The sequence below is a fragment of the Leucopleurus acutus genome (genome assembly GCF_964270905.1).
Source record: "Leucopleurus acutus genome assembly, chromosome: 16".
In the NCBI taxonomy this organism is placed as follows: Eukaryota; Metazoa; Chordata; class Mammalia; order Artiodactyla; family Delphinidae; genus Leucopleurus; species Leucopleurus acutus.
Genome location: NC_139158.1, coordinates 51,973,998 through 53,127,430, shown reverse-complemented (window position 1 = coordinate 53,127,430; position 1,153,433 = coordinate 51,973,998). Strand labels below are relative to the sequence as shown.

The 1,153,433-nt window shown below is 38.3% G+C and overlaps 3 protein-coding genes across 5 annotated transcripts; 1 reads left to right on the top strand and 2 right to left on the bottom strand.

Annotated features, from left to right (window-relative positions):
* Nucleotides 1-10,286: 10,286 nt before the first annotated feature.
* Nucleotides 10,287-72,734, bottom strand: HAO1 (hydroxyacid oxidase 1). Its single transcript, XM_082857479.1, has 8 exons — nucleotides 72,539-72,734; nucleotides 67,055-67,206; nucleotides 47,808-48,063; nucleotides 39,403-39,578; nucleotides 19,941-20,032; nucleotides 13,297-13,455; nucleotides 13,112-13,181; nucleotides 10,287-11,195 (listed from the first exon to the last, which is right to left on the bottom strand). The coding sequence occupies exons 1-8, from the start codon at nucleotides 72,673-72,675 to the stop codon at nucleotides 11,125-11,127; spliced, it is 1,113 nt and encodes a 370-aa protein (XP_082713605.1). The 5' UTR covers nucleotides 72,676-72,734; the 3' UTR covers nucleotides 10,287-11,124.
* Nucleotides 72,735-108,770: 36,036 nt separating this feature from the next.
* On the bottom strand, nucleotides 108,771-151,966 carry TMX4 (thioredoxin related transmembrane protein 4). Its single transcript, XM_082857480.1, has 8 exons — nucleotides 151,663-151,966; nucleotides 144,415-144,530; nucleotides 135,392-135,437; nucleotides 133,630-133,758; nucleotides 126,494-126,539; nucleotides 119,721-119,822; nucleotides 115,043-115,106; nucleotides 108,771-113,198 (listed from the first exon to the last, which is right to left on the bottom strand). Exons 1-8 carry the CDS (start codon nucleotides 151,845-151,847, stop codon nucleotides 112,834-112,836), a joined length of 1,053 nt encoding a protein of 350 aa, XP_082713606.1. The 5' UTR covers nucleotides 151,848-151,966; the 3' UTR covers nucleotides 108,771-112,833.
* A 133,586-nt stretch (nucleotides 151,967-285,552) lies between these two features.
* Nucleotides 285,553-976,445, top strand: PLCB1 (phospholipase C beta 1). Of its 3 annotated transcripts, XM_082857478.1 has the most exons (33): nucleotides 285,553-285,951; nucleotides 303,690-303,767; nucleotides 520,406-520,474; nucleotides 754,905-755,042; nucleotides 777,773-777,852; nucleotides 779,640-779,693; nucleotides 780,798-780,873; nucleotides 788,986-789,086; nucleotides 790,674-790,840; nucleotides 811,221-811,367; nucleotides 822,903-823,060; nucleotides 834,327-834,409; nucleotides 840,607-840,691; nucleotides 842,042-842,219; nucleotides 846,693-846,760; nucleotides 848,992-849,088; nucleotides 851,356-851,440; nucleotides 853,025-853,149; nucleotides 856,828-856,982; nucleotides 859,936-860,104; nucleotides 861,692-861,787; nucleotides 862,602-862,706; nucleotides 863,720-863,829; nucleotides 876,239-876,371; nucleotides 879,186-879,239; nucleotides 882,508-882,727; nucleotides 886,918-887,098; nucleotides 905,307-905,383; nucleotides 905,489-905,578; nucleotides 906,047-906,104; nucleotides 906,701-906,787; nucleotides 916,679-916,805; nucleotides 976,040-976,147. In XM_082857478.1, exons 1-32 carry the CDS (start codon nucleotides 285,853-285,855, stop codon nucleotides 916,772-916,774), a joined length of 3,519 nt encoding a protein of 1,172 aa, XP_082713604.1. In that variant the 5' UTR covers nucleotides 285,553-285,852; the 3' UTR covers nucleotides 916,775-916,805; nucleotides 976,040-976,147. The 3 variants fall into 3 exon arrangements, with proteins under 3 accessions (XP_082713604.1, XP_082713602.1, XP_082713603.1); XM_082857476.1 differs by lacking the exon at nucleotides 916,679-916,805 and having other exon boundaries at nucleotides 976,040-976,445; XM_082857477.1 differs by lacking the exons at nucleotides 285,553-285,951; nucleotides 303,690-303,767; nucleotides 916,679-916,805 and adding an exon at nucleotides 307,613-308,083 and having other exon boundaries at nucleotides 976,040-976,445.
* Nucleotides 976,446-1,153,433: the final 176,988 nt, after the last annotated feature.

Sequence of the window (1,153,433 nt, the reverse complement as noted above, 5' to 3'; positions counted from 1 at the left end):
ACCCAATCCAAAAATGGGCAGAAGACCTAAATAAACATTTCTCCAAAGAAGATATACAGATTGCCAACAAACACATGAAAGGATGCTCAACATCATTAATCATTAAAGAACTGCAAATCAAAGCTACAATGAGGTATCAACTCGCACTGGTCAGAATGGCCATCATCAAAAAATCTACAAACAATAAATGCTGGAGGGGGTGTGGAGAAAAGGGAACCCTCTTGCACTGTTGGTGAGAATGTAAATTGATACAGCCACTATGGAGAACAGTATGGAGGTTCCTTAAAAAACTGCAAATAGAACTACCATATGACCCAGCAATCCCACTACTGGGCATATACCCTGAGAAAACCATAATTCAAAAAGAGTCATGTATCACAATGTTCATTGCAGCTCTATTTACAATAGCCAGGATGTGGACACAACCTAAGTGTTCATCGACAGATGAATGGATAAAGAAGATGTGACACATATATACAATGGAATATTACTCAGCCATAAAAGGAAATGAAATTGAGTTATTTGTAGTGAGGTGGATGGACCTAGAGACTGTCATACAGAGTGAAGTAAGTCAGAAAGAGAAAAAAGAATATCATATGCTAACACATATATTGGAGTCTAAAAATAATAATAATAATTCTGAACTACCTAGGGGTAGAACAAGAATAAAGATGCAGATGTAGAGAATGGACTTGAAGACACAGGGAGGGGGAAGGGTAAGCTGGGACAAAGTGAGAGAGTGGAATGGACTTATATATACTACCAAATGAAAAATAGATAGCTAGTGGGAAGCAGCCACATAGAACAGGGAGATCAGCTCAGTGCTTTGTGACCACCAAGAGAGGTGGGATAGGGAGGGTGGGAGGGAAAAGCAAGAGGGAAGAGGTATGGGGATATATGTATATGTATAGCTGATTCACTTTGTTATAAAGCAGAAAGTAACACACCATTGTAAAGCAATAATATTCCAATAAAGGTGTTAAAAATAAATAAAAATTTAAAAAAATCATTGTTCTTAGAATATTCCATCAGATATTGTGATTTAATTTTTTTAATGGAATGTTTTAAGTATTTGCTATATTTTGATGTCAAGCATAGAATGTTAGAGTTCATTCTTAAAATTTTCTATAATATCCATGACAAATTTTCATCAACTAATTTAACAAATATTTATTGAATCACTACAATTTTTCATGTAAGGTACTGGTAATACAGAAAAATAAACAAGAGAGATTCTTTGCCTTCATGGACATGACAATCCAGCTTCTAGCTTTCTGCTCTCATAATTTGTCCTTAATGGTGTTTGTTTTGTTCTTAGGACAAGATGGCATAAGTTTACCCATGTGTTTACTTAACAGCTTGTAAGAAAGTAAAAGTCATCACTTGTCAACTTTAAGACTGTGGTACATTCTAGGAGCATAACTGGATTTCCAGACATCTTTACCGTGTTGTGTGCTCTCCCGTGTGTGTACTCAGAATGGCCAAGGCTGGAAGCAATGCTATATGAGTAGATGGAACACAATTGAGGGAGACTTTCTGTTGCTCTTGACACTACATTTCTCTTACCATACTAAAGGACTGATAAGCATTACAGTTGGTCATAATAGAACTCTGTCCTCTCTGAGATATTCAAAGCACCAAACAGCAGTGCAGGAAGCAGTGTGCCATGACCGAAAGAGGTCTCTGTCCAGAGCCCAAGGATCTGGATGGCATACCTTTCTCCGATATCCATCTTGGCATGACCTCAATGCACAGAGAAATGTCTAAGGGCTTTGAGGCATCCTCTAGGAAATTAGAGGCTATGTCCACAAAAATGCCACTCCCCTATTCCTTTGCACTCTCCACATGAAACTGGTAAAATTTTTAAAGACTAGTGTATTGTTTTAGTAACCGATGTGTTAATATGTGATAGCTGGTGACAAACATAATTATTCATTACTGAGCTGCTTCAGTAGTGCAGACAAGGGCTGATTATGAGCATTTTCCAACAGGGTCTGATATTTCTCAGTTTCATTCTTAACCCTTCGTTTGGTGGAAGCAAAACTATAAATGAATCTAGACTAGAAAATCACCTTGGCTTTTACACCGGATTGGAATGCTTAGAATACCTAATTTATGTTTTGTTTCTGAATGAGTGTCAAAAACTCCAAAAGGTCAGCAGTCCATGAAATAAACTGAAATGGATAGGAAAAGATGGATTCTTGCAAGATGTGAGTCTTATCTATCATCTCTCATTTCCTTCTATTGGGAAAGGTAACAAATTTGGAGGACCACATGAACCTTCATCATCAGGAAGTTTTGGATAAGCAACAAAAATGGAAGATTTTATAAAAGTTATTACAGATGAAAAATTTTAATTAAGTTATCATACATCTTTTCAAATTAACTATTTTTTAACTTACCTGAAGCCTTTGAAGAACTTTGGAAGCACAAGTGTTAGCAGAGAGGGTATTTAGTAGAGGGGGAAGAGCTTTTCTTTCTTGAACTCCTGGGAGGAGGCATCTCAGATGGAGAGGCAATTTGGGCATTAACCTCCTGTGCCCTCTTAACCACTCCCTTCCTGAGAAAGATCCAACAACTGTGGGGAGTGTCTTGCTTTCCAAAGACCTTTCTTTCTATGTTTATTTGCTTGCCCTTGCATCATTTTCTCCATCATTTGCCTGCCCAATAAAGGATGAGCAAGAAATGGCAAAAGAGTTGAAAGGCAATCAAATCATCTGGATAAATTGTTAACAGACCTGGAATAAGATTAGCCAAGAAGCATTTAGCTAAACTAAGGTTTGGGGGGAAATATGTGGATTTCATTTAGATTGTGTTTACATGACAACAAAGCATCTGGTCAAGTTAGTGGAAAGTAAGCAAATTGTTTATGCAGTTGTGTAGACAAAACCACCAGTTGATCCAATAATTGCATTTTCAAATTTACGGATTCTGCCTTTCATATACACTGCCATGCCCATAATCATGAATATCTAACAGTTGCATAATTTTTTTTCTTTTTTTGGGTAGATTAACAGTTTACTAAAATCTCAATCTTCAAATATTTTTGTTGGCTTGTTTTATTGTTGCATTTTTTTCGTAGCTATATGATTGGGAGTGTTGGAAACAGTGAATTTTAACTTTATTCAGTTAGTTTATTGAAGAATTGTTTAACAGAGTTTCTTTCTGACTACTTTTTAGTGGATTCTTTTTTAAAAATCACTACTTAAGACAGAAATGTTCATGTCATAACACATATTATATTAAATTACTGTTATTCATAAATTCTCCAAAAATTTGGAGTTATATTGCTCATTAATATTTCAACTAGGGGCTTCCTTGGTGGCGCAGTGGTTGAGAGTCCACCTGCCGATGCAGGGGACACGGGGTCATGCCCCAGTCCGGGAAGATCCCACACGCAGCAGAGCGGCTGGGCCCGTGAGCCATGGCCGCTGAGCCTGCGCGTCCGGAGCCTGTGCTCCGCAGTGGGAGAGGCCACAACAGTGAAAGGCCCGCATACTGAAAAAAAAAAAAAAATTCAACTGGATAGCATGGTTATAACAACTAATATTCAAACTAAAAATATATTCTTGACTAGGGCAAAACTATTGTCTACTATTATTCAGAAACTTTTTAAAAATCTGAGAGGTGTGTTCATTAATATTAAAACCAGATAACATGATATCAACAATAAAGGAAAATCTCAACCAAAAGTGTGTTCTTGACTTGGGCAATGCTACGTGTTCATTTGGTAAAGAAATCTGTGCTCCTGGATCAAAGAAATGCCAAAGTTCCTTAGAGAAAGGCTCCTTATTGGTGCCAGTTGGCTATTTAGGATACAGGATTTTATCTACTCAAAAGGACATTATTTCACTCTGTCTAACAAACTTTGCTCATTATTTTCAGATTTCCAAGATGTCAGTCATTACACTACATGCCAAATATTTTTATTACAAGTATTTATATAATAGCTTACGCATACATCATTTCTTAGTTTAAAAGAGCATCACTACTCATTAGTACATACTACTAAATAGTGTTATGACTATTCCACCTAAAGGATGAAAATTTATGTTCAAGATTATTTTCTCACGATGTTGTGTTCAGTCCATGGCTAGTCTGAGCCATGAACTCAAGACTTCAGACAAAATTTCTGGGATCTTCCCAGTAAATCATAAATGAAAAGATTAACAAGAAACACAAACAAAAACCAAAGCTGCTTTAGATCAATATAGTATTTTCTTCCAAATAATTGTAGACATTATTACATTTATTACTGTAATTGAAGTGCCTACAATACAGATAAGAGCTGCTATAACATTTTATTCTTTAAATTGGACTACATTGAAAAGACTTTATGTCACCTGCCCAGGGTAACCATGTAGCAAGGTTGGTCTTGAGTCTATTAAATAAAGTTTCTTCTCGGCCTAAGATTGTTCTGCATGTCTACATCTGGGTTACCCAGGACTATACCAAGTGGTCACATGCAACTACTTAAATTTAGAATAATTAGAATTAAATGAAGTTAAGCATTCAATGCTGGGCACATTTCAAGTGCCCAATAGCCATATGTAAGTAGTGGCTACTATATCAGATGGCACAGAAATACAATATTTTCATCATCACAAAACATTCATGGGGTAGTGCTGGTCTAGATAATAAGAATCTTTAAATGTTTGTTTTAACAGAACAAATGTACCAAAATTTATAATAACCACTGATGTTACTATTGTTATAACATTGTTAGTAAGGCTAACATAGAAAATAGAGGACAATGTTAATAATATATAATAATTCATATGAGACATATACTAATTAAGTTGGGACATTTTTCATATTTAAATTAAAATTAAAGCAATGTGCTAAGCATAGTCCTGTTTTTAAATTGTGAGTCATGGGGCATGTAGCATTACCTCAGCTGAAGGTGTTGAAATTCAGAGATAAAGAAATCATTTTTCAGGCATCAGGTTTTTGTATTTGTTTTTGTTTTTTTGGTGGGTGGTGTTAGCAAGAGGAGGAAAGCACGCCAGTCTGGATTTTGCCAGATGCCAGATGGCAATGCAAAATGTCTGACAAAGGCAAGTGTGACCCCAAAGTATTATACTCATCTCAGCTACCATTCAAATATAAACACATCAGGCCAATTTTCAAACATGCAGAAACTCAAGGAATACAGTTAATTTTGAAAATATAATTTACCAATCAAAGTTAAGAACCAAGGAATAGAGAAGCTCTGAAGACTATTGTAAGTACTAAACCTATTTCAATGAAAACTAATAGTAAACAATTTTGGAAATTATTGTTACAGAGGAGGATGCTTTATACTTTGATAGTAGACAAATATTAAGAAAATTGGGAGAGAAAGGGAGAAAAAAAGAAAAGAGACTAGATGTAAGGGCTAATTTCTTCATTTTTTACAGTGATGAGTTAATTGATACTGTCTGAAATTGAAATATGTATATGTCAGAAATAACAAATTACTCCAACCTCTTAAGTTTTAAATAATTTTCAAAATGCAATGAACAAAAACTTATATGCTATATTTCTTTTTGGACGATCATTTACCTTAATTTTAAGAATTCCTTCAATTTCTCTTTCCCTTCTACTAAATTCAAGTAACACTAAATTGAATATTTTACTTAAATGTAACATTTATTGTGTAGTTCTATTTCAGCAAAGCCATTTCTATCTATGTATCCAGCTGCTATTTATTATGTATATATATATATATATATATATATATATATATAGCAATGTCTGAAATGGTATTCATCTAATATAAATAATAATTATCTCTATGTGGTAAAATATGTGATTTTTTTTTACTCTGTTGAATTGCTTGAAATATTTAACATTTTCACAAAAAGTCAAAGTTTTGAAATAAGTAATATAAAAACAAAATACGTATTTGAACTTATCTCTCCTGATAATAATTATTATGAATAAGACTTTGAATCTCAACTTATAATTCACGATACATTCTCACATATTTCACCATGCTGTGTTCTCATTTCACGGCTGAGAATCTGAGGGTGCTAAAGTTAAATAATGTTTCACATAGCTAGTTACTCAGATCTTCAGGATCCTAACCCAGTGTTTCGGGGTGGGTTGGCTTTCAACTTCATTTAGTGAAGCTTTAATATATAATGAAAAGCATATTGCTATAAACTAGTCCATCAATAAGAAGATCCCCATACTGTTAGACTCAGGAGTTTGACTATAATGGAAAACAAATCAGCTTTAAAGATAGATGATCTAACCAGAGGACACAGGTAGGAAACTGAGCCAGAGTCTTTTCCCCAATGAGGCTGAATCAAATGAACAAACAAAGTCAAATTTATTGCTCACTTGAATTCCAGCCCTTGTATTGACATTATTCAGGATAACACAATTCTTGGTTTTCAGAAGATCCTGGAAAATTTTCAGTTGAACCTATGCTCATTATCTAAAATGATATTCAGGAAAATATCAGTAGAAAAACAAACAGATAACTGGATAAAAATAAGCTTTCTTATTTCCCCCAAACAACTATTAGTGAGGAAATAAGATACTGATTGCTTAAGTTAGATTTGGATAAGGACAGGAAATTACATCTTTTTAAATAGGTAAGATTTCCCATCACACAAACATATAATAATACCCTTCTGTCATTTGTGTTAACATTTGTATTACCTAAAATAAACTCTCAACCTGATGTTCTTCTATAACTGGCATGTGACAGAGCACACATTGAAGAAAATATAAGTTCAGAAAGCATCCTCTATCTGTATGTTATAAGAAAACTTCAGTCTTTCCTAAACAGACAAACTTTATTTTGTTGCTATGCAATGGACATGCAGTACAGTTCATCAGACAATAAATAAATTATGGATTTTACTATGAAAGATCTTTTCTCCTTATTTGAGAACAAGCCACCACTTCCTTTCATGCTATACTAATCCACCACAGCCCTCTAAAGCTGTTTCACAAATGTTAATGTTTTGGCAAGATAAACGAATGAATAACACAGCAATGACATAGATGCAGTTTGCAAACTGCAGGATAAGAAGCATCCATACTACTTGATTTATTCCTACAGGCCTGGGATTCTGGGCTCCCCAAGCCTGGTGGAGACAAGGAAGTTTATTTCACACCCACGTTCTTCCACATAGCAGAATATAAGCAAGCTTAAACAAAAGAGAGTCTGATTAATTCTGTTAGCAGGCACCCATTACTACTACATATCTCAGTCAAGATTCTGTGTAGGGGCATAAGAGTGATTTTAGCCATGAGGGAAAGATCTGTGAGGCCAAGATGTTACAAGAGTTGAGAACTCGTGCCTCATGAACCAGACATGGGCCATGCCCATGTTTAATATGACCCGCTCCATGTTTAGATTGTTAAATATTTGCCAGCCTTAAAATCTTCACATAACAATGTTGATGTCTAGCTTTTCTTGAAAAATCAGAAAATAACACTGAACTTGCATTTTCGCTAAAATCAGTGGGAATCAGCTTCCAGCAGAAAAAACAACCCAAACATGTAACAATAGGAGAATGAATCAATAAATTGTGGCATGTTCATGCATTGAATAAACAGAACTAATTACTGATATACTCAACAACATGAATGGACTTCACATACAAAACAAAAACAGTAGTACATACTGTATGATCCCACATATGAAGTTCAAGAACAGCCAGAACTAACCAATGGGGATGGAAGTTAACATAAGTTTATTTCTGGTAGAGGGGGTCATTTGGGGATGATGGAGAAGCTCCAAATCTTGATCTGGGTGCTGATGGTCACGTGAGTGTATGTGTAAAGTGTTTAAACCTCTGACAAATTTGAGCACTTAACACACATCACTGTAAGTACTTTGTGCCTCTATAAGAAATAAATTTCAACAAGAAGAATCAATTGGCTGAAGAAAAGGTGGCCTTTTTAGGTGGGGTGTCATCCATATGCAACAGCTGGCTCATTACATGATCTGCTTGGCAAATAGGAATTGATGCTTCTTGCTCTAGACAAGACCGGTGGTTCTCAAAGTGTGTGTCTACAAGAGTGGTATCAGCCTCACCTGGGAGCATGTTAGAAATGAAGATTCCCAGGCCACACCCCAGACCTGCTGAATCAGAATCTATGAGTGTGGCCCCAGCAGTCTGTTTTAGCAAGCCCTCCAGGTGATTATAATACACTCTCCAGCTTGAGAAGCACTTCTTTAGGGCACCATATACATTAAACACACAAGAAAAGCAGACTTGGCCTATATTAAACTATCTGTTCTCTATTATCCCCTCCCTCAACATATTTTAAGAAACTCAGGAACAGAAAAATCAGTTGTCTTCCTCAAAGAACTTCTTTCAAGTTCAAGTGAGAAAATACCCAGCAAGGGATGTGCAACAAACACGTCCCCCTTTTTGTCTCAGACATCAGACAGATTTGGTTTTAACGTTGTTACAACTGGACTGGAGACACTCTCAAAACATGTAAAAACAGCTTTATATCTTCCTGATTATGGAAACAACACACATCATAAAGCATTTAGTTGTATTATGACTCTGAAGAAAAAATGGATATCTACGTTGAAGGAGGTAATGTGGATCTGGGGGGTCATAAAAGTGTTTAGAAATTCACAAATTAAGACCATTCAGGGGCTTCCCTGGGGGCACGGTGGTTGAGAATCCGCCTGCCAATGCAGGGGACACGGGTTTGAGCCCTGGTCTGGGAAGATCACACATGCCACAGAGCAACTGGGCGTGTGAGCCACAATTACTGAGCCTGCGCGTCTGGAGCCTGTGCTCCCCAACAAGAGAGGCCGCGATAGTGAGAGACCTGTGCACCGCGATGAAGAGTGGCCCCCGCTTGCCACAACTAGAGAAAGCCCTTGCACAGAAACAAAGACCCAACACAGCCATAAATAAATAAATAAATAAATTTAGAAAAAAAAAGATCATTCATCATCATTCTCATAAGACTCACTTAAAATGCCATTGTGAGGATCTCCATTTGCTGAGAAAGCTATCAAGTTTTTAGCAGCCACAAACTATAATGTAGCCAAAGTGGACATTCTTTGCAAACAGCAAAGGCACTTCTGAATCAGTTGGTGGGATCAAAGAAGTACTTATTATAGACCTATTAACTGATCAAAATTAATTGGAAAAGTACAAAACAATTACGTGATAAGACAGTCATATTCTTTCTTAGTATTTGGAGAAAAATTTAATTTCTTTTTATCAGATAAAATGATTCTTTTTTTAACTTTTTTTAAAATTTATTTTTAAACTTTTTATTGTATTTTATTTTTTTATTTTTTATATTTTTGACCGTGCCATGCAGCATATGGAATCTTAGTTCCCCAGCCAGGGATCGAACCCGTGGCCCCTGCAGTGAAAGCATGGAATCTTAACCACTGGACCACCAGGGAAGTTGCTAAATGATTCTTCTTTATCAGACCTAGATATAAGTTCAAAAAGAAAGATATATGTTTGTGTCCATCATAGTATTTACAAATATCTTAGCATTTAAAGGAAAAGAGAGAAGGAGGGAAGAAAGGAGAAAGAGAGACACAGAGAGAGAGACAAAGAGAGAGATCTGAGAATGATCAAACAGTATAATAAAACAAGAAGACATAATATCCTGGTCATATTTCAAGGTAGTGATTCTCTCAATTGTTTCATTCAGTACTTCACACTAAATGAACAACCAGAGAGATGGTGAAAAGACAATTTCAGACTCACCTTGGTTACCAAGTTTACCTATAATCTGTCAAATACCTGGTTGGGGAATAAAAGTCACGTGACAAGGGCTTCCTGGACAGTTCACCAATACAGTCACACAGGACTCCAGGCTCCAAAGGGGGCCTCAAGCGTAAGTTTAGTGTTCTGTTGTTGGCTTGAAATTCTTAATAATTTTATCTTTAAGTTTGTGTTTTATAATAAAGGATGATGGGACCATGGAACACATGCTGGGGCCTGGTAGTCTAGAATCACACATTATCCCCACCCCGCACCCCCCCCACCCTACCACGCTGCCACCACCTCCCCACATTTCCTGAACGAGTCCTTGGCTGCTGGCTGAACCACCGGCCCAGTGGCAGTGCCGCCATCCACCCCCAGCAGGAGTTGGGACAGATCACAGGATGGTATTCAGGCACCGGTGAGGATCCCCATGCCCAAGGAAACATGACATTAAATAGCAAAGAAAAGGGACCTTGACAGGTTAAGAGAAAAACCTTGAAAGAAAGGAAAAGGCCTTTTTCCTGCTTTTTTGAACAGGGGGCCCACATCTTCACTTGGCATGGCCCTCACAAAGCATGTAGCTGGCCTGGCACATGACTGTGAGTGGAAAGAAGCAAACGAGTAAAGAAGAGGAACTAGGAGGTATAAGAGAATGAATGGGTATGCAAAGGGAACAGAGAGGTAGTTCAGGCTCAGAGATTAAAATAGTTGAATTCCACAGTTACAAATTGACCCGATATCTTCTTTTCAAAAAATGCTTTATTTCTCTCTGAATAAGAAGCAATCTATATCATAAAATACTCAGATATATTCTGATACTAAAGCTGTGAATGGAAATCTACATTCAAAGAAGTAGAATAGCCCAGGGTGTTAAAAAGTATCTAGAAAAAACACAAATTACCACCAACTTATCCTAATTCTCTCAAGTGCTATCTCCTTAGTGTTGTGAATTCAAATCTCCTGTTTCTCCAGGCACATCCAGCCTTCTGAACCTGCGCTTAGATTTTAAGAACACAGTTTTAGGGATATCCACACACAATGCAGGTTAATAAACAGGGAGATCATTATCTTTTTACCTCTGCACTAGCTACGTCCAATTTCACCCAAGGATATCTTTTGTTTTGTAGCACGTGAGGCTGCCAGGGGATGACGTTGTCTAAATCCATTTTCAATGTTTTCTTTTTAACAGTTAATATATTTCCAGGATGCAAGTCCATTTCTTTCTAAAAGGTTCCTAGGACACTCATTGAAAAGTCAAAAGCAATGAACTTAAAATAGCAAGGGATTGCTATTTTGTTGGAGAAGAACGACACCCTTTGTATCGAAGTGGGGAATTACAGACTGTGGTCACCCTCTGCACAGTGTCTCTTTGTCAAGTAATACACGCCAAAAAAAAATAATACAGATGGGAAAATATTGTGCACTGTCAGATCTTGGAAACGGCCAAAAGATTTTTCCTCACCAATGTCTTGTCGATGACTTTCACATTCTGGCACCCTGAAAAAATAATGCATACATTTAATATGAAATGAATGCAATAATAATCAGGCAGGTAATCGTTTTCCCAAGGAATGTAAAACTTGACAAATGTAAGGTTTATGATTCAAGGTAAGCTTGCCAAATCTTATGTGGCATGAGACCATTTTTATTACCTAAACAGTCCTTAACACAAAATGACTGGCACATATTTTTATTAACACAAAGAGTATATTCTTTTCTGCCACATTTAATAGAGAGTCAGTGGCTGAAAGCTCTCTTTTAGGATATGTCTGTAGCAAATTAAAATGCAGAGTGAGGATTCAGAGAATGGCGTTCTTCTCACTGATGCTGTGTCCACACAGCCTCAGCTCAGGAGTGTGTAGACCACTGATCTCCAGAATTCTATCTGTGGGGACAATCTGAGTGACATGAATCACAGAAAAGGAAGCCCTCATTACTTTCAAAAGTGGAGGAGGTGATAATTGACTCAAGATGATTCTTTCCATCTAGAGGTCCATTCTGAGTCAAATTCAGTCACTAGGAATAATGGTGATTATTTACTTGTTCGTTCCTTCAGCAAATACTTATTATTTACATGCTATGCACGGCTCTAGACACTGGGGATACTGCAGTAAAGATAACAAAGATCCCTGCCTCAGGATTCTTACTTCCAGAGAGGAAACAGAAAATACATAATGCATGTAATTAAAAAATTAATTATGTGATAGATTATCTATAGAAGGTGTTAGGTGTTATGGGAAAATAATGAAATAGTAACAGGGAAAAAAACTGGAAGTTGAGTGGGTGGAGGACAAATTGCCATTTTAAATACGGTGGTCTGAATGGGACACTGTGAGAAAGTAGGATGTAAGTGAGACTTGAAGGACATGGGAGAGTTAGCCACGTAGATATCTGGGGAAAGAGCATCCAGGTAGGAGGCGCAGCCAAGGCCAAAGCCCTAAGGCTGAAATATGTCTGACATGGTAAAGGATAATCAAGGAGGCAAATGTGGCCTGGGTAGAATAAGCAAGAGTGAGAGTGGGAGGAGCTGAAGTCGGAGAGGTGACAGAGGTCAATCACATAAGACCTCGTAGACCATCGTAAAGACTTCAGCATTTACTCTGAATAAATTGAGAGCCATTGGAGGGTTCTGATCAGAAGAGTGATATGACCTGAGTTCATGTTTAAAAGGATAGTCCTGATGCTGTGATCAGAATAGACTGGGACAGGGATGGAAGCAACGATAGACAGGCTGACCCGAAATTCCCTAGGAAAGAGAGACAACGATGGGAAGGATACACAGGAAGACCATCACAATATCCAAGATGAAGAAAGATCATGAAGGCTCCAGAGAGGCTGGTGGCAGAGGAGGTGGTGAGTAGGTCTCTTTTACAGAAAGCACCTCTGTGGATGTGAGGGTATGAGAGACAAAAGGAGTCAAGAGTGACTTAAGATTTTTGATCTGAGCAACTGAGATAATAGTATTAACATGAACTGAGACTGGAGAGTTGGAAGGTAGAGCAGGTTTAAAGGGGAAAGTTGGCAGTTTAGTTTTAGACAGGTAGACTTTGAGATGCCCCTTAGACATCCAGATGGAGCTGTTGACTAGCCAGTTAGATTTCTCATTCATGTGTTAAGAGAGGAGGAAGGGTTCAATGTAGTGTTCACCATTAAGGTACTAGTAAGACTCACCAAAATATCCCTGAGAAGACTGTCAAAGGCTAAGTGACCACTCCAGACAGCACACACTGTGGAGTTTCTCCGTCCAGAGAGCACTCTGCACTACAGCTGTGAGTATGCAGCCAACGTTAAATTGAATTACACTCCAAATGATTCCATCCTCTTCCCCTTCAAATTCACTTCTCTCCACCAAGGAGCCTGGCCTAAAGACACCCAGAAGAAAAGAAGTTGTAAATGAGAGTACCAAGTCTTACCACTCAGAGCCATGGCCAACCAGAATTCTTCCTTCAGTATCTCAAGGACATCCTGAACGCCTTTCTCTCCCTAAGCAAATAGAAGACACAGATCTTTTGAGTAAGTCAGTCTGAATGGTTTCACAGATTTATTTCACAGTTGAGTCATCCTGTTTTATATATTTATTGCTTTGTCCTCTCATTACCTGCAAAGCCAGGCCCCAAATGATCGGTCTCCCCACAAACACAGCCTTGGCTCCCAGGGCCAGAGCTTTCAGAATGTCGGTCCCCTTCCGTACACCCCCATCCAGGAAGACTTCCACCTTCCCTTCCACAGCCTCCACAATTTCTGGCAGAACGTCAATCTGTGGAGACAAGAGGTCAGTAAAGTGATACTATGCACGCTGAATTGTTCTCCAATTCAACTTCCTCAGGCCACCAACCACCTGACAGGGCTTAGAGTGAAAGAGGCTAGGTTTAGAATCAACAGTAAAGCTATTCCCTCCTAAAATAAGAGGTGCAAATGCTAGTAACAAAAAACCAACTAAATTTGGAACTGACTTATTTTTCTATCAAAATCCAAGGGTTTTATTCTATTCCTGATATTCAAATTCAAATATCATGATCCAAAAAATATATAAACACAATTTAAAAGCACGTAATGATCTTAAAAGACACAGAGCTGTTTTTTCATTAAACACATAAATATAAATGAATTATCTTGCTCATATAAATTATTCTGAACATTATTTACTCATTGAAAAATGAGTTGTTAAAATTCATACTCAGGTTGTGGTAGAAGAAATGGTATATAAAAATGCAAACACCACCAGTCACAGAAAATCTTAGTCTCTGATTTTCCCATCCAAAATACAGGAATATGTACAATAATGTAGCAAATATATATAATAATATAGGAAACATCCAGCTGTACATTAGAGAATTCTCCCTGATAACATTTTTCTTGCCTTTAAGGAAAATGACCACATGAAACTTGAAGATCCTCATCTTGATTGGCAATTGATGATAGGCTTATATCAGCACTAGAGAATATAAGATCCTCATTGAGGTCGATCTGGTAGATTGCACTATTGTTCTTAATTCTTCACACCACTTTGAACCCACTTTTTTCCAAGACCACTTGGCAGTGTTTCCTACTAAAAGAAACAGAGTGCACTTGCCACTACTCGACAGTGGCCTTGGCCTTGCAACTACTTTGGCCAATGACACTTGAGCAGAGGTGGCAGAGTGCTGTTTCTGGGCATAGGCCTTAAGAGACCTCGTGCATTTCAATTTTCTCCTGCACCTTGCATGGGAGGAGAATCCCCCAGGCAGTGCTTTCCCTTTAGCTAGACCCAGAGAAAATATTCAGCAAGCAGAGCTGCCCCATCCAAGCCCAGCTGGACCTGAAACTTGGAGCACAGCCATCTAACCAGTACCAAATCTAGATCAGCAGACCCCCAGTTGACACAAAGATTCATGGGAATAAAGACTCTGTTGATTTAAATCACTGAGTTTTTAATCTTTTGTTTTCTAGCTCATAACGTTGGCTAATAGCCAACAATTTTAATAGCTAGTAACTGATACAATTGGCTACTTTGATGTGAATCTTTGCACTTGAGGGTGGAAACAATCCTCAAGGTGACCTGTAGATCAAAATCTGTAGAAATTATCCACTTTCATCCCCAAGTATTTAAATATAAAATTAAGTCCATACATTCAAGTGCAGTTTTTCTAGAAATAATTGTGCTGAAATCACTCAAAAGCTTGCCTACTTCTCCCCTAAAATTTTAGAGGCTCAACTTAAAGAGAGTTTTGTGTAAAAGGTTGAAGACCAAACCTGACTACAGATTTGGAGGAAGTGAAGGCAACAGTTGGAGCAGGGCCCCTAAAACGTTTGGCAGGTAGTGTGATTTTCCCCTTTTCCTTTTGGCTTTTCTGCCTGGCCAAACATGCTTTGGATCCATTTACATACGTCCCTTTACCTATACATAGTCCTCTTTTTACAGTCAGGCAAGTTACATCAACATATAAATGCTACAATTTCCAAGTGATGATGCAAGCTATAATTAAGCATATTTCCCCATTTGAAACCAAAACCAAAGAAAAATATTAGCTAGCTTGGGTTCAATACACATTTTCACAGTCACGCAAATCAAGTCTGTTCAGGATATTTCCAATGCCCAAACTAGCCTAAAAAATAAACTAATAAGGATACTTAAAATGTGGATCCTGGGTTATAAAATTTAGTCCAGATTGGTGTTTCCTGTGTCCTTGGACAAGGATGTTCTATCCATAGCTGAGCATTTCTATCCTCCCTTTCTTCTTTCTGGAGCTGCAGTTTTACTGTGTATATATTATGCAGAATAATTCTGATCAGAGCAGATTAAATAAGTAAATGTAGTAGAAAAATCCACTATTTTATGACTGTTCTGTTTCCCTTTTTTTCAGTTTGCTACACATCTAAGAGACAATTCATTTCAGCTTTTCTTTCCTTAAAGGTTCTTTAGACAACTAATTTCAGGCTTATCTCCAGCAGAGTTAATCTACAGGAAAATACGGTAAGATTCCAATGTACTACTACTCACTCATCCATCCATTCATTGATTTTTTTTTAACATCTTTATTGGAGTATAATTGCTTTACAATGGTGTATTATTTTCTGCTTTATAATGAAGTGAATCAGCTATACATATACATATATCTCATTCATTGATTTATCAAACACTTTATTGATTACCTGGCAGATTCCAGGCATTATGCCAGGCAGTTTAAGGAATCCAAAATGAATCCCACAGGGATCTGACTCCCAAAGAGCCCCCCTCTTTCCTGTTCCTGCTCAAGGTACACACTTCCACGTCCCCCCTGTCCCACAAAACTTCCACTCACAGGGGGCTTCCATCTTTCTACCTTCTTATAGCATCCAGTCCTATACTCTTGATTTCCAAACCAAAGCAGTTGAGCACAAACAAAAGCAGAAAAGCCAGAGGTGCTTTAGTTAACAGTGAAGGAGACAGATTCCAGGCCATTGCCCACAAGTCCTCCTCTGACTCTCTACCCATCACGCTTCACCAGGCAGCCCTGCCTGGGGGTGGGGATGTGAGTTCTACTAAGCACGTTTAGAAAATCACTGGTCCATATAGGTCTGGCGATTGTTTGCAACTGTAAAAATGACTGCAACTATTTCCTTCCCTATCTCCATTTCCTTGCAACGTGACATTTCCGCTCCTCCCATCATGAGGGAGAAATGGAGCCAGAAGAGTCTACTTCCTCACCCCTTGAATCTAAACTAGCCTTGTGACTTGCTTTCACCAATAGAACAAGAGAGAAGTGACAGTGTGCCTGTTCTAAGCCTAGAGCTCAAGAGGCTTTGCATATTTCCACTTGCTCTCTAGGAAACCAGGCCACCTAATGTGCTAGATGTGAGACGATGCAGAGTCATCCCTGCTGATGTCATCCTACACTAGTCTGCCCTAGTAGACCCAGCAATGGACCACATACGCATATGAGTGAGCCCAGCCAGGACCAGAAAAACCTCCCAGTGGATATCAGCTCAAATTGCCAACACACAAAGTTGTGACATGAATAAATGGCTGTTGGATTTTAGCCAGTAAATTTCAGAGTGGTTTGTTACACAGCAAAAGCTAACTGATATATCAAGTGTCTCTCAAAGGTAGAATTTCATGAATTCCTTTCAGAAGGAAAAATGAAAGATCTCATAGAATATGCCCAAGGACTCAACTTTAGAAACACTGATTTAACAACCCAAAGTTTATTTTCTGAAAAGGTTTTACAGTTGAGAATTTTGACTAGAAAGGAATGTCATATTTTTAAGTTTAAGGTATTTTGGGTCCAGTTAGCATCAAAACAAAAATGAAAAAAGAATTCTCCTAGGGTTCAAAGACTCCAGAGAATTTGTCTTTAGACCCCAGTTTGAGATGTTCCAGTACTGTGGATTTTGGAAATTGATTTGATTCTGCCATATCATTCGCTAATTACTCCAAGACAAGTCTTGGCCACATTATTACCTTCAGGGTAAGGATCTTAACATGAACTTATTTTTAAACTCTTTGCTGTAGCAGGGGTCTGGCAGTGGTTCTTGGTAGCGTTGCATTAAGATGAACTTAAGTCAAACTCCTGTTCTAGGACTCTTAGTGATAAGTATTTCTCCATACAAAGAAACTCTGTGATTTATAGAAATGTAGAAATCATATAATCCAGATGTTCTATTTTTGCAACCAACACAACGTTATGAAGAGGCTCAGGCTGAAAAGTTTGAGCAACTTGCTCACCCAGCTCTCACCCCTCAGAGGAGGCAAGACAAGGACTTGAACCCAAAACTCTGGGTTCATTTCAATGCTCTGCCAGTGAAATCATGTTGCCTCTTTGGCTCTGAATTATGATGTCACAGAATGTGCAGGAGAGCAAGTCCTTCTGTGTATCTACTGAAAAGTTCTACACCACAGCATCCTCCAAGTTGCCACACACTTCAAAACCACCATACTGAGAGAAAAGCACCTTCACTATAAACTCAATACTGTTTCACATTCCTCTCATTGTCATGCACCTTAAATTTGCTCTAAAGTAGGAGGCAAAACTCAAGCAAGCATCTCCTGTCATGCACACATCATGCAAAGGGGAGGGTAATTGTTTTTCTTAAAATAGTCTCTGAGACCACAACTCAAAAAACTCTTTTAGATAAGTTTCCATATCCCCTCAGCCAGAAGGAAATAAATCACACCATTTAGATATTTTTCCCTTAAAATCTAGTTAGATTTGATTTCAGTAGATTTAAATTTTATTTTTAGGAAACAAACTGAATTTGGCCTGCACACTAAGTCTACATCTTCATACAAAAGAAAGTCATAAATCAGCGGAAAAGCCTTGAACTGTGACCATCTTCTCCCTGCCCAAAGGAGCTCTTCACCGTCCACTGCAGGCAATGTTTAATATCACCTAAAAAGATGGGTCTTTATAAGTAATGCTGAATTGGAAAGAGCTGACAACTTCCAATTTTATGATTTTAATTATTGACTGCGTGCAAAGACTTGATTCATTCCTATCATTAGCCCATTAGTGCTTCACGAAAAAGTCTGAGTGCAAGTGCGTATACCCAATAGCCCCCTGTCATCATTCAATCTGCCCTAAACTACACAGCATCCGTGGCTTTAGCTAAATCAGCCTGCTAGTTTAATGCAACAGTAATCCACTACTACTTTACTAAATTATTTGAATAAATTCAAATATTCATCCCAATTAAAGCCATCCCCTATTAACTATGACTAAATGGTTCTGACAAAAGGGGGAAATGCATATGATGATCCAGCTCAGAAATGATGGCCTAGGAAGTCCATCCACATTATTTTGTAGATACATATTTATTTAAGTTTTGTTACATGATGCTAGCTTACTTTGCCTATGATAGATAATTGAGATTATAGAACACTAAAGTTTAAAGGCACCAAAGAAGTAATTTAATTGATTTTTAAACTTTAAAAGATGAAAAAACTGAAATTCGGAGGGGCTATTGAGTCCTTCTGCCCCATAGCAGGTCAGGCCCTTCTCTCTTTCCTTGGCTCTCATAATTATGCGGGCCACCTCATTGATCTTCCTGCCCCCTGTAATGCCACAGTCCAATTTGTGATACTCGTTGCTGCTAACTCAGGGCTTTGCTATTGCATATTCAATGACATAATATTAAAGGACCTCCTCCCAGACCTCTCCTAGCAGGTGTATTTCCCAGGACTCCCGACTCCCACCAGGTAGTGCAAACAAAATGGATTCCTTGGTATTCCCCAAACACATCTCACTCTTTCCCATTCCACTTTTAGACTCACACTCGTAAAAACAGGGGTCCACATGAGAACAGAGCAGAGGTGAACGGCAACTGCAGTCCCATTGCCTCATCTAAAAGAATCTTGGTCATGTTCTCACAAGTGGACAGCCTGTAAGGGCCCCCACCCCACTCCACCTACAGCTCCTGGCCTCCATTCTAGATCATGGATCCATGAAATCCACCCCTAGATATGTGTCTGCCTCCATGACTTTTGATCCACTTCTGGGCCCACCAATTCTTGATCTTAAAATCAACCCCTGGTTGGACTCCTTGGCTCTTGGCCTTTTTGGAGCTAATTGCTCTCCTTTACAGTTTTAACTCCATCCCAAATCATTCCAACCAGCTTAGTTTACTTTTATATCTGGATTCTGGACTCTTATTTGCCTAGCACAGTGTGTACAGTGTATACAAAACATAGATTCACATTGGATCTCCTGGGTAGCTGTCAAAAATACTAGTGCCTCTGCCTCCCCTGGTCCTGCTAGATTCTGATGGATGGATCTAGGGTGCAGCCTGGGAATTAGGATTCTTTACAGTTTCCCAGGTGATTCCAATATGCAGCCAAGGTAGTTCACAGCTCCAACAGAGTAGCTTGTTTGCAGCAGACATCTCCTCACCTGGACCACAGGATTTCTACCTCCTTTCTCCACCTGCCCTCATTCTGCAGTTCTTCAACTCCCACCTCCAGGAAACTCATGGCATAATATTTTCTTTCATACTCCAATTTATAATATACTTATTGGTATATTTATGAAAACAGGAATAATCCCTGCCTACTAATGGCTTGGTATTTAACACAGACTTTTATAAGTTTACAAATAAATAGACCGAATAGTGATCTAATTTAGGTAGTTACTTGCCACTAAACTTAAAATCTGAGCTCTTACCTATATTCATACATATTTTACCTTGAGTATTCACACAAAAATATATACACAAGGAAAGGCAGTCATAGAGATAGCCAAAAGTGGGATAGAAATGGGAATACCAGTTGAGGCATTTGCCAAAACTCACAGTGGCTGGCACCCCGTCGAGCTGTCGACCCCCATGATTTGACACCAAGATCCCGTCCAAACCATGTTTAACTGCCTCCCTGGCATCATCACCTAGAAAGAGCAAGACAACCATTGTATGGAAAAGGCAACTTAATAAAGGCTTGAGTTCTGAGGCCAAAGCATCCCAGTCAAAGGGAGCTGACCTCATACATACGTATCTTGCTTGGAAATTTTAACACAGAAATACCCTCAAGGGTTAAATCTGGAATTATAGTGATGGCTTCTTTGGCCAAAAAAGGTTAACACTTAGAACAATTTAATGATAAAATAGAATTATCAATAGACAGAAAATTGACATGCAGTTAAAAATGTATTTATCCTGAAAAGTAAATACTCTTGCTAAGTAATTTTGTTATTAACAAGATCATATTATTTAGCATTTAATATAAATATTCCTCTACAATTTAATAACATAAAAGAACATCCAAGTAGCAAGCACTTTCAGTACAACAGGTGATGAACAAGTCTATTTCCAAAACATTCCTTAATATAAAGATATAACTTTAATAATTATTTTAAGTAATAGTGTTCTATAATTAAATGTATTTTTCCCATTGAAATATACAAAAATGTAATATTAAAATTATATGCTACACCTCTAATCATGCTTCAAAATGTATTGGTTTCTGAAAATATAGTTTTAAATAATAGATTAACATTTTCTTAAATCAGTTTCCAACTTTTTTTATACTTTATATTTTAACTATTATTTTCAATATTCTCCCAATAAAAAACATTTTCTAACAGAATTACAAAAATAACACTGGTTCTCCAATTTAACACTCAAAGATAGCCCAAGGTTGTAGTGAAATCAGATTTTGGAAACTTAAGCAGGTAGATACAGAACATTGTATATATTCATAAATTCAGCAATGGAGATCAAAGGCAGACCTGACAAGAATAATAAAAAAAGATTCACAGGAGAACTTATAATTCTGGTTGTTTGAAAGTTTTATGCTAAATCACCATCTTCCAAACTGTGTTTCATGGAATACTGCTTTTTAAATGTTCCCATTTTTCAAAATAATGCTAGAAATATTTTTCTTCTAAAATTATAGGTACATGGAAATGTTAAACCCATGTGGTATAGACTGAATATTTGTGTCCTTAAAAATTCACATGTTCTAGATTGGTCCAAGATAGCAGAGTAGAAGGATGTGCATTCACTCCCCCTTGCGAGAGGACCAGAATCACAACTAACTGCTGAACAATCATCGACAGGAAGACACTGGAACTCACCAAAAAAATACTCCACATACAAGGACAAAGGAGAAGCCACAACAAGATGGTAGGAAGGGTGCAATCACAATAAAATCAAATCCCATAACTTCTGGGTGGTTGACTCACAAACAGAAAAACAATTATACCATAGAAGTCCACCCACAGGAGTGAAGGTTCTGAGCCCCATGTCAGGCTTCCCAACCATGGGAGGAGGAATTCCCAGAGAAGCAGGCTTTGAAGTTAACTGGGATTAGATAGCAGGACTTTGACTGGTCTGGGGGAAACAGAGACTCCACTCATGGAGGGCACACACAAAGTAGAGTGCACATCAGGACACAGGGGGAAGGAACACTGACCCTATAGAAGACTGGATCAGACCTACCTGCTTGTGTTGGAGGGTCTTCTGCAGAGGCAGGGGGCAGCTGTGGCTCACCACAGGGACATGGACACTGGCAGCAGAAGTACTAGGAAGCACTCCTTGGTGTGAGCCCTCCCAGAGTCCACCATTAGCCCCACCAAAGGGTCTGTAGGCTCCAGTGCTGAGTCATCTCAGACTGAACAACCAACAGGGGGGAACTCAGCCCCACCCATCAGCAGACCAGCAGATTAAAGTTGTATTGAGCTCTGCACACAAGAGCAATGCCCAGCTGAACCCACCACGAGTCCCTTCCATCAGGAAGCTGGCATAAGCCACTTAGACAGCCTCATCCACTAGAGATCAGACAGCAGAAGCAAGAAGAATGACAATCCTGCAGCCTGTGGAACAAAAACCATATTCACAGAAAGATAGACAAAATGAAAAGGCAGAGGACTATGTACCACATGAGGGAACAAGATAAAACTCCAGAAAAACAACTAAATGAAGTGGAGATAGGCAACCTTCCAGAAAAGAATTGAGAATAATGATAATGAAGGTGATCCAAAACCTTGGAAAAAGAATGGAGGCAAAGGTTCAGAAGATGCCAGAAATGTTTAACAAAGACCTAGAAGAATTAAAGAACAAACAAACAGAGATGAACAATACAATAACTGAAATGAAAAATACACTAGAAGGAATCAATAGCAGAATAACTGAAGTAGAAGAATGGATAAGTGGCCTGGAAGACAGAATGGTGGAATTCACTGCCATAGAACAGAATAAAGAAAAAAGAATGAAAAGAAATGAAGACAGCCTAAGAGACCTCTGGGACAGCATTAAACGAACCAACATTCACATTATAGGGGTCCCAGAAGCAGAAGAGAGAGAGAAAGGACCCAAGAAAATATTTGAAGAGATTATAGTTGACAACTTCCATAACATGGGAAAGGAAATAGTCACCCAAGTCCAGGAGGCGTAGAGAGTCCCAGGCAGGGTAAACCTAAGGAGAAACACACCGAGACACAAAGTAATCAAATTGACAAAAATTAAAGACAAAGAAAAATTATTAAAAGCAACAAGTGAAAAATGACAAACAAAATACAAGGGAAGAGGCTGAACAGGATGATGGCAGAAGAGTAAGACACAGAGATCACCTTCCTCCCCACAGATACACAAGAAATACATCTACTTGTGGAACAACTCCTACAGAACACCTACTGAATGCTGGCAGAAGACCTCAGACCTCCCAAAAGGCAAGAAAGTCCCCACGTACCTGGGTAGGGCAAAAGAAAAAAGAATAAACAGAGACAAAAGGATAGGGACGGGACCTGCACCAGTGGGAGGGAGCCGTAAAGGAGGAGAGGTTTCCACACACTAGGAAGCACCTTCGCGGGCAGAGACTGCGGGTGGTGGAGAGGGAAAGCTTCGGAGCTATGGAGGAGAGCACAGCAACAGGGCTGCGGAGGGCAAAGCGGAGAGATTCCTGCACAGAGGATCGGTGCCGACTGGCACTCACCAGCCCGAGAGGCTTGTTGTCTCACCCGCCAGGGCGGGCGGGGCTGGGAGCTGAGGCTCTGGCTTCGGTCGGAGCGCAGGGAGAGGACTGGGGTTGGCAGCGTGAACACAGCCTGCAGGGGATTAGTGCACCATGGGTAGCCGGGAGGGAGTCCGGGGAAAAGTCCTGACCTGCTGAAGAGGCAAGAGACTTTTTCTTCCCTCTTTGTTTCCTCGTGTGCAAGGAGAGGGGATTAAGAGTGCTGCTTAAAGGAGCTCCAGAGACGGGCGCGAGCCGCGGCTAACAGCGCGGACCCCAGAGAAGGGCATGAGACACTAAGGCTGCTGCCGCCGCCACCAAGAAGCCAGTGTGCGAGCACAGGTCACTATCCACACCCCACTTCCAGGGAGCCTGTGCAGCCCACCACTGTCAGGGTCCCGGGATCCAGGGACAACTTCCACGGGAGAACGCATGGCACGCCTCAGGCTGGTGCAATGTCCCGCCAGTCTCTGTCACCGCAGGCTCGCCCTGCATTCCGTACCACTCAATCCCCCTGGCCTGAGTGAGCCAGAGTTCCCGAAGCAGCTGCTCCTCTAACCCCGTCCTCTCTGAGCGAAGAACAGACACCCTCCGGTGACCTACATGCAGAGGCGGGGCCAAATCCAAAACTGAGCCCTGGGAACAGTGAGAACAAAGAAGAGAAAGGGAAATCTCTCCCAGCAGCCCCAGAAGCAGCGGATTAAAGCTCCACAATCAACTTGATGTACCCTGCCTGCACCTGTAGAATACATGAATATACAGTGAATCATCCTAAATTGAAGAGGTGGACTTTGAGAGCAAGATTTATTATTTTTTCCCCTTTTCGTCTTTTTGTGAGTGTGCATGTGTAGGCTTCTGTGTGAGATTTTGTCTGTATAGCTTTGCTTCCACCATTTGTCTTAGGGTTCTATCCGTCCGTGTTTTTTTTTGTTGTTGTTGTTTTTTGGGGGTTTTTAAAAATTTTTTCTGAATAATTACTCTTTATTTTAATTATTTTATTTTATTTTATCTTACTTTAATTTATATTATTTTATCTCTTTCTTCCTACCTTTCTTCCTTCTCATCTTCCTCCCTCCCTCCCTCCTTCCCTCCCTCCTTTCTTTCTTTCTTTCTTTCTTTCTTTATTTATTTCTACTTTTTCTTCCTTTTCTTCTGAGCCATGTGGATGAAAGTCTCTTGGTGCTGCAACCAGGAGTCAGTGCTGTACCTCTGAGGTGGGAGAGCCAACTTCAGGAACTGGTCCACAAGAGACCTCCCATGTCCACATAATACCAAATGGTGAAAATCTCCCAGAGATCTCCATCTCAACACCAGCTCCCAGCTTCACTCCATGACCAGCAAGCTACAGTGCTGGATACCCTATGGCAAACAACTAGCAAGACAGGAACACAGCCCCACCTATTAGCAGAGAGGCTGCCTAAAATCCTAATAAGCCCACAGACACCCCAAAACATACCACTGGACGTTGAACTGTCCACCAGAAAGACAAGATCTAGCCTCATCCACCAGAATACAGGCACTAGTTCCCACCACCAGGAAGCCTACACAACCCACTGAACCAACTTTAGCCAATGGGGACAGACACCAAAAACAACAGGAACTATGGACCTGTAGCCTGCAAAATGGAGACCCAAAACACAGTTAGATAAGCAAAATGAGAAGACAGAAAAACACACAGCAGATGAAGGAGCAAGATAAAAACCTACCAGCCCTAAGAAATGAAGAGGAAATAGGCAGTGTACCTGAAAAAGAATTCAGAATAATGATAGTAAAGATGATCCAAAATCTTGGAAATAGAATAGACAAAATGCAAGAAACATTTAACAAGGAACTAGAAGAACTAAAGATGAAACAAGCAATGATGAACAACACAATAAGTGAAATTAAAAATACTCTAGATGGGATGAATAGCAGAAAAACTGAGGCAGAAGAACGGGTAAGTGACCTGGAAGATAAAATAGTGGAAATAACTACTGAAGAGCAGAATAAAGAAAAAAGAATGAAAAGATCTGAGGACAGTCTCAGAGACCTCTGGGACAACATTAAATGCACCAACATTCGAATTATAGGCGTCCCAGAAGAAGAAGAGAAAAAGAAAGGGACTGAGAAAATATTTGAAGAGATTATAGTTGAAAACTTCCCTAATATGGGAAAGGAAATAGTTAATCAAGTCCAGGAAGCACAGAGAGTCCCATACAGGATAAATCCAAGGAGAAATACACCAAGACACATATTAATCAAACTGTAAAAAATTAAATACTAAGAAAACATATTGAAAGCAGCAAGGGAAAAACAACAAATAACACACAAGGGAATCCCCATAAGGTTAACAGCTGATCTTTCAGCAGAAACTCTGTAAGCAAGAAGGGACTGGCAGGACATATTTAAAGTATGAAGGAGAAAAACCTACAAACAAGATTACTCTACCCAGCAAGGATCTCATTCAGATTTGAAGGAGAAATTGAAACATTTACAGACAACAAAAGCTGAGAGAGTTCAGCACCACCAAACCAGCTTTACAACAAATGATAAAGGAACTTCTCTAGGCAAGAAACACAAGAGAAGGAAAAGACCTAAAATAACAAACCCAATACAATTAGGAAAATGGGAATAGGAACATACATATTGATAATTACCTTAAATGTAAATGGATTAAATGATCCCACCAAAAGACACAGACTGGCTAAATGGAAACAAAAACAAGACCCATATATATGCTGTCTACAAGAGACCCACTTCAGACCTAGAGACAACTACAGGCTGAATATAAAGGATGGAAAAAGATATTCCATGCAAATGGAAACCAAAAGAAAGCTGGAGTAGCAATTCTCATATCAGACAAAATATACTTTAAAATAAAGACTATTAGAAGTGACAAAGATGGACACTACATAATGATCAAGGGATCGATCCAGGAAGAAGCTATAACATTTGTAAATGTTTATGCACCCAATATAGGAGCACCTCAATACATAAGGCAAATACTAACAGCCATAAAAGGGGAAATCGACAGTAACACATTCATAGTAGGGGACTTTATCACCTCACTTTCACCATTGGACAAATCATCCAAAATGAAAAGAAATAAGGAAACACAAACTTTAAATGATACATTAAAAAAGATGGACTTAATTGATATTTATAGGACATTCCATCCAAAAACAACAGAATACACATTTATCTCAAGTGCTCATGGAACATTCTCCAGGATAGATCATATCTTGGGTCACAAATCAAGCCTTGGTAAATTTAAGAAAATTGAAATTGTATCAAGTATCTTTTCCGACCACAACGCTTTGAGACTAGATATCAATTACAGGAAAAGATCTGCAAAAAAACAAACACATGGAGGCTAAACAATACACTACTTAATGACGAAGTGATAACTGAAGAAATCAAAGAGGAAATTAAAAAATACCTGGAAACAAATGACAATGGAGACACAATGACCCAAAATCTATGGGATGCAGCAAAAGCAGTTCTAAGAGGGAAGTTTATAGCAGTACAGTCCTACCTTAAGAAACAGGAAACATCTTGAATAAACAACATAATCTTGCACCTAAAGCAATTAGAGAAAGAACAACAACAACAAGAAAAAAACACCAAAGTTAGCAGAAGGAAAGAAATCATAAAAATCAGATCAGAAATAAATGAAAAAGAAATGAAGGAAATGATAGCAAAGATCAATAAAACTAAAAGCTGGTTCTTTGAGAAGATAAACAAAATTGATAAACCATTAGCCAGACTCATCAAGAAAAAAAGGGAAAAGACTCAAATCAATAGAATTAGAAATGAAAAAGGGGAAGTAAAAACTGATACTGCAGAAATACAAAGGATCATGAGAGATTACTACAAGTAACTTTATGCCAATAAAATGGACAACCTGGAAGAAATGGACAAATTCTTAGAAATGTACAACTTGCTAAGACTGAATCAGGAAGAAATAGAAAATATGAACAGACCAATCACAAGCACTGAAATTGAAACTGTGATTAACTATCTTCCAACATACAAAAGCCCAGAACAAGATGGCTTCTTAGGTGAATTCTATCAAACATTTAGAGAAGAGCTAACACCTATCCTCAAATTCTTCCAAAATATAGCAGAGGGAGGAACACTCCCAAACTCATTCTATGAGGCCACCATCACCCTGATACCAAAACCAGACAAGGATGTCACAAAGAAAGAAAACTACAGGCCAATATCACTGATGAACATAGATGCAAAAATCTTCAACAAAATACTAGCAAACAGAATCCAACAGCACATTAAACGGATCATACACCATGATCAAGTGGGATTTATTCCAGGAATGCAAGGATTCTTCAGTATACGCAAATCAATCAACGTGATACACCATATTAACAAACTGAAGGAGAAGAACCATATGATCATCTCAATAGATGGCAGAGAAAGCTTTCAACAAAATTCAACACCCATTTACGAGAAAAACCCTGCAGAAAGTAGGCACAGAGGGAACTTTCCTCAACATAATAAAGGCCATATATGACAAACCGAAAGTCAACATTATCCTCAATGGTGAAAAACTGAAAGCATTTCCACTAAGATCAGGAACAAGACAAGGTTGCCCATTGTCACCACTCTTATTCAACATAGTTTTGGAAGTTTTAGCCACAGCAATCAGAGAAGAAAAGGAAATAACAGGAATCCAAATCAGAAAAGAAGAAGCAAAGCTATCACTGTTTGCAGATGACATGATATTATACATAGAGAATCCTAAAGATGCTACCAGAAAACTACTAGAGCTAATCAATAAATTAAGTAAAGTAGCAGGATACAAAATTAATGCACAGAAATCTCTGGCATTCCTATGCATTAATGATGAAAAATCTGAAAGTGAAATCAAGAAAACACTCCCATTTACCACGGCAACAAAAAGAATAAAACATCTAGGAATAAACCTACCTAAGGAGACAAAAGACCTGTATGCAGAAAATTAAAAGACACTGATGAAAAAATTAAAGATGATACGAATAGATGGAGGTATATAACATGTTCTTGGATTGGAAGAAACAACACTGCGAAAATGACTCTACTATCCAAAGCAATCTACAGAGTCAATGAAATCCCTATCAAACTACCACTGGCATTTTTCACAGAACTAGAAAAAAAATTTCACAATTTGTAGGGAAACACAAAAGACCCCGAAAAGCCAAAGCAACCTTGGGAACGAAATACAGAGCTGGAAGAATCAGGCTTCCTGACTTCAGATTATACTACAAAGTTACAGTAATCAAGACAGTGTGGTACTGGCACAAAAACAGAAAGATAGATCAATGGAACTGGAGAGAAAGCCCAGAGATAAGCCCACGCACATATGGTCACCTTATCTTTGATAAAGTAGGCAGGAATGTACAGTGGAGAAAGGACAGCCTTTTCAATAACTGGTGCTGGGAAAACTGGACTGCTACATTTTAAAGTATGAGGTGAGATCACTCCCTAACACCATACACAAAAATAACCTCAAAATGGATTAAAGACCTAAATGTAAGGCCAGAAGCTATCAAACTCTTAGAGGAAAACATAGGCAGAACACTCTATGACATAAATCACAGCAAGATCCTTTTTGACCCACCTCCGAGAGAAATGGAAATGAAAACAAAAATAAACAATTGGGAACTAATGAAACTTCAAACCTTTTGCACAGAAAAGGAAGCCATAAACAAGACCAAAAGACAACCCTCAGAATGGGAGAAAATATTTGCAAATGTAGCAACTGACAAAGGATTAATCTCCAAAATTTACAAGCAGCTCATGCAGCTCAATAAAAAAAAAAAAAAAAAACAACCCAAGCCAAAAATGGGCAGAAGACATAAATAGACATTTCTCCAAAGAAGATATACAGTTTGCCAATAAACACATGAAAGAATGCTTAACATCATTAATCATTAGAGAAATGCAAATCAAAACCACAATGAGATATCATCTCACACCAGTCAGAATGGCCATCATCAAAACATCTAGGAACAATAAATGCTGGGCAGGTGTGAAGAAAAGGGAACACTCTTGCACTGCTGGTGTGAATGTGCGTTGGTACAGCCACTGTGGAGAACAGTATGGAGGTGCCTTAAAAAACTACAAATAGAACTACCATATGATCCAGCAATACCACTACTGGGCATATACCCTGAGAAAACCATAATTCAAAAAGAGTCATGTACCAAAATATTCAATGCAGCTCTATTTACAGTAGCCTGGAGATAGAAACAGCCTAAGTGTCCATCATTGGATAAATGGATAAAGAAGATGTGGCACATATATACAATGTAATATTACTCAGCCATAGAAAGAAACGGAATTGAGCTATTTGTAATGAGGTGGATGGACCTAGAGTCTTTCATATAGAGTGAAGTAAGTCAGAAAGAGAAAGTGAAATACCATATGCTAACACATATATATGCAATTTAAGAAAAAAAAATGTCATGAAGAACCTTGAGGTAAGACAGGAATAAAGACAAAGACCTACTAGAGAATGGACTTGAGGATATTGGGAGGATGAAGGGTAAGCTGTGACAAAGTGAGAGAGTGGCATGGACACATATACACTACCCAACACAATATAGATAGCTAGTGGTAAGGAGCCACATAGCACAGGGAGATCAGCTTTGTGACTGCCTGGAGGGGTGGGATAGGTAGGGTGGGAGGGAGGGAGACACAAGAGGGAAGAGATATGGGAACATATGTATATGTATAACTGATTCACTTTGTTATAAAGCAGAAACTAACACACCATTGTAAAGCAATTATACTCCAATCAAGATGTAAAAATAAATAAATAAATAAACAAAAATACAAGGGAACTCCCATAAGGTTAACAGCTGATTTCTCCGCAGAAACTCTACAAGCCAGAAGGAAGTGGCATGATATATTTAAAGTGATGTAAGGGAAGAACCTACAACCCAGATTATTCTACCCAGCAAGGATCTTATTCTGGTTCAACAGAAAAATGAAAAGCGTTACAGACAAGCAAAAGCTAAAAGAATTCAGCACCACAAAACCAGCTCTACAACAAAGGTTAAAGGAACTTCTCTAAGTGGGAAACACAAGAGAAGAAAGGGACCTACAAAAACAATCCCAAAACAATTAAGAAAATGGTAATAGGGACATACATATCGATAATTGCTTAAAAGTGAATGGATTAAATGCTCCAACCAAAAGACACAGGCTTGCTGAATGGATACAAAAGCAAGACCCATATATATGCTGTCTACAAGAGACCCAGTTCAGACCTAGGGACACATACAGACTGAAAGTGAGAGGATGGAAAAAGATATTCCATGCAAATGGAAATCAAAAGAAAGCTGGAGTAGCAATACTCATATCATATAAAATAGACCTTAAAATAAAGAATGATACAAAACACAAGGAAGGGCACTCCATAATGATCAAGGGATCAATCCAAGAAGAACATATAACAATTATAAATATATATGCACCCAACATAGGAGCACCACACTACATATGGCGACTGCTAACAAATATAAAAGAGGAAATCAGCAATAACACAATAATAGTGGGGGACATTAACACCTCACTTACACCAATGGAGAGATCTTCCAGACAGAAAATTAATAAGGAGACACAGCTTTACATGACACAGTAGACCAGATAGATTTAATTGATATTTATAGGACGTACCATCTGAAAATTGCAGAATACACTTTCTTCTCAAATGCACGTGGAACATTCTCCAGGATAGATCACATCTTGGTCACAAATCAAGGCTTGGTAAATTTAAGAAAATTGAAATCATATCAAGCATCTCTTCCGACAACAATGCTATGAGATTAGAAATAAATTACAGGTGAAAAAACGTAAAACACACAAACACATGGAGGTTAAACAATACATTACAAAATAACCAATGGATCACTGAAGAAATCAAAGAGGAAATAAAAAAGTACCTAGAGACAAATGACAATGAAAACAAGATGATTCAAACCTATGGGATGCAGCAAAAGCAGTTCCAAGAGGGAAGTTTATAGCAATACATTCCTACCTCAAGAAACAAGAAATATCTCAAATAAACAAACAACCTTTACAGCTAAAGGAACTAGAGAAAGAAGAACAAGCAAAACCCAAAGTTAGTATAAGGAAAGAAATCACAAAGATCAGAGCAGAAAAAAATGAAATAGAAACAAAGAAAATAATAGCAAAGATCAATAAAACTAAAAGCTGGTTCTTTGAGAAGTTAAACAAAATTGATAAACCTTTAACAAGACTCAGCAAGATAAAGAGGGAGAGGACTCAAATCAATAAATTAGAAAAAGAAGTTACAACTGGCAAAGCATCCTAAGAGACTACTGCAAGCAACTCTATGCCAATAAAATGGACAACCTGGAAGAAATGGAAAAATTCTTAGAAAAATATAACCTTCCAAGACTGAACCATGAAGAAATAGAAAATATGAACAGACCAATCACAAGTAATGAAATTGAAACTGTGATTAAAAATCTTCCAACAAACAAAAGTCAAGGACCAGATAGCTTCACAGGTGAATTTTTTCAAAATTTAGAGAAGAGCTAACACCCATTCTTCTCAAACTCTTCCAAAAAATTGTGGGGGGAGGACCCCTCCCAAATTCATTCTACGAGGCCACCATCACCCTGACATAAAAACCAGACAAAGATAATACAAGAAAAGAAAATTACAGAGTAATATCACTGATGAAAATAGATGCAAAAATCCTCAACAAAATAATAGCATACAGAATCCAACAATACATTAAAAGGACCATACATCATGATCAAGTGGGATTTATCGCAGGGGTGCAAGGATTCTTCAATATATGCAAATAAAACAATGTGATACACCATATTAACAAATTGAAGAATAAAAACCATATGATTATTTCAATAGATGCAGAAAAGCTTCTGACAAAATTCAACACCAATTTATGATAAAAACTCTCCAGAAAGTGTGCATAGAAGGAACCTGCCTCAGCATAATAAAGGCCATATACGGCAAACCCACAGCAAACATCATTCTCAAAGGTGAAAAACTAAAAGCATTTCCTCTAAGATCAGAAAGAAGACAAGGTTGTCCATTCTCACCACCATTATTCAACATAGTTCTGGAAGTCCTAGTCACGGCAATGAGAAAAGAAAAAGAAATAAAAGTAATCCAAATCAGAAAAGAAAAAGTAAAACTGTCACTGTTTGCAGATGACATGACGCTATGCATAGATTATCCTAAAGATGCCACCAGAAAACTACTAGAGCTAATCAATGAATTTGGTAAAGTTGCAGGATACAATATTAATGCACAGAAGTCTCTTGCATTCCTATACACTAACAACAAAAGATCAGAAAGAGAAATTAAGGAAACAATCCATTTCATCATTGTAGCAAAAATAATAAAATACCTAGGAATAAACCTACCTAAGGAGACAAAAGACCTGTATGCAGAAAACTGTAAGACACTGATGACAGAAATTAAAGGTGACACAAAAAGATGGAGTGATATACCATGTTCTTGGATTTGAAGAATCAGTATTGTGAAAATACTATACTACCCAAAGCAATCTACAGATTCAATGAAATCCCTATCAAACTACAAATGGCATTTTTCACAGAACAAGAACAAAAAATTTCACAATTTTTATGGAAACCCAAAAAACCCCAAATAGGCAAAGAAATCTTGAGAAAGAAAAACGGAGCTGGAGGAATCAGGCTCCCAGACCTCAGACTATACTACAAAGCTACAGTAATCAAGACAGTATGGTTTTTGGCACAAAAACAGGACTATAGATCAGTAGAACAGAACATAAAGCCCAGTGGTAAACCCACACACATATGGTCACCTTATCTTTGATAAAGGAGGCAAGAATATACAGTGGAGAAAAGACAACCTCTTCAATAAGTGGTCTGGGACAACTGGACAGCTACATGTAAAAGAATGAAATTAGAACACTCCATAACACGGAACACAAAAATAAACTCAAAATGCATTAGAGACCTAAATGTAAAACCAGACACTATAAAACTCTTAGAGGAAAACATAGGCAGAACACTGTATGACTTACATCACAGCAATTTCCTTTTTGACCCACCTCCTAGGTTATGGAAGTAAAAACAAAAAGAACCCAAATAGGACCTAATGAAACTTAAAAGCTTTTGCACAGCAAAGGAAACTATAAACATGATGAAAAGACAAAACTCAGAATGGGAGAAAATATTTGCAAACGAAGTGACTGACAAAGGATTAATCTCCAAAATATACAAACAGTTCATGCAGCTCAATATCAAAAACACAAACAACCCAATCCAAAAATGGGCAGAAGACCTAAAAAGACATTTCTCCAAAGAAGACCTACAGATGGCCAAGAAGCACATTAAAAAGTGCTCAACATCACTAATTATTAGAGAAATGCAAATCAAAACTACAATGTGGTATCACCTCACACCAGTTAGAATGGGCATCATCAGAAAATCTACAAACAACAAATGCTGGAGATGGTGTGGAGAAAAGGGAACCCTCTTGCACTGTTGGTGGGAATGTAAATTGATACAGCCACTATGGAGAAGAGTATGGAGCTTCCTTAAAAAACTAAAAATAGAATTACCATATGACCCAACAATCCCACTACTGAGCATATACCTAGAGAAAACCATAATTCAAAAGGCCACATGCATCCCAATTCTCATTGCAGCACTATTTACAATAGCCAGGTCATGGAAGCAACCTAAATGCCCATTGACAGACAAGTAGATAAAGAAGATGTGGTACATATATACAATGGAATATTACTCAGCCATAAAAAAGAATGAAATTGGATCATTTGTAGAGACATGGATGGACCTAGAGACTGTCATACTGAGTGAAGTAAGTTAGCAAGAGAAAAACAAATATTGTATATTAAATCAAGGCATTCTGAAATGCCTTGTGATGTTAAACTTTCCACTTATATACAAAGAAGAAAGACTAGGGAGCTAATATAGTCTTCTGGAGCTGTTTTGCAAATCAATTTTATTCCTGCCAAGTCTTTGCCTGGAGAAGAAATTCTTGGAACTCCATGTGGGACAAGACAAGTAAAGTCAACTGAGGGGCTACTGGACTGTGAACTTCAGTGTCAGAATAAGGACAGTATCATGGCATGTTGTGAAGGTCATCCACCCATAGGTTGTCCCAGCACCCATTTAGTTCATTAAAAAGGAGCAAGCTACTATGCCAAGTTGCCTATTATTGCACTAGGGGGACAGGATTATTGGCTGGTATGTGAGCTTCACAAACAGAACTCCAATTAATCCCCTTGCTTTTCAGTTTCCACTTTTCATCCCCCATCTCTGTCACACTAGACACCCAGAGCCCCTTGAGGCATCCCATTATATGACTTGCTCCTGCTGTCGTTCCCATAAAGACTACCTGCAGAGGCAGTTTTCTTTTCATTTTCCTCCTGTCAACCCGACCTCTTACATTTTGTTTCTTTCATAAATTTCTTGAGGTTTCTTTGCTGTTTGTGCCTCTTATTTTCCTTTGCTTTTTTGTCATAAGTGTTATATATTTTTGGACTTCTATACTTTAATTTCAGTGGGGTCTTAGTTTTGGTAAGAGTTTTTTGAACCAAAAGCCCAATATACCATCATTTAAAACATGTTTGGAAAATGGTTCTCTAAAGACACAGCCTTAATACAGTGCAGTCCAATAGAACTTTGCTGTGATGATAGAAATGTTCCAGATCTGTGTAATTCCATAAAATAGCACATGTAGCCATAGAGTAATGGGAGTGTGGCAGTGTAAGTGAGAAACTGGAATTTTACCTTTATTTAATTTTAATTAACTTGAATGGCCACATTTGGCTAGTGGCTGCCATATTGGCTAGCTCAGCTTTAATGTCTGCATGAGTTTACTACTCTGATAAAGAGATGTAGTGTGGTATTTTTCTAAAAGTCTAGATATAACCATAAGTAACATTAATGAACAATGTAAAATGTATTTGGAATTGCCCTGGTTATCTAGTTGTGTATGTGATACCAAACATAAAATTAAAAGGTAAAAAATCAAAATATATGAACTATATATTAACCCCGTGATTGAAGATGTACGAAATCCTCCTATGTATATGCAGATACCTGCCACCATGTAGCTATAACCTGTGTTTTGAGATATTGAATACTGTCAATAAACTGATCCTACACAGTATGAAAAAGAGATTATACTTTAGGCTTTGTAATAAGACCACTTATATTTGAATCCTGTATCTGCTACTTGCTTGCCGTGTAAGTGGCAAGTTATTTAACTTTTTCTTGTGCATCAGTATACTAAATTACAAAATGGGTATAAAGATGCACATAAGATTGGTTTGTGGATTAAGGGAGTTGAATGAATACTTCGAAAGTGCCTGACACATGTTGAGCACTCAGATGAATATGCACTATTATTATTATTATTTTCATCTGATGGTGCAGGGAGCGTTAACTAAGAAGATGAGTAGATAGAAGAAGATTCATTTGCTGGATACTTTTGGCAAGTTTGTTTGAGTTTTGTTTATAACAATAAATTTTCATCCTAGTGAGGATTATGGTTATTATGAGCCTTTCATTTTGAAGTAAGTGCTACTTAAGTCATAGTTTGTTGTTTTCTATCATTTCAAGTGGTTTTCTGTGTCCTTCCAGGCAGTGCTGGGAATGTAGGGAGAAATGACAGAGTGATTTGCTCAGAAGATAGGATCATGAGTATCGAGAGAAAAAAAGAAAGTAATCATTTAGGACCAGATACGAGCCCCTTTCACTACTTGCTTATGAAATCTTGTCCATAGTTTTACATTTTATTTTAACCCAGAGAGAAAAAATGTTTCCTTAATGAGAGAGTCAAAATGGCTTTAGCAAAATGTTGATGAATCCTTGATATTTTCATTAATCCCTAGAGTTTACTGGTATGCCATTCCACATTTGTTGATTTGCCAGTTAATACACTAATTGATCGACAAACACAATAGTCAATAGTGAACAGCACTATTTCCTATCTTATTAACACATTATTTCCATACTTAATCTAAAATACCAAAGTGAAATGTAAGTACTCAAGATTTACCCTCAAGCCCTTGGAGTTTCTAACTCAGGACTCTGTGCTATCTCAACAGGAATTTAGTAACTAAATCCTAGCTCCATGGCAGCAGCTTTAAACACAATCCAGGAACACTGAATATTCTTTGAAAATGTCTTTAAAAACTGTAGATAGGAAAATAATGAGTTAGAGAAGTTTCTGAGAGACCAAAATCCACTACCGAAGTGAGACAGCCTAGTTTAATTTTTTTTTTAATTAAAAAAACCCACAACTCTAAAAAGCATATGTCTGCTCAAATGCCATTTGTTAGTGTGAGTTCTGGCAAAGACCTAATCCTGCTTCAAGTACATGTTTGGAGTCTGTGTTAGTTTTCCAAAGGCAGAGTTTAACCACAGCAAGAGATTACATCTTGCAGTCCAATTTGCATTCATTAGAATGCAATTCTTAAAATGGTGGTAAGGGGGGATGTTTCACTGAGATCTTCTCAGTTGCCCATGATTTCATGTTCCTACAAATATAATCTGTGTCTTTCTGGGAAAATGGAAATGAAAGAGGATAGATGACTCTCAGTCAGTCCATGTGACTTCTGGATGAAGATCTGTGAAATATTGACACCTGGATTTCCCACAACTGGCCTTGCCACACCTGTCTCCCCTCCACCCAGATTGAGCATGTGTACCACCTGATGTAGCTGTTGTCATAGTGATGATCCTTGTTTGTTAAATAAATGAAATGAATAGTTACAGAGAAACTAGACAATGTAAACTGTACATGTATAGATAAGTTATTTCCTTTCAAATGCCAAATGCCCTATCTCTCCTTCTCTTGCTTTTGTGCTCTCTCTAATTACAGACATTCATGTAGTTTTCACTGAGGATTTTACTTAACAAACATTTGGACTGTGTACTGGGTGCAAAACATAATGAAAATATGACAAGCAAGTAAATAATACATATGGATAAGAAGAAAAAAGAGAGGTGATGGTGGTGGTGGTGGTCCTTGGTAAAAATGACCATAGAATGAAGTTCTAGAAGCCAAAGTATTTATTTTTTATTATTATTACTATTTTTTGCGGTACGCGGGCCTCTCACTGCTGTGGCCTCTCCCATTGTGGAGCACAGGCTCCAGCCGCGCAGGCTCAGCGGCCATGGCTCACGGGCCCAGCTGCTCTGCAGCATGTGGGATCTTCCCGGACTGGGGCACAAACCCATGTCCCCTGCATCAGCAGGCAGACTCTCAACCACTGCGCCACCAGGGAAGCCCCAAAGTATTTTTTTAAAATAACACATGATAGTAAAGTCTAATTCAATAGATTTATGTCATATCCTAGAGGACAAAGTTGTAGAAAATTATATATACTGGGAATCCAAAATTGAAAAGTTGGTTAAAAAAATTAAATGACCTTGGTGTTTTTAAGCCAGCTTTTGTGATGAGAGTGAATTAAATACTTGAAACAGAACTAATTTTGTAAAATAACTACACTCTCTCAGATTCCTCACTGCCATTACTGGAGGTCAGCCACAATCATCTCTTGTCTGGGCAACAGCAGTTTCCTAAATAGCCTCCTTGACCACAGCTTTGCCACCTCCATTGAGAAGGTCCATGACACAAAGCATGATTTTTCTAAGATGCTAATCTGATGAGGCGGCTTCCCTGATCAGTATTCTTAGTGGTCCTCAACAATCTTAAAGTCTACATTCTCTAATATGGCTTATATGTTTTAACATTGTTAACTTGTGACTGCTGTGTTTTGTCACGATTGAAGTCTGAAAAAGAGTCTTTTGACCTGATATCATGGCAAAACTCAAGGATCAGCTTTCATTCTGTAATGAAACCTTCCCTAACTCACTTTTATAATTGTCTAAACCCTATTTTCACCCTCACCCTTATGCTGCATAGATTTCAATCTCAGCACCTGTTAACATCTTATTGCACCCAAATTCTTGCTTTTATGTCTGTCTCTCACAAGAATGGGGTGTCCTTTAGGCCAAGGACCTCAAATTATTTTATTTTAGCACACAGTAAGCATGATAAATGTTTATGAAATGAATGAGTGAGTGAATAATTGAATGGATGAATGAAGAATGGGGCAGATCTTCAGGTTAATACTTTAGTATCTACAGTTGAATATAGCTACAGGAAGTAGCACTAACAATCATGGACTACAATATGGATGCAAGCAAGGTCAGTGAAACTGTTGTTTAAAGGTGTCTGTAATATCAGGGTATGTTCAATGAAGTATAATCCACAGAAATTTTGAACTAAGACAATGGTCAACAGGAAATAATGTGACAATTTTGTTTTAAAATCACAGATTAAGACAGATCTGGATTTAAACATATCTCCACTACTTAAAAGCTTCATTAGGTCCATTCTTTTACTTGTATTAGCTTATTTTTGTGTACAGAATATTAAATAAAGTCGAGGACATGCCTAGAGTTTTATAAATAGGGGCTATGGGACTCATACATATTCAAGTAAAGCTTATGAAAAGGTTTTGATTCTATGTCGTTGAACCCTGAGATAAGTTAATAGAATCTCTCAACCCAGAGACACTAACTTAAACATTTCCATTTAAAATAATATGTTTGGGGCAGTTATTCATATAACAGTACTTAAGGAATGTTTTCAAAGGCAAGAAAACATTTTTGTGGGTGAACACATTTACACTCCAAATTATTATAGTCATTGGTACCTCCCTGTGGGATTTGCATACATGTGGATACTGGGGAAGTGGTCAAGTTCCTTAATACCTACGGCTTGATATTTGAGGATTTTAATGTTCTTGTCAGCCTTTCTTTAAAGGGAGGTGATGTGGGATTCACCGCACTCAGAAAGTCAGTTCTAGTCATTGGTACTGGGAGGAAACAGGAGAAAAATAGAAAATGTTCTTTAAAAAGGTCTGGCTGTCATATCATCCTTGGGGCTTCTTGTTGTCTGAGAGCAGCTGTTGGCAGCTTTCAACCAAAGCAATGAACTCAAGACCTTCTACTTAGATTTTGCCAAGCTCTGTGATTTGATGACAGTTCCGAAATAAGGCAATGGCATCCCAATTCTTTAGAAAAGGTAACTTCTTAATTCATGAGAATCCTGTTCTCCTTCAGAATACTACCTAAGAAGAAGGAAATATTTACTCACTAACACCAAAAGGGAGAATTGAGAGATAAGATGTCTCTATTTCCATACTTATTTTTCCTGATTATTTTCCCTGGAAAAGTATTATGATCATATCCATAAAGAATCATAAAATCATGGTGAACTCAAGTAGAGAAATAAACAAACCTCTCAAAATGCCTTTTGCAACAATGGGCAGGGATGTCAGTCTTCTCAGCCATTTAATATCCTCCCAGCTGATAGATGGGTCTATTGCTTTAGCCACATATGCAGCAAGTCCACTGTTGTCTCCAAAATTTTCCTTGGGAGAAAATGCTAAATCATTGGTTTCAAAATTTTTCATTCTGAAATAAAGAATTACATAAAATGAGATATTTCCCAAAGTTAAAGATGTCTTTACAATGACTCATTCAATGAAAAAAAAAAAACAGGGTTCCCTTTTCAAATCAATGGGCTGTTCACTCTTCAACCATCTACAGATTGATTGCATTTACATTTTCCATGTTTTGGTGGATGATTCCAGGCTAAATGTGACAATTGAGTGGACTTAATTGGTCACTTACAGTTTATTTTACATCTTAGGTTTTTTACATAAATAAATCAGTTTAAAGGAGAAATGTTTGGCCAAGTTTAAATATCTCTACATTTTTAAGCCACTTTATGAATATAAACAATAAATTTGATGTTATTTTCAGCCAGCAATGCCTACTAAGCATAAAGATGAACACTTGCTTGGTGCATCACAATTTACAAAGGGCATTCATATAGCCACAATTTTACAAGCTTCTGGAAAATAAAATTGATACTCTATAATTCCTATTTTATGTAGAAAATAAAACCAGAGCTGCAGAATGAGATGCCCCCAAGTATAAAACTAGCTAAGGCAGCATTTGAGTTCCAAACTTGGTCTCTTGACTCCTAATTACATTTTCTTCACTCAGATCTCAATTGCATTCTGGCAATTGCATTTGACTTCAGAAATCTTTCAAAGTCCTTGTGGAAAATTCTAGAGGAGACTGGAACTGCAGTAACATGTGTTAACAACTTCTGTCTGTTGTTGCTGTAGACTCTTTTCCCTGTCCTACTATTAGCGTGGTGGTGGTGGTGGTGGGCATAGGGAGAATTGGGAAGTGTTTCCCAGCAAATGAGTTGTCAGCTCTTGCTTTTCCCTCCGCCATTTAGTTGCTTTCTCTGAGGCTCTCTCCCTGCTGACTCAGACTCCCAAATCTTCCAGAAAATCCTGAACAAGACATGAGTTTTCCAATTATCAAGACCTTCCTTACTTTGCCTGTGATGTGATGGTTAGTTTTGTCAGCTTGACTGGGCTAAGGGATACCTAGGTAACTGGGTAGAACATTATTTCTGGGTGTGTCTGTGAGATTAGCATTTAAATCAGTAGACTGAGGAAAGATGTGGGTGGGCATCTTACAATCTGTTGAGGCCCCAAATAGAACAAAAAGGTGGAGGGGGGACAAATTCATTCTCTCAGTTTGAGCTGGGACATCCATCATCTCCTGCTCTTGCACATTGAAGCTATTGGTTGTCAAACCTTCTGGCTTGACCAGGACTTACACTATGGGCCCCCAGTTCTTGGGCCTTCACACTCAGACTGGACTTATACCATTGGCTCCCCTAGTTCTCAGGCTTTCGGATTTGGACTTGAACTACTCTGACTTTCCTGGGCCTCCAGCGTGTAGATAGTAGATTGTGGGATTTCTTAGCCTCCATAATTGTGTAAGCCAATCCCTCATAGTAAATCTTTCTATAGATATAGATACTAATATATAGATATGGATATCCTATTGGTTCTGTTTCTCTGGAGAACCTGACTAATACATATGACTTTTTCTTGCTCTTGGAGCCTGAGTCACCATCTACGCAGAGGACTCAACTTGTCAAGGGTGTTGGTATATAAATACCCCAGCTTCTTCACACATAGGCAGACTAACTCTGAGAAGTATTCTACAAGATCTCCCAGAGTTTCCCAGCAGGGTTAAATTTTAGTTGCCCATAGCTGTAGCTGTCTTGAAAACATGCCCATTGTTCACTACCTCCCCTCCCTTGCACCTCTTCCTTATTCCTTTCATCTTCCAAAAGAACTACTTGTACTTAAAACAGTGCCTCTCACTCTGCTCCTAAAGGAACCCAAACTGAGACACACCCCATTGAGTTGCTGCCTTCTCCTATGTCTAATTTTGTTAACCCAGCTTAGAACAGTATTTTTCTAATTCACCTGTAAGACTCTGCTACTGGCTTACTCTATACCTGAAGTCTTTTCTCTTAGTCTAATATACTGATATCTTGACTAGATTTTGGCAGTTCTCCAAGCTAGGGATAAAGTCTTTCCTGCCTGCACCTCTGACCACTAACTGGATTGATGGCCATCTGGATACACAATGGCACCATCCATGTGACTTACCTGCCCTACAGACCCAAATCCAATTACCTACTTCATTTCTCTAAAAAGCTGATTTTGAATGATGACAATGATCTGGACTCACCTTGTTGTTCTGCACATTATAAATTACCATGCTAGCAAATGTCTTCTTTGCATAAAAGTACAACTGTATCTCTCGCTTAGTCATAGGTTTTTATTCCCTTCCACTGGCTCTGCCACTGAACACAGAAAGGATCTTGGAGCCAAGGCTATACCAATTTTTATATAAACTTAGAAGCACATAGGCACACTATTTTTAAATTTTTTAAGAGAATCATAAGACTTCAGGACTTCCCTGGCGGTCCCGTGGTTAAGACTCCATGCTTCCACTGCAGGGGGCATGGGTTCAATCCCTGGTTGGGAAATTAAGATCCCGCATGCTGCACTGTGCAGCCAAAAAAAAAAGAGAGTGAATCATAAGACTTCAATACAAAATTAGGTTTAATGCTTTTAGTGTGCTTTCAGCTAAAATAGCTGGTTGTGTAGCTTGGGTGGCATCTATTAACATAAGGACATGAACATTCATATCCCAAGTAACTCTTTTCAACCACTGGCAAAGTTTTCTCAATAAGGATTGAATAGTTAGTCTAATAATTTCATTGACTCAGGTGGCCATTAAATATCACAGAAAATTCCAACTCCATGAGAGTCATACTGGTATCCATCTATTTGCTGAGTTTTGGTTTGGATTTTAGCTGAAATACTTGGTTTTTTTTTTTAATCAACCCACTTATGGTTGTACATTTTATCAAAGACTTTGATCTTCTGTGGTCATCCTAACTTTAATTAAGCTAACCTTCTGATCAATAAACATACCCTTACTATGGAGAGCTATTCCATTACTTAGAAATGATATTAAGTGATATTAAATGCCAAACTCCTAAATAATATTGTTAATAAGAAAAAGGTCCAGTCTGTCTATCCTATAGCAAAACCAGGGGGAAAAATAAGAATAATATCTGTATGTGTATATTCTCTGCATAGCACCCCACCCCCATCCCAAACAAGCTGCAGTGTTTCAGCAGGGGTGGGGTGAAAGGGTGAAATGGATAGGAAAAAACAGAAACATGGATAAAATTATATAAATAACTGTTGTTATTCTTGGATGGTGAAATGCAGATCAACACTTGAATGAATGTTGCCTTACAGAAATTTCAGGGCACAATGAAGCCTTGTTGTTACTCTAAAACGTTGTTCAAAGCCAGAAGCCAAGAAAAAGTTTTCAGATATCTTGACAGAGACCCACGATGGAGTGTTTTACCCATGGCTCTGAAGGAAACCTCCATGAATGCTATTTTTATTAGAATTATGACATATACACAGAAAAACACTTAAAGCGGCTTCTGATAACCAAAGTACTCCATTTCATAAGGAAGGAAAAGGGCAACATCAAAATAATAACATGATTACTTGGGACTTAATTCTCCAAATCCCAATCTGTTTAATGACCCAAAGGCAAGGGATAGTATTTCTTCTTTGTAAGAGACTCATTGTGCCTTGAATGGCCCCCAAATATGCTTTTTAATCTAATATAAAAATGATCTTAGTTTTTAGTAAGTTAGTATTATAAAAAGGTAACAACTACTAAAGAAAGTTAACTTTATTAAATAACCAGTTGTAACGTTGATAAAGATGACTATTACTGAGAAATATACAATATTTTGCATTGTAAATATTGATAATGTGACATTAAAGATATAAAGATAAAGCCATATGTCTCCACTGTGGGAAACAAACTATAAAATAACAAACGGTATAACACACGGTATCAACACAATATGAGAGAGAGACATTCATAATACATTATAGAAATTGGTGCATGGAATACTAGCGTTTAATTCTGTGGTTAGGAAAACATCTCTATTGATTGCATAGCCCTGCTAATTTCTTCTTCAATGTGGCTGGGCAGTTGGAAGAAAGGTTCAGGTCAAGGATTTTAAGTATGAGCCCAAACCCTTGTTCAACTTCTTGCTTTATTGGGTAAATCTCTTATGATTTAGCACATTTTTATTGACTGATTCAACCTTACTTATTTAGCACCTACTATGTGCCAGTGTTTTAGTAAAATGGTCAAAAATGCCTGGCCACCTAGGGTTGATATTCTAAGCAAGGGAGACAGAAACTAAACAAGGAACATAATAAGTAATTTATGGAGCATGTTAGAATATAAGTGCTATACAAAAGAAAGGAAAAAAAAAGAGCAGAATAAGAGGAATGCAATCTGGTAGATGCTTAACTTTAAAGTTTAAATATGGTAAACATGGTCTCAATGAGAAGATATAGAGGAAATTGGCAGATCTGTGCTTTTGTAGTTGTGTCCTGTTGCTGCTATAACACACACACACCTAGAGGCTTTAAAGTGACACAAATTTATCATATTACAGTTCTGGAGGTCAGAAGTCCAAAATGTATCTCATTGGACTAAACTCAAGGTGTCGTTAGGGCTGTTTTCCTTCCAGAAGCTGTAGGGGAGAATCCCTTTCCTTTCCTTGTCTAGCTTCTAGAAACCACCTACAGTCCCTGATTCCCGATGGTATCACTCATATCTCTGCTTCTCTCATTGCATCTCCTTCTCTGACTTTGACCCTCCTGCTTTGCTCTTATAAGAATGCTTTCCATTACTGTGATAATCCAGAATAATTATCCCATCTTGATGTCCTTGACTTAATCACATCTGCAAAGTCCATTTTGCCATGTAAAATATTAATAACATATTCACAGGTTCTAGGGATCAAAACATGGACATCTTTGGGAGGTCATTATTCTGCTTAATATTATGTGAATTATACTGTGAACATTTTCCTAACCAAATAATTCAGAGGCTGTTGGGTCATGTACAATGTCCTCCTTCAAATCCTTTTCTCCCCTCCACCTCCACAACCCAGGATCCCCACACATATTGTGTCTCTATTCTGATCTCTACTGTTTAGTTTTTATTTTTGTTTCCCAACATAAAGACATGTAGAGTCACCTCTGATGTCAAAATGTAAAGGAAGTGAAGTTAGTTATGCATTGATTTGGGGAAAGAACTTTACAGGCAGAGGGAAGAGTCAATTCTGAGGCTCTAAGGGGCAGGTGTCTTTGGCATGTTGAAAGAACAGTAGGAAAGCCAGAGGTTCTAGGAAGAGTGAATGAAGTTGAGGGAGCTGGGCAATGAGATCAGAGAAGCAAGGGGGACACTCACTGGCCACTTTTATCCAGAGAGACCGGGGAAGACAGTGCATTCTGATCTCTTTTTGTGGGCTGTGCTCTGGCTGTTGTGATGAATACATCATTTCAGGGCATAAGGAAGCATGTCCCTGGGCAAATCATCAAAAGTGTAGGTGTTATGATTTACCTTGATCTTAGTCGATGATTGGAAATTTCTTTTCTTTTAACTGCCTTGATGCTGCACTGAAGAGCCAAATCTTAACCCGGGATAAATGAGCCACCTCTGTGGGGCATGGAGATGGAAGAAGGTCCCTGCCTCAGAGCCTCAGGAACCAGTCTGGTGAATTGGCTTCAATCCTCTCCTCTGCCGAGAGCAGATGAGAATTCGCTTTACTCCCCCTGAGTTTCGGAGACCTCTGGGCCACTTATACTGCACACATATGTGTGTTTTGCATATGGACCAAGCAGAGATTACCAAACTCCTGAACTCTGGCTGGTCCCAGACGCCAGGAGTCAGCTCCCGCCCCCTTCCCTCCAGGCAGAGGAAGCCGTGAGGGTTGGAAGGAGCCGCCGCTTTACAGACTCATTCTCCTCTGGATTTCCTGCCTCCCTTGCCTGCCAAACCTCATTCTGAACAGCCCGGCTTCACCTTCTGTGAGTCAGGTCAGTTGAGGAAAGAAACCTGATTTCATATCAGGCTGTAACAGATGAGCTTTTTGGTAGCATGTGGCCTCCAGCGGAAGCCTGGGCCTCCCATCATGTGCTCTGCCTTCACTGCTGAATGTGGGCCCCAGGGTGCTGCCCCCCTGAAGCCCACAGGGACAAACAGGGCCAGTGTATGCACTGGGGGCCAGGGCACCAGCAAGGGGTGTTTCCTGTGTTCCCCGTAGCCTGGATGTGTGGCTCATTATTTGATCATCTTCAGACGGGAGATGTGACAAGCTGGGGAGCCGTGGCCACTCCTGTGCACATTGACAGCTGAAAAGGGCCTTTGTCTCCCAGCCCCTCACGTCATCTGGGCAGGAGCCTGGGAGCAAAAAGGGGGAAAAAGCAAAGCAGCCTTCCCATTCCTGGCTAAATGGCCCTGGCACCCAGGAGCAAGCGATACCGGCCAGAATTAACACATGTCATCCCCCATCTAAGTAGATACCGCTCTGAACCACTTGTTATCCTGAGCAAGAAACTGTTTCCTAAGCTTAAAGAAAACCTACTGTATTATTTATTATTGTTGTTCTTGCTAGTAGAAGTGGTAAGAGGAGGAGGAAAAGGAATAGTAAATTCCTTTTTAAACGGCCAAAGCAAAACAATGAGGGACACTTCCTGTCAGAAGCCTAAATACTGGGAAACTAATTATTTTAGAAAATCTAAAAATGAAAGCAACCAAAATAGAGAAATAATGTGAATACAGGTTTCATATTAAGGAAATTTGAAACCATCTACTTTCTGACGAATTTGGCAAGAAGTAGGAATATGTCAGGGACGTTTGTTTTTGTTTTTGTTCTCTTAGAAAGACAGGATGTTTGTGCAATTCAGTGTCTGGGATGCATGGAGCGGGGTGATTGACAGCTGTCGGGGGAGCACTTTGTCATTGGGCCATTGACAGTATCCCATACAGAAATAATATCTTAAACCTACCTAGAAGTGTCACGGAGATAACATCACACAGCTCATTTACTTATGGTTTAACAGCAAGATTTTATGCACAGTAGCTTATACTTAAATAAGTTTACATACAGCAGAGCTATATGACAGTTATGTGACACTTACATAAGGCTATGGACTTATGTGATGCATGAGAGACATCCCATTCTCTAATACATATGGAATTCCTGGCTTCCAACAATCATTGTCCTTATGTGGAATGCTGATTTGATTTTGAATCTTTTAGATTTTGGATCTTTTAAAAGGATTAACTTTATATGTAGACAAAATAAGCAACAGTCCGTTTGAAGTGAGGTCTAGGATTCCAAAGAAGGCATCCCTCATTTCCTGTACTCTGATGGATGCTTTGAAATCCCATCATCAAAATGTCCTCCATTAAAACTAAGATTTGAGTTCCTGGTCAAAGAGTTTTAGCCCTATGAAAAACATAAGGGCAGATTTTGGTGGGAACTGAGGGAAGGTAAAAATGAAGGGGAGGGGAGATCTGTAGCTTAAGGAGGTTGGGGGTCTTTCTCAATAAACTCCATTGAGTTTCTAGTTTTAACTCAAGATGATTCTAATCTTTTACAGGGAAAAGGACAACAATTCCCTGCTGATGGATGGGCTCACAGTTTAGTTTTAGATTACTAGATACATTATTTTTGCTAAGATGAATGAATGAGTAAATGGATCAAAGAATGAATGAACCAGTGAATAAGTTAATGAATCTTGATCCATGGGTGAACCACAACAAAAGAGGAATATTGCTGAAAGAAGAAGTAGTAGATGAAGGAGCAAATGTGTGGCTTCTTTTGTCTCCATTCTTTTAGCTTTCTTCAATCTTCCTTGCCAGAGTTGTTCCAAATACAATAAAAATAAAATTAAAAGGGTGCTTTTTTATTTCAGCAGACAAAGAAATAGGGTATTAGGATCACAATAACAAGCTGTTGTTTAGTTTAAATTAAATATCTTCTGTCTATATGGAAATTCATCTTACTCAAAGCCCTTAATGCACTCTGAGACATAATTTTTTTTTGACTTTTACAAGTATACGGCAATTCCTATCTCTGTTTTTATAGCTCAAGTACGTGACACCCATATAAGGGGTGTGATTTGCTGAGGATTATGTGGATATTGGACAATGGCACCATCTCTAGAATCCAGACCTTATCATCCCTAGACAAATCCCAGTCAACCATACTTTGGCACCAACATTTTGTGAAGATCTAATTCCCCAGGGCACCCACGTAGAAACTGGAGAAAGTCTTTAGAGTTGGATCATGACAAGAGCAAAGAGAATTAGAAAACCAGCTCAGGGACCCAGTGATCAGAGACCCATTATTACCTGAGTTGGGGTGGCAGTTTGAACCTGTTACGCACATCATCAAAGCGGTTGCCCAAGTAAGGTGTGTCCACCGTCACAAATATGGCCTTGTAGCCCATCCACTCAGCCCGCTGCACCAGCTGCTTGGTAACCTCACGGTCCTTGTAGATGTACAGCTGCAGCCAGCGAAGTGCCTCAGGACCAGCTTCTGCCACTTCTTCAATTGAGGAGGTGGCCCAGGAGCTCAACAACATGCCCGTTCCCAGTGACCTGCAAGCTTGGGAAGAAAGGAGAAGATCAAGGTCAGCCTGGCATTTTCCCTACTCCAAAGTCTTCAAGTTATGGTTCCAGGGGTAAAGCCATCTACAAGGGCAATTTGGAAATAAGAAGTTAAGTCTTTAAAAGTAAGAAATATGCATTCTTTTCCTCACTCTGTGAACCGATCTTGAAGACAAAAATGACTCAAATAGCCAAAGATGTGCTATGTATTTGGATAAAAAAATTGGAAGCAACTTGAATCTCCAACTTTAGGGGATTAGATAACCTATAGTTCATAAATAAAATGAAATATACACACCCATGGAAAGTAATATTTTTGTGATGGTTAATTTTATGTGTCAGATTGGCTAAGCAATTGTGCCCAGATATTTGCTCAAATATGTCCAGGATGTTGCTGTGAAGATATTTTTTTAAAGGAGGTTAGCATTTAAATCAGTGGACTTTAAGTAAAGCAGATTACTCTCCATAATGTGAATGGGCCTCATCTAATAAGTTGAAGGCCTTAAGAAAAAGACTGATTGTTCTTGAGGAAGAGGGAATACTGTCAGCAGACTGCCTCCAGACTCAACACCAGCTCAGCTATTCCTGGGGTTTCTAACATGCCAGCCATAGATTTTGGACTTACCAGTCTATACAATTGTATGAGCCAATTCCTTAAATCTCTCTCTCTGTCTCTGTCTCTCTCTCTCTCTCTCTCTCTCTCTCTCTCTCGTGCGCGCACGCACAATCCCCCTTTCATTCCACCCCTCTTCTTTTTCTGACTATGACAGTTACAAAAGAATGACATTGACAGACATAGACAGTTTTTCAAGGTATATTAAGAAAGCAGGGAATTCCCTGGCAGTCCAGTGGTTAGTACTCTGCGCTCTCACTGCTGGGGCCCAGGTTCAATCCTTGGTCGGGGAACTAAGATCCACATGGCACAGCCCCCCCCCCCAAAAAAAGAAGAAGAAGAAAGAAAGAAAGAAAAAGAAAGCAAAAATCCTCCAAAATAACATATATAACATGATTTGTACAAATGTGATTATTGGTGTATGAACCTAAACAAACTAATTGTTAATTATAGGTGGGGAAGTTTAATTTTTCTTCCTTTTTAACTTTTTAAATGTTATCTTTTAAGCTTTTGTTAAAGGTGCATCTACCATTTATGTTGTCTTTTAAAATTTTATACAATTCATATGTTAGACATTTCAAACAGACATCAGTTACCTCACAATCTTTTAAACAAGATATCAAAAAATGAGCAAATAAATGAAAAATTAGATAAAATCATGTAACTTATTGTCTTAGAGAACTTGAAAGAACATGGGTGATAGGCTTTTTTCCAAAAATAGGTAGTCAAATTGGGGTCAGCTTTAGTGCAGGAGAAACTGATAAAATGTTTGTATGCCAAATGCCAAACATACCAAGAGATAAATAATAAATATATAAAACTGACTGTGTGACCCTGGGTCATTCGACTTACCTGTGTCCCTGCCATATATCAATTGTGAGTAAAAGTCATCCAAGTGACACTTACAGGGTGATGATAAGAATTAGATGACATGCTGTTTATAAAGCTACTCTGAGAGGTTAAAATGCTTTCATGCTTCTTGAACTTTAGCAGGCAACCAAATCCCCTGGAGTATTTGTGAAAACACAGGTTGTGAAAAACACCCCTAGAGTTTCAGATTCAGTCGGTCTGAGATGGGGCCCAAGAATTTGCCTTTCTAACCAGCTTCCAGGCGGTACTGATGCTGCCAGTCCCTGGACCACACTTTGACATTTAAATAGCATTGTCATTTGATAGTAAAACTCTAAGTTCACCTGGTAACAAAGTGGATTTTGTTTTTGATAAATGTTACTTTTCCTATGTCATTGAAGGTGTTTTTCATCCCTATTTTTCAGGTCACAGGTCAAATAAAGAAGACTTAAGCTGGAGATTATATTATCTATGGGTCACTAATCTGTTTCCCCCAAGTGTTCCTTTGAGAATTTCTCTCATAAGGACTCATGATTTGCAAAATATTGTCCAAAAATACCACATTTTAAGTAAGTAATAATAAGTAGTGATATGTATGAACATCCTGAACCATAGTGTTATTTTCATTGAGTTGTAAATATGGAAAATAACTCTAGGTCATCCAGTGCTGTTTGGAACAAACACTAGAGGACAATGATTGCTGGGATCAGAATCTCCTAACCATCAATTTACCACAAAGAAAATGTGTCCTGAAGAGGATGTGGCCTAAGTAAGGTCACAGAGAGATGGGCAACTGAGTGAAACAAGAATCCAGCATGTCTGACCACTCCTGCAAGGCAATGATTTTCCTAGAATTCCCAGATGCTCAGAAGATTCCCCTGGTATCAAATATGGATAAATGTACTCCTCCAATCCTTCAGGGCCATGACACCCAAGGGACACCCACAGTTTTCCATATGCCTGAGGGACAATACCATGGCCAGAGTTCTGTGAAAGCATGGGAATTTGGAAAACAGTGGGTAAGGCCTGCCATTGGTTTCCAGGTGCAGACTGTGGCTGCACAAAGTGGTCCAGCTAAGAGGACTAGCACATGATAAGGCACCTTTTTGTAGTTTATGAAAAAGCATCATGCAGGCAACAGCAGCTCTGCTAATAAGGATCAAAAATCCTCAAACAGATCTCCTTGAATTCATAAGAAATATCTACAGACATTCCACACAGATTGTTAAAACCCTACAAACCAATACACCAATAATATTTACTTTACTTAAACTATCAAATTAGCAGGAGGCTTCAGCCTTAACAAGTATTTTGCCCATTTCCCTTGGGTAAGCATGTCTGGAGTAAGGTAAGGCCAGTCTGTGCCACCTGGTTCCTGAGTCTTCTGGCTTTGATACTAATGGTTCCTGATGCTATTGGTGCTTGAGGTTCATTTTCCAAGATTAAATCATACAGGACTGAAATTTTGAATCAGGGTCCCCCCAAATTCTAAGTTACCATTGTTTCCAGGTATAGGCATTCAGTAAATACTTGGTAAATTAATAGGTTTACTCCAAGACAGTCTCCTGGATGCAGGGGGAATATCAGAGTCTGTGCTGACATATTATGAGTTGAGGCTAAGATGCTACTCCCAAGAGAGAACAGGAGCAAAACTGAGACAGCTCCATGTTTCTTGGAACATATATTACCAATGTGCTATGATCCCCATTAGCTTGTGATTATTTGCTGTGATAAAGAAAAACATTACTCTGAATAGCCAAAGCAATCCTGAGAAAGAAAAACAGAGCGGAGGAATCAGGCTCCCTTGACTTCAGACTATACTACAAAGCTACAGTAATCAAGACATTATGGTACTGGCACAAAAACAGAAATATAGGTCAATGGAACAGGATAGAAAGCTCAGAGATAGGGCTTCCCTGGTGGTGCAGTTGTTGAGAGTCCACCTGCCGATGCAGGGGACGCGGGTTCATGCCCCAGTCCGGGAAGATCCCACATGCCACAGAGAGGCTGGGCCTGAGAGCCATGGCCGCTGAGCCTGCATATCTGGATCCTGTGCTCCGCAACGGGAAAGGCCACAACAGTGAGAGGCCCGCATACCGAAAAATAAAAGAAAGCTCAGAGATAAACCCATTCACATATGGTTACCTTATCTTTGACAAAGGAGGCAAGAGTATACAATGGAGAAAAGACAGCCTTTTCAGTAAGTGGTGCTGGGAAAACTGGACAGCTACATGTAAAAGAATGAAATTAGAACACTTCCTAACACCATACACAAAAATAAACTCAAAATGGATTAAAGACCTAAATGTAAGGTCAGACACTGTAAAACTCTTAGAGGAAAACACAGGCAGAACACTCTATGACATAAATCACAGCTAGATCCTTTTTGACCCACCTCCAAGAGAAACAGAAATAAAAACAAAAATAAACAAAAGGGACCTAATGAAACTTAAAAGCTTTTGCACAGCAAAGGAAACCATAAACAAGACAGCCCTCAGAATGGGAGAAAATATTTGCAAATGTAGCAACTGACAAAGGATTAATCTCCAAAATTTATAAGCAGCTCATGCAGCACAATATCAAAAAAACAAACAACCCAATCCAAAAATGGGCAGAAGACCTAAATAGACATTTCTCCAAAGAAGATATACAGTTTGCCAACAAACACATGAAAGGATGTTCAACATCACTAATCATTAGAGAAATGCAAATCAAAACTACAATGAGGTATTACCTCACACTGGTCAGAATGTCCATCATCAAAAAATCTAGAAACAATAAATGCTGGAGAGGGTGTGGAGAAAAGGGAACCCTCTTGCACTGTTGGTGGGAATGTAAATTGATACAGCCACTATGGAGAACAGTATGGAGGTTCCTTAAAAACCTAAAAATAGAACTACTATATGACCCAGCAATCCGACTACTGGGCATATACCCTGAGAAAACCATAATTCAAAGAGTCATGTATCCCAATGTTCATTGCAGCACTATTTACAATAACCAGGACATGGAAGCAACCTAAGTGTCCATCAACAGATGAATGATTAAAGAAGATGTGGCACATATATACAATGGAATATTACTCAGCCATAAAAAGAAATGAAATTGAGTTATTTGTAGCGAGGTAGATGGACCTAGAGTCTGTCATAGACAGTGAAGTCAGAAAAACAAATACCATATGCTAACACATATATATGGAATCTAAAAAAATAAAGGTTCTGAAGAACCTAGGGGCAGGATAGTAATAAAGATGCAGACGTAGAGAATGGACTTGAGGACACAGGGAGGGCCAAAGGTAAGCTGGGACGAGTGAGAGAGTGACATGGACATATATACACTACCAAATGTAAAACAGATAGCTAGTGGGAAGAAGCTGCATAGCACAGAGACATCAGCTCAGTGCTTTGTGACCACCTAGAGGGGTGGGATAGGGAGGGTGGGAGGGAGACGCAAGAGGGAGGGGATATGGGGATATATGTATACATATAGCTGATTCACTTTGTTATACAGCAGAAACTAATACAACATTGTAAAGCAACTATACTCCATTAAACATGTTTTAAAAAAGAAAAAACATTGATGAATTACATCCACTGTTTTCAACACAGTTTTATGTTAGAAGGAGATAAGAGAGCCTGGGATTTGCAAGGACCACTCAGGAGACAGTCAAAAATTTTCCTACCTCCACTAAGGACAGATCTAAGATTCCGTTGGTACATACCAGCATGACAATTCAGCTTGTTGAAATATTGAAATACTTCCATTCCTGTTTGTAAATAACCATGGCTCCAAAGTAAATGACCCCTCTTCCTGAGTCCCTTCAATGTGACATCTCTCTTTTCTCTCACTAAGGAGTCTCTGGATTCCCCAAACTCCACACACCCACACAATCCAGCAATTTAAAGGCTGGTGCGTGGCAGAGCTGGGTACATCCAGACCACCATTAGAGCACTAGAGAAAAACATCTGAGCATCTCTTGCAATTGGTCAAAGTCTTTGCTCTACAGGTTGCTAAATATTTCAAATGTCACCTTGGCCTCAGAGATAAACATGTGTCCTTCCAGCTCATATTATTCTTTGGGGGGGCAAAAATTATAAGCTTTTGAATTTTGTAAACCACCTAGCATAGTCAGATTTTGTTGAGAAATTCTAATTCGAGTTATCCTAGTCTAGCGTCAAAAGCTCAAAATGGTTGAAGTCCATTTTCTTTCCCTATTCATTTTCCACAAAGAAACTCTCACTTGCTCTCAAAAGTAGCAACTGTCAGATTTCATTTTACAAAGGGCAGGGGTCAACTTTCATAGACCTCCATTCCCAAAATGTGGTGCAGCAACAGAAAACTCCAAAGCATGTCGCCTTTTCCCAACACCTGGCAAAATGGAGATCATCTCTGAGGTGATATTATTGTAAAGGCAAGGCCTGGCTCTTGCCCATGATGAGGATCCCCAGTATTTATCCAAGTCTAAAAATCTTGGCTTTCATAATAGTGAGGGTATCCTAGAAACAATGTACCCAGGAGGCTACCCCATTAAGTAAACATTGATCCCATATGACTATTTCCTTACTTCCACAAGCTCTTTGTTTCATCATCCCTAAGATATATCTTCAAGGATAGACACCTAAACTTTAAATGCTCTAGATATATTCAGACTTTGTTTATATTTGACATTTCTTTTTCTTCTTTATTTAGAGGCAATAGGAATACATTATGCCATTGCTATTAAAAAATGCATATCACTCACACACACACACACACACACCACTAAATGAGACACTAGTAAGGTTTTGGACCTTGAAACATCAAAGATAAAACCCTATAAATGACCTATGTGATAACATCTATCTCTCAGAAAGACAAGATCCAATGGATTGAGAGTCAGAAGGCCTGGGCTACAGTCCCAGCTTTGCCAACTGAGGCACATTTCATCTGCAAAGTTTGTCTAACCACAGCTGCTGCCCTGCCCACTTCATAGTGTTGTCAGATGGTCCACTGAGACAATGTTTGTGGATGTTTTCTGGTAAACTCTAAAGCTAAACTGTGGGACTCGAGGGACATTGTTCCAGCTAATGATTAAGAACTCTCCAGACAATAGGGGCTTCTTAGACAATGGGTGAATTTCCAGGATGTCCGGCCCCCTTCCGAGAAGGAGGGAGATAACAGAATGTAAAAAAGGTGTCTGTCAAAGACCAATCAGGCAGCTGGGGAGAAGGAGGGAGATAACAAAATGTAAAAAAGGTGTCTGTCAAAGACCAATCAGGCAGCTGGGGACAAGTTCCCTCTCTGGTCCGAGCCTAAGCCGGGACCAATCAGCAGGAGAACACAACCAAATCTATAATTTACATACGGGGAAGTGGGAACCTATAAAACTGACATATTCGCGCCCAAAAGGGTTCCTTCTTCGACCTCCTGCGTGAGGACCAAGGAACCCCGGTGCACCGGCCTTCAATAAACCTCTTGCGTTTTGCATCGACTTCCGACTCTTGTTTCCTGGGCGAGTCGAAACTCCTAGGAGACCGCGCAGGTCTAACAAAACAATTGTAAAGGGTTAAGTGAGAGAATGTCTAATACTATTTGGGAAAAGAAGTTCTAGATAGCTTTTTAAATTTTCCGAATTTTGCCGAGGACCTGGATTTCTCCTCATTATTCACAATCTTCTCAACACACAGCTTTCCTCTGCAATGGTTTTGATGCGTAAGACACTCATTTATCCTTGCAAATATATGGGCAAATTCTCACTACCTGAAGCAAGAAAGCACTTAAGGGAGAGAGGAAATTTCTCCAGGCCAAGGAATTCTGGGCTAGGGCTGATCATTTCCATTAATACATTCCGAGGGTGTACATCTTTTTGGAAAGTCAGGGACAAAACAAAAGCAAATAATCTAAGAGGTGTAACAAAAACATGCATTTCCCCACTCCTCATGCCTACCCTTTATTTGCCTACAGACTTTCATGGAGAGAACTGTGTGGTAAATCTATGCGGCTGCCAGCTTTTGCTAAGTCCAGCCATCTAGCAGTAATACCTAGAAGCAATGGTTTCAAATTCTCCCTACACTTTTTGGTTTCTCTCCTCTTTTATTTGCAATACAACTGCAAATATAATGATATGGAAATAATGAGATTAGCATCATTGTTTATTATCAGCTATAACCCCTCCCCCAACCCCAAAGTGGGCTATGGGCTAGTGAAAAATGTTGGTGCATTGTGTTTAACAGAATAAAAGTTATCCTCAGACCTATCCAAATGAAGTTTCTTATTAGAATTAAATCACATGCCTTAGGCTGGGGAAATGCTTCAGGGTTTGCAATAATCTGGCATAAGATCAAGTTAATTCTTCTTCCCCAGACCACCATTCAATAGAAATAACTCAGTTTCCTACACTATGAAACCTGTAATCAACTACCAAGGTTTACATCACTTCATATTAGATATGAATTCAGCCACCCCTGGGGTTGATGCAAATGCTAAACTCCGATGTTTAGCGATTTGGCTGGGCTAGAACAGGTAAATAGCTTTGCAAAGCAGCATGAGCTGGCAAAATCCTCCCTGTGGCTACGGAATGCAATTGTACTTCTAAATTTTGCCAAGGTTTCATTTTACATCAAGCCTAATGACAACATTTATTTCTAATCCAGGTAATCTGGATGTGAAGTAGAGAAGACAGGAAACCTATCGTGGCCTTAAATTTTAGGGATGCTAAGTCTGCCTGTCCCAATTCTTTAATTGAAAACTGCTTTGTACACGTCTCTCTTGTGTATCTTAGAGTCTGCTTCGCAGTTCCTGCTCATTGCAGGCAGTCATCACAAAATCAGCTGGCCCTCAGAAGGTCTTAGAGGATCTTTGGATGGAAATGATATTCATGCTACACCCAAAACTGTTTCATCTTTGAGGATTTAAGTTATGCCTTTGGCTGGGAACCACCACAAACTTTCATTCCAAGTCTTTGTCCAGTGCTTCTCAAGCTTCGACATACACAGGAATCACATGGGGATGTTGATAAAATTCAGATTCTGACTCAATAGGTCTGGGATAGGACTTAGATTCTATATTTCTAACAAGCTCCCGAGTGATGCTGATGCTTGTTTCATGGACTATACTTTAAGAAGAATGAAGTAGATATCTTCTTTCACAAGGACTCATGCAAGTTAATTGGATATATCTGATGGCCTGAGTAATGACAGGACCTTATAGGAAACAGGAGGGAGAAACTTACCAGTGGTGTTACGGGGGGGGGGGGGGGGGGGGGGGGGGGTGCGGATAGCAGCTGGCTCCTGTCTTGTCAGTTGCCAGCCACATACTGCTGAATCTTTCTTCTCCATTGTTGTCCCTCTGCAGAGGGGCGCAGGTACCTTTGCAACATTTTCTTATGCATTCATCTTTTGCTAGATTTAAAGTCAAGGAACTAAATTGCATTACAGTAACAACCTCTCAGCACACTTAACCATTATCAGACATATTTTATAACCTTGCTTATCCAAGATTTTCCTAGCTTCCTAGATTTCAAATTCAAGGCAAAATTAAGCAACAGAATAAAAATAAAATGACAGAAGAAGAGGAAAAAGAAGATGTTTCTCAAAGTTAAGAAGGCACAATTTACCAATATAAAATAGCTTCCAAATGTTTAATGTCAGCACCAACAACCTTACACATATAAATAAGCTGCTGAATCATCAAATAAAACTAAAGTTCATCATGCTAGGCTTGACAAGGGAGAGAATTATAATACATTTGAGAACGATGTTTATTCACTACCACAAAAAAAAAAAAAGAAAAACAACAACAGAGAAAATGTAAACTATTAGTTATCAATGGGAGTCAATGTCTGATATTTGGAACATTAATTCATGTGGGATAAGTCATATATCCAGATTAGAGCAGAGCAACTAAGCAATGTGCTACTTTGGGTACAAATTATTTCCTTGAAAATAACTTTCCTATATGGGAAAAGTGAGTTAAGCTTCCAAAATTATGTATTTAAAGGAAAGGGGATAATATGATGAAAGGGCCCAAAGGGGCTTTTTTTAGGTACATTTGATTAAAAAGCTCCTGCAAAACTTAGTCACCAAAACAGCTGTGCTGAAAATTTTGCTGAGAAAACGCATTTTGTCCTCTGCACAGGAAGTCATTATGTAATGGGGAAAATATGCAATGACAAAGTACCAAGCAGTTGTGTGGTTCTAAACTCAGGGTCTGACACACTGAAGTGTTCTCATCCTACCAGTTTACCCTACCAGCCAGTGAGTGGGTCAGCCTTTCTTTGCACAGGAACTATTATTACACAGGTTTGTTAAAGACACAATTAACGTTATTGTCTTAATGTCTAAAGTTATCATTGAGATTACCCAGAAGAAGAATGTTCTGAAGTCAGTCATCTAAGGGAAGAACAAAACTTCTACTATAATCATGAGTGAAATACTTAGAAGTGGTCAAACAAATATTCATGTACGATTTAGAAAATTTAACCGATTTAAATACTGCCCCAAAAGGCCAAGAAACCAGTGTTTTCATGATGGTTCATTGTCTGAATTTGGAACAGTAACCTTGAGCAGTCATAATGTCACTACACCTCAAGAACTCTTTTTCATTGTATGGAAATATTTTCAAGGAACAGTTAGTCCAATGACATCTTAGCCCTCCTTTCCTTGCTCCTACTTTATCTCTGGGGCAGAATTCTGCAATAGACAAAAACATTAGCTTTACTATACCGATTCCCAGGTTATTATTCTGTCATTTTATTGAGTCGTCAGGTCCTGTCATAACCGGCTGATGGCATGGAGATGACACCACAGTGAGATGCCTTTTAACGATGGTTTCAAGGAGTATCAGGTTTGCACGTGGTGACTTCAATCAACCTCTCTCAATTTAACAACCTCAGTATTGGAATATGTATGTCAGCCTCTGACTTCTCACTGTCACATCTTTAAGGTCATCAGGCACACTAATAATTTGAGAAGAAGCACTCTCATGCTCTTGAGAAAGCTGATCAATAGCTGAAATTCTGGTGCAAAATACTAGAAATTATTTCATTTGATGTTGGTCTTTAAGATAGCTGGAGTCTAATTTTTTAATAGCTGTTTTGGATTAATGAAGTTTGTCTCATTGCAAAGTGATTTCAACACTGAATCTATCACTTTTTGAAAAATTTTATATATGAATTATACATTTATATATATGCATATATAAGATGTCCATAATCATTAATATATATGCATGTGTATGTAGATGTAACATGCGTGAGTGTGTGTACAGATAGAGCATGTCCACTGACTTTTTTTTTTCTTTTTGCGGTACGCGGGCCTCTCACTGTTGTGGCCTCTCCCGTCGCGGGGCACAGGCTCCGGACGCGCAGGCTCAGCGGCCATGGCTAACGGGCCCAGCCACTCCGCAGCATGTGGGATCCTCCCGGACCGGGGCACGAACCCGTGTCCCCTGCAATCGGCAGGCGGACTCAACCACTGCGCCACCAGGGAAGCCCCTACTGACTTTTGATTATTGAAAAAGAAGGTCCAGAACACAAAACTGAGATAAAAGAGTTTGAAAATAAAAGCAAGAAAAGGTATGAATTGATTTTTTTTACTACAATGATGCAAAGAGATATCCCCTTCCAAATGTTTAACTAATGTAATTTGGACAAAGTTTTAGTGAACTATCCTTTCTCCTTTATTCCTCCCTACTTTTGTTTCTTCTCTGTAAAAGTGATAAAATAATGGATGAAGACAAATAACCGGGTTAAACTCTAGAGTGAAACAGATCAACAACCTCATCTTAACCACTCACCAACACTAGACATTGGTCAAAGGTGTCCTTCTCCTCCACTGTCAGCTGAGGAGAATGATAAATAATAATGACCTCACAGATCTATTGCGAGGATTAATAATAGGGATGAAAAGTCCAAGCACCTGGTGCATAAAAGGCACTCACCTCAGAAAGAGTAAAATTTCATTTAAAGCAAATCTGGTGCTTTTCCTGGATTTAGATAAAATTAAGAATAATGGTGATATTTTCCTTGTAGGTATGCTGAAATGTATATCTACTTGATCACCTAGTACAACACATAAATATATCAATAAAGCTTTCAAAAATACATCGTTTGGGTCTGGAGTAAAGGAAATGACAATTTTTCCTGCCGAATGGTCTTTCACTCAGTGTTAAGGCTGATCACTTAATCTCGGAAAATCCAGAAAATTCAACAGCTAAAGCTCTCACCTACACCCTAATTCAGTTCTTTGGGGTCTTTGTGTTACTCTGCAATCTGTTCCACCTGCACCTTAATAGGTGGCCAAGTCATAGCTGAGTCCCAAAACTTCACTTTGGAATGTTCTGGTCTTTTAGGCTCAAAAAGAAAGTGTTTAGACTTAATGGTTTTATGACCCATCAAATTCTGTGTGGTAGCCTCTAATTGCATCCAGGGGCAGGAATTTCTTTTTTAAATCTTTTTTTTTTTTTTTGACAGTTTAATAAGAATTTACTAATATGCCGAGCATTCCTGGAATGCATTAAGTGGGTTTTAATTTTTCTCTATTTGAGGTCCCAGCACTCCCTCATGTGGCATTTGTCCACATAACAAGTCAGAAGCAAAAGGATAAGTAAATATTTAATCTCCTTTTTTCTCTTTCTTTTTGATTTCCCATGATTAAATGGAGCAAAAGAGCTAATGCATACCTCCATGGAGTAAAAAATAAAATTTTATTACAGCTACTGTGCATAAAACCAGAGAGATTTTCACCATAATGTCCTAAAAGCCTCAATGCTATAGTAAGCATTTTGTTAATTGGTTCTTTGAGAAATCAGAAATGTTCTACTTATTTTGCAAGATGGAAATTTAACCTAATGAGACCACCTCCCTTATGTGCTACTAGCATTTATGTTTATTATTGCTATTTTCTTCAATATTTTAAATATTTTGGAGAAATGATCCTGTATTCATCCCTGAGGCTTATGTGAAGGATAAAACTTAAAAAATCAAAAACCAATCTAGTAGAGTTTCAAACGATATGCCATTATAAGTAGAGGCATTTATCTGACTGCTTAAATATTATAATAATGGTTAATTATTAAAATGTTGACTAAATCATCCACTGCAATAAATCTCTTATTCATAAAACAATGCATAGCAAACTGCTCTCCACTGAGTGTTTTCTGGTTATTTTCCTTCCATCTTAAAAGAGTTTTAATTTTCATTTGTTTAAAATTCAAGCCCCTTTATTTATGCTCCTGAATTTTGCACAAGGCTCTTATTTCCTAATAAGTTTCATATTCTGTGGCTTATTCCATACTCTCAAAACTAAAAGGATAAAACTGTAAAAACATAAAACACTTATAGTAAATATTACAAGACTATAGCATACAGCTTGCCTTAGGGGTCTTGCTGCAGTTAATGACATTTGGAAATATCAGCAACTGACCAGGGTATTATAGACAGCATTGTGTAAGTGATTAATAACCTTGAGCAAGGTATTTAATCTCTCCAAGCCTCAGTTTCCACATGCACAGGAGTCAGAGAAAGATCCTCAGGGCTTGGGGCTCACACATTTTAAGACAGTGGTCAGGGATAGATGAGTTAATAAATTCAAATTGCCTGGCACACATTAATTGCTAAATAAATGGTCGTTATCATCATTTTCCACAAGAATTTGAAGTATCACTTTTAAAGTTTATGTAAGCATTTATTAAACACCTATTTGTTTTCAGCAAGATCTAGAGATCAGTAATTATCTGATCGTTCTCTTCTATCCCAAGAATGCAGTTTTGAGAAATGAAAATCCAATGTAGGCAGATGCTCACTCCACAGTCTATATCCTCCAGGGCTGGCATAGAGTGGAAAGTAAAGGAGAGAGGGGGGATTTCAGCAATGTCAGGAGGGGCAGGTCTTGACTTTGGTCTCTTTTTTTGTATTTGACGTCATCTTAAATGGGCACAAAACCAGTTATTTGTATGCTGAAAAAAATTGTAAAGATCATCTACTCCTGTTGGGAGTTTTATGTTTTTGAGTATTCTTTTTGTTTTCATCTTAGCAGCAGAACTTTTTCTCTAAAGCACCGTTCTTTTCAGTCCCAACAAGCAACACAAGTAGCTGTGTGCTCAGTGACACACTTAACTTCCTTGAGATCATTGGAAACAACTCCAGCCTCCTTGCGACACCAGAAGTGAACCACTGATCACATGTAAGCAGCTCACTTTATCAGTGAGGAAACATAATCCTAGAGAGTGAAACTAGTTAGTGGTGAATTTCCACATAAATCAGTTGCCCCAGCTGGACAGCCCAGGGGACAGTTGTAGCCCACAAAAGTATTTGCCTTGGCCCACACATTGTTGCTCCAAACAGTGTTTTAAAGAATTTTGATTTATTTGCCAACATTTAAAAACCAGGACATTGCACATTAAAATCAAGATTTCTGGCTTCTCTTAAATTTTTGAAGATTTGGCAACCACCCCACATCCTCACTCCCATGGGGCATCAGTTAGCTAGTGCCAAGATGTGGCTGCCCTCCTTCGATGGAACCTGCAATCTAGGTTTGGTACCCTCCCCACCACTGAGCTTGCATTATTGTTTTCTTAACTTCATCCCTCCTTGGATATTTACATTACCAGCCTGGCCCTTAAAGTCATTTTTTGAGGTTCCTGCATAAAGCTTAAAACAAAAACATCTTTAACAAAGTAAAAAGAGCAATTTTTTACTCCCACTAAGATATTATAAATGGAGTATACTTTTCTGAAAGTGAGTTTTTAATGTATGGGAGAGAAATATTTTAGGGACTTGGAATCTCAGGGGCAAATAAAAATTGAGCCCCATTTTGGGAAGCTTTTCCTAGTATTTATCTCATGTGACCCTCACAAGAGCCTCTAGAGGTAAGATCTCTCATTTAACTAGGGTTGCCGGCTGTAGCAAATAAACATAGGATACCAGTTACAAATGATTTGGTTTTTATCTGAAATACAACTATAACTAGTTCCCTGTATTTTATTTGGCAACCCTATACTCGTTGCCATTTAGAAAATGAAGAAAGAGTAGCTCCATTGGTCACTCTACAACCACACAGTCATGTAAAGAAGAAAGCTCTGCTCTTGGGCTTAGTTCAAAATGCAGACATGTCCTACAGTGGTGAGGAGAAAGACCAAATGACCCCTGAAGCAAGTCTCTGTGAAGAAGTCTGGAGAACCAGCTGCGAAGGCAAGACCATGGTACCACAGCAACTTCCAGAACTTTCTAGATGCTCATTCTAATTATTCAGGCCAGACCATTCCCTGGGGATTTGATTTCACCTACTTTTACTGACCAGGCTAACAGGAACACTTTCTCCAGAGATGGCTTCTAACTAACCCCTACCCTCTGAACTTGGCCCCAGTTTCTCCTTCTAGCTAAGGACAAAGACCCTGGAAAAAAGAAAACTTGATTAGGGGCCAGATAATTAGGAGGGTGGGGAAAAAAATCCTCCACAGCAACATCCATGCATAGATCTCACAGTTTCCCCAAGGATCAGGCTAGCTTGAGAGAGTTTCCATATTTGGAAATGATAGAGTAAATCAAATATCAGCTGCATAATTCCATGTTGATTTTCTGAGTTTTGAGAAAAGAAAGCAGTGTCTACCAAATACGTACGTTCCTCCACTCTTCCTTAAATTTGCCTGTGGCTGTACAAATACTCAGTTAGTCATTGTCTTGGTTTGCATTCTTCCAGAAACTGACAATGAGACAATGCTATGAGCCTGAGTCTTGTATTTGGGAATGATGGCAAGGTGAGCTGACGGAGTAGGAAAGTGAAAGAGGGATGGGAGGCAGCCAGTGAAGGGTGTGCTAATGGGCAGGTAACTTCTGAAGGCAACTGGGGCTCAGTCTTATTAGGGAAACCCTGGGTGATGGGATTAGAAGATGCTTCAGTTATCCTGATCAAAGAGAGCTGAGGTATTTATCCACCAGCCAGAGGGATGCCCTTCCACTCACCCACTTCCAACCACCACCCCCATTCATCAGCTCCTGCTGCCAGAGAAAATGTTAGGCAAAAAGCTGCAGGTTCTGATAAAAATGCGAAGTAATAAGGGAATATATCCTGGGCACCAATAGCATCTGTTCCAGGCACACATTCTTTCCTTCCAAGTAACCTGCCATCAAAATGTATCAGCCAAGGAATACTCTTTGTTATGAGCGGATCAGCACCTGTTTGGGGGATTAATCTTAATATTAAAAAGACCATCAATCCATAGACAGTAATTGGAAGGTCGAAGAAAACCTTAAGAATGTTGAAATCCTTGAGGGATGATTCTACCACAAAGCTGGAATATAAACAGTCATGTCACTGCCCTGACAGGAATGTGTTCAGGATCTTGGCTTCTCCAACCTGGTGTGTATAACCTTTCATTGCCAGTTCCTCTGCGTCCTCAGTGTCACCACATCCTCTTTGTTCTGCCTGTTCTACCTTATGCTAATGTCTATCAAGTATTTCAGTCTCCTGCACTCCCCCGGCGGGGTCTGCTCTGCGTGCACCTTAAGTGACAAATTAATTACTTTTAGGGAATGTGATTTACAGATACATGGGCTTCCCTTCATGATACTTATGGGATTTTCTGGAAATTAAAAGCAGCACAAGGTGGTTAAGAGCCCAGACTCTGGAGCCAGACTGCCTAGGTCTGAATCCCATCTCTATCATTTATGAACTGTGTGACCCTGGGCATCTGCCGTGTGCCTCTGTTTCTCCTATATAAAATGGGCTTAATAATAGTACCTACTTCTTCGGACTGTTCAGGGGATGTGATGTTTTGTTTTTGTTTTTTTGGGGGGTTACATGGGCCTCTCACTTCTGTGGCCTCTCCCGTTGCAGAGCACAGGCTCCGGACGCGCAGGCTCAGCAGCCATGGCTCACAGGCCCAGCCGCTCCGCGGCATGTGGGATCTTCCCGGACTGGGGCACGAACCCGTGTCCCCTGCATCGGCAGGCGGACCCTCAACCACTGCGCCACCAGGGAAGCCCGGATGTGATGTTTTAATACTTGTAATGTGCTTAGAAAAGTGCCTGGAACATGGTAATCATTTTATAAATAAATAAATCTAAAGGGATAAGACTCCAATAGGCATTTAATAATGTTTCATGGTTAATGCTAGAAGGAAATAATGTTAGATAAAACAGTACTGCCTAGGCTGTCAAATTATAGTTTCTAAGTAAGCTTTCTTCTCATTTTTCTTTCCACCCCACCCCCAGCAAAAGTAAGGAGCCATCAGAGGTGATTTGGAGAGTAAGTCCTATCAATTACTAACTATGAAAACCTGCTTTCTATGGAACTAGCTCTTTGCCCATAAAATGGGGACAGTGACACCTGTCAAATAGCAAATAAAATGATATATGTAAAAATACTTTACAGGCTCCAGGGCATTTTACCAAGTGAGCTTTGCTTATTGCCTTCTTCACTTCCTTTCGTTCGCTTCCACTCCATGATTCCTTCTCCAGTTTTCTCTCTTCTTTTAAATTTAGCTTTTATTGGTCTCTTCTTGCAAAATAATTCAAAGAAAACTGTATACACATGGACCAAAATAAGAAGACTATAGAGTCAGGAATAGTCCCATCACTCATAAATAAAAATTTGTAAAGTGTGGTCTACGTTCTTGGTCTTCAAAAATAAATATATTATATGACCTTATTATTGTTTGTAACTGCTTTTTAAAAATTATTATATTGTAACATATTTCCATGCCACTCAACTCTTTCTATAATATGATTTTTAAGTGTTTAGCCCATATTTATGCATCCTATTTTTTGCAACCAATCTCCAAATATGGGACATTCGAGTGTTTTCCTGACTTTTTTCTTATTAAAAATAACAGGCATGAAAATCCCTGCAAAGATGTCATTCCTCAAAATCATAATTATTTCCTTGGCATTCCTAGAAGAAACTTCATAACATCACTTGGAATTCATATTTTCAAAGCTTTGATACATAGTGTCAAATTATTTTCTAAAAAGATTATTCTATTTTTCACTCTTCCTACCAGTATTTGAAAATGCACATTTTCAACATGCGTATAACCTAATCACCCTATGTAATCTTAAAATAATAATCTGATATTCAGAAAATAAAATTATAATTTTATATTTGATAATTATGGATGGGATAAAAATTGAATGCTTTTCATACATTTATTTGTTATTGTTATGCCTCCATTTGTGAATGTCTTATCTGCCTTTTTTCAATTGCATCTTTTACTCCATTTTTGGGTTATATGTTATTTTATTATTCAAATAAAAGAGCTCTTTACACAGGAAGGACATTAACTCTTTGCAGTCTCATTTTTCAATTCATTTTAGTTGGTCATTTGTTTTAAACTTTTATAGATATTTGAGAGTGTGGAAATTTCCATTTTTGTGTGTGTGCTGATTTGTTTGCTTTTGTTTCACTGGTTGCTATCTATAGCATTCTTGGAAAGTCCTCTCTTATCCTAACTTTAAATAGACCGATACATTTCCCTTTTTTCCCTCTCCTTCTCAATATTTCAGGATTACTATAGACAAATGGCTGTGGCCACACTTATCTGTGTGTGGTCCTAGAATTAAAGCGACTCCAGACTCTAACCTAAGTCTCTCTAGCACAACCTCACTGTGTCATGCTGACAGTCCAGGCAGTATTTTGTGAAAGACATTTCAAGGAGGGAAGCGAATCCACAAGATCCTTAATTCTTAAAATGAAGATGTTTTAAAATAGTATTTAGTTCCTGCTCTTTGGTCCTGAATTCCCTGCCTTGCTCAGCATCAAAAAAAAAAAAAAAAAAAAAATCAGATAGACTTCATTACCAACTTTTATATGTGTTTCTGAAGCAGAATGTGGGGAGATTTATCACTGCACATATCCTTTCAAACATTCATAGTTGCTAGGGGACTGGGAAGTTAATAAATTAGCCCTAATTAGGAATTTCTGCATATCGTATTTGAATTTCTCATCATTCCCTCCTAAGGCAGTTGGAAATGCTCTACTGGGAATATAACCTATCAGTAAATGAATCATGGTCCAAAACCATGGCAGAAAACACAACCAAGTCACTGCATTTGCTCTTTGATGGTGAGAATCATGTGGTTTGGGGGAAGCAGCAAGGGCTTTGAAATTAGGTAGCCATGAAGTTGAGCCCATCTCTGTACTGCCTAGCTGTGTGACCACGGGTGAGTCCGTTTCTCAGACCTCGATATTTTGAGATATTGATATTGATACTCATAATACGACTAAAAGTCATTGAGCCACTACTCTGTGCCAGGCACTGTTTTAGATACTTTATATATGTGAACTCAGTTAATCCTCACAGTAACCCAAGGAGGTAGGTACTATTTTTATCTCCATTTTACAGCTGATAAAACTGAGTATCTTGCTAGAGTCGTACAGCTAGAAGGTAGAAGAGCAGGACATGCAAGAACAGGCATTTTGATGCCAGTCAATGAGCTTAACTTTTGTGAGTATAAAGACATCCAGGGAAGTGTTTGCTTGATGCATACAGAGAAGGGAGTCACTAAATATTAGCCCATTTCTGTCCCTTTGAGTGAGAACCTTGCTCCTACCTCGCACAGTTGCAAGCTCCCCATCCACGTGAGCCATGCGCTGCATGGCAGTAGCCCCAACGCAGATTGGCATGCTGACTCTCTGCCCTAAAACAGAAGTCGACAGGTCTATTTCAGCAACGTTCCGGAGCATTCGTGGATAAAGTTTCCACCTAGAATGTTTGAAAAAGAAAAAAAGTTTTTAGAATTTCAAAAGCATAACCAAAGCTTTGACATTACATTTGAGTTAGAAAGAGAAAACATTCTTCTATTTTTCCCAGCAAGCAAAGTCCTTTACAAAGCTCAAGGAAATGCGGTAAATCTTAATAGTTGTTAAGATGGAGAGTTAACAATAAGATGAATAATAAACTTCTCAAGCCATTATTCTTAGTAGGTATAATTGACATTTTATAGAATTAAACCATTTGAGTGTATGGTTTTTTGCCCTTTGAGAAACGCATGAAGTTGTGTAACCAGACAATCAAGATCTAGAACAGTTCAGTCATCCTGAATATTTGCCCCATTTCCTTTTGTAGTGGAACTCTCCCCCATCCAATCCCCTAACAACCACTGATCTTTTTCTTTTTTTGTCCCTATAGTTTTACTTTGCAAGAATATCATACAAATGGAATCATATATAGTCGACCCTTGAACAAGGCGGGGGGCGGGGTGGGTGGAGGGGGTCAGCCCTTTGCACAGTAAAAAAACTTTACAGTCGGACCCTCCCGATCTCCAGTTTCACATTCACGGATTCAAGCAAAGATGGATCGTGTAGCACCGATTCAGTGAAAAAAATCTCTGTATATGTGCACCTGCTCAGTTCAAACCCACTTTCAAAGGTCAGCTCTAGTATGTAGACTTTCGAGTCTGGCTTCTTTCACTTAGCCTAATGCTTCTGAGATTCACCCATATTGCTGCATGCATCAATAATTGTTCTCTTTGGTTGATGACTAGTATTCCACTGTAAGAAGGTAGCACAGTTTGTTTATCCATTCTCAAGATAAGAGACATTCGGAATCTTTCAACTTGGGGTGATTATAAATAATGCCACTATAAACATTCACTTAAAGGTTTTTGTGTGAATATAGCTTTCATTTCACTTCTTCCAAGCCATTTTCAAGATGGTATAGAATGGCATGGAGGTTAGATTAGAGTTTAAGAAGATATCCTATATCTACTTCAGCAGTATTTTTTCTTACAGACAGTAGCTTCAGGGAACTACTTTTAAAATTTGATGTGGTTTCTTCAGAATCCTTGATCTGAATTCAGTATCCATTGAAATATGATGATAAGGGAAGTTTTTATTTTAGTTTAATTGAGCATTTTCATGAACAATGTTATTTGGCAAAGACGAGTTTTTGGCTTGAATTTTTGACCCCTGAACATTATCTTAAATTACTTTTTCTGTAATACTTTTGTGTAGCAATGAAAGTTACTAACAAACCAAGAATCAAACTAGTAAATTTTACAGGAAAACTAGTTCTCTTTTCTCTCAGCAAAATTTGTATCTCTTATTTGTTCAGGATTATTTTCTCCTCATTAGTAACTGATTAAAACTGAAAAAAATACAGCCCCATTCCTAATGAGTACTAAGGCAATAAACATGTGAGTACACACACATACGTACCTAACTAGCACTTACCTTTCAGGACATAGATTTAACTCTGCTTCTAGATAGATCAAGATTTTTTATCAATACAGTGAAGTGTGATTTAGTAAGGGAGTCACCAAAATAAATCAAACCTCCCAAGTCTTAACTGAAGCCTACTTCCTGTAGCAGAAGAAGAAGTTCTGTCTTCGTGTTGCCTTGAGGAATAGCTAAGGGTCTGTAATATAACCCTTCCTCACATAATAAAGTAAAAACATCCAGCCCTTGCAAGCATAATAAAGAAGTTTAACTGTGATTTCTCTGCAATTCCTTTGAACATCATAATTGTCATGATTTTCTGTCACACCACATGCTCTGCTGCTGGAAGTCTGTTCTTCTCGACTGACCCTCACAGCGTAATTCTTTGATCTCCATTCTGATGGGGGAGAGGCAGAAGCCTTGAAGAGAGTTTTTTACTACCAATCATCTCTAAGTGTATTATTAGAATGAGAGAAAAAGATTTAATAGCAGCCGTTGGCACGCTGGCCTTGGAAGGCATTAATATTTACATAGAGGAAACAATGAAAGCTTTTATGAAGCATACACACAGAGCTGCGGGGCATCAGCCGTGTGTGTGTGTGTGTGTGTGTGTGTGTGTGTGTGTGTGTGTGTGTGTGGCAGAAAGAACATTTTCAAATATCCAGTTCCCCTTTTTAAGGCAAGGTTCCCCCTTTTAAGGCAAGCTACTTCCATCTCCAGGCAGTAGCTTTAGGCTTGTCCACTAGGTGGCGCAGTCACTTAAATAACTGTTCTTGCTTCCCACACACGTTATTTCCTGCCTTGAGGATGGCATTACAGACACCCGTCAACCAATGCACAAAATGCAATTCCTAGGCCAAATTAGATGAGATCAATGGAGTGGGAAATATATGTTCTCTAGAAAGTCCTCCATATTTTGAAATCTTCCAAAGAGCGGTTACAACTAACCTTGTCAGGTAATTCCAATAGCTCTCCAAGCCCCACCCAATCCCATTCCCCAATTTAAGAGATTTTTTTTCCACAGTCTTACATAAAACAGTAGCTGACTATAACCTTGGACTCTGCTCTTATAGGACCTCCACCTTGGAAAAAGTTATGAAGATTGACAAAATAATCGAGCCAATTGAATAATAAACCTCTTTCATAGGTTTCCTGAGTTAAAATAAGTGGGGCAAAAGTTGGGATCCATTTTGTTAGGGAAACCACTGACTGAAACAGCCTGCCCTAGCCAGGCCCAATAGTAAACACTTGCATGAGTTTTATTAAACAGGAGGTCCTGGTAAGGAACGCGAAACTAACAAGCCACCATCAACCGGAAGAATTCAGGAAAAGTCGAAAGGAGAGGAGACTCCAGTGATCTGTCCTACCAACTTCACAGAATCCTCCTCACTGGAATCCATCTTCGTTGAGTGATGCGTTTGTCTGGAGTTTGTTTATTTTGCCATCTTCATTTGAATCAAATGAGACGTTTCCAACTGATTGCCTTCATCCCATCAAGCCAAAGCCACCACCACCTCTGTAGAACATCTATTTTTAGTTCCACGTGATCAGCTTGATGACACAGGGTGAGGACTGAAAGGCCACCCAGCAAGTTACACAGCAAAGGAGGAGCTGGGATGTTAGATAGGCAATGTGTGCTGCAATAAAAACTCCTCAGGTGGTTGATAATAATCCTCTCTCCTCCAGAGAAAGTTGATTAATACGTTTTTCCCTTCTTTAAAGCTGAACAAAATTGAATGATCAAGGTTCGTGGAAAAGGTGGCATTGAAACCTCATTCTCATTATCTGTGTCTTGACCCTAAATTACTCAGTACTTAGGCTGAGTAAGCTGAGAATACTCACTGCAGAACCAGGTAATTCACAGAAGTTGTGAGGTACTTTTCCAGTCCACATCTTGGAAGTCACCACAGTCTTCTGTGTCTCACCGGGTTTCTAGAATTTCTAGGGTTGAAGAGGTGTTCTGTCTGCTTTGCTACACCCCTTTGCTTCCTCTTAAAGGCCTCCAGTGGGCCAATTGTTTTGGGTCCAGTTTGCATCAATTCAACCCACCAGCACTATGGAGGCCCAAGGTCAATGTGCATCCACTGGAATGTAAGCTCCTGTGGACAAGAATTTTCTTCATCTGGCTTACTGCTCTATCCTCAGCATGTAATACTGAATTGAGCCCATTGAGAGTCTTAATGTGTGAGGTAATTAATCAACTAGCATGGGGTGAAGGGTGGTAAGGGGTGAGGAAGGCTGTGTATAAGTGGAGTAGGTGGTCACTTGAGCATTGTGCCCCAAGGAATGCTGAGGGACACCAACTCCATCATCCTGTCAAGGCCCTGAAATTTCCTTGGTTAAAATTACCTATTTGTGGGCTTCCCTGGTGGCACAGTGGTTGAGAGTCCACCTGCCGATGCAGGGGACACTGGTTCGTGCCCAGGTCCGGGAAGATCCCACATGCCGCACAGCGGCTGGGCGTGTGAGCCATGGCCACTGGGCCTGCGCGTCCAGAGCCTGTGCTCCACAACGGGAGAGGCCACAACAGTGAGAGGCCCGTGTACCGCAAAAAAACAAAAAAAAACAAAGTTACCTATTTGTGTTCAAGTGTTGCTTTCAGGAGACTACTAATAGGCAAACCATATCACCTGGTGATGAGTTGAGATGGGCCCAAGAAGGGGCATCTTCCAAGAGCAGAAAATGTTGAAGGGACCCCAAAATTTTACATAACAGTTGGAAAAAATCATGCAGAATTTTAAGCCGCTCCACTCTTTGCCAGCTTTTCCCTTCCCATAGCTCTCCCAGCGTCCCAGAAAAGATCTGAGACAAAGCCAAGGCTTGAAGGAGTTTTGGGAAGCCCCCCACCCCCTTTCACCCCACTCTCAGGCTCCTGCATGGATTTGCAAATGAATCGGTGCTGCTTGCCAGGAACCACCTTGGTTAGAATGATTTCATTTCTCCTAACTTACACATAGAAAAATGATTTTGAGTGATTTTGCTCTAGGCTAAAGAAGAAATGAGGAAGGCAGGCAGATTCTTTCCCCTGGATACTTTTTGCCTGTTTTCTTTAATTTTTCATCCTCCATGAGTGCCCGCGACATTTGCTGGCTTCACTGAAAGCTATTATATAAGATGAATGAGCCCCAAAGACTATAGTATATGGAGGGCTCGCCTCCCCTGCTCCAGCAAATAAACCATTTCCTAATTGCTGAGAGAAAAAGGGGTTTTCCTCCTTTAAAGTTATTTTGTTTCTTGTTTTTATTACAAATAGAAAACATAAACCATGATATCTACCATCTTGGGCTTTGAAATATGAAAGTCAAGGGAAAACTAATTTGGGAAGAGAGATGAAGCACTTTGAAGGAGAGATGAAACAGCAAAGTTGAAAGAGTAATGCTATATGGACAAACTGGAATCTAAGGTGAAAATTTAGACAATGGTAATCAAAATAAATGATAGTGGAAAACCAGCAGGATGGCAACATCTGAGGCAACCATCCGATCTGGTTTGACCAGATAAGATGGCTATCTTATGTTTAATATTAATAGTTTCCTACACCATAAAATAGACCATCACTGTCATACTCAGAGAAAAAGAAAATGGAGTCATCAGAATTTGTCACCATTTTTATACACAGTTAAATGTATAAAAATGTATGTATCCACATAATTCCAAGTGAGGAAAGTTAGGGTTAGCTTTTTTCAAGATTCCCAGGCTTGGAATATGTTCAAACAAGTTTAAAGCCCAACATTTCTCACAGTCCTATGAATTTCGCCTCTCTACTAAGCATAATATCTAGACAAATAATTCCACACCATCAACATTAAAGCTGAAAGATCTTGTTTTGATAGAATGTCTCTGTGTAATTTTTAAATATGATTTTAAAAAATTCTTACCTGGAAAATGCTGCAATATTATCAGCCAAGGTTTCCTGATCATTTGCCCCAGATTTATAATAGTCATATATAGACTTTGGAAGTATGGATTTAGCATGTTGTTCATAATCACTGATGCAAACAAGCCGGGTGAACATTTTCCCGTTGCGAACCCTGGGATATTTTTCTTTTTTTTCCCTGTGTTGCTTTCTACATCCTGACAATTCTGTTATTTGTCAATTATTAATAGACTTTTTCCAAAGTTCAGATTTAGTTTTCTGTTGTGTACATTAAGAGAGCAAACATATGCTTAGACTTTGAAATTTTATTTGCAGCTGTCTGCCAAAGAACAGGTAGTACACCTAAGCCACAAGAAGTTGGGTTGGGGAGGCAACAGGAGGGGATTAGGTGTTTGTCACATTAAAAAGGCAGAAGAAAAAACAAACAAACAAAAAAAGGCAGAAGAATGAGTAAAAATTAAAAACCTAGAGAAGTACTTGCCTAAAGCCACTCTTGACTCAGTTCTGCCTAAGGCTGCTTCTTCCCCGGGGCATGTGCCTTTGCTGCCTAACTGGTACTGGAATAGGCTGCCCATTCATTTTCATTCCATGTTAGCATCATGCACATATATGACAAAGAGCTTATGAAATGAATGGGGCATGTGTTACTGGAAGGGGGACCCCTACCAGGGCCCGAGAGTAGACCCTTGTCTAACACTTGGAAATGAATTGTCTGAGGAGACACACGAACTGACAAAGCAAAAGACTTTATTGAGAAAGGGCGCCCAGGGGGAAAGCAGCAGGGTAAGGGAACCCAGGAGAACTGCTCTGCCATGTGACTCTCAGTCTCGTTTTATGATGATGATAATCTCATTAGCTTTCCAGATAGTCTCTGGCCAGTCATCTTGCTTGTACCCATATTTGGTCTGACTCAGCATCCTTCTTAACTCTCCTCTTGCCTTCTTGGCTCGCACCTCTCAGCCAAGATAGATTCCAGTGCAAGGTTTCTGGGAGTGTGGCAGAACATATTATGGGCTGGAGTCTCCTCCTTCTTTTTGGCCCCTCTCGAATTCTCCTGGTTAGTGTTCGGCAACAGCACTGTGTTCCTTATCAGGACCTCCTGTTGAGACAGCTCATGCAAGCCATTTATCATCATGCCTGGCCAAAGCAGGAGGTTTCAGTCCGTGGTTCCCTTACACATCCAGTAAGTGCAGGGTGTCTACACAATATGAAACTCAGCCGATTATAAACATTTGGCTTTAACAAGGAACATTAAGGCCAAATTTACAGTTAATTCTTAGAACTTTTTCTTGCTCTGGAGAGGATGCAAGCAAGTGCCAGTCCAAAAGATCATGTGATCTCAATCCAAATTTCACTCAGTCATGGAACGAACACCTGGGGCAGATTCCTATTAGTAAGAAATGACTCAGAAAGCAATGGCTTTGACATCAGTTAGACCTGGTTTTCAATCTGGGAGCCCCCACTTAAAACTGCTCACGTGCTGTCCAGCAGCTGAATTCCAACTGCCTACACCTCTCTGAGAATGCTCTTTTAAATTTGGAGCCTGCTTTTCCATCCACGTGGCATGCTAAAGTGTTATGGAATCAATGCCCCCGGAATAATCCTCCACCGAGGGCTTAGTGGAACTGGTATATAAATACCAAATCCCTCACTCCTCTGGGGGTTAACTCGTAGGTGTGTGTTCTGCAGTGCAGGCTTCAGTTGCCCGCAAGTGTTAGTAGGTTGCTAAGCCACCCTGTGTTGGCTGCCTTCCCTTACAATCTCACTCCCCCAACAATCTCACTCCCCTACCCTTTAATTTAATCAAAGAGCTGTTAGGATTAACTTTGAATTATAGATAGGTTTATTCCTAAAGTTCACAAATGCTTACTTTTTGTTTCAGTGTAGTGATAACTAAATTGACCCTAAAAATACTATTGGAATGTGAAATTCTGTTAATATGTTAGGGGAGTTCTAAAAGAAGTAACTCCATCGCACAGTTAACAAAATCATTATGAAAATTGATCTGAGATCTTACCTGCTGCGAGAACTGATTCAAAAGTTGCATATTAAAGCAAGACCTTTTATTTACATATACATATTCATTTATTTGCAACTTTGACATATTAAAACTTTTAACACCTTGCAATTAAAGTAATTTTGATGCAGAGGCAATTTATCATTCTAGAATGAACCTTAAACAGGTCAAGTGCTTGAGAAACTAAAGGAGGTAAGGGCCAGTGGTTCCCAAAGAGTGGCCCTAGACCAGCGATGTCAGCCTCACCTGGAAACTTTTGTTAGAAATGCAAGTTCTCAGGCCCCACCCCTGTCCTGCTGAATCAGAAACTCTACAGCCTTTTGTGCTGTAACAAGCTTTCCAGGTGACTCTGATGTACAGTATGGTTTGAGAACCACTGCTCTGGCTCGATTGAGAGTAAAGGAGGATTTATTTTAAGAAGCTCGAATTAAAAGAAAAAGAAAAAATTCCACTCTCATCTGTACTATTGCAGCGGCAGCTGATTTGGTGTACAAACCATCTCTGCAGATAAACTAAATATAGTCCCCAAATCATTTCATGAATCTCTTGGTGGAGAGAACTAAAAGAAGTGGGTGGAGTTTAGAACTGCTTCTGTTAATTTGTGATAATTACGTTGTTTAAATATCTCACATTTTTTCAGAGACAATACATTCTGTAAAACTCCGCTCTAGGCCTCTGTGAAGTGAGAAGCTTGTTCAAGCTGCTAAAGGTTGCACTTGCCCATCGCTGCTGACCACCCAGTTTGGGAATCAGGATGGTAAATGGCCAGGAGATGGCCTCTGCTGCTGGATTTGAGCTAAAAGATAGAGGGGTTTTTTGCTTTTTTTTTTTTTTACACTGGACTTTCTTTATTCGTGTCAACGCTTCTTAACATCCCAATAAAATGTTCAGCAGAATAATGCCTCTTATAAGGGTAAAAAATATTTCATTGTGAGTTTGTTAGCCGGAAACTGGGTTTGCCTTTTGGTGGGTGTTGATAAAATAGACAAAATCAAGCCAACGATCTGGAGAAGGAAGGATTTATTATTACCTGCAGAAAGTAAGGGAAGATTTATTATTACTTGTGGAAAGTAAGGGGGTCTTTCCCAAAGCAGTGTCTCCCCTAACAGCAAAATTGGGGAAGTTTTTTTTTGGAATTTTATTTTATTTTTTTATACAGCAGGTTCTTCTTAGTTATCCATGTTATACATATTGGTGTATATATGTCAATCCCAATCTCCCAAAAATTGGGGAAGTTTTAAGCAAAGGGTAAATGTATATTCATGAAGGAGCTGGAGCAGAGAATTCAGCATAGAATTAGGGCAAAGGTCGACAGAGTCCAAGTTTTAGTTGATTGAAGTTAGGAGGGTCAACTTAATCATTCCATCCTCCACCTGGGGGGAGGGGGGCTTAGTTCCTACAGAATTCAAAGATACTTTATTACATATATCCCTTGAGGAGGAACTAGGACTCTGCTTTATCACTGCACTATTGTTTGACTGTCTTTTCTCTGTTCCTGCATTCCTTTGTTCCCTTGAGATCATTAATTACCGAGACCTTTTCAAGGGCAAGCATTGCAGCCATGCTTAGATCACTAAAATGACTCAGGCCAAAATGGCTTCTTTTATGCCAGAAAAAGAGAAGCCAAATGTGGTCTTTTCCTTTGGGGACCCTCCTACCCTATCTGCCTACAGTTTTACTTTGCATTTTCCTGATTATTAATGAATTTGATAATCCTTTTATGTTTGTTTATTGGCTTTTTATGTTTCCCAACTTGTGAAATGCTTGCTCATGTCTTTGGTGAATTTTTATATTAGATTTATTGTTGACAGGTAGAATTTCTTTATATACTTTGGATACATCTTTTGTGGTTATACATATATAAGGTACATTTTTACTAAGTTCTTGACATTTTTCCCACACACAAAATGCCAATGTCAGTCTCAAAGCTGCCTGATTGAGGGCAAGTGGTTAGATAGTTCCCATTTTCCATTTTCTTTCTCTTCCTTCTTTCCTCCTTTTCTTTCTCCCTCTCCCCTTCCTTCTCTTTGCCTTCATCTTTAACTTCATTTTCTTTCTCTTCTTTCTCTTCTTTTTCTTCCCTTTCCTCTTCTTCATCCCCCTCATTCTCTTACTTTTGTTCCTCTTTTATCCCTCTCATTCTAATTAGAGTCAAGTTCTAAATGGGCAAGTTGCCTCTAGCCAGGTGAATTTTTTTTTTTTTCTGGTTCATCCACTAAATGTGTTGCCCTTTGAGGTCCTGGCTTTGAGCTGCAATGAAAGCATGCACAACTGTTGCAAGCTTCTGGAAAGTTTCCCTCTTTCATTCTGTGCAAAAAGGCAGGACTTTGTAACAGTCCCTGGCAGTGGTCTGAAGATGGAGATGATGTGCAAAGAGTTTTCTTGTGCTTCTCCACTACACTGGTTAACATCTTTTTGAGTATCCACCTTGAAAGTGATATGGTTTGTCTTCTGTTCCCCAAGGTCCATGAAGCAATTAAAATAGAAATCCAATTCAAGGGTTCAGCACATGCCCTTGGAGGAAAAGTGGGTCTGCTTACCTCTCTGGGCTCTTGCTCTCATTCAACTTTGGTCTGTTTATTCCTTACTATTTTATGAAGATGCCGATGCCTTGTGCACTGTGTTACTCATTATTGCTCTTCAGCAAATAGATCTCTTGTCTTCCAGGCTCATCCTAGTATTGCATGTCCTGATTTACATGTGGTATGGTTGGGTCATAAAACCTGTTGGCCAAAGAATCATGGGTGGAAGTGTAGTGTGTCAATTCTGGGACAGAGAATTTAATAGGAACTGAAACCCTCTGGGCCTGTTGTTTCCTCTGCCATGATAACTAACAGTATTAATACCGGACAGGGCCCTGTGGAGCTCCTGGGCACAAAGGTTTTCTGTGTCCCCCCTTTCTTTGATTACTGGAAATAGCCTTCATGCAGCCTCCGTGACCTTCCCTGAGTTCCAAGGGGCAAATTCAAGCAGTTGTTAATTAGGGAAGGGAGGGGATGCAAGATAGGGGAGAAACAGACAGTCAAGAGAAACAATAGTGCAGCCTTGGGGCAAGGTCCTTGTTTCCCATCAAAGGATATACACAACAATATCTTTGAGCTGTTTTACAGATACTGAAACCCCCTCCAGGTGGGAAAAGTTAACGATTAACAATGGTATGCTGCCCACAAGCAAGTAGTCCCCAGACCAGTTGGAACCTGAAGGTTGATGATGCTGACTCCTACTTACCTCACCATCAACCCATCAGAAGAATGTCCATGAGTGGATCACACCCTCTTTGAACCATTACTATAGAACTTCTCACTATCCTCTCCAAGTGGGGACACATAGTTTTTTGAGGCAGGAGGTCACTGTGTCCCCCTTTGCCTGGGAAAGTGACAAAGTTTTCCTTTTCTTCTTTACCCAAAACTCTGTTTCCAAGATTCAATTTGGCACTGGTGTACAGAGAAGCTGAGCTTTCGGCATCAATTTTCCAAATAGTGGCTGTTCCAGCAGCCTGAGTTCCCAAATGTGGGCATCATGGAGCATAGCCTCTAGCCAGTACAAAATGGTTACAGAGTGTGAGCAAGAATAAACTTTTGTTGTTTTAAGAGACTGACAGTTTGAAGTTTTTTACTACTGCAGTACACCCTGACTGACTTAAAAATAGTATTAGAGAAAGAGTAACAAAAAAGAAAAAAAATGTTGGGTATTTGGTTAGGGAGTGAGTAGTAGGAAAACTATTAAAGTTAAGAAGGATTAAATTTCATGTCATGCAGTGGCAAAATCATTATTATTCATATCACTAGCAATAACTTGGAAGGCAGATCACCTACTTAATGAACCCCTAAGGGAAAGAGTTGGAAAGCAAATATATAGCATGTGTTGGCTACTATTTAGCTGTGTTGGGTGCATTACTACAAGAAAAACAAGCTCACAAAGACTTGACTGATTTATGCACAGGGAAAAAAAGATTCCCAAAAAGAGAGTCCAGAAATGTGGAGATTTGAAAGGCTTGCAGATGCTACTTCTTCCCAAACCCTGTCAATAAAAATTTAAAAGATGTTTGGGTGATAAAGGTCATTTCAAACTCAGTTCTGTGCAAGGATCAAATCTAGGGCACATCCCTCACACTCCTTGTTAACACAACTGAATGAAGTAAGCCATCTCAGAGCAAGACCCAGATAAGAATATGATGCTCAATAAATCCTTTCAACAGGACAGCATGACAGGGAAAAGAGTAAAAAGGAGTGGCTGAGATATCCAAGTTATGACCCAGTCCTTCATCATCCCAAATTTAGTGACACAAAGCAAGATCTGTTTTGATATGCTCATAGATTCTGTACATCAGGAATCCGGACAAGGCAAACAGGGATGGCTTTATGCTCTTCCATGATGTGTTACCTCAGATGATATGACATGAATATATGGGGGCTAGAATCATCGAGGGGCCAATCACTCACATATCTGGCACCTTGGCTGGGATGTCTTAAAGGCTAGAGTCAGCTGAGACAATCAATCAGACAACCTATAACATTAAGCTTCTTCATGTCACTAGGATTTCTTCACAGCAAGGTAGCTCAGGTGATTGAACTTCGTACATGATGGTTTAGCACTCAAAGAGTGAATGTTCTAACAAACAATGCATAAGCTACATGGCTCTTTACAACCCAGACTCAGACGTCACATAGCACCACTTCTTCTGCTTTTGGTCAAAGCCATCTCAAATTCAAAGGAAAGGAGACACAGACTTCAACTCTTTTTTTTTTTTTAATGGACCTACAATTATATTTCAGGTGTACAAGATAGTGATTCAATATATTTTTCTTTTTAACATCACTGACAGTTATTTATTTATTTATTTAAATTGAAGTATAGTTGACATACAAAATTGGTTTCAGGTGTATAACATAGTGGTTCCACATTTATGTACATTATGAAATGATCTCCATAATAAGTCCAGTAACCATCTGTCACAATACAGTTATTACAATATTATTGATTGTATTCCCTATGATGTACATTACATTTCCATGACTTATTTATTGTATGGCTGAAAGTTTGTACCTTTTAAAACCCTTTACTTGTTTTGTCCATTTCCCTACCCCCATTACCTTTAGCACCACCAGTTTTTCTATATCTATGAGTCTGTCTCTGTTTTCTTCTGTTGGTATATGTGTTTGTTTTTTTAGATTCCACAAATAAGTGAAATCATGTAGTAGTTGTCTTTCTGTCTGACTTATTTCACTTAGCATAATACCTTCTAGGTCTATTTATGTTGTCCCAAAGGCAAGATTCCATTCATTTTTTTAATGACTGAATAGTATTCCATGGTGTGTTTGTACACACACACACACACCACATCTTCCTTCCTTATCCATCCATTGATGGGCACTTAGGTTGCTTCTGTACCTTGGCTATTGTAAGTCATGCTGCAATGAACATAGAGGTGCACTATCTTTTTGAATTAGCATTTTCATTCTCTTTGGATAAATACCCAGCTGTGGAATTGCTGGACCTTCTGGTTGTTCTATTTTTAATTTTTTGAAGAACCGCCATATTGTTTTCTATAGTGCTGTAGCAATTTGCATTCCTACCAACAGTGCACAAGTGTTCCCTTTTCTCCATATCCTCACCAACACTTGTTACTTGCTGTCTTTTTGATAATAGGTATTCTGACAGGTGTGAGGTGGTATCTCATTGTGATTTTGATTTGCATTTCCCCATGATTAGTGACGTTGAGCATCTTTTCATGTACCTGTTGGCCGTCTGCATGTCCTCTTTGGAAAAATGTCCATCCAGGTCCTCTGCCTATTTTTCAATCAGATTTTTTTTGATACTGAGTTATATGATTTCCTTGTATATTTTTGTATAAGGATATCAAAGTCTTATTAGATATGTGATTTGTAAATATTTTCTCCCATTCAGTAGGTTGCCATTTTGTTTTGTCGATGGTTTCCTTTACTGCGCAAAAGCTTTTTAGTTCGATGTGGTCCCATCTGTTTATTTTTCTTTTGTTTTTCTTGCCTGAGGAGACATAACCAAAAAAATTGCTAAGACTTATGTCAGAGAGCTTACTTCCCATGTATCCTTCTAGGAGTTTAATGGTTTTAAGCTTACATTTAAGTCTTCAATCCATTTTGAGTTCATTGTTTTATTTTATTATTATTATTATTTTTGGCTGCCTTGGGTCTTAGTTGCAGCATGCAGTATCTTCACTGAGGCATGTGTAATCTTTCATTGCAGCACATGGGCTTCTCTCTAGTTGCGTCATGCAGGTTTTCTCTTTCTAGTTGTGGCATACAGTCTCCAGGGTATGGGGGCTCTATAGTTATGGCACACGGGATCCAGAGTGTGTGGGCTCTGAAGTTTTGTGGCACACAGGCTCTCTCGTTGAGGCATGTGAGCTCAGTAGTTGTAGCATATGGACTTAGTTGCCCTGCAGGTTGTAGGATCTTGGTTCCCTGGCCAGGGATCAAATCCATGTCCCCTGCATTGGAAGGCAGATTCTTTACCACTGTACCACCAGGGAAGTCGCTGGGTTCCTTTTTTTTATATATGGTATAAGACAGAGACTCAAACTTTTTGTTGTTCTTGTTGTTCATTGCTATATTTTCTTTTTTAAAAAAACACCTTTATTGGAGTATAATTGCTGTACACTGCTGTGCCAGTTTCTGCTGTATAACAAAGTGAATCAGTTATATGTATACATATATCTCCATATCCCCTCTCTCTTGCACCTGCCTCACACCCTCCTTATCCTACCCCTCTAGGTGGTCACAAACCACCAAGCTGATATCCTTGTGCTATGCAGCTGCTTCCCACTAGCTATCTATTTTACATATGGTAGTGTATATATGTAAATGCTACACTTTCACTTCATCCCAGCTTATCCTTTCACATCCCTGTGTACTCAAGTCCATTCTCTTTATCTCTGCATCATATTCCTATCTTGACCCTAGGTTCATTGGAACCATTTTTTTTAATTTTTAGATTCCATATATATGTGTTAGCATATGGTATTTATTTTTCTCTTTCTGACTTAATTCATTCTGTATGACACTCTAGGTCTACTCACCTCAAAACAAATAGGCCAATTTCATTTCTTTTTATGGCTGAGTAATATTCCATTGTATATATGTGCCACATCTTTATCCATTCACCTGTTGATGGACACTTTGGATACTTCCAAGTCCTGGCTATTGTACATAGTGCTGCAATAAATATTGTGGTACATGTCTCATTTTGAATTATGGTTTCTTCATGGTATATGACCAGTAGTGGGATTGCTGGGTCATATGGTAGTTCTATTTTTAGTTGCTTAAGGAAACTCCATATTGTTCTACATGATGGCTGTATCAATTTACATTCCCACCAACAGTGCAAGAGGGTTCCCTTTTCTCCATACCCTCTCCAGCATTTACTGTTTGTAGATTTTTTGATGATGGCCATCGTGACTGGTGTGAGGTGATACAACACTGTAGTTTTGATTTGTATTTCTCTAATGATTAGTTATGTTGGGCATCCTTTCATGTGTTTGTTGGCAATCTGTATATCTTCTTTGGAGAAATGTCTATTTAGGTCTTCTGCCCATTTATGGATTGGGTTGCTTGCTTTTTTAATATTGAGCTGCATGTGCTGCTTGTAAATTTTGGAGATTAATCCTTTGTCACTTGCTTCATTTGCAAATATTTTCTCCCATTCTGAGGGTTGTCTTTTGGTTTTGTTTATGGCTTCATTTGCTGTGCAAAAGGTTTGAAGTTTCATTAGGTCCCATTTGTTTATTTTTGTTTTTATTTCCATTTCTCTAAAAGGTGGGTCAAAAAGAATCTTGCTGTGATTTATGTCATAGAATGTTCTGCCTATGTTTTCCTCTAAGACTTTTATGGTGTCTGGCCTTACATTTAGGTCTTTAATCCATTTTGAGTTTATTTTTGTGTATGGTGTTAAGTGTTCTAACTTCATTCTTTTGCATTTAGCTGTCCAGTGTTCCCAGCACCACTTATTGAAGAGGCTGTCTTTTCTCCATTGTATATTCTTGCCTCCTTTGTCAAAGATAAGGTGACCATATATGTGTGGGTTTATCTTTGGGCTTTCTATCCTTTCGATTGATCTAAATTTCTGTTTTTGTACTAATACCATACTATCTTGATTACTGTAGCTTTGTAGTATAGTCTGAAGTCAGGGAGCCCGATTCCTCCATCGCCATTTTTATTTCTCAAGTTTGCTTTGGGTACTCGGAGTCTTTTGTGTTTCCATAAAAATTGTAAAATTTTTGTTCTAGTTCTGTGAAAAATGCCATTGGGAGCTTGATAGGGATTGCATTGAATCTGCAGATTGCTTTGCATAGTATAATCATTTTCAAAATGTTGATTTGTCCAATCCAAGAACATGGTATATCTCTCCATCTGTTTGTATCATCTTTAATTTCTTTCTTCAGTGTCTTACAGTTTTCTACATACAGGTCTTTTGTCTCCTTAGGTAGGTTTATTCCTAGGTATTTTATTCTTTTTGTTGCAATGGTGAATTGGATTGTTTCCTTTATTTCTCTTTCAGATTTTTAGTCATTAGTGTATAGGAATGCAAAACATTTCTGTGCATTAATTTTGTATCCTGCTACTTTACCAAATTCATTGATTAGCTTTCGTAGTTTTCTGGTGGCATCTTTAGGATTATCTATGTATAGTATCATGTCATCTGCAAACAGTGACAGTTTTACTTCTTCTTTTCCTATTTGGATTCCTTTTATTTCTTTTTGTTCTCTGATTGCTGTGAGTAAAACTTCCAAAACTAGGTTGAATAATAGCATTAAGAGTGGGCAACCTTGACTTGTTCTTGATCTTAGAGGAAATGGTTTCAGTTTTTCACCATTGAGAACGATGTTGGCTGTCAGTTTGTCATCTATGGCCTTTATTATGTTGAGGTAGGTTTCCTCTATGCCCACTTTCTGGAGAGTTTTTTCATAAACGGGTGTTGAATTTTGTCAAAAGTTTTTTCTGCATCTATTGAGATTATTATATGGTTTTTACCCTTCAGTTTGTTAATATGGGGTATCACATTGATTGATTTGCATATATTGAAGAATCCTTGCGTTCCTGGGATAAACTCCACTTCATCATGGTGTATGATCCTTTTAATGTGCTGTTAGATTCTGTTTGCTAGTATTTTGTTGAGGATTTTTGCATGTATGTTCATCAGTGATATTGGTCTGTAGTTTTGTTTGTTGTGACATCTTTGTCTGGTTTTGGTATCAGGGTGATCATGGCCTCATAGAATGAATTTAGGAGTGTTCCTCCCTCTGCTATATTTTGGAAGAGGTTGAGAAGGGTACATATTAGCTCTTCTCTAAATATTTGGTAGAATTCATCTGTGAAGCCATCTGGTCCTGAGCTTTTGTTTGTTGGAAGATTTTTAATTACAGTTTCAATTTCAGTGCTTGTGATTTGTCTGTTCATTTTTTCTTTTTCTTCCTAGTTCAGTCTTGGAAGTTTGTACTTTTCTAAGAATTTGTCTATTTCTTCCAGGTTGTCCATTTTACTGGCATATAGTTGCTTGTAGTAGTCTCTCATGATCCTTTGAATTTCTGCAGTGTCAGTTGTTACTTCTCCTTTTTCATCTCTAATTCAGTTGATTTGAGTCTTCTCCCTCTTTTTCTTGACGAGTCTGGCTAATTATTTATCAATTTTGTTTATCTCCTCAAAGAACCAGCTTTTAGTTTTATTGATCTTTGCTATTTTTTCCTTTATTTCTTTTTCATTTATTTCTGATCTGATCTTTATTATTTCTTTCCTTCTGCTAACTTTGGGGTTTTTTTGTTCTTCTTTCTGTAATTGCTTTAGGTGTAAGGTTAGGTTGTTTATTTGAGATATTTCTTGTTTCTGGAGGTAGGATTGTATTGCTATAAACTTCCCTCTTAGAACTTCTTTTGCTGCATCCCATTGGTTTTGGGCTGTTGTGTTTTCATTGTCATGTGTCTCTAGGTATTTTTGGATTTGTACAGTGATCTCTTGGTTTTTAGTAGCATTTTGTTTAGCCTCCATGTGTTTGTATTTCTTACAGTTTTTTTCCTGTAATTGATATCTAGTCTAATAGCATTGTAGTTGGAAAAGATACTTGATATGATTTCAATTTTCTTAAATTTACTGAGGCTTGACTTGTGATGCAAGATATGATCTACCCTGGAGAATGTTCCATGAGCATTTAAGAAGAAAGTGTATTCTGTTGTTTTTTGGATGGAATGTCCTATAAATATTAAATAAGTATATCTAGTCTAATGAGTCTTTTAAAACTTGTGTTTCCTTATTTATTTTCATTTTGGATGATCTGTCCATTGGTGAAAGTGCGGTGTTAAAGTCCCCTACTATGATTGTGTTACTGTCAGTTTCCGCTTTTATGGCTGTTAGCATTTGCCTTATGTATTGAGATGCTCCTACGTTGGGTGCATAAATATTTACAGTTGTTCCGTTTTCTTCTTGGATTGATCCCTTGATCATTTTGTAGTGTCCTTCTTTGTCTCTTGTAATAGTCTTTATTTTAAAGTCCATTTTATCTGATATGTGTATTGCTACTCCAGTTTTCTTTTGATTTCAATTTTCGTGGAATATATTTTTCCATCCCCTCACTTTCAGTCTGTATGTGTCCCTAGGTCTGAAGTGGGTCTCTTGTAGACAGCATATATATGGGTCTTGTTTTCGTGTCCATTCAGCCAGTCTATGTCTTTTTGCTGGAGAATTTATTCCATTTACTTTTAAGGTAATTTTCAATATGTATGTTCTTATTACCATGCTCTTAATTGTTTTGGGTTTGTTATTGTAGGTCTTTTTCTTCTCTTGTGTTTTCTGCCTAGAAAATTTCCTTTAGCATTTGCTGTAAAGATGGTTTGGTGGTGCTGAATTCTCTTAACTTTTGCTTGTCTGTAAAGGTTTTAACTTCTTCATCGAATCTGAATGAGATCCTTTTTGGGTAGAGTAATCTTGGTTGTGGTTTTTCCCTTTCATAACTTTAACTATGTCTTGCCACTCCCCTTTGGCTTGCAGAGTTTCTGCTGAAAGATCAGCTCTTAACCTTATGGCATTTCCCTTTTATGTTATTTGTTGCCTTTCCCTTGCTGCTTTTAGTATTTGTTCTTTGTAGTTAATTTTTCATAGTTTGATTAATATGTGTCTTGGAATGTTTCTCCTTGGATTTATCCTGTATGGGCCTCTCTGTTCTTCCTAGAGTTGACTATTTCCTTTCCCATGTTAGTGAAGTTTTCAACTATAATCACTTCAAATATTTTCTCAGAGACTTTCTTTTTCTCTTCTTCTTCTGGGTCCCCTGTAATTCGTATGTTGGTGCATTTAATGTTTTCCCAGTTGTGTCTGAGGCTGTCCTCAATTCTGTTCATTCTTTTTTCTTTATTCTTCTGTTTGGCAGATATTTCCACTATTTTGTCTTCCAGGTCACTTATCCGTTCTTCTTCCTCAGTTATTCTGCTCTTGATTCCTTCTAGAGTATTTTTAATTTCATTTACTGTGTTGTTCATCACTGTTTGTTTGCTCTTTAATTCTAGGACTTTGTTAAATGTTTCTCGTATTTCCTCCATTCTATTTCTGAGAATTTGATCACCTTTATTATCATTACTCTGAATTAGTTTTCAGGTAGACTGCCTATTTCCTCTTCTTCTTCTTTTTTTTTTTTTTTTTTTTTTGGTCTGGTGGGTTTTTACCTTGCTACTTCATCTGCTGCATACTTCTCTGTTTTCTCATTTTGCTTAACTTACTGTGTTTGGGGTCTCCTTTTCACAGGCTGCAGGTTCGTAGTTCCTGTTTTGTGTGTGTGTGTGTGCCCCTAGTAGGTGAGGTTGATTCAGTGGCTTGTGTAGGTTTCCTGGTGGAGAGGACTGGTGCCTGTGGTCTGGTGAGTGGGGCTGTATCTTGTCCTTCTGCTGGGCAGAGCCATATCCAGTGGTGTGTTTTGGAGCATCTGTGAACTTAGTATGACTTTAGGCAGCCTCTCTGATAATGGGTGGGGTTGTGGTCCTGTGTTGCTAGCTGTTTGGCATGGGGCATCTTGCACTGGAGCTTGCTGGCCATTGGGTGGATCTGGGTCTTAGTGTTGAGACGAAGATCTCTGGGAGAGCTCTCGCCGATTGATATTACGTGGGACTGGTAGGTTTCTGGTGGTCCAAAGTCCTGGACTCAGCCCTCCCATCTCAGAGGCTCAGGCCTGACAGCCAGCTGGAGTACCAAGACTCTGCCAGCCACTCAGCTCAGAAGAAAAGGAAGACAGCTTTATGGCATAGAGTGTTCTGCCTATGTTTTCCTCTAAGAGTTTTACAGTGTCTGGCCTTACATTTAGGTCTTTATTCCATTTTGAGTTTACTTTTAAGTATGGTGTTAAGAGTTCTAATTTCATTCTTCTACATGTAGCTGTCCAGTTTTCCAACCACCACTTATTGAAGAGGCTGTGTGTTCTCCACTGTATATTCTTGCATCTTTTGTTGTAGATAATTGACCATATAAGTGTGGATTCGTTTCAGGCTCTCTATTCTATTCCATTGATCTATGGGTCTGTTTTTATGCCAGTACCATACTGTTTTGATGACTGTAGCTTTGTATTATGGTTTGATTTCAGGGAGCATGATGCCTTCAGAATGTTCTTCTTTCTCAAGATTGTTTTGGCTATAAGGAGTCTTTTGTGTTTCCATACACATTTTAGAATTATTTGTTCTAATTCTGAAAAAAATGCCAGTGGTATTTTGATAGGAACTTCATTGAATCTGTAAATTGCCTTGGGTAGTATGGTCATTTTAGCAATATTAATTCTTCCAATCTATGAAAACAGGATATTGTTCCATCTGTTTGTATCGTCTTCAATTTCTTTCATCAGTGTTTTATAGTTTTCTGACTACAGGTTTTTTACCCCCTTAGTTAGATTTATTCATAGGTATTTTATTCTTTTTTTGATGTGGTTGTAAATGGGATTATTTTCTTAATTTCTCTTACTGATAGTTCACTTTTACTGTACAGCAATAGATTTATCTATATTAATTTTTATTGTGCAACTTTACCAATTCACTGATGAGCTTTAGTATTTTGCTGATGGCATCTTTAGGATTTTCTATGTATAGCATCATGTCATCTGCAAACATGACTTCCTTTCCAATTCGGATTTCTTCTATTTCTTTTTCTCATCTGATTGAGGCTAGGGCTTCCAATACCATGCTGAATAAAAAAGTGGTGAGAGTAGACATGCTTGCTTTTTTCCTGATCTTAGAGGAAAAGCTACAGTTGAGTATGATGTTAGATGTGAGCTTTTCATATACAACTTTTATTATGTTAAGTTATATTCCTTTTATACCCAGTTTGCTGAGAGTTTTTATCATAAATGGAGGTTGGATTTTGTCATTTTTTTCCCCACATTTATTGAGACGATCATATGATTTTTATTCTTCAATTTGTTAATGTGTTGTATCATGTTGATTGGTTTTTAGATATTGAACCATCCACCTTGCATCCCTGGGATAAGTCCATGGTGTATGATCCTTTTAATGTGTTGTTGAATTCTGTTTACTAGTATTTTAAGGTTTTATGCATCTATTTTTATCAGTGATATCACCCTATAATTTTCTTTTTTGTGTGATATCTTTGTCTGATTTTGGTATCAGGGTGATACTAGCCTCATAGAATGAATTTGGAAGCGTTTCTTCCTCTTCAACTTTTTGGAAAGATTTGAAAAGGAATGGTGTTAACTCTCCTGTAAATGTTTGGTAGAATTTACTTGTGAGGCCATCTGGTCCTAGACTTTTGTTTGTTGAGAGTTATTTATTACTGATTCAGTATCATTACTAGTAATTGGCCTCTTCATATTTTGTATTTATTCCTAATTCAGTTTTGGGAAATTGAATGTTTCTAGGAATTTATCCATTTCCTCTGTATTGTCCATTTTATTGGCATATAATTTTTGCAGAAATTTTTTATGATATTTTTTAATTTATGTGTTGTTCATGAGTTTTCCTTTTTCATTTCTGATTTTATTTATTTGGATCATCTGTCTTTTTTTTTTTCCTTGATGATTCTAGCTAAAGGTTTACAAATTTTGTTTATCTTTTCAAAGAACCAGCTCTTAGTTTCATGATGTTTTCTAATATTTTAGCCTATTTCATAATTTCTGCTTTGATCTTTATTGTTTCTTTCCTCCTACTAACTTTGTGTTTGTCTGTCTTTTTTTAGTTACTTTAGGCATAGTTTTAGGTTATTTATTTGAGATTTTTCTTGTTTCCTGAGGTAGGCTTGTATCTCTATAAACTTTCCTCTTAGAACTGTTTTTGCCATGTCCCATAGATTTTTGAATTGTTGTAGTTTCCATTTTCATTTGCCAATAGATACAGTTTTGATCTCCTTTCTTATTTCTTCAGTGACCCACTGGTTGTTTAGTAACATACTGTTTAGCTTCCACGTGTTTTTATTTTTTACAGACTTTTTCTTATAGTTGATTTGTAGCCTCACAGTACCACAGTACTGTGGTCAGAAATGAGGCTTGATACGATTTCAATCTTCCTAAATTTATTGAGATTTGTTTTGTGGCCTAGCATGTGATCTATTCTGGAGGATGTTTCTTGTGTGCTTGAAAAGAATGTGTATTCTGCCTTTTTAGAATGGAATTTTATAAATATATTCTATCTGATCTAATGTTTCATTTAAGGCCAGGGTTCCCTTATTGATTTTTCTGTCTGGATTATTGGCCCATTGTTGTAAGTGGGATGTTCAAATCCCCTACTATGATTGTATTACTATCAGTTTCTCCCTTTACGTTTGTTAATATTTGCTGTAGGTATTTATGTGCTTCTATGTTTGGGACATACATATTTAAAATGGTTATATCTTCTTATTTGATTGATCCCTTTATCATATGTAATGTCCTTCTTTGTCTCTTGTTACAGTCTTTGTTTTAAAGTCTATTTTGTCTGATATAAGTATTGCTACTCCACTTTTCTTTACATTTTCATTTGCATGTAATACCTTTTTCCATCTCCTTACTTTCACTCTGTGTATGTTTTTAGACTGAAGTGACTCTCTTTTAGGCAGTTTTATTTTTTAATCCATTCAGCCACTCTATGTCTTTTGATGAGAGTATTTAGGCCATTAACATTTAAAGTAATTATTGATAGATATGTAATTTTTACCATTTTGTCAATTGTTTTCAGGGTGTTTTGCAGTCCTTTCTTGTTCCTTTCTGCAGCATTTGCTCTTTTCCCTTGTCATTTGATGACTATCTTTAGTGTTGTATTTGGATTCCTCTCTTTTTTGTGTTTGTACCTATTATAGAATTTTGGTTTGTGGTTTCCATGAGGTTTATATGTAGCAATATATATATATATTTAGGTTTATGATCTCTTAGGCTCAAACACATTCTAACAGCCATGCATTTTTACTCCCCCACCAACATTTAATACTTTTGACATCATATTTCACATCTTTTTGTTTTGTGTATTCCTTAACTATTTATGGTTGATGTAGAAGATTTTAATTCTTTTGTCTTTTAACATTTCTACTAGCTTTATAAGTGGTTGATCTACTACCATTACTACCAGTGAGAGGTTTTCATTCATAATTTTCACACGTCTAGTTGTGGTCTTTTCTTCTGCACTTAGAGAAGTTCCTTTCATTTCCTTTTGAAGTTGGTTTAGTGGTGCTGAACTCTTTTAACTTTTGCTTGTCTGTAAAACTCTTTATCTCTCCTTCAAATCTGGGTTATAGTCTTGCTAAATAGAGTATTCTTGGTTGTAGAATTATTCCTTCCATCAGTTAAAAAATATGACATTTCCTTCTGGTCTGCAAAATTCTTGCTGAAAAATCAGCTCATGTTTTTATGGGAGTTCTCTTTTGCATGACTAGCTGTTTTTCCCTTGCTGCTTTTAATATTCTCTCTTTAGCTTTAATTTTTGCCATTTTAATTGTAATGTGTCTTGATGTGGACCTCTTGAGTTCATCTTGTTTGGGATTCTCTGTGCTTCCTAGACCTAGATATCTGTTTCATTTCCCAGGCTGGGGAAGTTTTTAACTATTATTGCTTCAAATAAGTTCTCTGCCCCTTTCTTTCTCTTTTCTCCTTCTGGAACCTCTATAATGCAAATGTTAGTAGGCTTGATGTTGTCCCAGAGGTCTCTTAAACTGTCCTCATTTTTTAAAATTCTTTTTTTCTGTTTAGCTTGGGTGATTTCACTATTCTGTCTTCCAGTTCACTGATGTGTTCCTTTGAATCATCTAATCTACTGTTGATTCCTTCTAGTGAATTTTTTATTTTAGCTATTGTATTCTTCATCTCTGTTTGATTCTTATTTATATATTCTGTCTCTGTGTTAAACTTCTCACTGTATTTATCCATTCTTCCCCTGAGTTCTTTGAGCATCTTTATGATCTTTACCTTGAACTCTTTTTGGGTACTTTGTTTTGTTCTATGGTTTTATCTTCCTCTCTTTGGAACATATTCTTTTGTTACTTCATTTTGCCTAATTCTCTGGCAGGGGGCATTGTACATATCAGGTAGATTGATTACTTTTCTCAATCTTGGAGAAGTAGCTTTTTATAGGAGACATCATATGGGGCCCAGCAGCACACTCCCCTCTGGTCACCAGAGATATGTTATCTAGGGGTGTCCCCTGTGTTGGCTGAGTGGGCCCTTCTCTTTTAATGGGGCCAAATACTGTGGGTGCACTGGTTGGTGGTGCTGGCCCCTGGCCTGGTTGACTGCCAGGCCCTGTCTTGTACAGAAACTGCTGACCACTGCTGGGCAAGGCTGGGTCTTGGTGTGGCTGGCTGCATGGCCCAGGGGAACCTGGGGCTGGTGTCAGCTCACTAATGGACAGGGCCTTGGCCTTGAAAGTCCTGGGCTGGCCCTGGCCTGCTGGTGGGCAGTGCCAGTGCCAGTGGAGTGGGTGGTAGGGCCCAGGGGTGCTGGCCCACTAGTGGGGGCCAGGTCCTGGTGTGGCTGGCTGCAGTTGCTAGGGGAGCCCAGGACTGGTGCCAGCTGCTGGTGGATGAAGCTATGAACCCACATAACCGGCTGCTTGGCCTAGGGTGTCCCAGAGCTGACGCTGGTTCGCTGGTGGTTGGTGCCAGGTCTTGGCACTGCTGAGGTCCCCTTTCTTGAATGTGTAGTGCAAAACCAGAACTACCAACCACCTTGGTCTGTACAGAGAGTGCTTCAGCAACATCTTCCACTGGTAATTTCAATACTAGTGTATTACCAAGTAGTATTTTATAAATTGATATTACATACAGGTACCACAAGACTCTTTCAGGTATTTGTCTCTTTCTTACCAAATTTTACATTGTCAGGTCATAGGAAAAAGAAACAGTGGTTAAATTTCATGTTGGTAACCTCTGCTGCCAAAACGGTATGTTTTATGTGTTAAAAGAAAAACTTTACCCTTCACCTCTCACCTTCCCCATGGCCCTCCCCTCTAAATACCCTTCTATGGAGGATGACTCAGCCGACAGTTCCATTCTTTGCCTTTCCCAACCTTTTCCCTCTTTCTTCCTGACATGCAGTAAGCTCCAGCAATTATAAGACAAGGATGGGAGTCAGAGCTAAAGATGGTGAGACAAAGAGACAAAGAGCCTGGGTCCTGAGGCTCACAAAACCACCTTACCAACTCCAAACCACCTGCCTCCCAACTTCTTTCATATAATGGAGTATAACACTTTATCTTATTTAAGTTCTTTATATTTGGGGCATCTTTCACTAGCATCCAAACACAGTTCCTAATTGACCCAGACCTCAATTCATTGGAATGCCCAGGAAAGAATTTAATAAGGTAATAAGGTATATAACATATTATATATACACATATACATACCTATGTTACATATGTACATACAATTTTTTATGTATACAGATAGATGAAATTGCAGTTTTAATTAACTAAGAATTAAATGTAGCTTAATAAAAAATCTATAGAATAGAGATAATTAGAATTCATTGAGATTAGTCTCAGTACAATCCCAGAAGCATTCATTAAAATATTACTTCCAGTTGTTTTGTTTTCTTCCTACAAATTTATTGGGATGAATATGGGGGTGTGCATGGGTGTGTGTGTTCTGTGATTTTGACACTGAACATTAAAAAAAATTTCCATTTGGAAATTCTGTTTTGGTTCTTATCAACTGAAATTTCCCAGTCTATTCAAACACTATCAATGAGGGCAGGACAGAAACTACAAGAATATTCATAGTGCCTAACTGTAGTTTCTGATGCCACAAGAGTAGACTGATTAATTCCTCTCCAGTTTCTTTATAAACTATCAATACTGTTTTTAAGCTATATGCCCCCAAACTGGAGGACCTCTTAGTTTCTTAGGTTGCAACCAGATAAAATATGTAATCAACGACTAAGTCAGTCACTCTGCTTATTGAAATTTCAACAGAAGAAAAGTTCTGCTCTGTATACAAAAATATATAAAATACATATATTCTGGTTGTGAACACCAGCACCCCAGATGGACATTACCCCTCACTGCTGAGGCAGGGTAGCACTAATGGGATTTTGGCCTGAGTGATGTCTCTTGCCTCTTAATGAACCCATCCAGCATCTGTCAGGCTCAAAGAAAGGCTCTCAATCTATTAAATGAGACCTTTACTATCCCAGCTCTCTCCTCAATAATAAACAACAACAGAATGTTCCCAAGCTTCTGTAGGTTATTATAAATTTACCTCCTGCCAATAACCTCATTACAATCGGGAAAACAAAGGCTCTTTTCAACTTCTGTGCAGCACCTGAGTGAAGTTTACCAGTCAGCTCATTACAGAAAATAAAAGCAGATGATTTTTCAGGTGTTCAATTCTTTGCATCTCAGTTAAGCCCCAGCACCTTGAGTGAAAAGACAAATCAGAGTATTTTATTCATGGCTGTCCTTCTTTCTATGCTAGAATGAGATAAAGTTGTAATGAAACATTGTAGCCCTTTTCTTTTCTAAGCCATGCTTTATCCACTGTGAATTAACTTCTAAAAATTAAATACACATGTGTTTAAAAAGCCTATTGTATGTAGGCCTTGTCTAACACGGAGAAAATTACAAAAAAAAAAAGATAGGAATTGTTGAAAAAAACATGATGAATTCGCAGCAGAATGACAATTGGAAAAATCTATCTTAACCTTCCCCACATCAAGTGGCTTTCAAAAATTGTCCCCTTTGAGCTCTTAGATCACTTCTGAAAACAATAATAAATTAGCCTCTGATGCTTTTCCACAAGTCCTCAGCACATCCTCATCTACCTTTTTCTTCTCTTAGTAGCCACATTCATCTCTTCAGTTCAGTTAGAGAATATTGGGAACCAGGCCAGCTCTATAATTCTGAGCCCTTTTATCTTAATAGGATTTTCCAGAAATCATGTGGATATGGAGCATACAAATTAGTCTGCCCCTTCAGCTTTCAGTACCAGGAAAGTGTCTGGTAATGAGATTTCAATATTGATAGACAACTACATTTTCCAGAAAGGAGATGGCATCATTTTCAATATGCAGGAAACAATTTTTCAAAGGATAGCCAAGTTCAAAAAACACAGGAAATATAAAATGATACACTTAAAACTATGGTCATGTGGGCAGGTTATTTATTTTGGGCCAATATTTCTCAGCAGAAATAAATGTGTTGTTTTTTTTTTTTTTTTCCCAGTCTGGAGTCATTACCTATTGCTCCAAAAATCAATATTTGATAACGTTAAATAATTCCTGCTCACAGAGGATATGTAAGCTCTCAAAATGTTTGGATAAATATAAAAGAGTGGTACCCAGAATTCAAGTTCAACTAATGAGGCACATAATCTATTTTGTATCTGCCATTTTTCATTTCCTGTGATTGGCATACTCACAGAAAGGCAGCTGATTCTAAAGTCATTTCCCAAAGTGGGTTCCATGGATCACTAATATATTCCTTGATAGAAATATATATGGAAAAAATATTGCTTCAATGAAAAATTATGATTGTTTAGATGACAACCTTTCAGGTTATCTGATTATAGTGTCTCACCATCATTGAACAATTTTACAACCATGTAGGTTGTAAACAACTGAAGGAAATGCAAAATAATTCTTGATTATAGACAGAAAATTCAGTCATGTCCATAGGAAATCAATAGACTTCCCTCACCATCTTGTAGAAACACCAGTATTACTTCCGTTTGCACATTCATCTCATGCTCCTGATCTAGAAATATGTCTGTCAATGTTTTCTGTCTGGTTCTCTCACTGATTATGAGTTAAATGAAATTGTTAACGTATATTCATTTTTATATCTGTGTGAGAGTCATTTTACCCCTGTATAAAAATGATCTTTTAACATGTATATATATTTTTTAATAATACAAGTTTGGGGAAAGTTTGGGTATAGAGGACAGGGCACTGAGCTGAGACTTGGTGGCCTGAGTCTCTTCCAGACTTCTATTAACAATAGGATGACTATTGCTTAACTCTGTATTATGGAAAATTTCAAGCAGATTCCAAAGCAGAAAGAACAGTAAAATGAGCTTCCCTCCATTTAACCATGAGCCAGCTTTTGCATTTGCCAACTCATGGTCAAGCTTATTTCTTCTATCCTCTCCCCACAGCTTCCTGCGGGGTTATGTTGAAGTAAATTCTAGATATAATATCATTTTGCATATCTCTAAAAGATAAAGTCTCTTTTTAAAAAAATATATAGCCATAATACCATTATCACACTTGAAATTGAACAAAAATTCCTTTAAATCATGAAATAATTCAATTATTTTTCAAACTGTAATCTATTGACAAGTCATCTACTGGCTCTAAATGGCACTTCTTTGGCAAAGAGAGACCAAATTCCTAAGACCCCATCCATCTCTGCTGCACTGTTTGAAAATATGTCTTTGGGGATATCTTGCTTTTATGCAGTGGCTACACTTCTGAAACACTGAACTTGGTCTGAAATTTTAGAAACCAAACCCTTGTTCAAATGTGCCACAATGAACTACTACTTTAAGAAAATGAGCAGTAAATAATTTTGACTGAGAACCTCCCATTAATGTGTTCGTGTTTCTAGATTTTTAGGTGTCAGCTTTCCTAAGATGAGCTACTGCTTCACTATTGATCTACTTCAAGAAGTCCTATAAAATGACTATACCTCAGATGCACAAGCAATCACTGAAATAAGAGTCTGAACATTTCTACAATGTCATGAACATAAGAGACATTCATTTCAAATCTTTAGAGGTGCCTCTAACATACAAGCCATTAGGAAGCACTCTGGAATCAAGAGCTGGAATTGTCTTCACTGTTAATGGTTGGAAGCTCTCTTAGTTCAGGCTGCTATAACAAAATACCACAGATGAGTGGATTAAACAACAAAGTTTAATTTTTTTCCCAGTTCTGGAGGTTGGGGATCCCAAGATCAAGGTGTCAGCTGCTTTGGTCCCTGGGGAGAGTTCACTTCCTGGCTTTGAAATGACCACCTATTTAGTGTGTCCTCACACGAAAGAGAGAGAGAGGGAGAGAGAGGAACACGTTCTGATATCTCTTCATCTTATAAAGGCAACCAGACCTATCAGGTTGGTGCCCCACGCTTATGACTTCATTTAACTTTATCACATTACAGGCCTTATCTCCAAACACTTTGGGGGTTATGGCTTCAACATATGAGTTTTAGGGGGACACAATCGGTCCAGAAGAATAGTTTAATCCAATAATTTTATCTTTCGTGTATCATTCACCCAGGTGCTCAGGCCCAAATCTAGGAAATATTACTAAATCTTCTCTTTCCCTTTGACCTCCACATCCAAATCCCTTTGACCTCCACATCCAAATTCCTACTGGCTTAATACTAAATTATATCCCAATTCTCCTCACTAATCAACACTTTTATTTCAACCACTGTGGTCTAAGCCACCATCCTCATTCACTTGAACTGATGATCACAAGATGAACTTTAAAACAAGTCAGATCATGTTAGTCCTCTGCTTTCAACCCTCCAGTGACTTGCCATCACACTTTCAATAAAATCTGTACTTCTTACCAGGTGGCTTTCAAGGTGTTACTAATCTGCTCATCCTACCACACACACTCTGTGCTTCATCTCCAACAATTCTCTTATTTTTGCTTGAAGATATCAGACTTATTCTAGCCCCAGAGACTTTATAATTGCTCTTTCTTCTCCAAGAAACCCTTACCTTCTAGATTTTTCTATAGCTGGATCCTTATGCAAAAAACTGTTCAAATGACATCTTTTCAGAGAGGGCTCCCTTGACAGCCCTACTGCATCCTCCTTCCCTAACCCTGCCCCTTATCCTGCTTTATTTTCTTCACATCACTTATGAAAATCTGAAACTAAACTTTTTACCATTTTTTTAAAAGTATTGGTGCCCCCCTACTAGAATGTAAACTATCTGAAATCACAGCTTCATCTCTCTTTTTCACAGTTGAATCTCCAGTGTCCAGAACTGGACCTTGGAGTGTGTCCTATAGGATGCTATGGTAGGCTCAATAACTTCCCCCCTCATCCCTCAAGGTGTCCACATTCTATTCTCTGGAACCTGTGAATATATTACCTTGAACAGCAAAGGGACTTTACAGATGTGGTTAAATTAAGGATCTTAAAATGGAGGAGACTATCCCAGATTATCCCAGTGGGCCCTAAATGTAATCACAAAGGTTTTTATGAGAGGTCAATAGGGGAGAAGGTGGGGAGGTGAGGACAAAAGTAGAGATTAGAGTGATATGGCCAGAAGCCAAAGAATGCTGGCAACTTCTTGAAGCTGGAAGAGGCAGGGAAACTGATTCTCCCCTGGAGCCTCCAGATGGAAACAGCCCTGCACCTTGATTTTAGCCCCCTGAGACCCATCTTGAGCTTCTGATCTCTGGAACTGTTAAGAGAACATATTGCATTGTTTTAAGCCCCTACATTTGTAGTAATTTGTTACAGCAGCAATAGGAAACTAACATAGATGGATTTAACAGATATTTGCTTAATGATTAAATTCCTTACAGAGGCAATATAATCAATGATTGAGAGCACAGCTATAAACTAAGACTTTTTTTTTTTTTTTTTTCGGTATGCGGGCCTCTCACTGTTGTGGCCTCTACCGTTGCGGAGCACAGGCTCCGGACGTGCAGGCTCAGCGGCCATGGCTCACAGGCCCAGCCGCTCTGTGGCATGTGAGATCTTCCCAGACCGGGGCACGAACCGGTGTCCTCCGCATCGGCAGGCGGACTCTCAACCACTGCACCACCCGGGAAGCCCTAAACTAAGACTTTCTTGAATTCAAATCTAATCTGTTAGATTAATGAGATAGTATGTGCAAAGCACTCAATACAATCACTCAGTAAATGTCAGTTATTATTATTGTGGTTTTAGTCCAAAGATAAGTCCTAGTCTTATGTTCCTTAACCCATGGTTGTATACTAAAATCGCTTGAAGAGGTTTAAAATGCTCATGTTTATCTCCCAAAGACAGGGTCAGCTACATAATATACGGAGCCCCTTATTCATAAGTTATTAAGAATTTCAAAATAGCAACAGCATAGCATTTAAACTGAGCTTTCAGCCCTTCTAAGTATGAGGCCCTGTACCACTGCACAAGCTGCATCCCCATGCAACCTACCTTGTGCAAAGGTTCTGAAAATTTATCTAGGGTGGTGTTCTGGTATCTGTGATATTTAAGTCAAGTTATTCTAGTATAAAGCCATAGTTGAGAACCTCTGATATAGTCGAAAATTATCATTAAATAAGTCAAAAATGCTGAGACCTATGTCCTGTGCTGCCTCTCCAGAGCATCACTAAAACAGCCTGTTGTTAAGACAAAGTTGAGTTTACTGCTCACTCTGGTAAGGCAGAGAGATGAGCACTACCTCAACACTCCAGAAACATCTAAGAGAGGGAGAGACAAAATTGTGATATAGATTGAAATTTGCAAGTCTCCTTTAAGGTTTATGTTTTTTAAATTTTTGCTTGTTTTGTTTTTCTCACAAGTAAGGACAGGCTTGGTTAGGACTGGGTAAGAATCAGGAAACAATAGTTTAGGATCAGTGAACACAGTAAAGCGGAAAAGACTTATAAACTACCATTTGATGCCTTCTGTTGAAGAGTGTGCTGGGCCTTTTAGAAAGCTTCTGGAAATACCTTATTTAAAAGTTATCTGTAACTTTTAAAGTCCTGTGTAAGTGTTTCCAGGAATAGTAAAGTTAAATTGATGAAGACAATGGAATAATACAATAATGTTAATATATATAATAAGTTGTGCAGACAGTCTGGAATTTCCCCCAGAAATGTTAAGTGATTGGCACAGTATCACTCAAGTAGTGGGTGAGTCAGGCTAGACACTAAAGTTTCTGATTCTGAAGATAGTGTTTATACCACCTTACAGGCTGCTTCTATAGAACCATAGGTTGTATAGCCATCTAATTAAAATCTCTCAGGCTACACTCAGAATTCTCACAAATGGTATTTCAAAGACAGTATTCACAATAGGTATTAAACTTCCAGAAAGTTGTAAGAGTAAAGTATAATTGGATTTTATAATAGAAAAGTTCAAAGGATTACTTTTTCATCATTAAAAAGATAATAGTTTCAAATCCAAAGGTAAATTTGAGGATTTTAAAATTGTTATGCCACATATGTAATATATCTGTGCATCTTATACTTAAGTTTGTTTCTGAAAATACTTGAGTTGGTTCAGTAATCAGATTTGAGAAGGCTTCACAAATTACTATTTCATGGCTGTTACTGTAAATTGAAACACATCTCAATCTTTCAGTCTAAGTTTTTTCATTTTTTCAAATAATGCAGCAATGTATGTTTTAGAAACTTTTACAAGAAATCCCCATCTTTCTGGGTTCACTGAGTTACACCAAGAAAAGAAGTCTTTATTGAATTTTTCCTAAACTAAGTTGTTTTTCTGAAAAATAAGCCCATATTTTTGCAGACTTTTACAATAAATTCTGTTTAATTTCCTATTGGCATTAGCTATTTTTCTAAAGAGAACTAATTAATGATGCTTTCTTTGATGAAGAGATTGTTTCCTTGGGTTGCCAATGGTGTAATGCTGAGAGGACTTGTATAACCCTCTGGAGACAGTTTTACATATAAAATTAAATTCCATACAGAAAAGCAAACACACAAGCATCATCAGCCATTGCACACTCTTTCTTTAAAAAATTATTTTATTTTATTATTTTAAAAAATTTTTTAACATCTTTATTAGAGTATAATTGCTTTACAATGGTGTGTCAGTTTCTGCTTTATAACAAAGTGAATCAGCTATACATATACATATGTCCCCATATCTCTTCTCTCTTGCATCTCCCTCCCTCCCACCCTCTCTATCCCACCCCTCTAAGTGGTCACAAAGCACCAAGCTGATCTCCCTGTGCTATGTGGCTGCTTCCCATTAGCTATCTATGTTATGTTTGGTAGTGTATATAAGTCTAGGCCACTCTCTCACTTTGCCCCAGCTTACCCTTCCCCCTCCCCATGTCCTCAAGTTCATTCTCTAGTAGGTCTGCATCTTTATTCCCGTCTTGCCCCTAGGTTCTTCTGACCATTTTCTTATTTTTCTTTTTCTTTTCAGATTCCATATATATGTGTTAGCATACGGTATTTGTTTTTCTAACTTACTTCACTCTGTAGGACAGTCTCTAGGTCCATTCACCTCACTACAAATAACTCAGTTTCGTTCCTTTTTATGGCTGAGTAATATTCCATTGTATATATGTGCCACATCTTCTTTATCCATTCATCTGTTGATGGACACTTAGGTTGCTTCCATGCCCTGGCTATTGTAAATAGTGCTACAATGAACATTTTGGTACATGACTCTTTTTGATTTATGGTTTTCTCAGGGTATATGCCCAGTAGTGAGATTGCTGGGTCATATGGTAGTTCTATTTTTAGTTTTTTAAGGAACCTCCATACTGTTCTCCATAGTGGCTGTATCAATTTACATTTCTACCAACAGTGCAAGAGGGTTCCCTTTTCTCCACACCCCCTCCAGCATTTATTGTTTCTAGATATTTTGATGATGGCCATTCTGACTGGTGTGAGATGATATTTCATTGTAGTTTTGAATTGCATTTCTCTAGTGATTAATGATGTTGAGCATTCTTTCATGTGTTTGTTAGCAATCTGTATATCTTCTTTGGAGAAATGTCTATTTAGGTCTTCTGCCATTTTTGGATTGTTTTTTTGATATTGAGCTGCATGAGTTGCTTGTATGTTTTGGAGATTAATCCTTTGTCAGTTGCTTCACTTGCAAATATTTTCTCCCATTCTGAGGGTTGTCTTTGCATCTTGTTTATGGTTTCCTTTGCTGTGCAAAAGCTTTTAAGTTTCATTAGGTCCCATTGTTTTTATTTTTGTTTTTATTTCCATTTGTCTAGGAGGTGGGTCAAAAATGATCTTGCTGGGCTTCCCTGGTGGCACAGTGGTTGAGAGTTCGCCTGCCGATGCAGGGGACACGGGTTTGTGCCCCGGTTAGGGAAGATCCCACATGCCGCGGAGCGGCTGGGCCTGTGAGCCATGGCCGCTGGGCCTGCGCGTCTGGAGCCTGTGCTCCTCAATGGGAGAGGCCACAACAGTGAGAGGCCCGCATAACGCAAAAAAAAAAAAAAAAAAAAAAAGATCTTGCTGTGATCATTGCACACTTTGTTGGGAACTTATGGTGGAGCCATGGAAGGAAGGAAAGACAGAGGGAAAATTCTTCTTATGCCGGAGCAGCAGGTGTGAGATTTTCTTTTTCTACACCCTCAAGGCTAATTTACTTCCAGGCAAACAGAAAACACTGACTGGAATTAATATCACTAACTTGGGAACTCACTGTAACATCTTTCACTCAGATGTGAAATTTGCTATACGTAAATGTTGGGGAAGGAAGAACTATTGTTTTATTTCTAGTTTTAGGCTGAATGCTCAAGGTGTCAAAGAGAGAGAAAAAAGATGGGAGCGGGGAGGAAGGTGATGGGCAAAAATATGGTCCAGAGAGGCAACAAATTATATCAGCTGTAATTTATCATTATTTCCTTGTAATGTGACAGGGATAGTATATTAACCTATGAGTATTTGATGATTTCCCCCAGAATGCAATCACATAGGTGTCTCTCATTTATTCCTTTGTCCTTCTTCTACCCCCTAGACTTTATTACACAAATTCAGAGCAATCAGTGGAGCAGGGGAACAAAGGAAAATAAAAGATTAAAAGATTTTTAGAAGAAAAGGGTGAGGTTTATTTATGAAATCAGGAAAAAATGAGACATGGAAGGAGGAGGGAAAATCAAGAGCTTATGCAAAAAGAGTCCAGGGGAACATTTCTGGGGAAAAGAATGGAACATGAGAAAGAAGTTGAGGTTGAAGGGTAGCGCATGCACCCTCGTATGAGATGGTAGAAGAATAAAAGAAATGAGTTGGAGCTTTTGAGCACTGTTAGTCTGGATAATGAATTGGACTCTCCTTAGTACTTTTCCAGAGATAAAATTAAGTATTCATGTTCCTGGGTTTAGCTGTGTTGGCTGGAAATACTGAACCATGTAGACTCACTAAATTTAGATGGGTTACACTTTGGGAGTGAATCTCCAAGTCTTTGGATTTGTGATGTGACATCCAACTGTGCTTTGAATTAAATTATCACCTGAGTCAAAAGTGCATTTTGGTATGAAGGCCAGACTTTTGGAACAATGAAATAAAGTGGGAACTGAGGAGTGTGGTCTTAAAATAATTCTAGAAAGCCAGGGCAACGTGGTTGAGGCTTTGCTGAAATGGAAACTGTAATTGGGAGAGGAAGAAGGAAAAGTAGTTCCAATTTGGATATCAGATTTATGAAGCAAATATAATGAATGAAATTGAGATTGTCTTTAAAAGGAAAACTTCTCTTGTGAAATTGCAAACTGGACATTTGTTTTAAGGCAGCTTCAATGGCCACTTAAATTCTTAAGGAATTGTATTCCCTTCTCAACAGAGAAAGAAGGCCTATGTCAATCCTGCTTGGAGCACACAAAATATGCTGCCTTGCTCCACTGGTGGTGAACACATTTATTCCAGGGCGATCTGGCTGCTGCCGTGGAAGTCAACTTCAAGCAGACTTTGGAACCACCGAAACAAAATAATAGCTCCCAGAAACTTGAGAAATCTGTGGGAAATACCATGCCAAGGAAGGGCCAAATAAAAAAACTTGAGTTGTGATTTGACCATTCCACCAAAATGATACAAAGATGCACAGACACAGAAATAACGAGATGCTAGCATCTAACATCCTGCACCAGGGGTGATTTATGAAGTCAAAGCTAGAAAAGCTGCCATTAATGTTATGCATGGTTTTGAGAGGATGTGCCCATGAGAAGTAAGTGGCAGAAAGAATTCCCGAGGTGGACCATCTGCCAGGGGTGATGGAATGAGGCTTGGCAAACTGACTTGTTGGTGCAATTAGGTGAGGGGGGTCACGATTTGCTGAATGTTAATCTTGAAGCAAGAGCCTCATGAATTCTCACTATTGGTGAAGTAGACCTAGGCTGAGGAGGATAAAGAATGGATATTAATGGCCTTCAGGATCATCACCTAATGGGGTTCATGTCAGAGACCTTGAGCACATCTAGGGAACTGGAAATTACAGCAGGGATATTCCCTCTTATTGAAGTCTCCTCAGGGGGTCATAAATAGGACCCAAATCCCAGTCAGGGACCCCAAAAGACAGCTCTTCTTGCAGGTTGGGCACTAATTTGCTTCCAGTGCAGGTGGTTTTCCTATGATGAGTGGAGATTTGAAAAAAACCTGCAGGGGTGAGTCCATGTAGGGCTCACCCTCGGCCTGTGTGGTTGGACCTAGAAGGCTGGGCATGGCCACTGTCCCCATCTGCCTTGGAGAAGAGGGGGGTCTAGTGGTGGCCTCCGCCTCGAGGGGGCTTTTCAGATCAATCATCTTTCCTTATTTGAGGAGCAGAGACTGGAGCAGAGGGCTTGAGATTCTCTGGGGAGGCAGGGGTATTACTTACTAGATCTGATATATTTCTAGAAACTCCATTAGCGAATTTTCCCATTCTCTGCTTCCAAAGTTTCTGGAAAGGACAATAGTGAATTTTGGCAGAAGCTGCTGAGCCTGATAGTTTCTCCTGACAGAGACCCCTGACAGGGACTTTTATCTGCCTGGAATAAACTAGAGAATTTGGGGAGTAGCAGATGGAAAGTGTAATAGGCGCAGTTACTTTTGACATATGGGCATTCATGGCCTCTCCCCCATCTCCCCTCCCAATCAAAGAGAATTCTGGCAATGTCATTTTTGTATTTACTATTTTTCTGGAGCTCTGTGGCTTATTGTACAGTGAAGGAAACTTAGGAACTAAGATAGGGTATCTATATCAGAAAGGATCTGTGGAGAAAGGGTCTTTCTCCAGAAAGGGTAAAAATAGAGAGGTAGTAGGTGAGAGGAAAATGGAGGTGAAGAGAGACCAGTGAATGTTCACACTGGGGACACCAGAGAGAATTTTTCAGGAATAGATTAGAGAATAAAAGGAGGGAATAGTGCTGGCTCAGGGAAGGGGGTTGATCGCTTTGGGGACTAAAGGAGGCAGAAAAGGAAAGGAATATAAGAAAATCAATATTTACTTTTGATTGCTAGATTATGGTCCTTTGAATTCAATAATCCACAAAGACAGGGCTATATTAGCCCCAGGATTTATTTAAACCATGAAATCCTACCTCATAGCAAAGTGAAAAATGTTAAGAGAATCCACCACTCAACTTAAGAACCCAGTTATTACCAATTTCTTCCTCCCAGCATCTGCATTTACTTCCAGGATCACCTTATCCTGCTTTCAGGAACTGGATAGACCAAGGTTGTGCCTACTTCTGGTTCATCCTCATTCCTAGCATGAGCCCTTTCAGAGATCTAATCCAAACCAGGGGGTTTCACAGGCCATCCCACCCTTAGCCAATCCTTGTCTCCTCAATGAGATAAAGTTCTCAAAAACATCACTCAGCCTTTCACTACACTCACCACCCCCACATCTAGAAATAGCAAGTGTCCTCAGTAGAAAAGCTGACCCTAACACCAGGATCACATTCCTGACCTTTCCATCTCCCCTGACCTGGTAATCCTTCATTATCTTATAAACTCTGATGCTCTTAAGCAAGATGTGTGTGTATGTAAAATTTATAATATATTACCATTTTAACATTTATATACATAAATATCAATATATATATATACATACATATACATGTATATATATATAAAGTAGCTTTTCTAGCTGTCCTCATTAGGAGGGTTGGTTAGAATTGTCTAGAATGTCATTAATGGATGTGGAAGTCCCTTACTATGCCCACTGTAAAGATGAGGCACAGAGAAGTTAGATAACTTGCTCAAGTTCACACCACTGGCAAATGGTTCACCCCCAGGAAGACTTGCTCCAGTATCTGTTTTCTCAAGCATCTGCTCCCTGCAAGGGTGAAATGCATTGCTTTTTGGTGACATAAGAACACATCTTGGAAAATCCTTAGGATATATTTCTAACATTCATTCCAATATTTCTACCACAGATTATTAGTAAAGTAGTTCAGGAATGTGTCATACTCAGAAGATAACATGGACCAGCCAAGAACTAGAAATACTCTGCATGTCTATTAACAGAAAAATAAACAATGTGTTGTATATTCACACAATGAAGTCTACACACCAATAAAAAGGATTGAACTGCTGATACATGCAGCATGGATGAATCTAAAACATTATTCTAAGGGGAAAAAAATGCTCTCCTTTTGTGTTTTATATTCCTTCTATCCTTTTAATAATTTTTAAAAGTTTGAAGTTTTTATCTGATATTATTATCTCAAGGATTAGGGCAAATCTAATCCTGCTGTCTGATGAATAGTTTTCTTGTGTATTTTGTAATTTTGAATTGTGAGTGCATCTTAAGTGGGCTTCATCTATGGGAATCTTTATGCCAGGTTGAAGGTGTTTTCAAGAGTACTTCATTTTGTGCTCACTTTTGCTAGTATACCCTCCTGACCCACTTTTTATGAGAATTTCTTGATTTGGGGCCTTTTGAGACTATGAAGCTTGTGTAAATTCAAACTTCAGTTTGTAAAGGTCAGGCCTGTGGTTATGATTTCCCAGGGAAGACTACTGTTTTCAACACACAGACCAGGCCAAGACAGATAAGCTTTCCCCACGTGCTAGTGAGCAGACTTTTCATTTCACTGAGGATGTGGCTGGGAATTTTATGCCGTTTTTGATCCCAACTTCCCACCCAATGTCAAGACATTGTACCCTGTAACTATGTGGTCAAAAAAACCCACACCCTCTTGTTACCTAGGACAGCAGCTTCCACAACCACCATCACCCCCACCACCATCACTCCCACTGGGGCAGTCTCAGTACCAGGTCATGTTTATTTACTTCATGATTTTTGCCCCGTGTGAATTTTTCTTTCTTATGTAGTTAGCTTTGCCTTTAAAAGATGTCAGTTGTATTTTAGCCAACATTTCTGGATTTTGTAGTGGGAGAGTTTTCAAATTTTCTGTTCCCTCAATATCACTTATCAAATAAGTTTCAGAAATGCTAAACTCAACTCTTCCTTGGATATTCACATCATTAGCCTGCTAAAGGACAATTTAAATTTAACCTTTTAGGAACAATGTACACTAAAATCTCTCTTAACTTGGGCTTGCCCTTAAATCACTATTTTGTTTGCATATTATGAATGAGGCAGTTTCCCTCATGGGAGAACTCAGGAATAATCATGGGCTTAACTGTTTCTCGAGGCCACTACTTTAACCTGTCACTAGGATTATGTTGTACTCACAGGATGGAGGGGGTGAGGGGGTTGTCCTTCTGCTACAGCATGAGAGCAGGCATGCACTTTTAAAACAAATGCCAATACTATTTATGTATGTTTAAAAGCATAGAAGAAAAAAAATCACCCTATTTTATGCCAATTAATAGGGCAGTTTGCTCTGTTAGGAGGTAACACTTTTCCGGAGTCAGTAGAATAAAGGCTCTGAAGGAGGGTCAAAGGATTTGATACCACAGTATAACCATGTGGCTTTGCCCACAGCTGGCTCTTATCTATGGAGGAGTCAAGGGTATGCAAAGTCTTAGAATACTCTGTACAATATTGTTATTAGTTGGAATAGTTAAAAGTCAATGGTTAACCCAAAACCTGCTGGTTTCTAATGCTATTTATTAGATCGAGACTCATGCTCAGAACTTATTGCACAGAGAACTAACGATTGAGGGACAATCCTATAGAGTGACAGCTCTGTAATTTTGTAAACCTGGCAGGTTGTCCCTTTGAGTCTGGGTCTATCCTATGAATTCTACAGAGTAACTAGTTATAATTTTAGGAATTATATGCCCCACCAGGGACAACAGAACACAAAGAATGTTGATGGTATAAACCTTTCCAAAGTATAATTTTTAAGGTTAACATGATTAATCAGATGTCTATTAACTAGAAACCATTTAGGGAGATTTATGGAGTTTATAAATTACTGATTAGATATCAAAGACATTGAAATAGTAGAAAAAGCTCATACTAAGATTAGTAACTGTTCCTCTCTCATTCCCTAAAAGGAAAATGAGGTCTAGAACTCACTCTGAATGCTCAGCAAAGAACGTCCCACTGAAATAAATATTAGTCCTATTTTTCCATATGTGCATCTTAAAGGTTGCTTGCGTGCATCAGAGGGGCTCCAAATCCATCTCTGCCTCAGAAACCACTAATCCTGCCCTCCTGGTCACATGTACCATCCAAACCCTCAGCCTAGATCAGCTTCCTCTCTTATAAACTCACATAGCATCTCTTAACTCTTCTATTTGTCATTCTTTTTTTTTAAGCTTACTCTTTCTTTAAAATTTTTATTGGAGTATAGTTGCTTTACAATGTTATTTTCGACTGTACAGCAAAGTGAATCAGTTGTATGTATACGTATATCCCCCATCATTCTTATTGCACTTATTAATGTCCATCTTTCCAAACAAAACACGAACTCTATGAGAACGCACGACTCACAGTTTGAAAACTCTGGTATCTTGAAGACCAATTATAGGCAAGTGCAGAAGGCAGACAACCAGCACTGGGCCCGTATGTATTCTTCCCTCTCCTGCGACACGTGCATTCATACGACTAATCTTCATGAGGCACTCAGGTTACAAAGGCAGGTAAGAAAAAGTCACTGTGGCAGAGACGCTAGCTCTCAATCCCCCTTTTTAAGGACACGGCAAGATTACACAGCCCAGTCCCCCTTTAGGTTAGGTGTGACCTCTCTCCCAGCGAACATAAGTGACACGGCCCAGCTATAACACCTCCGAGGAACACTCCTCGTGCTCTCTCCACTTCCCAGTGACCGGGGGTGAAATGAACACAGTCACCTCAGAAGCCACAAGTTAGACAGCAGAGCCTCTCTTGACCTGGGTCCCAGAAAAACTTGCATGAAGCAGGGCCTCTGCTCTCTGGGATGCCTGAACTCAGTGAAACACTAATAAATTTCTCATTCTGAAAGTTCCTGAGATTTTGGAGTCTGTTAACACAGCCTAGACTAGCCTAATCCAGTTCTCAGCCTCAAGAGGATCACATGTCCTAAGAAAGACGTGTCCTATTATTGTGGAACAGGTTCCAAATAGCCTCCGAGATTGAAGCAAAGCAGGGGATTGCATTTTGCACCTGAAGTGCTGTTGGCTTCAAAAGATGCAGGTTTTGCTCCCAAGATGTATGACCACGTTCAAGTAGGCTGAGATACCACATAATGGATATTTTTCCATTCGCATTCTGAGCCAGTTTCTCAGAGGGGAAGGATTTGGTGGTATGGAAGTTTAACCACATTTTTTACTACACCTCCCCCACCATCTTTCCAAAGTGAAAAATCCAATATCCATTATTTCAGTCCCTGAGGGTGTTTAATAAAAGCATCGCCTCATGTCCTTTGTGCTTTTCCACTGCTATACTGATAGGAAGGGTCAGGTCAGAATCTTCTGAATGCCCTAGGAGACCATGTCGACTCACAGCGTCTTGAAGGGTTAGCAACATCCCTTGCCATCCACTCCAGCCCTGGTCACCTCCAGACCTCAGGACAGATCTGAGGGCAGTGAGTTTCTATAGGCAACACAACAACTGTGACAAGGAGGAAGCCTTGTTTCTCTGCACTCATTCTTGGTTTCGTGAACCTTCCAGAGCAGCTAAAGGCAAGGGTTCAGGTTTCATGAAGTCAAGGAAAAGAGGGAGAAAGAAAGAGGGAAAATGAACAGACAGGATGGAGAATGGACACACGAAAATTAGTTTTTAAGGAAGTAATATTTTTCACTGCCTAGGCAAATGACTTCTGTGAAATTCTTATATGAAAAGTAATACACTGTTTTGTTTTTACTTAGTTATCACTATCATTAGGTTTCGATGCAAGTGGAAATTTACAATAAAATGAAAACAAATAGCATCAAGGATGATACACAATTCTGTGATAATGTGATTTGTAATTCAGGCAATGCCCTGCTTGAGACTCATATCCTGATTTCCCACTCCAGTTGCTACAGAAGCAAAAAATACAGAGATGAAGAAAAAAATAATTATCACTAGGTTTAAAGATTAAGACCATTCCAAGAATATAAATAATGAATTTATAATGTATTACAATACAAATAAACAGTATTTTTAGTATAAAAGCTGCATTTGCACGAAGAAGCTATTTAGTAACAAATATGATTAAAATACATCAGAAACATGTTAAAGTTGTATGAGTCACATATGTCACAGTTCACAAGAAACTTCACTGAAAATAAGCCATCTGAAGGCCACATGTCCTGGTCTGAAACTATCAAAGGCCTTTCAACCAAACCTCCTGGTTCATGAAAGATGCTCAAAAAACTGCCCCATCTGGGTTCATCAGACTTGATGACTCCATGTTTGGTTTTCAAAACAAGCTATAAGGGATCAGAATGTAGGACTGAGGTAAACAGATACTAAACAAGAAGGAACTTTTCTATTAGCGCAAAAGATTTACATGAATACTTCCCAAGATATTATATTGAAAGAATGGGTCAACCACACATTTAGAATACTGGCAGAAATAACACTTTAACACTGAGATGAAGGACATATCGAGACTACTGAGACACATTAGCAAAAGCACCAATCTTCCCCTTCTTTCTCTCACTTCATGCCAATTTAAGGTTTTATGCTAAAAGCTCAGGTACATCCTATCATTTCTACCCTTTTTTGGACTCTTTAATGTTTCCTATTCTGTAAAACAGGCTCCACTCTTAAAGGACTTGGTAATAAAAAGCACATGCCAAGTACTTGCCTTAAAAGACACTTTTATCATCTACCCAAATTACACATACCCAAATCCTGGAGAAACACCATAGCTATCAACAAGGATATGGGCCATAAGAGAGTCAAAATTTGGCTTTCTCCACCATCAACATCAACCTGACCAAAGCTTGTTTGCTTTTTGTCACATTAGTAATTCTGCATTTCTTTTTGTAGTCAGAGAGGCCTGTGGCTAACAGGGATTGTGTTCCCAAGATCAGGCTGGGGGTGCGTGCCCATGTGGTGCCAGGCTCTGTGAGCTGAATGAGCAGGCCTTGCCCCATTCATGCTTACATTTCAAAGGGAAAGAAGGAAGTGGGATTGCCTATATGTTGCTTCAGCATGAGATCTCTAAGCAAGCTGGGGTGGTCTGGCAAGAGATGAATAATAAAAGAAAGAAACTAAGGAAAATGTACCTAGAAGTTTCAGATTTTCCCTCTAATCAGTGAACAGGCACCCCATTCCCACTACTCACACATAAAGCACTGCACCCCCATTCCCAAATGAAGTTTTATTTGCCTAATTTTGATATACATAAAATACTATTCTGTAACTAAATAACTGATATTGTAATATAGGGAGGCATGACTTTTATTTTTTCAATCAAAATCATGTTTCCATGCACTTGACTTCTGTATTAAATATATTATCTAAAGGAAAAGTCTATCAATCCTATTGAAATGTTAATCTAATGTTAAATTATTTTGGGTTGACTTTTTTCGTTTAATTTTATATTCAGTAAGTATTGAAAATGAACCTAAAGGCTAGAAGTGGAAAGAAATTAAATTAGATGTATACATCTTTCATCAGAATATTAAAACAAAAACAAAACAGGAAAAATGGTCCCTGTAGCCAGATACTTCAACTTTTAATGGATCTGGTTCTCCAAACTGTTTTATTCCTCTTCCTCCAATTTTTTTAAGTATCGCTGAGAAAGAAAATACATGTCTCATTATATAATCAGATACTATTTGGAGCCCAACTGGGAATTGGCCTTACATTTATAAAAAGCCAAAGTAGACTTTACTTCTTCATTCCTTCTCCTTTAGTGAAATACTCCACTTAAAAAAAAAAAGATTTCAACATTGCGGGGGAGGAGGTATTGTACAGAAAAGCCAAACTATGAAACCCTTCTTTTTCCATACCCTTGAACTTGAACTCAATGATCTTTGAAAACTTTGTTTCAGCTGATTAGAAAAGAAAGAAAATCTAGTGACAGGAGGGCAGATCCAGCTCAGCTCTGATCCAGAAAGGCTTCCTGGTATCAGGGAGATGCAGCTGCCTCCCTCAGAACCATGGTGCTTTGGGTGAGGAGGTATCAGAGCCCCAGATGGTGGGAGGGGCAAGAAATGAGCACAAGTCAAGGTTTTCCCAGTCTGTCAGTTCTGTGATAGCCTCAAACTTGAGGTCGTGTTGCTGTCTGAAGAAAAAAATTATTGGCAACTCTTAATGAATGTCACCACACTGGGGGATGAGACTGTCAGGTCACTGAGTTGGGAAGATGAAAAACAACCAACTCTAAAAACTGGATTCCGTCAGAATAAAAACTCCCTTTGTATGAGGCTTGCAACAGATTCCTTCAGCCACACCAGGGTAGAGTTTCAGAACCTCCCCTTCCTCCAGTGAGCCTGAGTTCAAAGTTAGTACAACGTAAGGGTTATTGAAACAGCCAGATAGGCATATGCTGCGTTTTTCTTTTTAAAGATGACAGAAGCTTTTTGAATTTCATAAACCTGTACTACTTATTATTCTGTCTGGACCCAAAGGGGTGTAGGATCAACTTTAGACATCTTTCATAAGCTTGGAATCTAATATTATGAATTTATTCTAAGGCGCAAATCAGGTAGATGGATGGATTTTTTAAAAGACATTGGGCCCCCTGGGTACTTTTAGCAGATTGAGTATTGAGAGATTTACAGGGATAAAATTCTTTACAAGATTAAGGAAGAAGGAAACGAAACCAAATCTTTCATTTCCAGATATACATTTTCATTAATTCTTTCACCAAAAGCACATCACTGAAGGAAAACCAGAAATGGTTTTTCAGTTATTATTAAAGTGGTTCAAGAGCCAGGGAACCCCTTGAGATAGAAACAAAACAACACAGTATTCAAGTTTTCTTCATAAGACTACCTTGTACTGGCAAGACTTAGGAGACTTCTGGCTTCAAAAAGAATATTGCTAAAGGAACTTTTTGAAAAAAAAAAATGACATTTTGGCTAAAAACAACAAGAAAAATCTCTCTTGTAAAACCCCTACTTCCTTTTGAATCTCCAAAGGTTACAACATTTGAGATGCTTGGCAGTCATGGCTTCATGGGCTGTGCTTCTTGATTATCTAAACCCTTAAGGTGGAATAAACGCAGCTGATGTCAAGTAGACTGCTGTCTGAGTCCTCTCACTGAGGACAGATTGTGAAGAGTGTGAGGGGCCTGCAGGCCCATGGTGGGAAAGTTGGAAATGCTAAAGGTAAGAAATAAAACATAAGAAAGGAGATTTAGAGAGTTAGGAAAATTTCCAAGCTCTTTTCTACAATAATATCCAAGGCCCTCTCAAGTTCTATCTCTAAAAAGTACACTTGTACTATGGTACCCGACGTTTCTTACAGTTTGACAAAAATAAATATTCAATACAAGAAGAGGAAGCAAGTTATCAGCTACACCCTGAGGACGTTCATTCGCCCTGCTTTCATGTTAGGGGCCTGCAGCCCTGTCTACTGCCCATGAACAGTGCTCACGATGGCTGGGGATTGCTTCCTCTGGTCAAAACTCTGGGGCCCCAAGGAAATGAATTTGTTCTCATCACAGGTCCCAAACAGACCCTAACAGCATGTTTGTTTTTCTGTACCCTGTCATGCCTGAAAGATTCTCCTTAACATATATGAGAATAATGCCATGAGACTACATGGGCTAGAGATCATTTTTTAAGAGAAGCTTGCTCATTCAAGAAAAAATAAGGATTTGGTTTAAACTGCAGACCAGAAGGAAGCAGACATATTCTTTTGGTCTGTATCCTTGGAAACACTGTCATCAGGCTGACGGTCCCTTGTCGGCATGCTGACTTCTGCGCTGTCTCACTGTGTCTTCCGCTGCCTCTGTGCCAGCTGGACAGGGCTGCTCTGGGGCATTCTCTTCAGTCCCAGCAGGTCCTTCATCCTCCTGGGCCTCCCTCAGGGGCCCCTGGTCCCGGGCATCACTCCTCTTCTCGTCCATGCCAGCAGCCGGGCTGTCCTCCTCGTCCTCCTCTGCTTCTTCCTCATAACCAAGGTCTTCTTTCTCTTCTTCATCATCTACAAGGCTGTCCTTGTTTTCTTCTTCATTTGAATCATCCTTTCCTTCCTCTGCATCCTGCAACTGTTCAGTTGTATGAGCCTCCCCTGACCTAAGATTCTGCTCTGTGGAGGGAAGAGAGGGGAACATTCTCTGAATAAACAATGGGCATTCACAAATACTGTATGTTTTCACTAGTATGTGGAATCTAAAAAAATAAAACAAATGAATATAACTAAACAGAAACAGACTCATACAGAGAACAAACCAGTGGTTACCAACAGGGAGGGGCAAGATAGGGGAAGGGGGTAAGAGGTACAAGCTACTAGGTACAAAATCAATAAGACACAGGATGTAATGTACAGCATAGGGATATAAGCAATTTTTTTTTTTTCTTTTCCAGTACGCGGGCCTCTCACGGTTGTGGCCTCTCCCGTTGCGGAGCACAGGCTCCGGACGTGCAGGCTCAGCGGCCATGGCTCGCGGGCCCAGCCGCTCCGCGGCATGTGGGATCTTCCCGGACCGGGGCACGAACCCGTGTCTCCTGCATCGGCAGGCAGACTCTCAACCACTGCACCACCAGGGAAGCCCCAGCAATATTTTATAATAACTTAAAATGGAGTATAATCTATAAAAATATCAAATCTCTCTGTTGTACACCTGAAACTAATATAACATTGCACATCAACTATACTTCAATTAAAGAAAGGTCATTCAGCAATTGAGTACATTTAGCTGTGAAATGAAACAATGGGGCATATGACAGTCTTCTCCATCTTGGAACTATGTCATCACACAGGACAGATCTCTGGATGGCATCCTGGCCCCACCCATGGCCTCTCGACCTCTCTCTGGAGACTTCACTAACCATGTTGAATTTGGCACAGCCCAGGGGCATGGAGGGCAAAGGTTTCTTTGTGCTCTGTATTTTATACCGTGTAGAATGTTCAGTGACCCACTCACTGGTCATGGTGATTGGTTCAGAACTGTGACTTAAGCCAAGTCAATCAGAGTAAGTTTTTGGCCAGAGTCAGGAGCAAAAGCTTTCTCTCTTTCTACAGGGACTGCTAAGCTGATAAAATGTGAGTTGGGGCTGTTGAAAGCTACTGAATCAGCTTCATGAAGTAGAAACTATCATCCCTTGGGCTGTGCATGAAGCCAGAACATCCCTGGATTTTTCAGTTTTGTGAACTAATAAATTTTTCTTTTTTCCCCTAAGTTGTTTTAAAATGGGATTCTGTTACTTTTAAGAATTCAAAGGAACATATTTTATAATTATATATGGAAGTTTCAAAGCCTTAAAAACGTCAAGAACTAAAAAGAAATATAAGCTTATTTAGTTGAACTCCCACATAAAATTCAACAATTATGAAATCTCATAAGAGTCTTCATGGGGACTTCCCTGGCAGTCCAGTAGTTAAGACTCTGCGCTTCCGCTCCAGGGGACATGGGTTCAATCTCTGGTCGTGGAACTAAGAACCCACATGCCTCACTGCACAGCCAGCCAAAAAATAAAAAAGAGTCTTCATGCAAACAATAGGAATAAAAGCATGGAAATCCAGGGGTATTTGGTCCCAGGAACAGTGTGAAATAGTGAAAGGATTTGGGGAGATGGCTTTAAGGACTCAGGACAGTTACTGGCACACAGTAGACACTCAGTAAGTGTCAGTTCCCCTCCCTCCCTGCTCATTCCAGTTTCAATAAAGGAAAAGATGTCAACCGATTAATGAAGGGCAAACAATTCAAGGGAAAAAGCAATTGCCAAAATGAAATGTTCCTTAATTTAAGAGAGGAGAAAAAAAGAATTTTTGCTCAAATCTATCTAGAGAACATATTTCAAAGGAATTTGGTAATGGTGATGGTTTGGTCACCTAGCAAATCAGGGGAAAAATCCACTATCTATATGAGCATGAAAGGGCACACCACAGAATTCCAAAAATATTCTATTTCATGAATCTGTCATACTTACCAGAACCTTCAGATAAATGCCTTGGAAGTGGCAGATAGAAACATTCTGATATGACCACCAAGACCTGGAGGGAAAAAAGTGATTTCACAGTGAGTGGATAGGACATTTGTTACCAAACAACCTCAAAGTTAGGTCCTGCTTCTATAACCAGACATTCATAGACAAATATCAATACACAGCAATTGGTCAAAAGTCCTCAAAAAAAGACAAGGGTATAATTAAGAATTTTCTATTTTTCAAATGTGATATAACATAGGAAAACACTATTAACTGTAGAACAGGGGTCACAAAATCAAATGTATACACACAGACCACTAAAAATAGATGAATCAAGCAAGTGTAAGAAAACAGACACTATCAGCCAAGTCTAAAGTGATCTTTAAAAAAGAAAACATATTCTGACAAATAAAAGTAGTCTGTACATGGGTTGTCTCTCACCAGTGGGTAACCCTGATTGTGTGGAAGAATACTTCAGGGTGTAGAATTCTTAAGAGTCCTATAAGAAATTACTACAGGGACAAACTGTGAGAAAACACTTCAGTGATGTGAACTAAATCCTATTTTAAACAGTGATTGACTGGCTTCACACCTCTGACCTTGAATGCAGCATTGAGTCACTTGCTACTTACTATAAACATGCTGTTTCCCTTGATAAACCACAAGCTCCTAAGAGGCAGGTTCATTCTAGTCCATGTTCCAGGCCTGGATGGTGTGGGCCGTGGTGATGAAACTGACAGGACGACGTGTGAATCGGGGCCAAGTCAGCGGGAGCCCCTCGCTCTCTACGCCCTCCCCATGTCCTCCCCTACACAGTGCACAACACAGAGAAGTCAGCACAGGAGGAAGCTGCCCACTGAGAAGGGCTTCACAGTTCCTCTTTTACCTAGCTAACTCCTGGAGTTCACCTACACTTTGAACAACTGCCCAGTCTTTAAAATAGGAATAGTACTTCATAAATATGTTTTTAAGGGGCTCTAAAATTTAAAAAACCCAAAGTCATTGCCCTTTTGATTCAATTTTATAAACATCAAATGAGAACCTCACTTTATTACCATCTGTATATTCATTTATTACTTACTTAATATTTGCCTCATTAGGTTCAAGATATCATGTTAACTTCTGAGGGGAAGGGTTCAAAAAGAGAAAAAAATGGCAGTCTAATTAAGAAGCAATATGGAACAGGGGTCTCATAAAAAATGAAGAAAGCTCTTTGATAGATACTTAAGAGATACAGAGATTACAACCAGTTATGGGGGTGGGGAAGACTCTAGAATGACCACTTGAAAGGTGGCATTTAGGGTCCTGGGCATGGTCAGGAGCGGAAGGGCAGCAGCAGCTATCTGGCTCTTGTAAGCGACACCAAACTGGACCACAGGGGCTCTTGGATCCAGAGAAAGGCCTAAATGCCAGGCTGAGGAGACCCATGTGCTGGGCAGTGTTCCTCCTTGGGAAGGAACAAGCTCCAAGCCATCAAATTGATTTGAACAGCAAAGAGGAAAACATCTCCATCTGAAAAGACTGAGGTTGAAAACCTATTTCTAATATGACAGTCACTTGCTTATAGTAGCTATTCACTGGACATAATGTTCTTTGTGACTTTTTTTTTTTCCTTTTGGCTTTCTTAATACCAACTGGAGGGGAAATTTTTGGTCCTGACACATTGCAAGGGAAAGAAGAAACACCTGCCAGTGACAAATAACTGGCATTTACAACAAAGCCTGGGAGGGAGTAAGTCCCACCTGCGAGATACCTGGGCCATCTAGAGCGCTAGGTAAGGGGGCCTAGCACAGACTTATGGGACACCAGCCTCAACCTTGTCAGCTGTGTGACCCTGGGCAAGTCACTTAACTGTTCTCTCACTTGCACTTTCTCTTGAAAGGACAGGCTTGGGACTAGTCTATCACTAAGGGCTGTTTTATATCTCTAAGAGTATATAATTTCCTTATACTGTCTTCCTTCCCAGAAATTGGGAGGAAAACCCTCTCATTCTATCAGTTCAGGATCTATTTTCCAGTCTCAAGAACCACTCCCTTGGGATGAGTCACTTTCTGAGCCACTAAGAATGGTACTGTTTAAAAACAGGGTCTATATAGGATTGGTGTCCTCATCTTCATCTTCCCTTCCATGGTTAGATTTTCAGGTTTCAGCTTAGCAGACAGCCAGGCATCTAAAAGAGGAGAGTAGACGGATTTGCCATCTTTCACAGGAAAGATGAAACTTTCTTCCACTAGGAACTGGTCAGCAGCATGTAGAAAAATAGTCCACCCAAGCTGCAAAATCCAGACAGTGTCCATACCTACCAACCGAAATGGAGACCAGATAACAGAGGCAAAAGATTGCTACCTGTGTTTTCCATTGCTTTTCTGCCTGTCTACAGATTTGCTATCTTCCACCCTTCAAAGCAGAGTTGCTGATGTCAGAAAATGATGCGGCCTGAGTGATTTGATACACAGACTATGCACTTAAGGATCTTTCCCATATTGGTTTAAAATGCAAAATATATACTTGATTTCTAAAACTGAGCTCTTTGTTTACATGTGAAAAATAACATTTAGTAAAATATTTCAACCACTAGGCTCAATCAAGACAGCAAGCAAAAATCAAACTAGCAGCCTTGTTTTGACTTCCCATCTTTTAAAATTAAGGAAAAATAGGAAATGTAATAGTCAGGCTTATGGGAAACAATGACTTGATCCGGAAATCACTTCTTATGGAAAACATCCTGCCCTTTCTGGCCACTGCATAAGTTAAACTCCATAAAGACTCATAGAGGGAAGGAGACCCTCCAAGGTCACCAAGACCAAGTTTCACATAACTGCACACTGGGCCTTGCTTTCAGCCCCCAGTTAATGGCAAAGGTGACACAGAGCAATGAACTGATCACCTGCAGACCTCATTGAAGGCAAAAATTCTAGCTGTTGTGTTTCTTTTAACATGTTACAGTTGTAGAAAAGGCATTTTGAGCAGAGACATGTGTTTGCTATTTTATGGAAATGTATTAACAGAAAATGTATGAGTCTATTACTGCTTTGAAATTATTATTTCCTTAAATAACATTCTCTTCCCAACTTCTTACGAAGGAACAGTAATCTCTATCACTTAGTCACTTGAATAGTCTAGAATCAACTCTCTTCTTTCTTCACGTCAAGCCTCTAATAACCTTCCTACACTGATTATTTGACTCTAAGTTTCCAAATAACTTAGGGCTTAGGCAGGCTTGACTTCTTGGACTTACGGTCAACCTCAAAAGTAAAATTCTAAAACTCTTTATGTGAGAAGAGTTTTCAGTGATCTTCCAATAGACCCACACTCAAACTACATACCCCATAATTCCATCTCAGAATCACCCAGGATCTCATACTGTTCCCCCTACAGAAGCCTCACACTCATGCAGCTCCAGAGTAGACGGTAGATGGGAGAAGCACATTTATATCCAAAGTCAAAGTTATATCCAAAGTCAAATCATTTTAGGCCAGAGCATTAGGGAAATGTTAGTTAGCAGTAAGACTAATGCAGCAGAATGGAACATACCTAGGACCTAATGAATGACATATCTAAGTTCTATCCCCACCCATGAAGTTAACATCAGCAATCAAATGACAAATATAAACCATAATACGAAGTAAGCATGTTCATGGCAAAATAAAATCGAGCTTCCTTGGCTTCTTGGAATATGACTTTGTAGTACCAAGTTGTGACTTGCTATAAAGGCGACTGCTAACATTTTAAGCTTATTTTTTAAAAGACCTTGCAAAAGAGCTGAAATACATTACAAAATGTAAGGATAGACTTTAAGACAATCTTACCTAAAGGGCTGTCCTTTTCATACAAATTTTTAGTGATCATCAATTATTCCTATCATACAGTGTTTAAGGGCTATGTGATTAGTATATAGTATAGTAACTTTTACGAACTTCTTAGACTTTAAAGCCCAAACTGATCAAGTGTAGGTAAAGAGAAAGATTTCAAAAATATATACAACCAAGAGTAAAACACGCCCAAACATTTATAGTTGCCTATATAGTTAAGTAAATAAATGTATTATTCCAACACTTACCTAACTCTAGGGAGAAAATACACACATACCTAATGGATAGTAATTTTCATATCCAAAGAAGACATAGTGATGTGGTTTGCATCTTATTTTTTCACATAATAATGATTGTGTTTTTTATCCACATTATCTTACACACTCCACCTGGGGAAAACTGCAGTGTATGTATAAGCAGCTGGTGAGTTTAGAGGTTCAATTTGAGTATACGAATAGGAAAGATCATCTTGTTCACCCAAGGAACAAATTCACAGCTTTGGTCTTATCATCACAATGTTCTAATCAAGTAGGCAATTTGTGAATTCACAGCTGACTCAGTTGTCTTGGAAACTGACTATGAATTCGAGCAAGTCTCTATTTCTTTCTTCATTACTGCCTATATTTTGGGTAGCACACGACTTCAGAATATTTAAGAGAGAGGATTAGGCAATAATAATTTAATGAATTTTCCAGTATTTCTCAAATTTCCATTGAAAGCAGTATCAAACAAGCAAATATTATTTAACTGCTTAGATTACACGCAAAATGATGTTTGTTTATGAGCTTTTTCTTTCTTGGCTGCTTTCCAGTTTTGCATGAAACCAACTGGCTTTAAAGACAAGAAAAAAGATTGGCATTATCTCTTACCAGACCCATGAAAAGGCCAAAAATCAAGGTGGCTATGATGAAAAAGATGTAAGAACACCAAGCAGGAACTCCAAGGGTCACTGTGAAATAGTTGTGAAGATGCTGTAATCAGAAGAAAAAAGTAAAAAAAATATATTTATAATGAGGACTAAGAATGTCTGAATCTCCCTCTTTATCTATAACTCAAGTCTGCAAATTGTTTCTACTTATATGAGCCCCCACAAAGGTCGTCCAGCAGTTTATGCATCTATATGATTCTTCAAGAACAAGTCAAATTTTACAACATTGAGAATGTGAGAGTAATAATCAAGGTCATATGTAGTAAAAGTTATACTTCCTTAAAGTTCATGATCAAATAGAACTCTGGTAGAATTGGTTATCTAGTCCCTTCTTCCATCCTGAGATTTTTTTTGTCACTCTGCCCTAATAATTTATAACCTTAATTTTTACTCATAATATGGCATCCATAAAAAATTAAACTTCTTGGGCCTTTACCAATTTTTAAGTAGAACTAAATTACTACTTACGGAACATCAACCATTTAAAATGTCTCTGTGCTTCCTTTTCTAATCAGACTCTTATTATTGCTCTACCCTCACTCATCCTTAACAACTTTCCTAATCACCATAAAACCTGAATGTAATAATAGAAGAAATTTTCCAGTTAATTCATTATGAACAAATAAGATTTCATCGGTCTTCAAATAGAGTGCACATCCCTTCTTGTTTACTGTCCCCTGGGACTCTATTTGATGCCAAACACTAAAAAATAAGTGAGGAGATACAATCTTAGCTAGAAATTATTTACATGCTAAATCATACAGGAATTACAGATATGAGCCTGCTAGTCTGGAGTCAAAGCACATTTATATATGGACTTGCAAGAGCCATGCTGCCTCATGATGGCTTTGTGATAATCTATTTTAGGCTCTTACAGCTTTAAAAACATTCACTAAAAAACCAATAGTTTTATGATTTTGTTATGTCTATAGATAGTTTTATCTATAAAATTACTGGGCACAGGATGAAATGGCTCCAAGCTAAATGCCACCAGCAAGCAGATATAATGACTGAATGACTTGCCTAGAACTGATAAGGTTGATGAAAATGAGGCCAAGATTCTATTTTAATATTTCTCAAAACCTAAGTTACTCGACTATCTCCCATTGGTTTCTCAGTTTATAACTGTCAATACAATTAAATAATATATTTTATTCTGGCTTAATTCAGAATAATAAACAAAAAAGCTTGTTAACTGATCTAGAATAATCTGAGATCTCTTCTCTCCAATTTTTTACTCAGCAGTAGAGATATATCTAAAGACTCATCAAGTTTTTAAATACACATAATCAGTGTTCAATAAATATTTATTGAATAAGAAAAAGATACTAGCAAATCCTTAAACTATTCATAAGAAATGCAAACAACTCTTGATTTGAAAAACTGTCATCTGTCCTCTGCTGATGGCACTGGTCGTCACTCTGTCTTCAGCCAGGGCAATTATTTATTAAGAATAATCTAGGGCTTCCCTGGTGGCGCAGTGGTTGAGAGTCCACCTGACGACACAGGGGACACGGGTTCGTGCCCCGGTCTGGGAAGATCCTACATGCCGCGGAGCGGCTAGGCCCGTGAGCCATGGCCGCTGAGCCTGCACGTCCGGAGCCTGTGCTCCGCAACGGGAGAGGCCACAACAGTGAGAGGCCTGCGTACTGAAAAAAAAAAAAAAAAAAAGAATAATCTAGTATTCTGCAGCCCAAGTAGGCAAAAGAGGTATTTGGGATACAAAAGGTTGTTTCATTCAAATTCCGTTCAATGGAAGTTTTAAGATGCATTGCACAGTTCTCTACTTTAGGAAATTTTGTATATTGAACATAGTTTATTTATGCTTTTCTTGATTATTCAATGTCATCATCAAGATTAAACTGTGAAATGTGCCAAAGAATTAGAAGACATGGAAAGCCAGTATTCCTTTGTGCTGACCCATGGATGTATGAATTCTGGAACTTGCTTTATAAGTAATATCTGCCCATATAGTTGGAATGAATAACAGCATCCAGTTATAAGTCCTTCTGGACAGTGTCTTGTGCCCTTTTGCAAAATAAATGATTTAAGAAACCCTCAAGAAATTTTCTAAGTTATTTTCTAGGATTCAATAAATTGTGTGCCTTTGAATCACTGCATTCTGAGACAGTCTTAGTGCTTTCAAAAACATCCTCTTATTATAATAGGTTCCACTTCAATTTTCTTGTATCAACTCACTCTTTAAAGGATTTATTTGAGCTTCTTAGAGAAACTCTGCCATCTTGTGGTCTTTTTAGGTGATTATTACTAAAGCCTCATTAATCAAGTTGTGCTCTCACAACTGTAGCCACAAATCTTTACCTGTTTACTTTGTCTGAGTCCACAATGGCTTCAGAGTACCTTTAAGAGTATTAGGGTTCCTGGTACTAGGCACTTGAAGTTTTGCTGTATATATGTTTCCAAATAATAACTGATTAAAACTGATCTGGTTCAATTTTAGATTTCTGTGTTTCCTTTCGTTGCCAGGTAAAGTAACAGTTTTCACTTGTGGAAAATACTGACCTAGTTCAATATTATATATGCTCATTACAAGGAAGCATCCTGTTGTTTACTTATGCACGAAAATGTCGCCTGCTGGGCCCAATACCTTATACTTTTGCAATAGGTGACTGAATTAGAGTTAAGTTTTGGCTACATACATTTTGGCTACATACATTTGAACGAGAGAACTAAATGCAGAATAAATGAGAAGAATATTCCAACCAGTGGTCAGATGGATTTAAGGAATGGAGCCAGGCCAAGGCGTCCAGGGGTCAGAGGTGGAGCCTCCCCTCCCCAGGGAGGCCAGCAAGCCCTCTGGGATCTGAACTACTGCAGGTCAGGTTAAATCCCGCCCAAGGGCACCACTCATCCAGCCCAGCGTTGCAGAGTCTCATTCAGAGCTGGGCTGGCCCCAAGGGACAGAGAGCCTTTTGAATTTAAATCCCATCTGCATCACAGGATATACCCTGAGGAGTTTGGGAATGATCCTTAAACCCCTTTCAGACACAGATTAGAATCCTCAAAATATCCTCCCTGTGTGGAAGTAGCTCAGAAAGCCTTCTCCAGTGATCACCAAGGGCTCACTTCCCCTTTTATGTTCTACCCTCTCAACACTTCCAACAAGACACAAATCTGCAGCCTCTTGTAGGCTCGAGGGGAGGTGACTTGTGGATGGGCACCATCTCACTGTAATATGGTTCCAGATATTTTTACAAACAACAAAAAATCCAAAAACAGTAAGAGAAGAGACACCACCATCTAAAACAGAGGGGGATGTTTTAGAGTTTTAAAATTCACTCTGGTTATTCTCCAGTCTAAACATTCATGGCCTTTAATTCTCATTATGAGATAACTGATAAATCATTAAATCTTCTCCATCACACAGCGTGTCCAATAAGTTACCTTATTGTAACTAAAATTTGCCATATGCCTGCATATTTTCATAACAACAGTAACACTGAGGAGAGGTATTAACTTACATCCTGTATTAGCTCAGTAAGCAGCACAAATTCAACAAATAAAGTAATGCTTAAATACATTCAAATGCTAAACCTAGTTAACAAAAGTACACATTGTACAACTGTCATAAAACCCTATTTCAATCCTATCAACCGTGGTTAAAAAATAAGTGAAAAAAGATAAAGTATTCCTTGTTGACTAATCAGTGGAAAAAGTAAAATAATGATGACAACGATGAATAATGAATAAAAGTAACAAAAAACAGTTCTCAAGTACATGATAGGCACCAGGTTCTATGCTAAGCACAGAACAACTGTCTATGGCAGGGAAAACAAATGGGTTGGGAAACATACAGCGGGTGGACTAGCAACCCATCCATGGGACACTGCTGCTGAGAAAAGACTGACTCCTATCTGTCTATGCATCCACAAAAATCTCAGTATGGTAAGAGACTGTGGATTGGCATCAACAATCTTGCCTCACTGGCATTAGCCCCTCTGCGTCTTTCTTTCTTCCCTGTTTTTACCTTCTTCCTCAGAGTCTTTACACTCTTTTAGTTCCAGTGCTGTGTTTCTTCTGTTCACTGTTAATACAATTGCACTACAGTTTTATATTATCTAGACTTGAGTTAAAAACAGATTATGTTCCCCACAATTACATACTCAACATTGATGTGAGGATCTTGGGCACAGAAGAAGAACCAGCTAAATAAGCTAACTGAGCAGCCAGGTGGTCAGCTAGGAGAACGGGCTTAAGTATCAGCAGTTCTGTAAGGACAAGGCAAACTATAGCTAGAGGTTGCAGTGGGAATCAGAGACTGATGCATAGCCAAGGACTGGGTCACACCAGGCCAGAGATCATACCCTCTGAATAAGAGGACAAGGGCTGAATTCTGAAAACACAAGTGGTGAGAGCCCTTCCCAGAGATTTGATGAAAGGCTGGGGACTTGTTTCTAAGAATAAAAGAAATTACAAAAGTTTGTCAAGAGGCTTGAGGAAACCAGATGCTGATACAAAGAGTAATACCAGATTTCTATTATAGATATTTAAGGTGATGTGTACACATATGAGGAGACTAAAATAACCTACAAACCTACCATCTATATTCTTTTAGTCATGTACATCCCCACCCCGCCCCCCACCACACATACACACACAATCTACAATCAGGACAAATGTATTAGTGACCCCAATAAATATAAATGGACTAACTTTATCAGTGAAAAGAATTACTTCTTACTATATGCTTTTAAAAAGATTTACTTAAAACATAACAACAAAAAGGTTGAAAGTAGAAAAAAATATCCCAGGTATACACTAACCAGAGAGAAAAAATATGGTATTAATATTAGACAAAATGACCTAATAGAATGTAAAATGCAATTGCTGTTTGTCAAATTCTACAGTTTATCTTATAAAATTGTATTTTTTGTTCTTTTAAAAAATATCTGGAAAGTCTAAACATATGTATATATAAAATATATAAATATCATATATACTTTACTTCTCAGTCCTAATAAGAACATCTTAATTGGTTATTCAGAGATGGATCCTATTCTATTCTCCAAATGGCCTTTTCTCTTAAGTCCAATGCATCCACACAGAATCCATCCATGCTGCCCAAGGCTGTGCACTGTGCCTACAAAGATAAAACATCAACTCCTGGCCTTGATGTGCTCCAAATGCCACACATCGTAATCATTTGCATGACATGATGAAAAACTGCAACTCCTTGTTTATCAGTCAAGCTATAAGAGGTCTGAGCAATCATTTATTTTCCCTGGTAGTATCTTTGAAAATAAAACTACTCTTTAACAATGTGTGAAGGTCACAATCAGCTTCCATCTAAGCTCTTCTTAACCCTCAGAACAAATTCATCTCTTGACCTGCAGTTATAATAGATTCTGTGCTAAGATCTTGATGATGATTCCTCACACTTATTAATTAATCCTCTTGGATTAGACATTATATAGCTATAAGGTTTTCAGATAGCTATCAGAATATATGACTCCATCAACCTTTAGTGTCAAAATACTGCAATAGGCTGAATCCCTTACTCTCAGTTCCTGGTTTGTAATTCATAATTCTCAACCTTTGAATAAACTTCTTGCCAATATTACGAAAATATCAGAAGAAAACCATATGAAACTCAAACTATCTGAAAAGGGAAAAACGCTAGTTATTGTTTACTATGATAAACAAATGTCAAAAAAAACAGTTAACAAATCTTAACCAAAAAAAGACTGAATCTAAGTTACCAATTTGCTTTCTGTTTTAAAAATTAAACAAAAAAAACCCTAAAGTAGGTATCTCACAAGGCAGGAAATATAATACAACTGAGAAACTAGGACACAAAAATTTGTTCTTAAATTTCCCTAAACATACAGTAAATGCATGAAAAACAGAGAGTCTTCATGAGCTCCCTGAATATTAAGTTCCAAATATGATGCATGACCTATAATCATAGCTTAGAAAAGACAAGTATAGGGAGGGACTCACTTCTAAAGATCTTTTGAAATACTTTAAGGAAATATATTTAATTTCACAGCAATTTTGTCAAATCTGGTAGGATTTATTAGTTCACCCTACATGTAAAGAGGAGCAAAAGCTTATGTGATACATTCAAGATTATGTAACAGTTCAACATTTTAACCTAAATAAGTTCTAAGCCACTGAAAGGACTCAGTGAAATGATACAATCACACATATCAGGGGCTCTCTTCCTTAAAGGGCCACATCATAAATATTTTAGGCTTGTGGGCCATATGATCTCCATCACAACTACTCATCTCTACCACTGTAGTGTGAAAGCAGTCACAGAATACAAGTAATAAGTGCATGTGACTGTGTTCCAACAAAACTTTATTTACCAAAAAGGGTGGCCCGGCCCAGACACAAGTTGGCTGATCCCTGACAAATATTTGATCTGTAGGGAGATTACAACAATGGGAAAATAAGATGAAGAGAAACCACATAAGCCCTTTCAGCTTTGTTAAAAGGATTCATTACCGATCTAAGAAAATATGACTTTGACACAGTAGTTACAGGTCTCTGTCCAATTTATGTCCTTAGAAGGACACAAAGACACACTTCCACTGTGACCCCATGTAAGAGTAGTTCTGTGACTTAAAAAGAAAATGGAAATTATAAAACCATTTATAAGTGTTTATTTTCCAATTATTTAGACGCTACCGTTTCACTCTTAAAAAAAAACCCTCTGCCACTATAATAATAAAGGGCATATTTACTCACCCATATCTTGCCAGAGATGCTAAAAAGACCAGCCATTCCAGACATCCTAAAAAAATAAAGAGAAGGAGAACCACTGGTGATGTATGGTATTAAAAAACAAACAAACAAAACAAGATTCAAGTCACAAGGACTACTCCTCCACTTCTTGCAATACATTGTCCTCTCTCCTGGATTCATTTCCATCCTTATAGAGCTTAGACCCCATGGTCACCATCTGAATTACTCTGCTCTAAATACGGTCAAGTCCCTGATCCTTTCTCCCTGCATGGTGCATGCCTGGCGAGATCCCTAACCCTGAGCAGCTGAATGTCTCTGGGGAAAAAATCACGATCTCCCCTCACAGTCACAAACCTCAGCGAGCACTCAATACGGCCCAGTCCCACTGTTATCTTTTAGGCTCTTACCTGAGAGCCTATCATATCCTTTTCTCTCCCTTCAAACTTTACACACCCTCCCCTCCCCATGCACTCTCAGCTAACAAACACTGCTTGTCTGTCACTGTGAAACCAGAGCCATTATGTGATCTCTCTTATCTTCCCAGCAGCAAATCTGAGCCTGGTGTACAACTGCATCCACCTTCTCCTATTGCAACAGAGAAAGTCTACCTGCCTGAGCACAGTCCAAACCCTCCACTCGTGCCTTGCACCCCATCCCTTCTGTCTTGCTAATGACTTGGTTTTTCCTGTCATCCCATTTCTTGCATCAGCAATTTCTCCCTCTCTGCTGGATCATTTTCATCTGCACGAAAAGAGCATCACTGGACCTCAGACGGCCCTCCAGCTCAGCTTCACAAACTTCTCCAAAGAGAAGCCTATACTTGCTGCTGCTTCTTCCTCACCGTATCTTTAACCCATTCAAATCTGGCTTCCATCACTACTGCACTATTACTCCTTGTCAAGGCCACAATGACATCGCATTGCTTCACTCAATGTCTCTATCTCAGACTTGATCTCTCTTAACCCCTTGGTAACATGGGACACGAGTGACTATTCCCTCCTTCTTGAGCACCTTTTACTTGGCTTCTAGGAAACTGTGTACCCTCACCTGTCCTCCTGCCTCACCGGTACTCATTTTCAATTTCCTTTTGCTGACTCCTTCTCTACCCAACTTCTTAACTTTGGAGTGTCCTGTGGCTCAGACCCAAGCACTTTTCTTTTTCTCTCTCTCTAGGTGATCCCCTTCCTTTTAAAACTTTAAATACCATCTATATGCCTTGTATTTGTGTTCCTGAATTCTCCATGGAGACCCAGCTCCATGCATCCAACTTGGCAGCTCTACAAAGAAGTCTGCATCTCAAACTTTCCATGTCCAACCCTGAACCCTTGATTTTCTCTTGCTCAAATCAGTAACTGGTACCAAGACCATCAAATTCTCAAACCAGAAACCAAGGAGGTGTGTGTGTGTGTGTGTGTGTGTGTGTGTGTGTGTGTGTGTGTGTGTGTGTGTGTGTGTGTGTGTATGAATCTTCCCTCTCCTTCACCTGAGCAAAGTCTACCTTTAAAACATTTTATTTTATTTTTAATAGTAAAACAATTATTAAAACATTTTACAACTACATTTACATCATATAAAAATTTAAATTTCATTTAAAAGTATCAATTATAGTGGTGTTGGATTCACATTAGCAATCACTACATGATCAAAGAGAGTGCTTTCCTTTGCTTTATTACACAGTTATTTCTATTGAGTTAACCACTCAAGTTTCAGACTGCTTTATTTTTTTTCTCCAGGTATACTCCTTTCTTTAGGGCTCCTAAAGCTTCAAACAATTGTTCCTTCCTATCTTTAAACTCAGTCCTGTCTCAGTTTAATTCAACATCTATTAGCAGATATTGATTTCAATCTTATTCTTCTTAGCTATTATTATGACATACAGGGAAACAAAAGAAGCATCAAAGCTTAACATTTGCCAAGTGTTTTTTATTTATTAGGGGCCATGATTAGCACTGAATCTCAGTCTTCAGGGAAGAGCTGGGAAAGTGAAAACTATGATCTCATCTTCCATTTAGAGACTAAAAAGCCTGCTGTAAGTGGGCTCTGAGTGATGCTAAGTTTAATCACTTGGTTAACCAGTGATTGAGACAGACCTCTCCAGTGGAAATGCAGTTTTCCCTTGGTAATGGGTAGGTCATTTGTGGGGTGATATGTTGGCACCATACAAATACCCATTACCCCACAATCTTCTGCCCAAGAGTTTTACAAGTATTGATGACAATGGCCCTGGTTGGCCATCATGCTACTTTCATGCATCCACTCCACACGATTCCTATAACATTTAATAAACTGTAATATTATACTTATGTTCGGTATTCGGAAGGCATCTGAAGTTGTATGGCACTTAATTTAAAAGGCTTTAAAGGCCTGTTCAGCAGTCACTTGTTAACAGCAGAACTATAATTTTATTAGCACCAGCTTCTAAGTCTGTAGTGGTTCCCAACTTTGGCTGCTCCACAGGAACACGAGGCTGCCCCACCAGTACCAGTGTAATCAGAGTCTCTAGGATGGCAGCCAGGGGTCAGTAGTTTTCAAAAGTCCACAGGTGATTCCCCTGGACAAGTAAGGATGCAAACCACTGCTCTCAATCATAGTAATGGCACTTCTTACCACTTCAAATTCAGAAAGGTAGAGTTTTGGCGAATCAATAAGCTGACTTTACAGTTCTCTGAAAATGTGAAGAAAGTGCAACACTGTCAGTTTTCGCTAGAAAACTAGTGCTCTTGAAACTCATAATTCCTTAAGAAGAATCCAACATCACAGACGTTAAGCCACACTGCATGATTTTTGGGAAATCGAGTCCAGAATAAGGCATGTTTTCTGCCCAATTCTCAAAGAGATCACACTAATATTGTATAAGTGATTAAGAAGGGCCCAGACCTGGAATCCACGACAAAGAAATGAAGCTGATAATTTGGTGGAGGGAGCAGAGACGGCAGCAGTCTAATTTTGCCTACGGGGTCCAAAAGTGGCCTTAAGTAAGCTTCCCTCAGAGAAGAAATTGACATCATCATGAAATACTAATGATACTCAGATATTTCAAATCTATCCCTAAGCCATTTTTTTCAACCAGAAATTTACTGCATTTCCCAAACTACACAAAAGTAAAAGTTTCAAGTAAGAGCCCAACCATCAGTCATGTCCATCTTTCTGCAAAAGTCACACAAAAGGATGATGGAGAGAACATCTTTATAACAGTTACACACTTCAAAACCACAAGCACCCAACCCAAGGGTATGTTAGCTAGAATTATGTAAGATTCACCTTTTAATTGTGTCCTGTGTCCTGCCAGGTCCGGTAAGGAGGGCTCTCACCCAGCTGGCAGGCCAGGTGTGACAGTCAGGCGCCTCCTTCCCCCATCCCCACCCCTGGCCCCCTGCCTACTGATGAATGTCCCTGAAGCTGAGTGGTGAGAGGTGGGAGCAGACAAGTGGCCCAGGAGGGCAGCGGGAGGAAAGCCTTGTTTGTATGTTATAACAATGACAGTGATGCTCATGACAATGGGACTGCTCAAGCTCAAACCGTGTCAACAATGCGGATACAGAGCCTCAGGAAGACTGAAGACATGAGCATCTATTTGTTGGCCCTGAGTGGGCAGCAGCCGGAAAGTGAAAGTGCCACTGGATCCCTCTCCCTCTCTTCTGCATTACAGCTCCCATCTTACCTGGTCCATCACAAGGAGGGAGCCTGGGTCAAAGGGTGGCCCAGAGTGGCAGGGATGCCAGGAGGGGACAGAAGGAGCTCTGGGGTGAGGAGTGAAAAGAGAGAAAAGTCTCACAGGCACTCCAGCCACCAGCTGTCAGAAGTTCTCCAGGCCAGGCCAAACTACAGGAAGGGAAGCCCCGAGCAAGGGGAGCTGAAACCCGAACACGGTCAAAGTGATGACTGAAAACGCTTAATCCCTCTGTCAGTCAAAGAAAAGCTGCTGTGTCTTCAGTCCCCATCACTAAGGAGGCCCAGCACATTATTGGATTCTGGGTACTGGAGAAAAATGCATGCCTCATTAAAGAGGTCTTGCCAATCACAAGGAAGCAGAGCATCCATGGGCAGCTGCCTGGTCCTGGCATCTCAGTTTGGCATGGAGGGGTGGCAGCTGCTCTTTGGGGGAAATCTCTCTCACTTCACCTGAGGCAAAGCTGCTGGCAACAGTGTCTCCATTTAGAGGCTCCCCTGAGTGCCTGAGGGAGCTCTCCTAAATGCCACCAGTGATGTGCAACACAGCACCGCCACTGTTCAACCTCAGCACCCACTCTGCACGGCCACCAGTGGTGGCCCCGCTCAGCAGGCAAAACTCAAGGCCATTCTCACTGCAATAGGATGAGGCCAACCTGCAATACGGACCTCAACCATGTCCCTCAGGAAGAAGTTAGAATCTTATTTCAGTCTATTATCTATTGTAACCCGCCCAAAGCAGCTTAGAGCAACCTGCTAATTTTTGTCACCACCAATAATCACAGGGGGATAAAGGCCACCCCCACCCCACTAGAGAGACCACTCCCACTACCTGCAGCCCAAAGGGGCACAAGGCACTTCAGTTAGGTTTTGCAGCCCCCATTCCATTGGTCTGGGTGGGGTCAGATGGGTATAATAATAGGGTATTGTATTTATGATTTTCAAAACGAGTTCTTACCTTTAACAGAATGACACATTTGGTATCTCTTTCAAAACAATTGATTAGAAAAAGCTATAATTTGATGATCATTATAGGTGGGTAAAGGGTACATGGGGGTTATTGTACTATTTTCTGTACTTTTATGTATGTTTGAAAGTTTCCATAATAAAAAGTGAAAAAAAAAATTGAGTTCTTGTACAAAAATATAGAACAAAGTGGCTCATACCATTATGATTTGTGTATGATTCATACTTGTTACAAGCAAAATAACATGTTGCCTTAAAATACTACCAGAATATAATAAGGAAAAAAATGGAAATGGATGAATTCCTAAAAATGCCACACATCTACTGGTAGCTACAATTTCCAAATTCAATACATCATTCCCAAGATAAGTTAAAAGGCAAACATTTTGGGCTTCACTGGTGGCACAGTGGTTGAGAGTCCACCTGCCGATGGAGGGGACACGGGTTCGTGCCCCGGTCCAAGGCAAACATTTTAAAAGGAAGGTCTGAAAAACATACATTTTTCAAAGGATCACCTGCAAGTTTAAGAATTAATTCCAAGTTTTCTACATTCTCAGAACTCATAAAGTCTCAAAAATCCTGTGGATCAGTCCCTTTTCCAGCCCACTTTCTAACCTTCTGGAATATGAAACCCATACACCATCCAGTGACACCTCCAATTAACAGCTGGGTTGCCACGCTATACTTCTCGGCTGAAGGCCCAGATTCCTACCCAAACACCTTGCACCACCATGGCTACTTTTTAGCAAGGTCTGCAAGGTCCAGTGACACAAAATTTCCCTCAGTCTCCTTAACTGGCTGTGGCCATTTTGGCAAGCTTGTCTCATGATGACCCCTGCAGGGGCTCGGCGTGGTGGGACGTGGAGTGGCAGGCATGCTGCCACCGGCGCGAGATGGCTTCCAGCATGTGGGGCAGATGTTTAAAACATATTTTAGATCCACCCATTCTCTCCATCCCCACTGCCACCACCCTGATCTGCACTGACACCATCCCTGGGCTAGACTCTACCTGTCTCGCCTCTCCACATGGCCTTTTCCACTCTCTGCTCACCGCGTGCGCTGCTAACATCCCAGCTCCTCACTGGCCACAGGCCTGCATGATCTGCTTCCTGCCCTCCTCGCTTTCTCAGTTTACACTCCTCTCCCACCCTTTCACTGGCCACCTTTCTGGTCCTCAACACACGGAGCTCTTTCCGATTTGGGGCCTGTGCGGATGCTATGCCCGTTCCTGGGAACGTTCCTCCCCTGCTCGTCACCTGGCTGGGCCATGCTGTCTTTATTTTTAATTTTTGTTTTTTTATTTTTGCGGTACGTGGGCCTCCCACTGCCGTGGCCTCTCCCGCCGCGGAGCACAGGCACCGGATGCGCAGGCTCAGCGGCCATGGCTCACGGGCCCAGCCACTCCGCGGCATGCGGGATCCCCCCGGACCGGGGCACGAACCCGCGTCCCCTCCTGCATCGTCAGGCGGACCCTCAACCACTGCGCCACCAGGGAAGCCCGGCCATGCTGTCTTTAGATCTCACTTGCAGTCCTCCCCTCAGAGCAACCTCTCCTAGCCCCCATCTAATGTCTAATGCAGGGCCACACTCCCACAATTAGTCCCTGACTTAGGAAAGGTTTATTTTTTGTTTTTTTCTGAACAGTCCTTATCTAGACTATGATTCTTTACATCCCTAGTTTTTTTCTTAATCTGTCTTACTTTAAGTCACCCGAGGAGAGCAGAGGGGTCACATCTGTCTTGTTCACTGCTGCACATCTAGCACTTGGAACAGTACCTGCATAAAATCAGTGCTCACATATTTGCAGAATGAAATGCCAGAGATGAGCTGCTTTTAGAATAAGCCATGTATTTCCTATAAATGCTACCAGATTACTTATTCCTGAAATATGGCATGATTTGACCCTATTTCAGCAGGGACATTCCTTACACTTATATATACTAATATAAAATTAATTACAAATATGACAATTCACTCAAAATTAAAACTGTGAAAAAGTTATTATGGCTTGGCCTTATCTGTCTCACCAAGCATTATACAGTTTGCCATTATGGCCAAAAGTTACCCCAGCAGTATTCTGCTAGGCAGCCAAAGACACCATCAGTCTTATTTTCCACACGGATACATGAGCAATTCCTTCATGAACTATAATTCAAGAAACAGTTGCTCCTCTATCTTATGAATAATTTATACGGAAGGAAGGATGGTAAATGGTGTTCACCATATTTTGTAAAGAGAAAACAGGTGACATGGTGCAGAAGTTAGAGGAGAGGATTTCTGTAACCCACCTGAATCTGGGTACTTAATTCCCAGTATCCTAACAACCAGCTGAAACATATGTGGGTCACAAAACCAGAAACACAACATGGGCCAAGCATAGGCATGTGTAGTCTGGGTAACCAGAAGTGAATATGAAGAAAAATGTAGACTGTCAAGTTCTATGGGTTGTTAACTTGAGACCTTCTGTTCTATTAATAACACCTTGTCATTAAAAAACAAGTTACGTTAGAGAAGCCGGGGATTTCCAGCCAGTCAGAGGCTCAACTGATTGCCACTTCTTCTCTAAGATATAGTTCTGCAGGTCTTCATAGATTCCTGGGCCACGGTAACGGCGGAATATCCCATCCTTTGCACTGTAAATTATAAAAACAAATAGAAAATAAATCCATTAAAATATCAAGTATTACAGACAATGAAAATCAAAATAACTATTGGTTTTACATGTGAACTCCACTCTGAATTTTAACTTGGCTTAAATGAAGAAAAAGAAATGTTATAGTTAGGTATAAGTCAGAAAGCACGCATAAATACTTATCTAGTACAAATGAGGAATTCCAAAACAGAAAGTATTAAATATTCTATTTTATTACTGCACAATTTGTGACTATAAGCAAAGTCCTTGGCACTGTCTAATCTGCCAAGTTACTTTTTATTATTTTTGCAACCAATTATTCCGATTTTTCTCTTATAGCAGCAAAACAGCAATTGTTATCAAGTTTTAAAAAATTGTATCCAAATTTCCAAATCTATGTCATCCAAGTCCCTCCCCTGAAAATTAACAAAATGCCTCTTAGTCTCACATACGCCTTTCGTCTTCCCTCCCTCTCGCTTTCTTGCCAGTCAAGCTTCCTAGAGGAGGAGTCTACACTTGCCATTTTCTCCTCTTACATTACTCATTCAACACTCCTGCAGTCGGGGGTCCTGCGTCCATGACTCCATGGAAACTGCTCATATTAGAGGTCTCCAATGACTCTTAAGTGCCATATCCATGGAGCACTTTTCTGCCATTTTTCCTGGGTGGGTCATTGGCACTGTCCACTGCTGAGCCTCCCTTCCCTTGGCTTTTATGACATGAGCTCTCTGGACTTCTTCCTACTACTCTGTCCATCCCTTCTCATTTCCACACTCCCTATTTCCCTTTGCAGATGTCCTAATGGTGGTCAACTCAGGTTCTATCCTTGACCTGCTTCTCTTCCCAATGTATCTATTTCTCATTGTCTATATTTCTACTGTTATCTAAACCCCAGTTTGTATCTCTAGCCTAGATCTTTCTTAAGAGCTTTAGATCCTGAAATCAAGCTATCACCTAAACTTCCCCATTTGGAATTAGCATAAACCCTTCACATTATCTTCTCTATTCTGGCCTCTATCTTCCAAACTTCACCTTATTCTAACGGCTCCTCAAAGGCTTTCACTAGTTAAGAATGGCCCATTGGTAAGTCATCACAGGCTCCTTCCTCCTTATGGCTAATCAATCACCAGTTCCAATGATCCCATCTCCTAAGTATCTCCGGAATCCATCCCTTTCTCCTTCCCCCCTCTCACTACCTAAGCCTCTCTGGCCCCATCACCCAGGATGATCCAGCTGTACCCTATGGGCCAGCCACAGAGAACTAGTTACAGTTCTCTGAAGGTTATCTCCTTTTCTCCTGGGCTTTTCCATGATACATCCTCTATCTGGAAAGGCCTTCTCTACCTTGCCTGCTTAACCTATTCCTTCCTATCTATTAAGAATCATCCCATCTTTTACATCATCAGAAAAATCTTCTTTGACCTCCTCACCTATTTGCTACCTGAAATTAGGTTCCTTTCTCTGTAGCACCCTGAGCATTCCTCTCTTCTAATCACTATCATTCAGTGCAGACCAGTCTTTCTCCCTTCAAATGCTAAGCTGCATGAGTGACGTTTATGGAAAACAACTTAGAATACTGGTACACATCTACTGATTTCTAATCTTTGTAAAACCAGAAAATTATTTGAACTTACTGAAAAAATGCTGGAAGGGTAGTGACAAAGAAGCGGCCACTCAAACCTACAAGAAGCATAGACAAAAAAAGTTACAAGTCAAACTCAGACTAAACCAAGCATCTAACTTAAGGTGCAAGAACAAACAGCCTTGAGCTTGTTCTTACAACCACATTAGCAAAATCTTTCCCATTACTGAATCACATTTACTATTTTTTTTAAATAAATTTTTACCCATTTTTATTTACCTAATACTTTCTAGTCATGACATACAACTTGCTTATCTTTGATGTGTTAAACTAGAGTTTTCTGGCTTGTGTAATACTTAGAATTATATGGTGGCTGAAAGGATAGGTTTTAGAGACATGCAATCTGGGTTAAACAACTAAATTCTCCATTTACTAGCTTTGTGTCCTTAGATAAATTACTTAACCTTTCTGAGTCTTGGCTACCTCATCTATAAAATGGGGATATAAAAGCCTAACTGAATTGTTCTGAAGTTATATTGGATCATTATATCAAGTGTGTAGCACATAGTAAAGGACTCAATAAATAATAATAGGTATTATTACATCAGTCATACATTTAAAAAATAATAAGGAATACAAAATAAGTTATGTATAATCTTTGCACATTTATAATATTTGCAAGTACTGTCAAGGGATTCTATATACATTAAATAGATTTTTTTCAATTTGTCTTGGCAAACCTTTACTAAACACTAACTACATATCAATTGTTATGCCAGGTACACCGTGAAGACAAAGATAAAGAAAACCCTTAGTCACTCAGCAAATATTTACTAAGCACCTTCTTTGTTCTGGGCACTGTGATAACTATTCAAGATATAGATAAACAAAAAATGCGTACAGTCTAGTGGCAGAGGGAAAAACTTAATCAAAATAATCACAACCATGACTACAAACAGAGATTGATGATATTAAGGGGCATGCAACAAAAACCTGAATGATATAGGAGTAATGAGCATAATGCTCTTTAAATGTTTACAAATAAATAATGTTTATGTGGGCACCAAAAGTGAGTAAGCCTGGTTCTGGCAAAGAGAAGCAAAGCTGAAGGCTATCTCTGGCCAGCATGGAAAAATGAGACATTATTTTCACCTTTCTCAAAACTTCTGCTTTTCCCATTGAAGAACAATCTGGACAAAATCAAATAGCTATTCAAATAAAGTGGCTCAAATTTTACATCTCTCCTGTCTCACCTGCAATTTGAAACACTGAAGCTTTACTTTTAATAACACGGGATATTTGCTTATACCCATTCTATAAGTTAAACCTATATTCAGTATAATAATTATTAATTAATGATGAGTCTTCCCAAAAAACAATTACTTTTTTTTTTCTGATATCAAGCCAAGTAGACTCTAAAACATCCCTATTGCACTTAAAAGAAAAGATAGTATTCTGAAGGTAATAAAAATCAATTTACAAAAAGAAACATTTACTATATACACTTATCATTGTACATCTGGGGGGGGAAAAAAAAGGTTGTACTGGCAGTTGCAAAAACACATGTGACCTGAGAAGTCCACTGAGGATTTAACAAGCATGTTCACCTCTAACATTGTTTGGAAATACAGCCCAGCAGGGGAACAAGGGTATTTTTTAATAAATTTCCAATGCTAAATTACTAGGGGAAAAAGCATTGGTAATCCTAAACTATTATATGCTTTAAGCTTAAAATAATTACTGCAAACAGTTTCACCTCATTTCTCTCCTAGCTAGAGATTCTTATGACCATTCAAAAATTTTATCTAAGGAGTTACAGTATTAAGGAATTATGCTTTGTTTATATGGCCTTTTAAAGTAGAATGAACAAACAGCATCCCATCGCTACCTCAAGTTTCTATTTAGATTTTATTTTTATCAGAATAAATAGGATTTCTAATATATGTTAGGTATCACTGAAAGCAGTATTTTTAACTTGTTCCTTAAAATCCTTCATGTGATCTTGGTCATCATTGGCCATGGCAATAAATAAAAAATAAATACATCTTTTTTTTTTTTTTTTTTTTTTTTTTTTGTGGTACGCGGGCCTCTCACTGTTGTGGCCTCTCCCGTTGAGGAGCACACGCTCTGGACGCGCAGGCTCAGCGGCCATGGCTCACGGGCCTAACCGCTCCGCAGCATGTGGGATCCTCCCAGACCGGGGCACGAACCCGGGGCACGAACCCTCCCAGACCGGGGCACGAACCCATGTCCCCTGCATCGGCAGGTGGACTCTCAACCACCGTGCCACCAGGGAAGCCCAAAAATAAATCTTAAAAGTAGTTTATAAAACATTAACTTATACAAAATCTTAAAAGTAGTTCATAAAACGAAAAGACAACCCTCAGAATGGGAGAAAATATTTGCAAACGAGTCAACGGACAAAGGATTAATCTCCAAAACATACAAGCAGCTCATGCAGCTCAATATTAAAAAAACAAACAACCCAATCCAAAAATGGGCAGGAGACCTAAATAGGCATTTCTCCAAAGAAGACATACAGATGGCCAAGAGGCACATGAAAAGCTGCTCAACATCATTAATTATTAGAGAAATGCAAATCAAAACTACAATGAGGTAACACCTCACACCAGTTAGAATGGGAATCATCAGAAAATCTACAAACAACAAATGCTGGAGAGGATGTGGAGAGAAGGGAACCCTCTTGCACTGTTGGTGGGAATGTAAATTGATACAGCCACTATGGAGAACAGTATGGAGGTTCCTTAAAAAACGAAAAATAGAATTACCATATGACCCAGCAATCTCACTACTGGGCATATACACAGAGAAAACCATAATTCAAAAAGACACATGTACCCCAGTGTTCACTGCAGCACTATTTACAATAGCCAGGTCATGGAAGCAACCTAAATGCCCATTGACAGACGAATGGACAAAGAAGATGTGGTACATATATACAATGGAATATTACTCAGCTATAAAAAGGAACGAAATGGGTCATTTGTAGAGACATGGATGGACCTAGAGACTGTCATACAGAGAAAAGTAAGTCAGAAAGAGAAAAATATCATATATTAACGCATATATGTGGAATCTAGAAAAATGGTACAGATGAACCATTTGCAAGGCAGAAATAGAGACACAGATGTAGAGAACAAATGTATGGACACCAAAGAGGGAAACTGCGGGGCGGGGGTGGTGGTGGGATGAATTGGGAGATCAGGATTGACATATATACACTAATATGTATAAAATAGATAACTAATAAAAACCTGCTGTATAAAAAAAATAGTTCATAAAACACATTAAATTATACAATATGAATTTCCAGATTCATGAGCCAGCTTACCTGGGGATAAACTCCACTTCTGCCTCTTAATAGTTTTTAATATGAGACAGTTAATTTAAACTCTCTGGGCTTCAGTTTTCTTATTATAAATGGGCATCACAATTTCTATCTTGCAGTATTGTAGTATTAAGTGATTTTATATTTATATAGCACATAGAAAACAGGGTCTGACACATAAGTACTTAATAAATGTTATTAATTTCTTTATTTAAATCTCTGATTCAAAGTTAGAATAAAATAAGAGGATGTAACAAACACTAGTTTAGTCTTAAGTGCTTTGGAAATTGTGCCTTATTTTGGATAACATAACTTAAAATTTTATAAATAAATGCACCCATGAAAATCAATGCGAAAATAAAAAAGAAACACAGTGATGGATGGTCTCTGAGATTTCTGCATCTTTCTCATTCAGGCTAGACGGTACAACAGCACACTTGTTCCCCAAATGGCTACATTAAAGGGTATAAGAAATTTATAGTTTTTGATATGAATGTCTTCTAATTTTTAATACTGATACTATGAAATGTTAAGGGAGACCTTCATCACCTGAAAAGTTAAACCATGACCACCTTGGAACACAGAAGCACCATGTGAGGTTGTGGCTTTATGATTTAAAAACAAGTATAGATCTTAAAGAATTATAACAGGGCAGCAGCTCATTTCAAGGTTTGCATAATGGTTCACTGACACAAACTTCAGAAAGTATGGAAGAAACAAGCACACCTCAAATACTTAAGGAGACATCCCAAAATTTCTACGGTACCTTTTATACTTTAAGGGTAACTTCCACTTTAAAATGAAGATTGCACTGCAGCATAAAATGACATTAATCCAAAATGCAGAAAAAAATTTAATTTCTTATTAGCAAGCTTATCTTAAACACATATAGCAAAAGAAAAAGAAGAATTAAAGATTAGAGAAATAAAATTTATGGCAGGGAACTAATTTCATATGCAAAAGCACAACAGAAATTATTTAAATTTAATATTAATGGGGACAGCTACTAGCTTTTGTTCTATCATTTATTAGCTGTGTTATTTTAGGCATGTTACTTAACCTCTCTGAGCCTCAGTTTTATGAGTAATAATATATAAATAGTTTGTTCTTCCTAGGATTGTAATGAAGCTAAAATGTATGTAAGTGCTTAACACAATTACAGGCTGAAGTAAATGCTACTAAATGTTAGTTTTTTTTATTAATTTTTATTAGAGTATGGTTGCTTTACAATGTTGTGTTAGCCTACATTGCAGAACAAAATGAATCAGCCATACACATACAGATATCCCCTCCCTTTCATACTTCCCTCCCATTTAGGTTACCACCAGGCATTAGGCAGAGTTCCCTGTGCTTTACAGTACGTTCCCAGCAGTTGTCTATTTTATACATAGTATCAATAACACATATGTGTCAATCCCAGTCTCCCAATTCCTCCCTCCCCACCCCTTTCCCCCTTGGTATCCATACATTTGTTCTCTACGTCTGTGTCTCTATTTCTGCCTTGCAAATAAGATCATCTATACCATTTTTCTAGATTCCACATGTATGAGTTACTATACGATACTCGCTTTTCTCTGACTTACTTCACTCTGTATAACACTCTCTAGGTACATCCACGTCTCTACAAATGACCCAATTTCATTCCTTTTTATGGCTGCGTAATATTCCACAGTTAGTTATTATCACCAAAGAGAGAAGTAGAAGGAAAACAATTTTAAAAAAAAAGTAAAACTAATCTTACCTTTGAAATTGAAATAAAGTTGTCAGTAAAAATAGAATACAAAAGACTAAGTTTTACAATTATAAAATTAAAATATCAACACTAACTAAAGTACAGTAAACTAAATTGTCTTCTATAATAAATTAGTGGCTTTAAAGACAGCACTTATTCTTGACCATGGTAAGGGTCTGGTTTACCTCTCATCTAGTGCAACAGCCATGGGTGTTCTGAGCAGCTGCTCTTTTCCTGTCCTGGACAACTAAGCTCATCCGCATGGAACAGAAGGTTCAAGTATATACTCATTAAATTTAATTTTCCAAAGTCAACTCAACTGAAACATCATCTGGCCTATGCAGTATTGAACAGGCAATATAAAGCAATCTAATCTAAGGCCTGTGCTCTCCTTGACTTCTACATCTCAGCTGTAAAAATGCAGTGTCTTTATAATCCTGAAATCTTATTTTCTATTTCAAATACCTAAAAAATCTCTTATTAGATATACCAATGGAAGAGTTACAGGCATAACTGAAGAGTATGCATTAACACCTCAAAAATTCTTGCTTTCCCTTCTTTTTAAAAAAGAAATGAAATTATCCCTAACTAGCACTCCTGTGCACAGCAGCCCTGATGAAAGATACAGTAATGCAGATCTGTACCCAAATATCAATCTGTATACAGAAATATCTAGTAAAGAGCTCAGCCCTGGGGAAAATAATATCATTTTGACGGCTTCCCACTCATTCAGGAGGTAAGATTTTGTAAAAATGAAGTAAACACTTAAATAGCTTCCAAGAATAGGGACAAGCTGCCCCAGAGGTTTGCCACATAAGGCATGTTCTCTTCATTCAGCTTTCAGGACCCCATACTTCTCCATCTCCTTCCTGCTTCACTGGCTTCTCCTTTTCTGTTGCTGGAACTTCTTTTCTTCTAAATGTTGTAATGCCCCAGTTCTCAATCCACAGAACACTTCTCTGCACACACTCCCTAGGTAATCTCAATTCGTCCCTTTGCTTCAAATACCATCTACACTGATGATCCTTAAATGTCTATCTCTAGCTCACCTCTATTTGGATTTCTATGAAACATCTCCAAATTAAACCCTGTCCCAAACCTGATCCTCCTTCAGTCTCCTCCATCTTCTTTCCTCTCACCAAGTGCTACAACCAATCTACTGGGAAATCCTTTAGGATATTCCACCCAAATGCCGTATCTCCAATCCAGTCACTTACCATTGCTGCTACTAGTGCAAGCCACCATCCTCTCCACTCTGGGCTATTGCATTAACCTCTGAACTTCTCTTCTTGCTTACACTTCCGACCTCCTACAGACAATTTTTCACATAGCCAAATGAATACTTATAAAACATGAATCAAATCATGTCACGCCCGTGCTCAAAACCTTCCAGTAGCTTCCTTTCTATCATACTTGGTATAAAACCTAAACTCCTTGCCATGGCCAACAACAGCCTAAATGGTCTGGTCCCTAGCTCCTTCTCCAGTCCCTTTGTCTCAAGGACCCCACTGGCTACCATATTGTTTTTCAAATAAGCCAATTACTCCTACCTGCACATGCTGTTTGCTCTGCCTGGAATGCTCCTCCCCTAAACCTTGTTGAAATTCATTTCCTTAATTTGTCAAGACCTACAGTCAAACAGCCCTTCCCTGGACATCCTATTAAAATAGTGGCTCCCACCATTTTCTACATTTTTACCCTGCTTTCTTTTTCATCATAGCCCTTACTACCACCAGACATTATTTCCCAGTTTTCTTTTGTGATTGTTTATCCCCTTCACTAGAATGTAAGTTCAATGAGGAGCCAGGTCTTTTCTTCCTTATTCACCTGCACCATTATTTACCTGCATCATTCGTCTGTATCACTGCTATCCAGAACAGGGTCTGGTGCATGGTATCAACTTAAAAATTGGTTGCATAAACATATTATTTCTAAATGCTATTAAAATATTATTTGAAAGCATTAGGTTTGTAATTTAAAGTAAAATTATAAACATAAAATAGTTTTATAAACATAAAATAATCTAAAGTGAAATATTCTCTAGGCCACTCAGTCACGTGTGTAGAATTCTGGCTCCTAATTTTTACTTATCAGTTACAGGTTTTCAGTTGTTACCATTTAAAAGAATTCTACTTTAAAAAGCCTCTACTTTAAAAATACTAAGACACAAAACAACCACATTTTGTTTTTTGAACTTTGTTTCTTCACTAGTTTCATAGGACATCAGACCAAAGACTTTTTTTCTTCTTCTTTGAAGAGGTTTTACACTTATATAAATACTATGAGTCAATGATAAATTTGCTTTCAATATATTTTGTCATAATCAATTTCTCTTACTTCATTATCGAAAAAGCATTTCATCCATTCACAATGGAAAAACAGTTTATAAGTCTACATTTTAGGAGGAAAGACAGTATTCAGTTAGACTTTAGATCTGTGAATCCATCACAAAGCTAACTGTTTAATTCGTTTAATTAAATCATGCTGTGAATTCACAGCAGGTATGCCAAAAGGCTGAAATGGGAATAGGCCGGCTGCATGTCTAAGAAACGCATCATAAAATGTGTCTGGTGCCCACAAATTAACAAGGACTCAAACTATTAAAAACACAAAAACAAGTTTACCACAGATATGTCATTGCAATGATTTGACCTCCAAGCAGGAAAACTAATAGCCCAAATCATGAACTAATAACTATAACTGTCCATCTCTAAATAGCAGAGAGGCAGAAGTGGTTTTGTTTTAAATGCTTAAAAAGATTGAGGCTTGAGGACTCATGGCTTGTAGCAGAAATCTCTCTCCATGGGTTTGTCAACACATAGATCTTAACAGACACCATTCATTTTGTTGTCCCAGTAACTGGTAATTCATTATTTTGTGTTTATTGAACTCAGTTATTACAGAGAAGGAATAGCTACATTTCCACACCTACCATCTTTTTCCCCCTTGTGAAAGGATGCAATAGGTAGAAATTAAATATAGATAGGAAAACAATTACTTATAAAGTTTTAAAATAGTCAAATTTGAGATTTAAATCATAAAAACCCAACTTTTCTCAATTTATATATAATACACAAAGTTACATAAAGTTATTTTTAAACTATAAATACAAATTTACTGTGTGTATCTTTTCAGAATTAAAGTCTCCTTTATCTCCCTCTTTTGAAAAATTATATCATTAACAACTAATAAATGTAGATGGTGACAGAATTAGAAATTTACCATTCTGTAGCTCTTAATAAAATATTTGATTCAGGTAAGATCATTACAGATCTTAAAAGCCTAAAGTATCACCCCACAGATTACTTTCCAGCTACAAAGTGGGGTCTTTTCTTTACAACTGAGATGTTTAGTGTCATCACCTTAACCAAATGCTCAAATTCAACATCACTAATAGTGACAGTACATGTCTTACGACGGGATACAATATAAAGTCACAGCATCATCTTTCCATAAATGTCTAATCCAAATTATGCATTTACACTGAAGTTCAAGTTTACAGAAAATATAAGAACAAGTTAAATGTCACCATAAGGAAACATCTAGGCAAATCCTTGGCCTGTTCTCTTCAGAATATCAATGGCATAGAAAGAATGGAGGACTATTCTAGATTGACAGAGACTAAGAACACATAACAACCAAATGTAATTGGTGAACCATGATTGGATCCTGGTTTAAAAAACTATAAAAAGTCATGTGGGAAATAATTAGGGAGATTTTAATATGCTGAAGTATTGAAGAGTGAAGTCTCATGATGTCTGCAACTTATTTTCAAATGACTTAGCAAAAAAATAATAAAAATATAAATATATATACATATGTATGTGTAAATACAAACACAGACAGATGGCAGATATGCTAAAATATTATCTTGATTTTAGGTGGTCAGTTCATGGGTAATCAATATTCTGGTCTTCCAACTTTTCTGAATGCTTGAAAAAATTAAAATTAAAAGCAACTAACTTTTGCATTTAATGTTCAACATTTACAGTACCTGGTTCTTGAATGACATCTACCTTCCCCACACTGATCTGAAGTATTTCACCATTCTTTGCAAAAGTCTCCCATTCTGAATCAGTCTGCTGACAGGATGGACACCAAGGGGCATAACTATAAAAGAATAATAGCTAATCAATATACATACATGAAAAATATCTGTAAAATAAAATAGAGAAATAGAGTATTTAAATTGACAAAATAAATTCTTAACTAAAGGGAGACACAAAAGCAAGTTTTCCCAAAGTCATTAGACAAAGAAAAACAGAAGCACATTTCCCTCCTAGAATTTAATATAAATATTATGAATATATAATATTTATATTTATATATTATAATATTATTATATTATTTATATATTATAAGTATATAATATTTATATATATATTCCAGGAGGAATATCAATCCCCTGGGAAAAAATTAGCCAAAGTTTTAAGATTTTTCACAAATTACTATAATACTTAAAGTATTTTATTTCAATGTTATTGCTACAATCAACCCAAATTTTATCACTTTCCAGATAGTTTTTGATATTTGAGGGTGAACACTGTTTTGAAAGTGCTACTAAAGGAGAACAATTTTCATAAGGGTGCTCCTAAACTAGCCAAACCAGTTTCAAATCCATCAAAGCTACAAATCTGATGAGCAAAGACCACAAGATCTGCTAGTGGGTCCTCAAGAATGTGTGTCATTTCCAAAGATCTGTGGCAGTTCTGAACCATTTCGAGAAAGAAAGCAGAAGCTATAGGCTAAACCAACTCTACCTGACACTTAAGAATTAGAAGAACCTGTGTCTTCAATCAGAACTCTGCTTTTTACATTAAGTTTTTTCATTCAATAAACATGAACTGAGCACCAACCAAGAAGCTGAGGCTATAGCTGTGAACAAGACAGATGTGCCTCCTCTCCTTAGGGAGTATACAGTCCAAAGAGGTAATTACAAACCAGGTGGCAAATGTGAGTATAGAAAAGATGGTATAGAGACACTCAGGCGCTGGGTGATCTCAGAAGGGCCCAAAGAGAAAGAAGCAACTGTGCTAAGATCTAAAGGAGGAGTAACAGTCAGAGAGGGATCAAGGAATGTTCTAATCTAAGCAGAGAGAACAATGTGTGTGAAGGTGCAGAGTACTGAGCATTTAACTAAAGTTGTATAAAGAGTTAGCACTCTATTTGAAGCTCCATGGTTAGCCCTAAAGAGGTAAGAGAATTCTGATCAGATTCACATTTTGTAAAATGCACCCAGCAGTTCTGTGGATAATGGATCAGGGAAGAATATGATGGAAGCAAAGAGAAGAGGTAGAAGGCTGGCCCTCTCTAGCTCTATCTTTAAAAAAGACTAGTATAGGGGTTCCCTGGTGGTGCAGTGGTTGAGAGTCTGCCTGCCGATGCAGGGGACACAGGTTCATGCCCCGGTCCGGGAAGATCCCACATGCCATGGAGCGGCTGGGCCCGTGAGCCATGGCCGCTGAGCCTGCACGTCCGGAGCCTGTGCTCCGCAATGGGAGAGGCCACAACAGTGAGAGGCCCGCGTGCCGCAAAAAAAAAAAAAAAAAAAAAAAAAGACTAGTATAGCCAATTCCAAGATCATTCTAAAAGGTCATTAATCTTCCCATTATAGCTCACTGTCCAATCCCTGAGGTCCAGGAGACATGGACCAGAGAACATGGTCCAAGAACAATCTGCTGACATGACATCTTTGAATGTGGATTTTTCTATAAACACTGTATACCTACACTTCCAAGGCAAAGTACATCCTGGTATACAGTAAGTGCTCAATAACTGTTTGCAGAATACATAAGTGAACAAACTTTAAAGAAAATTATATTCTTCATCTGAGAAAATAGTTGTTTTCTACATATTTTCTAAATATCCAAATGGCAGATGAGACTGGGGCAAGCAGTTGGTAAACTCTAGGGAAAAAAGGAACATTTTATTATTAAGTACATTTCAACAGGCATTTCAATATATTGGATAAGAGTTCTGCCAGAGGCATCAGAGAGACCAATTACAAATTAACCATGTGTCTTTGAGCAAGTTAATAATCCCTCCATGCCTCAGCTTTCTCAACTATAAAATGGGATAATAACAGCAGCTACCTTAGAAGGTTATTGAAAGATTAGATGACACATGTAAAGCAGGCACATATTAAGAAAATCATTAATGTAAATGACATTTGTAATATACGCCTGGTTTCAGAGACATTTTTATGATGCGTTAGCTCATCTGAACCTTATGGCCTCACTGTTGTAAGGCAACAAGGCAGATTCAGAGAGACTTGCTGACAGTCACCTCAGACCACACAGAGCAGGAACACAGATGGAGGTATTTGTGTGATAAAAATGTCCAAGGAAAATAAGATCCAACAGAGAAAGACAGAGAGACAGACAGTAGGAATAAGAAAGACATTACCAAAAGAAAGGAAGAAAGTTTGAGGTACAGTTTAATTAACTTCTGATCCTCTTTGCTTTGTTTCCCTAGAACAGTTTCTGCATACAACTGTTTCTGCATACAACATATTTGCTATATCAGTAATGATTAAATCATGCAAATTTCATCATTTTAAAAAATCCTAGTCCCTAATCTCTAGACAGACTATTATATAAATAGAGATTTTGGTGAAACTGACCCTCAAAATATACAAATGCCACTGAGGTAATTTTAGATACTCCATTTTCTTTGTCGCTGTTACCCACTGGTCTGTGGCACTGTTAATGCCATTATTGCTAAGATTTAATCAGAGTTTATTGTGCTGGAATGTACCAAGGTCATCCATTAACCTAGTGTGTTCTTTTGGTGACGGAGATAAAGCAGCCCTGAGTCTCAGAAGTGGGAACTGGTCCACTGTTGTTGCAACTTTTTAAACTATTAGTATTCTTTTGTATCTAAAAGATAGTCATTTAGGATCTACCATGACACCTGCTAGAGAAATTTCACTAGAATGAACACTCCATGAAGGCAGTGACTGGTGCATTGCTTGTACCTAGAACAGAGCCTGGCACATTCTAGGTCACAGTAACTATTTATTACATCAATGAACAAAGGGGAGGTGATAGTGATTATCCTTAGTACCTAAGAAAATATATACAGCTGTTTCCTTCAGTGATATACTAGCTCGTTATTAAAGAACAATTAAAGTCTATTATTCATTCATTCACTGAGTCAAAAAGTATTTATTGAACACCTAGAACTTGACAGTTATTAAGGTTCTGTAAACAGGAGGAGGAAAAACTTTGTTCCTCTACTTAAAAGCTTATCATCTAGAGGAGGAGTAAGACAAAAACCAAGTACAAAAACATATAAATTGATTATAAGTTGTGATAAGGTCATGCTAGATACAAATAAGAAAGAATTTTCCTGGGTGGTTTGGGTACAGAGAAGGCAGGGCACCTGTATGAATGGTAAGAAGTGTCAGGAATGAACTCAAAGCGATGTTCTTAGTTTGCAGAAATTACAGAGATGCTAAGTCATGGGTGGACCTCTGAATCCCATAGGGAAAAGGCCTCCTCTTATATGGGTCAGGGTGCAGGCCAGCTGAAAGCATAAGCATGAGTCAGCCAGGCTCTGTGCCTTCCTCCAGGCTCCCCCACTATACAACTACTCTCCTCAGCTTGCACTGGGGATTGCAAAGCTCAGGCCAGCATTCTAGTTCTGGCCTTGCCCACCACTTACTAAGGATATGGGTTAAAGCTTTAACCTCCCAAGTTTTCGTCTCCTTTAGTTAATGAGAATGAGAATAATGATCCTGCACCAGATTTCTGGGATGCTCAAATTCTGAAAGAGGGCATTCTGAATTGCTTACACTGATGTTAGCAATGTAACTATTTACTGTGATGATGATGACGATGGAGAAGATGTGGATGATTACCCTTTGTGGAAACAATGTGAAATCAAATACTTCTATGTTAGCCTATAAGCTCCTCTTTTGCATGCTTTTAAATTACCCATAACAGTACCTAAGGCAGTGGTTTCCAGTCAGAGGCATTTGGAAGTGTGTATAGGGGATGGAGGTTTAAATATTTTTGATGTCACATGACTACTAGAATGTTATGGGCAGGGGCCAGGGATGCCAAAGGTTCTGCAATGTGTGAGCCATCCCCACATATCAAAGAACTGTCCAACTCAAAATGGTAATAGTACCCTGGTGAGAACCACTGAGGAATGCTCAAGAGAGAGGAAGCATTCAACAAACATTTGCTAAATAAACAAATGCTACCTATGCTACTTATTTCCTTCACAGCCCAGCAGACATGCCAGTCCCTTGAGATCAAGAAATGTAATTTATTCACCTTCATCCTCCCAAGTCCCCAACCCTGAACCTGACACATAACAAGCATTTAATGACTATCTCTTATACATTCAATCAATAAATCACCACTATCGATGAAACTGCAAGAAATTATAACTATTTGATATGGGCAAGTTAAGGCAATGATGTTCTCTCCAAGTCTAAGAAGGATACTAGAAAAACAACACTAAAACCAAGAGATCCTAGGGAAATACATGAGGCTTTTCTCCATCACCAGATGACTAGTTTCAATTTTGAAACATGATCATCCCAAGAACAAAGTCAGAAAAAGTATTGCTTTATAAAGATTTCTGTGCCTTAGAGATAAATATTTTAGATATTTTAACCCAAAGACATATTTTTCCTCTAGATATCAGTTTAAAGTATGTGGGTCAAAATTAAGCTTTGTAGATATCTACTTATAGACTTGGGGTAAAAAAGCCACCAGAACAGCATTATATTGTATATTTTTGTGTTTCAAAAGAACAAAAGTAGTATTCTCAAGCACTGATATGATGGGAACCAAGCAAGTGTTGGTTCAAAATAAATTATTGATACCAATCTAACCAGGAATTGTATTATAGGAACTTTGTACGAAGTGGGATCAAAAAGAAAAAGTCCCCAGAGGAGAGGTAGCATATAAACAAATGAACAAGTAAAGAACTGTCATTCAAAGTAATGTTAAAATTTTAATATTATCAGAAAGCCTCCTAACTTGCTTCTTTTGAGAAGTTAAATATATCATCACCTGTGGATCCCTAAAAATCTCCATTTATTATGACCAGTTCATCTGAACAAAGTACTAACATGGGAGCAAGTATTAACACATTTTGTTTTTCTCTTATAGACACCAGAAAAAAAAATCTGATAACTTACTGGATGTTTGAAAGAATTTCTAGAAATTTATAGTAGGCTTATAGTGGTACTGAAGATATAAATTTTATTTTTTTTAAGTGTTGGATTTTGTCAAAGGGATGAGGAATATCACAAATAAACAGCCACAATTTTCTTCAGGACGAGCACTTAGCTTCTGGAATTTGGAGGTAATGGTTCTTTCCTTTCTAGCTGCACTTCATTCATATCAACCTATTCTGAAGTGTACTCGATGAAAAGAGAACTTCTAAGAAGATCTCAAGTGTCTACACAGCTTACTTTCGGTTACAAGTATCATCCTGAACCAGAGCCCAAACATAACTCCATACAATGGACACATAGCAAGCTTACAACAATTGATTACTACACCTCAGCTTGTACACTTATGAAGTAAAATTTGAACCATCAACATAGCCATAAGAGTTGTTGGCTGTTGCTTGTTTATAATCTTAACTTGGCTTACACTTACCTGAGCTTTAGTGTTCTTAGTTTTTACTTAAAAAAAGAAAAATAAGAACATAGCTACTCCAAAAGGAACTATAAAGGAGTTGAGGCCATTAAACATAACAAGTCTTTTCTGCTTTGACCTTCATCATGCACATACACAAACTCAGTTTTAATCAGAAAACTGACATCTAGAAAACCTCCATTGTACAAGCACCTACTTAAAAAACAACTTTCTGTACTACTAGCTGATAAAACAATCTCTCTAAAACTCTTGCAATTATTACAAACATGACAGTCCTGTCATGCTTACTTTAAAATTTTCTCTCTTAAATAGAAAATGACCTCAACTCTATTCAAAGTAGTTAATTAGTTAATTTTAATCAGTGCTTCATGTCTACAGATCTCTTTAATAATTTCATTGATTTATTATGATACCAAAGGCATTTTACTTTGAAGTCTAAAATATCCCCTGCTTTGTGACCAAAAGGTAAATACTTGTTTGAAACAGTACTGTGCATTATGTTCTTTGAACAATGTCATCTACTAAGTGACTTACAACTTTTGGGCCTGAGGTTTTCAGTCTATAGAATAATCTGTTTGCAATCTAAATTCAAAGAATCAAAATTTAGTCTTAAGACAAATGAAGGAAAATTTCAATTCTGTGAAAGTCTGTGTCCTCAACGTAAAATTAGTTAAGAGATGTTAGCAATCAAGTATGTGTATCATCTGAAAACCACAGGCTAAGGAGATGTGGTCTCGGTGATTATTTCTTCAGCCATTCTCCATTTTCCTTACAAGCCCCCCACGATGGTCTCTCTAGCCTATTGAGACATCTGCCCACTGCCTATTTCAAGCCGTCTTTCGAATGGTTACTTCCTTCCTAAATTTTAAACTATAATGAATAAATCTTCCCTGTTCCTAACTCAAAACTGCATTTTCCCACCTCTCCTCAAGCCAAGGCACTATCCAATATGTACCTTTTATTGTTCAAAAGGGGCAATTTATTAATATCCTTTTCTTTAAGACACTAGCACAATTAAGTTATGATACCTACCCAGAAATCTCTACCTCTAAAAACTATAGCAAATATCAACATTTATTTGCAAACTTGTTTTAAAGCTTCAAAGGCACCCACCTTTCCGTTTATCTTTCACAAGGACATCGGGTCTTCAAAATGAAGACTGAGATACTTTGTACAGACTGGTAAGTCCTTCACCATGCTGCAATTATTCATTCAACAAGTACCTTGCCTAGTCAGTGCTACGTTATTTGTTCCGTACAGAAGCGTCACTGAATGACAGCCCTTTCCCCTCTACATACACTTTTATCAAAAGCTAGAGACTTTCTTGCAGATTTCTCTGTTCCCCTTCCTCCCCTTGGTAAACCGCTCATCCACCCCATCCCTAAAACACTTCCTCTCAAAATAGATAACTAGTCAGGCAGGAGAGGATGCGCTACACCCGCAGCCCTCAACGCGGAGGGCCGGGCGCGCATGCGCAGCGTCGGGGGCCTGGCCCAGCTCTGCAGGTCGCTGGCTGGGCGGGTCCCGGCCCGAGGTCTAGCCCAGTAGGCACTGCGGTAGTGGGAGAGGGCGGCAGCCGCGAAGGCCGTGTGGCGAGCGGGGCGGGCGGGCACACTCACAATTTCAGCATCCACTCGCCCTCCAACACCAGCGTCCAGTTGGAGGCTGTCATGGGCCGCACCAGGCTCCGCTCCTGCGGCAGCATGGCCTGCTCCGGGCCGGCCTCCGCCTCCGCAGCTGCCGCCGCCGCGACCCAGGCGACCAGGAGCGCCGTGAGCAGCGAGCCACGGCGACCGCCCTCCATGTCTGGACGCGGAGCGAGGCACCTCGGCAGGGTCTGGGGCAGAGGGTACGGCCGGCCTACGGGCCGGGCCTTCCCAAGTAGTGCGAGCAAAAACCGGGCCGCCCCACCTCCGCCCTACCGCGCCGACCAGCCCAGCTGGAGAATGGGATGGCAGTCACCGCCTCTTATCGGCCCGGGCCGCGGAGGCCACGCCCCCTCCCGCCTCGACTCGCTGTTGCCCGGGGCTTCGGTTGCCTTGGCAACGGCCGCCCTCCCCCTCCTGACCGCTGCGTTGAAAATAAACAGATGAGCCGTTGTTGCTTAACTGAGAACCTGCCCGGCGTGTGCCTGGGCTCCAGTAAGGGGTGCGGGGGTGGGGGGGGGATGGCGGTTGGTGCGTGTGGCTTTTTCTAAAGAGAAACGTCTCCAGTAATAAAAAAATGCATCACCTATTCAATGGTAGCAAAAATAACAGCAATGGACTACAAGTAAACTGCTGAATGGAAAAACAAAAGGACATGTTGGGCATCTCTTACTGAATGGGAGAGGAAATTTTAAGTACTCTTTGCCTGTGTATAATGAAGTAGCACTGCCTAATTGGAGATAATGAAACTAGACTATGCAATTCTATTTTTTACAAAAATAATGTTAATTTCACAAAAAAACGTTTAAAACATGGGTACTAACAGATAAAATGAGTCAATAAGAATAGTGCCAGTTGCGATTAAATGACTTCTCGCTTCTCTTGGCTACACTTTTGTTAGATCTAAAATGAGAATGGCCTTAAATGATTTCCACATCTCTTTCCAGATACCCATTCGATGCATCTGTACCTTGAGATCACTACACCCTTAGTATGTAAGACTGAATTAAAATCAGAGGTCGGGTGTGCTGTTTCAAAGTGTTGCTTTACAAGAATTCATTAGATGTGAAAAGCATAAAACTGGGTAGTGTGGTCAATATATCATGAAAAAGTGTGATTTCTGTCCTGGGCAGAAATCAAATCAACAAAGACAGCTATGCAACTAAGAGTATTGCAGGGCACATGAGATCAATCTCCAATCAGTACTTACAGGTGACAAAGATGAATTTTGCCAGCAGAGATGATCATACCTGAATTAGGTGTTAATTAGTTGTTGCTCAATTCTGTGTGGAGCCAGCCCTTATCTGTAAGACCCAAATTTACAAACCACTGTAAACTTGGAAAGTGGCCTTGCAATAAATGTTACCAAAAGTCAGTTATTTTATACAGATCAGTCCTATAAACTCAGTGGGAAATATTTTATTTTGTTTTTAGGAAGAAATGGCATACACAGAAATTCTATCATTCTTTTCAGTGTAGCTTTTGTATATGATATATGATTGGTAAAACAAATTCTTAAAATAGGATCTGATATTAAGGAATTAGTGTTAATTTTGTTGGGTGTGATAATGGTGTTATGATTATATTTTAGAAGCCTTTATTGGTTACAGATAGTGAAATATTTATGGGTGAAATAATATGATGTCTAAAATTCTCTTTACTCCAAAAATAAAATTTGGGGGCGGTGGAAGGAAAATGGATGAAACAAAAGTAGCACAACATCAATCAGTGCTGAAGCTAAGTTCATTTTTGCTATTCTCTCTATTTTTGTGTAGGTTGGAAAATTCGCAAAATGAAAAGTTAGGAAAGGAGAGTATCATTGCTGAAGCTCTTCCTTACTTCTAACACAAAATGAGTGTTCAAGGATTGCATTTCTTGGCCTTCAGACTAGGGTCACTAGGAAGGAGTATAGCAAGCATGTGTGGGCAAGTGTGTGGTGGGGTGGCACAGACTAGGCTAGGGCATTGGCCTGACACTTTCTACCTATGTGACTTGGGGCTAAAACCAGTTAACACCAACTTTTCTTTTTAAATGCAGGTAATAATAGAACCTACTGCATAAGGTGGCTATAAAGATTAAATGAGATAAATATAAATATATATTGAGATATAAATGAGATAAATATAATGCCTAGATAATTAGGTCAGGGCTCAATCCTTTTCATGTTTAAAGCATGGAATCACAGTTTATAGAAGATTGGTACTTGGCACTGGGAGAAAGAACTTTTATCCCTAGAGCAGTTTCCAGTGGTGGCACTGTGGGCAGCTATGGTTACACAAAAACACATGGCTCCTAGTAGGAAAAGGAAGCAAGATAACAACAAATATTCCAATGGTAGAAACTTTAAAAACATAGTAACAAGCAAAGACCTTGATAAAATTGGCAATGTGGGACTTAATATTACTAAGATAAGGAGATAAGGAGATTGTATTCAGATTACAAACTCCATAGTAATAAGTTATAGAAGTAATATGCACTGATTTTCCTATTGAGGATGGAGAAACATTAAATAAGCTACACAATGCTGTAAAATTAGTCCATAAAGTAATAATAGTACAGGAATTTAATTACACAAACAGATTTGCTAAATGCCTTACAGGAACAAGAGGTGGAGGGAGAATTATTAAATAGGACACTTCCTAGAACAGATGGTAGAAGAAACCATAAATGATTGAAATAAACTGAATTGTTCCAGGCTAGTGACTAGAAATGAATCCAAAAGGAGCCGTGATAAGCCTCTAAGAAACAGCAAACAGCAACCCCAGGACCACCTGCTAGGCAAAGAGAATCAACTAATTTTTTTTCAAAACTAATAAGTGAGCTCAGGAAAAGCTGCATACAAGAGATATATACACAGGTCAATTCTCTTCCTATATACCAGTAAGAATTAATTTTAAAATGTAATATAGACAAACATAACATTCAAGAGCAACAAAAACTACCCAAAGAAAGAAAGAAACATGCAAGACATATGAAAAAAGCTAGAGGACTTTGTGGAGATGTCAATTTCCCCAAATTAATCTGTAAATCTAATGCAATAGGATTCAAAATCCAACCAACTTCTTTCATTTAGAATTCTAAAAATCTATCTTAAAAAGTTAATGCTTAAGTCTAGACAATACTATTTTGAAAAAGACCAATGATGTAGGTCTTGCTCTCTCAGGTATTAAATCTGCTATAAAGTTACAATAAAACAGGGAGGTATTGGTATAAGAAGAAGCAAATAGAAAAATGGATCAGAGTAAAGACTCAATAAACAAAACTATATGTATATGGATATTTATATATGTTAAAGGTGGTGTAGTTGACAGGATAAAGTAGACTTAGATTGCAGTGACAAACAACCCCCCAAATTTCAGAGGCTTGACTCATAAAGTTCCTTTCTCTGTCATGCAAAATCCTCTTTGGCCTAAGAGACTCTGGGGAAGCTGAACACTAGGCAGGGTCTACGTAATACATGCTGCTTCAGTCTTATGGCTCTGCCACCTCAACACGAGACCTTCCCCATGATCATAGCAGGGAAAGGGAAAAGTAAAAGACCGCAAGGAGCTTTTGGCTTCCTTAGGCCAGAAGTAGCACATCCCAATTCAGCTCATGGTCCACTGGCCAGAACTAATCATAAGACTGCATCACTTATAGGAAGGGTGGTCATCCATGGGAAATGAATATTGATGCATACTAATAATGTCCAAAAACGGCATTTCAAATAGGTGGGAGCAATTGCACTGATGCATAGTAGTGTTAGGACAATTTCCTCCTCATTGAGGAAAAAAATATCTCTACCTCAATCTACATATCAAAATATTTTTCGGATCCACTAGTGAAAAAGTATACGATAACAAGTGTTCTTGGAAAGCTTTTGGGGGAATACTTTTATAATCATCTGATGGGCAAAGCCTTCCTAAGTAACACAAGAAACACTGAGGCCATAAAAGGATTCTGGTAAATTTGCCACCCAATAAAAACAATTTTTAAGTAAAGCCAAACTGAGCAAAATGACCTGAAATACACACAACACACAAAGGTTTAAATTCAAGAAGTTCTACAAATAATTAAGAGAAAGATATACTGCCCAATAAGGAAAATAGAAAAGAAAATAAATACCCACAGAAGAAGAAATCCAAATGCCAGACGAATATGAAAACCTGTGCCTGCGTACTGCAGATCAGAAAAAGGACATTTTATAGTTGCAAATACAGTTTATTTGATAATTCCCTGTGATTCCCCTTGGAGTCCAGTCAACTGCGATTAGGACCAGCCACCCCAATATTATAAAGTCTTCACTGGACTCTAATTACAATAGCTCCCTTTCTGTAACTACTTGCCCCCTCATTTTCTGATTATATTGTCTGATTACATGATATTTGGGAACCTGGCAAGTTAGTGTCAATTTTAAAGTAGGATTAAATGGGAACTGGAAAAGAGAGAGGCACAAATTTTATTCAAAGCAATTGTGTGCTACAAATCTGGCAAATTGTACATGAAGGGGAACAACAAAACCATCAAGGAATCCAAGTATAAATATTATGTGTAATGATTGGTAATCTCTAATAATCACCAGGCCCTGGATATTGGAGTATACCAGGCAGTTTCTTCATTTCATTCAGCAAATTTTATGGAGCATATATTATGTGCAGGCCTTATGCTAGATTCTGTGAGATCAAGAGAGGCATGAGTCTCCTTTCTTAATGAGGAGGCATAATAAAAGTTAAATAATGTTCAGAAAACACTAAGTATTCAATGGTCTAGAGCATTTCAGAATAGGAAGGTTGAGAATATGCCACAGAAGATATTGAGCTTTAGAGCTCCTCTGATAGGAATAGAACAGACAAAGAAAAGAAGCAGAGAAAATTCCAGATGGAGAAGATGCCCTGATAAGAACCCCTAAATTTAACTCTCAGCCTTAAAAAAAAATCTAAACCATGTTTATTATGAACAAATATCTGTTGTCTTGGCATTTGAAGGTTGGGAAATCAGGCTAACTGTATTCGTGTACTTAACACAGGTAGTCAAGATTTACTTTTATCGTAGAGAAGAAACAAAGATGTCCATTGAGTTTATTGCTCTGCTCCAAGGCAATAAAACATGTTAACTAAATCATCAGTTCTTGTTATCTATACAAGAATTCATTTTACAAATTTCATTTTAGTAAATATTTCTTGATATTTGAACCAAATATTTCCCAAGGTACTTAAATCATGCATTAAAAAAAATTTTCCTTTTGTCTTATTTACATTTCAGTGAAAGTAAAGAACAACAGTTCACCATTTAATAAACTTAAGTTTATATTCCTAAGTATAATTTTTGTCCATATTTCAAGCTCCTCTCACTTTGTCATCATATTTGAAATCCAAAATTAGACACAGATAAGCATTAAAATATTAGACAGTACAGGCCAAGAATTGAACATTTCTCATTTTACCTAATAAAATACTTTGGGATAATCACTAGGCAGTAACTTATATGTTCCTGATAGAAGCTGAGAAAACAATTTTGCTTGTCTTACAAGAGAAAATATGACTAAAATGTAACTAAAAGTCCATATTTCACATAAATCAGTAGTACAATTTACTATTAAAGCATAAACATAACACTTAAAAATTATAAACATAGTAGGATAGATTCTACATAACACCATTTTGCCCAACTGCCAGTGACTTGCTGGTAAATGATCAACAACCCACATCCCTGAGGCTGAGAAGCCCAGACTTGTTGAGTTTGTCAATTTTTGTGTGCTAAGTACTCCCACATGACTGATTTCAAACTACCAACTTGATATCCACCAGCTAGAAGCATTTCTGAAAATTTGCCAGTTGGCTCTTACAAGCTGGCGCAAGATGACTCCAGCGTCCCACTGCAAACACTGATAATACTCTACTACCACTCAATACAATTGCTTACCCTTTATTGTTTTAAATACTAAAGATAGGGATTTAAAAACTTTAAAATACTTTTAAAATATATGGATATAAGTGTGTGTATGTGTTTTGCAAATTTATGAACTTAAAATACTACCCTTGATTCAATTCCATGCTTTTGGGCACTTACTAAATTTCTTAAAAAAAAAAAAATTTAAACATAACCAAAGAACACGTATGTTTTCAAGTGAGTCCTTACATAAAGATGTACCTGGTGTTGAGTTACTGTTTGCATCTGTTGCTGTGAATGCACACACACACAGACACACACACACACACATCATTGAATGTTTTCTTTGAAGTATAGTTGATTTACAATGTTTCAGGTATACAGCAAAGTGATTCAGTTATACATACATAGATATATGTATTCTTTTTCAGATTTTTTTCCATTATTGGTTATTACAAGATATTGAATATAGTTACCTGAGCTATACAGTAGGTCCTTGTTTATCTATTTTGTATATACTACTGTGTATCTGTTAAACCCAAATTCCCAATTTATCCCTCCCCCATCCTTTCCCGTTTGGTAACTGTAAGTTTGTTTTCTATGCCTGTGAATCTGTTTCTGTTTTGTAAATGAGTTCATTTGTATCATCTTTTTAAGATTCCATATCTAAACGCTATCATATGATATTTGTCTTTCACTGTCGGACTTCACTTATTATGATAATCTCTAGGTCCATCCATGTTGCTGCATTAATCCCATACTGTTTTGATTAGTGTATCTTCTAACATATCTTGATATCTGGTAGAGAAAAGTGTATGCCTTTGTCTATGCTTTTCATAATTTACTTGGATAGTCTTATTTCTCTATTTTTCCATATATATTTTAGAATCATTTGATTTGGACCAATCATAAAAACAAACGAACTAAAACTGCTGAGATTTTTTAAATTGTGATTATACTGGATATATAAATCAATTTACAAGAACTAACATTTTAACAATATGGAATTTTCTAATCTATCAGTGATGTATAGCACTAAATACATCTTATTTAATGATTTTGACTAAAGTTTTATGATTTTCTCCATAGAGATAACACAGTTTTTTTGTCATGTATACTACTAATTACTTTTTTTTTTTTTTTTTGGCTGCACCACGTGGCAGGCAGGATCTTATTTCCCCCACCAAGGATTGAATCCGTGCCCCCTGCAGTGGAAGCCAGGAGTCCTAACCACTTGGCTACCAGGAAAGTCCTTAATTACTCTATTTTAAAGTGCTATTTTAATTGGTCTCTCTTATATTTTCCTCTCTAAGACTTGTTTCTGGGACATATGGCTGCAAACGATTTTAAATATAGATTTAGTATACACTTAATTGTTAAACTCAGTTCTGGAAAAAAATTGTCTGAAGTTTTGTGGCAGAAAAAATTTTAAGGTGGCCTCTGGTGTACATACCCTGTATAAGCCCCTCCTCTTGTGTGTGGGCAGGACCTGTAAATATAATGAGATATCTCCCCATGATTAGGTCAAGCTATATGGCATAGGTGAAGGGATTCTGCAGATGTCATTAAATTCTCCAATCATTTGAAAGCTCTTAAAGCCCTTACTAAGGGCTTTAAGCTACTAAGGGCTAAGGGCTTAAAACTCTTAGCCCTTCCTAAGGAACGACACTCCCTCTGGCCTTGGCGAAGGAGGCCCCCATATTGTGAGCTGGCTGTGGAGAGGTCTGGCCTCGAGCAGCTGAGAGCCTCAGTTCCACAACTATAAGAAACTGAATTCTATCAATTACCTGAATGAGCTTGGAAAGGGGCCCTGCTATCCTGATGAGAACACTGGGGTCAACATGTTGATTTCAGATATGGGAGACCGTGACCAGAGAGCTCTAGTATGTCTGCCTGGGCTCGTGGCCCACAGAAACAATGAAATAATAAATATGTGTTTTTTAAGCCATTATGTTTTGGTAGTTTGTCACACAAACTTGTAGACACTATCAGATGAAATAACTCCTGTTGGTCCCTAGTTTGCTAAGAAATTTTTTTAAGAACAGAGGTTGAATTTTATCAAATACATTTTGTGCACTTTTCAAAAATATCATAGAGTTTTCTTCCTTCAAAAGATTCATGTGTTGTATTATATTAACTGATATTCTTATATTAAAGCAAACTTTCATTCTGAGGGAGAGTTTTCTTATATCTTGACCTCCTGTTCCTCTCTTCAACAGGGGCCCCTAAATTTACAGATTCACTCAAGGTTGAGAGAAAGTGAGACTGGAGGAGACAAGGCCAACTTCACAACAGCAAAAAAGGAGAAAACTGGAAAGTCACTGATAAACTGTGGGGTCTGGGGGCCTCCTGACACACACTGAGAGACCCCACCATTTGTGAAAGCCACGCACTAACAAGAGCAATTATATGTACATATGTGGTAATTTTCACTTATATTTGTAAGATTTTCTAAGAAAAAACTTTCCTGTTTTGTTTCTTTTCTTCCAATGGTACATCTGTCAGTTTTCTATGGAATACTAGGTGTCCAAGAAACACAATTTTCACAAAATTTACTAGTTTTTTAAAGCATCATTTAGTATTTAAATGTCTTTCTTAATCATTTTTTTTCAAATCACCATCTTTAAGGTGACTTACATAAGTCCTTGACGAAAGTGTACTAGATACTAAAATTGGTAAGTGTGGCATATAGCCCAGTGTCAACCATAGAAAAGAGACTCAGAAATGATTTGTGGCCTTAATTCATTAGACATCTTCATCATGTTTAGCCAAGTGAGTTTATATGAATAGTTTCACATCACACATATCACATTATAGACCCTTCACAAGGTCAGATTTGTAAATGAGCAGTTGCTGTTTTAGTAAGAAGGACACTGTGAAATAAGTTTCCGTTAACTTGTTATCAGAAAGTGAAGTTATCACTGGCCCTATATTGCAGATGGAAACTATTTTGCAATACTTAAAATACAAAATTTGTAGTATATGTAAACCCTTCCATTTGTTAAAATGGGATTTTATTCCAAAAAGGACTGATTATGAATTCATAAACAAGTCAGGAGAGAGGATGTAGAGATTGCCACGGTGTTGTGAAGTGGGTTTTTTCATTTTATGATAATTCATTGAACTATAGATTTGTGTTTTGTGTGCTTTTCTACATGTATGTGTTACTTTACCTAAAGTATTGGAAAATTTCATATTCTTGCAGTTTGTTTAACATAAGATAATGTTGATCATATTGGAAAAATCAATAAATTAGGTAGGTTATAAAATAGCACAAGTAGTATAATATCATATTGGAAAAATTCACAAGTATGTTCATGCACATACAAAAATCTTGAAATATATACACCAACAATTTCCCAGGGGCGAATGTAAAAGTGTTGTAGTGTGTAGCTATAACTAGTCTAGTTATAGATAACGCTATGTAGGTATATAAAGAGCTTCCTCTTTTTTTTTTTTTTTTTTTTTTTTTTTGCGATACGCGGGCCTCTCACTGCCGCGGCCTCTCCCGTTGCGGAGCACAGGCTCCGGACGCGCAGGCTCAGCGGCCATGGCTCAAGGGCCTAGCCGCTCCGCGGCATGTGGGATCTTCCCGGACCGGACACGAACCTGTGTTCCCTGCATCGGCAGGCGGACTCTCAACCACTGCGCCACCAGGGAAGCCCGAGCTTCCTCATTTTTTTACAGCTTCAGTATTTATGTATAATTTAATCCGTTTTCTGTTGATGACATTTAGTTTATTTCTCTCCTAAACAGTGTTGCAACGAATAATCTTTTACACACAATGAATTGCTTATGTGCAAGTCTATCTATAGAAGAGTTTCCTAGAAGTAGAATAGCTGACTTAAGGAAACATGCATTTGTACCTTTGACAGCCATGGCCCAATGGTCCTTCAAAGAGATTATCTCAATTTTATGCTTCCATAAGCAACGGATGAAAGTACCTGTTTCCACATCCCACAATGTATGAAAGTACTTCTGTGTCAATGCAATTTGTATCTACTCCATTTCCACCCCCCCGCAAACTTGCTTAATGCAGAAAATGTAAAAACTATACAATAAACAAATATTTTGGATGGTATTAAAAGTGATCCCCTCTCCCCTGCCCCTTTTTCTAGCTTTGATTTTTTTTTTAGATTTTCAAATTAACAGAAAAAAATCACGCTACAGAACAGTATGTATAATATACCACTAGGGGTGTAAAAAGTGTTAGAAAAAGAATAGAAGTATGTATGTGCAGAACAGTTCTTTAGAAGTTGAAATAACACATAGATTCCCATGAATCAGAGAGATATTTCCCAGTCCTGAGCTTTATTAAATGTGGCAAGGGCCTACACAACCAAAATGCTCAGATGAAGCACAGAGAGGTCTGTGAAGTTATGGAGGCCCTCCCCTTCCACCCCACATCAGCTAGAGCTGCACTCTCTATATGAGGTCCACAGGATCACCTGCCACAGTGGGAGCATTTAATTAGGAAGCATCTTCATTTTATACCCAGGTATAGCCTACCTGACATTCTCCCAGGATGCCCAAGTCAATGATACTGGGTTCTATTTAGTATAGGTTACCCTTAGCCAGGACCGCCCCCCAGGGACCTTTTAGAAACAGTGCCTCTGCCTCCTAACAGACATCAGTAAGTCTATTTACCTAGAGGTCCAGTTGCCTCTCCCTTGGGGGCATATTCTCTGTAAAGGAACGAGTAGATCTCAGCCAGCTGATTTAACTCCTTCCTCCCAGAAGGATACACTACAGTGTCTTAGGGAAGCTGGATAGCTGGGAATGGGGTAAGATGGAGATTTTAAACTGAATATCTTTTTTGTCCCATGTGAATGTATTACCTATTAAAATGATTATACAAATACAAATAGCAAAATTAGTAAATTAGAAACATGCAGTTTATAACCAGTAGAACATGATATTTCTGAATCCTTATTTTGTGCACATTCATGGAAAAATGTTATATGCTTCTATGCTGTAGTTAAATATCGCCAATTTAATTTTGGTAATGGAATATTTGGCACAGAGAAAATTGAGAGTGAGGAAGAGAGTGTAACAAGATTAAAGTCCTTTGGCTAAGAACAGTACAGATTCTTGTGTTTGGTTTTGGAGCTTTGCCTAATAACAGCCTATTTTTTTCTTCCTGAAATATATTAGTGGATTTTATGGGATTTCTGAATGAATTAATAGCATTTCCATTTCTAGGTTTGACCATTGTATTTTATTGTGCTTTCTGAAGTAATGGCTAGGCTTCAGGACATTATACTAGCCCTGTCCTTGTCAGTTTATTGCCTTAGCAAGACAACTTTTTTGTCTTAGGTGCAGAGGTAATATGTTACAGACCTAGAATTTGGGCTGGATTTGGCCTGCCACTTGTTATTTATGTGACTTCAAAATCACTCAACTCCTCTGAGTTTCAGTCATATTCTCCCTATCTGTAAAATGGGGATATCAGTGACAACTGTTTCAGCCCAGATCCTCTGGAAAACAGAGCCTGAGGCCAGATTGACAACAATGATGCTTAATGTGTGGGGTGTGTAAAAGTCTGGAGCAGTAATAGTGAGGGAAAGAAGGAAAGTGAGACACCAGGAGGTACAGAGCCATGGTCATCAACAGATATATCCACCTGTCACGGGATATCCTGGATAACAGAAAAGAGAATCCATGCGCCAGACCAGTCCATCAGAGGGAGGAAAAAGAGGGAATCTATTGGCTAGGCTTCATGCATCTCCTCTTTCCCACTGGCCAAAGTTCTCATAAAATGGGATTCAATGCCCTGCACTGCCAAGTGGCGTCATTTGGCCCTTTCAGATGCTTCTTGGGATGCTGTAACCCAAGCCCTGAGGTGCAATGTTTCATTGAAATCCTCAAGTGTCTGGAGGAGTCAGAACTCTGGATGGCCTGCCTGGCTGCTTTGGGGTGGCCATGAGGAAGGTTCCAGCATTCATGCAGCAAGTGACTGTCAGCCCCAGGAGGTAGGCATGAGCCAGAGTAGAGTTGGTAAAACGTGGAAGGTGGCTGAGGTTCCTGGAGATGAGCCTCACTCATGATCACCCCAATACTGTGCTGACAGTAGGACTGTTTTTGTTCCTCCACAAAAAGAGCAATGACTTATATTATACAATTTAGGGATGTTAAACAAGGTGTTTAACCTATTGTAATGCCTGAAATTCTAGCATTAGGTACTCATTTCTTTGGTCTTAAAGAGGTTTTGGTTTTGAGGTTTTCAAATTAAAATTAAAATACTCCTATATGGTAAATATCTTAAGTCATCATCAAAGAACAGTTTAGAAGTTAAAAACTAGACTCAATCAAGCCCTGGAGGAATGCATTAGAATATTTGGTAAATGAGAATAGAATATAGAATTAAAGTAGAAGGATTCCTGGACCAACTCTGCCTAAATTTTTCATAGTCCATCCCAGAAATCACTAGCAAAGGAGTTTCATTAACATGTACTCTTGTTGGGAGTGCACTATCTTTCCTCAGTGAGCACTATAGTGAAATGATCTTTATGAGTGTAAGGGTCAAGATTATGCACTTTGTGGCCAGACTTCTGGCTTCAAACCCCAACAAACGCTGCCTCTTATGAACTAGGAGACCCTGGTACAATTGTCCGGCTTCATGGTAGAGCAGTTTCCTGATCTGTAAGATAACCTAACAAACACTAAACTAGTTAATGTATGTAAAGTTCCTGTAACAGTGCCTGGTAATTTGGTAGACACCCAACAAATCTTGGCAAACAATCCATCAGATTTCAGCTACTTTATAAATATATTGTGGCTCTGAGCTTGACTTTCCACTACTTCCTTGTAATGGGGCCATCAAGATCTTTGAATGAATAGAGTCACAATGATATGAGCTACATATTTTTTTATCACAGATTATTTTTATTGGACATAGCTAGTCTCAATTCCATCACATCAAATCAGGTAAGAGATGGAATTCCACGTTTTGTGTGAGAAATATTATGTGATTGTATTAAAAAACCCTACAGTTTTACCATTATAATTATGCTCAATATCTATACATTTCCCCATCATAGCTGTGTTCTATAAAAGTAAGCTATCAAATTAATAACGAAAATGAAAATCTCTTTCAAATTTTTCTATAAGCCTTGATGTAATTCTTTCCATTGTTTGTCTATCCATTAACTTAATTATCTCTGAGGAGAGGACCAGTGGGTGTTTCTTGGGCTACCACAAGATAGCTGATGCTTCTCCCCAGACATTCTGCTATGTTCTGCCCAGGGATCAGTGCTGGCGAAGGATCTAGAATGTTGAAAAATTCAATCCCTCCCTCTCTCTCACTCTCTCTCTCTCTCTCTCTCTCTCTCTCTCTCTCTCTCTCACTCTCTCTCTCTCTCTCTCTCTCTCACTCTCTCTCTCTCTCTCTCTCTCTATATATATATATATATACAGATAGATAGATAGATAGTTACAGATATATAAAGCATAGAACATATATATAAAACATAGAATACACATAGCATTTCTTTCTAAACATATGAGATAGTCCAAACAAGCTAGCTATATTTCAAGACTAAAACAGCACAAGAACAGTGAGAAAAGATGAAAAGGAAATGATTTTTGAAAAAAACTTCGAATGCAATACTAAGGCCAAGCCCATTCAATAGGGAAAAGACAATCTTTTCAACAAATGATACTGGGAAAATTGGATATCTATATGCAGAAGAATGAATTTGGACCCTTACCTTACACCATTTACAAAAATTAATTCAAAGTGAATCAAAAACCTAAACATAGAGCTAAAACTATTAAAGTCTTAAAAGAACACAGGAAAAGTGGTTTCTTGAACACGACACCAAAAGCATAGTCAACAAAAGAAAAAATAGATAAATTGGACTACATCAAAATTTAAAACTGTGCACAAAGCACACAATCAACAGAATGAAAAGATAACCCATGGGATGGGAGAAAAATATTTACCAACCTTATATCTGGTAAGGGGTTAATATAAAAAATATATAAATAATCCCTACAGCTTAACAACAAAAACAACCCAATCGCAAAACGGACTTTAATAGACATTTGTGCATTGAAGATATACAAATGACCAATAAGCACAGAAAAGATGCTTAACATCATTTATCATCAGGGAAATGCAAATCAAAACCACAAGGAGATACCACCTCGTACCTATAGGATGGGATACTATCAAAAAAATAGAAAATAGCAAGTGTTTGCAAAGAGGTGGAAAAATGGGAGCCCTTATGCACTATTTGTGGAAATGTAAATGGAGCCACTGTGGAAAAATGTATGACAGTCCCTCAAAAGACTAAAAATAGAATTACCATATGATCCAGCAATTCCACTTCTGGTTCTGTATCCAAAATAATTGAAAGCAGGGTCTTGAAAAATATTTGTACACCCATGTTCATAGCAGCATTATTCACAATAGCCAAGAGGTGGCAATAGCCCAAGTGTCCATCAACTGGTTAAATGGATAAGCATAATATGGTGTATAATGCAATATTATTCAACCTTAAATAGGAAGGAAATTCTGACACAAGCTGCAACATGGATAAAGCTTGAGGACATTATGCTAAGTGAAATAAACTCATCACAAAAAGGCAAATGCAGTATGAATCCACTTATACGAGGTACCTAGAGCTGAAAAATTCGTAGAGACAGAAAGTAGAATGATGATTGCCCGTACTAGGGGGAGAAGGAAAAGGAAGTTTATTGTTTAAGGGTACATAGCTTCAGTTTTGCAAGATGAAAAGAGTTCTGTACTTAATGCTACTGGACTGCACCCTTAAAACTGATTATGATGATAAAGTTTATGTCATATATATTTAACACAATTTAAATAAAAGTAAGAAATAAATATGAATGCAATTTCTAAGAAATTGGAACGCTTGTACATTGCTGGTGGGCATGTAAAATCATGCAGCTGCTGTGGGAAACAGTTTGGAGGTTCCTCATTAAGTTAAATATAAAATTATAAGATGACTCACAGGGACTAAAATAGATATTTATACAAATGCTCACAAAACATTATTCAAATAGTCAAAAGATGGAAACAACTGTCCATCAACAGATGAATGGTTAAGCAAAAGGTGATATATACATACAATGGAATATTATTCAGCTGTAAAAGGAATGAAGTTCTGATACATAGTACAAAATAGATGAAATTTAAGAGCAATAACCTAAGTGAAATAAGCCAGACACAAAAGGACAAATATTATAGGATTTCACTTTTATGAAATACCTGCAACAGGCAAATTCGTAAGGACAGAAACTAGATTAGAAGTTATCAGGAGCTGAGGAGGGAGGAATGGGAGTTACTGTTTAATGGATAGAGTTTCTGTTTGGGGTGATGAAAAAGTTTTGAAGTAGATAATGGTAATGGTTATACAACATCGTGGGTGTAATTAACGGCATAGAATTGTACACTTTAAAATTATTAAAATGGGAAATTTTGTTATATATTTATCATAATTAAAAAATAAATATAAAAAAGTGCTAATACTACTGAGTTTTTTTTGTTTTGTTTTTGTTTTTGCGGTACGCGGGCCTCTCACTGTTGTGGCCTCTCCCGTTGAGGAGCACAGGCTCCGGACGCGCAGGCTCAGCGGCCATAGCTCACGGGCCTAGCCGCTCCGTGGCATGTGGGATCTTCCCAGACCGGGGCACGAACCCGTGTCCCCAGCATCGGCAGGCGGACTTTCAACCACTGCACCATCAGGGAAGCCCCACTACTGAGTTTTTAAAGTTGGTTTTTAGGAAGTGAACAAAGGGAAGGAGTTGGAGGGCACCCTAATATTTCATGGGCTGTGAGGCTATTCATGCTATCAAAACTGAGCATGTAGGAAGAAGGAGAATGGGATTATGAGAATGAGAGGAAATTGTTCCTTGGGTTTTGATTATGTTAAATTTGAGATGGTTACAGGGTACGGGTAATTTGATTCCAGATAATGGTGAAATCAATATTTGGAAATTATTAGCATTTAGTGGTAGCTGAAAAAAATAGCATAATGATAATTAAAACTTGAGACAATTTTAGGAAAATTTAAGCTCCTCTTCCAGTCTAATAAATATGATTACATTATACTGGAAAAAACCTAACAGAAAATAGCTTCCTCCTTAATGGTGGAGATAATTCTTTTCTTGACTGTTCTCAAAATGGAAAAAGTCAAAGAGTGAACATTGTTGTGCTACTTCATAGCAACAACCTAATTTGATTTTCTTTTAGTTACTGCCAAAAATTTAATTAGATACATAATCTATGATCATTAATAGTTTGCCTGTTTATTCTAGGGAACCATGGGCTTTTGAAGGCTGGTTCTGAGAATTAACTTACTTAGATGCCCCTGTGCCTTCTGTGGGAACATGGATTGTTGCTAAGACCCCTAGACACATGAATTTGGATATTACCAGCAAAGATTAAGGAACTCTACCCTGGAATGACCTCACGTGATAACATCCCTAAGCCAAGGTTCATATGGTGTAACATGTGAGAAAATCTTGAGATAGTTTAAAGTTCTGTATAAATATTATTTATTGTTATTATTATTGTTATGATACAGTCAGACTGAGTAGTGCATCAGTTTGCATCATTAGTACAAACATGTTAGGAAGGAAGTTAGCAGTGTGATTTTTTTTTTTTATGTATGATTCCAGCTGGTTTTAGGACTAGAGAACTCTGATTCGATACCTAAAGTAGCTCCTAAAAAAATGGTGTCATTGGTATATACAACAGTATAGATATTTTGGACCAGATAACTCTTTTTGTGCGGGATTGTCCACTGCATTGTAGGACGTTTATCAGCACCCCTGGCCTCTACCCACTAGATGCTGGTACCACCTCCCCAGTTCTGACAATCATCAGTGTTTCCAAATTTGCCAAATGTTCCCTGGGGGTGAAAATTGCCCCTGGTTGAGAATCCCTGCTGTATATACAGGTGTTTACATCTTAACTCATTTATAATAAAGATAAATAGGATTCAATATAGTGGTCTAACTGTCACCTAATTGGACTATTGCCTTTGAGAGATGCTAAGGAGAGATGCTTCGCTACTGGGGAGCAAGGGAGTTATTCTATGCAGCAGTGGATCCCAGGATGCCTGATAGCAGAGGGGCCTTTGGAGCAACCAAATGGAGCCACCGAATAGGGTGATTAGGTGAAGATTTTCCCACCTCCCTGGAGGGTTCTGTCCTCTCTGCAGCTCTAGTTTCACTTTCTTAGTCCCACCCCTCTCCCAACATAGCCACCAACACAAAAGTACCACCATCACAGAATAAATCACCCTGGGAAAAGGATGCAGTTTGCCCTGCTTAGGGAGAGATGGGTGATGTTTATCATTATCTTCCTTATCAGTTTCTGAGAAATAGAACATCAAGGCAGCCATAAAAATTCTAAACTCTAACCTCCCTCTTCTCTTAGTTCTCTGGTGTGAGCAAGAAAACATGCTGCACATTTATGGATAATCTATAAGATATTTAGAAAGTCTCAGTGTTTTATTGCTGTTGTTCTTTTTAAGGTACAAATGTGGAGTTCAGCGTAAGGTACATGGAAACCAAGGAGGCTTTTCTTCTTTGTTAAGTAAAAATAATATGAGCTGACACCAGCACAGAATGTAACTCCAAGAAAGAGAAAACTAATGTTTAATACAGACACATACATATGTATAGTACATCAAAACATATAACTTTTAATTTTGAAATGATTTTAGATTTACAGAAAAATTATAAAAAGAATACAGTTCCCATTCACTCTTCACCCAGATTTCCCTGATGTTAACATCTTACAGTTATCAAAACCAGGATATGAACATTGGTACAATATTATTAAATAAGCTGCCTTATTTGAAGTTCACCACTTTTCCCACTAATGTTCGTTTTTCTTTTCCAAAAGCTAATTCAAAATCCTACATCATATTTAGCTGCCAAGTCTGCTTGTTCTCCTCCAATCTGTAATCATTTCACAGCCTTTCCCTGTTGGTTTGTTTTTTGCTTTGCTGAAGTTGGAATTTTTTGTCTTTCCTTGTTTTTCATGACCTTGGCTGTCAGGATATTCCTCTATTTGTGTTGATATGATATCTTCTCAGGATTAACCTGAAGTTCTGCATCTGTAGCAAGAACACCACACAAGTGATGCTGTACCCTTCTCAGGGCATCCTATCAGGGAGTTGAGATGAAAATGTGTCTTACTATCAATGACTTACCCCTGTTCTCTTGGTTAAGGTGGTGTCTGCCAGGTTTCTGCCCCATAACATTACTATTTTTCCTTTTTATACTTAATTAATATCTAAAAGTGAAAACACTTTGAGACTATGCACAAATCTTGCTTCTCAAACTCTGCCCACTTCTTTCAGCATTTATCAGTGGATCTTGCCTGCAACAATTGTTTCTCTGGTGTTTGCCTTTTCACGATCTTCTATTTCCTCATTTCTTCTACATTTATTAAGTAGAATCCTTCTCTAGGTAGAGCTTTCCATTTTCTCCCACTTATTTATTTGTTCAGCTATTTGTCTTATCACCATGAATGCATGGATATTTCTTTTATTCTATGGGTTAGAAGCCAATACATATTCTCATTATTTATTTCATTGCTCAAATTGATGTAGCTTTTGGCCTCTTCCAGCTGAAGCTTGGGTTCCCTTGACATTCCTACATCCTTTTCTGATCATTTCCTTATTTTCAGCACCAAAAGAGGTTCTCTGCTCATTTTGTATTTTTAAAATTAGATCTTCTTTTTCTTTCCATTTAAAATGAAAAGCATTTTTCATGCAGTTAATAAAAAGGACTGGGATTTGCAAAAGCCAAATAATTATCTTGAAATAAAAAAGATTTAATCTCCAAAGAGAAGGAAGATGGTAGGTTTTGAGAGAAAAGGAAGAAAAATACAGAAGAGCGATGCAAATGATACATAAAGAAAACAGATGAGCATGAGAAGAGCAACAAAGTGAGTGGGAAAAAAAGAAAGACATTTTTTGAAATTTAAATGGCTCTAAATCACGGTAAATGGGGAGAAAAGTAAATGAAAAAGAGAGGTGCAATGAAGATCTTAAAAAGTAATACACACTTGACTTTATATAACACTTGGGCACTTTATAATATTAAAATTAAATACTTCATTTGCATAAAATACTTATGAAAATTTGGGAAAATATCTAAATTTCCAATCTTTTATTGCTCAGGTTCTTTTGGTTATAAGATTTGTTAAATTTGTGGATGGCTCCCTTCTCTGCAATAGAACATACTTTTATTCCTTTTTATTTATTTATTTTTTCAAAAAAATGTGATGGAGGGGACAAAATGATCACAAGCTGTTATGAGCCCTTTCTTCTTTAACAGTTGCAAGGCTAAGCATTGGTTAGCTGCCCCCATCCCCCATCCTCATTTCTCTTTCAGTCCTCTCCTTGAAGTCCTAGTTCTAGGCTCTAGATCTAGATCTAGAACTAGATCAGCTGGCGTTGATCCCCCATCACCGGGAGCTGATGGCACAGTGTTGGCACTCTTTTCCCAGCCTTATGTCTGCTGCCTCTCTGCTCTTGACTAGACTACTCCTTAGCGTAGGCTCTCTGGGCTCTAGGTGAAATCAGAATTCATCTTCCTTCTGCATCACATAAAAGGATGGATTCTTCTCTACTCAGAGAGAAAACATATAAAAAAAGAATAAACTAGCAAGATCTGCTGGCCCCACTCCCCAGACTAACCCTGAACAACCACAGAGCAAGACCAATAAATCTGAAAAACTAACTTCAACCCTCAGAAATCCCTGAAGTAATCAAAGTGTGTTAGCTGTCTTTCATTGTATAACAAACAACTGTTTGTTATTGTTCATGAGGATGAGGGTCAACAGGGAGTTTCCACAGTTGTGTCCTGGTCAGCTGGGGTTGGCCTGCCATGGCTTCATCACAAATCTGACCACTGGGTTGGCTGGCAGTGGAGACAATGAGGTGACCCTGCCAAATGCTTCTAAATGGATAAATTTCAGCAGACTTCGAAATGGTTATATGTCTGGAAAAAAAACCACAAAATACCTACATTAGGACAAATAAATAGAAAACTTGATTAGAAAAATAACCATTAGGAAGCACTAAAAATGCCGCATGCTGTCAGGTGAGTTCTATATATTGAGTGAAGGGATAATCTCTGCCTTAAAAAAAGAATCTCTGTTAATATATTTTTAATGTTCATTCTCCCTAACTTACTCTAAAATCTCAAAGAGGTTCCAGTCAAAATCCTATTATTTCAAGAAACTGAAAAACGTATTCTTAAATTTACATGGCAGAATTGACACATATAAATGATTATGTTCATTTTGAAAAAGAAGAGATACAAGGAGGAATTTGCCAAACTAGCCATAAACTGCTGCTTCAAAAGGGTCTTGTTCTAGACAAGAGTTCTCCCAAGGGCTAGGACTCCGGGCTCTGGGAATAATGCTATTTCACCAGAAATGAAGAAATGCTACAAAGCTATTATAATAAAGACAAAGTTATGGAACCATATCGAAAACTCAGAAAATAAACACACACATATATAAAAAAACTTGGTATAATATAGAAGTGGTACCTCTATTCAGTAGGGAAATGATGACTTGAAGATGTAGTTTTGGAAAAACTGGATAAACAAATAAAAATAAAGTTGGATCCATTCCTCACACTATACCTTCAACAAGTTTTGGAGTGGGTAAAAACTTAAGAAATACTCTAAAAAATTATAAATCATAAGGTAAAAATATGGATGGATTAGACTTACAACATAATTAAGAGTTCCTGTTCAATGTAGGCCACCATAGACAAAATCTGGGAGAAGTTAAATGCACTGTCAAAAATCCGTAAGATATTAATACCAGTAATATGCAAGGACATAAGAAAAGAATGGGCATCCAACAGAAAAATAGGCAAAAAATATGACTAAGCCATTCCTAATAGAAACAAAAATGGCTAGCAAGGCTATGGAGAGATACTTTATCACACTAGAGATCAGATAAATGGAATGTGACAATAATGACCCTATCTTTTTGGCAAGAAAGAAAACAAAACAAAACAAAAGAAAACCCCAGTGGTATTATTATACCAAGTGATAGCCAAGCTACAGGGAAATGGAAGCCTTACTGAACCTCAGGTACAAGTTTGGACAGTGCAACATTCAGAAGAGAAATAATTCACTATTTTATGAAATTATACCTGTAAAATCCCTATAAAATACCTCTGAGAAGATAAATCAGAGACATTCCTGCATGAAGGACATATGTAAGGATTTTTATCTAAGGTCTCAAGCATAGAGGCAATCCTATTGTCTACCACTAGAAACACACGCAGACAAAAGGTGATGGATACTGTGTAGTGATTAGATGCAAAGAACTAGAGCAGAAACAGCAAAGGGAGGATTCTAAAAAGAATTTGGAGTGAAAATAGTAAGAAACTGAATAAGATCTAGAGCAAAATACTGGTGGTGAGAGTGAGAGGGATAAAGTAAAATAAAATGAGAGAGAGGTTTTGTATGAAATAATCATAGCATCCTAAGAATTGGGTGCATGATTATTTTAACTGTGCAACCAGCTAAACTAAAGCAAACATTTCTGCACTTTTCTCCACTGCAGATATGCAACATGTCTTATTTTGTCCAGTGTCCACATGATAGGTAAACATTAAAGCCACACACTACTATATATAAAATAGATAACCAACAAGGACCTACGGTATAGCACAGGGAACTCTACTCAATATTTGTAATAACTTATATGGGAAAAGAATATGAAAAAGAATGAATATGTATATATGTGTAACTGAATCACTATGCTGTACACCTGAAACTAACACAACATTGTAAATCAACTATATTCCAATAATTTTTTTTTAAAAAGCTAAGGACAAAACAAGTTTATACTTTATACATCGCCTGTTTTTATACTCAGAAAACTTTTTAAAATCATTTTTACTATAATCATGACACACATGATTGTAATCTTTTTTAAATGTATTTTTTATTAAAGTATAGTTGAATTACAATGCTGTGTTAATTACTGCTATACAGCAAAGTGACTCAATTATACATGTATGTATATATATATATATATATATCTTTTTTCATATTCTTTTCCATTATGTTTTATCACAGGATACTGAATATAGTTCCCTGAGCTGTACAGTAGGACTTTGTTGTTTATCCATTCTATACATACTAGTTCGCATCTGCTAATCTCAAGCTCCCAATCCAACCCTCTCCATGCCTTTCCCCCTTGGCAACCCCCAGTCTATTCATATGTCCCTGTTTCTGTTTCTGTATCATAGGTAGGTTCATTTGTGTCATATTTTAGATTTCACAGATAAGTGATATCATATGGTATTTGTCTTTCTCTTTCTAACTTACTTCACTGAGTATGATAATCTCTAGTTGCATCCATGTTGCTGCACATGGCATTATTTTGTCCTCTTTTATGGCTGAGTAATATATGTACCACATCTTCTTTATCCATTCATCTGTCATGGACATTTAGGTTGTTTCCATGTCTTGGCTATTGTCAATAGTGTTGCTATGAACATAGGGTCACATGCTTGTAATCTTAACGTAAGTTAGGAAACCCATGGAGACTCATGCACATGGCCATTCCCACAAGGTCAAGTTATGGGTCTTCCAAAGCTTATGGGTGTCTTCTTAATATGATGCCACAGTACCTTAGAAAAGTTTACCTTTCCTTTAGTTTTTCAGGTTGATGATTTTCACTGAATCTGATGGTCATCTGTTATTAAAATCAGGAAAACAAAGCTTAGAAAAAAATGTCTTATACCTTCAAGTAGTTTAAATAAAAATCATTGATAATTCTCTTATTTTTATTTAAAAGAAAATACTGTTAAGTCGTATTTTGATGCAGCAAGTACCTTTCACGTGATAAGAGGAAGATAAAAAATTTCCTCTAACGATAACTTCGTTTTTTCGCTATGTGAAATGGTGCACAAACATGTTTTGTATTCCATTGATACCATTTCCTTCCACACCCTTCCTTTAGAGTCGAAATAAGGAACCTATAAACCTATAGCTCATATGTTAATTCTCCATATCACTCACTTTAGTGCATACTGGCTGAGAACAAAGAGAGAAAATCGCATTCTAGGGCATTTGTTTCTCTAGCTGAGTGCTCCCAGGCAGGTGGGGTTCTAACTGTTCTGCGGATTGGTTCTAGCTGGCTTTTAAGATTTGTGCCACTAGATGGCGATAGAGTTCATAACTACGCAGTCATTTCTTGGATGCTGCGGGATCTTTTCAGTGCTCCATTATTCATGCATTTGATTTATGTATTTTAGATTATTCTTTATTATTCAAATATAATTGTTACTCAGATAACTGCAAGATACTATGAATTTCTAGAGGACAGAAGCCTTTTCTCTATATCTTTGTGTAATCTTTAATACTTCATTTCAGTAGTGTATATATTTTTAAATAATATATATTTAATATATAAATTATATATGCTATATATTATATATGAATATGAACTATAACATACAGGTAGGTGTTAAACAACAGTATATTGTCCTTTGTTACAGGCATATAAATAAGGACTTGCTGGCCTTCACACTTGAAGAAGCAATTTTTGTTTACCCCATTTAGTAAGTCTGACAAATGGCAAGAACTTAATAAATATTTGTCACGTGAATGAATGTCATCACTCGGCTCTCATTCTCCCCCATTCTACTTAAACTAATAATCATCACTTCAAAAATATGCTATTTCTTTAAAATCACAATTAAATGACTATTACATTTGACAGTTGACAATTACTACACTGAATCAATACTTTGTTGCATCTCCTAAAAGAATCGTGTTTCCTACACTTATTTTAAAAGTTCCCCTGTCACAGTAATCAAACACACAGGGAGAAAGAAAAAACTATCCTTCTTCAAGTGTCTAAAATCAGATGAAGCTGAAATGGACCGTGTGATTATAAACGAGAGGCAGAGTGAATTCCACATCTGCTTGGCTCTTGTGACTTCCTGTGTATCTTGGAAAAGTCACTCAGCATCACACAATAACCATGTAACAGAAGAGGCCCACTTAATGAGATGAGAGACCTACAGACTATGTTCAGTCAGTGGCTATATTTTCCCTATATTGTCCTTGCCTCCCCAGAGAGAGGCCATTTCTGACCCACTCCTGAATTTTGGAGTGAACTTTAATATGCGCCCAAGTTTTTCTCACTCCCTGAGGTCCCTTCTCTGAGCCCAGAGATCCCAGCAGCAGCTTCCCTGCTCCTCCTCAGGGGTCTGGGTGCCAGGCTCACAGGTCCCCTCCTCCAAGTTGAACTCACCAGTATCCCCTACGCAGAGACCCGAGGTGCACATTCACAGAATACCTTCTCTAAATTTCCAGTTTTGATTAGCCCAACACTTTCCATTTTTCCACTTAGCCCTTGGGGTGCTAGTTGTTCCCTGTAATTGTTAATTGAGTGATTTTTTGTGTGTGTGCTATTATTTCTTCAGTGCTGGGTTAATACTACTTTATATTGAATTCTCATGGTGAACAAAACTGGCATGGTTTCTGTCCTCTGAGTAGACACTGACTGATAAACCTTCTGTTGGTCAGTAGTGCTCTTTGAATCTTCTCTGTTGAAAACTCGGTAAATTTCTCATCCAGGGCAATGATAGGTGAACTAGTACTTAGCAAACTTTCATCTGTATTCTAAAATGAAAATAAGAGAGATTTCTTATAACAATATAGAAAAAACACAAAGGGACATCTAGCAAACATACTAGCTATTTTTGCAAAGTATATACCTTGATTCTACATCAAAAGCATCTTTGCAAATACTATTACTTAAACTGACTGGAAAAATACAGTTCAATGACTTCAAGAATGGGAAAGACACTTTGACCCTGAAACGGAAGCATCAGTATCCCATAAAACAGTAAAAAAAAAACCCCACAAAAAACAAAAAACTGGATATGTTTGAGGAATTCTGGCTATTACAGTGTCCACAAAGTTAGCTCAACACATTGTTTTATACACCTTGCTTCTCAGAGATAAAAGAAACCATTCGGATATTTCATTCTCATTCAACAGCATGCCTTCATGCCTTTCTCAAAGAGCCGCTCCAGTTTAAATAGGAAAGAGTCCTGTCAGAGGAAAGTTAAATGAGCTAGGATTAAGATACAAGGATCATTATTTCTTATCTGTTTTGATAGCTTTTGTTTATCAGTAACATTTCCCAGATAGATGGCTCAGTTTTAGTTAGTTTGTTTGTTTAATGAGATGTCCTGGCTTGCTTTTCTTATTACAGCATGTGTTACCATGGCTACTGTATTTTTTAAGATTCAACTTTTTTCTCATCAAGAAGATACCTTTACTGAGCTTTTTTTCGCAGATTACGTAAATAATATTTGCCTTAAAAAATTCAGAAGATACATCAAATTACATGGAGGAAAGTAAAACTCATCTGAAATCTCACCATCCTACCTCACTATTAATTTACATACTTTTATGTAAAACCTATGATGGAAATATTTTTAACACTACCTTGGCATTATCTTGTAAAGCTAACCATAGGCATAGACTGGAATCCAGCAATTCAAGCCCTCAGTACATACGATTGGGAAATTCAGGAGACACAGACAGGGATGTTCATAATAGCCCCCCAGAGAGACAGAGAGAGCAACACACTTGTTCATGAACAGAGGTGGGGACAATGAATTGTGGTATAATCATAACTAGATGATTATACAGCAGTGAAAATGAATAGACTACTCTGCTCACGAGCATGGATGAATCTTAAAACATATATTTTTTTTGTTAAATGTCATATTTATGTAATATTCATTTTTATATTCATTGAAGAAGTTAAATACAGACTCTTGCAGGTTGAAAACCAGTAAAAATGATATTTGACCTAATATCTGATAATCCAGAAGAAATTAACATGTGTCATGCTAGAACGTAATTTTTAAAGGAAAAAAAGCAAGTTACAAAACAGTACATGTAATATGATACCATTTTTATGAAGATAGTAAACAAGTGAAACTCAATTTTGTTTAGGGATATGTAGTTAATCTATAAACAAAAGCAAGGGAATGATAAAGCACCATAATCTTCTCCCGTTTTGTCACCTCTACCTTGCCCCCACCCTTCAGTCTTATATTTTTATCCCTACCAAAATCCCAGCATATGTGCAGCCTTGGAAATGCATCTCCTTTCAAGAAGGAGCTAGACATTCAGCTGCAAGGAATGCAGTCTGCTGAAAGCTATGGACTTTAGCTCCCCCTCAGCTTTTGGTTTGATATTACACATCACTTGGGGCAGACCTGAGCCAATGACTGGTCACTTGTGCCCAATGTGAGATTCCTTCAGTGGGCGACCTTTGTTTCAGGGCTTCCCATTGGACAGACCTAGACTTTGACAGAGCTGAATTATAATCTGTGGCTTACTCTATCCTATCCTGCATCTTCCCTCTTTTATCTTTCACAGGTACTAGCTATCCCAAAACTACTTGCATTCTTAAGCCCATCTCAACATCTGCTTCCGAGTGGACACAATGAAAATACCTATTTTCTCCAGTTGGCCTAATTTTGTACAAATACACACGTTTGAAGGTTTAGCACTATTTACTTTAAAAACTGTGACGATATCACAATTCTATTCATTTGTTTTTGTCACTTAGGATAATGTGGCTCTGGCGCCAAGTCCACCTTAGAGATCTAACCCATTATTTCAATGGCTGCACAGCATTTGATGGCATTGATGCCCCTCAGTTCATCAGTTGCCCCACTTATGGGAATTTTTGTTTTCAATCTTTTTGCATTTCAAACAGTTCTGCAATAAACTCACTTGTATATACATTCTTATGTACCAGACCTTTTATTTCAGTGAGATAGATTTTCAAAGTAGGATTTCAGGAGGTATGAATATGTGCATTATGAACTTAAATAAGTATTGCAGATTGCATTCCAAATGTTCCTTAAACAGTACACATCCACATCGGCCAAGGGAGGGGATACCTTCTCCCACAACCATGCCAGTGGCAGTTGTAGTCACATTGATATTTCTTCCAGTCTGAAAGATATAAAGTTTTATTTGCTGTTACTGATAATTCTACTCTCTAAGGACTGGAGAAATTGAACATTATTTCCATATGTTTATTGTTTATTTGTATTCGCTTCTCTATAGATTGCCTTTTCATATCACCTATGAATTTTTTCATAATAAAAAATTCCTATGAATTTTTTATTAATTTGTTACAGCTCTTTGAATATTGTGTAGTGTAACTACATATATTTTATTTTTTTATTAAAGTATAGTTGATTGACAATATTACATTAGTTTCACATTTACAACTTAAGTGACTCTATTTTTATATATATAGATTATATGCCATTTAAAGTTATTATAAAATATTGGCTATATTCCTCATGCTTTGTAACTTATTTATTTATTTATTTATTTATTTATTTATATTCAAGTTAAAGACTACCTTTACTTTGAAAATTCATACAACATTATTTATTCATACAACACACAACAATGTATCAGGCACTACAACAAACTGAGAATCAAAAGATTTAAGGGAATCCTCTCAGTGGATGAACCAGGATGGACCCTGGGTCTCTGAGCTCTTTTTTAAAATTTTTATTTATTTTTACTTATTTTTTTAACATCTTTAATAGAGTATAATTGCTTTAAAATGGTGTGTTAGTTTCTGATTTATAACTAAGTGAATCAGTTATACATATACGTATGTTTCCATATCTCTTCCCTCTTGCATCTCCCTCACTCCCACACTCCCTATCCTACCCCTCTAGGTGGTCACAAAGCACTGAGCTGATCTCCCTGTACTATGTGGCTGCTTCCCACTAGCATTCTACTTTACTTTTGATAGTGTATATATGTACACGCCACACTCTCACTTTGTCCAGCTTACCATTCCCCCTCCACGTATCCTCAAGTCCATTCTCTGCATCTTTATTCCCGTCTTGCCCCTAGGTTCTTCTGACAATTTTCTTTCTTTTTTTTTTTTTTACATTCCATATATATGTGTTAGCATACAGTATTTGTTTTTCTCTTTCAGACTTACTTCACTCTGTATGACAGTCTCTAGGTCCATCCACCTCACTACAAATAACTCAGCTTCATTCCTTTCTAATGGCTGAGTAATATTCCACTGTATATATGTGCCATATCTTCTTTATCCATTCATCTGTTGATGGACACTTAGGTTGCTTCCATGTCTTGGTTATTCTAAATAGAGCAGCAATGAACATTTTAGTACATGACTGTTTTTGAATTATGGTTTTCTCAGGGTATATGCCCAGTAGTGGGATTGCTGGGTTGTATGGTAGTTCTATTTTTTGTTTTCTAAGGAACCTCCATACTGTTCTCCATAGTGGCTGTACCTATTCACATTCCCACCAGCAGTGCAAGAGTGTTCCCTTTTCTCCACACCCTCTCCAGCATTTACTGCTTCTAGATTTTTTGATGATGGCCATTCTGACTGGTGTGAGATGACATCTCATTGTAGATTTGATTTGCATTTCTCTAATGATTAATGATGTTGAGCATTCTTTCATGTGTTTGTTGGCAATCTGTATATCTTCTTTGGAGAAATGTCTATTTAGGTCTCCTGCTCATTTTTGGATTGGGTTGTATTTTTTTTTTTTTCCTGCAGTACACGGGCCTCTCACAGTGGCCTCTCCTGTTGCGGAGCACAGGCTCCGGACCCGCAGGCTCAGCGGCCATGGCTCACGGGCCCAGCAACTCTGCGGCATGTGGGATCTTCCCGGACCAGGGCATGAACCCATGTCCCCTGCCTCGGGAGGTAGACTTCCAACCACTGTGCCACAAGGGAAGCCCGGGTTGTTTGTTTTTATGATATTGAGTTGCATGAGTTGCTTGTATGTTTTGGAGATTAATCCTTTGTCAGTTGCTTCATTTGCATATATTTTCTCCCATTCTGAGGATTGTCTTTTCGTCTTGATTATGGTTTCCATTGCTGTGCAAAACTTTTAAGTTTCAATAGGTCCGATTTGTTTATTTTTGTTTTTATTTCCATTTCTCTAAAAGGTGGGTCAAAAAGGATCTTGCTGTGATTTATGTCATAGAGTGTTCTGCCTATGTTTTCCTCTAAGACTTTTATGGTGTCTGGCCTTACATTTAGGTCTTTAATCCATTTTGAGTTTATTTTTGTGTATGGTGTTAGGGAGTATTCTAATTTCATTCTTTTACATGTTGCTGTCCAGTTTTCCCAGCACCACTTATCGAAAAGGCTCTCTTTTCTCCACTGTATATTCTTGCCTCCTTTAACAAAGATAAGTTGACCATATGTGCGTGGGTTTATCTCTGGGCTCTCTATCCTGTTCCATTGATCTATCTTTCTGTTTTTGTGCCAGTACCATACTGCTTTGATTACTGTAGCTTTGTAGTATAGTCTGAAGTCCGGGAGCCTGATTCCTCCACCTATGTATTTCTTTCTCAAGATTGCTTTGGCTATTTCGGGTCTGTTGTGCTTCCATACAAATTTTGAAATTTTTTCTTCTAGTTCTGTGAAAAATGCCCATGGTAGTTTGATAGGGATTGCATTGAATCTGTAGATTACTTTGGATAGTTGGGTCATTTTCACAATGTTGATTCTTCCAATCCAAGAACATGGTATATCTCTCCATCTATTTGTATCATCTTTAATTTCTTTCATCATTGTCTTATAATTTTCTGCATACAGGTCTTTTGTCTCCTTAAGTAGGTTTATTCTTAGATATTATATTCTTTTTGTTGCAATGGTAAATGGAAGTGTTTTCTTAATTTCACTTTCAGACTTTTCAGCATTACTATATACGAATGCAAGAGATTTCTGTGCATTAATTTTGTATCCTGCTACTTTACCAAATTCATTGATTAGCTCTAGTAGTTTTCTAGTAGAATCTTTAGGATTCTCTATGTATAGTATCATGTCATCTGCAAACAGTGACAGCTTTACTTCTTCTTTTCCAATTTGGATTCTTTTTATTTCTTTTTCTTCTCTGATTGCTGTGGCTAAAACTTCCAAAACTATGTTGAATAATAGTAGTGAGAGTGGGCAAACTTGTCTTGTTCCTGATCTTAGTGGAAATGCTTGCAGTTTTTCACCCTTGAGGGCAATGTTGGCTGTGCGTTTTTCATATATGGCCTTTATTATATTGTGGAAAGTTCCCTCTATGCCTACTTTCTGGAGGGTTTTTAACATAAGTGGGTGTTGAATTTTGTCGAAAGCTTTCTCTGCATCTATTGAGATGATCATATGGTTTTTCTCCTTCAATTTGTTAATATGGTGAATCACATTGATTGATTTGATATATTGAAGAATCCTTATGTTCCTGGGATAAAGCCCCCTTGATCATAGTGTATGATCCTTTTAATGTGCTGCTGGATTCTGTTTGGTAGTACTTTGCTGAGGATTTTTGCATCTATGTTCATCAGTGATATTGGCCTGTAGTTTTTGTTTGTTGTGACATCTTTGTCTGGTTTTGGTATCAGAGTTTGGTGGCCTCGTAGAATGAGTTTGGGAGTGTTCCTCCCTCTGCTATGTTTTGGAAGAGTTTGAGAAGGATAGGTGTTAGCTCTTTTCTAAATGTTTGATAGAATTCGCCTGTGAAGCCATCTGGCCCTGGGCTTTTGTTTGTTGGAAGATTTTTAATCACAGCTTCAATTTCAGTGTTTGTGATTGGTGTGTTCATATTTTCTATTTCTTCTTGGTTCAGTCTTGGTATGTTGTGCATTTCTAAGAATTTTTCCATTTCTTCCAGGTTGTCCATTTTATTGGCATATAGTTTCTTGTAGTAATCTCTCATGATCCTTTGTATTTCTGCAGTGTCAGTTGTTACTTCTCCTTTTTCATTTCTAATTCTATTGATTTGAGTTTTCTTCCTTTTTTTCTTGATAAGTCTGGCTAAAGGTTTATCAATTTTGTTTATCTTCTCAAAGAACCAGCTTTTAGTATTATTGATCTTTGCTATTTTTTCCTTCATTTATTTTTCATTTATTTCTGATCTGATCTTTATGATTTCTTTCCTTCTGCTAACTTTGGGGTTTTTTTGTTCTTCATTCTCTAATTTCTTTACGTGTAAGGTTAGGTTGTTTATTTGAGATGTTCTTAATTCTTAAGGTAGGCTTGTATAGCTATAAACTTCCCTCTTAGAACTGCTTTTGCTGCATCACATAGGTTTTGGGTCATTGTGTTTTCATTGTCAATTTTTTCTAAGTATTTTTTCATTTTCTCTTTGATTTCTTCAGTGATCTCTTGGTTATTAAGTAGTGTATTGTTAAGCCTCCATGTGTTTGTATTTTTTACAGATTTTTTTCTGTAATTGATATCTAGTCTCCTAGTGTTTTGGTCAGAAAAGATACTTGATAGAATTTCAATTTTCTTAAATTTACCAAGGTTTGATTTGTGACCCATGATATGATCTATCCTGGAGAATGTTCCATGAGCACTTGAGAAGAATGTGTATTCTGGTTTTTTTTGGTGGAATGTCCTATAAATATTAATCAGGTCCATCTTGTTTAATGTATCATTTAAAGCTTGTGTTTCCTTATTTATTTTCATTTTGGATGATCTGTCCATTGGTGAAAGTGGGGTATTAAAATCCCCTACTATGGATTGGGTTGTTTGTTTTTTTGTTATTGAGCTGCATGAGCTGCTTGTAAATTTTGGAGATTAATCCTTTGTCAGTTGCTTCATTTGTAAATATTTTCACCCATTCTGAGGGTTGGGCAGAAGACCTAAATAGACCTTTCTCCAAAGAAGATATACAGACTGCCAACAAACACATGAAAGAATGCTCAACATCATTAATCATTAGAGAAATGCAAATCAAAACTACAATGAGATATCATCTCACACCAGTCAGAATGGCCATCATCAAAAAATCTAGAAACAATAAATGCTGGAGAGGGTGTGGAGGGAAGGGAACACTCTTGCACTGCTGGTGGGAATGTGAATTGTTTCAGCCACTATGGAGAACAGTATGGAGGTTCCTTAAAAATCTACAAATAGAACTACCATATGACCCAGCAATCCCACTACTGGGCATATACCCTGAGAAAACCAAAATTCAAAAAGAGTCATGTACCAAAATGTTCATTGCAGCTCTATTTACAATAGCCCGGAGATGGAAACAACCTAAGTGCCCATCATCGGATGAATGGATAAAGAAGATGTGGCACATATATACAATGGAATATTACTCAGCCATAAAAAGAAACGAAATTGAGCTGTTTGTAATGAGGTGAATAGACCTAGAGTCTGTCATACAGAGTGAAGTAAGTCAGAAAGAAAAAGACAAATACCGTATGCTAACACATATATATGGAATTTAAGAAAAAAAAATGTCATGAAGAACCTAGGGGTAAGACAGGAATAAAGACGCAGACCTACTGGAGAACAGACTTGAGGGTATGGGGAGGGGGAAGGGTGAGCTGTGACAGGGCGAGAGAGAGTCATGGACATATACACACTAACAAACGTAGTAAGGTAGATAGCTAGTGGGAAGCAGCCGCATGGCACAGGGATATTGGCTCGGTGCTTTGTGACAGCCTGGAGAGGTGGGATAGGGAGGGTGGGAGGGAGGGAGATGCAAGAGGGAATACATATGGGAACATATGTATATGTATAACTGATTCACTTTGTTATAATGCAGAAACTAACACACCATTGTAAAGCAATTATACCCCAATACAGATGTTAAAAAAAAATCCCCTACTATGAATGTGTTACTGTCGATTTCCCCTTTTATGGCTCTTAGTATTTGCCTTATGTATTGAGGTGCTCCTATGTTGGGTGCATAAACATTTACAATTGTTATATCTTCTTCTTGGATCAATCCCTTGATCATTATGTAGTGTCCCTCTTTGTCTCTTGTAATAGTCTTTATTTTAAAGTATATTTTGTCTGATATGAGAATTGCTACTCCAGCTTTGTTTTGATTTCCATTTGCATGGAATATCTTTTTCCATCCCCTCACTTTCAGTCTGTATGTGTCCCTAGGTCTGAAGTGGGTCTCTGTTGACAGCATATACATGGGTCTTTTTTTTTGTATCTAATCAGCCAGTCTATGTCTTTTGGTTGGAGCATTGAGTCCATTTTCCTTTAAGGTAATTATCAATATGTATGTTCCTGTTACCATTTTCTTAATTGTTTTGGGTTTATCATTGTAGGTCTTTTCCTTCTTTTGTGTTTCATGCCTAGAGAAGTTACTTCGGCATTTGTTGTAAAGCTGGTTTGGTGGTGCTGAATTCTCTTAGCTTTTGCTGGTCTGTAAAGCTTTTAATTTCTCCATCAAATCTGAATGAGATCCTTGCTGGGTAGAGTCATCTTGGTTGTAGGTTTTTGTCTTTCATCACTTTAAATATGTCCTGCCAGTCCCTTCTGGCTTGCAGAGTGCAGAGTGAAATATCAGCTGTTAACCTTATGGGGATTCCCTTTTGTGTTACTTGTTGTTTTTCCCTTGCTGCTTTTAATATTAGTTCTTTGTTTATACTTTTTGATAGTTTGATTAATATGTGTCTTGACATGTTTCTCCTTGGATTTATCCTGTATGAGACTGTCTGTTCTTCCTGGACTTTATTAACTATTTCCTTTCCCATATTAGGGAAGTTTTCAACTGTAATCTCTTCAAATATTTTCTCAGTCCCTTTTTTTTTCTCTTCTTCTTCTGGGAACCCTATAATTTGAATGTTGGTGCATGTAATGTTGTTCCAGAGGTCTCTGAGATTGTCCTCAATTATTTTCATTCTTTTTTCTTTATTCTGCTCTGCAGTAGTTATTTCCACTATTTTATCTTCCAGGTCACTTATCCATTCTTCTGCTTCAGTTATTCTGCTATTGATCCCTTCTAGAGAATTTTTAATTTCATTTATTGTGTTGTTCATCTCTGTTTGTTTGCTCTTTATTTCTTCTAGATCCTTGTTAAACGTTTCTTGTATTTTCTCCATTCTATTTCCAAGATTTTGGATCATCTTTACTAGCATGTTTCTGAAATCTTTTTCAGGTAGGCTGCCTATTTCCTCTTCATTTGTTAAATCTGGTGGGTTTTTGCCTTGCTCCTTCATCTGCTGTGTGTTTCTCTGTCTTCTCATTTTGCTTATCTCACTGTGTTTGGGGGTCTCCTTTTTGCAGGCTGCAGGTTCGTAGTTTCCGTTGTTTTTGGTGTCTTTCCCCAGTGGATAAGTTTGGTTCAGTGGGTTGTGTAGGCTTCCTGGTGGAGGGGACTAATGTCTGTGTTCTGGTGGATGAACCTGGATCTTGTCCTTCTGGTGGGCAGGTCCATGTATGGTGGTGTGTTTTGGGGTGTCTGTGGCCTTATTATTATTTTAGGCAGCCTCTGTGCTAATGGATGGAGTTGTGCTCCTGTCTTGCTAGTTGTTTGGCATAGTGTGTCCTGCACTGTAGCTTGCTGGTTGTTGAGTGGAGCTGGGTCTTGGCGTTGAGATGGAGATCTCTGGGAGATTTTTGCCGATTGATATTATATGGAGCTGGGAGGTCTCTTGTGAACCAGTGTCCTGACGTTGGCTCTCCCACCTCAGTGGCACAGCCCTGACTCCTGGCTGGAGCACCAAGAGCCTGTCCTCCACATGGCTCAGAATAAAAGGGAGAAAAGAAAGAAAGAAAGAAAGAAAGAAGATAAAATAAAATAAAGTAAAATAAAGTAAAGTTATTAAAATAAAAAATAATTATTAAGAAAAAAAATTTTTTTAAGTAATTAAAGAAAAGAAAAGAAAAAAAAAACGGACAGACAGAACCCTAAGACAAATGGTAAAAGCAAAGCTATACAGACAAAATCACACACAGAAGCCTACACATACACACTCACAAAAAGAGAAAAAGGGAAAAAAATATATATATCATTGCTCCCAAAATCCACGTCCTCAATTTGGGATGATTCGTTGTCTATTCAGGTATTCCACAGATGCAGGGTACCTCAAGTTGACAGTGGAGATTTAATCCGCTGCTCCTGAGGCTGCTGGGAGAAATTTCCTTTTGTCTTCTTTGTCCGCATAGCTCCCGGGATTCAGCTTCGGATTTGAACTCGCCTCTGCGTGTAGGTTGCCTGAGGGCGTGTTTTCTTGCCTCAGACAGGACAGGGTTAAAGGAGCAGCTGATTCGGGGGCTCTGGCTCACTCAGGCCGGTGGTGGGAAGGGCACGGAGTGCGGGGCGATCCTGTGGCGGCAGAGGCCAGCAGGACGTTGCAGCAGCCTGAGGCACGCCGTGCTTTCTCCCGGGGAAGTTGTCCCTGGATCATGGGACCCTGGCACTGGCGGGCTGCACAGGCTCCCGGGAGGGGAGATGTGGATAGTGACCTGTGCTCGCACACAGGTTTCTTGGTGGCTGCAGCAGCAGCCTTAGCGTCCCAGGCCCGTCTCTGTTGTCCGTGCTGAGAGCCGCGGCTCATGCTCGTCTCTGGAGCTCCTTTAATTGGCGCTCTTAATCCCCTCTCCTCACGCACCAGGAAGCAAAGAGGGAAGAAAAAGTCTCTTGCATCTTCGGCAGGTCCAGACTTTTCCCGGACTCCCTCCCTGCTAGCTGTGGCGCACTAGCCCCCTTCAGGCTGTGTTCACGCAGCCAACCCCAGTCCTCTCCCTGGGGTCTGACCTCCGAAGCTGCAGCCTCAGCTCCCAGGCCCCGCCCATCCCAGCGGGTGAGCAGACAAGCCTCTCGGGCTGGTGAGGGCTGGTCAGCACCGATCCTCCATGCGGGAATCTCTCCGCTTTGCCCTCCGCATCCCTGTTGCTGTGCTATCCTCCGCGGCTCCAAAGCTTCCCCCCTCCACCACCCGCAGTCCCCGCCCACGAAGGGGCTTGTAGTGTGTGGAAACCTTTCCTCCTTCACAGCTCCCTCCCACTGGTGCAGGTCCCGTCCCTATTCTTTTGTCTTTGTTTTTTCTTTTGCCCTATGCAGGTACGTGGGGAGTTTCCTGCCTTTTGGGATGTCTGAGGTTTTCTGCCAGTGTTCAGTAGGTGTTCTGTAGGAGTTGTTCTACATGTAGATGTATTTCTGATGTATTTGTGGGGAGGAAGGTGATCTCCGTGTCTTACTCTTCCACCATCATGAAGCTCCTCTCCCTTATTTATTTTATACATAGTAGTTTGTACCTCTTAATCCCCTACCCCTTTCTTACCCCTCCCCCCTTCCTCCTCCCCACTGGTAACCACTAGCTAGTTTGTTCTCTGTATCTGTGATTCTGTTTCTTTTTTGTTATATTCATTAGTTTGTTTTAAGTTTTAGATTCCACATATAAGTGACATCATACAGTATTTGTCTTTCTCTGTCTGATTCATTTCACTTGGCATAATATCCTCCAGGTCCATCTATGTTGTCACAAAGGGCAAATTTTCATTTTTTATGGCTTAGTAATATTCCATTGTGTATATGTGTGTGTGTGTGTATCTCATATCTTCTTTATCCATTCATCTGTTGATGGATACATAGGTTGCTTCCATAACTTGACTATCATAAATAATGCATTGGGGTGCATATGTCTTTTCAAATTCGTGTTTACATTTTGTTTGGATATATAACTAGGAGTGGAATTCCTGGGTCATATGGTAGTTCTGTTTTCAGTTTCTTGAGGAAACTCCATACAGTTTTCCACAATGGTACACTAGTTTACAATTCCACTAACAGTGTACAAAGGGCCCCTTTTCTCCACATCTTTGCCAACATTTGCTATTTGTGGTCTTTTTGATGACAGCCATTCTAACAGGTGTGAGGTGATATCTCAATGTGCTCTTAATTTGTATTTCCCTAATGATTAGTGATGTTGAGCATCTTTTCATGTGCCTATTGGCCATCTGTATGTCTTCTTTGGAAAAATGTCCATTCAGGTCTTCATTTTTTAATTGAGTTGGGTTTTTTCATTTGTTTGATATTGAGTTGTATGAGATGTTTATGTATTTTGGATATTAACCCCTCATAGGACATATCATTTGTAAATATCTTCTCCCCTTCAGTAGGTTGTCTTATAAAGTAGTGGTGATTAATGACAGTGGCAGACATCTGTGTCTTATTTTTTATTTTAGTGAGAATGGATTTAGTGCTTAATTAGGATGGCAGCCATTATTTTTTGAAGTTTGAGAATATTGGTTTATTTTTTCCTTATTTTATTTAGATTTTTATGGTCAATTGCTGCTGAATTTTCTCAAATTCCTTTTTAATATCTATATATAGTGTTTTTGCATTTTCTTTAATTTGTTGACAGTACAAAAAATGGGAAGAGTTTTGTGATATTGTACTGTTGAAGTATTCCTGAAACCCACCTTATGTTTTCACAGTGTATTATTTTTGAATCTCTGACTTAATATAATGAAGAGGGGAGAGCTTTCCAAGTTTTTTCTTCTACTAAGGAGTTAACATTAAACTTATCTATTCTGAAAAACATAGCAATCATTCATTTGGTTTTAGTGCCATTTTTATTTATTTATTTATTTTTTTGGCGGTACGCGGGCCTCTCACTGTTGTGGCCTCTCCCGTTGTGGAGCACAGGCTCCGGACGCACAGGCTCAGTGGCCATGGCTCACGGGCCCAGCCGCTCCACGGCATGTGGGATCTTCCCAGACCAGGGCACGAACCTGTGTTCCCTGCATCAGCAGGCAGACTCTCAACCACTGCGCCACCAGGGAAGCCCCATTTTCATATTTTTAAAAGAATGATTGTCTTCCTTCTGTCCTTAGGTAATTTGTTTCTTCATGATTTTTACAAATTTGGATGTCAATTTTGATAATATTCATTTTTCTAAGCAAGTATGTATTTTCTCTAAACTTTCTAATTTTATGTCATAGAATTCCATATAATCATTTCATTTGTTTCATCTCTTCACCTATGTATCCTCTTTTTCATTCTTATTAGTGAATATTTTTTTACTTTCCCTTTTATCCACTAGTTATATTTATCTATTTTACGTCTGGGATTTGTTTATCCATTGTTATTTTTTATTTTCTATATTTAAAATTTCACTATATATCTTTATCCACTCCCTCTTTCCATTTTCATTTATATCTGTGTTCTTCCAGCTTCTTAAGATGAGTTTTAACATAGTGGTTCAGAGTGTACACTGGAGCCAGACTTCTCTGGCTTTGAAGACTGGTGCTACCACTTGCTATGTTACAATTGTCAAGCTGTTTAACTGTTCTTTGCCTCAGTTTCCTCATCTAAATAATAGGGATAATAATCTCCCTCCTAAAATTTTGTGAGAATTAAATAATATAATATAGATAAAGAACATAGAAGATTATCTACCATATACTAAGTATTATGAAGTACCTTGTTTTCCTTTATTCTCTTTCTCTTTGGAAAGTAAAAGCATTTCAGACTGTATGTTTTCCTGTGATTATGCTTTAGCTATGTCTCGACTGGTGCGACGTGTTACTCTTTATAGTTATTTATTGGTAGATTTTCATGTTAACTTTGTTTTCCTAATTAACTCAAAGGTGATTTGGTATTATGTTTAATAATTTTAATTCTTCAGTTTTTGGACATATTTTTATTATGTTTGGATATTATGATCAGAAGATGTGGCTTATAAAATTGATTATTTTTGTTTTGGGTGGTCAATTATGTAATCAATTTTTATAATTGTCCCATAGATATGGGAGAATTGCATTATCTACATATAAATATTTGCTGTATCACAAAATCAATTTTTGATTGTGTTCCTCATTTCCTGTTCAAGAGCTTCCTGATTCTTCAAGTGGTATTTATAATATCTCACCATAGTTCTGTTTTTTTATTAAGGTCTCCCTGCACTTCTGATTGTTTTTGTTTTGCAGATTTAGCTGTCATATTCATTGGTTTATAATCTTTGTATCTTCATTAATAATTGTGCCTTTTATTTTACATAATGTTCCTTTATGTTGTTAGTACTTTCAACCTTAAATTCTCCTTCTTTACATTATATTGTAAAACTTACGATCTTTTTAGTTTTGTTTGCCTTGGAGCTACCATGAGAATATGAATATTTCTCCTTTTCTTAAAGGAATATTTTCTTTCTTAAGTCTGGTATAAATTTCTATTTATGCTTGCAGTTCAGGAATTTTTCCAGGATGTGCCAAGTCTCATTTTATCAGTCCTGTGAGGAACTTATTTAGCCCTTTAACTATGAAGAATTTATCTTTCCTCCACTCAGAGCAAATCTCTCCCATTATTTAATTGTTACTCTCCTCCATCTTTTCCTTTATCTCTATTTGGGGTTCTTAGTATTAGCATTTTAGAATGTCTGGAGTTGTATTCAAATGGCTTTGGGTTTCCTCATGATTTCCAAATCTTTGTAATTAATTTTTGCGTTTAGAGATATTTATTACCCAGGATCTTCCTGCCAGTTGCTATCTGATCTCAGCTATACCTGCACTCCCTTTCAATATCTCTCCTGAATCATAAAATGGAAAATCACTTGCTTATGTTCCCAAAAGAACTTTAGGTTTATAACTGAATCCTTTTACATCCATTTAGTTTGTTAGTTAATTAGTTATTTAAGGTTGCCATCAGTTCCCCGCAGGAATTCTTTTCTGATAGAAGCCACCTATTCAGGGTGATCAGCCCCATCACTCTCTCTCTGACTTCTGGGTTCAGCCCACTTTATGGTTATTTTGCTGCTTACTCATGGATGACTTACTCTTAGGACTCAGCCTTAAGTAGGTATTTGGTATCTATTAGAAGCTTCCAGAAAAAATCATATTTATTGGTGAAATGTAAGAGAAATTCCTATCAAAGTCTTAAACAAGGCAAGGATAGCTATCATGGTCACTGTGTTGGTGATCATAGTCAATGTAATAAAACAAGAAAGGAATTATGTACATTGATTAGAAAGAAAAATGACAAAACAGGCATTATTAACAGATGATATCATCTGCCCAAAAAGTCTGAGTAGAAACCAAAATATCATTAAAAATGAGAAAAGAATTTGTCAAGGTTGTCAGACGTAAGATTAACATACAAATCTCAGATACTATTCATAAATGGTAATATATGTTCTTAAATGTCTAGAAATAAATCTACCAGGATATAAATGTAAGGTATATAAGAAGAAACTCCACAAAAGGGAAAAGTACATTAACATTCAGAGGAACATGCACAAAATTTAGATGAGAAAATTCAATATTGTAAATATTTCACTCCACACACATTATTCCTTAAATTCAGTGCAATAATAAATAAAATTCACATTGGAGTTTTTATATGAATTTTTATGTAAACTTAGGAAAATATATCTAAATTTCATCTGGGAGAAGAAAAACAAATATACAAACAAAAGTATGGCCAATATATAATTTTCATTAAATAGACAAACAAGCAAAATAATGAGTAACTTGCCTGGCCTGATAACAAGTTTATTCTAGATCTACAGAATAAAAACAGTGTGGCAATAATTTTAGAAAATATAAATAGAGGAATCAGATAGAATGAATAGTCCAAATATAGACCCATTTTCAATGGAAAAATCAGTATACAGTAAAGATGACATTTAAATCAAAAGGATTAATTGTTTAGTAAAAGGTACTAAGGTCGTGAATTCTGCATTCGGAAGAAAAATAAATTCAGTTAATTATTTCAAATTTGTTGCAGATCGGTTTCCCCAGGAAGCATTTTTGAGACAGATTTGTTGGCAGGATGTTTATTGAGGATTTGCTCTCTGGAGCAAATACCTGAGGGATATGTGAAGGAAGCAGCAGTGCACAGAGGGAGAAGTTGGGCTGCAATTTAGTCTCAGGGGCTTCTGCCAACCCTAAGTGGAGCCTCTGAAGCCGGGTGTCCATCGGGATGGTGTGCAGTAGTCCACAGGGAACAGTCATTGGATGTGGGCTGCCTGTGGGTAGGGGGCGTGACCCTGGGCAAGGCAGCTTTCCCCAGCTGAGGGCAATTTTTCCACGGAAGGTTGACACTACAACAATATTCACAAAATGAATTCCAGACGTATCTAAAAACCACTTATAGGAAACTAAAATATGAGATGTAAATTTTTTTTAAGTATAAAATATTTATAATCCTAGGGTAAGAAGGCCCTTCTAATGATAGGTGGACTACATGACCTAGAGTTGAGAATGCCTAGAAACATATTATAACACAAAGAAAGTCAAAGGACAGACTGGGAAAAAATATCTGCTGTGTGTTTTAACCAAGGCATGATGTATGGGATGTAACAAAAAGTAACATTACTTCTGTCTCCCAATGGACATCCTAAAGATGATTTAAGTAGGAGAAGCTCTGATGGGCACCATGAATTTTCTGTACTAAGTTCATGTTAAGTTAAAAACATATTCTCATTTCAGTCCAAGGTATTAATCCACACTTCTCCTCCTCCTCTCCAGCTCTGTGTGGCATTCGTGGGGCCCCAGATTTTAGGGAAGGGGATGTGGTTGCTTTCTGTTGGTTCTTTATCTCTCCTCACCTCATGCTCTCTAGCTGGCTGTGGTTTTAGACCCTGCCTGGTGGTAAAGGGTGGAAAGAAGGAAGGAGAGGTAAAAGGATAGAGCAGGAAAGTTTCTGCTTAGCTGGGGATGGCTTCTGTCACAGCTGATGTCTGGGCCTGGCTGTGTTTGAAGGAGACTCATGGGAAATTTGGTGTGGTCTTTGGAAACCAGGATGATCTCCCCCAACTCCAACCATAGCATTCATGCCTCTCTGGCCCATGCCTCCAGTAACTTGTGGACCCCTCCTCAGGGATCCCCCAGGTGGTTTTGGCACAGTTGGAAAAGACTTCCACATTCCTGGACCCCCTGTGAGTGGGAGGAAATTACTCCCCCAATGCAGCCCTTTACACTCTTTTTCTCTGTTCCATCTGTCACCTTCTAGACATCTTGATCAGGAGACAAACAGCAGTCAGATTTTCCCCAACTGCAACCCCATGGACAACACTAGGTGTGAGGAGGAGAGAGACATGTACTTGGGGCCAGCGATGGGCAGGGATGGAACTCACATGGGAAGAGGACCTCCTAAGAAATCCCTTACAAATCTCTGCCCATCTTCTCAGCCTCTTGTGAATGAGGTTGTTTGTTTGTTTGCTTTAGGTTCTAATGTACTCTGAAAACATCCCTGCACAATACATAACAGAAAAGTGATTAATATCTAGAACAGATAAAGAGCTTCTACAAATCAATATGGGCAATTTATTGACACAGAAGACAAATACAAAAGAACAATTAAAGGAAGAAAAGATTCCCAAACTCATTGATAATCACAAGGATAGAATTTAAATCAACTGGCACTTGGATTATCAAAAACAGAGACGTTCAAAGCATCTAGCTTGACAAAGATGTGGGGGAATAAATATTCTCATTCACAGCAGTGGTGAATTGGCAATTGGACAAGGACTATGTATTACAACAGTGGAGGGTAATTTAGCTATATAATTAAAAATTTAAGCCCTCACAGTCTTCAATGCAGCAATTCCACCAGAAGTGATTATACTAAGTTTTGCAATAATGAGTGAAAATGGATTATCAGAGATCAGGAAAGTATGTACAGTTGTATAATAGAGATTTTTTTTTTTTTTGGTACACATCTGATTTGTGACCATCAAAGTTCTATCTGTAGCATATGCTTTACTGGAGTGTTTACAAGAATATGTTCTATATAATACTGTGCACTTAAAATATTTTAAGAGATTATAAAATTATTGTTTTGCAATAACTTAAGTACAACAAATACAATATTTGTTTCACAAGACATAAAATGACATCACCAATACACTCTCTTTTGCTCTTTTCCAGGCAACTGGTTTCAGAGAAGATAAAAAACACTTTTTTCACAATCATTTTATTGCAATGGAATGATTTTTAAAATGGAAGAATTAGAAGGTCAAGACGTTCCTCTAAGCCTTGGTTTCCCAATCTCAGTTGGCCATCTCCTACATTCTCTTAAGATTATAAACACCAGGTACAACTCTAATTTTCACAGTTAAAATGGTATCCATGGACCTAAAATGAAAATAATTTTATTTCCATGGCCAATTTATGTTAAAATTATCTTCTAATTAAGAAGACTCTGCCGAGCCCATTTTTCTTTTCTTAGAGCTGTTTTCTAAGAGATCTTGGGCCTCACAACCATGTTTCTACTACAGGATCCTGTTTAACATGTTTCTAAATCTGAATGGGTCTGAATGACCAAAGATCTATAATCGGACTATCTCTTTCTGATATTTGGGAGTGAGCTTGAAGGACACTGAAGAGTCTGGTCTGGTTGCTTGAACAGAGGACACAGAAGCTCAAGAGACACAGGGCAGCAAAGTAAGACAAGCATTCAGAAGGAGGGCAAACCATTCTGCAAAGACAGGGGGAAGATTAAAGTAGACACACAAAGAGGAGCTGAGAGGGAGACAGGGAGCAATTGCCTGTGTTCATAATCATTTTCCTTGTGTTGAAAATAGTCCCTATTAGTAATGATACTTTTTTAGAATTTATTCTATGCTGGCAACCTTTCCAACCATCTTACACAAGATATACAGTCTCTTTCAATCCATATACCAGTAAGATGACTAAATACTCTTAGCAATCCTATAAGTGGAAGGAGAGTTTATATATCTGTGGTCTCAGAGCTTGCAATGAGAAGAGCAACAATCTGAACCCAGGCTGAATGACTCCAGAGCCTAAGTTTGTTCTCTCTTTCTCTCTCTCTTTTAACTTTTATTTTAAATCTGCTTCTTTTTTCCCAACAAGTTTTTATTTTGAAAAGTCCTTCTTTGTCCCTAATATTTTCTTTAGGTTGTTTTTGCCACTGAAGATGTAATGAAAATCATGTATTACATTTAGTTGTCAGGTTCCTTTAGTCGCCCTAAATCTAAAATAGTCTCTGACTTTTAAGGTGTCTTGTTGTGTTTGGATTTTTGTCCCATGCCTCTTCACAGTTATCTACTGTTGCACAACAAACTACCCTACTACCCTACAACTTAGTGATTTAATGCCATTAAACAACCACCCTTTGATTATGGTCACAAATACTGTTGGTCAGAATAATGGACAGAGCGCAGTGAGGATAGCTTGTCTGCTCCATGATGCTTCATGCCTCAGCACTTAAATGGCTGGAGGCTGGGATCATCTGAAGCCTTCTTCACTCACATATCCTCTGCCTGAGCTGGGATGATTCAAAGGCTGAACTCAGCTGTGGTTGTCAACTGGAACACCTACACTTGGCCCTGCCATGTAGCTTAGGCTCCCTCACAACATGGCAGCCTCTGGGGAGTTAGGCTCAGGGCTCCACCACCAAGTGTTCTAACTCCATAGTGTAGAAACTGAAAGGCTTTCAGTGATCTTGCTCAAAGTCTCACAATGTCACTGCTGCTCTATTGTACTGATCAAAGCAGTCACAGAGGAAGGGAAACAGACCTTCTACCTTTTAATGGAAATAGTGTCAAAGAATTTACACCATGTTCTAAAACCACCAAAATATCATTGATCTCTTTGAAGAATCCAACCCAGTTAAATACATTTCTAACATCATGACATATTATTTCTTTCACAAGTTACCCTACTAGCTTTCAATTTTTCTTTTATAACTCCAGCTTGAAGCAGATTTCTTTTTTTTTTTTCTTTCCACTGCAGTGATTTATTTGTTTTGCTCAAGGAATATTCCCATTGCTTAAGACTAACATTTGAAGTGAACTATGAATAGTGTTGTATATAATGAGTACTGTAAAGGATATACATTCTTTTTTTAAAAAAATACACCTTTATTGGAGTATAATTGCTTCACAATGCTGTATTAGTTTCTGTTGTACAACAAAGTGAATCAGCCATATGCATACATGTATCCCCATATCCCCTCCCTCTTCAGCGTCCCTCCCACCCTCCCTATCCCACCCCATTAGGTCATCGTAAAGCACTGAGCTGATCTCCCTTGAAGCAGATTTCTGTTAGTTAAGTTAAAAGAGCTCTAAAGAATAAGAAACATATTTCAAAATTCTTAATTACGTTGAATCTTTATGTTGTATTGGTAACAAGCAGGCAAGTCTTCAACAAAACTGCCTTTTATTGCCACAGAAAAAGACTATCTATGACCTTCGCTTCCTCTTACATTACCAAATCAAAGCAACATGTAACACCTGCAAACGCAGAAGGACCATTCAGCCATAGCACCTCATCGCATGCACCAGGACATATTACAGGAAGAAAACAAGCATGGCATGCAGTTCTTCTAAAAAACATGAAAAGGAAATGTAGTTTTCAACCAAGAACACTTTTTTTAAGTTAATTTATTTTATTGTATTTATTTATTTTGGCTGTGTTGGGTCTTCGTTGCTGCACGCGGGCTTTCTCCAGTTGCAGTGAGCAGGGGTTACTCTTCGTTGTGGTGTGTGGGCTTCCTATTGCGGTGGCTTCTCTTGTTGCAGAGCATGGGCTCTAGGCGTGCAGGCTTCAGTAGTTGTGGATCGCGAGCTCTAGAGCGCAAGCTCAGTAGTTGTGGCGCACAGGCGTAGTTGTTTCATGGCATATGGGATCTTCCCAGACCAGGTCTCGAACCTGTGTCCCCTGCATTGGCAGGCAGATTCTTAACCACTGTGCCACCAGGGAAGCCCCCAAGAACACTTTTTAAATAAGATTTATTGATGTATAATTTACATACAGTAAAATTCACCCTTTCTTGGTAAGTCATTCTATGAGTTTTGACAAAATAAAGCATATAGTCATAGTCAGGTAACCACCACCAAAATTAAGTTATAGAACAATTCTATTACTTCAGATGATAGTCTACTGTGCCTTATAGTCAATTCTTTTCATCCATTCCCAGCCTTTGGCAAGCACTGATCTCATTTTCCCCCTATAGTTTAGAATCTTTCAGAAGAGGTCATGTACGTGGAATCACTTACCATAATGCATTTGAGAGTCATCCATGTTGCTGCATTTATTAGTAGCTCATTTCCTTTTCTTGTGGAGTATTCTTCCATTGTAAGAATACACCACAATTTTATACAATGAGGGAAATTTGGGTTGATTTCAACACACAACTTTTTAAAAACAGCAGAAAAAGGTAAAAATTAATCTTGTCAGAGAGTCTTTCATTTCTTAACTGTCTTCATATTTCCAGGCCATATTGAGTTTCTTATAGCAAAAGTTAGAAGTCTTCAATCTGATGGGAATCATGCAAGTTTTGGGGGGAGCAATGGTCTCTTTTTAATCAACCTTTTTCCCCCTGAATTCCTTCTGGTGTGATGCAATTGCTCCTGTTTCTCAATCAGTATGTTTATGGAGAGCATTGAAAGATGATTATGTTTCAGTGGGGAACAGCTGGCCTCATAGCAACTGGATGACAAAGGGATTATCCAAGTGTATAACTTATAAAAATTGGGCCAGGAGCTGGGTTTGGGAATGGAACACCCTCTCTGGCCGACTTTTAAGGCTCAGTCCTCAACGATGATGTTGATTGGGCAATTGTGAGCTTTCTACAGGATGGAGAGTGATGGCAAGGACGATGGCAGGGCCCCTGGAGAAAGAACGTGGATATTTCTGCTTTTTCCACATCCAGCTCCCTCTCAGCAATAACTCAGAGTGAGTCATTGCACATGCTATGCAAGATTTCAATAGAAATGAATTTTAAATCCATTAAAAACAAGCCCGTATCAGCATTGTCTCCATGACCCCTTGCCTTTAAAACAACTGAGAACAATGCTGCTTCGCTAATTTTCTCCTGCTATTGTATCATTTGCATAAAACAGGGTTACCACAAACGTTTCCCTGCCAACTCAACATAATGCGCCTGCACAATTCTCTAATTTCACTGTCAATGCAATAATCTTTTCTCCTTTGTTAAAAGGCTCTCAAAATCACTGTAAGTAATGCCAATGCATACTGAATTTAAGTCAAATCATACTTTGCCTTTCCCGCTAACTTTGAAGCTGGAAAAAGCAAGACCTGAAAAATTAGAGATGAGTCCTGGAGTGAGTCACTCGAAACTCAAGATCCCTGGTTTTGTGACAGCCAATATTACTAAAAGGAAGAAAAATAATAGGAAAAGAAAAAAAGTTAACCAACAAGTTCGATTTTTTTTTAAATTTATTTTCAGTCCCTTTCATTTTATAATACTTCTTTCCTTTAAGGAGTTTCCATCAAGAAATGAAATGAGTATCAACTTACATTTACCTGTCAACCATCTGTTTCCCTTTTTCTTCTCCCAACTGTCTCCCTACCGATAGAGCTTTCTCAGTAACTCTCATTAGCAGTGTCCTGGTTAAATGTGACTAGACATTTACAGAGTTATTCACAGAGACTTCAACCAGGGCTCACAAAATATACAATCACTCATCTACACTGTTCATTTCTGCACAATGACTGGGAATGAAAACAGATTCCATTATTTTCATCACCCGTTAGACTGGTGTTTATAAATAAGTACATAATTAATGTATACAAATAATTATGTAAATTAATGTATACAAATAATTATGTAAATATCTACCTATATTTATGAAATGTATATCTAATGAATACCCAGATATACAGGCATACATATGTGTACATATAATGCCTGTATACCTTTTACATGAATGTAGGCTCATGGAATTCCCATGATTGAACCCCCAGTGGTGCCTGGCACCTGCCCCAGTCCCCGCATGCCTCTGACTACAACCCTTCCCTCCCTTTCCTTGCTTACTTCACTCTGACCCCACAGGCCTCTTAGTTTCTTAAACACACCGAACTAATTCCTTCATCCTGGATATGTTGGATGTTCTCTTGGCCTCAGGAAGCTCTTCCTCTGATGCAAGCAGGACCAAGTCCCTCTCATTTTGAATATTTCAGCTGAGCATCACACACTCAGAACGACTTTTCTTAGCCAATTGAACAGAGCTTTCCAGTCATTCTAGTTCTCTTATGCTTTTCTTGGCTTTTCCTTTGTTCCTAATTGGCGTACTACCAGTCCTCTGCAGCGGAGGGTGAGTGCCTCTCTAATGGCCTGTCATTCACACGGCTCCCACTAGGTGGGCTCCCACTTGAAGCACCCGATCTTCTCTGCCTGGGACTTCCTTTAGCCACAAAGCATGTTCAGCCTGCACAAGGGGGCTGGCCAAATCACCAGCGAGTTCATGTCCCAGGAGCAGCCCTCATCCAGTGACGGCTGAAAGCTGATGGACCCTTAGGTGGGACAGCTCTGAGGTGTACCTTGTGACATAGCCTAGAAAGCCAGAGCAGCATTGAGCCCCAATTGCCCAGAGCACTAACAGCTCTTCAACATACTTTTCCCTGCTTTTCTTCCCCTCTCCCCTCTCCCCACCATCTCTCAAGTAAACCATTAGTGTCCATGTACTTGTTTCAGGTCTGCTTCTGAAACATCCAACCTAAGACACTCCTTAAATTAGAATGTAAGCTCCACTAAAAGCAGGAAACATCTGAAACTATTTGTCATTATATCCACACCCCACACTCCCCACCCCAGCCCCCACTTCGCACACGGGATAGATATTTGTTGAATGAGTCAGTGATTACATTTGTATGCACGTATATGCGGTAGGATATGATTTGGATACCTTAAGAAACATTGCTGCCGACCCTAGGGCCTGCCTATCTCCCAATATAGGAAAGCTCTTTATTGCCTGGGGGCCTGAGTATTGAAGAGAACGCAAAAGCACACAGAGAAAGTGAAAAGACAATGGGAGACTTTTGGGATTCTCTGTTGACATTTAAAAATGTTTCTGAAAAGTTGAGGATGTGATTTTTGAGAGGAGGACCAGCTACACTGCAGGGAGTGAGGACCATGGCTCAGGGGACCTAGGAACTTCCCACATTGCCATCGTCCTGTGGTATTTCTCCACCAAACTTTCTCTGCTTCAACTTAGAGAAGAAGAGACATTAGGATTTCCTGGAGATTGTCAGTGGTTTAATAAAGTCATATTTAATATCATTCAATCAAAAATAGTTATCATACACCTATTATATATTTCCAGGAATTGTTTTAGGCATTGAGGTTATCACCATGAACAAACAGTACAAAACCCTTGGCCTGATAGAGCTTAGGTTTGAGAGGACAGAAGCAGTTCAATGAGTGAGCAACGTTTTTAAGTGGCATAGATAATAATATCAGAGGTGAAAATAAACGTAAGAGAGTAGGGAGAAATGCTGCTATTTTATATGTGGAGGTAAATGCAGGTCATCTGATGAGAAGACATTTGAGAAATGAGGAGGCCAACTCTGCAGATATCTCTGGAGGGAGAGCACTTGAAGCTGATGAAATAGCTCAGGGCAGAAACCATGAGGCAGGAGACTGCTTGGCACGTTGAAGCAGCTGCAGGGAGACTCAGAGTCTGGGGGCGGGAGAGTGAGATGGTGGGGGATGGGACCAGAGATGGAGCAAAGACCCTCTGATGTGGAATTAAAACTCTCCATTATTTCCAAATCATCTTTATTTGACCTAAAGTCAATTAATTTGACAATCGTGCATTAATTGAAGAAAGAATCTACGATGAAGTTGCTTCATGGTCACAAGATGGCTGCTGTCCTCCAGCCTCAGGCTACAATCTTAGGAAAAACAGCCAATGTTTACTTTTATACATAAAATTTTAATTGAAAAATGACAGCATGTTGAAAAGTGCAAAAATCATAAGTATGCAAATCGATGAATTTTCACGAACTGAACACATCCATGTAATCAACAACCAGACTAAGAAATAGAATGTGAATCAACCTCCCAAGGGTAAGCACTATTCTAAATTCTAGCACCATCTTTTGTTTACCTCTTTTGAATTCTATATAAATGGAATAAAATCATATGTATTCTTTAGTATCTGACATCTTTTGCTCAACATTAAGTTATAAGATACATCTGTGCTGTTGTATGTAGATGTATTTTGTTCATTCTCCTTGCTGTGGGTGAATTATTTGAGTTGAATGCACAATACAATTCATTTATCCATTCTGCTATTGGTGGGCATTAGTATTTTTTAGTTTGGGCTTCTATCAATACAAATAGTGCTGCTGTGAATATCTTTGTATATTTTGGTGTACATTTTTTTGGGTATTTAACTAGGAGTTGAATTGCTGGGTTAAAGAAAATGCTTTTTTTTTTAGCTTTAGTAGATTCTGTCACACAGTTCTCCAGAGCAATTGACCAACGTTTTTCTCCCTTAAGCAGTGTATTAGAATTTTTGTTGGTCTATATCAGACAGATGGTATGTCTGTCTTTTTAATTTTAACCATTCTATGCAGCAGTATTGGATTTTAGTTTTAATTTATATTCCCTTGATGATTAATGAAGTTTAGCACTTTATATTTCTGCTGGTAATTAAATGTTTCTATTTTAAAGGCAGCTTATAAGTCATTTTAAAAGTAGTTATGGGAATTATAAATGAAGATGATAAGTGTCTACATCACAGGGTGGGAGATAATTGCATGAAAGGATCCATGTACAAACACTCAATATGACGCCTGGTAGAGAGTAAGAGCACAATTAATATTATGTGTTAATGACATTATTTTATGTTCTAAATAAAGAATAGCCTAAAACCTGTGATGATCTTTGCTACTAAATATTCCATTTGAAGATGAAATCTAGAGGCACTGCTGAGTGAAAAGAAAGAAAAGATGAATCACTTTCACAGAGCCAATAAAAATGAAAGGGCACTGAAACAGAAATAAACTAATCAAAGTCACTTCAGAGGCTGCACTATTTTTGTTTCAGTGATAAATATAGTCTTAAACGTCAAAGTGTGAGGGTCAAAATGCTGACATTAAAAAGCTTCATCTTCAACAACTTGTATGTACTGTAAGTTTGATTATTGACATATTTCATTGAGTTAGATATTTTCATCTTTAGTCTGTGAATAAACATTCTTTTAAGATCTATAAGATACATTGGTAATATTCAGCACAATTCTTCTGAGGCTTATTTCCATAATTGTCATTTTTTGCTGTCAGTTGGGTTATTAAGTGGAGTATGGACTGGATTAGGGCTAACCTACTGTACAGGTAGAAGAAACAGAAATCAACATGGAGGAATGTTAATACTGAACTAGCACCTGATGTAAACCTTAAAGGATAAGTAGGGTTTATTGAAGTTGAAGGCAAAAAGGACACATCAAGTCATTAAAACAATAACAGCAAAAGAATTGACAAAATATTGTACATGTAATGTTCAGAGGATCATGAGGTCTGGAAACACAGATACACAAAAGGTAAGTAGAGTGATACAGGCTGCAAAGATTATGATGGATCCTGACTGTCATTATGGATTTCGTTTTGTAGCCTTTAGGGGCTTGGGAAATGATTTTGAACTGAGAATGTTATGCCTATAATGTGGGAAGGTAACTTTAGAAACCTTGAAAAGAGTGGATGACATTAGGTTTGAGAGCAAGAAAACCATAAAGACTTTTGCAAGAGAAGAGTTGGTATATGATGAGAGCCTGACCATAGGTGATAAGAGAGAAAAGGTGAGAGAGGTGATTAATTTGAAATATATTTTGAAAAAAACTTGATTAAACTTGATGATCTGTTGGATGAAGAGAATGAAGGAGTGGTCTAAGACTACAATGAGGATTTTAGGTTAGTACTAGTACTTTCTAATTTTAAAAAGTCTTAACAGGACTGGATGGGACCAAATTTAGGAAGAAGATAATGAGTTTACTTTTTAATTTGATAATTTTATTCCTTTGCATTTGTTAATGTAATAGGAATAGTAATGAAAACTAATGTAAAACCAAAGGTGGGAGCATTTGTGGGGGAAAAGATAAATTAGAGGAAGGAGTAGAAAGATAAACAGTAACAACTATGGGGTAAATTCATGAGCCAAACAAATTTGGACAATGAAATGATAGAGATTCTCTATTGATGACATGATTTATGATAGACATCTAAAACATACCATAGATTTTTCTGTGAATACAAAGATTCTCCCTCTTGGTATTTTCATTCCAACCTAATTGAATGGGGAGTTATCAGCACCTAATAAGTGAGTAAAAGGAATAATATTCCTACATATTTTTGAATACTCTTAAAAATGGAAAAGAGATCTTCCAAATAGCTTGTCTTTTTTTTTTTTTTTTTTTTTTTTTTTTTTTTGCGGTACGGGGGCCTCTCACTGTTGTGGCCTCTCCAGTTGCGGAGCACAGGCTCCGGATGCAGGCTCAGCGGCCATGGCTCACGGGCCCAGCTGCTCTGCGGCATGTGGGATCTTCCCGGACTGGGGCACGAACCTGCGTCCCCTGCATCGACAAGCGGACTCTCAACCACTGCGCCACCAGGGAAGCCCAGGTTATCTTTTTAAGTTATTCTTTTATCAATGCTTTGTATTACTATAATTTATTCATTTGAAAGTTTTTTGTTTTTTTCTAAATTTCTTAACTGTTTCAGGCACTGTTAGCACTGGGATACAGCAGTGCACACAATCAACCCCAAATCTCACTCTTCCTCAAGAACCGTTGAATGGTTATCCAAAAAGTAATCACCCCCCAAAAAAATTTACAGCAACTTTTCCCTATTTATTTACATTCTTCCTCCCATCATGAAAGGCAAGCACAGCCAAGCATACCCACGATTATAATGTAGAAACTGCATTAGACTTGGCAATCGCAATGGGCCAAGTGACATCTGTCTAATAGAGATAAGTGGGTATTGTGATTTCAGCACAACTATGCTAACTGTAAAATGCTAAATAAACATTTAATGTGCCTCCTGTAATTCAGTAAGTGAAGCCAGTATTTTGTGAATAGGTGTTAATCCATGTTCATGACTGCTCTAATTTTTCACGTCGTGAGAGCTTTTGACATTACACAATTCATTTTCCCAGAAAGGACAGTGAGTCCTTAAAGTAATTATTTAACTAACCTCTGAGTGAACTGGCTCTGCTGTCACTGTAAAAATTGGCTTTGGCTAACTTCTGCTTCTTTACTTCCATCTTTTAAGCATGGATCTTGTTCTAAGTGGTCTCCACTGTGAAAAGATAAAAGGCGTATTTTAAATAAACTCTACTGCTGCTTTTTACTTTTATTTCCCCATTTGAATTTGATTCTGGAATCCTACATAGTTAAATCATAAAAGAGAAGGCATTGAGGACACTTCATCATTGTGAGAAACCCCCTTATATAACATTGACTCACACTGTTAAAACTGGCTGATGTTTTATCTTAGTCCCAGAAAAGTTCCCAGGATTTGAAAGTAAATATATACTTTCCTCATTTGTCACTAAAAATCAAAATAGTTACTACTGGCATGTTAGTAAATACTTATTTTAAAATCTTATTCAGACATATTTTGTCCTATTTGAACTATGGCCTTTCTGTGTTATAAATCTTGCTTTGAAGATTCATTGTCATCACTACTTATTTTTTGCTGCTTTGATTAACACAATTCAAGACTCACAGATGTACAAGTTGCCTGAAATACTAAAATTTTACTGAAATAAAGCAAAACATTTCAAAATAGCCATCTGAAAGAAATCCAGAATTTAGGAAGATATTCTCACCTTGAATGAGCATCATTTCTGTGCAATAAGGTTCTGTTCATTGTATTTATAGATTTTACAGATGCCTTGAAATATGTGTTTTTCTTCTGAGAGAATATAAAGAAAGCTAAATATCTACAGGAATTCTTGAAAAAGTATGTTTAAAAAAAACTGTGTGAAGAGAAAAAGAAAAGGAATAAATAGATTTTTATTTTTCTTAGCACTGACTAGTTTCTCTTGAAAAGGTTCCAGTAGGGGAAATCATAAAATAAAATTATAAATAAGGTAGCTTGCTAAATTTATTATTCATTAAAAACTTCCTCTATGATGTGTTCCAAGGTAAAAGGAATTTACATCCATATTTCAATGTTAGTTATACATTCACTAAATAATCTATTGCTCATCATTATGTATTCCACAATCTTCAGATTAGATCTTGAATCTTTTTATACATTATACTTCCAAGATTTTATTTGCAGTATTGGCTTAATTTTTCAAAACACATGATTAAGATGGCTCATATGCGCTTTTATTTTTAACACCACACTATATATATATCTTTATAGGCTTACTGTGTCTACATGTGATGGTAGCATATAAAACACTTCATGGTCTTGATTAAAGGAATGGCATGCAGAGTTTCTCTCTCACTTTACTGGAGTTCAAAGTTTATTTCTCACTTTGTTGAAGTTCTGAACTTATTTCTCACTCTACTGAAGACTGCAAGATATAAACAAACCTTTTAAAAAATAAACCACCAAGAGTGCAGTAGAGATGGGCAACACTATGGTATTTCTTTGAGCGAAAGTCGATCATGTGAGTGAAGTTTCCACAGTCTTCAAAAACAAGTGGCTTTCATATTTGAAATAGCTGAAAAATATGGAGGTACATAACTTTTGGCCATGGCTTTGAATTTTAAGAGTGGGATAAAACCATACTAGTCCTGTAAACAATCACATTGGTTGACCGAAGCTGCCAGGAAGGTGTTCCATAGTTTTGGGCTCCTGCCAGGTCACCATATTTTGAGGCTGCAAGACCTAGATCAGTAGCAATCCAGCTACTCATTTCCATAGCTTACATCACTGGAGAAGGTAACAGGCTTTCAGCTAGGCATGGGAGGTGGGAGCTATAGCATCTCAGAAGAAAACTGAGATGTATCACAATAGCAACTCTCAGACTTCATTTTTACCAAAGCAAGAGCCATAAAATGATATTGTAACTGGAGAGAATGACTTTGGAGTGAAAGATAATCTTCACTGGGATGTAAACTTTTTGAGGAAATAATCAGATTTAAGTATAAAGACAATATTTTCAGTTTTTAAATGGCAACATAGGTAATCTTCAGAGAGTAGTTGCAGACACATTATTTTAGAAGATTTAAATAAGTATTGCAAAGCTTAAAAATATATTTGTGCATTCTTAATTTTTGAAAACTGATTTTTCATAGAAATATTTATAATGCTACTACTACTCACTGTTCATTGTATATTGGCTTCCTTCTTATTTTCTAAGAACTCTAACTCTTTTTATTAAAATTTAGGGCAAGTAAATTTATAATTCTTAGATGTTAAACTGTGGGAACCAACCATTTCCTTTATTTACAGTAGGATAAGCAAAGTAGTTTTGAATGTCTGCTAAGTGCTAGGTACTGGTCTGTAGAAGTATATATCAAAATGTGAGAAAATGGGTGCATAAATGTAAAAATAATATTACAAAGTAGGACATGGCTATTGCAAATAACTGATACAGACAATAAGTACCATGTGGATTTAAAGGAGACAGATTTCTTGATGTCAGGCAGTCAGAGAAGGTTTTATGGAGAAGGTAGAGAAAGCAGGAACTGGAGATAAAACAAATAATTAAAGTATGTTGTGATAATTTTACGTGATAGAGGTACATATAAGAGTTTCGGCATCACTAATAAGAGAGGTCTTGCAGGATTAAATTCTTAGTGAATCACATTATTTCTCATTTGTACTTATTCTAGGACATCCTAAGGCACAACTGTTTGGATGATGGAGTAGATGCCACCAGTACCCTGTTACCTCCTGGACCACCTTCCAAATAAACTTCCTCCACTCAGATCTTTGTCATAGAGTCTGCTAAGGCAGGAACCCAGATGAAGACAGATGGGATGGGGTACATTTAATTGATTTTGTGTTAGCCAACAGAGTCATGTTTGAGCAGCACCAAAAACTATGCATGTGTGTATATATAAGTGACAGGAATTACTAAAGAACATCTTACTGAAATACAAAAGCCCTACAATTTCACACTTTTATTAATTTTCTTTCTTAAGATGCTTAAGGCTCTGCTTTATCTTTGATAAATTTAGAATAATATTACATTTTCTGGGTCAATGATATCTCATTTTAGGTCGTTATCATAAAATCGAAGTGATTTTAAAATGTAGAAAGAAGCAGTCTGAAAAAAACACAATTTACTTTGTGCTGCTTTTTTTGTCTAGGCATTACCAAGCTTAAGGTGGAATATGATGACTGAAAGAGATATATTCAATAACTGGTGATGGGAGAGAGCCATTAGCATGAGGAAAAGGCTGTTTTCCGTGTATTTGACTTGTTTTATAGTGTTTCTCTTTTAGCCAGTGGATTTCCAGAGCATCACAAAAAATTTCATTTTATAAGAATGATCTCAGATTGCACTTAGCAACAATACTATGTTTATACATTTTGTATGAAATTATAATATTTCTCTCATCTCATGTTAAAATTAGGAAAAAGGAAGTAGAATTAAAGACAGAAGCTATTACAGAGGCATATATGAGAAGGCATATTTAGTGGTCTTAATTATAACCTGTGGATTCCAGATTACATAACAGGTAGTAAATGGACTTTTAGTTAAAAAATTAACCCCATCAAATTATATTCCCAAATCATATTTACTTACCTAATAAAACTCATATTCATTTCAACTTGCTTTATTACCAGCACTCTGCAGCTCCCTTAACACAAGCACACCCAAGAGTAGTGTATGATGAACACACCTACTAAGTGCTAGAAAACAGAACACTCATTAAAATGACCAAGATGATAAAAAAAAAAAAGCATGACTTCTGTCCTCAAAAAAAAAAGAAGGAGAAGGATGATCCATAAAAAGTGTGATGACTTCCTTCTTATCCTTGGAACATCAAGAGTACTGAAACAGCAGCATTGCACAGGGAGGTCAGCTCAGTGCTTTGTGATAACCTAGAGGGGTGGGATAGGGAGGATGGGAGGGAGGCTCAAGGGGGAGGGGATATGGGGACATGTGTATGCATATGGCTGATTCGCTTTGTTGTGCAAAAGAAACTAACACAATATTGTGAAGCAATTATACTCCAATAAAGATCTATTAGAAAAAAAAAAAGAGTACTCCTGTCAAAAACTGGATTGACTTCCTATTTAGCTGTAAAATGTACTGCCTACCTCAAATCAAATTGTGAAGAAACAATTTGCAAATATTAGTAACTGTTATATAGTGTAACCTAATTAAACAAATTATTTTAGAAGTGAGCCACTTCTGTCAGAGGCCCAATTTATAAAGTTGCTATAACTAGTTTCATTTTATAAAAAATGAAATTAGGAAACTCTCCCAAAGTCTCAAAGCTGGTAAGTATGGATCTAGAAACTGCCCTTTACCACTACACGATGACTAAGGAGAAACAGGACCCAGGACAAATGTGACATAAGATCTGTTCATTTGAAAAAATGGAGATTGAGAACATGAAGTACCGCCCTCATAGGCTGTTGCAGCTCTTTTGAAAAGAGAAGAAAACAGTCTTAATTTCATTAGATTACTCATAATTTATACACTATTCTCCAATTTATGAAAAGAATAAAAATTCAAAACAGACATTGTTATTAGTCTTTGAGAATATAAGTATTTTTACTTCCTTTGCTGTGTCTTTGTTCTGGGGCCAGTCATATATATTTCCTGGGAAACACAAACAAGTGAGGGGAATCTCATTTCAGAAACTCTCTGCTCAGTTATTTTTCAACCTTTCATTACTTAGGTCAATCTTGAAAGCAAAGCCTCATCTGATTATGTGGGAGTTTCTCCATTAATGAATTGACCGTTATAACATCTAACTAGTCATCAAAAGGGACAGTAGCTCATATTTTTATTTAGTTCCATTCTTCTTCTTCCATTTGTTTACTTGGCTATATCTTTGAAAGATAAATTACAGGGAAGGAACAAGCCATGAATGCATTGTGATTTAGTGATATTACTTAGTTCTTATAAAGAGCAACAGATGGTAATGAAGTTGTGTCAAATCTATGGATTAAATCATACCAAAATTTTCATAAATTCAGGTAACTTTGTCTAGAAGGAGCTATACATGAGTCAGAGAAAGAAGCATATTAAAATTATTTAAAGTAGGAACAATTTCGTAGGTCTTCTCTCCTGGTACCGTTTCCCCCCCTTGTAACAGGAGGACTAGTCACAAAGATCCATGTACATCTGATCTGGAGTACATCTCAGATTAGCCATGGTATCAACAAGTGACACAGGGCCAAAAACTAGGAGCTGGAACTGAAGCCTATGAGGTAATGACACTTGACACAGTGTCTGACATGTCTTAGATTGTCTTCTCCATAAACAAGCCTAAGACCAGGATACATAGGCAAATGAGTTCTTAAGTGAGCATTCTGAAGGGAAACTAGTAAGACAGTGGTTGAAATGGAATAGAGAGGGGAGAAAGCTAAGCAAACATATGACTTCAGGTAAAGTCCAATTCTTGGCCTGATCGCAGTGGGAGCTCTGGAGCTTAAGTCACACACTAGAGTTGACCCCTGCTCAAGATAACTGTACACACACATTGTACATTTAATCCAGCAATTCCTCTCTCTCTCTGGGGATCACTGTGGTCTCAAGGACCACAGCTTAAGTTAGGTGTTCTCCCTGAATCTTGGTCAAATCTTAGGGTAGGTTGTATCATAGCTGGTGGTCTCTCTGTCTTTGCAGAATAAATGTTATAAAGGAAGTGGCTTTTATACTCCTGTGCCAGGCAGTCATTGGTTACAGATTGTCTCTAGGGAAACAGGAAAACCCAATGACTTCTGACTCCCCAGGGACCTGATAAAATTGCCTAATGGTGGTCCTTTCAGGAAAGTTGAGCTGTCAGGAACAAAACACACAGAACCAGTACAGGGGATCTGAGGGGGTGGAGACGGGGAGAGCAACAATGCCTACTGCACATACTAATGTGTAGTTTTACTGTGTTGGACATGATAGTACTTGCCACTGTGTCCATTTATACTTGGGGTAAGTTGTATTATATTAGCTAGCTGTCTTGGTTAAATAAGAAACCCAGTTTGGCTCTCTTATTTCAGGAAGGGCTGGATTTGGCCCGTGTTCTGGGCCATACTCTGCAGATCCCTGATCAAAATTAATGGTATGAAATAAACTTTCTGTGCAATTGTACCAGGGTTAATACTGAACTGGATTAGAATTTTACTATCTAAGCTAAAACAAGACAAATCTGCTATTTTACCCCCATTGCTGGGGTATTGCCCATAGCACCAAAAATAGAAATTCAGTCCATAAAGTTCAAAGGAATCCTTTTTATTGCTTTTTAAAGTTTCTTGTTCCCATTAACTCTGCATTTCCCTGTACTCTCAACAGGGCACTTTGCAGGAGAAAGAGTTTTGGAGTCAAACTGAATAGGGAAACAGAATTAAATGCACATGTTTCTACCATGAGACTTTTTAGCACTATTAATATATGTTGTAAATCCCCAAGAAGGGTGATACCAAATACAAAATTGTCATATTGAGATGACAGTGTAACCTTTATTGTATGGGGCATCTTTTAAGACTAATGTCCCTGGGCACACTTTGGTGAACTTTATTATGAATGAGTAATATAGAAAATTTACAGATCTATTTGACTCATGATTATAGATGCAAATATCCTAAACAAAATGTATGCAAATTGAATCAGTGTATAAAAATAATATGCCATGACCAATATGAATTTAAGCTATAAGAATATATATATTTCTTCATGTTAAGAGAAAAAATACATAATCATTTTAATAGTTGTAGAATAAGCACTTGCAAAATATATAACCATTCATGACTTAAAAAAAAAACTATTCATTAAAATTGGAGTAGAAGACAATTTTAAGTTCTGCCAAAAATTGAAAAAAACAACTAAAACTAGATAAGCCATCATTCTAAATGGAGGAACATTTAAAATAGCCTCTTTAAAATTAATTATAAGGATCTCTACTATCATTACTTTTACTAATTATATTGGAGGTCTTGTCTAGTGTAGTAAGAGAAGAAAAAGAAATGAGATATAAGGATTTGAAAGTTAAGAATTACATTTTTCACTAGTTGCGTGGGATGTTTCTTTCACTATTTGCATGAGTCATAGAAACCACAAAAGAGTTCACAAACACATTAGATGTAATATAGTTGATTAAGGTCATTAGTTATAAAATTAATAATCAAAAGTCATTTGCATATTTATACAACAGTTGCAAATACCTAGAAAACATAATTTTTAAAAAAGTTACCATATACAATTACATCAGAGAATACCAAGGACCTAGGAATAAATTGAACAGAAAATATGCATAACCTCCACAGAAAAAATTGTAAAGTTGTACTAAGATATACCAAAGACGTTATAGATAAATGGAGAGAATTTATTTTTATGATTAAAAAGATACTTTATAAATACTCTAATTTCCCCCCAGTTACCTACAGATTCAATGTAAATACAATTAGATCCTGACAGAGTTTTTCCTGGAAACAGATAATACTAAAATTTACATGGAAGTATTATAGGCCAGGAATCCTCAGGACTTGTTTGAAGATCCTTTTGAAGCAGAGAGAAGACTTGCTGTATCAGGAATCCAAATATATAGTACAGCTATGGAATTTAAAGCAGGGAGGTAATGACATAAGAAGAGAAATATTAAATGGTGAAATTTAACAAAAACACAGAAAGAGACCTCAGTAAACAATGAACTTTGCTCTATAACAGCAGAGAAATGAATGGACTGTTCGGTAACAGAACTGGGAAGAGTGGTTGGTTATTTGGAAAATAATGAAGTTGGATTTCTTTCTCATACCCTATTCAAAACTAAACTTCTGCTGGATTAAAGTCTTAAATGTTTAAAAAAAGGTTGAAAGTTTGAAAACCATCAGTAAATAATCTTTCAAATATTGGGTCAGGGAGAGGAAACCAAAGGAAATTATGAACATGGGATTCAGGATGATGGTTGTCTGCTGTGATGAGAAGTAACGGTGGGATGGGAAGGGATCATATTTGGATAGGTTATTATCAGAAGTTCAGCTTTTGTTTTGGTAGTTGGCTGATTTATTATTAAATAAATAATATAACCATAAAAGTAAGCTATACATGACAGTGTCACAAACCAAAGGTTGTGATTAATCCAATTCTAAACAACCAAGGTCCCAATACAAAAATAATAAATATACTATCATTTTTAATATTTTTATGCTTTACAATCCAGAGTATGTGAGCAAAGGAAACATTATAATACAACGGGTTTGAACATGGACTTCAAAGTCAAGGGGACTGCCTAATTTCACCACTTCAACCTAGGATGCTAGTTTGTTAACAGTTCTAAAGCCTCAGCTTCCTCATCTGAAAAAAGGGTAACATCACCTTTGCCTTGAGTTAGTTTGGAATTTAAAACAAGAGCATGAGATCACTAATGTCAGTGTTTCCCAAATATTTCACAAAAGTTTCCCAAATAGAAGAGGAGCGTGAATGTGTATCTCTGGGTAGAAGCAAAAGTAATCTTCCACAAACACACGCTTTCTTTAGACTGTAGTCTGTTGTCTCTAAAATTTCATCCTAATTTTGACTATTTTAGGTACTCTTTAAATGTTTCAAATCACTTATCATCAGCAAGAATGTGGAAAAATAAAACTGTGACAGAAGACCCAGCGAGAACTCAATTTGTGAGCATGTGTGTGTGTGTGTGTGTGTGTGTGTGTGTGTGTGTGTATGCGTGTCTGTTCTGTAGCAGGAAGATCCCACACTTGGCTCTGTGGGTGAGGGGCCAAGAGCTGAGATAGGGAAATGTGAATTATCAAGAATGAGTCCACCTTCTGGAAAGGTGAACAAGTCTTTAGCATAACCAAAATCAGGCTTGCCCACATAAGCCATCAAATCATGCTTTGAAATTTGACGTAATCTAATAAACTCTCAGAGGGCCAAGAAAGGAGAGTGGTGTCAGTTTTCAATGTCTCACTAAAACAGAGAGGAGGCAATGTTTTGGAATTTCTAAGAGGTGGGTGCATGCAGCTAATTACTTCTGCAGTGACAGGGCTTTGGGGAGAAGGACTGGCTGCTATGGGTTGAATCCTTAGAAGCCTAACCTAAGAGACCCTATAGTCAATCTGAGCATGGAAAGAGTATAGTATAAGCCTTTGCAGGGCCAAGAGAATCCCAACACAGCATGGCTTAACGGATTGGTGCCTTTTGCATTAAGGACAAACAGCAGCAAGAACCAAATCAAAGTTTAAAACCCCATGATTCCTACTTACACAGGAGGGGAAATCTGAGATCCATAGCTCTGGAATGTTCATGAAGCTGCAAGAATTTGATACTAGATCTCCACTAGAGAGGGCCTAACACACATTCTAATTTAATTTTAGCAATAAATTAAAATTATACTCCTTGTACTCACATTTTCATGGAACAATTCTTATCTGTTTCTGTCCAGTTAACAAGAGAAATTACACTGAATCAGTCTTCCCATACCAGAAAACTGGGCCAAACTGAAGAGAGCTGATACCTTATACAGGCAATGTCTCTTCTATTTTTGTAAACCAATGTTGTGACAACCCAGACTTTACTCAAACAGAGGATTGGGATATATGTATGTATATAAAATCTATCTACTTAAAAGATAATTCAAAATGGTAACAAAAGTTACTAGGTATCTAAATAAATAAATTTGAATAAATAATCTGAAGAAAAAAAGCTGTACAAGCCCTTTTTGGAGAAAATTGTTTTTAAAAAATTAAAGGACCAAAAGAAAGACCTTATTAAATAGTGAGATATATCATATCCTGGATGAAATAATCCAGTATAAAAAGATGTCCATTCTTTTTGTGCTAGCCATAACAGGGAATGCAATCAATTCCAATAAAATAGTAAATGCAATTCATCAAGGAATTTGACAAGCTCTTTTTTTTTTTTTTTTTGCAATACGCGGGCCTCTCACTGTTGTGGCCTCTCCCGTTGCGGAGCACAGGCTCCGGACGTGCAGGCTCAGCGGCCATGGCTCATGGGCCCAGCCGCTCCGCGGCACGTGGGATCTTCCCGGACCAGGGCACAAACCCGTGTCCACTGCACCAGCGGGTGGACTCTCAACCACTGCGCCACCAGGGAAGCCCGACAAACTCATTTTAAAACCTGCATAGAAGAAGAAAAGTACAGGGATAACTAAGATCATTTTGAACAAGTAGGAGAAAGATGACTTGACTGTCAATTATTAAGATTCATGATAAAGATATACTAATTAAGATAATTTCTTTTAAAACTGTGTAGTAGTGGTGACTAAATAAATAAACAGAATAAAACAGAAGGAAACAAAATCATGCATGGGACTTTGATATGAGAAAAAATAAGGATTTGAAAATTTGGGGGACAGGATGTATTAGTATATTTGGTTTTCTATATGGAAAAAAGTAATCTAAAATCCATATCATAAAATGCAACAAAACTGGGTAAAGACTAGCTTGGAAAAAAGTAAACCTATAAAAGTATAGCTTATTATCTTTATTATCTCAGAATATAGAGTAATGTTTGAATAAGGAGATAAAGGAAAATATAAAATCTTAAACAAGTTATTATCATAAGTAATAGATTGACAGGTTGAATTGCATCATAATTGAAAACTTCTCTACAAATAAGACACTGCAGTAGGTAAGTTCTGAAATTGTCCCCTAATCTCCATTTCTCTTGGTGGTCATCACTTTGGGTAATCCCCTGGAGTAGCTTGCTTCTCTTTTTTTTTTAAATTTTATTATTTTTTTATATAGCAAGTTCTTATTAGCTATCCATTTTATACATATTAGTGTATATATGTCAATCCCAATCTCCCAATTCATCACCCCCGCCCCCCAACTTTCCCTCCTTGGTGTCCATACGTTTATTCTCTACATCTGTGTCTCTATTTCTGCCCTGCAAACTGGTTCACCTGTACTGTTTTTCTAGGTTCCACATATATGCGTTAATATATGATCTTTGTTTTTCTCTTTCTGACTTACTTCACTCTGTATGACAGTCTCTAGATCCATCCACGTCTCTACAATGACCGAATTTCATCCCTTTCTATGGCTGAGTAATATTGCATTTTATATATGTACCACATCTTTATCCATTCATCTGTCAATGGGCATTTAGGTTTCTTCCATGACCTGGCTATTGTAAATAGAGCTGCAATGAACATTGTGGTACATGACACTTTTTGAATTATGGTTTTCTCTGGGTATATGCCCAGTAGTGGGATTGCTGGGTCATATGGTAATTCTATTTTTCATTTTTTAAGGAACATCCATACTGTTCTGGAGTAGCTTGCTTCTAACCAATCGTAATGCCCAACATCCGGGGCAAGTCATTTCTGTGATTAGATTACAATTGTTCTGACTACTATCTTGCCAGTACTTTCTCTCCCTTGCTTGCTTTGATGAAGCAAGTTGCCATGTTGCTTTTTCAACAGCCAGCAAAGAAGTGAGTCTCTTAGTCCAGCCCAGAGGGAACTGAATATTGCCAAAAACCATGTCAGTGTGCTGATCCTTCTTCAGCCGGCCCTTCAGATGAGACCCTGGCCCTGTGTGACACCTCGATTGTAGCTTTGTAAGAAGCTCTGGCACCGAGAGCTCAGTTAAGCCATGTCTAGATTCCTGACCCACAGAAACTGTAAGATAATATACATGTGTTGTTTTAATCCACTAAATTTGTGGTAATTTGTTTCACAGTGATAGATAGCTAATACAGATACCATGAACAAATAGACATGGTCAGAGTGAGACAAGACATTACAACACATATAATAGTCAAAGCCTTAGTATTTAGAAAGGGTAGTACATAAGAAAGTAGTACCAATTAACATTTTTATGTTAACATTTTATGAGGATCACTCAAAATGGGCAAAAAAATGATCAGGTAATTCATGGAACAGAAACCTGCATTGACAATACACAGATGAAATAATGGTTATTTTCACTAACATTCAGGGAAATGAAACTTAAAGAACAAGTAATATCTTATACCTATTTGACTGACACAAACTTTAAAAGTTTGATAAAGTCTAGTATGGCCTGTGGAAATGAGAATTCAAATGCACTGCTGTTAAAAGTGTAAGTTATCACAACTGCTCTGAAAATCACAATTTGGTAAAAATTAAATGATGCGTAACTAGGGCTTCCTTGGTGGAGCAGTGGTTGAGAGTCCGCCTGCCGATGCAGGGGACACGAGTTCATGCCCCGGACCGGGAAGATCCCACATGCCGCAGAGCAGCTGGGCCCATGAGCCATGGCCACTGAGCCTGTGCGTCTGGAGCTTGTGCTGCACAATGGGAGAGGCCACAAAAGTGAGAGACCCGTGTACCGCAAAAAAAAAAAAAAGCATAAGTAAGACCCAGACTTTTCATTTCTAGGTAAATTCTCAAGAAGATATGAACAAAGGTACATATTTTGGTATTTTTTGCAGTCATGATAAATAGGAAACAGCCCAAATGTCCATCAGCAGTCAAATGTTATAGTCATGCTTTGAAATTATATACAGCAGTTAAATGAATGAATTAGATCTATAATATTTAGATAAATTTCAGAAAAGAACATTGAGGAAAATACCAAGTTGAAAGGCATAATACACAATTAATGATATTATTTATGTAATTTATTAACAATATTTTAAAACACCATTCAAAAATAAAATGGATTAAATAATATTATAATATATAATACTAATAATAATTATTATTATTTTAAAAACCGACCAAATATACACTAAATTCATGATAGCTATCATCTTGGGTAAAGAGAGAAAAGTGATTCCAGAAGAAACCAAATTTTATTATTTTATTTTTATGCATATTTTTGATATTTTATTTCTGTAAACAAATTATTATTTATATAAAATGTAAGCATGTTTAAATGTGGGGTGATGGGTGCAAAAATGTTTGTTATCCTTGTAGTTTTGGGTATTATTTTCCAAAAAGAAAAAGTATTAAAAATAAAAATGATCATGTGTGCCAATTGTTTCCTCAATGTATGAGGGTTGCCGAAGAGAGAAACTGAGAGATTTTCAGAAAACTGCCTAAATTAATATAAGACAACATTTCTGACTGGTCAGTAAAAATGTCTGTGAGGAAATCTTGCTTAGAAGTCTTATCACATGTCACATGTCAGGCTGGAAAGGCGGTATTATGAGTATTGGCTATTTTAACACTAATTAACGAATTAATGTTAATTATTTTAACATTAAAGTTATTTTAACATTAATTTAGCAGTCATTTTGTTCACATGTAAATGTAGACTCAAAGACTAATAATCCTCACTATCAGCTTTCTTTATTTAACTCATAACTTCATTGTTCATTGCTATAATCTGATCGCATGCTGTATCACTTACTCCTGGTTAACAAATCACTCCAAATCTTAGTGGTTTAAAACAATAACCACTTGTTATTTCATATGGATGTAGAGCTTAGCTTAATGGTTCTGCTGATCTTGGCCAGGCTCACCCTTGTGTCTGATGTCAGCTTCTGGGTTGGCTGAGTACTGGATGATGTAACATGACTTCAGTGGGACAGATCAGGTCCAACCACATGTCTCATCCTCCCCAGTTTAATCCACACATGTTCTTGTGGTTGTGGCAGGGGTCCAAGGAATTGAAAATACCCAAGTGCAGAGCTTGGGTCAATAACTACCTGTCCAAAGTCAAAATCAGTGCAAGCATGCACTACCACAGTATGTAGATGCCAGGAAGTGTGAAAAATTCAGGACGTTAGCAGAACTCATCTACCATACATACTTATAAACACTCATGGTTTTTCTTGTAGCCTTTTAATAAAATTTACTAAATTGGGCAACTTTAAAAACCATCTTATTATTATTAACTTGGTGACTACAAATAATATTTATTCACCACTCCATTGAGACCAGGAATCTATGGTTCTCATAAATATAAAAGACAGAGAGCATTCCTGTCCATTTTGGCCTTACAGTGTTGGAGGGGTGCTGGCTGCCAGTAGAAGTTCCATCTTCTAATTTTGAAGCAACTGTCAGTGGTAGGGTGACACTATGGTGCTAGATTTTCCTCAAAATTGAATTCACACCATGATGGGAGGGTTGGAGTTCTTTTAGCTCCTTACCCAAAAGTTTTCTCCAGGTGCCATTAGATTCAGAGTGTTGGAGAGAGACTTGCTGTTGGATGTTCTTTGATGAAGACTCTAGGAGTGACTAAGCCTTTAGTGATACTCTTATGCAGACGGATGTCTCATAGGCAGGTGAGATGCTATCCACTCTAGTAAAAGGATCCTTGATGGCTGGGGAAGAACCCTATTCTGCTGCGACCATCAAAGTCCATAGCTGAAAACATTCTTGGTATGGCAGGATCCACTAAGAAGAGACATAAGTTCTGGCTATGAGGATTTTTGGTGACAACCCCTTTCAATTCATGCACAGTGACCTCTCTGGCTTAAGGAAGGGCTAGTGTTGCTGTTTAAAGAACTCTTAGCCTAGACTCTTCCTACACTGATCACCTGCTAAACTCAAACATTGGACCCGTGAATCCATTTCTCTTCAGACTTGTAACTTTATTTCAATTTATCTGTAGCCCTCCCCTGCTACTGGGTCTTAGTGGCTGTCACCTTGGTTCAGCCTTCTGATTCTCTCTGACTGGAACCTCACTTAGCAGAAAACATCTGGATTCCTTCCTCCAGGAGACCTGGAGCTCCTTGTACAAATTTGTTTGCCTCTTCCATCTTCAGTTTGCTCTGATAATCAAGCAATTCCCTTCTTGAAGCACCTTCCTTTGACTGAGCATTGCAAATTTGCCTCAGTGATGAGTATTTAAAACACACTTTTCAAAAACCACTTTTATCAGTCCAGGCATTGGATTGGCAGAGAAAACCAAGTTGCAGGCTCTCTGAAGCTTAGGTGGATAGACTTTAGAGGGCTGAAAGGGCTTGATTCAGTCTCCAAAGTTAGCCCCCTTGTAGGTGTAGGCCCACATTCCCACATATAAATCTCAGTTTATACTATATTCACTAAAAATCATGGCACATAATAACACACACATGTACATAATAATACATATATGTGCATACATGTGAACAATGCATATTCAACATTAATGCATCATGAATATCCGTTTGCTCAGTACCCACCTCGTGCTAGACACAGTGCCAAGCACCAGGACAGAAAGACAAAAATGATATTACTGTTGTTACAGAACTCATGTACAATTTTTAGGTTGGAAAAGCTGTAGAAAATATATGAGATTTTTGCCATGAGTATATTGTTTCTAATTTTACACAAATATAAACACCCATTGTTCATTATCAGAGCTTAGAGTAAGAACATGGATAATTTGTGTGCAACTCACCAAACAAACTCAGTTTGTAGGCCTGCAAGGATTCTTTAAATGAGTTTCAGGACAGAATTTATCAGAAGCAAGCCTCTTGCATACTTGGAAGAGATAACCAAGGTTAGTCAGCTCCTGGCTTTTTCATTTGATATAACTCAGGTATCTGTGATTCTGCCAAAGTTATAAATAGCCAACAGGCCTTTGAAACACATTTTCTTTATCATGAAGTGTAAGTTTTATATCTCCTACTTTGGTAAATTTTATGAATGCCAACTAGAAGCAGCCATTTTGGAGAAAAGTCATGGACTCAAGTAACTTTTTCTTCCCACTCACTTGAGTAACCTTGATATATGGAAAAAAAATCCATTATCATTATTTTAAAAGACTGAAGCAGCATTATATTTAAAAGCATATACAAACACTTTTAGAAAGCATGAGACACTACAAAAGAATGCAAACCATAAAGCAGAATCAGTTCTCAATGTTTAAGGAATTGATTTCAACCTGTAAAGAATTGGGAACTGGTACAAACTGGTCCCCAGTAATTGATAATGCACTTGGCAAAAATTACTTTAAAAAAAATAAAAGGAAACAAAGGCAGAGATCAGCCAATCATGGACAACTTTATATTGTCAAAAAGAACACCTTTAGGATGCTTACTAGTAGATCTGGCCTACATTTTTAGAGGGGTTTTGAACACATGGTTTGATATTTCACATTAAAAGTCTTTAAAAATGAATATGGTAATTTTCCAAAATGAAAATTTTGTTTTGTCTTTATATGTTTATTCCAGCAAGCAATAGGAAAATTGGGAATTAAATCATTATTCAGAATTAATTTTTGTCATTGAAAAGACATTCCTTTATTATACAAAGATTCTAAAAATAGAATTTCAATCGAAAGGATGGCATTCTAAGTCCATTTATGAAAAATGGTCAATTTTTCAGAAATGACTTAGTTAGTTATGACTAGTTAGTTCCTGGGCAATTTGTGCTCTGCTGGAGGACTTTGGTCATGAACTCCTTTGACTCTCAGAGAGGTCCAGCAGCTGCGTTCTCACGTCTGTCCAGCCCTAGGAAATCACTGACTATGGTCAGAGCATGAGCAGACAGTTATCAAGGACCTGAGACACTGAGGGAGAAAAAACTCTGATGTCATAAGCATCTCCATCTTTCCCGCTTTCTGGAAACGCCTGTCTGACCTCCCATAGGCAGGCCTGGAGGAAACTGAGTAGTAGGGATTTAAAATCTTGTTTAGTAGAATGCTTTCAATTAATAATTCATTTATATCCCCCCAAGGCTTTTAAATTAATTTATTTTTATTATATGAATTAATACATGGATTCTCTTGCCAAATTTTGTGTTTAAAATAGCAAATAAAATGGAAGTGTTTTGAATAGTCACCAATACCAACCCTTCCACCATGTATGTATTCTTTCATCGCTTTTTTGATGTGTATATGCAAGTTTGTGAGGGTGTGTGGATGTGTGTGGATGCATTCAGATGTTTATAAAAATATAGAACGCAAGTGCAGTTGAACATATTTTACATATATTGGACATTTGCATTTCCTTCTCTATGAATTTCCTACTGGAAATTCAAAGGAAGACCTTATAGAAATGTAAATATATAGGGATTTTTGATATATGAATAGTTTCATATGCTTATATCACTGTACGGGTCACTTAGAAATGTTTCAGAGATCTTTCCTTGTAGAACATAAGGAATTATTAATTGCTCTTTAACTGCTGTGTATAGTTATTCCAGAGGAGAGATTGGAAAGGTTTTATTTAACCATTTCCTTGTATGTGCCTCTCTCCACACGTGTCAGGTTTTTCTAGCATAACCAGAAGCAGAATTTTTAAGTCCAAGTGATACATAGTTTAATTTTTAAGAAATTGTGCCAAATTATCCTCCAAAAAGACCATGCCAAATTATTCTCACTAATCACGCATGAAAGTTAATGTATCTCCCACCCTTGTCAGCAGGGTATTAAAAAACATTTTTATTTTTGCCAAGCCGGCACAAATCACTGCATTAAATTTGTTTGAATTTTTAGTTCCCTGGGTAACAAATGCGGTTGAACATATTTTCCGTATGGTTACTGGCCAGCTGTATTCCCTCCCTCTCAATTTTCTATTTTTGACATTCAAAGAGGAAATGCAATACATTTGTTGAAGTTTATTATGGTATTATGTTTATCTATCTTTTAGCTATATTTTGTGAAAGTACTTTCTTGTTGACTTGAAAAAGTCATTTATATATCCTGGATATCTTTTTTAATATAAATTTATTTATTTGTTTTTATTTTTGACTGTGTTGAGTCTTCGTTGCTGCGCATGCACTATTTGCGGCGAGCGGGAGCTACTCTCCATTGCGGTGCAAGGTCTTCTCATTTTCGTGACTTCTCTTGTTGCGGAGTACGAGGTCTAGGCACACGGGCTTCAGTAGTTGTGGCACTCGGGCTCAGTAGTTGTGGCTCACGGGCTCTAGAGTGCAGGCTCAGTAGTTGTGGCTCATGAGCTTAGTTGCTCTGCAGCATATGGGATCTTCCCAGGCCAGAGATTGAAACGGCAGGCAGATTCTTAACCACTGCACCACCAGGGAAGCCCTGAATATCTATTTAATTTGTGTGATAAATCATTTCCCCCATTTTCTGACTTGTATTTTAAATTTAATAATGATATATTTTATAATTATTTTAATAATTAACTTTGAAATTTTATAATTAAAGTTTATCAAACTTTCTCTTTATAGCATTTTCAGGACTTTCCCAAAGTCATAAATATATTCTCTCATTTTTGCTAAGGTTTTGTTTATATATTTAGATTTTAACCCATCTGGAAATAATTTTTGTGAGTAGTGGGTGGGAGGTAGGGTTCAAATTTTATTTTTTCCAGAGGGAAAATCTATTGTCCCAGTCATTTAGTGAATACTTTATTTCCTCACTGATGGGAGACGCCACCTAATTAATACATGAAATTCTCATAGATATGAATGTATTCTTGACTCACTCATTTGTCACATCTCAATTTTTAAAATTATAACACAAATGTCAGGAATTTAACTATTAATGGCAACAATTAATCATGATCTTCATTCATTTAACAGAGTTTATTGAGTGCCTATTATTTGCCAGTCACACTATTCTAAGCCCTGGGAGAAAGCAGTGAATGAAACAGGCCAAATCCTTGCACTCATGGCTGTTGTGTTCTGTATGGGCCAGGTGTGCCAGAGGGCACCACACAACCAATGCATGATGATACAGCAGATCTACAAGATGTCAAGCTTAAAAATTGTTGACCTCCTCCTAGGTAGTGTTAAAGAATATAGATCCATTTTACTTACATCAAAGTCTACGTAAGATACTTTTTGTTTTGTTTTGTTTTGTTTGCTTGTTTTAATGAACCCACATCTAAACTTCACTTCAGGAACAATCAACATGCAAAACTCTAAAACTACAGAAAAAGCATATGGCAAGTTCTTTTCCCCAAAACAATTTAAACTATATCTGGAGAAATGAGACATAAACAAGAAAAATGATATAACATGAATAGATAAAAGCAATAATAAATGAGGGGCTTCAAGATAGCACAGCATTACTTTTCAAATTAATAGGATAAACCATAAAAATCACACCAGTTTGAGGAACCAGATAAATGTGCTCTGGAAAGATTGAGCTAGACGCTGAACTCTGATGTAACTATGAAAATGCAAGTACGTGGACACAAGTGGTATGGCATTCTTGATCGGGGGAGTTCCTCAATTCCTTGTGTCAGTTTTATTTATTTATTTTTTAAAACATCTTTATGGGAGTATAATTGCTTTACAATGGTGTGTTAGTTTCTGCTTTATAACAAAGTGAATCAGTTACACATATGTTCCCATATCTCTTCCCTCTTGTGTTTCCCTCCCTCTCACCCTCCCTATCCCACCCCTCTAGGTGGTCACAAAGCACCGAGCTGATCTCCCTGTGTTATGTGGTTGCTTCCCACTAGTTATCTATTTTATGTTTGGTAGTGTATATATGTCCATGCCACTCTCTCACTTTGTCACAGGGTAAGCTGTGTCAGTTTTATTGAAATGGAAAAAGGAGGATGTGTCATTAGACAACAGGCTGAAAAAAGCAGTAAAGAGAGAGGGCTTTAAATAGCTAAGAAGTGTTGGTTATATGTTATATGTATCAAGGGAAACCAAAAGAAAACTTTTAAGCAGAAGGAGGACTTGATCACCTTGGGTTTCATAGAACGACACGCCTGGAAATCTTGAAGGCAGGACAGTCTGACACAAAAGACTGTCTTAACTTCTACTTTCCTTTGAGAGTCCCTTCTTTTCCCCAATGTGCTTTGTGTCATTGGGCCGACCTTCTCTCCTGCCATAGTGTCCTTTCATATTTTGGACCCTCCAGAAATAGTAACTATTCTTCTCTACTTTTCAACCCTAAAGAAAAACTAAATGGCCTCTGCCACAGTTATAATGAATCTGAAGATGATCTATATCCTGGATTCTCACATCTGGTCCTGAAAGTAACGCTCCATGAAATACATGTGCATTTCACATAATTTGGGGATCAGGAGATGGGAAACCCTTTCCTAGAAAGCATGTGACAATTTCAGCTTCTGGGGCAGCCTGGGAGGAGAGATACTTTTGTCTCAGGGGAGTTTCAGGTCCTGTAGGAGCCTTTAAAATGGCTCCCACTGACTTCTCCTTTTGGAATTTCATGCCCAATGTAATCTGTTTTTTGAGTGTAGGCTGGACTCATGACTTGCCTCCAGCAAACTGGATATGGCAAAAGTGATGGGATATCACTTCTGAGGTTAAGTTACAAAAGATTGTTTCAAAACAAAACAAAAAAAAGATTGTTTCAACTTGCTTGTCCACTCTGGCTTTCTCTCTCTTGCTCACTTTAATGAAGAACTTAAGGAGGACTCAGCCCAACAACCTGTGGTGAACAGAATCCTATCAGCAACAATACGAGCAAATTTTCCCTCAGTGGAGCCCTGACTAATAACATGATTGCAGCCTTGTGAGAAACCTTGAGACAGAAGACCCAGTTAAGCCACACACAGATTCTTGATCCACAGAATCTGTAAGATAATAAATGTTTATTGCCTTAAGCCTTATTGCCTAAATTTTGGGTAATTTGTTATGCAGCATAGATAACCAATACTGGCCACCTAATGACAGAAAATTCCATGGGTATTGTAAGCAATCCAGAATCTTGGGGTAGGAAGAGACTTTAAAATCAACTAGCTCCATGCCCAGTTAGATGTTTGAGACTCTCATAAAATTCCTGCTAATGATGGTCAAGGCATACTTGAACACCTCCCCTCTTCTGAACATTTTAATATAATTTTCAGCTGGGTTTGGAAATTCCCTTGTAATAGTCACTTGATAATGATAACATTTCTTATCTCTGTGATCAACTGTCATTAATGTTGGTTTCTCATTTGGGATAAGGAAAATTATATTATTGATTAAGAGTGATAGAAAAGAAAAAGCATGTTATTTAGGAGAAGGTCTAATGCATGTCTGGTCTAATGAATCTTTCTGTAGTCACATTTCCTGTGTAAAACATGTCATCTCCAGAAAATGGAAATGGAAAATGGCAACATAATAGTGCTCTAAAAACATGATAAAGAGTGAAAAATGAATTATCACCAGAGTTGTAATAAATACCCACAACTATTTTTTTAAAAGATAAAACACATGTGCCTAGACATAATGATTTGGCTTCTTTAGGAAGAAAACCTGTACAGTAATAATCCAGATCATACAATTACCCTATGAACTAGTCTTCAGTAATAACAAGCATAGGACAGCTGCAGTGCATCTTGAAATCCCACAGCATTTCCCAACTGCATTACTAACAAATTGAAGTCATACACCCAAATGTGGTGAAGCAATTCATTCAATAGCAGCTGGGAAAGATTGGTCAGCTTAAATAGACTCTGAAGATAATTTAACTGGCAAGGACACTTGAAAGAATGCCACATTGGTGGATGATTTATGTAGCTGAGGCTATTGAGAGCCTGCTCTTACTCCCTTGTGACTCAACCCTACACTAGGAAGGCTACTTAGTGCAAACACCTGCTGCTCTCTGCCTGTGAGCTTTCATTTTGGCCCATGCTCTTGGCAAACCAGAAATGCCAGAGGGAGGATAATGTTCTGGAAGCAAGGTCCAACCAATGTTGGAGCAGAGGTTAGAAGACAGATACACAATCTCCCTTGCTGCTCTGTTGGCATAACTCTAATGCATGTTCTACACTGTCTCCCAGAGTTCCCCAGCTGCACTGGAGCAGCAATTACCCACGGTGGTAACTTGCTTGATGATGTAAACTTCATTGCCTGATTTCCCTTCCATGGTGTCAGTTCCCTGCTCCACTACAGGTGTTTCCTGAGATAACATGTAATAACAATCAGCATCCCTGGGGCCACCCAAATAAATTATTTGGACTCAAATCCATGTCTCAGGTTCAGTTGCTGGTTGGGTTCAGATCATGTCTCAGGAACCCAACCTAAGACATCTTACTTAGCAGCTGTACATTTAAATCAGGTATTATATTCTGAAAGAATTGGGGGAAGTTTTATACTCACGGAAATGCTTAACAATAGAGCACATAAAGGGAAGTAAATTTCCTTGATTTAGGAGCTAAAACCAGACTTGGGATGTCACCTTAATGTATTTGTGAATTTTTGTTACATTTTCTCTTTCTTATCTTTAATTTTGAGGTGATGCCAGAGGCAATGTGCTTTTTTTAAAACACATTTATTAGAGTATAATTACTTTACAATGCTGTGTTAGCTTCTGCTTTATAACAAAGTGAATCAGCTATATGTATACATATATCTCCATATCTCCTCCCTCTTGCGTCTCCCTCCACCCTCCCTATCCCACCCCTCTAGGTGGTCACAAACCACTGAGCTGATCTCCCTGTGCTATGTGGCTGCTTACCCCTAGCTATCTATTTTACATTTGGTAGTATATATGAGTACATGCCCCTCTCTCACTTCGTCCCAGCTTACCCTTCCCCCTCCCCATGTCCTCAAGTACATTCTCTATGTCTGCATCTTTATTCATGTCCTGCCCCTAGGTTCTTCAGAACCTTTTTTTTTTTTTTAGATTCCATATATATGTGTTACATACGGTATTTATTTTTCTCTTTCTGACTTACTTCACTCTGTATGACAGTCTCTAGGCCCATCCACCTCACTATAAATAACTTAATTTCATTTCCTTTTATGGCTGAGTAATATTCCATTCTATATATGTACTACATCTTCTTTATCCATTCATCTGTTGATGGACACTTAGATTGCTTCCATGTCCTTGGTTATTCTAAACAGAGCTGCAATGAACATTTTGGTACATGACTCTTTTTGAATTATGGTTTTCTCAGGGTATATGCCCAGTAGTGGGATTGCTGGGTCATATGGTAGTTCTATTTTTAGATTTTTAAGGAACCTCCATACTGTTCTCCATAGTGGCTGTATCAATTTACATTCCCACCAACAGTGCAAGAGGGTTCCCTTTTCTCCACACCCTCTCCAGCATTTATTGTTTCTAGATTTTTTGATGATGGCCATTCTGACTGGTGTGAGGTGATACCTCATTGTAGTTTTGATTTGCATTTATCTAATGGTTAGTGATGTTGAGCATCCTTTCCTGTGTTTGTTGGCAGTCTGTATATCTTCTTTGGAGAAATGTCTATTTAGGTCTTCTGCCCATTTTTGGATTGGGTTGTTGGTTTTTTTGATATTGAGCTGCATGAGCTACTTGTAAATTTTGGAGATTAATCCTTTATCAGTTGCTTCATTTGCACATATTTTCTCCTATTCTAAGGGTTGTTTTTTCATCTTGTTTATGGTTTCCTTTGCTGTGCACAATCTTTTAAGTTTCATTAGGTCCCATTTGTTTATTTTTGTTTTTATTTCCGTATCTCTAGGAGGTGGGTCAAAAAGGATCTTGCTGTGATTTATGTCATAGAGTGTTCTGCCTATGTTTTCCTCTAAGAGTTTTATAGTGCCTGGCCTTACATTTAGGTCTTTAATCCATTTTGAGTTTACTTTTGTGTATGGTGTTAGGGAGTGTTCTAATTTCATTCTTTTATATTTAGCTGTCAATTTAGCTGTATTTAGCTGTTCTAATTTCATTCTTTTATATTTAGCTGTCCAGTTTTCCCAGTATTGAAGAGGCTGTCTTATCTCCATAGTATACACTTGCCTCCTTTATCAAAAATAAGGTGACCATATGTGCATGGGTTTATCTCTGAGCTTTCTATCCTGTTCCATTGATCTATATTTCTGTTCTTGTGCCAGTATCATACTATCTTGATGACCATAACTTTGTAGTATAGTCTAATGTCTGGGAGCCTATTTCCTCCAGCTCCGTTTTTCCTTCTCAAGATTGTTTTGGCTATTCGGGGTCTTTAGTGTTTCCATACAAATTGTCAGTTTTTTCTAGATATTCTTTGATTTCCTCTTTGATTTCTTCAGTGATCTCTTGGTTATTTAGTAGTGTACTGTTTAGCCTCCATGTATTTGTATTTTTTACAGATTTTTTTCCTGTAATTGTTATCTAGTCTCATAGCATTGTCGTCAGAAAAGATACTTGATACAATTTCAATTTTCTAAAATTTAGCAAGGTTTGATTTGTGACCCAAGATATAAACTATCCTGGAGAATGTTCCATGAGCACTTGAGAAGAAAGTGTATTCTGTTGTTTTTGGATGGAATGTCCTATAAATATCAATTAAGTCCATCTTGTTTAATGTATCATTTAAAGCTTGTGTTTCCTTATTTATTTTCATTTTGGATGATCTGTCCATTTGTGAAAATCAGGTGTTAAAGTCCCCTATTATGAATGTGTTACTGTCAATTTCCCCTTTTATGGATGTTAGCATTTGCCTTATGTATTGAGGTGCTCCTATTTTGGGTGCATAAATATTTACAATTGTTATATCTTCTTCTTAGATTGATCCCTTGATCATTATGTAGTGTCTTTCTTTGCCTCTTGTAATAGCCTTTATTTTAAAGTCAATTTTGTCTGCTCTGAGAATTGCTACTCCAGCTTTCTTTTGATTTCCATTTGCATGGAATATCTTTTTCCATCCCCTCATTTTCAGTCTGTATGTGTCCCTCGGTTTGAAGTGGGTCAGACCTATATATACTTGTAGACAGCATATATATGGGTCTTATTTTTGTATGTATTTAGCGAGACTGTGTCTTTTGGTGGGAGCATTTAATCCATTTACATTTAAGGTAATTATCAATATATATGTTCCTATTACCATTTTCTTAATTATTTTGGGCTTGTTATTGTAGATCTTTTCATTTTCCTTTGTTTCCTGCCTAGAGAAGTTCCTTTAGCATTTGTTGTAAAGCTGGTTTGGTGGTGCTGAACTCTCTCAGCTTTTGCTTGTCTGTAAAGGTTTTAATTTCTCCGTCAAATCTGAATGAGATCCTTGCTAGGTAGAGTCATATTGGTTGTTGGTTTTTCCCTTTCATCACTTTAAATATGTCTTGCCACTTGCTTCTGACTTGCAGAGTTTCTGCTGAAAGATCAGATGTTAACCTTATGGGGATTCCCTTCTGCTTATTTGTTGTTCTTCTCTTGCTGCTTTTAATAATTTTTTTTGTATTTAATTTTTGATAGTTTGATTAATATGTGTCTTGGTGTGTTTCTTCTTGGATTTATCCTGTATGGGACTCTCTGCACTTCCTGGACTTGATTGACTATTTTCTTTCCCATATTAGGGAAGTTTTCAACTATAATCTCTTCAAATATTTTCTCAGTCCCTTTCTTTTTCTCTTCTTCTTCTGGGACCCTTTTAATTCTAATGTTGGTGCACTTAATGTTGTCCCAGAGGTCTCTGAGACTGTTCTCATTTGTTTTCATTCTTTTCTCTTTACTCTGCTCTGCAGTAGTTATTTCCACTATTTTATCTTGCAGGTCATTTACCCATTCTTCTGCCTCAGTTATTCTGCTATTGATTCCTTCTAGAGAATTTTTTATTTCATTTATTTTGCTGTTCATCATTGTTTGTTTGCTCTTTAGTTCTTCTGGTCTTTGTTAAACACTTCTTGTATTTTCTCCATTCTATTTCCAATATTTTGGATCATCTTTACTATCATTACTCTGAATTCTTTTTCAGGTAGACTGCCTATTTCCTCTTCATTTGTTTGATCTGATGGGTTTTAACCTTGCTCCTTCATCTGCTGTGTATTTCTCTGTCTTCTCATTTTGCTTAACTTACCGTGTTTGGGGTCTCCTTTTCTTAGGCTGAAGGTTTGTAGTTCCCGTTGGTTTTGCTGTCTACCCCCAGTGGGTAAGCTTGGTTCAGTGGGTTATGTACGTATCCTGGTGGAGGGACTAGTGCATGTGTTCTGGTGGATGAGGCTAGATGTTGTTTTTCTTGTGGGCAGGACCACATCTGGTGTGTGTTTTGGGGTGTCTGTGACCTTATTTTGATTTTAGGCAGCCTTTCTGCTAATGAGTGGGGTTGTGTTCCTGTCTTGCTAGTTGTTTGGCATAGGGTGTCCCGCAGTGTAGCTTGCTGGTCATTGAGTGGAGTGGAACTGGGTTTTAGCATTGAGATGGAGATCTCTGGGAGAGTTTTCGCAGTTTGATATTATGTGGAGTCAGGAGGTCTTGGTGGGCCAATGTCCTGAACTCTGCTCTCCCACCTCAGAGGCACAGGCCTGACACCTGGCTGGAGCATGAAGACGCTGTCAGCCACACGGCTGTTTCTAGTGGCAGTTGAAAATGACTGTGTGTAGGGGAGGTATATCCATAATTCCCCACAGGAAAGGAGTATCCAAGGCTTGTCCTGGGTGCTGCTAGGCAAGGAGACCTCCGCACCTGTCTGCCAGAATTTTAAAAGTTTGTATAGAAGACTTAATGGGTTTCAGTCACTTATTTTGTCCACATGGGGATAACACATCACTTGCCAGCACAGTTTCTAAACTTTCATGAAATTGAGGTTGAAATATAGCGTTCCTCAACCCAAGCAGACTGTGGATTCACAAAGAAAGATTCACAATTCAATAATACCCATAACTTACTGAATACTTAATAAGGGTCAGGAAATGTGCTAAGTGCTTTATATATATTTATCCGTTCTATGTCTAATTAACCTTAAACTCTACATACTGTTCTTATTGTGCTTTTTTTGTAACAAATTTACTGTTTACATGAAAATTGCACATAGTTACAGTTTACCATATTGTAAGTCTAAATGTTTACACCCATGAAACCATTACCACGATCAAGATATCCAAAACCCCAGACATTTCTTCATGATTTTTTTTACAATTCTTCTCCCTTCCTTACCTCTCCTTTTCCTTAGGCAACTGTCACTATACATTAGTTTGCATTTCCTTGTATCTTACATAAATGAAACAATACAAAATATAGTCTTTTATTTCTTCCTTCTTTCATTCATGATTATTGGGGGATGCATTCATATCATTGTACATATCTATAATTCATTCATTTTCACTGCTGAACTTATTCCATTGTATGAATATCCTACAATATGTTTATACATTCACCTATTGAAAGACACTTGGGCTCTTTCCAGCTTTTGACTATTACAAATGTGAAAATTTATATACAATATCTTATATGCACTTATGCTTTCATTTCTCTTGGGTAGATGCTCAGAATTGGAATAACTGGATTGTACGGCAAGCGTATGTGTCACAATTTAAAAAATGGTCATTGTATCATTTTATATTCTGCCAGCAATGTATGAGAATTCCAGTTTTTTTCACATCCTCACCAGCACTTGTTATGGTTAGACTTTTTATTTTTAGCAATTCTTACAGGTGTGTGGTGCTATCCTAATATAGTTTTAATTTGCATTTCTCTAATGACTAATGATGTTGAGCATCCTTTCATGTACTTATTTCACGTGCCTCCTGTATATCTTCTTTGGTGAAGTGTCTATTCAAATAATTTGCCCATTTTTATTTGGTTAGGTATTGTCTTATTTGGGTTTCAGAGTTACTTACTTACTCTATGTACAAATCCTTTATCATATATATAATTGGTAAATGTTTTCTCACAGTCTGTGGTTTATCTTTTATTCTCTTAACACTATGTTTTGAATAGAAAAATTTTTAATTTTGATAAAGTTCAATTTATAAATGTTTTCATTTAGGGATTATGCTTTAGGCATCTTATCTAAGGACTCATTGCCTGACCTAAGATCATAAAGATTCTCTCCTATGGTTTCTCCTAGAAGTTTTAAATTTATCATTGAGGTCTATTGTTCATTTTGTGTTTATTTTTATATATGGATCAAGCTTTATTTTTTTGTTTGAATATCCAATTAAGCCAGTGTCATTTGGTAAAAAACTATGCTTTCTTCACTGTTTTGTTTTCTCTGTTTTTCCTAAAATCTGTTGTCAATATATGTATGAGTCTATTTATGGACTTTCCATTCCAATCCATTGATCTATTTGCCTGTCTTAACCCAAACACTAGAGACTCTCTTGATTATTATAGCTTTATGAGTGTTATAGTAAAGTAGTATTAGTCCTTCAAGTGTGCTCTTGTTTTTCAAAGTTATTTTGGCTCTTCTAGACCCTTTATATTTCCACATGAATTTTAAAATCACTTTTTCAATCTCTACAAAAAAGCCTTCTGAGTTTTCTTTTTAATTTTTAATTTTTTGGCCACGTCATGCAGCATGCGGGATGTTCTCCAACCAGAGATCGAACCCACACCCCTGCAGTGGAAGTGCAGAGTCTTAACCACTGAACCACCAAGGAAGTCCCAGCTGCTGAGATTTTGATTGGGACTCTATTGAATCTATTCATCAGATTAGAAAAAAAAAATGTTATCTTAACAATATTGAGTCTCCTGACCCATGAACATGGGATATCTGTCTTTCCATTTATTTGAGTCTTCTTTAATTTCTCTCAGGAATATATTGTCATTAAAACTATAGTTTCCAGTGATTAGGCCTTCCACATATTTTATCAGTCTTACCCCTAAGTATTTCATATTTTTGATGCTATTGTAGATGGTGTTATTTAATTTCAATTTATGATTATTCATTTCTAGTATATAAAATTAGTTTTTGTACATTGATCTTATATCCTGCATACTTGTTAAACTCATTTAGTTTGAGAAGGTTTTTTGCACATTCCTTTGGATTTTCAATATAGATTATCTGGTGTTCTTTGAATGAAGACAATTTTACTTCTTTCTGTCTAATTTGGATGATTTAAATTTATTTATTTTGCTTTATTCAGTGGATGGAATCTCCAGTACAGTGTTGAAAATAAATGATGAGAGTGTACATCCTTGTCTTGCTCTTTCGCCATTAACTATGATGTTAGCTATAGTTTTGTCATGGATGTACTTTACCAGATTAAGGAACTTCCCTTTCATTCCTAGTTTGCTAAGAATTTATACTGGCTTTCATCTAATATAAATTTATGGATGTTATCAATGCTTTTTCTGCCTCTATAGGGAAGACCATGGGACTCTTCTTTTTTGGTCTATTAATATGATAAATTATATTGACAGTTTTTTAAATGTTAAACCTGCATTCATGGAATAAACTCTAATTGGTCATGAGGTATTATCTTTTTTATTTATCAAATGATTTGATTTGCTAAAATTTTGTGAAAAATATTTGCATGTGTTTCTGAGACATATTGGTTTTTAGTTTCTTATAATGGTTTTTCTGAATTTTGTACCAGGGTAATTCCACCTCATAGAATGATTTGGGACATATTCTCCGTATCAATTTTTGAATGTGTTTATGTAAAACTAGTATTATTTCTTCCTTAACTGTTTAGTAGACTTCACCAGTGAAGCCATTTAGGCCTAGAGTTTTCTTTGTGGGAAAGTTTTTAGCTACAAATTAAATTTCTCTAGGAAATATAGGGCTAATCAGCTTATTTGTTTCTTCTTAAAGGAGCTTTAATAATTTCCTTCTTTCAAATTATTTGTGCATTTAATCTAAGTTGTTGGCTTTACTGGCATATAGTTGTTCATAAAATTTTCTTGTTCTCCTTTTAATAACTGTGGAATATAGATTAATGTCATCTCTCTCATTACTGATACTTGTAATTTGTGTCTTCTCTCTTGCTTCTTGGGTTGTCTGTCAAGAGATATGTCAATTATAATAAACTTCTCAAAAAACCAGCTTTTGGTGTCATTGATTTTTCTCTATTTTTTCTATCTTCTATTCTATGGATTTCTATCATGATTCATATCATTTCCTTTTTTCTGCATACTTTGGGTTTAATCTGGAATATATTTTCTAGTTTCTTAAGGTGGAAGCTAAGGTCATGTTTCAAGACATTTCTTCTTTTGTAAAATAGTATTTGAGTGCTATAAAACTACCACTAAATAATGCTTTAGAGGCATCTCACAAATATTGAAATGTTTTGTTTTCATTTTTATTTAGTCTAAAATACTTTCTAATATCTATTTTGATTTCTTCTTTAACTTATGGGTTATTAGTATGTTATAATTAAATATGTTATAATTAAACATATGTATGTTATAATTAAATATCTCTGGATTTTTCAGAGATATTGTATTTCATTGATTTCTATTTTTATTCCATTGTTGACAGATAGTATAATTTGTATAATATGAATACATTTTAATTTTCAAGACTTGTATTATGGTCCAGAATATTATCTATCTTGGTAAGTGTTCTATGTGTTACTAAGTCCAAGCTTATACTGCTTGCCACACGACAGGCCAATACATTGAAAGACGAGGTGTTAGGGCAAGGAATAGTAGATATTGCTCCAAAGAACCATCTTACCCGAGTTAGAATTCAGACTTCTTTTATACTAAAGGGGGAGATAGTGATAGATCAAAAAAAATATTGCTATAAGGCAAAGGAAATAAAAGCAAAAATAAACAAGTGGGACATAAGTAAACTTAAAAGCTTTTGCACAGCAAAGGAAACCATCAACAAAACAAAAAGACAGGAGGGACCTTCAAGATGGTGGAGGAGTAAGACGTGGCGATCACCTTCCTTTTCACAAATACATCAAAAATTCATCTACATGTGGAACGACTCCTACAGAACACCTATTGAACGCTGGCAGGAGACCTCAGACCTCCCCAAAGGCAAGAAAATCCCCACGTACCTGATTAGGGCAAAAGAAAAAAGAAAAAGCAGAGACAAAAGAATAGGGATGGGACCTGCCCCTCTGGGAGGGAGCTGTGAAAGAGGAAAAGTTTCCACACGGTAGGAAGCCCCTTCACTGGCGGAGATGGGGGTGGGTGGTGGGGGAGAAGTTTCAGAGCCACAGAGGAGAGCGCAGCAACAGGGGTGCAGAGGGCAAAGCGGAGAGTTTCCCGCACAAAGGATTTGTGCCGACCAGCTCTCACTAGCCAGAGAGGCTTGTTTGTTCACCCATCGGCCAAGAAGGGAGGGGGCTGGGACCGGAGGCTCCAGCTTCGGAGGTCAGATATCAGGGAGAGGACCGGGTCTGGCTGCGTGAACACAGCCTGAAGGGGGCTAGTGCACCACAGCTAGCTGGGAGAGAGTCTGGGAAAATGTCTGGAACTGCCTAAGAGGCAAGAGACCATTGTTTTGGGGTGCGCAAGGAGAGGGGATTCAGGGCACCACCTAAACGAGCTCCAGAGATGGGCGTGACCTGCAGCTATCAGTGCAGACACAAGAGACGGCCATGAAATGCTAAGGCCGCTGTTGCAGCCACCAAGAAGCCTGTGTGCAAGCACAGGTCACTATCCACACCTCCGCTCCCAGGAGGCTATGCAGTCCGCCACAGCCAGGGTCCCATGATCCAGGGACAACTTCCCTGGGAGAACACATGGTTCGTCTCAGGCTGTTGCAACACCATGCTGACCTCTGCCACTGCAGGCTCACCCCTCATTCTGTCCCCCTCCGTTCCCCAGGCCTGAATGATCCAGAGCCCCCTAATCAGCTGCTACTTTAACCCCATCTTGTCTGAGCAGGTAACTGACGCCCTCAGGTGACCTTCATGCAGAGGCAGGGCCAAATCGATAGCTGAACCCAGTAACTGTGTGAACAAAGAAGAGAAAGGGAAATTTCCCACAGAAGCCTCAGGAGCAGCAGATTAAATCTCCACAATCAACTTGATGTACCCCACATTTCTGGAATACCTGAATAGACAATGAATCATCCCAAAATTGAGCAGTGGACAGTGAGAACAACTGTAGATTTGGGGTTTGCTGTCTACATCTAATTTATTTCTGGCTTTATGTTTATCTTACTTTAGTATTTAGAGTTTATTATCATTGGTAGATATGTTTATTGATGTAGGGGCTCTCTCCCTTTTTTTTAATATATATATATATATATTTTTCCTTTTTCTTTTTGTGAGTATAAAGGTGTATGCTTCTTTGTGTGATTTTGTCTGTATAGCTTTGATTTTACAATTTGTCTTAGGGTTCTGTCTGTCCAATTTTTGGGTTGTTTTACTTTTTTTAATTTTTAATATTTTTTGTTGTAATAAATTTATTTTATTTTTTCTTTCTTTTTTTTCTCTCTTTTTTTCTCCCTTTCCTTCTGAACCATGTGGCTAAAGGGTCACGGTGCTCCAGCCAGGTGTCAGGCCTGTGCCTCTGAAGTAAGAGAGCCAATAACAGGACATTGGTCCACCAGAGACTTCACAGCTCCATGTAATATCAAATGGTGAAAGCTCTCTCAGAGATCTCCATCTCAATGCTAAGACACAGCTCCACTCAACGACCAGCAAGCTACAGTGCTAGAAACCCTATGTCAAACAACTACCAAGACAGGAACACAAACCCACGCATTAGCAGAGAGGCTGCCTAATATCATAATAAGTTCACAGACACCGCTAAACAAAACACCAGATGTGGTCCTTCCCACCAGAAAGACAAGATCCAGCCTCATCCACCAGAACACAGGCATCAGTCCCCTCCAACAGGAAGCCTACACAACCCATTGAACCAAGCTTACCCACTGGGGGGAGACACTAAAAACAACTGGAACTATGAACCTGCAGCCTGTGAAATGGAGACCCCCAAACACAGTAAGTTAAGCAAAATGAGAAGACAGAGAAATACACAGCAGATGAAGGAGCAAGGTAAAAACCCATCAGACCAAACAAATGAAGAGGAGATAGGGAGTCTACCTGAAAAAGAATTCAGAGTAATTATAGTAAAGATGATGCAAAATCTTGGAAATAGAATGGAGAAAATACAAGAAACGTTTAACAAGGACCTAGAAGAACTAAAGAGCAAACAAACAATAATGAACAACCCAATAAATGAAATTAAAAATTCTCTAGAAGGAATCAATAGCAGAATAATTGAGGCAGAAGAACGGATAAGTGATCTGGAAGACAAAATAGTGGTAATAACTACTGCAGAGCAGAGTAAAGATAAAAGAATGAAAAGAATTGAGGACAGGGTCAGAGACCTCTGGGAAAACATTAAACACACCAACATTTGAATTATAGGGGTCCCAGAAGAAGAAGAGAAAAAGAAAGGGATTGAGAAAATATTTGAAGAGACTATACTTGAAAATTACCCTAATATGGGAAAAGAAATAGTCAATCAAGACCAGGAAGCACAGAGAGTCCCATAAAGATAAATCTAAGGAGAAACACACCAAGACACATATTAATCAAACTATCAAAAATTAAATACAAAGGAAAAATATTAAAAGCAGCAAGGGAAAAATAACATATAAGGGAATCCCCATAAGTTTAACATCTGATCTTTCAGCAGAAACTCCGCAAGTCAGAAGGGAGTGGCAAGACATATTTAAAGTGATGAAAGGGAAAAACTGACAACCAAGATGACTGTATCCAGCAAGGATCTCATTCAGACTGGACGGAGATATTAAAACCTTTACAGACAGGCAAAAGGTAGGAGAATTCAGCACCACCAAACCATCTTTACAACAAATGCTAAAGGAACTTCACTAAGTGGGAAACACAAGATAAAAAAAAGACCTACAAAAACAAACTGAGAACAATTAAGAAACTGGTAATAGGAACATACACATCGATATTTACCTTAAACATGAATGGATTAAATGCTCCAACCAAAAGACACAGGCTCGCTGAATGGATACAAAAACAAGACCCATGTATATGTTGTCTACAAGAGGCCCACTTCAGACCTAGGGATACATACAGACTGAAAGTGAGGGGATGGAAAATGGTATTCCATGTGAGTGGAAAACAAAAGAAAGCTAGAGTAGCAATACTCATATCAGATAAAGTAGACTTTCAAATAAAGAATGTTACAAGAAAGAATGCTACATAATGATCAAGGGATCAATTCAACAAGATATAACAACTATAAATATATATACACCCAACATAGGAGCACCTCAATACATAAGGCAACTGCTAACAGCTATAAAAGAGGAAATTGACAGCAATACAAAAATAGTGGGGGATTTAAAACCTCATTTACACCAATGGACAGATCATACAAACAGAAAATTAATAAGGAAACACAAGCGTTAAATGACACAATAGACCAGATAGATTTAATTTATATTTATAGGACGTTTCATCCAAAAACAGCAGATTACACTTTTTTCTCAATTGTTCACGGAACATGTTCCAGGCTAGATCACACCTTGTGTCACAAATCAAGCCTCAGTAAATTTAAGAAAATTGAAATCGTATCAAGCATATTTTCTGACCACAAGGCTATGAGATTAGAAATCAACTACAGGGGAAAAAACATTAAAAAAAATACACATGGAGGATAAACAATATGTCACTAAATAACCAAAAAATCACTGAAGGAATCAAAGAGGAAATCAAAAAATACCTAGAGATAAATGACAATGAAAACACAATGATACAGAACCTATGGGATGCAGCAAAAGCAGTTCTAAGAGGGAAGTTTATAGCAATACAAACCTACCTCAAGAAGCAACAAACATCTCAAATAAAAAATCTAACCTTACAACTAAAGGAACTAGAGAAAGAAGAACAAACAAAACCTAAAGTTAGTAGAAGGAAAGAAGTCATAAAGGCCAGAGCAGAAAAACATGAAATAGAAACAAAGAAAACAATAGCAAAAATCAATAAGACTAAAAGCTGGTTCTTTGAGAAGATAAACAAAATTGATAAACCATTAGCCAGACACATCAAGAAAAATAGGGAGAGGACTCAAATCAATAAAATAAGAAATGAAAAGGAGAAGTTACAGCAGACACCACAGAAATACAAAGCATCCTGAGAGACTACTACAAGCAACTCTATGCCAATAAAATGGACAACCTGGAAGAAATGGACAAATTCTTAGAAAGGTATAACCTTCCAAGACTGAACCAGGAAGAAATAGAAAATATGAACAGACCAAACAGAAGTAATGAAATTGAAACTTCGACTAAAAATCTTCCAACAAACAAAAGTTCTGGACCAGATGGCTTCATAGGTGAATTCTATCAAAAATTTAGAGAAGGGCTTCCCTGGTGGCCCAGTGGTTGAGAGTCTGCCTGCTGATGCAGGGGACATGGGTTTGTGCCCTGGTCTGGGAAGATCCCACATACTGTGGAACAGCTGGCCCATGAGCCATGGCCACTAAGCCTGTGTGTCCGGAACCTGTGCTCCGCAACAGGAAAGGCCACAACAGTGAGAGGCCTACGTACCGCCAAAAAAAAAAATAAAGAAAGAAAAACATTTAGAGAATTAGAGGAGAGCTAACACCCATCCTTCTCAAACTCTTCCAAAAAATTGCAGAAGAAGGAGAACTCCCAAACTCATTCTATGAGGCCATATGATGCTGATAACAAAACAAGACAAACATACTACAAAAAAAAAGAAAATCACAGACCAATATCACTGATGAATATAGATGCAAAAATCCTCCACAAAATACTAGCAAACAGAATCCAACAACACAGTAAAAGGATCATACACCATGATCAAGTGGGATTTATCCCAGGGATGCAAGGATTCTTCAATATACTCAAATCAGTCAATGTGATACACCATATTAGCAAAGTGAAGAAGAAAAACCATATGATCATCTCAATAGATGCAGGAAAAGCTTTTGACAAAATTCAACACCGATTTATGATAAAAAGTCTCAAGAAAGTGGGCTAGAGAGAACCTACCTCAACATAATGAAGTCCTTATACAACAAACGCACAGCAAACATCATTCTCAATGGTGAAAAACTGAAAGCATTTCCTCTAAGATCAGGAACAAGACAAGGAGGTCCACTCTCTTGACTATTATTCAACATAGTTTTGGAAGTCCTAGCCATGGTCAGCAGAGAATAAAAAGAAATTAAATGAATACAAATTGGAAGAGAAGAAATAAAACCGTCACTGTTTGCAGATGACATGTTACTATACATAGAGAACCCTAAAGATGCCACCAGAAAACTGCTAGAGCTAATCAATGAATTTGGTAAAGTAGCAGGATACAAAATTAACACACAGAAATCTCTTGTATTCCTATACACTACTGATGAAAAATCTGAAAGAGAAATTAAGGAAACACTCCTATTTACCACTGCAACAAAAAGAATAAAATACCTAGGAAAGAACCTACCCAGGGAAACAAAACACCTGTATGCAGAAAACTATAAGACACTGATGAAAGAAATTAGCAATGATACAAACAGATGGAGAGATATACCATGTTCTTGGATTGAAAGATTCAATATTGTGAAAATGACTATAATACCCAAAGCAATCTACAAATTCAATGCAATCCCTATCAAATTACCAATTGCATTTTTTACAAAACTAAAACAAAAAATATTAAAATTTGTATGGAGACACAAAAGACCCTGAATAGCCAAAGCGGTCATGAGGGGAAAAAAACGGAACTGGAGGAATCAGACTCCCTTACTTCAGACTATACTACAAAACTACAGTCATCAAGACAATATGGTACCAGGAAAAAAACTGAAATATAGATCAATGGAACGGGATAGAAAGCCCAGAGATAAACTCATGCACATATGGTCAACTAATCTATGACAAAGGAAACAAGTATATACAAGGGAGAAAAGACAGTCACGTCAACAACTGGTGCTGAGAAAACTGGACAGCTACATGTAAAAAAATGAAATTAGATCACTCCCTAACACCATACACAAAAATAAAGTCAAAATGGATTAGAGACCTAAATTAAGACTGGACACTATAAAACTCTTAGAGGAAAACATAGGAAGAACACTCTTTGACATAAATCCACAGCAAGATTTTTTTGATCCACCTCCTAGAGTAATGGAAATAAAAACAAAAATAAAGAAATGGGACCTAATGAAACTTAAAAGCTTTTGCACAGCAAAAGAAACTACAAACAAGTTGAAATGACAACCCTCAGAATGGAAGAAAATATTTACAAATGAATCAATGGACAAAGGATTAATCTCCAAAATACATAAACAGCTCATGCAGCTCAATATTAAAAAAACAAACAACCCAATCCAAAAATGGCAGAAGACCTAAATAGACATTTCTCCAAAAGAGACATATAGATGGCCAAGAAGCATATGAAAAGCTTCTCAACATCACTAATTATTAGAGAAATGGAAATCAAAACTATAATGAGGTATCACCTCACACCAGTTAGAATGGGTATCATCGGAAAATCTAAAAACAACAAATGCTGGAGAGGGTGTGGAGAAAAGGGAACCCGCTTGCACTGTTGGTGGGAATGTAAATTGATACAGCTACTATGGAGAACAGTATGGAGGTTCCTTGAAAAACTAAAAATAGAATTACCATATGACCCAGCAATACCACTACCAGCCATAAACCCAGAGAAAACCATAATCCAAAAAGACACAAGAACCTGAGTGTTCATTGCAGCACTATTTACACTAGACAGGACATGGAAGCAACCTAACTCCCATCGACAGATGCATGGATAAAGATGTGGTACATATATACAATGGAATATTACTCAGCCATATAAAGGAACGAATTGGGTCATTTGTAGAGAGGTGGAACCTGTCTTACAGAGTGAAGTAAGTCAGAAAGAGAAGAAAAAATATCATATATTAACGCATATATATGGAACCTAGAAAAATGGTACAGATGAACCAATTTGCAGGGCAGAAATTGAAACACAGATGTAGAGAACAAACGTATGGACACCAAGGGGGGAAAGTGGCCTGGGGGGGTTGGTGGTGTGAATTGGGAGATTGGGATTGACATATATACACTAATATGTATATATTAATATGTTTAATATGGATAACTAATAAGAACTTGCTATATAAAAAAATAAAATAAAACTCAAAAGAAAGATAATATACACAGACTCAATTTCACAAGCACTGAAATTGAGAATGAGATTAAAAATCTTCCAACAAACAAGAGCCGAGGACCAGATGTCTTCACAGGCGAATTCTATCAAACATTTAGAGAAGAGCTAACACCTATCCTTCTCAAACTCTTCCAAAATAAAGCAGAGAGAGGAACATGACCAAACTCATTCTGCAAGACCACAATCACCCTGATACCAAAACCAGACAAAGATGTCACAAAGAAAGAAAACTACAGGCCAATATCAGTGATGAATATAGATGCAAAAATCCTCAACAAAATACTAACAAACAGAATCCAACAGCACATTAAAGGGATCATACATGATGACCAAGTGGGGTTTATCCCAGGAATGCAAGGATTCCTCAATATACGCAAATCAATCAATGTGATACACCATACTAACAAACTGAAGGATAAAACCCATATGATCATCTCAATAGATGCAGAAAAAGCTTTTGACAAAATTCAACACCCATTTATGATGAAAACCCTCCAGAAAATAGGCATATAGGGAGCTAACCTCAACATAATAAAGGTCATATATGACAAACCCACAGCTAGCATCGTTTTCAATGATGAAAAATGGAAACCATTTCCTCTAAGATCAGAAACAAGACAAGGTTGTTCACTCTCACCATTATTATTCAACATAGTTTTGGAAGTCTTAGCCACAGCAATCAGAGAAGAAAAGGAAGTAAAAGGAATCCAAATTGGAAAACAAGAAGTAAAGCTGTCACTGTTTGCAGATGACATAATACTATACATAGAGAATCCTAAAGATGCTACCAGTAAACTGCTAGAGCTAATCAATGAATTTGGTAAAGTAGCAGGATACAAAATTAGTGCACAGAAATCTCTGGCATTCCTATACACTAATGATGAAAAGTCTGAAAGAGAAATTAAGGAAACACTCACATTTACCATTGAAACAAAAAGAATAAAACACCTAGGAATAAACCTACTTAAGGAGACAAAGGACCTGTATGCAGAAAACTATAAGATGCTGATGAAAGAAATTAAAGATGATGCAAACAGATGGAGCAATATATCATGTTCTTGATTTGGAAGAATCAACATTGTGAAAATGACTCTACTACCCGAAGCAATCTACAGATTCAATGCAATCCCTATCAAACTACCAACAACATTTTTCAGAGAACTAGAACAAAAATTTCACAATTTGCATGGAAACATAAATGACCCCAAAGAGTCAAAGCAATCTTGAGAAAGAAAAATGGAGCTGGAAGAATTAGGCTCCCTGACTTTAGACTATATTACAAAGCTATAGTAATCAAGACAGTATGGTTCTGGCACAAGAACAGAAATATAGATCAATGGAACAGGATAGAACGTCTAGAGACAAACCAATGTACATATGGTCACCTTATCTTTGATAAAGGAGTATACAATGGAGATGGAGAATATATACAATGGAGAAAAGACAGCCTCTTCAATAAGTTGGGCTCGGTAAACTGGACAGCTACATGTAAAAGAATGAAATTAGAGCACTCCCTAACACCCTTCACAAAAATAAACTCAAAATGGATTAAAGACCTAAATGTAAGGCCAGACACTATAAAACTCTTAGAGGAAAACATAGGCAGAACACTCTATGACATAAATCACAGCAAGATCCTTTTTGACCCATCTCCTAGAGAAATGGAAATAAAAACAAAAATAAACAAATGGTACCTAATGAAAATTAAAAGTTTTTGCACAGCAAAGGAAACCATAAACAAGACGAAAAGACAATCCTCAGAGTTGGAGAAAATATTTGCAATTGAAGCAAATGTCAAAGTATTAATCTCCAAAATCTACAGGCAGCTCATGCAGCTCAATATTAAAAAAACTAACAACCCAATCCAAAAATATGCAGAAGTAAATAGCCATTTCTCCAAAGAAGATATACAGATTGCTAATGAACACATGAAATGATGCTCAACATCATTAATCATTAGAGAAATGCAAATCAAAACTACAATGAGATATCAGCTCACACTGGTCAGAGAAAGACAAATATTGTATGCTATCACTTATATGTGGAATCTAAAAAAGACAACTAACAAATGAATATAACAAAAAGGAAGCAGACTCACAAATACAGAGAACAAACTAGTGGTTACCAGTGAGGAAAGGGAAGGAGGGAGGGGCACGATAGGGGTAGGAGATTAAGAGGTACAAACTATTCAGTATAAAATAAGCTACAAGGATATATTGTGCAGCACAGGGAATATAGCAAATATTTTATAATAATTATAAATGGAATATAACTTTTAAAAATAGAGAATCACTACATTTTACACCTGTAACTTAGCTAATATTATACATCAACTATACTTCAATAAAAAAATTAAAATTAAATTAAAAAAAGAAACCACAATAAAGGTGTTTGCTTACAAAAAGAAAGAAAAGTGCTATTAATTAATTAATTAATTAATTTTAAAGAAGGTGGAGGGTTGTTGCAAACTTGGTGTGGAGGGAATGTGATAATCCTTTGTTCTTGCAGTTTTCTTGCACTTTTTGTTCTTGCAGTAGATCTGGTTATGAGGTTCCTGTAAACCTCCAACAAGAGAAATGCTATTCTCTGTTCTGCAACTTTTTATCTCTACATGAATAGAAAAGTGTTATACCTTTAGAGGTCAAACATTGGAGGCAGAGCCTTAAGAAAGGGCTATTATATATATATATATATTTATATATACATATATATATATAATTTCAGGTTATATGCAACACTCTTTTACAAAGATGTAGAGTCAGCATGACTAAGCACAAGCAACAGAGCACACAGGTTAGAACTAAAGGAATAGATTCAATATGGAGTCAGGTTTGTTTGCTTTTACAAATGTGCACTTGCCAAAAGTGTGTATTCCTCTGGTGGATGAGGTGTTCTATAAAAGTCAGTTAGGTCAATCAAGTTGGATGATCATATTGTTCAAATCTTCTATATTCTTACTGACTTTCTGTCTTCTTGTTCTATCATTTTTCTGAGAGAGATATATTGAGAACTTTTACTATAATTATTGATATGTTATTTTTCCTACAGTTCTATCAGTGTTCACTCGTGTGTTTTCAAACTCTGTTGTTAGGTGCATAAACAATTCGGATCAACCCTTTTAGTATTAAGAAATGATTTTCTTTATGCCTGTAATATCATCAACTCTAAAATCTCCTTTGTCTGATACTAATATATAGCCTATCCACTTTTCTTTTGCTTAGGACTAGTGTGGCATTTTATTTTTCCATCCTTTTACTTTGAACTTGTTATTTCATATTAAATTATATTTTGTTTCTTGTATACAACATACAGTTGAGTCTTGTGTTTTTTTTCAGTCTAATAACCCAAGTAAAAGGTGGAGGCCTTTTAATTGGGGTGTTTGAATCATCTGCATTAATGTGATTACTGGTGTGCTTAGGTTTAAGACTATCATCTCCCTATGTGTTTTCCATTCATCTAATCTGCTTTTTGGTTTCTTTTCCTTTTTCCTTGGTTGAGATCACTTGAGTATTTTCATGACTTTATTTAATCTGCTTTGTTGACTTATTAGTTATAACTTTTTGTTTTGTTTGCTTAATAGTCTCTTTGGGGTTTAAAACTTGAATCTTTTAATTTATCACATTCAACTGTCAATTGTTATTATACCACTTAGCATAGAGTTTAAGAATCTTACAAAAGTATGCTTTCATTTTTCCTCTCCCAGAGTTTATGATTATTGCCATACATGTTTACTTAAACGTATGTTATAAATCCTACATTACATTGTAATTATTTTTGTTTAAACAGTAAATTATATTTTAAAGAAATTAAATAATAAGGAAAATGATCACCATATATTTACACATATAGTTACCATTTCCATGGATCTTCATTATTTTGTGTAAATTTATATTCTGTCTATGTCATTTTTCATTTGCCCAATGGAATTTCATTAAGATTTCTTATAATGTAGGTTTGTTGGTGGTGAATTTTTTCAGCTTTTGTATATTTGAAAAAATGTCACTATTTCACCTTCATCTTTGCAAGATATTTTCTCTGTGTACAGAAATCCAGGTTGATAGGGTTTTTCTTTTTTGGGGAGTCATGAGGGGTCGGGGGTGGATAGGGAGGTTTCAGTATTTTCAAGATGTTGCTCTGTTGTCTTCCCTCTTGTGTTTTTTCTGACAAGAAATCTGCTGTCATGTTTATTTTAGTTCTACCTAAAACATGTCTTTTTTCTCTTGCTGCTTTTAAGATGTTCTCTTTATTACTGATTTTGAGCAGTTTGATTATGCTCTACCTAGGTATACGTTTTTCATGTTTCTTGGACTTGTTGTTCACTGAGCTTCTTGGATTTGGTTTTTCAGTATTCATCAAGTTGGGAAAAATTTCAACTTTTGTTTCTTTAAATAGCCCCTCCCCCTTTGGAGTCTATTTACACATATAAGCAGGGCAGTTGACTTTGTTCCATAGCTCATTGATGCTATTTTCAGGTGTGCTTTTTTAATCCTCTCTCGGTATTTCATTGTGGATAATTTCCATTGCTATGTCTTCTAAATCTCTAATATTTTACTCTGCAGTGTTCAATTGCTATTAATCCCAGCCAGTGTATTTTTCATCCCAGACATAATAGTTTTCAATCTGGGACATTTAATTTAGTCTTTTAAAAATCTTTCATTTTTCTACTTATCTTTTTGAATGTATGGGAACTATGTCAATGCCCTTGTCTGCTAATTATAACATCTGTGTCAGTTCTAGATCCATGTCAGTTGATTGATTTTTCTTCTTGTCATGAATATTACTTCCCTGATTCTTTCCCTACATAGTAACTTTAATTGGATGCTTGGTGTTGATTGCAAATTTTACCTTTTTGGAGTGCTAAATATTTTTATATTACTATAAATATCTTTCAGCTTTATTCTGGAAGAGATAAATTACTTGCAAACGGTTAGATTTTTTTTTTTAGGGTCTTGCTTTTATAATTTTTTTGGTGGATCCATGCAGATATTTAGTCTAGGGTTAAGTATTTCCCACTACTGAGGCCCACTATTGAGTACCTTTTGGGTACTAAATCCAATGTCTTGTCCTGTGAAGTTGGAGGTAGTTGGTACAGCCACAATTACCAGCACAGAATGGGTGTCAAACAGTGTTACAGTGATTCTAATCCTTACATATGATTTTTTCCTGGCCTTGGATAGTTTCTTTTTATGCACATGCTGATGGATGCTCTACTGAATATTCCAGAGAGGCCGTCTACATACCTCCAGAGTTCTCCCTCTATTTAGCTTTCCCCTTTCCAGTGCTCTGTCAAGAGATCTGTTGCTAACTTGTTCTCCTTAGACTCAGCTGTCTCTCACCAACTCATGGAATCTGTTGGGCCCTCCTGGGTTTCTCCTTCTCTGTGCCAGGACATGGAAATTCTCTCAAGGCTAAAAACTGGGCCCAGTGGCTTCCCTGGTGGAGCAGTGGTTGAGAGTCCACCTGCCGATGCAGGGGACACAGGTTCGTGCCCCGGTCCCGGAAGATCCCACATGCCGTGGAGCGGCTGGGCCCGTGAGCCATGGCCACTGAGCCTGCGCGTCCGGAGCCTGTGCTCTGCAATGGGAGAGGGCACAACAGTGAGAGGCCCGTGTACAGTAAAAAAAAAAAAGAAAATTGGGCCCAGTATAAGGCTCGTCTGTTTTTTTGTTTCATGTCTCTTGAGGATTACCATTGTTGGGTGTCTGATGCCCACTGTCTTGAAAACCATTGCTTGTATATTTTGTCTGGTTGTTTTATTATTTCAGATGGAAAGATAAATCTAGTCCTTATTATTTCATCTTTTCTGTAAGCAGAATAAGGAATAAGTAATTCCTTATTGTAATTTAATAAATGAGTAAACTGAAACTAAGGGAGTAACTTCCTCAAGTGGTGAAGTCAGAATTCAAACGTAGATTTTCAAACTCCAGAGCATTAATTCTTGACCACTACTCCCTACAAATTATGTAAATACTATTCCAATACTTGCCACCTAAATAGCACTCAATAAATATTACTTATTTTGATATATTAACAAAAGCTATTAAACTGAAGTAAAAAATTTTAATGGAACCAGAATTTTTTTAAGGATTAGATTCGTTACACACAAACAAGGAACTCTAGATCTTATAAACTATTTACAAGAAATTTGTGACAAAAGCAATTCAAGTATAGACACTAAAAGGTTGTTTTGAAATAGCTAAGGTTGACCAAGAAGAAATAGATCTAAATCTTAATGCAATGGATTCAGATTAAACTTTAAGAAGTTTTATTTTTGAACACTTAAGAACTCTTTACTTGGGTTACCAAAAGTTGTGAATCAGATATGTATACATGGATCCGAAACAGATTTCTCCAATGAGTTTTCCCTTGAAAGTCACTGACTTAAATCTTAACAGAACTGATTCATGAAAACTGGGCCAAAAATTCTAATTAGTTCATTTTTTAGAGATATGTGAATGAGAGGCCCAGGTGGTTATGTCTGAGTTAAGAGGAAAAAAAGAAGGTAGACTTCACCAATAACCTATTGTCACATTTTTTTATATTTAAAAAGGGGGCATCTTTATCATTTTGTTTCTGAAGCATATATGTAAAAGTTTGTACTGAATTAATACATATATTTCCCAAACCACAAAAGGCTGATAAACCTAGAAGTGGCATCTTAATATCTCTTCTAGCCCGATGATTCTACCTGATTAATTCTAACCATTTCTCATTAATTGCTGAAGCAGGCAGGTAATACTCTGTATTTGGCTGCTGATAAAGTGATGTCTATTGCAAACCCTGAAGTGGGAAAATATATGAAATAGTTCCTCTTCTTCATCCCTCTCTGCCTCCATACAGCTAGAGAAGCTGGCCTAGTGCCTCGTACAGAGTAGGTGCCTAATAACTGGTTTCTTATGTTTCTATAAATGAACACTTGGGGGGATAAAAATATTATTGGGGGAAGAATAATGTGGAATTTGAGAGAAAGGAAAAGAATAAGAGAGGATAGTGTAGCATGGCACTCAGAATAATTTTGCATTCACTCAGAAATAGGAAAATATGTAGAAGAGGTAGATAAAACAATGGAGAATGTAAGGAATCTATTTTTCTTTTGGATCAAGGTCAAGTTAACAACTTATCCAAAGGCTCTAAAAAGGATGAAGCATGCGATAAGCATAGCTAACTACCATATCAACTGACTCGTGGGACAAACTTTATTTTCAAGAAAGTTTTGAGGCTACTGAATCAAGAAAAGAAATGCAAAGCTGAAGATTTCAACAGGATTGCGGAGGATGAAGGAGATAAAATTATATTTTAAAAGTAGATATTCCAGGATAAGTGATGTCAGGCTTGGACAACAAATGCCTCCCCCATCTTTGGTAATTCTATGCTGACGCTAGTGGCTTTTTTCTAATTCAATTACTAATGCTTCAAATTTTAAAAAATATTATGCATATTTAACTTCATTGAAACGGGATTTGAGTATATAAAATACTGCAAATATTTAATGGACTATCTACATATTTTATCACACAATTTTATACAGTGAGTGTAAACCTCATATTTTTTCTTTTTTTTAAAAAAGAACTACCTCGGGACTTCTCTGCTGGCACAGTGGTTAGGACTCCATGCTCCATACTCCCAATGCAGGGGGCCCAGGTTCAATCCCTGGTCAGGGAACTAGATCCCACATGCATGCTGCAACTAAACAGCCCACAGGCTGCAACTAAGGCCCAGCACAACCAAATAAATAAAATGAATATTTTAAAAAACCCAAAAACATGTTAAAAAAAAAACTTCCAATATCTCATATCAACACCTCTCATGAAATTCTTCAGATGAGATTTGCTCTTTTCTTTTGTAATTTATAAGTAGTTTTGTTTCTAAGCCCACTGTACTGAGTCAACTTTTACTCACATCTGTAGTACCCATGTGTTTTTTTCCTCACCTTTTCACACAATAGAAATATGATTATTACAGACAATGGTTTTGCTATCTGCAACTCCCAGAAGACACAGTGCCTTAGATACTCTAAGTATTTCATCATAGGCCCCACCAATGTACATTTAGGAATGAACTGATAAGAACCGAGTGTCCACTTGAGCAAGATATTTTTGTGGTTACAAAAATTATTCTGGAGAAATTACATTTTTCCTCCTCCTTCTTATCATTTAATAGCATGCTTTGAAGTGCCTACACTTTAAGGGGAGATATGGTTTCTGTCCAGTGGGGTTATTGCTGAGAGGGCCCCCACTGACCTTTTTTCATCAAACCCACATCAACTCTTTTTCTAGACCCTTTTTTTTTTTGTCATAGATGTATTTAGTTCTGAATTGGAAAATAAATGGTATCCAGGGCTGAGTGACTTAGCAAACAAATGATGCATGGATATTGCAAAGCCATCCACTCTCTTGGATTGTCTCACAAAATTGTTTAATGGGAAGGAGATGGCCATTAACTTTTTCCAGTTATCATTTCTCTAATTCAACATTCGGTTGCTGAGTGTCAATGGGAGCTCCACAAATCATTCAGGGGTCAACAATTAAACTCCATGACCAGAATTTTAATGATTTCACTTTCTCTTTTTAAAACGAATTTTGATAAGCTTTAAATGTGTCTCCTTCCTTTTCAAAATATTAAAGCTGTGGGCTGTGCCTCTCCTTTGTTCCAAACACAGGGAAAAAATATCTTTTTGAAATCCTGAGGCTTCAAAGAACTTCTTTATCTTTATCTAGATGGGAGGAACCACAGTCTAAGACCAGGGCATTTGGGATCAAGAAAAACTGGATCTGAATCTCAGCTCTTCCCTTCCTCGCTGTGAGATAATAGGCAAATTACATAGTCTCTGGGTCCTTCCCTGTAATATGGGAGTAATATCAGCTACTTTTTTACAGAGCTTAAATGAGGGTTAGATGAATTAACATATGTAAAGTTCTTGACCAAAAAAAGAATCAATTCCTTCTGTCTTCACGGTAAAACACCTACTGTGAGTTTGAATCTTACCCCTAGGTTCTTCATGACTTTTTTTTTCTTAAATTCCATATATACATGTTACCATACGGTATTTGTTTTTCTCTTTCTGACTTACTTCACTCTGTATGACAGACTCTAGGTCCATCCACATCATTACAAAGAGCTCAATTTCGTTTCTTTTTACGGCTGAGTAATATTCCATTGTATATATGTGCCACATCTTCTTTATTTATTCATCCGATGATGGACACTTAGGTTGTTTTCATCTCCGGGTGATTGTAAATAGAGCTACAATGAACATTTTGGTACATGAATCTTTTTGAATTATGGTTATCTCAGGGTATATGCCCAGTAGTGGGATTGCTGGGTCACATGGTAGTTCTATTTGTAGTTTTTTAAGGAACCTCCATACTGTTCTCCACAGTGGCTGTATCAATTTACATTCCCACCAACAGTACAAGAGGGTTCCCTTTTCTCCACACCCTCTCCAACATTTATTATTTCTAGATTTTTTGATGATGGCCATTCTGACTGGTGTGAGATGATACCTCATTGTAGTTTTGATTTGCATTTCTCTAATGATTAATGAAGTTGAGCATTCTTTCATGTGTTTGTTGGCAGTCTGTATATCTTCTTTGGAGAAATGTCTATTTAGATCTTCTACCCATTTTTGGACTGGGTGTTTTGCTTTTTTGTTATTGAGCTGCATGAGCACTTATAAATTTTGGAGATTAATCCTTTGTCAGTTGCTTCATTTGCAAATATTCTCTCCCATTCTGAGGGTTGTCTTTTGGTCTTGTTTATAGTTTCCTTTGCTGTACAAAAGCTTTGAAATTTCATTAGGTCCCATTTGTTTATTTTTGTTTTTATTTCCATTTCTCTAGGAGGTGGGTCAAAAAGGATCTTCTGTGATTTATGTCATAGAGTGTTCTGCCTATTATTTCCTCTATGAGTTTGATAGTTTCTGGCCTTACATTTAGGTCTTCAATCTATTTTGAGCTTATTTTTGTGTATGGTGTTAGGGAATGATCTAATCTCATACATTTATAGGTACCTGTCCAGGTTTCCCAGCACCACTTATTGAAGAGGCTGTCCTCCACTGTACATCCTTGGCTCCTTTATGAAATATAAGGTGACCATATACGCGTGGGTTTAGCTCTGGGCTTTCTATCCTGTTCCATTGATCTATCTTTCTGTTTTTGTGCCAGTACCATACTGTCTTGATTCCTGTAGCTTTGTAGTATAGTCTAAAGTCAGGGAGCCTGATTCCTCCATCTCCGTTTTTCATTCTCAAGATTGTTTCAGTTATTTGGGGTGTTTTGTGTTTCCATACAAATTGTGAAATTTTTTGTTCTAGTTCTGTGGACAATGCCATTGGTAGTTTGATAGGGATTACATTGAATCTGTAGATTTCTTTGTGTAATAGAGTCATTTTCACAATGTTGATTCTTCCAATCAAAGAACATGGTATACCTCTCCATCTATTTGTATCATCCTTAATTTCTTTCATCAGTGTCTTATAATTTTCTGCATACAGGTCTTTTGTCTCCTTAGGTAGGTTTATTCCTAGAGGTTTTATTCTTTTTGTTGCAATGGTAAATGGGAGTGTTTTCTTGATTTCACTTTCAGATTTTTCATCATTAGTGTAGAGGAATGCCAGAGATTTCTGTGCATTAATTTTGTATCCTGATACTTTACGAAATTCATTGATTAGCTCTAGTAGTTTTCTGGTAGCATCTTTAGGATTCTCTATGTATAGTATCATGTCATCTGCAAACAGTGACAGCTATACTTCTTCTTTTCCAATTTGGATTCCTTTTGTTTCCTTTTCTTCTCTGATTGCTGTGGCTAAAACTTACAAAACTATGTTGAATAAGAGTAGTGAGACTGGCAACCTTGTCTTGTTCCTGATCTTAGTGGAAATGATTTCAGTTTTTCACCATTGAGGACGATGTTGGCTGTGGGTTTGTCATATATGGCCTTTATTATGTTGAGGAAAGTTCCCTCTATGCCTACTTTCTGCAGGGTTTTTATTATAAATGGGTGTTGAATATTGTCGAAAGCTTTCTCTGCATCTATTGAGATGATCATATGGTTTTTCTCCTTCAATTTGTTAATATGGTTTATCACATTGATTGTTTTGCATATATTGAAGAATCCTTGCATTCCTGGAATAAACCCCACTTGATCATGGTGTATGATCCTTTTAATGTGCCGTTGGATTCTGTTTGGTAGTATTTTGTTGAGGATTTTTGCATCTATTTTCATCAGTGATATTGGCCTTTAGTTTCCTTTCTTTGTGACATCCTTGTCTGGTTTTGGTATCAGGGTGATGGTGGCCTCGTACAATGAGTTTGGGAGTGTTCCTCCCTCTGCTATATTTTGGAAGAGTTTGAGAAGGATAGGTGTTAGCTCTTCTCTAAATGTTTGATAGAATTAGCCTGTGAAGCTATCTGGTCCTGGGCTTTTGTTTGTTGGAAGATTTTTAATCACAGTTTTAATTTCAGTGCTTGTGATTGGTCTGTTCATATTTTCTCTTTCTTCCTGATTCAGTCTTTGCAGGTTGTGCATTTCTAAGAATTTGTCAATTTCCTCCAGGTTGTCCTTTTTTTTTTTTCTTCTTGCGGTACGCAGGCCTCTCACTGTTGTGGCCTCTCCCGTTGTGGAGCACAGGCTCCAGACGTGCAGGCTCAGCGGCCATGGCTCACAGGCCCAGCCGTTCCATGGCATGTGGGATCTTCCCAGACCGGGGCACAAACCCGTGTCCCCTGCATCGGCAGGCGGACGCTCAACCACTGCGCCACCAAGGAAGCCCTCCAGGTTGTCCATTTTATTGGCATAGAGTTGCTTGTAGTAATCTCACATGATCTTTTGTATTCCTGCAGTGTCAGTTTTTACTTCTCTTTTTTCATTTCTAATTCTATTGATTTGAGTCTTCTCCCTTTTTTTCTTGATGAGTCTGGCTAATGGTTTATCAATTTTGTTTATCTTCTCAAAGAACCAGCTTTCAGTTTTATTAATCATTGCTATCGGTTCCTTCATTTCTTTTTCATTTATTTCTAAACTGATTTTTATGATTTCTTTACTTCTGCTAACTTTGGGGTTTTTTTGTTCTTCTTTCTCTAATTGCTTTAGGTGCAAGGTTAGATTATTTATTCGAGATGTTTCTTGTTTCCTAAGGTAGGATTGTATTGCTATAACCTTCCTCTTAGAACTGCTTTTGCTGCATCCCATAGGTTTTGGGTCGCCATGTCTCCATTGTCATTTGTTTCTAGGTATTTTTTTATTTCCTCTTTGATTTCTTCAGTCATCACTTCATTATTAAGTAGTGTATTGTTTAGCCTCCACGTGTTTGTATTTTTTACAGATCTTTTCCTGTAATTGATATCTAGTCTCATGGCATTGTGGTCGGAAAGATACTTGAAACAATTTCAATTTTCATAAATTTACCAAGGTTTGATTGGTACCCCAAGATATGATCTATCCTGGAGAATGTTCCATGAGCACTAGAGAAAAATGTGCATTCTGTTGTTTTTGGATGGAATGTCCTATAAATATCAATTAAGTCCATCTTGTTTAATGTATCATTTAAAGCTTGTGTTTCCTTATTTCTTTTAATTTTGGATGATCTGTCCATTGGTGTAAGTGGGTTGTTAAAGTCCCTTACTACGAATGTGTTACTGTCGATTTCCGGTTTTATGGCTGTTAGTATTTGCCTTATGTATTGAGGTGCTCCTATGTTGGGTGCATAAATATTTACAATTGTTATATCTTCTTCTTGGATCGATCCCTTGATCATTATGTAGTGTCCTTTGTCTCTACTAATAGTCTTTATTTTAAAGTCTATTTTGTTTGATTTGAGAATTGCTACTCCACCTTTCTTTTGGTTTCTATTTGCATGGAATATCTTTTTCCATCCCCTTACTTTCAGTCTGTATGTGTCTCTAGGTCTGAAGTGGGTCTCTTGTACACAGCAAATATATGCGTCTTGTTTTTGTATCCATTCAGCCAATCTGTGTCTTTTGGTGGGAGCATTTAGTCCATTTACCTTTAAGGTAATTATCGATATGTATGTTCCTATTCTCATTTTCTTAATTGTTTTGGGTTCGTTACTGTAGATCTTTTCCTTCTCTTGTGTTTCTTGCCTAGAGAAGTCCCTTTAGCAGTTGTTGTAAAGCTGGTTTGGTGGTGCTGAACTCTCAGCTTTTGCTTGTCTGTAAAGGTTTGAATTTCTCCATCAAATCTGAATGAGATGCTTGCTGGGTAGAGTAATCTTGGTTGCAGATTTTTCTCCTTCATCACTTTAAAAATGTCCTGCCAGTCCCTTCTGGCTTGCAGAGTTTCTGCTGAAAGATCAGCTGTTAACCTTATGGGGATTCCCTTGTGTATTATTTGTTGTTTTTCCCTTGCTGCTTTTAATATATTCTCTTTGTATTTAATTTTTGACAGTTTGATTAATATGTGTCATGGCATATTTCTCCTTGCATTTATTCTGTATGGGACTCTCTGCCCTTCCTGGACTTGATTTACTATTTCCTTACCCATATTAGGGAAGTTTTCAACTATAATCTCTTCAAATCTTTTCTCAGTCCCTTTCTTTTCTCTTCTTCTTCTGGAACCCCTATAATTCGAATGTTGGTGCATTTAATGTTGTCCCAGAGGTCTCTGAGACTGTCCTCAGATCTTTTCATTCTTTTTTCTTTATTCTGCTCTGCAGTAGTTATGTCCAGTATTTTATCTTCCAGGTCACTTATCCGTTCTTCTGCCTCGGTTATTCTGCTATTGATCCCATCTAGAGTATTTTTAATTTCATTTATTGGGTTGTTCATTGTTGTTTGTTTCATCTTTAGTTTTTCTAGGTCCTTGTTAAATGTTTCTTGCATTTTGTCCATTCTATTTCTAAGATTTTGGATCATCTTTACTCTCATTATTCTGAATTCTTTTTCAGGTAGACTGCCTATTTCCTCTTCATTTGTTAGGTCTGGTGCATTTTTATCTTGCTCCTTCATCTGCTGTGTGCTTTTCTGTCTTCTCATTTTGCTTATCTTACTGTGTTTGGGGTCTCCTTTTTGCAGGCTGCAGGTTCATAGGTCTCGTTTTTGGTGTCTGTCCCCAGTGGCTAAAGTTTGTTCAGTGGGTTGTGTAGGTTCCTGGTGGAGCGGACTAGTGCCTGTGTTCTGGTGGATGAGGCTGGATCCTGTCTTTCTGGTCGGCAGGTCCACATCTGGTGGTGTGTTTTGGGGTATCTGTGGACTTATTATGATTTTAGGCAGCCTCTCTGCTAATGGGTGGGGTTGTGTTCCTGTCTTGCTAGTTGTTTGGCATAGGATGTTCAGCACTGTAGCTTGCTGGGCGTTGAGTGAAGCTGGGTGTTGGTGTTGAGATGGCGACCTCTGGTATATTTTCGCCATTTGATATTATGTGGACCTGGGAGGTCTCTTGTGGACCAGTGTCCTGAAGTTGGCTCTCCCACCTCAGAGGCACAGCACTGACTCCTGGTTGCAGCACCAAAGCCTTTCATCCACACGGCTCAGAATAAAAGGGAGAAAAAGTAGAAAGAAAGAATTAGTAGAAGTAGAAAGAAAGAAGGGAGGGAGGGAGGGAGAGAAGAAGGAAGGAAGGAGGGAAGGAAGGAAAAAATGAAAGAAAGAAGATAAAGTAAGATAAAATATAATAAATTTATTAAAATAAAAAATAATTATTAAGAAAACAAAAACAAACAAAAAATGGATGGATAGAAACCTAGGACAAATGTTGGAAGCAAAGCTACACAGAGAAAATCTCACACAGAAGCGTACACATACACACTCACAAAAAGAGGAAAGGGGAAAAAATCATAAATCTCGTTCTCAAAGTCCACCTCCTCAATTTGGGATGATTTGTTGTCTATTCAGGTATTCCACAGATGCAGGTACATCAAGTTGTTTGTGGAGCTTTAATCCGCTGCTTCTGAAGCTGCAGGGAGAGATTTCCCTTTCTCTTCTTTGTTCTCACAGCTCCCAGGGGCTCAGCTTTGGATTTGGCCCTGCCTCTGCGTGTAGGTCGCCGGAGGGCATCTGTTCTTAGCTCAGACAGGACGGGGTTAAAGGAGCAGCTGCTTCGGGGACTCTCGCTCACTCAGGCTGGGGGCAGGGAGGGGTACGGAGTGCCGGGCGAACCTGCGGCGGCAGAGGCCGGCGTGACATTGCACCAGCCTGAGGTGCGCTGCGCGTTCTCCCGAGGAAGTTTTCACTGAGTCCCGGGACCCTGGCAGTGGCGGGCTGCACAGGCTCCCCGGAAGGGGGTGTGTGGATAGTGACCTGTTCTCGCACACAGGCTTCTTGGTGGCGGCAGCAGCAGCCTTACCATCTCATGCCCGTCTCTGGGGTCTGCACTTTTAGCTGCAGCTCGCACCTGTCTCTGGAGCTCCTTTAAGCAGCGCTCTTAATCCCCTCTCCTCGTGCACCAGGAAACAAAGAGGCAAGAAAAAGTCTCTTGCCTCTTCGGCCAACCCCAGTCCTCTCCCTGCGTTCTGACCAAAGCCCGAGTCTCAGCTCCCAGCCCCGCCCACCTCAGTGGGTGGGCAGACAAGCCTCTCGGGCTGGTGAGTGCCAGTCGGCTCCGATGCTCTGTGCGGGAATATCACCGCTTTGCCCTCCGCACCGCTGTTGCTGTGCTCTCCTCCACGGCTCCGAAGCTTTCTTCTCCCTCCTCCACACGCAGTCTCCGCCCGTGAAGGGGCTTCCTAGTGTGTGGAAACCTTTCCTCCTTCACTGTTCCCTCCCACTGGTGCAGGTCCCGTTTCTATCCTTTTGTCTCTGTTTATTCTTTTTTCTTTTGCCCTACCCAGGTACGTGGGGAGTTTCTTGCCTTTTGGGAAGTCTGAGGTCTTCTGCCAGCGTTCAGTAGGTGTTCTGTAGGAGTTGTTCCACGTATAGATGTATTTCTGGTGTATCTGTGGGGAGGAAGGTGATCTCCACGTCTTACTCTTCCGCCATCTTCCCCCTCTCCCTTTACAAATTTTAAACTGTATATTGGTATTGATTTTAAAAAGTAACTTTCCTCATTTCTATCCCAGACCTATTTACTTCCCTCTCTTTTCAACTTTTGTTGGTCTTGTTTTAATTTTCAGTTGTTTCATTGGTTATCTTTATAATTTCAAATAATATATATTTATTCCGAATACTTATTATTTTACTTCCAATGTCCTCAAAGTTCTTGAATTTCCTTTGTATTTGGTTAAGGTTTACTCTCACGTAGAGTTTCCACAAAATCAATTTGAATCTTTTCATGTGAGGAGACATCTTTATTTTTCTCTTATACTTGGTTGGCTGATAGTTGGACTGACTTGGAATTCTTCGTTTAAAATAATTTTCTCTCCAAACTTGGAAGGCATTATTATACCATTTTCTGGCATCTATCTGATGTCATTCTTACTCTAGTTTTGGGGGAATTACCTTATTGTTTTTTTCCTCTTTGAAAGTTTCTGGGTTCTATTTATTTTCAGTTAAAAACATTGATTTCAGAAATTGATCTTTTTAATTTACCCAAATCCCAGTGAGCCTTTTAGGCAGAAGACATGTTTTTTGTTTGTTTGTTTGTTTGTTTTGCGGTACATGGGCCTCTCACTGTTGCGGCCTCTCTTGTTGCGGAGCACAGGCTCCGGACAAGCAGGCTCAGCGGCCATGGCTCACGGGCCCAGCCACTCTGTGGCATGTGGGATCTTCCCAGACCAGGGCACGAACCCATGTCCCCTGCAACGGCAGGCGGACTCTCTACCACTGTGCCACCAGGGAAGCCCAAGACTTGTTTTAATTTGGCAATGAGAAATTTGTTGCTATGATTTCTGTGATTATTTCTCCCAGTCCTCAACCCCTCACTTAACTTTCTATTTTCTTTTTTTGGAACTTATCTTATGTATCAATAGGTGTTAAATTTCCTAAACTGACCTTTGATGATTTTAACTGTGATTTAAAATACTTTTTCTGAGTAGTGAGTGGAGACCTTCAAGATTGCGGAGGAGTAAGACGTGGAGATCACTTTCCTCCCCCCAAATACATTTACATGTGGAACAACTCCTACAGAACACCTACTGAACGCTGGCAGAAGAGCTCAGACTTCCCAAAAGGCAAGAAACTCCCCACGTACCTGGGTAGGGCAAAAGAAAAAAACAGAGACAAAAGAATAGGGACAGGATCTGCAAAGGAGGAAAAGTTTCCACACACTAGGAAGCCCCTTCACTGGCAGAGACCCGGTGGGAGGGGGGGTGGCGGTGGCCAGAGGGAAACTTCAGAGCCATGGAGGAAAGCGCAGCAACAGGGGTGTGGAGGGCAAAGCGGAGAGATTCCCGCACAGAGGATCGGTGCCGACCAGCTCTCACCAGCACAAGAGGCTTGTCTGCTCACAAGCCAGGGCTGCTGCCAGCTGGGAGCTGAGGCTCGGTCTTCAGAGATCAGATCCCAGGGAGAGGATTGGGGTTGACTGCGTGAAAACAGCCTGAAGGGGGATAGTGCAACACAGCTAGCAGGGAGGGAGTCCAGGGAAATGTCTAGATCTGCCTAAGAGACAAGAGACCATTGTTTCAGGGTGTGTGAGTAGAGGGGATTCATAGCACTGCCTAAACGAGCTCCAGCGACAGGCATGAGCTGTGGCTATCAGCACGGAAACCAGAGACGGGCTTGAGATGCAAAGGCTGCTGCTGCAGCCACCAAGAAGCCTGTGTGCAAGCACAGGTCACTATCTACACCTCCCCTCCCGGGAACCTGTACAGACTGCTACTGCCAGGGTCCTGTGACCCAGGGACAAGTTCCCCGGGAGAACACATGGTGTGCCTCAGTCTGGTGCAACGTCATGCTGGCCTCTGCCACCGCGGGCTCACCCCGCATTCTGTACTCCTCCCTCGCCCTCAGCCGGAGTAAGCCAGAGCCCCCTAATCAGCTGCTCCTTTAACCTCACACTCTCTGGGTGGGAACAGATGCTCTCAGGTGACCTACAAGCAGAGATGGGGCCAAATCCAAAGCTGAACCCCAGGAGCTGTGCGAACAAAGAAGAGAAAGGGAAATCTCTCCCAGCAGCCTCAGGAGCAGTGGATTAAATCTCCACAATCAACTTGATGTACCCTGCATCTGTGGAATACCTGAATAGATAATGAATCAGCCCAAAATTGAGACGGTGGACTTTGGGAGCAACTGTAGACTTGGGGTTTGCTTTCTGCATCTAATTTGTTTCTGATTTTATGTTTATCTTAGTTTAGTATTTAGAGTTTATTATCATTGGTAGATTTGTTTATTGATTTGGTTGCTCCCTCACTTTTTATATATATATATACTTTTACTTTTTCTGTTTTGGTTGGTGTGTATATGTATGCTACTTTGTGTGATTTTGTCTATATAGCTTTGCTTTTGCCATTTTTCCTTGGGTTCTGTCTGTCCATTTCTTTTTTTTTTTTTTTTTTTACTTTTTTTATTTTGAATAATTAAAAAAAATTTAATTCTTTTCTTTTCTTTCTTTCTTTTTTTCTCCCTTTTCTTCTGAGCCATGCGGCTGATAGGGTCTTCATGCTCCGGGTGGGTGTCAGGCCTGTGCCTCTGAAGTGGGAGAGCCGAGTTCAGGACACTGGTCCACGAGAGACCTCCCAGCTCCACATAATATCAAAGGGAGAAAGTTCTCACAGAGATTTCCATTTCAACGTGAAGACCCAGCTCCACTCAAAGACCAGCGAACTACAGTGCAGGACACCCTATGCCAAACAACTAGCAAGACAGGAACACAAACCCACCCATTAGCAGAGAGGCTGCCTAAAATCAAAATAAGTTCACAGACACCCCAAAACACACACCGGATGTGGTCCTGCCCACCAGAAAGACAGGATCCAGCCTCATCCACCAGAACACAGGCAGCAGTCCCCTCCAACAGGAAGCCTACACAGCCCACTGAGCCACATTTATCCACTGCGTGCAGACACCAAAAACAACTGGAACTATGAACCTGCAGCCTGTGAAATGGAGACCCCAAACACAGTAAGCTAAGCTAAATGAGAAGACAGAGAAATACACAGCAGATGAAGGAGCAAGGTAAAAACCCACCAGACCAAACAAATGAAGAGGAAATAGGCAGTCTACCTGAAAAAGAATTCAGAGTAATGATAGTAAAGATGATTCAATATCTTAGAAAGAGAATGGAGAAAATACAAGAAACGTTTAACAAGGACCTAGCAGAACTAAAGAGGAAACAAACAATGATGAACAACACAATAAATGAAATTAAAAATTCTCTAGAAGGAATCAATAGCAGAATAACTGATGCAGAAGAATGGATAAGTGACCTGGAGGTTAAAATAATGGAAATAACTACTGCAGGGCAAAATAAATAAAAGAGAGTGAAAAGAATTGAGGACAGTCTCAGAGACATCTGGGACAACATTAAATGCACCAACATTCAAATTATAAGGGTCCCAGAAGAAAAAGAGAAAAAGAAAGGGACTGAGAAAAGATTTGAAGAGATTATAGTTGAAAACTTCCCTAATATGGGAAAGGAAAGATTTAATCAAGTCCAGGAAGGGCAGAGAGTCCCTTACAGGATAAATCCAAGGAGAAACACGCCAAGACATATATTAACCAAACTTTCAAAAATTAAATACAAAGAAAAACTTTTAAAAGCAGCAAAGGAAAAACAACAAATAACATACAAGGGAATCCCCATAAAGTTAACAGCTGATCTTTCAGCAGAAACTCTGCAAGCCAGAAGGGAGTGGCAGGACATATTTAAAGTGAGGCAAGGGAAAAACTGACAACGAAGATGACTCTCTCCAGCAAGGATCTCATTCAGATTGGATGGAGAAATTAAAAGCTTTACAGACAAGCAAAAGCTAAGAGAACTCAGCACCACCAAGCCAGCTTTACAACAAATGCTAAAGGAACTTCTCTCAGCAGGAAAAACAAGAGAAGGAAAAGACCTACAAAAAGACCTACAATAACAATAACCTACAAACCCAAAACAATTAAGAAAATGGCAGTAGGAACATACATATCGATAATTACTTCAAATGTAAATGGATTAAATGCTCCAACCAAAAGATGTAGACTGGCTGTATGGATACAAAAATGAGACAAATATATATATATGCTGTCTACAAGAGACCCACTTCAGACCTAGGGAAACATACAGACTAAAAGTGAGGGAATCGAAAAAGATATTCCATGCAAATGGAAATCAAAAGAAAGCTGGAGTAGCAATTCTCATATCAGACAAAATAGACTTTAAAATAAAGAGTATTACAAGAGACAAAGAAGGACACTACATAATGCTCAAGGATCAATCCAAGAAGAAGATATGAAATTTGTAAATATTTATGCACCCAAAATAGAAGCACCTCAATACATAAGGCAAATATCCATAAAAGGGGAAATTGACAGCAACACAATCATAGTAGGGGACTTTAACACCCCACTTACACCAATGGACAGATCATCTAAAATGAAAAGAAACAAGGAAACACAAGCTTTAAAAGATACATTAAATAGATGGATATATTTGATATTTACAGGACATTCCATCCAAAAACAACAGAATACACTTTCTTCTCAAGTGCTCATGGAACATTCTCCAGGATAGATCATATCTTGGGTCACAACTCAAACCTTGGTAAATTTAAGAAAAGTGAAATTGTTTCAAGTATCTTTTTCAACCACAACACTATGACACTAGATATCAATTACAGAAAAAAATCTGTAAAAAATACAAACACATGGAGGTTTAACAATACACTACTAAATAACCAAGAGATTACTGAAGAAATCAAAGAGGAAATCAAAAAATACCTAGAAACAAATGACAACAAAAACTCGATGACCCAAACCCTATGGGATAGAGCAAAAGCAGTTCTAAGAGGGAAGTTTGTAGCTATACAATCCTACCTCAAGAAACAAGAAACATCTCAAATAAACAACCTAAAGTTACACCTAAAGCAATTAGAGAAAGAAGAAGAACAACAAAAAAACCTCAAAGCTAGCAGAAGAAAAGATATCATAAAGATCAGATTAGGAATAAATGAAAAAGAAACAAAGGAAACAATAGCAAGATCAATAAAACTAAATACCAATACCAAGATCAATAAAACTAAAAAGTGGTCCTTTGAGAAGATAAGCAAAATCGATAAACCATTAGCCAGACTCATCAAGAAAAAAAGGGAGAAGACTCAAATCAATAGAATTAGAAATGAAAAAGGAAAAGTAACAACTGACACTGCAGAAATAGAAAGGATCATGAGAGATTATTACAAGCAACTATATGCCAATAAAATGGACAACCTGGAAGAAATGGACAAATTCCTAGAAAAGCCAAAGCTTCTGAGGCTGAACTAGGAAAAAATAGAACATGTTAACAGACCAACCATAAGCACTGAAATTGAGAATGTGATTAAAAATCTTCCAACAAACAAAAACCCAGGAACAGATGTCTTCACAGGCGAATTCTATCAAACATTTAGAGAAGAGCTAACATCTATCCTTCTCAAACTCTTCCAAAATATAGCAGAGGGAGGAACACTCCAAACTCATTCTATGAGACCACCATAACCCTGATACCAAAACCAGACAAAGATGTCATAAAGAAAGGAAACTAAAGGCCAATATCACTGATGAACATAGATGCAAAAATCCTCAACAAAATACTACCAAACAAAATCCAACAGTACATTAAAAGGATCATACACCATGATCAAGTGGGGTTTATCCCAGGAATGCAAGGATTCTTCAATATACACAAATCAATCCATGTGATACACCATATTAACAAATTGAAGGAGAAAAACCATCTGATCATCTCAATAGATGCAGAGAAAGCTTCTGACAAAATTCAACACCCATTTATAATAAAAACCCTGCAGAAAGTAGGCATAGAGGGAACTTACCTCAACATAATAAAGGCCATATATGGCAAACCCACAGCCAACATAGTTCTCAATGGTGAAAAACTGAAATCATTTCCTCTAAGATCAGCAACAAGACTAGGCTGTCCATTCTCACCACTATTATTCAGCATAGTTTTGGAAGTTTTAGCCACAGCAATCAGAGAAGCAAAATAAATAAAAGGAATCCAAATCAGAAAAATAGAAGTAAAGGTGTCACTGTTTACAGATGACATGATAGTGTACATAGAGTATCCTAAAGATGCTACCAGAAAACGACTAGAGCTAATCAATGAATTTGGTAAAGTGGCAGGATACAAAATTAATGCACAGAAATCTCTTGCATTCCTATACACTAATGAAAAATTTGAAAGAAAAATTAAGGAAATCCTCCCATTTACCATTGCAACAAAAAGAATAAAATACTTAGGAATAAACCTATCTAAGGAGATGAAAGACCTGTATGCAGAAGACTATAAGACACTGATGAAAGAAATTTAAAATGTTACAAACAGATGGAGAGATATACCATGTTCTTGGATTGGAAGAATCAATGTAGTGACAATGGCTATACTACCCAAAGCAACCTACATATTCAATGCAATCACTATCAAACTACCAATGGTATTTTCACAGAACTAGAACAAAAAATTTTACAATTTGTATGGAAACACAACAGACCCCAAAGAGCCAAAGCAATCTTGAGAAAGAAAAATGGAGCTAGAGGAATCAGGTTCCCAGATTTCAGACACTACTACAAAGCTACAGTCATCAATACAGTATGGTACTGGCACAAAAACAGAAATATAGATCAAAGGAGCAGGATAGAAATCCCAGAGATAAACCCATTCACATATGGTCACCTTATTTTTGATAAAGGAGACAAGTATATATAATGGAGCTAAGACAGCCTCTTTAATAAGTGGTGCTGGGAAAACTGGACAGCTACATGTAAAAGAATGAAATTAGAACACTCCCTAACACCATACACAAAAATAAACTCAAAATGGATTAACAACCTAAATGTAAGACTAGACACTATAAAACTCTTAGAAGAAGAAAACATACGCAGAACGCTCTATGACATAAATCATAGCAAGATCCTTTTTGACCCATCTCCTAGGGAAATAGAAGCAAAAACAAATATAAACAAATGGGATCTAATGAAACTTAAAAGCTTTTTCACAGGAAAGGAAACCATAAACAAGATGAAAAGACAACCCTCATAATGGGAGAAAATACTTGCAAATGAAGCAACTGACAAAGGATTAATCCCCAAAATTTACAAGCAGCTCATGCAGCTCAATATCAAGGAAACAGAAAACCCAATCCAAAAATGCACAGAAGACCTAAATAGACCTTTCTCCAAAGAAGATATACAGATTGCCAACAAACACATGAAAGGATGCTCAACATCACTAATCACTAGAGAAATGCAAATCAAAACTACAATGAGGTATCACCTTACACCAGTCTGAATGGCCATCATCAAAAAATCTACAAACAATAAATGGTGGAGAGGGTGTGGAGAAAAGGGAACCCTCTTGCCCTGTTGGTGGGAATGTAAATTGATACAGCTACTATGGACAACAGTATGGAGGTTCCTTAAAAAACTAGAAGTAGAACTACCATACAACCCAGCAATCCCACTACTGGGCATATATCCTGAGAAAACCATAATTCAAAAAGAGTCATGTACCACAATGTTCATTGTAGCTCTATTTATAATAGCCAGGACATGGAAGCAACCTAAATGTCCATCGACAGATGAATGGATAAAGAAGATTTGGCCCATATATATAATGGAATATTACTCAGCCATAAAAAGAAATGAAATTGAGTTATTTGTAGTGAGAGGGATGGACCTAGAGTCTGTCATACAGAGTGAAGTACATCAGAAAGAGAAAAACAAATAACATATGCTAACACATATATATGGAATCAAAAAAAAGTTTCTGAAAGACCTTGGGGAAGGACAGGTAAAAGATACAGATGTAGAGTATGGACTTGTGGACATGGGGAGGGGGAAGTTTAAGCTGGGATGAAGTGAGACAGTAGCAAAAACATATATACCCTACAATATATAAAATAGATAGCTGGTGGGAAGCAGCTGCATAACACAGGGAGATCAGCGCAGTGCTTTGTACCACCTAGAAGGGTGGGATAGGGTGGGAGGGAGGGAGATGCAAGAGGGAAGAGATATGGGGGTATATGTATATGTATAACTGATTCACTTTGTTATAAAGCAGAAACTAACAACCATTTTAAAGTAATTATACTCCAATAAATGTGTTAGAAAAATAAAATAAAATACTTTTTCTTTTTTACCCCTTATATCTGTGGTTTTAATCTTGGCATTTTACCCAACACAGTAGCCAGAGTGAACTGCCCTTAACATAAGTCAGATCGTGACATTCTTTATTCAAACCCTGCAGTGGCTCCCCCTTTCTCTGAGAGCAAAGTCCCTGCAATAGCCAATAAAACTCTACACGATCTTCCTCTTGCACCTCTTTGTCTTCATCTTCTGCTACCTTCACCCTGCTCATTCCAATCCAGGAATATGGCCTCTTTACTCTATCTCTACCTCCCCAGGCTCACACCTGCCTTAGAGACTTTGTGCAAACTATTCCCTCTTCCTGGAACTCCCATTTCTTCTAGATACTCTCTTAAATCTCCTTCCTCTTTCTCAAGTCTTTGCTTATATCTTAATTGCACAGTAAGCCTGGCCCCAATGGTTCCATTTAAGTTCCAAAACCTGCCCATCCCAGAGGATTCCCAAGTCTGTTCCCATGCTCTTATTTCTTGCCTAATATGCTGACATTTATCTATTTATTATGTTTATATTTATTGTTCTCCAGCAGCTAGAAGTTCAGCTCTGAAGGACAGGATTCTGTGTCTGCTTCCACTAGTATAACTGAAAAATCTAGTACATAGTACCAGAACCAGGCACATAGTAGGTATTTAATTAATATTCATTGACTAAATAAATAACTTGTGTCCTAGAAAATTAAATGATTTTTTCTTCCAGCTCCTCAATGAAGCATTTTATTCAGTAACTCTATTTTGAATTTACATGAATCCTTTCTTTTTCTCAAATTATTCCTTGATCATAGCTTCTTATTTTTCTTTTACAATCACATCATCTCATATTGCTTTGAAAATAGTAATATTTCTAAGTTCTTTTTTCCTCGAATTTTCTTAAGCAAAAAGGTGAATCCTAATTTCCAATTAATTCAGTCATTTTCATTTTAAGTTATATGGCAGTATACAATAATTGTCTTGATTGTCAAAAAATAAAAAAGAACTTGGGAGTGAATATAAGTAGCTCATTGTTTAAAATAGAAAAAAAAAGACTTGATTGTCACAGCTGGGTATGTAAATCAAATTAGCTTAAGCAAAGAAAGGATTTTTTCCCCTCTTTTTGCTGATATAATTGAAAAATCCATGGGTTTATCTGTCTTAATTTATTGCTGAATCATCTATCTCACTCTCCATCATTTGAATACCCTCTATTCATGAGGGCAAGATGCCCCGGGATACATGGGAGCCTTTCTAAGTAGTCACAGCAGAATAGTTTCAGTGAAGTTTCTGATTGGTTTGCCTTAGGTCACATGACTAATCTTAAGTCAAACTTGTGGTCAGGTATTTGAGATTCTCTGATTTTTTTAGACCTGGATCTTGTGTTCCCAAGGTGAGAAGAGGTAAAAGATGAGCAGCTTAACCTAAACTACATGAATAAAGTTCTCCCAAACAAAGAGATATTAATATTGCTGTAAGAAGAGGGAGACAAAAATTGTGCATCAGTCATAATCTCTGTGCATTTTGAGGAAAACAACTGGTGCTTAGTTTCACCTAGAAATTTAGCTAAAGATACAGAAGAGCATTTGTCTTCAGGGAAAGCCACCTGAGTACAACCAGCAAACTATTTTATTAATAACTTTTTAAATTAGTTGAAGCAGTATCTTCAACTCTTATCTGCACAGATTTATTTTTAGCTCAATGGAATCAACAGAATTCCATTGACTTTGTGATTTAATTTTTATAGTCTATCATAAATACTGCTTGCTGAATCTGAGACTAAATTCATAAGATTAGATATGCAAAATGTTTATTCTTATTTCTTCAAAATCATGCCAGGCAAAATTTTTCCTGGAGAGAAGTAATACCTAAGTTTCTGATAAAGGTGGGGAGGAACAAACACTATAATTAATTCATTTTAAAAGGATAAGGAGGGACTTCGCTGGTGGCGCAGTGGTTACAAGTCCACCTGCCAATGCAGGGGACATGGGTTTGATCCCTGGTCCGGGAAGATCTCACATGCCACAGAGCAACAAAGCCCATGTGCCATAACTATGGAGCCTGAGCTCTAGAGCTTGCGAGCCACAACTACTGAGCCCGGGTGCTGTAACTATTGAAGTCCCGTGCCTAGAGCCCATGCTCTGCAACAGGAGTAGCCACCACGATGAGAAGCCTCACACCACAATGAAGAGTAGCCCTGGCTCGACGCAACTAGAGAAAGCCCATGCACAGCAGCAAAGACCCATCACAGCCAAAAATAACTAACTAAATAAATAAATGAATAAAAAGGAAATAGGTTTAAAAAAAAGGATAAGGAGTAAAGCAAGTAACATAATAATAACATAATAATAAGTAACACTAGTAATACTTCTACTAATAACTTTACTGTTGAATATTCTTAAGTCTTTCAAAATACTTTCACCTATGCTATCAAATCACTTGTTTTCTCATCTCATGAATTCAGCAGGACAGATATCATTGTGTTCATTTACCGAACAAGAAAATTGAAGGTCACGTAGGTAAATATGACATTTATACAAGCCATCACACAGTTTGCTCATGCTGTATTCGAGATCTTTATTTATGTCTCTACATCACCTGCTCGGATTATGAGCATTATGGGGGTGGATATCTTGTATTATTTACTTGTGTAGTCCCAGATCTTAGCCAGAGCCTGGCATATATCAGATAACAAGAAAAAACTTTTCAAAATAGTATTTAACTGCCTGTGGTCACAAAGCTAAGTCACATATGGCTGGGATGAAAACCAAGTTCTTGTGCGTTTCAATACAGCATGTAGACTGCTCGTTAATTTGCAATCAATGTGTCACATATGTTTTAAAATAAATGAACACAGTAACCTTGAGTCTAGTGAGATGTCATCCAGCAAAGTGTTAGTCAGGGGTCCCAGCAGGAAGAAGATGACACACCCAAGCTGAGTAAATGAGGAAGGTTAATAAAAGGACTATTATAAAGGTCAAGGAAGAAAACAAGGAAGAATGCAGGACACTGAGACTAGTGATAACAGCAGGGAGCTTCTACCACTCCTGGACCTGGAGAGGTAAGGAGAAGAAGTTCCAGGAACCCACGGAGAGAGCATTACATAAGGGCAACTTGATGGGAGCTGGGGTCCTCAGGAGATGGGACCAGCTAACTTACAGGGATCCAGAAGACAGGAGAATAAATACCCTAACTTTACCTTCCTCCCATCTCATCCTGGTATATACCATGGCTGAAGCCAACCAGAAAACAAAGAGCAGATACTCCTATTGATAAATCCATCCAGATTAGCATCGCAAGGGCCAGGGCAGAGAGCAGGATGGAAAAGGATGGAGAATGGAGGGGTCAACAGAAGACATCTAACATGGAGGATTTGCTACCCCAAGCCTTCAGTGACAGAAGTGAAAACTCTCTTGAGTACTTAGCCTATGCTTGACTAGAGACTGAGGAAGCTAATATACTTGGAAGGACCTGGTGTGCTAACAGGGCTGCTGCCAATCTTTGGAAGAATAACTCATTCTTGCCAAGAAGCATAACAGATGGGGTCTGTGGTTTAGCTCACCACTTCCATTGTGTGCAGCTGTCAGTTGTGGCTACAGTCCTGGGTTCTAGAGGGTTGCAGGCTGTAATATATACCCCAGATCTTCCAGAGAACTACTGGCATACTCTGCCCAGTAAGTACAGGCACAATCCATCCACACTGTTAGAATCAAAGGATATTTTTCATTAATTGAATGTGACAGTGCATTTACCCCTCTTTGTTTTAGAGAACAAAATACTGATTCAAAGATTGTTCTGACTATGAGCTCCAAACAACACACACCACAGAAGCCAATGACTCAGTTTGGTCTATTTCTTTATGAATAGATTCTTCTGTGTGGCGTGTCCAAGTGAGTCCTAGCTTGCAAATTCTCAGCACTGCTCACCCAGCAGTAGTCTCCCTTTAACTTACTTGGCATGGCTTTTCCTCTTGGGCCATGATGATTTCAGCTGTGTTGGTGTGCAACTTGTACATGCAGAATATTAAGGAAATGACCTGAATAAATCTCCTTCAAGCAAAGGGTCAGAATCAGGCTTCTGGTAACAGTGTCTAAAAACTGGGGTGAATCACATCTGTTTCCACCATTGTATGACCCTGTAAACTTGTTAACCTCTGTAAACTTTGGTATTTCCATCTATGGAAAGGATATAGATTTATCTCCCCTTCCTACATCCCCAGATTTTGGAAATCTCTGAAGTGCTGCCTTATTATAAGATATTATAACCCATAATATATAGTTATTAAAGATAAACGTTAATTTTAAATATTTTAAAGGGTTTACATATGCCTCTTGTTTTCTCCAGAATAGTTGCTGGGGCTTATGAAGTAGCATGTCTTAATTAAAATAGAGGAAATGTGATTTTATTTCAACCTATCATGAAATGTTGAATGAAAAAGGAAAAGTCACTTATTAATTTTAAGATTCAGACTTTTTATGTGAGAAATGGTGATAATAGGAATTTACTTTCTGAATTTTCTCTGGAACTAAAAGAATATGTTATGTAAATAGTGTTTTGCTACTCTTGACTAATATTAGAGTCAGAATTCTACTCTATGAAAATGGAATATTTCAGTATTTTTAAAAAGAAAATATGAAAGTCATGACCTAAATGACTCTGGTCGAGTGGAAGAAACTCTGGATGTGCGAAGAGAAAGAACATTAAAGAACTGATTTTTTTTTAAAGTCTTTTATAGGTTTAGCAAGATTTTGGCTTAATAACTAGGGGTATCCATACTCATAATTTATCTATTGCTGCTATAATGTTGTCTTATAAACCACCTCAAAGCCAGTGGTTTAAAAAAGCAGACATTATGATTGCTGTTGAGTATGGGGTGAGTTGGACAGGACTTCTGCTATTGGCTGGACACATTCATATGTCTGCAGTCAGCTGTGGGTTGGGAGGCAAGTCTGTTGACATTGGCTGGGTTCTATCACATATTTGGAGGTGGGCTGGCTCTAAGCTGGTTTGGATGGGTTCAGCTGGAATGACTAAGCTTTTCTTCATTGGTTTCTTACCTCTGGCAGGCTAACCGGGGCTTATTTTCATGATGGCTAGACGTGGTAGAGGCTTAGGCTCAAAAGCAGTCTATTGCTACTTCTGCATCATGCTTTTCTGGGCAAACCAAGTTATAACACCAAGCTAGATTTGAGGAGTAGACAAAGACTCCACTGCTGGATGGGAGAAGCTACAAAATCACATTGCAAAGTGTATGGATACAGGGGGAAGTAGAGGATTGGGGCCAGTTTTGCATTCAGCCTACCACACTTCTCTACTTAAATTGTCTTGTGGGCAATAGGCAAGGGCATATAGACATCTGGGAGGTTTCAAAACTTTGGACATTGCTATATCAGTGTGCCACTACAACAAGCCATCTGCGTAGAGCAAGCCAAGTTTGTACTTAAAGGGATCTATAAGACATGCCGACTATTCTTATGAATGTACAACTTTGTCTGACATACATTTTTTAATATCTGGAATATCCCATTTGTGCAACTTGAGCAATCAAATCAGATGCAGTAACTGGTAGTGAGACACCTTTCTCAGCCACCCTTATAACAGGATAATTCTTAGGCTGCTATTTATTTTACATATTGGACTTAATTTACAGAATAAACATATGTCATTTTCTGAAAACTTCCATCTCATTTGCTTATATTTTTAGAGGGAGGAAAATTTTCTTTACTTAATAATATTTGGAAATGTGGGCCTTTGTACAAAGGGCTGTTATATAGCACAGCAGTCCCCAATCTTATCGGCACCAGGGGCCGGTTTCGTGGAAGACAATCTTTCCATGGGGGTGGGGAGAGACAGATATGGTTCAGACGATAATGTGAGTGATGGGGAGTGGCTGTAAATACAGATGAAGCTTCGCTCACTCGCCCACCGCTCACCTCCTGCTGTGAGGCCCAGTTCCTAACAGGCCATGGACCACTCATGGTCCATGGCCTGGGGGTTGGGGACCCCTGATATAGCATATTTATTTGTAACTCAACATTAAAAAGGGTGTATGTAGGGGGGGAAGCTGGGGAGTATTTACAATTCTTTGCTTCTGCAGTGTAGATTATTTCTTTACTTAAACATGGAGCTTCAAAGAGGAATTTAGATCAATGAAAATAACATATTTGCTTGGCCTTTGTTAATAACAAAGATTTTTGCCTGTATCTTTATGAATATGGAAAAAATAGAATTAAAAATATTTGGGAAAGTAAAACCAGATAATTATAATAAAACCAGTTAAATAAGATGCAAACTATTATATATAGGATGGATAAACAGCAAGGCCCTACTGCATAGCACAGGGAACTATATTCAATATCCTGTGATAAACCATAATGGAAAGGAATATGAAAAATAATATATATATGCATAACGGAGTCACTTTGCTGTACAGCAGAAATTAAACACATCATAAATCAACTATACTTCAATAAAATTTAAAAAAATAAAACAGAAAATTTTAAATTATATAATTGAGAAAATGGTGACTATAACCCCATGGATGGTTTTGGATATTTCAGAATACAGCCTGGCCATGGTCATTCCTAAGAGAAAGTTTGAAGTTATAATAAAATGTAGCCATAATGCATTTAGAGGAGTCAACCACTTTCTAACTAGTCATAAAGTAGGAAAATAATCTTTCACGTTATTATGCAAACTGCAACGTTTTTACTAGTTCTAGTTAGGATTAAAAATGACAGTTAGGGGCTTCCCTGATGGCGCAGTGGTTGAGAGTCCGCCTGCCGATGCGGAGGACACGGGTTCATGCCCCGGTCCAGGAAGATCCCACATGCCACGGAGCGTTTGGGCCCGTGAGCCATGGCTGTTGAGCCTGTGCTCCACAACGGGAGAGGCCACAACAGTGAGAGGCCCGTGTACCGCAAAAAAAAAAAAAAAAAAAAAATGTCAGTTAATGTATATAATATATATGTGGTGGGATTATATGGGAAATTTACTGTTATCCCAATATTTCATTGTCCAAAGTTCTAACTAGAATTCTTGTTTCTTTCAAGTATTCATTCTCCTTAGCCTGTTGAACTGCCTTTGAACCCAAAGACCTGTGATAATCTACAGGCTATGTGTGGAGACTAAAATCCCGTGCTAGTCTTCTATTTCAGAGTTCTGTTTTGGCTTTATTTACTGAACATTAACTGATTGTCTATTGTAACCTCTTGTTCACTGAATTCATGTATTAAGTGGGGTATTTATAACATTTTAAAATAATAATTATTTTTAAAGCTATGGTGGAGAAAGGTGAGTTTAAGATTCAAATCCTGGCTCCTACGTTACTAATGAGATGACTTTGATAAGGGGGTGGTTCGCCTCCTAAGCCTCCTCTTCTCATCTTTAAATTGGAGATAGTAATGTTACTGATCTCATATGATTACTATAATAATAATGAGGTAATATGCATAAAGTAAAAATGTAGTGAGCTTTCAATAAATAATGATAGCTGGAAGTCATGCTTTGTTTAAAATACACCTGTATCCTAACCCCTGGAAGAATCTTTGCTAGGAAATCTGAGCAACATAAGAGAAAAGACTATAAATGCTGTTATTTAAGTTACCCAAGGAAATATTCCAGTCTGATTATCTTACAACCACATTTAATAAGCTCTGCCCATGCCTTTAGAGCTTTTAATCAGTTTTTTTCTTTGCTCTACTCTTTTAAATAAGCTAGCAGCCAAAAATCACCAGATATTTGTGGGAAGTATCTGATATGAAAGATAGAGACAAAGCAAGCAGGAGAAAGCAACCAGGTGGGAACAAAGACTAGCCATTGGAAGAAGACTTTAAAAATAAACAGAGTCAATTAACATCATGGAGGGAATTGGAAATGAGACCAGGATGCTATAAAAATGATCAGAGAACAAAAAAAGAGCTCCTTAAAATTCAAAACATGATAGCAGAGAGGAAAACTGAAACAGAAGAGTTGGAAGGTAAAGTTAGAAAATGCCACAGAATGTAGAACAAAAAGATAAAGCAGGCAGACAGGAAAAAAAAGATAAGAAAATTAGAGGAACAATCCAGAAAGTTCAATACCCAAGACAGGAGGTGTTCCAGAAGAAGAGAAAATTAAGAAGAGGAAGTAATAAATAAAATATTTCTGGAGAATAATTTCTAGAACTTTTCCCAGAATTTTCTAAATTGATTTTCTAAATTGAAAGAACCCAATGGATGTCCAGATTAGTGAATAAAAATAACTCGAACCAAAGTCCAAAATTCATGTAAATTCAGGACATTGAGGGCAGAGAGAAAGTCCAACAAATTTTCAGAGGAAAAAAAATTTTCATATCAAGAAAGAGAACTAGGTTTACAACACTGGAAGCTAAAAGACAATGGAAGAAAGCCTTCCAAATTCTGAGGGAAAATCATTTCTAAACTAGAATTTTCTGTTCAGCCAAAATATCAAATAATTTTGAAGGGCAGAATAAAAGTATTTTCATACATATCAGGTCCCAAATAATATACCTCCCTTGCATACTTTCTCAGGAGGCCACATAAAGATAAAATCCTTGAAATCAAAGGGTTAAGCAAAAATGAGGAAGAATTGGGAGTTCCAACACAGTAACAAGGCAAAGGTAATCCATTCTCAACCTTATGAAGAAAAAGCCCCAGAAGACAGTGGTACAAAATCTGGACAGAGAATCCAGGTTGGAGAGTGTCAGAAGTGCCCAGGAAGACATCTTCAAGAAAAAGATGAGAGAATATCAACATGTCCTCAAGACAAGGAGATTTCAACAACTGTAGCTATGTGGAATTAACAGTAAGTACAAAACAATCTGATCAAATGAGAAAAGAAGGTATAGAGAACAAAATATTGTTCAGGAAATGAAAACTAATTATGACAGTTGCATGACAGCTATGAATATACTATATATACACATGTATGTTTAGTAATAACATGTAAATATGAAATATAGAGCTAACCAAAATTAAGATAAATCTACATCTATGGTGGGATAATGAGGGCAGGAGAAAGATGAGGAAAGGATGATGCCAAAAGCAAATTCCTCATCTTCTCAATTCTTGATTGAGAAATCAACAGATAGTGAACAGGGTGAATCAGCCAGTTGTGATGTAAATGTATTATTTAACGATATGGAGCTAAATGGCAAAAGAATCAGGTAATGTGATTAAAAGTATTTAAACTGAAGAGAGGGAAATTGGGTGGGGTTGGGACAGGAAGCTTCATCTATTTATGAGAAGCTTTATACATTTATTTGGCACTTAAAAACTAAGAATTTTTATATTTGATAAACATGAAATCTAAAAAGCAATGTATCTATGACATTGTACTGATTCAATTTTTTGAAAAATGAGGACAAATATTTCCCCAAAGAAACAGGTTTTTGAGATCTTTTAAACATGAACACACACACACACACACACACACACACACACACACACACACACACACACAGAGACATTCATCACTGTCACCAAGCAACTATTTTCTATCAATAAATGTGAGACGATTTTTTCCCCCATGTGTGAGTACTGCAATTCTTTGCCTAACTTTTATCTGTAGATTTAACCTCACATTCTTGAGAATCAAACCTACCAAGCAACTTTACAGCTAAGGCTAGTCCACAAGAAAGCAGTGACCAACTTTCTCCTTCTGTCCCTTCCTCTGGAATAAAAAGCAATTATACAAATATAGAACATATTTTATTATTAAAAATGCTTCTAAAAATAGAACTAGATAATTTGTCTCATCAAAATTTATATGTCTTTGCCTAAATGAGGGATCAGAAATTAAACACATATCAATACAAAGGAGACAAATCATTATATAAATAGAAAATCTCAATATTTAAAAATTCAAATATCAACTGTTAGCAACTTAGTGCATTTTAGTGCATTTTTTTGTAGTAGTCCTGGTTATTGTACTATGAAGAAAAAAATCTATTCTCTCAACATTCAGGGATGAAAAAGAGAGAGGGCATTAAGACAAATGAATTTTCTGAGTATAGATATTAAGCAGCATGTTAGCTTTCTCCTGTGGTGCAATCTTAGTTTTCCACCACAGCACATAAAAACATATTCTAATATCAGTAACTAGCCAGATGGTATGTTACCCATGGAGTATGGAGTCAACATGGATTTTTTGCCCAACTTCAACAATCCATGAAAGCTTAGCGTGTGACTCCATTATATGGAGTTGACTTCAGCTATTTTGTAAAGAGCACACATCTCAGGAGATGAAGCTTAAGATGTATGCCTAAAAGGCACTATGATTATTTTATAAGTAATAAAATAGATTCTCCTCAATGCCAAGATATTCCTTGAGAAGAAGTTCGTTCCTTAGGAAATTGGAATCAGGACTGCAGGACACTGGAGAATCACTTGCTTGCCTGTGGCACTAATACACTGCACAGGTACTTCTCAGCTCCTGTGTGCACACCAATCTCTCAGGCTTTTGGCTAAAAGCACACTGTGATACAGTTGGTCTGAGGTGGGGCCCAAGATTCCGTATCTCTAAAAAGTTCCCAAGGGATGCTGATGCTGCTGGTTTGTGGACCACAAATTGAGTGGTTAGATGCTAAACGATACCATAAGCTTCTCATTGATTAGATTGCTAGGTTTCCTATGTTGGCATAAAAGAGAGAAAACTAATTATAGAGTTTAATAAATTGCCTATCACACAGTAAGAATTCAATTTACATCTTTTGAGAGACTATGCTATCCTCAGATAAGTATGGAGTTGAAGAGAACCCCCAGAGAACATATCTTAGGCATATTTAATGAGAACTAAACTCTATATCTCTATATGCTTGGTGCAATTTTATATTTCATTTATACAAATAATGTAATGAGAAATGCTATTTTAATAACTGAATTTCTCACATATTTGCAGAAAAGATTAATTTGAATAATTATAAATTATACACCAAACATTATTTTATGGGGAATGTGATTTTGCAAGATGATTTCCTTAGATTTTTCTTTATTGTAGGTTTTGCTGTTGTCAGGCTCTTTTTGTTCCTAGGGGTTGTTATGGGCCAAAATTTATATTCACTTATATTCACCTAGTTCAGACAGTTGCCTGTCTTCATGTATAAAACATATTTTGCTTCCAATCTGCTATATTATGTGGGCTTACTTCTTTATAGTTTATTAGTAGAATTAACTGGACCTACACATTCCATGCCATAGAGAAATAAAGAAATAGGACACTTTATGAGGCAATAAATGCTCAGTTACTTTAAGGGAAAGGTTCAAGAAGTCTTGAACTTTTTTCTTCCTATAGAACAGGGGTTTGCAGACTATAGTCTATGGACCAAATCCAGCCTGCCACCTCTGTTTGTAAATAAAGTTTTATTGGAACACGGACACACTCAATGTGTGTGTGTCTATACTGTCTATAGCTAATTTCAGTCTACAGTGGTGGAGTTGAGTAGTGATAGAGATCATGTGGCCTGCAGAGCCTAAAATATTTACTCTCTGACCTTAAAACTTTGCCTATTCATTCTGCCATAAAGAGTATATTCTTTCTAATAAATTAATTTGAATAGGTAACAGGAGACAACATTATTATCTTCACTCAGACTAGAATTAGAATGTAGGGTGATGCAAATCTTACATTGTTTCCTCCTTTGGAAGGTGCAGTGGCAACAACATAGCTCAAATAACAGTATATATATTCTGTCTGGTGGAGAGGTTCTCTCCATTGTCTATATGCAACTTAATTTTTCTTTTTTAACCAATCCCCAAAACAAAAGTGACTACTTGTTATTAGGGTATTTTCATTTTTTCCTCTGTAGTCAAGAAAAGGGTGTTTTGCATCTTCATATTTATGACCTGAAATTTTTTACTACAGTTTTAAGTAAACCATTTTCCAAGTTATTTTTCTTTTCAGATTTGTAACATAATCACTGCCATCTGTTGCTTGGCTTGGCTGTTCTCTGCTCCTTGTACATATTTGTATATGGGAATCTGATATTTAATATGTACCAGTGGAGGTAGCCTATATTGGGGAAATGCATACATGTTTATAAAATATCTGTATTTACCCAATAAATATATGTACAACTTGATTCAATTTTTAAAATCTGTCTTAAACTGCTAACCTGGTACTATTTTTGTGAATGCAAAATCCCAGCTCAATATTATTCTTTATCTATATGATTCAGTTTGGCATTACAAAGCTGGGTCAACAAAGATGTGGGGTTACTTATTTATTTCCATCTTTAAAATCAGAAGGAAACTGGAATATATGTCTTTCCTTTTAGTCATGCTATTTAGTTAGATAAAGATTGAAATCGTCCAAATCCTTATTCTGTCAATTCTCTAGCATATTATAATGTCAGCATTAAAGTAAAAGATGGTATTCAAGTGAGAAAAGCACAAGTTCACAGTCTCTGTAAATCATCATAGATTGACATACATGGCAACCTCTATCTCTAATTATGTAGCTGCTACTGTAGCATTGGGGCCTATTTTTAATAAAATGCAACACTATGCCAGCTCCCTCATTACTTAACCTCACAAATACTTTGAAGTACAATTATTTTCCATGAAAACCAATGTTTCTACCCTGATCCTGAATTGGTGGAATGACTGAAAACCAGCAATTTCTTCAGGAACAGAAACCCCGGGGAAATACATGAAAAAACAAAAGGCATTTTTCATAACCTGCTGGCACAGAGCACTGAAAGACATTTAGAGAATTGAAGTGGAACAAAACAATAGCATCAGAAGCCACAAGAGTGTTCTGTGTTTGCTTTAGTATCAGTTAGGGCTGTTTGTGGCTTCATGGGCTAAAACCCCCCCAAACTGTAGGGATTTAAATGAGATAGAAACCTTTTTCTGATTTAAAATCTAGGTGATCCAGGATGATGTGATTGTTGGGAGACCCAAGAACTTCTATCTACCTGCTCTACCCACCTCACTTCTGACTTCCATTCTCAAGGTCACCTCAGGGCTGAAAGTTCAGCCCTCAAGTGGGCATTCCATGGAGCAAGAAGTGGGAATGAGGGCCCGTGAACAAAGCACACTGTCGTCCCAAATTAGATTGGAGTCTGTTGGAGGAGGTCATCGAGCGGGTGTGATATGTTGTCCCATGAGCTTGATCTGGGCAATTGGAGGCTCCTCACCTATCCCCTGTCCCTGAAATGTACATTCTGCCCAATAATTCACAGTGGGAGCCGTTGTCAAGGATGCATCCTTGAGAGAGCATGAGTTGTTGAGACCATCTGGATGGGATACGTGACTGAACCACGTTAAGTATAAACTTTAAGATTCTGGTGGGCCGGTGCCCGATATAAGCCTGTTATGTAAATTCTCTTGATTTTAACCTGTCATCTACCAGTCTAGAGTGTCTGCTTCTTTCTTTGGTCTCTTCCTGCCCTCTGTGTACCTGCAGTAGTTTCGAATTCCCCCCCAGGGAACTTTTGAGGTTTCAAACCAACAGAATCCTACTGCCACTGGCCTCGAGGAGAATGGATACTGGGTAGGCAACCAGACTCTCTCTAACAGGGACTCCCTGATGAGCATCTTTCCCCACTGCTTTTGTATGTTTTACATAATAATTTGATTGGTTATAACAAAAAATTTGCTCTTAGATCCCTAAGGTGGGGCGACTATAGAGAAATGACAGAATGCCAGAAAAGAGAAGTCCTGATTGGAAACAAAGTCATGTTCTTGTTTGTTAAACCCCAAGAAAATGTGAAAAGATGGTTATCCATATTTTATAGATGTTAGTGTACCAGTAAATGGTGACTGAAGTCTTTGCATAAGAAGAGGTTCAAAATTGGGGAATTTAAGTTCAGTTTAATTAGGAGGGGAATTATTATCTGAAACTAGTCAATAGGCCAAAAGATTTTTTAAAAGTGTGAATTCATTCGTATGTTCAAAAGCTCAAAAATAATAATAAATTTCCTTTAAATTCTGGTGAGATATCACTAGAGACCCAAAGGCTGGTGGTTATATTTGAAGTGAGAGAGGATTGGAGGGTGCTGATATTTATTTTTATAGAATAGAGAAGACAGAATGACTCATGAAGATTATATATACTGACAGAGTGTTGCATCACTCTGTCAGAGGGTCTGGAGATGGCAGGACGGAAGCAGGGTGAGGTGGAGAGGTCTTTCCTAGATGCTTCTTGTCCTGAGGCATTGTTTCCATGGGCCACACTCCCTAACACTTGCATTTTCTGTGAAATCGGATTCTTAGAGCATCTCTCCTTAGACATTTTTGGATCTGTGCTTCCAAATTCTTTTTTTTTCAAAATGGTGTTTAAGGTGATCAGACAGATTTCAATAAAAGCTTTTACTTTAAATGAAGGATAAAACAGAGCTTAAATGAATATCGGGTCATTTTTCTTCTTTTTCAAGAAGGAAAAAACCCCCACAATTTTTGTAACATAACTAAAGCAATCTGAAAGCTTTTTTCTTTTGTGTGATAGAATTTAGAGAAAATGCATTGTGCTATTAAGAAAGGGTTCAAAGGAGAGCCTCTGGGGAGGGAAAGCATAGCTTTTTTTCCCATGCATCAGTGATAATTTTAAGTTGTCTTCTTTTGAGTCCCCGCCTGTCCCAGGGTTTTACTTGATAATAGAACTCACTGAGTCAGAACTTGGCAATTTCATCACGAGGCCTGTTCTTATTTACCATCTAAGATGTATAAATCTTATCTCTTATATTGATGTGAAATGTAATAATGGTAATAATGTTGCTAATGACATTTACTTCTTGGCTTGAATACTCTCAAAGTATAGTTCTTGTTCACAGAATTATACTGTGCAGGTGATCACGTGACCCTCACCCTGCAGTCCCTTCAGGTACCCAGGCTAACAGAAGCTCTGCTTTCTTCAATGTGCGGTCCTCAAGGTCACCATAGGGACCATCTTCATTCCAGACAGTCAGGGAGGGAAAGGGTATGGAGTAGCACAGATGGAGGGTTTTATGTACCAAAGACTATTTAATGTAACCCAGATGTGGTTATTATAAAGCTGGTTCTAGGCGGTTTTTCCTCCCTATCTCTCTGTTATTTCCAAAAAGATAGAGTTAGAGGAACCCTGATGCTTAGATGCAATTAGAACACATTTATTGGTAATGGAAAAGAACTTTTGAATTCTAGAAGGTTAGAGATGAAAATGGATATGATTAAAGTTTATAGAATCAATGCAGGCAGAAAGAAGTTGACTAAATCACAGACCACAGAATTAGGATGCTGCCTTTGAATACTGCTCATAAAAAGTTATTCTAGGGCACATAAAGGCAATATAGTACAATTTTAGAATAATTATAAGTGCATTAACTACTATTGATTAGCACTATGTGACAGAGACTTGCATACATGATTTCATTTAATCTTCACAATAACTCTTCAAGAAAGTGTAGTGTGGTGATTAAACGTGTCTGCTCTAGAGCCAAGCTGCCTGGGATTTAATTCTGGTTCTTCCACTTACTAGCTGGAAAATCCTGTACAAGTATTTAACCCTTCCCTGACTCAGTTTTCTCTACTATGAAATGGAGATGATAATGATAACCCGGTTCATGGGGTTAATGTGAGGATTAATGAATTAAAAGTGTAAAACCCTTATAGCTTTCATCATCATTATTATTTACCCATTAGTATATTAGGCTTCTGTATTTCAGAAGGAGGAAGATACTTTCCCAATGTCACAAAGCTAGTCATTGGTAGAGCTGGCTCTTAGAAAGTATGTCTGTTCAAATCAAAACACCCTTCCTTCCCACTGTGGCAGGCCTCGAGTGAGTGATGAACTGCTAAGAGACAGGGCTACATACCACAGTTTTCTAGAGGAAATGGGAATATTTACATTATATTGCAGTTAAAAGTAGGGAAAAACTACTCAGATCTGAGTTGTAAGTTCTAGAGGTGCCTAGCATGGTGGTTGAGAGTTAAGTTCTCAAATCAGAGATCCTAGGTGTCAAATCTGGTTCCAAGTTGGGTAACCTTAAGCAGGTTAATTCACCTCTCCAAGTCTTAATTTTATAATCAATAAAACTGGGGATAATAATATGGTCCACCAGATCAGCTAAGACTAATAGTAAGGCTTAAGCAATAAACACACTTATTGCCTCACTTATCAGGAAGTCTAGAGACTTGCAAAGGGCTAACAATCTCATGAAGGACTAAGTAAGGCTCTTTGCATGTTTCTAGTTGGCTATCCTCTTTACAGGGTAACAGAGAGAGAGAGAGACAGAGAGGGAGAGACAAAGTCAGAGAGAGACAGAGAAAGGAGCAGGCCCTACCTCCCTTAATCCATTGGGCAGATTTGGGTCTCGTAATGACCTCCTAAACCCATCAGAGAGAAGGAGAATGTGATTTCTATAATTGCTTTAGACCAATAGACCAATAGCAGTTCATTTCCTGGGAAGAGGGAGGAGCCACCTTTCCTAAGCACATTGCCAGCTGAACCAAATCAGGGTTTGCTTAACAAGGAAAAAGGTGGTGGGAGGGTGCTGTTGAACAGTAAGTGTTATGTTATGGAGTATCTGGGAAGTGCTTAGCCTAGTGTTCTGGCCTATAGTTAATTCTCAGTAATGGTTAGCTTTGCCAACTCCCTGAGGCTGACATTCCCAAGGGCAATTCTGTGCTCTCACATAAAACAGACCTTTTTATTGTTTTAAAAACAGAACAGAGCACTGAACTTGATGGATCACAGGCCTGGCTCACACAATTTTGGATGTTCTTACAGTCCCTTTGCATGGCAAAAATCCCCACACGTTAAAACTACTTCTGCCTTGTATCTTAACCAGAGGTGTGGAAAATGAGGGAGTTGAACCAAGCTGCCTCAAGCCTCATCTTACATGTTGAAGGGGGTTATCGCACAGCTCTCCTGGCTCAAACTGCATCCTTCTGCTGGCAGAAGGAGTTCCCACAGTCCATGCTTGTCTTGAAGACAAACACTGTTCAGAATTCTACAGCTTTATTCTCCTTACATTCACAGCAACAAACAACAGCTGGGAAGGATCAAGAATACTAGATGAGTGACTCAACCAGCTACTTCCCACAATAATTGTGCATAATAAATGATCCCCCAGTCCCTGGCCAGATCGGTGGATCCAACAATGAGCATATATTGTCATGCTCATAAGTCTGCCGGTTGTCTGGGTTCTGACAGATCTCAGATGGGTTCTGTTGGATTTGCCTCTAGGCTGCAGATCGGGCCTACAGCTTCCCCTTATGGCTCTCTGAGACGTGTTTGTCTCACAGTAATAACCAGAAACCCCAGAAGGCACGTATATTTCCCACCCATCCTCACAAGTATATTTCAAGCCTTTTCTTAGGTCACATCTTCTAACATCTCATTAGCCAATATCAATGGGGTGAATAAATGCACAGGTCACCATAAGGTCACATGGCAAAGTGTGTGGATACAGAGAAGGACAAGGAACAGAGAGAGATGATGCAATCAGCCGCCACGAAGAGTCTCATTCTACCTTCTCATTTAGCCTAGAGCCCATTTCTAATCTTCCAAACTCGTCTTCTAGAGGGCACATCTCTGGTCTATCTTGCCTTCCTACATCATTCTGCTGTTAAGCCTATTTGGCCAATAATCTTTTCAGTACAAAACTGAGGGTGGTGGAGAAATAAAAGAGAGAAGAGAAAAGAACTAGTCTGGTAGGATGAATTATAAGCACAATTGAGAAGGGCAGGAATGCTGGAAGTAGAGTTGTGTTGCTGTTTTCAAGAGAAGCAGTGTGAAAATGTGATGGTGCTTGCTGCACTTAGCAAGCCAAGGCCACTGGATAGAGAGTCTTTGGACAATATACTCAGGTTTTAGTTTAGGGACATGTGATCAAAATGAAACAAGTCAGTCTTTAAAGAGATTCTTTGTGGCAAGTGGCTTCCAAGGACCAGATAAGGCCCCCCAAAAAGAGCCGGAGTCTGGGGTCATGTTCACCAGGTTATCCTTGGTGATTATCATAGTGCCCAGCATACAGCTGCTAATGAACACATATGTTTTGAATGCATTGAAATATTTAACAGCAAATTTCCCCGTCAGATTTTGGGTAATATTTTGACCGAGTTTATAAACATTGGGCCTTGGAAGCCTCTGGGGCAGAGGAAAAAAGACAAACACTTAAGAGAAAAGAATGTTTCTCTCTTTCTTTGTTCATATTCTGTTTCTTTTTTAAAATCAACTTTATTGAGGTACAATTTACTTACAATAAAACATACTCATTTTAGGTATACAGTTCTATAATTTTGACAACTGTGTACACACATGATATGGAACATTTTTGTCTCTCTCAAAAGTTCCCTGGTTCACCTTCCCTGTCAATCCCTGCCACTCCTGGCCACAGGCGACCACTGATCTGCTTTCTGTCAACATAGACTGGTTTACCTGCTGTAGAATTCCTGAGATGGAATCAAACAGTATGTAGTCTATTGTGTCCAGCTTCTTTCACTAAGGCTTAGAGTCTGTGTGATTTATCTGTGTGGTTGTATGCCCATTACTTTTTTATTGCTGAATAGTGTTCCATTGTTTGGCATACCACATTTTGTTTATCCATTTACCTGTTGATGGACATTTGTGGTTTCCAGTTTTGGGATATTATGAAGAAAGCTATGAGCATTACTGAACAAGTCTGTGAGAACATATGTTTTCATTTCTCTTGGGTAAATACCTAGAAGTAGAAGTTCTGGGTTTTATGATAAGTAAATGTTTAACTTCATAAAACACTGTTTTTCCAAGTGGCTTTACCATTTTATACTCTCCAGCAGTGGATGAAATTTCCAGTTGCTCCTCATTTTCTCAACACTGGCATTATCGGTCTTTTAAACTTGATCTATTCTGGTGGGGCTATCTCTTTCTTTGTTTTAAAAGAAATGAGAAATGTTTGTTGAATGAGTACAAACATCCTTACACCTATGTTCCTAAATGAGCAAGTTTCTATCAGTTAGACACCCCTCTCTCTCTCCTCTGTCTCTGTCTGATACACGCGCGCGCGCGCGCACACACACACACACACACACACACACACACACACACGCAGGAGCCTTCTGTCATCGTGGGAAATAAAAGCATTGTTTCTCTTAGAATGGGCTTGCTTTCTCAGAAACACAACTTAATCGAAGAATGCCCAGGCTTCAAGACCAGCGCGCTGCAAATTCTCAGGGCTGGCAAGGTTCCCCAAAGAGCTCTCACTCCATGCCTCTCAAATGTTCTCTACTAATAAATAATAATTGTCTTTTCAAAAAGCTGGTTTGTGGTCAGCGCTGGAGAGCTCCAGCTAGAGGGGAAAGCAGTGGGTCGCTTCTCCGCTCCCTCCGACGGCTCCCTTTTCCCACCCCGTTTGGACCCAAGGACATTTCCAGGCTCGGGCTCACGTTCCCCATCAAACCCCCAGGAACGCCTGGCTCCTGTACACCCCAGCACCCCGCCACCGGGGCACGAGGCATGCTCAGAGGCGCGGCGGCGCAGGCGTTGGCTGCAGTGGAGCCCGGGAGCCGGAAGGTGCCGCTGCGTCCCCGCTTCCCGGCGCCTGACCCAGTGCGCAAAGTTGGGCTGGAAGCCGCCGAGGGAAGGAGGGACTGAGCGAGCGCTGGTGGCGGGGAAGGGGGGCGGGAGGAGGAGGGAGAAGGGGAAGGAGCAGGGCGGGGGGGCGCCGAGCGTGTGTCATTCGCGCTCTCCCTCCATGTCTAGAGGATGTGCTGAATGGTACGCCAGGAGGCGACGGCGGCCGAGGAGCAGTATCCGGCGGCGGCTGGCAGCCCTGCTTGGCGGCTCTTTGCCCTCCGAGGCTCCGCATCCACCGCGGGCGCCCGACCCCGCGTGCCGCCCGATCATGGCCGGGCGCCTCGCCCCCGCGCACCCCGCCTGCTGAGCCGCGCCGGAGGAGGTGCGGAGGCCGGCGCGGGAGCAGAGGCGAGAGCCTCTGGAGCCGGGAAAGGAGCCCGCGCCCTGCGCCCCGTCCCTGCCGCGCTCGCCCGGGCTGCCCGGATCCCCGATGAGCCCTGATGGCCGGGGCTCAGCCCGGAGTACACGCTCTGCAACTCAAGCCCGTGTGCGTGTCCGACAGCCTCAAGAAGGGCACCAAATTCGTCAAGTGGGATGATGTAAGTCGGGGCGGTTGGCGGGGGTGCCGGCGGGGCGCGGGGCAGGCGCGGGCCTCTCGTGGGGGTGGGGCGAGGGGTGCGTTATGCAATGGGCGCACCCGGGCGGGCGCGGGGGCTTCGGAGCGCTCAGGTCGCCGCCGCCCGGGCGGGTGGCCGACAGCGGCGGCTGGGCTCCCGCTCTTGGGTCCTTGGGTTCAGTAGTTGACGTCCTGGCTGGGTCTGGTCAGCGCCCCCTGAGGTCTGAAATCTTTTGGGCCAGTGGAGCCGAAGGGGCCGGCGTTGCCGGTGACGGGTCCTGAGAGTTTGGAAAGTGGGGAGGGTGAAGTTGGGACCCGCAGGAAAGCGCTGCGGTGTGAACAAGTCGCGCCCCTCTCCGCGCGCCGACGCACCCCCTGTTACCTCCTTTGGTCCCTTTCGAGAAGGAACTGCCCGGGAGTCCGAAACTGTTGAATGGTTGCTCAGCGTCTTAGCGCTTTTCTGGGCGCCCACGCGGCAGAGGCAGAGGACACAGCGGTCCAGCCGACAGGTGGTCGGTGATGCCAAACTTTAGCGCCCGGCTCCGCAGAGAAGGGCCCTGAGAAAGGCTGGGGAGGACACACCAGGGGAGGGCTGAAGAGCAGAAGAGGGTAACTGAGGGGTCGATGAGGGCTCGGTGGGCCTGCAGGCCAAGCAGGAGGGCAAGTTTCTGAGAACTGAGCTGGCTGGAGTCTTCAGTTCGAAATAGACTACAGAATAGAATACAAGACATTACCTCAATTTACCTTCATCTTATGCCAGGAGGGGCTGGGCTAAGTCCAGTACTTCACAGGAACCCTGGACCCTAGGACTTCAAGTGAATCCCCCCACCACCCCCACCCCCCCTCGCCACCCCCACCCCTCCTTGCGCATTGCCTTCAGACACTTTAATAATCTTGCTGAATACATGGGGATCTTCGGATATTAGTTTATCAATTTTATGGCCTAGATATCATTCAACAGGTTTGACAAGAACAACCCATGGGAATAAACCTGAGCTGCTGGATCTAAGGAAATTTGGGTCCAAATGACTAAGACATCTCTTAAACAGGAGGAATTATAGGAGAATGAGGCATTCTTCTTGCTGAAAAGATTTTCCACCTAGTAAATTATAGCCTGTTATTCTCCAGGGTATTTTTCTTTAATCTTCTTAAGCCATTTTCCAGTGTCTGAAAACAATTTAAATATTCCAGGTAGAGTATCCAGTTACTTAGCTGAGCAGGTCTGTGTCTATATTTTGTCCATTTGGAAGTGCAAACAGGACTTGGAGGCTGATCCCACAGCTTCCTTGAAAGCTCATACCACTTATTAAATGCTGTAGGCATTCTTTTACTATGGACTTTACACTTTTCTCCTTCTGACCTAGTCTAATGACTGGATGCTTTGTAAATGGATTATTCCAGAATCTAAACAATAAGTTCAGACACAGATGAAATGCTTTGTCTGTCTCAAGGAAAAACAAAGAAAATGCAGTTCAACAACAAGTAAAGCAGTCTTGCCCATCTTGAGATCCTCAGATAGAAAGCTAATATGATGATGGGTTTACTGAGAAAGAGAATGAAGAGCAGAAGGAAGAGAGAGCGAGCGAGCGAGCGAGAGAGAAGGAGACTATGCAGAATAAGAAGGGTATTCCAGGATAAGCTCTGGATTTATTCACAGAGATGATTTGAAACTGCATTTTAAATAATTCTCCAGATGAACCGGTTTGCAAGGCAGAAACAGAGACACAGATGTAGAGAGCAAACGTATGGACACCAAGGGGGGAAAGTGGCGGGGGGTGGTGGTGGTGGGATGAATTGGGAGATTGGGATTGACATATATACACTAATATGTATAAAATAGATAACTAATATAAATAATAATGAATAAAATAAAATTTAAAAAGTGAAGAAAAAATAATTCTCTAGAATGTCTTGTTTGGAAGAAAATATGAGTGTCACTTTGAAAATGAAGTTCTTCTGTGGAAACACTTTTTGATACATCCAGGTAGATGACTTTTATTATGTGCATTTATGTCACATATATTTCTTCCTCACCTACTAATGCCAGGCCCTGGATTAGAGCCTGACGTGATGAAGAAATCAGCAAACCCCCTGCTGTTACCGACCTTACATACTAGGTGGAGGAGCCAGAAAATTATCAAGAACACCAATGATATAGAGATTATGAGGGCTGCAGGGAGAGTGATGGAGAGGCTGCTAGTCAAACGCCACCTGCAGAAGGTGAGAAGGGCTCCCTCTGAGCATTGAACAGTGAGTTTCTGGGGCAGTCCGGTAGGAAGGATATGGGCACTAAGGAGAGGGCCAGGGGAATCTCAGATCTTTCATAGGGGAGAAACCAGACTGCACCTAGGAGTCAGGTTATGTGGAATACAATGGACTATCCTGTAAGTTCCTTGGTTGGCCTTCTTGGTCTCCATGGTGATCTGTGGAGTAAGAGGGACCCAGACCTTCTTTGGATGGTTTTTTCCTCCCCAGGTGTCACCCTTCTACTCTTCCCCGTTCATATTTGTCCTTCTAGTGTCAAGCCAGTTTAGGTTATCTGGCTAATTATATTGCATATTAGTGAGACTGTGTGTTGAAGACACAGAGAGCTAGATCTTGAGTCCAAAGGCGTGGGTGTACCTGCTGATTCTTTTACCAGTGAGCTGTGTGACTTTAGCTTAATCACTTAACCTCTGTGAATCTTTGCTGCCTCTTGCTCAGACTGTGAGAATGCTGCATTTCCTACCTATTTCATCTAAAAGTTGGCAGTAGCTGATAGGTAAAGCAGCCCTTCTCACACTTGAGCGTGCATCAGAAACATCTGGGGGGATTGGTAAGGTTCAGACTGCTGGGGCCCACCCTCAGTTTCTGATTCAGAAGGTCTGAGATGGAGCCTGGGAATTTGCCTTTCTCATAGGGTCTCGGGTAGCACTGATGCTGCCGGTTGGGGAACCACACTTTGAAACCACTGAGATAAGGTTTGTGAAAAAAACTTGGAAAGTATGGTAGAGAGCACAATCTTGCTGGCCTGTGTACATTTTCACTGGTTTGTAAGTTTAATTTTATCTCTGTGTTTGTATTTTGAGAAATTCTTCCAATTATTACCTTTCTACCTACCTAGGAGGTAGAAAAAACTCAGTGACATAATCGTGGACAATCTTTTTAGGTCTTCTGGGATATTTAGGAAGTGTCTCTGATGCCCAGGCTGACTTAACTCACATTCATGCATTTCTTTTGAATTTCTTAGAAGCAATGAAACATTTTCAGCATTTTCATCTGCTTCTAGTGGGAGTGTTAGACAAGGAAAGGAAGGAGAGAAGCTTCTTGAGAGGCTGTCTAGTCTGACTTCCTGCCTCTGAGCAGGGGAGGCTGCTGTGTTTTTCCTTTTCGCTCTGACTTTGGGAAATACCTGCTGCCCACACCCCCGCCCCAAGGGTGTGCCCCATCTGCTAGTGAGGAAAAGTAAATGCTGGAAATAATTTAAAATATCTAAAATATCTGATCTCACTTAAAAATTGTAAACCCTCTTCTCTGATCTTTAAGCCGAAGGATGGGCAAACTCAAAACAGATTTTCAATAGCCCATTAGAAAGCATAATGGTACATTTGAAAATGATGAGTTTGGGGCTATTTAGAATTGTGTAGAGATTCTGTCTTGTTCTTTGAGTGGCTAAAGCACCATAATCACCAGTCCTGTTGTCCTGACCATCATGTAGAATGGGGGATGTCACCCAGAGGGCGCAGTGCCCTGCATAGTCTGTTGGCTACCTACCAATGTCATGGTGAGGCTGTGGATGCTCTAAGGGTGGTAGCCAAAAGCTTGGACATTGGCGTTAACCAATCACAACAGACAGCAGGCGGGCAGTGGAGCTGGAGTGGAGTCCTGGAGACACCCTGTTCCACCAGGGCCAGGCATGAACCATGCTTTTGCCTGATCCTGGGAAGGTCTGCGGGTCCCCAGTGTCTGTGGGAGCATGTGGAAATATTTCCATTTTTGAACAACTAGTAATGGTGTATAGGTATACACAGTCTGAACATCAAGGCCAACCCTTGTCCTCCAGAACTTGGCCAACAGATAAAGGACTGACCTATGGTGGCTATGTGTTTCACCAGTGATATGAAAGGATGCATCTTGCTTTTATTGTGCGTTTGTATCTTTGCTTTCATTTTGCATTTGTATACGATCAGTCTCTGGTAGTAGGAGGTGGGTGTACAGAACTGGGGTGTTTGAGAGTGAGCTAACTTTCTCCATCTCAGCTAGGGAGCTTGGGAGATTGTGAGCCTGGCCTCTCTCGTTTCTCTGTGTTGGACAAGATGTGGAGGGAAAGACGAAGGTTTCCCAAACCCTGATTTGCCTCAAACTCCTCATTTTCAAATGTACCATTATGCTTTCTAATGGGCTGTTGAGAATCTGTTTTCTGAGTTTGCCCATCCTTCCTCTTAAAGATCTGTGTCTTTGTTCTACAACCTCTGGGGCATGGAGGGCTTCTCATTTGATTGTTTTCTTTTTCTCCACTCTCACCCTCCAAATTCAGAGCTCACTGTGGGTGAATTGCTTAATGCATCTCAACCTGTTTCCTCATGTGTAATGTAAGGATTGTAGTATCTCCTACTGCACAGAACCACTGTTACCATTAAAGGAGCGAAGGCACATGCATTGCTCTGTGTGGCGCCTGGCATACAACACTCAATAAAATAAGTTGTTAAAAGTGATGGTCCCCCAATAATTAGAGGGCCATGAACTTTATCAAGGTGGTCAGTTTGTGTTGGATGACTCTTTTATTCTATAGGTGGGAAGATCCGGACCTTCCTTCCATTCCCTTTAAAGTGTGTTTTGATTTTCATATTTTATGATTTGAAAGGGAAAAAAAAGTTTTTTTACCCTTTTAAAAAATATAGGTATTTCAGAGAAAATGAATCTATGTAAAAAATGGAGAACTCTTTCTCTTTAAAGGAAGTCAGTTTCCAAAGCATCCAAAAGTTTTACTTCTACTTAAAAACCTTAGAGTACACACAACACACACACACACGCACACACACACACACACACACACACACACACACACACACACACAGAGTAAGTGCACAGGTATGATGCCCAGAAGGAAGAGGAAACAGTTAAAAAAAATTCTTGTAATTTAGCAAGAAAAAATTATATATAGATAGATATATGTAAGTCTCACATCATACATCATGTCTCAGAAGCATAATCTTACATTCAAAGGTCATAATTGCTAGACTGGCTAAGTTGTTTGAGAAGAAGGCTGAGGAAGCTTGGAGGTTTGGATGTGCTGAGCGCCCTGTGGATTTGAACAAGTAACTCCCTCACCCCTCTCCACCACTCTGCCCTCCCCACCAAAAAACCCACAGCTAAAACAGGTAATAATAATAAAAAATCATGTTAGTATATTGCACATTTCCCAGAATCCTACACAAAAGCTCAGTTAGAACTTTTGCATTATGTAGAATCTGTAGTTGCGGTTTCCAAAATGATGACAAGGTGACACTGACAAGATTAATGAGGGAGCAGAGGAGAAGGGTTTACAAGGTGGGCAGTCAGCAGCGTTCACTTTGGACAGGTTATAGGGGAAAGAGGGAAGAAACAGCCCTGGTTGGTAGGTGGTGGATCCAAACGCAGCCCCCAGAAGGGCTGGCAGGTGCCCTCTAAAATACTACTTAAATATGTCCAGATGTGTCCCTTTTTCATGTCCAAAGAGCTTTTGTGAATTTCTTATTGACAGTGATTACTGTAATCTAAGTGTAAGAATATCACTTTTCCAAAGTAAGTCAATAAAGTTATTTTAAGCTTTTGATCAGAGTGTAACGTTCATGAAGTAAAACACGCAAATCTCGGGTCCAGCTGGGTCAGTTTTCACAAAATGAACACTCACGTGATCAGCACCAGATGGAGAAACAGCATCGCCCGCCCACCAAGCCCCTGAATGCTCCCTTCTGGCCCCAACGCCCGCTCTCCTGACTTGCAGCTCTGTAGGTTGGCTTTGCCTGTCTTGGATCTAAGAAAGCTATTTTCTTCTTATTTTCAACGAAAACAAAAGCCTAAAGCATTTTTATTATTGCTTTAGGACCCTCTTCAACAGTAACAAAAATGACTTATCCTGGGTTTAGATGGACCTTGATTAGGTCCTTATCTAGCCTAAGGTAAGGCCTGGGAAGTGAAGCAGGTGTAGTAAATGCCCCAAACGAGAAAGCAGTTGAACAAAACGGTAATAATTGAGCAAGGAAATGTAGTGCCTACAGGCTGTTATTGGCATAGCAGAGCAGACTAGTAGAGTGCTGTTTCTGGAATATAATTTTCTGTAGTAGTTTTTCTCTCACATCTTGCCTGACTTTGATATTCCCACCTATGGTGCAGTAGGATAATTTACTCTGGCTATTAGCATATCTCTAATCCTTCCCAGGAAAGTTTAGCATATCAGTAAATAGCTTCAAATGATATTTACGTGCAATGACTATTTAAAAGGGACAGGAACATTTTGCTTTTTTACATTGAACTTGTTAAACTGTAGTTAAATGTTTCTTTATCAGGATTGTTTCACATTATCATGAACAAGGAGTGCCGGCAGAAAACGGAATGAGATTGATTGTGAATTGCCGACTAATGCTGTGGGTCTTCACCTAAATGACAAATATTTTGTAACTGAAGACCTTAGTTTTCCTGTTACTGGAGCTAATGTGAGGTTCAAGCAGCCTTTTCAGACTGTATCATAAATTCCATCTGCCCAGAAAGATTTCATAATGCTCCCCTTCCCCCATCTATTCCATGTCCCATTCCATGTCCCATCCCACGGTCAGTGCCAGTGCCCCTGTATATCAGTAAGGAAAGGAACTAGGACATATTTCTGAGATTTACTTGAGATTTTAAAGAAGCTATCGATTTCTGTTAAAAACTAAATGAAATAGCGTATAAAGAAGGCTAGATTCTTGAAGAGTTCTTTGGCTTCCCCTTTGATCTCTTTGTGCTCTGATTTTATTATTTTCTTCATATGTTAATTTTCAATTTGGGGAAATTTTTATTTTAATTTTATTCTAAAAAATGCTTAGGTATATGCTTAGATATAATTGATGTTGACGAAATCTGTATACATTTATCAAGAAACTAAATTATTGTCAGTGGAGAAACATTATTCTATAAAATAAGAAAAAATATTTAGTGTTAAAAGAGAATTAAAAGCATCCTACATATGGTTTTCATTTCAAGGACTTTTTTAGTTCACAGTACTTGCTCACTGTTTTGTTTCTTTTCATCACAATGAAGTTTTATGAACAAGTTTAAGGAAAATGAATTAGTTAACAAAGCACTTTTACCTGAACTAGTCATTGTGGATCTTAATATATAACATTGATACATAGGAGATTAAGAAGTTATTTTGCTGTTAAAAAATCAAACTTTCATTGGAACTTGTTTATGTAGTGGGTAAGGGAAAGTTAATTTGATTCATTTTATAGGAGAGGCCATATAAGCTGAAAAAGGAAGACCCCAGAGCAAGTCAGCAAGTGGTCCCGTAGATTAAAAAAAAATGAAGGATACTGACAGGGATGCTTTCTCAGGTTTGCTGTTTGGTTGAATCTCACTTAGTCTCCATCCTCAGCGTCTAATATTCTGGCTGTAAATTCATTCCACCAGTATGAGATGCACTTATATGATATGAGAAGGAGGCCACTTCTCTGCATTCTTTGGTTTGTCTCTACAGATGTGTGGGATGTTGAAGGACGAAGTATGATCTTCTTTAGTCGTTCTTCTGTGTTTGGTTATAAAGAGGCAGTGGCGACAGTGGCTGCTCCCTGTCTCAGATTACTCTTCCTTTGTCTTTAGCCAAGCTGGCGTGTGTTTGACCCTAGCAGTTCCTCGTTGATTTCTCTCTCACCTTTCTGAATGTGGTGGAGGCAACAGCTGTTCTCAAGGGTCAGTGTATCATGTTCTGCGGTCATTCACAGAGGCTCAACCTGAAGCCTATGTCTCCAGTCCTTCTAGTGATACTGTCAAGTACCTGTAATTAAACTCCTTTATGTTCAAAGTTTCCAGAGAGGTTTTTGTTTTCTTCATTAACCCCTACCCAATACGGCCTTTTATGGTTCTAGGATTCCATGAATTTCAGTTTTAATGTGCAATAACCACCCACACAGCCTATGTAATTTTCTCCTTCAATATTACAGTTGAGTAAAATGGAGTTTTGCTATAATGCTGCCTCTCAAGTTCAATACTGAGAGTGAGTCCTAATAACAGGCCCTGATATTTATAAACCACTCTTATTTATTTACAGTCATGCCCCTTCAGTCTTCAAGACCACCTCGAGTGGTAGGAAAAGGCCAGATGTTATTATTCCCATCTTACATAGAAGCACACTGGGGCTTGTGTGTGGTGAGTTGCCCAAGGCACACAACTAGAGCCAAAGTCAGGTTTAAAGCTAGGTCTTCTGGTTAAATTCAGGACCTTTTCCAGTCTACCATGATATCCCCAAACAAACAAAAGGTTTGGTAACAAAAGGCTTTTAATCGAATCCAAATGATTACCAGTTGAAAGAGATTCATTGACTTTTCCAAAGAATCCCCCTGATTTTAGGATTCGTACAAATGAGGCTTAGAACCCTACAGATGCCTTCCTCTTTGCTAGTGTCTTCAGAAACAGCTATTTTTATGATGTGTATACAAAGCCCATTTCTGTTCCACAATGTAGGATGTAGGAACATAGGAAAACTTAATTTCTGCTTTGAGGCACAAAGACCAGGGCACAGTCTAGTCTACCAATGTTCTACATCAGTCAGTCAGTGTAAAACATGCTCACGGAAAGATATTCAGGAATGGTGTTAAAACAAAGGTCATTTTTTTCATTACCTAATAAGTGGCACTTTTGTATCTGGCAAGACTCATTACATGTGCTTTTCCATCTTTTTCTCTTCCAAACATACTTGCAAATGTTGTCTTTTGCTGGATGCCCATTAAGACTGGTCCCATGGCTTCCTATGGGAAATCTTTGATGTTGGAAGATGAAAGATAAAGTGGGCATGAAGGAAGTGTAGAGGATGCCACTTGCACCCAAACGTGAGGCAGAATGGCTTGGAATTCAAGGTGCTGTCAATTGAGAGCCCAGATGTAGATTGCCAGTGCAGGAGGGTGCATGCAAGGAGGTGGTTATGCTTCGTCTATACAACAACTGGACCAGGGCTCCTCAAAGACGGTAGCTTTGTGTTATTTATCTTCTTCCCTAGGGCAAAGCATAGGCCTGGCACTGAGTTGGTGCTCAGGGAATCTTTGTGGAATGAAGGAATGATCTGGTGTGTTTCTGGGTCACAGTGTGTTCATGGGAAGGGGGAGTGTGCAGTCATGAGGGAGGGTGGTCATGCTCCCAAGACACCTGCATGACACACTGTGTGTGGCATTGGTTAGAAAGCCCTGCCCTCCATCCTTCCATTCCATCTGACATCTCCCAGAGTCTGAGGGACCCTGCGACCTTCTTAACTTTGGTTTCTCCATGTGAGTTCAAGAAGCAAACTATTTATTGTCAATACAGAGCTGATTGCTGTCATTAGCACGGATTTCCCGTAAGTGCTAAATATGGCTTAAGGTTGAGTGTATAATCAATTGTGATTCGATATTGGTTGAAAATTGTGATGCTTAATGTATTTACATCTCTTATTCTGAATGTTACAAGTGACTTCTGTTTTCTGGAAAAGATACACATATACCGAGATTTTGCAAGGAAAATTGCCCTTAAAGAAATTCAGAAGTGTTGGGAATGACAGAGCAAAAGACTGATGGGTGTGAAAACATCCTCTCTATCTGGATAATGATTCACAAGGAGAAAAAGGGATACGTGAGCTTTATTGCCAAAATGAGAAAAATATTAAAGACATATAGTTTAAAAAATATTATTTATAATAAAAATTCTGCCTACACTATTTCTTCTGTATAGAGGGAATGGAAGTTACTGGGACAATATTATTGACATCCTCCCTTCCCCGCTCCTATTTCAATATACTTGGGCCACCTCTATGGTCCCACCTTCCCTCCTGTCCCTGGGAAAGCTCTATGTCCTGGAGCCCATGCCTCCTGGTTTGTTTGGATTCTGGATTCATAATTATCCTCCCCTTTGACAGTATCTGTGAAAGATTCCCTTATGTTGAGGCTCTTCTAAGAACATAGAAATATGCTTTTTAGTCATACAAATGCCAACATAGAATCCAGCACAATGTCGCCCACCCCACCTTCCTCCTACAGTTACTGCCGTCTTTTCCTCATCCTTCCCTCCACAAGGAACATGCAGCTTCTACCCACCTTCTCCTCTCCTAACATCCCACTCACTCCTTCTCTGCCCTCCAAAGCCTTATTCTGCCTTTGCCATTGCTTTGAAATTTCTCTTGCCACAGCTTCTGGCAACCTGTTGGGTGCCAGCCCAATTGATATTTTTCAGAATCTACCTTGATTCTTTTTCTGCAGTTTCCTTCCATCTACCCATTCAGTGTTCATACTTTAAATTTGTATTGATGCCTCTTATAAGCTGGACATTTTGCTAGTGTTGTGGATTTACAATGGTAAGTGATTTGGTTCCTGCCCTCACGGAGTTGGTGCTCTGCTGGGGGAGATAGATACTCAACAAAGAGAGGTAAATGATGTTACTATAAATGTGTTAAGTACTATGGAAAAAAGTACAAGTGAGTATAAGAAGTTTGGAAGGTTTTCATGGAGAAATTCTGTTTAAGGAAAGACCTGAGTTATAAGTAGAACTTAAGCCAACATGAGGATGGGGAGTGTATTAGGTCAAATGTACAGGACATGTGGGCATCCCAAGGAGGGAAGGCATATGGGACTTTGAAGGACAGGGAAGAATAAGCAAATGGAGCACTTGGTGGCTCAGATAATGAGGCGGGATGGCAAGGGGTACATATATGCTACTTAGGCCACTGCAAAATTTTATCATGAAGTCAGTAGGAAGCCATTAAAGCTGTGTTTCTGAACCTCCGTACTATGGACATTTGGGGCCAGACAATTCTTTGTTATGGGGTTTGGCCGGTGCATTGCAGAATGTTTAGCAGCATCCCTGACTATCTACTAGATTCCAGTAACAAAATCCCCAGTGTAACAACCAAAATTGTTTCTGGACATTGCCAACATTTCCCTGGGGTGAAAAACTGACCCTGGTCCAGAACCACTGATTAAAATGTAAACCACTGATTTAAATCTTAACTGATTTTAGAAAGTACTGGGCCCCTGTGTGCGCACGTGTGCGCGCACACACACGGCCAGTAGGGACATGAAAAGATGTTCAACAACATTAGTCATTAGTCATCAGGGAAATGTATATTAAAACCACAGCCCACCAGACCTATAGCTTCCTGAAATGATTGGTTTACTCATCTGATGCCCCCACTAGACATTGAGCACCTTGTATGATGGGGGATCTGGACTTTCATTTGAATCCCTAGTATAGGCCTGCAGTATCTTGCATGGTATTTGAAGGAGCATGCTTCCAACTTTTTGCTGTATTTTGTTAAAAGAGATTTGTATACCTGTCAGTAAAAGGCAACTTTTTAATGGTACTTCTCTCCACTGTTTTGCATCCTCCACCCTGGACCTTCTTCCCTCCTCTACTTTCCTTTCCTCGGGGAAATTTCAGACTGGACAGGCCCCGGGAAGAAAATCCTCTTCCATGCTGATGCACATAGAACATTTACTTCACTGATCTTAATCTCACAATCCATCATCCAAGACTGCCTTTAGTGTGTGTGTGTGTGTGTGTGTGTGTGTGTGTGTGTGTGTGTGTGTGTTCATAGTCAGGGCTGCATCGCTGACGTTTGTTGGGCATCACATCTGATTTTCTGTGACACTTGGAATTTTTTTCCTTACATAGCTGTTTGTGTATGTGTTTGCCGTCTTTGGCTCTGCTGCTTTCTGAGGCAAGTCTTGGGCAATCCCTGTGGAGCATGGCTGTTTTTTTTCCCTTGTTGACTCTGTAACATTGATTAGTTGAGAAGTGCACATCTCTAGCCATGTGTGTTTTCTGTTTAACAACATGAGGACACGAAATCACTGTGGAGTCAGGATTGTGGTCAATCTAGGCCAGTAGACTTTCTGACAGTGGCACCAACGTGTGGGCTGTGGGTCTGTGGGTCTGTGAGCCGGTCCTCGACATTAGCCTTAATGGGTTATAGCTTGTATCAGTTTTATAGGGTGTCCATAACAAAGTAGCACAGACTGAGAGTCTTAAACAACAAAAATGTGTTTTCTCACAGTTTTGGAGGCCGCAGGTCTGAGATCAAGGTGTTAGTGGAGTTGGTTCCTTCTGAAGACCCTGATCTGTTCCAGGCCTCTCTCCAGAGCTTGTAGGTGGCTTGCCTCCCTGTGTTGTCACATCATCTTCCTTCTGTATGTGTCTGTGTCCAGATTTCTTCTTTTTATAAGGACACCAATCCTATTGAATTAGGGCCCACCCTTAATGACCTCCTTTTAATTTAATCGCCTATGTAAAGATTGTTAACCATATAGGGTTGCACTTTGAAGCACTGGGTGGGACTTGAACATACGGATTTTGGGGTGGGGCACAATTTAGCTCATTACTAACCTGAACCCGGTAAAGTAGAACTCAGAGGGCAGCAACGTATTGGCTCTGTTCAGATACTTGAAGAATTGACACTTAGAGAAGCAACTAGATTTATTTTGTATAATTGGGTTGGCTAAAATGTTCATTTGGAAAAACCCAAATGAACATTTTGGCCAACCCAATAATTAGGTGTTAAAAATAAATGGTAGCTGCATATATGGAAAAAAATCCCCAGACTTTCTAGCTGGCATTATCTGACCAAGTTTGCTTTGTGAAAAAGATTTCCCTGTTAAGGAGAAAACTTATTTTCTCATGAAGATTTAGAGCTCCATTGCCCAGTAGAAATATAAAATGAGCCACACTGGAAATTTTAAATTTTTTAGTAGCCACATTAATAAAGTAAAAAAAAAAAAAAACACAGGTGGAATTAATTTTTTTTTTTTTGTGATACGCGGGCCTCTCACTGTTGTGGCCTCTCCCGTTGCGGAGCACAGGCTCCGGACGCGCAGGCTCAGCGGCCATGGCTCACGGGCCCAGCCGCTCCGCGGCACGTGAGATCTTCCCGGACCAGGGCACGAACCCGTGTTCCCTGCATCGACAGGCGGACTCTCAACCACTGCACCACCAGGGAAGCCCCTGGAATTAATTTTAACAATATAGTTTGTTTAACCCGATATATTTATTTACATATATAATTAATATAAACAATTATTCATGAACTACTTTACATTCTTGTTTTCATTGTCAGTCTTTCAAATCTTATAGCACATCTTAGCCAACTCGCCGCATTTCAAGCGCTCCGTGGTCTCGGGTGAGCCCATATTCAACAGTGCAGGTGGACAGCGTTGCCATCTCAGTTGGGGCCAGATCATCTCCAAACAAATGAAAAATGGTTCTTGAGGGACAAAAAGTCTTCTTATTCTTTACTTTTTATTTTATATAAAGCACAGAATACATACAGCATATAAATAGATATACAGAATATCTGTGATATTAACATTTCATGGAAGATGATTAGGAAAACAAATGTCGAAAAAAACCCTAATTTAGCAGATCAGTAATGAAACTGCTGAGTGACCTTGGTGTAGAGTCTGTCCTAGAGGCTTAATTCCAATGCTTCCCTTACTAGCTTAGCTAGGTTTCCTTGGACCTAGTTATTTAAGCTAAGCCTTAGTCTATTTATATGTAAAATCGGGATAAGTGTCTACCTCTTAAAATATTATAAATATCAAAGGAGAAATTCCATTTCGAGTTCATATTGCAGTGATTGGCTCAGACCAAACATTTAGGATGTGTCTATTATTATTTGGTCAGGGAGTTTTGTAAAGAATATTCTGGTATTGGGAGGGAGTTTGGACTGTTTTGTCATTTCCTCCCAGTTTCTTTAGGACATTTTGTTTATTTATTTATTATTAAAGTATAGTTGCCTTATTATTATTAGTTTTGGGTGTACAGCATATTGATTCAATATTTTTATAGGTTATACTCCAGGGTATATAATTTGTTTTATAGTGATTCATTTATTTTCACAATTCGTCTTTTTTTTGAGATGTAATTATCATATAACATTGCATTAGTATATGTTATTGATTTATATCAGCACATTGATGCACAAATCATAATAAAGAAGTTATAGGACTTTGTAATTTTAATATTGATTGCAGTGACTCTTTCTTACTGAAATATCTCTCATTCTTTTGGATGTTGAGGTTTTAAGAAGTCCCTTTACTTTGTTCCTTGACTGTCCTTTATTTAACCTAAAATCTTTTTGGAGATTCATGTAAATTGTAGAACAGCAGCTTCTTATATCATTATACTAGTCTTCATTTTTGATAAGATGGGATGAGAGTAAAATGGTTTCTGTCAATGAAAGAGGGGTAAATAGAGATTTACTGTACATTATCCACAATTACTAACTTAAGACAGGTATGTTTATTAGTGTTCTTCTTTTCAAGGTAGATGTTTATTGGAAAAAATACCTTATAACTTTAAATAAGCAAATTAAAGTTGAATTCCTAGTTAGAAGCCATGTACTTAGAAGACACAGGGATGTCTACATTTCAAGCTCACTGGTGCTCCTGGGCATTTACATCATTGTATTCCTGATTCAAAGCCTCACCCATTGTAGGCCTGTGTCAGTGGATCTGAGTCTGGTTCCTGGACCAGTAGCAGCAGCATCACTGAAAATTAAGTAGAAATGCAGATTCTCAGACTCTATTCCAGATCTCCTAAGTGAGAAGCTCCAGAGAAAGGGCTCAGTAGTCTGCATTTTAAGCAGTACTCCTTGTAAATCTGATGCACCCAAAAGTTTGAAAACCACCTTCTTATGGAATACACATCTTACGGATATTGATGGAGGGAGAAAGAATAAAACATAGACCATCTAAGAGTTACCTCCATTATTCTGCAGTAAAATGCTGCAGTTGCCTTGGAAATGAAGGATGGCTGTATATTTCAAACTTCAAACTACAGCATATATTCTGACAATAAAGAATACTTGAGATCTGGTTTGAGCAGGGGGAGAATATAGGCACTTGCAGCTATGTGAGAGGTGTGAAAAAAGGAGGTGGAGTTGAAAATGGATATTCATGTATTTCTGGGTCAAACCCTGCCTTGCATGGCAAGAATGCCAAGTTCCAGCTGATCTTGGAATGTCAAAGGTGATTATGGAGGAAGCAGGCAGGGAGCCGCGATAAATGATCATTTAGTAGAGGAACTGTGGCCGGAAGAGTGGGTCAAGAAAATACTGAACAAAGGAGCTTTAATTTTGAAGGAGGAAAAGGAATAAGCTAGAAAAAGCAGTATCCGAAACAACGAGGCAGCCTAACACAATGTTCCAACATATAAATTTGAGCTGTTTTGCTCTGCTAACTTTAAATATTTTATTGTCTGGGATCCTTGCAGTGAATTGTCACTAAGATTTTGATTAGAATCTTATCAGATACTCTTGTCAGACACTCTGATTAGAAAAGGAACTGATGTGAAAATGATAAGTTACACCTACAGGTTAATTCCAAATTTACCTGGAAATTGGGATGTGTGTTCTGTGAAGCCTATTGGAAACTTCTATTTCACCCAATTCTGGAAGAGTAGGTGATGAAACAGAACTGAAAATATTGCTATGATTTACTGGAAATATTACTCTGAACTTCTATGCATGTAATCTCATAGGAGAAGCTTCAGATATTTTAAAAATTATTCTTCCATTATAATATCAAATTTGTTTCCAAGTGTCTTTTTTTTTAACATTTAAAAGTAATTTTGGAATTTAAAAATTCCAGCTGAAGCTCTATGTAACAGCACAAGCCTTGTAAAAGATATTTTCAGACTGCATGTTAAGAATGAATCTTAAGACTATCAGGATAAAACAGCAAGGCAGTTCCTCAAAAAATTAAATATAGAACTATCATATGATCCAGTTATTTCACTTCTGGGTATATATGGAAAAGAGTTGAAAGCAGGGATGCAAACAGATATCTGTAGGCCTATGTTCATAGCAGCGTTGTTTGCAACAGCCAGAAGGTGGAAAGAAACAACCCAAATGTCCATCAGTGAATGAATGGATAAACTAAATGATACAGACATATAATTGAGTATTATTCAGTCTTAAAAAGGAAGGAAATTTTGATACCTACTATAACATGGATGAACCTTGAACAGATTATGCTGAGTGAAATCAACCAGATACAAAAGGAAAAATACTGTATGATTCTATTTATATAAGGTACCAAAAAGTAGTCAAATTCATAGATACAGAAAATAGAATGGTGATTGTCAAGGCCTAGGGGGAGGAGGGAATGGTGAGTTAGTGTTTAATGAGTGTGAAGTTTCAGTTTGGGAAGATGAGGATGGATGGTGGTCATGGTTGCACAGCAATGTGAAAGTACTTAATGCCCCTGAACTTTACACTTAAAAATGGTAAGTTTTATGTTATATATACTTAACACAATAAAAAAAGAATGCCATGATAAACTTTCATTTAATATTTTAATAAATCAGGTTTCAAACATAATCCACTATAATAATAATGAACATTTTTATGTGCCAAGAATTGATCCAAGTGCTTTACCCAAATTATCCTGTTTAATTCTCACAAAAAACTCTGACGGAGGTATGATTATTATCTCTTTTTTTTCCAGTTGTGGTTGTGCAGAATGAGGCACGGGAGGGGACAGGCAGAGATTTGAGCCCGAGGGGTTGGCCTCCAGAACCTGGCTCTTATAATAAAACTTACCATGTGTACAAAAGCCTTAGATTTGCTCTACCCATCAGGAAGACAATCCCAAATTCCAAAATTATCTCTGCAAGTTCTAAATTTATTACAAATCTTTTTAATCAGATAGAGGATATGACACACCAGAGTTACAATGTGTATGAAAAAGTTGAAATAAACTGGTTTTATTTATGTCTCTTTAAAAAATGCAATTCCTGCAAAGATCCCAGTATTTCAGTATAAAAATCCATATCCAGTGACATGTGTTTCTTTGTGCAGATGGTATGCCTTTCTGAAAATTGCCAAAAGAAAAGAACACATATTTTAGAAATGTTTAATATTTTAATTACAATACAGGCAGTTTTTGCTTTATAATATGCATGCTTTAAACTAAGAAGACTGTCTATGATGTTTTATTTTATTGTGTGAAATTTAAATTTATAACAGTTTTGTGTATAGCCTTCCGAACATATAGAAGATGACCTTATTTACTGTTACCTTGGAAACAGCAATACCTAAATGCTGTGTTTACTCTCTTCAGTACAATTAGAAATCATTTTATAGAGCAAATGTAATTTAAAATAATATCCTGAAGCATGGATTTCAATTAACTTTAATCATATAAAATATGTAATGATGTTTAGTGTTAAAATTATTTGGAAAACCAAATATAGCTTTTTGTTAGAAAACATGCCAGTGCCTTTAAAAACTTGCCTTAATCAATAAATACATGCATCACTGGCCTTTTCCTTTATAAGTAATGTCCCAATATTCTAATTATTAGTAAAGTACCTCAGTTATGTAATTAGCAATCCTATGATGTTAAAGATATCATGTTTAATTTTTTATTAGTTTTATTAATAATTGATGATCTTGGAGAAACTTAACAATTATAACTTGTTAAGTAATTCACAGGTAAGGCTTTCTACAGTGGCATATGTTGATATACGTGTATTTTCTTACATTTCTAGGACTCCACTATTGTCACTCCAATTATTTTGAGGACCGACCCTCAGGGATTTTTCTTTTACTGGACAGATCAAAGCAAGGTAAGAAGTGAGATATGTCTTTCTTACATTTTCCAGTTAGTTGCTGATTTGCGAAGTATTTAGCTTTCTATCCATTTCATGGATGACTCTTTGTAATTTTTTTAAAGATTCTACTTAAAAATAATATCTTAGATAGAAATGTCTTGGGATTTTCCAAGGTCTGAAATATTAGATGTGCTAAATCCTAGAACAATTGGCATTTTTCAGGGTAAGAACATGGAATTGTGAATTACATTTGTTGTAGAGGGAAGTTAGCCAGTATTACTGCTGTTAAGTCTCCCACCAACTCTACCCATAAAAAATGAAGAAACATGATGAGAAAGTCATTTTTGACCCTGATGACTGTAACTGTGGCTTTCCCTTTCTCTTCCTTCTCCCCTTTGCTGCTTATTAAGGGTTCTCCCAGCCTCAGCAGGAATTTGGCCTTGATAATTTGTTTTTTGTTAGAAAATCAGGAATAAGATCCCTTTAGACTATACCTTCACTTTTTCAGGAATTTCTTCCCATTTTAGCTTTCTGTCCACCATACCATGAATTTAGAATCTCATTTATTATGAAACCAATTGAAATGATTCCATATTGAATTATTAAAAACTAGACTGTCTGCAGATCATAAGATTTATTTGGAGTTTAACGGGTAGTTAGGTCAGAATACATAAAAAGTAGGTTATTATTTCCATAGACGATGGAACATACACTTGACCATACACTTGATGTTGCACTTGAACATACAAGGCCACAGACCACAGAATATTTTGGTCCTATAAGTTCTGATATTTGGAAAGATGGGACAGGCTTTATTGAGAGTGCTAAATCCATACTGAAACCAATAAAATACCTGGCATCAAACTGTGAGGTGCCTTTTCATGTTCTGGTGTTAGTTCTCTATATCCAGGGTTACTGGTGTTTGTCAGCTTAGCTTTCGGCCATTGGGGGCAACCTGGACTTCACCAGTGAGTAGTGGTATGGAAACTGCTCTGTGCAGTGGCATATTTGGGGTCAGAGTAGAGCCTGGGGAAACTCTTAGGGTGCTAGACAGTAATATCTGGCCCCCAGGGCCAGTCCTGAATGGGTCTGTTAACACGTCATCCAAAAGGCAGATTTTAGCTTTGTGGTCCTGGAGTTACTTTCTGAATATGGGTGCCCTGTAATCATCTCTGGCCACAGACATGGGGCTAAATCATGGACCCCGAGCTAACGTCAAAAACCGTATTTGAGTAAGATTTCATACTGACTGTTCATGTTTATTACTGGGTGTGTTAATCACTTTGGCTTTGACATTCTGTTTGGTTTCCTGCTGTTATGTATAAAACAATGGCTTGAAAGAGGTTTTTTATTTTTTTTCCTCCTAAAGGCTATTTTTAGAACTGTTGAAGCTATATTCATGAAAGATATATTTATAATGCCTAGAGCATTTTTAAATGTTGGGTATTAGTACAAGAGACTAGACTGTCAGTTTGATTTTTCAACCTGTAAATCAAGCTTCTATAAAAGCAACAGAAGGTATTTTGGGGTTTTTAAATAATTCATAGCAACTCAGTTAAGCTCCCCTTTAAGACCAATGATAAATATTTCATTGCTTAAGAAAGAGAAAGTATTTAGGACCAGAGGCTCTTTGATGTACCTCTGTTGTCCTGTGAACCCAGTATTTTAACTCATGCTTATTTTCAAATGTAGAAAATTCTCAGTTTTTTAATACTAACCACTTTCTCTTGGTTGTAATGCTGTTTATGACCAACTTAAACAAATACTGTGGTAGCAATACTTCTGTCTCTTTATTACTTTTCTTTTCATGGATATTAATCTTCCAGTTCTAGCCAAGAGATGGGAATTTCATTTTTCACTTTTTAAGTCAACGGTCAGTCATGTATCAGAATTTTGAGGTTTATTTTTTTAATTAATGATCATATATCAGTATCTAAAAGATGAGACGATTTAAGAAAAAAATTAAACTTTCCATGATTCTAAGTTTGTCATTTTCTTCTGGCTTTAAACCTAGTCCTGGAGTCAGAACGAGTGATGAATCCACTTCTAAGAGGTAGACTCCTGTAAGTGATATATTAGGAGCATAAATGTACGCAAGCAGAGATGGTACCCACAAGTGAGTGGGGAGGGCACACAAGCTTTAAGTCCATGTTTTTGCATAAAATCATTTGAAGGGATGGGCCTAATGTTGCAGTCAGATGATGCTTAGAGGCCCAGTTTCTTTAAGATATTTTTTCTGATGATCAGTCTTGTTGATATGAATCTATCACATGTACTACAGGGGTTACGTCTCAAAGAAAAAAATGTGATACTTTTAAGTTTATCCCCTGATTCCCTCCCCACCCCTGTTTGGAAGCTTGCGTTGGTATCTGGGTGATGTGCCTCTCTTCTCCCTGGAGCTTCTTCCTTTGTCTTTGTCCATGTTTCTCCTTGGTCCATGAAGCCTGTGCTGAAGCCCTTTGATTAGCGATCCCTTGAAGCCTACTCTGCTCAGAGGCGAGCTGAGTGGCTTAAGAAGCTCTTGGTAAAGAATATTGTTACAAGATCTTTCTCTTTATAGCCCTGGAGGAGAATCCTCACATTTGACAGTTTCTCATCCATGTCTTCTCTCCCGTCATGGCCACATTGTACCATGCACCACTGATTTCCCTCTCTGTGAACATTGACATGCTTCCTTCTGTAACCCCTCCTTTGATGTGTCACCATAGAAATGATAGGTGGCAAAGAAGACAGACAGCCCAGATGATTTAAGAACTTAAAAACCAGAGCAGGCAGGTAATTTTTATGTAGCAGAAATGTGCTCTGATGAAACATTGAAAGAATGTTTGGGGTTGGTTAGGAGCAGATAAATATGAACATCATCTTAAGGGATAAATGTTCATACTTTGTACCAGCTCTGGGCTTATTTTAATCATTCTTTCCCTTTTATTGTTGGCTCTGTAAATCTTATTGACTGTAATTAGCAAGAATGAGTTTCTGAATATGACTATTTTAAGCATGGTTGTTTTTCTTATGTCAGTGTGTGTTATGTAAAGATCAGTTTATTTGTAATCATGAGTGAGAAGGGGCTCCTGTACAGCCTGAGTATGGAAGAGGTTGCCTGCATTACGCTATGACTTCACTTTGGAGCTCTGCCATATCAGGACCAGAAACCAACACAGGAAGTGTTAGCCGTGAAAACCATGCTAACTGCAAGAAGAATCTGTATGGGAGCTAAAGAAGAAAAAAGGGTCAGTGTAAAAGGCTAATAACAGAAACCTATCCTGCTAGAACATGAAACATAGTAAGCTGATGCCCTGCTTCTGTGCCAAGGTTGGTGTAAAAATAAAACTACTCACTATTAGATCCAAGAAATTCAATATAGTTCAGTAAGCTCTTCCTTGTTTCCCTAAAACAGGAGCTTGGAGGAGGGGAAAGAGGAACATATAATTAAATTAACAAGGAAGAGGAGGAAAAACACATTTTAAAGGAAGGATTCCTACTACTTTATCTTTTTTGTTACAGATATTATTTATTTTTTATTTTGTGAATAATCCACTAATAGGTTCTTTTTGTAAGAGAGTAAAGCAGTATTGATGCCTTTGATTCCATCCCACCATTGACCCAATCCTAGTCTCTTCCAAAGTCAATTGCTCGTAACAGCTTCATGGTATCTTTCCAGGTCTCCTTTTAATGAATTTGTGCATACATTAACTATGGAAATATTTCATTTTGTTTCATTTATATCCATTTGTACCCTAAATAACATCATATTATTTTTACTGTTCCACAAACTGGCTTTTCACTTTACAATATGTCTTACAGAACTTTATGTGTAAGTGCATGTGAATGCACTTTATTCTTTTAAATTGCTCTACGTATCCCATAGAATGGATGAACAAATTTCATTTAACAATAAAAAATTCTCATTGATGGACTCTTGGTAGTTGTCTGTTTCTAGTCCACAGAAAACAATCCTGAACTATAGAGTAATAGTCAGCCTTGTGTATCCCTCTCTGAGTATATGGGTCAGGCGTCCCTGAGGTAAATTTTGAGAAGTACAATTGCTGATTGAAGGCTATATATATCCTAAATTTTAGTTAATAGTTGTGTCATTTTATAACTTTGCCAGTCTTGTGTGAGAGGAACTGTTTCCTCCATCCCCACCAACACTATTAAGAAACATTTTAATTTTTGTCAATCTGATGCAAGCATTGTATCTCTGCTCTAATTTGCTATTGCCTGATTTGCTGCTGAGCTGTGTACATTTTCTTACATTTGTGGACAATTTCTGTTTTCTCTTACAGGAGTTACCTGCTGAATTTCCTTGCCTTGTGTTGAGAGTTGTCCAGGTATTCTGGATGTTAATCCTTTAGCTGTTAGGGATGTTGCAAATATTTCCTTCCTGTCTGTGGCTTGTCTTTTGAATTTCTTAACTTCTAACTTATGCATGACAAAAGATGACTCGACATTCTCAAATTTGATGTATTCACATTTCAACCTTTTTTCTTTTTTTTGCTTTATTTAAAGCCTTTCTTATTCATCATCCTCATAGCCATCATTATTATTAGTTTAGATTTTTAATTCATGTATAGTTGTCTTAGTCCATTTGGGCTGCTCTAACAAAATACCATAGAATGGGTAGTTTATAAATGACAGATATTTATTTCTCACAGTTCAGGAGGCTGGAAGTCCAAGACCAGGGTATCAGCATGGTCCAGTGAGAACCTTCTTCTGGGTTGCAGACTTCTGGTGTCCTCATGTGGTGGAAGGGGCTAAGGATCTCTCTGGAGCCTCTTTTATAAGGGTGCTAATCCCATTCAGGAGGACTCTGCCCTCAGGACCTAATCACCTCCCAAAGGCCCCATCTTCTAATACCATCCTTGGGCATTAGGTGTTCAACATATGAATTTGGCCTGGCGGGTAGGGACACAAACATTCAGGCCATAGCAATCATATAATGTATTTTGAACATTGATGTGAAGTTTGGTTCTAAATTTAATTTCTTCAAATGATTAGTCTTCTCTGTGGGTGGCTCCTCATTCTTTCTTGTTGGAGCCAGCTCTGATAGCACCATCTCTTCTGTAGCTTTCTTCTGGCTGAGAGTGGAGGGTGTGGGAGGTGGGAGCTGTGATGGTGGGTTGACCTGAGTTGATGCTCCCATTTCATTCCTAGTGCTAATACCTTCACTGCCTGTTTGGGTGGCCCAGATCTACTCCTATGTTTTAATGTCTGTGGGTTTCTGGGATGTCATTTCCTACTTCCTTTTTATTCCATTTATCTTTTTCTTCCATTCTTTCTGATTGAACAAGTACAATCCTTTCTGTGTACCCATGATCCTAGATGATAGACATATATTTACACCTCTATATCCAGTCATTTCTAGGGACCCAGGACCAGAGGAGGGCTCCACCATCTGCACCATATGCCATCTTTTTCTGGCCTGTGATTTTGCACGAGACAACCATTTGGGATCCTTGTAGAGCAATGATTAAGCTTCTGTTAATGACAACTATAGACCGCATTCTCTTATGGTAGCCTTAAATTTCTATACAGAGTTCAAAAGCAAGGTTTAAAAATTAAATATTTACATAAGACACAGTGACGTTTTCAGCATAAAAGTCCAGAATTCAAAAACATTTAAAATGATGCCTCATAAACCTCTAAGAAAATCTAGAAATATCATGTTAAAAAAATAGTCTGGCCTCCAAAAGAACCACCAGGCACCACAGATTTCATTAATCATCATTTAACAATGGCGCTTCCTCTTTCACACACACTTCCCTAGTATATCCCAGAAACATCAATTTTGGACTTTCTTGTCCATGGTGAATGGGGTAAGACACTCAACAGTCAATTGAGTGCAGTGACGTGATTATAAATTAAGAAGATCAACTCTATTCACTTTTATTTGGCAGTTTCCCCCAAACCCTGAAACAACAACTGATTTACCTTAGAAAACAGCAAAGTGCATGTGAGTATCACTCTTGGAGGGCTGGGATCATTGCTTGGCCTGCAGTGGTGCACCAATCATTGCCAACAAACCAGCAGCAACTATGGACTAAGTCTTTTCTTTCACCCTCCATGAATTTCCTTCACATAAAGAAATTAATAGAGCAGACATGGCCCCAAATCTAAACCCACGTCCTTACTACTCCTGAGGCTGAGAGTTGGACCCCAGTGGCCAGCATTTGCATTCCTTTGCTTTTTCTGGCCTCTGGAGCTCATGTCACTGCCTGAATTAACACCCACCCAACCAAAGAAGTTTGATGGGCAAATACCACAGCTCCCTCACTTCTTGGATGGGATAACTCAAAGGTGCTAGCTTTCTGTTTTCCTCTAGTGCCCTCCAGGGTTAATAAGCCCATTTACCCTCAGTGGTAACTGGCTTGAAAACACACCCTTCTTTGGCTTCCTTCCTTTCCTGTCTCGATTACCCATGTATCCTGGAACCACCTCTAAAATAAACTCATTTTACTAGAATCCTTGTTTAGCAACTGCTTAATATGGATGCTTTGTACCTAACAACTTAATATAGATGCCCCATAGTTAAGGGCATTAAAAAGATTCCTAAGTAAGAGGCACTGGAAACTGTTAGGTATATACTTTAAGCCAGGGAGGTTTTCTTTTCTTTTTCTTAAAAGAGTCCTGATTTGGGAGGCCAGAACTTGAAGTCAGACAGATGTGGGTTGGAGTTTCTGCTCTGCCTTGTACTCCATGAGTCATGTCTGGTGAATCTCTTCAACCATTTAAGCCTCCGTTTCCTCATCTGCAAGATGGGGTGTAACTTTCTCAGAGTTGCTTATAAACATGATGCATGTGTGTAGCACAATGCCTGGCACTTTGTAAACTCACTCTTTGTGGTGGCTTTTTAAAAAAAACATTTAATTTTAAAATTAGTTTAATTTTTAAATTAAATTTTAAAATGTCAGCATTCCTGAGGTATGATTGACAAAATTTAAGATAGTTAAAGTGTACATCTTGGTGATTTGATGTACATATCCATTGTGAAAGGATCCCCCCATCTAGTTAATTAGCACATCCATCACCTACCTCACTTATTTTTCTTATTTTTGTGTATGTGTGAGAATATATAGGTTCTACTCTCTTAGCAAATTTCATCTATATAATACAGTGTTGTCAGCTGTAGTCACCATACTATACATTAGATTCTCAGCCCTTATTCATTTTATAGTTGAAAGTTTATAGCCTTTGATCAACCTCTCCCTAGTTCCCTGGCACCCCAGCCCCTGGCAACCACTTTTCTGCTCTCTGTTGCTATGAGTCTGACACCTCACCCCTTTCTGAAGGTTTCACATGTAAGTGATACCGTGTCATATTTGCCCCTCTCTCTCTGGCTTTATTTCACTTGGCATAATGCCCTCAAGGTTCACTGTGGTGGCTTCTATTATTGGTATATAATGGACAGTTAGTCTCTGACTAAACAGTTAGTCCCTAACTAATTGTTAGGAACCACACATGTGCTGTTTTGAAAGCCAAGTGACCATCTATTTACATATATTTAAAAAGAGTTTTTCTTCTTCTTCAAGGTAATAGTGACTTGTTTTCTGTTTAGACTCTGCTGTGGTCTTTTGATCTAAAGCATTGAAACTTAGGTCTGTTTGGGCAAACAAGATGTTTATTTATGTATTTTGTAATGTTTTGGGAACAGAACTATGCAAGGCAAAAGAAGGGATTTATTGTTGAGAAGACTTTCCCACTAAGGATAATTTGCTAATAAATACTGCATCATAGGTGAAAGGTTTTTGACCCTCGGGAATCGGAAGCATCTTATGAAATAAGCTTTAAGATGATTTAAAAGTCTTGGATAGGAGAAAATGCTATTATTCACAAGAAGAATTGGGCTCCGCCATGGTTGTCTGTGTCTTTTTCCCTAAGACAATCACTTTGGGATTGGATTTTCACTGCTATATTGGCACCAGGAGCTCCTTTTCCTCCATCCTGATCAGATCCTTAGAGATTAAACGTTCAGTGTTTGTGAGAATAATTTAGTCAGTGGTCTGTTAGATTGCTGAGGAACAAACTTCTTCTCATCAATTCTACTTCCAGATTAAGCTTTATTTATTATCAACACTTCCTTCTTTTCACTGCCTTGAGTCCCAAAACTTTTGCCTCCATGAACTCTAGCTACTGTAGGACAGCTAATATGATTGCTTAGCCTATGCAGATGCAATAGAAGAAAACATGTTATTAGAATGGAAATTTTTACAAGGTTGTGAATCATGGTTTTTTAGTAAATGCATTTTAAAATCAAGCTGATTATTATGAAATGGCATCGTTGTTCTTTCTTTGGAATCATTTCTAGGGTGTAAGTGCATTAACCTGATTTTCATGTCTCCATCATAGCACTTCATCAGGCAAATAACAACAGCATTGCTTGTGTGAATACATTGTAACCAGAGTTTATTACTCCTAATATAATTTAATTACAAAATTATGCCTCAGTTTTATGAGTTGCTTATATTTAGCTCTTCCTAGTCTTGTAGTATAAATTAAATTGGATGCTTTCTATGCTATGAAGGTATTATAATGGGATATTTGTACCTTTTGATACAAAATTAGTTTGAGATGCTGGATTAAAGGAATGTGTAGAGGAAATACATTTTGTATGTTGTTCACAGTTTTATGTCTTGTTATCTGGAAAACCCATTTGCGCTTGTTGTGAGTAGAATTCCCAAATATATTGGTATTGACCCAATGTCTTGTTCCTTTGCTTGAATTATAGATGTTATAGATAGAGTGAGGATATTTGTTTGACCTCTAGTTCCTTTTCTTGCCAATTCAAAATTGTGTGATCCTACTGATGGGGTCCTTGTCAAACTCTTTCTATATTTAATAGCAGGACAAGCCTCTTTTTTCCTTCTGGTAACATAAATGGAGACTTACAGTTGAGTCATTTAAGCATTTACCAAAATAAAAATAGACTTAAAAATATAGTTATTTTCCATTTTTCACATTTTATCTTCGTTTGTTTCATTTAAATAGTTTTAAGAGGGAGAAACATAAACTTTAAACTATATGACAAACCCACAGCCAATATCGTTTTTAATGGTGAAAAACTGAAACCATTTCCTCTAAGATCAGGAACAAGACAAGGTTGTACACTCTCACCACTATTATTCAACATGGTTTTGGAAGTTTTAGCCACAGCAATCAGAGAAGAAAAGGAAATAAAAGGAATCCAAATTGGAAAAGAAGAAGTAAAGCTGTCACTGTTCACAGATGACATGATACTATACATAGAGAATCCTAAAGATGCTACCAGAAAACGACTAGAGCTAATCAATGAATTTGATAAAGTAGCAGGATACAAAATTAATGCACAGAAATCTCTGGCATTCCTATACACTAATCATGAAAAAACTGAAACAGAAATTAAGGAAACACTCCCTTTTACCACTGCAACAAAAAGAATAAAATACCTAGGGATAAACCTACCTAAGGAGACAAAAGACCTGTAAGCAGAAGACTATAAGACACTGATGAAAGAAATTAAAGATGATACAAACAGATGGAGAGATATACAATGTTCTTAGATTGGAAGAATCAATGTTGTGAAAATGACTCTACTACCCAAAGCAATCTACAGATTCAATGCAATCCCTATCAAACTACCAATGGCATTTTTCACAGAACTAGAACAAAAAATTTCACAATTTGTATGGAAACACAAAAGACCCTGAATAGCAAAAAAGTCTTAAGAAAGAAAAACAGGGCTGGAGGAATCAGGCTCGCAGACTTGAGACTCTACTACAAAGCTATAGTAATCAAGACAGTATGGTACTGGCACAAAAACAGAAACATAGATCAATGGAACAGGATAGAAAGCCCAGAGATAAACCCATGCACATATGGTCACCTTATTTTTGATAAAGGAGGCAAGAATATATAGTGGAGAAAAGACAGCCTTTTCAATAAGTGGTGCTGAGAAGACTGGACAGCTACATGTAAAAGAATGAAATTAGAACACTCCCTAACACCATACACAAAAATAAACTCAAAATGGATTAAAGACCTAAATGTAAGGCCAGACACTATAAAACTCTTAGAGGAAAACATATGCAGAACACTCTATGACATAAATCACAGCAAGATCCTTTTTGACCCACTTTCTAGAGAAATGGAAATAAAAACAAAAGTAAACAAATGCAACTTAAAAGCTTTTGCACATCAAAGGAGAACATAAACAAGGCAAAAAGGCAACCCTCAGAATGGGAGAAAATATTTGCAAATGAAGCAACTGACAAAGGATTAATCTCCAAAATTTACAAGCAGCTCATGCAGCTCAATATCAAAAACAACCCAATCTAAAAATGGGCAGAAGACCTAAATAGACATTTCTCCAAAGAAGATATACAGATTGCCAACAAACACATGAAAGGATGCTCAACATCACTAATCATTACAGAAATGCAAGTGAAAACTACAATGAGGTATCACCTCACACCAGTCTGAATGGCCATCATCAAAAAATCTACAAACAATAAATGGTGGAGAGGGTGTGGAGAAAAGGGAACCCTCTTGCCCTGTTGGTGGGAATGTAAATTGATACAGCCACTATGGAGAACAGTATGGAGGTTCCTTAAAAAACTACAAATAGAACTACCATATGACCCAACAATCCCACTACTGGGCATATACCCTGAGAAAACCATAATTCAAAAAAAGTCATATTAGCACAATGTTCATTGCAGCTCTGTTTACAATAGCCAGGAAATGGAAGCAACCTAAGTGTCCTTTGACAGATGAATGGATAAAGAAGATGTGGCACATATATACAATGGAATATTACTCAGCCATAAAAAGAAATGAAATTGAGTTATTTATAGTTAGGAGGATGGACCTCGAGTATGTCATACAGAGTGAAGTAAGTCAGAAATAGACGAACAAATACTATATGCAAACACATATATATGGAATCTAAAAAAAGCTTCTGACAAACCTAGGGGCCAGACAAGAATAAAGACGCAGACATAGAGAATGGACTTGAGGACTTGGGGAGGGGGAAGGGTAAGCTGGGACGAAGTGAGAGAGTAGCATGGACATATATACACTACCAAATGTAAAATAGATAGCTTGTGGGAAGCAGTGGCATAGCACAGGGAGATCAGCTCGGTGCTTTGTGACCACCTAAAGGGGTGGGATAGGGAGGGTGGGAGGGAGATGCAAGAGGGAGGGGATATGGGGATATATGTATACGTATAGCTGATTCACTGTGTTATATAGCAGAAGCTAACACACCATTGTAAAGCAATTATACTCCAATAAAGATGTTAAAAAAAAAGAGCAATCGGTTTATTAAGTAATTGGTGTCACATATTTTAAGGTGTTTTTTATATGCACTAATTCAGTTTGCACTAATTCAATATTTTATTTTTTAAAATTTTTATTAGAGTATAGTTGATTTACAATGTTGTGTTATTTTCAGGTGTACCACAAGGTGAATCAGTTATACATATACATATATCCACTCTTTTTTTTTTTTTTTTTTTTGCTGTACGCGGGCCTCTCACTGTTGTGGCCTCTCCCATTGCGGAGCACAGGCTCCGGACGCTCAGGCTCAGTGGCCATGGCGCACGGGCCCAGCTGCTCCGCAGCATATGGGATCCTCCTGGACCGGGGCACGAACCCGTGTCACCTGCATCGGCAGGCGGACTCTCAACCACTGCGCCACCAGGGAAGCCCTTTTTTTTTTTAAGATTCTTTTCGCATCTAGGCCATTACAGAGTATTGAGTAGAGTTCCCTGCGCTATACAGCAGGTTCTTATTCGTTATCTATTTTATATATAGTAGTGTTTATGCACATTTCTTTTAATTATTTTTTTATCATTGTTATCATAATCACCAATAATAGCAATCACATATATGGTGTTTTCTGCATGCCAGACACTGCTCTGATACATATGTACATGCACATGCCCTAACACACACACACACACACACACACACGCACTCAATCATTTCCATGAACCTGTGAGGCTAGGGCTATTATCACCCCCATTTCCAGATGAGGACATTGACGTGCACACAGAGCTTGAGTAATGACCTTGGTCATACAGTTTGTGAATTGAGGCAGGAATAGAACCCAGGCAATCTGGCTCTGTGTCCTGGCTCTTAACTTCTTGCTTTTTAAAGACCCTGTTTAATCTGTCAAGTTAAGTGTCTCTCTGAGTTTTTTTTCTCATAGACTTGTCTGAAAATAAACCTCAGTAGGCATACTGCATGTGCATGGAAAAGGCAAAAAATATGAAGTGATTCTCAACTTGGGCTGCACATGGAAACACCGAAATCACTGGGGGAGCTTCAAAGAGTGCTGATGCCTGGGCCCCAGCCCCAGAGAGTTTGAGTGAATTGCTCTAGGGTGCAATCAGGACATTGGATTTTCTTTTTTTTTTGTTTTGGAAAGCTCCTCATTTGATTCTAATGTGCAGCCAAGGTGAACACTGAGAGGAAGCAAGCTGGCATCACAAATCAATTCAGTGAACATCCTGAGGGGTTGTGCTCACTCTACCTTTCCTGTCCGTGGCCTCATTTCTATCAGAAGTCAGACTCAGCTTGAGCACCCAGAGGCCCTACAAGACTCTGAATTATTTAGCTATGATTGAATAATATTCCCTATACTGCACTTAGGAAGGCAGGAAATTACTAGCATTTTTTAGAAAGATTCTCAGTATCCAAGATTGAATCAAAATAGATATTTTTATTATATTCAGTTGATTAAGATTCATTTAATTTTCCATTCCCCAAATGTTCCAGGTACTAGCTATTTGTTTTATTTTTACTGAACATGTCCTCAGCACTCAAGCCCTGTTTATTAACCTTATGTTTATGTTTTATAGAACCCCTAGTAGACCAAGTTACTGTTTGAATTCCATATTTCATTAAATTAGTTGCACTTTTGAATAAGCAAATATGGTTTTAAAAATGATTTTATATAATTATTTCATATCTTAAATTTGTATTATAGATACAAAAGCAGATATCATCTTGGTAAATTATGGCATCATGTCATTTCTTATTAATTTGTAGGAATCCTTCCTTTATTGATACATAAGCCCAGCAGGGAAACCAGAGAGAGCCAGGTCATATACAGGTGTGACAGGAAGCTTGTGATACAATCACTTCTGTGTGATACATTTGAGTGGTAAAATGTGTGTTTCTCCCTTAAGAATTCTCGGTTTTCACTTCTGTCTTCTATGTGGATTGTGATGGGAATGATTTTGCATGAGATTTCCCTTTAGTGTTTTACATGGTGAACAATGCACCTGTTTGAAGTGAATGCCTCAATGAAAAGTTTTATGGGGCAGAACTAGTTGCTATGCTAAGAAACTAAGGGCTGTGCTGATATACATAATGGATTCTATTTTTAGTTGAGCATGTGTTTCTATAGCCTGGCTTCGTTATGCAAGAGGCCAGCAGTTTCAGCACTACATTGTGAATATTGAGACATTAGATGATCAGAAGAGGTGGGACTTTAGGTTGTGAAATTTTCATCTATTGTAGCCCTGACAGAGTTCATGACTAGAGGGAAAAATTAAAAATGAAACAAACAGATGAACATATACACACTACTATATATAAAATAGATAACCAACAAAGACCTACTGTATGGCACAGGAAACTATACTCAATATGTTGTAATAAGATATAAGGAAAAAGAATCTGAAAAAAAGTTATATATGTATAAATTTATCACTTTGCTGTATACCTGAAACTAACGCAACATTATAAATCAACTATACTTCCATAAACAAAACAAAACAAAAAACCCATGTCCTGGCTACTGTAAACAGAGCTGCAATGAACACTGTTATAAAGCAGAAATTAACACACCATTGTAAAGCAATTATACTCCAATAAAGATGGAAAAAACAAACAAAGTTCTAAAACAACTTCAGCTTTATGGTGTTTGTAGGGTGAGTTCTCCCAGAAGCTGACCCCAAGACAAAGATTCAAGCTCAAGTACTTGATTTGGAAGGTGACCTCATGAAGCATGGACAGAACAGTGGGGAAGTGAGACAGGCAAGGGAAGACAGCCCATAATGGTTGAATTATCAAATAGGTAACACTCTGGGCAACTGAAGCTTCAACCCACTGGGGAGCCCTGGGAGACCTTGTGGCACACACCACAGCGAGAGAGCTGTGATATTTACCTATCAGTTCCCGCCTGTCAGTGTTTGAGGACAGCTCTTCCCTGGGCTGTTATGTCCTCAGCACTTTGTCAGACCCTCTCCATGGCCAAGGGGCCTCCAGATCAACGGGCCCCAGGCTTCAAGAAAGCACTCATAGTTGTGGTTAGAAGTTGTCAGTGGGCATGCGTAGGAAAACATGGGCACCAGCAGCAGCGACTACTCTGAAGTCCTTAATTTTCAGGTCAGACTTTATAAATCTCTACCACAGGCGCAAACAGGTGGCTGAACCCATTCACAGGCAGACAGATCTTTTTTTTTTTTTTTTTTGCGGTACGCGGGCCTCTCAGTGTTGTGGCCTCTCCCATTGTGGAGCACAGGCTCCGGACACGCAGGCTCAGCGGCCATGGCTCACGGGCCCAGCCGCTCCGTGACATGTGGGATCCTCCCGGACCAGGGCACGAACCCGCGTCCCCTGCATCGGCAGGCGGACTCTCATCAACCACTGCACCACCAGGGAAGCCCGGCAGACAGATCTTACTTGGCCTGCTTAACATATTAAAATGTAAAGGCCAGCATTTAAAGAATCTGGGGAGTTAATATGCAAATCTGGATTTCTCAGAAAATCAAAAGGCCTGGCAACACTGGTCACCAGTACCCCCATGGCCACATTTGGCCACCTGCAATCAGGGCATGTGGGATCCGGTCAACCACTGTCCCCACCAGGCCAGCCTGCCTGCCTCATTGACATGATCACTTAGGCTCATTTAGACTTTAGAGCGTAGAGTATCAGGCGTCTATGGCAACATCCTTTACTGGAAGTTTCAATAAGCTAATGATTACGAAGCTTCCTGTGGAATGAAGTCAGTTCTGTCACGATAGGCCTGTTGGTTGCTGTGGCGTAAAGACTGATTTTACAGTGGAAAATGTCTGAAGGTCAGCAAATCCAGGCTCTGCTCATAACTGCCAGAAGCAAAGCAATTGATACCCCAAGCCCATTTTCTTTGTGAGATACGGATTTGAAGTGTGTGAGCCTTGAGGTCACTCTCAGCTTTAAAAGGCTATTATTCCAAAGTGACTTTCACACGGCATTGTGCTAGGTTAGATTTATCAATATGACTCCTTGGCAAAGGATTTCATGTTGAGTTGGGCCATTAATCTATGGGAAATAAAAATGGTGGGCTCTGGGACACCAGGCAGAACAACTTCCCTTTGTGGAATGAATGGCATTAACTGCGTCCCAGTTCAAGGCAATGGGCACTGACTAGGTTAGCCAGCTACTGTAACCTGACCTTTCCCCATTATAGAGCTTCACTGTCCCATATGGTGGCCACTAGATGCATGTTGCGTTTTACATTTAAATTGTAATTAAAATAAAATAAGAAATGCATTTCCTCAGCCACAGTAGCCACATTTCAAGTGCTCTGTAGTCATCTGTGGACAGGTACAGTTAAAGAACATTTCCATCACTAACAGAAAGTTCTGTTGGATGTCACTGCATAGAGATTGGGTCAGAAATGGTCTAGTCAGAGCCAGTGCAAAGCAAAAGTTTCCTTGAATTTATAGAGAAAGAACCTTTCTCTCTTTTGCTGGATCATGTCCTGCAAGGATGTTGTATGGACCTGACTTTGTTCCCATGGATGAAGATGTTCAGGTGCTCTGGATACCACTTTGGGAGCCTAACAGGTAAGCTAACCCTTCAGAAGACAAACCAGTGAAGGACCAGATCCTCAGTGATGTCATTTGAGATATAGATCAGACCATTTCAAATCCATGAGCTAATCAGTCTCCTTCATTGTCTAAGCCAGTTTCAGATGGGATGTTGTGCTAGGTACCATGAAGATAATGACTCTTGTTGGAGGGTTAAATGCAGTGTTTTATTCCATCACAGAAATCAAAGAAATGTAGCGGTAAAAAATGCTAATGTTTCAGACAAAAATGGCATAAAATCTTTCATTTTAGAATTGGACCAGGCCTTAATTAAATTATCACATCTGATCCCTTCATTTTTCTCTCTTGTAATCGAGGGACAGGGAATGGGGTCTGGCACAATTACATAGCTAGCTGGTAAAAGAACCCAAGTTAAAATGCACATCTCTTAATTACCAACATACATTCCTTCCACTATATCACACCATCATTTCCCAAAAAAGTAAAATTTTCTAATATTAATGATTAATTCAGGTTGTGTTATTATATAGTGGTGTGGTTTGAACATATGGTAAATAAACCCACTTTACAAAAGGAAAAGCAATGTTTGATCATTCCTTACTAAATTTTGTCCATTGAGAGAGATTTTCCCTTTATCATTCTCCTCCTCCCTTAATTATCTCTTGTAGTTATTTACAGAATAAATATATCAGTCACCTTCTGTTGTGCAGCAAACCACCCCCAAACTTAGTGCCTTAGAACAACAACCATTTATTTCAGTCACTCCTGTGTGGGCTGACAGTCTGGTGTGGGCTCAGGCAGACCCTTTTTCTTGTTCAGCCGGGCTCCTCTGGCATCTGTAGGTAGCTGGGGGATGGGTGTGAGGCTCTGCTGATCATGGCTGGCCTCTCATGTCTGAGGCTGCATCTGGGATGGCTGGGATGGCTCGGATCTGGTCCAGGTGGTCCCTCATCCTCCAGCTTGTTCTTGTGGTGGGTTCTGAGACAGAATGGAAGTTTCAAGGCCCTAGAGTCAAAATTGCCATATTGGCACTTCTGCCCCATTTTATGTGCAAAACCAAATCATTCATAGGGTGAGGAAATAGATGCCAGCTCTTTATATCAAGTTCTGCAAAGAGGCCTGGATACACATAATGGAATGATTTGTGGCCATTTTTGCAATCAAATACAGAAAAGGAATTGTTTCCTCAAATCATAGGAGACTCTCTTCATTATAGTGAAATGTCTCAATGGGGCAGAACTGACCAATGGCTTCCAAAGCTTCCTGAAATATCAAGGCAGTGCTAAATACCCTAGCCAGGCAATTGTGTTAACTGCATACATGCAGCATTTGAGTCTCATACTGCTGTGAGGTACGGTTCTCTCTTCATACCCTAGACTTTGGGTCCTCCATTGATGTTCAGAGAAGAAAGGATCCCTGTGAGGTGAGGGGGAAGTGGAGCCATATTGCAAACCAGGATGCACTTGGGCAGTACCCTGCTAGCAACGGCTCTTAAAAACAGTGTTTTTAAGTGTATTGAGGAATGAGGCTGGGAGCGGGCGATTGCAACAAGAGAGGGAACTCTTAATTAGTCTTCAAGGGTATGAGTTTGCTGTTATAAATCTCTCAGTTTTTATTCCTGCCCTGCCCCTAGGTTCTTCAGAACCATTTTTTTTGATTCCATATATATGTGTTAGCATACAGTATTTGTTTTTCTCTTTCTGACTTATTTCACTCTGTATGACAGACTCTAGGTCCAACCACTGCACTACAAATAACTCAATTTTGTTTCTCTTTATGACTGAGTAATATTTCATTTTATATACGTGCCACATCTACTTTACGCAAACGTAGAGAATAGACTTGAGGACATGAGGAGGGGGAAGGGTAAGCTGGGATGAAGTGAGAGAGTGGCATGGACATATATACACTACCAAATGTAAAATAGATAGCTAGTGGGAAGCAGCTGCATAGCACAGGGAGATCAGCTCCGTGCTTTGTGACCACCTAAAGGGGTGGGATAGGGAGGGTGGGAGGGAGATGCAAGAGGGAGGGGATATGGGGATATATGTATACGTATAGCTGATTCACTTTGTTATACAGCAGAGACTAACACAGCATTGTAAAGCAATTATACTCCAATAAAGATGTTAAAAAAATAATATGAAGAATAAATGAATGGAAAGTAGAAAAAAACATAAAAAGAATAAATTAAAAAAAAAAAATACGGGCTTCCCTGGTGGCACAGTGGTTGAGAGTCCGCCTGCCGATGCAGGGGACACGGGTTTGTGCCCCGGTCCAGGAAGATCCCACATGCCGCGGAGTGGCTAGGCCTGTGAGCCATGGCCGCTGAGCCTGCGCATCCGGAGCCTGTGCTCCGCAACGGGAGAGGCCACAACAGTGAGAGGCCCGCGTACCGCAAAAAATAAATAAATAAAATAAATAAATCTCGCAGCTTTCTGTGCTATTTTTTCTCTCCCTAAATGATTTTGAAGTGATTTTTCTGTGCCTAATATAGCCTTTTTTTTTTTTTTAAAAAAGTATTCCTGTGTTGGGAACACGGAAATAATTCAAAATCTGTAAGAACACTGGGGAAGTGGAAATTAAACCTCAGGATTCTTTACTTCTGGAAAATGATCGTGGGGATTTTCCATAGTAGAGAGGTAGAAATCTTTCTAGATCTCTTCTTCTATCCTGGGCCACAACGTGCATTTTTCTGGGATGAAAAACACATGAGTTTGACCAAGGGAGAGTTTGGTAGGTTTTGTCAGTGAAGCATGGGAAGGGATCAGTCCTTACTCTGAGCTCATCTTTTTTTAAGCTGAGTGTGCTCTGGGAAGATGCAGGCATCAGCGCGTTTATATCCGACAGAACCAACAGAGCTGCAGTGAAAGGGAAGAAAGGCCATTATCTAGCGAATGTATATTGAGCTGGGAGACACTGAGGTTAAAACATTCTGTTTATTGCCATCTCTTTATTTGTATTTTATAGAATTAGTCCACGACCTCCATAATTGTTCTTTTGTAAGATACCCTGTGTAAGATCATGGACTCTGAAATCCAACTCCCTGGGTTTGAAACCCAGCTCAGCACTCTGTGTCTCTGAGGAAGCCATTTAACCACTCTGAGCTTCCGTTTCCTCTTCTCTGATATGGGAATAATATATCTCTTTCATAGGAATCTTGTGAGGATTAAATGAGATCACACATCTGAAACACTTGGTACAGCACACAGAGTAAATGCTCCACACTTGCTAGCTACCTTTAGTAGAAATTTTAGTACATTTGAATATATATATATTATATATATATTATATATATAATATATATATATAGTGTGTGTGTGTGTGTGTGTGTGTGTGTGTGAGAGAGAGAGAGAGAGAGAGAGAATTTGAACTATGGCAGGTGTTCAGGTACTTTTGGTTCATATTTTAAATCTTTTTTTTTTTTTTACTCAATTTGATTAGAAAGTTGGGATCCCCAAGGAATGCCAGTGTCCCAGGTTGCAGATGTTCTCGTAAATGAGTGTAGATTGGGAGGCTGTCAAATAATTAGTACGTCAACTAGATGCCTGAAGTCAGAGAGGACATGGGGCATGTGACCTACATCAGTGGATGTGAGGAATGGAAGGCTGAGCGGGAAAAGATACTTTGTCACCTAAACCAAGGATCTGGACAAGCTTGATGGGCCCACTTGCCAGGTTGGCCTTGGAAAATGAGATCCAGTTCTCTGTGTTTTTGAAAACAGGAGCCATGTTTGATTTCTCTTTGTGTCTCTGGCAGCTTTTAGCAAGGCTTCTTATATTAAAAGAATGGCGTTAAGGTCTCAATCAGGACGGCCTGAGGCAGTTAGAGGGAAACTGATTTAGTCCCTCTACTGGGCAATGTCAACCAGTGTGGCACCCAGATTCCCTGGGATCCCTGTGTGCCCGTTATCTTGTTGTATCTGAACTCTAGCTAGGGAGGCCTGCTCAGATCAATACATTATTTTATCCGCCTTGGATAAATAGAAAATCATACTCATTCTGAGGAAAAATTGGCATATCTCAAAGCCTAAAGTAGCTCTGGTTGGATATTTAAAGAACATATGTAATAAACTCTTTTAAAAACCAGAGGTAAGAAAGGGGAAGCATTTGAAAGTATAACTTTGCAGTAAATCACAGTTTCATTCAAATGTAAGTGGGAAAATTGGAACAGGAAATAATGCCACTTACAAATTTATTTTAAATCATATTTAAATTTTTAGTCTTGCAAGGTCTGGGCAAGATAAAAGAATGTAATTGCTTAGAACTTCTTAGGAAAACAAATCAGTACATCAGTAAGAAGTAGCCTATGCAGTAGGCATTATTCTGCTTTCTGACCTGGAAAAACATTATATTAAAAGGGTAAGCTAGGTACATAGAATCAAGGCAGCCTTTAATCTCTGACTTTTTATAGACATAAAAAACATGAATAGAAATGACTGATTCTAAGCAGAAAAACAAAGGAGCCCTGAATCTCATAAGCTGAGCCATATGAAATTGCCATAACTGTAGGTCAAAAATGGTCAAACATGGGCAGTTTCACATAGTCAACAAGCCAGTCATTAAGAAGAGCAAGTGTTACTTTTGCTAAACTGGCCATCTAATGATGACAGTGTAGAGCCAACATTGATGCAGCAAATAGGAGTCCACTTCTTCTATTGTTAATGGATATGATTTTATTCTAATAGATTAGTACATGGTGCAACGTTTCACAAATAACAGGAGATAATACGCTACTTTTACGATTCTGTATAGGCTTCTTATATTTCATTATATGCATGTAATTAAGTGCAAGCGTAACTTTTGCTTAAGAGGTCAGCTTCCGATTCAAGTTTGGGGAAAATAAACTTGGAGTTAGCTTCCCACATATTTATCATTTTATTTGCTCATGAGTTATGTTCTCTTTTTGTTGTGTAGGAGAAAAACTGATTTAGGTTGCTTCCTTTGCGGTATAGGTTGGCAGTTAATAGTACAGACTCTGAAACCCCTCTGCTTGGGCTTGAATCTCAGTTCATTAACTTGTGAGCTGTGTGACTTAATCCATTTGTACCTCAGTTTTCACAGATATAAAAAGAGGATACTGATAACACTTCCTCGAGAGGTTGCTGTGAGGAGTACATGAATTAACAGAAGATGTGTAGATCAGTGCTTTCCATATTGGAAGCGTGAGTGTTTATTGTTTTCCATTGCAGTCTTTATGAAACTTCTGTACCTGGACTTTCTGGAGACTGACTGGTTGCTCTTCAGCATCAGAAGCCATCCTAATTCTCCTGTAGTACCAGAAATTCATCTGTGAGGAGTGTCACTTTGTCAATAGAAAGTCCACACAAGTTGGTGAGCCTAGAGGGTGGAGTTTCCTTAATCAGTTGACATTTAGTGAGGATTGGTTTGTGGGAGTAAACTGCTCTGAGTATTCACATGGCTGGGAACTACCCCACCTGCGGTTGCCTTATGAATGTTCTAGTACAATTTCTTTGCAGGTGTCCTTTTACCCACAGAGCAGTAAGCGATGGTTGGGTCTATGTACTATATGCATGTGCATCCTGTTATTCATTCATTTATCCAGCACAGTTTTACTGAGCACCTACTAAGTGTCAGGCGTTCTTCTACGTAATACACAACGGCCTTATTTGCATCGTAAGTCAGATGTGCTGGAGAGCACTGGGAAGAGCTGGGACCGGGGATGGTGGTGACTGTGTAGGTGCTCAGGGAAGGCATCTCTGAAAAGCTAAGTTTTTTTTAATCAGTATATTTTTAATTGAAGTATAGTTGATTTACAATGTTGTGTGAATTTCTGCTGTACAGCAAAGTGATTCAGTTATATATATATATATATATATATATATATATATATATACTTTTAAAAATATTCTTTTCCCTTATGGTTTATCATAGCATATCGTGTAGTTCCCTGTGCTATACAGTAGGACCTTGTTGTATATCCATTCTATATATAAAAGCTTACATCTGCTAACCCAACCTCCCCCTTCATCCCTTCACCAACCCCCTTCCCCTTGGCAACCATCAGTCTGTTCTCTATGTCTTTGAGTCTGTTTCTGTGAAAAGTTGAGATTTTGAGCAGAGACTTAAAGGAGCTGGGGGACAAGCCAGGTGGAGATCTGAAGGAAGAATACTCTAGGCAAAAGAATTAGTCAGTGTGAAGTTGTGTGACCTGGGATAGTTTGATGAACAGAAACGTGGCTGTTTGGCTGCAGCAGAGTAAATGGGGGCTGGGGCAGTAGTAGGAGACAGTGCCAGAGAGGTCACTGTAAGGCAAGGTCAAGTTATGTTGGGTTTTATAGACTATTTTAAGGACTTTGACTTTTCTCTGAGTGAACTCTGAAGCCATTATAAGCTTTTGAACAAAGGTATGAGTGTGTTTCAAAAAAGGATCCCTATGACTTATGATTTGGACAAAATGGTGTAGATTTGTGTCTCTCCGCTTTTCTCCACTAAGTACAACATAAATCCTGGAAGTAATGCCAGAGACAACCAGCGGAGAACTCTGACAGGTGCTGACAGGAAGGAAACTGGTTTGTGACATCAGGACTAGAGGAGCAGCATGGTGGCAGCAGGGCATCTCCTGTTCTTCCCAACCAGCAGAAGAAGGTGACCCAGGTCCCACATTGCATTGCATGAGCTCTGATGTAGAAACACAGGGTGGCCCAGGAAGCTCCTTTGTTCCATGAATCTAGTGGGAATCCTTCCACTGTCACCAGGAGAGCCTGGCACCACTGGCAAGGGGGACCAACTGGGATCTCAGCTAGTGACAGAGGCTGGAAGGAGTGCTCTCTTTCCTCCCTACGTCTGAAACTCTTCTCCGTCATGAGACTCAACCTGGGGGTGGCTGAGGCACTGGCAAAATGGAACCCACTGCAACAAGCAGCCCTGGCCTGGGAAACCTCTTGTTCCCATGGGCCTGAGGCTACCCTCCTCTGCCCAGGGACACTGGGACTGCTGGGCAGCTCCAGGAACAGAGATTCCACTGCAGGGAGCACTTGGCCTGGAAAGTCTACTTGTTCCCACAGTCCTGAGGCTCCCCTCCCTGAGGAGGACTGAGGAAGCAAACCCCTTCTGCCCCCTCAGGCACAAGGAGCCCCTGCAGTATCAGATAAACCCAGCAGATCAAAGTAACACAGCAAAGGCTCTGAAAATTAACCTGTCCTTGGAACCATAGCCCATGAAAGTACACCAGGAACCTCATGATAAACTAAGCAGGGTGATTGCCTGCTAGAATAAAAGATGTGAAGAGGGTTCAGAGTCTTCTACCATAATAGACAAAATGTGCAGGATACAGCTGACGACTGCCCAGCATACTAAGAACCAGGAAAATGAAAATGTGGATGAGAAAAGACAATCAACTGATGCTAACACCAAGATGAATCAGAGGTTGGAATAATCGGACATGGATTTTAAAGTCGCAGGATAAAAATACTTCAACAATCAATTAAGAATTCTTTTGGAGGGCTTCCCTGGTGGCACAGTGGTTGAGAGTCCGCCTGCCGATGCAGGGGACACGGGTTCGTGCCCCGGTCCGGGAAGATCCCACATGCCGCGGAACGGCTGGGCCCGTGAGCCAAGGCCGCTGAGCCTGCGTGTCCGGAGCCTGTGCTCCGCAACGGGAGAGGCCACAACAGTGTGAGGCCCGCGTACCGCAAAAAAAAAAAAAAAAAAAAAAAAGAATTCTTTTGGAATAAATGCAAAAATAGAGAACCTCAGCAAAGAAATTGAAGTTTCAGAAAAAGAACCAAATGGAAATGATAAAACTGAAAAAATGTAATAAAACAAACATATAATAGACACACACATATATTTTAATAGCCAGAGCAATCACTACAAAAACTATACAAAGATGTCCACTTAAAATATATATATAAAAACATGGAATCCTAAAAAGTGTTCAAGTAACTCCCAGGAAGGCAAGAAAAGGAGGATAGAGGAGCGAGAACCAGAGTAAACAAATAGAAAACAAATAATAAAATGGCAGAGTTAAATTCCAGCATATCAATAATTAACTCAAACATAGTAGCATGGAAAACCCAGAAACAAACCTACAAAAATATGAACAACAATTTTTGACAAGGTGCAAAATCAATTTAATGGGAGAAAATCTTTTAACAAATGATGCTGGAGAAGTTGGACATCCATAGGCAATAAATAAATAAATAAATACTCAATGTAGCTTCACCCTTTACACAAGAATTAACATAAATAAATTATGGACATAAGTGTGTAACATAAAACTATAAAACTTAGGGAAAAAACATAAGGAAATATTTGGACCAAGGACTAGGCCAAGAATTCTTAGAATTGAAACCAAAATCGTGATACATTGAAAGAAAAGTTAGCTCTTATTAGAATTAAAATCTTTTGCTCTGTGAAAGACTCTGAAAAGAGAATTAAAAGACAAGCTACAGAATGGGAGGAAGTATTTGCAAATAATACAAATAATACAAGTTCTTGTATGACAGAGAACTTATATCTAGAATACATAAATAACATTAAACTCAACAGTTAAAAACCGAAACTGAATGATCCAATTAGAAAATGGACAAAAGATGCTCAAATAATCCACCAAAGGGAATATATAGATGACACATAAACATATGACAGGATGTCCACCATTATTGACCATCAGGGAAGTGCAAATTAAAATTCCAATAAAATATCGCTACATACTTCTCAGGTTGGTTAAAATGAAAATAGTGACATTACCAAATGCTGGCAAGGGTGTGGAGCCTGATCACTCACACGTTGCTGGTGGGAATGTAATATGGTACAGAACTTTCGAAAAGAGTTTGGCAGTTTCTTATAAAACTTACCATGTAACTACTATATGACACAGCAATGTCTTGAGCACTTATTTCAGAAAAGTGAAAATGTATGTTCACACAAAAAACCTTTACACAAATGTTCATAGAAGCTTTATTCACAATAGCCTCAAACTGAAAACAGCCCAGATGTTCTTCAGTAGGTGAATGTTGGTACTTCCAGATCATGGAATAATACTCAGCAATAAAAAGGAACGAATTATTGGTACACACAGCAACCTGGATAAATCTCCAGGATGCTGAATGGAAAAAGCCATTCCCAAAAGATTATATACTCTATGATCCCATTTACATAAGTGTTCCGAAATGACAACATTTTAGAAATGGAGAACATATTTGTGGCTGCTACGTGTTAGTCACAGGCATATGGAGCGAGGGAGGTTGGTGTGGTTGCAAAAGGGTAACATGAGGGATCCTTGTGATGATAGTACTGTTCTATATCTTGACTGTGGTGGTGGATGCATGAACCTGCACATGATAAAATTGTATAGAATTAAATACACACACATGCATAATACACACACACATAAACAAATGAGGAATGGGGAAATCTGAATTAGATCCGTGGATGGCATCAATGTCAATACCCTGGTCATGATATTTCACTATATTTTGCAAGATAGTACCATTAGGGGAAACTGTAAAGGGTACTTGGGATCTCTATGTATTATTTCTTACAACTGCCTGTGAATCTATAATTATCTCAATAAGAATTTCAATCAAATAAAAAGAAACACCCAAAGTAGCACCTGAAGATTTTCAGTAATATCCCTGATCTCAGGACATCCTTAAACAAAAATAAGAGTGAGTCTCCCTTTTCGAGGCATTTTTCGTAATGTGATATTGTTATTACTCCCTTCTCAATAATAAGTATGATGTTCATAGGAAAACAGCTCATGGTATATCAGTAAATGTTAGTTGTTATTGCACACTAATATGCAAATGAGGGACAGGCTTAATTATCTGGGTGTTGTTTACATTTTAGGAAAAGAATATTTAAATATATATGACTGCTATGAGAGAGATGATTCTGGACAATATGGTTTTATGCTGTGTGATCGTACTCCAGGCTGCTACTCCCTTCTATAAAACACAAGGACAGAAATAAGCAACTCCAAACTCTGCTCATGAAAAATGCCATGCAATGCCCCAGTCGTCTTCTTCTTCTTCTTTTTCTTCTTCTCCTTCTTCCTCTTTCTTCTTCTCCTTCTTCTCCTCCTCCTCCTCCTCCTCCTCCTCCTTCTTCTCCTTCTCCTTCTCCTTCTCCTTCTCCTTCTTCTTCTTCATATCCTTATCAGGAATTATATTTTATCTCTAACAGGAAGATGAATTCAGGATAAAAATTTTGGCAACTACAAAATGCTATGTAAATACACATTTCTGGTTGAATTTGGAAATAGGTTTGTAGTAGGCCCAAAATAAGAAATACAAAATGTGTGTGATATACTTTCTGAAATCCAAAGTCCAGCTTATTAAAATAAAGTTTATTTTTTAATTCTCTTCTTTATTACAAGTGAGAATTTGAGGTAGCTTACAGAATATATAGTACCCAGGATAACAATAAATGAGGCTAAAAGTCTCTAAGTGTCTGGTGATATAGGGTTGCTTGAATCATGGTACTTATAAACAATGCAGCCCTAAAACTCATGCTATAGGTGTATCATTAGTACAATGGAAAACTATGATAAATTAAATTTAAAAAAAATGGACTTTCACTTTTACATGTATATATATCAATAAATGTGTGTATATGTGTATATATAAAAAGAAGAAAAAAAAAACTAGAAAAAACTAGTCAGTTTGGGCTGCTATAACAAGAATACCATAGACTGGGGGGCTTAAACACAGTATTTATTTCTCACCATTCTGGAGGCTGGAAATCCAAGATCAGGGTGCTAGCATGATTGGGATATTGATGAAGTCTCTCTTCCTGGTTTATGGCCATCTTCCTGTATCCTCACATGGCATAGAAAGAAAGAGGAAGTGAGTTCTCTCCTGTCTCTTCTTATAAGTCTCCACCCTCATTACCTAATTACTTCCCAAAGGCCCCATCTCCAAATACCATCCTGTTGGGGCTTAAGGTATCAACACACAAATTTTGCGGGGACACAAACATTCAGTCCATAGCAATATGCTAGAATGTTAGCAGTTACCAGTAGTGGTGCTGATAGGAATATGTGTGGAATTAATTTTCTTTCTTATGCCATTCATATTCAGACTTTCTTATGATGACTTCATATTATTTTTGAAACTGGAAACTAATACAATAAATGGGGTTTTCTTTTTAAGGAAAATGTCAGAGCAAAGAGAAAACTAGGATATGAGAAATAAAAATGATGAAACCAGAGGTATAGCTGGTACACCATAAAGGGCCCACATAATAATTCAAAGCGATTTACAGTTTGACTCTGAGTTTCCTAGCAGCACATACAAAGATTCTCAGTGCTGATTAGAGCAAACAGACTTAGCTATTCAGAAGTTTTATGGTGACCATAGCTAATAATATAACTACCATTGATACGGACACCTAAGAGTTTTCTCCGGTGTGTTCCTATAAAGAAGATCACGCCATCTCTTCTTTTAGTGAGTGATGCCTGCAGTGACATCTCTGTAAGACACAGAGGCAATAGCATTCACAGAGTTTGTCTCATATCTTTCTGAAACAGAGGTCAAAAACTACTCAGTACTAGCAGTTCTGGGAGAAATAAACCATGTGAACCTTGTGTGCAGCAGCTATACTATTTGTGGCCTCAAATTTTCCCTTCTCTGTCTCCACCCCTCTTTGTAATTTCACTTTGTAGGTCCTCTCATAAAAAGGTGGAGATTATTCCCTCACTCTTTGGTTTGGGCTGGCATTGTGACTTTCTTTGTCCAATAGAATGTGATAGAAGTGATGGGGTGTCATATCTGAGCCTAGACCTCAAGAGTTCTTTTGTGCTTCTGCTTCTTCTTCTGTCAAGAGAACAAGCTTAGGTGAGCCTGATAGAAGCCAGCAGATCACGTGGGACAGAGCTGAGTCATGCTAGACTATCTGGCTTCCACGTGACTTGCTAGTTGATTGCATGTGCGTGAGCAAGACGAGCTGAGTTCAGCTGAGCTGGCCCAGATCAGCAGATCCATTGATCTGGCCCATACTCTCATAAGCAAAGATAAATATTTATTCTATGCCCTTGAAGTTTTATAGTTGGTTGTCATGCAGCATTATTGTAGTAATAGATAACAAACACATCTGGCTTCATCCATTACAGGGAAAGAGATGGACTATATAGCCTTTAGGGTTCCCGTTCTGGTTCTGCATTTAACTAGATAGGTGACTGTCAGCAAATATTTTAACCTCTGTTGAGTGGCATATGTAAAATGGGGAAAAAAAAAGATTATCTGTCTAAGTCACAAAATTGCTAGTGTGAAATGAAGTATTTGTGAAATAATTTAGTAGCTGTGAAGTACAATTCAAATTTAGGTTAATTTGAAACTCTCTGCTCTACAGTAATACACCAAATTTAAATTTTCTCCAATACAGTTGATCTTTCACCTGCTAAATAAAACAAACAAACATAAAGAGTATTTTAATGCCATGCCAATCAGTGATAGATTAATCCAGGCATGTTTTGATATCTCATTATCAAATATGAAATTAGCTAGAGGAGAAATTTTTTTTAGTTTTTATAAATTTGGCTTACAGGGCTTCCCTGGTGGCGCAGTGGTTGAGAGTCCGCCTGCCGATGCAGGGGACGTGGGTTCGTGCCCCGGTCCGGGAGGATCCTGCGTGCCGCGGAGCGGCTGGGCCCGCGAGCCATGGCCGCTGAGCCTGTGCGTCCAGAGCCTGTGCTCCGCAACGGGAGAGACCACAACAGTGAGAGGCCCGCGTACCGTAAAAAAAAAATATATATATATATATATATATATATATAGCTTACAGAAGGTGATCTTTAAATAAAATAAAGCAAAACAAGCTTTGGCTTACTCAAGGCAACTTTTTAGTTCAGAACATCGAATGTGACTGTCAGGCTCCAGGCACGTCAGGGTGTGAACCTGCCGCACCCTTGAGGTATAATTTGCATGCTCTAGTCAGGTAACAGCATGTGCAAAGAGAGAATTAATTAAAAATTGGATGAATGGATAAAGAAGATGTGGCACATATGTACAATGGAATATTACTCAGCCATAAAAAGAAACAAAATTGAGTTATTTGTAGTGAGGTGGATGGGCCTAGAGTCTGTCATACAGAGTGAAGTAAGTCAGAAAGAGAAAGACAAATACCGTATGCTAACACATATATATAGAATCTAAGAAAAAAAAATGTCATGAAGAACCTAGGGGTAAGACAGGAATAAAGACACAGACCTACTAGAGAATGGACTTGAGGATATGGGGAGGGGGAAGGGTAAGCTGTGGCAAAGTGAGAGAGTGGCATGGACATATATACACTACCAAACATAAAATAGATAGCTAATGGGAAGCAGCCGCATAGCACAGGGAGATCAACTCGGTGCTTTGTGACCACCTAGAGGGGTGGGATAGGGAGGGTGGGAGGGAGACGCAAGAGGGAAGAGATATGGGAACATATGTATATGTATAACTGATTCACTTTGTTATAAAGCAGAAACTAACACACCATTGTAAAGCAATTATACTCCAATAAAGATGTAAAAAAAAAATTGGCTTTATTTAAATGCATTTTCACCTTTTTGTTTCACGGTCTACAGATCCCTGTAGGATTTTGAAATATAGGAAAGAATTTCTCAAATTAAATCTCAGCAATATTCAGTTGTTTTATTTGCAGCCACAGAGATAAAAGTGACTCTTGATATTTGATTTATTTATTTTTAAACAAAAATTAAATAAAATTTAAATAAATTTCTAAAATAATTTTTCATTTAAATTAATTTAATTTAATTTATTATTAGAATAACCAAAAAATATTACTAAGGAAAATAGTTTTCTTGGTTTGGCTGTTAAATACATTCTTTGCATATACTATCATCTTGAAAATTCTGGATATTTCTAGTTTTTAAATAATGGCTTTTTTCTAATAATGGTATACAATCATTATAATATTTAAAATAATAATAAAATATACAATAAAATAAAATTTTATTTGGATACCTTCACCCAGAAGCACATTAACTTTTAGAGAATATAATTTCAGATATTGGCCTGTACATCTACACATATAGAAAGGTAACACATAAATAGGAGTACTTTTAGAACAACTGGAACATGTGATACATTCTAATTCAATTAACATTTTAGATTTCATTTTAGTTCAAACTAAGCATGAAAAATAAGCTGAATATAATCTAAAGGGCTGAACTCCAGATAACAGTTTCACTGCAGGATAAGTTGTTTCTAAAGAATCCCTCTAAAATTAAGGAAAAAAATGATTATAAAGAAATTGAATTTCAAGTCAGTACTTATGTAACCAAATTTTGCCCTTTAGCCATATGCAGTTCTTGCTGTGAATGATTAATACATTAGATAATGTATGCTTCTTTTTCACTTTATTCTCACAGCCCCAAAAGTTATAATATTATTTTTACATTTTTAAGGCTTCTACCATGTCATGATACTCTGTGGTCATTATTCCTGAAATTATTTAAAATTAATGAAAAAACCAGCAATCAAATTAAAATGGGAAATGCAAAAAGTGCTTAGACATGAAAAAGGAGACCCAAACTTATTCATAATAGTAGAAATGCAAATTATAACCACAGTGAATTTCCATTTTTTACCTGTCAGATTATCAACAATCTAGGAGTCTGACAACATCTTCTAATGGTGAGGCTGTGGGGAAATAGACTTTATCATGCATTGCTGGGAAAAGTGCAATTAAGCACCACTCTTATGGAGGTTATTCAGTAATATCTACCAGGACTATAAATGCATTTATCTTTCAACCCAGTAATTTCTCTTCTGGGTATTTACCTTTTTATGTATATCTGCACATGTACAAAATGACATATGTACAAGGTTATTCATCTCAGAGTTGCTTATAAAAGCATATCTTAGAAACACCCTAAGTGTCCATCAATAGGGGACTTGTTGACATAATTTATTAATTTATATTTTGCAGCTAAGGAGGAGGGAGGGGATAGGAGAAATGAGAGCTCTTTGTATTAATGTAGAAAGATCTCTAAGATATGCTGATCAGTAAAATGTTCATGTTCAGAAGGTGTATAATATAGGGAAGTGATAAGAATATTCTTGTCTGTATTTGCATATAGACAGTTATGTATGACATTAATGAAAGTATTTGCCTGGTGTGGGAGGGGCTGGGGCAGAAGGGGCACTGGTGGACTCTAGCTCTCTGAATTATTCTGCTTTATTAATCAGTGACCATTACTTATTACAAAAAGAAAATTAAAGCATTAACTGAATGGATTCAGTTCTCAGCAGCACTGCTTTTGTCTCAGACTCTTCATTTCTGACTTCTTTCATTTGATTTGCTTTTTGGTTAGCTGGATTTTTGTCACACAGCTAATTTAAAAGGAAGATTCATGAGTATTCTGTGTCCTAAATTGCTGCATGAGTGAGAATATCTGTCTATCACAGTTTTTTTTGTGAATCCTTACTTGAAAACACAATCCTTTGGTCTCACTTGTTTCTGCCTCAAAATGTTGTTAGCATCATTTCACTTTCTTCTGGAATGGGACTGTGGCATTTTCACCAAAGTGGATTTTTTTTTTTTTACCTCTACTTTTGTTGTTGTTGTAGTTTTGGAGATTTTTTTTAAGGTGGAGTAATTCACTAAAAATGGCTCATACTCTTTAATTTTACCCAGAAGTTTGGATTTCTTTTTAGAATATCTATTAATGTTTCATTATTTTGTGAATCTTAGCTTTATCTCTAACTCTTGAGTATAAACTATATTCAGGGAGGAATTTTAGCTCTTAAGAGGTTTAATTCAAAATTTTCTTTATGAAATTATTCCTATATTCTCCATGAGTATGTGAATGAAATACAAGAACAATCTGGAGTTTTGTACTTGTTTGAATTGCCTGTATCATGAAACCGATGCTAAGGTTTTTAACTCTTTACTATACTGCTTAGGTTTTGAATTGTATGAGTGCTCTTTAATAGAGAGGTAGGTTACTTAATAGCTTTATTCTTTATTGACTGTGATATATGCATTGTAGATAAAATTTTTTTATGTGCACATGATACAAAATGTCTTGCAAACCTCTATGAGTTTGCCTGTGCAATGCTAAAACAATCTGATTGAAACAACAAGGGGAGGAAAGTCACCTGGATACCTCTATGTGCCTGTAGTAGTCCAGATGATCTGGGAAGCAAGTGCCAAGATGGGATTAAATGTGAAAAGGTTTAATTAGGGGAAACGTGTGTGAGTGAAACAAGGCAGAGAGCTGGGGGAGGTTGGGAGAGCCTTCTGACTGCGATTTAAGTTTGACCCAGAGTGAAGGAGAGAGGGAGAAGAGGTTGGTTGGAAGTATACTAGACTGGCATGCCTTTTAAGGAGGGTACAGCAAACTTGAAGGTGAATCTTTGAGGCAAAGTCAATTGTCAGAGGAGTGCCATGTCTCCTAGGAATGGGCCTGCCTTCTTCTCTTCGTAAGGATTACTCATTGCCTGGGAGCACCAGTAGGGGCTGTGGCCTCAGCATAAGTGTGGTGATGACTTTCAGAGGAGCTGTGCAGGCTGATTCCATCTTTCCCAGGTTTACACTGGGCCTCCTCCTTTGTATTTGTTCTTGGATGACCTCATCCACTCATAGCACGTGGTCTGTCACTTAGTCTCAGTCTGTAGTTTTGGTCACTATCCTATCTGACATGTCAAAACTATTTTCCAATTGCCTTCTGTATATTTCCACCTTGCTGCCCTGAAGACCTTCCCAACTCAAAACCCTACAATGAACTCATGTTCCTTCATCCCTCCCCCATTTCCTCTATCTCTCTATCCCTGTCTTAATTTACCACTTTATCTTCTTTCCCCTTCCCAAGTTAAAAACCTTGGAGGTATCTGTGTCTCTTCCTCTCTTCACCTCAAATATCCAACCAGCTGCCATGACCTTTCGTGTATCTAAAATTCTAGACTTTGGTCTCTCCTTCCATTTCTATTGTAACAGTCCTAATTTAGACTACAAGTTTCTCTTCATGGTTAAATAGATTTAATTTAATTTGATTTAAGTAATTTGATGCACTTTTTGTTTAGCTAGATTTTGTCATCTAGCTAATTTTAAAGGAGGATTCATGAGTGTTCCATTTCCCAAATTACTGCTTAAGTGAATGGAATAGAGTGGATAGGGCCGGCCACTCCATTTCCTAATGGTAGTGACTGACAGGCATCTCTCCTCTTCCTAGAATTCTCATATTTGATCACCTCTTTTTTGACAGTTCTTCAGCCCTTATGTTTGTATGAAAAGCCAAAATCTGCAATGAGGGATGCTGGCAGAGTCGTGGCGATTTTTCTGCCTCTGCTTGTCACATTGGTATCGTGAATGATAATTTTTTTGTGTCGTGGGAAAGTTCCAGATGCTACAGCCCACACTGCATAATCCAGTATAGAAGTACAGAAAATATCAAAAGTTGGTAACTAAATCAGTAAATGTATAAGACTGTTACACATTTTATGGTGGTGTGTGTGTGTATAAATATATAGACAAGATAAAACATTACATAATTAATTACTGTATTGGTAAGTTATTTGTGTAACAAACAACCACAGATTCTTTGTAGCAGACAACTATGATCAATGTTTCTAGGTCTCTTGTCTGTGGGTTGCTGGAGTTTAGCTGATCTAGGCTTGGCTCAGCAAGGCTTGACCTCAAGTCTACTCCCAGATCTGGCTGTGGGTTAGGCTCTGGTCTTTCCTACATGTTTTCATTGTGGAGCTCAGGCTCAAGAGCCAAGCCCATAGCCATCTGGAGAAGGTTCTTCTCAGGGTGATGGCAGAAGTGCTAGAAAGCAAGACCCACGGAACAAGTACATTTGAAGTCTCTGCTTTATCATGTCCACTAACATTCCTTTGGCCAAAGCAAGTTACATGAACAAATCCAACCTCAGAGGGTTCAGTGAGAGGAACTGCAAAAATAATAGACATAGGGAGGGGTGAAGTACAGGGAACAATAATGCAGTCTAACCCAATTATAATTATTGCTTTCCATAAAAAGAACACAGATATAAAAAACCTGGGCTCTGTTGTGTGTACATGCCTTTCATGCTGTATGTTTAATCTCATTGGGAGGAGAGGCCCATTTTCCTGTGAAAGTTAAATCAGAAACTAAAAAGAAGGTAATTTGTATTTTTAGACAATGGATTTATGGCATTATTACATGCTAATTCTCTGATAAGAGTAGCCACCAACTGACAAACAACTTTCACAGTTCCTTTGGAGACTTCCTGGGAATTGTTTATTTTCATTCACATTTGTAATCCCTGACCAATTCAAAGAGCTAAGTATAGTGTGATGGTTTTCACTTTTCAAAACTAGTCTCAACCAACTGTTAGTGTCTCATAAAATGAGCTAAATAGTCAAACATTAACACATAAGCATTTAATATGGATTCCCAGGAAGTGGATTCCCGGAAGGTGAATTTATAATTCTTAAAGCATTGTGTAGTTGACTGTTACAATTAGTATATAATTGGTGCTATTGTGATTTGATTGGTAATTAAAATATTTTGTTAAGTGTTTCAGAGGAGAAGGACTCTATAAATCAAATGATTTAGAAATTAAAATGAGACCTGTCCCAAGAGGTGAGTAGTTGTAATATTTAAACATAATGTTGCCTAAATGAGCATGATTTAAGTTTTCTATTACTAATATTAGGAAGAATTTTAATTTTCTATGTAAGCAAAAGACTCTTTCATTTGAATTTTATATAGAAGCAAAGATATTACACACAGAAAATGAGTCTCTTTCTTCTATACCGGAAATGTTGGCAGGTATACTTTTATCCAGTCATAGGAAACATACTGAACTTGTGGTTGAATGTGCTAGAATTTTCTATCAAGTTGTGAAATTTGTCAGAATTGCAATACATTATCATCTATGTCTTCTTAAGAAACATGGATATGATAATGTCTTTAATTTCAGTCACTCAGTCACTCAGATTTTCTGCAGTCATGTTATTCATGGTGAAATTCATTCAATAAATTTATCTTTTTCAAATTGGAAGGATTCAAGAAGTGACAGCTTCCCACCTCTTTCATATTTGTCATTCTTAAATTCCCTTAGAAACCACAATACTTAACCATTTACCGTGAGTTAAGGGAATGTTTTACTAGAAAAAGAATTGCACAAGTGTGGGAGAGAAAAAAATACAAATTTTATAGAATAGTCAAGAAAAGGTCATGATGTGAAAACCAGATAGCATATTCTTAGCATGTCCTGAATTAATAATGAACATGTGGCTTCACTGATCTTTTTTTCCCCATGTACGGATATATAAATATATGAAAAATACAGATTCCATACCAAGCAATAAAATCAGAGTTCTTATTTATTCTTTTAAGTTATTTTATTTTATTTGGCCACACCACGTGGCATGCGGGTCTTAGCTCCCTAACCAGGGATGGAATCTGTGCCCCCTGCAGTGGAGGTGTGGATTCTTAACCACTGGACCACCAGGGAAGTCCCTGTAAGTTATTTTTTTGAAAAATTAAATTCTAAATGGCAGGTGACACCAGTACCATTGTGTTCTTGAAGTATGGTCTGTATTCCCCATTTTGTTCATAGCACACATTCCTAATCCCCTTTTTGTAAAACCCAGTTAATTATTAAATAGGTCAGAGTGTACACACTACCTGAAATTATCAGATAAGTTGTTTCTTAATATCTCCTTTGTATTTACTGTTTAAAAAAAGTTAGCATTGTTTTTGCTTGATTCTGTGAAATTGTTCACTTCTACACTTTCTTTTCGAACCAGTTGTTCCTAAGTAATAATTCTGAAGTTTGAAACGCCCTGGCCTTCCCTGTCATGCACAAATTCTGTACTTAATGGGCTTGATACCCGCATACAGCTCCGTGTTTATGATGGCACAGCAAAGTGAAGGTTTCAGACAATCATCTTGACAGTCAGGCCTCTGGGTTGGCTGGCTGCTGTGTTTATAGGCAAAGCAAGCTGGACGCTGGGCTGTCGCAGACAACCTGTTAAAGTACATAATGCTCCGATGGCTTTTTGTTCTCAGTGCTCAAGTAACTGGCTGGTGTAAGTTGGGCATTTAAGGGTGAGCATTAACTCTCCAGGGTTACCAGGGAACCATTTAATAAGTAACCAGAGGCCTGGAGATGTTCATGTAATTCTCTAAATACCCAGGTTTTGTTAAGGTGCAGTTCACTGAAGGTCACTCCACAGTTTCAAATATTTAATGTGCTTTCCCAAGTGAGTGACCCAGGTCTCGTAGACAAGCTGCTTGATTCCTTATTTGTAGCCGGCCGTACATAGTCAGCAAATCAAGTACATAATTATTATATTCTGGCAAGGAAGAGCTGATCATCAGATGAAATAGGAGTTCAGAGAGGCTAAAGTAAATCTGAGGTATAACAACTTTCATTAGATAAGAGTGTATATATTCATAAGGATTTTTGAGCTGAATACCTTTTGTGGGATTTTTTTGGGTAACTTTTAATTTCGATATATTTCAAACTTATAGAAAATTTGTAAGACTAAAACAAGGAACAGCTATATATTCTTCACACATATTCACTGATGGTGTCTAATTTTTCCCACTTGTTTCATCATTCTCTCTATCTACCAAGCTATCAATCCACATGAATTTTTTTTTTTTCCTGAACCATTTGGAGGTAAGTTGCAGACACTATGTCCCTTGACCTCTAGGTAATTCCGTGTATATATTCTAGAACAAAGATATTTTTAACATTACCAGAGTGTATAATTTTCAAAATCAGGAAATTTAATAATGATGCATACTTAATTGTGGGTGTGTTTTTTTGATAAATTATATGCTATATAGAGAAATGAGAATATGCAAGTGAATGACTACAATTCCCACATTAGTTGCACTGGAGCAGATTGTTTTGCTACATCAATGTGAAATAAAGAGGGCTTAATTATTGAATGGTCACATACTAGGCTAAATTTCAGTTATAAACTTGCTAGATGATCCAAAAGCTGATTAGATGAGGGTCACTTTTTCAATAACTCCTTTGCGTCTTTTAGCCACTTCGAAGCTTTCTCTTTTTTCCCAGTGACTTACCAAGGAAATGATTATTGGCACTTAAGCACCAGTTTACAGTGTATTTGTATATCAGGTTTGAATTAAAAATCAAGGAAGGTTGACTTTGACCTTAATATTCAGCCATAACTGCACCTCTTTGGAGCTGAATTTTTAGGTGAACTTCATTGCTGGCATCCTTGAACTTGATCACCATATTGGATTTCTAGTTTTAAGTATGGAATTTAGTACAAATATAATGAAGATAGAATAAAAGGTTGGCAAAATCCATCTAAAATAAAGAGAACTGCTAATTTAACAATGTACCCTACAGGATAGTCAGTGTAACAATATAAGTAACACAAACAAAGCATACTTGTAGGAAATCAGATTTTTTAAAATGTCATAAATGTATTCAGACTTTCTAGTATAGCACTACTATAGTAATAATTAAGAAGTTTAAATCCTCTTCCTGATGACTTTAGGCAGATGCCTGCCCATTAGAATCATCTGTTCCTAACTGACTCTCTCCTGTTCATTTTCCAAGTCTGTGTTTCAAGAAATGGTATTATGCCAAGTGGAGTTCTTTTGCCTTAGAAACTAATTCAAAAAATGTATGGCTGAAGTGTAGACTGCTAAGTGGTGGGGTTAAGATGAACACTGAGGAACCACATAAAGGCAGGTGTAGCCAGGAGGATCACCCACCTGTGAGGATGAGTTAGAGGTGCAGAAGGAGGTCCCATCTTCAGCTATACATCCAAAGTATCTTAACATGCAAGCCTCTTAGTTGGCATTGGGAGTTTTTGAAAAACAAATATAGCATCACCTGTATTATCACTTGAGTTATGGAGGTATGATGTACATCAGTCCCAAGCCAAGTATGGAAGCAGGATGGCGCTCAAATCATGGACAGGAGTAAATGCCATCTGAGTGACACCAGTGTAAGTACCTAAGGATTCAGGGGGTGAAGAGAGTGTCTTAGAGACAAATAGAGAAGACTTGTGAGGAATTGGACATGGACAAAGGTGGGAAGAAAACTTCCTAAGAAATGTTGTAAATAAAATTATAGTGCTGCAGAGAAGCAGGTAGCTGCTGAGTGTAGCCAAATATGATGGGAGCTAGGGGTGAATGTGTATGTCAGAGATCTCCAGTTTGATGTCAGTTCTCATGAAAATAGGGTGCAAAGGAAATGGTCTCTAACATCCAGTTAGTAGAATAGACTGTCCCTAATGGGTGAATGACTTTCAAATATCCATTTTTAATACTATATATATATATATATATATATATATATATAAATTTTTATTACATCTATAACTCTGCTACGATATTTGTTCATTCACGTTACCAACATGAGGTCCAGCCTGGGAATTTCTGCCTTTGCATACAGAATTTATGACATAAATCACAGGAAGAATAAGATGCTGACAAAGAATATCCAGTATAAAGAGGACTGTTAACTTGACACATTTTGTAGAAGAGGCTGTGGGAAAACAGACACATTCACATGTTGCTAGTAGGAGTGTAAATCATTACAGTACACAGGTAAAGCAACTTGGTGATATCTATCAGCAATACAAATATGCTCTTTGTCCTGGAAGTCCAGCTTCTGTAATTTTTCTTATAGATTCACTTATGCAAAAGAACTTTTGTGCATTGTTTGTAACAGAAAAAGACAGAAGCCCAAACTAAATGTTTGAAAATAGGGACTGGACAAATCAACCCTGGTAGATCCAGCCATGGAATACTATGCAGCTGTAAAAGAAAAATAAAAAAGGAGAGGAATGAAGACATGCTCTATGTGCAGATTCGGAAATAGCTCCTAGAGGGAAGGCAGGAATAATCTCATTTGCATGTATTTGCATAAAGAAACTGGAAGAATATATAAAAAATGAATACAAGTGTTGTGTGGTGGGTGGAAACTGGCAGATGGAGACAGGGGTGGGTGTGAAAGTCTTCACTGTGTAAACCTTTTTATACTTTAAAAATTTTGAACTGTGTTTACATACTAGTTAATGAAAAAAATTAAAAAGAGGACTAATGCATTCTTATAGGAATGGCAGAGACTGCTAGTTTTCTATCCAAACATCTATCCTAATTGTTTTGATTTTAAACCAGAACATTGTCCTCTAGGCTTAAAATAATATTTTCCCAGCTTCCCTTGCAGCTAGGTGTGGCTCTGTGACCAGTAAGATATCATGAGAAGTGTTATATACATTTTCATACTTTTTACATGGATCTATTCATCCAGGAGGGCCTTTCTCCCTTGGCTTTTTCTTCCTAAATATAGATTTGATGTCTGGAGGCTCAGCAGATATCTTGGACAATGAAATGACCTTGAAATTGGAAACCATGTATTAAGGCAGCAGAGCAGAAAGATAGCATCATGAGTCCCTGTGGGCACTGTGGAGCCAACATATTGGCTCCTTCCTGTTTTCTATTATATGAAAAAAAAAATCCAAACATCAAAACAAAACAAAAACCTAGCTCCTATCTTGTATGCATCACTTTTATTTTGACCGTTATGTTGTGGATTATACATTACAATCGAATCCAGTATTTACCCTCAATGTAGGAGAATCCTGTTTTCCTTAAGATCTTTTCTTTCATGAACTTCATTAGGGCACTCTCAGCCTCTGCCTTTGTTGCTTCTTCAAATTTAGTCACTCTTTGGGTTGAAATAATATGGTTTGTGATAAATCTTTCCAGAGAATCATGAGATGTGACTCTTATCTGTCACTGTGTTTTACAGTCCAAAGTACTGGTCTTGGAAAAATTCCCATAAGTGCATCATGTCATTTTTCTTTTTAATATAGATGTACAGCTGAATTTTTAATATTTAATATGCAGTTAAAATAACCATACTTGTCATGTCAAAATAAATGTTCAAATTCTCAATCGTGGACTTAAGGATGTGGAAATACATTGATTTTTGGAAAGGGACATATCTGTGTTATTGCCATACCTATAATTCAGGCAAAAAGTATAATGAGTAATAAAGAAAAAGACATGGAGACATGGATGAAATTTATTTCTTAGACTCATGGGTTATTTGTTTAGTGGTGGGAAGGGCTGATGTATTTTCAGCAAGACATCCATTAATGTGACTAAATAAACAGTATCTATTAAGTAAACATTAACTTTTTTCAGAAAGATATATTGTTATCTCATGGCTGGAAGACTCACAGTTTGTTCATATTAGAAGCAGGCAATTCCATCACAGTTGCACAGTACCATCTGTTTAAATCAAGATTTGCTCACCTGAAGAGTTATGTAATAACTTCACTAAAGAGAAATCTTAATAGATTGAAGAAGTAAACAAATTCAATTGCTGTTTCATAATATCTAATTTCCCTTAGACCTCAAATGACTTCTTCTGGGGCCCTTATACTGATTCTAATTTGCACACACAATTTAGCAGCCTCTTTCTCTGCTTTAAGTAGAAAAAAGTATTCTACAGCACATTTTTACATAATTATTCTACATTATGGAGATGGGCTTTCCCACATTTTTTATTAAGTAAAAAATCTTTTAGGAAAGTAAAGAAGAAACTATGCAAAAAGAAAATACTTTTTTGGAAAGAAGTTTAGAAGATATAGCAATCATTTGTCTTTATGTCATGCAATATAAGGCTTCTCCTCATTATAATACAATAATTTACACAGATAAAGGTCATATGGCCTTTATACCAAGTATATTCTTTTTTTTTTTTTTTTTTTTGCGGTACGTGGGCCTCTCACAGTTGTGGCCTCTCCCGTTGTGGAGGACAGGCTCCAGACGCACAGGCTCAGTGGCCATGGCTCACGGGCCTAGCCGCTCCGCAGCATGTGGGATCTTCCCTGACCGGGACATGAACCCGTGTCTCCTGCATCGGCAGGCAGACTCTCAACCACTGCGCCACCAGGGAAGCCCCCAAGTATATTCTTTATTCATTCATTTCTGTATTATTCTGAAGATATTTATTGATCATCTACTTTGTGCCAGAACCTTAGAGCTGGAGATAATAGAGTTGGTCCCTGATGTCATTAGAGCTGTGTAAAGTAGTCTTACAAGAATGAATTCCTCAATAAATGCTGGTGACTACAAACTGAGATAGGTGCTAGGGCGGGAGAGTAGGCCATCCTGCAAGAGTGCAGGATGACAAAGGAACCTGACTCAGTGTATGGGCTCAGAAAGCCCTGAGCAAGTGGGAGCTGAAGCTAGGTAAGGTGTGGGTAAAAGTGGGGTGCACCTCATGTTTTAGATGGTTGAGTCCTTGACAGTTTCTCAGTATTTCCTTGTCTTTCACGTCCTTGATACTTTTGGAAAGTATTGGCCAGTTATTTTGTAGACTGTATCTCCATTTGAGTTTGGAGATTTGGGATGTTTTCTCATGATTAGATGGAGGTTATGTGTTTTGGGCAAGAACATCACAGAAGTGAGCCTGTGCCCTTCTCAGTGCATCATAACCAGGGAGAAGATGATCTTTTGAAGTATCATTTGACAATGGGCTGTTTGACGAATTTGCCTCTAATTTGAGCTCTGCATCGTTATTGAGCAAGCTCTTGATGGCTTGCAATTTTAGCTGCCTACTCTCCATTTTACTCACAAATTCATAGAATAAAGAGGGAAAGATGGGGGCTTCCCTGGTGGCGCAGTGGTTGAGAGTCTGCCTGCTGATGCAGGGAACGCGGGTTCGTGCCCTGGTCCGGGAAGATCCCACGTGCCACGGAGTGGCTGAGCCCGTGAGCCATGGCCGCTGAGCCTGCGCGTCCGGAGCCTGTGCTCTGCAACGGGAGAGGCCACAACAGTGAGAGGCCCGCTTACCACAAAAAATTAAAAAAAAAAAAAAATTAAAAAAAAAAAAAAAGAGAGAAAGATGGAATTACTTTACAATTTAGCATTTTAGTCTGATATTTTTTCCTACATATGCTGAAATGGGAAACTAAAATTTCACACCCAAATATTGCAAAGTGTTCTTATAAGCTGGGGTAAGAGGAGGGATAAAGACAGTTGCACTGAAGTGGGCTTGGGGAGGGGGGTGCTGCTGAAGTGCACCTACCCCTGCAAACAGCCTCAAAGGCATTCCTTTCAGTCTTGCTGTCAGTCAGAACCTTTGCTCCTTTTCCAAGGAATCCCTTCCCTATCCCAGTTTGCAGAGGCTGTGACACCATGGAAGAAGCAGTAGTAATGGACAAACGGACAGGCACAGACAGGCAGAAGCACCAGAACCCACTATGTAGACAGAAACATGTTAACTTTTGAGTATGTTTTGAGGTTTTTTTCATATGTGCTTATACATAATTGTTTACAAATATACAATTATATTTACCAAAATTAGGATAATTATACACACACAATTTACTTGCTTTTAATAATAGATGTATTTTCCTTGACTGTGAATACAGAGCAATACTATCATTTTTCAAGGCTCAACAGTATTCCCTTCTGTATTCTATATTCCATACTGGCTTGAATTGGTCTCATATTGTTGGAAACTTCACTATTCTCAACATTGTTGCCATGGACATCCTTGTATGTTGATTTTGCATTCTGCCCAGATACTTCCCTTTGGATAAAAGTCTAGAATTGGAATTATTAAATCAACCTTATGAACATTTGAGTCTGGTTGCATATAAATTGACTTCCAGAATAAGATTGTTCCAATTTTAACTCCCACCAATATGAAACTGTCCATTTCTGTGAACGTTTGCCAAAATAAGAAAATTTCAACATATGAAGATATCTCACTGTTGCCTCAGTTTTATTTCTTTGATTGCTTTGAAGTTGAACCTCCTTGTATATATTATACCTTCTTTTATTTTATCATTTATTTGTAATTTGTTAGCTATAGTTTAGTTATTTTTCAACTAGGTTGTATGTCTTATTGATTTTATAGATTTACGTATTAGTGATGTATCAGTTATATTGCAAATAAATCTTCTATTTTGTAACTTATTTTTTAACTTCATAATTACTTAAATATTACTAATGAAATAATTAAAAACACAAATAACATAATGGGCATCTTTGTACCTATGGCTCATATTTAATATATAATAATGAAGCAATACTTGTGATTACTGTGACAGGTACTTCTCCACGAATTTGTGAATTTTAGCTTATTTGATCCTCATAAAAATTATTTAAGAGAGGTCCTGATTTTATATCCATTTTACAAATGAGCATACTCAGGTACAGAGAGGTTGAATAAGTTGTCTAAGCTCACATAGCTACTGAATGGAGACACTGGGATTCAAAGTCAGACAATTGGTTTTTGAGTTCATGCTCTTACCACTACATTTTGTTATTAATTAAAAAAATCTTTATTTATGGTGGATACTAATTCTTTGTTAAATCATTTGCACTGCAAATATCTTCTTCCACTTGGAAGTCTCCCTTTTAATTTTGCTTATGCTATCTTTTGACATGAAGAAGTATGTCGTAACTGTTGTATGACCATAATAATGAGGTCAGTTTTATCTATCTTCTCCTTTGTGGGTTATGCTTTTTTGTGACACTCTTAATAAAACCCATCCCAACTGTTGTATCATCAAGGTAGCCTCCAATACTTTCTTCAAAAAGTCTCCAATATTTATTTCATTCAGAGCCTTAATCAACATAGAATTGATTTTTCCGTTTGGTGTGGGATAGGAACTTCATCATTTCCATTTTGTCATAGAAAACTTATAGTCTCAGTAGTATTTGTTAATCTAATTTCTTTATAAAGGGCTTGGACCTCATATTTTATTTACCTCTAGGTGCTTTTAAAGTTTTCTTGTTACAGAGAATGAACTCATTTTGTTTACTACCTTGGTTATTCTAGTGTGTAGGAAATGCTATTGTCTTGGAATGTTGATTTATTAACCATTAACCTTGATCAACTGTCTTTTGCATTCTAATCATCTTTTCTGAAGATTTTCTTGGATTTTCCATGTAGAAAAGTAATAAGTATATAATCTATACATAACCACATTTTTTCTTTCCAAACCTCTTTACCTTTTAACTTTTTTCTTGTCTTCTTGAATCATCTAGGGTCTCTGGCACAATACTGAATAAAGGCAGAGCTGTCTGGATCTGTGTGTTTTCCCTGATCTTAGAGGGAGTGCTTCCCATGTTTACTGTTAAGCATGATGTTTGCTTTAGATTTTTAGAAGATACTCCTTAACAAGTTAAGGAAATTCCCTTTTATATCTGATTTGCTGAGGGCTTTAGAACACTCATAAATATGTGTTAAGTTTTGTCAGATGACTTCTCTGTATGTGTTGAAATGAACTTTTCTCTTCTCATATGTTAGGATAAACCCTACTTGCTCATTGCTAAAATCTGCTTGCTAATATTTTATTTTGCTTCTTTATTCACAAGACAGACATAGAATTATTCTTTCTTGTACTGTCCTTGTTCAATATCAAGATAATATAGCTTCATAAAATGTTTGAGAAATGTTCTTATTTGTTTGTTTCTGTATTAGTTATTTAATGTTTTCTATGTTCCCAAATCTTCTCAGTTATTTCCTTTTAGTCCTTGGTTAATGTGTTACTAAGAAGGGGCTCCCTTGCCAACGTTATTAACAGTCAACTCCCTTTATCTTATATTTTAGATATAGTATTTTGTTTGTTAACCTTTAAATCTTAAATGAAGTTTGCTCCTTATCTATTATAGGATTTCCTTCTGTATATACATGACCAAGATGGGGTTATGCAATGCTTATTTTAAAACCAGAGAAAAAAGTCCAAAGCCATTTTTAGCAGAAGCCTCAAATATATTCTTCATGGTACCAGCTGAGGTGCCCAAGAGAATTGCTATAGTTTTCAGGCTTAAAATAAATCTAAGTCTCTACCTAATTCAACAATATGATTCCCTACTCAATGTAGACGTAAGCCTTCATCTCGAAATATAACAGAGAATAGAATATACTTGGGAAATCTTCTTAACTCATATAGACTATTACTCAGCCAGAATTAAGGAGTTACTTTGCAAGCAGTTAGAATTCCCAAGCATACAGAAGCAAGGTGAATAGCACAAAAAAAAATGTGATGTTTTGCACATCTGGAGCTAAATTTTCTCATAAGGATTTGCAATCAATGATGATACCATTGACATGATTTTAGATTAACGTTGAAGGAAAATTATAACTTTTTAAAAAATGAGCAGATGCATGAAGAACACAGTTTACTTTTCACATGAATGAAGACTCACAGAGTTTTTACCTGTGTTGGGTTTTATAGGTCCTTCTTGATTCTTCCCCGTATTTAATACATATGTTCGAATGAAAATTTCCAACATGGTTAATCTTAATATTAATTTTATTCCTCAGCCAGTTTATTCAGGAAGGCAGTATTTGGGGATATTGTTCTTTATTTCTTTATTATAAAGTCTGTTTCTACAGTGATATCTATCTGTCTCTGGATATTTAAGACATACATGCAGACATTAAAATACAGGAGATATTCAACTGTTTGTTGGACTAAATAATTCTGATATTATACATGGGAGGTTGCTCGTTTGTCTATTTAATTCAGTAACATATATTGAGAGTACATTGTGTGCCAGGCAATGCATTGTGTTCTGGCATTTCACACACAGATAAAAGTTTCATAATAGAGAGGGGGAGATTGTCTGCAACAATAATCACATCAGATAATGTGATGATTGACAATCCAGTATCATGAATAATGTGTTGAGGGAGTACAGGGGAGAAATCAATCAGTTTTTCAGAGGTTTGGGGGTAGATGTGAGAGCAGAGATGAGGAAGGACATAAAGAGAAAGTAGAATTTGGTCTAGGCCTTTAAGGGAGGTGTAATTCAGGTAGAAGGGAACCAAAGCATTGAATCATGGATGCTCTTTGCCTCCTTGGGGAATGGCAGATTATACAGGGTATATGTGGTGAGCAGTGAATGGTGATTATGGACCAGAAGAGTTTAGGCTGAATGGGTTTATCCCTTGTGTTTTTTATATAGATTAACCTGGCAGCTATATGGAGGGTCATGTACAATGTGGAGAAAGTAAAAATCACTACACAGTTGAGAATGCAATTCAAAGCCTGAACAATGGTAATAGTAATAGGAACATGGGTGAGAGGTGGAATTGATGGCAGTTTAATGTGGAGAATAAGGAAGAGAAGAAAGCAAAGATGATGTAGAGGTGTCTAGTTTGAGAAACCAGAGGGAAGGTGGTGTCATAAATGGAATGGAGAATTAGAAAGAATAAATTGTTTATTTTGTTTTATTTTATTTTTAAGTGATTTCCAGTGTGGTGATGAAGAGTAAAAAGATAGTGAATTTGGTTTTGAACAGGAGCTTACCTAACTATTTAGATGGAGATGTCAGTATACGATGGGGACGATGAATTTGGAGCTCAGAAGAGTGAGACGTACATATCACCAGGACATGGGTGATGGTTGTAGAAAAGGGAGAGCATGAACTAATTCAGAGACTGATGCACAGAGAAACCAGGTTCCTGATCAGTAGAAATTTTTTTTTTTTTTTTTGCGGTATGTGGGCCTCTCACTGTTGTGGCCTCTCCCGTTGCGGAGCACAGACTCCGGACACGCAGGCTCAGCGGCCATGGCTCACGGGCCCAGCCGCTCCGCGGCATGTGGGATCTTCCTGGACCGGGACACGAACCCGTGTGCCCTGCATCGACAGGCGGACTCTCAACCACTGCGCCACCAGGGAAGCCCCAGTAGAAACTTTTAAGGTTTATCATGGGAAGGCGCCAGCCTCTTGCTGAAGAACAGTCAGTGAGATGAGGGAGAAAACTTGGAGAATATTTTCTTGAAAATTGAAGGACAAGTGGTTCCCAAAGGGAATAGCCAAGAAGAGTGTAGATGGCAGTTGTTTAATAAGTCCCTCAGCTCTTTGCCCTTTCATTGGTACAACCCTGAAGCAAGTTCCACGTAGTCTTTGAGAATTCTACTGCAGGGTTCAGCCCAGTTGTTCACAGTGAGTCACTTTTTCATTAGAATACACCTTTCATTACATTCCTGTCTCACTTCTCAACTCCCCTCCCTGGGGTCACCTCAGTATAACCAACTTGCAGTCAAATCCTTGAATCGGGGTCTTTTTCTTGGGGGAAACAAACCTAAAGCAAAATGGAAGTTTGGTTTTTTTCTTCCTAAAAATGAAAGGCTGAAACAGTCCAACTACTCACTCTTTGGACATTTTAAGAGGAGAAGCATGTGACTAGTCCATGGGGGATACAAAGGCACAAATACACACTACAGGAAATAGATAAGCTGAGGAAAGAGAGAACTTGGATGTGATGGGATAGAGAAGCCATTGATTAAGAGTCAGACCAGAGGAGGATCCAAGGACTCTTCATCCCTTGAGCCACAAATGAAGAGATCGGAATGAATCAAGTTTGAGGTGTGGTCATTCTTGATCATTCATTCTGTCATTTTCTACATAAGGAGACAGACTTGTTTTCAAGCATACCCTGGGAGGGATAGTCCCTTCATTTCAATGTCTATGGTGATTATTCATTCAACAAATACTGTTTATTGGTATAAAGCACATACTATGTGACACACTTGAGATTTTCTGTCTTAAAGACAGGTTCCCCTTCTATCTTTTTTTCTTTTCTTCCTTGACATTTATTTGATAACACTGGTTGCTTCTACTTTTCTGACATTGAACTCAGTTAAACTTATGCTACTTGTGCCACCTATGATAATAAATTACTATCCTAGAAATATGTTTTGCATTTAAATGGAGTATCCATCTTGAAGTTGCTGTAAATTCTTTGTGGTAAAATCCACTGATCATAATAATCAGGAAAGACAAAGCTAAAAAATTAAATTATTTAAAATAGTGATTTAAGAGTGTTACTGTGAAATATAATGGGACTATAGAAGGTAGTTAATATTCTAAAACTTGCTGAAATAAAGAAAAATGAATTTTTGTTATCTCATTCTGTTATCTGGTTCTTCTCTGGCATCTAACTGTATTAGTGTGCACATATTGCATTTATATAATTAAAAGTCTTGTTGATACACCACCTATGGAGTAGTCTTGCCAAAAAAAAAAAAAATCAAACCTGACATTTACGAAACCTCTAGGTCCAACTACTGACTTTTTGGAAATACCAAGAGGAGAAGCATATGACTAGTCCATGGGGGATACATAAGCACAGTACATATTACAGGAAATAGGAAACTCTTTAGGACAGTCAACCTGGTTTACTGAATAAATAAATTGCATGAAAAAAAAATAAAACAGGAGGAGAAACTATAGTTTAAAATACTTAAACTATAGAGACTTCCCTGACGGTCCAGTGATTAAGGCTGTGCGATTCCAATGCAGGGGGCATGGGTTCAATTTCTGGTTGGGGAACTAAGATCCCACATGCTACCTGGTGCAGCCCAAAAAATATACATATATAATAATAATAAACAGAAGTGTTAAAAAATTACTTAAACTGTACAGTCATTGTAACCAGTTATAATGTATAGCCTTTATTAAGATTGTGGTTTAAAAAAAGAATTATGACCTTTATGAGATAACTTAAACATTGAGTATTTGATGATATTTAGGAATTGTTGCTAATTTAAAGGTGTTTTTGTTATAAGATAGAATCCACATCTTTAGAGATGCATTCTAAGTTGCTTATAGATAAAATTACATGATACCTGGGATATAATTTAAAATAGAACAGAGCAGGGGGAGGAGAGGATGGTCTGTGGATGGGGCAGATGGGCCATGGGTGAATAATTTGAGGGTGGTTTACAGCTCTGAGTGTTCATTATACTCTTCTGTGTACTTTTGTGTATGTTGAAAATTATACATGATAAAAACATGAAAATTAAATTAATAATATAAAAATAGATCACCTCCAGTGTATGAACAGAGCATGATTTATATTTCTATGAAAAATGTTTTATTTTATAATACCATGGTTTCTTAAATTCATCTGTTTGATAGAAATAAGGTTAACCAGTTCAACAATCAATTAAAATCATCCTATGATAAGTTTCATTGCAAATCCAGCTCTGACCTTTGTTCACAGAAGAAAAGAATATGAAAATCACACATTTGTGCATGTTTTTTCCCTTACTCATGGCTTGTATAGATGTTAGCACAGTGTTTTTTTTTTTCTGAAAATATTTCACCCTTCTCCCATCTTTCTATTACCCTTCTTTAAATTTTAATCATTACTATATATTGCCAGTATTTTGAATCTTATATGCTGTTTCTCCATTAAATTTGCTTAGTTTCAGAAATGCATAATTCAATAAAATGTGGTAGAAAAGGTAGGTAATTTAATAATGGAGTATAAAGGTATTGCTATATTTGTTACATTTTTAAAGGAAATATCCTTAATCTGAGTTGGAAATTGTTACAGTTGCTTATGTAATATAGTAATTTGGTAAAATTAATAAAATTTATTTTTGGAGCTGCATCTAGATTTTGCTTTTGCCTAAAATATGAAATACAAAATAAATAATGCATTGTACTGTGTCTTCGCTAACACACTAAGGTTTTAATTATTTTTATTCCTAAGAATGGTATGTATGAAAAATTATCAGAATTGCTATGCTGAATCATATAAATGTATCCCAAGAAAATATTTCAAAAATGAAAATATACACGAAGATAGTTACTATAGTATTTTCTAGACTAAAATAATTAGACATGAGTTGAATGATAAAAAGTTGCAAAAAGTAAAAGTAAATCACGGTATTTCAGCAAATTGAATTATTGAACTACTATGAGAAATGGATTTTTAAAATGAAGCAATATGGAAATGTTTAGATATGAAATTAGGGAAAAAGACAAGCAGAATAAAAATTATGCTCTTACTCTGATAATAAATATATAAAATATGTTCATTTATAAAGACTGGAAGATTATATTTAAAAATGAAGCCAGCAGTTGCATTATAGTGGTGCCATAAGGGTGATTTTGTTTTTCTTTAAAATTCCCTTCTGTTGTTATAATGAAAAAAAAAAGTTGTAATGAAGCAAATATACAGAAAACAAAAAATTCTGCTATGAAAAGCTCTAATTATTTCAAATATAGTTCTAAAGGGAAGAAAATGGAAGGTTAATTTTAAGTCAACCCTAAGAAATACAATAAATAAATTGTAATGAACTGGCACATATTTTAAGTCTAGATTATATTATAAGAGACAGTGCAGGACATCTCATGCCTCTGTCCTTCTTACTCTTAATGAATCATTGCATCAACAAGAAGATGAACTTGATCCATTTTCAGCAATGACCAGTGTCCAGTACAGTGCCTGGCCCCAGGTCGTCACTTACAAAACACTAGTGGAGTGGTTGAAGGGATGCTCTTGAGTCCCTGCCTCCCAGAAGCAATATTTTCTTCAACAATGTCACATTTTATTTCTCTTAAAGTTCCTTTTTCAATAACTGCCTCCCTTTTCCACCTACATTACAGCTCTGGAATTATAGATAAAAGTTTTCCAGTTCTGGCATTTGAGTCCTACTCTCCCTATATTCTTGAGGAGTATTTGCATTGCTGATGTAGGGAAGAGATTGAGGAAGGAGTTGACTTTTTGTTGGGGGTTATTGAAGTGCCAGGCATTTTCAAAACATCTGGTTGTTTGTTTCCCATTGTCAGGATCCCAAAGAGTAGACAGGCATTTGAACCAAACTGTAGAAAACTGTTTTTGTTTTTCTCTTTCTTCCCCCCAGACACTGTGGGTCCTCTTCTAAGGTTTTGTCCCATAGAGTTAAAGAAACTGTTGGAACGTGGGGTCAGAAGGCAAGATCATGCTTTGGAATGTTTCTAGAGTTAATTCCTTTTTACTGTACAATTAACTTAAAATTAGAAACTCTGAAAAGCTGGCTTCTTTTTGAAAGGAGACTATGGACACAACTTTTTTTTTTTTTTTTTTTTTTGCGTTACTTGGGCCTCTCACCGTTGCGGCCTTTCCCGACGCGGAGCACAGGCTCCAGACACGCAGGCTCAGCGGCCATGGCTCACGGGCCTAGCCGCTCCACGGCATGTGGGATCTTCCCGGACCAGGGCATGAACCCGTGTCCCCTGCATTGGCAGGCGGACTCTCAACCACTGCGCCACCAGGGAAGCCCGGACATAACTTTTGATAAGGGCTGGCAATGGAAGGGGAAGGGAGGAGGTGTCATTTTTCTGTATATTAGTAAACACAGACATGCTTGGTTCATTCCACCACTCACATATTGCTACTGGGAAGCAAATATTTCCGTCTCTTGTTTATGCAGTACATTTAAAAAAGTTAATTAAAGGGTTTAACAGGCATTATTTCACAAAACACACAGAAGTCTTAATAAAACGTAGACCTATGCTTATCATCATTACATTCTTTTAAGATGTAGTTTTCTTAGAGTGTGAAAATATGGTCTCTGTGCCAAGGAGTTTATATGTGCTTTTTGACATACATGTTGTATACATATCAAATATGAGAAATTTGCAAATCAAATTAGCAACGAGGACTAAAGTAATGTTTTTCATTTATTTCATGAGATTGTTGAAAATAACTTAATAAAAAATGAAAATATTGTTTCAGATAAGTTAGTGTGCAAAATAAGCATTTTACTGATGAACTTAATTTATTTAACCAAAGCTACAGATCAATGAAGTAGAATGGAGCATGGAAGAGATTTTGGACCTGCATGATACTAACATTTTCCTCAGCTTTTGTCTTGGCTTTTTTAGTGAAGATTATAGTCAGGTAGTCAAGATTGAATTAATGTGTTTGTTTCTAAAAGTGCTTTGCTCGCCGTTATCTTTGGAGAGTATGATTGATACTGGCAGAGATCAGTAAAGAAAAACTGATTCTATGGACTGTACAGATGGTCTTTGAGGGGCAGCCACCCTGACCATAGGAACTCTGATTGCTATTTTAATTAAACTTGAGGGCAGAAGAAAAGAGCCTTTAAAAAAAAAAAAAAGTATTGAGGTTACACAATGTGTTTAACCTTAAGGTATATCAACAGTTGTAGAATAAAATGAACAATTCACAGGAACAAACCAGTATGCAGTTTTACAGGTCAGCCACCAAGATGACTTTTCCATTGTAAGTGAAAGTAGGAAATAACTTTCCTTGGCAAATGTAGCATTTGTTCTCAGAGGAGTTATTGTCTTAAAACAATGGGTATATGTAAAATGTAATTTAGGAAAAGAAAAGGAATGTGTCATGGTAATTTTGCTGTGGTGTGTTTTACTTCTCTAAATTTAAAAATGTGTTTTCGTCATTTTCTAAATTACAAAAGTGGTGCTTGCTTAATGAAAGTAGTTGATGACTGTCAAACATCCAAAGTCAAAATCCCAGTTGGAAAAGAAAAGCAAATGTATCTGTATGTGAAATAAAAATACTTCTCATCATTTCCTGGCCTTTCTAGAAGCCATGATTCGGGTCAGTTTGGTGTGTTGCTATACAGAGTATTTTATTCTAAGTAACAATAGAATTTTAATATGTTATTCTAAGTAAGAGGAAAACTTACACATACATATAATCATCATATTTAGCGTTCGTGAGTGTTTATCCCAGCCCTGCCTCTATTTAAGTGCTGTTATACACATTTGTCATTTAAATTTTACAGCCCTCTATGATACAGATATCATCCTCCATGTTATAAAGGAGAAAACGAGACAGGGAGAAGTTAAAAGTAATTTGTGCAAACTCACACAGTTAGTAAAAGGCTGAATGGGGATTCGAACCTGGGAGTATGTATTCCAATGCTTAATTACCACATATAACCCTAAATAAATAAACTGAATATCTATGTATGTCCAGATGTATACTGTTTGTTTTTGTAATAAAAAATAGGGTTACTCTATGCATATTCTGCATTTTCCTTTTTTAAATTAACAATAAATCAAGTCTATCTTTCCATGTTTGTGTACATAGCTCTGTTTTATTGTTTTTAAAAGTTTTATGACTTTTAATAATTCCATAGTTTGTATATACGATCATTTGTTTTAGAGATCTTCTCTTTATTGAAGGCATTTAGGTTGCTTCTCTTTGAGTCCTGTGAAAACAGTGATGGACATTCTTTTATATACATCCTTGTGCTCATGTGGAGGTATTGTTGTAGTATTGATTCTTAGAAGTAGAGTTGCTGAGTCAAACACTGTGTTGAAGTACTGCTAAATACTCTACCACCTTACACTCCCACCAAAGGGCAGTTTGTAATAAAGCAGGAAGGACCACCCAAGAGAAATGTAATCATTTATTCAATAAGTTAATTGAGTTATATGCCATTCATTCAGGAGTACTATCAAAGAAGAACAAAACATGATTCTTTCCCTCTGGAAGCTTCTGTTTCATTTACATAGGCCAGAAATACAGTCAAACTGACACAGGCAATTTCTGCAGGCAAGCAATTCCATAGATAATGTTGTTTCATGGTGTCTTAACTTTGACCTCCTTCTAGGGACACACATCATGGGTAGCAGAGACTTGAACTACACTTAGCCTGATCTTTTAGATCCAAGGTGATCAAATGTTTTAGCTAATGTACCCTAGAAAAAAATTTTGATAATCTATATGTCTCTTCACAAATCTTTAATTTAACATCTACATATTTTAAATCTGAAGTTTAGATAGCCACAAAAGATGTAAATTCTGCCTTTATTATAAATATGAACATTAAAAAATTGATCACCCAGAATGTCTTCCATGGAATCCAAAAGCCATAGTTTTTTTATGCCAACATTATCCAATTAGAAACACCTAAGTTCTCTTTTAACAAGAGATTTATGTTTGGGTTTTGCTTTAACTTGAACCTCTATACTACTTCTCCCACAGAATTTTAACCTAACATACTTATGCTTGAAATTCTTGTACTGATTATTTTATCATTTTTCTGCAGCAAAAGTATATATGTGTATTTATGTGTGAATTAAAAAAATTCTGTGACCATAGTCTCTAAGTGTTGAAAACATTATTCTGGCTGGAATATTTTAATTATTTTTAGTTACAGTTGACAAACACAACTATTTCTTGGTAAATAATTATTTAATATTCTATAATTTATGTATTATAATAATTCTAAAATAAAAAGTAAAACTTTATTGGAATTATATCTCTTAGTGTGACAAACAAGGCTATCTTTTAAAAATTCATGCATCTGGGGTGAAAATTATGATTGCTAAAATGAAATAAGCTTCAGCATCAAGTGTATCCTTTTTATTAATGCACATGCTGAGAAGTATGCTTGTATAAATAAATGGATGGTAATGGAAATACTTTTCTTATAGCAATGCCCCTCAAGTCTTTGGATTCCTAAGCTATGTATCAAAAAATATCATCATTGATAAATCACGAAAAGTCATTTTATTAATCTATTGGCTGACAACTTAGACTTTCTTTAAATTTTGTTAAATTTAAATTATTGGAAACAATTTGACTTGTAAAATGATTTTTTTGCCAATTTTGAGGTCTTTTACTTTCTGAATTTCCAGGAAAGACAGCAAGAGATCATTCTCTATACCAGTTAGTATTTCACTTAGAGGCAGCATGTGAAATCTTTGTAAGTTTCAGAAGAATCGGAATATTGGTAATCTCAATACACTTTGACTATATAATATTTTCTGAGAAAAGCTTTCATCATAATTTTATTTCTATCCAAACCTTGGAGCTACAGTCTTAACTCATTCAATTTATGGGAAATATTCATCTTATAGTCTAATTAGGAAACCTAGTCGTCATTGTCAGAAAACGTCTGATTTCATTTATAATTCAAATAAACATGTTGGGCTTCCCTGGTGGCACAGTGGTTGAGAGTCCGCCTGCCGATGCAGGGGACACAGGTTCCTGCCCCGGTCCGGGAGGATCCTACATGCCGTGGAGCGGCTGGGCCCGTGAGCCATGGCCGCTGAGCCTGCGCGTCTGGAGCCTGTGCTCCGCAACAGGAGAGGCCACAACAGTGAGAGCCCCGCGTACTGCAAAAAATAAATAAATAAAATAAAAAAAATAATAAACATGTTAATACAAACAGCCATCGTGCTGCAATGATCTGCCTCTCATTTTTCTGAGTGGGAGACAGAAGAGACCCAAAGCTTTGCCATGCATTGTTGTAGCACTCTGCTGCTGTAAAGATGTTTTCCAACTTTGTTTCCATTTGTTCTCATGGGACTCCCCCTCAGGATGGGTGCATTCATCCTCCAGAGTAGGGGATGGGAGAGGCAAGTGTGTTAAATGAAAATTGTTAGCCCTCCCATTGCCTTACTTGACAATATATCTGAACTCAGAGTGTACTCATGATGGATGGTCCAAAGCACCATTACAAGATTATGTATGATGTTTGAATAAAGGAGCCTGTTATCATCCCTTCATTTGGGTGCCCCTGGGATAATGCCCTTTAGTAAGATTCTGATTGGATGAGGGGCAGGCTTTGCTTGGTAAGGAGTGTGAAGGGTGCCAGAGAAAGGGTGGGTGGGAGAGACAGAGCGGCCAGTGTTACTAAGCTGTCTTCTCAGGTTGCTCAGACTTAAGAAAGATCAAAACTTGCTGGAATCTCATTCCCTGAAAACTCTCCATGCCTGTGTTTCTCTTGGAAAATGTTGGTGTACCCTCACATCTCCATTTGAGTAACAGCATGCTAGATGGTGTGTCAGAAGAGTTAGTTGGTTACTAAGAGAAAAATGCCAGTGATGAGCATTAACTAATTTTCCTGAATTCGAACTTTTGGATTCTCTACGTATAATTATATTCAAATGAAATTGTCAGGGGTGTGGATTGGTCTATAAAGGTCTTCAAAAAAGGAAAAGATGCAGAACTGTGGGTGTTAATGATGAAATAAATGAGGAAAATATTTACCGTGTTGTCTTTGGTTGCTAAAATTCTTTAAGTTTTTCTTAATTTTGTATTTTATAGTGGTAGATGTGTTTATTCCAATTGCTGTTGAAATCTATTGCAGTTCTTCCATGAATTATGATTGGGAAAGATGGCAAAATCTCCTTGTATCAATTTTCCTAAAATAAATTATTCAAAGCAGTTCATTATCTATAATTCTATCCTGAGTTAAAATAAAAATCTGCTTTCTAGGTCAATCTTCATTAAGCTATTAATATCCTTTTCATATTATAAGACTTCTTAATTTCCTTTATTAGCAACTGCAAGCCACTGAAATACAAATGTCATTGCTTTGAGTATTTTGATACTTGAATTCTCTTTAGCAGTTTTGCTCTGATGTCAGCAACCTTCAGTCTAGTACACACAGGTATAAGGTCTTTATTTACTGACATATATACAGTAAATATATATATACTATACATATTTATGCATATGTATTATGTATGTGTATATACATATTTATGTTTCTATTTTACTTCTGATGATAGACATGCCTCTTTTCTATAATTTGTATGACAGCAAAATGCAGAATTGTCATACAAACAGTTATTGGTGCATTTGGAAAAGCTGAAACTTTATTATCCTACTTTATGTTCAAGAACATAAAAACCTTGAGGATAAATAAATGAGAAGTCGACTTAAAAAGTTCAGAACAGCATCTGAATTTTTGGTTCATTATATTAATTGATATGCAGTTTTTTCAAAAAGAATATCTATACATTTTAAATATATTTTATTCTAAACAAAATTCATATCAAGGAAATGTGATAGGTGGAAAAAGCACTGGCATAAGAGTCCAGCTTTTCCTTCAGTTCTGTGACCTTTGCCCAGTGAACCCATCTCTGGATCTCTTGGTGAGTCTCTTTGTCCTAATTTATAAAATGAAATGATTGAATCATGGTGATTATTCTTATTCCAAGTCCTGTATTTTAGGACCTCACAGAGTCTTGTGTCTTAGGATTATAAACGTAATATCATATAGAAAACACAAACCATATAGATATACATAACACAAAAGGCAAAATATCTCCACAGTTTCCAACCTTGGATAAAAGCACTGTTCACTGCTGACAACTGACTGGTGTGCCTTGCATGAATACACCATTGTTTATTTACCTATTAAAGGACATTTAGAGCACTTTTAAGTTTCAGTTACACCCCCCACACAGAGACTCCTAAAGTACATTCTTGTACAGTTTAGAATTCTTACATGAAAATGCTTCATCAAAGTATGTGAGAATTTAATTTTTTACCTGTGCTACCACAAAGCTATGCCAAAAATCAACATTATGAATTTTTTATTGTTTGCACATTTGAAAACTGGAAGCCAAGTTCTCTCCCTTCTTGAGTCACTTCCTCCACCTGCTAAAGGCTCTCCAGCTGCCCTTTAGATTGTACACCATGTTTCCTGCTGGTACTCGGAGACTCTATATTGTCTCAAAACTTGATGGTGATCAAAAGTATATTCACTAATTCACCCAAGAATTTACTGGGTCCAGTATTGCACTGGAGGCTGAGGCCACAGTAGTGAACAAAAGCAGTATCTCCCATAGCTGCTTTTATGGAACTTACAGTCCAGGTGGTCAGGACACAGATGTCACTGAGATAGTTGCAGGAATGCATGTGGATTTTGCAACTTTGGGAAGAGACCTGTGAGTACAGAAGGACCGGTTTCAGTCTGATGGTGGTGGCTGGCAAGGAAGAGTTCACTGGGAAGAGATCTTAGTTCTGAAGATGCATAAAAGCGAATTGCTTATCGTGGTGGGGGTAGTAAATGGGCTGGGAAGAAGAGCTTTGTAATCAGAGGAGACTGAACATGCAAAGCCCCTGTGGCAGGAGGCAACAAAGCGAGTTTGAGGAGCTGAAAGAAAGGTGTGTGGCTGAGCTCAGAACACAAGTTGAAGTTTGGTGAAAGGTAATGCCAGAACAGGGGCAAGAATTAAGCCTGCCCTGTTGGTCAGATTTATTTCTTAAATTCAGTAGGAAGCCAGTGAAGAATATAAGCAAAGGTGGAAGTCAAGGCAGGGATGGGTGTTATGTGTGTGTGTGTGTGTGTGTGTGTGTGTGTGTGTGTTTACAGGCAAGTAACATGATTAGATATGCATTAACATAAATTGTAATAAAATATGAAAAGAACGCTTAGATTTTAAAAAGTTATGATCTTGCTTACCTTGTACCAGTTACCCATGTTAGCAGATAGTTCATAATTCTTTTGGAAGTAGTTCTTTTCAACAATGCAGTGATGTTCCAGAGTTAGCAGAGAAATACTAATAAAATCATTTTCCTACTGGGCAGAGAGTCCCAGTCCAATTTAATGTCCATAACTAACAGTTTCAATATAATTTAATCCTTAACTACTCGATCGAAGCTGGGACAATGGTAAACATGTTTTTAAAATCCTCGTCATTAAGGCTGAGAAAAAGCAAAAGTTAAACAAAGGTGGTGGAAGTAAAGAACAGCTTTAGATGGAATGTTTCAGCTTTGGGAACGATGTACAAATAATGACTTGGTAGAAATGGGTCCAATATATGCTGATGAAAGTAGCTGTGTCTTCATTCATTAAAAGGCTCCTGAAATGTACCTCATACTACATTTTGCAGCCTTGCTTTTCCCCTATTTAGGACTAATGTCTTTGTTTTATGGACGAATGTAGCCTCATTCCTTTTTTATGTGATGATATTCTCTGATGTGGCCTTTGTGTTGACCATTAAGAAATTGTGGGATTTAGAATGGTGGTTTGGGGGTACTGTGCTATTTAACTTGTCTTTTATTCTCTCAGATACAAAGGGCCCAGGCACCACTTCTGAATTATTTGGAAGACTGTTTGCACTTTCTCGCTTGAGGATTGTGTCTGTGGGGTTGCTAAGACTATAAAAAAAGCCAAGCTAACTTGAAAATGGTGCAGTTACGGCTGAAATATGTCTCCCACCATCTATACTTTGTGTCCTACTGGCTAAGAAAGGCTTTCCTTAACAGCTCCATACCAGCTTCTTCGGGACTATTTACATCTCATCTACTAGGCCTAATGCAGAAGCTATGTGTTTGCCATGTGAGTTTAAGGCTGCTTAGAAGACTGTTTTGTTTTTCTGATCTCTTGACTCCCAGAAAGCTCCCATCATCCCTTTCTCTCCCACCTGCTGCCACCACACTACGAGTAGAAGCCAGCCCATAGGCATTTTACATTTCTAAGTCAGTCTGTGAATCTCAAAAGGTCATAAAAATATTAAACTTAAATAGCTAAAAGAGAAAAAAATGTTAAATTCCTGGATGACTTTGAAGCCAGGATGTTTGAGGAGCATCTTTGTTGTTTGCTGAGGGCTTAGAAATGACAGAGTCCTGTCACATAGCAGGACATACAATCCCTTTGAGTTATAGCCAGTCAAAGGCCATACTTTGTTTTGTAAGGTGGTGAAGGCCAGCTTTTTCCCCTTCAGATAGCTGACAGTTCACTGCCCCTGCCCCCTTTGGAGCACTACAGCCCTAGATTATGCAATCCGTTTGGAATTCTTCCTCAGCAGTCCTAGTTTGAGGCTCAGGCTGGGTTGTGAACATTGAGAGCTTTGGTCTGTCTTGACAAACTTGAATTCGTTGGATGTTCTGTTTTGGTTATATAGACCAAGTGCTCTGGGCTTGGATCCAAAACTTGAACAAAATGATCAGCCCTGGAAAGAAGCCTGAAAATCTTTGAGTACTTAAATGGGGCAAAATATTAGATAATCTACCATATTTAAAATTTTATATATAGTATATACTTACATATATATATATATATTTACATTTATTGAAGGGGCAGTACACACACCATGAATATAAGAGAAATGTCTAGTTTATGCAGAGTTAATTTGCTGATACCCTAACCACTCAATAATTCAGTGTTGGGCTTTCTTTCTTTTATTCTTATCATTTAAAAAGCTATTTATGTGATTTTGAGGGGTTTGTTCAACTTAGCTGATATTTTAAGATCCTTTTGACATTTTACATGATTATAGGACATAGGGACATAAGTTCAGAAAAACTGGAAGGCTCTCAGTCACAGAACTGCCATATTTGGAAGTTCTTGGCAAAGTTTTATGTAAACTGTATGTTTTTGACCCAGGGAGTCTTTATAATGGAACTAAGTCCATACTTTGTACATGGACTTCTGGCCACAGAAGGAATATAGCAAATCTACTGAGAAAGATAGAATTTGAATCAGAGAAAAGAGAATATGCAGTTAGAGAAAGGAGAGAGTACTGTACAGACCTAAGGGCATGGTGGGTCTTAGGTTCAGAACCAGGCTGTAGGATTTTCTCCTGACACTTGAAACAGACAGGAACCTGGGACTACACTGGAATTGTGAAGTTGTCTTCCAAAGAGCCAAAGCAGAGTTTGTGTTCTGTTTTGGTCTTCACAGTTTTAAAGGGATTTCTAAAACCAAGACAGACTTCAGAGATGCATCTGAGTTTCAAAAGAAAATTTGGAGAAAAGACAGGAAGTGAGTATATTTAAGTAGAAGTAAAAAGTCTGATCAAGATATAGGGTATCCACTCAGCTCAGGGTAGATTTCTGGGAAGTAGAAGATCCTTGCCCTCAAAGAGGTTAACGTCTATTATAGAACCACACAAAAAAAGGATATAGCATAAAAGAGAGAAATTCAGATGATTTCCCTCACTATACATGAACACAAAAATATCTGTTATCTACTATATAGAAACGCAAGTACTTAGAGCTCTAAGTCTACGAATGGAACATTCAGAAGCCAGAATAAACTGAAATGGTAAGTCAGCCAGTTTCTCTGACCTGACACAGTTAGGAGCAGAGCCTCCCTGTCCTCCTGCCTCCCCAGAGACATTCTTCCTAATGTGTCATCTGTATACAACTTACCTCTGAGGTGGGTTGACTCACTCCCTTTCTCTACATAATTTCAGTCTACACGATGGTGAGTGGCTGCCATGAAGCCTTGGTCTACCTCTCCTAAACCTTGTTTCAAATTCACCCTACTTTACTAAAGGTGACGTTATTCCCAGTCATTCCAAGACCACATTCCTTATCCACATCTTTTTAAAAGCAATCGGAACCTTGATACTGAAACCAAAGTGTGTTATATAATTCTGAGTAAAGACCCCTTGGGATGCAAGGGGTCTAGGTTAGTGTTAGGAGAGGTTCTCCACAGCAAGTTGGGGTGAAGAGACAGAGTAAGGGTGTTAGGAGATGGCAAGAGTTGAAAATAAGCTGATCGATTAGCTGACAGGGAAGAAAGCTCAGAGGAGATTGAAGGGATTGAGTCAAGCAGAAAAAAAAGTGACGAGATGGAACACCCCATCTCTCCCTGAGGGTGGAAGGAGGGTGGGTAGGGGGAGAACAGTACAGAGGAACTTGCCGGTGGGGGAATGGGTGGATATATGCAATAACCTGGAGGAGATAGAAAGGAATTTGTGGGCATTTGATATCAATGACTATAAACTTCTTGCCAAAGTAAGAGATGAAGTCATCTGACAATAGCATGAGGCATACAACTGAAGGTCCTGAGGAGAGTTGGAAAGGGTTGGGTTAACTGCTGAAGGAAGTGAACATTTAATTCACACTTACTCATCCATCCATTCAACAGTATTTAGATTTCTCATCATTACATACCCAAGGCTCAGAGGGACACGTGCAGTGAGCAAGGGAGGTGTAATCCTTGTTTACGTCAGTGGGGAATGTGGTGTGGTACCTTGCTATTACAAGTCTAATGAACAGATGAGCAGCATCTGCTTCCCTGGGAGGATGTAAGAGATGGGCAACTTGATGTACATTAAAGTAGGTAGCACTGGTATAGGGTATTGATTCCAGAACCATACTGCCTGGGTACAGATCTCAGCTTCCACCTCTTACTAGCTCTGTGGTCTTGGGCAGGTTTTAAACTCTTTATTTTCCCTTACCTAAACTGGTAAGAAGAATAATAATACTTACTTCATAGAGTTGCTTTGAAGATTAACTGAATTAATATTTATAGAATGTCTTGGCACATGGTAAACACAATGTAAGTATTGGTAAATAACAATAGGCAGTTAGCTAAACAAAATTCAGGATATAATAGAGAACATAGAGCATGAACCAGTGGGTGCGAGACAATACCATGCTCTAGATCTAGACTATGTTTTAGAATTTTGTGGGGGGTTGGTTGTTCAATTGACTGGGGAATATAATGGGAAAGGGCTAGCACATCTTGCACAAGTTTCAAATTTCCTAGCAGACATTCAAGTAGGTGAAAAAAAAGTTTATAATATTCTGAAGTTCCATTAACTCCATCTTACATGTAATTGCAAGAGTAAGGTGTTACAGAGTTTCGTTATGCACTGAACTTTCCAGGACTGCAACTGCCTTGCAAATTGAGGGATGATCATACTTTGTTTGGTTCAGAACATTACCAAGAATTATTCACCATTTCAGAATGTCACTAATTCAACATCAATCCCAGAATATGAGTCCTGATGCAAGGCAACTCTGTCAGCCTGAAGCACTCACTGTGGTTCTCCTTATTTGTACAAAAGTCCAGAGACCTCCCATGTGTTCTAGTGAAGCTGTGGTCAAACACTGATATAATGAAATACATGTGCTTTTGGAGTAATTTACTTTCTTATTTCTTGGTATTACAATAAGAACATTATGTTGGTCTTTAAGTCATTATATCAGTGGATGGCTAGATAATGGTTACATTCTCAATGAATTTTATTTTATTACCAATATTTGTTAGATGGTGACAGAACTGGGACTGATATGGGTGGGATCCACTGGTACAAGCAAGTGCCCTGGGGAAGCGTCCGTGAGAGGTGTGGAGCCTGGGCAGTTGTTGCAGGCTGGACCATGGCTTCTGTCCATGAGGAAGGTATTTGTTAAGTGGGCACAAATTGTCCCATGAGGGATTTAGTGTAGTCTTAGCTTGCCAAGCTCTGTTTACTTGAAGAGGATATTGACACTTCTCTCTGAACCTTTATAAACAAGGTAGAGGTTAATATGTTTCTTGTGGAAAACAGGCACTACACCTAAACCAGCCTTGAATTTATGTCTAAACCCATTCAAATACTCACTCACTTCTGGACTTAAGCTCGGTTGCTAACAGGAGATGGTTTTCCTAGACCCCTACCTTCTTCCAACGAGTGTGACATTATTACACAGATAGATAAGAATTTGAATTGTTATATATTAAAAACTTACTCTTTCACAAGTGTAATACATTGTTATTCCTAATAAGTATATATGGCCAGTTTAAAGAATCTGGATTTCACAGGTGATTTTTTTCTTCGAGGTTGCAAACTATTTGCAGACAGGGAGTCAATTTTGAATATCTTTGTGAACCTTGTAACTAAAACTGCCTGGCATAGAATAAGAATGCAGTACATCTTTGAGGAATGGATGAACATTTGTGTGGGGCACTGGTGAGTTTGGGAAGGTGAACTGAGCTGGAGTCATACATTCTAGGTTTTACTTACAGATTTGTCACTCAAGTGAGTTTTGAACTTGGGTTCAAATTTTAGAATTTTGGTTTCATCACCCAAAAGCTGAGGTAATATATTTCTTGGCCAGATTATGTATAACATTTTTAAAATCAAAAGAGATAAATCAGATAAAACCACTTGAAAACAATAAAGTGCAAACCAAATGCAAGCTTTAATAATTCTCACAAAAAGTGTGGAATCGAATTTGGGTTTATTCACAGAGGAATGGTGCATTCATGAGGAGTGTAGTAGGCTGAATAGTGTACAAAATTCACATCTGCTTGGAACCTCAGAATGTAACCTTATTTAGAAATATTATTGTTTTTTGCAGATTAATTAGTTAAGATGAAGTCATCCTGGATTAAGGTGGGCCCTAAATCCAATGCCCCGTGTTCTTATAAAGAGGAGAGTGGGGAAGAGGCCCACGTAAAGACGGAGGCAGAGATTGGCGTCATACAGCTACAAACCAGGGAATGCCAAGGACTGTCAGGGGCCACCAGAAGCTAGGAAGAGGCAAGGAAGACTTCTTCCCTGGAGCTTTCAGAGGAGCATGGCCCTACTGACACTTTGACTTTGGGCCACTAGCTTCCAGAACTGTTTAAAGTCACCCAGTGTGTAGTACTTTGTTATGGCAGCCCTAGGAAACTGATACAAAAGGTAATCGTTTTTTCCTCTTGTGAAGAATTGGATAGGATCAGAGGTGAAATCATGCTTCTGGAAATTTGCCTGGTGTCCTTGGCATCATTATCATTAACCAGACCTTCGTGGAAAGAGAAGCAGCTAGCACAGGGTTTAAAAGCAGGGCATTTGAGACAGACTCAGTTGGGATCTGGTTCTGCCATTGGCAGCACTCTGGGAGGCTGGGCACACTCCACCTTCCAGCTGTAAAATCCAGGTGATAGTAGCTGATCTGAATATTAAATGTAGCTTGGAATATATTTTGTATATGTAACTTGGAATAATACCTTTTAAGGTTTACTGGTTATTGCTATACACTAGGTAACTTGAGGCAACCATAGTCCAATTCCATATAGTTCTACTTTACCAAGGTATCAATAAAGAACTTGATTCATTATTCTTGATCACCGTGTCCTCAAAGCATCAGAATTCGTCTTTGTCATGATGACGATAACCAGAACTGAGGAATTAACCTCATTTGGCTGACGTCCATTCCAATTGTAGATGTCTTTTTATTATATTTTTAAAGTTACTGCAACAACTTTTTGCCACTATTTAATAGGAACCCAGGAATAGAAAGCAGGAATTTGAAAAAGTCCTTGACCTTGCAATTGCTTTAAAGTCTTGGCTTATGTTTTAAAATAAAAGCAAGATTTTATTTTATTTATTTATTTTTTAAAATTTATTTATTATTTTTGGCTGCATTGGGTCTTCATTGCTGCGCGTGGGCTTTCCCTAGTTGCGGCGAGTGGGGGCTACTCTCCGTTGCGGTGCACAGGCTTCTCATTACAGTAGCTTCCCTTGTTGTGGAGCACGGGCTCTAGGTGCACGGGCTTCAGTAGCTGTGGCACAAGGGCTCAGTGGTTGTGGTGCACAGGCTTAGTTGCTCTGGGGCATGTGGGATCTTCCCGGACCAGGGCTTGAACCCATGTCCCCTGCATTGGCAGGCGGACTCTTAACCACTGCGCCACCAGGGAAGTCCCTAAAAGCAAGATTTTATTCCAAACTGGCTTTTTGCCAGTGTTTTTTTTCTTAAATTAAAAAAAATTTAATATCTTTATTAGAGTATAATTGCTTTACAATGGTGTGTCAGTTTCTGCTTTATAACAAAGTGAATCAGTTATACATATGTCCCCATATCTCTTCCCTCTTGCATCTCCCTCCCTCCCACCCTCCCTATCCCACCCCTCTAGGTGGTCACAAAGCATGGAGCTGATCTCCCTGTGCAATTTTGCCAGTGTTTTTGATTGAGAGACAAGCAGGCCAGATCCTCCTCACACACCATCACTACCTTCTGTGAAGTCAGGCTGGGCTTTCCTGTCCTCTGTCAATGAACGGTTCTTCATTAGCTTTAAAATCTCAGATAGCAACCCAAATGCATGAACAAACTAGGTATTATGAGAAACTTACAAAGAAGTTCAAATTCACAAAAATTTTCAATATTTGAGACCTGAAAATTCCGTATTCCATAGGTTTGTATATTTAGCTGTACTTCCACAACATCTGCTTGGATGTTTTGTTATACTGAATTGAAGTGAAAAGATCAAATGTCTGGAAATTTAGGCTTAACTTAACATTATTTTTCAAACAGTTTATTTTGAAAGTTTTCAAAACATCATTAATATTGTACCATGTCTTATGGAAATCATGCAACCCTATAGGCCCATTTATGTAGTTCTTTGTTCCTTAGTAGTTGTATGTTAGTTACATCTACATTCATTCTGATCTCAGCAAGACAATGTTATAATTTTGCTTTAAGCAGTATTATATATTTTAAAGAAATTCAGAGGAAGGCTATCTTTAAAAAAATTTACCCACATATTTACTGCTTCCAGTGCTCATTATTCATTTCTGGTGATTCAAGTTTACATTTTGTATCATTTCCTTTCAACCTGAAGAGCTTCCTTTGGAATTTGCTTCAGTTCAGGTCTGCTGAAGAAAAATTCTCTTAGTTTTATGCTTTGAAAATGTCTCTATTTTCTCTTTATTCCCGAATGATACTTTTTCTGGATATAGAATTCTAGGGTGACATTTTTTCCCTTTCAGTACTGTAAAGGTGTTCGTCTAATTCTTGTACCCATAGCAGTCATTCCAATCATTGTTCATCTGTAGGAAATATCTTGTTTTACTCTAGCAGCTTTCAAGATTTTTTCTATAGCACTGGTTTTCAGCATTTACAAAATGATGAGTCTAGGTGTGTGTTTTTCTTTGTGTTAATTCTATTTGGGTTTTGTTGAGTGTCTTTAACTGTAAATTCATATCTTTCACCAAATTTGGCAAAATTTCAGCTATTATTCTTTAAATATCTTCTGTTCCACTTTCTCCATTCCTTCTGGGGCTCCAATTGCATGTATGTTAGACTTTTTTATATTGCCCCACTTTACATTATTTTAAATAATTTTATTCAACATATATCTTCAATATTGCAATCAGATACAAATAAATTGGCTTTCTCAACCTTGGTTACTGTGGCTTTCTCTGTGAAATAAATCCAATGCTTTCACTATATCCTTTTCATATGGGTTATTATTTGTTTGTTTAAAGAAATACTGTTCAACTGTCCAACAAGTATGTGTGACCAGGCCTTTATGTAAATCTGCTAGATCACCATTTTACTCATGAGCCATATTTATAGGTCAATATTTATTGACTCTTTCAAATCAAACAGCTCGTTCAGTTACACTGATCAAGCTTCCACTGATAGGTAAATGTTCCAACCTTACTGTAACACTGAGCAGTGCTTCTTTTAAGTGGAATTCTCTTCTGCACCAGCCTCATTAAGCTTTCTTGTTTACAACCCTTATAAGGACTTGGTTGCATTTCTACTATAGAAACCTTAGGGCAGTTCTGAGGAGTCTTACCCTTTTAGCAAACTTGTTATTCAAATAACTTGCCTTCTTTGAACATTTATATTGTCTCACAACTCTATTTAGAGCAAGGCTGTGAGACCTCTCTGTCCTGAGCAAGACTTAAAAACTCATTCTTACCATCACATTGGCAAATACCCTGGAAGCCAGCCATTTGGAGGAACCCTAATTGAACATTCAAGCCTGAAGGCTTGGTAGAGTCCCAACACTGACCTTTTAGTCTTTCTTTCTTTTCTTTTTCTTAAGAAAATAGAAGAATGACTGCTTACTATTGATTACAACGTGTATCAACTTTTAAAATTCAGCAGTTGAGCAGTAAACTTGTTTTACTGTGCACATTTGCTTTTGTTGAATTAAGTCCAGGTCTCTTCATTTCCCAGGGCATAAAATCTTGGTTAAATTCCATGGGAAAGGATTAAGTTCTGGATATATAAACATCTAACCAAATACTTGTAAAATTCAGAAAGAGCATACATTCTTAACAGTGACTCAATTCAAACACATGAATGTAGATTAAACCTCTTTTTCAAGGAGGCATATTGTGTTAATAGTTTTGAAAATGACTTTTCCAAGCCTGATTCAAAGAACTCAGGTTCTTCAGAATAAAATACACCTTCCGTTCAGGTGGGAGAATTAGCATCACCCCTAAAGTACCTGCTTGGAGGGAGGCAATTAAATTTTAGAAAGCACAAGAGGCATAGAATCGGTATGTGAATTATAGTGAGATTTGGCACATGTGAGGTTAATGGGATTTTTAAAAGTAAACCATTGCTTACAGTTTCAAATTGTTTTCATTTTGAGTTATTTTGGTTAAAAACAGAAACCCAAATTTAAACAAACATCCTGCTTAATGTAAAATAAACATGTAACATAATTTGCATATTTGTTGGATGCTTGTTTTGGAAATCATTGTGGTGAAATGGAAATAGTCACATAGTTTTCTGAGCCAGGTAAGTGTGGATTTGAATCCTGGATGACTAGCTCTGTGGCTTTGATCAAGTCACTTAACTCCTTTGAGCCACAGATTCCTTTTTTATACGTTAGAAATGATGTCTACCTTTTAGGGTGGATTAAGGGATAAGAGATTCAACCAGCACCCAGTGGGTCTTCAACAAATGCTATTATTATTGGGAATAGACAAGACCAGAAAATGAGAGCATTTTATTTATGACTAATAATTTCTTGGTTGTTTTCATAGTGATGTTGCTGGGTTGAAACAATTGAGACTTTATATTAAAATCTCTTTAATTCTTAAATATGTACCACACATATAATGCATAAACCATAGATGTATGTTAATAGATTTAATGGTTACCATTACTCAATATTTCAGCTTTTTGAGGAAACTTTAAAAAAACTTTTTAATGGAGTTATACATGTAGAAGAGTACACAAGTAATAAGTGTACAAGTCACAATAATTTTCACAAAATGAACAAATCCTGTAGCCATTGTCCAGATCAAGAAATAGGACATTCCTAGCACCAACTGGAATCCCTATATGCTCCCCCCATTCTATCCTCTCCTCACCAAGGGTAATGTGACTTCTCATACATGAGGTTAGTTTTGCCTGTTTTTTAACTTTATATACATGGAATCATATCATGTGTACTCTCTGATGTCTGGCTTCTTCATCTCACTATCATGTTTCTGGTATTTATTTACTTATTTTTAAAATTTATTTTATTGAAGTGTAGTTGACTTACAATGTTGTGTTAATTTCTGCTATACAGTGATTCAGTTATACATACATATACGTTCTTTTTCATAATCTTTTCTATTATGGTTTATCACAGGATATTGAATATAGTTCCATGTGCTAGACCATAGGACCTTGTTATTTATCCATTTTCTGACATTTATTTTTAAAGATTTACTTATTATGGAAAATTTCAAATGTACACAAATAAAGAGAAAGCACAATGAATCCAAACATGTTCACTAACTATTTAAAACCAAACTTTCTTTGTTTCATCAGAACAGCCACCTAATTTCTTCCTGCCCCAAAGCACTGGATGACTTTCCTCAACCATGCTGTCATAAATATTTCAGTATGAGTCTCAACAAGAAAAGGATTCTTTTTGTCACACGTAAAAATTTAACAGTAACTACATTCTATCAGTATCCTATTAGGAACCAAATATTTCCCCATTGTCTCAGAAGCGATTTATTTCTCCAGTTAGATTTTTCACAATAGGGTCTGAATAAAGTATGCATAAACCTTCTTTTAAATGCCCAGTGTAAGGTTGGGGATTGTGTTCTATTTATATACACTGAATATTTGAGTGGGGATATGGTTCTTTATCACATAAGAAGAGAGAGAAATTCTGAATATATTCAAATTACATTGTTTGCTGGGGAGTTCTAAAATTGAGGTAGTCTTAATTTCCTGACATGTCTTGGCATTCTTCAGATCTCTCTTTGTCTTTGGAGGTGAACTTCTTGCCTGATCTATCTTTTTGCCTTTGGTATTATAGAGTCCTTTTTTTTTTTTTTTTTTGCTGTTTTATTCCTTTGATTTACCTGCAAAGTGACAAGCACAGTGGGCTATTTTAGCTCAGCTCCTCTGAAGGAATTCATCACTGAGCCCTGAGAATGTTCCTTGAAAGGAGCTCTATAGAGAAAGCCAAAGTGTTCTCACCCTCAAATTATCACTTCTCCAAGTGGGGCTGGAATTTAACAGTAAAGCTGACACAATCAGATGTTTGTTGAAATGATTTTTCATAGAAAACATTTGAAGTTTCCAAATAAATATATCTCAGTTTTTTCCAATTTAAGCCTCAGGTCACTCATTGGCCTTAGGTTTCTGCTTCCTTACCTGTCACCTGTGCAAGAGTTTGGCATTTTGTCCCTTCCATCACAAGATGGCACCTGGGTGCAGGGGGAGGGACATCTTGCCCTTAACAACTGTCACAGGTTGATTGAGGGCTCTCTTCTTGTCTTTTTTTTTTTTTAATTTTTATTTTATTTTGGAGTATAGTTGATTAACAATGTTGTGTTAATTTCAGGTGTACAGCAAAGTGATTCAGTTATACAAGTATCTATTCTTTTATCATATTGTTTGATGTCAAGCCAAGTTTTCTGTGGTCACTGAGAATTCAGTATCTTTTGGAGGTCATCCTGGCACCCCTTGTTGGTGACCTTCACCTTCGCCTCTAGTCACAAGCTCACCTCCCATTATGAACTCCTTACCCCAACCCCAGGCCTTCATCTGTCCACTGATCCTTGGAACTTGCACCCTCCTGGCTGCTTTCTCTTCACCTGCTGTGGTGTGCTGACTCTGTGAGGCCACCCTGAAGCCCGGTCACCTCCCTCACCTTTGCCATTTGATTGTGCCTGAGTCATACTGAGCACGCTGTCAGGGTGATGGCTGAGCTTAGATTATACACATATGGAGAAGCAGGGAACCAATAGCATTGGTTTTGAAATCTTTGAAACTTGGATGAGTGCTTCTCCCTCATCTTCTAGGTGTCTTTGGAGAAATAACCAGGACTCTTTGAGCTCTTTCCTCCTTATCTCCTTTATATCATAACTTCCTGCTTCTTTCTCCAGCGCTGTAGTAAAGCTCTGTGCTTTTCAGTCTTCCAAGGTTGATTTAGTTCCTTCCTTTAAGTTATATAGGTAATGTTAAATATTCTAGTAGCCACATTAAGGGAAAATAAAAAGAAACAAATGAAACTAATGTAAAACTATTTTTATTTGACACAATATATCTAAAATATTATAATTTCAACATGTAAATAATATAAAAATAATTGAGATATTTTACATTCTTTTTTTGTACATAGTCTTTGAACTCCGGTGTATATGTTTTATACTTTACACGTGTCAATTTAGACCAGCAGCATTCAGGACTAGTGTGGCCACCATATTGGACAGCCAAGGTCTAGGCAATCCAAGGTCTTATACAGGAAATACACTAGATAATTTTAAAAGAAAAACAAACAATAAATAAACTAAGCAATTAGAATGATGCCGTTTTGCCTGCCTATCTCGGCTTCTGAGTGAGCACATTTTAGTTATCTAATCCCAGATCCCCAGTTCTGTACACCCTCCTTTTTTAGTTTAAGGTTCATACAACCACACTTGAAGAAGATTTCGTTATGTAGCGTTTGGGAGTTAATAAAGAGAACTGGAAGCTGTGCAATAAAAATGGAAACTGTAGGACTCAAATAAAGCATGCCTCAAAGATTTAAGAATGAGAGTCAGAAATGGTCACTTTGACTTTAACACTCACAAAAATACAAGTAAAGTATATGGAATTAGGAAACTTTCTGGAACAGCCCACTGAAAAGGATGATTTATCAATAGAAGAATGAGGCTAGATTAACTCCAAATCTTATCTAAAAATATGTCTAATGATAATATATGAAAGTGATAATTCTAATTAAATGTATTTCAATAAATTGAAAAATTAAGTCAGCTACATCCCCTAGGAGTGTGGCGTTACTCTAATGACCAAAAAAAAAAAAAAAGGAAAAAATTCTGCCCCTGGAGGAGGATGTTGGCTTTAGTGACCAGCATTAGTTCTTTTTCTTTTTTTTAAATAAATTTATTTTATAGATTTATTTATTTTTGGCTGCTTTGGGTCTTTGTTGATGAGTGTGGACTTTCTCTAGTTGTGGCGAGTGGGGACTATTCGTTGTGGTGCTCGGGCTTCTTATTATTACGGTGGCTTCTCTTGTTGCAGAGCAAGGGCTCTAGGCGCGTGGGCTTCAGTAGTTGTGGCACGTGGGCTCTAGAGCCCAGGCTCAGTAGGTTTGGCGCACAGGCTTAGCTGCTCCGTGGCATGTGGGATCTTCCCCTACCAGGGCTTGAACCCCTGTCCCCTGCATTGGCAGGTGGATTGTTAACCACTGCACCACCAGGGAAGCCCCAGCATTGATTCTTGATGTAAGCACACACCCTCCACCCACATGCATCCACTCAGTCACCAAATCTTGTTCATTATGCCCCTTCAATTCCTCTTGGAACTTCACTTGCTTCTCTGTGTCACTGTCCACCTGATTTCTGGAATGGCTTCCTAGCAAGTCTCTTTGCCTTATGTTTACATCCCTACCTCCACATTTGTCCTCTAGGCTAGTGCTTTGCTAATGCTCAGTGGCGAAGACCACTCAGTGGAGGAAAGCTTGATGAGACAATGCTGATCTAGTCTCTAGTTCAGCATCCACAGGTCAACATTATCTGCCCCTGCCTACCTCTTGAGCTTCAAATGCTGTGGTGCCCCAGGTTGACCCTTCTGTCCGAGATGAATGATCATGTAGTTTAGTTCTCATGTGTCTTCACACCTGCTGGTCCTTTGTCTTGAACACAGTTGTTCCCTTTCCTTCTCTCTACCCACCTCCCCATATTCTTCAGTTAACCTGTATGTTCATCTCATGTGTAATCTGCTCCAAAAAGCTTTTCTAGAAACCATCCATGCCCCACACCCCCTACACACACACACACACAATTTAGATTGTCCCCTTTCATTTCTTAGGTAGAGGCCTGTGTAGGCATGTATCACATTTTTTGTTATGGTTGATTTATTCTCTCCCTTTAGATCAGCATTTCTCAGCCTCAGTACTTTTAACATTTGGGGCCAAATAATTCTTTGCTAGGCAAATAGGGAGCTGTCCTGTGCATTGTGGGATGTTTAGCAGCATCTCTGACCTCTACCCACCGGGTGCTGGTAACACCCCCAGCGTGTCTCCAGACATTGTTGTATGTTTCCTGAGTGACAAAATCGCCAAAGGTTGAGCACCACTACTTAGACCTATAAACTCTGTAAGGGGAGTCTTTCAAGGTGTATGAGATACTCTGAATCCATAACACATCAGTTTCTGCACACAACTGGCATTATGTTGTCACAAATGTTAAATGAATGATTGTCGGGAAAATCTGTCATCATCAGGTCTTTCCTTGCTTTGTTCCTTTCTTCTTTTATTCCATTTCTTTGCACAGTAGGCAATGAGTTCTCATGTCTAATTTGATTTCCTGAGTGAACTCACCAACCAGGAGGGAGGGTTCAACAGAAAGGACCGTCTCTGGTCGGGTGTGTCTCCCACAGTCAGTTGGTTTGGTTGGCTGATCCACAGTAGAAGGATGGACAAAAGTCATCAACCTCCTAAACTGAAGATTTGGGCTGGGAGTGAATCGGAGGTGACAGCCCCCTTGTGATGCTCAGTTTTACTGTTTTAACTGTGAGTCAGAGTTGACAGATCTGTTAGCTTTTCAAGCAGCTATTAGCTAAAGATTTTAGACTTTGGAGGAACCTTAAAGATCACACATTCCAGTAGCCTCATTTTATCTACATGTGGATGATTTTTTGGGTCCTACTCCAGTCATCATCAGCATCCTGGATGAACATAGAGTTTTGTGGCTCCATCATTTACAGCCAATTAATGCAAAGTTGCAGGACAGTGTAGTTCATGACCTGAAATCCCTAAGCTTTGTAGTCTGCTGCATGCTGCTCTCCAGGAAGTCCCCTGGCACTGGAACAGTGTTATGGGTTGGTGACACAGCTTAACTCTATGGTGTACTGCTCCAGCCAAGCACAAAGGACCCAGAAGTTATATCCCAGGTCTCCAGCATCGTTGAGGTCTGCTTTTCTGCTTTGCTCTTCTTTCTAGGATCCTCTGAGAAGACTGAACCCCCACCTCCACATTTTAAAAACCTGTACTTCATAATGTCTGTCCTTCATGCTGGGTACCATTTCTGCCCAGGGGTTTCCTGTGTGTCTTTATGCCAGGCTCTGATTGTCAAGGCATTGCCATTCTCTTGTTTTGGACTGGTGGGAAGATGGTGAAGTCCTCTCCCCTGTCTTGGTTCATCACTTTTGCCACTGCCTTTCTAGAGCCTGATCACCATTTGATCCCCGCAGACGTCTGATACCCTTGTAGCAGCTTATGTTAGCATCTCACTCTGACATTGCCTTGAGTCTGGGCTTGAAATGGAAATGTGTCAACATTTCTCTTTCGTGTGTGGTGGGTAAAATATGTATAACATAAAATACTGTCTTTATCCTGAGTTCAGTGGTATTAAGTATACTCATATTGTTGTGCAACCATTACCACCATGCATCTCCAGAACTCCTTTCATTCTGTAAAACTGAAACTCTGTACGCAGTAAACAATAACTAGCCAAGTTCCCCTCCACCCAACCTCTGGCAACCACCACTATACTTCCTTTTTAAAAAAATCTCCCCTTTTCTCCTACCATCTACCCCAGCCCCTGGTAATCACCATTCTACTCTTTGTTTCTATGAATTTGACTTTTTTTTTTTTTTTTTTAAAGATTTCACATGTAAGTGAGATCAGTCAGTATTTGTCTTTCTATGTCTGGCTTATTTCACTTAGTAGAATATCCTCCAGGTTCATCCACATTGTTGCAAATGGCAGGATTTCCTTCTTTTTTTTTTTGTTTTTTTGTTTTTTTGTTTTTTGTTTTTGTGGTACGTGGGCCTCTCACTGTTGTGGCCTCTCCCGTTGCGGAGCACAGGCTCCGGACGCTCAGTCTCAGCGGCCATGGCTCACGGGCCCAGCTGCTCCGCGGCATGTGGGATCTTCCCGGACCGGGGCACGAACCCACGTCCCCTGCATCGGCAGGCGGACTCTCAACCACTGCGCCACCAGGGAAGCCCTCCTTCTTTTTTAAGAATGAATAATATTCCATTGTGTGTGTGTGTGTATGTTCTTTATCCATTAATCTGTCAATGGACATTTAGTTTGTTTTCATATCTTGGTTATTGTGAAGGTTGCAGTGAATGTGGGAGTGCGGATACTGCTTTGAAATCCAAGGAAATAAAATCACTATCTTGAGGAAATGTGTATACAGTTCTTCACAGCAAAAGTGAGTTCCCTCTCTAGCCCAGGAGATGCCTTTCTCAGCCCTAGCACACTCTCAGCTCTGGGTAACTGTTTTTAACTTCCTTTGCATCTCAACCACATGGTCAGTTAGATGGACTGAGAGAAAGACACACAAGTCACCTGGGACCTACTCATCAGTCCTGGAGCTTTGTTACAGACTTTCATTCAATCTCATCAAATATTTATCAAATACCTGCTCTGTTGTAGCCCCTGTGGATATGATTAAGTTGTTGTCTTGTGCTTCAATCTCCTGGTCATCCAGTAGGACCAGAAATGAAGCAAAAACATGATTACAGTACAGTGTGGAATAATTATACAAAATTGTATGGTAACACAGATAAGGGGCGAGTCAGAGAATGATGATAAGAATAAATACTCTTTGGAGGGGCACACTTTATGCCAGACACTATACTAGTCATTTTATTAAAAAATTTACACTTCTGTTTAAAGTCTCACAACCATTTGGTTAGGTTGACAGGTGTCCGAGATAAGGGAAAGACCTTTAGAAATTGATACCTGTCTGAGCTTTCTTCTTTCTCTCTTCCTTCCTTCTTTCCTTCCTTCCTTCCTTCCTTCTTTCCTTCCTTCCTTCCTTCCTTCCTTCCTTCCTTCCTTCCTTTCTTATATATTTTTTTATTGAAATATAAAATACATTTAGAAAAGTACACAGTTCCTGAACTTTTACAACCTGAGCATATCCATGTAGCCAGCACCCTGACACCCAGATTAAGAAACAGGACATTCCCAGCATCCCAGAAGTCCTCACATGCCCCCAACCTAACCCTCTGTCCCCCTGCTCCACTCATCCTGCTTCCTTCCAGATGCTACTGCCCCTCCCCCCCAAGGGTAATCTCCTGACTTTAACAGCGTAGATGAGCTGTGTCTGTTTTGTACTTTGTATCAGTGGAACATAAGGCAGGTCTTCTTTTGTGCCGAGTTCTTTCACTCAACAAAGTGTTTGGAAGACTCATCCATATTATCATATGCAATTGCAATTCTCATTGCTGAAAAGTATTCCGTTGTGTGAATGTTCCAACATTCATTTCATTTATCCATTGTAAAGTTATGGGCCTTTGGCTAGTTTCTAGTTTGGAGCTGTTATTAATGGTACTGCAATGGATTTTCTAATGCACATCTATGTTGTGTATGTGAAAACTTGTCTTCTGGGCATGTACCTCAGCGTGAAACTACTGAGTTATAAGCAGTGGTGTACTCGACTGCAGAGTGGAGAGGGCCTGTGTACAGTGGGCTTATGAGCTGGTGGGCGCCAGCTTGGCACACCACTGCTTACAGACAGAGCATATGTCCAGCTTTAGTAGATACTAACAGTTTTCCAAAGTGCTTTTACCCAGTGCTCAGTTTCAAGGAGCAAGTAAGAGCCTGAGGGTTAAAAAGAAAGCAGGAAATAGTTTTCCAGCAATGCACAGTGTGCGATTGTCAAAATTGCTTGTTGCTGGTTTAGCCATGTGCATGAATTTGAAATCCTGCCATGGGCTCGCCTTGCTTATTCTTGCCTGAAATTTCCAGCCACTAATGGAATGTAACACTTTACCCTTTTTGAACTTCTTCCTTCTCGACGCAGTACCACATTAAAGGTCAACTGTAAAATTTCCACATCCTATTAAATCCTGTTCCTGGAGCCGGATATGATACTTCAAAATGCTACTCCTGTTCAAAGGCATACACGTACTCGTTGTCATGGGAGGATCTAGTGAACGTGAAATTTTTTGTTTGAAAATCCAGAGTTTTTTTGGCCTCAGTTGTCTTTGCTTTGACTTTGTGGATCTGACAAAAATTGATAATTTTTTTCTTTTGGCGTAGAGGATTATTAGGTTAAACAGTATTTTACTAAAAATAGACCTCTTGGCTGACTATTAGTGTCTCAAGAGACAATGTGAATGAGTGTCTGTTTCTATTTACCAGGATGTTAAGTATCACCGGGAATGTAATGCTGACAGCTTAACCCCTTTTTGTCTACAATATTATGGTTAGAATTCCTTTTCTCTCTTTGTTAGAATCTACCTTTGGGGGGGGTTCAGAATTACATAGTGAATGTGCCACGTGAATAATGCTTTCTGAGGTAGTCATTTAAAAAAAAGTCATTTCCCCTAAAAGGTAGCAAAGAAGTGCCTTTTTGCCAAGTGCAATTCATGTAACTTCTTTTCGGGTTAAGAGGCTGTTCATTGGACGTTTCTGAACGTATGCTATATATGTGATTTTCTTGGAAAGCATTACCTCAGATAATTTTAATAGCCTTTCTTCCAACCATGTAGAAATATGTGTGGAGCTTTGAGAAAATGAAAATATTACATGCATTGTTTCCTATTACTTCATATAGTGTATTCCATTTATAAACCACACTGAAGAATTATTCTACTGGGTGAATAAGATTGAAGGTGTCTATACATAAAATCTAGCATTATAAGAAACATACAACGTAATAAAGTAGAGATTGATCCTCAAATGTAAGAATATTCTAATATTGGAAAACGTATCTATATTGGCACTACTTTAACAGACAAAAGGAGGAGAACCACGAGATCATACTGATAAGTGACAGACATGTATTCAACATCTATTCCTAATAATTTTTAAGAGATCTTACAAATTAAGGATAGTAAGATACTAATGTCAAACTGGCAACCAACATCATGAATAATAGTAACATTTTTGGGGCATCCTCCCATTAAATTAAGAAGAAGCCAAGCTTTTCACTGTCATTCGTATTAGTGAACACTGGCCCAAAAAATGAAATAAGGACTATGAATATTAGAAAACAAGCTATTCTTTAATTTGCATATGACATGATTGTCTACCCTCAGAACACAAGATCATCTGAAAAGATTAATGCTAATAAAGAATTCAATAAGGAGGATATTTCTAAAATAAATTTACGAAATGAGGAGTTTCCTATGTTTGGTAATAAAAAGTGTGTGGAAATGATATTCAAAACAACAACCCAACCCAAAATATAAAATACCTACATTTAAAAAAATCTTATGGAGTATATGGAATTTATACATTAAAAACAATCTAAAACATTCTCAAAATAATAAAAGAAACAGTTTTAAATAAATAGAAATGCCCTATTTCTAGATAGGATAATATTTTAAAGACACACATCATTCCCAAATTAAATTAATGCAAATTCAAAGATGGAAAGTTATTTTATAAATTTGGAAAACAACTCAAGTTAATCTGAAATTTTTGGAGAAACTACTTGAGAAACACTGAGGGAAGTTTGGCAATCAAAATTTCAAACACAGTGTAAGACAACTAATGCAGCATTTTATTGACAATGGAAACCAACACATCAGTAAAACAGAACAGAAAGTTCATAAACATACCTAATGACTATGAAGCAAATAGACAAACAAAACTAACACATAATAAAGGTACTAAATCAGTTGGGTAAGAGTGGGTAAGAGGCAGAATCTACAAAAGGAAAGTTAAATTTGACAGCATTATGAAAAATACTTCCACATAAAGCAATTGACAAATTAAAAAAGCAAAATGCAAAGACACAACAAAACAAAGCAGATGGAATATTTTTTTGCAAAATAAATGACATTTAGATGATTTAGATCCTTATTCAGTACCTAGAATATAAGAAAAACAGAAAAATGTGCAAAGAATACAAATGGGCAATTAATGAAAAGAAAAGCAAGAGAAAGAAAGGAAGAAAGAAAGAAATACAAGCATAAATAAGTTTAAGAAAATTGTTAACTTCACTACTAACCAAAGAAATACAAATTAAAACAGCGGTTATTTTCACCCATAAAGTTTCCTTTTTTCTAAAACTAAGAGAGCTGGTGGTTGGCAGTGATGAGGTTAAATACCACTCTAAGCTATTTTCAGATAATTTAAATTGATTCAGCTTTTCTGGGTAGCTTTTGACATATTTATCAAAAGCATAAAAACCCTCAAGTCCTTTGATCTAACAGTTTCACTTTTAATGCATTATTCTAAGGAAATTTTCATGAAAGTGGGTGAAGTTATAAACAAGTTCATTGTGGTACTGATCAATAGTATAATAAATTGGAAAATAAACTATAAATATTCAACAATAGGAAATCAGTTAAATAATTAGGATATATGTCTATAATGGAACCTTATGCAGGCATTAAAAATGATGTTGCCAAATTAACTAATACATAAAAATGTTCATGTTCTAATGTCAAGAGAAATATGCAGACTACAAAGGAAAATGAACAAAAATATCTTATTTTTTAAAAAAGAGAAAATGCTTAAAAACTGTATGGATAAGCCCCAAAATAACTGGTTTTCTGTAGCTGGTGGGCTTATGAATGATTTTAATTTACTTACTTGTAGTTGCCTCACATTTGCAATTTTCTCTACAGTGACTATACATAACTTTCATAATTTATTGTAATAAAATCATATTTTACTTTACAAGAGATGTGTTTCAGTTTTTAAAAATAGAAATCAGAAATTGAATGATTAGAACTATTGATTAAATTCAGAGTTTGAAAGAGGAATCTTTATTCACTGGTTTCTCCATTACTATTTTTTTGGATAAACTGGCTTTTTCATTAACTTCAATGCAGACACAAATAACATTAACAGTATAATCTAGGCACCAACCATAGAATTAATTAGCTAACTGTTTACTTGAACTGGATCCCAATTTCAACAATCATACTTATGCAAAGAATGTCCTTTTCTTTGCAAAACTAGTGAAGTACCAACTTGTAAAATGAAGTCTGTTAACTTGTTATAAAAAGCTTGTGTAATGCCCTGAGAAAAGATTTAGAATGTTCAAGTTGAAGATGACCTTTGAAAAATGGGTAGATTTGAATTCAATATTTACCTCTTCTCTAAGGACTTAAAAGTTTTCTCAAAAAGCAAATGAATGCTCTGAAGACTTGACAAAATATTTTCTCAATGAGTTATGCCCTCAGGGTGCCCCCTGTAGGAATTAGAGTTGAATGAGTGGAATAAGTGATGATTTGTACTCTTGAGAAACTTACTGGAAAGAGAGGTGGCTTGGAGGGTGTAGGTGGGAATAAGCAAGGTAAAACCGCGATTTCCGGTAAGATGACTTGAGGAGCTGGCAGGTTACCCAGTGGAAATATCCAGCAGGCATGTGGGAATATGAAACTGGCCCTTGAATCAGACATGTCAGGGGCGATGATCCTGATGTGAGGAGTCAGTTGCCAAAAGTGAAAGCTGAAGCACAGTGAAAGTATGGGTTCCAGGTGGGTTCAGAGGCCCCTGATCGCACAATTCTCAGTCCGGGAATAGTTCTTCTTATTCTGTTCTTTGAAGTTATGCTCCAGGGCAAGCCACTCACGTAAACTGTATTAAGAACAATGCCCCTTTTATGCCTTCATCATGCGCAGTGGCACATACTAGATGAGTTCTCTCAGCAGAGCAAGACAAGATGTACCAGGACTCACACTTACATGTAAAATGAGAGAGGGGAAAACAGGAGTCAGTGGACTGGTATAAAATGGGAAGAATGAAAAGGGGCAAATTTCAGGGAGTGTTAGGCCCGTGGTGTCATATGTTCTGGATACACTGTAGATAGTAAGAACTGAGGCAGACCACTGGGCCTCAAAGTATAAAGAAATGGAAAATCCTGGAGACAGTGGAGTCCACTGAGCAACAGAGAAGACATCAAACTACCGGGAAGCAGAGGCCGGTCCCTGGGGAGGAAGGAAGACTCTGGGTTCTGGGTGTAATATCCCTGATTGAAGGACTTGTATTTCTATTTAGAGAAGCCTGAGCATTTCTATGTATAACAAAAGGAATCAGGGGAAAGGAGGAAATTGGAGGTGCAAGAGAAAGAGGGGAAGATTAATCACACAGAGTCACGAGGAAAGAGGGATGGAATTGGATCAATATACCAAGGCCAGAATTGGCCCTAGAAAAGAGAAGGAATGCCCATTTCTCAGGATGAGACTGAGGTAGACGAGGAATGAACTCCTTCCAGAAGAGAAATGGGTTAAGTCGTGGAATCCAACTTAAAATCTGGTTGGAATGTGAAATAAAGGGAGAGACCTGAAGTCACGAACAAGGTCTCTTGCAAGCTCGCAGTCACTAAGTTTCTTGTAGATGCGGAAATACTTTTAAGTCATTGTATGCAGTACTAATAATACTCTTTCACTGTGTCACCATCATCGGATGTAAGACATGGGGGACCAATTTACAGTTTTGCAAATGGGCCAGTGATGGGCATGGATACATTGTGCCAAATGCAGTTTGCAAAAGTGTTATGTTTTGCCTCCAGTAAATTGTGTTTAGTTTTACCAAGCAGTGCTTCGGTGTTTTCTATACCTGTGTTTCCTCTCTCTAATACTTGAGAAAAAAAAAAAGATAAAGCCAGGTCAGGTATACTCTGAGATAACTATTGAGAAAAGAATATTGAATGGGATATTGAGTTGATTGGTTAACACTTTAGAAAGATGATGGTTTATAGCAGATCCTTTTTATGAAACACAGAGAATAGCATTTCATTCTGTGCCTTAGAATTTTGTGGTAGAATTGGCAACACCAGAGTACTTTGAGTTCTTTTAGTCCAGAAAAGCCCAGCACTGTACACTGACACAGTGTAAATTGGGTCCTTTGTTGATGCTGACTTGGAAACCGTGTTAAATATCCTGCCCAAGGCTCTGAGGATTTGGCTACAAATCTATAAAGCTATTTCACATTTGTGTCACTTCCTTTTGAAATGATAGGTAATTCCCAGCTATTTGCTTGTAAATCAGATATGGGTTTACAAAATACTAGACTAACAGATAATAAAGACTAGTTAAGTGTAGGTGTGTTACAATATGAGATATAAATTAAGATTTCCAAATAAGAAATCATCCATACTTTCTCAACAAACAGAGAACTCGGAAGGGACTTTGAGATTATCTAGACTAGAACTCTAATTTTTAAAAAAATTCATTGTAATTACACATATAATCTATGAATATCTTCTTCATGTGAAAACCAAAAACAACACAAATGAGGTCAACGTCCTCTTTGGCACTTCCGTTTCCCAAACGAGCACCAGTGGTCAGTCTGCTGTGCAACCTTCCAAACTTGTCACGAACATTGACATACAAATACATGTATCTGCAGGAAATATGAAATACCATTTAGTGTATGTGCAATAAATACCACCATGTTTTATGTAACTTGCTTTTTATATTTAATGATATGTCTTAGAGACCTTTGCGTATTAATAGACATAGAGCTACTTCACACTTTTTGTCAGATGCAGAGTAGTTCATCATATGGATGCCCCATAGTTTGTTTCATGTCATTCTCTTCAGATGGATATTTGGCTTGTTTCAGAATTTTCCCGATTACAAATAATGCTGGAACACAAGTGCTTCCTTGCACTGGCTTTCTTTAGGATGCATAGAGAAGGGAAATGCTGGGCCAGAAATTATAAGCATTTCACATTTTAGTAGGCATTGCCAAATTACCCTTTAAAAGGATTGTACTAATTTTCTCTCCCATCAGCTATCTTTTAATTTCATGAATGAGGAAAATGAGGAACATAAATTATATAACTTGCCAAATACCATAAAAATCTAAGGAATAGGAATCAGGTATCCCATCTCCCTGATTGATTTCTAATGCCTGCACCAAATCTTCTCCAAATTTATAAAAGAAGAAAAGAATATATATTAAGCTAGCTTCCTTGAAACTTTGCTTTATATTTTTCCTATCCTTTACTAACTTTGCAAAACCATTTCTGATTGGTCATTTAACTCAATGAGTTGAAGAATAATAAGAATATAATTTTCCAATTAGGGGTTACGGGAAACTATTAAAAACACAAGATTCTTTACTTGTTGGCTTTAAGTTATGTTTTCTGGGTTGTGTGATCCTATAATCTTATATCTGCTAAAATTTTCATGGTTGAGGTATTTCCTAATATAATTGAAATTCTTCTGGTTTAGACATTTCATTTTCATATACTTATCAACCGAGTCATCTTTATTTCTTCACTTGATGTGTTTCCAAAAGTAATAAAATATGCAGAGTGAGTTGATGGGAAAAATACAAGTAATATACTTGAAAAATCAAACCTTTTCTTTCTAGAAAAAAAATCATTTTAATGGAGTTTGGGTTCACTCTCCAGAAGTCCTTTCATATCCTAGGGTCAGGATGGGTCATAAACATTTAGTGATCCAGGCTAGGCATTCAGTTAACCTCACTTGGGTTCTCTTCACCTCTTGATCTGGAAGAACATGTCACTTGAACTTTCTGATATTTGAAGATAATTGGGCCCACATCATACATATTTCTGAATAACTGACATGTCTTTGTTGCTACCTGGTGGCAGCTTGATGTTGAAGCAAAATTCTATAGGAATCAAAAACTAGAGGAAATGCAATGGACTATTCAGTGGGCATGGAATAGAGCAAGGAACTGGCTAGGCATTTTCATGTATGTTTTCTAATGTAGGCTCACAAGAAACTCATGTAGTAAATTTTATTTTACTCGATTTCCGTATCAGGAAATGGAGCCTGAGAGGGGAAAGTAAATATAAAGTTTCCCAAGCCTTCCCTGACTCCCATCTTGGTAGAAATCAGTGAAAGCTGGAGCAAAGAGAGCCTCCTGGAAGAAGTGGAGTGGAATTGAAAAGTACAAAAAGGTGGCCTAGAGTCAGATGTGGGGGGTGGGGGGAGTGCGGGGAGCATTTAAGGATGGGGAGAGGGCTTCCCTGGGGCCGCAGTGGTTGAGAGTCCGCCTGCAGATGCAGGAAGACGCACAGCTGAAGGCAGGCATGGTGCTCAAATAAGGCTTAGGCAGATTTATCCACAAGGAGCAGAGCCCTGTCCAACTGGCTCTGGGCAGTATAATTTTGGAGGATAAAGGGCTTTGGCAAGAAACTCAGTAGGCCCTCATGAAAAATAGCAGCCAGAAATTAGGAGTCAGGAGCTCAGATGACTACCTGTGTCTCTCTAGGAAATTTAGTGTCTCTTCCCTACTTCTTTGACTTCCTGCTACGTACTTCTTTGTCTCTTTAGAAGGGCTTGTTTGCTTTGCCTCGTGTGTGGCCGCCTCACTACAGCAGAGATGCACTAGCATCACTGAGCCTCGATGCCAGATTTCAAGGGCCAGATGTCCATTTCTGGTCTAGGCAGCTGTGATGAGAAGAATGACTTTCAGTGGTCACTTCCCTTGGCCTGGGAGCAGAGTCTTTGATAGTGTGGCTCAGGCTGCTTCTCTAAGAAGGAATGATTGGCATTTGAATCACAGGAACAAGAGAAATGGGAGATCAATAGGGTCCAACTTATAGAGTATCTCGAAGGCCAGTGGAAACACATGCACTTGGTTCTCTAATTGAGAGGGGAAGGTTTGCAAGGTGGAAGGGTTTGGTGTGGGGCAAATTGCAAGGGTGGAGAGACTGCGGCACAGAGGTGAGCTAAGAGATAATGGCATAGGACATAGTAACTAGACTTAGAGGGTTGGGAAAGGAACGGTGATGGCAAAGGAGACAGGAGCTACTTTGAAAGGCCAAGCAGGATTTATTGACTGGTTGTAAAGAAAAGGCAGCTTTCACCACCAGGGACAGGGACAAGGGTGTGTGACTTTGGGAGATAAAGAAGGAGGAGATGGAATGTAATTTCAAGGAGAAGGAGAATGAATCTATTTGGGGGAATGTTGTCTCAGATTCATCTGAGGTGTGTAAACACCGGCCATAGGCTACGGGTGCTGTGGGCAAAGGGAATTGGATAGGATGTGAAGTCATGTTAATCTGAAGTTAAAGAGTTGAGATGGGGGATGGACTCTGGAGGAAAAGGGGAATCGAATCCGTGGCCAATAGCCTTCCATCCAAATTTGCATCATTGTAGGACAAGCTGTCTCTGGGTTTGTGACTGAACTTCCAGGTGGACAGGTCAGGTCATGAGGTGGTTTTCTAAAATATTTTGAAAAATATCATGACCTAATACTGTGCTGAAACAGGGATGATAGATGAGGTCCCTGCAGTGAGGAAAACTCTAGAAGCAAGTCCAATTTTACTGTGGATAAGACCGATGCGGGAACCTGCTTTAAAGACTGTGCTAGGCTGATGGTCAGTGATTCCCAAAGTGTGCCTTAGACCACCAGTGCAAACAGGAAATGGTTAAATTTTCAAACATGGGGATAAACATTTCTTCCTCTTATATCAATACTAATGGGACTTAGTCTAATGCAGTCAACATTGGCCTGAAAGAATGGTTGTGTTTTGGCCAAGCCACGAACTCCTTTTTGAGATTCTGCCAGTTCCTGGTGGAAGCCAGGAAATATATTTTTAGGTCTCTATAACTTGAGCTAAGGGAACTATGTACTGCCTGGTGGTTGTCATCCAATGGATATAAATAGAACCTTTAAGGAGACAAACCATATGCTTTGTAGTGGTTACTTTATTTAACTCCAGATCTGATTTACAATCACTTTAATTCCCAAAACCACTCAATTTTATTCATTAAGAATATGCATTGCACATAGGAATGCTTTGTAATTTGGCTGTGGAATCAGAAACCAAGAATACTTTCCTCCCCCAAACTTGTAATAAGGTCAAACACTAAAGGCTTATAATTGTTTTTAGCTGTTCTCTTAGAATTGAAAACAAATGTTATCTAGTTTCCCAAAAGTAGTATACTGTTAATAATGTATTCGTATAGTATACTTTCAATTTCTTCATCATTTTTATGCATTATCTCAAAATTAAATGTGGCAAATGCTTTAGTCCTCTAATTCTGTGTGTGTGTGTGTGTGTGTGGTACGCGGGCCTCTCACTGTTGTGGCCTCTCCCGTTGCGGAGCACAGGCTCCAGATGCGCGGGCCCAGCGGCCATGGCTCACGGGTCCAGCCGCTCTGCGGCATGTGGAATCCTCCTGGACCGGGGCACGAACCCATGTCCCCCGCATTGGCAGGTGGACTCTCAACCACTGCGCCACCAGGGAAGCCCCAGTCCTCTAATTTTTGAAGAATTAAAAGAGCTGGTTTTTACTAATTAATATCACATTTATGCTCCTCTGTATCAGAGATTTTTATGGTAAAAATTAATATAGCAAACTTATAATGACATATACTTTTACCCAGTGTAAAGATATGCTGCATGCCCACCAGAAGGACAAAAATTGAAAAGACCGACGGTACTAAGTTTTGCAAAGATGTGGATAACTGGAAGTCTCATGCAGTGGGAGAGCAAATTGGTTGGGAATGTAAATTGGTTACACAACCACTTTGGAAAACTGTTTATTAGTATTTATTAAAGGAGTGTTTGTGTTTACCATATAAGCCTAAGAGAAATGAGCATATATGTTCTTCAGGAGACAGTTATTAGAATGTTCATAATGTTTTCTATTTGTAATAATCCCAAACTGCAAACAACCCAGTTGTCTATCAACAAGAGAATGCATAAACACATTGTTAGAATGAACTATTAATACATGCTACAATAGGGATGAAATCTCATAAATGTCATGTTGAATGAAAGAAGCCAGATATAAAAGATATAGAAGATTCCTTTTGTATGAAGTTCAAGAAGAGGCAAAACTAATCTCTGGTGATAGAGATCAGAATAGTAATCTACTTTCCTCTTGAGGAAGGTAATGTTGGAAAGTGGCACCTGAGAAATTTGGGGGTGATATGGAAATGTAGATCTCGGTTCAGATGGTGCCTCCATGAGTGTAAACATACGTAAACATTCACCCAACTCTGCTTTAGAGTACTTCACCACGTGTATGTTATACCTCAGCAAATGTATAGAATTCATGTTGTATATTTCAGGATGATTCACAACAAATTATTTTCCTCTTTCCAATTCCAGTGAGAATGCAGAGACTAATTCTAATGTAAACCATTGATCCTCAGCTAAATTGGGGCGGAGATGGATGCAACTGAAGTATTGAGACAAATACAGGGGGCTTTAACTTCCCTGTATTTATTGCAAAGAGTTCTACTGTGAAAGTAGTAAAATGGTGTGGCTTTGGAGAGATCCTATTTTTTTTTTTTTTTTGCCTGTAGAACAAGTAATAACACTTTTATGTTTGATACCACATCACATCAGATATATTCAAAAAGAGAAAAAATATTTTTAATTTTAAGCATATTAAAAAACATTTTTATCTACATATCCATATATATCCATCTCCTATAAATAAGATCATATGCATGCTTGTAGGATTCTTTAGTACAGTTTTTTGGGGGGATGTTTTTCCTGTTTCTTCTCATGTCACTTCCTCTCTTAGTGTTACAACCTACTGTGTATCTTACATAATTTTCTTTAAGCTCATGTAATAAGGCAGACTTATTATATATGCATAGATATTTGTATGTATGTATATGTATACGTCCATAGATACAAGTGTCTTTGTGCTACAAAAGTAGTATTATACCATACACATTTTCTTGCATCTTGCTTTAATTCTCCCAATAAAACTCCATGAAAATGCCTGTAAGTCAAGCGGTAATGTCATGGTAGACTTATAGTCCCATGGCGTGGATATACCATAATTTACTCAGCCAGTCCTTTGTGTTTGGGCTTTGGTTAGGCAAGGTCTTTTGTGTACTGTGGTGAGAGACTTTTGGACTCAAAAACAGTGACTAGGGTGATGTCACTTAAATTGTCTGAACCTGTGTCTCCTCATCCACCAAAGGGGGATGCATTTATACCTGCCCACCCACAATACAGGGAAACTATATGAATCAGAAAGATGGTATGTAGGCATATACATGTTTGACATGATGGGAAGAGATTTGTCATTGTAACCATCACGATGTATTTGTGTTTAGTGCTTGTTATGTATGAAGCACCATTCTAAGGATTTTAAGTGTATTCATTTAATTCTCACGATAACCAAATGAGGCACTGTGTGTTGTTATTTTTCCCATTTTCCAGATGAGAAAAGTTGAGGTAACTTATGCAAGGCCAGCAGGAGATCTCAGATTCGAATCCTGCATGTCCCACTTTGATTTTATCTACCATGCAACACTGCCTCTTAAATGTGATGCTCACTAGACATTTTATTTTATACATAAATATTCACAGAACACATAAAATAGAATGGTTCTCAAAAAATGATGGAATTACATTGTCAATTGTAAACATTTAAAAACAAAAGCAGAGGCGTGTATCAGATTTATGTGTAGGAAACCATCAGAAATGTAGTGGCTTAAAACAACAACCATGTATATAGGTCACTATCCTGAGTCAGCAATCTGTGCTGGGCTTAGTTGGGTGATTCTTCTGCTTTTATCTGGGGTCACTCAAGAATCTGTGGTTAGCTGCTGGGTCAGCAGGGCAGCGCAGCCTGGATATTTCCTGACCATAAACTGGGATAATGGGAACAGTTGGACCATGGGGGTCTCATCCTCCAGCAGGCTTTGCCAGGCTTATGCAAACAGTGATAGTGTGGTTTCAAGAGGGAGAATGGAAACACATGGGAATTCTTGAGGCTAACAATTAATACTGGCTCACCCTGGCTTCTACCACATTCTCTAAATCAAAGCAAGTCACAAGCCTAACCTAGATTCAGCCCCTTGATGGGAATAACCACCAACTCACATGGCAGAGAGGCTAAGATCTAGGCTGATGAAAAATTTCTGTCTCATCCAATGTGGGAAAGAAAGAAGAAAACGTCTTACTGTTTTCAACCCACAGAGCCCCAGAACTGGTTTCTTATTAGTATCAATACTATGCGTGTGTTTACTCTGAATTTCTAAGCTGAATCAAATCTCCCATGCTTTAGAGCCATCCTCATGTTCTTGATTAAAGTCCCTCTGTCTTGAATGATTTTAATCTGTATTTCTCAGGAAGCCAGAGGACATGATATTACGTTATGGCTTTTCAAAGAACAGGACTATTTGGCTACGTAATCAATGTATCACAACCAAATTTTCTAATTCACATGGCTTATAATATGTGTAAGTTGTACATTTTACAATGAGCACTGTCATGCTTTCTTTCCAAGACAGGTACCCTTCCTGCACCTTCAGCATCCTCTTTTAATACTCTCTGTTCCCAGCATCCTTGCCCCATTGTGTTAAAGAAAGACACACATTCAACAGATAAGTAACCTGAGACACAGGAAAATATCTGTCAATTTCACACAGAGTTCATGGACTGAGATGCAAGATTTTTTCATTTCTTGGCTGTTGACCATATGCACTGTCTAATGTGATTTTCAGGTTGTTCCAGGATATTCTAGAGACCACCTCTTTTTTTTCTTTTGAAGGCTTAAAATGATATATTGGTTAGCTCATCCTTTCAACATATTTCTCCTAGCTGCAGGTGTCTTTGCATAAGGAGCCTTAGGAAACCATGTAAAATTGGTTAGTGAATGTTCCTTATTTTGTTTTAGTCACATGGCATAGTAGATGAAAGTATGGATTAAGGAATAGACCAGATTAAGATTTGTATTCCAGATCCACCACTTACAAGATGTGTGACATTAGGCAACACACACACACACACACACACACACACACACACACACACACACACATATTAGCATATATTAGGCTGGCACATTGTGGTAAAAATACGATAAATGTTTATTGTTATTATTTTTATTGAGGTATAATTAACATATAACATTATATTAGCTTCAGGTATACAACATAATGATTCAATATATGGATATATTGAGAAATAATCACCACAATAAGTCTAGTTAACATCCATCACCACACATAGTTACAGTTTTGTTTCTCGTGGTGAGAACTTTTACAATTTACTCTCTTAGTGACTTTCAAATGCGTGGTACAGTTTTAACTATATTAGCCATGATATACATTATATCCCATGACTCATTTGTCTTATAACTGGAGGTTTGAACCTTTTGACTCCATTCACCCATTTTGCCCACTCCCCTCCCACTGCCTCTGGCAAAGAACAATCTGTTCTCTGTATCTATGAGTTATTTTTGTTTTACAGATTCCACATGTAAGTGAGAGTGTATGGTATTTGTCTTTCTCTGTCTGACTTATTTGACTTAGCAAATGCCCTCCAGGTGCATCCATGTTGTCACAAAGAGCCGGGCTTCCTTTTTATGGCTGAATAATATTCCATTGTATATCTGTGCCACATTTTCTTTATTCATCCATTGATGGACACCTAGGTTGTTTCCATATCTTGGCTATTGTATATAATGCTGCAAGGAACAGGGGTGTGTGTATACCTTTCTGAGTTAGTGGGTGTTTTTGACTTCAGATAAATGTTCAGAAGTGGCATTGCTAGATCAGATAGTGGTTCTATTTTTAAATTTGTGGAATTTCCATACTGTTTTCCATAGTAACTCCACCAGTTTGCATTCCTATCAACAGAGCACGAGGGTTCTTTTTTCTCCACATCCTCACCAACATTTGTTATTTGTTGTCTGTTTGATGATGGCCATTTTAACAGGTCTGAGGTGATATCTCATTGTGGTCTTGATTTGCATTTCCCTGATGATTAGTGACACTGAGCATCTTTTCATGGACCTATTGTCCATCTGTATGTCTTTAGTATTCTTTTTTTTTTTTTTTCTGTGTTATGTGGGCCTCTCACTGTTGTGGCCTCTCCCGTTGCGGAGCACAGGCTCCGGACGCACAGGCCCAGCGGCCATGGCTCACGGGCCCAGCCGCTGCGTGGCACGTGGGATCTTCCCGGACCGGGGCACGAACCCGTGTCCCCTGCATCGGCAGGCGGACTCTCAACCACTGCGCCACCAGGGAAGCCCTGTCTTTAGTATTCTTGTTCTTGAAAACAAGGGGCAGAATAGGTATATGCCCTTCTGACGTCTGATGTGGAGGCCACAGGACAAAGATTCACTTGTGCAGACTTCCTTGTGTTTCTCTACCTTAGACGATCCATGTCTCACCCTTCGCTAAGAGCCAATGAAATAATATATATGAAGTGCTTAGTGCTGGGTCTGTACATATTAGCTTCCTTCCTGTTTTACTCCCTCTCCTCCTGGAGACTGAACAGTCCTTACACCAGCATTTTGTCTTAGTTTGGGTTCCCCAGAAGCAGACTCTGAGATGTGGGTTGTGTGCAGGGGAATCCTAGGAAAGGATCCCAGGAGAGAATGGCAAAGGAGTGGTGGGAACAGGCCAGGGATGGGGACGAAGCTAAATAAGGGCTCTATTTCGGGGGCAGTCCAGGCCTCAGCATGATGTTGTGGGGTGCTCTAGAGCATAAATACGCCTCAGAATATGTCCCGCCTTGAGGCAAGAGACCCTTCCTTTCATATTCCTGCACCCGTCTCTTATTGGTCATGGGCCATCCTGGTGTAACTTCCAGACACTTCCAACTCTCCGTACTGAATGGGCAGTCCCAGGGGCCCAAGGAAAACCCCTGAAGAAGGCTATGGGTGCAAGCATTTAGAAACAGAGCACATAGAAGCTGGGGGTAGGTGCATGGAAGCTGCAAAAAGGATGGAGGTAGCATATCTGGGTGGGCAAGAGCAGTGTCCACTGCACCCTCTCGGAGTTTATAGGGACCAGGTAACCAGTCTCTGGTTAAATGGTGGCCTTCCAGTGGGAAAGGCAAGGCTACCGTTTAGGTCAAAGTCACGCCTTATTTTTGTAAGCGGCTGCTAAAGCAATATCAATCAGCAAGAATAAGTCCATATCTGAAGATCAAACACCCAGGAAATCTGTGTCAAGCTTCAGTCTCCCCTGTTAATCTGCCAGACGTGATCTGAGTGTGGCTAGGGGTATTTGATGAGCGCATTAGTGATAAAGGCGGATAGTGTTCAAGAATCAGCTTTACTACTATCCCTTTTAAGGAAACAACTGGTGATTAATTTTCAGGCCAAATAGGGCTCTTCCTCCTAAAAGAATGGCTAAACTGAGAGATTTACTTCTAAAAGTGTAAACTTTTAACTGGAGCTTTTAGGAAAGAGCAGCTTAGAAAGAAAGCAAAGAAAGTTTCAGGATTGAGAAGGAATTCTGAAATTCCTCTTTTGGGAAATGAAATACTAACAGTTTCATGGATATTTGTTAAAATAAAAATGAAATATTCTGGTTACACAAATCTTCCATTATAGTCTTTTAGTTAAGGAAATGTAATAATGAAAAAAAAAAAATCCAAGGGCTTGATTTAAATAAGAAATAGAGTTATTAGAAAGGAAGTTTCCAAAAAGCTGCTCATGGTGTTTGACATATTAAAAAGGGCACTTATATTTGTGAAAAAAATGAACTATTTTAAGTGTAATTATTTCTAATGTTCCTTATTTTGGGGGTCTCATGAGAAATTAGAAATTGCGGATAACTGATTTTGAATATTTTGGAGATAAGTTAATAAAACACTTTATCTGTGATTCATGGCTTTTTATCCTTCTTACATTATTCTTGTCTGGGTTAAGGACCTGTCCATCACTGGAAGCAGTTGGAAAGAAAACTTTGCCTGAAGCTGCTTGAGAACTGGAATCAGAATCTTAAATGGTAGATGGTGGCAAGATTCCAAAATTAATTATGAAGGCTATTGAAATGATGTGGCATTTTTCAACCTATTTTGATTGACAAGAGATATCATAAATGGAGAGCTCATTTTCCATTTCCCCTTGCTTCCCTGTGATTTTGGGTCTCATCACTCTGAAATCTGAGCCTTCATGGAAGCCATGTCTTCATCTATGTCAGTCTGAAGCAGCAAAGACGAAACAGCTTGTCTGTGTATCTGACTCTGTAGAGTCCCATAACCAGAAGGCCTTAAGCTTCAATTTGTTTCTTTTGATTATTGGCAGATTGCTGTCTGTGCTCTCTGATGTAACTGTTTGAGCATATTAGCTATGTCTTCCCTAATTATTCATGCTTCCAGTGTTACCCGTTCATAATGTATGACCATAAGGACAGTGGATTAGAAGCCTGAGGAATTTAGGCTTAAGTCTGCTGCCAGAGATTTATTGTCATTGTTTTAGTTGCAGTGTATTAACAGGCAGGCCAAGTCACTCCCGTTCCTGGCTTTTGGTACATTTAGTGTAGGATTATCTGAGAAAGGGTGCATTTTCTCTGACACACCAGAAAATCAAACAAATAAGGAGTTGTTGAAAAATAGGATTTAAGTTTAAGTCTGTTATTCTGTATCTGATGGGCATCACCCCAATCTGTGAAAATCTGATGCTGGGGATGTGCAGGCTTAGATAGATGCTTTCAAGGTGTGTCTCAAAGGCTGTCTTACTCCTTTTGTTCCCCCATTTAATACTTTGCAAGTTTTCCTTAGTTGGTTAAAGAGAAAATCATTGACTAATCATATAGCATATATCACTGCTATAAATACCTCACCTGCTGTGACACAATGTCTTATTTATTTTACTTTATTATTGTGATCTGTTGGCTTTTGTGGCCTAGTGCTTCAAATGCTTTTGCATTTGTAAAGTACTTAGTAATTAGATACTCTTCATCATACCTTTTGCCATCTTTTAATGGTATTTTAAACCTTTTTTTAAAAAAATCCCTAAATGTATAGTCTAAGCAAATTAGGAAAAACTACCTATAAAGTATACTGACAAGTTCCATTTTAAATTTTTAGTGAACTGATGCATTTAATCTTCCTTTCTCTCTGTCAGTCAACAAATATTTATTGAGCCCAACAATATACTGGAGGCATTGCTGGCTGCTGGGTCATGGGGCAAGAACACTGATGCATTTCATCTTACTTTGAGGCTGTCAGTCCCCAAATATTTATTGAGCCCTAACAATATGCCAGGGATTTTGTTAGCTGCTGGGGATTCAGAGCTGGAAAGACATAGTTCCCTTTTTTCACAGAATTTATAGAAGAGACACAAACAAGACAATGTAGACTTAAGGTACATACTCTGATGAAGGGCTAGACCAAGTACAGTGAAGTCCTCACAGGGAAAGGTTTTATAGCTGCCAGGGAGAGTAGGAAGACAGCCTTGGAGCTGAGACTTGGTAGATGGAGAGGGGTTTTCCAGGTGGATAAGAGCATGGAGGGGCATTTAAGGCAGGGGAAATAACACGGTCAAAAGCACAAAAGCCTGCCAGGGCCCTCAGGATCTACCAGTGACTCTGCATTATTGGAGAATGAAGTGTAAGTCAAGGAGCAGCTGCAGCTGAGAGGCATGGATGGGTGGAGGTCAGATCATAAACAGCTGTAAATGCTGTTCAAAGTGGTTCATATCTTACCTGCGTCCTTCTAGGAGGCAACTGTTATGGTTAAGACAACAGGAAAGAGAATTTCCCAGTAGCAGAAATTACGTACTTGCAAGTGATACTCAAACCCAGATCTTCTTGCCCCCCAAACCTTTAGAGTTGGAATAGATTTTGTGATAATGTTTGCGCTCATTTGTTTGTTGCGGTAGTGATGATTAGAATTGAGAATGGCCATAAATGAAGGATATTTATTGCTCTAGACTTAGGGATCTTGGTATGAGTGTTTTCTTATTGTTGGGTCAGCACTGACAACTGCCCTTTGCAAGTTCTGTGAAAAGGCAGGAGGCTCTGAATGGCCTGGATGATGTTGCTTGAGGGCTCAATCAGAGATTGATATTCAAGATGAGAGAGGAAGGTAGTAAGAAATTATGGATGATGAGAGAGCAAAGGTAGAGTGGTACATCCACCATAGACTGGAAAGGAAAAAAAGAAACCTAAGGGGAACTTGGGGGCCTCCTGATACAGCTGCCCAAATAAGCATGGAGATGCTGTCCTTGTCCAAGCTTGACTGCAAAGGGGCACTGCTTGGAATCAGGCAGCTGCTGGTCCCACGTCCAATGGGAACATAGCTCTTCCAGTTTGTAATGAATGATACACAGGGCTCTCATATTGTGTGAAACTACCGGCTTCACTTGGAAAAACTGTCTAATTCAACACAGGTGTAAACGGTCACTAACAACAAGAAAACCTTACATGGTAACTCCTTTCAGTTATGCCTGCTGAGTGTTGCGATGAAGGAGAGAATAACGAGAAGAAGGTCCTATAAATCAGTAATGGCTAATTCTGATCCAGTGATCTCACATAACATTAGAGTAAATGTGAGCTTCATTTTGAAGACATTTCAGCTTTATTAAATAGCTGTTTTCATGCATAAGCAATACAGCTGGACCACACTATTCCAAAGATTGCTTTTAATAATACCTCATTAGCACACCAAGGCAAATTGAATTCTCACTTGATTAACCCTCCCACCATCCCTCATTTACCTTTGCAGTACAGAGCACTGAGTGTAGAATTTCACTGGCCACTCCATTGAGCATTTGATGGAGAAGTGCATGTAGGGAACGACCTTTATCTACACCATGGCTTCCTCTCAAGGCTAAAATTAGTATCAATTCAACAGGCATGAGATAAAACAGTATCTATGGTAACATTATAGTTTTCGTTTGCCTTGCTTGTATTTAGGTGACCGCATGTTCAGGTTTATCTGGGACAGTCCCATTTGATTGACTTTACATTTGTGGGTCTATTTTTGGACTCTCTTCTAATCCATTGATCTACCTTTATACCGATACAAGATAACTGTATTTATCCCCAGGTGACTATAATTTGTCATCAGAGTTGAGCATCACTGTTTAAGATAAATCATGATTCATTGCCTAGGGCTAAATGCATTGCTGATCTAAATGAAATTGGGATTTTATTCACAAAGAAGTTATGAGTATTGAATTGACAGATAACAGTGACTGCTACATATGTATTTAAATCATATGTTGTATTCAGCGATATTTTTATGAATAGTGCTTTTACCTTACTCATTTCATAGAACCTCCGCCACCCTCCGAATCTTCACATGACTTTTGGGCACATTGCCTTTTTATTTTTTTACCACTGGAGCATCTTTTGGAGTCATCTAATAGAGTTTTCCAGGATAAATCTGTCCACTTCCATTTATATTGTTTGAAATGCAGCAATTTTCGAAACCCTATATGATACAGCCACTGGAAATTTTAGCCCAAGCCATAAATATCATTTGCAAAAAGTATGATAGTTTTTTGACCATTAATCCTGCATATATTGGAGGAGATCTGTGAAACCATTTACTCTATTTATTTTTGAAGTGATCCTGAAAAGGCCCCTTTAAATTATCTACAACATTCGCAATCGTGAGGTCATGCCCACCTAGGAATAATCCTCTTACTTTCTGTTATACTAGTTCTGTTTACATAAACTTCTAAAGGTATCTAAACTAGGATTAATAGAAGTAATTCTGGGCTAAGGTATCATCCCCAAATATTATCCTGTTGTTCAAAATAAAGTAATTAAGAAAACATGGTAACATTAGTGACTTTATTAACACCTGACTATATAAATCAGGCCCTTTGTTTCTGAGGGACACTTATCAAGAATAAAATGTCACCACTTATACACAGGCAGGCTTATATAATAGTTTTCTGAGTAGAAATCTTTTTAAAAAAACTTTATTGAAGTATAGTTGATTTACAATGTTGTGTTAATTTCTGCTGTACAGAGAAGTGATTCAGTTTTTTGTATATATTATTTTTCCTATTCTTTTCCATTATGGTTTATCACATGATACTGAATATAGTTCCCTGAGCTATACAGTAGGACCTTGTTGTTTATCCATCCTGTATATACTAGTTTGCATCTGCTAATCCCAAACTCCCAGTCTATCCTTTCCTACCCCCACTCCCCTTTGGCAACCACAAGCCTCTGGCTACAGATCTTTGTAACTTCTTTTGACCATGGTTTGAAGTGGTAAATTCTAAACAGTTTGAAAACTGCAGTCTAACATGGTTGCCTTATTTTATATGGCTATGAGAAGCTTTTTGGTTTAAATAATGTGTACCTTTTCCAGAAAATCCCTGCACATCACACATTCAAAACTAACTAATTTACCAGGACATGGGAAAATGATGTGAGGTGTCTTACTTGCTGAAATTTCACTTTATCTTGAATAACGAAATTACAGATCTACCTAGAATTAAACTTAATTGCACAATATTGTGTTTCCTTTGCCAATTAACCCAGTGGAGGTTTGAAGTAATATATATGAAAACTGCTTTGTAATCTCAAAATCACTAGGCAGTTGTTAATCGTTGTCATTACTATATTGGAAAAACTACCTGTGGCCACTCAGGGTGGAGAAAAAGTATTAACTGTGAGCAAAGAACAGCTCAACCCTTAGGCAAGTACTTTATCATCAAAACATTTTCCAACGATTGCGATTCATAGCAGATGGAAACTAAGTCCTAAGCCAGTGTTTTCAAACTAGAGGTCTTGACCCATGAGTAGGTTGTGAAATCAGTTTATTGGTTAGAGACCAGCATTAAAAGAAAAAGAAAAGAGCAGGAGAATAGAATATAACAGAACATAGAAGAAAAAAAATACTAGAGATTGTATGGACACATATTGTTTTGATATATTTACTTACACAAACACTGGACGGAAATTAAAATGTTCTTACTGAGAATCACTGCTTGAAAACAAAGCAAAACAAATCCTATAACAATGAATACCATTGCCCTAATCTTGTTTCAAAATTTTAAGAACATTACAGTTGTCCTTAGACTTGGCAATTATTTTATTAAACTTAAATTGTGACAAAAATTCTTAAGGGTTTTGTGTATTATAAGATCATTATTTCTGAATCCAGAATAAAGGTTTTTTAATTAATATTTTTCTCATAAATCATTGAGTTATTAAGGACAACCAGATATCCAGTTCGATTCAACACGTTTATTGAGAATTAGGCATATATAAAAGTTACATCAAGCAAGAGGAATTAAGATAATTATGTAATTATACTATATGTTAAATAACAATTTAGTTTCTTCTGTGAGATATAAATATTTCATAAATAGTATTTAAAAGGCTGACACAAATTTTAAAATATTATTTGAATTATTTTTACAAATATTTTCCTGTATCAGTTAGCTATTGTTGTGTAACAAACCATTCTAAAACATAGCGACTTAAACAGCAGCCATTTGTTTAGTGCCAATTCCATGGGTCAGTAATTTAAGCTGGGCTATCCTGGGTTGTTCTGGTCTTGGTTGGCTCCCTTATGTGCATGGTCAGCCCTGAGCCTGCTAAGCTGCTCTGGTTCTAAAAGCTGGTTGGCTTTTGGTTGGGGTGCTTCAGCTGTCCCCTACCCCAATCATCTCTCATCCTTCAGAGAGCAGTCTCTTCAGAGGGCAGAGACAGGGCCCTGAGTGACAGAGAGAGAGAAAGTGAGAGACAGAGAGAGACAGAGACAGAGACAGAGACAGGGCCCTGAGTGACAGAGAGAGAGAAAGTTAGAGACAGAGAGAGACAGAGACAGAGACAGAGAGAGACAGAGAGACAGAGAGAGAGAGAGAGAGAGAGAGAGACTGGGAATAGAAAGCATGCTGAGGCTAAATTGGAACTGGAATGGTGTTATGTTGGCTGCACCCTGCTGGCTAAAGCAAGTCACAGGTCAGCCAGATTTAAGGAGAGGGCAGATAGACTCTACCTCTTGATAAGAGAAATGGCAAAGTAGTCACAGGGCAAAGGATAGAGATACAAGAAAGTCATTAATTGGGACCATCAGTGCAGTCAACCTAACATTGTTTTTTCTTTGCCATCCTGTTCTTTGGCACAATATAAAGGAATTCTTCAGACAAATGTCCATAAAGACCCTCTTTCCTGCTTCTGTGTGAGCTTCTAGTAAAAAGATGATAAATGTGGAAATTAATCTAATCCATGCATTACTAAGTAGAACCTTTACTTAAACTGGTCAATTTTTCTCTCAATTTGATTGTAATAAATATTATGCGTTAAGAAGTCTAAGATTGCTAACAGAAGGATTGTGTTTGCTCTGAGAACATTATGAAGCACGCCTTACTTATTAATAAATGCTTTCCTAAAAGGGTGTGGTAAATAAAATTGTAACTCAAACCAGATTTTGTATATTGAGACTAAAATTTAAAGAGATCCTTTTACATGTATTCTCTTTCCATAGGTGTCTCTGAAAGTCCTAGTTTTTAGATGGCACATTCCGCAAAGTGACCTTCACCTGTAGAACATAATTGCTATATTTAGCCCAAAACTTGGGCCAGAAGGGCTAATGTGTCATTTAAAACTTGCAGTTAAAATGAATATAATCTGCTGAGAATAGTTTCATCAACTAAGTCTAGAAATAACTAGGTACTCGAGTGATTTTTACATAATCATTTGTTTCATTTTGAACAAATTAGAAAGAAAATTAGAGGAATCTAGAAGGAAAATTAGAAACGGTGGTGCTAAATACCTATCCATATGGTAATAATTTTACAGTATAAGGAAAACTTAAGCAAAATATAGCATTTGTGTATACCTATCTTGCCTATGAATACTGTAGTCTATTATAATTAGCAAGCTAATATTATGAAGTAGTTAGAAGATGACTGACTCCAAGGACAGACTGCTTGGATTTGAATCTGAACTTCATCATGTGTTACTTTTGCGTTTCACATTACTTTATCTTTTTACACCTCCCAGTAGAATGGGGATGATAATGGTACCTAATTCATAAGTTATTGTGAAGATTCAATAAGGCACAGGGCAATGACCATGCATGGTAAACATTCAATAAATGTTAATTCTCACTATCAATACTTACGGTTTGTTTTTATTTCAAACTTCATGTATCTTCACGGATTCATTCCAGACTTGTTTGGACTCATATGTTCTGTCTTGTGCCAGTGGCCTGGGAGACAGAGATGAAAAACAAAGGCATTAAAAAAAAAACAAAAAAACAAAAAAAACAAAGGCATTCCCCCAAGTAGCTGGAAGCATTAGATGAGTGCCCCCCCCCGGATATTTACATGGTGATGCATCCATAAAGGGGATATCAAGCTTGAAGGTCATTGAGAATGTCCATGAGATTTGTTTCTTTTTTTAAAAAAAGATTTTACACATACAGTTCCCTGAACCAAGGTGCATACTTTCAGTTGTTAACTAAAGTATATTGAATTAGCTGGATTTACTGAAGTTTACACTCAGCCTCTGTATTTCTCAGAAATATACATAAAGTATATTATTAAATATTATATTATTAAATATCTTAAATTATTATACAGAAATGTCCCAATATTATGTAAGGCATGCTTTGTAGATAGAGTATATTAAGCCTTAGACAAGGGGCACAATTCTTCATTCTTGCAGTATTTAAGGATTTTAATCATTTGGTGGTTCCTAATTGTCCCCTGAAAATGACCCCTCCGTGCCAACCTTAACATTGACTGAATTCTGCCAAAAAGGAAAGGAAGTGATTATAATTCTCTTTATAGATCCTGGGATCCTGTAAAAAGCACTGGCTGGTTGTGGAGCTTGCCTGGAGAACAGGCTATGTCAACAGCATAAAATCTTTACTACCGACTTTGCTACTCTTGGTTCGGTTCCATCCCCTTCCCTGCAGTGGATTCACATTTGCTTTGAGCGTGGTGAGCTATGTGGTAGGAAAAATTGTGGTGTATGAATTTCATTTGCTCTTTGAAGAAATGGATCTTGAGTTCAACCTTTTCCTGCCAAGTCCCAGGCCTTGGGTCAGTTCCCAAAATGTAGAGTTGACAGAGACCTCCCATAACTGCAAGCCTGTAGAGAAGTCAGAGATGGGTTCACTTTGGCTTTTATCTGCTCCTGGGTCATTAGAACAGGTCCAGCACATGCAGCGTCTGGGCGACTTCCTTGTCAAAGAGGTGTATTGAAACAGATATTTAGATGGGATTGACTTTTTGGAGGGCTACTTTGAATGTGTTTTATTCTAACAATCTGATCTGCAATGGCTTTGACTATGAATGGATCTGACTAATTATGGAGAATTCATTACAGATTAAAATTAATTTTTTGAGGACACAATATTTTGAAATTTCTCTTAGAATTCAAGATTCTGATGCTTGCAAATTAAAAATGGGCAGAGATTTTTAAGTCTATCAATAAATTTATTAATTATGTTTTTAATTTTATTGTTATTTTAGGCTTATTGGTAAGCTGTGCTTTCTTTTTTTAAATTTAGGTATAATTTTTACAGAGTTAATTTTACCTCTGTTAAGTCTACAGTTCTGTAAGTTTTAACAAATGTTAAATGTTGAAGTCTTGTAACCATCACCACAATTAACATATTGAATACTTCTGTCACCCCCCCCACCCTAAATTCCCATGGACCCTTTTGTAATCAGCCCTTTCCCCCAGTCCCTGGCAAAAACTGATTTGTCTTCTTTCCCTATAATTTTGACTTTCCCAAAATGTAGTATAAGTGGAATCATATAGCATGCAGCCTTTTGAGTCTGGCTCCTTTCAGGTAGCATAAGGAATTTGAGATTCATCCATGTTGTTGCTTTTGTCAGTAATTCATTCCTTTTATCACTGAGTAGTATTTCATTGTATGGATACAATATGGTTTGTTTATCCATTCCCCATTTGAGGGACATTTGTTTCCAGTTTTTGTTAATAACAAGTATTATCACTTAATTATGTTTTTACTCATTTTGGAAAAGGTCAAATAAGATGGTGAAAGAAGTACTTTGTGTGTACAGGGGTGAGGGTAGGGGTGGGGAAGTCTCAGTCCATTTGCATTTTGGAAAAGATTTGCATTTTCCAAATCTTAAGTTTTTCTCTAATGAACTGTTTGAAATACCTTGGTAACTCACAGAGCATAAAATTATACCTGGTTTGGCACAAATCATTACACTGATTTTCCTGAAATTGAATCAAGTAATTTGGGAGTGTACCATATAATCATGTAACTGCCAGGAGCTCCATCCCTCAAAAAGAGTATGCCATATGGAAAAGATTCTAAATTAATCTATCAGAGTGTTAAAATAGGACTCTTCTTGTGCCAGTTTTGGCCAAGGCGTAAAGACAATGGCCACTACATTGCTTCATGAAGATCGCCAGGAACAGAAGAGAGGCTTGGAGAGTCTGAGGAAGTGGAGACTAGAGCTGGGTGGAGGATTTGCGGGAGAGTTCTTAATGTTCTCTGATTCCCATCATACACCTTTGGTGTCATGAGCCAGGGTTCAGTAGGACTATTTTCAGGATAGCCTGTAGCTAGCATGGGGTCTCCTTTTATCCTTTCCATGGGGCTTCCAGGAGGGGCAACCAGAGCTTAGCAGAGAAAAGCTAGGATTATCTATGCTTAGTGTTGAGGAGGGAATGAAAAATGAGCTACAGGAAAATGCATCGTACACATCAAAAGAGCTGAAGACAGAAGGGCTCTAGTCGGGGGAGTGAGGTTAGCACGTGTTAGTTCTCAGTCCATATCTTTACCTGAGGAGGTGCGTCCATTCTCAAGCAGCTGTGGGTACCAGCTGCTAACAGCTGACCTTATGCTCTGGAGGACTGCCCTTGGCTGACAGGAGCCTCCTTGCCCAGAGATGCCTTGTGGTTTATACCTCCCATCAATCTGGAGGCTGCCTATGTCCACTGACTGAAAAATCCAGAAGTGTAAAAACTCAGCATCTTTGCCTCAAGGCATTAGAGCCATGCTCCAGAGCTCTCCATGGCTCAGGCTGATAATAAACTTCAGCTGAAATAAGCTCTTTGCCAAGCTCATTCTCTTGTCCCATCTCAGTCCCTTAGAGGTTTCTTCTGAGAGTTCTCCCTCGAAAATTATTTGCACAAGAATCCCTGTCTCAGGCTCTACACCTAGAGCACCTACCTTAATATAGGGGTCTCTGAAGAATCCACAAAAGCATGAGAAAGTGAGAATGAGAGAGAGACACATACAGATAGGGATCATGCATTTTAAACATGTGCCGAGCTCACAGAGGTTAATTTCAGCTTGCTACTATAGCAGTCAGGTAAGAACTTTCCTGCCTCCCCCATCTCTTCAGTAAGTTTCTCGAAGTGTCAGAAACCATGATAGCAGGGCAAGAAGGAGATACCTAACCAAGCTGTTTAGGGAAAGAGAGCATAAGTCAATCATGGACCTTTCCTTCCTCCAAGATTCCGGTTTTTTCACTGGCCTTGTGCCTTAGGAGGAGAAGCCTTAATGCAAAAGCAACATGACTTTTCCATGATCCAGGATACTGATTGAGGGACCCGGGAAAGTGTAACCAAAATTTCATGGGGTCTGGCTAAGTTTTCATCTAGGAGCTAGAGAATAATCAACTCACCCAGTCCATTTAAGGAGAGACGGGAGAAAAGTGCTTAATGATTATATCTCATGAGTCTTGCCCATTTGGTTACTTGTTACTCTAGAATAATTGAAAGGGCAAAAATATAAATTGCTGGACTCTGAAAGATGAAAGCAGAGAACTTGCCTTCCTTCTTAAGCTGAGGGTATGAGTATTCTAATTAGTAATGACATTAATTCTCAGTGAGATATATTCCATTAAACACACAAGTCTCTATGCCCTAGTCATCTTGGCAGTCCCACAGATACATCTGACAGGGAACTCTTTCTCTCCCAACTTTATTGAGGAATAAGTGACAAATGCAGTTATACATAATATGATAATTTGATTTACATATACACTGTGGGATGATTATCAAAATCAATATTATTAACACATCCATCACCTTCCATCATTAACTCTTTGTGGGTGTGGTGAGAATGCTTAAGACGTGCTCTGCAACTTTCAAGTATCTAATGCTGTATTATTAATGACAGTCACTGACAGGGCACTCTTAGTTGCTTTTATTTTTATTTTATTTTTATTTTTTGCAGTACGGGGGCCTCTCACTGTTGTGGCCTCTCCCATTGTGGAGCACAGGCTCCGGACATGCAGGCTCAGTGGCCACGGCCCACGGGCCCAGCCGCTCCACGGCATGTGGGATCCCTCTGGACCGGGGCACGAACCCGCGTCCCCCGCATCAGCAGGCGGACTCCCAACCACTGCACCACCAGGGAAGCCCAGTTGCTTTCTTCTTGATAGCAGGTGGATCTTTTTCTTTCCTTGCTTAGCACAAGAAATACCCAGATACCTGGAGGAAAGAAAGAGTGGGGAATGCATAACCATGAAGTCCTTGTTTTATGAAAACCCCAGTGAAAGGAGAGAAACAGGAAGACACAGCTTAGAGCACAGGACTGAGCAGAAGAGAATCAAATTTAGAATTGCCTTCAGTCATTGGAAAACCTTCGGTGTGACTGATGCTTTTAGATGCCTAGAAGCTCAGTTTCATTTTTTGAATTTCTTATGTTCCCCTATATTTCTGGTTCTAATGCAGTATAGAGGTAATAGAGTCAGCGTTGTAAACTGACTACCTGAGTGACCTTGAACAAGTTATTTAATCTCGTTAAGACTTAATTCCTTCATCTATTAAATGGGGAAGAATTAATGTCTACATTAATTCTAATGTCTACAGCACCTAAAATTGTGTCTGACACATACTAAATATTCAATATTTTTAATTGTTAGCTTAGACCAAACTCTGGAGTAGTTAATTGAGAAATAACAATTATTTCATTAATAAGGAGATGCTGAGCATCATATTACCAACAAAATGTTCTGTTGATCTGATATTTCAAATAGTGACATTAAATGTCCTGAGGTTGTTTCCTTAAACATGACAGCATCAGTTGACTCAATTCAGAAGAAAGTTGAGTGCCTACATAATTAACACAAAAGTTGAGAATTCAGTTCTAGTTATATATATATATATATATATATAAAAATATATAATATGTGTATATATATATTTCTTACTCTCTTATGCATAATTAGGTTTCTTCATTAATGTGATATAGAAGGTCAATATTCATTGGCATCGAAGGATGTTTTCATCTTAGCAAGAGCCAGATATGAAGTCTCATGCTAAAATTTTTTTGTTCTTTCTTCCTGTTTCCCAAGGAAAATTTAGCAATTCTCCATGACTCACCAACATGTATAGTTGTGGATGCATTATGAGAAATGATTAACAAGGAAGTCTTGAAAGCTGGACCCAAATTCACCAGCTCTTAGAGAGGAAATTCCTCATAAGTCCAGGACCTGGCCATGTCAAGAATAACTTATTTGTCTAACATTATACATAATTCTGAATGTTTAAGAGCATAGGCTTTGGTGACAGGCATATTTGAGTTCAATCCTACCAGTCATTAGCTGTGTGATTTGGGGCAGTGCCAGTTTTCTCATCCATAAAATGGGAATAGCAGTGTCTATGCCGTAGGACAGTTGTGAGAATTAAATGAGCAATGCATATAGAACACTTGGTCCTGAATCTGGCATATGGTAGCACTAAGGTAGTTATTATTGTTGGAATTGTCTGATTTAAAACATTTTCATTTTACAAGGGAATGACGAAATATTATTTAAACTTGCCAAAGAGTGGGAGAGCTCTTTAATATCCAAGTAATGATATCACTGATAATTTCTAATTAACTTGAGGTCATTCCATATTTTTAGTGCAAGGGAACTTTTAGTAGAAACCAGCTCTTTCATAAGTATTTTCATCCTTTCATTTATACTTTAAAAAATGTTTTTGGAGCACATACTGTTGTGGGTATATCCCAAGTTTACATCTTAATGTTGTCTTGTATTTAACCTTCTTTGATTCTGCACTGCCTGCACTTCAGTAATTTCTAAAATAGAGAATTGTGGAGCATAAATACATGTATCCATTTTCGACCGTGTTTGCTATGTCATCACAATATTATTAACGAAATCATAATCTTTTCACTGCAACAGTGACTTAACAGAAAGAGCATGTACCAAGACAGAAATAACAGTTTTAAGTGATTTTTGAACCACTGTTTTATTATTTTTATTTTTTCTACAATCACCGTTAGGAAATCATATGAGTGTCATGGTAGAAATTAAGTCATCAGATTAGGGTGGATAATTCATTTTTTATTGTAAGAATAGCCATATTTATCTGGATGTTTATGTAGAGTATAAGTAAGATTGGCTAACTTTTAAAGCCCCTTACTTTATCAAACGCTGGGTTACATGCTGCTGAACCTCCAGATTCTCCTTGGACAGCCAATGACAATGCTGAGGCTTTGTGTGTTGAAAACTTTGAATTGTGTATCAGTTGACTATTGCCACAGTAATGCTGTGTAACAAGCAACCCCAAAACTCAGGGCTTAAAACAACAACCACTTATTGCTTCTTGCAGTCCAGTTGTGGTGGTCCTGCTGATCTGAGCATGTCTCAGCAGGATGCATTCAAGCGTCTGCAGTCGGCTGTGGGTTAGCTAGGTGGTGTCATTGTTCTTGGCTAGGTGCTCACATGGCTTGGCCTCATCAGAGAGGATTAGGCTCCGCTCCACATGGCAACTCATACTCCAGCAGGCTAGCTCTGCCGTTTTCTCAGGCTACCCCAGTTACATTTTCGTGACAACGACAAAGCAGCAAAAGAGAGAGTGGGAGTACTCAGACTTGGCATTGGCACCTGAGAACATAGGTAGATCATTCAACTTGAGTCTCGATACCTTCATATGCAAAATAGGAATAATATTCCTATTGTGAGAGATTATGTTGAGAATTGTTAAATGTGATAATGCACATCAAAGGACTTTGTTAAGTGGCAACAGAGATGTTACTTTTACTTGTAGTGTGCCAATAAAATAGAGTAATGGAGTAATAAAGAAAACTGATTTTATGCTTACTATTTTTTTTAAAAAATGGATTTTGTTGCTTACTGTTTTGTTTTTAAAAATGATTTTGTTGCTTACTATTTCTATCATTTAGTTGAAATTGAAACATAAGTTTTATATCTCTATCTAGGGGATATGAAGACACATTTTTGGCTTTAATCACATCTGTTTAGTAAGATAAAGGAATGTTCACTTCATTTTAACATTATATTTTGACTTCCTCTTATAAATGCTACTTCAAGCGTATGGCAAAATAAACTTTCAAAATTAGTAAGCTTTGAGGAATAAATGATGATTTAAATATTCTTTTTGTGTGAAACGTACATACTTTTTTAAATTGTAATTTTTAATTTTATTTTTTTAACATCTTTATTAGAGTATAATTGCTTTACAGTGGTGTGTTAGTTTCTGCTTTATAATAAAGTGAATCAGCTATACATATACATATATCCCCATAAATTCTCCCTCTTGTGTCTCCCTCCCACCCTCCCTATACCACCCTTCTAGGTGATCACAAAGCACTGAGCTGATCTCCCTGTGCTATGCAGCTGCTTCCCACTAGCTATCTGTTTTACATTTGGTAGTGTATATGTGTCCATGCTACCCTCTCACTTCGTCCCAGCTTACCCTTCTGCCTCCCCGTGTCCTCAAGTCCATTCCCCACATCTGCATGTTTATTCCTATCCTGCCACTAGGTTCTTCAGAACCTGTTTTTTTTTTTTTAGATTCCATATATATGTGTTAGCATATGGTATTTGTTTTTCTCTTTCTGACTTACTTCACTCTGTATGACAGACTCCAGGTCCATCCACCTCACCACAAATAACTCAATTTCGTTTCTTTTAATGGCTGAGTAATATTGCATTGTATATATGCGCCACATCTTCTTTATCCATTCATCTGTTGATGGACACTTAGGTTGCTTCCATGTCCTGGTTATTGTAAATAGAGCTGCAATGAACATTGTGGTACATGACTCTTTTTGAATTACGGTTTTCTCAGGGTATATGACCAGTAGTGGGATTGCTGGGTCATAGGGTAGTTCTATTTTTAGTTTTTTAAGGAAACTCCATACCATTCTCCATACTGGCTGTATCAATTTAAATTTCCACCAACAGTGCAAGAGGGTTCCCTTTTCTCCACACCCTCTCCAGCATTTATTGTTTGTAGATTTTTTGATGAGGGCCATTCTGACTGGTGTGAGGTGATACCTCATTGTAGTCTTGATTTGCATTTCTCTAATGATTAGTGATGTTGAGCATCCTTTCATATGTTTGTTGGCAATCTATATCTTCTTTGGAGAAATGTCTATTTAGATCTTCTGCCCATTTTTGGATTGGGTTGTTGGTTTTTCTGATATTGAGCTACATGAGCTGCTTGTAAATTTTGGAGATTATTCCTTTGTCAGTTGCTTCATTTACAAATATTTTTCCCCATTCTGAGGGTTGTCTTTTTGTCTTGTTTATGGTTTCCTTTGCTGTGCACAAGCTTTTTAGTTTCATTAGGTTCCATTTGTTTATTTTTATTACCATTTCTCTAGGAGTTGTGTCAAAAACTATCTTGCAGTGATTTATGTCATAGAGTGTTCTGCCTATGTTTTCCTCTAAGAGCTTGATAGTGTCTGGCCTTACATTTAGGTCTTTAATCCATTTTGAGTTTATTTTTGTGTATGATGTTAGGGAGTGTTCTAATTTCATTCTTTTACATGTAGCTGTCCCGTTTTCGCAGCACCACTTATTGAAAAGGCTGTCTTTTCTCCATTATATATTCTTGCCTCCATTATCAAAAGTAAGGTGACCATATGTGCATGGGCTTATCTCTGAGCTTTCTATCCTGTTCCATTGATCTATATTTCTGTTTTTGTGTCAGTACCATACTGTCTTGATTACTGTAGCTTTGTAGTATAGTCTGGGTCAGGGAGCCTTATTCCTGTAGCTCCATTTTTCTTTCTCAAGATTGCTTTGGCTATTCGGGGTCTTTTGTGTTTCCATACAAATTGTGAAATTTTTTGTTCTAGTTCTGTGAAAAATGCCATTGGTCATTTAATAGGGATTGCATTGAATCTGTAGATTGCTTTGGGTAGTAGAGTCATTTGCACAATGTTGATTCTTCCAATCCAAGAACATGGTATATCTCTTCTTCTGTTTGTATTATCTTTAATTCCTTCCATCAGTGTCTATAGTTTTCTGCATACAGGTCTTTTGTCTCCTTAAGTAGGTTTATTTCCAGGTATTTTATTCTTTTTGTTGCAATGATAAATGGGAGTGTTTCCTTAATTTCTCTTTCAGATTGTTCACCGTTAGTGTATAGGAATTCAAGAGATTTCAGTGCATTAATTTTGTATCCTGCTACTTTACCAAATTCATTGATTATCTCTGGTAGTTTTCTGGTAGCATCTTTAGGATTCTCTATGTATAGTATCATGTCATCTTCAAACAGTGACAGCTTTGCTTCTAATTTAGATTCCTTTTATCTCTTTTTCTTCTCTGATTGCTTTGGCTAAAACTTCCAAAACTATGTTGAATAATAGTAGTGAGAGTGGACAACCTAGTCTTGTTCCTGATCTTCGTGGAAATGGTTTCAGTTTGTCACCATTGAGAACTATGTTGGCTGTGGGTTTGTCATATATGGCCTTTATTATGTTGAGGTAAGTTCCCTCAATGCCTACTTTCTGGAGAGTTTCTGTCATGCACGAATGTTGAATTTTGTCAAAAGCTTTTTCTGCATCTCTTGAGATTATCATGTTTTTTATCCTCCAGTTTGTTAATATGGTTTCTCACATTGATTGATTAGTGTATATTGAAGTATCCTTGCATTCCTTGGGTAAGCCCCACTTGGTCATTATGTATGATCCTTTTAATGTGTGGTTGGATTTTGTTTGCTAGTACTTTTTTGAGGATTTTTGCATCTGTGTTCATCAGTGATATTGGCCTGTAGTTTCCTTTCTTTGTAACATCTTTGTCTAGTTTTGGTATCAGGGTGATGGTGACCTTGTAGAATGACTTTAGGAGTGTTCCTCCCTCTGCTGTATTTTTGAAGAGTTTGAGAAGGATAGGTGTTAGCTCTTCTCTAAATGTTTGATAGAATTCACCTGTGAAGCCATCTCGTCCTGGGCTTTTTTTTTGTTGGAAGATTTTTAATCACAGTCTCAATATCAGTGCTTGTGAATGGTCTGTTTATATTTTCTATTTCTTCCTGGTTCAGTCTCAGAACATTGTGCTTTTCTAAGAATTTGTCCATTTCTTCCAGGTTGTCCATTTATTGGCATATAGTTTCTTGTAGTAATCTCTCATGATCCTTTGTATTTCTTTAGTGTCAGTTGTTACTTCTCCTTTTTCATTTCTAATTCTATTGATTTGAGTCTTCTCCCTTTTTTTCTTCATGAGTCTGGCTAATGGTTTATCAATTTTGTTTATCTTCTCAAAGAACCAGCTTTTAGTTTTATTGATCTTTGCTATTGTTTCCTTCATTTCTTTTTTTTTTTTTTATTTTGATACGCGGGCCTCTCACTGCTGTGGCCTCTCCCGCTGAGGAGCACAGGCTCTGGACGCGCAGGCCCAGCGGCCACGGCTCACAGGCCCTGCCGCTCTGCAGCACGCGGTATCCTCCCGGACCGGGGCACGAACCTGCGTCCCCTGCATTGGCAGGCGGACTCCCAACCATTGCACCACCAGGGAAGCCCCTTCATTTCTTTTTCATTTATTTCTGATCTGATCTTGATGATTTCTTTCCTTCTGCTAACTTTGGGGTTTTTTTTGTTCTTCTTTCTCTAATTGCTTTAGGTGTAAGTTTCGTTTGTTGTTTTGAGATGCTTCTTATTTCTTGGGGTAGGATTGTAGTGCTATAAACTTCCCTCTTAGAATTGCTTTTGCTGCATCCCATAGGTATTGGGTCATCGTGTGTTCATTGTCATTTGTTCTAGGTATTTTTTGATTTCCTTTTTGATTTTTTCAGTGATCTCTTGGTTATTACGTAGTGTATTGTTTAGCCTTCATATGTTTGTATTTTTTACAGTGTTTTTCCTGTAATTGATATCTAGTCTCATAGCATTGTGGTCAGAAAAGATACTTGATACGATTTCAGTTTTCTCAAATTTACCAAGGCTTGATTTGTGACCCAAGATATGATCTATCCTGGAGAACGTGTCATGAGCACTGGAGTAGAAGGTGTATTCTGTTGTTTTTGGATGGAATGTCCTATAAATATCAATTAAGTCCATCTTGTTTCCTTATTTATTTTCATTTTGCATGATCTGTCCATTGGTGAAAGTGGGGTTTTAACGTCCTCTATTATGATTGTGTTACTGTCAATTTCCCCTTTTATGGCTGTTAGCATTTGCCTTATGTATTGAGCTGCTCCGATGTTGGGTGCATAACTATTTATAATTGTTATATCTTCTTCTTGGATTGATCCCTTGATCATTATGTAGTGTCCTTCTTTGTCTCTTGTAATAGTGTTTATTTTAAAGTCTATTTTGTCTGATATGAGAATTGCTACTCCAGTTTTCTTTTGATTTCTATTTACGTGGAATATCTTTTTCCATCCCCTCACTTTCAGTCTGTATGTGTCCCTAGGTCTGAAGTGGGTCTCTCGTAGACAGCATATTTATGGGTCTTGTTTTTGTATCCTTTCATAGATTTTGTATCCATTCATAGACATATCCATCCAGTCTATGTCTTTTGGTTGGAGCATTTAATCCATTTACATTCAAGGTAGTTATCGATATATATGTACCAATTACCATTTTCTTAATTGTTTTGGGTTTGTTATTGTAGGTCTTTTCCTTCTCTTGTGTTTCCTACCTAGAGACATTTCTTTAGCTCGTTTGGTGGTGCTGAATTCTCTTAGCTTTTGCTTGTCTGTAAAGGTTTTAATTTGTCTGTTGAATCTGAATGAGATCCTTGCTGGGTAGAGTCATCTTGGTTGTCGGTTTTTCCCTTTCATCAATTTAAATATGTTCTGCCACTCCCTTCTGGCTTGCAGAGTTTCTGCTGAAAGATCAGCTCTTAAGCTTATGGGGATTCCCTTGTATGTTATTTGTTGTTTTTCCCTTGCTGCTTTTAATATTTTTTCTTTGTATTTAATTTTTGATAGTTTGATTAATATGTATCTTGGCGTATTTCTCCTTGGATTTCTCCTGTATGGGACTCTCTGCACTTCCTGGACTTGATTGACTATTTCCTTTCCCATGTTGGGGAAGTTTTCAACTATAATCTCTTCAAATCTTTTCTCAGTCCCTTTCTTTTTCTCTTCTTCTTCTGGGACCCCTATAATTCGAATGTTGGTGCGTTTAATGTTGTCCTAGTGGTCTTTGAGACTGTTCTGAATTCTTTTCATTCTTTTTTCTTTATTCTACGCTGCGGTATTTATTTCCACTATTTTATCTTCCAGATCACTTATCCATTCGTCTGCCTCAGTTATTCTGCTATTGATTCCTTCTAGAGAATTTTTAATTTCATTTATTGTTGTGTTCATCATTGCTTGTTTGCTCTTTAGTTTTTCTAGGTCCTTGTTAAACGTTTCTTATATTTTCTCCATTCTATTTCCAAGATTTTGGATCATCTTTACTGTCATTACTCTGAATTCTTTTTCAAGTACACTGCCTATTTCCTCTTCATTTGTTTGGTCTCCTGGGTTTCTACTTTGCTCCTTCATCTGCTGTGTATTTCTCTGTCTTCTCATTTTGCTTAAGTTACTGTATTTGGGGTCTTCTTTTCTCAGGCTGCAGGTTCTTAGTTTCCATTGTGTTTGGTGTCTCCCCTCAGTGCGTAAGGTTGGTTCAGTGGGTTGCATAGGCTTCCTGGTGAAGAGGACTGTTGCCTGTGTTCTGGTGGATGAGGCTGGATCTTGCCTTTCTCATGGGCAGGACCATGTCCTGTGGTGTGTTTTGGGGTGTCTGTGTCCTTATGATTTTAGGCGTCCTCTCTGCTAATGGGTGTGGTTGTGTTCCTGTCTTGCTAGTTGTTTGGCATAGGGTGTCCAGCACTGTATCTTGCTGGTTGTTGAGTGTAGCTGGGTCTTAGTGTTGAGATGGCAATCTCTGGGAGAGCTTTCACCATTTGATATTACATGGAGCTGGGAGGTCTCTGTTTGACCAATGTCTTGATCTCTGCTCTCCCACCTCAGAGGCACAGGCCTGACATCCAGCTGGAGCATCAAGACCCTATCAGTCACACAACTGAGAAGAAAAGGGAGAAAAAAAAGAAAGAAAGAAAGAGAAAAATGAAGAGTAAAAAAATTATTAAAGAGAAAAAAATAAGGCAAGAAAGAAAGCAGAGAGCAAGAAAACCAAAAAACAAATCCACCAATGATATCAAGTTCTGAAAACTGTACAAAAAGAAATAAAAAAAAGAAAAAATGGATGGACTGAACCCTAGGACAAATGGTAGAAGCAAAACTATACAGACAAAATCACACAGAGAATCCTACACATACACACTCACAGAAAGAGAAAAAGGAAAAAAATATATATATATCTATATATAAAAAATAGGAAGAGAGCAACCCAATCAATAAACAAATCTACCAATGATAATAAACTCTCAATACTAAATTAAGATAAACATAAAACCAGAAACAAATTAGATGCAGAAAGCAAACCCAAAATCTACAGTTGCTCCCAAAGTCTGCCGCCTCAATTTTGGGATGATTTGTTGTCTATTCAGGTATTCCACAGATACAGGGTACATCAAGTTGATTGTGGAGACTTAATCCACTGCTCCTGAGTCTGCTGGGAGAGATTTCAGTTTCTTTTCTTTGTTCGCACAGCTCCTAGGGTTCAGCTTTGGATTTGGACCCGCCTCTGCGTGTAGGTCGCCTGAGGCAGTCTGTTCTTTGCTCAGACAGGACGGGGTTAAAGTAGCAGCTGATTAAGGGCTCTGGCTCACTCAGGCCAGGGGGATGGAGGGGTACAGATTGTGGGGCGAGCCTGCAGTGGCAGGGGGCGAGCCTGCAGCGGCAGAGGACAGCGTGAGGTTGCAATAGCCTGAGGCACGTCGTGTGTTCTCCCGAGGAAGTTGTCCCTGGATCACAGGACCCTGGCAGTGGCGGGCTGCACAGGCTCCTGGTAAGAGAGGTGTGGATAGTGACCTGTGCTTGCACACAGGCTTCTTGGTGGGTGCAGCAGCAGCCTTAGCATTTCATGCCCGTCTCTGGGGTCCACGCTGACAGCCGCAGCTTGCACCTGTCTCTGGAGCTCCTTTAGGTGGTGCTCTGAATCCCCTCTCCTGGTGCACCCTGAGCAATGTTCTCTTGCTTCTTAGGCAGGTCCAGACTTTTTCCTGGACTCCCTCCCGGCTAGCTGTGGCGCACTAGCCCCCTTCAGGCTGTGTTCACGCCGCCAACCCCAGTCCTCTCCCTGGGATCCGACCTCCAAAGCCCAAGCCTCAGCTCCCAGCCCCCACCCACGCCGGCGGGTGAGCAGACAAGCCTCTCGGGCTGGTGAGTGCTGGTCAGCACCAATCCTCTCTGCAGGAATCTCTCTGCTTTACCCTCTGCACCCCTGTTGCTGTGCTCTCCTCCATGGCTCCAAAGCTTCCCTCCCACCCAACCCCCAGCTCCACCAGTTTGTGGAAACTTTTCGTCCTTAAGTGCAGGTCCTGTCCTTATTCTTTTGTCTCTGTTTTTTCCTTTTTTTTTGCCCTACCCAGGTACATGGAGGGTTTCTTGCCTTTTGGGAAGTCTGAGGTCTTCTGCCAGTGTTTGGTAGGTGTTCTGTAGGAGTTGTTCCACATGTAGATGTATTTCTGATGTATTTGTGGGGAGGAAGGTGATCTCCATGTCTTACTCCTCCGCCATCTTGAAGGTCTCCTAGATATTTTTCTAGAAACAAAATTCAGTGAATTTTATTTAATTCTACTGAGCTGTAATAATTCTTGTATATTAAGATTGGCAGATTGTAGATTCAAGTTGAAAATGACACTTTTCTTGGTACCGCATTGGTGGTAAAATTTACGTGTATTTTGAGTTAGTGTAGGGTTAAATTGAAAATAATCCTTTTTAGGGTTGTGGCCAGAATGATTAGTAAACAGTCTACCAAAACAACCATTTTTTCTTAATGAAAATAAAATGCTGATGGAGATTTTGCAAAACACTGTGAATCAAATTCACACACTCAGAATGCGAGTGTCTGCAAACAAATTCCCTCTTACAATCACTTTTCTAATCACACTGCATTTTTATTTGCGTCTTTCTTTTTCCTCCCTTTTACTTGGTGAAATACACACTGTATTTCCTTTCTTAAATACTTTTTCTGTTCAAAAATATTTTTTTAGGAATTTGAAAAATTCAAGGGAAGGCAAAAATGATAGTAGACTTAAATTCCAATAAAGGTTGATGCTGATTATGATGTAATGGTGGGTGTGTAATAAATGGGCTTGAAAATCTCCCAGACTGTTGATACTGGCTAGTGTTTGGGGGAACTTTGGACACAGATGTTCACATGTATTACTGCATGTTCATTTAATGAGGGAAAAAATATGTGTTTAGATTGATAGATTGATTGTTCAAGCAAGAGATTGATTAATCTGGGGAAAAATAAGAGGATGGAATTTGGCAAAGAAAACCTAGTGATGAGAATTATTAAGATCAAGATTTTTAAAATTCTTTTTCTTTGAATTTGCCCTCTGGTGTGTGCTAATCTTGATGTCTGTGATTAAAATCCAACTTTTGCTCTTCTACTTTTTGAACGTGAAAACTGGTGGAAGATTCTTGTTTCTTTCTGTCAGTAATGTTTGGAATAAGTCATCTGTCTTTGGATGAAATGCCTCAGTCATATAGCAGCATTTAAAAATTATACAGCTGCTGTTATATAATTGGCCTCAATCACATCTTGTGCTCCTTCTGCTGATATAGCAAAAACATACCTATGCAAATATGGAAGAAATTGTCTACAGCAGACACCAACCCCCGTGCCACACAATAGAATGCATTGTTTTACCTAAACTCAAGATGAAAATACTGAACATTCTTCAACCATGGCTGTGTGTTACTTGTCATACCATTGTGTTTTGTTTGCTATTTAAAAATTTTTCTTTACAATAAGTTTCACTGAAAGTGGTAGGAATCATTCCCCTTGAAGCTTTGGTTTGCCTAGAAGAAATGTCAGAAAAAAAAAAAGAGAGAGAGAGAGAGAGAGAGATGGGGATGATTCTGGCTTCCTCCCATTTTTCCCCCTGGGGTTTGGTCTAATCTCATCATTTTTCGTTGATTGTATAATATTAACCATTAAGGCATTCAATAGCAGGTTATATGATTGAAATTTCTGGCTATCTGACTCATTTAACTTGAGCTTTCATGAAGTTTTTGCTATATCCCTCCCCAGTATAATCACAAAATCCCACTGTTTCATTGTCACCCTTGAGAGAATTAACCATATTCTAAAATTAATTAAAACCTGAAAATCAGATTAAATTTATTTTAAAGAAAACAATGTATATTGCTTTAAACCTGTGGTTATTCTTTGTTCCCTACACTGTTATTTCTTTCTGACTCTCTTTTGATCTAAGGCAGAGAAATTTCTGCATAAGATTATCTAAGAAGTACAGCATATAAAATAGCTGGGGCATAAGAGAGTTTGACTTATAAATTGTCTGATTAATAGAGAAAAGAGGCAAGGCAGAGTGTCTTGTATTCAAAGAAAAAGTTGTCCTTAAAAGTGTAAAATTAGAGCTTGAATGTCTTGGAATCAAAGGACAGAAATAAAATTAATATTAATGTAGGTGTATGGGCTTAAGCATCCTACAACCCAATTACATAACAGGGACAAAATGAGGTAACCATGGTATAACATCTTGTAAAAGAAGAAGTGAAGTTATATAATTAGTCTGCATTTATCAAGCAGCCCATTCCTCCTACATAGGCTCTGAAGAAAGAGGGAGGAGGTGGATAGGGAAGGATTTCTAAGGAATAATGACTAAGAACAATTTGATATGTGCATTGGTTTCATCCTTTCAAACTTTTTTTGGTATCACGCAGAATATCACTCAGGTGCCTGATGACCTACAGTTTCATTCCTAAAAGTTCTTGATCAAGATGGTCTTTGGAGCAAAAAAAAATGAACTCAGTGATTCGAGAAACAACCAATGTTTGCCCTAAGAGCTGAGTCTAAGGAAAGAAGGCAAGAACCTCTAACTAAGAACGTATTTATTTGGATAGATTGTCTTTAGTATTGGGAAGGAGAGTTATTAGGTGTGTAGAGAGCACATCTTTTGTGCCTTGGGTTGTGTGAGCTAGAAAATTGGACTAATATATTATTAGCACAGTTAAAGATAATGCAGGTAATATGGTATGTTTTGTTAGTTCAGCAGTATCGTGGTAAGGTACAAAAGAGAGAAGGAAAAGGAAGATGTTAATAAGAGGCTTTATTATAGTAATCAATGGTTCTGGTTCTAAGGGGCAATCAATACAGCAGAATCATTCCAACCACCATGCTTACAGTTGTTTCCAGTTCTCTTATTTAATAGCAGTCTTAATAAGACTTTTCTCTCTCCTGTGCTATTAAATCTGAAACAACAGTAGTTCCTGATGAGGAAGTGTACTAACTGTCCTTGAGTACACCCAAATTGGAAAAATCTGAACTGATTTCCAGATAGTTTCTATTATTTTCTCCAAAGTTGGAGCTTGTCAACAGTGATGAACCAGCTAGAAGTATGTCCTGATACCATCTCTGTCAGACACCAGGAGTTTAATGTCTTTTGCTTATCTCAAATTTGGGGTGGCAACTTAAAGTCCCTGATGAATTACATGTAATTGCTGAAATTGACAACACTGTAATTAATACATAGCTATTTTGCTACCTACATTGATGCTTCCTCTGAATGCCAAACATCTGGTGATGAAGATAAAATGCATGTGTGACTTCCCTGTTTTCAAGGGAACTATTCACTCAGCAATAGAATTTTGAAACTCAAAGAACAAATAGGAGTTAACCAGTGACAATAAACATGAACAGTTCCTGAAACCAGCTAAAGAGGTAGCAGTAAATAAACGTTATCAAACAGGTGAGAAAAATTGTCTCAAATTCTACCCTTTAGAAATTACCATCATTAATGTTGGATGAACTAAATGTTAACAAGGGAGGCTGGCAAATAACCAAGTTTGTATTTAAAGACATTTGGTGGGTAATGTTATAATTTCATAGTATTTATCTCTAGTAGTATTCTCATAGTATTATCTCTATAATCTCATAGTATTTATCTCTCATTTTATAGTATTTATCTCTCTTGGCTTTTTATTTAATTAATATTAACCAAAAACTACTTACTTTTGGCTCTGATGGACTTAAATCTGAATGTCTCAAAATTGAAATTGGCAAGAGTGAATTGAATTGCTTTTTAAACTCATTTCTGACGTCAGAAACTCATTTCTGACAGTTAATTTGACTTGTTTTAAGATGGGACTATATTTTACATATATGTCATTTGGCAACAGTTATTTGCTTCTAAACTTTTACAGTGGAAAATAAATCACAAACTTGGTGGTAATGTAGATAGGCCCTAAATCAGTGAAATTACCTCTTTGCTGCTTCAGAGCATCCAGCCTGAGAATGTTTATAAGCAGGCAAACTGCCCACTGGCTGAACCAAGGTAAAGAACTGCCTCCCATGCATTCCCTTATATATTAATTTTTCAAGCCTCCTTCAAAATATTGGATTTTAGGAGTGGTAACAATTTCCATTTATTTCATGAAGTTGATTTCCAGTAGACTTCAAAGGTATTACTTTTCTACATAGATTCATTGAAAAAGATAGAGTAAGAAAATAAATTGTTCCTAAAATGGTATGGTGTAAATACTGCGGGCACTGGCTTGAGACGGATCTGGGTACTGATGTCACCTCTTCCGTATAAGGTGTACTTGGGCAAAGCTGTTTCCTGGTCTGTAACATTCAGATACCAATAGTTCAAAAGGTAACAACATAGAAGATGTAAAGATGTCTCCATATACAAACACTGTTGAAAGTGTTAGAAAGGGAAGTACAGGAGAAAAATCATATATTAATAGATGCTATGAGTACAGACAGGAGAAACTGATTGGGACTTTCAGTATAAAAACTTATTTTAAATGATAAACAGTGTTAGCAACTTTCCATATTTACTTTCAGTCTTTTTTTTTTAAACGTGGCATTGTTTTTGTAATACACACACACATATATTCACGTATGTGTATATGTATATTCAGATAATGAAAATAGGACAAAAATCAAGTTAAAAATAATCACCTGAAATCCTAATACCCAGAAATAACCATCATTAACATTAGGTTAATGTCATTCCAGATATATTTCTAAGCATATATGCAGATAAAAATATAGATAAGGGATTAAAAATTGTTTTATAAAAATAGGTTCATTCCAAAGGTATTATTTTAACATGAAGCCTTAAAATTTCGATCTTGTACTGAATGCCTCTCTATGAAGCATGAAAACATTCACCCCTAGTGTGTCTCACCCTTTCCACCTGGCCCCATGTCTCCATATTTGTTACTTGTGTTATGTTTACATTGTTACATTAAAACATTCACACAGGGAATTCTGCTCAATGTTATGTGGCAGCCTGGATGGGAGGGGAGTTTGGGGGAGAATGGAACATGTACATGTATGGCTGAATGCCTTTGCTGTACACCTGAAACTATCACAACATTGTTAATCAGCTATACTTCAATGTAAAGTAAAAAGTTAAAAAAACAAACAAAAAAATTCACATTGTCCTAGAACCATAATTTCCATGTTTGATTAGTATTAAGAGTATATTTCAATGAAATCAGTGTTCTCCATCCATCATTCACCATGGCTTTGCATTTCTAAACAGTTTATCGTCTCTCTAAATTGGCTGTTTCATGGTCAAAGTCTATGTAAAGATAAATTTCAGAAGGGCTCATAGGCGCCTGTATATCATGAGGTCTTCCATGTTTGCCAATGTCACTCTTTTACCTTAAACATGCATAATACTAAACCTCAATGCGATATTCTTGGGTCACATTTGTAGCCATTGTTCCATGGTCTTCTAGCACTAGATGTTGCTGCACAGAAGTCTAAGGAGAACCTGAACTTTCCCTGCAAAGGGTTATTTGTTTTTTATGCCCAGAAGCTTTAAACATTCTTTTCTTTATTTTCCTCTAGACTGGGATATTTTGCATAGTTGCTCCGCTTTTTTTCTTCATCTTGTTTGAATGGTCCTTTTCAAACATTCTGTTTTTTTTTTTTTTTTCCTAATAAAGTATTGCTGACTTCTTGACTGTCTCCCTTTATCTGAGACCAGAGTGCTTTCCCTTCACAGTCTATGGTTTGAGAGCTGAGAGTTTTTAGTTCTTTCTGTTTCTCTTCAGATAGAAGGCTGGAGGGAGTACTGATGGCCGTATACATTCTTTCTTAGAACACTAGGGTCTGTTTTCCCTTCTGACATTTTGGTAAATGTCCTGTATCAGGGAGAATGGGTATCTCCCTTTCCTATAGGGAGACATCCTCAGTCTTGAGGTAACTTTCTCAACTCATTATGAAGCACTGGATGGGAGGAATCTCCCTTATTTCAGAGAGAAGCATTCTCTCCCACATTCCTCACTCAGAGGCATGTCTGTATTTCTCAGCCAAGGGAAACTGTAAGGAAACGTATTCAACTTATTTTTTTCTCAATTTGTGGTTATGGATGCAAATTCTTAGTAAGTTTGGACTCAACCATTGGCTTGGGGGAGGGATCAGTGTTTGAAGTCAGACAGTGACTCACAACAACTCTCTGCCCCAGAAGTTTCTCTTAGTTTCTTAGCTGCCAGAGCTACTGCACTGGGTCAAGCTTCATTTCTTGTTTGTTTGTTTTGGTTGTATTTTGTGTTTAACTGTTATTGCTCTTTTTAAAAATGTATTCTGCAAGGCAGCTTTCATCCTTCATCTTAACCTGAAAATCAGTACAGGATTTTGACCTAAGCCCAGAAAGCTTCTCTGGTCTTTGAAGGTGGTGTGTTGTCCCTGGGGGGAAACTCTCTGTAAGAGTAGAGCCTCCTGTGTGAGCTAAGCTTCTGAGAATGATATTTAACCAACAGGCTCTTTTATTTTTTTACTCTTAGCTCTCACCAGTGTCAAGGGTCGTGTATTTTTCCCAGTTTTGTTGTTGTTGTTACTGCTTAGAAGCTGAATAAGAAAGAAGACTCACACCTCCTTGACTTTCCTGTGGTTGGGAAATTCTTATATTTCCTCTTGATTTATTCTTCTTTGCTCTGAGATTTACAACCCTAAAGGGAGATGGGGAGCAACCAGATGAGACACACTATCAAGATTGTTTAAAACTCCAGCATGTTTAATGATTGGAAAGCAAAACTTTAAAAAAGAAGTAGCTAAAATAAAGCAAGCCTAAAATTGGAAGGCCTTTTCCTTTCCAAAATGTGTTTCTGCAGGAATTCTCTCAGGTTTGAAAGGCAGAATTATATCAGGTTAATATCTCCAGGTGGAGAGGGAGCTTTCTGTTTTACTTTCAAATGCTATTAATTGAATAATATTAAATTTTTTTCCTAAGCATCCATCTTGTTCACGTATGAGAATAACGGGGTGGAGTTAGGTTTTCCTCCGTATTCTTCACTGTGAAGAGCACTGCTTGAGAAACCTGCCTCATACCATGGCTATGAGGATTAAGTGAGCAAATATTTAGAGAGCACTTGGTAAATGCTTGATGAGTATTATCTATCTGCAGCGGCAACAGTGGGAGTTTCCTCATTTGTCTTTGTTCTTATTGAACATTCTCCTTGAGGTGTTTTGGCCTTAAAAGAGATTTTGCACAGTATTTAAAGCATAAACTCTACTGGTTTTCTATTTGAACTTTTGTCTGGAACATGTTGGTTTCATTGGTTAAAACACGATGTAAGTAAAGTTGATGGGTTTCTTTGAGGACAGGCCTCAGGTGCACTTTTTATAATGGTCCCCAGCAACAGGCTTAGTCTTCTTAACCTGTGTCCAGGCCCAGGGAAGTAAGGAAACCACATATACGACAACACACCCATAGCCCTTCCAAGAAAAATGTCACTGGAATTGAGGATTTGGATTGCTATATCCGTGACTTCAATCTTGACCTCACTCAAGCGTAGTTCACCGTTCATTATGTTGCATTTCTCCAAGAGGTTTATTCCCTTTGCACACATGAAAATTATACACGGAGTCATTTATATATGAGGATGCCATCGTACCGAACCACCCACAAAAGAGAAGGTATTTTGATTATAGCATCCTAAATCTGGATTATTTTAAATAAGTGATTATTTTACTTGATTTGCTTTGAATTTCTTCGTTAAGTTGCTGCAACTGTTTTATACCATCCATGATACTCAGGTGGGTCCTTGGATCTGCAGCTTGGGCACCATCTGAGACGGTGTTAGGCATGCAGAAGCTCAGGCCCCAGCCCAGACCATCTGAATCAGAATTTTCATTTTTCCAAGATTCGCCAGAAATTCACATAGACATTAATATTCAATGTTATAGTACCAGTGTAGCTGAGACCTTCTTTGATAGGGGAAGCCGTAACACTCAGAAGAAACCTGGATATAAAAGACCTTTAAATGTATGACTCAGAAGCTGATAATGATAATGAATTGTAGTCTTAAAATTGTTAAAATTGTCAATATTATGTTATGGATGTTTTACCATAACAAAACAAAACAAAAAAACAAATTACAGTAGTACAATAGAGGTAGTACAGCTACACTCAGTATGATGAATCTCTCAAATATAATGCTGAGTAAAGAAAGCTGTATAGAACATAATGTATAACATTAAATGTATGTAAGTTCATTTATATAAATGACAAAGTAGGCAAAGCTAAAATATAGAGTATAGGGGTGTAAGTGAAGTGATTAGTGTAAAAAGAAAAGCACTGAGGCAATTACCATAGAAGGCAGATTGGAGATTATCTTTAGTGAGGGGTGTAAGGATCCGGAGGGCAAATGAAAGGTCCTCTGGGGTGCTGGCCCTCTATTTATTTAGTTATTCACTTGATAAAATTTTAAGTGTGCATTTTAAATGCATTTTTCTGTATGTGTTATATTTCACAAGAAAATGAAGAATTATAAAAGTGGTTATGTGGTAAGGATACTAGTGGAAGAACTGGATGGAGTGAGTATCATTCTTTTAATTTTGTGCCATTTCTATTTAATGTTTTAAACTATGAGGTTATTACATTTATTTTTTTTAATTTGAAATACTATATCAGTAAGCCATCAAATGACCTGGATTAGATAACTGCATTTACATATTCAACCTCTATCACCTTCCAGAAAATACAAAGACTTTTTGTGCAAATATAAATACAAATGTCTTAATGGTAAGTATTAAATTTGGTTTCTCTTCAAAATCCAACATTCTGTATTAAGTTCCACTTGGAAACCCTACTTTTTGACCTAGGTCATTAAACACTAGGCATTTAGTTATTACAAATAAAAGGAAAACTTTAAAGAAAGATGAATTTCTTTGTTCCTTTTTCAGACCGAACACCACTTAGCCAGGGCCTGTACCAGGGTAGCAGTTCTCCCCACAGAGAGGCCTCAAAGCAAGCCAAATTAACTTCCTTGTTTGGATCACACATTACATTTCTGAATAAAGCCATTTCCCTACCGAAGATCAGGAAATACTGATGTGCAAGAAGGTTAGGCTTCCAAGTTGAGAATATCATCTGTTACCCTTGGCCCATTGGGTGGCTACTTCTTCCCTGGTCTATGTTCCTTGTTCAGGTGTCCTTCTGAATGGCTACACAAAAAATTAATAACCCCTTCTAAAAGTAAAAGTCTTATTTTGGGGTAAGATGGCATTGAAAGTTGAATAAAAAATCGGGGTAAACAATGTTAACATGTTTCTTTTGGAAAAGTACATTTAGCTCTGAAAGCAGCATCCTGTTGGAAATCCAGAGAGTGACTTATCAAGGACAGCCAGTTTAGGAAAAGGTATATACTTTAGGAAGCTTATGGGTTATATTTGGGGAGCCATTCTTTACTTAAAATCACTGGGGGCTTCCCTTGTGGCGCAGTGGTTGAGAGTCCGCCTGCCGATGCAGGGGACACGGGTTTGCGCCCCGGGCCAGGAGGATCCCACATGCCGCGGAGCGGCTGGGCCTGTAAGCCATGGCTGCTGAGCCTGTGCGTCCGGAGCCTGTGCTCCACAAAGGGAGAGGCCACAACAGTGAGAGGCCCGCGAACCCCCCACCAAAAAAAAAAAAAATCACTGGGACTTTTTATTTATGTTTAAAAAAAGTCATGTGAGTAAACCTAGAACACTTTTTTTTAAATTGAAGTATAGTTGATTCACAGTGTTCCAGGTGTACAACAAAGTGGTTCAGTTATACATACATACATACATATATATGTGTGTGTGTGTGTGTGTGTGTGTGTATACATACATACAGACATATATGTTCTTTTTCAGCTTCTTTTCCATTATAGGTTATTACAAGATATTGAATACAGTTCCCTGTGCTATGAAGTAGGTCCTTGTTGTTTATCTATTTTATATACATTAGTATATATTTGTTAATCCCAAATTCCTAATTTATCCCTTTCCCCCCTTCCCCTTTTGTAACCATAAGTTTGTTTTCTATGTAGGACTCTTTTTAGAGCAATTTCATCCTTTTTTTCTCCTGGGCTATGTGTTTGATTAAATTATTTTTGAAAATCATTTTACTGTGTTGTAGACACCATGAACTATATTCAGTAAATAATTCAGCAGCAAAGATAGGATTTTAAAAGTGCATATGAAGTGAGGATGTTTGTTTATCAGATACTTTTAAACTTTTAGACTCATTTTACCAATAAATCTTCACACATCAAACAACAAAGATCTACACAAAGATTTCAATTAGGTAACCCTTCTTTCTCTCCTCAATTCATTTCCAAATTGACTTTGTGTCTTTGGCCTAAAAAAATTCTCAACAGTGTAGGTTGAATTTGGATGAAGATGTTGCCTAGTGTTATTGTCTTCGTATGGTTGTTTTTAATGATTGCCTTTTACTTTTTTCCTAATTTTTCTTTTAAATTAACAAATAATAACTGCTATGCTTATCATTCAACAAATACATGTTTCCATCTAGAGGTCTCCCTTCCTTTTATCCTTTAACATTCTAGTTGTGGAAGATACTGCATATATATTACAATAACAGGCAGTATTCTAAATTCTGTCTATTTAGTAATTCAGAAATTGAGATGCTTGATTTTTTTCACTTTATTGTTGTGTATTCCTCGTATGTTTTGCATCTACTTATTATTTTCATTAAAAAGAAAACTTTGGATAAACTTTCATAGGAAAATCTGACCTGGAACCTGTAAAAAACATTTGAAAAATTCAAGTGTTCAAATGCTCAAGCTATCATTTCATCTTTAATACCTTGTAACTGTTATATACATTGGTTTGCATGTAATACAGTCACCATGATCTCCTATTAGAATGTACCATTTTTATGTAGTACAGTTTCTCTAGCAGTGTGGATAATACCTACTATGGGGATCAGCTGTACATCCAGCATTTATGTTGTCCTTCCTACTGGTTTTAGTTTATGGTAAAAAGAGGAAGAGGATAAAGATGAAATAGAAGCAATCCAAAGTGTGTAAATCGTGCTTTCTCCCCTTATGATCCTAATCTTGGCTTTTATTGCCTCATTTGGGGACAAGGTTATGTATACCCATGCTATTAGACCTAGGTTAGGTCAGCTGGCCATATTGGGTAAGAGAACTTTTTGGCTCTCAGCTTTTAGTCATCTGATGTTTTAAGTTTGCTTTGGGAGGCAATGAAGGTGTATAAACCATATTCTCTGTTCCTTCCTTCAGCAGGAAGCTGTCTTAAGTCAACTGTTTGTTCAGATATCTGGTTAAAAATGAAATAATCTTCACTTTGTGCTATATGCAGCAAAGAAAATGACAGCAGCAATATGGAAGCAGGATATAAGTAGATTTTATTACTTCAAATCTACTTGTTTAAAAAAGAAATGAGCAAGGGCTTCCCTGGTTGCGCAGTGGGTGAGAGTCTGCCTGCCGATGCAGGGGACATGGGTTTGTGACCCGGTCCAGGAGGATCCCACATGCCATGGAGTGGCTGGGCCCGTGAGCCATGGCTGCTGAGCCTGTGCGTCCGGAGCCTGTGCTCCGCAACGGGAGAGGCCACAACAGTGAGAGGCCCGCAAACCCCCCACCAAAAAAAAAAAATCACTGGGACTTTTTATTTATGTTTAAAAAAAGTCATGTGAGTAAACCTAGAACCCTTTTTTTTAATTGAAGTATAGTTGATTCACAGTGTTCCAGGTGTACAACAAAGTGGTTCAGTTATACATACATACATACATATGCGTGTGTGTGTGTGTGTGTGTGTGTGTGTATATATATATACTTACAGACATATATGTTCTTTTTCAGCTTCTTTTCCATTATAGGTTATTACAAGATATTGAATACAGTTCCCTGTGCTATGAAGTAGGTCCTTGTTGTTTATCTATTTTATATACATTAGTGTATATTTGTTAATCCCAAATTCCTAATTTATCCCTTTCCCCCCTTCCCCTTTTGTAACCATAAGTTTGTTTTCTATGTAGCACTCTTTTTAGAGCAATTTCGTCCTTTTTTCTCCTGGGCTATGTGTTTGATTAAATTATTTTTGAAAATCATTTTACTGTGTTGTAGACACCATGAACTATATTCAGTAAATAATTCAGCAGCAAAGATAGGATTTTAAAAGTGCATATGAAGTGAGGATGTTTGTTTATCAGATACTTTTAAACTTTTAGACTCATTTTACCAATAAATCTTCACACATCAAACAACAAAGATCTACACAAAGATTTCAATTAGGTAACCCTTCTTTCTCTCCTCAATTCATTTCCAAATTGACTTTGTGTCTTTGGCCTAAAAAAATTCTCAACAGTGTAGGTTGAATTTGGATGAAGATGTTGCCTAGTGTTATTGTCTTCGTATGGTTGTTTTTAATGATTGCCTTTTACTTTTTTCCTAATTTTTCTTTTAAATTAACAAATAATAACTGCTATGCTTATCATTCAACAAATACATGTTTCCATCTAGAGGTCTCCCTTCCTTTTATCCTTTAACATTCTAGTTGTGGAAGATACTGCATATATATTACAATAACAGGCAGTATTCTAAATTCTGTCTATTTAGTAATTCAGAAATTGAGATGCTTGATTTTTTTCACTTTATTGTTGTGTATTCCTCGTATGTTTTGCATCTACTTATTATTTTCATTAAAAAGAAAACTTTGGATAAACTATCATAGGAAAATCTGACCTGGAACCTGTAAAAAACATTTGAAAAATTCAAGTGTTCAAATGCTCAAGCTACCATTTCATCTTTAATACCTTGTAACTGTTATATACATTGGTTTGCATGTAATACAGTCACCATGATCTCCTATTAGAATGTACCATTTTTATGTAGTACAGTTTCTCTAGCAGTGTGGATAATACCTACTATGGGGATCAGCTGTACATCCAGCATTTATGTTGTCCTTCCTACTGGTTTTAGTTTATGGTAAAAAGAGGAAGAGGATAAAGATGAAATAGAAGCAATCCAAAGTGTGTAAATCGTGCTTTCTCCCCTTATGATCCTAATCTTGGCTTTTATTGCCTCATTTGGGGACAAGGTTATGTATACCCATGCTATTAGACCTAGGTTAGGTCAGCTGGCCATATTGGGTAAGAGAACTTTTTGGCTCTCAGCTTTTAGTCATCTGATGTTTTAAGTTTGCTTTGGGAGGCAATGAAGGTGTATAAACCATATTCTCTGTTCCTTCCTTCAGCAGGAAGCTGTCTTAAGTCAACTGTTTGTTCAGATATCTGGTTAAAAATGAAATATTGTGCTATATGCAGCGAAGAAAATGACAGCAGCAATGTGGAAGCAGGATATAAGTAGATTTTATTACTTCAAATCTACTTGTTTAAAAAAGAAATGAGCAAGGGCTTCCCTGGTAGCGCAGTGGGTGAGAGTCTGCCTGCCGATGCAGGGGACATGGGTTTGTGACCCGGTCCAGGAAGATCCCACATGCCGTGGAGTGGCTGGGCCCGTGAGCCATGGCTACTGAGCCTGTGCGTCCGGAGCCTGTGCTCCACAACGGGAGAGGCCACAACACTGAGAGGCCCACGTACCGCAAAAAAAAAAAAAAAAAAGAAAAAAGAAAAAAGAGAGAGAAAAAAAAGAAATGAGCAAAATAAGGGAAAATTGTCAGTCAAAATGGTTATATTTGGGTTGGCCAAAAAGTTTGTTCGGGTTTTTCCATAACGTACAAAACCTGAAAGAACTTTTTGGCCAACCCAATAGCTTGTTTTATTTTTTTGACTACGTACTTCCCAATTAGGTCAAACAAACTACTTTCAATTAAACCTCCATTTCTCTTTCTTTTAATACTGCTTTTTTCCCCTATAAAATTAATAAGGTATCATTGTAGAAATTTTGGAAAATGTCTAGCTACTGTAACAAAGATTCGAGTGTCTTATGATTAGAGTTTATTTCTGTCCCATATTACTCTGAGATAAGCAGTCAAGAGCTGATGTAGTGCCCCGTGGTTTCGAGGACCTGGACTCCTTCCATGTTACTATGCTAGCCTCCTCAAAGATTGCTTTTGCCTTAAGGTCTAATATGGCTGCTTCCACTCCAGCCTTCACAGTCACCTTTCAGCAAGAAGCAGAAAAGAGAAAAGAATATTCTGGACATTCCTAGAAGCCTTATACATCACTTCCATTTCAATTCCATTAGTCTATGCTTAGTCACACAGCAGAAACTGAAAATTTTAGTCTTAATTTCAGATAGTCATATGCTCAGTAAAATTAGTGGTCCTATTACTACAGGAAGAGAAGGAAGACTGAATATTGGGAAACAGCTGGCAATCTTTGCTGCCATACATAAAAGTATAAAGAAGAAAATAATTATCTCCCATAAACTCACCACCTAAAGATAATCTCACCTTTAACTTATGGCACATTTCCTTTTGTTACTTTAATGCATTCAATATTGTAAAACAATTACACTGTATGTTAAAATATGCTGTTTTTGTTTTTTGTGACAGCTTACCGTTGAACACCTCCCCCCAAATTTAATGACCTTCACTGCATTCTTTTTAATGGCCGCACAGTATTACATACTATATATGTATCATATATTTAACTGAAGTCATACTTTTGAATATTTAGATTTTTCTGAAGTCATCAGTGTTTATAAATCTTTTTCTGGCAAAATCCTTAACTTAGAGATACAATGAACATTTTAAAGTTATTAATAATTTCAAAAAGGTGATACAAACTTATACTCCCATAGTTATGTCTAAGAGTACTTATTGCACCAAGCATTTCCCACTACTAACTAGTATAATTTTTAAGATTTGAGAGTTAACAAGTGGTCTCTTATAACTGTTTTTTTTTTAACATCTTTATTGGAATATAATTGCTTTACATTGTTGTGTTAGTTGCTGCTGTATAGCAATACATATATCCCCATATCCCCTCCCTCTTGCGTCTCCCTCCCACCTTCCCTATCCCACTCCTCTAGGTGGTCACAAAGCGCGGAGCTGATCTCCCTGTGCTATGCAGCTGCTTCCCACTAGCTAGCTATTATACATTTGGTAGTGTATATATGTCAATGCCAGTGAACACTATTGAAACTTTAAAACATTTTATTGGTAATTTGAGCATCTAGTTTAAATTTCCTGCGTATGACATTTATCTCTTTCCCTACTTAAATTATGAAAGTTCTTTGTATGATAAAAATATTATTAATATGTTTTTAATTATGTTAAAATAATTTCCCAGTTTCAAGTTAGTCTTCTGTTTCATTAAGTATTTATATTCTTGGAAATTTGTTTTGTTACCATATTTACAAGTTTTTATTCACATTTAGTAAGCAATCAATAAATGTTTATTTAGAAATAATGCCATCTGCAACAACATGGATGGACCTAGAGATTATCATACTAAGTGAAGTAAGTCAGAAAGAGAAAGACAGATACCATGTAATATCACTTATATGTGGAATCTAAAATACGACAGAAATGAACTTATCTATGAAACAAAAACAGACTCACAGATATAAAGAACAGACTGTGGTTGTCAAAGGGGGGTGGGGAAGAGTAGGATTGGGAGTTTGGGATTAGCAGATGTAAACTATTATATATAGGATGGATAAAAAATAAAGTCATATAGCACGGGGAACTATATTCAATATCTTATGATAAACCATAGTGGAAAAGAATATGAAAAGGAATATATATATATATATATATATGTATGTATAACTGAGTCACTTTGCTGTACAGCAGAAATTAAACACAACATTGTATTTTAAAATAATAAATGTTCATTTAATGAGAGGCTGAAAGAGTAAGCAATTAGATTTTTTAAAAGGTTTTATGATACTTGATTCTACTGCTAGTATTTTCTTCTTTTTATCAGGATTCCCCATTCTGAAGCTTTAATTTTTATTTGTATCTTGGTTGACTAGAATATATATTTTAGTGATACTTTAGAGAAAGATTTCATATATATTTAGCTTGATGTTCTCATGCATATCAAAATATCATTCTATTGACTTTACCCAAATACTTGGATGATTGTATAGAATCCTTCATTACAGCTATTTCCCTTCAAAACTCTGTTGACCTTCTTCCCTTATCTTCTGGTATGTGATAGGAGAGGTGCAGGCGTCCTGATTTTTATTTCTTTGTAAGAGATTGTTGCTGTTTTTGTCTTCCTGAAAGCTCTAAGGACTCTTTCTCTCTCCTTGAAATATTAAAAAAAAATCATTATAATATGTGTTGACATTGATAATGTTTCATAACTTTTGCCTAGAATCTTGGGAATTATTTTAGATGGACAGATTTGGAAATGTTTCCTTCTGCCTTGTCCTTAATTCTTACTTCCTGGTCTGTCTGGCCTTAGCCTCTGGAGTATCAGTTTGCACTATTTGGGTGTATTTTTCATATGTATTCCTCATTGTTTTAATCTTTTTTTTCCTTCCCATTCTGTGAGAGTTTAAAAGGTTTGTTTCTGTACCAGTGACTCGATTTTTCTTCTCTGACAATTATGTGCCCTATTTCTAATAAAGACTTTAAATTTGTTATGGTATTTTCCTTTCTTGATGTTGCCTTCTTTGGCTATTCAGCTCTTGCTTTGTTTCTGCCTGTGTCTTAGCTCCTGTTTTATCTCATCCTCTGGCCCTATCCTCTCATTGTTTATATGCTTCTTATTTCAAGGAATTTTATTGATCCTATAAAACAGATTCCTCACTTGTTTTGCTCTATATATTTGCTCTCTCTCTATATTTCTCCAAATACATGTTCCTCCTCTTTGTTTTATTTATATATAGTGCAGTATCTTTAGGGCTCAAGCTTTTAAAACTTTTTAAATTCTTTTTAATATTTATTCATCTTTGAACAAAGAGTCATCTAGATGTAGACCTGACATTTGCCCATAACCATGAAACAATGATGGTTGGATTCTTGGATCCTTTCATGTATCTATAGTAAAAGAAAAAATTTAAAGGAATCCTTTTCTGGGTGTTATATTAATATATTTATATTGCTAGTTCAGTGACCTAGCTACTTGAAGGACATGGTGGTTTTCTCTATTTAACTTTCTTCCTGGCCTGGCCTCCTTATCAGGTATACAATGTGACCAGACATGACCTTCTTCTACCTGCTGCATCATCGAATTATACTCCGGGTCAGGAAGATGATCAAAACTTATCTTGGATAGCTGGTTCGTAAGGCCAGGGCTTTTCCACTGGGGCAGCTACTTGCAGTCTCCTCACTTGTACCCACCATTCGGGGGGGTGGTTTCCTAAGAACCTGCAAGGATTACTTTCAATCATGTTATGTTTATTTCTGAAGATGGAAGCATGCAAGGTAGCCCTTGGCGTTTTCCTTCAATTTCCCTTCTGTGTAGCAGAAGTTTGATGTTGAATATTGTTGGTGTTGTTTTAGGGCTAATCTATTATTTCCTGCATACTATAGTCCACTGGTGATTTTAGAATGGATCTGAGAGGCATAGCATAAGATACTAAAGTGTGTCTTCTTAGGCTGCCATCTAAGGGCCAAGTTTATATCAATGCCATTAACTTAGCCTATAAATACTTTTACGACCTGCATAGTATATAATGACCACATCTCCATATTATTTGATATTCTGACAAAAATTATTTAGATGATTTCCTTCTAGTCCATGAAATTATCACACATAATTTTTCTACTTTCTCTTGTCACCTGGCCCAGTTCCACCCATAAGAGTCAGGGATTGGCCAAGGTTGACCCCAGGATATATCTGTAGGCTCCAGGTGAGGCAACTCCCATTTGGATGAAGGCAGTTTTCAGAAAGGGTAACTATGAGCGGTTAGCAGACAACACTCAGGAGCTGGAAGGTGGACCTCAGGGGGAGCACCCACAGAATCTCATGTATGAATCCTGTGCATTTCCTTCCATGTGAATTGTATGTGTATGCTCTTTATCCATTTCCCTGTTTGTTAATTAATTGTTAATTACTGAACAAATAGTTATATAGTGCCTATTACACGTTAGAGATCTTGAATATTTGTAAGAGATTTCCTTCAGTGAACCTCCAGAGATCCACTGATCAGAGGTCTTAATATTAAGGAGAGGATCTCTTCAAAATAAGGCCATTATCTATTTTATTTCTAATAAAATGCCTTCCTAATTTTCTCTTTTCTTTGTAAGATTTATGATTGTTTTAGCCTAGAGAAGTTGATAATTTACTGTTGAAATTGTCAGTGGCCTTGTTTTTAATTCTTCCATTTGTTTTATGTGTGAAAAAATATCCAAGTAATCAATAAGGCTGATATATACCCAGATCCATATTTTTCATCTTTTATTTTAATATTTACCTCTTTAAAAATCTAACAGGAATTTATTTTGAATTTTTGTGATAAGTGAGATTCAAATGAATGTATTTACTTCAGAAATCACCAGCCAATTTTTACAGTGTTGTTTATTAAGTATTTCTTACCTGCTCATATGTGACTTTCTTTATCCTGTACCCAAAAGGATCACACTTCAATATTTTATATGTGTATATATATAGTGTATGTATATATTTATGTATACATATATTTTTATAATGTTATATAAACTGGCATACAATACATTTATGATATAATTTTATTTGATATAATATGAACATAAATTTATATATTTGTGTATATATATATTTAACATAGTGTTGCAGGTGTCAGGGATGTTTAATAATACAAAATTTGTGATTAGAATAAAGAAAGAGACAGGATGCCACCAGCTTATTGATGAGTACTGCCACCCAAAATACTTCATTCTGACCCCAGGAGACTTGCTGGGCATGTGGGGGAGGGACAGAGAGCCAAATGGTGCCTGTGGTTCCATGTCAATGATTCCTACAGGGATGGAAAGCAATTACTCAGCACTGGTCCCCTGGGAAGCTGCCGACAAGGCAATCATGTTCCCTGCATTCATCTCTACAAGGTGTAATAATTAAGCCAACAGAATCGTAGCATCCGCCTGATAGATGTACAGAGAATCAGCATGGACCCTCTTGGCTTGTTCATCACCTCAGCGTCGCCTACACAGACTAGTAATTGCTCAAAGAATTTATGACATTTACATGTGACCATGAGTTTTGTCTCATTACTGCCTCAGAAACCTTAAGTACATTGGACAGTTAAAAATTTGTTTATGACCAGTGAAGCTTAAGCATTGGGGTTTAGGTAGCTTTTACTGATGTCACTCTTATGAAAGATGAAAAGATGTTTTCATCAGGAAGAGGACCAAGGGTATGTCCTGGATTTGGCCATTTTGATATGTGAAGTTGGCAACTGTACATATTAAGTGCACTATAAACTAGAGGATTTCTCTGTTCGTGATGTAATTGTCAATTATGGGTCTCTCCACGACTCAGGCTAGTTGCCAGGAAGCTGGACAGCAGGGGACCTCGCAACTGGTCCGTTGAGAATTCTTGGCAGATCTTGAAGTCTGTTTTATAGTTCTGCCCTTCCCTACTCTTGCATTCCCATCAGGAGGCCAGTGCAAATGGAAATGGGGCCTTTTGCTCCCCTGATTCCTCTCCTGGAGGGGCCTGGAGGCTACAGGGAAGTGAGAGAGAAGTGGCTACTCATATAGATTGGGACTCTGGCCGTGGGACACTGCAGGGAAAGAGAATTCTGGAGAGAAGATAAGTTACTATCTTCTGTCGGGGCCCCTAGAAGCAGAGCCAGAGAGTGGGATTCTCCTGCAAGTAGTGTATTGAGTGAATCCTCTCAGGAGAAAGAGAGTGAGGGAATCCGAATAGGGTAGAGCTGGAAGGAAGTAAAGAAGGTGAGGGAGGGGTCTCGCCTCAGCCTGTCCCTCAGGAAGCTCTGGAGTAGGAATTGCCCCACGTGGACCCCAGCCCATCCTTGGCTACCAGCAGCTTCCCCAACCCAGGGGTGGGTTCCAGCCACCTCCAGCCAAGGTGGTGCTCCTCAGAAAAGGATAATTGCCCCCTGAGAAGAATGTGGGTGGGAACTGTTAGCGGCATCTGCGGAGTTGGGGCTCCCGCCCAGCACAGGGGACCTAAGTGGGGCACTGAAGCACCAGCTATAGTTTCTGACTTCACCTTCCTCTCCCCGCCCCGGCAGTCACTCTATTACTCTGTGAATATAGTCTTAGCACGTATCAGTGGCTGGAAGTATCTCGTATATCTCTGTGTTTACTGCTTATTGTCTCTGTCTTCTCCACTAGATTTCATAAACCCCATATCATATTGCATCAATACTCTATCACCAGCTTCTAAAACAGTTCCTGGCACTTAGTAGATAATCAGGACTTTTTTTTTTTTTTTGCGGTATGTGGGCCTCTCACTGTTGTGGCCTCTCCCATTGCGGAGCACAGGCTCTGGACGCGCAGGCTCAGCGGCCATGGCTCACGGGCCCAGCCACTCCGCGGCATGTGGGATCTTCCCGGACCGGGGCACGAACCCGTGTCCTCTGCATTGGCAGGTGGACTCTCAATCACTGTGCCACCAGGGAAGCCCCAGGACATAATTTTTTGAATATAGGAATGAGTGCCTGGGGGTGGCGTGACGTAGGATGGCAAAGGGGCCCGTTTGGGACCATCAGACATCTGGGTAGTGCCCAGCTGTAGTGGACAATGTCAGTTCCCTGCCCCAACCACCGCAGATCCCTGCTTCTTGGTCCTGGGTTCCCATCCCCACCTGTCACATGCTTCACTCCTAACACCTGCTCCCTTTTTCAGAAGATAGCCCTTAGCTCCTCTTCCAAGGTGCCAGGAGTGCCTGGGAGTTTCCTCCTAGGGAAGTCTTGGCCAGTGATTGACTGGGGTATGAGGATGAATGTCCAGGTCCCTTGCCTCAAGGCTGGAAACACTGATTTAATCTATCCTATGGAGTTCCCTGTAGGATCAGGCTAAGGCCAGGGCTTTGCCTGAAATCATAACTTGCTCAGCTTCTTTCTCTTCTCTACCCTGTTTTTTCCTGCCTCCACTATCTGTTTCTCCTTAAGTCACAAATCACATGTGTATGTACCTTTCCCTCAAGGATCTCCTTTTAGGAAATCAGATCTGTGATATCATGTAATAAGTCCATGAGAAAGACGTGAATCAAGTAGCTATGAAAAATATGTAAAAGAATGACTATGGCTTGTGCCACAAAAGAATGGTCTTATAGAAGCACTTACACAACTCTTGGAGATCACTAAAGACTTTCCTGGGGAAGTGTCTCATCAGCTGAGATAATCATAGCGAAAATTGATTGGGCACATTCATCCTTTCGGGCTCTGCTTCAAGCACTGGACATGTGTTAGTCAGTGCTTCTCAGGCTTTAATGGGCACACCCCCTCCCCCCAAGGATTTTGTTAAAATGCACACTCTGGTCCAGGGGCTCTGGTATGGGGCCTGAGGAATTTCTATCCAGTTCCCCAGTGCCGATGCTGTTGGATGTAGCTTAGCTCATTAATCCTCATAACAGCTCTATGATGTAGATTCTATTATTATTTCCATTTTGCAGAAGAGAAAAGTGAGGTGCAGAGAGGTTAAGTAATTTGCTGAAAATTACACAGCTGGTTTGAGGTGAAGCCAGGGTTTGAACCCAGGCAGCCTGACTCCCAAATATATCATCTTAAGTGCTATAAAGGAAGGTCTCTGCTGAAAGATGAAGTTATGAGTGGGGTTGATCAGGCCAATAAGTGAAGCCAGTGATCTCAGGGTGAACAAAGCCTTGATACTATCTCAGGAAACTCAGAGTCACTGAGCTTGTGTGACTCAAAGACAGACTTTTCTACCATTTTTCTCTTCCAGCCTCCCATCACTTGGACCCATTAGGTGCTGGGTTCTGACAGTGTTTCCCAACTGCTTGAAAGTAACTAATGAGTGAGTGCCAGTGCCTAATAGAGGTGAATGACAACAGTTGTAAATAAGTTCTCAAAGATCATTTGATTTGTCTTTTGTGATATTTCAACATGTAATGTTAAAAAGCAGGCAACTGGAGATTTATAACCTGATTCACTCTAATTGATTTCTTGGCTTCCTTGGGTCTAATTAACTTTTCCTGTGTACCTAAAATAGTGCAGTAGGCTTCCTGAAAGCTGTTAGAAGGCAGCTGTATCACAGTTATGAAAAATTGAGACCTGGCTTTTATTTGGTAGTTAAATAGAAATTGATTTTACTGTTGAGGTCCAGACATAAAGGAAGAAAATTGACTCCAAAACTCAGCAGACCACTGTGGATTACCCTGTCTTGGTTTGAGTTCCCCCAGGAGGAGATTCTGAGACAAGGATTTCTGTGCAAGTAGTTTATTTGGAAGGCAGTGTCAGGAAAACCCCTGTAAGGCATAGAAGGAGAGACAGGGAAAGAAGAGTCCGTAACACTCACAGTGGGTGCGTTGTCAAACTAGTTACTGCTGTGGGAGCTCCATCTCTGGGCTTCCCTGGGACACAGTGTAGACCTTCCACTTCAGAGTAAGTCCAACGAAGGAACAAGTAAACTGGGATATTTATTCAACCCTCCCATCGGTCATGGGTGAAGGGCTGTGCCTTGGGGAAAAGGGCATGAACCCCCAGCACTTCTGGCCATAGCCTGACAGGCTAAGGCAGCCAGAGAAAACCCTTAATCAAAGAGATGGAAGTGAATTTTCACTTGGAGTCATAGGGTTGGGCCTGCAGAGGGGTGGTCAATGCTAAGGGGAAGTGGGCAGGGCACCTACAGTACCTGTTGCAATGTCCATAAATCAGTTATGTTGCTTTGATCTTCTTTTGTGCACAAGAAATGCCCCACTGCCCACCCCCAGTTCCCAGCCTCTTGCACCTAACCTTGCATAGATCCCAGAATCTAGACTATGCCACTGACTTGGAGACATTTAACTAAAGCAGTTACCTGTCTTACATTTTATAGTACAACACTGTATCCCAGTCTAGAAGAATAGAAATTAGACTACAGCTACGGATGAGGTTATGCAGACTGTAAAATGCTTTGGGATTGTTTTCATCAGTTTATTCAGAAAGCCATCATGATGACGACTTGGCCTGGAGTGGACCCTCAGTAACAGTGTTTTGAAAAAAAAAAGAAGAAAGAATTCCCAGCCAAACTGAAAATTGAATAGAAGCTTCTATGTTGCAATACTTTTTAATGGGTTTAAAAATTAATCTTGAAAATGCAACATTTATGTTTAGCATTATCAGAGGAGAAGGAAGAATAACAAATTGCATTCCAGGCCAAGGAGAAATAAATTTGGCTCCTTCCGAGGGGCTGCTACCTCTGTGGTGTCATTACCTCGGTCTTTGGACCGGCACCACACAGACCGTCTTACCACCTCTCAGACCCAGCTGCTGCTGGCCCACCTGTGTGCCTTTGTCCTGCCCACAGGAAGAGAAACAAAGCAGAAACAGTGTGATCTGACACCAGACTCAAGGTTCAAGAAAGACTTTGCCCTCTGGTTCTATTGTCCCCAGCGTGAAGCTACTCAGAGAGGCCCAGGAACATCTAGCTGTTGACCTGTAGGCGTCAACCACTTCCTTAGGAATAACGTGCTTTATGGGCCCTACAGACCAGGAGAGTGATTCACAGCCTCTCTCTGATTTACACTTTGATATTGGAAATGTACGTCCATTTTTCTGTGCTTCATTACGTAACTCAATAACACATTTTCATTTTCATTTTATTTTAATTAACAAAGCGTAGTTGTTCACCATATGCCAGACAATATCCTAAGCATTTGGCAAATTAACCTCATATCCTCTTCATCACTTTGCCATGACATAAGTGCTGTTTTTATCCGCATTTTACAGTTGTGTAAATTGAAACACTGAGAAGTTGGCATGGTGGTATTCTCATGAAAACAGCATTAAGACTGATGAAATGTATGTATTAACTCATTTTGACTCCGAGGTTAATCCTTCTACCCCTCCCTGCTCCCACTCCAGATGGCTTTACGTATGTTATTTATCAATACATATTAGAGGGTTTTTCTGTCTCTCTAGATTATTGTAAGAAAAATGTTGCCCTGGTTTAGTTATAGTGAAGGATGGTTTTAAAGTCAGTCCATAGGGGAGAAAATGCCACAGAGTCAAAATTGCCTTTGAAGATGCTCCCAAACATCTCGGAGACACTTTTATATGATTTTTTGTGCACAACTCTCTGTAGTAATTCTAAGGATGCTGAAATTCTAGAACAAAAGAGCTTGACTAAAGAAAGGAACAAAAAGTCTAGATAGATTTTTTGGGCTCTCAAATCAGCAACTTTTAAGATAACCATCAAATCCCTAAGTATAAATGAGGGTTGGATGAATGAATCACAAAAGGTTTTGCTTGCCTGCCAAGTAGATTCCCTTCTATTTTCACATCAAGCTTCTAAATCTTAATTACTGGTAATTGGTTTATCTGTCACCTTTGAGAATGTGAACTCAAGCACAATTGTACTTTACAAATATAGCCTAGTGGTTAAGAAAAGGATCTCAAGGAGCAGAAGGACTGAGTTTGACTCTTGTCTTCTTAGATATTTAACACTGGCAAATTACTTAAAGTGTTGAACCTCAGTTTCCTCATGTGTAAAATGGGCACATGATCTGTACTTACCTCCTAGGATTAACTTCCATGAAGCTCTTTGAAGGGTATCTGGAACTTAGTAAGGATGCTCTGAATGTTTGATGCTATTATTATTCTAGAGTCAGAGGGTAATTTAAAGTGTTTGTGATGAGATTAAACTCTATCATATTGTCTTGCATAATAGTACTATGATGAATAGACTTAATAAGCTCTTATTTCCATTACTTGCAAGCTTGTGACAAAATCAAGATACTCATCTTCCCTATGGCTCATTTTCCCCAACTGCAAAATGAGATTATTAATACTGCTTTTCTCATAACATTATTTTAAGCATTAAATTAATTAATATATGCAAAACTTCTAGGACAGTGTCTGGAATTTTTGTCTTTTTGTTATTACTAGTCTATTCCAGAACCTAGCCCAGAGTAGGTGCTCAATAATGAATCAATAGCCACAATAGAGAAGAACTTTTCACATTAAAAGTGTCATCTTTGGTTGATACTGTAGTTCCCAGGACATATTATGTGGTCTTAGCATGAACTGATTTCATATGTAGGCCCATTCATTAATATTATTACTACCACTGATCTCATCAGAAAAGTTTGTAAGCATTGAGAAACTGTCAAGCTCATGGTGATGGATACAAGTTTTCCAAAATAATTTTTGCTTAGTAGCTTGCATTTTATCTCTGGAAGCAAATACTGTTAGTTATTTACCTCGAAGTGACAGACTCTCTTCATTAATTTTCAAGAAAATGTCTGCCATGTCCCCAAGTCTGAATAACCCTGATTTCCCTGTCAGGCATTTTTTCAAGTAAAAAAAAGGTTTTACATGGGAAGAACAACTTTAGTTCAAAATTCAGACAATCCCATTATGCTTCAGTATCCTGCAGGAGTAATACTTCTGCATACTTCCTGTTTTGCAACACAAAGTATTTTTTAAAACATGCTCTTAAGAATAAAGATTTAAGAAAATTGATAATTGTTACTGCTTCAAGAAGGACATATTTTCCAACAGTGTGTGAGAATGAAGAATCCAATGACTTCTGGTACCCTAAAACTGTGGTACCGTCATCTTGATCCTTGTGAATTTACCAGCAGTTATATCCACCATTGCTTTTGTATAAAGTGTGAATGTCAACATAGTGAGAAAAGGAATAACCTCTTAGGATCATTATAAAATCCTTTTGACCCCAGGGATGCTCTGAAAAGGGTCTTAGGATAACCCAGTGATCTGTGGACCATGCTTTGAGAATCACTGATCTGTAGACACATTCAGTAGGTAAAACTGGCAGGATTCTGTCTTCAATGAATGAAGGCATGAAAGGTATAAAAGAGTCAGGGATGATTTAGTGTTCCATTCTGAAAATGGCAGTGGGCACAGATGTCACTGCAGAGAAGGCAGAGACTAGAGGAAGAATAGGTTTGGGGTAGAAAAGATTATTTCCATTTTGGAGCATGAGGTGGTTCGAAGACATCTTTTTTGAGTTGTTCATTTTGGGACATCTAGTGCAATTGTTCATTCATGAAAGATTTCTGGAGCACCCAGTGGTGCTGGGGACAAAAATACTGTGTTTCATTCCAAACTTTTTTCATTCAGGAGTCATTTTATTAGTGAAATTGTAAGCTTCCTTAGAGGATGACCTAAATTGTACATTTAAAAAAAAAATTTATGACCCGATCATGGTGCCAGGCAATGACAAATTATCCCAGTTTGCCAAAGACAATGTTCTCCTCCTTGCTTCCCCACAATAACATACAGTTTTCCTCCTTCCTTTATCCCTGGTCAGATTAATATACACAGCTATTCTAACCCTCATCATTAATCAGGGAAATGCAAATATCACACAAAATGGTGTCTACTCAATAGATGGGTGAAAATTTAAAATTGGCCAATCCCAAGGGTTGAGGATGGTATGCATTAACAAGAGTGCTCATAGCCTTCCAGTTGGGAGAGGAGATGAGTACTGCCATGTGGAAAACAATTTCACAATGTTTTGTGAAATTGAACATTATATTCCCTACAATCCAGAGAATCCGCTAGGGAGAGACCCTACCAAAAGTCTGGCACAGGTGCACCAAGATAACTCTAAAAGAAAATGGATGATAGCATGTTCATGATGACAAAAGAAAAGAAGATGGGGGTAGCAATCTAAATGACCATCAGGTGGGAAGCAGCCGCTTAGCACAGGGAGATCAGCTCAGTGCTTGGTGACCACCTAGAGGGGTGGGAGGGAGGGAGACGCAAGAGGGAAGAGATATGGGGATATAGGTATATGTATAGCTGGTTCACTTTGTTATAAAGCAGAAACTAACACACCATTGTAAAGCAATTATACTTCAATAAAGATATTTAAAAAAATAATAAAATAAAATAAATGACCATCAGTTGGAGACTAGTGATATATTCCTACATCAAGATACTGTACTACAGTTAAAAGGAATGAACTGCTAAATGCAATTATATCTGGAAATCTTAGAAATACAAGCTCAAAAAAAAAAGAAAACTCTAGAAGACTACATACTGTAAGATACACCTTTTATAAAGTTCAAAGCAAACAAAACTTAAATGTGTTATTTATGGATATGTCCCTATTTGATAAAACTATACAAGAAATAACACAGGCCTGCAATCAACCCAAAATTTTAAGGAAATGTTTTCTTCTGGCAGGTGTGTAGACAGAAAGATGTGATATGGGAGGAAAATACAGGTCATACAATAGTATTGGTAATCTATGTTTTATATTAGAAAGGTAGGTAAATCACTGTTTATTTTATTATAATGATTTAGAATATATGCATATATCATACGTATAGTATATATATATGTTTATAACAAAATATATGCAAATTTTGTACATATATATTTGTAATAAAATATGTATACAAATATATATATTTGTAACAAAATAGTATTAACATGAAATAAAGGAAAAGTTTCCTTGTTAAGGTTGTTCCTCTTTATTTAGTCATTTTTGTATTTTTCACATTGTACTGTGAATATGAGTTTATCTGCATGTTTCCTGATAATTACCAGAGCTTCCAGGGCAAAATACTAATTTTAGTCACGTTTATATCCTGTCTTAAAGAAAAACGCCAATTTTTAGGATATGTAAGGCACCAAATCTGTTTGCTGACCAAAAAGAATTAATATAAATAAATAAGCGGAATCTACTTTCTGTATTGATCTGTAAGCAAGAAATTCACTGACTTTTCATTTGGCTGTATTCAGAATATGTATAAAATCCTCAATTATTTTTCCTACATAGGATTTTAGGTAAATATTCTGAGGATTATATTTTATATGCACACAAGAAGGAATGTCTTTTTATATTTGGTTTAATACTAGTTGTTCAACCTAATGCAGCGATGAATAAATTTTATATATTTTTAAGTAGGAGAAAGATTGCTGGGCTGATTTTGACTGTTTATTGAGTGAGTTTGCCTCAACCAGCTAAGACAGGGAATTGACATGTATGCTAAGATAGTTACTACAGTTATTTTCATGATAAGACCATCTGTCCAAACAATGCCACATTTTACAAACAAATATGTAGTAACCAGCCACTGAATATGTCAATCTAATTACATCAGTTAAGCCTTGCTGTGGCTTGACATGAGAAACATACACATTTGTTTAGTGCAATGTTGTATTTTAATAATGTGTGTGTATGTGTTTAGAGTGTGTTCCGCTATCCTGCAAAATTATCTGAAGTCATTTCCTGTAGCCCGTTAGTATCGTTTAGGGAATCATAAGGACTATCATTGTCCTCATTTCCCGTACTGTGTCCTGCTCCCCTTAAACCTTCATATAGTCATGACAGTGGGGCATAGAAACAAATACGTGCTCACCAAAGACTGTGAGTTCTCTACATCTTGTCCAGCTGAGGCAATACCACGTTTATTGGCCTAGAAAAGTTCGTTTAGGTCCCTTTTCCCATTAACTTTTTAGTTGTAAACACTGGTCTTGAGGTTAGGAGGAAAGGTGATTTGAGGAAAACAAGGGAGGAAAGGGAGGGAAGATGTGAAGAGTCATTTTCTCCTGAATTATGTCTCCTTGTTTTGTGTTCCTTCCTTTGGGTGTTAAGTCAGCCAAGGTGTGTCCAACTTTTATTGATCCTGTTCTCCCACCAGCAAATCAGGGAGCAGATGGAAGATCTCTGGAGCAATTGGGCTTCTTCATAAAGCGTGGGACAGGTACAGAGAAAGGTTATAAAAATGACAGTAGCTTTGCACGTGCTGTAGCTTCATCCAGATATGACTTGTAGATGATGAAGCAATCATATGTTGGAGTAACCATATATATAGAAAATGAGAGGGTTTAAAAGTTGACTTTTTGGATACAAAATAATTTTTATTCAGATACAGCCTATGCTGTGTTATTTTCACATATATATGATATATATATATATATAATTTATGTATATATATTATGTATGTTTGTGCATGTATATGTAAGCAAGGATTAGATGGCTCTGGTGTGGAACTGTATCACCTGAGGACTTTTTCCTTATATTGAAAACTATCAGCCTTTTTCCTTATCTGCAGGAAAGATAAATTTAAACTCAGAAAGGGTGATTAGTCATGTGAGTGGTAATAATGTCCAATATGCAGAGATCAGCTGAGTACATTGATGTCCCATACAGTCAATACCAAAGTAACATAGGAAAAAAACACGCTAAATAACATGTTCTCTTTAACTGTTTATTGATAAAAATTCTGAAGGGGAATGGGAGAAAATGGGGAAGGGCAATTTCATGGCAAGTCATAATAATGATAACCACTGTGGGACAGCTGAGCGAGGATGCTGTTGTTTGGCTGAAGAAAACTTTCTTGGGACTCTGAGGATGTCAGTATCATTAATGCGTGACCATGGGGAAGGATTTTAAAAGGTGAGGTACAGACACAGTTGTTAGAAATCAAAGCAAGACATTTTTCAGGAAGGTTCAAGGCATTCTGGTCAGTCAAGAGCTATTAATTTCAATGCATTCTGCGTGTGTTCTATGAGCAGCTCCCCTGCGGGGCCACCTTTGATCTTGAACCTCCACGTTCATTTTCTGTCTCACTACCCTAGTGGTGTTCTCTTGCATTTTGTTGCCCAAAGCTTCCCTATGTGATCTGGCAGACTCACACCCTCCTCATTTTCCATTTTAAATCAAAAGCCCACCAAATGCCTGTGCTCTTTTATAAGATGAAGCGAGAATTTGAATCAAGATCATAAAGCTGAAAACCCAGAAGAGTCATTAATAGTTTCCATTCTCTGTTCAAGAGTCCTTGCAGCTCACAGGTGCTGAGAGAAAAATACATTTTGTTTCCCTGTTCCTCAAACTATTCATTATTTTAAGAAATATGACTTAGTCATATTTCTAATATTTGTTTTTTAATCTGATATACTTTAAAGTACTGAAAAAGGCTGTATTCACTGACTGAACAAGGACTTCTATTTAGAAGTGTGGAATCTGGGCTTATTTTCCCCTTACCATGGAATGAGCCAGTGTGAAGCACTGATTCTTTATTCATTTGAGTATTTGAATTTTGTTTTGTTTTTGCTCTTTGTATGTGGTATTTTTTTTGTTGGTCAGAAAAATAAATAATTGCATGTAAAAACCATCTATCCTTTAATTTCAGAAGTATTTATTCAGCAGTTAATGTATTGCAAGCTTTGATGGTATTACATAGCACGTGGGAATTATTTATTTATTTATTTATTTTTATTATTTTAACATCTTTATTGGAGTATAATTGCTTTACCATGGTGTGTTAGTTTCTGCTTTATAACAAAGTGAATCAGCTATACATATACATATATACCCATATATGTATGGGGATATATACATATATGTGTGTGTGTGTGTGTGTGTGTATATATATATATATACACACAATATATACACACACACACACGTATATATGTATATATCCCTCCCTCTTGCATCTCCCTCCCTCCCATCCTCCCTATCCCACCCCTCTATGTGGTCACAGAGCACCAAGCTGATCTCCCTGTGCTATGCAGTTGATTCCCACTAGCTGTCTATTTTACATTTGGTAGTGTATATATGTCCATGCCACTCTCTAACTTCGTCCCAGCTTCCCCTTCCCCTTCCCTGTGTCCTCAAGTCCATTTTCTACGTCTGTGTCTTTATTCCTGTCCTGCCCCTAAGTTCTTCAGAACCATTTTTTTTTTCAGATTCCATATATGTGTGTTAGCATATGGTATTTGGTTTTCTCTTTCTGACTTCACTCTGTATGACAATCTCTAAGTCCATCCACCTCACTACAAATAACTTAATTTCATTTATTTTTATGGCTGAGTAATATTCCATTGTATATAAGCACACAGGAATTTAAATGCAGTGGAGCATCCCAAAGGACCCAACAGAGGGATGCAGCATGTGTTCTGCTAAAAGGAAAAGATATCTAAAGTACCACCCTAACTATAAACATGTTTCAGTACAATTAGAGAAACACAGAGAGACAGAGAGACAGAGAGAGAGAGAGAGGAGGGAGGGAAGGAGGAAAGTTGAGGGAGCGGGGGTAGACAAACTACATTTATTCATTTATTTATTTTTTACCAAAAAAATAGCTAAAGGGAGACTGTAAAACTTCCTAAATTCTCTGAAGGCAAAGTCCTAATCTATCAGCAGCTGTTCTTCCCATGCTTCATTCCCACAACCACTGCTTTCTAGATCTCTTTTCCTCCAGGTGTGTCTCCATGACTTTTCTGATGGAAATCTATTCGGACTCTTTTCTTAGACTATTCTATCCATTATACTGATCAACATATAAAGGCTTAGGAGCCAAGCAACCCAAAAACTATGCCTTAGAACAGTGTTTTTGAGGTTTTTTGTTTGGTTTTGTTTTTGATGAAGTCCCAATAAAACATATTCTGTCATGTACCTCAAGGTACAGATGAACATGCGTGCGCGCGCACACACACACACACACACACACACACTTCTTTTATGCCCAGACCTTCTTTTATTCTCAATCAATAGTCTTGCTCAAGGTCGCATCATTCAATCTCATGGATGGAAATATACCTGCTGTCCACTCCCAAATTCATATCACCATTCCTTCTCTATGCTTCCTTTGATCTTGAAGTTGTCTGACACTGCCACTTGCATGTCTGTCATGCACCCTGATTCCTCATCTGCCACTGAACCCTCAGTTTCCATACACCCCCAAATTGCTGCTCCTCCTTCCTTCCTTTTTAATAAATTCCATAACTATCTACTGACTTGCCTATACTGGATACGTAGGGATCACCCTTGGGGTACCTCTTAAACCCTTGTCTCTCACCATCTGATCTATCACAGTGTCCTGTTGATTTATATCCAATATCCATCTAGAATCCACACACGACCCCCCATTTGCACTTTCTCTCAAGGCTCAAGGTCTTCCCTGGATTTTCTTGGCTGCCTCTTCCTTAGGGCTCAACTCTAATGTCACCTTATGTATCAGTGATCTCTTGCCACTTAATGCTGTGTCTTAACCACAAAACCTCCCTCGCATACAATCCAACAGTGGGCATTTGTTGTTCACGCATTTCGGGGGGTGGTATCTACCTTGATAACTCTGCCTGTCGTAGCTGAGCTCACTCACCTGTCTGGTGCCCAACAGAATGTTGGCTGATCTAGGATGGCTTCAACTAGGAAGGCCAGGATGGCTTGGTCCTAATCCACAACATCCTCCAGCAGCCCAGCTGGAGAATATTCTCCAGGTGTATGGTAGAGACACAATAGCACGAGTAGACACCCCACGTCTGTTCAGTGCTCTGGTTTGTCACATCTCCTAACATCCTATTGGCTGAAGCAAATCACATTTCTGAACTTGGGATCAAGGGGCAGGGTATTAGACTTTGTTTCCTGAGTGAAAATCTGCAGATTCCATGGTGAGGAGCATGGATGGGAGGAGGACAATGAATTGGGGCCATTAAAGCAATCAATCTACCACACTGGGTCAGAGATGCTCTTCCCCCCAGATTAGAGTCTCACCTCCCCCATTTATCCTGTCTCACAGCGTCCTTTCAATTACATCATATCCATATGTTTGGAAGTGATTACTTTTCAGTACCTATTTACTACTTAAAACTATTATCCTTCTGAGAAAGGAGAGAAAGGAGCTCCCTTTTGTTTCTTCATTTTCAGAGACTAACACAATGCCTAGTTCATGGTAAGTGCTTGATAGATGTGGAATATGTGACAGAGCAGAATCAGCAGTGGGGCGTCTCAGGGTGCCCCAGACTAGGGTGCTGTTTACATCTGCAGGTAGAGAGAACTTCAGATCAGTGAATTGGCCCATCCCCCATGAGACCTCTGATATCATGAGCCTTTTGAGAGATGCCCCAGTTCCTGAGGCTGTGGCTGTGATGTCCCTCTCTCCATGGACCAAAGATGCAGGCAGGAGTCATTACTATAACACTGAACTCAGAGACACCTTCCCTGCCTATTTCTGCCTGTTAGACTCCTGCCTGGAATCACAGGAACCAGTCAAGGGAGCTGGAGAAACCCTACCACTCCCTGAAAATTCAGCTCCCTGGAAATTCAACTCTCCTTCGAGGAATGTATCCTAAGGCAATGTATACCCTGCTAATGGCAGGTGAGGCAGTATCATCTTCCGTTCAAAGGGCAACATTTTTGTTAGTAAAACTTTCTTGCAGTTCAAAAATAGGCCATTTCAAAGAGCTGAGTTTGGTACTTCACAATTTAATAGTTAAGTCATTCTCTGTCTATTGTAAAGAGTTTTCAAGAGAATTCATGAAGAACTAGAATGCCCTTGAAAGATCCATAATACTCTTTTTTTTCTGACCAAATAGCGAATGCAAGCTTCATTAGAACAGTTGAGTACAGTTGCATGGATTCAAGAGAAATCTATATCCTTTGAGAGAAAAGGCAGCCAGAACTCTGGTAAAGAGAGCCCCCACCCACTGCTCTACCAAGACCTGCCATTATGCATCCCGTCCCATCCCCCACATGCTGAACAAATGAAGCTCTCACTGCTGCTGGATCCGGTTCCCCATCATCCTGCTGTGCATGCTGCTTCCACCATCTGGAATACCCTCTTCCTCCCCTCCTGCCAGTCCAGAGTCTATGCGACATCTAGGCACTAGGTATTATGGAAATTTAAAACGTGCATATGCTTTGACCCAGTGCATTTGTCTTGAAGGATTTATTCTAAGGATGGAATTGAAGTTGTGCTTTGAGATTGCATGGCAAGACTCCAGAACGTCATCAGTATTTCTGTCATCTCCAGGGGTGGGAATTTGGCGACCAGGGACGTGGCTTTGACATCACATTGCCTGGATTCAAATCCTGGTTCCACTATTTGCCGGCTATATGACCTTGGCCAAATCAGTTAACCTTTTTGCCCCAAGTATCTCATACATAAAATGGAATTAATATTAGCAACTACTTCCAGGGGTTGTTGGGAAGATTTGAAGTATCAGTAAACATGATGTACTTTGAACACTGCCTGGCACCCAGTAAGAACTCGGTGCATATGAGCACTTATTGTTTCCATTATTTTTGGATTTTTCTTCCTTTTTCTTGTGCAGCTGCTACTACTAGCACAGTTAGATCCTACTCTTTGTTGAGGCCTTTTACGTGGGGCTCTAGCTAGTGTAGATGTTCCATGAATAATTGTTAACTTGTCAAGAAAAATAATGAAGATTCTTAAACTAAACTAATTTCTGTTAGAGGAACACATGCCAACTCTCTAGTTTGGGGAAACTACTTCTCTTTTCTGATATCATCTGAAGATGTCATGATAGTTATTCAAGACATTGGCAACTTGATAATAGGCCCAGATATGTGGTCAATTTAAATTACTATAAGTCCAATTTAAACAGGCTTGATTGGGTCAAAATTAGCCTTTTAATTATACTGTATCTAACATCAGGAGTCAGTGTTGTGCTTTATCTATTTAAAACTTTGGCTTTCAATTAGAAATGTAATAGCAATGCATCGCATCTTCTCATTGCATGTGCAGAATGTAGCTTTCTAGTTTTTTCTCTCCGATTAAATAGCATTCTAATCACAGCTGCTGAGAGAAGTTGCTAGTTGCATGCTCTGATGCCTCTTTCAATGTTTAACTTTCTTTTATTTTTTAACACTCTTATTTATTCATATTCAAACTGTGTCTGAGATGAATTATTTCTGTCTTCCCTTTCAGGTAAAACCTAGGGTCCTTTTTTATTTTCCAAAGAACAATTTTATTTATCAAATATCATATTGTGTCATTAATGTAGTATCTGGACAATGGGATGGAATCTTGAAGATGGTAGGAGACAGTCTTGGTGTAAGAAGATGAAAAAGGAAAATGGACATAGAATTACAATGGATTACATTGATTGCAGGTAGGGAATCTATTACGAGGCTTGGTGTACATGGAAAGAGTTGGTGGTCTTTCCTAGGAGAACAAGTAGAGGTGAGGAATATTCTGTCCTGGACCAGGCAGGGTTGACCCCATCTCAGTGTCCTGCGTGTATCCCTGAAATGGAAGGTCTCCTCCCATGAACAGCTCCTGAAAATATGAGAACGTCTGGGCTGAAAGAAGGCTTCCTGTTCCCTCTTTGTTACATTAGTCTTTATATAGATCTGGGGTTTCAGATGAAAGGTCATGATTTTCTCTCCTGGGTTATTTTGTCTCTGGGTTGGTTTGCCTTTACAGAAAGGGGAGCCGCTACTTCCTGACCCTGCCAAGAGGGCTGAGCTTCACCTCCTGAGCAGATGGAAGCTAGAAGAATACCACAAAGATGGATATAAATTTTAAAAGGGGTTTGGGAGAGAAACAAGGGAAATTCAAGGGTGATAAATCATTTTTTTACTACCCTTCTTATATATGGTGTATTACTTCCTTCAAAAAGAACCAGAGAAGCACAATACGAAGAGGGTCATTTTTAAATCTCCAGAGAACATTCTATTTTTTTTTTCCTCCAAATTGGCCTTTTATGTCCAGTCCTAGGTAGAATTTTTTTTTTCTGGCAAAATCAGCAGGAACTTCCAGGTGGCTAAAATCCACCCCACATGTTGTTGCAGAGAACATTTATAGCACATTGTTCAGAACAGAATAACTGAGAACGACAGGGGGCTCTTGAAATATGCCTCTTCGAGCCCCAAATTGGAGACCTGTTTTTGTCATTTCAAAGTTTCGATTGGGGTCTAGGATTCAAAGCAAATACCAGCTCCTGTGGAACACAAACTTTAATTAATTTCCAGCAGGAGATGAGTGATTGCCAATAAGCCATGAATTAAAATGGAACGGTGCACCAAAGGCCAGGTTCTCATCTCAAATGAATAGCATTTCTTGCTGTTTTCTTGAAAGATCATCTCAGACAGAGAGGTGAACAAGCTTCCACGCCAGCTCTCCAACTGTGAGGGGTGAGCAGTACTGGCAAACGCAAAGAAGTAAGTTCTGGTCCAGCAGAAAAGGGGGAACACGACTGATGGACTCAAAGGCATTTTGTTAGTGTCCCCAACAGTGATAGCTGTGATATTTATGGAGCATTCATTTTCCTGGACTCATTATTTCTCACTTCGTCATAAGCCTCGGTCTTGGGAGGGTTCGTGAGGGTTGTCTGTTCCCATCACTCAGTGGAGGCTTGTAGGGACCACTTGTGCCAAAGGCATGTCCAGGTGCTGCTTGAATCCTCCTGTGACCTGAAACTCCCTCCCTCTAGGAACAGCCTGTTTCATCTCTGAGCAACTCGGCCAGTTTCCATTTTTTCCTAAACTGGAGCCAAAATGCATCCCCTACTGCTTTAATCCACCGAGGCTGATTTATCCCTGAGGGCCAAACACAATGAATCAAAACCCTTGTCATGCTTGATAGCTCTTTAATAAAAGGGAAGGCAGGTCTCGCACTCCCCCTGAGGTGCCTCCTTTATGATCAAAACATCTCTGAATCTTTCAAACAGGCTTCATTGGGCATGATTTGTGTGTGAGTGTATATCCACTTGGTCTTGGGCAAATGATAATAATAATCATTATAATCATAAATAGCACTTACAGTGGGCCAGACAGTGTTCTAAGAACTCACAAACTCCCCACCGCAATCCTATGAACTGGTTACTAGGATTATCCCATTTTATAGATGAGGAAAAATGAGACAGAGGTTAAGTAACTTGCCCACCAGGATTTGAATCCAGAATTTACACTCCTAACCATGACATTTCAACATTTCCCATGCGCTTGGCTATTTCAACCATACCTTTCCAGAAGACAGGAGCCATTCACAGTTTCCTGTGGGAAGCTGATATTTCTAACATTTGCTCCACACTGGACGTGTGCCTGTAATTTGAGATTTATTGTCTTGATTAAGCCTCTCAACACTCAGCAAACATTATGAGCCCCATTTTTCCTGCTGAGAAATGGACTCAAAGTGGTTAAAGATAACAATGCAGTAGAGTCAGGATTTGAACCCAGGCACTTCTGGGTCAAAACCATGGAGTTTCCATTCTACTGTATGCCTTAAGGTCCACGGCCAGTTGAGGTTTTCCACAAGCTTCAGCCACCTGTGGTGAATGAATGAGGAGCTACTTCCTGCAAAGTGGAGCCGGGCTGTCTCGACTAGTGTCCCCTAGTGGTGTGAGAGATGGGGCGAGGGGACTTCTAGTTTATGGTTTGACCTCAGGCATTCAGAGGCAAAATCACCACAAATCTGGTTCTCTGAACCCCCTTCAGTCTTGTTATTTATCTTTTCCTTAATCCTGAGGTCCTCACCTCACATGCACTGCCATGTAGATTCAGCCTTTAGCAACTGTCCAGATTATCTACTGAAATGCTCATTTCTGTGCCAGTGCAATGGCTAGCTTTGATTTTTATAGAGCTGCATGCAAAGAGAGAGTCTGAGAGTGGGAAGCTTGATTTGTGGGTTGCTAAAATAACTTGGGTCTGTGAATGTGGCCCCCTAATGATGAGAGGCCAGTAGCAGAGGGTGGGCAGGGATGCTCCCTGGAGTGAACCCTAGGAGCCTAAATGAGGGCCTATTCTTCCATGTCTGCCATGGACAGGACGGTTAGGGGTTTGTGGAGATTAACACATTCCTCTTTTGGAGCGTAAATACTCTCAGAGGATGTGAAGCCAGTGGATAAATCTCATAGAATAAATTGCTTCATTGGGTTGCAATTTACAGAGATTGACTTTAGGGAATAAGTGATTTATTGGAAAAGAAGGAACCCAAGAGGGTGGAAAGATCAAAGTCCCATATTAATTATGAATCATTAGGGCTGGGAGGTCCCACTTGGCTTCCTGGACACGTTTAGAAGGAATGTCCCAGAAATACCACCTGCAGGTCACTGGTCATGCCAATCTGTGGAATCTTGTATACAAGTCAAGTATAAGAAAGAAACTCATTACCTTTTGATCATATTTACTCAAGTGTTGGATGTAATGCTAGGTCAGCTTCTCACTTTGGGCAAATTCTTTAATGTCTGCAATCCACAGTGTTTTCATCTGAAAGTGAAGCTTATAATACTAACTTTTTGAGACTTAGGGATTGAGCTAGTGTCTTACATATCAGAGACAGACTAGTGCTGACATGTGACAGATGCTCAATAAAATATAATACTATTAAAATTATTGTTGTTTGAATATTAGGTTGTGGACTTATTGAAAAGTGAATGAAGGGCTCTCCTCTTATACAGTTTTCTTTTCAGTTTAAATAAATACTTGATTTGGAAACAGGGAATCCTTACAAGTTACCATGAACTGTTACCATCTGAGAACTGCCCCTGTGATTTATAAACATTAACCAAATCCCCAAGAATTAAACTAGAACTAAGTGCTTTCTTAACGAGGCAGTTTAGAGTTTTCAGACACATCTTTTTTCCTTTAGCTCATTTGCAAATACTTATCTCTGATTTAAATCATTCAAATGACTTCAGAAACACAATGGAAGCAGTGCAGAACTAACTGTTTCCAACTGTCAGTTCTGATGAGGGATGATGTAAAATGGGACGTTTAGCTGGCATCCTGCAATGGTCTCTAAATAGAATAAACAAAAGCATCATGTTTAGTGGCTAAAAATAGTGTTTCTTATAAATGCAGCGTGCCTGGAGATCTCAGGGTGGGAGTGGGTGCCTCTGGGAATGGGCAAAGTGCTTGCAGGCAGGGGCACTCTGAGGGTCAGTTAAAAGGTTCTTAGTCTCTGGATTCAACTTTAATTGGATAAAATTGAGTAAAAATGGCCTTTCTTCTCTCTCCAATGTCATCTTCAACTGAATTATGGACTGAATCTGCAGAGGTAAATCTAGTGGAAGAACTGAACACTCCATTGATTTACTACAGATTATCAGTTGGAATAGTCCACTGAAGACCTGACTGCAAAGATGAGACTGCTTCCCTTTATCCTCCAGACAGTATTTCAGTGTTAATGAGATTTTTTGTTTGTTTTTTTGGTTTTGTCTTTTTTTTGGGGGGGGGGGGTTCAGCAGATTCCCCTCCCTGCCCTGCTAATCGTTAATTATGTTGTTAGTTAAGAACATGTGTACTTGACTCATGGAGCTTTATTTCTTTTCTACAGATTATACAGTAGAGCTAATTATTGTCTGTTTTATAGGGAGCTTTAAATTTCAAAGTGGTTAATCCAGAACTTTTTTGCTTGGATTGAACAAGCAAAATACATTACTGTTTTCTGCACAAGACCTGCTTTGAATAAGGGGACAGTGTTGCATAGCCAACAATGAAAAGCCAGATCGGATAGGAAGGCCATACACAATTTTTTTCTGAGCAAAACATTTGCTTTCAATTTATTATTCAATACATGGATATGTAGCACTTACCATCTGCCAGGTAATCTATATTCTTCACAAACATTATTTAATCTTCATAATGATTAAATGAATGAAATACTATGAACTTTTCCATTTTATGGATGAGTAAACTAAAACACACAGTGAAGTTGAGTAACTTGTCCAAGACTGTATACACAGTAAGTGAAGAAGGTGGGATTTGAACCCAGGCAGTGTTCATGAGCTCAGTCAACACTCTATCTGTACTTTTGTTCATACCTCTTGATTAAGTGTAATAAAAGATATAGTAATGGCAATAATAAAGCCTGCCAACATAAGCACTGTCACTCTTTTGCCTTTATAATGCTGTTCATTCAGAATCCCAGATAGAAATTCTCATAGAAGCTTTCCTTTTAATATTAAAAATAGCCTCAAATTTGGGGATTTAAAATAAAGATCCAAATAGAAAATTTCCAAAAGGTGGACTTAGAAGCGAGTATTATTGGGAGAAAACATTGTAGACTTAGAACCAAGTGTTACTGGGGAAAACATTATGTTTCAGTCAATAGTGTGGTCTTTGGGATCATCACCTGATGGGGCTGGGAGTATTTTTTTCTCTTTGTTTTTGGAGATGAAGAACCTGAGATGTGGAAGGGAGAGTGGCTGGACCAGGGTTTTACATCCCACTAGTGATAGAGATCCATCTGGGCATATGATTCCCAGCTCCTAAACCAGCCTTTCCGCTGGACCATTTTCCTGAAATAGCTTCAGACGTCACAGCCCAGAAGCCAGGTCAAGGACGTGCCAAAGTCTGAATCCAGCAGATGCCCTTAGTCTTTTCTGTATTCCCCAAGCAGCTTAAAGCAACTTAACAGTTTTTCCATAGGACCTGGAGCAAGGTGGGTGCAAGGGCTGTCTGACTCTTTGGCAGGAAGGAGCCAGTTGTCTTTTGAAAAGATGAACAGCCGATGAGTATCACCTGGACTTGTGCTAATTGATGAGTTTTTTAAGTTGGTCCAATCTCAGTTTCCCTTCCTATCAGTGATGGTGTTGGCTGAACTTCTAGAGTGAGCCTGACTGGTGCTTGATTTTGAAAAAACAGAGTGAGGAAACCCTTTGGTGGAGCACAATTACCATATGCCCCTTGCCAGTTTTCAGAGGTTGGGAGACCACTGCAGGGTTGGGGGCTCCATTGCTGCCTGTCTCAGTGTAGGATGTCATCTTGCCTTAACTGGAGGGGGGCTTTTCTCTCAAGCCATCAGGGCCTTGCAATGTGTCCAAGCATTCCTCCCATCTGTCTTGGGCTGGGGAGTGGATGGCACAGTGAGTCTGATGAGTGTCTTGGGCTACGTTTGACGACTGTCCACGTGGGACTGGCTAACTGGATGGGGACCTGGAGAGATTCTCCGAGCAGAGTTGCGGGCACTCACACTGGGCAATTTATGAGCTCTGGGCTGATTGTGGATTGTGGGTGGCAACTCAAGGGTCAGTTTAGTGCTGATTTGGCTTTCCTGAAGCTCTAAGGTACTGTTAGGATATCAGGGGTTGTTAACCTCTTCTGAGCCCTTGGCCCCTTTGACGAAACCCTTGGAATAATATTGTTGTTTTCAGTACTTTATTGAGATAAATTTACATATTATAAAGTGAACATATCTTATGTACAGTCGTGACAAATGTAAACATAGTCACCATCATCCAGACCAAAATAAGAACACTTCTATTATCCTAGAAAGGTTCCTCATTCATTTCCCAATTAATCTTCCCTACCCTAGAGTCCACTACTTGTTTCTACCAGCACAGATAGTTGTGAACTTCATACTGTTGTCTTTTATGGATGGCTTCTTTCCTTCCTTATAATGTTTTTGAGCTTAATCATGTTATTGTGCATATCAGTGGTTTGTTTTCATTACTGCATAATTACATAAGGTTTTTGAGTATATAATTCTATACATGCAAAGGAAACTATTTTGAAATACAATTGTCAGCATATTTTTAGAAAACATTGATTATGTAGTTTGGTATGTATGCCTCTTTATTAATGCATTAATAGCAAGCTCTAGCCATGGGTCTAATAGTCTATAACTACTGTAATTGTGAAGTAGCACTGAACATATGCAGTGGACATCTGGCATATCTGTAATGTCATATGAAAACATGTCATTTTTTGTTGGTGGCAAAATAACAAATATTACCAATATTAATGTGGTTTATTATCTACCTTCTTAATTAAAGAAATTGCTTTGTTAGAGGCTAGTAAAAATAAAGATATTTTGCCATCCTAATCACTGGCCCCCTGAATTCCGTGGACACCATGTTGTAAACCCTGGTGATCTGTGGTTGTTACGTGGGATGGTCCTCCTGGCTGAGTCATTCATTGCTTCTCTTTCACTTTTTTGGCCTTTGAAATCTCTAATAAAGTCTTTGGGGGCTGGACAGCTGGCTTCATCCAACTCCTGTCTTACATGTGGAATGGGAGCTTTTAGCCAAAAGGTCTTTTCAGGTCTCCATTTTCATACAGCCCTAGGCTGTCTCTCTGAGTGGACTCAGGGAGGCACTTGGGATAAGAGAAGGACTTCTGTGAACAAGAGGGTTTAGTTTTCTTAGAGAGCTTTGATTGGTCCTTGGAAATATCCCTCCATGAGACGTTGAGAGGGAAAATCTCTCTGCCCCCAGAAGAACGCCCAAGACATTCCTAGACCACAAGGGTCATGCCAATAGAACCAAGAACAAGAGAATTCCTGTGCCCACAAAATAGCTAACATAGAAAAGCATTTATTTTGTTGTTTGAACACAAAATATAACATTTGAAGATTTCTACAAATATATTCCTTAGATCTGGAAACAGTAACTAAAATAATGTCACACATTGATGTCTGTATTCTAAATGGCTAAGATTTTGTCAGCTGAGGCTACGAATGAGAAATAGAGGCCCCATGATGACCTAGTCCATTCAAGTGTCAAGTTTAAGTCTCCTGGTTCAGAATTAAAGGGAGCCATAGGGTGAGAAGCAATCTGTGTCCATAATCCTGTTGACAGCACTTTTCTTCAGGCTTTGATTCAGAGCTCATCTGCTCCTTGCAGATAACCCAATAGCCCGGAGCTCAGCATTGCCAGGCTGGTTTCCATGGAGCTGATGTGCATACCAAACCAGGACTTATATTTTTGTGTTTGCCTCACACATTTCCAGTGCTAAGTGTTCTTCTAAGAAAGGGATTAGCGTGCTAGCCAATTAAGAGAGTATGCCAGAAATAAAGCACCCAGGGAATTATTCTTCAGGTTATATTACTGCTGCTATGCCCAAGAACAGAAAAACGGTTGATTGGCTTTCTTAGGCCAGCACTGAGTTTTAAAGATAAAATGTCTCCAGTGAGGTCTGTAGTGGTTTCTTTCTTTCCTTTTTTTTTTCTTATTATATCTTTTAAGCAGTTTGCAAATGATTAAAACAGATTTTGTATGTGCATGTGTGATTTTATTGTGCAGCAGGAATGGATTTCTGGAAGGTTATTAACTTTGGAGATTTTTTGTTTTTGTGGCCATGGGTCTCTCTAGTGGAAAAATATTGCCAAATTCACTTCAAAATATTTTCTTAAAAGACATCACTTTTTTTAGAAATTATCTGAATCAGCTTTTCCTTTTTTTTTTTTTTTTTTTTGCCGTACGCGGGCCTCTCAGGACGCGCAGGCTCAGCGCCATGGCTCACGGGCCCAGCAATTCTGACTCAGGGCTTCCCTGGTAGCACAGTGGTTGAGAGTCCGCCTGCCGATGCAGGGGACACGGGTTCGTGCCCCGGTCCGGGAGGATCCCACGTGCTGCGGAGCAGCTGGGCCCTTGAGCCATGGCCACTGAGCCTGCGCGTCCGGAGCCTGTGCTCCACAATGGGAGAGGCCACAATAGTGAGAGGCCCGTGTACCGCAAAAACAAAACAAAACAAAACAAAAAAAACATGATGCTGAGTGAAAGGAGCCTTTGACAAAGGAGTATATACTGTTCGATTCTATTTAGAGGAACTTATAGAATAAGGAAAATTAATCGATGGGGAAAAAAGTAACAGTAGTTGCTTCTCGGTGGTGGGGGCAAGGATTGGAGTGAGAAGATGTTTCATATTTTGATGAGGTTTGGGTTACATGTGGGTGCATTCAAAACTCAGGAAAGTATACTTAAGATTTATGTGTTTCACCCTACATACATTTTACCTCAAGAGAATAAAACAATAAAGTTCTCCATTGCAAAATCTGGGGTTATTGTATCAGATATTCAGAAAACCTAGGAGCTCCATGGCACAACTGGTTAGCGTGTGGTACTTGTACACAACAACTCGACTCTGAGAAAAAGTGGCATAATGAGTGACAGTTCAATCAGCAATACTTGGAAATTATGTGTGGCTATGTTCATTCTGCTACTTCAAATATTTACCCGAGTCTCTAGATACCTGTGGAAAGGAGTCTGCTTCCAGAAAGCGCTACTTGATTTATAATTTTGTTTGGTCAGCCCTGATTTGATTGGATTGGGAAGTGCACCATTTGGACTTCATTTTGATCCATCTTCCTTTTTAGAAATGAGAGGAAAGGTATCAGTGACCATGCCTTTGACTGGTGGCATTTGGTAACCCAGTTTCTCAGGGAAAATTTAGTTTTTATCTCTTTTAAATGTATCAGTTCTCAGACAGTGGCCTGTCCGATGGTTCAGAAAGCCTTGGCTTTCTAAAATACTACTAGAGCTCTGGAGTGATCTTTTGCTTTTACCAATGCTTTGACTTTTCTAAGTTGCCATTTGAACTTGGCAAGGAAGCTGAGGAAGTGGTACCCGAGGCAGTTGAATCTGATGGAAGTGGGCTCTGAAGTCCTGCCTTGAAGTTATGGTTGATCCATATTACACAAGTGACAGAAACATGAATGGACAGATGTGGGCTTAGAATGTGAGCAACGAAGTACACCTCATGTCTAGGTGGGAGGAGAACGAGTTCTTGATCTCCATCTGCTTGATGGCTTTTCTCTCTGTTGATGCCCCTCTCTCCTCTCACCACTCAACCTCTGAGTCCATGCTGCTGTAGAAATCACTGTGGTGGCTCCCCCAGATTCCCTTCACAAGGCTGTGCATCTCCATCCCAGCTGTGAGTGGTTCTGAGGCTCACAGCTGCCTCCCTTCTCAGAGGATTACCCTTGGCCGATGGGAGCTGTCTTGTCAGGGAAATACAGATCTACCCCCAACACACACACATACACAATTCTCCCTGTTGCCACAAGTAGTAATAACTCTGTGGTGTGATTCATGTTCCAGAGCTCCCTATGGGACTGGGGCAAAGACTGAACTCAAACACTTGTCTTCCTATTTATCTTCCCCATGAAAATGGTGAAAATCCTCAGCAGAACTCTAAAGGGACTGATTCAGATCAGGATTCTTGGCCTTCCCCAAACAATAGACGTTAACCAGAGGCCAGTCAGGAAATTCAGGCAAGGCTTTATTGGGGCCCCTGCAGCTGCAGGAGGGAGCGAAAACAAGTAACAAGTTCCTTTGCTCAATCCCTGAGGAGGAGGGGGGCCGAGTTCGTTCCCTATATGGGGTGATGGTAGGGGTGTGTCCAGGGGTCGGGCTGGAGGTGTGGCTTAGGTGGTTTGCCCACCCCTTTGGTGGTGTTGAGTGCAGGGGGCATGCGCAGTACGCTGATTTTGCTCCTGACAACCTGTTTTTACTCTCAGCTCTTCAGAAGTGGCAGTCGGGGTTTTTCTGGTCTTTTTGTAACTTATCATCCATAATTTGCCCCAATTGAGCATGCACACAGTTATTTTTACTCCCTTATGGTTTCTTTGTATTCTGTTGCTCGAGCAGACATTTGTCTAGGTGCAAGCTCTGCAGCCAAGGGTCCCAGGTCCCCGGTCCCAGCCTGTCTCAGGACCAAGACACCCACCTAAAGGCAGCAGCAGTGACTGCCTCTAAGATGAATTTACATGTGCGTAGTTTGGTCCATGTAATTAGCTATTGGCCATTTTCATGTTTTTCCTGCCCTGAAACCAGCTGATTGTTGTGCTTGGGGAGAGCAACAATTCTTGTATGAAACAGAGCCAAGAGTAATTAACCTCCCACATGTTAATATTGGAGGGAAAACCAGGAAAAGCATGTTTTTAACATTTTACTTCTGTTGCTTCCCTACCATATCTGAAAGGGCATCACTTATCGCTCATTCCATCTGTAGAACTTTTAACAGGAAGGACACATACAGAAATATAAACCCTAACCTTGAGCCATTAGAATATTCATCCCAGATACTTTGTAGCTTCTGGGAGCCAAGAGCCTCTATGTTTTCTCTCTGGGGGAAAAAATGACTTCACCCTTCAGTTGGCTCTACCATGTATTGAAAGGACCACCATTTGTTGCAAGTGACTGTTCTGTTCAAAATAACTGTGATTATAGAGTCACAGAAAAAGTATAACTGTTTATTCTGCTTACGTTACATTGAAAATGATGTTTATGCATATTTGTATTTTAATGAAATGTGAAAGGAAGGGAAATCCATTTCTTTCTCTTTAGAGTAAAATTTGGGTGCCCTGGAGGGCTTCTCAGCCTGCCTGCAATATGAATTTTATTTAAAGCAGAAAATACCAGCAGTTTTTTTTTTTTTTAAGTAAGGGGAGGCAACAACAACAACAAAATGTATCAAATATTTGTTTTCAGAATAGTGCTGTGTAGTGAGCTCAGGAGTCTGTGGTTCACCAGGAGAGACGAGGCTCATCTGGTGGTTCTTCTGGTCCTGGCCAGGCTCACTGATGTGCCTGGTGGTCAGCTGGTAGTTGTCTCATCGCTGGAGCCATGGAGACAACTGAGCCATCTCTCTCTCATTCTCCAGCATCCAGCCTGATCATGTTCTCCCGAAAATCAAGGATGAGAGCAAGCAAGTTCTCTTACCTAGTTTTCATGCCCCTGCTTGTGTGACATTTGCTAATATCTCATTGGCTAAACTGTGTCACATAGTCAAGCCTAGGGTCACTGTAGGAGAATCTATAAGATTAGTGGCCAAAGGTGTAAATACTGAGAGGGACAAAGAATTGTATGCATTGAAGCATCAGCTTTACACAAATACGTAATTTTATCAAGTGAAGTAGAAATCTCCCTAGCTAGAACCCTAAAGAACTTGATATTTTCTGTCTTTTCCTTTCCAGACACCTGCTTCTACTCATTTTGACCTTTTTCACCAGAAATTTTGCACCCATCATTTCTCCTTCTTGGATTATCTTTTTTTTCTCTTCCCTTTATCTATCCAAATCCTAACTATTTCCCAAAACCCAGCTCAAATTCACTTTCCTGGAAACCAAATGCCTGTGTCATTGTTCAACATTTACAAACTACCTTATTTAATAATTATTTTTATGTGTGTAAAGGTCTGGATTACTCCAATATAAGTTCCAATAAGTTCCTTAAAGTCAAGGACCTTAAAGTCCTTAAATTATGTCTTATAATTATTTGTGTCCCCCAGGTGTGCTTATTCTATAGTAAGAGCTTAATAAGTATGTTGATTAATTTCCTCTTCCTTGTCTCTACCAACATTATCTACTTCTCTGAGTTAGCATCTTGAGTGTCATCTTCAGTCAATTAGTACCAGCTGCCTTAGCTGTGGTGTTGAGAACTCCATAACCAGGAAGAGTTGTAATGAGCATCATCATCGATTAGTAATGTCTGCCATGGATGCAAGAAGAGGATAGGCCATTCATATTTGGAACCAAAACAGTTCTTAGTTCTTCTCTGAGTGGCATTACATGTTCCAAACTCTGGAGGAAAATAGTAGTAATAGTCATTCAAAAACCATACATTCAATCAAAGTATCTTCATAAGCATTAGTAAACTGCTAAGAATGGGGCCTTCAGTCAACCAACCTGACTTTAAATTATGGTTTTGCTAACTTCTAACTCTGTGCCTTTGGGAAAGCTATATAATCTTAGGTTTCCTGAGTTTCCCTATATGCTAAGAAATGACACCATATGACACAAAATGCTTAGGATTATTCTTGGTCCCTAGTAAGCACGCAATAAAAAATAGCTACTATTTTATTATTAAGCAGTAGTAAAATTTACAAGGAAGTAAAATATACATTTAAAATGAAAATAAATATAACTCCTGAAGTTGAAAATCTTAGATGATGGTAGTTGATGAGAAGAATGGAAGGTTAGTGACCCTGGGTCTAACATTGCTTCAGGCCATTCTCAACATACCAGGAATCACTTTGAGCAATGATTCCATCAGCACCTAGTGTCAGTCAAGTTGAATTCCGGTTGGAAAACCACCAATATGGATTTGTTATAGGGTTTTATGACAATTATAACTTAGACAATTGTGGGAGCTACTAAACAGTCTCTGTAGGTCTGTTGTTTGCACATCTGAAGCCGGAGCTTGAAGGGAAGATGGGTGTAATGTAGGGGAGAACAGGACAGGCTGGACCTCATGAGTATGAATGGGATGGATGCCACTAAAACAGACTGGACCTGTGACAGTTCTCACTTCCTCCGACCTTGACAAACAGGTGCCCTGTAGGAGAAGCCTCATCATGGAGCTGAACACGTGACTTACCAGGAGTGGACAACGTGAGAGCAGGAAAAGGTAGAGCAATTGCCTGCCCATTAAGTGAGCCATCAAATAAGTGACAGTGAACATGAACTACAAAGCACAGTGTGACGCTCTGAGTGTGAGGAACAGTATGGCTGCCACTTCACTTCTTCTTCTGACTCCTACAAGGCATCTTTTGTGACCCACCCTAATCAGAAACATACAGGGAAGGAAACTGGTGAATTTTGTTCAGCCCAGCTAAGCTGACACATTACAGAGTCACCACGTACCTCTAGTGACCATGTTTTACAGCAGAAAGAGAACTGGCCTTCAGACTGGGAGATCTGGCCATGTGACTTTAGGCAAAACCATGTAACCTCTCTCTCCGGGTTTTAGGTCTTAATACTCTCATGTGTAATAGTGAGTGTAGGGTGGACTTTTTCGTCCTTAAGACCCCTTCCAGCTCTAAGCCTATACTTTGTCATCCCACCTCCATTATGTTTCTTGTGTCTGCCCGTCTTGTTTACACATTTCCTGCAATTCTGTCCCAGGGCAGTCAGCTAAGCCAGAAGGAATGCCAGGCAAGTAGAAGGAGCCCATGTGTTTGCCTAAGCTCTCAGAGCTGCTGAGGTAAATGCTGGGGGTAAAGGGCAGTTGTCAGTGATGGAATTAAATATTTACCGTGTTAACCATGACCACTCATGGATTTCAGGGCAAGTTGACCATACTGACTGAAACGTTTCACTCCAGTTTTTCTAATGATGTGCAATCTTGGCTAAATTTGCCAGCTCTCAGAGGGCTGCACGCTATTCAGCAACATTAATTTATTTGCCTCCTTCCAGTTACGAGCAATTATCATCGTGGCAGATTTACTCTCCTTGAATAAGCACGTGCACACTTTCTTGAAGTCTGGCAGGGCTGACGCCCTCCACGCAGAGACTCACTTAGGGTTTCGACATGAACTTGACAGAGTGCTCCCGCTGCAGAACCACACTACGGAGCGTTCTGGGGGAAGATGTTATCATGGAATACTCTGGAATAGAAGATTCCAAGAAAGTTGAAGGGAACTGGTTTGGGGGCTCTTACATCTTTCCCCTCCCGCCCAAATTGGTGAATTAACCAGTCCTGGTAAGGTACTAGTTACTGGTTCACAATCTCTTATTGGCAATCCCCTCTTTAGGAACTGACATTGCCTGGAGAGAGCTATCTTGCCCATAGTCACGTCCTTTCCTGCCACGGACATCCAATGAGTGTTGATTCCAGTATATGAGACCCCACTCCCTCTGTCCAGTTCAGGACGACTCTGTAGGGCCATCTCAATTCAGAGCCCTAGTGAGGTTGGCTGAGACTTCCTTAGCAACTGTATCACAGCCTAATTTCTCCTTCTGCCCCCACCGGCTCCCTTCCCTTCCCTTCCCCTTCTTCTCCCTTCACCTCCCTTATATAATTGCTGATTCCACATGCATTTCCTAATAAATGCTTGTGTAAAAATCTCTATCTCAGCATCTGCTTTCCAGGGAACCAAAGCTGCAACTGCAGTGACATGGTGGGACATTAACGTTTGGGAGGCAGAGACACCTGGGTGGAAGCTACCTAATAACTCATACATCTTGGAAGTTGAGTTTCTTTTCCAATTTATAAATTGGTTTTGTTGAGAGGATTAAAGGCCACTCACTTAGTACAGATCTCTGGTCCCTGTTGGGAACATAAACACTCTCACAACACTTATTACCTTCTAGCTTATCTAATTTGTTCATGTATTATGTTTTTTGTTTACTTTCTGTCCACTCTCCCCTTTGCCCACACACCCACAAACAAGAATGCAAACTTCACAAGGACAAGCATCTTTGTTTCGTTTGCTAACATGTTACAAACACATAGTGGTGTCAATAAATACTAAAAGAAAGAATGAATGAATGAGTGAAAAGACAAATAGAGACAGGGAGACCAGTTGGGAGACTGTGACAATAAGGTAGGTGAGAGGCTATAGAGGGTGCATGACACGAAAGAATGCAAATGAGAAGAAGCGGAAAGATTCTAAGGATTTGGGGAAAGTACAGTACACAGAAGTGCTTTAAAAACAACCTCAACTTCTCAAACTTGAGGGTGCATCGGATTCCCCTGGAGGGGTTCCTGGGCCCCACCCCTAGAGTGTATGATTCTAGAGGTCTGGGATGAAGCCTGATGGTTTGCATTTCTTACACATTCCCAGGTGATGTTGCTGTGCTCATCTGGGTTCACACCAGCTTAGAATAGCCTGCCTCTGGCTTCCCCCGGGTTTCCAGCCTTATCCCCTGTCCTTGTCCCCTGTGCCCACCCTGCTTCCTTCACAAAAGTCTGCTTCCAGTTCATCAGACTCATCACTGTTTCTCGTTATCTTCTTTTGGCTTTGAGATCTTCACACCTTTGAGACCTCAAAGCCAAAGCACTCAAAGTGCTCACTTAGCGAGTCCTTGGAGAAGCCTTCCTGAGCCTCCCAGGCGAGCATAAGCCCTTCTGTGAGTCACTGCAATAAGCAATTTGTAATCCCAGCCTCATTTGGGTAATGATTTCTTTAAGGAATGTCCACCATCATGGACTGGGAGCTCCATGGCAGCGGGGGCTGCGTCATGCTTATCACACGCTTTCTCCTCTTACTTACTGGAGTGGTTGGCACAAGTGAGCACTCTCGAAGTATTTGTTGAATGAGCAATTTTAACCCCTGCCCCAAACCCATGCAAATATGTGAAATCGGGGAACTTGCAAATCCTTTGTATCGTAAAATGAAAATAACAATTCCTATACCCGAATTGTTACCAGATTCGATAGGCAAAAGAGCTCAGCATCCAACCCACACTATTGTTAAAGCTGTACAGAGGGAGAGGATCCTCAGCCACTTCTGGTACTTGCTGTTACTATTTATTGTTTACCCATCTGGGTTCAGTTTAATAAGGTTTTTGGTTATTTTGTTCATTGTAGACATAAGGAGTAAAATGTTAGTGTTCACCTGGTACCGATAAAACTTCATAGTTTTAAAGATAATTATTAAATAACCCATTCATCTTCTCTCTTTTAGATTGTTTGAAACTCTCATTATTTATTTCTTCTTGAGCACCATTGGCATTATTTTCCTTCCATGGAGAGTACATTAAGAGTTATTTCTTTTCTTCTTTTTTTTTTTTAAATTTAGCATCTCAATTCCTATATTAGAATGCAGAGACCAACAGTGAGCTTGGAATTCATAAATAAAGTGGCAGTTATAAACAGACATTATTTCTCTAAAGCCTGATTTCTGTGATACATCCTAGTGTTCATCTTGGGGCTTTAATCAGAAAAAATTTGTAATTTTTTGTATAGTTTATATGACCTTCGGGTTTTTTTTTTAATTCTTTAACTATATCAGAGATAGATATTTGTATTTTTTTCTGACCTTACAGTTATTCAAGTTCATTATTAACTCCTACTTTGATTTTCCAGGGGAAAATACTTTTATTGAATATAATGAACCTGAATTAAGACCATTTTGACTAGCCAAATGCAGATCTTCTGAACCTTTCATTTCAGAACATTTTTAAGGTACTAGACTAGATGTTGTTTTATAGAAACTCTTCATTCTTTTTTTTTTAAAGTAATATTCTGTGTGGATACACAGTTACACAGATAAATTAGCAAAGGACCAAGGCTGCTTTATTCATCCCTGGGTTCCCACTGGTTAGCACGGTGCCTTCCACATGGTAGATGCACAGTGAATGTTTGTTGACTGATTGCCATTAACAAAGTTTTATTATTATTTATTTACCCAAGGGCACTGTGTTTCCTTGTGTGTATATTTTGTGGGTTTGCATGACAATATTATGTTCCTTGAAAAGCAGACAAGAAAAAGTTAGAAAAAAAGATGTTTTCAGTGAATCAATAAAAAGCTTATCTTTGGGTATAATTTTGTGGTCTGATTTTCAAATAATATTGAGAGTCAAAGAGTAAAATTCTTAAAAAATAATGATTTATAATCCTTTAAGTATTAAAAGTGAGAGTGGTGCTCCCTGCTTGTTTTTATAAAATTGTCATTTATTTTTTGTTTGGCCAAGGTGATATATATATTTTTTTTCTTAATTTTTTTTTATTTTTGTTTTGCGGTACGCGGGCCTCTCACTGTTGTGACCTCTCCTGTTGCGGAGCACAGGCTCCGGACGCGCAGGCTCAATGGCCATGGTTCACAGGCGTAGCCGCTCCGCGGCATGTGGGATCTTCCCGGACTGGGGCACGAACCCATGTCCCCTGCATTGGCAGGCGGACTCTCAACCCCTGTGCCACCAGGGAAGCCCCAAGGTGATATATTTTTACCCTCCTTCCAACAGCTAATCTGTTCTACTTAAAGTAGGCTTTGTTTAGTTGTACTGTATTATATCTACGTCTACTCAATATATCTTCTTTGTAATGTAATGTTTTATATATATATATATATATATATACACACACACACACACACACACATACACATATATTTTAATTATGCAGTGACTGCTTTTTTACAGCTTCAAGAACAGAGGTCTTGGAGTCACAAAAACTAATGTTGGAATCTTACCTCCATTATTGTATCAGTTATCTATTGCTGAATCATGCTGCGTAACAAATTACTCCAAAATGCGGTTACTTAAGACAACCCCTGTATCTGAAGGTTGGAGATGGGCAGGGATCAACTGGACAGTTCTTCTGGTCTTCTGATCTGTCTCACCTGTATGTCTGTGGTTGTTTGACTACAGTGAAAGGGGTGACTGGGTCATGGGTCTCACTTCCAATGGGATGGCCCAGGCATGTTCACACATTGGCTGGGCTAGGCTCTGAGAGAGAGAGAGAGAGCGAGATAGACAGAGAGAGAGACAGAGACAGAGACAGAGAGAAAAAGTACAGGCCTAGGCTCCACATGACACACTCTCACTTCTGGTGCATTCTTATGGCCAAAGAACATCACAAGGCCAGCCAGATTCGAGAGATGTGGAAAGAGACCCAATTTCTTGATGGTAGAGGGTATGGTTACAGGGAGGTTGGTGATCTGGGGCCATTTATGCAGTCTTCCACAGCTATTTACAAACCAGCTTGGAGCAATTTCCTCATACCTCGCCTGGGTAAGGGAGGGTTCACACGTTTCTTTTCCTTATTGTGACCTCATGAGTGGTGCATTACTTTGATGAAATAGAGACCCTCCTCACTCAACCAAGGCACTGAGTGAGCCGCATGCCTAGGGTCACTACGAATGAGATGAGGGGAGGAGCAACCTCAGTGAAGGCATCATCACCAGGTTTGCAGTGACAGGGTAAGATATGTGACTTGGTATTGTGGCTGCCTGTGTACACCTGGATTTAGAGCAATGCATGGAACTTTTTCCATAAGTATATGATACATGAATAAATGTTCTTCTCTTTGTGTTGTTATTGAGTTGTTATTAATAAAGTAAGTATGTTTTAACTTTAGGATCTTTCATAGGAACATGGACACACATACATGTGAAATTGAGGATTGTGGGAATCAACCACAAACATCTGAGAGTCTGTGTAACTGCAGTTAATGCTTATGGAGGGTCTGTTATATGACAGGCTCTGTTCTAGCTCCCTTCTATTAGCACATTTGAGTTTTAGAAGGTACATGTAAGGCATCATGAACTTCCCCGTTTTGCAGATGAGGAAATTCAAGTTCATAGACATTGTCTTGCTCCAAGTTACCAGCTAATAAAGGTCAATGGCAAGTTTTGCCCTCAGACAGGATTGTTCCAGGCTCAGAGCCCTAAACCATTGCTCTGCAGCTTCTGCTTCAGTGAGGACTTCCTTATGTGGTCCCCTTTCCGTCAAGCCAACTCTCAGGGAAACCAAACCATGACTTGCAGATCATTCCATGGGCGTTGTTCATCTAACTCTGGCTTTGCCCTGATACCCACTCGGTACCTAACTACAGTAATAAGACTTTCCTTTGCCATCCATTCACATGTTATCTTATCAAGGAATGTAAATCATTTTTACGAGAAGTAGTTTTTTTCAGCTTTCCTGAGACCTGAGTGACAAATAAAAATTGAATATATTTACACTGTACAACATGATGTTTTGATATACAAATACTTTTTGAAATGGTTACCACAATCAAGCTAATTAACAAATCCATCACCTCACATAATTGCCTTTTTTATGGTGAAAACATTTGAAACCTACTTTCTTTACAAATTTCAAATTTCAAATTATTATTGACTAGAGTCACCATGCATACCTTAGGCCACCAGAACTTAATTGTTGTGTAACTGAGAGTTTATATCCTTTAATCCATACCTTCCCGTCTTCCCTACCTCCTAGTTTCTGGTAAGCTCCATAAAGAAAGAAAGGAAAGAAATAAGGAAAAAAGGAAAAATAAAAGGACAGAAAGAGAGGAAGGGGTGGAGGGAGAGGAAAAGACAAGAGAAGAAAAGAGAAAAAGCAAGCAGAGTGCATTGCAATATTTTTCTATTGTCCTCAGTTTTGGGCTCATCCAGCCATCACTATGAGCTTCTCTGAGAGCACACATCATTGAAATAAACTATTTAGGTAGTAAACTAATTTTCTATGTTCAGAAGAAGACGGTACACAATCTCACAACTGACAAAAGTATTCTTCTCTCTTTATTTTGTTTGTATAGTTCCGTACTTGTTCCCTTTTATAACAAAATGTAAACACATGTGAGAAAAATTCTGATTCAAAACAGATTTTAAATCAGGAAGCCCTTTGCCTGCTCCCAATTGTTATTCATCAGACCCCTTATTGTCATTCTCTAAGCATTTCATAAATTTGTTTTTCAGTCCTCTGGTTTCCTCATATAAACCTTCATGTTCTGTTGCCTATGTGTTTGTATATTTGTTAGTGAAAATCGACTTTTTCAATAAACACTTTTGGTGCCCTGGAGGTTAGGAGAGAATCTGAAGCAACTGGAGGGATGATATGGGTCCTGAGATGGGAACAGTAGGCTTTTGATAATAAGCCAGAGAGGGCAAGGGGTCCTTTAAATATTTTATCAGTACTCTGTGATTCTCAAAACAGCACATATAATAAACTCTGTTGGTACAGGGTTAACAACAAAATTAGACTGGCTTTGGTAATGATAAATGATCTAGAGCTGTGTTAACCAAGTCATCAAGATGTCTCCATGTAAGTGAAAATCCCTAATTAAAAACCACCATCATATATCTGGTCTACCCTGAGCATGGCATTGGGGAGGACACGGGCTGCTGTAGCGTGTGAGTCGGTGCCCCACCCATGCTCCCTCAGTAGTATCTCTGCTGCTAGCTTCTTGCTGTAACTACTTGTGACTTTCTAACTAAGAGAGCTCTCTGGCCTCTAGAATGTTCTCAGCATGTGCTGGGCAGGCTGAAAGTGTAGAGAGTTAAAGCATCTGGAAACAGCGCTCTGCCAATTGCAGATGGGCTTGGTAGAAGCCAAATCCTTCGGCTCTCAGTTGGGATAAATCTGTGGTACTTTCTCCCCAGCAGGACGGAGACCTGTTACCAGCAACAATTACCTGTTTCATAAAAAACCCGCTTCTGGCTTCCTTCACCTTCCTGCCCTGCCTCCCCACTTACCTTGTTTCTTGGGATCACTTTTCCCATACAAACTCCTTGCACACCAGCCTTTATCTCAGGTGTGTTTCGTGGGGAGCCCTACTGAAGACATGTATCATAATATTCCAACAGTTAGATGACTGAAGCCATCCTAATTTTTAAACTAATTTTTTCTGTCCTTTTCTTTCCTCTGTCAACTCTTCCCTTTCTCCTTTTCCCTTGCATTGTAAGGTTATGCCCCATCCTACAAGGTAAAAATCTTTGGGATAATGTATAGGGAACGCACCAGCGAAGGAATAATGTATAAAGTAAGAGAGTACGTAGGTAGAATGCAACACTGGAATCTTAATAATTCTTATGCATGATGCCCTTAAGATAAAACAAAATATTAAATTCTAAGATAGAAGGTGGTTATAAAAATAGAATAAAGAGATAGGAGATATTCTACAAGCATTTCTTAAACTACTTTTAAAGAGCTTTAGATCATCAGACATAAAGTAGAAAAACACTTATCTAAATCAACACATGGTATTTCTCAGAAAGTAGAGGAGCCCATAAATTTACTTCCAATGTTTTGAATGAAAAATGGCAGGTGAAGGTGTACATTTGGAAATGCTTCCTCAGAATTCTCCTTCTCTGGGTAGAGTGGGCAGCCTATGTGGTCTGTCAGGGGATAGGAAGTAGCTGCTACTGACCAGACAGGTGTTGAATTGTTTAGGGCTGCACCACACGTCAAAGTGTGATAGAACTGACATAAAAAATATACCTCACATTGTGTTAGAATTGAAAGGAACTGTTTGTGTTCATTAGAGAAGTGAAACTTTTCAAAAAAACTGCCTGCTGCAGTCAGAGCTCCATCCCACTGAGTGAAAAGGGTTTCAAATCCAACCCAGTTCACCGATTGCTTTGGAAACAGTCCCAAGAGGGATTTGACGCCAGAATGAACTTTGTAACACACACACCTGAAGAATTTGACTCTTCTTTTCTTTCTAATATGTTTTTCATCCTTTCTAAAATATAGTCTCGGATACTTTAAAGTAGGACAATTTATTTACAAGTACATAATGTGACAGTTATCAATTGATATATAATATACCACCCCAAACTTAGTTTTGTAAAACAGAAATAATCACTTGTTATCATTATATATTATGGTTCCAGGTTCATGTAGGTAGTCATCATTGGAGGTCTCTCAGGAATTTGCACTCAGAAGGTACCTGGGGCCAGAGTTACCTCAAAGGCTTCCTTCTCCACTCATACATTTGTTGTCTGGCTGGGAAGACTCCAACAGCTGGGGTGTGGAAGAGCTGGGGCTCCTGGGCTTGGCTGTCTGTTATTTCCATGTGGTCTTTGAGCAGCAAGGATTCAGGAGAACTGGGCTTCTCACTGGTGCCTTAGTGCTCCAAAGGGGCAATGTCTCAAGAGAGAGAACCAGGCAACCAGCTGGGTTGCCCTTTGGGACCTAGGCTTCTGTAAATTAGAAGCAAATCACTAAAGACCCATGTTTAAGAAAGAGACTCCACCTCTTAAGGGAAGGATTATCAAAGAATTTGAAGACTTTTTTTAAACCTTTCATCATTACAGGGCCTTATGTAAGCCCACTGGCTTGTAGCGTCTGGCCTAATACCATGCTCAGTCATTGCTGAAAAAAATTGGCTAATTTAATATATCAAAATTATCATACAGCAATACTTTTGCTAACTTGAATGTGGAGTCCAGCTGTTCTTTTAAACATATTTATCTAGAGGGAAGGGTGAAGTGGGAGAACTGGAGATTCAGAAGTAAGATGTTGACTTCTAAATCAAGAAGAAACATGTACTATTGCCTTTTTCCTTGAATTCAGCTGACATCTACAGTGGCCACTATAAGCGTCACTGTGCTAGGCTGCTGTGATGAATACAGCTCACTAACACAACATTGTAAATCAACTATACTTCAATAAAATTTTTGTTTAATTCAAAGAGTATTTATAATATAGAGGAACTAAACAGAAAGGAATGATGGTAAGGGATAAGGGAACAGAAAGAAAAAATAAAAATAAAATAAAATTATGAAAGAACTTAGTCCCAGGCCTTTCAGGAGCTCACAGTCATGTGTGTGTGTGTGTGTGAACGTGCACAAGCGTGCACGTGCACAAAATTCATTAACAAAGATTATTTAGCCATCATTGCAGAAGTCACGCTAATGAAATATTATGGAAAGATATGTCTTAATATTCTGTAGAAGCATCAGGCAAGAGTTCCCAACATTCTCCCAAATCCATAATCAATCCAAAGGACATTCTAAACAAAAGGCTTTGTTAGAGAGGGTACAAAAAAGGTTAATCATATCTGGTAATAATTACCTGGTTGATATTTTTTCTGTCCTACAAATTATGATTTATGTATCATAAATATCATGCAAATGTTTGCTGAATTAATGAGGCTTTACCTAGTATCATTGGGCTAAACGTACCATTGAGAGGTCTTCTATCTGGGGACCGGGGACTTCCTGAGCTCTTTTGAGAGAGAACTGTTGAAAGGGAATAAGAGCACTAATTTCCTCTCACTTCATTTTATAAAAGTGTAATCGATATAAAGGGGCATTTTCTCATTGGTCTTCAGTATTATTTTGGTCTCAAGAATGCATAAACATCAGTATCCCAACCTATTTCCAGAATCACTTTCTCAACGAGCAGACACAGATTGTGTTTATTTGTTAGGTTCTTTCTCTTAATTATTTAAGTTCTTTTCCTCTCAGAGTTTATAAGTGGACAGAGGATTAGCTAGGTAGAGCGGGTGCCATCAGCATCTCCTCCCATTTCCCTCAAACCTTTCGCTGTGCTCCAGCCCTTTTCCAAAAGCTGGGATCTACAATGTGTGTCTGAATGCTGCTCCTTTTATTTTTTCTCAAAATTCTGACTGCTGCTCTGCTAGAATGTGTAGCAGCTGGATGTGCCATTGAATGTTGGTAACCACAGGAGCAGTCCTTAAACAATGACTTTCGTGAGTTGGTGTATAAATGCCTGGGCTCCCTCCAGCCTTGGGCATGATAATGTGACACGTGTTTACTCAGGCTCTGAGAGTTCTAATGAGACCTTCCCGAAGGTCTGCAGAGCTGCCTTTCTTGATATCACACTTTCATTGGCTTTCGCGCTCTCCCTCTCTCTCCTTTTCTCTCCCTCTCTCTCTTGCTTTACCTTCCAAAAAAATGACTGTGCTCAAATCCTTGTCACAACCGCTGCTTCTGAAAACCCAAACTAAGATGCTATGACTGGGGTGCTAGGTATTTGCCAGGTATTCATAGGGACTTTCCACGTAAGCAGAATTTTCTAAATGATTTTCAAAGAATGAAAATGTTAAATTAAAAATTTTGATGCTATTAGACACTGACACAGTAAGGAGACATATTTTCAGGTATTTTCTTGTGAAACAGTACCTTTAAATAGAAGTTTTTTTTCATGTAACAATCATGATATGTGCAATTAGAGACACCAACTATTCACAGGAGTGGAAGTTATGGGAGTTAAAAGGTGAGATGGAAAAGAAGAGACATTTCAGACTTTCTCTGTAATAAATAAATGACTTAAAACTACACATAGTTTTCTTTGTTAGATAAATTAATGCATATTCTTTAAAGTAGTATTTTAGATTTCCAGACACAGGTCTTCAAAGGAAGGACAGCCATTCTGAGCTAAGATTTTGCATTTTAGACCATTATTCTGGAATCTTCTCTTGAGATAATTTTGTTGGGTTGTGGCCATCCCAGCATTTCATGAAGCTATGTTTCCACTGGAAAAGTTTTAAATATTTTAACAGCAGTACTTGCTTGTAAGATTCATATTATTCTTGAAGCTGGTGTGCCATGGTGTTAACCTACCTTTCTGTTTAAATAAGTTCTTATTAGGCACCTGTGGAATCAGGAACTAACTTGAAAAAACACTTATGTGGCACTTACTACGTGCCAGGCACTTGTCTGAGAAATGTATTGTGTATTAACTCATTTAATCCTCAGACGTGCTTGCCCATTTAATACTATTGCCTATTTTAGAGATTGGGCTCAGGAAGGTAAGGTAACATGCCTAAGGTCATGTGCACATGATTTGGTGGAACTAGGATTTGAACCTTGCCTGTCCATGCTCTTGAACGTATGTGAGGTTCCATCTAGGGCTGTTTTCAAGGAGTTCCTAGTTAAATGGGAAGGCGGTGGAGAAACAAATAATTACAGAATTAAGTGGTATAGTAGAATGCTCAGGAAGTGCTAGAAAGTGCAGAGGATGAAAGGCTGACTTTGCCTGGCGGATTTGGAAGCTCTACCGAGAATAGCACCCTTGACCTGAATTGCAAAGGACATAGTTCATTGAAGAAGCTGTTTCCAGGGAGCAAAATATTTTAGAATATATATTGAAAATATGTATGAAGCTACAAAGGACTTATACCCACTTTTCTACTCTAGTTAAGAGTAATTAAATGTTTATTCATTTAAAAGAGATTTACCCTTTGGGATTATGTAAGTAAATATTTTGCTTCTTGTTAAGTATTCCTGCTTGGAAGTGTAAATAACTGCTGATGTGTTTACCTGGGTCTCTAACTTCAAAAAGATTCCTAACCTATTTTCTTAAAACTCTTGATACTAAGAATTAATTCTCTGGGAAATTATGGAGTAAGTATTGACCTCTAAGAAATAAATTTTTAATACAGAATAATTTATGTGGTTTTAATTTTGTGTTGTTGCGCATTTGTCAGCTTGTAAGTGTTCACCCATGTACCAAGGATAAGACTATGGAGCTGGAAGGTCTGCATTCCAGCCCAGCTCCCGAAGCAGAGCAGAATGATGGCCAGAGTAGGCAATTTGCAATTGTTCTAAAGCTTTCTAGGAATGATAGATTATGGTTTTTCTTGGCCTATGATTAAACCAGTCCTGAAAAATACATTTCTTTCTCATGACTCAGAAAATTGTTCTTGGTGTAGGTTATTTACATCTTCAAAGTTCTACTGGTGACTTAATTCAACTACTAAGCAATGACATACTGAAGCCACAAAGTGCCTGTTACTAGACATACCTTCTGTCCAGGTAACCCCCAATGTCCTCTCCTTTTTAAAAACAAACTTTAAAAAGAAATCAGAGCCAGGTCGCATCTTGTTTCTATTTTACTTCTGTGGCTTTCCAGAAATTTCTCAAACATATACCTGGTTATCAAGCCTGAAACATACACTGAAACAAAAGTTAATATTTGATATTCAATAAAAGTTGAATATTGACATGGCTACTTTCAAGGGATGTAAACAGATCTAAACAAGATGGAAGATTTATTCCTTTTCCATGTTCTATTTCATGTCTGAACCTATGGACAGTTTAAGGTGACCCCACCCCATGTGGTTGTCCAGATACCCTGGCTTCTTTTATCTAGATTCTGCCATATATATGCTGGAATAGTTCTGTGGCTGAACATGGGTTACAGCACCATATCCTCATTCCAGCTGTGGAAAGGGAGAAGAAAGTGGAGGACAATAGTTTCCTTTTAAAGATGTGAGGTAGAATGTTATACATCCTGATGCTTACATCCTATTGGTCAGAACAGAGTCAGATGACCATGTTTAGCTGCAAGGAAAGATGGGAAATGTAGTCTCTAGCTCAGTAGGCAAGAGTCCATCCAACACTTAGAGATTGCACTTACCTAAAGGAAGAAAAGTAGCTTGGATATTGGAGAGCAATTAGCAGTCTCTGCCAAAGAAGTCTTGCTCAACATAGTTTAGTTTGGTGGAAAAAAGGGGTCTTCCTAATTTCACTTCATGCACATTCTATATTCCAATTTTTAAATGAACTTGTGGTATACTTAGGCCTCCAGATATTTTTCTGAGGCTTTTCTGTCTGGTAAATTATTTCACACATTGTTGAAAAAGTATACTGTCTTCTAGTTTTCACCATATAAAACTAGTTATCTTTAATTCATTTCACTAAAAACAAATATATATTATATATAATACATACATAGTGATATATATAAACATATATGCAGACACAAACACCCACATGAGAAAGTGATTAGGGGTAATTTTCTTATACTGTTCACCAGACGTTTTTCTCTCATTTCTTTTGCTGAACTTCTTTGTCATAGCTTAAATTTGAATTCTGTTGCTCCTGCAGACCGTTCAAAATGGAAAGAGGAGGCAGATGCAGGAATTGCAGGTGTCGGCAGCCAGCCCTTCTTGTCACTGTGTTGGCTTTTATTATCTTAATTTTTAAGTATATGAGTCGTGGTTGTTTTTTTTTTTTTTTTTGGTGCATTGCCAAAAAAATAGTGGTCCTAAACATTCCATTTCTATTGGTATGTTTTACTTATTTATTTATTTACAGGACTTATACGTATATGTTTTAGATATTATTATATAGGACTTATATAATTTTATGAATCAAATAAGTCTATAGACATATAAAACCATAGCTTACTACAACTCTACTGCTTTTCTACCTTGAGCATATTAAAGTTGAAGCTGTTTTAAGTTTTGATATGTTCTGAGATAAATGCCTCAAAATAAAATATCTCAAGAGAGTTCTTGCTGCTCCAGGGTTCCTAGAAGACTCCCTTGGGGAAGAAGCAAGGAGATTGCTTAGAAAGAAAAATTAACCATAAGCATTACATTATGGTATTGCCAACTAATCCTGGACATTTAGTCAACTAACTAAGCAGATACATAAGACACAGCATTGAGTGAAAAATCAAGGAAATGCTTTCAACCTTGAACAGTGCCAACATTTTCAAAATCCAGTGTCAAATAAGAATGAAACATTCCAAAAAGAGTCATGTACCACAATGTTCATTGCAGCACTATTTACAATAGCCAGGACATGGAAGCAACCTAAGTGTCCATTGACAGATGAATGGATAAAGAAGATGTGGCACATATATACAATGGAATATTACTCAGCCATAAAAAGAAATGAAATTGAGTTATTTGTAGCGAGGTGGATGGACCTAGAGTGTGTCATACAGAGTGAAGTAAGTCAGAAAGGGAAAAAAAAATACCGTATGCTAACACATATATATGGAATCTAAAAAAAAAAAAAAGTTCTGAAGAACCTAGGGGCAGGACAGGAATAAAGACTCAGATGTAGAGAATGGACTTGAGGACATGGGGAGGGGGAAGGGTAAGCTGGGACGAAGTGAGAGAGTGGCACTGACATATATGCACTACTAAATGTATAATAGATAGCTAGGGGGAAGCAGCTGCATAGCACAGGGAGATCAGCTCGGTGCTTTGAGACCACCTAGAGGGATGGGATAGGGAGGGTGGTAGGGAGGTGCAAGAGGGAGGGGATATGGGGATATATGTATACATATAGCTAATTCACTTTGTTATACAGCAGCAACTAACACAACAATGTAAAGCAATTATACTCCAATAAAGATGTTAACAAAAAAAAGAATGCAAGATTCAAGTGATAGCCTCACTCAATTGGCTAGCTTTGGGAGGTCTTAAATAGCAAAATTTAATTCTGTATTCCTGTATTTATAGCCAGTATTTTTTTTTTTAATTCTTTGGCTGTGCTGCACAGCATGCGGGATCTTAGTTCCCTGACCAGGGATCTAACCTGTGCCCCCTGCAGTGGAACCTCGGAGTGTTAACCACTGGACTGCCAGGGAAGTCCCAGCCAGTATTTTCTATATAAGAGAAGTTTGGTTTTATATGTGTTCCTATTAATCTCAGCCTCTTTCAGAGAAGATTTCTAAAATGTTTACTTGCCTTTCTACCAGATATGTTTGGAAATGGTTGAAAATCTCTCAACCAGAGCTGCCAGATCTTTGAAGACAGATAGCATTTTGTCCCATCAGCCTAAAATAAAGAGTCATTTTCTATCTGCCACATTTTCAGCCATTGTTTCCTTTCCACCCTTGCATGCAGACAACTGGAATGTTGGCTTCTTTCATCTGCAAGAAATGTCAATGATCCAGCTTCCTCTTGACACTACCATATTTTGTCCCATGTGCAATGATAATGCCACCGATGGCAATGACATCTTCCTCTGCTAGTGGAGCCCAAATCTAGATTTACAGTGAGACTGTTGAGCATCATTCTTTTATGAAAATCGTCATTTGATTTGGGTTGTGGTTCACTCATAAAGTTTGCTTCAGAGTCGACCTGTGCATTATTCAGAGCTCTGCCCCAGCATGTACTTAGTTAGAGTTAGGTCTCTTTAACTCTAGACTGGCTCACCACAGTGCTGACTCATGAGGACCTTGCATTATGAATTTCATGAAATCTCCTACAGCTGAAATGTGCAGTAAAATAAGCGTTACTTCAGTGTTTGTAAAGGAGATGTGTTTCAGGTTGCTTTCTTGTCATTAAACGCTTTTTTGCACTTAAAATAGGAAAATAGGTAGGTGACAAAGTCTTCAGGAATCATTCTTTCCTGTTTACAAAACCCACTTAGTTAAAGACCCTCCCCCACTCCTGCTAAAAAAATGTAGGATACAATTTGGGAGCCTTAGAATGAATGGAAACAATTATACTGAATCAGTAAGAATAGGTATCATTTATTAATTGCTTATCCAATTGCTGGGCCTTGTCCTTAGAACTGTACACTGTATTAACTCAATCATTACAGCAACTAGAGGGGGCAGATCTTACTCTCATTTTCTGTTTTACATGGGAAACTGAAGCACAGAGATTAAGTAACTTGCACTGTCTCACAGCTGCAACCAAAAAGCTGAGATGTGAACCCAGACCGTCTAATTCCTGAGCCTGTATGCTTAACAAGGACACTGTTCTTCCAAGTGTTGTATGTAAATGCTCAAGAGGCTGCATTTTATGGCCATAGGAGAACCATGCTGCATTAGTATAGAGTGTTCATTGAAAGTCTCTCAAATGTTACTCTAGCTGACTGGATGGGATTATTCAACCTCCTTTCATGGGTTCAGTTGCATCAGACCAGCACTCATATCTCGTATCCACTGATCAGCTCTCAGTTCTGTAATTCTGATGAACATCTGTCATTGTATGGAGCTTTTCTGTTTCTGTAGAAGAGATTGGTTCAGGATTTCTGTTTTCTCAATAGCATTCAAGGTTTCCTGCAAAGTCAGCAACGTTCCACAAGCCTATTTTAAGGATAAACTCGTTGGCATGTAACAGATTCTGAAAGACTGTGTCTGGGCATTTCGATGGCATTTGTTGTTGGTTGAGTTGAAGGAATATTATCTGGGTCTATGATAAGAGCCTCTTAAGTCCTTTGCTGTGTCATAAAGGATGGATGTATAATAGAACGAACTATGAAGGAGCAAAGTAGGAAATATGATGTCATATTCTCCGAGGGCATAACGTGGGTTTTCAGTGTACCTTGCGTAGTTCATATATCTTAGGCACTTCTTGAATATATGAGGTTGAACCCTAAGAAATAGCCATTTTTGAAGGTCAAAAACAGTCGACTAGAAGAAATTTCATTCACACACAGGCACACATATGCACAGACTCACATGTACATACATATCAAAGGATACTTATGCTGTCAACTCAGTCAGTAAAACAAACAAAGCTCAAAAGTACCCAGTGGAATTTTGCTTGACCTCTAGATGATATTAAAATCTTGCATAGCTGAAATTAAGAGTTGGCTCTGAGAACCCATTCTTAGGGTTCTATCTGAAAAGAATGTTTTTGAGACTGAGACTTGCTTTTGGAATAATATGCTTGCCATCATATTCTCAAGCCCAGACTTATACCCTAAAAGAATGAGACTCAATCCATGTGAATTTTTTTTCCTTATTAAAATCAGGAGAAGCATGTTACCCAGAGCTGACATTTGAGATTTTTTTTTTTTTTATGCTATTCTGCTGACGATGAAGACTCTGCTCTTGGCAGGCTGATGCCTTTCATGAAGTTCTGTGGTTGGGGGCATGTCTGTGCCAAAGTGATGGGAGCGATTTTTCATGCCTCATCTTTATGACAGAAGTTACTGAGGTGTGATGTCCACATCCACCAAACCATTTCATCTTTAGCTCTCAAGGCCCCAACGGAAAGAAGGGCTTTGGAGTATTTTGGTCCTAAACGAAGAGCTTGTCATTGGAGCAAAGTTGCTGTTTTTTGTTCAGCTTTGTTTTTATTAAACAAGTAAGGTCAAGTGCTCACAGAAGGTGGGGACTTACCTTCAATTTGGGGGAAATATCTCTTAAACTGGAAGAGGCATTTGTGTATGGGAAAAAATTGATGGCTTCTGGAAAGGTACTCTGTAGACTTCTGTATTTGCCTCAGAAGCTTAATATCACTTAATATCACCTTAATAGCTTAATATCACTTCACTTTGTAGAATTGTGGAATATAAAGTAACACAGATATGAAAGCAGCACAGGTAAGACAACTGGCCCAAGAATTGGCAATTGTGGCTTTGGGACTCATGTCTCCTATTTTTTTTTTCAACATCTTTATTGGAGTATAATTGCTTTACAATGCTGTGTTAGTTTCTGTTTTATAACAAAGTTAATCAGCTATACATATAGATATATACCCATATCTCCTCCCTCTTGCATCTCCCTCCCACCCTCCCTATCCCACCCATCTAGGTGGTCACAATGCGCTGAGCTAATCTCCCTGTTCTATGTGGCTGCTTCCAACTAGCTATCTGTTTTACATTTGGTAGTGTATATATGTCCATGCCACTCTCTCACTTCATCCCAGCTTACTCTTCCCCGTCCCTGTGTCCTGAAGTCCATTCTCTATGTCTGCTTCTTTATTCCTTTATTCCTGCATCTTTATTCCAGCCCCTAGTTTCTTTAGAACATTTTTTTTTTAGATTCCATATATATGTGTTAGCATATGGTATTTGTTTTTCTCTTTCTGACTTACTTCACTCTGTATGACGGACTTTAGGTCCATCCACCTCACCACAAATAACTCAATTTCGTTTCTTTTAATGGCTGAGTAATATTCCATTGTATATATGTGCCACATCTTCTTTATCCATTCATTTGTCGATGGACACTTAGTTGCTTCCATGTCCTGGCTATTGTAAATAGTGATGCAACGAACATTGTGGTACATGACTCTTTTTTGAATTATGGTTTTCTCAGGATATATGCCCAGTAGTGGGATTGCTGGGTCATATGGTAGTTCTATTTTTAGATTTTTAAGCAACCTCCATACTGTTCTCCATAGTGGCTGTAAGAATTTACATTCCCACCAACAGTGAAAGAGTGTTCCCTTTTCTCTACACCTTCTCCAGCATTTACTATTTGTAGATTTTTTGATGATGGCCATTCTGACTTGTGTGAGGTGATTATAGTTTTGATTTGCATTTCTCGAATGATTAGTAATGTTGAGCATCCTTTCATGTGTTTGTTGGCAATCTGTATATCTTCTTTGGAGAAATGTCTATTTTTGTCTTCTGCCCATTTTTGGATTGGGTTGTTTGTTTCTTTGATATTGAGCTGCATGAGCTGCTTGTAAATTTTGGAGATTAATCCTTTGTCAGTTGCTTCATTTGCAAATATTTTTTCCCATTCTGAGGGTTGTCTTTTCACCTTGTTTATGTTTTCCTTTGCTGTGCAAAGGAAAGTTTCATTAGGTCAAAACTAAGTTTCATTAGGTCCCATTTCTTTCTTTTTGTATTTATTTCCATTTCTCTAGGAATTGTGTCAAAACAGATCTTGCTGTAATTTATGTCATAGAGTGTTCTGCCTATGTTTTCCTCTAAGAGTTTTAGAGTGTCTGGCCTTACAATTAGGTCTTTAATCCATTTTGAGTTTACTTTTGTGTATGGTGTTAGGGAGTGTTCTAATTTCATTCTTTTACATGTAGCTCTCCAGTTTTCCCAGCACCACTTATTGAAGAGGCTGTCTTTTCTCCATTGTATATTCTTGCCTCCTTTATGAAAGATAAGGTGACCATATGTGTGTGGGTTTATCTCTGGGCTTTCTATCCTGTTCCATTGATCTCTATTTCTGTTTTTGTGCCAGTACCATACCATCTTGATTACTGTAGCTTTGTAGTATAGTCTGAAGTCAAGGAGCCTGATTCCTCTATCTCCATTTTTCTTTCTCAAAATTGCTTTGGCTATTTGGGGTCTTTTGTGTTTCCATGCAAATTGTGAAATATTTTGTTCTACTTCTGTGAAAAATGCCATTGGTAATTTGATAGGGATTGCATTGAATCTGTAGATTGCTTTGTGTAGTATAGTCATTTTCACAATGTTGATTCTTCCAATCCAAGAACATAGTATATGTCTCCATCTGTTTGTATCATCTTTAATTTCTTTCAACAGTGTCTTTTAGTTTTCTGCATACAGGTCTTTTGTCTCCCTAGGTAGGTTTATTCCTAGCATTTTATTCTTTTTGTTGCAGGGTAAATGGGGTGTTTCCTTGATTTCTTTTTCAGATTTTTCATCATTAGTGTATAGGAATGCAAGAGATTTCTGTGCATTAATTTTGTATCCTGATACTTTACCAAATTCATTGATTAGCTTTAGTAGTTTTCTGGTAGCATCTTTAGGATTCTCTACGTATAGTATCATGTCATTGGCAAACAGTGACAGGTTTACCTCTTCTTTTCCGATTTGGATTCCTTTTATTTATTTTTCTTCTCTGAGATTGCTGTGCCTAAAACTTCCAAAACTGTGTTGAATAATAGTGGTGAGAGTGGGCAACCTTGTCTGGTTCCTGATCTTCGTGGAAATGGTTTCTGTTTTTCACCATTGAGAATGATGTTGGCTGTGGGTTTGCCATATATGGCCTTTATTATGTTGAGGAAAGTTCCCTCTATACTTACTTTCTGGAGGGTTTTTATCATAAATGGGTGTTGATTTTGTTGGAAGCTTTTTATGCATCTACTGAGGCGATCATATGGTTTTTCTCCTTCAATGTTTTGGTTATTCAGTAGCATATTGTATAGCCTCCATGCGTTTGTATTTTTTACAGGTTTTTTTTTCCTGTTATTGATATCTAGTTCCATAGTGTTGTGGTTGGAAAAGATACTTGATGCAATTTCAATTTTCTTAAATTTACCAAGGCTTGACTTGTGACCCAGGATATGATCTATCCTAGAAAATGTTCCACGAGCACTTGAGAAGAAAGTGTATTCTATTGTTTTTGAATGGAATGTCCTATAAATATCAGTTAACTCCATCCTGTTTAATGTATCATTTAAAGCTTATATTTCCTTATTTATTTTCATTTTGGTTGATTTGTCCTTTGGTGAAAGTGGGGTGTTTAAGTCTCGTACTATGATTGTGTTACTGTCAATTTCCCCTTTTATGGCTGTTAGCATTTGCCTTATGTATTGAGGTACTCCGATGTTGGGTGCATAGTTATTTACAAGTGTTATATCTTCTCTTGGATTGATGCCTTGATCATTATGTGGTGTCCTTTGTCTCTTGTAATAGTCTTTATTTTAAAGTCTATTTTGTCTAATATGAGAATTGCTACTTCAGCTTTCTTTTGATTTCCATTTGCATTGAATATCTTTTTCCATCCCCTCACTTTCAGTCTGTATGTGTCCCTAGGTCTGAAGTGGGTCTCTTTTAGACAGCATATGTACAGGTCTTGTTTTTTTGTATACATTCAGCCAGTCTGTGTCTTTTTGGTTGGAGCATTTAATCCATTTACATTTAAGGTAATTATTGATATGTATGTTCCTATTATCGTTTTCTTAATTGTTTGTTATTGTAGGTCTTTTCCTTCTCTTGTGTTTCCTGCCTAGAGAAGTTCCTTTAGCAGTTGTTGTAAAGCTGGTTTTGTGGTGCTGATTTCTCTTAGCTTTTGCTTGTCTGTAAAGGTTTTAATTTCTCTGTTGAATCTGAATGAGATCCTTGCTGGGTAGAGTAATCTTGGTTGTAGGCTTTTCCCTTTCATCACTTTAAATATATCCTGCCGCTCCCTTCTGGCTTGCCATTTCTGCTGAAAGATCAGCTGTTAACCTTATGGGGATCCCCTTGTATGCTATTTGTTGTTTTTCCCTTTGTACTCATAATATTTTTTCTTTGTATTTAATTTTTGATAGTTTGATTAGTGTGTATCTTGGCATGTTTCTCCTTGGATTTATCCTGTATGGGACACTCTGCACTTCCTGGACCTGACTGACTATTTCCTTTCCCATACTGGGGAAGTTTTCAACTATAATCTCTTCTAATATTTTCTCAGTCCCTTTCTTTTCCTCTTCTTCTTCTGGGACACCTATAATTCAAATGTTCATGCATTTAACATTGTCCCAGAAGTCTCTGAGACTGTCCTCAATTCTTTTCATTCTTTTTTCTTTATTCTGCTCTGTGGTAGTTATTTCCACTATTTTAACTTCCAGGTCACTTATCCGTTCTTCTGCCTCAGTTATTCTGCTATTGATTCTTTCTAGAGAGTTTTTAATTTCATTTATTGTGTTGTTCATCATTGTTTGTTTGCTGTCTAGTTCTTCTAGGTCCTTGTTAAACGTTTCTTGTATTTTCTCCATTCTATTTCCAAGATTTTGGATCATCTTTACTATCATTACTCTGAATTCTTTTTCAGGTAGACTGCCTATTTCCTCTTCATTTGCTTGGTCTGGTGGGTTTTCTGCTGCATATTGCTCTGTCTTCTCATTTTGTTTAGCTTACTGTGTTTGGGGTCTCCTTTTCGCAGGCTATAGGTTCATAGTTCCCATTGTTTTTGGTGTCTGCCCCCAGTGGGTAAGGTTGGTTCAGTGCCTTGTGTAGGCTTCGTGGTGGAGTAGACTGGTGCCTGTGTTCTGGTGGATGAGGTTGGATCTTGTCCTTTTGGTGGGCAGAACCATGTCTGGTGGTGTGTTTTGAGGTGTCTGTGACCTTATTATGACTTTAGGTAGCCTCTCTGCTAATGGATGGGATTGTGTTCCTGTCTTGCTAGTTGTTTGGCATGAGGTGTCCAGCACTGGAGCTTGCTGGTCGTTGAGTGGAGCTGTGTCTTAGCATTGAGACGGAGATCTCTGGGAGAGCTGTCACCATCTGATATTCCGTGAGGCCAGGAGGTCTCAGGTGGTCCATTGTCCTGAACTTGGCTCTCCCACCTCAGAGGCTCAGACCTGACACCTTGCCAGAGCACCAAGTCCCTGTCAGCCACACAGCTGGGCTCCAAGGGCTTTGTACTCTCTGGACCTGCAAGGGCTCAGCCAGGGCCCTCTGCTTCTGCTCTGAGAATGGCCACAGAAGATAGAGGGCTGGTGTTTGGGCCAGACTTGATGTCCTGCCTGCTGCCTGAGGTGGGTTCACAGCCTTTGCCTTGCATGGCCAGAGCCGCCATGTCTCCTATTAAAACACCGATCTTGTTGGCCCTTTGTTTCCTCATCTGCAAAACAAGATGACTCAAAACCATGGACTGGAAAGTGAGGTTGGGTGCTGGGTTTCTGTTCTTGGCCCTAGAGTTTCTGGCCGCTGAACTGGCATAAGAACACACAAAGCATTTGACCTTGCTTCCATCTTTCATGATGATCCGTGCTGCCCTTGGCATTTAAATGAACATGATTCTACTGCCTTGCCGTCAGTGGGGTTTGCACTCTGGGCTGCTTTCCAGCACTGGGGATGGATTTACCCTGATTCATCTGCACTTTCTTCCCCAGATGCTTCCTCTCTCTGTTTCTATTGTAGAAACGAGCAAATCTGCTAAGGTCAATGAGCATTTATTTGTTCTTTGTCATCAGGCTAATGTGGGCAAACCTAAAGACACCCCAAATTCATAGAACTTAAGTGTGATGTATATTAGCCAGAAAATTCTGTAAATTTATAGATAATGTATTATTTATTTCTTGTGGCATGATATCAGTAGCCAAAATTTATTGTACATTGTCTTCAGTACTTTCTATGTATCATCTCATTTAAACTTCATTATCCCCAGATGTGAAAATGGAGGCTCTGAGGGACTAAATTCTTTTTTGATGTCACATACAACCATCAGTGGCAGAGACAAGTCACTCCAGCATCAGTGCTTATAACACCATCCCTCTTTGTAGCTAATGTCACTCTCTGCTCTTCTTAATATTCGTCACCTGCCTTGCAGTTGGAAACTGTCAACTGAGATTCAGACTGGGGTTCTGTCTCTAGGATATCACCCTCAAGTCACAGGAATTATTCGTGTACAAACTTCACCATGTGTAAAATGGGGAAATAAAACATATACAATTGCAATCATATTTGCCTAACTTACAGGGTTCTTATTAGGCTGGAATATTTATGCAGCTGCTTTGGAAAATACAGAGCTGTGGCACAGATGGCTAGAAAAAAACACTAAAAATACCTACCCCTTTCCAAAATGTAGTGTTATTGTTGGAAGAAGTTTTCTCAGTGCAGGACTGCCTGACCATTTTCCACCAAAAAATGTCAGGAGTGATGTGTGATGCTTCCAGGCTGATGTGGTTACACAGAGGATGTGCCATCCTTATCATCTCCCCTCACCACCCTGCCCCTGGCCGAATGGAATGGAGGGAATTCCAGTCATATGTTAAATATGATGGAGCCAAAGACATAAGGAGATGGGGTTCCTGAGTGATCACCTGGAGTTAAGACATCTGACAGACACACCTACACTGGATTGTAAGGAATAATTTTGCAATGAATTAAGGCACTGAGATTTTATCTGTTATAGCAGCTAGAGTTACTTAGTCTAACTACCATAAAGGCCCAGAACAAAAGTTCTGTTGCTTCAGTCTAGGTCCAGAGTAAAAAAAACGAGGATTCTATTATTGTCCAGCCTTTAAATTGCTGAGCAAGTATCAGCTCAGGGCAGTGTTTCTCAAATAGAGCAATTTTGCCCTCGCCCTCCCTCTGCAGGGGGCATTTAGCAATGTCTGGAGACATTTTTGGTTGTCACAACTTGAGGGGGGATATCTAGTGGGTAGAGGCCAAGGATACTGCTCAACATCCCACAATGCACATGACAGCCCCTTACAACAAAAAAATCATATGGCGCCAAATGTCAATAGTGCTGAGATTGAGAAACCTTAGAAGCATATTTGGAGGCACAGCTATGAACAGTTATAGTGCTCTTGAGACGTGTAGCAAGAACTGGTGGAGATATTGTCCAGTTCCTACTCCATTGGGATCCTGTTTTCTAGGTCTATCATTCAGGGCACATACTCTTGACAATACTCTTTTGGTCCTCAGGTAGCATGTTGTGGGGTAATAAACATTGGGTGGAGTAGAAGACTTTGACTTTAAAGCTAGATCTTTCTGTTAATAGCTGTATGATTTTGGGAAGGTTAATAAACCTCCTTAAGCTTCACTTCTTTCATTTGTAATAATCTCATAGTTTATAAGCATTAAATGGAATGATACATATTAAAACATTTGTTATAATCTCTGACATAACAAGCGTTCAATGTCAGTATTCATTTCCTTCCCAGGACTTTATAAATGTGAGAAAAATAACTTGTTAAAAAGATCTGAAACCACACAGTTGTATAAATCAGAAATAATTTACTGAACAGCATAATGTTCCGACCCATATATTTATATAATGTCAGTTTATTGGTTGAATAAACAACTGGTTTCCAAAAAAAAAAAAAAACTTAACTTAATGTTCACCTGTAACTCATATAGTTCTAGCTTTAATTCCAGGCCCTCCTTGACAAAGAAGTGGGAAACCCTCTATTAGCAGTGAGTTGGAAAAATGTTACTATGCTGTGGTCATTCTAGTTCTTTGTAGTCTTTTGCTCTTTTGTTTCTCTTTCACATCCTAAGCTAGTCTGTGCCCCATACTAACCTCTGCTCCATGCTTTTCTGTGCATGGCTGCTCGTGTTCTTGTATCATGGTTGATAGGCCAGTGCAGAATATGCTCAGGTGTTATTTGCAGTGGCTCCAAGTTTAGACATTGGATTAGAATCTTTATCTACTTTCCCATAACCATAGGTATTTCTGAACCAAATAATGTCAGCACAGATTAATGCAGTGTTCAGACTTAATGAACAGGGGTCTACCCATCAAGGCTTGCACTATAAATGTCTCTTTCTGTTTCATGGGGAATATTTTCTTTGCTGTACTGCGATGATGTATGTTTTCAAAATAGCCATGGAAGTTGACAAGAAAAAAATATCTTTTTATACCAGGGCTTCTGAATAAATATTTTTGTGTGGGAAAAGTGGATCAACATACATAGGAAAAATATAATGTGTCTGCAGTTCCCCTAGTGCTGGAGGTGACCAGCTGGGGTATTCAACTGACCAGGCCTCACTCAGTTACACCAAGAGGCAGACCTGTCACAACCCACCCGTGTCACACTGACTTGTTGTTCTAGACTTCCTTGACATGGAACTATAAAAAAGACAGTTTCACACGAAGTTCTAACCCTCAGCCCCTTAAATATTTCCTATTAAAGTCTTGTTCTTCATTTATATTTTCCGGGCTATTATATCAGTTGTCACCTTATCTGTAGGAACTCAATTCAAGGTTCTCGACTGTTCCTGTTGGCTAACCTTGAGTGTCTGTATGCATATGACCAGAACTCCCCCTGCCCCTCCCCCAATGCTTGTTCTCCTTCTGTCTTGGGAATTGCTTGGTGCCCCTGCATGGGGGGACTATACTATCATGTGTATAGTCTTCAAGGACTATACACATGATAGTTATTCTTTTGTTTCTGTTCTGTGCAATTAATGCCATTATAGGGCCCTTCCTAGCATTTCCAATACATTTGGGGCATCTCAGAAGAAAAAGACTATAATAATTTATGTGACTTAAGGACTAATTTCTTTCATGACTTTTAAAATGACATTTCAAAATGAAGACTTTATTAGCCGAGAAGAAAGCAGTCCTGGAGATCAACTGATTGCTATTAATAGTGCTGGTCAGGGAGATCCGGGTTCTGGCACTGCTCCTAAGAGACCTGTTGGCAGCGTGGAGGGATCTAGAAGGGGAAGGTAAGGGTGGTAGAACAGCAGGAGCCACTGAGAACATTCGGAGCCTTTAGCCTGGAGAAAAAAAGTCCAAGGGGTGGCAGAACGTTATTTTCAGCTCTCTGAGGAAGAATTAATAGAACTGATCTTGAATTTTCCAGCTGACAAGAACTAAGAATAAAGGGTAAAAAAAAAAGTAGTCACAGATTCAAACAGAGCATATAAAAGTTGCTTACTAGTGGCTACAATCGGGTGATATCCTCCCAGAAGTTTTTCTATGTAAACTTAAACATACACCTACCTACTTACATACATATATGTATACATATATGCTTTATATCGTACCTATATATTTAAGCATATTTTAAAAATGAGATCGTGGTCTATATATTTTTCTTAAACTGGGAGGCAAATTTGGACTTCATATAATAAAGACCTTCTAAGAATTGGGAATATCTAGGAGTGGAACAGCTGCCTCATGTGTAGTGAGCTTGCCACGAGTACAGGTAATTAGAATAATATAGTCCACCTCGTCTCCAAATTTAATAAGCATGCAGATACCCTGGGGATATTATTAAAATGCACATTCTGATTCAGTAGGTCTGGGGTGGGGTGTGAGATTGTGCATTTCTGATAAGCTCCCAGGTAGTGCTAGTACTAGGACCATATTTTGAGTAGCAAAGATTCTAACTGAACATCTCTAGGGATGCTTAGAATGGATGCCGGTCTTGGGTTGGGATAAAATTGTTCTAAATTCCCTTCAAACTGGAAGGTTTTATGTTATCTCGATTACGTATACATCTATGGAAGAGAATGTTTGTTATATATAGGTGTTTTCATTTACTGTTTCACCATCACATATCAGCTTTCTTTTCTCTCCTTTTCTCTTTTCTCTAGTACAGACTGCACCACTATGCTGATAATCATGTTTATCATCTTTCCTATTTTAACGTTCAAAACAAGCATTATAGTCCTTAACTTCCACTGGTTCCATGTATCTTTATTTAGAAAAAAATATGTATTTATATTAGGATTATTTCTATGTGTCTAAGTTAATTCACATAGTAATAGAAGTGTTATATTTTTTTTCTGTGAGAGCAACCCTGTAATATTTAATTTATTATTTAGACATTAATCTGTGTATTTGAAGGAAAATTCTTCACTGATGGAAGCTTTTAGACTGGAAAAGCAGATAGCTGGATCATGCCAAGTCAAGGGCACGGAGCTATAGAAATCCTCAAAACTGCTGGAGGGCGTGTGGGCTGGGCTGCCCTCCTGGACAGCAGTGTGACACTTCACTGTGAAACTAAGGATATGCACACCAGCAATATCACTCCTTTGATGTACGTGGCACCATGCAGATATCATTTTTTTTCTGGTCTAATGCATATAATATGACCGCTTGTTTTCTTTGCTTTTTGTCTGGTTACTAATGATTTGTGCATCTCTTTGTGAGCTTATTCCTTATTGTGTGTTGTCTGTAGAAGTGTTATATTTAAGTGCTGTCCCTAGTAATGCTAATAGAAGGAACCAGAATAAAAAAAATAATAAATATTAATGGCTGAGAACAATTAAGCACAGCTTACATTATAGGCCCTGCTTTAAGGGTTTTATATGCATTAAATGATTCAATGTAAAATACAGACCGATGAAATAGGCACTATTATTATCCCATTTTATGGCAAAAGAAAGTGAGGTACAGAAAAATTAATTAATTTGCCCAAGGTCACCCAGCTGTAAGTGGCAGAATTAAGATTTGAACCCAAGCAGATTGGCCCCCCGTTGGCAATCTCAACTATTACAGCCAGATTAGGAAAATTCACTGGGGTGATATGAAATAAGATAGTAACTTAAACTTGTATCAAAGTGTAGGTTTTCATTTTATTATCGTTAGGGTGCCATTTTTGTGATAACAGTCTTTTAAGTATACATTGCTTAGCATTTGAGAGATCCATGCTGCATTTTGTAAATTCTAACTTATTTGTGAAATGGTCTTAAACACATGGAATCTGTTGGACTAACCAGTTTCATGACGTAAAACTTAAAATAACACTTGTACGATGCATATGAGACTTTTGTAAATTTATTATTACAATTTTATGACATTTGCTGAAAGTAAAGGATACCTGTGTTTCAGTATTGGTTTGACTAATTTAATTTTTTTCTTTGCAAAATTACACCATCTTTAAGAGGGAAGTTAATTCAGATATACAGTTTTTTTCCAAAGAGGCTTATTTTCTTAGTAAGTTAACTATGCTTAAGTCAGTATTTACTCTTCACGTTTTTTTTTTTTTCCTGTAAGCAAGATGAAAAGGAATAATTAAATGAATAAGAGTGATTTCCTGGTATCTCAAGCCACACAGGTGTCCATAGTCAGGAGATCTACCCATTTCAGCACATGATGGCCATTGCTAAGAGCTGGAGAGGAAGATAAGCCGTGAAATAGGGCCAATGCCCCAAAGGTGCCTGTGACTGAGATTCTGGTGCCCAAGAATCTAGAGACACTAGAATGTCAGTGACGTGGGGGCATTGGTGTTCCTTGTGGAGTGATTTGCAGATCTGGGAATTAGCAGGGGCTATTTGTTTCTATTTTCCAAATACTTAAGTTTATTAAATTTTAATAATATATAATATATTCCCATGATTCCAAAAACATGAAAGGCAGGATTTTAACAATGAGAGGCCTGCTGATTATTCAGAGCTTGGCATATTCCTAAAGAAAGCTCAAGTACTGTCCTGTTTCTCTGTGGGAGGATACCCTGCCAATGGACCTCCAGCATCATAACTATTTTGCTAATGTTAATGGTATGTATGCCTTTTTATCAATACCCTCTTACAGGAAGAAAGTGATAAAATGGTCCACTACAGGGATAGTTGTTGAGTAGTTCTGGTGTGGGTTCTCTGAGGCGTTGATTCTCCTTGCTTTTTGTGATGTGTGGTGATGGTCAAGAACCTGATTAGCAGACCTGGGACAAGGGTGATAAACTTAAAAGTCATCAGTGAAGAGGTTTTATTTCCCCAGCCCTCAGAACAAGGACAATTTTTAATATTTTTATTTTGTACACTAATGGTTCTTCTCTAAGACACAATTTATGTACAGTATAATGCACAAATCTCAAATATATCAGTATCACTGAATGAATTTTGACAAATGTGTATACCTGTGTAGAGTAGCTCAAGATAGAATATTATCATGGCCCCAGATCTTTTGCCCTTTCCAGGCAGTATCTCTCCTGCTACTCTTGCACATACAGGAATACCCAGGGACAACTATTATCCTATCACCCAGCTTAGTTTTACCTATTCTTGCCCTTCTAAGTGGAATCGCACAGCATGTTTTTGTGTGTCTGGCTTCTTTCACTCAACACAGTGTTTTCTGGATTTATCTGTGTAGCTGCATGTTGTGTTCCTCTTATTTATTGCTCTGTAGTATTCCTTTGTGTGACTTTACCACAATTTGTCCATTCTCCAGTGGATGGATGTTTGGTTTGTTTCCAGTTTTGAGCTATTGTGAGTAAAGTTGCTATAATCAATACCATACAGACTTTTTGTGAAGATATCTTTTCATTTCTCTTGGGTAATTACCTAGGAGGGGACTTGTTGAGTCACAAAGTGGGTGTCTATTTAACTTTATTAGAAACTCGCAGTTGTCCGAAGTGTCGGTGTCACTTATACTCTTACCAGCAGTGTATGAGCAGACGAGGATGGTCCTGATGACAGTGAGAAGCTTCCTCCACTCCTAATGTGGGCAGCTTCTCAGTCTTACGTATCCCTGAGCTGGAGAGAGTAGGAGAGAGTAATGGGCTGGGGATGGGAGGCACTGGAATTAGAGTTAGTGCACTGGAGAGCTAGCCATCCTTCCCCTGCCAGCAGGGCGAGCTCATTTGCTCCCAGAATCTCTCCCCAGCCCAGTGATGCCTTCCAACCTTCCATTAAGAATTACACCACCGGCAGGCTGGCTGTGTTACAGAATTAATTCCGGCACTGGCTTTCAGCCCACCTGCACTTTGACCTCATCTCTGCTTGTTCTCTCTCCACACCCACACAACATTCATCCAGCTTCACAAAACCTCTGTCCTTCTATTTTTGGTAATTAACTTCATTGGCCTTCTTATCACTGAAGCGTCAGAGTCATGAGTTCTCTCACTTAATAAGAAGTGTGTAACTTTGGGCAAGTTACTTAACATCTCAGTGCTTCTGTTTCTTTGTTTGTGAGATGGGGATGGGGATGCTGTGAGTGATAGAAAGTTGATGCAGCTGTTCCTGCCTGCAGAGGGCGCTGCACAGGCTCTGCTGCCCGTAGTGTGTGCTCAGTAAATGCTGACTCTGCTGATGCCTGCACGACCCCTCCTGCTGTGCTTCTTACATATGGTCTCTCCACTCCCCTGGGTCTCTTTAATTGATAATTCTAGCAAAAAGCCCTCCTTGGAACTGCCTTACAAATACTTATCCAAGTCCCTTCCCTTTCCAAGGCTCAGCCAGAAACTCACTCTGAGAAATAGTTAAGATGAAACAGGAACCATTTCTACTGCAGACCTTAGAGTTCCTGCCAGTTTGACCTGGGGCCCTGTGGATTTCCTCTTCCCTATTTCTCAGGATGAGGAGTAAATTTTAAGGATGCTATGCTAAATCTACATCTCCCTTTTGCATTTCCGAGGATTTTAATAAACTGGTACGCTCTGGTCTTGACATGTAGAGTGCCTCTCCCTTAGCACATGCTGAGCACATGAACACTATTCCCTAGGATCGCATGGATGTCAAGGGCGCCTTTCAGATGACAACAGAGGGGACTTAGTGAGTCCTGGGAGCAGAGAGGTCATTGCTTTTATTTTAAACTCTGCTGCCATCTAATAGCGGCTCCCTTTTTTCCAAGCTCTCCATTCATGCAGGATGCCCGTAACCAGTCTGGCTCACGTGGTCACTCCCTGCCACCTCTTGCTCCCGCTTGGGTACCCTGAGCCTGCACGCGGACCTGCCTGCTTGCCCCATGCACCGGGCTCCCTCCCCCGGAACACACGCCCCATGCTTCTCTTCTCCGTGCCTTTACTCACCTCACCCCTCTGTCTGGTTAGTGCTTCCTTTTCACTATCGTGGCATCACCTGATTTTCTGTCCCCTTCGCAGCAGGACCCTTTAGTGAGCCCTCCACTCCTGGTGTCTACTTGCTCCCCTTCCTTTCTCTCCCCAACTCACCGCTGAAAAAGGTCTTTTCACAGTCACCCTTGTCCAACATCTTGTCATCTGTTTTCATCTCACTTGGTCCCTTAGAATCACTTGATATGGGAAATGGCTCCCAGACCTACTTCTTCCTTGAAATTCTCTCTTCTTGTAGTTTCTGAGGCACCATCCTTGCTGCTTTTTCTTACTGAATTCTCTTCTCCTAGATCCTCATGGCGAAGCCGCTTCTCATGGATTTAACCTGCTTGCATAGGCCTGCTTAGTCCTGGACTGTCCTAACCAGAGCAGCTTCCATTGCTCCTTTGCCTCACTTTCTACCTTTAAAAAAAACAGCATTTATCCATACCTGACACTCTCATTGATTGATGTGCATGTTAACATTTCATGGGACAGTTTCTAACTACCAAATCGCACATTTGGCAATAATGATAGGTGACATTTATGATGACCATACCAGTGCACTTAGCACTTTGCATACGTTAGTTCATTTCATATTCATTATAACCTTGTGAAGTAGGAAGTATTATCTTCATTTTACATATGTGGAAACTGAAGTACAGAGAAGTTCAATAACTCGTACTTGGTGTCAGTAACTGTAGGTATCAGAGCAAAGATTCAGACCTGGACATTCTGACTCCAGGATCTGTGAGCAGAATCACTGTGGTGAAAGCTACTGAAGTATGCTGCTTCCCCATGCTTTCTGAGAGGACACAGGAAGACTTGGGTCAGAATATCTTCAGTGACACCAACTGGGGAGAACCAACATTTTATGTTTCCTCTGGAGCACTGAGAATTTCAAGGTTTGGTTTTGTGATGACTCAAAAAGTAATAGATCAGACACAGTAGAGTATTCAGCACATTTTGCACTGAGTGTGGCAGAGATTCATTACGTGATAAAGAAGTGCATTATAAGTATTGTAATAATGTCTTAGAATACGAAAATACACATTTCTGAAGCGTGTAGTTTATAAATAACAAGATATGTTAGCTTACTTGTTAATGAATCAGTAATCTGGGCTAAACCGGAACTAGCTCCCAATTAAAACAAAATAAAGACAATGAGCTGATCTCTATTTTCTGCCCTTTGACTCCCCACTTAATCATTAAAGCCAAGGCCTTCTCGCGTTATTGGCAGGGGACAGCTGGCAATAAGGCATTTTGCGGCTAGAGAGAGCAGGCGTCTCCCACCTGTTGGGTTCTGTCTCCAAGCTGAACTTTGCCTCCTTTACCCCAATCTGCAGCAAAGATTGTTAGCGTTCCTGTAAACTGTTGATCTGTGGCTGGCAAGCCTACATAGCCCTGGGCCAGAGCCAGCCGCCCCGGAAACCCTGAACTGGGGCTCACCTGATCCCAGCAAATCCCATCTCTGCCTGCTGGGCGGCTCCTTATGGCACCCTCACCTCCTGCCTGTGGTTCCCAAAAAAGAGGCCAAAACCTCAGTGGAAGTGTTATATTAATGGATTCATATATCCTCCCCCTCCCAGAAATGTTTGCATTTGGGGCGAAGAGGACAGTTAGAAAGGTTGATTGTGGAACCCCACAGGATGAAATATCTCTGTCATTAGCTATGGTAGACCCTGAGAACCCTCAAATCCCAAGAGGCCAGCAAAGCAAGTCCCCGCTGGTATCTGAAGGGTAGTTTTATGTGATTGGATTACCAGTGAAGTGTCAGAGCTGTTCACTAACCTTCCCAAGCATCCCTCCAGGCTGTACCTCTTCCCCATACCCACAGTGGCTCCTTCTTTTAGCATCTTATTCACCTCCTGGTCCAGCCTTTCAAACTCTAATGTACCTATCAAGCACCTGGGCTCTGGATAAGACACAGATGATGACTCAGCAGGTGTGTGGTATGGCCTGAGAGTCTGCATTTCTAACCATCTCGCTGGCTGGAGCCCTCTCTTTGAAAATCACTGCCCTCAGTTATTATAGTAGCCCCTGACTTGTCTCTCTGCCCCTTCTACTTCCTTTATCAATGTCCTACCGCCAGAATTCTCCCTAAAATTCTGAAAATGATAATTTTGTACACTTTCTCACCTTGTTTATAAAACTGCTAATGAATCTCAGTGGGCCATCTAATGCACTTCTAGATGCTTTGGCATGGTATCACACACAGCTGGAAATAAGCATCCCTGAGACAGAATTTTGTCATAAGCCTGCCTCTCTGGTTAGCTAATGGCAACTGTGAGCCAGTGCTCATGTCTGCGTTTATCAGGGCTTTAAGCAATTCTTTATTTCAGGGACTTCTGCAGACAATAGAAGCATTTATTGAGAATGAATAAACATACACTAGAGAATGACGTCTACAAACTTTTTAGTAATCCGTAACCAAAACATAATACCAGCAACGGGCTCATTAGACCATACATCAGACTTCTGCTGTCAACCCCATGTGCAATGTCTTGAGAAACTGGCCAGCGTCAGCAAGAGATGCTTCTCCACTCTCTCCTGACCTGAGCTGCCCTTTGCTTCGCAATAGTTGTACTAATTGTCTCCTGTGAGACCCAAGCCATTTCTTTTCCAGGCTTCTAGATGCGAGGATTATTTGTTGTTGCTGCTGCTTGTTTTGTTGTGGGGATCTTGGTCCTAATTCCTTTTCTCTGAATCTGTAAATACTCCAAGTGCAGTCCATAAAGAGGCTTGACTGGCCTCCAGAATACACTGCCAGATGCTGGCTTCCAGCTTTACTAACCAACCCGAGAGCTGGATTTTGTGGGTTTGTTTGGTCTCGTGGTTTGTACCAACTGGGCACCCTGTGCTCGGTCCACCTTCTTCTCTGCACACAAGTACAAAAGAGAACATGTTATTCCTCTCCCTTGGGTGGAAACAGTCACTTTATTTATGGGGTCTGAACTGAAATTTGATTTCCTGATTGCCTGATGCTCTGAATTTATCTGTGTAAATTATGATTTTGCCATTCGTGGCCAAGTTCTTCTTGGCTTCTGAGAGCATCTGAGCCCTTGGTGGCCTCGGTCTTCCTCTTCAGCCTCAGCTCCTGGCACTGGGATACCTCTACCCCAAGGTCCCTCAGGAAAGTCACAAACTGATACCTCCCTGCCTCTGCTTATTTACTTAGTTCCCTCTTCCCAAAATGTCCTCTGCAGTGGCTTCTCCTCTAGTTCTCACCCCAACCTGGTGAAGCCCACACATGCAGGCCTACTCAGACCATACACTGATCTTTTTAAGCCCAATGAAAATGAGGTGGTTTGTCCCCAGAAGGCAATAGCCTCTAACTTGTTTCAGTTTTCCTTCTGTCTGGTTTTCCTAGGAATGTGTGTGAGGGAGGGAAGGGGGTATTTGCCGCAGGCAAATATTTGAACATCCAGGCAGATTTAAGGCGAGCAGGATATAAGAGTCTGTCGATGTGGGCACAACTGATGCAGACTTGGCATACGGAAAGGAATTTTTGCCCCTTAACGATCTCTGCTTTCTTTTTTTAAAGTAAGACCTAAGGCAATTAAAAGCAGAAAACAGCTCTAACCAAACTGATACTTATTTTTCAGTATATTTGGTACACTGTATACTCATTCTCCGTATTTTTAGAGTTTTTGAAAAGTGAAAAAGCTTTAAAACTGTCAAAGCCAGCTCTTCCTTCGCTCTTCACTATGCGTTAGGAGGCAAAAGGAAAGAGCTGGGCTGTTTGTCCTAGGTTTTTTATGCGTTGACACAGATGCATTTGAAGAATTTGAAATGAATTGTAATTTGAAACTTGAGTTCCTTTTACTCTTCATGTTGTTTTGTGTTTTCGCCCATGGGTACCCTTGATGGATATTATATATTGTTCATGTTAGGGAACAGACCACGGGTTTAGGACTTTGATGTTTTCGGGGAATAGGGCAGAATGTCCTTACACCTAAAAGGGAGCTAAAAATTCATCATGTCTGAGGTTTTAATATAGTATTTTTAAAATTATGCACCTATTAATGAGCAGCAGCTTCCCTCTTTAGGACTATGAATTTGGAAGCCTTGAATAGCAGATGATGTGAGTCTTCTGACCAGACCCCTTTGGGGTCAGTGCACCCATCCTTCTGCTGTTACGGGTGCTGGCCTGGGCACTAGGAGATAATCAGTAGCACCCATGTCCTCTACCCATGGATATGCCAGTAACGCCCCACCAGAGTGGCAACCAAAATGTCTCCAGACTTTTGCCAAATGCCCAGGGCTCGAGGAGGGGAAGCAGTGGGCAGCAAAACTACTCCCTGTAGGGAACCATAGGTCTTCTGAGAATCTAAAAGTGAGCTGGGCAAAAGCTAGGTCTTTCCCTAAAACTTTTCCAGAAGAAAGGAAAGCAGAGATATCCTGCAAAACAAAGACTACATTCTTTTATTTTTTCACATGGTATCACCATTTCCCTTCCCTCCAATTTTAACTGAACTTTTACAGGGAAGACTTCCTCAAACGTCCAAAATGGCAGAAGAGAGATGAGATGCTTTCTACTTTGAAGAATGCAAAGAGGTTGAAAACGGTCCTGGTTTAAAGTAGCGAGGCCAAGGATATTCATGTTTTACATTAAATTGTGGCAGGATACAACATTTTAAAAGAGGTTTAACAGTTTCCCAGACTTCTATGATATTTTTTGAAAGAAAATAACGTATGAATATAACTTCCTGACATTATAAAGATGGAGACAAACTATTCAATATGTTATCCCCAAATCATGGACCTGACTAAACTAATTTTAACGTTTTCTTGCTGATAAATTTCACCCTTTTTTTATCTGCCTTTGCAGCTCAACCCTTCAAATTTATCCCTGATGGAAGGCCTACACATGATAGAGATAATTAAGCCAATCTGATTTTCAAGGCTTGAATAATTAACTACTATGATTTTGACATTTTAAGAATGTTATGTTGACCTTGTACTTTGCTCAGTGAGGAGAATTAAATGCAAGAGATGTGCATCAGAGCAGGGCCCTTAGCATAATCAAGATTTAATTTATGTTTCCTAACGTTCTCTTCTTTTTGGTTTACACTGCCCACATTGTGCCTTTTCCCAAAGTAATCATTAGTTATTATTTGAACTATTAAACACACACCTCCTTCATTTTATATTATGTTGTTCCATTAATCAAGGCAGTGACAAGAAAAAATTTGTCCCAAAATCTTAACCTGCTTTAAAATAAAACTAATGTTCACTTTTTAAATGAGCCATTAAACATATCCACTGAATTTTGGGGTGAAAAATATTCTCCTATCTCGGGAGCTCAAATTGCACTTGACAGTTGCCTTTGGAATGTGTTCCTTCTCCCAAAGAGACGAGCAACAGCAGGAGTTGTGTCCTTGGAACACTTCTTCAGTTCCAACAGGCAATTTCCATACTCTCCAGAGAGAAATCAAAGAGGAAAGGCAAGAATCATCTGCAAGAGAACCCAAGAAGAAATTGCACAGCTTGGTAGAAACCTAGCCAGCAAGAGAGAGAGAGATGGAGGATACAGAATTGTGAGAGAAAAGGGAATTTTCAAGTGTTTGCAGGGTGGAGGAGAGATGACTGTAAACAAAGCCATGAGCTAAATATAGAAACTATGGAAATAAATAGCCCACACTCCCTGGATAGCCTTAGCTTTGATGTTAAGCAGTAAAGCAGCTCCGAAAGTGTTCCTGCCTAAAGCTGTAAACAGGAAAGCCTTAAGAATATGCTGATTAAGAGAAACAAATATGTTTTACCTCTGGATTTTGCTATTTATGAAATAAAAAGCAAGAATGTCAGAGTAAGCATTTTTGTATAATTAAAATTCTAGAGCATATGGAGGGGAAAAGGCATATCATCCATTGTCTTGAAATACCTATTACACAATCTGTTGCAGTGGAGCTTTAAAAGAGTAGGTGCCTCATTCTAATCATCCTTGTTGACCAGGAAAGAAACCATGGCCATGAACTTTGAGGAGCAGGACTGAAACCAAACCAGAAGGTAGAGTGGGAATGAAGGGAGAATCTAATTGGAGCTAGGCGACGTATCTAAAGTACACTTCATGTGTACTTTCTTTTTTATTTCCTTGGCTTGGTTATCATGTACATTTCCATTAGTTGGGTGACACTGGGTACATAATGGACAGGGGCACTTAGTTTATTTGCTGTTAGTTGAGAATGTGGCTATTTTAGGGGAGTTGGAATGGTCAAAAAATATTAGTAGAATAGTTCCTCAGAATACTGTTATATCTACTGTTTCTTTTAGAGCTACTTATGATTTTTACTTACAATGTTACCGTTACAATGGACTGACTTAGACCTTAGAGTTAGGACAAAACTTAAGGATGATGAATTTTTAAAGTTAAATTTCCATTTAATTCTATTATGAGAGATCTACGAAATCTCAAATTGGCTTTAGTTTCAAGTCGTTGGAAGACAAAGAAGTCCCAGCTCCTTAAGAAGCCAGGTGGTAAGGTGGTAAATCATTCCCCAGGAGAAAAAAGATGAGAGTATTCTGGGGGGAGATGTGATTGTAGGAACATTGCAAGTTTCTGTTGAAAAAGAGGTCTTTGGAGTCATGGCTGAGAGAAAATATTCTGGAGAAGGTCATTGGGCAATCCCAAAGAAAGGAGGAATTATTCATCCAGTGACTTCACTGTCTTTTAGCAAATGCTTATTTCAGTACTGTTGAATACACAAGTTGTGTTGATTCATACACACATATGCAGAAATAAATGTTCTTCCAGTAGACAGAGGAAGTCTGCTAGCAGTTGGGCCATATCCATTCCCCTTTACACTTCCCAGCCTCCCTTGCAGCTAGGTGTGCCTATGAGACTAAATTCTGGCCGAGAGGTATAAGCAGAAGCCTGTGAGACTTCTGGAACATCATTTTCTTATAGGGAGGGCATGTGCTTTTTCAACCTTCCTCCTTTGCTGTAGGCTGAAATGTTGCCAATATGAATTGTGTTTGAGCAGCCATCTCTACCATGAGGTTGGTGTCATATGCTGAGGATTGAGAAACTGTCAGATAGAAAAAGCTGGGACACAAACCACCTTGTGGTGCAGCCCTACCAAGCCTGGGCTCCTACCTCCAGGGCTTCTTTTATCTGAGAGAGAAATAAGTCACTATCCTGTCTAAGCTACTGTTATATTGGCCTTTTTTTTTTTTTTTTTTTTACTTATAGCTGAACATACATTAACGGTTGCACATTCATTATGATTATAAGTAGGACTAAAAGACATTTATATTTAGAACTTTAAATTATTTCCCCAGTTCATGCTAAAACTAGGGCAGTATCTCATTAAAAACAAATATTAATCAATTAAATGTATTTGATTCTATATGGATTGAAAAGAAGTATGAATGGAATTTTGGCCTTTGAGAGACTTTCTTTAAAGTGAAAAAAAAAATTAAAAATGTGCCTACACACACACATACATACATACAAAACAGTATAAAACAACCCATTGTGTAACAGTTCAATTCAATATAGCCAGTGGAGCAAAGAGCAAAAGATTAGCACAGGCAATAAAATCCTCAGCAGTTCAGAGGAAATAGCTGAAAAAGACTGAAAGAGACTGGAGAGTTTGGGCAGAGAACTAGATTTTGAAGATTAGAAGAAAAGATTAGACAGGTGACAAGAAGAGGAAATGGGATGCAATGAATATATTGTCAACAAAATGAAAGAATTTATATTATCTTAATATGACATATTGGCAGTCAGAATCCTGGTTAAACGATCTTTTGCTAATGCTCATTTCTTTCAGCTGGTCTTGATGGAATGTAACACTGCCATGATAGACCGCACAGTTCCACTGGTGGCATTTTCAGGAAAACTGTGCAGTTGGTGTCTGGATTCTTTCTATGAAGAATCCTTACTGTTTCCATTTCAACTGGCAATTCTGTGGTCAAAGAGATGAGTGGATGACTGCAGTGTGGTGATTGTGTCTGGAAAGGAGAAAAGTACAACAGGATGCTTTGGTTTCTGTTGGCAGCATTTCTCACGGAAATTGGAAAGTTAGGGCATTTAAAAAGATGAAGCGAGAGGAGCTAAGTAAGATGGAGAAATGCGACGAGGAGGTTTGATGGGATCAGATGGAGAGAGTTAGTACTCTGAGGAGAAGAAATATGGGGTTGGTGGAGGCTGTGGAAAAAGTACCAATTGTGGCCCAGTTGAAGAGGAAGAGAATCAGTGAATTAAAAAAACAAACAAACAAACAAATAAAGAACTAAAATTGTCTTTACTCACAAATGACATGATATTTTATGTAGGAACCCCTGAAGAAGCTATGAAAAAACTCTATCTGGTTATAATAAGTGAGTCCAGTAAGATTCCAGGATACAAAGTTAATGTATCAATATAAAAAGTCAATTGCTTTTCTATATTCCAACAATGAAAATTAGAAGTTGAAATGTAAAAAAATATCATTTATAATCACACTAAAAATTGAAATAATTAAGGTTAAGTCTAACAATCTATGCCAAGGATCTTGCATGTGAAAAACTACAAAACACTGATGAATGAAGTCAAGAAGATCCAAATAATTTGGGAGATATTCCACACTCATGGATGGGAAAATTCAATATGGTAAAGATGACAGTTCTTGCAACTAAACTACAGATTCAGTGCAGTCCCAACTAAAAGCCCAGAAACCATTTTTTAAAGATATCAACATACTTAAAAAATTATATGGTAATGCAAAGAACTGGGAATTACCCAACTCAATACTAAAAAGGAAGAACAAAGTTGGAGAACTCCCACTATCAGATTTCAAGTCTTACTATACAGTTATAGTAATCAAGACTCCTGTATTAGAGAATGCTTGCTGAAACTTCAGTGAGATTCTGTCTACCAAGTCAGAGACTGGGTTAAGCCAGGTATGTTGAGATCCCTGGGGTATTAGAATCCTCAGCCATTTAGGGGTCTCAGTCTCACCATCTATAAAATGGGGATAAAATTAGTTTTTCACTTACTTCAATTTTTTCCCATTTTTAACTTTCTGTGTATGTATTTTCAGTGTTATCCAGAGAAATAGATCTGTCTATCTAGAAAGAGAGAGATACATTGTAAGGAATTTGCTCACATGATTATGGAGGCTGAAAAGTCCCACAATCTGCTGTCCAAGTCCAAAGGCCTGGGAGCCAAGGGAGTTGATGGTATAAGTCCCGATGTGAGTGCAGGAGAAGATTGTTGTTTCAGCTCGGACAGTCTGGCAGAGAGGGAATTCTTCCTTTCTCTGCTTTTTTTGTTCTATTCAGGCCCTTAGGGGATTCGATGATGCCCACCCACATGGGGAGGGCAGTCTGCTTTCTCAGCCTACTGATTCGAATGCTCATCTCATTCCAGAAACACCCTCATCAGGACACACCCAGATGTTTGACCAATATCTGGGTACACCATGGCCCGGTAAAGTTGACACATAAAATTAACAATCACAATGTGTCTGTGATGTTTTATAACCTAAAATAGTTGGAATTTGTCTTTTTTAAAAAAGGTCATATAAGTCCTATATATTAACTGGAGTAGCCTAACTACTATAAAAGATAAACTCTAGAATGTCAATGGCTTAACACAATTATTTCTCATTCACTTAAGAGTCCAGTGTGGGGGTATGTGGTCTGGAGATGGCTTTTTTCTACCTGGTGATTCAGGGACCTAGGCTCTTTGACCACAGTGTAAAGGAAGAAGGGGAAGGAAAAAGGCTCTGAAATGATCCTCATCCCTTCTATTTACGTTCTGTTTATGAAAACTAGTCATGTGACCCTCCTTAAATGAAAGGCATGCTGTGAAATGTGGTTTATGACTAGGCAGTGATTTTGCTGTAATTCTCTACAGTGTGTAAGGCAAAGTGCAAACTTGTGATGGAAAGTTAGTTGCCTCTGCCTTAAAGCCTGCTTTGCCCATCAATGCTGAACTGCACAAGCCCACCCACCTGGGTATAGGGAACAGTGGCACCATAAGAATACAGTCCTTCAGAAATCACCAAGTAGCATGGTGCAGTTAACCCCTTAGGTTTCTGTGCCCTGTAAATGACTTAATACTAATTCTATCAGAAAATGTTTTAAAAGCACTTGGGTATGCTTACATATTACTAAAATAATATTAAGGAAATCACTCATTCCAGTCTCAGCATTAAATGATACTTTATCTTACAAAGAACCCCTTCACGCTGTATTTTTCTTCTTTAAAAATAGACATGCAGAGTGGATATGACATAAAATGAGGACCATCATGTCTGAAATTTATTTGTCTTTATATTTGCACTGATAAGTTCTCTTTCCCTCTTTCTCTTTCTTCCTCTCTCCCCTCACATCTCGATTTTCAATTACTCACGTATTTTATTTTAAAATAGCATCTGACCATTGTTAACATCAGTGATTTTCTTTAAAGAAGATGAGATGCTTTTTCTGTGTGCTTTAATCTAAATATGAGCTTTTATAAGTCAGGGAATTATTAAGAACAAGAAATCCTGTCATATCCACATGCTATTTGTTACCAATTTATGAGTGTCCGTGCCAGTGGTTCTCAAACTTGAGAGTATATCAGAATCATCTGGATGGTTTGTTATAACACGGCTTTCTGGATCCCACCCCCAGAATGTCCTATTCAGTGGGTCTGGGATGGGACCCAGGAATTTGTTTTTCTAACAAGTTCCTAGGTGATTCTGATGCTGCTGGCCCAGGGACCATACTTTGAGAACCAATGAGCTTTCTATCAAGTAATACCAAAGAGTAGGAATAAAGACATTGAATCTATACCTTTGGACTATTTGATGTGTCCCAGCTTTTGTACTAAAAAAATAATGCCAAAAGACATACAGTGCTTAAGACTCAAGTTAATTTAATTCCATAATCATAAGGCAGAACAGTACCAATTTCGGTACATGGAGAGTTCTGTACTTAATTTTGACTGACCCACATAGAGCAAATGTGATTCATCTGACTTAAAATTGAAAACCCAAATAACCTAGGTTGTGAAACACAATATATTTTTATGATGGGGCCTAAAAGGAGACAAATTGGTTATTAGAATGATAGGAGTGATTTAGCCAAAGGTACATAGGGAGTAAGTTGCTCAGACATCAAGCAAAGTAACAAGAAAATTATGAAAACTTTACGAATAAGCAGGGTAGACTGTTTTCACTAAACATGAGTCCAGGGTCTGAGCTATACAGATTTAAGAATTTCCTCCTGAATATTTACTTTCTTAGCTATACAGGAGAAGTAATTCTGAGGAAGATTTATTTTTAAGGTTTACTTTCATCTAAGCAAGAAGAAATCTATTGTGCAATAATGAAAACAAAAATGGTCTGTTCTCTGGGTGTTCAACATTTATGTTAAGGATTCATGAGTTAGTTATTTAGAAAATCATATACCCAGGGACATTGACCCTGGTCAAAATGTAGGCTTTATAGGAAATTATAAAATTCAGTTGCTCTATACTCTAGAGAGTAAAGTAGTTCACCCTAACATGAAAAACTGTGAAATGAAAGAACAAGAATTACAGTGGGTCCCTTTTTTGTAAGTATGACACCTGCCTGGAATCAGCATACAGGACTCGCTTCAAAAGGTGAGCAGTGATGACGATCAATAATGTGATTTTTCTAGGAGATGATCTGGAACAAGAAGATAATTGACATACCAGGAAGGTAATATTCAGGCAGACAAGGAAGCTAATGATTATTTCTACTGGCTATTCTGCCCTTGATGAAAAATTTTAATACAATTATTTTTTCTCAGTTATATGTACAAAGGAGGCATTAACAATGAGAATGTCTTGATTTGAAGAAAGGAGAGGATACAAAGAAATCTGCCCCGCCTTCTGCCAGTGACAGTTTTATTTGGGAGCAATTCCACTCTCCATTGCTCCTTCTTTTATCACCCGATTTAATATTTCAGGATAGTTATCCAAGGACGGGTTCTTGTGGTTGTCTTTCTTGGCACCATTCTATGGCTTCTCTGTGTATTCAGAGTGTTCTTCTGCCTTGAGGAGGTGAAGTTCATGCCTAAGCATGTACAGAAACCCAAGGTCCGGTGCTTCTCCCAGGGCCCTCAGAGTGAGTTTTCAGGAAGTCAAGTTGGCACACCTGCCATCCATTGTCATCAAGCAGCATCATCAGGAAGGGAGGTGGCCCTGTGGCCCCACTGTTTCTTTCCCTCTCTCCCATTTTCAGTCTTGGGTGTGTCCTTCCTGCCCTGACTCTGTCCAGGCATGGCCAGCCTATGAGATGACCCCAGCATATCTGCTTTCCTCGTACTCTTGCTCCATCACCTCACAGAGCTACCAGAGATAGAAAGCTCCATGAATTTCTCGTGAAGGTCAAGATATGGATGGGTGGGAAAAAGACAGTGTCTTCTATTAACTGTCCTTCTGTCTTGTTTCTACCTGTTGTTCTGAAGCTGTAATTGGAGTAAACATAAGGCCTCATAAAAGAAGTTTTACACAGTATGATTTTCTTTCTTGTGGAGTGCAAATGCAGAGCATATAGGTATGTCACCCCATCCTTCCCTTTTTGGCTCCAAGCTGAAGAATTCCAACAAAATCATTCATTCAAGCTTCCTCTTGACAAATAGCTCACTTCCCACCTCCCAGTTCTGTCCACTCCTCTGTCCACATCTTAATCTGGCAACTTAAAGTTCTGTATTCCCTCTTTAAAACATTTTAGTGTTTAACGAACTTACAGAGTTCATTAAATGTAATGTTTAATGGAATTCCCTCCTTTCCACGTTAGCTACTAAAGTCTGATTCCTATAAAACTGTAAGCCCCAATTTCATCTTCTTGTCTAGATCTGTGCCATCTCGGTGTTATCCCAAAATTCCTGTTGGGTAACCTTTACGAAGTCACTTGACTTGTTCTTGAACTTTATCCTTGTTTGACCCCTTAATGATTATCAGCTCTTTTCTTTTCCCTCTTCCTACAGGGTTCTCCCCTCAAGAGCTGTAACTCTTCAATTTCACAGTCTTCCCGTACATTGCCTTTCAAATCTGTCCCACACTAGGTCTGACTGTGTTTACTTTTCACTTAACTCCCTCGCCATTCATAGAGAGGTAGTAATACTAAACTAGTAGCGTTTGTGAAGAACGCTTAGAGAAGTGATGTTACTTACATAAAAGCTTTTAAAAATGTCATCTTTATTCACTTTTAAAGTTTTAATTAAATTATGAAATGAATTATTTTTCTTCATCTTTGGAGTAAAATTTGTATGTTTAGGGATATATTTTTTTTAAAGAAGGGAAGTCAGAGTAGCTGGTTGAAAATGGAATAAATCCTTACCAAAAAGAAAGTGACCTGAAATATAGTGGGTATGAAAATATTTCTTTTTAGCCCTGAATATGACAAAAATGAACTCTGGTTCGGGAATTAGGTAAGCTGATGCTTTTTATAGTTTTTTCTCACTAAGAAAAAGAGAAAACTATTTGCACATTAAATTAGATGATATATACTCATATATGTATTTCCCAGGAAATAGTCAAAATATTTTAAAACCTGATTAAGGATGATACAAGATAAAATACAGTGTACAGTGACCGAGAACTCACTGCTTCAAAAAATGCTCATTTAGTAGATGTATCACAATGATTAAGACTGTTTTCAAAGAAAATTTAAGAATTCCAAAAACCTGCAGAAATATATCAAAAGCCAAAGACAATAATAAATATACCAAGTATATACAGAAATATATCAAATGCCAAAGATGATAATAAATATAAAAATGTGATTCAAAAAATTGTATGCATGTGATTCAGAATGCTTTTGAGTTTAAGAATAACTTCTAAGTTGTTTATTTGCAAATGATAGCTGTCTTGGATCATGTTCTCCAAAGAGACCCAAATACAAGTGGCTGCGCACAAGAGATTTATTAAGGAAGGGTTTCCAGGAGACAACAGTAAGAGAGTGGAGGAAACAGGACAGTGAAGGAACAGAAGCCAACCCAGGGTGAGCTTTCAGGTGAAGTCCAAGCCTCAGCCTGGGAGTGTGTTCTGCCCCAAGGCAGGGTAGCTGGGCTTTCATGCTCCTGCACCTGTCACCCCTAGCTGTAGCTCTCTGAGCAGAAATAGCCTCCCAGGCACTTCCTGTTCTCTGTGCAAGGGGGTCAAGTGCTCCAGGAGGCCAAAGACAGTCAAAGGTCAGAGGGTCAGTTATTAGGAGGGAATCAGGCAAGCACTGGGGAATGGATGTCCAGCCAGTAAAGGGGACCAGCAAGCATCAGGGTGGGCATTAATAGTTTCCTACAGGAGCTTTATTAAAATTTTCTGGAAAGTAGAAAATGACCCTGGATTTAGTGAACTTTCTATTATATAAAGTTCTTGACATGAACAGCTGGCCTCATTATGTGTACTTACATTAGGGTTGAGATTGATCAATAGTTGAATGAAAAAGAGTTTACCTCTGGTGAAATTACAGCACCCAGGCAGGACCTTGGGAATGATGTGTTTACTGACTAAGTGACTATTCTTCTAGGGACAATTCATTAAGCATGGTACTCCCCATTAGACATATCCAGTCCTTATCCCAACAAATGAGCATTGGAAGAAGCTCAGCTGGATTCCTTTTGTCTTACCAGAAAGCAAAAAGTGATCTTAAGAAGCAAGTCTTCTTTGAAAAGAAAAAAAATGACGTTATTACATACTTGTCAACTTCAAATATCTCATTTTAGAAGCTATATTAACTCCTTGCATGTTCAGGGTGTCATGTGAGATTAAAAGGTCATCAGAATCCTATGGTTGCTGCTTTTCCTGCATGCCATAAGTTCTGATTTATTGTTTTTTCATTTTTGCTTGTTTTAAGATATTTTCTGTTTTCCCTTTTGATTTCTTTTTTGATTCATTGGTTGGTTGTTCAAGAGTACGTTGTTTAATTTCCATGAATCACAGGTTTTAAAAAAAAGCCTTAGAATGTCCTTGATTAAGCAGTAAAAATTTTATTAAATCTTAAAAGAAAAAAATCTTGTGGTTGCCAGAACCCTGGGAGAGGCATGGAAAAGTAAAAACAAACTTCTGGGCAGAAACATGCGTGATAATATGTAGGAATGATTAGCTGAAGGAGAAAAATGAGACAATCTGGTTAGACATTACAATGTGGCTACCAGGGAAGGAAAGGATAAATGCCAGTTTTGTATACTTCAGAAAATTTGGAAGTCATCAGACATTCCATGATTGTGTGATTGAAAAGAAAAGGAAATACATCAGTTGCCAGCTCAGTTGTCTCATGCACAACGTTGAATCACAACATCAGAAAATAGGCCAAGCATCTTTAGAACCTCTCCTTGACTTTGTCTGGGCTCTAGGGCACAATGAGGAAATCACTGCTTTAATCTATCGTTTTGTTGATGCTACCAATAAAGACAGTAGTCTGAAGAAGACTTTTCTCAAACAGTCTTATTATCAGTTCTCTCATTGTTTTTAGGATTCTGTTGCAATTGTTTCTTAAATGGATCTAGGCAGCTTGTCCAATATCCTACAGAATGTCCTACAACAAGTTCTAGCCCTGGTGAATTAGCCATCTCTATGTGCAGCTGTTGTCTTCTCTTTAATATCTAGGACAGAGGTTCTCAAACTTCAGATTGCTTCTGAATCATCCCAAAGTTTAATTAAAATACAGATTGCTGGACCCCACCCCAGAGGTTCAGATTCAGTAGGTCTCGGGTATTCCTGAGAATTTGCATTTTGCACATATTCCAAGGTGATGTTGATGCTGAGCCTGTTGGTCCAGGGACCACATTTTAAGAACTACTGGTCTAGGGAAATGAAAGAATTTAAGTCATATAAGCAGATAAGTGATATGCTCAAATATTACAGTAGGATAAGATTAAGAGACTAGAAGCAGCTTGCACTACCAGATAAAAAAAACTTGGCTGGCTGTTCAGCCATAGGGAAATAGGTGTAGACCAGAAATAATATTTTAGATGATTTAAGGGGAAGTCTGGCTATGTTTAAATTATCTGGACTTTTCAAGCGGAAATAGCTTGTTTGCCTGATTGATCAATATCATTTCCATATGTCTTTTCAAGAGACCTTTTATGGAGATTGGATTTTATGCTCACCCAAAATATCCACAAAGATAGTTTTCCACAATTATGACACTATTTGCCAGATGATGAATGCTGTTTCTAGTTAATCTGATTAGACTGAAATCAGGACTTTTGCTGAGCACAGGTGTAATAGAAAAATGTGACAATGCAATCTTTATCACCGTAATACAATTAAAAAACAAACTCTGAGTCTTTAACAAATGCAATATCATTATTTGTCCATAAAAATGCCATGAATCCCTCCATGAGACGCCTGTTAATAAATACAAACTAGGAAAATAAAACATTGGTCATCAACTTTCATTATACTTCTGAATTTATCTTTAGCATATGTATAGATCTTCCATGTTGATTATAGAGTCTTTTTTCTCAGTTTTTAAAACGATAACCAAATAAGTTTAAAATAAACCCAGTTACTATTATTTTAAATCTCCCCAGTTTTTCATTTATCATTTTAAAGAATTGCTAAAAGATATTTTCTGAAGTAATATGGTCTAGAAACTTTTCCTTCCACAATCGTACATGCATGGAGTTATAAATGTATCATGTTATAAACATACATGTTGTTAGAATTAAGTTTTATTAACATTATATCTTAATAAAAGGTTTGGTACTATGGACATAATTTTATGTTCAGCTGCGTTACCTTTCAACTTAAGCAACTTTTTATTATTAGATAAATATATAAAAGTTTCTCAGGGCGCTAAAGAAGGAAGTAAGAAGGAGGAAATTTGGCTATTGCATAGCCAGGAGCTGAACTGTCTTGCTGGTTATGTGCGAAGGAGGAGCTAAATAGATATTTGCCAATACACTTCACATTGCCTTGTGGGGACCCAGGCTCACAGCCTCTTAAAATTACTGTTACATTCTATTTATCATGATATTTGTTTTCTTGTACATGAACAAAGAAATGTTCTTTTTCTGTTTGTACCACTCAGTTAATATTCATGCTATTTTATTAATACTGAAAAATAATTCTTTAGCAAAAAAATCGGTCTGGAGGAATATGAATTCTTTTCCTATCCTGTACTAAGTCTCAGTGATCTTGATCAATGGGTATATTTTTCTCTGGGACTCAGTTTCCTCATCTGCAATCTCCCCCAGTTCCCAAAGTCTGTGGTTCCATTACAGTAATTGTTTCCTGTTGGACATATTCAAAAAAGATGACAGCGTTGCAGTCATTTTTATACTGGGAAGAGTGCCAACATATGTAAAGTCATTTACGTTTTAATTAAATGCATTAGAACATGGAAACAATGGGGGTAGTGTATTAGTTATCTATTGCTGTGTAACAAATGACCACAAACTTAGTGGCTTGGAACAACACACATGTATTATCTCACAGTTTCAAGTGGGTTAGGGTCTCACCTGCCTAGGGTCTCACAGGCTGCAGTGAAGGTGTCTACTGGGCTGTGTTCTGTGGATCTGGAGTTCCTCCCCCAAACTCATTCATGTTGTTGCCACAGTTCAGTTCCTTGTCACCATAGGACTGAGGCCCTTAGCTCTTACAGGACTTGTCTTTTCATAGACAATACAGGACAGAGCCAACACGTAAGCATCTCTGCTGCTTTGAGTCTCTCACTGCTGGATCTCTTTTGAAAGACTCACCCAGGATATCTCTCATTCAGTTAAATTTAAGTCATCTGTTCAGAGACTTCAATGACACCTGCAAGATGCCTTCGCATTTGCCATATAAGGTTACATAATCATGAGAGGAATAGTCCATCACTTTTGCCATACTCTGTTGGCTAGAAGGAAGCTGCAGGTCCTGACCGCACTAAGCGGGAGGGGATTGCACAGAGGCGTGGACGTCAGGGGCAGTAGTCGTGATGGCCAGCTTGGAATTCGGCTTGCTACAGGTGGGCAAAATGTTGGGTTCCTGATGCAGTTGCTTAACTGACTAGCAATTGTCACTGAAGGTCTCCGTCAGTTCTCTCATCTGCAAAGGGGAGGAATATAATACTCATGACAGTGGTGCTGCCAAGACTGATGAGATAATATGTACGAATTATCTTACAATTCTCGGCACGTGGTTGGTTCTCTGTTGGTAATAGTTAAAAGTATTATTGCTGTTGTTATTATTAATTATATTATTTGACTTTACCTCTTTTAGTGATAGGAAACTTTTATCTCATTACAGTAATTTTTTCAGTTTTATTTTATTAGCTCAAAACTGTCAATAGTTACAGTCCATAACACATGAACTAGTTCATTGCTTTTTCTCCATTTCAAATATTAGTCTTATTGATATTTCACATTTAACTGTGACATTAAAAGTAAAACCAATTTCCTCTACAAGTTGCCTCTTACTTTATTCTCTTATTTTGTTTTATGAACTATCTCTGGAGTACTAGATTTTCATATCACATTTTGTTTATTTCTTTGTTTGCATTCTGTGCTTTTCTTCTAGATGCTTTACCTATCCATTTTTGGCTTTTCTACTGGGGTCTTTTCCCTTTCACTTAGAATGGGAAATATTACAAGAATAAGGATGTATATGTATGCAGGACTCCCTGCTTGCTAAGTGGAGATCTCAGTTTAATATCTCAGTTGATTGAACAGCAGCCCACTGAGAAAGGTATTGCTGGGGTTGGCATCTCTGTTTGACAGATAAGGATTCAAGGCACAGACATCTGTGGTAACTGGCTTAATAATGCATAGGTTACAAGTGATAATTCTGAGAGACAACTTAAGTGTTCTGCCTTCTAGTTCTATGAAATTTGCACCATATTAAACATAGAATTTCTTAAATAAAGAAATCCAGATGTATCAACTTTCTTTTTTCTCTGCTGCTTGTTATTGATGACCTGGGCATCTCATTTCCTTGGATGTTTCCTACTCTGAGTCTCCATTGCAGACTGGGAAAAAAAGAGAAGAATCGAGGCTAGGGAACAAAGACAACAAGAGACCAGGTAAAACAGGATGCAAGGACTTTTTGAGAGGTATACTAAATACATTTTCATTCCCTCAGAAGTGGAATCAAGTTAAGGAACAAAGAGTCTATTTTGTCTGCTTCTCTTTAAAATAAAACACTTCATTAACTGACTCTAAAGTTGTTTTATTTAAACATTGGACATTTTAGGGGGGTTGGCAGTCAATAAAACATATCAATGTCTTCTACTTTTGGGAAATTGAGGTTGAACAACTTAATGAATATACCACACGGGGAGGTATACATACCCAGCCATTAATATCTTCCCTGTGTAATGTTTATGACTGTAATCGCGCTCTGATTATATATTGTGTGAACTTGAAGCACATTATTATAATGGGTGACAAATGGAATTTGGTGACAATGCGCAGAAGTTGGTATCCTGGAAGAGGGTTGAGTTTTAAATAGTATTCTTTCTTGAGTTTTCAGTGCATTTCATGGATCATCTACTTCACAGTGTGTTGGTGGCTGATGGATTGAAATCCTTCTGCTGAATAGTAAACATCAGAGATAATTTCGTCTTCCCTTAGCTCGTCTGTCTCAGTTTTCTCGTCACTCATTCAAACTATCAAAAGTAAATCCCTGATTACTGTTAATTCACTTTTGTCCATACTGACCTAGAGAGAAGACACATCTGTCCACACTTCAGGGCATGCATCAGGGGTCCTAGGAATGTGGTCTCCAAGCTTTGCAGGGGCCGTTGTGGGCCTTGGAAATAAAGGGTTTCTGTTAGTTCATTCTTCCTTTGCTGGTTCAGGTAGCCCACAGGGCTTTGGGCACCCCAATACCCTTTCCTTGTTGGATGGGCTTAGAGGCAAGAGAGAACAAATTTCCTCCTTTCACTTTTCTAAATGTCTCTAATGTTATGAAGTGTAACACAAAAGATATATAGTGTAGCATTTTCAACAAAAATAAAACAATTTCAATGATTGCTTGAATTTCTGAACAGAGGCATTTATTCTACAGAGTAAAATTTAATGCTAAGGACACATTAGAATAGGAGTTAGTGGCATTTGTCATGCGATAGTTTATGTTTAACTAAGTCAAATCTGCGCCTAGGTTATTCACCATTAGGCACACTTTTGCATTCAGTAGGTATAAAATTTTTATTTGACAGTTCCCTATATAAAGAAATGACTGTTTTAAGTTCGTCATACAACATAGTATAAGTAGTGTATAGTTTTATCAATCATGTTCATCTAAAAAGCCTTATAATAACAACCCTATGAATTAGTACATCAGTGCTTTTCAGTATGCTCCATGGACCAGTGGCAACAGCATCACCTGAGAGATGCAGATCCTCAGGCCTGTCCCAGTCCCACTCAACCAGAAACTCTGATGGATGGTGCTCAGCCAATTTATGTTTTAACAGGTATTCTAGGTGACTCCAATGCAGCCTTTGAGAACCACTGATATAGAAAGTATTATCATACTCATTTTATAGAGGATACAATTGATGCTAAGTGTGTCTGATAATTGGCCAAATACATGACTAGTTAATTTTAGGGCCCTTCCTCAAACCCAGGTTTTCCACTTAAAAATCACGGGGCCTCCCTTTCTTAAAGAAAAGAGTAAAGGAATAGTAAATCCCGTAAACTGGAAAACAGTAACTCTTAAATGAATTGAGAAAGGGACCATTTTCCTGCTTTCTCATCATGCAAGTGGGATGTTAAAACTATTAACACAAGAAAATTAACCTAGAAAAGTTTTAATGACACAAGTAACATTTTTGTGGTCCCATGCATTGAGTTCCTCATTTTCTTTTTAGTGGAGGAGCGAATAGGATGTAGTTAAGTCCCAGAGGGGTGGCTGTTGTGTGTTAATAGAAGTGGGAGACTATTTTAATCATGGCTTTCTAACCGAATGAGTCCGTGGATAGATTTCCACCTGGGTCTTTCCTATGCCACATTACCCACGCTGAGAGTGCCCTGCGGTGGTTTTCCTGCACGCACAATTTTACACGTGCTCCAGAGTCGCTGTGGTATCAGAATGAAAACCTAGGGCAGCTGGCGCTAACTACCCCCCTGTGACTTGGGAAATGAATGTTTCCTCTTGAGCTGAAAGTAGAAAACAGCGTTCATGATCTGTAATAGAAAAGTCTATAGAATGCTGCCTGCTAAGGTCTATTTCCTTGTGAACTCAGTTTGGGCTTTGTGTATAAAAACAAATAAGTAAAGTTTAAGTCTATTGTTTATTCAACTGGAATTTCCTTGAATAGAAAATGTTATACAATTAGGTAAATGTACCGTGTATGTGTGCGTGATTTTTATTCTGCATATATAAAAGAACATCATGCCACATTTATGGAAAAGTGCATCAAACCATCAAACATACATGCCAGTGTTTTATGAATAATTAAAAAGAGGACATGCAGATACGACTGCTAAGTTCAGAAGTGACTGGTAACTCTCCATGCGCTTCTGCTGTGTGTCCAGAGTGACTTGTTTTCTGCACAGGACTCCTGACTCTGTGCATTTGTAACTGCTGTTTCCTCTCCCTGGAACCCTCCCCACCAAACACACAGAATTATAAGGCTGGCAAACTCCTTTTCCTCCTCGCGCGTCAGCTGAAAAGATGCCATAGCCCTTTGTAGTCCACGTCTGCAGTGCACTTTGAAATGTCTCCTTTAGAGTGTAATCATTAGCTTTGTGCATGAGCTCCTCTTTGTATTTTGAGCTATCATTCCTCAGTACCTAGCCTGTACCTAACACATTGCAGCATTCAATAAGTAATGCTCGACTGAATTAATGACTGGTATTTCCACTTGGATAAAGCCCTCAAGCCAGCATCTCCAAAATGCAGTATCATTTTGCCCAAACTTCCAAGACCCAGCGAGGAAGCTGGAACCCCTAGAGCTGTAGATGCCTCCTGTCTTTCCTTTAGTCAATTCTACCTCCTTATCATCACTCTCATCTTTGTCCCCAATACCTCTACCCTCATTTGGTCTCCTGTCTTTCAACACTCTACTCAGTTCTGGTCTTCTAGATTAAGCTTCTTCAAGCTTGGTTCTCTTCCTGTTAACTCCTCTTTCAACAAATGTTTTTGCTGCCATTGCCATGGAGATGAAGAAACCTGGGCCAAATGCTCCACCTCTTCACATCTGAATGCTTTGTATGCATTTGCCTAAGTGAGGCCTTGAGTCCAGCAGTTGATACCGTTGGTTTCTAACACTCACTAGGTGACCTTTGATATTGTGGATGGTGCGTCCTTGGGGGAACCATGGCACCTGCTACTCTGTCTCGCAGGATCCTTGCTGGGTTGCTACCTATCACACCCCAGGGTTTGGGAGGGTTTCCACAGAGTCATGCACAATAGAGAATGGGTTAAGGAATTCACTAAAATGGGGGAAAGCAAACTTACAAGGCCAGTGTGAGCAAAAGAAGAGAAGGCGCTGTTTCCTGTCCTCCCTGCAGCCCACGGAGAGGTGTGCGGGGCCAGGTGTTCTATTGGACCTGCTGTGTGGTTTGCACCCCAGTGGAGAGATTCCATCTCATCTTTGACCCTTATTATGCTGCAATCATGAAATCAACCTTAGGCTCAGGAAAATAATCAGACCATTTTGCACCAAACATTTGGAATCAGGGGCAGCTGTTTGAAGGAATTGTCTGGGAACCCATGGCGCCAGTCCTTGTAGATGTTGGGGCCTATGAGAAATTATAGCCACTCCTGTCCAGATGCAGTTCCTCCCGCTGGGAGATGGGAGTAGATGCCTGAATCCCACAGGCTCCTTCTCTAGAAAACAGGTTGGATGGCTCTGCTTATTGCACCACAGTCTCATCTGACTGGTGGCAGAGTTCACTGGATAACTCGGTGACGTGTGTGTCCCAAATTTCATGGCTCAGTGACCTTAGTCAGACTTTCAGTGTTTCCATCCTTTTGCCCAAATCCCTTTCTGGTCTCATCTCCCATGATTTTTCTTCATATGTTCAGCATGTGGAATTCTGAATGTCGGCCATGTGGATCCCCTCCCCCACTGCCACTGTGCCTTCCCTTGTGGTCTTCCTCACTCTTGGATGCCCCGTTATCCCCCTCTTCTTCCCACCCGCTTCCCATGCATTATTCTCCTGCTCTGAGCACTAAGGGCCATGAAGACCTCAAGGTTCTGCCCGAACCTCTGTTCCTCTCTTGTCTGGATATTTGCTCATGTGGTACACTCCAGCTGGGTGAGCCCCTTCCCTCCCCACTTCTCTTCTCTGTGCTCCACAGACTTTTTTCTGAGCCTCTCAGGGAAAAATGACCTTTTCTCTGTTGACCGCACCACCCCCCACCCCCGCAGTTAACTTTAAAGTTGGCATTAGCATGCTCTCCCATGTCTTATGCGTACACTTTACTCCACAGGTCCATCCAGAGAAGCAGCCATATCTTTTTTTTTTTTTTTTTTTTTTGAGTGGTACGCGGGCCTCTCACTGTTGTGGCCTCTCCCGTTGCGGAGCACAGGCTCCGGACGCGCGGGCTTAGCGGCCGTGGCTCACGGGCCCAGCCGCTCTATGGCATGTGGGATCTTCCCGGACTGGGACACGAACCCGTGTCCTCTGTATCGGCAGGCGGACTCTCAACCACTGCGCCACCAGGGAAGCCCCTATGCAGCCATATCTTATATGTCTTGTACCCTAGAGTAACTTGCATGTTATAGGTGTTCAATAATATATAGTGAATAAATGAAAAGATCAGGGCATAAGGGATGTGTGCAAAAGGCTGGGGTGCAGGTAGGGGAGGCAGGTCTGCGTCTTTACCTTGGCCAGGTGGGCTGGGTATCCTGTGAGCTGAGGGGAGCACCTCCTTCCACTTCCCCGTCCTAATCCCCCACCCCGCTCACAAATCCTCACCTACACTCAGAGTGACTCTCAGGATTATTTTTCAACAAGGGAACAGGAAGGCCTGATTCATCATGACTTAGGAATGGCTTGTAGGATAGGCTGGGGACCCAAACCACACATATTATATATTTCAAAATGTATTATGACATATATATATATATATATATATATATAAAACTGAAGAACTAGCAGGTAGCTATCTTTTTGTTTCCATTCTAATTCGATCGATAGGCAATGCATGTAAGAGGAAAAATATCCCAACAGCAGAGAAATTTTCAGGCAAGTCTTAAGATAATATTATTTTTTAAAGTGATGTCAATGCTATAAAACAAAGAAAAAAGATCTGTGTGTATGCTTAACGATTTCACATTTTTGCCTTCCAGGAGACGGAGCTGTTAGATCTCAGCCTTGTCAAAGATGCCAGATGTGGGAAACACGCCAAGGCTCCCAAGGTAGGAAGTGGAGTGTAGTATGCACACCAGCTGCTGCCTTGATTATTTAGCTGTGTCCTGGTATCAATTAATTGCCCCAGTTAAAAGTTTCTCTGTTGTAGATGTTATAAAATGCAATAAAACAGCCAGTCCTTTCAGAGACCAGTATGCTCTAAACACTACCATTTTTGTTAAAAGACGGAAACAACGAGCAAATATAGAGGCAGTTGGACATGGGGCTTGCTTTATGCCCTCGAATCTTATTTTTGTTTTGGAAAAAAAAAACAAACAATGCCAAAGTTACTGGGTAATTCTAAATATTCAAAACGTGCTTAAAAGTATTTGAAAAATTCCTTGAGCCTCGTGAGCATACGTGAACTAACCTTTTAGACAGATAAACAAGACCCTTTAGCTCAAATGCTTTGCAGTTGGAATCATTCCATCCATGAAGCCAGAGAGTGTCAGATCTTTCTGCAAATGTTCCTAGTGAACACCCGCAGACTTTGGGATCAGTTATGTGGAATGTCAACTAGCTTGGGTTTGAAAAACTTACTGAAGAAATATCTAAAGCAGTGTTTGCAGTTTATTTAGTTTTGGAAGATGGTTTAAAAATGTTGAATATGGGACTTCCCTGGCTGTCCAGTGGTTAAGACTCTGTGCTTCCACTGCAGGGGGCATGGGTTCATTCCCTGGTCTGGTAACTAAGATCCCGCGTGCCATGCGGTATGGCCAAAAAAAATTATTGAATAAAACATACATATATTTTAAAAATTTAGATTATCTGGTAGGGTATAGTAGCAAGATGTGTTGACTTGCCATCAAAGTGGGAAACTACTCTTTACTCTATTTAAATTTTAGTACTTTAAAGACTTCTTCTGTAGCACAGAGTATATTGGCAAATAAGGAAGTACAGGTGCCATTCAGGGACTCCTGCCTCCTTCCATAATTGATATAAAACTAGCGATTTTCTATTTGAGTATCTACCTGCAACTTTTGTTTTATTCCTTAAAAAGTCAAAACACTTTCTTTGACATCAAAAATTAGCTGTTGCTGTGGAGATGCAGGAAGGGAAAAAGTCACCTACAATGATTATTCTTCAGATACCCAACAGTGCAGTAGTTGCTGGCAAATTTTGTCATAGAGCAAACAGGCAAATACTGCTTTTATTGCTGAAGGGGTTAAGATGATCTACAGGAAAATGTGGAAAATGAAAAGAGAGAAAAATCAGAATTATTTTCAAGAGGGTTTCTATAGGTGTTTCATGTGAAAACGGCCCATTATTTACATTCATCTCTTAGTAATACAATGATATTTCATTGGTTTGGTCTTTCAGTTTTGTATCAAGCTTATCAGCATTAATGCTTTGTTGATGATTCAAAATTGTTCAATTTTCAGGGTAGAAAACAAAGTTTTTTCTTCTTCTCTCAACAACATTTCAGCCAGGTTTCATGTAAGCCTGTTATTGATAGTTCTGAGAACTATATTAATAACAGTTATAAAGTTTGTCTTTCAACGCAAGTTTATTGGCCTAACTTGAAGTTTCATTGTCAATATTGGTTAAAGACAGTTGCCTACCCTCTATCAGACCCCCTTTGTTTCTGGACTTGGGGAATTCAAGTCAATTCTTCTGACACATGGAGACTTGCTTTCAGGCTTGACTCTTTTACTGCAGCCCACAGCCTGCTTATCAGTTAAGTGTTTCATTTATGTACGTGGTTTGATAAATGTCTGTTGAATGATGAGAAATGAACAGAACTAGGGTGTGTACTCTGCTCAGTTGATAAACCACTATTAGATTCTAAAAGGCTTCTATTGAGGACAGATTTCAACACTCAGAGTGCTCTGGCTTTTACTGTTTTTTTCCACTAAGATTTGCTTTCTCTGTGGATTATCCATGTTCTTGGTTTTTTTTTTCACTTCCTATTCCCTGCTGGGGTTCAAGCACCTCAATCTATTTTAATATTTTCAAAGCCGGATTCTGTCACATGTTACCTGTGTGAAATTCCTGAGACTTCTTCCTCGCTGGCTAAATAGTGATAATACTCATACTAATGCTACTAATAATAAATGCCTACTTCATATCATTGCTGTAAGGATTAAATAAAATAATTCATTAGCAAAGATTTAGCAGAGAAGTTCTCAAATTTAAGAGCTTGTAGAATTACCTGGAGAGCTTTAAAAAAAGGCTGATCCCTGTTGTCTACTTCCAGAGATGCTACAAGAATCTAATTAAATGTGCAATGTGGCATCAGGGTTTTGAAAAGTAAATTTGCCACAAAATTTGAACACTGCTGCCTGAACTCATCACCACTATATAGGAAGCACCCATTCAGTAGTAGCCACTGTTGTTGGTATTATCATCATTATTTTTGTATTTATTATTATTAAAATTACAATTCAGATTTGCAAGAAGTCAGATTCATTTCACTCAACTTGGAAAAGTTGATGTTATAAAGAGAGATTGGAGCAGGGGCTTGGCTGAAAGGGGCTTGGTGGATGGACAGGCAAGAAGGAAGTAGGTATTAATGCCAGTTCTAAAATCTTTACGTTACAAAAGAAAACCTTGGCTTGAACTGGATAAATAAAAAGATAATTTATTTAAAAATGATTGGAATGTATTGAACAATTCAATGGAATTTCTGGGTTTAGATGAAGTTGCATTCAGCTGCTCAAAAAATTGTCACCAAAGAATAGGTGCCTCTTTCTCTCACCAAACTGGCTTCCAAGGTGCTGGAAGGGATTCCCTTTCCATCCTCAGGGTCCCTATGGTGGCCACCTCTGCACACCATCCCTGGCAGCTCCCAGCTTCCCATGTGGCAGCAGTTCTATGTGGCAGGGACCAAAAGAGAAGCTAGTTTCCTCCAGAGTATTCCAGAATGATTGCAGCATAGCCACCTCATAGAAGGGGGCATATGGACTGGAGGAGGAAAACTAAATAAGAGGGGACCATTGTGTTGGCTAGAACAGAAGCAGCAGGACAATTACAAAGTGTAAAGACACCAACCAGTATGGAGTGAGAAAAGCTTGGGAACTTAGGACAAGAAGGCAATGTAATATGAAGACAGATTGAGTGGAGGACTTTCTGCGGGGGCTTATAGATCAGAGAGGAAGGCGGAACATGTGTGGAGCAGATACTATTTATCAAAACACCCAGGCACCCTGCAAATATTTATCTGTGTATTCATATTATTTTTGTTTTTCACAGCATCTCATTATATAAAAATTCACAATCTAGTTGAAGATGAACTGTTTTCTATGCCTGCTGTGATTTGAAATAACATTTATAGGACATGAAAAAGCTTCTACGTGTTGCCCCGTTAATGAATTTTAAATGTAGACTCCCAACGCAACGCATACGATTCCAGATATGCTTTTCTGTACACAGCTTTTGTTCAAGTTATCAGTTTTGAAATTTCTCACTGGAGAGAAATTGGGAGATTTTTATCCAAAAGGAAAAATCACACTAAAAAAATCTTATCCTTTGAAATCTAAAATGTATTTATGTTTCCTTTCTTGCTCTCTCCTTTGTCTCCCCTTCCACCTTCCCTACCTTGCCGTCCCCCCTCCCGCCCCCAGGTTTATGAAGCACATGTAAAGAGAAAGGTTCTGTGTTATATACATCTTGTCTATGCCATATACACATGCTCTCTGGATCTTCATTTCAACAGGATCTTTGCTTTTTAAAGGAGTGTTTATCACTGTGGTTTCTGATCTGTTAGTGGCATAGCATTAATAAAATGAATTAGGCCTAACTAGAATGAAAAATATCAGTGTCTTGTGCAGAGCAAGTTTTCTGATACTTTTTTTGTGTGTGTGAGTGTATGTTCTAGAACACAACAAGAAGTGTATTTTTTCTATAGGCTATCCCAGAAAGTTTTCAGCAGCATTTCTGATAAAGATAGTTTCTTTATCTTCAGGATTCTTAGGAATTATTTCATCCTTAGGAATGTTGAAAAGTAGATGGGACTAAGAAAGTGGAGATGTGGTTTTGGGTGCCCACTCTGCCATTAATGAGCTTAAGTTGTTCTTTCTATCTGTGCCTCTACTTCCTCATCTATGAAATGGGTGTCGGGGGAGCACAGGATTTTAGGTGTGTAAGTCTTGTTAAGTATTGATTCCAACTTTTAAGGGCAGTTAATCAAGCCAAGGCACTCCATCTTACAGATTATAAAACATGTCCAGCAGGTTTACATGACCTAAAACTTCTTACTTTGGTCATAGCAAATCAGGTGAACTTAAGAAAAAAAGTCAGGTAACATTTGAACCAAGATAAGGTCTTATGCAAACAAAAAGAAAAGAAAAGAAGAAAGACATGTCAAATTTTTCATGTGAACTTCTTGAAAGTTCTAGGTTTGCTTTGGCTTCCTGAGGGAGTAATACCACAGTTACAGAGGCCCTCCCAGGTTTTAGTCCATGATCAAGCCTCCATATGCATGCAGCAGTATCACTGAAAAGTATGTCTATGGTAGTACTTTCAAACTGTATTTTGTGCAAAGAAAACTGCTTCTTTTGCTTAACTGACAATTACCTAGTTCCTCCTATCAGTAAAAGGCAGTGTATTTCAAGTGTGTGATATTAATTTGAACACAGATACCTTGTATATATCCAGGTCACAATTAAATTCTAGGTGGTACAGGTACTCCCTACTTTTCGAAAGTTCACTTTACACCACTGCGGTTTTTTCGAAAGCCCTCCATTAGTATGTGTTTTAGCTAAATGAAAGAAATCTGAAGAGGATTTTCACTTTTACAAAACATGGCGAAAAGCAGAAAAATAGCATTCAGCTTTTGTTTGTGGCAGAAGAGCGCTTCTAGAGGTAAGCCTTGAGCGGGGCACCGCCAAGCTCCTTTCCTGGGAACGGTACTCAGCATCAAGCCACCCCAGCTTTGTGCCGTGTCTGTGAGCATCTGTGCTTTTTCTCAGTTTATTTTGTGCCTCCCTTAGCAAGATGTGCCCTAAGGTAATTGCTTCTTCACTTTATGCCATTTCAGCTTGTGAAAACTTTCACAGGGATGCTCTTCTTTTCGATAATGGGGGAAATCTGTATATAATATCACCACAATCACAAAAGGTAGATTAGAGTAAAACTAAATTTTAAAAGCTGATCAGGTTTTGTTTTCCTAATCCTTATATAAAAATGATGGCTTTTCAATTTCATCATTGTTTTGACAAATGGACCTTGAGTATCTGTTTCTGCCAGGCACTGTTCTGGGCACTAGGAAAACAGCAATGAACAAAAAGACAAATAACTCTGTTCTCATCTAACATTCCTTTTCGGAGTAGGGAAGAGGTGGTAGTGGTAAACTGACTTTCAGAAAAAGAGAGAGAAAGAAAGAAAAAGGAAGGAAGGAAGGAAGGGAGGGAGGGGAGAAAGCAGGAAGGAAGGAAGGAGGGAGGGAGGGAGATGGAGGGGAGGAAGGAAGGAGGGAAGGAAGGAAGGAGGGAAGGAAGGAAGGAAGGAAAGAAGGAAGGAAGGGAGATGGAGGGAAGGAGGGAAGGAGGGAAGGAAATCCCTGGTTTGTTGTGTTTCCTGGTTTCCTTTGGTTGAATATTCTGAACCTGATGGGTTTCAAACCACACTCTGACATCACCGAGAGTTGGAAAGCAGTGTACACCACAGCCTTCAGCCCTGTGAGCAGGCTCCCTCCAGCACCGCTCTGGGTGAGGGAAACAGATAACTGATAAGTCCCACAGAGACAAATAAAACAAGGACAGGAGACCATAGACCATGAGTGATAAAGAGGCTTCTTGTTTTATTGAGCCCTAGTGGGTAAGTTCTCTTGATAAGATGAGATCATATAAGCAGAGACATGAATTAAGAGAAGGAGAAGCATTCCAGGCAGAGAGGGCACAGCAAGAGCAAAGGCCCTGAGGTAGGAACAAGCTTGGCATATTTGAAGACCAAATAAGAGGCCAGTGTGGCTACAGTGGAGTGCAGCAAAGAAAGGTGAAAGTCAGAGAGGTGGCTGAGGGCCACATTATTTTGGGCTTCGTAGGCCATGCTGATGATTTTGGCTTTTCCTCTGAGAGACATGGGAAGGGATCTGAATGTTCTGAGCAGAGGAGAGACAAAGATCTGACCTAGCTTTTAAAAGCATCACTGGCCACAGCCTTGAGAACAGACCACAGAGGACAAAGAAAAAAGCAGGGAGACCAACTAAATGGCAGTTGCAAATATCCTGGTCAGTGTTGATGATGAATTTTGACCAAAAGGTGTAGAAAAACACCAAAATCTGAATATGTTTTAAAGGCAGAACCACAGGATTTGTCAATGCATTGGATGGGAAGTATGGGGAAAAGAAAGGATTCAAGAACAACTCTGAGTGCTTTGACCTGGGAAAGTGGGAGACTTGAGTTCCCATATCCTGAGATGGGAAGGAAGAAGCACATTTAGACAGAAAAATTCAGCTTGGTCTTTGGATATTTAAAGTTTGAGATGCCTATTAGACTTCTATCTGATATCGTATTTGGATCTACAAATCTGGAGGGCAGGGGAAATGGCCATGGAGTTATACATAACTTTGATTCTTTAAAGCTCAAGGCCAAGGGAGGTCTCCTAAGGAACGTAGGTGTCCAAGAAAGTTCTGATATCTAAACCCTGGGACCTCCAGCATTTAGACTTTGAGGAGATGAGGAGGAACCAATAAAAGAGACTGAGACTGGTATATTCCTCCAAAGAATGGAAAGCAGGAACCTTAAAGATACTTGTATACCCGTGTTCATAGTAACATTACTTACAATGACCAAAAGGTGAAAAAACCCAAATGTCAATCAGTAGATGAATGGATATACAAAATGTACTAGATACATAAAATGGAATATTATTCAGCCTTAAAAATGAATGAAATTTTAACACAGGCTACAACATGGGTAAACCTAGGAGAAAGTATGCTAAGTGAAATAAGCCAGACACAAAATGACAAACATTATGTGATTCCACTTATATGAGGCAGCTGGAGTAGTCAAATCCATAGAGCAGAAAGGAGAATGGTAGTTTCCGGGGCTGGGGGTAGGGGGTAGGAGGAGTTACTGTTTACTGGGGACAGAGTTTCAGTTTGAGACAATGAAAGGCTCGCAGATAAATGGTGGTAATATTGTGCAACAACCTAAATTAATGTCACTAAACTGCATCACTTGACAACCATTAAAATGATAAATTTTATGGTATATATATTTTGCCACAATAAAAAAAAAAGAGAGAGAGAGAGAGAGAGAGAGACTGAGAAGGAACAGCCAGTGAGGAGGGAGGAGAATCAGAAGAGAGCATATCTTGGGCACCTAAAAAAGTATTTCAAGAAGGAGGGAGTTGTCATTTGGCTAAAATGGTGGAATTTCCTTCTAGTCCTTTTTTTTTTTTTCTCACTTTTACATACTTGTAACTTTATTGAGATACCATTTTATATATGCTTTAAATGTTTTCCCTATATCAATAGCATCAAATAGGTTATTTACTTAAGGGCTGTCAAATCTTCAATAGCTCATCGCAGAATTTGGATGCCAATATGTAAATCTCATAATGAGCTGTTATTTGGATGTTATACAACAGTGGTTTCAATGAATCATCCATGAGTACTGGAGTTGTGCTTTATTTACTGTCCCCCTTTGCTGATTATAAGCTATTTCCCTGACTTTGAACAGATTTCACCATTGTGTGAAGCCACAGTCATAAAATTTGGTGTAGATATTTGAGGTTTACTAAAGAATAAGAAAACCCTTTATACAACAAAGTAAAGGTTTCTCTCTCTTTCCACTCATTTGCTGAGGAGATTTACCTTCAGCCCATAATCTTGGTTCCAACTGTTTCTTAATTTACCTGACATGGTGCAATAGCTGATTTGGGGGTGTGGGGTGTGCATTTGTTGGGGTCATTTTGTTTACATAAATGTTTATTTACATCTTTACACAATGGAGAAAAATAGGGCTACAAATCCAGTGAATTATCAATGTATGTGTAATGGTTTTGACAACTATTCACATTTATCTCCAGATGTAAATTATATGGCATAGTTCCTTTTTCATGTTCATTAAATTCCATAGATGTCAGTGGTTTCCTTGGAAACGAAAACCTTTATATAACTAGTTGGAGATTTGGTAGCAGAAATATCAGGATGCTGAGGGGGGTAAGGAATGGTTCCCTTAGTAGATCTTTGCATTTAAAACTCTTCTGTCTTTTCCACCTGCTCCTCAACCTCATGGCTGTTCAATAGTGAACAAGAGAAGATTTTTAAAGCTACCATTAAAGTATAGAATATCTTCTCTAACGGTTAAAAACTTTTAACTTTTTTATAAGCAATCACAGCTAAGCTAAGTCTTGTCTGGGATGTTGATATAAATTCCCAAATTTGAGAAGGCGTTGGATTGTCTCTTATCAACAATTAAATCTGAGCATTTGAGTGATGCCGCCATTACTCAGTATATATATATATGTGTCCATCTGTAAAATATGGTGAACTAAACATGTGTATGACTGAATAAAGATTCCATTTTGCTTTTAATAATAGCAAGCATCTGTCTTAGTATCTACTGCCACAGAGTTCAAAAGGCCCCTGAAGAGTTGTGGAAGGGGAAAGGAGAGGCCACAGTTCTGGCAAAGGTTAATAGTAGGTGAAAGACATGGCAGCTAAGAGCATTCTCACGATGGCCAGAGTGGACCCCTTGTTGAAGACAGGATTAGTTCCATGCGGTAACTAAACCTCAGGTCTTTTCAGAAGGTTCTGACTCATTCTATCACTGCTTCTATCTGGTGTAATTTCAATCTAAATCCAATCTGTTTTACATACAATGGTACAGAGTTGCATTTTGGAAACATTTCTCAATTTTAATTCTTTTGAATGAAATAATACGCCACCTTGTGGATATACTTGATATTAATTTCTTAAGTTAATTCAAAATAGTGAACTGCTCTCTAAGCCAGGGTTTTCAAACTTTGGTTCTAATATAGAGATATGAGAGGCACCCGAGGAGTTTTTAAAATCTCGATGTCCAGGCCACATCCATATCAATTAAATCAAATGTCTGATGTGGGGCTTAAGCATCGCTTTTTTCTTTAAAGCTCCCCAGCGATGCCTGTGTTTAACCAAGTCTGAGAACCTTGCTCTCAGTAAAAAGAGTGTCAGCTTAAATGGATGTTTCTCTTTTTAAAATAAGGACTCTATGCAGTAAGGCATTGAGAACTTTCCTACAATATTCTCTTGTCAAAAGGACTACTTTTCAGTCTAGTCTTCCTTCAACTTGCCCAGCTATACTTAATATAATAAGTGTGCCATAGTGCTTGTATGGGAGTTTTCCAGCTGCCATAACAAAGTACCAAAGACAGGGTGACTTAAACAACAGAAATTTATATTCTCATCATTCTAGAGGTTTGAAGTCTGAGATCAGGTGTTGGCAGGCTTGGTTTCTTCTGAAGCCTCTCTCCTTGGCTTGTAGATGGCTGTCTTTTCCCTTTGTCTTCACATGGTCCTCCCTGTATACCTATCTGTGTCCTGGTTTCCTCTTCTTATAAGGACCCCAGTCATATTGGACTAGGGTCCACCCTAATTACCTCATTTTAATATAATTAACTCTTTAAAGACTTTATCCTCAGATATAATCACACTCTGGCAGGGGTGGTTAGGGATTCAACATATGAATATAGGTGGGGGGAGCACAACTCAGCCCATAACAGTATTTTCTCACTACATTACAAAGGATTATTTCACAATAGATCTAATATAAATAAGTAGAATTTTTTTCTTTATAATCAATAGTCAAAGTGGATATAAATGTGTAGCTGGAATCATTTCAGAAATAGATATTATTTATTGCTTTTACAGAGGACCTTTATTGCAGCTTATGATTTTTTTGGTTTCATCAGCACATTCATACCCATTCTTTTATAACCCAGACCCCCAGTAAGTGTCTTTGCACATCTAAGTGCCTAATATAGTGTAGTCATTATGTGTACAAGCTTTTGGGTCAGATGCCCAAGGCTCAAAGCCAATTACTAGCTATATAACCCAGGAGGTTATTCCATATCTCTGAGATTTAGTTGCCCCATTTGAATTATGGAAATAATCTCTATGTTTATCTTATCTGGTTATTGTAAGGACTCAGCGTTACAATGCATGTAAAGCCCTTAACACAACTCTCATGTCTATTGTATGGGTTAAATACATTTTAGCTATCATCCTTAATGACTTTTAGTAAGTAAATAAAATGTATAACTGATGCTCATGTGATGTACTGTAGTAGGCAAAAGCAAATTAGAGTTGCATAATTTACCTATTTACAGTAGAACTCAGGTACTGCTATGGGTTACTCCACATGAGAGATTTATACTTTTGTAGCTTTACTTAAACCTACCTGTGAAAATTTATTTTTATATATTAACTGTAGAAAACTCAAAACACATTTATCTTTGTAGCCAAACCACTGTCCACAGTGAACTATCACAGCAACCCATTGTACTAAGATTTACAGTTCTTATTCAGAAAACTGCCTAGATTTGCAAAGAGTTAAATAGATTTTCCCAAAAATCAGAATAATTTTAGAGCAATTTACTTTCAGTTAAGAACATGTTGGTAACTTTTTCTGCGCAATGAAACCGTTGAAGTAAAATTGGAAACACTGTTTGGAAATGGAAGACCAAACTTAGGGTCAGAGAGACCCAAATTCAAATCCCAGTGCACATATTAACTGAGGGATCCCAAGAAGGTTTCTTAGCTTCTCTGTGGGAATAATACCCATTAGATAGGGTTGTCTGGTAAGTTGGAATATAGTTGGTAACAAGACAAGCATCCTAATATCGGACACACTTTAGGAGCTCACTCCTAGTGACTTAACTGCCTACCTGCCTTGGGTTCAATGTTGGTTTATTCTTCTTAGCACTCAGTGAGTCTGATGGGTAATTAAGCATATATATTACTTGAGCTACCTTCTTGTTGGAGATTAGGTTCTAAAGTATTTTTCATGTAATTTGACACGTGTCCAACAGGGAAAAAAACTGGATTGTGATTTGACTCATTATATAAGAGAAGAAAAAGTTGGGGGAGTAAAAGGAATGTTTATGACTATCATGGAGTCATTATGAGAATTAAATGATGCATATACCTGAAATGGCTTCACCAGCCACAGTGTGCTATATAGTAATATTAATTTGTGAGCAGCTTGGTAGAATGGAAGGAATTTAAGAATATGTACTAGGTCTTACTGTATAGCACAGAGAACTATATTCAAAATCCTATGATAAACCATAATGGAAAAGAATATGAAAAAAGAATGTATATAACTAAATCACTTTGCTATTCAATTAACGCAACATTGTAATCAACTATACTTCAATAAAAAATAAATAAAAATAAAAAAGAATATGTACTAGAAATTCATTTTTATCATCCTTCAATGGAAAATGGCTGAAAATTCCTGAATTCCTTCTATTTACCACAAAAGCATAAAATCCCAGATTGCAGACTTGGAATGTGATACCTAACACGCAGTAAGGTATTTTCATGGATGAAAGAATACCTTCACCGCAGTTTTTCTCGTTCCTTGATGTGAACACAATTAACATTCTTAGCTGTCTAAAATGTGAAATTTCAAGTGCCTGAAGAAATAGCCTTGATTTTATGTAAAGAGTGACATTTAAAAGTCAAAATAATGTAGTGAAATATTTGCTACTTCATAGATCTTCGTTAAGGGCAGAAATAAAGTTTTCTAAGGCTACTGAACTTAACATCCATAGCGATTTATAGGAGATGGAATAGCCTAACTAATTAAGCAGAATATGTGTTGTTTGCCTGTGAAACAGGATCATTGGTTCTAACAGGTCAGAAAATTCACATTTCAGTGAATTCTCACACACCAATATATTTTCTCCATGCCATCCAGATGTTTCTTTCTTTTTTTTTTTTTTTAACATCTTTATTGGGGTATAATTGCTTTACAATGGTGTGTTAGTTTCTGCTTTATAACAAAGTGAATCAGTCATACATAAACATATGTTCCCATATGTCTTCCCTGTTGCGTCTCCCTCCCTCCCACCCTCCCTATCCCACCCCTCCAGGCTGTCACAGAGCACCGAGTCAATATCCCTGTGCCATGCGGCTGCTCCCCACTAGCTATCTACCTTACTACGTTTGTTAGTGTGTATATGCCCATGACTCTCTCTCGCCCTGTCACAGCTCACCCTTCCCCCTCCCCATAACCTCAAGTCCGTTCTCTAGGAGGTCTGCGTCTTTATTCCTGCTTTACCCCTAGGTTCTTCATGACATTTTTTTCTTAAATTCCATATATATGTGTTAGCATACGGTATTTGTCTTTTTCTTTCTGACTTACTTCACTCTGTATGACAGACTCTAGGTCTATCCACCTCATTACAAATAGCTCAATTTCATTTCTTTTTATGGCTGAGTAATATTCCATTGTATATATGTGCCACATCTTCTTTATCCATTCATCCGATGACGGGCACTTAGGTTGTTTCCATCTCCGGGCTATTGTAAATAGAGCTGCAATGAACATTTTGGTACGTGACTCTTTTTGAATTTTGGTTTTCTCAGGGTATATGCCCAGTAGTGGGATTGCTGGCTCATATGGTAGTTCTATTTGTAGTTTTTTAAGGAACCTCCATACTGTTCTCCATAGTGGCTGAACCAATTCACATTCCCACCAGCAGTGCAAGAGTGTTCCCTTTTCTCCACACCCTCTCCAGCATTTATTGTTTCTAGATTTTTTGATGATGGCCATTCTGACTGGTGTGAGATGATATCTCATTGTAGTTTTGATTTGCATTTCTCTAATGATTAATGATGTTGAGCATTCTTTCATGTGTTTGTTGGCAGTCTGTATATCTTCTTTGGAGAAATGTCTATTTAGGTCTTCTGCCCATTTTTGGATTGGGTTGTTTGTTTTCTTGTTATTGAGCTGCATGAGCTGCTTGTAAATTTTGGAGATTAATCCTTTGTCGGTTGCTTCATTTGCAAATATTTTCTCCCATTCTGAGGGTTGTCTTTTGGTCCTGTTTATGGTTTCCTTTGCTGTGCAAAAGCTTTGAAGTTTCATTAGGTCCCATTTGTTTATTTTTGTTTTTATTTCCATTACTCTAGGAGGTGGGTCAGAAAGGATCTTGCTGTGATTTATGTCATAGAGTGTTCTGCCTATGTTTTCCTCTAAGAGTTTGATAGTTTCTGGCCTTACATTTAGGTCTTTAATCCATTTTGAGCTTATTTTTGTGTATGGTGTTAGGGAGTGATCTAATCTCATACTTTTACATGTACCTGTCCAGTTTTCCCAGCACCACTTATTGAAGAGGCTGTCCTTTCTCCATTGTACATTACTGCCACCTTTATCAAAGATAAGGTGTCCATATGTGCATGGGTTTATCTCTGGGCTTTCTATCCTGTTCCATTGATCTATCTTTCTGTTTTTGTGCCAGTACCATACCGTCTTGATAACTGTAGCTTTGTAGTATAGTCTGAAGTCAGGGAGCCTGATTCCTCCAGTTCCTTCTTTCGTTCTCAAGATTGCTTTGGCTATTCGGGGTCTTTTGTGTTTCCATACAAATTGTGAAATTTTTTGTTCTAGTTCTGTGAAAAATGCCAGTGGTAGTTTGATAGGGATTGCATTGAATCTATAGATTGCTTTGGGTAGTAGAGTCATTTTCACAATGTTGATTCTTCCAATCCAAGAACATGGTATATCTCTCCATCTATTTGTATCATCTTTAATTTCTTTCATCAGTGTCTTATAATTTTCTGCATACAGGTCTTTTGTCTCCTTAGGTAGGTTTGTTCCTAGATATTTTATTCTTTTTGTTGCAATGGTAAATGGGAGTGTTTTCTTGATTTCACTTTCAGATTTTTCATCATTAGTATATAGGAATGCCAGAGATTTCTGTGCATTAATTTTGTATCCTGCCACTTTACCAAATTCATTGATTAGCTCTAGTAGTTTTCTGGTAGCATCTTTAGGGTTCTCTATGTATAGGATCATGTCATCTGCAAACAGTGACAGCTTTACTTCTTCTTTCCGATTTGGATTCCTTTTATTTCCTTTTCTTCTCTGATTGCTGTGGCTAAAACTTCCAAAACAATGTTGAATAATAGTGGTGAGAGTGGGCAACCTTGTCTTGTTCCTGATCTTAGTGGAAATGCTTTCAGTTTTTCACCATTCAGGATGATGTTTGCTGTGGGCTTGTCATATATGGCCTTTATTATGTTGAGGAAAGTTCCCTCTATGCCTACTTTCTGCAGGGTTTTTATCATAAATGGGTGTTGAATTTTGTCAAAAGCTTTCTCTGCATCTATTGAGATGATCATATGGTTTTTCTCCTTCAATTTGTTAATATGGTTTATCACATTGATAGATTTGCGTATATTGAAGAATCCTTGCATTCCTGGAATAAACCCCACTTGATCATGGTGTATGATCCTTTCAATGTGCTGTTGGATTCTGTTTGCTAGTATTTTGTTGAGGATTTTTGCATCTATGTTCATCAGTGATATTGGCCTGTAGTTTTCTTTCTTTGTGACATCCTTGTCTGGTTTTGGTATCAAGGTGATGGTGGCCTCGTAGAAGGAGTTTGGGAGTGGTCCTCCCTCTGCTATATTTTGGAAGAGTTTGAGAAGGATAGGTGTTAGCTCTTCTCTAAATGTTTGATAGAATTCGCCTGTGAAGCCATCTGGTCCTGGGCTTTTCTTTGTTGGAAGGTTTTTAATCACAGTTTCAATTTCAGTGCTTGTGATTGGTCTGTTCATATTTTCTATTTCTTCCTGATTCAGTCTTGGCAGGTTGTGCATTTCTAAGAATTTGTCCATTTCTTCCAGATTGTCCATTTTATTGGCATAGAGTTGCTTGTAGTAATCTCTCATGATCTCTTTTATCTCTGCAGTGTCAGTTGTTACCTCTCCTTTTTCATTTCTAATTCTATTGATTTGAGTCTTCTCCCTTTTTTTCTTGATGAGTCTGGCTAGTGGTTTATCTATTTTGTTTATCTTCTCAAAGAACCAGCTTTTAGTTTTATTGATCTTTGCTATTGTTTCCTTCATTTCTTTTTCATTTATTTCTGATCTGATTTTTATTATTTCTTTCCTTCTGCTAGCTTTGGGGTTTTTTTGTTCTTCTTTCTCTAATTGCTTGAGGTGCAAGGTTAGGTTGTTTATTCGAGATGTTTCCTGCTTCTTAAGGTGGGCTTGTATTGCTATAAACTTCCCCCTTAGAACTGCTTTTGCTGCATCCCACAGGTTTTGGGTCGTTGTGTCTCCATTGTCATTTGTTTCTAGGTATTTTTTGATTTCCTCTTTGATTTCTTCAGTGATATCTTCATTATTAAGTAGTGTATTGTTTAGCCTCCATGTGTTTGTATTTTTTACAGATCTTTTCCTGTAATTGATATCTAGTCTCATGGCGTTGTGGTCAGAAAAGATACTTGATACAATTTCAATTTTCTTAAATTTACCAAGGCTTGATTTGTGACCTAAGATATGATCTATTCTGGAGAATGTTCCATGAGCACTTGAGAAAAATGTGTATTCTGTTGTTTTTGGATGGAGTGTCCTATAAATATCAATTAAGTCCATCTTGTTTAATGTATCATTTAAAGCTTGTGTTTCCTTATTTATTTTCATTTTGGATGATCTGTCCATGGGTGAAAGTGGGGTGTTTAAGTCCCCTACTATGAATGTGTTACTGTCGATTTCCCCTTTTATGGCTGTTAGTATTTGCCTTATGTATTGAGGTGCTCCTATGTTGGGTGCATAAATATTTACAATTGTTATATCTTCTTCTTGGATCGATCCCTTGATCATTATGTAGTGTCCTTCTTTGTCTCTTTTAATAGTCCTTATTTTAAAGTCTATTTTGTCTGATATGAGAATTGCTACTCCAGCTTTCTTTTGGCTTCCATTTGCATGGAATATCTTTTTCCATCCCCTTACTTTCAGTCTGTATGTGTCTCTAGGTCTGAAGTGGGTCTCTTGTAGACAGCATATATAAGGGTCTTGTTTTTGTATCCATTCAGCTAATCTGTGTCTTTTGGTGGGAGCATTTAGTCCATTTACATTTAAGGTAATTATCGATATGTATGTTCCTATTCCCATTTTCTAAATTGTTTTGGGTTCGTTATTATAGGTCTTTTCCTTCTCTTGTGTTTCTTGCCTAGAAAAGATCCTTTAGCATTTGTTGTAAAGCTGGTTTGGTGGTGCTGAACTCTCTCAGCTTTTGCTTGTCTGTAAAGGTTTTAATTTCTCCATCAAATCTGAATGCGATCCTTGCTGGGTAGAGTAGTCTTGGCTGCATGTTTTTCTCCTTCATCACTTTCAGTATGTCCTGCCACTCCCTTCTGGCTTGTAGGGTTTCTGCTGAGAGATCAGCTGTTAACCTTATGGGGATTCCCTTATGTGTTATTTGTTGTTTTTCCCTTGCTGCTTTTAATATGCTTTCTTTGTATTTAATTTTTGACAGTTTGATTAATATGTGTCTTGGCGTATTTCTCCTTGTATTTATCTTGTATGGGACTCTCTGTGCTTCCTGGACTTGATTAACTATTTCCTTTCCCATGTTAGGGAAGTTTTCAACTATAATCTCTTCAAATATTTTCTCAGTCCCTTTCTTTTTCTCTTCTTCTTCTGGAACCCCTATAATTCGAATGTTGGTGCGTTTAATGTTGTCCCAGAGGTCTCTGAGACTGTCCTCAGTTCTTTTCATTCTTTTTTCTTTATTCTGCTCTGCAGTAGTTATTTCCACTATTTTATCTTCCAGGTCACTTATCCGTTCTTCTGCCTCAGTTATTCTGCTATTGATCCCATCTAGAGTACTTTTAATTTCATTTATTGTGTTGTTCATCGTTGCTTGTTTCATCTTTAGTTCTTCTAAGTCCTTGTTAACTGATTCTTGCATTTTGTCCAATCTATTGTCCATTCTATCTCCAAGATTTTGGATCAACCTTACTATCATTATTCTGAATTCTCTTTCAGGTAGACTGCCTATTTCCTCCTCATTTGTTAGGTCTGGTGCATTTTTATCTTGCTCCTTTATCTGCTGTGTGTTTTTCTGTCTTCTCATTTTGCTTATCTTACTGTGTTTGGGGTCTCCTTTTTGCAGGCTGCAGGTTCGTAGTTCCTCCTGTTTTTGATGTCTGTCTCCAGTGGCTAAGGTTGGTTCAGTGGGTTGTGTAGGCTTCCTGGTGGAGGGGACTAGTGCCTGTGTTGTGGCGGATGAGGCTGGATCTTGTCTCTCTAGTGGGCAGGTTCACGTCTGGTGGTGTGTTTGGGGTTGTCTGTGGCCTTATTATGATTTTAGGCAGCCTCTCTGCTAATGGGTGGGGTTGTGTTCCTGTTTTGCTAGTTGTTTGGCATAGGTTTTCCAGCACTGTGGCTTGCTGGTCGTTGAGTGAAGCTGGGTGCTGATGTTAAGATGGAGGTCTCTGGGAGATTTTCGCCATTTGATATTATGTGGAGCTGGGAGGTCTCTTGTTGATCAGTGTCCTGAAGTTGGCTCTCCTACCTCAGAGGCAGAGCCCTGCCTTCTGGCTGGAGCACCAAAAGCTTTTCATCCACACGGCTCAGGATAAAAGGGAGAAAAAGTAGAGGGAATTAGTAGAAGTATGAGGAAAGAAAGAAGGAAAGGAGGGTAGGAAGGAAGGAAGAAAGAAAGAAAGAAGCAAAGAAGGAAAGAAGGCAAGAAGGAAAGAAAGGAGGGAGGGAGGGAGAGAGGAAGGAAGGAAGGAGGGAAAGAAGGAAAAAAGACAGAAAGAAAGAAGATACAGTAAAAATAAAGTATAATAAAGTTATTGAATTAAAAAATTCTTATTTAGAAGAAAAGAAAAAAGGGACGGAAAGAACCTTAGGACAAATGTTGGAAGCAAAGCTGTACAGACAAAATCTTACACAGAAGCATACACATACACCCTCACTAAAAGAGGTAAATGGGGAAAAATCCTAAATCTTGCTGTCAGAGACCACCTCCTCAATTTGGGATGATTCGTTGTCTAAAGGAGGGAAGGAAGGATGGAAAGAAAGAAATAAAGAACGAAGGTAAAGTATAATATTGTTATTAAAATTAATTATTAAGAAAAAAAATTTAAAAAAAAAACATGGACGGATAGAACCCTAGGACAAATGGTGGAAGCAAGACTATACAGACAAGATCTCACACAGAAGCATACACATACACATTCACAAAAAGAGGAAAGGGGAAAAAATCATAGATCTTGCTCCTAAAGTCCACTTCCTTAATTTGGGATGATTGGTTGTCTATTCAGGTATTCCACAGATGCAGGGTATATCAAGTTGATTGTGGAGCTTTAATCCGCTGCTTCTGAGGCTGCTGGGAGAGACTTCCCTTTCTCTTCTTTGTTCTCACAGCTCCCAGGGCTAAGCTTTGGATTTGGCCCTGCCACTGCGTGTAGATCGCTGGAGGGCGTCTGTTTTTTGCTCAGACAGGATGGGGTTAAAAGAGCCGCTGATTGGGGGCTCTGGCGCACTCAGGCCGGCGGGGACGGAGGGGCACAGAGTGCGGGGCGGGCCTGCGGTGGCAGAGGCCGGCGTGACTTTGCACCAGCCTGAGGCGCGCTGTGCGCTGTCCCGGGGAAGTTGTCCCTGGATCCCGGGAACCTGGCAGTGGCGGGCTGCACAGGCTCCGCGGAAGAGGGGTGTGGAGAGTGACCTGTGCTCGCACACAGGCCCCTCGGTGGCGGCAGCAGCAGCCTTAACGTCTCCCGCCCGCCTCTGGGGTCCGCGCTTTTAGCCGCGGCTTGCGCCCGTCTCTGGATTCCGCGCTTTCAGCCGCGGCTCGCGCCCGTCTCTGGATTCCGCGCTCTCAGCCGCGGCTCGCGCCCGTCTCTGGGGTCCGCGCTTTCAGCCGCGGCTCGCGCTCGTCTCTGGGGTTCGCGCTTTTAGCCGCGGCTCGCGCCCGTCTCTGGAGTTCCTTTAATCAGCGCTCTTAAACCCCTCTCCTCACGCCCCAGGAAACATAGAGGAAAGGAAAAGTCTCCTGCCTCTTCAGCAGGTGCAGGCTTTTCCCCGGACTCCCTCCCGGCTAGCTGTGGTGCACTAACCCCTTCAGGCTATATTCAAGCCGCCAACCCCAGTCCTCTCCCTGCGCTCCGGCCTCAGCTCGCAGCCCCGCCCGCCACGGCGGGTGAGCAGACAAGCCTCTCGGGCTGGTGAGTGCTGGTCGGCACCGATCCTCTGTGCGGGAATCTCCCCACTTTGCCCTCCGCACCCGTTGCTGTGCAGTCCTCCGCAGCTTCGAAGCTCCCCCCTCCGCCTCCCGCAGTCTCCGCCCGCGAAGGGGCTTCCTAGTGTGTGGAAACTTTTCCTCCTTCACAGCTCCCTCCCACTGGTGCAGGTGCCGTCCCTATTCTTTTGTCTCTGTTTTTTCTTTTGCCCTACCCATGTACGTGGGGAGTTTCTTGCCTTTTGAGAGGTCTGAGGTCTTCTGCCAGCCTTCAGTAGGTGTTCTGTAGGAGTTGTTCCACGTGTAGATGTATTTCTGGTGTATCTGTGGGGAGGAAGGTGATCTCCGCGTCTTACTCTTCCGCCATCTTCCGCCTTCTCCCCAGATGTTTCTTGATACTGTAATTTGTGTTCGAGCTTTACCGATTTCAGGAAAGACCAGTGGAGCTGGAAGAAGAGCTTGTTGGTCACTATTGGCTGTGAATGGATGTAATGTGAAGATGATTCACTTTATTTTCTCTTAGGAACAGAGAAAACTTTAAAAAAAATAATGAACTCAGTATTTCTCTAAGTGAGTTCCTTGGAATACTAACAGTTGTTATGAGATAGAAGTGTCAGATAAGTTTTGTAGATGTTGTTTCTTTACTACAGGACTTCTCAGAGTCTATGATGTGTTAGACATGGATCGGGGTCATTTTCCTTTATTTTGGACAACAAGCCCCTTTGTCAAGCATATCTCATAGAACTACTGTTCTGCTGAATTAGCTTTGGTGAATGTTTCTATAGTCAGTTCTTATGAAGTTAATCATACTCCATATTGGGACTGGAACACCAGTTTAACAGTGGTGCTTGTTCCTACAATAATGCAGATACCTAATTAGAGATGTTTAAAAACCAAATTCCTGAGTGATCTAAACCATATTTTTACCTTTCTTTAGGTAAAAATCCCTTGATGATATACAATTGAATTTTATCTTGTATTATATCGTGTATTGCTTGTAATTTTAAACTTTATTAGCATTATCCCACTTTTTTTTTTTAACATAGACCTTGGTTTATGACTGAGGGTCATCAACATTGTCAATACCTCATTTAAAACACAAGAGTTTAATTTATTTCCACAGTATCTGGGATGTAGTTTGGCATTTAGGCCAGCTTAATGCATGGTGCAATGCTAGGGTGGGATTCCAGGTCTACTGATAATTCTGGAGATCAGTTTCCTACAGCTTTACATCTTATCATTTGTTTAAAACTGATAACACTTAGATTTTTGGAAAGATCTGAAGTCAAGATAAAACTTGAATTGAGGTTAAATTAAAAGTGAGTAAGAGTTGGGCTTCCCTGGTGGCGCAGTGGTTAAGAATCTGCCTGCCAGTGCAGGAGACACAGGTTCGAGCCCTGGTCCGGGAAGATACCACATGTCTCAGAGCAACTAAGCCCGTGCGCCACAACTACTGAGCCTGCGCTCTAGAGCTCGTGTGCCACAACTACTGAGCCTGTGTGCCACAACTACTGAAGCCTGTGTGCCTAGAGCCCATGTTCCACAACAAGAGAAGCCACTGCAATGAGAAGCTCGCGCACTGCAACGAAGAGTAGCCCCTGCTCGCCGAACTGTTGCACACAGCAATGAAGACCCAACGCAGCCCAAAAAAAAAAAAAAAAAAAAATTAAGTAAGAGTTACTTGGGGAGCAATAATTTTTAAAACCATCGCTTCTTCCTGGTTCCCTTATGTGTGTGTGTGTGTGTGTGTGTGTGTGTGTGTGTGTGTGTGTGTGTAGTTGGGAGCAGGGGGAGGCAGTGCTGATTCTCTGATCACATGAATTGACTTTAATGCTCTGAAAATGAGGCTTTAACTCTGTAACCTCGTGTTAAAGGGACAGCAGTCGTTCAGAGCCCCAACCAGTGTTATCTTTGTGGCCACAGTCAGTCATCAGTTTCTTCATATCTTGATTTCCTTATTCATAAAATGAAGTTCATAATACTATTTCTCAGGGTTGTTGTGAGGATGAAAGGCCATAATATATGTTTCATAGTCAGGGCTCTGTAACTGTAGCTATCGTTATCCCAAAAACTAAAGGCCATTGGCACATACGTTTAATAGACTTGAACTCAGGGTCATTATTTGACAAATTAGACTCTTTGCTTGATCAACTATAGTTTCAATTTTTTCCTTCAGATACTTAACATTTGCCATCTATATTATGCAGTCTTTTCACTTTCTGGCAGTTTTCAATTTTAATCATATCTTGAACAACATTTAAAAAAAGAACTTTGCTCATTATTCATATTTCAAATATTTAATTTTTAAATCGAACATTTCCTTACAAGAAGTTTTCAGGATTTGTAATATCTGGTCAAAAATTGCCAAGCATAACTTTTCTTTTTACAAATATTAATTAACAATTAAATTTCATTGTTTTTAGTTGAAATTAAGTATGTCCTTTTGTATCTGTGCATGAATTACATTTGCTTTCATCCTTAGTGTGAATTTAATAAAGAAGTTTCATGGGTTGGGACATACACAAAGATCTGAGAAATTAACTATTGACTTGATTATTTTTGCCATAGGTAAACCCCTACTGTCTAAAATAGGAATTAATGAGCGAGATTTATTTTTTGTTGTTGGGTACTCTGAAAACATGCTTCTATATTAAGTTCCACCCATGCAGTTTTATTTAAAGATTAAATAATTTAGAAGGCATTGTCTACATATTTTTACTTACATACTTACATATATGGATACCAGATGAAAATCTAAATAAAATTAAGATCTCATGTTAGTTTTGTCTCACACATATGCTTAAGTATGTTGAATAGCTGAAAACTGAAAGTCTACTTCTTCATTTACACATTTTTAAAGTCAATAATGCTTTCAAATAAATTATCAACGTACAATATTGAAAAAGAAAAGCTCTTAGAACATCAGAAATTAAAAGACGATTGAATGAGGTATTTCATGAGTTAGTGGTTGATAGAAATTTTGGAAAGTGTGTTAAAGAATAAATTGTGTCACTAATAGCAGACTAGACTGGATATCTAATTTTGTGGCTACCTGCTCAAAATTTCATGGTTCCTGTTGATAATTCTTAGTCAAATAATTTATTTGAAGGATACTGTAGAGCATTTGAAATACTGTAGAGGTATGACTAGAGACCTTATTTTTTTCCATGAAAAAAAAGAAAAGTAAATTATTATTCCAGTGCAAAAATTACAAAAAGTCATATAGATTGATTCTCTGCTCTGTAAATATTTTCCCCAGATACTTGTTTGCTACATTACTCTAAATTCTTTAAGTAAATTCTTACAAATGTTCTAAGAACAAAGAAATTCATCAAGCTTCTTTTAATCACATTTTAAAATGTGCTGCTTTTTAATTTACCAATATTCATGCCCAATTCAAGATTATGAACTGAGAAACTATAAAGTTACAAGAGAAAAGTAATATATTGTGCTGAAGGAGACCTTGCCTTTGTAAGTTGAGCTAGTTTCTCTGTCAACAAGATGTTACATGATAAATCATGTATCAAAAACCATATAGTTTTGGAGGCGGTGAGAAGCAGGAAATTCAGGGCTGTCATCTGACTTCAGTTGATGGTATCTTTGCCACAATGAATAAGGTGTGGCCTCGTTAACTCAAGGGCAGAAATTCAGGCTGTGGTGAATCCAAGTCCATTCACAATATTTCCTTTAATCATAACAAAACATATTGCTTTAATCGCATTTGTTGGTATTAGTTGCATGTGGCAAAAATTTCATGCACTATTAATTCTTTTTTTTTCATGCACTATTAATTCTAACTCTACATTGGAACACTAGAATTATGCCGCCTTGGCTCTAAATAAATCCTCTTGGCTTTGACTGAGAAGAGAAAACCAATTATTTTAGGGGCCAGCCCTGAATTATTGCCTTAATACAGGCTCAGTCACCAATAAAGGGAGCTTGCATAAAGAATAGTTTGAGAACAAGTTGGAGGGGCTTCCCCGGTGACGCACAGTGGTTAAGAATCCGCCTGCGAATGCAGGGGACACGGGTTGGAGCCCAGATCTGGGAAGATCCCACATGCCGCGGAGCAACTAAGCCCAGGCGCCACAACTCCTGAAGCCCACGGGCCTACAGCCTGTGCTCCACAACAAGAGAAGCCACCGCAAAAAGAAGCCCAGGCACCGCCCCCACTCTCCACAACTAGAGAAAAGCCCACGTGCAGCAACGAAGACCCAACGCAGCCAAAAAAATTAAATAAATAAAATTTTAAAAAATTACAAAAAAAAAAAAAGAACAAGTTGGAGAAAGTGATGGAAAGGGATTCTGTCCTCAATTTTGGCAACATTGAAGCTATTACAAAAAATTCCTTTGAAAAAATACTTAAATTGCCTTAAAGCTTGAATAATTCCAAATACGCAAAAGAAAAACCGGGTCATGTGTTTATCTTCCAGAAGATCACAGTGTGTTCCTCTATTCATCTGCATACATGACATAGTAAAGTTATTTTATTTAACATAACAGCTTAAGTACAGCCATGGTGCTAAATATCTTTTTCATATTTATCACTTCTATGGCTGAATAATAATCCATTGAAATCATGTGAATATTTACCATCAATTTACTATTGAATAGTTACACAATTTCCATTTTATTTTTATTATAAGTAACTTTGAAGCAAACATCTGTCATTTTGCATTTTTCTTCTCTGTTGTTATTTTCTTAAATTGTAGTCCTAGCAATGGAATTACTTGTTCAAATGCATCTGAGTCAACGCATTATCATAGGGTTCTTCCTCATTTTCTCTCCTTAGGGCACCCTGTGGGGTGGCCATGCACTCCCTGGTGTACAGCCAAGGAGGGAACTCCATATTGGTCCTGGGGATCTTTTTCATTCTTTTATATGGCGGTATCTTATTCCACCGCATAGTGTACTGTAGTTTATTCAAACAGTCTTTTGTGGATGAACATTTAGGTTGTTTCCAATATTTTACTGTGCGTATGAGGGTGCAATTTAAAAAACAAAACAAAACAGAAAACAGCTCTATGTATGTCTTGTCATACATATGCAGAGGTTCAGTTTCAGGGTAAATTCCTAGGATTGGTTATTTTGCTAACTTCTCCTTCATAGGATTTTTGCTTTGTTTCGTTTTGTTTTTATCATTTTCTATTCCCCCTGCAATGTATAAGATGATCTTTGCCCCCTCACCCCCAGCCTTAACACAAAGTATACTGTCAAGTTTTAGATTTTTGTCAGTTTGGTAAGAAATGCTATCAGTATAGTTTTAACTTGCATTTCTCTTACTATGCTTGAAATTAAGCATCTTTTCATGTGTTTAAGAGCCACATGTATTTTTACTATGAACTTCTGTTCATATATTTTGCATTTTTCTACCTGGTCTTTCAGCCTCCTTAATTTTTTTTACAGCTCTTTAGGAGAATTATCTCTTTATCTATCATAGAGCTGCAAAAATGTTTTCCTGGTTTGTCTTTTGACTTTTGAATTTGCTTGTGGTGCTTTTTGCCATGTAAGTTTTTGTTTGTATTTTTATGTAGTCAACTTGTTGATTATTGCTTTTGGATTTTGAGTCACAGAAAGTCTTTTTCCATATCTAGTTTATGAAGAAATTCACCCATAGTTTTTTCCTAGTATGGTTTCATGTTTTTACATTTCAGTCTTGGATAATCTAGAAGTTTTTTATGTTGTATGTTGTGAGGTATGGATCCAATTTTATCTTTTTCTAATTTGATATCCTTTTATTACAACACTTTTTTTTTAAACATCTTTATTGGAGTAGAATTGCTTACAATGGTGTGTTAGTTTCTGCTTTATAACAAAGTGAATCAGTTATACATATATATATGTTCCCATATCTCTTCCCTCTTGCGTCTCCCTCCCTCCCACTCTCCCTATCCCACCCCTCCAGGCGGTCACAAAGCACCAAGCTGATCTCCCTGTGCTATGCGGCTGCTTCCCACTAGCTATCTACCTTACGTTTGTTAGTGTATATATGTCCATGCCACTCTCTTGCTTTGTCACAGCTTACCCTTCCCGCTCCCCATATCCTCAAGTCCATTCTCTAGTAGGTCTGTATCTTTATTCCTGTCTTACCCCTAGGTTCTTCATGACATTTTTTTTTCTTAAATTCCATATATATGTGTTAGCATATGGTATTTGTCTTTCTCTTTCTGACTTACTTCACTCTGTATGACAGACTCTAGATCTATCCACCTCATTACAAATAGCTCAATTTCCTTTCTTTTTATGGCTGAGTAATATTCCATTGTATATACGTGCCACATCTTCTTTATCCATTCATCTGATGATGGACACTTAGGTTGTTTCCATCTCTGGGCTATTGTATATAGAGCTGCAATGAACATTTTGGTACATGTCTCTTTTTGAATTATGATTTTCTCAGGGTATATGCCCAGTAGTGGGATTGCTGGGTCATATGGTAGTTCTATTTGTAGTTTTTTAAGGAACCTCCATGCTGTTCTCCATAGTGGCTATAACAACACTATTTTTTTAAGACCTTCATTTGTCCTAATCTGGTGTTGAGGTGTTTCAATATAATTTAAAAATCGAATTGTATCTTTCTGCAACTTGCTATACACTTCTGCCTAGACCGTTTATTATAAAGTCCATTTTTGGCACAATTTATTTAGCAGTCTAACTTTTGTCCTAGTGAGTTGAGATACTACTCTTTTCATATATAGTATTTCCACATGCAACTGAGCCTATTTCTGGACTATATTCTATTTCACTGTTAAGTTTGACTATTAATATATACTGTAGTACTTTAAATTCAGATTCTGCAAGGGAAAGGTGGATTCTTAGTCCAGAATGACAACAAAAAATAGGAAGTTATAATTTTTTATCAACCCATATGTCTGCTGAATTTTGCTTTCAATACTATTCTCTCCTTTACTCTTAATCCCTCATGGAAAAATTATTTTTCTCTAAGGCAATTTTTGTTTATTTCATATATTTTATGTAGCTATGGCATGCCTTTGCTAATTTTAAAAAAATTAATTTTTTTAATTTTATTTTTTAAAATACTTAGAAAACAAAAACAAAATCATTATCAGTTAAGCAACTGACATTGATATCTTGTATATTTAACCACGAGGTCCAGGAAATAAAAACAAGAGAACATGTGTGCTTATTCTATCTGTCTTACCAATCTGACTTTTAGAAATCTATGCCATCGTTGGTTGTCTGTTCTATAATTTCTGAGCACGTTTTACGTAAAAATAACTCCTGTGCATTATTTATGTTGACAGGCCCTTTAAATAGCCATATAAAACATGGGAGCAGATTAATGCTGCATCTGCCCTGTGCTTTTTAAGTCTATCAATTTTATGGGATAGAAATCTTACATAATGTCAGAAGTTTTTTACATTCTCCATTGATTGTGGTGGCATAGTGAAGTACCCGAGCTGCATTATGTGGGTGAAAATGTCACATTTTCTGATTGGATTTTTATCTAAGGAAGGTGAGAGCTGTCAGTTTCACTTCGTAACTGTTAGAACCATGTTCCAGGTTGACTAAGTTTTCTTGTAAAAGAATGTCAGGAATAGCAAATGTCTGTGACCTGTCTATTTGAGTCAGAATTTTTCTTGACAGTGATTACCATTCTTACCGTTTATAACCTTTGAGATGTGAAAATTCAAATGATATTAGCCATTTGGGTAGCAGTGCAATTGGTCTGGTTTAATGTACTTAAATTGTTTTTATTTTTGGAAAAAAGTAATTCATGCATCTACTAAAAAGGTAAATTCCAACAGTGTTAGAGGTTATCATTAAAAAGTATACACTCTACCCTCATTTCTTCTGTTCCCTTCCCAGAAACAACAATTCATAGTTATTTCCTTTTTTTATTTCCCAGGAAATCTATGCATTTACCAGCTCAATTAAAAAAAATAAATTCTATATAAATGATGGCATACCATCAAATGTTATTTAAATGCAACAATGCGTCTCAGAAATTAAACCATATTATTACACATATATCTACTTCATTCTTTTTTTAGAAGCTATATTTTATTTTATAGGTGCATCAACATTTATTTATTGAGTCATCTCTTAATAGGTATTTTGTTATTTCCACTTTTTTGCTGCTCCAAAAATGCTTCAATATAGATTTATTAAATATATTTTGGGATGTAATATGGGTACATTTGAATTTCCTACAAGTGAAATTCCTGCATCCACATGCATTTTAAATTTTGAAGTATGTTACCATATTGCTCTACAAAGAAATTGGAGCTATTTATGCTTCCATCAATAGCATTCAAAACTACCTATTTGTTCACATTCTTACCAGCATGGTGTTTCATTAACCGTTTTTTGATTTTTGTAAATATGGTAGATGAAACATCGGTAGCTCTTTATTCTTTAAATTTGTATTTCTCCCATTATGAGTGAAGAAGAACCTTTTCTCCTGTGCAATATATTTATATTGTTTCATATAAACTTTGCCCATTTTCCAATGGATTGTTGTACTTATTGCTTTATAAGATATTTTGATATATTAAGAGCTGTCTGTCATGTGTTATCTCCAAGTTTTTAATTTGACTTTGTGGAATTTTTGCTTTCCAGATATTTTTGGTCATCAGATTTATTGATCCTTTTCTTTATGAGTTTTCAATTTGGAGTGCTACTTATAAAAGTTATCCATTCTAAAATAATAAAGATAATTTTGTGATTTCTTCCGATGTTTTTATGTTTTAATTTTTATGATTGTGTCTTTACACCATCTGGACCTTATTTTATGACGGTGACAAAGGGATCTTCACTAGTCAGGATAGGCTAATGTAGTCCCTAATAACAAACAACTGCTCAGTGTCAGTGGAAAAACACATCAAAATTTCTCTCCTCCTCTGTTTGCTAAAGGTCTGAAACACATTCCAAGCTACCCTCAGCAATGTAGGCTATTTCTATTTTGAGCTCTGCCATCTCAACAAGAGGACTTTGCTTTTGCTGGGTAAGTAGAAGAGAAGCAGCTGGAGAATCAAGAGGGACTTTTCAGTGGGTCAGCCCAGAATTGACACCTGTCCCTCTGCTCACATTTCATTGACCAGATCTAGTCACATGGCCCAGCTCAATTGCATGTGGGCTGGGAAATGTAGTCTCCAATATGCCCAGGGAAGAAAGGAAAACTAAATAATAGTGAACTGATAATGTCTACTACAATACCAATTTTATTGAACTCTGCATGGCTGCCCCATTGTCCAACATTAATTATTGCATAATCTATTTCTTTTTCTCACTGATTTGAAATGCTATCCTTATTATATACTGAAAACCTCTCTATATTTCCATTCTTCCCTCTGGTATCATTGACCTTTCTATATATTTTAGACTAGTAATAAAGTGTTTTAATTATTATAGCTTTATAATATATTATTATTTAATAGAGATAGTCCTACTTCATTAATTTATTTTTTTCATTTATTTTTATTTTCATATGAATTTCAGGAACAATTTATACTGTTTTCCAAAAATTTCTGTTGATTATTTATTGGTATTACTTAAATATTTAGATGAATACAGTAACAGTTTATACTTTAGCATACTAAGTATTTCCATCCAAGTAAAGAGTATGTCTTTACTTTTATTCAAGTTGTCTTTTATATACCTTCCTAATGTTTTCAAGTCTTCATCATAGAGATCATATACATTTAAAATTAAGTTTTCCATCATTTTGATGCTGTTCTAAGTAGAGCTTTCATTTACATTTCTAAGTGCCTTGTATTTAATGAAGGAAAACTGATTTGGGGTGTATCGTTATATACCCAGGAACTTCACTGAATCTCATTGCAATATTTTTCACTTGATGTTTTCATTCTAACAGATATACAACCATACCCTATATAACAAATGATAATGTTGTCTCCTCATTTCTAAATTTTATATCTAATTTTTCTTTATCTTTGAACTTAAGTTTATGTATTTTGATGATTTGGTAAAGTTCTTATCCCTTTATGGCTGGGCAAAAATCAATATTTTATACAATATCATTTTATTAGATTCTGAACTCTTTTTGAATTAAAACTATCTAATTCAATAAAAAATATTGAATATCTCCCACAGGAAAATCCCTATGATTTGTCCCAAATGATATAACAAGAGAAATAAAACAAAGTCCTTGTTCTCATATTTCTTATACTTGAAACAAGAAAGCAGCAGGAAATATGCAAATATCTATAATTCAGATTCAAATGTGGTTAATGATACAATTGGAAGGCAAGGAAGCATTCGGGGTTAACAAAATTTTAATTTTGCCCATTTGGGCAGGGAACTGAGATGTCAGGAATGGGAGAAGATGGGCAAGGCATCACTGCAAAAGTAGCATTTAATGGAATCTCAATAGATGTTCAGAAAAGAGACAGGAGGTGCATTGCTCAGGTGGCCAGCTGAGATCCAGGGGCCAATCTGGACTCATTTTTGAAGCTTAATTTTATTCAGCACCTAGAATAAATATGCCCATCCACATTCATTATCATTTGGAGACTGCATGTCTGTGGAAATAAGACACTAGTAGCTCATTTGTCTTCAATTGAATGTCCATTCTATTGGAAATTAGGATAATTTCTTTTTTCATTAATTTCATGAGTTCTCTATAATTTATTTTTTTCTTTTCTTTATTTCTTTTTTATGCAGCAGGTTCGCAAAGATCGAGAAGATGCAAGGCAGAAATAGAGACACATATCTATAATTTCATTTATTGTTCAGAATCTATCCTAGACTTTGACTTATAAATCAGGCTTTTTTTTTTTTTTGGCTCATAAGTGTTTATATATGGACAGAGGTTTTCTACTTTTTATCTATTTTTAATAAGTAAAGAAGGCAACATTCATTTTGTAGCAACAGTAAAATTGTTTTTTTCTTTGCAGATACGTTTTAGTTTAATGGCAGTCTACCTTCATTAAAAACAATGAGTTTTATGATTTTATGGGAAGAATACTCTGTGCTAAGAGTTAACTGACATAAGTTTTTGTTTCAGGGCTTTGGTCAAATATCTGTAAGCCAGTTGCTATCAGTTTCCTATTGTGTTCAATCAAGATATGGGATCATAACACTCCTAGGTTCTTCTGTCCTGAGTGGTTTTAACCAATCCCAATTTTGCCTTGTATGTCCAATGGTTTGTATTTCTCTGTGCAAAGCACATGTTTTGGTGCTGACCTAAAGATAAGAGATTAAAAAGTACCTAGTACAGAGGACACGAGATGATTCTCAAGATTATTTTGTGTTTCCTTCCTTCTTTCTTTTTTCACCTTACTCCTCAGAGAAGCAAGATATCAAGCTCTTTGGGAAGTTGAAACATTATGATAAGTTATTATACCTTTTGTTTATTGTATGCATCGGAGTCTCCTCCACGGCACTTGTATCTCTTGATGATAAAGGCTCTTCAGTATTGTTCCCAGTTCGAGACATACTTTGTGTTTCTCCAGAAAGATGCCCTAGCAAGGCTGTGTGTAAGAATCCACAAAGATCCAGTCATAGAAGTGACCCTGAGTATTCTAGGACTTTGCCTTTAGATATTTGAATTTATTTCCCATCACACTCTTTATTTCAAAGCTTAAGGCATCTAATCTTCCTTGTGCTAAATTAAAACCCCTCGTCACTTGTTTCCCTTTCCTTTCGAATACTCTGCAGGATAAGAAAATGTGTATTATATGAAGGAGATCATAGGAGTCTTACTCTTCAAAAATCTTACCACATTAAAAAAGAATGGATGAAGTATTTTCTTGCCATTATATTATTTCTACTACCAATAAGGGAAATGGTGTGTTTTGAAATAGTGAAGCCATTTGATTCCATACATCAGTGGCAATCTGATTATGGTGGCTGGGGTAGCAGTCTATGATTTGAAGATTCAAATTTAAAAATATAAAGATCCTTTCAATTATCCTTCCCCCCGAAATGCTAGTATTTACTAGTGGTATTTTTTGAAAAGCAAGTCTTAGTTTTCACAAGATATATTCAATATTGAATCCATAAACCATAGTAAGAATATTCTGGAAATATGGCTCTAACATTTAAAAATGGCAGAATTCTTGCTGATTATGACTAGAGTTTGGAATCTAAACAATATACCAAACCATACACATGTCCAGATTAGCAAAAAAAGCAGTATCTCTCAACTGCGAATCAACCTGCTGCCTGATTTCCTCTGATATTGTCAGCAGTCCTCTACTTGCTTCCAGCAATTGTCCAAATGATTATTCTCTTTTTCTTAGTTCTCAATACAGAAGGCAGAAGTCAGTTTTATTCTCAAGCTCTACCAAACCTCCCCAAAATTCAGGGTCATAAAACAATAAATATTTGTTATTGCAAATGAGTCTACAGGTCAGCTCCATGGTTCTGGCTTACCCTGGGTTCACTTATATGTCTATGGTCAGCTGTGGGTTGGAGAAATGGCTCTGCCAAATTTTGTCTGGGCTTTTGCACGTGTTTTGGAGTCACCTGGCTCTAGGCTTATCTGTGCTGGCCTCCACCCATCTCTGTGTGTCTTGCATCCCTCAGAGTCAGTCTAGCCTTGACCTGTTCTCGTGGTGGAGCCAAGGGTGCCAGAGCAGGCTAGCCTGAGAGTATTCTCAAGGTGGAAGCAGAAGGCTAAGAGAGAGACTAAAAGCACACAAGGCCTCTCGAGGTCTAGACCCCAAATGGGCATCCCGTTAATTATGCCGCATTTTTTAGCCCAAAGCAAGTCTCAAGGTCAGCTGAGATTTAAGGGTGGGGTAATAGACCACCTCTCAATAGGAAGAACTGCAATGTCACATTGCAAAATGGTGTGGATACAGGGAGAGTGGGGAATTTTGGCCAGTTTTGCGATCAGTCAAGCTTGATTGCTTCCACCGATATCAAAGCCAGCTGAAACCTGGACAATCAGTGGCCAAAAACCTTCTTTGTAAATGTGAGTATTTTTGAGTTGGCTTTTACTAGCTTACAGAGCCAGTTGTTAAACAAAGCTATTAAATTACATAAACTTTAAAGTAAATACATTACACTGAAAAAAGGTAATATTACTAAACCTCCACGACTTCCTGATTATTTTTATTATTATCTATGTTCTCACGGTTATTTACAACGATAATATCTAAATGGTGGAAACACTATATAATGGATCACTATTGCATATCGCTGCCCAAATCTGTGCTATCATGTTGGTAGCTTGAAACTGGCCATGGGAGTATTTACGATTCTGGAATTGGCAAACACTACTAATCAGGGCCCTTTTTTCTTGTTTTGATATCTGCTTGTTAACGTTTACCAACACATCAGTGACTGTAAGTGTGATGGAGGATTTGGAGGCTTAAGTGAAGTCCTTCTTGTACTTTGTAGCATGAGTTACAGATTCACCTTATTTACTCTTTTTTTAAAAATTGAGATATAATTGACATAAACATTACATTAGTTTTGATATTTGTATGTATTGTGAAATGATCATCACGAGTCTTTTTAACATTCATCGCCACACATAGTTAGAGAATTTTTTTCTTGTGATGAGAACTTTTAAGAGATACTCTCTTAGCAAACTTCAAATATGCAGTACAGCATTAGTAACAATCCTGCACAGTAATCCACATGACTTATTTTATAACTAGAAGTTTATGCGTTTTGAGCCCCTTCACCCATTTCATCCACCCCCCCCCCACTACCCGCCTCTGGTAACCACAAATCTGATCACTTTTTCTATGAGTTGGATTTTTGTTTTATTGTTGTTGTTTTTAGATTCCAACTACAAGTGAGAGCATACAGCGTTTGACTTTCTCTGTCTGATTTATTTGACTTAGCGTAATACCCTTAAGGTCCATCCATGTTGCCACAAATTCACCTTATTTATTCTTTTATGTTCTGCTTTGGTTTAAGAAAGGAAAGGTATGGATGGAGTAATTACAGAAAGGAAATCTCCTAAACGTGAAGTTTTTAAATCAGTGAAGACCATGGTGGTAAAAAAATGCTTTTCTCTTTCTTTGGTAAGCTCAAATGTTTGTAACTGAAAACATAAATTAATTCAAGTTACTAGTGTTAAGGTACAAGCCTAACCTTAAGCTTATATGGAAGGATAAGGCAGGCAGTATTTCACATGATAGCCATGGTCATAGCTTAGGGTAGATACATGCAGGAAAATAATCGCCTTATATTAAGTGTTTTCAATACATTAATTTCAGGATGAGGTTTTTTCTTGAGAAACAACAAAAAGCAAGTGAGTCACTGTGTTTTATCTCCTTGTTAATGGAGACCAGGGCTTATTTATTTTCCTGAGTCAGATGGGTTGATGTTTGCCTTCCAGTATTCCTGTACAGCGAAAGGTCATTCCATCTACACAAAAGCCTGCCAAGCAGAGAGCCTTTTCAGAAAGAAAACTCACTGAAGAAGCACTAGAAAATAGATAAAATACAAAAAGTAGGGCTACTCTAATTCTGTTCTTTTATTGTACCAGCTTCACTATGAATTCCCAGAAAAAGCAAGAATTGCAGCAGTTCTGTGTGAGGAATCAGCTTGGCTGAGCTGTTCCTTATTTTTAAAATCCATTTATTAGGGGGGCTTTGATGAATTGTTGGACTATGGTATGGCATGGTGGGAACTTAGGATAAATGATATGATGTTTCAGAGTGGGAAAAGTTAGACTGGTAACTAAGTAAAGAATCAGAATTCTATTTCTAAGCCTCTCGTGGCTCTAAGAAGGTCATTTTCTTAACTTTCAGTCCATAGCCTCCTGATATTTTAATTGTTACAGATAACCAAGGGGTGAAAGGTAGAATGAATCATGTGATACTAGAATGAGACATCAGTGTGAACACATGTTTAGCTTAATATATTTACAGACGGATGAATAGGGAAATAATTATAGATACGTGTACATATACAGGTGTATATATATATGTATATAATACACACACACACACACACACACACACACCTATATATTCTCAAGCTCTGCCCATTAACAAAACTTAGGAGCAACAATACCACCCAGAAGCAATAAGCACATCTCGTGCCCAGATCTTGGTTTCTAACACCATTCTCCAATAAAAGAACCAGGGCTTCTTGGAGAAGTGGCTGATTTCTGGAGCTGTGACAGGAAATTTACATGATAAGCCTGGATCATTTGTGGTTCCAGAAAGCAAGTAAGTAAGTACTCAAAAAACTAAAAAATGAGGGTATGTCAACGGAACACCAGAGCCACCTGAAATATCTCCCGATGGTCATGCTGGAACCATGTGAGCAAGAAAATAAATAAGTTAATATTGGCTTGTAACCCAAAGTATTAAATAAACATCCATGAATGCATCTGATGTAATTATGTGATTTAATAAAAATTTTAAATGGGACATAATGGACAATAATAGAAAATTCTCCCATACAGAAAAAATCCAAATAATTGATGTAAGTAACACCCCCTTAATAGGGTGGGAACTGTAACTGCAGACTTAAGTGTGGACTTCACACAGTGCCCGCCTTCCAAAGAGAACAGGATGGAAACAGGGGGAAAGAGTAACTTTACGGTGGGAGAACCTGCCAGCCACTGCCTCAGTCAGGGGGTCAAGGTCAGCATGTCAGCACTGAGTCAGGTTGACGGTATGTAACCTTTATATGATGTCATAAAGGTGACACTTTAGCTTGTGGCTTTCTCCTTAAAACTGATAATTCCGGTCCAGTCATGAGAAAAACATCAACCAAACCCAAATTAAAGGATATTTTACAAAATGCCTGAACAGTGCTTCTCTAAACTGTGAAGGTCATCAAAAACAAGGAAAGTCTAAGGAACAGCAACAGTAAGGTACCCTAAGGAGACGTAAAGACTAAACATAATGTATCAATATTATCCTGGGTGGAATCCTGGAACAGAAAAATAAAATGTAGATTAAAAAGTAAGGAGAAATTATTGAAGTATGAGCATTCGTTCAAAATAATGTATCAGTATTGGTTCTTTACTTGTAACAAATGTATCATAAATTTGTAAGTTACAACTGGGGAAACTGGATGTGGGGTGTAATTGGATTCTCTCTACCATCTTGGCAACAGTATTGTATATCTGTTGACAGAAATCTAATATAGTTGCTGTAAAAACATTCCAAATTGGAAATTTATCATTTTTATTTTACTGAGGTATAACTGACATATAACATTTTATTAGTTTTAGGTGTATAGCATAATGATTTGAAATTTATATAAATTATGAAGGAAATTTTATTAAAAAATTACAATGACATAAATGCTAGATTTCCCTTACCAAATTTTCTTATATCTTAAAGAAGATGCTTGGATATATTATGGTGTTTGGTTTTAAAGTCAAGTGTCTATAGTGTAAATCTGTAGGCAGTAGATGACAAGACATGCTCAGTACAATGATGCTTAATTTTGGAAAGATTTACACCTTGAAGCATATTAGCGTTTTAATCTAAGTAGCTGAAATCACACTGTAAAAAAGTCAACTGTGTTACGGTCTATTTCTAGCTGTTCCACGATCCAGCATGGCAACTGAGACATATTTCTTCATCTCACACTCATCAGCCTTTCTGCCAAAGCCACATACATATTACAACCTGTTCAGGACACTTGAGAACCCTGTATATCTAGTAATAGTAATAATAACTACTTTTCTGTTACTAATAACCATGTAATTTCATTACTAATATTAATCCTTTGTGTTCTGTGTGAATAAACCCTCTAGAATCCAAAGTACAGTTGATTTTCTATCAAATAAGTCTAATTTTCAATATTTTACGTAGTGTTGAGGTTTGAAATTTAAAATTTTCGGAAACAAGTAGCATTGTAGTGTGTTTTAGATTGATGGAGGGAGATCATACCCACATCCACTCACCACGTGGTCCCAGCTAAGTTAGCTGAGATGCAAAAAAGATCTGTCCATATCCTGAATCCCAGAAGCTGTGAATGTTACCTTATTCGGAAAAGGGGTCTTTGAGGGTGTCATTAAGTATCTTGAGATGAAAAGATCATCTTGGATTATCCAGGTAGGTCCTAAATCCAATGAGAAGCATCCTTGTAGGAGACATGCAGGGAAGATTTGAAATAGAAGAGGACGAGCCAGTGTGAAACAGAGGCAGAGATTAGAGTGATGCAGCCACAAGCTAAGGAATGCTTAGCACCACCATAACCTGGAAGAGGCAAGGAACAAAACCTCCCCTAGAGCCTTCAGGGGAAGTACCACACTCTGCTGACATCTTAATTTTGAACTTTTTGCTTCCAGAACTATGAGAGAATAAATTTCTGTTGTTTTAAGCCACCAAAATGTGTGGCAATTTGTTACTGCAGTCGAAGGAAATGAATACATTGAAATAGACAATTTATCACATTATCTAAAACCATACCATCCAATATGGTAACCACTAGCCACATTTGAGATGTAGCTGGTCCAAATTAGATGTACTGTATCTATGAAATACCCAATGAATTTTGAAGACTTAGTATGACAAAAAGGCATGTAAAGTAGTTCACTAGTAGCATTTTATGTTAATATATTGAAATAATATTTTGGATATATTGGGTTAAATAAAATATATTATTAAACTTAATTTCATCTTTTTTTGCCTTTCTAAAAAATGTGGTTACCAGAAAATTTAAAAGAACACATGTGGCTCACATTATAGTTCTATTGGACAGAGCTGCTCAAATACAACAGTGAAAACATGTAGAGGTCTGTCTATAAGAAGTACAACCTTGCCACTGCCAGTTCACCATAAAGTCATCCTTCTACTCTTTATTCATCCTGTAGAAGAATAAAGACTTACTGTTTTGCTATTTTCAAGTTCTGTTACACAGCTTGTTTGGGGTACAAACTCGGACATCCTGTTTTTCATTTTTGTAGTTAAACTGAGTCTGTAAAGACAATCCTTTTAGCAAAAGCATGTGGATTTCTTACCTGACAAACAGGCATTTTCCCTCATGACCTTGTCAAGTAGAAGGCAATTTCCTCATTAAAAAACTGACAAATTTAATAAGAAAACTACGGATCAGCTTACCCTAGTTACTGCATGCTAATGAATACATTGCAAGGTTTATTAGTCAGTTTTTGCTGCAGTAAAACTGCATGAAAAGAAAAAACCTCAAACTCAATAGTTTACAAAACATGCATTTATTTTCTTGTCCTGGGATGCGTAACCAGCTGTGTTATGCTGTGCTATGTTGTGTGGTGGCTGAGTGTCTCAGATCTCAAACAGGGTTCAGATTTTCTCTTCTGGTCTCTGTAATCTCCGTGAAGTAGTACTTACCTGAGGCTGTTCTTCCATGGCTGGGCCAGGAAATGAAAAAGATGAGCAAAATCCTCCCTGCCACTTAAAACCTTGAATCATATCTGGCACAATCTACTTCCACCACATTTTATTGGTGAAAACCAGTCATATGGCCAAACCCAAAGTCAGTGGGACAGGAATGTATACTCTACCTACTGGACCCCACTGTGGGGTCCCAGTAGTGAGGGAGTGAAAAACTGAGAACAATAATCCCATCTACCACACAATCATACACTGTTTTCCTCTTTTGCCTTTCCTTTCAATATCAGGTTTACATTAATCAACTATCTAATAGGTGATCAAATTCTTCAGCAGGAAACGTGGGACTCAGAGATGAGGAAACAGCCAGGCCTTGCCTTATAGAACTTTATAGTCTAATGGAGAACACAGGTTCATTATTTAACACATTTTGCTTCCTCATCTGTAAAGCAGAGATAACACTGTTGCCTGCCTTGTACAGTTACCAGGAAAATTCATGTGGTTACACCTAAGAAGAGTGTGCACAGCACTTGGCACATAAAGATTATAAAGATTATAGCTGTTGTATGTATCTGTCTCCTTGTCCATTTAGCTACTTAGTTTGACCTTAATTTAAAAGAATGCAATATATCTGTATTTATATGTACTTTGCAAAGAAAACCAACATGGAAGAAACACACCAGCATGTTAATAGTGCCTACATTTGGGTTTTGGCATAAGGAAGGATTTTTTTTTTCTTATGCATATAGGTAGTTTAAAAAATTTCTACAGGGCTTCCCTAGTGGCGCAGTGGTTGGGAGTCCGCCTGCCGATGCGGGGGACGCGGGTTCGTGCACCGGTCCGGGAGGATCCCGCGTGCCGCGGAGCGGCTGGGCCCGTGGGCCGTGGCCGCTGGGCCTGCGCGTCCGGAGCCTGTGCTCTGCGACGGGAGAGGCCACAGCAGTGAGAGGCCCACGTACCAAAAAAAATAATAATAAATACATTTTAAAAGGTAATTTACCCAATGTGTTGGATCACATAGGGAAATTCCAGCTCCACATTGTTTGTTTCCTAAAGACTTTCACCAAATTATGTAGATAATTATGCAAACATTAAAGTTTTCATAGATATCAATTGGATTCTTTAGAAATTTTTTATTGTGTATATATGTGAATTTGATTTCTAATTGATATAAATTTTATTTTAATACTACATCTGCTCAAACTCTGTAACCAATAAAATCATCCATTTCTTTCTTGCCTTACCCTTTTGTTGTTTAAAATGGTCAAGTATTACTTGATTTCCTCTCTTGCACAAAGATGGGTGTGTACTACCACAATAAATACTCATTATATGCAGGGTCTCCCAGGTTCATTTTAATTGTTAAAACTTAATGTCATGAACACAGAACAGTGAGCAATCTGTTTTTTTTCTTTTTTCAAGTTGTCAGTGTAAATAAGTTAGGGCATTTGAAAATATGAGCTTCTGCTTCCACTAGCAGTTTCAGTAATTAATGTGCAGAAGGTTTATCAAACATTTGAAATAAGCTGAGTATTTTGCTGAATTTGTTCCAGATCTTGGAGTTGAGTCGATCACTACGTGCTACTTTTCAGACACTCTTTCAAAGTACTCTAGCTAAATACGAAAGGAGTAAGATTGGAAGGTTCACATCACTGCTGTTTGACCACGAAGGTAAAGGACAACCAGGAGACAGCCCAGTTCTAGGTCCTTCTCTATTTGCAGTGTCAGAAGCATTTTAACATGTTCTAAATCTTTCAATTTTTGCAACTATTCCTGTCTCAAATTCGATTTTAAGCCTCAAGAGCTAGAATGATTGAAGTGGTGCCATTTCTAGCACCTTCCGTGGAAGTTTTGCCGCAGCATATTCTGCCATCAACTGTAGTTTTCTAAACCTAATTGCATTTCATTATAATCAAGCAATTCACGCTGCATTTGAACTTTGGGTGTATCTTTACTTTCTAGAAAAATTGTTACCTAACAGCCAATTTTGACTTCCTGAGACGTTACTAGATTAACTGAGAAACAAACAAGTATATTTCTAAAGCATTTTCAGCTATTAGAGAGATAAATTATTATGTGAGTCAATAAAAAGTACCATTTTTATGAAAAGGTAGTTAGAGAGAGCACTATCAGGACAAAAGCAGAAACCTGTTTGTTTTTTTTATTAGAAGTGCCCTATTTTCTCAATCTTGACACTACGAGATGAATGACATCTTCACATATTCTGGTTAATAAAATTGAGAAAGACTATTGCTGTAGCTCGTATTCTAAGAGGACATTTAAGCATATCAGATTTAGGGTGTTCACCCCAAACTATCTGACTGAATATGTTATTCATTAAATCTACAAAACACAGACTAGAAATAAGGATAGTTATGGAGGGTCCATTGTCTTGATGGCCTTGGAGTTTTGACCAATTCTTTCAGAAGAAATGTATCCACAAGATGCCTGCGAGCCCCCCCACTGCAGAATTTTTATGAAAGTGTAAAAAATAACTCGACAAACAGTGTAGGGAATTGGAGGGGAGTAGGAAGGAAAGGTTAAAATAGTGAAAAATCAAGAAAAATAAGATATCTGAGAACATCTCTCCAATGTTTAAAGTAATTCTATGCAATGAACTTTTTGCACTACTGGAAATATTCTCTGTCTGTGCTCTCCAATATGGTAGCCACTTAGCCTCATGTGCCTATTGAGCACTTCCAAACGTGACTAATGTGACTGAGGAAACTGAATTTTTAATTTTATTTAATTTCTAATTTAAATAGGCGCATGTAGCTACTGGCTGCCTTAGGGGAAAGCACAGGTTAGCAGTTTTACCACTCACAGTGTGGTCTTTGAACCAGAAGCATCAACAACATCTGGGAGCTTATTAGAAATGCAGACTTGGCTCCCACTCAGACCTGCTGATCCAGAATATGTGTTTTAACAACATCCTAAGGCAAATGGTATGAAAGTTTTTGAGAGGCACTGCCCTAGAGCAATTTTCACTTGCTAATTAATCACCCATTCAGAAAAAAACTGGGAATTCTCTATTTTTACCATGCACTAACAAACATTAGCAACATATTCATTTTACCCTCCGAAGAGTATGTGATGCAGTAGGAGTGAGTTGTAATCCTGTTGGAACTGCTTACTTTAAATCTTTTCCAAATGTGAACAAAATGTACCCCCTTGATTGATCCGTTGATTCATCCACTTATGAAAGAAACACAGAGTCCTTACATGGAAGGTGCTGTCTGAGATTTATTGAGCATCTCTAGTTAAATTTGGGCATGTGTTTTATTTCTCTGCAGTGAAGGAAAAGGGGAGGAAATAAACAGATTACCAGGTTCATTCTTGGGACTGAGATTTAAAAATTACCATTAAAAATTTTAAAGCAAGGAAACATCTTCAGAGCTAGAATTGGAGAATGATGTTGATTAAACAGTTTATTGTGTTTGACTCTTTACCATATGTCTTAATTTGAATTCCCCTAAATCTGACTCTGAGATAGGAACTTGGGTACAAGAAGTCTAGTTGACAATAATCCCAAGAACCACAGTGAGTGGAGTGGTGAGAGTGAAGCAGGGACGGGAAGAAGGACAATAAAGGGCACATTGCTGTGTGTGTCATAGATGTGGGCAACTGGGGTTCAGTCCCTCTTGGGGGACATCTGAGAAGCTATAGGTATTTGAGGGAGGAAGACGTCAGCATGTATGGGAACTATCCACCTAAGCTTCTGGTGACTTCCTGAGTGGTGGTGGTGGTGCGGCACACCTGCAGGGTCTTCTCCACCATAATGTAAATTGCTTCTGTAATAGGATGCTACCCTGCAGAAAGACATCAAGGGCTGTTGGGAACTGAGAACTAAGAACCAGTGAGACACACAAATCTCACCTAGGTCTCCTATTGTTTAATTATTTGGCTTAGGTACATTGCTCTGGGCCCCAGAGTACAGCAGAGGCATTGGATTTTGTAATCAGAGAGGTTACTCCCTGCTCTAAGGTCAGTATTCTTCTGCACCCTTCCTTACCAATATCTGTTATCTCTATTTTCCTGAAACTTACCTTTTTTATCTCCTTCCCTATTCCTCCAGAGAACACTAAAAATAACCTATAGGCTAATGAATCTCAAAAACACAGGTATGATTTGCTAGAAGTTCCATTTGGCCCATGTGTGTTTAGCTACTTCTAAGTTCAAGATATTGTGAGTATTTGAATTATATTTGCAGAATCAAGAGAATGAGCATGCATGGTATGATAAAGGAGATTTTCTGTTTTTTGTATGGCTTCATTTATGTTTATCTCAAAAATGATTTAAAACCACTTACATAGGTTCCTAGTACAATAAGTTCCGGATGGATAGAAAATAAGGGCAAGTATTTATAGAAAATAAGTCTTTTAGATTTAAAAATATTACAGTAAATCAGATTTAGCTATATATTATCGAGTTGACTTTCCTACATAAAACAAAATTCTAAAGGCTCTACAATAAAATCCAGGGCAAATGGTCACACTAATTGCAGAGGATGCAAAGGTACATTCACTTACCTTAAGTAACCTAGTGTCCCTTTGGGAGGTAAGATATATCCCCAAGAATAGGGAACATAAGCTTATAAGGGCACACATTTTATGCACAGTCACATGAGTAGGACTAGAATGAGATTCTGTATATATTTGGGAGAATGTGTGTGGAAAGCCCAGGGGAGACACAACGCTGTCTTTTAGCATCCTCAGCGAGGACTCTTTTGGACATGGGAGCATTTGAACCAAGCCTTGAAGAATTACTGATAGGTGTAGAGACTTCCAGGGAGATTATGCAAATAGTGCTTGGTTTGATTGTGTTGGGTTTAGGGGACTGTGTGTAGATTGCCTGACTGAAGAAGAATATTTGGCGGAAAAGAGAAGACATAGTTGGATATGCCAGGGGGAAACATGAGTGCCAGGGGTAGAACTTTAGTTGCGTAATCCTTGGGATCTTCTACAGCTGAACAGACTAGGTTCAGTATACATATATTTTTGGCAAAGTGGAATTGATCATGGCAATAGGACATTATTGCCCTGATAGTTCATTTTCTTTTTAGTCCCGTATAAGGACAGTGTTTATTCATTAAAGAGTTCATCCATTTATTTGCTTTTGTTGAGTGCCTTGGACTAGAACTGCAACACTGAACAGAAGAGCTCACCCTACAGGTAGATAAATGTTCAATGCAATAAATCTTAATAAAAGTGCTCATGAAACTATATACGGTCTAATCAGATTCTCTAATTGATTTGTTATTTAATTCTTATTTTCAATGGAGTCCCATATACTTTGTAAGAAGATAGAATGTCTGGCAGAAAATCTTACAAGAGAAAATCAGAAAACCAATTTGTCAGACACTAGAAGCCCGTTTATTATTCATGCGTAATAGTTCTTCTAGCAGGATGTTCTGATGCATGCTGAAATGGGCCTGCAGACCTACCTCCAGGAAAGCCAGGCTGCCCACAAGCATTATACATGGGGTGTCACTCATTTGCAGTCATTTTGCTGGAGTGGGCAGCAACCTGCAGTCCCTGAACTCCAGCTGGATCCTTTCCATTAAGTCCAAGGCTGAGGCTCCTGGGCAGTTCTCTGGTGAAGGATGCCAGGGTCTTCTGCAGGTCAGCTGAGTTGAAGGTTGGAGCTGGTGAGAGTCAGACATAGATTCCTGGTTGCCCTCACTGCTCCCCCCTTCATTCCCATCTTTCTTTACAAATTGCTTGATGTACAGTTGTGTGGGTCCCACCAGTAGATGCAAATGTGCCAATCTTCCACAGATGTCTTGACCAGCTCCCACGGTTTTGTAAGATGGAATTGCTCTAGTAAACCCTACATCCCTGTCACTCTGAGTGGCTCTGCCTCCCTGATCTGTGCCGGTTGCATTAGTACCTGTTCACTCCACCCCCTTCATCAGGCCACCTCCAAGCCTTAAAAGCATCACATGACACACCTCTGTGATTGAATATCTTCAGAACATTAAGATCATGGCTTTTTGTTCACCTGCCCTAAAAAGGCCTTAGAAATGAATATATGTAAGTTCTTATGCTGTTGAAATCTGCAGTGAGTGATGAATGGCAATCCCTTATCTATCAATGGAGCACTTTTTTTAAACATTTTTTTTAATAAGTGTATTTATTTATTTTTGGCTGCCTTGGTCTTCATTGCTGCTCGCGGGCTTTCTCTAGTTGCGGCAAGTGGGGGCTACTCTTTGTTGCGGTGGGCAGTCTTCTCATTGTGGTGGCTTCTCTTGTTCGGGAGAATGGTTTTCAGGCGTGTGGGCTTCAGTAGTTGTGGCACTCAGCCTCAGTTGTTGTGGCTTGAGGGCTCTAGAGTGCAGGCTCAGTAATGGTGGTGCATGGTCTTAGTTGCTTCGCGGCATTGTGGGATTTTCCCGGACCAGGGCTCGAACCCATGTCCCCTACATTGGGAGGCAGATTTCCAACCACTGCACCACCAGGGAAGTCCCTCAATGGAGCACTTTCTAAACGCTTTCTTTGTTCTCTCTTTTTCTTTATTTTTTCAAAGATGATCTTTGAGTTTTGCAAAAGTATGTTGTAATGAGAAAATCAAAATCCTTACATTTTATAAAAAGGGTAACTACTTTGTCTGTGAACTTCTTATCTAATTATAGTCTATTTTTCATACAGTTGCTAAGTACTCTTTATGCATGGGTTGGCTCAAACACACTGATGACCCTGTTTATCTTACCCAACCATCCTGGGGAGAAACTGGAAGAAATGATAGCCTTTCTCCAAAGCCTCTGGAGCCTCCTGCCTGCACAAAGGGGAGGAGACAACACTGAAATTTCTGAGTCCCGGGAGAACCTTTGTGAAATCCCCATCTGTATAAAATACTTCGAGTATGTTTCCATTAGCTCAGTAATGTAATTTTCACATGATTATTGCAGCTAATAATTATGTAAGTATCCCTGATCATGTGGAAATTAAAGATGTTAAATTAAAATATTGACACTGATATTAGTGAGTAATGGTTGTTTATAAGATATATAAGTTTTGAAAACTTTTTAAATGTAATCTTTTAAAAATCAAAGTTAACATGTCTTTGGTGTACAGAATTAAACATGTGACAGAATTAAACATGTGACACTCATTTTGAACTTCACACAATGCTTAACAACTTTTGTAATACTATTTTTCTTTTTTTTAAATTGAAGTATTGTTGATTCACAGTGTTGTGGTAGTTTCAGGTATACAGCAAAGTGAGTCAGTTATACATGCATATATATATATATATATATATATATATATATATGTATATGTATTCTTTTTCAGAGTCTTTTCCATTATAGGTTATTACAAGATATTGAATATAATTCCCTATGCTATACAGTAGGCCCTTGTTGCTTATCTATTTTATATATAGTAGTATGTATCTGTTAATCCAAAACTCCTAATTTAACCCTCTCCTCTTTCCCCTTTGGTAGCCGTAAGTTTTTTTCTATGTCTATGAGTCTATCTGTTTTGTAAATAAGTTCACTTGCATCAGTTTTTCAGATTCCACATGTAAGTGATATCATACGATATTTGTGTTTCTCTGTCTGACTTACTTCACTGATGAGTATGATAATCTCCTGCTCCATCCCTGTTGCTGCAAATGGCATTATTTCATTCTTTTTTATGGCTGAGTAGTATTTCAGTGTGTGTGTGTGTGTGTGTGTGTGTGTATGCCACATTTTCTTTATGCATTCATCTGTTGATGGACATTTATGCTGCTTCCATGTCTTGACTACTGTAAGCAGTGCTGCTGTGAACTCTGGGGTACATGTATCTTTTTGAATTAGAGTTTTTGTCTTTTCCAGATATATGCCCAGGAGTCAGATTGCTGGATCATATGGTACCTCTATTTTTAGTTTTTTAAGGAACCTGCATACTGTTTTCCATAGTAGCTGCACCAATTTACGTTCCCACCAACAATGTAGGAAGGTTGCCTTTCTCCACACCGTCTCCAGCATTTATTATTTGTAGACTTTTTGATGATGGCCATTCTGACTGGTGTGAGATGATATCTCATTGTAGTTTTGATTTGCTTTTCTCTAATAATTAGTGACATGAGCCTGTTGGCACTTCTGTAATACTTTTATGAGGCTTCTGCATTTGTCATGAGAAAGGCCTTTTTACTGAACCAGCTTATATTTTCAGAAATGTGACTTCATTCACAGGTCTGAGCCAGTGCTTGGCTTATAAAAAGCATCCAAAATGTTAGTGATTGTTAGGATAATTTCGCAGGGAGGGAAAGTAGGAAATGGGACCATTTGTTCAAAAGTACAGTTTATTTGTAACTCAGATGTTTATCTATCCAGTTTGCTTGTAATGTCTGAAAATTTTGAGGTAACTCTATGGTCTTAACATTGTGGTGGTTTGTCATTGTCTTTGATTTGTAGGCCTCAGGTATCTACGTGAGCAGCAGTTTGTATCCGAAATTATTATAAATGGATTTGCATGTTAGAAATGAGCCTGTCAAAGCTCCATTATTAAATAAGGTCACAGCAGTAATTCTGATTAATGGAGGTGATTCTTGACAGCTCTGAGGATACTTCCAAGACCTTTATAAAATATACACTTTCATAACAGAAAATGCCCTTCATTTCCTTACCTGTAAAGTATGGGTAATAAATATGTACCCTATGTATTATAATGAAAGTGAGAGAGGTTCCTGAATTAGCTAAATGAGAACAAGCAAGCAGAGCTTAGATGCAGGTACCGGACCATCAGTTAGTCAGTTTCAATGGTCTACACATCCTATTCCTGACTATGATCCTTGCAGAGGACACGACTCCAGTTTGTAATTTTTAAATATTCTGGGAACCCCCAGGTTTGTTCAGGATTTTTTGAAACCATAAATATGAAATCTTAGAGTGACAAGATTCTACTGAATAGCTATAGTGGCATTTTTTAATGTTATCTTCAGTAGATACAATTTTGAAAATGCTGTACATTAAATCAATGCACTTAAGTAGCTAAAACAAGAAAGGCATAACACAATGCAAGGCTGTACTTCAAAAATTCCAAGTGTATCTGTGAGAGTAACAGAAAGATCCAAATCAGAAAGAAAAATTTGCCATCATCGTTCGGAATTTCTTAAGCTTACTGGCAGTGCATACTTTTTTGTCTGTTTGTGTTTTAAATACCCTGATGGAATAGACCAGTTTGACAATCTGAAAAAGAAATGTAAAAACTCAGCTGTCAGGCAAATATCATGTCCCTAGCAAGAGGCATACTGAGGAAAGGATATAACTTAGAAAAATGACACAGGACTCAGCTTTCCCAATTAAGCTAGTGAGAGGAATGAACAGCATTGTTACAATGTGGGAAAAATGAATCCTGTAACCTTATAATTATTTGTGAAACTCCCAATGCCATTAATTTTCTTAGATAGGTTATATGTTACACAGCTTTATATGCATCCACTTGTCCTTGTTTTTAGGCAATAAATTGCCAAATTGTACAAACGTAGCCTTCTGGCTCTGAAAGTTTGTGGAACCTGTCATTTCAGAAAGGGAAAAGCAGAAATAGGAGTACAAAACAATGGGAAGTTTTGTGTTTTATTTATTATTTTCAAGACAATCAAATCCTTGAGAGAGTTTCCTTGGAAATAATAGAAGTTTAGGTTCAGAAGGAATCTACAAGGTCCTCTCACCCTACTGGAGGGGTAACGGACCCATCAGATGCTCTTCAAAAAAGTGCTCCCTGATCTAATAAATGTGGGAATCCTCATATACTATATTGCTCTCTTGGAGAGTAACAATTCACATGAGCATGTTAAAGGTTCTGATGAGTCCTGTCTTAAAGAAACCATTTTAAGTTTAACCCAGTGACTCCCAAATTTATTTGACCAGAGTCCTTTTTATGCCCTAAAACCTTGGCACATGGGTAAATGTTTATTTAATCTGACCTTGAATATGTCCTGAGTTCTCAGCCTGTGATCTTTGGACCAGCAGCATCAGCATCACCCAGAACTTGTTAGAAATGTAGAGTCTCTGGCCCAACCCCAGACCTGCTGAATCAGAATTTGCATTTTAACAAGATCCTCAGGTAGTTCATGGGCAGGTTCAAGTTTGAGAAGCACAGGTCTATTTCCATTCTAATTAACCACCTTCACTTCTGTGAAGTTAGAGGCCTACTGAAAAAATACCTCCTGCACAGAATTTAAATAATTGAGGAACTACAGGGAAGTTGTTAAACCCAAGCAGTGTCTGCATGCACCTTCTCTCTAGTTTCTGTGATTCTGGGAGCTGTCTTTGGAGACCTGCTCTGTTGTTCAGTGGGTTATGAGTGACGAATCTCTAGATTACAAACAGCGAACAGTGGAGCCCATGCCCTTGCCTAGGCACAGTGTCAGCTGGTGGAGTGTATAGAACCAGATGTATTGAACTGAAATCAGAGCAGGACTAACACTTCAAAAGAAGATATGCATATGCACAAAAAAGGAAAGAAAGTACAGAATTGCAGCTTGCTGTTGAAAATTGAAATGGATGTTATAACTTTCAAATAGGATTACTGGTTTGTCCTGGAAGGTGAAACATTTATGAGAAATCAAAACACTGCTCATTATGCAAAACTTCCGCAGAAGTATCTCTACCAGAAGCAACTAAAATGGATACAATTGACTGAGAAGGGGCAGAAGGGACCTTTCTGGGGTGATGGAAATGGTATCTTGATAGGGGTTCCATGGGTATATGCTTTTGTCAGATTTGGTGAATTGTTCACTTAATATTTGTATATTTTACTGTATATTACTTATACCTCAATAAAAAAGTAAAATATTTTCTTTTATGAAATTTGAGTACAGTTGGTATTAGATGGAGCAGTGTGGGCTGTCAAAACTCCTTTGATGAAAATGTGCATTTGGAAATGCCCTTTACTTGGTATAGGGATAGTATTGCATTAGAGGACATAGCCATATGGATTGTGTAGGCTGGTTTACATTGACCTCATAGGCAGGCCAATCAGGGTGCCAGCTCTGCAGGGAAGCCATACATAGGGGTTGTAGAGTATCGATAAAATGGCAATGATAAATATATTTGTTTTTGGATGGCTGGTTTTGAAGATTGAATGATTTAATATTTGTAAAGAACTTAGAATAGTCCTAGCACATAGCAAACACTATAAATGTGTTTATTAGGTAAGTAAAACAGCTCCAATAAAGTAGCTACTACAACCGCCATTACTCTCATCTTCGCCAGTTTTATTTTCTTAACAGCACTCTTCACTGTTTAAAATGATCCTGTTGTGAATCTTTCTTTCCATGTTATTGTCAGTTACCCACCCACCTATTCCATGAGCCCCAAGATATAAGGAACCAACCTGTACTGTTCATTGCTGTACCTATCCTCCGCCCCACCACCCGGCACTAGAACAATGCCTTACACACAGTAGATGATCAGTAACATATTGAATGAATGAATATGTGAATAAAGTTTAAACAAAACCAGTTCTTAAAGAAGCGAATTCTGAGATGTAGTCTCATTTTCTTAAATACTGAATAAATTATCGTGGACCTATCACGTGCACTCAGTGATATGTAAATAGATTCCTGGAGCTGAGGTGTCTGTTTTGATGGGATCAAGAAAGTCTCTTGAATAAAAGAGCCAACAGTTGGAAAAACCAAGACATGAGCATTCCAGGTAGAGGGAAATGCCAGTGTCAAGCCCTGAATATCGAATGGTTGTAGCTCATCCCAGAATCTGAAGAAAGTGTGAATATCAATATTTAGACTAAGATTTTGTCTCCAGAGAAACAAAAACTTGTTTTTCAGGAAACTTAAAATCTTAGCTAATACATTTATTACAGCATCTAATTATGCTAGATTTACCTTTTTTCCCTTTAGGATATACATCAACTAAGATTAAGGCAGTTTATATTATGACTGGGAATAAAGCCAAATTAACAACAGGGAAGTTTTGACCTTCAAATCTGGCAAGTGCTATATTTCCATTAACCCCTGCACCTGGCTTCAAACTGCAAGGGGAGGGACCTAATCATGTTCCTCTGTGTACCTTTTAGAAGCTTCCCAAAGTAACTTGTACTTAATAAGCACAATTAATATATAATCAAGTTATATGAATTGAATTTAAAAATGTAGACCACATGCCCAAGAGCTTGAGACCCAGGATTTAAGGAAAGGCTTAGTGTTTCACTAAGACTTTGCCTGCTGGAAGGACAGAGGGGCCACCACACAATCCAGAAGTTGGACCCACTCCTTATAGCTCACAATTTTCTTACTGACCTTGCTAGGCCTGCTGTTTATCTCCCTTGCCAAAAACAAAAAAAACCCCTCCAAAACATAGTAATGAACAATGGATTTGCTTCCAGGACCATGAGTTTTAAGATAAGCTGCTGGGAGCAAGAGTTTACAACACTGCAAAATATGTTGTGAAGATTTATGTTTGAGTCAAAGGATGGGAATTCAAACGTTTATTTCCAAGGAGCTCAGATAACACACTTACGTTTGAAAGATGACAAGATATTTGTTCAATAACACGTTTACTCTTTCGTTGAGATGAACTTATCTTCTCTGATTTTCACTGTGTAACACTGTTTGAATAGGGGGCTGCAGGGGGTGGCTCGTTTTAGCATTTGCAGAACATTTTAGGGGAAAAAAAAATATATGATACAAGACCAGATGAGTGTATCTTTCAGCTATCTCCTCTGACTTGCACTTCTGCATTTTTTTATCATAAGGATACATTAGCCTTCTGGGTTGCCTTCCGCCTTCCCCAACATCATTTTCAGAGCCTGAATTAAAACAATGTTTGTCTAGCATTTAACAGAACTCGTCCACCTGTACACTTACCAACACTCAGAGAGACCCAATCAAGTCAGCTAGGACCGTGCTTTTCAAGCTACAAAGTGCATCCAGATCCCCTGGGGAGCCTTTAAAAGGCCCTTCTGATTCCACAGGACTGGGCTGGACCTGAGATTCCATATCTGTAACAAGGTCCCAGGTGATCTCATGGACCACACTCTGAGTAGCAAAAGTCTAGAAGGAAATCCATGTGTCTTCTGGAACTGACCCCTTTTTTCTTTTTCTTTCTTTCTTTTTTTTTTTTTTTATGAAATCTGGTTTTAATCCTTGAAACATCATTGCATATCTTTTGCCTCTGAAATAGATGGATATAAACCTCCTAGGCAGTGAGTGCCAAAGAAGCTAGTCTTATACACCATCAGCAGCCATGTCCAGGAGAGCTGAGTCCTTAATTTCTGGATTTTCCCTTGCAGTGGGCTGGTGTGTATGTCTACACTGCATTCAATTTTAGAAAAAAGAAAGTTTTTGCAATTTTCTTCAAGAGAGAACACTTCTCTGCTGTTTTTAAAACGTATTTCTCATTTTTCTGGTATCTTCCAACAGGCAATGGAGGAACCTGGTTAACCTCAGCCCTCTTTCACTTTGAGTTTCATGGTGATACTTTTCTGGCACCATCGTCAGCAGATCCTGCTTTTATGTGGAGTTGAAAGGACCACAGGAAACACTGCTTCTTTTCTCTCGGGAAACTCCAGGGACTCACTGGCAATGTGATTTCTTTCCCTGAAATGTGGAAGGATGATTGGCAAAAATGAAACATAGCACAGCAATCATTCTTCACTGGGGGCCAAGTCCATGAGCAATGAGGTAGTTTAACTCTTAGCAGTTTCTGGACAAGGCTTTAAATAATTCATAATCCTAAGGAAAGAAAAGTTCTATTTATTTCCAGTGGTGTTTGAGAAAATAGGAAATCTATTACAATTTGATTTTCACTCCATTCATGGAAAACCAAAGAAGTTAACTAGTTTTCTTTATTTGTTTGCACGCACATATGCGTGCATATGTACACACACACACCACAAACTTGAAGTTCAGAATAGAAAATCGATGAGGAAAATGGAATATAAATTTAAGCTATTTTACAGTCTAAGCTTCAGACCCTTATATAGGCTGAGATATTCAGAGCACAGAGGAAAATAATGAACTGGATGAGGATGAGAAAGTGCCAAAAGTGGAAAAAGATTATTATAACAAGATAACAATGCAGATCAGGAATCTGGATATACCCAGATTCGCGGTATAGACTCATGGAAGATGAAAGTCCAGTTTGTTCCCCCAACTAGAGAGTCTAATAGGAAACCAGGCATCTGAGGATTTGAAGATTTAAACCTTGAAATTTGATTCTCTAATCATAATTGGTCTTAGCTAAGTTAGAAAATACAGGGGTGGGATGGAGCTTGAATGGGGATGGGAGGGTTGCACAGACAGCTGTCTGGAGAGGGAGACAGTTAAAAAGACTGTTTGGGCCCAAATGATTCAGGACATACTCAGCTAAAGCTTCTATGACCTGAGTCTCAAAAAACTAAATCTGAGGTTGACGGTAAGGTTTTTTATGGCTATGTTTAGATAAAAGAAAAGAAAAATGCACAGGGGAAAAAAATGTAGTGTCAGTAGAAAGGGCAAGATTATTCACTTCTAGTTTGTATACTCCATCACCAAAAATCACTTTTAAACTGCAAAGACGTACCAAGTGTCATGAAGAACAAATTGTGACAGATTAAATAAGAAAGATGAGTTCACAGATCTCAGGGAAACATGTGACTGTGGACTCAGGTAGTCCAGGCTGTCTTTGGGAAATGATGGAGAAAAAATGTGGTGTCAGAAGTTAGGAACTTCTTTGACTTCCATCTAGAGTTTTGCTTGGCATCTTTCTCAAATACTTCTCAGAAATATTAGAATTAAGTGGAAAAAGTTTTCATTCTATCCCATGACAGTTAATAGAGAACGTGCAGATTATGGATTAGACTTGTGATTCAGGTGTCATTGATGGTTCCTGAAAGAGAAGGCTTCTTAAAAGCCGCCAGGAAACCAATATGACACCCAGTAAGAAAAGAGGAGTTTCTGCGTTGTTTGTGGATCCCTTTACTCACTTGTTTCCTGTCCTCTTCTCTCCTGGGAACATGCTCCAGGTAGGAGATACCACCTTCCTGCCAGTCTTGGACATTTTAGGTATGTGCTGGGAACACCAAAATAGCTGCTGCAAGTAACTACTCAGTAAATTTTAATTTCCAGAGTAAAAAATTCAACTGACTTGAATTTTTTAACTTCTTAAACTCTTTAATAACTAAATGAAATAACTTGTGGTGGGAAGATAAGAGAATTTCCTATAGACCTTTTGAACTAGAGCTCATAGATTTCAGTGCCGTCACAGGCTAAGGTGATACAATGAGGTTATCAATCAGTGCTTTTCAGGCCTTGACCTGAATGGTTATGAATTCCATTTTGAGGGTTGGGAACTACAATATTAAAAAATGAAATATGGGCTTCCCTAGTGGCGCAGTGGTTGAGAATCTTCCTGCCAATGCAGGGGACACGGGTTCGAGCCCTGGTCTGGGAAGATCCCACGTGCCGCAGAGCTACTAGTCCCGTGAGCCACAACTACTGAGCCTGTGCGTCTGGAGGCTGTGCTCCTCAACAAGAGGCCGCGATAGTGAGAGGCCCGTGCACCGCGATGAAGAGTGACCCCCGCTTGCCGCAACTAGGGAAAGCCCTCACACAGAAACAAAGACCCAACACAGCCAAAAAGAAAAAAAAAAAAAAAGAAATAGGATATAATAAAGTCAAGTATAATATAATGGAAAACACCAGAGCGTATCACAACTAGTAAGGTTAAGTGCTGGTTTGCATATGTTTCAGTTACGTATATACCTGTGTGTATGAGTGTACTGAGTGATGATGTGCATTTTGACTGAGGGGCGTGATCAGAAAAATGTAAAACCACTGACAAGCATCGATGTATTTCTGTTAGAAAGATTTTTAAATGAAGCTCTTTATGGTAAAAGGAAAGAAGAACACAAAATTTTGAGGATCTACTCTACAAAGGCACTTTTATCCTTTCAACCTCTGATTATTAAGCATTATGTTTTACTGTGTTTATGGATGAACTCTCAATGGCCTAAAAAAGGTGAATTAGCTTCAGTGGATTAAAAATATAAATTACCTTGAGTCTTCCCTGTTGCTTGTAAGTGTCAGAGCCTGAATTCGAACATGAATCTGCATTAGCCACACTAAATACATATGTTTGTTAGAGTTCAAGGTTGGACAACAGAAGGGCAGGTCAGCTTGAGAAGCTGTAAGCATATGATGAAGGCTGAGAGTCTGAACCCTGGAGTAAAGTCAAGGGTTATTTACTTTGTGGTTGGGCAAGTAAAAGTGTGAATCTGAAGACAGGTCTGAAACTAGAAGATAAACCCATGGGAGAAGTAGGAAAATGTGCCATGAGTTTGAGTTACATTTGTAAAAGAGCAAAGCTGAGTTCACGATGGGAGAATTTCTACATAAGTAGAGAGGGTAGAGGTGATCATCAAACGCTGAGGTCGCTGGAGAGAGTCTGCAGATGATGTGAAAGCCAGGCATGTTTAGAAGCGAAGGGAATAGGAAGGAGGTTCTCCCAGGTCAGTTTTAAGGCTGAGATTATACTTAGGAAAACTGGGTGCATGGTTGGAGCAGGCTGAGCTGGTGCACCTGTGGACAGTAGCCTCAGGATCACCCTGCCTGGGAACGGAATGGGCCCAAAGCTGGGCTGAGAATGCAAGTTACAGGTGCATGTTTAATGAATCTAGCTGAGAGAATTAGGGGACAAAGGATGTTAGGATTCAAACTTGTTCTGATGTGAGAATTTCCTTTTCAAAGACTAAGCTAACAGAACTATAGCAGTGCTGATGATGAAAATTTCTATTTTTATTTCTCATCAAAAGAAAGAAGAGAAAGTGGAAATTAAAGGACAAAATCTTTTCCCATTGTTTCCCATTGTTTATCTTTATTGGTTTAAAACATAAAAAGAATTTATATTATGTTATTGTTACATATTATGTATTACTATACAACTATATATTGATTTAATATGTATTTTTTAACATCTTTATGGAGTAAAATTGCTTTACAATGGTGTGTTAGTTTCTGCTTTATAACAAAGTGAATCACTTATACATATACATATATCCCTATATCTCCTCCCTCTTGCATCTCCATCCCTCCCACCCTCCCTATCCCACCCCTCTAGGTGGTAATGAAACACGGAGCTGATCTCCATGTGCTATGCGGCTGCTTCCCACTAGCTATCTATTTTACATTTGCTAGTATATATAAGTCCATGCCAGTCTCTCACTTAGTCCCAGCTTACCCTTCCCCCTCCCCATGTCCTCAAGTCCATTCTCTACGTCTGCGTCTTTATTCCTATCCAGGCCCTAGGTTCTTCATAACCTATTTTTCTTTTTTTTTTTAGATTCCATATATATGTGTTAGCATACGGTATTTGTTTTTCTCTTTCTGTCTTTCTTCACTCTGTATCACAGATTCTAGGTCCATCCACCTCACTACAGATAACTCAATTTCCTTTCTTTTTATGGCTGAGTAATATTCCATTTTATATATATATATATGCCACATCTTCTTTATCCATTCATCCGATGATGGACACTTAGGTTTCTTCCATGTCCTGGCTATTGTAAATAGAGCTTCAATGAACATTGTGGTACATGACTCTTTTGGAATTATGGTTTTCTCAGGGTATATGCCCAGGAGTGGGGTTCCTGGGTCATATGGTAGTTCTATTTTTAGTTTTGTAAGGAACCACATACTGTTCTCCATAGTGGCTATATCAATTTACACTCCTACCAACAGTGCAAGAGGGTTTCCTTTTCTCCAAACCCTCTCCAGCATTTACTGTTTGTAGATTTTTTGATGATGGCCATTCTGACTGCTGTGAGGTGATACCTCATTGCAGTTTTCAGTTGCATTTCTCTAATGATTAGTGATGTTGAGCATCCTTTCATGTGTTTGTTGGCAATCTGTATATCTTCTTTGGAGAAATGTCTACTTAGGTCTTTTGCCCATTTTTGGATTGGGTTGTTTGTTTTTTTGATATTGAGCTGCATGGGCTGCTTGTAGATTTTGGAGATTAATCCTTTGTCAGTTGCTTCATTTGCAAATATTTTCTCCCATTCTGAGGGTTGTCTTTTCATCTTGTTTGTTTCCCTTTGCTGTGCAAAAGCTTTTAAGTTTCATTAGGTCTCATTTGTTTATTTTTGTTTTTATTTCCATTTCTCTAGGGGGTGGGTCAAAAAGGATCTTGCTGTGATTTATGTCACAGAGTGTTCTGCCTATGTTTTCCTCTAAGAGTCTTATAGTGTCTGGCCTTACATTTAGGACTTAATCCATTTTGAGTGTATTTTTGTGTATGGTGTTAGGGAGTGTTCTAATTTCATTCTTTTACATGTACCTGTCCAGTTTTCCCAGCACCACTTATTGAAGAGGCTGTCTTTTCTCCACTGTATATTTTTGCCTCCTTTATCAAAAATAAGGTGACCATATGTGCATGGGTTTATCTCTGGGCTTTCTATCCTGTTCCATTGATCTATATTTCTGTCTTTGTGCCAGTACCATACTGTCTTGATTACTGTAGCTTTGTAGTATAGTCTGAAGTCAAGGAGCCTGATTCCTCCAGCTGCGCTTTTCTTTGTCATGATTGCTTTGGCTATTTGGGGTCTTTTGTGTTTCCATACAAATTGTGAAATTTTTTGTTCTACTTCTGTGAAAAATGCCATTGGTAGTTTGATAGGAATTGCATTGAATCTGTAGATTGCTTTGGGTAGTATAGTCATTTTCACAATGTTGATTCTTCCAATCCAAGAACATGGTATATCTCTCCATCTGTTTGTATCATCTTTAATTTCTTTCATCAGTGTCTTATAGTTTTCTACATAGAGGTCTTTTGTCTCTGTAGGTAGGTTTATTCTTAGATATTTTATTTTTTTTGTTGCAATGGTAAATGGGAGTGTTTCCTTAATTTCTTTTTCAGTTTTTCATCATTAGTGTATAGGAATGCAAAAGATTTCTGTGCATTAATTTTGTATCCTGCTACTTTACCAAATTCATTGATTAGCTTTAGTAGTTTTCTGGTAACATCTTTAGGATTCTCTATATATAGTATCATGTCATCTGCAGACAGGGACAGCTTTACTTCTTTTTTTCTGGTTTGGATTCTTTTTATTTCTTTTTCTTCTCTGATTGTTGTGGGTAAAACTTCCAAAACTATGTTGAATAATACTGGTGAGAGTGGGCAACCTTGTCTTGTTCCTGATCTTAGTGGAAATGGTTTCAGTTTTTCACCATTGAGAATGATGTTGGCTGTGTGTTTGTCATATATGGCTTTTATTATGTTGAGGTAAATATGCCTACTTTCTGGAGGGTTTTTATCATAAATGGGAGTTGAATTTTGTTGACAGCTTTTTCTGCATCTATTGAGATGATCATATGGTTTTTATCCTTCAATTTGTTAATATGGTGTATCACATTGGTTGATTTGCATATACTGAAGAATCTTTGCATTCCTGGGATAAACCCCACTTGATCATGGTGTATGATCCTTTTAATGTGCTGTTGGATTCTGTTTGCTAGTATTTTGTTAAGGATTTTTGAATCAATATGTATTATTAAGCTTTTTTATTTAATTAATTATAAGCTCCAAATGAGATAGAAAAGAAAGCAAAACAGTCAAAAATGCTACTCAATTTTAAGCACTATTCTGAATGTTGAAGTTCTTTATGGGAATTAACAGAACCTCTAAGATTATTTTCAGTAGGCTATTTTCATTGTCACTAGGTAGACATGAAGCTTGGATTACGGTCATGATCTGGAAGCTATACTAGAAGAATGTTTACCTGAATGGAAACATCAGTCTTTTTTGCTTTGAAAAAGAAACAGAAGCAAAGGAAAAGCAGAAGGAGATGGAGGAGAAAAAGAAAAAAATATCTTTCCAACAAAATGCAACAAATGTGTGAATCCAAAAGTGATTTTTAAATACCATAAATTGTTTCACATTCTTTCTTGATAAGTTTTGCCACCAAATGAGTTTATGGCAAATTCATGGCCAGATTTGTGGTTTTCAGAGATTTTAGGATTTCCAGATTATGGGTGGGGGATTATAGACCTGTATTTGGTATGCAGAGTGTTGGCGAGGGGCTTCACTATTCATTCTGATATCCCCTTTCTGGGTTTCTGTCTGTGTCAGCACATTCTGCACAATGGTGTAAAGTTCTCCTGATAATTTAGTGTCAGCAAGGATTACTTTGGAGGTCACGTTTTCACATGAGGGTTTTGGAAAGAGCAAAGTATTAGTTGAAATATAATTTAACAATTGATTTGAAGGGGCTTAGATGCTGTAATTAGTCTGCTCAGGCTGCCTTTAACAAAATACCAGAGAATGGATAAACTACAGAAATTTATTTCTCATATTCTGGAGGCTGGGAAATCCAAATTCAAGATGCCAGTAAGAGAAGTTTCATTTTGAGGCTCCTCTTGACTTGTAGACAGCTGACATCTCCCTATATGTGCATATGACCTCTCCATTGTGTGAACCAGAAGAGAAAGAAAGAGGAAGAGAGATAGAGAGAGAGATTTCTCTGGTGTCTCTTCTTATAAGACCACTAATCCTATCATATTGGGACTGCACTCTTGTGATTATTGGATTTTCATTACTTACCTACATATAGTCACATTGGGGGCTAGGGTTTCAACATATGAATTTGGGTGGACACAATTCAGTCTGTAGCATAGATTGAAATTCAGAAGTGGCTTTCGCTGCTTACCAGATGATTATGTGCTGTGGTTTGTGGCAGTTTTTTTTTTTTAATCCTATTTCTTTTCAATTCCATGTTTGCTTCTTTTCTAAGAAATTCTTTCCCACATGATCAAAGAGACAGGAACCTAAAAGTGGCATTTGAAGTTGTCAGCATTAAACCTTTGATCGATGGAGCCTAGTTGCCAGTAGAGCAAGGAGGAGAGAGATCAATCAGTCATCTAAATTCGCGGGGCGGAGGTGTCGAAATCCAGTTGGCATGGAAAATATTTCCTGTCCTGAGTTAAATTTAGTACTGAACCCACTTTTTCTGGATGATTTCTCCCAGGGGTGCCCGTAGGGGCCGGCAGTGTGTGACCCCTTCTGCCTGTGCCATCTGTAGGTTTTCTCATCACACATGGGATCCATTCACCAGTCCTGGCTAGAACCAGTTTCCCAGAGTGAACTGATTCAGTATCATGGGTACAGTCAGCTGAGGTTAAACAAACTTCTAATTAGACCCAGGACAGTTTATTAACGCAGTTAGCTTTCTGGAGGACAGTTACAACAGGAAGCAAATTCCTTGCAGCATCCTGTCTTTTTTTGAGCAACGTTAGTTGATCAAGAGGGAAACCTCAGAATCAGGAGTGTAATTGTAAACACCTAGGAGCTTAACTTTCTAATAACTGTAAAATTTTAACTGCAAACTTTCTAATAACTGTAAAGGAATATATAACTTTCTAAGAACTGTAGTGCAAGAATGGATTCTAGAAAAATTGCTGGGAAATTAATTGTTAAAGTGCTGAAGGTTTTAAATTTGGGGAGAATATAGTTATTTTGGTTTGCAACATGAAAGCTGTTTTTGCCCATGCTTTCTGGAGGTCTCCTGAAAAGAGGGGACCTATGAATTGCAAAGTCAAGCATAGACTGTGGAGTGACATTGTTGGTGTCATATTCTATCCTTGTGACCTTTGTCAAGTTCTCTAATAATCATGTGTGTCTCAGTTTCCTGAGCTGTAAATGCAAGTAGTAAAAAGCAACTGTCTCACAGGATTGTTGCAAGGATTAAATGAGAAAATATACAGAGAACATAAAAGGGGAGCTGGCATCAAGTGAGTGTTCAGTAAATGATGGATATACCATCATCATCATCATCATCATTATCATCATCATCATCTTCTATATAATCAGCACCATTATCATCATCATCATGGATGGGCTTTATCAGATGATAATCATTGTATCCATCTGATAATGTTCCACTGCTAATTGCCCCAGGAGTGGTGTGAAAGAAGTCTGTACATAGGTGCTGAAAGTGTTTAATTCTAACAGTATAATATCTGGAGTATCTGATTCTAACAGTATCAGAGGATAAGCTGATTCTCTGGAAGAAGGGTATACTTCCTTCTATTGAAAAATATGAATTAGTCAACCCATCATATTTTTTGTTCTTGCCCTTATTACCAGAAAATTACAAGATGATTTTCCATCACAGTGACTATTAGTTTCTATGACTAACATGTTTATTTCTTTCCTTTCTTATGAATTTGATTTTCTATTCATAAGCTAAAAAACACACACATTCTAAAATGTGTGTGCCAGGAAGAGACAGGAAGTTAGTTGACAATTGTTTAATTCCTGTATTCATTCCAGTTAGTTAGTGTCTGCACTTCCTTCTGAAATGTAAACATTTTTGGAAGTATGGTCTCTATCTTGTTATTTTTCATTCTTTCATTCATAAAAACTTGGATGAAGGTGTCCAAAACGCTAGACACTAAGGTTTCACAGTGGTGAAACACCTGGTCTCTATCTTTAACTGTATAGCATAGAGCAGAGGACAAATTTATAAAATAATAGTAATAATATCTACTATCTATATGAACACATAAGATCAGGAGGGTGGGAATTTCTTTCTTATTCACTGCTTTATCTCTACTCCTAAGACAGTGCCTGGAACAGATTATATGCTCAATTAATATTTCTTCAATAAATTACTATGCCAAGCATTTTACATATATTAAAAATATAAGAACTAACATTTATTGAGCAATTCATATCTATATGCTAAGCACTATACTTGGCATTTCACAATACCATGAGAAATAATTATTAATACTTTGAAACAGAAGTGAACATTAAGGTCTAGAGAGATCATATAGTTCGCCCAGGGTCACGCAACTAATAAGAGCCAGACAGAGGGCTGCCTGGTTCCAGAGTCCATACCCTTAACCAATACCTCCATCTTTTACACTGTCTTACCCTACTACCACAGAGGTGGAGAGATAGTTTCCCCTAATGAAACTGAGACTTCCTAATGCAGGACCTGCTTACTCCAAAGAGTACACCCTTTCACTATACCACCCAGCCTCTAATGCACATAGACAACTAGACCTATACATGTTCTAATGAAAGTCTGTACACATTGTACTGGGACCTTGTCATGTAGTCACAGTTCTTGATTCCATGACATGTGACATGCCTGAAGTAGAATACCTGTTGAGCTGAGCTACAAAGTTAACCCATTGGTGATGGAATTTGGCATGAAACTTACAAGCTACCCATTGATTTGCATTGGTCACCCTTCACTACACTGCTTAGTTCTTGTGTAGATATTCTCTAAACATTAAGGCAGTTTCTATTCTTGCCATAGAGAATTGTGGGACATAGATGTGGTAGACAGAATTCTGAGATGGTCCCCCTAACCCCCACCCTGTGTTGTCCATGCCCTCCATAATTCGCTCCCCTGGAGGGTGGGCAGGATCTAAGGACTTTCTTCTAGCCAACAGAATATGACAAAGGTGAAGGAATTCTCTGCAGATATAATTAAAGTCCCAAGTCAGCTCATTTAGAGTGAATCAAAAGAGATCTCCCATCCTAGATGGGCTTGACTTAATTAAGTGAAAGCCCTTAAAAAATAGACTGGGACATTCCTGAGATGAGAGACTGTCCTCACAGACTTGATGAAGTTGGTAGCCATGTTGGAGGGGCCCACATGGCGAGGACACGTGGCAGGTTCTAGGAACTGCGAGCAACCAACCTCTGGGATCTATGGAAGCCAGTAAAACGCCAGGGCCTTCAGTCATACAGCTCAAGAAATTGAACTTAGCCAACAACTTGAATGATCTCAGAAGAGAACTATTTCCCAGTCAAGTCTCTCGGTGATAATATAGCCTAGCCTAGCTGACACCTTAGTTGCAGCCTTGTGAGCCTCTGACAGAGGACTCTGCGTGGCTGTGCTCAGATATCTAATCTGTGGACACAGAGAAAACGTGTGCTGTTTAAGCTGCTGGATTGGTGGTAATTTCTTACGTAGCGATGGAAAATTAATACTGGTGCCTTAGTGACACGTCAGTTGTAATCCCAAAAGGTTAGTTAATGCCACCATTATGTCACTGGCCTTATTCCTGTGGTTTCATTTCTTACAAGTAAACTTTTGGATTCAGTTAAAAGTTAATGTTCCAGTTCCCCTTAGATAGACTAAAATGCAAAGAGTTTTTTCAAGGAAGCTGTATGTTCTAAAATACCATTATTGTGGTTCAGTAACTCCAGGTGGAAAGATGAACTATAACAAGATTACAAGCATCTCTAAGGATAAATTAGAAAAATGCTAGGTGATCCCTAGATGAGCTGTGCTAAATTTCCTCTCCATATGAGGTAGATAATGATGTGTTTCTCTACTTCTTTTGAAAGTTCCATCATTAAGAATATTGAATATAATATGTGAGTACCTACATTAATTTTTTTGGATCAATGACTATCACTGCTTCACTAAATCTAGAAACCTCACTTTGTGTTCAGAAAAACAAGCAAGCACTTCAAGGTAAGCTTTCACACTCTTACTACATGGGAAGAGATTTTTAATTAAACAAATCTGTTATCACCTAACACTGTTCGTCTTCCTTCTCTCCCTCTCCTCTCTCTCTTCCCCCATCATTTCTCAGATCTTAATATCTGTTAGCTCCCCTCCACATAATCCAACCCCCCACCCCCACTCTAGGTTTACATCCTTCTAGCTCCAAATCCAAGAGAGAGCCCTGGTTCCACATACTCTAGCAAGAACTCTGGAGTACCTTTCATTGGACCAACTTATGTTGTGGGCCAACCCTTGACCTAGTCGCTCTGGCCATGGGCTTTGATGATCTGGTAGCCAGGCCTGGAATTCATGCCCTTCCCTATAGTCAGGAGCAAAGTTGGTTAATCAAAACCATGTGGACTGGAGTTCTGTTTTCGAAAAAAGGGAAGTGGATGAAAAGTTTCTTTTACAGAAACGACTTCCAAAAAAAAGCAGAAGTTTTTCTAGGGGATGGAAGTTGAGAAACACATTTAGAATCATCTGAAGATTGGAGGGAGTTGGGGATAGAAGAAAGGACATTCTAAAACACCTACTAAAATATCACCTACTAGTACGGGTAGAGACAACTAGATCAGTGGAATAGAAAAGATTAGAAGCTGTTCAAATAGGCATGACTCATTTAGAATGGCTGCATGAAATGCTATTTCATTATAAAGCCATTGTTTTAGAAATGTTTTTAATAAACTATACACAAACACATGAACAGAAAATCTTACAGTTCTTAGTGCATTTAATATGTATTTCTCAAATAGCCAGTCATCTAGTAGAGTGACAGCTTATTGGATTCACATCAATTTATTCTCTCTGATGTGGTGTCTATTTCTAGCAGTATTTTGTATTATCATGAACATTTCTGAGCCAAGATGGCTGATAAAAATGTGCATATGTTAGCTGTGGCAGTGTGCACAAGAATGGCAAAGAAAAATATCCAATTTGATGTTAAAATACCACTTTTACTGGGGCTCTGGGCACTCACAAGGTGATGATCAAGGAAATACTAGGTAAAATTACTAATTATATAGGTATTAGGGAAGATCTTTGAAAACTTAATAGGTCATATACACATTGCTGCAGCCTCAGAGGACTGACAGCTGGAGAAAAAGAAATTGCCAATAAGTGATACTGAGATTGCATCTCTTTATAGAGACTATGCCATAATGAGGAGGTCATGCACTCAAACATAAATAAATCTACATGAATAATTTTATACATTTGGTATATTTATAAATACATTTTATTGCATATATTTATCATTTATGTAATTACTGTATTCTATATACTTTATATATTTATATTATACTTTATTTTTTATATTTTGGTATTTTTAATGTGTATGAGTAATTTCATATATGTTTATTTTTGGTAATTAAGCACCAGGTGTAAGTGACATTTCCAATTAATTGGGAAATGGTATCTTTTGTAAGAGTTTTGGGACAAAGTATAAACATGTAATGTAATTTTGTCACCCTGCCTTACACCATATAAATAAATAAGTTCCAGATGGCATAAATATCTAAAATATTGAAGGAAATCCAAAATTACTAGAATATGAAAAAAATACTTTTTGTAATTGTGGAGGGAGAGAAGACATTTCTAGACATGATACAAAACCCAGAAACCAGAAAGGAAATCGTAGGCAGATTATCTGTTTAGCATTGTTGATTGTCTGATTGGCCAAAGATGCAACAAAGGTCAAAGATAAGTTATAGACTGAAAGAAAACACATATGATATATATTTACAACTATTATATATATATGGCTCAAATCAACATTAAATGAGGTTCTTGGGCATCTCTGAATGTAAGCCCCACTTGTCTCCTATCTACAAGGTCTAGAGTGCTTCAGGAATCAATTCCTACTGGCCCTGGCCGGGTGCTCTGAGGTCTGCCTCTCTATGGCTTCTGTACAGCATTCCTTCCCAGAGGATCCTTGGGACCCAGCTCCTCACCCCCCTTCTCAGCAGAGCCACAAAATTCTCAGTCCTCACCCCAAACCACAAGGAGAGTATCTCCTTAATCACTAGCCACAGGCTATCTCACCTGGTCCCATGATGAAAGAAGCACACCCCCTGTTCCTCTTTGGTGATTTGGCACACTCCTGGCCTTACATGGGCCCTCCAGGCACTGCCGATTAACTCTTTGGATGTTGACTTCACTCCAGAAGGAAAATTGAGAAGAAAAGAGGGTCAGGAACATACTCTCAAGAAGGCCATCTCCTCCGAATACCCCTCTCTGCAGTTAGTTTTGAGCATCTCTTGAGAGCCTGTAAGGTTACTTTAAACTACGTTTGTATCCCCAGTGCTTTACATAGAGCAGGCATTCAGGAAGTATTTTGGCAAGACTGAGCAAAGGATTTAACAGTCGACCGAGAACACATTGCTGACTCCCTCTATCTTTTCTATCCACAGGATTCAGGTTTGGTGGCTGAAGTAGTTGTAGTAAAGATGTCAAGCTTTGAGGTATCTAGTGGACATTAGCACACTGGCATGTTTCTTAAGACTAAGGGATTCTTTTATTGACCCTTTCCAAACAATACCTAAAACAAAACCTCTTAAAGCCTTCAAGTGATGACAGGATGTATTTTTCCCTAAAATTCATAAATACAAGTAGCATAAACCATTATTATTTCATAAGAAAAACTGTGCTACAGAAATACTCAGATGCTTAACCAAGGGAGCTGGGTTTTCTGTCACATTTTTATTTGAAGTCTTATATGTATCATACTATTCAGACCACATCCCAAACGGGCATCTATTACTCTTTGAAGTTGTGTGGCATTTGGATATTTAGATTTATGACATTTAGGTATTTGGATAGATACGTGGGTAGCAGATCTATAAGTAAAACTTGGATCTTTTCTAATATTATCCTACTTCTACAGTATTTTCTAAATTCTGCCTTCTATTTGATTTATACATTTCCCTGCCTTTTTTTGACTGGTTAGATTTTTTTTCTTTTCTTTTCTTTTCTTTTCTTTTCTTTCTATATTATTGGCCTTTATACAGGCATAGAAAACGCCACTTCTCATGTACCAAAAATCTTAAATTTTTGAAAATGTCCTTTGACTAAATCATCCCTTGTCCTCTTCTGAAACTATTATGACCTTTACTTTCTATTTTATTTTAATTAGCAATATCTTAGAGATTTGCAAGCTTATTTGTGGGTGCATATATATTATCTTGTTAAGTCCACAGAAGTGATGCATATAAAAGATTATGTTAGTTTCAAAGAATTTTGTGCTAAAGAAACGATAAGAATCCTAAATAATAGAATTTCACATATTCAGAGCTTCTTTCATTAGAGCATTTGAAATATAAGCTGATCACATCAAGGTCACCATGAAGTAGGATGATTTAAACTAGTTGTGCTTGGACAAGAATACCTTGTAGCTTGAAAGCCAGCAATCAATCAGTGACTGGAAAACATATCTCTAAGGCTGGAAAATCATTTTAATGGTGGCCAATATTCTGCTGGCAAAAAGGCTTAAACACTTGAGAAGCCCATAGCTAATATTGATATGAGTGATGATAAATAAGGACACATTACTTTTATTGTTCTGTTTTCTTTCTTCAGAAACCTTTGGACTTTTTTATTCACATTTTTATTGTCTAAGAAAACTGCTTAACAGTTATAGCTGGGACCTTGAAAGAAGGGAAACTCATCCCCAGAGATACCTTATGTTTTCTGGACTTTCTGCAGGAATTGATTGCTATGTGTTATTCCGTCTCACACCTTTTTTTTTGTTTTTTTTTTTTTTTGCGGTACGAGGGCCTGTCACTGTTGTGGCCTCTCCCCTTGCGGAGCACAGGCTCCGCACGCGCAGGCTCAGTGGCCATGGCTCACGGGCCCAACCGCTCCGCGGCATGTGGGATCTTCCCGGACCGGGGCAAGATCCCGTATCCCCTGCATCAGCAGGCGGACTCTCAACCACTGCGCCACCAGGAAAGCCCGTCTCACACCTTTTAACTGGTAAAACACTTGTCTCTTCAGGGCTTACTCATGTTTCCATATATCTGGAAAGTTTGTATATTACAGCTAGCACACAGCTAAGAAATTAACACAGACGCACTATTTTACAGTAGAAGGGACTTGAAACAGAACAAATTCAAACGACTTTACTGCAGTCATTCAGCAGAGTAATCTTTTCCAAAACGCATCATCACAAGAAATCTGATTATGTCCCTGCAAATAAGTAGCTACATCTCTTAACAATGTTTCAATTATTATTATTGCACACAATTAAAGGTAAATCATTGTTTCTAACTGTTGATATTACAATTAAGGCAGTATCACCATTTCTTCATTGAAGTCAAGCATGGTTAGCTCTGCCGAATTTGAGTAAAAATTTCACCCATGTGATTCTCTTTAATAAAAAATAAATCCAGAATTACATGGTCTTAGTTGAAATCTATGTGCAAGTATCAATTTCAAACTTACAGACCTGAATAGGATACTTACAGAAGAGCCGGATAATGAAGACCATCAGCCAAAGACTTCCTGAATATGATATACATTTCTGAAGGGTAGACTGATTTGCTACAAGAGAGAATTGCTTTGAATGCATTTTCCAGCTCAGGCTTTTGATACCTTGCATTGTACTGGTTACAAGATAATCTGATCACAAAATAAGAAATTTGATCAGTGTAATTCCAACTCATGTCAGTAAGAAATAATAAATACTCCTTTTTCTGGAGGTTTGCTGAGTGACTTAATATTTATCTAAATATAAATGGTTTTGCAGGAACACTGAGAGCTATGTTTGCTTACTAATGAACCTGGCAGATATGAAACATGAGCGATGACTGACCAGGGCAGAAGATGTCTCTGAAATTATTCATGTTTCCAGCAGAAGTAAGAATTCCTATGAGGGAGGGGGAGGGGACTGTTGCCTCTTCAAACTTTGTTTAGGAAGGATGACCATTCCCCTTGGCTTGCTCAACTATGAAGCTCTTTGTATTGGAAAAATTCCTTAAGCCAGTTTAAATATCAATACAGGAGGATTAACTGAGCAGCAACAGTAAGGCACCTTACCTCTCTACCTGTTATACAATTAATATGAAGAAGCATTGAATCAAGATAAATGAATGTGGACAAAATAAAGATCTGGTTTCAAGAAATATATTTTGTCTAGTTCTAATTTCACATAAAAGAAAATAAGGCACGTTGAATATAACTGAATCCAGAATATACATAGAAATAAAATAACATTCCCTTTGTGTGTATGTTTGTGTGTAGAAGATATATTTTAGTGATTCTGTCATCTTTTATTTTTATTTTGAGAGTTTTCTAAAGAAGTCTGTATATGTTTTAAGAACTTAATTTTACCTCTTTATTTTTTTAAGAATTTTCCTGATTTTTTAAAAAAGTTTAAAGCCCAGTTCAATGAATAGCTACATTAAAAGTTTAGTGAAAGCCCCAAATCAAAATTATCTTCTTTTGCAAGTAATTCACTGCATATTCTTGACATCAATTATCGAGATTTACAATACTATCTATTCAATTCTTCTTGGTTTTATTGATGAAACCCAGGAGATTCAAGTACTTTTGCCACATTGTAGAAAAACCAGTAAAACAGCCAAACATAAAAACCAAGCATGCTGGGATAATACTATTTAATTATGAAATAGCTACTGAGTCATCTTTATTTTCTTGAACATTAGTACAATGCAATAAGACTCAGTAAAGCCCAGTTTTCCAGAGTAGAAAAAATTGCATTTTACATTTTGATATAAAAACTGTACTGTGAAGTTTAATGCAAATGACACTTGGTGGGTCCTGGCCTTGGACTACATTTTTCTCAAAAATTATTGGCTGGTGTGGAAGAGGCCACTTCCTCCATCTCAATGGGATGAGACATCTGATTTTTACCTGGTAATGGAAGAGTATACCATTCACTATCAATTTAAACATCACTTTTACCAATGTGAAAAAGAAATTGGCAAGAAAGCTTATAGACCATTAGCCAAACTGGAGAAGGGACATATGCTTAGTTTTCACTCTTTGATGCCTCCCAATCACTCCCTCTCCCCCGAAATCCAGTTTCTACCATTGTCTTCTCCGCTCCGTGGGTGCCCTGGGAAGGTGACTCTCGGGGAAAGTTTGAGTTTGGCCAGTGGGATACCCAGTCAGGGCTATTAGAGGGTGGAGGGATAGAGATGTGGGGTGTTTATCCTCTACTCCCCTCTCCTTCAGCACCACATTTCTGGCAGTGGCAGAATATCTCTTCAACTACAACTCCCAAAAGGCAGCCCCTCTTTTATGGCTCCAGCTCTGACCACATACAGTCAGTCATTCTCTTCCCATCACACCCCCTTACTTCCACTTCAGGCCCAGGAGTTATGACAGCTCCCCACAGTGGCTAATTCTGCATGAACCAGCTTCCCTTATTGGCTGTGTCCTAACCTGCCCTGTACCTCTGAGTTCTATACCTTCATTAAAGCCTCTTCACTTAATATATGTTCTCATTAAAATTTAGAGGGTGTGGGGGGCTAGGATCTTGACTGATACGGGGTTTTTAAGTCTCTGGTTTGGGAACACTTAGGAAAGAACAAGTTGAGCATTAGGAGTCTGCATGAGTAGGTCATTTAGTCAAGCAAATTAGTGTCTCTTTGTATAGTCATTCCCAATGAATGGGTGTTTATGATGGATTATATCTCAGTGTTATATCCTTCCTCTTCTTCTGATCAATTATTTTTATTAAGCAATTCTATGAAGCCATCATAGAAGATGCTGTTTTCTTTTTTTTAAATAGATCTTTATTGGAGTATAATTGCTTCACAATACTGTGTTAGTTTCTGTTGTACAACAAAGTGAATCAGTCATATGCATACATATATCCGCATATCCCTTCCCTCTTGACCCTCCCTCCCACCCTCCCTATCCCACGGCTCTAGGTCATTGCAAAGCACCAAGCTGATCTCCCTCTGCTATGCTGCTGCTTCCCATTAGCTAACTATTTGACATCCGGTAGTGTATATATGTCAATGCAACTCTCATTTTGCCCCAGCTTCCCCCTCCCACCCCCTATGTCCTCAAGTCCATTCTCTATGTCTACATCTATTCCTGCCCTGCCACTAGGTTCATCAGTACCTCTTTTTTTTTTTTTTTTTTTTTAGATTCCATATATATGTGTTAGCATACAGTATTTGTTTTTCCCTTTCTGACTTACTTCACTCTGTATGACAGACTCTAGGTCCATCCACCTCACAACAAATAACTCAATTTTGTTTCTTTTTGTGGCTGAGTAATATTCCATTGTATACATGTGCCACATCTTTATCCATTCATCTGTTGATGGACACAATCTTGAGAAAGAAAAATGGAGCTAGAGGAATCAGGCTTCCCAACTTCAAGCTATACTACAAAGCTACAGTAATCAAGACAGTATGGTACTGGCACAAAAACAGAAATATAGATCAATGGTACAGGATAGAAAGCCCAGAGATAAACCCACTCACATATTGTCACTTAATTTATGACAAAGGAGCCAAGAACATACAATGGAGAAAAGACAGCCTCTTCAATAAGTGGTGCTGGGAAAACTGGACAGCTACATGTAAAAGAATGAAATTAGAAGCTGCTATTTTCAAATGTTATGTGATGCACAATTTGGAGATATGGTTGATTCATTGAATAATAGCATGAAGACTCAAAGAGGTCTCAGTGATCTGGAATCCTGGATGTGCAGAATTGGAGTTTCATTGAAATTGCACACAAATTACAATATGCATGTATGAATGTCAAGATACTGAGCGAATGTCAAGATACTGAGTGATTTGCTTTGATCATAAATTCAGTGTGAGGTAATATTGTGATTTCGCTGTTTAGAAATATTCATCACATTCTAGACATCATTAAAAGTAGTCAAAGGCCAACTATACTCTGCACCAATCAGACCCCACCTGGAGACATGCTTCTAGTTTGGGGCACTACCATGAACAGGTAAACAAACAGGAGAGCTGTGTGGCAAATGGTTCCAAGCACAGGATTTTGAGTGGCTGGGTTTTACTGTCAACTCTTTTACTTACTAGCTGTGAAATTTGGGACAGCTGCATACCTCATGTTCCTCATCTCTTAAGTGGGGATCCCAAGACCTTGGGAGCAGTCATTGAGAAAATGTACATAAAGCTGTGCCAACCAGATTCCAAATGCTCTACAAGTAATATCTAGAATACTACTGATAATCACTAGGGTGTGACTGGTCTGGAAACCAAGTTACATGAGTAACAGTCCAGGAAACTAGGGAGAGTTTTGTTTCTAGTAGAAAAGACATAGTGAGGAAGGGGCTCGGCTTCTTCAGAAATGTGAAAGGTTGTTCAGTAGGAAAGAGAGTTGCCCTAGGGAGTCAGAAGGAGACACTCACTGCAAATTACAGGGAAATGTAATTTTGCCCAATATCAGAAATACCTTTCTAGTTTCTTCATGTCCATCAAGGAAACAGGCTAACAAGCAAGTCTTTTTGAGTCATTTGTCAGCAAGACTGGTTAATTACAATGTGGAATATGATTTTAGCAGGAAATCCTGCAATAAGGGCTGGTGTGGGGGGAGGGGCATTACAGAAGGAAAAGGTGACAAAATGACCTTTAATTCCCTTTTTGGGACTCTATGATTTCCGACTCTGTGTATGTTGGACAGAATATCAGGAAAATGGCTGCAACCTTTGTTTGTATTCATGTTGTCTCTTTCAAATCAGCCCTTTGGCAGTAGCCCTGAGACATGTTGTCCCAGCTAGGCTTGGTAATCCCACCTATATTTTCCTGTGGAGAGGATTTTGCCTCCCAAATTTTGCCTTTGGGTGGCACACAATGGCTTCTATGTCACCAGCTTTGTAGACTACTTCAAGAAACAGTTTTTTGGGGCTAGAAGCTTACTAACTTGGACTAAATCCCTTTCAAAAGAGATTTCTTTTCTTGACCAGAAGGAAAAATATACTGAGCGGGGGAAGAAACCTCACAGTGTTTGTGCTTTTCTTTTGGCCCTGCCAGGTATTTTTACCCTGATTGAGCAGGCTCTGGAAACCTTCAGCACACATCAGTCTTGTGTCTATTTCTGTTTGAACCACTAGGAGCTGATAATTACAGCTTTTCAAAGATACTCAGCACATGTCATGTTTTTGGTGAGAGCAGAGCCTTTGCGTGGAAAAGTGGCTGATATACTTCTAAGTAAATCTGTAGATGTGTTATGTTTAGAAGGCAGCGGAAGAAGGCTGAGCTGGCAGAGTAATTGCTATGCTAGGGCGCCACTGAAGACAAATAGTGTACCCAAGATTGTGAACACCCTGTGTTATAAAAACTTGTTTCAACATCAGGACTCCTACTGGGACAGAAATAGCAATGTCTACCATTTCTGAGCAAATTTGGAGAAAATGTCAGTGTAATAGCTCAAGGATAATTCATTTTTGAAAAATGGGCGTCCTTTCTACTGACTACTTCTTTTTGGAGGGACATTTTTAGCTTTTCAAACTGTGCTTTCCTGCCCTGTCTGGATTTTAGCCATTTATATAAGTGGTGATGACAACAAAGTAAAGAAATGAGTCTCACACAAATCAGTCTCAATTATTTAAGGTCAATAGGTGGCTCCTAGTTAAGAAAGGAAATTCTGTCTGCTGAGAGGCATGGCACAGGCAATTGGATGGGCTGAACTGGGAGGTCCCTTCCTGTCCTGATGTTTTCTGATTCCATGAGCATAGCAACTACCAGGGAATGTGACATTTCATAACTCATCGATGGGCTATTTCAAATGCCAACTAAAGTGAGAAGTGGAGTAGAATAGTCTTCAATGAAAATTAAATGAAAAGAGTAACAGAAATTGGATATATTTCCTTGGTTTGGTGAGCATTTTTGGCAATAAAAAAGATGTTTAAAAATATTTCTTTAGGAAAACGAAAACAATTCATTTCCCTTGAATGCCTACTACATGCTAGGTCCTTTATTTTATAAGCATTATGGATTTTATTATTATCACCATCTTATGGACGAGGAAACTAAGGACTGTAGATTATCTGTAATGGTGTCATGGAGCTGACACTAAAGAAATACTCTGTCAGCTATTATGTCATCCTGCATCTCTATAACAGATGGTGATATCAAGCACCCTTGGCCCCTAGATATTGGAGCAAATGTCATAGACACTTCATTGCATATTGCCAGCACTTCAGCTCTAGTGCACGTGGGAGGGAAATTGGAAAACCAGTCAGTGGGCAGGAGCAACGTAGAATACAGGGGAGTTAACATCCTCAATGGACAGCCCTTAACCAATGGAATGATAGGGGGTAGTTTCCGGGTAAACACACAGCCTGAGGCACAATTTCTGAGGGTGACCCCAGCAGGACTGAGCCACCACTCAGTGAAAAGTGGTAATAAACTCATTTCTGTATCTTTTATTGAAAACTCTTCCTTCCCATATGGGAACATATGTATATGTATAACTGATTCACTTTGTTATAAAGCAGAAACTAACACACCATTGTAAAGCAATTATACCTCAATAAAGATGTTAAAAAAAAAAACAAAAAAAAAACACCTCTTCCTTCCCTATCTCATTGTCCATACTCCTCTTTTCTAAGGTGCCTCCTTGTCTAAGATGCCGTTCTCAGGGGAAGCCACACTAAGACATTCCCTAAGTACAATATGTGTAACCGCTATATTTGTTATAGGCATAACCCCACTAATGGACTACAATGTCCATTGCACCATGGGGTTGACTATCACAAAACCTAAGTTAATGGAGGAATATTTCTATGGCATCAAATCGCTAATTACATAATGGAAGTTAATGATAATATATTGAACTTTGCTCTTTGGAATTCAATTATTCAATAAAATAAAAGAATGTTTACCCTTTGAAGTCTTCAAAAAGCCTAATGATTTAGCATGAATATTTCAAGATCGTTTTTCCTAGGCTTCCTCCCAGACCACTCTCGGAAGTGTCTGCTATTTATTTCCTTTGTGGTCTTAGGTGAGTCAGAGATTGTAGGTGAAATGATTGTGTACCCATTCCCTTTGAAAAATTTAATGCCAAATCTCTTACACCTACTTCAACCCTAATATTTAGCTCTAATGGATTAAAATAGCTACATCTATTTGGGGAAGTGACTGTAGTGAACAAAATCATCACATACATTTTTCTTTCAATTTCTTGTCAATCTATGAAATTAATGGACAGGTAGAAATGTCCATTAGTTGGGACCATTTTTTGGTGGTGTTTTTTATGTGAAAACAATGCAATTCAGGAGTGACAAGACTTGTCCACAATTGTCTCATCAGAATTCTACCAATGTACTACTGTTTTCTTTTCATCTCTCCTTTCTTTAATCTCTGTTCCTCAAGTATCTGGTGGATTTACTTTATGCTTCAAGGAGAGTACTGGATTATGCATACCTTTCTTCCTTAGCCTTATAGAAAGTCTGCTCCCTTTTTAAGGACTCTGTTTTTAGTGAAGCATCCACCAGAGATTCCACATTTTGTGCCAACAACCAATCTAGCTGCAGGATTTTCTTTGAGGAATTCTACCATCCTCCATTGATGACATATGACCAACTCAATACTATTGGGCTAAAGATAAGAACTGGTTCCTGGAAGCATGGACAGTTGACAAACATTCTGTGAAAGAACTGTGGTATTAGAACAAACACCCCCCAAAGCCCCCAAATATCACTTTGCTGCTAAGTTGTAAAGAGCGGGCTTGTACCTGATGAAAATATTTTTGCAAATTTGTATGCAGTGCCTGGGGGATATGCAACAAAGAGCAAGCGGAGATAAGATTCTCACTGCGTCTATGCTCAAGAACTATACTAGCAGTGAGGTGAATGCTAAACTTTACAATAATATAGAAACCGTATGCTTATTTTTCACCAGTGATAACACAGTCTTCATTTTTGAAACACATGGTACTCATTCATGGATTCTATATTCAGCTATGCCTATATATGTTCATATCACAAGGTTATTTTCAGGTTAAAAATTCACTCTGTCTTTGTGGTAAGAAATAAAAGAATTAGCTCAAAGAAAAAAATTGTAATTTGTATTTGGATACAAATTTTAAGTGGACTTGCTTTTTTCTGACTTATCCTGTGAACCCCTTTCAGCTTGCCTTCTTTAAAAAAAAGCATTTACTTCTTAAAAGCAATTTCTTTCCTTTCTTCTTTCCTTCTTTCTTTCACTCATCTAAAAATCCTGTAATATAGATGTTTGGTGGAATTATTTTAGTTTTGATATCCACTATAAGATTCGCTAGAACTCAGTCATAGAATTCTGTCCTGTTTTTAAAATTGCTACCAACTATAATAAGAGATCTACTAGGAAAGTTCGAAACAATTTCAATTGTGAGTATTTTGTTAAATGGTAATATTCATGAAACAGCTGTACTTTGCATGGTTCTTAATTTGCAAAACAACATTCTGTTTTAATTTTTAACTCTTTTCTTAGGCCACTGCTGGAAATAAGTACTTTCTGGTAGAAAGAGATTTTTCCTTTTTTATAGTTTTCTTTTATATTTTCATTTTTACTCATCCCTTAACCTTTTTGCCAGAGCCAGAAGTTCAAGAGAAAGGTGAGCAGGGCCCCTCCTGGGAGTTTGTTAGGCATGTGAGAACATATGCTAAAATGACTTAAGGAGATTCAATACAGCCTCTGGAAAAACTTTTAGGGAGAAAAATTAGCTTCATTTCTCAGCTCTGCCATTAGTTAATTATCTTGGGCAAGCATCAAGATCCTCATCTGGAAATTGAAGTTCCATTTCCAAACATTTATTGCGTTTCTCCAAAGTACTAAGCATACATTGGCATGCTGGAGATGTAAGATGAATAACATATAGGTGGTGTATTTCAGGAACACCACAGAAGACAGTATGAGCTAAAACAAATAATGGTTTGTGTGCCAGAATAGAGCCAGCTTCTACAGTGAAGAGCTCTGTTAATACCACTCAGTGAACCCTGGAAAAGAAGCATTTGTTTCTGTACAAGGAGACAGGGAGCAGAAAAAGTCAAAGGGAATAAATGATATTTGATTTGGATTTTTAAGGATGAATAGAATTATACCAGATGAATACATTGGAGAAAAGCTTTCCTCATAGATGCAGCATGAGTTAAATAACTCAGGACTGAAGGAGGGCTTGTGAGTAGAGTGCATGAGATGGAAGTTTTGTTGGCATAATGATGATTTGTGATCAACAACACCATCTTTGCTTCCCCAATAAATGCCCCTGAGCACACCAGCTGTCATGGACACCAGAATTCCAGCGATGAGAGTGTTCCTCTGTTCATTTCAAACTTAGGCACAAATTCGTTCACCCAGGACCCTGCTAGACTTTGCATCCTGGTTTCTTCATCTTATCTACTCCTCTGTGGGTGAGGTAACCCAACTGTGGAAAGATAACTCTGTTTCTGGCACAGCATCCTTCCTAGGATGCTTCTTCCTGCAGCTACACTTCGCCTCCAATATTTGGGCAAGAAGCCCACGGCCTCTGAGTCCCAGGGCCCCCTCATCAAGCCAGTTCCGTGCCCTGTAGATTCTGATGGGAGCTCAACAATTACAGTAACTCATGTAGCCATCTCACAGGGCTGTTGTGAAGGACAGAGATGACAATACATGGAACCTGTTCACTTGGGAGGTAAGCAGACTTGGATTTAAATCCTGGTTCTGACCGAGGGACCCAAGGCAAATTATTGAACTTCTCTGATCATCATTTTTCTCCTCTGTATGATGGGGCTAATAGCACCCACTTGGTATAAATGCTCTGAGAGTTTTCATCCAACTAATAGGGACACTTGGTATATACAGGTTACTATTCTAGGGCCTGGAGATACAGCAAAGAACAAAGTCCCTGCTTTCTAGGACTCAGACAGGAAATGTAATATCAGTTAGGGATTGGAGGCTGGAAGAAGAATAACAAAGGGTAAAGGGAGAGAGAGAGAGAGGAAGAGTGAGAGTAGTATTATTGCAAAGGGTGATCAAGGAAGGGCTCATGTCCACATGAAGGGAAGGAGCCAACCATGCAGAAACCTGGGAGAAGAGCATCTTAGGCGGAGAGAACAGCAAATGCAAAGGCTCTGTGATGGACTGAATTGTGTCCCCAAAATTCCTACGTTGAAGCCCTAACCTTCAATGTGACTGTATTTGGAGACAGAGCCTTTAAGGAGGTAATTAGTATTAAATGAGGTCAGAAGAGTGGGACTCTAATCCATGGACTGATGTCCTTATGAGAAGCAGAAGAGATCTCTGTTTCTGTCTGCACATGCAAAAAGAAAGACCATGTGAGGACACAGCAAGAAGGCAGCCGTCTACAAGCCAGGGTGAGAGATGTCACTAGAAACCAACCCTGATAGCACCTTGATCTTGGACTTCCAGCCTTATTTTCTCAACAGTGAGAAAATAAGATTCTGTTGTTTAAGCCACCCAGTCTGTGGTAGTATTTTGTTATAGTAGCCCAAGTAGATTAATGCAGGCTCTGAGGCTGAAAGGAGTTGGCAGGGGGCTGCAGCAGAGTCAGTGGTGGGGGAGAGGGCTGGGAAGTCAGGCGGAGAAGGAGCCGGGATGCAGGACCCCTCTGCTCTGACGAGGAGTCAGCATTTTACGCCAGAGGTAATACATGCTGGATGATAAGCTTCCAGAAGTGAAAGGATGGGATGTATGTTTTTAAAAGGTCAGTCTGGCTGTGTGGAATTGACTCTGGGCCAGGGAAGGCATGGCCTTGGGGAGAGCAGTTGGGTGGATGAGGGTGTGAGCCTAGAGTAGAGATGGAGAGAAGTGGCTAGGATAAATTTTGGAGACGGAGGTGTCAGAATGTGGTGATGGATTGGATGGGAAGTGATAAGAAACAATTCAGGATGAATAACAGGTCATTGGACTGAGCATTGGACTGAGTGATGGTGCTTTGGTGGAGATTCCTGCTCTCGTGTCTGTAACACTGTGCTCCAGATTCCAGCATGGCTCACTCCCTCCTGTGTGTCTTCACCCAAACGTCACCTACGAATAGAGGCTTCCATAACCAGCATTCTTAAAATTGCACTGTCTCTTCATTTACTTTCATGCTTTACTTTGCTCTATAGCATTTATCCCCAACTAACATATTATATCTTTTACTCACCAATTTTTTTTGTCTTCTAGAATGTACACCTCATGACAGTATATATTTTTGTCTGTTTTGTTTACTGCTTTTTGGTTCATCGTGCCTAGAACATTGTCTGGCACGTAACAGGTAATCAGTAAATATCTGTTGAATATACAGATGAATGAATGAATGAATGGGTGAAGCCTGAGGAAGAGGAATCAAGAAAGCTGTCAAGATGCCTACTAAACAGCCAAATGGAAATATCTAGTGTGTCATCGCCCGTGTGATTAACTGAGATAAGGGACATGAAATGTGTGGTGTCCTGCCTGCCACGTAGTAATGATTATTATTACAAGTATTATAATTCTATTTCTAAGCCTACTGCGTCTGCCTCTTACTGCACTTTGGTTGAAATTATCTCCGACCCATAATTCTTAGTTCTGTGACTCTGTGGGTATGTGGTTGGGGGGAAAGTGGTGAGGGAAGTGGCTGCAGACCACCTTTGTCCTTTTGTAGCCACCCACACACCACCATCACACAAATGGACGCTTATGCAGATCCCCTACTTCCTTCACAGGCTCTCATCTTTGTGCTGAGTATTAATTCTCATCTGCATTCAAGGATCTTAATCAAGCTGGGGCAGTAATCAAAATGTTGTGTACAGCAAAATCAAAGCTTTTTACATCAGAGTCAAAACCGCACGGAAAATTAGAGGAATACGTGTTATGATTTAATCAATGACTCCGATCTTGCTTTCATGATTGTTACAGAGAGAATCAAAGATTAAGTTTAAAAGTGGCCAAGACGAAAGTATTATGAATTTATCTCATAAACTTAGCCTGTTAAGACTTATTTTTAAGTAATAAGATTTTGCTGTATATCTCACGATACTACCATTCTCTTTTGGCACATGAGGACCAAAAAAAAAAAAAAAAAGAAAAGAAAAATCCCGTAAAAGAGAAAACTTTTAGTATCTGCCTTTACGTAGTACCTTGCAGAATGACCTGTCCCACCCCCCCACCAAAAGAAGTTCCTTACAAGTGAGATGATATAGGCATCAGAAAAAAATGGCTAATGTGCTTATTCCGCAGCAGTAAGCAGATTCCTATCTTTGCTGTGGTTTGCGAGCAAAAGATTTGGGGTGATTTTTTGTTTCTTTCTGAGAAGTGATGACGGCATTAGTTTATTTGGTGGCACTGTCTTATCTTCACAAGTTAAAGAGTTGATATTTTTTACCTGACCCTCCCCTTAACAGTAGCAGTTAAGGAATAGGTTTATCTCTTAAAGGATGCATTTTCTACTTTAAAAGTTTATAATTCACATAAGGAAAAGTACATAAATTCTAATATAAAAGGTAAGAATTAACATGCATAGGAGGGAAAAAATCATTTTACCGTCTTCACCTATGGTGCATTTTATCCAAAAGTATCCTCCTTGGACTTCTGTAGAGGTCGTTAGATTTCTTAACCTATTGCTGTTTTATACAAGAACGTATTTTTACATGCACATCATCTCCACTTGCAAAAGGATCTCCTAATGAGGTCATACTTCTTTGTAAATGTACTGAGAGAGTTCAAGTGTGGAGGAATGTCCACTGTCATTCAGTGTCTAAGTCTACCTGGGACATGACGTGTTCAATAGGAGTAATGTGAGCTTTCCAGAAGTCATCTTGACCTTGTGTCCCAGGTCCACCACTTAGCAGGTGTTCTTAGTTATTGCTGTGATTTACTTCCTAACCTGTTCTTCTCCATGAGCATGCTACCTAGAAACCTGGAGTGATTCTCAGTTTTTCTCTTGTCTCTACCACATCTTGTAAGTTGTCTGTCTGTAACATAAATATCATCTCTTTTATTCTGTCCTCATTTCTGTCCCCACTGCCAGTGTTTAGGTCTTCAGCATCTTTCATCTGGGCCACAGTGATGATTTCCTAGGCATACTCACCTCATGGATTGCCTACCATCCATTCATCTTCCATCCTGCTGCTAGAGTAACATTTCAAAAATTCAAGTTAAATAGCATTAGTTCCCTATTTAAATGTTTTCACTGTTGTCCATAACTAAAGGATAAATTTACAGACTTGCAAGTTTGTCATTTAATGTCCTTCATCATCTTCCTGGTCTCTTTGTTCAAAGTCATGTCACACTTATACTCCCAAGTACATATGCACACACACACACACACACACACACACACACACACCACTCTACCCTCCAGACACACTCAGCCACCAGTACTACCCTTTGCATGCCATCCTGTGCGTAACTCTCAGTGCCTTAGCTCTTTGTAAAATCTCCCTCTCCATCCACTTACTGGATCACTTTATAAAGTTGATACTAATATGTGTTTATGGAAATAAATGAAGACCATGCAAATATGAATAAACAAAAGCTATTCATTTAGAGCTTGCAAGAGTATCAGCAACAATTACTTGCACTTGGCAGAGACTCAAAGGCCAGCAGAAGAATAGGAAACCTTTATAGTAAAACAAACAGAAATTTGCAGGTGGGCTTTTCCGTCCGGGAGGATTTTGGCATGGGGAAGCTGAAATTGGGCTAACTAGAAGTGAGCATTTGATGCACTTGGTTTGGGAAGCATACCTGGCTTTCTCTGAGTTGGAAGGACAGTGGGGAGAAAAATAGGAAAGATGAAAGCCATTGACCAAATCATGATTGTTTGTGTCCAGTTGCTGCAGAGGTTCTGTATTTGCTTCCTGGTCTAGTTACTGGAGAGTTTGTGGTGTGGCTCCTGATCTGGTTACTACAGAGGTTGTGGTCAGAGTTCTATTGTCATGTATGGCCTGGTCATTATCTGTTTGTATATTCAGTCTCTCATGGTCAATCAATTTTTGTTGAATGAGTAGATGAACATTTCAGCTTAGTCAGTGTTCATTCCCGCCACTTCCAACTTGATAAAATTCCAATATCCTAGCTTATCTCTCAATAAATTATATGTTCTATTCTTAAGGTGTAGGTCTTCCACATAGGTCTAGATGTGTTGATTCCAAGGGAAAGCAGATTTCCTTGTCCAGATAAATATCCCAAGCCTTTACCCTTAAACACTAGGCGATCCCACCGTCGTTGGATGAAACAGGAACTTGGGAGCACATGTTTTCTTCTGTTACACAGTCCATTCCTATTGCTTGTCTGATTTGGCCTGCTTACCTCATTTGCACTACCTGCCTGGAGTAAAAGGCAGTTAAGATTGTAGTCTGGACTCTTATGTAACTTCTTCCTTCAGGTAAAGAAGCTGACCTTCAAAGCTAACTTTTCCCACTACAAAACGGTGATAATAACATGCCGTCCACTCCAGAAAGGAGATCATGCAGATGAAAAAATAATGTTTGTACAGAGCTTGGCACTCTACTAAATATTCTAATAACATGGTGTCCACTCCAAGAAATGTTTACATCTATTTCAACAGAATTAAAAGCCAACATAGGATAAAATGTAAGTTGCCTGTCATGCTTTTTCATGGAGGCATAAGGCTACATTGATGCCATTCAACAGTTTCAAAGCTGAGGTCTAGCAAAGTCTCTGAAGAATGTTATTGGTTTGGAGGGGAGGAGGTGATGGTGGTATTTGTTTAAATCCATCTTTGTAGAGAAACAGTGGGCTACAATGTGAACCAAAAAACACTTATGCAGCTAAATCACGGAAATCTGTCTACTCATCTCCAAGGGAAAGTTTTGGCTAAGCAAGTTAATTTTGTCTTAAGGCATTTGCATAGTAATTGTATTGGGCCTGAATGTGCATCTGCATGGAGATCATTTCTTTTTCTTTCAATCATGTTCTTTGGACAGGGATTAATATAGTTCCTAGAGAATCATTATAGAGTAGATTATTGATGTTGAGTGCTTAATTACTTTTGTGGTTTGCTCCTTTATAACTTGATGCTTGAGACTCTAGTCTGCTATGTGTTGCACCTGCCTTTATTGTTGTTACCAGGTAATGGCCACTTGAATTTTGTGTGTGGGCTTGGTTTAGGGGCACTAATGAATGCCCTCACATAATGTAAGGTTTCAAGTATTATTAGAGAATGATAGTTAAATATGCTTTTATGAAAGAGGTATGTGGCATTGTTTAAACTAACATTTTTATTGTGACTGTTACGATGCTCATGAAAAATATGACCATGTGAATTATCTAATGAGATTCTTCCAGGAACCTCAGATGACCTCAAATCATTGAAACCATTGCATGCCATTATCTGCCATGGAGGCCACAACATTCTATATGTCCCCACTGTATTCAAGGTTATTTCCCAAACCACCACTTTGAATAGCACAACTATCAGGGTTTCTAGAAATTACCCTGGAGTGATGAATGAGTGTATGTTCACCAACAGGATTTCCCAGAATTAGTGAAAAAGGTGTAATCAAGTTACTATGTAATATTTTTCCCCAAATTGATGAATGTCGACATGAGACAACTCAATTTTTGCTCATATTATGCCAATTTCAGTGGCAATTCTTGCCCAGAAATTGTTTGTGAACTAATGTTTTGTCTTTCTGGACCAGTTTGGTCTCTGTGAATAGAAAAGACATATTTGTGCAGATCTTCTTTGTTGTTCTTTGTTAATAGAAAAATGGTAGAAATTATTCTACCACACACAAGATTGTAATGAGGCAAGGGCAGAGACGTTACCGGGGTGAGTTCTGTCTTCTGGTACTTTCTTGAATCCTTCTTAGTCATAGCATTCATAGCATTTTTCTAGGCTTCTTGGCTACAGTTACATATTGACATTATCCAGTATCAGAAGGGACCCCACAACTACTTTCCTGGCATCCCCTGAGAGCTGGGAAGGGATCATTTTACACATGGCTTAGAGTATCATTTTTAGATACATGACCATGTGCTTGCTGACACTCAGTGCATCTGCCTTAAGTGCACCCCACTCAGCCCTGTGAACGCCTCCTGTAGATTATTCTGCCTAGTCAAGGTTCATTGGAAACTTTCCCTCCTCTCAAACATTCATCAAAACACAAAGTGAATGCATTATCAGCACCAATCACTGTTTGAAATTCAAGGTCCATGAAATTACTTTAACATGTGCAAAGTCTCTATTTGATGCCTGGCATGTAGGTCACCCATAGTTGATGACCATTACCTTTATTATTGATCCTTTAGTGTTTGTTCTGAATGTAAAGTCCTCTGTATTCTGTTAAGTGTTCCTCACTGTTGCCTGCACCCACCCACCAGCCCACATATTTTACTTGGTAAAAGTGTTTGGGGAAAGCTCTTAAAGCTTTTCTCTAAGAACCCATTTAAGATGTTAATGTTCACATGGATCACTGAGGGCTCTTGCTATTGTTCTGATTCAGTAGGTCTAGTTTGGGGCCTGAGATTCTTCATGTCTAACTAGCTCCCAGTGATGAGGATGATGTTGAGAGCACCCCTCGAGTAGCAAAGCCCTAGAGCAGTGCCTTCTAATAGAACTTGCTGCAGTGATGGAAATATTCCACATCTGCATTGTCCAAAGCAGTGGTCACTTGCCCCTTGTGGATGTTGAGCGCTTGAAATGTGGCTGTTGTAACTGGGGAACTGAAATTTTATTTTTTGAATTTTCATTAGTCTGCATTTCAATAGCTGCTTACCATATTTGACTATGTCAGAGGACTTAAGGTTTTTATAGTTCATTGGCTTTCCCCAGTCTCGAGAAGGGCGATCTCGAGATTGAGGGCTTCTTCTTACCTATCTCTGAACTTCCAGGATCTTGCACAGGGCCAAGAACATTATGTGTGCATATAAACGGCTTTCCTAGTAAGAGATCTAGTCTCCAGTTATGGGAGCAGATTCATAGAACTGTCATATAGTAAAAAAGGTTCTACTTTAAAGCTATAACACATAGTGGGTAGGTAGTTCTGCCTCCACCAATTATGGGATAATTTCTGGTAAGTCACTTAATTGCTCTAAACATCAATTTACTCATCTCAAAATAGCACTCATGATTATGGTAATACCTACCACACAGGGTTGCTGTGTTATTCACATGAAATTTTTGCCAAATCACTTTTCAAGTGGTATTTGCTCTGCAAATGCTAGTTTTTGTTGTTATATTATCATATGTTCTTTCCCTCCCCTAAATATTTATATTTTTGGTGAAGCAATATAGAAATATGCCTTATGTGGACAGGACTGCAGTCTTAATTGAGAGGTGAAATAATCACACAAACCCATGTGCAGTTTTGTATGTTTCCTCACGTGGAGAAAACAGTTCTGATGGTCAAGGAAGAAGGCTTTAGCAAGTTTCTCTTATTGTATTGCCTTGCAATTTAATTTATGTGGAAATAAATATAGCATTTTTGTTTCAGGATTTTGTGTTGTTTGACTTAATTCCCTAATAAAATTGGGGTCATAAATGTCTTGCTAAGTCTAATTGTAATTGTACGAGTCCATCTTATCTTAAAAATACACCATTCTAACCTGCCAAATACCTAACTTCCCACTTGTTTATAGTGATAAACAACAGACATTTTCTTAAGCAGATTGGCTTTGGGATAACCTTTTTTATTTTTTCACATCCTCTTTTGATAAAGCATTGCCAGCTTCATGGCCATAAGAAAAATCACAATAATTAACATTTAGCAAGTGTGCAAAGCAGTATTCTAAACACTTTGCATGTATAAACTCATTGAGTTGTTGTGAGACTGAATAAACCTTTTAAGCTCTTTTACTGTTTACGAATGTGGTGAGTTCTGAAAATATTGATGGCCTTCTTATTACTGGTGATGGCCTGGAGCAGCTATCCAGTGACCTTTGTACAATCTTGATTTATAAATGGGTTGAACTGAGAGCTTCACCAGAATGATTTAAGAATGATTGATTAAGACAAATCAAGGCATTTCTGAAAAAGGACAGATTGATTTTATGTTTCTTAGTTAAAGTGTTTATAGCTTGTAATGCAGCTGTCTGCTTTTATATACTCTTAAACAAGCTCCATAGACCTTATTAAATAATTTAAATGTTTTGTTTAAAACTTGATATTGCAAGTGAATTCAGCTTCCTCTTTGCATTCATCAGTTTTCTTTATAGACATTTTACCTTCATTCTAGATTACATTTTAAAGTAAATCAACCAGTCTGGTTAAAGGTAAGCCATGGTGTGTTAACTGTTAACAATCTCTCAAGACTGAATCAATGCTGTCTTAGGTCTGAGTTTCTATGGCAGGTAAAAGACCTAAACTCTGACTCTCTCACCCCCGCTGCAAGTGTGCTTTCTTCCTTGCCTCACTCCACAGTAAGACTTAGATGCAAAATACTTGATTTTCCTAATCACCTCTCAAATGCAATAGACCATGAACTACCGATAAGCAGAAAACAACTAGGGAGAACCTCCTTCCATGAATAGAAAGGCAAAGAATTGTGAGAGCACCTTTCTGTGTTATTCCAATCTCAAATAAATGAGAAATGGAGGTCTAGTAGCCATCTTGTGACCATGGAGACCAAATCCACAGGTGAAAATATCAGAGCAGAGAAACATAAAGAATCCAGAACCTAAACGGCCGTAACAACCCTACAAACCTGCAGACATCTCATTATGTAAGAAAAAGAAAACCCTATATGTTTGCTGTATTCTCTGAACCAAACGTCCATAACTAGGAGTTCCACAATTGAAGTGGAAACCAGAGAATTGCAGGCTACTAATGTAGAAATATGGTGTAAAAAATAACCATATGGTGTAAAACATGACCAGAAAAGTGTAAAAAACAGTTCTGGACAGCCTCTGATAACCTGATATCTTTAAAGCAAGAGAGATGTCTCCATGAGGTATAAAGAGACCCAAAGGGAAATTTTTATATCTGTGGATTGACTATAAGATGTTTTGAAAGTTATCTAACACCAGAATCCTTGTAAGAAGACTAAATGTTTCCTCATGCAAAGACGTCACCCTTTCCTGAGTCGCCAAATTTCACCTCTGGACCATGTCTGAGAGAGAACAGAATGTTTTCCCTTTAATGAACCTGAATCTGTATGTCTCCATAAACTGCCATGGATCAGTACTAACTTTTCCCTTGGAGCCGTCTAACCAGTTGAGTGTATAAAAGGCACCCAAGTATTTGAAGAGTATTTTCCTGAAGTCATTTAACTTCTTCATTCTCTGATGGAAAAACTGCCGTTAGTTCATGTATTTCCAATGCAGTCTGGTTTCTAGGCACCTTCCTATCCTGATGTTTTTTATTTTTTCAGATTGTGTTCATTTGTCTCCTTAAAGTGGGGTTTCTTACAAATGAAGGCATTTTTCCAGCAGCAATCTAACCTGGCACAGAGCAGCGTATTAGTGTGTGTGTGTGTGTGTGTGTGTGTGTGTGTGTGTGTGCGTGAGCACACGTGCACCCATGCACACACATGCTTTTGTGTATTGAATATATACTAAAATGTTTATAATATGTATAAAAGATTCAAATAATAAAATGAGTCTGTGTATAACTACCACTAGCTTGCCCTACCGTAGAAACCCTCAGTGTATCCCATCCCAATCCCCTGCTTTTCTTTCCCACCAAAGTAACCACTGTTACGAATTTTGTGCTTATTTTTACCATCCTTCTCTTTATAGTCATACTACATACCAAACAGCTCTAAAAATATGTTGTTGAATTTTACATGTTTTAGGATCCTGTAACAAAAAATCACACTGAATGTAAATGGAATCATATGGTATACATTCTTGTGAAACTTGATTTTTCATTCAATATCACTACTTGAAATTTATTTATGTTGGTGCAATTAGCTACTGTCATTCATGTTTCACTGTTCTATATTTGTCTCAATTGTTCCAGGTTTAATTTTTTTTTCTTTTCCCTATTGAGCTAGTTTGAAATTATATACTGTACTCTTTTTCCCCAACCGGAGATTGAACCTCTGCCCTTGGCAGTGAAAGCACAGAATCCTAACCACTGGACCACCAGGGAATTCCCCTGTACTCTTTTTTCTAATCTCTTGGTTACCCCGGAAATGTTTAGCCTAATACTTAATTCTTATTTAATCAACATCTTTATGTTTGTCTTAAGTAATAAAAATGAGTTAAGCATTTAAGCTTCAGCTATTATCCAGTATTTACTTTTATCTTCTTTAACCACATAAAATAGATATTTTAATATAATCAATGCTTATTTAAATTCACTCCCATGTTTACTAGTTTCTTAGTTTACCTCTCTGTGCATCTCTGACTTTGCATTTGGAAATATTTTCCTTCTGCCTGGAGTATTCTGTATGAATGCCTTTAGTGAGGATCTGTTGTTAAACATTTTCCTTTTTTTTTTTTTTTTTAATGAAAATGACTTTCTTTTATCCTTTATAGTGAAAGTTAGATTCACTGGGTTCTGGTTCTGGGTTGACACTGGTTCTGTCTTAGCACATTGACAAGAGTCTCCCACAGTCTGGTACCCACTGGAGCTGTTGGTAAGCCAGCTGTCCGTCCAATTGTTCTTCCTGAAGTTACCTTTTCTTCTGGCTGCTTCTAATATTTTTATGTTATCTTGTGTGTTCTGCAGTTTCACGGTAATGTTTCCAGGTGTGGGTTTCCTTTTAAGTATCCCTCTCAGGATTTGTTCAGCTTCCTAAAATGAGGATTAGGTCAATCAGTTCTGAAGCATTTACAGCTGTGTTGTCTTCACTGCCTCTCTCCCATTTCATTTCTCCCGGGGGGTATATACCAAGGAGTGCCTCATATGGTAACTCTATACTTAAAATTTAAGGAAGCTCCAGACTGTTTTCCTAAAGAGTGGCACTGTTTTACATTCCTACCAGCAGTGTATGATGATTCTAATTTCTCTATATTCTCACCAACACTTGTCATTATTTGTCTTTTTGTTTATAGCCATTATAGTGGGTGAGAAGTGGTATCTCATCGTGGTTTTCATTTACATTTACCTAATCTTAGTGATGTTGAGCATCTTTACATGTGCTTATTGGTCATTTCTATATCTCCTTTGGATGAATGCTTATTCAGATCCTTTGCTCATTTTTTTTAAATGGGTTACGTGTCTCTTAATAATTGAGTTGTAAAAATTGTCATTTTTTTGTAGGTTTGTATGTTTTGTTCTTGTTTGATTAACCATTTGCTATTGGTTAAAAGTAAGCAATCTATAGATTCAATGCAATCCCTATCAAACTACCACTGGCATTTTTCACAGAACTAGAACAAAAAATTTTGCAATTTGTATGGAAACACAAAAGACCCAGAATAGCCAAAGCAATCTTGAGAACGAAAGAAGGAACTGGAGGAATCAGGCTCCCAGACTTCAGACTATACTACAAAGCTACAGTTATCAAGACGGTATGGTACTGGCACAAAAACAGAAAGATAGATCAATGGAACAGGATAGAAAGCCCAGAGATAAACCCACGCACATATGGTCACCTTATCTTTGACAAAGGAGGCAGAAATGTACAGTGGAGAAAGGACAGCCTATTCAATAAGTGGTGCTGGGAAAACTGGATAGCTACATGTAAAAGTATGAAATTAGATCACTCCTTAACACCGTACACAAAAATAAGCTCAAAATGGATTAAAGACCTAAATGTAAGGCCAGAAACTATCAAACTCTTAGAGGAAAACATAGGCAGAACACTCTATGACATAAATCACAGCAAGGTCCTTTTTGACCCACCTCCTAGAGAAATGGAAATAAAAACAAGAGTAAACAAATGGGACCTAATGAAACTTAAAAGCTTTTGCGCAGCAAAGGAAACCATAAAGAAGACCAAAAGACAACCCTCAGAATGGGAGAAAATATTTGCAAATGAAGCAACTGACAAAGGATTGATCTCCAAAATTTATAAGCAGCTCATGCAGCTTAATAACAAAAAAACAAACAACCCAATCCAAAAATGGGCAGAAGACCTAAATAGACATTTCTCCAAAGAAGATATACAGAGTGCCAACAAACACATGAAAGAATGCTCAACATCACTAATCATGAGAGAAATGCAAATCAAAACTACAATGAGATATCATCTCACACCAGTCAGAATGGCCATCATCAAAAAATCTAGAAACAATAAATGCTGGAGAGGGTGTGGAGAAAAGGGAACCCTCTTACACTGTTGGTGGGAATGTAAATTGATACAGCCACTGTGGAGAACAGTATGGAGGTTCCTTAAAAAGCTACAAATAGAACTACCATATGACCCAGCAATCCCACTACTGGGCATATACCCTGAGAAAACCATAATTCAAAAAGAGTCATGTACCAAAATGTTCATTGCAGCTCTATTTACAATAGCCCAGAGATGGAAACAACCTAAGTGTCCATCATCGGATGAATGGATAAAGAAGATGTGGCACATATATACAATGGAATATTACTCAGCCATAAAAAGAGACGAAATTGAGCTATTTGTAATGAGGTGGATAGACCTAGAGTCTGTCATACAGAGTGAAGTCAGAAAGAGAGAGACAAATACCGTATGCTAACACATATATATGGAATTAAAAAAAAAAAAATGTCATGAAAAACCTAGGGGTGAAACAGGAATAAAGACACAGACTTACTAGAGAATGGACTTGAGGCTATGGGGAGGGGGAAGGGTAAACGGTGACAAAGCGATAAAGAGGCATGGACATATATACACTACCAAACGTAAGGTAGATAGCTAGTGGGAAGCAGCCGCATAGCACAGGGAGATCAGCTCGGTGCTTTGTGACTGCCTGGAGGGGTGGGATGGGGAGGGTGGGAGGGAGGGAGACGCAGGCGGGGGGAGATATGGGAATATATGTATATATATGACTGATTCATTTTGTTGTGAAGCTGAAACTAACATACCATTGTAAAGCAATTATACTCCAATAAAAAGGTTAAAAAAAAAAAAACTGTTCCAAATCTGACTATTTAACTTTAAAAATGTTCACCTAAATCTCTGTCTAGTTATCTAGTTAATGAAAAAGTTTATTTTCAATGGATATATATCAAAATAATTGATTCAAATTTGCATGTGAAGAAAATAATAATAAAAGATATGAATTCTTGGTAGGCTTAACATTTAAAGTAATAATAATTCCCAATGTACCAAAAAGAAAAAAATCTTGTTATGAAGTTGAATATTTTTTAATACAAATACCAGAACTGCCAAAAAAAAAAAAAAGTGAGTAATTAATGAAAAAATAAAGGAATGGGTAAGGGGAGAAGAGAGAGAACTAAATAGTGTGGAATACTTGCAAACATAACTAAGTTTCACCAATTAGGAACAGGTTAATATTTGTTTTACTAGCATAGGGGAGGGAGAAGTTTCCTTTGACCCTCTTAGGGTCCCTGGCTAGATCTGAAAATTAAACTGACAGAGGCAGATTAACAGGAGAAAAGCATACAAATTTATTTAATGTAAGTTTTACTTGACAGAAGAGCCTTCATAAGAAAATGAAAACCTGAAGAAATAGTTGATCCTGAGTATTTTTATGCTAGATTTGATGAAGAGTGGACAGTCATAGAGTAATATGATACATGAAGGAGTGCAAGATAAGTGTGATAAACCGGGGGAAACTTAGTAAGGCCTATTTTTTCAGAATATTCCTGGCATCCATTTATCTTTGGACCTAAGGTTGCTTCTTTCCTCCAGGTGTAGGGAGGGTACCTCTTTCTGGAGGGCTCTTTGACCTGTTTCAGGGAAGAAGGGCAGAGGGAAGGTCAGAATGACCTTCCCCTTTCTGCTCTTTTCTCAAACTCCTTTAGTTTAAAATATTCAATTTGCCAAAGTGCCATATTTTGGGGTGATGTGTCCTGAACCCCATCACTAGTTAGAAAGATATCATGGGCAACCTACATGTTGGTTTTAATATAGTAATTAATTCATATCTTCTATGCTATATTTAATATCACCATTTCCCTAATTGTTCCATTGAATGTTACTAGGTGTTAACAGCCAGAGGTTCTGTAGCTTAATAAGCCTAGAACCTCAGACTCGATAAATAGAATGCAGTGTCTTTACTAAAGGGCTTCCTTGAGCCTTTAATATTTAAATGAACAATGTAAATGTTCTGTATGGAGGCTGGGCTTCAGTCTACAGTAGTCTCCCCTTATCCTTGGGGGATACGTTCCAAGACCCTCAGTGGACACCTGAAACCTATTTATACAGTGTTTTCTCCTATATATACATACCTATGGTATAGTTTAATTTATAAATTAGGCAGAGGAAGAGATTAACAACGATAACTAATAATAAAATAGAACAATTAAAACAATATGCTCTAATAAAAGTTATGAGAATGTGGTCTGTCTCTCTCAAAATGCCTCATTGTACAAATTTAATGCCTTTTCACTATTAACTATGCACTCATCATGCACTGCGGCTATAACTGTTGCAGTTTAACAACAAAATCAGCACAAATTTTTTTTTCCTTCTTCACAGTTTCACAGATAGAAGATTCCTTCCTTTTGTAGATCTTAGCAACCTGAGCATACAATTTTTTTTCTTTCTTTATGAAGTAGAGAATTTTTACCTTTTCACTTAAAGGAAGTGCTTTACAATCCGAATCGTCAGCATCACTTCTTGTGCTTTGGGTCCATTATTAAGTAAAATAAGGGTTAGTTGGACACTGTCATTGAGATACTATGGTTACCAGTTAATCTGGTAACCGTGGAGGCTACTGGCTACTGTGTGACTAATGGGGGCAGAGGGACAGGGGACAAAGGGAGGTTTCACAACCTCCCTTGGAACAAGAACAGCTGAGATATCACTACTCAAAACAGCGGCAATTTAAAACTTATCGAACTATTTCTGGAATTTTTCATTTAATATTTTCATACCAAGGTTGACCAAGGGTAACTGAAACCAAAGAAAGTGAATAGAGGGGACTACTGTAAAACTCTCTTCTTTCCCTAATAATCTTGTTTTGAGATTCATGTTCTAAGGAACATACTGAGGAAAGCATTGCTTTAAAGACATTAATTTCCCTAAAAGAGAGAGACTTGCCATAGTGAGCTCTGATTGTGATAATAGGACAGGGATGATGGTCAGGTGAAGCAGCAATTGATAAGTTGCCTGTTACAAGGTCAGAATTAAAATTGGAAGGAGCCTGACATTTTACCAAATGAAAATTAACATTAATTAAACAGAAAGAGGAAAAACCTGGGAATATTTGAGACAGTGATTCCTCTCCACTAGCTGGTATGTTTATTTTTCACTAGAGTTCATGACTGACCCCCTGCTAAGTGAATTGGAGTTTGCAGGCCTTCTTTGTTAGGTATTTCAAAGAGCTCTCAATTCAACACATAGGTGTAAGCTTTCACCAGCCCTCCATTTATGGCCTGTAGTCTAGCTGGGAAGGTTTCTGTCTGTTAAATTAGAACAATAACTTTTTTAATGCAGCCAATGTAATTCTGGAGAATCCTCTCATTTACATAATATTTTGGTGACTCTGATGTTTTCTCGTAAATGTATAGGGAATGGAGCTGTTTCTGGAAATATGAATTGAGAGTTTATTTGTTCCTGACTCTCTTACTGCCCTTATCAGAACCACAACAAAATAGCTTTTGCAAGTTCCCCATTGCTGTGGGATATAGATATAAGATATAAAAGAGTTTTAAATGATTCCATGTTCATAATACATGAAAAAAATGATCATTTAACAAATTTCCCCTAAGGATACTAGCAATGTCTTCCTTAGGAAATTTAGCTTTTATTTTTTGTTTTACTTTTGATGAAGTAGCTGAACTTTTGTTTCAAGGCAAATTAAGCATAGATAACTTGATTGTAAAGATATTATTGTTTGCAAACCTCTGTGGAATTTATTTTGGGCCAAAATAAACCATTACATATAACTCAAAAGAAAAGTGTTTTTTTTCCTATCATTGTTATTTTATTTCATTTTACTTTATTTAATATTTTGCTTATTTCATTTATTATTCATTTTATTTTTGTGTGCATGGTACCAGGGATGGTGTTCTGGTGGTTACTTAGTTTTATCGTTAGGTAGAAGGTAGATGGTATGTGAGCCAACCCCTATGTAATAGTTAAAGCCATCTCCACCAGCTACACTGATATGATAAAACTTAGTCGGACCCCAGATACACCATCATTTTGTAGAATGACTCTCTCTGGAACAGAGAAGTTTTCTTAATCATTGAGATCTGTAGACTGAAAGAAAAATGCACAACCTAAAAGTTGAGAATTATATTTTATTTGGTAGACTTTCTGAGGACTTCAAGCCCAGGAGACAGCTTCTCAGAATAGCTCTGAGGGACTGCTATGAAGAGGTAAGGGGGGAGCCAGGATATATAGGCGTTTTTGCAATGAAGACCAGGTAGTTGGAACATCAAAAGATTACTGTTAATTAAAGAAAACCAGATATCTCAAGTTAATGAATTTAGCACTTTTCTATGTATGGGAAGATGCAAGAATCTGGGTTCATTGAAATCATCCCTTTGATATATACCTCAGCTACCTGGGGCCAGTATCCTGCTTCTTTCCATCCTGAATCCCCTTAGGGTGCGCAGTTGGGGGTGGCTCCAGTGGCTGAGGGCTTGGCAGATAATTGAAGAATGACAGATCAAAGCACTGGATTATAAAGACAGGATGTAGGAGAAGGATGAGGAAGGGGGCCGTTTTCCTCTGATGCTGGATGCTGGAAAAGATGAACTTCCAAATCTCAGGAACTTGACACTAGAGAAGTCTGTTTTGTTGTTTACAAAATGCTCCTTATGGTGGACTGTTCTCTTTCAGGCCGTGGTTTACAGACCCAGGATTCTTACATTTTGTAGGTCCATTATCTTCAAATAGGGACTTCCAATTTACCCTGCTAGGCTGCAGCAGGCCAAAAGGGGGAAAGAACATGGAGGATTACGAATGGAAGGTTGTTGTGAACACACACTTTAGCTTTTATTCCACTGGCTCAAAGTTAGTGTCACTCGACTACATCTTCCCTCTGGGACAAGGGGTCCAACCTGATGCCTAAAAGAGGAAATGGGTTCTTTTGAACATGCAAGTATCTCTGCCACAACTCTCTCAGGATATTTGCTTTTTTGTATTTATGGTGTTGAAATTAATTTGAGTCATGAAATGGAGTGAGTTATCTCCAAAGAAAATAAAATTATACATGCATATTAATTATACATTTAAAACCAGCCTAATAATTAATATATAGCATTTTAAGTAATTTCCTTAATAAGTTCTTTTCAAATTCCTTCAAAGGTGTTTTTTGGCATTCCTGGAAAGCAAATTTTATTGAGCAAAGGCTCTGGTCTCAGTTTACGAAACAAATAACCAGCTCATTTTCGTATCTCTGGAATCACCTTAGAGCATCAAGACTGAATAGCTAAGCATCACACCTGGCTAGAGAATGGATTTTGACAGCCCAGCCTTGTTAGTTTTCATTCAAACGGGTACCATTAGCAGGAAGATGAAGCCGTCTGCCATAGCTCTATATGCTAATGGAAGTAAAGATCTATCCAAGTTCCCTGGCCTACTTTTTGAAATAGAAAATGACATCATGTAATTGGTTTTGTCTGAACTGCTCAGTGGGTGAAAATGTGATTCACAGGAGTTAAGGTCTGATGTCATTTTTCCCAAAGCAGACTGTCAGGGAAGCTGGGTGCTTAGCAGCCTGATTCTTGGAGCCAGCAGCAGTACGTAAAACTGGTGAAGAACTTTAATCTCATTAGTACAATGTAGTGACTTTCTTCTTAAACAGAAACATGGCGGGTTATTTTTAAAAACAGGGAATATGCTCCAGAGCACTACTGATACCCTTAAGAGAACTTGTTGGGTTAAAGAATTGTCTGTATTGGTCTAGTCATTGTCTCACCTGAGCATGTATTCTGGACTAGGTATAATAGTCTTCAGCTTATTCCAATCCTGAGTGGCAAAGAGGGGCAGAATATGGAGATGGTTTTTATTTACATATTTAGCAATACTGTCCACCTGCTATGTGCCTGGTAGTAAGCTAAGTGCTGGAGATTTAGCCGTGAATAAAATAAAATTTTTCTTCTTGTAAATAGTAAGCAAATAAAAACATAATCTAATACCAGGTAGGAGCTAAATGCCAGGAAGAAAGATGGGTGGAGTGCTAGAGAGGGATGGAGTAATGGCATGTCATGGAAAAAGGTGGTCTGAGAATATGACATTTAAGCAGAGAGAGACCTAAGGAAGTGAGGGAAAAAATATGTGGAAATTTTGGGAAAGAAGATTGCAAGTGGTGGGAACAGCAGGGGCAAAGGCTGTGAGGCTGGGAGCATGCTTGACAAGTTTACAGATCAGCAAAAGTGAAGGAGAGTGGATGGCGTCCGCCAGTCTCCATCCCAAAGAGAACCTCAGCAGTCTCCAAATGTGAGTCAAAGCAGATGCCTGCATCTCAGGCTGATGCTCCAAGACAAGCAAATGAGCCTCTTCCAAACACAGTCCAGGAGCCCCTTGATGGGCAACTTCCCTCCTGGTCCCTGAGGCAGATTCAACAAAGACATCCAGATGGCTCTTTGTGGTATTTTGAGAGCAGACCCTGTTGGAAGCCATGTGGCTGACAGGATCTTGGTGCTCCAGCTGGGTGTCAGGCCTGCGACTCTGAGATGGGGGAGCCAAGTTCAGGACACTGGTCCACAAAAGACCTCCCAGCTCCATGTAACATCAAATGGTGAAAGCTCTCCTAGAGATCTCCATTCCAATGCTAAGACCCAGCTCCACTCAACGACCAGCAAGCTACAGTGCTGGACACCCTATGACAAACAACTAGCAAGACAAGAACACAACCCCACTCATTAGCAGAGAGGTTGCATAAAATCATAATAAGGTCACAGACACCCCAAAACACACCACTGGATGTGGTCCTGCCCACCAGAAGGACAAGATCCAACCTCATCCACCAGAGCACAGGCACCAGTCCCCTCCACCAGGAACCCTACACAAGGCACTGAACCAACCTGACCCACTGGGGGCAGACACCAAAAACAATGGGAACTATGAACCTACAGCCTGCAAAAAGGAGACCCTAAACACAGTAAGTTAAGCAAAATGAGAAGACAGAGAAATATGCAGCAGAAAACCCACCAGACCAAGCAAATGAAGAGGAAATAGGCAGTCTACCTGAAAAAGAATTCAGAGTAATGATAGTAAAGATGATCCAAAATCTTGGAAATAGAATGGAGAAAATACAAGAAAAGTTTAACAAGGACTTGGAAAACTAAAGAGCAAACAAACAATGATGAACAACACCATAAATGAAATTAAAAGTTCTCTAGAAGGAATCAATAGCAGAATAACTGAGGCAGAAGAATGAATAAATAACCTGGAAGATAAAATAGTGTAAATAACTACTGAAGAGCAGAATAAAGAAAAAAGAATGAAAATAATTAAGGACAGTCTCAGAGACCTCTGGGACAACATTAAACACACCAACATTTGAATTATAGGGGTCCCAGAAGAAGAAGAGAAAAAGAAAGGGACTGAGAAAATATTTGAAAGGATTATAATGGAAAACTTAACTATTATGGGAAAGGAAATAGTCAATCAAGCCCAGGAAGTGCAGAGAGTCCCATACAGGATAAATCCAAGGAGAAAAATGACAGGACACATATTAATCAAACTATCAAAAATTAAATACATAGAAAAGATATTAAAACCAGCAAGGGAAAAACAACAATCAACATACAAGGTGTTGCCCATAAGGTTACCAGCTGATCTTTCAGCAGAAACTCTGCAAGCCAGAAGGGAGTGGCAGGACATGTTTAAAGTGATGAAAGGGAAAAGCCTACAACCAATATTACTTTACCCAGCAAGAATCTCATTCAGATTCAATGGAGAAATTAAAACCTTTACAGACAAGCAAAAGCTAAGAGAATTCAGCACCACCAAATGAGTTTTACAACAAATGCTAAAGGAAATTCTCTAGGCAGGGAATATAAGAGAAGGAAAAGACTTACAATAAAAAACTCAAAACAGTAAAGAAAATGGTAATAGGAACATACATATCAATAAGTACCTTAAATGTAAATGGATTAAATGCTCCAAACAAAAGACATAGACTGGCTGAATGGATACAAAAATAAGACCTGTATATATGCTGTCTACAAGAGACCACTTCAGACCTAGAGAAACATACAGACTGTAAGTGAAGGGATGAAAAAAGATATTCCATACAAATTGAAATCAAAAGAAAGCTGGAGTCACAATTCTCATATCATATAAAATTGACTTTAAAATAAAGTCCATTACAAGAGACAAAGATGTACACTACATAATGATCAAGGTATCAATCCAAGAAGAAGATATAACAATTGTAAATATTTATGCACCCAACATAGGAGCACCTCAATACATAAGGCAAATGCTAACAGCCATAAAAGGGGAAATTGACAGTAACACAATCATAGTAGGGAACTTTAACAACCCACTTTCACCAATAGACAGATCATCCAAAATAAAAATGAATAAGGAAACACAAGCTTAAATTATACATTAAATGAGATGGACTTAATTGATATTTATAGGACATTCCATCCAAAAACAACAGAATACACTTTCTTCTCAAGTGCTCATGGAACATTCTCCAGGATAGATCATATCTTGGGTCACAAATCAAGCCTTGGTAAATTTAAGAAAAATGAAATTGTATAAAGTATCTTTTCTGACCACAATGCTGTGAGACTAGATATCAATTACAGGAAAATATCTGAAAAAATACAAACACATGAAGGCTAAGCAATACACTACTAAATAACCAAGACATCACTGAAGAAATCAAACAGAAAATCAAAAAATACTAGAAAAAAATGACAATGAAAACACGATGACCCAAAACCTATGGGATGCAGCAAAAGCAGTTCTAAGAGGGAAGTTTATAGCAATACAATCCTACCTCAAGAAACAAGAAACATCTCAAAGAGACATAAACTTACACCTAAAACAATTAGAGAAAGAAGAACAAAAAAACCCCAAAGTTAACAGAAGAAAATAAATCATAAAGATCAGATAAGAAATAAATGAAAAAGAAATGAAGGAAACAATAGCAAAGATCAGTAAAACTAAAAGCTGGTTCTTTGAGAATATAAATAAAATTGATAAACCATTAGCCAGACTCATCAAGAAAGAAAGGGAGAAGACTCAAATCAATAGAATTAGAAATGAAAAATGAGAAGTAACAACTGACACTGCAGAAATAAAAAGGACCATGAGAGATTACTACAAGCAACTCTATGCCAATAAAATGGACAATCTGGAAGAAATGGACAAATTCTTAGAAAAGCACAACCTTCTGAGACTGAAACAGGAAGAAATAGAAAATATAAACTGACCAATCACAAGCACTGAAATTGAAACTGTGATTAAAAATCTTCCAACAAGCAAAAGCCCAGAACCAGATATCTTCACAGGCAAATTCTCTCAAACATATAAAGAAGAGCTAATGCCTATCCTTCTCAAACTTCCAAAATATAGCAGAGGGACTACTCCCAAACTCATTCTATGAGGCCACCATCACCCTGATACCAACACCAGACAAAGATGTCACAAAGCAAGAAAACTACAGGCCAATATCACTGATGAACATAGATGCAAATATCCTCAACAAAATACTAGCAAACAGAATCCAACAGCACATAAAAAGGATCATACAACGTGATCAACTGGGATTTATCCCAGGAATGCAAGGAATGTTCAATATACACAAATCAATCAATGTGATAAACCATAGTAACAAATAGAAGGAGAAAAACCATATGATCATCTCAATAGATGCAGAAAAATCTTTTGACAGTATTCAACACCCATTTATGATAAAAACCCTCCAGAAAGTAGGCATAGAGGGAACTTACCTCAACATCATAAAAGCCATATATTACAAATCGACAGCCAACATCATTGTCAATGGTGAAAAACTGAAACAATTCCCTCTAAGATCAGGAAAAAGACAAGGTTGTCCACTCTCACCATTATTATTCAACATAGTTTTGGAAGTGTTAGCCACAGCAATCAGAGAAGGAAAAGAAATAAAAGGCATCCAAATCAGAAAAGAAGAAGTAGAGCTGTCACTCTTTGCAGATGACATGGTCCTATATAGAGAGAATCCTAAAAGTGCTACCAGAAAACTACTAGAGCTAATCAATGAATTTGGTAAAGTGGCAGGATACAAAATTAATGCACAGAAATCTCTTGCACTCCTATACACTAATGATAAAAAATATGAAAGAGAAATTAAGGAAACACTCCCATTTACCATTGCAACAAAAAGAATAAAATATCTAGGAATAAACCTACCTAAGGAAACAAAAGACCTTCCAGAAAACTGGAAGACACTGATGAAAGAAATTAAAGATGATACAAACAGATGGAGATATATACCATGTTCTGAGATTGGAAGAATAAACATTGTGAAAATGACTATACTATCCAAAGCAATCTACAGATTCAATGCAATCCATATCAAACTACCATTGGCATTTTTCACAAAACTAGAACAAAAAATTTCACAATTTGTATAGAAACACAAAAGACCCCAAATAGCCAAAGCTATCTTGAGAAAGAAAAACAGAGCTGGAGGAAATAGGCTTCCAGACTTTAGACTATACTACAAAGCTAGAGTAATCAAGACAGTATGGTACTGGCACAAAAACAGAAATATAGATCAATGGAACAGGATAGAAAGCCCAGAGATAAACTCACACACATTTGGTCACGTTATTTTATTTTATTTATTTATTTATTTATTTATTTATTTTTGCGGTACGCGGCCTTCTCACTGTTGTGGCCTCTTCTGTTGCAGAGCACAGGCTCTGGACGTGCAGGCTCAGTGGCCATGGCTCACGGGCCCAGCCACTCGTTGGCATGCGGGATCTTCCCGGACCGGGGCATGAACCCATGTCCCCTGCATCAGCAGGCGGACTCTCAACCACTGCACCACCAGGGAAGCCCTGGTCACCTTATTTTTGATAAAGGAGGCAAGAATATACAATGGATAAAAGACAGCCTCTTCAATAAGTGGTGCTGGGAAAACTGAACAGCTACATGTAAAAAAATGAAATTAGAACACTCCCTAACACCATACACAAAAATAAACTCAAAATGGATTAAAGACCTAAATGTAAGGCCAGACACTATCAAGCTCTTAGAGGAAAACATAGGCAGAACACTCTATGACATAAATCACAGCAAGATCCTTTTTCACTCACCTCCTAGAGAAATGGAAATAAAAACAAAAATAAACAAATGGGACCTAATGAAACTTAAAATGTTTTGCACAGAAAAAGAAACCTTAAACAAGATGAAAAGGCAACCCTCAGAATGGGAGAAAATATTTGCAAATGAAACAACTGACAAAGGATTAATCTCCAAAATTTAGAAGCAGCTCATGCAGCTCAATATCAAAAAAAACAAACAACTCAATCCAAAAATGGCAGAAGACCTAAATAGACATTTCTCCAAAGAAGGTATACAGATTGCCAGCAAACACATGAAAGAATGCTCAACATCACTAATCGTCAGAGAAATGCAAATCAAACTTCAATGAGGTATCACCTCACACCAGTCTGAATGGCCATCATCAAAAAATCTAGAAACAATAGATGCTGGAGAGGGTGTGGAGAAAAGGGAACCCTCCTGCTCTATTGGTGGGAGTGTAAATTGATACAGCCACTATGGAGAACAATATGGAGGTTCCCTAAGAAACTAAAAATAGAACTACCATACAACTCAGCAATCCAACTACTAGGCATATACCCTGAGAAAACCATAGTTCCAAAAGAGACATGTACCACAATGTTCATTGCAGCTCTATTTACAATAGCCAGGACATGGAAGCAACCTAAGTTTCCGTCGACAGATGAATGGATAAAGAAGATGTGGTACATATATACAATGGAATATTACTCAGCTGTAAAAATGTGAAATTGAGTTATTGGTAGTGAGGTGGATGGACCTTGAGTCTGTCATTCAGAGTGAATAAGTCAAAAAGAGAAAAACAAATACCGTATGCTAACACATATATGGAATCTAGAAAACAAAAAAAAACAATAAAAAACATGGTTCTGAAGAACCTAGTGGCGGTTCAGGAGTAAAGATGCAGACATACAGTATGGACTTGAGGACACAGGGAGGGGAAACAGTAAGTTTGGACAAAGTGGGAGAGTGGCATGTACATACATACACTACCAAATGTAAAATAGGTAGTGGGAAGCAGTCGCATAGCACAGGGAGATCAGCTTGGTGCTTTGTGACCACCTAGAGGGGTGGGATAGGAAGGGTGGGAGGCAGACACAAGAGGGAAGAGTTATGGGGATATATGTGTAGCTGATTCAATTTTTTATAAAGTAGAAACTAACACACCATTGTAAAGCAATTATACTCCAATGAAGATGTTAAAAAAAGAAAAGAAAAGTGAAGGAGAGGGAGAGGGGTAGGGAGTATGGTCGGGGGGCAGCAGGATGGAAGCAAAACCTGCTCAGCGCTGGTGTTGACCATCATAAGGGATTGTGTGTAGAACCATGATGCTGTGCCGTTGAGGCTTCTATTTCATGACGAAGCACCAGGAGGAATGATCCTCTGTAGTCACTGATCTCTGCATCGGGCTGGGGGACTACAATTGGCCTTTTTTGGGCCCTGGGTGATTGGTTAAGTTTAGGAGGTCCTGAGTTCAGGCAATGAGGAGATGCATTGTCCATAAAGAACTTTAAAACAATTATAAGCTGTCTTAAAGTTGACCTACTCTTTATTATCATAATGCTAAAACAATTTCAGGGATAAAATACTATTCCCCCCAGGGCCAGAGTACCTTCATCTTCCTGCATCCCTTGGTACCACCACTGCTTTCACCTTGAAGTTGGCCAAGAACAATCAAACATTGACTAGACAAAAGCCTCCAGACATCTAATAATAATATATAGTTGTTTAAAAAAGAAGACTATACGTATACACAGACACATACACAAACACACACACACATACATACATATTCTTTAACATATATAGCAAGGACAAATCATGGAGTATATAGATTTAAAATGAAATATGAATTTAAATTTAAAATATTTGGAATCAAAAGATCCTACATGGAAAATGTTAAATTATTAAGGTAGAGAAACTAATATATACTCAGTACCTATGATGCACCAGGCTGGTTTTTTTCTTACATTTTCATTTGTTCAAAAACCATTTTGTGGAACTTACCTGTGCTGCTGAAGAAATAAAGAAAAACAAAAGTGATATGCTTGCAACAAACCACAAAGTATGGCTTGACTATTCCAATTTTACAAACAAGAAAACTAAGGTTTGGAGGAGTTCAACCTGTACTCGGTCCACAGAGCTAGTAACAAAGAGCTGGAACTCAAATGCCATTTTTTCTACGCCTTTCTTCTTGTTTGAAACAAAAACAAAGTTGAGATACTTGCTCTATTCTTAATTGTTTGAGATAATTGGCATGTGTGAAGTATTGCTATCCACATGGACTATTTGGATAGATGGCATCTAAGAAGATCTAATTTTTTTAAATATATATTTATATATTGATTTATTTTTGGCTGCGTTGGGTCTTCGTCACTGCGCATGGGCTTTCTCTAGTTGTGGCAGGTGGGGGCTACTCTTCGTTGAGGTGTGTGGGCTTCTCATTGCAGTGGCTTCTCTTGTTGCGGAGCACGGGCTCTAGGAGCATGGTCTTCAGTAGTTGTGGCTCACAGGCTCTAGAGCGCAGGCTAAGTAGTTGTGACACACAGGCTTAGTTACTCCACGGCATGTGGGATCCTCCTGGACTGGGACTCGAACCCATGTCCCCTGCATTGGCAGGCGGATTCTTTACCACTGCGCCAATAGGGAAACCTAGAAGATCTAATTAATACCTGCTCAAGAGCAATGTTTATATGTAGTATAAAAACAATTAATAAGAATCTAATACAAGTAGAATCTGCTCACACAGAATTAATTAATACTTGGATAAGTGGTAGAGAATATATGATCTTGTCTTTAAGAGCAAGTCTTCATCCCCCTGTGGTACCTTATATCAGTGATTCTGTGACTTACAATCATGCACATGGCTGCTTCTCCACACCTCTCCTGGGACAATATCTAACACCATGTCACATACCACTGCTTCTCACATTTTAAAATGCATATGAATCTCTTAGGTATCTTGTTAAGCTGCAGATTCTGATTCACAGGTCTAGGTGGGGCCTGAGATTCTGAGTTTCTAACAAGCTCCCAGGTGACGGAGATGCGCTGGTCTGCACACTTTGAGTTTAAAGTTGTTACAGTCATTTCTGGCGCCAACCAGAAGCTGTATCTTGGACCCCAACTCCACCATTGGTTCCTTTTGCAAGAGTGTTTGCTGGGCCGACATTCCAGTAGAGCAGTTTGCAGGATTTGAAGAAGGTGTAGAGTAATGGTAGGGGGATAAAAGGAAAGAAGTAAGTGTTCCAATGGATGCTGTACCTCATTCCTAAAGCAACCACAAGCCAATCGTTTACTCCTTGTTATGAGGGTCATAGGCAGCAAAGCCGTTGGTCACCTTGAGGAATGAGTATTCTGCTCTTTGGTATAAGCTCAGTTTTATCTTGCTGAAACAAAACAGAAAGGAGCCAATAGTTTAAAAAAAAATAAGCCAATAGAACATCCCCTCATATTATTCATTCTGGCTGGATGCTAAAGTTAATTTTCTTAAGTGCTTTGGCCACTGTATTAAAATTATCCTTTTTATGAAATGGATTAATGTGAATCATTTGAAAACATGCAAGAAAATTTCGTTTGAGCATTGCTTCTGAAATTTTAATGAGCAAACAGATCACCTTGGAATCTTATTAAAAATATAAATTTTGATTCTGTGGGTTTGGGGTGGAGACTGAAATTTTGCATTTCTTAAGAGCTCCTAGGTAAGGCTGACACAGCAGATCCTTGGGCCACTCTGAGTAGAGAGGCCTTAGAATGCTTGACTTTGTCTTGCACTAAGATGGCACTTGTGTGTGTGTGTGTGTGTGTGTGTGTGTGTGTGTGTGTGTGTGTGTGTGAGAGAGAGAGAGAGAGAGGTTTTCAAAGTGGGGAGGAAGTTATATATTGACAGATAGCTTGAAATGTTGGAAAGGAGGCATCTTCCTCATCACACAGGCCAGTTATCAAAGATTTCACAGTCACATTATTTCCTTAACATGAAGGACTATTCAAACACCAACATTACAAGAAAGGACTTTTTTCAGTAAGATGATGATAATTTCTGAGGTCAAGCTCTATTTTAGATCACTCAGCAGATTCTAAAAGCATAGATACTCAGGGCCCACTCCAGGCCAACTAAATCAGCATCTTTGGGCTTGGATCTATCGAGTCATCTTTAGACCAGCAACATCAGCAGCTTATTACACATATAGACTCTCAGGCCCCATCCAGATCTACTGAATACAAATGTGCAGTTCAGAAAGTTCCCCAAGCATTCCAATCCATGTTCAATTTCCAGAGACACTGCTGAGTGGGAGGCAAACCTAGATAGTTGCCACAGCAATGTAATTGTAAGGTATTAAACACTTCCTTTCCTGTTTGATAGTTTGGGCCTCTGCCTGATATGAAGACCAAGAGAAGACAGGCAGACATAATGGTACTTTGACTGAACCTGAAGCATCTGGGTTGGTGTAAAATAATAGGGAGCAGGTACAAAAAGTGTACCCAATTCCCTGTAATGAGCGTTTTACATCAGCAATTCCATCTCTTCTTAGCTCTTCTTTTTTTTTTTTTTTAGGAGTTTATTAATTAATTAATTTATTTTTGCTGTGTTGGGTCTTAGTTTCTGTGCAAGGACTTTCTCTAGTTGTGGCAAGCAGGGGCCACTCTTCATCGTGGTGCGCGGGCCTCTCACTATCACGGCCTCTCTTGTGGAGCACAGGCTCCAGACGCGCAGGCTCAGTAGTTGTGGCTCACGGGCCTAGTTGCTCCGCGGCATGTGGGCTCCTCCCAGACCAGGGCTCGCACCCGTGTCCCCTGCATTAGCAGGCAGATTCTCAACCCTGCGCCACCAGGGAAGCCCCTTAGCTCTTCTTTATCATGGTTTTTCCTCAGCTTTTTCACAGAGTTTCATCACTTGCTTCAAGCTTCAAATCTATTGAGTAAAAGTTAATCCAAAGGAAACCAAATAGATAGTTGAAGTCTGGAATTGCTTGACCATAGGGACAGCTGTGCTCATATTCTTGCTACTTTGCAGGGAGGCAGTTCTTGTCATTGGGCTAAAACCCAGGCAAGGGAAGGAATGATCAGGCATTTACTGAGGAACCACTTTGTGCCTAGCATCAAGCTAAAGATGTTGGTGACAAATGCAAAGAGTCAGTTGCTTGAAACCTGTTGAAGTCACATGTATTTAACTCACAAATAATGTGCAAATTGTGTGTCATTAGGTTCTGAAGTAGTGAAAAAGCATCAATTAAAGGCTTAACAGTGGAACAGATATTCTGAACAACAACAAAAAAAAATTAGAGAAGGGCAACGTCAGTTTGAGGTGAGGCTTCACAGAGCCAGTGGGCCCTGACTTGAGTAGATACAAGATGGAAGGCATTCCATTTAGAGGCGACAATTTGAACAAAGGCAAAAAAATTAAATGTCACGAGATGACAGGCAGCAAATAATGAGAACTTGCTCCTAAACATGCAGTGCTATTTTATAGCACACATTTTAAATTGTGCACATAGAATATTACATATGTTGGGGAAATTGTAGCTGTTTTTCTAACTCTTATTAAAGCAGGTAGTTAGTTCTGAAATTAAACATTTTTAATAGTTATAACTTTCATTATTTTTTTCCTCAAGGGTATGGATTATGGTGTTTCCTGGTAATTTTTGCTAACTTCAAAATGGAAAGCATAAAGGTTTAATGAAATATTAATATTTTTAAAAGTTTTCCTGCTAGTAACGATCTAAAAACTGAAAAGTGTTAATTTGAGCAGGTTCTTTCCATAAATTAAAAATGCTCAAAATTGCTTGGATGTTATGGACTGATATTTCATGAACTTCATTCAACTATACTTGTAAAATCTTCACTATGTGGTTTATAGAGGCAATTTTGCAGTCTGGCAGTAGTTATGCCTAATTCTATAGATAAATGTTATTTGGAATTTCTGTTGTCATTAACTTTTCCATGTGGGAAATGGGATTTATAACGCCAGTCTAAATAAGTGTTCTCTGTTTTGGGGTAAAAATATGAATGTGCTAATAAGAAGTGCATGTGTTCAATATAGTACAGAATGACATGCCCAATAAATTCATGTATTTGTTTTATATCTTTACTTTTATTATCAGCTCTGCTTATTTGACCTTATCTACTTTAGAAGGCTAATTGTAACGAGTTACACTATTATAGAATAGGTGTAGGCCACCAAACTGAACATTTGATGGAAACATTTCTATTTAGATTGTAGATAAATGCAGTGTATTCTCAACAACAAGGTAGTGCTGAAACGTATTACAGAAGATACAGTATTTCTAAACCTCACAAGAACTTGTAAGACACCCGCTTACATGAAATAATTTCTATGCTCTGTCAGCTTTGTTATTATAAAACCTATGGCTATTAACTGGCACTGGAAGTTGTAGGAGGAAAATGGTTGTGTGTTGTATATGCCTCCACTGATAGAAGATATTATCAAATGTGTACAACTCACTAGACTGCAGACTTGTCTACGACACAGCCATACCCTACTCACTTTCATAGCCCGAGCAGCCATATGAATAGCATCATGTGCTCACAGCTCTCTTGCTCCCCATTTTCACTATGGCTGGGTGTGGGTCAAGTAAACGGTAGCAGACCCCATCATAGTACAGTTCCTGCAGACACCAGTCGGTACCCACAAAGCACCTCCATGCTGTCATGTCTTAGTTCTGGGACTTCTGTGTACAGGCATCCCCTGAGCTGAGCTCCAGCATGTGATGCTGGTGGGGAAACATCTAAATATTGATTTCTAGAGGTTTTCTGAGTAGTGGGACAGTAGCCAAGAAACAGAGGAGAAATCAGCTAGGCCAGCAGCCTTCCCCATTTCTGGGGCTCCAGATACTGGTTCAAAGTAGTTCAGAGATACAAAGGGGCAGCATTAGGGTCAAGTGATACCAGAAGGTTCCACAAGCTATGACTTGGTGCCTGAGTGGGTGGTGAGCCAGGGTCCCTGTCCAATGCTCCAGCTGGGCAGAGGGTAAAAAAGCGGGGGTATGATTAAGCTCATATTCAACAGTACAAAATGAACAGCAAAATACCAACACAAGTTTGGCTGACAACTGGTAGTTCAAGGAATGAGAAAAAGAATGAGGAACAAACTTGAAGCATTGGGAAAGGGAGTGGGGAGGAGTTGTTCCAAAGGAGATTGCTGAGAAAGGGGTATTTATCCTTGAATGGGTGCTCTGGGATCTGACTGCAATTTAAGGTAGTTTTCATATGGACAGATTACAGCCTTTGGGTGCAACCTGTGTCACAAATGGGGAGGGCACGGTTCCATATCTACTGATAACTGCTATAAAAGGGAGGTTTCCTATCATGTCCTCCAAATTCTAACCAGGCAATAATCCCAGGGAATCCGACGGTGCCTGGATTGAGGGAAGCTTCTGAAGACAGCCTGAGAACCACGATAGGAATGGTGTTGAAGTTGGCTTTAAAAAGTAAAAACAGAGAACTCTGCTCAATATTATGTAACAACCTAAATAGGAAAATAATTTGAAAAAGAATAGATACATGTATATCACTTAGCTGTACACCTGAAACTAACACAACATTGTTAATCAACTATACTCCAATATAAAATAAAAAATTTAAAAAAAAAGACTGATCAATTGGTGAGAAAAAAAAATAGGAGACAAACTGTCTGCTATTTCAGTTCAGGGAACTGAAACTGAAAGTTTACTTTTGCAGACAGTCAAATTTTAAATGTATTTGTTATTTGAAAAATTAAATTGTAGTGTATTAAGTTTTTATACTATGTTATCACCAGGCAGATAACAAAAATCTCCACAGATATTACCTTGAAAGGGTCTCGAGGTGTCTTCTGATATAATTGCTAATGAATTCCTAGTAAAATTGAACTAATTTGAAAATACTAATTATTGTGAATTTTTGGATGACTTCCGATACATATATTTTATTTTGAAAGTGTTGGGTTTTTTTCTCTAAGAATATTATCACTCAATATCCATCTTATCTTTCATTTATAGCTGATTATTGTGTGCTATTTGTCCTGTACTTAAAAGGTAGGGCTTTGGGAAGCTCTGTTGCTACTAGTGGCGGTTGCATTTTGTCTGACCAAACTGAATGCTTAATAAATATTTTGTATTGTTCTTTCTTGGCTGTACAATTAACTTAGCTCATTTTTGTTAATTTTCTCAAAAGGAATCATAGATTACCTTATATGTAATAGACCTTAATTACCATTTTAGAGGGAACTATTTTTATATGCTATTTGTTTTTCCCCCATTTGATTGTGCCTTATTTATCCTTCTTTGTCTTTTACTTTGATAATATTACATTGAACATTATGTTGTAGGCACTAAACAAATAATAATTTGAATTGGTTCTTTGATCTGAAATTCACAGATAATAAAAGCAACTGAAAGCCATTGCTTTCTGTGAATAATTTTTTATTTTAACCAAGTTGGAGTTGGTGTCTACTTAAATATCCCTCTCTTATGAAAGAGGAAAAAGTAAATATAGGAAAACTTTCAGGCTTAGAATTAAAAGAAAAAAAGCTTAATAGTGATGTGAATTTTCATGAGCATCCACAGCTAAGAAGTTATTTAAGTATGTCATTTATTCACAGTTTAATAAAAATCTGTCTTTTTCTACAGCTTGACTTATTTCGTGCTTGAAGGAAATTTTAAAACTGATTTTGTAAACCCAGGGTGAGATGTGTGTCTTTTGTCTAGCTTCACAAAGCAGCATACCATTAACCTGAAGTAGTGAATAAAAAGGACATTTCTCAAAAGTATATATTGGTATAACATCTTATAATGCACCCTTACTGAAAGTAATAAGAGCAATATTTTCAAAACTATTTAGCTCTCCAGTCATCCACATACAATCTCGATTGTAGGGAAATGTGTTCCGTTTTTGAGACTGCTTCTTGCAGGTCCCATTTGCACTCAGAAAAATAAAAATCAATTTAATTACAAAGGACTCGATTTTATATATTGGAAAAAATATAAAAATGTGACTGCTTGCCAAATGGGACTGTGTGTAATAAAGTGGGTTTTAAAAGCTTATGCTCAAAACATAATCAGAAAGTCACAAGAGTGTGAGACTCATAAATAGCATAGAGATATTTGGCCAATATAAGCAGAGCAGGCAGTCCGACTTTAGTTTTACCTCTTTTTCTAAAGGTCCTCTACTGAACTGAGCAGAGTTGTTTGAGGGTGGGGAAGTGATAGTGGGAGAAGCTTTTCTCTCCACTTATCTGAAACCTATAACATCACTCTAGTCATCTACGGTAACAAAAAGAAATGAGACAGGCTAAATAAAACCTTAGTTGATTAACCAGACCAGTGTTATTTGAGAGCACAATTCTCTACACCAGCCCTCTTTTTTCATCTAATAAACATTAAACTCAAATACATAAAAACATTTATTCTCTTTCCAATTCTGCTGTAAGCTCCTTGAGACAAAAGTCTTCTATCTTCTACTTTGTCCTCCTGACCAACAGCTGATACAATATTCTATCCATAGAAGACCCTCCAGAAATGTTTTCCGCTGAGATTACTGATCTTACTCTTCCTAAATGTGCGGCTTTTGGCGTTTAACTAGCCTCGTACCTCAGTCTCTTCAACCATGCAGTAAGGATAATAATTCCACCTGCAGTTAGCATTGAAGATAATGGGCACAAATTACCTGGTATACAGTAGGGCTCTAGGCTGATGGACCCTCTGTCTCAGCATAGAGTTTCCTGATTATTCTTATTCCATCCTTTCTCACTGTTTCATCTCCCCTACTCCATAATGTGGCACTCACACATACCTTATAAATGCACATATATTTTCTTTTTTAAAAAATTTATTTTACCAAAATATAGTTGACTTACAATGTTGTGTTAATTTCTACAGTACAGCAAAGTGATTCAGTTACACATATATATATACATTCTTTTTAATATTCTTTTCTATCGTGGTTGATCATAGGATATTGAGTATAGTTCCCTGCACTATACAGTAGGACTTGTTGTTTATTCATTCTGTATATAATAGCTTGCATCTGCTAAGCCCAAACTCCCAGTCCATCCCTCTCCCACCTACCCCCTTAGCAAGTCTATTCTCTATGTCTCTGAGTCTGTTTCCTAGATAAGTTTGTTTGTGTCATATTTTAGATTCCACATATAAGTGATATCATACACATATATTTTCATAGTTTCATTAATCACATGCCACATGCTAACAATACCAGCTTAAACTGTTTCATCAAATTGTTAAAGTTAACACTAGTGATATGAAGTTGGTCCTCAGAAATATGGAACACATTTTTTACAGTGATTTATTGTTCAATATTCTCCTAAATGCCTGCCAAATGACTTGTCTGATCAGCCTTCCTCTACTTCAGATCAAAAGCACATGAACACATAGTTCTTCTTTGGGGTCTTTCTAATTAAAAGTATTGAGGTCAGTACCTTAAATTTATAAGCAACTTTGGGGCATTGGATTTGAGTCAGGTTAGAACAATACTGTCCAATAGAAATTCAATGACAACCACATATATAATTTAAAATTTTCTAGGAAAACAATATTGCAGAGAATGTACTATCACTTCAAACAAAGAGTTGTATCTTGCTAAAAACATTTAATTCTTCTGGCTGTCTTGCTTCATTCTATAACGGATCAAAGACAACTGAGACAAAGTATTATATATTCAATAAAATAATTGTAAAATAAGAATTGGAACCCCCAAAATAGAAATAAATTAGGAAACCAAGAGCAAGGAAAATGAAACACAAATACACAGACCTAACACCCAGGCTGGCTCACATCTTAGGGCCTTTGCACATGCTCTTTCCTATGCTTGGACCAGTCACTTTCCCAGATCTTTTGATAGCTTCTTCTTTCTTATGCTGTGTGTCTCTTTTTGAGATTTCACTACCTCCAAGATGTTCTCACTGACCACCTTGTCTGAGCAAGGTTTCAAGTCTCTTTTGTCACCTCCCTTTGCTTTGTGTTCTTTGGAGCATTCATCAAAACCAAGTAATTTCTTGTTCACATATGTGTTTATATTTTGTTATCTCTCTTCCCCAATTCTGATACCAGCTCTAGGAGGGCAAGAGTCTTGTTCACTACTGTATCCCCCAACTTTGAAAATTATGCCCAATATAAGAGGACTCTTTATAAATAATGTTAAGTGAATAAGTGTTCTTATGACGTTGTTATGTGGCCCTAAGCTTTCTGGAAGTCAAAATGAAGAGAGGAGGATTCTTCCCCATGCTTGTCTTGCACAGGACCCCATTCGGTGTGTACTGACTGATGCAGTGAGCAAGGCTCCATATATTCCTACAGTAAACTTGGGAACAGAAGCCTTACAGCTATTACTTAAGGTTTCTTCAATCAAAATTAAAAACAATGTGAAAGGCATAATTGTCAAATAGAACTTTGTGCAGGAGACAAACTTATATGAGCCGCATCTGGAGCTTTCTGCTAGGCTGGCTCCATCTGAACATAGAACTTAGGTTAGAGGAGTAAATAATTGCATATTCCTCAATTAACCCTCCACAAATCTCATTTCTCTCCAATGGAATTTTGATAGGAGCTGGGAAACAAACAACAATAACAACAAAAACAAAAAAATAGCTATTCAGTAGTTTGTTTGTTTTTTTAAGTTTCCTTTTGTTCTTGTATTCATGATTCATTTTAACTCCTCAAATAAATTGTAAGCTGCTTAAGGGCAGAAACTATAGCATACTTAATATTTCTTCTTATCCCTACGACATAAGATGGCCCCTCTACAAGACAGGTATTAATTAAGAATCAAGGTTTGGTGATGCTGATGCTATTAGATGGATTCATTAGTCACATAGAAATCCATTATGTACATAAGCAAATTTTATTATCCGTACTCTTTCAAGGTAAGTTCTGAGAAGGAACATTAGCCAGAGTGGGGCACAGAACTGCAGAGTCAGAGGTCCTCAGCCAGGGAACTTGGGCCTGAATGAGCACAACTAATTAGTGGCAGAGCCTCATTCTGCTATACCAGTGTTAAAAGATAAACTGGAACATATTTAAAAAGCTAAGATTTTATGAGCAAAAATCAATTTGAATCAGCAACACCAACTGGAAATAGTAAGGAGTACTTCACTAACAGGAGCTGGGGAAAGACTCTTATAGAGAAGATGTGGAAGCAAAGCAAGGAAATTATTTGATGGGCTTTAGCATGAGCGATTGCCTTATTTGGGAAAGTCTATTTGGCTGTTTGTGATTGGTTGTAATTAGGTTTCAATTTCTTAACTTTGAAGCTTAAGTTTTTGGTTTGCTGCTAAGGCATTAAGGTCATCTCAGTCTAGTGGCCTTATTGCTTAATTAATTTAATACCAGTGATTCTTCAAAGTTAGTGTGTTATCTCAGTTACATAGGGAAAGCATTAAAAATGTAGATGTCTACTTCATACATATGCAGGATGCACAGGGATGTTATTTAAACCCTCCTCAGATCTTGGAGGGATATACTGAGATTCAAGGAGAATAAATGAGGTATCTGGGAAAAGTAGAGAAACCAAGACAGAAGGATCTAATAAAAAGGAAAAAAAAAAACTACTCCAAAACTTAAAGGCTTGAAACAACCATTTTATTATTGTTATTGCCATGGCGGTGGGCAGAGCACTGTGGGCAGAGACTTGTCTCAGCTCCACAATGCCTGTTCCATCCTGAGCCAGAGAGTGGAAACAGCTGGGGGTGGTTAGCATCTCTCTGTTTTTCTGGAGGCTCAGACCTGTCTAAGGGTTTCTCACCTTCCCTCCCAGGTAGACAGGTTTCCTGGGGCTCAGGGTATTCTGAGAGACTCGAAGAGGAACCTGTCAATCTCCTAAAGCTTGGTGTCAGAAGCTAGCACAGCATCACTTCCACTGCATTCTGTTGGTCAAAACAGAGCCCACCAAGAATTGGGGGTGGGAGGGAGAGACAGAAACACCTCCTCTCCTTGGGAGGTGTGTCAAAGATTTCATGACCTTCAGTCTACAACTAGTACAACCTTGAGAAATCCTAGTCTGACTTCACGATTGTAGCAGTACATTTTTTTCTAGCTCACCAAATCAAGAGCAAGAATTGGACAGTTTTCTAACAATACAAAATATTGCTTTTACACCGTAAACCCTAAAATATGTGGGATTTAAAACGCTTTTAAAATTAGACTTGGAAAAGTTTTTAAAATTTTTTTTTTATAAATATATATGATATAGGATTGCAGTATAATTAGTCCTGTGTTAATTTATTATACATTGATTTTTATTTGAATATGTAATAGAGAAAGAAAAATTTAAATGATAGATAAAATGTTTCAATGTTATGTTAGGAAATGGAAATTTTTTTAGTGTAGCTATTTTAGGAGTTTTTCTGGTTATTGTTAAAGCCAAAAAAATGTTACATTGTTATGAGGAAAGAAAATATAGAAATTAAACTTTACTGAATTGAATGCAAATGTCAACACATTCAATGTTTATAAGTGTCAAGTGGAAAAATAATCTGGGTGGAGTTAGAAAAGTTAATTTTAGTGTAGGCATAAAAATCTCTGGAGCATTTTATACTGAAAATAAAGTGCCAAAGCATTTCAAGGCCAATGAGAAAGCCATTGTTGCTTGCCTTTTTTTCTGTCCTACCCAGTTCTCTCGCTGTCGCTTAAACCTATGCTCTCAGAGTTTTCACAGGCTTGAATAATCACCTATTGTCTTAAACTTGCAGAATACATAGTACTTTTAACTCTGCAAAATGTTCTAGTAGGGGTGGTTTCCCCCAGGCCATTGCATTTTAGCTAACTGAAAATTAGTCCACTTTCTCACACTTTAGTCCCTTATCAGATTAGCCATCTATAATGGGGAGACTTTTGTTTTGATTTTTGTTGTTGATATTTTAGTGCTTTCATTAAGAATGTATTTTAGAGCACTCTTAGATTCCCAATTAAGTACCTGACTCACCACTTTTATACCTCTCCTGTCTTTAACTGTAGGTGACTTGTATGGTATATTGTTTTTTTGTTTTATATTAAATAATGATGGTTTTGTAACTGGCAAAGACTCGCTGTGTGGTTTTGATATTAAAAACCAGAACAGAAACATTGAAGTGAATTATTTATATGGGTTAGACCAAAACAGTCATTGCTTCCACTGGAAATGCAATTAGTTGTAGACTTTTATAAGAAGTTTTTGTGTACTGTTATTTATTTCTTAAAAGTGGCTAAATGCTATTTCCAAATGCTCATCATTTGGAAATAAATGATATGCTGCTTGGTAATGCAGATGGCTTTCTAAATAAGGACATATGACTTGGATTTAGGAAGAGTCAGTGTGAACTGACTCACTATGGAACAGATGCCAAATACAGTTAAGATTTTGATTGTTCGTACTGGAGCTCAAATTATTGCTATTATCTATAACAAATCCATCTTCTCTAACTGGCTTCCCCATTTTAACCCCAGACCTTTGACATCATCTACTTCTCCATCAGTTACTTTGTAATAAGCAAGTAAACTAATTTATTATTCACTGTTATGGCATAAACTAAACATGTTCTTGAAAGATGTATAGTTGTCCCAGATGGTAACAGACCGGGATCATATCTAATTTGCTGATCAAATCCAATACAATGAGAACTTAATAGGCAATCAGATGATGCTTATTAAAGTCCTCTCAAAGACCTTCTATGTAAAATACTAAAGGAACTGTAGGCTTTTAGTCCTGATGTTTGTCAATAGTGGCATATTTAGAAGGACGCTTGTTTTGATGAATAATAAAATTGAAACTTCCATTCTCCATAGGACTGAATAAAAGAGAAGTAGCTTGATGGTGTCTATATACCCATTACTTTGAGTTTCTGAATGATTTTCTGGGAACACAGAAATTGGTTACAAAATTAAATAATATAGTCTAACCTGTTTTGAACAAACCACTGCAATGTACACTCCATAAAAATGAGATTTTGTGGGGGGTTTTATCCACTACAGTATCTCCAAAACCTAGACCAGAACCTGACACATAATTAAGTGCTCACTATCTGTTGGATGAATGAATGAAACTCAATGTCCTGGCAGTTGCGAAATCTGGACATTGCTATTCTAACTCTATAATTTAACCACCACATGAGGAAGCACATTAGTTGATCAAGCTGTCCTTGTCCACTAGTTAAAAAGAATCTTAATCTATTCAGGACAGTTAAAGCAGAAAAAAGGCAAACTCCAACTGAGTATCTCAGGTATCTGTGATTCTAACCCATTCAAATCTATACGTTTGTCCAATGCCACAGTTACTTTCCTAGTTTAATCTTTCAAGTTGGAAAAACATTTGAGATTCAGAAAGATAAAATAGCCATGTAGTAAATGCATTTTTCTTTTTTTTCCTCTCAATTGCTCCTATCCCAAAATCTTCTTGAGTTTCTGACCCTTGTGCAGGTATGTAAAAGAGAAATGGTATTTGTTTATGAACATTCTCTATCAAAGCGCCTTCTAAGCACTTTTGTAATTCTGATGTGAACAGTAGGAATAGATCTTTGCATCGGGTTTGCTATTTCACAAAATCCTCGCCCTCTAAACTCTACATGGAAAGAAATCTTGTTGCATATACAGCAACAGACATCTTGACAGAAATGTGAACGTTTCAACTGCTTTAAGTTCACAAATTCTTCCTAACATTTCCCTCTTTCTCATATTACAAAATGAGCCATGTGACTTTGTGTACATGTGGATATGTGTGTGTGTGAGTTCAAAGGCTTATCCAGTTACAAGATAGAATCAGAAGATGGAGTCCTTGCTATTCTCAAGTTATTTTTTTCTTTGTTCATATATGTGTATTTTTAAATTTAAGTATAAATACTTATACAAGACATGTTGGAGATATTTTGTGAATAAATCCTAAAATTTTCAAAATAGGTCATGCACAACATTTTTTTTTCCCTTTGGGTGCTGGTTTGGCCATTCTTGGTTGGATTTCTGGAAGTAAGGAGTAGAGGTTTTCCAGCTACACCTTTATCAATGCTTCAAGAAAACATAGAAATTACTCCAAATACTCTTGTCCTGGACTTCCTCCAGGAGATCAGCACTTGCCTTGCAATAATCATCTGTGACGATGACTCAGGTTTAGAAGGGTTTGCAAGAACTACTTTGTAATATGGGATTGGCTGTCTTCTACTTCCTCTGGGATGACTGGAATTTTCAACACAGGACAGGTACCAAGTCTTTCTTAATTGGTTTGAATCAGATAGGGAGGGGACAAGCGGACATGTGGAACTTCCAGGTCGGGTCTCTTCTTAAGCTCCTCAGAGAATTTCTACAGCAACCCTAGGCCTATCTGTTTAGATAAAAAAGACACTTCGATGAAATTATTTGTTTCACTAGATAACCCACTTCAGAGGTTGGCCTGAAGAAGGTGGAGTATTTTTTTTTTTAAACATCTTTATTGGAGTATAATTGCTTTACAATGGTGTGTTAGTTTCTGCTTTATAACAAAGTGAATCAGTTATACATATACATATATCCCCATATCTCTTCCCTCTTTCATCTCCCTCCCTCCCACGCTTCCTATCCCACCCCTCTAGGTGGTCACAAAGCACCAAGCTGATCTCCCTGTGCTATGCGGCTGCTTCCCACTAGCTATCTGTTTTACGTTTGGTAGTGTATATATGTCCATGCCACTCTCTCACGTTGTCCCAGCTTACCCTTCCCCCTCCCCGTGTCCTCACGTCCATTCTCTAGTAGGTCTGCGTCTTTATTCCTGACCTGCCCCTAGATTCTTCACGATGTTTTTTTTTTTAAATTCTATATATATGTTTTAAAGATAACTGTTTTATTTTTTAAACAACTTTCTTAAGGTATAATTTATACACATATTTATTTTTGTAAAAACATTTGAGGGCAGAATATGAAGGACCTATTCATTGTAGAAAATTTGAAAAATACAAACAAATATGAGCTCAGAATTCTCAGATAATCTCCTCTTAAAAATTTGGTCTATTAACACCAATTTTTTCCTTTATTGATCTATATATACATAAAAGTAATTGGGATAATATTTGATATAGATTTTTGTAATTTGAGTTTTCATTGAAAACACAAAACATTTAATCTTTCATCATAAATTCTTCAAAAATCTTATACTAGTGTTTATGATGAAATGATATGTTTGACATTTACTTCAAAATAATCAGAGAAGGGGAGTCAAGCCAGTGAAGGAGATATAGATAAAACAAGCTAGCACTTAGGTGATATTTGTTAATGTTGAGTGGTGAGTACTTACAGGATCTTAATGTGCTTCTTCTGTATACTTTCATATGTTTGACATTTTCTATGATAAAACAATGTAAAGCCTTGTTTTGAGCAGTTACGCTATATTTCAATGCAGATGTTTATTAAAGACTTAGATTGTTGATAGTACCTTACTGTTGTAAACAGCACTGTGATAGACAGAAAGTGGGGTTTTAACAACAAATGTGTTGGTGCCTGGTCCACATCCCTTTCTCTAGACTGGTGCATCCAGCTCTCAGCTAGACCCCCACTCCCAGATCATTTAAAACTTCATTGTTCTGTAAGTAACCAATGGGCATTTTTAGAATTTGTCTGTCTCCTCATCATAACATAGAATCAAAATTTATGGAACTGCATTTGGTAGCTATATTGTTCGCCATTAAACATAGTAAAATTCCAAATAGAGAAATTCAGTGTATCTATGTAATTTTCCTAGATTTACTGACTCTGTTCTGGACAGTGTTGTCATAGAGATCAACATTTAATTGATGGTTTACATTATGAAAAATATAACATGGCGAAGATTCATAGTCCTGTTTAATCTCAGCAGTGGCATGTTATGAAGACAAATGGAGACTAGGAAACATTTTCCTAAATACAATACCTCATTTTATGTGGTTCTGATAAGCAGAGTTTACAGCATGAAATAATTTAGTACTCATTGAGTACCTTAAAAGTATGTATACTCTGGTAGGGACTGGGAACCCAGGGTAGTAGAATATGGATCATACTCCCAAGAAGAAAGCACAATCTATTCTGGGGAAGGGATGGGGTAACACAGTAGTTGAGGGTGAGCTCAGACCTGTAAATAACTTATAAGTAAACATATGTACACCAGACCTGTCTATAGCATGGCAGAACGCAGGATATGACTTTAGCAAGGGAATGAACAAAGTACAAAGGGAACTCTGAGGAAAGCTCTGCTGAAACTGAATATTATTTTTCTCGTTAAGATTAGTATTACATAACTAAAACACTTCAGCTGAATGACCTAGAAAAATAAACAGTCATGGGAAATGAAAACGTCTTCATATCTTTATACAACTGTTCATTTTGTAGAAAGCATAACTTGGTGGCACACCTTTTCTTTCCTCGGCTTCCCCCACTAAATTCTTGGAGTTCAAAAGGTATCTTTTTGTTTGTTTTGTTTAACATCTTTATTGGAGTATAATTGCTTTACAATGGTGTGTTAGTTTCTGCTGTATAACAAAGTGAATCAGCTATACATATACATACAGCCCCATATCTCCTCCCTCTTGTGTCTCCCTCCTACCCTCCGTATCCCACCCCTCTAGGTGGTCACAAAGCACAGAGCTGATCTCCCTGTGCTATGCGACTGCTTCCCACTAGCTACCTATTTTACAATTTGGTAGTGTATATATAATGTCCATGCCCTAGAGTCTGTCATACAGAGTGAGATAAGTCAGAAAGAGAAAAACAAATACCGTATGTTAACACGTTTTTTGGAATCTAAAAAAAAAAATGGTTCTGAAGAACCTAGAGGCAGGACAGGAATAAAGACGCGGATGTAGAGAATGGACTTGAGGACACGGGGCGGGGGGGGGAAGGGTTAGCTGGGATGAAGTGAGAGAGTGACAAGGACATATATACACTACCAAAAGGTATCTTTGATTTAGTAGGTTTTTCAAGATGTTTATGTTGTAGCAAGTTATGGTTTGGGGGAGGGAAGTGATGAAAACCATAACTGCCTCCAGAGATCTGGTGGGTCCAAGCCATGGATTGGTAGGGTCCTGGTGACCTAAGGTTGGCCAGAGTACAGATGCAATGCAGCTAATCATAGTGCCAGGGTAATTCTAAGAAGCTGTCACTTTGGGGAAGTATTGGTTTGAAAGAGAATTTTCTAGGGTGATCATGTTCACCCTGGAACCTTCCACATCTGAATCTAAAGAGGAACTCTTTCTTCTCTGCAGATTTGGGATTCTCTAGGATGTTCTGGGGCCCCGGTGATTCCATTGGGGTAGATATCTGGCTTATTTGACTAAGAGTATTTTCCTTGCTGGCATCTGAGGGCTCATTCACAGTGATCCAGTCATCACTGGAGGTAAGATAAGAGGAATCCAGGTAGAGCACTATATAAAGTGTCTTGAACCAGGCAAGAGAGGACTCTAGTACTGTGGTGGGTTGAATTATTGTCAAAATATTTGCGGCCCCTTCCATCTGTTCTTCCCTATCGAGCCCCTCCATTCTAAAGGACTATCCTTCATGCCCCATTGCTGTAAGGATGAAACATATGTCTTGCTTTGAACATTGATATGTAATAGAAGCAATGTAATTTTCTCGCAAAAGAGACATTAGTGGTTCAGCCGTGCAATCTCTTTGGTCATTCAGCCATAGTCTGGAGTTTTAGAATCATTTTGTCAATTTCTACAAAGAATTTTGGATTTTGATTGGGATTATGTTGAACATATAGATGAATTTAGAGAAAATTTACTGTTTAAAAAATACTAAGTTACCTGACCTATGAACATGGTATGTCTTCCCATTTATTTAGTTTTTCTTTAATTTCTTTCAGTGATGGTTTTCAGTGTACATGATTTTGGAACCTTTTTTTTTTTCAAAGTTATCACTAAATAGTCCATGTTTTTATGCTATTACTTTTTTCATGTCAATTTTAAGTTATTTGTTGCCATATACAGAAATAAAATTTATAGAAATAAAATTGAATTTTATATTGATCTTGAGTACTACAATTATGTTAAACTTGTTTATTTCTTATAATAGCTTTTTATAGATTCCACTGGATTTTCTACAGAGACAGTCATGTCATTCTTCCTTTCTAATCTAATTGCCTTGCCTTATTGCATTGGCTAGAACTTCCAGGACAATGCTAAATAGTAGTGGCAAGAGTGGATCCATTTGTCTTGTTCTTGATCTTAAAGGGAAAGTGTTTATATTTTCATGATTAAATATGATATTACCTGTAGGCTTTTCATAGATGCCCTTTATCTAAGTGAGAAAATCCCTATTTTGTTGAGAGTTCTTATCAGGAATGTATGTTGGATTTTGTCAGATGTTTCCCATGATTTTGTCTGATTTTGGCACTGGGGTAAAGCTGGCCTCATGAAATGAGTTGGAGCATTCAATTTTCTTTTAATTTTCTGTAAGAGTTTGTAAATAACTGGTATTATTTCTTTTTTGAATATTTGGTAGAATTCACCAGGAAAGCCATCTGGGCTTCTAGTGTCCTTTGTGGGAAGATGTTTCATCTCACCTATTGTAATTTTATTTCTAGAAGTTTGACTGGGTCTTTTTTTATACCCTCCATGTCTTTACTTTACATTTTGTACATGTGTAATAGAGTCATGAAAACTGTTTATTATGTCCTGGTATGCTAATTCTAACATTTGTATCTGGTCTAGGTCACTTTCAATTGCTTGATTTTTCTCCTCATTATGTATTCTATATTTCTACTTATTTGAAAATCTGGTAACTTTTGATTGGATACCAGACATTGTGAATTTTACATTGTTGGGTACTGGATATTTTTCTATTCCAATGTCTTTGGCTTTGTTCTGGACACAATTAAGTTACTAAGAAAGTGTTTAGTCCTTGTGGGTCTTGCATTTAAGCTTTTTTAAGACAGCAGTGTTCATTCAACCTACTGTTAAGTATTTCTCATTACAGAGACAAAACCTTTTTGTTTTGTCTCTCCAGAGTTCTTTCTCTCTGCAGCTCTCTCTTCTCCAGTCCTCTTGACTTAGTCTGCCTAAATTCTCAGCTCCAACTCCTCACCTCAGGGAATCCCTGGAATCTTCCTGGGTTCCTTCTCTCTGAACCTCAGACTGCCAACTTTCTCTAGACAATAGCTGGGTCACACATAGGACTCACCTTATTTGTTTAACCATCACCCAGAGATCACTGTTCTTTGTGATTTGATGTTCTGTGTCTTGAAAAGAGTAGCTTCATACATTTTACCTGTTGTTGTTGTTTCAGGTAGGAGGGTTATTCTGATCTCTGTTACTCCATTCTGACTAGAAGCAGAAATAACTAAATTGATTTAGAAATCAGTACATATTCTTGGTTCAAAGTCTGGTGGGCTAAAGAAGTTGTCTCCAAATTGTATTATTTATCTTGGCCACATCATTTACTACTGTCGACTTAAAAAAAACGCACAACGTGAGAGTTGCGAGTTAAGTTTTATTTGGGACAAAATGAGGACTGCAGCCCGGGAGACAGCATCCCAGATAGCTCTGAGAAACTGCTCCAAAGAGGCAAGGGGGAAGGTCAGTATACATGTGATTTTGGTGAAGGGGGAGTACATGCAACTGAGCACATATTTTTTTTACAGAAGGTTTCTGCTAGTCTCATGTGGGTTACTGCTAGTCACGAGGAGCAGACGTCACCATGAAGGATTTTAGTGCTTTTCTAGATATGAGGAGATACAAGAATTGGGCTCATAAAATTGGCTCCTGAAAATATCTAACTCTCTGAAGACCTGTTCTGCCAGTTTTTCCCAGAGCAAAGAGTTGCCTCATTTCTGCTCTCCACCTGAACTCCTTTCAGGGGGTGTTGAAAGTCAGCAGCTGAAGCAGCACATGATTTAATCCTTGTAGAGGTAGATGACAAATGCCAATGGCAAACGCCAATTCGTAGTTGACACTAGCAAACTTGCTCATTTTTAATGAATAGCTGTTTTGCCAGCCATTTATATCCAACCAGTACCTCTCTGTTTGTTTTTTTTTTAAAAAATTGTTGCCCACTTCCTATTGACTTACGTAGAGTTCCATTATTTAGGATTCTGAAAACAGCCTTTCTGTCATGTAAAGAACTATTTAACTGCATGTATGAGTCACTCACTTTTGTGTAGTTTGAATAGCTAACTGTATCTTCCAAAAGGAATTCTGGTGATGTTGATAAACTGTTCAAATATGTCTTTTGTAAGTTTGCATCAAAGAAAGTTTTATGGACATGTTTGGCATAACTGTCTTTTCTTACCTTTTTAAAAATAACACGGCATAATGGTAAATAATTTAAGCAGGAAATATTTGGGTTTTTTTGTTGCTGTTGTTTTTTTTGTTTTGAGTCAGATTTCCACCTGTACCTATGTTAGGGAATAATTTTAGCAGCTTATAGTTTCAGTGTGATAAAATGGAGGAAAATGATGCATTTCCTCTGGGCTTCGGCTTGAATTATAATGTAGACTTAAGTCAGGAACTAAGAATGTCTGCCTTGGAATACATAATAGGTTTAAATCTAAGCACAGATATTCCCAGAGGTAGATTTTTTCATGTAATGACTTAGTCTTGAATTTGGAAATTTGTTTTCATGCCTCAATTTCAGTAACACAAAGGTTATTTTATATATGTTCATTTTTTCTGTTTATTTCTTGAATTTTTTTTAAATTACATACATACATGAGTAATGACAGCATTCTCATTGTAAAGAAGTCAAACAATTCAAATAAAATAAAATTCCCCTGGTATCTTCTTATCTCCAATCTCTTTCTTTCCCAGGAAGTAATCATTGAAATGAGTTTGATGTGAATAACTCTCAATGATGGTCCCCAAATCCTCTTCTGCACCTATACCTGCCACCTTTGAGGTGTGAACACTCATGGGCAGCTCTCTTCTTTTGTAAAAGTCTACCCATGCTCTACGATTTTCTGTTTCAATCAGTCCTATGCTTCACTCATCTTTCATTGATTTCTCAAACTTTCTGGTCATCAAGGGCACTACTTGTTCTATTGCTTGGAAGATAAAGTGGTATAAAATGAACACTAACTTTAAAAAATATATATTCCAAAAACAATTTCTGAATTTAGAACAAAAGTAAATGAATTTAATTTTTGTTTAATTCCAAGATCATACATCACTAGATTTTAACACTAGATTTGATTTTATGGCAGGTTCCAAATGTGGCACTATTTAGAGTAGATGAAGGGCTCTGGTTTATTTTTGGTCTCTGGAAAAGTTATTAAATCTCTGTATGATTTTCAGAACCTAGCAAATGGGAAGCTTTTAATACTTCATTTCTTGTAAAGTTTTCAGAGTGATGCTTGGTTTGGCATGATTAAAAGGTGAACCTCAAGTAGTCCTTACTTTGGTTTGCATTTCCACTTTAGAAGATTTTGAAACTGAATTAATAATAATGTCTTGAGCATTTGATAAACTAGAAGATTATAAGAAAACATTTTGGAGCATTGTTTTCCTTCTGCTTTTTAAACATTTCTATTTCTTTTTCTCTAGATTTTTCGGTAGATGTTTGGAGGTATTTTGGGTTGAATTATTATGTCTTTAAGGAATTCTAAGACAATAATTACCAGGAAATTAACTCAAATTACATAAGAATGTATTCTAGACAAGATAGGTCTTGTATTGTTGTAGTGGGGGAAATGCCAGGATCCATCACAATATTTTTATATTACAGCAGTATAAAATACAAACCTCTATATAGTAATGTATTTTAAATACTTGAACATTTTCTTTCATCTCAGAAGCTAGTCTGCTCTTAAATCAAAAAAACAAAAGCCAGCTGCCAGAGTGAAGGAAGTACTTTAGGAACTAAAAGAGGAAAGAAAATAGGCTTTTCTCAGTCTGTAATTCTGGGTGTTCTTTAAATGTGTCAAAATGCTCCTCTTGTCAATTTTTTTTTGTGTAAATTTCTACTTCTTCTTTATTGCTCAAAGAGTTCTATAATTCTTTTCCCTCCAAAACAAGTTGCTTACTCTCCCCCAACTTGCTCGCTTGCCCTTCCATCTTCTCTCCCTTCCTCCCTCCCTCCTTCCCTCCCTTCCTCCCTCATCCCTCCATCCCTTCCTTCCTTCCATCTCTACATCCTATGGTTTACATACCAGCTCTACTACTAGATTCTTTTGGACCTTGAGTAGTAACTTAACTTTTGACTTTCAGTCTCCTGATCTGTAAAATGCAGATGATACTTACCTATGTCAAAAGGTTCTTATGATAATGATCGAGCCACAATACCACAATATGTGAGAAGACCAAACATGGTGTTTAGTATCTAATACTCAATAAATATTATTTTTCTTTTTCTCTTTCTCTTTTTTTATGCTACTCTGAGATATTTTTCTTCATCTGAGATTTAGTTCAAAATATTTTTTAAAAATCTTATGGAGAAGAGGAAGAGTTATGAATCCATGAACAGAAGGAAAAGAACACCATCAACAATAGTGAACTGAGAATATTGAGCACTTATTATAGCTGGTTGTCATTTTAAGCCCTTCACTTGCATAAATTCATTTAATCTCATTACAATTCTATGAAATAAGGGTTATCATTATGTCGATTTTATACTTAAGGAAACAAGGTCTTAGGAAAAACCAGTAACTAATGGAGTCAAAATGTAGCATTTTGGTTTCAGACCCTGCAATCTCAGCTTAGCTGGAGTTTGGAGCAGAATTGCTATTCATAAAATGTGATTTGGCTCTACTTGGTCTGACCTTACCAGCCTTTCTTATCAATCATGCCACTGACCTGCATTGGCTTAAAAATCCAACTTCTTTCCTACCTCAGGGCCTTTGTATATGCTATTTCATTCTCTCTGCAATTTTTCCAGATCTTCCCAGCTCAGCAAAATATTATTTTCCCAAAAAGCCTTCTGTGATCACTCTCTTCAAAGTAATAAGTCTTTTCCCACCAACCACTCTTGGGTTTCCATGGTTTGCTTTGTTCAGAATACTTATCACAGTAGGATATTATCATCTATATTTACTAGGTTTTATTCCTTGTCTTCTGTCTGTCCTCTGAAGGAGGTAAGCTGTAACAGAGCACGGACATTGCTTTTTCACTTCCTGTTTTGTTTTCTGTGCCAAGTATTATTGCTGGCATATGATAAATGTGTACTGTGAATGAACAAATGAGAGGTTTGTATTTTACACTGCTGTGAAGATTTGTCCCAGGCTTACAGCATTTAAAGAGAATTTACTCTTCAAAAATGTAGCATCATTCGGATGTATCCCAACTTTGCCATGATTAGTCTCAGTTCTGTCTTTCTTGTGGGCCTTTTAAGGAGAAGCTGATGGACAGTGTCAACAGACTACACCTTAAAGCCACTTATAAAGGTAGATTTTCTTCCAGGGGTACTTTTTGGCACAGAGTTGACTAAGGACATTTTTAAATGCTGTCTACATTGATATAACTTGGCAATCAGTCAGGCAAAGCCTGTGGTAAAGTGGACCCTAAGTTAATGCATGAACCCCACAAAATATAGTCTTTTGTTCAGTACCAAACTTTCATACTCATATTGATGCTTCAAAAATGAGCCTTCATGCTCATTTTTATAATAATGCCGAATGTAAGTCAACAGATAATATCTTTTACAGATAAAAGAACTGAGTCACAGAAGTAAGAGACTTACTTACATAAACTAGCCTGTATGGGGTCTCTATGTACTAGGTCTGAACTACTTTGAAGACATTAGAAGCTTGCTTGACATAAAGTTGTAAAGGACTATTTCAATTACAGGGAATGTTATATATAATATATGTGTGTCTGAGGAATGTGATAAATAATTATACATTAGATGTGCTAATGAATTTAATTGCTTGGAAATGAAGGAAAAGATCTACAAAATTTTTATTTAGGCTCATGCATTTTATGTAGAAAAAAACATTGAAATTTGGAAGCAAATAGCAAATCTGCATCTTATTTTGTATATACCTGCTGCCCATATATTAATTGCAAAATGTTTTAAGTATTTTAATTTATTAAATGCTTTGTCAAATATTTGAAACACCCATATGATATTTGTTACTGAACTTAAAAATGGTATATGAGGGTTTAGGTAAATACCATCTGTCCAAAAGTAATTTTGGAAAGTAATTTAGAAGATAATATTTTGTATACAATTCTGGCAACAATTATTAAATATGTTTTGAGGAGAAAACTACTGTCCAAATTACCCATCTTATCTTGGCATTTTCTGAAAAACAAGACAAAGATTTTATTTTCTTTTTAGTTTTTGAAGGCTGCTCACAGCAATTAGAAGCCAATTAATTATAAAAGATTTAACCATGCACTTAACCATGAAATGGATTGGTTGTGACTGCTGGATTATAGTTTCAGATGATTTTATGTAGATCCATGCATTACTTTGACTTACTGATTATTATGATGATTATTTGTGTGAATGATCAAAAAAATCCCAATAAGATTAAGATATTTTTCTTGGTAAAGGTACAGAATATGTTTGAATAAATAAATAAAGTTAAATAAGATATAGAAAAATATCTGAACACCTCATGAATTTTTAAAATCAGTTAATAAATAGTAAAAAGTCAAGAAGCTCATTAATTACAGACTTTTAGTCTTATTTCTTAGGGAGTGTTTCTCTTTAATCACTGCATTCATTTGCTCATCTAGGGCATAATATTTTTCACAAGTACTTAAGGTCCTCATTTGTCTTTTTATGTGATATTGACTTTCTGCATATTTTTTTATTTCTTGGTCACTAGTTATCTTTTAGGTTATCTTAAAGTCCACAACAAACATCTATTCTTATAGTAAGCTAAATGCCAAGAATTGAAATATTCATTTTATAGGTTATTTTATTTAAACTTCAAAGTAATTCTATGAAATAGATACATTTTTTCACTCCACAAATATTTACTGAGCAACTAATAAGTATGAACTCTTCTAAGACCTTGGGACACATGGTGAAATAAGGTTGTCAAAGATCTCTGCCCTTATAGAGATTACATTCTGAAGGGGAAGAAATATCCAATAAAGAGGATAGTCACAGTTTGACATATGACACTGTAATAGTGACCAACTCATGGACAGTAGGTGAGCTTTTACTTCATCACAAGCTACCTCAAAATTTAGTGACTTAAGACAACCCTTTATTTAGGCTCGTATTTCAGCTGGTTGCAGTGCAGCTAGGCTCAGCTGGCTGGTTCTGCTGATCGAGGTTGGGCTAAGCTGATCGCATTTGGAGCAAATTCTCAGCTTCCAGATCAGTTGGAGGCTGGCCGAGGGTATCCTCAACTGAGATGTTTTGTGTCTGCTTCCCATGGTCTCTCCTGTTCTAGCAGTTGATCCCAGATTTTTCACGTGGTCGTGGTTACATGGGTCCCAAGCTCAGCAGAGATCCTTGTGAAAGCTAACATTCCGGATTTTGCTTCATTCTTCTGAGTGTATGCCATATAAAAATTGATCAGATTATCCACAAACCTTCCTGTATCACTTATCAGGGTTGAAAACCCATGAGAAAAGTAAGACTCATTCTGCTGATGGAGTGAAAGTAGTGAGCTTTTCAAAATCTACCCACAAGCCAAGAGGTATGTTCTTTGAATTTTGAACCAGTATGTGATTTTCATTCAAAGAAAAACTATTTTGCTATGACCACCCTAATGAGTAAGACCTATAATAACTTAGGAACTTATGGGCTATTTCAGGTAAGGGTGAAAAAAAATGATTTGGAGAAAAATACAAGTATTGCTTTTTTCTAATATTCTCCTGCTTCCTTCTATTGTACGTGTCATGGAGAGATGCTTTCTCATTTATCCACCTGGCCTGTCAAACACAAATGCAATATGAAAACAAAACATTGAGCAGGAGTTACACTGGGGGAAGTAAACAACTGTGCAATTTTTGTCAGTGTCATAAGGAAGCCAGAAAGACATGCCTTGGAGATACCGCGGGTTCGCTCCCAGACCACCACAATAAAGCATGTTTGAAATGAAGTGAATCACAGAAAAATTTTGGTTTCCCAGTGCATATAAAAGTTATGCTTAGGGACTTCCCTGGTGGTCCATCGGTTAAGACTTCACCTTCCAATGCAGGGGGTTCAGGTTCGATCCCTGGTCAGTGAGCTAAGATCCCACATGCCTCACGGCCAAAAAACCAAAGCATAAAACAGAATCAATATTGTAACAAATTCAATAAATACTTTAAAAATGGTCCACATCAAAAAAAATCTTTAAAAAGAAAGTTATGCTTAGACTATACTATAGTCTATTAAGTGTGCAATATCATTATGTCTAAAAAACAATCTACATACCTTAATTTAAAAATATTTTATTGCTAAAATATGCTAACCATCATCTTGAGCCTTCGATGAGTCTTAATCTTTTTGCAATGGTAACATCAGAGATCACTGATCACAAATCACCATAACAAATATAGTCATAATGAAAAAGTTTGAAAAGCGGTGAGAATTACTAAAATGTGACACAGAGACAAAAAGTGAGCAAATGCTGTTGGAAAAATGGCGCTTATAGGACTTGCTCGAGACAAACCGTCACAAACCTTCAATTTGTAAAAAGGCAATAAAGTGAAATACAATGCAAGGAGGTATGACTGTACAGAGTCAGTGCCAGATACTTTGTATCACGTGTTCAGTGAAGAGGAGGTAAAGAAGGTCGTCATGTAGCAGAGACCCATATTTCTATACTCTGGTCCATAAAATTTAGAGTATTTTGGTTCTTATTTAAATTCACATAACATATATAAAATGAAATCAAGTAGGGAAAAATGCTATAATGTTACATTTGAATTAGAAATATCAACTCATGATATAAAAAAAAAAAATTTGCTTCTTAGTTCTGTCCACTAATCATTTAAACAATGGTATTCCAGTAGCAGTAGCAGACCTAGCACCCCATCTTGGTTTTTCATATGCTTATTATCCATTTGCATATCTTCCTTTGTAAAGTGTCTGCTCAAATCTTTTCCGTTTTTATTGGATTGTTTGTGTTTTGTATGATGGAGTTGAAGGACTTCTTTCTGTATTCTGGATAGGAGTTCATTATCAGATATGTTTTGTGAACATTTTCTCTGATTCCATGGCTATATTATTTATTTTCTTGATGAGCAGTTTTTAATTATGATGAAGTACAATTTACCCATTTTTTTTCCTTTTATTGCTTTTCTGTGTCTTGCCCCAAAAACCTTTGCCTACCTAAATTACAGATATACAGATATTCTTCTTATGTTTTCTTCTAAAAGCTTTATAGTTTTGCTTTTTATGTATAAGTCTATGGTCTATCTAAAATAAATTTTTGGATGTATTTCTTTCATTAAATACCATCAAGTGCTTAATCAGAAAAGAATAAATTCATACAATCTTGTATTCTTGGTATGTGTGCCAACATCTCTCTTTCAAAGTTTGTTGAATTAAAGTACTCAACTCTCCTACACTTCTAATAAGGGAATAGGTATGTAAATTTGCTGCATTTTAAGAAAAACAGGACTACACATAAAAGTAAATATTTGTGGAGATTTCTATGTGATTCACAAAGTTTTTGTCTTTACTGATATTTTTCATTAATTCACTCAACAAATATGTATTAAACGCTTATTATGTGCTAAGCATTGTTTTAGGTGCTAGGGACACATTGATAAATGAGGCAGGAATGGCCCTGCTCCCCTTGAGCTTACAGTATGTTGGATATTAGGTGAACAACTCAGTTTTTCTACTTTTTTAAAAACAAGCTGCTGATATTTTTAACAAAAATCATAATATAAGAAATTTACCAAAGGAATTCAAAAAACATTACATGACAATTGAGCTGGACCCAGTATTGTAGAAAGGTTTTATTTTAGTTTTTAGCAGTTTATTCATTTAGGAAGAGGTCACTTTGATTTGAAACATCTGTAAATTCAGCCCATGAGGTATAAAGAAGCTAAAGGCAAAGAAGCAGAGTCTAAGCAAGTACACAGAACATGGTAGAGACCTTTAAATTCTCTTTCTTACCATACAAATTGGTCTCTCGAGAATTCAGACATTTACAACCAATACAACAAATGTTTGGGTATGGGTTCTATATACTGTTCTAGGCTATAGAATTGTAAAGATATTTAAGATATGGGAGAAACTGGTCCTGCCTAAAATGCTAACATCTTTGCTGACATCTAGAGCTTTGCATGCTCCCTTGTCGTATGAGCAATGATGGTAGAAATCACAAAACGATAGGGATCACGGAAGTCATACTGAGAATTCTCTATGTGCGCAAAGAGTTCATAGTCTTTACACGTTGCTTTTTTCTTATAATCTAGGAAAGTAAACTTTTACCAAATCTTCGTTCCTCATCTTTATTATGTGTCTCTTATTAGTGATTATAAGCCCATGTGCAGATGTTTTCTTGTCTGAATCCAAGTCTTAGAGTCACTCTTACTATTTTTACTGCCTTGGGCAAGTGGCTTAACCTCTAACACTTAGTTTCCTCCTCTGCGACGTGGAATTCATGGGGTTGGCCCTAACTTGCTGGTAGGCTGATCACGAGGCTTAAATGAGATCATGCCTGAAATAGTTCACAACAGAGCCTGGAGCATCACAAGCACTCCCCAAATCTTGGCTACTTTTATTCCTATTTGTATTCATTTTTGCATTAGTTCTATTATATGTGTATAAAATGTGCCACTGTTTTCTCATGTAGCTTGAAAGAATAAAAGAGAAGGTTCTCCTTTCTGTTTCTTGCTCTTAGTTCAGGGGCAATGTTTGTCCTCTTTTTAAGATTTTCAAGAATCTGAAAGAGAATACATATATATCTGAATCACTTTGCTGTACACTTGAAACTAACCCAACATTGTATATTAACTATACCTCCATTAAAAGAAAAAAAGATTTCCAAGATTTCCTAACAGTTCAACTCCAGACAACCCACTGGGACACCCGAGACTGATCCCAGTCCCATCCCCCATTCTCACACTGCCAGCTGCCCTAGAAAAAAATGCTCTGATGTAACGTGGACCAACCAGACAGAGGGCACATTCCATTCACAGCCTGGGACAGATAATGCTTTTCCCACAGCAAAGACCAACCTCTGCCAAACCAAATCACTTGGCACAATTTCCAACTCTAAATTCACTTCTTCACTTATTTGCTTAGTAACTGTCTTCTCGGCAGTCAGCCAGCCTGAGAGAGACAGTGGACGTGCCTTGCACACAGCAGGTTCCTAGCAGAGTGCTTGAGGCCCTCAGTGTGCTCCTTGAAGAAACCAAGCCAGCAAAGTGCCCTCTGCATTGGAAGCAGCGTGTGCCAACCACGTCACCTCTGCTGTGCCTCCCTATGAAGCTTTCTGAACGGTCTCCCACGGCTTGAGGCTGCTCTGCAGAGAAGCCCGCACCAGCTTGCTGCACAGTCCCTCTTCAGCTACTGGACAGTAACCCCGGCCCTACTAGATTTTCAGGCTGGGTCAAGGGAAATGTCAATCTGTGAAAAATTCCATGCCACGGTCTGGTCAGCTGCATGATTCTTCTGTGGAGCTAAGTTTCCCTTGAATTAGTGGTCTTTGCTTGTCACTGTGCAGTCTTAAGGTCTTAACATGCAGTTCCAGACAGTCTTCTTTCTAAAAGATATTAAAAAGTACAGCAGTGTGTATCATATGCTACTATTTGGTAGGGGGGAGTTATATATATACTTTGGGTTTCTCTAGCTTCTATTTATGCCTGTGTTTTACTTCTTCTAAGGTTGATACTTTCTTCTAAGGCACGAAGAATGCAATTCAAAAATAAATAAATAAAAATAAATAAAATTTATAGTCTATGACTTCCCTTCCTTGTTGAATTAATTTAAGTTATATATCTTCTTTATTACTAAGATTGTTTTCCATTTTTAATGTATATAATGACTACTGTTTAAAAAATACTGTTGTGTAAACTAAAATTAACAATGTTCTATGGGTTGGCTCTAAAGATAGTATAACTATTAAAATATATATATATATTTTTAAAGTATTCCAGAAAGGAAAAATACTTGACATGAACTGTTCTGACATATAAATCTTTTCTTATTCTTGTCAACGCTGTCACAGTAAATGACCAAGGTGGTATTAATAGCCATACATTTTTTCTGAAAATTAATTTTCTAACATCTTTCAATTGACAAGGCCAGATGGACATATTTACACTTTGAAAATCTTTTATTGTATTATTTGCAGATAAATAAATCTACTATATATATGTGTGTGTGTATATAAATATATATATGTATATATATATATATATATATATATATATATATATCTCCTTGTTTCGAGGAAATAAAATGATTATTTTCTGGCACACTGACTTGAATTTAATTAAGTACAGCTTTTTCCTATCTAAGTGTATTTATCTATTGAACATTTTCAAGTTCTTGTTATTCTTTAAACAACTGCATTCTCATAGATTAGAAGAAAATAACAGCAACTCTATTGTTAGTTCTAAGTAGTTTTCCAAGTGCTAGTCTCCAAACTTTGGAGAAAATATTTTGTTCTATGTGCCTCTTTGCAGAATTCTTAGACTACTCGCTAGTAGAATAGTAGTACAAATCCCCAATCCAAGACAATATTTTGCCATTTTGTTGATAATTCTTAGAATACATTTGCAAAATAAGTTTAATTTTATTTTATTCCTGTGTCTCATGTTTTCCCGTCTCCTTTCCTCAAGTCATAGAAAATTCATAAACCTTGGGCAGATTCAGTGTCCTCTCTTCTACTCAACTTCAGCTGGTCACCTCTCTTCCACAATCCTGGGTGTGGCTGAACAGAGGACCAGTTACGTGCTGGGAAATCTTGGCAACTGAATTGACCATTATCTGGACCATGAAAAATGAGACCCACCTTAGAGCTTAATATGAAGATCAAATTAGTTAATAGAGGGGAGGGCACATTGGACAGTGAACCACAAAAGCCACCAGTAGTAGTAGAATGCTAAGAAGTAATCTTTCTAACCCCCAATTGATGAAGTGTTTCTTCCAACACACCTCCAACAATACAACGTGTCCAAACTCCTTAGAATAACATTCAGCTATCTAACAATGGTGGTAGCTGCTTGGACCAGCTATTTCTTCCATTTCTTAGAGATGTTGCCCATCGTTTTTCCTTTCCCTGGGATTCCTGGCAAGATACTTCTGTCCAACTCCTACACACAGTTCAAATCCGGTCTCCTCCTTGACACAACCTCTTCTCTCCAACACTGTTCATTTCTCTCTCACCTGAAGGGTTAGCAGACACTTTGCTACATGAAGGTACATGAAACATACTTCACGGACCAAATCTCCAAAATATCAGTTTTTGTCCCTTCTCCCTTCTTTCCTATTGAATCAGTCACATGGACAATTTATTGGATGAATATGGAGAGAAAAGAAAGTTACTTTATTTCTTATCTCACAAATTTTTAATCAAGTTCTATTGGTTTATTTTCCCTTTCCCTGATAAATTACAGTGATTTAGATTGCTATCATATATTTATACACAGTCTCTTTTTAAAAAGATATTTAACATGACAGTGTATATAGTATGCTACCACTGAAATAAAGTGTAAAAGTCTCTGGAAGCATACATGAGTATGAATGGGAGAAAATATTTGCAAATGAAACAACTGATAAAGGATTAACCTCCAAAATTTACAAGCAGCTCATGCAGCTCAATATCAAAAAAACAACCCAATCCAAAAATGGGCAGAAGACAAAAATAGACATTTCTCCAAAGAAGATATACAGATTGCCAACAAACACATGAAAGGATGCTGAACATCACTAATCATTAGAGAAATGCAAATCAAAACTACAATGAGGTATCACCTCACACCAGTCAGAATGGCCATCATCAAAAAATCTAGAAACAATAAATTCTGGAGAGGGTGTGGAGAAAAGGGAACCCTCTTGCACTGTTGGGGGGAATGTAAGTTGATACAGCCACTATGGAGAACAGTATGGAGGTTCCTTAAAAACTACAAATAGAACTACCATATGACCCAGCAATCCCACTACTGGGCATATACCCTGAGAAAACCATAATTCCAAAAGAGTCATGTACCACAATGTTCACTGCAGCTCTATTTACAATAGCCAGGACATGGAAGCAGCCTAAGTGTCCGTCAACAGATGAATGGATAAAGAAGATGTGGCACATATGTACAACTGAATATTACTCAGCCATAAAATGAAAGAAATTGAGTTATTTGTAGTGAGGTGGATAGACCTAAAGTCTGTCATACAGAGTGAAGTCAGAAAGAGAAAATCAAATACTGTATGCTAATACATATATATAGAATCTAAAAAAAAAAAAAAAAAAGATTCTGAAGAACCTAGGGGCAGCAGAGGAATAAAGACGCAGACATAGAGAATGGACTTGAGGACATAGGGAAGGGGAAGGGTAAGCTGGGACGAAATGCGAGAGGGGCATGGACTTATAAATACTAGCAAATGTAAAATAGATCGCTAGTGGGAAGCAGCCGCGTAGCATAGGGAGATCAGCTTGGTGCTTTGTGACCACCTAGACGGGTGGGATAGATAGGGTGGGAGGGAGACGCAAGAGCGAGGAGATATGGGGATATATGTATATGTATAGCTGATTCACATTGTTGTAAAGCAGAAACTAACTCACCATTGTAAAGCAATTATACTCCAATAAAGATGTTAAAAAAAAACAAAACCCAAACAAAAAGGAATTGAGGGTTAAGACTGGGCTGATAGAATCAGGGGTTGGAGCGAGACTTCACTGTATACACTTTTTGAATTTTGAATCACGGGAGTATACTTCTCATTGAAATATTAAATAACAAACATTTAACATAAAATTTTAAAAGTCTAGGAGAGTGTAATATAAAAAATTTATTCATTCAAGTAGTCTGTACATTCCCTGGCTCGTAAGCTTACAGGGGAGAAAATAATGTGGCTGGCTTTTTTACTGTTTCCACCTTTGTCTATTTTTCCTACGTTACTCAGTATGACACTTCTGACATCTCTAGATCTGGAGCCAGGACAGGGAGAGGAGTCAGGGACATAGAGGTTTTACTTCAAAGGTATAGTTTTAATTGCGTATTGACAGAAGGGCTTAATACAAAGAATATTTCTCAGTCAAGCTCCACTGCAGTCAGATTCCTCTAGATTGGCAGGTGCTGTGCTCCATATCATCCTCACTCTGAAGTCACTGTGATGGAGCGGCCACCATTTGTTGCATCAAATTACTATGCCAGTTGCTGTGGCAGAAGGAAAGGACACGTGACAAATCATGTGCTAACTCTTAAAGTGTCCACCCAGATGTGACCCAGGCCACTTCAGCTGACATCTCCTTGGTCAAAACCAACCACAGGGCTACACCTAACTTCAAAGTGGGTGGAGAGATGCAATACCTCCATGTGTTCAGAAATATCAAAAATGATGGCAAACACACTGATAAATATTTTCTGGGAAATATAAGTCAAGAGTGGAATTTCTTTTAAGTACTTATTTAGCTGTAATCTGGGCCCCAAGATATTTTGGGTTACACATGTAACTAAAAATTAATGAGTGACTGTGCCTCAGCCCTCACCGCCCCACCCCCTGGCCCAGACTTTCTCCTCTTTCTCTGTTCTTGTTCTCTTTCTTTCCTATAAGTCACCAGAAAAACAAAACAAAACAAAATAATACCACCTGGATGCCCTCTAAAATATTTGGTACCCCAAAAATATTGAAAGCAGGGTACCACTGGATTGTCCAATATTGCCAGCATGGCTTTGAGACGTGGGAAGTTGTGTTCTTTGGTACCTTTTCTCTCCAGAAGGAAGATACAGGGTAGTTCTTCCTGTGATGAAGAAACCACAAGCCTTTATTCAAGGAGGACCACTGGCAATTCTTTTTTCCCTACTCTTCCATCAATGGTTCTAGCAGGGCCATTTCTTTTTCTTGTGTCTGTTGCCTCCTCTCTGAATGAGGAGAACACACTCTTGAGACTCAGCAGCTTGCTCTATGTCAACCCACTGTGACTAAGAGGGAAACATGGGCTGGGATGTAGGGAATGGATATTGGTTTTAGTTACCCCTCTGGAGGCATTTTGAATTAATGCAACTGGTGCATAAAACAGCAATGGAATGTTTATGTCCTTTTCCAATTAGTGGAGGAAAGGAGTAGAAAGAACAAAGAAACAGAACCTAGTAGTCTGTTTGGTGTGTTCCAAATATAAATTTAAAAGCCTCTGAAATCTTTGCAATGACAAATTTCTCATTGCTGGGATATCAAGTGAAATGCTCTATAAAATATATCCTGTTCTGCTAGATGTGATGGAGACAATTTTCTGAAACTGTCATATTGCTCAGTGAGATTAACTCTTCAAGAGACCGCTGGAAATTTTAGCATCTAAAAGAGAGAGGAGGGGAAATACAGTTGGCTCAGTTGAGAAGCAATCCTTTGGAGCTGATAATTATGTCACATCTGTTTGGAGATACAAATTGGCCTTTAAGGGAGTGAATGGAGTAGCAACTTAAAGATGGGTTAGATTACATGAAAATTACTTGCTATTATTATTGGAGAAATCTGTTAAAACAGACAACTGGGAAAGCACTGTTTTCCTTTTTTCTTGAGGGAACAACTCTTGACACAGCAGGAGAATTCAACTTGCTTTATTGGATGTAAGTTTTAACTCCGGTGTGTGGATGGAGATCATTGCACCCAGTCTGTGCATTTCCCTGTTTTCTCTTTCCTTCTTTCTTTCTTACTCAGGTGCTGGTCATTCATAACTCGGTTTGATGTAACACTTGAGCCAACAGAGCATTATGTGGTTTTCAGTTGCCTTCTTTGGTTTGCAGGAATTTTAGAAACAATCATTTGCCTTAAAAAAACTGAAAAGCTGGTTTAAAATATATATATATATATATATATATATATATATATATATATATATGAACATATAGTCCATAATTCTAACCTGGTATTTTTAGCTTTGTGGGTTTGAAACTAACTCAACTGAAATTCTCTATCTAATAATAAATCATTTTCTCTCCCTAGTATTGTCTTTGAGATATTAGAAGGCTTATAAGCAACTCATTCTTTCTCAGTGTGAATTTATCTATATCACCCTTTTGGATGGTATTCTCCAAATGGAACATGGAAATTTAATATTTTAACATGCCAAACAACTAGCAAAGAACTTCTCCATGAATAATGAACTTGAAAATTATACATTTTAATAAGCTGAAGCACATCTCAAGAAAAATCAACTTTAATGAAGCTACAATTGTAGATGTGTTTAAAAGGACACTAGGCCCAGAATTTCCATATGTTGGCTGTTTATTTATAGAGTGAATTGCCAAAGAAGAGTTCAAAAAATCAGTCCATCTAAATAACCACAATTAATCTAAAAATGCTCTCTATAAACCCAGGAAAGTTATGAAAAGAGTGATGCTTTACCCCGTTTTATTTTATATAATCTCCGACGACATTTGTTGTCCAGTTTATCATTTGCCCAAGATTTTTAATTTTTATAGGATGCTATTGTGGAAATTTTGTTTTTAAAATAACTTCAATAACACTATTATGTATGCCTATTAATATAATAAAATCTACTTCTTAGACAAAAACCTTTTAGTCTTACAAGTGTCATGGTTTGAACAATAAAATGTAAGGTTGCAGTCTCACTAGGTAGAAATTTGACTTCAATAAATTTGAGGTTACTTTATGACTGTCAGGATGTGAGAAAGTAACTGGGAAGTAACAGTTGCCAAAGATCAGAGTAAGTAACAAGTTGCAAACCCTTTAGGATAGTGAAAGTGTTAGGGAGTATGTTTTTCCCACATGCTACAATCCACAGTAAGCAATGATTGAAGTCAAGGTAGAATAGGATTTTATATTTAAATAAGTGCTCTGACTACATTATGGAACACTTAGCATCATTTCTGGTGACAGTTATAATTTCTGACCCACAGTGGAGGATTGCATAATGCCTTGTTTGATTGACTGATTAATGTAGATCTCATGGCTGACAAGGGGCAAAGAGTCTGAGAAGATTATCTAGGAATGTAAAAGTCGTCATTTTGTCACTATGTATGAGTCCCAAGTAAATAAATACAGTGAGAGAGAGAGAGAATTGTATTTCATATGCATATAATGAAAATTTAGTAGTAGCCTCAGCAATTGTTTAAATCAACAAAGAAGTTTTTTTGGGGTGGGGGGATGGGGGATGGTATTTTATCACTGACATTATTAAGAATTGCCAGGGAAGGATGATAATAAAAAGCAACCAACTTGTAGTTATAAATGCTTAGAAGTTCTTTCAGTTAATCCATTCCTCTGTTATCTGCACCTAGAGCAGACAACTCCCTCCAGCCTACCCTTGTCTACATGACTGCCTAAACAGTCTTATATTTTAATTATATTTTTTCCTTTAATGTCAGTTAAAAAAATTATAACTCATTGGCTACCAAAGCCTTACACTTTTTTAGTAGTAGCAATTCAGTGTTAAAACTTCACTGGTATTTAATAATCCTAGGGGTCTTCATGCTGTACTGCAGCAGAGACATCATGCAAGTCCTCTGCCTGGGTCTGGCTAGACAATGGAAATGGTGCCTTGCTTCAGAGTGCCTCCAAACCACATGTCACAGGAGAGAGCACTAATCCTTGTCAGACAACTTGGAAATGAAGTCATCAATTTCAGCTGAAGCAGGGAGATTATTGAACATATTTTCCATGTGCTTTGGAAATAAACACAAATTCAAAGGAAAAATCCTTCAGTGAGGTCTAATCAAAGGCAGTTGATGTTTACCATTCTTTTTGTATTCTAAGAGAAAGCTGGTTAATGTTATTCATCAAACTATATTATTCTTTCTGCTTATAAAATACAATAAAGAGGAAGTAAAGAGAAGAGTAGCTAGATGAGTTAATTAACCTAAAGTTGTTTCAGTTCTTAGACATCGGCACCCTCTAGGAAAGACACTGGCATGAGAAAAACCATTAAAAATATTAGAGGTCAGTTTAAAAAAATGTTATTTTGGCAATATTAAGACTATTAAGTTGAGGTGACTTCAATCTAGCTTTCATTCTGAAGACCCAGGAGTAAATGTACATTTTCAAGTGACTGCTTGATACGATATTGCTCCATTAATCCACTGAAGGGCTTGTGTGTAGGCATGAAAAAGCATTGCCATCTGTTTTGTTGCTTGTGTCCTTGCTTATATTTCTGCTTTCTTCTGAGGGATTACATTATGGAACACTCTCCATCATTTCTGGCAGCGATTATAATTTTATGACCCACAGTTCAGGACTGCATAATGCTTGATTGATTGAGTGATTAATGTAGATTCTGTGGCTAACAAGGGGCAATGAGTCTGAGAAGATTTTCTAGGAATGTAAAAGTCATCGTTTTGTCTACTATGTCTGAGATCTAAAGATTTGGCAATTTCATAGTGAATCTAGTGTCAAGTATAATGAGGATCTTGCTTATTCTATTAACCGAATGATTTCAGAACTGGGACAGGTTGCTTCCAAGTGAGGAATTTTCCACTAGCCAAATTGAATCTTCTATACTCATAACAAAGTTAATTGTGTGAATTTTTTTTTTTTAGGATAATACTGATCTCTTTTAAACTGTAATTTTAAAATTTACTGTTCTCACAGAAGAAGTGAATTGATTTTTAATTACTGTTCTGCAGAAGCTAATTAAACTTCAGCTGGACTACTTGTAAAGGAGAGGACTTTTTACCATGATTTTACCTAAACTTGTTTAGATAGGACAACCATTATTTTAAATAGAAGCAGTAAAAAAGTTTTGTATTCTGAAATTTCAGTCTGTATCATTGAAATATTTGTTGGATTTATGATTAAATGATCAGTTATTTTGGAATTAGAAGTTGAAGTTTTAATCAGAAATCTATAAAGTTAAGAGTGCAATCATCGCTTTTAGTATATTTCTTATTCATTGAGATAGTGTGAGCATTTACTGAAAAAACTATGTAAATAAGCTGTAAATAAGTTACTCTTTCATACCAAAAATCACATTTAGACATAGGTGCTTTAGTTACAATTTGTAAGTACTTTTAATACATTTCATAGATTTTTAAACTAGTATTACTAAATAGTTTTTTTTTTCCTCTGTGGCTGTGTTTGGAGAAAGTATTGAAGTTTTGTAAATATAAACCGACTACAACTGCTCCAAAATATTTTTTAAATGAATTGCTTTAGATTCTTGAAGAATTTGTCAACTTTTCTCCCCTTTTTTATTTTTAATTTTGTGGTTTCTTTTTTTAAATGTTTAAACAAAAGGATTCAATATATAAATCTGACACAAACAAGTACATACTGTATTATTCTATGTATATGATGTACAAGAACAGGCAAAATTAATCAAAGAGAAGAGACCAGAGGAAAACTTCAGGGGTAGTGGAAATATTATTTTATCTAAGAGGAGGTCACACAGGGATATAGATGGGGACAAATTTCTTCAGCTATGAACTCAGTATTAGAGCCCTGGCAGTAATGAAGGGCACACACATACACTCATTTACATTCAGGAAAAGAAGTCTAGTAAGTGAACATAGGGGTGCAGAATGAGCATTAGTTCATGTTAAGTTGCAGTAAGACAAATTATATTTTCTTACAGTGTAAACAGTTATCTTCATTTAAATGCACTAAGTGTGTTAGAATACACTGGACAATTCAAAATGAAGACATATACTACATGTACAGCAAGTGCTGAAAACAAAAGAATTACATCCCTGTTAAAGTCTTGTAAAAATTCTATTCCCTTTCTGCCAGTTGCTGTCATTAAATAGTGTGTGAAATAAGATGGTGTTCCCTAAAACTTACTGGATGAGGATAGGGCCAAACTACTTTCAAACAAATGATAAAGGGCTACCAGAGCTGAGGAAACAAAATCATTTTAAACTTTATTATTAAAAAGAAAGATTACCTATTATAAAATAGCAAAAAATCCTATCCCTAATCAATATTATACCCCATAGAGTAAAGCCCTTTCTTTTCTCTCATAATGTTGTTTCTGCCATAACAAAGTAAACTAAGGTTAAAAGTTAAAACAGGGGCTTCCCTGGTGGCGCAGTGGTTGGGAGTCCGCCTGCCGATGCAGGGGATGCGGGTTCGTGCCCCGGTCCGGGAACGTCCCACGTGCCGCGGAGCGGCTGGGGTCGTGAGCCATGGCCGCTGGGCCTGCGCGTCTGGAGCCTGTGCTCCCCAGCGGGAGAGGCCACAACGGTGAGAGGCCCGCATGCCGCAAAAAAAAAAAAAAAAAAAAAAAGTTAAAACAGTATATTTTAGTTTATTCATGATATATTCCATATAGTGTGCATGAATGAATACTCTCATATTATCTTTTGCTTCACATGTAAAGAAATTCTTTAGAAAGGGAAATTAGAGCCTTGTTTCTCAAACTGTAATATACACACAAATTACCTGAAGACCTTGTTAAAACTGAGATTCTTCTACAGTACTGCTGGGGTGGGCTGTGGTGCTGGGTCCCTAACAATTCCCAGGTGATGCTAAAACTGCTGCATAGACCACACTGTGAATATTTAGACTTTGATTCAATTATATAGAAATACCCCCTGAGTTTTACCATAGAAGTTTGGATATTAGATTGTAATACATCTTTATGATATGAAGGAGATATTTTTTATAACAGCTTTGCATATTTCAATGTGCATATGAATCTTGCTAAAGTTGGATTCTGATTCTGCAGTTCTGGGTGGAGACCTACAGATCACACTTTGAGTAACAAGGTCTTAGATTAAAAGATATTTAGACTCACTGATACTGATTAACTTATAAAAGTCAGAGATGAGGGTGGGGGAGAATGAAAGGCAAAATGTTAGTTAAGGCACAAAATACAGTTGACCCGTGAACAACATGAGTTTGTACTGCGTGCACTTATGTGCAGATTTTTCTTTTCAGTGAATGAGTAGGTACTACAACTTCGCGTCCACAGTTGGTTGGACCCATGGATGCAGAACCGCGGATAAAGAGGGCCCACAGTAAAGTTATACGAGGATTTTTGACACTGCGGGGGTGGGTGCCCCTAACCCCTGTGTTGTTCAAGGGCCAACTGTATTGCTGTATAGAAAATGGTATAAGTTTAAATATATTCAGCCCTGGAGAAACAGCCCCACACTTTTAATAGTACCACTACTTCTTTACTGTTTCTGTTTTCATGTGACTATAATAATAGCCCTTCAATTAGACAGCTGTTTCAGTAATAGCATCTGCTTTATTAGAGCAGTGGTTTTATTAAACTAATAACTGTTAGCATGAAGACATCATTACTGTAAATTATATTTATAATTATGACAGTAAATATACTCAGGTTGTAAATAATTGTTAGAAATTTTACCCTAATTATTATTTACCTCTCCCACAGCTTTCTTGCTGTCATACACTCTGAATTTGTGTCAGTGTAGGCCAGCTTTTAGATGTAGCTGTTTTCCTGTATCTCATATAGCTATTCAAACTGATGCATGGTCTGTCCAGAAGCTTGTGTCACCAGCTTACAGAGTAGTTAATTAGAACTTTCTCCCCAATTTCTACTTCCCACAATGTGGGTCAGGTCAATGTTTAGGGCCTTAATCAGAAATAATTTGGTGTCTGGCTGTGCATGGCACTGAGGGAGGCACCAAATAAAGAAAAGTTTAAATAAGAAATGCACACATTAAGTGTTGATGCATAGCAAACACCCCTAAGTGCAGAGGCTTAAACCAAAAACCATTTTTCTCACTCCTGTCAGGTCAGCCTGTCATGCTTACCTAGACTCAGCTCAGCATGGGGATTAGGTATGTGTGTGTGGGGGGGGTGGCTGCTCTACACACACCTCCTCTGAGCCATGCCCTCCTCCTAGTGATGGCCTGTGCCTATGGGAGCACTTCCAACAATGGAAGCACATTGCAAGCCTCCACTATGTCATATCTGCTAATATTATTACATTGGTCAAAGCCAGCCACACAGGTCAGCCCAATGGCTAATCACTCTGCTCCTGATGAGGCTGAAGGAAGTCACATGACCAAACCCAACTTACACGGAGAAGAGAAATATCATCCTCCCATGGGATAGAAGGGGAATGAGTGATCCTTTCAGGATAACAGTCTAACCTACCAGTGGCAGTTTTCCTTTTATATGTGTAAGTACAAGTGAGATCTAAAGTCTGTGAGTCAGTTATTTTTATAACATGCCAAATAGCCATAGCTATATTTAGCCAAATCAGAAACATTTGGATTGCTTTGTTTCTTTAAGAATCTCAGGTTTTAATAGGCAGGGAGAAATTAAGATCTTAACATCTGAGATGCATTATTGTTTCAGTTTAGTTTTATATATTACTAGTCACAAATAAGGGCTTTTTTTTAAAAAAACATCTTTTTTGGAGTATAATTGCTTTACAATGGTGTATTAGCTACTGCTTTATAAAAATGTGAATCAGCTATACATATACATATATCCCCATATCTCTTCCCTCTTGTGTCTCCCTCCCTCCCACCCTCCCTATCTGCCCCCCGCCCACTGAACCAGGTGGTCACAAAGCACCGAGCTGATCTCCCTGTGCTATGAGTCTGTTTCCCACTTTCAAAAAGTCTGGTGACTAAAGTCTCAGGCCAGAGAGATGTAACAGTCAAGTCATGGTCAAGGTGGTAGGGCATTCATTCAACCAAGAAACCATTCATCAAAGCTTTTCCATGTACCCTTTGTCATGGCCACAGAGATGAGTTCAACACAGTTCCAGGCTTTATAATTCTTACACTATTTACAGACAAATGAACAGAACATTCAGTAGAAGGTGGCAGGTTCTATATACCGTGTGTATGCCACCTCTCACAGAGAGTGAGTTTAACCACCTGATGGAAGGGGCAGGGGGGCAGGCTGGATCTGAATGTTGACGGATGAGAAAAAATTCACCAGGAGGATAGAGGAGTTAGGCATTCTGCATAGACAGATGACATCATGCTCCATTCAGGGAACTGCAAGTAATGGGTTAGGAGTGTTGTTTGTGTCCCATACCTTCTCCCTGACATCCTGTCCCAAGGGTGTTAGACCCTGAAGGGGCCTGTGTCATAAGCCTGGAGCCTAGTGAACATACAGGAACAAGACAGGATTGCCAGAACATGGAAAGATATGAAGCAGAAGTAGGTGCTCTAAAAGGTATTGTCTATGTTTAAAACTGGAACGAGTGCCAAGCTGATGAGACCATGGGGTCATCAGTCAGAGCCACTGGAGTCTGACAGCCAGTGAGAGTTCACCTTTCTATGAGCAGTGTTAGTTTGATTCAGGATAGAGAGAAATGAAGTTAGAGGATCCAGTGATTCATGTGTCACAGAAACAGCTTCAACAGCTCCAGCAACATTAATGTTCTTCCCTCTTCTTCCTGGGCACACATTAGGTTGCATTTTGAGCCTGCCTTGTAGTTAGAGGGCCATATACCCGAGCTCTGGTCAACAGAATGTGAGTGGAAGTGGTAGACACACCTCTAGTGCCAGCCCATGTGCTCATCACAAACAGAGGATTCTGAGACCAGTAGAAGAGCAGAGGGGAAGATGGAAGGAATTTGGGTCCCAGAATGACTGTGTGGAGGAGAGAAGCATGCCTTTCTTAACCACGTGAACTGTAACGTGATCTTAGAAATTAACTTGTATTGTGCCACTTAGATCTAGAAGTTTCTTAGCATTATTAGCCTACATTGACTAATAAAATCAGAAATACTGAGTTTGCTTTATGTCTCCTCTCTCCCAGCTTCAGAAATACTACATGTTTGGGGATAAAGAACTTTCTCATAGATCACAGAGGACCCTCTCAAAGAGGTGGGAGGCAAGATAGGACTGAAGAAAGAAAACCCAGCTGGGGAGAAAATGGTGAATGGAGACTGGGTATCACAAGGTGGCCACCCGGCTCTTCACTAAGGGAGCAGTTAATGTTCTTCTCCCAGTTTAAGTTCAGAACCTTGTCAGTTTCAGAGGGAAATTTCATTAATTCATTGATTTATTCAGACATATATGCATCCAGTAAATACTTACTGAGCATTTACTACAATGCACCAGGCAATACGGCTGGGGCTGAAATTGCAAAATGAGCAAAAATAGACACAGTCCTTTTCTCAGTAGCGTCTGGTGTGTAGAGAAAGAAAGAGATTACAACTGTGGTGAATACTGCAGAGGGGAAATAGGCAACATGTGAGTGCATTTAGTATGATAGAGGAAGAAATCTATGGGAGGGAAAGATAAGGAAAAGCTTCTCTGATTAAGGGACTTGGAGCTGAGATCTGAAAAAAAAAAAAGGAAAGTAAACTAGATGAACCAGGATGGGAAAAAGGAAGTAGGAAGTAGAAAATATGAAACAAAGTACAAAATATCATCAATAACAGCAAAGCCTCTTCATCCTTTGTAACCCCTTCCCCACTCAATGATGATTAAATATTTAGGGAAAGGAGTTGCTCTTAGCAATCTGAATATTTTTGTATAATTGCTTTCATTTTGTATAATTGCCTAGTTTTACTAGAGCAAATAAAGACAGAAGACATGAACACACACTAGGAACCAAACATGGAACTCTACAACTCCAGAAACCCATCAAAATGATATACAAATATTCTATGTAGATGTCCTACTTTTTTCCCAAAAAATTCCATATTGAAAATTAATTTTTGTGTCTATAATCTCATTTAGCTCAATAATTTTAAGGCACTGTTGGAACAACATTCATTAAATCTTGAAGAATGTTTAGTTCTCAAATTTCTTGTAGGATATTTCCTGACCCATAATGTGCAAAAGGACGTGGTATTTGGCCAGAGCAACCACTTTATAATTTCTGTATCATAAGACAGCCTGACTCAGCTCTTTAATATATAGTTTCCTTTTTAAATCATGAATGCTCTAGAGTTCATGTTTTAGTCAAGGGGGAATTTGGGTTTTTTCAAGCCTGGCAAACACAGAGAAAAGCTACTTAGAAAATCACACTTAGGCAACAGAGTGGTAACAAAAGTCCCTGTAGTGGTTATTAGCACTTTGCCTGAAGAAAAACTGTTGGAGGAACCTCTTAACTTTTTAAGTTACAGAGGCATCAGAAACTAACACACCATTGTAAAGCAATTATACTCCAATAAAGATGTTAAAAACAAAACAAAGCAAAACAAAAAGACTGTTGAAAAGTTCTTAGTGAGACAAAGACTTGGTGAAGGAGAAGTTTATTTTGGAATTTCCTTTTCAGAATTTCAGGATATCCCATTGGTTTATTTAAAGTTAGCGTCCAGTTTGCAAAGATAGTAGATTGTAATTGAAATTTCCACCATAATCAATATCTAAAATTTGTACTAGGTGTTGGGACAAAGCCTGCAGTTTGGATAAATCATAGAAACATAGGGCACTGTTATCTAACTACTCTTCCAGTTACCTGTACCCAACTGTTTTTTTTTCTGTGTTCACCATCTCTCTAAAGTTGGATCTACGATTCAAATCACAACCTATGCATCTTTTTGCTAATAATACTTTATTAAGGTATAATTTACTTTCAGTAAAATCTGTAAGTGTTAAGTGTGCAGCTCAAAGCACCTTGACATACGTGCCAACCTATTTAAAAATCACCCAGTTGTGGAATATCACCGTCATAAGTTCCATATTGCGCTACTCCAGCTAGCCACACCCCACCTCCAAAGGCAACAACCATTCAGTTTGTACGACCATAAATTACTTCTGTCTGTTCTTGAACTTCATATCAATAGAATTATAGAGTATGTAGTATTTGGGGTCTGGCTTCTTTTACTCAAAATCTGTGCATTTTGAGGAATTCTGAAGCTTTAAAGATACCCAGGGCTTCTGTAAACATGGGATGCACACACAACTTCATCTATCTATACCTGTCAGAATTAACATAATACTTCTTAACCTGAAAGTTTCTGATTATGATGACATGTTACTCTAGGCAGGGACTTTGTTAAGTTAGTTACACACTATGGAAGAAAACTATCCTGAAACAAATTAAAAATAGAAATAAAATTGCAGGCAGTAGAAGATATCTAATCTTCTTAGAGATAAGCTCATCCTAAGTACTTTTCAAGTGCAAAAGAAAAGACATTATAAAGTATTCTTATCCATGTATTAAGACTACTCCCTTAAGGGTCAATCCTAGGCAATGCTTCGTCAACCTTGTATCAGTTACTTATTCTTGAATTTCAAAAATTCTTTTTTTTTTGATAATTTTTATTAACTCAGAACTTTTCATTAATTCAGGCAGGCCCTCTTTATCATTTGTTCAAATTAGTGAGGTGGTTATATATATGTGGAGTCCTGGAGATTCATCTTAAGAAGGAGAAGGAAGAGAAAGAGAAAAAGTAAATGTATTGAGGGCCTACTGTGTACTCATGGTCCAGGGTACTTTCTCCTACATTCATAAATTAAATCCTTCCAATAAATTGTGATACACAGAATGCAATACACCCAGTGGAGTACTGGTTCAAAATCATTGGTACTTAAGCATGAGTTGCATTCTAACAGTTCACCTCAAAGTTAATATTTTACCATTAAAACACAGATATAAGTAAAGACTACTTTTCTAAAATGGTCAATATACCGTTATGTGGATAATAGAACATATTTTATCAAATCTAAGAAGCTGCTGACTATAAAAGGCACCCTTATTCATGTAACCAGCACTAAAGGGAAAAAATTGCCAGTTATTATGGTATATCACATTTAACTTCTGAGATGTTAAAATGTGCAAATGTGTCTTAGAATTAATGGAATACAGTACTTGTGTAGAATTGGAATCAAGAATATAGCCAAGAATCAAGAATTGAAGTGGGGAGGAGAATCAAGAGCTCAGAGCAGTGAAAATATTCATTCAAAACCACTTTCAGCAGAAGGAGGAAAGTAAAGAGATGCTGGGAGACTCAGCTGCTGCCCTGAACCAACAATAATAATAACCAAAAGGAAGAGGAAACACAAAAACCTTCAAGAAAGGGTGAAATTTATATTTAAACCACACAGAAACCAAGCAGAGTTCAAGAGTGCAAACTAGATCTTCTCTCTTAATACAGGATGTCTCCACTGTAGCAAATGTAGTTGGTGCTCTGTCTAAATCACCCAGCTGCTGTGTGTGCCTTTGCTAAAGCTCAGATTTGCAAATGCCTCTGAAAGATTGTCCTTGAGTGACTGGAGTCACCTTCTGTTGAGGCAGTGGGGAGTCTCCTATTATCTCCATGCCTCCTAAATCTTATAAGCAAATACTATCCAATCCTGTGGTATGAAAACCCAGCCACCTTGTATCAAGGCTAGATGAATTCTGAGACGCAGTTCACACTCCAGAAGTCCCCTTGGGAACAGGCTCCTTCTACTGTTCTAGCCTGCTTTCCTTACTCTCTTATTGGCTTCTCCTGAGAGCACCCTTTATAAGGATCCCTTATAAAGGGTGCATCACTTTATAAGGATCCCTATCTCAGGCTCTGCTTCTAGGGAACCCAGCTTAAGATAGACTTTTTATCTATGTTGTAGTCCTCATGCTGCCCTGAAGCTACACTAACAGCTGTCTTCTCCCAAAGAAAGGCAAAGGCAATTTAAGGAAAGTGACTGCAGTGATGAAACAGATTGTCTTCCGTGCGTGGAAAGCAGACACTGCCTTTGTAAGCACATGTAATTTAAAAACAAAGAATTAAATATTCCTTATCACAATAAATATAAGAATAAGCTTTAAAAATGTTCTAAATCACAAAAAAGGTGAAAAATATTGTACATTATTCTAAACATAGGAGGATAATTAAGACAAGAATATGAAACGAAAGTTTAATATTTATTTGAGACAAATCTACTGAAACAAGAAAGATAGGGGGATACCTCTGCTTCTCAAATGAGGACATCTCAGATTAAAGCAAGGCCGAATCAAGCTGGCATTTTAGTCAAACTGGCTGAAATGCAGGCCAAACTATCAGGTAGAATGTTGGCCATAAGACATGGTTTATGGTTCTCAATGGAGTAAGCAGTTCAGGATATCACTATAGATTCTCATCATCCTCTACCAGAAAGAAATGGTCCATTGTGAGGTACTGGCACCTTACATGTTTGAGTGCCTGCTATGTGCCAGGCATCAGTCTAGACAATCAGGATATGGTGGGAAAGAGGATGGATGAGGCCCAAAAAGCGTGTGATTTTGTGAGGGTTCAGAAAAAAGATCAGCATGTCCATGGAACAAGAATTAGATTCAAGAGGAGGCTTTGTAAATGATCATATATATAAATATAATATATATATATATATATATATATATATATATATGAATACCACCCTCAAAGACAAAAAAGGAAGGAAAAGCACATGATCATCAGCAAATAGAATGGAATAGTATGCGGATTTAATTTAATTGAAGTCTCAGGAAGGTGTGAGACAGAGTGATTTGTTTGGCTACAGTGATGGTGTCAGTGAACATCATTTGCGTTATTAACCCAAGGTTTTAGATCCACTGGAAGGAGAAAAATGGAATTTGCTCAGCGTCTAGAGGGTGGAGATGGCACTCAGATCAATGTGCAATGGGAGGGGGAGGAGATCCTCGTGTGTTATGAGAGTTTATGTGAGACTCTGAGTGCGTGCGAGATGCCCAGTGATACACAGAGGCATCGACTTGGAGGGATCTGAAAACTACGCTTATGGCTTCTCGTGCCCAGAGGCCAGTATGCAGAGCACCTATTACATGGAATAAGGCAGGACAGTGTTACTGCTCAAGATTTAACAATAATTAATTAGTTTGTTGTTTAATTAATTCATTTTAAAATTCCCAAAACTTCCAACATACATTTCAATATTTTGTGTAAAATTTGAAAAATGACAACCAAACAAAATTACAAAAGACAAAAAAAAATCTCCATTCATTTCAGTGCCATGTATTAAAAGCCTTTATCCATAAAGTGGAAAGAATGTTTTATTCAGATACTCCAGTCACAACTGTAATACTCTGTAAACTAATATTAGGGAAGACATTTAAGAAAAACAAATATTTAAATACCACTCTATGACTTTGGCAATTCAGAAAATTCAATAAATCGTGAGGAAAATTAATCTCTCTGGGTTTTTTTGGAAGGGATGAGAACACTGTTTTTTTTAAAAAAACACGATTTTCCAGGCTACCCAAGCCTGGGTCAATTTTTTTAATAACTCAAGTTTGCTAATCAGTTATGGCACTTGTTTCCCTTCTTAAATGCAAATCAGAGTAATGCAAATGAGAGTAACATTGTGTGTCTGTCTTTTCAAGGTCATGTTTGGCCAGGAGAGTATCAGCCAGGGTTTCTTTTTCCTCTTTTAAGCAAGCAGCAATGATCTGATTAAATATTTATAAGTTCAGTTAGGTAAAGTTAAATGGAGCAGAAGATACAATTAAGAAGTAAAATCAAGTATCACACTGCAGGGTCTATTTACATTATATAAAACATTGGTACCATAAAACTTTGGGCACTGTTTTTAAGCCAGAGTTGGGTTGTTTGGTATGATAAGTGAACAATGATTTCTAAGATTTATTAATCAATGTTCAGAAGTTGTCTAAAAATACTGAGTAATGTATGCCCTCTCCATTTTCTCCAGAAATAGTTTTACTATTCCCCAGTAGGGGTGGGGCGTAAGAGGGAAGTGGTGTCTGTGAGGTTTTACTGTCACAGCTGTGGACACTGCAGCATCCTCTTCCGAAGTGCTGTCATAGACACCTTGGGGCTTGTTAAGAATATCTGGAGAGATGTGAGCAGAGGTTAAATGTTTGACCACTTTTTTTCAGAAAAAAAAAAGGAAATCATGATTAGCAACATACATCCCTTCAGTTGCTTTGACAGCCTTCCAATGACCATGACATTTATGTAAATGAAAAGAAAAAAGGAAAATAAATAAATAAATAAAAGAAAAGAAAAGAAAAAGTAATTTTTCAATCTCAGATTGAATGCTGGTGGATGGAGAGGTGAGCATAAATTCATTATCAAATACCTTCTTCACCCACACATAGATAGGAGGAAAGGAGCTAACTGTGGACCAATTACAGAAGGAGCTTAACCTTGGCAGAAATGGATGCTCTTTAATTATGATTAGTATTATGTATTCATAAGCATTTTCAAGGTTTGTATTTATTTGGGGTTGAAATGTCATAAATATTTGTCTGCGTGGTAATATTCTAGTTAATTTGATCATAATGTTGATAAGGCCAGGTTCAGGTAATCAATCTCAATTAGGCTAGTTAGTTTCACACTAAAAACTGTACCAAGGGGACACAGTTCATTCCACCTCTAGCTGACGGTGTTGTGCCTTTGGGCCCTAGGAGATCGTGAAAAGCAGATCTCAGGGTAATCACTCTACACAAATACTGGAAAAACAAACTCAATTTTCACATCTTACTCACAGTCAGTTGTGCTGCTGTTGTATATAGATGAAGTAGAACTTCAATGGAAAATAGGTTATGTGATCGATTAATAACACCTGAATTAAGTGAAGTGAAATTGAGAAAAATCAGTAAAAAATGAGGGAAAATGAAATTTTCTTTTTACTTGGGGGCTGAAGAGGGATGTCAAGTTTTCTTTCAGTAACTCTATCCTGTAAAATCTTTATGAAACTTGTTCAACTTCTCAAATGCAAATTGGCATTAGGTTACGACTTTCATTATTTTTTTCCTAAAGTATCAGTTGAAGTCTTGCATTACTATGAATGATTATCCTTACGGTGAAAGAACAGTGGTTACTTTTGGAGTGGTGTAGTAACGAGTAGGGGTATGTGGGTAGCTCCTGGGACACAGTAAATGTTCTATATCGTGATCTGGGTGGAGGTTACCTGGTGTGTTAACTGTGTGAAATATCATTGACTTGTGCACTTACGATTTATGCACATAGAGTTTTACCTCTTTTATATTCCAGAAGTTTTTAAAAGGTTTTTTAAATTAAAGTATAGTTGATTTACAATGTTGTATTAATTTCAGGTGAACATAAAAGTGATTCAGTTATATAGATATATATATTTTCTTTTATTTTTCAGATTCTTTTCCATTATAGGTTATTATAAGATATTGAATATAGTTCCCTGTACTATACAGTAGGACTTTGTTGTTTATCTATTTTATATATAGTAGTTTGTGTCTGCTAATCCCAAACTCCTAATTTTTCCCTTCCCGCCTTCCCCAAACTTAAACATAAGTTTGTTTTCTATGTCTGTGAGTCTGTTTCTAAGTTCATTTGTATCATATTTTAGATTCCACATATAAATGATATCATATAATATTTATCTTTGTTTGACTTACTTCACTTAAAATGATAATATTTAGGTCCATCCATGTTGCCACAAATGGCAATATTTCATTCTTTGTTATGGCTGAGTAATATTCAATTGTGTGTGTGTGTATATATATATATATATATATATATACACCAGATCTTCTTTATCCATTCATCTGTCGGTCAGTTAAAGGAATTGTTAAAAAACCAGTTGGGTTCCTATATTCCTTCCTATAAACGAAGTTGTCACACAGACCTGAAATTTTATTTAAGTACTGGCTGCATTATTTTCTTTGATGACAGCATGTTTCCTGGATACATGCATTCTTATCAAAGGTCTTCTAACATTTTTCTTTGATGTTTTTACTGGGACCTTGTTACCGTAATGCAAAACCTATTTGCAGTTTCCAATATATTATAAAATTAATATCTTCTTCCCAGTTGGGATTAGAAAATCACTTGGTTTTAATAGTGTCCCAAGCTTCCAGCTACCTTCACATATAAGCCCTAGCTTTGATTTATCTTTCTAGCATCCATTCCTGGGCAGTGAGCATCCTTATTATCCTCCAGGATGGTAAACTGTTCAGTGTAAGAGTCCTCTTTACTCACAGTATACTTTTGAATCCATACTGTTTTTCTGGCATTGGATACTCAATTCATTACATTCTGTATAATTTTGTATACTGATGTCTTGGGGAGTAATAACTGCATTTTAATGAAAACATGGCCTGGATTAGCAGTATATGAGGAGCTGTGGTCTACAGTGTTAATATACACCTACTGTTTCAGTTTTCTAGTAAAGCTGATAATGACTGAAGAACACAGGTAATTCAGAAACTCATGCCTGGCAACTGTATCTGTCATCATGTTGACTTTTGATGCTTCATCTCTAGCAGTTTGCATTTAGCTTTTATTGAAGAGTGGTGAAAAGCAGCGCCAGTGCAGATATCCTCTGATGCTTGTTTAGATCTTTTACCTGGTGCTCAAGCATTTACAGTTCTAAAAGACTGGTCTCTAGTAATCATTAAAGCATGGACTATGATATCAGACACAGCTGGGTGATGTTAGACACACCTGGGTACTCATTCTTACTGAGTCACATACTAGCCTTGTGAGTTGGGCAATCTAGTTTCCAGTCTTAGCCTCAGATTTATTATCAGAAAATGGGTATAATGGTATCTTTCTTATTGGGTTATTGGAAAGATCAAACGAGATTATGCATGTAAATTCCTTAGATAGCACCTGGTGTGCATTCCCGAGCTCAACAAATGGTGACCTTTATTTTTATTAAATACTGTGTTGTAGCTCATTCCAATCAATATCAGAAATTAAGCTCTACTTTGTCTTTTAAACCTTGCATATGAGAATAAATAGGTATAACGGTATGATTTAACTTATGTAAAGTTTAAACACAAGCACAGTCATTTTATGGGATCAATATCAGAGTAGCAGGTCCTTCTGTGAGGCGTGGTAGAGTCTGGGAGAAGCACAGAGTTTCTAAGGTGCTAAAAATATTCTTTCTTGATCTAAGCCATAGCTATTGAATTTTACATGTGTAAAAATTTATCGAGCTGTACACTTAAGATCTATCCTTGTTAAAACTCGTTAAACTAGAAAGAAGAGGCTTAAAAATAGTACATTTCTCAAATTTATTGAGGGAATATAAATCACTACAGACTTTTGGGAAAGTAAGAAGTCATAATACTCTAACTCTGCCCCTTTTGTTTCAAATAACTATTCTGACAGCAGAAATATTCCCACAACAGCTAAAAATTAATTGCATGAAAATGTTAATTGCAAAATTTCTTATTTTAAAAATATAAGTAGTATTAAAAACAATATAAATTAAATGTCCAATAATCTAGAAAAAGATTACTTATTTGGTGATGTGTCAATTCCAGAATTATGCAGTCATCCAAAATAATTGCAAAATGGTGGTGCAACCATTTTAGAGGACTGCTTAGCAGTGTTTTGTAAAGCTAAATATACATTGGCCCTATGATCCAACAATTCCACTTCTGGATCTTTACACAATACAAATGAAGACATATGAGTCCACACAAAGACTTGTGCATGAATGTTCATAGCAACCTTATTCATAGTAGCACAAAGCTGGAAACAATCCAAACACCCCTCCATAGGAGAATGGATAAAGAAATGGTGGTATAGTCATACAATGCAATACTACTTAGCAATTACTATAACATGAATGAATCTCAAAAAAAGTTAAAGAATCCAGATACAAAAGATTACATGCTGTGTGATTCCATTTATATGTGTTCCAGAAGAGGTAAATTAGTCTATGGTAATGGATACTAGAACAGTGGTTGCCTATAGTTGGAAGATGGGGAATTGCCTGGTGATGGACATAGTCTTTATCTTGTTTGGCAGGATCTGCAGCAGCCATCTTGTGACCTTGAGGGTTTGCCCAGTAGAACTGTAAAGATACCAATCCTAAAATTGTTGAGCTGGTGACCCAATGCTAAGACTCATATACTTCCATACTTCTTAACGTAAAAGAAGGTAAAGTCATATTTATTCAACCACTGTAACCGATAACATCGTATAAGAGAAGACTCAAGGAAATGCTGTTCTAATTTATGTCAGTGTGACAAGGAGTTATTAATGAGGGCTGCAGGAATTCCAGAAGCCTTCTGGCAGTCTCTCCAGCCTTATACAATGATAGGGATAGAAGGGACATTAGCATTTATAGAAAATGACACCAAAGCCCGGAGAGGTTATATGTCTTGCCCAAGGACACATACGGCCAAGTTTAGATCATATAACATCCAATTCTCAGTCTCCCATATGAGAAAAAAGAGATTAAAAGAACTGTGACAATTCCCAGAGAAACTGAAATGGTATTTCCTATATAACTCTAAAATAGCACAACATATAAGATAAGAAAGTTTGAGGAGAAGCTTTGACACTGAAAATATAGTTCTACACAGGAGCCTCCTAATGATGTCTCATTGTGAAGGCACAGGTGGATCCATGTGTGGATACTTGCATGTCGAGTCCCTTCAGTATCAGTATCAGTATTGAGCTTTTATCATAGCTCAAAGTCACACACTTGATGTTTTTACTTTTCACTGAATTTTTTTTACCTGTTTGTTCTTGTTCTATGTTAAGAAGTGTTGATGATAAGTTTAAATTGTGTCCTCATCACGAAATTTATGAAAATCTGTAGTAATTTCATGCTTGTATTTAATTATGTATCCATTTATCGTTTTCCAAAAAAATTAAAATATGCACAAATATGCCCCTGTGATCTTTATGGCATTATTAACAGTTTCCTTTATCTATGAGAAAAAGATAATTTTAATTTTCTCCTGTGTTATTTAAATATGTTCTACAATTCCTCCTGCAGGAGGAGGAGTTATACCTATGAACAGCAACACTTACCCCCACAACTTGTCACATATGCCCAAGGAATATTTGTAGGTGTTTTCAGTAACCCTGTTGCTTCTTGTCATATGCTTTTAAATAGATAAGGAGAAGTTCCATCTTTTAAGAAAGTGTTATTTCTATGGCATTTGACTAGTCATTGCCAGATTTTTGGTTCAGTCTCTTGACAGAGCCCTACTGATTGAGAACCGGGTGGTTTTATTTTCTATTGTTTTAGTGTTATTTTGTTTATTTTATCAATAGTTAATATAAGCATTGTGTTGCAGTCACAAAATTCAAAATGAACAAATAAATGATAAATGATAAAAAGGGTGTGAGTCAACCTCACATCTTTCTCCAGTCATTCTGTTCCCTTCCCCAGAAATAATATTTTCAAATAGTTCAACATAGAAACTTACATACATATATATGTATTTTCTTCATCCTCGTTTATACATATATTGTTGACATATTATACACAATGTTTTATACCTTTTCTTAAACTTAACAGTTTCTTTGAGATCTTCACGTATTGTCGTAAAGAGCTTGAACAATCTTTCGTGTAGCTCCATTGTATTTCATTGCATAGATGAACCATAACAGAATCAACCAATCCCTTCGTGACAGGATTAGAATGTTTCTGATATTTTACTCTTACAAATACTGCTGCAGTGAATAACTTTAGATGTAGATTATTAAGTATGTTTTGCAGTATTCATTCTTATAAGAGTATGTGCTTTGGCAATTTTAGTTAATATCACCTTGCTCTCTGTAGAGGTTACTATGGTAATAAAGCATGTTCCTGGAACCCTAGACACTCCCTGCAGGCCCCTTTAAAAACCCATCCCTAACACTCTTCTCACTTCCAATAGAGATAAACACTATCCTGAATTTTTATTTATGATCCTCCTTTTCTCTTTCTGCTTTTACCACTTCCATATTTGTGTACATTTCTAAGTAGCACAGACATATGTATAGATTCCTAAATAGCATATTATTTTTAAATATAGGTACATAAATAGAACCATACAGTATAAATTCTTCTGTAATTTGCTTTTTCCTCAGAACATAACAGTTTTGAGGTCATTCATGTTGATCCAAATAACAGTAGTTCTTTTATTTTCACTTGTGTGATGTGCCATTGTAAGAACATGCTGCAATTCATTTATCCATTCTAGTGATAGACGTTTTTGTGCTGATTAACATTTTTACTATTTCAGCATTGCTATGAATCTTCTTGTCAATGTCTCCTACTGTACACGTTTTCAAAAGTTCTGTAACTCTTGGAGTACAACTTGGAGTGCAATTTCTGCATTGTGTGTGCTGTGTGTGCTAGGTATTTTCAACCTAGCTATGTTATTATTAACTTTTCCAAACAAATGGTCTAATTTACCATCAGGAGTGGGTGAGGATTGTCGTGGCCCCACAACCTTGCTAGTACCTAAAGTCAGGCTTTTCAACCGAGTGAGTGAGAAATCGTATCTCACTGTGGTTAAAATGCACATATTGTGGATAGTAATAAAATTGATCATCTTTTCAGATGCTTATTCAGGTTTTTGCTTCCATGAATTGTCTCTTCAAGTATCTTGCCCATTTTTTTTTTTTTTTCTATTGGGTTGTTGGTAATATTTTTCTTATTGACTCATAAGCTGATCCTTATATACTTTGGATTTAGGTATTTGTCAATTATATATTTTTTAAATCCCTAAGTTGGATGCAGCACTCCCTAATTTCAAGCCTGTCTTATTCCCTAATGTAAATATCTAAGACTAGTTGATTTCTCTTAAAGTATTAGTTTATCTTAATCTGACAAACTTTGATGCATGGTATGTGTGCTGTATTTCATCTCAATACGTATAGTCTAATTTCCATTATTATTTCTGCTTTGACCTATAAATTGTTTAGAAGTGTGTTTTTGTATTAATAAAAATAAAGATGGGCTATCTCTTGTAATTTTTTATTATCTATTTAAATTAAATTGCATGTGATTAGAGAATGTGTTCAGTATGATACCAATACTTTGAAATTTGATAACATTAGCTTTATTGCTATGTAATCAGCTTTCAAAAAGGCCTACATATGCTTGAACATAATGTATATTCTCCACTAAATCAAAATTCTAAATTATACTTTTCAACTATTCTATATCTTTACTATTAGACCCACCAATTACAAAAGAGTCTTATTTGTCTATTATTAATATAACTAATGCTTTCAGTTTTTATATACAAACATTTGGTTTGTTCTGGGTTTATTTTGATATAAAGTGTGAGGTAGGGATCTAACTGTTTTTTCCATATCCTAATTATAACAATAGCTTTTATAATATATATTTATACAGTAGTGGAATATATAAATAAATGTATATAAATATGTATTTACTTAATATATTTTATGTATAAATAATATATTTATAAAATATATTTATACAATAGTGGAATAATTCATCATTTTCACTACCTATTTGTTATGTCACCTTTATTATATACCAACTTATCATGTTTTTGGTTTACTTGAGGATCTCTATCCTATTCCATTGATCTGTCTATTCATATAAGGATGAGTCTTTTTGATTAGATGACAATCAGCAATGAAAGTTAAAATTGGGCCTTGATGGAATGATACACTGAAGGGCCAAATGCAGACAACTGAAGCAGAGACTTTAGAAAGATGGATAGGATCATAGTCTTTTTTGCCTAAAGAGGAGTAAGCCTAGAATGGATGAAAATGCAAGTTTCATCAGAGGGAAGTGCACATCGTTAGCAATTTATTTAAATTGTGTAACAAATTACTCTGCAATGCTTTGCTCTGTAAAAGGCATCATATTATGCAGATAAATATCACACTAAATTATACTTGTAGCATGTACTCATGTCTCCAGAGAAATGGGTGAATATGGTTAATGCATGTTTTATGCTGTTTTGACTCTAGTCTAAACCAACAAGATTAAAGAAATTTACTTTTTGAACAAAAATGGCAAGACATGATGGTTGCAATTAGAATGCGATGTTAAAGTTAATATACCTGTATTCCTTATACTTAAAACACACCCTCCTAGTAAATTAAGCCAGTGTTTCATGTTTGTACTTACAATCTATTCTCTAGGATACGTGGAGTTCATACAAATTAATGCTCATTTACATAATTTCATCGATGTTTCTTCCACCTCTAGGTCTCCCCTTATTACGCATTAAAAGAATTCATCCCGACCACCCCAGGAGGTTGTGGGTAGAAGGGAAAGAGAGATAGAAAAAATAGTTCACCAAGATTTTACAAATTCTTCCAGGATAAAATATATATATCTTGAAAGTGCTGTGATGATGTTATATCAAAAACAAATTTGTTACCACTCATACAAGGTTTTAGGACCTATGAATTTTTTAAAGTTTAAGTCATTTTTTAAATAACTTTTAGTTTAATTTCACTTGACTGTATTTTTAAAAACTAGAAATTAAAAATAATATATATAGCAATGTTAACAGTGAATTTAATGGTGAAATCTGATCTACTGGGCTTTGCTTAACCTAATATCCAAAGCCCAAGTACTAATTAAGTTGAGGTATGGCGAGGCCTATTACATTCTTAGGGACATTATTATTTTTTCCTTCCTTAGTGTAGGAAGTGCCATATTTGCCGATCTAACGTTTTATGAACCAATTTTATGCTGCCTGAATTTATTTCTATTTAAATAAAACAAAACGAGCATTTAAATTGGAAACTTACGGAATTCTTCTGAGCTATTGGTAATATCAGATTCTTCAGCAAGAAAGCTGTTTTATCAGTTGCTAAACACACAGACACTGCATAATCTTGCCCATTAGAAAGCCAGGTCAGGTACACATTTTGGTTGCTAGGCAGCTGTTAGAGAAGTAATCCCTTCCAGACCTGTGGCTCACTGGCCTGCATTTCACACCAACCTCCCCAAACTTGCCAAAAAGTTGCTAGAGAGGTTTGTCATTTCCCTGTCATAAGCACACCATTTGTGTGTCAGCTTTTATCAGGGACATTTCTGGGAGGTAAATATGGTAAATTTATATTAACTGATTCTGAAGATTCACATTGAACAGAAATAGAACAAAGCCATAAAGCCATTGTGGAATTTGAGAATGTGGATGAGAATATATTAAGATTAAAAGGCAATCTCTGTTACACTTCTATTTTCATGAAATTTGGTAAAAAGTCTTCAGAAGAAGAGGAAAAAGTGGGACAGTGAAAAGGAGAGAAGAAAGGGAAGAATAGAGGGATTCAGGGAGGGAAGAAAGGAAGGAAGGGAGGGAGGAGGGTGGGGGAGACGAAAGGAGAAAATGCACCTTTTAACACCTCGATAAATACTGTATGTGAATGTGAACTGTCATGGAATATTCCCTATGTGGCAGACATTTTATGCTCTTTGGCTACCTGTACTATGTCAATTCCTTTTTTAAAACATATTAAAAAACATTCTGTTTTATTAATAAACTTACATTAAGTTCACCTATAGTCTAAATAAAGCCTTTCACAATTCGTTGTCTGATCTTCAATCAAATTTCAGATTACAAGAATTCAGGAACATTCTTTTTCTTCTGATATAATGATCTGAGAATTGTAATTTTTATGGTTTACATACAGAGGCTAATTATTTAGTAAACTTGGATGTACATTAATTCTATGACCTCTTAGGGAAGGGTTACCTATACTTTTCTTGGATATCTGTGAATATGTCTTTTTTTCAACAATGGTAACTAATATTCATGACTTCTGTCTATTGCTTTTATGAGTATTTATCAGGATTTTAATGCACTGCCCTCTTTTCATACTAAAAAGTAAATGGCACAACCATTTAAAATTTAGACTGATAATCTGTCTTACTTTAATACAGAGAACGATTCCCTGAACTCTTACCTAATAGTCACCTATGGGAATATTTTAAATCAATGACAAACATCATCTCCATTTAGTTTTCACTGGACAAACCTTGCCCACCTAGTGGTTGAGAGCTTTGGCCATCATTCCCTGAGCAGAAATGGAGTGGATGAGGCAGGCCTGTGGGAGGAGCTTGTAGATTCCTTGAAAGCAAAGCCAGTTGGGGTACCCACTGAGAGAGGTCTGCCCCACTCCTTGAACATCATGCAACTGGAGTAAAACAACAGGAGGCCATGTTTCCAGCCATCTGGGAAAGAGGTTGGATAGCTTTCTCTCAAAGACAGGGGATGTTCACAGTGGGCATCAGAGAGAGCAAAAAAGCCATGTTTTAGATTCTCTTCCTGACACAAAACAACTGAAATCTTTGTTTATCTTTGGGGGTGGCAGGCACGGAGGGGATAATGGGGCTTTGATAGTGATGCAAGGGAACAAGCGGGCTGCAGTTAATTATCCATCATGACAGTATAGACACAGTCTAGGGAGCCTGCTCTGTCTTCCCTGTTCAAGGAACAACCAGAGCAAGAAGCCTACAATTTTCCCAAACCAGCAAGTCCTTTACATTGAAACAGTTTCACTCTTTGCTTTCTGAATTCAAATACAGACTTCCCTTATGAAGGGCTAAACTTGGCAGACTGTGAGAAAAACAGCAAACTAGAATGCTATTTTCAAGTCCCTTCTCCTGGTTGACGGAAATAGAACAATTCTTTTCGAAAACATAATTTTTCAACTTTTAAAGTTAAAAAAAAAAAAGGATAGATGCAGTTCAGAATTTCTTTGCTGACCATTCTATAGGAGGGTACATTCTCAGACAATAATTACAATTAGCAAAATAAATGACTTTAGTATAACAACCTAAGTATATTATATAGCTTAAATATACTATTTTGTTATAATTCATTATACTATATTAAATATACCTACATCTATACTAAAATATGTTGCTGCCCTATAATTCAGATAACTGTAAACCTTTTGGGGAAGGAAATTTGGCAGTATACATCAAAAGCCATGTCAGTGTCATTCTCTTTGACATAATAATTCCATTTCTAGGAGTTTAACTTAAAGAAAAATGTTAATAATTGAATAAAATAATATTCATGAAAAGGCTTCAGTTATAATGGTTAGAAAGGAAATAATATAAGTAACCAGAGTAGGAGGTTTATTAGGGCAGTGGCTCTCAAGGGGAGGGGCAGTTTTGTCCCCTAGGAGACATTTGGTAATGTACAGGACTGTTCCCCTCAACAAAGAATTACCGGCCCCCAAATGTAAATAGTTTTACTAAGGTTCAAAAACTCTACCTCAGGGAAATTAGAGGACACTGACTGGAAAGAAACATATGCAATCTTTAAAGGTCATATCATAAAGGATAGGCTTTGACATGGAAAATCATTTTGATATAATATGAGAGAAAACAAGATATAAATGTATATATTCATTACAGTCAACAGCGATTTACCATGAAGCTAATGAGACCTAAGATGAAGGGCCTTTCATTTACATAAGCCCCTTCAAAAGCTCTTAGAGACTTTGTACAATGTGTTTCATATGGTTATAGATTTTTGAAAAGAAATTTTTCAAGTTAGATTATTTAAATTTCCTCTTGAACTAAGATTTTTCCTTTTTTCCCCCATTATGTTTTACAAGCTTCAGGTACCACTAAACTAGATCCCCTTTTGGTTATAATTTTAATATAATGTAATACACATGATCAAGGATTAAAAAAAACGAAAACCTGATGTGAAATTCCCAAAATAGCTAACTGCAATAATGTAAGGCTGGTGGGGTCAGGGGAATGTTTTTTCCTTCTCTAGTTTCTGAATGTTTTGCAAAGCTGTTATATTAGTTTATAACGAAATAAATTATTTTTAAGAGAAAGAAAATTATAGACATATGAGAAGAAAAATATGTGGAGGAAAACCACCATTTTAAGCTCCTTATGAGTTTTTTATGGTTTAAATCTTGATCTTCTCATGCTGCCCCTTCTGGCTTATAATTCACCCTGGTCTCTGTCACTCATACTAGTGTTCAACTCTTGGCCTAAGAGGGCACGTGTTCCAGTCGCCTATTGCTATATAACAAGGCACCCCACAGCCTAACAGGTTGTCTGGGCTTTGCAGGGTGGTTCTCATTTGAGTAAGTGGTTGCAATAAGAGGGTGGTTGGAACTAGAATCATCTGAAGGCTCATCTGGGCTAGGCGTCCCAGATGGTCATCACTCACACGTCTGGTGTCTCAGTGCTCCTGCCTGTGGCCTCTCTGGACAGTACAGTAGCCTGGTCTCCCTACATAGCAATTGGTAGTCCAAGAGGCAGGACGAAGAAAGTGCCAGTCCTCTTAACCACTAGACCCAGAACTGGGAGAGCATCACTTTTACCATATTCTGTGGTTCAACACAATTATAAGTTAGCCCAGATTGAAAAGAGTGGAAGAATAGACACCTTCCCTCCCTGGCGGATTGTCATGTGCATATAGAGAAGGAACAGCTTGATGGCAGCCATCTTTGAGCACCAGCCAGGGACATGTGGTTTCTGGAATTGGCCCAATATAGGGAGGGGTCTGCAATATAGAGCAAGGACCTTCCCTACAAATAGGGATGTGATGAAAATTCCTACCATATGGTGATATCCTCATGTCCATGAAGTTCAAAGCTTTTCTTCCTTAAGTCCAGGAACATTTCTTAAGAAAAAAATTCAGGATTATTGGGAATAACCTCAACAGATGTCAGACTTCCCTTATTTCTCAATAAATTTGGATGTTCTGCATTCCCTTGAAATTTCACTTGTCTTAGCAATCCTAAGCATGCCCATTTCTTGTTTCTCAATGTAAGGCCCCCATTACTAGGAAATGACTTCACAGCTGGGCACCATTTACTCTTCTACTCATGCCAGTCCTGAAGATTCTCTTCTTAAGCCTGTGTTATACTGTCGTCACCTATGAGAACATCTTTAAAAGTTAATGGATCTATTGTAAAGGAAAATGGGTGAGTCTTACACTGGAATTCACAGTTCCCCTTTTCCTCAACTGTTTAGTAATGCAATAGTGTGAGGAATTTTGACTGATGGGTATTGCAGATTCTCCTGGGCATTCAGAGGGAATAATGAATTACATGTGGAAATGAATTGCATTCTCAAAAAAACAGTATCGAGACATATCCATACTTACCACATGAAGAATATCTGACCATCAGCTATAGAAACTAAAAAACTCTTAAGCAGCATTTTTCCAAGTAGAATGCTCTATAAAAAGGACCTTTCTGAAATCCTCCAGTATAATTTTCTATTATGAAAATTAATCGCAATAGAGCAATTACATCTAGCTGAAATTTATAAATATTTACTTGTAATAGCACATAGATATATATGGATAGTAAACTAATATTTGGATTAGAAACTTCTTTAAAAGAGAAGATACAGACTACTTTCTACTGAAGAGAAGTGTCTCAAGCTAAAAAGACTACCTTTCCATGATTGTGGAGTACCTGGTAGAGTAACTAGTGGATGAAGCAGAGCTCACTAAAGGCCACCTGCAACAGCACTGAATTAATCAGGATTCTTGGGTAGTGTCCCTCTTTGCTGGATCACTGAGAATTCTTATTATGTTTCTAAATGTATGAGTAAGTGATCAGGCCTGTTGTTTGCCTTGGGGATTGATATTCCATGTATTCAGTTAGTCTTACTTGCAATTAGTGAGCAAATAGTTAAGATAATTATAATATGTACACATTTGATGAAATAAAGAGACAATTTGCAAGTATCAACACAGAAGGACAGGCTCAGTCCACTTATTAGAAGCATGCCACAAATTAATCAGCATTTAGCATTATTTTCCTTTCTTTGTCCCACACTTCATGCTACATCTGACATTTTTGTCAAAGATCTCCAGCAATCCTATTTCTTGATATCAAAGTACAGTGCCTTAAATCTGTGACTGTAAGAGAATAAATTTAAAATACCTTACACTTTCCATTCCCCATTTTATTTTATGGCTAACTTCTTAACCACCTTGCCCTAAAAAATGTCATCAAATATTTTCACCATACTCTTAATTCTCACAGCTGGAGCAGAAATGCCATTTAAAATGAATAGAGAACAATTTCTTCAGTCATTTATATGGCAAAAGGAACCACTTATGAGAGTGCTAGGCCTGATGTCATAAAGGCTCTAAAGAAATACTCCCAGGAAAATAATTTACAATCATGTGTCTCTGATTTTGGATGCATTTTCAAACGGACTTGTATAATATGTTTTCCCAAACTGTAACATACCTGTTCATGTTCATTTATTCAACGACCAAATCAGGAACCCAATGAATACATATTTATTAACTATCCTAGGTGCAATGCTGATGCTGAGGTTATAGAATTAAAGATAAGTTACAGTCTCTCCCTTGGAGAACAGGGAAGGACTCACCTGTCTTGTTTGCTGTCGTATCCCCAATGCCTGAGATTATACTTGTCACAGAATAGGCACTCACAATGGTCATTCTTTCCTTCCTTCTCTCTTTCTTTCCTTCCCTTCTCTCTTCCTTTCCCTCTTTCTCTCTTTCTTTCTGCTTGTGCTTTTTTCTTTTTCTGTTTTTTAAATGAGTGACATTTTAAAAACACAAACACCAGTGGAAATACACAGAGATAAGAAGATAACAAGCTTAACAGACCGAGATTTGACCAAATGGTCTTCCGTATCTTAGCAGCCCTCGTAGGGTTGAGGTTATGTCAGTCTTACTCCCCAGTGAACCTCCAGCATTACCCCAGTGAGTTGACAAAAGAAGTAATCAATTAATAATTGATATTGAAAGGAATGATTCAGTATATTTGCCACCTAGGACAGCATACTCATGGATGCTCATAAGAATCATACCAGTTTATTGAAAAAATGTTAAATGATGCTCTTTATACTCAAAGAAAAAAAAAAGGTTTAAAGTTTTTTTTCATTCATCTGGAAACTTCATTTACACCAAAGTCCTTATTTAGCTTTGGTGCTTGATGAATGAGCGATTACTTGCTATTCTCTTGCTTTGTCGATAACCGTTTCATCTAGAGAGCAGGGTGGGATTTCTCTAGCTTTCTTGACATGGTGAAGCTTCTGTCAAAACATGTTCTCTCACTGGGAACACACTCTGCAGTTTGCAGAAGCCCACAGGTTGTTGAAACCTAACCCAGTTGTAAATCAAAACATGGAAAAAGTCTTGCATATTTTAGAAGACAGAAAAGAAAATAACTTGTCAGCCAGCAATCAGAAGCACATTGTATCTCAGAAAGCCTGTCCCTTGTACCTGTTGGGCTAAATGGCTCCTTTCACACAAACCTTCTTTCCAATTCATTTGGAGCCTCCAGACAACTCCCTCCCTCTCGTCTCTCAAATTACCCCACAAGTCTCAATGACACCACAAGTCTTAGTTTTCCTTTAAAATGTTTCCAAACCACTGGAGCACACCTCGTCATAGACCCCCATTGATGAAAAGTAGGATAGAGGTTGTGCCAGATATAATTAATGATTAGAATTATTCCCACCTTCTCCACATTGTTGACAGACAACGAATAAAGGCAGCATTGTTACACCTACAATTGATCTGTTGAAGTTAGGACTTGTTTTTGACTCATGAAAATACCACCTTTTGCCAGGGCTGTTCTAAGCCAATGATTTAGAGCCCTGATTCTCTATATTTATTTTTTAAAATAATTCTCCTACTGCTCATGCAATGAGGCATGTTATTATTATTATGACTGCCTGGCTTTGGACAGTGCACGTGTGTCGTACGCACAAACTCATGGAAAGAAAAAGCATACAGATCTTGCGTTCAAGTAGAAAAGGAAAAGACACCATCATTGTTTTCGTTCTGTCTCTTCTATTTTAAGTAGTGAGGTTGTTACCTCAGTTAAGCACTTCTGGCTTAAGAATAGATTGTATGAGAAGCTGTATGAGTAGAAATTAGGAGTTAAGGCTTTGGAACCAGCCCCATGAGGGTTGGTTCTAAAATGTGGACTCCACCATCTAGTAGTGATGTGAATGCTCAGGAACCACTAACCCCCTTCAAACTCTGAGGGAGGTTTTGAAGGTCCTTCCAAGATGTTTAGACTTTCTTCTGCAGGCAGAAGAGAGCCTTTGCAGAAGAGTAACATGGTAGGAGGGAAGACTTGAGATAACTTGCAAAGGAGAGATGTCAATGACAGGGCTTGCTAAGCTCCATTCTCCTTCTGGACACACAGACGTGCTCTATGTCTGTCACTGTTGATTCTCCTTATGTTATAAACAAACAAACAAACAAACAAAAGTTGCTGTAAATGACTGTGACGATTGAATAATTAACCAACAAATCCAAGTAAAGAAAGAAAGATGATGAAATGGGGACATGTAGACTGACTGATGAGAGTTCAGGACAGGGTCCATAATTTACTTTTCTTTTGAATAATTTATATTCATTTTTTTGAGAATTACCTGAGTAAAGGACATAATTTGCTCCATGCCTCATGTAATGGTTTAATAATCCAGTACTGAATCAACACTGACCTTCAAGCAATGTCTCAAATCCAGAAGCCACAAAGAGTTCTGAGATGTAATTTTCCCTTCAAACTTCCCTCCCTTTATATTTGCATAAGATTTTGAAATAGCAGTACAATTTAGATCAGATGAAGAGGAATGAGGTGGCTTCGGCTAGCTGCAGAACAGAGATGCGACTTCACTACCTAGCTGTGAGTAATTTTCCTCCCAATCGGAGGTAGAATTTTGAATAGGCTGCAAGCACATTCTGTAGCAGGAGCACTGCACCCAAGATGCTCGGTCAATGCAGGCACTCACTTACTTAACTCATATGGTGGCCTCAGATGGTCGCCCTTCCTCTTCTTTCTGCCATGATGAATGCAGGTATGAATGGCCAGGTCAACAGTCCAGAAGTGAACAGTCCCCAGGCTTCTGTGTTTTCATGACCTGTTCTTTCATAGACATGAACTTGGCCATGTGGAACCCACTGGTGCCTCAGGCACTCACCTAATCTTTGCCTAAACAGAAAGGGCATATTTCTTAAACCCCCGGAAGTGAAACACAAAAGCAAGGGTCAGTGTGAATATTGGGAATGAGGTGGTGAAACTGGCAGCCACTTTTGATCATTTTAAGCAATAAATGTGTTCTCCCCACATTCTCCACATTAATGGCTCACTCTTGTCAAATGTCTCACTGGGTATTATGTGGATTTGCCTAAGAATTCTTGTAGCTGTGAATATGGTCTGGGCCCTTTTTCTTTTTATAATCTTCAGCAGACACCTTTTCTGAAATCACATGCTGGAAGCTCTTGACCAGAAATGGTGGAGAGAAGGGGAAAGAACAACACTTTAAAAAATAGAGGAGCTTCAATGACATTTGCAAAATTGCCTTTCTTTCTGATTTGGTTGGAAAAATATTTTTCAGATTCTAGGGAGTTATTGTTCTCACATACTTCAGAGAATAATATGCTTCAAGCCAAAAAGGCCCTTCGAGGTGATGTTCAGTGTCCTTTGTACAGATCAGGAAACTGAGACTCAAAGTTAATTGACCTGCACTACAGTTGTGAATGCAAAGCACAGCTTTAAATGTTAGGCAGACAGAGAGCAGATCAGTGGTGGCCTGGAAGTGGGGGATAGGCTACAAAGGGTGACAGAAATAGCCTATATCTTGACTGTGGTGGGAATACATATGGATTGTCAAAACCCATCTGATGGTGCAGTTAGAACGAATGCATTCTATTATAGGGAAATTATCCCAAAAAATTTTAAAGAAAAAAATGTTAGGCACATCCTAACCAGGACATGACATGACATAACATAACATAACATAACATAACATAAAGTAGCAGTGAGATAAAAGCTTTTGCAAAGTGTCACAGTTGAAGCCACACTTCTCTCCAAACCTGGGGAGAAACGGGATGTGTGGCATGTACAAGATTGTGCACTTCAAACAATCATTCCGGGAACCCAAAAAGCTTGGGAGTTGGCAGAATAAAAGAATAGAGAATCCAGCGAGTTACTGAAATGAGGAAACACCTGGTCAGCATCTTCAAGACAGATTCTATTTCTGCTTCCAATTCTATTACTTCCCAGCTTTGTGACCTTGACTAAGTCACTTCTCCTTGGGAAGGCAGTTTTCTTCTCTCTCAAGTAGTGATCAGAGCACCTGTTCCCACTTTGCTCTTTAAGGGTCAAGTGCAGCGTAAGAGCTTTCAAAGTGCTTTGAAAGTTCGAAGTAACCATATACATGTAAGTGATTGCTAAAATTTCCTTCTCTGTTTGCATTCATATCAGTGAGACCAAGAAGCTGGAAATGACTCCAAATAAAAGGCACTAGTGACACTGACAAAATTTCAGGGCCTGGTCAGCTTTTACTGACGTTCATGCAAAATTCTGTGCTGAAATGTTCCCAAAATAGGTCCAGCCTCCGCACTTCTAATACATATTTTAGGTAGATTCTTCTCAATAAAAGACAAAATGGTGAAAAGCAAAAATGTGTTTTGTAAAGAAAGGGCACGTGGAACAAATTTGAAGGTCACAAAGTAGATTTGATATAGACATTTACATTCATGTATCCAATGACATTTTTTGAACATCTGGCATGAGCAAGGCCTGGAAGTATATACAAAGAGGAAGAAAACACAGTCAAGGAGAAGGATAAATAAAGCACAGATTCATTGTCATCTTGAAGGATTGATCATATATGTCTAAAAGTAACTTGAGTGCAAAACCATATGTGGAAAATATTATCAGAAAAAGTTTAGTGCAATGGAGTTGGATAAGGGGGTAAACACTTGTCTCTTGGAAGCCTTCATGAGAGAGGTGGTATTTGAAGTGAGCATTGAGGAGTGAGTAGGAATCCCCTGAGAACAAGAAAGGCATCCCAGGTGGATGAATAGATTAAGCCAAGTCACAGAATTGGGAAAATACAAGGCATTTTTGGAATGACATGATGGCTGGTTTGGCTGGGGAAGAGTTTATGTTCAGGGCGTTAGTGCGGGAGGTTAGGCTGAAGAAGAGGAATTGAGGACAGGACCATGGAAGGCTTTACGTGCCAGGCTTTCTTGGCTGGAAATGAGAAACAACTGGAGGTTTCTGAGCAGTAGTATGACTTGAAGTGTGCCAACGGAAAATGAATTTGGCAACTTTGTTCTGTGTACACTCATGTTGGGAGAGACCACTGCTAGGGAGGCCAATTAGAAAACAAATGCAAAGACCAAGGGGAGAGAAAATGAGGTTTTGAACTAGTATAGTAGGTAGAGATAGGAAGGTAAGTGTTGCAGGAAAATGGGATGCGAGAGGACAGTCATGTCCCAGGTCTCAGGTGAGACCCTGGGATGGGCCGCCAAGTGAGGGTCCTTGGCTTCGCGCAGGAAAGAATTCAAGAGCGAGCCATAGTAAAGTGAAAGCAGGTTTATTCAGGGAGATACATACTCCATAGGTAGAGTGGGGGCCGTCTCAGAAGGGAAGAGCAGCCCTGAGGTGTCCGGTAGTTAGTTTTTATGGGCTGGGTAATTTCATAGGCTAATGAGTAGGAGAAATGTTCTAACTATCTTGGAGAAGGGGTGGGGATTTCTAGGAGTTGGGCCACCGTCCACTTTTTTGGCCTCTTATGGTAGGCCTTGGAACTATCATGGCACCTGTGGGTGTGTCATTTAGATGCTAATGTATTACAATGAGTGTATAGTGAGGCGAAGGTCTACTGAAAGTCAAATCTTCTGCCATCTTGGGCCTAGTAGGTTCTAACTGCTTTTGGTGACATCCTGTTTTTCTTAATGGTTGTGTCATTCTTTTAATGGTTGTGCCCTGCCCACTTCCTTCCTGTCTCATAAGCACAAATACAAGTAACATTGGTATTAAAAATTTGGCTGGACTTTAAAACTTCTTGGTGTGGGAGGTCAATAAGGAGTATCAAAGAAGACACTCAGATTTCCAGCCAGAAAATCCTTGGAAGAGTGCATTGGGTGAAAGATAGTATATTTATTTTTAAGACATGCTGAGTTAGTGGTGCAAGTGGGACAGCTAAAATTGTTGGGTATTTCTTTTATACTGTACACATATACATGTATTATCCTATTTAATCTTCCAGATGGCTTTGCGAGAAGAGTAAGGTCATACCATTTTACAGATAGAGGGATTTAAGCTCAAGAGGTACAGTAACCTGCCTAAGGTGGCAAAATCGTCATTCAAAGAGAAATCTAAACATTGTGTTCTTTGTATATTACCACAGCAAAAAATCTAGCAGACAGCTGGATGTGGAATCCACATAGTGGCTTTATTGAGAAAATGCATTTTTCCCTTCCCTGACACAGTACGGAGCACTATAAAATCTATTCAATACATCTGCATAGTTTTACAAACTCTAGAGCATAGAGATGATTTCCTGGTCCAGCGATAATTTCTAATGTATATCAAAGAATCATTCCAGTGAATTTCTCAGTAGTATTTTGCTAACATATGATACATACAAATTAGTTCCTAAACTGTGTTTTGAGAGTACACTGTGATTCAGAATATTCTTATATTGCCAGGAATGCCACTCTGATTCTATACACAAATCCATACCATACACTAAAGATCTGGGGGGAAGGTAATGTAACTCAACCTGTGTATCAAAGGTCAGTCACCCCCTAAACAGACCTTACTACAAAAATAAGTATATTCAGAAAACAGTTGATGAATCTCAGATCTGTGGCTGAAATTAGAAGTTGATGATATTCTAATACACATCGTTACCATTGTTGTGTTCTGGCTTCTTATTCAAGTTTGTAGGAAATGACTAGTATCATAACGCTTCCTAACAAAAATCACATTTCTATTTTGCAAATAAGAGTTTTTTTATGCCACAGCAAATGAGTTCTTCTTTGGAATTCAGCTGTGCTTTTCTGAATATTATCTGCTGGCAATGGCTTTGCTTTATCTCTACTCCGCTGTTTCCAGATAGCCTATTTTGCTATATGTATCTGAAGGTGTATAATTGCAGCTCCTGGTTGGAAATCAAGGGTTAGCATTAATTAACAGTTACTGGTAAAATGGCCCACTGATAAAACAAATGCATACATTTCTAAAATAATAACTTCAGTTCTTCTCTGAAGAATCTGAAGCGGCAGGCTGTCACTTCACAGAACTTTCTTATTTCCCCAAACTTGTAATAAAGCCAGCTCATTGTTTCTTCAGGCTACTAAGCATCAAGCAATTTGTTTTCTGTGCTCATTCTGTCTACTCTTGCTTTTCTGTTCACTGAAGCCCTACAGCTGACTCCAGGATCATTTTTTTTTTAAATAAACAATTACAGTACCTTTGAATATGGATATTATCAAAAAGGGATCTAATTGTCCATCACAGATATGGACCAGACAGTTATTCCGTATAAAACCTAAGGTTGATTCTAAGGAAATTATTCCTGCATGGGGACACATGTCAAATGCATTATAAAAGCACCGCCTCCTTGGTTTAAATGGTGTCACCTGCTTCCATCCAGTTTTGCAGTCTGGGAATTTAAAAGTCATCCTTTATACTTTGTCCTTCCAACCCATTTCCAAACCATTCAGTGTTCTGAAGTGTTACTTCCGGAATCCATCCTAGTAAGTCCTAGATGTATTCATTTTTTCTCTTTTCCAACTGCCCCTCTCAGTCAGTTGATGTTTCACAGTGGCTTCCTAACTGGTCTCCCCACCATTCACTTGTGCTCCTTTCCAGCATTTTTTCCGCACTATAGTGAAAGTGATATTTTCAGATTAACAAGTACATCAAGTGAGCCCCAGGTTGAAACCCCTTCAATAGCTTTCATTGCTCTGAGTACCAAGACCAAAATCCTTATCATGACCTCCAAGGCTCTGTGTGTTCTAGCCCCACTTCTCCAGACCACTTGTTACTATTATCCTCTTCTCCGGGAGGAAGAGATCCCCTCCATCAATACTGCTTCTTCTCTCCCATCTCTTCTCTTGGCTAATTCTTTTCCTTTGTCTTTGTATCTCAAGTGCCACTTCCTCAAAAAGTCTTCCTAACTACCCCCACCCCCGCCTCCAGGATCAATCTATCTATTTATCATCTATCTATCCATCTTTATATGTACATATTCAATAGGACTGACTCTTTGTACTTCAGAGCCTTTATTTTCATTTGTAAATGTATATTTATTTGTGTTCACAATCTCCACCAGTAGACTGTAAATTCCATGAGAACATTGGTTATATCTGGCATTGCTTAACTTTATATGTTCAACATCTAATTCAATGTCTGGCACAGGTGATTCTCATAAATATTCGTAGAATAAGTTAAAGTGTTTTGCTGTGCTTTGAATGTTGATCAAGAAGACCTTACCACTGGCAAAAGACTAAATTCCAAAAAAATAAAGTACTTTACCACTTCTCAGCAAATGGTTTTCAGTGATGCAGAGAGGAAAAGGAAGACATACTTCTTGAAAATCAAAAGAAATTAAAAGGGATATGAGAAGGTAAATAAAGCACATAAAAATGAGACCCTTCCTTTAGCTACTCTTATCTTATATTTGAAATAAAGTGAAATTGAAGAAGAATGTCTAGGCCCAGGTTGCCAGTGCTTGCTTTTATGTATTCTCATTTTTTTAAGCCAATTAGTAATTAAAAGCAGTTTAGGATCAGTTTACGACCCATTGGAAAGTCCAGATGGCAAAGGGACATTTGATTTTTTTTAATTTATTTTACTGAAGTATAATTGATTTACAATTTGTGTTAATTTCTGCATATAGCAAAGTGATTCAGTTATACATAGCATTTGATTCTGATTACTAAAATAAGCCCTAGCTCATACATACCCCAAACCTCCCTTCATTCTCTGGGCCATCACAGTGCCTTCAGTATATTCTTAGAGTCAAACTTGAAACCAGTGCTTTGCTTCTAAGTTTTTTCTATGGTTTCTTGTGCACCTTACATGAAATTCACCACATATAATGAATTAAGAGAACAACTCCAGGCAGTTAAGAGGGAGAATCCCAGCTAACAGCTCACTCATATTCTCTCTCTTTCTCTCTCTCTCTCTTTCTCTTTCTCACTCTCTCTCTCTGAATGATGAAATTTTTACCAGAAGCAGATTAAAAGATACACCAATTTAGATTCTATAACAAAGAATGACAAGTGGGGTAGACAAAGAACAGACATTAACACTTTGCATTAAATAAGGTCTGGGGCTAATTGTCCTCTGTTCCCAAGGTTCTTTCAACTGATTAACAGGAATAACTTGAATTAAGTGTAATATCATAAAATATTAGCGACTGCATTTCACCACAAATCACTCATAAATTCCTCTCTTGCTAAATTAGGGGTTTTTAGTTTAGTATTTAGTTTAGTATAACTGAAGGGTAGGAATTTTACCTTTAGGTTGGCTATAACCAAAACTACAAAAAAAACCCCATATTTTAATATTATTTGTAGTTAATTTGGCACCTGCCTGACCCGATTTAAAGTAAATTTCTTCCTTTGATTACTGGGTAGAGAAGACCTTGAAGTTCTATTCCCCTAACTCAGTCTTTGTTACTTCTCTGAATAGACATCCTTTGGCCCTTGGTGTCCCACTGATACATGCTAGATTTGTAGGGATGTGGTTAGAGGAGAGAGACAGGAGAAGGAAGGATGGAGAGAACAGTCAAGACCTGATAAACTTCTAGGAAACCTTGTCAGCATTTCAATTTCAGCTGCCCTTACAAACAACAGGATGCCTACTAGAATACCATGGATTGGACTTTCCTGGGATTATGCTTACATTTCTGCCTCTGCTTTTTTTTTCTAGATTGAAAAGGTTCATTAGGAAAGAAATGTAAGATCAAGCTTCTCCACCCCCACCCCCAAAGCACACACACACAATTCCATAGTGAATATTTGCTCTTTGACCAGATTTGTGTGGTGGATTAAATTCCAGGCCCAGAGCCAGATGCCAGAGCCACTACCCACATCACCACCCCCAGGTAGCAGACATTTAACATCTGGTCCTGCATTCCCAGATCCCCATCCAGGTTGTAAGTTTTATAGCTGGAAAAGCATTTTCACGCTGATTTCATAGTGATTATGTGTTAATCACCTTGGGGAGTTATTAAGAATTCAGGATAATCTTGGGTTGGCAGGCAAGGAGCATGTATCCAAAGGACAGCTATTCCTGAGATGCACCCTCATAGATGTGATAACCCCGGAAAACAGTCCGATTTGCAACCATAACTGCCTTCTACGGAGTGGGGCTGAAGCTTCAGAAGCTGAGTTTTGTTACAAATGCCCAAATCTGGGCCACAGATAAATCAGATATCAGGACTAGGGTGATTTTATAACCTGTATGCATTTTATAGTTTCTCATGACACACACAGTAATCACGAAATTCAAAAGACACACTCTTTACAAGTGTGAAAAAGGCAATTTCAGGGTTCCTTTTGCTTTTTGTTGTCGTAAGGCAGGATTTAGATACTGTTTCTCATTATTTAGATTTGCTGCTGAAGTTTTAGTGGAATGCCAAAAATTTCAGTTAACGAATGTCAATAAATGATGTCAACACAACTCGAAGTTCAAGGTGGAATAACTTCTTGAAATAAAGCAAGAATTTGATGCCCAGAAATCTTGTTTTGAGAATTCTTTTTTTTTTTTTTTTTTTTTTTTTGTGGTACGTGGGCCTCTCACTGTTGTGGCCTCTCCCGTTGCGGAGCACAGGCTCCGGTCGCATAGGCTCAGCGACCATGGCTCATGGGCCTAGCCGGTCCGCGGCATGTGGGATCTTCTCGTACTGGGGCACGAACCTGTGTCCCCTGCATCGGCAGGCGGACTCTCAACCACTGTGCCACCAGGGAAGCCCCAGATGTCTTGTTTTAAGATCCACAAACTTCTCAGCCCTTGAAGTCTCTTTATTAAAAAAAAAAAAAAAAAAGAAAGAAAGAAAAAACAAGTCTTCCCTGTTGGTCCAGTGGTTATGACTCTGTGCTCTCACTGAGGGGGACGTGGGTTCAATCCCTGGTTGGGGAACTAGGATCAGTGCAGCCAAAAAAAACAGAACAAAACAAAACACCATATTCTTATACATATATAATTATACTTTTCTCCCATGTGCCTGTTTCTGACATTTGTACACATACACAGTTAAGTGTTGGTTTTGTTTTTTTTTCCTAATCTTTTATTCTTGTCTACAATTGTTGATAGCATTTAGAATGTGGAAATGTTTTATAAAACAAAAAATCAAGCAAATGAAGCTAGAGAAAAATAGAAGCCTTAATAAAATCATTTACTAACCCAAAAAAGCTATTCTACAACTACATACTCATTAAAATGGCTAAAGTTAAAAAAAAAATACTAACAAGACCAAGTGTTAACAAGAATGTAGAATAACTGAACTCTCAAGCAGTGGGATGTAAAATGGTTCAACTACTTTGGAAAACTTTTTGGCAGTATCTAATGAAGTTCAGTATATACCTACCTACCCTTGACCCAGCAATTCCACTCCTAGGTATTTACCCAAAAGAGATAAAACATATATCCACATACTGATCTGTAAAAGAATGTTCATAGCACCTTTATTCAAAATAACCCCAAAAAGGAAAAAACCCAAATGTCCATCACCTGGTAAATGAATAAACAAATTGTAGTATACATATATCAGAATACTACCCAGCTATAAATAGGGATGAATTACTGATACAAAATGATTGAATCTGAAAAATATACTTTTCAGTAGAGTTGAAGATATACAAAAGAGAATATATTTCACAATTTCATTTATATTAAGTTCAGAGATAGGCAAATACTCTATAGTGATAGCATGATTGACTCTGGAGTGCAGGACAGTTGGTTGGAAAAGAGCACGAGGAGAGTTTTCTGGAGAGATGAAATGTTTAATACCTTGGTCTGGGTTATGATTACTTACATGGTCCTCTACAACTGCCAAATTACACTGATCTGTATGCTTAACGTGTGCATTATCTGTATATAAATGACACCTCAATAAAGGGCTGCTAACATCAACTAAAGTGATTGCCCAGCTTCTGAGCTCCTGTTTGACAATATTATGTGTTGTTTTTCTACATTAGCTTGGAGGCCAAATTCAAATTCAGCATATGGCAAGATCTAATTCATGTGAAATTACTGGGATGTGTACTGTTCCATTTAAGGAAACTCTCCAGAATATTGAAACTTCCCCCTTCAAGTGCCAAGCCTTAAAAAAAAAAAAAAAGAAAGAAAGAAAGAAAAGAAAAAATTAACCAGTTTCATGGCAAAATCTCCTGTGATTGCATTTTTTTTTCCTTCTTGGTAGTGCCTCATATTGATCATCTCAAGTTGCATTGGCAAAATTTTTTCCCACATTTTTAATATTCTTCAAAGTAGCTGGACAAGTATTTTCTATACACTAGGACATTTCATACATTAGAAAGATTTTCACCATGTGGAATGTACCACAATTCCCTTTGCTTGTGTCTTTCTCTAGTCCTATTGCTTGATATTAATGAATATGTAGAATTCTTTGGGACTTGAGAAAAGCAAAATGATTAAACTGGGAGAGAAGAGATGGATGTGATCACAGGGTCAGGTTGAGGGAAGCTAACAGACATCCAAGTGATCAGACACATTAACCCAAATAATTTTTCTTTTTCTTTTTTTTTTTTTAAATTGGAGTATAGTTGATTTACAATGTTGTTTTAGTTTCAGGTGTACAGCAAAGTGAATCAGTTATACATATACATACATCCACTCTTTTTTAGATTCTTTTCCCATATAAGCCATTACAGAGTATAGAGTAGAGTGCCCTCTGCTACACAGTAGGTCCTTATTAGTTATCTATTTTATATATAGTAGAGTGTATTAGTCAATCCCAATCTTCCAATTTATCCCCCTCCTTACCCACTGATAACCTTAAGTTTGTTTTCTACATCTGTAGCTCTATTTCTGTTTTGTAGATAAGATCATTTGTACCCTTTTTATAGACTCCAAATATAAGCAATATCATATGATATATATCTTTCTCTGTCTGACTTATTTCACTCAGTATGACGACTTCTAGGTCTATCCATGTTGCTGCAAATAGCATTATTTTGTTCTTTTTTAAGGCTGAGTAATATTCCATTGTATATATGTATCACATCTTCTTTATCCGTTCCTCTGTTGATGGACATTTAGGTTACTTCCATGTCCTGGCTATTGTAAATAGTGCTGCAATGAACACTGGGGGTGCATGTATCTTTTCAAATTATGGTTTTCTCCAGATATATGCCCAGGAGTGGGATTGCTGGATCATAAGGAAGGTTCCCTTTTCTCCACAACCTCTCCAGCATTTATTGTTTGTAGGTGTTTTGTTGATGCCCATTCTGACTGGTGTGAGGTGATACCTCATTGTAGTTTTGATTTACATTTCTCTAATAATTAGTGATATTAAGCATATTTTCATGTGGTTTTTAGCCATCTCTATGTCTTCTTTGGAGAAATATCTATTTAGATCTTCTGTCCATTTTTTGATTGGGTTGTTTGTTTTTTTGATATTGATCTGCATGAGCTGTTTGTATATTTTGGAGATTAATCCCTTGTCGGTTGCTTCATTTGCAAATGTTTTCTCCTATTCTGAGAGTTGTCTTTTCATTTTTATGGTTTCCTTTGCTATAAAAAAGCTTTATTGGGACTTCCCTGGTGGCACAGTGGTTGAGAGTCCGCCTGCCGATGCAGGGGATGCGGGTTCGTGCCCTGGTCCGGGAAGATCCCACATACCGCGGAGCGGCTGGGCCCGTGAGCCATGGCCGCTGAGTCTGCGCGTCCGGAGCCTGTGCTCCGCGGCGGGAGGGGCCGCAACGGTGAGAGGCCCGCGTACCGCAAAAAAAAAAAAAAAAAAAAAAAAAAAGCTTTATTTATTCCCAATAAATAAAAAAGTTTATTAGGTCCTATTTGTTTATTTTTATTTTCATTAAAAGACAGTCTCTTCATTAAGTGGTACTAGGAAAACAGGACAGCTACATGTAAAAGAATGAAATTAGAACACTCCCTAACACCGTACACAAAAATAAACTCAAAATGGATTAAAGACCTAAATATAAGGCCGGATACTACAAAACTCTTAGAGGAAAACATAGGCAGAACGCTCTGACATAAATTGCAGCAAGATCTTTAACTCAAAGAATTTTTCAATCCCAACATTAACCTAGATGTTTGGTTACTACCAGACAGATCTTTGATCATGCAACAATGGGCTGCCCAGCATATCAACAGACATTCATGGCCACTTATTAAATTTCTCTTCATTTAAAAATCATTCCTATGACTCACTGTCTCTTTCATGTAATTTTAGTCAGGTCTAGAAATTATTTTAAAAATTCTTTCTGAAAATAATATTTATTTATTAACTTTTGATGGAATAGAGAAAATTGGATCTATCTTTATTGGTAAGAATTTTTTAAGTTGTCGGTAACTGATATTTGAGGCAGATATGGAAAGTATAGTCTATTCCCCTCCAACTTAAGCAATTTTCTGATGCTTTTGATGAAGCCCTGACAACCAAATAGCTCCTGTAACATTTGTGATGAGAGCACATGCCATATTCTACCCTGACATACACACTGGAGCCAACCTCATCATTAAAGCAAAATGCTTCCACTTGCTTTTTATTTGTCACATTTGAAAGATATACTTAAGAACTGAAAGAAAGTCAGAGATTTATAGAAAATGCAAATGTATGACTTTTCCAGAGAAGTCTTCAGACCAACCAGGACGGAGAAAGTATGTCTTCAGAAGTACTTAAATCATAAAAGCTACCTCAAATAGCTCAAACCAAGGTCCTACAATGAGTGAGGTGCCGCATTCCAGGTTGTGGTGGATGGTTTTAGTCTGTGAGTTGGTGCTTCTGGATTATATGATATAGGTGTGGGGAGAAGGGAGAGGAGAGAGGGAATGTGTGTCCAGATTGTGTCAGAACTGCCTCTTTTACTTCAAAGCTCATACCTTTGCTTGACCTGCCTTTTGAATCCCATTCAACCTTATTAAAAATACAGGGTTATGAGTGTGACCTTTGGTGGTCAAGTCGGCAAAAATAGCAGATTGGGAATACCAAGGGTCCATCCCTCCACAGAAACACCAATAAAACTAGCAAAAAACTGTCATAATCAACTCTATGAGAACTCTGGAAAATAGCCAAAGGTTTAAAGGAACCAAGCCAGGGACTTCCCTGGTGCTCCAGTGGCTGAGACTCCATGCTCCTCATGCAGGGAGTCTGGGTTCGATCCCTGGTCGGGAAACTAGATCCCACATGCCGCAACTAAAGATCCCACGGGCCACAACTAAGACCCAACAGAGCTAAATAAATAAATATTAAAAATAAATAAAGGAAATAAAGGAACGAGCAAAAGGTGACTCGAGGAAAAGGCCCCTTAAACACTATAAGGGAGCTTTGTGGCATTCTGCCTTAGCCTTGTCACACATCTCTCCTCAGCATGGTGGTGGTGTAGATGGCAGTCCATGTTCTCAATATGGGTTCTTGGTTCTAGAAGGAACAGAGTGAATCTTGTTATCAAGGAATTGTGCTTGTCTGTTTTGATATCCGGGGGTTCCCTGAAGGAATGACACAAGGTGTTTGCTTTTTTTTTTTTTTGCTTAATTTGAGGTTCTCTCAGGACAGAAAATAAGTTATGCAGAGGGCATTCTTCAAAAACATTGAAAGGCAAATGAACAAGCTGCTCCCACCAGGGACAAAAGATTACAGTTGGGGCAAACAATAGTCATGCCTAAAGCCTAAGAGGCAAATCTGCAGAGTTACTTTGAGGAATAATTGTTTTGAAAATACCCCAATATAACAAGGAATCTAAAAAGCCATGCAGATGCCCAGAGTAGGGTGTATGCTTAGAAAAGATTCGAGGAGACTTTCACCTCCAACTTTCACCTCCAACTGATCTTTAGGCTCCATGCCAGCAGAAAGTCACAGCTAAAATAGAGCTGTAAACATTGAAAGAATGTCTCAAAGGACTTGAATAGAAATTTCTCCAAAGAAGATATACAAGTGGCCAAAAAGCACATAAAAAGGTCTTCAACATCACTAATCAAAATCACAGTGAGGTACCACTTCACACCCATAAGAATGAGTACTCTATCAAACAGAAACAGAAAATAACAAGTGTTAGTAAAGATGTGGAGAAATGCAAACACTTGCACATTGCTGGTGAGAATGTAAAATGTTGCAGTCACTGTAGAAAATAGTAGAGCAGTTTCTGGAAAAGGTGAACATAGAATTACCATATGATCCAGCAATTCAACTCCTGGTATATATCTCAAAATGTTGAAAGCAGGGATTGAAACAGATATTTATACACTCATGTTTATAGCAGTAAACATCTGTTCCAATCAAAAGGTGGAAGTAACCCAAGTATCCACTGATGGATGAATGGATAAATAAAATGTGATGTGTAAACACAATGGAATATTATTCAACCATAAAAAGGAAGGAAATTTTGACATGCTACAACATGGATCATTATGCTAAGTGAAATAAGCCAGACACAATTTGTGTGATTTCACTTACATGAGGCAGCTAGAGTAGTCAAGTTCATAGAGGCAAAAAGTAGAGTGATGGTTTCCGTGGGCTGGTGGGAAGGAGAATGAGGAGTTATTGTTTAATGAGTACCGCGTTTCAGTTTGGGAAAATAAAAAAGTTCTAGAGATGTTGATAATGATGACAGCACAACACAATATGAGTTCACTTAATGCCACTGAATTATTATGTATACTTAAAAATGGTTAAAATGGGGGCTTCCCTGGTGGCACAGTGGTTGAGAATCTGCCTGCCAATGCAGGGGACACGGGTCCGAGCCCTGGTCTGGGAAGATCCCACATGCCGCGGAGCAACTAAACCCGTGCACCACAACTACTGAGCCTGCGCTCTAGAGCCTGTGAGCCACAACTACTGAGCCCGCAAGCCACAACTACTGAGGCTGCGCATCTGGAGCCTGTGCTCCACAACAAGAGAGGCCGCGACAGTGAGAGGCCCGCGCATTGCGATGAGGAGTGGCCCCTGCTTGCTGCAAGTAAAGAAAGCACTTGCACAGAAACGAAGACCCAACACAGCCAAAAATAAATAAATAAATAAATAAATAAATTTATCTTTAAAAAATGGTTAAAATGGGAAATTTTATATGTATATTTTGCCACAATAAAAATAGTTTATAAAATTCACTAAACAAAGAAACAACCCCAACCCATAGCAAGCAGCAACAACAAACCCTGAGGAGAGGAAAGAATCTGATTTCCAGAGTCATCACATAATAATATTCAAAGTGTCTACTTTTCAACAAAGAATTATGAAGCATGCAAAGAAACAAGAAAGTATGGGTCATTCACAGGAAGAAAAAGAAAAAGAAATTAACTGAAAGTCTTCCTGAGGAAGAACAGACATTGAACTTACTAGACAAAGACTTTAAATCAACTCTTAAATATGCTCAAAAATATAAAAGAAACCATGGTCAAAAAAGAACTAATCTAACTAATCATACACTTTTCCCATCCAATCTTTGGCCATATGTGTATATTTTATCCAGATCATACATGTGCAATTTGAAACTCTACAAGAAAATATTTAAGCCACAGAATGATCTTTCCTTGTTCATTGAGGAAAGACAATAAGAATAAACTCTCATATCAGCAGGATAATTTGGATTTGTCACTAGAAAGAACTTCTTGGTCAGTAGAGTTAAACTGTTCAAGAGGTGAATGTGTTGATTAATCAAGTTATAGAAGACATGAACAGGGTCCTGTCTAAGAGGTCGGGTGATGGGGAAATGGCCATGGAGAGACGACCTGGGATTTGTCAAGGATGGTTCCAGGTAGAGTGCTGAACACTACTAGTAGAAATTATTTGCCTATTCATATATCTTTCGCTTAGATGTCCTTCTGTGTATACTTTACCATCTTATTGTAGTTTATGGATATATCTTCTAGCCTAAAGGAATGAAAATAGATTTACATTTCCCATTGTACAATTTGGTGTTTATAACTTAGAACATAATATGATTATGACTCATGTAAATAAGATTTGCAGTTCGAGCACAGGGATGATGTGTAATTCTAGGGCCCTCATTCTTAGTCTGTGCTTCTAAGACAGTTGGGACATGAGCAGCTTGAAAACACTTCTCTTAGTTAGTTCAAGTAGATGCCAAGCCCCAAAAAGCATTGGAGACTTGAAATCTAATGGGTTTGACATTTCAGGTAGATGTCCAAAACCACTTTCTATTCTGTCTAGGTGTCACATTGAAATAACTGCTATGGTTTAATTCTATGAATAAAAGTAATACAATGAAATATTACTCAGCCATAAAAAGGAATGAAATTGCGTCATTTATAGAGTCGTAGAAGGACCTAGAGACTGTCATACAGAGTGAAGTAAGTCAGAAAGAGAAAAACAAATATCTTATATTAACACATATATGTGGAATCTAGAAAAATGGTACAGATGAACCAGTTTGCAAGGCAGAAATAGAGACACAGATGTAGAGAACAAATGTATGGACACCAAGGGGGGAAAGCGGGATGGGTGGTGGTGTGATGAATTGGAAGATTGAGATTGACATATATATACTAATATGTATAAAATAGATAGCTAATAAAAAAATAAAAGTAAAGTTTTTTGTTTAACTTTTTCTGTCCTCGTTACCTTTCCTCATTTGTGTCCAGTAAATTTGCTTCAACGCCTCAGTTTGCACGAGGATTAACTTTCATTAAGATGCAATTAGAGAGTGTGGTTTATAGAATAAATCTGCTTTATACCCTAACCACATAGATCAAGATCATCAGTGCAATTGATTAGAAATCCTTTAAAGAAAGTCAAGTCTACAGTTAATAGAATTTTTTTCTATAAAACTAAGAACATTCACTACAATCAACATATATGAACTAATAAATCTGGACCCCTCTCACCCCATCACCTGAAATTATAGAGCTAGGTCAGTTTGATATTCTTGCAGCAAGTAATTCTCCCTGGCATGAGATGAAACAAAGTCTGCTTAAGCGTGCTTTCAGTTTTCGTTTTAGCAGATCTTCCCCTGGGTGAAGAAAGATGGAGGGGAGGGAGAGGTCTTTGCTCAGTTCGCTCTTGGCCTGTTTAACTGCATCATAGCTGAGTACGGGAAGGCTGCCTGCATGGGAAGCATAAATTAACATCCACATCCTACTCACATCTTGAGCCTTGTCTCTTTACAGCAGTGGTGCTCAACCATGACTGTTGGTTGGAATCACCTTGGGTGCCTTAAAAATTCTAATGTCCAGCCCCACTCCAAGATTTTGATGTGCTTGGGCTGGACTGTTGGTTGGAATCACCTTGGGTGCCTTAAAAATTCTAATGTCCAGCCCCACTCCAAGATTTTGATGTGCTTGGGCTGGGGTGCAATCCAGGGACTAGGAATCTGAAAAGCTGTTCAGTGATCTAAAGGTATGGCCACGTTTGAGAGCAGCTGCTTTATAGGAAGCAGTGCTTTACCTAAAACAGGTAAAGCAAGGGTGTGCCTGAGACTTTGGGAAAGGAAAGGCACTTGTCTCAATAAGAGCCGAAAAGCAGACTCAGTGTCCTCTGCTCATCGAAATATTTTTCCCTCTTGCTGCACATTTAAGTAGAAACCGTGCCAGAGCAATCTCATTTTCTCTGGCCGCACTAGTTTTATGAAGCCAACCAGTCTAACAGAATGGTATGCAGTCTTTTTGCCAAACAGTACACCAACTCCTCTATGGGCAGGAAATTGCTCTTCAAAAAAAATGGGTGGCATTTTTAATAAGTGTAACCCCAGTTTAAATATAACCAACTGAAAGTCTAAGCAATTAGGCAACATGGCTTCACATGGGGGTAATCTTAACATTAGTAAAACCTGAAATGAAGTTATTTCTAGAATATTGCTAATCTCAAATTACTACCTTTGGTAACATTTTGGGTGGTACGCTATTTTTACTAACTAGAATAAACTCTAAAACAGGAAAAGTACATCATTGAGGCCAATCTGTGGACCATTAATGGCATTACCTCTCCCACTTGCATGAAACTGCACCTTCCTGGTGGCTTATAGTGTAGACTTATGAGACTGAGACAAAAAAAAAAAAAAAAGAGTGTACGTATTATGCTTCATCAAAGGGCAAGAAAGTAGCCAATTTGTAAATAATTACCAATTGGAACAGCCCTTCTGTGAATTGGGAAATAAAACTTGCATTCACACAATGGATTGAAAAGTTTTGCTTAAGAATTGGAAAGCAAGTAATTGATTTTCTTAAAATGGTGTAGGGGGAGTAGAATAGCTTTAGGGGGGGAAAAAGCAAATCAAGTTAAAAGGTCTCATTTGAAAAATAATTTAGCTTCCATCTACAAGGGGTCTGGCCTTAGCTAGAGCAGGAGGAATAAAAGCCCCATCATTTCCCTCCTCCCAACCTTCAGTCTCCTGTGGGAGTTCTCATTGTCCAAACTCAAAGGGAAGCTGGAGGGTGAAGGCTGGTGGGTACACTTCATAAAGGTCTGTCCCCTGGGACCCAGAACTGGGTGAGGAAGGCTGGAAAGTGGGTCTGAATGGGCACACAGAAAATATACAGTGTATTGGCTCAACCAATATTCTTTCTCTCCTTCTCCTTCAGTAACATTCACGGTGGCACTGTAATCAGCTAAAAGTCTAGGTTTGGTCATATGACTACTTTCTGAGCAATGTGATATAAGCAAAATCCTAAGGTGGAATTTAAGGAAGGTTTTCTCCAAGAGAGTAAAGACAGCTGGGGTTTGCAGTTTATCCACCCTCCCCTTTCTGCTTCCTGATGCCTTATACTACAGAGGTGAAGATTGAAGCTCCAACTGCCATTTTGGACCAGGAAGCAACCTTGCAGTTGGAAGTCATTGCTAAGGATGATAGAGCAGAAATTTACAAGGGGCTTGGGTCTCTAGTGAATGAAGCCACTGCACCAGACCTGGATCCCAACTTTGGGTTTGTTCCATAAGATGGGAAATTAATTCTTATATATTAAAAAGAATCCTCAATGGCTCAAAAGTTTCATCTCATTATTTATTTGTTATCAATTATATAATTAAAGTATGATACAGATATTTTAAAATCATTCCTTTTTAATTTTTAAAGTTAGTTTTGGGAAGGGTAAGCTGTGACAAAGCGAGAGAGAGGCATGGACATATATACACTACCAAACGTAAGGTAGATAGCTAGTGGGAAGCAGCCGCATAGCACAGGGAGATCAGCTCGGTGCTTAGTGACCGACTGGAGGGGTGGGATAGGGTGGGATAAGGAGGGAGACGCAAGAGGGAAGATATATGGGAACATATGTATATGTATAACTGATTCACTTTGTTATAAAGCAGAAACTAACACACCATTGTAAAGCAATTATACTTCAATAAAGATGTAAATAAATAAATAAAGTTAGTTTTAAGCCCCCAACCTGTTTGTAATTTTACATAATATATTTGACTGCCTTACAGTAGCCACTGTCTGCTTGTGAGCTATATTCATTTGCAATGAAGTTTGTGCCTCATTAATAGATAGAGACATCATTAAATATAAAGAATGCTTATTTAATGTATCAAGTGAATATGCGAACAAAGCACCCCAACTTACATTGGTTTTTTCAGTCTATGAACCAAGTGCATACTTCATCAAAAAGTTGCTTTTTTTTGTAATAAACATGACAACAGATATCCCAGCACCTTCAAAGTCAAACAGGGCTGAGAAATGATGCAATGATGTGTGATTTATCCTTGGAAATGTGAAAAACAACATTTCTTCGGAATCATGTGAGTATGAGTGAGATCATGATCATTATTTAAATATCACCAAATAAACATAACATTTCCATTGGACACCTTTTAAGCAGTTGGAGTTTCCACAGAATATATTTTAGCTTTGTTTTGCTTGCTTGATAATCATAACACTAAATTTAATAAATAGATGTTACTGAATTTCCTGGGAATGTTCCCAGTGATGTGCACAATTGACTGTGACACATGACTATTTATCTATAGTACTTAAGGGTACTGAAGGCTGTTTTAGATTTTCTGGACCTCAGTTACCTAGCTTGAACTATCTTGAAAGTTAATTCACTTCTTTTTTTAAAAAATTTTTACTGGAGTATAGTTGATTTACAATGGGTTAGTTTCTGCTGTACAGCAAAGTGGATTGATCAGACTACATCTGGTTTTTCACAATGAATGTACTATTGGTATTCAGAGCCATTGTGTGATATGGACCTCAAAATGTTTCTTATAAACACTGGAAAGGAGTAGACCTCTCACCCAGCTAAAGGGCTAGGGGTTTCCAGGGTAGCCTCTTGATTTGTGTGTTCTTAACCTTGAGCTCCAGGTAGGATGGGCCAAATCTGGGGTCAAGTATTAGAGTTTGGGAAAAGTATTGCAATTACAATGAAATGAGGACTGCTAAAACAGTGACCCTGACAGTGGTCTGTGGTGATTTCATTAGGTCTCCCCCTTTCTCTTGAACCCTTTCACTCCATTACATTAACAACTTTTAGCCTAAATTATCCAGATGCCTCAATCTTCACACTTCATTTTGCCCTTGTAGGACAGCCTGAGTCCTGAGTTCATGACGTTCATAGATGGAATATTCTACAATAACATCAAGATCTTGATGGAAGATCTCTCTAAATTGTGATGGCAAAAATCTTCCTTCCAAATTACAAATATTTTGAGTGAACATCATGATGCCCATAAACCTGTAACTTCATTGGTATAAACCCAAAACTATTTTATGGTACTTCATTTAAAATAGGTTAAGCAATAATCATTATTAGTAGGTGGTACCCGCTTCTATTTTGCTTAAAAGCAACGAGTGTTGAAATGCCCATTGAAGTTGTTAAAATTTCTTTAAAGATATTATTTAGAAGTTGTGACTTAGCAATCAAAGCTGTGGCTTTGAAGTAAATTTATACTTTAAAGGGAATTTATGATCAGTTGAGTTTCAGATCTCACGCTCAAATATCTAAAGAAGTTAGAAGTTCTAAAATGCAATGTTTGGAAAGGACATGCATGTATAGTTGTGATATTGTCTTAGCAACAAACTTTCTTTTAAAAGAAGAATTTCTTTTTACGTTATCAATCCTTAGAACAGAAAGTCATATATACTTGGAAAACAGGCTCTTCATGAAATCTGTAAAACACCATCTAAACTCCAAGTGAACCTCAAACAGCCCAAACCAAATATATGCTAGAAAAAGTGTATTGTGGTTGTTGGAAAACTTTAAAATATGAAAAGTTCCCATTACTCTTGGTATTTTACCTCTGAGAATTTTCTAGCCAAAGTTCTATTTGAACTGAGGTCAACAATCAGTTACTGTTTGGGCTTTTCTTACAGAATAAATTTAATGAAAGGGCCTAGTTATTGCAACAGATGCTGCCTTCATTTCAAAAGATTTCCTTAAAGCATGATGATTAAGGCCTAGGGAGAAATACATTTTTACTTATCAAAAGCTCTAAAAAGTCCCCTAGAGAAAAAAACTGAGTCCCGAAGCCATGATATAATGAATAAATACTCCTTTTAGCTTAAAAATCATAACAAATCATTAGTTATTTTTGCTTCTTTTTCTTGAATGTGCTTTTAAAATTTTAAAAGGCTGGTGTACATTGTAGAGTACTTCTGTCTGTCTCTAAAGAAAAGTGAACTGCTTTATTTTGAATTTTGTGGTTCTTTTTTTTTTTTTTTTTTTTACATAGAGTAGGGAAGATTTCAAATTCTTAATAAGTATTTTTTAAAGCCTAAGTAAGTCATTATACTATGGTAAATCTCATATGATAAGTGTCTTAAGACACATTCCCTAGAGAGAAAGCCTGAGAGAAGGTTTTGGGTAAAGAATTTATTTGGAAGGTGATGTCAATAAGCACCAATGTAGGAGTGAGGACTGACACAGGGAAGGGAAGGCAGCCAACGTAATGTGAGTCATCAAACAGATTTCCACTATGGACAACTGGAACTTAATCCCAGTGGGCTGCTCTGAGTGAGAATGGAAAAACCTGACCTTACTGTTATCCACATGAGGGAAAGGGAGCTGGGGTATTTATACACCAATTCCCATCAGTCCTTGAATGATGGATGCTTTTGGTTTGTGAGGGAGGGCATTTGACTCAGCCACTTCCTGCTCATCCCATACTTCGGCCTAGTGGGCACCAGCAACAAAGCTTTTTTTTTTTTTTTTAACACCTTTATTGGAGTATAATTGCTTTACAATGGTGTGTTAGTTTCTGCTTTATGACAAAGTCAATCAGCCATACATATACATATATCCCCATATATCCTCCCTCTTGCATCTCCCTCTCACCCTCCCTAGCCCATCCCTCTAGGTGGTCACAAAGCACAGAGCTGATCTCCCTGAGAAAAGAACTTCAACTGTTTTCTGTGAAAGTCATTGGCCTTAGTACATGGAAGTGATGAGGACCCAGAAGATATTGCTAGGACACTGACAGCATCTGCCACAATGAGTCTGAAAAGTTGACTATAAATTCCAACTACAAAGTGACAAATGTTTCCCAGAAGAATAAATATCAATACATATCAGAAATTATCCAAACACCAGTTAATCAGAGAAGATGCAAATTAAAACATACGAGAAATCAATTATTAGGTGCATCTAAATTTTTGTAAAAAGTAAGTTTGTTATAAAGTCTAATACAGGCAGGATACTGATGATATTAAAATATTTAAATCATTTAAAAAAGCAATATGGCATTGTATTTCAAGAAGTAAAGCAATTTCCATACATTTTGACCTAATAATTATATTTCTGGGAAATAAGCATTAAAGAAATTAATCAAAGCATGAGAAAAGTGATAATACCCTATGTGTCTGAAAAATGGTTAAGTTATAGTATATGCAATCAATGGATATTTATATATCGAACAAGATTATGGTTGTGAAGATAAGTATTAGCATGAAAATAAATGCTTATACTGTAACAATAAGGAGAAAAAATAATACACAAAAGTATACATGCATTCTGGTTACAACCATCTTATCTTTTAACAGCATTAAAATTTCCTGGAAGAAAATACCCCCAAAATGTTAACAGTAATTAGAATTTAGTGCCAATGTCAAGTACAATGTTTTATATGCAAATAACAGAAAATCCAGCTAATACTGGCTTGAGCAATGAAAGAAATTATTGCCTTGTGTAACTGGAAAGCCCAATGGTCAGGCTTCAGGTTTGATCCAGCAGGTCAATCAGGTCATTGAGTTCAGTTGCTTACTTTCTCTTCACTCTGCCTTCTGGAATGTCTGCTTCATATGCAGGCAGGCTCTTCTCTTGGTTGTCATTTTGACACCAGCAGAAAATAGAACTAGGTGCTGCCTCGGTTACACTGAGGCTCAGAATAAGGCTTCTCTTCCTCAAATATTGAACAAAATCACAAAGTTCTGGGTTATATGCCCATCACTGAATCAAAAAATATGGCCAGATGGTGAGATTGGCTTTAAGCCAATTAGGGCACCCCTCTACAACTGTGATTGGGTCAATTCTACTGTAAATCCATGGCTGCTTCACAGTGAGCATAAGTGCTGAGGAGGCAATGCCAATATCTACTACCGTATGTAAATATACATGTATATATGTGTTTATACATGTGGGTACATATATGCACGATATAGACATACATACACACCCATCTCCAGAAGAAGCACAACTGCACTCCCAAGCTGATTCATTTGTTCATTTATTCATTCAGTAGACATGTATTTACTAAGTACCTGTCTTGTTCCAGATACTATTCTAGGCACTGCAGACACAACATTAAATGAGAAAAGGAAGGTCCCTTATCTCATGGAGCTGAAATCTCTGTGGGAGAAAACCAACAATAAACAAATAAATGAATAAACAAGAAAAATGACGCGAAGGAATTAAAGCAAGATGCCTGTTGGAGTAACAAGATGGATATATATATATATATATATATATATATATATATATATTTGGAGTGGTTGGTTAAAGGACTTTTTTTATTTAATTTTTTTAACATCTTTATTGGAGGATAATTGCTTTACAATGGTGTGTTAGTTTCTGCTTTATAACAAAGTGAATCAGCTATACATATACACATATCCCCATATCTCCTTCCTCTTGCATCTCCTTCCCACCCTCCCTGTCCCACCCCTCTAGATGGTCACAAAGCAATGAGCTGATCTCCCTGTGCTATGTGGCTGCTTTGAAGAGGAAACATTTAAGCTAAGATCTGTATGAAAAGAAGAGCTTCCCAGGCAAGGATCAGCGTGTAGAGCACATCAAGAAGGTCCATTAGTGTAAGAGGCCTAAAAGTGCAAGGAATCCTGAGATTCTGGAGAAACCACAAGAAGCCCTGTGAAGCAGAGATACAGGGTATGAAAAAGAGTGTGGGCTGAGTAGAGTTTGGAGCAGTACGTAGATACCAGTGTATGTAGAACTTTGGAAACCATAGTAGAAATTTGAGTTTCATGCAAAGAATAATGAGACACATTGGAGCATATTTAGCAGAGAAGAGCAAATCTCTTTGTACATCTTTAAAAGTTCTCTTTAAAAGATCTCTTTTGAACCTACTACAGGTTTTATATATCTTTTCTAAATATTTGGACATTAGAACTGTTTCTAAATATATTTTTTCATAGTTTAAAACAATATATGTATGGATGTTTATGTATACATCTGTTTTACAAAGTGGTTATACCAATTTACACTTCCACCAATAAAGAAAAGAGCTCCCAATTATTCACATCCTCATTCATGAGTGTTAGACTCTGGCCATGTGATCCTTCTGACCCCTCTGTAAAAAGATCAAGTTCTCAGTGGTTTCACTTTGATCTCTGCTAATCAAGCCTTACTCTAAGCTCCCAAAGGCATAATGATTTTTTTTTTGTTTTCTAATTTTCATTTGTTGTTTCTATCTGAGCAGAACTCTAGAGTATCAATCGGTGATTACAGCAATAGTTTCTGTCGTCACTTTCAGAACAAGATCAATTGTAAACAAAACAAAAATCCAAGAATTCCATTCCTCTTTAAGCCTGTTATTTCAGGATAATTGAGCACTTACATTTTTCAGTCTGTAGTTGATGAATATCATTTCATGGGCAAAAGAGGAGTGAGATAAATGTGGATCTTTTTAGAATTTCCTCTAAGACTTTGTTTTTAAAGTCTGATTCATGTTTGAAGCATAGAGATTTGATCTCAAAAGTTCATAGCAATCAGTGTACACAGCAAATGAGAAGGAATCAAGAGGCAAAGAACAATCTTATTTAAAATGATAAGGTTAAGAGTAGGGAATCTTCAGCTCACACAATGTTAGAGTCATTAGAAAATAGAATTAATAGATATTTATGATTCTTAATTATTTTCTACCACAAAACACTTAATGGTGGAAAGTATCTTAGTCTGATCCTGGTCCTAAGTCAAGGATTTGAATGGAAATAGTTTATTTTGAAGGAGTTTCCAAGAAATAGCGGTGGAGGTATGGGGGAAGTGAGACAGGGGAGGAATGTAGTCATATAGGATGTTATCAAGCTAGTTACCACTGTGGGCAACCAGAGTCAATCCCACTGGAAACTGGGAGACAGGATCGAATACAATCCTCAGGTTTTCCCACCTGAGATGCAAGGGAGCTGGGGTATTTACCACCAACTTCCTTTAGTCATTGGTTGAAGGTTGTTTCCAGGGGATATTAATTCTGTGGCACTTCCAGCCTTCTAGGCACTAAGCAGTCTCTGGCCACAGGAAAATCACTCCACCCTAAAAGATACAAAGGCTGGCAGTTGAAAGTTCAAGTCCAAATGCAATAAAATGGTAAAGGGGAACCTCAGAGGGGCACCAACAGAGGCCTGGTGGGAGGAGACACAACGGTAACTAAAACAAAGCTCCTCTAGTACTTGTTTTGAATACTATTCCAAACAGGCCCTCCACAACCCCACTAGAAATCAGCCATTGTGTCTAACCCAATGACTGCTATATGAGGACACAGAGGCTCAGTGACATTTAGTGACTTGCTCCAAGATGCACAGATGTAACAGAGAAATCAGACATCATGATGTTTATTCTATGAGTCTGATGAACATCAGTAAATTGTGCGTCTTCAAATATTTAGAGAGGAAGAAAATAGCTGTCTTGGACTTTCAAGTGAAGCATTTCAAAGTGGGGACTATCTAACTTATCCTTTCTTCCAACCAGAGTCAGAAGCAGACACGGAGACTAGAGTAGACAGCATCAGGACCCCAACAGGAGTCTTCCTCTTGCCATGGAGGCTGACTATTGTGCCCACAGAATATGTCTGTGGGTAGATAGATTCCATGTGACTCCCATGTTTTCTTTCTTGACTCAGACATAAATTTAGCAAAGGGAAGTCATGAGAAGTGAGGAGACTAGTCCTTTTGTCCTTTGAACTAGACCTGGACCAAGCAGTGACCCCACCTTAGCACTTCATCAGGAGATAAGTTCTCCTGCTTTGGGGCTTTAGTCATCCCTTTGGTGGACAGATTTGATTCACCATTAGTGGGGAAACTCTTGGCTGTTTCTCAACTCACCCAAGAGTGCTAGCAGAGGGGGTTCATATTCATCTGACTTGTTTATAAAGTAAGGCTGGATTTCAGGTAGAATTCTGACCTGTAATCATCTTGATTTGATTTGCCTTTGGCCCAACATCATATAAGAGTTGATATCCACCCCACCTTCAGAAATTGTGGTCCCTGCCACTTGTTTTATCCCTTTATTTTATACCAATAACAAGCTTAGAGACGTACATCAATCACCGCTTGAAACTGGTTGATCAAATTGAGTAGGAAACAAACGTTCCTGCTCCATGAAGGACACCCATACTTCAACATTTGCATATTCAATAAGTCATAAATAGACTAGACTAATTTATATAATACAATAAAAATATTATCCCAGTTAAAATCATATATGCTCTCACATATTCAGGGGCAGTATGCTTTTTGAAAAAATTGTTTAGGAAATATAATTTCTTTAATTTTATAAATTACTTCACAACTGATCAAATTAATATTTGAAAAACATCTGATAGTTGGTGGGCATTTCTACCTAATTTTCATTAAAGGCAAGTAGTTGAGCCTGTCCTCCTGAAACACTTAAACAGATTTCATATCTTAATTTTTTTAAAATGCAGTTTAGGATTTCAGAGACTGTGCTAGGTTGTGAAAGGCATTCCTGTGAGCCCATCTTCAGTCTGGGATGATAACAGTGTAAAGCAATAAATAAGAGACCAAGGAGAATAAAAGAACTCTCTCTGACTAGATATTCTTAATTCTAAATAGAGTTTAACAGGAAATGACACAGCACTGACATACTTTTAAACAGTATTTTCAGACAATAATTTAAATTTATGATTTTCCAATTTTTCATATAAGTATTATACATATATATGTACTTTCACATAAGTGCATATATGTATATGCATACATACATAAAAGTACATATATATGTATATATGTGTACACACGCTTAAATAATGGAAGCTCATTTTAGAAGTATTTGAGGAACATGAATCTGTAAGGATCAGATAATAATTCATTACTCATTTATTTTTCTTAGTAGTATTTTTAAGCATTCATTCATTTTTCACTTTAGCTGAACTAAAATTGAATGTGGGATTGTGTTTCCTGCCATTTTTTGTTTTAAATTTTTAAGTGGTAGTCATTAATGAACTACATAATATTCTATATATTCCCTAAATTTCTCAGATTTTAAAACCTATGAGTGATGGTGAGTGAGACCTGTAGCTGAGATGAGGAGCAAACAGAGATCACTGTAGGAAGCAAAGAAGTAATATTGCAGAACTGACCTTAATTCTTTAAGGCCAGGTCTTAGAAAGGGAGTAAAGAACCCCAACAGAGGAACAGAGGGTAAAGGAATGAAGGGCAATAATGAATGCTGTTAAGGAAACAGTCAAATCATGTATTATCTGTAGATGTATCACAGATAAATATTTTTAAGTCTCGAAAGCAACCACATTCAGTCATAAGATAGTTTCACATATTCTTTGATGACCTTCTAATATAAGCAATCTTATACTGGCAAAAGAAAAAAATAATTAAGAATTCTCTCACAATATGTGTCCTAGTTTAGTATCTAAGGAGTCTGATGAGAACTGACATTTAAAAAAAAAAAACCTTCTTTAAATAAATTTAAAAGGCTAAACATAAATGCATATACAACAAACCATGCTAATTCTCTTCTCTTAGCTAATTTATAGGTTATCAATTACTTTTGGCTTTTTTTCCCTCTTGTTTTCCTTGTTTGATTTTGTGTTCAAAGTTAAAATGCCAAGGAGCTCATTACTGCTTACTGTGTTTGGTTGTCCTGTGAAAACCACTTGTGCTTTTATATACACCATATTCTCATTACAACTGAGTCCATGCAATGTGGGCTGTGGGGCCTCTGCCTTTGTGAACATGTCCTAAAAAATTGCTCCAGCAACTAGTAAATCTGACCCTTTAGGCCATAGAGAGCTCTTTCATCTCTGTATTCTAATAAAAGTTACTAACAAGTAACTATAATATTAACTGTTGTAAGCCTTTGTAATTTACTTTTGGTGTACTCATTTCTTTGTCTTCACTGATGAATAGCTTAGTTAGGGCAAGGACAATGCAAACATTGTGCTTCTGTGTGTTTTCCAGACACCAGTCCAGTGCTTGGTATATATTATATCTGCCATTAATATTTTTGCTGAATGAACCAACTTTGGATGGACATGAGACAGTCACTTCTGTATAATACATTCTTGTCTCCAGGGTGAATAAAGCCATAATTTCAGTGTGTGAAGGTTATAGATGATCAGAACTGAACAGTCTTTGATCTGTTGAAGCACAGTGAGTGAAGGGAACAAAGATATTGACCCATAAAAATTAATGAATAAGAAATAACCTCTCCTAAATAAGAAATGGAATACAAAGGATCTGTTGATTGGTCACAAGGGCCGTAATTGGAAGTTATGATGGAGAACATATCTAAGTTATTTGTAAGAGAAGTCAATATGTTACTGATAGAAAGTTCTATGCAAAGATTGTTCCAACCATTATTGTTTAAAGGACTATCTAGAGTGTAGAAATTAGATTAAATTTTTTTGGGGAAACAGCCCTTCCTGTTCCTCAGTTCTTTCTCTTGTTTTTTTTTTAAACATTACACTTTTCTTCTTTGTCCATTACAACTCAGGGTCAGGGTCATCAAACAAGAAATCAACCATGACCTGGATTCCTGAGAAATAAATCACACTGTTTCATATCTTCCAGTGTAACTTGAAGCAATGATTCAAAGTCTTCCTTAAGCCTCTCATATATAAGCACAAGTGAGTAGATCAATAATAAGATGGATAATCATATACAGACCTGAGGATATTTCCTGTAGCAGTCACAACATCTTGATAGGAATAAATATTAGTTCAATGGAAATAACTTAATAAACGTATGTCTGCATTCCCAAGCTTTATGCAGATGATAAAATATTAATCTAGTTTGTTTTCAGAGTACTCATTTTCCTTTAGGTATACTTGCTGCTTTTTACTTTGTTGGAAGATTGATTGCATTACTGGCCCCATTTCTTCACTGTCACCACCCCCTGTAACCATGCCCTTAGACATGTAACTTTATAATTACCTTGTTGTACTCTGACTTTGAGCTCAACAATGTGACTCATAGTGGCAAATGAAATGTTGGCAAATGTGAAATTCACAGACATGAATTCACAGTGCAATTGGGCTTGTTCTTAGAGTTGCCCTCTGACACCATGAGAAGGATATGCCCAGACTAACCAGCGAAAAGAGGAAACACATGGAACAGAGCTGGTACCCACAGCTGTCTCAGTCAAGACCATCCTAAGTCAACCAACAGCACATGTACCTGCAGGCATGTGAGCATGCCAGGTCAGGACCAGCAGAACCACACAACTGACCCACAGAAGTGTAAGCAAATAGTTATCTATTGTTTTAAGTCATTATGTGTTGGGGCAGTTTGTTTCATGGCATTAATATGATAATTCCTACCTGATACAATTTGATTTCTCAATATGTAAATATATAATTAATTGTTTCTTATTAACTGAAAGCATGAAAGCACATGGACAATGAACAGTGATTCCTCAAATATGTCCATGATTCTATTTTAAGGATATGGTATCAAATTAAAGTAAAAAACACAATGGATTTTTTTTTTTTACAAAGTTCTGAGAATGTTCGAACTATGATCTCTTCGTTTTTTCCCATAACAAGAATTGAGCAACCATAGAGGAATCCAGCTGGCCTATACCTTGAGTTCCTTAGAGTTATATGAAGTTTTCCAATTGATAATATGACAGTAGACTTTAGTAATGCTCTGGAAGGCAGTCTCCTCAGCTGCATGGGATAGAGTAGAACAATAAATGTTTATTATTTCTCACTATTCTGTGGGTTGACTAGGCAGATCTGGTCTGAGGTAGCTCGGTAGCAGCTTAACAGCCAAGAATGGCCTCGTCACATGTCTAGGGTCTCAGCTAAGGTAGCTGAGACCTCTCTCCAATAAATCTTTTGTCCACCAGTGGGCTGACTTGAGCTTGTCCATTGGTAGCAGAAGGGTTCCCAGCAGCAAGGGAGGGTAAGACCAATGAGCAAAACCTTTAAAACCCTTGCTGGTATCACATTTACTGTTGTCCCATTGGCCAAACCCAGAGTTGGTGTCGGGGAAAGAGGGGTCGGCAGCGGGGAGGGGAACCTGGCATGGGCATTGTTACAGAGAGAAGAATCATGGTAGCCATTTTGCAAACAGTCTACCTCTTGTATCATACCTAAATCTTCTTGATGGGGGACTAGAACTCTACATGCCCATTTCTGCAAGCTATTCAGTAAGTCCTACACTCTGGCCCATGGAAGACAATTCCACCCCTGTTTTAAAATGTAGGTTTTATTATTATTAGTTATGGTGAGGCCAACAGATCAGGAGACAACTGCCATTGGAAAGATAGTTTGCTACTCATAGCTCCCAAAAGGAGGGGGCACACCATGCTACAGGGGGCCATATGGGGAAGCACCAGGGTCAGTCAGGAAGTGGAAGGAGCAAAGGGAAAATGTGGGCAAGAACTTTACTGTGGTTTCCACTGGAAGGAATGGACAAGGCTGAGGATTGGCTGGTTTGAATAATTTCAGTTGGCTCTGGGGTGTAAGAGTTGGCCTGGGTGATTAAGGCAGGAAGTATAAGGGCCCAACAGAGGAAGTCAGGGGTTGGAGGGTAGGGCTCTGGATTTGTTGGTTTGCATATGAACCTTTAGCATGAGTTATTTACTCTTCTAGGAATTACTTTGCCCCGGAAGGGGCAGCCCCTCCAGTGTCAGCAAGGCCCCAGATGTCAAAGCATCAGAAAAGCAGAAAATAAAAAGGCATAGTTAATACACCACCCCACTTCAAAATTATATTCCTAAAGCAATAATATATTACTGTTCTGAGAGACTGAAGTTCAGGGAGTCTGAACTTTACTTCATAAAATCATGTCAATTGGCCCTGCTGGTGATACAATGACCACAACATTCTCAAAATATTTTTTAAAGGATTTCTCAGTCCCATATGAGGTGTGTAACATTGACTTCTTGCTATACTGTCTCCTTTCTAGGATTTTCTTTCCAGTGTTAAGACATTAATGTAGGACCATCTTAGCATTCTGCTAAGTGCCCACTCTAAATGTGTGTGAAAAATATCTGACATGCTCTCTGAATGCATGAAAATGTGGGGGGAGAAGCAATGTCAGATAAATAGAAGGCAGTGTCAGCTAAATACACTTTAGCGATGATTTATTTGGTACCTACTATGTGCCAGGCACTGTGATAAGTGCTGTGGGATTTTAATCAAATGCCATTTAGGCTCTCAAAGGGCTCACAGTTTACTGAGCAATCAGGAAGAAACAATGTTAAAACATGTAGCACTTTATGGGGTCTGCTTAAAGTTTAGGGTTACCTGTCCTGGGTTGAAGAGTTTCTCTAGGATGCAGGAGGAATTTTCTGTGCCAAAATTGAGATAGCCCCAGGCAAACCAGGATGGTTGGTCACCATAGGTCTGCTTGGTCATACAACCTGCAAAAAATGGCTAATGATGGGACTTCCCTGGTGGTCCAGTGGTTAAGACTTCGCCTTCCAATGCAGGGGATGTGGGTTTGATTCCTGATCGGGGAGCTACGATCCCACATGCCTTGTGGCCAAAAGACCAAAACATAAAACAGAAGCAATATTGTAACAAATTTAATAAAGACTTTAAAAATGGTCCACATAAAAAAAAAATCTTAAAAAAAAATGGCTCATGAGTAGTTCTCCTCTGAATTCAGAAATTTCGACTAGAGAGATCTGGACTCCTCCAAACTTCTATATCTCAGCTACCATTCAGTTACGTTGACCATGAATCCTGATTTGCCAGGATAGGGAAGAAAGTGTGGATGCTATAAGCCAGAGTTGTGCTAGTATCAACTCGCACGAGCTCACAAGAGCTGGTTCTGCTCATTTCTTCCCAACTCCACATTTAGTGAGTCATGCTGATAGATCAGAATTGGCCATGCTGGGAGAATTTATATGATGGAAATTGGCAAATAATACTATAAATCAGGGCTCCTCTCCCCCATGCCCAACCCCAGAGCTGGGTTTTGAACATTTACCAGCACACCACTGCCCAAAGCTGAGTTGAAAAATCTGGCAGCCCAATGGAGATGCAGTTGGTGCTCTACTCCATCCCTTTTCTAAGGCAGTGCATCTATCCCCCAGATGCTGTGTGTGCTGGTTGTCAACAACTCTTAGTCACCCCCTTCTTCTGAGAATTGTCCTCAGCTGACAGGAGCTGCCTAGCCTGTAAATGCATGGGAGGTAATACCCTGTACCCAGTGGTGGCCTGTAGCCAGTGACTGACTTATGGAGTGATATCAAAGGTCAGCCCTCTTGCCTCAAGTTGGGAGAGCACTATGGTACCATGCATGTGCCAATACTTCCTCTGAGATCAGGCTGAGACTAGTCACCATATGGAACCACATCCTTGCCCACCTGCTTCCCCTTCTCTATCTTGCTTCTCTTATTTCTTTATATGTTTTCCCCAAGAGTTTCCCTAAAAAAAATCACTGGCTTGGGCTTCCCTGGTGGCGCAGTGGTTGAGAGTCCGCCTGCCGATGCAGGGGACACGGGTTCGTGCCCCGGTCCGGGAAGGATCCCACATGCCTGTGAGCCATGGCCGCTGAGCCTGCGCGTCGGGATCCTGTGCTCCGCAACGGAAGAGGCCACAACAGTGAGAGGCCCGCGTACCGCAAAATAAATAAATAAATAAAATCACTGGCTTAAGAGTCCCCATCTTGACCTGGAGATTATCATACTAAGTGAAGTACGCCAGACAGAGAAAGACAAATATCATATGATATGTCAAATCTTAAAAAAAAAAAAAAAAAAAAAGATGCAAATGAACTTATTTACAAAACAGAAATAGACCCACAGACATAGAAAACAAACTTATGGTTACCAAACGGGAAAGCAGGGTGGGGAATAAATTAAGAGTTTGGTATTAACATATACACACTCCTATATATAAAATAGATAACCAACAAGGACCTACTGTATAGCACAGGGAACTATACTCAATATTTTGTAATAACCTATAAGGAAAAAGAATCTAAAAAAGAATTATATATGTATCTGAATTACTGTGCTGTATACCTGAAACTAACAGAGCATTGTAAATCAACTCTGCTTGAAATTTTTAAAAAATGGGCAATAAAAAAGAGTCCCTATATTAGGCTCTGCTTCTAAGGAACATGACATAACATACCCAGCCTAGGAGAGTCCCTAGGGAATGAACATTTGATCCCTAGTATATCTCATGTACTAACTTATGAATTGTTGAGAGAACTTTTTGATCTTCACCCCTCCTTTGAGCAAAGAGCATCCCCTTGATTCTTGAGCTTTCTGGAATCTCACTTGTAATTCTCCTTCATTTCCTTGTGCATACCTAGTAGTAACCACAAAATGCTTTTGAGGGCAGTTTTCAGTTTTTCATTTTGAACTTTGGATCCTCCTTTATTTAACTAAATTGGGAGAAGGAGAAATGAAATTCCAGTGTATTCACATGACAGTCAAGGTAGAGAAATTTAGTGGCAGTAGGCAATCACGTGTAGCAGCCATTTATGACTGAATTATACCATTTGTAGCTACTTAACATGCTGAACCATTCCTCTCTGTCTGGAAAAATCATAAAAAGGGACCCGTCAGCACTCTGAGTCACTGCTAAGAAGCTTATGAATCCTCACACCTGCATTTAAATGAGTGTTTGTGGGGCACAAATATAAAGACCTTAGAGAAATGAAATGAAGCACTCTAGCAGAGAAAAACAATATTGGTTTCTGTCTACATTTGTAAATTGACTGCAGGAAGAACACTTCTGGAATTAGTTTATTAATAAGAATCATTTTGAATAAGTTTTTTACTTCATATGTTTTTTAAACAAGGGTAGATCATATAAGAAGGATTAAAACCAAGGGGCAAATTTTGATAATATCCAAAATATGAAGGAATAGTAAATGGTAGGATGCTTTGCTCCATTCCAAGTAGGAATTCTGTAAATATGTGAATACATAAATCATATCAACAGTAGGATTCAAAACCAGGAACTGTGAATACCTCATCTTTAGTTTCTTCTTTCTTAAATTTTACATTTTATTATGGTATAACTTACAGCAAGTATAGTGAATAAATCTCAGGTGTAAGTCTTGATAAATTTATAGACACACACACACACATAATCACTACCCATATAGAAATTGAGCATTTCTGGTACCCCAGCAAGCTTCCTCAATTACCTCCCTACCAAAAGGTAACCACCATCTGACCTTACACTGTAGATTTTCCTAGATTTTCATGTTTCTGTGGAATAATTGTTTCCCTGAAGAGCAGCAGGAGTCTAGTCATAGCACCTCTTGTTGCCTATTTCATGCATCCCTTTAACCCACCATTATCTGAAGAATCATTAGCCTTTTGCTACTTATACTCAGAAGAGCTCACCTCCCATTGTCCCCCACTGGGCATCCTTACCCATGCTACGGCCACATTCTCAATGTGATCCTTGGAGCTTCTGCCCACTTTCTGGGAGCAAAATACTCCCCAGACTCTCAGTGCTTCTGTTCTAGGTGCTTATCTACAGGTTCTAGGACCTGTATCTAGATCCTTTCAGGAACTCTCACATGCCAGAGGTAAGACATGTCCTCAAGGCAGTGCCACCATGCTGTCATATGAGCAAGGGCCATATGACAGTGGCAGACTCTATTGCCAGTCCTCCAGTTTACTGACTCTTAAATGTGCACACCTCAGAAGATGTCACAGTTTGGCTCAACCAGAGACCAGCCTCTTGCAGAATGGTTCAAGATGAGGTAGAGTTGGAAAAAACTACAACCTCTTCTCTTTGCATGATGCTGTATACACATTTTACTCCATTATAACCCAACAGAGCCTAGTTTCTGGTATACCATGTTGGTTCATGTCTCCCTGCCTTTAATCATATTACTACATCTTTTTAGAACTACCAAGTTTTTACCTTTCTTGACTTCAGTTCTTTTCTTTCTCTCAAGTCTTGGCTGAGTTGTCACATCCCAGAATCTCAAGTTTAGCTGAGTCCCTCTTCTCTGGGTCCTCATGCTAATGTGCTTTTTTTAGCATTACTTCCAGTATTTCCCAAACTTGAGGTGGCCGCTTCACCTTGACAGCTCCAAGTGTTCAAATATTCTTCATTCTTTAAATTCAAATTTGGATACTATCTCCAAATTTCCAGCTCTTCTCTAATGAAGCTTATTGCTTCCTCTCTATACAAATTTGACAGTTTGTTAATACCTCCTCATGGTTTTCACATTTTATATTTCCTGCCAAATTGTAAAAATGCCTTGAGAAGAGGAACCATGTCTTATTCAATATTGTATTCCAATCCACTCCAGCACCCAGCTCAGCACCATTCAATTAATGCCGGCTGAATGCATGCAGACCTGAGTGAATAAGCACGCCTCATTGATTAATCACATCAGTTAAACTGGGTCAAAGACATTTTTATTAAATTGTTTCCATTGTCTGACTTTTGGAAAAGCAATATGACCTACAGAGTTGACATGCCCTTGATATCACAGAGGATGTGTCTGAAGAATATCTTTCTGGATCACTTCACCAACTCCACCCTTTGGCTTTTGTTCCAGGCACATTTTTCACAAAGAAACATGTTAAACAACTAAATGTGATGATGGAAGATTTATTATCAACATGATATGGAGTAGAGAAAAACAAATTTGCATTTAAAAGCAGATAGTGGGCCAGTGGCTAGGCCAGGCTTGCTAATTTCCTCACTTCCTTATGGCCTTGTATAGTCTGATACTCACAATGACAAATTGCATTGGGCCATAGACCCTAGTGGTCACTCTCAAATAGGAAAAGCTTGAATTTTAAATTTGCAGATTCAACAGGTCTCCTTTGCACATTTTTTGCAAAATTTGTTTTGATGAGAATTAGATTAAGAACAATTTGTTTCCCATAGAAGTACACCATAGTCTGTACATGCAGCACTACCCTCAACCCCTCTATACCTTTTAAGCAAACAAAGCTCACAAATTTTAATTTCAAAATCCAGAACCATTATATTAACTCAAAAGCCTGAGCTACAAAAACTGGGACACATATAAACCCAGTGTGGAATTTCTGAGACATAGATCTCCAGCATCACATGGTATGTTTTAGTTTAGGAGTTTGTAAAAGTGTAGAGGATGAACTTTTGCTGTAAGTTATATAATGATGATATTTTTATTAAATTTGCAGGCCTAAAAATATCTTTTAGTAGATGAAAGTATTTTAACTTACAAGAAGCATTATATAGTTTGTAAAATTGTGCCAAAATTTTAAGAGAAAAAATGATCTGCTTTCTTTGCTATTTTGGAGGACTAATGCCAGAGCTATCAAATATAAAAAACTGTTGGGAACTCCAAGAGGGGGATCATGAAGGATCTACTTAGCTCTGAGCAGTACCAATAGAGAATTCTCCCAGGGCTTATACTAAATGAGTTGGGTTATTATTAATTAGTAAGAATTAAAACAATTATCTGATAATGCACAGCACTGCTCTTAATGTAGCCTAGGGACCCTCTCAAGAGGGGGTCTGGCAGTTTGCCTCTTTGCTTTCTTATATAATAATATCATTATGGTCCAAGCAAGGGGGAAGTCCAACAAGAATGTATTCAAGCCCATTCAAAAGAGGTCTCCATGACATTTCAAGGAGTTAAGGAAAAACAGAAAAACAAGCAGGTGAGCAGGGACATTCCTTTTTGAAGACATTAGGAGTCTTTTGTTTTTCTATTTTCTAATTTTTCTTTCTAATTTTGAGAGTACTTGCATTCATCCTGCAAGCTTGCATGGGGAAGAAATAATATAGTTGTACATTTGTCACCATTGTGTCCCAGCTTATAACACTCTTACTGGAGATTATAAATTTTTCAAATTAGTGGAGTTTTAATACAGAATTGCTCATACTGAGATTTGTGTCTGTAACATAATAATTAAAACCCAAGAGACAAGTAATACATGAAGTCAGAGGTCCTGGGTTCTAGTTTTCCCTAGCTGGGTGACTATGGATTAATTATTAAACATTTCTGAGTGTTCAAGTCCATGACTATAAAATAGAAATGTTGAATCATGTGACTTCTCAAGCCATTTGAGCTTTTGAAATTGTAAGATTTTACATAATCACTTCAATCCCCACCAAAATAAAAATTTCCAAAAAAATTGAAGCCAAGTTTGCTTGTCCCTTTGGTGTTGGGGTGAATAGCCATAACTATCAATTACTATAAAAAATAGTTGAGACTATGTAAGATATGATTCAATAAATGCTTATTGAGTATGTATTACTTCATGTGAGGCTCTGCACTTGGAATTGTAGAAAAGTTCAAATATATTTAAAACATAGCTCTGGCATGGTGTCTGGTCTGAAGTGGTCTCCAGGGGAGGTGGGGAGATAAAGGAGATATTTATCAAAATTATTTTGGGGAATGGTGGAATAGTCACCATAGTAGTGGTCTGTCTCTCCACCAGATGCTTATATGTTGCCTTGGGTTTTGTTTCTAACTTGATTATTTTCTAAATTCTGTGTGGAACCAGAACTCATGTTGTATTATTTACATAGTAGATGTTACCGACTGAACTTTGTCCCCAGAAATTCATACGTTGAAGCTTTAACCCCCTATGTGACTGTATTTTGAGAGCACCCTTGAAGAAGTAATCAAGGTTAAATGAGGTCATAAGGGGGGTGCCTTAATCCAACGTGACTGGTGTCCTTATAAGAAGAAGAAGAAGAAACATCAGGGATGCACACCCACAACAAAAGGCCATGGGAAGACACAGTGAGAAGGCTGCCATCTGCAAGCCGAGGAGAGAAGTCTCAGGAGAAACCAAACCTGCTTATGCCTTCTTCCAGTCTCCAGAACTGTGGGAAAATAAATTTCTGTTGTTTAAGTCACCAAGTGTGGCATTTAGTTATGGCAGATCTAGCAAACTAATTCAGTTTATTTCATGCAATTTCATGTTTTCTACACTGTTGTGCTTCTGATGTTTATAATCCCCTTTTCAATCAGGAAAGTGGAGTATCTATATGGGGGAAAGACACTTGTCCCCACCTCCTGCCCCCCAGCACAAACACCCTGATACAAATATCTATCAAAACAACCCAAATTTGGTAAATGTCTTGTGAGTGATGTCAGGCTTCATGATAGGTCAGCAAGGGAGAAACCCCTGGGTATCTAGAGTGCCCAGGGCAGGCTCTAAGGATACTGAGCTGGACCAGGTTAACTTCCATCACCACTTTTGCCTCTGGGCTTAGCCGTGCTCCCTCCTCCAACTTCTTAGGGCAGAAAGAATGGGTTAAGGCATGAACATGTTTTGAAAACTGTTCCTTGATTTGCCCAGTCCTAGGTGCTTGAGTTACATGAGTGACCAAAACAGACCGAAATCTTGCCTTTCTGGAATTTATACTCTGGTGGAAGGAGGAGAATAAGACGGCCCCCTGCCTCTGAGAACTTCATCTTGTGGGGAGATGGCCCCACTTAAACTAATGGTATCAGTAAAATGATAGAAATAGAGCAAAGGAAGCCTGAACAGGGAGTTTTAGAAGGACCTAGAAGGAGCCTGAAGATGATTGAGCTGATGATTCCTTGAAGATTTCGTTTGTCCAAAGAGTACCAAGAAAAAAGCCAGCCCAATATGCCTATCACAAACTCTGAAATAATGTCATCTGAATTGTCTTCTTTATGTTCAACTTACTGTATAAATGTAAAATACAGAAGAAACATCAGTTGAATTATTTTTAGCTCCTTTTGTAGGAATTTAATTGTTTATATAACTAAATATAGTCCAGTAGTAGGTAAAATTGATAGTCTTTTTTTTTTCCCCACAAATTTAGTACCTTCAATAACACAAATTTATTATCTTACAGTTCTGAAGGTCTAACACGGGTCCTACTGGGCTAAGATCAAAGTGCCAGCAGGGTGTGTTTCTTCCTGGAGGCCCTGGGGAAAATCTATTTCTTTGCCTTTTCCAGTTTCTAGAGACCACCTGCATTCCTTGGATTGTGACCCCGTTCCTCCATCTTCAAAGCCAGCAACATTGGACTGAGTCCTTCTCACCCAGACTTCTCTCTGGTTCTCTTTTCTGAGTCCCTCTTTCAATTTGAATGACCCTTGTGGTTACAGTGAAGCCTTGAACAACATAAGTTTGAATGGTGTGGGCCCACTTATATGCAGATTACATACAAAGGATCTGCAGTTGGTCGAATCAGTGGATGTGGAACCATAGATACCAAGGGCTGACTGTCAAGTTCTGTGCAAATTTTCAACTGCTCTGAGGGTCACTGCCCCTAACCCCCATGTTGTTCAAGGGTCAACTGTACCTCGAGTTCACTGGGATAATTCAGGATAATCACCCTAGATCAGCTAATTAGCATCCTTAATTCCATCTGACTTTAACATCCCTTTGCCTTGTAGCCTAGCACATACACAGGTTCCAGCAATTAAGAGATAGAGACCTTTGGGGAGCCATTACTCTGCCTACCACTCTAGTGTATTACATATATTCTGATCACCAGGAAAAAAAGTAAATAATAAACATAAAAGAAACCAACTGAAAGAAAAAAGGTTTGTCTACCCTGCAACCCTAGAGAGCAGAGAAAATCAAAGAGCTGTATTTTTCATTTCAGTCATTTTGACAAGATAATAATGTAGAAGGCAAGATAAAGGAAGACAGACTTTTTTTTTGAAAGCACAGTTCAGATTCAGTGCTCCCTCAAGTAGTGTCCACCTGTGTGTATGGGGCGGGTGGTGTCAGTGATAATGAGACATTAACTTCCGAGCACTTGCAGTAGATGTGCTCTACACCATAGAGCCACGTGGGAATTCCCACTTGAGAAGCATTTGCTGTTACACACTTTTCTTGCCTGTCTTCACCTCACATTGTACGCACTTCAGAGGCAGGTATCAGTATTGTGCACAGTTCTTCACATATTTTGGTGGGTGACTAAAACACATTTCATTATATGCAACTTCTAGTCACCCAAAACATTATGGTAACAATAACCACTACCTTTTATTGAACCGTTACTAACTAAGGGCCAAGACTCTGTGCCAAGTGCTAGACATATATTATCTCATTTAAAGGTGACAGCAATGCCACAGGGAAGGTACCACCATGCCCAGTCTCACCTTGACTACACATTAGAGCCACCTGGGCAGCTTGTAAAACTTCCAAAGCCCAGACTGCACGCAGGCCAACCAATCAGAAGCTCTGAGGGTGGGATCCAGGCATCTTATTTTTTAAAGCTTCTGGATGGTTCTGACATGCAGCCAAGGTTGAGCCTAGGTCCTAATATATTGGATCCCAAGCCCAGATACTTTCCTTTGCCAAGTAAGCCAACTGCCCAGGCCCCTCCCACCTTCTGCCTCCACCATCCCCATTGTGATGCTTGCCAGTTTCTGCCATGGACTCTTCTACTCCCAGTTAGATTCTTGCCCACTTCACACAAGCTGAACATTCTTGAAGTCTTTAGTATGATCCCAGTGACCATCTGACATTGCTTTCACCTAAAATACCCTTACTGTTCTTGGTATTTTGGGGGGTTTTTCTTGGGAGGGGGCATCTTTATCATTAACAGTACTAGTATTTTGCAAAATTAATTATAATAGCTTGAAATTTACCACGTTATTTTATATACCAGACATTTTGATGGACTTTACATGGCCTTGTGACACTTTGGGGAAGGTTCTGTTATTGTGAGTGAAGGGAGTATGACCCTCAGTGACACTGCCTCCAGGGGGTGACATTCAAGACCAGACTGTGTTATTTCAGAACATCAGCTTATACCCTCCCCTCAGTTTTCCAAAACTGACTGCTAATAAATCTTTCTTGAGCAACTTGTTCACTTCCTGAAAATATGCATTAGCTAATGGTGTTCCAGGGATAGACCACCACATGACAAGACAGTGGGCCCTTAAACAATGGCGCATTTGAATTGTGAGGATTTTTTTCAATAGTAAATACTACAGTCGTACAGGATCTGAAGTTGGTTGAATCTGTGGATAGGGAAGAATTGCATATAGGGAAGGCAGACTATATAGGTGGATTTTCAACTGCATGGATGGTGGGCGCCCCTGACCCCCACATTGTTCAAGGGTCAACTGTATTTCCTCAGGTCAGGGCTTCTCAGAAGTTGACCTGCAAACAAGTCACCCAGGGATCCTATTAAAATGCAGATCCTGACTGAATAGGTGAGGGGTGAGCCTGAGATCCTGTATCCCTACCTGGATCCCAGGGCATGCGGTGCTGCTGGTCCGCAAACCACACTCTGAGTTGTGACCCAGTACCTGTGAACTAAGTTGAGTTTTCTGAGAGCACTGTTACTCTCTATTCATTGTTGCATCTTTCTCATACATTGATTTACAAGAATCCCCTAGTATGTCCTTGAGGAAGCAAAAAAAAAAAAAAAAAAAAAAAGGCACTTTTAGACAATGGGATCACTAAGAGCTCAGTGCTTTAAATGAATTTTATAACTAGAACAACAGATAAATTACCTTTTCTAGAAATAAAACATTTAATCAACTACATCTTTTACCCATTATACATTAAACCCATGTCTGTTTCATTCTTAGAAAACAGTTCTTCACCCAAACTGGGTTCTTAAAAACGCATTTCTTAAAGGAATAACATATTATCTTAATCTCTGATTTGTTTTAAAGTGGGTCTTACATTTTATATTCCATATTCTTATTCCATATTCTAGCACCTTGGTCCTTTTTTTTTTTTTTTTTTTTTTTTTTGCGGTATGCGGGCCTCTCACTGCTGTGGCCTCCCCCGCCGCTGAGCACAGGCTCCGGATGCGCAGGCTCAGCGGCCATGGCTCACGGGCCCAACCGCTCCGCGGCATGTGGGATCTTCCTGGACCGGGACGTGAACCCGTATCGCCTGCATAGGCAGGCAGACTCTCAACCACTGCGCCACCAGGGAAGCCCCCACCTTGGTACTTTTTTTAGGATGTGCCTGTGAATTTTCATTCAAGAGGACGTACTCCTAGGTACAAGATTTTTATATTTTATACAGATTTTTTAAGGCAATTAATAACCCTGTAAAAATACAAGGAGAAAAAGAAGACTTTTAATGAAACTAAAACTAACTTCAATGTACCAAACAAGAGAAAAAATAAAGCTGACCTCGTTTTTAATTCACTTCCCAGAGTTGTGATTCCCAATGTGAAATGTATATAAACGACAGATTTTAAAATAATACTGGTAATAACAGCAATGTTAAAGAAAACCAGAGCCAGGCGAAAATTAAAGTGGTAGAAGCAGATTTTGTTCAGGAACCATTGCAATAGGGGAGAGGAGACCATGGTTATAGGACTGGGCTCAATTCTGAATACAGCAGGGCAGGTGGGGATTTATAGCCAAGGAGCAAGGTTGGGGCAGTGGATGGAAAATTCCTAAAAGGCAACATCAGCGGTAAGGGTGAGTGTTGTCTAAACTGATTTCAGAGGATTCTTGCTGAAGGCAGGCCAGGATGGTCAGATACCAAGGGTATGGATGAGGAATTTGATTGGATATTGAGGTGGCCAGACGTGAAGGGTGGGGAGTGCTCTCTAAACTGACTTAGCACCATCTTTGCTACAACTGGGTGATGCAGACCCTATAAGAGGAGGTCAAGGTCGAGGCCCACAGGGCTTGAGGAGGCTGACTGGAGTTAGGTCAAGGAGGGAGTCTTATCAAAAGCAATGTTAAAAACTCACATTTAATGAGCACTTCCTTTTTTCCTATGTACTAATCAGTAGGCCTCTTAGGCAAGTGCCCTCTGACCCCTTGTATAGATGAGGAAATGCAGAAGTGGAAGAGCTTACCCCACTTACAGAGCTCGTACAGGGCAAAGCCAGACACACTCAGGTGTTCATTTCTAAACTAGACGCCTCTGAGCTAGTTTTCTTTGTACCGGAGTAAAGTGGAGGGGTTCATACTCATTGGAACGCTTTTAGACATTGATGGAGTGCCATGTTTGAAAGGAAAAATCATCCAAACCTCCTAATGTTAACTGGTGTGCTCTCCCCTTGCTTTGACACAAGGCTTGTTCTGGAAGGCTTGTTACTTTCACAGTTCTGTTTATCCCTCCCATTCTCCCTCCCTCTTCCTGGCACCACTACCTCCGCCACTACCACCATTTTATCTCCTAGGACTGTATGAGTTCCAGGTTTAAGGAGACCTGAAGTTCTTCTAATGTCACATTCTTAAAAACACATTTTAAACACATTTTCACATGGAGCTCACCTTTTGTAGCTTCAGATCAGATAAGAATTAAAGTTCTCTGATGAGAGTAGTTTGAAAGCTGATCATAAGAGACAAAGAACAATTTTCTAATATCCTTAAGGAGGTTCTATATATAGGAGAGTGTTTGACACCTTTTGTGGGCTTTTATTTTTAATCAAACAAAGGCAAGGTTGACTCTTGCAAATCCCAGAAGAGGAGCTCTTATAACAGACCTTAAACAGCCTTAATTTAGAGAAGGCATATAAAATACAAAATGGTATTTAAAGAGGTGTAGAGATATTAATTAAAACGGACTTAACTGAAATGCCAGGAATATCATCACTTCTGAAAATTGAGTTACTGAATGTCAATGGTGAATTAAAATGAATAGAGTTATCTATCTCTGTCCAAAGGTATTTTATCCACAAAATGTGTAATACATGACAATTAATCAGAGGTCATGGATTCTAGCTGAAACCCAATCAAATTCTTCAGAACTCTAATAGAGGAATGCATTCAGGTCAAATAACATTAACAGAAAAGCTTCCATCACTGAAAGGGCAAGCAGAGGGAGTCTTTAAAGAAGTGCTAGAAATATGCTTAATTGTTCTCTTCTTGATCTATTGTTCTTGATGATGTAGAAAACCTGTGTGCTGCAAGTTAAGCTACATTAATTATAGTCATGTCAAATATGTAGGCCTTTCTTTTTTTTTTTTAAAAAAAGAGCTTAATTTCTATGGCTTCTGAAAGTGAGAGGAACTGAATGCACATTTAAAAGCTGGTATATCTGTTGAGAAGTTTTTCTGCTTTTCCCAAACAGTAGAATTTTTCTAAAGGCTTGCCTGTTGGAGAACCAGGGTCCAAAGGCAGTTAAAGCTCCTGTTAGAGGTCCAGCAGCCAGTACTTTTGTCTTGTTTTGTTTTTTGTCCTCAGCACACCTTGGTTTCAAAAAGCCCCAGATATATAAAATTCACTGTTAAAGCACTGCATTGTTTGTGTACTAGGATCATTTGAACTATATTAAGAATTCTGAAACTATGGAGAATGAAAGAAGATTTATTGTCTATGATAAACAGGATAAATGCTCTAGCAAAAAAGAAATTTTGATTTTCACCTGTTATTTAAAAACATGAAATGCTCCAGATGCTTTATTTATTTGTTTGTTTATTATTATTATTTTTGCTCATTGACCTTAACTCATTATGAAAGGAATCTGTCACTAAAAATACATTTCAGGAATCAAGTGCCCTTTCTTTGTATACATCCCTCTAAATCTATGACTAAGCCCAACGTTTAAGGTTTTGAAAGTGGCTCGAATCCAAAATGAGGTTAACATTTGCACTTTCCCTGAAGTGGGACTCCAAGATGCAGCTCAAACAACCTTTTGGGTAATCCTCCCTAGTGGGTTTTAGCACCACCAGCTGGAGCCATTGAGCCATTTGCTCTCTCTACAGAGGAGGGAGTCTTAAACACTTAGAGAAGAGTCAGAGCTGGTCAATTCAGCTGTTTCTGAATTCATAGATCAGTGGTTATCACAGTGGTGTGGTCCCTAGACCAGTATCCTCTAAGAACTTTTTAGAAATTCAAATTCTCAGGTCCCGACCTACTGAATCAACACTTCTGGAATGAGGTTCAGCAATATGTATTAACAAGCCCTATAAGAGATTCTGATGCACACCAAAGTTTGAGAACCACTTTTATAGACACTTCTTTCTTTCTTTCTTTTTTTAAACATTTATTTATTTACTTAGTTATGCTGGGTCTTAGTCGCAGCATGCAGGATCTAGTTCCCTGACCAGGGATCAAACCCGTGCCCCCTGTGTTGGGAACATGGAGTCTTAAGCACTGGACCACCAGAGAAGTCCCTGTAGATACTTGTTTCAACTTGATACTAACCAATAATTCCACCATTTAGAATTAGCAGCTTTCCTTTTTATGATCATTTATGTTGGACAAGTAAAAGTGACCAATTTCAACTACTTAGAGCACCAGGTTTTATTCTGGGTCGTTGAAAATGTTTTGGAACTAGATAGAGGTGGTAGTTGTATAACACTGTGAATGTACTAAATACCACTGGATTCTTCACCTTAAAAATGGTTAATTTTATGTCATGTGAATCTTACCACAGTGTTTTAAAAGATGTAATATAAATGAAAGCATTTTGAAATGCAACTGCTTCAGGCATGCCAGTCTAGACAATAAACCTACAGATTAAAAAATTCTCTAACCTATAATCATGTGATTTGGGGTACATCCTAATTTTAATATTTTTTCCTAGACACATATGACATATTTTAATTGCACAATTACTAAATTTTACTATGTGTGCATGGAACATAGAGTATCCATAAAACTGTGATTTGAGTGCTGGCCATGGAAGGTTTCTTGTTAGAATTTCTTCATGAGTCAAACCATAGTTTCAACTATAAACAGAACAAGGGAAATTTTTTTCTTGCCTATCATTGTTAGCGTGAGGATTAGAAAAGAGGTAGAAAGAATACAAATGAGGCTTTTAAAATTAAATTTCAGGAAATGTCTTATAGGGCCTCCACCCTATGACTCATTTATTCTGTGAGTAGAGTTTTATTCCTTATGGAATCTACATTTTTTATATTCTTTTCCATTATGATTTATGATAGGATACTGAATATAGTTCCCTGTGCTATACAGTAGGACCTTGTTTATCCTCTTTATGGAATCTAGTATAGAATATTATCTTTTATAATATGCTCTGAGAGTGTCCCCTGCAGTTGTGCATCACAAAATTCTTGGGGTATTGTCTTTTGTGGGTAAAGGATTTGTTAGCTACTGAACATATATGTGTTTCATTAAGGAATTTTTTTCAGTAAATAAAAAAAATTCTATGAAGATTTACTTAATGTGAAAAACAAAAATCAATTAAGGCTTAAAATAACATTTTATTTTATTATATAACCCTATAACCTCACCTCCCAACTATCTATCTCTTATATTTATAGATATAATGCATTATAATTTAGAGTATTAGAAAATATGAAAAATATTAAAAAAAACAATTTCCCTGAATCTTCACAACTGAGAAATAACATCTGCTGTATCTCATGAAAGTGCGTATGTGTGAGCACACAGCACACATGCATGCACAGATTACAGTCAATAACACACAGCATATTCCAGTTTGAAACCTATTTTCTCCTTAGCATATCATATTCCCCTTGACAAGAAATGCTCTTCCACAATATTAATACAATTTTAAAGGCTGCATAGTATTCCAACCTTAGGACTTAATTTACTTGATTAATTGATTAATTCCCCACAAATGAATATAATAATTACATCACTATGACTAACGTCTTTACATATGTGTTTTTGTGATTTTGCTGATTATTTTTCCATTATATTGATACATAAGATCTCTTTTTACACTAAAAATGTCAGCCTTTCTATTTATCTGTCAAATATTTTTCCCAGTTTGTCATATTCTTTTTAATTTTGGTTTTAATGCCTGTTTTATGGTCAACATTTTCTTTCATGATATTGTCTTCCTATCCCAATATTATATAAGATACCTGTAGTTTCTTCATCATGGTTTTGTTGTTTACATTTAACACTTTATTTGAACATCATTATGATCTGTGAGATGGTAAAAAGATCTAAATTAATTTTTCCAAATAATTAAAAAAAATTTAATTGCCATTTATTGAACGATACAATGCTTTCATCACAGGTTTGGAAAAAAGCTTATCAGACTAGGTGTGTAAAATAGAGCAAATGTGCCTTAGTTTCTTCCTCTGATAAAATGAAGACACAGCACCTCCCTCGAAAGGCTAATATAAGGGAGGAATTTTAAAAGTGTCTGACGCAAAATAAAAACTTGATCAGCATTAGATTACCACTATTGCCATGATATGTAATATTTAATTATTATTGCCCTCTCCAGCTCAACATGCTACTATTCTTTCTAGGACATTTACATGTGTATTCAGAAGTGAGTGATCTGTGTTTCTTGTGTTTATGTTAACTTTGTCAGGCTTTGAAAAGGGACTTGATAATTTCACTTTTTTTTCTATATTATAAATGTAAAATTTATTTTACATTACAGTTGCATTTCATTTACATTACAGTTGAAAGAATTCCTCTCAAACTCTTATGAGCCCTGAACATTTCTTTAAGACAAGACTTTGAAAACCATTTCAGGGTTTTCTTTGATTTGGAGTCTCTTAAAAACTTACTCTTCTTTTGGATCAGCTTTGGTAAGATTTTTGTCTAGAATGAATTATTAGGAACATGCCCGAAAGTAGACACCAGTAAGGAAGTTGTTCTAACAGTGTAGGCAGTAGATGTTGGTCCCCTCTCCTAAATTCATCTCTTTCTTAGTACTTTCAGGCTCAGTAAATGACAACACCTTCATCTCTATCAGAAGACTCCCTAGGAGCCCCCCTTAATTCCCTCCTTTCCTCAGTACCACCTACCACCATCCCCACATCCCGTCCCTCAATAAGGCCAGTTGCCTCGTATCTAGATCACATCTAGAATGCATCCACTTCCATCCCCATCGATTCCACGTTAATCCAGCCACCATGAAATAGACTTTGAAATAGCTTCCTAACTGGCCTCTCTGTTTCCAGCTTTGCACACAGCAGTGTGAACTTCCAAAAATATAAATCAAATCATGTCACTTCCCTGCATTAAACCTAACAGCTTTCCTGTGTTTCAAATACAAATCCAGACTCCATCCCTACAAGAGCCCAGATGACTTGGCCCAGCATTCAGCCCCCATCCACCTCACCACAGATCACTGTCCCCTTCTCTTGCTGTGTTCCAGCCTCTCTGGTCTTTATGTTCCTTGAACAAGCCAAAGCATTCCCACCTCAGAGCATTAGCACTGCCTGGAACATTCTTCTCCAGACTTTTGTGTGCCTCATACTTCTGCCATCTGGGTTTTGTTCTATGGGTACCTCCCTTGCCACTCTATCTAAAGGTATCCCCCTACCCCCAATCCACTCATGATTCTACCTTCTCTCATTTTATTTTCTTCATAGACTAACCACTGTTTGAAATTTTCTTGTTCATTGTAGTTGTTTGTCTATTGCTCTTCTACACTATAAACATGATAATGTGTTGTTTATGTATCTCTGGCAGGTGTTTGCCTTCAATAAATATGCATCGAGGGAATGTGTGAATGAATGAATGCAGTCAGGATGATAAAACAGGTGAATTTAAGAGATTGAAGAATGAGAATATTTAAAAGTTAGATATAAAAATAACTACAAAATATGTATATTAAGCCGTACACTTAAAATTAATGCACTCTGTACTCTTTAATACATGTGTGTTATCCCTTAAAAAAAATCCATGAATATTTGTTTAAAATAGCTAGAGAAAGCACAAAGCTTAAATAATATGCCCAACTCAGAAGGTTCCATTTTCACATACTTTAGGACCTAACAGCCTGTGCAAATTAAACATTTATTTGAGAATAAGACTGGGGATTTTGTAAAGATTTGGGGCTCTACCGTGAGGTTGATAAACAAAATTGCTTGCTTTGTTCAAGGTAGTAAGTGGACCTCATAATGAGCTGGTAATCATCTCTGGCTTAAAAGAAAAGGGTATGCCCACAGGGCAAACTTGTTTCAGCCCCAAAAGCATTTTATCATGCCCATCTAAATTAGATAGCTTTATATTACCATGTGACATTTGTTAAATATCCAAATGAAATAGTCCCTGATGTTTAGAAAATGATACTTAGATTTATAGAGTGGTTTCTTGCATAAGACACTAATGCTGTTCATAAGATGTCTCATAAATGGATTTCATATGAGTCATTTGGCACAGAGACACACACAATGTAGAAACTCAAATCTTTTCTGAATAAATAAGTGAATGGGGATAAAAAATAAAAAATTAGAGGTAATTAGTCAGGTTCCAAACAAACCTTTATTTTATTTACAGATCCTAATATTTGAATGAATTCAATTTTCACTTTATCATAATTGGAAGACTGCAACAATTGTCAATTAATTGTACAACAGTGACGGGCTGTGTAATTCAGTAATATTAGCTCCTAAAATGTTTGAGACATAAAAATACAGACACCCTAGTCTTTTAAGTGTACGTTAAAAAACGGGCCCCAGAGTTTCTGTAACCTTTAAGCTCAGGCGAAATTAAATACCTTTCTCTGATTCCCTGCCCAATAAGAAAAACTTTATTGATTGGAAAGTGTTCTTTTCCTCCAACTTTTTTGCATTCTTTTACTCATTTACATGGCAGGCAGGTCAGTAGAACAAAAACAGTGTTGGTTACTGGGGATTAGATTCCTGATTTTAGATAGACATATGCTGTAACTATACATTTCCCAAAGAAGCTAGACCTAGTTCAAGCATTTATATTTGTGGCTTAGAGCATAAGAATGAGGAGATTACAAGTTTAGAAATTACCCAGCATTTGGAAGTAGTGGGCAAGGTGAGGTTCAGCCAAAGGGAGTTAAGTCACTGGGCCAGGCTACCTGTATCTTTCAAAAGCTGTGCATGTTATAATTGCTGACTCCAAGCCATCTACCTAGTCAGCCACTGCTGTTCTAAGCATCTCCTTCCCCTTCAATTCACTACCTATCATTAGGCCAAGAAAACCCCATCACCTACCAAGAATAAAAATATTTTGAAGCTTTCTCCAAAAACACTGAATTCCATGATTCACCCATGTCTTCTGTCTGAGACATAGAGCAAATTTTTCACAGCATGGTGGGGGGAGGTGGTGGTACACAGATGCTTTAGGAGGTGCATGAATGAATATTTGTATTCACACCCCAATTAGTTAACCTTTCCAGAGTGTATAGTTCAGTGGCTTTTAGTATATTCAGAGTTGTACAGTCATAACGACTATACAATATTAGAATATTTTCATCACTCTAAAAGGAAGTCCTCTATTCATTAACAATCACTCCCTTTCCTACCTCCACCCAGACCCTGGTAACCATTAATCTACTTTCTGTCACTATCGGTTTGACTATTCTAGAGATTTAATGTAAATGGAATCATACAACATGTGGTCTTTCATGACTGGATTCTTTAACTTAACATGATATTTTTAAGATTCTTCCATGTTGTGGAATGTAACAGTACTTTGTTGCTGTTAATTGCTGCGTACTATTCCACTGTAGAGGTAGGCCACGTTTTGTTCCTACCTTCACCAGTTCATGGACATTTGGCTTGTTTCTACTTCTTGGCTGTTTTGAATGATGCTACTATGAACTTCCACGTACAAGATTTTGTTTGGACATGTTTTCATTTCACTTGACTAGGTACTTAGGAGTGGAATTGCTGGGTCACATGGTCATGCTATGTTTAACACCTTGAGGAACTGCAAAGCTGTTTTCCAAATTGGCTGCACCATTTTCCATGGCCACTGGCAGTGTATCTATTAAGTCCCTTATCAGATAGAATTTACAAATATTATCTCTCATTCTATCAGTTTTTTGTTTTTTTTTTTACTTTTTTTATAGTGTCCTTTGAAGCACAAAGTTTTCTGTTCTGATGAAATCCAATTTATCCCTTTTTTTCTTTTGTTGCTTGTGCTCTCAGTGTCTAAGAAACCACTGCTGAACCCAAGGTCACACAGATTTACACCTGTTTTCTTCTAAGATCTTTGTAGCTTTACCTTTTACATTTAGGTCTCTGATTTATTTTGAGTTAATATTTTTTTATATAGTGTAAGGTTTAGGTCCAGTTTCATTATGATAATGATAAGAAGTTTCATTTTAAATTAGTGTATTTTAATTAAGAAATTTGACAACTAAAATAAAAACCTTAAATGAATGCTAAACTGTAAGCATCTAAGAAATGTGCCATAATTTTTTCAGGCTTTCTAGAAAAATCAATCTAGTTTCCATATCACTGAGGGAATTTATACTTAAATTTTAACTTTTATTTTAATTTATAGAGGGTTAGGATGGAATAGAGGAGTATATATACATATACAAATATGTGCCAAGCTCTGTGTGAATGCAAAATTTTATTTTAAAGTAAAAGCCCTTGTGTTTTTAAGGTTAGGAAAGCATGTATGCAAGATGGACCTCATCAGGCCCCGTCTTCTTGAGTTATTAGTTATGAAATACAGAGGAATACTTCGGCTTTGATAAGGTTAAGCCTTAGTGTTAAAAGTCCTTATATAAGGTTAAAATTAAAAACTACATCAGTACCTTTAACAAAGGGATTACCAAGAGAGATTTCCACTGTACTCAGTTCATTCACATCAAGTTACCTGCTGTCTGATTATCTGAAAATGTTAGAAGCCTCTACTAAGACTTTATTGTAATAATAAATTAAATTATGGGTTACTCAATCCCTGAAAACATGATTTCCATATGTTTTTCATTTGTAGAAGCTGTAAAAACAACTTTTTCATGAGGACTAGGATTACCAGGAGGGCTAATAACATGAATTAGAAGAAATTTTATTGACCAAATACAGTTTATGGAGTTTTATTGGCTGAGTGTGCAGGAAATACTGACTCTTTGATCACTTTTCCTAGTATTTCTACTGGTATTTTCAGAACATTTCCTTTGCACTATTCATGTGTCTGCAAACTCTTAAGAGATACAGTCTTAAGAAAACTTTTCTACCAGATTTGTAGCTGGTTTTAACTTCCTTAAACACAATTAGGTGGCCGCCTTCAATGCTCCAAAAGCATTTATCCCATTACACACTAAGGATCTATGTACATTTCTCCTCTACCATATCATTAGAACCTTAAGGGCAAAGGTTATACCTCGGTAATAAACATACCCCTAGTATAGAGAATGGAAATACAAGCATAAAGTTTGTTGAATTAAAGCAGGGGGGAGGGGGGGAGTACAAATGAAAGAACACCTGAAAAAAAAAAGGTATTTTTATAGTATTTGTAAAGCTCTCAGAATATTCAGTTGTACATAGGTGAATCAATTCTTGTACTAAATGTCACCTAAGTAAACATTCACAGTTTTCCTGGGATTCTGTGATATAAAGATCCAAAAAGCAATTTTGAAGAAGGCTGACCTTAAGACCTCATCTTTGTTGTTCACTGGATGGACAAAGTAGGGAAAGGGTGGTATATAAATGTGAGATAGTTGTCTCTCCTCAACCCAATGCCCTATACATTTCAGGTCCCATCTTCTCATAGCCTTGTTTTCCTGCAACCTGCAGTCCTCTCCTCTACCATGACCAAGTGGAATTCTAGAGCAATAGGAGGCCCATTACCCTCTGCTTACACAGAAGCATTACATGCCCTGTGTTCCCTGGGTGCATTGGGTTATCATGGACCCACTAAACCCCATAGCTCTCCTTAAAAGCTATATATGTGCCAACATGTATGTACACTTTTCTTCAAGTACTCAGGTGTTAGAGTATGATCATTGTGGAGCCATTTCAAGGTCTTCTAAGAGTGTTAAGTTCAACAATAGCAACATTTGGGTACTGACTTCAGGGACATTAGCTATACTCATTAAGCATCCCTATGGGTATTGTAATAACCTCACAAGGGGAAATTCAGAACATAGGCTAGTGCTGGCTCCCTTCTGTGCTAGTATGTAACCTTCAGTCAATATCATAAGATTCTCTTACAAAGTCTAGCATTAGTAAATGCTCATCTATAGACTGAAAAGAAACTAGTAGCATAAGTTCCCATTTAAAAGAAAACTTGATTCTTAGTTGTTTTAAAAAGCATTTTCCTCATTATATTTTTCTTGATACTACAATAATGTATTAAAAGTGCATGGTCCTGGGCTTCCCTGGTGGCGCAGTGGTTGAGAGTCTGCCTGCCGATGCAGGGGACGCAGGTTCGTGCCCCAGTCTGGGAGGATCCCGCATACCGCGGAGCGGCTGGGCCCGTGAGCCATGGCCGCTGAGCCTGCGCGTCCGGAGCCTGTGCTCCGCGACGGGAGAGGCCACAGCGGTGAGAGGCCCACGTACCGCAAAAAAATAAAAAAAAATTAAAAAAAATAAAAAAGTGCATGGTCCTTGTAAACATTTGCAAATTACATAAAGGATATTGAAGAAATAAATGCTTATAAATTGAATATTTCTGTAATGTCAAGATAAGGAAAGTCTTTCACACATGACAATAAATCAGAAAATAATTAAAAAGACTGATAGATTTGAATATAAAATTGTTTTAAATTTCTGTAGGGGGAAAATACATCATGACAAGAATTTAAGACAAATGATTTAGAAAAAATATTACAACATATATGCCAGGCAAAGGGTCAATAAAAGCAAAAGCTTCTTATAAATTAATAAGAAACAGAGAAATAGCCCACCAGAATAGAGGGGTAACATCCTGAACAAACAGTTCATACTATAAAAGGCATGTGAATAGCCAATAAATAAAGAGGTACCCTCACAAGTAATTTTTAAAACAAATAAAAACAGTAAAAAGATACTATTTTTCTTCTAGTAGACTGCCAAAATGAAAAAATTGCCAATAACCCATGTTTGTGACCTCATCTGCTATTTGTGGGGCTGTAAACTAGTAAAGATTCTTTAGAGAGCATCTGGCAATATGTATCACAAGTTAAACATGGATACCCTTGACCCTGCAGTTCCCTGCCTAGGAATTTATCTCAAACAGATCTTCAGTCAAGTAGATGATAACATAGATACAAAGATGTTTGTTAAAGCATCGTTTATAATAAAAACCTGTCCAATGACGAAAGATATATTAAATAAATTGTGGTACATCTATATAATGGGAGGCAGCAGGATCGGTTTAAAAAGGCAATACATACCTGTATTTATATAAACATTTCATTAATATATTAAGTGGCCAAGATAAAAATAAATATGTGTAGTTTGGTCCCATTTATATACAATTATTTGGATATTTGGGTATGTGTCTAAGTAGAGAAATATTTATTTTTTTCACATTTTTATTGGAGTATAATTGCTTTACAATGTTGTGTTAGTTTCTGCTGTACAACAAAGTGAATCAGCTGTATGCATACATATATCCCCATATGTCCTCCCTCTTGAGCATCCTTCCCACCCTCCCTATCCTATCCCTCTAGGTCATCACAAAGTATTGAGTTGATCTCCCTGTGCTATGCAGCAGCTTACCACGAGCCATCCATTTTACATTGGTAGTGTACATATGTCAATGCTACTCTCTCACTCTGTCCCAGCTTCCCCTTCCCCCACTGTGTCCTCAAATCTGTTCTCTATGTCTGCGTCTTTATTCCTGCTATGCCACTAGGTTCGTCAGTACCATTTTTCTAGAGTCCATATATATGCATTAGCATATGTTTTTTTTTTTTTTTGCGGTACACGGGCCTCTCACTGTTGTGGCCTCTCCCGCTGTGGAGCACAGGCTCCGGACGTGCAGGCTCAGTGGCCATGGCCCACGGCCCAGCCGCTCCGCGGCATGTGGGATCCTCCCGGACCGGGGCACAAACCCGTGTCCCCTGCATAGGCAGGCGGACTCCCAACCACTGCGCCACCAGGGAAGCCCAGCATACGGTATTTGTTTTTCTCTTTCTAACTCCACTCTGTACGACAGACTCTAGGTCCATCCATCTCACAACAAATAACTCAATTTCGTTCCTTTTTATGGCCGAGTAATATTCCATTGTATATATGTGCCACATCTTCTTTATCCATTCATCTGTCAATGGACATTTAGGTTGCTTCCATGTCCTGGCTATTGTAAATAGTACTGCAATGAACATTGTGGTACATGTATCTTTTTGAATTATGGTTTTCTCAGAGTGCATGCCCAGTAGTGGTATTGCTGGGTCATATGGTAGTTCTGTTTTTAATTTCTTAAGGAACCTCCATACTGTTCTCCATAGTGGCTGTATCACTTTACATTCCTATTAACAGTGCAGGAGGGTTCCCTTTAGAGAAATGTTTAGAACTACACAGTCAACTTGCCAACCAGTGGCCTCACATGATTATTTAAATTTAAATTAATTTAAATCAGATTAAATTAAATTAGATTAAAAATTAACTTCCTCAATTGCAATAGACATATATCAAGTGTTCTATAGGCACTTGTGGCTAATGGCTACCATATTGGACAGCACAGATACAGAACAATGCCATCAACACAGAAAGTTGTATTAGGCAACACTGATCTAGAAAGATGTTTTCCAACATGTTTTCAGTGGTTGCTTCTGGGTGGTAGAATTCAGAGTTAATTTTATTTCATTATCCTTTTCTAAATTACTTGAATTTTTTAATAAGTGTATGCCACATCTTCATATTCAGAAGTTATTTTCATCTGAAAAAAGAAATAGCATCTTACAATGTAGATATGAGCATTGCTAATAGTTTGTTATATTTCTTTTGAGTGCTCTCTGTACTTATAGTTGCACCGAATTAACACCATGTGTACAAGTTCTTAGGGTTGCTTTTATACCTAATATTACACCATCAACATGATTTTTAAAAGCTGAATAAAATTCCATCCTATGTGCTTAAGTGATTTTTGTTTTATATGTTGCCTTAAAAATATTACTAAAATATTTAAGAGTTTTGCAAATCACTTGGATTTGGGGAAATCAAATTCATAATGAAATTTATAGTTCTTTTGTTATAGTTACATAAACATCTAATATATCACACTTCAAAGATGCTTTTTTTGTTCTAAATCACTATTCAGAACCACCCTCATAGAACATAATAGCCTTAGAAATCAGTGTTTTTGATGAAGTACCTTTATAATTCAATCACCCACTTCCACTATTGAATGTAACAATGCACAGAAATCTTTGTTAACATCTTCTTCTGTGGAGACTTATCCAAAATGTATCACCTCTCTTTAAGTCCTTTAGAAGCTGTTCTTTAAATGTACATACTTCATTTAGCTTCCTGGGGCTACATTTTGATAAATATAAAGTGATTTTAATGATGTGAATCAAAGGAAAAAAAATATTTGAGGGATTAAAGAACAATGACCCAAAAGCCATGTAAGAGGAGAAAGTGTAACAAATCCACTTGGCATCTTACTCTTCAGGTTGTTTTTGCTGTATTTAGAGTTCTATCCAGAATAAAACTGAAATCAGGGGCTCTGTTTCTGTAGCCATTCTCTGGTAGATAAGGCTTTTGCAATTGGATTTATGAACCACAAACAGGAATAGTCTCCAAAGCACCTCAGACTTAGTGTATTAAAAACCCAACTCATTACCATACCATCTACTCCCCTCAAACCTATTCCTTCTCCAGGTGTCCCTGTGTCTCTTGGCTACACCACGTCTCAGTTGTTCAGAACCTGCTAACACCTCCATCTCTTCAATCGCAATACCCAATCTAACATCAGGTCAAGCTAGTTTTGCCTCTTCCATGTCTTTCAAATGTGTGCAGCTACACCACGATGCCCCTGAAATGCTGCAAGTGCCTCCCTTCCAATCTGTCCTCTATGTTCTAGCAAATCACACCGTGTTCTTCCTCTGCTTGAACCTATTCAATGGCTTCCCTTTGTTCAAAGGCTTAGAACTCCCTAAGCAGCACAGACCATACCTCTTAGTATAGTCTGGCTCCCTACCTATCTCCCAGGTTCATTTCACGCAAACTCCCTTCCCGCTTTGAACTTTCTCTTGCTTTGAACTTTCTCTTACTTGATTGTCTTCCTCCACCCACAAGGCATTTACATATGCTGTTTCCCCTGACTGAAGGGCTTCTTACTACTCTTCCTTTACCTGCTTAAGACTCCTCCTCATTTTTCAAATTTTAGTTCACCTAATACACCTTTAAGGAAGCCCTCCCTTATTCCATTAATTATATCATAACAAGCTCTGTCTTGTTTATTTAGAGACTCTTTGATTAATTTAATGCTTGTGTCCTAACCAGATTATAAATATCACCAGGGTGTATAGTATCTGTTTTCTTTCCCTAATGTAGCTTCATCAACCAGCACCATGCCAGGTAAACAGCAGGTACTTATAAGCATTTGTTCACAGGATGAATAAAGAACTTGTGGCAGATGCCCACAAATACTAGGAACTCTCTAAATGTTCTTCCACAAAGGAACCTTTGGAACATCTGTCAATAGCAGAGTGTCTCTAGACAACCAGACTCTCTAACGAGCAGAAAACCATGCTAGTCATTGTACTTTGGAGTGAAATGCTCTTATTACATTTCACTTTGAGTTGGACTATAATTGTATTTGAAGGTGAGAGCCCAGGACCCAGCCCTATAGGTTTAGAGCCCAGGAAGCTGGGATCTACCCAACAGAACCATTCTAGGGGAGTACCCAGAGTGAGGTCCTCTTACATGTGTCAGATAAGTCCCGAGGAGAGCAATCTGTGACAATAAAGCAATTGCGAAGCAATCTCCAACCAGAAAGAAAACCAGAAAGAAGCTAAAATAGATAAATTGATGCCTATAGAGATTTGAGGTGATGCTGTTCAAACAGACACGTTTCCCTATTTCCCAGAAACATAGCAGTCTCTTTTAACTTTTATAGACCACCTCTGGACACAACCAGTGACGAGCTGGAGCCAGCTCATACCAGTTCATGATAGTCAATTGTTAAATTTTTGGTAAATGTGCTAATGGTTGTTAAACACAGCCATTATTATAAATTAAATAAGATGAATTTGCCACTAAATAAATTTTATTAAAAACATAGATAATAAATACTCAACACTCATCACTTTCTATTTATTTTGTTATATTTTATGATTATCTATGATCTTCAGGCTATTTATAGCTCTTGTATCTGTACAGTGAAATATTATATAATAGTGTTCTACATCTGTAGCACATCTGTACATCTCTTTCCACTTCTGAATCCAATGATGTTATTTGGGTAGTTTAAAATTGGCTATAGTGGCAGTATTTACATCATGAAAAGTGGTAAGTGCTACAATTCAGGGATATGGGGGTTTTTGTTCTTGTTGTTTGTTTGCTTGGGTTTTTGGGTTTTGTTGGGATTTTTTCCTTTGAAAGCCTTAAACATGTACCAGCATACCATGAGAGGCAACCTATTCATGGCTCAGTGCAATCCATTTTTTGTACTTAATTGTTGAAATTAGCCAACAATGCTAGGAAATCACTAGATTGAAGTGAAACTCTGAGCGAATCTTCCAATATCTTCTACAGTATATTTCGCAAGAAGGTATCAAGTGGGAATCGTTAAAAGAAAAGAAAGGAAAGTGCTTGAATCCTCTTACACCCACTTTGTAGACTACTCTGTTTCTTGAGTCCCTAAGTCAGTGTTTGCTATGAATTAATCATAAAGCAAGTATTTGAATGAATCGGAGAACTCAAGAAGTGGAATAATTTGAATTGATCCTTGACAGTAGGATGATTTCTCTTTATATGAAACTGGGTTACATTACAGTTCATCCTAAAACAGTCCATGCCTCAAATGTTGTCTTCTTAAGATGATATAAAAATATGTAGTTTGCCAGTTTCCAAAGGCTTTACAAATCCCCCAGGGAATACTTTGGTAGGGGAGAGAAAAGATGACTGAGTGGGAAGGAGGGAAAAGGTGACAGAGGGATAAATGATATTTGAGAACAAAGTTAAAATAAATTACTTCAAAACTGATTAGTGCAGGTCGACAAGTAAAATGCAAAGAATTGGCTACTAACGTCCTGGGAATACTTACTTGTTTTTTTGTACAATTTTTTAAAATTTTGAGAGCTTCATAACTCATTGAATTCTTTTTACATTCCAGTTTAGAATTGTACTAGCAATCTTGGTGATACCGTAATGGCATGGGGATATTATTAACCTGCCTGATTTTACTGACTAGACACATTCAGATAACTCTCAGGATAATTGTTTTCTCATGGAAAGTTGAGATGACAACTTTGGTCTTCATGTGTAATGTTGGATTATTTTGATGGATGGATAGCAAAGAATTTTAGAAGACATTTTCTTACTTTCAAAGAGAAGAACACACATAAAAAGGCATATTTAAGACAGGGCTTATTTAGATGCTATTTGTTATTTCTTATAAAAGTAGACATCAAACCTCCTCCAGACTTTGAATTATAAAGAGCTTTATAATACCTGTGTTTCTGAAGGAATAATACATTATTGATCTTTATTCATTATGGAATATAGTTAACTCATTTATCTAGAGTAACGGAAAATAAAAGAGATATAAATAAAACAAAGAGATAAATGTGAAAATCAAATAATATTTAATCTTGAAATATTTTTAGAACCTTTAGTAGACACACATTCATATCTATATTTAGACACTGCTAGATAACTTATCTATTTACTTCAAACTCCTTTAGTTACCTATAGCAAATTGACAGGAAAATTTCTTTCCTTTAAGCTCCTATATCCCTTTTATAATTTTAATAAGAAAAAGATAAACAGCTGACAATTTTTCACTGCTATTTTTCATGTCATACTTAAAATGAATTAATTACATCAGTCACCACAAAAATATGTGAATTCTTTCTTTATACGTGACACAGTACAGTTTGCAGATTCAATTTTGATTACCACACTAATGCTTTAAGGTGAGAAGACATTATTATCATCCATATTGAGTAAAAACTAAGCTGAAACTCAGAGAAAAAAAATAGCCTAATTTTCAAAGCTAGTTGAACACAGGAGCCAGAAACATAAAAGTTCTAGAAATGTCTTTTAGCACTCTTTAAATTATGCTTCCCATGGAAGAGCAAATTAAGGAAAATATAAAGGAAAAGTGTGTGTGTTTAAATATAATATAATAAATAGATAACAAATGTAAATACAAATATATGTCTTGCTTGATAAGTCACAAAGTAAGTAAATATATATATGTGTGTATATATATGTACATATATATATTTGTAGTAACATGTTCTGGTGTCCATAAGAAATCAAATTATTCAGTAGATGCCCCTATATTGTCTTTCATTTTCAGGCTATTGATTTATTTTTCACATACTCACAGCTTGTTATGTGCTGCCCTGAGCACTTAACATATAATTATTCATTTATTCTGGTAACAGAGGAACTGAGTCAGAAGGATTAAGAAAACTCACGAGGTTACATTGCTTTTAATTGGCGCATCTGAAACTCAGAGTCAGATAGACAGGATACAATTTCTGCTGTCTCCCTCAAAGTGTCAGAAGTCCTTAACATCTACGCTAAGCACGTGGATTTTCCAGAAACTGCAAAGGGAGCATTGTTTGTGTTTGTCATTGTTGAGGAATTGTTGGGCCTTCTTTTTTTAATATGCTTGATTTTCGCTTCTGTTCTGAGGTTTCAGAAGCCCCTTTGGTGCCCTCTAATTGTATCAAATACCGTATAAGGAGGTAAATCCCACAACAAAATAGGAAAAAAAAAAATCTCACTAATTAAAGGACTCATGGACCAGAGAGAACTTAGTAAATATTATCTGCATTCTTTTAACAAACAGGCTTCATTATTCTAAAACTTGGAAACAATGATAATGAAACTTACCCAGAAGCACCACGCTCCCCCTCAACCCACCCCACTCCCCAAAATGTAATGCATGTCACCCGCTCTGTGGGGGATTTTAACCAGGACGGAGCATATGCGGACTAATTGCCTGCTTTGCACACACCGCTAGCCCTCAGGACATGTGGCTTTTTATGCACTGGAGTGGAAATGACGGTGTATATGAATTTTGCTGGGAGTTAGGTGGTTGCATGTGTCACAGAAGGCCTGGGGAGAGTTTGAAACATGAATGACAAGCTATCTATACTTTAGAATTTTTAAGTTTGACAAATACTGACTCCATGAGGAGGAGGAAGCTCACTTCTTTTCCCACTGACTTTTTTAAAAAAACTGCTATATATTTCATGCACTTTGACTTTCAGTAAAGATTACTGTACAAATGATGATTGAACTTGGCTGTTTGGCTTCCATTCTTTTCTAGCAAGACAAGTGGTACCACTAGACCATATTTCTTTCCTATTTTAATTTCACATTCGGATTATTTTGTATTTTTAGGAACTGCCTAAAATATCACTAAGGGAGATGACTTGAATGGATGCTGATTTATTTGTTTATTCTGCCATTTGAAATATTTGCACTATTTTTATATCAGCTCCATCAAATTGGCTACGCTTTTTAACACAATGTGATACAGAGAGGGCTTAGACTTTATGATCCACTGTACCCGGTGGCAAATCTTCCTTCCCCCATTTTACAAAACTGGGCAAATTACTTTACCAACCCCCAAACCTCAGAGTTCTCATTTGCAAACTGAGGGGAAGAAAAACATAGCTACCTTTCAACATTAGTTTGCAGATGAAGCAGAGGGAAAAATATAGAACAGCTAGGATGGTGCTTGACAAACGATTACTAATTAGAACTTACTGTGGCTATATTTATTATTTTTTATAGAGAACTGATCAGTTAGGAATCTAAATCTATTTGCCCTAATGAAATTCCTTCAAATGTAGATCCCATAGAATACATGAAGATTAATCAATATCAACACCAAATTTTATTTCTTACAGTCATTCCTTCAACAATGTAACAGACATTTTCTGTGCACTCATATTCCACTGGCCCACCCCAGCGTTTACCTGTAGAGTTCCTACATAGTCCTGAGAATGTTTTCTGGCCGTAATGCAAGGGAGTGGGCATCCCAGAAGAGATGCTCCATCAACAAGAGATGGGAGTTGACAGGTCGGTACTCCAGTTTCCAGGATCCTTGGGGGTATGTTCACACAGTCTTAGGGTTGCGCTGGTTGGATTGAGCCTCAGTTGCCCAAAGTGGTAATCTGCTCTATATCCTACATACTGTAAACATGCTATCTATTGGCTTTCTTTCCTCCTTGTCTTACTCTCTCATTGTACTTCCTGTGATCACCTCCAAAGTAATGTATCAATACTTGCCCCCAGATCATTGACCCAGGTCTGTTTCTGAAGCATCAAGAGAAGCATCCTGTTAGCTGAGCATGTGTACTGCGACCTAGGAACCTAGCTCAGATAATGCAACTTCTTGAAATAACAACATTTGTGCAGCTCTAACAAGTATCACTTGGACATCTCTACATTCTGGGACTTACTTGTTCCCAGGAATCCAGGCAGCTTATTTTAATCCCCTTTTTATTCTCCTTCTGAGTGTCAGCTGGCTGAATGCCTCCAGCACCCACTTCCTCTTTCTCTTCATTCTTTGAAACTACGTAACTCTGAAACTACGTTAAAACCACACCCTGAGATTGTTCACTGAAAGGAGGAAAACCTCAAGCGGTTAAATTTTACGTTAATCACTAGAATGCTAGTTGGAGATTTTCCTTGAATTTATCTCTCTCTCCTCTGTAGCCATTCCCAAGGATAAACAAAATTTTAGCTGCATGAATATGCCTATGATCAAGGGGAATATTTTTCAGGGTGATTGCATTTACATTTCTTCTAAAGTATTTTTTTTCTTTTAGATTTGAACAGTCTGTTAGTTTTTAGCTCAATAAACTCATGTCTGGCACCTTCAGGACACTTTATTGTGGATGGAGATGCATAGCCAGGCCAACTAAATGTTTTCTTCTCCTCCAATAGATTTTTTTACTTGTACATGGAGGCCTCCCATGAGTGCAGTGAAGACTGTGTATACAACTTCATCACCACTCTATCCAAACAAGTATAAATAATCTTGTTATGATAATGCCTCTGTGAGATATGAAGGACTGTACTGCTCTTTTTCTTTCTAGTATTTGCCCATAGTCACTTTTCTTTGTCATAGTCAGTCTGTTCTCACTTTGCTATTTCCTCCATCTAAAGAAATAGCTGAAAACTATTCAAGCCACCCCCGTCCTCACTTACAGGAAAAAATGGATAAACAACGTCCTCCAAGTCTTCCCTTCTGTGTAGGAGAATGTTCATGGCACCGCATTTCAGAGTTAAAAATCCATGCAAGTGGAAACTTTTATCTGAAAAGGCTTGCTGGCTGTGTGAGCTGCCTAAACTACTGGTATATCCTGAAGAAGAGAATAGCATTCCTCATGACGTTCATAAAAAAGAGCAAAACTTTTGCAATGAGAGATGTGAGAATAAGTATTGATTCCAAGGGGTTTGTTCATCTATGTTTTATTTTCCAAAAGGCAAATGTTAAATTCAAAACCTTGATGGAAAACCACCCTTGACATAAGTTTATATCTTTCTTTCACAACAGATTTAAATAAAGCATAAGCATGCTAATGTCATTTTAATCTAACAAGGAATCTATCTCTTTCATTTCTGACTGTTGTACTGAGTGTTAATAAAAAGACTTTTATATACCTGGTTCTTTATCTGAATGATGGATTAAAGTTACATCTATATAATTTTAATTCAGATCAAAAATATTGTATTAAGTGCTGGGAATAAAATTAACCTAATATGCAAATTCTTCAATAAGCCTAACATCCAGTAAAGATATATTTTATGGGAATGAAAAATGAGTGAGGTATATTTTCTGCACCAAGAATGTTTTTGGTATCAAAATGAAATCTAAGGTCTTGAAAGATTTTTTTTTTATTTTGCATATATCTGACATACAAATAAAATAGCTTTTCTTTGAAAGTCATATATATTAAGGAATGAAGGTTGAAACTGGGATTTGACTCTTTTAAAAATCATCTTTTAGCATGTGATTATCCTTTTTATTAATTTCTATTTTGTCGAATGAAATGTTATAATTATATAATGCATACCTGTGTCTCAGGTGTAGATGGGTCTTGACTTTCTTCAGTTGCCTATTACCTAGAAATGGGAATCATTAATCTGAGCAACTTTGCTTTCTTTGCAGCAGAACTGAAGTAATTTAATCACGAATCCTAATGATTAAGAGAAAATGAACTTATTTAGTCAGACAGTCTCTATTTTGTAACACTTATGGGAATGAATAGAGATGATCCTTCACTTAACATTAAAATTACACTTAAATTATAGCTGCCAGGATTCTTAGTTGGTCTGGCTAATTCCAATTGTGGAGACACATGTAGGAGATTCTCTGGGGAAAGCAGGCCTGAGTGCCAGCTTAGTGAAACTGAAATTTCAAGTTCACCTCACCTCTTTTTTTTTTTTTTTCTGAGCTATATTCTTTAGTGTTCTGCAACAGAGATATCGGACATTTTTATAGAGTTGTGGGGATAGCTTGTTTTCTTTGTAAAATTTTCAAAGAATTTATATCATTGCAGGGACCAAGAAATATGTTTGAACTTGGTAGTAACCTACGTAGGTAAATCGTTTTCTGAAAACTGGTCAGGAAGTTCAATCAATGAGAAACAGAAATAAGATTCCTTAGTAGAACAGATTTTGGGAAGAGGGTGGTTTTTATGCAAACTGTCTATAGGTTTTTGTTATTGTTACAACATATTTTGATTTTGTTTGTTTTTGAAATGCAGCCACCCATATCCCCAGACCAGAGAAACAACTCCTGAGAGACAACCATTTTTTAGACATATTTACTTTATTTTTTGTTTGTTTTTGTTTTTGTTTTGGCCATCCCACGTGGCTTGCGGGATCTTAGTTCCCAACCAGAGATTGAACCCCGGGCAGTGAAAGCACCGAGTCCTAACCACTGGACTGTCAGGGAACTCCCTAGACATGTTTACTTTAAATCCTTCCACTTACAAGTTTCTCCAAACACTGAGTGCCTTTGCTGTTTATTCTTCTAGATAATTTCCCCCTTTTGCCTATTCTCTGAGGGTCTCCTTTGCTGAAAACAACTGAGGGCAACTTTTGGTACTTGAAAGGACAGATACCTTTTCCAACTATACCCTTCACATAACAGTCTGCTCAGTAATGAGGAATGAGATTTGAAGCCACCACATCAGCTTGGGATGTTGTGTTCAGAATAGAAAACAGTACAGGTAAAAAGAAAAGTGAAGTCATGTGTTAAGAGAGATTTCTAACATAACCATGTTTGGTGTTGTTAAAAATGAAATAGATGAAGAAAAGGTACAATTTTAAAGAGAAATAAAATGATTAATGATGGAAAAGAAAGTAAAATATTGTTTAAAAATTAGTATGATCCATCACCAAGAAAAGGTATTAGTAAGAAAGTTGCTTGTTATATATTTAAACGATTTCTCTGCTTGCTTTCAGAACTACATAACTTTAAAATATTGTGGTTTCTCTTTAAAATATTGTGGTTTCTCTTGAATTTCTAAATTTTATTTCTAAAATTTCTTGCTCCTCCAGTTCATGCTCAATACTTTTAAAAAATTTATTATTGATGTATAAATGTTAACTATCTCAGATGTAGATAGATATATAACAATGAACCCTCAAATACCTACCCCTCAGATTCAGTCATCATCATCATTTTGCCAGCCTGCATTATCTTCCCAATCCTATATATATATATATATATATATATATATATATATATATGTAACCATTAAACCATTAGTGGGAAAACTTAACAGAACTGCCACAAAGAGTTGGTCATCTTTCCCAAAACTTCCTGTTGACTGTACCTAACAGTATTGTTAGGGACAGTATGAATCCCCGAATCCCTCTTCCAGAATTATCTTCTATTCTAGGCACCTTCCCTCGGTCCTCTGTACTTGCCCGGGGTTCCTATTTCTCAAGGAAAACTCAAATGAATCCCTGAGCCCCACACCTAGTCCCTGAAGTTCTGAGAGGTGACACTCTTTAATCCATCAACTATTAATAAGTGGGCAAAAGTATTTTTAATGGATATGTGAATTAGGCAGCAAAGTAGTAGAGAAGGAAGAGAAAATACTTGAAAGAGAAAAGAGCCAGAGGGTGAGTCACATGGCTGTCAATGGAAGGAAAGAAAGGATACAAAGTATAGAGTGCATTCAATTCCAAATATTGTCCCATTAAATGTTGTAGAACCGAAGATATTGGTGGACTTTGTAATCACTGATTTAACACTAGGGATTTATAATTACAAGTTTCAGGTGGTTTCTGAAGTTTATTTTTCTCTTCTAAGTACACACAAAAAAATTTTTAAGTACTGATCAAATGTATTTTCTCTTTGAAACTTGCCTCAATGGTGATCAAAACCTGAGATGCAGTTGTTTCACAGAACAGCTGGTATCATTCTTTAATTAGCCTTCACAAAAAGTCCATTCTTTCGGAACATTCTCCTTTAATCTTTCATTAATGGTAAAATGTTAAACATTTCCCTTTTTGCTATGAGTGTTTATTTAATATTTTTTTTACTGTGTTCCTCTCCTTTTCTAGGTCATGCAAATTGATACTTTTGTGATAGCATTTGATCTTTCAAGGAGGCCTGATGTTCTTGATAAATTCTCAGCTTGTTAGTCAAGTTGAAATTTTGATTATATTGGGCACAGCTTTGAAATGGGATTTCCTCTCATCATAACTTACCTGAAAATGTTTCTCTTCATTCGGCCAAACAGAGGAGAAAGTTTTATTAACTAAAGAGAGAATTAATGTCACCAAATCAAATAACTCAGCTGGAAACGTTTTGTTGTTTCTTTCTTGGTTTTTTCAAGTTTGCTTTTTCTTTATAAGGGTGCTGTATATAAAAACCTCAGAAGGGAGATCAGAATAACCAGCCTAAGTCATTAAGCCCTGTTGGCCCAGCATTTAGCTAAATAAATAAGAATGTAAATTTATTCCTTGCTCAGAAGCTGGCTGAAAATTTGCTAAGTGATTGACTTAATGCTAATTTTCTGCATGAAGCTCTTATCTTCTTCAAGGCCTGTATGAAAGGAAAATAAATTCAGCCAAAATGGCGGAGCCCTATGTAGATTTTGTTTTGAATTCAGAAAGTTTGGAAACCTCCTTTGCCCAGCAGGACTATAGCTCCAAAGGATCCATACTTATTATGTCACAAAGAAGTCAACTTGCTCTGAAAAGACTGAAGAATTTCTCTATGTCCAAATTCCAGTACTTTTTGAGGATAGAACTGAAATAACATATTCATGGCAGGTGCCGCCATGTGGCTCACTTTAACAGTCCTCTCTGTCAGTGTTCAGTGTGGAGAAAGTCCATGCTGTGACCCTCAGCTAGGTTTCTGCCCCAGCCCTAGGTGGCATTGTTGTGTTTTGATTCTGCCAAACCACCCTTTTCATTTCAATGTGTTCATGAATTGAGAAGGATGAGATTTTGCATTTCACTATGTGATTCATGGGATGATTGGGGGAAATAAAGGGAGAATTGTGACACATAAAAATGTGTTACTGAATGACAGTATGACAGAAAGAGCTCTTGACTTAGGACCATAAGTCTTTTTTCCAGCTTTATTGAGATATAATTAACACACAATATTGTGTAAGTTTAGGTGCACAGCATGTTGATTTGTTACATTTATATATTGCAAAATGATTACCACCAGATTGTTAGCTAATGCCTCCATCACCTCACATAATTATCATTTCTTTTTTGTGGTGAGAACATTTAAGATCTACTCCCCTAGCATTTTTCCAATATATAATACAATATTATTAACTATAATCACCATGCTATACATTAGATCCCCAGAACTTATCTTATATCTGTAAATTTATACCCTCTGACCAACATCTCCCCATTTTTCCCACCCTCCAGTCTCTGGTAACCACTACTCTAATCTCTGTTACTATGAGTTCAGCTTTTTTAAAATAATATATAAGTGATATCATGCAGTATTTGTCCTTCTCTTTCTGACTTATTTCACTTAGCATAATACCATGAGGATCGGGACTTCCCTGGTGGAGCAGTGGTTAAGACTCCACGCTCCCAATGCAGGCGGCCCAGGTTCTATCCCTAGTCAGGGAACTATATCCTACATGCATGCCACAACTAAGGAGCCCACCTGCTGCAACTAAGACCCAGCACAACCAAATAAATAAATAAATAAATATAATATTAAAAAATACCATGAGGATCTGAGGATCATAAATCTTTATGCAGAAATTCTCTCTTCACAACCTTTGGGCAAGTTATTTCACCTCTCTGGGCCTTTCTGGGTTGAAGGACTTCAACTCATACCAGTTTCTAGTAAGAATAAAAGGAAACTTTACCTAGAGATTATCATACTAAGTGAAGTAAGCCAGACAGAGAAAGACAAATATCATATGATATTGCTTATATATGGAATCTAAAAATGTGATGCAAATGAACTTATTTACAAAACAGAAATTGATCCACAGATGTAGAGAACAAACTTATGGTTACCAAAGAGGAAAGGAGGGGGGAGGGATAATTTAGGAGTTTGAGATTAACATATACACACTACTACATATAAAATAGATGATGAACAAGGACCTACTACATAGCATGGGGAGCTCTACTCAGTTTTTGTAATAACCTATAAGGGAAAAGAATCTGAAAAAGAATATGTATACGTATATATCTCCAAATCACTTTGCTGTACACCTGAAACTAACACAAGATTGTCAATCAACTATACTTCAATAAAAATTTAAAAATTAAAAAAAAAGAATAAAAGGCAACTTTGTTTTTAAGGCGTTCTAACTCTAATTCTTTTGATATTATGCTCTAAAATCTCTAGCTAAGACTAAATATTTCAACATTTATTATTATCCAGGACCCCAAATTACGTGAACTTCTGGATGTGGGGAACATTGGGCGCCTGGAACATCGCATGATAACAGTGGTGTATGGGCCTGACTTAGTTAACATCTCCCATTTGAACCTCGTGGCTTTCCAAGAAGAAGTGGCCAAGGTATGTGGATTGAAACTTCTGAAGCTTGTCACCTCGATCTGAATCCGTATGACATTGTCCTGATTCCTATGAAAGACTTTGAGTTTTTGTCATATTTAGCATGTGTTAAAATTCCATCTAAAAATCATTCTGCTGCCAAGTAGAAGTGTAATTCAAACACTTCCAAGTAATGGCATTGGCTTAGAATAATGGATATTTTACATTAGAAAATAAGGCTTTTTATATAATTTCTTTGCAAAAGAAAATATAGATGAAACCACATTCCATTTCACCTAAGCATCTTATCCCAACCTATTTTCTCTTAGCCTTACCATCTTCTTTCCATCCCTCTCCTAGAGGGCAGACATTTCAGTACCTATTTAACTTCTTTTACCATGTGCACACTTAACCCATGATTATGCACATAGTAGCTGCTCAATTAATATGGGAAAGAATGAAAAGTTTAAAATTTTAAATAACAATTTTAAATAATAATAAATATTTATTCAGCCATGGACTAGAAAGATGAATTAGACATCGCCCTCTCCATTAAGGAGTTGCTAGTTTACTAAGATAGTGGGGCCTTTCAGATGCATACAGAAATAACTAGAACAAAGGCAAGATATATCAAACAAGAAGCTATGAACTTCTGGGAAACTTGGACTCAAGTTTGATGCTTTCTCTAAAAATGTCCAGCTGCCATTAGAAGAGAACTGAAATGAAAATATTGAAAGAAAAGGTTTCTTTTTCCATGTTTATAGTTTATAAGATACTAATGATGATCCTGACCCTTCATACAATTTCTTTCCAGAGTTAAGAATATGAATCTAGGAACACTTTGAAGTCTGCAGATCATGTCTGTGCCCTTACACAGCTTCTCACATCATGGATCAGAACTATGGGGTCATGTCATGCTGGTGTTCATTGCCTGAGCATTATGATCTATAATTTTTTAAGCCTCAGTGCTCTGACATTTTTTTGAGCTACACCAGATAATCTGACCTGACCTCTAATTCTTCAGTGATTATGGTAGAGGTTTATTTCCAAAAGTTGCATAACATCAACTTCAATTCTTATAATGGAATACATAAAATGCCAACTAGTTTTGACACATTGAGGTCTTTAGAAACTCCTCATCAAGACTGTGTTACAAACCCCATCTATTTTCTCTCTTTAAGAACCAAGTCACCCATTTACTTCTATGGTATAATTTATGCTTGGAGAGAGACTTCTGTTCAATGAAACATTGTCTGTGTGACAGCATTGTACTTGCCTTGCAATCATTCTTATTCTGATACCTGCTGGTATTCTGTTGAGTGTATACACTTCACTTCTCAATATATGTATGTATGGATGAATATAGATAAACAAATACTAAATATTTCTAAAATATTTTAAAAATATCATTCCTGAAATACAGTCATATTCAGTTTCTTAAAAAAATGACCAATTCATGATATTCATTAACTCTCAGTTAAAAGCATTCACTAAATGACAGTGACTTTCAGGGAGGCTTTTACTATGAGTGAATATAGTTTTATATTACAAACCAATCTGCTATCTTATATTGCGTTAAACCTTTGTGCGGTTGAGTTGAAAACATTTTAATTTCCTCCTCGCTGTGGGCTTCTGCTCACTAATTGTCTTTAGGGATTTTGATTACTGAGCCCTGTAGTATTCCCTGTCAGAAATGAATCTATAGACGTTTTTCCAGCAGCTACTTGCTTAGTATAATTAATGAAGATACAGAATATGTTTTGCCTTCCCAGACTGTGATATTCTATAGGATATTTTTCCTCCATTGAAATTGCTCAGCCAGAAGATTAAAATTTGCAAACACCATGTACTCTGAAAGCTTAATTTCCACCCTTCTAGTTGTCAGCACTGTCTCATAACATCACACCTTCTGTTTAGTCTCTGGAGCCAACATACCTAGTACCTTGCATAGTGCCAGCACCAAAGGAAACAGTTTCCCTCATTATGTAGAACACCCGACAGGAACCTGAGCTTCTTCGAAAGTCAAATGTCTTCAGAAAAAATTGTTTACCAAGGGATTCTGGCTCATTCATTCATTCAACACACATTTGTCAGGTGCCTTCTGTGTTCCAGTGTCAGGGACACAGCATTCTGGAGGAAATAAATAGATAAATCACGATGATGAAGTACACTTACTATGGGTCAGATGGAGGTCTGTGTGGAAGGATATAGCAGGAGGAGAGGGTATGAGGATGGAGGAAGGGAATTATTTCTTCATGGAGTGCTCAGAGAAGGCAAAAATCTGAAGAAAGTTGCTCAATTGAAACAATATCATAGATTCCTGAGAAATCTCTTGAGTCGATTAAAATTTTTTTTATCAGAACCCAGACTTCAGCTTTCCTAAATATATTATTCCAGATTTGCGTGCTTTCTTTCTTACATAAATCACTTGAGATTGAATTTTTTATTTATTCTTTAAGAGAAGTGACTCCTTTCAAAGGTGGATTGGGAGAAAGCTGTCTTTCAATTTTTCCCTCTGTAGTTGGACTAAAAGAGTGGTATCTTTTGCAATTAAGTAAAAGTCACTCTTCTTGTTATGAAGCATGATTTGCCAACTCTCTGTGTCCTGAAGATGGACTTTCCCTGATCCCTCGAGGGATACTTCCCTTTAATATACCTGGAAAATGGGTGGTTTGTTTCACATTTGCCCTCTGAGTCTCACACTTCTCCCTGCATCTCTTGCTGCCCTGAGGACCAATGAACACATCCACATTTGCTACCCCTGGAACTCCTGGACTTCAGTCCCCCTCTCTGGGATGCCCTGACCCCTCCTCAGAGCTTCAGGGGGGAGGTGAATACCATCATCCTTCCCTTTACTCTCCCACTGTCAATTCCCAACAGTCCTCCACGCACAGCTACGTGAATCCTGGCAAAGGTGGAGGTACCAGCAAAGGAAACTAGCAAAGGCAACAGAAGTCGATTTCTTGTATTGTAATGTAGGCTTTTGAAGGACTTTGGCTTTTATTTTGAGGGAGATGGAAGCCATTGGAGGGTTTTGAGCAGATGGTGGACTTGGTCTGACTTAACTCTTTAGTCAATAATGGACCACAAGGGCGGAGGCAATAATGGAAGCAGGGAGATCAGGTAAAAAACTGTAGAAATATTTTAAGTGGGTTATTAGTATCTTGGACCAAGGGGGAGCTATGTAGGACATAAGAAGGGGTCTGAATATCTATATCTACATCTACTTAAAGGAAGAATCCAGAGCATAAACAATTGCAATTGTATGTTGCATGTGAGAGAAAGAGAAGAATCAAGGATGATGTTAGAGTTTTGATGCAAGAGACAGTAAGGATGGAAATGCCACTTACTTCATAAGGAAAGTTTAAAGTAGAACACATTTGGTGGTATACAACAAGGCTTCAGCTTTGATTATGTTCAATTTGAGATTATTATTAGATACCCAAAGAAACATGTTGAGTAGGCAGTTAGATATATGAACCTGGGGTTCAATGCCAAATATAATGCAACAGTTTGGAAGTCATCAGGTTATAGATAGTATTTAATGAGGCAGGATGAGCTCAGCCAGGAAGTGACTGTAGATACAGAAGATGTCCAAGACCTGAGTCACTGATACTCCAACATGAAGAGATTGAGGAGATAAGAAAGAATCAGAAAAAGTAGACTGAGAAGGAGTAGCCAGTGAGGTGGCAAAGAGGCCAGTATGTGTATTTGGAAGCCAGGTAAGCAAAGTGTTTCAAAAAGAAGAGAGTGAGCAACAGGATCAAATGCTACTCATAGGTCAAGTAAGATGAAGGCCAAGAATTGACTGGTGGATTTAAGGATATAGAGGTCATTGGTGACCTTGATTAGAGCAACTACAGCGGAATAGCAGGGTCAAAGTCTATTGGAGAGGGCTGTGGGGAATATCAGTGGAGGCAAATTAAGAAACCAAAGGAGATTGCTCTTGTGAGAAGTTTTGATGTAAAGGGCAGGGGAAAAATGAGAAAGCTGCTAGAAGGGGGAAGTGAGACCAAGAGATAGTTTTTAAGATGGGCGAAACCACAAAATACATGTATGCTTGTGGGAATGATCCTGTGGAGGGAAAACAATGTAAGCGAGTCAGAGAATTGCTAGAGCATGTCCTTGAGCGGACAAGAGAGTGGTAGGATCTAGTACGAGGCTCAGTAAACTACAGCCTGAGGCCAAGTCTGACCCACCACTTGTTTTTATAAATAAAGTTTCATTGGTACATAACAATGCCTATTTGTTTACAAGTTGTCTATGGCTGCTTTCACTAGACATAGTTGAGTAGTTATGACATAGAACATATGGAGTACAAAGCCTAAAACATTTACTCTCTGGTCCTTTACAAAGAAAAAGAAAATTGTTGACTGTCTCTTATTCACAAATAGAGGGGCTGTGCTCAGACAGGAGCAAGGGCATTTAATCAATAAGAGGAGGAAAACTGGAGTCCCTCAGTAGAGATGCTGGTAAATCGTCCATGTAATAGAGGGAATTGTAGATGTTTTTTGATTGCTTCTGTTTTCTCAGTGTCAAAGACAGAAGTCAGTAGCTGAGAGTAAGGACTATTAAATCCTCAAGCCTTTTATCCACACCAGTTGGCGAATTTCTTTAAATATCTGACTGGTAGGGTTAACATGGACTGCAAGAGACAGATCATTTACATCAGCTCTGAAAAACAGTGTCATTGGAACAAGTTAACTGATTCATCAGGTCAATGCAAATTTTTCTATTGGCCAAGAAGTCTGAAGATAAAATAATTCTCTTCTTCCTGCCCAGTTCTAGTCCCTCTTTCTAATATTGTGCTTTCCTTTGAGGTGGGAGGCTACATAGAGATGTCTAATTGTGCCTATTTCTTCCTGCAGTCATGCAACCTAAACATCATTGTGTAGGTTAAAACAGATTGCTCTGAGCCAGGAGCAGGGTTCACAGGATTGCCATATGCTGGTGTTTACTGTCAGGTCTCAGGGATCCAGTATGTAACTCATGGGAGATCACTCTTCATCAAGAGAATTTCAGTAAGAAATGAATCTGTCTCAGGATTAGTAAAGAGGAATCTCTGTGTGCAAAGGCAACAGAGGTGGAGCCTTCCCTGTTTGGATTTAGAAATCTAAAATGATTTTCAGCATGTCTTCCCTCTGGGTTCTTGTCCCTGGAGGGCCACCCCATCACCCACCTGCCCAATTCCTATCCCAGATCCTTGTTCAATCCAATATAATAGCAAGATGGCCTATCACCCCGAGAGACAGGATTTGAGATTCCAGCTCTGATATTCAGTTCTAATTGGTTAGATATTCTGATAGGCCCCCTGGGTAGATACATTGTTGAACCACCACCCAGTCTGGCAAATTTCAGCCCAGACATTGTTTCAATGTATTAAAATGCAGTGGATTATGACAGCAAGGATCCAGGGGGTTAAGATTGAGATGCCTAATGACAGAGCCATGAAGGGGAAATTTTGTGTCCACTTCTCTGCACAAGAATTGAAAGACGCCATTGCTTCCAATCCTTAATATTTTACACAGTAAATTCTCTTGAGCATTTATAAATTGGAAAAACAAAATTAAAATTTTTTTTTTGTTGTTTAGCCATGCTACTCGCAGGGACTTGACCTGATTTTTTTTAACTTTGATTGAAATATAATATGCATAGAAAAGTGCACAAGCTGTAACTATATAACTTGATGAATTTTTGAAAAGAGCACACACCCATGTGAGCAGCACCCCAATAAAGAAACAGAGCATCACCAGCACCCCAGGTGTCTACCCTACTAGCACACCCTATCTTAACCTGCAACTTTATAAATTAGTTTTACCTGTTTTTAAAATTTCTGTAAATGAAATCATAGACTACATTTTCTTTTTGGTCTGACTTCTATTACTCAAAGTTTGTATTTATGAGATTCTTCTACATTTTGCATGTGGTTGCACTTTGTTCATTCTCTTTGCTAAATAGTATACCATAATTTATTTATCTATTCTATAGTTGGTGGACATTCAGACAGTTTCCAGTTTAGGGTTATTACAAATAGTGTTGTTATAAATCAAAACTACAACAGGTATCAACTCACACCATTCAGAATGGCCATCATTAAAAAGTCTACAAATAACACATGCTGGAGAGGGTATGGAGAAAAGGGAACTCTCCTACAGTGTTCTCCTACAGGGAATGTAAATTGGTGCAGCCACTATGGAAAACAGTTTGAAGTTCCTTTAAAAACTACAAGTAGAGTTGCCATATGATCCAGCAATCCCACTCCTGAGGATATATCCAGAGAAAACTATAATTCGAAAAGATATATACACACCAATGTTCATAGCAGCACTACTTACAATAGCCAAGACATAGAAGCAACCTAAATGTCTATCAACAGACGAATGGATAAAGAAGATGTGTTATATATATCTATATATATATATACATATACGTATTCACACACACACACACACACACACACACAGTGGAATATTACTCAGCCATAAAAAATAATGAAATAATGCCATTTGCAGCAACATGGATGCACTTAGAGATTACGTACTAAGTGAAGTAAGTCAGAAAGAGAAAGACATGGACTTACCCAGTGGTCCAGTGGTTAAGACTTTGCACTTCCAATGCAGGGGGTGTGGGTTCAATGCCTGGTTGGGGAAATAAGATCCCACATGTCATGCAGTGTGGCCAAAAAAATAAAATAAAATAAAATAAAAAGAAAGACAAATACCATATGATATCATATGTGGAATCTAAAATATGATACAAAATAAACTTATTTATGAAACAGAAACAAACTCACAGACATAGAAAACAAACTTATGGTTACCAAAGGGGAAAGCGGGTGGGGGAGGGATAAATTAGGAGTTTGGGATTAGCAGATACAAACTACTATATATGAAATAGATAAACAAAAAGGTCCTACTGTACACAGGCAACTATATTCAATATTCTGTGATTAAACCATAATGGGAAAGAATATGAAAAAGAATATGTATATATATATATATATATATATATATATATATATATATATATGTATAACTGAATCACTGTACACCAGAAACTAAAACAACATTATAAATCAACTATACTTCAATTTAAAAATAAAAACAAACAGTGTTGTTATAAACATATGCCTTTCTGTGAGGTATGTAATTGCTGGTCATAGGTCTTCCTATGTCCAGCCTTGATGGATATTGCCAATTTCCCAAACTGGTTGAGCCACTTAGTTTTCTAAATGTTAATTCACTCATGCAAAAAAAATCTTTAACAGAGGATCTCTGTCTGTTAAATTATTAGATTTTGAAGTAACTGTCACAGAATAAATGTGCTCTCCAAAAATATGTTCTATAAACTGACATCAGTTTTCAGTAGCTATTTCAGAATTTGGGGGTAACCTCTGTCACCTCTGCAGCTATGAATATCATAGACAATCTAGTTTACTCATTTGGGGAGTGTGATCTGGGATTTCCTGGAAGTTTGCCTTAACTACATCCACACCATTTGCTTGCCCACCATCCAAATAACTTGCAAGCTCTCTGAATTTCCTAATTAGCTCTCATATCTCTTTCCTCATCCTGCTGCCCCCTCCCATCTTGTTCAAGTTCTTGATGGGTGCCATCTGTAGACGCCTTCTACCTCCTTTCCTAGAATCCTCTCTTTGCTCTCCAACTCTGTGTGTCTATCTGCTAGGAATGATCCTAAAAAACCTCAAACCTGATCTTGCTTCAAATCATTTTTATTGCATATTACCCACAAAATGAAGTTTTCTGCCCATATCATTCAGTCATTCATTTAATGAACAAATATTCATTGAGGGTGTAGTATGTGCCAAGTACTAGGGATTTATCCGTGACCAAAACAAACATAGCCTCTGCCCTTAGGTGTCAGTGAATCACCACTTGGACCCTAGCACCATTCTGCCTCAAACCACCTGTGATTCTTTCTTCCTTTATAATGGTAATTCTGTGCCCTCAGAAGTGTGTGCTTTCCTAGATGTCCCTTCTCCATTCTGTCCAGAATTTCCAAGCCTCCATAGGGACTCAGCTTACTCACCCATCTCCCCTTCTGTTTCATGCGTTCCATGAACAACTGATGGTTCCTTCCTGTTCTTTGATGAACCCCATGCATATTTGCTATTGCATTTCTCACACTTTAATTATCTGTCAGTGTATGTGACACCCTACCCTGGATTTGTGAGCTGCTTAAAATCAGAAAATATAGCTTAGTCATTTGTGTTCCCAAGATCTACCTTAGTGCTTAGCCGGTATTAGGCACTCAATAAATGTGTACTTTGGCAGAAAAAATAAAAAGAAAGAAAGGAAAAAGGAGGGAGAGGGGAAGGGAAAGAGCAAGAAAGGGAGAAAGAAGCTTATGAATTCTTGAAAGCAATTGATAGATCATGAAAAATTGTAAAGCCATGGAGACTTTGAACATCATACACTCCAATATCCTCATTTTTGAGTTCAAAAAATTGAGGCTCCTGAGCTGGTTGCTCCAAGATCCCTTTCCCCCAGCACAGAACTCCCCCTAAGGTTTTCCAGGATTCTTGGTGGCTTCCAACCTCATCTTTCCCAATCCCAACCTTGTTCCCACTCAAAGTCATTGTCACTGTCATCCCCCTCTACCCACCAGTTGCCACATGTTTTCTGGAGAAAAGAGAAAATATCTTCAGCTGGCCAAATAATTGAGACCTTTTAGGGGAAGGAATAAGAGAAGGTGCCACAAAGGGGGGGCTTTTTTTAAGAAAAAGAAATAATAGTCTACTAAATGAAATAGAAAAGAAAAAGAGGGAAGGGTCCTCCGCTGGCCATTCCTGGTATAGAACTTGATTCCTCAAAAACCTTGGAACTTTTCTTAGACTGTCCTTCAAATTAATAATATACATATTTAAAACTGACCTCAGTAGACACAAAGTTCTTACATTTCTTTTTATTCTGAGACATGTACATTGAGATAATAATTTTCAAACACTAATGGATATTCTGTACAAAATGTGAAGTTGATCTCATTTCCTTTTTGAATTTAGCACCAACTTATGGTAAGTGAGCAATGGATATGTTTGGCTTTTCTTTAAATTAAAATGATTAAGAAAAAGAGAATGAGGTACCATATATTCTTTTCAGCAATGTATTTTGGGACATAATGGAAAACTGTGCTGATCTCCTTGGGGGTAGACTATATGTGCCAAAAATATTGCCATATTGAATATATATTGGTTTTTACACATGTGAAAAGTTAGCCCTCTTGGTTATTGTATTTTATGAGATCTTCATTCACTGCTATTCCTGGCCTTCTCATATGCCTATGTCATCTTAGGATATTCCCCCCGACCCAATCATAAATAAGGACCAAGTTCTTGCCAGGTCAATACATTGCACTGTTAGTCTTGGGATTTTACAGTTGTGGATGTCCTTTGTTGGAAAATGAGATTTACCCTACGTTCTGCACTTGAGTTTTGGATGAGTGTGGGGCAGGTGAAAGATGTACATTATAAACTTTCAACTTGTGAAAGTGTTACCCATCTGGAACATCCATATAGAAGTTTAAAAGTTCAAAAGTAAAAAAATATATAAAAAATAAAATAAAAAAGACATTCATTAAAAAAAATAGAGGGGAAACAAAAGGCAACTCAGATGGTAATCTCTTCTTACACTCAGATAAGAACCAGCAATTGCAATTCTGTTGATTGTGGAAGAAATCACCCTCGCCCACCTCCCCTGCCATCTCTTCTCATTCCTTAAACATAGAGCTTCTTTTGAACCAGGCATTGTTCAAGGGTGCCACAAAAAGGAATTAATGCTTAACTTAAGGGAAAGTACATATGCAAGGACACAGAAATGATCGTGATTTCAGACAGTGGGCTACTGTTAGTCCACTTTCCCCAGGAAAAGACAGGAAACTGCTTAAGCAGCAGCATCTTCGCTTTTCTTCCATCCATTCCATAACACAGAAATAAGCTGCTTCCCACTCATTCCTCTGCCTCCCTGTCTTCTGAGCCTGGCAGCTGAGAAAGCCCTAATTGTATTATCTGTGTACCTGACCTTAAAGCAGGCACAAAGATACATTTTAAAAACTCAGGGCTTCCCTGGTGGCACATGACTAAGAATCCTGCTGCCAATGCAGGGGACCCGGGTTCGAGCCCTGGTCTGGGAAGATCCCACATGCCATGGAGCAACTAAGCCTGTGTGCCACAACTACAGAGCCTGTGCTCTAGATCCCATGAACCACACTACTGATCCCACGTGCCACAACTACTGAAGCCTGGGCGCCTAGTCCCCGTGCTCCACAACAAGAGAAGCCACCACAGTGAGAAGCCCACACACCGCAACGAAGAGTAGCCCCCGCTCACAACAACTACAGAAAGCCCATGCACAGCAACGAAGACCCAATGTAGTGAAAAATAAATAAATTTTTAAAAAAAGAGAGTTTATAAAAAATCACCATGGGCTTCCCTGTTGGAGCAGTGGTTGTGAGTCCACCTGCCAATGCAAGGGACACGGGTTCGAGCCCTGGTCCGGGAAGATCCCACATGCTGCAGAGCAACTAAGCCTGTGTGCCACAACTACTGAGCCTGCACTCTAGAGCCCGCGAGCCACAACTACTGAAGCCTGCGCGGCCTAGAGCCCGTGCTCCACAACAAGAGAAGCCACTGCAGTAGAAGCCCATGCACCGCAATGAAGAGTAGCTCCACTCGCTGCAACTAGAGAAAGCCCGTGTGCAGCAACAAAGAACCAAAGCAGCCAAAAATAAATAAATAAATAAAAATTTTAAAAATCATCATCATTTTTTATTATGAATACACAATGATGAAGAGAATGGATAAGTCACTAAGACATGACATAAAGGAAGAAGAAATCTAAGAAAATTTGGCTTCCGTGTTTAATTACTGTGGAAAAATACCTGCTATCCTTTGAAAGTGGCATGTTGATCTGTTTCATCTAATGCCTTAATATCAGTTGTTATGTTTCGGTTTCCAGTGCATCAAATGTTCCCAAGGAATAAGATGCTCCTAAGAATAAAAAACAAAATTTTTGAAAATACTTTAAAATAATCTTCCTATTGGCTATATAATAATAATAATCATTCATTCATTCACTCAACAAATACTTAATTGCCTACTGTGTACCAGGTACAATGTTGAGTGCTGGGGATAAACTAGACAAAAATGATTGTCTTCATGAAGCTTACTTAATGGTGGGTGTAGGGTGACGATAACAAAATAAATAAGATGGTGATAGGTGCCAGGGGGAAATAAAGCAGGGAAGAGAGATAGGAAGTGTTGCGGGGGGGTGTGTATTTCGATTTTAAATAAGTTGGTCGCATAAGGTTACACTGATATGATGAAGAAAACCATGAAGATGTTGGAGTGTGTCAAGTGGTTATCATGGAGGAGAGTGATGCTGAGATAGATGTGACCCAGTGTGTTGGTGGAAGGGAATGATAAGCAGGGAGGAGAACAGGGGAGAGGTGAGAGGAAGAGGCTGGGGGATGTGGCAGGTGACCCAAATAGTGGTGGGTGGCCACTGTGAGAATTTTGTTTTACTCTCAGTGACACAGGTATCTATTACATCATTTTGAGCAAGGGATGGATTTGGGGTGATGTATTTTAACAGGATTGTTCTGGTCACTCTGTTGAAAAGCTACAGTAGGGGTATAGAAACAGAAACAAGGAGAGCAGAGTGCTTGGGATAGAGGTGGTGAGAAATGGTTAGGTTCTGGATGTATTTTGAATGTGAAGCCAAAAGAGTTACTGAATGTACCGGATACATGAAATAAGAGAAAGAGAGAGCTAGGGATGATCTCAGGGCCTTTTGGAATTTCATTTATTGAGAGAGGGAGTGAGTTAGGAAGGGAAAATCAGATATTTGGCTTTGGACATAAAATTTAAAGCAGTGTTAGCCCAAAACAGCAAAATGAGCACAGGTGTGATCTCTTATCTCTTTTGAGTTACTGTGAATATGATGATAAAGGAATATAAATACACAATGATGAAGAGAATGGATAGGTCACTAAGACATGACATATTTTAGTAAGTTTTCAGGAGAAGAAAATGGAAAGAGGAAAGTGTCTGATAAGATAGAGTCAAGAAGTCCACAGTCTAGGTTACATAGAGAGTTACAGCCAAGGAAACTCCTGACCTACTCAGAAACAATTGAGACATGCTCTAGACTCAAGTTCTACCAGCCCAGCAGAACATGGAGTAAGAATTGGGGGTGAGAAAAATAACCTTCCACTCCTTCCTCCTGATCCTCATGTAGAATTAATCAATAACCAATTACTTCCTGAGTCAAAGAGCTGAATGTCTGTCTTTTATGAAATTGAACAAACTAGTTGAAAAAATATTATGGTGGCTAGCATTGGAGTTCAGGATCCAGAGTAAAGCTCTTCTCATTCTAGCATTTGTGGATACTACACTACAGTGGCTGGCACCCACATGCTCACTGGGAAAGAAGTATGCAAGCTGGTCATTCCCACTCCCACACCCAGAGCTCCCAGTCGGCCCTCCTATTGCCCCATCTAAGATGTGAACTAACAATAAAATATCCACAGACTATAGAGAAATGCTACAATACTGAATGACAAAGGAAGCCAAGATGAACAAAAAGAGAATAATAGACACACAAGGATAATTAAAGAAACAAATAAAATAAAAAAGGAGAAAGTATCTTCAGAGAGAATTTTAAATATATTTTATCCTTAAGAAAAGAACAAGGACTTCCCTGATGGCGCAGTGGTTAATAATCCACTTGCCAATGCAGGGGACACAGGTTCGAGCCCTGGTCCAGGAATATCCCACATGCTGCAGAGCAATTAAGCCCGTGTGCTGCAACTACTGAGCCCATGCGCCACAACTACTGAGCCTGAGTGCCACAACTGCTGAAGCCCGTGCATCTAGAGCTGGTGCTCTGCAACAAAAGAAGATACTGCTATAAGAAGCCCTTGCACCGCAACCAATAGTAGCCCCTGCTCACCGCAACTAGGGAAAGCCCATGCGCAGCAACGAAGACCCAGTGCAGCCAAAAATAAATAAATAAATTTATTTTAAAAAAGAAAAAAATAATAAAGTGACAGGAAGGTTTTGGACAGAACCACTTCAAGAATATGGCTGAGTGCCATGAATGCTATGGAAAGGATACTTTGGGTATTTCATATTGGGGCATTTGATGGACATTTTCTCAGTTGTGCAAATTAGCAATGACTCAGGAAACTAGCTGGAGAGAGAGGTGGGTGTCTCCTCAGCTGATGCTCAAAATACATGAGATTCACAAAGATACAACTGAAAACCTCTCATCATGAAAACGTAACCAAAGCAAACATTTTTTCTCTTTTCTTCCACTCTGTGCCAAGGATGTTGCACTTTTGGGTGTTTTATTTCTTTCCATTTGAAGAATTCTCTTAAGGTTCATTTTAACTTGATATCACCACATTAAACTTTTCCCATTGGAAAGGAGAATGTCAAAAGGTGTTAGAACAGGGCTAGGGATATACTAGACAGTTAGCTCTCAAAACGTGGATCCTTACATCCACATCTTGTACACTGCACTTGCAGGCATGTAAACTCTTCCTTAGACCATCAGGACAGAGCAGTGCTTCACTTATCCAGGGAAAGATAATTGGGCAACAATCTTCAGAATACAGCCCAAAACATAAAACAAAACATAAGGTATATCTTTGAAGCCAATGCAGATGCTCTAAGCCCTAAAATTAAAGTTTCTGTACTTTATTAACTGGATAGTCCCCTCAGCCCCATGCTACACACAGGACTGTGAGTTCTTATAACTTATTCCAGCATAGTTCAAATTACAATAGGAAATGTGTAAAGCTATTATCCAAAACCGTGTAGCAAACCATGATGAATGAATACTTATGACAATGAAGGAGACATAAAAATTAATTTCACAAACAATAAATTATAAAGCATGGATGTAATTCTGTTTCATTTACACATTCATTCATTTATGCAGTCGACTCAGGTCAACAAGTATGGATTTATTCCCCAGTGTATAAAAAACTGGCTTCAGAACTATAAGATCTCACACAAGTTGTGGGATGATGCACATCCTTTTCTTTGCTACTCCTATGAATGGTTATATGTAGTGTTTTCTATACTCTTCCAGTTACAATGATTTGCTTTTCATGGACACTGCTAGGTTCTTACTCAAATAGACTGTTCTAGAGGTAGACCAATCAGAGACCTTTCCCAGGATTTTTCATACTGGTTATGAGGAAATCAATCAGACTCTCTCTGGTGGTAGGAGGCATCATATGTGACAACTCTTGGTGCAGTTGGTGGCCATGGGGAAGAAGTTGGTCAGTCAGGAAAAAAGTAATGACATCAGGAAGAGAGAGCAGTGAAAAAGCAATGAAGAAATCCTCCCTGGTATCCAGACCACAGTTTCCTGATACTCTGCAAACTGCAGTTTGTCAAATTTTTCCTTCAGTTACAGGAAATACCCAGTGTCCTTGGCAAATTCTCCTATTTCCTAGGCTAGTTTGAGTTGTGCTTTTGGCAACTGTAGCCTAAAGACATTTGAATAACATGCACCTTTCCTTGATATTACATTATATGAGTAATATGGATTCTAGTGTCCCAGTGCTGATAATATTGGGTTGTAATATACTTCCTGATTTTGGTAATTATATTGTATTTGACAACCATTTCTCTTTGAATAAGAGATCAACATTTTGACTATAAAATACAAATCTTCACTGCCACCCAAAACAGAGGAACTGTGCCGGAAATTTTGCCAAAGTTCTAAATGCTCTACGTAGACCTGTAAACGCAGTTACTTTTCAGACAGTCTTTTCTGCTTTTAATGAAAGTCTTTGCAGCTCATATACCATCTTTCACCATGAAAAGATTCTTTACTGTGCCATTAAGACAAATGCACGGCAAGATGAATTCTGATGCCTGCTAGCAGGTGGGAGAAACGTGCTCAGCCAGGCAACTCAGCCCTGAATGAGCTGTGCATTGTTCCTTCTTACTCAAATCCCAACCTGCTGCCTGCTGATGAGCAGAGGTAATGGGAATGACACCATTATCAATGATGGCAATAGGGGTTTGCCAATAAATTAAAAATAAATGGAAAGCTATTAAAAATTGTTAGGACTTTCATATGTCTCACAAATATTAAAATACCCTGTTTTAAATTATTATTTATTCCAGGAACCTTTTATTTAAAAAATACAATAGATTGAGGCTTCCAAATCAGGTACTGTGGAAATACCTGCTTTTAGATTATTGTCATCTGTCACTCCTTTTACTTCATTAGGGTAACCATTGACTCATAATTGCTTATATAATTATAGATTATAATTATATATATATATATATATATATATATATATATATATATACACACACACACACAGATAAATAGATTTGGTATTCCTTTTAGAATATTGTCATTTCCCCAAAGAACTCACTGAATAAATACATGTCTTTGAGGACAGACTTCACATTCTGCCTTTTCTCTGTGACTCTAGATGCTTGGTATCAGGTCACAGCCATGGACTGGGTGCCTGGCATGCCACGATCACGGGTGACATTTACAAGACACAGTTACTATGTGTAATTTTGTTTCTATCAATAGGACTAAGACTGACCACCACCTTGTGCTTGAGCTCAAACCTCAAACAAACAAACAAAACCCTCCCCCTTTTAAAGACAACGAGCACAAATACCCAAAGAAAAAAATGGGTTAAGAATGTGAACAGGAAATTTGCAGAAAAGAAAAAGTGGAACAACCCTGACATGTAAAACAAGGCTCAACAAGGCAGGTGAATCAGGGATGCCAATTAAGACCAATCCAAGGTCCCACACTGCATACATCAAATTTGCAAAAATTTTCTGAAAGGCTGATAATAGCAAGTTGTTTTTGAAAATGTAGGAAAATACAAGCTCTCCTACACTGCCAAAAGGAACACAGAGTGTCCTTACCGCTTTGGTGAGCAAGCAGCTGCCTCTAGTACTGCTGAAGATGCATGGATCCTAAGAATACATCATGGTAATAACCCTAGAGAAACTTCTGGATGTGGCTTGAGTCAACAAGAAATAGGTTTGTGCAAATAAACTTTTTTTTTTGCAGTATGCGGGCCTTTCACTGTTGTGGCCTCTCCCGTTGCAGAGCACAGGCTCCGGACGCACAGGCGCAGCGGCCATGGCTCACGGGCCCAGCCGCTCCGCGGCATGTGGGATCTTCCCAGACCGGGGCACGAACCCGTGTCCCCTGCATCAGCAGGCGGACTCTCAACCACTGCGCCACCAGGGAAGCCCACAAATAAACATTTTTGAAGGAAAAAACTACACATGTACATGAACAGAAGAATAAATTAGTTATACATTCTTATAGTGGAATATTTTAGTAGTTAAAATTAATGACCTAGATCTACATGAGAAACAAGGACACATTTTAAAGACATAATGTTGACTGCAAATAACCATTGGCCAAAGGATGCATACAGCATGATATGATTTATGTAATATTTTAAATAAACATATATGAGTCCATACCAGGGACTGGCAAACTTTTTCTGTAAAGGGCCAGCTAGTAAATACTTTGCCCCTTGGGAGTCTCTGTTGCAACTACTCTGCTGGGCCACTATAGCATGAAAGCAGCCATAGACAATGCATAAATGAACGAGCATGGCTGTGTTCCAGTAAAACTTTATTTAGAAAAACAGGTGGCAGGCTGGATTTAGCCCTCAGGGGTTTGTTGAACCCTGATAAAGACCCCTGTCCTCAGGATCCATATGAAAATAGATAAGGTATTGATATCTGCTTTTCAAAATAGAGCTTGCTCCTGGGAAAGTGAGAAGAGTGGAATCAGGGAGAAGCACAACATAGAATGAGTCTGCACTGCAGTGTCTTAAGCATATAATTTTTTAAAAGCACGGAAGGAAATATCACATATTGGTAACATTTGTTAAATATGGATATGTGTTAGTTACACTGTTCTTTGTATTTTCAGGTGTAACAGAGATATGTAATGCTAGAAAAAGGAAAGATTAAAAAATACATTAAAATACTAAAGATAGCATGCATCAGAACCATGGGAAACAGAAATATCTGCAAGAATGATATTTCTTCCAGAAGGTTCTGTCTTAGTCTGTATACCACTTGCGTTCATAAGTTGAGCCAAAAAGTTAAGAGGTGTGAATTGCCGATAGGAGAAATTTCTCTCTGTTCTCAGAATTATGAATGGTTGTTGAATAGCGTCATGACTAGTATTTGGATCTAGGGCAACTAGATCTAAAAGTTATTGAATCTCTCTCTTCACATTAGTTCAGTCACGTTCAAGTTGAATCTGTGACTTCCTCTATCAAAGTTCTAAGACTTTAGAGCTGCATTTTGTGATGGACCTCACCCCCTCTCCATCTTATCATTTTTCCTCTACCATCATTATCGAAGCATAGTGGTAAGGTGTATACTTTATGAACTTCACACATTGTTTCATCACTGTAACATAATGGTAAGGTGTTCAGACTCCAGAGGCAAACTTCCTGGGTTCAAACCTCGGATGTGCCTCTAACCAGCTGTGGGACCTTATGCTAGTCATTGCATGCCTCTGTGCCTCAGTTCTCTCATTTGTCAAAATAGGGTGGTAATAACAGAGTACACCTCATAGGGTTGTTGTGAGTATTAAAACGTTAATTACTGGGTTTCCCTGGTGGCGCAGTGGTTGGGAGTCCGCCTGCCGATGCGGGGGACGCGGGTTCGTGCCCCGGTCCGGGAAGATCCCATATGCCGCGGAGCGGCTGGGCCCGTGAGCCATGGCCACTGAGCCTGCACGTCCGGAGCCTGTGCTCTGCAATGGGAGAGGCCACAACAGTGAGAGGCCCGCGTACCACAAAAAAAAAAAAAAAAAAAAAAATTTAATTACTTACAAAATGCTTAGAACAGTGCATAGCCCATAGTAAGTGCTAAGTCAGTGTTTTAAACACAGCATAGTTAAGTGGATTTATTTATCATTTTTATCTTTTCGAACTGTATGTAGCAGCCATCTTAAAATGTTCTAGGACAAAATGACAGAAAGCACAGTATCTAAGAGTACAGGTTTTGGAGCCCAAGAAATCAGTTATCTAACCCCAAACTGTGATCTTATTAACTCTGAGGATATAAATAAATTTTATAAGTGCTTTGAAACTTTGAATCCTCATCTGTAAAATGAGGCTAATAACAGTACCTGCCTCCTAGAGAATTACTGTAAGAATTAATTAAGTTGTTGGATGCAAAGAATTTAGCTCAGTACCTAGTAAAAACTCAAACAATACCTATGAGAGTAACTGAAACTTGTAAAATAATTGTTCGTAGTATTAAGCAAACACATAAATCCTGTGGCAAGAATGACAGAACTTAAATAACTTTAGAAATAAAAATACATTAACTTTGTGACACGTTAGGAAAACTTAATGGTGTCAAGACTGGGATCTCGGGCTTCCCTGGTGGCGCAGTTGTTGAGAATCCACCTGCCGATGCGGGGAGCACGGGCTCGTGTCCCAGTCCGGGAAGATCCCACATGCCGCGGAGCGGCTGGGCCCGTGAGCCGTGGCCGCTGAGATGCGCGTCTGGAGCCTGTGCTCCGCAACGGGAGAGGCCACAACAGTGAGAGGCCCGCGTACCGCAAAAAAAAAAAAGTAACGACGCCGGGGTGAGGGAATTGCAGAAATCATCTTGCAATGGAAGATACGAACATGTGCATTTAAACTCCAGGTGAAATCCCACAGAAGTTGATCTTTAGATCCATTTTCTCTAGTTCAGGTCTCTGTAATCCCCATCACAAGAAGAGATCGATCCTAAGGCAGAAAATGTCACTTAAGAAGCTTCAGGGTTTAAATAGCAGGGGCTGAACCAAGCTTAGTAGCAATCATCAGAACGTTGCCTCTGAAAGTAGAAAAACAAATACTCCAGATTAAATAAGAAGCTGTCCTTCCAATGCCGTACTAACTAGGGCCCAGTGCTGGATTTATGAGAGCACTGCCAGGTTGGGAGCCGTCTACCCTGCAGCAAAGCATATATCATAATCTCATAATGAGCTGAGGCTGAGGCTGCTTTAAGCTGCTCTGGCCACTTCTCTTAGCCATGTTGTTCTTAATACAGCTGTAAGGGCTTTTTGGTTATTCTAAAACAAATGACCAAAATATTTATTTGCTTGGGAAGCAAGTAGACAAAGATTAGAATAATGCTTAAAGTTCTGCCCCTGGCCCAGCAGTACACTTAAACATGCATAAAATATATAAAGGTTTCTTGGAAAAAATGCAGATTTTGAGTCAGATCTGGTGTGGAGCTTACAGTCCTACATTTCTATCAAGCTTTCCGTCAGTGCTGTAAGTCCTCTTGCTACTCATAGCATCATCTGACATAGCCCTCACTTGGGATACAGACTCTCTGCCACCCCCTCCCCAGCATCTGCATCAGCATCTGCATTTTAACAAGACCTGCAGTGATTTGTATGCACATGAAAGTTTGAGAAGCCCTGCTCTAGAACGTATGTGAACCAATTTCTCCAACACTTTGGTTGCACATCCCCTATTTACACAATGTAGCTACTTCTGGTACCCAAAAGTCCTGAAATTTGTTATCCATCCGACTCTAACAGTGCTCTACCCATATCCCCTCCAATTCATTCACCATTTTCATATACAGCACCTCGATGGGGATGGGCTTTCACTTCCAACAGCCAGCACCCATGTCTCTTTGTTGTATGCACCCTCTGGATGCTGGAACCCCCTTTTGCGTACTATCAAGGAAAGCAGGAAGTGCCTGGGGATTTCCATCCCCCCCAGCAAGCCCTGACCCAAGACTAACAGGCACAGGGATCACCATACTCCAGCTCCTTTTCTGCTCATCAGAAAACTCAAGTTTCAGGAGTGGTCTACACAGGGAAAGATTAAGCCAAAATTACCATCTGCGGAGTTTGCTTGGTATCTCAACTTTCTGCCTTCTACACTTCCCAGTCCTGCTCACTCCCTTATAATGTTGCCAGGGAACACTTTGTAATAAACCCATTTCTCATAAATTCTTGTCTCAGGGTCTGCTTCTGGGGAACTCAAAGTAAGACACATGCTGTTTTAGCTCAGTGTAATATAGACTGAGACCAGTACCCCACCAAGGATTGAGTTATTTCTCAAGTTGGTTTGGTTACTGCTTTAGACCCTGAATTTTGATTCAGCCTGGGTCAGATTTTCTGCATATCTCAAAAGGCTGCAGGAAGTCCATGGATTCTAGGAATTCCACACTTGGAAATTTAGATGCTCACATTCTGAGAATGTGGTAAAATAAATTATGCCTTACTTTCTGAAACAGCTGTGGCTGTGCATTGAAGGTGGTGATGATGCAATCCTTCAGCTGGCTTTATAAAGGACCCATAGAAGGAGCGAAGGATCTAGAAGACCTGCCCTGACCCATGCTGCAGCCACAGCTCCCAGCTATGTGTGGCTGTTGAGCACTTGAAAGGCTGCCAGTGCAAATTAAGACAGGCTCTCCGTGCAAAATGCACACCTCTTTCAAAGACTAAGCACATAAAAAGAATTATATAATAGCTCAATAATTTTTATGTTGATTACATGGCTAATAATATGTTTGAAATATTGGCTTAAATAAAATATATTATTACATTTGTTTCACCTATTTCTACTTTTTTTAAAGTGGCTACTGGAAATTTAAAATTATATGTGTAGTTCACATTATATTTCTGCTGGACTAGATGTAATAGAGGTCTTATCTTTCAACCTAAAAGGTCAGACCCAATTAAATCTCCCCAGCTCTTCATAATACCTTCTCTGTACCTATTTCTGTTGTGGAATTGGCCCCCAGTAAACATACAAAATGGTACATTGCCTCTAATTATAAATACTTTTACCAAAGCATAAAGTTGCCATGGAGCCAGAAAAGTCTAAAGTTCTACCCCTAGCCTGGAAAATATTATACCAGAAACATATTTTGAAAATCAGTGCCAGTAGTTATTACTCTTAGTTTAAAATAATCTATTTTGAGGACATTTTATTTTAAAGCTGTTAAAAAGTTATTCCAAAGCTTTTCTGTGTGTCCCTCAAGTTTGTTTCACTGACAGCTCTTCTGTACTATCTTCCCCAAGCCCTCCATCAACAGCCCATAGAATCCAAGGCCTCACTACATCTCACCTGGACTGTGACAGCTTCCTAATTGAGTTCCCCCGTCTGGTTTATCAGCCTCAAATCCACCCAGCATTTGGCTGCCAGATAACCTCCTTAACCTACCATCTAGCCCTGGCTCTCCTTACCTTCACCCTAAAAGAAAGGCCTTCAGTGATATTATATTTTTTTGCCAAATTCCAGAAAACTGAACAGACATTAAGTGCTCTCCATACTCACACCCAAGCTCTATGTTTTTTTGTTGCAACTTCCCCTCTTTCTTCCAATTCCTTTTAGGCTACTCCCCATTCCCACTAAGTCCTGCCGCTAAAACATACCCAACAGAATAATGTAAATCTTCTTATAACACATAGAGTGTTGTCATCTGGGATTTTTCTCTAAAGTCCAAGTATTTCAGGTGACAATGTAAGCTGCTTGATCACGCTTATTTGTGCAAAATTGATTTGCATTTAATGTGAATGTTTTCCTGCTTAATTTTTTTTTTTTTTTTTTTAACATCTTTATTGGAGTATAATTGCTTTACAATGGTATATTAGTTTCAGCTTAATTTTATATAACCTCAGAATTTAAAAGACTTCAAGGGAAATTAAAGGTCTTTAATTTGTGTGACAGTTTTTACTGTGCTGATTTTTAAAATAAACTCAATATTTTAAAATAAAACAAACACCTAAACAAACAAAAAACACTGCTTAGAGTGCCCTCTTCCCTCTCCCATGACTCTATACCCCAAGTTCTACCTCAGATGTTACAGTATTACATGATGACGTATTATCAGGGCCTTAAATCAGGAGGCAAAACACAAAAGACCAACAAAGCTATAGTATAAATAACAAAACTAGGTGGAAAAGCTGTTGAACTAAAAAACATGATTTCATTGAGGAGGGAGCCAAGTCAACTACAACATCAGATGATTACATTACTTAGCTCTTATGTCATCTTCTCTTATTTTTTTTCAGCCCGGAATGTTAATTGTGTGTTCAAAATCATCACCCAGAATGGAACTTCAACTGTTTTTTTGTAGATTTGTTCTTTCCCATTTTCTTGGAAGCCAAGAGAGATCAGTGGTGAATGGTGTGAGGTAGGGATTGAGATTAGGTCAGCAGTAAGGAATGGACTCAACTCGGGGGTGGGGGACAGGGGAGAGACAGTGCTGGATATTGTATGACATTGTGACTGCACCTAGTTTAGAGAATTTCTAGAACTGTAATTAACATTTAAAGAGTTCCTGGTATAGCTGCTTTGACTTGAGTAGTAAAATAGGAAGATCTTATTTGCAGGTGTGTTGAAAAGATAATTATTTTAAACTCTTTATCTGTTTATAATGCAAGGAAAGGAATAACATATACTTGCTTATTAAAGGCAACATACCAGGTCTCTATCTGTAGGGATTTTAAAAAGCAGATAAAATTTGTTTATGGGTAAAGAATATTTCCTTAGGAAAGGAGTAATCGCTCAGGGATTTGAATTTAATTATGTCATTTTTACAGGATAAAAACAGGAAAAAAACCCAAAACCCTTAGGCATACAAATTGAGCTAATTTGTCTTCCTAGTAGCCTAGCTAAAAACATGTGTCTAATGACTGTACAGTAGTTAAGCTAATGCAAGTGTGATTTACATTTTTCAGGAATGGACAAATGAAGTTTTCAGTCTGGCAACGAACCTGCTGGCCCAAAACATGTCTAGGGATGCATTTCTGGAAAAAGCGTAAGTAGCTCTAATTTTATTGCTAAGGGTGCTGCTTCATTTGAATCAGTTTCCTTTCTCCTTCGTGAGTCTTTTGTTTATGCTGCACTGGCTTCTCACATTGATAAACATAAATTTCCCTCTGGCACTTGTTAGAGAACTGATACGTCCACCGTTTCAAACTGGAAGACTTCCAAGAAAGATCGTTCTTTCCTCTGAGCCACACATCAGGGTTACGCTGAGCTCGCCTGAACGTCAATGCCTTTGACACACAGTAAGGGATACTTCTAAATCCTGGCAGCTGTGCTCAGTACCAAAAATTATTCATCTCAGGGAGTCTTCAGCACTATATCTGCCTGTGTTGTATCAATTATTAATCTGAGGAAGAGAATGAACAACATATGGGACTCAATTCTCTCGAGTCTAAGATCTCTGATAGATGCTACTTAAATCAACAGGCTGATGTCCTGACTCCTGTCCTTATAGACAATCACAGCAAATGTTAGTAAGAAAAGAGAAAGAAGATGTAGAGGAAAGAGCAGAATGAAAAGGAAAAGGAAAGAAAGCAAATCAGGATTACCCAGTGGCTCTCAAATTACAGTCTTTCTGAAATTTATTTGACCAAGGAAAATAATGATTTCTGCCAGATGAGCAGCTAGGAAAGCTGGTTGTGTTCAGTTTGGAAACAGTGAGTATCCAGGATTTTGGGAAGGCTTGAAATGAAAACCACAAGTGGAAACATTACTAGGTGGTCCTCTATTTTATTTAATAACTTTCTTCCCTCTTCTTCTGTAAGGCATACCCATCATTCCAGACCAAAGACTCCAGACCACATTTCTTTCATATTATTCTAAGAAATCCTTTTACTGTTAGTCAGTACTCACAGGTCTTCACTTAAATGCTCTTTCATGTCATCATCTCATCTCCTTACTTTGTCACCTTCAAGACCTTTCCTATGTGCTTCCCCCTTCCCTCTTCGTTTATTCCTCATTTTTTAAAAATTGTCTTTGATCTTACCATTCTTCATCTAACAGACATTTCTGGAACATCTGTTGTGCCACACAATGTTGGTGGAAGGTGACACAGAGAGAGATAAGATGTTTTACCTGAAACATAGCATGTTATAGCTCGTAAAACATCTAGCTGGCTAATAATATCTATTGCAAATGTCCATTTCAAATAGGCATCTCCCTATGAATAGCTGCTATGGACATTCTAGAAAATGCCTTTTGATGAACACACTGTAAGCATTTCTGTTGCATCTACACCTAGGTATAGGATTGTTGTGTCATAGCATGAGCAGCTGGTGGTCCCAGTTTACACACCCATCAGCAGAGTTTGTAAGCTCTCCTGCCCCTTCTCTCTATCCACATGTCCAGAAGCAGTGGAAGAGAAAAATGTAGTTGTATATTCACACAATAGAATACCATACAGCAACGAGAGTGAAAGATCTACAATGAAAAGCAAAAATATGGATGGATCTCAAAAGCATAATATTGAGTGAAAGAAGCCAGACACAAAAGAACGTGATTCCATTATGTAAAGGGCAAAAATAATCTGAGTTGTTTAAAGTCAGGATAGTGGTTCCCACTTTTGGGATAAGCCCTGGAAGGGGGCATGACGGGCTTCTGGGATGCTACTAAGGTGATAATATTCTTTTTCTTGATCTGGGTGCTGATTGCAGAAACTTGGACGATTGGTGAAAATTCAGCGAACTGTACATATGCAGGAGCCCTTTTCTGTGCATTTTATTCTTCAATAAAAAGCTTTAAAAAAAACTAAACACTTGTTTTCTGCTTCTCCAACAGCTATACTAAACTTAAGCTGCAAGTCACTCCAGAAGGACGCATTCCTCTCAAAAAGTAAGCTTCATGAGCATTTCCCATTATTCATTTTTTTTTTTCCCTCAAAGATGTGAATCCGTGCCATGGCTCTGTTTTGGTCCAAGTAGGAGCATGGAAATGTGTGGTAACCCTGTCCTCCCACACACTCCATATGCACATCAGTGCAGCTGGTTTTCTCATAGAGATTTCCTGGGCCTCCCCGCTTCCTGTGGCATCATTCTCAAGAAACACCAAAGCAGGAAGGGGGTGGAGGGGATGGGGGACCCTTGCTGTTAAACCTAAAAGACCATCTGAGACTCAGATCTATTCTAGGAATGGAAACTGGGCGACAACAATGCCTCTTTCTTCCAAGATGACACTAGCCTTGAAGCAGGGGTTGCAAACTCAAATGTCAACAGAAGCCAGGCAGGGAACATGCATGATGAAGCAGGCCAGGAACAGGAAGGAAAACTGAAGAGTGAAACCCCGTCTCAAGGAGACAAGGGCAACTCAACTCCACCATATTCCCTGTGGGACTGGTGGGCTCTGGACGCTAGATTTTCTAATGTTTCAATAGAACCCATAAATCCAAATTGTTATATTAAATTGTTCAGTACTTAAGTTATATATTTTAAACCCAAATTACTGACCAACAAAAGCACATCTCTAGACCATGTTCAGTCAAAAGCCTTTAACCTTTGACTTACTAGCTACCAGTGGGCTTCTGCTCATAAAAAAGTTACATTATTAATAATAATACTATTAATTAATTGTTTATTATTAATAATATTAGCAACATACACCTTTAGAGCAGTGAGTAGCAACAAGGAGACAGAGTTGTCAAGGATGTTGATTTTAATGCTTAATACGATACCAGAGGCTATTTAGTGCAATGTTTTTTAACTGGGTCATCGCCATTGTCTCAAAATATTGATTTTATTTTAGGCACTTTGATTTTAAAAAGCACACACATAGAACTTCCAGAACACGTATGCTGATGCTAGAACAATCAGTATCTTTTAATTCTCTAAAGATGAATTATAAGGAGGTTTGATTGAATGGAATGTTTCAGCTGGCGTCATCTACAAGTGTGATCCAAATGCCTTTTAAGCATCTCTCACGTGGTGTGCTTTCACTTCACAGCATATACCGCTTGTTCTCAGCAGACCGGAAGCGAGTTGAAACTGCTTTAGAGGCTTGTAGTCTTCCATCTTCAAGGGTGAGCGTGTTGCCTTCCTAAAACTAGCACTGCTAAATAGCCCTGAATAATCATACTAAAATATATCTTGCCCCAATATTATCCAAACATTTTTAAAACTAAGAAGTCCATAGGACTTATTTGTTAATATGTACAATATACGGGGTCACTATATTAGTTTTTTTCACTCCCATAACTCCAACATTTTCAATAAGAAAGACCCTTTCCAAGTTAAAAAAAAAAAAAAACCAATTAATACGAAAAAAGTACTGGTCAAAAAATATTAACGTTACTAAGAATTTAAGCTTCTTATTAGTTATAAATCCTTTCTTGATGTCCGTTGATATATTAGCTAATGATTATAGATTATGATTAGTAGTATTTTAAAATATTAATTTCATCTTATCCCCCTTTTTAAATGTCTAGGGCTAATATTTTTAAGTTAATAAGCAATTAGAATGGTAGTACATTTTATAAATAAATATATTTATGCACATTGCAGGGTGGTTCTCAAAAGGCTTTTGCAAAGGAGTACAGGATCAAAACAGTTTGAAAATTCCCTACTTTGCTCCTATGGTAGTCAAGTAGATGAGAGGATAAGCTTGTAAGATGCTTTTTTTTTTTTTTCTCCCAATACATTTGAGGCACTTAATATACGTTGACCACTTAAAATAAAGTAATTCGCCTTCATTTCAATGCATTTCTACATACCTGGCTCTAATTATCGTTGTTTCTGGGATAGCTGGGTCTGTTGCATAAAACCTTTCCTTGTGCTATATGCAGAACACTCCTTTCTATTATGAATTATTTTTATCCCAGTATCTAAGCAACAAGTAAGCAAGAATAACACTTATACCCAAAGAAGAACCTTTGAGTCTCTTGCAACATGCTGGCAGTGTTGAAGTTGCACTGAATGAAGTTGAGAAGCCATTCTTAAATGTATGGTTAAGTTATGAAAAGTATTGAGAGCTGTTGCATCAGTTACATCAGCCAATTCTTGTGAATATTTTTCAGAAAAATGAAGTTTATTAACGACTTTGGTCGGTTACAGAAAAGAAAAAAAAAGTCACTCTCCGCTATCAGTTTCTTGCTATCTGTGGAAAAAGCTGCTGATGCTGCAAACACTGGGCAGAGCTGTGGAAAGGCTCCCAAACATTTAACCTGCACTTTAATAAAGCAAAAGAAAATGATCAAACTTGTTTATTATTGCTCTTTCATTTGATGCTTTAGAGCAGGAAGGATATAACTGTTAAGGTCTTGTCCTTGACTCAACAAATATTTTTTTTTATTTGACTTATTTTTTTCTTTTTTTTAATTGAAATACAGTTGACTCACAATGTGTTAATTTCTGTTGTACAGCAAAGTGATTCAGTTATATATATATATGTATATATATATGTGTATATATATATACATTCTTTTTCATATTTTTTTCATTATGATTTATCACAGGATATTGAATATAGTTCCCTGTGCTATACAGTAGGACCTTGTTGCTTATTTATCCTATATATAATATTATAGTTTGCATCTGCTAATTCCAAACTCCCAGTCCATCCCTCCCCCACCACCTTTCCCCTTTCGTAACCATAAGTTTGTTTTCTAGGTCTCTGAGTCTGTTTCTGTTTCATATATAAGTTCATTTGTGTCATATTTTAGATTCCACATATAAGTGATATCATATGGTATTTGTTTTTCTATTTCTGACTTACTTCACTTAGTATGATAATCTTAAGTCCATCCATGTTGCTGCAAATGGCATTGTTTTGTTCTTTTTTATGGCTGAGTAGTATTCCATTATGTATATATGTACCACATCTTCTTTATCCGTTCAGACTTGACAGATATCGCTTGAGCTCTTACTATGTGCCCTCCATCACTGAGAATATGGTAGTGAGCAAAATGAAGTTCCAGTCCCAGGATTCAAGGACCATATACTCTCTGGAGGTGCTAGTCAAACACTTTGACTGATGTGTGTAAATTGGGGGGGGAATGCCATGAAGAAAAGGAATGGAGCACTGCCACTGAAAATAAGGGAAGTTCATTCCAGAAAAAGAAAACAATGTGTGCAAAACCCTGAGGCTGGAAAAAATTTACTGGTTTGAGTAACTGAAAAAAGACCACTGCATTTAAGCATGAAAAGAAAGTGTGAGACATGAATTTAGAAAGACATGCAAAGAATTTTTTTCCTCTGCAGTTGCTCCTGAATTGACCTTTACTGGATAACATCTTGTGAAAAAAAAAAATCAAAAATGTTAACTTATTACTATAAAACTAGCTAAGGGAAAGAAGGAATAGAAAAATGAAGCTGAATAGAAAATCAAATCCATCAATCAATTCTCTGTAAATTGCAATTTTCTAAACAATTGGATTCTGACAATTCAGTCGACAAATGCAGATTGAGTTTTTACAATCCACTATGTCTATTATAGGTTCACACTTTCAATCCAATGTCAACTGGAGACATTTTTAAAGGAAAATGAGTTTCAAATAACAGGAGTTATGTTTAAATTGAAAAAAATATTTATCTTTAGTAAATTAAATGTTATGACAATTTTCTGAAAACAGATTGGAGACTTTTTAAAAATATAATCAACTTCCATCATAAAGTTTTGAAAGCTCATTATTCACAGTAAAGTATACTTTAGTTGGAGGACTCGTAGAATTACAATGCTGTAAAAAGATCTAAAAAACAAAGTCAGTTTCAGAGCTAGGAAATGAATGCTTCCTTGAACTGACTATATTTTAAATCCTTGTTGTAAGTTCATATCTACAGAACAGTGGCCCTAGAAAATATCCACTAATTAGCAAAGATATACTGACAAGAGGTGTTTTAAACACTCCACAGAAGAAAAGGTTACGTAAATGGTAGACGGTAGTACATATCTGGGAGCCTTATATAGCCAGTGGTTGTTCAAACTAGATTTAATTGTGTTCTGTAAATAGACACATTACCAGAAATACTGTGGATATCCTGTTGAGATTTTTTAAACATTATCTTTGTGCACATTGTTAGGGATAATTAATGCACTTGAACTTGTATCCTGACCAACATGATCCATTGAAATAGCACATTCCTTAAAGGGTACTCCTTTAGAGATTTCAAATGCTTCCTAAAGTTACCTTAATTGTTAAAAAGTAGTACTGTATCTAGAAAGAGAGACAAAGTAATTACTGTCTTCTTTAATAATCCAAACGTATTTTCCAGTGAGAGGTTTGAAGACTTTTCCATATTCAGAAAACTACTACTTTACTCACAAACTTTCTGAGAACAGAAAATAGTGTGTTTGCACCAAATTCCCTTTGATTTAAGGCTTTATTAACTTGAAAAAAAAGCTCACTGACATTTGGAATCATATTATAGTCTTGGCATAGCACTGATCTTTTAATGAAGAAGATAAGAATAAATCCATATTTTTTTATAAAATAAAGCTTACTATAGTTATCAACATACATGTAATACCAAAGAAAACAGTGATTATTCTGGATTTAAAGAATTCCATAAATTTTACTAAAGAATGCTATGAACAAAATTTACAAAAGAACTTCTCCCAGGATAACTGTAATAGGTTGCCTTTCTCCTATGCCTTATACCCAGAATGTAAATTAGAAATTATAGTTATTCATTCAGCTGTGATTCTTAAAATCACTAATATCACAATTCCATTTTAGAACCACATTATGTATTCAGTTCATTATCAGTAGTTTACTTGTAATTATTTAATGTACTCTCTGGCTGTCTCAACTTTTGATTTATAACTTTAGGACAAAAATACTGAAAATAGATTGAAATCCTGAATTTACCGGAAAATAATTCATTGATTTGTGAAGATAAAATCTGTATGTGGACTCCTTATTCATTAAAGTCCACTGAATTAAATTAATATGTTTTTGAATAACATTTCTGAATGTTAAGTACCTGTTCATTATAGAATTGTGTTTTAAATCTACAAATGTATAAAGAAGAAAATACAAACAGTATCCAAAAACTGATATGTAATTTAGTTTTCTGGATTGCAGTGTGAGTTGAGGAATCAAGCGACCTTACTTCAAAACATAGCAACCGCCCCCCCCCCCATTTGATGCCTTAGACAAGTTTTGTAAGCTCCCATCTCTTCAGTGTATGTATCTGGAAAAGCGGTCCCTAACCATGCCAACCTCATAGAGTTGACATGGGATTAAATGAAAACATTCAAGTAAAGCTCATAGAACTATATGCTTGACATACAGTAAGTGCTCAATAAATATTAATTCCTATTATCCTCTGAGTATTTTTACATATGCATATATATATATATGAGTTTTTTCTCTTTTTTTATTTTCAATTTGGCATGTGGATATGTCATAACCTGGTCTTTGGAATCTGGAAATGTAAATGCCACCAGTACTATCTCAAGTTTTTTGTTTAATCTTTTCTCTTTTGAGATTCTTTGTATACAAGCATGGAATTGAAGCAACTACGTTTTTAAAGTATGGAAATTCTTTGTAGTTTCTGGAATAAATGGGCCTGATTCTGACTGTATTGGTCTTCTTAGTTCTCCCTCAAAAAGTTTGGATAACAATGGCAACAAATAATCACTGACCATCTGTTTTGTATTGGAGCCATGATGTGGTGAACCAAGTCCTGGACTACGAGACAGAAGACCTAAGGTCTTGTCCCATACCCAGGTTCACCCAACAGACATTGATTAGGTGCATATTATATGCCGGGCATCATTCTTGGGACACAAAGGAATTAAATAAGAGATAGTCACTTTGCTCTAAAACACGCAGTCTAGTAGATCATCAGAAATATAAAAAATAAAGGAAAAATTGTGTGATGGATCCTCTAAGGAAGGTATATAAAGGTGGATTATGGACACAAAAAGAGAATGTGTCATCTCTACCTGGTTTGGTAAGGAAGGGTTCACAGAAGAGTATTTGAACTTTGGGTACAATCTTAAGGGTATTGGACTTTAAGTTTCCTCCTGCTTAAACAGGACAATGAATCTATTCTATCCACTTCACCAAATCATGAGGTCCAGGAAAAGAAAATAGGTGAATGACCTTTGTGAATTTCAGCCTTATTTAAAATATACAGAATTGGTAATTGCCTGTAGCTTTTCCCTAAGTATCTCCCCCATACTCTTTCACTTGAGTTTTCAGTGGTGCACATTTTAACTTTTTTCTCCAAAATATATTTTCTCCCATTTTCACCCACTGACCCTAAAGGGTATCTTCATCAGTCAAGTTGGGCAAGAGAAAAATGAAGCTGTATTGAAATGCTGTCCATTTTCTATGTGCTAACATCCAACTAGTAATAAAAATAATACTGTATTTATCCAGCTTATTTCATCAATGTGTCCTCTCTAATAGGAAGTTCTAATTCATAGCTGGTAAGTAAACATGGTTAGAGTTTTAGTAAAGCATATTGCTCTATGAAATTATGTTCAACTAAAGCAAATGGCTTTAGTTGAATCTGATGTTCTGTGGGAAGCATACTTGCTGTCAACTTCCACTTTTGTCATAAATTACACTCATTCATTTAGTAAATATTTATTGTGGACCTGCTATATGTTACAGATTGAGCAGTTAACAAGCAACACACAAGTCCTAGCTTGTGTTGATCTGCAGGTTAGCAAGTAATACAGAGAACTGTACAACTGGGAGTACAAAACAGTTAAATAAGTACTGAAATATGAGATAAGTGTGGTGTGATGGTAGCACAGAATGGAAGACAAAACCTGGTCTCAGAGGAAGAGATTTTAAGCTAAGACAAGAAGGGAGAAAAAAAAGAAGTCAGTAAGAAAAGGAAAACAATGATTGATATCCTTAGACAAAATCTGTTTATTTGTATGCTGAGGGGAGGGGGAGGTAGAGTGAGCTCTAAATAGTAACTAAACAGTAAGGAGACTGGGAGAACAAATTTGGAGTTCATCAAATCCAATAAAGTCTGATGCTTGAGTTGGCCGACAGAGCCACTGAGTATTTCCTTGAGATTTGTTTTAAAATCTCTCTTCCCTGTATCTCTCAGCCAAAGAGTAGGAGAGAGGCTCATTTCTGGCTATTTAAAAAACTACTTAAAAGAGACATGGGAGTCTAACTCCGAGAGAGGGTGGCACTAAAAAATGTGTGCATTGTCCAGCCAAAAGGTTTTCTTTCATTTTGTATCAATAAATTAAATGGAATTTTGGAAACCTGTTTATAGGTTATACTTGTCCCCATCTTTTGAGTGGCAAAACACCATGAAACAATTTATGGGAATTTCCCATTGTTCTAGGAATTGGCCACTTGTGCTCATGATTTCAGAGTTGGTGTCCAGGTAACTGAACTTAATGGTGTAATGCATCTTGCTATATATAAATGACACGTGTTGTTTGGTTGTCTCAAAATGCTGTTTTGCAAAATGGATTTTTTTTTCTGCCCTATAAATTGATTTAGTAAAGAAAATATTATTTTATTCATTCATTTCTCAAATATGGGACTCCTGCTGTTTGCCAAGTGGTGAGCTAAGTTTTCTTATCTGTTAGCAAGCAGTGTAGTCTCAGACCATAATTCAGACAATAATTTTTAGATATTTCTGTAAAGGTACATTTCCAAAAATAAGAATACGGTAAAAGGAAGGGTGTTTTCTTTGGTTTAAGGACTTGAAAATAATCATATAAACACATACCTGAAAAAGGAAAAACGACATGAAGAATGTCCTTCCTGTTAACAAAGGCTTGAATACATGCTTCCGGTTTCCATGGCAGCCCGACTAAACAGAAAAATAAGTCATAGAAGTCACTTTTTATATCAATGACTTGCTTTCCAAACAATAGGAAACAAGAGGAACCAGTGAGAAATAATGACCGATGTCCTACTTATGAAAAGTGTTTTGCAACTTATCAGATTACTTAAACCAGAAAGAACGTTGTTTGAAAAAAAGACACAAAATTGGGATTTTATCTTTTCATTTTGAAAATGTCTTTCTACAGGTTCTTTACTTTAAAAAAAATACATTCATTCAAAAGTCTGCTAAACATCACGTAAACAATGTGAATGTGCTTCGTGCCACTGATTTGTACACTTAAAAATGGTGAAATGCTATATTTATTTTCTGTATATTTTATCACAATTAAAAATGAGATTAAAATCACCAAAAACAGCAACCTAAAAAAAAAAAATCTGCTGAACAGACCCTGTTTTCACTAGATCTAACCTTATTTATTTATTTATTTTTAACATCTTTATTGGGGTATAATTGCTTTACAATGGTGTGTTAGTTTCTGCTTTATAACAAAGTGAATCAGTTATACATATACGTATGTTCCCATATCTCTTCCCTCTTGTGTCTCCCTCCCTCCCACCCTCCCTATCCCACCCCTCCAGGCGGTCACAAAGCACCGAGCCGATATCCCTGTGCCATGCGGCTGCTTCCCACTAGCTATCTACCTTACGTTTGGTAGTGTATATATGTCCATGCCTCTCTCTCGCCCTGTCACAGCTCACCCTTCCCCCTCCCCATATCCTCAAGTCCGTTCTCCAGTAGGTCTGTGTCTTTATTCCTGTCTTACCCCTAGGTTCTTCATGACATTATTTTTGTTCTTAAATTCCATATATATGTGTTAGCATACGGTATTTGTCTTTCTCTTTCTGACTTACTTCACTCTGTATGACAGACTCTAGGTCTATCCACCTCATTACAAATAGCTCAATTTCTTTTCTTTTTATGGCTGAGTAATATTCCAACCTAAGTGCCCATCGTCAGATGAATGGATAAAGAAGATGTGACACATATATACAATGGAATATTACTCAGCCATAACCTTATTTATTGAATGTACTTCAGACATTGCCTTAACATCCCTTTAGAAGGAGAAAACTCTTAAGCTTAAAATATAATGAAAAAACAGAAAATAAGGCTTTTGATACCTCAAACCAGTGTTCAAGTGAACTCCACCACTGGCCTCATAGATGTTTTCTGAATGTTCACCCTGGCCTCCTATTGATCTTATGGAAAAACCTGGAGCGAACTTTTTGGCCAACCCAATAAAAGAAAGAAAAGAGGAAGGAAGGAGGGAGGGAGGGAAGAGAGAGAGAGAGACAAAACTGGGAGGATGAAAGATAACAAAGAAAAAGACCATTTACTGACCCTCTTGTTTTATTCCCCAGAATGATTTGATACCTCAAGAAGATTTCACTCCAGAAGTGTACAGAGTTTTCCTGAACAACCTTTGTCCTCGACCTGAAATTGATAACATCTTTTCCGAATTGTAAGGGAACACATTTTAACTCGTTTTGTTCTGCCTTGGCGATGATACTCAGGGTGCTAGCTAGGGCAGGATTTTGATCAGTAGAGGGAGATGGCAGAACCTGTTTGTACACGATAAACAATAGCAGTGATTCTGTGTAATTTGATGGAGACAATCACGCATTCCTACCCCTGAGGTTCAACCACTTTTTTTTAATTAATTAATTTATTTGTTTTTATTTTTGCCTGCATTGGGTCTTCATTGTTGTGCACAGGCTTTCTCTAGTTGCAGCGAGCAGGGGCTACTCTTCGTTGAGGTGCGTGGGCTTCTCATTGCGGTGGCTTCTCTTGTTGCAGAGCAAGGGCTCTAGGTGTGCGGGCTTCAGTAGCTGTGGCACGCAGCCTCAGTAGTTGTGGTTTGTGGGCTCTAGAGGGCAGGCTCAGTATTTGTAGCACACGGGCTTAGTTGTTCCACGGCATGTGGGATTGAACCCGTGTCCCCTGCATTGGCAGGCTGATTCTTAACCACTGCGCTACCAGGGAAGCCCTCAACCACCACTTTTAATGAGTGGAGTTGGCTATGATTTGTTGCAGGGTGTCTGGGTTTTAGAATCCTCAGGGGGCTCTGTGTAGTTTGAAGATTATGGCTAGAACAGAGAAACATCTAGGCTTACTTTGTGGAGATAGACTGTTGTAGAAAGAATGCTGACCTGGGAACCTGTCATATTACCTCTTTGCATCACATTAATGAAATGAGAAGTTTGGATTACTAAGAACCTTAGTAGCTGAAAGTTATTTGCTTTTATGTTAGAAATCATATAGGCATTACGTTTTAAAAAATGAATAAAAAAAAAAGAAAAACGCATCAAAACACCAAGGCAAATATGGGGAAGTAGCAATTTATCAATACCTTTCTTGATATACTGAAATCTATGTGGTGACAGATCAATCCAAAACTGACAGACTAAATAAAGATTTCTTTGTATGAAAAACAAGCAAACAGCACTGCTGAGAATGATATCAGATGTACTCACTTTGTCATGTTCATTGCCATCGACTATTGATTGAACATCTGCAATATCTGTACTATTGAACTTGTCTTTGGGTTGTCAACTGGATTGAAATGGGAAGTTTGAATCACACTATATTGCAGAGTTATAGACTCTTGCTGAAGCATAAATTTAATGAAAAGAAAAATGTGCCCAAACATATTGGATATTTTTAATAATGAGAAATAAATACATCTTTAGATGATTAAGCGGGATATGAGAATTTGATGACTAAACCAGAAGTTAAGCATCATAATCAAAAAACAACCCATACTCTGTGTTCCATTTAGAGTGGTACATCTTCTCACACAAGATACAGTATTTCCCTATTGTGGTTTTCTTATGCATCTGGTATAGTTCAAGGGCATTGGGATTTGGTGGCAGTGATTGCAAAAGGTTGTGATGGAGCAACACAATGTTTTTAGGGCAAGATAGGAATTCCAGTATAGCATGCTCTTGCCAGGTATGGCAGGAGTCTGTTTCCACATAGCTAAATGCAAATATATGAGTGAGACTTGGTGGAAAAACCTTCTAATTTCCTTGTTTTTAATTGTTTTTAGTGGTGCCAAAAGCAAACCATACCTTACGGTTGATCAGATGATGGATTTTATCAACCTCAAGCAGCGAGATCCCAGGCTAAATGAAATTCTTTACCCACCTTTAAAGCAAGAGCAAGTCCAGGTGTTGATTGAGAAGTATGAACCCAACAACAGTCTTGCCAGAAAAGGTCAGTCCACTTTTTCCCACACCAGAGCAAAGCTCAAGTTCTAATTGTGAGTGGGCCACTCTTGGTAGTCATGGACATCAAGGATTATTCAGGAGGGTTTCCCACATTTATATGCCTGCTTTTCTTTCTGACTTAAATCACTGGTGGTTTAATCAGAAGATTTTTTTAGAGTTTGGTATGTGATGTTTTTGTTCTTGTTATGTATGTGTGTGTGTGTGTGTGTGTGTGTGTGTGTGTGTAACATTGTTTTTTAAATGTCTAATCATTTGTTTTGTTTTAAATTTTCCCAGTGACTGAAGGCATATTTTTTTCAGACAGGAAATTCATTATCTTAAAGGTTGCCCTTTTGGGTCTGTTTCTAGCTCTGTAACATGACCCATAGATTTTTCTAAATCTCTAAAATTGAATATTCAGTTCATTAGACCCTTATCTTATAGTAGTTTATAGTTTACACTAGTGATGAATTTTTCCACTTGAAAAGATATTTTAAACTTTGGTCTTCTGTGTTAAAAAAAAATTAGTGTTTGTAGGAAAAAAAAAACAAAACTGCTATCAGAAAGACAACACTAAGATGCCTGAAAGTTATTGAGAAATTTATATTTTTGATTCTGGAGAAATGATTTGCCAAAATAAGATCATGAAAATTCAGTTGCCAGGAGTTTTCAACTATATGTGGCATCATGGTCTCTAAACTGGATCATCCTTTACCACTAAGACCAAGTCTCATCTGGATTGAAATTCCTTCACTGAGAATATTAGTGTGTTATTATTGATGTTATTGTAAATTGACTAGATATTCCATAGGGAGGAAAATAAAGTGTAATTAACCAATTATTAAGAAATAAATTGCATGTTAATATGCAAGTAATTTATAAGTAACAAATAGCTCTGGCAAGCTTGTGGTCATTAATAAGATGGTTATATTAAAACTATCCTCTAAATGAAAAATGAGAGTATTTATTAAATATCAAAGTAAAATCTTATCACTAATTCTATCTTACATGTTATTAGTTGGGAATTTATAGATGAATTATTTTAGTTTTTAGTTTTATCATTTTACATATTTTAGTTTTAGTCTTAGTTTCTTCGTCAGGCACTTTGCCTTTGTTGTTGTCATCATTCTTACTGTTGCCGAGGTCAAAGGAAACAACTGACCCAATAGTACATGTTGGCGTTGCCAGGCCTGCCCCTCCAACCCCCTCAGATCTGACTCCCTTTCTTCCCTGGTGTCACAGAGATGGGATTTCTCCTTTCATTAAACCAGAAGAACTCCTTGGAGGTTTCTCATAGATAGCTTGACAGTTCCCTTCTGAAATCCAAACTTCATCAAAAATAACTAACACAGTGTTTTAACAATTTTGACAAGACTTCTAAAAGCAGTTAGCCCATGACACCAGGAAAACAAAAAGCTTTTGTGAAACCAATGAGGCACTTCAGAACCTAAACTTTGCCCTTTTCTCCTTCCTTCATACCACTTTGCTGGTGGTCCAGGCTTCATCTAGTGCGTGACGCCCCCATACATCATACTCTGATGACTTGGAAAAAGTAGAGGATACAAAGGAAAATACTACAATAGGTTATTGTAAAACTCTATCATGCTGGAAGAACTGATTTTGATTCTAATGGAATTAAGACTATATCTCTTAACATTTGCATGAGTATTTAGTTCCATCTTATAGCTGTACTAGGTATGAATTCCATAATCATGCAGACATGTAAAATTCAGATATATTTAAAAAATAGCAACTTGATTTATTTTTCTACAACTTAATATGATATTGATCATGAGGCCTCTCTGTCATCATTGATGTGATTTTTTAAAATCACAGTATTCATTTCTCAATCCCAAAACTCCAGTAGGAAGATGAACTTGAGATGTCTCACACCAAGTCATTTTGTTTGCTGCCTTGGCTCTGTTTATGTGAACAAAGAAGATTAGAGAAGATTGTTTTATTCTAGCAATTGTTGTTTCACAGTCAAAAGGATAACAATTTTGAAATCTTTATTTGTAGGAATAAGAAATTGTTGAGTTAGACCTCAATTCTTTAGTAATCAAAAGTTTGAAATATTTTTTCCAAGGATGAAAATCATTTTTTACTTGACTTTGCAGTTTATAATATCTGATGTTTGACTTTAAGATCTTTACAGGAACTCCTTTTTATATGCAACAAAGTACAATTTAAGAAAGTATTTTTTATATGGCTTCAGTGATGACTGCTGCAAGGAAATTAGCTCTCACTTATCATGTGACTTTCAAAATGTGCATTATCGTTTTACAAAGAAGCAAACCAAAGCTTTGAGGTCAAATGACTTACCTAAGATCTCATACCAAGATGCTCTTCAGGAAAGCAGAGTTTTTAACTTTCAGTCAACTAGTTAATATGTTTTAATCAATAAACACATAAGAAAATAAGTAGAGAAGTTTAATATTACATTATTATTTTTTTCTGCGGCACTGTACATTTTTACTAGTTCTTCAAATGTGCCCAAGCATTAATTAAATTGACCACAAACTCAGTTTCATTTATCAGAGAAAGAGACTTCCATATTGCCTATATTTGATATAAAATCATGGGAATAAGATACATACAGAAAATCCATATATAATAGCATAAATATATATATACTATCTGATACAAGAAACATATTTTAAAGTAAGTGTTAAACAAATAAACAATACACAAAATTGACATATGCTAATGTTTAGTTTTTATAGCATTTGGTATAATCTTGACATAAAAGGTAATCAAATTAATGAAAAATTTTCAGTGTGGCTAAAAGCCTAATGGCTAAAGCCGAGTGTAAGTGTGAAGTGAAAACCCAGAAGAGCTGACCAACAGTGATGCTCTGTTGGCCGCCTGTCATGAGGATGTTACCCACATTCCACGCCGGAATTTCTGTTTCTGTAGATGTATGTATTGGTTATAAATAATCAGAAGGTTTCTGTGCAGTCTAAGGCCAAATGTTCACGTTTGGGTTTCACAGAGTTGGAATCTTGCTGCAGAAGATACTATTCTCAAGGGAGTTAGGTTTAGTTTTACAATTTAAAATCACACACTGAAAAATGCTGTGGCCCCAAGTCAGCAAATGTTTCTTCCTTACCATGCTGTTTGCACTGTAGGCCTAACTGTACTTAATGCAGGGCTACACAATGACTCCTGCCTCTTCCAAACAAAAGGGTCATGAATGTCAGTTTGAAGACTCATGTCTCTTAGAGTTATTTTGTTTATAATTTAAACTCTTTAGAAGAAAGGCATTGAGTAAAATTAGCATGAAAAAATGAAATAGCTATTGGTGCCTTAGGTAACAGGCTGCAGACCTCTAGATTCAGCAGCTTTGTCCGTAAAAGAAGGCCAAATTATGCTTGAACTGCCAAACTGAAAGAAAAGAGTTAAGTTTGTTCATGTTTATTCTTCTGTGAAGAGCAGGTGTTCATGAGTATTTGTTAAGCAATTGAATTAATATAACAGATCTAATATTAGCAGATGTTTCAAGCTACATTTCTTTTTTATCAGCAGTTCTTCCTCCTAAATTTTTATACAGTGTGGTATAAAAAGCTTCCCTGCTTTGTTGCAATTAAGATGAAACAAAAACTTTTAGTATTTGATCAGTACTCCATGAGTTAATAGTTTAATAGTTGAACTCAAAATTAATAATAGCAGAACAATTTGTTTTTAAGCAAAGCAAATAGAAGTTCAGGTATAGCTAGCATATTTGCTCCAAATAGACCTAAGCTAACAATGATTTGCATACTAGAAATAACCCTATTGTATTTTTAATATTGTTTTATTTTAAAATTTTTATGCAAGTGAACTATACTGTGTCATTATTATCAACAACCAGAAGCACCCAGAGTGTGCTAGAGAGAGCACTGGACTTGGAAACTTGCAACCTGTAGTATTAGGTGGAACTCCTTCAGTTGAAAAATGACAAACTTAACTCAGACTGAAGCACAGAAAGGAACTGACAGGTACATATAAGCAAAAAGTGAGGGTGTTAATGACTTCAGGCATGACTACATCCAGGGGCTCAAATGATGTCATCAAGACGTGTCATCTCCCATCATGTTCTCTGCACTGGCTGTAATTCTTGGGCAGACTCTTCTGAAGTGACAAGAAAGCCAACAGCAGCTCCAGGCCTACCAATCTCATAGTTCCATCAAAATACCAGAAACCAGAACATGGCTTAAGACACCCAGGACCACTCCTGAATTAGGATCATTGTGGCCTGGAGGATGGAATGTACCAATTGGACAGACTTTGGTCACATGACTCTCCCTAGAGCCAATAAGGAGTCAGCTACCTGAACCATGTGGACTGACAGTGGGAGAGAGGTGGTTCCCTGAAATTCACCTGGGGTGTGTACCTAGAAAGAGGAGGACTAGTCACCAGGCAGATAAAAACAGCAGATCCCACTTAAACTGGTCACAAATCAACAATCCATCATCTCTGTTTACCTTACCTTAGGAAGCCATTTAATCTCTTTGACCAGTGCCACCCCCTAGTTTTCTGATCTTTGAAAATATTCTGAGAGAATTTCTGGGAGAATTAAGTAAGTTTCTTATGATAAGAAGGTTGCATGTATTAATTGTTGGCTATTGAACCCTTGTTGACCTGAACTAATGAAAAATGAGAATTGGCATTTGTGCCAAATTATTTATGAGTCTGGAAGTGAGATTCAGAGCACTGGGCAGAGGCATTTCTGAATGCTGCTGTCTCTTGGCTAACAGACTTATTTTACTTATTGCAATTAATAAAAAATTAGACTCATTTGGTGATGAAACCTGAAAAAATATGGTGAGTCATATCTGTGCACAAATGTTCATTTCTGACTCATCAATATTTTATCTACATTTTTATTAAAATGGAATTATAATTATAGTTTAAAATGTAAAGATTTACACTGGAATCTTACTATTTACTTTATCACTTACTTTTCCTAATAGAGTTTTTAAAATCATTATTTTCCCAACACCATTTCCCTTTACTAGGTAGAAGTTATAAAAAATAATGATTATTTTTATTAATGTGTATTATGCATTCTTGAGACATCAAACATGCCGTAATTAAGGAAAGAGACTGGCACTGTGTTATGGTTAAGCCAGTTAACCTCAGGCAAGTGACTGGACTTGCTTGAACTTCAGGTTCCTCATCTGTAAAATGGGATGATACCAGTTCTAGCAAACATCAGTGCTTATCCTGTATCCCTCGGCATACATGGTTCCAACACAGTCAACAGCATCTTCTGCAAATCTCTGGGACTTTCTCTCGGCCCAACCACAGCCAGCTTACAAGTTCCCAGGACTTCATGGCCCCAGGAGTAATTTTCAGTCAGGTGGTAGTACCTCTCTTCCTTGCCCCTTGTGTGGGACATTTCTGATACGTGTTCTTCACATTCTCCCAGAGTTCCCATGTATGAATGAGCCCGTTTCCCACAACTGCAACCTGCTTGATAAGGTTCCCTTTATTTGCTGCCTTTTCTTCCCTTCTCTTTTCTCCACTCCCCTACTGTTAGTTCCTGGGTTATCTCCCAAATAAGCTGCTTGCACTCAAATCCTTATCTCAAAGCCTACTTTTAGAAGAACCAAAACTAAGACAAGCATTTCTCAATAAATGGCCTTAACAGAATCTAAAGTGAAAGATGGGTAAGGTCAGAGTAGCTGAGCATTGAGAGAAAAAAAAAAAAAAAAAAATGGAAGGGCTGCGCCCATGGCTCATCCCTTCCAACATGTCACACATTATCTTAGCTGTTACCATTCCTGAAGTCCTGGCTGGTAGCCTCAAAATCACAGGATCTCCTGTCTACAAGGGACTTAGCCATTTAGTCCCAACTCTCAGTTCATAGAAGAGGCAGCTAAGTGACAATGTTGAGAGTAGGACTATATTTTCTGTGTCCCAGTTCTTTGCACCACTCCAGACTCCCACGTGGAGCCCTCCATTAGGCCTTGCTCAAAAAATGCAATGTCAACTCTTTAGAAGTTAGCAGTTTGCATCCATAGCAGTGGTTTTCAGACTGTCCTTGACATAGCATCCTTTTATTTGTGTTTGTTTCTTCTCACAATGTCTCATTGGATTGGTCAATGTGTGCGAAGAACCGTTAGAAGCACTGTTTTGGTTGAATGAGCAGAGCCTGCATTGTAGCTGGTGATGGCTGCCCTACTCCTGTTTATTCTCCTGTTCCATCCCATTCTCTGCAGGCACTTCTGCCCAAACCCCAGGAGATTCAAGATGCTCAGTTTAAAAACCACACATCTGAAGGAGATATTCACTGGCCTAATGATCTGCCTCACCATTAAGGTGGCATCTGTTTAAATATTTTTATATAGATGACCTGTGTAGCAATAAAAGAAATAAAAGAACAGAAATGAGTGAACAGAGGCACCTCAAATGAGATAGATTTTCTTCCCAAAAGACAAAGACAGATGAAAGCTGTATGATGTAGCCAGTTCTTTTCATATCTTAAGTTACTACACTAAGAAAGCTGCCAAAAAGCTACCCTAGTATTTTATTGATTACAATCTCATTTAAATCCCACCTATTGACTTGTTAGCCTCTGTGGAAGGTCATAGAAGAATGACATTAGCATCTGTGAGTATATTCCAAGCTCCTCTTAACTCTGTGTTTTGTTTATTCATAGACTTCTCTAAGTATTTGAGACTGGCAAAAATGAAAAAAAATTATTTTCAAGAGAGCCATTATGGGGCTTCCCTGGTGGCACAGTGGTTGAGAGTCCACCTGCCGATGCAGGGGACACGGGTTTGTGCCCCGGTCCGGGAAGATCCCACATGCGGCGGAGCAGCTGGGCCCGTGAGCCATGGCCGCTGAGCCTGCGCGTCCAGAGCCTGTGCTCCGCAACGGGAGAGGCCACAACAGTGAGAGGCCCGCATACCGCAAAAAAAAAAAAAAGATAGCCATTATGAATTCACTGTTCATCAGTTGGCTTGATAACTTCCTTGAATTTCCTTTCTTGATTGCATTTCCTCCTTTCCCAGGAGGGAGGAACTGGGCTTGAGGAAAACAAATGCCTGGCCCAGGAGTCCTGGTTTTTTTCTCTTGCATCCTTTCTTTCTGTGACCTCAGTGTCCACTCAGAATTACAGCTCTAACCAGAAAGCCACAACCATGTCCATTCAAAGCTGAAATGGCTTTTGTTCAGAAAACAACCAGTCAGGAAAAAACAAAAACAAAACCATATATATATATATATATATATGGAGACAAAAACAAATGCAAGTTTTAAAGAGGTGCAGGAGTGAACTTGGTAGCATAATCCACCCCAGTCTGTTGAGTGTTTTTAAAACTTCTTTCCCTCATCAGACTATACCTTCCCAAGATGCCTTGCCGTTGTGGGTGAGAACTAATGGGACAAAGCAGATAACGGCTATTTTCTCCTAGAGGTAACCTCCCATCAGAACAAAGCATTAATAATCACTGACTGTTACACCTTTTCCCTTGCCAGCAGGGGTCGGGGGCAGGCTATGGCTCAGTTAGAAGGAACGGCTTAGCAGCTTGCACTGTGCTGCAGAAAAGCCAGGAAGCCAAGGCATTGGACCCCAACATCTGCTTTTCCCAGAGCTGAGTTTTGTTGATAGTTGATTTTACACCAAATAAGCGGGAAGGAAGCTGATTGAATGCAGAGAGAATCAACTCCATGGAAAACATATGGTGACCACAAGGAAGCCAGATGAGGTGAGGGGTAGACTGTCTAACCTAACACTTCACAGGAAAGCTGAAAAATGCACGGTGGCAATGGGTGAAATGTCGGGAAGCTGAGAATGACCGATAATTTCATTCATTCATTATAGAGATTCTAGGAGCCCTGTGTGAACCACTGCAGTCTGTAGGACTCCAGTTGCAAAAGCAAAATTACCTGCAGAGTAGGGATGGCACGATTTTAAGAGGAAGACTTAACTGAGGATGTTTGAAAAAATTAAATTTCTCACCTAACACCCTACCTTACGTGTAGGAAAGGAGTCCAAAATGCTTCTTATTAATGTTGTTACTGTTACCTAAAAACTGGGTTCGCCTCTTGGTGGGTATTGAGCCAATAGACACACCCAAGCCAAAGATCGGGAGAAGGAAGGATTATTACTTGCAGCAAATAAGGAGAACGTCGGGGATCTTTTCTAAAGCAGTGTCTCCCCTAACAGCAAAATTGGGGACGTTTTAAGCTAAGGGTACTTGCATATTCATGAAGAGGCTAGAGCAGATGAGAATTCAGCATAAAATTGAGGCAAAAATCGAGAGAGTCCAAGCTTTAATTGATTGAAGTCAGGAGGGTCAACATCACAATTCCATCTTCCACCTGGGAGGGGGCCTTAGTTCCTGCAGAACTCAAAGATACATTATTATTATGTATATCCCTTGAGGAGGAACTAGGACTCCGCTTTATCATTGCACTACTCTTTGACTGCCTTTTCTTTGTTCCTGCATTCCTTTGTTCCCTTAATATCGTTGATTCCTGAGACCTGTTGAAGGGGCATTGTGGCCAGTCTTAGATCACTAAATGGCTTAGACCAAAATGGGTTCTCTTATGTCAAGAAAGCCATGCCTGGTTCTCTTTTTCCAGGGACTCTCCCTAACCTATCTGCTTACACTACTTGCCTTTGTTTAGCTTCCCCCAGCAGTGACCCTGGGAGAAGAATCCAAATATAAAGAGTTTATTTGAAAGGTGATTCCAGGTAGCACCAGTAGGGCAATTTAGGAGGTGAGAATGAGGAACGGTAGGCAACCATTAAATGTTGCATCATCTCTCAGTCCTGGGCAAAACTAATGTCCATCTTACCCAAGGAACATGATATTCTCGTTAAGGATCTAGAACATTTTGCTCTCCTTTGTGTTATGGTCAAGAACCATTGTGAAGGGTCTCCTCTCATGGAACAATGTGACGGTGCACTAATAAAATGCGACAGACTTGTTCCCTACCCTCGGAGAACCTCTAGCCCTAAATGATCAATCAGCCGTTACATACATCTAGTGAAAAAGACTCCAAGCCCATGTTTAAGAGAGTAGGGTACCAATCTGGATTCTGTTTTTATCTAGCCATGTCAACTTAAAAGGACTGTTTAATCTCACTGGGTCAAAGTTTATCTGTCCTGTTAAATAATAAAATGCTGTCTTACCTACCAAACAGAACAGTGTGATGTAAATAAATTGCAGATGTGAGAATACTTTGAAAAAGGGAAAGTGCTAAATCGAAGTTAGGTGCTATTATTAAGAACTTTCACACAAAACCACATGAACAAGTTCAGCTGAATACAGGGAGAACTACAGGGCCACAAAAAGCCAGGACAGCTGGGTCGTGGGGTTGATCTGCAAAGGCTTTTGAGAAGAGCACATATTCATTTAGTAGAGATTATTACACGATATCTTGGACTTGTATTTGTACATAATTATGGTAATTGAACAGCTTTGCAATCAAGATGGAATAAGAATGAATGACACTTTTCAGCCTAAGATAACATAATAATGCCTGAGAACACGTATAGAATATACTAACTCCAGGATTGAAAAGAAACGGATAAAATAGGCAAAGAAACCAGCAAGGTTCATACACTATACAAAAACACGTTAACTGGCAAATGTAATAGGAAAGTCTGTGACCAAGCAAAGAGAATTGAAAAGGGAACATTTTATAGATTATTTCTGTAAGCAGGCAAATAGATTTTGGTGAGCCATGGGATATGAGAGCCATCTGCACTTACTGTCTAGCAGAACTCACATAAGGGTCAAAGCACCAGGAATAAATGTGAGCCAAGGAAATACCTTCTCAGAGCTGTGCTTGGAAGTGATTTTAGGAGGTGCTAAGCCATTGGACCAGTAGCTTTCCAACATGCCCTGGTATCATTACATTAGGACTGAGGATTGAATGGTGATGAATGGATTCTCAACCGCCTAATCCCAGTGACATCCAAGCATGTGAGTGCCAGATCCTGCCTAATTGGCATTTGGCTCAGCAAAGCGAGGCTGGTGGCCATGCCAGCTGGCAGACACATTGTTCAGTTTGCCCATCCTAACTGTGTGATGATTCTGTAAGGATTTATAGGCCATCTTTCTTCCAAGGCATAATTTGTCAAGATTTCTCTGTGCTTCCAGGCTTTGAAAGATGTTATTTGCATGTGTTTGGCTATTCCTTTTAAAAGGTAACCTGCATTTTTTTTTTTTTTTTGCAAAACCCACAAAACAATGTCATATTTTCTGTTTAGCATTTCTGTTGTCCTCACATTGGCATAACACATTTTTTTCGTTGTATTTTATTTTTCTTCCTACAAGTTAGACTCATGGATTGGAGAATAAAAATGTTAGAGGGTGCCTTTGAATTACTTGTGGAGATTAGAATGTAAATTGAGTCTGGAAAAGAATTTTAGATCTTGATAGACAAATCCAAATCAAAGAGCTAATCCTCACGCCTCTACTAGATGGGTCATTTGTCCTGCCTGAGTCCAGCTTCTTTTAACAAAAAGATTAAAGTCACACGTTTTAAAGAGATAAGTAAATCATGGGGAAAAGCTCTTCCTTGGTCACATTGAGGGCTATTTTTAGGACTAATCCACATTGCCTCAATTGAAGCCAACGGCTACAGAGGCAGGATCCTCTCCTTTCATCATCCTTGTTCCTCATCCAGGCCAGTGCTGGGAAAGTTATGTGGATAAACATCATCGGTCGCACTCACCACCATCTGCCTTCCCATTGCCCTGGCACCACCTCCAGATCCAGCTCTCACACTGAGTACCCCCTGTGACCTTAGAAAAGTTGCTTACCTCTCTAAGCCTCAGTTTGCTCATCTGAAAATGGAAAGTAAAAAGTACCTCTCTTATAGGATTTCTGTGCCTGCCACATGGTCAATGCTCAGGTAATGCTAGCTCTTCCTGTTATGATGATGATGATGGTGATGATGATGAAGATTATGATTTACCTTCTCCTAGTACTAGATTATGTGCTGTACAGCAGGATAGCATAGTAGTTAATGGCATGGAACACAAAGCCTGACTTTGGGTTCAAATCCCATTTTATCCACTTGTAAGCCATGTGATCTTGGGCAAGCTACTTGAGTTTCTCACCCATAAAATAAGCATAAAAGTAGTACCCACTTCATAGAGTTATTATGAGGATAGAATGAGTTAATATTTGCATATAGTAAATAGTATATAAAGGTTTATAAAATAATATATGGGAGATAGACTAAATTCATGAAGCTCTTCAAAGGCTGGCTCTCTCTTCCTTTACCATCCTGCTTGCACATGTATAAATATACTTCCTTTCAAGTCAGAATCCATTCTTTTTTTTTTAAAGTACTATGTTTGTAGACACAGCCAGCCACATTTTCTTTCTTTGACTCTCCACAAAATTATTTTTCACTTTAGCACTTCACCCATGTTACCTTACATCTGCTTTTAGGACGAACGAGGTAGCAGTTCCATGTTGGTGCTTTGATGCCATGATGAGGTCATTTCCAAGGTAACCATCCCAGTAAAAAAGACACACTGAACAGGAAAGAGCCTGACTTTCAAAACTTTCTAGTCACTTTAGTAATGTGCCATGAATTCTGTTTAGAGATTAGTTTGTGACCATGCCCTGCTGTCCTTTTCCCTTTCCTGGTCACAGAGCCCATGTAAAGCGTCATGTGAGAGTCTGGTGCTGAGGACTTGCCATCAGGCTCATCTGTGCAATAAGGAGCATCAGCTTTTGTTACACAACTGTATTGAAAGTAACTTTCATAAGCTTCTAGGTAGAAGGTGAGGGCTATGGATTTATTTCAGATAAACTTCTTACTTGTGAATTTCAAAAGAAATTCTAGCATTGCTGAGCAAAGATGTTAGAAGGAGAAAGTATTGACAGGGCGGGTAACTTGTCATGTCAGTGTCATGAAGGACAATCAGCTCTTTCATTGTTTAAGGATTGATTTGCTCTGTTGTGAATTATCCTAGTCCCCTATTTCTATTTTGATGGCTTTAGACATTTAATACTGTCTGATTAGTGCTTCTGCCAGGGACTAGGCAGAGGGAGAGAGTAAAGATAAAACTCTCCTTCTGTTCCAGCCACTGGGGAACACCAGGGCTTGGAACTTTCTAGACCATCTCCTAGAAAGGAGCCACAGGCTTCTCTTTTCAGGACTTGGGACTTCCCCTAGGCTTGGGGACAAGGAAGCTTTGTAGAAGAATGCCCTCAGAACCAAGCCGAAAAGGTACTCTTAAGTTCTCCCTTCTCTTCCATCCCTCCATTCCCTGAGACAAAATTAGAATGCTGTGTTGCTGCCTGTATTGGAGAAGAGTGAGAGGGTCTTGGAAAGTATAAGGGAGGAAATATTTTGTCTGTTAAATACTCCCACCTGATAAATACCTGGGAGCTCCGGCTGCCTCTGTGACTGACTACATTCTACCTGGGAAAAGACACAGCAAGGAAAACTTGACTGACAAATTATCCATATAGTGCCATCTATGGTGAGATATTAGTCACTGCATACTTCTCACCAAAAAGATTTGAATGAAAGACAACCAAGGAGATCCACGATAAGTCCCTGACTAGGCAAAGCAGTCTATAGCAGAAGACCTTCAGTTTCTCCCATCTGATTTATTTTACCTAAAAATAGTAGGATCAAAAGGATAAAGCATGTGAAATCTGATTTTTTTAACTTAACAAAATTCTGCAGTCTGGTATAGTAGAGAAATCATGGATCATCAGGATAAATAGAATGAATAGTCTAGACGTATTCAACTAATTAAACTCTCTCTTGAAACCACACTAAAATTGCATTGTATTTTTTTAAGGCATAATCTGGCAAGGGTGGATATAATAGGGTAAGAGACAATAATTACACAATTTTGGCAACGATCTATAGGTTTACAGCTATAACACATCTGAGGAAACTGATCATAGGTTTAGAGTTACAGCCTAGAATAAGGAGGGTTGGTTGACAGCTGTTTAAGGAATAGTCTCCCACCTGGGAGAAAACTAAAGGTTTCCCTTCTGCAGACAAGAAAGCAGAGGGTCTGAGGATAACACAATCCCAGGTGAAGTCAGGGATACTATTTGAAAGCAAAGAGATAAAGTGATCGTAAACATTCTGCCCCTTCCCCCATTTGGCTCTGGAAGGCTGGCATCCAGGCCTTTATTTTCCTGGCAAGCGATTAAACAGAACTTCTCTCAGGACTTGATCAGCTCAAGAAGAAAGAACTAAAGGTATTGACATTAGGGGTTACTCCAAAGAGACAAAGACTGATCCCTCTACAATGATGCCTTATTAACTCTTACACTTTGCATGTTCATATTCAGATATACAGATGCTTTGAAAAGTCCAATCAGCTTTTCAGTCCACCCATTTGAAATATGAACAGGCAATTAAAAATCACTAGACATATGAGGAAAACTTACTTAAAAAGTAGAAGTAAGCAAGAATAAAAGTAACCTTAAGGAAAACAATGACTATGTAGTGAGAAGAAAACTTTAAATATACATATATCATTAATATCCTTAGAAAGATAATAAAACATATTGAACCACTGAAAAAATAACAATGCTATTTTTTGAAGAAATGTCAGAGAACATAAACTGGCTCTTAGACATTAAATAGAGGGTAGCAGAAACAAAACACTCAAAGAAGGGTTGGAAATAAGGTGTGGAAAGCTCCCAGAGAGTAGAGCAAACAAATAAAATGAAAAATTTGAGGGAGAATATATGAAAATGTAAAATTTGATCAAATAATATTCCAGAAGAAAGAGAACAGAAATTAGCACAGAGATAATTTTTTTTTTTTTTTTTTTGTGGTACTCAGGCCTCTCACTGTTGTGACCTCTGCCGTTGCAGAGCACAGGCTCTGGACGCACAGGCTCAGCGGCCATGGCTCACGGGCCCAGCCACTCCGGGGCATGTGGGATCTTCCCGGACCGGGGCACGAACCCGTGTCCCCTGCATCGGCAGGCAGACTCTCAACCACTGCACCACCAGGGAAGCCCCAAGATAATTTATGAAAATGTTCCAAATAGAAGAATAATAGCTTTCAGACTACAAGGGCTTCAAGAGTGTCCAGCACAGGGGATAAAAATAAACCTGTACCAAAGCACATCATTGTGAAGTTTCCAGAAACTGGAACTTAATAAGATGCTAGAAATTTCCAAAGAGACAAAATAAAAAAACAGGCCACATATGTTTTTAGGATGATGAAATAGTAATTCTTCAAATCTCTTAACAGCCCACTAGAAGCTAAAAGACAATGAAGCAACTTTTCTCACAAAAATCTAAAAGAACATTTTCTTAACCTACAATATTATACCCAGATAAACTAGCAATAAAGAATGCAAATGTTATAAAGCCATTTTTAGACGTACAAGGCTCAAAAAACTTAACACTCAGGAACCCTTTCTCAGGAAGCTACTGACAAATGTGCTCCCACTGAAATGAAAAGCTAACTATGAAGGAGAAAGATGCGGTTTACAAAAAATAAAAGAGATTCAAAAAAGAATAGAATTTAAAAAAATGTTAATTGATTAATCTAAATTGGATTAGGTCATAAGACTCTAGGAAAGGCTTCATCAAGTAAATGAAACTGGGAGAACAGTTGTGCCTGAACATATTGCAAAGAGGTTTAGATAACTGTGTCTTCTTCCTGGAGAGACTTAAGCTGAAACATCTTTTCTTAGATGCCTGGAACATGAGGTCAAGCTGGAAAGTTCTGTTGGAAGTAGGTTTCAAGAAGTCAATTAATAAAAGGGGTCAGGACCTGAGAAAATGGGAGAACCAGTCCATAAACCTCTTTAGACTGTTCCATTCTGTTCTCCAGAGCTCCCTTTTCTGGACACAGATCCTCCTCTTCTTAATTGTTCCCAAGGCCTGGGACTTCCCTGGTGGTCCAGTGGTAAAGAATCTTCCTTCCAATCCAGGGAACGTGGGTTTGATACCTGATTGGGGAACTAAGATCCCATGTGCCACAGGGCAACTAAGTCCACGTGCCACAACTACTGAGCTCGTGTGCCTCAACTAGAGAGGAGCCCCCGCACCACAACGAAGAGCCCGTGCACTATAACAAAAGATCCCGCATGCCTCAACGAAGATCCCACGTGCTGCAACTAAGACCCGACACAGCCAAAAATATAAAAATATATTAATTGTTCCCAAGGCCCATAGGATGGTCCCAGGTTTAAAGAAGGCAAGGGAGTATCTTGTTCCCCAGTATATATTCAAAGGCCTTGGCATGCACTTGTAAGCATGAAATGCATCCAGCTATATGTCCCTGGATATACAGCAAGATTTAAAAGCATCCCTGGGAGGTCTCATTTTGTCACAACAAAATTTCAAATTTTTGTCTTCCTGACATTTTCAAGAGGACACAAGTGGAGCCTCAGTCATCATCTACCCCAGGGGAAGGAGAGAGGCAGAAGGAGGCAGAGGTACAGTTCCTGGCCATGGTATATGTGTACAGCTGCCTGACATTTGAGAGTTTCTCTGCAGCAAAGATATTGCTGAAGAATGACAAGCCATATAAATGGCCATTGGGGACCATCATTTTGTCATGCCACTTTCCTCTCATGTCCCTTTGAAGATGGTTCCTCCCCACTGAAGTCAGATCTTTTCACATTTGATCACCAGCCTTCTTTTTTCAGTATACACTAAACTTCTTTTGAACGAAAAAGCTTCATAGAGCAGTGTTTTCTCCATTCCTTGAGAGTTATATTTTTCCTACTTTGGCTCTAAGTGGTTCAAATAATATAAATGCTTATAAAGATCTTTAGGTGTATTTATATGAGTGGCATGTCCACTTGGAAGCATATCAATCTTTTATTAAGAAAATATAGAAGGGACTTTATTTTTAGCCTTTGTCAGCTGATATTATCCTTCTGAACTTAACTTTTCTTCCTGTTGTTTTTATTCCAGAAAATCATCACATTGCTTTTAATTGTGGTTTGATGTTTCATAATCTCATTCTAATATGGACATTTTGTTTTAATTTAGCTGGTAATCATCCAGAGTGTATTAAACCACTTGAATTCATAGAACTTTAGAGCTGAAAGAGACATAAGAGCCCATCTAGTTTTCTCATCCTATGGTTGAAGAGTTTGTCGCTGATCAATTACTGCTGGCAGGAATGGAAGCCGTATTTCTTGTACTGTTACTAAATTGACTGGTTTAGAAAAACAGTGTTTTCCCCATCTTAGTTCTTAAGGCTTTTCATTTTTCTATGTGCCTCAGTGGACCTGAAAAAAAATCTTAAGCAGTTTCGCAAAAACAGTGACGGGTTGGTGGAAAAGTACTGATGCATTTAAGTCAACAGCAACAACAGTATTCCAGCTGTAGGTTACATGCAACAAAGGAAAATCCTCTAAGGGTCTGTTTTCGTCCAAAAGCCTTTACTGGTCAGAACTATATTTTTAGGCTAATTCATTATGCCAAAAACATCTACATTTTTGCAAATGAACTCTTGACCCCTCAGCTGATGCCTTGCAACTTATAAACCTCCAACTCCTGATCTTTACTTTTTCATTGGCTTTTCTTGACTTTGACATATCTCTGCCTAGTCATTTGATATATCAAAAGTCGTGCACATTTGCTCCTTTAGTTAAGTTAGCAAGGCAAGCTTTGGGGTTGAAAAGTTGATCTGCCTACTTGCAGTCTACAATCATATTCTGAACTGTCCTCCAAACTCATATATTGTTCCTATTCAAAGTTAGGTAAATTCCTCAGCTGGGGATTTTTAAATTATTTGATATAATTAATTGTAAATAAAGCTTACAAACACTGATTCACCTAACTCTTGTTTTTACTAATTTTAATCTATGCTAAAAACTCTGTTAAAATCTTTGACTCCTAGGAAATAGTAAAGGTAGAGAAGGTAACCCAAAGGTTATATTAATTGACCTATAGGACTTTAAGCAAGTTTATATTCAATTTAGCAATATTTTAATAGGTTTGGGGGGTAGGTTGCTGACACACATATATGTATGTATCAATATCCCATAGCCTTCTTTGAAATGGGTTTGTCATCATCCTGATTTTCTCATTAATGAATCAAATAAAACTTTGACACATGTTCTTTGGCATGTTGCAGAGCATAACTAAATTATAATATCCTGGTCTGAGAATAACAAATATATAGCTTGCATACCCCCACTTTTCTGTCATGCATTCCATGACCGACATCAAAATTATTCACAAGCATGGTTCAGAATCTTTCTCAACACAAGTGCCCGGAAGGCACTAGAGACAATATAATGGAAATCCATGCTAAAATTAGAATTAATTTGTCATCCATGCCATATTGGCATATGTTTTGTTTTAATTGCTTTTAAAAGTTGCTGATCACACCAAGGGATATTTATTCCCAAGATACCAGACACAAACACAGCCTCCACCCGCACCATAAAGATGGTATGTCTTGGTCACACCATATTGTATTGCTGTCATTTGCATGCCTTTAGAAGGAGCATATACTTGTGAGTTTTCCTTGGGTACACTTTATTCCAGGAGTCACATTACTTTCTTTTGTTGACCCCTAAAGCCACTTGCATTTATTGCCTGTCCTTTGAGGAACAGCTGTGGTTAGAAATTGAGATGTATGAAACTGTCATTTGCATAGGTTAAAAACACCAAATATTAATAATTTCATATGATTTGACCTAATCAGATAAAATAATCAAAATTATGCCATCTTTAGTGATCTCCCAGTTTCAAAACCATTTATTTTCTCTTTTGAATCACTAATTGTCAAAAGTAAGTGCTGATTTTACAGCTACAGTGCACAGAGAATTGTGGTATATTCCAAGGATGACAAAGATAGAAACACACATCCTGCTCTGGAGGAGCGCATGCCTGCTGTTCAAGGGGTGAATGGTCTTATTTTCTATTAGATTATGAGCTCTTTGAAGGCATAGTCTGTGCTTTGCTCTGCTTTATTTTTCTGTGTATTCATCACATTGCAGGCATTCAATAAATGTTTGTTAAGTAAGTGGAAGGTAAAGAGATGGGAGAAGGAAGGGAAAGAGGGAGGGAGGAATAGACACTCGTTTGAGAATAAGGTGACAAGATGGCGATAAATCAGAGTAAAATGATAATTGTCCACAATGCAGACGAAGGATCACCCCAAACCTCAAACAGAAGACTGAAAGTCACTTAACAACAAAGTAAATAAAATAACACCCATTTTTCTATTTTAAAAAGTGCCAGCTCTCGAGTGCCAAAGCATGGAAATACCCAGGACCCGGGACTCCAGTAACACTGATGCTCGAGAGGACGGGCCACCTGGCTTCTAAAGCTTAATTTAAGCATCTCAGATCTTCATCTTTTGTATACCTGCTCTATGATTTTCGTTCCTACTGATGAACGAAAAGGAAGACGATGAAGAAATTAGATTTTTTAAAAAAATACTTCATCTCTAAATGTTTTATGCTCCAAAATATTGTTGAAAGCTATCTATTGAGATAACTTTGGCCCTAAGAGGCACTGACTTTGGTTTGTTTCCAAAAATTGAAACCAGTCTGAAAGAGTATATGCATTCCACCATAAATGAATTTCAAAAGGTTTCAAAGGCAATAACCAAAGTGTTCTCATCAATGACAGCATGATTGGAACCATCACCTTGGTAGATGATGGTTATTTGGAGGTATAAACTATGGCATCTATAAGATTTTTCTTTTTGTAAGATACAGCTCCACTCGTCAAAAGCCAATAACCAAATTTCTTTCTATTTATTTATTCCTGGAAAATATTAAAGGTGATTTAGCTATAATGTTTCCAGAATTATGGAACATACTCATCAGTTATTTTGAGAAACTTATTGAATGTAAAAAGATTTACACTGTGGGTAAACAGTCAGTGCTAGCTTTTCCATTTGCAGATGACACATCTCTTACCATTCAAGAATAAATAATGCTCAAATCAATAAAAATTAGAATTATTAGATATCGTGTTTTTACCTATGAGTTTGACATAGGGGTGAAGAGAAGGCAAACCACTGGTGAAAGAGTAAATTGCTAGAACTTTAACAGAAAGCAAATTGGTTATGTGTAGTAAAAGCTTTAAAAATATGCATAGTCTTTGAACCAGCAATTCTATTTCTGGAAATTCATTCTCAGGAAATAATTAAAAGTTTGTACAGAGATTCAACTACCAGAGTATTCCATACAATGTCATTTATACTAGTGAAAAATGAGAGACAACTCCAAAGATAATGGAATATTACTTAATCATGTGATGGCTATATATTTTATAATATATAAAATGTAAATGTTACAGTGTTCATAATATATTGTTCAGTTAATAGAAACAAAAGTTTCTAAATCATATACAGATATATAGGATTGCAGTTTCATAAAAGAATTACACACACACACGCATACACACTTTTTTTTTTTCTGGAAGCATATACAACAAGATTTTAATAGTAATTGTCTCTGAAGGAAGAGTTAGGCATGTTCAGAAAAGTTTTACTTTTCCTCTCTGTTCATCTTATTTCCTAATTTTTCTTCCATAAACATATACCACTTTTATATTAATACAAACTTTTTCAACAAGAAAAAATACTTACTTCCCTCTAACATTTACTAGCAAGATATTTACTGCTCACAAATGCACTGGTGATTGTGTTTGTTTTGTTTGTTTGTTTGTTTGTGGCTTTGATTATTAAGGTTGAAGAGACAAACTGTGATGATGAACCAAAATCATGAAGATGGCCCTTTCTATGTACTACATAAAATTCACTTTAATAAAGAATTATCTCAGTATTTAGTATTAGTCACCTCAGAAAGATTACAACAAAAGAAAAATTCTAAATACAATCTGAATAAACTAACTAAAGTGTGAGTCATATTTCTTTCATTTGAAGTAAAGCCATTCTAAATAAGAACTTTAAAGACCTTCCTTTTTATGAGCATTCAAATTTTTATTCCTCAGTATGGTCATCTTTATTTTCTGTTTTATAGATAAAAAATCATTATTTGAAAACATTTTCACTTTATAATAAAACCACTTGTGAATAACTCTTTTAATTATAAAAGTAACATATTTTCATGATAGAACATTGGGAAGTGCACTCCTAATTCTATCACCTAGAGACAAGCACTAATAACACTTTGCTGTCCATATGCAAAGTTGATAAGCATTCTTATATTTAGAAACAGGAGATCGGTGTTCAGGTATTTAACTCCTCTGAAAGTCTGTGATACTCATGTAACTACATTTTCCTCTATTATTTCTGGCATTTGGAGATAAATGTAGTGAAATAGCATGATCCTAGACTACTGTTTATCCATATTAAATTGCAATTGGGGCTACTGTCTTCCATCTTGGATGCTACCAGAGTTTTCTGGAAAAAAAAAAAAAAGTTAAAGCAACATGACGCCAGAAACCCATGAAAATAATACATTCACATTCTTCTTAACTCTTCATTTCCTCCAGGACAGATATCAGTGGATGGATTTATGCGCTATCTGAGTGGAGAAGAAAATGGAGTCGTTCCACCTGAGAAACTGGATTTGAATGAAGATATGTCTCAGCCACTTACTCACTATTTCATTAATTCCTCACACAACACCTACCTCACAGGTATGAGTTCATAGTTCTTTGACAATTATTTTATCCAGTCTCACCAAATGTCACCAACCTCTGCTTACTGTTGTTCTGAATTGGAGGCGTATTTCCTTTCACTTCCTGTGAAAAGCCTCTGAGAACTGGGGTTCCATGACCAGAGGCTCCACCCACAAGCAACAATATCATTTCTTCACATCTATTCCTAAGTTTTCATGTCATCTAAAATGTATTCATGTCTGGTATCTTCAGACCAATGGAATTTTTGCATAACTGAATTCTTTCTTCAATAGACTTCAAGCCACTTATAAAGCCACATAGTTCTCTGGACTGTTTTCATCTACAGGAAAGTTCTTCCCTAAATAACTTCCACTCAAGGCAAATTAATAATTTTGCTCAGGTGCACAGGGCTTTAGACATAAATAAATTTCTTTGTGAGTGACAACTTATATATACTTTGTTGCAAATATTATAATAAAGGAGTGCGTTTCCTAACTTGACCCTAAATTGAGCACTGCCATGGTTTTTAGTAGATTGTTAAATAGAAAAAAATGTTAAAACATATATATAATATATATTATCTCAATATAGTTTAGAATAAAAATTTTAATAAATACCAATCTCAATAAACTAAAAATGTTTTTATAATCAAAATACATTTCTTGCAGAATACTCTCTGATTACCAGCCTTAGAAAGACTTTGTAAAAAAAAAAAAAAACCTACTGGTTAAAAAAAAAGGACTTTTCAAAACCTTATCACTTTCTTGCTTCATACAGTCCATCACCCAAATGAATATAAGATTGCCAGACCTTAAGACCCACAATGCAACCAAAGTCTGGGGTCTCATTTGGTATCTGTAAGTTATAGGTACTTGCCGTGCCTTGGGGGAGGTTTTGATGTGCTTATGGCTCATTGCCTAGGGGTGTGTGGTTTGTGTGGCAGGATAGACCAGCAATGCCATGCACATAGTGGCAGGGAGGTCCAGGCACTAGGTATTCATGAGAGTGTTCAAGAGAATTTCACAGGGTTCAGCCATCTGGCAAATAAACAGTTCAGTCTTCTGAATTCCTTAAGGGGATCCATTTCTCTAGGCACAAATGTATATTGTGCTAGCATCGAATCCAGCGTTAGCCTGGTATCCCACACTTGGTGAAAAATAGCTTAGAATAGAAATGACTCTTGGACAGAGATAGCAATGTGGCCCCTGGACAGCTAGAATGAGCTATTTCAGGATGATTCCATATCATCTGAGACCATCTTGTCAGAATCATACACTCTGAGTTCTACAGGCAGTTGACCTGCAACTTGCATGTTCTTCATGAAAATCAGACTGTTCTTATGCTACTTGTGGCCTGTTTTGTTTCAATTACATACCTACTAAGAGAGATTCATGCTATAAAACTAATTAGATTCATGTCTGGCTCATCCTAAACCCTATTCTTGTCATCTCTTGCTGTATAACCAATCACACCAAAACACAGGGACATAAGACAGCCACCATTTTATTTTGACCATATTCTATATGTCAGGAATTCAGACAGGACACAGAGCAGATGGCTTGTTTCTGTTCCATGGTGTCTTGGGCTACAGCTGGGAAGTGAATGGCTGGGTTGACACAAAAGGCTTGGTTGTTGGAATCATCTGGAGGTTTCACCACCAACATGTCCAGACCTGGGCTAGTGACCCAACAGCTGGGCTCAGTTAAGACTGCTGACCTAATTGCCTAAAATTGGCCTCCCCTTGTGGCTTGGGCTTCCTCACAGCATGGCAGCCCCAGGGTAGGTAGACTTCTTACATGGCAGCTTATAGCTGCAAAAACAAGTGTCCCAAAGAAACATGGAGGAAGCTTAATTGCCCTTTTTTGCACTTAGCCTCTGAAGTTCCATACTGTTACTTCTTTCTCTATTTGTCAGAAATATCACAAACCTACCCAGCTTCAAGGTTCTTTATTTGTCAGAAATGTCACAAACCTACCCAGCTTCAAGGTAAGGGACATAGACCACAGCTCTCAATGGGAGGAATGTCAGAATATACTTAGCCGTGTTTTATTTTTTTATAAATTTATTTATTTATTTGTTTGTCTTTATTTTTGGCTGCATTGGGTCTTCGTTGCCGTACACGGGCTCCTCATTGTCGTGGCTTCTCTTGTTGCAGAGCACAGGCTCTAGGAACGCAGGCTTCAGTAGTTGTGGCTTGCAGGCTCTAGAGCACAGGCTCAGTAGTTGTGGCACACAGGCTTAGTTGCTCCGCGGCATGTGGGATCTTCCTGGACCAGGGCTCGAACCCGTGTCCCTTGCATCGGCAGGCAGATTCTTAACCAATGCGCCACCAGGGAAGCCCCTTAACCCGTTTTAAAATTACTACAGGTTTCATAGCTTCAAGAAGAGAGTGTCCACTTAGCCCACTTTCTTGGATTCAGTTTCTTAGACTTATTACAAAAGTTTTGCAGCTCCCACTCAAATTGCTAAGCATTTGTAAAGGATTTTTTCCTTCCCAGAGGTCCTTAATCTTATTCGGTATCATTGATGTATCTGGCAGTCTGGTGAAGCCTATGGACCCTTCTAAGAATGTTAAACGTATAAAATAATGTACATAGAATTAAAGAGGAAAAACTTCCATTGAAATATTTTGATCAAATATTGAAAAACAAATTTGGATAAAATTGTATATATTTTATTAACACAATTTTTAAAAATTGTATAAATAATACGTGTGATATTTGCAACAATTGGAATATGATATGAAAATATCTGTGATTTCTACTGGTAACAAAGTCACTGTCCTGCTAGTACTACAGTGATTTGTGGCCTACATTCATAACTGAAGAGAATGTTAAATTGCACATAGTGATTTGAGTTAAAGATGTAATCTTTTTTCTCATCCAAGTTTGAGGAGGTCTATAGAACCTCAAGTAAAAGTCTAGATCTTTGACTTGATAGGATCCTAAGAAATATAACTTTAAAGACTTTGACACATGATTGAATCTTGCATTTATCTTGTCCTTAGGACCCCAAAATGCTTAAAAATACTTAAACATATGTTCAGTTAAATTTTGGACATTGCATGTTGTTTTATCTATCTGGAAGTTACACTATGCAATAATTTTACCAATAGTCTTTTTTAAGTCCAAAAATGAATATATTTACATGTGTTAGTATCTGTATTATTTGCCATATAACAAATCAGGCAATGATACCAAAATGACTGAATGACAAGACTGACTGGGTATATATACGTTCTATTCTTTTTACCTTCTTCCAGAGTATGTTAATTTTTCCCTTTTTGCATATCATTATGGACAAAGTTTTCAGAGTTTACATAGGTTCACTCAACCACAGCCACTATTCTCCTTTTGATGTTCAAATCGTCTCAGCTTTGGTCAGTGGAAACATTTTTCAAGCTGACTTCTCTCTCCTCTTGACATGACCCATTGATCTTTGAAAAATGTCCTTGTTTTCTGGCACATAAAGATCTTCCAGTCTCATCTTTCTGCACCATGCATGGAATCAGACTTTTCCCCCAATGATCCCTTGTTCCTTTTAGTGTGAAAAAATACGCATATGGGTAACAGCAATTTGAACCCTGTGCTATGGAATGTTGTTTCTGGACCATTTCAGTGAACAAATCAAGAAAAGATACATTTTTCTTCTTATTAAGGCACAAGAATTCACATAAAGATTTCTACTCCTATCTTCCAATTTAAATTCTTGATTCTATAGCTGTGCTTTTTATATCAATCTTGATACCTAGCAAATTATATATAATCACTCATTTGCTTTACTGACAACACAATAATAGTTCCAAGAAAATTGTTCAATATCAACACAAACAATAGAACTACAAAATACTGTTCAATTTTTCTCAGCAGTTCTTTTTGTTTTTTAACTGCATTTTACTAAGGACTTTTAGTCCAATTAATTTCTTCCAGGGTCACTCATTTGCCCTCCCTCTGATTAACTTGGTCAGCACATATATGGTAGAGAACTTGGCTCCATTGTGTCAGTTGGGTTTGGGGTGTTACCATATTAATGGCCAATAGTTTTCAGAAAGTAGAGCTTTCAGCTACTATAAAAGAGAACGGTCCACTCTACTTTTTGCTGAAAAAAGAACTCAAAGAGCTGTCTCCAAATTTCTGTACAACTAAACCAACTCTCTCCCCAGTTTTTAAATTTCTAGTAGTATTTTAAAATTTCTTAAGTATTTCTAGTAATACTTAAAAGTATTCACATCTTTTTAAGTATTCAATTTTTAAAGCTATGTTACCTATGTTAGACCATGTTCTGATCTTTAAGGTTTTTTTTTAAACTTATCTTCCTCAAGTTTCTGAGACATATATTTTCATACCAGGGTTTGCATTATGTAAATCTCCATTCTTACAATATTACCTTGTCCCAATACCAGTCAATATCTCTGCAGGGAACTAAGGAGAATTCCATATAATTAATTTTAAAAATTACATATAAATTCTAATATAGGTTCTTGAGGTTTTGCCTAAAATCCTCTTCTAACAGGTAAAATTTGGTTTTACTTCATATGATATTATTAGTGTCCTTGTTTTAATTATAGAGAGTCAGAACTCTTATCTCTCAGAGACCTTTGGGTAAGCATCTAAAATATAGAAATTCAAACTTCCCAAAGCCTATTAAGAATGTTATAAAATAAAATTATAACCAAGGTATAACCCGATAAAATCCAGTTAAATGTTAAAATCAATACCTAGAAAATGAGTTAGATTTTATACTTTACAAGCAGTTCCAGAACAAGCAGAAATATTTTCTACAGAAACATTATTTCACGGAAGGGGTATGTGGTGGAAAAAGAAAAGTTTTCCTATTCAAATGAGTTTTTAAAACGCTAGATTCAAACAAAGGTTGGAATCTACTGCAGTATGTTTCGAATATAGGGAAAAAAAGCTTATAGATTCACTCACACTAAGGTTATGATCAACCCTCCTCCCCTAGTCATGACCACGCTAGGTACTTTCTTGGAGCATTTTAAGAACAAGTATTCCTGAGAAATGCCAGTCTAAATTCAAATAAGGAGAACTTCATTATTTGGAATGTTTTCTTTTGAGCATTCAAAGGGACCATAAAGATTAAACATACAGTATAAAAACCAATCAATTTAGCAATGCGTTATTATTATTATGTCTATTTCTCTGCTCATTATTGCCCCTTTGTTGACTATCAAGACACTCAGAAGGAAAAATAAAATCCAATCACTGAGAGAAATACATGCACAGAATGAGTTGATGTTTAATTACGATGGTCATTTTCTAGGGTTTTGGATAGACTTGGCAGTACATCAGGTAGTGATTACGGTTTAAGTTATTGTTTTTCCTTGAGGAATCTACCCTTATGACTCAAAACAAGATTGTCTCAGGACTGAACAGTGTGCATTCATTTCAATTACACTTTTTCAGCTCTTCATAAATCTTTCCATACTCTAAACCATTTGGGAGATGATGGCTCCATATACTCAGGAAAAGCAAAGTGACATATCTCTGAATAATTAACATTTTTATTCAGCTTGGGAAGTAAAACATTAGATTGGAGGTTTTAGTTATCCCTCTGCTGAATTAAACTATCTGATTATTCAATTCCTCTCCTATACCTTAAGGTATAGTTTTTCCCTTGGCAATCCACTACCAACCCAAGCTTAGTGTCACTCCCTCCCTTTACATCTCTCCTACTCATTTAGTCCTTAGCATATGCAACTTTTTATAATTTATTTTTGGTTTAAAGCACACACAGACCTATGAAAGTTGGGTGGTAGAATGGAAAGAAGCTGAGCTTAACAAATAAACAGACCAAGTTTCAATTTGCCTTTAAGTAAATTAAGTCTTCTAAGCCTTAATTTCTTCATGTGAAAATGAAAGTAAATTGAAACAGCCAGGGTATTTTGGGCTATGCATAAGAGGATACTATTACTTAATGGCTTAAACATTAAGAAATTTACTACCTCACACAGCAAGAAGTCCAGAAGCAGAGTGGTTGAGTGTTGATTAAATCAGGAATTCACTGATGTCATCAGAGACCCAGATGCTTTCTATCTTTATGCTCCTCTTATGGTTTCTTTTCCTTTTTTTTTTTTAATATATATTTATTTATTTATTTTGGCTGTGCTGGGTCTTAGTTGCGGTATGCAGGATCTTCGTTGCAGCATGTGGGATCTTTACTTGTGGCATGTGGGATCTTTTAGTAGCAGCATGAGGACTTCTTAGTTGCGGCATGCAGACTTCTTAGTTGCGGCATGCATGTGGGATCTAGTTCCCCAACCAAGGATCAAACCCGGGCCTCCTGCATTGGGAGCATGGAGTTTCACCCACTGGACCACCAGGGAAGTCCCATCCTCTTATTGTTTCAAGATGACTGTGCACCCTGAGCATTGCCTCCATAAGAAATAAGCTCCACATGTGGCCCAGGGAACATCCGCATCTTGTGGCCCTTTGTATGAGGTTTTCCCCAACTCACCCAGCAGACTTTCCTTTACACCCTATTAGATGTAGCCCAGAGTTACACCATACGGCAATGCCCTACAATAAGTACCAACATGGACCACAGAACCACTGTGACTGGCTGAGAAGAATTAAGATTTATCCCAGGGCTGGAGAGGGGACCCTGAAGCATATCAGAACCTAAATAGATTATTCTGTTGGCAAGGAAAAAGAGAAAGAAATGACTGCCAGAAGTGTAATAGTGCAGTGAGGGTGTAAACTCCCTGGCACATAAGAGCCTTCTCCTTTGTTTGTACTTGCCTCTTTACCTAAATGGTAAGGTGAGGAAGATGTCTTGCGTCAGTTTTGTATCCAAAGCAACCAGTATTTTACCTCCCACAGAGAATATTTGAGAATATGAATATACTCTAGTGATGAGGCTCCTGTAATCAGTAAGGCGTATGCTTAAAGTTCTTTTCCCACTTGCCTAAGCCATCCCATGGCAATTGGATCTATGTTCAAAAGAGGTTCAGGGTGATAAACCATAATGGAAAAGAATATAAAAAAGAATGTGTGTGTGTGTGTGTGTGTGTGTGTGTGTGTGTGTGTGTGTGTATATATATATATAAACTGAATCACTTTGCTGTGCAGCAGAAATGAACACAACATGGTAAATCAACAATACTTCAATTAAAAAAAAAAAAAGACCTTCATGGTCTCACTGGGGCAGCAGACAGATAATGTAGAAGAGATCTGATCAAACTGATGGCCCTAGAGACGGTCAAGATGAACAACACATCCTCTGTATTTTGCATAGTTCCCTCAAGTGTAGCTGTTGGTTTCACAGCATTGAAAGCAAGTAGAAATGGTTCCCATATCCATTTATTGAAGGAGACAGTGTTTATTGAAGAAAGCCACTGAATTAACAAAAGTTTCACAATCTGGAAACTTCTTACCCTAAAGATTGAAGAGAAGACAATAAATAACGATAAATATAAATATAGGCAATTAATCACATTCCACAAGATGAGAAATTTCTCAGAAGCTTGTGTTAATAGATGGATTGTGATTTTCAATTTTCTGGTCTCTTCCATCCATGGACGACTTGACTAATCTGAGACAAACTCAAGTGAATGAAGCCAGCTGCCCAAAATGAATGCAGTCAAGTAAGAAGTTGCAGAGCTCTGACTCAGGGCAGTATTATGAATTAATCTGAGATGGAGCTTCAGCTCCAAAGTTCAATCATAGGCTTGTAATGTACTCCAGAGGGTTTTCACAGCCAGGCAGAGATGATGCCAGATACTAGTTTCAGAAACAACAAGGGTTGAGGGACTCATGACATATCATTAATCCCAACCTGTGGCAATCCCCTGGCCCCAGAAGCTTTATTTATTGGATCTAATCAAATGGAAATATAATGGTTGGATGGGATATAATAATGAGGAGTTAGGAATTTTAGGGAAGAAAAATAAACCAGCTTTGAGGCTTTAGGCAGAAAAGGAGAGAGTAGTGGCGAATATTAATTCACATATTTGGAAAAAATCTCCATAAATGTAGGAAAACATACAGAAAACCTAATATGCATTCCAAGCAATAAGACAGTTATGGATAAATGTGTGTTTTCTAATGTTTTCTTTGGAAGATTTTCTTTTCTAATACAGATTATTCATTTTAATAATGAACAAATTTACCTTAGAGGAATTCTTTTGGGCTTAGATGTTGGACAATAAACACGACACAGGCACACACGCACACACACACAAACACATATACACCCTCCTCCCCCATTCTTTTTTTTTTTTCAGAATCATTTCCATCTCTAACCCCATGCCTTACCATCTCTTTCAAAACATTAACTGATCAACATTCAAAAAGTACATCAAATTGCTTCTATTCTCTCTCTATATATATATATTGCAAGCAAATCCAAAGAAATGTTTCTGGAAACTTCTTGAATCTTTTATGACAGAACACTCTAGTGTGGGTTAGGTATTTTTCTACCTTCAATCTATTATTAGATTGAAGCAACTTGCTTACTGGCAACTTCTTTACTGGCAACTCCCTTTCAGAAGTTAGTAACACTTAACAGAATATTAATGAAATTGCACATTATTGGATATAGTCAGTAATACACTTAAACAATTTCCTAGGTAGTACACAAGAAAATCTGCTCCACTCTTGAATAGCTGTGCAGTGGTCTGAAGGAGCTAGCATTTTTAAAGAATTAACCTGATAATTGTTTGAATTCTTCACTTCTTTAGCTAAAGTAGCCCTCCTTTAAGTTTAGGAATAACATATAAATGATCATCTTTTTCCCTTCACTACCACTCTCCATTTTTCCTTTATGCAGCAAAGACCTTTATTACAACAAACTTTGAAGCATTTTAAATGGCAAATTTATTATCTAGCATCAGGAATTTTCTAGATTATTTTGTCAGCATTTCTGCTTTTGCAAACACTTGTGTATTTAAAATGTCCTATTTTTTCCAGTAAAGAAGTGATTATGCAAACCTACTTAATCAGCCTTTCAGTGCATTTACTAGGGCTCTATAGAACTGAAAAATGTCACCCTTTTGTTATGCTGATATCGGATGTTGTGACATGCATATAAAAATAAAATTAAGCCAATAGGTTTAATCCCATTTTCTTTGTCCTGTGTGTCTCCAATGGACAGATCTTATCCATTTCAAAGTCATTTTGACAGTTTTCATCAATATGTCGTCTTTTAAATGACTGCTAAAAAAAATGATGGAAGCTTATAATGTATAAGTCACAGAAAATCTTTAATATGGAAAACCAAAAACTTCCATTTGTGTGTTTGATGTTGGGCTTGTCTCAAAACTTATTTATTATTAATCTTTTAAAACTAATTTATCAAGGGAATTCCCTGGCTGTGCAGTGGTCAGGACTGAGGGCTTTCACTGCCGTGGCCCAGGTTCAATCCCTGGTCAGGGAACTAAGATCCCGAAAGCCACATGATGCAGCCAAAATAATAATAATAATAACTTATCAAAAAATTAGTACCTTCCATCGACTTCTTAAATGAAACAGAAATAGCTTGGCTTCTCTTTCCACCCTCAGATTTCTTGGGTGCCTTGATTATTACAATTCTTATCACTTTACTAGAGGATATCAGTTCTGCTTCCAAAGGTTTTTAATTTTGATAAATTTTATCTATTTTCTTCCTTTGCTACTTGTGCTTTTGGTGTCATATCTATGAAACCATTGCCTAATTTAAGTCACAAAGATTTACCTCTACATTCTCTTCTAAGAGTTTTATAATTTTAGCTCTTACAGTTAGGAGCTTCATTGATTTCAAGTTATTATTTTTTTAATATGATGTGATAGGGATCCAACTTCATTATTTTCCATTTAGCAATCCAGTTGTCCCAGCACCATTTCTTGAAAAGATGATTTTCGGCAATGAATTGTTTTGGCACCCTTGTTGTAAGTCAATAAATGTGAGGGTTTATTTCTGGGGTCTCAATTCTATTCCATTGATCTATGTGTCTAATCTTATGCCACTACCACACTTTTTTTTTTTAACATCTTTATTGGAGTATAATTGCTTTACAATCATGTGTTAGTTTCTGCTTTATAACAAAGTGAATCAGCTATACATATACATATATCCCCATATCTCCTCCCTCTTGTGTCTCCCTCCCACCCTCCCAATCCTACCCCTCTAGGTGGTCACAAAGCACCAAGCTGATCTCTCTGTGCTATGCGACTGCTTCCCACTAGCTATCTGTTTTACATTTGGTAGTGTATATATGTCAGTGCTACTCTCTCACTTCGTCCCAGTTTACCCTTCCCCCTCCCTGTGTCCTCAAGTCCATTCTTTATGTCTGCGTCTTTATTCCTGTCCTGCCCCTAGGTTCATCAGAACCTTTTTTTTTTTTTTAGATTCCATATATATGACCACACTGTCTTGATCACTGGAGCTTTGTAGCTAAGTTTTGAAACTGGGAAGTGTGAGTCTTCCAACTTTTTCCTTATTTTTTAAGATCATTTTGGCTATTCTGAGTCCTTTACATTTCCATATGAATTTTGGGATGAGCTTGTCAATTTGTGCAAAAAAAAAAGCCAGATATGATTTTGATAGGAATTGAATTTGTAAATCAATTTGAGGAGTAGTGCCAACTTAACAATTTTGAGTCTTCTGCACCATGAACATGGGATATCTTTTCATTTACTTAGGTCTTGTTTAATTTCTTTAACAGTGTCTTGTAATTATAAGTTTTATACTTCACTTGTCAAATTTAAATTTATTCCTACAAATTTATTTCACTTTTGTTAAGAGAATATTTAGCTATCCTAAGCATTTGTGTCTTGGACAAACATGACAGAAGGTTTGACTTATATAATAGAATGGCCTGTCAACAATACCCCTTCATAGGGAGGGTCAGAATTAAAAGACTGAGTTTTGAAGTTATAATCCTGATCTTCCACTTACCAGCTTTGGAAACTTGGGCAAATAAAATGATCTATGCCATTTTCATTATCAGAAAATAAGCATTTAAAAGTAAAGGTAGGGCTTCCCCGGTGGCGCAGTGGTTGAGAGTCCGCCTGCCAATGCAGGAGACACGGGTTCATGCCCTGGCCCGGGAAGATGCCACATGCCGCGGAGCGGCTAGGCCCGTGAGCCATGGCCGCTGAGCCTGCGCGTCCGGAGCCTGTGCTCTGCAATGGGAGAGGCCACAACAGAGAGAGGCCCGCGTACCGCAAAAAAATATAAAAAAAAAAGAAAAAAAGAGAAAAAAAAACGTAAAGGTAGTTATACCAGCTAGATTTTTATGAAGATTAAATGTAGTAATATACGTAAAGTCCAAAGAACTATAATTGGCACATGGTAAGCAGTTAATAAACATGAGTTATTGTTACTGTTACAATGCTCTCCTCCTTCTATTCTCTCTTCCCCAAACCACTGCTAGGGAGCCACAATTCCATTTGGGATTGTGCCACTACCTTCTGTTATGTTGAGGCAGAAGAAAGACTGAGAACTGCTCAAGGTCTTGAACTCTGTTTTCCTATCATTGACGAGCTTTTCTAGGAAGCCACCAGTGTCTTCCTTGCTTTGTGGGAGTTTGAGCTTCATTTCGTTGACGTTTTACAGCTGGCCAGCTGGCTGGAAACTCCTCCGTCGAGATGTATCGCCAAGTGCTCCTGTCTGGTTGTCGCTGTGTGGAGTTGGACTGCTGGAAGGGACGGACTGCAGAAGAGGAGCCAGTCATCACCCATGGGTTCACCATGACCACGGAGATATCCTTTAAGGTAGAGTGAATGAATATTGCTGAGAGAGGAAGCTGGGGAGACCTGACACCTTTTTGGGTAAAGCCTGCTAAGGTAGAAAGTCCCAGTGGTCCCAATTAAGTCCATAGGCTATTAATCATCTTTGCAATTTCAGAGGCTAAAATTTAGCAATTCATCCATGATTAACTGGCATCAGGTAAACTGCTAACCAAAATCTAAAGAAACTGTCTTATTAAAGGAAATATCAATTTATTTGTCTATTTAACACTCATTCTTTTTATTGCATTTTATCATTGTGAAATATAACATACATAAAGACTACATACAACTTATTCGTACAGTTTAACCAATGGATATAAAGTGTACACCCATGTATTTACCACCTAAAGCAAGCAGTAGAAAATTACTGGCACCCCAGAAACCCCATGTACCTATTCCCATTAGAATGACCTCCTTACCTTCAGAGATGACCACTTTCCTGACCATTATAGTGATCACTATTTTGCTTTTCTTCAGATGTGTACTAGTTTATGTGCAGCTGTAAACATTGTAGTTTCACTGCTGTTTTAACTTGATATAAGTGGATTCATGCTGTAGTATGCATTATTTTGTGTTGTGCTTTTTGAACTCCATGTTCTTTGGGAGATTCAACAATATTATTGCATGTTTCTCTAGCTTCTTTGCTTTCTTGATGATGATGATATTAATCACCACTATTTACTTATTACATACTATTCCATTCTGTGGAATATTATATAATAGCCAATATAGGAGATTGACTATTATAACGAGCTTTTGACACATTGATACCTATCAGTCAAAGACCCCTAGGAATACACCAGTGGTCCAAGTTGGCTCTACTGCTTATGCAAAAAGAGAGTACACATGTCATGGGGAACTGTGTTTGTCAGTAAAATTGTATTAAAGAGGATTTACAGGATTTGGCCTGTATTAGGTGATTTGGGTGAGGGTTCAACGAGACAGGGTTTTGCTATAGGTTGGATGCTGTCAGTAAGCAGAAATAATCGTACGATTGGGTATCTTGATAAGTCCTATCTAGGAGGCAAGACTAAAGTGGTAATTGATAAAGAAGCATCAGCTACCCTTATTAATCAGGAAGGAGGGAATATTTGGTCATCTCCCTTCTCTCTCCACCCAAGGTTCCATCCTACACCATAAAGGGCCTAACATTCATGCATATGGACACCCAAGCCCAAATATCCAGGTTCTATTCACATTCCCTGCAAAGAGCTGTCCGCAGGAGCTTGGGGTCATTTGGGCTGGGGAAATCTGGCGTCCTAGGTAACTCGAGAGAGATCTAGAAAGAGGATATGTGGGCTTTTGGGGACATGTTCTCTTGACTGACTCAGGCTTCTCATCTCTTTGGAAGGGGTCAGAAAAGAAGGGCCAGAGGATAACTCTAGAGCATAGTGTCCCAAGGCATGAGCCCCATTACCTGGGTTACTTGGGTCTCAGGGCAGAACTGGCTCTGGGTCACTAACTCTTACCCTAAGTAATCAAGGAAACAGAGCTCAAGTGGGTGGTAGGTAAGGTGGAGTGGGGAGAAGGCCATTGAAAATGCGGAGGTCAGAGTGCTGAGAGGACAGAATATTGGATGAGTTAGATGTTAGCATCACCAAGACTGGTGACAAAGCTTTGGATGAAGAAAAAGTGAGCCATTTGCCAAAGTCTTTGCTGAATGAGGGGACATTCAGTAGATGGCAGAAGTGAAGAAGTGGTAAAAGCTGGTTTGGCTGCTGCATGAAAACTGGGTTTGGTGTGGTTTTGTTTTAAGATAAGAAGATTGAAATGTAATATTTCAGAAGTAGCATTGGGAGCAAAAAAATTTCCAATATCCAGCTTTTAGCCCTGGAGCACTTGGGATGTGATAAAATAAACATCTGTCTTTTGAGAGGGCAGCAAAAAGAAGCAAGATTTTCAAGGGACAGCCAGGTTTCAGTTTAAACAAATGAATTTCCTGATCAAAGGTACTATACTTGACAGCAATAAAAATGTGTTCAGAAGGAATATTAGCACCTTAAAGTATATTTACTATGTTGTGAAGTTGACTTTTCATGATTTCTGAAACTTCGGCTCTTACATAGCAATTAGTGAAAAATAGCACCCTTCATTAAATTTTACAACAAAGTTTAATATGGGGTTGACCTTAATTCTGATCAAAATCTTTGTATCTGCTTCTGAAGTTGAGCACTCTTAATGTCATTTGGTTTTTCTTTAATGGAAAATCAATGGGTTTCTGTTCCATTTCCATAGTCCCCCACCTTCCCAGCTCCTGCCATGGTCCCTCGTCAGCTAAGATACCAGCCCTAACCTGTTGGGCTCTTTTAAAAAAGTGGGGGACACACGACCCTTGTGTGGAGTGGATACAATCTGTGCTCATCCGTCTGTTGATGGATGGACAGGGTCCTGGAAAGGGAGACAGCACATTCTGATGGAGCCATTGCTGAGCTAGGGGACTGATGGCCTTGTGCACACACCCGCTGCCAGGAGGGCCACCCACACCCCCACCCACCATCCCCTCAAGAGTCCCTGTGAGGATCAATTATATTTTCTTAAACATTTATAATCCTCGAGATTCTTTGATTTCCTTTGGGGGAAGGGGAGACTCTGTGTGTGGGGGGGAGATAAAGCACATTCCAAGCACATTCTAAGGCATATTTATTTTGTGTGAAGCATTGGCTTCTTGGCCTTGGCCATCAAGTCAGCTTAGAGTGACTCCTCCTGTGCACTCGACCGTACAAGTGGTCCTTCAATCACATCTGTGATCCCAGAGTCATGGGCCGATTGAGCATCTATTCCTGGGCTCCGGAAGCACAACTTCCCACCGCATACACAAACTTGCTGACAGATTTAGGGACTGAAAGACTAAATCTAGCCCAGAACTCTGCTTCCTTTTTCTGCCTGCTGGAATTGGGGGTGGGGGGGCAGCCAAAAAAGAGCAGGAAACTCGTCATCCTGGTGGTTAGTTGGTACAGCTTTGCTTCCTGCTATTGTGCATTTGCAGGATAGATAATTCTGGCAGAGATGTGGGTGCGTGTGTGGTGGTGGTGGTGGTGCGTGGGGATGAGTGTGAGGCCTAGAAATGCCAGCCTGTTTTGTGGACAAATACACAGAGCAGGAATTCTCTGCATCAGGACTAGGACTAGAGTGAGGCAAGTGAAGCATCTCTCATGCAAAATTTAAGGAGGTGCTTATTCTCACTGACATATAAATGCGGACTTGGCACCTGAGATTGAGTGTCTCTTTAAATTTTGCACTTTCGCGCCTCACTTGCCTCACCCAAGTCCCAGCCCTCTCTGCCTGATTATCAGCAGGCAGTCTGCTTTTCCAGAAACTACTGTGTAAAATGACTTTGTAAGAAAGGATGCGAAGAGAAATCGGGGACAAAGCTCCATGTGATCTCTCTCCCCCTCATCACCCCTTTCCCCTCACTCACATGGCTGGGCTCTGTGCGGTCCCCTGACCATGATAGTTAGGTCCTGCCTCACAGCCTTTGCAAGGTTGCCCCTCTGCCTGAAACACTCTTCCGCCAGGTATCTGCATGGCTCACCGCTTACCTCCTCGAAGCATTTCTCAAATGCCACCTTCTCAAGGAGGCCTCCTGGGACATATTTAATACTGTGACCAGCACTCCCACACTCCTGATAGGCTCCCCACCACTTTATTCCTTCTATTTACCAAGAGGCACTTATCACCTTCTACCACTCTGCTTAATTTACTCAGTTATCATGTTCCTTCTTTATTGTCTGTGTCCTTCTGTCAGTAAGAGCATTGAGCTCCACAAAAGACGGGGATCTTTGTTTTGTTCCCTGATCTGTCCCAAGCACTTTAAAAAGAATCTGGCATATAGTAGGTGCTCAATAAATTTTTAATGACTTTTTCCATCCCCAGGAAAATAGACAAATTATAGTATAGCCTTCATTTTTAGTCTTTCTTGTCTCTGTTCATCAGATAAATGAATTTTGTCTTTCTCCGTTTTTGCTGTGAAATTCCATATATCAGTAGGCGGTGAAAAGATTCTCCCAATGTTTGCCAGTTTGAGCTATCCCATAGATTTGGACCTGATCTTCACGGTGTAATTAGACTATATTCTATAGCCACAGCGTGTACTGCAGCAGCAACATAAACCAATTGCAAAAGTTCATCATTTTTTTGTCACACAGTTTATCTGCTCTGAGTCTATGTAATCTGGAAAGCTTCCACACGATCTATGATAAATCCCCAAAAGCAAAAGTTCCTGTTGGCATTTACCGCCTGTTTATTGTTGGGCCAAAATAAAAAGTTGTGTTCTGGGAAAGCAGGCATGCTGTAATTCAGCCTCTTTATGGAAGACTTTTTATTTCGCACTCTGGATTTATTTATTATATATCCCATATATCGGCTCTTCACTTTCTTTGCCTCATTGCCTGAGCCTTTCCGATGCTCATGACATATAGCAGTTCGCCACGTGGTCTGCAGACTCTCTGCTCCCACTCAGTCTCCTCCGCCCCGCACCGATCCCCACCCACCTTCTCCATCCCCAAGCTGCTCCTTTTTCTCACCCCTCAGGCAGCTCCTTTGTAACCAGCAATTGCATAAGATGGAAAACTGAGTAAAGTGATAAAATACATAATTAAAATATATTAAATTTGAGTATGTGGTTAAACGGAGCATTTCTGAAAATGAAGTGTCATTCTCTGAGAGAGTAATAATTTAGGATGCAATTTAACTGCCACATACATGCTCACATAAAATGGATATCCAAATACACCCTGCTGTTGTCTGTCAAGGATAAAAGATTTCAAGGGCAGTTTTTCCCCTGGAGGTTAGTAACTGAGCCATATGGTTTATAGATTATTGGATCCAGTGTTAGAGGTCTCTGAAAAAATGATTTTGGCTTAATGAGAAGCAGTCGAGCAGTAAGGTACTTTCAAATCCATTGTCCACTAAGGACAGCTGATGTGAAAGAACCAAACTTAAAACCTAGACTAGCCTTCTCATCCTCAGTGATCAGGTGCTCTATGCGAAGTGTTAGAAAGGTATGAAAAACCAAAAGGGAACTTCCAGAGTTTTCAGGTGCTCCCAACTAAAATGGTTAGATGAAATTCAGTAAATGTTTTCTTTAAAGGTTCCAAAAGCTTTCCTAAGCTGGTGACTAGAGTTGTGGTAGAGATGGGGGGAGGGAGGAGGGAGAGGCTGGGAAGGAAAGAAAGGAGACCATAGAAGTTTAGAATGCAGCTCTAGAGCTGACTGCCAGGGTTCCAGTACCAGCACTGACTGGCTGCAAGGCCAGGAGAAGCTCCCTTACAGGCCGAGCCTCTTGTTCTAAGCCATGTCTGTATATTAAGTAGGGTCGCTGAATGCTGTTGTTCTAAGCATTCAGTGAGCTTACTTAATATACAGGCATGGCTTAGAACAATGCATGGCATGCAGTGAGTCTATAAATGTTAGCTACTGATATTATAATTGAAAAATTTAAAGCCACACTTTAGCTTTCCTTCTAGAAATATAATGGTAGGGTATTGTATATGCAAGGAGTTGTTAAGTCAGGGTGAGGGCAGGGAGTTGAATGAAGTCATTTGTAAAGCTGCCATGGGAGAGGATGTGGGTGACACCCAGACACAACCCCTGGCATCCACTTTACCTCTAGGAAGAGGCCAGAAGCCCAAACCATGTGACAAATGAAAACACAGCCCAGCCTTGGTAAAAGGCCCAGTGGGAGCTGAGAAGAGTGTAACCAGTGAGCTTGGAGGCTTCATTGCAAACATGGGGTCCTTGGTCAAGTGCACAAGACCAAACATGTACAATGTCAGAAGTAGGAAAAGGGAAGAAATAGGATACATCAGTCAAGAAACTCTAGGAACCCCAGAACCCAGTGGCAGTTCAGGGCACACCAGCATCCCTCCTGTGGGAAGAGAGAACCCCACCCAGAGAGTTAGGAAGACAGGTAAGGGCACAAACTCTTTACAGGTGTCTGTAAGAGGAGGCCCAGAAAAACATGGACATTTCATTGGCTAAAGATAAAGAGAGCTAGGCCCTTGGGTTTTCACTCACCTTCAGGCCTGACTCTCACTGGCCCAAATGGTGATGGGGCGGGTCTATGATCAACATTCATTATTAACAGCAACAGGAGCAGTATGCATATAGCCAAAATTGTCAAAGACTAATTACACTATCATTTGAAAGACTTTTTTAAATTTAAGACTTGATCTTGATTGGAAATTTTGCCCAGGAAATTATTAAAGTCAACCGGGCTATTGAGTATGGAATCAACATTCAAATTTCTATAATACAAAATTACATTTACCTTTGGTTACAGTCAAATTTTAAGATTTGCTTAGGCCAGTGATCAGACCAGTCCAGGGGCTGACAACCTATCTTCTGCAGCCCACTTTCAGCCTGTCACTTGCTTTCATAAATTCAGTTTTGTTGGAACATGGGCACATCCACATGTTTGCATATTATCTGTGCCCACTTTGGGGCTACAAAGGCAGAGTTGAATATTTGCCACAGAAACCATATAGCCCACAAAGCCTAAAATACTCACTACCTGGCCCTTTATGGGAAAAATGTGCTGTCCTCTGAAAGAGTCAGTAGAGAAATAAATGGGAACACAAATAGGCAGATTGTGTCTCTCTTCTATTAATGATTTTAAGAGTCCATTTATTCACTTGGAAATATTTAGTGAGCATCTAGAATGCTCCATAGTAGTTTCTACATCCTAGGGGCAGAGCAATGGAGAAAACTGAGTGCTTACCCTTAAAAAGCTTACATTCTAGTGTGGAGAAATAGACCAAAATAAACACACCACATGGCACGTGGAAATATCCCTTTAAGACAACGTTAATCAGTATTGAAGGCAAAGAAGGGCTAGAGGTATATTATTTTCAGCAGGATGGTGGGAGAAGACCCTGGTAATGTGGAATTTAAGCAGAGATTACCACCCCTCAAAATTAAGGAAGTTAAGCCTTGCTGTCAGATAAGAGTATTCCTGAAAGAAGTAACAAGGATAAACAAAGAAATGAGAGATGAACAAAGAGATGAAGTAATGCTTGGTCTATTGGAGGGAAAGCAAGAATGTCAGTGGACTATAGCAGTGTGAGCAATGGAAAAGAAGTATTTAGTGAGATAGCAGGTGCAGGATCTGATAAAGAACTTGGAGTTCACTCTGTGAAATTGGAGGTCATTGAAAGTTTACTCCAAAGGAGTGAAATAGAAATCATCTGACTCATGTTTAGGAGCAATCACTCTGGCTGTGGTAGGCAGTACAGGAGGCAAACATAGAAGCAGCTAAAAGCTTTACTAGTCAGCCTCCACTAGGTTTTGCTGCTAAAACTAGAAACTCCGGAATCTCAGTGGTTTAGAACCACACAGGTTTATTTCTTGCTCAGGTTAGATGTTGACTGTTGCTGCCATCAGTATTGTCTGCAGTCCATACAGAAAGAACAGCCCCAATATGTGATATCACCAGGCTCACAGCAGCGGGGAAAGAAAGGTGGCAGAACCCAAGATGGCTCTTGAAGACTCTGCTCCAAAGAACGGTGTGCCATTTTCACATGCATTTCAGCAACCAAAACAAAACACAGGGCCATGCCTATGGTCAACAGATCTCACAGGAAGGGTAGTGAATATGTGGGAATGATGACAGAATCTATCCCAGAAGTTACTGCGAGGGTTTTTGGGTCAGGATGGTAGAGGTGGAGGTGCTGCTATGTGGTTATATTCTGATTATATTTTGGACAGGATTACAGATGAATTGAAAGATGTTATAATAAGAGGAATCAAGAATGGCTGTCATGTGTTTTGCAAGTAGCAAATAAAACAGGGCCAAATTTAGGAAATAAACAAAATCTAGCCCCCCTTTTCTCCCCATACTACCCACTTCCTTTAGATATCTATTTGCAATTCTTTTTTTTTATCAAAGTAGAACTGATGTAAAATGTTGTGCCAATCTCTGCTGTACAGCAAAGTGACTCAGTTTTATACATATATACATTTTTTAAATATTCTTTTCCATTAGGGTTTATCCCAGGAGATTGGATACGGTTCCTTGTGCTATACAGTAGGACCTTATTGCTTATCCATTCTATATATATAATAGTTTGTGTCTGCTAATCCCAAACTCCAATCCATCCCTCCCCCACCTACCTCCCCCTTGTCAACCACAAGTCTGTTCTCTATGTCTGTGAGTCTGTTTCTGTTTTGTAGATAGGTTCATTTGTGCCATATTTTAGATTCCACATGTAAGTGATATCATATGGTATTTGTCTTTCTCTTTCTGACTTAGTATGATAATCTCTAGTTGCATCCTGTGTTGCTGCAAATGGCATTATTTTGTTCTTTTTTTATGGCTGAGTAATACCCCATTGTATATATGTACCACACCTTCTTTATCCATTCACCTGTTGATGGACATTTAGATTGTTTCCATGTTTTGGCTACTGTGAATAGTGCTGTGCAATTCTTTTGAGGGCTTTGATCTTAGCTGGTTAAGGTCATTAGCTGCATGAGAGTTACTGAAATGATTAAGAGAATAAACTGTAGAGTCAGACAAACTTTCCTGGGGTTTCCTGGACTCTCCTCTCTGTGACCTTGGGCAAATTGGTTAATATCTCTGAGTTTCCATTTTATAATCTGTGAGATGGCAGATAATATTTTCCTTAAGGAATGTTTATAGTGGGAGATAAGATCTGTACCTAGAATGCAAATGCTCATTTAATGGCAGCTCTTGTTTGTATTAGTTGGGTTTAGGGTGAATGGGGAGGGGGGGGCACCAGCAAGCTGAGTAACCTTAGTTGTTTTGAGAATATCTGCCCATCACGAGCTGTGTCCTTTACCTCCTCTCGCTGCATTCTTTTTTTTTTAACATCTTTATTGGAGTATAATTGCTTTACAATGGTGTGCCAGTTTCTGCTTCACAACAAAGTGAATCAGTTATACATATACATATGTTCCCATATCTCTTCCCTCTTGCGTCTTCCTCCCCCCCACCCCCCCATCCCACCCCTCTAGGTGGTCACAAAGCACCGAGCTGATCTCCCTGTGCTATGCAGCTGCTTCCCACTAGCTATCCATTCCACGCTTGGTAGTGTATATATGTCCATGCCATCCTCCCGCCCTGTCACAGCTTACCCTTCCTCCTCCCCATATCCCCAAGTCCATTCCCCAGCAGGTCCACATCTCCATTCCCGTCCTACCCCCAGGTACTTCATGACATTTTTTTCTTAAATTCCATATATGTGTGTTAGCATACGGTATTTGTCTTTCTCTTTCTGACTTACTTCACTCTGTATGATAGACTCTAGGTCCATCCACCTCATTACAAATAGCTCAATATACAATTGCATTGTATATATGTGCCACATCTTCTTTATCCATTCATCCGATGATGGACACTTAGGTTGTTTCCATCTCCGGGCTATTGTAAATAGAGCTGCAATGAGCATTTGGGACATGACTCTTTTTGAATTATGGTTTTCTCAGGGTATATGCCCAGTAGAGGGATTGCTGGGTTCTTGCAACAGGCTTGTGGAATGAGGCTTATCACTCGTACTTTACAGGCCAGCAAGCCAAGTGCACATAGGCATTAAGTTATTTTTCTCAAGGTCACACAGCTTGTAAGGATAAGAAGAAGGATTCAAACACAAGCCTGTTGGACTCCAAATCCTGTACTCAAAAAAATCAAATAAAGAGTTTAAAATCTGGGCATTGCTTACTATTTATAGTGTACTTATTTTTGATGGTATCAACTATCATAATGTATGAAAGGCACTCTGTGGATTCACTTTTAAGAAACAGTGAGTGATTCTTTTGCTCCATGCAGGCAAATCCTTCTTAGAGGATATATGCAGATGTAGTACAGAATTAGAAAGCCTTATTTATACTCTGGGGCTGGAGAAATAGCTTTCTGGCATGGATAGAAAGCAAACTATGAATTGTTTAAGGAAGGTAGAGAAGATAATGGAAAAGCCTCAGGCATAAGGGATCAGAGTGAAAATTCCTACTTGAGAGGAGAAGATGTAAAGAATAAATGTAACTAAAAAAAAAAAAAAAAAAAGGATTTGAAGCCACAGGAGTATTGGCATTGATATAATTAAAAATAAATGAGATCATCCTTTAATACCAGTTCAATAAGGAAAACAAATGCCCAAAGCTGGTGAATATTCATTGAAATCTGGTCCTTCATATATTACTCTAGGCAATCTAGGATGAAAAGTAATTTGGAGAAACACGGGAGACTGTAAAAATATTCCTAGTCTTTAATTTAATAATTCCCCTTCTAAGAATTCATTCCCTGAAAATAATTCAAAATATCAGGGGAAAAAATAAAGAGGTTCTTTGGAGAATTATTTGAATGATAGCTCTTAAAATATGTCTGTCCAACAATTGGGTAATGGTTAAATCAGTTATGATACTGCCACTCCCTAGAATTTTATACAGATACTAAAACTATGACCTATACAGTTTTTCTAAATACAGATTGAGGAATGAAGTACTGACACATGTTACAGCATGGATGAACCCTGAAAGCAGGCTCAGTGAAAGATGCCAGGAATAAAAGGCCACATTTTGTATGATTCCATTTATTTGAAATGTTAGGAGTAAGCAAATCTATGGAGACACAAAGTAGATTAATGGTTGCTTAGGTCTGAGTCTGTGGGGTGGGGTTGGTGAAATGGGGAGTGACTGTTAATGGGGACATGGCTTTTGGGGGGGTGATAAAAATGTCCTAACTTAGACTGGGGTGATGGTTGCACAACCCTGTGAATATTAAAAACCATTTAGCTGTACACTTTAAATGGGTGAATCATATCTCTTACCGCTGTTTAAAAATACAAATAGAGTATTTACTGTAATTAAAACTAAGTTATACAGATATACGAAAAACAAACTAGAAATAAATATAACCAAATGTCAGCAGTGGTTTGATTCAAAGGGTGAATTTATGGGTGAAAAATGTTGCCTTCTCTTGTCCAAAATTTTTATAATGTGATCTGATATTTTTATTATTAAAATAAAGTAGATATAATTACCAAAGAGGAGAACCATTCAGCCTCACAGTTATGACTCCCCCTCCACCCAAATCCAGTTTTCTTTCTTTTATCTTCCTAAATCAAGAGTAAGAAAATTTATTATCCAGCAGCCTGCAAACCGCTTCTTGCCATTTTAGCCATTTGATAAAATTCTATGAATGAAAAAGACAGTGATATTAAAGGGTGGAACCCAAAAGAAAAAACTATACACATTAAAATTCTGGCTTATTGAATATAGGTATTCTCATTTTTAGGAAGTGATAGAAGCCATTGCTGAGTGTGCATTTAAGACTTCACCTTTTCCAATTCTGCTTTCATTTGAGAACCACGTGGATTCGTAAGTATTCAGCATATTCAATAGGGAGTATTTTCCCCAAATAGGGCATGTTTAGTCATTGTTCATCAGATATAAGATTATTTGATGTTACTAATGGTGTTTCTCAATTATGCTATATATTAAGTGGCATGTGTTCATCTGTATATAATGGAATGCATTCATTTAAATCTTGTTAACATTAAAAAGATCCATTGGACTTGTGGAATCTATTTTCATGCCATGGTAGGATTTAAATTAAGGACTCCTCTTTTTACAATGCAGTGAAACCCATTTCCTTGTATAACAGGTGTGTCTATTTCAGGGGACCACTTCTATAATCCTCCTTCGTTTGCTTCTTCAATCGTGTGCAGATTTATAGTCAGTTTTACCACCCTAAAATAGCCAGTTCTGTACACACTGGAGCTGGTGTAGAGAAAGCTAAATAAATTAAATAAATTCTATTCTGCCACTCTGAACTTACATAGAACTGAGACCACCAAATTCTCCCTTCTTCCTGTTTTCATTGGTTTCCCCTGTTTGTTAGTATTTGTAAATATTTTCCTATTTCAGAATAGCCTGCACTTTTTGCTGAGCTCTACAAAGAATAGGTAATTTTGACTTAACTCTTATACTCATTTTATGACAGAGGATCAGAGTAAGACACATCTACATCAGACACGAGGATGTTAGTTTATCATATAGTTATTCAATCTAAAGAGCCTCAACGTGAAAGATTCTCATCTATTACTGAATCAAAATTCAAGAAACTAAAATTCTGGTCCCTGGAATTAATGTCTGAAGACTATGTAGTAGTGACCATCACTGCTCAAAAGACCATTTGGGAAGCCCTTTGTTTCATTCAACCACCTAAGCCAGTTTTCTCAACTAAAAGCCTACAACACCTATCCTAATTTGGCTCACAAGTTCCTTAGATCCTTTTTTATCCTCCTTCCTATCAAAAATCTTTCCCAGGTCACTGATTCCCTTTGTCCAACTAATTTGCAACACATGCTTCAATTCACTAATTCTTAAAGGATTTACTAAACCTTAAAGAACCAGTTAGGTAGTGACCGAATTTTAGCTTGAGGAATTTCAAAGTAATTCAATGTGATCATTTGTTAATGTATATGTGGAGAAAGACCTTATTTTGAAGTAACCAAATTATAGCTATCTGTATTTCTAGTGTGCCCTCAGGAAATCCATACTACATTTACCAGCTCATGACTCTGTTTCATTAGGAAACAATCGTCCAGTGAATAATGTAATCATTTAGCATATAGTTTTTCTACCACTTCTGAGGGCCAACTGAAGAGACAAGAATTGATTCTGTTTCACTATTTCTTTTCTAACTAAAGGGGGAACCTCTTTAGGTACTGTATTTAGTACTTCGTTTGCTGTGACAGCTCTGATTTGCATGTGACTTTCCTCATCTCGGCCTGTCCATTTGTAATTGGGCTCTACAACGCCTTAGCACCTTTTTTTCAGGCACTCTAGTTCCTAGACAATCAGTCATTTCCTTTTTGGAGAAATATCTCCAAATCTAGCACATTTATTTTCTTCAAGAAATGTTTCTATATAAATTAGACAAAATGAAAAACTCTACTTCCATTCTTGATAGTCATACCCGCTACACTGCACTCTGCCATGCAGCCAGAGAGGTATCAAGAGCCACCACTACCACAAACATAATGACAGCTAATATTTATTGAATGTATATTATGTGCTGAGCAACGTTCCAAGCATAAGCTCATGTAACCCTCACCACAAAGCCAGGTGCTCCTAAGAGTAAATATTAGTACTATTATCCCTATTTTACAAATGATGAAACTGAATCCCAAAGAGGGTAAGTTACTTCCCCAAGGTCATGCAGCTAAAATGTGGCAGGGGTTCAAAGCTGGCTAGTATGGCTTCAAAACTCATCTGTTTAACCCACTCCATCCCCCACACCTAAACAAAAGCATCACAACCTTCCAAGCATCGAATTAAGACAACCAGAGCATCCCACAAGGCAACTGCCTGTGAATGGTCACATTTTTGTGGCTCGTGACCCTTAACCACAGCTTATTTTTTTCAGTCTTCAGCCTCAATTCTACAGAGAGCCAAACTGAGCATGAAAACGAAATCCACATTGAACATATAATCAAAAAAAGATTGTACCATAATACAGCCCTTTCTGGTTTAAAAGTGAGAAATTTAGCTGTTAAAAGTTCATTAATAATGCATGAATACAAAAGAAAACAGGATAACAACCTTCCCTGGATGCCATGATATTGATCCCAAACCACTGAGATAACTGAATGGCAGTGAAATACTGAGATACTGAATTCTATTGTGGAAGGAAGTTTTTGCTTCCTATTTCCATTGTCCTTGAGCCTCACACACATATCAACATCATTCAGCTACAATTCTTTCCTGGCTGGACTATCACACACCCAAAGAAAACCTGCAAGCTTTTCCTTTGCTGGTAAAACCCTGTGCTTGACCTGCAGGCCATCCCACCTCATTGCTGAAAGAACCAGTGACAGACACCATTCATCAGTAACAGCAGTCTTCCCCACGAAACTAGATACACCCTCAGAATCCTACCCAACACAGTGACACAGGGAGACAGCCCCCAAAATATCTGAAACCTATATGTTACCTCTAACAGCAGTTCTTTTTTTCTCCTTTGTGCTGTGTATACAAAATACCAGATTCAGAACCCTGGCCCCAGCCCACTTGAGCCGTACTCCAAAACAATCCCACACTGGAAGAAAGGAAGAAAACCTCTTAATTTTCTGGTTCTCTCTCCAAATATTTGAAATCACCTATCCATGGACAGCAAAGAGAAAGCTGCCCTGAGCCACTGGTGACTTATCCTTCTCCACCTGCTACATCAGAATCTCATAAAATGCAGCTTCCTGAGCTTCACCCCCATACCTTATTTGAATTTCTGCAAATAAAATTTTTTTTAAAGTCCTAATTAACTGATGGGCCACCTAGTTTGTGAACTAGCATTTTCACTAAAGGAGTTCTCCACTGAATTCAAGTGCAGAAACCACTAGCTCTGGTTCAGCCCCAGAGAATGTGAGATTTTGGACAAGTTCCTTAATAGCCGTGAGTTGTAGATCCCTCATCTATAGGGAAGGAGGTTGGTTTAGTTCAGCTTGGAAGATGTGGGCCTGTTCCTTGGTCAGAAAACTGACCACTTTGCCAGGTGTTTAAATGTGACCGGATGGGTCTGCTGTGGCCTGAAGCTCAAAATGTATTTGTGAATATTTTCCTCTCGCTTCATCTCCATGGTAGCTGATGTTGATGTTCCAAATGCTTCAGGATTTTTTTTTGCTCTCTCGTGGCCAATGCAATGTCTTGTTTCTGTAGTTCTGGCCCCACAATTAAAGTTGTTTTGTTTTCCTCTGACTTTTTCTGTTCAGTTTTCTCTCTGCTCTGATTCAGTTCCCTGTCAGGTGGGCATGTGTGTTTGTGGAGAACACGAAGAGCCTGATTATCAAATCGCACAGTTTCCTTTCTCCTTGGACACCTGCCTCTTGTTCTCTCCAACTCGGTTGATGCTCAAGCAGGTTTTTAGAAGTCTAGGTCAGACACAGATGCTTGCTCTTCAAAGTGACATTGATCCATCGAGCAGCAGCATCTGCGTGTCGGGAAGCTTGTTAGAAATGCAGCCTCAAGCTCCATCTCAAACTTTGCTTTGGAATCTTCATTTTCTTAAGACCCCAGGTGGTTTGGTGAAGTGTCAGAGCACAGTTGTAAACACCGTAGTCCATTAACCACCTGCCTCAGAATTAGTTGCAGACTTGTTACAAGTGCAGGTTCCAGGGCTCTGCTCCCAGCTCAGTGTATCAGGGGATTGGGCACAGGGCCCTGCCACCTGCAGCATTAACAGCCCAGGTGATTCTTTAGTGGAATCGAGTGAGATTTTGCTCCAGCAAAATCCTTCAGGGCCTGATTTGGGGACAGCTTGACAGAGGACAGAGGACTCTGCCTTTCACCTGCTTAGGGACACCTGGAACACCACCCCGAAATCCCTCTACTGGTGAGCCTATGGCTCCACTAGAAGTCCTGAAAGCAGGGTGTTGGGGTACAGTCCTTCCTTTTCCCTCCAGGCCTCTGTTCAAAGGAAGTTGGGGCTCTCAAGTTCCAGCCCTCAAGAAAAGTGTCATTTACTTAAGCACCTGGTGACTTGGTTCATCCATCACAGTGGTTCTCGAACTTGAGTGTGCATGAGAATCCCCCAGAGGGCCTCTTAAGACCCCTGAGCCCTGCTTCCCCAGAGATTTCTACTCAATTTGCCTGCCTTCCTAGGAGGCCTTGAATCTGCATTTCTAACCAGCTCCAGGCCCTGTGGATGCTGCTGGTCTATGGACCATACTTGGAATAGCAAAGCTCTATTTAATAGCATCATTCCATGAAACTGAAATGGGAGGGTTGGACAATTTCTTTTGTGCAACCTGGAAAGTGTAGGTCCAGCACAAATGGATTTGTCGCAGCTACAGACACAGAGCTCGCTGGCTTGGTGGAGCCCCACGGCCAGCTGTCTTTCGAGCAAGGGTGTCTGAATTGTGGATGCCCAAGGCTGCTCTGCTAAATCAGTCACTTTTCTGCTTGTTCCCTAACTATAACACGTCATCCCTAAACAACCAGCCCCAGTGCTTTCCAGGATCAGTTCTCCAATTGGTAGGTTTTCCTCCCTCGGTGATACTGCTGGAGAAAGCTGCAGGATATTCTGAGAGCTACATGAGCTGCCCAGAAAAATCTCTTACAGGTCAAAAAAGGCATGATGAGAATTTGGGAGTTTGTCATGTAGGTCTTCTCTGAATCTTTCCTTTGCCTCGCCTTGCAGTTCCAAGAAAGCAGTGACCTTGGGCTCATATTTGAAGCCCAGAGAATTCATCTGATCCCCCAAATATATGTTTTTTTTAAAGGGTGATATAGAGTGCTTTTCCCTGTGGACCATCGCAGTATGATTTGAACCCCCAAAGCACCCCCTTTCCCGTGAAAAAACAGTTCACGATCCAGGTTTAACAGTCATGGTAGAAGGAATGAAAATAAGAATCACATTTTATAATCGATTGAATTGTAGTTAAGAAGGATTTTTATCACTTACCTATTCTTACTACAGCCCCAGTTCTGCTAAAACGTATTAACATTGCAGCACATAGAGACAACTATTGGAAATCAGGTCCGACAGCCTATAGGTCAAAACTACAGTCCATAAAACCCGATGGAATTGGATACCTTTATAATGATATTTAACATCCTACAGAATGAGAATTGCTTTTTTAAAAGGTCGAGGGAAGCAGGAGTTTTGAAAGACTAAGGATGTTCCCTCACATCAACTGTGTTTACATGTGAACGGACCCTCGTTTGTCTGGTCTAGCTGGCGGAGGCTGCCTTGCATCTCTAGGATCAATCATCTTACATTTCAAAGTGTTTTCATCCATTATTTCACTTCATCTTCTCAGCATCCTCTGCCCCTTTCCAAGAACAATTACTTTCCTCTGCGTTTTATAGATCCTGAGTGGTTGATAGCCTGGAGCACAGCTCAGTGAACCCAGCAGCTCCAACCTTTTCCAATCAAACCAGGTTCCTACTGGCACCTCATCAGGCTAACGCCACCTTTGCACAAAAGGGCTGCAGACACCCTTCCCCAACGTGCCTGCTTCTCTTGTCTTTCCTCCAGGGCCCCCTCCCAAGTGGGCATACTTCTGCCTGTCAGCCTTTTCTTTTCTGCATTTTGAGATTCTCTCTCCCTCTCTCTGTCCAGATCCCTCTCCTCTCTTCCCTCACCTCCTTGTAAACACTTCTTTGCAGTGCAGCTCTGTCCATTAGACAAATTTTACCCAAGAATTCACGTAGAGTTGAATAAGTTCCACCCACCAAGTATCTGGCATTTGACTTAGAATCAGGAACTTAAGCAAAAGGGACTGAGTCTGTAACTCTGCGACATTCAAACATCCAGTGACAGGCAGGTGACCTTCTGTCCTCTCCATCTATGTCCATGCCGCTCAGCTTTGCGAAGAGCCTCCCCTGCCCACCTGTGTGTGGCATTCAAATCCACACAAGTCAGAACTGTAAACAGGGATTTAGAATAATAAAAACAATCCTGACAGGTAGGAGGAGGAAATGACCTCTCTCTGTAATTGATAACACAAAGTCATCCTGTCCGGCCTCTTTGAATAACCTTCTTGCTTGCTTGCTTTCCTTCTCTCTCCCCTCAGCCCAAAGCAGCAGGCCAAGATGGCAGAGTATTGCCGACTGATCTTCGGGGACGCCCTTCTCATGGAGCCCCTGGAAAAGTACCCAGTAAGCAGTTTTGATGCTCATCCCGAAGGAGCGCACACCTTCTTTATGATTGGATTAGGGAGAGACTTCCTTACATCCTTTCCAGGTTTATGTTTCTTGGTATGAGTTGACAATGAGCTCTCTGACCAGTGGAGGCTGTCAGGGACCTCCTGAGGGGGACAGACCTGCATCTGTCCTCTTCCTCTGCCCACAGCTTTCTCCCTCCCTCACTCCCCGATGTGAGCCAGTCAGGACTGCAGAATTCCCACAACCACAATCAGCCCACAGAGGGAGTCCCAAGGGACAGGCTCTGGCCACCTCCCAGGGAACCTCATCACACCCCTTTGAAAGAAATGGGTCAGCAAAATGGGACATTGAAGGTGGCACAATGACATTCCAGCCTATCCCTGCTGGCCACCCCTCACTTCCTTGCACTCTCCCAGCAGAATCCGGACCACCTATTGCCGTGGTAACAATCCTTGCTTTGGGAAGGAAAGCAGCAGAAAGATCGTCAAGTAGCCTCTTCTGTCTTCAACCCTTTCCCCAGTCTCCACACATCCTTGCATGATTTCATACCAGTCCCCAGACTGGTTGCAAGTGAAGAATAGAGGACCTGCTTACAGGAGTTCATAGATTTCTAAAAATAACCTGTTTTGGGACTTGCATACATTCTGTCTGTTACAATATATAATAACCTTCTCAAGGGAAATTGATTTTCCCATAGATGTACAAGCTGGACACACCAGAAAGAAGGCTTGCAAATAGCTTGAATCTCAGGGCAGCCAGGAAATCTAAAGCCACCTGGTCCACTTCTGCTGATGCCAAGAAGATGTGCCACTTAACTACCTCGTGCCAGGATGAGGATTTTGCTGTTTGCAAACTGCATCTGAAAAGTTGATTCTAAGGGCTTGCCTGGAAACGCCTGCCTGTCTTTACCATCCTCCTGGCAGATGCCACACTCTAACTGGCTTCCATCCTTTGAAAATCCAAGACAAGGCCGTCCTATCTGTCCTAAATCACGATGGTTGGATTCAGAGGGTCCATCAGAAAACTCATGAAACTTTGGGTTAACATGCCAAATCACCCAGTACATTTCTGTGGTGTTATTCATGTAGATTTCTCATGGAAAAATAATTACAGTACAGTAATTAAAATATACCTTTCATGTGAAAAAAGCAAGAGCTATGAACTAGCCCCTACATAAGACACCCTTAGAGCAGCTTAATGAGCAGCTTAATGAGCTGTGTTGAGGTAGTAAAGAATAATCTAGAAGCCCTTGGTATCTAATGCAGTCCTGGGAGTTTGTTTTAGGGAAGGAACTTGAAAGGAAGGGACAGTGTTTTTAAAGAATGTGTCTTTTCTTTCCATTAGCTGGAATCTGGAGTTCCTCTTCCAAGCCCTCTGGACTTAATGTACAAAATTTTGGTGAAAAATAAGAAGAAATCCCACAAATCGTCAGAAGGAAGTGGCAAAAAGAAGCTCTCAGAACAGACCTCCAACACGTACAGCGACTCCTCCAGTGTGTTTGAGCCCTCGTCCCCAGGAGCTGGTGAGGGGCTGGCGGGCTCTCATTCCCCTATTATGTATGGATTTAAGAATTGCTGCCCTGGAATTAACTTAGAAGGACTTTTAGCATTTCTACCTGGCACAGTTTTAGAGTGTGTTGTTGTTTTGACTTCTGTTATAAACCTGGAGGCTTAAAACTACACAAACATATGAACACCCAGTTCTGCAGGACAGAAGGCCCACATGGCCTCACTGGGCTAAACTCCAGGTGTCAGCAGGGCTGCTTTTCTTTCTGGAGGCTCTAGGCAATATTATTCCCTGCATTTCCAGCTCCTAGAGGCCACCCACATTCATTGGCTTGTGGACCCCTTCCTCCAGCTTCAAAGCCAGGAATGTCCCATCTCACTTCTTCTGTCATCACATTTCCCTTGGACCACAGCTGGAAAAGGTCCTCTGCTTTTCTGAACTCATGTCTTTCCATTGGACCCATCCAGATAATCTAGAGTAATCTCTTGCATTTCAAGGTCCTTAACTTAATCTCATCTGCAAATTCCCTCTTGCAATGTATTCACAGGACACAGGAGGTATTCATAGGACATGGGCATTTTGGGGGAGGCCATAATTTCTGGCTACCACATAAGCCAAATAATCTTTGGAGTGACCATGTTATTTTAAGCTTCTCAAGGGCAGGGATCCCTTGACACTAACTACAGGTCTGGACACAAGATGTTCATCAAATGGATTCTCATTGATGATGTGCTGAAGAGTTCTGGGCCATTCAACTTATCCATATTCTACAGAGCTCTTTAAAAATGTGAAATGGTAAAGTTACTTGAATTATCTATCAAAGCTACTAGGTGATATTTACTGTCACTAATTTTTGGTTTAGATTTAAGTTGAAATAGATTTTTGTGATTGATGAGAAAAGAATTCAGAGTGGTCACCCATTTCCTTTGAATTATTTGTCATTTAGTCTAAGTTTTTTTCCAACTCTAGTCAGAGTCTTGGCAATCTTAAAAGTGCATTGCAGATATGTTCACCCTGATTGGAGGGTGAACAAGGAAAGGAAATTTTAAGCTTAAATCTAGAAACTTCTTCAATAAAAAGTTTAGCTAATGTTGGAATAATCATTTTGGAAAACTGTTTGGCAGCATCTACAGAAGCTAAGCTGAACATATGCATATGAACCCCCTCTGCCCCAGAGAATTCTATTCCTAGGTATATACCCAACAGAAATGCATGTAGATGTTCACCAAGAGACACTGGTGAAGAATTGCTTAAAGCAGCACTATTCAGAATAGCCCATCAACAGATAAATACATGTGCTATATTCACCCCATGGAATAATATGTAGCAATAATGATCTATAGTGCATACAACAATATGGATGAATCTCATTTTAGAAACATAATGTTGAGTAAAGAAGTCAAATGCAAAAGATAAGTATCCACTATCTGATTCCATCTATATAAAGTACCAAAACAGCAGAACTAACCTGCACTATTAGAGGTCAGGAGATGGTTACCCCTGGTGAAAAAGTGACTAAAAGGGACCCAAGGAGGCTTCTGGACACAGTTACATTTTGTTTCTTGATCTGGGTACTGTTTCCTAAGGTCTGTTTGGTATGTTAAGGCACTGTACACGTATGGTATGTGTACTTTTCTGTATACTTATCACATTTCAATTAAAAGGTTTAAAAATAATTTTTAAAAATTAAAATATAAACTCTACGACAATCAGAAAAAAAAAGGTTGGCCAAGACTCTGATTTATCTTTTCCTGTATTTTTCCATTACAGTCACCAATTACTTTTTTCTCCCCGCCCCCTGCCCCCCCCAGCTGCGTTGGGTCTTCGTTGCCGCACATGGGCTTTCTCTAGTTGTGGCGAGCAGGGGCTACTGTTAGTTGCGGTGCACGAGCTTCTCATTGCGGTGGCTTCTCTTGTTGCGGAGCATGGACTCTAGGCTCCTGGGCTTCAGTAGTTGTGGCTCATGGGCTCAGTAGTTGTGGTTTGCGGGCTCTAGAGCACAGGCTCAGTAGTTGCGGTGCACGGGCTTAGTTGCTCTGCGGCATGTGGGATTTTCCGGGACCAGGGCTCGAACCCATGTCCCCTGCATTGGCAGACGGATTCTTAACCACTGCATCACCAGGGAATTACTTTTATTGTTTAGATTAACATCCTTGTCCACAGACGTTATGTGATTCCTTGAAAGATTTTTTCTTTTTTGGTAGTTTTTAAATGTGTGTTTCAAACGTTATTACACAATTCTGATTTTTTTCAAAAATAACTTTTGTTCTCAGTGAGAATGTTCTTTTTGAAGTTTTGGAACAAAAATCACTAACAGGCCACCTATTTCTCAGCACGATTCCATCTCTTGAGTGTTAGCGAGTAAATTGTATCTTCTTTTGCATGTGGGAGCTTGTCGTTTTACCATCTGCCTTCCCCAGTTCTCTTCCCTCTTATTAACCGGATGCATAACACAAATAACAATTTTTAACAGGCAGTGAATATTATTGCTTAGTTCAGAGAAAGAGCAGCAATCTGTTACTAATTTGGTAGATTTCCTAAGCCAGCCCCATACTCTGTTGTGCAGTTTTCATTTATTTCAATGGAAATTTTTGGACATTTAAATATGTAGGTAGGGCCCTGAATAAATAGCACTGCTAATTTACCATTTGGTTTGTAGATGTTTTCAGTATTGGGAACTCAAATAACTTGAAAAACATGTTTCTTATATCAAAGCTAATCTACTTATCATGGCACCTGTTGGCCAGATCTTCCCCCAAGAGATCCAGTCGTTTGCCTGTACACTTGTCTTAAAGAACTAGGATATATATATATATATATATATATATATATATATATATATATTTTTTTTTCCAACAAGATTCCTCCAGACACTTATAAGGGAGAAATCAGGTCCCTGCTCATAGAGCAAAGAATGACAAATTCTTTCCTTCCCACATAAACTAGAGAATGGCCTGATTACTTGAAATTCTGGTGTGTTGTTAATGTAACATGAAGCACTGTCCTGCCAAACTTCTTAAATTACTCAATAAAAAGAACCCCTTCTCTAATTAAAAAAAAAAACGATAAATAGTTACAAAAACTTGAGGCAACAAATTTGACTCTAAAAAGTTTTGTGTCAACCTCCTAAAAGAATGTCTCTAATAGGATAAGCTATGTTCTCTTTTCAAAGTGGAATTGATTCCCCTTATTAACTAACACAATATTAACATCATAAAGCAGTTGTATGTGGCTTTCTTTAATAAACAAGCTGAAAATAATAAGCCATGTTGGTCCCAGACATCTTTTCCCTCTAAAGATTACTTCCCTAATGCTAACTGCTATCATTAGTAATCGATTGAACTTTGTCAGCCAAATGAAAACATTTATAAGCTTCTTGGAGGCAGTGCTGTGGGCAGTGTCATTGATAGAGATTGCGCAGGGCAGCTAATTTATGGAAGGCAGGGAGGGGAGGTACTGGCCCGTGTTGCCTCATTGTTGAACCAATATTGCCATCTTCTGGGCTTATTATCCTATTGCATTGTATGGACCCTGACAGAAGTCAAATCAAACAATTTAAAAGTATGCTTTCTTTACTTTATACTTGAAAATCTTTTAACATAAGTGATATTACTGGGTCTGACTGAATCCCAGAGCTGGGAAGAATGTAATGCCTCATACCAGTGTGACTATTTAAGCTGGTGGAATCATCCACCTAAACTTTGGAGAGAAAAACAATCTATTGAAATGACTGTATATTGACTACATGTGAAGCTGCATTATATCTGACCAAGGTAGAGTTACATGCATAATTATGTTAAGAGTTCACCCATTTTATCCTTCCGTCTTAAACAGAATATCTCCATTTTTAAAGATATGTGCATTGTTTAGACAACAATGCCTCCATCAAATAAGCCTGCAGGCAAATCACAGGATACAGGTGGTACCTTACAGTTTTGTAGAATCAGGTGTGCTACTATAGCCTCCATTCCTGTCCCAGCTCTTGTCCTCTACCTCGACTTCTGTGATGTCCTCTCTGGCCTTGGAAACATTGCTACAAGGTCACTGAGCTCTGGCCAAGCATCACACAGAAGAGTCAGGACCAGGAAGAAGGGGGAAATGTGGTAAAGTGATAGTTTATCTGTTTTCGTGTCATGGAGACACTAAAATAGAATGTATACATCAAAATAGGATATGTGCACCAGAGAGAGCTAACTGTATAAGATGCCATATGGTTTGTAAAACATATAGATAAAAATGTAAAGACAAGCATCTTTTATAGAGCTTGGAAATTTCAAATGGTATTCACAAATCAAATTTAGAAAACTAAATCCATATTCAAAATGTCAGTATAATTCTGTATAATTAATAAAATTTAAAAAACCAAAAGAATAACTTCAGAACGGTGAAAGGCCAACTTCCAAGGAAATTTTGGGTAATGCACACGTCACATGTGCTTCGAACCTGTAAATGCTTATTTACTTCATGATCTGTTATTAAAATTTGACAGGAGAAGCTGATACGGAGAGTGACGATGATGACGATGAGGATGACTGTAAAAAGTCCTCGATGGATGAGGTAGGTTTCTAGGGCTTGACTTCTGGTCACAGACGCTTTCAGTTAACTTGCACATCCAGACTGCGCCCTCTGGATTGTAGTTCCTGGTCGCCTTCTGCCATCTAGTGGTGAAAAGAGTTTGAAAACTGAAGATGCAAACTGGTCGCTAGAGGAACAAGCATTGCATTAAGCAAAGTTCTCTATAAGGAACAGTGTTGCTGAGGCTGCCTTCCATCAAATGTGGTATGTTGAGAATGAATTCAAAATTTGTGGCCTCGGGCTTCCCTGGTGGCGCAGTGGTTGAGAGTCCGCCTGCCAATGCAGGGGATAGGGGTTCATGCCCCGGTCCGGGAAGGTCCCACATGCCGCGGAGCGGCTAGGCCCGTGAGCCGTGGCCGCTGAGCCTACGCGTCCGGAGCCTGTGCTCCGCAGCGGGAGAGGCAGTGAGAGGCCCGCGTACCGCAAAAAAAAAAAAAAAAAAAAAAAAAGAAATTAGTGACCTCCAACTGCCCGCTTCAATTTTTGAGGCAATTAAATGGATTGTCAATGGTCCAGAATCCAGAGAAGACGTGAAGTTTGGAGAAATGTTTATAAACATGACATTAATTTCGTTGTTATAATTTTGACCCTTTTTTGGCTTATGGGGGTCTTAGTTCCCCCACCAGGGATTGAACCCAGGTCCCCGGCAGTGGAAGTGCAGAGTCCTAACCACTGGACCGCCAGGGAATTCCCCATTGTAATTTTAACACCACTAGCGGTTATCTACTGACAGAAGCTCAAGCTTCCCAAATAACTTCATCAGCTCAGAAATATTCATTGCACAGAATCCAGAAACAAATCAAGGATAGGTCAATTGGAATTTTAAAACTTTGTTTTAGTCTTGTTCAAAAAGTTTAAACTGAATCTACTTTCAAATATATTGGAAAGTATCTGTCTCAGTATTTGTATCTTTACATTTTAGTTAATACAGATAAATAACAAATAATAAGCTGTTCTCACATAATGTTCTTCCTCTTATAATTATTTCCTTTAATAGAGTCTAAATTTTTGATTAATTATGTTTCCCCACTAAATTTCAACTTAATATCCAGAAGGAAATCTGTTACAGAGTAGTTTTTCCAGAATTATTTCAATTGTGTAAACTTTTTGTCAGTGATTTTTGATCATTTTAAAACTGTCTTACTAGCTGGATGGCCGTTTGCAAATGAATATTTCCCAATTCACATTTAACCTTAATATTGCTACAGAAGTTTTCAAAAGAAACCATGTCTCCATGTATTTTCTCTTCTAAAAATAGGAGAAAATATTAGATCAGCCTACAGAGGTCTGTCCACATGAATACTGCAATATTGGCTTTCTTCTTTATTAAATACTTTATCAAAGTGGTATGGAATACATAATAGTAGCTAAAGTAACACCAGGTTTTACTATGTGCCAGGTACCGTCCTGAGCTTTCACATAAATTAATTCATTGAATAATCACAAAAACCCTATATGCTGTTGGGACTGATTTTATCATAATTTTACAGGTGAGCAAGCTGAGGCACAGAACAGTTAAGTGACTTGCCCAAGAATGCACAGTTTCTAAGTGGTGGGCTTGGGATTTAAAATTAGACAGTCTGGCTCTAGACCCTAGCTACTGACCTACATACACTGTTTTGGGCTGCTTGCCTAATAGGTGCCCAGGAGCCAGAAAGGGAGGGACAGAGGAAAGTTTGTAAAAAAAAGCAATATACGTTTACCCATCCCCACCCACTTCCACCGGCAACCTTTTTTTGTAACAGTTCGTGTTTCAGCCAGTGGTCACCTACATACTCACTTTCATGTTGTACAGTGAATTCTTGGTATGTAACTTCAGACATCACCTGTGGACTCCCTACTTTGGCAGATGAGACACAGCTCAGGGCTTCTTAAACTTTGCTGTGCATTTGAATCACCTCAGTAAAATGCAGATTCTGGTTCAGGAGGCCTGCGCAGGGGGCTGAGAGGCTGCATCTCTCACAAGCTCTCGGGTGGTGCTGACACCGCTGGTCCCAGAGTGCCCAGGGAGCTGCTCCTAAACCTCCCTCCTCCCACCCCGCACTGTGTAACGTGAGGTGTTGCTTTTCCTTTCTCCCGTAATCCATTTTCTGTTGGCGATAACCGTTTTCAGAAGAGGCGTGATAATCTTCTGCTCTCTTGGGTCATTTGATCATTGCCCTGGGAAAACATAATGCTGACTCTGGGAACGTTATTTTTACTCCTGCTTCCAGGGGACTGCTGGGAGCGAGGCCATGGCCACAGAAGAGATGTCTAATCTGGTGAACTATATTCAGCCAGTCAAGTTCGAGTCATTCGAAATTTCAAAAAGTAAGTTTTCCCTGGAGAAAAACCCCTAATGTAACATATGATGAGTATATTTTAAACACAAGGTTATTAGACCAAAAAATGCGACCCTTATTAGAGCTATTCAATGAAGTCTTGAGTATATGTGTGAATTTACTATCTGTTTTTTATATATCTAAATAAATATATATAACTATATGTAAGTATATATATATATATATATATATATATATATATAAATAACCATATGAGAAAGTATTCCATGATATGTTTTCCCAAAATTCTTAATAGAGCTACAGGCCATACGTGGTTATCTAAAAGATATTAGACCAAAGTACAGCTAACTGAGTATTTTACATTATTTTTCGTTTGTGAGCACATGGGCATTCCATCAATTATATAAATGACAGTGTTGAAATAAACTATTTAACCATCCCCTCGAAAGGAAGCAATCAGAGACTTGATCAGTCTCAATATTGAATAGAAATAAAACCAAATCAACCAGTTCATCCACATTCCATTTGTTCAGCCTATGTTTTATATATTTAGGAGAATATGTCATTAACTTCACATTACTTGGTGTTTTCCGCTCATCCAACTACCCATCCTTACTGGATGCAAATTATATATGTACATTATCTCTCCTCATCCTAGAGAAAGGAGCCCTTTTATCAGATTGCCCTTTGTGTTTGCATGAACTGTAAAATGCTATTAGGTTAAGAGACTCCTTGGGACAGTTTAGCTACTTTTATAAGCATATACTCTTAAAAGCTGATTTTTTTCTTAAACACAGCAGCCTCTTATAAAGGAGAGTTTTATAGATATACCAAACTCTAAGCCTCTACATTAACACACTTATGTATAATGGTATAATTTTGCCCAAAGAGTCTTAGCTTAATAACATATGGTATCTAGATCTCTACAACAAAGAATTTAACTTCCAATAAGATTTATACATAAAGATTTCAACAGTTTGTTTGATGTTGTAATTACTGGTGCTTCTTACTACAAGCTGTTCAATGTGAAACATACTATAAAGTAGTTATTTTTATATTACTATAACTTCCTTTGGCTGTAAAATGAGTTTTCCTAATTCATGAGTCAAAAGCTCCCAGACAAGTAGCTAAACTGAGAAGGGGCTGATACATTTAGGTCCTTAAGAACCTGGTGACAACATCACCAGCCAAAGATTTACAAACAAGTACTTTTCTCCCTGTGTTTTATATCATTTTCTCACTTTTTTCAAAAGAACACTGCACATATTTCACAAAGAACCTATTAAATTGACTTAATTTTAATTAGCAGTCACGCTTAAGATAGTCATATGAAAGTAGAATTTTGATGGACCAAAATAAGAGAAGTAAAGGTTTCCTTTAGAGTCAATTAAATTGGGGAAGGTGACGAGGTGGATAAAGGAGAAATCTGGGAATGACTAGGAAGAAGAATGAGGCTTTAGTTATGGAAAGTGGGCATCAAAGAGGAAAGATGCCTCAAGGTAACTCAGTTTAAATCACCAAGCTCCAGATAACACATCTTAGTCTGTATGTAACAGTGTGATTTCTTTCTAGTTGGGAAGAGGACAGAGAAGCTGTTTGACTCTTAGTCTTTCTAAACTAAGATAACTTTGTTTGGTTTCTCTCACTCTAATTGGAAGCTTAGCTTTTACTTTCAAGATGTTTCTCTGTGGCCAAGAATATTGAGCCCTCTAGTACATTCACCTCTACAGCCTCTGTCATCTAATCTGAAAATGAGGCCATCAGACTGAAAAATGTCCAAGGATCCTTCTGCTTTAAAATAACAAAATTCTTATGTCAAATTAGTTGTTTCTAAAGGGTCTCTACAAACGTGAGGCAATGACAGTGTGGGTATAAAAGAGAGTCATCATCTAGCAGGAATGTACACACGGTCTGTATTGTTAATTCTCAGTGATGGCTTCCAGAAAGCAATCTGAATGGATTTACAGCAACAGATTCCCACAGGGCCCCTGCTCTTTTGACAAAACAGCTTTCCTAGCCACACTCTCCAAGTCTAAAATTCATTTTCCCACCCTAACGCCACCAGGTCCCTAACTTGCCCAACACCTGACCCAGGTAGCAAATATTAGAAGAGACAAAACTAAGACTCGACTTTTGTTACAGGTAAATAGTCCACTGAAAACAACATTAAATATAAAAATTATTTGAGGATTCTTTGCCATCAACTTCACAGAACATTTGCCTACATCTTATATGCTATCATTTATAATATTGAATTTTATTTCTCACTTTTTGTTGTTGTTGTTGTTAACTCAGAAAGAAACAGAAGCTTCGAAATGTCTTCCTTTGTGGAAACCAAAGGACTTGAGCAACTTACAAAGTCTCCAGTGGAATTTGTAGAGTATCCTTGATTTGACGGACGTCTGCTGAATCGACAAGAGTGAAGTCGTGCTATTTGTTTAATTTTTTGTCTTTAATAAAGGAGAAAGGTGCATGAGATGGCTTAAGTCTGTCACCTGGGCAATAAATAGTTTCAGGTTTCATATGTAATGGTGAATGGGATAGTCTGGCATGTGGAAAAGAGAACTGGCCTTGGAGTAGGGGAAGCCCAGATTTCCAGGATACCTTCAGACCACCAACCTCTTTATCCCTTGGTAATTTGCATAATCCTTCTGAGTTTTCTCACCTGTAAAACAGAAATGATGATAACAGCTTTATGGCTTGCTGTTGGGTTATGGACAACATATGTAAAATGTGTGTGTATGCTTTATGCATATGTAAAATATGATAGGTATAAAGTGTATATATTATATGTATATAATATAGACACGTTTTTGGTGTCTCACATCCTTACATGTAATAGATGTCCAATCGAAAAATAGTTGGGATGATGATGATGAGAATATAAATTACTAATAATGGCTTTATTTGATACTCCTGACAACCAAAAATTTTTAACTTTATCCCTGAATCAAAATGAAATGACACAGATCTTTAAAATTTTTTCATAAAACAAATATTAAATGTCCCAAACAGCCCAATTTCATGAAAGTCCTATAATAAAAAAGCCACCTTTAAAACTCATCAACAATAGAGGAAACAAGTGTAAACTCCACAAGCAAAGTGACAGTATATCATGATCATTAGTATTCATCAAGTACTAACTATGTGATAGACCTTTTGTTATATGTCTTATTTACTCCTTACAATAGCCATATAATGTAGGAATTCACATCTTTTATAGATGAGGAAACTGAAGCACAGAAAAGGGAAATAACTTGTCCTGAATCATACAGCTAACAAGTTCCAGAATTTAAGTTTCAAACTCTATTTGGCCTAACTCCCCTGCCGAGCTCAGAACCTGAGCTAACCTCTACCAAACTTGGTAATAGAAATAGTTGTGTTTTAAAGACATAGCATCCTTCAATAACTAAAAGGTTCTCAGGATGGAAAACTGATGACGGTAGGAACCAAAATATGAGACAAGGTCAAAACCTTCTGTGCTATATTTACCTTGTTATCAATCATAAAGAGTACCACAGTCTTGGCCAATAGCATTCCCTGAGAAGGTTAAGAAAATGAGCAGAGAGCATTTCAAAAATAGCCGTACAGTTCATGATATCTGCTTCTGCCAAGCACAATATCAACCTGTCACGTGACTTGCTATGCTTGGACTTCCTCATGTGTCCTTAATTGCTAAACCAGTCCTTCATAATCTCCACAAAATCACATTGACTCAACCATCTTTGCATCTCATTAGTTTTTACCCACAGGGCTCTGCAAAGGTGATGCTACATTTCTATTATAAAAGCACATTTATTCTGTTTGTTCAGAAAGCTTTTTACCTATTTCACCCACCAGCCCAGTGAGATCATCAATCTTTAATTTATTTCCCCAATGGAGAAAGATGGAAGGCAGCTTCTCAACTAATATTATTGGCTAATTCTTTTTATAATTGTATTCACTACTTAACATGATGGTCCAGATATAACAAAATGCAGCTTAGCAGGATATATCCAAAAGGAACACGTGTGGATTCATCCAACTACATGCCCCAGCTCTTCTGGAATGCAGGCTGCCAAATGGTTGCACTTAATTTCCAAACAGTGGGTAAGTAGCACAATTAATGTTCATTTCCTTTCTATTATAAAGGCACATTTCCTCATGGCTTTATAACCATTCCCAAGGAGAAAAAAACTGCCAGACTTGACTGAAAAAACAAAAGCACATTTTCATAACGGAAATATCATTGCAAAAAAAGTGAATTTTGAAAATTGAGAAATTGTCTTCAATGGTTTATAAACAAGTCTTTATTTCTACTTGTTTTGCATTATTTTCAAACAAAAACTTTTATACTTTTTAAAGTAATATGTATTTATTATAGAAAATGTAAAAAAAAGAAACTATAAAGAAAAGAATAAAACTGCGAGGAATGTTACCACTCAGAAATTCAACATTGTTAACTTTTGGCATTGTAATCTGTAAGTTTTTTGGATATGCATATACATGCTTTTTCACTTAATAACTTGTTTAAATATATATATATATCTTTATATATATTTAAATGTGATACAGAAACATGAATTTTAATAGCTGTATATTAAGCACATCTCACAATTCACTAAAACCCATTTCCTATCACTGAACATTAGGGTATTTTTTTCCTACTATAAATAGTGCCCTGAGAACAGTCTTGAATATAAATTGTCAAGTCTATCTCCTAATGTTCTTTTGGAACAGTTCCTGAAATAGAATTAAAAGAAGTGAAAGTTTTAAGAGCCTTTGTGCACAATGCCAAATTGTTCATCAAAAATGTTGCACTAGATTTCTCCTCCATCAGCAATGTATAAGTTGTTCCCTCTCACTTGAGATCTTGGTTAAGTATTATAATTAAATAATAATAATAATAATAATTCAGAAAAATATCTCTTTGTTCTTTTTTATTTCATTCCTTTGATTATTGTTGAGGTTGAACATTTTAAGTATGTGTTTTGATTTTTACATTTCTGCTTTTATGAATTGACTATTCAGGACTCTTGTCAATTTTTCTATTCATTTATAACAGTACTTTTTATATAAAGGTCATGTTGTCTTATTTTGTGAAACAGATGAGATCAGGTTGATTAATGTTTTATTTTATGGAATCTTGGTTTACTCTTATGATTACAGGCTCTACACCCAATGATCCATCCATATTTACTCCTATTTCTTTCATAGTTTCTTTTTTATCTGTAATTTAACCCTTTCATCCATGCAAATTTAATTTTCGTGTATAATCTCAGTAAGAGATCAAACTGAAATTACAATTTATTAGATGTAGCCTTTTTATTTTTAAAAAAATTATTTATTTATTAATTTATTTATTTTTGGCTGCGTTGGGTCTTCATTGCTGCCTGCGGGCTTTCTCTAATTGTGGAGAGTGGGGGCTACTCTTCGTTGCAGTGCATGGGCTTCTCATTGCAGTGGCTTCTCTTGTTGCAGAGCACGGGCCCTAGGAGCATGGGCTTCAGTAGTTGTGGCTCATGGGCTTTAGAGCACAGGCTCAGTAGTTGTGGTGCATGGGCTTAGTTGCTCTGTGGCATGTGGGATCTTTCCGGACCAGGCCTCCAACCCGTGTCCCCTGCATTGGCAGGTGGATTCTTAACCACTGCACCACTAGGGAAGCCCCTAGATGTAGCCATTTTAGTTGTTAATTTGGGTATATTTTTTCAATGTATAGTCTTCTCCATTAATAAATTTTTCACCTTCCTGGAGCCAATAACTTATTGTTATTATTATAATGTTTAATAATATGGTTTAATACGTGGAAGTGGAAATTCTTCATGGCTATTAACGTTCAATTCTTCTTTCCTTGACAGTGGGATTCTTTTTCCAAGTGAATTTAGTTTAATTGTTATTTTCTCCCCCACTGAAAAGAAAATGAGATTTTTATTAAAATTGCATTAAATTTATATTAGTTTAATTGTTATGTTCCCCTCTCCCCCACTGGAAAAAAATGAGATTTTGATTAAAATCCCATTAAATTTATAAATTCATCTGACGAAAACTGACAACTTCTAATTTTTAGGGTTGTTTGTAATCACAGAAATTTATTATATCAAGTTTCTCAACAAAATCACTCATCTTCATTAGAGGTATAGTTTCTTTAGATTAAATCCTTTTTTTAACATTACATTTTTCACAGATTGTTTCTGGATATTGATATTTGTATATTTATTTTATAAATAAGTGTATTTTATAAATGATCATCTTCCTAAACTCATAATAGCCTATTTTGCCAGTAGATTTTATTGTTTTTTTCCTATACACAATTATAATAATTTAATCACATCTACTTTTTCCCCCTTCTTAGTACCTTGGACTGACCATTGTAAAATAATATTAAATAATAGTATTAAGAGTGGGCACTTCCTTTTCATCTTAACACTAACGGGAATTTCACATTGTGATACCAATGAGTAGATGCTGGCTGTGACTTTGAGACAGATAGCCTTTTACACACTAAAGGAATCTACACTTGCCTTAAGTGACAACAGTGTTTTAGGAATTTATATTGAATATTATTAAATGTCTCTTTGACATCTATTGGGATGATCGTATGTTCATTTCTTCTTTTGTGAGAAATGTGATAAATTATATTAATATATCTCCTAATATGTAAGTATCCTTTTGTTCCCAGGATAAATTCTACTTGCTTGTGTATTATATTTAAGAACATATGTTTTGCTAATTAATTTTTTAGACTTTTGAAGTTAATTTTTTTTTAAGTATAAGTCCATCATTTTCTTTTTTTGGTACTCTGTCCAATTTTGGTATCATAGTCATAATACTTTAAAAAATGAGAGATAAAATTTCACTTATTTTCCCTGCTCTAAAAATGGTTTGTTACATGGAACCTTGGAATGATTCTACCATCTCTTCTTTACTGTCCACCTAAATAGACTCAGATAATATGGAGGAAATTGACAGTTTCCCAGATTCCTTATGACTTTAAAGTATTTTTTTGTTTGTTAAGCTCTAGCAATTGCAACAAATGTAGACATTCATTTCATACATTGACTGAGTCTTAGCAAAACTTTGACCAGGAATCTTTGTCCATTAGAAACTAGTCAGTGTGTGATTAGATACTGGTAGTAAATAATCAAAGAAATGAAAAATTTTAAAAGAAAATCTTTTTTCTTTCTTATAATTGAAAAAAGAATTTCACCACTTCACCACTGTTGGTGAAGTATGAAGAAGTCCATCCTCAAAAACATGGATTGGAGGTTTAAAGTGATTTAAACTTTCTGAAGGGCATCTTAGCGAGAATTATCAAAAAGCTTTTCCAATATGCATATTTTCTGACCTAGAAATTTCACTCCTAAGAACATCGTTAATGATGGCGTCAAAGATTTCATCACAATGATGTTCATCAAAACATTATACGTAATGACAAAAACTTGGAAGAGAGGGGGCTGTTATAAACCGTGTATTCAGACATATCTATTCAAAAGAAGTTTATACAGTTGTTAAAATTAAAGCAGATGAATATTTAATGAAATGGACATACTGCATTTTCAAAATATATCTGAATTAGAAAAACAGGATATATACCAACCTGTTGGTAGTGGTTTACCTCTGGATTTGGAGATGACCGCTCAATTTCTTTTTCTTGTCTGTACTTCCTGTTTCTATAATGATTAAATCTTTATTTTTAAAGGAGGAACAAAAGTGGACTGTAATACAATCTTGCTTTCTTGCTCCAAGTATAAATACAATCACAATAAAGTTTGTGTTTTTGATATGCAGACCTGGCTATGCAAATAAACATGGGGATGTATGAATACAATGGGAAAAGTGGCTACAGACTGAAGCCAGAGTTCATGAGGAGACCTGACAAGCACTTTGATCCATTCACCGAAGGCATTGTGGATGGGATCGTGGCCAACACTTTATCTGTTAAGGTATGTGCTACCCTATCACACAATTGTACCCAGCAAAAGTCTTCAACATCACCTATTTTGTGTAAAGTAGTTCAGTCATGAAGAATTTAATTCCCAGCAAAGTCTTCACTTCTTTCTTACATTTTTTTCTTCAAGGACTAAATCTGAATTAGCAGTTTTCAAAAGCTACATGCATGAAGTAAACGGACTAAGCCCCACTTTTAATAGGGTAAAAATCAGACCCAAAATTAATAAAACAAGTTGGTGAGATTCACCATGGCTTGTCCTTTCTTTTGGTGTAAAGATTCCATGGTGAAATTTACCACGAAAATTACTGACTTATACTGAAGAAATCTTCTGGTCTTCCCCCCCCCCATTAGTCCTAGGAAAATAGCCAAACTCAGCAAAATTAGAGAAAAAAATATTCTCTTAATAAATTGTTAAATATTGAATAAAAGCTCTCAAGTTACCATAGCATGGCTTTTGAAAATCTATCAGAGTATTCAGGGATTTATAACACGTAGTAATGATATTAAATACAAGAATCATGTCATTAAGCATACATCTGACCCTCAAAATATTAATTCCAAATGATTTCTGCAGTCTTTGAAATTGATGTTACAGGAGATACAATTTTTTTTTAGTCGTGAGAAAACATTTTTAATACTATGAATGGAAAATCATTTTTATAAAGAGCTTTTTACATGAATCCTATAAGCCTGTGGTTGTTGTATTTAAGTTGCATTTACATTTTAAAGTTTCATTTCTTTTCTGTTTAACTGGATAAGTGCAGAACTAAGAAACATTTTTTAATCGGGCATAAATTCAGTTTTCCAATTGACCCTAAACTAAAAGCATATAAAAAACTGTGCAAAAAAAAATGCTCTGTCACAATTTCACTAATTTATATCTACCCTAATCTTGTTGAGCCCATTTTACTTTAAAATTTATGTTATTTACACCAATGATTAAAAATAAAATTGCAGTAAAGTGTCTCACAGTGATATCATTTGAAATTATTTCACACTGTATATCTGCAGAGTGAACTTGGCAGAATCAGAGCGTCAAGATTATATTTAGTTTAGGAAATTGTTTTCAGCAGAGGATGTTTAATTCCTGTCAAGTTTAAAATAAACTCTTAAGTATCACACACTGATAAAATGTTATTTTTAGAATCCTTGTCAATTGTAGTTATAGTTGGGTCCACTTAAAAATATTTTGACAAAATAATAATCTTTTGTCCTCGTTTGTCAGCTTGTCTTGTTTTATATGTTTACTTGCATATTTATTTTTTCTTGAAAATTCCACTATGACAATGTAAGCAATTATAAACAATGACATAGAGACAGGATTATAAACAATGACATAGAGAAGTTGAGGGGAAACAGTTGAGTCCCAGGCAGGTGTACACTGCTGCTTGAGTCCAGAATGGAGACAGTGTTCTGGAGATGTCAGTGTCCTCTGAATGGACAGGCCATGATGCATCAGAGACCTGCAGCTGAGTCCTGCCTTCAACATTACACCTGGAGCCAGGATGTGGCTCACTTCTGCCTAATACTACCTTTGTTTTGAACCCCTGACATAGAATTTATCGTGCCAAAATGGACTTGTGAGCTCCAGTGGTGTTCCATCATCCTATTTTACTGAGGAGAGCATTGAAGCTCAGTGTCATTAATTTAGTTAAGGACTCTGCTTTAATCAAACTCTTAAGTACACAACATCTTTGATGCATCTGAATTCCCAATGTGACTCATCGCTTAACTTGGAAGTTTCAAACATGTTGTAAAATGTCAGCTAAGTTGTTCTTAAGAAGAACCTGAAATTAAACAAAGAGATTGTTGCCTGCAGGTCTCATGCACCCAGGCAAAGAGAACATTCAGGAGAAATGAGTTGTCCCAGGGTAAATTCAGACAGCCTCTTCCTCATGGCTTTCTCTCTATCTTGTATGGCATCTCTGGCCACATCAGCATATAGCTGCCTTTGGCCTCACTCAGCCTCTGATGGCCATCCTCAGGCCGCCACTGTGTCTCACTTCTGGCCCAGCCACAATCTTGGTAATTTTGTCCCCTTTCACCAGCCAGAGCTCAGAAAGTGAAGGTTTGTCAACAAGACAACCCAGATCAGATCTCTGGGTCTGCTCCATCAGCACTTGCTTTCTTGCTCCCCTCTCTATTAAAGCAGAGGATGCCTCAGAGTCTGAAAATTCGGTTAGAAAAAGAAGCAGACGTGGAAGACATTTTATGAGCATGTAATTTTAAAATCTCATTTAACTCCACAATATTCATTAATTTTATAGCTAGGCAAAGGATACCCACTACTGTGTGGATGGCTAACCAGATGAGGTTAGGAGTGATGATAAATTGGGCTTAATGGTTTAAGGTCATTATTTGTTTTCAGTATTTTTTTTTATCATCATTGTGGCTTTTTATTTAAAGTGTAACAGCTTTGAGAATTGGAATAGCATGATGTTATAACCATTCTTTCAAGTAGAATTTTATGAACAAGAGGAAGTTTTTTAAATGCTAGACTTTCTAGTGTGTTATGTTTTAAATTTGTACTCTTAAATGACCTTTTAATTTCATTTACAATCATGCTAAAATGAGAATTTTTTTCTCTTATAACATTTTTAAATATTAGAAAAACATTTATATTCAGATAAAGGCTCTACAGATCAATCTTTAACGTTTAATAGATGTATCTCTCAAATGCAAAGGCGTAATCTCATCAAACTTTTGATACTTGTTCATTTACTTCCTCCTATAAAACTTTGTCTTATTAATTGACTTCTAACCTCAGCATTTTCAGTATTCCTCTACAAATTCCTTAACCGAAAAAGAAATCATATTTGTACTCTGGTTTCTATTTTATTTCGATTATGGTTCAACATTCACCATCAGCATTTGTACCTCCCTAAAGTATTCTCTTATATCATTGTTACTCATTTATCAAGAGTTCCTTTTTTATTACTTTCTAGATTATTTCAGGTCAGTTTCTCTCTGATAAGAAAGTTGGGACTTATGTGGAAGTGGATATGTTTGGTTTGCCTGTGGACACAAGGAGGAAGGCATTTAAGACAAAGACATCACAAGGAAATGCTGTAAATCCCGTCTGGGAAGAAGAACCCATTGTGTTCAAAAAGGTTGGTCTAGTGTCCTTAATATGAGATGTTACTGCATCTTCTAGGTGTTTTACACTGGGGAAAAAATAAAATGAGGAATTATCGGTTGCTTCATTTGGGAATTTACACATTAATAATGCAATAGCATTTTCAAAGGTATGTTAAAAACTATTCAAGATTTCCATGAGTTACTTTTTTGGATTTTTCATAATTGCATTGTAAATCAGTTAATTCTAGGATGCCTCATTTGGAAGGCCAGAATAAGATATAAATTTAACTCATAGCCTCTCATAATACAAGTGATAAATGATATGTTTTCACTATAATTCAAATGAAGTAGAGTGGGAAGTAGGGAATAATATGGTAGCAAAGAGAAAGGAAGTCCATATTTCCTTTAAAAAGTATATTAATTAAACTCCCTAGAATCTCCAGCCACTGGTGCTGGTCTTTGTAGCTTGTCTGGAGTCTGTCTGATAGAGTTAAAATCTTTTATATTCAACTGGGCTTTCCCTCTGCCTTCACCAGAAAGCAAATCATTTTCACACATGCTTCACACACAAAGGGAGATGCTAAGTCTAGTAGAAAGTAGAGTGGATACTTACCCTTTGCTTTTTTTTTTTTTCGGTATGTGGACCTCTCACTGTTGTGGCCTCTCCCACTGTGGAGCACAGGCTCCAGACGCGCAGGCTCAGCGGCCATGGCTCATGGGCCCAGCCGCTCTGCGGCATGTGGGATCTTCCCGGACCGGGGCACGAACCCGTGTCCCCTGCATCAGCGGGCGGACTCTCAACCACTGCGCCACCAGGGAAGCCCACCCTTTGCTTTTATCTGGCCAAAATATCTACAAAGGCAGTCTTTTGTGGAGAGAATATCTATGGTAAAGGTCTCTGTGCTTCAGGGTTTTTTTTTTAATAGGCTAATTGGATTTAATAATACCGTCTGCTTCATAGAGTTATTATAAGTATTCCCTAATACACTGAAAACATTTAGAAAATATCGAACACACTGAAAATAGTCAATAAATGTTAGTTTGTTTATGTTACCAAAGAAATAAATATGTAAGGATACAATTGGCCTCATGTTCTTGACGTGGGATATGTGTACTCCATATGTTTTACATTGGGGGGAAAAAGTGAGCAGTACTTTTGGCTAATTTGGGAATTTACAAATATATAAATCAATCCCATTCTAAAAGTTATCCTTGAAAGCTACTTTTTAATTTTTGCTTTTGCTCCAAATTATAAAAGTAATTTACTTTGAAAATATAATAGTGAATGCTCAAACAGTGATAAAACCACCAACTCTGTCTCTAAACATAGAACTTTTGTCATTTCTACCTTGAGACTGTTCATGTCAAAAGAAAATGGTCTATTTGTTGAACAGATTCCTCATTTGGACAAGGTGAGGAAACATAGATGAAGCCATATCTCTGGTAATCCTTCTCTTTTTGAAAATCTAAATTATAGACCAACAACTTAGCTTTTTATCAATTCGCTCAGTAGAAACTTCTTGGATTTGGAAAAGTGGGGCCAGTTTAAATACTACCTTTCTAAGTCTTTCTTGCAGTTGCTCCTTCTTGTAACCACATGTACTGTTAATATCCTATAGGTAGTTCTTCCTTCTCTGGCCTGTTTGAGGATAGCAGTTTATGAAGAAGGAGGTAAATTTATTGGTCACCGAATCTTGCCAGTACAAGCAATTCGACCAGGTATGGATAGCGTGGTGAGAAACTTTTTATCAAAGTTGTCGAGAAAACCATCACTGCCTTACATGATTGTTAAAGAATGATCTAGGAATCCATTTGTTGCTTTGGTGTTTTGTTACATAAAAAGGACTATAAATTTATGTATTTAAATCTGGCAGTTTTATGTTTTTGTGACATGCTATGATCAGTAGACAAGTCAACTCTTGCCAGTTAATTATGTGTAACAAACTATCGGAAGATTCAAAGGCTTATAACAAGTGTTTTATCTTCATGCTCACAGGTCTGTGGGGTGGCGGGGTTTGGCAAGTCTCAGCCATGTAGCTGTGCTTTAGGTTGTGGGCTGGGCTTAGGTCTTCCCACATCTGCTCATTCAGGGACCCCAGCTGAAGGAGCAGTGGCGCCCACAGACATCTCATGGCAGCCCAGTGGAATGCATAAGGGCACACCTGTTTCTGCAAGTGCATTTTAAGCCTCTGCTTGTACTACATCACTAACATCCCATTGTCCAAAGCAGGCTAAGCCCCAAGTCAAGAAATCATATACAAGGGATAAATTTGGACCAATAATTCAATGTATGACATATGGTTTCAAGTTCTCTCTTGTGGGGATAAACATGGTGAAAGGAAAAAAAATCAGCATCAACATTGTTTTCCTGTCTGATGAGAAAAATAGTACCCTACCACTCAAAACCATATGATTAAAATGAGAGAGAAGTGAGCTGTTTGTCACCCAAAGTCACCTAAAATAAACACACATGTCAAATAGATGTTCCTGTGTTACAAGAAAATATGATGCACGGTATGATGTCACCCTCCAGGCTATCACTACATCTGTCTGAGGAATGAAAGGAACCAGCCTCTGATGCTGCCAGCTCTCTTTGTCTACATAGAGGTGAAGGACTATGTCCCAGATACATATGCAGGTAAACAACCTAACTCAAAAGGATATTTCCATCTGGGGTCATCCATATTTTTGTGACTTAGTGGAAAGCAAAGTGGACCAAACAAAGGCAGGAGATTCTGGCCTCAGAATTACCTCTATGTTTGTATGAATGTTTAGAGGTAAATTGATCAAGCCTTTGTGAATAAATTGTAGTTTAATTTAAGTCCCCATAAAGTATTGACCATTTTTATCCATTGGGTAATACGATTCTCATGGACCCAGTACTTTCTAACCAATGCTACCTGATACTGTACAGTCTATCTAGGCCTGTGCAATGAATTTGCCTTCAGCCAGTTTTAGAACCCTGATCCTTTCCATGGGTGAAATCCTAAATTAGAGGAATTAATTTATGATGATGTCAACCAGGAATCATAAATTTAAATGCTTATACTGTCAAGTGGCCTGAGTGCAAGGTACTGGGGAGTGGTGGAGACTCTGGTAGCCTTAGAGCACATGCCCCATCCAAAGATGGCAGCTATAACTCACTCCAGCTAGACAGTATCATGTGCAAATGAGACTCATATTGCCAAGTCATTGAGTTTTTCAACAGTTTGGAAAGCAGTCTTTTTATGTGAAATATCTCCATTATGAAACACCGTTTGGCCCAAATAAGACAGGTGTGTGGGCCATTGCTGGAATGGATGAAACACTCAAAAATAAACTATAAAATTTGGAGTATTGAGGCATCCTGAGTTGGAGCTTGTCCAGTTTAGCTCTCAGAGATGACCTCCTTTGAGTTCTCTCTTCCTGAGGGTTCAGCAAAGGGTCCTCACTCTTGTCCATTTCCAAAATGTTGGATGGATAAGTAGATAGTCATATGGGTAGATGGAAGGATGGAAGATGGATGGTGAATCAGTAAATGGATAGGTAAGTAAATAGATAATGAACAAATGCATGGATGGATGGGTGATTGAATGGATGGATGGATTGATGGATGGTGGATAATCAATATCTCCAGGACCTTTGGATCTAAAATGTCTCTTCCCTATTTAGATGTGATTGAAGCTTTGTCAAATCCAATCCGATATGTGAATCTGATGGAGCAGAGAGCTAAACAACTGGCAGCTTTGACGCTGGAAGATGAAGAAGAAGTAAAGAAAGAGGTGAGAGGGTGTTCTAGTTTTGGGCACAGCGTGAAGCATGATTGCCACATCTCGTTGCTGGCTTTGCCTACATAACATCACCCCTCAGGAGAAGAAAAGAACACATTGGAAAACCACTTTGATGGAGTTCAGCCTCATCTCCCAAAACATCTATATGATACCCTGAATTTTTCGTATTTCATTCTCTTTTGGCATTCTGTGGCCACCACCAGCATCTTATTTTGTAATCACATTAAACAGTACACATCTTGCTGTTTCAGGGGAAAGTTTCTAGATAATTTCATGTTGATTAAAGGTGAATAAGGCACTTAAAAAAGAAGATGATCATCAAGTTATTTGGTGTTTTCTTTTGTCTTTAAAGTACAGGGTTTTCAAAGTGTTTTTGTGATTTCTTACAATACATAAGTTACTTAACACAGTGCCTGGTGTGTAGTGTGAGCCATAAAGTCATTACTATTATTACTGTATATATATGTATTATAATACATATTCCCAAAATAATTGGTGTATTATTCTAAATTAGATGTCACTATGCAAAGAATAATTAAGGAAGGTTCTAGAAATAATAGAAGTAAGTTTAAAAATATGGAGCCTCTGTGTAGACTGAAATAGAATTTAATGATTATTGGAGATGACAGCAATATTACAAATAATGATAGAAACTAGCTATTTTCATATTTCATTTGAATGTTCAGAGGTTAAATTCAGGGAAACATGAGAAAAATGGAGAGTTATCAGTATAGAAACGAAAACCTTGAAAATTGTTTGGGTAACTATAACTAATAGCAAGTCCGTTAAAGTTGACGTTATTTATTAAATCATCTTTTTCTTATTCCAAACGAATAAAGAAACCTAGGCTTATCATAGAAAATTTTTTAAATAAAAATGAGAAAAGAAAATCCCAAATAATTCACCTATAATCCAAACACCCAAGCCACCCAGAGATAACACTGTAAATATGGGGTATACATGTAGCTTATCTTTTTATGCACAATTAGTACTTTTTCATAAAATGGGATAATATTCACAATCTGTGTTTTAACCTTTTATTTTCACTTAATGCAAACATTTTGCATGCCTTAAAATATTCTTCTACATGACTTTTAATAACTTCATAATGTTCTATCATACATATGTACATAATTTATTTTTCCAATCTCCTATTGTTGGATATCTTGAATGCTTCACTATTTTAAACAGATCTTCAGTGAACATCACATAAATATGTTTTTGAGCACATTTATGATTATTTCCTTGTTTTTTGTATAGAATTTTAGAAATTTTTGATCTAAGATGTTGAGTTAATTGAACATGAGAGAAAATGAAATGTAAAAAAGAAAAATATTTAACATCAGTAAAATTTTCTGGGCTCTTATTTATACTGCAGGCATCATATCCTATAGAACCAATAAATACATATCATCCTCTCTGATGAAATTTAAAGTTAGACTGGAAAGTTTTATAAATAATGCTTTCTGTTGTATGCAGTATTATAGGGAAATTTTACACTGCTGGAAAATTATGCCTAATGGTAAACATGAATTTACTTCCAAATTAGGAGTTTGGGATTAACAGATACACACTATTATATACAAAATAGATAATCAACAAGGACCTACTGTATAGCCCAGAGAATTCAATATCTTGTAACAACCTATAGTGGAAAAGAATCTGAAAAAGAATATATATATACATATACATGTATATGTATAACTGAATCACTTTGCTGTACACCCAGAACTAACACAACATTGTAAATCAACTATACTTCAATTTTTTTTTTTAAAAAAAAGCTATTTGGGGAGAATGTAATACTAATGGTTATAAAAATACAGAAGTAGAATTTTAGGTCAACATTTTTTTGTTTCTCCTCTAAAAATGATGGTCATAAGGATTTTCAGTAATGCTGATTAAACTCAAAGAATATTTGAACATTTGCAATTTTAGAAATAATTTTAGAGGCACTGAATCACATAGATTCCATATGGCAATAGAGAAAATACAATTTTTTCCTTTGAAATGTCTAAACCCTTAACTGACCTCATTTTTAAAGCTTCAGAAAAAAGTCATTTGCCCTACCATGTAATGCTGGGAGAGGAAAGTCATTTCACACCTTTGAGCACCAGTATGCCCTTTATCTTGTCTTGTAATAATGTAAGTTTGTTTGAATGAGGCCACTGAAAATAAGTAACTGGTTTTCTCAAAAGAAAATTCTATCTAGGACATGGCAGGCACTGGAGACACTATTTTAGCAGCAAAGACTTTTTTAGTATAATCCTTTTAACTTGGTAGTTATAAAGGTCATTTCTATTTGAAAATGAAAGACTTTGTTGGACTACAAAATATTCCCAGAATTGAAACAGTCTAATAAATTATCTTCATAGAGTACTTTGCAAACCAAATAAGTAGGAAAGTTGAAAATTCCCCCATGCTTTGAACAGCAGACATTTGTTTCAGATCATGTGAAATAGATAGATAGATAGGTAGATAGAATTACAAATATATATATAATTCCAGTATATAATTGGAAGTTAAGGGATAACAGAGATTTGAGTTGCTGGATTTATTTTGTCTCTTTTAAAGTCACAATTCAGGATGATGTGTTAGTAAAGTCATAGAAGGTTGCCTAATCTGAATCATAACAAAGGCTTTATCATATTTATAGTTATTTCTCTAAATAAAATATTGTTTAAAAACAAAGAAACAAAAAGTCTTCTCAGTAATCTTGCAGATACTGTTAACACTTTTGGTGTATGTCCTTCTAGCATGTTTTCTATGTATATATATTTTTCTTTACAAAAGTTCTTAATTTAAAAAAAAAATGTTCCACAGCCCTAATAGTTTAATGTGGTTAATACAGATGACTAATGAGACATCAGTAACATTTTTATTTTCTATTTTTAAAATACACCTCTAGGGCTTCCGTGGTGGCGCAGTGGTTGGGGGTCCGCCTGCCGATGCAGGGGACACGGGTTCGTGCCCTGGTCCAGGGGGATCCCACATGCCGTGGAGTGGCTGGGCCCGTGGACCATGGCCACTGAGCCTGCACGTCTGGAGCCTGTGCTCCGTAACAGGAGAGGCCACAGCAGTGAGAGGCCTGCATACCGCAAAAAAAAATAAAAATAAATAAATAAAAAATAATAATAAAATAAAACACACCTCTAAAGAGAATAAAGTAAATATCCAATGTATTGACTGCAAAATATTATGTGATATTCCAAATGCAATATTTGAACATGACTTGTTTTTAGCACGTCAAGGAGTGCAGAAACATTTTACTGAGTGCTTACAATGTACCTGGCACCATTCTGAGCCTTTTAATGTTTATTAACACATTAAGTCCTAAAACATCCGTATTTCTTAACGACTATTTTTATTGCCGTTTAACAGATGAAGAAACTGAGGCACTGAGAGATTCTGTTCCTTGTCCAGTGCCACACAACTACTAAGGAGCAGAGTTGGGATTGAAATCCAAGCAATCTAGCTCCAGAACTCATGTTCCACACCAACACTTCTAGAAGTTTAATGTGCAGACCAAGGCATCATAATAACATGCTGATCCCATCTAATAACATAGGTCTGGACTAGGGCCTGAGGCTCAACATCTCTGACCAGCCCCAGGCGATGGGATAACACTTCCATGGTCCACATCTTGAGTAGCAAGGGTCTACACTACACCACATCTCACTACCTCAATAACAAAACTGTAATTTTCTACTAACCTTTAATAAGGACTAGCCCTTTTGCATCTTTCTGTCCTCTGTAGCAGGTCACCTGGATGACTGACCAAAGAATATAAGACCTTTACTTTAAATAATAATCCTTTGAATTGAATTTTCTGTTGAATCAAATGTCAAGATTTCTCCCTTTAAATCACTGGATATTATTAGAACTTGTTCTTCAGTAAGTTAGGTTTATATATGTGGGATCTATTCGGCTAGTTTGTACACTGCCTGCTGGCCCTCTGTCACCTGTGTGTTCATGATACAAGTGAAGGTGTGTGAGTGGTCTTCACATTCTTTTGATGTTGAAAAGAGAAAGCTGTTTGGTAGTATTCAAGTTTCATTTATTCCAAGAGGCCTACTTTATTTATTTATTTTATTATTATTTTATTTATTTATTTATTTAATTTTATTTTTTTGCGGTACGCGGGCCCCTTACTGTCGTGGCCTCTCCTGTTGCAGAGCACAGGCTCCGGACGCGCAGGCTCAGCGGCCATGGCTCACGGGCCCAGCCGCTCTGCGGCATGTGGGATCTTCCCGGACCAGGGCACGAACCTGTGTCCCCTACATCGAAGGGCAGACTCTCAACCACTGTGCCACCAGGGAAGCCCAGGCCTACTTTTTTAAGTTGTCAGATTCATATGCTCTTATAAGTGAACTGAAATTTATCTAAAATAATGTATTTCCTAATTCTGTGTATGGCACTGTGGGCATCTTCAATGGGATTGATTATTTGAAAAGAAAAAGATCCTATGGTATGGTATGAACTTTACCAGTAGGATAATCCAACAGAAAAAAATCCAAGGTGGTGCTCTCAAAAAGTTAGAGTGTTTAAACTTAATAAGGCCTTGGGTGTCATTTAAATTTTCCAAGATGGGAGCTTGACGCTTTACCCACTGTCCAAGAACTTGGCACTAAAATCAAAGATGAGGTTTAGTGGTCATTTTGGATTCTCTTCCTCCTCAAATAATGATTTAGCAAAATACCAACTTACATAAAAGAGAAACAAATATTAGAGGTAGTTGGGGAGGTGGGAGGGGTTATACTTTAGCTTATAAAAAAGCTCTAAGTCCTAGGGGTGTAATGTACAGCATGGTGACTATAGTTAATAATACCGTGTGTATACTTGCAAGTTTCCAGGAGAGTAGGTCTTAAGAGGTCTCATCACAAGAAAATGTTTGTAACTATGTGTGGTGATGGATGTTAACTAGACTTACTGTGGTGATCATTTCATAATATATACAAGTATGGAGTCATTATGTTGTACATCTGAAACTAATATAATGTTATATGTCAATTATATCTCAAAAACCCTCTGTACTTAGAAAAATACATACACTAAATAAATGTTTCTTGATAATGATGGTGATAGTCCCATAGTTTGATAAAAAATATTAAGAAATTTTCTCTTTTAATATTTTTAAATTATAGATCAAGGACCATTTCATTCTAATTTTTGACTTGCATGTGTATAAAAATATGCCACATATATCACAGAAGTAATGTCATGTTATTTTAAAGAAAATTTTTATGGAGTCACATGAATTTATTTTCTGCAAAGACTCATAAGTGTAGTATTCCAGGTTTAAGTCAAATACATACGTGCTATGATCTAAAATAAAAATTTGAAAGAAAAGAAAAAAAAATACCAACTTACAGAAACAATAGTTTCTCACCATCCCTGAACTTTAAAGCATCCAATAAAGTAGGAAGCGAAAGTTTGCCTTTTAGGTAACGGCCTTTAGATAATGACCCTGTCCCTTTCATTTCTACACAGTTTTGGAGTTTACAAGGCACTTTGATTGGATACCCTGGGTAAAACTGGGCCTGAACTAGCCCAAACATATAGTCCCCATTTTTAGAAGAGGGAACAGTTGCTTATAATGATAGAGTGACTTGCTTAGTATCAATGGCCAATAAATGGAGGAACCAGGGTCTTTTTAAATGAGATCTCAAGAGAAGACCATATATTCACTTGAGTTAAAACTACTCAATGAACAGTTCAATTCCACTGCTTTTACAGACCTCCTCCATAACAATTTTTAAAATTTCAATGGATTCTAATGAGGGGCTTTGGGTTCATCTGCCTAAAACAACGATGAATCCAGAATCCATGCCATGACCAATACCATAGGGATTATAAAAGCATGACTAAATGACAAAGTTTTTCACTCTGCTTTACAGCAAGGTTTCTCAAATTTTAATGTGCATACGGACCACTCAGGGATCTTGTTTCAGTACAGGTTCAGATTTAATCGGTCTGAAGCAGGGCACAAAATTCTGCGTTTCTGACAAGATTCCAGGTGATGCTGACGCTGCTGGGCTGGACGATATTTTGAGTAGCAAAGCTCTCAGATTTTAGTATGTATCGGAATCACCTGGATGGCTCCTAAAAGCACAGATTGCTGGGCCCAACCCCAGAGTTTCTGGTTCAGTAGGTCTGAGGTAGACCAAGAATTGGCATTTCTAAGTTTGTAGCGATGCTAATGATGCTGGTCCAGGGACCACACATTGAGAACCAATGCTTTGGAGCCCTGCATCTGTCTCTCCCAAGCACCTGGCTCTCCCCACATGGAATTGAATAGCCATTAATTCCATCCACTCTAAAATGTCAGTTCAATCTCGGGAACCTGGGAAGAGCTACAGGAGAAACTCTCCTTGGGGGATTGTCCAGAATCTGTTCTGTGAGTGATTGATGATAGTCTTTGACAAATGATTTGCTTAGTTAATATAAAAGATACATTTCCAAAAGATGAATGTGAAGGGTGTTTGGCCCATGTTTTCTTTAAAGGAGGAATCCTTGATTTCTGCCTAACTCAAAGAATTCATTTCTGCTGATTTCTTTGGAGACTGTATCAAAATATTTCCAGCAAATTAAAGCTGGTAGGAATGGTAACATAGGCAACACAAAATAGTCAGCAGAGCTGTCACCCTTTAATCTCTTTCTAAATAAGCTGTTGCAATTATGAACTAAATGCAGATTCTCTAGCCACAGACACAGAAAGAGCGGCATCTTCATATTTTTCACCCATTGATTCATTCATTCAAAAATATTTTTTAACATAACATTTAGATGGTTCTTTAGTTTCAGGATTTTGTCACTGATACTACATCTATTGATTATACATGAGGAGGAAACAAACTGTGGATGTCTTAATGCATTCATTTAATAAAAGTTTTTTTTAACACGCTGCATCCGTCACCATGCTGGGCAATATAGAGATATAATGATGAGAAAAATCAGATGCTCTCATAGTCCTTAAAGTCTGGAGAAAGACTGTAATAAAAATTTACACATATGTATGTAACTTGCAGCTGTCACTAAGGCTTCAACAAAGAGACACCATGTGAATGCTGATGATTTCTTTGTATGATGACACATATGATGACAAAAACTGAAGTCAACAGATGAATTTATTCAGCTCCTTAAAGCTGTCTTTTCCTTTAACTCACTTTGGTAAACTCTTAAAAATATCAGAGTTTTGTCATAATTTATTATAAAAATTTTCAAACATACACAGATGTTGAAAAAGAACACCCATATATCAATCACCTGGATTCCACAATTCCAATTTTGATGCACTTTATCACATATATATCCATCTATAAATCCCTCTATCCTTTCATTATTGCAACTGATTTTTGATGCATTTCAAAGTAGGCTGCAAATATTAGCATACTTCATCCCTCAATGCTTCAGAACACATACATCAGGATATAGTTTTTAGAAATGTTCTGGAATTTTTAGAAATGTGGGGTAGATGTATCATCTAATTTCATTCAGGTAATATAAATTTAAGGTACCAGTTGTACATGTGTTTAAGCAAGCTCTTTCTTAAGGGAAAGGCTAGTTTTGATGAAGCCACATCCACTGCCCACATTTGTCCTGAGTGGACTGGATTTCTGCATGATGAAATTATGAGTCTTGCCCTCAATATTCTGGAAACACTGATGACCTTGCCCTTGCCCTCACCCATCTAGTATCTGAGTCAAGATGCTGTCATCCTAACCACTACCTGGAAGAGACTGTACTTTTTAGATGACTCAGGAAGGACACCGACACCTCCAGTAGCTCAGTCAACACATTCTGGTGTTTGGAAGACCCTTAACTTACCATCTTAACCACCCCACTAAATTCCCCAAATTTGAGCTCTCTCTTGCTTCATCATCAGATCCAAATTTTCAGTGCCTGGGATAGAAATCTTTTCAACTAGCATACCAAATGGCATCTCCTCCTCCTCTAAAACTTGTAAAACTGGCCTTTCCAGTTATACTTTTACTGATCCACTTGTGTTATATTTTAAGGCGCTTCTGTTTATTTTTGATATAGTAAGGTTATAAATTTTATTTTTTATAAAATCTTGGCTTTAAAAAGTCCATTGTTTCATGTTTTGAAGGAAAAATAGTGTAATGCTTTCATTTGGCCACTGGAGGGCAGTGACCTACTTCTGCTGTAGTTGATTTTTCTCTACCCAGCTAAGCAAAACTTGGTGCAAGTGAAATATCAATTTCTGAACCTTCTTTCCTTGAAATTTGTTTAATTGGATCCCAAGAGTCACCATTAAATTGAGAAAACTGATATTTCTAGTTCTTTTGTTTCTATTGTAATTTCCAGTGCAATGCGAAAGAATTTCAGGCTTATTTCATTCAAGCACATAAAAAAGAATATTTGGACAAAGACTGGGGAGAAAGCAAGTCACAAGTGTTGACTTCCACTGATACTTGTGAGTGGGGCAAAGAATTTGGTTTTTGCATTTCATCTCACATATCCACAGAGTGGGAATTATTCAACCTTTCAGTGATGATATCAAAAATTTAATTTTTAATACCTGAATGCCTTTTTAGTGCAACAGAGTAAGCTCTTTGAGAATGGTCTTTACATTTATACATCTCTGTATCTCCGCAGTAACGTAAGTTACTATTGTGGTTCCTTAAGTTGCTATTATGATAGAATACAGGGTGAACTAGTGCAGTAGAAAAGTTCAAACTTTAGACTATGACATATATTCAAACACCAGTCGCACCCTTAACTGTGTGCCTTCTAGCAAGTCTTTAGTAAAGACTTTAATAACGCCTCTGACTTCTTTGCTGTATGATGGAGTTGAGCGGCTGCCTTCGCTGTCTGGCTGCGACGAAGCTGGCGTGTGTAACGGTGTCTGGCACGCGGTGATCTACAGCTGCTACTATGGTCAATCTCCAATAGGGAACAGCCAATTCAAATCTGTATATACTGCCCTTTGTTAGCAACATATTTTAAGCATCAGTCCGATATATTTGCCACTATAGAGTCTCACTAAATTAATGAAATCTGTTTCCAGAAAATCCTAAGAGGTCCCTGGCAAGGGTCAGTCTACACAAGGAGCCCCAAATTCCTTAGCCCAGCATTCAGGGTCCTCCTTACCCGCTCTTTTCTCTCCACTTTTGCTGGGTCCCTGGGGCGAGGAGGTGGGGGGCGGGGCTGGGCTGCAGACCAGTTGGCCCCGCCCACTGCGTTTCCAGCAGTGGCTCTGGGTACATTGCTGACTGACACAATCCCGAAAATCCAGGCAAACTCTCTCCTCTGAGCAGAGGGTACAGATGGGCAGTTTCTGGACCACTTGCGCTCTGAAGATGTGTTTTGTTTGGCATCTCAGTGGTTTTAAATTGGGAGATATTGCACCAAAAAGTCAGTTTCCCAGCTTTCCTCGCAGCCTAGGCAATAATTGGCTGGAATTCAGTCGCCCCTCCCAGGAGTTCCCCCTCCAGGTCTGGGCACAGCCTCGCTTTGCCCTATTGCGTGAAATCTAGTCCATTTCGCTCATTTCCATCATTTCTATTGACTGCCTGTTACTGTACAGTACCCCAGGGTTATGTGGTGCTGTCCACCCTGCCTGGAGGCATCCCCAGGACCCCTGGACCAAGATTTCTCCAAAGCTTACCTCAAATCCAGCACCAAACTTCGGTGATCTCTTGATCCTCAGTTGTAACTACGAAGTGTTTGCCAGTGCGTTTCCTCAGCGTTTATCTATTTTTTAAAAAATGTATTTGAATTCATACATTATATCAGTTTCTGCAATGTAAGGGCTTTGTCTCACGTACCCTTGATAAGCAGAGCTTCAATTTCCTGCATCTTGATTCAAGTTAATGACTGAACTTGATTTCCCAAGGGCACACAGCCCCATGGAATGCCTGCAAACCTGGTACAGACAAAATAAGCTTTCTGGATTCATTTTGAATACACCTCCAGCCTGAGACCCCCAGGGCACTACACCTAGTTGCCAAAAAGAAGCCACACAGTATTGCCTTCATGGAAGCTGGCTTTCCATCACCTCCATGCTTTCCTCCATCAAAATTTTCTTCTTCCCTATCCTCTTCCAGAGGGCTAATTTCAGCCAGCTATCACACCGGGAAGAATCTGATTCATCCCCACCTGTTTCCAGAAACCTGCCTGGATATAAAAAATGGGCAAGATCAGCTGCCCACGGAACAGGAGCACCTTCTGTTCCTGTTTTCCCGGCAGCTGAGTTTGGTGACCATGGGCGCCCCTATGGCTGGGAGGCTGGGAAGTTTTACCCCCACTGTACTCAAGCCAAAGGACCAAGGCCAATGGGTAACTTTGCTGATGACCCAGTGCTCTGTCCAGCACTCCCTTTACTTCAGTCTCTCCTGTGCAATGTAAATGCATTTCCTTTATGAATTGTGTGGTCAAACATCTATGATAGTTCAGTCTTCTCAAGTCCCTCCTGCAAACCCAAATGCCTACAGGACTGAGGCAGGTAAAGTCTAAATGAGTCACAGGGGAGTGTCCTTAAAGAGGCAGAAACCCCTCCGTTCTCATCCAGAGCGGGAAAGCAGGCCCAGTGTTGCCCAATCTGATTTTTCAACTGAAGCAAGAGATCCATTTTATTAATGTAAAATCTCCTCATTTTAAAAGTCGGGCAGCATTGGGTGAACATTTCGATGCACTCCATTTGGACCCTAAGCCTCCAGTTTGCAATCTCTTGCTGAACAAAAAATATGAAATCCCTCCCCTTGGCATAATGATTCTAGGGAGACTTTTCCTGATGGATGTAACTGAACAACACAAACATACCAGAACTTCCCCATTCAAAGTAGCCATTTTTCAGAAGACAGAGTTCTGCATCGTGAGTTCTACAGGCTGCCAAGGTCACTGGCCTAGGTTCCTTAGCCCCCACTCTGCCCCCTGCCTCGCCACTGACCCCAGGCTCATCCCTTACATCTCAATACCATCAGCTCTGAGCAGAGCAGGCTGTGGTAGGTAAACAGGGATTGTTTGTTGAATTAAAATAAGTTCTGCCATCACCAAAAGCAGTGTTGGAACTTGTGTTTTAAAGATGCTTTGGGGGGACAGATTAAAAGCCACTTGTGACAATGTGTCATTATTTTCATTCTCATCTTACATTTTCTAAAAATGTTATCATAAGGCAATCGGCTGTCTGTAATTACATAACAAAATGTCACAACATTGAGCTCCAAATGACTCTTGGCCATTTCCTAATATATTTTCTTAATGTACAACAAAGTAGAGCATCAGGATAGCCTCATTGTCAGTAAAATCTGCCTTGGACTCAGAAGGCAATTCTGAGACAAGAGTTGCAGAACCCTGAAAAGCATCGCTAAAATGGTATATAATCACTGAGGCAATTATTTTATAAAGATCGACATTTACTCATCAAACATTAAATGTTTGCTCTGCACAGGGCATAGCAGACTAGCTGCTGGAGGGAATGGAGTAGAGATTTCATAAGTTTTAATGTATCTGTTATTATTATTTATTGGTAGTATTATACAAGCTTAAATGTTTTATCTATTTATTTAACATGCACAAATTTACTCTGTGCCAGGAATTATTCTAAGCACTTTATGAATAGTAACTTATTTGATCCTCTAAACAACCTTACAATATAGATAATATTATGATCCCCAGTACATACGTATCCCCATCTATAAAGATGAGGAAAGTGAGGGACAGACAGTTAAGTGACTTGCCCAATATCACAATACTAATAAGTGGCAGGGCCAGAAATTGAACCCAGGTAAGTCTGGCTCCAAAATCAATGTTTATAACCAGTGTATCAATTAGCTACTGCTGCATAACAAACAATCCCCCAACTTAGTGGCTTACAACATCAACTACTTATTATTGTTCATGAGTCATTTGGTCAGCTGAGCAGTTCTGTTGATCTGGACCAGGTTCAGCTAATCTTAGGTGGACTCACTTTAGTGTATGTTGTCAGCTCAGGACTGGCTGGTCCAGGACATCCTTGTCTACATGACTCAGCTCTCTTCCATGTGGGCTCTCATCCTCCATGGTTATAGCAGGGGTCTGAGAAAGAGAAGAAACATTTGCAAATGGCTTTTCAATCCACTGCTTATATCTAGTTTGCTACTCTCTCATTTTACCAAAGCAAATCACATGCTCAGGTCCAGAGTCAGTGCTGGAGAATACATCCAAGAGCAGTGGGCATAGAAAAGCATAAATATCGTGTCCTTTAATACAATTAACTGGCCAGAATCATGGTTCAACACCATGCTGTTTTTACCCTGCTTTCTGCACAGTTTCAGATGTGATATTTCAGAGTCCAAATGAGTTGTGAAAATGCTATCAAATGTAGCTTTTTGGGTTTAGGAAGATCACAAAAGAACCATAAGAAGTGTGAAAAATTAAAGGATGTTTATGATTTTAGGCTGATCCTGGGGAAACACAGTCAGAAGCTCCAAGTGAAGCCAGGACAACTCCAGCAGAAAACGGGATGAATCACACTACATCCCTGACACCCAAACCACCCTCCCAGGCTCTCCACAGCCAACCAGCTCCAGGTAAACACTCTGATGAGAGAGCTGTGCTACATGACTAGTAGCCTCTAGTTTATATGTACCACTGAAGGAGGTAGCATGATTGACTTAGCGAAAACATCACATGGGCAAAAATGCATGGACTTAGGAGATGCTCCAGAAACATGTGATGAGGGAATGAATGAGGGAAGGAAGGAAGGAATGAAGGAAGGCCAAGAGACTCATAAGGGCTCATCTGGCTCTGCTGACAATTTACGAAGCCACAACAAAATATCTCCCCGATTTCCCATGTCTTTATTTAGTGATGGATTATGGTCCATCTGCTGGCAGGGTGTGTGAAGGGTTCTTCAAGCACCTTATATGCAGCTATGCTTTAGAAGCACATTCTTAGTTCTACCTCACTAAGTTACGTTTCTGCCAAGAATTCCTTCGCATCTTTCTCCACTTCCTTTCACCAATTTTAAGTGCCTATCATGAGCACGCGGCTAAATGCTTCACGTGGATTATCTCGTGTAACTCTTAAACCAGGCTTCCGAGGGTTGATTCTACCACTGCCCCCATGGTGCAGATGAATAAATTGCAGTTTTGAAATGACAAGGTACTTCTTGAAGGCCATGTCGCTATTGAAGAGTGAAGACAAGACCGACACCAGTTCTCCACGATCCTAAAATTCTTCCCTTTAGCTTCTATGCTCCTACTGAGACTACTTAAGAAAGGAGGTTGTTGAGATTAATAGTAATAAGGAGACAACCTGTGTATAAAAAGAAGTGATATTTTCAAATGAAGTTTTTATATACCAAATACAAACATTTAGTGTGTTTCTAGAATATGAATAATTAATTTAAATAGTGAATATAACCTTGTGCTTTTGAGAGTAGAAGAGAATTTAGCATTTGATGTTTTTACCTGGGTGCTTTGGAATCATTTGACTTACAGAATAATTTTTAAAATAGCACAGAATACATTGCAAAACTGGACCCCTCTTCTCTGGCATTAACATCTGTCAGAGTCACACCAGGAAATTAACAATGGCACAATACCCTGAACTAAACCACAGATGTTGTTTGAATTTCACCTGCTTTCCACTAATGCCTTTGATTGTCCCAGGTTCCAGCTCAGGATCCCACATTGTACTAATTGTCATGTCTCCTTAGCCTCCTTGAATCTGTGACAGTCCCTCAGTCTGTCCTGTCTTTCATGCCCTTGACACTTCTGAAGAGTCTGTTATTTTGTAGATTATCCTTCAGTTTGGGTTGGCCTGATGTTTTCTCATGATTAAACTAAAATTACACATTTTTGGCGAGAACATCACAGAAGCAATGCTGTTCTGAGAGCATTATGTCAGGGGTATCTGATGTTGCTGTGTCTCATCATCAGGGATGTTGGATCACTTGGTTAAGGTGCCATCTACCAGGTTTCTCCACTGAAAGTTACAATTTTCCCCTTTATAGTTAATTGATATCTTAGTGGAGACACTTTGAGACTATGCAACTATCCTGTTTCTCCTTAAACGTTTGTCCGGTGATTTTGGCACCCTCTAATGGATCATGTCTGCAACATTATTCCTGCCTGCTGGTCAGCCTTTGCTTTTTTTTTTTTTTTTTAACATCTTTATTGGAGTATAATTGCTTTACAATGGTATGTTAGTTTCTGCTTCACAACAAAATGAATCAGATATATATACATATGTTCCCATATCTCTTCCCTCTTGTGTCTCCCTCCCTCCCACCCTCCCTATCCCACCCCTCCAGGTGATCACAAAGCACCGAGCTGATCTCCCTGTGCCATGCGGCTGCTTCCCACTAGCTATCTACCTTACGTTTGGTAGTGTATATACGTCCATGCCTCTCTCTCGCTTTGTCACAGCTTACCCTGCCCCCTCCCCATATCCTCAAGTCCATTCTCTAGTAGGTCTGTGTCTTTATTCCTGTCTTACCCCTAGGTTCTTCATGACATTTTTTTTCTTAAATTCCATATATATGTGTTAGCATACGGTATTTGTCTCTCTCTTTCTGACTTACTTCACTCTGTATGACAGACTCTAGGTCTATCCACCTCATTACAAGTAGCTCAATTTCGTTTCTTTTTATGGCTGAGTAATATTCCATTGTATATATGTGCCACATCTTCTTTATCCATTCATCCGATGATGGACACTTAGGTTGTTTCCATCTCCGGGCTATTGTAACTAGAGCTGCAATGAACATTTTGGTACATGACTCTATGAATTATGGTTTTCTCAGGGTATATGCCCAGTAGTGGGATTGCTGGGTCATATGGTAGTTCTATTTGGAGTTTTTAAAGGAACCTCCATACTGTCCTCCACAGTGGCTGTATCAATTTACATTCCCACCAACAGTGCAAGAGGGTTCCCTTTTCTCCACACCCTCTCCAGCATTTATTGTTTCTAGATTTTTTGATAATGGCCATTCTGACTGGTGTGAGATGATATCTTATTGTAGTTTTGATTTGCATTTCTCTAATGATTAGTGATGTTGAGCATTCTTTCATGTGTTTGTTGGCAGTCTGTATATCTTTTAAAAGATCACTTGTCATTCCTGTTATGGCCAGAAGGTAGCAGTAGCCTAAACTGAATTTGTTGACAGAGTTTTGATTCAAAGTGGAGGAATGGCCTTTCTATAACTGGAGCATATAGATTCACATTTAATTATGTCTGCCCCAAAGTTAAAAAATGAAGATATTTCTTAGAATATTTTTAGGATAATTTTCTCCCGCAATTTGTAATTTCTCCATAAAGAGACTTAGAGTCAAGAGCCAAACATTGTTTTACAGGAAGAAAACAATTTTAAAAGTTAAAAGAGGCTATTTTTTTTTCAGGCTCTGTAAAGGCACCTGCCAAAACAGAAGATCTTATTCAGAGTGTTTTAACAGGTAAATACCACCTTTTTTCCCTATGGAATTAGGCAGCTGAATATTACGCAGGGTAAGTATTTAGAGGAGAGGAGATTTCATCTCTAAAATATAACATCATTAATATTTCTCTTCTAAAACCATCTACAGATACATCCTACTTCAAGCCATGTTACACAATATAATCCCAGAGAAGTAACCATACTTGGCAAATAGGACCCTACTGGTATAAAAAAATAACATAATTTCACAAGATGTATTTTGGAATCAAGGAATAGTTTCATACTGGAAATGTGACCCAGTGAACAGGAATGCAATCTTCCCAAAGTGCCCACAATAAAGCATATTTTAGAAATGCAGAATGTGAACTGTTTGTGACCATAGAATACACAGAGTTTAAGAATGATGATACAGTTTGGGAATATTTTATATTTGGTTAATTTGTTAAGCTAGCGGGACTAAAATTGGTACCAGCTTTCTTTAATACAATTAGAAGTATGTAGCAGTGTATAACATGTTGGCCCAACATACAACAGAAATGTACACAAAAAACAGCACTATGGACAAGAACCAGAAACTGCAAAGAACTTAAATATCCATAAACAGTAGAGTGGATACATTATGGTATAGTCACAGAATAAAATAGGATACAGCTGTAGAAATAAACTACAGTTACACACAACTGCATGGATAAAATTCACAGCATAATGTTGAAGAAAAGAGGACAGACACCAAAGAGCACATTCTTTATGATGCCAGCTACACAAAGTTCAAAAACAGGCAAAAGTAATTTGTGTTCTTAGAAACATGGATTTGGATTATACTTAGGGGGTGGGAGGGAAGGCTGGAACCGAAAAGAGGGTGTCTGGGGTGCTGATAATATTCTGATTTTGATCTAAGTGGTGGCTACAGAAACCTCTTCACTTTGTGAAAATTGAGAGGGATGTGTATTTATGATTTCACCAATATAATACATAAAATATGCATCAAAAACTTATTTTAGGAATGTATGAAAAGAAAACATGTGTTTAAAGATTTAATTCCATGGGAAACAATACAATGTTCACACATAAAACAAGAGACAGAAGTATAAATAAGAGCATGATTCCAACATTACTTAAAAATACACAAATGCATAGATGAAAGGTGGGTGTCTATATCAATATATCAGCAGTGATTATCTCTGGTTGGTTTATGCATGGTATTTGTTTCCTTATATAAATGGACATTACCTTTATGCTTAAGGACGTATTCAAACAATAGCCTTTCATCCACAGACTTTTTAAAAAATGATACTTTCCGTGGAATTATTTTTAGTCATAGGTTGGAACATCTTGAACCCTGTTGCTAAACTTGCCACAGCTGATGTGCTGCACACCATTTTTAAAGAAGTGAGGTTGAATCTGTCACCAAAACTGCAGCAATTCCTTAGGATTATAAATTTTAATATAATCAGTCATTATGCAACCATAATGAGTCCATCTGGGCCTGAGGGAAACCATTAAATAAATGTACCTGATTCTCTCCCTGGCCTCTTTCTCAAAAGGAATCGAATGTCAGGAGAATAGATACATTATTAAAAAGGGAAACATATTTCAATTGCTTAAAGACCTTATCATTTAAGAACATAAATTGTTATTCTGATTTCAACATTTATCCACTAGATATATCATTTGCTATCCAGGTCTGTTGTTATTCATGGCATATATTATTTCTGAGTCTCTTGACAGTTCTAAATATTTATGATAACTTATTTTTGTTCCCAGAAGCAGAAAGTTCACATCAAAGGATGAAAACATGTGAACTATGACTTAATCTAGGTCTAAATAAATGATAATTAATTGAATTTAAGGCACCATCCTTTTTAAGGTACCTCACTACTCATAGATGGCCAAGAAAGAAAAGCACAAACAAATTGTGACACTCCATTGACTACGTGATGCATCCTAGTTTTAGAACTGTTAACATATTTTTTAAATGCATATTTTTACAATTGATTAAACAAGTCAGTAAAACACAGACTGTTTTAAAATCAAGCTCTGTCACATTAAATGTTTTCTTGGCATTAAATAAAACACTATGTAGTGATATAAACTACCACCAACCCTTATGGTGCCTTTGGGTAAATCACAGCAAGGACCTTCCCTCACCTTACTGATCTATACTGGAGCAATGTTGTGATAAATATACAAACCTACAATATCTATACTGTGAATAGTGCCCCTTAGAAATGGTGCTGTAGAACCTGTACAATCATTTGTTAAGCCTCTAACAGGCACACTGCCAGAAACCATGCTAAAAACTTTGCATTAATTCTTTTATTTCATCATCACCATAACGACCCTAAAAAGTAGAAATTGTGTGATCTTTAAAGTGGACCCTGTTAGTGCCCACCAAAATCCCCTTTACCATCTGTGGCACCCAGCTCCCAGCTGTAGTAAACGTTGGCTACTAACAGCTCATAGCTTCCTCTGCTTTTGAAAATTGCCCTCATGGAAGGCACACTGATCATGAAGAGGGATTTCTTATCTGATAAATGTCTTGCTACTCTGTTGGTCATGGAGCATATCTCATTATATCCATTTGAGCTATTTATTACACAGCTATGTCTCTGACAATGCCCTGATACATTTGATGCTCTAGGCATCAAAAATTTGTATAAAAGCAGGTGCAGTGCCATTTGCAAACATATTAGCAAATCACAGGGTTAGCTGAAGATTGTGTGGGAGATCTTTTATAAAAAAAAAAAAAAAGAAAGAAAGAAAATTGCCCTCAGCCAAAAGGAAGCCCCCTCTCCAGGAGCTTATGCCTCCCCACAACTGACATTCCCAAACAGGCAAAAAGCTGGCTTTCTTGCCTCAAGGTGAGACCAACTCTGTAGTACAGTTCACGCTCCAGAGCTCCCCGTGGGATCAGGCAGAAGCCGGACTCCAGCCGAGACCACATCCTTGTTTAGCTACTTCTTCTTCTGTATCTTCTGCCCTCACTCCCCTCCTACTGAGAGCCCCCCTTGGTAAATCACATGTACCTGAATCCCTCTCTTGGGCTCTGTTTCTAGGGAACCCAAACTTTTTTTAAAATTATGAGTAAAGAAATTGGGTCTTTGAGAAATTTGGTAACATAGTCACAAAGTTAGCAAGCCATAAAGCCAGCCTGGAACACACGTTTGACTTCCAAGCTCTGCTCTCAAGGTCCAGTGGGCTGGGGTCAGAAAAATACTGCTCAACAGCAACTGCTCTGTCCTCTCAGCCCTTCCAGGCCTCTCAGCTCTCATACCCATTTGTTGCAGAAGTAGAAGCGCAGACAATTGAAGAGCTGAAGCAACAGAAGTCGTTTGTGAAACTTCAAAAGAAGCACTACAAAGAAATGAAAGACCTGGTTAAGAGACACCACAAGAAAACCACCGACCTTATCAAAGAACACACTACAAAATATAATGAAATCCAGAATGACTACTTGCGAAGGAGGGCAGCTTTGGAAAAGACAGCCAAAAAGGATAGTAAGAAAAAGTAAGTTGAAGGGGTACTTTTTGTTTGTTTTATAGTATAAAGGAGGAGAGTCATTTATATGGATTTTCAGTGTTTTTTTTTTTTGAATGGACAAACTACAGTTAATTTAAATGATTTTTTATTGATGAACATGTTGTTTTTGATTATTTGCTATTATAAGAAATGTGTTAATAAATATGTATGTATAAATTTTTTCATATATTCCTATTTTCTTAAAATTTTAAAAGTGGGATCCCTAGATCAATTTAAAGACTTTTCTGTTTCAGTTTGTAACTATCAGCAAGATATGAAAGCGCAAACTGATGGAGAAAAAAGTGATGTCATTAGTATCTTAATTTGCATTTCCTTATTAAGTTGAATTTTTTGGCATATTTATTGTCAATTTATATTTATTCCTTTGAAAATTGTCATATCACAGTCTTGGCTTGATAGTTCTTTTTTCTTTTAATTGAAGTTTAGTTGATGAATTTTCAGTGTTTTGCACCACGTTTTGGATCTACACCACTGTAAGAAGGAAAGCCACCCAACTCCCTCCACTCTCTACAGCTTTTGTGTCCTCTCAGCTTACTTTTGCTTGTAGACTGAATTTCTTTATTTGACCAAATTCTGAGACTAGATATGCAGGAAGTCCTACCATTGAGTTCTAGCCTGTAGGCCCAGGACCAACTGGCTAACTTGCCATATTGCAGCTGCCAACCTGGAGGGTCTGACATTTTGCTGTGGACTAGAACCAAGCTGAAGAGGCAACTTGTCTTATTGAAAAGAGAACCTCTACTGCCCTTTGCTGTTCTATCTGAAACCCACAAAGCCCTGTACAGATAATCCTTGTTTGGGGCCTAAGAGTCCCCACAGCCCCATGTACTCAGACCGTGCTGGGGAGAAGCGTTTCTCACACATTCATTCAACCAATATTTATTGAGCGCTTTCTGTGTGCCCTGGGGACACAGCAGTGAGTACGACCTACTCAGTTATCACCCCAAAGTGCCTAACGTGGTAACGTGGGGAAACTATGTGAGCATAGAAGCTAAGAGTCAGGCAGGCTGTACCACATCCTTCCATCCTTCCCTTCACTTCCTTATTCAATAATCCGATCAGGTTAGAGAGAAAGGTAAGAGGCATTTTTCAGATTCATAGGAATCTGAAACATATGATTCTTGTGACATATGATTTAACATGTGCTTAACTTAAAAGCACAATCAAAACCCAGTACCTGGGCTTTTAAAAGCAGCAAAAGCATCATTTTTTAGACCTGGAGCAGCCTTAGAAGCCATCTAGGTGAACTGTTATCACTTCTTCAAGGAGGAATCTGAAAACTAAAGGCTTAACATTTACCCACAGTTACAAAACAGTTCAGGCAAAGCTTGGCCTAAAACTTCTAAATTTTGATCTTAGTGATATGTATGTAGTCATTTGTTTATTCCTGTATTCATTTATTTATAAGTCATATCCTGAAAACTTCCAATAGAATGTTAAAGTAAATTCATAGACGATATGTAAAAAAATCCTATAAAAATAGAAAAAAAAATGTACACACATACATATACACGCAGACTGTCTGCCAGTTACCAGATCTGCTGTCCAATACATGAGTCACTAACCACAAACAGTGACTCATTGGAATTGAAATGTGCTTCAAGTATAAAATAACACACTAGAATTCAGACTTCACTAAAAAAAAAAAAGAATCTCACATTTTTATATTGATGTGTATTGATTTTAATTACATGTTGAAATGATAATATTTTTGATAATCAAGCTATGTAAAATATATTATTAAAATTAATTTCACTCATTTCTTTTTACTTTTTAAGATGGCTACTAAAAATTTCAAATCACATATGTGGAAAAAAATCAAATATGTGACCCGTGTTGTATTTCAACTGGACAGAAGTAATCATTTAATGTAATTTCTGTCCTTGAACACTAAAACTAGCTCTTAGCTTCTGAGAAAAGGAAATACGGGTTAGACAAGTCTCCTTATCTGATTAAAGGAAACTTGCATTTCCAAGAGGGACAAACATTTTCCTGGTATTAAATTACAAAAGAATTCATCTCTTGGATCATACACAGGCAACATTAGGCAACAGGGGATAATATCTTCAACACTGTTTTTGGAGAAGATGCAGAAACATTCGTCCCTTGGTTATTTTTCTTCACTTTCCCTCAAAAAACAAACAAACAAAAATCCCTAAGCATCTTGTGTCAAAAAATACATCAGGAGAAACTTTTCTTCAAGAGGCAAAGACACTGAGGTCTGATTATGTCTGTCCATTTCCCATCCCCCCATGATACACATTAAAATCCTGAAAACTCCTCAGAGTAATAAATGGACATAATGTCCATTATATTCATTTTTTTTTGCCAGTGAAATTTTTTTAATCTCACTGATTTTCTTCTTGTTTTGAAAGTATAATTATTTTTCACAAAATATATTAATATGTAATGGGCTTATATTTTCTAATGAATTAATAAATAATTTTTAGATCTATTTTTTATTGAGGTAACATTGGTTTATAACATTATATGTTTCATATGTACAACATTATATTAGATCAGTTTCTTATTCAAATATCCATAGTCTCAACTGAGTTTTCACATAATGTGAAGGGTAGATCATTCAAAGATGGTTTCTGTCACACACTGCGTTGTTCTCAGAGCACAGACTTTGCTGTTTTCTAGATGTCTGTCCTTGGGTAAGCTGCACTGCTGCTCCCCCATACTGTGTCCTTAGGAAAATTGTCTCACTGAAACTCAGTTTCCTCAAATGTAAACAGGAGATTGTCACACCTGCTAGCTGGGTTGTTGTGAAAGCCAGAAGTAAAGCAGAAAGTCCCTGGCACCTGCTGAGTGGTCAAGAAATGTTGCCCTGTTCCCTCTGCTATAGTGATTGTGGCTCACTGAAGCAACACTTTATGTCTGGCTACACCAACTTCCTGCTGCAGCAGGAAGATTATAAATGTATCTCGTGTTCATGCCAAGACGGAGGTCACCCCTCCAATGCTTCTCTCCTCTGATGTTGATAAATAGACTTGTACTCATGCCAGGATGGAGGGCCACCTCAGTGCTGCCATGTGATTTTGATGTTTAGAAACCTTTGAGGGAATTCTGCATCCCTTATTTGACAAAATAGGATCCTAACTCTAGCTTCTACCAACTGCCTCTCCATGTGGCACCATTGTGTTGGCCTAATTCAAAGAGAAAGTAAGAGGAATTAGCACCAGCTGATTCAAGAAACCTCTTCTACTCGTTCCACTTGGCCACAAGTGAAAACATGGAGACAGAATCTGATGTGTTGGGTATCTTAGGTGGTTGCTTCTGCAGCGGTTTCCATATAAATGAAAAGAACAGACCTGCTCTTGGTACCCCGTTTCCAACACTGTCTCTCATTCTATTTGTCCTACAAAAAGTAAGAGCACAAAATTTGAAAGAATCACACCGTATGTTTTAACACAATAATGTTAGTGAGAATTGCTTTGTTTTATTTCAACATTAGTCCTAAACGTCAAAATAGCCATATAATTCTTTATGAATAACTCAAAGAAAGTCCCCCTGCACAGAGTGAGCACTCGATAAATATTTTAGAATGAACCCAATTCATCCTCCTTTCTCTTGGAACCAAAGTGCCATTTTGGGTGGAGATATCAATGAAGTTGGTTCAGCCCCCAAAGAAACTTATTTTAATAACAAATCTTGCTATTAAAAGATGCTGGCCCGTGACGTCTGCACATGCTCTCTGTTGTCAGTCTACATCACACAGATGCAAAATTCATCACCTTTTCAACTCCCCCTACAGAATCATCAATGCAGCAGAGTGTACAGGAGAAATGTAGGTGGAAATTACATTATACATGCTACATTAAAAAATAAAAGCCTTAAAAAGTCCTTATTAGACATTGTTTTTCCCAAGGGGGGATTGTCATTCTCTTCACCACCACTGCCAGGGCCCCCAGCCTCTTGGCTTTCCTCTTCTGCCACTACCTCTTTCTAGAGCAGCACAAATTTCATCTATTTTCTGTGTTTGGAGACCTTCTGCTGCTAAGCTTGTCCTTGGGGTATCAGCTTCTGTCTCAAGTGGTTTATCGAAATATTTATTTCCAAACAGAGTCTCTAGGAGGGACTCTGGTGAGCAGTCCTCCCTCCACCTTGCTCTGACCTACATGTTTTGTGAGTCAAGCTCTGTGTCTCCGCAGATCGGAACCCAGCAGCCCTGACCATGGTTCATCAACAATTGAGCAAGACCTTGCTGCCCTGGATGCCGAAATGACCCAAAAGTTAATAGACTTGAAGGACAAACAACAGCAGCAGCTGCTTAATCTTCGACAAGAACAGTATTACAGCGAAAAATACCAGAAGCGAGAACATATTAAACTGGTAAGCCTGAGAAATGTGATTTCTCTTTCTATAGCTGGAAGCCTCTTTTCTATAGAAAAATTTTGATGCCCTTGGATAACATAACAGGAGACAGCAGCAGTTCTGGCTGGCACTTTCATTTCACTTCCTGACTGAATAATCTTATTTTGATGCCAGGTTGTAGAGGGAGATAAGAGGCATTTCTCAGATCCGTATTGTGACATGTGATTTAACACGTGCTTAACTTAAAAGCAGGATCAAACCCCAGTACTTTGGTTTTAAAAAGTAATAAAATTATCATTTCTTAGAAATGGAAATTGCGTAGGCCAAATAGTATCCACCATACTGATATCTTACAAGCCCCACTATTCCAGAATCTTTACCAAGTTCCTCTCTGTTCTCCAGTGAAGCTATGTTTTATTATTTTTATTTTCACTAACTCATGTTTGGGCTATAGTAGTTTTTTGGGATTTTTGAAATCGCACAAGATAATTACACACTTATCTTTAAGAAAATTAAGAACATGCTGCAAATAAATGTTCACTTTTTATGTAGTAGTGTAGCTTTGCAGTGATACAAAGAGAACTGTACAGTCCACTCTCCTACATTTAGAAAAGTCAGTATTTAAGTGGCCTGTATGGAATGTTGTCTACCCAATTCCTGAGGCTCCCTATGAAAGGAAATGCCATCATCTCCATGAATGATCAGTTTTGTCCTCCAAAATGTTTTCGCAGGAAATGTGACAATCCATTGTTTTTTTAATTGAAATATCATTGATTTACAATGTTGTGTTAATTTCTGCTGTACATAAAAGTGATTCAGTCATATATATATATATGTATATGTATATATATACATATATATATTCTTTTAAAAATTATTTTCAATTATGGTTTATCACAGGATATTGAATATAGTTCCCTGTGCTATACAGTAGGACCTCGTTGTTTAACCATTCTCTATATAATACTTTTCATCTGCTAGTCCCAAACTCCCAATCCGCCCCTTCCCCACCCACCATTGTCAACCACAAGTCTGTTCTCTATGTCTGTGAGTTGGTTTTTGTTTCATAGATAGGTTCCTTTGTGTCATATTTTATTTATTTATTTATTTATTTTAATTTTTATTTTTAAAAATATTTTAATTTATGTATTTACTTGGCTCTGCCGGGTCTTAGTTATGGCATGCGAACTCTTAGTTGCAGCATGTGGGATCTAGTTCCCTGACCAGGGATCGAAGCCAGGCCCCCTGCATTGGGAGTGCAAAGTCTTAGCCACTGGACCACCAGGGAAGTCCCTGTGTCATATATTAGATTCCACATATAAGTGATATCATATGGTATTTATCTTTCTCTTTCTGACTTACTTCACTTAGTATGATAATCTCTAGGTCCATCCATTTTGCTGTAAATGGTGTGATTGAATTCTTTTTATGGCTGAGTAATATTCCATTGTATATATGTACCACATCTTCTTTATACATTCATCTGTCAGTGGACATTTAAGTTGCTTCCATGTCTTGGCTATTGTGAATAGCCATTAGCCATCGGCTGTGAACATAGTGGTGCCTGTATTTTTTTGAATTATAGTTTTGTCCAGATATATGCCCAGGAATGGGATTGCTGGATCATGTGGCAAGTCTACTTTTACTTTTTTGAGGAGCCTCCATACTGTTTCCCATAGTGGCTTCACCAACATATGTTGCATTGTTGTTGATGGCTTGACACAGAGTAGGGACATGATAAATGTTTGGTGACAGATAAATTAAATGAATCAAGGAATAAAGTAGCCTTGAAAACAAGCTTGTGCCAAAAACAAGTGAGTAAGCTTAACAGAAATTAAAGTAGTGTACCCAGGGGAAATGGGTTCTCAAAGCTGTTTACATGACCTGTTCATTTCATTGCTGAAGGCCTGTCCATGTAAGAGAATTCTGAGGTTGTTTCTGCTAATAGATGGCAAACAGTGGATGGTTTAGTCATGACTATGTAATAGATGGATCAGGGTATTGCTGTCATTGTAGTACTGGTTCCCAATGACAGTATGCAAATGAGCGGGTCAAAATCACAAGAGGAGCTTATCAAAAATCAGATTCCACTTGGTCAGGTACTGTCGACTTGAGCATGCATCAGAATCACCTGGAGGACTGGTTAAAACACAGATTGTTGGGCCCTACACTGAATTTCCAACTCAACAGGCCTTGTGTAGGGCTGGCGATGCTGATGCTTCTGGTCCCATGCCCACTTTGAGACCCACTGCTCTATACCTAAATGTGAGGCTCAAGGACTTATTTTTAAAAGCTCCATATGCTTTTGATGGGCTGCCTTGTTTGTGAACTACTGAAGTAAGATCAAGCAGTGAAAGAACATGCGGGCAGAGGTCAGGTTTAGTGTAACCCGGGGATTGCCTTGACAGACCTGAGAAGATCCAAGTGGATTTTAATGGGAGATAATAGCTTTGGGAGCTACAACCACTGCCATCTTTCTTTCTCAGTACCCCATCCCTAGGACTCCAGAAAATAATAACAATAATAAAAATTAAACTAGCAGCTGTGTATTGAACACACCCAATAGGACCGTATGCTGTGCTAAACCATTTGCAGAAATTGTCTGATTTAATCCTCACAACACTGGCATTTGGTACTCTTTTCAGTCCATTTTGCAGATTAAAAACTTAAAGAGAAATGTAGTGACTTTCCCAAGTTTCCACAACCAGAAAATGGAGTAGTTGGGATTTGAACTTGGTCCTCAGACTCTAGAGCCCCTATTTTATAACCATTGTTCAGATGCCTCCTAATTCAGATCTCACACCAATGTTCTCAGACGACCTCACATCTACTCACACAGAGCACAGAGCACACACAAGCCAACTCCTGCATTAGGATGGCTGAGATACCTGCCTCTCTCTTTTTAAAAGGCTTTATTTCACATTCCTTGCAATTCATGTATTTAAAGTGTACAGTTCAATGGTTTTTAGCTTATGTATATTCATAAATAGGTACAGCCATCACCAATTTTAGAACATTTTCATCACCTCAGAAAGAAATCCTGATTCATTCATTCATCTAGTCAACAAATACTTAATAGACAGCCACTCAGCAAATACTTTTAAATAGTAGAGGATAAAAATTACAATCCTAGCCTTTATGGAGCTTACATTCTAGATGTGGGGGTGAGACCATAAACACAATAAGTTGGTGAAATATGTCAGTTGGTAATAAGGGTTTAGGAAAAAAAAAAATCAATCCCAAGTGGAAAACTAGGGAGTGGGTGTGGGGGAAGGATGAGGAACGTGGTTTGAAATTTTACATAGAGTAACCAGAGAGGTACTCACTGAGAAGCCAGCATCTGAGTGAGGAGGAGAAGGATGGGCCCATGCAAACATATGGGGCAAGATTTTTCCAGGGAGAAGGATTAGCAAATGCAAAGACTCTGGGCTGGGAATGGGCCTGTGTGTTGGAACAGTAGGGTGACTGTGTTTGAGGAGGACTATAGGGTCTTAGGTCAGAGAGATGGGACTTCTGGGGCTGGAGAAAGATCTCTCAGGTCTTGTAGGCCCTTTGTGGCCTCTGTGTTCCACTCAGAGCACAATGGGAGCCAGTGGAGGGTTCTGAGCAGAGGAGTGATGTGATCTGAAGTAACTTTCACAAGGACGGCTCTGGGGCTAAGCTGGGAGTACATGGTGAGGAATGGGGCCCCAGGAAAGTGCCATCCAGAAGCACAGTTCAGAGGAATAGCAACCTGAGGGTTAGAAGTCCTGGGGTTCTCCCGCAGATTACTGAAGTTGACTAACAGGGTCAATGTTACTTCAAAGACGAGGCAATCCAGCCATAATCATCTGAAGCTTCCTCAGAGTGCCAACCTCTGGCAAGAACCATTCCCCAAGGAAAGAAACATGGTAATTCATAAGAGACATGGCAGAATAAGAGGGAAGACCAGTACTCACAGAACATTCCTGAAAAAAGAATTAAGAGTGTGAATTAACACAGAAGCCCAGACATCCCAGAAAGGCCTCCTGGGAAGAAGGAGACTTGAGCTTCAGAAATTAGATTCAGAAATCACAGGCAACAGCTACACAATCTCAGAGTTCTGGGAGGCATACGTGAGGGTGAGCACCACATCAAATCCCACCAGATGGGGGCATGAAAAGCTGCGCAACAGATTTTCCCCTGAAGGAGGAGGTTGGCGGGGAACTGGGGAAGACCAAGCTGAAGTTATAGGTGGGAAAATCCCACCCGAAGGGCCACTGGAGCAGGAGAGCTGTTGGAACTGCCACTCGAGGTGACAATCTCAGAACATGTGCCTCTGCCTCCTTTTCCCCAAGAAGGAATGAGTGTGTCCACGATGAAAGCTTGAAAGCGTTTTCAGAAAAACATACATATACATCTAAGCCAGCCTGGCCCGTTCAGGCCAAATATAAGCAACCTACTCAAAATGCTCCATCCTTCACCACTGTGATTGTGGATTTGGGTTTAGGTAAAGTGCCAGTGCCCTTGAACATACCTGTATGGGCCTTTGTTAAGAAGGCTAAGACCCAAACACCTGGGATTTAGAACCACACAGAGTTTATTGTATGGCCATTTCAGGGCATCCACAACTTACACTACATGCCTTTAGCTAACATGTGGCAGAACTTTCTATAAACCCTATTTGTAATAACTACAGATTGTTCTGCCAGGAAGTCTTTTGGCTGAAAGGCACCTAGAAGTGTCAGTTCTATCTTTGGTTGTGGTTCTGAATTACCAACAAGCCTCTTAGGCTAAATTAGACAAGTGGAAGTGTAATTAAAAAGCAAGTAGGCCCCAGGTAAAACGGAGTATTTGGGTGATGCGGAGAATTAGGCAGAAGATATTTTATCTCCCAAAATTGCTTTGGGAATTAAATGCAAATGTGAACCTGCAGTTCAAGGATTGAGAAAGAAACCATGGCATCAATAAACTCCCTGCCAAATGTGCATTACAACTTAATATCTGTCAAACCCTGTGATAGACACTGGAGGTAAAGATGAGGAAGGCGTGGTCAGCACATGCACAGGGAGCATGTACTACAGTCATTAATACCATGTGATAAATGAAACCATAGACAGCCATCAGCAAACTGCTATGGAGACACAGATGTGGGAACAATTTTCCTAACCATAGAAATTAATAAACACCAAGAGAATATTTTTGAGATAACTTTTCATGTTATCATAGGAGGTGTTAAATGCACACCAAGCTGCATAGACTCTATAGCTCAAAGGGCTCAAAGGACTTGTTCTACCTGTCTAAATAAGAACCATCATCTTTAAGACTCTACATCCAAGCAGCTCTGCAGCCCAGTTACTCAAAGTGTGGTCCCCAAATCACCTGAGAGCCAGCCTGTTAGACATGCAGAGTCTCAGGTCCCACCCCAGACCTGCTAAATCACAATTCGCATTTTGATAGGAGTCCCAGGTGATGTGTTACACATTCACATTGAAGAATCAGGTTTTAGAGCCATTGATCCTTATCTCTGTTCAAAATGCATTTTAAAATAAGTGTAAATTTCCTCTTGGTTGAGATAGGAAATACTTCGTGCTCTCCGCTCTTCATAGCTTGACCATCAAGCTGGATGGTTATCTCTTGGTGACAAAGGCACAGGTCCTATGGAAATCACTCCTGTGATTTCCTGCCTGTGTTCATTATAGAAGGAAACAGTTACTTTCAGTTAAGGGTGAGTGAAAATAAAGATGTAGTTCCCCAACCCCACTGAAGTTCTTGCACCCCCTGAAATCTCCTCATAGATATCTTGGGGGTCTGTGGAGCCCAGTGAAGGATGTCTGTTCCAGGAAAGAACTCTATGGTTGGGGAATCTGCTCTAACTTACCTGTTTTTCATCAACTGCCATAGGTTGACCCTGGGTTTTGTCATACCATTAGGGTAAGGTCTTAATTTTAAATGTGAGTTTGGTAAGTGATAGAAATTCTTAGGGGGTCCCTCTGAGGGTTCTCAATCACTCTCAGAATCAGCCCCAACATCACGTTCAAGGCTCAACATCCACCGCCTAGGGAGAGGAGGTTTTTTGGTGACATCCATGGGGTCGCTTCTCAGTTGCTGCAGGTTTGACCCGCCATTTTGTCTTCTCTCTTCTTTCTCCTTTTCAGTGGCGTCAAGAAAAGATTTCCTCATTCTGTCTCATAGCACCATACTCTTTATCCTCTGCAGAGGCTTGTTTTGTTTTGCTTTACTTCCTACCTTTTCTCCTCTTTCTCGTATTTAGTCTCCCACGTGTTCCAAGCCCATTCATTTCTCCTTTCCTTCACATAGACCTTAATGGTTGGGATTCTTCTTATACATACTCCTGCCTGTCCCACCAGCAATCATTCCTGGGCCTCAAACCAACACTAGTACCTGTTGAGCTGAGTGCTCCCAATTCCCTGCCAATCCTGGGGAATGAAAGTTGTGTTTCACAGTGAAAGCTCTGGGTGGATACTGACCAGCTACTAATGGAATGGCCCATCAGATGTGAGTGGTGATGAGTGAGGGTCTGCAGTCAAATGTCCTCATTTCTGGCCACTGCTTACCCAGAGTAGCTGTGTGACCACTCAGAATTTCTGTTTTCTCATCTTTCCAATGAAGATAAGAATAATCCTCACTTTATTGAACTTTAAGGAGGAATAATGAGATAATGTGCACAAATCATTGTTTTTAATGAAAGCCCCCCACCTCCGCTTTTTTTCTTACAATACATGAATTGGCTAGGAAATCTTAAGCTCAAATATAAATGTGTATTTGCAGTTTTTGACAGCCTGCTACAGCCTGAGGGTGCTCACCATCTTCCTTTTTGATGATTTCTATTAGCACCATTTGCTGCTGCAGCCTGTCTGAGAGCCAGCCTTGAATTTTCTCACTTCTATGGTCGCTCAGCTGAAGTATATGTGCCAGGAGTAATTGCAGTGTCAGGAAGTAACTAACTCAACGGTAGTGTGATCTGTCTTCCTCCAATATTCTGACTTTAAGACAGGATCATCTTTCTTGAGAAATAAATGATTTAGCTTTTCTGAAAAATTTACATTCTCTACCAAACAAGAAATGACAAATCAATACAAGACTTTAGTAATGAGATAAAGAATGAAACAATTTGTCAAAATGTGTTCTTATTTGTTAATTTTCCTAATCATCATTGGGTAACCCTAATAGAATTGATTTGTTCTAGAGATAGATAGATAGATATGGATATATAGATAGAAATGATATTTATCTTCATTTCTATTGATGTAATTATGATCAAAAATGAGCATATGTGGGCAGAAGACCTAAATAGACATTTCTCCAAAGAAGATATACAGATTGCCAACAAACACATGAAAGGATGCTCAACATCATTAATCATTAGAGAAATGCAAATCAAAACTACAATGTGATATCATCTCACACCAGTCAGAATGGCCATCATCAAAAAATCTACAAACAATAAATGCTGGAGAGGGTGTGGAGAAAGGGAACCCTCTTGCACTGTTGGTGGGAATGTAAATTGATACAGCCACTATGGAGAACAGTATGGAGATTCCTTAAAAAACTACAAATAGAGCTACCGTATGACCCAGCAAACCCACTACTGGGCATATACTCTGAGAAAACCATAATTCAGAAAGAGTCATGTACCACAATGCTCATTGCAGCTCTATTTACAATAGCCAGGACATGGAAGCAACCTAAATGTCCATCGACAGATGAATGGATAAAGAAGATGTGGCACATATATACAATGGAATATTACTCAGCCATAAAATGAAAGGAAATTGAGTTATTTGTATTGAGGTGGATGGACCTAGAGTCTGTCATACAGAGTGAAGTAAGTCAGAAAGAGAAAAACAAATACCGTATGCTAACACATATATATGGAATCTAAAAAAAAAAAGATCATGAAGAACCTAAGGGCAAGATGGGAATAAAGATGCAGACCTACTAGAGTATGGACTTGAGGACATGGGGAGGGTGAAGGGTAAGCTGGGACAAAGTGAGAGAGTGGTAGTGTATGTATGGACATATATACACTACCAAATATAAAATAGATAGCTAGTGGGAAGCAGTGGCATAGCACAGGGAGATCAGCTTGGTGCCTTTGTGACCAGCTAGAAGGGTGGGATAGGGAGGGTAGGAGGGAGGGAGACACAAGAGGGAAGAGATATGGGGATATATGTAGATGTATAACTGATTCACTTTGTTGTAAAGCAGAAACTAACACACCATTGTAAAGCAATTATACTCCAATAAAAATGTTTAAAAAAAAATGAGCATATGTCCATGTGTGTATTGCCCATTTGCATTCCTTTTTTCTACAAACTGTTTATATCCATTGCCTACTTTTCTGTTGGATTGTCTTGTTCTTTTGACCCACAGAGTTTATGCTATCTTTTAGTTTATTGTTTTTGGGAGGTTGGACAATTTAGAGAGCATAAAATATGCTTATATAATTGTTTAAGTCAAAGTTATTGAAGGCCTCCTGTGGTCCTCATACTGGTGGGGGGATTCCTGTGGACCAAGCCTAAATGTCGTCTCTTCCCTCAAGGGTTTACTGTGGTTAAGAACACAGGTTGTGAAGTCAGATGGACCTAGTAATAGTATACCCATCTTTATCCATTAGCTTTGTTGCATAACAAACGCCTCAAAACTTATTGCCTTAAAATAACAACTATTTACTTAGCTCATGTTTCTATGTGTAGCAATATGAGCTTGACTCAACTGGATGCATCTTCTAGTCCTGGCTGGGCTCATTCATGTGTCTGTGGTTCAGTTGCCAGTTACTTAGAGGCTCTGCTCCTGAAGGTTGGCTGACTGTCAACTGGTCCAGGCAGATAACTGATACATATCTCTCATCATCCAGCAAGGCTAGCCTGGGCTTGTCCATGTGGAATTTGGAAAGGATTCCAAATGAGAGCAAGCAGAAGTAAGTAAAGTCTCAACAGATCTATCTCCAAGCAAGTCGTAAGACTTGCCTGGATACAAGGGATAGGGAAACAGACTATCTCTTGTTTAGAGGAACCACAAGTCACATTGCAAAGAGTGTGAATGCAGGGAATGGTGGAGAATTAAGCCTTTTTTTTTTTTTTTTGCAAGAATCAACACATAGTCCTCACAGTTTGGATGTGAGATTCAATAAAATAATCCATGGAAACTTAACACAGTGCCTAGAACATAGTCATCACTCTTTATCAAAGGACAATTTGTACGGGATTTAAAGTGAGGAGACATGACTTTCACTTTTAGTTACGTAACTTTAGCTAAATCATTTCACCTCTTTGAGTGTTTGTATCCTTGTTTCTAAATAAAAATTTGTGCAAGAGTGCTTGTAAAGTTTCCCTCTAACTATAATGCTAGTTTAACTTAGTTTGCAGAGAATGCAGAGATGATTCAACTCTCAGATCTATTAAAATAATAATTAAGGATTTCAGTTTAAAGCAATAAAAAAATCTTGTTTTTACTTTTGTGTGCACACAGTATGTCTTAGTATATTTTTTGTGTTAATTGGTAACTATTTAGATAAGATTGAGGGAAAAGAGTCAGTAAACAAAACCTATCCCCAAAGGCAAAGAAAATAATAGTTTTGACTTGCATCAACCTAAAGAAGCTTAAAGAACAGAAGAAATTCTGCTGAAAGGAAAATTCCAAAATAGAATTCACAAGTCTGACAATTTAGTTTGTGCCCTCTGGAATTACAAGACTCATTGCACTCCATCTGGTAAGTTTCAAGATGCTTGAAACGATAGATTTTGCATTAAGGAAAGAAGAAGCTGACATGCTGTGCTACTCATCTTCATGGGCAGCTCATGGGCAGCTCTTCTGGTTCTAGCTTTCAAACAGACTATTGAATATTAAGCCCTTGATTTACTGCACTATTTCAGTTACAAACCACAGGACAAATCATGTCTCTTTTAGTCAGGTCTCCTTTCTTAATAATTTGAAAACCTCCAGTTTGAACAGTATAGTTATTTTCCCACATCTGAGTGATAAGCAATATTTATTTCATCTATTCTAAATTAAATGGTCTTGATATCTTTCAGAATTATGAAGCCTGATCCTGAAATTTTGGTGGTTTGGATTTTTGTTTGCAATTGGTTTAATCAGATATAATGATCTCAACTAACTTGATCCTATACAACCATTTTCTCATTTTCTTTTAACTTAATCAAAAATCCATAATTGTGTCATATGTGATACTACACCAACTTTTAAAAAAACTCTTACGAGTAACTTCATTAACCTTTTATAATTACAAAGGGGTAATTCTTTGCCTGTTATAAATTTGTACTTAAAACTATATATGAATCATTTTAAGTGAAACTTCTTTTATCATAAAAATGAATTCCAGTTATGACTAAAATAAATATTTCATGGCCATAAATATCTACTTTTTATGATTTTCAGGACATTTAAAAATCATCATTGAATTTTTAAAAAATTTGAAAAATTTAAAAACACACATAATATAATTTTAAAATTTTGCTATATTTTACTGGTCAGGAAACAAGGCCCAAGAATTAAGATGGAAAAACCCAGGCATCATCTAGGATGATAAAACACATTTACTAGAGCTTCCTTTACCAAATTTCTTGATTGTTTTTTAAAGTTTGAAGATATTTCCAGTTGAGAGCCTTATAAAAGAATACCAGAAATATCATTCAAGGGCGTATGCTACATTGACCCATTTATATTTCCCAGAAAGCTAAGAAGCTGACATTTACTTTGGCATATTTTAAAAGTGAAAAACAATTTTATATGCTGTAGATTCATTGGGCCAACTTGTTGACATTGACTAGGAGTCGTGCTCAGATTTTCACTTTCATTTATTGCTTTGCCCAGCAAGTAAAAAGAAAATTTCAAGGATTCCTTAAACCTTTAGATTCAAATAAGCAGCTATGAATTCTGTTTAGATATGGAAATTTTAAAAGAAATGAATTTCATAGGCATGAAAGACTATCTCAGAAAAGAATCAAGGTGGTTGGTCTTTTAGTCCAAGACTTTCTGCTGCTTCTGAGAAAAGAAGTGAGCTGGTGGGGAACATGAACTCCACCTGGACAGGACTTCGCTGCCAACTCTCAGTTGGACCATCAATACACAGTATCCAGCACATCACAGGTGCTCAGTAAATATTGCTGGAATGAATGAATAAATGTTTTTCAATTTGAATGGACAGGAAACACGCCAGTATAAAAATCCACCTAGTTTTTAAATTATCAGTAATGCGTTTAATCAGTAGATCATTTCTTAGTTTCGAAGCATCATAAATTAATACTTTGTAGAAGATAAACAAGCAATTTATGGTGAAAACTCAGAGTGGATGCTTTGACTAGCAGAAAAGAAGGTGCTATCTTCTCCACTTATGAGTGAAGGGAGAAGGAAGATGAGTTTGCCTGAAGTATGTACACTCTACACTTGGCTCTTTGCACATTTTCCCAAATTGTCCTTCTTATAAGAGGCTCAAAACATGACAATTTCTGTCCACATATTTTTCTATCCCTTTTAAGTTAGAGTCAAGGAATTAGTCTCTTCCTTGGAAACCATTCCCTCACCCTCAAATGACTAAACCAAGTGAAATTCAGCATGGAGCTGAGAACAAGCATGAAATTATATTCCCCAGAGCTTTTCTTTTTCATTCCATAAAAGGTTTGGAACATTTAACTAGGAGAGTTGTCATGAGTGGTAAACAAACAAGCAAAATAATTGAAATGTCTATTCCTTTGGGCCAGAAAAAGAAATCATATTAAAAGTTAAAATTAAATGTTGTTTACTGCATTTCAGTTTACCATGTACTCTCGACTTTTTTCCCCCTAGGAATTCTAAACTAATTTTTTGTTCTTTTCTATCTTCAGTGAGTCTTGTAGCTAATATATCATTGAACGGTTCTTTGAGTAGAGCCTGTCTGCTAATAAATACACCAAAGTGAGAGTACCCTTAGGTCAGTTAAAAGACACTTCAATTATTGTGTGAAAAATCCCTCTTCTGGGTCAGATTTTCACACTTCATGAAATAGAAACCCCGGACCCAATGCTCACAGGTTCTTTCATCTTATTTGGGGATTAAGGAGTAAAATTTTTTATTTTTGTTTTTTTGTTTGTTTGTCGGGATTCCCTTGGTTACAAGTGACAAAAACCTATATTGGACTAACTTAGACAAGAATAGTATATACTAGAAAAGTACATAGGGGAAGGCCATGTAAGGAAAGGTTGACCATCCACACTGGAGAATGGAAGGGATAAAGAGATGCCTACCAGAAACCACTCACAGCACTTCCTATGTTTGTCTGTCTCTGTCTCTCTCCCTTTCTCTGCTGATTTTCTCTGCATGTCAGTATTATTTTTGTCCAAAGCAGCACACAGGCTTCCCCTTGTTAGAAAATATAGGCATCAACCCCTTCCAAGTTATATTTCTTTCACTAATGACAGGTTGGAAAAATCTTGGGGCAAGCCTTTTTAGTGTGATATGTTGGCCAAGCTTACAACCTTAGACCAATCACCTGTGGCTAGAGTCGGGGTATGACTGGTCCTACTTGGATCTATGCCTCCCTGGACCAGTTACCTTGGCCCAGGGATGGGCGTAAAGAACACAGCAGCTCCATGGAAATCACATTAGGCACAGAGCCAGTTCTCAGAAAGCAGAGGAAGTTCTTTCTGAAGTAGTATTAGGTAGAGAAAACTATAGTTGAGCCCCACACTCTCTCTTTCTAGGGTAAGAAAGAGATAAATTATTAATGCCTAGACGTAATCTCATTGCCAGTTTAATGCGAGTCTGACAATAGTGTCATATTATTAACAAAATCATAACATTAATCACTCTGCCTCCTGGACTTTAAGTAGAGGAAGTTTAAATGAAAACAGTAAATGCTGTAAGAGCAGAATTATAGTAAGAGTGATCTTTTGAAAATAGTTGAAAAGGGCAGAATGTTACAGGGAGGGGTCTGTTGTATGAGACAGTTGGGGAGACCAAGGGGAGCTGAGTAGAGTGGAAGAACATTTGTCATATTAAACACAGAGATATTGTCCTTTTTTAAACATATTCTTTGGGATTCTATGGAGACACTATTTTCATTAGTTTCGTGCAAAAGCCACATTAAAAAAAAAACAAAACACATGCCTGGATTTCACAATAAGGCATTTGTTCTTAAAGGAACAAAACTTAGCTTGTTAAATATCAAAATTATGTAGTTTAAGAAGTATTTTCAATAAGACAGCCCATGGCTTGGACATGATGCACCATAGCCATAACCAAGGTCCGGGTCAATGTGGTTCTTAAACTTAACAGATTTTTTTTTTTTTTTTTGGTACGGTACGCGGGCCTCTCACTGTTGTGGCCCCTTCCATTGCGGAGCACAGGCTCTGGACGCGCAGGCTCAGCGGTCATGGCTCGCGGGCCCAGCCACTCCGCGGCATGTGGGATCTTCCTGGACCGGGGCACGAACCCGCGTCCCCTGCATCGGCAGGCGGACTCTCAACCACTGAGCCACCAGGGAAGCCCCACAATAATTTTTGAGTGCCTATTTTATGTAGAGCCTGGTGTCCAAAAAACCACTGGCTGGTGCCTACTCCCTTATCAGGAGTTGAGCAGCACAGTCCAGTGGAATTTCTGCAACCATGGGAATGCCCTACATCTGTGCTGTCTCTCATTCAAATGGGAATATCATCCAGGTGGAAAAATAACATGAGAAAAAGTGTAGAAGCAGGTATGTGCCCAGACAGTCTGACAGTAAAATACAGCCTAGTTTATTGAGTGTGCTGAATGCTAATCAGGAAAGGAAATTTAGAGCTGGAGTGTAACGTATTTGAGGATACAGAGCCAGTTAAGGCTCGGGACATACAAAAAATACTATTTGTGATATGGAGCAGAAAGACTAAGGAGAGACTGAGGGCAGGGAGAGAATACTTGCCAAGTCCAGACAGGAGTTAATGAGGATCTACACCAGAGCGCTGTTAACACAAAGCCAAGAGATAACATGGTGACAATTCTCCAGGACTCAACAGATGGGGAAAGCACCCAAGAGGGCAGTCAAATGTAATGCACACTTTTAACCTGAGTGATGATACTTAATGGGAAAATACGATGACTTGCCTTCTGTGAAAGATGTTGAGATGCTGGTGAGCCATCCTCAGCCAGAGACGGTCAAAGGCAGTTGATGCAGAAATGAATTGAAGCACTTAAAAGAATCAGAGAAGAGTGACTGTGGGAATTGCTGGAGATACTGTAAATGAAGGAAAGAGAGCTTCTTATGAGAGTGGTTGGCAGCTGGCATCCTATCAAAAGGATAAAGTCACGATTCCCAAACCATGTGCCACGTCACTCTGAAGCACCATGTTGAACTCACAGGGGTATTGTGGGATATTTTATGTTTTTGAAGGAAACAGAGCAACATCTGTTGGATTCTGTGCAAAGTACTACTATTATTTGGACCTAACCATTTAATAAATAAATGGAACTGTTCTTTTATTTCTTTTGGCCTCGGGGGTGCCATGAAAAAATTACTGAGATCCTAAGGATACAATGAGCTAAGAAAATTTATGAATCTCTAGAATAATAAAAGTTCATCCTGAGACATGGCCAATGAGTTTAGTAACAAAAAAGTTTTTGTAATCTTAAAGCAAAATCAGATAAATGCCAGTATTGGAATGGAAGAGATGGTGAGGTTGAAGACTGTGGCAGTGGGGCATTGCAGCTGTGGAAGCAGCCATTGGTCTACCATTTTAGGGATGGGAAGGGAAGGAAGGTCAAAGGTAGAACAAAAGTTCAGGGTTCTGGGAGGATAAGAAAATAGAGATGTGTTTTTAGGCAAAGGGAATGAATGTATCCAGTGCAGAAGAAAGTTTGAGAGAAGAAAGTGAAATGGTGATCCTCCCACAGGGAGAAGAAGATGGGACAAAAAGCAAAGGAAAACCTTCCTCTGGGAAGGAAGGGTAAGGAAACCAAACTAAGAACCTATGACCTGGTTTATTAGGAATCAACACATATGTCTTCTCTTCCAGCTTTCACAACCACCCCAGGAAGGAAACATTATCCCTGACTCAGAGGTGAGGAAGCTGAGTCTTGGGTAATGAAGACAATGCACATAAAGTTCTGCAGCTCTTTTGAGACAGAAAAGAGGGAATTTGAGAGGGTGCCATGGAGACTGGGTGGCTTAAACAATGAATATTTATTTCTGACAGTTCTGAAGGCTGAGAAGTCCAAAATTAAGGCACCAGTAGATTTGGTGTCTGGTGAGAGCCCACTTCCCAGTTTATAGAGAGCTTTCTTCTAACTGTGTCCTCACGTGGTGGAAGGGGTGAGACAGCTCTTGTGGTTTCTTTTACAATTATGGGCACTAATCCCATTCATGAGGGCTCCACCCTCATGACCAAATCACCTAAATGTCCCACCTTCTAATACCATTACACTAGGCATCAGGATTTCAATATATTTATTTTGGGGGAACACAAACATTCAGTGCATAACAGAGGGCTTCTTCTAAACTGTCTCCATCTTCCCCAATAATGTGCACATGAATTTCCTGAGAATTTTGTTATAATGCAGATTTTTGTTTAGTCCATTGTGTTAGGGCCTGAGAATTTGAATTTCTGCTGTGTTCCCTGGTAATGCCAATGCTGCTGGCTCCTGGACTATATTTTGAGTAGCAAGATCTAGAAAGCCAACTCATCAGCTCAGTGTTTCTAGAATAATGCCAGGTCTTTAGTAGGCATTTGATAAATATTTGTTGAATTGTGGCTAACTTGAATAGTTTAGATAAAGGTGTGTGTTCTGGGAGCAAAGGAGGTGGGGATTAGTTCTGAGAAGAATAAAAAACAAGTACAGATGGTGCAAGGGAGGGGCAAAAAGGAAGGCCAGGGGATGCAGCAGATAGGAAACTTTTGCAGAACCTTGAGGGAAGTTGGTGTTGGCAGTTGTGTGTGGGCTGAAAACAAATGGAAATAAAACTCAGAATCAAGTGGGTAGAGGGCTGGGAGATCTCAAGCTCAGTGGCTTCATTGCCTGGATGTTGATGTTGCTGAGGAAGAGGGCAGGAGTGGGGAGGAAAGCTGTAAATGTGAACAGGTGCTGCCATAATCAAGAAACGATTCTGGACTAGGGTGAATGATGGAGATGAGAACACGGAAACAGAAGCATGAATGTCACTGAATTCAGAAGTGTTGCTGGGAGACTTAGCAGTGGCTATAGAAGGAGGGCAAGCTCACTGAGACTCCCTAAATCTGGCAAAGAATCCACATCATCTGAGGAGATTTTGAAAACACTGATTCCCAGGCCCTGCCCCTAGACATGTGGAGTCCATAGGCCTAGGAACAGGTCCTGGAATGTGTATTTTTAAGAAGTTGCTCACAAGGGATTCTGACGTTGCCACCAAGGTTGGGGCTCCCCTGATAACCCTCTAACTCCTTAGGCTGGACGGGGGAGGAGAAAGGTCCTCTGGGGAGGCGAAGGCCCTGTGTGTACCCCTCAGCTAGCAAAGAGGTGCTGCGGGAATCCTCAAGGAAATGGTCAGAGTCTTTGCACAGCAGGATTTTACATCTAGACGGTTTGATAAATGGCATTACTAAACTGCAGTATTTCATGATTTCTTTAATTGTGACAGTCATGATCAGGCAACCTCTTTTGAATGATTTTCAATGGTTTCAAATAGGCTTTCTGCTGGCCCAAGCTCCAGTTAATATTTGTTCAGCTTTAATCCACTTCACAGATGAGTGCATCAAATTTCATGTTAATGTCAAGTTAATGTGGATTCTTTATGGTAATTCTGTGAGAGAATTTCTCCCTCGATTTCTTTTATTCTCTTAGATAAGAAGAGGTTTTTAAAACAATTTCTAAAATCACAACAAAAGGCAGCTTGGGAGAGTGGTGAAGGCCACAAGCTGCGGAGGCTGATTTATCTGGGTTTGTACCCAGCTCTGCCCAGTACCACCAAGTACAAGAGCCCAGAACTTGAGTCCCCTGCGTTAGTATCTTCATATGTAAAATGAGGACTTACCTCACAGGACAATTCTTAGGATTGAATAAGTTAATACATTTAAAACTCTTCAAACTATGCCTGGCATGTGTAAATTACCAATGAAAGTTTGCTAGTGTTATGATTATATTGCCTTGGTATTGTCATAGCTACTATATATATATATATAACTGGTTAACTCAGTCTGCTATATGTGAGAATCTCCATCTCTGGGGAACAGAATGGACCTTTTGTAGGAAGCCCACACCATCTATGTGATGCTCCAGTATGAAGGGTTGAGTCCAGTTTCTATTGCTGCCTGAGCAATGGCAGAAGGTTCCATAAGTTCTTCATGTAGAATAAAGAAAGAGAAGCGACTGGAAGTTACCCACACAGGACACAAACATCAGTTTCTAAGATGGGTAACTCATGTCATTCTTGAAGCAATTAAGCAAGGAATGAAAGCTGGAAACCAAGAATTATAATTTACAGTTGATTACATCTTACATTTGTATCACACTCAGTTTTATTTTAAGCTTCATAGTACCTCCAAGACATAAAGGCATTGATTATCTCATTTATAACCAAGAAAATGTAGGTTCAGAAAATATAGGCTCCATGACCAAAGTCATAGTTGTAGTGAGTCATAGAGTGGGGATTGGTACCTGGGTCCACACTGTTCGTTGTCTTTGCACTTGGCAAAGACAAGCTGCAGTTAACTAACCCAATAATTTAAGAAATCCTGTTTAATTAGAAACAGATAAGAAGAAGAATTTCATATTAAAACCTAGATAATGTAATGGTTGAAAATTATGTCCTTATTGCCTATGTAAGATGTCTGATGATTTTAACTATTGTTTTTTGTTAAAATTAATTTATTTATTTTTGGCTCCATTGGGTCTTCATTGCTGCGTGTGGGCTTTCTCTAGTTACGGCTAGTGGGGGCTACTCTTCATTGTGGTGTGTGGGATTCTCATCGCGGTGGCTTCTCTTGTTGTGGAGCATGGAGCCTAGGCGTGCGGGCTTCAGTAGTGTGGCTCATGGGCTCCAGAGTACAGGCTCAGTAGCTGTGGTGCATGGGCTTAGTTGCTCCGTGCATGTGGGATCTTCCCGGACTAGGGCTTGAACCCGTGTCCCCTGCACTGGCAGGCAGATTCCTAACTGCTGCTCCATGAGGGAAGTCCCTTAATTATTGTTAAACATCAGATTTTCTAACCTCAGATACCGCTGTTTGATGTGGAGGGGGAGGAAGGGAAAAGGTGCTTTGTTTGTGATAATGTAAAATAGTCAACTTGCATTTTCTTTCCTCAGCTTATTCAAAAATTGACAGATGTTGCTGAAGAATGTCAGAATAATCAGTTAAAGAAGCTTAAAGAAATTTGTGAGAAGTAAGCCTTCATTCTCATTACAATGGATTTGTGTATGTAAATGTATTAAACACCAATTGCTATTTGCTTGACCATTTTTCCCTTTTACTTCCATTTTGCCTTCAGAGAGAAGAAGGAATTAAAGAAGAAAATGGATAAAAAGAGGCAGGAGAAGATAACAGAAGCTAAATCCAAAGACAAAAGCCAGATGGAAGAGTAAGTAGAAAGAACCCCCTTTCTCTCACCTTTTACCTGGGAATTATTCTACAGCAGAATAACAGCTTCCAACCATACAAAGACCCATCTGTGAAATTTCTCCTCTAATTAACCTTTTTGAAGATCCCTTTTATAAGGTTTTTCATAGTGAACTCAAAGAGCAGTTCAATAAAGGATTGAGGTGCCCACAGGGCCTGTAGGTGAAGGCTGAGTAAAGACCCACCCTAAGGGAAAGGCTAAATCTTCACTTCTGATATTGTCAGACAACCCTCCTGGCATTTAGTGAAAACAGAGCTTGTGCCTTGGGTGGAACCTGACCTTTGTTCAGAGCTGGCAGATTGGTACCTTCCTTGCAGCAGTAAGAAGGATGTTGAGAGTTCTGTAAACTTTCATCTGGAAGCCTGAGGTTCCCATGTCTGTTGATGATGGATGAGTTCATATAATGATCTTTTTGTCATTTGCTTTCAGGGAAAAGACAGAGATGATCCGGTCATACATCCAGGAGGTGGTGCAGTACATCAAGAGGGTATGTCATGCCGATGAGTATCTCTCTCTTTTGCAAACCATGTATGAATGTTTGATAAATACCATGTGAGCCTATGGAGAGAAAAGCCATGCTTCATTGTAACTCTTTATCACCAGCACCCAGCAGAGCTACTTCCCAGAGCAGCCAGTCTGTAATCAGTGTTTCTGCAAGTTTAATTGCAAACCTCTGTGTAGAAAGGTTCATCTGAAGATAGACATTAAGAATCATTTCTAGAGTCAGGAACCCAGAAACATGATGTCAAGGGGACCTTCCATAAAAGAAACTTTAGTTGTCACCAACAGTAGAGAGGTGGCAACCTCCAAAGGTTTTTCATTAATTTTTAAATTGGTATTATGGACATTTTCAAACATTAACAAAAATATGAGAATGGTATAATCCATCGATCACCTCACTCCCACCCTCTGTGTACCCATCACCCAGCTTCAATACTTGCAGTCTCCTACCCTTATAAGGTCAGTTCTTGACCAGGATATGAAATAAACATATGCCACAGATCTGAAAAGGTTTTAATTTTTTCTGAAAACATTCACTTGAATGTTTAGATGAAAATGACTTTATTTGTAACTTTCTTATAGTTAGAAGAGGCACAAAGTAAACGGCAAGAAAAACTCGTAGAGAAACACAAAGAGATACGTCAGCAGATCCTGGACGAAAAGCCCAAGGTAAACTGAACGGAATAATAATACACAGTGATTTCATTTTCTTTCCATTTAATTAGAATAAAACCTCCCTAGTTCAGGTATGTCTCACACAGTCTCAGACCAGTTCTTGCATGTGAAACTCATGTAACTTTCTCAATGATGGTAAAAATCTTGATAGCAATATTCAGTAAGCGCTCATCACCGGTCATCTTTAAAAATTGCAAATGCACGAAACCCAGATCCTGAGATTTGGTTTCAGTTGGTCTGGGATGTAGCTCAGGCATAGATATTTTTAAAGCATACCTCCCCACCACCACCACTACCACCTCCCCACCAGGAAAGAGAGAAATTAGACAAGTTTCTTCAGCTCTAAATAGATGATGTAATATTGTAATGGCAGACTCTGTCCAGCAGAGGATGTCTTGTACCAAAGTCACCCTGGTTTTTAATTTAACAAAATATTTTCATAAATCAGAAAAAAACAAATGTTTTTCCCCCATAATAATAGTTTATTGGGGCTCCACTTTAAAATTACCTTATGCTTATTTGGTCAAAGTCAATCATTCCTTGAATATTAACTTTAAACCAACTGAATATCTGTAAATCAAATACTTTCAGGTTAGCATAATCTCAGTTTTAGATCATTCTATCCATTTTGATTCATCATTGAATATTTTTCTGTTGTGAAAAACGTGCTTTTCCGTTTTCCTGTTCTTCCATCTACAGTTTAAAATATCTACTCTAAAAGGCACGGCTATTACATTTCTGCAAAGATCAAATGTTAGTTTTGTTTCATTGTATAGTCTGTTCAATATACTTCTTATAGATTGCTTGTGGCTAATTTAAAATATATTTTTGTGGTTGTTTCTGCTATTATTTATTGGGCAGAATGTTTATTTAATATTTTTTACACAAAGTTTTTAGGCTTGGGAATACAGATTCTCAAACAGTAGTGAAAATCTAAGAATTAATCATTATTGAGATATGCTGCTCATTTTTATATAAATAATTTATGTTTTTAATTTTTATATAAAAATACATTTTTTAATTTTTTTATAAATACAATTTATATATTCTTAGCCACCTTCTCAAGTTGATTATGCATTAGTAAGGTAGAATACATTTTAACATAATTTTAGACTTTGCAGTATTTTCCATTTAGGATTGATTTTTTTTTAAATGCTCAAAGGTTTGGAGCCAAAGATCCAGGTTTGACTGAAATTTCAGAAACACCTTAAGAATAATGAGTGATATATTCAAATACATACATTTTCAATCCATGTTGTCTGAATTTCAATTTGTCATTACTTTGTACACTGGTATGGTATTTTAGCTTATGGTTGATATTTCATTAGCCAGTTTTTATATTTCTAAAACATCTCTCTTGGAAAATATTGCTATTCCCACAATTTTTGTTTTGTTTTCATTTTTGTTCAAAAATGTCAGCTACTTTACTCATAAATAAAATGTGATCACAAATGTGTTTAAATTACATAAATCTCAGTATAAATAACCCTACAAAGATTTTATGTTACTGCTCTAGCTTACCATGATTAAAATCAAATTTAGTAGTACATTTCTTCACTGGATATAACCAAACATTAGAAGAACTAATAACTGTTGGATAATTTATCAGTTAGATGTATTCAGCAGCAGCTTTACAGAAAACCCAATTAAAACTGGCTTAAGCAGTAATATCATTTAGTAAGTCACATTACTGGAAGTTCAGAGGTATTGAAACTTGAAGAATAGTTAATTTAGTGGTTCAATAACCTCATCAAGAATCAGGGTATTTTTCAGAATTTCCACAGTGTTATCTCAGTTAATTGCCTTTCATCCCCAGGCTGTAAACCCACAGTCACAAGACGTCTGCCTTAGCTCCATGCATCATAACCTTCATCTTGTAACTGATTATAGGTTTGAGGAAAACTTTCCTAAATCTCCTCAATAGACCTCCCCTCATTGGCTAGAATTGTGTCCATGTCCATTCCTAAACCAATTATGAGCATAAGAATGTAATTTTCATGATTGGCTTAGAGTAATTAAGACTTACTCAAAAGGGTAGAGGGATTTCACCTTCTCTTCAATTCCATGATCACCAGGTACCTGAACAAAACTGATGTTTTCTTATCAAAAAAATAGAGGAGAGATAATAGTTGGGTAGGTAATTAACAGTGTGCACCCTACCATATGTATAGCAATTTTCCATTTCTTTTTTGGCCCCTGAGAAAGAGATCTGAAGTGTTTCTATGAATTTTTAGTCATTCTGTTGCCTTTATTTTTGACTGTAAATAGGTACCACAATGATTTCTCTTTGCTTTTCACCCATGAGGCTGCTTTTAGTGACCCTCTTATTGTGTCTGGATTTGAAGCCTGCCCTTGAAGATTGTTGGTTCCACGTCAAACGAAAGCATTTATTGAGAGGTTTTCTTCAGGGCTTAAAAATTTTTTGCTTTGGAACCATGACTTTAATAATATAATAAGAAACCATGACTGTTAATATTGTAAGACACAGTAGCTAATAAAGGGAAATGACCGTGACCAGAAAGAGGAATAATAAACAGTGAAATAAAACAATAAGATCAAGTGTAGGTCATGTGGAGAAAGACCAAAACACGGGATGGCAAAACTGAGCAAATGAAAGGCCAGGCCAGCAGAGCAGTTATCTGTGCTCCTATAATTACTGGATGTGGACTAGAAATAGAACAGCACTGGTTTTGAAATAATCCCTCTTCACATCAGTATTGGAGTAGCCTTTGATACCTGACATAGATACGAGGGAAATTAACAGAAGTAGAAACAAAATAGAAAGAGGAGCAACTCAAGGAAATGAATGACCAGCAGTACCTATAAAAGAGGTTAACTAAGTGAGTTCCATTCAGTCAGAAGGATGAGAAGACGGGGTGATTTTATGACATCTAGAAATTTATGAACTGTTCCATCACTCAATGTTGGACAAGGAAATTGAGTTGACACTGTAGTAGGTAATATTAAAGATAGTTGCAATCTTCTTATGAAGAGGAAAGCATGCCAAACTTTGCCAGAAGTTGCCGAGGGGAATAGAGTTCCTCCTTCAAGTGTTTTTTAGGTGGGATAAGCAGTTTTTAACTAGAAACCAAGAAAGGCTAATCTTTCACTTATGGCAAAAACATACACTATATGGCATCATGTCTCTTCCCATTCATCAGTGTCTTTCACCTTACTGTCGATTATAACATTTACTTCCTCTTTATCCACTTATTCTAACTAATGTGATCATGTGTTTTATGTTCCTAACCTCCTCTTAAACAAGAGGGTGCTCTTTTTCCATTCCTATTTTCTCCTAGTGTCACTATTTGCAGTTGTCCTGAACCCCAAATCACAATCTGTGTGATTTTCCAAGCATTTGGTAACCAAACAATTTGTTTGCTTAAAAGTGAACAAACAAGTATAAAAAAATTTTTTAACCAAAGAAATTTGAAAATCCAATTGGTGAAACACAATAGTTCTTCAGTGGCAAGGAGTTCTGGCTAGATTTAGAGCAAGTTAACAGATGTAGATTAATTGAAAGGGTAGCTTTTTACTCAACCATACTTATGATCTGGAAGGATTAACTCAAGTTCCAAACATTTTTACCATGATGCTACAGAACAGAACAATGTGCCTCAATCAAAACCAGGTTAAAAGTCCATTTCATTTACACACATGGACGAAGAACTTCCATCCTGCTGGTCTGTATTTGGTAGGGGACGAAATTGGACCAACCCCACAATGTGCAAGTTTATGTGTAGAGTCCATTTTTCCCATTCAAAAAGAGATTCAGTGAATCTTTTCCTTTTGTATGTAATTTTTAAAGATGTTGAAGAAATTGGACGTAGGTGATCCTTAGAGGCAACTTATACAATAGATAAACATTTTGGCTCTCAATTTGACATAAAATTATGTTGTGCATTCCTGTACGTAAGTCCCACTGAAATTTATAAAGTCCTTAAAAGGGAATACTCAGCTCCTTTTCAGTAGAGTTCTAAATCCTGGAGAAATGTTCAGCTGCATGTTCCTTAGCAGTGAGATATTTGATTCAGTCCCTGAGTGTATGCTGTTTTCAGCTTTGTTCAAAGCTATGAAATCCATAGCTTCAGAGTTCTTAAGATGAACGCAATAAACTCTAACCAGTCTTTCAACTCAGTGACATAATTGGTTTCATTGGGATTTCCATACCTGGGTTTGCCAAAGCCAATAGGAAAGGGTTTATGTGTACAAATGGTGTTAGAAAAAACTGAAGGACCCAACTGCCACTGCAAAGAAACACACCTTTTGTGGTTGTGTTCAACTCAGAATTGATTCATTATAAAAAGGACATTCTGCCTTTTTCCTGAACACTTCAAAGAGATTTATTTTAACATGTTGAAACATCGTTAATCAGGAGTTTCCCTGAATCTGCTGCAAATATTCCAATGTCTATTGATCACTTTGCAGCTACGGGCTCTCATTACAAGAAGAATCATCTTTTGAGGGGACTTTTTAATGAACCATCTCCATAACCTCATAAAACAGTCAATAAATGTGTAATTTACTTTTTCTCTGACACTTAATTTGTCTTTGATGCTTCTTAGCACACAGGTTTTCTGTTTTTATATAGCTCATCAGCAAGAGAGAATTCCAAGAAGCTTTAGGGCATTTTAATTTCTACCCAAAAAACATTTCATCATGTAGCTACTGGCTTTATTTTTTCCTCCACCAGGGGAATATAGACTGATCTTCCTCCTTTCCCTGCCGACATCTTTGTAACAGGATGAGTGACTCATCCCTCTGCGTGAAGTTAGTCTTGTCAGACCCACCGCTGGGTCCTGAGACAGAACCCTAAATGCAACTATTTCAGTACTGCCTTCCCAGTGCTCAGGGAGAAAGAGACTACCTTGGGGATTTAAAGTAGATGCTTCTCTTTTCCATGATTCATTTGTGCCTCCTCTAATCCTCTGCTGCTTGATGGGGAAACGTGCATTCTCCCTGCCAACAATCACTGGACCCTCTCTTAAAAGCCAGACCAAAGAGTGCTAACTGGCTGCTTACCTTTTATGTTCTCCTCTTTGTCAAGGCTTGGCTGGCCTACCCAGTGGTTTGCTTTTTTGTTTGTTTGTATGTGTGTGTGTGTGTGTAAGAAATTTCCTTTTCCTTTGTTTCAGTGTGAAGAATTGCCTTTTAAAAAATATATAGTCATTCACTATTTTCTTGAAAGTAAAACTTACACATGCTTGATTTCCTTCAGGAAATACTCAAATATTAAAACAGTTTTTTAACTCCATTTTTCTCCTCTTGATTTATTTTTGAAATTTACTTTAATTCTATAGATTTCTAAACCCATAAGACATTATTATTCTATGTTATACAGGCAGTATTCATTCACAGGCTTCTTAGCTAGATATTCTTTCTTGTGTCTCAGATCATCCATTTGGGATCATTATCTTCTACATCCTTTGGAAGTTCCTTTTATACAGTCTACTGGTGGTAAACTCCTTGGGTTTTTTGGTTTGTTTGTTTTCATTTCTTTCTGAAAATGTCTTTATTTTAGCTTTATTCTGGAATGGTATTTTCACTGGGTATAAAATTTTAGGTTGGCAGCTATTTTCTTTTAGCACATTGAAGATGAGATTCTACTGTCCTCTGGTCTCTCTTGTTATTGAGAAGTTAATTGTGAGTCTTAGTGTAATTCTTTTGGTGATAACTTGTATTTTTACTCCTTTGCTTGCATTTAGAATTTTTTCTTATGTTTTATGCAAATTTCTATAATGTATCTAAATATGCATTTGAGGTGGCTGCATAGATAGCTTTCATCAGTTCTGTAAAAACTCAGCTATCATGTCAGCAAATTGGCTTCCATCTTTCTAAAAATTTCCTTCCATCACATTATTTACATATAAAATAAAATGGACCTTCTTATTCCATCTCCTCTTTTAACTCGTTCTAGTATACTCCATCTTTTTGCCTCTCTATGGTACCCTGTGGACAATTTTCTTTCTGACCTTTATTCTAATTCCCTAATTCTTTGTTTATACTGCTACTTCACTCATCCACTGAGTTAATTATATACAGCTTTTGTATTTTATGTAATTCTAGAAGTTCTATTTGGTTTATTTTCAAATCTACAATTTGTGTGTCTGGCTTATAGTAAGGAAATTTTCCTGTGAGATTCCTTATTCCTGGCCAGCCACAGGCTTTGAATTTTGTCCTCATCCTAGAAGGCTGTCAAAAGATGAATTCAAAATATCCAGCATTAGCAAAAGGCTGTCAGGACAAAAGCAGCTTCCCTGCCTGTTACCTGTCTAGGTTTGATGTTCCTTGGAGTTTGGGCCTGATCATTCTTTAAATTTTTGTGATTCTTAGTTTCTTTAAAGAATATAGTTTTTAATATCAAGTTCATCTTTTCTAGTTGTTTTCAGTGAGAAAGATGGCCCAAATAACCTAACCAGCCATTAACAGAAATATAAAATTCCCACATAGTGTCAGTTTGGACATCATTTGAACATCTGTATCAGTCAGGGTTCAACTAGAGAAGCAGAGCCAGTAGCAGATTATCTGTGTGTGTTACAGGGAATTGGCTCATGTAATTGTGGGGGCAGGCTATGCAATCTCCACAAGGCCATCTCTCCATCTAATGCTGGACCCTGGCAGGCAGGCACGCAGGCAGTCTGGAAGAGAAGACCATGCGTGGGCTTGGCAACTAGGATAACCTGCAGAAGCTGAAATTCTGTCACAGAGCTGAATACACACACACACACACACACACACACACACACACACACACACACATACACACATAAACACACCTGACCCAGGAGTTAGAAAAACTAAAGGAAGACCCAAGGAGAAGAAAAAGTGATTACAGGCCCAGTTGCTGCTTCACCCCAACAAGACAAGTCAACAGATCAGCAACAGTGCATGTGTGTTACAAAGTGGATGCTGCCTCTCTCATCAGCCCTCCAACTCTTGGGAGAGTCTTCCTTGTAACCCACTCTAGCAGGGAACATACAGGAAGGAAACCCTGGTATATGTCCAGCCTAGCTAAGTTGGCACATTACAAAATCATCACACTATTATTTTTAAATCAGAAATTTTTTTATTAATTTGTTTTCTTTTTAAAAATTAGATTATATGATTACAGGAATCCAACATGGAAACAAATCTCTATAGCGGAGAAGAGGCTGCTCCTTAGGCCTGCAGGGCATTCCCCAGGCTGCTTCATGGATTTCTGTTATCTGTTGGCCCCTGCAAGACAACTGAGTTTGAGATTTAAATAGAATTGGAACTGAGATTCCCATGTATGCCATTGATTCCTCCCCCTTTTCTCCATCCCATTAACTTTCTTTCCCCTTCTTTTGTCTTTATTTTCCTTTCCTAAAGATGAGAAAATATGGGAGTATGGTGATGGGCGTATTGGATGGAGGGGAGGGGATCCAAAGGCAATACCCACAACGTGTTAGAGTAACCAGTGTTTGTGTTGATGGGGTTGAGTCTTCCCAACAAGCACTGAGTTTAGCATCAGGGATAGGATGAGATGGACTTCAATCTCACTGACTTTCATCTGCCTTCCTACCATAAACTGGAAGTCCACAACTATGGATAGCCCACAAAACCTTTGGGATTTACTTCTGTTTCTACTCCGTGTGCCTGTCCTTGTGCACGATTTATATGAATTTTACCAACACACGTTAGATGTCTTGTTCCAAATGTATCTCTAGTTTGTTTTTAAACCCCTGCTTTGGTATAACCAGCATAACAAAAATAGTCAAACACATTATTAAATGTAAAAATTTAATTGATCTCAGGAAACCACTATCTGATTTTTCTATGACCTTCAACATTTTAAGGGGAGGAATGGCCAAACTCAAACCAAGAGAAATATTTACCTTTAGAATATCCAAAGAGGAAATGTATTAGTGCTTTGAAATATTTGATGAAGCAGTATATGGAGACTAGAGAAAAGTCTAATGCAAAAGGGCATATGCTGAAGAAAGTTTCAGTTCAAAATAGGAAAGCAATTTCTCAGAGCAAGAGTCACTTTCTCTATTTTCCATGTATTATGCCTAAAGCCAAATTAATGTAACAAATCTACCACTTAGAGTCCTGATTATACATCTTCTGTCAGCAAAAATCAATTTACACAAGCTTTTGCATTTATTATAATCATTTGCTGAGGATAATCTTTGAATTTGACAAGGAATTTGAATTTGTAGCTGAAAGCAATACAAATAATATTTTAATATTTCAAAGAGTTTTATCAATAGAGTTGGTTTTATCTTTTGCTAATATTTATGATAGAATAGTAAACAGTTCATCACATTTCTGATAGTTTAGATAGATTCTCCACTACATATTCTCTATGGCCATTTCACACACACACACACACACACACACACACACACACAACTTGATACACTTGGGGGGAATCTTAGAGTGTTTAACCATTTGGGCATCAAAATAGATTTTGACCTAGTTAATCATGCTAGTATATGGAAATTCATGTCTAAGATAGTAGCCAGCAGAATGTACATGTTATTTGTGACATACAGAAAACAGGAAATATGTTAACTTCTAGCTTTAGTTGAAAAGGATTTCACTAGGTTTTGGGAAATACAAAATGAGCTGTTTTAATTCTTAAATTTTTTACAGGGGTCTTTGTTTTCAATGGAATCAAAGCAACCCTAGGACTTGCAAAATATTATGAAGCAGTTAGGACATCTTTATAATTGTTAAGCTGCCAACTGCAGGTAAACCATCCTAGCCAAAGCCACCGCCATCTCTCACCTGGATTTCTAAATAGCCTCCTAAGGGGTCTTCCTGCTTCCACGTGTGGACACTCACAATCAATTCTCAACGTGGCAGCCAGAGTCATCCTTTGAGAACATAAATCAGACCACTCCTCTCTTCAAGACCCTTCCATGGCTCCCATATTTCTCAGAATAAAAGTCCTCAAGGTCCGACATGATCTGACCCCACTCAGCTGCAGCCCCTCTTTATCTCCTTGTTGACGTATTCTCTGCTCTGGCCATCCTGGGCTCCCTGCTGGGCCCCAGTAAGCCAGGACAGTGCCACCTTGGGCTATTGCACAGACTTTCCTCTGCCCAAAATGTTCATTGCCCAAGTGTATGCTTGGGCAACTCTCTCCTGTCTTTCAAGTCTTTGCTCAAATCTGTCTTCTCAAAAAGGCCTTCCATGACCACTATTAAGTTTACACCACCCTCCACCACTCTCCCATCCCTGGCATCTCCTTTCCCTTTTATTCTGCTCTACTTTCTGGTGTTTATAGCATTTGTCACCTCTCATTAGGTCATTGAATTCTTTCTTAAGTGTGTCACTCAGCGTTGGTCCCTTCCCATTAGAATGTAAGCTCCATGATAGCAGGGGCTTTGACTGTTTTGTTCACTGGTGCTCTTGAGTTCTAAGCATCCAGGAGCAATTCCTGGTTCGTAGTTGGTGTTCAATACATATTTTTTGAATGAAACATGTCGAGGGCTAACAAAACTAATTTTGTGTGTTAAAAAATAGTTCTCTTTCTTGGAGAGAGAAAAGTAAAGCCATTAAGCTCAGACTCATTGGGCTGCATTGTTCAATTGCTGTCCACGACTCAGTGCAGTCTTTTCTCAGGTTTCTTGACAGTAGTGGGATTTTGTGGAGAATTTCTCAAAAGTAGTAGTTGTGATCATATTTAACATCTAATTCCTACAAAGGTAGAGAAGAACCAAAGAGAATTCAATTGCCAATTCCATTGCATTTGTGATGGGAAATGTTGGAGTAGGTAAAGGAGCTTGAGGTTTTAAATCTCCATACTAAAAGGCATTCCAAGAGAACTCCCAGACAGATAATTTGAAACAGAAGATGACTCAGAAATCAGTTTCAATGTCACAAAAATGACAGCCTCCCTTTTTTTCCACACAGGGGGACGGTTCCTCCTCATTCTTGTCGGAAACTTGCCATGAGGATCCCTCTGTTTCCCCCAACTTTACTCCCCCCAACCCTCAAGCTCTCAAGTGATGACCAGTGAGACCGGTGTCCTTCCGGCCAGGTAGGACAGGATGGGAGGGGTCGCTTTTGAGAGAAGGGTGGCGTGTAGCCACCCGGTTTACAGGCATCGTGGACTTGCTCCTTTGTTCTTCACCCCCCCTCTCTTTACATTCCCATCTTTTTCCTGCTATAGTTCGGGTGGGTGATGCGTCCCTCATCTTTACGTGATACCTTTCCTCAGGTATTTATTGCTTCATCATTGTTCTCTCTCCTCCTGACATAAATTCCATTCTTCCATATTTTCTTCTTCTTCGTTTGTCTTTTTGTTTCTCTCTTTGCTAAACTGGCTTCCCCTTTGACCTTGATCTTTCTCTCTTACACTCACACTATTATTTCCACTTTTGAAACATTTTTAAAATTCCTCCTTCTCACAGTACTGGTTTCCAATCATATTACCTTAAAATCCAGTGGGATTAAATTAACCTTAAGGGAGTCTTCTTGACTCACTCCACTCAATTTACCACACCCCTCCTTTTAAAACTACAGTAAAAGTCATTGTATTCCTAAACGGTATTTTGAGTTAAGGGGATAGCTCAGGAGTTCCTGATTCTCTAGAATCAAGAGCTCTTGAAAATATCTAACCAATAGGGATGCTTGGGCCAGGGGCTGCTGGCTAGAGCAAATTGAAGCTTGAAAATTAAAGAGGACTTTAACTTGCTAGAGGAAATAATACATCATGAAATCTATTGGATTCCTTTGCTAATAAGAAAACTGGACTATGCCATTGCAATGGGTGTATATTTCAGGGAGAAAAGAGGCTTTATAGTGATTATAAAAAAAAAAACTTCTATTCTGATATATTGAAAACAGGGTTGTAGTGAGATTTATAATGTTTTTGTCTTCAAGCACTTGTTGACTTGTGAAGCAGTGCAGTTCAGAAACATGTTGAAGAATTAGCGAAAACAACAATTTTACTGAGAAAGAGGTGTAAGTTCTTTCTCATCCTTTATATCAATTGCCACATACAGTGATGCTCTAGCTCAATTATTTTCATTTTGAATGAAAAAATGAATTACCTGGAGATCCTATGAAAATACAGATTCTGCTTCAGGAGGTCTGGATGGCACCTGAGATTTGTATTTCTGACTCGCTCCCAGGGAATGTCCTGGATGCCACATCTCCAGGGACCACATTTGACTAGCAGGGATCTAGTATATTCCTTCCTCCTGGCTGGAGCACCTGGAAGGAAAAGCTTTAAACTGCCTTCATGGTGTTTTATTATATTTTAATTTTTTTTTGCCTAATCAAGAGCCTGACCCTTTGATATCTTTTTATTTTGTACTATTGATTATTATACTAGAAAGAGAAGCAGAGAATGTCATTTGAGAGCTAAGCCACGCCCTTAGCTTTTAGCTATGAATTCTGTCCATGTCCTCCCAGCAGTGATGATCTTGTCCCTGTGGTGACCTTGTGATAAAACTCACATTGGAAGGTGGGGTGGAGGAGGGGCGAGTACTATCAATTTCCCCAGGAAGATGTCAGGGGGACCTTGAAGCTGTCTTCCTCATTGGGCTATCAATGTTTAGGCTACCTTTTAAGTCATCCATTATAAGCATCATCGGATTGTGTTTTGCTGCACTTGCTGTTCCTGCCCTGGTATTTTTGAGAGTTATTGTGAAACATTTAACAACCCAGGTAGAGTATTGAATTCTCTCAGAAGAGGTAAATGACAGTGGAGCTCAGACACATGACTTGGGTTTTGTCTTTCAAAAAAAATGCAATAGAGACGTAAAGGTTACATTTGGGTCACTGTACTCCATAAGGCTTGTGATGGCTGGTTCACAATTTGTTTTCCGTTCAGAATGTCAACTGACCTTCCTACTTAGCAAAAAATTATTTTCAAAAGAGATAGATATTCCCACAATACCTGGACATTATAAAAAATTCTTTAGTCACATAGTTAGTTTGACCCCTTTAGCTTCCCACATATAAAAAGACAACATAAAAATAAACCAATTTAACATTTTCCATGGAAAAATAGGTCTCATTGCTAAAATAGAAAAAAAATAATTACACTATTTTGTATTTGAAAAAGAACAAAATATTCTTCTTTTATAGCAGTGTACAGAAAGTATAGTTCATACCATATTTAATATTTCCCCAAATGTTCCTTCCACACCTTAAACATCTCCATTGATAGACTAAACCTGAAAACAAAATGAATGAATAAAAAGTAATTGTACATAAAGCCATCACACATTTGCCAGAAAAGAATGAGTTTTTACTATAAAATTGATCCCAAGAATACTCATCATATAAATACTTGAAATTTCACATTTTTTAATTTGTGAATGCAAACCTTCAGGGATAAAAATATATTCCTTGTTATCAACTAAAGATTAATAGATGAAGCTGAACAGCTTAGTCATACTTTTAACCCTGGTAACTTCTATTTTTTAATAAATACAAATTACTGTAGAGCAAGATTAAAAAAAAACATACAGGGATGTTTGCTCATTGTGCATATGTATTAACCTTTAGGTAAAGAGCTATAAAATGACCAATTAAAAAAATAATGGTGGGCTTCCCTGGTGGCGCAGTGGTTGAGAGTCTGCCTGCTGATGCAGGGGACACGGGTTCGTGCCCCGGTCCGGGAGGATCCCACATGCCGTGGAGCGGCTGGGCCCGTGAGCCATGGCTGCTGAGCCTGCGCGTCCAGAGCCTGTGCTCTGCAGCGGGAGAAGCCACGACAGTGAGAGGCAAAAAAAAAAAAGGTAATAAAAATAAATAAATAAATAAAATGACCAATTTCTAAAAATGCTATTGGTATAGCTTTGGAAAATCATAAATTTATGTCAAGTATTAAGTGCTTGCTTTATTCTAAGCTATATCTATTTCAATAGGGAGTACAAATGCATGAAAACCACAGTTCCTACAATCAGTAAAACAAATAAAGAGCAATTCAAGGCCATAGAAGGACATTAACATTTTTTTCCTGACACTTAAATAATAAGAATAAGAAGAACTAACATTTACTGAGCACTTACTATGTTGACAAGCACCTTCTAAGCACATTACATGTGTCATCTTATTCTTGCCATTGTGCAGTTGAGGGAACTAAAGTTTTTAAAGGTTAATTACTTTACTAAAGTCATACAAGAAGTGCCAAACCTTGGAGACCCCATGTTTTGTATCCTTCAGTTTTCTCAGTAAATATCAGAAGCTATGATTTTGTGATCTAGTTGTCAGGGGTGTGAGATCACTTTCTCACATTTCGTGGGCAGGCAAGCAATAAGGGTCCACCATCTGTGCCTCAGTACACTCATATGTAGAGTGGAGAGACTCCCAGCCTCTCTGTTGAAGGAGGCAGGTCTCTGAGTGGTGAGAAGGGGTAGACACCTGTCACATATAACAAAGCCTGTTTTGTTTGCTGGTGGGACACCCTGGCCTCCACAAGATCATGACCAAATCTTGCCAGGGATTTAGCCCCCAGACTGGTCACAGGAGCAAAGGAATTAACCATCATGGGCAGGATGTTCAAGTTTCTCAAAATCACTTGTTTTTAACAAACATCTGCGAGAAGAATATCTCTCAGGACTAGATGTTAGAAAACTTCCAGCCCAGTGAAAACAGACCTTACCTCCAGGAAGCCTGAACTTGAGAGGTGGGCAGCTGTTTTCTGTGTTCACCGCATCCAGCGGGAAAGCACTGCCAAGCAGAGGGGGGACTCTGAGGCGTGGTGGTGCCTGCATGGGTGGGTTCAAAGGATTTGACACAACCTTCTTCCCTACCTGCTGAACATGCACTGCTCCCCTGTGTGAAGCATCGGGATTGAGGTCAGACACCCTCACCTCCTCCCAACCTTGACTTGCCTTCTCCCCTCACATCTCTACTCACAGGCACCTAGCTTACGTGTACTGATGCTGAGCTCAACCAGAGACCCAGTGGGCTTGCTTCTCTTGAGATCCCCTTCCCTCCACATTTTCTCTCCACATTCTCCCCTCTTAAATCCTTCTCATCCCCCAGCTCTAGAACAGCATCCTTGTTAACTAACACCTACTTCTCCCACTTGAAAAGTCCTGTCCTGGATTATGAGAAAGAAGTTTGGGTCCACACTAGTTTCTGTGCCACGGTCTATTTGTATTTGTTAAGGGATTATTTTTATGGCTTTTGTTTTTTTCATTCAAAGAATATTTACTCAGCCCTACTATTTACCCTGAGGTTACTAGGAAATCCAAAGGAACATTAGGAAAAGCAATATCTCCTTTTAGATTGTATCTACGTCTCAGTTAAAGCACAGAAAGGGGCTTCTCTGGAGCATGTGACAGATGACCCTGTTCTCCTTTTGCTCTGGAGTTAGAGTGAGGAGAACTGCTTTGGACTAAATCGTGAAAGATTTAAGCAAGAAACAAAAGTTTCCGAGAGAGGTAGAATATCTAAATACCTAAAGGGATTCCCAAGGGTTATTCTATGTCTCTTTGAAGATCTTTAAATGTGGCAACAAAGAGGCTGTCTGCAAGCAGGGAGTTGTGTACCAACTGGGTGACCTTTTTATGATCTCCTTTAGTCCATGAAGAATACGGTTAATTAAACTCAGAAGTTTGCCACTAAAATAATAGGTATGAGATCCAGAGATTTCAAGGTGTTGGAGGACTCATTAAATAAGGTTGCATAAATATCATGCTGAAAGATTTAATGAGTCCATAGGGTCAGTTATAGAACAATGGAGCATAGATGACCTAGAAAAAATAAATTAGAATCGATATTGTGCTTCTGAGTTAACAACTATAGATTGTTATATGAACACCTGAGAGGGAAATTCTATAATTATATCTTAATTCTGCATGTTGGTTTTCTCATCCCAGGAAAAATGAAAATTGCTTAGTTTTCTTTTACTTGTCAGTTATAAAAATAAATTTTTATATATGTGTTCATTCCTGTGGTCTCTAGGAACCATGAATGCTTAAGTAGCTACAACTAGATAAATAGTGTTAATTTTTTCCTTTAAATCAACTAATATTTATTGAATGCTACTGCATAGCAGGCACTAGGCTGCATGCTGGAAAACAAAAGGATGTAAAAAGATGCAACCTTACCAACCCCCCACCTCAAATTACAGTCTAGGGCAACACTGTCAATAGAACTTTCTGCAGTGATGGAAATGTTCCTTGTCCGAGAGTCCAATGCAGTAGCCACAGGTAGTTATTTAGTATTTGAAATGTGATTAGTGCAACTGAGGAATTGAATATTTAATTTCATTTAAATTTAAGTGTAACAGCGGTACGGCTAACATATGGGCAGCCCAGGAAGATAAGATGCTGAATCTAAATTTCTAATGTAATGTACCTTTCTACAAAGGATTTGTGTTGGGACCAAACACTATGATCATTATTATAATAGAGCTCTTTACAGGGGAGGAAGGGCTGACTCTTCTTGGGGAAACCAAGGAAAGCTTCCCAGAGCTGGTAACCTTTGACCTACAGGAGGAAGTGGAAGTTTATCCAGCAGAGGAGCAGGTAGGAAGGAATTCCTCATGACATTGTGACAAAGCCTGAGGTGCAAGGATCACATTACTGCTGTGGAATTGCATGTAATTTCATAATTCACATGTTGTATTAGTTAGTCTGTGCTGCCATCACAATATATCTCCAACTGGGTGGCCTAAACAAGAGAAAATTATTTTCTCACAGTTGTGCAGTCTGAAGTCCAAGATCAAGGGGCCAGCAGGGTGGTTTCTGTGAGGCTTCTCGCTTCCTGGCAGGTGGTGCCTTCTTGCTGTGTCCTTACGTGGCCTTTGACCTGCAGTCATGCACAGAGAGGGAGAGAGAGAGACAGAAACTCTGGTGTATCTTCCTCTATCTATAAGGACACCAGTTTATCAGATTAGGGCCCTACCCTTATGACCTCATTTAACCTCCTTAAAGGTTCCATCTCCCAAAACAGTCACATACAATGAGGCTTCAACATATGAATTTTGAGGGGACACAATTCAGTTCATAAAACATGTTTCAATAAGCAAATATCTTCTTTTCTGTTTTTCTTTTTTTACCCCGAGAAAAGGAGATATATACCTCACACTCAGCTCACACACATATATAGAAAACTATCACCTACTGATCTAGCATCCAATGATTTTAATCCTTGTTTTTTATTTGTCTATTAATAGATAACATAGAGTTCTGGAAAATTAACAAGCAAAAAAACATCTAAAGCAAAGTGTCCACCTCTCAGAACTCGAATGTAATTAAATATTCCTTAAGCAAACAGTAATAATTTTCCTTTATTCTCTGAGGACATTGATGAGCTGGAGCTGGTCATACTAGCTCAGAGGAACTCATTTTTAAATTTTCCAGGAATTCTGTGAGCCAGTTGTTAAACACAGACACTATTGAAAAGTAAATTATATAGATTTACAATTAAACATATCATACGAAAAACAAAGGGATCTATAAGGGAAAAGAATCCATATAAAATGGAATCACTTTGCTGTACACTTGAAACTAACAGAACATTGTAAATCAACTATACTTCAATTTAAAAAAAAGAAAAAGAAAATAAAATAAAAACAAAGGTAACAAATATCCCAAACTCACCACTGCTAATTAATTAAGACATTTCACTATTGCCTGTGCCCTGGAGGTAAGTTACATCTGTGGTGCCTGTAGGGTCACTGCAATGGATTCCTACCACACACCTCTTCCTAACTCTTTGTTCAGGGTCCTCACATTGGTATCTTGAAATTGGCTACAGTGAGTATATTTACACCATGGAAATCAACAAATGCCACAAACCAGGCTCTTTTTTTTCCCTAGGAGAACAGCCTATTCAACACTCACCAGTACACCACTGGCACAAACCTTACTGTTTTATGGCATAGGTTTTTCCCAGAATTGTGCAGAGTTCCTTTTGCAAACATTATTACCCGTCCTTTGTATACAAAACTTTCTACTGAAACATAATTTATTACCTTTTTTAAACTTTTTTTTTTTTTTTTTTTTTTTTTTGCTGTACGCGGGCCTCTCCCTGTTGTGGCCTCTCCCGTTGCAGAGCACAGGCTCCGGACGCGCAGGCTCAGCGGCCATGGCTCACGGGCCCAGCCGCTCCGCGGCATGTGGGATCTTCCCGGACCGGGGCACGAACCCATGTCCCCTGCATCAGCAGGCGGACTCTCAACCACTGTGCCACCAGGGAAGCCCCTAAACCGTTTTTTTCTAGGTTTCTTCCGCCAGAAAGATTCAGTGCTGCCTTGCTAACCTATGAACTCTCAAGCCCAGCATATATAAAATATTTCGGGGGTGGGCAACAGAAAAGTCTCCTCAAACCTAAGCCTTGACATAATTTTTCTAACCCATTCAGCAATGTCTTCCATCCGAAAATTGCCTCAGCTATAACATAATATCCCTCCCACTGCTAATACTACCCCACAGCGAATACTAAGCTAACACTTTACTTGTTCATTATAAAGAGGCCATTTTTTTCTTGCGGTACGCGGGCCTCTTACTGTTGTGACTGTTGTGGCCTCTCCCGTTGCGGAGCACAGGCTCCGGACGCGCAGGCTCAGCGGCCATGGCTCACGGGCCCAGCCGCTCCGCGGCATGTGGGATCTTCCCGGACCGGGGCACGAACCCCTGTTCCCGGCATCGGCAGACGGACTCTCAACCACTGTGCCACCAGGGAAGCCCATAAAGAGGCCATTTTTTTTCTCTGCTAAGTTTTAAGTAACAATAAATGAAATAGAATAGAAAATTGCTGGGGTAAATAACAGTTTTCAGATGAAGTTTTATTTTCTGTAGGAAACATTTCTCTCCAAGGTTGCTTTTATTCCAAGTAAAAAGTGGCACAGCCTTTGAAAATGAAATGCCAATTCTCATTCAATCTTTTATTAAAACTACAATTAAGCCACACCTGTGTTCTCTAAACTCTGCAGCCCAGGAAGTGAAAGTGACTTGTCTGAGGTCATAGAGGGACAGCACTCAGTGCCTGCCCACATCTTTCACTCCAGACTGACACCCGGTACCTCTTGCTTTCTGACTACAACCATGTTCATTTATGATTTCTTTTATCATCATCATATTGTATGAGGCTGTTATGAGGGTGATGAGAGAAGAAGATGTTCAAGCAAAAAAGATTAAGTGACTTGAAGTTTTCACCCATTCTCCAGGTGTAACTTACATGCACAAAAAATTGAGAATCATGAATCTAGGTTGAATTGAAGCATAGGATGGATAAAATCCTTGGCATAGAGAGGGAATAAAGAAAGGATCCCAGGACTTAGTTCCAGATAACTCTTCATTTTAAGAAGTCTGGTAGAGGAAAAAAGAGCCTGAAAGGGACAGAAAAGGTACAACCTGTGAGTTGGGAGGGAAACCAAGAAGAATAAAAGGCATTCCTATGAAGGCAATGATACATAGTGCCTACACGACTCAGTAGACGCTACTTTAGTGACCACGTGTCCTTTGACTTTAGTGACCAGGAGGTTATTGGTGCCCTGGGTGTGAGTGAGGGGTCACGGGAAATGTGGGAGTGGAGCAAAACAAGAGTGGAATGAACAGGAGGCAAGGAATAGGAGATAGCTTACCTACCACTCTTCTCGAAGCCTAGACTTGAAGAGAAGCAGGAATCTGAAATAGTAATGAGGGATGTCAGGAATTGGGGGAAAACCCATTTGAAGAGAGATGAATGAGTACTTCTAACCTATGGTCCAGTCTAGTTTATCATGAGATTACTAAATAACATGATTGCCAGGGAAGAATGGGGAAAAAGAGATTTCACCCATTTACTGGTTGGCGGGGTTGTGTTTTCCTCTGGTGAATCAGTATTCAGCAGAAGGACAATATCTTAATGAGTGTGCAACATCAATTATCCAGAACTATCAAGAACAATAAAGAGCTTCCCTACACACTGTTTAAAGGTTAGGTTGTTTTCTCTTGCTATTTAGTACATTGATTGTGATCTTCAGAGCTGGTCGAGAAGGGCACAGAGCCTGCATGGCTGCCACACGAAAGCATCTATAGATCAAGAGACTTTCGCATTTACCATCCTGTAATTAGAATTCACTCCGCCTTGTGTAGCAGTGAAATTATTTTGCACATGATAAGCTGATATTATTTTCTTTTCCTTTTAAGCTTCCTCCTTCCCTCTCTGCCATCCACCCCACCCCACCCCGCCCTAGTGGAGTCATGGCTCCAGGAGAGGCAAGGCTGGGACTCCCTTAAGGAGAAGACCCTCATTAGCAGGGCAGAAATCTTGCAAAAGTGAGATTTCAGGAGAGGAAAGGATTTCTCCAAATTTCTTTAGTTTCTTTTAACTCCAGACCTGAAGGACTAAGCCTTACTAAACACCCACCCTAGCACTCAGGATGTGACAAGAGGAAGAGGAGAGCCTGCCTTTTCCAACCCTAGGAATTGTGGGGAAAAGAAGGGAGAGAGGATAGAGCAGGAGGTAAGATTTGTATGTACCTCTCTGACTTCTACTCTCTGGGCCAAAATCTGGAAGATTCTGAACAGGGCTCACGGCTCCCATATCATGTGTGCCTTAGAAGGGACAGGAGCATTCCTGAGTGCCCCAGTGATGGGAGACAGTGGTGGTGAGGGGGCTGGTGGAAGCCTAAGAACAAGACAGAGGTCCTGCCAGGTCCATTGGCCCAGACCATGGACTCAAGCAGTGGCTACCAATCAATCACCCCAAATGGCCAGTAGGCATTTGTCCATGGAGAATTTTAGAACAGCCCCTTCACAGCAGAGACCTGTGAGGATGTAAGGGAAGCCTGCCACCCTCTCTTCTCCCACTTTCAAGACACAGAGTTCTATAGAGACTTAGCCACCATCTTGGGAAGCTAAAAATGGGAAGGACATCTTTGAAAGATTGCACTTTACCCAAAGAGACTGATTTATGCAAGAAACTTTTAAGACCAACCCTATAGGGAGCTGGAATTTTTAAGCAACTCTAAGGAAATTGTCTATTTCCTTTAATAGTTAGAAAGGCAAGGACAGTTCCCCTCGCTGTCATTGGAAAAGCAGCTCCTACACCTCCAGGGAGAGTGGTTTGGGGAAGTGTTTCCACTGTGACTTAAATGACAACCATTTCACGGGCAGGCAGCTCAGGGACTGCGGTGGGCAGTGCCAGCCACTCAGAGTCAATTGAAAGGGAATGGGTCGCCTGGGAGTTTTCTAACCTGATTGCAGGTTTCCTGGACACCGTGTCCTCTCCTGACCCAACACCTGCTGTGACACAGATGTTTGTAATGAGGTGAATAACAAACAGTTTTGTGGAGATTGGGTCACAGGGGAAGAAAAGGCACCCTTGCCCTGGTGGCGCCCACCTTTTCCTGTTCTCTCCTATCATTTTCTCTACCAAATTGAACTTTGATCAAATACTTCAGCAAGACTTTTAGTCAAAACCTTTAAATACACATTTTTAGAAGAAGATTTTTTGCTGTTTCAGGGCTGAAAATTATGCTCAGTTCTGCTGAGCTATAACCAGAAATTTGTTTTTTAATGTCCATTTCACATGTAAGAGCTCAGAATATCCTTCTGTTAAGAGCAGCTCTAAAATAAAATATTCCTAATAGACAGATTAATTAGACTGGCTCTTGACAGCCACTGCTCTGGTGTTATTTCAATGGGTTTATCCCACAGGTGTATCCATAGGTGAATGTGTGTCCCTGTGAGAGCACAGAGCCAGCGAAGCTTTCCGTGTGACCTGCCAGTCTCCTCTCCATGCTGACATGACCCCTAGAACTGAGGCTCAGCTGGGGCTTTCAGAAATAATCACTTCCTTTTCTTTAAACCTTGTGCCTAAATATATTGTTCAGTGTGTTGGCAGAGTTTATCATGATCATTTACATAACTACAATTCCTGCATATTTAAATCCTACTGGCAAACTAAAATGTGAAAAAGCTATTATGTGAGATTTTACAAGAGCCCAAGATGAAGCATAAAGACACCTAGGATGGTCCTCAACTGCACTGCACTGCTGTCATTGTGTTACCAGGATTCTGGCCTTCAGGAACATTCTATCTAAGGATTAAAGCTAATTTAGTTGGAAAACCTAGAGATTGCATATTGAGAACTGTTTTATCACGTAGATTTCTAATCTGGAAATTATAGTACTCACTTATCAAGGAGTAAAATAGAAAATAGGTTTTGTTTTTAATTTTTTTTATCTCTTGAAACTGGAGGCAGTGAGTTTGAAAGTAGCTCTCCAATCCTTCATCTGTCCATTTGTCCATCCATCTATGATACATCCTTGAATATATATATGTAAACATATTTTATATATATTTTAAAATATATATTTTATCTATATTGCACATATTGATATATATGTAAACATATTTAAAAGGCAGACTTACTCATTGTTTTGGTACATATCTCTAATCTAAACAAGCCTGTGTTGGTACTTAATAGTTTATTGTCAGTGAAATTGTATTACAATGCAATACAATAAGGGTATGAATGCCCCTAAATAGCCTCTTGCCCACTTTGAGCTTTGCACCATGTGCATTACCTATCTCTTAAATTTGTTAATCCATTGAATTTTTTTTTCAAAACACATGTAAATGTTATTACACACATCCTCTACTATGACACCAACAAACAGATCCTCAAATGAACACACCTCTCTGTGGCTTGCTTCACAGCTATCACACTGGCTATCCAGGTATAATGTCCATTATTTTAAAAATCCAGTCCCCTTTAATTTCAGATCACGTGCTTCCCTTCTCTGTTGTGCAGATGTCAGATAAATGTGATTTCTGCTGTATTGCATTGTTTGTTCCAGTCTTCTTTCCTCTGTGTTCCTTTCTTTATTCGTTTTCAGCTGCTATTAATTTATACACAGTTAAAGGGGGAGGGAAGCATATTAATTGAAAACTTGATTACATAACCTTGAGGATTTGCTTGCATGTCCAGGAATGGCATTTCCCCTGATTGATTTATCTGCCCTGACTTAATAGAGGATTTTTCCACTGGTCTGACAACATCATGTGTTCAGACTCTGGTGTCATGCTTTGTTATTCTCATTATTCACACAAAAATGTGTTGATGGGCTGTGGACAAATTAAATTTATAATCATCCAAAGGTGGGATAACAGAGCTATTGCTAACCCTGGTGATCCTAAGGTACAAAATTTTAGAAAATTACATAAACAATAAGAATTGCAAGGGGTTTTGAAAGAAACTGACCTACACCTTCACTTAGCAGATGTGAAAAGAGGCCCAGAGAGGCCCACTTGCAGGTGGACAACTGAAAACTTATGTAAGAAAAAAGAATTTTATTAGACACTGGATGAAATTTGAATATTAAAAGTCAAAAGTTTTCTTCTATAGCAGCAGTAATCTCTCCTATATATATAATATATATACATATAATAATTATGTAAAAAATAAAACCACAGAAACCATAAAATATAGAACATATATTTAAAAACAAATTTATGTAAGCTATGTATAGATATTCTTAAGGAGTCTTGTGGATTTCTGTGGGACAGATTCCTAGAAGTGATATTTAAGTGATTTCTCATAAAATGATAGTAAAAAAAAAAAAAGACTCCAAGAATACAAAAGAGGAGATAACGGTGTTTAGAAGATCAATATAAAATTGGAAGATAGAAGGCAAATGGAAGGGAGGTAACTGATTTTGCAGAAGAAGGAAGGAGAAAGCTAAGTGCCCGGAGCATAGGATCCCAAAAGAGAGAGGCACCAGAAAGAAAACTGAAGGTAGCAAATTATCAAAGAAATATGATAAGAAACATTTTTCACAACTGAAGGACATTAGTTACCAGATCGAAAACCTCAGCACCAAGAAGGGAAGAATCCACAGTAAGTCCCAAAGCTGGGAAGTTTTGGAACATCAGAAACAGAGGGAAACTTCTAAATGTTTCCATAAAGAAAACTACAGGTCACAAGTTGAAAGTCAGAATGGGGTCAAGCTTCTCTACAGAAACTTTGGAAAATTGAAGGGAGTGAAGCAATGTCTCTATTAAATGATTTAATGCAGAATTGTATATCTGGACTCTTAAGCAAGAGAGTAGAACTGAAAAACATGTGCAGACATGCAAAATAGAATACCACCTATATATTTTTCTAAAATACAGAACAAACTCTATGTTTCTCTCTGTGTATATGCATAGATATGAATATGAAGAATAGAGAAGTTCTGGACATTTACACACCAAACTTTTAAACCGTGGGTAAACTTGATGAAGGGGCTGGGATTGGAAAGGTGGTCAAGGGGTACTATACAGCTTTCTATATTGTGTGTTTGCATGTGTTTCTTGAAATAATGTATCTCTATATTATCTGGGTGACCAAAAATATTCTGAATTTTAATGTAAAAGTCTCCATTACTGCTAAAAGTTAGTTCTAAATAGGAGATTGTTTGAAATTTTAAGCTTTTCTCTAACTGTTCATCTGGATCCACTTCTTTCAAGTGCCCTCTTTCTTTCTATTTCTAGCTTTAAAAAAGCCAGTTTAGTCTAAAAGGAGCCATTATGGTTCCTGGATATCATTGCATCTCTGCTAATGAGCCCTTCAAACTTGATTGGTTTTTAGTAGAATTACTGTGATTCTGAAGTCACCTGTTTTCCTCAGCCATATAAAACCTACATCCGTTGCTGATAGGATCTAAGATGTGAAAACATCAAAAAGCAAGCTGGAGAGACCTGAGTTTCCAATAAAAACAAATAAAGACTCTGTATAACTTTTAAAATATGTTTAAATGAGTCAAGCCATGGAAAAGAAATTAAGGAATGTTCAAAGGACAATTTCCAAGTGAAAGCAGGAACCCAGAGGGCAGTAAAGCTGTCTTTCAGCTTAAAAGTATCTGTCAAGTTGACATTGAGCTTAGATTTTTCATGATGTGTGGATAGTGGGAAAACAGAAAGTGAAGTAAAGTGAGGAATCTATTAAGAGACCCACTACATAAACCTGGAACCACAAAGGGCCACACAACCTCAGAGCAGTCATGAATAAAAAAATAAACCCATCATCTCAAAGAACTGCAAGAAAATTGTTGATCTCAAAACTAGATGTTGAAGACAGGTAGAAAAAATTCTTCCTGCGAATTCATGGTTACAAGTTCTCCCTCATGTGGGCTTGAAGCCTGAATTCAATTCACACCACCTGACAAACTCAGAAGTTAGTGTAAATCTGTCTCATCCTGGAAATCCTCTGATCTCCTGGCATAATTAGTTTGTCTGTAAAGGAGTCTGTCTTCAAATCATGCTTAAGCTATTACTACATTTAAAGTTCCGAGAAATGTCAGCTTATCAAAGCAATTACAATGAATATAAAGAAAGTCCATAAGTGAGAACCAGCAGAAACAAAATATAGTGTAAAAAGCCCTGTAAAAACTTAATATTCTGGAATTATGAGAAAAAGAATGTTAAACAAGTATTGATATTTTTAAGACTGACAATAAGAGTAAAGATTAATTGACTTAAAAATGATGTATATTTGAAAACAAACTGATTTCCTATAAATGAATATATGTTTAAAATTCAATGCATTATTCCAACAAAAGAGAGAGAAGTAGTAAATTTTTTAAAAAGGTCTATAATATTATCCAGAATATAGCAGAGTGTCAAAGAGATGGAAAGTATGATAGAGAGATTAAAAGGCATGAAGGATAGAGTGAGAAGAGGTGAGCAAAAATTAAGGCAGTAAAATATTTGAAATATTTGAAGAGGTTATGTTTCAGAATTGATGAAAGACACAAACTCATAGATTCAGGAATCCTAAGCAAGACACATTTTAAACAATTCGATATCTAAATACATCATATCAAAATTTCTGAAGACCAAGGAAAAAGCAAATATCTTAAAAGCAACTAAAGAGAAATTACTTTTAGAGAAATGACGATTAGATAGATAATTGGTTTCTCAGCAGTTAACAGTGGAAGCAAGAAGATAGTGGGATAATATCAATAATGTGCTGAAAGAAAATTTTTGCCAATCTAGAGTTTTATACCCAGAGAAAGTATCACTTTAGAGTGAAAGCAATAAATGCATTTTCAGCCCTGCCCAGGATGACTGGAGATGGTGGGGGGAGAGTATGGCAGAAAGGGCTGAGAGTTTGCCACAAGTAGACATTCACTAAAAGAAATAATAAATCTATATGCTAGTCAGAGGAATTAAATAAATACAACATACATCAAAATGTTCCATTTACAAATAACAGAAATTGTCAGCTCAGCTTGTTGGGTTTTTTTTTTATTAAAAAATGTTTTTTTTATTTAGTTCCTTTGCTTAATAAGAACATGTCTGAAGAATAAGGGTTAGGAAAGAAAAGAAAAAAATATATCAGGCAAATACTAACTGAAAGAAACCTGCTTTAGCTATGTTCACATTAAATAAAATGGATTTTAAAGCAAAAGCAAAGAGGGCTGCTATGTAATGATAAAATGTTCAGTTCTCAAACAGAATATAAACTTATGTGCACGTGATAATGTACCCTTACAATGGTTCAAGCAAAAAATATTGACAGTATTGAATCTACCTCTCCTAGAAAATATTTATCTTTCTCTCAGTAATCAATATTTCAAGCAGACCCCCCAAAATATCATCAAAGTATACAAGATTTGGGTAAGACAACACAATTAGAAACTTCACTAATGTTTGTGCATACATATGTATATGTGTGTGTACAACAAAATGAAAACAAATACAAGGAAAACCTCATAATTAAAATATTCCTATTAGACAAAGATGCCCCCTGTTATTCCCTTCTATCCAACAAAAAGAAAAAAATGGTATGACATTTAAATAGTAAGTGAAGAAAAATATAATTTGCAAATGCTATGAATCTCTATTAGAAAGGATTTCCAGAAAAAGTATTTTAATTAATGAGTTTAGCAAATTTATTGACTAAAAAATCAATATACAGAAATCAGTTGCATTTCTATAAATAAATAGTAGGCAGCTAGCATAACTTTAAAATTCATAATATTATAGCAGATATACTATACCCACTAATAACTTTAGCAACATGTATTGAAGGTTATGGGAAAATATATAACATTTTATTGAAAAACATCAAAGACCTGTTATAATATGCTAAGGAATTAGAAGAGTAGATAGCATAAAAATGAGTTCTTCCAAATTGATCTATAGATTAAATGCAATGCCTTAAAAATCCCCTCAATATTTGTAGAATTTGACAAGGTGATTCCAAAATTTACATGAAGGATAAAAGGCCCAGAAAGTGCTGAGACACTCCTGAAGCAGAACAGAGTGTAAAGACTTAACACACATAAAGAATCATTATGAAGATAAACAAGGTCCTACTGTATAGCACAGGGAACTATATTCAATACCCTGTGATAAACCATGATGGAAAAGAATATGAAAAAGAATACACACACACACACATATCTGAATCCCTTTGCCGTATAGCAGAAATTAACGCAACATTGTAAATCAACTATATTTCAATAAAATATTTTTTAAAAGAACCATTATGAAAATATAGTAATTAAGATATTGGTGGAATATTGGCAAATTGAACATTGGCACAAATAGATGGTCCATAAGCAAATGCACAGAGATGTGAAAACTCCACTTATGATAAAGTTGGCACTGGAAATCAGTGGAGAAAGTCAGGCTTTTTGAGAAATGCTGTCAGGACTATTGGTTATTGATATGGAAAAGAAACAAAATTGGATCCTTACCTTGCACCATACACAAAAGTCAAGTCCTGCTCTTGATTGCTCTTCCTGCTGTCAACCACCATCCCTCCAGATTTCCCTGTGGCTGGTTCCTTTTTCTTCAGTCCTCAGTTCAAATATCAACTTCATATAAGGACCTTCCCAGACTACAGAATAGACTAACCTCCTTTCTCTGTTTTCTTTTATTTGTGGCACCATTCACTCTGAGAATATCCTATTCATGTGGTTACTTGTTTATTGCCTGTCCCACTTCCACACAAGGGACACATCCCTTTTATTATTGCCCTAAGTACTTGACATATAGTCAATTAAAAATAATGGAATGAATTAATATTTTTTGCCTAAATATTTGGGGGGAAAAACTAGCATTTATTTATTTTTCTTTTTTATTAATTTTTATTGGATTATAGTTGATTTACAATATTGTATTAGTTTCTGCTGTACAGCAAAGTGAATAAGTTATATATATACATATATCCGCTCTTTTTTAGATTCTTTTCCCTTTATAGGTCATTACAGAGTATTGAATAGAGTTCCCGGTGCTATACAGTAGGTTCTTATTGGTTATCTATTTTATATATAGTACTGTGTATATGTCAACCCAATCTCCCATTTATCCCCCTTTCCCCCTTGGTAACCATAAGTTTGTTTTCTACATCTGTGACTCTATTTCTGTTTTGTAAATAAGTTCATGAGTACCATTTTTTTTAGATTCCACATACAAGTGATATCATATGTTATTATCTTTCTCTGTATAATTTTTTTTTAATTTGGAAAACAATACATTTCAAAGAGCCATTTACTTCATTTATTCATTCAGCAAGTATTTATTGAGTGTCTACTATGTGTTAGGGCCTGTGCTAGATGCCAGCATGCAGAGTGAACAGTTAGGTAGCCAGTAACCTCATACTGGGAATGGACGGGCCTCCAGCTGTTAGGTGCAGGGGCTTATGAAGGTTAAAGTAAAATCAAGAATGGAGTAATTTGGAGGCCAAGATACTGAAGAGCTAAGGGGAAGATTATGGGTATTTCTCTTCACTAGTTCTATAGTGACACCTAAGGACAGCATGAAGATTAAAGGATGAAAATATCAGAGGTAAGGAAAGCTTTAGGACACACAGGCCATCATTGCATCAATGCCAGTTTCCAGCAGAAAGCAAAAATAAGTGGCAACAAAGCACGAGTCGCTGGATCAGTTTCTGAAACAATGGTCCTACATCTCCCTAAACACTTCCTCATAATTGTCATTGAAACCCCCAGCTGGGAAAACCCTTCTAAATCCCAAGACTCATTAATGAAATAATGCTTCTACTTTTGGTCTGTAAGAAAGACCAAATGAAAGAAAAATGAGAAGTGAACTGGGGAGAACAGAGATGTCTCTATAATATTCCCTGATACAATGTTATATAAGCTTCCTAATCAATTAATATACACTTTACCCAGTTTTATATCATACTGAAATATTAATATTTGATTTGACATGTTTGTGGCCAGTTTTGAACAAGACCATTTTGAACCAGTTATGTCTTGATGTGGGGCACATGCCCCAGTTGTATCTTTGTTTTTATGGGACTCTCTGATTCATTCATATTCTTTTGATTTATACCATTTCTAATAGAGAACATGTTCAAAGCAAGAAGGCTTTCTATATAAGGGGTGAACTTATCCTCTACAATCTCTCTGAGATAGTTCAGAAAACCCTGAGGAATTTGCACATTCTAACTACCATGGGATACTTCTGACGATGTTGTAAGGTCATCACAATTGTCTGCTAGTGACCTTTTGCCCTTAGGTGCCTAAATGGGCAATCCTGGTTCTCAATGGCTTTTGTTACCACCGCACTAGGTTGGCAATGACACCTACCAACACGTCTCATCACCCATCCTTGGGGAATCAGTTTTGCATCTTACCTTTTGCATCTTACCTCCGATGCATTCAATGGGCATATATACACTACCAAATGTAAAATAGGTAGCTAGTGGGAAGCAGCCACATAGCACAGGGAGATCAGCTCTGTGCTTTGTAACCACCTAGAGTGGTAGGGTAGGGAGGGTGGGAGGGAGACGCAAGAGGGAGGAGATATGGGAATATATGTATGTGTATAGCTGATTCACTTTGTTATAAAGCAGAAACAAACACACCATTGTAAAACAATTATACTCCAATAAAGACGTTAAAAAAAACCCAAAAAACTGATTCATTCAGCATTCAGACTGTTCATGCTGAGTATAAGATAACCAATAAATCAATCTGTATTTTTTAACTCAAAACCTCAATTCTTTCATTTAATATTAAACCACAGATTGTTGGACCTCTAAGTAGGTCACACATTGTGTTAAGTGATCCAGCTCCGTCCTCTGCCATCTGGCTACATGAATCAATGTCAGATGGATGCAAATATATCTCTGAGAGAGGACCTTGGGAAACATTGCTGATATACCAAGCACAGACCCCAGGACATTTACCTACTCCCAGAAGAATGATTTCAAGGTAAATCCAAAGACATCACAGCACAGGTTTAAATACTGGCCGCATGATTTCACTGTCTATTATTTTCATTTGATGCTAAGAGTCTGAATAAGCTCTATCTCTGTTTCATTTACCTTAATTTTATTGCATGCCCAGAAGTTCAAGGGAATTCAAGGACAGCAGGGAGTGAATGAGGAAGAGTGTGTGACAGAAACTACAAGTAGCCTCAAGGGCAATAATAATAATAATACTGAGACAATGAAGCTTGTATATCAAACTGGCTACTGGATTGTCACATAACCACCGGAACTGGTTCCCAACTTGGACTTCAGAGCTTTACTGGTACAGTTAGGATTGGGATTAATAAGTATAATTACAAATGTTTCCAATTAGATGGAACACAGATGACAGTAGTGTATACAGAATTGAAAGATAAAAATCAATAGAGAATAAGTGAGGAAAATTAGATCAAGGGAAAATAAGAACAGAAAAGTAACTAAGAGGCAGATAGGAATGAGTTAGTAAACCACACACAACACACACCCCACAATAGCCTGTATATTAGTTGGTGTTGGGCCATAGAGTCCATAGGTCAAAACTAGCTGTAGAGGAGCAAAATCCTTGGAGTAGTTTGGGCTTGCAGAGAAGGTTGGCATTATACACCTTCCCATACCCAGAGGCCTCCATGTACTTATACTATCCCCAGATCCTCATTGTTGTACTCATTCATCCATTCAAATATTTCTTAATGTATTAATGTGCCAGAACCATGCCAGCTTCTCGAGAAACCATGGTTTGTAAAGTAGACATGGTCCCTGATCTAGTGAAGCTTACAGAGAAGTGACAGGGGTGACAAAAATAATCACATAAATGAATGTGTAGCTAAAAACTGAGATACCTTCTCTGTAGGAAAGGAACATGGTTCCAGGAAGAAAAATCCAGAATTGTCTGGATGGGGTAGGTATAGAAAGGTAAAGATCAGGCAGGACTTCTTGGAGCAAGTAATGTTTGAACTGAGAGCTGAAGCTGAGTAGGAAATAACTGAGTAAATGATGTGGGGCCCAGTGGAGTGAGAAGGAGTGTATGGATGCAGGAAGCCCTTCAGGGGAGAGGAAATAGTACATGCAAAGACAGTGTGGAAGCAGGGACCGTGGTGTGTTTAAGGAACTGAACTGCCCTATGGTAGATAGGGCACAGAGAACAAGGAAGAGAATATACGATGGGGAAAGAAAGTTAGACAGAAGTGAAACCCGAACAGCCTTGGTTGCCGCCTTAGCAATGTTGGTTTTTATCCTAACAAGATTTAATCCACAGTGGAAGTAGTGATATGACCAGATTTAAGTTTTGAAAAGATTTCTATTGATTGAAGTGGAGAACAAATAGAAGGGAGGAAAGGGAAAACAGGATGCAAGAGATTTGTTAGGGCTATTATATTAGTTCAGGCAAGAGACAGTCACAGCATGGACTTAGAGATGGAGAGAAGTATAAGGAGGTGAGAGATAGGACTTAGTACTGGGTTGATGATAGGGTGTAGGGCAAGGGAGGCGTCAAGGAATGACCTGAATGTGTAGTGTGTGCAACTGGATGGGTATTGTCACCCATCACTGCAGAAGACAGCCAAACTTGGAATGAGGGCATGGTAGTGTTGGACATGGCGTGACTGAAATGTCTTTGAGACATCTAAGTAGAGAAGTCATGTAGATGGTGAGATATACCAATTTGGAATTGAAAGAAGTCTTCTGGAGAAAAAAGATTTGTGAATCAGATATAGATATAGAAGGAGGAAAGTACAAGCATGGATGAGGTTCCCAAGAGAAAGACTATAACAAGAGAAAGAAAAGGCCTCAGACGGAGCCTTGAAGAGCTTTCAAGGAGCTAAATGGCCTGGTATTATTCTGAAAACAGCACTAAGATTGTGGGGTCCAGTCTTTTTGTTTCCACCACTGACTTACACTTCTTTCCTATTATTTTGTTTTATTTTGTTTTACCAAGGATAGACACCTATCCTCCATCTCTCACTCTAGAATTTCCTTTGTTAACCCTGAATTACCTCTGCCAGGGATGATAGGAGAAGTTTCACCATAAAAGGGCTTAATTAAGATGAAGAATACTTTATACTTGGGTTAGAGTTTAATGAATAGAACTTTATATGTGTGCTAAATGATGCTTGTTACCAAAACTATTTAAGTGTTAGTGATTTTATGCTTTTATCTTTTAATGGTCAGTTAATCTGTCCTTGATCTGTGAGATCAGCATGAGGTGCTGCCCAGAGATGCTCTGAGATTTGATTTGAAATGACCTAGGGCTTGCAATATCATTTACTTAGAAATGATCACTATGCATATTTTAGAAGAGGACATCCCTTCAGTCCGTTTTGCCAGTTCATTATTGCAAACAATGGCCAAAGAAAGTATAGGCTTCTATAACAGATAATTGAGGAAACCAACAGAAAATTTTAAGTTCATATTATTGTCCAATATTGTGTTTTCATAGTAGACATTGCATAAGAGGGAAAGATCCTTATTGATAAGCATGGTTTTCTTTCCATGATTATTTGTTCACTGGGTAGTGATGGCATGCCAAGGAAGAGCTGCATTGTGTTCATGGGTGCACATGTGCACTATGGGAATTTGCATGTTCTCTGTGTGTTTGCCCATGTTTACTATGTAATTAAAACAAGACATCAACTGTGATCTCCCCAAAAGGAGCAGTAACTATATAACTTAAGCAGCAAACAGAAGGATTTTTTTTTCTGTCTGTTTTAATGTAGGCAAGAAATAAGAATGTTTTTCAAGATAATATGAAAGAGTATTATGGAGCTGCACTTTCCAACAGGGAAGCCACTAACCATAAGTGGTGATTCAAGTTTAAATTAATTAAAACTAAATAAAATTAGAAATAAATTATTCCATCACACCGGCCACATTTCAATAGTGTCTACAGTATTGGACAGTGCCAATATCCAACTTTTCCACCATCACAGAAAGTTCTATTGAACAGCTCTGAACTGAAGCTGGGATCTAATCCAGGCTGTGGCCAGTTTTTGCATAGCCCATGAACTAAGAATGATGCTACATTTTGAAATGATTGAAAAACAGAAGAATAATATTTTAAAACACACAAAAATCATTTAAAATTCAAAATTGAGTGTTCCTAAATAAAGTTTTGTTGAACACAGCCACACCCATCCCTTTACATCCTATCTGTGACTTTTCACGCTGCAACAGCCCCATTGAGTAGTAGTGACAGAGACCTTATAGCCCGCAACGTCTAAAATGTTTACTCTGGCTCTTTATAGAAAAGTTTGCCCACCTTTGAGCTAAGGGACGGAATGTAGCAGGGTCACAGATCACTTTACTGGTGACTGTGGTTTGGAAAAGGAAATCAGGGGAAGAGAACATGTGTCCAGAGCTCTTGCCCTGATTTGACTGCTGTGGGACATCCCCCTGCCTTTTAGGATTTGATGGTGGAGTGGAGTGAAGGTTCCAGAAATGCTGGAGGTCGCCTTTAACATGAATCCAAAGGGCTTCATAGAACTCTCAGCTTTCTCAATGTCCTTTTGTAATTTTTTTAAGATACTGTCTAGAGCTCACTACTCTCTGTGGTTCACTGTCCTCCTCATTGTCAAAAGGCAAATTAAGTTCTCTCAAAGGCTTGACAATAAGAAACAAGGAAAGTCAGTTACCCTCTTGACAGCAATGCCAATTATCTTTTTAACCTTCTCTTAGGCTAATGGCTAAGACAATGAAAAATTATTTTGCAGTGGGACCTGAGCCAACTCAGCACCCATCTGCTCTCATTCTACCATCCCTCCCTATCTCTTGAGAATGGGCTCACTACGAATATGTCGTCTCTTATTGGGCCATGCTTAAATCCATGCAAGAACTTCATGAAGTCATTCTCCATCAGAAATGCCACAAGGCTATTGAGAACTTCTGTAGGACTAAGATTGTATCTTCTGTACCTGTGAATTGACTGGTTCACGACAGATCACCCTTGGGAGCCCAGCCAACCCATTTGATAATGCTGCTGGACAAGGTTATATCTGGGGGGGAAAAGGTCCTCAGCAAATGCATTTCTAGTTTAAGCCTCTAACCCCTCAGCATTAGCGTTAAGCCTAACTGACTTCAAAGGAATAAATCATCAGGAAAAGTCCAGGACCCAAAGGATTGCTGTCCAGGTTTTCCTGGGCATGGCTCAGGTTCAGGCACAAGTGCATGTCCCCTCCTCAGGAATGTGTGCCCACTGACCTTCCACTTGTTGGCTGCTGGGGGGAATTCAGGTTAAGACCACGGTGCAATGGAAAGAACGTGAGCACTTATACTTCAGTCTCTAGGATTTCTGAGCCTGATCCTTACATACCTACCTTAGTTTGCACTCTTTCTTTACATCCTCTGGCCAGTAGATGTATTCCGAGTGTCTTGTAGGTGGATTTGAGGACGCTGATTTGTTGGAATGTTAAGAGGAGCACTCCTAGAAGGAGCCATTGGACCAACACTTCAATAGCAAAAGGGAGGTAGTAAAAATCATCCATTTTGACATTTAGATTTCTCATTGACATGCAACTGATTTATTTAATTCTTTTTAATATTAAAGAATGAGGAGAGTAGAACAAACTGTTTGGAAATGGATAAGCCATTTAGGGTTTTTTTAGCCATTTGTTTTTTAAACCAAAAGAAACCTAGAGTAAAAATTTTCATGACTGAAAGGATTTTGAAATTATTATTGAGATGCCTAGAGCACACAGTGGCAGTTTTGGAAGCACTAGATCTTTTTTCACCACTTAGAGTACCTAAGGCCAGATGGATGGCTTTGTCAGAAAATATCATGAAACCAACCTGTCTTTGATAATTATTTCAAATTGTCTACATCTATAATCCTAAGTCTCTTTTTAACTGCTTATTTGATCAGTGGTCTTTGATGTATAACTACTGGACCAATAAATGATGGCCTGTTAATAATGAAACAGAGTCTTAGCTTCACCATGCATCATTTCTAGAGGATGTCAGTGCTAAGGCAATAACAGATGTGTGAGTAAGAGTGAGAACTCTAGAAGTTGTGGGAAGAGGTTCCAGGTAGAGGGACAGCAGGTGTGGCTGCCCAGAGGCAAGGGGATCATTGGAGGAAATGGAGGAAGTTCATTACCATAGAGATGAGGCTGAGGAGGAACATGGGGCCAGAACAGGCAGATCATTGCAAGAAGCAATAAGGGCTTGAAGCTTTATCCACGGGACAGTAGCAGCCGTTGAAGACACATGGTCTAATTTCTGTTTTAGTAGAATCTCTCTGTGAACTGGACAATGAATTAGAAAAAAGAACAGGAGATTTATTAGAAGGCTATTCCTATAATCCATAAAATGGTGATATTCTGTGTTTATGTCCTAGAGAAGAAAGCATAGGTAAGGATCACTCGATGTATGTTTGGTAGCATATTCCACAACCAATCATGAAGGAAGATAAAGAACACAATTAGGAGACTGCTAACTCATTACCTCCATTTTCCTTTATGTATCAGCTCAAGTACACTTTCTAAATGAAACTAAACTTTATCATTACTTTTAAAAAATATTTAAGAGTCTCATGATTACCTCTTGAATGTAAATCTCCATGTATTCATTGTAATCAAACCTATCCAAAGGCTGGCATCGATATACCTAGGCAGTGTGTATATTCTAGCCCAGATTTCACATGGATGACACCAGAGTCCCAGACATAACCTTTAGAAGCAATGCTGTTCTCCACAGGTGGGGGCCTCCACTACTCTCAGAGTATATTACATCTGCTCAAGTTCAGAGCAGCCTGGGTGAGGGCAGCCCTGCTTTTTCACTGGCCCACACAACTGTCTGCCACATGATAAGCTATCCCATCAGGTTTCATTAGGATGTTGACCACAGGCTAACCAGTGACCTTTCCTTCTCTCAAGATTTATTTAGAATATCCCTGCTATTTATCCAAATCACTGCATGATTTGACCTTGGCTTCCTGTGCCTTCAGGTTATCAACATGAAGGTCAGGTCATTATAAAAGAGTGGGGTCCATCACTAATGACCTCAGGACATACCTTAGATATTGGGATGTTGAATAAATCCCACTAGTTCCTTTTATTATAATGTGCCTGTTTATCTTGAAAGCTAAGCCCCGAAATAAAATAATTTACATGGCAACTTATTTTTTAATAAATGAATTTTGTGAAATAAATTTCATGAATACTTCCCCCTTCTTCCAGTTAAAATGTAATTCTCATGGGGCTTTAAAAGTCAGGCTAATGAATTCACCTAGTAGCTATTACTTACCATCTGTATATGATCTTTTAATAGACATTTTATTGACCTAGGGATGGTAAGGACTGAGACTTAAGTGGTTCCATTTCTAACAGTAAAAAAGAAACTATTTCTGGCTATAATAAAATTAAGTGGTCTTAAAATTTAAATAGAACAGTTGTTTATACTTACTCAGGGAAATGGAGAGTTATATAGGATACTTAAATAAATTGTGGATCACTTGGTCCTAAAAAGTGCCCATTATAATACTTTAAACAAATTAAATTTTATTTAAAAGTTTCAGGTCTCCTGAATGTCAGGGGAAGGTGAAAATGCAGTCAGGAGATATAAAGGCTAGCACCAGGAAATACAGCCAGAAATTATGAACTTAGATTTCTTTGCATGTCCTTGTACGGCATCATTGCTTAAAAGATGATCTTGATGAACACTGACATTTTATAAACTTGAGTGCAAAGTGCAATGTGTTCCTTTTCCATGGACTGAAGCACATGATAGCCCTTGGGCCAGATTATAAGAATGCCTATCATAAGATTACAGAAAATGAGAGGAAAAAATCCAGATTGAAAGCCTGACCCACTCATGACTCCCTGTTTTAAAGAAAACTTTTGATCTTGCTTTCAGCACATGGCTTCCTGAGCAAAGATCTGTAATAAGTAATTGTTTAAAATTTAGCCACATGGATTAATCTCAGTCCCTAGGGAAACCCAAGAGGATGTGGACAAAGGCCCACGTCCCTTAGAAAGCACCCCCTGTTGGCAGCTGGAAATACAATCAAGAATTGTCTTGTAGAATCATAGTGAACTCCAGGTCTTTTCAGAACTCTAGTGAGTTGAGAGGTGGTCCCCTAAAAGATATGTCCATATTCTAATTCACTGAACCTATGAATATTACCTTATTTGGAAAAAGGGTCTTCAAAGAAGTAATTAAGTGAAGGATTTTGTGATGAGGAAGTCATCCTGGATTTCCCAAGTGGTCCCTAAATCCAATAGCACGTGTCCTTATAAGAGTGAGACAAGGATACAGCAAAGCGAATTTATGCCTGAAACTAACACAACATGGTAAATCAACTATACTCCAATAAAAATTAAAAAAAAAAACAAAATAACAGTGAGGCAAGGACACATTTGACACAGAGAGAAGAGGAGGAGGCGATGTGACCACAGAGGCAGAGATTGAAGTGGTATAGGCCCCAGTCAAAGAATGCTGGCAGCCACAAGAAGTTGAAAGAGGCAAGGAACCAATTCTCCCCAAGAGCCTTTGGAGGGGGTATGGTCCTCCCAACACCTTGATTTCAGGCTTCTGGCCTCCAGAACTGTAAGAGAATAAATTTCTGTTGTTTTAAGCTACCCAGTGTATGGTAATTTGTTACAGCCTGCACAAGAAACTAATATGCTACCAATGCATTCTGTTCCCTCTATTTATTGGTACCCTCCCTAATGTCTGCTTTTCTGGGTTAGGTTATCTTGAAGGTCTTTATCCTTTCCGTGCTCTTGCACACCCATCTGGAATATACTCTGTGGCAGTAGTCTAAGCCATTACAACCACATTTCTTATAGATTGTATGTGTGAAATCTGCAGAGGTCAAAAAACAATATTTGATCAAAAGCAACTCTTGAACAAGTGAATTGCTTTTTTCTTAAGTTCATTCATTCAACAAATATTTGTTGAGCATCTATTATGTATCAGGCATTGTCCTCAGTGGTGGGGATACACTGGGGAAGAAAATGGACAAAAATCCCTGTTCCCCTGAAGTGTTCATAGGCAAGCAGTAAGTGAAATAAAATTATAACATGATGGGTGGAAACAAAAACTACAGAGAAAATTATTAAAGGAAGAGGAGGGATGGGGAGTAGAAGTTCTGCATCCTTACTAGGATGGTTGGGGAAGGCGTAACTGAGACGGTAACCTTGAGGAGGTGGCTCTCCAGAGAAACTGAACCAATAGGAGATACAAAAGGATTTATTATAAAGAATTGGTTCACATGCTTATGGAGGCTGGCAAGTCCAAAATCTGCAGAGCAGATGTCCCAGTTCAAGTCCAAAAGCCAGAAGCTGCTGTAGAACCAGGAAGATGCTTCAGTCCAAAGGCCGTTAGGCAGGAAAATTCTTTCTTACTTGGAGGAGAGTCAACCTTTAGTTCTATTCAGGCCTTCAACTGATTGGATGATCTAATGGGATCTAGGTTTAACATTATGTATCGTATCCTAATAAACCTGGGAAATAGTTATTACCACCACACACACACACACACACACACACACACACACACACACTCACACACGCACGCACACACCATGGAGGAACAAAGAGCTCAAACCAGCTAAGTGACTAGTCTTACAACACACAGGTAATAGAACCAGGCATCAGGCATGATTATGGCAGATTCTAAAGCCTACTTTCTTTCCATTATTTTATTAGATTTTTTTCATACTTCTGAAAGAAACTACTAGAGCTGTGGACTCCAGAATATTCAAGGCTGATCTGTGTGTTGTTTTTCTTCCATAGTTTCCCCAGTGTTCTGTTCACATTTCATAGAACTGCTGAGAATCCTCCAGCATTTTCAGCACTGCCAAATGGCCTGAAAGTATCTCGCAGACTGAATTGAAGCAGCATTAATAGGTCTCCTCCTATCTGAGCCCACACACAGCTCTGCGCCTCAATCAGCCAATCCAAAAATAGCATGAGCATATAAAGATGAAAGGACATGATCCCTGCTTTCAGTTCGCTGGTAATCTCATTAGGGTGATATAACTAAGTGAAATGATGAGATGAGATAAGGGCCAGGCTGTGTGACATTGACCTTAGGTAGACAAAAATTCAATAACAACAAAAAAGAGTGATTAGTCTGTGGAAGCTGCACAGGAGAAAGGACATTGTGAGTTGAGTGGAGAAGGATATTGCAAAGATCTAGGGAAGGTGGGAAGTCTGCAAAGGGTCGGAGCAATTGAGCAAATTATCTCAGAGCGAAACATGGACTTCCTCTTTTAAAGTTGTAAACTTTCATAACTTCATAATAACTTCCCGATAACTTTGGCCAGTATGCTTTTTTTTTTGGAGGCAATAAATTCACAAATGCTGTAAGAGCAAATTGAACATGAAACCCTTGGTTGATTTCATTTTCTTTTTTAATTTAGCAGAGACCTCTTTGGACTAAATCTTATCAAGCATAATGTGACCTGAGCCACCCATTGTACTGAATGACTTCCCCTTCTTTTTAAATTTGCAATCAGTTTTTATTTCATATGCAGGCATAGCATCCCACAACAATCATAAGTAAAAAAAAAACAACAAAAAAACCCAATAAAAACCTTTCCATCAGCATTTTCTATGATTGCAATTTATATGCAGAAGTAGCCTGGTGTTATCTCATGAGGCAGTTTCCTTAAAATATGTGAGTAATGGCAATTAAGTCATTGTATGGAGTCATTTCTAAAATAATACACTTTGTCACGTTACCTTAATTACCTTAAGCTGTGGCTGTATTTTAAAGAACAGAACGTCTTCTCATCACTGTTATAAATACAGACAAATTATTTTTCCCCTTGTGGTAATCATGAGGCTAATGTGCTTGCCTTTTTCCTTCTAAAACCAATCTTTATTAACAAGAAATCAGCGCAATCATAGGAATTGGGATCAACAGTTCTCTTGATTCTGTGTTCAGTTGAATCCCGAGTTTCTTCCGTCTTCCTAGCTCTATTCTTCCATAAGACAAATCCTTTTGCTGGCAGGGGCTCTCCAGCAGCACATCGGTAAACGTGTGCAGGCACCTCCTGGTTTGTAATCTCCACTCTTAACACTTGTGCTCGTAGATATTAAAATCAGAATTCCAGGGTAAATGCCAATAAAGGCAATAAATCTGAACTATGCAGGCCATGATTTCTATTGGTTGTATTTATATGCGTGGGGCTATGAGGATCTACAATTCCAAATTCAAGTTCTCTACTGACTGAGCTCATGTCCTTGAATGTGTGATTCATACTTGTGGTAACACCTTGGAGTCATTTTATAGGGATGCTGAACTTGTTTGGAGAGGCTTTAACTTGATTCTTTTGCTTCGTGCAAAGAGCTAGTTATCTGATGTGGTCTCTGTTTTGGAGTAATAAGGGGGTAAATGTAAATAAGACATTAACATTGTTCAACCTTTCTCATAGTTAGAATGAATACCCTTTGTTTGTAGTTTTGAAAGCATCTTGGCTTGTGTGGCCACTGTTGCCTAATGTAATAAAAGTAGGATAAAACAAGGAAATGATGACATCATTGTAAAATAGAATGAAATTTGACCACCGGAAATACCCTACTTTACAACATTCTCAAAGCCTGGAGAAAATGGCCAGGGCCAGCTTCCTCATGCACAAGGATAGGCAAACAATCAGTAAAAAAGTTTACATAGAAAGTAAATAATGAGATCTTTAATATGAATTTTCAATATTTTATCAATATTGGTGGTTTTGGTCAACCTTATATCAAATAAACAGAGTTATTTATTGTTATCATTACTTGCCAATAAGTACTGGTTTTGACCATCTGTAGGTTTTGTCTTACAATTTAGTCAGAAATGTGGTTTTGGATCATATTAAGTGCATTGTGGCAATGCAAAATCTTTTACTGAAGCATTTTGTTTTGTGTGCTCCTATTTTTTGATTGACGTATAGCTACTGTACAACATTATATGTTACAGGTATACAATATAGTGATTCGCAATTTTTAAAGGTTATACTCCATTTTTAGTTATTACAAAATACTGGCTACATTACCTGTGTTGCACAATACATCCTTGCAGCTTATTTTATACCCAATGTTTTGTACCTTCTACTCTCCTTCCCCATCATGCCTGTCCCTCCTCCCTCTCCCCACCAGCAACCACCAGTTTATTCTCTATATCCGTGAGTCTGCTTTTTTGACAACAAAAAATATAAGTTCACTAATTTGTTGTATATTTTTAGATTCCACATATAAGTGATATAATTCAGTATTTGTCCTTCTCTGTCTGACTTATTTAACTTAGTGTAATGCCCTCCAAGTCCATCATGTTGCTGCAAATGGCAAGAATGAAATTTTCATTCTTTTTTATGGCTGAGTAATATTCCATTGTATATATATACCACATCTTCTTTATCCATCCATCAGGTTTAATTAATGGAGTTGACAGTGAAATGATTTTGGAATAACAACAGGCAAAAATGTGGAAGAGAAGAAATCATAAATTCTAAATACGTATTTTTAAATTTATGTTAACTTGCATAGTAAGTTTTTTAAATATCAGGAAACATACAGTTTACTGTGATGAAACTATGAATATTTGAATTTGGAGAATGACAATATTTCATCCATTTTTATTTTACCAAGTTGTGAATAAATCATGGCCTGATGGCATCATCTAGACATAAATTTTGAGAAACTTCTACATTATAATTCTATAGAAGCTCTATAAGGCAGTATTTCAAAATTAGGACCTGGCTTTGGAAAATTTCATTTTGTGAAGATTAAAGTTAGACATTGGCAATCCAAAAACTTTTACTTTCCTGATGGAACAGAATTAGATGTTAAGGACAATAGTTTAGGGTACTTTAGTTTTTTAGTGGCATCCAAATTTTTTGACTTTATACCCCTAGAAACTGAGCACTCACACACAGGCATATTCAGTTAGTTATTGTATGCTTAGAATAACACATTCATTATAATACATTCATTATAAATGAATGTATATGTAATATATAAATATATTTTTAAATTATAATGAAATAAAAATAATGAAAAAGGATGAGGTAAAGATGAAAATCATGTTTTATTTTATTTGTTAATGATTCAAAATGCCTCTTTGCTCTCCAAGTGAGAGTAGATGTGTTTGGATAGACTTCATTATTTTCAAAACCCTTGGTTTGACTCTTTGATTCAGAAATCCAAAGCTCTGGCTCTAAGTTTAGCTTTTTTCAATATTTGGCTTTAACGTCCCTCACTGCTGGAAAACAAAAACAAAAACAAAAACGAGCCCTCACATAGATTTGAAGATTGAAATGGAAGAAGTGCATCCTTTGCTGTGCTTACTGCATTATTACACCCTTTTTATTCAATTCCATTCACCAATTGTAAAGGTTTGACTTTATGGTGGATGATTAATTTTTAAGTGCTCTGTTAATTATAATGTCTTTGCACTTTCATTAATATGCTGTAGGCTTAAGGCAAGGTTTGTTGTTAGCCATAGAGGAAGTAAATCTATATTTCAAAGAGTTTTCTTTTTTAAACTGATTCTCCTGTGATAACTGATTATTTTCACCTTTTAATGTACGAAAGGGGGACATGAAAACCCGGTTTCCTTTTGTTTGCCACTTGCATTGTTGCTAATATGGTTCATCTCCATTTCTTTCTGGTGAGGGTTTGTTAGTTAAAATAGGTAAAGTAGCCTGTAACTTGGCCACATGTGAACAGAACATGTTGCAGGAAACCGAAAGTAAATGTATAAGCAAGGGCACCACTGTCCAGCCCTCAAGATGTGAGACCCTCCTCTTTCCTCAGAAGGCCTTCAGCACTATGTGGCATCCATAACCATCAGACAAACACCAATATGGCACCAGTGTTGAACTTTATACAAGGTATAAATGAAGTTAAATACTCTTGCAAATGGAAGTTCTGGTACTCTTTTCCCATATTGCAATGGATCATTTCTCCTCTGAGCATACACATGCCTCTTTGAAGACTACAGGTTTAGGGCATTAAATTGCTTTCTTTTTTGCCAAGACAACAGATCATGAATTCTTTTGGTAACTAGAGAGTTCTGGTATTTTGTAGGCAAGAAATACACTAGAAGTTCCCATATCTAAGTCTATTAGGCTTGTCAATTTTTTGCTTTATATGGTTTGAGGGTAGAATTCTTGGGTACATACATATTTAGTATTGTTATGCTTCCCTATTAAATTAATGCTTTTATCAATATGAAATGTCCCCCTTTAGTAATTTTTCTTGCCTTAAAGTGATACTGTCCAATAGAGAAGCCACTAGCTATGTGTGTCTATTTAAATTTAAATTAATTAAAGATAAACTTGTATATTCAGTTCCTCGATTGTACTACTCATGTTTCAAATGCTCAATAGCCACATGGCTAGTGGCTACCCTATGGGATAGGGCAAAGAACATTTCCATCATCTCAGAAAGTTCTGTTGGACAGGTCTATCTTAAAGCTACTTCATCTGATATTAAAACAGCCATGCAGCATTTTTTTTGGTTGATGATTACATGGAGAATTAGACAAATCTGCAATCACAGATGGAGATTTTAACATACCCCTCTCCTTTACTTACAGAACAAGCAGGGGAAAAAAATCAATAAGCATATAGAGGATTTGAGTAACACAATTAACTAGCATGGTCTAATTCATTACATCCAACAACAGGACCATACCTACTCTCTTTAGCACTCAGAAAATTTACTAACATGGGCCATGTACCAGGTCATAAAGCAGGTCTCAAAACCTCACATTATTTCAATCATGCAATGTGTTATTTGACCATTGTGGAAATTAAGTTGGAAAATCAATAACAGAAAGATAACTAGAAAACCTCCAAATACCTGGAAAATAATCAACATGCTTCTGAATAACCTAGAGGTCAGAGAAGAAATCAAAATTAAAAGGAGAACATATTTTGAACTGAACAGCATACCAAAACATATGAGATGAAGCTTATGCAGCGTTTGGAGGGAAATGCATAAATTTAAATGCGTATATTAGAAAAGAAGAAAGGAAGAAACTCAAGCTCTAAGCTTCCATCTCAAGAAAGTAGAAAGGAAACAGCACCTTAAACCTAGAGAAAGTAAAAGGAAGCAAATACAAAAAATGAAAACAGAAATCAGCAAAACAGAAAACAGGCAATATTAGAGAAAGTCCATAGGGATAAAGGTTTGGTTTATTAGTATAACATGATTAATAAAATTGATAAACACCCCCCCCCAATACTGATTTCTCTCTAAGTTAATTGCATTTGTTGCCCAGATACAAAGAAGTTTACTTTGAAATTATAATTTACTAAACTTCCATCCAAGTCAATTCTCTTTCCATTATGACAGCTTTTTAAAGCCTGTTTTTCGTCAGTTAAATTGAATCATAATGATAAAAGCATAATCAGGATAACAAAAGTGCTGAGAGAGGAAAGAATGCTGAGTAAATCTGTGAACCTGATGAGGGCAGGGGGCGTGACATTTAAAACAAGTCTTTCTAACAGCCTCAATGGACAGTGTGGGGAAGGAAGAACAATTAAATATTAATTTTTTAAAGACGAAAAAGAGCTTCTCTTCTATTTCACCTTTCAGACAGCTAGGAGGACTTGACCAACAGACCATGAATATTGGTTTTAATAGAAGAGACAGGGCAGAGCAGTAGGTAGAGTTGGATGCCAGGTCTCCCCACAGGGCAGGCATTGATTGTTGACGTCACCCAGCAGGAGGTATGTAATTCTACAATCAGGAAACTCAGAATAACTGGTGGCACAGAAAAGAAACACTCCTACAGTTTGGGTTTTGCTGGCACCATAATGTTTAACCTGTTAATCAGTGATTCTCAAACTTTAATATAGATGCAAATCACCTGGGGAATCCTATTAAAACACAGGCTCTAAGTTAGTAGGTCTGGGTAGACTTTATAAAAAGTCTACCTTTATAGTTTGACTTTATAACAAGTTCCCAGGTGATGCCAATACTGCTGGTCCATGGACCACACTGTGAGTAGGAAGACTAACTCAGAAGCACAAACTGGCAGCCCAAACACCAAGTCATGACAGTAGTTCTTTCACTACTACTGTGTGGAATTAGTTACTAACGTATGCAAAGTGTGAAATTTCATATGAGCATCTGAAGCTTCCCTTGAAAATTGGGAAGAGCCGGCCAGAGTGAGCCTTCTTCCCTGCATGGCAGTAGTCAGCTGGAGCCAAGTAGAGGTTGTCACTTTAGGGATGCCATGATTTACCCTCTGCGACAATCCCCATCTCTGTGACACTGACCACCTGCCCATGATCCTTCGCATTGTTCATCTGCCTTCCAAACCTCAGAGGCTCTCAACCTTGGCTAAATGTTGGAATCACAGGGGAGCTTCGAGAACTACTGATGCCTTGCTCCCACCCCAAAAGATTCTCATGTCATTGGTTTTGGGTGAGACCTGGTCTTTTTTTTTTTTTTTTTCATTTTTGGCCGCACTCTGTGGCTTGTGGGAATCTTAGTTCCCCAGTCAGGGATTGAACCCAGCCCCTCAACAGTGAAAGTGTGGAGTCCTCACCACTGGACTGCCAGGGAATTCATGAGGCCTGGTGATTTTAAAAGCTTCCAGTTGATTCTGATGTACAGCAAATGTTGAGAACTTCTGTTTAAATTTAGCAAACATTCCAGCAAGATTCTCGGCCACCACCCTCAGATTCTGATTCAGGAGGTCAGGACCACCTACGTCCTAATATTTGCAGGACCTAAGACAAAAGGAAACTCTGAGCACATGACCTTCTCCCTTCCCTTCCAAGGCCCCACCCCACCCCGTTTCTTCTTGCACCATAGAGGATCTTCTGTACATAGAAGTGGACACCCTAGCACATGTGTCCAAGATCTGTCCTTACTCCCATCAAACATCCCCCCCTTGGTGATGCCTTAGACTTAGGTGTATGCAAAATGGCAGCAAGGTTCTGCTCTCAGGAGGACTGACTGGGGAAAGAAGACTGAAAGGGACTAGAAGGGGGGCTGGGGGCCAGTTGGGAAGGGAATCCCGGTATCCCAGTGGTGTGTTTCATGAAACCAAAATTTTCTGAGACCAGCTGGGTGTCCTACAATTCATTTCTGATACTACTCAGAGTTAGCACAGACCCCATAGCTTAAGAGTTCAGTCCCACAAGTCTGCCCCAACTTGAGATGCTCACAACAAGTCTTGGGCTACCTGTACTTCCGACCAACCAGCTATAAATTGGGGGTTTCCACAACCCCCTTTTCATGTTTGATAATTTGCTAGAATGGCTCACAGAACTCAGAAAGGTACTTCACTTCCATTTATCAGTTTATTAAAAAGGGTACAAATGAACAATGGATAAAGAGGCACATGGGGTGAGGTCTGGAAGGATCCTGAGTGCAGGACCTTCTGTGCCCAGAATCTAGGGGTGTGCCATCCTCCCAGCAAGCTTTCTCCAACCCAGAAACTCTCTGAACACTGCTGTTCAAGAGTTTTTATAACCCAGTCTCCAGCTATGTCCTTCCTTCCCTGGTGCTTGGTACTGGGGGCTGAAATTTCCAACTGTCTCATCACTTGGTCCTTCAGCCCCATCCTGAGATTATCCAGGGCTCTATTCTAAGTCACCTCATTTGCATTAAGTCAGGTGTAAAGACATTCCTATCACTTAGGAAATTCCAAGGGTTTTAGGAGCTCTGTGCAAGAAGCAGAGACAAAAACCCACCTGCGTATTCCAGCACTGGGGAGGCCGTGTCTCCAGATGAGCTTGCGCAGTGAGAATCACATGCATGGAGGGCTGGAAGGAGTCATGAAGGCCAAGGAATGGGCCCCTCTGCCCAGAACTAAGGGTGCTCTCATGGGAGGTCTAGGATGAGTCTGAGAGTTATTCACATAGTTTCGCCCAGGGGATTCCGAAGCAGATGGTCCACAGGGTACACTGGGAAAGACAAACTCTGCAAGAGAATCATAGCTAAAGAAGAACAGCTTTCCTTCTTTTTTCTTTTCTGCCCAACAGTCCTCCGTAAAAATCAGATCCTGGAAACCACACTCGTAATGTCAAACCAGGAATTCATCATACTTTTGCAGATGAATCATGCTTTGGGGGCTTTGAAGCCAGAGTTAGAGTCTCCAAACAGTTTATTTGAAGAGAGTGGCCACAGGCCTCGAAAAAATTAGAGATTTAAGCTGGCTACACTCCCTGCTTCTGGGAGCTCTTTCTGATAGAATGCTGTTGTCAAGTGTGGACTTAGAAATACAAGAGAAGCCAAACAGCCAAGTGGGCACTGCCTTCATCTGGATGCTCCCCCGGAAAGTAAAGCCCTCCTTGGCTTCAGGATTTTGAATAACGAGAGCTTATTTGAGCGAGTTCTTTTGAGGGGCCCAAGCACTGAGCCATCTCCTGTGATCCCCTATAGTGTCTGCAGGGCTGACTCAGCATCCTCACGTTATGCACAGAAACTGAGACACAGAGACCAGCCACTGGCCCAAGCCCCTGCAGCTCCTCACTGACAGAGTTGAGATGTGAATCAAGGCACCTGGCCCTGGAACTCACATTCTCCAAACCACCACCATCCACTGCCTCCCCAAAACACACATGTGTAAAAGTGCCACCGTTTTCAGCTGGGAGCTGTGTGACTCCCAGCAGAGTTTCTGTCCCCAAAGTCCAAAGGAGACGACACCGTGAAGGTTAATGTTTGTTGCAGCCAGAGCAGACCTTGTAGCTTCAGGGCGAACCAAGTTGCTCAGAAATACCCACAGGAACATTTTCTACTTGTGCTTATGGAACAAGGAAATGTGATCGGCATTCAAGAGGCTGTAGTTGTACCATAGTCCTCACGAATCGTAGATGCACAGGAACTTCCTGGGGCAAACGTTCCTTAGAAACCAGGCTGGACTTCCTTTACTTGGTCAGGAAGAGATAAAAGGCTAAACTTCCCAGGGCAGCTGATTTGTGAATGTCATCCTAAGTATCTGAAGAAATTGGAATAAAAATTCCCCAGCCTACTCTTGGAGCCTGTCTCCGACAATCCTCTTCCAAGCAAACTCCATAAGCCAGACATTGCAAACAGACAACCAGGCTGCAATAACCAGCAAACACAATTTATTTGACTCACACATTGTTAGAGTGCTTTTTCTTTACTATAATTTTCTTTTTGATTGGTCTCTAACTTTTAAAAATCAGGTGATGGGCTTCCCTGGTGGCTCAGTGGTTGAGAGTCTGCCTGCCGATGCGGGGGACGCAGGTTCGTGCCCCGGTCCGGGAAGATCCCACATGCCGTGGAGCGGCTGGGCCCGTGAGCCATGGCCTCTGAGCCTGCGCATCCGGAGCCTGTGCTCCGTAACGGGAGAGGCCACAACAGTGAGAGGCCCGCGTACCGCAAAAAAAAAAAAATTTACAAAAATCAGGTGATTTTTGGGAAAGTGCCAGAAGTCCCCACAAACCTCCAGAAACATTGTTTTCTTTCTGATTTTCTCCACTCTTTCCCCTCTGTGTAACGTTTGTTGTTTTCTTATACTCTTCACCTGCCATTTCTATCTCCCTAGTGCTAGATGTCACAGGCAGAGGAAGCTTAATACAATAGCACAATTACATCTAAGCAGCCCCCAGACAGCCCCCAGTGTCCTGAAAGTGAGCTCTGAGTTTATCACGGCCCCTGGGTGGCCAGAAATTACACTGTCATTTACAGTGCAACAGTCCGTAGACCAATGGGGAGATGAGGACCAGGGAGGTAAGGTGAGCATCACCCAGCTGGTGAGTGGAAATATCCCTAATAACAACCTCTACCAACCGCATGAGTTTCAAGATGGCACAAAAACATATACATATTGAAGTTTCTGAAAAGTAGCTTATCCAGAAAAAAAAGAAAAAGAACATTTAAAAGAAATGATGGGCATATAAGAAGTAAAATACATTATTAGTCCATAGGTGAAAGCCAGGGAGAAAACATTAAATGCCCAGGTCATAAGTGAACAGCTTGACAAATTTAAACGGTTATGAAATTACCACTTATATCAAGATACGGAATATTATCAGCATCCTAGAAGTTTTCCTCATGCTCCAGTCTGATCGATACTACCTCCATCGTGAAGTAACCATCATTCCACCTTCAGTCACTATAGAGATTATTTTATCTACAAGTTTTGGGACTCTATATTAACAGACTCATAGTCTGTAGTCTTCTGCATCTGGCATCATTTATTTGTTGTATGTAGCCATAGTTGGATATTTTTTATCGTTATACAGTATTTGAATACATCACAATTTACTTACCCATTTCACTCTTGATAGATGCTTGGGTTGTTTCTAGCTTTTGACTATTATAAGTAGTGCTGCTGTGAACCCTTGTACTGCAGAGAAAAATGTAAAGACTTAAGGATAACTGCCTCTAAGTTATAAATTCAATACAAAGAAAGGGAATGAAAACATTTCCCTAGAAATATTATCTTACTTCTTTGTGAATCTCCTAAACAATGACACCCAGAATGGTATGTTTCTGCCCCTTCAACAATCTCCTGTGCTGAGACATTTTATATGATTAGGTGGGCTCTGGCCAAAGCATTATTCTACAAAGAAAATGCTTCCCCCAAGCTCTAAACATTACTTGTCTTAAAGCAGTTCTAGTAAAGAATCCCCTGTTTTTTGAAAGTTCACTCTATGACACTGCACTTTCATGAAAGACCTATATTAGGACCTGTTTTGCTAACAAAATCTGAAGACCCCTCACAGAAAAAATAAATAAATAAATACATAATAAAATATTTAAGAAATTGGGCTTCCCTGGTGGCACAGTGGTTGAGAGTCCGCCTGCCGATGCAGGGGACACGGGTTCATGACCCGGTCCGGGAAGATCACACATGCAGCGGAACGGCTGGGCCCGTGAGCCATGGCCGCTGAGCCTGCGCGTCCGGAGCCTGTGCTCCGCAACGGGAGAGGCCACAACAGTGAGAGGCCCGAGTACCGCAAAAAAAAAAAAAAAAAAAAAAGAAATCTGAAGAGGATTTCCACTTTGAAAAAAGGCGAGAATAGCATTCAGCATCTGTTTTACAATGGACCCCAAGCCAGGAGAGGGGCACCGCCAAGCTCCTTCTCCGGGAACTACTCTCAGCATCTCAGCATCAAGCTGCCAGAGATGCGAACTGTGTCTGTGAGCATCTGTGCTTTATCTCGATTTATTTTGTGCATCTGTTAGCAAGATGTGTCCTAAGCTTCTTTGCTTTAGGCCATTTCTGCTTACAAAGGCTTCGTAGGACCGCTCTACTTTCGGATAACGGGGAGACCTGCCCTTTAAGGTACCATTTCACCACTAGAGGGCAAGAATGACTCCGCAGCACTTGCCTTTGCCAGACCTGAAGTCAAAATGATTAATCACGGAGAGGCAAAAACAAAAAACCAGAGAGAAAAGAGGTGAGCACTCGAAGGCAAAATAAACACCCATACACTTAACCTTTCCTGGGCAGGGAGGATATGAAAAGATGTCACTCGTGAGTCACTTTCTAACTTTCTGTCCGTCTTTCCTTTCACCCTCCGTTTTTAAAAAATCGATGCCACGGTCCTCAGTTGTTGAAACTACCACTCAGTAGGGTGGGAGTGAGTCAGATCTCAAAGGGCATTTTTCAGCACAACCTAGATTCTTGATTAGGAAGGGATAGGGGGAATGTTACGTAACCCACAAAGCACTAGGGGTTCTCAGCAAGCAACAGGGAATCCTGCCACCTCCTCTTCCTTATAAGTAATATTTCTTCCAATAAAACCACAGTGTTTACTAAAATTGAGGCACTGGTGGATAAGGTTGCCAGCTGCCCACACCTCTCCTCTCTCCATCCCCTTTACCTCCTACAAAATTAACCAAGATCACAGACCAAGATGTGTTGTCTTTGCAGGGGGAGGAAAGGTTGGGAAATTCATTATGAAGGCGAGTTGCCTTTAGGCTATTTATAATAAATGTCTACTAGAAAAGGACATTTGGCTGAAAACCGTTTTCTTCTGCCTTCGCATGACCAAATACAGTAAGAATTCAAAATGAAAACTGAAAAGCAAGGAAGAAGAGCCTACAGCTGGAGCAGTCTGTTTTCACATCTCACGCTGGCGAATGACAAACTCAGAAAGGAGCCCCCTGTGTATTCACTGTCCCGGTTATCTCCTTCTGCTTCTCCGAAGGGCTAAGAAGCCTTTTCTGTTAGCCAAGACTCCTTTGTGCTGCAGCTTAATTTTCCTGGAGTAATTTTAAATACAGATCATGTCTACAGTGCAGCAATTAATGGATAGCCTAAAGACTTATTATTTCAAACTAATTGATATGTAGGAAAAGTTTAAATAACTTAACAGGAAGGGGGAAATTTTAAATGATGTGTGCATGGTGAAATTTAGAATTTCTGTCTGTTTCGGAAGTAGCAAAAACATCTGATTAAGTAGGGGATGTGACCGAAATGTAGAATTGATCTGGAAATCTTTCCCTATTGACGTTCTTGAGCTTGTGATTAGAAGAGAGAAAGATTCAAACATTTCAGAAAAGGGGGATGAGGGGGGTCAGGTCCTCCCCCCAACCCACCCCCACCAATTCTAGGGGATTTTCTTATAAGAGAAATGAAGGCCAGGGTATATTTTGAGTTGTGCTTTTAGGTAAGTGACAAGTAATGGGAAAACGATGCCAGTTTTCCATTGTAACTCTGTGGCCAAATCTTCTTGATTTAAACTAGACTTGAGAGGGAAGTCTACAAAGGCCAAGTTCACCCAGCTGCAACAGAACTTACTCCAAATCACCAGTGCTTCCCCACCCAGGATTGCCTCCAACTTCTAAGAAATGTAAGAAATATGCTGCAATTAATGACAGTACTGGCAAAACAGAACAAAACAAAACAACCCACTTTTCTAATTTCCTCATTCTTCAATCCAGCAAGTTTAAAAGGAAAGTTCAGAAAGTTTATCTGAAGAAAGAATATTCTTTAAATGAAAGAAAGCAGGAACCTTTTAAGAAGCAATTGAGACCTACGATGCTAGATTATGTTGGCAACATTTTCAAGAACAGAAGTTGGCATTTGTAAGGAAACAGAATTCATACCAAGAATAAACCATAGAGGAAAAAAAATCAACCTACCTTTGAAATGTCCTTTTTCACGCTGGATTCATGTCATGAAAATATCTGAATGACTTTGGCCAAGTCACTTAAACTTCATGGTCTTTGGTCTTTTCAAATATAAAATTGCCACACGGGTTGGTGACTTTTCAGGACCCTTCAGTTCTAACTGCCTACTTCATTTTAGGTAGCTCTACCTACTTTTTAATAGATATTATGTCAGGTGTACAGTATTGTATAAATAATAATCTTTAATTCATGACACACCCTTCTCACTGGTTTGTACAAGACCATATTGGTCTATTTATAATATAATAAATACCCTTGAAATAATTACACAACACAAAAACTAGAACACTGTTTTTTTTACCCCCCTCTGGTACCCCTGCCTCTTTTTCCCCACCCTCAATCCTCCAAGGTAGTCATGAATCTGAATCTTGTATATGTAATTGTTGTATTTTTATATTTACATAGGTATAGATATACATACATGCATTATACACATAAATGTATGTACATGTATATACATATATATGCACATGTCTACATCATATGCATATATTCCTATAACAGTTTTTTTGTTTTAGTTTTTAATTTTATAAAATATGAGTTTAAAAGTATCATACTGAACTATGATAACATAGGTAAAAGTATCATAATGAAATATTATACTGTATATAATCTCTTGAGACCTATGTTTTTCACTAAACTATATACTAACCCCAACAGCAATGAGCACATGTATTCACCAAAAGATGCCTACAAGAATGTGCACTGTTTGTAATAGCCCCAAACTGGAATCAGCCTGATGTCTATCAAGTGTTACATGGATAAATAGAGTGTAATATATTCACACCATTGAATACTGTACAGCCATGAGAATGGACAATCCACAATGGTACACAACATAATGGATGCTTTTCACAAACAAGACATGCATGAAAGGATCTAGATACAAAAGTATACACAATATTATTACATTCATAGGAAGCTAAAAGGGTAGCTACCTTGGGTTGGGGACAGGATGAGGTGATTGGAAGGTGGCAAAAGGGAGACTTCTTGAGTACTGGTCATGGTCTCTTTCCTGATCTGGGTGCTGGTTAAATGGGTGTGTTCACTTTGTGAAAGAAAAAACACAAATCCATACACTTATTGTATCAGCTGTTGTTGCATAACAAATACCACTCCAAACTCAGTGCCTGAAATAATAAGCATTTAGTATTAGTCACAAGATGGGGAGCTGGGACTCTTCTGGTCTTGCTTGGTCCCACTCATGTGTCAGCTGAACTCTGCTGATCTTGGCTGGACCCTCTTTCATGGTTGGCGGTCAGCTGGCTCTAGGCTAGTCTAGGATGGCCTCAGCAAGATCAGGTCTCTTCAGCTGGTCTCTCAAGCCCAGGCTTATTCACATGCTGGTGGCAGGGTTCAAAGAGCACGAGTGGAAGCACAGGAGGCCTTTTGAGAACTAGAACTAGGGCAGTGTCACCTTTGTCATAGTCTCTTGACAAAAAAATGTCACAAGTGAGGAGTGAATAAGTGTGGCCTTTTAAAATATCAATCTACCATACTTGTGATATAATGCACTTTTAACTATGCATACTAATAAAAATTTTTAATAAAATTAATTATATCTATATACAGTTTATCTATATTGTTGGATGTAACTCTAGTTTGTTTTGACTTCTAACAGTTTACACCATGACTATATTACAGTTTATTTATCCACTCTCCTTTTGGTGGGCATTTTAGGGATTTTCAGTTTATTGCTGTGATATGCAGATCTGCTACAAACATTCTTGCACATGTGGCCTAATACAGAAATTCTGTTCAATAGATTTTCTTGACTGTATACCAAAGTGTGGATTTGCTATGTCATAAGGAATATGAATCTTCAGTCTTACAAGAAGATGCTAAATTGTTTTCCAAAGTAACTCTACCACTCTATACTTCCCTAAGAGACCCTTTGATCTCTTTGTGAGAGATCTTTGTCTTTGATCCAGACACTTGCCAACAATCAATATTCAAGTCAGACTTCTTAAGAGTTCCCAATAAAATGGGAATAAAATAGCATCTCATGGTGGTCTTTGCCTTTCTCTGATGAGTGAAGAGAATGATCATCCTTTCATTTCTATTTCTTTGTTGTGTCTCTGGTTTTGGCCACACATGTTTCTTAAGTAAAATGCCTATTTGTATCTTATGTTCATTTAAAAAGTTGGGTTATTTTTTCTTATTTCTTTATAGCAATTTTTTTGTATATTCTCGATACTACATTTTTGTCAGATGTGTGTGTTGTGAACATCTTTGCCAGGTTCATACCTGTTTCTTACTTTGTTGAAGGTATCATATGATTCACAGATTTCTTAATTTTAAGTGTGAACTTTTTGTTCTAATGTTTATCATTAGCTATTGAGGCTTGTTTAAGCAATACTTAACTACCCCAAGGTCTGAATTATATTTATTTATATTGCCTTCTAAAAGTTTCAGAGTTTTGGATTTGGCTTTTAAATCTTTCATCTATCTGGAGTTTATCTTTGTGCATGGTTTGTGGTAAGGATCTAATTTCCTATTTATTTATGTAGATAACCATATTTTAAAGCTTTATCTATCAAATAATTCCTCTTTTTCCTACTGATCTGCCATGCCACCATGTTCATATATAAAATTTGCATACATGCATGGGCCAGTTTCTTAGCCACCTATTCCATTCCATTGGTTAACCTGTCTATTCTTGTGTCTGCACCAGTCTCTTGATTACCATAACTCCATAACACACCCTGTGTCTGGTATGATACCCCTTCCTATTGCTAATTGGTTCATCCACTTCTAAGGCCAGTACTTAGAAAGAGTGAGCTCAATCTTATTTGGCTCAATACCTTGAATTCATCTCAAAGAAGCACCAAGTCTGTAACTTTCTTATAAATAACATCTGCTGAAAATAGAAAATATTTCAAAATAGCACAGCCTAAACTTTTTTCAGTTTAACCCTTCATATGCACATTTAAAACTTAATAACAAATATCTTTAAATCCGTTTCTCAGATTTCAACGTGCATACGAATTACCTAGAGATCTTTTTAAGAATGCAAATTCTGATTCATTGGGTCTGGGGTAAGCCTGATGTGATACTGCTTATCCTAGTACTTTGAGTAGCAGTGCTTTATAAAGTGATTTTATCCCACACAACTGAGTCGGAGAACTTTTCCTTCTAGAGATGGCATTCTGGCTATCTTTGGAAAACCTTTTGAATTTTTTACCTCACACTTCTATTAATTCAAGAACCTGTTGGGTTCTTTTTAAATCTCTCTGGACATTTTCAGGATCCCTTCCTAATTCTGAGGCATTGGTCAGATATTTCTTTTTTTTTTAATGCATTATTTTCAGTCGACACATACATATATATATATTTTTTTTTTAATTAATTTTATTTTTGGATTGTTGGGTCTTCGTTTCTGTGCGAGGGCTTTCTCTAGTTGTGGCAAGCGGGGGCCACTCTTCATCGTGATGTGCGGGCCTCTCACTGTTGCAGCCTTTCTTGTTGCGGAGCACAGGCTCGAGATGCGCAGGCTCAGTAGTTGAGGCTCATGGGCCCAGTTGCTCCGCGGCATGTGGGATCTTCCCAGACCAGTGCTCGAACCAGTGTCCCCTGTACTGGCAGGCAGATTCTCAACCACTGTGCCACCAGGGAAGCTCAGTCAGATATTTCTTGTTGAAGTCTTTTTTTTTCAGTGTAGACTCTTAAGTCTATTAGACCATGTCATATATTTTCAAAGGTATAGACTATTCAACTGAATAAATGTCTACTTGGATGTGGTAAGACCTGGATAACACAGTGGGAATAGGAGAGGGAAGAAAAAAAGAACATAATATCCTCTTCTCCATTCTACCTACCATGACAATGTATATCAATTTTGCCTTTGTTCTTCCACTATTCTATATAAGAGTGTCTACCAACTTTCTGCTTTAGTGAATCATTGAGGGAATACAAATAATGGCTTCTTGCTAATGCTTGATAGAAGAGGAGGTTATTGTAAGTAGAAACTGTGGTGTAAGAATAACTAAGTTTGAATTCTGACTTCATTATTTACCAGCTGTGTGACATAGCCACTAAATGATAGTAGTATTTACCTCATAGAATAATGTAAGAATTCAAAGAGGTAATCCATGCATATAATTCATGCCAGTTACTTAACCTAGTGCCCAGCATATAATAAATGCTTAATAAATATTCATAGTAATAGTCATTGTTATTTGACAACTATGACAGATAAATTACTAAAAGCCTAGTGGAAGAAAACTTTTGTGCTTAAGACACTGGTGATTAGTTCATTTTCATGTTTGGTAATTGGAGGCTTTGATTTCATGGATTAACTCAGATGCAAGTCTCCCCACAGTGATTTACAGTTTCCAAATCAATAATATGTACTGATTTGGCAATTCATGTTGTATGACTAGCCAGGTTATTGTGTAACTTTACCTTGGCTCACCAATTATATTTTAAGTTTTTAACCCTTAAGAGACAACTGTTAAACACCATTCAGGATTCCTCAAGCCAACTACCACAGAGCCAGCCATTTACATTAGTAAGTGCTCAATAAATATTCATTAGTCAATTCAGTGATTAACTGTAGCAATTCTTACACCTCCACAGGGACTTAAGTGGGTAAAGCAGGAAAAGCATCTTAAGGCTGTTATCTTCGAGAAATTAGTATATTATCAGTGTGCTCCTATTTGTTTCTTGAACATAATTTTCCTGATGTCTTAAGAGAACTCACAGGAAGAATTCCTATACTAATAGAATAACCATTCATTAGTTTTCAAGTTCAATGAGACACTAAATAACTCCAACCAGTTGCTTGGCTTTCAACTCATCATTCTGACCTCATAGTAGACACAACTTTCTCAGAAGAGTCCATACCATCATGGTGGCCATGACAGACGCATTTGCAATTTTATTATGTTACATGTTTTCCAAAGAAGTTGGTTACAGATTTATTAAGTAAATATTAGATATAAAAATAAATATTTTAGGGGAGTAGGATAAGAAAGTGAATGGGGGGAGGGATAGATTGGGAGTTTGGGATTGACATGTACACACAGCTATATTTAAAATAGATAGCCAGCAAGGACCTACTGTATAGCACAGGGAACTCTGCTTAATATTCTGTAATAACTTAAATGGGAAGAGAATTTGAAAAAGAATAGATATATGTATAACTGAATCACTTTGCTATATACCTGAAACTAACACAACATTGTTAATCAACTATACTCCAATATAAAATACATTTTAAAAAAAGAGTGAATAGAAATTTATGGCTGAGTAAAGGTGAAAGAAAGTCAAATCATCAATTCTATTTCTGATTATATTTTAATCCAAAAGACCATATTTTAAATCAGGTTCCATGTCTTGATTAGTGGCATTTCTCCTTGAAAATATTGATTGCATTTGGCTCCCAAGTCTGAACTGCTAACATACTTGCATAAAGCAAAGAAGTTTACTTTGTATGTTTGTATTAATGATATGTGATCAAGGTACAGGAACTCTTAGTAAAGAATTATGCACTTACTATGTTTGTTTGAAATATAAACAAAGGATAATTTATTACTTGGTGAGGTGGGTCATTTTCTTTGAGACAGAGCATTTAGTTAGAAGGCAGGCTAAAGAGAAAAAAGTATCAACTTGATTTATTAGAAAAACATTGAAAATAAACATTTTAACAGATATTTATTTTAAAGCAGAAAGCTTTTCCTTTAAACATACATGATATCTCTGGAATTGTTACTCAATTATTTAATGCAAAGGCCATTTTCTTAAAGGCATTATATTTCTGCTACTAAATTCAGTGCAGTAACATATTTCCTCTTGCAAAATACATTTGATCTTCTTTTGATGGGATAAACTGTTTCTGAATATGCTCAGTACATCATACATTATTTATTCATCTCAATGTTCAGCATAATTTTTCTTGACAGCCTTTCTCTCACTTGAAATGTTATGTAACAAATCCACCAAAACCAATTGGCATTTGAGTTTATTCCTCTGTTCCATATGCTGCTGAATGAAGAAGGAAATAAACACACATCATCACTCTGCTGGGCACATTTCAGACACAGCCTATCTTTTCTCCTATACATCAATGTCTCTTCTCCACAGAAATAATTTCACAGCAGTTTTAGATTCGTGCTACATTATATATGACCACTGAGGTTACAGTCTATATAGCAGAGACCAAAAGATATCCAAGTTCACATTTACTTGGATTGCTGCTTGAATTTAATGTGCTTCAAGGCCAAATAGATCTGTGTAGATTCAGAAAGGAATGACTGTTTTTCAACTTAAATCTAGGCACTGGACAATTTATAGTAGATCTTCAGCTCAAGTAATTTATAAGCAAGTCAAATAATATCAACCTGCATTATACGTTAGGGCACATCAATCCCAAAACTATAAGTAAATCCCTGTAATTTTTACACCTAATGTATGCCAGCTAATAAATTCAAAAACTAAGTGAATGTCTTAGTTTGCGTGCCCCCAGAGGCAAACCCTCAGACGAGGATTTGAGTACACGCAGTGATTCTGAGAAGTGATCCCAGGAAACTAGTAGAGGGTAGTGAAGGGAGGCAGGAAAGGGAAGGCAGCAGTAAAAAGTGTGTTTGTTATCAAGCAAGTTACAACCATGGGCAACCGGTGCTCAACCCTATTGGGAGACTATGTAGAAGATGCACCTTAGAGTTATTCCATCTAAAGGGTAAGAGAGCTAGAGTATATGCTTATGCCAACTACTGGGCTGCACTTCCAGGCAGCTGTGCTCTCTACTAGAGAAAGCAGGCAGTTGGAAATAGAACAGTCTACATTGTAATGGTTAGTCCAAAGGGCTCTAGGCTGGACGATGACTATCACTGCTATAGTTACTTCTGAATTGAACGAGAAGCCTCCCCGCCACCCAAGATTATAATGCTACAGCCTCAATAATCCAGACTTCAATGTCATTGAATCCAGTACTTTCCATCTGATATATGTACCTTGACAATAGTCAAATGTGTTTAGGTTTACAAAATACTTTCCAAATCTGACGCTACTTTTTTGGCAAGACTTAATCACTAAATATACAAATGGTTCCCAAGAATCCACATATATAAGACTCTCCTGCAAAGCTACCTTAAGTTCTAACTCAGTAGTTCTCAAACTTTGGGATGTATCAGAATCAGCCAGAGGGTTTACTAATACACAGATCACTGGGCCTGATAACTTGCATTTCTAATAAGATCCCAGGTGATGTTGATGCTCTATGTAACTTCACCCACTTCACTTGCCCCAGGCCTAATCATTTTTGTTTTACCATTATTACCAAAAGGATACTATACATTTTAGAGAAAGGAAATTTTAGGAAGCCTTGAAATACACTTTCCAAATAACTGGAAGTGTTAAGCAGAGGAAGTTTTTTCCACCTCGAAGAAGTCAAGGTTGGAATCTTCTACCCACAGTTGAAAATTCTATAATATTTATTTGACTGACATGTATAGAAAGATGGTCATTCATAGGTAAGGATTAGATTGATAGGTTTTCTGAGTGGGATTTCATTTAACACTATGAAAAATTATGCATTTAATAATGTTTTTATTATTGTTTGGTCACTGATCTCTGGGGTATTTCCAACTTTTACAGTGTTTTATTTTACTTAGCCTACAATTAGACAAAATAGTCATGTTTTAAAAAGATAATTTGGAGTTCTTATGTTGTTACTTTTTCAGTTATTTTGGAATGTAATTGGATGTGCCACAGAGAGTAAGAGGGAAATGATATGGGTGAGCCTTTGATAAATTTAAGTGGCAGTCACGTGAACAAGTGTGCAAGGGGACAGGAATTTAATGAAGTCCAGTACTTCTGGTCTTAGGTAATTCCTACTCTAGGATACCAAGGAGAGATGATCACTTCCTCCTCTGTGCTACTGCTGTATATTGCTTATCACTTTATCATGATATTTATCTCAGTATATCACATTATTATTTTATGTTTCATATTTCCCACTGGTCTTGAAACCAGGGCTGTGTCTCATTCATGTCTCTATGTCTAGCATTAGTCACAATGCCAGGTACACAGAAGGGCACTCAGTAAATTTTGGATAAATGAATGAATAAGTCAAAGAATTCATGAGGGAGTAAAGGCAAAAAAGTGAGTAAATGTAGAGAATGAACCATGAATCGATGGCATTTGCCATCCAGCCCAGTACTGCAAGTATTGGGACATGTTCCCTAATTTGGGATTAGGATGGCTTTCTGGCCAACGAAGTCACCTGAGAACTAGAACAGGTTTGGTAGAACCTACTAGACTTTTCTGTCACCAGTAGCTTTTCCTAAAGTCATTTATCCCTGTGTAAGTAAGGTTGCCTATGACCCATTAGAAGGGCTTTCAATCCCTTAGATTGGGTGATTTGAAGAAGTCACTCAGGTTTTTAGAAGCAGCCTTGGGGTTATCCACACCAGGAGATGGTCAGATGATGGCAAGTTGGAAGCAGAAATTAAGATTTAGCTGACTAGTTCAGCTTTGTTCTCGAAGCAGAAGGAAAAGGAATAATGTCTTAAAATTGATTTGCAATATTACTTAATTGAAGTCTCCCATTTCTGTCCTTATAAGAATAGCTTCATGATAGCCATAAACTATGTATTGTGTTGGCCAAAAAGCTCTTTTGGGTTTTTCCATAAGATGTATGGAAAACCTGAACGAGCTTTTTGGCCAAACCAATACATTTTAATCCAGTGATAACAATGGAAGAAAATGGAGATTTTTTTCACCCAACACTTTTCTTGTAGAAGAGAAATAAAGATTGATGGAAAATTATAATGCTCCTGGGATTCATAACACTAGCTCTTTCTTATAGCTATAAAATAGCTATAAAGTACTCAAGATTTATTGTTAGGATTATTCTCTAATTTTACTTTAAATCCAGAATAAATAAGCCAAATATGCCCCAAGCAGCCTTAAGAGACCATCTTTATGGCATAAAATTGCCTAATAAAGATGAATCATAAATTGGAGAAACACTTGTCATAACTACACATATTCCCTTAACCTTAACATAAATCATGCAACACAAATTATATATGTGAGAATGTATTGGTTAGCATAACACTGGCTGCTGTAACAAACAGCACCAAAATACAATATAATTCTATTTTGTTTTTCATATAACAGCCCATTGTGGGTGTTTCTGGTTGGTAGACAACATGCTTCCACATGGTAATATAGAGAACCATATTCTTTTCATAATGTGACTCCATCATCCTCTAGGACTTAGCTGGAAAAGGGAAAGAGACAGTAAAGATGCCCCCATATGCCTTTTAACAAGCTGGCCCTGACATTTCATTGGCAAGAACTGGTCAAGTGCCCCCCTGGGTGCAAAGATAGTGAGGGGGCTTGTAAACATTGTTCTTGTCTAGGCAGCTGCCATCCAGGCATAGTAGACACTATGAAAGGGTGAATGTAAATTCGGGGGATAACTTGTCATATTTTGCCATGTAGACCAAGATAATGGAATTCAAATCTGCTATACCTAGAATTACTCTGAATTGACTGCCACTCATGTAAGACCCCAAAAATAAGTCAGCAGAGTAACCACTTTATGTTCAAAATCACCTCTGAAGACCTCATGAAAAAAAGAGATCCATCAGAGAAAGGATTTGGCCTTGAAGACTTAAAAAAGAGCATTTCTATAAAACACCTTGTAATTGGGTTAATCAGATTCCCCATTCCAAACCCTGTGGGTTTAGCAGTCACATCACCAAATTTTGATAAAGGAGGAAATAGGAAAATAGACATCTCAAATTATTTAGCAAGTCCCTTCCAGAGGAGCTGCCTAGAATAGGGCCAAAAGCTTATTCCAGGTATAAGTGTCTTTTTCTTCCCAGCAAGGGGCGCCTTGCCACAGATTCAGAACACCAGCACGATGTGGTTATGTCTCCATTCATGCAGCAGAGGATGGCAGCCAATCCCTGAGCTGGGAGGACTCGGCAGACTTCTGGGTAGTTGCCTATCACGTCCAAAGACATACCTATAGAATATATTACCCAGACACTCTGGAAGTTGCAAATTGACCTGCAAGGTAGCTTTTTTTTTTTAAATTTCTAATTTAGGTGCTAAAACTGACAAACCAGAAGATTTAACATGAAAATCCATATTGCTAGCTTCCTTTGAAAAATCAGATGCAGCAACCTTGGGCAGGTATGTGGCAGCAATCTAGCTGGCAATTTTGGGCGGCTCCTCTTTGTAACCAAGGACCCGAGGACCACCCTCTGCAATCCCACAGTTCTCGCCTGGCCCCAGTCTCTCATTTACCTTTCTACCTGGCCCCATTTCAGTTTTCTGGCTCTGAGAAAATTCATTATAGTTGCCAACTTGACCTGAGATGGAGAATTCAGGAGTGAAAACCAGACTGCTCCAAACCCCTCCAAGGCCAAGAGATCTAATGTCTAATTTCCCCTCAGGTTGAGTTGTAAACGGTCAACCTAAAACCACAGTAATTTAAGCAGAAGACGTAAACATCATGTTTAGAAGGAGTGACCATCTAATTAGAAAATACTCGCTCCCTAAACATCAAAATCAATTGTCCTGATAAAACCCGAGTATGGCTAACCACTCTTGAAATACACATTTACAAAAAGAAAAAGAAAAACCCAAACTAATTTTAGGTGATTGGGAGAAGAGCATTCTCTAGGGATGTGGCTGAGTTCATTCTAGGACACAACACAGCCTGTCTCTTGCTTTTTAAATGCACAGGCTTTAAATCAAGAGGGAGAGCAGTTCTGGCTGGGGCTCAAGTGTGGGTAATTAAGAATTAAAAGGAGTTAAGACAGGTGCGTGCAGGTGAGGACACTGATCTGAAGGGAGGCCCAATCAGGGCAGGACCTCCTTGAGAATAAGTCTTGGGAGGTCACTCTGGCAGGTCTGAAGGGCTCCCAGCCCAAGACTTTCCTAAGAGGATGTTTCCCTGGGACTCCCACTTCTCTGAGATGATTGCAGCACCACCTGCACTATAAACATTTGTTTCTAATGTGACTCAGCATAGGAACTGAAATCATAATGTAAGTTCAATTCTTCCCTGCTGATGGTATTCCACTTGATGGCGAAAAAATACACACTTCATCTAAAAATAATTAGCCCTTGCATGGCTTTTATTTCCACTGACTTGAGGCTTTTTATTGATTCTTTTAGGGTTTCTGTGGTTGAGAGAATGGGATTCTTCTGGTAATGCCTTCTTAGCCTCCGTCCAGTGGACATAAATCATGCTTTGCTGTCATGCCCTTGCTTCTGATGGAGCAGCTAAATCAGGAGCCACAAACTGAAGACTAAACTGAGCTTTTTATTTGACTCTTGGTACTTGTTAACATTTTTTAATTTGAGTGTTTTAAACATGAAATACAATTCCAGTTAGCCACAGGTGTTGGTACTCCTCTATTGCCTTATACCAAACCTAATTCACAGATTTATGTTGTTTCTTGGTCCCCATGGATATTTGAATTTAGAGATTTTGAAATTAATATTCCTGTATTAAATTGATTCATGCATGAAAAGTCTTAAGAACAGTGCATACCATACAGTAAACACACAGTAAATTGCAATTACTACTTTCATTGTATTACCATCATTATTTTTGTGGTTCTATATTTCATTGCAATTTACTACCAATATTTACTAGATTGGTTCTATCCCAAGAGATCTTTCTTTTTCCTTTAAACTGGATTTTTTAAATTCCAATTTTCCATTTGCTTATCCTTTCTTGGAGTATCCAACTCTTTACAGAAATAGTCTGATTAAATTAGACTACACTTAATGGCAAACAGGAAAACAGCCAGCTGACCAAATAAACAGGTCCTAAACTGAAGAATTCATAGAGGGAGTGAAAAGCCAGTGTCTTCCAAGCATGACAGACACAAACAGAAAAGTCCAGTGAAGGCTTAGAAATAGACCAGGTTAACTGCAGCTGGATTAGAGCCCCTTTTGTTTTCCAAGAGCCTGAATAGGCGTACCTTGTTTTACTGCACTTCACTTTATTGCACTTTGCAGATATCGCTTTTTTTTTCTTTTTTAACAAATTGAGAGTTTGTGGCAGCCCCATGTCAAGAAAGTCTATCAGTACCATTTTTCCAACAGCATTTGCTCACTTCTTGTTTCTATGTCACATTTTGTTAATTCTCATAATATTTCAAACCCTCCACCAGCAAAGAGATTTACAACTCACTGAAGGCTCAGAGAATTGCTAGTATTTTTAGCAATAAAATATTTTTAATTAAGTTATATACATTGTTTTTTTAGACATAATGCTATTGCACATTTAGTAGACTATAGTATTGTATAAACTTTTATATGCACTGGGAAACAAAAAATTCATGTAACTTTCATTATTGCAATATTCACTTTATTGCGGTGGTCTGGAACTGAAACTACAGTATCTCCAAAGTATGCCTGTAGTCTATTATTAAGAGGGCATGTCAGTAAGACCCTATGCCATGGAACCCCTCCTCAGCATCACTTTTCATTAACAGCCACTTCCCAGTTATTTGTGACAGCAACTTTAATACCCTAGACACATAAGGAAAATACATTGAAGTTATTTGTTATTCTTCTATCAACACACAGAATATCAGGTTATTAAGATCTTCACAAATCCTGTTTTTACAGAGGAAAGGGGTTGGCCTGGAATGGTGGGGTTGGAGCCTGGATTAGGAGGTAAGAGTTTGGTGTTCAGATCTTGCTTCTGCACTAAACCACCTGGGTGGTAGGCTTCAGTTTCCTTATTTAAAAACTAATGGTTAATAATGTGCAGAGTATGTATTCACTCAAGTCTCTTAGCTTCCTTAGCCCAGAGCACAGGTCTTCTTCAAAGATTTCAACCGTCTTTTGGTAGTTTAAGTACAATAGCAACTTTCAGTTTGACAAGGTGTCTCTGGACCATGATTAATCATTTTGGTAGAATCAAAATTGTTTTTCTCTTTCACATTCATTTTATTCCCAGCTATGATAGTCCTCTGCTGAATCTTCCTACAGAAAGCACCAAACTAAAAATAGAAAATTCCTAGTGCTACTAAACCCAACTTGGACCCACTCGTTCGCTGCACAGCAAAGCCAATCTACTGACACCGGGTTGTAGTGAAGGAAAGTACAGCATTTATTTGCAGGGCGCCAAGCAAGGAGAATGAGCAGCTCATGCTCAAAAGACCCGAAGTTCCCGATGGCTTTCAGGGAAGGGTTTTTAAAGGCAACATTTGAGGTGAGGGCTGCAGGGTGCATGACTTTCTTCTGATTGGTTGGTGCTGAGGTAAAAGGGTGGTGTCTCAGAATCTTAATCATCAGCCTTCTGGTTCCAACCAGTTTGGGGCCTATGTGCTTGTGGTCAGCATATAGTCACCATCCTCCACCTGGGTGGGGGGATCTTACTTTCTGTAGAAAAACTCAGAGATATGTGTCACACTGTTATGTATATCTCTTGAGGAGAAACTAGGGCTCTGTTTTATCACTGACTATTGTTTGAGCTGTCATTACTTTTCTTGCTTAACTGCTTTTCCTTTGTTTCTGCGTTCCTTCACTTCCCTAATTAGTAACTGCTTGTGCCTGCTCTTTGAAACTCAGGGAAGGCCTAGGAGACTAAAAGCCTTTTTCTTCAAACAAGAAACAGAGGACATGGAGGAGCTTTTGTACCCAGGAGGGTCCCGCAGGGTTCTGCTCAGTTTCATTCTCCCCTTTTCTTTGATACTCCTCAATCCTAAGGGGAACCAGGGTGGGAAAAGAAAGGGAATAAAGTTTTGGATAGAGAGGTTAGTCATAAACTTGGCAGGGGAACTCTGTTTTAGGGGCACTTGATTTCACTAGGCCTTAATAGCAGACATCTATAAGGAGAGAGTACTCCAGCTCTAACACAAAACTTTCAAGGTCTAGAATGCACATGTTAGCTGGGATGAAGTGGCTTAGCAAGTAGCATAATTATTGCCTTATGTTTTAGTATACAGTCAGCCCTCCATATCCATGGGTTCCATATCTATGGATTCAACCAACCTCAGATTGAAAATCTTTGAAAAAAATTTCAGAAAGTTACAGAAAGCAACACTTGAATTTACTACATGCCAGCAACTATTTACTTAGCATTTACATTGAATTTACAACTATTTACATAGCACTGACATTGTATTGAGTATTATAAGTAGTCTAGAGGTGATTTAATGGGAGGATGCTCATATGTTATATGCACCATTTCATATAAGGGACTTGAGCATCCTCAGATTTTGGTGAGGCCCACACCACAGAATTTCATGAACATTTCTGAGAGAAATTATGGGAGTCATGGGGGAAATGCTACAATAATACTGCATAAAACACAAAACTTCTCTGACAATAATAAATATTTATTTAGTTCATGACTTTCAGAGTTCAGCTGATCTGGGCTGAGCATAGCTGATCTTAGTTGGGCTCTAGACTCCTAATAGATGGAGCTTTTTAGAAACAGAGCCAGATCTTGCCCTGCATACTTTTCATATTTTCTTGTAATAAACAGGTATTCCATTTATAAGAAGAAAAATATAAAGAGAAAAGCTCTAAGTTGAAATTCAAGTAAATGCACATTTGTAATTCATTCATTAATAAAGACTTTTTTTTAAAGAGTGAAATATATGGCATTTAATATACATTTAATTTAGTTTATAAATTAATCATATTAATTTATTAAAATAGTTTAGAGTATAATAAAATCTACTACTAATCCATGATAAAAGGAAGAATCTACCAAAGTTATAATTTAGCCACAACTGGGTCAATTTTTAAATTAAAAAATATAAAATTAGATTATTATTATTATTGTGATATTGTGATTTATAATAAGGAATATACATTTGGTCTTCATCCTAGTTCCTGGCACAGAGCTCCTAAAACCCTTGAATTTCCTAAGTGTTAAGAGCAATAAAGGTGTCTTTTGTTATGTTAATGAGGTGACTTGGGGGAAGCACCTAAGGATGGGGCTGGTTGTCAGGGGAACTAAGCTAATGATTGGAGGGTTGAAACTTTAACGTCCATCCTCCTGACCTCCTCCTGGGAGAGGGCAGGGGCTGCAAATTGAGTTCACTGGCCAGTGGCCAACGAGTTACATCAGTCATGACTACATAGAAAGCCTACACAAAACCCCAGAAGGACAGGGTTCAGAGATCTTCCACATTGGTGAACACATGGAGATTGGGGAGAGGGGTCCACCTGGAGAGGGCATGGAAGCTCTGTGCCCTTTCCCCATACCTTGTCCTGTACATCTGGCTGTTCCTGAGTTGTGTCCTTTTATAATAAACCAATGAGGCGCAGTGGTTGAGAATCTGCCTGCCAATGCAGGGGACACAGGTTCAAGCCCTGGTCTGGGAAGATCCCACATGCTGCGGAGCAACTGGGCCTGTGAGCCACAACTACTGAGCCTGCGCGTCTGGAGCCTATGCTCTGCAACGAGAGGCCGCGACAGTAAGAGACCCGCGCACCGCGATGAAGAGTGGCCCCCGCTTGCCGCAACTAGAGAAAGCCCTCGCACAGAAACAAAGACCCAACACAGCCAAAATAATTAATTAATTAATTAATTAATTGTAAGAAACCAATGATCTAGTAAGAAAATGTTTCTCTGAGTTCTGTGAGTGACTCTACCAATCTAATCTAAGTGAGGGGATCGTGGGAGCCTCCAAACTATAGCCAGTCAGGCAGAAGCACAGGTGACAACCTGGACTTGCAATTGGCCTCTAAAGTTGGGGGAGGGGTGTGGGGCAGTCTTGTAGGACTGAGCCCTTAACCTGGGGGATCTGACGCTATCTCCAGGTATACATAGTGTCAGAATCGAATTCAATTGTAGGACACCCAGCTGGTGTCACAGAGAATTGCTTGGCGGTGTGGGGAAAAATACCCCCATATCTGAACTGGGTGCAGAATCATAATTATTAAAATTAGATTATTAAAAATTACCAGAAAATGTTAGTTTAAGTGTTTATTTGGCATTTTCTCACATTTCATATTTTCTTTTTATTTTTTTCATCAGTTAAAAAAGGAAACAGCCTATCAAGCACCATAGGGTCTTGTCCACCAATGACCTAAGAGAAATCAGTGTCTAGGTCAGGTGCAATATATCTATACTGAAGGTCCCCCAGTCTAACCTAAATGAAATCCGCTGTTTCTTAAACATAGGGCCCCATGCTTTTCTCCCTTTCCCTACATTTTTTGGAAACGAAACTTCAACTGCATGTGTTGCTGAACTAAAATTGAGACAAATTCATGACGAGGTCTGAATGGTGGTAAATGGAAGCTGTCAGACACCAGGCTGAGATTTCACTTATGCCAGAGTGTGTCAGTGTAAAAGCCCCACCTGGGGAGAAACTGGCCATTGCCTTCTTATATCTGATGCTCCGGAGGGTTGTCCCCAGTGCTGAGGGTGGAGCTGTGTGTGAAGGTGCCTTTACCACATCATGGCAATGTGAACCTCAGGCCCTGTGGGTATCCCTCTCATAGAGTGTTTCCTTCTTGGTTTATTGGAATTCACATGCCAGGACAACGTATTCATAAATACCCAATATTTGATATTTGGGGGGAATAGGGGACTTTCAATACTCAGGCCAAGCCATTTTTATCAGGCACTTTTTGATGTGGAAAAAAAAAAAGCTCATTCAAACAGATCCACAATCCATTATTCGAGACTCTTGGGGCCTCTTGTTTTTCAGAATTCATAATTTTTCTGATTTTAGAAAAGGAATATGATGCATATACCATAAGCATTATATCCCAAGGGGGTCCAGGTCACCCTCATAATCAAACAAATTAATATGTCTACAGTACCATGTATGGACATTCACAAGAAGTGGGATTAAATAAGGATTATAAATAGCATTATATCAAAGTCAATGATTTTGTTACAAATTTATAAAAAACTTCTCAATTTCAGAATTTTGGAGATTTTAGAATTGCAGATAAGGGATTACTGATCTCTATTAAGTTTGGCAAAGTTAATACATAATACTTAATACATAATAATAAGGGATTACTGATCTGTACTAATTTTGGCAAAACTTCTCTGGCATAGAAGCGAGAACAAAAAGGAATTGAACTAAAGGAGATGTTCTCAAGCTGCTGGCACTGAAGAAAGGGGGGTCCGGACACCGCAGGGCAGATGACCTGAGGACTGTCTTCATCCCAGGTGGTCAGGGGTCAGACTGCATTGAAGCTGCAGATAGAGGACATACAGCCAGGATTGAGACCAAAAGTAGAATTGGGAGCTCAGAGTAGAACCAGGACAGGAAGATCGTCAGTGTGTCCAAAGTAGACCAGCCACAGCCACATCGGCATCACCCGGGAGCTGCTGAGAAATGCAAGATCTTGGACGTTTAGGAAAAGCATTTAGTCTCTCACGCCATATCTAAGATTAAGCTCCCTGCTTATCATTCAATAAACAGAGAAAATTTTATTCAAAATCCTGGGTTTCATCTGGGCTCTGAGCAGCAGAGCGTCCTAGCAGGCAGCACCCACCGCCCCTCACCCCACTTCTACCAGATGCCCAGCTTTTACTTGTTTTATGGCTGAGGCCAGCATAAGCCTGCATTTGAAGAAAGGGTTCTGTGACTTTTAAAAGTCTGAAAATTCTCCAGAGCATTAAACAGATAAATTTGAAGGCAGTTTTAAAAGGTAGGTAAAACGGTTTATGAAGCAAATAAAAATTTGAAAGAAAAAAAGGAATCAGAATAAACAGGTGATAAAAGAAGTGAAGATAGATGTTCAGGTTGGCTATATGAGTATGCTCAGTTTGTAAAATACATTTAGCTCTGGGTTAGAAACAGCCTCTGGTTGAGGCTGCCCTTCATAAAGCCCAAGCCTTGACCGTCTGTCCACTCCAATTGACTTTGTGGCTCTCCCAGCCTGATTCATGGTTGACCTTGATACCCTCAGCTATTGGTGACTTTTAGCTGTGAACAAATGACATGTCCAACGAACCTCAGTTTCACATCATGATATTAAAATTAATTGGTCCCTCCCCTCTTTGTACATCTCTTTCAAGGAGTTTCTACATGGGTGGTTATAGAAACCCAAATGACATAAAATCATCCTCTTTCTTGCTGTCTCCCAGCTGCAGGTGGAGCTAGAGCAGGAGTACCAAGACAAGTTCAAAAGGCTGCCCCTGGAGATTTTGGAATTCGTGCAGGAAGCCATGAAAGGGAAGATCAGTGAAGACAGCAATCACAGCTCTGTCCCTCCCCTGCTGACCTCAGACCCTGGAAAACTGAACCACAAGCCTCCTTCCAGTGAGAAGCTGGAAGGAGAAAATCCAGGAAAAGAATTTGATACTCCCCTGTGATTGTTTCTTCCTGGCCTTCAGAACACGCATGGCCACTCCAGCTCCATCGGACTCTCTCTTACAAAGATCACTGCCCAGGAGCATCTTCCTGAGAAGCATCCCTTAGATTAAAATCCACACTGGAGGGAGAGTTCCAGAAGGATCCATTCAGCTTCCCCATACCCAGGCTCCATGTGTTATGTGGAAACTACTGCAGGTCTGCTAGTGAAGAGTGCATGTATGTGGTGGGATTTTGGTTTTCTTTCCAGTAGTAAATTCAAAGCAGGCAGCTTCCAGGCTCCACGGAACATTTAATGAAGGACAGCATCTTCTTTGAAGAAGAGCAAGCTCATGTTTTTAGTTGAAGCTCTGGTGTAAAGTATGTCAAAATAATAGAAATAGTTGAGAAATGCATAGCACTATTTAACACTATTGAACAGCCAACTTTGAGCATTTTTTTCCTAACTGCCCCTCAACTACCATATCTTCGAGTTAACATGCATATTAAATTGTTTCATCCTTTGCTTTGCAAGCACTGGCGGCTTGCAATTTGCTAATTTATTTATCATAGAGGCATCAGTGTATTTGTTGCTGACATGGCTTTATTGGATACCATAGTGACTCAGATAAGCTGGTTTTCTGCCTTGATTTTGTCCTTGTCCAGTAAAGCCATCCCCAGACTTGGCAACATGACTTGTACATTTGGCTGTGTGAGCAAGTTGGCCACACACTTCCAGGCAGTGTGCTATCTGAGTCGACTATTTGCACTCAAAGTCTGGGTATTCATTGGTTATTGGCCTAAAATCATTAAACAACTACAAAGATCTTTTTAATTGAATAAAAATAGTTGAGCCGATGTATGATGAGCAGAGATTCAATCAGAGTGAATAGGTTCCAGCAGTTATTTTGCTGTCTGACTTTCTTCATGGTTCATTTATTTTTAATATAGAGATAAAGATTAAATATTTATCTAGAGACTACACAGACCCACATATAAATGGTATATGTTATCTACATGTATATATGTATGCACTCAGCCATATAAGTACATACATATACACCACATATACATACACACACACATTCATATGAGTGTGAATATGAGTTTCTTAATTGGCAATAATCCAGATCTCTTCCACAAGACGTAAAACCAATTCAATGACAGAGAAGAAAATGGTCAAATATCTACATTATGTGGATATTAAATTACATTAAAATTCTAAGAAACAATTGATGGAGGCTTTGATGCAAGTTGAGGTAGATTGAGAACTTAGAATATGACTTTGATGTATATTTTGTAAGATCAAAAACTGGATTTTAAGTATTTTAAGCTTGTTTTAATGGTCAGAATATACAAAAATGTATAGGACAGCAATATGGAAATGTATTAGTATCTTCCATAATTTTTAAATCTGACAGATTTCAATTTATTTCTCACATTAAAAAAATCTTTCATTATATATTTACTATGTACATTTAATTCACTTAACTGTCTTTTTGTTAAGTTCCTATGTTAAGTGGCATAGGAGAAACAAATTATATTATGGTGAAACTGATTTAAAACATTATTGAAAGGTCTTAAGTAAGAGAGAATAATTATATAGAGGAAAATATAACTTAGAGAGTAACACAAAGAACATTGAAGTTAAAGCCCTGAAGCAAGATGTGCAGTTTTATTTTACTTTAAACCTGTCTGATTGTAGCTTAGTAAAACATTTTAAAACACAAAAACTAGTTGTGTCCTGAAAATTGTGTTTTAAGAATTTAATATTTTTATGGAAATTATTCTATTTAACTTTAAGCAATAACTAGGGATCACAATTAAGTTTTAATCAAAATGAGGGCTTAGTTCAAACATTAAGAAGTAGTGTTTGATTAAAAAACACATCTAGGGAGACACAAGAGGAAAAAAAATCCCATCCCCTTTGGAGATGACTATATTTTGATCTAAAGGATTTAGGGTGTTAATTAGACACTTAATAAAACTTAACTTCCACTGAATGAGAACTCTTTTGTAAATCATTCTACTTTTGCACCTTGAAAGAAAGGCATTAATCATAAGGAAGCAAGAATGGTCAAAATAGAATGCTGCATTTTTATAAACAAAATTACAGACTGGCTAAACTTGCAGAAGAATGAACTAATAATAGCATTAATAACCAAATGCAATGGTGATTATTATAGAACATTGTATCACATTTTAGTCCAGAGATAGACTAAAGTTGGATAACCTTGACTTACACAAAACTGTTTTGGTAGTTGGATTTCATTACCTTAGTGACTCTAGTCATTTTGCAATATGTTTGTATTTGGCCATTTCCTGTAATCACATTTTTATATCTGTACAATGACACTTTTTGCAGTTGTGGGGGTAGCGTGTAACACTGTCCATCTTGCATCATTGAAGTTACTACAGTGATACTATCATTTAATAATATTAATATTACTTGAAATAGACTAAGATAAAGAAAAAGGGTCTATATGATGTGCAGTTTTGTGCCTTTCTGTATTTGCCTTGTTCTTTGTTGAATGTGTGAAATTCTGTACTGTGGTTTTTCCTATAATAGAGAGTAGATCTGTGTATTAAATTAGACTATGCCCCTATGATACCCTTACACTACTGAGAATAGCATGGTTTGGGCCATGTACTGAGAATTTTCAAAGTTCTAATGACATGCCATGTGTTTTTGGTTTTTAACAGTTCATTTTACCATTTCAATATCACCATACATTAATTAATACTCCTATGATAGATAAGCTGTCATTAAATAATTTCGAAAGAAAGGGCCATTGCTTGCATTACTTTGAATTTAATGTTGTGCTTGTGCACTGTATAAATATTGTTTGTGATGGATTGGACATTGTGACTTTTGCCTTTTCAGAAGAAAAAAAGATAGGACAAAGTATTTGAAGCTCTTAAAATGTACATATTTTGGTTCTTCTATCTCAAATTATTTAAAATGCATAATTCACATTTTTGTAATAATTCTATGCAATTTTGTGGCATGATGTTTCTTCCACTTGTAATTTTATGTGCTTTCATCACAAATCCAAAGGAAACAATAAAAATTTCTTAACACAACCCAGCTGTTATTTCGTGGTGTTGGGGCCAAACTTCTTCTGATGGGCAGAAAGGTGGGAGCAGCATTGATACCAATTTTTAGGGAAGTAATGCCCACCCTGATGGGGCACATCAGTGCCTGTGCAGGAAATCAGGAGACTGCAATGCTTGGGTCGGAGGGCACAGTTGTCATCATTCCATCAGTCCACCACCTCCTTCCGGAAATGGCGTTAAACTTGTCCATTGCTCCCATATTCAGGATCCTCCCTTCCTCCCCTCCTTCCTTGACCAAAGCTAAGGAAGGCAAAATTTTCAAAAGTTTTTTGACAAATAGTGGATGTGACAAGAACTGACAGAGTATTTGATGCAAGTTTCTTCATACAACAGATAAAAAAAGAGTCGGCCACACTGATTTTTGAAAAAGAAATATACATTTGAGTTATGAGGATGTCTCCAAATGCAATATGTTAGTTAGTTATGGCTATGTTACACATTACTCCAAAGCCTAGTGGATTAAAGCAATAAGAATTATTTCTTAAACTCTCATAGTTTTTGTGGGTCAAGAATTCAGACAGGGCAGAGCAGAGATGCCGTGTCTCTATGCCATGATATCTGGGGCTTCAGCTGGAAGATTAGAAGGCTGGGAGCTGGAATTTTCCAAAGACTAATTTACTTTCATGTCTGGTGGTTGATGATACATCACTGAGAGACTAACTGGGGCTCCGGGCTGGACCACAACATGTGTCCTCTCCACATGGCCTGGGCTTTCTCACAATATGTTGGCTGGACTCCAAGTATGAGCTTCCCAAGTGAGAACCAGGCAGAAACTGGATCAACATTTTTATGACTGAACCTCTACATTGCATACTATCACTTCTGGTGGACCCCATTCATTGGTGTTCTCACAGCCCCTTCCCAGATTCAAGGGGAGGGAACAAATACAGACCCCATCTTGCTTTGGGAGCAGTGTTGCTTACACTGAAGTACATGAATATATAGGCATCTTTGGAAAATGTAATCTGCCACATACAGTATACATCAAACTGAATTTCCTTACACTCAAACCTGCTCCACATCCTTTGTTTTCTTCATCAGTGAATAAAACCAATACCAATTCAGTTGCCCAAGCCAAAAGGTGGGCATCATCACTGACAGCTGGCTCTCTATCATCCCCATTCCAATAATTCACCAACCTTGGTCAATTCTGACCCTGTGGAATAGCCCCCAGCTTTGTTCACTTTCTATCCTCTCTGCTAATACCCAAGTTCAGCCACCATCCCCCCCACCACCTACCAAGGTTCTAAATGATTTCCATGCCTCAAGTCTTAAATCATGTAACCATTTCTCCATACTGGAGCAAGACTGATCATACAAGAGCAAAAATGGAATTAAAAGCCTTTAATGGACCCCAGCAATCCTCAGGATAAAGTCTAAATCCCTTAATAATTGTTTGAGATCTTACATGATTTGGTTCATACATAACTATCCATTCCTGTCTTATGGACCATCTCAATTCCTGGGCTTTTTAAATACTATTCCCTCAACTACTTAGACCCTTTCTGTTCCTCTTTCCCTTGAACCACTCCTGAAAACACACTTATACACACACTCAGGTTCTCTCTTTTCCTTGTCTCTTATTCATCTTTAGCTTTATAGACTAAATGTCACTTCCTCTAGGAAGACTTCTCTGATACACCCAAGCTCCCCATCATCTGTGCTCCCATTGCATCCTACGTCAGTTATTTCTTGCTGCATAACAAACACTTGGTGTTTTTAACAACCATGTTCCATTGATTGTGAGTCTACAGATAAGTGCCAGGCTCTGCTGATCTGGGCTGGGACAGGCTGATCTCATCTGGGCTCATCTGTACATCTGTAGTCAGCTAGGAGTTGGCTGGTGGCTGATCCTGCCTGGGTTCTTTTACATGTCTGGGGCCTTGACTGGAACAACTGTGCTGATCTAGCTCTTCTCCATGTGCTTTTTCCACTCTTTGGCAGGCTAGCCATGGGTTTTTCACATGTCCAAGGCAGGATCTGGAGAACAAGCAAAGGCATTCAAGCCCTCTTGAAGTCTAAACTCAGAACTAATACACCATTACTTCCACCACATTCTATTGGTGAATGTAAGAGACAAGACCAGCCTTGATCAAGATTAAAAGGGTACTATGGTGTTATAGGGAAAATGATGTGGACACAGGGTGGCTATTAATACAATTAATCCATTAACACCATGTACTTTCTTTCACTTATAGAGTATATACCAACTGCAATGTACTGGCCCTCTTACTTAAATACATCCTCCATTGACACCTTTGATGTCAAGGGTCATGTCTCATTCACTACTGAAACCCCAAACCCACCATAGTGAAATCTCTCAATAAATACTGCATTTACAGTGAATAAATTTGTTTACCCATCCAGCTATTAGTACTAAGGTGGAAAAAAATAATGATTGATATGTGAATAATAAATGTCATTAACTCAAAGCTACAGTGTTGTTTAGGCACCTCATGAGTCAGCAACACCCTGATAGTAGGGCTAGACCACACAGAGCCATGTTCTTTGACTTTTACTTATGGCACCAACCCCAAAGCACAAAACTGCTTATGACAGATGAAATTAGGTCAGTCACCAAATAGTAGATTCTGGATCACAGGTGGAGAAAGCTAGGCTCACCTTGGATTCCAGGCATACCAACAGCCTCTTTCTGCACACAAGCAAGAACTCAGGAGCCATTCTTTGTCCCCTGGAGTCCCTGCACTGTTCATTTGTTTATATGACCCTTCTGCATATATTTTTAATTAGAGTTTTATTAAGCTATAATTCACATACATAAAGTTCACCTTCTTAAAGTACACATTTCAATGGTTTTTAGTATAGTCAAAAGTTGCTCATCAATCACCACTCTTAATTCCAGAACATTTTCATCTCCCCAAAAAGAAACACCATACTCATCAACAGTCACTTCCCATTCCTCATTTTCCCCCATTTCCTCTCCTTAGTCCCTGGAAACCACTAATCTATCTTCTGTCTCTGAGGATTTGTTTATTCTGGACATTTTAAATGATTAGATTTATACAATATGGTGTCTTTTGTGTCTGGCTTCTCTCATTTAGCATAAAAATTTTAAGGTTCAGTTTTCAGCATGGATCAGTGCTTCATTCCTTTTAATAGTTGAATAATACACTATTGTGTAGACGTTGTATGTCTTCATTCATCACTTGATGGACATTTGGTTTGTTTCCACTATCTGACTATTATAAATAATGGTGCTATAAACACTCATGTATAAGTTTTTGCATGGAAATATGTTTTCAGCTCTCTTGGGTATATACCTAGGAGTGGAACTGCTAGTTCAAATGGTAACTCTGTTTAATTTTTTGGAGCTGCCGACAGTTTTCCATTTTACAGTGCACCATTTTACATCCCCAGCAATATATGAAGATTCCAATCTTTCCACATCCTTGCCAACACTTGTTGTTTTCTGCCTTTTTGATTATTGCCATCCTAGTGGATATGAAGAGTATTTCACTGCAGTTTTGATTTGCATTTTCCTGATGACTAATGATGTTATGTGACTTGACCATATGCATATCTTCTCTGGGGAAATGCCTATTCAAATCCTTCGTGCATTTTTAATTGGGTGGATACTTATTTTAAAATCTGGGTCCCCTTTCTTGATTTTTGTCCTCCAGTCCCTTTTGCACCTGTCTACCCCAAAGCTTAGTCTAAAAAGCCTCTCTGTTATCATTCTTCCCTGGGCCACTGAAGAACTGGAGGTTATTTGGAAAACGGTGCTGGTTATTTTCTATGTGAAGTCAGAAAGTCACTTGTTTGCATTTATTTTTAAAACTAAATGTCAAATATTTGTTTATTTTCCCAGATTTCACTCTTCCTTTTAAAAACAAGCTGCAAATAAGTCTCATAAATGTGGGTTGAATTCACTGGGATTCAGTGACATTTTATGGAAGGAAATTTATTAAGGACAAGTGGCATGGGATATTGCCATGAAAATATTTGCCACATAGCCTTTAAGAATTGAAGTGAATTACATAACATGCTATCAAGAAGCTTATGCTGTCAGGAAGTTTAATGTGTCAATAATAAATATATCAATAACAAAGAAAAGATCTTGCCAATTAAACCCTGACTCTTCATCAAACATAAAGGCACATCCCAATTTCAGAAAGGTTAAAAGTAAAAGTGTATCCAAGCATACTACTAAAGAAAATCATCAAACCACAGGGGAGGAAAGAAAAAGAAATGAACAGAGAAGAAGTACAAAAAACAATGGGAAAAAAGTAATAAAATGGCAATAAGTACACACCTATCAATAATTACTTTAAATTTCAATGAAATAAATGCTCCAATCAAAAGACATAGAGTGGCTTATTGGATTTAAAAAAAGAAAAAAAAAAGACTCATCTATATGTTGCCCATAGGAGACTCACTTCAGGGCTAAAAACACAAAGAGACTGAAAGTGAGGGGATGGAAAAAGATATATCATGCAAATGGAATTGACAAGAAAGCAGGGGTAGCAATATTCATATCAGACAAAATAGACTTTAAAACAGAGGCTCTAACAAAAGACAAAGAAGTGCATTATATAGTGACAAAAGTATCAATACAAGGAGAGAATATTATACTCATTAACATTTCATCAGAGAAATGTAAATCAAAACTATGAGATATCAACTCACACCTGTCAGAATGCTTATCATCAAAATATCTACAAATAACAAATGTTGGCAAGGATGTGGAGAAAAGGGAAGCCTTGTATGCTCTTGGTGGGAATGGAAAGCAGTAAGGACACTCCTCAAAAAACAAAAATAGAACTACCATATGATCCAGCAATCTTATTCCTGGGTATATATCCAGAAACAAAGAAAACACTAATTCAATAAAATACATGCACCCCAATATTCATAACATCATTATTTACAGTAGCCAACTTATGGAAACAACCTAAGTGTCTATCAACGGATGAATGGATAAAGAAGATGTGGCATATTACTCAGCCATAAAAAGAATGAAATTCTGCCATTTGCAGCAATGTGGATGGACCTAGAGACTATCATACTTAGTGAAATAAGTCAGACAGAGAAAGAAAAATACTCTATGATATCACTTATTTGTGGAATCTAAAAAGTAAAACAAACAAATATATATAGCAAAACAGAAACAGACTCACAGATATAGAAACCAGACTAGTGGTTGCCAGTGGGGAGAGGAAAGTTAGGAAGCACAAGATAGGTGTATGGAACTTGGAAATACAAATTATTATGTATAAAAATAGATAAGCAACAAGGATCTATTGTATAGCACAGAGAATTATAGTCATTACTTTGTAATAACTTTTCATGGAGTATAATCTGTAAAAATACCAAATCACTGTGCTGCATACCTGAAATCAATATAATGCTGTAAATCAATTAGACTTCAATTTTTAAAACAATTTTTAACAATTTTTTAAAAAGTAAAAGTATATCTTAGAACCAATAAAATGTCATAATTTCCTTTCTTTTTTTATTTCAAAGAAATATCTGCTTCATAAGAACCTAGGGTTGTACATTTCATTTATTTAAAATCATCAGAAAGCCCAGTCTCCAGAGAGCACAGTATTCAAAGTAACACCAGTCCAAGACCCAAAAAATAGTTTAAAAGAAAATAAATTTGTTCTGAAATGTCTATAAAATGTACCAAAATAGGATTTGATTCATAGCATACTATAAAGTCTCTTAAAATTGCTTTTCCCATTTCTTCTTGTTTCTCTGTATATGATTGTCATATATAAAGGAGCTTTGGTAGTTCCCTGGTGGTCCAGTGGTCAGGACCCAGTGCTTTCACTGCCGTGACCAGGGTTCAATCCTTGATCAGGAAACTAAGATCCTGCAAGCCTGGCTGTGTGGCAAATCAATCAACTTAAATTTCAAAAAAGAAAGCTTCCCCTCAAATCTCCTTCAAACACCAGTCTGTGTGCGCTCTTGCTTTCTCTGCCCACAACCTGCATCTTTGGATTTATTCTATTTTCTTTAACCTTCTGAGTAATCCTTTAAACTTTCCAATGTAAATCATTCTCGCCTTCCTGAATGCTCTAGTGTTGCCCAGTTCAGCTCCCAAAAGGCTCATAAGTGAAGTGGGCAAAAATAGAATTATTCTTACACTGGGAGAGACTGTAAATAGTCCAATATCAACATTTTTCCAGTAATACATTCAGTCAATACAATTCAATAGACACCTACTCTGTTCCAGGCACTGGTTCTGCCCCAGGTTCAATTGGGTTAGAAGCTCAGGTTTCTTGGTCATAATTGTGCCCAAATAAGTATATCTTCAAGGGTACTCCCTCAAAATGAATCATATCCTGTGTCTGTACCCCCAACACAGTTAAAAAGGAAAGGTTTACTTCTCTTTTATCATGAGAGTGCTACATACATGCATGTGTATGCACACTCACCCAGATTTGGACAGAGGGTCTTCAGCATCAAAATGACATTTAATACCTTTTTATCTTCCAAGGGTTTCTTCTCTAAGTCCCCAGTTACCTGCAGCAAAGGGCAGCCCCAGACCTGGGTATACCTGAATTTTCACTTGAATATGCTGAATGCCACACTCTGCCTTTTCTATTCCAATGGCTGTAGACGTTGGCAACATGTAAATAATGTGAAAGCAAGTTTTTATGATTGAGGAATCAAATTTATTGAATTTTATTACTGAAAGTTGAAACAACATGTATGAACAAAAACAATAAAAGAATGTACTCTTTTCATGGAAAAAAATTAAATAGTATGAATTATTCTATCTTATTATTTGCTAGATTCTAATTTTGGAGATATAAGGCCATGCTCTTTATTTATTACCTCCTGAAGCCCCACATAACCCAAGGGAGATTGGATAACCACGTGGCTTAAATTAGTTATTCCAGCTGTCCATGCCCACTCAAATCCTCTCTGCTCATCCCGAGTTCTTCCCTGTCCATTCAGAACATTGATTTTATAGTGGCCTCTGAGAAAACTATCATTTTCAACTAATAATCCTACTTCACAATTCTTCTGACCCATCTTTCCATTCATGATACTCTCTTCAGCTGTGTCTAAACTACTGATATCTTATCTTTTGAGTTGTTTGTTTGTTATTTCAGTTATTGTATTTTTAAAAATTTCTACATGTTTTATTTGTTACACTTTTAAAACTGTTAAGTCACTTTCCATAGTGTCTGTTCTCTGAAGATTATTTCTACTTGTCTTTTTTCTTTTAGGTATATTAAATTGCTTTATAACTGTCAGTTGCCCAGTTTGGTTTCTGCTGGTTCTTGCTTATGTTTTATCTTCTTCTGTGCTTAATTAATTTTTACTGTATAGTATTTATTTTCCTTGAAAAGTCATTTATGAACATTCTCTGAGACCTAAAATGGATATACATTCTGACAGAAAGAATTGGTGTTTTTTTCTACATGGTGTCTAGGAGAGTATCCAACCCAAGTACTTTCTGCATGTTTTTTTTTATGGTTCTGAACCATTAATGTATGTGATGGTCTATTTTAAGGATGAAAATTCTTGGAAGGCTAGTTTGTAGACACAATCTCTTTGGGACTATTTTTCCTCCAGCCAAGAATCAAAGAAACTTTTTGCAGGCCCTATAATAAATACAGGGTTAAGATTACTTCTGATTCTCCTTTTTTCTAACATTGAACCCCTTGGGGCACTAGCCTAATGGGTGAAGGGTGTACAGTTACTACTCTCTGATTTGAATGGACTCTTAGGCTTTAATTTTTATGTGTCTCATCCAATGCGGCCATCAAAATTGAAGTCCACATTTGTCTGAACAGGTAAATATTCTCAGGATAAAACTGGCTTCAGTGCTCTGCTTACTTCCCTGGATTCCAGCTTTCCCTTATATTTTGGCCCAGTAATGACTTGCTACCTTGTCAACTCTTCATTACCTCTAAGAAAATATTTTGGTTTCTACTTTATCTAGCATTTTAGTTATTCTCTACAGGACAGTTACTTAGTTTCTATTGGGTATATTTTGAAAATTTTAAACTATTTTCCTATAGAACACCTTTGATCCTGACTAGACCAGGCCCTGCATCTGGATAACATGAAAATACTACTGTCAATACCTGGCAAAGTAATCAATCAAAGTCTAAAAATTCTAAAAATTAAGTGACTCATTCATTGCTTGGGGACACGCTTCAGTCTGCCTTACACATCTCAGCTGAAATAGCAATTAGATGGGGAAATATCAGATATAGATGGCAAAAACTCTCCCTGTAATCTAAAAACCTTCAAGTTGTCAAATGTATGTATGATATCCTTGTAAGATAAATTTAGCATTTAGAGCTCCAGTTTCTCCCTGAGATCTGTAAAAACTCATCTAGCCTGACAGTTCCTTGTTGGCTGCACTTCTGAGAAGTCAGTTATTCTCATCAAGGCCAATTTTAATTTATACACACTAAATTACTACTGATTTTTTGTGTGATTTTTTTTAATAGAGGGTGTAATATCAAATTTAAGGACTAATGACTTTCAGGACAGTGTTAAGAAATCTGATCCTGAATCACCAGATTACCTAAGGAAAGAGATGTTTTGGTTATTTGATATTTTTCACTAAGAAATAAGTACAAAATTGATTCTTATTATTTATTGTACCTCTAGTGTTTATTGTAACACTAGGCCAGGCACAATCAATAAAGTATGACAGGAAGACAATCAATAAAGTTTGAATGAATTAATTAATTATGGCAGATTGATTGAAAAAAATGGCATTAATTCTTTACAGCTTCTCTATATTTTTGTAATGTGATTTAGTAGATTCTGCCATCAAGGAGTTGATGTCTTGTCTCCAAACTTGAATCTGGGTTTTGGCTAGTAGAGTGAGATGATTCCCATAATCCAGTTCCCAGACTAGAACTCTACCTTTTGGAACTCTGAGATCACCATGAGAACAGGTCTGTGTTGCCTACTGGAGGATTGAACCTTATGAAGCATAGTTAACCTCATTTTCCCAGCTGAAGCACTGGATTTTACATCACACCAGGTATGTGATAGAGCCCGACCACGATTAGCTAAGCCATCTAGCCAACAAGCTGCTGATCATGGACCCATGAGTGAGCCCAGCTGAGGTTTGTTACACAGCTGTAACTAACTGATACAAAATCTTTTTACAAGACATCCTAAGGTGTTTTAGAGGAGAGGACACCACATTGGGATAAGAATTCCTCAGTTCCAGTTCAGTCTCTGCCATAAGCTTACTAATCTTGAAGGAAACACTTCAACCTCTCTATGCCTCATATTTGATGTTCCTTTAAGTTCTAGTCTTATGTATTGTGTGGAATCCCCCCAAATGCTTTACTCTATATTTTGCCTAAATAGTGAGAGAAGTTGGTTTTTTAAAATAGTTGAGCATTTATCGAGTCCCCAGGGAATCTGCTTGTATCAAGTATTGGAAATTGTAGGAACTTGAGCTGAGTGTGTTCTTACTCTTATCCACAACCCCCACCCCTGAAAGTATATTTTTAGAACAAATCCTTATTGGAAGCTGCCTATGATTTTTGTTTTCTTTTGATTTTGCCATTCCATTCTCAAAGTAGAAGTCAAACAAACAAAATCTATTAAAATAAGCATCCTTGTTAATCAAGGCTTTAGTGAACTTTATACTATACCATCATCCCAAAGAGGGACACGAAACAGATTAAGCAATGGAACAAAAATACCACTTTATTATCCATCTGGATTTTATTAATTGAATATATCAGGGTAGAGAGATGTAGAGAATTGGACTTCACAGTCCTCAATTCTGAAAAGCATAATGGATTCATGGATACAAACACACAGATCTGTGTCTATAAAAGGGAAGTCCATGTAACAGGGATTCTTAATATGTAAGGATTAGGAACCTCTCTGAAGATATGATGAAAACTAGGAACACTTGATTCAGAAAAGCCCACATATGTATACATTCACGTGATGGACTTATTTGTGTTTTTGCCTTCTCAGCACCTTATAAACACTGTTCTTGTGCTTGAAGATTTTTCCACCTTATCTCCAGAATAGACGCTAGAAATCCACTTCCTATAGTTGCAACTATGGTACAGACACATGGCCTAGGTTCAACCTTTCAGGTACAAATGCACAAGACATTTGGAAGCAGGTGTAGCACAGATCCTTTCTGGATAGGACAGAGGCAAAGACAGTGAGCTTTCAGAAACAATAGTGGGTAGAGGTCCTAGCACTGTGCTCTGTGACAGCTGGTGAGGTGCGGTGAGTCTGTCCAAGAACAGCGGCGACAGTTCTTCCCCAGAACAGTCTGCGGTATAATGCTGGAGTTGTTCCTAGCTCTGAAGCTTCCAAGCCTGGTTCTCAGACTTTTTCAGGGATGCAGTGAACTATCTAAAGCCCTTTAATAAATGCTTAAATTATGTGTGCAACAGAGAGCTCTGACTGATACACACATATAAAACATATTTTCCACATAATTCCAAGATTTTGTATGACTTTCCAAAGACCATTCATGGCTTAGCTCTCTTAGAATAGATAGGTGCTCATACATTAATAATATAATATATGTAATAGTATAATACAGGTGGAAAGGTAAAAAGTAGAATGGAGAATGGAGGCAGATAGGGCTTCTTGGAATGAAAAAATACACATTGGGTGGAGTAACAGGCTTGGCTCTAGTCTTCACTTTGCCACTAACTGCCTAGTCATTCAGCACTAGGTGGCATCTAAGTCCCCTGCCCTGAATCTGGGTGGCATGGTGACCAATAGAATGACATGGTAGTAATGATGCATCACTTCCAAGGCCAATTCAAACAAAGTGATACAGCTTCTGCCTTGTAACCCTGGGACACCCTGAGCCACCATATAAGATTTTGAACTACCAGAGACCACGATGCTGTGAGCAAACCCAGACTGAATGGAGAGGCATGTGTGGTGCACCTGAGGTACTAAAAGCCAGTATTACCTGCCAGATAGACCTCCAGAATTTTTCATGCAAATTGATAAATTAGCCCAGGACAATAGGCATCAACCAGGACTGTCCTGGGCAAAATTGATGTTACCCTACTGAGCATCACCTCTGAGCTAAGCACTTGGGTGTCTCCTTACCTCTAGATTTCCTTAAAATTAGGGGGACGGTTGTTGAACTAGTAGTTGTCACAATTCCCAATTCCTGGTGCTTAAGGATAAGACAAGCAACCAATTCACACGAGACAGCTGAAAATGAATAACAGAACATGGCAGGGACTTCAGCAAGCTGCAAAGCACAACTAGAGGGAACAACTCAGCACCCATATTTATTATCAGGAAGAAATGTGAGGTCACCATTTTCTGACATTCTGATTTTTTTTTTTCAAGAGACGCTAGGAATCTGAAAATCTAAGTTAAAATTTTCAACTTAAATTCAAAACGTTTTAGACAATTTTAAGGTGGTCTCTATGAGCTAGAGAATTTCAATGAATTTGAAATTCAATGAATAAACCTGAATTTCTTCAGGTTTATGGACCAAATTAACTTATTCTGCTGCCACCTTTCAGTATCTGCTAATCCTGGCTCTCCATGGCCTCACTTTGGAGACAGCTGTCATCTTTGTTAGAGCGTAGCCCACTGTGTCATAAGCCACTGTTTTTCCTTGTCTCATAGTTCCAGATCGAAGCTCCCTTCCTATACCTTGTGTAAAAGGAGTTTTAACTCTATCATGTCAGTTTACATAAATGTCCACCTAGGTTCAGAAAAAAACATAAAAATCATTAACCCCATGTATTAGTCAGCTATTGCTATCCTAATGTTAAGTAACAAATATCCTAACAGCTTATAACAACAAGCATTAATACCACAATCACAAATCTGGGATGGGCTCAGCTGGATGGCTCTACTTTAGGCTGTGGGTCCACTAGACTGTGCACTGAATTCAGATTTGCTCTTTGTAGGAAAGGCAGCTATCCAGACTCTCTCTGGCAGATCACCAGAGTGCAAGAGCCAAGCTGAAACACACAAGTTCAGTTAAGGCCTCTGTCTGCCTTATACCTGCTAACATTTGATGGGCTAAAGCAAACCCCATGGACAACCCCAAAATCAAAAGAGCAGAGAAGAATACTCTACCCACAACAGAAAGGGGAGAGAAGTGAAAACTTAATCAAATAGAATCCAAACTCTCATACCCAAGAGGTCTTTTCCAAAAGCTCATTTTCTTTCTAAATAATCTCCTCAAACAACCTCTCTCCCAGGCTTTGCTGGCTCCCTGTGGAGCTGACGAACCCTTGGACTTCACCACAGTGGACTTTGGCCTGCTGCAAAACATGTAGTGGGTGGCAGCAGATGCCGAGGGCTTGGAAGCTCTCAGTACAAGTGCTCTAAATTAGGAACAAAGCATTCCTCGGACTACGTCAAACTTTAAAAATAAGCCTTTGCTCCATACACAGCTAACGACCTTGGTGAAGGCATTCAAATGCCTCATATATGATGTTCAAGTAATTTCTTGGGAGCAGTTACCATAAGGTTTTTCCATCCCATCTGTGCCCTGCCTCTGAGGTCTCTCGTTCCCCTTGTTGTCTTGGGTCTCGGTTCCCAGGTGGCCTGTTCTGCACAGAACATGATCCTTGGCCGGTCTGCAGTTGTAATCTGTGCAGGCAAACTTTTTGGGCACATTAACAGATGCCAACCTAATGTAAGAAAGCTGAAAATAGGTGGTACCTTGGGGGGATTTCTTTGATATGAATATTGCTTACTTAGTCTGCTGTCATGATGCCTTGTAAGCAGAAAAGTCAACCACTTTCATGGTATTATTTCACTAAGGCAGAGCCTCATGGGACTGGAGCATAGGGCACAAGCTCCTTTAAGATGTCTTTTTCTAAATAAATTGTGGAGCAAGGTGAACCTATTGCCAATTCGAGCCTGAGCGAAAGCACACATGCACACACCACACACACACACACACACACACACACACACACTGGAACCAAGGTGCACAAAAAATCTTGAAGGAAATATTAGTCAGAAGTGGATTGACAGATAGGATGGACTGCCCCAGTGATTCCTTATTCACTTTAGAACCCAGAGATAACTGGACCACCTCCTGGCCAATCTTGGTACATGATCACATTCCAAAGAAATACAAGTCCCTAATTTTTTTTTTAAGTACTTTATTTTAAATCTTCCAAGAATACTCAAAGTAGTGTCAAAGTTAGAGGTAAATATGATCGCATAATAAGACTCACTTGTCTCCCCATCACCAGCTTCTTGAAGTCCTGCATATCACAGCAACTACTTAACCATATTTGTTTCCTCCAATTCTTCCCATCTATTTCTCCAAAAATCACACGCACAAAAAAACAAAACAAAACAAAACAAACCTAAGCAGCCAAACAAGGATTCCCCAGAAGGTAGAGAGGCAATGGTTACATATCAGTGAAATGTGTGTCCTGCTCATACTTGCTCTGGTCAATTTCCACACCTCAGACCAGTGCTGGTTCTTACACTGGGCCCAGAGCTTCTCTGGTCAGATGCCACATTCAAAGCCATACTCTGTATTATAAAAAATAGATAATCAACAAGGACCTACTGAATAGCACAGGGAACTCTATTCAATACTCTGTATATGGGAAAAGAATCTGAAAAAGAATAGATATATGTATATGTATGACTAAATCACTTTGCTGTGCACCTGAAACTAATACAACATCAACTGTACTCCAACATGAAATAAAAATTAAAAAAAAAAAACAGACTGTGTGATTAAGAAAACAGAACTGCAGCCTGAAGACCTTGGGTCAAAACTGTCCCATTACTTAATTAGCTGTTTGATTTGGACAAGCCCCTTTGTTTTAATTAACCTCTTTCCTCAACTACAAAACAGGAACAAAAATTCCTACTTCACAGTATCATGGTCAAGGTTAAATGATACAATGAACATGAAATCTGGAGACAAATGGGCACTCTACAAACCTGTGCTGATTCTGCAAGACAGTCCAGGTGGGAAAGATCACCTAGATAAGTCATTTCTCAAACTTGTTTCCTCATTTATATCCTGACCCTAGAAAAATATTAGAGCTTCCTGAGAAATATAGCGCCAGTCCACTGAAGCAGTCTTTGGGAAGTGGTACAGCTTTCACAGGGCAGGACATCTAGTGTTGAGAGTTCTTCCCCATGTACTAAGAGTACAGTTATAGTTAACAAGATGGTGGAATATGAATTAGACTCCCTGGATCAACCTTGGGACAGAGAAACAAACTCCAAGGAGCCAGGTACCTGCTCTCTGAGACTCTTCGTGTACCCCTCTGTCCCACTTGGAGGTTTGCTACGTTGGTGGCCCTTATAAACTTCAGTGCGCTTTAGTTTGTCTCTGCCTCCTTTTACTATCTAAACAGTGCCTGAAATGTCTGGTCCTTGGAGAGCATTAACCAAGCTATCCGGAGTACAGAATAGATTGCTAGTTATCCAACTTGGTGTCAAATCCAAGAGGAGGTTTTCTGAATTGAGACAATTCAGGATGGCTACGTGGGCTTGTGCAGTCTGTGGACCCACTGAGGGGGTAACGGAGGATGAAATGAAGCCCTGAGTCATAACCTCATCAGAAGGGATGTCATCTCCATAACTCGACTGCCTGCATTTTTAAAGTAATTATCACCGAGGTTCTGTAGGTGCTGGCCACAGTCCTGGAGAGTTTGATAAACCTTCTGATTATTGATCTAAGAATATTAGGGAGAGACTGAAACTCATCAGAACTCCTTAGAGGAAAGATGCTATTATGTGGACATGATCCTTAATTGCTTTCAGGACTTTTCATGGAAGCCATTACCTATCAAGGAGAGAGAAAACTTAGCTAATGGCCACAGACCAAACTCACATATTGAGTAGAGGGCCTCAGAAAAAGAGAAAGAAGTACGCCATTTCAAAACAACAAAAGTCGGTTTTCACAGGGGAGTCAATCTGGCAGGTTGTCAAGAATTGGTGGTTTCATTTCAGTCACTTAAGCTATTTAACATAACAGGAATTCTGACTTCTTCTCACTGTTAGACAGTCTGCTCCATTAAGAAAACAGCCATCTGTTGGAGCCGTATGCTTTCCGGAACAAGAATTCTTTCTCATTTTGTACCTGAATTGTTGAAAGTTTCAGTAACAAGTTTGTAAACAGAAATGTCTTCTCGGGCTTGATAATGAATCAAGACTCTTCCTTCAATATGGAAAGAGAACTTCAGTGGAGATATCTTTTATAAAAGTTACCATAATGCTTAGAAATGTATATTTGTCTCTCACTAGACTCTGAATCACCATCCCCCTCTCCGAAGGTAAGGACATTATCTTACTTCACTTCCAATGCTTGAGATAAAATAGACACCCAGTGTCTGATTAATGAATGAAGGGACGAAAGTGATGTAGTTATTTTGCATTGTCTTTCTTTTCAAAGCCCAATGTGAAACTTGTTCTACATTAGTCTAATAGGAAAGTACATATAGCACATCTTTGATTGAAAAAGTTATATATATACACCGAAATGTGTGTTTTTTTGGTATATTAAACATTATGTAGTATATTCTTTATATGTATATGTGTATATATATGTTTTATTTGTATATAACACACACATTTATGTAATACAGAATATCTTCCATTTCTTTCCCAGCGCTTAAATAACCTTGTCTAGCCACCATCAAATGTTAAGTAGTAGATAGAATTTGTCATTGTTTCCAATTGATAAGCCAGAAGTTCCCAAGTATTCCTTTTCCTGTCCAGGTAGACGTAACCTGGTAAATCCGTGCTTTCAACCACAATAAGGATGTTTCTCTAGAACTTTTCTCCTCAGGTGTGGTCTGTGAACATCATCTGGGGGCTTTTTAGAAATGTGGAATGTTGTCTCTGCTCCAGACCTAATGAATCAGCATCTGCATTTTAACACGATTTGGGGCTGGCAGACCATGGTTAAATAAAAGTTTCCAGGTCTCTGTGATGGACTGCCCCACTACACCTGGAGAGATAGCCAATGCCTAAGACAAGGAAGTTCAACTTCAACAAAGAGGAGACCCCAACCAACCTCTCCTATCTCTTCCATGTTTCTCCTTGGATTTGAAATAGATGCAAGGCTGGTCACTCCCAGACCTATTCCCTTCTCTCAGAAATGTTGGCTGTGGGAATTAAGTACTTTGGATAGAATGGATAAAAAACAATATTAATTCTTTATGAATTTGTGAGATTATTTCACCCTGTGCTTTGTTTTCTGTGCCTTGTCAGCCTGGGCTATTTTTCTTAGAATGAAGTAACTGTCTACATACTCTCCATTCAAACCTGCATGGAGCTTATGAACATGTAGGCTTTTAGTGTTTCTAAAGATGATGATGATGATGATGACAGTGATGGTAATGACATGCTGAGAGTACTTCAAAAACTCCCTCCTAATCATTCTCACCGATGTGCTCAGAATTCTAAGGAACCCGTGATTTTCGAACCAAGTTCTATAGAGCCCTCAGTCTTATGGTAACAGAGAGGGAGAGGAGGATAGAAGGGGGAGGCAGCTGGCTGGCTTGGCAAACCCACACAGATTGAGGTTAATATCCAGAGGATAGGTGAGCATCTTTGCACTGATCAGTTTTCTATACTAAAGACTGACCATTTCTTTGCAAATAAATTTTATTTGAACATAAGATTCTCCTCTTAAAGCAAGACATTGGCCTCAATTACTGCTGTGGTTGTATAGTTATTAGATCTTGGAATATCTAGTAGTAAGATATTCCTGGAAAGGAAAGAGAAACATTTAAGAGAATGAAAAAACATATTTTAGTTTGGAGAGATTTTTCAGTCTATGGTGGTTGATAGAATTTGTTTGCATATTTCAGATTCAGACCTAGGTTTCAGTGATACCATGAGATATTATGATGAGGGAAATACAAATATTGATAACATTTAAAAAAATTTAAAGGTCCCAAATTCTTTAAAGAACCTGGAACACACAACTGAGAAATTCCATAAAAGACTCTCCTTGTGTGGGTACATTCTGGACAGGGTGATTTTTAAAAGTCTCCTTGGAATGTGTTAAACTCAGTTTTGTCTGGAGTCATATGAATGTGCTAGATATTCCCTAGTGACCTGCTCCACTACAGCAATTCTATGATTCTGAGTTTACTTTTCTATTACTGAGGTAGAAGGCTGTGTCAGTTCAGAATCACAAAGTTGGTAAGTTACGTTGTATTAATAATAAACCCATACTTGTGATATTTCCATTTTCCATTCATTTTGCCCTCACTCTGTTTCATGATCTTGTTGATTCTTAGATACACCAAAAAATAAAAAAGAAAGAGGAATTATATCCATCTTTGAATTGTTATTACTATAGGTGTGTGGCAGATGAAATTCTCTAAAGATGGTCACCAAATCCCATCCCATATGTTCTTCTTACAGTGTGATGGTAACACTCCTCCCATCAAATGGTGGGACTGTGCCTTCTCCCCTTGAACCTGGACAGACCTTTTGTGATTGCCTTTACCAACAGAATATGGAGGAAGTGACACTGTAAGACTTCTAAGACTATATGATAAAAATGGCACTTACTTCTGCCTTGGTCTCTTGGGACACTTGATCTTGGAACCTAGCTGCCATGCTGTGAGGAAGTCCATGATACATGGGAAGACCACTTGTAGGTGCTCCAGCTGACGTCAGCTGAGCTCCCAGCCAACAACTAATGTTGATCACTAGACAAATGCCCAAGGAAGCCTTCAGATAACACCAGCCCCAGTGATAGTATGACAGCAGCCCCATGAGAAACCCTGCCAAGCTGAGCCCAATCAACCCTCAGAACCATGAGATAAGAAGAAAATCCTTACAGTTGTTTTAAGCCACTAATATTGGGGTTATTTATTACACAGAAATGGAAAAAATACTCAACACCCTGTGTTTATTAGGACAGAAGAGTAAGCTGTGGTCCTGCATGCTCAACTGAACTTTCTGTCCTGAATAATTAATTCATCATAAGAAGTGGGTGCTATTAATTTTAGACTATACTGTAATAGCTTTCATTTCCTAAGGGAGCAATTGGATTTTGCTTATAAACCAAACATCATTCCACCCTCATAACTAATTTGACTAATTTCTCCATTTTCATCATGATTAACCATTCAGTTATCAAGGTCTTCAGATACTTTATATTTGTAATGTCGTCCAAATCCCTCATACTAAAATGTCTCTAACCCCTTAGCCTCCTATCTCCACATTCCCAGTTCTAAACATTGCCACCAGAAAGACTTTTTTAAAAATTACATTTATCATGTCATTCTACAGCTCCCACATCCCCCAAAATATTCATGCTACTTAAACTAGTGTTGCAAACTCAGAGAAAAGCAGAAACGAGAAAAGCAGAAACGAGAGACTAACAGAGTTCTGAGACTGATCAAGTCCCTACTTCAGCAACACCTTAGTTAAACGGACAACAAATCTCTCTTTTTCACTTTACGCCAGTTCAAGTTGAGTTTCTCTCATCTGCAAGCAGAGAAGTCCTGACAAATACATTAGGAATATCCTTCAGAATCCAGCATAGTCCTAGGCCCACAACAGGTTATTTAATAAATACATGTTAAGTTCATATAGAAAGGAATACAATGTGATACTACACAACCTAAAAGAATGACTAAATTTTAAATAGACAAACAGGGGTTTCCCTGGTGGTAGAGTAGTTAAGAATCTGCCTGCTGGGGGGTGGAGTCAAGATGGCGGACTAGGAGGACATGGAATTCGTGTCTCCGAACAACTAGGGCACCTACCAGGCACTGGTGGGGAACCACGGACACCTAAGGGGACAGGAGTAACCCCCAGTGACCAGGTAGGATGTGGGGCATGGGGGGAGTGAGGGGAGAGGAGAAGTGGAGATGGGACAGGACTGGCACTCCTTAGGGGCTGCTGGGAGAGGGGAAGGAGTCCCACACACAAGGGGGGAAATTGGGGAACCATTGGGAGGGCAGAGGATCAAAAGGGAGATTGGCCACGTTTCCTCTGCCCACTTGGGCCCCCAGGAGGCTGCTGAGATCCTGGGCCTGATCCTCTGCTCACCAAGGCCCCCCTCCAGTGCGTAGGTCCTGAGGGAGTAGGAGGGAGGGAAGGGGGGGAAAAAGTAAAGGCTGGACCTCTGGGACCTGGACCCCTGAGGGGTGGCTGGGGGAAGGGAGGAGTTCCTACACCCACTGGGACCCACCCATGGTTAGGGGTCCAGCAGGGATGGGGGATACCCTGGGAGCGACCATGGGGGTGGGACACAGAGGAATGGAAGGGAATGTGGCCAGCACTTTCTCTGTCCACTTAGGCACCAGGGAGCCTCTTGGGCTCCCTGGTTTCAATTATGTTTTTATTTCTCCTAATATATTTTTTATCTTTCTAACTTTATTTTGATTTTTATTCTTTGTTATTGTGTTGCATTTCGTTTTTTGTTTTTCTGTTTTTGCCATGCCACATGGCTTGCAGGATCTTGGTTCTGAGGTGGGAGGTCGGGCCTGAGTTCCTGTGGTGAGAGCTTTGAGTCCAAATCTCTGGACTAACAGAGAACCTCAGACTCAAGGGAATATTAATCAGAGTGAGGCCTCCTGGAGGTCCTCATCTCAGCACCAAGACCTGGCTCTATCCAAATACCTGCAAACTCAAGTGCTGGATGCCTCATGCCAAACAAACAGGAAGACAGGAATACAGCTCCACCCATCAAAAAAAAAAAAAAATGAAACGACAAAAAATATGTTACAAATGAAGTAACAATGTAAAAACCTACAAGACCAAATAAATGAAGACAAAATAGGCAACCTACCTGGAAAAGAATTCAGAGTAATTATAGTAAAGATGATCCAAAATCTTGGAAACAGAATGGAGAAAATACAAGAAACACTCAACAAGGATCTAGAAAAACTAAAGAGCAAGCAAACAGTGATGAACAGCACAATAACTGAAATTTAAAATACTCTAGAAGGAATCAACAGCAGAATAACTGATTCAGAAGAACAGATAAGTGACCTGGAATAAATGGTGGAAATAACTGCCAGGGAGCAGAATAAAGAAAAAAGAATGAAAAGAATTGAGGACAGTCTCAGTGACTTCTGGGACAACATTAACACAACAATATTTGAATTATAGGGTTTCCAGAAGAAGAAGAGAAAAAGAAAGGGTCTTAGAAAATATTTGAAAAGATTATAATTGAAAACTTCCCTAACATGGGAAAGGAAAGAGTCAATCAACTCCAGGAAGCACAGAGAGTCCCATACAGGATAAACCCAAAGAGAAACACGCTGAGACACATATTAATCAAGCTATCAAAAATTAAATACACAGAAAAAATATTAAAAGCAGCAAGGGAAAAGCAATAAATAATATACAAGGGAATCCCCCTAATGTTAACAGCTGATCTTTCAGCAGAAACTCTGCAAGCCAGAAAGGAGTGGCAGGACATATTTAAAGTGATAAAAGGGAAAAACCTACAACAAGATTACTCTACCCAGCAAGGATATTATTCAGATTCAATAGAGAAATCAAAAGCTTACAGACAAGCAAAAGCTATGAGAATTCAGCAACACCAAACCAGCTTTACAACAAATGCTAAAGAAACTTCTCTTAGCAGGAAACACAAGAGAAGAAAAGACCCACAAAAACAAACCCAAATCAATTAAGAAAATGGTAATAGGAACATACATATCGATAATCACATTGCATGTAAATGGATTAAATGCTCCAACCAAAAGACACAGACTGGCTGAATGGATACAAAAACAAGAGACCCACTTCAGACCCAGGGACACATACACACTGAAAGTGAGGGGATAGAAAAAGATATTGCATGTAAATGGAAATCACAAGAAAGCTGGAGTAGCAATACTCACATCAGATAAAATAGACTGTAAAATAAAGACTGTTACAAGAGATAAGGAAGGACACCACATAACAATCAAGGGATGGATCCAAGAAGAAAACATAACAATTTTAAATATTTATGCACCCAACATAGGAGCACCTCAATACATAAGGCAAATGCTAACAGCCATAAAAGGAGAAATTGACAGTAACACAAAAATAGTGGGGGTCTTTAACACTCCACTTACACCAATAGACAGATCATCCAAACAGAAAATAAATAAGGAAACACAGCTTTAAATGATACAATAGACCAGACAGACTTAACTGATATTTTTAGGACATTACACCCGAAAGCGGAAGAATACACTTTGTTCTCAAGTTCACATGGAATGTTCTCAAGAATAGATCACATTTTGGGTCACAAATCAAACCTCAGGGAATTTAAGAAAATTGAAATCATATCAAACATTTTTTTCCGATCACAATGCAATGAGATTAGAAATCAATTACAGGGAAAAAAAACAGTTAAAAACACAAACACGTGGAGGCTAAACAGTGTGCTGCTAAATAACCAAGAGATCACTGAAGAAATCAAAGAGGAAATGAAAAAAACAAATGACAGTGAAAACACGATGATCCACAACCTATGGGATGCAGTAAAAACAGTTCTAAGATGGAAGTTCATAGCAATTCAGTTTCACCTCAAGAAACAAGAAAAATCTCAAAGAAACAATCTATCCTTACACTTAAAGAAACTAGAAAAAGAAGAACAAAGAAAATCCAAAATTAGTAGAAGGAAAGAAATCATAAAGATCAGAGCAGGAATAAATGAAATAGAAACAAAGAAAACAATAGCAAAGATCAAAAAACCTAAAAGCTTGTTCTTTAAGAAGATAAACAAAATTGATAAACCTTTAGCCAGATTCATCAAGAACAAAAGGGAGAGGATGCAAATCAATAAAATTAGAAATGAAAAAAGAGAGATTACAACTGACACCACAGAAATACAAAAGATCATAAGAGACTACTACAAGCAACTATATGGCAATAAAATTGACAACCTGAAAGAAATGGACAAATTCTTGGAAAAGTACAGACTTCCAAGATTGAACCAGGAAGAATTAGAAAATATAAACAGACCAATCAGAGGTAATGAAATTGAAACTGTAATTAAAAATCTTCCAACAAACAAAAGTCCAGGACTAGATGGCTTCACAGGCAAATTCTATCAAACATTTAGGGAAGAGTTAACACCTATCCTTCTCAAACTCTTCCAAAAGTTGTGGAGGGAGGAACACTCCCAAACTCATTCTACAAGGCCACCATCACCCTGATACCAAAACCAGACAAAGATATCACAAAAAAAGAAAATTATAGACCAATATCACTGAGGAACATAGATGCAAAAATCCTGAACAAAATAGTAGCAAACAGAATCCAACAACACATTAAAAGGATCATACACCATGATCAAGGGGGATTTATCTCAGGGATGCAAGGATTCTTCAGTATATGCAAAACAATCAATGTGATACACTATATTAACAAATTAAAGAATAAAAACCATATGATCATCACAATAGATGCAGAAAAAGCTTTCCACAAAATTCAACACCCATTTATGATAAATATTCTCCAGAAAGTGGGCATAGAGGGAACCTACCTCAACATAATAAAAGCCATGTATGACAAACCCACAGCAAACATCATTCTCAATGGTGAAAAACTGAAAGCATTTCCTCTAAGATCAGGAACAAGACAAGGATGTCCACTCTCACCACTATTATTCAACATAGTATTGGAAGCCCTAGCCACAGCAATCAGAGAAGAAAAAGAAATAAAAGGAATACAAATTGGCAAAGAAGAAGTAAAACTCACTGTTTGCAAGTGACATGATACTATACACAGAAAATCCTAAAGATGCCACCAGAAAACTACTAGAACTAATCAATGAATTTGCTAAGGTTGCAGGATACAAAATTAATGTACAGAAATCTCTTGCATTCCTATACACTAACAATGAAAGATCAGAAAGAGAAATTAAGGAAACACTCTCATTTACCATTGCAACAGAATAATAAAATACCTAGGAATAAACCTACCTAAGGAGGTAAAAGACCTATACTCAGAAAACTATAAAACACTGATGACAGAAATCAAAGATAACATAAACAGATGGAGAGATATACCACGCTCCTGGATTGGAAGAATCAACATTGTGAAAATGAGTATAATATCCAAAGCAATTTACAGGTTCAATGCAATCCCTATCAAATTACCAATGGCATTTTTCACAGAACTAGAACAAGAAATTTCACAATTTGTATGGAAACACAAAATACCCCGAATAGCCAAAGCAATCATGAGAAAGAAAAATGGAGCTGGAGGAATCAGGCTCCTGGACTTCAGACTATACTACAAAGATACAGTAATCAAGACAGTACAGTACTGGCACAAAAACAGGAATATAGATCAATGGAATAAGGCAGAAAGCCCAGAGATAAACCCACGGGCATATTGTCACCTTATTTTTGATAAAGGAAGCAAGGATACACAGAAGAGAAAAGACAGCCTCTTCAATAAGTGGTGCTGAGAAAAATGGACAGCTACATGTAAAAGAATGAAATTAGAACACACCCTAACACCATACACAAAAAAAAATAAACTCAAAATGGATTAAAGACCTAAATATAAGGCCAAACACTATAAAACTCCTAGAGGAAAACATAGGCAGAACACTCTATGATATAAATCACAGCAAGATCCTTTTTGACCCACCTCCTAGAGTAAGGGAAATAAGAACAAAAATAAACAAATGAAACTTAAAATCTTTTGCATATCAAAGGAAACCATAAACAAGATGAAAAGTCAACCCTCCGAATGGGAGAAAATATTTGCCATTGAAGCAACTGACAAAGGATTAATCTCCAAAATATACAAGCAGCTCATGCCACTCAATATCACAAAAACAAACAACCCAGTCCAAAAATGGGAGGAAGACCTAAATAGACATTTCTCTAAAGAAGATATACAGATGGCCAACAAATACATGAAAGGATGCTCAACATCACTAATCATTAGAGAAATGCAAATCAAAGCCACAATGAGGTATCATCTCACACCAGTCAGAATGACCATCATCAAAAAATCTAGAAACAATAAATGCTGGAGCAGGTATGGAGAAAAGGGAACCCTCCTGCACTGTTGGTGGGAATGTAAATTGATACAACCACTATGGAGAACAGTATGGAGGTTCCTTAGAAATCTAAAAATAGAACTACCGTATGGCCCAGTACTCCCGCTACTGGTCGTATACCCTAAGAAAAACATAATTCATAAAGAGACATGTACCACAATGTTCACTGGAGCACTGTTTACATTAGCCAGGACATGGAAGCAACCTAAATGTCCATCAACAGATGATTGGATAAAGAAGATGTGATACATATATATAATGGAATATTACTCAGCCATAAAAAGGAACAGAATTGAGTTATTTGTAGTGAGGTGGATGGATCTAGACTCTGTCATACAGTGTGAAGTAAGTCAGAGGAGAAAAACAAATATCGTTTGCTAATGCATATGTGTGGAAATTAAAAAAGCGGTACTGATGAACCTAGTGGCAGAGCAGGAATAAAGACACAGACATAGAGAACAGACTTGAGGGCACTGGGGGGGAAGGGGAAGCTGGGATGAAGTGAGAGAGGAGCATTGACATATATATACTACCAAATGTAAAAGAGAACACTAGTGGGAAGCTGCTGTATAGCACAGGGAAATCAGCTTCGTGCTTTGTGATGACCTAGAGGGATGGGATAGCGAGGGTGGGAGGGAGGCTCAAGAGGGAGGGGATATGGGGAAATATGTATACATATAGCTGATTCACTTTGTTGTACAGCAGAAGTTAACACAATATTGTAAAGCATTTATACTCCAATAAAGATGTGAAAAATTAAATAAATAAGAATAAATAAATAAATAAATAAATCTGCCTGCCAATGCAGGGGACACGGGTTTGAGCCCTGCTCCAGGAAGCTCCCATGTGCCACAGAGCAACTAAGCCCGTGCACCACAACTACTGAGCCTGTACTCTAGAGCTTGCGAGCCACAACTACTGAGCCCATGTGCCACAGCTACTGAAGCCCGCATGCCTAGAATCTGTGCTGTGCAACAAGAGAAGCCACTGCAATGAGAAACCTGCACACCGCAACAAAGAGTATCCCCTGCTCGCCACAAGTAGAGAAAGCCCATGTGCCACAACTAGAGAAAGCCTGCACACAGCAATGAAGACTCAACACAGCCAAAAATAAATAAATTAATTAAAAATAAATAAATAGACAAACAGTACCAGTGTCGGCAAAGTTGAACAATTGGAATGCTCACACAGTGCTCGTGAGAAGGAAAATTAACACAACCATTTTTGAAATCTATTTGGTATTGAATAAAACTGAATATATAGCTATATCGTGGGACACAGTGATGCCAACTCTAAGTGCAGACATATAGAAATGTAAATAGAGTTCAACAAAAGACATACAAGAGACCACTCTTCTTAGTAGCCTCAAACTAGAAACAATTCAAGTGTTCAACAGTAGTTAAGTTGTAGTGTATTTATACAAGGAGATATTATACAGCAGTGAGGACAGATGAACTTCAGTTAATGTAACAACATAGATAAATTTCACAAATACAATGTTGAGCAAGAGAAGTCAATACAGAAGTATACATAAAGCATGATTTTATTTGTAAAATACAAAACAGGAGAAACTAATTTTCACTGTTAGAAACCAGGAAAATCATTACCCTTGTGGAGGAGTTTTGATGGGAAGGGGACATAGGGGCCTTCTGTATTGACTCCATTGTGTGTAAACTCATGGTTTGTAGCACTTTTATAAACTTTTATGAAAAATGTATTTAAAGAAATTAGAGTAGAAATGGTGTTGTCGTTCCCTGGACTGTTGTACCCCAGCCAGTTTCCTTGTCTCCCTCTGAGTGCCACGCCTGGCACGTCCTTTCTCTGAAGCAGAGTGGGGAGGAAGTGAGAACTGTGAGAAAGACAGCTATGCCCATAAAGGAGCAAAGCCATCAAGAGAAAACACTTCTGTGACAAGGGAAAAACACATTCCCTGACTTTCCCCATCTGTCACACCATATGCAGCAGCATCTATCAACACCCAATTTGCTGTGTGTAGTTGAGGACGCTCCTTCCATGTAGGAGAATAACTTGCCTCATTTAGATCTTAAGATGAACATTTTTGAAGCTTGATGTTCTGTGAGTCAAGTCATTATCATTTCAAGCACCCTCGAGTCAACAGAATTGGATCCTGGACCTATCAAAACCCAGAACTCCACACCTAAAATCTAAAATCCCAATCACCCCATCTTGGTCCACAATCTTTCAACTTTCATTCTCCTCATTTTTCTACACTTGTACTTTTTTTTAGACCTTGACCCATAGGACGTTCAACTCTCAGGCATTATATAAGCACCTTCTATGCATGGTAATTCCCCTAACCCATCCTCAGGGATTTAGTAATTCCAGTCAGTCTAATCATTAACTTTGATTCTTTTGCTCTTTTGATCTTCAATAACATTTGCCTAGAAAAACCTCACTCCTACTATTCAGGTTGTTTTAAGCCCTGTAACTAATCTTTTGAAATCCAATAGTGAAAAATCACAATCATATTACTACAAATTCAGGTTCTCTGACCAATGCTGGGCTTTTATCCCTGCCTAGTGATTCTCTTTCAAGTCAATAGTCAGTACTGTCTTCAGTTTTCCTCGAGGGCAATTCCATATTTCCACCCATTCCCTCATTTCAGCTACTCCGGTAACTTATCTTTCTTCCTATTTCCATGAGAAAATGCACCTGGTGAGATCTCCCTCCTGCAGGCTGGCTTCATGGCTTTTCAACCTGTGCAGTCACCTAGGCCCCAGGCTTGGTTTAATGCTTTGCCAACACTGTCTTAAAATTCTTAATAATTTTTGAATATAGGGCCTCACACTTCCATTTTGCCCTGAACCTCACAAATCATGTAGCAGGTATAATGCAGGCCCTCCTGCAATATATTGAGGTCTAATCTCCTATTTGATGGTATTTGGAGGTGGGGTCTTTAGGAGGTAATTAGGTCATGAGGGTAGAGCCCTCACAGATGGGATTAGTGCCCTTATAAGAACAAGCCAGAGAGTTAGCTTACCCTCTTTCAGCCAGATGAGGACACAATAAGAAGTAGACACTCTGCAACCCAGAAGAGGGTTCTCACCAGAACCCAACCAAGCTGGCATCCTGATCTTAGACTTCCAGCCTCCAAAACTGTGAGAAATACATTTCTGTTATTTATAAGCCACCCAGTCTGTGGTAATTTGTTATAGCAGCCCAAACTGATTAAAACACTAGTACTATGAATGGCATTCAGAATGTACTCGATTAATACTTAATAAATCACTTTTAGAGGTTCCATATGGTTCTGTGATTATTTCAGTTGATTCTTAAAGAGTTTTATATAGGAAGCAGCACAACATACCCAATGGGTTAGAGACTGTCCCTAAAGAAATGTTCATACAAATCCAGGGGTTTGTATACAATTTTGTTCAATCCCTAAAACTTATTTATAGTCTCTGCTTAAGATCTCAGGTTTTAAACCTGAGTTCCACTCTCTCCCATGTACTTCTTGGCCTGAGAAACACAAGCTCTACCTCGAAGCTGGGCAACAGGGAATTAGGTACAACCACCAACACTTCATGACTCAAAATTATGGATAGCTTTACCAGCAAGGTTGGGGCCACCCTTCACTGGAGAAATTCAACACACAACCCACCCCCAACCTTGCTCCTAAATAACCCAGGGCAGCCCTCACATATCCTGGCCTACGAGGCAGGAAGCACCACATCCTTGCCCATCTCCCTGATCCTGGGTTGAACCCAAGGAGCTTCAGTCAGCTTGGCTGAGAGCTCCCTGCCCTAAACTTCCCCCGACTGAGAGGTGGGCCACTATCAGAGTTGCTACTCTGGTGCCACACATTGTCACTTGGGACTAATATGGAAGCAAGAACCCCTCCCCCTGCACTAGCTTCTCTCCCCTGTAATGACTCAGCGAGGACAGCTTCTGTGCTGCAAGCATGTTCCCTCCAGCATAATCTGGATGCTGGGATGACATGAAGGTGGGAGATATGATTTCTCATAAATTTACATATGTAAATCTGGAAGTATGCAATGACCCCTGGGCAGACACTAGACGGCATGGAGACTTGGAGGAGAAGAGAGGTGGCCAAAGTCCTACCTACTATGGCATTTCAAGGTTTGAAGCAGGGGTAGGAAATTTTTCTAAAAGAAGCAAACATTTTCAGTTTTGTGGGCTTTATGGTCCCTGTCACAACTACTCAACTCTACCTTTGCAGCAGAGGGCAGCCATAAACTGTCCCTAAAGGAATGGGTATGGCTGGATTTGACCTCCTGGATATAGTTTGCCAACCTCTGAGTAAGCACTGTATTCTGGGAAACTGCTTGCAGGTACCACAAGATGTGTTTGATGACACAAGGACATTCCATCCTTCCAGTCATGCAGCCCCCAGTCACTGCACACAGGGAGAAAGCAGGAGTTAGTAAATGTTAATTTACAACGTTCAGATCTCTGTTCCTCTTAAACTAGCAAACTTGGCTATGTGAAGCCCACCCCTGGTTGAGCACAGGAGTCTGAGCCTCAGAGCCCAGAGCCATTTTAAATTCTCCAAAGTAATAAATGCCTTGCATTTGAAATCTTTGGGGAGCGGCCGGATTTTACTTGTTTGCTGGTAGCACAGTATTTCCAGTAGTATCTGTTCACCTCCTTGTTGAGATAGTGCTTCAGGTATAGTATGTGGAGAGAGGATGAGCTATTAGAACTCAAGTGATATGGTGCCAAATCTCAGCCCAGCCTCTAATTTTTAGGAACCATTTAGTATCCCACCTTCAATCAGGGATAAGGGGACATGTCCCTGGCATCCGACAGAGCATCACAAGACTCAAGTAAGAGCACATGGGAAATGATCTGCAAAAGGGGGAATCCTGACTCTTATACCAAGTTACTCATGATGCACTACACGCTCAAGTGTCTCATCTTTAACATAGAGATTGCATGCTCCCCACCAAGCTGTGGTGAGGACTAAACTAGAAAACCCTGTGAAGGCTGCAGCACGGTCTCTGGCACATTTTGAAACAAAGACTAGCTTATGGCCAGTAAATATTGTCACAAGTAATCAGCTTCTGGGCCTGCTCCAGATGAAACAACCACAGCCCACCAGAGCATTCCCTGGATGAGCTGAATTTAAAAAGCAAGACAAAGCCTTCTGTACCACCATATGAGCCATCTAGTTTAGGAGGCAGACTCTATTTTTTTTTTTTTTTTGCGGTACGTGGGCCTCTCACTGTTGTGGCCTCTCCTGCTACGGAGCACAGGCTCCAGACGTGCAGGCTCAGCGGCCATGGCTCACGGGCCTAGCTGCTCCGCAGCACGTGGGATCTTCCCAGACTGGGGCACGAACCCGTGTCCCCTGCATCGGCAGGCGGACTCTCAACCACTGCGCCACCAGGGAAGCCAAGGAGGCAGACTCTTAAGGTTAATTGTTTCATTTCATCTGGCCTTGAAAAAACATTTCATTATTTATTATTGCCTGCTATTTTCCAAGGGACCAACAATATTCTCTAAATTGAAATCTGCTGGTTTTTTGCTATGGAGAGCCTTGGAAGAAAATTTTTCTTAAATTTTTAAAGAGGAGCAGCTATTTCAGATTTGTTTTTAATTTTCACCTCGATACTTAAATATCTCCTCTTTCATTAATTCATTCCCTCATTCATTCAACAAATTTAACTGAGCACCTATTGTATGCAGGACCATTCATAACAATGAATGGAACTTACATCACAATGTGTCTAAGAGATAATAAATAAAAATGTTAAGTGTTATAGTATTCAGATGCCCATAAGTGCAATGGAGGAAATACAAACAGAATAAGGGGGACAGGAAAGCTGAGATGGGGGAGTCTGGCTATTTTATGTAAGATGGCTGAGGAAGGCTGAAGAGTATCGAAACCAAGACCCGGGAGACATGAAAGAACAAGCTGTGCAGACATGTGCAGGAAAGATGGTTCCCGCAAACATGAAAAGGAGCTGCAATGTGGTTTGTTACCTCGTCAAAGATCAAGGAAGCCAGTGTGTCTGGAGAAGAGTGAGCAGGGGTAAGTGGGGTGAAGTACTGAGGTCACAGAGGAGAGAGGAAGGGGCCATCATGTGGTGCCTTGTGGGTTTTGTTCTGAGTAGGCTGGGAAACCATATGATGATTTCAAGCAGAATGATACCCTCTCTTCATGGGCTGTTTCCTGGGTGGACGATAAACTGTAGAAAGACAGAAGTGGACATAGGAGTCTACTGACAAAATCCAGGGAGTAGAGATAGAGCTTGAGAACAGGGTGATATCAGTGGAGAAGGTGAAAAGTGTTAGATTCTGAATATATTTTAAGCAACAGTTGCCAGAATTTGCTAATGGCTTGGATGCCAGGTATGACAGAAGGCAAGAAGTCAAGTCAAGAAGACTCCGAGGTCTGCAAATTTAAGGTGAGCAGGCTCATCCAATATAAATTTGCTGCCAAACCACCTGTGGTTAAAATTCAGGGTCTGACCCAGCAGCCTAAGAAGGGCCTGAGATTCATCATCTCTCACAAGCTCCCAGGTCCTACTGGTGATGCAGGTCCATGGACCACATTTTGCTCACTGTTAAAGGATTCCGTGCATCTTAGTGGTAACAGCCTGGACTCTGGAGCCAGAATATATTGGTTCACGTCCCAGTGACATTCCTAAAAATGTCACCATAGGCGAGCAACTGCCCTACTCATGTCTCAGTTTCTTCACCTGCAAGATAAGGATCATTGTGAGAATGTCATGAGATAGAAATATAAAGTTCATAGAACAATGCCTAGTACATAGTAAACAGATAATACATATTATTTGTTACTATTATCATCACAATTACCATTATTTCCTTTTGGCAGGACAAAGTTTGCCCTTTCCTCAATCCTTTGGTTTGTGTTTTTCCTAGAAGAGGTGGGAAGATTTGACTGGAAACCAAGAAGTATTCTAAAAGACAAATTATCTAGACAAGATCTGTGTCTTTGGACATTCTAAGTCATTAGAGGTTCTCTGAGTCTAGAATGACATAGATCAGAATTTATCAAGAGAGACAGAAACCAAATTATTCAATACACTCCTACCTTGGCAAAGGTGATGTAATAATATCTCTACCTTCATGTAGTTCAAAAGGCTATATTAGTCACAAAATGTTTTCTAAAGGAGAAACCAGAACCCTTAAAATTATGTCAGAGAACATCTTGTTTCCCAGTAAAAGTCATTTCAGAGTGGAAGGAGCCAAGTGGCAGTGAGAAAGTCTACACTTAAGAAACTCAGAAAGGGTTATTCAACATAGTTTTGGAAGTTTTAGCCACAGCAATCAGAGAAGAAAAAGAAATAAAGGAATCCAAATCAGAAAAGAAGAAGTAAACCTGTCACTGTTTGCAGATGACGTGATACTCTACATAGAGAATCCTATGATGGTACCAGAAAACTACTAGAACTAACCAATGAATTTGGTAAAGTAGCAGGATACAAAATTAATGCACAGAAATCTCTCACATTCCTATACACTAATGATGAAAAATCTGAAAGTGAAATTAAGGAAACACTCCCGTTTACCACTGCAACAAAAAGAATAGAATATCTAGGAATAAACCTACCTAAGGAGACAAAAGACCTGTATGCAGAAAATTATAAGACAATGATGAAAGAAACTAAAGATGATACAAATAGATGGAGAGATATACCATGTTCTTGGCTTGGAAGAATCAATATTGTGAAAATGACTCTACTACCTAAAGCAATCTACAGATTCAATGCAATCCCTATCAAACTACCACTGGCATTTTTCACAGAACTAGAACAAAAAATTTCACAATTTGTATGGAAACACAAAAGACCCCAAATAGCCAAAGCAATCTTGAGAACGAAAAAGGGAGCTGTAGGAATCAGGCTCCAGGACTTCAGACTATACTACAAAGCTACAGTAAGCAAGACAGTATGGTACTGGCACAAAAACAGAAATATAATCAATGGAACAGGATAGAAAGCCCAGAGATAAACCCACGCACATATGGTTACCTTATCTCTGATAAAGGAGGCAAGAATATACAATGGAGAAAAGACAGCCTCTTCAATAAGTGGTGCTGGGAAAACTGGACAGCTACATGTAAAAGTATGAAATTAGAACACTCTCTAACACCATACACAAAAATAAACTCAAAATGGATTAAAGACCTAAATGTAAGGCCAGACACTATCAAACTCTTAGAGGAAAACATAGGCAGAACACTCTATGACATAAATCACAGCAAGATCCTTTTTGACCCACCTCCTAGAGAAATGGAAATAAAAGCAAAAATAAACAAATGGGACCTAACAAAACTTAAAAGCTTTTGTACAGCAAAGGAAACCATAAACAATATGGAAAGACAACCCTCGGAAAGGAAGAAAATATTTGCAAATGAAGCAACTGATAAAGGATTAATCTCCAAAATTTACAACGAGCTCATGCAGCTCAATATCAAAAAAACAAACAACCCAATCCAAAAATGGGCAGGAGACCTAAATGGACATTTCTCCAAAGAATATATACAGATTGCCAACAAACACATGAAAGGATGCTCAACATCACTAATCATTAGAGAAATGCAAATCAAAACTACCATGAGGTATCACCTCACACCAGTCAGAATGGCCATCATCAAAAAATCTAGAAACAGTAAATGCTGGAGACGGTGTGGAGAAAAGGGAACACTCTTGAACTGTTGGTGGGAATGTAAATTGATACAGCCACTATGGAGAACAGTATGGAGGTTCCTTAAAAATCTAAAAATAGAACTACCATACGACCCAGCAATCCCACTACTGGGCATATACCCTGAGAAAACCATAATTCAAAAAGAGTCATGTACCAAAATGTTCATTGCAGCTCTAATTACAACAGCCAGGACATGGAAGCAACCTAAGTGTCCATCATTAGATGAATGGATAAAGAAGATGTGGCACATATATACAATGGAATATTTCTCAGCCATAAAAAGAAACGAAATTGAGCTATTTGTAATGACGTGGATAGACCTAGAGTCTGTCATACAGAGTGAAGTAAGTCAGAAAGAGAAAAACAAATACTGTATGCTAACACATATATATGGGATCTAAAAAAAAAAAAAAAAAAAAAAGGTCATGAAGAGCCTAGGGGTAAGACGGGAATAAAGACACAGACCTACTAGAGAATGGACTTGAGGATATGGGGAGGGGGAAGGGTTAGCTGTGATGAAGTGAGAGAGTGGCATGGACATATATACACTACCAAATGTAAAATAGATAGCTAGTGGGAAGCAGCCACATAGCACAGGGAGCTCAGCTTGGTGCTTTGTGACCACCTAGAGGGGTGGGATAGGGAGGGTGGGAGGGAGGGAGACGCAAGAGGGAAGAGATATAGGAACATATGTATATGTATAACTGATTCACTTTGTTATAAAGCAGAAACTAACAGACCATTGTAGAGCAATTATACTGCAATAAAGTTGTTAAAGAAAAAAAGAAACTCTGAAGGGTTACAGGTAGAAGTAGATTGACTCAGTGACCTCAGGGGTGGTTTTTGAAATATGACATGCATGTGACACCTGCTGTCCTTAATGACCATAAGTTCTCTGCTTGTGATTTAATACTAGGACAAAGAGTAAATATGCTCATTTGGACTTTGTATGGGCAAATCAGAGCAAGAAAGCTCTTGTTTCATCAGGGCAAAATTTCCCCTTTTGCAGCATGTTACAGGTATTAGTGCCAGTACTGGTTGTGACAGCCTAGGTTTTTGTCCCAGAATAGCTATTAAGAAGCCTGATATTAAATGGAATAAGTAGAGAAATCATTGCCTCAATTAGCTTTGCAGAAACTGTAGAGGGAGGGATAGCGGAGAAGGCTAAGTTAGTGCAGTTCTAACCCCAGTCCTGTCTAAGTATGGCCTCAGCCTCGTCTGCAATAAGTCTCCTAAATAGTTGGTCATATAGATTTTACGAGAACAGACACCACCTGAAAATTCTCTCTTCCAGATTTTGATTGTAGTGGTTTTAAAACATGACCTCAAATTCTTTGGGGCCCCTCCCATCAAAAGGTGGGCTCTATGTCCTCTCCACCTGAATCTGAGCCAGTCATGGTGGCTTGATTGAAATCAATAGAATACAGCAGAAATGACACTGCTCCCAAAGCTGGGTAGGAAAAAGTCATACAGCTTCTGCTCCCTCTCTCGGGGCACTTGTTCTGGGGAAGCCAGTTGTGTAAGAAACACAATTACTCTGAGACTACCATGCTGGAAAGGCCATATGGAGGTGTTCCCATCATCAACCTAGATGAGCTGGTGGCTGATAGCCAGCACATAAGCCACCGTGGACATCTGACCCAGTCAAGACATTGGATGACTCTAGCCCCACCGATGTTTGACTTCAGCCATATGAGAGACCCCAAGAGAACGCTTTCCAAATGTCTGAACCACAAGATTGTGAGCAAAAATTAAGTGAATATTAGGCTGCTACATTTTGTGGTAATTTATTCCTGAGTTATTGAGACAAAATAGTTTTCCTGGGGAATGAGTTAATAGTAACAGGAATAACCATCTGCACTACAAGCAAACAGCTCTGCCAGACTGTAAGATCTCTGAGGGCAAAACCGCATCCACTGTGTTCCCTCTTGTATCCTCAGGGTCAAACCCATAGCATGTGCCCGTAAGAAATCTGGAAAATGTTTTATTGCTCTTGTACTTTCAAATAAATTAGCTTTGATTATTTTTTTAAAAATCATAGAAATAAATAAATTTTTACTAAGAGTCCCTGACTGACTTCAGGTGGTAATGTTTTCTGGTTATAGCTAAAACAGGTATTAAAAATTAGGGTAATTCCTAACTACAGAGACCTTAGAACATAAACCTATATGTAAGAGTAATCTGGGGCTAATTTCTTAAATACAGACCTATGCTTGATGATTAGTCATGTTTACGCTCCTGCGTTCAACTGTAGTCATTTGTTTATTCAGACAGCACAGCCCCTTTGGTGTAGATCTAAGGTCCCCAGTCATAGTGTGTGACTCCTCACACCTCACACTGGGACACACACATGCACACACACCCTCACACACAACCAAAATTTGCCTCAATGCAGACAAAGTGGCTGAGGCAGTTTGCAAAATAAAACAAATTGTCAAATAGCACAATCAGAAGGGCAGAAGCCACTTAAAAGGAGCAAAGACTGATGTTTCTAGATACAGCAGATGGGCTAATTGCCATCATTGGGCAAGGGCTCGGTTCTGCGGCTACAGGCAGTCAAGAAAGAAAACATGTTGGTTTTATGACCTGATCTCAGATATGTCTCTTCAGGAAAACTCTTCCCAGGAGCCAAACTCTACTTTTATCTGCATATTTGTAGAGGGGACCATGTCTCCAGTCACAATTTTGGATAAGACATAGAAATATATCATTTAGATGAGTCATTCTTGCTCATAAAAATGACTGAGAATATAGCCAATGAGCGGAACACCCAGGGAAGTGGGGGCAGGGAGGGTATCTTCACAGGTGCTGCCGTGACCCCGCCCTAATGGCTTAGCTGTGCAAATGCTGACCTCCTGTTGGGGCATCCTTGAAGATGTTTCCCAGGGCATAGTTCCCTGAAAGGAAGAAGCTCTGCTCCAAGGGGGCCTCATCAGACACCCCTCTATCTCTCCATCTCCAGCCCCCAAGGTGTACTTCACAACTTCCCTCCACTGTTGTCCCTTTGCCACCCGTCTGCTTGGGGTAATGAAAAGATGGCTCCAGATCAGGCCCCCATTGAGCAACCGGCCCACCCAGAAACTTAAGAAACTCCTCTGTGCCCAAAGTGGAGGTGGGGCTGCTCCACTTCCCCTCCATCTCTCGCCAATTACTTTCACTTGTGCAAAAGTTTCAGCAACCAGAAAAACACATGCATGGAGCTGTCAGGCAGAGCAAGCAAGTACCTCTTCCTTCCAGGTAACCAGTCTCTTGGGCCCTTCTCACCTGTGGGGAGGAAAGAGCATCCTCTTCTCACATCTTAAAGTAGGGAGTAGCTTTCTACCTGAAAACTCAATCCCGATGTCTCCAACAAATTCCACCACGTCTTTTTATGTAGGCTGGAAGTAAGGGAGGGATGAGAAGATGCTTGGAGGAGCAATGCTGTTCCTGACCCTCTGAGATGTGTCTGGCATCTATTCAGTTTCTGTGTATCAATAGTGTTTACCTCCTACCATCTGCCATTCAAAGACAACAGGAAAAGTCCTGGGTAACATTCTGCTTATTGTAGATGCCCCAATTTACTCTCTGTATGGGTTTAGTTGTCTGTTTCCCCTTCCAGAGTGTGACCTCCTTGAAGGCAGACATTTTGTCTTACCATCCAGCATCTAACATACCAATAAATATTTCAGTGAACAGACACCAGTTAAGCTTGGGATTTCATTTACCTTGAAACTTTTACTGCCAATTTTCATTTTAGAAGAGTTTTGATGATGCAGGTTCTAAGAACTAATTACGTAGGTATTTCTGAACTCGTCAAAAGGCTGAATCGGGAGAAATGAAATGTGTTCTTAGGAAAATCAAAGGCTGGTTGGGTGGCCCTGATAGAATCAGAGGAGATAGCCTCACCTGGACTCTTCCGAAGTAGAGTGGCAGGTGGCTAGAAAAAAAGAGGGTTTGATTCCCTGAGCCTAACAGGTGGGTCTCCTTTTGTCATTTTGAAATGGGATCAGTAACAACGTCAGAGTGAGCAAAGATGAGTCTATCTACCTGTGGGGACCTAGGTGTAAGTGGCCCCACCGTAACTACAAATGTGATCCCCATGCCTTGGCAGGGCCAGTTGTAGATCTGGAAAGTACACAGCAGCTGTGGTCCTTTAGAGGCTTAAAAAGGATTCTGGCATTCTTTTTAAATCCTCATGCAAGTGCCAATTGGTACATGTTTCTAAAGAAGAACTTGACGACTATTACTAAGAGCCTGAATGTATACACTTTAGATCCAGCAATTCCACTTCTAGGAATTGTTCCTAAAGAAATTATCAGGAACGAGACACTGATGTATGCAAAAGAATGCTCATTGATGTGTATTAATTAAATTACCATATTAATTAATACAATGGAATATTATGCACTTGTTAGAAGTCACATTATAGTTAATAAAACATGGGAATGTTCATGATACATTAAGTGAAAGAAGCCAGCACGAAATAGCACTATGGTATGATCTACTTCTATGGAGGACGTGTGGAAGAAGATAGGAAAAAAATGTTAACAGGGGTTATCTCTCAGGAGCAGAGAGATTATGGATTGTTTTACTTTATTTCCCATACTTTTCTGGGACCTAGGTGTAAGTGGTCTTTTCTTTTCTTTTTAGTAAATGTATACTACTTTCTTTTTAGTAAATTTATACTTTTTAGTAAATGTATACTACTTTTGCAATCAGAAGAAAACAATAAATATTATTTTAAACAAGAAGAAATAAAGTCCAGATGAACAATTAATTTATCATTTATGGTTGAAGACAGTAAGACTGAGGAGATTTGGCCCAGAAGGGATTTGTAGTGGGGAGAGGATTACCAAAAGGGATTACTTTGTTTTGATGATAAGAACATTCCTCCAGTTGTGATCTGAAGGTAGGTCAAGCAACATCCCAATTGTGTGTGTGTATGTGTGTGTGTGTGTGTGTGTGTGTATGTGTGTGTGTGTGTGTGTGTTCACAGGAGAATTATGAAAAGGAAGAAGAAGAGAGGAGGAGGAATTTCCTGGGATTTAACATGGCAATAATATTGATAGGTGAAACTCCAGGTTAACTTCTTGATAACCCTGAGTTATATTTATGTCAATATTTATCCATGGATCACAGGGGTTAAGAGCTTGGGCTCTTAATTGAGCTCAAATTGCAGCTGTTTTACTCATCCACCATGTGACCTTGAAAAATTTTTTAATCTCTCTCAGTTACTGCCTCAGGAAAATGGAAATAACAACAACAGCAACAGTAATAATAATAACACCCACTATATATGGTTGTTTTGAAGACTGAGTGAATTAATACATGTAAAGCACTGAGAACACCATCTTGCATATAATACAAGCCTAATAAAAGTTACCTATTACAACTATTGTTATGCAAGTAACTTCTTGTAGCACCTTGCAGTGGAAAACCCCAGCCTGGGAGTCAGAAAGCCTGAGCTTGAGGACAGATCTCACCACTTGAGAGGAGTGTGACTTGGACCAAGCACTCACCTTTTCAGAACCCCCTTCTCCAAGATGGGGATAGCTGTATCTGTCTCCCCTTCTCCATAACACCATGGGATGGGTGAGGTATAATTATTAAAATCCTGATCAACTGAAGTAGGCTGGACAGTTCCCACTGTTCTTTTCCTGTGAATATAGGATTTCAAGACTCCCCTGTATAGAGGATTTTAGCCTGGCCTCATTAGGATAAGTCGAGGCTCTGGGATAATAACCAGGTGTCTGGTTTAATAGTTTTTAAACTGCCACCTGCATGGTGGAAATATCGAATGCAATTATAATAACTCATCTGTTAGAATCAGTTGCAGGGATAAGACACCCAGCACTTTCTCCTTCATTTACAATCATCTAAGTGCTCAACAGAAAGACTTGGTTAAATGAATTTCTTTCCATATGTGCAAAGGGATGTTTTGTTAGGACATTATAGACAGAAATTTAATGGAAAGGGAAATTGCCCATTACCTACAGTCAACAAAGCAGGCTCATAAAAACACAGCTTTATATATAACATGGGTGGGGTATGTATGGAAAAAAAAAGATATGGTTAAGTTTTAAACTTAACCTATTGATGTCCTGCTGTATGGAAAGGGATTTGGGGAGCAGGTCATTGATAAAAGAAATTTTCACATTTTAAGTTATGGGGAAGTCATTCTGGCTTATACATGAGTTAACTTGAATTTTATGCTAACTGAAATAGCCTGTTTGTGGCCTATCAAACATACATTGTACATCTGCTTTAACTATTAAAGAAAAGGGCACATTGACCAGAAGTAAATAATGTCCATGTTAAAAATAAAGATTGAATGAATGCCTCTCTTCCTGGGAAGAAGTGCGGGCACTTCTTTGATAATAAGACTCCCTTCCCAGGTGCCAAGGCCATACTGACTCACTGTGTACATTCTGGTCTGCTTTTTTTAATCCTTGAAGAAATGTTTCACTGACTTATTTAATATTCTTTGTTCTGAAAAGATACAAAACTGCTGAAAACCATGCTTCTCTGGAGCAGTTTCTCACAATAATCTGGGAGTAATCTGGCTTCCAGGCTATAGTCCTCAGTTTGGCTCAGGTAAAACTCTTTTCTATCATTATTGATTGTTTATTGATTATTTTCACTGACGCTGTAAACCAGGACTGCTCACCTACTGACCTCAAGTCAATAAGGAAAATCAAGTCAGCATAACAAAAACTTCATAATGATGCCTAGAACAGGCAGGACACAAATGCTCTTTTTGCAAACAGGGACATATAGAAAGATTACAAACAGACCAGGCAGGGATTTCAGAAGGAAATCAGCCTTGAAATGTGGGGTGCATTTTATTTCAGATATTCTGTTAGAGAACAAACAGGATTCCAGAGTAGAAGTCCCTCACTGCCTCTCTCATCATCCCATGACTTCGGAGCTCACCTAACCCCATATCCATCTTCAGAACCAGCAAAATGGAGAAAGGTCAAGAAGTGAGCAAGTCCACTAGAATACCCAGGACGTACTCACTATACCCTGAGACAGTACAAGAAAGAGCTTGGGAACTGTCCTAGATAACTATGCTGATGGAATTTCTGCCCGGCCCTCTGAATATGGAAATGCTTAAAGCTTAGTTAGAAACAAGAGAGTGACTTTCCTTTCACCAGGGGAAATGAGAGAGTGAGATAGACATTGATAATCTACACATTGTGGACATTTGGGTAGTAAGGGACAGTCTTTTCTGTCAGACAGGCCTTTCTCCACTGAGAGGTGTCTACCCTCCTTTCCCCTTTCCAGAGGTAGCTAGAAATTCACCCTATGGAACAGAAAAGGAAGAGGCTGAAGTGAATTAATGAAATTGATTCCAGAGGGACTGTCACGTGAATTCTGTTTCAATATGCCTAAATGCACCTCGGATTGAACTAAACTTTATTGATCACTATGGAAGACTGAATGTGTTAATGGCCCAATTAGTTTTCCTCTCTATATTCATGCCCCTTGCCTTGTGAATTGCTATTCGATTCCTTCTGCTAAAGAGACAAAGTCAGTTACCCCAGTCCTTAAATCTGGGCTAGGCTGTATGACATGCTTCAGTTAACAGAATGCAGTGGAAGTGATGGTATGCTACTTCTGAGCCTTGGCTCCAGAGAATTTATGCATTTCTGTTGCCCTCTGTGCCCTTGTTATCAGCATGATGACATTTTCAGGCTAATCTGCTAGAGGATGAGACATAAATGGAAGAGAACCAAATCACCACGTCACCCCAGCCAAAGCCAGCCTAGATCAGCTGACAGCCAGCCTAACCCCAGATACATAAATGAGTCCAGTCAGGAGCAGAGCTGCCCAGTTGAACCCCAGCCGACCCCATATGTGTAAGCAATCAATTTATTGTTGTATGTCACTGTGGTTTTGTGGTTGTCTGTTACACTGTTGTATATTGTTGCAACCACAGGTCACTGACATAATTGCCTACCTCTCAGTGCTCAATTTACCACCTTCTAAACCTCTGAATCATCTGTAAGAGATGTATTATTATTTCTACTTTGCAGATGAGGAAACAGACAGAGTAAGATTAAGTGATTTTCCCCAAATCACAAATATACTAAGACAAAGACTTTTCATACTCCAAGTCCAATACTTTTCATACTCCAAGTCCAATACTCTAATGAACTACAGATGAATTGGGAGAAGAAAATATATTTATATCATATTTTTAAAATAAATATGAATGCAGATTGACTGAGTTAAAATCCTGGCCCTTCCATTTACTTGTTTTAGAACTTTTTGCAGATTTCTTAGTCTTACCAAATCACAGAATTCATTTCTGTAAAATGCTAATTAAATGACCTGTCTTGAAGGTAATTCATTCCCCACATATTTATTGAGTGATGACTATGTCCCAAGTACTGTTTTCAAGTGCTGGAGATCCATTACTGATGGAAAGTGCTAAGGTCCAGAGGCAGTAATATAGCCAGCAAATTTGAGGAACAGCCTAAACTTCAGAAAAAGGGGAGGATTTGGGTTTAGACAAAACATCTTGGCCAGAAACTTGAAAGAAGGAAGAGTTTCTCTTGCTAAGATTTTGAGCTAAACTCCTCCATTTGGAATTAGGATTAAGAGAACAGTGCTTGAGAGAGTTCTGGGATCTCAGAGCAAAGAGGAACAGAACACTATCCCTTCAATATTTCTTTTCTAGGAGATTCATTTATGAGAAGATCCGTGAAAATACCCGTGCCCTGAGAAGAACAAAATCACTAGAACTAAAGGGAAAAATTTTTGCTACAGTGGACATCTCACAAAGACCTATATCAACAGATGAATCAATGATAAGATTCCAGCCCTGCTCCCCAACATTCTAGAACACTGGCATAAATTCTGGGGAGGGAATACCTTGGAGACCACCTCTACCCCAATTAAATGACCTTGCTATACTAGAGGGATAGAGCTTCAAAATGCAAATTATTTTGACTTACAGAAAATAAAATGATATATTTTTGCACACCCAATCTTGAAGTCTTAGATTCTCATTTTACTTAAAACCCATGTTAGCTGTTATTATAATTGGTTCTTATAATATAAGGTAAAATGTAATATCCCACATGTTCTACAGAAGAGACTGCTAGCTTGCCACCAAAATTTGTGCTCCCTACTCTATGATATTGTGCTTAACTGGAAAGAAGCTGCCCACAAAGAGACTACATTTCCCAGAATTCCTGTATCTCAGCAGGGTCATGTGATTAGTTCCCACCAGTGGATTGAAGTCACGTGTGTCCTTTCCAGACTAAAGTACCTTCCCTACTTTCTCTTTCCTTGTTTGCTATCTAAATTGCAGAGGACTCTGAGGCTCTGGGGATGCAGAGACAAAATAGAAGGAAACTGAACTCCTAGATGTCACCTGCAAGGCCACCCACTGACAAGGAACACCTGCATTAGACTACTATGTGGGCAAGAAATAAATGCCTCTTATCTTGAACCACTGATATTTGGGGACTTATTTGTTACAGCAGTTAGTATTACCCCAATTAATACAAAATCACCCCAGCAAATCACAAAATGACCCAAGCCAAAAAGTAATGTATAGATCTTAAGAAACTAACTCCGGAAAGAAGGAATTCACCTATGGCAACTTGTAGAGTTAATGCTAGATTAATTAAAGGTTTCAGGAGTAGAATTCCTCCTAAAATAGCACTGCGTAAAGGTGTGTGTTGAGGAGTCTAAGTAAAGAGAATCTTTAGGTTTAACACAATGTTCCCTAGTTTTTATACAAAAGAAGAGTCAACTAGTCAGATGGGGGTCTAAGTTGTAGGTAGATATCACAGTCTGTTTCTGCCCCAAACCCTTGCTAATGCCAGAAGATCTGTGTTTATTGCAGTCATCATTGCTGTTGGAAAGTGTTAATGAGCTTGCCTTTTTCCAACAGGTGTGAATTGCATGGATTCTGTCTCCTAATATGAGTCTAGTGTCACTTGATATTTTCACATAAAGAGAGTTGCCTCACGGCATGGCTTCTGAAGCTAACATGAACTTCTTCATAAGCCCACTAACACTGCAAACTGCAGTTCAAAATTTTGATTTGGTTATTCTTGTGAAATCTCATGAGCTCAATGATTTCCTTAGCTCAATGTTTTCCATGCCATAAACTTACCCTCAGCAGGAAGCACAGACGTGTTTAGAGCTGTATCCCAAAGGATTCTGAGACCCAAAGGATACAATGACTCAACCAGGATCATTAACATGGTACACATAGAGCCAACTCTGTTTTTTTGCCATTAAAAAAATTTATCAAAGACAATGGTTGCCATTCCAAAAGTCTCCATAGTGGGCGATCAATAATAAGATCACTGTGAACCCATATTCCAAAAATCTACCACATCAAATGCTCAAGATCTTCAGTGGAGTGATTCCAGCTAGAGCTGCAAATTTTTCATTAAGCTAAATGAAATATTATAAATTTATTGAGACTATCAATAGAAGAATGGATTATGGTATAAATGATAAATTATGGTAAATTATGGTATATTGCCACAATGGCATACCATGTTGCAATGAGAATTAACAAAATTCAATTACATCTGACCACATGTATAAATTTCACAAACATAATATTGAGCAAAAGAAGCCCGCACAAAACAATGCATGATTTATGACACTTTTTATATGAAGTTAAAAAATAGGGCAAATTAATTTACTGTGTTAGAAGTTAGAACAGTGGTTACCTTTCAAGGATGGGAAGAAACTGGAGGAAGATACATAGGGACTCCTAGGGAATTGATAATGTTCTGTTTTCAGACTTGGGCTCTTGTTCCCCAGGTGTGCTGAGCTTGTAAAAAATTCACTGAGCCATATTTAGTCCATTTTTCTATATAAGTGTTATACTTCAATAAAATGTTTACTTAAAAATCAAACAGAACCCTTAAAGACCCTTGTAGAGATCCCTCAAAGTTTACAGATCTCAAGTAATGAATCACTACCTTACTCCCCATATACTTTTTAAAAAAATGCATCTTGGATTTTGTCATATGTCATCTATTACATTCAACCAGGTTAAAACCGTTTTACAAAAGTGGAGTTTGGACAGATGTTTTGTAATTGGACTCCTCTTCTTCCTTCTCACCTATTGCAGTTTTTTATTATAAGCAAACATCACATTTTAAAGTGGTGACTAAGGTTCAAATGTGGTCTGTGCTTCATAGATAATGTGTGGAAGTAAAACCAGACCTTGCTTGACAGTGTGAAGCAGTCATGGTTTTTATATGATCAAAAGAGTCAATACTGCAATTAAAACATTATCTCTAATACCCCAATCAGAATGGGAGGCAACCAAGGCTTGGACCTCAACCCAGTACTTCCATTATGCTTTTTGTTTGAGTCTATCCTAGTGACACAACTAAGTCACAATCAGTAAGTGTAAAACATTTTAAAGCTGTGTTATTTCACCGCCACTCCCAGCATCTCTACCAAGCATCCTGATATGGTTACAGTCATATCCACCTGGTATTGTGACTGTCTGTACCTTCTGATTTTTATTGCTGGCAGTATTGCTACATAACATGTTACCCCCCAAATACAGAAGCTTTAGTTTTTTTGGTTTTGTGGGTCAGGAATTCAGGAATAGCTCAGCTGGGCAGTTATATCTTGAGATCTCTCATGCAGTTGCAATCATATAATAGCTGGGTAGCAGTCATCTGAAGGCTCGACTGGGCTGGACATCCAAGATGGTTCACTCAGATGGCTGGCCAGTGAGGCAAGCTGTCAGCTGTGCTCAGCTGGGGCTGATAACCAGAGCACTGACAAGTGCTTGCCCAGCATGATGATCTCTGGGTAGTAGGTTTTCTTAAAGGGTGCCTAAACTTCTAGCTTCCCCGCAGTGAGTGTTCCCTGAGAACCCAGGGGAACTGACATTGCCTCAGAAGATGTGCAGCGTTGCTTCTGTTGCATTCTGTTGGTTAAAAGTGAGACACAAACCCACCCAAATTAGAGGGGAGGGGATTAGACCCCACCATTTGAGGGGAGGAATAACAATGAATTTTCAATTATTTTCTAAAGCTGTCACAGTATGTGACCAGGGAAATAACCATATTAAATTTAATTGATTGCTTCCTTATACTGCTGTTCTCTGGGGTCTTCACCCAGAAAGTTACAAGTAGTCATAGAAATGCAAAACAACTAACAACAATTTTTCAATATTTATTATCAAAGAAACAACGAGATGCTCCCATTTAATGAAAACAGATCCTTGATCCTACAATTTTGTAGGAGAAGCATCGTTATCAACTTGTTTCATTTGAAGAAGCTAAAACCTAAAAGGGCTCACAGACTCCTAGCTGTTATGTTGCAGGGCTAAAATCTGAACTTACGTTTTCTGACTCTAAGTTCAATATTTACGGCTATGACCCCGAGAGTATAGAGTTTACATGAGTGTCAATCATTTCAGGGACATATTCTGCACCAAGCCTCTAGATGCCTTGGACATGAGTATATCTTACTTCCTAGAACTGTATCCTGGGATATTCTGACCCATTTGTTTAAGCTGGACCTTGTACTAGTGCCAACTGAGCAAAGTACTTGCTGCTCTTCTGAGCAAAGAAAATGGAATATACAATCTTTAGATGTTTAGAACTGCATCAGACCTATGCACCCAGGAGGGAAGAATATTTTACTCTGAGGGTAGAATATCTTTATCAATTGCCTAGCTGAAGGAATTGAGGATTAATAAGGATTAAAATGGTAAGCAAGATGAAACTAGATGGAGTTCTAAGGGCTCAAGGGACAAGACTAGAATTCAATATGATCCTAGACAAATTAAAAAGCAGCTGATTAGAAATGAGATAAAATACAGTGGAAACAAATGTAGGAGATGGCTTGTCTCAGTGAAAATCCACTCAGCTGCAAAAGTGGATAAGACTGTCTGGATACAAGTGTGGTAGATACTCATCTGTGCCAGAGCCAACAGGCACCATGTGATGGCGGCGGGGGCGGGCACCATGTGGTGGCAGTCAGCAATATTAGTTTCAGCTGTGGAACCCATGGGAAAGACCAGAAATATTACCTCAATACATAAGGGCTTTCTCTGACTCCCCCAAATTAGATCACCCACGGTTGTAATACATATTCAAAGTTCCTTTGTCTTTTCTTCAGTGGCCCTTATCACCACTGAATTTTTTTTCAATTTTGGCGTGATTATTTGACTAATATTGTCTTCCCACTAATGGTGAGTTCCACAAAAGCAAGGTCTAGATCTATTTCCATCCTGTATGCAGTGTCCGTCACAGTGCCTAATATATAGCTGGTGACTCCTCAATGTTTATTGAATAAATAGATTAATATTAGGAGAAGAATAATTTAAACCATGGGTGAGCAAACTATGGCCCACTGACAAAATGTGACCTGCCTCCTGTTTTGTTTTGTTTTTTTTGTGGTACGCGGGCCTCTCACTGTTGTGGCCTCTCCCGTTGCGGAGCACAGGCTCCGGACGCGCAGGCTCAGCGGCCATGGCTCACGGGCCCAGCCGCTCCGCTGCATGTGGCATCTTCCCGGACCGGGGCACGAACCCGTGTCCCCTGCATCGGCAGGGGACTGCCGACCCTCGGTTGAGTGGACTCTCAACCACTGCGTCACCAGGGAAGCCCCTGCCTCCTGTTTTTGTTTGGTTTGTAAGCTAAGAATTGTTTCTACTGTTTTTAAATGGTTAAAAAAATAATCAAAAGAAGACTAGTATCTTGTGACATGAAGATTATATGAAAGTTTTCCTGGAACACAGTCATTCTCATGCATCTACATACTGTCTATGTAACAGGTAGCTTTTGCACTTTAGTGATTTTGTGCTAAAACAATAGCGCTGAGTAGTTGTAACAGAGACGCTATGGCCCACAAAATCTAAAACTTTACTCCCTGGCTTTTTACAGAAAAGTTTGCTGAACCTCTGATAAAATCTTGCTTTCATCAAATATGTTCCACCTATGGGGAACATATTCCTAAGCTTTTGGCTGAAACCGAACAAAGTGGTTTTTGTGGTCCCCATTTTGAACCATAGAAATAGTTGCTCTCTTTTTTCTAATAGGATGTCGGTTATAAGAAAGAAAGTGCTCAGCTCTCCAGAATTAAGGCAACAGTTATTGAATTAAAAATTAAAGTTTGAGAATCATGTAGACTAGGGTTTGGCAAGACCATGAGCTTTGGAGTCATGGAGAGCTGTGTTCGCATCCTCTATACATGTAGTCTTGGACAATTCTCTAAACTGCAACTAACCTTTCTGTAAAATGGGAATAAAATTATCTTCTTTGTAGGAGGCTGCAGTGATTAAATTAGATAAGATAGACACCTTCTAGGTATGTTTGCTCATCCAAAAGTCCTTCTCTGAGAACTGTTTCCCCAACCACAGGGGCAGCCTATGTAGCCTCTTTTGACCTCCTCTCCTCTGGCCACAATTGACTAGACAAAGCATGGACACCTAATACAAAGTCTGTCCTGGGCCAACTGAATCCTTTCCCCTGAATTATTGAAAATGGATCATAGGAATTCCAGTTCGTTCATTTGAGGCACTTGGACTTGAGCCACCTGTTTGAGCCACAAGCAAAGGTGGAAGAAACTGGTTTGCAGACTGGGTATAATGAACACATAGCAAGTTATTTATGTGGAGAGAATGAAAGTAGTCTCTTCCTGCTGGGATGGGGCCCTCCTGCACCATTCCCCATGGCAGCTGGCATTCTCTGCTCATGAGTACAAGGCTGAAGTCATAAATCCTGCCCATGGAGACATGCCCACCTCCATCTCCAATCTGCATACTCATCTCAGTCCCTCAAGCATCCACACCACTTTATGGATAAGTCACAGAACAGGGGAGATAAAGTGTCCCTTATATTCCACTATTTATGCTAAACATTCACTGCAGACCCCTTCTTTTGGAGTCAGAGACATGAGACTGGGAAAGAAAACAACTACACCCAGAGAGAGAGGTGACCCCAATCCCATAAAACCAGAGCTTTGGAACTTGAGCATCAAGTCCAGTGAGTCTCGGAAATGGTGTTCCCAAAACATATTGTTAAAAACTGAGCTTCCGATAGAGGCTGTCATAACAACTCCCTGACCACATAACCTCAAGGTCTGAGGATTGCTTAAGAATGGGATACATGCAAGAATTTATAAGAAAAAACAGAAGCAAAGGAGCAGGGATTTCTCTTGCTACAGATTTGTCAGAGAAACATATGGCAGCTCGGAAAACCCTCTATTGCTAACAACTTTCCATTTCCTACTTTCATGCCCTTGGGTTCAACCTGATACCTTTGGCCTTTGGTTCAGGGAGATAATTATCCACAAATCCTGCTTTTTTTTTTTTTTTAATACATCTTTAGTGGAGTATAATTGCTTCACAATACCATGCAGTTTCTGTTGCACAACAAAGCAAATCAGCCATATGCATGCACATGTCCCCATATCCCCTCCCTCTTGAGCCTCCCTCCCACCCTCCCTACCCCACCCCAAAGCATCGAGCCAATCTCCCTGTGCTATGCTGCTTGCTTCCCACCAGCCAACAATTTTACATTCGGTAGTGTATATACGTCAATGCTACTTTCACTTCACCCCAGCTTTGCCCTCCTACCCCATGTCCTCAAGTCCATTCTCTATATGTACCTCTTTATTCCTGCCCTGCAACTAGGTTCATCAGTACCATTTTTTTATTTTTGTAGATTCTATATATATGTGTTAGATACAGTATTTGTTTTTCTCTTTCTGACTTATTTCACTCTGTATGACAGACTCTGGGTCCATCCACCTCACTAAAAATAACTCAATTTCGTTTCTTTTTATGGTTGAGTAATATTCCATTGTATATATGTGCCACATCTTCTTTATCCATTCATCTGTCAATGGACATTTAGGTTAGTTCCATGTCCTGGCTATTGTAAAGAGTGCTGCAGTGAACACTGTGGTGCATGTCTCTTTTTGCATTATGGTTTTCTCTGGGTATATGCCCAGTAGTGGGATTGCTGGGTCATAAGGTGATTCTATTTTCAGTTTTTAAAGGAACCTCCATACTGTTCTCCATAGTGGCTGTATCAATTTACACTCCCACCAACAGTGAAAGAGGGTTCCCTTTCCTCCACACCCTCTCCAGCATTTGTTGTTTGTAGATTTTCTCATGATGCCCATTCTAACCGGTGTGAGGTGATACCTCATTGTAGTTTTGATTTGCATTTCTCTAATAATTAGTGATATTGAGCAGCTTTTCATGTGCTTATTGGCCATCTGTATGTCTTCTTTGGAGAAATGTCTATTTAGGTCTTCTGCCCATTTTTGGATTGGGTTGTTTATTTTTTTAATATTGAGCTGCATGAGCTGTTTATATATTTTGGAGATTAATCCTTTGTCCATTGATTCATTTGCAAATATTTTCTCCCATTCTGAGGGTTGCCTTTTCGTCTTGTTTATGGTTTCCTTTGCGGTGCAAAAGCTTTGAAGTTTAATTAAGTCCCATTTGTTTACTTTTGTTTTTATTTCTGTTACTCTAGGAGGTGGGTCAAAAAAGATCTTGCTGTGGTTTATGTCAAAGAATGTTTGTCCTATGTTTTCCTCTAAAAGTTTTATAGTGTCTGGTCTTAAATTTAAATCTTTAACCATTTTGAGTTTATTTTTATGTATGGTGTTAGCGAGTGTTCTAATTTCATTCTGTTACTTGTAGCTGTCCAGTTTTCCCAGCACCACTTATTGAAGAGGCTGTCTTTACTCCATTGTATGTTCTTGCCTCCTTTGTCATAAATTAGGTGCCCACATGTGCGTGGGTTTATCTCTGGGCATTCTATCCTGTACCATTGATCTATATTTCTGTTTTTGTGCCAGTACAATACTGTCTTGATTACTTTAGCTTTGTGGTACAGTTTGAAGTCAGGGAGCCTGATTCCTCAAACTCTGTTTTTCTTTCTCAAGATTGCTTTGGCTATTCAGAGTCTATTGTGTTTCCATATGAATTGTAAGATTTTTTTGTTCTAATTCTGTGAAGAATGCCATTGGTAATTTGATAGGGGTTGCACTGAATCTGTAGATTGCTTTGGTCAGTATAGTCATTTTCACAATATTGATTCTTCCAATCCAAGAACATGGTATATTTCTCCAAATGTTTATGTTATCTTTGATTTCTTTCATCAGTGTTTTATAGTTTTCTGAGTACAAGTATTTTGCCTCCTTTGGCAAGTTTATTCCTAGGTATTTTATTTATTTATTTATTTTTATTTATTTATTTATTTTGCGGTACATGGGCCTCTCACTGTTGTGGCCTCTCCCGTTGCGGAGCACAGGCTCCAGACGCGCAGGCTCAGTGACCATGGCTCACAGGCCCAGCTGCTCTGCGGCATGTGGGGTCTTCCTGGACCGGGGCACGAACCCGTGTCCCCTGCATTGGCAGGTGGACTCTCAACCACTGCACCACCAGGGAAGCCCTAGGTATTTTATTCCTTGTGTTGCAATGTTAAATGGAAGTGTTTCCTTAATTTCTCTTTCAGATTTTTCATCATTAGTGTATAGGAATGCCAGAGATTTCTGTGCATTAATTTTGTATCTTGCAACATTACCAAATTCATTGATTAGTTCTAATAGTTTTCTGGTGGCATCTTTAGGATTTTCTATGTATGGTGTCATGTCATTGGCGAACAGTGACAGTTTTATTTCGTTTCTAATTTGTATATCTTTTATTTCTTTTTCTTCTCTAGGACTTCCAAAGCTATGTTGAATAAGAGTGGCGAGAGTGAACTTCTTTGTCGTTACTGATCCTAGTGGAAATGCTTTCAGATTTTCACCACTGAGTATGATGCTTGCTGTGGGTTTGTCATATATGGCCTTTATTATGTTGAGGTAGGTTCCCTCTATGCCTATTTTCTGGAGAGTTTTTATAAATGGGTGTTGAATTTTGTCAAAAGCTTTTTCTGCTTTTGAGATGATCATATGGTTTTTATTCCTTAATTTATTAATGTGGTGTATCACATTGATTGATTTGCATATATTGAAGAATCCTTGCATCCCTAGGATAAATCTCACTTGATCATAGTGTATGATCCTTTTAATGTGTTGTTGGATTCTGTTTGCTAGTATTTTGTTCAGGATTTTTGCATCTATGTTCATCAGTGATATTGGTCTCTAATTTTCTTTTTTTGTGTGATTTTTTTTTTTTCTGGTTTTGGTATCAGGGTGATGGTGGCTTTGTAGAATCAATTCGGGAGTGTTTCTCCCTCTGCAATTTCTTGGAAGAGTTTGAGAAGGATAGGTGTTAGCTCTGCTCTAAATGTTTGATAGAATTCGTCTGTGAAGCCATCTGGTCCTGCACTTTTATTTGTTGGAAGATTTTTAATTATGTTTTCAATTTCATTACTTGTGATAGGTCTGTTTATATTTTCTAATTCTTCCTGGTCCAGTCTTGGAGAATTGTACCTTTCCAAGAATTTGTCCATTTCTTCGTGGTTGTCAATTTTATTGGCATATAGTTGTTTGTAGTAGTCTCTTATAATCCTTTGTATTTCTGCGGTGTCTGTTGTGATTTCTCCTTTTCCATTTCTAATTTTATTGATTTGCATTCTCTCCCTTTTTTTCTTGATGAGTCTGGCTAAGGGTTTATCAATTTTGTTTATCTTCTCAAAGAATGAGCTTTTAGTTTTATTGATCTTTGCTATGGTTTTCTATTTCATTTATTTCTGCTTTGATCTTTATGATTTCTTTCCTTCTACTGACTTTGGGTTTTCTTTGTTCTTCTTTCTCTAGTTGTTTTAAGTGTAGGGTTAGATTGTTTATTTGAGATTTTTCTTGTTTCTTGAGGTGAGATTGAATTGCTATAAACTTCCCTCTTAGAACTGCTTTTGCTGTGTCCCATAGGTTTTGGGTGGTCATGTTTTCACTGTCATTTGTTTCTATGTATTTTTTAAATTTCTTCAGTAATTTCTTGGTTATTTAGTAGCTCACTGTTTAGCCTCCATGTATTTGTGTTTTTTACAGTTTCTTTTCCTGTAATTGATTTTTAATCTCATAGCATTGTTGTCAGAAAAGATGTTTGATATGATTTCAATTTTCTTAAATTTTCCGAGGCTTGATTTGTGACCCAAGATGTGATCCATCCTGGAGAATGTTCCATGTGCACTTGAGAAGAAAGCGTATTCTGCCACTTTTGGGTGGAATGTTCTATAAATATCAATTAGATCTATCTGGTCTATTGTGTCATTTAAAGCTTGTGTTTCCTTATTCATTTTCTGTTTGGATGATCTGTCTATTGGTGTAAGTGGGGTGTTAAAGTCCCCTACAATTAGTGTGGTACTGTTGATTTCTCCTTTCGTGGTTATTAGCATTTGCCTTATGTATTGAGGTGCTCCTATGTTGGGTGTATAAACATTTATAATTGTTATATCTTCTTCTTGGATTGATCCTTTGATCATTATGTATTGCCTGCCCCTCTTTATCTCTTGTAACAGTCTTTATTTTAAAGTCTATTATATCTGATATGAGTATTGCTACTCTGGCTTTCTTTTGATTTCCATTTGCATGGAATATCTTTTTCCATCCCTTCACTTTCAGTCTGTATTTGTCCCTTGGTCTGAAGTGGGTCTCTTGCAGCCAGCATATATTTAGGTCTTGTTTTTGTATCCATTCAGCCAGTCTGTGTCTTTTGGTTGGGGCATTTAATCCATTTACATTCAAGGTTATTATTGATATTTATGTTCCTATTACCATTTTCTTAATTGTTTTGGGTTTGTTTTTGTGGGTCCTTTTCTTCTCTTGTGTTTCCTGCTTAGAGAAGTTTCTATAGCATTTGTTGTAAAGCTAGTTTTGTGGTGCTAAATTCTCTTAGCTTTTGTTTGTCTGAAAAGCTTTTGACTTCTCCATTGGATCTGAATGAGATCCTTGCTGGCTAGAGTAATCTTGGTTGTAGGTTTTTCTCTTTCATCACTTTAAGTATATCCTGGCACTCCCTTCTGGTCTGCAGAGTTTCCACTGAAAAATCAGCTGATAAACTTATGGGGATTCCTTTGTATATTATTTTTTTTTCCCTTGCTGCTATTAATATTTTTTCTTTGTATTTCACTTTTGTTAGTTTGGTTAATATGTGTCTTGGTGTGTTTTTCCTAGGGTTTATCCTGTATGGGACTCTCTGTGCTTCCTGGACTTGATTGACTATTTCCTTTCCCTTATTAGGGAAATTTCCACTATAATCTCTTCAAATATTTTCTCAGACCCTTTCTTTTTCTCTTCTTCTGGGACCCCTATAATTCGAATGTTGTTGTGGTTAGTGTTGTCCCAGAAGTCTCTGAGATTGTCTTCAATTCTTTTCGTTCTTTTTTCTTTATTCTGCTCCTCGGCAGTTATTTCCACCATTCTGTCTTTCAGCTTACTTATTCGTTCTTCTGCCCCTGTTTTTCTGTTATTGATTCCTTCTAGTGTATTTTTCATTTCAGTTATTGTGTTGTTCATCTCTGTTTGTTTGTTCTTTAGTTCTTCTAGATCTTTGTTAAACATTTCTTGTATTTTCTCAATCCGTGTTTCCATTCTATTTCCAAGATTCTGGATCATCTTTACTATCATTACTCTGAATTCTTTTTCAGGTAGATCACCTATTTCCTCTTCATTTATTTGGTCTTGTAGGTTTTTACCTTGCTCCTTCATCTGTGACATAATTTTTTGCCATCTCACTTTTTTTTTTTTTAATGAGTGGGATTGTGTTCCTGTTTTACTGGTTATTTGGCCTGAGGCTTCCAACACTGGAGTTTGTAGGTTATTGGGTAGAGCTGAGTCTTTGTGCTGAGATGAGGAACTCTGTGGGACCTCACTCTGATGAATATTCCCTGGGGTCTGAGGTTCTCTGTTTGTCCAGTGGTTCAGACTCGGAGCTCCCACTGCAGGAGCTTCTGCCCAACCCTCGGCTTGTGAATCAAGATCCCACAAGCTGCATGGGACAGCAAAAAAAAAAAAAAAGAGAACCATAACAAAGTAAATAATAAAATTATACTAGGAAACTAACAGATATGTTAGAAAGAATGTAAAAATAAAAATATAGATGAATCAACAACCAAAAGGTACATCAGTACCACAATAGGAAAAAAGAAGAGGAAGGAAAAGAAAGAAAAAAAAAAAAGAGCAGGAGCGGGGAGAAAGGCATGGCTGTGGAGAGCAGGACCTAAGCAAGGGCGAGGTTTGGGTGGTGGGCGGGGCCAATGCTCAGGACCCACAGGGTGGAAAATGTCCTGGGGGCTGTGGGGTGTGGGGCTTAGGCTCAAGGAACAGAAGGGACCCAGGAGTGACCCCACCCCTGGTCTCAGAGGGCAGGGGACCATGCCTGGGAGCACAGCAGGCTTCCTGGGCTCGAGCGGACGGGCAAATGCCCTCCTCTCCTCTCCTGTTCCTCTGGTCTGGGGTCTGGAAGGGCCCCTCCCACCTGCCTCTTCTGATCGTCCTTTACCCCCAGGACCAATGCGCCCAGGGGAGGGGGAAGGGAGGCCTTGGAGGGCAAGGTACCGGCCTAGGAGCTCAGCAGTCTCCCTGTGCCCGAGTGGGAGAGGCAATTGACCTCCGCTTCTCTCCTGCTCCTCCCAGAGGGCCCCTTCCACCTGCCTCCCACAAATCCTGCTTTTAAAACTAGTTCTGGGACTTCCCTGGTGGTCCAGTGGTTAAGAATCAATCTTGCAATGCAGGGGATGCTTGTTCAATCCCTGGTAGGGGAACTAAGATTCCATAAGCCATGAGGCAGCTAAGCCTGTGCACCACAACTACAGAGCCCATGCGCTCTGGAGCCCACTCACCACAGCTAGAGAGACCCCCGTGCCACAGCTAGAGAGAAGTGCATGCAATGCAATTAAGAGCCCGTTTGCCACAACGAAAGATCCTGCATGCTGCAACTAAGAGCCAATGCAACCAAAATAAATAAATAAATAAATATTTTAAAAAAAACAAAAAACTAGTTCTAAGAAATTTCAGTCTCGTCACAAACATGCCCTGACTGAAGTAATATGTAGTTTCTAGATCATAACTATTGTTCAATAATGTAATGGTACTTATTATTTTTTATTATTATTAATTGGCCATTAGAATTCAATGGCCATAGCTTTTAGAGATGCATATGCAGTACAGAGTACTACAGTTTATACTGCAGTATGTAGCCACAAAATGACATTTCTGGGACTTGCTTCAGAATAAATCCATATTAAAACTTAAAAAAAATAGATAAAGCAAGTTTGGCAAAATCTTGGTAATTGCTTAATCTAGAGATGGGTATATGGGAGTTCATTGTACTATTTGTTCTACTTTGCGTATATTAGAAAATTTCATAGAAAAAATATTAAAATTATTTTAGAGTTAAAAACATTAGATTTTAAATATACTAAGTTGATTAGACAACAGCTCCAAAAAGCCAGTTCATCATGACTGCTTGTAAAAAAAGCTGTAGAATAATTTATTTGCCAAAAAAAAACGAGAGAGTTATCTGTCTCAAATAATGTGGACTGGCCCAGAAACAGGGCAATGGACCAAAAGATGCTTTAGGGTCCCTCGTCCCACCACACACACACACACACACACACACACACACACACACACAAACACACACACACACACACACACACACACAGTTATCAGCTCTACTACGCTATATTGGAAACTGAAGTGTTTCTCCCAAAACAGAGGCCAAGGTATTCTCCTGCCTGAGAAAACTTAGAAAATCATCAATAACCCACATGTGTCAAAGAACCACAATATTTCCTTAAATCTCAAGGTGGGAGAGGGAATCACATTACTGATTTCTTCTTTTTCCAATATAGGATGCCAGTGGAAATGAGTGATTTGGTGTCTGTGTCTTCGAGTGTTCTGTTGGTGGTGGATAAATCAGCCCCTGGAAACTCTCCATGCTGCCCTGGCCAGCTTCCTTCCGCAAGTACAGCCACCAACCTCCTTTGAGTCCAGTTGCTCTGTAAAGCTGGGGATTTTCCAGATTGGAAAAAATGGGAAAAATAAAGACCAGATATGGCCTAGCCAAAGTCAGAGAGTATCACTTTTCAGCTGCATATTTGATGTCAAGAAAGAGGCAGAAAACAAAGGCTCCAGCAAACTGAACAAGGAGATCCTCTCTAAGGCACACGTGCTCTCCACTCCAGAGGCAGCAGGAGGAGAAGATGCTCCCTCCATCCCTGAGAGGGCAAGGCTGCCTGAGGTTAGCACGAAGGATGAGCAGAGGGAGGGAGAAGAGAACTCTGTGCCTCTTCAATCCGTTTATTCAGCCACTGATGGCTGTGGCCTGAAACTCCAAACTCCTGCCCATTCAGCCTGGAGGACTGACGTGAGGAGCTTTTACTTGAAATAAAAGATGCTTCCTGGAGGCAAGTCGAGAGAAGTGGGTTACTGAAAGACAACTTAAAGAAAGGAGCCAGGTGGCACCTGGCACAGAACCTGGCTCATGAGAGGTTCTCCATAAATTCATTCATTCTTTAGAAAAGATGCTGAGTGGGTGTTTACTATGTGCTCTGTGCCCTGAATGAAATAAACCTAAGGTCATTTCCTGGAACAGAGGGTCTGCTGGGAGGATTGGTATTCTCTCAGATAAATGTACAATTGCTAGGAGTGATAAGCAGAACAGCACTGATCTAGAGGAGCTCTGGGAGTTTTTTCAGTGTTTTGTGCCCAGAGGCACCCAATGGCAAGATAGCAAGGTAACCAGGAGTTCAGAATCTAGAAGGAGGCTCTCTGGATTCGAATCCCAATTCTACCACTCACTACCTGAATGACTATAGGCCAGTTATTTAACCTCTCTGTCTCACTGTAAAACAGTGATGATGACAAGAGAGTGAATATGAGAACCAGCTTAGCTCAGCTCTGTGCCCCGGGACTCTGATCTCGACTGTACCACCCAGCTCCCTTGCCCTTTGACTTCTGGTTGGATTTGACAAGTGGGAAGTGATTCCAGGAGACTGGACAGCCAAGGCAATGCCCACATTCTCCTGTCTCGTGGCCATCTTCTAGAATCCTATTAGCTTTAAAACCCCACCTCCTTCAGGCCAATGAGTGATAAAGACTGCAGCTAGCAGGACAACTTCCCCTGTTAGTTTCCCAAAATAGTCCCTTCACCAAACACCTTTCGACCATCCCTTTTGAGTGTACCCTGTTCTTTACACTGGAGTCCTGACTGGAGAACCTTAAAATAATGCCTGGCCCTAGATAAGCATTCAATAAACAGAAACTAAATATTATCCAAGTGAAACTTTGTTTTAGATTTGTGGCATTTCACAGAAAATGTCTAGGACCTCCACACTGAAAATATACTGAGGGGAGGTAGCCCAACTTTTCCCAAATTCTCCAGGAACATATCAAAAGAGGATAAGAAAGTTAGGACCCTGCAAAACACTAACATCAAGTGGCCATACCTGTGTATGGCCACTTGATGCAATAAATATTAGTAATACTTCCTGCACTTGAAGCAATAATAATTTTAATCACTCGCAGCCTTTGCCTTGTGTTCAGAGATCATGGTGTCATCATAAGAAATAATAACGCTGTAGGCCCTTTCACAGTGATGAGAAAAGGGAGATTTTCCAGCAAGAGAGCCCCAGCCAAATTTGAGGCCATTATTTACCCACTTAAGACAGAAACTATCCTCTCTGGGCTCTTAGTGATCTAATCCTTTAAGCCTTCTGCTGGCACTGGAAACAATGTTAATCTTTGGGATCAGGCCCTTTGGTTTTTATAATCCATGGGAATTTGAAGATGATAAATGTGTGGAGAGCCTGAAAGTTCCTGACATGTAATTGGAGCCCGAGGGGGAAATAATTAGGATCGAGTCATGTAACTCCATCAACTCTTCTCGAAGGCTCTGAATTATGTAAGTCCCTTGCTGCCACATCCCTGCTCTGCATGCCCTATTTTGCCATGGAACAAGAAATAAAAGCAGAGGCAATGAAAGGCAGTGAAAGAAAAGATCTGCCCAATATGACTACTTATTAGCATCTGTGGTGAGAGATCTGATAGGGAAAGAACTCCAACTGCTGTCACAAACGTAAAGCACGCTCAGCATCACCTTGAACTTAGGCTGTCCCAGCCACCCCCCGACCCTTGGCCACTCTTGCCAAGGGTAACTGGCAGCTACATGTAAAAAAGAGCACTCTGATCTATTCTTATGAATAAGATTTGTGGGGGCAGGTTAGTCCTCATTATGGTGGCTATGGCTACAGTTTTGAACGTAAGAGGATGAACAAAAAGTTTCTTTCATTTTGGCTGTAACTGTCACTGTAAATAGGGCATCTGCTAAGAGAATGGGCTTCTGTAGGATGTTCAAGTAATGGCCATGAAAGGTTTAGCAAAACCTCAGAAGATGAATTCTTATTTCTCTAGTTGTCAGAGGCACTAACCTAAATTTGTCATCCAACCCAGGCAAGAAGAGAGCATGGGAAGAGCCAGGTGGGCACCACCTGGGGCCAGAAAAGAGGCTTACCTCGGCTGGTGCTTGCATCTGTTTTGTCTCCTCTCTCACCTACAGTCTGATGAGACATTATCTGACTCATTTTTATTCCAACAGACTTGGTAGGAACCCATATTGAGCCAGAAGGGAAAGATCATTGAGAGCCACCCCTGACTTTTAAGCCCAAATAGCTCTGAATAATATCTGGCATTGAGTGTGTGCTTAAAAAAATGTTTGCCGGATTCAAGTGGAGTCCGTATGTGAGTTTTTGTTGTGAAGCAGACCAACGCCTGCTGGTGTAGCTCTTGGTTTGTTTTCTCTTGAGTTAACCAACATCTTGGTGGGCTTTTAATCCCTGAGGAGAACAGACTCATCAATAAACAGGTGGAACAGGTAAATTCAGGTATACGGCACAATCTGGAGAATTGTGGGCCTACCCTATTTCCAGGCTCTTGAAGTGCTACTATTGCTGAACCACTCTAGGGGGAAGATACTGCCTTCTCAAAGGACTCCTCTGGGGAGTAAATCCCATGTGATCTCATTTTTCTTCCAGCACTTTGGACTTTTCAGTTTGTTTTCTCTTCCTTTAACTTACTTGATTCTCAAAACTGTTTTTTGCCTTAGGTAGGATCTTTAGTGGTAATCACTGTGCACAATAGAAAATTGAGGTCCTAGGGGCTTCCCTGGTGGCGCAATGGTTGAGAGTCCGCCTGCCGATGCAGGGGACACGGGTTCGTGCCCCGGTCTGGGAAGATCCCACATGCTGCAGAGCGGCTGGGCCCGTGAGCCATGGCCGCTGAGCCTGCGCGTCTGGAGCTTGTGCTCCGCAACGGGAGAGGCCACAACGGTGAGAGGCCCACGTACCACAAAAAGAAAAAAAAGAAAAAAGAAAAAAAAAGAAAATTGAGGCCCTGCCATCTTGACTTTGGGTGAAATGCCTTTCTAGAAATTTGACTCAGTGATTCCAGAACAGGTAGCATTCAGAGTGTGCATGTATTTTGCAGAGCAATTTCTTTCCCTACTGGAGACTTTAAACAGTGGGAAGCCTCAGGACCCCTTGGTTGGGAGCTGGAAGCAGAATCAATCAAGAGCTGCAAAAGAACTTGGCACTTCTGCCTATGGTACATTCTGAATAATTTAGGTAACTATTCTCAAATTAAAAGCAGAGTCTAGACCCTAAAATACTGAACAGATTTTAAGAACACCTCACGTGGGCACTGTCTGGGCACTGACAGAAGGGCTTTAAATACAGCTTTCCTTCCAACCAGCTGGCAGCGGATGTTGGTGGTCTTGTTGGGGAGGCTGGTACTTGTGCCTCTGCTGGTCCTGCCACCTGCAGACAGACTTCATCAAGTAGCTTGATTAAGCCTCCTGATCGGGAAGTTTCTTGGAAAGTTCCTGTGTAGAGCATGTCGGTACAGCCTCACTTCCAAATATTTATCTACACATAGGCAGAAAGCAGTGGGCTCAGAAGGAAGAAATTAAAGAATTATTGCCAAGTGTAGAGTCTTGAAGAAAATCAGTTCATCAATTCAGAGGAAGCAGAATGCATAGCTGTAGGAGATAGCACTCAGGTGCACTCATGAGACATTCCTTGGGCAACTTCTGCTCAGTAAGAGCTCACCTTTGGATCTGTGCCTTCGAGTGACTTTCACTGCATTTCACCCTTTGGCTTCTGGTTTGGCTTGACCTGAGCTAGAAATTAGTTTCTTTTGTTAACACTGCATCTTCAGCTTTCTCCTCTTTGGCCTGCTTCCCCATTGCCTTCTTTCTTTCTTTGAAAGGTATGTTTTTTTCGGTTTTATTGAGAAATAATTGATGTACACCACTGTGTGTGATGAGAACCCTTAGGATTTACTCTTTTAACAGCTTTCCTTGTGTAGCTATCGTACAGCAGTGTTAGCTATAGTCACTGTGTTGTACGTTACATCCTTAGTACTTTTTTATCTTGTAATTGGAAGTCTACCTTTTGACCACCTTCCTCCAGTTTCCCCTCCCCCACCCCTTGCCTCTGGTAACTACAAATCTGATCTTTTTTTCTATGAGTTTGATTTGTTGTTGTTGCTGTTAAACTTCCACATATAAGTGAGATAAACAATGTTTGTCTTTTCTCTGTCTGACTTATTTCGCTTAGCATAATGCCTTCAAAGTCCATCCATTTTGTCACAAATGTTAAGATTTCCTTGTTTTCTTTATGGCTGAATATATTCCACTGTATGTAATACCACTTCTTTATTCATTCATCCACCAATCAACACTTAGGTTGTTTCCATGTCTTGGCTGTTATAAATAATGCTGCAATGAACATGGGATTGCAGATATCTTTTTGAGTTAGTGTTTTTGTTTCCTTTCAATATATTCTCAGAAATGGAATTGCTGGCTCATATGGTAGTTCTGTTTTTATTTTTTGAGGATCCTCCATACTGTTTTCCACAGAGGCTGTACCAATTTTCAATCCCACCAACACTGCACAAGGGTTCCTTCTTCTCTACATCTATGCCAGCATTTGTTATCTCTTGTCTTTTTGATAATGGCCATTCTAACAGGCATGATGTGATATCTCATTGTGGTTTTAATTTCATTTCCCTAATGACTAGTGAAGCTAAGCATGTTTTCATGTACCTGTTGCCCTTTCTTATATCCTCTTTGAAGAAATGTCTATTCAGGTACTTTGACCATTTTTTAATTGGGTTCTTTGGGGTTTTTTGCTATTGAGTTTTATGAGTTTTTTTAATATATTTTGGATATGAACTCCATATCAGGTATGTGGGTTGCAAATTTTTTCTCCCATCCTGTAGGTTGTCTTTTCATTTTGTTGGTGTTTTTTTTTGCTGTGAAGAAGCTTTTTAGTTTAGTTAATGTAGCCTCAATTGTCTATTTTTTTATTTTGTTGCTTATGCTTTAGGTGTCATATTTAAGAAATCATTACCAATACCCATATCAAGGAGTTTTACACCTGTTTTCTTCTGGGAGTTTTATAGTTTCAGGTCTTACATTTAAGTCTTTAGTCCATTGTGAGTTAATTTTTGTGAGTGGTGAAAGGTATTAGTCTAGTTTTATTCTTTTACATATGAATATCTAATTATCCTAGCACCATTTATTGAAGGGACTGTCTTTTCTCCATTAAGTGTTCTTGGCTCCCTTGTCAAATATTAATTGCCCATATATGCTTGGGTTTATTTTGTGCTCTCCATTCTTTGGTCTATTTTTTTGTTTTTATGCCAGTACCATACTCTTTTGATGACTATAATTTTAAAGTATAGCTTGAAATTAGGAAGTATAATACCTCCTGATTTGTTCTTCTTTCTCAGAATTTCTTTGGCTTTACAGGGTCTTTTGTAGTTCCATATAAATTTTAGAAATTTTTTTTTCTACTTCTGTAAAAAAAAAAAAACACCATTTGACTATTATAGGAATTGCATTGAATCTATAGATTGCTTTTGGTCAAATTAACATTTTAACAATATTATTTCTTCTAATCCATGAACATAGGATACTGTTCCATTTATTTTGTCTTCTTTTATTTCTTTCATTAGGGTCTTACAATTTTCAGAGTAGAGATGTTCCACCTCTTTAATTTTATTCCTAAATATTTTTTGGCTGCTATTGTAGATGGGATTGATTTCTTTATTTCTTTTTCAGAAATTTTGAATTCATTAATCAGATCTAACAATTTTTTTGTTGAGTCTTTAGGATTTTCTATATATAAAATCATGTCCTCTACAAATAGAGACAATTTTGCTTCTTCCTTTCCAATTCTGATATCTTTTATAACTTCTTCCTGCCTGATTGCTCTAGCTAGGACTTCTAGTCCTATGTTGAATAGGATTCATGAGAGTGGGTACCCTTGTCTTCTTCCTGATCTTGCAGGAAAAGCTTTCAGTCTTTCACCATTGAGTATGATGTTAGCTGTAGCTTGTCATATATAGCTCTTATTATGTTGAGAAATGTTACCTCTATGCCGAAGTTTGTTAAGAGTTCTTATCATGAATGGATATTGAATTTTGTCATATGCTTTTTCTACATCTACTGAAATGATCCTATGGTTCTTTTCTTTCATTCTATTCATGTGATGTATTCCATTGATTATTTTGCCTGTGTTGAACCACCCTTGCATCCCAGGTATAAATCCCATTTGGTTATTGTGAGTGATCCTTTTAATGCCCTGCTGAATTCAGTTTGCTAGTATTTTATTGAGATTTTTTGCATCTATATTCATCAGGGATACTGGCCTATAGTTTTCTTTTCCAGTACTGTCATTTTCTGATTTTGGTATCAGAATAATGCTGTCCTTGTGAAAAGTTTGGGAGTGTTCTCTCCTCTTTGATTTTTTGGAAGAGTTTGAGAAGTACTGGTGTTAATTCTTCTTTAAATGTTTGGTAAAATTCACAGTGAAGTCATCTGGCCCTAGGCTTTTCTCTGTTGGGAGTTTTTGATTACTGAAATAATCTTACTAGTAATTGATCTATTCAGTTTTTCTATTTCTTTCTGATTCAGTCTCAGTAAGTTACATGTTTCTAAGAATTTTTTCATTTCTTCTAGGCTGTCCAGTTTGTTGGCTATACTTGTTCATACCTGTTGCCTTCTTTCTAACACTCACCTGACCAGAAGTGACATTTCAGGGAAATTTCACACCCCATTCTTACCCAGATTTATCCCACTGCCTTCTTCACCTGGGGGTCAAGAAAGAGTTCTCAGAGTATCTCTGAATTCTGCTAAGGAAGAACCGTAAACTCTGCAAACAAAGCACCATGGAGAGGAAAATATTCCTCAGAAAGCTTTTTTTTCTTAACTCTATCAGTTATCTATTATGCAACACACCATGCAAAACTTCGTGGCTTAAAATGGCAAACATTTAACCTCCCAATTTTGAGTTGGCAGTTATGCTGGGCTCAGCTGGTTGGCTCTTCTGGTGCTATGTCTTGGCTCAGGCATCTACAGACTGGAGCTGATCAGCTGGCAAATTATGTCCTCAGGGTCTGGCTAATCTAAGATGGCCTCGCTCATATATCTTATGGTTGACTCACTGTTAGCTGGGATGATGGGGGCAAATGAATCATGTGTTTCTCATCCTCCAGCAGGATAACCTGGGCTTGTTCATAAGGCAGCTTGATACAGTTCTGGGAGAAACTAGAAGTGTGTAAGACCTTTTGAAACATTGGTCAGAACTAGCACATTACTTTCATTGCATGCTATAGACCAAAGAAAGTCAAAAGACCAGCCCAGAATCAAGAGTTGGAGAAGTAAATGTGATGGATGGGTGTTGCTCCACAGGGAGGTAGGTACAGGAAAGAGTGAAGAATTGAGGTCATTTTTGAATGACTCAGCCATGAGAACAGAACTACTAACCTAAGTAGTCTTTTTTCCTGACCCCATAGGCCTCACACTCTGCCTTTTGAGCCTCCAGAAGCAGTTCAGAGAGGTCAGGGTGGCTAACAATTCCATCTGTATAAATCAACAAAATGGTTGTTGAATGGCTGCTCTTTCCAAAAGTTTCTCATTAATTACATCACAAGGTGAGAGAAGTTGTAGACCATGCTGTACATGCATAAGCAAAACCCCTGATGTGACCAGCACAAGGCTTTGGCCTGTGAGGACTTTTCACTCCAGTCACGTTTTCCTTACTGAAAGAGCCATTTTGTGCTGTAGCCTTTTTGATCAGATTCTTGTATGCTTGGTCCTTTCCCTTCAGGGTCAGCTCTGGGATGCTCAGATCTTCTACCAAGTTGGATGTATTGGACCTATCATTCAGTCTGCATAGAGAGGGAGATGAAATAAAGACTTTCAGGCCTATTGAGGTTATGGCTGTATTTTTTTGTGTTTCAAAGTACAGCCAATTGTGTTCCCTAGACTGATGAATGACATTTTCCACAATCATCTAAATTGAGGGAGGTGTGGGGAGGTGTATATAACATCTTCTATAACATCTATTATCCATTTCTATAACATCTTCATTTATTGCAGTGATTCTGCTCCTTCAATATACTGATTCACATGGGCGAGACTCTTCTTCATCAGGACCAGAACTCTATGCATACAGTCACCAAAATAGCATCCCTGCCGTTCCATGGCTGGGTCTCCCTAGACTGACAATTCTGTTACATGCTTCCTTCATTGCTCAGAGTTCACCTGGCTGTATGGGCTGCTGGACCAGATAATATGTGATTGAGACCCTCATTTTGGTTTTGGTTATGAAGAGGGCTACACTTTACTCTTCTTCTTATACTTACTGTCTCCCATCAAATGGAAAGAATAATCAGACAGTAGAATATTCCTCACAATTACAGGATATTAACCTCTGCTACTTACAATTTCTGTGACAGAACCACAATCTCACCTCCACACAGAACACCTCCTCTCTGTATTTGGAGTTTTACCCCCAATCACCTCATCCTACTGGTTTTTCCTGATGCCAGCCTCAATTTCTACTCTCATGGTTAAAAAATAACTAGCTGAGCTTTGTTCTTAAGTGTAGGTTTTGTTGTTTTCCAGTTATGATGAGGTCAACAGATCAGGAGAAGGCTGCCATTGAAAAGGGTTTATTACTCACAGTTTCTAAGAGGAGGGGCCATGCTACATGCCACAGGGCCACATGGGGAAGCACCAGAGTCAGTCAGGAGGCAAAGGGAGTGAGGAGAAAGTGTGGGTGAGAGCTTTTTTGTGTTTCCATAGGAAGACATGAGCAAGGCAGGGTAAGCAGCCTTAGGATTACCTAGTCTGAATAATTTCAGTGGGCTCTGAGGTGTAGGGGCTGTCCTGAGTTGTCTGGTGCCTGGCCCAGAGTGATTAGTGCAGGGGAATGTTGGTCTGGAGTGTCAAAGCTAGATAAAGGAGCTAGTTTACAGTTATGGGCTTTGGATTGGTTAGTTTGCATTTGAAAGGTACACTTAGAGGTAAGTTATTTGCTATCTCTAAGAACTGGCCAGCCCTGGGAGGGGCAGTCTTTCCCCTTCAGCAGGGCCCCAGATGCCAGAGCATCAAGAATACAGAAAATAAGAAGATATAGTTATACAAGTTTCCAACCCTTTCTAATAGCCATTTTCAGAATAAACCAGCTATTGACTATTTGTGGTCCCTAGAGAGCCCCTGCACATAGGGTACCACACCTCCACTGTGCTCTCTTCCTACTTTGCACCAACACTGGAACTTTCCTCACAATACAAAGAGTTGGATGTACCTTCCCACCTCCACCTCCCACTGTCCTTCCCACTGGCTTCTATGTGCTTTGATTCAAATGGCCTGCATCTGTCACTCTGTTCATAGACGTGCTTTGGCCCACTAGAGCTCTTGTGCCCCCTGCTCCCGAGAGTGCTAAGTGCCTCAGAGTCTGTGCATTCACCCTTCTCCTTGCCCCCTGTGACAATAAGTCTAAGTGACTTATATGTAATGTAAAAGTGAGCTCCCTTCCCTCCAGTGGGGAAAAACTCTGAGGTGTGTGTATTTTATGCTCCAGAGCTGCCTCGCAGGATCAGCCTGAGGCTGGGGTCTCACCAGAAACCACATCTTCTCTGGCCTCTTCTCCTTCCCTGTCATGTACCCACCACACTCCGTTTCTGGTTTCTCCTGGGCATGTTGCCTTTTGAAAAAAAATCACTGCACACAAATCCTTATCTCAGGATCTGCTTGTGGGTAACCTAACCTAAGACAAAGAGGAAACTAGAAGAATCTGTGTGGGCTATGGAAGATGCCTGGTGGAACTATAACCATCCACAAGCCTTGTAGACAGCTTGGGTCAAATGCTCAAAGATGTCCACCTCAAAACCTGTTATTATGAATCGGCTTTCTTCACCATCTCCCCAGTACAATCAGTTTCCACAATGAGTCTTGGGGTGTGTGACTTCTGGGGGAAAAATCCCCACTGACAGTCTCGTAGAGATGCCTCCTTACCCTGTCTCCCAGACCATAGCTTATTGCATCCATCCTGATCCAAAGCAGCCCATGTTGGCACTTCAGCAGCCTGTGTGGCCCAGCCTGATAACATAGAGTAGACCAGTGAGATTCAATTCTTGGAAATGCAGATTTGTAAACAGAGGGACTAAGGCAGTGAGCAGCAGGGTAAGAACCTGGCGAATGCAACCCATGTTCCAATGATGAATAGACTCAGGAATATCATGAGATATGCCCAGGGAACCCATTTCATTGACTAAACATCCTGCAATGTTTTGATGCTATCCTTCCTGAGTGCATCACATGTAGGAGAAATGTAATCAACATTACCTTTCTTCAATCTTCTCACAAAATAATCTAGACACTCCTGTGCCCCTTTCCTTGTTTACCAGCAACAATGTACTTTTTTGTGGGAAATATTTTGAAGTTGCTTTGGGGAATATTAACATGTCCAGAGCACTCTTTGTTTCACAAAAATGTCAATGCAGCTGCAGATGCTAAGGAGCCTTAAAACTGAGGGAGAACAAGATAAAAATCCATATACTTACTGTAAGATAGCATACATTTGGCTCTCCCATTAGAGAAGAGGAATGGCAGACTGGGGGTGGGATATGCTCCCAGGCAGGCCTCCCCTACATAGACCTGCCTTTTGCTTCTTTGTTCCTTCCGGGCAGAGGGATGCCTGGGAGGGAGAAGGGGGCAAAGGGGATGGAATGCTGTCATTTTTTTTTGATGTTTCAGTTCTTCTTCCCTTTCCCTGGGGGCTTGAGATATCCTTTGCAGGTGGTTGACTATAAAGCCTCAATGTTAACTCATTTGAAGCACTGGGTACAAGAGCATTTTCCCTACTTACAGCCATTCTGGGTCTAATCAAATAATTATCGCAGCAGCTGTATGCCTCTCCCCACAGACCCTCAGCCCACCCCTGAGTCATCCGCAGCTGTGGTGGGGACAGTTCCTGATCGCTTCACCTGCTCCCAACCTGAAGCATCTGCTTCTCGCTTTTTCACTGTTTGAGGGCTTTCTCCAGAGCCTCAGAAGCTGCCTCAGCCCACCTGAATAAACTGAGAAAGCCAGTTGATCAAAGAGATCAGGAGAGAAATCAAGTTATCATAACCACTACAAGCCTATATGGTGCCTTTTGCAGATTTCAGAAAGGTTTCATTTCCTCAAGACACTTTACTTTCATTTACTGAAACATTTTGTAATATAGGACAAGGCACTTTTAATGTCATCTGCCAGAAAATTGTCATAATAAATACAAAGTGTATAATAGATAAGATGTGCAAGGCTAACGCTGAGCACCCAGCTTTCACAATCAGATGTAGTGACTCTGGTTTTTTACCTTGGTTCCAATGTCAATTCCTGTTCCCCTATGGATCAGCTAGGTCAGGTTCCTAATCTCGGATTCTGGTGAGAATTCTCACTGCATTCTTTCTGTCCTTAAACAGAGTTTGAGTGGGTCTCTGGCCTTAGACTAATAACAAAAAAGTCCTCTGTCACCTCTCTCAATTACTATGGACAGGGCAGGACCCTCAGGGCCAATGGTAAAATCAGTTACTAGTTTTCAAATTTGTTAAATGGATATTGATGAATTCTAGATAGGAATCCAGCTAAATAACTTAAATGAATTTTTAATTATATGAACTAATTCAGGTGCATATAATTCTTAACATAGAATTTAGATTTTTAATAGTGTTTCTCTTTATTTAGAAAAATTATGTGTACTAGTCAGGTTTCTCTGATGATTATGCTCCATAACAAACAATTCCAAAATCTCAGCAGCTTGAAACAACAAACATTTGTTTTACTATCACAGGTCTGCTGGCTGACTGTGGTTTAGCCATTTTGGGCTGCACTGGGCTGGGCTGGACCCCAAATTGAGTTAAGTTTGGGTCTTCTCTACATCCTCTCCAGGCCTCAGGCTAAAGGAACAACAGCTACCCAGGGCACACTCTTCTGAGGGTCAAGAGCAGGAGCGTAAGAAGCCAAGGCAAACCATGCGGGCACATTTAAAGGCCCTGTTTGGACATCCCATGTCAAGTCTATTCACATTTCATTGACCAAATAATATCCTTGGGCTGAGTCCAGTATCTGAGGAGAGGGGACGTATACTATGCCTAGTAGAGTGAGAGGCACAGCACAAATAGCAAAGGGTGTGCACGTGTAATTCTATTACTCAAAGGGAGTGAAGTGTTAGAAATCTACCACAATATGGAAAATTTTAAACATATCCAAAAATAGAGAGAATTTCATAATAATTCCCAGTGTACTTATCATACAGCTACAACAACCCTCTCACTACTAATCTTGATTCACTACCCCTCACTGCCTCATTATTTTGAAGCAAATCCTGGATATTATGAGTGCCTTTTAAGGGAAGAAAGTGAATCTATATTTTTGTAGGACACTTGAGATTACTTAGGCCTCAAAGAGTTTATAAAGCAATAAAAGGGATTTACTGGTAAGTTAACTTGATGTGAAATAAAGCACAAGAACATGTTCAACAATATTGAGAGTTGATTCCAAGATGCTGTCATGGACAGTTTACACTGAATATTGATAAGCTTTATATTTAACTGCCTGGTCTAGTTGGAATAATGAATAGTACAAAAAAAAATACCTAAAAGTAAACACCTACTCTTTATCTAGTTCATGAACCCTAGTGACAGAAGAGGAGGAAGAAGAGAAAACGAAAATTTAAAGTAACAGAATTTTAAGATGCAAACCGAAGTTAATCTGTGGACTAGAATTGTATTGCTTTTGGCCAAAACCTCACTTCCTCAAGACACTTTATTTTCATCTATTGGAACATTTTTAAATAATGGACAGTTACAAAAATAAACTTCAAATGTGTTACAAATGTCAAACGAGAACAAGATTTTTAAGTACAAAAATGAGAAATATTTCAGTGTGTTCAATAAAAAGAATCCTCAGAACAATTTATTAAAATATTATTTTTAACTTATATTTTAAATATCTCAACTTCTGAAATGGCCAATGGAAATCCATTTTTAAAGTCATGTGTTTGATTACTATATAGTTTGCTAGAGATGCCATAACAATACCTAAGACAGGGTGGCTGAAACAACAGAATTTATTTCCTCACAGTTCTGGAGGCTGGAGGTCCAAGATCAGGATGCCGGAAGGTTTCTTTTCTCTTGAGACCTCTTTCCTGGGTTTGTAGATGGCCATCTCCTCGCTGTGTCCTCACATGGACTTTTCTCTGTGTGTACACATCACTGGTATCTCTCCCTCTTTTTATAGGGATAAGAACACCAGTCATATTGCATTAGAATCTCACCCTTATGATCTCATTTAACTTTAATTACATCTTTAAAGACCCTATCTCTATATACAGTCACAAGGGGGAGGGTGGTTTAGGGATTCAATGTATGAATTTTGGGGGGAACACAATTCAGTCCATAACAATTACATCAGTCAGTAAGTATTATTACAACCATTTATAACCAATATCACTACTAATAATAGTTAATTAGCTTACAACATAACTAATATTAGTTAATAGGTGGTAATATAGCACTCACTACACACCAGGAACTCTTCTATGTGCTTTCAAATACTGTATTAACTTCATTTTTAATAAATCCTGTTATGTATGTACTATAATTTCCCCATTTTACAGATTTTCATCTCATTACAGATAAGGCACAGAGAGGCTAAGTAAAGAAGTAGAGACAGCCTTGCCAGTTAATTGCAGGATGTCCATTTAAATTTGAATTTCAGATCAACAACAAATAACTTTTTAGTATATGTATGTTCCATATATGGCATATCATATGCTTATACTAAAAAAACGGTATATTGTTGACCTGAAATTCAAATTTAACTGGGCATCCTGTATTTTTATTTGCTGAATCTTGTAACCTTAATTAGAGGCAAGGTGTGTTTTCTATTATACTGGAGCAGGATTTTAAGTTCTGTTCAAGAGATCCTAGAACTTTCTAGAAATATATTTGGAGGTTGCCGAGAGGGCAAAAGGGAAGATGAATAGCCAGATCTTCCCTTTCAAATACAGCAACTCCTTTTTAACCTTTTATACACTGAGATTTCCTATAAATGCTCATTTGAGAAAAAAATATATTTTCTTGACCTAAAAAAAAAGTTTACAAACCATTATATTTCAGGTAAAGAAGCTAGCATACATTTTGGGTTGGTTTTCCTTTCTTTTTTTTTTTTTTTTTTTTTTTTTGGTTTAGTTTTGGGTTGTTTTTGGGGTTTATTTTCCAAAAATTTTACCTTTGGCTTCTCCAACCTTGATATTCTCTAACTCAGGTTCCTCCACTAAGAACAATCAAGGTTGGCCATTTGCTTGGGGTTGTTTTTTTTTTTTTTGGTTTAGTTTTGGGTTGTTTTTGGGATTTATTTTCCAAAAATTTTACCTTTGGCTTCTCCAACCTTGATATTCTCTAACTCAGTTTCCTCCACTAAGAACAATCAAGGTTGGCCATTTGCTTGGAGGACTCTGAAAGAATTTGCAATTATGGTCAAAGACCTACAGGCCACCCAGTTTTTGTAAATAAAGTTGTATTGGGGTACAGCATCATTCACTCATTTACATATTATCCACAGCTGCTCTGGGGCTATAAAGGTAGATTTGAGTAGTCAAGAGAGAGACCATATGTCCCAGAAAGCCAAAAATATCAATATTTACTATCAGGCTCTTTACCAAAAATTTTTTGCTAACTCCAAATCTATAAGAATTTGCTTCTGATGGCTGATGGAATAGTTTAGAAACAAGTTGTCGTGAAGATTGTTCTGAGTTTAGAAGAAGCAAGATTGACTGGGCAGATTGATTTTCTATGATAACTCAGTTACTTTATGTCACTTGAAAAAACTGTACTATAAAATAGTACAGCTATTAGACCAAGTGTTTCTATTGAAATTTCAGTCACATGGATTGTTGCTGGTAATGACCTGTAATTCGGCAGAGATAAAATAGAAATGAAGTTTCACTGGGAAAAACTCTATCATTATTTTCTGTACCGTTTGTGTCTCTTCAAAAGTGATCCGTGAAGCAGAAAGTCCATCATTTCTTCCCTGATTTCAGATCACTCTCTGAGTCAAGTCTCTAACAAATTACAATAATCAGCAACATTAGAATTACAGACAAGGCATTCCAGGCCACTGGACACTTAGAATAACCTAAAAGGGTTTAGGTTGACTATCCCAGGATTAGCAATGGAAATTTTAATAGAGCTGCTGTGTCTTTGAAGTCACATCTTACCAGCACCTTTGTCTTCCTTCATGAAAAGTTGTCAATAAATGCATTATCCAGCACTAGACCTTAGAGAACTCAGTTCATAATTTGCTGCTTCATGTAGCATTTTAAACAGTTATTCCCTGTAGCTCCCCAGATTCTTCCTGAATAATCAATAACCATAATTACTCTAGGGCCATGAGGGGAAGTAATACCATTTAGAGAAATGTTAATACTATGAAAATCAGATGGTAGATCTAGCTGGTATGTGTATTGCTGATATTAATTTTCTTTCCTTTTTCTTGTCCAAAGAAAGTAAGAAAATATTTTAAAGGAAGGATGTTATGATATAATTTAATTTTTTAATGCATGAAAAGATAGTCATATTCATTGAAACACCAATTTTTGCACTATTATTGTGGTTTGAATTTCCTTCCCTTTGAAGCCTTGAAAGGAGTATATTAATAGTAGTTTTCAAAAACCTATTCATTATAAATGAGAAGACAATCCTTTTACACCATTTATGATGTCTACAGAAATATGTCAGAGACCACCTCCCTAAGAATGAGACATCCCTTGGTCCAAACAAGGATCAGTCATTTTAGAGACTTCTTGAATGTGTAAAAAATGGTTTAAACAGATGGGGCAGTTAGGGAGGCCAGTGAGTGCCATCTTGTTTGATTGGTGTTACCTTGGTGCTGTGTCTGCCTTGGTGCTTCATTTGGGATTGGCATTGGTCCAAAGACACCACCTCAGAATGAGGCAAACTGATTTATGTCCAGGGCTCAAAGAATAAATGCCCCCCCCCCCAGGGCCACAGTAAGATGTAGGTGGATTTCCAGATAGAACTTGGGAAGAAATCACCCCAGGAGACCCATCATGAGGCTGGGTGTTTTCCAGATGGAATGAATCTCCACTTTCTTTCTCTAATAGATATGGAAAAAAATAATCAGCCTGTGAGACTCCACACTTAAGGTAGAAGAATGAGGGTATTCAAAAACCCAGACACAGCCCCAGTCAAGCCAATAAACTACGCTAAATACAGAAAGTCGTCCTAAGCCGTGACGGCCTAGAGCCACTGCTTACTATTGTGTGATTTGTGTACTGTACTCCAGTTAAGAATCTTTCATTTGGACTGTGGTATTACAACTATTTGTGCCAGGGTAATTCTTTTTTAAATATCACTTTTTTCTTTTGTTCTCTGTGAAAGAATAATTCATTCATTCATTCATTAACAAGATGTGGATTTAGTGTCTTCTATCACATAGTAAGAGCTATGGATACCAAGGTCATTGGTGACCTTGACAAGACCAGTCTCCACAGAACGTGGGGCAAGTGTGGACTAGGCTGCATTCAAGGAGGGGACACAATGAACCATTGTCCACGAAGGGGAATAGAAACATTTCACAACAGTTGGAGGGAGAGAGGTGGTGCTTTGGGTTGAATCATGTCCCCCAAAAGATATATTCAAGTCAACTCTTGATCCCTGTGAATGTGAGCTTATATGGAAATAGGGTTTTGCAGACGTAATACTTAGTTAAGACGAGATCATATTGGTGTCAGGTGAGTCCCTAGTTCAGTATGGCTGTTGTCATTATAAAAAAAGAGGAAGAGATGGAGACACACGAGAGGCAGAGTTTGGGGTGATGCTGCCACAAGCCACTAAACACCTGGGGCCACCATAAGCTGAAAGAGGTAAGGAAGTATTTTCCCCCAGAAACTTTGGAGGGAGGATGGTCTTGCCAACACTCTGATTTCTCACAGGAATCTGAAGCAGATCATCAGCTGAGGGGGTGGAGATGTATGTGTCTTGGGGATGGTGAAGGGACTGAGTAGGAAGTTAGAGAAGAGGTGAGAAGGTGTGGAGGAGTCATTTGGGAAACCAGGACATTGAATATTCTTGGGAAGTATTAAAGGATTCCAGGCCCATTTGATATTAGTGGCCTTAAATTTGAAGTAAGACCAGTCAGCATGGTTGTGTGTTTCCTTCACAAACAGTCTGTGGTTCTGGGGCTGGTGTGGAATGGGCAGGTATTTAGCTTTAAGAGGGGTTTTGTGTTGGGTTATTTATTTTTTCTTTTCTTGCCAAGTGACTATGAAGAAGCTGGAATTAAAATAGATCACAAGAAGTGGCTTTAATAGTTCACCAAAGTGAGCAACTTATTGTAGATTGGAGATTTTGCTGAGAGGTCAGAGAGTAGCTGAGTGGAGCCTGGGAGTACCAATCTCAGGAGAACCCATCAGACACGGCCTGTATGTCTCTGACCCAGGCCAGGGTACAGAGAAGTTGCTGGAGGAAGGCAATCTTATTCCTGGCTTTTGTAAAAGGAAAGGATGAGGATGTGGCGGCAGGTTCCTGGGTCTGGAGATTCCCCAAGACTGGGCAACAAAGGCAGGGCTGGGGGCCCCCAGTTCTGAGGATCCAAGATTGAGCCTTGAGAAGGGGAAGGACCTCCAGGGGTTGCTGCAAGGATGCCTGGGGCATCCTTCCGGCACTGAGGCCCTGGGCCTCATAGAGGTCCCATGTTTCCTGGAAGCCCAGTGGTTTCAAAACTCTGCATAGGGATGTCAGGGCGATCTGGCTGCGACATCTGTCACCGCATTGATCGCCAGGGTTGATTCGGCTGATCTGGCTGGCTAGGTGGGTGTCCCCTTCTTCCCTCACTGCTCCATGTGTGTCCCTCCTGAAGCTGCGCGCTTGGTCGAAGAGGACCACCTTCTCCGATAGAGGAGGACCGTTCTTCGGTCAAGGGTATACGAGTAGCTGCACTCCCCTGCTAGAACCTCCAAACAAGCTCTCAAAACTCTGTGTAGGCTCAGACAATTGGCCAACCATCATGGACCGAGGAAGGGAGGGGCCTCACCAAATGCTTCTGTGCCTGAGACCTCCCCTCCTCCCTACTCCAGGTTTGCTGTGACCTTGTAGCTGAGATGGGGGTGAGGGCCCTCATACTAATTCAGAGGAATGTCCAACAGCCTAATGTCACAGGGGCTCAGAGTCAGGTAATTTGATTTTTAAGAAAATTAAGAAAGGTGCCATCTGTGTCTCAAAAACACTGTGTTGAAGGAAAGAAGCCAGACATTTATACGAAGTTCAAAAGCAGGGAAATCTATGATGATAACGATCAGAACAGCAGTTTCCTCTGGCGGGGAGGAGGGGGCAATTGACTGAAGAGGGGATGATGAGATTTTCTGGGGTGATAGAGATGTTCTTCTCTTGACCCAGGCAAAGGTTATGCCTCCATCAAACTGTATGTGAAGACTTGTCCATTTCACTGCACGTACATTATGTCTCAGTAGAGTATTGACTTGGCTCTCTGCTGGAACCCCATGAAGGAAGGAAGAAGGAGGGAGGGATGGAGGAAGGAAAGGCAGAAATAAAGGTGCCACCAATTGTTTACCCAGAGCTGTCACAGCTGAGTCACACACTTTACACATTTGCCGCCTGTTTGTTTCACAAACTTTTATTGAGCACCTGGTCTGTGCCAAGGGCCAGAGAGAAAAAGTGGAAGTGAATAGGTAAGTACACAGGGCTCAGACCTGGAGGGATTAGTTCTCTCTGGGGGTGAAGGGGCTGTGCTCCTGGGAAAGGTCTGAAGAGGGATTGAAGGGGCACATGGGCTGCAGGGATGGGGGTTCCTGAGACCCGAATCCACCTGTGCTCACACTTCCATTTCTCCTTAAAAACCTGAACATAAACCCACGATCTTGAAGCCCAGGACTTCCCCGTGGAAGATGCTTGTGACTGATGCTGATGTGATGCTAAGCCTGGGAAACGATTCACAGGGACACAGGACTGCCCTGAGGAGACTTGGGAAAATGACATTTCCTCAGGCTGGAGGACTTCCTGAGGTGACTTTCCAAAACATTGGGTTAAATTTGCTTGATTGTTTATCTTCTTCAGTTTTCTTCTGGAAAAAAACATGTCCCTCTGGATCTTGATATCAATAAAGAGAACATTTGAGACTATTATAAACATTGATGGACATTTGTTAAGGGTAACAGAAAACAGCAACACCACTCATTGAAAATGATGACACACAGCCTTCCATGGAGCCATTTCTCTGCCACGAACTTAAAGCTTAAATAATGTCAACTCTGGCTTCTCAGTATTTTGATCTCAGAGAAAGAACTCATTACCCATCCTCTCCTGTCATTTAAATGAAAACTTCCCAGGACGCCATTAATCAGGAGTTTGGAAGTAAAATTTAAATGTCTTTTGTAAGGCAGCATTTTGCTGACACCCTATAATCTAGGTTGTAACACCATTTTGCTAAGAGGCAGAGGTTTCTTTCTTCCTGTTCTTCAAATGAATTGGAGATGTCCTGAGACAGTGGTTCTCAAAGTGTGGTCCCTGGGCCATCACCACCAGCATCACCTGGGAGCTCATTAGAAGTATAAATTATCTGATTCCACCCCAGATGTACTTAATTGGAATCTCTAGGGGTGCACCCAGTAATCCATGTTTTAACAATCCCTCTGATACATGCTGAAGTTTGAGAAATGCTGTTCTGAGAAAATCAGAAGCTAGGCTCTCTCTGGTACCAGTTCAGTGAATTCAGCTCCCATTAAAGACTTTCAAAATAACAGTAACTTAAACAAGGTAGAAGTTCATTTTTCCAACATATAAAAGAAGTTCAGAGGTGGATGTGCAGAGCTAGTATGAATGCTCCATGGTGTCAGAGGAAACGTAGGTTCTTTCTATTTTTCTGCCCTGCCATCCTTAATATATGTTTTCCACTCTCGAGATGACTTTGTGGTTCAAAATGGCTGCTGGAGCTCCAGATATTACACCTCTGTTCCAGGCAAGAAGTAGGAGGAAGAGGGAGAAAGAAAGTAAGGTCCATTCTATCTGTTTACATCTCTCTAAAGGAGTTTTCCCAGAAGTCCAACCCAAGTGTTCCTAATTATATTTTGAGGTCTCCCATAGTTTTTAAGAGAGGTTTGGGAATACAGTCTTTTGCTTGGATTGAAATTACATTTATTGAGTGGCAACTTACTTTCTCTGCCACCACAGTTCCAGACCCTCGTCCATACAAATACACACAACTCCAGATATAAAACAAGGTCAAATTCTTATATATCAAAGAAAAATCAAATGTGATTTTGACTGTATTTTTTTTGAATTTTATGAAAGAATATGAAATCACATAGTCAGAATCTCATAGATTATCTTTTTCAAACTTTTCATTTCACAGATGAACAAACTGTGGCCACAAGAGGTAGATTTTCATGTCCATGGAGTACAGAGATGATTAGGATCAGACCTGGGGTACTAGAACCTAAGGGAGATTGGAATAGATGTGTGATGGTTAAGTTCATGTGTCAACTTGACTGGACCATGGGGTGCCCAGATATTGGGTCCCACATTACTCTGGATGTGTCTGTGAGGGTGTTTCTGGATGAGATTAGCATTTGAATTTGTAGACTGAGAGAGCCAATTGCCCTCCCCAGTGTGGGTGGGCTGAATAGAATAAAAGGCTGAGTCAGAGAAAATTCTCATTTTTTCCTGACTGTCTTCAGGCTGGGACATTGGTCTTCTCCTGCCTTTGGATATGGACTCACCTCAAAACCATGGTCTCTCCTGGTTCTCAGTCCCTTGGACTCAAACTGGAGCTGTACCTTCAACCTTCCTGGGTCTCCAGATTGCCCACTGTAGACCTTGGACTTTTCAGCCAACATAATCCTGAGCCAATTCCATATAGTACATCCCTATATCTATCTATCTATCTATCTATCTATCTATCTATCTATCTATCTATCTATCATCTACCTATCATCTAGCATCTCCTACTGGTTTTGTTTTTATGGAGAACCTAGATGAATACAAAATCTGAGCCTTCCCAAAATACATTCTGAAGCAGTAAACTCATGAGAGACTCCATGGAAAAAGAACTCTCTGGTCAAATGTTATCAGTCAACATAGCAAAGAACCTGGAACACACTATAATTAGAAGAAAAAAAAAGGCTGATTTTCTTAGACAAGACATCTACATATCTAACAGACATACTGCTTATCATTTAGAGTGAGTTCTTAGAATGGTAAGAAATAAAATTGCTGCATTGGTGGGGGCTTCCCTGGTGATGCAATGGTTAAGAATCCACATGCCAAAGCAGGGGACATGGGTTGGAGCCCTGGTCTGGGAAGATCCCACATGCCACAGAGCAACTAAGCCCATGAGCCACAGCTACTGAGCCCGCATGCCACAACTACTGAAGCCCACGTGCCTGGAGCCTGTGCTCCGCAACAAGAGAAGCCGCTGCAGTGAGAAGCCCACACACTGCAACGAAGAGTAGCCCCCGCTCGCCACAGCTAGAGAAAGCCCATGCACAGCAAGGAAGACCCAAAACAGCCAAAAATAAATAAATAAAATAAATAAATTCATTAAAAAAAAAAAAACTGTTGCATTGGGAATAATTTCCATTGTAAATTCTCAGGAATTATTTCTGAACTCCTGGGGCCTGCTTAGACTACTGTAGGGTCCACTTATGGTACATGGACCAGTCATGACGCCTGCATTCTCAGCCTGGGGAGAGGGGAAAGACTGCAGAGAGGAAAGCGGGGTGAAAAAGAGGTGAATGGGGTAAAGAAAAGCAGTGCGCCTGCCTCCAGATCACTTTGACACAAGAATCCTGATTAACTCATACATTGATTAAACCATTTTCAGATTTTGTACAGTTTGAAAGTAGGCCTCCTTCCCCAACACCCCGTCACTCAAGGCGATAGCAAGACCCTTGCAATCTAAAGGACACTCACGGGGCCTCCCTTCGTGGTAACTGCAGCGATGGTGCTTGATCATGTAGGTTCACTCCCTTCCTCACTGGGAATCTTGCCAAGGCAGCTGCAGCTCTCTAGCAGCTGTTTAAATAATCAGCTAGAACGATAAGGCCGGGGCTGCCCTTTTGTTATTTCCTTGGGACTCTGTGCTCAGGAAAAAGCTCCCCTGAACTGATGGGTGTGGCCAGGGCAGGACCACATGGAAATCAAAAGTGGGAAGGAAGGGAGCCACCTCAGGAACTTCACCTGAATGCAATGACAAGTGAGCAAGGCACTGGGTGGGAATCATCAGGATCCGTTGGGAATTGTGTTTTCAAGAGCAGAAACCAGTGGCTGTCCACACTGGTCATGTCCAGCAATAGTTTAAAAAAGAAAATGACATCAATATATATTGGAGGGATTAAATCAAACAGGAGGCAATCTCTAAGTGAAAGAATGGCATTATGGGAATATCAGTGTTAGATACTCCTTTCGAGGTAGTAGTGGATGCTGCTTTTGCCCACCCAGATTTCCTTACTGGCTGCTAAGAGGATTCACTGCTAACAAAGAAAGTTCCTTTCTCCAGAGAATTGCCCTGGGATGAACAGGGATCACATTCATTACCCAGATGCACCATCCCCTCGGGGAACAGCCCATAGTTGATGACACTCGGGTACAAAATGCCAGCACTCTTGTCTCAAGGTGAGACAGCTCCGTGGTACCACCCGTGCACCAGAGCTCCCTGTGAATCAGGCCAAGCTGAGACTTTCCTTAAGGACACATCCTTGCTCGGGTCCCAGACTCATCCTGCTTCCTTCACTCCCCATCTCCTGAGAGGTCCCCTCAAAAAATCACACACACCGAAACCCTTGTCTCAGGCTCAGCTTCCAGGGAACCCAACCTAAGACAGTCACTGAGTCTAGAAATCTTTTATGGAGCTATTCTAAATCCCTCCTGCTTTAGTTGAAGACCTCACATAAATTTTTGTTTCTATCCTGTGGTCACTACCCAAAGTTAAGAATTCAAAGAAAAGTCTAATCATATTTCTTGATCCTTATATTTACCCTAATGATCAGTGGTTTCCCTGTTGAATCACTAACTTCCTGAGTCACTTTACATCTGCTTTGCAGTCTGCAGCACACACATAATGCTGGGGATACAAAGCCGTAGGGAATAAAAATATGCTGCGTCCTCCTGAAGCCTCAATATCATTCAAAGATTTCGGAGGTAAAAAGCAAACAGTTTTAGGTTAAGGTAAGCATCAATATACATGGAATAAAGTGCAACATTCACATGAATTTGTAAGATGAAACAAGAGATGTTAAAGAAAGTATGGGCTTTCTATGAGCTGCTTTTGGTTCTGTCCAGAAAAACTCTGGACAGTATCCAAAGAGATATAAAATATGTCCATTCCAAATTATGGTTGTAAGAGATCAGCAAGCAACCGAGACATAAGCCTACAATATGAGCCAAAATAGTAAGTGGTCCTAGGAGATTGTTCCCTAAAGCTGAGCTTCTGAAATTGTAATGTGCATAGAAATCACCCAGAGGTCCTGATTCAGCAGGGCTGGGGTGGGTTCCATGTTTCTGCATTTCTAGCAAGCTCCCAGGTGATACCCAAGTTGCTGGTCCCAGAACACTCTTACAATAGCAAAGCTGTAGAGCCCAGCCTCCCATCTGTGTTTCCACTGGGCTTCAAAACATGGATTTCCCCAGCCTGTAGAGAAGGGATGAGGGTGGAGAGGAGGTGGACATCCTGCTCCAAAGCGCCTGTCCTTCTGACATCAGGCCCGGGTGGCCACTGTGTGAGATGCTGGTGGGATCTCCCGTGTGAGCCCGCCCCTCCCCAGACACAGCCAGGCTGTAGCCACACTCTTATTTTGGACCATGGGGCTGGAAGGAGGAATTGTTCTCAGTCCAAGACCCCACTGGGTTATACAGTATATCCTTGTAGCTTATTTTATACATAATAATTTGTACCTTTTAATCCCCTACCCCTGTACTGCCCCTCCTCCCTTCCCTCTCCCCTCTCCCCACTGGTGACCACTGGTTTTCTCTCTATATTTGTGAGTCTGTTTCTTTTTTGTTATATTCACTAGTTTGTCATATTTTTTAGATTCCACATATAGCCGATATTTTATAATAACTATAAATGGAGTATAAAATTTAAAAATTGTGAATCACTATATTGTACATCTGTAACTTATAGAATATTATAAATACATAACTATACTTTAATTTAAAAAAATTAAAGTCTCCACTGGGCAAATGTAGAGGTCAATCTCTCGATAGTCTCCTGTGAGCAGAACAGATGTTCAGCCAGTGCACCTTAGGAGGACTGTCTAGTTGTTAAGATCTTGAGACACTTCCCTACTGAGGGTAAACAACCACTGTCCTGAACCCCCAGAATGCCCCCTGATTCATCCATAGAAGACCTGCCTTCTAGGCCTCTCCAGACCTTCCCTCCTGCACCATGGCTGGTCCATATTAAGGTTGCTAAAGAGTTAGAATATCAACCCTGACTGCATGAATAGATGAGAAGGACATTACCATCTGAGTAATAAAATCTTCAATGCATACCTTTTTAAAATGGAAGTAAAATTCACATAACATAGAATTAACTATTAACTATTTTAAAGTGTACAATTCAGTGGTATTTAGTACAACCACAACGTTATATAACCATCATATCTATCTGTTTCCAAGATATATTCATTACCCTAAAAGGAAGCCTCATAACCATTCATCAATCACTCCCTGTTCCCACCTCCTGGCAACCACTAATCTGCTCTCTTCCTCCATGTATTTATCTCTTTTGGATGTTTTATATAAATAGAATCATACAGTATGTGACCTTTTTTGTCTGGCTTCTCTCACTTAATTTTTTCAAAGTTCATCCATGTTGTCACATATACCAGTCAGTATTCTTTTTTAGGGCTGAATAATATTCCGTTGTATGGATAAACCACATTTGTTTATCCGTTTGTCACTTGGGAGACATTTGGGTTGTTTCTACCTTATGGCCGGTGTGAATTGGACAACACATTATTGGAACTCCCCCTGAGATCCATTTTTGATCCACAGAAGGAAATAGAGTTCTATCACCTTACCTGAATCAACCTTACTTTTTGGACTTTGAATTAACTTCTGGCAGTTTAAAACAATTTGCTTAATGCTCAACATGTGAAAATTTCTGGAGCTCTGAATCTGCTATTCTGTGGGAGCCAAAGGCAGTTCAAATTAGGAGCTCCACAAATGTCTGAACAATGGCAGCATTAGTGGTCCAAGGAGCCCGCATTGGATGAGTCTGCTTGACCCTGGGTTTGTTACTCTGTGGGCCCCTCTGCCTAAGCTGGCGTTCCCCCAGATCAAATCCTGAGACAGGACCATGGGTGCAAGGAGTTTGTGTGGAAGATATTCTCAACAAACACGAGTAGGGGTGATGATGGCAAAGTGAGACAGGGAAGGAGGGAAAGCTGTTAAAAGATGTACTGATGAGCAGATTACCACTCAGACACCTGGGGCTCATTCCATCTGAGAATATACCACAGAATAATCCCCCTGGAGGCTGAAAAATGTGGGCTATTTATCTACCAACTCCTGTCCTTGATTGGTTGCAGATTTCTTCTGAGCTCGTTAAATCCCTGCCGGTCCAGGCTGAGCACAGCCACCCTGAGCACCCTTCTGGGGCCAAGGAAACCCTTCAGGCCAATAGTGTAGCAGGTACTTGAGATAGGGAGCCATCCACATGGACAGAACATGTCCCCAGAGCCACAGCAGACCTCGGGAAGCACACCAACCACGGCAGCTGCAGTGAGAGAGGAGCTGAGCGGGGAGAGGAGGATGTAATTCAGGCCTGGGCGGGCTGGCCATGGACACTGAGAATCTTCTCAGAGGAGGTGAGGCCCCTGCCTGGAGCTGCCTGAAGCAAAGTCACCACAAAAACAACTATTTTTTTGTTCAGGACTCAACACCGACCTCCTAGGAAACAAGCCACAAAAGTCAACTCTGCCAGCAAAGGTGATGGCTCCGTGAAGGGGCACAAGAGGACTATTTTTTGCACCCGACACAGAGGCATCTTTGTGGGGTGGGGGAAGGCTGGAAAGAAAAGGAATTCACTGCTTCCTGCCCCTAGGGTTTCCTGAGGAGCAGGGTCTTAATTGGAAAAGTGGAAGGAAACTTGATAACCGGATAAGGAGCAATGGGTCAAATGGACACCAGGCCCCTTGTCCTCTTAAAGTGATCCAGGAGATTTTCCCTGATGTTCACATCATCCTGTCCGTTCTACGTAGTGGTTTATTTTATTTCATGATATAAATTCAGTTACTTAAAGTTAAATTAAATTAATGATAGTTAGCACTTCATAGAAACCTTAAATCAGAACCTCTCTGCTTATTTATCAAGCACAGTCGCGGGCCGGGGTTCTGAAGTTTGTGTTCCTGCCGATGGACCCCACCAGACTCTGGGGAAGCCTATAATCCCTCTTATCAGAATAACGGTGTTGTCATTTTAACGGTTCTATTGAGATGTAATTTCCATGCCATAAAGTCCATGTGTTTAAAATGTACAATTCAATTGTTTTTCATATAATTACAGAGTGCAACCATCACCAGAATCTAATTTTAGAACATTTCTCTTCACCCCAAAATGAAACCCCACACTCATTAGTAGTCACTCCCCGTCTCCCCTCCCCCAACCTCTGGCAAGCACTGATTTGCTTTCTGTTTCTATGGACTTGCCTATTCTGGGCATTTCATGTAAATGGAATCATATATTATGTGGTCCTCTGTGACTGGATTCTTTCATTTAATATGATGTTTTTGAGGTTTACTAAGGTTGGAGCATGTATCAGTGTTTCATTCAGAATGACATTAAAATAAATAACCAACAAGGACCTACTGTGTAGCACAGGGAACTCTGCTCAATATTCTGTAATAACCTAAATGGGAAGAGAATTTGAAAAAGAATAGATACACGTATATGTATAACTGAATCACTTTGCTGTACACCTGAAACTAACACAACATTGTTAATCAAATATACCCCAATATAAAATAAAAAAAGAATATTTTAAATGCATAAATTTAAAACATAGGATTACAAAGGAAAACAATTTCTTAAAACAGTTAAAATATCTTAATACTTTAAACAACAGCATGTAGTGGTGGGTATAATAACCACCATAATTACTAAGTAATTAGGAGAATGTAAACAAGATTTTGAGAGAGCAGCCACAACTGTCATGTAATAAAAAAAAGTATCTGTGATGTGTCCTGGTGACAAATTCCCAGATTCTGCAAACACTGCTGTGGTGTGCTGCCTACATTCACCATTGAAGGAAGTGCTACAATTCAGTTAAAAATTATTAAAAGACAGAAATTTTCCCATCCTTGTATAACGCCCCCCCTGGATTCTATTCATGGACTCGGGGGTCTTTGGATTCCAGATGAGGAAACCCTGATAAGACTAAAAGCTGGACTTGGAAGCCACACTAGGCACTCTGCCTGATTTGAAACCTGTTTTAGCCATCTCCTGGCTGTGTGACCTCCGGCAAGTTACTTAACCTCTCTGTGCCTTGTTCCTCATTCACAAAACAGGAATAATAAAATGCTTGAGAAGGTTAAATGAGTTACTGTAACATTCTTGAAATAGTGTATTTCTATAGCAAGTACTCAGTAAATATTATCTATTTTCATTATTATTTGAATTTCTATACTCTGGGTTGACCTTTGCCCTGGAGAAACTCATAGTGTATTTTTAGGGTGAGACACATAAAGAAGAAAACGTCTAGGGAATGTATTACAAATTATGGTGTATCCACCTAGCTGAGTTGGGAGCAGCTCTCAGAGTAGGTACTATTTGAACTATGTCTTGAAATGTGAGTAAGAGTTTGGAAGGCAGAAAAGAACAGGAAAGGACTTCCCAGTAGCAGAATGTATGTCCAAAGACACTACAGTTCGGAAAATATGCTTTGATAAGAATTCTAAATACAGTGTTCAATATTAAAAGGCTAAATATAAATGTTAAATGAAAAGGCTATACTTATATGTACTCATTATGTGGGTCCCTATTGTGGAAAATTTACACAGGCTGTCACAGTGGGGATTCCAATAAGGTGAGAATGCTGTAAACCCAAGTATAGATTGTGATCCATATAGAACTCCAGAGCCCCCATGATACAGTCTCTGGTCCTTTTCTTTGGAAGCCATTATTTTCATTGTAATTTTAAAAAATAAACTAAAATATCTTCATATCAATAGACCATAACTTTCCCAGAGCAAGTCTGGGTTGGGTTCATGGCTGCATCCTCATTACTGAACACACTGCTACATTCAGTAGGTGCTCTATAAATGTTTCTGGGAAATGGCAGATCCCCTTCTGATCTGCTGAGATGCTGGTGAGGGACCAGTTTCTAGAACGTATTTGAGAAAATTTGAGCCCTCAGAGGCAGGATAATAGAAGCCCCCTGGAAAGAGCTTCTTGGCCTCAACGTGTGAAAACCACTAAGCGCTGACCCATTTCAAGCTTTGCTGAAGTGAAGGTGCCCATTAAATGAGCAAACACAATCACCCTTCCTCAGCTCCTCACTCAGTCTCCTAGAAGCCACCTTTCCTTGGCGGCAGTGGCCTAGATGCTGCCATCAGAATGATGAAGGGCCATCCATCACTTTGCATAGTCTCTATGGTTCCTCACCCCATTTTGCCCCAAAAATTTCACTGTGAGGACTGGGCTTCCCTGGTGGCGCAGTGGTTAAGAATCCTCCTGCCAATGCAGGAGACACGGGTTTGAGCCCTGGTCCGGGAAGATCCCACATGCCGCGGAGCAACTAAGCCTGTGCGCCACAACTACTGAGCCTGCACTCTAGAGCCCTCGAGCCACAACTACTGAAGCCCACATGCCTCGAGCCTGTGCTCCGTGCTGACAAGCCACCACAATAAGAAGCCTGAGCACCGCATCAAAGAGTAGCCCTTACTCGCCGCAACTAGAGAAAGCCCGCGCACAGCAATAAAGACCCAACGCAACCATAAATAAATTAATTGATTAATTTAATTGAATTTTTAAAAAATATATAAAAATAAATAAAATGAGGACTTATCACCATAAATATTATTGTAGCCCCAGAGGCAGCATGAGCAAAGGGAGAGGAAGAGCTGGGGGTTGGGAGGGAAAGTATCTTAGTTTTGTTTCCTATAGTCAGAGCCTGAGACATGGATTGAGGAGCCTATGATTTATTGAGGGAGTGTTCTCAGGGGAAGGGGGATGGGGTTAGGATATGGGATAGAAGAGAGAGCGCAGTGAGGATATGGACTCATTGGAATTCAGCTTCAACCCAATCCCTCAGGAGCTCTGGACCTTGAACAGCATCACAGAGTTAGTCTACTTGGAGGACAGGGGCTGGCCCCACATCTCCCTGTACCAGCAATTCACTGTCTGCAGGCTGTAGAAGTAGAGTGAAGGGGTGGAGGCAAGGGATTTACTCCCATCAGGCCCAGAGCAAATCTCTAGAGAAGAGGCAGGGGTGAGTCATTACTAGTGAACTGTCACAGAAGCTTCAGGAGAGGGTCCAAGGCCTGGTAACAGAGATGGAGGCAGAGCACCAACAGTATCCAACAGTGAGCTTTTCAAGCTTTGCTGAAATGAAACTGCTAATTAGATAAGCTAATATGACCACCCTTTCTACTCCAAACTTACTTTTCTTTATATATAATGTGGATATATAGATATAGATACAGTAATGAACAAAACAGTAGGTACATATATGTCAATTAGGGATCTTCTGTTATAAGCTACAGGAACCGACTCTTTATAACTCATTAAATAATAACTCATTTGAGTGATGTAGGAGAACTAGGCTGGGAAACAGCACAGGGAAATAGACCAACAGTAGGCATCTAAGCAGCAAAAACTACTCCATTACCTGGTATGGGCACTATCAGTGGAATAAATGTGGAGTTTTGTTGTTGTTGTTATTGTTGTGTTTTTTGCTTAATGTTTTAGATTCTCACTTTTCTCCACCAATTAGATCTATGCTCTGAGCCACACAGGTTCTGAGACTATGTTTTAGGACCTTACATTAGTCAGCCTTTGCTATGATTAGGCTGTGTAACAAGCATCCCCAAAGTCTCAGTGCTCTTCAAAAGCAAACTTTTATTTCTCATTCATGGGTTTGCAGTTTGGCCACAGAGTTTCTGCTCCAGACTAAGAGTAAAAGGCACATATGCTCTACCTATCTTTCCTTCTAAGCTGAGGGAGCACTGACTGCCTGGGGCATACTTTTCTCACAACAGAGCCCAGGAGTGTAAGATGCCAAGCCATCTTGATTATGGAAGCTCCTTTTGAATGTGAAGGATGTCATGTCTGCTTCTATTTCATTGTCCAAAGCAAGTCACATAAGCAAGCCCAACTTCAATGAAGTAGTAAAGTATACTCTCCCATGGAAGGGGTAAGAGAGAGGGAGTATTTTCTGAACAATAGTGCAATAGAACACATAGAACTCCTCTGGAGTGAGATGGAGATTAGGGCTCTGGCTCCCACCCAGGCTTTAGCCAAAGTAGTTTACTTTGACCTGTTTTCTATCCTGGACTTGAGTAATATTTTATCTGAAAGAAGTATCCTGTTGCTTTAGAAAAAGGAGTTTGCAAGCTATTGATTCCAAGCCTCTTATTTTGCCAATGAAGAATCTAGTGTCAGAGGGTAAATGCCTTGCTGATTTGTATCTGTGCCAAGACCTGAGCTATAGGATTTGAAGTCAACCAGATTTGGATTTTTAATCCCATCTCTACCATTTCCTAGCCAAGACATCTTGGACATCCTCCCACCATCACAGGCAAACGTCTGTCGAGGACCCTAAGTCCTAAGGCCCTCCCATCGCTGACCATACTGAAGGGATGAAATGCATGATGGGGCCTCAACCTGGCCCGGTGATGACCTGCACTCAGCTGGGGAAGGCTCTCTGCTCTCAACCATGTCCCTGGGATGAGATGGAAATGTGCACTGTTTGCAGTATAGTTAAACTACTGGATTTCCCACCTTACCCTTCTCTCCCACTTTCCCTTGGCAAAGTCAAGGGACTCAGGCATACACTTGTCTCCCCTAGTAGAGCACAGACTTTTTGAGGGAAAGGGTTACTCTTTTTGTGTTTATTTCTCCCCATGCCTACACCTCACACCTCTTTTCCACAACACAACAACAATCCTACCTGTACACATCAGGGACTTTGTAAATGGTTATACATTAAATAATGCTTTTGCTTCTCATGACACACAGGCAGCTTTTTGGAGAAGACATGACTTCAAGCATGATTTCCCAGAAATTCTGAATGTCCTTAAAACTAGAGGGGAAAGTCTTATGCCACCTGCAAAGGCTCATTTGCAGATACCGGCCCAGCCCAAATATACAGAAACAAAGAAACAGAGTTAGTCAAAACCATTAGGGCCTTTGGCTCTGATTTCAAATAAGCAAAACAAACAAACTCCAGGCCAAGCAGGAACTAGTTCTGCCGTCCTTGTCTTTCAACTTTCCAAAGCCAAGTACAATGTTTGAATGTTTCCTTCTAATGGATTTCCTTTTATTGTATCTTCCAGATGGCCAATGGATCCTAGGATAGTAAATAGACATGACCATTTAAAAATTTGACTTAATTTCTTTAGCGCTTTTCTCGCATCACTTGTGCATATTATAGGGGGAAAAAGTGTAGCTATTACATTGTTCTATAATAAATCCAGCTGTGTTTTACCCATATAGTCACTCTAAATATTGTGACTTCTGGTTACACACAGGTTGACCACAAGGGCAGTAGGTATATATACACACACAGATCCTCTACCCAACATTCCTGGTAAGTAACCAAATCCATCCTCCACCCTGAAATTCAACAGCCTTGTGGTTAAAATGGATGCTTTGAGACATGATGAAAGATTCATGTCAACCCCTCTGGTTCTTAGAATTCATAGGCTCAGACTTTTCCATACCCAGTTTTCTTCTTGTATCTGCTTTGCTAAGACCAAGATAGTTGATGAAACTACCTAATTATGAAGCGCTCTTCCCACCCTACCCATTTAAATTTCACAACGTAAGCAAGAGAGATGAAATCACCAGTTGGTCTTCTTCAACTCACGCTGACTCTCTCTCCACTGCAAATGTCAGGATTGCTCAGACAAGCTGTTCACAGTGGCCCTAAACCAGACAACACAGTGATGCCCTCCAAGAGTGCCTCATGGCTGAATAAACTTAGTGCTTTTAAGAAGTCAAGGAAAAAGCCTAATCAATAGGTTGAATCTCAAATGCCTCAGCAATCAGTAAAACAGGACACATATAAATGCCCACAACTTAATCCTGAACAGCAAAAACAGCAGAAGCTCTCCTTCCAGATCCAAGATGGTGGACCAAGAGCTGATCCTCCAAGAAGAATCATCTTAGAAAAATATTTCACCTCCAAACTTGGCCTTCAACTTCCAGCTCAGATGTCCCCTTCTTTCTGAAGATTTTCTCATCCTCTCCTCTCCAGATATGGTTAATCATATCCTTCCATATCATAGCTATGAACCTTGTTTGTACTTCTACTGCAGCATTAATCTCACTGTATTATCATTTTTAATTTATACCTCTCTCTCTTCTACTAGCCTCTGATCTCTTCAAGGTCAAGAATAGTGCCAAGCTACCCAAAGAACTTACTACCATGCCAGTTCCTTAGCATAAAATTGTGGGGCTTTCAAGTCAAATCACCTAGTGTTAGTAAATTATTTCTTCCCTCTGAAACAGTGAAAACCAGGAATCGGCAACCGTAACCTCTTCTGAGGGTTTAGAATCAAGAAAAAGTGGACACAACTCATCAATGCCTGATTCTGCGGAGCTGAGATATTACTTTGCCTGCTTCTTCTAAGCTTAGCCTGCCCCCTCCTCCCCACCCCATCCTATAGCCATAGATGAAAGAGTACACAGGCTCTTGTTACCGTGAGTACTATATGTGCCCTCTGTGGTCACAGCTCATTGGACTAGCTCAATGGTCATTTAACCCCCAAAATTGGGGAAATTGGATTATATGACTGAGGGTTTGAATGAAGAAGCCTGGGAGTTGAGAATCTCTAGATCTAAGGTCCTGTAGATTCAAGATGAAGCATCCATTTACTATTTTATGGCCACATGTGATGAAGAATGATTACACAGAAAAGCAGGACAATGAAGCAGACACAGAGAGAAGCAGAAAATCACGTTTTACATGTCTCCAAAGAGAGACAGATAGACAGAGAGAGACATAGATAGAGAAGTGAATATTTATGGTTTTATTTTTCCCAATCCTTGTCCTGTGGGAAGCCTGCTATTCTCCTGACTTTGAATTCCATGAACCACCCCTCCACCATTTATTCAATATCAATTTTAGCTGACTTGTTTGGGTTTTAATTTCTCATATGTAATAAGGTATCCTGCAAGATAATTCAATCTTGATCCAATATAGCCATTATTGGTATATGCCTAGAAAATGGGGCTTGATTAATTATGTTCAGAGCAGTAAAAAAAATCTGTCTGCAGGGCTCACCCATGAAAATAACCTTAACAACCAGATATCATTTATCTTGCTTCCTACTCTTCATAATGTAAAGGTCACAGATTTTTTCAGTCAAACTAATCTGGGTCCTAATTCTAGCTCTGCTCATTTAATAACTAAGTCAATTTTAAAAAGTTATGTAACCTCCCCCTGCCTTATTTTTTTTAATTTTATGCCTAGTAAAGAAATTTTCAAAACCTAGACTTACATTACCCAACTTCAATAATTATGAACATAACATCAATCTAATCATAAGAAAACATCAGGCAAACTGCAACTGAGGGATGGTCTACAAAATGACCAGTACTCTTTGAGTGTCAAGGGCATGAAAAACAGGACAGACTGAGGGATTGTCATAGAGCCAAGGACAATTGGTGACAGAACAATTAAATACAATGTGGGGCACTGGGTTTGATCCTGCAATCGAAAAATGACTTGGTAGGAAAAAAACAGAGAAGAAATTAGAATAAAATCTGTAGGTTAGTTAATTATGTTATATCAATGTTAATTTTTGGGTTTTGATCATCGTTCCACAGTTACATAAGATGTTTACATTAGGGGAAGTTAGGCAATATATATTCAGGATACTGTGCTAAAAATAGCACAGCTTTTCTTTAAATCTAAAATTGTTTCTAAATAGAGTTTTAAAAAATAATACTAATCAACATTCTGCCACTATTGATTCTTTTCTTGAGTCTTGTTTCTTCTACTTGTCTTTATTTTTTGTTTTTATTTTATTATTTTTTTGCTGGAGTATTTTAAAGCAAATTCAGACAGGATATAATTTCACCAGTCAGCCTCTGACAGATAAGAATTCTGTTTTATAACATAATTGCAATAACATTACCACACCTAACAAAATTAGTGCAAATTCCTTAATAGCTAATATTCAGTCCATGATCCATTTTACCAATGTCTCAAACGTGTCTATTTATGTCTTTTTTTGTTTTGTTTTTTGGTAAAATCAGGTTCCAAAAAAGATCCCAATGTTGCTTGTGTTTGCCGTGTCTCTTAAGCCTCTTTCATCTGTGACAGTTCCTGCCCCTCCTCTTTTTTTCATGCCATTTATTGTTTTTAAGAAATGAGGTCATTTTTTCCTGTAGAATTCCCCACATTTTGCTTTGGATGGTTGTAAGCTTGTGATTTGGCTCCTTATTATTATAAAATGGGGACAATCACACTTACCTCAGAGCATTTTTGTAAGACTTAAGTGAGAAAAAATATATGAAAAAAAAGCCCAGAGCGTAGTGGTGAAAAGGGGTTGAAGAATGTTCATCTCTGATCCCCATTCACCACCACCTCCTCCAATCCTTTCCAAAGATTTCTAATTTATTTGGTTTTGAATAGTCACCAATTATTTAACATTAAGTCTTCATTAAACTCACTCTCAGAACTCTTGTGGGTAACAGGTGAGTTATCACGAATGATGTATAATAAAGACCTGACCCTAGAACGAGAAAATGCTCTCCTGACTCTAAAAGTGACCAAGTGGCCACAATTCAAAGTGTGGTCCACGGACCAGCAGCAGCACGTCCCCTGGGAGCTAGTTAGATGCAGAATCTCTGGCCCATCCTAGACCTGCTGAATCAGAATCTGCATTTTAACAAAATCCCCAGGGTTTTCTATGGGTACATTGCAGACTGAGAGGCTCCGGTCCTTAGAGCACTGAAAGGTTGCTTGGTGCAGAAATTGGGGATATCCTTTCTTTACCCTGACAGAGAAGGTTCTCGTCTCCCTTCAAACTGTGGAGGCCTTAGAAGGTCTATCTCCTTTCCCTCAACTCCTGCCTCCCTTTAACTTCCAACAGGAGCTGGTCAACTAGAGGACGTCTGTGAACAGAGGTCAGCAGGAGGTGGACCCTTTCTTTCCTTCCTTTCTCCACTGACTCTCCAAAAGGAGTATCGGGAAAGAGATGGCAGTTCTTAGGGGCTGTAGTCAGCATTTGGGTAAATGAGCTGTGAAGTCTCACTTTCCTCAGCTGTGCAAAGGAGTCCTAGAAAAATCCTTGAAAGAGCTGTCATTTGCCCACAGATTTTGCTCCCTTCAGAGCTGCCAACCCTGAGGACCATAGGATAGAGATGTCCTTGCTTTGATTTGAAGAGATACCTCAAAGTGGAACATGTCAGTTGACCTTGGAGGGTTTGCAGGGAACATGGTCCATCCTGATCCCACAATGATGGTCTCTTCACAAGGGAAGAGTGAGGGTTTCAATTATATCAATACCTGAGCTAATCAGGCTGCATACATTTTTGACTTTGCAGAAGTTTGGTTTTGTTTTAACATGGAATCATAGTAAACATGTATGAAGAATTGTAATCTTGCCTTAGACTTCAGAGTGGAACTGATATCTTACCTTAGAGCCAAACCAAATTAATGGCTCTAGGTATTATAGATTTTATTAAAAACATACCTTTTAATTGCATACTAGTACATGAATGCATCTGGAACATTTTAAAGTAAATACCAGACATTGTATCTTTTCACTCATAATTACTTAGGTCTGAATCTCTACCACAAGGATTTTTTAAAACATAACCAAAATATTAGTTTCATACCAAAAAAAATGCACAATAGTCCTTAATATCTTCTAATACTAGTTTATGTTCAATTTCTCTCATTTTCTCAATTTTCTTCTTTTTACCATTTGTTCAGAAATTAGGATCCAACCACAGTTCCATAGGTCACATCTGGTTTATATGTCTCTTACTATATAGTAGTCCCTTCCTTTCCCCATTATTGTTGTTTTAATGCCATTTATTTGTTGAAGAAATTGGGTCATTTGCCCTCTAAGATTTCCCCAATTCTGGATAAGGCTGATGGTTTCCTTGGGATATCTAGTAATATATTTCTCTAACTCTGTATTTCTTGTAAATGGTTAGATAGCTATTACATGCTTCTAAGTTAGTATCAGGCAATGCAAAATTCTTGCACTTAGGGGCTGCCTAGGTTGAGTGTAAGGAAAGGAGCATGGCTTTGGAGGTCAGCAAAACCAGCTTTGCTCAGGCTTCATGGACTTGACCTTGTCACTTGAAGTCTGTCGTGCCATGATCTCTCACAGTGTCGTCCTCTTTCTCACAGAAAATGTTGCGTATGCAAGCTGTTACTGTGAAAATTCAATATTTGCAAAGTACTGGTCCAGCATACAGTTGGTGCCCTATAGATGTTTATTTGTCCTTTCCTCTATGAGCCTCACGCTTCTCCACAGTCAGCTGAGGTGACTGGACTGTGTGGCCTAAGTTTCCTCCCCAGCTACAAAATTCCATGACCTCTGTTACATTTTAGTATCAGAGGTTGGGTCAGTTCAATTGGCATGGAACAGAATCCACTGTTTACTTATGCTCTCTTTCTAATGTAAACTGCTTAAAACTAATTTTTAAATTATTTTTTTCATGCAATAAATATTCATTTGTCACTGACTGTGCCCAGAGATACTCCTCTGGGAAACATAGAAATCATTTAGATGTGGTTCTTCCACACAGCAGCTGACAGTCTGGGAGCCGGGGAGGAGATAAACGTAAGAGGTAGAGAAGCTGAGCTGAAGTTTGAGGGAAGTGCTTTCTCTACCAGGGCATCAAAGATGACATCAATGCTTGGCTCACGTTGGAGGAACTCTCTTCCGTCAGTGGGGGTGAACTTGGGCTGGTCTAACTTCTCTCTCTCATCATGCTTTCTGCCCTTCTTGTGACCTAAGACAAGCTGTCTGTGGTTTATTGAGGAACAGTCTACAGACAGAAAGAAGGGATTGGGACCTAAGGACAGTGTCTGTGTGGGGAGGCCTGAACTCTGTCATCTCCAACCAGGGGATCAGGATGCTGCCTTGAAGGCCAGCTTTGTAGAGACGCCATTGAAAGAGTTAGGAAGGAACAGCTGGGCTCGGGGACCATGAACAATACTTAGGGAAGTTAGCCAAAGAAAACAATCCAGTGAAGAATACAACGTAAAAGAAAAGGAAGAAATCTGTCTCTAAAAGTGAAAAGCAGACAGAGCAGTAAAGAACGCTTCATTTTACATAATCAGCATTTTCTAAGCTGCGCCAAGATAGCAAAGTCAGTATAAACAACTTCAGTTACGTCAAGAAACATCTGAGCTTGGCAAGCTGTTTCCTGCTTCAAGGTCTCACCCTCCATTTTCTTTGTAGATTATTGCTTTTCACACACTGTACAACACACACACACCTCCACACACCTACAAACACAGAGTCTATGCACACACACCCCCACCCACAAACATATATACTAAGGCTACTTAATATTTTATTGCATACAATAATACTAGTGGCGTGATATATATTAAGTACACAAGAGCCATATGTCTATGATATATAAGTATGATATAATATATATTATTAGGTAGACTGAGGCCCTGAGATTTGTGTTTTCTACGGTTTTTCAGTCTTCTCAAGCACAGCCATCACAAAAGCCTGTAGAAGACTTGAGATACACGTAAGTGCACAAAGGCATCGGAATGGAATTTTATCACTGACTCTCCCTGAATCGGAAAATAAAAATCAAAATATAAAAATGCCATGAAATAACAGGACAATAATCTTGTGACAATTGGTGACCTCAAAATAGCCATCTGTCCTCCTTCCACAGGAGCACATCAAAGAACCCATCTGAAAGTATTTCTTGATACGAAAAAGAAAATATAAGCAGTGTGTATATATCAGGAGAGCTTTTAAGAAAAAGAGAGAAAGAGCCTCACCGATTCCAAAGTCCACTTTAACACTCGATGACATTGTTGGACACATCATTTAAGGATATGTGATCGGATTTGAGATGATTTTATCAGAATGCAGCGACAAGTTTTACCAAAATCCCCCATGACAACTATCTAGGGCATAAAGAACCTGGATTTATCCACTGAGAAACACAACATACTCCTACCCCTTCCCAACCAATGGTTTGGTGCCCAAGTAGCTGAAACAAAAATCAGATCACTTACATTCTGGCATGTCCAGAAAATTCTCAAAAATAACTACAGAACACTCATCAACGTGACATGAGGACTTAAGTTCACATTCAGAAAAAGGGACTGAGGCTTGAAGTAACTTATGCATGCATTTAAATATTTGACAGTCCTCTGAAGGGACACCCCACTGTCACTCCTATACTAGGGCGTCAAAAAATATTTCATGTAAAGGGCAGATAAATATTTTCAACTTTGCATTCATGGAGTCCGAATTGATCGCCAACTACTCAAGACAGCTATTGTACTGTGAAAGTGACCCTAGAAAATATGTAAACAACTAAGCATGACTCTGTTCCAATAAAATTTTACTTAGAAGGCAGGGGCTGGCTGGATCTGGACAACAGGCTATAATTTGGACAACAGGCTATAACTACTGTCCTGTGTAATTTACTATATTTTCCTGCCTAATTAAAGCAGAATTTCTTCTTTAATATGCACGTTCACAGAAAAAAAATATAATAAACGCAAAAAAGACAAGCAAAACTCAATAATATAAATTTGGTTGGCTTGGAATAGCAGGCAGCTTGTTCATTATTTTTATATTATTTTATTTGGGGGGATGATAGAAACATGATTTCGAGTGAACTCTAGTCTATGTGATTTAGCTACCTGTTGAAATTGGCATGGCATGTAATGTCTGTGATTCTTGATATATTTTAGTGGGGAGCATTTCTTTCTGAACATTTGCATTTTGCTCTCAACTTTGGATTTGTAAGACTAAATAGATTTTCTTCTGAGTTAATGGAATCAAAGTCTGTGTTTTTATTGTAAGCATTTGATAGAATCAGTGCATGAGACGATGATTTTTCTTGGAGGTTTGGCTCTGAAATAGTGGCCAGCTGCATGATGGTTTTGGCTCTAATGTCAGGCTGATAATATCTGAGAATACCATATTTCCGACTTTTACTTCCATTGTAATTGTGAACAAACAAGGCTAGGAACCCCATTTTGCACAATGATGATACAGAACATAATGTAAAGGAGCGGTCTCACTTTGCATTTTATTCTTGTTTTAAAAGCCCTGTGAAGGAGGATTCGGTTCTGAGTCAATCAAGGGAGACCCACACACGCTGAGACTAAGTGGTATTTGGCGTAGAACGGTGGTTCTCAACCAGGAGCACTTGGCCAAGTCTGACAGACATTGTCTGAAGACATTTTTGGTTGTGACAACTGGGGTGTTATTGACATCTCGTGGGTAGAGTCCTGGATGTTGCCACACAATTTACAATGCACAGGACAGTCCCCACCACAAAGAATTATCTGACTGCAAATGTCAATATAAGAAGCAGACCTACTTGGTAGTACACGTACCCCTAAGCGCAACAAGTAGCATGCCGGCTGAGGTGGGTGTACACGTACACAGAGCCCCTCACAGTGAGGGGAAGAGCTTCAGCAAAGACATGGGGGGCATTTAAACTCCATTTGTTACCTTGGCCCAGGCATGAAGTTGTTTGAAGTGGGCCTGACCAGTTTATCTTGTGGAGGGCCTATGGCCCCATCTCACAGCCCCACAGGTACTGGTGGTCTACATGCCCACATGCTTCCATGTTGATGTGTGTGTATGTGTGTACTTAGTGGGTGAGGATAGGCTTTGCAGGGTGTGCCAGCCCAAATATTGTCTCAGGCAAAACTGGACCAATAGCCACCCATTGGGCAAGACTCTGAATGCTGCAGAAATCCCCAAATAGCCAAAAGCCACCAGGGGTTTTCAGAGCATCTTCAACCCAAATAATCTGACTTTTCCTGAGATAGTTCTAGGGATCCTGGAACAGGCCTAAATTCAGGGGCAGAGATTTGCAGAAAGGAATGTGAAGACCCAGCATCAGTAAGCTATAGGCCCAATTCCCAAGGTCAGTGTTCTATTCTGGCCCTATTCTGCATATCACTAAAGATTCCACATTCTCTATCCTTATGATGGATGGGCAGAGGGCCACTTTTACTGCTTGTTAGTTTACATTCAAGCATGCACTTTCCAGTTATGAATGCTAGCTTATAGGCATGCCTTGCTGAAAGCAAAAAAAAAAATGTTCTGAAAATAAGACTTGCAATGAATTATTGTCAATAGAATCCTATTTAGGTGTAAGCAGGGAGATTATTATTTCAAGTAAATTACTTATTGAATATCTTGGGAACCTGGGCTAATTTATCTACTCTGTATTTTCATATATAATGTTTAAAGAATGATATAACAGGATTGCATTAAGGCTACTTTAAAAATAAATTTATATATCCCTCTACTGAATCCACCTTAAAGATATTTATCTTTCTTGAAGAAAAAGGTATTAAATCCACAAAAACAGACCCGTAGACACATGCCTTCTACTTCTTGTGCAGTAACATTTGCAAGCTGGACCACCCTGAACTACTTTGTAAGCTAAAAAGTGTTATCAAAATGTTATTTTTTGTTATTATAAAATGGTATCTGAGAGTGACAGGAAATTCATTTGGTATGAAAATCATCATCAATCTGCCCAAATTAATTTTTAAAGTACAATTTTAATTGTGTCCTGCCCAGATTGGGATCCTTTGGGATCCTACATGATGCCAGCTTACATGGCCTATAGACTAATATCTTTGGCACACCTGCAACCCATTAGCAACATCTGGTTGGGATGCTCTGACCCAGGGGAGTCTCGAGAATGCATCAGAATTACCCAGAAGGTTTGTTAAAACAGACATCATGGGCCCCATCTCCAGATACTTTTATTCCTTGGGTCTGAGATAGGGCTGGAAAATTTGCATTCTAACAAATTCTTAGATTCAGTAGATGCTGAATCTGCTGGTCTGGGACCACCCTTTGGAAAATAATGTTTGGCTTTTGGCTGGGGTCAGCAAATGTTTTCTGTAATGGGCCAGATAATAAATATTGTAGGCTTGGCTAGGCATATGGTCTCTGTCACTACTACTCAACTCTGCCATTGTACCCTGAAAGCAGCCACAGACAATATGTAAATAAATGGGTATAACTAGATTCCAGTAAGTCTTTACGTACCAAAAAAAAAAAAAAAAAAAAAGCAAGGGCAGGATTTGGCCAGTGGACTGTACCAACCCCTGGTCTGTGGGATAAAGTGTCCCTAGGTGAGATTTTTATTCTCATTTTCCGTTATTCTACACTGGATTTCAGCCGCAATAGGCCCATCTTGTTCACCAGGGTATGTGTGTGCGTGTGTGTGTGTACATGTGTGTGTGTGTGTACTTTCACAGTGTTGTAAAAATATTACCATGCACCAGGAATGGAAAACAGGAGAGGTTAGTGAGAAAATGAGACAGAGAATTAGCAAGGAAAAAACCATTTTAACTAACCAAACTGAGCCCCAAACTAAAACATCTCTTAGTTGTAAAAGGTATTTAAAAAGTTTGAAAACATCTTTTCAATGTTTCCCCATCCTCCAACTGTTTTTTCCTACTCCTAACTTGGGGATCACACAACCTTTCCAGGATGGCAGTCTTTTGGGTTTTAGTGCATGAACACTTTCCTAAAGCTTCAGTTTCCAAACCTGATGGAAAAGCTTGTTGTAAGTTATATGCTACCACTATCACAGGAGAAAACTGGCTCCAAAAACAAGAACATTTCATGGGAAAAAAGGGAGGCTTTGGAATTTCTGTTATTGATGCTGTCTTTGCAATACATCTAAAACCCTTCAATGCTTCTGAGTTTCATCTCCCAAGCTCTCAAGAAAAAAGGCAATTTCAATTCCTCCCCTGTCTTTATCCTTCCATTCAAACAAACCAAAAATATTTTATAGATAGCTTGTATTTTTAGTTCACTCAAAGGAACTAAATCCACTGGATCAAAAGTCATTTCGGTTTCTACAATTTCATTAAAATTGTAAAGGGAAGGACAGGCATGAGGTAATCAAATGAATTATTCACTTATGTGACCACAGTCTCTTACTTATTTTTATTTTTATTTATTTATTTTTTTACAGTGCGTGGGCCTCTCACTGTTGTGGCCTCTCCCGTTGCGGAGCACAGGCTCCGGACGCGCAGGCTCAGCGGCCATGGCTCACGGGCCCAGCCGCTCCGCGGCATGTGGGATCTTCCCAGACCGGGGCACGAACCCGTGTCCCCTGCATCGGCAGGCGGACTCTCGACCACTGTGCCACCAGGGAAGCCCAATTTTTTTTATTTTTATTTATTTATGTCTCTTACTTAATTAAGTGCACTGTCTCTACAGGTAAGGGTCACACATAAAAAAATGTTAAATTGTTTTGAATGGTTTTACTATTTTTCATTTAAATCAAAAATAGAAAAAAAACAATGTTATCTTCCCAGTAGAGAACCAACTCAACCATAAAAGAAAGGGTAACAAAGATTAATAAGAACATCAAGCCGAATTCAACTTTGTAATTTCCTTTTTATGATACTATCTCATGTAAAGTTACACACTCTACAGACACATTCCTATGGCTTCAATCCAAAATGAATAATAACGCTCCTTGAGAAATGGCTGTGAACAAGTTTCCTTCCCTCCTTTGATCTGGAATGCCATGCAGACTATCGAGAGAGTTTCCATTTCCCTGTTTCCGACAGATACTCAGTTAATTCAGTTGCTGACATTAGTACCAGCAATTGGAACAAATTCTGAGCCACTCAGTGCAGAGCCTTGAGTAATCAATATAGTTTTAAAACAAAGCAGAAATATCCTGAAATTAGACATAATTATAATGCAGTTGGTAAAATGTCATTAAGAGAGTTCAGTCGACGGAGGAGTAGGCTAGAAATATTTAAAATGTTCAAAATCACTGTGTCTGAAAAATTACTTTGGAGCTCGATATTACTCAAAGACAGGACTGAATGCTTGATTTTAATCACATTATATGACACTTACACAAAATACAGAGCAAACAAGGAAACTCCACACTTGCAGGCTTATAGAATCATTATCACTTACCCGTTCCTGCTTCCCAGTCCATTAACTTGTAGGAGGCCAGAGACTAAGCACCGCTGGCAGCTCTTTGTCTTCCTTATCCACTTTGGTTTCATATTTGTCTTTCACTTTGCTCTGAAAATCAAAATCCTTAAGGGGAAATCCTTCTGGAGATTTTTCCTCAAAGGCATTGCAACAATTGAGATTTGGGTCAACTGGATCATACTGGTTAGCAAAGCACAGGGAGCTGGGCTGCTGTGTGGAAATATAGCTTACCTTCTGTGCTTGGGTGTTGGAATGTTCTTCCAATAAGTAATATCCTTTTTCTTCATCATTACTGGGATTTTAGTTCTAAAGGGAAATCATATAAAAAGTAGGTTACCATATATCATTGTTCATGCGAACTGTATAGAATCACCAGTCTTATTCTCTAAGTAGGCAAGCAAATATTTTTTGATTTTACTATTCCCTTTCTTGAGACAATTTTAATTTTATATATTACCTTAAGTTTTATTTCCAGATGTGTGACTTCTTAAGAAATATTTTTGAGATCATTGATCTGCCAAAAGTGTTCAGATCCATATGTTCTGTGCTTCACAACAGACCACTGATTCCTAACTACAGCTTTATAGCATCACGGCATTGACCCCAATTATGCAGTTTTATCAGGGAATGTCTCAAAGCCCTAAGTTCATTTATATTCTCCTAATTGAAACATGTGTGTGTGTGTGTGTGTGTGTGTGTCTTCACATAGAGCAGAGTAGTTTAAAGGCAAAAGGATGAGGGATTTTTGTAAAATTCAAACCACAAACTGACTTAATCTAAAGAAACTGCAACTGTGTCCGTAGATTTGAAGTACTACCCATTCTCAAACCAGCCATTTTTAAAACTATTTTTTAATGTCAGCAGATTATATACAAAATTAGCCTGTGCACTACAAAAATGTCAATGTCATGAAAGACAAAAAAAGGTTGATGATGTTTTCCAGATTAAAAGAGACTAAAAGATACAATTGAATAAAATGCCTGATCCTATAATAGATACTGGATGGAGGAAAATATTGCTGTTAAACACAACAAGGCAATTAACAAAATTTGAATATGTATTCTACATTAGATAATAATATCATGTCAATGTTGTATTGTCTGATTTTGATCATTGTACTGTGATTATGTAAGAGAATACACTTGTCTGGGCAAATACATGGAAAAGTATTCAGGAAAAAAGGTGATGTCAGCAACTTACTCTCAAATGGTTCATCAGATATGTACGTGTATATATGAATATATACATACATACTACACACAAACACATATATATAGAGAGAAGAGAGACAGAGACAGAGAAACAGAGAGATACAGAGAAAGAGAGGAAAAGCAAATGTGGCAAAAAGTTAATTGGTGAATTTAAGTGAAGGATATATGCAAGGTCATTGTACTATTCCTTGAACATTTGATTTTTTTCAAAATAAAAAAAGGTTTTTAAATATAAGCACAGTTGATAATTAATTTTGATGCTAGAGAAATGTTACTAAGATATTGTCACATATATCTGGGTTTAATTTAAACTTCCCTCCACCACAATTATAATAAAGGTGATGCATTTTTCCAGTAGATGAGCTAAGCTCAAAAGAAACAGCCAGCTATGCAAAATCAGGGTTTCTTTGCACAAAAACACAAGACTAATACTGTAACTTCCACCTAGAAAATGCTCAATAACTGATCTGGCCATGGATGGTTATTGAAAGACTGTTGAGGATGTGAAAGATTTTTGTAATCACTGTGACTGATTCCCCAACTGAAAACAGGAAATGACACAAACATATTCAATATGGAGAACTTTGCCTTCTTCCCACTTTAGCTCCCAGATGGCAGGAAAATAGAAGATAGTCTTTAGGGAATATTAGCAGCTCAGGAGAAAAGACCCCAAAACACCATCACTGGGAGTTTCCCAAATAAACAGCCAGATTCTCCACCAGCTGTGCCTCCCTGTGGGTTGAGTGTTACCATTTGCTGGAAGGCTGAGCAGCTTCCTGAGGCTTAAGACAAGACTCCAAAGCAAAGAGCTTAAGACATGGCTTGTTTCAGTTGTAATGCTGTCAGCAAGGTGGCTGAGCTCACGCAGAAACATCCACAACAGCTGTAGCCGGAATCAGAGCTGAGCCAAGAGACTGTGACATGGGAAACTGGAAGTGTCTTCTACAGGCCACTTTCAGGAGGGGACTTCTGCCAATACTCCCTCCCCCTCATTTGCTTCTCCCCAAAGGAGACAGTTGATTAATCCAACTGGGCATATACTGACCTTTATTGGGCCAAGTTACTGTGTCCCCAAGGCCTCATCTATATTTTCTCTTTTTAACCACCTGGTTAAACTCAGGCACAGCTGGTCCTCTTGCTTGTTCTTGCATTCCTCAGTTTAGTCATGGCAGGGACACCAGACAGGGTCTATCTAAGGAGACCATCTGTACTCTCTCTCTGTTCTGGCTTCTTGCCCTGCCACTGCTCAGGTTAACATGTAGATGTGTACTGTAGGTGAAGAGGTCTTTAATTTATGGGATGGAGCAGAATCTTAGATCTTTGGTTTTAATGGATGGATGGAGGACCCAGCAGGATGAGAGGTCACCAGAATAAGACTGACAAAAACAGCTGATGTTTATATTAACTGACGTGAAATAGGAGAGAAATTTTTAATATTATTTTTTAAAATCCAAAAGGATACTGAAATAATGACAGTGGAACAACAGACTGTTTATCAGGAAGATTTGAAAAATAATCTGGTCTAATGGATGGATTAAACATTGAGGAGTCAGGTAGATATGAAGAAATTATCTAAAATGCAACTCATAAAGCGAAAGATGGAAATTATGAAAGAGAGGTTAAGAGATGTGGACGGTAGAGTGAGAAGTTCCAATACACATCTACTCAGTTTCAGAGGGAGAAAACCAAGTGAATGTGGGAATGAGGAGAGAGGCAATATCTGAGAGATAGTGGCTATCATTTTCCAAAATTGATCAAAGTTCGTGAGTGCAATAAATTCCTAGCACCTCGACATACATTACTAAGCAAAGAAGAAAAGATCTAAAAGCAACCAGAAAAGAAAGACACATTACTTACAAAGGAATAAAACTTAGCAAATTTCTTCTAAAAAATAATAGACGAGAGAAACAAATGTGATGATACATTCAAAGAGAAGATGTTGGTCAACATTGAATTATATACTCAATAAAAATCTCTCAAGGGCTTCCCTGGTGGTGCAGTGGTTGAGAGTCTGCCTGCCGATGCAGGGGACATGGGTTCATGCCCCGGTCCAGGAAGATCCCACATGCCGCGGAGCAGCTGGGCCCGTAAGCCATGGCCGCTGAGCCTGCACATCCGGAGCCTGTGCTCCGCAACGGGAGAGACCACAACAGTGAGAGACCCGCACACTGCAAAAAAAAAAAAAAAAAAAAAAAAAAAATCTCTCAAGAACAAGGGCAAAATGTAGACATTTTCAGACAAACAGAAACTGAGAAAGCTTAACCTGGGTGGGTGTTTGTTTTGATATTATACTTTAAACTACACATTTTCATTATATCATTCATGGCATACTTCATGAGAGAGACAGAAAGAAAGACATACACAGAATGAGTGGGTTTGCTCACAACAATTCCCCTCTAAAGATTTTCTAAAGAATGTGCTCTAGGAAGAACGCAAATTATTTTAGAAAGATAGAGCTGAGATATGAGAAGGAATTGTCAGCCAGAAAAATGGATAAAAGATGCAAAAAGCCAAACAATTATTCACAAATAATAAGAAAACACGCAGAATTCAAGATAGACCCAAAATCCTGAACAACAAAACATAACTTGAGTGGATGATTAAAGTGTCTTAAAAGTATTGTATTGTTCAGGAGGCAGGTAAATACACTGATACTCATTTTAGGCTATTATTAGGTTAAACAGTGATATTAAAGTTTCCAGGGTATTTTCTAAAACAAAAGTATACTAATTATTTTTTTAGGAAAGAGAAAATTAGTACAGAGAAAAAAGTTAGAATTAGGTGAACATTATTTCAAAACAAAATAAGAAAGGAGAACATAAAAACAATATTTTTAAAATAGGTCAGGTAGAAAGGGCAAAATGAATTGGAATAAGTGAGTTCAAATATATCAGTAATGACAATAAATGTAAATGAACTAAACGTCCAGGTAATAAACAAATATTATCATATTAAGCATATTTTAAAAGATTATTAAATTTTTAAATCAAATATTCAAATTGATCTCCTCTGAACTTGCTTTGGAATTTGAAATCCTAGAAAGAAAGGTATGGTAAAGGTAGATCTTCCAAATTACTGAATCTATTTTTTTTCTTTTGAGAAAGTGACTAAATTTTGAACTGGAAAACCCATTTGGAACAATTTTCTCAATCTCCATGTTTTGTTCTATGCTGTGTGGTTCCTACGAAACTCAAATAGCTCCAAGTTGACCAGCTTGAGATAAACATGTTCGAGTGGCTCGTGTTTGTGTATTTATCCACCCACAGCAGATTTGTTTCTGTAGTTCCCGGACAAGTGGTCATCTCACCCACAGCCACTTACCCAGGGTATACAGTAAATAATTTTAATATTATTAATTAGCTTAATTCCTGGGTTTACCCACATTTTATTGGACTGGCATTTTTTAAAGAAAATACCACCATGGGGTTTCTGGTGGCATCAGACCAGGGATTAGATGTGACAGTAAGAAGGAGTAAGCAGTTCAATCCCCGTCACCCTCCACTCTGCCCCATTACCGTCTCTGGCATCTAACCACACCTCCTAATATATACGTGAACCAGTGTGACCATGAAGAGAATAATTTAAACTCTGTCTAGACTGAAACTTCACAACTAAGAAAGAGGCAAGTATTTGAGATTATTATAGAGGGAAAAAAAGAGTTGGTATGAAAGATGAATGGTGGGAGAGTGCTACAGGAATGGAAAAAAATTAAAGGAGGTTAAGCCTGGCCTTGCTGAGGGTGCTGTGCCGGGAAACTTTATCTTTCCTTCTTCTGCCCAAACATTAAATACTTGGGAATAAGTTGATGTATTTTGTCTCATTTACTACAGCTGGTAAACAGTCTCCAGAAAAAAAGCAGGTGGGGTAGCCAAAGGAAGAATGCAAGAATATATAAAAATGCCAGGTGGGGGTTTCCCTAGTGGCGCAGTGGTTAAGAATCCGCCTGCCAATTCAGGGGACACGGGTTCAAGCCCTGCTCTGGGAAGATCCCATATGCTGCGGAGCAACTAAGCCCCTGCGCCACAACTGCTGAGCCCACGCTCTAGAGTCCAAAAACCACAACTACTGAGCCTGTGTGCCACAACTACTGAAGCCCGCACACCTAGAGCCTGTGCTCCACAGCAAGGGAAGCCACTGCAATGAGAAGTCTGTGCACTTCAGTGAAGAGTAGCCCCTGCTCCCCACAACTAGAGAAAGCCCACGCACAGCAATGAAGACCCAATGCAGCCAAAAATAAAAAATTAAATAAACTTATAAAAAAAAATGCCGTGTGGAAGAGCAAAGGTAAACTTCTGAGTCCTGGTGGAACCCTCCTTAACTGGGGACGGGAGCAGCAGCTGAAAATATTTATGCAGACTTGGGGATTTTGGAAGTCTGGGTCTCCATCTCCATGGGTTTCCATATTCTTTGCCTTTAAAGAAATAGCTCATCTTCTAACTGAGCTTGTTGCCAGCTTTCCATTATCCACACCACCATTCCATCATGACATCCACAAGCGACCTAGAGAGGAAAGTTTCCTTAATTGAGGAAGAGTGTGAGATAATAATCTACACTCAACAGGTCCTGAATATAGAAAAAGGTAGTGGGCCTAGGTTTAGTGGTTAATGGAAACAGGAAATCGGGAAAACAAGGAGTCTCTGTGCTTCAGTTTCCTCATCTATAAAATGGAAATAATAATCTCTAACTCTTAGACTAAAATTAATTCAATATAAATAGTGATGACCAGTAAGAATTTATTGTTCCCTAATAATAATTCTCATTACACGAGTATGCACTTGAACTGGTGTCCCTGGGGCATTCCTATATGCATATGGAAGGAGAGAGAGCTCATGGTAAAACTGAAATAACAATATTAATTGAGGCACAAACATCTCTGCTATCAGGATTTAGTCTCAAAAAAGAAAGAGTTTAGGAGAAAGTGTGTCCTGACAAAAAACAAAAAACAAAAAAAAATCCAATCAAAAAATAGGTAGGGTTTCCCTGGTGGCTCAGTGGTTGAGAGTCCGCCTGCCGATGCAGGGACACGGATTCGTGCCCTGGTCCGGGAAGATCTCACATGCCGTGGAGTGGCTGGGCCCGTGAGCCATGGCCGCTGAGCCTGCGCGTCCGGAGCCTGTGTTCCGCAATGGGAGAGGCCACAACAGTGAGAGGCCCGCATGCCACAAAAAAAAAAAAAAAAAAGGATAGAAGACCTAAACAGACATTTCCCCAAAGAAGACATACAGATTGCCAAGAGGCACATGAAAAGATGCTCAACATCACTAATTATTAGAGAAATGCGAATCAAAACTACAGTGAGGTATCACCTCACACCAGTCAGAATGGCCATCATGAAAAGTCTACAATTAATAAATTCTGGAGAGGGTGTGGAGAAAGAAGAATCTTCCTACACTATTGGTGGGAAAGTAAATTGGTGGAGCCACTGTGGAGAACAGCATAGAGGTTCCTTAAAAAACTAAAAATAGAGTTGCCATATGATCCTGCAATCCCACTCCTAGGCATATATCTGGAGAAAGTTCTAATTCGAAAAGATACATGCACCCCAATGTTCATAACAGCACTATTTACAATAGCCAGGACATGGAAGCAACCTAAATGCCCATCAACAGATGAATGAATAAAGAAGCGGTGGTATACATATACAATGGAATATTATTCAGCCATAAAAAAGAATAAAATAATGCCATTTGCAGCAACATGGATGGACCTAGAGATTACCATATTAAATGAAGAAGAAAGACAAATATATCACTTATATGTGGAATCTTAAAAAATAATACAAGTGAACTTATTTACAAAAGAGAAATAGGCTCACAGACACAGAAAAAAAATTTATGCTTACCAAAGGGCATAGCAGGGGGGAGGGGGAGAAATAAATTAAGAATTTGGAATTAACACATACACACTACTGTATATAAAATAGGTAAGCAACAAGGACCTACTGTATAGCACAAGGAACTATACTCAATATCTTGTAATTACCTACAATGGAAAAGAATCTGAAAAAGGATATATATATATATCTTTGCTGTACACTTGAAACTAACACAGCATTGTAAATTAACCATATTCCAAATTAAAAAAAAGAAGAAATTTAGGAGAAAGTGTGCCCTGACTGACCACAGAGAGAAACAAACCCAGGAGATTCAGGGGCACATGGGATAAGGAGAAGCAGGAGCCCCAAGCATAAAATATGATTGCTTGGGGCCAAGGGTAGATGGGCACCACTTTGGGGGCCCAGGCTGAGCATTGGTTAGATTGGGGTTAGAGTTAAATGTCGAGCTCTGGCAAAGCTGGTAATGTCACTGTGAGTATCAAACAATGGCTTATATGTTATGTAAAACCAGCCTTCTCACTTTGCAGATTCCTATAGAGAGTAGACTGTGTGACCAACAAACTCTTAAAGTTAGGTTAACCTAGAACTGGGTGGAAATAGTTAGACAGAGTGTGTATTTTATACATAGATGGGTGATTACATTAAAGAATAGAAAATAATTTTCTGGCCAGTGCTGATAAGAGCCCCTTCACTCTCCATTGCAATTATCGGGATAAGCCAGAGTGTTTTGTTCCTTGTGCTCGAGGCATGAGCTGCAAATACTGCACTTAAAAAGCATTGGCTCCTATCTTGGAAAGAGCTAGTGGTTTTCCTCTGTTATTATTATACTAATTCTCTGTTGGTAGAGGGTCAGGTTCATAGACTCCCCAGGGATTCAGCTGAGACCTTTTGTGGGTTCTGATTGAAAACTGTTCACTGGATGAGTGAGTTCACTGTAAAATCTCAGACTTTCATTGTTGGGACCGGAGGTTTCACGCTGCTTTGCTGCAGCTACTCCAAATCTTCATCTTTTCTCATCATTTAATAGAGAGCTGGAAGGGAAGACATAGAAAAGGATTGTTAGTCAAGTGAGTGCCCTGGAGAGGTCCATGAAAATTCTCAGGCAATTGGAACAGTCTCTTGTCCCAGCAGAGGACCCTTCCCCTGTGGCAGGATGACTTACTCTCTGGCTGTATCTAAATGCCCTGGAGTAAAAGATTTTGAGAACTCCTGCAAAAGTTGCTTCGGCTCACGGTGATAACCACAGCCCTTTTAGAGGGCAATGAGGCCATGCTGGTTAGACGCTATGTTTGGCTAAGGCCATGTCTACACGTGTGGTTTCTCAAAATGTCCTGTCCAATAAGCAACAGCAGCGGCACCTGAGAACTTCCAAGGCATATTCTTGGGCCCCACCCCAGACCTATTTATTCAGAATCTCTGGGGATGGGGTTCAGCAGTCTGTGTTTTAACAAGCCCTCCATGTGATTCTGATACACACTAAAGTTTAAGGGCATCTGAGCTATGGGACCAATTTTAACTGTTTTTACTGGATTGGCCTGTCAAGTTAGCTGGACCAAAATAGTGTTTGCATATCAAAAAGTTCTGAACTATTTAAAAGTTTACTAACTATAAAGTAAGTTTCTCAAAGGAGCCCTCCTGCACTGTTGGTAGGAATGTAAATTGGTACAGCCATTATGGAAAACAGTATGGAGGTTCCTTAAGAAACTAAAAATAGAGCTACCATATGATCCTACAATCCCACTCCTGCGCATATATCTCAACAAAACTATAATTCAAAAAGATACATGTACCCCTATATTCATAGCAGCACTATTTTCAATAGCCAAGACATGGAGACAACCTAAAAGTCCATTGACAGATGAATGGATAAAGAAAATGTGGTACATGTTTACAATGGAATACTACTCAACCATAAAAAAGAATGAAATAATGCCATTTGAAGTAACATGGACGGACCTAGAGATTATCATACTAAGTGAAGTAAGTCAGACAAAGACAAATACCATATGATATCGCTTATATGTGGAATCTAAAAAAATGATACAAATGGACATATTTACAAAACAGAAATAGACCCACAGACATAGAAAACAAACTTATGGTTACCAAAGGAGATGAGGGGGGGATGGATAAATTAGGAGCTTGGGATTAACATATATATACTCCTATATATAAAATAGATAACCAACAAGGACCTACTATATAGCACAGGGAAATATACTCAGTATTTTGTAATAACCTATAAGAGAAAAGAATCTGAAAAAAATGTATAAAACTGAATCACTGTGCTGTACACCTGAGATTAACACAACATGGTAAATCAACTATGTTTCAATTTTGAAAAATAAATAAATAAAAATCTTGTATCCCTACTAAAAAATAAATAAATAAAGTTTCTCAGGAGGCCTAACTCTTCTATAAACTGGTGTCACAGAGCTAGAGATAGATCTCTAGACCATTGGCAAAAAATAAAAATTAAAAACAAAAAAAGTAAACACTGATACCACGTCCTACTCACAGAAATTCTGATGTAATCAGTTTGATGTTCTATCTAGGCATCAGGCATATCCCCAGTTGACTTTAATGTGCAGCTGTAGTGGTCTGGTTGCCAAAAACGGCCACAAATTATCTCTCTCCTGGTATCTGTATCCTTTGTAATGTGCCTTTGTCGTTCCTTACTCCTCCCATTAAGAGGAGGAATATGACCTCGGACAGGTAGCAAACATAACGTAAGCAGAGACTTATAACATGTTTACTCATCAGTGCTTACTCATTTGTTGCTTTGGAACATGGGACACCGTGTAATCCAGCTTGGAGGATAAGAGACCCAAGTGGTCCAGCTGTAACAACCACGAACATCAGAAACGCAGCCAGTCCCAGCCCACTTGCTATCCATAAATGTGTGAGCAAGGCCAACAAAGATAAGCCAGACTTGAGCCAAGAACTGATCTTCTATAATGAGCTAAATAAATAGTGGTTGTTTTAAGCCACTAAGATTTGGGGAGGTTTGTTAAGCAATCATGGTCAGGTAGAAGATAACGCTTGCAGTCAATGAAATGGTGACTCCTGGAAAGTGAATCATCAAGCCGAGGAGATCATTCCAGACACCCCTAGCCTGAAGGTTGCGTGGCTTAGCTCACCAGGCCACTCTGAGCTTCCTCCTTCTCTCCCTTCAAGTAAGAATGCCCAGTTATCAGACCTTCCACGAGTCCCCAGATTCACTCAGCTATCACTAAAGGCAAAAGGGGAACTGGACCATGAAAGCATAAAGGGTTTGGAGAATTTCAAGGAAAATAGAGCACAAATTTGAGTCCAAAACATGTTTTTAAAAGAGAATATTGAATAGAATATTTATTGTTAAGCATCTGAGATAAAGCTTGGTTTCTGGATTACCCCCAGCTAAGATTAAGGAAAGCTTATGAGATTTGTATCTTGAATCATCCCAGAATTTTTCAGTACGTGTAAGGAGATTTATTTCTTGACAAAAAGGAGAACAGTAGCTAATAAATGACTGAACATAATCTCTTGTCTATAATGCATCATGGCTACAATACTCTTCTGCCACTCAGCATAGAATAAGTGATATTTTAGCCGCAGTGTGCCTTGGGGGAGGTTTGATTTGACTCACATCTTGCCCTTGGCTCTCTCTCTATCCTCATTTGGCTTTACTCCTTTCTCATCTTCTAACTACTGTCTTGCTGCTATTGTTTCTACTCTTGCTCTAGTCCACTTAACCTTTTACCTAACTCTTTTTTTTTTGCTGTACGCGTGCCTCTCCCTGCTGTGGCCTCTCCCGCTGCAGAGCACAGGCTCTGGACGCGCAGGCTCGGCGGCCATGGCTCACGGGCCCAGCCGCTCCGCGGCATGCAGGATCTTCCCAGACCGGGGCACGAACCCGTGTCCCCTGCATAGGCAGGCGGACTCTCTACCACTGCGCCACCAGGGAAGCCCTCCTAACTCCTTTTTTACCTTGGATTTAACTATTCCAAAAAGTCCATCCTAGACTAAATTAGTGGCCCATTTTCTATTTGCAGCTTTCCTGTATTTACCTTTATAATAAGGCTTTTCACCTATATTGAGGTCACTCTAGACTATGAACAGCTTCAGAGTAGGAAGTATATCTTATCCACTGTTGCGTATCATATATTAGGAAAGCATTTGACTGCAAGTGACAAAAACCTGACTAGCAGAGCCTTAATAAGAAAGATTTATTACCCCCACAGACTGAAAAGGAATCTGGAGGAATGCACTTGGTGGCTTTGATTCCTATCATTTCAGTTGCCAACAGGAATTTTGGCTCCTTCTATATTCCTGCTTCAATATGCTTAGTTCATGATTGATTTCATTTCACCCTTATTATGACTTTTATCTTCATGGGTACAAGATAACTGCTGTGCTTCCGGGTCTACAGTTAACTCAGGAAAAAGAAAAAAAATGACGAAATACCAGCAAGGTTTATACTTTTTTCCTATGAAAGCAAGAGTCTTTCCAGAAGTTGCACAGCAGAAGTTTGTTTAGGTCTCATAATTTAGAAATGTGTCTAATGGGCATCTCTTGCAGCAAGAGTATAGGGCAGCAGATGCAGAGTTGTTATGTGTGCTGCATGTGTATTTGCTGAATAAGTATATGAGGGAATTGCATTTCAAATAAAAGAAGATAAAACTTCTCCCTTTAAGGATCCTGGACTCTCAAATCATGAACCATACAGAGGTATTTAGCCTAAAAATTGTCACACCTGACCTATTTGTGGCACTGCTAATGAAGTCCATGGTTTGTGTGTTTCATACATGGGACGTGGGGTTAGCCATGTAGGTGGTATAAATTAAGGAATCTAGCCATTCTATGGTCTAACTGAAGGGCGGTGTATAGAAGTTGAACCTGAGAAAGTTATCTCAACGTTAGAAAAACTTATTTTAAGGGAAGTTCATGTGCAGATTTAAGGAAGCAAATGTCTAGCACCCATCTTTTTACCCATCGAAATATGCAGCCAACTGACAGATGTAGGCATCAGTCAGAGATCAAAGAATAACTTTTATGATTGAAAAAGGCTAGTTCAAGAAAGTACCTTCTATCTGCTATCCAATATGGCTCCTTTGGAACTTACATATGAGTTACAGGTACTTAGGGAAATACCATCCTCCCCATGGGGGCATGTTCCTGAAAAACTTACATAAAGAACAGATGGGAATGCACGCTCTTTGCTGGCAAGCTGATCCCACAGAGCAGGACCTGAGTCAAGCATGCTCAGCTTCTTCTGACCTCACCTATTAGTTGCTCCCTGCAGGGTAAGGGGTGAGGGGATGGAGAGAGGCCAGAGTGTTACTCTAGTAGAAATTCTTGCCTCTCCCAGTAGACCACAGTATAAAAATGCTCTATTACCTCCTTATCTAGGTACACCAATCAGCTGTTTTCGCTAACACCTGCTGCTAAATCAGCCAGGTGTAAAGGACTTGTAGCTTTGGGAACTCCATGGTAACAAGGATAGAGAACTCTGTGGCAGATGGAATATATTTATCCAGAGAGAGTGTTTGCTAGTGGCTCCTTACAAAAAGTAAATAATTAATGGTGGTGGTGATGATGAAAATATTAGCGAGGATTCTACTCTGGAAGTTGCTCCAGAAATGAGGAGAGTGGATTTTATTTTGAATGAAATTGGAAAACAGAAGAGAGAAGCATTAAAGGCTACATGTCACTTTTTCTCTTTTTCATAAAGAAATCAATATTTTGAGAGTTAATGCTGGGTTTTTTTTGTTTCCTATTCTTCTAATTTGCTGTTACTGTGTTTTACGATCATAAAAACTACTCAGTTTCCTCAGTGCAGTGTCCTCTATCTCTCATGAAACCCTGACACCAGCATGTGAACAAGCCCAGGGTAGCTTGCTGGAAGAAGAGAGATCACTTGAGAAAGGGCCCATTTGTACTAGCTGAGGCCATCCTAGACTAGCCTTCAGCCAGGTAACTCCCAAATATGTGAGAGAGCCTGGCCAAGATCAACAGAGCTGCCTCCTTGATCTATAACTACCTGTGAAGGCAAGGCTACAAGTACACTCAGCTGACATGGAGACCTATGAGCAATAATAAATGTTGATTACTTTAAGATACTGAATTTTGGGGTGGGTTGTTATGCAGCAGCAGCTAAATGATGCAAAGCCTTGTCTTAGGGACTGGCAGTACAGGTTTGACATAGACAAACCACCACAGTTTCTACCAACTACTCAGTTGGTTTTAGAAGATAATGCATTTGGAATCTGACTTTCAAATCAAACACTAAACTTTTTTTTTTAAGTTGCAAAACTGCTTGCCTGTCTGATAGATTGATGGTGTATCTCTGTGTACAGAGGTAATCTGAAGATGTGTTCATTGTGCCAATTGGCTGAATATCATTAAATATAAAACCTACCTGGCTGTTAATATTTTGATGAATAGCAGTGGGTGGGTTGTTTTAAAAGTACCTGGTCATTTTACTAAAACAACTTTTAATTCCCTGCTTCATACATTTCAAATCTCTTTATAAGGAATCCAAAAGTTCCCAAGGAATGGGCCCAGAATATAGAGTGGAGTAAGAGTTATTATGCTAAGCTGTGCATTCTCATTGGGGGCGGTATGGCCCCCAAAGGAAAGAAAATTGGTTCTTGGGGGTCAAGAAAACTTAGATGTTTCAATGGCCTGTGGCCTTCCAAAGAGCTATAGTACATAAACAGATATATAGTATATCTATGATATTAGAATTTTTGGGGGGAGGGGAGGGGTGACTTAATATACAAAAAAGTCTAAAAAGTCTCCTTACGGGAGACAGTAATAAAAAAACAGTTGAGAAACACTGTTCTAAGCAGAGGCCAGCGTCAAATTGTCATGGGCAATAATTTCTTCACCATATCCTCTTACATTATTTATTTTCCTCTTAACTAGATTTGAAAATTCCTAAGATTTCTTCTACCCCTCAGACTCTAAATTAACTGGTCTTTTACTGGAACAAGTTAAAATTTACTACTTATGTTAGCAAAGTTAAAGAGAAAGTAGAATTTTAACTGACCCAGACATTCTGGTGGATTAAAGGGAATGAGAGGAATTTTTCTAGCTGAGAATGGAGTTGAGAGGCAGGAGAGGTGGACAAAGAGGGAAACAGGGTTGGGAGGACTGTAGGGAGGGAGAGTATTGAGAGCACAAGTGACAGGAAATAGACATAGGATGAGCAGCATGGTCCACAGGTGTTAAACTAAAGTTCTACCAGTGGGCACTCAGAATGGTTTTACAAAGTCAACACAATACTTAATTTTTTTAAGTGGAACATCTTTAATTGGGGCAGAAATTCTCTGTTTGGCCACAGTTTCCAACCCTCACTCCAAATTATACCTTCATGTTACCTATTTCATTTCCTTCAGAATCTGATTTTGCAATCCCTGGTTGTGATGAGAAGCACTTAAAGTGAGAATCCAACACCTTAGACCAGGGGTCCCAACCCCCAGGCCATGGACTGGTGCTGGTCCATGGCCTGATAGGAAATAAGCCGCACAGCAGGAGGTGAGTGGCGGGCCAGCAAGCAAAGCTTCAACTGTATTTACAGCCGCTCCCCATCGCTCACATTACCGCCTGAGCTCCACCTCATATCAGATCAGTGGCAGCATTAGATTCTCATAGGAGCACAAACCATACTGTGAACTGCGCATGCAAGGGAACTAGGTTGTGTGCTGCATATGAGAATCTAATACCTGATGATCTGAGGTGGAGCTGAGGCAGTGATGCTAGCACTGGGGAGCGGCTGCAAATACAGATTATCATTAGCAGAGAGGTTTGACTGCACAGAGACCATAATAAATCAATTGCTTGCCGACTCACATCAAAACCCTATCAGTGAGTGGCAAGTGAAAACGAGTTCAAGGCTCCCACTGACTCTGTATTATGATGAGTTGTATAATTATTTCATTATATATTACAATGTAATAATAATAGAAACAAAGTGCACAATAAATGTAATGTGCTTGAATCATCCCCAAACCATCACTTCCCCCCACCTCCCCAGTCCATGGAAAAATTGTCTTCCATGAAACGAGTCCCTGGTGCCAAAAAGTTTGGGGACCGCTGCCTTAGACAGTGCAGTCTGTAGATTCCAACAGCCCCAGCCCTACACTGTATGAACAAGTTACTCAGCCTCTTCTCTGTCTCTATTTCCTCTAAATTATAAGCAGTAACATCTAATGTAGGGGTTTTTGTGAGAATGAATGGGGTTAGCAGGTCTGCAGTGGATAGCAGAGTAGCTGGTACACTGAAGATACTCATTATATCCTGGTTCATTTTTCCTACATCTTTCTCTCTCTTCTGTCCATTTCTCTTCTGCCCCATTTTCATCCTGTATCTCTCCTCTTTCTTTCTCCTCATGTTTCTCCTCTGTTTCTCTCCTGCCTCTTCCTGAAGGGCTCACCCTTCCAGGACTTGTGAGCTCAGCTTCTACTCCTTAGAAAGGACCTTGCTTCCTCCAGGATTAGAATGAGCCCTGCCTGCAGCCGAATCCTACTGCCGGCTTCACACTATGGTGATAAGTGGAACAAGAGGGGCTCTCCTTTCCAGACTTGGGGCTTCTAGAATCAATGTCATATCCACAAACAGAAGTTCCATTACAAAATCCATGTAAATTGGTGCAACCACTATGGAAAGCAGTATGGAGCTTCCTCAAAAAACTAAGAATAGAGCTACCGTATGATCCAGGGATCCCACTCCTGGACATATATTGGGAGAAAACTATAATTTGGAAAGATACATGCACCCCTGCGTTCATATCAGCACTATTCACAATAGCCAAGACATGGAAACAACCTTAATGTCCATCAACAGATGAATGGATAAAGAAGATATGGTATATATATATACAATGGAATACTACTCAGCCATAAGAAAAAATGAAATAATGCCATTTGAAGCAAGATGGATGGACCTAGAGATTATCATACTAAGTGAAGTAAATCAGAAAGAGAAAGACAAATGCCATATGATATCACATTTATGTGGAATCTAAAATATGACCCAAAGGAACTTATCTACAAAGTAGAAACAGACTCACAGACACAGAGAAAAGACTTCTGGTTGTCAAGGGGGAAGAGAAGTGGGGGAGGAATGGATTGGGAGTTTGGGATTAGCAGATGTGAACTATTATATATAGGATGGATAAACAACAAAGTCCTACTGTATAGTACAGGGAGCTGTATTCAATATCCTGTGATAAACCATAATGGAAAAGAATATGATAAAGAATGTATATGTATATGCATAATTGAATCACTTTGCTGTACAGTAGAAATTAACACAACATTGTAAATCAACTGTACTTAAATAAAGTTTTTTTAAAAAACTTATATTCCAAATATCAAGAAATAAAGAACAAAAGTGATTTGAAAAACATTTCTACTCAAGAAGATAGAAACGTCCAGCAGCTGCATCTACTTAATCTCCAAAATCAAGGGAAGTTACTTTAATTACTTTACTCTTTCTTCTTTTGGCTGAAATTGTTTGCTATGGCCAATACTGAAATATAAATGCTAAAGAATCTAAGGGTTTTATTTTTAAGTGGTGATTCTCTGGAATTATACTGCACTCAGTGCCAGTTGAATTGTTTCATTTATTTCTTTGTGATACTGCTCTTTATGTAAGTTAACAGTGTGAAGTGCGTTGAAGAAAAACAACTTGAATTCTTTTTCCTTTAATAGTTCTAAAACAATCTAGAAGATTGCTGTAACCATTAATGAGACTCCTTTTAATTTTTTTTTCTAATGGGTTATCTATCCTTTCTACATGGGACTTTCCTGGGTAATTGATTCTATTATTTTCATTCCACTTTTCAGCTGTGCGATTAACGCTTGTTCACACCATTTGGGAACCATTTTTATCTCTGTTGCTTCCCCCTTATCATTTCAGATGCCTGTGTGTGTACTTCTTAAAGAGCAAAATTCAAAATAAAATTTGCTCAACATATAAGGTGCTAAGATGTTCTCCCTACACCCCATGTGATTGGCCTTGACTTTGATACCCTCAGGGGCCAGAGCCTTGCTACTCAGTTTTGAAACCCCAGCATAAGGCTCTGCACAGAAGGACTCAGAATGTGAAGAATGGCCCTCATGACAACTAGGCCACAACATTTCTCACTGAACATAAACAACTCTCAAAGCACATAAACAGGACAGGGGCAAGGCCACTTGGTACCCTCAACAAACCATTAACCATGGCCCCCTCCTGCCTACCAATGATACATCTAGCTCTGTTTAACCTTCCCATCTCTCGGAGAAAAATTATTCAGATACCCCAGCTTGGACAACATCTCCTTAAAACTGGCCCCTGTTTCCTTAAACCCATTGTAGAATCATCCACCATGAACCCACATCCCATAAGATGCTCCCCATAACGCCTCATGGCAGGGTCTCCTTTGCTGCTGCAAGTTAACTGAGGTTCACTTTATTTGACTCAGGGTGTGTTCCAGAAGGGCTTTAACAGTCAGTGAGCTTTAACAGTAGGTCCTTAATAAATGCCTGATTAATAAATTTTCTTTAAAAAAGAAAAAAATAACAGCACATTTTTATGAGCACAGAGACTCCTCCTTTTCAAACTCCTTCTAACTTCATTTCTGAAGCACTGTTCTCTCTTGACCTTCCTACTGGCCCCTCTTCTCCTTCTCTGACTCCTGTGTTCCTTTTCCTAAATCTGCCCATTTTAGGTACCAGCCTAGGATGCCATCCATGTCTCTCTTCTAAGTCACAGTTTCTTCATCTATAAATTCAACGTACATTATTATATACACTGTGGTCGAAATTTCTAGTTTCCTGCCAATATTCATTATTTCTATCTTCCATAGATAGCAATTAAAAACTTTATTATTGAAAATTTAAAACATATACTAAAAGATAGAAATTAGTATAATGACCCCTATGTACCTATCACATAGTTTTAACAATTACTGACTCATGACAAATCTGGTTTCATCTGTATCTCTCATCCCAACCTTGCCATATTATTTTGAAGCCAATCACAGAAATATCATCCATTCTGTCATTTTATTCAGAAATATACCAGTATGTATTTCTAAAAGATAATGACTTTTCTGCAATGTATCACACTTAAAAAGTAATAATAGCTCATATCTTCCAATATCCATCAGTCTTTGACTTTCCCTCAATGTTTCCTAATTTTCTTTATTTAAATCAAGATCCAGGTAAGGTTTACACATTACATTTGGTTGACATAATCTACTCCTTGAATTTTTTGGCCCTTAGCATTTTTTATTGAATAAGCCATGTTTTTTTATCCTGTTTGGTTTCCCGCAGTCCTGAGTCTGATGATGGGTATCACCTAGATGTTGTTTGGCATGTTCCTTTGTTCCCTGTATTTCCTATGAATTGGTAGTTAGGTTTAAAGACTAAATAAAAATAGATTTGAGTTTTTAAAAAGAGTTCTTCACAGTGGTGGTGTGTATTTGGTTGGGAAGCAAATAATACTTTGCTTTTTTATGATGTTAACAGGTACTGAGGATCATTGTCTAAATCAATACGTACCTAATTTTTAGGAATTGTGAAGTGACAATACTCTGATTCTATTTTTTCTTCTTCATTTCTTAGCTAGAAAATGTTAGCTAGAGTTCATTACAAAATAAACTTCCTCTAATCAACTGTTTGGCAACCTGAAATATAGTTCATATTATATTGTTTTCAAAATAATCATTTGTTCCCTGGAGTCCTCCAAAGGTAAGCAAACAGATGTTTTATTCTGCTGTTATTTGGTTTTGGATTTTGAACTAACTGATATATTTCAATCTATTGCAGTTACTAACCTTATTAATGGTCTGTGTTTCCCATTTTTGGTCAGTGACTCTCCAAGTTTGTTCCTGAGACTTTTGACAGGCACTTAGTAGCTTTGATAACTTCCCTGTTCCAGGCACATCGTGGACACTTCCTGCCCTGGACCCAGAACTAGACATTTTCCAGGTGGAGCAAGAGCATTTACAGATAACACTCTTACATAAGAGGTACTTGTTTTACTGAGTTTGTTGTTGTATCCAGCTAGGCCTTTTCAGTGGAGAGATCTAGAAAATATTTGTGTGTGTGTACATATATCTTTTTTTTAAAAGAAAATGTGTCATTAATTATTAATAAAACTTCAAATTCAGAACTACAGAATTTTTGTCTTAACTTTATTGATTTTTACCTCCCTATGCCTTTTCTTTCTGTCTAAAAATCCTGCTTCTTAATAACACTGAGCAAAATTATTCATTGCTTTATTCCACTGTCCACAGACTCAGATAACAATCAATACCACCATCAATACACGATTACTAAAAAACCTTTTTATTACAATTTGTTTTTGTCCATGGGGTACAGCTCACTAAGAATGTACTATCAAGTTCCTGTGTTTTAAAGTTACTCAAAATAAGGTGGTATGTGACCAGATAAATTTATAATCAGATTTATTTGTTTCATTTTGTATTTGGTGTTTAAGAATTAGTTTTTAATTTTTAATTTTTTTCTATAATTATGTAAAATATTTACAAGGTTCCAAACTAGCATGCCATCTATTCAGAAAAGTCAACTTCTAGCCTCATCTCTTCCACCTGTTCTTTCCTCCCTCTACAGAGACTAATTTTTAAATTGTACTGTTCATCTTCCAACTTCTTCTTAAAAGCAAATGTATATGTATATGTATATGCCTTTCCCTTCTTAGATAAATAGTAGCATACTCTACTGTGCTTTTTCACACTCATTCCAGAGATTCTTCTCTAAGAGTTTATAGAGCTATTTCTCATTCCTTTCTACAGCTGCATAGTACTCCCTATGTAGAATTACCTGTTCCCTTTTGATGGATATATGTGTTGTCTTCCATGTTGTTTTTATAGATAGCGCTACAAGGATCCCTCAGAATAAAGACCAGCCTTCCTTGGAACCATATATTAACACAGACTAAATTCCTATCAATGAGTCAAAAGTGGAAGTGACATATTCAACTTTGGGTCATAACTTTAAGGGAATGGATGTGTTCTTCTGTCCTTGTCCCCTTTCTTCTGGCTGGATGTAGGCATGGAAGTGATAGGAATGATAGAACAACAAAAGAGGACCCCAGGTCCCTCAGACCGTGGAGCATCATATCTGGAACAAGGCCTTCACATCCAGCTCAAATTTTTACATGAGAGAAAAATAACTGTGTATCTGCTTTAAGTCAGTGTTGTTTGGTCTCAGTCACACATAGCTAGAACCATGTTCTAACTAATACCTTTAATTTACAGGGTTGTTATGAGTGTTAATTAAAATGACACACGCAGCTTGTCTAATAAAGGGAGGACATGTCCTTAGGCCACTTATCTAGTTGGTGTCCTCTCCTGCCTATCAGCTGACAATTTTCCAAATCTCAGTCATCAACCTAAACCTTTCCAGATCCCTATATCCAATTCCTCACTAACATCTCTACCTCAGACACAAGGTATCCACAAATGAACCTCTCTCCCTTCTTCCTCCTTTATTTGTATCCATGGGGAACAGTCACCATCTCCTCAGTTGCCCAAGGCAGTGACCCAATAGGCCTTCATCTCTCTCACCTCCCATATCCAATTGGTTTCCACATCTCATTATTCAACTTCCTAAAAGGCTTGCATATCCATCCTCTCCTCTAACCCACTAAGCCTTCATTTCCTTATCCATTGTTTCAGTTCAAACCTGTGGCATTAGTCTCTTTGACTCTTGCCATGGACACCTATGTGGTTTCCTTGCTTCCAGTCTTAAACTTCATCCTATTAAAGCACTTCTTGTCATTGTCAGCACAACTGTTTTTCTGAATAGAATGGAAGACATTTGAGGATAGTAACATTGTTTTCCTTCTTCATATCCCTTGTACTTAGCAGAGTCATTGGCACACAGCAGTTACTCAATAATTAAAATGAATCCAGAACACTTACCACCAGGTACCAGGCACAAGTCTGAGACCATTATGTGAACTAACTTAATTCACCCTCACCATAACCCTGCAGGTAAGTATTATCATCATTCCCACTTTACAGAAGAGGAAACTGATGCATAAAGTAATTAAGTAATTACCAAATGTATTCATCTAGGAACAGATGGAAAAAGAATGATCCCCAGGTGTTTATTGAAAAATGAAAAAACAATTGTATGAAAGGATAAATATATCAATGAAGACAGATTATTCTCTATTTTATGATTAGTAAGACTCTTATCTGAGTTGATTTGCAAAACCTTCTCTCCCAGAGATACCAGAAAGGTATCTGGAAAAACCCGTGAGGCCCCAAAATGCATCCTCTATCTTCTCACTCGTACTGGATATCTCACTGTCAGAACTCATGGTCCTATCTTGAAGCTTTGCTCTCTTAAGTCACCAAGGCACTTTGAAAGAGAAATAGCTTTAGCTACTGACTGTCATACATTCCTGAGTGTGGATGAGAGAAGGCTAGTTTAGGAGGGGTTTGGATGGGAAGGAGCATGAGGGTGGTAGTCTCCTGAGTTGGGTGGAAAAGAAGAAAGACTTTAGAATTTAATGACCAGCAACATCAGATACTAAATTCCCCTATGTCTGGATTCTTTATGAGTTTTTACTGCTGAATGTTTATTGGCTTTTATGTTTGTTTTGATGTCTTTTTAATAAAAAGGTCTGGATTGCCAGAACTGGAAATGAAAGGTGATAACATGGAAATGTACTGTGTCCATAAACTCACCAGGGATGGAGGAAATCTCACAATGCCAGAATTTATGAGACCAGACAAGGCCTGGCTACCCACCAGGAACTTTTAATCCTCATGCCTGATGATAAATTACACCTTCATTTTCAGGGACCATTTGCTATAGAAAAGCAAATTAACCCAGTAATTTTTAAATTATACCTCTGAGGTTTCACAAAGACATATCCAATCTGGTAATGTTTTGGTCCTGAGGCCCTAGCTTCCTGATTCTTCTGTGATTGTACTAACTCAAGTTGTTATTATTTGATTCTGAAGGAAGTTCCATTATTTTTACAGGCTTAAAACCCATGATGGTAGAAAGCTAGGAATTATGAACATTTTAACTCCTTACTTTTCTCATGACTTTGTCCTCTACCTGTCAGTATTGAGTTTCCTTAAGCCAAGTTGATCCTCAGGATGTATGTATTTTAAGGGTTTGGGATATTTGATTTTATTTCCTAACTTGTATTCATGTCCATGTGGAAGAAAAATTACAGCTTATTTTATGATTGTATGTTATTAATTGATGACTGTTGATAATGTAGTATTTGAATCAATACTATGTATTTTGGGTTTTTTTTAAACATCTTTATTGGAGTATAATTGCTTTACAATGGTGTGTTAGTTTCTGCTTTATAACAAAGTGAATCAGTTATACATATGTTCCCATATCTCTTCCCTCTTGCATCTCCCTCCCTCCCACCCTCCCTATCCCACCCCCCTAAGTGGTCACAAAGCACCGAGCTGATCCCCCTGTGCTATGTGGCTGCTTCGCACTAGCTATCTACCTTACATTTGGTAGTGTATATATGTCCATGCCACTCTCTCACTTTGTCACAGATTACCCTTCCTCCTCCCCATATCCTCAAGTCCATTCTCTAGTAGGTCTGTGTCTTTATTCCTGTCTTGCCGCAACCGCAACCTAAGTGTCCATCAACAGATGAATGGATAAAGAAGATGTGGCACATATATACAATGGAATATTACTCGGCCATAAAAATAAATGAAATTGAGTTATTTGTAGTGAGATGGATGGACCTAGAGTCTGTTGTACAGAGTGAAGTAAGTCAGAAAGTTAAAAGCAAATACCGTATGCTAACACATATATATGGAATCTAAGAAGAAAATAAAATACTATGTGTTTTTTTACATTAATGTTTCTTTTCAGCTCTGTTGAAGTGTAATTGACATATAAAGTTGTAAGGTATTTAAAGTGTATGTTGTGGTGATTTGATATACATACACATTGTGACAGGATTCCATCCATCTAGTTAATTAACATATCCATCATCACACATATTTAACTTTTTTTATGGGGAGGTGGGGGGACCGTGGTAAGAACATTAACATTCTACTCTCTTAGCAAATTTCAGTTACACAATACAATACTGTCAACTATAGTCACCATGTTTTACATTAGATCCTAAGACCTTATTCATCTTACAGCTGAAAGCTTGTGCCCTTTTACCAAGCTCTCCCTATTTGCCTACCCCCCAGTCCCTGGCAACCACTTTTCTACTCTCTGTTTCTATGAGTCTGACTCTTTTTTTTTTTTTTTTTCAGATTTCCATGTATAAGTGATACCACACCCTATTCGTATTCCTCTGTCTGGCTTACTTTACTTAGCATAATGTCCTCAAGATCCATCCATGTTGTCACAAATGGCAGGATTTCTTTCTTCCTCATGACTGAATAATATTCCACTGTATATATATATACCAGATCTTTAACTATTCATCTTTTAACTATTTAAGTTATTTCCCGGTCTTGGCTATTGTAAATAACTCTGCAATGAACATGGGGGTACAGCTACCTCTTTGATATTCTGTTTTCATTTCTTTGGGATATACACCCAGCAATGGGTTTGCTAGATCATTTTGTAGTTCTAGTTTTAATTTTTTGAAGAAACTTTCTATTAATTAAAGTTTTTTAAAATATGAAAATGCTAAAGTATTCCCTGACTCCTCAGCTTAACTAGGCACTGTCCTTGTAGTTAGATCGAGGAAAACAGATTTCCTCTGTGAGATTCTTTTTCTTTTTGTTTTCAAAGTCATTCACTCACTCATCCACCATCCCTTCATTCATTGAGCACCAAGTGTGTCCCAGAGGCTGTACCAAGGGGTACAAGAGAGAGCATGTCCCAGTCTCATGCCTGAGTGGGTTTTGCAGACCAGATAACAGACAACAGGCAGTGCAAGGCTGAGAGTAAGTAGAGTGCTCTGTAGAAGGCAAAGGCACCTGGTGGCCCAGACTGAGCTCCGGGGGTGTTATCAGTTCTCTCTCTCTCCTTGCCTCTCCTCCTTTCCTTCCTTCCCCTCTCCTGTTTCTGCTCTCCTCTCCCTGACCCCACAAAGCATTCCTCCCTCTCAGTGTGTCAGCATCATTTCATCTTTACTCAGATATGCTTCCTCAATATGGCCACCCACTGCTCATACGCATCTTGCCCCAGTTTGGCAACCCTAGTAGAAAGAAAACGTCTTTTTGCTCTGTGCATGTGTGAATCCAGGAAACACTCTAATAGGCCCTTCTTAAGTCACATGTCCATTTTTTGGACCCATCCCTGTTGCCAGAGCAATGGGGCACTATTTTTGGCCTGGCCTGAGCTATATTATTTTCTGTATGAAGGTGGGTAAGGTAATATGATTGTGAATTCCAAAGAACCACCTAGAATAAAGAACACAAATTTCACCATACTCTTTACTCACTTCTGAGTACTTATCACAACTCATAAAATATTGTTGTGTCTTAGTTGTTTGTTAACTGCCAGTTCCTCTAGAACTAACATTCCTGAAAGTAGAAAACGTGGGAAATATTCTGCTACTGATACATACCCCAGAAGTTTATATTCTTATTCTGCTTGAATCTTATCTCTATATCCCTGTATCCCTAGCACCTGGCATAGAGTAGGCATTTAATACATATTTCATGACTGAATGAATAATTGATTCTATTGATTTACTCTACTTGCCTGGAATGGTCCTGCTTTGTATCCTAAAATTTTCTGTTTTAATTCTGCTGGAATCTTCGCATCTTTTTGGACTAAGGTATTAGAGTGCAGTGGATGAGAGAATAGGATTATGCTGTGGATTCAGGCAGATGTGAGTTTGAATCCAAGTTCTATCACTTCCTACCTGATGTCTGATTCCTCCATAGGACTATGAAGATAATGTCTACTTTGAACTAATAATTTGGTAATTAAATAAGGTAATGATGCAAAGTGTTTATTATTGTTCCGTGGTGGGTTTAAAACAAGTCTGCAAATTATTTGTCTCTCTTCCTGTTGTGAGACGGAGACTAATTCCCCTCCCTCAAAGATGGGCTGGCTCTCTAATGACTCCCCCCTAAATGATAGAATGTGGTGGAAATTACCCTGCATGGCTCTCCATGCGGGGTAACACAGCTTTGGAGCCCTGAGCCGCATCTGAGAAGTCTGATCACCTCAAGTGACCGTGTTGGAGAGATGGAAAGAGAGAGAGACCCACCCACTCCAGCCCACAACAATCTGTATCCTCCTGGTCCAGACACCAGGCACGTGAGTGAAGGAGTTTTCAAGTTGACTCCACCCTGTCCGCAGCCTGACTGCCCAGCCACCACCAGCCTGCAACTGCCTGAGAGGTGGCAATCAGAACCGCCCTGCTGAGCCCAGTCAACGCCCGGAAGCAGGGGAGATAATGATCATAAACAGTTGTTGTTTTATGGCACGAAGGTTGAGTCAGTTTGACACAGAGCAATTTATAGATAATAAGAATACTGGCTGGATAGTAGGTAGTCAATAAATAGCAACTTTAAAGTATAAATCATAAACCACATACCACCATCTCTGAACAGAGTGTATAATAGGTACCAAAATAAGGAGGCAAATATTAGGGTTAGCTATCTTCAGCAGTAATTCCCACTTGTTGTAAATAAATTAGAGTTGGCTTTATACTCTGCATATTTGATTTAAAGTAACAGGTGTGAGACAATGTAGCCCAATGGTTAAGGTCACCAGTTTTGGAGACAGACCACTCGGCTTCAAAACTTACTGTTATTTCCTAAGTGCATGACCTCAGATAAGCTGCTTGTCCTCTGTAATATTCAGTTTTCTCATAAAGCAGGAATTCTCAAGATATTTTTGTAATAAGCATGAGATTGAATAATTCACATAAACTTAGCCCAATGCTTGGAAAACAGTGCCTGGTAAATGTTAGCTATTATTATACTGGGAATCTACAACCAAGCAAAAGCAACCTCCTGGGCCAAATGGCCATGGACTTCTGAACCATGAGATATGTTCATGAAGGAGAGAGATAGAGACCCACCCACTCCAGCCCTCATTAATTCCAAACTGTCACCTGGAGATGACAGTCCAGAAATAAAATGTGTGCTTGATAAAATGGCCCGCAGATGCCATCTGAGGATAGCTAAATTACCCTAAGGTAACAATTAACATTCTATAGCATGTTTTTATTATGTTTTTTATTGGATAATATTGTTGTTGCCCAAGCTGGCATTCTCATTGTGTCACATTCTTCTGGCTGTGAATTTTCTCCTTGCACTTCATAAGCTCTTTGAGAATTACATGAAAATGTTCATTTTCCTGGAACAAAATGTATGTCTATTGTGAAATTCTTTCATTTAAACTAGTGAAATCAGAGCCACAGAACATTAATTTTTAGAATTCTGCCCTGTAAGAATAGATTATAAAGCTTTGCTTTACTCAAATGATGCTTCAGATTTAAGTGGCCCTCTGACATGTGTTGTTCTTAAGTTTTGCCATACATTCATGGTAGAATGGAGGAGCACACAAATATTAACAGTGCAACTCTTTTTTTTTTCTTTTTATAAATTTATTTATTTTTGGTTGCATTGGGTCATCATTGCTGCACACGGGCTTTCTCTAGTTGTGGCGAGCAGGGGCAACTCTTCATTGCAGTGTGCGAGCTTCTCATTGTGGTGGCTTCTCCCGTTGCAGAACACAGGCTCTAGGCACGCAGGCTTCAGTACTTGTGGCACGCGGGCTCAGTAGTTGTGGCTCATGGGCTTAGCTGCTCCATGGCATGTGGGATCGTCTCAGACCAGGGCTCAAACCGTTGTCCCCTGCCTTGGCAGGAGGATTCTTAACCACTGCACCACCAGGGAAGTCCCAATGGTGCAACTCTTGAATGTGCATTTAGTGTTTTAAACCTGGGGCTATACCTAGATATTTGGTAAGCTTATAGCTTCATATCTCTAAGTGAAATCAGTTTTTAAGTTATTCTTCTCAATGTTCAAGGTTTGCTTCTTACTTTTTGGCTCCAGTTTTATTCCTCTTGTAGACAAAAATACAATACTACCATTGAAAACTGAAAAAGTAGATGAACAAAGGAAGTGACTCAGCAAAGGGAAGCCCCAGGAGTGCCCTTCTCTCGACCTTTCTTTCCCTCTAATTCTTTCTGTGGCTTTGAAAAAAAGAATCTTGTCTCCCTGTCTTGCTGCCTCTTTCTTACTTCTTAGTGTACCAAGTGGGAACAATGGCTTCTCTGCAGGGAGCAGATAAATGTTGATACCCTGGGATGAGAGCTTTAGGATGGTGGATGTTTGTGCAGTCATTTTATAGGCATTACACATGGACATCTGACATGTTCCTCATGACAGGAGCCCTGTTTTCTCTATGACAGGATACAGGAGAGGTGGTTTTATGTGCTGCTGTATCAGGAGACAGTTTTCTGAGTGCTTGTCAATGGGTGATATATAAAGGGGAATAAAAGTTTAAATACAATGTTACTGAGGTCTCTAAGTTTTTTGGGATAGGAATATATAGGGAAGTTTTAAAGATGGATACTTTTGATGTTTGAACCATCTGACTGACACCTCCTCATATGAATATCGAGTCAAAGAGAGTGCAGGAAAACGCCTTATGCAGGACAGCATGCCTCGGACAGGCACAACTTACGTGCAAAATATTCTATTTGTACTTTATCCATCATGATAACAAGCCTCATTGTCCAACACCGGACTCAGAGGAAACATATACTGTATTCATCTGAGGATTTGACACACGGTAGGTCCTCTTTCTTCAAACCCTACAGTACTCCAGCTCAAGAAAATGACAGTGGAACCCGTGTCAAGTTTGAATCTCAAATTGTCTCAAAGCACGAGAGCCTTTTCAGTACAAAGGGGATTACAAGGGAGGGCTTAGATTTTATGGTTGCAGGAAATTAAGGGGAAAATGCCCTTGAACGGTAGGAACTGTAAACAGGATCATAAATTTGATTCCAGAGTCTGTATTTTTACATCCCAGCTGAAACAGAATAAAAAGGATAAAGAAAATAAATGTGTATATTTAGAGAACCAGTTTGTCAAAATATATTCAAATGTGTTATTAGCCAGAGTTGTTTTACAAATAATAATAATAGTAAAGATAACAACATACACTTATGCAGCACTTACTCTGTGCTAGACACAGTTCTAATTGCTGCACACATATAAATTAATTAAATCCTCAGAACAATCCTCTATTGATTCATTAAATCCTCAGAAATGAGATATGAAGGGCATAAGTCAGTTTTCCAAGTTCTCACAGAACTGTGGTTTAAACCCCAGCATTGCGGCTCCAGAGTTTGTCCTCTTAATCGCTGTAGGTGTGTTGGCAAAGCTTTAATTGTAAATCCATGAAACAGATGAATCAAACACCATGAACTGCCACATGCAGTAGATTATTCAGTAGATTATGTCTGAACATAATGACCAGAGTATAAAAAGTCCAAATGGAACCTCCTAATAATAAAGGAATTTACTCATTCAAAAATTCAATCCTTATTTAATAACTGTGAGGGACCCTGAGGACACCAGAATAAATAAGACTTCCTTCCAACTCTCAGAGGGACCCAGTCAGTCTTCCAGGGAGGACAGACAGATAAAATGAGGATTTAAATACAGGGTCGTATGTACTAAGAGGGCGTGTATCATGGGAGTATAAAGGAGAAGCTCCTGGTTCAGATGTTCCAGAGGAAGGAAATCAGGAAAGACATTCTGAAGGAGGTGACCTCCAATCAGAGATCCTGGGAAGACAAGACTTTAACTTATGGAGGAGAAGCTGTGGGTTTGCAGGTTTCGGAGGAGTAAAAGAGTCCAGATAAAGAGGGAAGCATAAGAATCGGGCACTTCTCTTCCAGTACAAAAAAAAAAAAAAGAGTTAAATTTTTAAAAATATTTTGAATATATGAGCGCATTACTTTAAATTGGATTCAATAAAGTTAGCAACTACTACCCTCTTGTTTCGGGGTGATGTCAGAATAATAAAGATTATGAAATGGTTATTCCTTTTTTTCCTCCTTATTTCTAGAATACAACACTTTAAGATGTGATATTTCACATCTGTGTGTGTGTTAGATGTGTGTTTATGCCCATGAGTTAATTATTTAAAATCTTTGGGAATTTTAACACCATGTCAACGCCTGAGGCCAAACCCAGGTGATATATATATATGTAATTATATATACACACACATATACCTTTGAAGAGATATATATATATTCTGCCCCAACATAACTCATATAAATATTCTTTTTTACATTATGAAACGAACATCCATCATGTCTCTGTGTAACCTCGTTTAAAAGGCACAATTTTGTTTATCTCTGAATGGCTATATACAACCACTAAAAAAATTCCAGCAATGTGTTTTTAATTTGTTTCAGTTATACAAGTGGGCATTCTATTTTGCAATCAACAAAAGACCACATTGATAGTGAAACTACTGAGAACATTTTGTGAATTTTTTTTTTTTTTTTTTTTTTTTTGGTACGCGGGCCTCTCACTGCCGCGGCCTGTCCCGTTGCGGAGCACAGGCTCTGGACGCACAGCCTCAGCGGCCATGGCTCACGGGCCCAGCCGCTCTGCGGCATGTGGGATCTTCCCGGACCGGGGCACGAACTCGTGTCCCCTGCATCGGCAGGCGGACCCTCAACCACTGCACCACCAAGGAAGCCCCATTTTGTGAATGTTTAAAGAATGTTTTTTGAAGTTTTAGCAAAGGCCATCAAAAGCAACTGCATCTTTCTTTTCTGTTGCAAAAAAAACTTGTACAAGTGAAAACTAAGACACGTCTGAGACCGTGCTAGTAGTAGTCATCAGGACTGAAATCTCTCTCAGAAACCCCAATAGGTGTAAAAGTACGCTCTCGCACCCATGCAGTGTAGGGATTCATTTAACCTGGCTGCCGTCTACCTCAAATTAGCATGACCGTCTTAAATTAACGTTATTCCCTATGACACTGGGGTTTAAAGGAGATCCCTTAACTTCTTAAAGCCACTAAGACATCCTCTAGGTTTTTTTACTGCCTGATAATTTAATCATAAAGCACCAAGCAGTGCAGCTACTGAATAATTCTATGAGCAGTGCAGCTCATAGAATTATATATTTTAATGTATTCACTGTATTTCTGCATCCTGAAGGATGTTTTGGGCATCTTGTTCTATTATTTCTGCCCAGCAGTCTTCTAGGCAGAGCAACATTGGTGTGTGCTGTTGTGTCAGTCTACATAACTCATTAAAAAGAAATGAGAAAAATTCAAGAAAGTAAAAGAAAATCCTGACCTGTAAGTGTGTTTCATGGGCTGAATTCCACTGTGGTTTGTAATGCATATTAAAATTGTGGTTTCATTTTCTTATTCAGTATTATTACGAGTAATAAAATCATGGGTAGAAACACAAAGGTGTGAAGGGAAAGTGGGAAAGCAAATTTTACTTTGTGGAAATACCATTAGAACAAAATTGAAGAGTATTTTGAAGAGAGATGTAGTTATATTTATGTAACAGGGAAAGGTACCCGGAAATGGACACATGACCATTTTCATTTTCTGCAAAGATTACTGTCTCAAAATAAAGTCCCAGGCACCCCATACCTCATCCAACCAGATCCTGTTACCTTAGAAATTTGTGTCGGTGACTTCTGGGTATCCTAGGGGCAATATTCGTGATTTAACTGAATATAAAATTGCCTCATTCATTCTGCATCACTGGGTAAATTAAATCTTTAGGTAATGGAATCCTCTCCCTTTCAACTACAAAATTTTTTTTTTCTTTTTTAATGATGTTACTCTATCGCTCAGGGTCTCAGTGGCTCCATATTACTTGGAAGTAAAGAGGTTGAACTCCTGATATATCCTACAATGACACCTTTACTGTCTTTCTAGCATCTTCTCTACCATACTTTAAAGTCTATGCCCCAGCCATGCAATTGTTTAATGATTCTGTATCTTTATTAACACGGGCACCTCTTACTGAAGTCTACCTGATGAAATGAAATTCATATTTTAAGGCAAGACAAGAAAAATTTAAGCAGCATTTTTTTTCTCCGCCCATTTGGACCTCCTCCCTTCCCTCTAGTGTGCATTGTACATCTGTGTTATGGATTAACCAGACTTCCCCAATGGCAGAAATACCTGCTCAACCATGAAGATCAATTTTTCTTTTTCTGGAGACAGCCACTTACCTCCTTACAAGATAGCATTCCTTTCTGAATCCTGTAAATGTTCACAATGATTCACCACTCACCTTGTGCATGCAGACATCTTTGGTGAACTTTGTGTACAATGCCAATTTCTCATTTCCCTTAAAGATAGTGATTGGTGCAGAACAAACAGGTCAGATGACCTGGGGAGATGCTGGGTTGCACCTAATGGAAGTTTTTAGCTTAGATACTGACTTATGACCTTATTAATGATACTTGCTATGTTATTTGTATTCTGCCTATTGTTTCTTGCACTAGCAAATGTGTGACTGAGCCTCAGATAAAATTAATGATGATTAGGCAACTTGACCAAGTATATATTCCTATAAGATCAATGATTCTAAGTGTAACTCTAGATATGGGAAGAAGCAACAAGAGGGAACCATTACCTGGACCATAACAGACATAAGACAGGTGGTCCAGAGGCTTTGGGCCACTGTTAACAGGGCCTAGTCCAGTAATAGCACATTGAGTGACCTATCAACAAAATCCTTGTCTGACCTGGGAATGAGCATTCCTAGCGCCACAGGACAAATCGGTCAAGAAATGACTCCCAAATCTTGGTCGAAATTAAGACCAAAAGGGAAGGGATTGTCAGATAGAGAATGTTGCCCACCCTCCGGTTCTACAAGGATCAAGTCATTAGCACTGCAGTCACTGACCTACAACACACCCGGAAAGGAATTCAAGGTGAAGATTAGGATGAGGCACTTTGTGCTCTGGGAAAACTGACAGAACTGGCCCGCAGATAGTTAGATATTTTCAGGAGAAAATTTTATGAACCCAGTGTCTTTCATCTTCCCATACTTAGAAAGACACTAAAACCATTAACTAAGATATCTGTTCCTCGCAAGTAGCGGCAACCTTCTACCAAGATGAGTACTTGATTGCACGTACCCCTTTGCCAAAATCACGTACATACAGGCCTCCCCCTTTACCTCTTTGCAACAGTTCTCAGAGAGAACTGTCTCCCGGGTTATAATCCTCACGTTGGCTCAAATAAAAATTTTCATTCCTTTCTTAGATTGATGATTATTTTTTTCATTGAGATACTGCTTCTCACTCCTTTAGTTCACACTTAAATGATCCTAAGACCTCTCTCTGCCTGCTCAGGGCCTGTGTTTGTTGACTTTCCCCCATATTTTCTGTTGTCATCTGTTTCGCTCTTTGCTTTCTCCAGGACAGTGGAAGCAAAATTTGAGCTTGCCTCAGAACCACCTGGAGGGCCTGTTGAACTGCCAAAGGCTGGACCCCATCCTCCATATTCCTATATCCAGTGTGCGGAGCTGGATAGGAGCTCTGCATTTCTAACAGGTCTGTAGGGCATGCATATGCTGCTGGTCCAGGATTATAGTTTGATCCAGTGCTCCAGGAAATCACCTTCCCCCTCTTAATTGCTCTCAAACTTCCAGTAGACTTTAAAACCAGGTAACTCATACCCCCAGTTCTAGGCTCTTTTCTTGGCAGTACAAGGTAGAGGAGAAATGACCTGTAGTTAAATGAGCTTTTATTCCATCTTGATCATTCATTTTTGTGGATTCTGACTATAGCTTCAAATTTTTACAGTTATCCACCATGCAAAACTCACCCATAGGACATCTTTGAACAAGTGTTCTCAAACTTTCATGTGTATAAGAATCTCCTGCGGAATCTTGTTTACAATGCAAATTCTGACTCAGCTGGCCTGGGGTGGGGTCCAAGATTCTGCATCTCTAACAAGCTCCCAGGTGATGCTGATGCTGTTGGTACATGGATCACATTTGATAGGTAAGGTGTTAGGGTGCTTTCAAGGGAGAACTTCACCCAGACCAGTTTTCGACTTTGTTAAAAATAAGATATTATGCAGAGGTTCAGTGGACACTCCTAAAGGTCAAACATTTTGCAGATAGTAATGGTCTTCTGCGAAATCCTTGTGATTGCTTGGTACCTTGTTTTGCAATGTATGTTGCCCTCTTCATGTTGTGGCCATAGTTAGGTGACATTTGTCTATAAATTCAGCCTTGAAGCAAGTCCATGGCAATCAAGTGAGTGCCAAATACCAAGAAGCCTCTCTTGGAGGGACAACAGATGGTTGCCAATGGTCTTCTGTCACCCTCTGTGATATTCTACACACCAAGAGAATTTGTTTGACAAAACAAAAAGAGCAGTGTTCTCCCACCCCCACAAGGTAAGATGTCATAGCAAATTCTCCTCACTCTGGAATTAGGAGAGCATTCTCTTAGTTTCCTTAGAAGCAGAGCCTGAGCCAGGCTGCACATAAGTTATCCAGGGAGTACTCTCGGAAGACACCTGTAAGAGAACCAGAAGTAGGCTAGAGAAGGGGGGGGCACCGAACAAGGATGTGGTCTCAAGACCCATAGCCTGAATCTCATGAGTGAGGCTCAGGAGCATAAATTGCACCACAGAGTTGTTTGCCCGTGGGGCAAAGGGACCGAGCTTTTGTGATCTCTGACTAGTCATTGGCCACTTGAGGGTGGGAGAGCTAACCTGCCAGGCTTCTCCAGGCAAGGGGGCTCCCATCGGCCAAGGGCAATTCTCCAGAGATGGGTGCAGCTGTGGGTCATTATCAGCAGCTCTCACCACCGGGATGAGTGTACAGGATGGTAAAACGGGGTGTGAGCTGGGCACCAGTGGACACAGATCGCTTCAGTTCAGAATTCTCCCCAATGACATTGAAGTTAGAGGCAAACAGAGATCCAGAGAGATGTGAGACAAGCAAAGGGCAGTCCTTGTTCATGACACAAGAAACATGGGTACATTTAGGACCCAAAAGTGAATCTGGAGCACCAGGCAGGAACTCGGGGAAATAGGGAGATGCCCTGAGTTCCTCTTGGCCTAACAATGCAGTCCCTGTTCTTCAAAGACTTCCCCAAGAGAAAGCTTGGCAGGGCTGTGGGCCTTCTATAGGGGTTTCCTATCACATTACCTTTTAGCTGGCTTCACCTTCTCCGAGTTTGTTTTCTCCTAGGAAATCAAAGAGGACTTCTGTCCTATCACATGACAAACATTTTATATTCTTGGCACCAGCCCAAGAGCCAGCAAATGCCAAGCTCCCAGACTTTCCTAAATGAAAGATTCCAAAACCTAGAAAATCCTTTCCAGGGTTTTTTTCTGGTGGTGGGGTGGGGGGGGGTAAAAAAGAAAGAAACTCTTTACATTATTTTTTTTAACCCAGTGTCTATGCATTTTAAAGTGAATTGCATTTATTTTCTATATCATACCTTTCTAGTTTTAAACAAACTTATGTAAAATAAGGGAGAATTTATTTTTAAATGACTTAACAATAGGCGATGTTTTGTCCCCAGGATATACACATTTTGAAAATCATTTTTGCGCTAAAATTGTGTAATGTTTTCTAGTCTTGGAATGCAAGTACCTTGGGGAGCAAACACAATGTATTCAATCTATTCACCACCTTAAAATTAAATTTTAAAAAAGGGCAGAACTCTATTAGTATGGAGTGAAAGACATTGTCTAGACAGCTTCCTTCAGGCAGAATAAACAGTGGCTGGCCCAGCTGGACGCTTCGCTCTTTGGAAGATGGGCTGTCATACACAGCTGAAGCCTCGGGAGGAGGGGGTAGCTGGGGAGAACTGCCACATCCTGACAGAGCAGGAGATCTTCAGGCTTCTCTGTGTCCCCTAAGGTGGGCAGTGCTACCTTCTGCTGTAATGACAGACATCTGTATCCCTGGAGCTGGAGATTCAGAAGCACATTCATTCTTCATTCTAGATTGGGACTTAACAGATGCCAGATGGAACTCCTGGTCTGCTCTCCATCCTGCCCCATCCCCAATCCTGCCCAGTTCAGTGAAGACCCATTCCACCAGTCTAGCTGCCCAGACCAAAATAATTTCAGTCATCTTTGCCTCATTTCTTTTTCTCACAGCCCATGGCCAATCCATTAGCTAAGCTGTTGGCATTACTTCTAAAACCAGAATCTGGTCATTCACACCATTTTACCATGGTTGTGGCCCAAGTTGCCACCATCTCTTGCTTGGATCATTGGGGTTTCTCCCTACATGGGTATCTCCCTATCAGAGCATCTCCTTACTTCTGTACTTGGCCCAAGGCACTCTTAACAGGGCAGCCAGAGTGATCCTTTGAAAACATAAATCAGATCATATCACAGTCCTCTGCTCAAAACCCTCAGATTTATACTGAGCCTTGAAAATCAGGTCATCTTTCTGGCATCCATGGAACCTATTGCTTATAGCTGAACAGTAGCCATAGAAGATAAACTGCTCAGACCCTCAAGCTTCTCATTCTTTTAGAGGAATCAGCTGAATCAATTGTGCATTCAATGATTAAGAAAAGCAAAATATAACCATTTCCAGATTCCTGGGTCATTCTAGCTTTGAAAAGCTCTTTAGGGAAATACTTGGAAAGCTGAGGCTTAAAGTGCTCTGTTGCTTCAGAAGTTCTGGTGATAAATATTTGTGACCTGTGCAAAATTAGGCATCAATACTGTCAGTCATTCTAATCTACTCAGGAAATTTGTCCAAAGGGAAAATGCAGTGAGCAATGTTGAGCTGGTAAGAGAACTTTCCAGGTTTGAGAGTATCCACAGGGTAAAACTGTTCATGAGTACTTAGGAATAAAATAGTCTCATATGTGAATTTACCATATTTAATTTCCATTCCCCAAATGATTGGGCATTTAATTTTTTTTCTAAAAGGAAAGAGTCTGTATCAACCACATTGACCTAATTGATATTTATAGCCATCTTACCCAATAACTGCAAAATGCATATTCTTTTCAAGTGCAAGCCAAAGATCTCTCTTTTTTTTTTTTTTTTTTTTCCCCGTACGCAGGCCTCTCACTGTTGTGGCCTCTCCCGTTGCAGAACACAGGCTCCGGACGCACAGGCTCAGCGGCCATGCCTTACGGGCCCAGCCGCTCTGTGGCACGTGGGATCCTCCCGGACCGGGGCACGAACCCGTGTCCCCTGCATTGGCAGGCAGACTCTCAACAACTGCACCACCAGGGAAGCCCTGTAGATCTCTTGAGATAGATTAAATTCTGGGCATAAAGAAAAAAAAAAAACCACAACTCTATAAATTTCAGCTGATTTAAATCCTACAGAATGTGTTCTATGGCCATGATGGAATTAGATTAATAACATAAAATAGCTAGAAAAACTTCAAATATTTGGAAATTCAAATAAATAACTCACTTATAAATAACCCAACAGTCAAAGAAAAATCACAGTGGGTATTTGAAGAGATTTCAAACTGATTGATAAAAGTAAAAGTCTAAAGGAATTCAAGTGAGGAAACTTTTAACATCAAACTCCAAGATAAAAGTAATGATTAAAACCTACCTAAGGTTTGTATAACACTTTACAGTTTACATATATTGTGACATCATATATTCATCTTCACAACTGCTGTAGGGAACATGTTAATATTCACGGGCAGGACATTAAACATCTCCACATTTTCAAGGTATCATAAAAAGGCCTGTTGGTCTGCTGATTGACCCATGGAGGGGTGATCTTGGTTCTTGCCCCAGCTTCCAGCCTGGCCCCATGGTCTCCCCCCAGTCAGCCTCCACTCTCTCTGTACCTGAGCTGATTCTGTTGCTTCCCTTGCAATATATCATAACATTCAAGAATACTTGTGCATGGACTTGTGTGTCTATCTCTTTGTTGGATAGTGTAAACCAAGGTTAGCTCTGACTTAACCTCTACAACTCAGTAAATGGGCCAACAAATACCAAATGTCACACGTGGCTTGTGGCTTTCATGTTGGACAAAGCAGAAGCAGAACATTTCCATCATCACAGAAAGCTCTATTTGAAATTGCTGAATTCAGTTCAAGGCCAATGCTTTTCCATTAATGGCAGCTTTTGCTATTTGAACAGATTTGGTACTGAAAAACTTAATTCCACTTAAAGTAGTGACCACATTTTCATAAGAAGTACTGAAGAAAGGGCTTGATACTGACATAAGCCTGAGGAATGAAAGGGAAAAAAATCATGAAAATAAATGTATTTCATATATTTTTAAAAACAGGTTAAAAATGATAGTTTTGTGCTAGTTTTAGAGCAGAGAGTGAATAAATCAAATTCTAACTGTAGCGTATAAGTAGTTATAAAGAATTATGTGTGATTAAGCATTCAAATCACATTTGACTTTCATAGCATGATCATAAAAAGGTTTTTTTTTTTTAAATTGAGGGCTTCACCAGTTTTTCCATTGGGTTCTCTTAACTTGATATTTTAATTGTTCACCTCTAAAGTACATATTTGATCAAAATCACGTTCTCGTTTCTCTTCTTGTTAATCCTGTGAACATCTCATTTATCAGATTTGGGGGAGGGGGTCAAAATTCATCAATATCACATTTACTGACATCATAAAATTTGACATCTTTTACCAGATTTTTAATTCCTTTGGCAATTGTTTGCAATCCAGTCACATAATATTATTGAATGTCATCCACCACACGATTGAAAGTAGAAGATAATGTTAAGCAAAGAGAAATGTTTGATTCAGAATTAATTTTATATGTAGTCACATGGGCTCCTGTAACTGCAGGGAGGTAAATCATTAATATTCAGAAAACAAGCATCTCTCCCCACTCCATCCTGTGACTACTTCAATATGAAACATTCAAAACAAAAGAAATATGTGATTTAATTAAATATTATATTATCAAATGAGTGTCATCTTAGGAGTCATGCATATTATGGCCAAGACTGCCTGGGTTCACTGATGTCCATGCTCTCCTCTTCCTTCTAGACACACTGCACTCCCCAACCCCCTTGCAATCAGGTGGGTCCATGTGACTAGTTTTCACCAATGGAATGTGAGCAGAGTAATGGGGGTCACTTCTGGGCTAAGGTAGTGAAGCATGGATGAATATCTTCCATGTTGTCTTGCTTCCCTCATCTGCCAGCCAAGTGCAAAGGATCCAGGGAAGGACTCCAAGACCCTAGGCAATGGTGATTCTCTCCCTTAAGAAATAAACCTCTTTGGGTTAAGACACTGAGACTTTAAGCGTTTTAAATTATAGCTAAGTCTATAATTAGACTTAATTAGTGAATAATACCGTGGGTAAAACCATACACTGAATTGGTATATCTACAAGGGGGTTATGTTAAATGGACTGAATTTGTCCTGGAATTTGGCAGATTTTGAACAGTTAATGGTCCATTGCACAAGAATTTATTGAGTACTTATTCTATGTTTATCAGTACATGGAGCATGGCAGGAAGTATCTAGAGAGAAGAAGCTGGAAGAGGAGGATAAATAGTTACTGAATCCACGTTCATAACAGCTCACCCACCTTCATTCCTTTCCTGGGTCATTGGTAGCAGCCACTCATTGCTCTTCCCGAGACCACAATGGCCTAACTCTAATCCATTCTTTAAATCACACCACAGTGGTGTCTCCAAAGAGTCAAGCTAATCACATAATTCTCAATTTAAAATCCTTCAGGTGCCTCTCTTTGCCTTTGAAATAAGTCAAAATCCTTATCACAGTTTACAAAGACCTCCCTTCATGATCCGGCCTCTGCTTGCCTATCCAGCCTCATTTCTTGTGACCCTCCTGCCCCTTCTCTCTGTGTTTCAGCTGGATCAGGAGCTGCCTGAAGTTCCTTGTACAAATACATGCTCTTGGAAACCACTGTGCCTTTGCATATTCTGTTCACCCTGTCCACATTCTTCTCCCACTCACTTCCCCAAAGCAGAATAGTTATTTCAGGTCTCAGCTTGGTATTGTCTGTGTTAGAAATCCCTCCCCTGTGTCCCATTACGTATTGTATCTTTCACTCACCCCTGACTGGGCACCGCATCATATTTCCTTAGTCTATCATAGTCATGTGTATCTCCTACGATTTTATGAACTCCTTTAAAATAGTGTGATTGCCTACTCTTTACCTTTACAGTCTTATATTATAGTCTTGTCATAGACAACATGTTTGATAAATGTTGAATGAATACATGATTAAATGGTATCAGCGTTGTATATGGTAGAAACACATGCAATAGAGTTCAATACAAAGTGATATATACAATGAAATTCTGAATTAAATGATGTTAGTTTCCAACTTGTATTCTATGAGGAATATGTTCAATAGGCAAAAAAAAAGTCTTTGCAGTTGTGATAAAATTAAGCATTTTGAGATTGGGAGATTATTCTGGATTATTCAGGTAGGTCTTAAACGCATTCTCGGAATCCTTATCTATAAGAGGCAGCCGAAGGAGATTATCCACACACAGAGAAGGCAGTGTGAGGACAGATCAGAGAGATATTTGAAGATGCTGTCCTTGAAGATTGGAGTGATGTGGCCACAAGTCAAGGAATGCCAGCAGCCACCACATGGTAAAAGAGGCAAAGAACAGATTCTCCCCTAGAGCCTCCAAAGGGGGGGCAACCCTACGGACACCTTGATTAAGGTGATACTGATTAAAGACTTCTGGCCTCCAGAACTGTGAGGGAATACATTTTGGGCTACCAAGTTTGTATAATTTGTTACAGCAGTCACAGGAAACTAATATGAGGCAGGAAAAAGACAAGGTCTATGTTTCCTCAATTATTAGTAAAATATTCAGGAAACAGGTGGAATTTGAACTTGACCTTGAGGTAATTGCTATATTTTGTTAGCTTAGATGTTAAAAGTTCATTCCAGACAGAGATGGATAGCTTTCACATTAGCAAAAGTTTACAACTTTGAAGGAGAATAATAAGGATATAAATTACAGTAATGCTAGCTGCTGTAACAAATAAACCTAACATTTCAATGGCTTAACACCTTAAAATTTTATTGCTGTCTCACAGAATCCAGTGCAGATGTTGCAGTCAGTATGTGGTGGGTGCTTCACTCAGTCCCTGAGGGACTCATGCTGATGGAGGCACTGCCGTTTCCAACATGTGGCTTTTAGAGTTGCCCAGCATATTAACAAAAAAAAAGCATAGAGAAACCTACATGGGAAACCTTTATGTTTCCAACCTGAAACTTTTGTGAACATTCCATTGTCTATTATTATGGACTGAATGTTTGTATTCTCTCCAAACTTCTATGTTGAAATGGAATCCCCAACATGATGGTTATTTGGGGGTGGGGCCTTTGGAAGTTAGTTGGATCTTGAAGATGGAGCCCTCACTAATGGGATTAGTGCCCTTATAAGAAGAGGCCAGAGAATTAGCTTTCACTTTTTCTGCCATGTGAGGACGCAACAAGAAATCAGGAGTGTGCCACCTGGAAGAGCATTCTCACCAGAATCCGGCCACACTGGCACCCTGACTCAGACTTCCAGCCTCCAGAACTGTGAGAAATAACTGTCTGTTGTTTATAAGCTACACAGTCATGGTATTTTGCTACAGCAGCCTGAACTGGCTACATTTCAGTCACACAGCCACACGTAACTTCAAAAGAGACTGGGAAATGTAGGCCATCTGGGAGCCCAGAAAGAAAAGAGGAAACAGATTGGAGAACACACCGTCATTCTCTTGATGCTCAAATATTTACTTTGATTTTCTTCCCACATAAGAACATATTCCCTCCCCAAGGAAGATAACTCAAAGCTCCATTCAATCACTATAGTCAGCTGCATTCCAAGATCACAGGTGATGGCAGAGACCATGCCATCCAGAACCCAATGACCTATCATAATCAAATGACCTATTATCTGAAAAGACAAGTTATCTGCAAACTCCCACAACACACACTAATCAATGAGCCAGGAGGGACCGAATAAATGTTCCTTTCATGAAAGGGACACTGGGAGACACACACAGAGATCATGAGATCCTGATCAGCAGGCATGGTGAAACCCCTCCCACAATGAGTACCTTGAGGGTTGGGGGAGTACTTGATAGACCTTGATTCTGCCCTCTGGGAGCAACCCCCATGTCCATGGTCCCATGTCTGTGGATCTGCCCTCAAAGAGTCACTTTCTTTCTTTCGTTTTTTTTCTTTAATTAGAGTATAGTTGATTTACAATGTTGTGTTAGCTTCTGCTGTACAGCAAAGTGTATCAGTTATACATATACATATATCCACTCTTTTTTAGATCCTTTTCCCATATAGGTCATTACAGAGTATTGAGAAGAGTTCCCTGTGCTATACGGTAGGTCCTTATTAGTTATCTACTTTATATATAGTAGTGTGTATGTATGTCAATCACAGTCTGCCAATTTATCCCTCCCCATGCCCCCCCGCCACTTTCCCCCCAGTAACCATAAGTTTGTTTTCTACATCTGTAAATAGTCTCTTTCTTGTCCATAAACATCCATGGCCATATCCAAGGTGCCCAGAGAGTGTACCTTCCCTGGGGATACACAGCTTTCATAGCCAGATTCTAGCTGGTGCAACTTTCAGGTCTCTGAACAATGTTTTGTTTTGTTTTGTTTTTCCCAACACATACTTAATAAGCTTATACTCTGCATGAGACCCCATGCTAGGCACAGGTACAGTGGTTTAAAAGCATAGGCAAGGGACTTCCCTGGTGGCGCAGTGGTTAATAATCCGCCTGCCGGTACAGGGGACACAGGTTTGATCCCTGGTCCAGGAAGAACCCACATGCAACGGAGCAACTACGCCCATGCGTCACAACTACTGAGCCTGCTCTCTAGAGCCCACAAGCCACAACTACTGAAGCCTGCGTGCCTAGAGCCCGTGCTCCGCAACAAGAGAAGCCACTGCAATGAGAAGCCCACACACAACAATGAAGAGTAGCCCCCACTCGCCACAACTAGAGAAAGCCCACACACAGCAATGAAGATCCAACACAGACAAAATTTTTTTAAAATTAAAATTATAAATAAAATAAAAACACAGGCAAAGTCCCTCTTTTCATGTATCTTACCTCCTAGTGAAGGAGACAGACTGAATGTTGTTTTAAAGTTCAAACGCTACAAAATTTTTCAGTCTTGGCTCACAGTTTCTTTGGCAATGCAGTTGCATAAAAAATTTAGTACACTCACGTCATTACATAGTTCTGGACCTAAACATAGATCTCAAATCTGTTTTTCGTTACTTTTTGTCCTAGCCCCCATGCCTTTCTCTTTAGCTAACGGCAGCTACTTTGAGGCCATGTGAAACCATAGGCTCGAGGTGAGAAGGTAAGGCCATTTATCTGATCTTTGTCTCTGGCTGAATCTCTTTGTTCAATGATGAAGTCTTCCTGGAACTTTCAGAATCAAAACCTTTCCAGTTTTATCTATGTGAAGGTCCAATCCTGTAATAGGGATTCTTTCAATTTCCTTAGATATTTGCATTGAAACCAGCTATTACTTGTCTAAGCCTATTGTGATCTTCTAACATCTTGCTAAAATCTATCTGCCGTTGCCAACACACAAACATGCTCACTTTTCCATCTACTTTCACTAGAGCAGTGGTTCTCAGAATTTGGTCCCCAGAGCAACAGAGTGGGCACCATCTGAAAGTCTTTTAGAAATGCAAATTCTTGGGGCTTCCCTGGTGGCGCAGTGGTTAAGAATCCGCCTGCCAATGCAGGGGACACGAGTTCAAGCCCTGGTCTGGGAAGATCCCACATGCCGCAGAGCAACTAGGCCCGTGAGCCACAACTACTGAGCCTGCGTGTCTGGAGCCTGTGCTCCGCAACAAGAGAGGCCGCGACAGTGAGAGGCCCGTGCACCGCGATGAACAGTGGTCCCCGCTTGCCACAACTAGAGAAAGCTCTTGCACAGAAATGAAGACCCAACACTGCCAAAAGTAAATAAATAAATAAAATTAAAAAGTAACTGTACCATTTAAAAAAAAAAAAAAGAAATGCAAATTCTCAGTCCAGATCTACCAAATCAAACACTCTAGGTGTGGTGCCCAGGAATCTGTGCTTTCACAAGCCCTCTGGGTGAGTCTGATATACAGCTAAACTGAGAACCATTGCTCTGTGGCTACAGGAATGGGCCTTCCGTGTTATGACAGGTGGAAACTTACATGGTTGGAGAAGGGAGTTCATGGTGGTAGTAGAATAACACAAAATCATAAAAAGAAGGAAGGGCAATCACCCAATATGTTAAGGTGATTATTTTCAGATATTGAGAAATTCAACATGGTTTTTCCTGAACAAAAAATTTTAGGTAAGAATTACAGGCTCTTCGAAGATAATCCTGTTCTTCTGTGATCGTTGTGCAAGCAGTGGGCATTAATGGTTTCACTTTATATGATGTCATTGCAGATGCTCCTATTTCTTCCAGGATCAGTTTCTTCCCCATTCTGTGTGGCCCCAGGAGTATTGTCTGTCAATCATGGAATTCCATGCCTTTTGTCAAAAGGGAAGGTGTATGTATGACTCAGGCCCAGCTGAATCTGGTAATCTATCTCTGTGACATTAGCAATTATTATGGGGAAGGACATGTGACACAAGCATGATCAACTGGAGTTTAATCAGAGCTAGTAACTAACACTTGGTACTGAAGGCCACAGTTGTCTGCTCACCTTTCCACAGGTCAGCTCCAAACTCATCCTTTATGGTGACCTGATCCAATAAGGTCCCTCTGCTTTAAGCAAGTTTGAATTGAGTCCTCATATATACAGCCTTGGTAAGATGCTTGACTTCTTTCCTGATGTAGCTTAAAATTGAGTCCTAAACATTCTTCTATAACATCTCTACTAGAATGGAAAGGGAGGGGAAAGGCAATTTCATTTAGTATGAAGCAAGTAAGCCTTTCTCACTCTCTTTTTTCTTGTATTTTTTTATAGTTTTAAAACATATGTATTCATTGTAGAGATAAGTAAAAACAAGAAATGGATGGAAATTCCCTGGTTGTCCAGTGGTTAGGACTTGGTGCTCTCACTGCCATGGCCCAGGTTCAATCCCTGGTCAGGGAACTATAGGATCCTGCAAGCCCTGTGGTGCAGCCAGAAAAAAAAAGAAGGAAAGAAGGAAGGAAAGAAAGAGAAAAGAAAGAAAGAAAGAAAGAAAGAAAGAAAGAAAGAAAGAAAGAAAGAAAGAAAGAAAGAAAGAAAGAAAGAAAGAAAGAAAGAAAGAAAGAAAGAAAGAAAGAAAGAAAGAAAGGAGAAAGAAAGGGAGAAAGAAGGGAGAAAGAAAAAGGAAGCATTACATAAAAAGCTCATTTAAAAAAAATCAGTATCCACTGTGCCACTAAGTCTTATCAAAGCTCTTCTACTATTTATGAATTTGGTGCCTCACCCAGACACTCAGTTGACATAAGTGATGACTGTTCATAGTTCACAGATGCATCATTCTCTGGAGAATTGCCCTTGACCTATGGGAACCAATTTACCTGGAATGGCCTGGGAAGCTGTGCCTTTTCCTGGGAGGAGCCTCCAATCAGTGGTTGATAAAATGGAAAAAAATCCCTGCCCACCTCTTGCTTTAAGGGAGAACATTTGCAGTGGCATTCATGCTCCAGAGCTCCCTGTAGGACCAGGCTGGGTCTAAACTTTAGCTGAAGGTGATCCTCTCTAGCTTCTTTCCTGGTACTGTCCTGAGGGTTTCTCCTGAGAACATCTCAGGTTCTGCTTCTGGGGAATCTCATCTAAGGCATCATCTTTAGTCCCTTCATATTTCTTATCTATTTCCTCCTTTTCATTTCTATTGAAACTACCTTCTTCCTCTATGTTTCAAGGTGTACATACAACTCAAGTTTTTCCTGTACAGAAGGGTCAACTTTAGTGCATTACACCTCTATGAAAAATGCTTTTGAAGAACCTGGCTCTGTTACAGGTGTTCTATAAAGCCTACCTGAATACTCACTCCCATCCCGCATCCATTCCAAGTTTCTAAAGCATTCTGCTTGGATCTTTAAAGCATGATTTTACTGTATTTAGGTATTTGCATGCCTGTCTTTCTTGAGAGAAAAGTTTATCTTTCATCCATGTGCTCCTAAAGTGTTTTCCTTAATTTTCCTTTCAGGATGCAAACCAATAACATGCACTGGTGGGGGTGCCTTAGCTACATCCTTAAGATCCTTTAAATTCTGCCACAGCAGGGCTGGCACAAGAGCCCAGAGAAGAGCAGAAGGGTCATGTGAGATGAATTCACCTCAAGAAGCTATGGACATTGTAGGCGCAAACGGGATAGGGAAAAGGGTAAATTAGAAGGAGGTCCTGATTTGCAGGAGCATAACAATATACTCATGGGCAGAGCTGGCTTTTACTGTATAGGAAGATGGGAGCCACATCTTCTCCTGTGCTGATCAGGTGGCAGGAACATGGTGGCAGTAGGTGACTCTGTTGGTATACTCGTTATATGGTTAGAGTGAACTCAGGTCCTGATCAAGGTTAGGTTGTATATGAAAGGCACCAGGGTCTCAAGGCTGGTGAGACCAGCTGGGGACAGCAGGTATTTTCATGGCTCCCTGTCTTATTCCCACAGGGGGTTTCAGGGATTAGTTATAAAGTAGGAGATAACTATCCATGGGAGTGTGTCATCCTGGATTGGAACTCATAAAAGGAAGAATATGTCCTTAGGTTATATAGCTGACTTGTGTCTGAACTTTCCCATGCCCCATCAATGAAAGGCAACAGACAAGCCAAAAGGTCCTTGGAAATTCTCCCATGTATTCCCAGTTGTGATTAATCAGGGTACTGGTACTTGGATACATGGATTGGGCAATTTGGTATAACTTTGTTTTTTTTTTTTTTTGTGGTGCGCGGGCCTCTCACTGTTGTGACCTCTCCCATTGCGGAGCACAGGCTCCAGACGCGCAAGCCCAGCGGCCATGGCTCACGGGCCCAGCCGCTCCGCGGCATGTGGGATCTTCCCGGACCGGGGCATGAACCCGTGACCCTGCATCGGCAGGCGGACTCTCAATCACTGCACCACGAGGGAAGCGCTGGTATCACTTTTTGAAGCCCTGTCTTGAACTGAATGTCTAATATTTTTTTCACAGCTATGCCTTTAATTGTAAATTTAAAGGAAAAGAAATGCTCGCAGTGAAACATTAGCACATCACTGGTTGTCAGCTGTATTCAGATTTCAGAGATATTAAGATGTGAAAATCTATATATCTTACAACCAACATAATACAGGAGTATTTAGACTTTGGTGAAAAACTCTGACTTAGGGAGAAATGATTAGTGGAGAAATGAAAATATCAGCAACAGAATAGAATAAGATGTCCCTCAACCATGCCACACTGCCACCCCCAACCACAACAATCTGGCAATGATCCACAGTCAAAAGTGCCTTTATGGAAGCTGTGGGATCCAGAACTATATGCCAAGGGACTCAGGAGGAATCTGACCCATGTGTTCATTGGGTAATAGGCATAGATATCTTAGTCTAGGCTGTGGACCCTGCAGTGGCCCATGAACCAGCTCTAGCCGTTCTTGACCATGGAATGGGAACCTCTAAAGAATGTTATCTCAGACAATCACCCACAGATGAGAGAGCCTTTGTGGAAGTCCAGGTTTCCAGTGGAGAAATTCCAGCACACCATTGGAGCAAAAAATATATGTGTGTGTGTGTATATATATATATATATATATATATCAGTTTGGATGCATTGGAAAGGGTAAGAGGGACAGCTTGACTTTATCCATATCACCCCTCCCTCAAGGTGGCACAGCTTAGAGTCCAGAGAGATCTTTTTTTGCCTGTGATTTCTCCCATGGGGTATGGAGGTCAGGGAGTGAGAGCATGTGAGTGAGTGTCCAACTTCTCCAGCTGTGTCAGATGATGCCAAAGAGGTCCATTTCCCTTGTGCTGAATTGCGACTGGTTGGGAGGAAGTGGCTGGAAGAGCAGAAGATAGGACTCTGGAGGGCATTAAAGTGACACAGATACTACTAACTGTATCATGAACCCCATCAAAAAGCCCACCTATGAGCCGCTGAACTCACCTCACCCGCAGATCCCCCCAACTGGCACATGGACGACCCCAGGACTCCACATACCTCACCCACACACATCTCCACCCTCTGGCCAGCTCCCTGTATGAGCTCATAGGGGTGGTGATGAGAGCAAGCTTTGTCAGATGGCTAGTGAGCACATGCAGAAAGCCAACCCAAATATGTGGGCCACGGAGAGACCACAATATTGAGTTTTAGTGACACCACCATTGGGAAGGCAAAAGGGAGGCTGTCAGCACATGGCATGGTGTGTTGCACAAATGAAAGGAGGCTTACAAGCTTAAGAATTTTGCCACAAGAGGGAGCAAGAAATGTGGAGCAGGTATAGCCATAGAAGGTCAGGGAAAGCCTCAGGATCCCTAGCCAGGCTGATGGAAGGCATTTCTTTCCCAAAGGCAGTTAGTAACTACTGGAGGAGGTGACTACTACTTCAAATGCAAAGACAGCAAGGCAAAACTTCAAGAAATGTGAAAAATCAAGGAAATATGACACCATCAGAGGATTTCAATAATCTTCCAGTAATCAATCCCAAAGACATGGAGAGCTGCAATTTACCTGATAAAGAATTCAAAGTAGCTGTTTTAAGGAAGCTAAAAGAGCTACAAGAAAGCACAAAAATAATTCAATGAAATCAGGAAAACAATACACAAACAAAATGAGAATTTTGAGAAAGACATAGAAAGCGTAAAAAAGAACCAAACAGAAATTTTGAAGCTGAAGAATACAGTGAATTAAATGAAAAATGTAATAAAGAGCATCAACAGTAGAATAGACTAATCAGAAGATAGAATCAAAGATCTAGAGGATGGGAACTTTGAAAAACCTAGTCAGAGGAGAACAGAGAAAAAAATTTTAAAAAGCAAAAGAAGCCTATATGATCTATAGGACACCATCAAATAAACAAATATCAGAATCATTGGAGTTCCAGAGGGAGACAGAGAGAGAATGAAAGTTTATTAAAAAAAAAATAATAGTAGCTGAGAACTTCCCAAGCTGGAGGAGAAACTTGAACATCCAAGTTCACAAAGCTAAAAATCATATGATCATCTCAATAGATGCAGAAAAAGCATTTGATAAAATTCAACATTCATTTATGATAAAAATCCTCAACAAATTGGGTACAGAAGAAACATACATCACCATAAAAAAGCCCCTATATCATACTCAACAGTGAAAGTTTAAAAGCTTTTCCTCTAAGATCAGTAACAAGACAAGGGTGGCCACTCTCACTACTCTTAGCTAGAGCAATCAGACAAGATAAAGAAATAAAAGAAATTGAAATCAGAAAGTTATCATTATTTGAAAATGATATGATCTTACATATAGAAAATTCTAAAGACTCAACCCAAAACTATTGAAACTGAGCAATGAATTCAGGAAAAAATGCAGTATATAAAATCAACATACAGAAATTAGTTGCATTTCTATACACTAACAACAAAGTAACTGAAAGAGAAATTTAAAAAATTGTCTCATTAACAATGGCATCAAAAACAATAAAACATACTTAGGAATAAATTTAACCAAAGAAATGAAAGACTTGAAGAAGTTACAACCAAGTGAAAGGATATCCTGTGTTCATGGATCAAAGGAATTAATATTGTTAAAATGTCCATACCATCCAAAACCATCTATAGATTCAATGCAATCCCTATCAAAATCCCAATGGACTTTTTCACAGAAATAGAACAAACAACATTAAGATGTATGTGGAATCACAAAAGACCCTGAATAACCAAATCAATACTGAAGAACAAAGCTGGAAGCACCATATCTCCTGATTTCAAACTATACTACAAAGCTACAGTAATGAAAATAGTACGGTACCAGCATAAAAATAGACACAGAGGCCAATGGAACAAAATTTGAGCTCTCATGTGATCAGTTAATGTTTGACAAGGGAGATAAGAACACTCAATGGGCAAAGGATAGTCTATTCAACAGATTATGTTATGAAAACTAGATAACCACATGCAAAAGAATAAAATTGGATCTCTATCTTATACCACTTACAAAATTAACTCAAAATAGGTTAAAGACTTAAACATAAGACCTGAAACCATAAAATTCATAGAAGAGGCTACTTGACATTGGTCTTGCAATAATTTTTTGGGTATGATACCAAAAGCACAAGCAACAAAAGCAATCTACTTGAGTCTAATAACAGCTTATTAGTTACAGAGTCTTTGGGAATATTTAATGAGTTGATACAGAAAGATACTCGACACAGTGACTGGTACATGGTAAGAGATAGTGAGAGATATTTTGGGTGCCTATCCAACCACCTTTCTTCCCTTTCTCCCTCATTAAAAGAACCCCAGTTTTATTGACCTGCCTCAGAAGACCATGACCATTAGAAGACCAGGATTCTCCTAAGCCTACAGGGATAAATAATTTGTCTAAATCAGTCTGATTTGTTTACTTCTTGTCAAGTGATTGATTTAGGCATAGGTATGTGATGTAATTCTGGCCAATGAGATATGTGGGGACGTGTTTTGTGAAGGCTTTAATAATGGGATACATGGTAGGGATGTTTTAGAAGTTGTCATCTGCATGTGAAGCATGGAATTGCTGCAGCCATCTTGGTAATATGAGGTGAGCAATATCACCATGCTGAGGGTGATAAGACAGAAACAAGGAAGCCCCTGGGTCTTTGCAGATACTAATGAATCACTGAGCTCACCAAACCTAGAATCCCCTACTTCTGGATTTTTTGCACAGTAAACAATTAATGGTATCATTGAAGTTATGTCAGTTCAATTTTCTATTACTTATAGCAGGAAAAGTCTAAAATTGATGTTTACTTTTGTGATTTGTCGATAGGATGGATGAGATAATGCATACAGAGTGTTTAGGCCACCGGCTAATCCAAAGAAAGTGCTTGACAAAGGGTCAAAAGATACTCCTTCTCTTTTGCTGCTTCCTCCTCCTCTTCTTCTGCTTCCTCCTCCTCTTCCTCCTATTATTTTATTGTTGTTATTATCACTGTATAGTCCAGTGTTGTAGATTCTATTATTTTTTTTTTCACAATTCTATATTTGCTCTGGGGACATGCCATGGCTCACTATGAGCAGGGAATACTACTCTACACTGTATGGACTTGACCATATGTGTTGCTTTGGCCAATGGAATGTGAGCAGATACAATCTATACCATGTATGTCAAAGGTTTTGCATGTACTCATATAGTTTGGTTTGTTCTCTTGCACTCCTGTCATTTGCCATGAGAATAACATGGGCCAAGTAGTCTCCATTCCTTCAGCCTGGGTCCTAAAATGAAAGACATGGGAGCAGATCTAATCCTATACTTCAGTCTGAAGCAGAGCTGGTCCAACAAGCTCCTGGACAGACATCTGGGCACAAAATGTTTGTTCCTCTAAGTCAATGAGATTTGGGGGCTGTTTATTATGCAGCATTATCGCAGTTTTTAAAAACTTACTAATATAGCCCCTAAGCCCCCAAATGAATAGAACCTCAGAGTGTTCCCCAAATTTGCTGCCTGGTCCAGGGAGACCTATGGCATCTGGAGTAGACCCTGACATAACAGGAAGACTGATTGAGACAGTGGATTTGGGGCTCTGCATCTTATCTTCTTAGTGGTAAAAGGCTCAGGCTACTAGATAGACTTCCTCATCACATCTTTAACTACCATGCATGGAGCAGGTTCCTCCTGCAGTAAGTTTCTTCAGGGCTTCCATTGAAGGTAATTGAGATGAAGTAGGCTAAGCTTGGTTTGGGAATACGGAAAGGATTTGGACACTGTCAGAGGCATCTCTTGATTATTCTGTGTGCAACATAAGTTACTCTAAGGGAAGTGAGTCTGAGAAGCTGGAACTAGTGCCAGATATCGAGAATGCAGGGAAGTTATCTGGTGAGACACAGAAATGGGAGCCAGAGCACAGAAAGGTCAACAGCAAGATGCTCCAAAAATCCTGAGTTGAGAAGTGAGTGGAGGTCAGTTCTGGAGAACAGATGAGGCCTGGAGTGTGCAAATGAGGCAAGTGTCTGTCTGGATAAAAACCGTGGCACACTTGTTCCAAACCATTTGAACTGGATCTAGCTGCTTTTGAGTGAGCACTGGAGCCAAGGTCTCAGGTGCTACAAAGACCACAGTGATTCCTGACTCTGGTTTCCTGGCTGGTGCTCCCATGCGTCTTGGACTCAACTTCAGAATTTCTCATCCTGTTGCTCTGAAAAACTGAGCCTGCCTTAAATTCCAAATCCCTAGTTGAGTCCATGTTTTCTGACACTGCTGTCTCCTGGTCTGCATGTCTGCATACTGCCTGTTGCCAGGTTCCCATCCTGTCTGCCAGGAGCCCAACAGGCTTTGTCTTCTTAGGCCTCTCATAGGACACCCCTGGAGGAGGTGGACCACTGACCTCTCCCTGCTACTGAGCCATCCCATCCCATGCTCCACCCCCCACTTTGCCCTGGCTCATGCAGGAGCATCCACAATGTTCTGCCTTGTCCTCAGCTCCTGGCTGCTCCTCACAGACCTTGCTGTGTCCCACAGCTCAGGATCTGACACATGTAAGCCTGAGAAATACCTACAGCCTCCTTGAATGACTTTTCTGATCCCTGAAATTATACTTTTATAGATGCGGTCCTTTGGTCCACATTAAAATATAAATCCCCCATGGGAGAGACCCTATTAAGACTTGCAGGGAATTACTAACTTACATTTTAATGTGAGTGAGGTTATTGGATTTTTCCCCCCTTTAAGGCAGTCTTTGATGGGGGAAGGGGAAAAGTAGAGAAAGCATAATCACCAAAGAGAGATGTAGGGTGAGAAAGATGGTTGTGGAGACAGGCAAAGGACACAAGAGTGGAAATTTTGGTCCACAATTTTGTCTGGGGCATTTAATGTGGATAGTGGGTTCCAGGTGCCTCTTTTAACCTCGATGGGTAAAGTGTTTTTGTTTTGCTTTGCTCTTTTTGAGATTTAACTCTTTTTGGGTCATTTCTGTGGTGGAGTGATACAAAATATTTGGAAAGCAAAAAGATTAGTGGTAAATATGGATGCATCCTTATGATAAAAATCAGCCAGGATATAGGATGATGGATATAAATGAATCACAAAACTGTCTGGCTATTGTGTCAGCTGTAGCTAAGACAACTCAAGAGAGTGGGTTTATCTAGGAAGGCTGATCACTCTTCTTTATAGTGTAGTGAGTGTCTTATTTGGTCATTCTATTTTAGGGGCTGGTCCAAAATATGCATTTTCAGAACTTACAGTTTTGCTGGTACATGCAATAGCTCAGCCTCAAAGGACTGACTCTTAGCTCTCAAACTCACAAGAGTATGAGAGGTAAGTCTTTGTAGTGTGCATAATATTTTATACACTGTCAGCACACCTGCCTGCTAGAATCAGAATCATAGGGAAGCCAAATCAGTGGCTAGATGGTAGCTATGGAAATGAGTGGTGGAAATGGGGGGGAGGGGTGAAGAAAGTCTTGACAGCTAAGATTGAATACCTGTAGGTGCCAGGAACAATGCTGAGCAGTTTATTTCTCATTTAACCATTAAAACAATCTACAGATGAGGTGCTTTCATTTTTCCCCTGTTGCAGGTGAGTAAGTGAGGCTCCAAGAATTTAAGTCTTTCTCCAGATCCTCAGACTAGAAAGAGCCTGAGCCATTCAAATCCAGGTTAAGTGAGTCTGTGAAACCAAACTTAATGTCTCTGGCTACATGGAAAACCTGGAGGTGGACCTAGAAATGGAAAAATGGGTGAGCAACAGGAAGGGAAGGCAACCAGGACTCGAGTCCAGAAGGAATGAAACCAAATGGTGGTTCAGTGTGGCTCTCAAAGCTGGGTTGACTGTATAAAATTGGTAGGTTAAGAAATGCTCTTGGTCTTCCTTGATGTCGAAAGAACCAAATCTTATTTTCCATATAAGTACGTGTCTACATGGGTTGTGTTCTTCCTGTGAACTGAGAATTGTTTAAGTGAACAATTAAGCAATAAGTAATAAAAATAATAATGATATTAGCCACAAAAAAGAAGAAGAAGAAATGCTCCTCTAACAACCACACGCTTCCCCATTTCACACACTTGAAACAAATTGGGAAAGATAGGACAATTTAGGGGTTCTCTAGAGATGAATCTCTGCTCTGAAACTTTTGGTGTTTGGATTCTTGTTGTTTTTATTGATTTTGAAAAATTTAAGGTAAACTTTATAAATAATCTATTACAAACTCTATAAAAAATACAAAAGCAAAACTTTAATCTGATAGACCCACAAGAGAAGTAAAATGACATAGTCAAAGATTGACTTATCATGGTATTTTTTGCATCTAAGGATATTTCAGATATTTGTGGGGGGAGACACTGTATGGAAAAATAACTCCAATACTGTCTGTGTCAATAACATGGAAGAAGGCATCCAAATATGGTACACACTTAAATATCCTTATCATTTCAAAAACTTCCCTATTGAATCTAATTTTATTCACTGACATGAAAATTCTATGTTAATTGGGGAACAAAATTCATAGGGTTATTCAACCAGGGTAATATGTCTAATAAGAACTTAGTAATGTATTTTATGCCAGGTCAATCTTAAGTAACTGAGCAGTAACTTCTATCCAAAGTAACTTAAGACAAATGAAGAAACTCTACTGGCAAGCAATGAAAGTTTCATAATCACATTTATGTCCTAGTGCTTATAATATGATCATTCTTCTGCTATAATCAAGCCTACTATTTTTTCCTAGATAAATTTTAGGAATAATTCTAAAATCAAAGTAGAGTGTCTAAGTACACAACCCAATCAAAAAATGGATGGAAGATCTAAATAGACATTTCTTCAAAGAAGACATACAGATGGTTAAAAACACATGAAAAGATGCTCAACATCACTAATTATTAGAGAAATGCAAGTCAAAATTACAATGAGGTATCACCTCACACCGGTCAGAATGGCCATCATCAAAAGTATCTAGGAACAATAAATGCTGGAGGGGGTATGGAGAAAAGGGAACCTTCCCATACTGTTAGTGGGAATGTATATTGGTACAGCCACTATGGAGAACAGTATGGAGGTTCCTAAAAAAACTAAAAATAGAGTTACCATGTGAGCCAGCCATCCTACTCCTGGGTATATATCCAGAGAAAATCATAATTCGAAAAGATACATACACTGCAATGTTTATTGCAACACTATTTACAATAGCCAGGACATGGAAGCAACCTAAATGGCCATCACCAGAGGAATGGATAAAGAAGATACGGTACATATATACAACGGAATATTACTCAGCCATAAAAAAGAATGAAATAATACCATTTGCAGCCACATGGATGGGCCTAGAGATTGTCATACTGAGTGAAGTAAGTCAGACAGAGAAAGACAAATATCATACAATATCACTTACATGTGGAATCTAAAAAAAGGGTACAAATGAACTCACCTACAAAATAGAAATAGAGTTACAGATGTAGAAAATAAACTTATGGTTACCAGGGGATAAGGGAGGGGAGGGATAAATTGGAAGAATGGGATTGACATATACACACTGCTATATATAAAATAGATAACTAATAAGAACCTACTGTATAGCACAGGGAACTCAACTCAATAATCTGTAGTGGCCTATATGGGAAAAGAATCTAAAAAAGAGTGCATATATGTATATGTATAATAGATTCACTTTGCTGTACACCTGAAACCAACACAACATTGTAAATCAACTACTCTATACTCCAATAAAAATTTTAATAAAATAAAATAAATACATGTGCTTAACAATGTGTGCTGAGTACCTACATTTGTCTACATTAGGAGCATTCTTGTCATGTACTACTATCTTTTTCTTGCCTTAGTATTTTCAATTAGTTTTCCTATTTTAAACAAAATAGGGCTCTAGAATAATAGCGTGATCTTAAAGAACCTTCTGAGATAATGAAATGTTCTCTCTGCATGCTGTCTGACTCAGTAGCCGCCATCAACACGTGGCTGCTGAGCATTTGAAACTGGCTAGTGTGACTAAGGAGTTAAATTTCAAGTTTTAATAAATTTAATTGAAATAGTTATATATGGCTAATAACTACTGTATTAGACGTATAACTCTAGAACATAAAAATATGCCTGCTTAGAGAAAACCAAAAGTGGAGGGAGTTTTGTAAGAAGCTCTTTGTCATGTAACATCTATGATTCTTAGGTATTATTGTTCCTATTTTTCAGATGAGACGCTAGTATTCAGAGAGATGAAGTGTTTTGCTCAAGGTTTTACAACTTGTCCAGATCAGAGACATCAAAAGCTCAACTTTTCCAAGGAATCCTTACTGCTTTAAATGCATAAAAGCATGCTTCTATTGTTAACCTTTATAGGCTCAGTTTTTTTACTTTTCAGAATTCATTATTCATTGAAATGAATGTTTTAGAATATTAGACATTGTCCTCGTATTTTGAAGAGACTACTTTATAAGTGAACTTACAGTGACAGAGTATAATAAGTGTTGGAAATTATTTTCAGGAAAATTTATAATCCCACCAACTGGATTAGAGAGTGTCTTGTCTGTATTAAGTATGGTCATTTAAGAAAGTCTTTGCCAGTTCAATGAGTGGAAGATACTATTTTGTTTTAAAATTTTACATTTATTCAATTACCACAAGCGGGGCCAAACATTTTCCGCTTGTCTAATTCCTCTGTAAATTGTCTATTCCTATCCTTTTTTGAGACCATAACATATATTTTCCTGAGGGCTCCTCAGTTGTAGATCTTCCAAGGCTACGAACTGTTGGAAAAGTGTATTCAAGAGAAGCCAGGCCTTTACTGAGGTTTTTTCCCTTTTGAATTCAGAGGCATAACTTTAAAAAGAAACTGCTTTGAATAGTTGCATGGGCAGCTGCTCAAATATTTAGGGACTATTCCCAATTCTTTCTTTTCCTGGGCTTCCAAATACCAAAGGTTCTTAAGAAGTTTGTGGATATACAAAAATGAAAACCCCAAATCATCATCATCACCATCATCAATCAGCAGTGATGAGTGATTCCACTATATAATGATTAAAGAGGAATCATCCTAGTATATTTAAATGTTTATTTAGATCCTTAACTCCTGAGCAGATTAACCAGGGGATAGAGAAATTTATTAGCTTAAAAGATGCTACCATTTAAAGATTAATAGGAGAGAAGATAAAACAGCTCTAAAACATAAATAAATGTTTGACAGCAAAAAATTCACATTTTATAGAACTTCAGGAATATATCACCGAGTAAAGTGAGTTACACCTGTGGAATGAAATTTAGTGATGATGACAGGGGTTAGTTGCACACTGAGTTTAGTACCTACTTAGTGAATCTCAAAAGATAATCATCTATAAAATGGAAATCAGTGAGAAACTGGGAAAATCAGCCTTTCTCCTGTTCCTTCTCAATCATCTCAACGTGAAACAATATGTTGGACCATCACGTTGCTCAAACTAAGATTCTGTAAAATAGATAGTTTATTTTATAACTAATGAGAAGGCTGATATTTGGCAATACCTCGTCTGATTTATTCACAAAGAAACTTGACTGTATTTGGAAAGGTTCCAAGATAAGAGAACCTTCTTCTAGAATCCATTTTATTTCTTCAGCATCACTGTATTTCTTAAACATTATGTAACAAGTGCAAATGTTCATTTTTATAGTTTTTCCTCCCAGTCTCTTAAAAATATACACATGTAACTGAACAGTCTCAAAGAGGAGGCGTACAAACATGAAATGATTTCCATTTTTTCCAGGTGCAACTTCAAATGTTCTGGGCTGATTTTCTCCCTCCACTCCTAATGGCAGCCTGGAAATATTCTAAAACTTACTGGCTACTTTCTGACTAGTCAGGATAGGGTTGCTTAGGCCAAGGTGACAAATTAACTTTAAAAATTTCAGTAGTCTAGAACATCAAAAATGTATCTTTTACTCATGCGAACTCTAGTAAGGATCTGGTGACTCTTCAAGGCAGCATATGTCCAAGTGGTGTCCGCTTCCACACTGTGGCTTCATCATCTTAGCTCACGGCTTCCAACAGAGAAGAGAGACTTGTATAACTCTGAGAGTGAGTGCTTCATTCTTCCACCCTAATCTCAGTCCATGGAGTCTGTCTTAATTTAAAGTGCTGATATTTATCATGGGCTCCTCTGCACGATTTTTTATTTTTAAGAAAATTTTGAAATATTTAAAACAAGATTTTAAACATTAAATTTTAATAATAAAATATCCATTTTATTAATTTTAAATATTCATAAATGTTTTGAAACATAAATCATTGCTGAGTTTGGGGGCAGGTGTACAAATTTGGTGCCTGAAACAAGTGTCAGCCCTGCCCTGGGTGGACAATGTTCCTTGCTCAGCAGTCTGTTCCTGGGGTCTGTGGCCATGAGCTCTGACTTCTGGCGCTTCTTCTTAACCCCTCATCCTTTTCAACCACATTTGAGATTGGCATTTGAGAAAAGACTCTCCTTAGGGGCTCAGAAGTTGCTTTATATCAGAAATAGTCAAAGATTTATGTTTTCTTGGCAATATATTTCTCTCAAAAAACTAGCAGGCTTATGATCTATTTGCCTGCAGTCAGTTCCATGTGACTGATGACCACAGTCGAGGTTTTCTTGGTTGTGATTCCTAAGCCTGTTTCACTTCACTCACTCAGTGCCATGTCTCTTTGGAAAACTGTCTGTTCAACAACTCTGCCCATTTTTTAATCAGGTTATTTTTGTTGTTGTTGTTGAGTTGTATCAGTTCTTTATATTTTGGATATTAACCACTTATCAGATTTATCATTAGCAAATATCTTCTTCCATTCAGTAGGTTGTCTTTTTCTCTTGTAGATAGTTTTCTTTTCTGTGAAGATTTTTAATTTGATTTAATCCCATTTGTTTATTTTTGCTTTTGCTTACCTTGCCTGAGGAGTCATATCTAGAAAGATATTGCTAAGACCACTGTCAAAGAGCGTACTGCCTATGTTTTCTCCTAGGAGTTTTATGGTTTCCCCAACAAGGGCCTACTGTATAGCACAGGGAACTATACACAGTATCTTGTAATAACTTATAATGGAAAATAATCTAGAAAAGAATATATGGGTTGGTCAAGAAGTTCCTTGATTTTTAAGTAAAAATAAAAGACATATTTTTCATTTTCACCAAGAACTTTATTGAACAACATAGTCACTGTTTTGTTCCACTACCTTCTGTCATTTTTCAGGCAACTTCATAATTCCATCTCCCCAAAACTTTTTATCTTTTTGAGCAAAGAACTGTTCCAGGTGCCTTTTACAGTCTTCCAGGGAGTGAAATTTTTTCCATTAAGAGAATTTTGTAAAGACCGGAATCAATGGAAATCCAAAGGTGCAGTGTCTCGTGAATTCAACGGATGAATCAGAACTTCCCAGCCAAGCTGTAACAGTTTTTGCTTGGTCGTCAAAGGAACATGTGGTCTTGCTTTAACCTGATGGAAGATTTTGTGTTCTCTGTTGACTAATTCTGGATGCTTTTCGTGGAGTGCTGCTTTCAGTTGGTCTAATTAGGAGCAGTATTTGTTGGAATTAATCGTTTCGTCTTCCAGAAGGAACTCATAATAGAGGACTCCCTTCCAATCCCACCATATACACAACATCACCTTCTTTGGATGAAGACTGGTCTTTGGTGTGGTTGGTGGTGGTTCATTTCATTGCCCCACGATCTCTTCTGTTCCACATTATTGTATGGTATCCACTTTTCATCATCCATCACAATTCGTTTTAAAAAAGGAACATTTTTGAAAAAAAAAACAAAAAAAAATAAAAAAGGAACATTTTCATTACATTTAAGTAGAGAATCACATGCAGAAATACAGTCAGGAAGGTTTTATTCGCTTAACTTATATGGAACCTAAACATCAAAGCGATGAACATAACCAAGCTGGAGCAAATGATTTTCGATGCTTCATTTGGAAATTTTGAGTATGTCAGCTATCTCCTGCGTGGTGTAACATAGACTGGTCTCAATTAATGTCTCGATATGATCACTATCAACTTCATCTGGTCTACCCAACTGTGCAGCATCGTCCAGCAAGAAATCTCTAGCACGAAACTTCACAAACCACTTTTGACACGTCCGATCAGTCACAGCACCATCTCCATACACTGAATAAATCTTTTTGTGTTTCAGTTGTGTTTTTACCTTTCTTGAAATAATAAAGCATAATATGCCGAAAATGTTGCTTTTTTTCTTCCGTCTTCAATATTAAAATGGCTACACAAAATTTCACCAATTCTGATGGTTTTTTTAAAATGCATGCTGCTATGACAGCTGTCACAATACAATGTAACAAAATTGTTTTGAATGAAGTTAAAAAAACTAAGCACTAAAAAAAAAAAAACACACTAAGCACTACTAGAGCCACCTTAGGGAAAACACCGAACGAATTTTTGGACTCTATATATATATATATATATATATATATATATATAACTTTACTGTACACCTGAAACTGACACAACATTGTAAATCAACTATATTTCAATAAAAACTTTTTTTAAAGTTTTATGGTTTCAGGTTTTACATTCAAGTCTAATCTATTGGGGGTTGATTTTTGTGTATGGTGTGAGATAGTGATCTAGTTTCATTGCTTTTGCATGTAGTAGTCCAGTTTTCACAACACCATTTATTGAAGAGACTATCCTTCTCTATTGTGTGTTCTTTTCTCCTTTATTGAATATTAATTGTCTATATATGCATGTGTTTATTTCTGGGCTCTCAGTTCTGTTCCATTGATCTATGTATCTGTTTTTCTGCCAATACCATGCTGTTTTGATTACTACAGCTTTTTAAAATAGTTTGAAATCTGGACATATGATTACTTCCAGCTTTGCTCTTTTTTCTCGTGATTGTTTTGACTATTCAAAGTCTTTTTTGGTTCCATATAAATTTTAGAATATTTTATTCTATTTCTATGAAAAATGTCCTTGGAATTTTGATAGGGATTGTGATAAGGATTTGATAGTAGATTGCTTTGTGTAGTATGGACATTTTAACAATGTTACTTCTTCCAATCCATGAGTGTGGAATATCTTTCCATTTATATGTGTCTTCTTCAATTTCTTCCAAGAATGTCTTACAGTTTTCAGTTTATAGGTCTTTCACCTCCTTGGTTAATTTCTTTCCTAGGTATTTTATTCTTTAGCTGTGATTGTAATTGGGTTGCTTACTTAATTTCTTTTTCAGCTAGTTCATTGTTAGTGTATAGAAATGCAACCAATTTTTGTATGTTGATTTTGTACTCTGCAACTTTACTGTATTTGTTTATTATTTCTAATAGGTTTGTGTGTGTGTGTGTGTGTGTGTGTGTGTGTAGTCTTTAGGGTTTATTACATATAAAATGATGTCATCTGCAAATAGTGACAGTTTGACTTCTTCCATTCCAATTTGGATTCCTCTTATTTCTTTTCCTTGCCTAACTGTTCCGACTAGGACTTCCAAATACTGTGTTAAATAGAAGTGGTGAGAGTGGGCATTCTTGTCTTGTTCCTGATTTTAGAGGGATAGTTTTCAATTTTTCACCATTGACTATGATGTTAGCAGTGCCCACATACTTTCATCTTTGCCTTGAGTCATTTTGTCAAACTCAACAGTTTTACTGGGTGCTATGTACTCAGTCTTTACCTTAAGGTCCTTTAATCAATTGGTGTTTATCTTGGTATTTTTTTATTACGTGAGATCTATTTTTGAGAACCCATCTCTTTCTTTGGGAACTGGAAACAGAAAAGTTTTCCAAACCTTCAAGGCTCTGAATTTCAGGAATCTCTCTAGTTTTTCTCATTTCTACTTGCAAATTAGCAGTTGTTTTCTGAGCTCATCTCTTTCTTGTAACACCTTTACCAAATGCAGCCAACAGCAATCAACAACAAAAGTTCTATTTTCCAGTTTCTGCCCCTGGAGCGCAAGCCCATTAGGCTCAAACACCTCCTGTCTTAGGCACACTAATGACTCCAAAAGATGTCCATACCCTAATCCTGTAAATCTGGGAAAATGCTATTTTATATGGCAAAGGGGGATTAAGATTGCAGATGGAACAATGTTGTTAATCCTGGACCTTACCTGGGCAATTATCCTGCACTATCTAGATGGCCCCAATCTAGTCATGTGAGTTCTTAAAAGTAAAAGAGGGAAGCAGAAGAGTTGAGTCAAAGACAATCGACATGAGGACTATACCTGCCTTTGCTAGTTTTGGTGATAGAAGAAGGGGTCCATGGGTCATGGAATGTGGAGGCCTCTAATGCTGGCTTAGTTCACAGCCAGCAAGGAAATGTAAACCTTAATCCTACAAGGAATTAGAATTCTGCAAGGAACTGGATTCTGCCAATAACCCAACTGAGCAAGGAAATGTGATCTGAAAAACAAAATGCAGCTTGCTGCCACCTTGATGATAGTCTGGTGAGATTTGTGTAGGACTTCTGACCTAACAGAGCTTTAAAATAATAAATTTTTGTTGTTTTAAGTCTAAGTTTGTGGAAGTTTGTTTCCTCAGTGATAGAAATCTAAAATATCTCCAAGGTTGTCTCTGACAAGCATTTTAACAAATATTTTGTTCCTGCACACATGCATAACTGTCTCTCCAGACTCAGGTACATATTACCTTATCACCCACCATTGACTGATAAGCCTCTACCAAGTATTTTAAGTTTTTGTTATGGTGACACCGCACTTTCAGTTTCAGCTTCTGCATTCATCAGAATAGGTTATTACCCTATTACAACATATCCTATCCTGGTTAAATGAACCAGGAACCCCAGTGACCTCAACAAAGGTCTATTTCTTACTTACGGAAAATCTGCTGTGGGACCAGCAGAACTCCATGGCATCTCCTTTCTAAGAGATGGCTCGGAGATCCAGCCTGCTTCCATCTTATGACTGTTTTAATGTAATACGTACCTTTCAGAGGACCACAGCAGAGGAAGAACACACTGGAAGTCTCCAAGGATCTTAACTTTCTCAGATCAGAAACGACACTTGTCACTGTTGCTTATAGTCCATTGGCCAGAATTAAATCACAGCTCTGTATACCCTTTAGAGGGATGAGAAATGCAATTTTTCTGTGTGCCCAGAAGATAATTGATATTAGTGGTTGTCTCTAATAGTGGTATCTTACTATGCTTCATCATTTTAAATGAATTCAGACTGGTCCATGTGAGAAGTAGGCATTGCACTTAATGTTCATTCAGTCTCCCAGACTCTGGGACTACATCTCCCAAGACTCCCAAGAACTTCATCCTCAAGTCCCACTTAGCACAAAGTGAGCTACAGGTTTTGTAGTCCAGCTGTTGCCCAACTCGACACCTAATACGATATCAGTCCTCCCTTCTAATGAGCAAACTCAAATTTTTAGGAATGGTTTGCTCAGAGCATCATCCTTTCCTTGATTTGTTGTGGGACAAGAACTCCTCTCCTTTCTCTCTTAGATGGGAAGCGGGTAAAAAAATCCCAGTTTGCCTTACTTACTCCATGACTGAAGTTGCCAATGATTTCTTTTGCTTTTTGCCTCCCCAATCTATCTAGGAAAACAAAATGGATATAAACAATCAATAAGGGTATTACAGTGTTATATCTACTGTATAGAGTTATTCCTTTATAGTACTACCACTAAAACATTATAGAAGTTCAGAGAAAGAAAGAGGTTAATGAGAACTAGAAGTAGTCCAATAGAGCTCCTGAGTTAGCATTCACTGAATCCTTAGAGGTGCCAGGTACTGAGTTAAGCACTTGTGATGGTAAATTTCATGTCTCAACTTGACAGGGTCATGAGGTACCCAGATATTTGGCCATACACTATTTTGAGTAAGTCTGGGAGGGCGTTTCTGGATCAGATTAACATTTGAATCAGTAGACTGTAAAGCTGATGGCCCTCTCTAACATGGGTAGGCCTCACCCAATCAGCTGAAGACCTGAATAGAACAAAAAAAGTGAGTAAGAAGGAATCCTCCTGCTTGACTGTGAGCTGGGACATTGGCCTTTCCAGCCTTCAGACTCAGTCTGAAACATCAGCTTGGGTCTCACACCTGCTTGCTTTTGGACTGGAACTTACTTACACCATCAACCCTCCTGGTTTTTGGGTCTTTGGGCTCAGACTGGAACTACACATTGGCTCTCCCTGGTCTCCAGCTTGCTACCTGCAGATCTTGGGACACTCCAGTGTCTATAATTGTATGAGTCATTTCCTTATAAAAATCCCTTTACATATATATGTATGTATGTGTTTATATACATGTATGTTTGCATAAATATCTTTATGTATATATATACCAAGGATTCTAGGAGACTGCCCTGCCTGAGGTCCCTATGAAGCTTACAGTGAGTCATGCTGGGGAGGGAAACCTTGTGTAAGTGGAAAAAAAACACTATGCCATCTTCTGCAATAGATTACAAGAGGAAAAAATATAAGTCAAATAATGTTATATGTAAATATAGATTGTCTTGAGGAAAAAATTTTGCTAAGGCATGCTCTGTACAGCCCCCATAGATCTCAACATCAGTCTGGGCATCTAATAAAGAACCAATATTTTTCCTGATATTAAGAAAATTGTGGAGAAACTGGAGTAAGAGAAGCCACCTTGATGGGCACTACCTAAATTCATTGAAACCGCATGTGAAACTCCATTGCACTGTTGAGTCCCTCATGTACCTACATGTAATTTTACTTAACTCATTTCTGCTTCTATTTATTTTTATTTTTCTAATATTAAACCAAAAGCTGAATCAACCCAGTTTTAATGCCCATAAAGATATGGGTCTTGTGCACTGAAAAAGTGTGGCTATGCCCTCATGGAAATGACATTAAAGTAGGAAAGAGAAAAATGAGCCCAAAGTTGTTCATTCCAGTAAGCAGATGAAAGTAGAGCCATTCTTCCTTGGAAAAGCATCAATGTGGTATTAAAAATGGTGAGAAACAGTGGGCAATAGATGCTATCCATCCTGAATGACACTTCCAAGCTTCTAGATCTGCATTCTGGGTCTGGAAGAAATAGGGCCACCTTAAGAAGCAGCACAGAAGCTACTGACATTTCAAATAAGATTTAAGCAAAATTAAAACCTTTTCCACATGGTATAAGCAGTTTCAAATAAATGATTTGCTTTGGGATTTTCAGTAATCCACATGACAGTTCTCAGAACTATTCTTCATTCTCTCTTTTTTTAAAAATAATGAAATTATTTATTTCATTAAGATGTCATAGAGTTAATCCAAGTAGCAATCAGTAGTTTGCCTCTTGAAATACATTTTACAGCTACAGTCTAGATGTTTTCCTTTGCAAAGTTCCTGAATGGCACTTGTGTTAACTTAATATTTTTTGTACAGTCTCTCTGTGTCAAAAGTTTCCCATTTGAGGACAACCTGGAAAAAATGGACAAATTCTTGGAAAAGTACAACTTTCCAAGATTGAACCAGGAAGAATTAGAAAATATAAACAGACCAGTCACAGGTAATGAAATTGAAACTGTAGTTAAAAATCTTCCAACAAACAAAAGTCCAGGACCAGATGGCTTCACAGGCGAATTCTATCAAACATTTAGAGAAGAGTTAACACCTATCCTTCTCAAACTCTTCAAAAAAATTGCAGAGGGAGGAACACTCTCAAACTTGTTCTATGAGGCCACCATCACCCTGATAACAAAACCAGACAAAGATATCACAAAAAAAGAAAATTCTAGACCAATATCACTGATGAACATAGATGCAAAAATCCTCAACAAAATTCTAGCAAACAGAATCCAGCAACACATTAAAAGAATCATACACCATGTTCAAGTGGAATTTATCCCAGGGATTCAAGGATTCTTCAATATATACAAAACAATCAATGTGACACACCATATTAACAAATTAAAGAATAAAAACCATATGATCATCTCAATAGATGCAGACAAAGCTTTTGACAAAATTCTACACCTATTTATGATAAAAACTCTCCAGAAAGGGGGCAGAGAGGGAACCTATCTCAACATAACAAAAGCCATATATGACAACACAGCAAACATCATTCTCAATGGTGAAAAACTGAAAGCATTTCCTCTAAGATCAGGAACAAGACAAGGATGTCCACTCTCACCACAATTATTCAACATAGTATTGGAAATGCTAGCCAACGCAATCAAAGAAGAAAAGAAATAAAAGTAATACAAATTGGAAAAGAAGAAGTAAGACTGTCACTGTTTGCCAATGACATGATACTATACATAGAGAACCCTAAAGATTCTATGAGACAACTACTAGAGCTAATCAATGAATGTGGTAAAGTTGGAGGATACAAAAGTAATGCACAGAAATCTCTTGTATTCCTATACACTAATGATGAAAAATCTGAAAGAGAAATTAAGGAAACAATCCCATTTACCTTCACAACAAAAAGAATAAAACACTTAGGAATAAACCTACCTAAGGAGGCAAAAGACCTGTACTCAGAAAACTATAAAACACTGATGAAAGAAATCAAAGATGATACAAAGAGATGGAGAGATATACTATGCTCCTGGATTGGAAGAATCAATATTGTGAAAATGACTATACTACCTAAAGCAATCTACATGTTCAATGCAATCCCTATCAAATTACCAATGGCATTTTTTACAGAACAACAGCAAGAAATTTTACAATTTTTATGGAAACCCAAAAGACCCCGAATAGCCAAAGCAATCTTGAGAAAGAAAAACGGAGCTGGAGGAATCAGGCTCCCTGACTTCAACCTATACTACAAAGCTACAGTAATCAAGACAATATGGTACTAGCACAAAAACTGAAATATAGATCATGGAACAGGATAGAAAACCTAGAGATAAACCCATGAATATATGGTCACCTTATCTTTGATAAAGGAGGCAAGTATATACAGTGGAGAAAAGACAGCCTTTTCAATAAGTGGTGCTGGGAAAAATGGATAGATACATGTAAAAGAATGAAATTAGAACATACTCTAACACCATACACACAAATAAACTCAAAATGGGTTATAGACCTAAATATAAGGCCAGACACTATAAAACCCTTAGAGGAAAACATAGGCAGAATACTCTATGACATAAATCTCAGCAAGCTCCTTTTGACCCACCTCCTAAAGTAAGGGAAATAAAAACAAAAATAAACAAATGGGACCTAATGAAATTTAAAAGCTTTTGCACAGCCAAGGAAACCATAAACAAAATGAAAAGACAACCCTCAGAATGGGAGAAAATATTTGCAAACGAAGCAACTGACAAAGGATTAATCTCCAAAATATACAAGCTGCTCATGTCACTCAATATCAAAAAAAACCAAACAACCCAGTCCAAAAATGGGTGGAAGACCTAAATAGACATTTCTCCAAAGAAGACATACAGATGGTCAAAATACACATGAAAAGATGCTCAACATTACTAATCATTAGAGAAATGCAAATCAAAACCACAATGTGGTATCACCTCACACTGGTCAGAATGGCCATTATCAAAAAATCTAGAAACAATAAATGCTGGAGAGGGTGTGGAGAAAAGTGAACCCTCCTGCACTGTTGGTGGGAATGTAAATTCACACAGCCACTATGGATAACAGTAGGGAGGTTCCTTACAAAACTACAAATAGAACTACCATATGACCCAGCAATCCCACTACTGGGCATGAGACATGCACCACAATGTTCATTGCAGCACTATTTACAATAGCCAGGACACATAAGCAACATAAATGTCCATAGACAGATGAACGGGTAAAGAAGATGTGGCACATATGTACAATGGACTATTACTCAGCCGTAAAAAGGAACGAAACTGAGTTATTTGTAGTGAGGTGGATGGACCTAGAATCTGTCATACAGAGTGAAGTAAGTCAGAAAGAGAAAAACAAATACCGTATACTAACTCATATATATGGAAATTTGAAAAGCAGTACTGATGAACCTAGTGGCAGGGCAGGAATAAAGACGCAGATGTAGAGAATAGACTTGAGGGCCCAGGGGTGAAGGGGAAGCTGGGATGAAGTGAGAGAGTAGCATTGACATATACACACTACCAAATGTAAAATAGATAGCTAGTGGGAAGCAGTCGCATAGCACAGGGAGATCAACTTGATGCTTTGTGACGACCTAGAGGGATGGGATAGGGAGGGTGGGAGGGAGGCTCAAGATGGAGGGGATATGGGGATATATGTATACATATAGCTGATTCACTTTGTTATACAGCAGAAACTAACACAACATTATAAAGCATTTATACTCTAATAAAGATGTGAAAAAAAAGTTTCCCATTTGTTTCATCTTATTTCCCATGATAAACATAGATTTCAAAAATTAAGTTTAGAAAAGCCTCTTTTTATCTCATAAATTTGAAGCATTTCCTCATTTACTCTCAAAGTTTAGTGTTTACGAATCCTTTATACCTATCTGCTTTTCTATTATATGGTATATTTTAATTCACATATTATTCTTATATTTAAACTATATATGCTATTTTAAATTTAAACTTAATTTTATAGTTATATTTAACCTCTTATACTACTTACTACATTGATAACCAGAACATCAAGGAAACGCTTTAATAGACTTTTCAAATAATATATTTTAATCATATATTTTATTCCTCCTAGATACAAGATTAATCCAGGCATCTTCCTTCTTATTTGAGCCACAATATAATTTTCAACCTTGCTCTGAAAGGTACAATATTTTCAGTTCTCTCACAGATAGTCCAAGTGCTTGATCACTGTGAAAATTTAAAGCTCTTATTAATAGGAACTCACTATTGCAGTATAGAATTAAATTTGCATAAGAACGGGTGACTTACTTTTTCCTACACTGCTTTTTCCTCCTCTGTGGTAGACAAAATAATGTCCGCTCCGCAAGAAGTCCATGTCTTAATCTCTAGGACCTATAAATATCTTTCCTTACATAGCAAAAGGGACTTTGCAGGTATGATTAAATTAAAATTTTTGAGATTTGGGAGATTATTATAGCTTATCTAAGTGGGCCCAATGTAATCACAGCTGTCCTCAAGGGTGGAAAAGGGAGGGAGAAAAGAAGGTCAGAATGATGCCATGTGAAAAGTGCATTACTTTCTGTTGCTGATTCTGAAGATGGAGGAAGGGGGCCATGAGCCAAGGAATGTGGGCTGCCTCTAGGAGGTGGAATAGGCAAGGGAATGGATTCTCCCCTGGAGCCTTCAGAAGTGGGGGGTAGCCTTGCTGGCACCTTGATTTTAACCCAGGGAGACCCATTTCAGACTGCTAACCTACAGAACTGTGAGATAATACATTTATGTTGTTTTAAGCCACTAAGATCATAAGTAATTTGATACAACAGCAATAGGAAACTAATATTCCTCCCTTCCTTCTTTATCTTTTAGCAAATAGTTATTAAGCATATTAGACATTGGAAATGAAAAGAAAACTGAGTTAGAAGATTGAAAGTATTGCTGCTCTTTCTCCTATTTTAAAATTTAGAACTTCTGTATGATCCAGCAATTCCAGTTCTGGGTATTTTATTTTTGAAGAAAATAAAGAGACAAATTTTAAAAGATATGTGCACCCCTATGTTCATTGCAGCACTATTTACGCTAGCCAAGATATGGAAGCAACCCATGTGTCTATTGATAAATGAACGGATAAGGAAGGTGTGGTTAATGGAATATTAACCATAAAAAGAATGAGAGCTTGCTATTTCTGATGACATGGATGGACCTAGAGGGTATTATGCTAAATGAAATAAGTCAGAGAGAAAAAGACAAATACCATATGATTTCATTTCCGTGTAGATTCTTAAAAGCAAAACAAAAGAAGAAACATAACAAAATAGAGACAGACTCATAGATAGAGAGAACAAACTGGTGGTTGCCCAAGGGGAGATAGGTGGGGGAGATGAATGAAATAGGTGAAGGGGATTAAGAGGTACAAACTTCCAGTTAGAAAATAAATATATTACATTGATATAATGTACAGCATAAAGCATATTGTCAATAATACTGTAATTACTTTGTATGGTGACAGATGATAAGTAGACTTATAGCGCTGATCATTTCGGAATGTATAACAATATCAAATCACTATGTTGTACACCTGAAACCAATATAAGATTGTAAGTCAATTATACTGCAATTAAAATATTTTAAATAAATAAAATAGAGAACTGAAATAATAGAACATGAAATATTTAATGATACCCAAGAAAATGTTCCAGACATTGTAACTTTGAATCTAAAGCTTAAAAAGGCATGCCATCTCTCACCACTAAATATTACCACTGATGCAAAAATATTCTAGTAGGATTATTTTACTTGAAAGATAAAGAAAGAATTCTTTGTGGATGTAGATACATAAATTAATCACCTTTCAGGGGGAAAACTTTAGGCTGGCCTCAGACTTTGTCACAGCAACGTTAGATGCTAGAAGCAAGTCCTGTAAGGTCCTGAAGGAAAGACAAGGTAAACCAAGAATTTTATATAAAGCCAAACAATCATTCAAGTATACAGTGAACAAACAGACATCTTGACATGCAATCATTAGGAGCTATGAATCCCACAATCCATTTAAAAGATACTAGAGGACAAATTTCAGCAAACCAAGTTTTAAATGGAGAAAATAGAGCAAATGGACTACCAGGGAATCCATTGACTAAGACTAAATCAAATACCAACCAAACCCTGAAAATGTAGGAATAATATAAGTAACATTCAGGAAAGGAAGAAGGAGAAAAGGTGGAAAGTAATATAAATATACTGATAATCTTTACAGCCAGTGTCAAAGATATTATTATAGACCAATAAAGCAAGTAACAGAAGTGAAAATATATTTAAAGCTACAAGAAAAACACTAACAAAATAAAGTAAGTAACTAAATTTTGGGTGGTGAAGAGGAGGAAGAGGAATGGGGAAGAAGTGAAAACATATTACTTTCAACATTGCTTATAGCAAGGAGTAGTAATTAATTGTACTGATGTAAATTATGGCACATCTATACAATGGAATGATATGAAACCATTAAAAAGATTAAGGTTGTTCTACAAGTGTGGATATCATTTCCAAAATAGACTAAATTTAAAAAGCAGTATAGTGTGTAAGAAGTAGAAAGAATACATTTATATAAGTTGGTATGGTAAGACTCATAGGCACAGGAATATGATTTCCTCCTGGTACTTGAAGCCTTGTGGGTGGGAAGTAGTCCTTACTTTTGAATTTTGTATCTTGTGCCTGTATTACCTATTTTAAAAATATATACTGTTATTTCTTTGGCAAGAAAAAGTTGGAATCCTGATTTTTTGCCCTCCAGAGTTTCACACTCCTTTAAGGTGAAACAGACAAACAGATAACTCTAAACAATGAGGCAAGTGCTATAAAATAGAAATGTACAAGGTGCTTTGGGGAAACATAAGAAGCTTAATTCCTCCTGGAGGCGTTAGAGAAGCTGAGTCTTGAATGGAAAGAAGAATGATTTAAGAGATATTTATAAAACAGAGTCAATCAATATTACTTAGTGAACGCTTCAGGTGTAATGTGAGGCTGCAAAAGAAGTAAAAAATGACTCACTGGTTCTGGTTCCAGCCACTCGGTGACTTGCAGGGCCATTCATTTTTAGCTCAGCAAACACTTATTACTACCTCACTATGTTCCAAGCACCATGCTGAGCCTTGAGGATTAGAAGTTAGATAAGAAATGGTCCCTACCCTCAAGGAATGTGAAGCAGTGTGGCAGATGGCTATGATGGCCTCAGTTATTCACCCTTCCCTTTGCAGCACCCTCCCATCATGGACAGATCACCCTGTCCTGTCCCTAAACATGGGACCCAACCCAGTGACTCAGCTGGGGCAATGACATGTTAGCAGACAGGACACAGAGGTTGGGGTCCCAGTAAGCCATCGACCTGCGCAAGTCACAAGAGCCTCTCTGAGACTTAAAATGTTCATCCATTAGGTGAAGTGATTGGATCACATGATCCTCTAAATCACTTCTGGGTGGAAAGTTGTAAAAACCCATTGTTTTTATCTTGGCTAGCATGAGCCACAATGTCAAAAATGACTAAAAGAGGGAGATCAAAGAAATTTAGTTTTGCATGTGGGTGAAATTTTTGGTCTTCCTGAGACATGGAGAAACAATCAATTTAACTGAATTGTGCTTTTGTTGTGATTCCAACCACATGGAGTCAGTGAAGGAAAGAAAAGAACATTGAGTCTTGTTGAACATGCAGTTGACATTTATATTGTAAGTTAATGTATTTTTCTAATCTTGTTGCTGCATAACAGAGATGGTAGGAACAAATCACTGTATTTTTTAAAAAGCTGATTTGTTCACATTGAAAGAATGGAGAGAAACATAAAATCATGCAATTAGGCCAGCAGTTTAGCAGCCTCATTAAGTGGTGTGTATATTTTCCATACGCTCTCATTTCATTTTATGTAATCTTGCCACAAACATCAGGTAGGTGGGAACCAGTGCACTCATTTATAAACCATATCCCATAGGTTAAATGCTGACATCCATATTTGAAGCTTTCTAATTTAAATCTAACAGCACGTATTCCTTACACTTCAAGGAAAAGATTACAAATGTTTTGGCATCAGAAAAAAATAATTTAATTGTCCTTTGACTTACTCGGGAAAAACCCTTTTTTATCCAGAAATATGTCATAATTTAATTTGCACTTTTGCATAAAGCACTGAGGAATTCACTTTACCATGACACAAGATAATCTTTATTTTCACAAAATAAGCCATTAAATATGGAGTACTTAGTATACTATTGTCCTAGTAATAGGGAATACACAGGAAGTGGGATGAGAGTGTAGGATCGGCTTTCAAGGACTTTCAAGTACACTTTTTAAAAAATCCCTGTTAAATTTTACCATCACAATAGATCAGATAAATACATTTTGATACATTCATACAAGGATGTACAATGCAACAATAAAAAGGAATAAACTATAGGTACAAGCTGCAAAGTGGATGAATCTCACAGACATAATAATTATGACATAATAATTATCGAAAGAAGCCAGGCAGAAGAGTACATTCTGCATGATTCCATTTATATGAAGTTCAGAAACAAAGAAGACAATTCTATGGTGTTAGAATAGTGATTAGTACCTGTGGTGGTGATGATGGTGGTGGTGGTGATGGTGGTGGTGTGTGTGCATGTGTGGTATTGACTGGGAGGGAGTATGAAGGAACTTTTTGGGGTGCTGTAAAGGTTGATCCTGGTGGTGGTCATATAGGTATTTATAAAAGTGAAAATTCCTCAAGCTCTCATTTAAGACTTTATATATATATATATATATATATATATATATATATATATATATATATTTATTTATTTATTTATTTATTTATTTATTGGCTGTGTTGGGTCTCAGTTGCGGCACGCAGGGTTCTTTGCAATGTGTGGGCTCTTTGTTGTGGCACGTGGGCTTCTCTCTAGTTGTCACGTGCAGGCTCCAGAGCATGTGAGCTCTGTAGTTGAGGCACGCGGGCTCTCTAGTTGTGGCACGTGGGCTTAGTTGCCCTGCGGCATGTGGTATCTTAGTTCCCCAACCAGGGATCGAACCTGCTTCCCCTGCATTGCAAGGCAGATTCTTAACCACTGGACCACCAGGGAAGTCCCTCATTTAAGATTTTCATGCTTTATTGCGTATTTTATACTTCCATAAAAACAATTATCACCATCATCATCACCATCATCACCACCATCATTATCACACAGTGGGTTTGAACCTCTACATTCTAGTCAAATTCTAAGACTAGATCACACATGGAAAATTCTATTCTCAAGTCAAGTTGTTTGGAATGGAATTAAATGCTCTTCTCTACTTTTCTTCTTATCTTCCCTTTACACTCCAATCAACAATTGATTTGGGACTTCCCTGGTGGTGCAGTGGTTAAGAATCCACCTGCCAATGCAGGGAACACGGGTTCAAACCCTGGTCCAGGAAGATCCCACATGCCACAGAGCAACTAAGCCCGTGTACCACAACTACTGAGACTGCACTCTAGAGCCCGTGAGCCACAACTACTAAGCCCACGTGCTACAACTACTGAAGCCTGCACACCTAGAGCCCGTGCTCTGCAACAAAAGCCACCACAATGAGAAGCCTGCACACTGCAATAAAAAGTAGCCCCACTCTCCACAACTAGAGAAAGCCCGCATGCAGCCAGGAAGGCCCAATGCCGCCAAAAATAAATAAGTGAATTAATTAATTAATTTAAAAAAAGAGTTTAAAAAATTGATTTAACAGAAAGTTTAGTGTTTTGTTCTTTTTTGTTTTTTCCAACTGCCATTGTGTTCTACATAAACTGAATCCTCAGGCAATTTTCTTGATTATCATTCTTTTTGGTTCTCAGTGCCCCTAACAAGTTTTAGTGGAACAAGACACACAAGGTTAGGGAGGGGCAGAGACAGCCCATGTCAGGTTGTTTTGTGCGCTGCCCACTTTTCAAAGATTATGTCCTTAATTAAGGCAAACTGGACAAATGGGCTAGTGGTGATTTTTTCATTTCCAAAGACCGCACGTAAAGGGCTAGGTGGAAGCTGCGATTAATGTACCACTTTAAATCAGGACAAGAGATGTACTGCCCTTTCTCTAAAAAGAATGCAATATGATCTTTTGCAAACACAGGTGTGACTATTAACTTAAAGGTCCTCATTTCTCATATCCTCTATATGTTGTTTCATATACAGCAACAATAACACATAGGTTTTAAAAAAATTGAAATAAGGAACTGAATGTTAATTCTCGTAACAAGATGTTGCCCCAGAACTGAAAACTAGAGCCTTTTAAGTACAAAGACATGTTCAGGGATCCACATTCTTGAGAAAGAACTGGGTCTAGGCATCCCCTTGTGACGGCAATAGCTCCATCTTATCTGCCTCCTTCCCTACCAACGTTTTAGCCTGGCCGGGATGCGCAATTTTCTCTAGTTTCTCTGTACTTCCAGTGGACACTGTGGAAGGCTGCTGGGATAACTTTCCTGTGTGTGCCCCACCCTACAGTGGCCTGCCTGGCATGTGAGCCCCAGCAGTAAGATGCACTGGGCTCAACTGCCATGGAGAGAACCATGGGGCTTGGAATAAAAGGAGCAGAGCTAGAGGGAGGGGACTTGTGGGAGGTCCAGAAGGACCTTCCAAGGGCCTCACTATGTCCTCCACAGCAGAAAGCTGGCTCTGGGGACACCTGCCCCAGTGTCACTGGTCTCTTATCCAGAGGAGCAGCCACAGTGAGTCAAGCAAGGACCACGATGGCTGCAAGGATAGACACTCATCCCTTTCTTTCCTCTTTTCTGCCCAACGCTGGAGGAACTAGGCCTTGAAGATCAGGTGGCAAGGGCAAGGGGCAGGAGACAAAGTGTTTAAGGGCTAGATCCTGTGCCACCAGCCTTCCACTTCAAGGAGTAAAGGATCCAGCTAGAGCCTGCAATGGGGACTAGATTGGATTTAAGTTGAGTCTCAGGTTGAAGATTTAAAAGTCTAAGTTTTAGAACTGAAAATGATAAAATCTGCCCATGTAGAACCACTGCTATGTCCTTTTAATGGGCTCCCTTTTTGTACTCTTGTCCCCATGGGCATTCTCAATGCAAGCTCTCTATACTGTCAACCAGATCATGTCCCCACCCTGATCTACACCTTCCAATGGCCTTCCATCACACTTAGACTAAAGCCCAAAGTCCTTTCTATTGGCCTTCCACGGTCTGGCTCCCTGCTGCCTCTGTGACCCCAATTCCACCCACTCTGTGCCTCACTCTTCCAGTCTGGCCTCTTTTCTGTTTCTTGAGCATGCCGAATACACTCGTGTCTCAGGGCTTTTACTGTTCCCTCTGCTGGA

What these genes read in the sequence shown, in the direction of transcription:
- PLCB1 (XM_082857476.1), top strand. Translation starts at nt 285,853, where the DNA reads ATGGCCGGGGCTCAGCCCGGAGTACACGCTCTGCAACTCAAGCCCGTG. An exon ending in AATTCGTCAAGTGGGATGAT is followed by an intron (nt 285,952 to 303,689) that starts GTAAGTCGGGGC and finishes TTACATTTCTAG; the next exon opens with GACTCCACTATTGTCACTCC. An exon ending in AAAAAGGATAGTAAGAAAAA is followed by an intron (nt 882,728 to 886,917) that starts GTAAGTTGAAGG and finishes GTGTCTCCGCAG; the next exon opens with ATCGGAACCCAGCAGCCCTG.
- TMX4 (XM_082857480.1), bottom strand. Translation starts at nt 151,847, where the DNA reads ATGGAGGGCGGTCGCCGTGGCTCGCTGCTCACGGCGCTCCTGGTCGCC. An exon ending in AGATGTCATTCAAGAACCAG is followed by an intron (nt 135,438 to 144,414) that starts GTACTGTAAATG and finishes TGCTTCTTGTAG; the next exon opens with GTTTGAGTGGCCGCTTCTTT. An exon ending in ACCCTTCCAGCATTTTTTCA is followed by an intron (nt 133,759 to 135,391) that starts GTAAGTTCAAAT and finishes TATAATTTACAG; the next exon opens with TGCAAAGGATGGGATATTCC.
- HAO1 (XM_082857479.1), bottom strand. Translation starts at nt 72,675, where the DNA reads ATGTTCACCCGGCTTGTTTGCATCAGTGATTATGAACAACATGCTAAA. An exon ending in TTTGGGGCCTGGCTTTGCAG is followed by an intron (nt 13,182 to 13,296) that starts GTAATGAGAGGA and finishes CTATTTGCTTAG; the next exon opens with GGAGAGAAAGGCGTTCAGGA. An exon ending in GTTGGCCATGGCTCTGAGTG is followed by an intron (nt 11,196 to 13,111) that starts GTAAGACTTGGT and finishes TTATTTTTTCAG; the next exon opens with GGTGCCAGAATGTGAAAGTC.